This window comes from Athene noctua, chromosome 7 (genome assembly GCF_965140245.1).
Source record: "Athene noctua chromosome 7, bAthNoc1.hap1.1, whole genome shotgun sequence".
Lineage (NCBI taxonomy): Eukaryota > Metazoa > Chordata > Aves > Strigiformes > Strigidae > Athene > Athene noctua.
This window is the reverse complement of record NC_134043.1, coordinates 30,994,085-32,070,221: the sequence shown is the minus strand read 5'-3', so window position 1 is coordinate 32,070,221 and position 1,076,137 is coordinate 30,994,085. Positions and strand designations below refer to the sequence as shown.

The 1,076,137-nt window shown below is 42.3% G+C and overlaps 2 protein-coding genes across 8 annotated transcripts; both read right to left on the bottom strand.

Moving 5' to 3' along the window:
- Nucleotides 1-191,651: 191,651 nt before the first annotated feature.
- ERBB4 (erb-b2 receptor tyrosine kinase 4) lies at nt 191,652-839,912 on the bottom strand. 4 transcript variants are annotated; one of them, XM_074910349.1, is made up of 28 exons: nt 839,798-839,912; nt 601,394-601,545; nt 504,496-504,682; nt 411,662-411,796; nt 391,156-391,221; nt 382,666-382,784; nt 378,763-378,904; nt 377,158-377,271; nt 375,871-375,997; nt 371,283-371,356; nt 369,710-369,800; nt 368,086-368,285; nt 357,841-357,973; nt 355,297-355,390; nt 353,670-353,824; nt 344,941-344,985; nt 325,872-326,004; nt 323,131-323,253; nt 321,539-321,637; nt 298,487-298,672; nt 231,355-231,510; nt 228,505-228,580; nt 226,385-226,531; nt 224,377-224,474; nt 221,865-222,035; nt 204,323-204,370; nt 203,020-203,311; nt 191,652-200,501 (listed from the first exon to the last, which is right to left on the bottom strand). In XM_074910349.1, the coding sequence occupies exons 1-28, from the start codon at nt 839,889-839,891 to the stop codon at nt 200,065-200,067; spliced, it is 3,894 nt and encodes a 1,297-aa protein (XP_074766450.1). In that variant the 5' UTR covers nt 839,892-839,912; the 3' UTR covers nt 191,652-200,064. The 4 variants fall into 4 exon arrangements, with proteins under 4 accessions (XP_074766450.1, XP_074766449.1, XP_074766452.1 ...); XM_074910348.1 differs by lacking the exon at nt 344,941-344,985 and adding an exon at nt 344,746-344,820; XM_074910351.1 differs by lacking the exon at nt 204,323-204,370.
- Nucleotides 839,913-951,385: 111,473 nt separating this feature from the next.
- IKZF2 (IKAROS family zinc finger 2) lies at nt 951,386-1,065,665 on the bottom strand. 4 transcript variants are annotated; one of them, XM_074910343.1, is made up of 9 exons: nt 1,065,420-1,065,665; nt 1,063,947-1,063,982; nt 1,062,599-1,062,647; nt 1,061,795-1,061,899; nt 1,003,029-1,003,295; nt 993,262-993,429; nt 969,363-969,500; nt 961,907-962,050; nt 951,386-956,191 (listed from the first exon to the last, which is right to left on the bottom strand). In XM_074910343.1, the coding sequence occupies exons 3-9, from the start codon at nt 1,062,630-1,062,632 to the stop codon at nt 955,467-955,469; spliced, it is 1,581 nt and encodes a 526-aa protein (XP_074766444.1). In that variant the 5' UTR covers nt 1,062,633-1,062,647; nt 1,063,947-1,063,982; nt 1,065,420-1,065,665; the 3' UTR covers nt 951,386-955,466. The 4 variants fall into 4 exon arrangements, with proteins under 4 accessions (XP_074766444.1, XP_074766445.1, XP_074766447.1 ...); XM_074910344.1 differs by lacking the exon at nt 1,063,947-1,063,982; XM_074910346.1 differs by lacking the exons at nt 1,061,795-1,061,899; nt 1,063,947-1,063,982.
- Between the last annotated feature and the right edge of the window lie 10,472 nt (nt 1,065,666-1,076,137).

The window sequence follows — 1,076,137 nt, the reverse complement described above, 5'->3', positions numbered from 1 at the left end:
CTGTGTACCACCCAGCAGTGCTTTTTCTAAAGCTATCAACACTGAAAGTAGTGCACTTTGGGCTGTGTTGAGGAGATGAGCAAAACTAGGCTGCTTCCATGAACTCTGAAGTTCCCTTGTTGGGTTTCATGAAGCTTCAAGTGTAGAGGGAGAATAAGGATGAATAGATAGTCTAAGGTTTTTAAAATGAATTCTAAAACATTTAGGAATGATGTAAAATCTGATAAGAGCTATTACCGAGAAGTGCAAAGGAGTGGGCAGAGGGTGTGATGCCTTTGGGTACCATTGGACTGTGAACAATTGGTGCTAAGTGCCAAGACCAAATTTTGAAGCAGGTGTGGATTTTATTTCTGATCTGGTTGACATCCCAAATGCTCTTGTCATGGGCATTTCTTCAGTACTAACGTTTGTGATGAACATAACCCTGCCTGCTGTGCACAGGGAGAGCTTTCCACTTTTAAAGTAGAGATGTTATTAAAAAGAAAAAAAAAGAAAAAACAAACAACCAAAACTCCAGAAGAGCCTGAAGCCATCAAGTGTTCCCCCATTCAGTTGTGAAATGGATGACGAATAGTGGTTAATGAAGCAACACTCTAGCTGCATCCTGCACTTTTTTTTTTTTCAGTGGCAAAAATCCCATTAACAACTGCTGTCATCTCACATCCTCCCACCCTTCTTTTACCTCTAATAGTGAACAGAGTGACATCTTAAAACATCTGTATTCTCTTGTTCTTCCTCTCCTATTTTGTCATATCTCTTATGAGCTGAAAATGAAATAAATGCCCTGGATTGTGACAGCTACTCATTCTTAAATGCTGCATGGCCTGGATTCTGCCCTTCTTTTTTTTTTTGAGGTGTTCTGGTTTGGTTTTTTTTAAAGCATTGATGAACACTAGTCTGTTAGGAAATCATCATTCTTATGTTTGACAGTGAATGCATCATTTAATGTGGAGCTGCTGTATGCCTCAGAGGTGAGGAGGTGCTGGGAAAAGAGCAGCAGGACAAAGCGAATGCTCTTTCGCCTCAGTTGCATGTACCCAAGAGAAAGGAGAAGGCCTGATCCCCCAGGAGGGACATGTGAAATATAAGTTAGGAGCCAGATGATAGAGCAACAGGCTAAGAAACATTGAAGAGATGGAAACTTTAAAAAAGGAGCTGCCAGTCTTGGAAAATGGGAAAACCTGTTCTGCTTTTAATTCAACTTTCTTAAACAGTGCTCCTGCCAATTAGCTAACAGCACAGGTATATGTATATCTATGTATACATGTATCTATACATTCCTATTGTTACTTGTTGAAGCAGCTGGAGGTACTTAAACCACAGCTTCTTTGGTGTCCACAGATTCTCATATAATTAAAGTGGAATTTAGTAGAAAAATACACCAGAGCTGAATATATACTGAGTACTCTGTAATTATGCAGTAGTGTTAATGTTTGCTGCTGGTGCTAAACACTGGTCCCTTCCCTGCTCCTCTGAAGCAGGTGACACTAATGCCCTTCCACAGTTAATCAGACTCATCTATATATATACACTGTCCCCTGAGCTGTCTTTTCCTCCAACTCCTTTTAATGTCTCTTCTCCTTTCCCTGTTGAAGAAAAAAAGTTCTTTTTGCTCTGACTGATGCAAGATGAAATTCTAACTCCTATCATGGTCAGAAGGAGGCAAGAAATCATCCCCCAGCTTACCTTGTGCAAACACTGAATACTGGTTGAATTTGTTTCCTGATATGCTTTTCTTCTTTGCATAATGAAGATGCAGACACTATCAGAAAAGATTTTTGAGTATCTACAGCTGTTAGGATTAATGCCTATCTAAAAAAGAAAAGTTAACATTAGTATCCTTTGTACCAAGCTCATCTCTGCTTTCAACAGTTTCTGTCTTATGTCTTTTTCTTACTAGTCTTGGGGAGGGTGACAATGACAGATGAAAGAGGATGCTATTCAGAGCAAGAAATTTACTAATCTATGAACAGCCAAATAATTTTATTCTTTTTTACTGACTTAAAAGAGGGTTGACAGAGACACATGAAGGTATAAGAGACAGTACAAAGCACAACTTTTGAGATAAGCACAAGAAAAGGTGGCAAAAGCCATAATGAAATATGAAGAAACCTAATTTTTAGTAACAGACACGGGTTTTTTTCCCTCAGTAGTCAGTCTGCTGAGCCACAGGTCTCCAAGTGTGCCAAGTGCTGGGAAGCTCTGGAGGCTTGATTTCCCAGGAGACACTGCTGAATATTGAGGTCAGGCTCTTTATCCAGTTGATCACCTTTCTGAATTTAGTCTTCTGCAGTTAACACCATTTAAATCACTTGAAGATTGCTCAGGCAGCCCCTGCAGATGTTGGTAGCAAAGCAGTAATAGTTTGGCATGTTGAAAGCAAGAAGAAAAGAATGTAAAAGTGAGGACAACTTATTTCTACCACTTTCTGCTTTCCTGGTAGAGGTCTTAAAACACAGGTAGCTGAAAGCATATGCTTTATATAGGTGAAAAAAAAATAGTGAAAATCTTTAAGAAACCTCTTTGCTATGAGATCATTTGAAAGAGTCGAAATCAGGTTTCTGAAAGTCCTAAGAATCAGCCAAGTAGGAAAGACTCCATGAACTGAAAGAGCTCTTGGCAGTGAACAGAGAAATAAGTCTTGCTTGGCATGCAGCTCGCTGAGTTTTCCTGGACTGGATGTTGCCACCAGCCTGTAAGTTATCTTTTTTCCCTTCCCCCACATGCCAAGTATATTTTGCACTCTCCAGGTTTAAAAAGCCTATTTGTGCTTTGGTTCTCTGTGCTTGCATCAGAGGCATCTAGGAGTCTGGCTGGGAGCTCAGCACCTCTATATCTTTATTAGAAAGCAATCCATAAAAGTAGGGAAGGGACTGGAAGTTAGCATGATGGTAAAACCCACAACTGTAGTGTGTGTGCAATACCAGTGGCTCGATGCACGTCTGCTGCCTGTATACCAGCCAGATGCAAACAACGCCTAGCAGGAGGGTGGGCTCATGCAGCAACCAAGATGAGGTGGTAAAAGGAGAGAGCACCTCTGACTCCTTTTGTTTATGGTGTTTATAACACCAAATTGTACTCAGAGCAGCCCTGGACCTTGGGAAGCTTTCAGCAGACATAATTAGTGCTGTTGTCATCTCTGCAAGGACAGGAGGTGCTGCCATGCCATATGAAGCATATGAATGCTGCCGCTATAGCCATCTGCAGGACATTGAAATCTGCTATGCTACAACAGACAGATGCCAAATAGTACCCAGAGCCTCTGTTTTTCTTCCTTCTGCATCTCAATGTCTAGCACTACATGATGTAATTTATAGGGAATAATCTAGTTACGCTGTAACATTTGTTTCACCCTTATATAGAAGAGAATTTAAATATGAACATTTTAATGTTTCCTAATTAAATGGAGAACATAATATTTTGTGATTAACTAGGTAGGCTAAACTTTCAGTCATCCTCATAATTAAAATATATTGAATTCTGCAGACTGATAATACCAGTTGAGATAAACTCTTTTAATTCAGTGAAGTTTGTAAAGATGAAACTGGCAGACAAAAGCATTTATTGCAAATTATATTTGAGCTTTATGATAATGTACTTTGGGGAAAAGATGAATAATTGCTAGGGAGTAATGCTAGTGCTTTGGGATTACCATAATCTTGGATAAATACTCCGGATCATCTAAAACAGTATCCAAGAGTAGCAAGTGCAGCTGTTTTGCAGGGAGCTGCAAGGAGTGCCAGGATTTTGTAGTTCTGGCATAATTCATTCTCCCAGGGAAAGTTTCTTGTTATTAAAGGTCCATCTTTCACTCCTATAGCATGAAGTTTCTTAAACTTCATGGATATGCGCTTTTTTTTGTCAGTCTCTACCGAGCTGCTTACACTAGTGCAAAGCCAGCATAATGTTGCTGCACTGATTTTACACTGCTTTTAGCCTCTGGTGTAAATGATTGCCCAAGACATTCATCATAGAGAATCAGGTGCCTTTTCAGGAAAAACATTTGCTCTTCCAGCTCTAGACAATCTTGTTCTTTTTTCTGACTTCCTGAGCATTACTAAATGCTGCCAAGCTCTTGTCCTTCAAGATCTCTTGTAGTAATGAGACCTCATTATAGCTTAAAACAGCCCTCTGCTATTCACCATCTTTGAGAGGCGTTACAATCCATCCCCTTATGACAGAAGCACTTGGAAGAACTCTTAGAAAAGTGGGTTATGTTCTGACTAAGCATCATGGGGAATGGGTTGAAGTGTTTGCTGCCTTTCATGATTCATGGGAGACAATGGTGGAGGTGAAGCTGTCAAAACAAACCTTTATTGAAGGTCAATCCTGACCCTTTAGTCAAATTTTGAATGCATTGATGTGGCCAGCTGAAAGAAAGTTAGTGATGTGTTATTAGTGCCAGTGGGTCTGAGATCTTAGTATATCCTGAAAGAAGCATTGAAATCTTTTGTAGTGTTCTTCCAACAGCTATAAAGGTACCAGTATTTAACTATTTTGCAGCTTAGCCTGAGCTGTTGATCCTGAAGTGAAGGTCTCAGCAATGCTGTATCATTTATATCTCATTCAGATACCCAAGCACATGGTGCCTCAGCAGTAGTTACCTCATAGGGAGTCTCTCCTATGCAGTTTTCATATGAACAACAAAACATGGCTGTTAGAGCTTGGCACAGGTAAGCAAAGAAGACCTGTAATAGTGGTGAGGAGAAGGTATATGTCCATGCTATCATGGACATCAGTAACATACAGTATAGCAAGGCCATTCACCATCTGAACACTGTGCAAACCAGACAAAGAAAATACAGACTCCTAAGGGCTTTTAGGCACAGGCCCCAAAGGGCACAGATGGAGAGTACAAGGGAAGAAGGGTTGACATTTAAGACACTTGGCAAATTCCAGATTTGTTAGCTTACATTTGTTAGTAAATGCTGTTAAGTCATCTCTTATAGATAGGATAGCCTCAGAGGTTGCTACACTTTGAAAGGGCTGGAAGCTATTTCAAGTGTAAGAGAAATCATGCTCTGTAGCTAGGACAGAAAGAGTCGAGCATCAAAATGAGAGATACCAGAATTTAACTAATGGTCCTTCTTCATCCTCATGCTCTCCTCATGCAGTTCAGGCTGGGTGAGATATGCTGCTAGACTAGGGGGGGGAAGTAGTTACTTTTCTGTTTGAAATTGCAGCAGTATCTGGTGCAGGAAGAGTGTGAACGTGGGACACAGCCACATGAACAAAGAGCAGGAGTCACCTGGTTGTGCTGTGGTCTGGGTTACTCCCCAACAGCACCTAAATGACAAAAGAACCACTTCCAATTTCTGTTCTTACTAGCGTGAATGTACTTGAAATGAAGCTGGATACATCCAGCAGTTCTGAGCTGAAAGTACCTCTGAACAGATAATAAAGATCTGAGGCCTCAGCAGAGAGGAGAATGCCAATTATATAAAAGCATATCCAAGAGTTCCTCAAAGATTGCATTTTTGTCCTGTGGGATCTAAACTTAGTGCAATAGCACTGTTTTGTATATTAGTGTAAGCCTAGGCATCCTTAACTAAAAGCTGATAATTTTTTTTATAAATTAACTGCAGGAAAAACAGCCTCAACAAATTCTGTTCACTATCTGCCATCAAGAAAAGCCTATTAACAATAATTGTTGGGTTTTTAGTTTTCAAAGAACCCATAATTAAATTTTATTGTCTCATAAGTGATTAGAATTAATTGCTTCCACACTAGCTCTTGTGCTCATTATCTGCTTTAAACTGGGAGTAGTTTTTCTGCAGAATTCCTTCATTTACCACAATCCCTTTCTGTTACATTCCTTGCTGGAGAAAATCCATCGCAAAGGCTGTTCATTCTAAGGAATTACTAAAAAATGGCAGGTGTCGATTTAATGTATCTTCTTCTGCAGATCAGGATTAACTAAACAGAATGGCTTCTCCCAGCATTTAAACAGAAATGTCATGTTTGTCAGAGAAGAGGATGGAGAAAGCCACTTCCACACTGGTTAGATTTTTGAACTCACACATTAAGACTGAGTGCTGTATATGACTTCTTTTTAAAATGGTTTTCTGGTGCTAATCTGAGAATTAATCCTCTGTAGAGGGGAGGATGTATCACAGATTTACTCATGTTACCATAAAAAATGATAGTTGTCTTTAGTTGCTGTTATGCTGATTTAAGACCTTTTTCTCACTAATTTGTTGGGTTTGAGTCTGACTTTCCAACCATTAGAGCTGTGAATTGTGTTAAGCTTGATTTGGACACTGGGTGGGACTTGCAAATCCTACAGACTTCCTAAAGATCCAGAGTATGCATTGTTGGAGACCAGCCACATCTCATTCTCTGTCCATAGAGATCCCTTGCCAGTTGGGATTTGCCCAAGCAAAATCTCCTGTCCATTGGACTTGCAATATCATATCCCTTTCAACAATAGTCTTCTCCAAGAGCCTTTCTAACAGCAGGAAAGAATTAAGGTGTAACCTCTGGTCTTCACCTTTTCTATGACCTTCCTTTCATGGCTCAGGTTTTGAGTTTGTTTTCCTTTCTCACATAGTAACTATTTTCATCAGAAGGTATTTGGAAAAGGAACTTGCTTTTATCTCACATTAGTTCTCTCAGGTACTATCTGACCAGGCTGTGGTCTCAAGCCTCATGTCCAAATGTCTCTAAGCCATCATAAGAGTTTTTGAAAGCTGCCGGCTAAGGGCTGTGCTCAGCAGCGGTGCTCCTGGGGCTCAACTGAAGAGAGGGCTCACCTCCTCATGATTTTTTTGTGGGTCACTCTCTGAAACACCAAATCCTGCAGCCTTTCCCTGCCACGCACAGTGGAGGTGTTTGGCTTTCTGTCTCTGATATTAACCAGTAACAGTAGGCAGCTGTATAAAATCCACTTATGCAAAGAACCTATTCCAAATCCACACCCAATTCTACTCACTTGTGGTTTTCCACTGGTGAAAGGATGAGTTAAAGGATGCCCAAATCCTTAGGGGTCACTGTGTAAGGCATCTGGTGAATGGGGTTGCGTAAGAACTGTATAAAATAGAATACTACACTGCTTAATACAGTGTGACTTCACACTTAGGCTGTATTTTTAGAGGATTAGAGAGCCTCAGAGGATGCGTTTATAATAAGAAGTTTCCTCTCAATGCAGGATGCTGCTCTTATGGAAAAATCCTATACAATTTTCATATACTTGTCATTATACAAATGATTTAGAATATTAGGCCCTTTGTTACAAACCTTGAGAGTTTAGCAGACAAAGACTTGCTCCCTCTGAATTGTGATAACTTCTGAAACTGAATGGATTTAATTTAATTATCTATCCCATGGAAAGTTATCACTGTCTATTGAGCTCCAGGACACAGCAGAAAGTAGGAATGATTTGCTCTGTAGAAATGGGAGAGTTAGAATATAAGTATTGTAGTCACAGAGAATTTATGTGGACACTTTCCAGTCTAGATGAATTACTTTAAATATGTGAAAATATTAATAAAATGGGTTTCATTACAGTGAGTTAATGGCAGCAAGGAATGCCCTCAATTGCTCATTTCAGCAGCCAATCTATCTGTAGGCGCTTGGACAAGGAAGAGCCTCAGGAAGACCAGGAGGTTATGCTCTGTAGTGAACCTTGAAAGGTTGTGTGGTAGAATATGTATTTACAGCATTTTGTAATTAGCAGCACCGCATATCACTTTGATCCCAGCTGGAGGGCATTACAACCTTGAGCTGCTCCTCTAGGATGCTGTGATTTATGTTACCATTCTCTGAAGGCAAACACTTGGTGGAGGCTGGACAACCAGCTCATCTGGCCTGTCTGATCAGAGCTGCTGCTCAGTGGTTTTCTCCCATGCCCTCTAAACACATGGGTTCACAGCATCACAGAATCGTCTAGGTTGGAACAGATCTTGAAGATCATCCAGTCCAACTATTAACCTAACATTGACAATTCCCAACTACACCAGATCCCTCAGCGCTATGTCAGCCCGACTCTTAAACACCTCCAGGGATGGGGACTCCATCACTGCTCTGGGCAGCCCATTCCAACGCCTAACAACCCATTCTGGAAAGAAATAGTTCCTCATATCCAGTCTAAACCTTCCCTGGTGTAACTTGAAGCCATTCCCTCTTGTCCTGTCGCTTATTACTTGGTTAAAGAGACTCATCCCCAGCTCTCTGCACCTTCCTTTCAGGGAGCTGTAGAGGGCGATGAGGTCTCCCCTCAGCCTCCTCTTCTCCAGACTAAACCCCCCCAGTTCCCTCAGCCGCTCCCCGTATGACCTGTGCTCCAGACCCTGCACCAGCTCCGTTGCCCTTCTCTGGACACGCTCGAGTCATTCAATGTCCTTTTTGTAGTGAGGGGCCCAAAACTGAACCCAGTCATCAAAGTGCGGCCTCACCAGTGCCGAGTACAGGGGTGAGATCCCTTCCCTGTCCCTGCTGGCCACGCTATTGCTGACACAAGCCAGGATGCCATTGGCCTTCTTGGCCACCTGGGCACACTGCTGGCTCCTGTTCAGCCGGCTGTCAATCACTCCCCCCAGGTCCCTCTCTGACTGGCAGCTCTCCAGCCACTCCTCCCCGAGCCTGTAGCGCTGCTGGGGGTTGTTGTGGCCCAAGGGCAGCCCCCGGCATTTGGCCTTAGTGAAACTCCTCCAGTTGGCCTCAGCCCATGGCTCCAGCCTGTCCAGGTCTCTCTGCAGAGCCTCCCTACCCTCGAGCAGATCAACACTCCCACCCAACTGGGTGTCATCTGCAAACTGACTGAGGGTGCACTCGATCCCCTCGTCTAGATCACCAATAAAGATGTTAAACAGGAGTGGCCCCAACACCTATCCCTGGGGGACAACACACGTGACCGGCCGCCAGCTGGATTTAACTCCGTTCACCACAACTCTTTGGGCCCGGCCATCCATCCAGTTTTTTACCCAGCGAAGTGTGTGCCCATCCAAGCCTCAAGCAGTCAGTTTTGCCAGGAGAATGCTGTGGGAAACGGCGTCAAAGGCCTTACTGAAGTCTTTCCCTTATCCAGTAAGCAGGTCTCCCTGTCATAGGAGGAGATCAGGTTTGTCAAGCAGGACCTGCCTTTCATAAACCCATGCTGACTGGGCCTGATCATCTGGTTGTCCCCCACATGTTGTCTGATGGTACTCAGGATGAGCTGCTCCATCAGCTTCCCGGGCACCAAAGTCAAGCTGTCAGGCCTGTAATTTCCCAGATCATCCTTCCAACCCTTGTTATAGGTGGGTGTCACATTGGCTCATTTCCAATCTGTTGGGATCTCCCTGGTCAGATGCTGGTACATGATGGAAAGTAGCTTGGGGAGCACCCCAGCCAGCTCCTTCAGCACCCTTGGGTGTATCCTGTCTGGTCCCATAGACTTGTGTGTGTCTGTGTGATGCAGTAGGTCACTGACTGTCTCCTCCTGGAATGCAGGGGGGTCGTTCTCCCAGTCTCTGTATTCTGGCTGAAGAGGCTGGATTCTCTCAGTACAGCTAGTCTTGCTATTAAAGACTGAGGCAAAGAAGGCATTAAGCACCTCAGCCTTTTCCTCGTCACTCATTACCATGTTTCCTTCTGCATCTAGCAGGTGGTGGAGGCTCTCCCTGGTCTTTCTTTTGCTGCTCACATACTTATAGAAACATTTCTTGTTGTCCTTGTTTGCTGAAGCCAGATTAATTTCCAGCTGGGCTTTAGACCTCCTGTTTTCCACCCTGCATAGCCTCACAGCTTCTTTGTACTCACTGTGAGTGGCTAGTCCCTTCTTCCAAAAGCTGTAAACTCTCCTTTTCTCCCTGAGTTGCAGTCAAAGCTCCCTCCTCAGCCAGGGTGCTCTTTGTCTCCAGCTTTTCTTACAGCACCTGGGGACCGCCTGCTCCTGATCCATTAACACTTCCCTCCTGAAGAGTGCCCAGCCTTCCTGGACCCCTGTACCCTTCAGGACCGACTCCCAAGGGATCCTGTCAAGCAGGTGCCCAAACAAACCAAAGTCAGCTCTTATGAAATCCAGGATGGCAGATCTGCTGCCCCCTCTCCTGGCCTCTCTAAGAATAGAGAGCTCTATTATTTCATGATCGCTGTGCCCTAGTCGGCCTCCAGCTGCCACTTCATCCACCAGTCCTTCTCTGTTCACAAAGAGGGGATCCAGCAGAGCACCTTCTCTGGTCGGTTCACTCACCAGCTGCATCAGGACGTTATCTGCCACACATTCCAGGAATCTCCAGGACTGGTACCGCTCTGCTGGGTTGTATTTCCAGCAGATGCCTGGAAAGTTAAAGTTGCCCATAAGAACAAGGGCAAGCAATTGCGAGATTTCTCCTAAATGCCTATAGAATATTTCATTCACCTCTCTGTCCTGGGTGGGTGGCCTATCATAGACTCCTACAATATCTGCCCTGGTGGCCTTCCCCCTGATTCTAATGCAAAGATACTCCACTCGGTCTTCACTACACTTGTCCTCAAAGCAATCATAGCAGTCCTTAACATACAGAGCCACCCCACCACCTCTCCTTCCTTGTCTATCCCTCCTAAAGTGCTTGTGGCCATCAATTGGCACACTCCAGTCATGGGAGACATCCCACCATGTTTCTGACATAGCCACTACATCATAATTTTCCCGTTTCATCATGGCTTCAAGCTCCTCCTGTTTGTTACCCATGCTGTGTGCATTGGTATACATGCACTTCAGATGGCCTGGTGTTTTGCCCCTTTCCCCCTTCAAATCTAGATTAAAGCTCTGTCAATGAGCCCAGCTAACTCCAGCCCCAAGATTCTTTTCCCCCTCTGGGACAGATGCATCCCATCTAATGCCAAAAGCTCTGGCGTCCTGTACACTAACCCATGATTGAAAACTCTGAAGCCCTGACGGTAACACCAGTCTTGGAGCCACAAGTTCATCTGTTGAGTTCTCCTGTATTCTTCTTTATCCATCCCCACAAGTGAAGGGATGGAGGAGAACACAATTTGTGTCCCTGACCCCTCAATGATTTTCCCCAAGGCCCTGAAATCTCCCTTAATTGCTTTAGGACTTCTCCTGGTAATGTCATCGCTACCTATCTGAAAAACCAGGAGAGGGTAGTAGTCCTTGGGTCTCACTAGAGCGGGGGGAGTTTTGCCATGAGGTCCTTGACCTGGGCCCCAGGGGAGCAGCAGACTTACCTATGAAGCGGGTCTGGTCTGCATATGGGGCCTTCGACACCCCTCAGAAAGGAGTCACCCACTACAATGACTCTTCTGGGGTTCTTTTTTAGAACTGGTTTTAATACCTCGTCCAGAATGAACCGGCCTTGGTGGTCCTTGATCTTCCTCCTTGTTTGTCTCATTTTCTTCCTCCTTCTTCATTCAAAAGTTCCAGGGCCCTGAACTGGAAGAGGATTTTCCTGCCCGTGTGAGCAGGGACCTGTTTCCAGACTCCCCCATCTCTTAGGTCTCCTCCTTCTCTCTGGCAGCAAGAGGATGAGGGATTACCTGCCTCGTTTGGAGCCTCCTGTTGCTTCATGGGTGCCAAGGTGCTACTCCACCAATCAATCTCCCTTTCACACTCCCTAATACTTCTTAATCTTTCGATCTCTTCTCCGAGTTCTGCCACCATGCTGAGCAGGTCATCCAGCTGATGGCAGCACGCTCAGGTGCTGTCACTGCTGCCCTCCGGCAGGACTGACAGGCTCAGGCACTCCCTGCAGCCCGAGATCTGAACCTCTGCATGTTTGCGTGGCAGCTCCGTCTGGGTCACCACGTTCTTTCTGGTGGTGGTTTTGACGGTTGTTTTATGACATGAGGAAGGGTTGGGTTTTTTTCCAGGTATGTAAATTGTGCCCCTAATAGCAATTCAGCTTCCCTGCAAAACTTGCTCCTGGGCAAACGACTGCTTATCTGAAAGAGTGATCTTCTATTCCAGGGGATGTATACCTGGTAGTAAGTGTAACCTAGTAGCTTGGGTGCTAATGAGGAGTAATCCCTTTGAAGACTTTGCTGCCTTAAGCAGGTCAATAGTCTAAATTCGTACCTGGTGGCACAGGGATTTTTGTTACTCTGGATAAGGATCCCAGACAGAAGCTGCTGCGTTTTTTTGCTGGCTGGTTCCCAGGTGCCCTGGACACATCTGTGGTACCTTCTCCATGCTGCAGTGCTGGCTTTCTATATCAGGACCTGACAGGGAAAAGTATTCACAGAAAGAAATGTTATTGCTTTCCATGGGTTTATTTCAGTGTTTCTTTTTTAAAAATAAAAAAATAAAAGAGGGAAAATATTTAAGTCATCTTTTCGGGATCATTTTTGTTTATGCTTGTGTTAAAAAACATAAAGAAAGAAACTCCTAAAGCCAGACTCTTCACAGTAGAATGGGTAGCAAATAGTGCCACTTCAGTAAACGTTTCCATTCATTTTTCAATAAATTACCAATTTATACTTCTGAATGTGGTAATAAAAAGAGATAAAAGGACAGAAGAAGGAGGAAAACTTGGGAGGTTTATGTTTACTGCCAAGCATTTGGTTTTATGTTTATCTCATGGAAAGTAACTCCATATATCATGATAATTGACTTCACCAACTACCTTTGGAAAAAAAGGCTTTGCTACAAAACGTCATCTTGTGCTAAAGAAGACTATGCATGGTTTTTCCACCAAGAAAAGTATTCTCTTTTGAATCAATGGTTTAAACTTTTTACAATGTTCCTATTCTGTGGTTCATTTGACCAGTTAGTGGCTGAGAAGAAGCAAGGTCATGGAATAAATAATAGAAACATTTTTTAGTTCCCTTAAACCCAAACAAATCAACATTTATCTACCATCACTCCAGACTAATTGATTCCTGAGAACTTTATGGAGTGAAGTCTTCGCCCCACCCCACTTTCTTCCAGCTATTTGCTTGTCACCATTTTAACTACAATGATTCACAGGCAGCTCTTCCGCCTTCCTGACCAGGGATTTTGATCCACCGGACTTCTGAGGGGCCACCAGATTTTTCCTTGGCATCCTGGGACAGGAAACAAGGACTGTCAGGCAGCTGAGATTCTGATTTTTTCCACCATTTAACACAATAAAAATAAGCTTCATTGCTGATCTATTTTGGAAACAACAATTGTGGCAGCTCCTCTCTGAGTCAGTCAGAAGAACAGAGGATGGGATTGTGGCAGGCAATAAAAAATCCTACTGCTCCTATAAGGACTTTAATTATTCACCTCGTTACAGGTGAGACCAAGGGAAGCTGGCAGCAATGCCAGCTCCAGCACAGCTGTGAAGGATTTATTTTTCTCAATGATGAGTGGAAAAGGCTGTAAAAATACTGTACAAGGTTGGCTAATAAACTGTATTTTATTAGCCATACTTATATTATGAGTGTTTACAAGCTAGTGTACTGATAGGCATTTTGATGAGATAGTATTCCTTAATTGCAATCATTCTGGGATTACAAAACAAAGAATAGAAAGCCAGAAAGCTGGAAAACATAGCATATGCATATGCATATGTCAGGTCAAGATTTATAGCCAGATAGTGAGTAGCTAGCTTGGCAGTAGGTACTCTAAACTGTTACAGTGCTGGCCTCCTAAAGTCATTTGAGGCTTGTTCAAAGTAGATTGATAGTGCTGATTTGTGGATGTTTGTGATTGAAAGGAAAATGCATGTGCTTTATCCATGGATCTCCTTGGAACATCTCAGGCCCCTGAGGTCTGTTAGCAGACCAGCCAGCCAATGGCATCCCCTTCTCCCCCTGGTTTCCCTCGGTGTCTGTAGTGGACATAGGGAAAGGATGAAAAGGCTTGGACAGCCTCCACATCCCATCTCATGCAGCAAGCCCTTTGTGAAGTCAAGACTTAAACATGGGTTTTTTGAGTCCCATTCTAACACCACCAAGCTCTACCATGGTTTTATTTGTGTGGAGTTACAGCACAACTTCTCTTTCCTAACACCTGCTAGCAAACTGGCATTTTGGAGGTTGGAGCCATGTTCTAGAGTGCTTCCAGCCAGTAATGGCCATGTGCTTCCTAGAGATGCCGCTCGGTTAGGGGTTGTGACATTCTCGCATGTTGGCAACATTACATCTCAGGCTATGATACACCAGTACTAACAGTCCTATAATCAAAGTAATGACCAGCTAGTGGGAAATGTAGTTTAATCTGAGAAGAGGCTCTGTCAAAACGCCTTTGTGCTTATTGTCTTTGGCTGTCTGTTTCTTGCCTTTCAGTCACACAACCAAAACTGCTCTGCTTACAAGCAAAAAGGTTTTACTGATTTTTTTTTTTTTTTCATTGTGCTTCCTTCTTGCCCTCCCCCTTTGCTGTCAATCCTGCAAATCCAACCTGAGTTGCCAGGGTCATGCTGGTTTCTTTACTTTTTATGCCTAATCTCCAGTAGTGAATGTTCTGCAGGCAAGCCACATCCTCAGTGGTAACTCTGCAGGCCTATTGTGGGCTGCTGATTTGGCCCCGTGCATCCGTGTGGTGCTTAGGTACAAGCTGTGAGCTGTGCATGCAAAGGAGCATCTCCGTGCTGCTGTCTAAGCCATGGTGGTCCTGCAGTTCTGACAGCTAAAAAAAGGGAAAAGGGCTGCAGAAAGCAGATAACATTCAGAGCAGTAGTCACCTAGGACCAAATTTTTCAGGAAATTAGGTACGTAGAGATGCAGCTGCATGCTTTTGTATATCATGCTTTGTACCAAAGGCCATTTTAGGAGTCTTAGTCCCATTCAAATCTTGTCTTTTATATCAGTCCCTCCCTGATGAAGAGAAAAAAGCAGGTATGCTCTGTTACATTAGAGTGCTGTAAGAATACATCTGTGAATATCCATGATGGAGATGGAGTTTCTGACTGGGAAGTGGTGAATCCTCTGGGGAGACTTTCTATTAATTTCTTAGGGGTTATGGAGATCCCAGAGGATTATTTTCTCAAATATGAAAGGATCAAATAGATTTGTAGCTTCTCTTCTCTCCATGAGATGACTCTTTTCATTGTTTGCATCTGGGAAAAAAAGCAAGAATATGTATATCCTAATATTTTAGGATGCAAGCAATGGCTACCAGCTGTCATGGGAATGTAATGCATTCATGAATGGTGTAGTAGGTGTTCTGTGTATTTTGCTATGAAACAAGTAGCACCAATGAGGTAGTCATCCAGTTAAAGATGTGGCCCATGCTACCAGACATCTCTTTCTAAGGCAGGATAAACAGCATCCAATTTCTGGTTGAGCTGGTAGGGAAGTTTGCATAGAGTGTAATTATGCCAAGCAGACTTTTACCAGAACACTTCTGCAGCATTCGAAGGGCTGATCAATATGTTCTATGTTGTGAGGGTTTTGTGGTTTTTTTTTGTCTAGTTTTGGCAACATCTTGGAAATTGCATGTGACTGCTCTTTTATTTTGAAAAGAAATTGCTGTTCTCATTAAACTTCAAAAAGTGATCTTGAAAATGGTTTTGGTTTTACAAATGCAGCAGAAAAGCCCTCAAATCTCTTAGTATGAGTGCTGCAAGAGTGTTTGTAAAAAGAAGGACTATTTTGAAAGATGATAAATTAAAGACAATTTCAAACAGCTTTATAGAAATTATTTCTTTTGTGCCCAGTGGTTTAGCATCAGATCTTCAAACAATGCAAATAGGTGGAACAGCTGGACCATCTCACTGTCACCTTACCAAAACCAGCCAACTGCAGAACTGGATATTGCTCACCATTAACTCTGAGAGGAAATGAGACACTTTATTGAAACATTGATAGCACATCTTTTCCTTAAAGGTCTTCTATCTAAATATTGAGTAAATACAACCTTATGTAATTGTAGGCAGTTGGAAGATATTTCTTTTTGAGAGAAGAATGCATAAAAAAAAAAAAAAATCCAGCAAAACTGTCTGCATTTCTCACAAATCAGATTAGTACTCATTTCTTAATGAACAATCTTTATGCTTCCCTCTTCAGTTCAGGGAGTGCTGTGTTCATTTTTCTAGCTGAACAGAGAAGGAAAATAACAAGCAGGGAAATTAAGGTTAGGTCTGTCAGTCTGTAAGTACTCTAAAGCTTGAAGTTAGGAACAAGTTGGTCTTGCTTGTTTGATGAGCATGATGAGGATAGTGGCCATATGTGTTAACATCTGCACTGGAAGATATAGGACTAATCATGCTGAATGAATGAGACTCACACAAATACAACTCCATCTCCCTCCATATGCTGTGTGTAAAATTGCAGGTGGCCGCTGTGATATGGAAAGGGGACATATGGCTAGTGATCTACAGAGAAGAGGTTTGTCAGACCTTAAATTTAAGATTTAAATTTAGGAGCAGAAAAATATTGAGACTAAACCCTCAGAAGCTATATACACTTGGTGCAAAAGTGGAAGTTCCATAGTCACTGAGCTGGTGTCAGGTAAACAGCTGCGTCTGCAGAGTAAGCTGTACTGTGTCTCGTGGTTCTCAGAACTGTTGGCAACAAGGGAGAAGAAGGGAAAGTCTGTAGAGATAAAGGACTCAAACCTGGGCCTTTTGAATTCTACTCTAATATTCTAATATTAATCCTGTTCTGCCAGGAATTGCAGACCCACTTTTCTGTTTAGTTGTACAGAGGGGCTTGAGATCACAGGAGCTTTCTTATGCTTACTTTCATGAACTCAGGGATTAGAGCTCCACAGTGGCATTCATCCTGCATGATTTTTTCTGTCTAAAAGTTATACGTCTTGTGGAGAGAAAGAAACTCTTTCACATCTTGCTTATCTGAAATGTCTGTCTTGGGAAGGTATAAATCTCTCTTCAGAGGGACACGTCTCTATTCTGATGGTACAGAGTTATTCAGGGTAGGGGATGAAGCCTGTGATTATCATGAGACTTCATGAGTGGGCAGTTCATTGTGTGAACTAAAACACAATGTAGCATAATGCCATTAACAAAAAAAATAAACCTAACATGTAAAATGGTGGGCTTTGAGTTGGCCTTTACTGGTGAAGACAAAGATTAGGGCTGCAGTGGAAAGTCTCATGAAAATTTCAGCCCAATGCTTAGCAGAAACCCCAAAATACTGGCAGGACTGGGAGAGCAGTAGGGAACAACTCTTAGTGCTGCTGTACAAATCCATGGCTGGCCCACACCTTGAATCATGTAGGCAGTTCTGGTCTCTGTATCTCATAAAGTATATAGTAGAATGGAAAGAGGTTCAGGAAAAGGCAACAAGGCTGATCAAGAGTTTAGTTTTCATAGGAGAAATAAATTGGAAAGCTCTGATTCTCCGTGATGGAGTCTAGAAAAACCTGCATGGGAAAGAGAGAATGAGTGGGAATCAGATGGTCACCACAGGTTTATACATATTCAGGGGAACTTGGAACATGTTTGTGAAAAGGAAATCCACTGCATTATAAATACACAGCAATCACATGCAGTGCTGGAAGGTGATGAGCTGAAAACTGTTGGAAGTGCAGCCATTTTATATTCTTATATTAATTACAAATTATGGCAAAAACTCATAGTTTCTTTGGCTAGATAAGGTTGTGCTCTTGTATGAGGAACACACATCTGTGGCAGTTTGGTGGTTTATAGTTCATGAAGGATCTAGTAGCAGAAACCCAAGTATGTGCCTGACTCCACTGAGCTACTTAAGACCCCTACAGAATTCTACCTGTAAGGTCTCAAACCTGTCAAGCTAAATTAAGCACCTCTGGTAGACCAAGTGTTTTATGTCCCATTCGATGCTTACGAATTTACAAAGATAATGCTAAAAACTTACAATCCTTTTTCTAGAAAGTGTTGTCTTAAGGAAAAATGCCGCTCTTGAATCCATGATGGGATATGAGCCATGAAGGCAGATACTGAAGATAAAACCTCCTGTGTATTTCTTGTAGTCATTCACATAATCTTTTTCAGCAAGATGTGACAGAGGGATTTGACTGGGTCTGGTCCAGCTCTTAGTGGCTGCAAGTGTAGAAGAGATATTGAGAGAGTGAGTCTTGGGGCTGTTACAAGTTATTATAGAGATGTCATGATTGACATTGGCTTAATGGGACAAACTGTGGTATAATGGGACAGATTCCTTCTTTCAGATGTGTATGACCTTTTTGATAGCGAATGTATGAGGACAGGACTTTGCCTCTGTGAAAAGGTTACATACCAAAGGGCAGGGAATATGCTATTGTAAACACCAAGGATTTGCAGAAAGTATAAATGGTGTCCAAACCTGGCCCCTGGGCTGCAGCAGCCTTCTATCTGTCTGCTACTCCAAATCTCAGACCAGGTTTAGGACTACTGAGAAATTTTGAGACTGATTAGATTTGAAATCCCTCCCCCAGCACTATCCCTGCTTAAAATTCCTAGCTATCAAACAGCTACTTCCTCACAGATTATTGGCTTTTCATGTTGCTCAAGTGCAGCCTTTTCATCAAATCGCATATGTTCTGATCACTTTCTGGCAATTTTTCTTATTGTAAATAGAGCCCATTCAGCCACAGTTTATATAACCACTATCCAGATAATACCCTCCTAATGACCACTTTCCCCGGAGAAACACAATTATATATCTTTCCCCATTTCTGCCAATTGCATTTGAGTTTGCCACAGAGCCAGACATGGCCCCACTATTGTACTAGTGCAGATGGGTAGGAGCCACAAAAGCCTGAACTGGAAAATTCCCAATCTCTGGGCAAGAGCTTTGGCTTACTTCTTTCTGTTGTAGGGGTTCCCACTGAATGACTTGGATAGAATAACTTTTCTGTACTTTCAGACTGAGCTACTTCACAAGCTTGAAGGGACATGATTTCAAAGGGTTTGTGGAAAAGTACAAGGTCTGTGTTCAGGTAAGATTGCAAACTGGAAACACATCCAAAATCTTGCCTGACTGTTTGCAAATACTTGCGTGGGCCTTGAGCTCACTTTTGCCATAGGTATGCATTATTCACTTTTAAGATGTCGATTTAAGCTGGTACAGATGCATGCAACCTGGGGATCCAGGGCAGGTGAGTGATGGAGGACAAGTGAGAGGTTATCACAAGGAATTGGCTATTCCTTGTGATAACTGGCTGGCAGGCAGTAGCAACTTCTGCAGGCAGACATACTGGCAGTAGGTAATATTGGTTGGTTGCATTGCCAAAATTCTGCTAAATTCTGCTGTATTTGAAGGTGCTGGGTTCCCAAGATGTACCTCTGACAGCAGGGCAGCTGGAGTGAGGAGTGGTACTGAGTGTGGTACAGCTAGCCGCTACCTTCTACAAGTAGACCCCCAAAGCTAATGTGCATGCTGTGCAAAGCCTACATGCCTTTCTTAAGGTTTCTTTGTGAGTAATTTGGGGACTGTGTGCATCTCACCTCTTCTCCTGAGCCTGACAGGCAAAGGGGGCAAGAATGTCCTTGTTACTGCTTTCCTGAAGGCTTTCCCCCAGCTCTGCGATGTGGGGAGATCTCAGGGAAAGGGGAACAAGACCACAGATGCTGAATGAGCTGCACATCTCTGACCCAGGAGGTCAGTATTACCTCTCTCCACCTCCCCATCTTGTGCCAGGTGTGGCCAGTGAAGAGTAGGTCTTTGACAAGGTGGGTAGACAAACCAACCATCTGGGAAACCAGAGACAGATTTTCAAAAGCTTTCACCAAGCTTTTCAGGTGTCTGCATGTTTAGGCATCTGCCAGAAGGCTCAATACAGGGCCATATTTTCACAGTGTTTTCTAAAAAATGTTGCTTCATTTAATACATTTGAAGTGGAAAGTCTGAAATTGTTAGGCAGAATTACTAGGCTGCAGATTTAGCTGCTTCAAAAGGGAGGTGGAATACTCCCAGGACTGCTGCTGCTGCAACCCAAGTGATCTCAGGTCACCCAGAAGACAGCAATAATTAGCCAAATATAAAAGCAGGTGCAGCTATTTAGTTCTGTAAGTTTCAGTCTCAGGTAGAAAAGTTGAAGGAGGAGGGCCAGTAAAGTCTGAGCTAGGATGGTGCTTTCCCATGGGCAGTGATGGGTATGATAATACAGGTTTAATGTTATTCTGCACAGGTAAATGGCATTTGGCTGGTTTAAGGATAGGCATGGTGGCCTTCTATCTGCTTACAAAATGTGATATAGATATATTCTAAGAACAGCCATAGGATTATGCACATGTACACGTGTAGATGCATGTGATTATGGACAGTGAAAGTGGAGTATCTCTCAGAGGAATACTGATGTATTTAGAATTTATTTTGGTTTTAGGGAAGCAAGACAAATTGTGCATTTTTTTCCCTTCACAAATAACTAAATATCACAGCTTAGAAGTATCCTGGTAAGGAAACCTGCTGGCAAAATGCAAAGGCATGCTCTCAGATCAAGCAGAACAGAAGGAAAGGGGGGGGGGAACCCAAAGTGTCTTTCAAATGCCTTCATGTGGATCATACAGACACAAAGTTAATTATCCTCCTGTCCTTTCCTAGTGGGAATAACATCATTTGTAGCCCTTTTTGGGGAAAACTCCAGACCCCTACAGACAATGCATGTTGTCCATGCTAAAAGCACACAGCTTACTCGTTTTAGCTGGAAGCACATTGACAGGGTGGAGCATCTTGACTCAGACTGGATGTCTGGCTCAAGGCTCCCTGTTCTGCCAGGGGACCATGTGTGCAGCATGGACTGACAGCCTGGCTGGAAGTCATATGTGGCAGAGGTTTCCCATTAAGCAATGAGAGAGAGAAAGGGAATCAGTTCTTGATGTTTTCAGTAGCCTTTGTTCATCATGAGAGCCCAACATTCCATTGCTCTTCCTCATGTTTTTTTCCCAGCAGTTCATTATCTGTAATAATCAGAAGGACTGAGCCTAATAGGCAGGTTGTGGGCCAGGAATGTATTGTGCTACGTGCCACGCATAGACCCCAAAGAAGGTTATTACTGCCCACAACACATGGACAATTTGGAAATTACACAGATAGATAAATGTACCCCAAAACTGTGCAAAACGAATCACCATTGACTACATTAGACTACATCAGGAAGTTTGCAAACTGCTAGTGGTGAATTTTAATGTGAAATATTTATAAATTCTTTTACATTTTTAATATTTTGTGGAGATTTGGCTGATACTACAATTCTTAAAATTGCTCAGAAACATGATATATGGCATAGTCAATGGTCCAGAATATATCAGCACATCTCTCCAAATTGCTGCCAGCATACTGGGGATGTTTTCAAGGTAAGTCTGTATGGGAAAATCACTGCTGGCTCAGTGGTGTAAATGTCAATGCCAAGTCCTGTGACATTGGATCACAGCTTTCATTGCTTCCAAACAGCCTGATTCTTCTTTGTTACATTGCCAGTGATGCCCCTGTGAAGAGAAATCAAACCCGTGGCTCCTTCTTGGGCCAGATGGCCTCTCAAACCTGGAGGTCAGGTCCAAACTCACTGACACGAGGCTGGATCCACCGCTGTGTCGCATCACCCTTCATCTTGCTTGAGTCACTCTGAGCTGATGTGGGTAGGTGTCAGAGAGCCCTGGGTTTGGCTAAATGATCAATGAGGCCTTTGTGGCTTGCTACAAAGCTTTAAATCCCTTTGTGGGTCTTGCAGTGAATAAAACCCTGGCAGAAATTAGCCCCAAATGACTAATAGCGGCTGGCTCAGACAAAGGAGTCAGCAGCACTCAGACTCTCAGAGAAAACAGTAGCAGGTTTTTGGTCCAGAAAAAAAAGGGAAAGTGAACCACAGGGCTCAAAGTAACAGTCTGGCAGGCAAAATATATCCTGAACAGCAAATGATTTAAACAGGCACACTGATTTTTCTGCTCTCTTGTGTCAGTGCCATCTATCTATTGCTTTATTTATTTATTTGTAAGGAAGGGATTTGCAGGATAATAGCTAAGCTGTAGAAGCTCCCAGAGTCTGCAAAGGCTGCTCACAGCAGTGAGTCCCATCAGTTGGATCAGACTTCAGCTGGGGAGCACTCGAATAGTATGAGCAGGATCTGGCCTCAAGTTAGCTGGCTGCAGCATTTCACTGTGCAGTTCACGTTACACCAGGTAGAAGCTCAGTCCTGTTTAGCAGATTACTTAATGCATGCCTTGCGAAACCTTCACACGACATTGTTCACAGGATCTGTCTCAAGTTTTGTTTATAAAAAGATGTAATGAGAAATTCTGAGTCCTAGTATTGGTGGACAAACTCCCACTGGTCAGGCCTGTCTCTACCCAGGTGATCTGAGCACAGCCACAGGTCAGTGCAGCGACCCTGCAGGTCAGGCAGAAGATGCCATGGAGCGTTTCCTGATCATCTCAAGAGGTGTCAGAACCTTCTCTGTACACGCTCTTCTCTGTGGCAGAAGAGATGTGTCTGGACCTCCTCTCCAGGCATCCTCAAGCCAGCTGTAAATTACCAACTTCAGGAGTTGGTACCAGTTAACACTGCAGCCCTGGGACTGCCTGAATAAGGTTTAACCTTGATTTACCCTTTATTTTATAAAGTTTACCCCTTACTCAGAATACAATGCCCTGAGTACAATACCTCCAATCAATCCTGTTTAAGATAGGCACCTCTTCCCAGCCCAGCTCTGGCTGTAAGTGAAATAGGTGATGATGAAGCCTTGTGTTTGTTCAACCCTGTTTGGAATTTACAGCGCTTTGTAAATGATTTATTGCAACTGTAAATAATTGATGCCTCTGGAAATGGATTCCTGTCAACAATACATTCAGACCTAGGCCTTCATTTCAGCCTCATGGTGGCAATATGCATTTAATGGGGAAATTGGTCCGGTTGCTTTAGGTTCTTATTTATGTCTTGAAATGTAGAGTTTATATACCTGGTAGTGTTTCTTGCTTCTATAAAAGGAAAACTGTGTGGAGGGTGCAGGCCTTTCAGGGTGCAGGAGCTGTGGTATATGTCCTACCTGTGAACGGGCAATGCCCTGCTTTATGGAGGAGTGACGCAAGGAATTGCAGTGTGAGCTTTCTGCTATGCTATTGGTCTGAAAAGTGGAGTCTTCCCAGGAAAACAGCATCCTCAGAAGGTCATCTTGACTGATGGGGGTAGACATAAACAGACAAAAATGTTAAGGCAGTTCTTTGCCTCTCACTCTTTGTTTTCCCTCAGCTTGAGATGGCAACTCCTTTGCTTGACTTTTCTTGTCAAGACTTCTCCTAGAGACCATGTAGTTTCTTGCTTGTATTCCTTTCCGGTCGTATCTCATGGGAAGGAGATCGAAGAAACATCTGCCATGCAGACCAGTTTTAGGCTTTTCTTTAGATTTTCCCTTTCTTTCTCACTGACATGCTGTGAAAGTTTCTGGATGACAGTCCTTGTCTTGCAGGACCTAGGCCGTTGCCCTTTTGGTAGATGCAGTTCCAATCTGCTTCCACTGGGGCCGACAGCTCTTCTACGGACTTAGTGCTTTCTGCGTATATGAAATCAGGACACTTTGGAATTGTGGATAAACTGGCCGTTCCGCTGTGGCTGCGGTCACAGTTACTCCCATCAGGGAAAATATCAGTGTGGAAAACATCAGCATGAAAAATATGGGGATGTTACAATCGTTCAGTAGCGGGCATTTGTCTGTGAACTCACCGCCACCGTGTGAACTGACTGCAGAGAAGAAATACAAGGACGGAAAGGTCCCTTACCAGGAGGCACAGATCTGCTGAGTAAGTTGTCTGTATGTGCATTCACAAGTCCATTCACCCTCTTCCCTGCAGTTTTGATATCTACAGCTTTAGCCACATTGACCTGTGGTCTCAGCTGTGACAGTAGTGTAGTTCTGCGAAGTGAAGCACATTGCTTACGTATTTTTGAAGTAAGGATAAAAAGCTTGTATGGGATTTGTGAATAAATGCAATAGAAAAATAATTTAACTTGTCCTTTAGAGTCAGTAATCCCAAATAGCCAGAGGTTAGGCATTTCACCTAGTGCCTGATTACTATTTTCAATCATCTCATTAAGTGCCTGGTTTCACAGTGACTGCAAGACGTTATCTCCAAGGGGATTAGCACACCGAATACAGAGTAATTGAGACCTTGTGATCATTCTGTCACAAGTATCAACAGAAAGGAGAAAAAACTGTTATTTTTTTTAAACAAGACACTTCAAGGGAAGGAATTGCCTTCCAAAAATAGAAGCCAACGTTTTCAGAAGTCAGTTGTGATTTTAAGGTGTCACTGTTGTTTGATACATGATTTGGTACATCTTAAGGGCTGCAGGTTTTAGAGAAGTGATGTCTGTCTTCACTGTGCTATTTACTGAGCTGTGTATAGGGACCAAAGAACAGTGCAGAGGGAATATCCTTCAACTTCTTATTACAAAGGCCGAGCTAGGAAGAGATGAAGTCTTTTCTAGGTATGACGCTCTAATGTGCTCATGGGTGAGCTGGCCTGACCCCCTAAGATAGCCCTGTATCATATCTGGAGTTGCCTGAAACAAGGTGGGACAGACTTGATGTTCCATATGGCTTTATTGCTTTCCTCTTGTATACTCCCAAAGCAAGGGGTTTTTTTTTTAGTTATTTTCGCTTGTGTCTCAGAGCAAAGCTACCTTTGAGCCCACAGCATGAATAGATCGGCTGAGATTTGTCTGCTGGGGACTCTTGTCCAAACCTTTAGCTCTCCTTTTCCTTTGGGTAATTTCCTGGCTGATCAGGAATCAGTTTTCATTATTTTCTGTCACGTGTGTTGTGCTGGTGGGTTTTGTCTTTATTGCAAGGCAGTCTTTGCTCCCACTAGGAAGACTGAGATGTGGTGATGTGCTGCTAAAATCTCAGGATGCGTTCATGTGACTGGCAGATGGAAACAGCCGGTGTTTTAGGGGCTAATAAAGATGACAGCTGCAGGGCCTACTGGAAACCCTTCAAATGTCCAGAGGAGTCAAGGGGAATTCAAGATGTTACCCCAAACCTAGCTGCAAAACAAGTGGGGTAAAACTGCTTCACTAATTCAAGCAGGAAGAAGGCAGGACATTTGATGACCTTGCCACACATGCAGCCTGCTTCTGTCAGCTCACAGCCACACCTTTGGGTTTCACTCTCTGCTGTGGTGAGTTTTTAGCTTCTGGACATAGGTCCATAATCGCAAGACCATGGATCCCCCTGGGCGTTAAGTGCTTGCATGTGTGTGCTTTGCTCCCATCTGCAGTGAGAAAACAACCATGCCCGTCCCAGCAAACGGCTGTGCAAGTAAGGAGTGAACATTAAGCAAACCTGTGACTGAGGGTTCCCCGAGCAGCGCTGGTGGCTCAGCGACAGCAGCTCAGAGCCACCGTGCCAATGATAGCTCGATGACAGTTTCACAGGCTGTCACTGACCGTTGTGCCTGAGTGAGCCAGTTGAAGGGTAATAGGAATTAATTGCTCTTTGGAGCAGAGGAGATAGGGTTGGGTGGTTGGGGGGGGGGGTTTGGCACTGTGGGATGCATTTAAAAAACACTTTATGAGGTGAGGGTGGAAGGGAAGAGGGAGTGGAAATGGATATATGCCTTTACTGCGTGGGATGAAGCAGCTTTAGAAAGCAAAGGGGATTCTTTGATGCATTTGTAGGTCGTTCTGTGGATAGATGGTGAAGATAGGTGGTCAGCCAATGCAAACAGCCTCAGAAAGAGTGGAACAAGGTGGGTTTGCCCTGCTGAGGGTCTGCCTCTCTTCTCTTTGTGTTCCACATCCTTCCTGCTCCCCCAGGGCTCCTGGGGCTCAGGCTCTCACCGCTGGCACATCAAGGCTGCTGGGTCTGTGCTCTCTTTGGGCTCACAGCCAGTTAGAGGTCTGGGGACAACCTGGAACTGTTTCACTTCTGTCCCCCAGACTGTCTGTGCAAGCCGCAAAAATCACCCAATAATTTAATTTGACTCCATCCCACATGGTTGGCTTTGGCTCTGCAGGAAGGAAACATCTGGAGCATTGGCAAAGCAGTGCAGAAGTGAATCCGACCTCGCCCATTGGTTGCGGGGAGCTCCTGTCCACATGCTGTCTGGCACCAGCACGGCTCTCAGCTTCCTCTCTTAACTCCTTCCTTCCTGAGGAAATAAAAAGAGACATCTTGGCTTCTTTCTTCCCCAGCAAGCATCCTGGCAATGGAGGAAGGTCAGTAATAGTTTTCTCTTCCTTTGTCTTTCCTGTTCCTTTTGTCTGGCACAAGAAGCCCTGGCAAATCCAATTTATTTTTTCATTTTTCATTCCTGGCGGTGCATTTGAAGTGCTAACTGGTGCCATGGGAAATGAGCTGTGGTAGAAGCCTGCGGGGATCCAGGACTGTGCAGGCACTGATGGATTGTGTAAGCCAGGAGAGGAAAGGAGCCTCTCCACATTTAAAGGTACCACAAAACACACTGCCCAGGATGAACACACCCGAAGAGGTTTCTTGTGGAGACATGTTTATCTATATTGCAAATATTCATGGCTCATTGTTTTGAAAAACTCATGAAATTTCCCTTATTTAAGAGTGGGGTAAAGGAAGACCACTATCTGTGTTCAAACATTTGTTCCAAAAACACCTTTTCCAACACAGGACTGCATTTGGCTTTATCTGCTTGGTTCTAGGTCATGGCTGCATTGTGTTTTGTTTTCTGCTTTGTTTATTAATATTTACCAAATTAACCTCTTCTTTTTCCATCTAGCCAGGAGATAATGAGCTTGTATGATAGTCTTTTATGGTGTCTGTTAAACACTACTTTTGAAGCAAGCTAAGCTAATGACACAGATAATTAAACCTCACACTTCAGGGTCCAAGATGATTGGTGGCAGACTCAGGATGGCTTTATTCCTTCCCCACCTCTGCTCTCCCTGGCTGGTGTGGCTATGCACAGATGCCTAGGACCAGTGTGTGGGGGAATGTCACCCTTTCCTGGAGCAGTGACCTTTATGAGAAAGATGAGGGTTAGCAGGGGCTAACACATACCCGTGGGCTGTCCCAGTGTGCCATACTTCATGACTGAAGGTCTGGGTGTCTCAGTAGACCTCGGTTCCCTGAAATCTGAGTCTGAGTCTTGGCAAGAGGATGCTCCTATCTGGAGTGACTCCCACATGCTTTACTGCCAAGAAGCATCTTGGACAGGCCCTTGAAATTAAAAGGCGACTCTTCTTGTACGAACATCAAAAGTCATTATGGAATCTCTATTAACTGAAACAGTCTTCTTGGTCAAAATTAATGTTCCTTCCAGATAGCTCTTCACCTTGCTATGCAGTTGGATATACTCCTTCCTTTCCTCATCCTGCACTTGCTGGGCTACACAGACCTATAGGCACTGACATGCGCCAGCAGCAGTCACACATAGATCAGGGATCGGTTGGCACTTTGCTACCAAGAGCAGAGAGATGACAGTCATGAGAACTTGTGGAAAAATTCACCATGGAGCTTCTATTTTCTATCCGCTTTGGCTCTGAAATAAGAAAGAGGAGCTCACATTTTTAAAATACTGCTATGTAAGTGGGTAGAGATTAATTCCTATCCCACAAAATATGTAAGTTCAGCATAAGAAAACAGCAAGCAGATCGTTAGCTGTTAGAGATATGATAAGTTACTTGCTGGGGAAAGTGATAAACTTGTTTTCTTGCACATTTGCACTCTTTCCTCTTACCTGCTGCCTTCCTTCTCCAGATAGTTAAGACTGTTTAAGGGCAATGCCTGTGACCCAGGTACGTCACTGACCCATGTTGGCATGACCTGACAAGCACTCTGTGGCGTATAATGTAAGGGCATATTTTTGCAGATTTCAGAGTAACTTCACTCTGGTTGTGGGGTACCTGTATCAAGCAGGCACTATCTATAGCATCATTTAATTTTTTCAAGTAAGAAAAAGGCAATGAAAAAAGAAAACCCAAGGGAAAAGATAAACTGTAGGTAAGTTTATATTTTCTATTCTGAACAATGGTTCAGAGAACTGCTGTTACAACTACATCAGCATTTATTGCATCTCTGATCCAGAAGCTGTCTGATAAATTCTAGCTAATTTCCAGGCTTGGTTTAGAATGAAGCAGCAGTCTCTTCTGAACCTCTTTTATATGCCCATTTTTATTGTAAAGCCATAAAGTAACTTTTTTTTTTAATGATTTGTCTTTTAATGTCCTCCAGCACTATACCTTTGCTCATCCATTAACTACCAGCCTGGTCCAACACACTGCAGCTTAGCTCTGTTAATATTGATAGGCAGTACCAGTCGATGCTTCAGGAGTCACAAGTGCTGTTTCAGAGCTGATGTAAACTGTCACACCTGCATGACAGAAAGTGTACAGCCCTGGTCAGCGGGTTCTCTGCAGGACCGAACAACAGGCTTTCCTTGGCAAAGCCATTGCTATATCTTCAAAGATATTGACTGGAATGGGAATTTATATACCCTGAGGTCTAATGTGCATTCTGTTAACTGAGACCTGCCCTAGCTGAAGCTGCTAGACACTGTCCTCATAAGAACTCAATAATATTTTCTAATAAAACTGGCTGCAGTTTTATCTTGTCATTATTTCATTACAAGTACTTGCAGCAAGTATTTTTAGACCATATTCTGCTTTATTTTCAAGAGTTTGTTATTAATTTTGGGTATTAAGTCCTGTAATGTATTTTCTTATATTATTTTGCTTTTTACAGTTATATGCCCTACACATTTGAATTACTATTGTGATTTCAGTCAACAATTCTTACCAAACCCTGTGTTTTTATTGTGAGTCTTGGGCATCAGTCCCCAGATTCAGGAGCCAAGTGATTTTCAGTATTGCAGCATAAATGATAAAAACCCAAAGACCCAGAGGTTTCCAGTTTGAAAGCCCAGATCCCTTTTTTTCTGATTTTGTATAGGAAACCCCACCAGGAGCCCCAGTCTGAGCGGAGACCAAAGGAGGCAATTCCTTGGGAACAGGAGTGCCACTCCTAGGAACACTGACTTGCTCCAGGGAAAGGACATTGATTTGGCTGCCTAACAGTGCCCTCAAGAGTGAGAAATGCAGGGACAAACATTAGCATCCATTGAAATGAACCGGCAGGTTATGGTCTTTCTAAGCCCCAAGCTGAGAAGCTGATTGTTGGCAGTGTTGTGTCAGCCATCTCCAAAGGACTGCAGTCTAAAATCAAGCAAAATAAGATGTTCTCCTTCCCCCCATTCCCATACAGTTATTGAATACTTTCCCAGGGGATTCTTCAACACTGGGAAAAAAATAAAGTAAAAAGAATGTGCCCTTTTCAAGGACTCTGTTAATGGCCCAAGGACTGAGATATATCCCAGGAGATGGAGCTGTCTGTCTTACACAGAAGCTGCAAAAGCCTGCTGGAAAAGCACATGCACCGAAGAACTTAATTGTAACTCCATTAAGCTTTGTGTTGATATGGTGAAAAATAAGGACAGAGTCAGGCTAGTTATGATTTCTCTTCCTTCTTCCACTTCCTCATACATTTCCACACTGAAACCTGGAATTCCTGGTCTCTACCATCTCAGTGAACTTTTAAAGGCAGGAAATGTGGCAGAGGAAGTGATCTTGTGTCCAAGAGAAAAATCGCCTTCTCCTCACTCAATGGGGAGATCCCCACTGCTGAGGATCTAATGTAAATGAGCGTGCTTTCACTGATACCTGATTACTTCTGTGAAGATTTTGATAATATTGAGGAGATTTTGATAGTATTTTGGGGAGAGGGTGGAATCACCATTGATAACACATTGCTAAGGACAATTAACCCTACATCTCTCTCATGCAATCTGCTGAGGTGCAAATGCAGTGAAGCGTTTTTAATTCCTCCCTCATATTGCTTTGCAGAGTTCATGTAGCCTCTTTGCATTGGATGCTCTGTGGTGCTGGGGGTTGGGAGTATGTTAGCACAAGCCTCTACCCTGTTGTTAGAAGCCGTGGGAGAGGCATGTGATAGTTTTCTTCAGCTGTCTATGAAAGAGGTAAGTTATATATTAGAAAATCAGAAAATTAGAAAATCATGAAGATGGTGTCACTTTGCATGTGTAGAAGGTTATGGGACCCCTGAGCAACCAGCTCTCAGAAAGCAAGGGCAGGATTTTTAAAGTGCTGAGCAAGAACATACATAATGTTTTGTACTGATGGCTGTTCAAAGAGTTGTGTTTGTGCTCCCAGCACCTCTGCATGCATAGAAACTTCTGGAGAGAATTGGATAACTGTGGATTGGGAGTTGGAGTATAAAACCAACTCAGGGTGCAGAGGCTGGAAAACAATTTACTTTGCATAACCTGATCTTAATTTTGCATGTGGCATTCTTCACATGGAGCTTAGTGTCAAGTTGATGATATAGAACTGGCACCATCTCTAGTTTAGCTTAGACAGAAGACCTGGACTCAGTGAAATCAAGCATAAGCATCCCCAACACTCACCTATAAAGGGCGGACACTCACTTTTCAATCTAGTAATCAACCACCTCTGATCAGATCAGTGGGTTTTTGTGAAAGACCTAATACAGCCTTGTGTCCAGGTCTCTCAGAAAGAAAGTATATACCTAGAAAACACTTTTCTTCCTCTCATTGTGCTGCTGGTTAATAATCATAGCAAATGGAGAAGCAATTTGAAATGATGTAGGCTGTTATGCCATCATCAGTGATGGCTATTTTATACCTACTGGAAAAAAAGCTTGATTATAAGGACAGTAAAATGGCATATGGTAGAGAACAGGAAAGTCTCTCTTTTGTAGCATGGTAGCTTGGTCCCAGTGCTGTGCCCCTAAGCTCGGGAGGATAAGGCTGGCTGTCGCGACTCGCTGCTTATTTCTGTGTCTCGTGGACATTTGTAAGTGGAATTACTGGTGTGGCATTTCTGATGGAAGTCTTTGGCCATGTATAGCTAAGGGTGGGACAGGATGGGGGCTCAGGTTTTTGGGATGCAGTTTTGCTTTCAGCTGAAGTTTGGAAAGCAGAGTGTGTTCTCTGAAGCAGTTACTTCTATAGATAATGACCAGGTCTCACCCAACTGAAACCTCCCTGTGCCTTAGCAACTGCCTTCCCCTCCCAGGAAATGATGGATTAAGTCATCTATGTTGCGGTGCTGCTGGCTGTAAGGTTGTAAATCGTATGCATGTGCTTCCAGAAATATGAGATCCCACATTGGTTTTTAAAGAACTGCTGCAACAGTAATGCTGATAAAATCTCCTTCTCACAGGGGGTACGCACTGAACCAAAGTCTGCTTGCAGACAGGCCCATGCATCAATAGGTGATGAGCACACGCGTCTGACAGCAGACGCTTCCCTTTAAGGGCTGCTGAGCTGAGTGAAATATTTCTTCCCGAGACATTTTGCAGTAGGTTGGCAAGTTACTGTACATGAACTATTGCTGAGGCAATTGCAAGCAAACAAGAGTCATTTAGAAATAAAATGAGAATGAAACAAATCATAGAAACAAAGCCTTTCCATTTCAAAAGGTTGCCTCTGTCCCTTGGCCCTGGGCATCGCTGTGGATCAGGACAGTAGCTGGTGTGGTTGTGCATCTTTTTTGTTGGCGTCAAGCTGGTGATGCCACTTTGTACCAGTCAAGACCCAAGGTCAGATATTCATGTCAAAAAAGCAACAGAAGTGGCAATGCAAGAACAGCAAGTTCATTTTTATCATCCTCAGCAATGACTTGGTGGGACCTCAGCAACATCTGCCTGCCAAGGACTCGGCTGTGGTTCCGAAGCTGTGCCCTGTGCTTGCTGACTGCTGGTTTTCTCTGGCAGTAAGAGTCATGTTTGCTACCTCCCTCTTGTCATCCAAACAATTGTGGCGACATGCTCTCCAGTCATAATAAGTGATAAGGGTTTCAGTGACTTTCAAATGGCTGTTGGTTTTGCTTTTTTGTTTCATTTCAGTGTTCTGGCTAGAGCAAAGCCTTACAAGCTGTTGTACTGGTACAACTGGAGGGGACAGGGAGGGGTGTGCCGTGACATCCACTGTCCTGATGCCAGGAAGAGAACAAATTACTGACTTAAGCCCAAAGGGAAAGCACGAAGCTTGTCTCGCCCTGTAAGCCTGGCTCCTCAGATGGCAGCTGGCTGCGGGCTGCCTTGCAGAAGCCTGTTCGTCTCATGAAAATGCTCTCTATTTGAAATGAGGTCCTCTTGCAGAGTCTCCTATTTGGGTTGCTTATTCATGGCTATGTCCTAATATGTCCCTGTGCTTGGTCTCCTGTTGCTGAACACTGCATATTTCCTAGCTGCTCAGAGATCATGGTCCAGCTGGGACCAGATTTGTGTTTCAGAGGGAAGTAAAAAGCTGCAGAAATCCAAAAGTGCATTTACAAGGTGGGATGTGATTTCACTCCTCTTGGGTTGATGGGACCGTATCTGAGAACTGCTCATCCCAAACAGAGCCAATCTCCATTTTGGAGCCTGGAAGGAGCCCCAGCATTGGCTCTGATTTTGCTAGAGATAGAGTTTTGGACTGGCAGCTACAACACTGCACAGCTGCCTGACAGCAAGGGGAAAAGTCCCCTCCTGGCATTTGTTTCTGAAAAAAGTGCTGCAGGGATCTTCAGAAATGAAAAATAAAGCAGTATGAAAGAGAATTGGCTCCAATCTAGCTCACAAGTTGTTTGTAGCAGCGCTGCAGCTTAAAGAGGCAGTAGGACCTGGACTAATGGGAAAAGGGAGGTAACACCATATTCTGGGGGCTGGGTACATCATTGCTTTTTGCTCAGGGCTTGAGGTTTGACCTCACCTCACCCCTCTGAGAATGGCTCTACCGGGAAGCAACAGCTCCAGGTGTGAGCTTGGGCGAGGTCTCCTGCAGGCTGGCCATCAGCCGGAGGGGCTTGCTCTCACCTGCCACCCAAACATGGCCAGAGTCCTCCTGCCATGTCAGTCCCCCGAGGAAAAGCCAAGCAGCCTGTTGTGATGATTTTGCAATAAAGCCCAGAGGGGGATTGAAGGAGTCCAACAAACTCCCTGTTTGCAAGGTGGAGCATGGCAGCTGCCAGCAGCAACCACACTGTTCTGTTATTGCTGCTTCCCGAGAGCCGGAGCAGGCAGCAGCCTGTGCCTGGCTTTACTCCAGAATCACTGCCTGCTCCGTCCGACTGGTAGAGGAGCTGCCTTAGCACTGCTAGAGGGAGAAGTGACAAAACTGCAATCTAAATGTGGCTCTTTCAAGCTCTGTGAATGACAGAAAACACCTGACGCACTGTGTTGGGGAAGGCTGGCTCTTTCTTTCCACACATTGACAGGGGCATTAAAATGTATTTATAACAGCTGGGGATGGCTTGCCCTGAGGAGTGAACTTAATTCTTAGTCTGCCAGGCACTCCTTTGTGAGTGACAGTGATTTGTCCCCTGTGTGTTCATTCTCCTTCTTGCCCTCTTGCATTCCTCTTGCATTTTATAGAGCTGTATTTGACAGTCTAATTTCATATAACTAATAACATTATGTAGTGAAATGAGCTCAAATGTCCATTTATCTCTCCAGCACTGAGCTACTTGGTAAACACTACTTTTCCCACCTCTCCTGTTGAGCCTCTGCCACGGTTCAGTTTTCTGATTTCCCTTTAAAACAAATATTTTGATGAGAGAAGTGCTCCAACTGCTATCTTCCACATGACTAAGTCAGGGAAGTGCTTCTTTATACAGCCGAAAGAGGCCCTTTGGTGACAAGCTGCAACAAGTAACTAAACTAAAAGCTAACCTGAAATTGGTTATTTTAATTTTTCAGGTATAGAAAGCTTGACAGCACATCTCAACACTCCCCCTCATCTTGACATCGAAACAAAATGAATGCAGAAATCCCAGCTCTGCCAAAATCAGGGATAGTGCTGGTACTGACTTTGACAGGCATCGGGTTTTGTCCCTGCAGCTTCTGGTCTTTCCTATTTACCCTTGATCTGGAGCGACAGAGATCTAGATTGTTTTGCCCAGCAAAGCAGGACCTCTCAGGTAGAGGACTTGGATGTGCATATTACAGTCCCCTCTTGTTGGTGGGTGATGACGGGGGGAACTGGAAATGCAGAGCTTCAGGTCAGTGCAGGACGCCTGAGAAAACTGACAGCTCTAGATGCCTAATTAGAAGGATTTTCTTAATAAGACTCACCAGGAAGTTTGTAGCTGAGGATATATATTGCACACAGACTATGACTGCATACAGGTTCCAGTCACCCAAAGAAATGACTAGTGGGTTTTGTAACAGTTTCTTAAAAAGTTTTTGCTCTTTGCCACCAAAATACCTTGGGGCAATCAGTTCCACTGGGTAAGTCTATGGGGAGAAATTTTCTTGTGCTAGCTTATCTTAATATAGCAAGCAGATACATCTCCTTGGTATTATGTGCAAAAGGTACAAACTAGCATATGTGCCATCATCAACTTCTTTATCCTGCCCTTGATCTTTGAAACCTCTATCATCCACTTACTGTCCTCTTTGGACACCCCATCTGCATCCTCTGTTCCTGCAACTAAGAGTCAGATACAGGTCAGTTTTGAGGAATCAAACTTTCCAGACCTGTTTTAAAGGTAATGCTTTTATAATTACTTTTATTTTTCCTGAATCTTTGCTTTTTCCATCACATTACACCTATGAATAGTTTGCCTTAGTTAAACCTTCTATCAATTATTTTTTTTTAGCCAAGTGCAACAAAGTCCTCTGATTGAAAACTGCATCTTTTACAATGTAGCCCTGGCCCCTGGCCTCATCTTTTCCCAGCCGGGGCTCGGCCTTGGTTTGTGCCATTAGCATGGATTTTCCTGACAAAATAAATTCTCAATAAAGCGAAGGGGAAGGGGGAGGCACAGCTCAAAGCTGGCAGCTTCACAGACCTCATCCATTCAACAGAGCAGTGCAAATGACTCTGTTTATTACCTGTTTTGCAGAATATCATAGCATATCCTCCAGAAATGGGAGAAACAGATGTTTTTTTACTCATTACCTGTACTCCCACTTCCCATGTGGGAAGAGAATGTGAAGGGAACGGCTGGTAGCAGTGCAGCATACTTTGCCTGCCTATGCTCTCTCAGCATATATAAATACATATGTGCATCCGTAGATAACTTGCATATATGAGGTGGATTAGCCCTAGGATTGTATAAGGCTTCTGACAAAGCAAGTTAAAAGCATGAAGGCAAATCCCCCAGGTAGGTGGGGACCACCCCAGCAGCAAAACTGTTTGCTCTCTGTCTTCGCCTTTGCTCCTTGTCCACAGGCTGAAAGTGTGGACTTTCTTGCCTGCCGTTCCCAACCACCAAGCTCTATGGCTTGTTTATAGCCAAAACAGTGTGAAATGAATTTGGGATATAGCCACCGTTGACAGCAGCAATTTCTCCTGTTGTAGGAACCTGACCCAAAGGACACTGGATGTTTCCTGCCCACTGAGGGATCAGTAGGGATAGGAATAATAGCTACTTGGTGGGGTTTGGGCAGGATCTGTGTCTGTGTTGTCCATCCTCCATAGTGCAGTAAAATGGCTTTAGCTAAGAATGAGGATCCCACTTGCTAGGCATGCTCTAAACATGTACCTGAAAGACGGGCCTTACACCTGGTGATTTACGCTAGCCCAGGGATAGAAAGGAGAAGAAATTACCTCAGTTTATGGTGAGGAAGCAGAATGCTAGAGAGGATAAATGAGTACGGACAAAATAGTGGGTCAGTGATATGTTTCAACTCAGATTTTGGAGCACTGGATCTAGCCCTGAGATCCTTCTGCTCGTGTTTTGCCTTTCTGTTCCTTACGATGCCATGAAAACAAAAACCAGCCAAGGATCGGTGATTTCCCTTCAGAGTAGAGGAGGAGGGAGAACATCACATGAATAGCAAGTGTGCACTCATTCTCTCAGCCCATATGGAGTGTAAACTCCGTTCTGAAGAAGCAGCCAGAAAGTATTTAATATTTTATTTTTAATAATAAATATGGCCATGTGGAGTAATTAGAAAGATGGCAAGTGCTAGACCGTGAAGGGGTTACTTTCTGATGTTTCCACTGACATCAGTTCTTTTGGCTGGCCTCAAAATCACAGTTGATATGGCCTAAATTAGCAGAATTGAGCTGCAAAACTGAGAAAAGCTGCAGATTTTTTTTTTCCATCCTAGCATTCTCTATAAAGTTGGCTCAATGAGTTTTTTCCTCTCATATTCATTAATATACATTTTAAATGCTTAATTTAGAAACTACCACAGTCCTTGATCACCTTCCTGTTTACATTTGGATGTTGCATTCGGAGCAAAGGGACCTCTCTTGTACTTGTTCTCCCTCCTCCACTCTCTGAGCTTTGTCATCCTCCTTTGGGATCTCTTTTCAAAAGATCAAGAGTAGAGACTAGGCTTCAGATGCCATAAATATTGCAGGAACCAGTGTTCATCAGAGGATGGCCTCCTTTAAGATAAATATGTCTTCCTGAGGGGGCATTCAGTCCTTCAAAGTAAACAAGCTGGGAACATTAATTCAAATGCTTTTATACTAAATACATATACATGAATTAGCCTGTGTGGCTGTGATAAATAAGGGTTATATAAGTGAGGTTTAAAGCAAACCACACATGCAGAAAAAAGCAGACTCTGCAGATTTGCTAGGCACAAGCCAATTCTTACCGCCGATCTTCTGATGACCGAGATAATTTTGTTGAAGGGCTGAAAGGAAGTTCTCTTCACCTTTGTGAACAGATTGAGCTGGGCTATCAGAATCTTTTCCTGAGAGGAGGAATACCATTATGCTGATGCGTAAGTCAAGATATTTTGCAAAATGTGCTGAATCTACATTTTGCAGTCTGTCATTGCCTGGGTTTGGAAATGTAGTGATTTCTTGGGTTGGGGAGAGAGACAGAGACTGGGTTACCTCCATCTGAAGGAGGGAAGGTGGAAGCAATGTGTCGTTTTTTCTTTCTGTGTCAGACATTGATGTCAGATATTTTGACTGGGTTTGTAACATGCAAGGCCTCCCTGAGATGGGCAAATTGAGGAGCTGTAACTCCCCTGCAGTGAGAGCAGGAGCCTGGCAAGGATTTGGTTTGAACTGAAGGTGGGTAATACCATTTGATTCTTTCATGATTCTGATACCATCTTCCTTCCTTCCAGTGCCACAGGGTACCAGGAAAAATGAAACTTATTGGAGAAGGGGTCCATGGAAATTCAGAAAAATCAAGATGGTCTTGAATGAACTATTTGGGTCTGTTCACATTCAGGATAGCCCCTGTCCCTCAGTGAAATCAGGGTCTCCTGCAACCCTGGAGGAGGTAAGTGTTCTTAAGGACATTTGACCCTCTAGATTATTAACTCTGGATATTGGTTTCCAGAAAAACCTTCCTCATAAAGTATAACAGGGGAGAGAGGACAGAAAAAAAAGATCTGGTAGGAACATAGAAGAAGTTGATCATAGAGAAAATGTTATTAATTGTGATGCATTTGAAAACCATGTTAGAATAACCAAATGGAAGAAAGGGGAAGAAGAAAGAATCTAAATGATTATGAGAATTAGCAGAAAAATAGCCTTCTGGTCATTAAGTCATATCTGGCACAGCTGGTAATTCAAAAGAATAAGTTCATGTTAGAAAACAGGCAGCTAAAGCATGGGACAAGGTGGGTGTTTGTTGTTTTGTTTCTTTACACTGCTGTGGTCTGTGCTTTTTTTTTGTGGTTTGACAACTGGAGGATTTCCTCTTAACCCATGAGCTCTCTAATTCAGTAGGATGGAAAAACCCAAAGCCTTCAGCATGACTTGGCCAGACCTCCTGATTGTTCCAGGCATCACTGTGGTAAAAATGCGTCTCTGGGCCTGTGCAGTCGCAGCCTCAGAGTGTTGCAGACAGAGTACCAGCATTTTGACATCAGTTAAAGTATATATGGGGTTTTTCCCTTAAAAGAGTTTAAGCATTCTAAATAGTTGATCCATTAGCTTTTATGCATTAAATTCCTTTTCTGCCAGGTGCTCTTGTCTGGAGTCTCTGATCTTGGGTGGTGGTGAGCAAGCAGATTTGTATCATAGCATGGTCTGTTGAGCTACTCAGACACAAGGATGTGCCTTCCATGCCCTCAGGCAGGGGTGAGTCTACCTATTTTTCTGAGCACACTTTCCTTCTCAATCATATAATCTCCACCAGCAGCCTTGAGTGCTTTGGCTGAGACTCATGAGAAGACCAGCACTAGGACTATGCAGTGTGCAAGGGCAGGCTTTGCTGGGTTGTTAGTAGAAGAGAGCTCTGTAGGATGAGAAGCAGGGCAGGCAGCCAAAAGGTGGTATCTGAGAGACAGTCATGCTATTCTCTGTGTTCTTGGTGCTGAAGGGTAAAGTCCACCTTTTTGTTGCAGAAAGATAGAGTTACAAATAATTTTGGCAAATGACGTTGCCTGCTCACAGGTCCTAAGGCAGCCCTAAGTTTCCCCAGCTAGCCACCGAAATAGAGTTTCTATTCATTTTACTCTTTACCTTTAAACTAATGGGCTGAAATCTTCAAGTAGCTTTCTTCTGGTCTTTCCAGTTTGGGTCTGTGATTCTCTGAAAGGAAGACTAAGTGAATGTGAAACTACCAGTGAGAAGAGTCACTTTTCATGTGGGCATTCTAGTCCCAACATGCAACAGATACGATTTAAAGGAATTTCATACAGGAGGAAATAAATGGTAAATCCTGCAGGCCTGGTAAGGCTGCTGTGAGTTATTCCTTGACCTTGGGAGCTCCACAATATTTATGTGCATTTTGTTCATGGCTTTCCATCTCACAGATCCATCTGTGCTGCCTACTGTAATGGGGATAATAAAGACTCCTGAGACATTTCCCAGGGTCTCTGATACAGAAGCCACAAGCTCCTTTCCATCAACATCATTTGCTGCTGTTGGAATTGGTGTGTTTGTTTAGGTCTGTGCTTATTCTGTTCTCTGAAACTGTTTGACATTGGTGTTCCTCTGAAGAGTGTAAAAACAGCCATGTGTGCAGAATATGTGGAGTATCAATTCAGACTAAAATCAGTACGATTATATCTATTTTAATCAATATTTGCAGCATTGTAAGTAACTGGGGGGTGATGTTTGAATACCTCTTGGACTTACTGGATGGACATATTTTCCATGTGTATAGCTGGGAGGTCACTTTCTGAATTTATATTGTTCTCCTGAAAACTTGTACAAGAATCAGAATAAAGCAAAAGCATCCAAACAACCTGGAAGGCAGGTGCCTCCTGCACAACACATTGTGCAAGACAAGTGTACATGTCTCCCTGAGCAGTGCATCATAATTTGTTCTTTCATTAACTCTTGCTCTTGTGCTCAAGTCATTGTTTCACTTCAGTGAAAGCTCTTGAGAACTGCAAATCTCCCCCTTCTTCCCAAACTGAATTCTGATCCAAAGCCTTCTGCAGGCAGTGCAAAGACTCTTGCTGACTTCAAATTTTTTGAATCAGACCTTAGTGGGTTTTTTTAGACAGAGAGAAGTGCAGTTGCATCCTCTCCATCCCACTCTTCCCCTACTCTTTCTCTTGGTGTTTGTGGTTGTGAGTCTGCAGGTTCTTTTCTGATGTGAATTTTTTTTTTAAGGAGGGATTCCCTGTGCTTCATACCTTATGGACCACACGTCCATATGGTCAGTATTAACATGGAAAGCCAACTGTACCTGAGCAATGGGCTAATAGAATATAAGCCACCTGTCTGGAAGCTGTGAAACAGGTTAGGGTGGGCTTGTGCCCAAGTGATTTAATTTGCTGCTAAAAATCTGTTCCTCAGGCTTAGCAGAGCAATGGGGTACTGGTACCAGTCCAGCAGAGAGCACATGAGGCTGCTGAAGTTGTGCAAAATGAGTCTGGTATACCTGACAGCTTAATGAGAACAGGGAAAATACGTCCAGCATTAGCTCTGTGAAATGCTTCCCTCAAAACACAGCTTTGTCTTTTACAGTTTGGGCTTCAAGGCCATGTGAGGCAGGCTGTTGCTCAGCAAATGGGACCTAGGAAATAAAAATGTAGCAAAGGATTTCCTGCAACTTCCTATTCTTTTGTAGTTCTGGTTTATTTAATTTGGTTCCTGCTACGTCTAAAGGTGGGGAAGACACAACTCAAGCAGGCAGGCAGCAATATAAAAGGTTGGGTGTGTGTACAAGCAGAAGCTGACACTAAAAAAGGTCAGCTATTTCAATGGTCTGATTTAAATAAGGCACACGTCAGGCTGTACTGCCCCCAGAGGAGATTCCTTGTGTGGGTTTATGAACTCTGGGAAGGGGGCCAAGTTAGCCCTAATTATATTTTGTTTAATCAGCTATTTAAATAGCGAACTGTTTTCTTGGCTGTCTTCCCCATCGAGATCACATCTTTATACTCTTGACCTTTTTATTTCATGCAAGAGGCTCTCTTATTGGTTTGGACCATATTTCTGAACCTGGGTAAGTCAGCTGCACTTAGCTTGCTCTTATATCACCCCCCCTTCTTGGAGGAAAGAAAGCCCAAGGTTATTTATATTCTCAATATTAAATAAATACAGAATTTCATTTTTTTCCCATTTTTTTTCCATTTTCACTATGCAAACTCAAGAAGGCCCTCTGGAATAAAGGGAAGTATGTTTAAGGATGTAACGTAAGTAGATCTCCAGACAATACCAGGAACATCTTATAGTTTTGCTTTAAACAATGTTTGGAGAAAATGCAGCTCAGCTATCTTCAACATCCATATTACCCCCCTCTGCTAAAGCATCATTTAGCTGTAAAGAAATGACAGGAGGGCAGAGGAATTAACTGTCTGCAACACACATCCAGTGTCTTTCAGAGAACCATTCTCCACCATGAATACTGAGTTCCCTTGAAATTCAACAGGGTCTGGATGTATATTTGTTGAAGAAGACTGAAACGATGCTCATGCCTTTCCCACCTCTTGATTTGGGAAGGAGTGAGATCTGGGCCATATACAGCTTTGTTTCTAAAGAGCTGGTATCATAGGTTTTAGCCTGGAACCCATCTGCTGGTGGATAGAGATCTGCATGTTATCTCTGGAAGATGGAGACAGTCACATCACAGTTATTGTTGTAATTTCTTTCAGAACATTTCTAAGCATTTCAGTTGCTTCTCAAGTGCTTGTAAAACAAGTTAATTACAGTTGTGTATTTAACAAGAACAAGACGCTATCGAGCAGCAGCCAGGTGGATTTTAATGGGGAACATGCTGGCTCTCCAGTTTATCTTGTAGCTAGACTCTTGCCTCCCAAGCAGGCATAGAAGTTTTAGCAGTGGCCTTTTAGCTCTTCTGCTCTTGACTGGGAGCAGTTCCTCTGGCTTTCCATCTTTAAAAGGAGCATCCTGACACTTTAGTCCCTGGACTAACCCTCTCCGAGAGAGATCTCTGCCCCTTCATCTCCATTATGGTGTGTTCGTGGTTACAGAAATTCTGAAAATAGGGTTGTCAAGAAAGGTACCATCGATGTTGAGGAAACCTGTCTAACCAAACCCTGCTCCCTCTCTCCCTGCTGCCCACTCTGCACAGTTCAGGGAAGTCAGGTTTGTCCCTGTGAAGGCTACAGTTCAGATTGCCATGCCCCACTTATGAGCTCCCCTCTGGACTCAGCAAGTTGTGTGATGTTTAATCATCCCCTCTGCAGAGCTGGCAGGATGCTGAGGGGATGGTTTTGTCATTATTCTGACAGCAGGGTAGGATTCTGCTTGCTCGGGAGTGGGGGGCCACAGGTTGCTTGTGCACCGAGGTGGTATGCGTCCTGTGAAATACCCTGGCTTTCAAAGAGGTACAAGCATCATTGTTTTACTGTTGGGACAACGATGTGCTTCTGGTGCAAATTCTGCTTTCTACTGTCATCTCCTTTCTCCCTACTCCTTCTCTTGTGCTGATGTGCACACAGGGGCGTCATCTCAAGGAAAGTTAATATTGTGTCTGCAGTGTTGGTAAATGCAGGGAGGCCTGTAATTCTTTGGCACCAAGTGCATCTGTCCCCTCGCCCCTACACAGCTCATTTGCACTCTGGTCCTAAGGGGACAGACAGACTGAATTTTAAATGGCAAATCGGCACTGATCTTTCCTTGGCACTTCTGGGCTTTAGAAGGAATATCTGAAAAGAAAAGCAACTTGTGTCAAAAGGGTCCCCGGGCAGGGGAGGGAATTATCGGCAAAAATCATCTACTTTTGAAAACAACAGTTCCCCCTCCGCCACACATTCCCCTTCAACGCCTCTGTCTCCCAGAGGGAAACCACTCCACGCATCCAAGATTGCGAGAGCCTAAATGAGTCAGACCTCCCTTTCCCTCTTCGGTAAGGTAGGGCAGGCTCCAGGATTAGTTATGCATCTGATTGTGCCTCTAATAAACTAAATGTAATTAAAAAATAGAGCAGGGCCATTGCATTTTAACAGCTTGGAGCTTTCCCTGTGGAAGGATCATCAAACAGTGAAAGAATATGAAGATTCAGCTCCCCAGCACCTGCTGGGCAGCCTCTGTCAAGATTAACAGCATCTCACCAGGTTATTAGAGTGAACATGAATACTTTGGAGGCTCTGTGGGTAGTTATGGTATCACGTTTTATTATCTTCCGCTGAAATGAAATTACTTATTGTAATTGCTTGTCAGTCACAGGCCAACAAATCTGACAAAGGAAGGCTTTTGTGCTGCGAACGGGAAGCAGGAGACAGAAGGGAGAAGATGGACTGAGAGAAATTCTGCTCTGATTTTTGGTGGGGGAAGGAGAGAGGTTGAGAAAATATAACCGGGGAGGGAGGGAGGGAGAGGAAAGGCTTCTGCCTTGCATTGTGAGCTGAGACAAACAGTTCTGGCCAAATGACCTAAACTGAGCAAGCATCTTTAAGAGCTGCAAAGGGAGTGAGCGAGCTAATCCAGGGTGGTGAGTTAGGCTGGGTGGAAGTGACTGCTTTGTGGGTAGTGTATCAGCCACAGCAGCTCAGCAGTTTCTTGATAACATCAAGTATTATATCTCTCAGAGACACTGCTGAAGTTTGATGTCTGGGGACCACCAGTCAGCAGGAGGTGTAAGCTTTGCACATTGCAGAGATCTGAGTCAGACAAGAAAATGATCCATTTGGTTTGTTTGCTTTTGGATGCCTCAGTCTTTTCAGTTAGACTTGGATTTAAAGGAAGAAGAATGGTGCCTGGGAACAAAGGTGCTGGGGGCAAAGAGGAGAGCAAGAGAGCACTGCAGGTATTTGGAAGTGAAGATTGCTGTACCAGCAGATAGATCAGGAAGCCAAGATTGCAGGAGCCCAGTAATCATCCATAATCTGTTATGGTGCAAGGGAGAGATGCGATCATTTTAGCTGCAGGCAGTCAGCAGTTCCAGCCCTACCAGGAGAGGGGAGCTCGCTGCAGCTGTCGAGGCACAGGTCGCCTTTTCCATCTGAAGAGCATCTCTCAGCTTTGCACCAGCAGAAGGCAAAGGGCTCAAGGTGTAATTAAGATGGATGTGTGCCACTGACAAAGCAAATGGCCCCAGTATTTGCCATTTGCCATGAAATTACATAAATCTGCCAAGTAACCATGTTACTCAGCTGTTTGAAAGCATTATAGTGAACCCTAATGGGGTGTGACAAAAAAAAAAAAAAAAAAAAAAAGAGGAAAAAGAAGACAATCTCAATCTCAAAATCTCCAAGTAAAAGGATGGCCTTGAAAGGACTCTTTGTGCAGCCATAGCCAGCATCAGGCAACAGAAATGGGTAAGACCTCAGGAACAAGGCAAACATTCCCTACTTCCTCAGCCTTCCTGCAGTTTTTTTGCATTTGCAACTCAATCTTCCAACTCAGAGGTATTATATTTCCTTTTGCACGGGTGATGCTGGTATTTCATCACTTTTAGAAAATCTGTATATTGTAGAATCTGTAATCTTTTGCAATATTTGAAGTATGTATCTTCCTTCATGTATTCTGAACTTGTTCCTTCCTGACTTCATTTGATTTCTCCTCATTGCTGCTTTGGAAGAGACTGTGAGCAGCTGCTACTTATGCTACGGCTCATGCTACTCACAAAATGCTGACTCGGTGACCAGTTAAGTCAAACCAGTTGTGAGAAAAGCATGAGAAACAGCAGCTTCTAGCTTCATCATGGGCACAGAAGCAAACCACAGCAGTGAGCATCACAGATCATGTTGGGAGTCCAACATCACATAGATCACCAGTGCAGATGCTTCATCCATGCCATAGTTGAAGGATGCAATCCTGCATTTACACAAGCATAAATGTGCCAGATCCTTTTCCGGAGCAAATATGTTCAGCTCTTTAATTATTGTTTTGTCTACTGTATCTAATTTCCTAGTGCATGAATCCCTGTCTTGAGATAGTTTCTGTTATGTAATTGCTGTTAACGATTAGAGCTCAGCATTAATTAAACAGATCCATTTTCATTCACAGACATTTTAGTTAAGATGCCTTCAGGCTATTAGACTGGTAGGGGGTTCTTTTTTTTTTTTTTTTTTAAGCATGTCTTCATTAGAGCTTACATCTCTTTTATCTGCAGATAAGGATTCTCTACTTTCTTTGTACTGCAACATCAGCCAGAGTAGTATCAGCTTTTCCTCCTCTCAGCAGAAACTAAACTCCAGTACTTTATTAGACACATAAAGGATGCCTAGTGATACAATTACAGCTCATACCTTTTGTTATTTTGGTTCCTGTCCTCCTGGCTGCATTTTGAATCATGAATGATAGAATGATATTTACATACCAATTTTACAACCTAATCTTAAAACTAATGCTATGCACTGGTGTTTTCAGCTGAACTCTAGAGTTTAACAATATCACTTCCTCCTTTAAAGTTTATTCTATGATGAACCATCTAAATGTTGACTACTTATGATAACAATTGCAAATTTTGTTAAAGGCAGGAGGAGTCATTGCAATTTTTTTGACATCATGTATAACACAAAGTGAAAAATATCATTTAATAACTCCTATTTTGCTCTTGTTTTATGTGTGAGCTACAACAGACCCTTGGGAAAGTCATCCAATCTTCACTTACAGCAGAGGTGAATTCATCACATCCCTGTGTTCCTGTAGTTAATTGTCTTAATCACTAGAAATGTGAATCTTATTTTGAATCAAAGTCTCTGCATTTTCATTTTTTGTTCCCTGAATCTTGTAATTTCTTTACCTGATATATGTAAAGTGCCCTAACTTAATGGAAATCTTCACTTCCATAAAGATAATTATAGGTGCTCAAGTGTTCCGTCCAATTTGAATTTCAAAATGGAAGTGATTGAAACTCCTGTAATCATTAGTGAGGAGGTTTGAACTGTTCTAGATTTTCATGATTTTAGAGGGCGGGATGCTTCTGTAATGAGTTAATCAATATCCTTCTCTAAGAGGTAGAGATTTGGTTCTGTAGGTCTCTGATCAGAAGATCTGATCAAATGAACAGGGTAAGGTAGATTTCATGCACCGTATGCTGGTTAGCATGAAGCAAGTGCCATACTTTTCCAGGAAGGTAGACTTTTGTTATTGCTGCTTGTTACCTTAATTTCCTACTGGTCTTTGGGCTATAGGTGATAAGGTTTCACAAGTCATTTTGCACTGGATAAAGTCTATAGAAACATGGACATCTTGTGAACTATGGGTATTATGCTTTACAAGATGATCTGATAGACTCCATGATATTAACCTGTCAGCTCTGCTGTACTCAGCCTTTAGAGTCTTGGCCTAAGTTCAATTTGAAGAAATTAGTAAGAGCTTGGATGGGACTGAGAGTGTAGAAAAGGGTCCAGGTTTTCTGCACTTAGCAGCAACAGTTATCTTAAGAGTTCCCCAGCTGACACCAGATATCCCGAAGTGCCTTAGGTCTTGTGGCTCAGAAGCTAACAGGAAAGAAAAAATACGAAAGCAGCAACAAAATATAACCTTGCCTTGGCTTTCTCAGCCTCAGGTGACAGAGGCCACCAAGAAGAAAGAAGTAATAGAGCTCGCAAAATACTCCTGAATGTCACTGTCCAGCCATTTGCAAAAATGAAGGATTCTCCGTGGCATGATGGAGTTTTAAGTGTTGGATGCCTGCAAATCCTTTAGCAAATTATTGCAGTTCCATATTGATGACTTAAGCATGATACCTAACACAAATTACAATTTGCCTCTTTTTAGTTTCAGTCCTTCTACAACACATACAGCTTGGCCACATAGTGGGATTCTTCTCCTAAACACACACGATTAGTTACAGGTTTATCTCGGTTTTAACCTTCTCTTCAACATCTCCTCATGCTTTCGATCTTGACCACTTTGAGGAGATCATATCAGAGTCATTAGTAAAATGTTAGCTTTGGTTTTGTATATCCAAATATCCAAACTACAAAGCTGGGTTACAATTTCAACTCTCTCCTTATTATTAGTCTTTACGTTCACACCTTCCATTAGCAAACAAACATGTAATGTAGTAAAGTAGAGAAACAGTGAGGCTGGGTTTCTGATCCTTTCTTTGCCCAAACACCGTAACCAGGGCATCCTTCACCATCGCAGTCTAGCCCTGGGGACCTTTTTCAAGGCTCAGTTAAGTCAGCTGGGACCATTGATTTAAAGTGATGAATTGGCTTTTCATTGCTCACGTGGGTAAGGTTATTCATCTGCTTTGCAAACTAAGTCCTCCAGTTGGAAGTAATGGCCAGGAGACATAATTCCATTCTGATTCCCCAGTATATCTTTCCTTATTTGAAAAGATTTATGTGATATTTTTTAATATCATTTCCCTCAGAAATGAAATTGTAACCAAATACATTGTGATACAGATTTCAAGGCTCATTTCCTTGGTGGCTAATTTTAAATCTCTATTGCTCTAATTCTTTAACACTTTCAGAGTCAGTAAATTACAATTTGGCAACCGTAGTTTTTGCTCAGAAATTTTTTCCTCTAGAAGGTGTTTTCATAACAAGGGGGCTGCAATAATATAATAATTGTGTGGTACTTGAAAGTGACTTTAAATGTGCTTAACTTGATATTAAAGTGGATTCATGTAAACAGTGTTCTGTTTAAACACCATTTAAAATGACATATTTAAAGCCTCTAGAAATACAACTGCTTTTTTTTTTTTTTCCTTACCTAATCAGATTAAGTGTAATATACAATCCCTTTCTGTAAAGGAAAGTAGAATGCACTTCTCATCAATTTAAGAGGAGCCTGTGGCAGTATTTAAAAAAATTAGTTAAAATTTGTTCTGTTTAGAGGAGCCAGCCTGAAGCATAGATCCTCCTACACGTGTTTACATTTCTAAAGCCTGCCTTCAAAAGAAACATGTACTTCTCCAAAATGCTCCAATCCAGCTCATTCACACCAACAGCTGGGCAGAGCAGCCCAGAAGAGCAATGGGGGACCGGCCTTAACTGGGAACATTCCAGAGTTACTGGTTTGGTATTTATTATAAGGGTCCCCCGTATTTTCCATGCTGAATCTGGAAATTTCACCCAGGAACATGTGAGAATTTGTAAATAAGCTTTTTAAACACCATCTATCGCATGGGATTTCAGGTCTTTGCTGTATCACTGAAGCAAAATACACGGCAGACTAGAAGTAGAGAGTAGAGAGGAAAAGGCTAGACTGCAGAACAAAGTGAGTTGCACATATCTGAAAATGAAGTGGACATGGGCAAAGCATTTGCTCCCGCTGTTTTGAGTAGTGCCTGTCTCCCTGAAGGTAATGAGAAAGCAATGAATTGCTATCCTGTCAGCTGAGCACTTGGTGGTCAGAAAAAAGGTGAATAAAACAAGTCATTCATAAGACTACAAAAGGAACTACTGCTCTTGGTAGCAGTTGGTGATTAAGAAACACATCCTGCTTTTTTATAGGACTTGATGATCTTTACTTGCCTGAAGACTTTATTATCTTTTTTTTTTTTTTTAAATTCATTTTTTACTTTTTCTTTTTGCAAGGTAAGATTGTGTGGTTGAAAGCATGTGACATCTTGTTGCTGAGCACAGGGGGACCAAAGCGGTGACTGAGCTAGGTTTTCAAGAAGACAATGCAAGGAATGCATGACATGAGAGAAATCAAATAGGTGCTCTATCTAAATTCTGTAGGTCTACTGGGGGATCCGCCTTGAGAAGCAATATGAAAGGGAACATAGTAAGAGCCAAAGAAGTTGAGCAGCCTTGAAATTGCTCCATACTCCTCTTCCTGTTCCTGTGGCTGGGGACACTACATTTACACTGAGTGGTGTTCTCTCTAAAAGGAAACTAAATGGGGCATGAACAGCAATTCAAGCCCCTGGGGAAATAAAAGGAAACTAAATCAGATTGAGCATGTAGGAAAGAATTGTCAAAACCATCCCAGGTGATAGAGTTATGGGAGAAGAAGGAAAGATGTAGACAAATTGGGAAGGAGAAACAGATGCTGAGTGCTGTGAAGCCTCCTGCGTTGACCCAGTCGGGACCAAGGGCATCCTGACTTTCCCAGGAAGGAAGGAAGCTGCTCGAGAGACTGATGGCTGCTTGTCCTCAATGTCTTCAAAAACAAAGCTGAAAAAGACCTATCTAGTAAAAAGGAGGGCTGAGTAATTCTGACTGTTTACTAAATGAAGGTCCTGGCTCAGGATTTGCTTGTGCCAGGTAAAGATCTGGCTATTTTCTGGTTACAGCAGGAATGAAGTGGTACATGATGTTACACTGTGATCATGCTCACTGTGAGAGTGAGCACTATTAGGTAAAGCAGACCCAGCCAAAAAAATGCTCATGCTTCTGCAGTAATTTCTGGTTATAAAAAAGACCTTTTTATGATACAGCCAGGAACCTGAGTTAAGGGCTTCCTAATCGTTAGTCCATAGATCTAGAACCAAGATCAGTGCACCTTTTGTAGCCATGACTGGGGGCAAAGGGAATTGAACAACTCTAAGAAATTAATTAATTGTTAGTGAAATGTGTCCCTTTTTACTGGAGTATCTCAAGATCTTTATTTCCTGTAAGTACCACCTCTTTTTTTGGCCTTTACCACTGGTGCAAATTTCCCAACAAATGTGGCTTTATGTGACTATTATAACTCAGAAAAAAATATTTTCTGGGGAATAAGAAAACCAGAAAATAGATGACTATAGATAGTCTGTACTGCGAAAGAGCATTCTAAGGTAATCCTAAGGTATCCTATGGGATACCATTAATGGTATCTTTGGAAGAGAGGAATTCAGGGAAGAAAAAACAGCTAGCATCTCATTGGGAAGCTACTTAGAGATGAAATATTGGAGAAAACTGCCTATAATTGACAGACACATGAGAGAATGAGCATGAAAAAGGAGCATCCTGTAGGTGAAAACAAGCAGGTGCAAAAATGAGAGTGGCAAATCCCTCCACCCCTCCTCAGCTTCCTCCATCTGCAAATATACTACAAGATAAATTGTTTAGAAGGGAATAATGGACACAGTGAATTAAAACTGAAGTAACAAAGACTAGAAAAGCAATGCACAGAAAGGACAATAAATGAAAAATATGCCCGACTCCTGTTGTGTGAAAATCAAGATCTGTCATCTAATTATGCACTTTGTGTACATATAAGAGATGGTACTGGAGATGGCTCTCCAAGTTCTTAGCCTTGTGTTGTTCCAAGTTGGCTGCAAGCTAGCAACCCTCTCTTGAAACCAAGTCCATCTTTAATGAGTATGTGTGGGATAGATAATTTTTTCTTTTCCATCTGAACTTGAATAAATTATCTGAACTATTATTGGAATTGGAAGGCATTCCCAGGAAAAAAAAAAAAAAAAGCATCTTTAATGAACTGTAGTGACAGTTTACAGCTTTATGGCTTTCTTTCTCTTAGATGGCTCCAGACATTTTATGAGCAAGTCTTCTCCACATGGAGATTATCCAGAAGGACTGATTTTTGTTCCCCACAAGAAAGTGAAAAAAATTTCATTGAATAGCTACATTTGGAAAAAAGGGAAAAAAAAAAAAAAAAAAAGGCCAGGGGGAGCTCTTCAGTTCCTGAAGAGCATCGACTATAGTATGAAAGCAGGTATCTATTCAAACTCAGGGCAATAGAAGCTCAAAATCCAGGAAGGAAATGATTGTTTTTCTCTGTTCAGGACACAGCATGGAAAAGGTGCAAGAAAGACAGAGAATATACATGATCCCTGCAGGATAAAGGTCTTGTCTCAGTCAACATTTACTCTCTGGATGAAGGAGATGAAATCATCCCAAATGTACACAGTGCTCTGTCTCTTCTTTATACCCTCTCCCAGAGGAGCAGTCTGAGGTGTGTCAACCCGCAATGGTGGTATTAAATGACAGTGTATGAGGATTTTCCTGTGCTTCCTTCACCAGCAGAGAACAGTAGGCCATGGAGTAAGTTGTAGCAGCATGGATAAACTCCCTAGTATCCACATGTAGCACTGCTGAAAAGGGAATTAGAAGAGTGTGAATCGCTTTGGTTATGTTCCTTGTCCCAGATGGTTGATTGATTTATGAACATGGAAAATCACAAGTCCACCAATGCCAGCCCAACAACCAGTTTGTTTGGTTAAATGTAGAAGAGGTTCAAAATCACCATCTTCATGTTTACATGGATTTTTTTGTTAAATATTTATGTCAAACACACTGTCCTCCCCCAGAAAAAAAATCAGCTGTCAGTGTGATTTAAATAGCAGGGGGCTCTTTCCTTTAAATGTCAATTTAGCTAAGCAAATTTGGCAGTACAGATTTTATAATATTTCAACTTTTCATTAAAAAGTGGCAAGTAAAGGGTGACAAAATCCTGCAGAACTTCTCCCTGGCTTTGCTGCTGCATTGCTTGGTTCTGGGAATTGCAGCCAAACAGACATGTGGACCCCTCCAGCCACAGGACTCACGTAGCTTGTGTTCACCTGTTGCTTTTGTCTAGGAGAACTGCTGTATGAAAGTCCTGAAAGCATGGTTAGAAGAAAATAAGTTTTATATGTTTGCCATGAATCTGTGAAACAAATCTCCTTTCAAGTCTGTATTGTCTAGGTATTTTAATGCTCTTTCATTGTATTTGGACGTGCAGAGGAGTGCCTTGCTGTTTCTCTATTGCTGTAGCTGCCCTGAAGGCAGAGCTGAATCCAGCACAATTCCTTGATGGTGTGTTGGTGTGTTGCTCCTGTCCAAGAGGAGAGAGCAAAGGTTTTTTTAAGAGAGTTTTCCGAGGTGTATGTTGATGTATTTCAAGCAGATATTTGCAGTTTCCCACCTGCTTATCTTAAATACCTAAGTAACAAGATGCCTGTAAAGCAGCATGGGTTTTGTCCATCTTCTAGACTGTGACTCTAACTGTGTGAAGTCTGCTGCCCTGGTGCTTAAATAAAGAGCAGGTTGTATCATTGTACTACAGAAATAAAAAGTATTTCAACAAAGGCCATGGTTTTCTTAAGAGCCTTGGAATTACATGTTTAGTCCCTGTCATATCTCGGTGAGATTTTGCATTCTCACAGATGCCTTCCAAAAAAACCTCCAAAACCTCTGTCTGAATATGTCCCATGTTTATTGTTTTCCCCTGGTCCATCTACCCACAACTGCATCTGCCTACACATCACTGTTTATTCTAAGAGGTATCCAGTCATTATCCAGAGGAAATGTGCCCAGATCAGGCTGAAATATTTTGGAATATGCACTGCAACATTTGAATTAGGATGAACTGGACCAGACCAGGCAATAGGACTGTCTTATAAAAGATGGCTGACTGCTGTCTATGCTGAGATCACTCAGACAGTGAATTTGGAAGTTATAGGGTAATAGGGAAATATATTCAGAATTAATATATTCATATAAATATTGTACACTGACTTATTTGCCAAATAGCATTCATTACTTTGCAGCAGAGGTCAAATAATGGAGGAAATGTATTTGTGAATAAATTATTCAACAATTAATGCAAAATGTAGAGGCTAAATTATTCACAGAGACTAACTCAACCAGTTCTAATTCATTTCCACTTTGAAAATGTTTCTACGTACATCTACATGAACCTTTCAGATGGGGTCATGACTGCACTTTTGAAGTGAATCTCCTGGTTGCTGACACTCGCACAGCTTCAGCTCCCGTCGCTGTGCTGCCACGCAGAACACGCGGGGGATGTGGGGGAAGCCGGACTGGGTCAGGAGAGCAGCTAACGTGCTCCCTTCGCAGCACTTGAGGGTCAGTCCTCCTCCACGACGGAGCGACCACCCTGCGGAACACGCATGATGTGGCTGCTGCGTCCTCGGGGCCGGTTGCTTCTCTCTGCGGATCTGGTTGTGCAGTGCCACGCTGCTGCCTAGCTGGGGTGTAGCCTGTGGGGAACCCACACACCACCGCCCAGTCCCATAGGAAAGCTGAGGTCCTGGTGCTCCTTGGTGGTGTGGGATAGGGGGAGGAGGAGTGAAATGTGAAATGACAACAAGATGGGATTTGTGCAAGAATGCTGCTCTGTTTCACCCACCCCGGCACAGAAACCCAGGGTGTGGGAAAGGTGTTTAATCTGACCAGGAGCTGCTTTCTAGAGGGGTGATGGAGAGCAAACTTCCTGTGATATCAGTGCATGGCTCTTGCAGCGAGCAGAGCCTCTTACCCTCTTACTCTTACCCTCTGCATGCTGCAGGTACTGAATTTCATCCACTAAGACCTGTGTGGAGCCTGATAACTTGATCTTAAATACGTAATCCATAAATATGTTTGGTTTTAACTTAAAGACACAAATAACCTACTGCTTGCCTGGATCATTTCTCCCAGTGTTGACTACCCTGGTATTAAAAAAAAAAAACAAAAACCCACCAACAAAAAACAAGCCACACCTGCAAATTATTTTTAAATTTAATTTGGTTTCAAGATCAATTTCACTGGAAGTCGTGATGTCCCATCCCACCAGCCCAAAATTTTTTTAGTAACGCAAACTCCTTCTGCTTACAGATCTTAATATTCTTTTTCAGTTAAACAAGTGGTTCAACTTTCATCATCTTCAACCTGCGAGATCATTTCTTCATCCTTCAAATCATGGATGTGCAGAAGAGACTCAAACTCCAGTCTGTTGGGCGTGTTCAAAGAGAAGGTAAGCAGACCTCCATGAGCTATTTAATTACTTGTTTGACTAATAGCATAGATATGGAATAATGGCACTGCTTCTGCTTGTTAGCATTTACTTTTCTTTTTTCTAAGGCAGGGAATGAGCATCACCATTTTGTGATAGCATTGTAGTCAGTCCATGTCGGAGTGGTTTTGAGGGACTGTTGGACCTGGTTTGCAGTGTGGCAGCTCTGATTGTGTCAGAGCCCCAACGCTGTTTGCAGGACGAGGGAAAGGCTGGGGACTCCCCGTGGTTGCTGTGATGCCAGTCAAGTTGATTTCAGTGCAGGAGGGCTGTAAGAAATACGTATGTAATAAGGAGGTTAAGACATGTCAGCAAAGATGACTTAAAAAATGTCATTTTTTGAAGTTAATTGCAGTTTCGAGCAACAAAAAGTACGGTGTGCTTCCTGAGGTAAAATCTGAATGCAGAGAAACACAAAAGAGAAACTTCATCAATTTTCATGTTTCGAGAGCCCTCATGTTTCCTTCGAGCTCTGCCAGCAGTGCTCCCCAGCTGCTGTGGGAAAGTCACTGAGGGGGCTTGTTCAGGGGACAGCCAGCTGGTGAATGGGCACCTCACCGGCCCACAGCACCACGGTCACTGGTGCTCTCCAGCTGTCTAGCCTGAGGACAGCTTTTGTCTGAGTTTCATTGTACGGAGTCAGGATTTCTGGGTGCACATGCCAGAGTAAGCAGGAGCAGAAGGTGATGCAGAGCACCAGGAGGGGGTGCAGGGGTAGGGGGTGGTTCAGATGTGGGAGCAGCTGGTGCAGGAGCAGGTGCGGGGCCTGTCCCAGCTTGCCTGATTGCCCAAGTGGGTTCAGGTGTGCACCTCTGCTCACCCAGCCCTCAGCTGCCCAGCGCAGCCACTGCCCAGGCAAGCAGGAGGCGAGGGGCCATGGGAAGGGCCCCTGGTGGGGGCTGCTGTGTTCGCAAGTGGTGGGAACTGCCTGGGGAGCACTGGCCTCAGCGGGTGCCTGAGGGGAGCCCTGTGCGGGCCTGCAAGCTGAGACCCTGGGGACTTCTGCCTTTCTCCTGACCTGGCTCATCGCATCCACACAGCATTTGGCCTGGAAAGACACAAGAGTGCAGGTCAGTCAGCCCCACGCCGGTGGCCATTTCCTCACCACACAGTGTGAGGCTGGGGAGATTGGCCCCCCTTTCCTGGTGGAAAAGGGCATAAAATAGCACCTGGTTCTGTGGGGCCGGGGGGGGGGGGGGGGGGGCTGCAATGGGGTGAGGCAGTGCTTGGGGCTTTTCTGAGGAGAGGAGGACGGGGGAAAAAAGCCTTTCTGAAGTGAAAGTGGCAACCTGTGCCATGATGGGGCTGCTCCATGGTTATTTTAGCGCTGCTGTGAAGAAGTGAGAAATGGTGGGTTTCTCTCATGCGATGTGTTAGAGGCCAGAGCTCGTGGAGGTCTGTGAGCAGGCTGCCTACTGAGGGCATGAAGAGTACCTCACTGAGGTAAAAGTTTTTCTGTTTCTGATGGTTACCTTCCTCAAGCAGTGAAGGTTGATGTTGGGTGGTTGCTCTTGGTAAGCTCGATTTTCCTTCTGAGCCCTATTTGATTAAGACTACTAACATTGCTTTCAAGTGGAGGGGCAATGTCCTCTTCCGAGAAATCCGATGTTTAACCCAGCCATTTTGCCAAGGAGACAGGTTTTCAAGTTCAGAAATGTTTGGAAACCAGAATCTCAGTGAATTTATGGCCTGTGACAAGTTGTGATGGGCATTTTTTCATAGCTGCTTCCAGTGCAGATGGGGCCTGGGAAGGTACATCAAAAATATCTGGACTTTCAGGCACTGAATCTGTGGTGTTTGTTTGGATTTACTTTTGGGAGATGGGGTTTAACATAGTCTTTGTTTGATAGAGCAGAAGTCTTACCTGAAGTGAATGAACATTTTTCTTTTATTCTCTATTTTTAAGGACATACTATTTTAAAATAGCTGTTGTCTTTTAATTTTTTTTTTTTTTTTTTTTTTTTACATTTTCTACCATATATCATAACCTAAAACTTGGAACAGGTCGCTTGTTCCATTGACATAATTTGTTATTCCCACTGAACTAGAATCCCCAAATTCACAGTATTCACTGACGCCTTCATTACATGTTGCTGAAGTGTAATGAATACATGGATTCCTCAGTAACAGACCCAGATGTCTTGCAAAATAATCATGAAAATTAACCAGCCCAGGCATAAAATGTACTCTTGCCCTTACCATGATCATATTGGTATTAACTGGGGGGAAAAGAAGCTGTTAACTGACTCACAAAGAATATGAAAAAAATTATTCACTTCCAATAAGAGAAATGCATTTTCTCTAGAGATCTGTGTTTCACAATCTCCAAACAGTTGCAGTGGGTGCTGCTGCTCAGCCTGCTTGTGGCTGCGGGGGCCTGGGGGTTAAGCTTTTCAGCAGGCAGGCCTGGGCATGGCGTCTGGGTACTCAGTGGCACTGGGGCACCAGCCCTGGCTCAGGATGTGCTGCTTTGCTTTGTGTTTTTACAGGAGGTTTAGCAAAAACTTCTGTGTGAAGAAAATGTGTTAGGCTTTGTAGCATTTCACGCTGCATCCTTCTGTGGTCTCCCAGGACTAAATCGGCTTTTGTGTTGCTGGTAGTGGGAGTAACTGCTGACATCTCTGGTGTTACAGCAATGAAACACCAAGATCGTGTGCCTGAAAGGAAATTGGGTTCGACAGAGCTCAGCCTTAAAAGCAAGTTACTGTGGCTTAATGAATTATCCTGTGTTAGGTGAACAATGTGCACCTTCACCTAACGCGAGTTAAAGCCGCGTTAGAGAACGTCTCTGTCTTAATGTTTAAAACAGTTAACCTGCCGTTTACCACGTCTTGAGTGTATGCCTGACAGTTGTCTGCCTGATCAACAAGAGGTGGCAGTGTTTCTATAGCTGGCTCTTCATTTACCGTGGTGTCTGACAGAAGGGCGTTCTGACTACACAGAAATATACTTTTTATAATCACCTCTAAGAATATTATGACAGACGATTAATAATCTGACATCCAAGTAACTATTTTTAATGGCTTTAAACGAACACTTTATTTCGTCTTTGAACCAATCCTCACTGTAATCCCATTACCACAATAAAAGTTTGTGTAGCTGAATGTGTCCTGGCCTCGCTCTCTGCCTTGGTGAGACCTGTGCTGGCAGGAGCAACGTGTCTGCCACCAACACAAAAGCCTCGGGGCGAAACTGACCTTCTGGGGCATGTAAATGTGGCAGCAACATAGTTATAAAATATCTTAATTAGCCTCGAAGCAATATCTGTTTGGTTTTGGGGGGTGTTTTTTGTTTGGAGAGAGAATTTCACAGGTCTGCGGATATACACCTGGCTTCTAAAGCAGAACACTGAGGTGTCCATGGCATACTCCAGAATCCTGGTTTTCCTGTTACACAACATAAAACATGCAGATTCTGCTGAACTGAGTTTAAATAGTTTGCAAGGTGAACTTGGAGCATTCCCAGTAACTTTTAGGAGCTTTAGATGAGTTTTGGCATAGCTGACAACTGCTCATATGTGTGTAAGCATCCTTGGTAAGGCTTATTCTGCTAGTCTGATCATAGGTGCAGGCTTCCTTACTCCTAGTTTCCACGTATTGCAGTTTTCATTTGCAAATATAAAACCTGCTGTTACTAAAGTCCAGGGGAAAATAGTGTCTTATCCTTAGATATAACTTTTGAAAAATAATAAACAAAGTCACTCCTTACCTGTAGAGAAGTCTATATAGCTTTCAGCTAAAACTATGGCACCTTAGCAAAATGCTGAACTGTACAATAAATTTTTTCCTGTACTGTGTGTGCCAACATACAATGTGTGGTTTTGAAGAGGGGTTAATGAAATATTTTGAATGATCATTGGTAAATATTACATCGTACATGGCTTAAATCCAGCATGTGACAGATACTGCAGCTGGCTGTGATTCATGTAAGGAACATGAATGATTCACAAGGTTGGTAGAAGTGGAGTAAGTAATTCTTTTCATCCTGATCATTTTCTCCCTGAAGCCAAATATCTCGCATATGGTGACAGCTTTGTAAAATAGTGTGATGGCCAGTAAAGATAGGGTGAGCTCAGAAAAGACCTGCTAAAACAGATTTGATTTGGATATAAGAGATGGAGCCTGTCTCTTTTTTTTTTTTTTTTTTTTTTCTTTCCCTGGCTTTCTCTCTGGGTACACAGAGAATTGTTGGGAATGAAAGGTAGCTAGCCCAGAATGCTAATATCTCTGCTTTGATAAGTCTGAGAGATGTTTTAATTAGGAAGAGGATGCAAAGACTTAGAAGAAGCTAGTTTTGTGTAATTTGAAAATCCTGGAAACAATCCTGAGGGGCAATAGCCTGAGGAACAAATGCAGTTTATTTGTCTGGGAAAATATGTCCAGATGTATCTTATATGTGAGTTTCTGATGTGGCTTTATTGGAAAATACCTGTGTGATTCAGCTGGCTGTTTTCCAGACAGAAGAGCCCTAAAATGCACTTAACGTGTTTTCAGCTACTACCCTGGACCTCCTCACTTGCTTTAACAATGCAGATAAAGAGCGTCCTTACCGGAGCCAAACCCATAATCTCGCTGATGTGGGATGCAATCCATGGAGGAATCCCTGTAGTTAGCTGGAGGAGAGGGGATCACTTGTTACGCTGCTGAACATCAGTACAATTCGTTGCCAGAAGCTGAATCTTGCCAAAGAATCTTTGCAGTGCCAAACCTGGCCATACAAGCCCACCGGGACCGGCCACTCACGTAAAAAAGGAAGGACGGTCTCTGTGCCAGCCCTAGCATAAACGGTCAGAAGCAAATTGTTCCTATGATCATGATCACCTCAAAATTGCTGCCAGACTCAGTATTCTTGAAAGGATGATTTATCATAACTTAGAATTCAGTATCTGTTTCTACCTTCTTTTTTCTCTGCTTCTTTTTGTCATTTTCTTAAGACACCTATTTTTATTTTATTTTTCTTTCTTCCTCCTCCTGTCCCCTACTATCCTGAGGCCTAATTGCAGGTCATCAGCACAAGGCTTCCTGCAACTTGCCTTCTCTGCATCAGAAAGAAGTTTCATGAGCTAGTGCAAAGCATTGTGGCCTTCTCCCTTGCCTGCAGTGAACTCCTCAATACAATGATAAACTACTTGTATTAAACAACAGAAGAAGAATTTTGAGGCAATAAATAAATCATCTCCCTGCAGAGCAAATTGGTGAACGTGAACAGGGTAAGCTTTAAGTGCTTCCAACCTCAGGAGACACAGCATGCATAAGGATTTGGTCCAACCCTGCTCAAATTAGTAAAAATAATCCTGTAGGCTTCTAGGAGTTTTGGATTGGGATTTGTGATATCTGGGTGTGGTGGGTTGACCCTCCCTGTACACCAGGTGCCCACCAAAGCTGCTCTATCACTCATCTCCTCAGCAGGACAGGGGAGAGAAAAATGTAACAAAAGGCCCATGGGTCAAGATAAGGACAGGGAGATCCCTCACCAAGTACCATCATGGGCAAAACAGACTTGACTTGGGGAAAAATTAATTCAATTTCTTACAATCAAATCAGAGTAGGATAATGAGAAATACAACCAAATCTTAAAAAAAAAACCCTCCCCCCCCCCTCCCCCCTTTCTTCCACGCTCATCTTTGCTCCTGATTTCTCTCCTTCCTCCTCCCCAGCAGTGCAGGGGGACAGAGGATGGGGGTTGCGGCCAGTTCATCACCTGTTGCCTCTGCCTCTCCTTCCTCCTCAGGGGCAGGACTCCTCACACTCCTCCTCTGCTCCAGTGTGGGGTCCTTCCCAGGAAACAGTCCTCCATGAACTGCTCCAAGGTCGGCCCTTCCCACGGCACTGCAGTTCTTCACGAACCGCTCTGATGTGGGTCCCTCCCACAGGGTGCCGCGTGGGGTCACAAGTCCTGCCAGCAACCCTGCCCCAGGGTGGGCTCCTCTCTCTACGGGGCCACAGGTCCTGCCAGGAGCCTGCTCCAGTGTGGGTTTCCCGTGGGGTCACAGCCTCCTCCGGACATCCACCTGCTCTGCCGTGGGGCCCTCCCCGGGCTGCAGGTGGGCATCTGCTCCCCCGTGGGCCTCCCTGGGTGCTGGCACAGCTGCCTCGCCATGGGCTGCCCCACGGCCTGCAGGGGAGCCTCTGCTCCGGGCCTGGAGCACCTCCTGCCCCTCCTGCTTCACTGGCCTTGGGGTCTGCAGGGCTGGTTCTCTCACGTATTCTCTCACCTCTCTGGCTGCAATTGCTGTTGTGCAGTAACTTTTTCCTCTTCTTAAATATGTTACCACAGAGATGCTACCACCATCACTGACGGGCTCGGCCTTGGCCAGCGACGGGTCCGTCTTGGAGCCGGCCGGCACTGGCTCGGTCAGACACAGGGGAGGCTTCCAGCAGCTTCTCACAGAAGACACCCCTGTAGCCCCTGCACCGCCCACCCCCTGCTACCAAAACCTGGCCATGCAAACACAATACACTGAAGAAGTGTGAACTGTTGGCATTCTCATTAACCCAGCTGTCTCCATCAAAAAAACAAGCAAATCTCACATGTTGTATTTTCATTCTGATTCCCAAATAGCACTCTGATCTGACAGTGGCACTAGGACAAGTTGGAAGCTGGATGTTTGAAAACACCAGTAACACCACTTCTCTCTCTTCCAAAATGTTCAGTGGGAATATTTCTCTTTTTTTGTTGTTTAGAAAAGTAGATTTAAAATGAGTTATTCACAATAATTTGCTTTCTGTTCTTTGTTAAGTTTCGACAATTTTGTTAAGCTTTGACAATTTACATTTTGACAATTACTTTCAGTGATAACACTTCAATCAATTTTAATGTTTACTGTAATTATGAGCTTTGTGAGCCTGTAATCCACAGTTTTGCATTTATTCTGCAAAATGTGGTCATGTGGTTTATAAAGATGATCAGAACTTGGATTTTGTTTTGTACAAAGAAAGAAATAGTAAAGGCATTGGCCTTTAAGGTTACCTTTTTCTATCTCCCTTATTTTCTCTGGTCACAGAACTTTGTGTATTGGGATGAAAACTGACCTTACTGGAGAGAAAGCAATGTTTCTCAGCAAATCCACTTGCAAGAAAGCTCAAAAGCAATTACACTAGGTAAACAAGAAAGGATGTTGTAGATCTTGTCCCGTTTTCTAGCCAGGTACTAAATGCATAGCTGATGGGATTATTTGATTTCACCCTCCGAAATCCTACTGTGTGTTATCTTTGCCGAATGACTTTTATGTAATCTTTAGTGTGCATAAATACATGTTAACAAAAAATGGTGCAATGAAAGCAAAATGGCAAGCATTGAAAGCAAAGCATTGTCATGCAAACATCATGATGCTAGGCTTGTGGCTTTTTAAATTTTTTATAATTTTTTTTTTCTTTGGTTTTGTTTTTATTTCCCTGTGAAAGGTGATCCCATTGGCTTGGATGCTGCAGGAATTCATTATGTTCTTTCTCCAGAGTGCAGATTCTAAAAAATCTAATGTGGTATGAAAACTGGACACATGTTACTTAAAGGAACAAAGAAAGCTTTGTGTGGTTGTGATCATGACTTTCACTTGATCTAGTTGCATTTGTTCTCCAGGTTTCTATCAGATACTAATCAAACTGGAGCAAACTGGAAGGATTCTCACTTTTGGAGCTCCACCTCCATTTCTTTGAATGTGTCTGTCCTTGTGAGTCTTGTCAACATATAAGATAAAGCTCCCCACCCCATAGTGAAATGCATGCCTTCTTTTAGAGGGCATGATGAGAACTTTCATCAGAGCTTGTCACTTGTCTTCGGGGGGGGGGGGGGGGGGGGGGGGGCTGTTCTTGGCAATCAGCATAGAGAAAGAAATGTAAAGAGCTGTGCAGGAACTGTAATGATTCTTCATTTCATTGCAGCTGCCATCCGGAGGGGCTGTTGTCCCCCATTTCACGTACCAGATGGTGCTGTAGCTTCTGCCCTGAAGTTTTGAGCCTCTTTAACACTCCTCATAGCCATTTCCAAAGGAAGTAATTTACATTCTTCGGAATCAAATGTACAGGAGGAAATCAACTAGATCATTTCTCATTGATGCATTTCAGGGAAAGCAAAGTACTCCAAGAACTTAAAAACCGGTTAGAAACACTGATTCTATACTGGCTAAGTCAGGTGCATTAACCATTGAAGCAGCATGCTACTTTCTGCTGTGGCCAGCTTCTGCCTGCGCTGTAGTAGATTGGGTGTGCAACCACTCCTTCAGTGTCTGTTGTCACGTACCAGCCTGGCCTCGCCTTCCTTATTTGAGGCCCTAGAAGTGTACCTAGGGAATGGGAGCATCTACTTTCCTGTAAAAGTTGAGGGAACACTGCCTTAGATTATGTCTTGCATTTCTGATTGTGAATTTGCTTCTATGTTTGTGGAATATATTGAGGTTTAAAGGCTTGCAAAATGCCCTCTCTTCCAGACTTGATTGCACATTCATTACTCATTACCTAGTGGTATGCAGTTTGCTGTACAGAGTAGCAGTAGTGCTATCAGTAGTATCTAGTGTAATTAACATTTGAAGATAGGAACTCTGGAATCAGGCCAAACAAGTCCAATTTTGCATCTTAGAAATGATAAACCGGAAATTGCGCATGTATGAAATAATGTCACCTTAGGTTTGGACAATTTTCTATTTGTAGCATGATGGACCTTCTGCTGTAGAAATGGATGGGGGGCTGTAGGTCCTTCTTCTACCTTCATGGTCAGGAAAAAACATCATGAGTATCTCACTGCAGGAACGGCATCTTCATGCTTGTGCAGCATTGATACCATTCATAACTGTGCTATGCAATTGCATTTCCTTTCAGCCCTGTCTGACATTTAGACATCTTGCAATAGGAAATTCCATAAGGTGCCCACGTGCTGTGTAAAGTGGCATCTTTCATTTGTTTGACACTGGCATGCTGGTAATTTCATTGCTTGAACTCCTGTTCTTGTATTATGAATCAGTAGAAAAAGGAGAGATGGATCATTTTCATATTATGCCCTTCATAATCATAAATACTTTAATAAAATTGCTTCAAACTGTACTACAAAGTGAGAATGTGGATTTAATAGTGTTTTACAAAAGGAAAAAAAAGACTTTTAAAAAAATCTTCACAATGGTTACAGAACAGGAGAAAGGATTGGAGATGTAATGTTTTTTAACTTAATTGTGGATGGAATGGAGTTAGTGAGAACACTGTGGGTAAAATAACAATTCAGTCAAAATGTTATTTTATCAAAGCTGGAGGGTTTTGCAGAGGCATATTTATTTCTAGGATCTTCTTGCAGGGGACTCTTGGGTCTGCGGCAGAAAGCAGTGTTTTATGCACTGACCTCAGTTGCAAAGAACTTGTGTTCAAATCCTTTTTTTTTTTTTTTTTTTTTTTTAGGATGAAGGGGGAAAAAAGGAAAAGAAAGAAGTGCTTTATAATTTGCAGTCCTGGGACTCTGCACATGGAATTTTTGCATTGCGGATCTCCATACATGTTCCTTTAGAAAAATGTGCACATGTCCTGCTTATTTGTCAGGAAGGCAGATTTTGGCGTCTTAGCTTTTACCTTGAAATAACAATTGTTACCTTCCGTTCTGAGTACTTCATCTTCTCTGGATTTGCTGGGGAAGTCTGGGGAGCTCTAAGGGATGGCTGAAGCATGTTCCTGGTACCTGGGGGTGGGGTTCAGCCCACTGTTTATGAAAGATTTCTATTAGTATTTGTTTTAAAGTATCACCTAGGGGACCAGTCACAATTTGGATTCAGTGACACTACAAATGCTGCAGAAAGAGGTGCCCTTTTTCTGAGGAACCTGAGTTGTGAGGCAGAAAGTGCATGGGAGGAGGGAAATGCTCTCATGGTTTTATAGAGGGGAAACAGAGACACAGAGTTATATAATGATCGCCTCGAGCTTGTCAGGAGCCTGCAATAGAGTTAGAACTGCAGGTCTAAGATTGCCCAAGGCTCAGAGGAATCCTTCAGTCTCTTCTCAAGCCTGGGGAGCTCCTCTGCCTCCCCTGTTTCCAGAAAGAGCCAGGAGGTGCCTTGCAGTGAGCCAAGGCAGGTGCTGGGTGCAGTAGGTGTTTCTTTTATGTTTAATACTTTATTTCCTTATGCCAGATGAGGCAAGTGATGCTGACTCTCCTAAAGCTCCTAATGAAATACAACCACTAAATATTAACTGTGGCACTTTGTGCTCCACAAACCCTCCCAAGTATCAGGCCTCTGTTTTGTTGGGCACTGTGCAAGTGAAGAGCCGAGTCTTACCACTGCTCCAGCTGAGGATGTGGTTTCAGAGCACAAATGGAGGTTAATACAGAGTCTTCCACTCTTTTTGCTCAGGACAGGACAAGGCAGTGTAATGTAGTGATCCAAAACTATGAAATGAAGAAGTCTTGGCTTACCAGTCTCCCAACCAATTTCTGGGAGTCCTTTGAAGACAATTGCTGGATGATGGAGCTGAGTGCAATAGGATATTATTAGTATGATAGTAAACTATGAATATAATGCAAATAATATTTCATATAATAAAATGACTGAGTAATGCAATAGAAGGTAAAGTCTCAATCACGAATTGTCAGCCTTTTTTACCCCCAGGTAGTGATATACTTAGGTTCTGCCACCAAGACACATCTGGCTATTAGCCCCCTTTCTGTGGACTACCAACAGCTTGGCAGTCTGCACCAGACAGACTTCTTATTTCCCTACTGAACTCTGCAAGAGTTTGCCAATGACTTCATAAAGACCAAGACAGCAACCTTATGCATTGGCACTGGTGGTTAGTGTCACTTAACAGATTTCAGAAATCCTTGAACTGCACCATGTCAGTGCAGCAGTGCTTCCAGACCAAGGCCTAGTCTTTCTGTGATGCAGGATTATGCCCAGTGCGGAGGCTCTTTGTGCTTTTAGAGGAGCTGGGAGAGTGGCAGCTCCTTGCTACTGCTCCCAAGATCCGAGTGTTAACAGAGGGAGGGAGGATCTTCTGCCCCTTCATTAGATTTGTACTCGCTCACACTGCTTGGTGTGAAATTCTGCACTGCAGTTAATAGGGCTGTTAGCACTGATGCTGAGATTTTACCCCAGTACTTTCAGGGTGACCAAGATTTGTGTGTGGTTTCCATGTGTAAAGTTGAAGGAACAGAGCAGGAAGGCAGGCCTGCAACTGCTTCCCTCCTGCCTTTCTGTGGGGCTTAAGAGGAAACAGCTCCTCAAAATATCAACTCTTCAGATTCATTGGCTCTTTGCTTAATGTGAAATAGTCTTGATTTAAGGGGCACTGAAGCAGCTGGAATCAGGTTGATTTTTAGACCCTTCTGAATTGTTTTCTAAATGTAATGTAAGTTGCAGTGAGAAATTTACAGCAGTATGAGAACAGGCATTTCAAAATGTCAGATTGTGTCTGTAAATTGCCATGTCTGGTAATAAACCCACCTGTCAAGTAACTGGCAATCGCAACCTACTGGTGAATCTGATTTTGCTGTGTGCCATTTCTTGAGTGAGTCACTGACAGAACAAAACTACTGATTCTTTCTCATACTCTCAACAATTTTTTGGAAATTCAGGTGAAACTGGAACTGTTAAGTTAAATGCCCCCCAACTAGGTAAAAGCAACTCTAGGGAGATCAAATTTTAAAGCTAAACAATTAAGTATTTAAATCATTAATTCTTTAAGATTTGTTCTTCAGACTGACTCCTTAGCATGGTTATATGCATAAGAAACAGTAGCCTACAAAATCTTCCTTTAAATGTTTGGTTCACCATTGGTATTATCCTTGCAGAACATTTTGGGCGTACACATGCGGTGTGATGTCTGATGGGCTTTAATTCTTTCAGCTCAGCCATCTGATCTGAAGAGGGAAGCAAAATTATAGCCATAAAACTGTACCCTCTGATTCACCTTCCTGTTCTATTTATGATTTTTGCAACCGGGATGAATAAACTCCATAGTCAGCGTTCAGATGGGCGGGTGTATAGTTAGCTCGTTTCTCTGCACGTGTCCTCAGAACGGAATAGTAAATCTAGCTATTTTTGCAAACACTGTACTGCAATATTGTAATTATAATTCTTTTGGCATGTTTGCGTTTAAATGGGGTATATGAGGTGAATGAGACCAAAAGGTGTTCTTGGAGTGCTACCCGTGAAGGTCATGTGTAAGTTCATTAGATGTCAATTGTATTAAAACACTGAAAAGATACTGGGGTGCAAGGCCTCTGCATTGGTAACTACCCAAAATGCTTTGCCTCTTGTCTGTTACTGTCTTTTTTACCTCTTATCAGCACACTCAAAAAATGGTAACAAGTAGAATTTGCAATGGGGAGTGTTTTTAATAAACAGTGGTATCCCCCAAAATGGTTGACTTTCAGAAAGAGCATGACTGTGTCTTTGCTTTAATGGTTGCTGAAGAACATACCACCTAAATTGCAAAAAGCTACACCTTGACCCTGAAATTCTGCCAGCATCTTAAAAATGTATTGGGTCAACAACTTGCCCAGCTAGGTGGGCATTTGTTTGGTAGTTTTATTCTGATTCCCACCCCCCCTTAATTTATTTTTGCAATCTCAGGCTTGAACAGGCTTGGCATCTCTTCCTTGCAAGGAAAACCAAAGCAAAACCCCTGTCCCAGGCTGAGTGCTAATAGCTGTACTATATGTACCAGCAGCTAGAGGGGCTCTGCAGCTCAGCAACAAAGTTTGAAGCTTTGTCCTCTCCAAGACTTTACCAGACTGGTAAATCTTACAATTTAAGTTACCGGGTGGGGAATGTTATAGTGTACATCAGTAAATGGTGGTGGTGTTAATATGCAAGGGTCTATATTCTTTCAAATAATTTGTTTTAGCACATCTTGATCCTGGAGATCTTTTGAAAAATCGTGTGACTTCTAAAGCATAATTCATTTTAGCCTCCAACTACTCCTTGCTATGGACAGTGATACTTTCTAGAGCTCTTCAAATTTCCATTAGTATTTCCATGGTAAAATCTTTATCCATGGTACAATCTTTGTAGGAGCAGAGAGAAAAGATTTGTCATCTTTTTTTCCTTTGCATCCAATTTGGCAAGGGGACTTAGTGTTTAACTGCACTTCACTTGTCTTCCCCACCAAAGCTGCGGCTGGTGCTGCTGTTCTCTTGGGCAATGGAGGCAGCTAGTTGAGGGAAGTCTGAGCACATGCAGGTGATCGGGGATGGTGCAGAGACTTGATCCTAGATCTCAGCTGTGAGCTAGTTGTCAGCCATGTTCAGGTGCCCCCTGAAAGGATGTTCATTTGGGCAGAAGAAACATCAAGATGTAGCAAATACACAAAACAGGGGCTGGGGGATTTAACCAGATAGTACCTTGTATAATCGCTAATTACAATATAACCACAGCCTGATAAAGAACCACATTGAACAGAATTGGGAGACATGCCAGCTCAGTGCTGTGCCAGAAATCAGCCTTGCATTTAAACCCCATTTCGGTCATTCTTTTCCACTTGACAAAGCACTTCTACTCATGTTTACAAAATGCTTTGTTGTGAGATGTTACATGTCCTTGCCTTTGGTGTGTTCCTACCTGCTCTCCTGTAGACACTGCTTCACCTGGTATGGTGTACAGCAGGGTAGTTTTAGCACAAGCTGTAGTGATGCAGAAAATGATAAATCTGGCTTCTTTAGGAGTTTTAAAAAGAATTTACACAGATGACATTCCTGAAGCTCAGTAATAGCACAAATGTATTGGGAATGTTTCTCAGCTATTTAATATTCTCATATATCCCCTTCCCCCATCTCCTCTGACCCCCTACTTTTAACTTCTAACAGCAGCGATGGCTGTGACAAAAGAAAATAGATTTTTCCCTATTCATGATAAAGCATGATAATCCAAGTCACCCGAGGGAAGCCTATGAAATCACATAAGCTCCACACATCTGAAGATACTGCTGGTTTTACTGAGAATACACAATGCTCTGGTCAGGTCTTTTTAGATGTTTGTAACAGGAGATTAATTCAATTAGCAGAGCTGGGAAATGCTGCCACAGATGGCCATACTACCATTTCTTATGGGAAGCCTCGTGGACCAGGGATAAAGGAGACCAATTCTTGTAGGAAGTTCCCTGTTTGCAAGCCCAGCCTGACAGAAAAAGAGTAATGGAAAACTGTTAGTTAGGAAGTTGCTGGGCTAGTGGGAAAATAAAGGTTAGAAAGTGGCTGCTGTACCAGAAATGAGCATGGAGAATCTCCTGACTCTGAGAGTGCATTAGCCAGTGCCTCTCTTCAGAGCCACAAAGATGTGCCTGGCAGACACCACCCCGAACAGTATTACAGAGTAATACTGAGTGCATGTTGACAGGTATATCTGATAGACATTCAAGCTGGTGTGGATGCACAACGAAATAGATTATTTCCTTAAGCTGTTTTTAGCAGTAAGGTCATAAAGAATGAAATCACTTCATTTTTAATTTACTCCACTTTAATCCAGCTGAGAAACAATACCAGGCTTTATTGGTGTAAAGGGACTTTTCTTATTCTTTACCTATTCTACAAATCAATAAGAACTTGCAATATTTATGTGGCATCTTGAAGTCCTCTATACAAAAGCTCACTCCAACAACAAATATATGAAAATTCTGTCCACTTTCTGTCCATTAGAGCCTTCAGCTGGGAAATGTCAGCAAAGGACTGCTCAGCTGAAACATGACCTGCAGTTTTTCTTGAATGAAAGAGACATTGATGTTGCAAAGTATTGATGCCTTCAAAAAGATGCAGTTAAAGAGCATTTTTATTTACTTTACAACATCAACCTCTGTGCCCACAAATGAAGTAATCATTTACAAATTACACCAACACAGAAATCACCAGCTCCTGCAGCAATTTTCACCTCTAAATGTTGGGCAAGATCTGTGTTACTCTCCACAGGAGTAGCACTGGGAAGGAAAATGAGAGGTTTGTTTATTTGTGTTTTATTGGCAAAGACCTAGATTTAGTAAAGCTTTGCTATACACTCTTGCAAAGGTTCTTGGTTTGGTCATCTTCTGTGCCTATTACCTGATACCCTCTTTAATTGTGTAAATTAATATTAACTGATGCTGATTCTGTTTCTTATTGAGACATTTCCTGGAAAAGCAGAGGAGGTAAAAAAAACCTTCATGTCTTCACATTCTGTGCTTAACTTAGCCCATTAGTTCCAATACTGTAAAGTGGTTTAGACCTAGATCAGATTCAGCAATTAGCAAGTGAAATACAGCTATTGCTGAAGAGAGATGTAATATTCCTGTTTGTTCTTTTGCATATACTGTGGCATCTCAATTAAACATAATGGTGTTTTTTCAAAAGCTGCTGAACAGACTATTTTTAGATAAAGAATCTGGCACAGCCCACTAATGAGAAGTTTGTTCGTTGCTGTTGCTAGCCACGGCCTATTTTTTTTTTTTTTTTAAACTTTGTTTAGAAGCCAAATAAGTAAATATTGCTGGGCTCTTGCCTTTTTAATCTGAGGATCAAATAATTCCCATGAGGAGCTTCTGTCTCTTCTTGTACAGCTGTACTTCTTCATAATCAAGGGCCAGCATTTTAAAGGGCTGATAACATTAAGTGCTTTAAATTCTGAGTGCTCAGCTTGACATGTTCAAAAGGGCTGATTTTTGGAAAGTACTGAGCCACCCACTGTTTAAATACCAGGTTGTGCTAGCTGGCTACACAAAATTCCCAGCCGAACACCTCTACTTTATAGTGATATTTCTTTACCAAGAAATATGGTATCTTTTCGAAATTATGCCATCTGTTTGAATTTACTTTGGGGTCCATAGAACAACATAGGAGCTTAAATGTCTATCCTCTGGTTCTGCCTCCTTGTTACCAGATGTAGGTGAGGAGAGGGTGACCTAGGGACTGGGCTGAAGTCCTGTGGCTGTCTGTGGCACCACACCGTGGCTGGGTGCTGGGACAGACAAGCTGAAGGGAGCCTCCAGAAAATGAGGGCTGATCCCTTCAACAAAGTCACTGGGGGCAACACAGTTTTCTGTCTTCTCATTTCAGTACATTTGCTCTCTTCTCAAATATACCAATCGGATAAACTTGCATATGTGTTTATTTACTGCTGTGTTGCTGCTGTTCTACTGTCCCCAGAAGCTTGGTGAAGGAAGTAAATTACAAACTGCCACTCAGCAATAGGTGGTCGCAAACAAAACTCGTTTCCAAAAGCAGAGCATGTTGGGGTCAGACCATGGCCATGTCAGTTGCTGTCGGTTTTGCCATCAACTTCTGAGGTGTCTGGCAGTGACTTTAGTGGAGCAAATTTGCTTTTAGTGAGCTGATGGTCTGCATCATGGGCACCTTTCTTCATAGCGCATGAAAGCATCTCTTCCAGCAAGATTTTCACCCTGGGGTAAATCTGTGCACTTCATGAAAGTCAGCAGAGCTGTGCTGATTTATGCCAGCTGAGAATCTGACCTTTGTGGTCCAACCTGCCGAATTCCTCGGCAGCACCTTAATTCTGAAGGGACACTCTGCAGCTGCAGGAGATGAGATACATTGCTTACAGTCTGTCATAAAGAGTCCAAAGCTTTCCAGGAAAAAGTCCTTAATTTCAATCGCTCTTATGTCTGGTACTTCATGATGGAGACTGTCTATCACTGGTGAGGCTTTTTGCTAGTCTCCTGCTATTTGGGTGCTAAAGAAAGTGTGGTTCTTAGAAAGAGGCTTCTGCTGTTATGGCTAAGACAGTTGATTCTTCAGCCTGGATATGTCAAGATGAACAGCTTTTAATTTGTCATGGAAATTAGTCATTTTAAATAGATGTTTTCCTAGTTAAGTAGACTCAGTGTGAATCACTGTGCGAAAAGCCACACAGAGTCAGTCTCACTTGCTGTTCCATGTGAATCTAGAGCAACACTTCATCAAAGTCAGTAAATTTAATTTAAATAAAGTAAATCCAGTGTGAATGAGTCTGGAATCAAGTCTTATGTCTTCAGACATCTGCGGTGGTTTCAGACCTCACTGGAAGCTGTTGAGAGACTGCCACTGGGTGATTTTAATGGCCCACAGGAGAGTGCCTCTATAAAAATGATGGAGTGGCACTACCCATTAGCTGCAAGCTCTGAAGGTGAAATAGATAAACTTCACAGCAAAAAAAAAAAAAAAAAAGTGAGTCTGGGAGCTGTTTGTAGGACATGTAGATGCCATGCACACACTGGATTCCCTGTCTGCATGTACAGTGTGGGGCTGCTGCAGCTGCCAGGTCACTGCTGCATCCCCCGCCTTCTGCTTTCCTGCCCCGTGGCACAAACTGCCTGCAGGCACAGAAGAGGTTTTAGATCCTAAATGGTTTGACTTTTAGAGGCAGCTAAACCATGTTGGATCACAGGTCGGATTTCAAGTAGATAAGGGATTTAGGAGCCATGCCTGATTTTTTGCATTTCCTCTAGACTGTATTGTCAGTCCTCACCCCCTCAGAGACCACCACCCTTAGCAGGGGGGGGTATGTTTCCTGTGCCAAAGCTTCAGGGCTGGAAACTATTCCTGTTATGTGGCTGGGATTAGTGGCCTCTAACATCTGTGTTTGCTCATTAAATCTATAACTTTTGAGATTTCTCAAGATGCTCATGCCAAGGGAGATTTTTCCAGGTATGCCACGTTGGGTATGGACATGGCCCTGCCCTGGCCTCGTGCCTTGGAGGATATATAAGGATAGTTATGAGGATTCTACCAAAGTATAAGGGCCCGATTTACTAACAGGAGTAGGAAGAAAGTGAGAAAGGTAATACCCAAACAAGGGGATCCAAATTTTGAAAATTTGGGTATGCGTTTGAAAATGTCTACTGCCACCTTCTCTTTGTATAGTTTCATAATTGCTGCTGCTTGGCCAGATGTCAAGTTGATCAGTAGCCCAAGCAGCTCTGATGACTTTTGCCAAGAGCTTGCTAGTGAAGCGATGCTGTGGATTTATGTTCCTTTCTTCCTGCCTTTGCTGGATGCAGCAGCAGAAAGCTGATGGCAAGGCAAAGCAAAGCGCATTCATATGTCCTTCTCTTCTGTGAGCAAAACAGTGTTGCCAACTTGTTAGAGGGCTTCTGACTAGCAGATGCTGGCTAGAATGACTTGGACCTTGGAATACATTCTGGTTCCTTGTTTGCAAGTGAAGAGTTATGGAAAACCCTGATGGCACTCAGTTCTGATTATTTTTAATTTAACCTTTATTAATTTTTGTAAATGATGCCCATTTACTTGTGGAGGAGCATAGTCTGAATTGCCTTAGCATAGTGGGCTTGACATCACTGATGTAAATCAGACTATCTCCCCTCCCAGCTAACGTCCACCTGTTGAGGATCTGCCATGCACCGTTTTATTACTTGTTGATTCTCCTGTGCTATTCAGATCCTGCAAAAATTAAAAGCTTTCCAATGGGGTCAGATAAAGCAGGTCTTTCTAGAAATGTTGCTTCACAGAGATGATAGGTAGCAAAGTTCTTCCCCACCACTTGTCTTGCTGAACTCAGAAATGCTCCAGAAATGATACTGGTTCATCATTGTTATGTCATGATCAGCAGAGACCTCAAACACTTACAAGTTTCCGAAAAATTAGGTGTTGCTGTATATTCCTCTGCACTGGATGCAGTGTGTGCTGGTAATCGAGACTTAATCCACGGCACTGTTGAGTTAATACAGGGGTCTGCAGAGTAAGAGCCAGGTTTGCATGTTATGTTGCTGTTACCAGTGTTGACCATACTTTGGAGACCCTCCTTTGTGACCTGGGCAGTCAACTGGACAAAAGGTGGAAAGATACGATTTGTCATCCTCTCATACATGATTGTTTCTTAGCGTGAGCATTCAGGTCTTGCATGATTGGGTGCCTGCTGATTTCAGCAAGCGATACACAAGCAGTGAGGGTCAGCTTCTGACCTTTTGCCTTGTACTGGTTTTTCTCTGTTTAAGTGTTAAATTCCAGGCTCAATGCTAAGGTAAGCAGCTCCAGGGAAATCACTGTTCTTTTTCTTCTCCCTCCGTTATAAAATTAAAAGGATCTTGAAGCTTCTGATCCTGCAAATGAGAGCACTGCTGGGAATTTGAGTGCATCATTGGCTTTATTAGAGCTAGTCCCGAAAGTAAATTTACTTAAGTGTGTTAGTGTTTGCAAAGGGAGGTTCTGATCCCATAAACTGTCATGAAGGGGGAAAGGGCTTCCCAAGCATTTTGAGAAATAGGAATGAGCCCATAACAAGTGCTCCTCTAAGTCATTTAGAAGCTTGTAATTTTGCTTTAGTGTTAGCACACCTTCAGAAGAGTGAACTTCCCATGCACTGTGTCTGACAACTTAACTTGGGATCCAGTTAAACACAGCTGGGAGGAGCTGGATGAAAACGTCAGTTCAGACTGTGTATGCTCCATTCAGTCTGGATATTGCTGACATAAATATGGATGACGAGAGTCTCTACAGCTGTCGGTGCATTTACCCCAATGCAAAACCAGCATGACAGGGCTACGTCTGGTTTCTGTCATGAGTCATGTTACTTAATTTTTTCATGTCAGGATTTTTTTTTCCACTTTCAGTTTGGTATGCCAAACATTTAAACATGTTATTTAGTTTTTAAAAAACCCAAACCTTGGGTGATGAGTATGTGGTCCAAAGTGATTCTGAAGTGTGGGGTATAGCAGCAACAGGGTAGTTGATGGCTAAGATGCTTCTGATTCTTCTGGGTCACTGTGTTATTTCTTGGGAATATATATGTGGGCTGAAATAAAGCAGGTGTTTAGTCCATTTTGATAAGGAAATGTCAGCTTTAGTCTATGGGTACAATGAAATCAATAAGCTCAACAGAACTGTGAATGGGAGAGTTGGCTGAATAAGCAGAGGGTTGAATCCCACAGCTCCTTTTGCAAAATAATAGCTGTTCTCTATGACTGCCAGCATGAGATTGTATCCTGGGTGTTGCCAGGGGCTCCTAAAAGGGTGTGGGAAGGCTGTGTTAACTGCTGGAGCATGCAGCAGCAAACCAGCCGGCATCAGGCAGCCCTTCAGCTTGGGTAGAGAAGACCTCCGAGATGCAGGTGTTACTTCAAAGCTAATGCAAACTTTAAGGCATTAAGGGTAGTTCTGTATAGGAGAAGGCAAAAAATGTTTCACCAATGTCTTCTGCAATGCTTTGTGTCCCTCTAAAGCCAAGAAGCGTGCAGGCTTTTAAAGCTCTTTTTAAAGGTTTTTGACTACATTCATTTAAAGCTTCATAGAAAATACACAGGTAATTGTGAAGCAATGAGCAGTGATATTGTTAGTCTCTCAAGCTGTTCCTGCCCTGGAGAGGCGGCATGATGAGGACTCATTTCCAGATTTTTCCAAGGGTGGTATGTCTCAAGGAAGAAAAGGCTAGCTACGAGCTCTACCAGCCTGCTGAGGGACCTAAAGAACACAAGCTAGGGGGAAGGGCAGCTCTGAGGATCAGTAACAGTCATCTTAAAAGTCTGAGGGAAAAGGGATTGTCTTATGCTGGTGGTTGAGCCACTCAGCAGTCTCAGGTTTGCTCTGTTTAGGCAATAAGGAAAGGAAGTGAAAAGCTCGGATCATATTTGTTTTAAGGGAGAATCAACTGCTTGTGTCATGTTCATGGGTCTGTTCTGAAGAATGAGCAAAAGTTTGTGGCGCTTTGTGTGACCTAACTGGTTCAGCCATCCATGTAATAATAATGTAGCTTCATGTAAGAACCCCCTCTGAGCTGGTTATGGGTGGCCTCATTTCATTTTAGGGAACTTGGTGCAGGTAAAATTCAGTTGCTTAAGATGCTTATTGAGCTGCTGGGGAAGACAACAGGTGAGGTCTGTGACGATATACGTTATGAACTCAGCAGGGTGCTCTGGTAAGGATGGGCGCTGTGGACAGCAAGAGTGCTCGTAATGTGTATCTCTAGTCCTCCGTTTAACAGGAGAAAACATCACTTTTTCAGGTCAACTGTTATTCCTGGCCTTTGGTTTCTCTGCATAGCTGGTGTCCTTGTTTGTGCTGTGTCATTGCCTGCCTCGCTATGGTGTTTCAGGTACCAGTCCAGCCACCAGCTCAAAGAGGTGCTGAGGAGTGGAGGGACTGGCTCACCAGAGAGGATGCAGCTCTTCAGCATGGCATGGTGCTTGAAGGAGGGCTGTTTCAGATCCTGGCACATGGTCCATCCATCCCTTGAGAAGATCTGAGCACTGTGGTGATTTTCTTCCTAGTGTAGTAAGCTAAGGGGATTTCAGGCAACTAGTCTCTTGAAGTGTGTAGGAAGCATTTTGATGGAGGGGGTATTACAATACGTCAGTTGACCCTTTCTCTGTCTACGCTATGACTTTGTCTCATGAATTTTCTTTGACTTTCACATAACATCTTCAAAGTGTGGATACAACCTCTTTGTTGTGTTGGGGGTTTTTTCCCCCCTCTTTTCTTTTTCCTTTGATAAAACTACTGTTGTTTCTGGCTTGCATCCTGTACTTGCATTCATGAGCTTAACACTATTGTTATTCCATGGATGCCAAAAGTGTTAGTCTGGTTCACTATTGTGCAACCGGAAACAGAATCAAGCCTTTTATCTGTAGCTGGGTTATGGGACTCCTGTCAAAACAGTCTATTTTTTAATACATTGCTGTTCAGGGTTGAATTTGGGATTTTGTTGTTGTTGTTGTTGTTGTTCCTTTCTTTCTCGATAGCCCTAGGGACAGAGGGTACCGACTGTGCAGAGCTTCTTGAAACACTAGTGTAGGGAAGCAGATCCTGCCCCACACAGAGGACACTCGGCAATGCCCCTCCTGATACACAGTGATTTTTGTGCCTTTCCAAACCCCTGATGCATGGGGCCAATGCCCAGATGAACACATTTCCGCAGCCACCAGACTTTGGGGAACCACTCGCCACAACAGCAACCTTGCTACTTTTCCTGACCAATTAGAAATGCTGCATCGTTTCTCGCAGGCGTATGGTATCCTTTCCTTTATATTGACTGCCTGACGCCTACGCGCACACATGCGTGCACAGTGCTTATTACCGGCCAGCCTGCAAGTGCTAGAAATATATATGCCCAGAGTTTCATATATCAAAAAGAGAAGAACAGGTTTCATATGGGGTCACCTTAATTTCTGTTTCTTATATTTGTAGTTCTGTGGGAATGTCTGTATTTTTATTAAATGGACTGTTTCATCTGTCATTTCTCATGTGATGCATTCACATGCCTGCAGAAGTGTTGTGTTTATGGAGCGCACTCATAACAGGGTTATGAAACATGACTGAGTAGACTAGATGCCTCAGTGTTCATGTGATGCCATGTCTGCTTTCCTTCCAGCTCCTTCATTGCTGTGTATGACTCCAAAGACATTTCCTGTTGCTTTCCCTACACCCGCGTGTAGTGTCATGTGGGGTTTCTTTGCCTTTTTTTTACTTACTAGCCATTTTCCCTTTCAGCAGGACTGCCTGAGGCTGGATGAAATAGTAATACTGAGGACTCTTAATAAGAGGAGGTATTATAGCTCCAAAATAATTTTCTGACACTAATTAATATATTATAACCTCATTCTAATTTTGTTCCACCTTCTTCCTCTTTGCCTTCCCACCCATCTGCCCTCTTTTTATAATCTCCAATATTCTTACACAGCAGAATGTGTGTGATCTCGTCACAAAACCAATTTCTTTTTTTTGGGCAGTAGAGTATTAAGATTTCTCTCTGCATCTGCAGTAATAACATAATTAAATAAAGTAATAATAATAATTCTGATGTTTTGCTCTGATAATGTGATGGTTACTGCTAGTGTGATCAGCATGGAGATGTCTCTTGCTGCTGGTAAATATTTGCAATTAACACAGAGCTCTGGGGTTTTGTTTTTTCCATTCCACATTAATTTTTTTTCTTTTTTTAAAAAAGTTACATTTTTAAGAAATACAGAAAGATCCGCTAGAAAACTTCCAGTATCTTTAACTTCTTATTGCCAACCTTACTCAGCCCATGAAAATTGAATCCCAGCCAGGTTGTTTCTCTCTGTCATGCTTGCTGGCTGTTCATGGACCTTGTGGCATGAGGTCTTAGTCATCGACACGCTGAAATTTGTAATGAACTGACATTACTTATGGATGGCCTGGATGTGTTTCTCTCAACAGAAGGCTCGAGTGATTCACATTTCACGTGCTGCTCAGGGGATGATGGGCTGAAGTGACCTCGGGCAGCATGTATGCTTTGCTGCTGGAAAGGTAATTAAAAATAACTGGTAAACAGGGCTATGGCTGGTTCTCAGACACATGGGAAAACAACCCCCCTTCCATATTAGACTTTTTCCTGGATTGGGAGAACGTGCACAAGCTTGAGCTTAAGTTTAGCATTTACTGCTGAATCCCCAGAGATGGTCAGCAGAGGTCATCTCCTTGCTCTCAGCTGAGAGGGAGGGAGAGGTGGTAAAACACAAGAGTCATGGCCCTCTGCTTGGAGAGAGGCATGGCTGGGAGCAGTCCTGCCCCAAAATATTGTAGCTCCTTTCAGCTCCCATGGAAACAGCAGGAGTCTGGTACCACTGTACACAGAGGCACTGCAGCTATAAGTGTGTCTACCTGGGTTGGATTCCCAAAGATGCTGAACCCAGCAGCCTCCCTGGGTGCTTTCACAACTTTCAGAAAAAGCCAACAGAGGGGTGAATGGCCTATGTCTGTTCTTTCCTGTCGCGCAGGCAAGTAGGACTGCGGTGTGGGAGGGGAAGCTCGCATTTCAGTGGGGTGGTGAGAAGCGGGATCCCAAACAGGCTGTCTGGCAACCACCTTCCTCCTGCCTCTAATCCTCCACCTGAGTGCCAGTGCTGCAAAAGTGGCAGTCTGGCCCTGTAATTAAATCTCAGCAACTGTGCAGTGTTCAAGAGCCCGTCCTCCCAGCCCATCAAAAACCCATCACTCAAGAGAGATCCTATTAATGGCCCATGGAGATAAGCAAGACACATATGCAGCAAGGCGTGTCAAGCTTGCTGCTCCCAGCCCACTGAAATTTGTTTTCAAAAGGCTGCGTTTAGTCAAGCCAATGTGTGGGGCCACCAAGGACTGGGAGCTGTAATTTGCACCTCCTAGCATGAGTCAGTGGTAATGGGATGAAATGTTATGGCAGGGTATTGACCTCTTGCTGCCGGCTGCCGTAGTTGCTCTGGCGTTGGGAGTAAACAAATGTTAGCGTAGGGGTGGTGATTCTCTCATAAACAGGCAGCAGGGATGCTTGGATGCTGTTTTGTGACAATGAATACATCACACTGAAAACAACAGATGCTGATTTCAATAAAATAATAGCATTTTCAGGCAATGGTTTTCTGCAACTTCAAAGAGCTTTGCAGGCCAGAATTAATAAGCTGGTGTTACCATTGGTTGGTGCCACACAGCACAGCAATAGACCTGTTTCATTGCTGGCTTTCAGCTTCACCCCTGTTCTTCACTTCAGTTAACAGTAAACTGCTTTGCACAAAGGTAGTTTAAAAAAAAAAAAAAAAATGTTGTACTGGCTTTTATGAATGGGCAGAACTCCAAATGACAAGAGGTTTGAGGTGCATTATCTTACCAGTTATTTAGCAATCTGGCTGGTGGACAGCCCACTGTGGTACTGAGCATAATGTACTTATCTGCAATTAATAGAGAGGTCTTTTTCAAGTCCTTGCAGTTGGAGAACACTGATTGTTCCAGCTTTCTGGCTCTATCTGCAATCTCGGCATTGCTCTCAGCTGGGTGAATTTGTGTACTGAAATTGTTCCCTGCCCTGATTCACTATTCCAAGATCTCTGAGTCTCAGACGTTCCCTGAAGAGCAATGAAAAGCTGAAATGCAAAATTGAACAGGACAGTGGACTGGAGAATATAGAATGAGAATTTTTTTTCCTGGTAGCAACATGGTCGCAGATATCTTTTTCTCCATTTCTATTTTTCTATTAAGTTGAGAAAGGAACAGAAAACCTGTTCTTTTGGGGTTAGGCTCTAAACACACTGCAGGCTGAACAACTGTTTGGTAATTAAGTTGGTACAAAAGTGCTGGTGGAAGACAAACAATTTAAAGCTGTGTATTACTGCAAGAAAAGAAAAGCATCAGTAAACATCTCCTTCTCCATGCACCGTTTTACTCGTTGTGGTGGTGTGGGAGCCCTCAGTGCCAGTCATTTTCCCATACGAACACCCACCGCATGGTTAGCAAGACTCCACCTTCCAGGAAATGCCTTCTCCTCCCAAATCTGTTCCGCAATGTAAACATTGCATGTGTACGAATAGAGGACTCACAAGATGTTTTGGGTCAACAAGTAAAGCTTTTTGTTAGTACAAGCTCTGTGTTTTTACAGTCCCATTTCCTGGAGATGATGTAGATTTTTGTGACCCTTCCTGGGAGGCTGTTCCAGATCCTCACTGCTGCAACAGTCAGAGATGTTTTCCCCTTTTTTCCTATTCAGGTGTCTTCCCTAAACAGCGATGTTGTAATTTATGAGATGATCTGAGATCAAAATAAACTCATTACCCTCTCTTCAGTGCTTTGAAAGGTCTCATGCCCCTTGTGTAGTGACATATTTTTTCTTGTTTTTGTTGCTGAAAGATCTTTTATTATTTGTCCTAATTTCCTTCAGAAGATGTGACCTGGTTGGTTTGTTGGGCAGCCCTTGTTCTATATGAGGGGAGTGCTCCTCCACCGCAGCAACAACAGCTTTACTGGCTTTCAAAAAATAACAGGCTTAAGTGTTTTCAGAGACCTGCAGATGGCACTGCCTTACTGGGCTATTGGAGTGCCCGTTGCATGTCCCTGTGGTGGGCTCTGTGTAATCTTCAGTCAGAACGGCTCTTCCAGCAGCTGGAGTAAATAGTTCAAAAGTTCTGGCTGTGGGATGTTTTAGTTAACAATGAAAAATAACATGGAAATTGCTAGGAACCTTTCCCCTTACTCCTCTTCAGGTGGTTTTGTTTTCTGGATTCCTGTTCTTTTTGAGGTTTATCTTCAAAGGGTTTTCAACAACTTCTCTGTACAGCTATTTTTTCCTCCCCATGACATTTCCCTGTGCCAAGTAAGTACCAAATTGGCTGCAGAGTTAATGCCTCTTCCTAGGAGAACCCTGCTAGCAAGGTCCAGGGGAGGGAGCTTTTTTTGTCACCAGTGTTTCCCAGAAGGTTCCCTCCTCCCAGGGCAGAAATGCCCTCCTTGTAAAGAAATGGTAGCATCAAGGACATAGCAGTAGTGATGCATCTTGTGTTGCTGTTGTTGCCTCTTTCTTACTGTTGCGGTCACTCTGTTTGCGCATACTGTTCAGTTCCCACAGCTTTTCCTGAAGGCTTGTGAGGTTCTGGGAAAGCACCTTCCCCATTATGCAAAGATGGAGCACTTCTGGCTTCATGCTTGCAGCTCCCCGGTTACCCCATGGCTGCACCCTGCCCCATACATTGTGACTGATGTGAGATGTTTTGTTTTCTGGGGTGCCTGCACAGCCTGTGGGAGCCTGCTGTCTGTAGCCAGCAGTGGCTGATTCTCCAGGGGTGGTCGTGCACCCTCTGGGACTGTTGTCCCTTCTTCCGGGCCGTTTTTAATGTTGTCTCCTGTCCTTCTCCAGCTGCAGCACAGAGAGACTGTGACTTGTTCAAAACCTGCTGACATTGCAAATTGCTGACAAGCAAATGGAGGTCTATTTTCTATGATTGCTCTCTCTGGGATTTCATGGCGGGCAAAACAATTTGTTTGCTGTTGCAGTGCTTAATGGAGGCAGCAGCTATTGTTATGTGAGGGATCTGCCGTGTTTCCCAGGAGTCAAAATAAAATTTGGCCATGGTGAGGTGTTTTCAGTTGCTCCCTGTGCATAAATCCTCAGCTACCTTGCTTCAAGGTCAATCGGGTATTTCATGCCTCGTAAGTGGTTTGCTTTGTCGAGTGACTGGGAAGTAATGCTGCCCAGACATATAAAATCTCTGATTTCACTGCTTATATTTCTTCTGTGTGGAAACACTTGAATTCTGCTTTGCTTCATCGCCAATATGACTAATCATGTATGCACCCTAGCAGTTCTGGACAAGCTGCTTTCAACATGACGGCCCCGCAGCCGTTTGTAGGGAACTCCATTTTGTGATCGCAGGAGGAGAGCTGCTGCCCACGTATGCCAAGGGTTTTTTTTGTCTAGCTGCCCAGCGTGGAATGGATTTTTGAAATGCACCATCTCCTTGGGTTCTGTTAGCACTCTTCACTTGGAGTATTTGAAAGGGAAGTTTTGTTTCTCTGCTGTCAACAAACTTGACTGAGCTGGATTTTATATTGAGAAGTTTAATCTGCAGCATGTATGGCAGAATTTCTGGTTTTGATGCTTCAATAGTTTTCTTGATTTCTAAATATATTTTTAGAGTGGTCTTGTACATTCATACATGCAAAGTTAGGTTTGAGATTTTTTTTTTTTTTTTGTGCATCCCAGCTCCCAAAGACAAGTAATCAATTTTCAAACCTCAGGTTGGGAACAAAAGGAAACTAAATCTCTGGGCTGTGAAGAAAAGCCTGAAAACCAATGAATGGTTCAAAATCCAGAAGGCAGTCAGGTGTAAACTCAGAAATAATATTTTGGTCTGAATGTAGTTCTGATTGTATGGCAAGACAGGTCTCACATGATTGTGATTATGTATTGCAACAATGTGAGGACAGGTTGAGGGAACATACACAGTCTGAGTTCCTGGCTTTGGTGCCCCAGAGAACACAAGCTTTAGCAAATTAAGCAGTACATCAAATCTTCATGATGAGATTAATTAGCAAAACCATCATTCATGTTACAGTATCAGTAGCATCAAATTATTTTTAAAAATTGTTGGACATGGATCTCTTATGTGTAGCCTGTTGTTTTTCTTCATTAGAGTTGGTCAGGAATTAGAAGTTAGGTTGCTCTTAAATAACTGTGCTTTATTTCAAAGACTTCATGTATCTTTGCTAAATTTAGGTGGGCGGTAAGCTGTGTGTCCCTGCCACAGTGGCTGTTTGCAGGATATCGAATCTGTGTTCTTTGGTATGGTGATGACAATTTTCTGCAGGGAAGAGAACCATCTCCAGAATAATTACTATTATTTTTTAATCCTTAAAAGAGTTTCCCCTCCTACCCCCACCCCACTTAATTTTGAAAATAGCTAAACCATTAAAACTGAAATCCCCTTTCTTCCTCCAGAGAAAAAGGCTGCCTTGTACAGCATCTCTCACAGAAGACTTCAGTCTGAAGGGGGTTAGTCTGACAGAGCTAACAGCCAAACCAGGACATCTTCATATAGTAGTAAAACTTTGAGTAACAGTAATAATCAATGAACATTGCCTACAGTTGTGTGGGGTCAAGACATGGAATACATTTTAGTTTCTTAAGCCTTTCAAAAAAAGCCCTTTAAATACTTTTGTCTTATTTTTGAGAATTTCTGAACATTAGAATCCAGATATAGAGGGAGGGTGATGGGTGAAAGGCATTCAGAAACATAAGCATGTGGGGAAAATGTATTTAGGGGTCCTGGTGCCTTCAGTTTTGCTGCTCTTCTGACATTAATCTCCCTCATTCCCTCTTTATTTGTACATGACCTGGGGCCAGGTCTTTTCTTTTCTATGCTCAGCATGTACATGTAAACTCGTAGAAATTCAGTGTGGGAATAGCAATCACAAAATTCTCAGTTTTCCACTGCCTCCTCATTGTCCTTTTTTTTTTTTTTTTTTCTGGGGCATTCAAAAATACTCAGTATTGAGGAGTCTGGTACCGCAACAGCTTGTAGCCCTCCTGCCATGCTTGCTTCCTATCATAGCTACTGCACAGAGGCAGTAGCCAGATTTCGTGACAGTAAATTGAATTGGCAAAAGAGTCAGCGTGCACAGAGGAGTTTCTCAGCAAGTTCAGGAAAGAAAACGTTCTGGCAAGCAGATGGGCACCAGCAGCAAAGGCCTCCTTGCAACTTTAGGGAGGTGGTAGATGGAATAGTAGATGCGGATGTTGGCATGCAAGGACCATTTCATGCTGTGCTCATGTGAAATTTCTAATGCAGACCTCTAAAGCACTACCTGAGACATGCTGTAGCTTTGAGGCTTCGAGGGATGATCCACAGGGACTCCACAGCAAGTGCAAACAGACATAGATGCAGTCAGGGCAACAGGACTCTGCCTGTTGCCTGACAAACCAGTCCATGGTGGGCTTTGGGCTGCTCATTTGAGTAGGGTTGTCCCACAGTGGTCTGTGTCATATCTGCAGAAAACATGACTGACTTGGAGAATTTTCATTTTAATGCTTTGGGATATTCCTGGTTTGAGAGAAGTTTTTGATGTTGGCAAATGGTATGAAGATGCCAATAATGCTGGCATAGACGCAGGTTTTCTCTCCTGGCTCTGAGCTAAACTCAAGCAAAAATATCCTTTGAAGGGTAACTAGGGCCATGCTCTGTTTTTATATCTGCTTAAAATCTTGACTTACAAATGGGTTCCTATTCTATGTCTCTCTAGAAAGAAATTAGATTATTTCTTTTTAAAAAAACCCTGCATTTTGAAGTTACAGAGTTACCAGCCCTGTTACTAAAGGAGAATTGAATCCAGCACCTCCTGATTGTTATCAACTATTCCTGGATAGCTAGTGTGCTTGATTGATATCATTTGTGGGAATGAAACTAACAATGCTTTTGGTTTTGGATCTGGAGAGATTAATCTGTAACTATCATTTTCTATAAAAGAACATATCCAGGTCTATAAATTCACTCTACAGTTATACATTTTATTATTTTCTACCAATGTTTTTCATTGGAAATATTGAGCAAAATGCTGGTTTTTATTGTACAACTTTCCACTCTGCTTTTATCTGATAATGTTCCTAAGGGCTAATGGATATTGATATGTGGGATCCTGGGAGATGGAGAGGGGTGGAATCATTTTACAGCCTAGGTCTTCATCACCTGTCAGAACTATATGATGATTTAGATTTTATTGCATGTATATTTTACTTGCATATTGTATTTGGGTCAGATGTATGGCTATTTAATCAGTGTATTGATTATCAGGTTTATGGACCTATCAGAAAGGGAGGAGAGACATAAATGTAATAAATAAGCATTAGTATAAGTTCATCCTATGCTGTGATGTTTATTCAGATGGGTTTTCTACATTGAACTCTATCTGAAAGAGTTAAGTGGTCAAAACCCTTCTTTAGGCTCACTTTTCTCTGATGCCAGGGCAGGAATGTTCCTGGGAAATGAGGGGAATGGAGCAGCTGCAGGGGAGTGTGACAAGATCCCTCCATTTTCCTGGTTTGTTCCTGTTATACCTGGCAGTTCCAAACAACAGGGCGCTTCAAGAATATCTTACAGCTTTGGGATGAGACAAAAGGAGGCGTCCAAGCTGTTTTTCTTTACCTGCTTCTTTGCTTCCATCCTGGAAGAGTTTGCTGGCCTGGGTAAGGTTGCTGATCACCCTTGTAGAAGCAGCATTCACCTTCCTTGAGTGCAGGGGCATGAGTCAGTGATCATGTCATCCATGGGGTTTGTCTGCTCAGTTTAAGCAGGACTAGGCTCAGACGCATGCCAACCTGCAGTAAATCAGGTACAGGTGTTCATCCTGACACGTTTCAGCAAAGATTCTGTGCATGAGTTCATGATGGTATCGGCTTCAGATTAATGGGACTTGGGAGGTGCCAAAAGATGGATCCTGGCTTGTGTGGGCATTGGAGTTTGGTCATTCCTCTGAAGTACTTTGCTGAACTGGGGCTTGCAAAGTCCTCTTTAGAGTCAGAAAAGAAGTCAGAAGGTAGTGAGCTGAGAACAAAGACTGCTTTGACCTTACAGTGTTATGAATGCTGTAGAGTGAAAAAAGATTGTTCCCTTTGGTAATTTCCACATCCAAACTAAGAGATGTGCAGTGTAACACAGGGAGAGAAGTCTGATATTTGCCCTTCACTCTTGAGGTTTTGTGGCATTGGTTTAAGTTTCATTTAAAATGCTTCAAGAAGAGCCCATCTTGGGGGCAAACTGAACTTTCTGTGAAATGTGTATTGACTTAATAGGTTTGGTTTGTTTCACTTTCTTTTCATTAAGATGTGCATTGCTTGATATGGTTTAATGGTTACTTACATTAGTAAATAATTGCTATTTCTAAATTAATTCATGTCATTTCAAAATTCATGTATGTGTAATAATAACTTTTTACTTGTCTTATGCCATTTACAGTGAATAGGAATTTAAATGCTGCTCCCTAGGTGTCGGAGCAATTTTGCTTATTGCCCTAAATGCAGTATATAATAGAGAGGAATTATAGGCCGTGTTTTTCTGATACTTCATTTTTGGTTAAACAAAACCCCAAAACTTTTCTAAATCAATTTTCTGGAAAAATACCAGACCACAGAACTATCACTGAAGTGTCAGTGTCCGGGAAAGATGGATTTTTTTGACAGCACGTTATCAAAAATATCATAAAGTAAACCTCGTATCATGCAAAATGAAAACACCTTCCAAAATGTTGTGTTATTTTCGTGGTTTAGATGAACAATTGTAAAATTGTCAGCATGTCAGGAACTGGCTGGACATGTCCTCTAAATTCTCACTACTGAAGGGACAGTAACAATGGAAACTAAAGGCAGCGCTCACAGTTTTCCTGTGCACCTTTACACATGGCATAATGCCATAAACCACTCTTAATGGTAGGCAAATCTGAGGGATGGGGGAAAAGGAAACTCTGCCTGGAGGAGGCTGAGATAAGAGTTTTAAAACACCTCTCTGAATTCTGCATTGCTAATTTCTTCAGTTTGTTTGTATGCACAGGGAGAGCTGGTAAAACAGAATAATCTGAATAATTGCTGTGAATAGAAAAACATGCAGCAAGGAGATATAATGAGAGATAGATGGTACATTAGTGTGTGAGTTGCAAATATTATCAAAAGGTTATCTAGAGCTGCTGGTGCAAACAGGCAGTGGAAATAGCAGCAGCGCTTCTGAAATGAGTGCTTATGCAGGAGAAATGAAGAAAATGAAAAAAATATTCTAAGTTGCTGATTTTTATGAGCTTTGTATGTGGACTTTGAATTCAGACAACTTTCCCCATGTGAGAGGTCTGACTGATCAGGAGATGATGAGGACTCTGTCTTACTGGCTGCTAAGAGAAATTCCAGAATGAAAACACAGGTGATACTGTGCTCTCTGCTGCATGTACAGCAGAGGTCATTAGCTGGTGAGTGCTGTGAGCATTTAAGGACTTAACTCGATGTCAGTTTCATTGCCTTTTGGTGGAGGAATTGGTTCTTGGGATATGAGATAATTACATTTCTAGGTTTTCCTTCATCATCAGGGATGTTAGAAATTACTTTTTAATGAAAACGCCATTTCCTAATCCTAGTGAGTCTAGGAGCTGAGGTTTCAAAACTTTTTTGAGGGCCAGTATTAAATTTGTGGCAATTAGGACCACAGACTATTAGCTGTGATCACTTTGTGTGTGTTCAGCCTCTATAAAAAGCAATCTTCCTTGTAAGAGAACAGCACATAACTCGTAATACAGTCTGATAAACCAAGGTCTGTCCTTGCACTGAAACATGTATATCTGAAGCAGTGAAAAAGTGGCTAGTAATAAGGCAGTAGAAGAGACTGGAAGAAAAACCAGGCGTTAGCTGGTGTTTGGCATAATGGCAATTCTTAAGTTTTTTTCCCTATTTTTTTCTTCCACCAAGGAAAACTGTACTGTCCAAGCTGTGTGGATACAGCTAAGGATGGAGGTTGTTATAACACCGGTAGCAGAACTGGGACTAAAACTTCCTGGGAACCCTAGCTTCGCAGTGAGCTGTCGGCAGCTTGCCTGGGTGGTCTCCCAAGACCACTTCCATTTGCGGAGTTATGGCTACACATGCCTGTGTTTCTGCGTTTCCTAGACGTTGCCTCACCCATGTATTTTTACTATTGATTTTCAGCAGGATTAAGTTTCCCCAAGAAACAGCGCTTTCAGCTGATAGCTTGTGACCAAGTGCTTAAGACAGGAAGCAGCCATAGTTTGGGACAAATGTTAAGTGCAGTTTCAGTTACCCTGAAGTTGAGTTTGATTTTCTTTGAACTAGACACACAAACTTCTAGAATAAATATCCTGCTGTGAAGTTTAAAAGTTAGCATATTGACTTAGCCTTAGCAGGTCTCAGGTGGTCTCTAGCTTGGCTTAAATTCTCCTTTTGCTCTCACTACCAGAGGAATTTATTTTCCCAGGGCAGGGTGTCCTCAGCCTGTCTCTCTGGCATTGTTTCTTCTGTAAATCAGTGGATATTCACTGCAGTTTGTGCACAAGCTTCTAGTGAAGTGTCCTGTTCACCACTGCAGGGAGTCTTTCTCATGCTTTCTCTCCATGACTTTTTCCATTGCACTGAGCAGGGTGCTGACTATAGGTGGTGGAGAAGACCCTCTTCAGCACTTTCTTGCAGAAGAGTGCTGTCATCAACTCAGTAGTTAAAACACTCAGATGAAAGGCAGACACTCAGCCTTAAATCAGGCAGAAGGTTTCCCTGATCTGTTTTATTAAAGTTAGTATTTCCTTTCCTTTTCACACAAGCACATGGAACAAAACATTTCATTTCAGAGCAAATGGAATGTCAAGTGAAATGATTTGGTGGGGGGATTTTGTTCTGCAGTGAAAAGAAATAAATAAAGTTTGACCCAGGACTGGTTTTTTGATATTTTTTTTTTTTTTTTTTTTTCCTCTGTATTTTTTGGTTCAGCAGCTGAACCAGAAAAACAACTTCTCCTACAGCCTCTACACAGAGGGGAAATACAGGTGCAACTAGAACCATATCATTTTCATCGGAGCTTGTGATTTAGAGGTGCCACTGAAAACTCTTTCAAGGTACACAAATGTCTAAATACTACTTTAAAGAGAGTGATAAAAACATGGATGTTTGGATAATTGTCATTTGTTCATAGATTAATTGCATATAAAACCCAGGCAGAAAATGTATGTTTTAAAGTAGGAATTATAGCATTTGATCCTGATAATTTAAATTAGTTTCACAGACTCTATCTGACTTGCTTGCGATCACACGTATGACTTAGCCTACCCAATAAATGGTTGGTAGACATTCAAATGAGGTATTTCTGAAAAATACTGTTTTATTTAGGTCTGCAACAAATGGAGCCCAAAGACCAAGCTGGGATCAGTACTTGGCCTGCTATGTTTGGGGCCAGAAGTAGGATCCTGGCCAGGGAAAGGATGAGGATGTTGAAGCAGCTGCTTAGGGTGGGACTGTGGGAAGAAAGTATGTGCTAAACATGCATGTGTGTTGTGGGTAAGGGTGAAACTAAGGCTGGGTGCAGAGTGGGGTCATGGATTAGGGATAGAGTTGGAAATGTATGGAGTTCCCTGGGTACTATTAGGATGGGTCTGATAGGAGGTGGTTTCCTAGACAGGATCAAGGTTGGCCTTGTATAGATTTTGCCGTTAGTTTCATAATTGCTCTGTAATTATTACAAAGAAGCTATAATATTCATTTGTAAAAGCCTGGTAACCTGAAGAGCTAAGTGATGCAGCCTTGCAGTGACTGCTGAGTGGTGGAGTCAAGACTTATTGATGCAGACATCCCAGAGGTGCAGGTCCCCTTTTAATCAATGAAAAATTGATTTCAGAGTGTCTGTGACTTCATTGCAGGTGCACAGATGTTTGGCCCTCTTTTACAGCTGCATGGTGACTGATTTAGAAGACCTTCTCTTTAGGCTGTTAGTGAATCTGTAGAGAGGATCCTCCAGAAGGGAATTTGGGGCAGTGATTCATTTTCAGAAAGAAGCTAATTTCTGTCAACTGACAATGGAAGCAGCTTAAGGGAAAGCATCATCAGGCTGCGTGAGCACCCCCCTAGAACAACCTTCTACTGTTCCTTGTTGTATTACTTTTCCATGAACTTTCGTGATGGTTTTACAGCTGAAAGATAGAGAAGTCTCACTGGGTTTCAGGTCAGTGTACTTGTTTTGTTGAATATTTTGCTACCAGGGAGCACTTCAGACCTTACTCAAACTGGAATTCAGTCTAAATCATAATGATCTTCCCTTCACATAGGTATCAGTGATCTCTACTGGTCCCAAAAACTGGTCTGAACTTTCTGGAGCTGCCTACAAGTGTTGGCCCCAAAGCTGCACAGAGTCTGAGATCTATCCTTAGCCTAGTACCTTCAAATGTTCACTAAACACCTCTATCCAAGTGACCAGTTGGCAGCCAACTTGAGAAAGTGTCACTGCTGGAAGTCCTAACACATATGTTGGTGCCTAACGTATGCCTGTGGCTGCCAGCAGTGGCATAGACACTGGGTGTCCCTCACAGGGTGGTTGTGAGTTGAGCAAAGCTTCCCCCCCTTCTTTTTTGGGAGGTGAAAACTTGAGCAAATAATTGAGCGTAAAGAAGCTCAATTATTATTTTTCTTAGCATTTTCCAGCTCAGGTTGAGCTATATCTGAGGAAAGCATGCTGCTGGTGTCATAGGTGAGTGGGATTTAGTCAATGGACTAAATTTTGTAAACATTGCTTTTGTAGTGGAAGCAATGCTGACTTAAATTTTTCATCCAAATCTAGAAATTCTGCTTTAATTAAATATCCCAAGGCAACTATTGAAATCTTTAAAGGCAATTCCTGTTTGCAAGACATACTAACTATACTATAACATTCCCAAGTGTAGCAAAATTCACTGTAGGCATGTCTTCCTTAACTTACAAAAGGTACTTTTTAAAAACCTTCCATTACTGTCTAACTACACTGGAAAAAAAAAAATCTCTCTTTAAAATTTGCGGTGTATTTTAGAAGAATACTATGTCATTTGTAATGCTGCGAAAACCCTGTTATTGACTTATGGGTAATCTCCATTAAAATATCAAATTATAGAGCTTGTCTAAAAAATCACTAGGAGAGATGCATTAACTCTGAGTATTTAGATGGGTCACTGTAACTCTAGTTGCAATGGTGGGTTGCTGTAGCCCTGATATGATCACATGGTTCTTAGTGACACCAATCCAACTCCCATACGAATGAAAAGTAAAATTTCAGCCTTTCCAAAACTCTGAGCCCCTGAGAATTTTACCAGGCTCAGTGAGTTCAAAAGTTGGCATCTGTTGTTCCTAATTATTCCATAATAATTAGTGATGCAAATCCCACTTTGGGAGGATCTTCCCTGTACTTTTAGAAACTAACAACAGAAGACAGAGCCCTCAGAGCTGAGGTTCAGTGCTCAGTGAGGTGATTATGCAGCTATGTTAGTAAGGATTAGAAAGAGCAAGCCAGCTGCCTCTGCCACTCTTGATAACACAAAAAAATGGTATTTTTTACTTGGTGTGATTTTTTTTTTTTTTTTTAAGACAAAATGCAAAGTATTATCTGATGCGTCAGTGACTTACAGCTGAGCAAGTCTATATAGACTAAATTAATTATAAATTTTGTTTTCAAATACCCAGCTCCCCCCCAAAATGTTTAATGTTTTACCATTAAAACAGCTAATTAGAATTATTTCAGATGGAATTAATTTCCAGTTGGTTGACAAAAATTCCTCCGATTAATTCTGTTTTCGATGATCTTATCTCACATGATGTCTGCCAAAGCCAGCCGTGAGAGAGGATTTGGGCTCTCTGATTTCAATCTTCTCTGTAAATGTTTATTTTAACTTGAATGTTCTTCTTGTAAGATAGAAAATTATATCTTTTTGTACAGTTACAGTAATTACAGTATATATCAAGAGAGATTGTGAATCATTCAGAAAAGGATGTATGCTGTCTAGCAACAGTTATCCTTAGATGGTACAGAGTCAGAATAGCATGGGTAACACTGGAAAACCATGCTTTTTGGATCATGAAATAAAAAAATGTTGTGCTTCTCTTGTTCCTGTTCCTAAGAAGAGGTGGATCTGATTTTGTTCTACAACTTCCAGATGAGTATCTGCACTGTCCCATCTCTACTGTCATGGCCAGATATTTCTTTTCTTCAGAAATGGCTGTTGGGCTTCCACTAGAGAGTCATTGCTGCTTCTGTTTGGTTGTGCCAGACCAGCCCTCAAGACCCCTTTTCTGTCTTTCTTTTAAAAATGTTCTCTCAGTAATATGTAAGGTCTGATTAGCCCCAGAAGTGATCGGCTGTTTAGATTGCATCAAGGAATTTCATATTCATGGAATAACTTGAACATGTTTCTTACTCTCTCAGATGACTTAGTTTCACTGTGCAATTTGTCTTTGCACTGTTTGACTCTTAATGTCTCATGAAAAAAAACAAGAGGTCACAGAATGACAGGAGTGTTGGCTGGGGGAGCTCTCTGCATGTCTCTAGTCCAGTCTCCTCCTTGAAGCAGGACAGTCACCAACACTACACCAAGCCAGCCCTGGATTTCTGAGGCCAACTCATGGAAATCTCTTGGCACTTTCTACCACCTCTCCAGGTACCTATTTCAGGGCTGCACTGCCATCTTGGTAAAACTTTTTCTAGTATCCAGTCTTTACATCCTAAGCTACATCTTGTGGACACCATCCTGTTTTTCACTATCTGCCATTACCAGAAAGAGGTTGCCTCTACTATCATCGTAACTCCTTTCAAGTAGCTCTAGGCTCCTCTTTGTCAGGCTAAACAGTTCCCTCAAGCTCTCTTTGTAGGTCTTGTACCCTGAACCTGATTGCCCTGCCCTGGGTTCTCTAGTTTCTGGAGATCCAAAACTAGGCGCAGTTTCACTTGCCAGCAGAGGCACCATATAGAGGATGACTATTGTCTCCCTCAGTCTCCTAGACAGGATCTTCTCAGGCATCCCAGTAGGCAGTTTGCCTTGCTTATGACAGGAGCCCACCTCTGGCCCACGTGCAACTTTGTGTCTGCCGGAACCCCAGCTGCTTTTCAGCAGGGCCACTGCTCAGCCAGTAGTGATGATGCATGGGGTTATTTGACCCCAGCTGCCCAGGACTGCACTTTTGTGGAACTCTGTGTGGTTTCCTTCAGCCTGAGTTTCTCAAAGTCCCCTCAGTTGAAGCAACATGGGATACAGACAGGCACCACTAATGAGAAACAGGTCTCATCAGTTCTGCACGAATTTCTAGTGTGGCTTTTGGACCATCCCTGTGCAAGACCGCCACACGCGGGGCTGTTTTTTCATTCTTTGTGACTTACTAAGATTTTGTAAAACCTCTAATTCTGCATACAGAGAGCAAGTGGAACACTGTGCTTTTTCACTTAGACTCTGAGCAAGACACTACAGCAGTCATGCAATCAGAGTCCTCAGCCTGAATATTGCATAATGAAATTCAACTTTCCTACCTGGCTGGGTGAGCCCAGGCTTAGTGTCTTTGTCTCTTACATAGCAGGCAAGTGCGTTAGCTGCTGCTTCTGCACTGCACCTCTCTGGTTTTGACCAGGTGTTTCATTTAGGACCTGAGTAATCCAGACAATAAACACTGTTCAATTTTTTAGTGGTAAATAACAGATGCAATTCCGATGAGTCAACACTTTCTGACAAAAGCAAAATGTGATCAGGAAATCCCTGACCTGATCTAAACCTTACCAAAGTTTTGGTCAGTGTGTAAATTTTCTTCATTGCAGAGTTGTAAATCATCATTTTACTACAGACATTGAAAAATTTTGCTCGCCTGATGCAGAAACAGTGCTGCCATCTCTTCCAATTAATTTTCATTAGTCTTCTCATAGTAATCGTTGTTTTAAATCTCCTTCACCTAAATTCCTGTGAATATTGGCTTGGTTTCTGTTTGTGAGGGTTTGTTTGCTTCCTTGCTTGGTGGTTTGGGTTTTTAAGTATTGTTTTAAGCAATTTTTCTACCCTTACATCTAAAGAGAAAAAACTTTAAAACCCAGTTGAACTGTAAGGAGCAAAAACCAAAATACAACAAAAAGAAGAAACATCAACTCTCCCCCTGTATTTTTCAGTCAACTTTGGCCAGTTTTAAAACATTTAAATGCAGATTTGTGTGGGTGTTACATAATGTGGGCTGCATCCTCATATGTCCTGTTGGTATAGAGTAGCAGTTGGATGACAGTATACTTTGTGCGTCACGTGCATCGTGTACACCCTACTCGACTGATGTTTAATTTCCACATGTAAATACTGTAACACTTTCCTTCTCTTCACTGTTCTTGCTTGCTGCTGGCTGTTTTGGTTGCATAATTAATTGAAGAGGTATTTATTAAGAAGGGCTTTCTCTTTCAAGATACTTGGTCCAGCCTTCACTCTCTCCTGCTGTTGTTGCAGTAAAGTGCACTTCCACAATTAACCATTAAGCGGGGATGTAAATTAAGCTGCTGGACTAGCAAATAAATGAAACTGTCACATGTATAATTGCTAGGCAAAGTAGCTACAATTTTAGCTATTTTCATTGGCCTATTATTGCAGCTTTCTATTGCTAAAATAATAAATCATTGTTTGTGTAGAAAGAGGTATGTACCATATGAGAGGGAGAACTATTGCATATGCAATAAGGTAGGATGTTGGGAGATTTTTAAACATCGATTTTGTATAGGAGAGCTTTGGCAAGGCCCCAGGTCTATTGTAAGTTAGAAAACAATTGTTTAAACGGGATACAGTGCTGTGCTGGATGCTTTTCCAGTGTGCATGGACAGTGTGCTTGAAGGAGATGCTGAGAGCTGAGTGTGGGGTGTAGGCAGGCTGGGGAGGCATCGGGCTGGTGCTCTACTAATGGCTGTTCTTTGTGGTGCCTGCAAGTGGGTCAGTAGCTCCACATGAAGGCATTCTCTGTCCTGTGTGTTCATCTGTGAGCCTGTTTCAGGGACCATATCTCACCATGTGCATATGCTATAGTTCACTCAGCAAATTGCACTGGGACATAAGGCAGCGCCATGATAGAAAAAGAGCAAATAACTTTAAAAAGTATTGACAAGCTTTCATTTCCGCCCCCCTCCCCCCCCAAGTAATTTTTCCTTAATGTTTGTTTCTGCTTAAAAGAACGTAGGGGTGTATTTGATCATTTCCTTTCTTGTATGACATCCAAGAGACTTCTTCATATGCCAGATGACTAAAACATATCTTTTACTTAGAAGTGAAATGAGAACAGTTTGGTACATGCTTTTGATGCATTTTTCAGATTGCTCTGTGTAGCTTTAGCTTGTCTGTTATTGTGCAGGTATTTGGAGCAGTCTATACTACTTGCTTTGGTGTATCAACTGGATGTTTTGATTAGTTAAAACTTCCATTTGGGGAAAACCCAAGATTAGAAATTCAAGTTTTATTAACTATGCCTACAGCAGAAAGTTACTGGAGTTTCAAATAGGTCTCAAGAGCTCAAGAAGCTATAAATCATTCAAGCTCATTAGAAAGTTGCTTAAGCTCTTTTGTTTACTATCCTAAAATTCTCTATTATGCAGTATGTTATCCTATATATAAGGTCCCTCCAACTCCTCACTGTTATGAAAAACAAATGCAGATCTCTGTAATTGTTTGGTCTGTTTTAATGGAAGAAAATTTTGAGATAGCACATGAAGGACGTATATTACACATTTTAAAAAAAAAAACAAAAACAAAACCAACAAAACACCAACTTTAAGCATTTTTGACAAAGTTGCTGAGGATATTCAATCCCTCAAAGAGATGACAGGCAAGTGATGGAAGCCCCATCTTCAGTAAATTACACCACCATAAGGAGTCTCTGGTGGGTCACTCAAACTTACTGTCTGCTTCTAAAAATACTGACCTCAGTATCTCTCTTTACCCTAAAACTTACCAGTTTTAGGAAACTAAAGGAACCCTTTTCTGGACTGAAATTCTTAATTTTAATTAGAGAAAATCATATACTGAGGGCTCTGAATAGGTCCAGCACAGTTGCAGATCCAATCCAATATAAGAGAGGTGTTTGGTCTTTCTGCAATTTCCCAATATTGCAATTTTCCCAGAAATATTAGCAGATAAAGATAAAGCAATTTTAGCTATTCCTCAGTGGCATCCTCTGTACTCATTTCAGGCTCTTCTTGAAATGCTAATATATCATCCTCACTGCTGTACTCTTGCAGTCTGTTCCCTGAAGGGGATTCGGATTGCCTTCTTAGTAGCAGATTATTTCCTGATCACATTTCTTATATTAGGGAATCCATGTATTCAGCAAGAGACCAAAGCGCAATGATCATTTTACAATTTAGCTTTATCTAGTCATCTATTAGCAAGTCATATGATATTTCAAGTCATTTTAACTTTGATGAGGAAAAGAGCTTACCAAGACATTAATAACTAAGTAGTTTGTATACAGAGCAAATCGGTGCCTCAAAGCATCTAAATAAAATACTATCTCTTTGCTTAAAAAGCAGATATTCTTGCTATCCAAGGCACTGGAGTTTACAGATGCCTTCATGTGTCTACTTTGCTGGACCATTTAATGCTAATCTAGTGTTAGATTACCTTTCTGAAACTGCTAATAAAATCTGTGACATTACTGTGTTTAGCTGAGGCCCCAGGGCTTCAGAGATGAGATTTCTATCCACTGACAAATCATGGCTGGGTGAAAACTCAAAGCAGATACTTTTCTGCATCAGGTGTGAAACACACTCGCATCCTAATCCTGCCAAATGATATGGTTATGGAGAGATGTGTAGAAGATTTCTTTATTCCACAAAGATATTTCATCTGGGGATGAGGGCACAGGAAATGTATTTCCTTGAGCTATAGGTAATTGCAGGAAGGGCAAAGTGGATGTAAAATGCTGTTTGGCACCCAGAGAATGCAGATTGTAAGGTCTGTACACAGTACAGAGTGGTAAAGGCTAAGACCCTATTTGTCTTCCCACCCCTCCTAGTCTCACTGGTGCATATAGTCCAGGGAATTCAAGAACAAGAACCTCAGTGAAGAGGGGCTTGATAAGAGATTTTCAGCTGGCATAAATCCATATCATTCTCTCATGTCCCAGTGTAATTATGGCTGTTAAACTTTGGGGCAAGTACTGCAAGAGTTGGTGAATGAAATGGGCCCTGAAGAGCATCTTTCCATATGGCAGCATGACTGGAAGATTGAGATTTTTCCAAAACTAATGTGACCCTTCAGAGCTTTGTGTTCATGTTATTGATGGAGTTACTCTTTTGTGTTTATTGCCCAAATGTCTTCCCTTTTAACAAACGTAAAACTGTATTTTACAACTACTGGTATTCTTGGAAGACTCCTCTGGAAAACATCTCAAATTCCTTTGTGTAGGGTGCCTTTGGGAGTCTTTAATGTTTTGGATGGATAGTGCTGGCTAGCACCCAATAGGAGTGCAATTTGGAAGGAAGCTTGACTTTGATTTTTCACAGCATTATATCTTGTGCAGCCTTTGAAATCTGGACACTGAGAGTAGGAGATAAAACATTTCCCATACAGAAATTCAGGACACCACGCCAGCTTTGTTCTCTCTGTAGTGGCACCCCAAACTGGAAATCAGCGGGAAATAAAGCTTTCTCTTTCTGCTTTCCAAGTAATGCATCCAATATCTTCTGCTTCAGATGGCAGTATATGAGATACTCATCCCTCCTTTCTTTATAACCACTTCTAAGAAATAAGCATTTCTAGAGCATGATTCATCAGATCTGTTTCAGATGTCTGCTTTAGGAGGAGGTGGGATGCACTGCTTCCCTCTGCCACCTGTGAAGGGAGGCTCTCCATGTTAAGTTCAGAGGTAGGCATCTATTCTTAGCTGACAGAGATCCTAGCCCGTATGTTCAGTCCCTTCCCCTGTGGTTTTAGTTGGCCCTTCTAGAAAAAGGCCTCTTCTGAGTCAGGTTGTGTGTGTGTGACTTTTGGCAGCTGAGCAGTGCAAAAACACAAAGCCTAGTGCAGGGATGTAACTTGTTCTCCAATTTACAACAGGCAATTCCCAGATTAAAACCTACCAAGGCTTCCAAGGCTTTCTCCTGTTGGAAATGCTCAGTGATGATCTTCCACCAGAAGCACTGATCTCTGCAAGGGCTAAATTACCCTTTGCCAAAGTGGGACCCCAGACCTGGTGGGATGTCAGTTCCCTTTGCTTCTGAAAGGAGACAGCCATTTCCTTTCAGAAGTGAGTGTGAAAGAAAAGCTGAATCTTGACTCCTAGTTGTCTGCTCTCATTGCAGCAAGGATCGACTCTGCACATGGTCGCCTTCTGCCATACCTTAAACTTCAGCTGCCCACCCATTCTCTTGGGACAGTTTGCCTGGGTGACCAGATTTTCAGACCGAGCCCTTGCTATGAAAAATGAAGAATGACTCAAAGGTACCAGCTGAAAAGAAGAGCTGAATAACTTTGTTTATAGAGAGGGGGGAAGAAATTAAGTTGGCCTAAAAAAAAAAAAAAAAAAAAAGGCTGTGAGATTAAATGAAGACAAACTTGAAAACGGCAAGGAGTCACACTGGATGGTCTTTTTTTTTTTCTTGAAAACTCTTTGCTTTTATGAATACCAGTGACCCTTGAAGGATCTCTTTGATTGATTGGACAACTCCAGCTACATGGAGAACCCAGCAGTATATTTTTCATAGGTCCTAGAGACAAGTCTGCTAGCACAGATTCAGTAGCAGCTTGGATGGCTCTTTTCTAACCCTTTTGCACTATTAGACATTCTGCAGGCTGCCAAAGGAAGGGTAATGAAAATCAAGGCAAGGGAGGTCTAAAAACCTCACTCCATCAAGGACAGTGTCTGCTCTGTGAATTGTCAGGAAGGGTTTAGATATTGGCACAGTCCTCTCTCCTGGAGGCAGGACAGTCAGGCAACTGAATTCCCCATAAATTTTCCTGTCATTCATCTGCCAGAAGTATTTTTCAGAAAGGCTGCTGTTCCATCCAGGTACTCCCCTTTTGTAATCGAATGATGATTTATTATCCAAGCAATGAAGAAAAATATATTACCTTGGAATTTATGAATGCATAATGATATGTAAGCCATAATAATGAATCACTCCTTTCCCTCCCTCCCTTCCTCATGTATATTTGGATGTTTATTTCCATATAAATTTCCATTTATTTATGTCCTCAAAAGGTCTCCTTCACAAAGGGGAATTCCCAAGTTAAGGTGTTGGAGAGTTTAAGATACCCGAGTTAAAGAACAAACAAACAAAACCCGTATGCCTTCCAGCTTTCTCCTCTGTTTACTTGCTTTCCCAGAGCTTGCTCGCTCTCCTTGTCTGAACTATCGCTATCATCTGTCTCCCTTGCAGACCTGCTTTTGACTCAGGGAACTATTTACTTAAGGTCTGGGTGTGGAGCACTGCCCAAGTCTGAGCACAGGCTAAGGTAAGACAAGGTCTTTGACCACTTTGTGGCCATCGCGTGGTTCAGCAAGGACTGGCGTAGAGTCAGAAAAGTGCTGGATCCCCTGCATATTGTCCTGGTGACAGGTGTGGAAGGGATGGCCCCCAGGACAGCAGCGTTACATGCCTTAGTCTTTCGCTAGTTTATAGTCTTACGTTTTGCTTATATTTGAGTAAAACTGAAGGAGTCAGGGGTCTAACTTAATTCAGGCTGGAGTAGGAGAAGAAAACCTGTTGTTAAACCCTGGAGGGAGCAGTGTTGGAGAGAGACTGAAACCTGTCATGAAGTGAAATGAATCTGGTGTCTCAACCTGCTCAAAGTAACTCCAAATGTATATGCTGCACCCAGGTGTTGAACTCAGCTGTCATGATGCCCAGCCTTCACTGCAAGGTTATTTTTTCCACTCTAGCGCATTACTCTATCTGGATCCATTTAGAAGACAAGATAGTGACATGTACAATGGCAGAGCCATTACAAAATAAGAAATCTATTTAAACCAGGTTGGAAACTGTTTAAGCTGATTCAGTGGCACAGCCTTGGCCAATGCTGTGCTCTGCAAGATGGGGTGGATCAAGAGTAATTCTGTGCTAGGTAGAAGTGACACCAGTTAAAGCATACCAGATTTTCCTGCCACACAGTCCCCAAAACTTTGCTACTATTTGCCAGGGAATCTTCAGCTAGGCTGATGCTTATGTTAATTTCCTAGAGTTATTTGCAAATATTTGTGTCCACTTACAAGCTTCCCCAATTGATTACTATGATGCTGTGCTTGAAATGTAGTTGGCAAAATCTGTTCTTTTAGGCTGAAGATGTCAAAAGAGCTTTCTGGTGGTTAGAGACCCAGATCTACTGAAGTTCATAAGGAGCTAGGTATCTAGCACATAGATATTTCATTGAAAATCCCAGGCAAGGCCATTTGTTATACTTGGTATATTCAGAGCATGTCACAGAAAAAAAAAAAAAAAAAAATGTTGCCCATAAGAGCTGTAGGGAACAATCCCACAGTTTGGGCTGCTCTGTTAAAGTCTCATACTGCAGGCTAGACACTGCAGCAAGCTTCATCCCTTTGGGGCTACAACATGTGGTTCTGAAGGGATTAATAAACCCACTGTATTTCAATGAGTGCTGTAACAAGGCGGTATTGCAAAAGTGTCTCAAATACTGAGTAGGACTTTGGCCAGAGGCAGACTTTTTTGTGTCTGGAATTGCACACACACAGGCGCTCTTAGCTCGCTCAATACTAAGTCAGTCTTTAGCAAAATGAAGACGTTACTGGAAAAACATAAAACTTTATCCATCCTTGTAGGCTGCATTTGCATTTGAATGGGTTTTATTCTTTTCATGCTTATAAAAAGTGTTATATTAAATATTAATATGGTATTTTTCTTGTGTTACTGTACACTTTCCACACACCTGGAAATTAACTCCATTATAACCACAATAACCTGCTGAAAGAGGACAAAAAACCTGTTTATACTAGTGGAAGAATATTGCAAAAACAGATTGAAGAGTTTCATTTTTCCAGTGGCCTGCCAAATTCCTTGACTGATATCACTGAAGATACTGGCATGACTATCTCTATGTTCCTTTATTATTAAAATGCAGTAGAACAACGGGGCAGGCAGTGCTTGGTAAAGCACAGAGAAGGAATTCATAAAAACCTGCTTCACAGACTTACGTTAAAGAGTTTTGCTCTCTGGAGGTGAGTCTGAATGAGTGTGAAAATTTTGACTTGAGCTGCAGGTGTGTTATCCTTGACTTTTCTGCAGGCTAGAGTGGGACATGTATGTGTGTTGTGGGGACTTGAGGTGGGAGAGGGACCACACGAATTCCCTTGCACTGGCTGGCACCATGAAGGCACACCAGAAACATCCTAATTAATGTTGCCATGAATTCATGTAGGCAGTTGCCATTGATTCTGGTGCAGTTCCTTTTGCACTTGCACTAGCTTGAGCAGAACTTGGGGTGCTTTCCTCCCTGTACTGCCCTGTGCCCTGATTGCTTTCAGTTCTTTCAGTGTTAGGTTCTAGCATTTCTGAGCAAGATGTGAATATGTGAATTTAAACTTGAATTTGGAGCAACACAGAAAAGGAAGAAGGAAATTTTCTGTAGCTATAATGGAATTTAGACACATAACATCTAAAAGCACAGTAATTACATTTTCATACTCTCAATATGAAGAGGTACGAAAGTGTAGTCCCTCAGTAAATTGCGATTTTATCTGAAGGTTTGTCATGGAAACTCCATGTCAAATTTCAGATCTAAGGATGAAGACTCTCTTCTTCTGAGGAACACACTAATTTGTTTAGGCTTGCTGTACTTATGTCAAATTATTCCTGCCATTTGCCAGTGATTGAATAAAAATAGGGAAGAGATTATGTTGCATGGTTGTATTTGACTTTCTTGTATGGTACCTACCAGCTGCCTGGTGGTCTTACTGGGCTGACCTTTCAGAGAAGGGAAAGACTGGAAGAATCAAGACCAACCCTGCCTGATAAGGCAAGAACAGCTGACTTGGCTAAGCCATATGTTTGAATTGCACATGCTAAGCTAACAGACTATAGTATTTACAAGACTTCACTAAACACTTAAATCTATTTTGTGGACAAAAGGATTTTAAGTTAATTTATTTTGTTGAGAGAATAATTTAAGCAAGTTAGCATTTTGTTGACAGAATTATGATGAAATTCATTTTGTCTACATAACTGATTGGACAGTTAGCTGAATGCATTTTCTCCACAGAATCAAGTATGTGCCAGGACTGTCAAACAGGGTTTCCCGCATGGTTTCAAGTAGTTTGTCAACAAAATGAATACAAAATCCTTTTGTCTACAAAATGAACTTAGGTGTTAATTGTTTGTCGATAAAAAGTGCAAAGCCAAATGATCCTCTGCTGAACACTGATAAAAATGTATAAGGGGAGTGTGTGAGTGTGTGAGTACAAACACACAGAGCTGTGTACCTTGATTTGTTGTCAGAGTCCAAATGTCACAAACCAAGTGCCTCGCAGGGAATCCAAGTTGGGACCAGACATGGTCTAGATATCGTGTTCATGTTGAGAGCATCACAAGGCATTAACTAGTGTAGAAATGCAAAACACGGGAGCTGGAAAGCTGTCAATATTGTTTCTAGCAGGGATTCAAAGCCTCCCACTGTGAGTGTTAATTCCAGTTCTATTTGGTATGGTACAAGCACACGTGGGATGCAGTAGCCTTCCTACCTTGAAGAATTGTATCACAAATAGATGTGGCAGATGAGGAGCAGAGAGAGGATGTCTTGTATTCAGATCATGCTGGTTGGGAGCTGAGGCATAATGAAACAAACTCATTAGTTTGAAGTCCTATGGGGAAACACCTCTCGGAGACCACAAATAGATTTCATTCTTCTTGACCACATACACCACCCTCTCTTTCCGGACAGACAGTAATTAAGGTAGTGCACCATGAGCTGTGTGCCCATACAAGATGGAAATTTCACTTCAACCTTGATTTTAAGCACAATTGGGCTCATCTGAAGCCCACTGATGGCTTAATTTTCTTTTGTCATTTTAATTTTTTTCATATTTTTGCATGTACACTGTGATTGCAAGTATTCCTAGGGCTCAGTTTTGAATATAACATCTGGGGTGTCAGCTCTAATCACCTCTTGGGTAGACCTGGGAACATAATGGAAAAAAGTCCTGTTTTATTCAGAAAATATCATTCTACTTTTGGAGCAGTTTGCTTATATCTAGAGAGAGATATATATATATAATATCTATATATATATTATATATAATATATATAATATATTATAATATATAATTATATTATATACAATATATATTATATATATTATATATAAAATAATAATATATATAATATATATAATATCTATATATATATAAATATCTAGAAACAAACAAGAAAAAAAGAAATACCCACTTATTAAATACGCCATAAAATGGTGCAAACCAATTTTTTTGTTCCTTTTCCTTCACATCCTTTGTGCTTTTAAGAGGATTAAAGTCAATGGAGGATAGGAAAAATATGAAAAAAAAGTCAATGGAGGATAGGAAAAATATGAAAAATAAAAGTTAAAGCTATGAAGAAATATGACAGTGTCATAGTGCAACACAGTTCAGTCCTTTAATATGTTTTTCATGTTCATTCAGGAGGAAGCAACCAACTAATCCCAAATTCATTTATACTGTTTAAAGGACCCTGGCTTTCTGCTCTGCTGATTTTCAGAAAAGCCAAAAGGAAAGAAGAACAGTCCCTTTTCAGCTCTGTTTTCTCTAAATATTCTAGTCACTGCCGGAGTGTTGAGGTTAAGGAGAGGTACATTGGGTATGGAGAGGCAAGGTTAAAGGCACGGAAGTTGTTTCTCCTAATGAGGTTTGTCATTTACAAGGGCATAATCATCTCCATTTTCTGCAAGAGAACATTTGTGTCAGAAGCACTATGCAAGACACTGTTTTCACGTTCTTTTGCAGAATGTGACCTTTCAGAGAAATGTAGCCCTGTACCTGAGGGTTTGAGGCTGCTCAGACACAGCACACATTGTAGCAGTGATGGCAGGAGCTCAGCTGACGGTGGGGCCTTCCAGCTAACGTTGGACGCAAAGAGCAACTGGTCTCACTTGCGTCAGGAGGTGACAACCCTGTGAGCTTGAGTGTCCATTGCTCTTTATTATGTGCATTTTTTACATTGCTTCCAAAATGCTTCCCTACTGGCTTTTTGCCTTTTGCTTTCTGGTGCTAACAACTGGTCTGTGGGGCTGAGCAGGAGCAGCAGTGGGGTTTTGCAGTTTGATTATACCATTTAATCACACTTTTTCGGTTGAGCACATTAATGCTGTGGCCTGCGAAGAACCACAATTGCTCTTGCTGCGGAAGGTAAAGCAAATCAGACGTGTCAGACTCCCTTGTTGCTCAACAGTCACTAATGATTGCAGCATATGTTGCTGCTTCTCAGGCCACTGGGAGCTCAGTGCATCTGTTACTCCTCCAGGAGCCAAGTCCTGATTGTCGATACCGCGATCCCCATGCATTTAGCAAAACCGTGGTGGTGTTAGCTGGTCCCAGGCCAGCAGCAGTGAAGCTTGAGAGGGACTGTGCTGGAGAGAGGGTGCTGGGAAACCTAGGGAGGATTAGGCAACAACCGGGGACCATGACATGCTAGTCTACAATACACAAATGATGTGTCTCGCAGAAATCCCAACCTGGAAATAAAAAGGTTGCAAATTACAGATGTTATATTAACATGGGTTCATAAGGCACTTGTTGGGGGCTGCATGCATAAATTGTCCAGATAATAAAAAACCTGGGGTTTTTTTTTATTACCAGAGGCTGAGGGACCTCTCAAAAGCCAGGATTTTCAAAAGGATGTGGTATCTGTAGTGTGGAGTGTCTGTAAATCTGACCAGTGTGCTATGAATGTAAAGCTGGGAGACTGCATTTTTAAATGGCCTGGTAAGAACAAACTGACAAAAAAAGGTTTTGGTCATCTCTGTGTTTCGGATACCTCTCACTGCTTGCCAACTCGCATATTTGTATACTTCCCAGCAGATCACACTGCATTTCCATTTTGCCCTGAGGTCTAGTCTGCAGTGTAGGCATTCAAAATCACACCTATTCATAAAACTGATTTTGCAGCCTAATAACTCTTCAGGGCCAGGGAGTGAGAGCAGGATTTTAATGCAGGCAAAGTCAGGATACTTGGAAAAAATGAAGTCTGTACTATGTGCTATAAGGAGAAGAAGGGAATACTTGCTATTAGACTTATAATGTCATACCAGATAATAAAACCAAAATTTGAGCCACTAGAAAGGCCAAACCCTGCTCTCTTTTGCCTACGTGCATTTTCTTTGCTAATATAGTTATTCCTGCTGCTGGCTCCAGCACAATCATCTCCTAAATGACTTGGCCTACATTACATCTCACTTTCTAGGGGAAGCCGTAAGTGTCATTTTACTATGTTGAGGTGATGTAGCAGTCCTTTTCAGTATGTAAATTATTATCAGCTTCGTTTAAAGCCCTAATAACTAAGTGCATGAATGACTAGAGATTCATAGTAAGCCTTGTCTGCAAAGGTCACATAGGATTATTTTGAGTGTGAATTGCAAAATTGGTTTCTGGAAAGGCTGTGTGGTATTTTGATATGAGGAGCATAAATGGCAGTGGTTATTCCACCTGTATCAAAAAGAATCGACGTGTATGTGGTTTACAGCTTTGTGTGAAGTAGAGTGCTATAAAGGATGGTTAGATCACCCTCGCTGTATGAAGGCCACTGGAGGTTTCTCCTGTTCAAAGCATTTGCTCTTGTTTGCCCAACAGAATCCCAAACTAATGGAGCTGTCGTAATCTGACAGGTAGCTAATATATAAAGAGGGAAAGATACATGACTCAGAGCAGCACTTGTTCGGAGCTATCTCATTAGTCAAATGCAGGAAATCAATCAGAGTGCAGTGGGGTTCCCGTAATTCAAATGAAAGTAAGATAAAATATATGTATACTTCATAGTCTATACAGGTGACCATTTTACATCTGTGCTGGAGAGCTTTTCTGGCTCTGAGACAAATATTTGTGGCATTCCCAGAGGGATGTCTGGGTGTAGAGAGATTCACAGTACCTCCCTGAACACATTTGCTTAAAGACATGGTCCACGGTCCTTGCAGAAAGGGCAAAAGGCTGAAGAGATGGTCTCAGTGCTCTTCTGGGAGTGCACAGAGGGGAAAAAGGGGCAAGATTTCCTTCTTGGAAGAAACCCGAGCTGGTTTGCTGCACAGACATACTGGATTTGTAGGTAGCCTGAACCTAGAATGAGGGCAGCCTGCTTATGAGAGGCCCATGTCCCAGATGGGATGCCTGGATGGGCAATGCCAGGTCTTGGGGACAGCCAGAGATTCAGATCAGAGTTGCCCTTCTCCCATGGCCTTGGAGCCAACTCCTCAATCCTCAACATGCTGGAGCCATTCTGCATGTCCAGGAGATTTCTGTCTTGCACTTGCTCATTTTGCTTCCAAGTCATCTCCTGGTCACCTTGTACTCTCTAGCAGCCTCGCTTTTCATCTCCCATTTATCTGGAGCTATGTGGCTGACAGGGCCATCTCTTCGTTAAACACTCATGGCACCCATCCCGAAGCAGATGATCCCCTCTCTAGACTGCTCAGTGCAAGACAAGAGTCCCACCACCATCTGGCTTGCGTCTGAAAGGAGCAAGTAGAGGGTACATACCTGGCAACTGAGGCAGCTAAAGCAAATAACTTTTGCAAGCTCCCCTTTAGTCTGATTGAGGCCCCACTATACCCATTTTGAGAAAAAAAAAAATCATTCTTAATGACCAAAGTCAAATCCTACTTTTCTTTTTTGACAAAGAGGGCTCAATTATGTCAGCTAGAGAGGTAGAAGCAGCAGTGTTATCTTCCTTCCCTTTTTGTAGCCTAATTAAAAAGCATAAGAATGAAGCTTAGAAACAATAGGGTTGACTCATAAGGGATGACAGTATATGACTCATAAAATGTGAGATTATTCCAGAGACTTGAAGTACATATACATGCACTGAGACTTGGGCTTGGGGGGGCTATTTTTCATAGCTGAAAGAAGAATGCTTGCTGTGTATTTTGAGATGTACCTGGCACATAAAATAACATGTTCCTTACCATTTTATATGTGACTTATAAGATTTAGTGGCGTGGTACAGCTGGGAATATTTTAGAAAGACCTAGCATTACTCACACTTTCAGCATCCTTTGCTTTAACTTGGAAGGCTACAGCTGATGCCCGGTACAGTGGAAACTGTAACTTTCTAAAGAAATTGAAATTACAAGCTTTTCTTAAAAGCAGCCTAGGAAAAAAGGGTCCCAAACCAAGGGCTGGCCTGCAAAGATCCCCAGTGTCATCCTGGGATCTTGCAGATTGAAGGCAGCTCTGTCATTTTGCTTTGAAAACTAGGAAAGCCTGATTCAGAAATGTCTGTGCAAGGGACAGACACCCTAAGGATTAATGACCTGTCCCTTTAAGCAGCACAATTAAGCACCAAGTACCCCTGAGTGACAAAGATGTGAACTTCCACTATTACAGCCTCTCTAACAAACCCTTGTGATCAATCAGCTGTCCTGTTCAATTAGAAAAAAAAGATGTCATTGCCTTCCCTCTGCCAGAGGTGTCCTTGCAGTCAGCTGGGTGGAGGGACAAGCCTGACCCCCCGCTGGAGCAAGACTCAGGGTCACTGCTGGACGAGCACTCATTCCTTGCTTGGGAGCTTCATTGGTTTTCCAGCTAGAGAAGGCTTTTGCAACTCTTCTTTACCATGTGCTGGTAAGGAAAGACAGCATGATGGATTAATGAAAGAAGCTTGATTGAATGCGGCTAGTAAACTATCAATGAGTTTTCCCCATACCGGCATTGTTCTCCTGGATTATAACCAAAGCTTTCTCCTTAAAATCAAGAAAGCTTTTGAGATTATACCTGCCAACATTATTTTCCAATACTGTGACATGTAGTGGCATCTTGTCCTATTAATTTGCAACTCGGAGAATATAAAAATCTTGAAAGAACAGATCATGATAAAATGGGATAGTTCACACATCTGAATTGCAGGGACCCATTAGTCCACAGGATCTCTTCTTTTAGCTTGATGGTTTCTTTCATTTGGCTCCACATAGCACAAACAGCGGCTTTTTCTCATGTGCATCTAGGTCCTTATTGCCCTTGAACTCTCTCCTGTGCTCCAGTTATTGAAGTGTTCAACAGCCTAAACTAAAGTAGCATATCTTTCACGTACTTTTTATTTAAAATTGATTAGTTTGGTGTGCATCTTGTGTCACATATGATTGTTTAACCTGGGCTGTGGTGATACCTCCTGAGAAATCCCAACGGCTTTACAGTTGCTGCAAGCAGATGAGTTGCTCCTCTGCCTTCTCACTTTCCTAAAGAGCAGTCAGGTGAGTTGGAAGGAAAAAGGCCAATATAGCTCGGTTGGTCTTTTGGGCCACATTGTAGGTGATGGTCATTTCCAATCTGATGTTTGCATGTTGGGCTATGCATGTGCTTGGGAGGGGAAGGGGCATTCAGCATTCTCCTGCCCTGCCAAATCAGCTGATGTGAAATCAGAGGTCAGAAGATTTTCTTAGGAATCTTGCATCTTGTATCAGCCAAAGAGCCCCAACCTGCTAGATGTGGTTCCCAGCACACTATAGATGTGTGATCACCTCTTCTCTCCATATTCTACTTGCAATTGTTTATCAAAAAGGGATGTGAAGAGGCTGTCACGAAAGCGTGCTGTGCTATAAATAATGGCTTTGGTGTGCCGAATATGAGCCATTCAGTGACTGGAGCAGAGACAGCTGTTGACAGAAGGCTGAATTGTTCAGCAACAGCAGACACCAGGATTAAGTGTGAAATCTGGAAACTGCCTCATAACTTGTACAGGAACGTTAACATGTGACATCAAAGATTATTGGTGTTGTCAGGCACTCATTCTCACACTGAGCTTTGGGTAGGATCTTCCTCTTGGAAAAAACCAGGAACACAGATTCACGTAACTCTTCCCAAATTCTTAGCCTATTTTGAAGGTATGATCTGTCACTCCCCTCTGCAGCATGCAGCCCTTATCCCACCTCTTGTTGGGATCCACACAGCAGTGCTTATGGTCAGGTGTGTACATACTGGCTATGCATAGTGTTTTTAAGAGCAATCCTTGTGTGATAAATGAACCTTTTCAGTCTTGTGTGTCCAGCTCCAGACTTGTCTGCCAACTACATACTATATGCAGAAACCTGTGCTCAGGTTGGGATTTAGCTAGCATCAGAGAGCTCAGTACACCTACTATAAATTTGCCACCTTTAGATAGAGATCAAGTTACCTTGGTCTGTGTGTGCATGTCAGTGTCAACATGTCCCCTGGTTCCAAGGTGCCAGGGTGCCGTGCAGCCCAGCAGACTGGGGTATGCTCAGCGCTCTCGATGTGGGCTGCCGGGGCAGGGGGAGGGAGGGAGCTTGGCAGCCCCGCTCTCAGCTGGGAAACTACCCTGGGCTGCTCATCCGAGCCGTTTGCATAGGAGTTGCTCCTGGGCTTGCAGCCAGCAAGGCACAAATCCTGGCAGCTGGCTTGGTTAAGATGGTTCAAGTTTGGTTCACAGTGTAGAAGTACTCGGGGCACCTGAACATCTGGGTGTGTGACATGCTCATTAGTTAAGGAAATCCACATTATTTCTCTGATATCGGTTACTATAAACTACCATGAGGATCTGCTGAGATGGGAGAGGGTAGGGTGTGACAGGAAACCCCCTATTTCCTTGGGGCTGGTTTTTGTTTTGTTTTCCTTTTAACAAATAGCAAATATAATGTTGACAAAAGATCCAGAATCTTGGCAGGACTTTAAAAAAAAAAGGAGTGAATCCACAAATCTTTTTTTCAGGAAAGGAGTAATTTTGATTGTATCTGAACATGCAATTGGACATGTATGGTGGGGAAAAAGCAAACTATTCTGTTGGGTGAAATTGGAACAAGGTGGCGTGTAGCTCAGCACAGTTCCTGGCTTCAGAGTGGAAACTGGCTCTAGGAGTGCCAACTGTCCATGTGTCACTGGGAGATTTTTGAAACAGTTCCATTCCGAGCTGACTTGATTTTTTTTCCATTGCAGATGAGTATGTTTTTGCTCTGGAGTTTAACATATGAAGCAGGGCTTTTCCTGGTCCCTTTGAGAAACACCGCTACAGCCCTGTGAGATGTTAGTTGCAGGAGTATTTTCCTGGTGTTTACCCTACATTTTCCCTCACTCAATTCCAGCCCATTTTTCATCATTAGAATTGGTTAAAGTGGAGGAGGGGGAAATATTTAGGGAATTTGAAAATCCACTCATGCTGTTCATGCTTTTTTAAGGAAGATATGTATAATTGGCAGCATGACAAGGTTTGCTGAAACGCTTTGTTGGACTTCTGAAGGTTTAAACGAACTGTTTGTGTAATTGGTAATGAGTGACATAACCTTCTTGTCCTCCTTCCCACCTCTTTACTGGAGACTTTGGGCAAACACTAAACTTCCATTACAACCTCATTTCACTGCCATCTTCCTTGAGAACTTCGCTCCATCCCTCTCTCCTCTCTGGGAGCAGCTTGGCACCTACCTTCTTCCTTACAGTGGCGGTGCAGGGACACGTGGCCAAGCCATACTGGTGTGTGGGGCTGCTGGTGGCCTTGAGGAGTGGCGGGCAGAGCTGTGGCATGCAGCCAGTTCCAGCGGGCTTCACCAGACCCACTGAGGCATAGGTGAGCCCGCCAGTGTCGCTGGTGGTGTCTCTGGGAAAAGATAATTGAAGAAAGGGCAAAAAAGTCACAGAGGCAGAGAAATGAGGGAGATAAAATTGAAAAACACCAGCGTCAGAGAAGGAGGACAGCAAGGAAGGGCTCTAGGTGCCAGAGCAGGTGCCACCTGCAGCCTGTGGAGAGGACTGTGGTGGAGCAGGTATGACCTGCAGGCCATGGAAGACCACAATGGAGCAGGGGAAAGGTGTGACTGTTTTGCCCATGACAGTATGTGGTAAGGGATTTCTCTGTCTTTTTCTTGACCCATTAGCTTTTTCATCTTCTTTCATCCCCCAGTCCTGTTTGAGGAGGGTTAATGAGATTGCAGCTCGGTGGGTGTCTGGAAGCTGGCCAAGGCCAGCCCACCACAGAAGAAACATGAGGGTATGTGACATTGACAGGAGGTGACCCTGCCTGCAGTGCACCACACAGAGATTTGCGGTGATCACATACACGTGCAAGCCCTCCTTGCTGTGACAATAGAATGGAGAGACCATTTTCTCCTCCTTTGATGCCCATTTGGCAGCAAGTATCTGCTGATTAGGATCAGCCGAGGTAGTAGCCGTTTGTGTTTGTTTCTGCCTTGCCAGAGGACTGTGCTGGGCAAAAATTAGGCAGGAGCATTCAAAATCTTCCAAACCTCCTTGTGTTTGTCCTGGATGGAATTAGGCCCATTGGACTATAAACACCCTTACTGTGGCAGATGCTTGACTTTGAGATTTTTGTTTCTGTCTGTGAGGGTGGTTGAAGGTCTTTGATGTCGGAAGTAATCAGTGTCATGTTCACTGAGGTACAAACTGTCTATTGTCTCTGTACAAGCTATAGATAGAGAAAGATTCATGAGGAATAAGCTACACAGGCTGAGGATGGGCTCTTTTTTTACTGCATTTCGGCAGCACTTCAAAGACACTGAGAGAGAAAAAGCAAATAATAATGTCCAGGAGTTTCAGAGATGAGTAATTACTGTTTTGGGAATGAAATCTCATTTCTTTTCAGTGTCCCAAATATAAATAACTGATCACTGCAGTAGGTGGCATTAACAGTTATCCCCAAATATCCCCTCAAATAGTCCCTTTTTGCAGCTGACCAGTTTTCTAACTCAACAGGTAGTCCAACTTACCTATTTTTGTGGTACATTCAAAGTCAGCTGCCTCTTCCTTACTGGGTATTTTCCTTATTTGAGTCCAGTGTATGTAATTAAGTAGAAGATGATATTGCAATGTGTAATACATCATGTGGAAAGCAAGAACTTCAAGACAGAGATGGTTGCAAATGGATACTAGAAATGTGGCTCTTCTGAATGGCTTGCCTCAACCTCAGCGACTGTGTATGTCCCTGACTTCCTGGTTTTACTGGATCAAAACTGGATCATCTTCTGCTTTATCTGCTGGAACATGTTTGTTGTTAGTGTCTCAGCCACTATTTATCTCTCTCCAAATCTTCATTGAAATCACATCATCCTTTGCTGCATCTTTTGTTTATCACTTTTCTGTTATTATTCATAGTCCCTTGACTGTCTCCTCTTTCTGAAGGACAAATATTCTTTTAGATTATGTAAAGATGGAAAGCAGAGCCACACATATCTTTGTGGGTCTGACAGATAAAGAAGTTGTTCATATCCTGTAGCCTGCATTGGACATAGTCTTGTAAGCAGTGACTTCAAAGTCTGGCCTTACCTGCTCATTGCTTAAAGCAGTTTACCGTGGTTTCACCATATACATACAATTCACATATTGTATGTATGTATGTATATATAGTCATACATGTCTATATATAAGTAACAAAATATTTTCAAATCATAACTTTAACTTCTCTTTCTAGCAAGTGACTTATGCCTTCATATAAGTTAATAATGTATCTACCATCTTTGCATAAATGAGTAAAAGGCCCCAATAATACAGGGTGAAAAAGGAAGTGAAATTTGAATAGAAAAGCCTTAATGGGAAAACTCCAGGTAGTATAAACACAGGAAGAGGACAGGTGGCTCTGAAGGCCTTGTTAGATATGTTGGTTTCCAGTTACGAGTGTCTGCTCTCAGCACATAGGCAGGGAATATATGAGAGCAGGAAAAAAACATTTATTCAAGTGGGATCTGTTGCACTGTGAGTGAGAGGAGGGTGCAGAGCCATGCCCCTGGAGAAAACCTTCCCATCAGAAGTGGCCTCTTAGTCCCACAGCTGATCCCCACTCCTACCTCCCACTTGCAGAGACAAGCTAAACATCTTTGATCCTATGCAGGGCTTGACCCTGTAAGAGAGGATCAGGACCGCAGGAAATTTATTAGGAGCTTGGCTCCTGCTTTTTATGAAGGGCACAGAGAAAGGCAGCAAGAAAAAACCTTGTAATAGGGAAGAGGGAAGATTAGGCTGTTGCTTAGGCAGTGGCATATCCTGGGATGCTGAAGGTGCCAGAGTGCATGCTGAGAAGTCGCTGTGGAGCGAGGAGGGTCACTGCATGTTGCCCTTTGGGGAGAGGTACTTGCTCCCTTCATAGGTCCTCTCCTTTGGCACTCTAAGATTTAAGGTTTGTATTTCCCATTGTAAAGGTACACAACTGCTACTTCTGTTAGGGAAAACTGAATTTACATGTTACGTATATTAAGCTTCATAGTATCTTACCTGTAAGGCAACTGTTGTCTTGTTTCTTTGCAAAATGAAACAGTCACAGATAGGTGAGGGGTTAACAAAACCTATGCAAGCAAAAATAGCTTTGGTATTTATCCACTGTGTGAAGAACACATCGAACAACTGTGTGTGAATTACAATAGATGTGTCAGTGCTTTCTTTACCAGGTTTCCTGGAAATTGCAAGGCTGTTTTTAGTTGCTGATAATTTTTTCAGGCTTTAATTGCTTGGGTTGATCTTCTCTACAAACACAGCTGTAGGCTTGTATTCTAAAATTACTGTTATTTTAGCCAAGTCTGTTCACCTGTTTTTGGAAACAAGGCATTGAGAATGCTGCTTTGATCTATATGTACTAAAAAGTTCTGGAAACCTTTTCCTGAGCAGTTTGGGGGGTGGTAGCTGTTGAATCCAGCATGCAGTTTTCTGCTCTGCTGTGCAAAGTTAGACCAAGCTTGGTGAGGTGTTTAGGGAATAAAGTTTGTACATGGTGGAGAGACCTGTTGATTTTAGCAGGGAAAACCTCCAAAGAGTCAAAACTCTTGGAGCATGTGCCATCCCTTTCTCTCCACTAGCAGTGACTGATGAGTGGAGGTTTCACTCCCACCGAGTGACTGCTTATGCCTCCCTGGCCCAGGACTACAGTGCTAGGTCATCGTTTGAAGTTGCTGCAGCTGTCTGCCCTGGTGGACACTTTTATTGGCCTGTGAGTTTGCATTTGTGCGTCTTTCATGTGTTTGCACAGCGCAGGCAGGGGAGCCATCCTGTTCAAATGCAGAGTGGATGCAGGGCAAAGAAAATTAGGCTTTAATGCTGGTCTGTGACCTTTGAGCACGTGATGTTATGGTCCCAATAATGATATTTACTGTGATCTGGAGCTCATGCACAGTTATGCTGAAGTTCCTTTTAAACATCTGAACTGGGAAAGGGACAGTCACTCCCAGCTTCAGAACATTTCACTCCCAGAAGGGTTCACTTGTGCTGTATCAAATAGGAAAAAAAAATATTTGAAATATGCAGTGGATTTTAAATTATAGATGTCCAAAGCCTGCAGAAACCAGAGAAACCATCTCACTTATCATTCTATGTCATCAGAACAGAATGTTTTCTGATTCTGCGGAGAAGGTCCTAAACACATATTGGTTAAATTTTAAAGGCATCAGGAAGGTGTCCAGATTCTATGACTCATAGAGTCATAGAATGGTTTGGGTTGGAAGGGACCTTAACGATCATCTAGTTCCAATCCCCTGCCATGGGCAGGCACACCTTCCACTAGCCCAGGTTTCTCAAAGCCCCGTCCAACCTGGCCTGGAACACTGCCAGGGAGGGGGCAGGCACAGCTGCTCTGGGCAACATGTTCCACTGCCTCACCAGCCTCACAGGGAAGAACTTCTTCCTTCTATTCCTCATCCTGTCCCTACCCTCCCTGTTGCAGAGTCCCTCCCCACCTTTCCTGTAGCCCCTTTCAGCACTGGGAGGCCGCTCTAAGGTCTCCCCGGAGCCTTCTCTTCTCCAGGCTGAACACCCTCAACTCTCTCAGCCTGTCCTCACAGGGGAGGTGCTCCAGTCCCCCAATCATCTTCATGTCCTCCTCTGGACCCACTCGAGCAGGCCCATGTCCTTCTACTGAGGACTCCAGAGCTGGACACAGCACTGCAGGTGGGGTCTCATGAGAGCAGAGTAGAGGGGGAGAATCCCCTCCCTCGCCCTGCTGGCCACAATTCTCTTGATGCAGCCCAGGGCACAGTTGGCTTTCTGGGCTGCGAGTGCACATTGCTGGCTCATAGGCAGTTTTCCACCCACTAGTAAAGTCCTTCTCCTTGGGGCTGTTTTCCACCCACTCCTCGCCCAGCCTGTATTTGGCTTGGGATTGCCCCGACACATGGGCAGGACCTTGCACTTGGCCTTGTTGAACTCCATGAGGTTCACATGGTCCCACCTCTCCAGCCTGTCCAGGTCCCTCTGGATGGCACATCCCTTCCCTCCAGTGTGTCGGCTGCACCACACAGCTCAGTGTCATTGGAGAACTTGCTGAGGGTGCACTCGATCCCACTGTCCATGTCACCAACAAAGATGTTAAACAGTGCTGGTCCCTACACCCACCCCTGAGGATGACACTTGTCACTGTTCTCCACTTGGACATCAAGCTGCTGACCACAACTCTGAGTGCGGCCATCCAGCAAATTCCTTATCCACTGAGTGGTCCATCTGTCAAATCCATGTCTTTCCAATGTAGAAACAAGGATGTTGTGTTGGACTGTGCCAAATGCTTTGCACAAGTCTGAGTAGATGGTGTCAGTTGCTCTTCTCTTATCCACCAGTGTTGTAACCCCACCGTAGAAGGGTCTGTCTTTTTGCTACTTTTCGTTGTTGATTTACTTGTTAACCTTGCAGGTGGGCTGAACTGAACTTTCTAACAGACTTGCGCTGTGGATCATAAGTGCCGCCTGCTTGCAGTGGGATCAGTATACTAATTCCTGCCATGTGTACCCAGCCAACGTCTTCTGGGGGGCTGGTTGTTCCAGATCAGCTTGTTGGATTGAGCAATGACCATGACACTTCTGCATCTGGAAACCTCCCAAAAGCAAAAATATACAAACTGAAATCCAGACAGGGACCAGAAGGGATCCTCTGTAGAGCAGGAGGAGGACTTTGCCTCAGAGGATCTGTGGGTGCATGAGCTGAGGTTTTTAACCTCAGACTGTGGATAGCTGGGCAGCCACCAAAAGTCTGTAGCTCTCTAATCAGAGCAGATGAGAGAAAACTCCTCATCCAGCTTTGTTTCCTCTTGCAAGGAAAGAGAGAGTGAATTGCTTTCTGGAAGGCATGCAGAATGGAGGTGCTGACCTGGCATTACACATTCTAAAGCTCAGAGCAGCCTTGTCATATGTGGTTGCCGACTTTCCTTTGAGCATGGATTGTACTTGAGACCTCCTGAGGTCCCTTCCAGCCTGAATTATTCTATGATTACTGCCTGCAACACCTGCCTCAGAAATTTCTGCCCCAGTTCACTCACCTTTTCTGCCACAGGCTTTGCATACTGAGCTGGAATGATAGTTGAGGAGAGCTGGGATTACAGGCAAGGTATGAGGGACTTTTTCACCAGGTCCTGGATGCCCTGGCGCCCAGAGCCACAGGAGCATCATGCAGAGTGCGGTGGCCCTTCACACTGTGCTTCCCTCTAGGGCTGGGTTTATGGCAGAGGCAGGGGGAGCATGGGAAGAGATGTTCCAGTGCTGCTCCATGTCCTAGGTGGGAATGGGTTTACTCTTTGCTACAATTCCTTCTTCCCTTTCCTCACAGGCATTTGGTCTGATATTTGTAATTCAGATGGATTAAGACCTGCACACTCTGATTATCATCTGTGATTAAACCCTGAAGGGTTTAATCCCTGAAGAAGGATAGCTGGGAAATATGGGGTGCTGGTATTTTCTGGTGTGAACAAAAGGTAAAAGATGACCTGTTCAGGAGCAAATCAGGCTAGATATTTGTCACTCTTGATGAATATTAAATTCTGGCTCTGTGCCTGCAGTTTATTCTTTCCTTTAGTTCCTATTCATCTTCCCTCCTTCCCTTTTTTTATATATTTTTCAGTTGCCTGAATGAGCGGCTTTGCAAAATGCACAGCGTGTTTTCCTTATGTTTCTGCCCAGTCTAAGAATAAATTATAGCTTAAACTTGGGAATGTTACATCTGTCACTAGTTGTAAAGTGGCCTTGAAGAATTTTGCCTTGGCAAGCCGTAATTGCTGATAACTGCTCCTTTTATGCAAATCTCGGCACGCGTGGGACTGCTAATGTGGTGGTGGGCTCAGTGGAGGCACGCAGCTGCAGCAGGCAGGACGGCTCCGCAGGCGCTGCTCTGCATTGCAATGGGATGCTCTGGGAAGTTGCTCTTGGAACCATCTTTAGTTTAGATACCTGCAAACAAACCATGTGGTATTGAATCTAAGTCAGAGAAAAAAACTTACTTATTTAAGTTCCTGCTCATCACTAAATTAGTCTTCAATATTTATTTTTAAATACAAGGAAATTGCCGTTTGAGCTGTGGTTGCTTTTATTGCCTGGCTCCCTTGCCTTCGGTGGTAAATACAACTGCAGCGTGATCATGCTGCCTGCCAGCTTGGCTCGTGGGACTCTCACTGAATTACTACCCCGTCTTACCTGCTTCTCCTTTATTGTAGAAGCAGTTATTTCTTGGTAAAAGCTGGAAGTATAAAGTCATAAGGCTGCCAGGCCCATCCTTGGCCTCCAGATGTGGTTATGGTGCTGAGTGAGCAGCCTTGCAGCCACTGAGCTGCAGTAACCCATGTATACCTTGCAGGAAAGAAGGTGACTCACTCTTTTTCTGCTCCTTCAGCAAAGGAGCAACTGCTAAAGGAGTGGTAGCTGGGAAGAATGTTAAAATAAGGCTATATCGTTTGCTGAGCATCCTATAGAGCAGTGTCTTCTTGCTTTAAGACTTTGCTGAAACCTATTTACATCACTGGGAATTTAACCACCCAGGTAACAGTCCCAGAGACAGGTACTGTCACAGCAACAACTCTGAGCATAATATGCCAACCATTAGCTAGCTAGCATCTAGCTGCAGAGGTTTGCACTACCAAAAATGGAGGGATTATAGAGCACAGTGTGGCTCAGTGCAGCATGTGAAGCATATGTTCAATGCTACATGGCTAATAGTACAAATTGTAATACCTGAGTTCTTTGGAAAGGTCAGCGAGCAGTGCAGCTGGGCAGCTGTCTTGCAGTTGGCATGGCTGTTTCTGCAGCCTGTTGTCAAAAGCTGATTCCAGCACATGAATGCTCCAGTGAGGCTGGCACTCAGGAGACTTTTCCTTTTTTCCTTCCAGGGTACAACAGAGGTCCTGAGTCCCAGTGTGACACGTGATGCAGAGATGCAGGGCCCAGCAGGAGAAGACAGCCCAGGTTTGGTAAGTCTTTGTTCTTGACTTATTAACAGGGAACGACTGAGTGGTTATTTGTTGTTTGTGCAGAAGTGGCACTTCCCTGGATGCTGGTGCAGGAGAGTCCTTGAGCTGGGAGGTGTGATAAGGAGTATGGATACTCTGTTCATGTGAGAGCTGGACATGTGCTTTTGGAGAGGAGAGTGCTTTGTGCTGTCAGCTTGGGAGCATGTGCTTCAGTGTGGCTCTGGTGGGAGAGCTGCTGAGCAAAGTTTTCCTGCCCCATGACCCTTTTCAACCAGGTGTAAATTGGAGGGTAACAAAGTTTAACACTGCTGCAAATCCATGTGGAGCAGCTGCCATAGGGAATGAACTCATAGAGGGAGCTTGGAATTAAGTATCAACTAGACATTTTGAATAAAATCTGATCCTCATTGTAGAAAAACCTTTAAAAATACATCACGAGAGAGATGCTTTCCTTCCTTTTTACAAGTAATGGGACTGATTTCCTTGAAAGGAGTGCTGACACTCTAAGGTACACAAGTAATATTAACAAGGAGGTGAGCTATCAACTCGCGTGTCTGGGACTTCTTATCAGGTGTCACCAATTGCATTGCCAGCAGCTTGTGTGAGCAGAGGCAATATTTTGTTGCTGTAGTGTGACTTTGGCAGGTACAGTTATCAATGCCATAGACTGTGTGTCCTATCATTTATCTGTTTGTGGTCAGGCTCCTCCTACCATGTCATAGATTTCACTTGCTGAAGAATAAATAGGGCTTTAATTGCATAATTCAGAGTGTTCAGGGACCACATTGACCTGGAGAATTCCTGCTGGCTCCCTCCCGCTCCATTTCCATCGCCTCAACCGCGGTGCCTCCTTGCTCAGGTTTGCTGTCACAAGCCTGTGTGACACCACACTGCAGGCCAAATTAGGGGCCCTCCAGTAAAATGCAAATAACACACCTTACTTTTTCTTCGTTCTTTGCATCCTTCTGGAGGGATGGTGTTTTTTTTTTCCTGTCTGTTTATGGCACAGCTCCATGAACACTTTAGGACAGTCTTGCTGCACAGCAGCATGACATGCTGGGAAAGGATGGAGACGACAGGCTCCTTCAGCTGGCCTTGTCATCAACATCTCTATATGGTGAAGCTACAGCCTGAAGAAACTATTTGCTGGAGGGTGGGTCATAGCGTGAGTGGGTTATTTATTTTTTCCCGGCTTGAGGTTTTTGTAGCCTATGCTGGAGAAAGGGGCTCAGGGAGAAACCTTTGGTCTGATCGTATACAGGATCTTACGCTCTTATGCTCAGTAATGTTGAGTTGAGTCTATTTCATGTGCCTGTTGAGAGATGGGCTCAAATGTTTGATTTACCACTTTTGGGTGCTTTGTGCTTCCTGAAGTAATTTTGTTTTAAGGGATGTCCAGTGACAAATACAGAAACTGAGGTGGTCTGAGATCACCAGTGATTTTTTGAGACTTTTGGCTTACATTCACTCCAAGGTACTGTGGGATCCAGCATAGTTTGCTGTGTATATGTAGCAGCTGGGACTGCTGCCCCTTGTTACTGGGCTGTACACAAACATACCATGAGAGATAGGGCCTGTCCTGAGAAAAGTATAGGCTGCACAGACAACAGATGTGTGGAAGGAATAAACTTCTGCAGATCATCTCCTTATTGCAGTGCTCCGCCCACTGGACCATACAACCTCTTGGGCCTGTAATTGGTTCTCTCCAATACCAAAAGACTAAAAGGCAGTATAGCCCCATACATCACCAGTTAAATGAGGATGTTATCCACGTCTTCCAGATCTGATCATCATTCTGCCCACAATGCTTTGGGATTTTGGGCTACTGACTTAGCTCTTACCCTGTGAACTTGAAAGAAGGTGCAAGTCTTGCCACTGCACTATTTCATCTGTGGAATTCATACAGTGATTTCGTACAGTGTCTCTGGGTTTCTTAGGAGTCAAGATGCACACAGTTTAAACTATGCCCTTGCAAAATAGAAAGCAAAGGTGACGTTGGGGTCATCCTTGTGAGCCTTGCTAATGAACTGTTTATTGCCTTTCTAGTAGCTAGAATAATAATGGAGTACCACTGTGCTTAAAATCTTGGGGACAAAAATCCCCTGAAAGCAGGGTTCCAATAGGGAAGGAGGAATATGGAGGTGAAATAAATTTTGCAATAATTCTCTCACAGATTGTTCTAGACATGTAAATATTGCATGACTAGCCCATAATAGTCACCTAGGAGTCTTTACTATAGACTGGGAAGGCTCAAGAATAGACTCGGAATGGTTGGTAGGATTATACCCATTAAGGAATACCTACTCTACAGATGAGCAATACAGATACATAAAAGTATTATTTGTTTAGCTGAATAACAGTTCTGAGATTTGGGGAATTTGGGATCTTTGCTCTTCCTGGCAATATGTCCTTCTTGTCCCTGGTACATGGGCACAGGAAGCATTTTGCCTGGAGAATACGGGAGAAAAATAAGGAAAAACAGAGTGTTCAAACTTGCTGACTAGGGATGCTGTCTCAGTGATACCTGCTAGAACTCAGGGCCATCAGATAGCTTGGCCAGCAAGCACATAGCAAGATAAGGAGAATAATTAGTTTTTTGTATTGAGTAACAAAATATTCAGTAGTGAAAATGGGAGAACCTGGAGAGATAGTTTTTGGAGGGACAGCCTTCATGGTTCAGGCTACAGAACAATTTTGCAAAGGAAGAAAGTTCCTTTATAAGAAAGTAGATTTCCTTGCAGAAGCTTTTTTGGCAGCACTTCTTTTACTTTGGTCTGGAGAAGCTGGTGTGTATTGGCTCCATCAGCATTTGTTTTAAGTCAGAGTGGTGCTTCTTGGGTCTGACATTTCAAAGACTTGCACTGGTGCCTTTACAACCCATGATAAATTTGCCTGGAGAACGTTGCATGGGCATACACTGAAGTGTGACTCTAAACCACTGCATTTAATATTATCAAAGATCTCTGATAAATAAAACCAGAAAGGGGGGCGCATCTAGTCTGTTCCCCTGATAACCACATATTCTTTGACTAGTAGTAGCTTTGAGGTAAGTTACTTCAGGATGATGGAATTAAATAGATACTTTAAAAGTCCTAGTGTAACTATTGATTTTTTTTTCTCTTCAGACAGTTATGGCTTAGACAAGGAAGGAAGGAAAGTGGGTACCTTTAAGGTTTTGTGGCAAAGAGTAGAACAGATGTGGCATCCATGTGAAAGTGCTGTTACTCCTCAGCATGGAAGATCACCACAGTCCTTATTGTAGCTCAGTCCTTTTTCCCTCACTGTGTTTAGTGAAGAGACTCATGCAAGCAAAGCAGAGGAAAAGATCCCCTTAATGGTTCAGCTCCATGACTATGTTAGTGCATGTAATTATTTGGAAACATATGACTGTAGATATCTTTCATAGTCAGAGACAATACTGAACAAGTCATGTCCTTAATAGGGACTGTACATCTGAAACTGCTTCAGCTATGTGGATGACTGGGTCCTTTCTATGTATATAAATCTGCAAGTGTGTAGTAGGTTGTAAAATTTATGAGCACTTTAGCCCTTATAAATTTTTATCAAGTGTGGCTGTTAAAACCGAGGGTTGTTATTAGTGTTACATGCAGATTTTCATTATTATTAACCCTCTGCTGACCCTTTACCTTATGGGGGGAAAAAAAGAGAGAAAATAAACTCTAAGGAAAAGGGAAGAAGAAGATTTAGTTTATTGCATGAAAGTAGTGAAATCACTTTCAGGTCCACAGATTGGTGGTCTAAGACCTGGTAGTAAAGATTATATAATCTAGACGGGAGGAATTTGAAGGAGGATATTCCCATTAAACTCTAACTGTCTAAAAGCAGTGTTGCTAGAATAAAACATGTATCAAATCACTGTTCACTACAGCTAGATGGAAACTGAATGGTTTTCTTGACAGAACTTAACTCAATAACACAGTGCTTTTGAAATGCACTGGACTGACATCATGAGGAAGGTATTGGTAACTGGAACCTTGATTCTGCATGTCTGTGTTCCTTTTTTCCTTTAACATGATATGGATGTTGTCCATAGGAGTCCTGTCAAATCATGTGCAGGGCTGGATCATGTCCAGGACCGTGGCAGGATGAGGCAATGCAGAGCCAGGCTGCAGAGCAGAGCCACTTTCTAGATCTACAGGGACCCTGGGAGAGTCACAGGGGGACACAGGATGTTTGGTTCTCACAAGACTTGTTGGTGGGCTAGAAAAACTTATCCCAGTGCAGTGTAAAGATAACCGTGCTCCACTGCAGGCTTTGGACCAGTCCTCATCACTATCAGTGCATGGTATATTCTCACTCCTGTATTTTCTTCTCTCCTTCCATGCTTTTTTTTTTTGGGCATGGAGTGGAGTTCTTTTTTCTCCTTTTTCAAAAACGAAAAAACTGCTGTTAGGATTATGTCCTATTACTTAAAGTGCTTGTTCTGCTACATGTACATGTAAATTTAATTATATTGGCCATATGAAAGATGCATGAAGGTTCACTTTTGGGAAGTATGCCAAAGAGATCCTCTGAATGTGTAGCTGTTTGATGTAGGCTTGTGCATGGTAATTGAATTACTGATCAAGTACTGTATCAATGAAATAATCTTGGTAAATTCTGTGTACTTTAAGTAACTATAGCCTTGAGGCTGTGGTAAGTGGAGTAACGCTGTTATTGATTTTTTTGTTGAATATGCATATTTTATATCTCTTAATAAGACTGTCCTTTTCTAGCTATTTCCATGTCCTTCAGAGCTGAGAGGCTTTTTTTCAATCACTCGTGAAAAATTTTCCTGTCACTGCTTACACTAAGGGACTTCTCAGATGTCCTTCTCACAGCCCCATTGCTGCTTTCCTCCTCAGCTGTTGGAAATCCTGCTGCAATGCCACTCCAGTGGATTGCTGTCTGCTTCCCCCTCCCTCTCCTGTGGCCCTTGCAAGACAGGAAAAGTAGGACATTCTCTTCTCACTGCTTTCTGTACAAAATTTCCTTGCTCTAATTCTGCTGGAGTTTTGTGGGAAAGTCCATTTACATCCTCTCTGTTGCTTCTTCCTGGCCTGTCTGTCCCTATCTACCCTTCATATTGCCAGGGAGACTTGTTGCAAGACTGGGGCATGACAGTAGCAAATATAATCCATCCCTTCTGTGTCCTAGAGACCAGGAGAAGTGATGAGTCCATCAAGATCCTATTAATATTATGGATTCAAAGTTAATTGGTTTGTTTTTCCCCTCCTTTCCTGTATGCTTATTTTCTCCTCTCTAGTAGGCTGCTCCATAGTTAAGCTCTGGTCCAAAGGGTAGCTAAATTGGTGTAGTGCTTCACAGTGCTGATATCAAATTGCCGAAAAAACAACTGAAGAAAGAGTGAACGTCATCCTAGGATCATCTTCTGCAAACAGCTGATGATGCTTCAAGGCAGTGTAGGATGGCAAATATAGTACCCCATAACATTAATAACTTCGAGTATATATAACCCCACTCACGTATATACAGGGGCATGTATAGTATGCAGTGGATGAACTTGAGTAGAGGTTATTTTGAAGACCTTTGTTTTGGAGTCAGTCTGAATCCCAAAGTGAGATCTGAGCATTTACTTTCCACTTTTCCTAGAGCAAAGCTGTTTACCCTTGTCAGTACTAGACATGACTTACAGTATAGACGTCACTAATATACATGACTGATAAAGGTCATTCACATTCATTTTTTGATATAGGCATTACATATCGAGTCCTATAGTATGGCATCGGCAAGAAATGCAGTCTCAAAAATTGACCTAAAAGGTCTGTCCTGAAATGCATGATTTATGAAATGACTTAGTCAATTCCTTTTGGTATTTTAGAGACTGAAGATTTTAAAGAAAATGTCTGACTTGAAATCATTCATTGTTCACTGCATAATACAAGGTATTGTTACAAGTTGGATCTGACATGCTCCTTTAGCAGTTGCAGTCTCTGGTGGCCTGTTCCAGCAATTCCTTCATGCATTTAGGAGGTTTTCCAGTGAAATTGCACCCCAGCATTGCACTGAAGAGATACGGCATGCAGAACCTGGCTTTGTTCAGCTGCAGAAACAGCACTTGGGGACATATTAAGGAGCTGGATTGGACACAACCAGTGCATGGGGAATTGAGCAACTGCTATTCATGTTTCATGGACAAAAGCTTGTCTCTGGATGAGAGCCACATGATTATTGAAAGAAATCCCTCGGTGATCAGTTTCCTGGCAAGAGCTGAGCAGGTCTTGGACTGTGTAGCCTGGCTCACAAGAGAGGAAAAGCATCAGACAGATGTGATGAGACCTCTGCTAAGTGCACACTGCTCTATCCAAAGGAGATTCTCACCCTTCACTTTGAATGTTGACAGTGTGTCTGTTCCAGCCTCTGCATTTGCCAAAACTGGAAAGCCAGTTTTCACTCTTCTTCTCTGGGATCTTGTAATTTTGTGTCCTTTGCTTTGGTGCCTTTTTTTTTTTTTTCTATTTTTATTTTTTTTTTATTTAAAGAAAAGAGGAAAGAAAAATAAAAATCAGAAATTATCAGGCATTAATGTTTCCAGTTGCTGCTTGTGTCCACATGGAGAACTCAAATGCAAATCTTCTGCTAGCAAGAAGAATTAATTGTTTCTCACTCTTTGTTCTTACTAAGGCTGATGTGTGAAACAACAGAAAAAGAAATGTTTGATTTTCTTGAATTTGGATGACCCTATAAAAGAGACACTAGAAACAACGTGTCTTCACTAGTAAACTGAACAAAAGTTATATAAATACCTCTGAACATGAATTTTTAGATTGTGATCTAGCAAACTGAATGCTATAACTGTTCTTTCTTTGATGTTTGAGGTGAGAAAAAGCCAGTGTTTGACATCATATTCATAAAAGTAACATCCTATTTCTTGTCACTGATAGCAGGTGGTGCTGGAACTTATACATCAAACTATTTTTTTTAACCTTCTCTTCTTTTCCACAAACGACTCTTCGTGGCATTCTGTCTCAACATGGTCAAACTATAGTTTCATTCACCTCCTTTTTTTTTGCTTTGTTTCCTACTAAATAGAGCAGCCAAAGGAGAGGGGAAAAAACCAGATACCTGAGGCTCTAGTGTAGAATTTGTCACAACTGGTCTACTCATTTAATTTATTTTTTTATTTTTTTAAATTTTTTTCAAAATTTGCAATGTGTTTAGTTATGTTTACAGGTCAGGGCATAGTCAGGCCAGAACCTGTAATGTCAGTTTGAGTGTGGATCACACCTTTGCTGCACTGCAACGTGGGAGTGTCTTTGCTGCTCATGACAGAACATCTCGCCTTCCTGAACAAGGGTGCAGGTCTGAGCCACCCGAGCATCCGCTGGCACCTGTCCTCTCCCTGCTTCCACAGACCTCTAGCGAGTCCCTGTCTTCTCCCCGGTGCTTTGATCTCCCAAGCATACAACACACGGATCTCCTGAGAGGGAGCAAGACTGTTTTCACAGCCACTATCACCATGCAGGCCTGCTCCATCACCATCATTTCTAACAGCTGTGGCAGTAGCAGTATATATTAATAAAACTAAAGGATTACAAACCAGATTTTTGTCCTGTAAGGCTTGGTAAGGGTGCCTGACCTCGGCGGAGCACATCAACTCACAGCAGCTGAGGGCATGACCTATCTCTTTGCATTTTCACTGTCTGCCATATTAACTTGACTCAGAGTGGCAAGGATTATGGTTTGGGGACTCTTACCTAAACATGAGGCAGAGGGCAACAGCGAGGATGCATTTAAGGTTATTTTTATACAGTGCTGTGGCCAATGAAAATTTGGAAGTATGTTTAATGCTTTTCACCCAGGGTAATTGATGTACAGATCTCAGACCTTTAAAATCAGGAGTGCCTCAGGCTTTGTGGTACTGTCTCTTCTCTTTACTCCTGCCTTTTTTAAGTCTTGTGCAGTTCAATGCTTGCATTTTCCTCACCTCTGCTGTATAATTTGGCTCCAATTGCACTGAGCCCTAAAGGCCAATTCTTTATAAAATCAGCCAATGGTGCCACCAGGCAGTGTTAGCTAAAGAGCAGCTTCTTCCAACTTTCTGCCACAAAAAGACATCCCCGTGTAACACAGGCCTGGGGAGGGGGTGGGCATGAAGCTTCCCCCAAACCTCTGTTAGTGATCTGGGAGAGGGGAGCACGACTTAGACACTCTTTGTTGAATCTGTCCTGTTCATTAGAAGAGAAGTGGTTCCCTTTGCAAGTAGGCAGTCTTGCTCCTGCAACATGGAAAATAATCTTCTCAGTATTAATCAAATTTTGAGTCTCTTTTAAGTCATGGCATATAACTTTAATAGCAGCCAATTATCTGTTTTTAAAGAGGCCTCTTAAAACTGTGCCTTCTCAGAAAGTCTTTAATATCTCCATGCTGGGTTGGGTTTTTTTTAATACCATGAAAGTTTTCTTGAACTCCAGCAAATACCCACAGTATTTCCTATTGCCTGCTGCCCAGAGAAGATGGAGAAGAGGTGCCAAGGATGAGGAGTGCTGTTTCCCCTTGCGGGAGCATGACAAAGGACTAGGCAGAGCTGGTGCTGCTGGAAAACTCCCTGTGCTGGCTTGCAAGGGACTCTGTGCCCAGCAGAGATGGGCTGGTGTTACTCTGCCCTCAAGGGGCGACCTCAAGGGGCAACGATGCTTATTTGCAGATTTTCCTGAGGAGTTGTCTCCCATACCCCCTCAGTGAACAAATGAAACTGAATATGTGTTAACTTCATTAATTGTTTTCAGAGCTTCATGGCAGGTGTTCTAAAGAGGGAAATAGGTCGCAAAAATAATCAATATTGAGAATAGCTCACATTTCCCCCCCCCCCCCCCCCCCCCCGTACCCACCAAAAAAAAGCTCAGTTGTTCATGAAGAGCTATGAATGTGTTTTGGGGAATTGTCACTGTATGGGAATTTGAGGGATCTGCACTATTCTGTGATTACAAAGGACAATAAGAAAGCGTACTGGATTTCTTAAATATTCTATTGGTGTTCTATAATTTAATTTCAATTTCTAATCTAATTAATGTATTTAGTTAAAAAGTGTTGTGAAAGCAATCCTTGAAATGTTTTCCAAGGCATATTCAAGCATTTAAGGAAAGGAAAAAGCAGACCTTATGATGTATTGCATAAGATATTTTGCCTCAGAAAGAGTGTTTAAAATAAGTGGTCATGTTTAAAAACCTGTATGAACATAGCCCTTTAAAATTTCTGTGGTAGAAAGGTAGTCCATGGAGACTACAACTACAGAAAATATTGCTCTACTAACATACACTTACGCTTTCCTCAGCAAAATGTAGCTAATGAGACCACTTCAGCTTCCAGTGCTCTTATGAATGCTAACTTCATTGTTTAAAAAAATAAATAAGCAGGAGTGGGAGTGTTATTTAATAAGAATGGTAAACAGTTGGGCTGCCCCTTGGGGAGCAGTTGCTGATGCAGAGTCCAAGCAGAGGTAATGGGTGGGTTTAGTGAAGGGAAGCTATCATTAGTGGTTTCATTTCACATGAAGATTAATAACCTCATTTTATACCTTTCTCATGACATTAAAACTGTTACAAAAGCAAATAATCTTGTTTTATGGGATGAAAAAACAATGGAGAATAGTTCAGTGCACATACAAAGATAAAAGAGGAGGTATCTCAGAGTAACATGCCGAAGGACAGAGTGTAGTACAGATAGAGGAAAGCATTTATTAGTTTCTTGACCCTAGATCTGACTCAGTAGAAAAGTCTTGCTTAAATACATGCTTTCTTGTGTATGTTTTTAATAAAAGCTTTTCTGATTTTAGTCCTTCTTGCAGTTGTGAATATAAGACCTGTATCACTGATAAAATGAAGGTCAGCAATTTAACAGCAGAAAAGATTTGGAAGTGAGTGAAATTGAATGGTTTTCTGAATCAGACATTTGTCATATGGGGGGCTGAAAGCTCAAAAATCATGATGTCATCTGTCGGCATATTTGGGATTTTACAAAGTAGCAGGATTCATAATGTTGAGAACAGAAATAGAGGGCAACTCATGGGGATCCTACCTGATGTCGGGGTCTCATTGTGCAATACCATGCTCTGGGCCTGAAACCTTTTTAGCCCTAGTCTCTGATTTACCAGTAAGATGAACTGATTAAAGTGCCAAATTATTTTCTTTCAATTCAGTGGATTTGAAAAACTTAGAACTAAACTGAGTTTAGGTCCTGCTGGTTCAGAGATTACAGGAACAAAAAATGAGAGTTTATGCTGTCAGCTGGACTGGGGCAGACCAAAAGTACCTATCTGGGCTGCCACTTTCTGGGGTCAGAGCCTGGGGCGTATGCTAGAAATGTGACTTTGTGGAAAGTCATGAGTGGGAGACTGTGGTCCAAAGCCCTTTTTGCTGGCTACAGGCTGCAGAATCTGTGTGATGCTGCATGCATCTGGTTTGTAAATTGTTACTGAAAAAAAAGTACAGTGCCTCATAGAGGATGCTAAAGGGGAGTGTAAAAATGAGTAAAGGTCTGACAGTAAGTAATTTAGTGTGAGAGGGTTTTGTGAGGCTGAGACTTGGGGGCAGACACAAAGGGTGGGAGGTGCCTGGGATCTGGTCTTTAACCCCAGCCAGTGCTTCCCTTTGGGAGAGTCCTCCTGCCCTGCAGCAACATTTCCCCGCTCCCACTCACTCAGACTATCCTCTTGTACTCTGAGCTACTTTTTGGGAAGAAAATAAATTAATTCTTTAGGCAGAAAGCCAAGATGTCCAGCAGCTTCCAAATAGTCGTATTGTGTTGTATAGGAGGATTAATGCTGTCTGGCTGTGCATCACCAACGGATGTTTTTACTTTGTTTTTAAATTTGGTTTTCTGAGTGCGTGAGCAAGCTTTGATTCTAGGGAAGATGTGCTGCGTTGTTGGCTTTGGGTTACAGCTCTGGGAGAGAGGGGCCTCTGTGAGCAGCAGGTGCACTCACTGTTCTGGCTGGTTTTGTTTTTAAGATGAAGTAATCCCAGGAGAACCAAGAACTGGTGTGGGCTGAATTCTCTTCAACAAAAGATTTGTTTGCATGTGGCTGAAAATGGGGGTTGGTGTAGTCATGTAACACCTTTGTGTCTGCATGGAAGCTGCTCTGCTGTATCTCTGCCCTAGGAATCATGTCCACTACTAGCTGGAAGACAGACAGTACTGGTAATAAAAGAAGTTATCATATGGCCTTAAACTGAGATGAGGCTTAGCCTGTGAACTCAGATATGAATTAAAAGCAAAATATGGAGTATTTTAGGGTATTTGGGCCTATGGCTTTGCTAAGAAATTTCTATTGGTACCCTACTTCTGACTGCTGTAATAAAGTAAACATCAAGGGTCAGAATTTTCAAAAAGTGCTCTCCACCTGTCATCTGAGTTTTACTGTTTAAAAAGTTTTCTCTGTTTAAAAGCTTCTTAAGTGAGGGTCTAAAAAAATATGAAAATATGCAAAGTAGTAAAATTCTTGGTTATGTTTTGGTCATTTTAAGCAACTTCAAATTTCATGGTATTACAGTCACTGCTCTGGTTTACATCTGACCATTATCCAGAGCCGGCAACTGCTGATCAATATAGTTTGTGGCTCTTGTGCATTGCTGTGCAGAATAATACCAGTTCAGAATCTGTATTTGTCAGTTCTCTATTTTGTGGTTTGAAAAATTTATACAGGTTTCCATTCACTAAATGCTGTCATCACCATCTAGTTGTCAGAATGGTTTAAGTCTGTTACTGGAGTAGGATACATGCTGAAATGTTATTAAAAATCTGGCATCTCCAAAGAGATAGACAGAGCAAATGTAATGACAGTCATAAGCATTTGATTTTTGAATAAAACCTTCAGAAATACACTTCTCAAACCATTTTGCTGCAAAACTCTAAACCATTGTGAAGTGCAAACTTCTCATCTCTCTCTAAGTGATAAAACGAAAATAATAAATAATCTGATCAGATCTAGCACATGGTAGGTCAATGATAGGTGATGTTTAAGCTGTTTAATAGAATAAATACTATTCATCAAAGCCTACAGGCATGTAGTCTGGCCCGATATGGGCTAACTGCGGTCTTGCAACACATTGAAAGTTGATCTGTTTCTGCCTATGTTACACTTGTGAGAGTACAGGTACTTCTTAAAAGATCTCTCTGAGGGCTATCAGTAATGACAGTGGGAAGGGCCACAACATTTTAATCAGTAGTTGCTGGGTCCTTAAACCCATCCATAACATTGTCTGCCAATGTGCTTGTTGCTGTCTCCTACAGGACTTGCTTGTCTGTAAAGTCCTCAGGCATCCATGAACCCTTAGAAAGGTATCCCCCACTGGATGTGTGTCTCAAAATCAACTTTTTTTCATGTTTTTTTTGTGGTTTTTTTTTAATATCTTTGGGTGTATCTACAAATCAGTAATGATTATTAGTCATGCTATCATATTAATTGTGTTACTAATGTTCACAGGGAGGGCCTGTTCCTACAAGCACTAGTTGCCATGGTCTTTCTCTCCTGTTGCAACTTCCTTTAAGACCCTTATGTTGTTCATTTAGCAACAGTCATAGTCCTTCAGCCCAGCCTTTAAAAAGATACAATAAATGAAATCTTTAGGCACTGTAAAAGATGCAGCTGTTAAGCAGATGAAGAATAGGAGGAATAAGTTTCTTTGTTAATACACATACCTTGTTTGCATGGGCTTCTTACTACAGAGCTGGGAACCCTATTCTGCACCATAGGCTGAATACCCTCTGCCCTCTGTGGCAAAGCTGCACCTGTGGAAAATTGAGTCTGAATTTGTTCAGAGACTGTTGGATTGTAATAGACTTCTCAGTCTGGAGGGGAAAAAAAAATCACTGTCCGCAGAAAGCATGCAGCTGAGAAAATGGCCTTTACACACTCTTGTAGTCTTTCTTCATGGTATCAAGCTTGAAAAGAAGTGTACAATGTTATGCCAGTCTGAAACGAGAGACCATTTCCAATGCAGTTTGCATTTCTATTGGCTGCATATACAATACTAGGCATAGACTGTAAGCCTAGTGGGAAGGGTTTATTACTGAAAGGTTGTAAAAATAAAAGGATTTGTAAAGATTCTGTCCTCTCTTGTGAACTCACTGGCTTTGTGATCGATGTGCTTTACTTCCACTACATTCTGTAGTAATTTGTAAACATTGGGATTGCTTATTTGACCAAAGCCAATCAATTTTTGGCAGATGAAACAAGAGAACTGAGCAGGTTTAGGACAGTCCTTTTGAGAAGGAGAAGATAAATGTCTGTGTGGAGCTTCTGACTACCCCAGCAGGCAGAGGGCTGAAGCTGTAGGACTGGGTCCTGCCCTGTTGAACTGCTGTCCCTGAAAAGGGAGCAGCCAGAGGCTATTGCTGCTGTTGGTATTGTGGGCCTCTTGGAGAAGTGCTGCTCATCAACTTTCCTTTCCCTATTTATTACCAGAAGAAAGAAAAATGGCAACAGTTGCCTGATCTTTAACTGTAACCTAACTGCCTAGAAAGCTTGCTATCAGTCTGTCCTGTTTCCTCCGTGTTTTTTCTTGATTGCTTTGTCTAGTGATGTTTAGTATTCTTCATTCCTCTGTCATCTGATCTGTTGGATGATAATAGCAGACATCAAAAACGAGGACTTTGTCTTATAAACCCTATCAAGGACAGCAAGGGCTTGATGTGGCAGAAGCAATAAGCTCTGCATCTGCTGGTGTGCAGTGAGAACTCTCTTATCAATTAGCCCGTCACTTGCAGGTTTGTGGCGGCTTCCCAGCCTGGCAGCATGTGCTGGTAACAGCAAAGTAATGATGGAGATAACTCTGCTTTCTGTATCGGGTAAGGGGGTTTTGTTGTAACTTTCTCCACCTTCGTTTTTCTATTCAGCTGTACAGCTCTTTGGGCAAGGGCCATCTTTGAACTGTGCAGAGGACAGTGCTATGCTAAGAGCTGTGTGCAAAACACTTTGGTGGAGCTTAACCGTCAATGTGTGCATGGCTTCAGGTCACCTAAGTAGTCCTGGGCCCTCCTTGTTTAGCAAACCATCCTGTACAAGCAATCAGGCTTAATCCCACACTTAACGTTCATCACAGGCACAGGAGTTTTTCTGCACAGGACTTGATTCTCTTTCTGATGGAAATTGCTGGTCTGAACGTAAAATAGACAAATTTAACAGAGGGTGGGCTCTGCCAGGGGCTGGACAGGTGCCCAGAGGAAGGCATGGCAGAGATGATGTGTGCTGTGCCCATGTGTATAGGAGCTGGGAAAGGGTGACGGCATGCCAGCGCATCCAAGCAGCAGCATCCAGCTTCACTGGTGACAGATGGAGTGGCCTTTCCTCCAGTCCTGGGGCAGGTGGCCCTGCAGGATGGTTAGACCCTGCAGGTGCATTGTTTGTAGGCAGATTTGTTAATCTATTTGTTAATGCAGATTACGGGTCAGAAATGCCTTAACTATAAATGGTATCTCCCAGTCTGCTGGGATATGTGCTATTGTGTGGTCCAAAAGCCAAACATGCTGCACCAGGTGGGAATTAGGGACTGTGGGTGATAGAGACCATCATCCTTCTCCTCCCTGGGAGTACCAGGCTTTGTGAGGGGGTGGGAGGGTTTAGGGGGTGCTAAAAGGCAGCTGCATGGCAGAGAATGGCAGTCATTAATCCCAGCTGAGGCAAAAGCATTGGGGTTTGAGAACTATCTTCTACTTTAGAAAACTGAAATATTAAAAATTGATTTTTTTTCCTGCTTTTATAAAATTGGCCAGGTTTCTGACATGTTCCCTGAGGGTTACAACCTAATAGCTGTTTTTTGTGGCTAGAAGTAGCCTGTTCCTACTTCTGGTTTCACTCCCTAGAAGTTGAAAACCATCACTTTCATTGTTACTGCATGTGAGAAAAGTATTTCTTCTCAACCAAAAACAAGGGACTGCAGGCTTGGGAGTACAAACTGGCCTACTTACAGTGTGTACTGAGCTCCCTTGAAATAGTGTTTTATAGAGTTGGTCAATAATAATAAAAAAAAAAATCCCAGCATAACTGTATTAAATGCAGCTTGGAACTGAGCATTATGGGCTGCAGTCTAGACAAGCTCACAGACTTCCCTAGATCAATCCCATTCAATTCCATGCTGTTCTACAGGGGTTCTTGTAGTTCATACAGATTTGTGTGTTCAAATCCTTTTTTGAAACACATTAAAAGCTGAACTCAGACTAGGTGAAGGTAGAGAGAGTTCCTAACAAAGTTTTTAGGAAGCACGTTGCTTTGGCTTACAGGCGTTTCTTTAGGAAAAAGCTGCAAAGTGCTTAGCCATATGCTTGTAATACTAAAAATGCCACGAGCAGAGTTCTAATGCTTGGTTTAGGATGGTCTCCTATTTCAGGTAGAGGGTCCAATCAGACCAATATACTCCTTGTTTTCTTCTTTACTTCTTGTTTTCTTCTTTATATCAGCAAGTGTTGTTGGCCCAATATGCACTTTCCGTAGGCTTGCATAGGTCAGAGATGGGGAAGCTCAGGCTGCCTGTGCAAAAATTATTGGGCTGGAGACAGCAAATGCTGACCCCAAATACCAACCATGTCAGCATGGTTGCTCTGCGTAGGGTTGCGTATGTTGCCTCCATGACACAGCTTGGTTTAGCTTGACTTCTGTGTCTGTGTTCGATGGGGAACTTTGGGCAAAATGGCATTTGAGAAGTCCCCTTTTGCCCTGCTCTCTGAAAGGCCAAGGAGCCAAGTGGCAGCTATCTGTAACACATAACATGTTTCCCAATGACTGCTACTCTCTCTGCCACAACTTGCTGCTCAGGGCAGTGGAGTCTTGAATCCAAATCAGAGGCTGAACAGTCGGGGCTAATTATGAACTGGTCATGTTTGTTGCTGCAATAAAAAAATTCTGGCATGGATTCTCATATAGCATGAGTCACTGACAAAGCGTAAATGGCAGACAGTCAAGGGAAAGATCACTTTTATCCCCTGTACGGATTTGTTTTAAGAATGTTATGCTGGCTAAAGGTGTCCAGTGAAATGCTGGATGTTGCTGTGACAATTACCAGGGTTTACATAATCCTTTCTAGAACATCTGAATTTAATTTCTGATATATAATATATTTTAGAATAATATGTCTCTGTCTTTTGTTTTGTTTATTTGCCTGTTTCAATTCTAAAAGGAACCAAGTGGCCAGCTCTCTTCATTAGAGAGGTAGTATTTGAGGAAGACTCCTTTGTTCTTCAGCTGTCCTTTGTCTGTGGCAGTCCAGCCCACACTCCTGCCAAGCTGTGGCAAAACATAATCCAGTTCCTCCACAAGCTCCTGCAAACTAACTGGGGAACTGAGATGCGGGCAGTCCTCCCAGGGAGCTCATTCCCTGGGGCTGCATCACTATCTCAGCTTGTCCCATCTGTTATCAGAGCTGTCCCCTTTCCTTGCACATCAGAGCGGATGTCTACTGTGCTAATTGCTGGAGACCAGAGCTGCTGCAAAGGTCCCTGTTTGCTTTAGGACTGGGAAATCATTTCTCTGGGACACTGCAAAGTGCTGCTTCAAAGGCAAGTATGTTTTTTTCAAGGTGTAGAGGCTCAAACCCCACTTTGGACTCAGATGGCTATGTTCTGTTCATTTTAAAGGGAACTATGAGAGTGGGAGAGAGACTCTAGTTGGCAGTTTTGAACGTCTGTGCTGAAAACTGAGGAGTCTTGCTAATGAAATGTGTTGCATCTGGTGGCATGGAAAATGAGAATCTTTTTTTTTGAACTAATGTTATTTGACTAACAGTGTGCTTCCAAACTGCTTTGTTTCTAAATAGCCAAATAATGTGAAAGTTCCCAGGAACCAATGTGACTTTCTCCAAAGTTTTCATGTCCTTCATATTTTTCAGCATATTTCCTTTCCCCTTTCAGGCCTGTGTTATTTGCCAAACTTGTGTCTAAGTCTTTCTATGTTTCTGATTCTCTGTGCACTGATAGTACAGCTGTTTTACAGGCATGGTATTTGTTTGTGGGAGAAGCTAAAATGCTTTCCTGGCATAGGAGAAATCTCTGCCCCGAGGAGTTCAAAGACTAAAACTAGAAAGCCTGGACTAAGAAGATAACAGACCATTAGTGGTTTGGGTATTATGAGCCTGACTCGGGTGACCAGATTATATTCTTCCTGCAAGCACAAACTTCTTGTGTGACCCGAGGCAGGTCATGCAGATCCAAATAGTCAAAGATACGCAGGCAGCAGTGATTTGGGCATTATAAAACCCTACTCCTCCCTGTAAGATAGCCCTGCTCCCACCTCCATGGAGCACTTCAAAAATAAATGCATTACAGACAGTAAGACCTCCAGATACGAGCAGCAAGGAACAGATTATATTTATTAGCTGGGATCAGGGAAAGGGTAGCTCCTGCACAAAGAACCATGATTTGTTGCAAGCTGGAATTAAATTTTAAAACACAAGAGAGGTAGTTATGCTTAGAGCTCCTTCACAAAGCAAATTGGCATGTGCTAAACCTCTGCTGGCACAGCTAAACAGCTTCTTCAGCCTGAACTTCCTCCTCTGTGCTTAAGAAATTCATACCACATCAATAGGCTGGGCAGGAGGAGATTGTAAAAAAGTGGCAGGAGTACAAAACAGAAAAGTTCAGCTATGAAGTGAAAATTTACAAGAAATGCTAAGGAGGGAGACAAAAAGGTGACCAGTAATTTTAATTGTGAAAGGGATTTGTGAGATGTTCAAGTATATAGCCCATGCTGTATACTCAGCAGAGGTCAAATGTTTTTCTGCAATCCTCTCTCTTTCTGTGCGTGACTCATTGAATTTATCAATGGGTGCGTTGCTGCATGCCCTGCCAGTCAGCTGGGAATTGCCCATGTATCTAGTGGAAAATGACCCATACAAACAATGGCATTGTCTTTTCAAACTAAGGTTACTACCTTAGGCTTGAATTTGTGTGGCATGCAGGGCACCCATTTCTTTATCAAGCAATTTCAGCTCACAATGAATAGGGTTAAACAAAGGCCAAATATCAGCGAGTGAATATGTTTGTTTTCTGTAATACAGCCTGTCCTGCAGATCTCTCACGGTGAATGATGGACAAAACTGACATAATAGAGTAGTAAGGGACTACTTAGCCCAAGTAAAATGGTAGCACAAAAAAGTCCAAGGCTAATTCTCTGCTTTTTATATATATATAACAAGAATTGCACCCTTAGGACTACTAGGAGTAGCATGTAGGAGATGTGTCAGGATTTCAGTGTTCCTTTGAGCTTCCAAAGACAACATGTATTGTCTGGGGAGACACTGACTGTGGTGAGCAAGCTGGTGGGGGATGTGAAATTGCCACTGAAAATCAGTAATACTAATACAGTGTTCCTTCTTATCCTCTATTCAAACAGCTCTGGGAATTAAACAGTTTTAAACAGTCTCCTGATCTATAGCAATTGATTATGCATTTATTAAAACATCTATTAAGGATATAGTATCCCTTCCTAAACCATTGATTAAGGGACTGCTTGAGCACTCTGTGACTGTGTTATAGTTGCTACTTATGTACTCCATCAGAGTTCTTCGGGATGTAAAGAGGCACAGACAATAAAAAGTCTTAGAATTACAGAGTTCACGGCATGGTTTGGATTGGAAGGGACCTTAAAAATCATCTAGTTCCAACCCCCCTGCCACAGGCAGGGACACCTTCCACTAGCCCAGGTTGCTCACAGCCCCGTCCAACCTGGCCTGGAACACTGCCAGGGAGGGGGCAGCCACAGCTGCTCTGGGCAACCTGTGCCAGGGCCTCACCACCCTCACAGGGAAGAATTGCTTCCTAATATCTAATCCAAATCTCCCCTCTGTCAGTTTAAACCTGTTATTCCTCATCCTATCCCTACCCTCCCTGATGCAGAGTCCCTCCCCACCTTTCCTGTAGCCCCTTTCAGCACTGGGAGGCCGCTCTAAGGTCTCCCCAGAGCCTTCTCTTCTCCAGGCTGAACAACCCCAACTCTCTCAGCCTGTCCTCACAGGGGAGGTGCTCCAGTCTTATTATATTATTACCACATACATCTTGCTTGTTTTTTCCACTTTGGATGACTCTAGTTAGCAGAACAGGTGGTTCAAGGAAAACGTGCCTGCAGCAAACTGCCTCTCAGATAATGTTCCATGAAAGGGGCCTTCAAATTTTGTTTTAGTGCAGCATGTATGTGCAATGAATGAAAGAATACTTCGGAGTGTGGTGTATTTTAAAGGGTTAAAAGGGGCTAGAAAATCAAAGTAACTTTTCAGGTGACATATGTTGCATTTTTACCTTGTGTTACTTGAAGAACAAAATCTGTGGCCATTTTTGTGAGATAGTAAGAAGATGACAGAACCTATAGCTCTCTACAAGGAGAAACAAATAGGTAATGGGCTCTCAATGACGACTGATCATCACTGCTTTAATGATACACACCCAATGCCAGCCTTGCATAAGCCATGAACTCTGTAGCCTGATGAAACTAGAGACAGCCTGCCCACATCTTTTGCCTCTGGGAGTCCTCTGCTGCTGTTGGCACCAAAGAGTGGGTTGGTTTGAAGTGCTTGCTTTCCTAGAGCTCGGTTGTGACTAACAGCATAATATTAACTGACAGCTTCTCTGTGTAAGCTGAGATTTTAGTTGTGGTGAACATTTACATGGAAATGGTCAAAGTGCCCCTCAGCACAAGTTCTTCTGCCCATCTGATAGTCAGTGTGTGGTTCAGGGGTGAGAATACCCAGTCCCTCCTAGATAAGACCCTGACACCTGCCCAGCCTGCCAGGGAGCCCTTAACCTGGCATGGTCCCGCACTTCATCCCCTTTCCACTCCTTCTTCATCCTCCCCACTGGTGAGTGCCTGGAGGAGGCTCTGACACAGTCCTTTTCTTTACCCTGCTCCATGAAAAAAACTCCAGCTAAATGCTATCTGTATTCACAGAGTCAATCCTCAGCTGCTGTGTAATGTCACTGCTCTCAGAGGGGCAGCTGTACATGGCCATGGGCTCTCCCTGTCCATACACAGGTGTTCCTGTTGCATGGGAGCACAGTGGTACCAGGTGGGCTGAGGTACACTTCTGTCATGCCACCACAACTGGTGACAGGGGCTGCTGCAGAGGGAGCTAAACTAAGGAAAAATGTGTCACTTGCTCACCCAGAATTTTATCTTAATCCCTAACAGAGACTAGACTAAGCCTGGACCTTTTGTTTGAAATAATTGCTATAACGTGGAATAGCTTTCTTACCCACCCAGGAGTTCTGTGTTGGTACTACGACTGAGTCAAAGTGGAAAAAAAAAAAAAGGAACCAGTCCCTTCTGTTTTATTGTGAACATGTTTTCCCCTTCAACATTTTCTCCTAGAGGATAGGGGTGAGTTAGATCTGAAGTGCACAAGAAACAGGTATGCATTCCCTAAAGGGTTCCCTTCCTTGCTCTGCTTGAAATGACTGTTAGCAGGTAGGAAAAATCTGCAGCAGCACTGCCTGGGCCTTGCGCCTCACTGTAGGCACGGGTCAGCGTATCCCCCTGTACCACACAGGCCATGCCAGGGTGCGGGCCTGCCTGGAGGTGGGAAACATCTCACAGTTTGTCCGTCCTCACCCTGCAGGGACTGGGGCTGTCAGGAGTCACCCCACTCTCCTTTTGGGCAAGAGTGGAAACCCAGTCTGTCTTAATTAGATTTTCATTAGCCCTTGGCACAACAGAACTTGATTTTTGTGCATGAAAGTGTGTAAATTTACATGGAGGTTCATTCCTGTATTTACGCTTTGTCTTAATTCCTTTCTCTTTGAATGTCTTCTACAAATATACAGCTGAAATCCAAAGGATTCTGTTTTTAAGTAAATAACAATAAAAGATTTTAGAGCGCTGAATGCACTCTGTGATGAGGCTGGCAGTGAAATGTTCACAGGTTTGAGGTATTGTTATTTGAATCTTCATTCAGGTAACTCACTGAGGGAAGCATTCATAATCTGCCTGAATTTCCAGTGCAGCCAATATAAAAATGAAAAAAAAAAAAAAAAGAAAAAGCTGGAAGCAGAAGTAATTAAACTGGTAGTTAAACCCACACTGAAGGAAATGTGGAGTCTAGAAAGTCATGTAGCTTTTTTTTCTTTTCAGGAGTTTTCCTTTTGTTGCTTGCTTTCAAGTGATTTCAAAGGCTTTTCAAAGGGAAGATTAGTGCTGTTCCTGAGTTACTCTCCAAGTCAGAGCAGTCATCTGGGATTTGTTTCACCTGGAGTTCCTTTCCCAGCCTCCCTGGGCTCAGGTCCCCTGCCTCAAAACCTGCTTCACACCGGGGTATCCATCTGTGTGATGAATGGTGCTGTGTCTCATTATCTCCTTATTCTTGTCTGGGTCAAAAGCAAAGATTGTGAATATATATCTGTTCTTTCAGAGGAAGCAGAAAACAAGTTTAATGCCTTTCATGTTTTCAAATCATAGATCCAAAATCGTTCTCTGACCTCCTCCTTTTGTGTGCTTTGCAATAGGCTTTGCTAAATAGTAGCTGGCACCCTTAGAAAAACTGCAACACAATATACCCATTGCCTTCCTTGCTGGTTCTGCCCATGTGGATGGTGCTGGGGCTTAAGACATGGCAGTCACAGGGTAGAGGAAAGAAACAAAATTTTCTTGGTCTGCAAGACTTACTGTGCTCTCAAGTCAAAAAAGCATCAGCAAAGCGGGAAGAACAGTTAATAGAATTTGTAGGGGAGATTTACAGAGTACAAATTAGCCATTGCGCCAAATATCTCATTTGATTGTTTTGTCATGCACTAGTTTTCAGAATTGCTATTGCTGGTACCAAGCAGAAAATAAATGAAAACAAAGATGCAAAAGGAACATTTATGTATGAATTAATTTTCAGTTGCCTCCAAAGCTAAGACCATTCTTATATTTCAAAGCTATAAAAAGTGCCTGAATTTTCCCCCCCCCCAAATCATACAAGATCATTCAGGCTCCCCTCTTTTTTTTTTTTTTTCTCTCCCATATGTACAAGTGAGCAGATAACTTCCTGATCAATACAAGGGAGTGAAGCACTTGCTGGAGACAACTGGAAAGAAACTGGTGGGATTTTTTCCTCACAGATAAGCATTTTTGCACTGAACTGACATCACTTTTTGGTGCCAAAGAAGTGGAGAAATGGTTAGAGGGAAACCGTAAAACCTTTCGCAGCCTCTCAACCCGCTGAGCTCGAAAAAGTATGAACATAAGCAAACAGAAACCCATAATTTCTTTCCCAATGAAGTGTCAGGACTTCCTCATGTTCCTGCAGGACCCATAACAGACACTTGCAGTGAATGTTAATATGAGGGCTGGGCTGGGAGGTGACAGGCACCAAAATGAGTGTGAGTTTTTTTTCCTCTTACTTGGAAACGGAGGAGGGGGGATGTAGATGACCCTCTTAATTTCTGGTCTTGATATGATATTCTAGAGTCAAAGTCATCAGTCCAGAAAAACAACCAAGCAGGTGATATTACATAGCTCATGTTGACAGTGGCAGGACTATTGGTGTACTATGAGGCTTGGATCATCAGCTGTATTCAGGCTGTTTTAAATTGAAAAAAATTTGCAAGTAGAGTTTTACAGAGATTTTGCTGAAGGAAACTTGTGAGCAGAACTAGCAAGCTTGAAAATTTGTCTTGAATTTATTTCTTGCATGTTTGTTAGATAGTTTTACACGTTATAACATAATAGAACTGATGTATTTTTATTTTCAGCTCTCAGCAGAGAATTGAAATTTAGTGATGATTGAAATATTTTAGTATCAGCTACCCAAAATTGTTTTAAAAAGAATTATTTAAATAGTGTATCATTTTATTCCACTAAAACATGCCAAAAATGGCCATGCATATTTTGTAGAATATGTACATAAATATAAGAGTGAGAGAGAAACGTGGTATTCTGAAACTCATAATCTTTGGATGTATTTGTTGTCAATCTGTATTGAAAAGAAAACAAATGTTGACATATCCAAATATTGTGCAGACCAAAAATCCTATCATCTAGCCAAGTATACTGGTTAAAAAGAAAAGGACAACAAAAGAGAAAAATTAGAAAGTGAATTTGAATGAGAAAAAACAAAGTCTGGAGAAAGATGAGAGAGGTAACAGGTACTTTGTTTGTTTGTTTGTTTTTTAATTAATATTCAGTTAGATAAAGCAGTCAGTGAAAGAACAGCCTGGTATTCCCAGAAGGAATCAAGAGAAGTTCAGTTCTGTGTATTGTGCCTTTTCGTGTAATAGTCAAAGTAGATATTTACCATATCTATTTAGTTTTTTATTAATAAATGATGGTTGTATCCTGACACTTCACTTGCACCAAGGGAGCATCTTTACTGAAATTGCCTCTCACTGGACGTTTTAGGTTTGTTTACATCAGCCTGGGAGAGTAAAACACCCTTTGAAGTTACTTAGATACACTGTAACACCCCAAAAGTGCTGGTAATAATAATGGGGGTCCCACAAAATATGTGTGAGGGAAGCAGCCTTAGATATGGTTTAAGCCAGAGGTTATGTACTTCTGCCTGAAAAAGAGTGTAAAATATCATTAAGGACAGGAATTCAGTGTCCAAAATGGGTGTTTGTAGATCTGCAGATCTCAAGGTCTCCAACTCAGTAGGGTTTCTGGGGTGTCTTTCTTCTTGGAATATTTCAAATTAATGACCACAAGTTTCAGTTGTTTCATCTGAACTTCACATCTTTCCACCTGATGGATAGCAAATAGACAGAAACAAAATGATTAATTTGAATCACACTGGAGTGTTTCCTACATTCCTTGACCTAGAATTTAATCATGGATCTGATTGAAAACTGAGTAACCAAAATTGAAACAAACTTGTCTCAACCCCTGTCAGTATTACACCCTAGGAAAAGAAATTTGAAGTCCGAGTCTGAGTACAACATGGAGGAGTTCTGTAGAAACTGGAGAGGTAGCCACTTAGTATCTGTGCCTTGATTATTTCTTATGATGGAGTTCATAGTTTTCCCTAATTCCTGCAGTCTTGATTAACTGACCCACCCTTTTTTCAGTATGCTATACTCTCTTCTGCCCCCAGGTTGTTTGTTTTGTTTTGTTTGTTGTTGTTGTTGTTGGGTTTTTTTGTTTGTTTTTGGTGTTTTTTTTTTCCGGTTGTCCCCTTGGTCTGAAGGTAGGGTGGATAGGCAGACATCATTTATCCAAGGAAGGGATAGACAGTGAAGGCTCCAGAAAACTCCAAGCATCTTTTTCTCTGCAAAAGGGTAACTATATTGCATCTTTACATCTCATGTCCCAGAGCTCTCAAAAGCTGTGTTTCCATCATTTACAGCCCCTCTTTTTGCCATCTCTTTGTCTTGACCTTTGTTCTTGCCCAGGGCTTTCTGCCTGCTCCTGGGAGTTTATGGAGAAATTATGCCTGCTTGGAGGTTGCTATAGCTGGAGAGCCAAGTAGGGGTCCACGGTAGGATCACTCACCCTAGAATATCTTGCATAGTCTGTACTGGCTCTAGAAGGGCTGTGGTGCTTGTGTCTCATGGGGCAGCTCTCTTCTCCCCTCTTCCCTCCTTCTCCACAAATCCAAAGTTGGCATAGCTGCAGCAAACACAGGTTTTATTAGCTGCGTCCAGCTGGAAATCTGGCCTTGTACCAGGTAACCATGACATAACTCAGACTGCTTTCCATTCTCCCCTGCCTCTCCCTCCATGAATTAGTAGCCGTAAAGCACAGCTATGGGCAGCAGCAAATCTTTCCATAATTTCTGCCTTCCAGAGCCAGGTAACAGTCCAGGTTTCTCATCATATCTCTCTCCCCCTCTTTCTTGCTCTCTTTTGGGGACAGGTAACAATAATACTACACATTACATGTCCTTCTTACAGCTAGATAACTAATGATTGCCATTATATCTCTGCCAGAACTAGGTAACTGCAATACTCTTCATTATATATCTGTCTTAAAACCAGTAACAGCAGTACTCTAAATTATGTACCTTTCTTCCTATTTCTCTGTCAGGCAGGTAATTGTTATGCTCATCTTTATGTGTCTTTCCTGGAGCCGTAATAGTTTTCATTGTATCTCCTCAGAGCTTATTATGGTAATGTTCCTTACTGTATATTTCAGAGTCTGGTATTTTTAGAGTCACCTCTGTAGTATTTCACCTTCTATATTTCTTACAATTGGAGTAATTAAAATAGCATCCTTAGGTTAGCAACTTTCAGAAGGATTGTACTTTTCCTGTCAAGAGCTCTATGTAGACAGTCTTGGGGTTGGAAGTGTTCTGTAAAGTGGCCTCTGTCTGCTCTTGATCCCAGGGCTGGCTGATGCCATTCACCTTTTGGATTTTGGCAGTGCTGAACACACCATGAGTCTGTGTTCAGCCATGGAAGATGCCAAGAGGGGTTTGGCCTCCCCTGGTACTCAGGGCTTACCTTCAGAAATAAGTTATCCTACGTGTCCATGTTTTTATGTTCAGGATTTTCCAAATTGAGATGCTGACTTATTCAGAAGAACAGGCTGCTCCTTTACAGTGCCTAGCACTGTTACTCCTGATTTTGATTTCAGTCTTCTTTCTTATCTCATAATATAAAATCTGCTGTTCATGGGTAACTGAGGCAAGTTTCACAAACTCAGCTATGATTCTTTGATTATTATTAAGAATCGTGTTTCTGAGATTTCAGTGTTTGCTCTTCATTTTCCTTCTGACAGTACAATGTCTTCTGTGAGGCCCTGATGGAGCAGAAATAATACAGTGTGTTTTAAGGTGATCTTCCTCCTTGTAGCATTTTATACTGAATGGGTTAACAAACCTGTAGTTAGTCATCAGTTTATGTAAAATAACTCCAAGCAGCAAGCCCAATCTGAAAATCACTTGATAAACTATTCAGTAAATGTATCTGCATAAATAACACACAGGAATATATTGGAACTGGTTTGAGAGCAGAAGAGAGAGCTACATTTGCAGCATGATTCAGAGACTGTAAATCAAATCAAACCAATTTTGTCTCCTGTTCCAGCTTTTATTAGAGAATCAAAATTCAGATCAGTCTCATGAAAAGATTTCCTTGTACTGCTTGAATCTCATAAGGAAGCCTGACTCTACTTGCAAATAAGCACCACCTCTAAAAAAAAAAAAAGGAAAAGGAAACGCTACCTGCCTATATCCCCAACATGAAATAGCTGAAAAGTAAAATAAATTTCAAGAAACATTTTGTTTGAATTTTGAGATGGACTAGAGTAGAAACTGCTTAGAAAAGCAATGTGATGTGGCTTCAGGTTAGGACCATAACATATGGAGAACTCTTAAACTTCATGGAAAATTAATAGGTATAGCTGAAGTGGGTAACTTCAAGAGTGCAGCCATAGAAGCTGATGCAGACCTGTGAATAACATTACATTCAGGAACTGTGTTATTAAAATTGCCACTTTATTGACTGGCATGGAAAAAAAATCGAAGAAGAAATCAGTCAGCAGTATTTAGGTCTAATCACAACAAGCCAATGGAAATGGAGGGCATTCTGCAACTTAGAAAGAAGCTGCAAAGTTCATTGCAAAGAGCACTGCATTTAGAAGAAGGGCTTCTCACAAAGCCAGTCTGAGTGAAGTTACCTTCAGCTTAGATGAGAAAGATATGCTGGTAATATTTTTTCATATAAAAGAAAATTGAATTCTTAGCCAGAATAAGAAGAAAAAAATAATGGGAATCCAGTGTGATTGTGAAATTCCCTCTATGGTAATCCGATCTGGAGACCATCATCCAGGGGAGTCTTTATCTGTCATCGCCTGACAAGGAGAATTTCCAAAGCAAAATTTCCAAAGGAGTCAGCAGAGTTGATTGACTGTCATAAGAGCAGGGCTGGGGTAATGCTGAGCACCTCCTGTGGCAATAGCTCATACATAAACTAATGTCGTGAGGTATTTGGTGTAAATTGCTGTTGATTTCAGCAGGTGTAAAACCAGCCCTCTCAAAGAGCTTAAAAGGAACAGATAAGTATGTGCTGTAAAGTGCTTCTCTGCATCTCTGTTTCTTGGATTAAATGTTTTTATGTCTCACTTCCCCATCTATATGTGGGCACTCCTGCCTTTGCCTTGTGTATAGAGGGTGATGGGCAGTGAAAGGCTACCAGATTGCATTGCAACTTTAAATGTTCCATATTTCAAATTGAACCAGGGCTCAATTAATGTGGTAACTGCAATACAGTTTCACACAGCCCATCCCAGACTGGCTTTATGCTCCCCAGAAACTCAATAGACCACGAGTTCTCCAGTACTGGCAGCTCCTAAAATCTGTGGTACAAAGCACCAAACAAGCAGAGTCACTGTTTTAGATGAGGTCTTTTTATGTTACACACCCCCTCTCTAAAAAAACCTGCTTAGTATTTGTTATGTTGCACTGACTAAGTTAAAGGAATGATTTCTATCTACCTGTTAATATAAGGAAAAATAAAATGAGCCATATTGTTTGTCTAACAAGGTCTACCAGACTCAGGTAATTAACGTGTTAGTATAGGCAGATGTAATAAAAGCCAAGCAACTTATTGATAAGGAGCCGAAGGAGTCAAATTCTGATAAAAAGAAATAATTTACATTGAGGCATTTCTTTAATTTGTTTCAGATGAGGTCAGATCTCCTGATTCTTTCTTTAAACAACTGGAAAGTTTTCATATATTTCATAATATGTTCAAGGTAGCTTATGCTTTTGCAAGAGAGCTCCTTTCAGAGAGCTGCAAATACTTATGTTCTGATGGAGGTGGTACTAAACAAAGAAGAGTTACATAAATGCCTTGTAGCATAGGCTTCATGTGTTGGGAATATTAAAAATAACTCCTCAATGCTCACAGGGGCTTATTTCAGTGAAGTGTGCTATGTTTTCCATCCTTTTATGCACGACTTCAACTACAAAACCATTATGGAGTTGAAATGTATCGGAATATCCAATATGCAATGCCCTCTGGCAAAACCCATGTGAAAATAAGAGGGATAAAGAGCGAAAACACATTTAATATTCATATGTGAATCGACTATGTAGTCAATACACTGGCTTGGCTTTTTGCATAGTCTTCAGTTAAGCGTAACTGTTTTGTGTCCAGTTTTCATCAAGTTTCAGTTAAGCAGCATACAAAAAAGAAAACCAACCTATTCCTAAACAGAGGTCCCAAATGTAAATTAGACTTTTCCCCATTTGTGATTGGTAAGATCCACAGTTTGGGGCTTTCTGTTATGAGGCTGGGCCCAACTTTGAACATCTCGATCCAGATTTCCAAAGGATTCAGGGAGAGGCTTGAAGTCAGACTCTCTTAACTTGGCTTTGGAGTTTTATACAAATCCATAGCAAATCTCTTCCTGCTCTTTTAGCCTGGCTTCTCATATAAAACGTCTCTGTATGGGACAATCTCTCATTCTTTCACCAACAACTTTTGAAGTTGTTCAGTTTCAGTGTTTCCCAAGGGATCAAAAGCCTCAAAACATAGTATTCCTACAAGCATAATGAGTATAAACCGCTCAATAAAGGAGAAAGAGTGTAGTACTGTTCCCCACTACAAGAGGTTTCAGTGGACCACTCCTCATAGCCATCCGGGAGTTGTGAACCATGACAAAAGCTCAGAATAGAGCTCTTTTCTCCTTAAACTTTAAAAATCTAAGCATAAGACACAGACTCATAATAAAATAGGCTTTTATTCAGCTATATGGAAACTCTCACATGTTTTCTTTGCTAGTCTGGGAAAATATTTTTAAGATTTTAGCATAAGATTTGCTCCTATCTGAGACTGTCAAACAGGATTTGCCAGGATGTGACAGGAACCTGTTACATTTGAAAACTAATGTGCATATGCAAACCAGTTCCTCAGACACACGGTTGACACCTGATTCACGGAGTATGGAAGAATGATTGCAAACAGATTGTAGTCCTGAAGAAAATGAAATAATTTTGTGAAGAGTTGGGTTTTGTTTTATTTTTCTGTTTTTGTTTGTTTGTTTGTTTTTAAATGTAATTAATTGGGAGGAAGAGAACAGTGAATGAGATCTCTCAGGGCCTTTCAACCCTCTCTGGAGAAGAGGAAAAAAACCTCAAGCAAATAAAAAAATCTTGATTATTAAAGCCATTTTTAGGGGTTGCCAGGAAATTTGAATACCGTAAATGACATATGCAACACATATTCCCATGTTTTTATATTCACAAAGGCCTTAAAACTAATGTGGGAAACTAATTTTTCTTAATCTCACATACAGTATGTAAATCAAAGAAAAACCTCTTTTAACAGAAACAGTATTTCTAGCACATACAAAACCTCTAATAAGTTTTGACTGTTTAAAATTTCCCAAGTGGATGTACATGTGCTTTCCTAAGAGGGCCTGTTGTCTGTCTCCTCCTAACGGCAAATACCAGGTATGAGTTTCCAGTTTTCACCAGGAATCTCTGAGCCAAATTGCACTGGGCAGGTGTCAGATTAGATGGTTGGCTAATGTTTAACGTACCAGCAGAAACTGTGATTATATAAATTTTGAAGTTTTAAAAATATAAGGGAGTGTTAAGAAGTGTTTCATCTTAATCACTGCCAAGACATGAGAAAGTATCAAGAATATTGGGGAAAGGATGAAAGGAGTAGTTTTGGGACAGTTTTGGTGGAGGTAGCACTTGGCTGGCATAGTTTACCCTCCAGTCAAGCTGGGTTTCAATAAAAAGATCCCACCCTGTCATATCGGTCCAGCAACCCAAAATAAGGCTGAATCTGTGTAAGGGGAAATCTTTCAATATTAGTGTTGAAATGGAAAATAGATCATCAAGATACTTCAGATTAGGCATGGTAAATTTAGGATTTCAGAAGGGAAGGAATGAAGAAAGTAGTTTTCTTCGGAATATGTCCTGGCACACAGAGCAATGAGGAGAGGCAGGCTTTCTATAGGGTTACAGAAGACACAGGTTTCCCGTGTGTCCATTATGGCAAGGTCAGGATTTCTGAAAGAAAATAATTGAACAAAAATTTTGAATACCTTTTTTGTGACCCTAAAAGCTAAGCTGGGAAATGGCATTTGTGAGAGAAAATGGTTTTATGTGAAGTAAATTCTCATACAGCACTGTTCACTTAAGCTTTGTTTACCTAGTGTTAAGGGTTAGGGATAGGATTTCTAAAAGAAAGAATTACTTTTTTTCCATATATGTATATATGTCTGTATGTATCTTCATATGGAATTATACACACACGCATATATAAAAAAAATATATTCCAAACATATATAAATATATGTTTATAGGTATGCGTTTAGTCTTCAGAATTGCAATGAGAAGGACCTTTTTCTTGGAAATTTTTCTTGGAACTTGGCAGCGTGCTGAACACAAGGAGGAGCACATAGTACCCAAAAATTTTGTGGATGGAGAAGATGTTATTAAGAGTTACTAAGAAGATACTCTGGCTTGTACCAGAGGTGAAGGCCAGAGAATGGAAAGATGCAAATGTGTTAGGATCATGGCATGGCTGGACACAGAAATTATTTGTTATTAGGACTCTTATTAGATTAATAATTGGCTCTTGGGTTATTAACATGGAGAGTGTGGCTCCGTAAATCTTATCTCATTTATGCAGGGACTCTGTGAGACCTTGCAAACTGTGTTGCCATCACAGCTGTGCCTAAAAGCTTAGTGGTATAAAACTTCCACACTGGCAGTAGATTTCAGAAAGTACATCAATAAACAAACCCCACAAAAAGCCTGAGTTTACCCCTGTCCTAACCCCTGTGATTATAGCAGAGTAGCATTAAGATGTGCTGGAGTGAAATGAGATCATAAAAAAATAACGGTAACTGAGCAGCAGCAGATTTGTCAGCCTGGGGAGGTTGCAAGAACTATGGTAAAGATGGGCAGGGTGATCTGGGGACAAAGCCTGTGATATCTGGAGCTCTCACAAATGGTAGTAATTTTTAATGGGACCTGCTGGAGCTTGGTAGCGCTACAGCTTGTCATTTCAAAAAAACATTGTAAAGGTAATGTTATGCCCTGTTTCTGAAGGAAATGACAACAGTTTCCCCTTTGGAAAAGACTCCCCAGAGCCAAGCTGATGATTGAGTTTTGCATAAATTGGAGTATATACAGACTTATTCAGAGGGGCCTCTGTACGAGCGAAGGGGAGGAATAAATCCCTTGGAGACAGAAAATAGCAGAGACAGATGTGGTGTGTATGAGATTGGCAGCCCTGTACAGCGCAGTACAGGCATATGGCCTGCCCAGAAACATACAGTCTGAGTTGGAAAGCTCTCAGCACAGTCCCCATCATCCCTTGGAGGTCAGAGAGGCTCTAAAGGATGGAGCTAGGCAGTGGACTAGCCTGCCAGCAACATCCTGCCAAAAATGCTATACTACATCATCTGACAAGGGTCAAATAGCATTGCAAAAATATCTCCAAGGGCTGAACATCTGAGTAAGGAGTTGAGAGACAAAATACATCAAATGTATAGGCCGTATCTGAAAGAGCCCTTGGTGGCAGCATGCTGCTGCCAAAGCACAGGCTGGGCTCTGCCTGGCTCACGGCTCTCTGCTGCCAGGGAGAGGGTGGTGACACTGTGTCCCACAGTGGGAAATCACATGCCAAAGGACCAGCGTCTCTGCTTTCTGCTGCATGAGACTTCTTAGGTTGTGCAGAAGGTAATGTGCTCCTTCTGGAGACTGGCAGTGATTGTGCCAGGCAGAGTTGGACTCGCAGTGCCAGAGGGAAGCACACAGTCTGTCCCGAAGCATGCTTCCCACCCAGTGTAAACTAGGAATTGTGCCTCTTCTCATATTATACTGGGAAATTCCTGTTAGAGATAGCCCTACTGTTTAAATCACTTAGCTATTGCAACAAGTGCTGAACACATCTGCAGTCCTTAGTACAACAACGTTCCCTTTCTCTGTTTTTATGCATTTTTATGGAAATTTGCAAGGACTATTCCAACAACACAAAGGCAAGGCAGGTAAATGTGTCTGTGATTTCATGTAGCGTGTGCAGCTGGTTTTTTGTAGAGGCTGGATGTTATTTTGGATAATATTGATTGGTGTTATTTTGCTTTTGAGACTGGCCAGAGTTTTGTTAAATCATACCTGTGTGAAATGAAGTCCCTCCTTTAAGGCTATGAAGGGCTGGAACAATGATGAAAGAAAAGACATTTATGCTTTTAGTTTTTCCACAGATCTGGAAAGCACCTCGTGCTTTTCTGAGTCGAAAGCTGTTACAAGAGAAGTGTTTTCTAGACAAGCCTGGAGGACAATGACCCAGCAGCCCTGCTGCCTGCACTGTGGGCTGGTAAACTCCAAAGGGTGCTTTCCTTGAGCAAAGCTGTCTGCTGTCCCCAGTGTGGGGCACTTGGGGATGCTTCACCCCACCCTGCATCCACTTTGTCATTTTGCTCTGTGACTTCTTCAGGACAGGCATAGGTGAGGCTCTGGTTTGTTAGACACTCCACATCCTCTTTCAGCATATACCATCTTAACCTGTCTTTGTGGAGGAGTGAATATTTTTTACATCTATATGGAGAACCATTTTAGATGTTTTTTAAATTACTGGAAGCTGGTACTTATGTATAATACTAAATGTAATAGTTATATGTATAGCCAGTCTATTTCAGAGATGTCTCATTTGGCTATGATCATTTGGGTAACTGCTCTGTGATGTGTACCTGAAGAGTCCTAGAAAATCCTTTATTGGAAAACAAGACATAACTCTAACCTTCAGCAAGTGGGAAAAACAGAGAAAAGAACTTAACAAATATGTATCTTTGTGTTTTTTTCAGTGGTTTGCTTTTTATTAACTCAGTAAAGCAATTTTAAAGATTACATTTCAGGGCTTTTAAAAAACAAAGTCTCTGGACATACCATTATCTTTAGGCTATTCAATACATTTTGTGCCGTATTTTCTGCACAGTGTACATTTTTATCTCTTTTTTTTTTTTCTTGTTGAGAGAAATATTGATTTATCCAATGAAAGCTAATTAATCTAAGAGGGAAAAGTGTCATCCACGAGGGAAAGAAAGAGAGCAGGCGTATTTGGACAATGCATATATAGTGGAAAATTTCTTTACGTAGTTGACTGCATTAAGGTTAAAGGGGATGTAGTTCCTCGTTGCTCTGGAGATTAATTTCGTCACTGTCTGAAGATAGGTTTCCTGAATCTCTTTATACAGAGGCAGTGATATGGACATTGAAATGCTGCTGATCTTCTGATGTCTATCTGTATGTCAAGGTATGGTCACAAATACACTACGCTGTATTCGTGCACTTGGTGCCAAATCCAGTCAGTTGTATCTAACTTTCAGTGCCTGATCTGGGGTGAGAGATCAGCCACTCCTCTGCACATTGCGCCCGCTCGAGCCCCCTTGGGTGGTCTTGCATCCTGCGGGGTTGAGACTGCTGGTTCGACGTTATTCTTTGGAGTATTGTGCCTTCTAGTGGTTTGGGGTGGAAATGATGCAGGCAGGAAGATTGAAACGGGCTGAAAGCTTGTTCTTGTCTACACGAGCTGGATGTTGAAGCCAGACATGATGGGTGCAGGCAGAAGGCTGAATTTAAGAATGCAATGAGGTGTTATTAATCTGCATTATTGATAATACAAGAAATGTACAGATTTATGTATGTATATGTATTTTAATATAAATATGTGTTTTATCTTTGTATTCTTAAATTTGTATCCAGCTTGGAGCTCACAAAATAGCCACAAAGATCTCAGGTGCAACCCACCCCCTGGTCTTTAAGGCCTTGTAAACACCCATCTCCTACATGGCTCTTGACACATCTCCACTTGGGAGATGAACTCTTCATTTGCACACAGGAAAGGTGCAGTTCCAGTAAAACCTCAGCACAGTTCCTGTTTATATCAGCATAACTGGGATTGGCACTGCAGTAAATATTTCCTGTCTGCTTTGGAGGTGTGCATGTTTCCCACTGAAGGAATTTGGGAGAAAGATATGAAGAAGAGTCATGAGTTCATGAAAAATCCTCTCTTGAGGCAACTGGGTGTTGGATCCTGAGGCTCACTCTGGCTCAAGGGCAATAACTGGGTGTCCAAATGCTTTGGGCACAGACTGCCCCCGCACGATGGTGTGCCTGTCCCAGTGCCTGCAGCTCACCTTGCTGGGGTGGGAGAAGAGGGTGATGTTCACTCAGATGAATCTCCTGATCTACTCCCTCATGAAGTCAGTCTGCACAGCAGGCTGAATGGCAGCTAGAGGCCAGGAGGGCAATATTCCCTGTGCCAAAGCCCCTGTCTTCACAAGCCATTTCTCCAATTCCCTGTATCTGAGCTACACAAGTACCTTAGCTGTAGCAGAATGTGCTGGGAAAGGATATTTGTCTCTCATTTTGTGTGTGTGTTTTTATCTTCTTTTTTTTTTTTTTTTTTTTAAGTATTAGTGTTTGTTCTGATTTTCCTTTTTGAGGGGGGAAATTCTGTCTCATGGAGAGATGAAACTTGACATGGCGCAATAAACAGCCAGTGGGCTTGCTATATATTTAGACAATTTTGAAAGCTTGTCATACTGCTTGTATCTTGGAGTTGTGCTATCTATCGCATTGGGTTAGCAGAGAGCTGAAAGAAGTGCTAACCGCACACCAGGTGATCACATTAAAATTACCACAGTGACAAGGGACACCAAGACATTTTCAAATGCAGTGTTGTGTCTTATGTTAAGGTGACCTCCAAAACAAGCCTGTCTAGAGGAGCATATGAGTTTAATCCAAAGTGTGAATGAAATGAATGGATGATTGCATGGATCCATAGCCATGCCCAGAGGCCCTATAGTTAGCAGTTATATGGGCAAGCTCATCTTCATCTCTGTGGAGGTTTGAACTCAGCCGGCAGCCAGATGCCATGCCACATGGCTGGCTGTTCCCCCCCACCCCCTTCTGGTGAAATAGGGGAGGGGCAAAAAGAAGAGAATTCGTAGGTTGAATAAAAAGAAAGAATTTACTAAATATAACAAGAGAACAACAGTAACAATAGTGAGTCCAAAAAGAAATGGGTAAAATGCAACAGTGGCTTACCGAGTGCAGTGACCACACCCCCACCCCCACCCCCCAGCAATGATGCGACCCGACAAGCAAACTGAGTGAGCCCAAGCCTGAGCAAAAAGCTTGCACATGAGAGAGAGAGCCTGCCCACCTAAATCTCTGGGCATGACATCACATGGTATGAAATACTCCAATGAAAATCAACTCCATCCTGGTCGGAACAAGGACAATCTCAGTTACAGTTCTTTAATCTATTTAGTTTTGGTCCACAGTAAAATAGCAACCTAAGGGGACTATCTTTGGGATACATTTCATTCCTGAGGCATTCCTCAGGACTGGTGTTGGGACTGGTGCTGTTTAACGTCGTTGTTGGGGACAAGGACAGTGGGATCGAGTGCACTCTCAGCAAGTTCACCAGCAACACCGAGCTGTGTGGTGCAGCCGACATGCTAGAGGGAAAGGATGTACCATCCAGAAGGACCTGGACAGGCTGGAGAGGTGGGACCATGTGAACCTCATGGAGTTCATTCAACAAGGCCAAGTGCAAGATCCTGCACGTGGGTTGGGGCAGCCCCAAGCACAAATACAAGCTGGGCGAGGAGTGGATTGAGAGCAGCCCCAAGGAGAAGGACTTTACTATGGATGGAAAACTGCCTGTGAGCTAGTGATGTGCACTCACAGCCCAGAAAGCCAACCGTGTGCTGGGCTGCATCCAGAGAAGTGTGGCCAGCAGGGCGAGGGAGGGGATTCTCCCCCTCTACCCTGCTGTTGTGAGACCCCACCTGCAGTGCTGTGTTCAGCTCTGCAGCCCTCAGTAGAGGAAGGACATGGACTTGCTCAAGCAGGTCCCGAGGAGGCCACAAAATCATCAGGGGTCTGGAGCATCTCCCCTGTGAGGACAGGCTGAGAGAGTTGGGGGTGTTCAGCCTGGAGAAGAGAAGGCTCCGGGGAGACCTTATAGTGGCCTCCCAGTGCTGAAAGGGGCTACAGGAAAGGTGGGGAGGGACTCTGCATCAGGGAGAGTAGGGGTGGTAGTGTTAAACTGACAGAGGGTAGATTTAGATTAGACATAAGGAACAAATTCTTCCCTGTGAGGGTGGTGAGGCCCTGGCACAAGTTGCCCAGAGCAGCTGTGGCTGCCCCCTCCCTGGCAGTGTTCCAGGCCAGGTTGGACGGGGCTTTGAGAAACCTGGGCTAGTGGAAGGTGTCCTTGCCTAATGCAGGGGAGTTAGAGCTAGATGATCTTTAAGGTCCCTTCCAACCCAAACCATTCTGTGGGTTTATGATTTTACTCTCTGAATCCAGACAGACTTTTCTTTAGTGTGACCTCTGGAGCATAGTTAAAAGAGGATTAATTTTCTCTTCTAAAAGACCAGTATATGATGTTCATTTGTGACCAGAACAGTTCTTCCTACACCTGTGACAGTCCTGTGGAAATATCGTCACAGCTGACTCGGATATCCAGTATTTTGGTGGTGTGCAGAGGGTTGTGTTTTATCTGCATTCTCCTGACTGAAAAACAGCACCATGAGTGCCCCACGTTCCTCTACCAAAGTATGACTTAGAAATGTAAGAAGAAAGAAATAACCTGTTCCATTCCCTTACTGAGATTCCTTTAAAGCACTTTTCTCCAAATGACTTCAACTAACTTCCCTACAAACAATTAAAATAAACAGAAAACTAGCCAATGTTTTGAAACACAAAGGCTAAAGAAAATTTAACAAAACCCATCTGCCCATGCAAAGTAACCTTGACTAATGCACATACTTTCTTATGATGTGTAATTTACCAAATACTAACAGCAATAGTTCGTCTATTTTGCAACATCAAAGGCTTTCCTACATTTCTTGATCTTATTTCAGCTTGTACCCACTCCTCTCATTAATTTAAACCTGAAGGGACTACTTCTTTTCAGTGTCTAGGAATAAGCTTAAAATATTTTAAAATAAATGCAGTAGATCTGCTTTTATTTTTACCTTTGTTTATGTAAGAGACATCCAATAGCATGTACCATCCTCCACATGTGTCTGGACTGAACAGAGCAGCCAAAGAATGAGCAGGGTGCAGTGGACTGGAAATGTTATTAGTAGGAACAACAGTAGAAATGATGCTCAGGGTTTCTTCAGCCTTTTCAGCAGGAAGCTTCAGTGTGCCTCATGGTGCAAGGAGCAACCCCATTTCACGAGGGAAGAATCCAGTCTGTGGAGAGGGAAAGTGGCTTGTCCTTGAGAGCCAGCAACTGAGCCCAGGCCTCCTCTGCTGATTTCAATGAAATTTAAATACTCGACTACTTCCCAGGGGAGAGAGGAGAATGCACTGGCAAAATAAATAATTTTGATGCATATTGAGAATAATAATATTTTTCTTCTCTCTGGGTCTAGGCAGTTCGGATAATAGGAAGGAATTCAGATATTGGTGGCTTAGAGCCTAGCTGATGTAAATAACGGCAGCTCTCTTGACTTCAATCACAACGGTTCATGCCAGCTGAGAATTAGGGCTGTGTTTGCAGAGCTCTTTGAACAATAAACCAGCCATCTTCTCTCAGTACTGTTTCCTTCTGATGAGAAGCTGTCTCCTGGTGAACAGCTGGGAAAATCAAAAAGCGTCAATGTATAGCAGAGTGACAGGAGTGAAGTCTGTTTAGCAGTCAGTGCAGAGGAGCTACTCTGTCCTCGGGGGTGGCCGTGCAGGGAACGAGGTTCTCCAAGGCAAAATATGGTCAAGCCCTTTTTGCCATGCAGGAAAGGGAGGCACAGCTGAAGCCTTTCTCCATGTGGTTCTTGTGATATAGATGAGTTGAGCTTTAAAAGAAGTACATTCAGGTACTTGTAGCAGCCAGCAGCACAGGGGAAGCAGAGGGAGATCAAGCACGCTGATTTGAGTGTCTTGTCACTGAATACTATGCCTGGAATTACACACGTAATGGAGAAGGGAAAGCAAGTCTGGGATTTTTTTCTCCTTGGCATGATGAGAGCCTTAGACTCCTGTAATGTTGTTAGCCATGCCTTAACGTGGTGATGTCAGCACCAATCCATGCATTAAGATTTCAGATTTTATTAGGACATCACGCAAAGACAATGACCCAGATATTTTATTTTTTTTTTTTAATTTAAAAACTAGACGCAAATACTTTTACGGCAGTATCAAAATATGTTGCAACTATATTATTTCCAAAGTGGAGGGTAGAAGTTATTTATAAAAGCTTTTTTCAAGGGCTAGGGTCTCTGTACCTATTACCCTGTGAGCTTTCTTAGATGACAAAAATAAGAAAGGACAGTCTCCTTTGTTCGGCAACAACCTGTGAATGGAATGAATTCAGGAGAGACACTTTGCTAAGGCAGCAAAGTCCTCCAATGTTACAGGCAGTGTGCCAACTTCCGTATAGCAATTGCATTCACAAACGCTACCAGGGAACAAAGATAAATGATCACTTAGTGTACAAGAAGTGCTTATTTTCTCTTTTCTACTTCCCTCTCTTTCCCGTGAAGTGTGAAGAAATGCATTAGTTTTGTACCATTTCTACTAGTTGTTTTGGTTTCTGCATGGAAATCTGCAGATGTAAGGACATTCCTCCTACTTCTTGTCCTACCACCAGTGAGATGTTAACTTTGAGAACATCTGGGTAGAAGTAGAATGAATCCTTTCTCTGTAATTAAAAGTGAGTCAGGCTATAGGGAGGCTGTGGCTCTGTAATGTGCTCGGTGTTGTGCTACTGTGTGTTTTGCAAGATAGTGGTTATCAATTGGAAAACATTAAAAAATAGAAAGACCAGTACTTATGTCAGTTATTTCTCATAGTAAATATACAACTTCTAAAGTTGTGTCTATCTGCTGTTTGAAATAGCTGTTTCACACTCCAGATTGTTCTGCCTTTTTTCCATTAGTTCAGAGTCCTTCAGTGCCTCAGGTTTTCTTCCCATACAGTGGTTTTTCACATCTGTGGATCAGTTGTGAAATTAAAGGGAAGAGCACATTTGCCAAGGGAGTCTCCTCTCTGGCACTGGGTGAAGACATGGCACTAGAGACAGCCCCTCTTCCCTGTGTTGGCACTGTGGACTGACAAAATATCTCTGAATCAGTCCAAATGTCTGGCACGTAACAAAAAATTCCTGTTGGATCCTTTGGGTGAACAACAGCACTCCTCTGTAGCCAAATGGGTACTCTTTTTCAGGGAAGAGTTGGCAATTCACTCCTCTGATCCTAATTCACTTTTGCTCAAGCTCTTTTCTAGTACAATAAAGGATTTATGAGTTTCTACTATCGAACCTATCCCAACTTATGCATTCCCACATGGAAGTGACAAGCTCTCTAATGATATTGTGGGTGGCAATTGCAGAAGGCAACACATGGCTTTGGGACACTTCTCATAGAGCATGACCATGTCCTTCTGCTATAGCTTGGGAACTGTCAAGCTGAAAACCCTCCGATTTCAGTATGGGGGACATACTAGAAAACTCTCAAAAGCATTTGAACAGTCATACACTTTCTCCCTTGAGCCCATAAAATCTGTATGTTTAATCCTTCAGCATGTGGTAAAGCTGTTTCCTTGCCTAGGCAGGTAGTAAGACAGGCTATAAGGCTTGAAAACGTAGATGGCAGTTGATTTCATTTCAGCCCTCCTTTGCAAATACTATCAGGGATTGGTTCATGGTGGAGTATTTCTGGTTTGGAGGCTGCAAGAGAAACACTGACAAGCTGGAGCAAGTCCAGTGGAGAGCACCATGCAGGTGTTTGGTGGTTGGAACACAAAGGCCAGGGAAGTGGGGAAGAGGCGTGTTCAACCTGGAGAAGAGGCGACTTTGGTCATGGCGAAATTAACTGCAGACTGTCACTACCGAAGGGGTATTGTTAGAGAGGTGCAAGACCATTCCCAGAGATGCACAGCGACAGGACAAGAAGCAGCAGGCACAGGTTGCAACAAGAGCAGTTCTTGGTGGGTAGAGGGTTTGGTCCTGGTTGTCCCAGTTTAGTGCAATTTCCATTGTTGCAGGTTTTGAGAGTTTGAGTGGAAAAGGTGCTGAGCAATCAGATCCAGGTTTGAAGTTACTCCTGCTCTGAGCAGGGGATGAACTAGAGACCTCCAGAGGCCCCTTCCTATTTGGATTATTCCATGGTTGCATGCAGTGTATGCAGTGCACACTGCATGCATTGCAATTCTGTGTGCTCTGCTCTATGGTTACAGCCCTTTAGCAAAAGAGAATAAAATCTTAAACCAATATTATCATCACTCTTATGGAATTCACTTGTATAAATATTTATAAACGTTCAGTTTCCACTATGCAGTGTATTTTCCCGAAGATTTCTGGTTAGAAACAAAAGCATTAAGAGCTCCCCTGTCCCTGCTTAACATGGCACTCTTGGCTTGATAGCAAAACCTGCCGTTGAGTACCCATCCATATTCGTTCTGTCCTCCTGAAGTGCTAATCCTATTTATCCTGTTGCCATAACCTCACTAAGTCTATTTATTTGCTGATTAGCTCTAGGCTTGATTATTCCCTTTAAGCACTGACAAAACATGCTGAAAACAAGGTGTACACATGACAAAATTTGAATAAACAGAATTATCAAGGTAATGCTAGAGAAAATCCAGAACACAATGCTGAAGATGCAGAGATGTCTGTTCACAGCCATTAGTCTTAGATGGAAATCAAGGGGAGATTTAGGTGAGTAATGTGGGAAAACTGGGAAATATATAGGTGCCTGTGATAAGGGACTCAGATTTTTCATCTCATGACAACTGATTAAACTCCACTCACTTCAGTGGAACTGCACTGATTTATTCTAGCTGAGGATCTGGCCTTGTGGTTTGTAAAATCAGCTGTGAATATGCAATGGGCATGGTTTGGGTTTCTTTGAAAAATCTGAGGCCTTTTAAATAAATATTCAACACAATATGTTGCTAGAGGAGGACCAGTTGTAGGAGAACCAAAGGACTTCATACAGTCTCATACACTGCAGCTCATAACAATGATGTCCTGTGGTTTTAGACTGACGTCATGAATAAGGCAGCCCATAGTATTTTGTCCTGTGCTTATTCCTGTGTTAAGCTGATAAACTTTTTTGAGTTAGCATAGAGCTTTTAAAAGACAGATGTCTTGCCTAGTTTTAAAGACATCAGGTACTTATATCAAGTCCCTAGGCAAATTGCCTCAGCGGTTAATTATCCCCGCTATTACAAGAAAATAATGCTTAATGTGGCCTGAATTTATGTAGACTTATCTCCTGGCCATTAGTTCTTTTTATGTCTTTGTGTGCTAGATTAAGAAATTGCTGGTAATTGAAATGTTATCCCTGACTGTTTGGTTAGAGACCAGCAAGATTTCCTTAAGCTTTTAGGTTTCAGTTGTGGCTTTCTTACCAGAGTTTATGTTTCCCAAGACAATAGGCTAAACATCCTTAACGTAGACTGTGCAGCCCATATTTACCTGGGTAGCTTCCACCTGAACCTTTGTTCCTGTTGGCTTCAGCCACCTCCAGTCCTGCAGAAGAGTCTAACTAATGACAACCACAAACATGGTTGGAGAAGGAGTTTAGCCTCACTACATCCAAGAATATCTTTAAAGAAGGATATCAGGGTTTACTCCGGACAGGGTTATTGTAACAAGTTCTGGGATTTCATTTGCCTGTTACTGATAATTTAGTTACAACTAACTGCATAGAATCAGTTCATGAGAATATATACAGATACTGTGCAGTAGGAATGAATTAATATCATTCGTGTGATTAAAATAGCAATTGCGTTAATGAATATGAAAAGAAACATTTATTTAATGTGAACTTCTGAACTTTTTAGAAGCAAATAATAGACATGTTATCTGCCCAACACATTCTCTTCCACTTTCCACTCTTCTGGTTTCTTTGGTAAATTTATGGCATCAAATGATTGGAACAGCTTCAGTTTGTCCCATAGAGTGAAGCTGAATGTTACAGGTGTTCTCCATTGCCAGCACCCCACAAACCTGTCCAAGGGTATCCGTGCATCTCTCCTACTACACTCGTGCTGTATTGTCTGCTAATGCAATTAACAGACTTTGAAGGGTGGTCCCTGTATATGGTAGCACCTTTGGAGTTAGTGCTCAAGTCTGTTCCTATTCAGATGTTCTTATTTAGCAAGTTTTACCTCTGGCTCTATTGAGAGAAGGCTTGAGCTTGTCTTTGTGGAGGCTTACCTTTCATATGATTTTCAAAGTACCATTTTCAAAGTGCTTTTTCTCTACTTCTATGACTTTAAAATGGCCAGATAGATTAAAATTTGGGCACACAAAAATATATCATCTTCAAAATTAATCTCTTAGGAAATACAGCTTACTGCTGGACATGGAAGGATCAGACAAATTTTAGATCATACACAGTTATTCACCTTATTCCCCAGCAAGTTCCCTGCAGAGACCCAGAGTCCAGGAGCATAGCAAAATTGCTATGAGTAAGTGGCGGAGAATGAATGAAGCTTTGCTCCTGTCCCCTCTTATGCCACATGCTGCCTCCTGAAGATGCTGATTTACCATAAGTCAGTGTTACAAGAGCTAAATAGAGGAAGGGGCTTATTTTCCACTCTGGAATTCACTGGACCTTAGTGGGCCATCTCTTATTTGTAGAAGACCAGGTGATAAATACCACAATGTATTTTCAGCAACATGGTACATTGTTCTTCTTCTCTCATGGGTATGAGGCAGGAGAATGCCAATCTGCTCTCTGCACAGCAGTAATTGCCCCCAGTGAGTGTTAGGAGTAATTAAAGCGCCTTCTCCACAATGAAAAACACACTGTAATTCCTAATTAGGAGAACTTTTGAAACAGAAAGAATAAAATGCCGTATGCTACCCATCTCCCTCTGACAAAGGTGTTACTGTGGGACAGACTTTGCTGCTTTTAAACTTGCATGGGGAAGACTTAATTTAATTTTCCTGAAGTGTACAGCAGTGTTTTCCATGTGAAAGCAGCTTCATGCCTTTATTTTGTCTGAAGTCAGTAGGAAACTTGCAGCTGAGGAGGGGCTAAGCATCAGTGTGAGTGGCCAACATCCCCTTCCCAGGCTGGCTGTCTGTGACAGCGCTACTGCTCCCTTTCGGTGTTGTCCTCTGTTCCAGCCTCATTGGCAAAGCAGACAGCTGTTTGTCTGCCTGCAATATGCTACTTCCTCTAGCTCTTAAAAAATGTAGCACACTGCTATAACTTCGAGTGCTAATTGCTGACACAACCTGAATTATGGAGTCATAACCAGAGAACTTTCACTGTTGCATGGGGGATTATTTACAGTAGAGAAGTATGTGAATACCAAATTCTCTGAGTGATTTCTGGGTGGATTTCACATTTAACTTATGATAACTACCTCGATAAAAGCCCTGAGAGAATAATTCCATCTTGTAGCTTTTTCATGATTGCTATTGTACAGGTTATAGATCTTACACTTTTCATTTAGATATGCTAAATAGGCTTCTTCTTCCATTAATAATGAGAAAATTTCCCCTTTTTTCTACGCTTTTCAGAATTAAAATTAGTATCAACATTATTTGGCTATCTGGCTGTGAAGAGAATTTCAATTATGTAAGCAAGAAAGTTAATTTCATTTTTAGAAGACTATTACTGGGTGGAGAAGAGCCACACAAAGGAGAATTTTTGGGATGGGTCTTCACTCTAGCAGATTCGTAAGTGGTCTGCAATGATAAAATTACATTCTTTTTGCAGAAGAAAGGTTTTGGAAACCTGAACAAGCTTCTCCCTGCCTTAAAAGGAACATCCTGATTCTCTTAAACTCTAAACTTTGGGCTGCCCAACAGCCCAAAAGAGTCCAAAACCACGGTTTTGTAGACTCTTCTGAGACTTCAGATGAATGGTGATGGAAGGGCTAAGCCATGCCCTGCCTCAATTTCTTCTGCAGCACAGCAGAAATGAGTGTGGCAGTTTGCAATGCTGCATGGTGGCAGCTCTGTTCCTGGGGCTTTCCCCACTGACTGGGCAGCTTGTTTTGCTGTTCATGTCATCATCTTTGTGTCCTTGTCCCCAATTCTCTCAACAGGTGCCCAGCTTCCCGTGATGTGCCTGGCAACTTGTTTTAACTAAAATAATAGTTAGCGAATGTCACATATGGATTTGAGATTTCTGTCATAAAACAAATTACTTCATCCCCTTCCTCTTTGTTGCCTGGATTCTCCTTTCAGCTCCCATGTGGAAGCTGTAGTTGTCCCTTCTTCTTGAACCTTGTCTGGTCCCAAACTACTGCACAAGGCTGCTGGCCTTTTTCATCCAACACCAACCCAAATGGGCTTACAGATGTAACATGGATTAATTATTTCTAAAGGCCAACTTTACCTTAAAAAGGCTAATCTCACTAGTCCCCTGAATAGTCCATGGAGAGAAACTTAGATTCTCCCCAGGGAGCCCAGCAGAGAATGGGTTGTTGAGTTAATAGTTACTGTGTTAGTCGAATGCAAGAGCCTGTCTTGCCCATTCTGAACCCTTCTCTGAAAGACCTTATCCCATACATCACAGAAGTAGAAAACAGAATTTTTGCCATAGCTGAAGTCCCATCTAGGTTTTACCCTTTTAAGGTAAATTATTCGAATTCTTGCAGTCCTTTCCTCATAACTTTTGTTTTCTGGATCTCTGACCCTGTTTAGTGCTCTAGTCTAAACTCTTTCCAGATGACATATGATTTTCTAGAAATGCATAGCTCAAATGTGGTGCTTCACCAAGGCCTTCTCCCTGCTGAAGAGAGCAGGAGATCTGTTTCAGGTACCTCCCAGGCAAAATGAGCCCTCAGTCCTGTTAAAGAGCATTCTAGTAGTTGGGGCTAGGGCTCTCATTTGTTAAATCATTTTCAATTCCAGGTCTGCTCTCCAAAGGATGTGTTGCTGTTCCTCGGCTGGCATCATATGCAGACTTAATAAGCATGCTCTCTGTTTATCATCCAGATCATTAGTAGAAGTATTCAATACTCCTAGACCCAGGGCAGATCCCCATGGAACGCACAGGTCCACGCACATTTATTTTGATGCTGAAACATTGATAACTGCTTTCCAACCACTTTTGCGTTCTCCCTGCAATGTGAAATTTCCATGCTTCCTTAATTCAGCTATGAGACTGCTATAAAAAACAATATCTGAAGTCAGGATATGTGACATCTGCTGCTGTTCTTCTACCTACAAAACCTATCACTCTCTCACAGGAAAAAATTATTTTGGTTTGACACAATTTGTTCTTGAGAAATCCATGGTGGCTGCTACTCAAGTCCTGCTTTCTCCTAGGTGCATACATGCAATGTGTTCAACTATTTGTTCCAGTTTATTTTTTCTTTTCCCAGGATTTCATGTTGCTTCTATTTCATTCTTCCTTTCAGAGAAGGAGCCAAAACTAAGAGCTGTGGATTTTGAGAAGTGGACACTGATAACGCCCATCCTACACATGAGTACTATTTGAGGTAGGGGGAAGGGATGGTTTTGTGTGAGGATGCAAGGCAGAAGCTCTCTCCTTGAGTCTGTCACATTCCCAGGATGACAAATTTCAGTAACCCAAGGCTCTTTGCAAGGTTTGCAGATAGGCCTTCCCTACTCATACAATGCTTAGTAGCCTTTTGAGTTTTTTTTCTTGCACTTGCACTGTGAGTCAAGGACTACTACTGGCACAAGAGTTCAGAACTGACCTGATGTTTATGTGTGATTTAGTTTCAAGTATCAACTTTACAGGCAGTCACAAAATGAAAGCTACCTGTTAGAGAAAATGGTGGTGTTTTCTTTCTTTTCCTCAATTCCCTTCCTTGTAAATGAGGTCAGGAATGTTATGAAGCTAACATCATTAATAGTTGCAAAGTGTTTTGAGATCCCTGAATGGAAGAGCTTATATAAGCAGGAAAGTCTTATTAGGATAATTACAATTGCCAACTGTACTGGCACAATATAGATCACTTAATGAGTTATTTGGCTTTTCCTTTCTCTCTCCCTCTTTCCCCCTCAGCTCCCCAAAGCAACATAAACAGACTGATTTTAATTGGCAACTTTCATTTCTAGCAAATGGATTTTTCACTGAAGTTAAAACTCAGCAGCAGCGTTTAGAAAATGCAAGTTGGTTTCAGATCAATTGGAATTTGCAGGGCCACAGTAAAGAGGAAAATCTCTGTGCTCTTTGAACTACAGAAGCACACGCTGAACCTGCCTTTTGAATTATGAGCACTTCTCTCTCAATTACCTTGCAGTGTGTTCACTGCAAGAGCTGTGCTCAGCTGTTGACAGATGCTTGTGACTAATATGATGAAGGTGAATTGATGACTTAGGCTGGTGACTAACATGATATAGCTAATGGTCTCTGCGGAGGAAAAGAAATCCCCTTTGTAGTTTGATCTCCCACTGCTGTGATTTACTCTCTTGGTTTTGCCAGCATTTCACTTGTGTTGTTTGAATGTGTGGCCTTCTGGAAGTGACCCAGAGAGGGGATGAGGAAATCAGTTCTTGCTGGTTTATTAGGACTTAAAGGACTATTGATAATCAGCTAGCTTCCTTCCCGTAAAACTTTTTCTCTCAGCTGCAGTAACCGCTCATGTTCATCCCTGTGACTGAGAAGTGGCTACTTAAGGCTTTATAAAAGTGTATTAAGAAAACTATTAAGATTTAGGAAATTATTATCTCCTTGTAGGTATTACTACCTTACAGTCAGTAATATCAATGCTTAAATCAGTAAGAGTTTAATTCTTGTTAAGCTCTGAAAATTGTATCTGCATGCAATGTGGTCCCGTTTGGGAATGGCAAGTGTGTTGACTGCTATAGAGCATATGTGCCCTTTCTTTCCTTTCTTACTTCTTGTGGATTCCTTAGAATTGGTCCCAGAGGTTGTTTGCTTATGCATTGAAACGCTATGCATTTAATTTATACAACTACCATAATAAGTAATGCAATACTTTAGTATTATTACTGCTATACAATATTTATATGGAACTCATACCTACAGATCTGTCCCTTTCTGCTAGATGTTTTTCAAATATACAAGGAGGGAAATCTCCACCCTATAAAACAAATAATGTAGCACAAAATGTTGCTCCCCAGCTTTTCAAGTTCACCTTCATTCCTGCTGTCAGCATGGGGGGAAAACATGGCTCTTAAAATACTAACCAAGGACTCCTGAATCCTATCATCAAGGAGGAAGTGTCTGCTTGACTGTGAAACCAGGGAGGGCTTGGTTTCTTGCTTAGCCATCACTTATCTAGCCTTAAGGCTCAAGGAGCCATGAAAGAAATCCTCAGTGAACAAGAGGAGCCCAAAGAACTGTGAAGCCCCACTCTGCCTGTGTTTAGCTGCTGAGCTGAGAAACCCTCATGGAATACCACAAGGTGAGGTGACATGCAAATGGGCATCTTTATGACAATGTCAGATGGTGGTGATGATAGTTTTTACGTCATGAGTAGTGTGGCATAGCCCCACAGCACTGTATTCAGTTGTCAGGAAGACAAGTTCCAATCTATATTTGCTTCTCTGTCAGTATTTTGTTCTGCACAGTGCTGATGACCATACTACTTAGCAACAAAACAAAGCCACAGCTATGACTCAGTTCAACTTTCAAGACTAGCTGAAGTTTTTCATGCACTGTTCTTTAGTGTGTCATGTTTCTCCCTGGATAAATCACAGTGGACTCTATCATGCTTTTAAAACAGGGAATGTCAGATGTATAAATCCTGAATTGTGACTCAGGGTCCTTCTGAAGCAGCAGAACAGGCTGGGTTCTGCTGTTCCCCTTCCCACCCCTCATACACTTGGTGGAGATGATGGCTTACACTGTAGAGCTGCTGTCAGGTTTGTCCTAGGACAACTTAAAAATGTAAATCTTACTGACATCCTTACTAAAGATAATGCTAATGTTTCCAGCCCCTGGAAGCCCTACTGTGTCCATATTACCTGCCTGGAATCCAAAATGTTACAACAGGAATCACTTCCCATACAAGACTATCAACTATAGTCTTGCTACAGCAGAGCCCTGTTGCATGTCTAATTAGCTTTGTATCTCTCTTGTATATGTGTGTGTGTGTGCGCGTGTGTGTTACAAAAAGTACTCTGACATGAAAGCCCCATAACATCACCGTGTTTCTGAGGGAATGCTGCCTCGTCTCTGCTCTCTGTTCAGCCTCAGACTTTCCACCTCGAGCTTAATACTCAGTATAATATTCCTGGTCCTATTGGGCTGCAACATATTCACCCTGCGGCAGAGCCTAGCTGAACATTTTGGGTACAGCTCTGAGGGCTCTTTCTTTGTGTGCCTGTTTCTGCAGTTAGCTGTTGTGCTGTCTAAGCCCAGGGCTGGGGGGATGCCACGTGCTGCAGCATGCTGCTCTGCACCACAGCTCTGCAGTAAGCCCTAGTCATGGTTTGGCACTGCCTCAACAGCCTTCTCTCCCTCTAGACCTCCTCAGCTCTGTACAGCATCTGCAGGGCAGCGCTATGAAGAGTTTGGGTGTCTTGAGATACCAAATCTGAGTTTCCCTTGTTCTGGTCAACCATGCCAAAGAACAGGAAGAAAACTAAAAACTTCAGTTCTGTTTGTGCCTAGGTGTGCACGACATGGCTTTACCTTCACTAGGACAGGTAACAGCAACCAGCTCAGCACCCAACTTACTTCTTGAGGAGCTTCAGTCACTATTTCATCTTCTGTTACTAGTCAACCTGTTTCCATACACAGTACTGAGGTGGGATGCAGTGCCATGCAAGCATCAATGGCAACACTGCGCTTGGCACAGGGAGCATTTTTTTGTGCGACAGGTTGCTAGTTGCTGTGACAGCGCTCATTTTTTCCCCAGGAAATGTTATTTTTAAAGGCCTTTCCCTTCAGTTAAAACAGAAATTGTTAATATTGAAGGTATGTTACAGTTTTTAGAAGCAGAGGGAACAAATGCTTAGAACAGCCAACAGTGGCATTTTCCACTGTAACCAGTGCCACCAGTCTCTTCATTGAGCACGTTTCCATTAAATGCTTAATCTCATGCTACCTGATGGCTCAACATCATGGGGACATGTGTGGCAGAGCAGATCACTGTGGTTACAGGCTCTGGGCCATTCCTTGGGGCTCTGGGCACTCTGAGTGAGAACTAGGAGGCATTTATATAATTTTGGGAACATTCTGCCTTTTCTTGGCATGAAATATCCTCATGCTCTTAAAATACTTTTTTTTTTTAACACCATAGTTCTTTCACTGAGGACTCTAATGCTTTGAAAGGAAGATTTTATTTCTGCTGTTTTGCAGAGGTGATGTGTTTATAGCATCCCTCCTCACCTCTTTCTCCCAGCTTTTGTGGCTTTTAAAGAAGGAATTGGAACAGGACTGTGTGTCAGCTGTGGGTGAGAAGGGTGCTGGCAGGTGGCAGGTCCAGGCAGTCCTGCCTGCTGCTGGCTGGAGACTGCCCAGAGTAGCAGTGGGAAAAAATCTCTTGACAAATAGTGTATATATTAGAAAATGGAAGAGAATTGATGTAATTTCCTGGTTCAGCAGGGACCTGGCAAGCCCTAATAGCCCCAAAATGGTAAAGGAGAAGTTCTGAAATTTAAAATCTTTCTGATTTTCCCCCTTATTAATGTTAAAGAAATGGGAAATTATCAGCTAGTTCATTCCTGTGGTTTGCAAACAAAATTTGTTTGTTGTTTTACTTTCCTTTCCAAAAGGCATTTCTTTATTTAAATATTGACCTACCAATTTAAAAGGAGAAGAGGTTTAGAAAAAGGATCAATAATCTGAAAATGAGGTGAAGGATTTTGTGTTGAACTGAATGGAGCTTTTTACCCAAAATGACATTTTGAAGGTTCTTTCTTTTTGTTGACTGAAAGATATTTTTATTTGGACTCTGGAGTTAATTGTGTTGTTTCAGTGTTACAAACTGCTGCATAATTCCAGAGAGACACAAGCAGGGGAGACTGCAATAATTGTTTATTAGCTGTGGACAGTGAGGCTAAGGGAATGAATTCTTGGACTTGGGATTTTTATCTGCTACTTTCCCATGCTTTATGCATTTTAGCTAATCTTTGCTTCTTGCTCCCTTGCATTATCCCTCCTTCTTGAAGCATCTCCTTACTTGTGAATCTCTCAGCAATTTTTTGTTGACTCAGTGTGTGTTTGTTTTATTTTAATTTCTCCACCTACAAACTTGAAACTCTTGAGGTATCACCAAGGAGAGGGAAACATGGATCAGGACTGGGCCAGCAAGTGCTGCAGGCTTATCTGCGTTGTTCCTGAAGGCGTAACAAGCAGGAGACATGAGCTTTTAAAGTAAGAGAAATGATGATCAACAGGTGTATGGCCAGGACACTTAGGTGCCAAAATTCAGTTTAGGGCAATATTATGCCAACCACTAGTGCAAGAAGTAATCGCTGCTGTGGACTTTTTGTAGTCAAGGTAGACATGTGGGGATAAATAAGTAAAAGCAGCATATTCAACAGGTCTCAGGTGAAGATGCAATACCAGGAGATGGGGGCTCTTGCTGGGAAGTAGGGGGCCATTGGCAGCGTGACTCTGGCTGCAGGGACCCGAGTGTGTGCCTGTGCCATCAGGAGGGACAGGGTAGCAGGAAGGAGCTGCAGGAGATCCCCACTGCCCTCACCGGTTGCAAGTAAAAAATCCAGAAGGCAGCGTGCCATTCCGTACAGTCAGCCTGCTGTTATCCTGATCTAGCATGACAAATTGGTGTTCCCAGAGTGGCAGCAGAGTAATCAGACTGTGACAAATGGTTTACTTAGAGCAATTTGTTTTCATTTTACTGAAAATTTCCGCAGTCTTAACAAAAGGTTCCCCCCTGCCTCCTCATTCCTACCGCCTCCTTCTTCCTTTATTGGCATTTGCATGATGTTGAGAGAGGGACTTGGACCTGATCTGTGGCTGAGAGGGCATCGTGGCAGCTGGGAGACCACAGTTCTGGGCACCCTGGGCTTTTCACAGCTGGAAGTGGTTGCTGGAGTCGAGGCAACGTGCTGATGGGTGTGAAGTTCCTCCTCCATTAGCCACAGGGCTGTACACATGCTTTTGTCTGCGTTTCTCACAGGGGAGCTGAGCTACCTCTCACCTTTTGCAGGATGGTTCCTGGTAGATAAAGGGTGTATGGGAGCATGGGTTTCCCTGAGGGTCTGAAAAAGGTGTCTGTCAGTCTAGCACCTTTCACAATTACTAAAAAAACCCAAGCACAGCCCGATAGCAGTGATGATATAACTGGAAAAGGGGAGCTGTGTCTACCTGAAGTACTGCCAGCCACATCTGCCCTGTGGGTGACAGGGCGCTGTGCAGCCCCATCCCTGTTTGTGGCACACCTGGATCCATCTGCTTTGGCACACTTGCAAAAGCCAAAGAATACAGAGAGAAGGGAAAAACTGCTAAAAAAGAAACAATGCCAAAAGCTGATTAGGAATTTGAGAGTGTTCGAGTCCCTGTCATGATAGTGCCTCCAGCTGGCCCTGGGATGGGGACCTCACTGCATTTCCCTGTCTCAGCCCAGTCTTGCCGGTACAGGTCTCTTCAGTACTGCGGTACGACTGCAAGGTTAAAACTTGGATGAATCCACCTGCTTGGATTTCCTGGCAGAGAGGTGAAAGAATGGCTAAACTCTGCATTGCCTGTTTAGCAGACTTCACCCTGCCCTACGGCAGGGAAGCAACTGCCATGAGACTGACCTAGGAGCAGGTCATCTCTGCTTACTCCAATTCTCATCTTCTGCTTACTCCAGTTGCTCTCATAATTACCTGCTGCTTCCAAGTGCAGTTCTTGAAGTTTTAGCAGCCAATGGTTTCAGTGGGCTGCAGGAAAGGGAGACCAACACCTTGTGTAAAATAAGAGTAGTGATATGTGGGGGCTGGAGCCAGGGGCTCTGTGCCATAGGAAAGAGGGCAGGGAGGAGATAGGCTGGTGACAGGGGACTCTGCTGCACTTGGAAGTTAGACATGGGTTATTAGATGAATATTGAGAGGGCACCACTCGATACTATTCTCCAAAATCATGCACCAGAATGGGCTTGGTGGCAGACCTGTCCAGCAGGTCTGTGCCTTCCAGCTCTGTTTCAGTTCTGGCTTCTTTCCTGCCTGATCTTTTCCAGAAATGCATCACTTCTCAGGGCAGAGTGCCTGGGGCTCTGCAGATGTGACACGTGCTGCTGCACTCCTTTGAACCCACACCAAAGCCAGAAAAAATTATTTGGGGCCTTCTGTTGTGCAAGCCTTGTTTCTGGACAAATAGTGGGCCTGGGATGGTAGAAGGTGAAGCAATGGAGTTAAAGATTTTCTCCATTATACTACCTGTGGCTGCTATTTTTTTATATCTGCATGCAATTGTTTAAAGTTTACCTCGGTACAGGCTAACAGGATGAAATGCTCAGGCCACTCTCGTATGGGAGGTTGGATGTAACAGCCTGTAATAGTCTCCATTGACTCCGAGGTCTGCTTGTGGCCTCAAGGGCTTGATTTGACAAGCTGCTGCATTAGGTGCTGGTACTACATCTTGCATCCTTGTGCTCTTGCACAAATACTCAGTGATGTGATGCAGTTTACTGCCGTGTCCCCCATCCACCCATCAGAGACATCCATCAAGGTCTGGGGACCAGCCAGCCCAGCCCTCTTCCCGCACTTTGTCACGATGGCAGTTGTGTCTAAAAATAGTGCGGTGCCACTTAGAGAGCCTGGCAATGTAATGGCTTTCCTTAAATGACATTACCACTCTGTTGGCCACTTTGCTCTTTGCAGAAGCCCTTGGAAACAGCATAGCAATGTGTAACTAACTGATGCCCACTGGAACATGTCCCTGGCCTTGGGTGGAACGAGTTTCTGGTATATGTCCATGCAACAAAATGACTTAAGTAAGACCATTATCACAACATGGTTTTCATAATGTATTAGCAAACATAATAAAGTGATGGAAAATTACTTACACTAATCGGACATCCATAAATAGACTCAAATAGTATGTTTGACTCTCAATTGGAGTGAATAATTTATCAGCTGATTAAATCTGATCGTTTTGTTCAACCTGGCAGTAGTTTTCCAGTGCATGTTTTTACTGTCCATATATCTTCATTAGACTGATGAATTTGGGTGGTTCAAAATGGTAGTAGTCAGGGAAATGCCATGTGTAAGTAAATAAAGCCAGATTTACAGCATTGGGACACCACTCTCAGATAGTTAACACCAAAATGGGGTGCTGTTATATATTTAGATAATAGCTGCTCTGTGTCTCACAGATGATTTCTTAAGACATAGGGAGAAAGAAGAAAAAAGCTCCAAACCTCAACTGCCAGATATAAACTTCCTGATATTGCAAGTAGGGCAGAAAAGCTGCCAAGAGCTCCTGCAGCACCTTCTGGAGTTGCTCAAGGAGAGCAGTGGGGTGCTATGGCACTGAGGAGATCACAGCATTCAGTGTTTCAGTCCTGCTTTGTCAGGGCAATAAGTCCCAGTGATGAACACCCTTTAGACACCATCTTTCCATCTCCCTGCTCCTCTGTCCATGTCTTCTCTCACCATACCTGCTCCCATCCACACTTGCATGCTGTGTGCACCTGCATGGGCATTTTCTGAATGTTTTGGTGTTTGCTTTCCTTCATTGATGTTGAACTCTAGCTTTCTTTCACTGTTTGGATATGAGACATTTTGATGACACGGTAAAGTCTATATTTGGGTGCAGAATCCCACGTGGCTGCAAAACTTCCAGAGATACAATTAAAAAGAAATTACAATTGTGCATAAAATGAATATAAGATAGCTTCAGAGGTCTTAGCCAAAGTCTTCAGGGAAGTGCTGTATTACTGAAAGCCAAGCCTGTGGCCTAGCTTGCTCTTCACGGTCACCTCATCCTGTGCCATGCAGACCTGAATTTGCTGCATCCCAACACCTTTGGAGGCTGGTGCAGGATCCCAGGGTGCCCTATGACAGGCAGTCTGGAGCTGGCATTGCGCCCTGGCCAGGATGGTACCAAGAACACAGCTGCCGCAGGGCCAGCAAGGGGAGGCTGCCACAGGACCAGCAAGGAGAGGTCCCCACTCCTCCAATATGTGCAGCTCGCATGTAATCTGTGAAAATTGGAGGGCAGTCAGTCAAAAAGGGTGATGACAAAGCTTAATTGCTCTTTAACACAGGGTAGGTGTACAGGAAGGCAAATAAAGATACTCTCTGGATTTATTTTACTACTTCTTTTGCACTAAGGGAACATGCTAACAACCTGACATGAACTGAGGAGCACTGGTTTTGTGCTTAGCATGGTAGTCCAAATTCTGCTTTCCTTTGAGAACCGTATGAGTGAAACTCCTGATGACTTCCCTAGGAAGAAAGGGAGGAACTTGGCATCAGATGATTTGCAGGGTTGCTTAGCAGTAATTTAAAAGAATTAAAATGAAAACACCAAGGGGATGAACCAGTCAGCCAGAGAGCATCCGTAGGGCTAGCTGTGTATGAAGCAGGGATGATAACTGTTGCCTTTTCACTTCAAATTTGTAGCTGAAATGTTCCTGTTATCCCCAAAGTCCATCAGTTCAGTTTCTGACTAAGGAAGAAGGAGAATTGCGAGAAAGAGAACATATTTTTAGTACTGGATTAATACTTCGGGCAGATAGAGGTGTGAATATAGAATAAGTATAAAAAATTACTATATATCAGGATATAAAATTAAGCATATGAGATATATATCTTTGGCAAGTCAATAAAGTTAGTGTTAGTGTTGTTACTTTGTAATGGAAATATTTCCTGTGCCTATCTCAGAGTGGTGGCAGATTAGAATACATAATTAGCAACATTTCAATAGGAAAAAAAAAAAGCTTTTTTTTTTTCCTGTATTAATTTGCTGCAAAACTAGATCCCAGCTTGGATTGGCATAGAGCAGTGAAACATGGAGAGCGCCTTGGAAGATGTAGTGTTTTTTGAAAGGAGAGAGCGTTTACACACACCAGGAATGCAATTGTTTTTCACTCAGTGACAGTGTTGCTTGTTATTTACAAAACTAAAGCAGTTTCCTTAGCATTTCCTCTTGTCACTCTTTAGGCCAGCAGGGCTCAGCGTGGCGTGGGTGAGGGATGTGGCCAAACAGGGAAAGAATGGCCAGAACTTTGGATCTGGCAGAGCTTTCTCGTGATTGCTTTTCTTGAGTACACTGACGCTGCCTTCAGTGGGTCTAGCTTTTGTCCAAGGCTCCAGATAATTACCACCACTGGCAGCATTATTCTTCTCAGATAGACTCAGCCAAAGAACACTGCTGTTGTGGCTCTGGACTGACAAGCTGGGACATGCCGGTGGTGTTGTTTGGAGGCTGGAGCTATGTCTTGCTTCTTGCCAGCCCTTGCACAAGAAGAATTAGCTTAAACCCGTATTCACTGGATCAGGTCTTCTGGGAAGACTCGGAAATGCTGATCCACCGCTGTTTCTGTTCTAGTTTCTGCAAGTCTGTGTACACTAATGAAACTGGTGATAATGCTAGCCCTACCACACACTTTTGTGTTTTGTAGTGCTGGTCATTATTACTGTGCTACAAGGACTGGTTCTTCCAAAATGTCTTTCTCAGCTCGGACTGGGCAGTGTGATTCATCTCTTTCCTTTCCGTTGGGGATAAAACCCAAGTCATTCTTGTACAACTTGTTGAATGGAATGGTGTATGGGAGTATGTGCCAAGCTTGTCTTGAAGAATGGCATCAAAATTCAGGACTGGGGTTCAAAAAATTCAGCATTTTCTTTGCATCATTAAATATCAGTCTTGAGGATGCTCTCTGTGTTTTGTTGTTTATGCATTGCTAAGGTGACATTTGACACTTCAAGTAGGAAAGACAAATTGCAGTGTTTGGCAAAGCTGCTAAATGTTCATCAGTTAGTGATGAACTAGTTAGTGATAAGTCTTTAGCTCTCTGGGTAATATCCAAAGCAAACAGATAGGGTCAAAGCCTTTACCCATCTGCATCAGCATCCTTCTGTTGACTTAAGTGGGGTTAAGACAATTTACTAGCAACATACATCAAAAGAGTACTTATTTCCTGGTGCATTAGCAGCAAGATCGGAGCCTAGGAAAGTTATTTAGCTGTGAATACACAGTATGTTCAGTGCCAGTTCCCTGAAGGCTCCCTTGTGTGTACAGGCAGAGCTCACTGCTTGCTTGCTCACTCACAGTCAGCCTTCTCTCCCTTTTGGACTCAGCATGTGTTTCAGTATTTATTGTTTGCTGCATGCTTTTCTCTTTCAAGCCTAACATGTCCCCTGGTGATTTTATGTGCCCCTTCTCTTCCTACCCCAAATAAGAAGACCAGGAGCTTCTTAATCAACAGTGTTTCATTGTCATAATTTTGAAAACAGAGAAGAGCTGATAATGCCACACTTTCTGGCACCATTTCATATGACACCATTTGCAAGTGGAAGGGACGATGGTGTTGTGAGGGAAAACACTAGGTTTTACTTTTCTGCATCATCTCACCCAAGGAAGATATTCCTTTTGGAACTCAAAGAAAATGTTGCAAATTACCACAGCACAAAACCTGAGCCATTTAGCAAGCCCGAAATAACAAACTCCCAGGACTGAGTCAGAGGAGGAGGGTGCAACCCATCTCCCCTTCCCCAGGCTGTCTGGGGTTGTGGAGAGGTGGACCAGGGAATGGGTGTGGGAGAGAGGCAAGTCGACATCGGCCTGCTCAGTGCAGCCCCTGAGAAGCAGCTAGGCTTTGATGAGAAACAAGCCTTGGAAGAAAGATAAGAAACTGCTGAGTTGTGCTAAGGTGGTAGGGAAAAACAATGGACAGCTGCAACACTGAACTGTGGAAAAGTACTGAACTGTGAGAAGTTACCGCTGCATGAACAGCGCGTGAACAAGAAGTTGATTGGTTTGCACAGTGCGTGTTAGAGTGGTCTTATGCTGACAGGAGAAAAGGTTGATAGCTGTCTAATTGCTGATTTGCTAATTATGAACTAAGAGCTTTGGTGAGAACATAAGTATGTAGTATTGGAAAAATAAATGGCTTTGCTTGATAACTCTCATAGAGTTGTGCAAGTCCATTATTCTCCAGCAAATGGGGACATAGAAAAACATATCTCATGCCAATTACACCCCAGTTATCTCTGACCTGAGAGCTGCAGCAGTGCACAAACATGTTTGTTCCAGGGACAAAAATGAAAGCTATGTTTTCAGAGAGCAGCATCAGGTTTTTTTTTCACAATGCTTGCCTCTGCTATAGTAACAGCTGGAAAAGGAGATTGATGTTTATTTTCATTCATGTCCTGAGGCTTGAACTGTCTTCTTCAGCCTTGTATATTTGTCCACTATATCTGTGCCCTGGTCTCTCCAGTGACCTGTTGATGCCACGTTGACTTTAGTGCAGCGTTGTCATCTTTTAACATTGCTCTAAGGTTCATGGCTGTTTGAAGCAGGGATGGGGGATCACAAGAAAGTCCCATTTCCAAAAACTGAAATTTTATATTATTGGAGGGCTCTAGAGGTAACCCTGGTAATGATTAAGTTTGTGAGTTTGCTGTTTGAGCCTTTACCCACTGAGATGTTTGAGTATTCCCAGCAGGGAGAAGCAGTGACTGGGTATGCAGTCACTGCATACCATTGTGTCTCCTAAAGATTCATGAACAAACCAACCATCAAACCCAGAGGAGTATAAATAATGCTGAAAAATTCAGACTTTCATTCCCTCCAAAGTGGTGAGGGCTGATTGTGTGAAATTCCGTCTGAAAGAAAAAAACCTTCATTTTTACTATTTATTACAATAAAACTGAAAGCAGCCCACATTGTCTCTGAAATGGGAAGCATGACACAGTCAGTATTACATTTTCTTTCTGGATGCAAGAAAATGACCTTCATAGCTCACTTGAGGCTTTGTCTCTTTAGAGTTATGGGCCATTCCCTTGTTAGTGGTAATAAACTGCATTATATTCCACTTCACAGTGATGGGGTTTTTCTACATAATGCCAGGGAACTTTAAAAAAAAAAAAAAAAGGAAAGAATAAAGGTCAGTGAGTTTCAAAATGTGCTTTATTAAAAGGGATATAAAAGAGAAAGAGCTTGTATCACCTCTCAAATGATATGTGTTATATTAATAAGCCCTTATATTTTAAGCACTATTTGTAAGTGTTGCCACATGTAGTTTGGGATGTTATTATACCGTACTTGAGGGTACCAGATGTTCAGCATGCAGAATGGACTGGGACAAAAATCAGAGAGAGCCATAGAAGGGGTGACTCCTCTGCTGCCGAGCATGGCTGAGACGCTTCACCTTGGCCATCTGAGTCAATGGCAGGTCCCAATATTTCAAGCCCTCCCAAATTTTTGTCTCTGCTTTTAAATAACCCTATCTGAATAGCAGAGACCAGGGCACTGTGTTAGCGCAAGCCAAAAACCCTGTTGATGTTGATGCTGTGCCTTTAAATAACGCTCAGAAACCCCCTTATCTCCCCTCTGCACTTTTGGCCTCCCAACAGGCCTGTAATTAGCACAGATTTTTCACATTCGTGGATAGACTGGAAATTTGGAAGCACTTAATGAAAAAGGTCAGTTACCTTGACCAGGCTGAAATTGCAGTTAGAGGACATTTACTTGCTCCCAAGGCTGGCAGCATACAAATACATGAATATTAACATACTGCACACAAAAATACAAACACTGTGTGTAATGTTTGCAAGGATAGGACCTTGTGTTCAGCATGACTCCAGCCTCAAGGGCTTGCTTGTGCTTTGGGGGAATTTCCTCCTAGACTTGCTAAGGTGGGGTTTGCACACAGTCCCCGATTCTAGAGCTGGATTAGGACATGACTCCAGGTCCAGATTAACTAGCAATCCAGATTACCACCCTCCCATATGATCTGAGCCAAAGACCAGGCCAAGTCATGTATTTCTTTCATGGTATGTCCAGCACTTCGCCCGCCGCAGCTACTGCATTTGGTGGCGGTGCCAAAGCCTGTGTTTCCAATAGGTTTTGTTTTGGGGAGCTAGTTTTGATGGGGAACTAGGTGGTGTTTTGGTTTGGGGTCAGGACCAGGGTCTCAAAGGTTTTGGTTTTATTTTCCTGAAATAAGGAAGTGCAGGAAACACCCCACCTGCAGTCTTGTGGGCTTTGGGGTGAATAAAAAAAATAACACGAATAAAATAACACCCTCTGGATACAGGAAGAAAGTGCCCCTGCAGCAAGGGACTGGCTGGTTTTGCTCCCATGGCATCTTCTGTGATGCCTCTTGTTTGGTATTTGTGGGCTGGAGGATGACAGGAGAGGTCAGAGGAGGCTGCCTCCAAAACCTTACATACAGACTGGAAAGTGATTAAAGGAGTCCTGTGGACACAGAAGATATGTCAAGCATAATATGATTTCCTGTCTCTTCCTGTAGTTCATGAGTTTAATGCAGATTTCTGAGACTACTGGGCAATAAGTGCATAATGTATTTTTATTTATCTGTTTTAATCTCTCAGACTATGCTAAATTATGACAAAAGTAAAATAAGAAACTCACACAGCAAATCCTCTAAACAACTGTTAAGTTAGAAAAGCTCAGATCCTTTTATTTCTGGATCTCTTAGGTGCAGTTAGTACTTAATGGAAGAAGAAGAAAGTCCCTGATAATAATTACCCAGCTTGAATTGAAGCTTATGATCGATAGCAGCAAGGATTCTTACAATAATGTGCAAAGCAACGTGTCCTATACTCATTTAAAAAAAAGAAAAAAGTGTCTTTTAAACAATTATTTTTACTGTGTGTGTTTAATACTAAAAGTGATTATAGCACATTACTCTTCACCTTAATTGTTTGGCAAATGTCATACTGTAAAAGCAAATCCCTCTCTTGCACTTACAGAGTACTGTGGCATTCTTGTACTGCCAGGAAGCCCCTGCAAGATGCTTACCCTCCCCATGGAACAGGTTGTGAGCATTTCATAAACCTTTCCACACCAAGCATCCCTTGGAGATAAGGAAATTATTTTATTCCTACTTCTTTACACCTGGAGAACTGAAGTACAGAAGAAGCCCCAGATCTGTTAGGGTGCTCAGATGCAAAAATCCCCCTGTGACCAAGTTCTAAGTTCATCCCACCTGACTTTCAGGAAATGGCTGACAGGATGGTTGTGCTGGAAGTTTAGTTACCCTTAACAATCAGTTCTCAACCACCAGATCCTTTTGCTGCTTCCTTATCCATCTGTCTGCAGCCGTGAAGCTGGCTTGCCCACCGAGTGCAGAGCTGGATCTCCAGCAATGTATGACCAGATTTCCAAAACATGTCACCACCAATTATTTGAACATCTAGCACTCTTTGAATCTTGTGTTTGTTTGGTTTTGTTTTTAAAAGAAAATGGTCCCTAGCATGTGCACCATGTGTTAATTAGCATGGAAGAAAGACAAGTGTGATGAGCTACTCTTACCTAGGAATAAAGCAGAGCAGAGTAAGACTCACAGCTCAGCAAAGCCAAAGCTCTCAGGGCATAACCAGAACCTCTGTGATAAACTGGATGACAAGGCAGGGACAAGATGGGTATTCTCCAGGACTGGCTTCTCCTCTGTCTGCTTGTGAAGGTGCCAGTGGTGAGACTACACTGATATGGCTACATCACCACTAGGAAAGGGAATTTAGGGCTGTCAGAATTGTTGCATGTGTGAAAGTGCCTGGCTGCAGGTGCTCTTTGCTGTGGTTTGCTGGCATTTATAGAATAGAGCCAATAGAGCTATTGGCATTTCAGGAGATGCCTGATGCCTTGCAAGACTGGGTTCTGGAAATAAGGAATCTACTTTATATCACAGTGACTGTCACCTGCACTCTCTGCTCCACTAAAGTGCATTTATCGTCAGGCTGCATCAAACAAACGGAGTCATAAACTGCACTGTCCCCAGGGCAACTGGATGAATTAAAATCACAGAATGATTTGGGTTGGAAGGGACCTTAAAGATCATCTAGTTCCCACCCCCCTGCCACGGGCAGGGACACCTTCCACTAGCCCAGGTTGCTCACAGCCCCGTCCAACCTGGCCTGGAACACTGCCAGGGAGGGGGCAGCCACAGCTGCTATGGGCAACCTGTGCCAGGGCCTCACCACACCCACAGTAAAGAATTTGTTCCTTATGCCTAATCTAAATCTCCCCTCTTTCAGTTTAGCATCATTACCCCTCATCCTATCCCTACCCTCCCTGATGCAGAGTCCCTCCCCACCTTTCCTGTAGCCCCTTTCAGCACTGGGAGGCCGCTATAAGGTCTCCCTGGAGCCTTCTCTTCTCCAGGCTGAACACCCCCAACTCTCAGCCTGTCCTCACAGGGGAGGTTCTTCAGCCCCCTGAGCATCTTCATGGCCTCCTCTGGACCTGCCCACACCTTCTTGTGCTGGTGCCCCCAGATCTGGACACAGCACTGTACGTGGGGTCTCACAAGAGCAGAGGGGGAGAATCCCCTCCCTCGCCCTGCTGGCCACACTTCTCTGGATGCAGCCCAGCACACGGTTGGCTTTCTGGGCTGCGAGTGCACATTGCTGGCTCACAGGCAGTTTTCCATCCACTAGTAAAGTCCTTCTCCTTGAGGCTGCTCTCAATCCACTCCTCGCCCAGCTTGTATTTGTGCTTGGGGCTGCCCCAACACATGTGCAGGACCTTGCACTTGGCCTTGTTGAACTCCATGAGGTTCACATGGTCCCACCTCTCCAGCCTGTCCAGGTCCCTCTGGATGGCAAATCCCTTCCCTCCAGCGTGTCAGCTGCACCACACAGCTTGGGGTCATCAGTGAACTTGCTGAGGGTGCACTCGATCCCACTGTCTGTGTTGCCAGAGATGTTAAACAGCACTGGTCCCAACACTCTGCCCCCTGAGGATGCCACTCATCACTGCTCTCGACCTGGTCATTGAGCCATTGTCTGCAACTCTTTGAGTTCGACCATCCAGCCAATTCCTTATCCACCAAGTGGTCCATCCATCAAATGCATGTTTCTCCAATGTAGAGACAAGGATGTCATATGGGATAGTGTCAAACACTTTGCACAAGTCCAGTTAGATGATGTCAGTTGTTCTTCCCTTTTCCACCAATGCTGTAACCCCGTCAAAGTATTCTATCATATTTATCAGGCATGATTTGCTCTTAGTGAATCCATGTTGGCTGTCACCAGTTCCTCCTTATTTTCCATGTGTCCTAGCATAGTTTCCAGAAGGATATCCAAGACAACGACAAATGCTGCCAGAGGGTATTGGTGTTGGGCTGCTGGACCTGTGGTCTCTGGCAAAGCCCAAGAAACAGTCTTGTCTCAGGGAGAGTTCAGAGTTATTGTTCTCAGTAACTGAGGGGAACTGGGTTCCTGTTTCCTCTGCCTTTGCTATCAAAGGGGCAGCCAGGCTCTGCAATAAAGTCTGCTGAGTCTCCACACCTTTGAGAATGAAAAGTTTTGTATCTTCAAATTTAACTTTCACAGGTCTTCCCGCCACTGCTCCAAAATTCAGCTAAGTAAAATAGAGATCAAAACATGCAGCAAAATTTTGTGGGTCCTATGCAGCTCCTGCCGAAATCAGCAGTGACAAAACTCCTTGTCATTCCAATGGCACGAGACCAGGCATATAGTTATACATTTTGGCTCTGTGTTGTTGTAATATTCTTTGTGTGTGTCCATTTATGGACGTTTATGGACATTTTATGTTACATAGGCTTATACAGGTATGTACACCTAGGAGAGATGAGCACCTGTTTATCTGCAGGCAGCAAATAGGTGCCTGTGTACATGTATATGTATACTCTGTGTGTGCTGCCAAGATATGGTTAAACTGGTATAAGGCCAGGACTTTGTGAAGTGTGTATCCCCATAGGTGTAGCTAGTCTGCTTTCAAATTGCAGAAGCCAGTTCTAGATCTAAGCTGTAATGGAGACCTTGGATTTATAAGACCTTCTCTCTTGGTGGCTCTTTGTGTAGAATAACAGTGTGATACAAAATCTGAAATTGGTGATGGATTGTTATCTGCTGGTCTGCAAGAATTGCCATCAGGTAAAAGCTCCTTGTACAATGCCATTTTATTTTACAGGTGGGCAGCCATCTGAGGGGAGGCTTTAATTTGAGACAGTCTGTACTTAGCAGCAGCAGTCCAGAGCCCTGCCACATCCTTTCCCTTGCCCTCTTTTGTTCCTTTCTAAAAAATATATATTAGGAGGCCCTTCAAAGGGGAGGAGAAGTCAAGGAGGGTAACCCTGTATCTGTTCACAGTGGCAATGGCTGGCCAGATCTTAGCTGACTGCAGCCTTGTGCTGACAGCCTTGGCAAATGATCCCGTGCCAGGAAACAAAGGAGAGGGGTTTTGGTAGTGCTGCCCTTGGGCACTCAGCCCCCATGGAGGAACTGTGACCCTGTGGAAGGCCAGGAGCAGGCTTTCTGCTTGGGAGAGGAGCAGGAGTTACACATAGGCCCTGATGCTCAAAGAATGACTCAAAATCAGAGCAAGGTGAGCAGTGCGTCTGTTCATACCCAGAAAAAATCCATCCACTGCACCAATGTGAGCTGTACCGAATCGGTCGCTCAGCCACAGCCACCTGTGGCTGCGTGTGCATACACAGAAATTATACTGCCCCATCTCCAGCAACCCCCTTCTCACCTGGTGCACCTCTTCCCTTTCCCCAGACCCATCCTCTCCATTTGCGTATCTCTGTCTCCAAAGAAATCACTAAGAGAGAGATACATTTCTTCTCAGCATCATGCTGACCCCCTTTCTCCTCCCCTCAAGCCCTGAAATTAATTAAATGATGTCACGCTTGATTTTATCTGATTTGGAAGCAATTCATCACCCTTTTGCTGGTTCTATTAGTCTAAGCGATCAGCACATTAATTCATTTGTGAGACTAAGCTCAAGGGTAATTACAGTGAGGAAGCTTAATGCCTAAACGTGTTAATGTCTGTAATCAGAACTATTTTCTCAGTGCAGAACAATTGTTAGACAATTACACTTGGATATGATTGCCCTGGTAGGCAACAGACGCTGTGTCAAGAGGGGAATAGCAGAAGCTTGTTTTGCAAGTAGTGTATTATCAGCAAATTTGACTCTTTGCAATCTCTCTTTTTCTAGATTCTGCACAACACGCCCCTTCCTCAGGTTTTGCATTATTAAATAAGTTGAAAAGTCATCTCTCTCTCTCTTTTTCAGGCTGGGTAGTGTGGGGCACAGAGGAAAATAGACTCCTCTGCTTTTTTCTGACATAAATGTCACAGGCTTTTGCTTCTGGTGTCCTGGTTTATGTCCATGAAGAGGAATAATTAATTTAATTGGCAGCCCTTTGCTTCCCAGTAGACGCATTTTTTTTTTTTTTTTTTCTGTTCAACAATCAGTGCTTTCCAGTCAAAAGATATCTAGGACCATATGAAGTTTAGCATTGAGATTCTCCCTCTTTTGCCCATCTGGAGGTCTCTTTGTTGACATCATGTTGGGGAAGTGTCCTGCCAGAGTAATTCTGGGCTTATTTTGAAGGAGAAGCAGCTGTTGATCGAGGGACCCATAGGGGCAGAGTGGGACCACACAACCATAGCAAGGGGGCACAAAATCTTTCTGGGCAAGTTTGTTTCACAAAATCACAGAATCATCGAGGTTGGAGAAGACCTTGAAGATCATCTAGTCCAACCATTAACCTCACCCTGACAGTTCCCAGCTATACCAGATCCCTCAGAGCTATGTCAGCTTGACTTTTAAACACTTCCAGGGATGGGGACTCCATCACTGCTCTGGGCAGCCCATTCCATCACCTAACAGCCCCTTTTTGTAGTGTCCTTTTGTAGTGAGGGGCCCAAAACTGAACCCAGTCATCAAGGTGCAGCCTCACCAGTGCCGAGTACAGGGGTGAGATCCCTTCCCTGTCCCTGCTGGCCACGCTACTGCTGACACAAGCCAGGATGCCATTGGCCTTCTTGGCCACCTGGGCACACTGCTGGCTCCTGTTCAGCCGGCTGTCAATCACTCCCCCCAGGTCCCTCTCTGACTGGCAGCTCTCCAGCCACTCCTCCCCAAGCCTGTAGCGCTGCTGGGGGTTGTTGTGGCCCAAGGGCAGCCCCCGGCACTTGCCCTCAGTGAAACTCCTCCAGTTGGCCTCAGCCCATGGCTCCAGCCTGTCCAGGTCTCTCTGCAGAGCCTCCCTACCCTCGAGCAGATCAACACTCCCACCCAACCTGGTGTCATCTGCAAACTGACTGAGGGTGCACTCGATCCCCTCATCTAGATCATCAATAAAGATGGTGGCCTGGGGACACCACTCGTGACCGGCTGCCAACTGGATTTAACTCCGTTCACCATGCTTTGGGCCCGGCCATCCAGCCAGTTTTTTACCCAGCAAAACGTGTGCCCATCCAAGCCACAAGCAGCCAGTTTTGCCAGGAGAATCCTGTGGGAAACGGTGTCAAAGGTCTTACTGAAGTCAAGGTAAACAACATCCAAAGCCTTTCCCTCATCCAATAAGCAGGTTGCCCTGTCATAGAAAGAGATCAGGTTTGTCAAGCAGGACCTGCCTTTCATAAACTTTTGCTGACTGGGCCTTTCTTCTTTTTCTCTTCTGACTGAGGTGTCAGTGCCTTTGACCAGAAAGCTTCTAGCTTGATGTCAGGTCTGCTAAATGTGTCTATTTCCTTCATGGCTAGCTCCAGAAGGAAGTGAGGAAACTTACTGCTAAATGTACAGAGTTCAGCTTTTAATAAAAAAGGCACCTGCCCACAGGACTGTACGATCACCCTGCCTAATGCCCAGCAATAACCTCATCTAGACTGTACAGCACATGTGATATACAGTGCTGATGGCTGCTGATAGATGGTCATGGGGGATGAGCAGGCACACCACAGGCTGCGTGGGTGCCGTGCTGCAAAGGGGTTTCAGGGAAAGGTACAGCCCTGGCTCCTGCCTGCGCAGGGTGGGCTGTGGTGGAACCAGTGTTGCTTGGCCATACAGAGGCAGTTACCTTTATGCAGCAGGCAAAGGACGGGAGCATGGCTAGGGGTAGGGATCAGGAGCATAGCAGTGAGCACAACACCATGGGAGGAGCAATCACACCCGCAGTGTGGACCAGGCGAAGGTGGGGGCCACCCAGCACCTGCAACCCAGTGCTGCTGGTTCAGGGCAATTCAGCCTTGTGGGACTGCTGATCCCTTCCCGCCTTATCCCTTCCTACAACTGGTGTGTGGCATTTGCAGGCAGGTTTTGTTCAACCTCTTCTCTCCAGATAGAAGTTCTCCAGAAGCAAGGATGAATTTGCTGCAGTCTCTGTGAGCTGGGTGGTGTGTCCAGGCAGAGGGGTGTCCAGGAGCCCCACAAAGTCATTTCTCTTTCTCCCTGGGCAGCCACAGTGACTTCCACTGTTGCTGAGCAAGTCTGAGCACTTGTGCTTTTCAGCTGGGCAGAGATTTTATTTCCACTCAACCTGGAGGCCCTCCAATGCACAAGGCACTGTACCTTGTAGAAATTCTCATTTGGGGTAATGTCCCATACACTGCTGGTCTTGAAAAAATGCATTTCTTGGTATTTGAAGAAAAGCCTCTAGCTGTGCTGGATTGGCAGTGTCCTCAGAGGCCCCTGTGTTAGTCCTTAGCATCAATCTCAGCCTCCTGCCACAAATGAAGCAGGGGAGGAAATGAGTTTACAGTGATGTGTTTTGCAGACACAGTGAAGCTTGTGCCAGTGACAACCCCAAAAAGAGTTGTCTCCTGAGACGCTTTCAGAAGGCTGTCTACACTCAGAGGAAGGTAAGAATGAATCTAAAGTTTCTGTTGTCATTAGTGGTATAGTTGAAGAACAAATTTTTTTTTTTTTCCTTAAAAGAGCAATCCTCTCTGGTCTCCAGCTGGACTTGCAAAGGGACTGTGGCAGTGACCTCTTCCTGTCTTCACATCTGATTTAGCAGGACAGTTATTAGCACCTCCCTGCTTTCTACAAAACCTAGGATACAAAAAACCCTGCTGGGGTGCCCTCTGGACATCACAGGAACAGGGACGCTCTGTAACAACAACCCTCTCCTGACATCAGGAGAGCAGGGAGGCTCTGCAGGTGGGAAAGACAACATGGCCTGGGCGACTGCAAGCAAGTGCTGTCCCAGCCAATTACTTGCTTCAGTGTGACCCTTTGCCTGTTCAGGCTTGTTTCTAGTCAGTCTTTGTGTTGGATGACTTGGGAGCTTCCCAGGAGAGAGCACCAGTGTGTGCCAAGGGTTTCATACAGTGCCCAGCACGCCAGGGAGAGCAGCCTCATGGGGCCAGGGTGGGAGACCTGCCCAGAGGGCTGTGAGGGCTGCTCCTGCCAAGGGGAGCGGTGCGGCTGGGGCAGGCTGCATGGGGACAAGATAGGCAAATCTCTCCTGCTGAGGCAGCCCGGGGCATGGTGATGGCTGGGTTTTCTGTCTGTCTTCCCATTGGGGTCTTGCTGTAGGTTTGCGAAGGAGTGTGGCACGGCAGGCGGATTTTGACAGAATGGCGTGAAAACTAACACGATATCTCCACTGTTGAATGAGTTAAAAAATAATGAAATTCAGGGCAATCTCACGTCTGTTCTTGCCTAGCTATCAGGTCTGACAATAGGGAATGTAAGCACAATAGGATGTTATGTGGAGAGGTCTGAATTTTGCTTTGTTTCTTCTCCTTTATGCTGGAATACCTTCTCAGCAGTGTAGAAAACCCATTTCTCACCCTTTCACGGTCTCCTGGCAGATCTTTGAATATTAATGCTGTCACCAGCTTCCATGAGTTGAAGTGATCTTTGTGGGGTTGATGAGGGTTGTAGGACACAAGTGATGTTCCTCTGCCTCCCCCTCTCCTGTTCAGGCACCAAGCCAAGCACAGGGCGCTCACCTGCTCTGCAGGGACCCTGGCCTGGGAATCAGGAGATCAGAATTTGTTTGTTGGCTCTGGCACTGGCTTGCTGCAGAAGCTTAGGCAAGGCGTCTTCTCCCATCTTTTGCTGGCCTCATGATCTTAATCCAAAGTCCCTCTGGTCCTTGCTCTTCTGATGAAGTCAAAAGCACGTTAATTCTGTTATTCAGAAAGGCACTGAAGCCTGAGATGGCTGAGGCCATTGGACCATCCGGGGTCTCCAAATTTTCCCTCTGCTCCCCAGGTTGTAAGGAGTAGCAGGAGACATAGCCCGTCCATTTTGTTATGGATTTTACTCCTCAAAATTAGTCCCAAGTTACTGTAGATACCATTTGAAACTATGATATTTGAACAATAGCTTCTAAAATATTCACCTACTCCTCCACATTTTGTCTTTATTAAAAGCTATAGAATATTTCTAATGTGACAGGAAACATGCTTCATTGTTTCTCCACTATATTTGACTGAAATGAAGCTGTTTCCCTGCACAAAGGTACCCACCTCTGAGCAGTTTGCTATTCTGAGCCCTGTTAAATTTGAAGTCTAACTTATTTTAACTATTGTGGTCTCAGAGAGCTACCTTGTGAAGTTCTTCCATGCAATTAAAGCTTGATGGAGTTTTACCCCATTTACCAACAGACACCCAGAACACTATGTGGATTCGAATGAAGTAGAAAATACAATCAGTTGAATCAATTAGGAGATTAATAACTCCATACTCTCTCCCTCATTTGATGGTTAGATGCTTTCTGCCCACAAGAATTCAGTCTCCTTCGCCATCACGTATTTAGCCAGAAGTAATGGGATAACAGATGCAGTAAGAAGGAAAAATTAAATCGCTTAAGAGATCCCAGATGCAGAGATCAGATCCCCGTGCTCCCAGCGAAGCCTGCCGAGCCCTGCTGTGCCCAGCGAGGCTGGCTGCGGTGCTGGGCTGCAAGTTTCACGCCACAGCCCTGTGCCCAGACACAGCTCATCCACCAGCATCCCCCCGTGGGAAGGGATATCTCCCCATGCATTGCTGGGGCAGTGCTGTGCAAAAGCTCTCGGAGGTGTCCATCCCACCTGCAATGTCAAGGGATGGCTGCCTAATGCTCTTCCCACGGATGTGCTGGTCAGGGAGGTCACAGGCAGGTACAAGCCAAGCTGCTGTGTGGATGACTTGAGTGGTGAGGTTTTGCTGAGAACAAACCAGTGCGTATCACCATGATTCAAGAGGTACAAACTTGCTGTTGGTGTTGCCACCCTGGTTGAGATGAAGGGGGTAGAGGCAGGCCTCTGTGATGCCTGGGGTATTGCAGCTTCACAGCCTCAGGGGTTGCAGCCACTGTGCTGCAAAGCAAATAGCTGCCTGTATCGATTTACATTGCAAATGCACAACTATAAGCCACCTGCAAACTTCTTTGCAAATTTATTTGACTGCAAAACCCATCAGAAGAATGAAACTCCTTGCTCGCATATTTCAGTTCCTTTGCCCCTGGTTATGGCTTACAGAACCAAAGAAAACAGGTTTTTGTGGTGCAGGAACAGTAAACTTATTGAAACTGAATTATTTTTCCTTGTCACACAGCAGTGAGTGCTGGAGGATTCCACTGGTGTCGGTACAGAATCACCACTGGGCTAAAAATAGCTGGAGACCACAGGGCTGTGGGGAGAGGAGCGGCAGCGCTCAGCTGGACGCCTGAGGTCTCCTCCAGCCAAAGTGAGCCATCCCTCCCAGCCTCACCGCTATGCACAGCTTCACCCTTACCAAAGCTGCCTTAACAAATCCATCCACATACTGTTCGGTGTGACTTATCGACGTGTCAGTGAGCAAATGTGGGTGTGTTGGTGTGGGCAAGCCAGGACTTGCTGGGTTAGCTTGTTAGCTGCTTCTGCTGCCCTTGAGGACTTGGGGGCCTGCTCAGACCATGGTAACTGTGCTGTGGACCAGCACTGGAAAATTACTCTGTTGTTACTCCTGCCTTCCATCCATGATCATTTTCTCCCTCGTGGTTATAAATACGTTTTAATCAAAATGAGCATGTTTTACTCTTCTCTGTAAACAATGCAAATGCAATGCAAACATGTCACTGTCTGCTGCTTGGTATTTCTGCATAATCTGGCAATCCTGCACAGAGCAGATAAAACGGCAGAGAAAGAAAGTTCTTACCTCATTTCTCTCTTCTGACCAAGACAATACATCTAATGGCAGGACATGCAATCTGTCTGTCCCAGATACACAAACATTTAATCTCTAAATCTGGCTAATATTACTGCTGTTAGGGTCCTGGGAGGCTCAGTTGTCCCCGGTTCCTGCCACAACTTCTGGTTCCAGGTTGGTAGCCGTCACCAGCCCATCAAACACTCTGATTTGAGCAAATCATCAAATTCAGACAAGAAAATATTTCTCCTTTCCTGCTGCCCTGCTGCCTCCTCATTGCCACATCCCTCCTTCCAAAGGCCACATTGCATAGCATGGCAATGGTTCGGTGGATGGCTTGGCTTGTGGGCTAGTGCAGACCTGCATGGATGTGTGTGTGTCCATTTGCTCAGGCTCTCCCAAAACGCCTCGTTCAGGTAACTGACTCACCCTGCTATAGCACGCTCAGCATCTCTTAGAAAGTGTCAATTTACCTTCCTGCAAACCTGGAGCAGAGAGGGAGCAGCCCAACAGCGACAGGCTGGGGGTTTCTGCTGGGTTTCTCCAGGCTGTCGGGGCAGCACATTTGTAAATGGCATTTTACAGACAACGGTGCAGGTGGGGGTGACCTTTGGGTAAGATTGATGGCACTACTCAGCGTTAAGTCATACTAAGTATGTATTAATTAGCTGTAGTTTGTTTTCCTTGGTTTGGCAGGATTCAGGTTTTGCCACAACCCCTTTGAAACATAAAGCAGTGATGTGGCATTCAGCGCAGAGATCAGCTGGGGAGTCCAGACGTGCCACTGGTAAATTAGAAGGTAACAGGGGAAGGAAACAACTCCTCTATGGAAAGCTGCTCCCATACATAGCAGAGGAGGAGCGAAGGGCAGGTCGTTTCCATCTCTGGGTGCCGCTTTGTGCTCCTCAGAGCCAACGTTGTGCAGGACGGGTTGCTGCTGACTGTCGGGGTGTTTGAGTCATAGGGGCCCATTGCAGGCAAACAGGGCTTCGCTGGAGCTGGGTCGTGTTTGCTTTCCAGGTTGCCTTCCCCATGCAAGGCCTTCAGCCATTGTTCAGCTGCTGAGGAGAGCGGGGGCAGTACCGTGGTGCCCAGCCCAACCAGGCTTGCCAGGGCAGAGGGAGAGAGGCAGAGCAGCAGAGACAGACCCAGGTGCCAGAGCAGCAGGTCACCAAAGAGATCAGTTTGTTTTTCATGCCGCACAGCTTCTTTCTTCATCCCTCTCGCCCTCCCCTGTTCTCATCCCCTCCCCAATCCTGGTCCCTGCCTTGCCAAGAGCACACTTTGGTACAAAGGTCTGAAAAACCAGGACCATGTCTATTCTGTGGGAACAAAAAGGTTTTCTTTGTTGTAATTCCTCTGTTCAGCTCTGCACAAGGCCCTTGCATGGGGCACAGTGCCACGCGCCCTGTATGATGGGGACAAAAGCAGATTATTGTGGGGATGGCTGAAAGGAAACCATGACTCGTTCCCTTTCTGCTACAGTCTTGTTGACTTGATGGTGCTTTGCAGGAAACAATTCATACAGGTTTTCTCCGCATAATAATTGTAAAGACTTTTCTTGGTGGGAAAAAATCAGGGGACAGAGAGGGAGGATTTATCTCAGGGACAAACAAAGTTTTGCCAGAAACAGTTTATGCAAAATTAAATGATCACTTCCTGCTTCCCAAATGTTGTCTCTCAGTGTCGTGGCCCTGATTCAGCGTGGAGGACAGGATGATGCAAAGGGCTGGGGGCTCAAAGGCTGTGTTAACCTTTGATTTCACTGCTGGCCCATGACAGGAGAGTGGAGTGTGGCAGAGAGAGAGCAGCAGCTGGACTGCTTTGCTAAGACCATCCTGTTACACACCTTGATTTGATGTTGGTGTTTGTTTTGTTTTGGTTTGGTTTTTTTAACTTCTTTTTTGCATATATTTAGAAAAAAGTAGGCCTGGGTTAAAGGTCATGATTAACATGCACTTGACACCTCTTGGCCTTCTGCAGCCCCCTGCTGCTCTCTGCCTCTCAGCCTGCTGTCCTGGTGCTTCTGTGGCCACTCTGGTGTCCTCCAGCGTTGGCTACTGTGGGTGGCACAGCAATAGAAACACCCAGTTTTACAGGTGGTTTTTTTCTGGTAAGGAGAGGAGGCTTTTGCAGTTGTGCTGGCTGTTTGTCAGCTGTTCCTCTGGAGGGCTGAGCAGGCAAGACAGGTTGAGGCCACAGAGTGGGTGTCCCTTTTGGAGGTGCTGACTGTCCCCTTGAACAAGGACTCTGGCAGGGCTTTAATGGTCAGGGTTAAACCCAGCAGTGCCCTGCTCTGGAGTATGCTACTGCTTTGCAAAACTAAGGGAGAAGATGGGTTTGAACTGTTTAAGGTGAGTTTAAACAGCAACAGGGGAGGTTTAGACTGGACATTATGAAAAAAATTTTCACAGAAAGAGTGGTCAGACAGTGGAATAGGCTGTCCAGGGAGGTGGTGGAGTCACCATCCCTGGATGTTTAAGGGTAGTTTGGATGAAATGTTGGGGGATATGGTGTAGGGGAGAACTTTGTAGAGTAGGGCTGAGGGTTGACTCGATGATCCCGAGGGTCTTTTCCAACCTGAATGATTCTATGATTCTGTGAATGGAGGGTTGCAGACAGCATGGAAACAGTTTTTTAAGTATAAACATTTAATTTTTTTTTTTCCCTAAGTAGTGACATGTAAAGACTCATGCCAGCCCTCCAACTTGGGCTGCCAGCATGCCAGAGGACTTCACTCAGGTGCCTGTTTCCAGCAGTAGCATCTCTTGGAGGATGTGGAGACTCCCCATGCATGGACTGAGGGGCTCTTCCAGTGGAAAATTGCTCTCAAGGCATTCCTGACTCTGTCCACACAGTTCGTCTTTATCTATCATCTCCCCTGTCTACCGCCACATCATAACCCCCATCTCCCCTATCATTTTTCTCTGCAGCTGCTGAGATAGTCGGGCTGTTACACAGTGGCCTGCAGACAGACGTCTCCTTGGTGGCTGCACTGGAGGCTGGAGAGGGCTCCAGCTCAGAAACAGCATTTCCCCAGGTGAGTGAGGGCTCTTGGATGTTTTTGTCTCCTTTCTGGCCAACCTTCAAAATCAGTTTTGCCCTGAGAAGGAACAAGCCATGCCTGCAGGAGAACAATAGGTTACCCCCTTGGGGCAGGCGGGAGGGAGGGAACACCTAGGGCTGCACCAACACTCCAGTGTCCCCAGGAACAACCTGCCTGGGGGATCTGTGTAGGGAGCTTACCCACAACCCCCGCCCCCCAAAAACCCACACCCAAACCCAAGAAAAAAACCCAAACCCTATCCCTATACCCTGCCCACCAAATTTTCAAAAGGATCAAGCCAATGTTTCAGTCGACTTAAGCCAAAATGCTCCCAGCATTTCAGCTGGCAAACATTTAGTGAAACAGTCTTGAAACGACTCGGGAGGACACGTTTCAGCCTCTGCCTTCCTGTGCAGTCCAATACGAAAGGCTCAGGCAACAAATCCACCTTTTCAGGTAAGATCCCCACCTGCTCCCACTGGCAGCACTGTTCCCAGCTGTGACTGCACATGTCCAGGCCTGGTTTTTTTCACCCATCCCCACACCAGCTAGTCTGAGGGGGTGGCCAAACACTTGGGTGCTGCAGTGTTTCTGGGCTGAGCTCCTCACTCAGCTGGCGTGAATGCATTGCACAGCTGGTACCTGCCAGCGTGAGGAGCGCTTTGGAATCCTGGCAGGGAAATTAGTTGTGCAATGTATTATGGACAGATTGATTAAAGGAGCCAAAGGGAAGCTTGTTTGCTGGGCTTTACCTTTATGGAACAGTTTGTAAAGGCCTGTGTTTGTAGGGGTGGGTTTGTTTGATGGTGGTTTTTTTTTTGTTGTTGTTGTTTTTTTTTTCTTTTACTACGAGATCAACTTTCTTCAGAAATGAGTCGTCAGGTTTGAATAAACACATGTGCGTGTGCCCATCTGGTTCATAACTGAGTGACAGAGCCACAGAGAACTTCATCACCATTAGTGCAGCATGGAATGGCTTGCTAAAGCTAAATTGTGCTTTTCAGTAGCAGATTAAACACCTGAATTCAGTGGCCTTTCTGCCAAACTTTTCTGAATGAGTGGCAGAGGGCTTTAAATTAATATTGTTTCACTGGAAAAAGTTGGTTAATTTTTTTTTTTTTTTTTTGGTCTAGGTAAGTAAAACCCACTTGGGGAAGGAGTGAAGGGTGAGAGGGTCTCTCTTGTATTGCTCATGTCTCTGGATTTTATTTATTTTGAAATTCTGCTGTGAGCATGTCACTAGTTTTTATGTCAAATCTCTGCCTTTGCCTCAGACACCATTTCTTCTGCGTTAAGTGAGCTGCAGCCTTTCCCCGTGTGCTGCCCCCGTGTGCAGGTGCGCCCTGGAAAGGGCCTGGGGGGTGTGGTGGTGGTTGGGGCTTCACCGTGGTGGCTCAGGTGGGAGCTGGGTGCTCTGCTGTGGGTGCTGCCCCTCGCCCGCCCGGGAAAGGGGGGGGCTGCCAGCCAGCAGTGCCCTGTTTTGCTAACGACCTACCTCCCCACCTACCCTGTGGGGGTAGGCCTCACCTACCCCCACAGAAAATAGTGTTTATAATAATACCTGCAGTTGTAAAGCATGAGCTTATAATGTAAAACTAACCCCTTTACAGCATCGGAGCTGTTGCAAACAGCTTGTGCTGCCAGTGCTGGCTGAGGGCCCGCTGCCTTTGTGGTGCTACCCAAAGGAGGAGGGAAAGTTACCAGTGGGGCTCCAAGTGAGCCCTGCACCGGGTGGGTGGTTAGGAGAATTGTATGTATCTGTGCAATGACCTTTCCAGACTACAGGGTATAAAATGTTGAGGTCATTTGTGAAACACATAGTTGCAATCCAGGAAGACTGGAGTATCTTCAAATGCTCCTCAAAGAGCCAAATGACCTTTACTATTTCTTGCTAAATTTAAAATGCTCTCAGGAGTCCTGGCAATGCAGTTAGCCAGAGAGGCAGGCTGGGGTGGGCAAGAGCAGTTTGATTTAGGGTTTGTGCCAGACCCTGTGGGCTTGACCATGGATTTTGCAGTGAATGCCATGCTGGGGAAGGGCCAAGTGCTCAGGCTGCGGCCTGTCAGTCCTGCGGTCACTGGGCCGTGTGTGGGTCATGGGATTAAAGCCAGCTGTGGAGCAACAGTGGGCATTTGGCTGAGAGCACGTGGTAGCACCGATGGGCTTCTTCAGCACCTTTGGGGTGGGGGGGAAGGTGGTGTGTGGGCAGCAGCCCACAGCCTGACAGGATTTAAAGGTGCATCTGCCAAAGCCACAGTCATACTTGCCCAAGCTCTGGCATTAGTGAGCAGGCTTGCAAGTGTGGGGAGCACGAGTGCCTGGGCAGCCTGCTGGAGGACGCGTGGTTGCATACAGGGGTTTTTGGTTCTTCTGTTTAAATTTTATTTGTGGTAGAGTTGTTGTGTTTTAATAAACACCCCCCAACACCCCCCCGCCAATATGGTGGCTGGTGCTGGGGCCAGGGCTGCCGTGGGCCAGTCGATGTGCTGCAGCCAGTCACCCGTGGGACACAGGGCCTGGGACTGAAACCCTTCACAGGCCTTGTTTTAAAAAGCTCGGAACTGCACAGCCCTGCTGGGGGGTGTGACACACACAGAGGGGTGTGGGGGTGGTCGGAAGGGAACACTGTTGTCTTCCAGGTGTTGCTGGAGGAGCAACCTTCAGCACTGCTGCCCCTGAGCTGGGCAGTCCTGGGGTGCCCGAACTGGGGGTTCAGATAGGCCCGTGCTCCCAGGCTGCCATGGCCTGCAGGTCTGCTCAGCCTTTGCTCTCCCCTCCCCACTTGTTCTGGTGACACCCAGCTGCGGGACGGCTGGAGCAACCCTCCAGCCCCAAGGGCGACCCGGGTGCCAGCAGGGCGCCCTGGTGTGGGCTGTCCCCCAGAGGCGCTCAGGGCCACCCCGGGCCGTGGGGGCTGTGGCTGTAGGGGTGGGGTGGGGACTTTGGGTTTCAGCAGGGTGATCGTCCAGCAGACCCCGGGCCGCGGCAGGGCTGGGCAAGGTTTGGGTCATGATGGAGCTGCCCCCCCCAGCTGAGGTGCCCAGGTGGGGCTGTCCCCAAGCGGGCCCTGAGGCTGCTCGCTCAGCCGGGACACCGGGAGTTGGGTGTTGCCAGAAGCATTCGCAACCTGGCAAGAAATTTCACACGTACATGGAGACTTTGTTTCATATTTTATTGAATTTCATTTATATTAAATTAAAAATATATTTCTGACAGATTCATGTAACAAAAAGGCAGAACAGTTTTCAAATTGTTCAGCTGGGATGAGCGTGGGTTGATGCAAGGTGGGTCGCAGTCTACATTTGCCTCAACAAACAGATAAAGCTCTACCCCAAGGACCATGAGGAGAAACTCAGGACTGCACACGGGGGAAAATATAACCACACAAAGAGAAGATCCACAGGTTTCTCCCCAGCCTCCAAACAAGACAAAAGGGGAGGGAAGGAAAAAAGAAAAAACAAGAAACCATGAAAAGAAGGGAAATTATGCTAAAATATGTACCTAATATTAACCCAGGTCAGTAAGTATTTTAACAGTGCATAATCCTCGATAGCTAAAGTATGAGAAACAAAAGGTTAAAGTAACATTACGCCACACACAATTGGCATACCCTACTGTGTAAGCAAGTGCAGAAAGTCTGAACACACCACAATAGTGCTAAAACACAGAATCACACAGAATGCCAAAAATGGGTACTTCTAACCAAAACCAGAGGGTGGGAAGGGAAGAGAAAGAAAAGGGGAGGAGCGGCTTAAATCACAAGCAAATTACCTATATACAAATCAACCCTAAGGACAATTATGTTCCAAGTAATGGTGTCCACAAGGAAAATAAAAGCAACATTATCCTTATTTACAAATGCAACTAGCTGTGTCTTTAACAAGCTATAAAAATACTATTCACATTTTCAAAGTAACATACAGTAGTTTTTGTATTTTTTTATTTTTGTTTCAGAAAGGCAGCTAACTCTGAATGCATCACTTTGCAAGAAATGAGTGTTTTCCCCAACATGCTGATGCTTCTCTTCTTCCAAAGGTACTTCATAAGGCAGAAGTGTTGTTGTTCTGTCTCTCTGCTCTTTGAGAACACGGAGAATTGGCTAAAACCCAGACCCTCCCCACCTCTGCCTCTCGCCCGCCTCCCGGCAGGCAGCCAGGCCGGCTGCAGCGAGCCTGTCCCGGGGAGGCAGCTGCCCCCCGTGCCACCAGCAGGGCGTCTTGCAGGAGCTTGGGGCTGTCCCTGCGTTGCCTCCCAGGTGGGGCTCGGCCTTTCATTTTGGGGGGACAGTAATGTCATCCTCCAGGGTTGGGAATCTGAGCCTCATCAGAAGAGTTGAGAGGTCAAGACCACCAGGTCGGGAAATGCATTTTGAGTACCTCTGTTTTTAGAAAGAGACCTCTATTTCGCCTTGGTTTTCCCTCCCTACACTAGGGCTGCTACTCTTTAGAAATTCCAGCTTACGATGTTGGGGAAATTGCAAAAACTGGTCAAAAAAAAAAAAGATTAAAACTGTTGTGAATAATGTATTGATTATGTACCAATTTCCAACATTAAAATGCTATAAAAATTATGTTTTCATTGACCTGCATTTTCCTCTTAACATACCTCACCATAAAAAGACAAGTACCCAGCAACTCCCTTCAGCCCCTGTCTCCAAAGGAACAGTGGTTTAGTGCATTCAAAGTTAGCTACCCCTACACAGCTGCTCAGTTAATAATCGACCCATTTAACAGCAGTACCAGTTTATGCTACATATGTCATAGTACCTTACCTCAAAAGAACGGCATACATATCTACACTTACTTATAAAATACCATTCACAGTTTATTACTGTGGTTATCCCAAAAGGGTTTAGTCTTCGGAGCGCTATGGACAATACAGTGTTTCCTCCCTAGGAGGGCTCAGAGGCCGGGCAGGGCACGGGGCCGGCAGTGCCGCGGGACCACGGCGCTCACGGCCAGCACACAGCAGCGACTCGATGGACACGAGCGCCCTGGTCACGCCCGAGCTGACAGCAAGGGGATGCTGCGCTGGACGGGCCTCGGCCCTGGGGGGCTCATCCACAACACGCCTGGAGCACGACTTCATGGCTTTTGCATTGGGGAGGGGAGAGGAACTGGGACAGAATTACTCACAGCGTAACACCTTACACATCTCCCCTTAAAGCCCCTCTCTACCAAGGTCCACAAAGCTATCTCTCAAAATTAAATAATAATAAAGGAAAAAAAAAAAAAAAAAAAAAAGCAGCGCTGTCTCATTTCCTCATTGGGGTAACATCCTTGGGTTTCCCCCTTGCACCGTCTCCCGGCCTGCCGGCGAGGCCCCAGCACCCCTCCTGGCTGGCTCTGCCTGGGAGAGGCGCTCGGCTGTGGCTCAGGCAAGTCCCACTGAGCTCCACGGCCACCCGTCAGCCCTGAACACCCGCAACCTTCCCCCAAAAGGTGCCCTGTGGCGTCCAATCCCGGAGGCAGAGCCCAGCCACCGCCGCCACCACTGACAACAGCCTTGCCTCTCTGCAGTTTCCCCAAGAGCAAGGAGCCTACAGCAGAACAAAGTACTAACACACACAACGGTACAGGAATATAAACTTGTGCTAAAATAAAATTAAAGGTGGCGATCTGATTTTTGGACATTTTGGAGTGTTGCTTCTAACCACAGAGCTTTATTTCTGTTATTTATTTCCAATTTGAAAGCCCCATTTGTAACAGTGACCTTTTCTACCTTGTGTAATGCTCAGCAAGAGCCAGAAAATAAAAAAGAGAGGGAACCTTGCAAACGCAGCAACACTGCACAGAGGCTGCCCTGTGGGACGACTGCGGCTCCTTGCATGAATATTGCAGCCAACCAACCCCACCCCACACAGCCGTGGCTTTCTAAGAAAAGTTTTAAAACCCAAACCCAAGGTTTTTCATAACAGACAAGCTGTTTGGTCAGTAGCAGTGGTCTAAGATCCACGGGGATGAGAATATTGCAAACGAGGATGAGAATATTCCAAGTGACAGAGCTGAACATGAAGGGGTGCACAGTATTCACATAACTGCAAGTAACACCACCTTTTGAAAAATATTTGCTGAAGGGCACTCGAGGTGCTACTGTCCCCTTCAAGGTGCTCTTTAAAGAGCCAAGGAGTTGACTGACAACCAGAGGCCCGGCTCTGGTTTGTCCTAAAGCCTCTGTTCACCAGCCTCCCTCAAGCTAAACAGCCTCTGAAGCAGCTCCACAACTACCTGAGCTCTGTAGTTCTGAAATTTTACTGGGAAATGGGGGCGGGAGCCCCAAAACACCACTTGTGCGAGGTGAGGGGCAAGTCCATGCTGACAAGTGAGCGATGCCCGAGCCTCCAGCCCCTGGGGCACCTGTGTTACTCCCATCCCTGCGCCAGGAGGGTCGGCAGACCATTAATGTGCTGTTACCCTGTCCATAAAGAGACACCTGCCCAGGGTGCGCGGGGCTCCTGTGGGAAGCACGGCTGACCAGGATGCCCTCAGTTATCCTGGGGAATTACATGACCAACAGCCTAATTATGACTTGTGCCAAAGTCTCCCCATCTCCTGGGTGGTATAAAGGAGCCCAAATCATCCCTTCATTCCTTTACTGCCACCACAATGCAGGACACCTACACAGACACCCCATCAGAAAAAAAAAAAAAAAAAAAAAAGCTTTCTTCTTTAATATCTGAGTTTCCCATAGAGGTCCATCCTCAAAAAAGCCCCAAGCCCAAGCTATATTTCTAGGCTGACTTACCTGACAGCTGGTGCTTTTCACCTGTAGTGCCCAGCTAGCTCTGCAGCTTTGGGAAGAAAGGATCCACAGAGAGTCGGGGCCAAGCTGGTCTTTCAGGGTTGCCTTTTTCTTTGCTTCTAGGCTGGGACTGCTGGTGGCTGAGGATGGGGGCAACGCTCCCCTGTAACCCCCTCCCACGTCTCTAGTGCAAACCAGTATTGGGCCAGTGGCGAGTGCACAGGCGGCCCTGGCCCGGCACCGCAGGTGCCCATCGCCCGTAGCCTCTGGGCTTACCAGCCGGGGGACAGGAAGGGAAAGGTATTTCCCCATCAATCCAGGAAATAATTGGAATGAGATCACCGCATACAACCCCTGCAGTCAAGAAAAGCATCTTCTACCAAATAAGTGGTACAACCAGGGTTAACAACACCTGTCTTTGTATAAAGGATTTCAGGGCTGAGCTTAAGGTACCTGAAACAGACCCACAGGGTGACTCCTACTGCTGATACTTGCTCGGATTTACTTCCATCGCTCGCTACCTGTGAGAGATGACCTGTTTGAAAGCAAGCTGTAAATACTCTGCTAAGAAACCCTACTGGCTATTTTGCAGAAAAAGAAAAATTTGAAAAGAGCTGTGGAAGAAAACTTAAAAGTAGTTGGTTTCAGTCAATTATGTTACGGCAAGTCAATCAGATCCAGCATCCACATCTGTTCAAAATAACCCTCAGGTAGAGAACAACATCTAAGACAAGTATCAATGAAAGAGATTAGGAAAAAATAAGCTGTTGTTCTCTTTCATTTAGTGTGTGGCTTTGTGCCTTGGACAATGGCTGATACACACTGGGGTGTCTGCTCTTGAAAAGTCAGACACCACTCTTTCGCCGGACAGGCTACAATAAGGGAAAGGAAAAAATTTACAAACAGGAAGCCTCATTATAAAATCCATAAAACCTGACAGCACTGTGTACAGATACCATTTGTAGAATTAGCAAATTAATGACACCCCGACAAAATACTTCTGGCTGATGCTCTCACCTACCGCTTTGTGCTGACAAAATGCAGTCTGTGTGTGGAAGTATCTGTTTTTTCCCCCAAACTTGTAAATATTCATTAAAAAGCCTGACTCCCATCTTCACAAGATAATACAGTTGAACATTTGCCGTGATTTTGCCGTGTACATTTGCCCAATTTCTTTCACCAAGGCAGCAGCTATAGCCACTATGGCAAACACGCGGATTAGGGCCAGCCAGGTATTTCTGCTGATCAGATTAAAGCAGCCAAACAGGTCTGCTCTCAGTTTTGCTTTTTTTCTTTAACCATGGTTAAACTTTCTTTGGCAAAGAGACAAGAATCTGCCAAAGTGGCTCGGAGGCACTACTCTTGCAGAGGAAACACGACTGCTGCTCTTATCGGGGAAAAGGAGGTGGTTAGCCAGACACATGGCGCCGCGCGGGTCAGCTCCTGGCACAGCAGGAAACGCAAGGGACGTTTTTGGCAATGGTAACTCAAACTGGAAGCTCAGGGGAAAAAAACTGCCCATTTGTGAAGCTGCAGTCTGTCGAGTTTCCCATTGTCACCAATTACAGTGTGCATTAACCCTTTGTTTGCCCTCTGCTATTCAAGACACAGCCAGCACGGCTCAGCACAGCTCGGCCTGGCTGTGTCTCGGAGCCCCAGCATAAGGAAGCTTCCATCTGGCCTTCATGCTGCCTCACTTCAAAGAACCTCTGCATTTCCATGCTACTTAATATAGTATATCACACCCACAGTCAACAATTAAAATGAATAAATAATTCAAGTTTTGTAAGAAATAAAATGTTAAACTGTTAAAAACCACAATTATTTACATTTTGATTATTCAACGGGCTTGTTGCCAACACCGGTACTACTTCATTACCCAAGAAACAAACAGGCCTCACCTTCCGTTAGCAGCTACATCCCAGCACCACCCCACCTGGGTTTGGAGGTGTGCATGCTTCTGCCCCAGCAGCCTTTGAGTGCACCTCTTTGAATTCAAACATGTAAGTTGTACTAGGATTTTATTTTATTTGTTCTCTGTTAGGAGTTACTCTGTTACAATACTTGTTCAGGGACAAATCAACCCCTTTCTCCACCTACCTACATAACCCGAGCTGCTGCTGCGCTGAAACAGGACATCCACAATCCCGTTCTGGTCTTTGTCTCCAGGCAGCTGGGCAATTGTGTCCCAACCTGGCAGACCTTTGGCCGTGCTTCAGTCCCTGTGAGCTGGCAAACCTTCCCTGGAGCAGCATCTCCAGGACCTCATGCCACCCCTCTGCGCCCCCAGCCTCTGCCCAGTGCCTGCCTCTGTCTCCTGCCAAGACCACGAGGTGTTACGGGAGGGCACCAGAAGAGGCCGGGCCTCTCAGGCACATGGTGTTTTTGTAGCCATCTGCCCCCCTTCAGTGGTCTGCCGGTCATTTTGTTCTGCCACCACAAACCACCTTGGTACCCCTTGACCCAACATCTCCTTTTAACAGCTTCAAAGATCTGTACTTGTTCCTGCTGTTTCCAGACTCTTCAGCTACATACTCAGTTTACAGGTTTAACACCCATCCCGCAGCTGGTTCAAGCTGGCCTGAACACACCTGATGCAGAAGCGGGCTGTGGGCTAAAACAACTTTGACCTAGTGATCATACACAAGTTGTTTCCCACCTGCAAGCATAATGACCAACCCAGGTTTGAAAGCTCTTCATACCTTTGACAAGCTGACCCTCAGCCACCAAGATCTGGATAACTCTTGCTTGCTTCTTTCTCCTTCCTCTGCTTCCCTACTATTACAGGTGGCAAGCTGTTTGATGGCAGGATTCTGGGGGAGCTTGATGCCATTTCCAGACCACTGTTTGTTGCCGGTTTCATTGCCAAGTTAGGTCACCCCAAAGATCTCAACTTTAACACTACTGAAGCACATAAACTGAAATACTGTTGTATCACCTAAGACTGCCATCCATTAGGTGTTGTTTCTTCCCCTTTAATGCCTTAATGGATAGAGATATAGGCAGATCTTCAAAGGTACTTAGCAGTTCCTTAAGATTTTCAGTGGGAACTACCTACAGAGATGCTCTTACACACATGGGTCTTGGCATGTCAGGAGCAAGCCACCACTGTCTCTCGCCCTTTCCCAGCTTCATCTACCTCAGGTTGCTAAAAACGTCCAGAACTCTGGCTGAAAGATATTTCCAAAGGGGAGCAGGCGGGGGTGGGGTGGGGGTGTCTACCTAAAAACTGAGGTTCATGAAAGCAGAACTAAGTGCAAGGAGACTGACTCATACTTATTTACATTTTTGACGGAAAGCTCTGCGAGTCATGCACATTTTGACTTCTCAAACCTCATATGCACTGTCTTCTGTGCCAGAGTAATCCTCCTTTTAGAAAAAAGTATTCTGTACTGTGCTGCAAGCCAGAGCAAGACATTTGTCTCCTCCGATCCCTGTCAGGACTTGCTCTGCTGTCCTTCGTGTGGCAGCAGTAAGAGCTGGTTGCTCTGTCACTGTATTCTCTGAAGCAGTCAATGCAATGGCCTCTCAGAACTGGTAGACGTTGTTCCAAAGACTTGATTTGCTTCATTTTGGCATTTCCACAGTCATCCTTTACATATAATTAATTTTTTTAAAATTTAAAATTATTATTTTGTATTTTGCTGGTCACTTCCATATTGCTTCATTCAAAATCCAGAAAACAGTTCAAATAAAATCGGAGCTTAAGTGCAAACTAACTTTCCAGTGAACCGCTATGTGCGTTTTCTCCAGTCCAGTGTCTGTTTTCCAGTTTAAAGGCCCCTTCCCACCACCACCCCACAGAACACCAGCAGACTTCATGACCCACATCAAACTCTCCAGTTCTCCATCTTGTCCTCAGTGTTGCCTGACAGCATCCCCAACTCCCTTCATGATCACAAAAAAGAAAAAGAGGGAAGAATTTGTTTAAGTCTTTTTATGTATTTATGGTCAGCAGTATAAAACAGGAAAGCAAAGCCTTTTGCATACAAATCTTGGTTTCTTGGCCTGTCTTTTAGCTTCAAAAAGAACGTGTTGGAGGCGTGGTTTTGTTACTCTCTTCTGAAAAGGTTTTTGTGTTTAGTGTTTCTCATGTTGGCACACATACAAAAATGGTCGCATCATGTACCAGATCTGAGCGGGAGTCTCTGTGATTAGGAATTGGCACAAAATCGTGGTGTGGCTCAGACAAAGGGTTTAGCCGTATATTAGAGTCACATCATCATTTCTTGGAAAGCCACAATGAAGATCTGAACTATTATGAAAAGCCAGGTTAGACATTTTCAGTTGTTGGGATAGAAAGTGTTAGAGAAAGAAATTGGATTCTCAATCTCAATTACTATGCTATCACATATGATATAAAAATTGTCCATTTTCCCCCCAGTGGAAACTGCATTGAGACTTCCAGGAATGCTGTACAGACTCTCATCAGTTCCTGATGAAAAAACCAGCCTCTCTCTGGCTTTCCCTGCAGTGTCTGGGTTGAATCACTGAGAACTAGCTCGACAGCAGGCAACACTGCCACTGGCCTTTACTGGTACTGTCTGGCTTCTCTGACCATCCGACCCTCCAGATCTGCGGAAAGCGAGAAAGGCCAGGTTGTACACACCTTCTTTCAGTCTCTTTCCTTCCTTCCTTCCTTCCTTCCTGGTTCCCAACCCAATCTGCATATGACTCCAAGACATCCATTCACTTGGAAGTATCAAAAATGAGTGAACTGGCAAGAAGAGGAAGCTCATGGGAGAAAGGGAGGGAGAGGGGAGAGAGAAAAGGAGAGTGAGAAAGAGTGAGGCATCTAGAAGGGGTTGCCTTTCCACTTCTGTAAGACCGCGGTCACTACACCACTGTATTTCGGTGTCTGTAGGGCGGCGGGGGCAGCACAGTGCCAGGCTTCAGGGAGAACTCGGAGAGGTATTCAGGATTCTCTGCCACAATGGGCCGGATCCGTCCGTTCTGTTTGTAAAAGTATTTTGTGCTGTATTCTTGCAGGTAGTCCGGGTGCTGGAGGGTGCTTCGTGGGGGCAGGCTGTGGTTCCAGTAGTCCGGGTTGTCAAAGGCTTTCTTGGCTTTCTCCGGCAAATTGTTCTTCAGGTACTCGGCATTTTCCAAGGTGTTTGCAAAAGTGTTGAGGTACAATGGCTCGTTCACGTACTCATCCTCTGCTTTGGGCTGCCCGTTTGGAGCGTTGTGATACTCTGGGTTGTCCACAGCTTGGAGATCTCCATTCTTTCGTCGGGAAACAAATGGGTTCTCTTCCACCGGGTTTAGGTAATCTAAGGGAAGATAAAAAATGAATCAGCGAAGAGAGGGAGTAATTCATCCATGTAGCAAGCATCACATGTACGTTACTACCAGGCTTTACCAGAAGCAGTACGCGGACTTGTGTGTCCTCCACCCCAGCCATTCCCCGAGCTCCAGAGGAGATCCAGTGCTGACCATGTTGAACCCACACTTGCTAAAAGTGAAGAATTTACAACCTAAACAGGCAGTATGGGTTACAATGAAGACATACTGGTAAGCTAAACTACAGCTCTCACTGAGCCACAGCCACCCATGTGCCTTGCTTGATCCTGGACTTCCTCTCAGTGTATGATCTACAGAGCCAAACATGCCGTGCCACTTCTGCCTCTGCTGCCGACTCTCTCTGCAACCTTGGACATATCATCCAAACCCTCTGCTCTGCAGTCTTTCCATCCAGAAAGCTCTACAGAAATCTTAGTTAAGCCTCTCTGCACAAAAACCATCCCCAAGGGCTAACTTCTAAGACAGCTTCATTTCTAACAGAACAATTTGCCTGATTAAAAACCTTCCATCCCTGAAGGACAAAGGGCCTCAAAGCATGATGAAAAAAATGATTCAAATGAGCACTGGAAAGGGTACAAGAGAGCCTTACATCAACTCCAAAACAGGACTTGGAACCGGCTACAGTTGCTTCCAATCATTTTCTGTGGATTAACACCACAAAAAAATGTAGTTGAATTGCAGAAAGATTTTAAGGCATACGGAGCTTGCATGGAAAGCTGGACAGGAGGTGCAGAGGGAAGAGAAACATAGATACTGGCTGTCCTAGGTTAAAAACACATGCTTTGTAAGGTCTCTCCCATGGTCACACACAGGTGACTGAGCCAGGGAGCAATGGGTTCACTGAGTGTTGTGTCCTGCCTTGCTCTGTGTATAACGAGGTCTTGCTGCAAAACAAAGCCAATCAGCCTGGGCAGGAGGGATGTCGCTGACACTGCGAGCGGGCCGCAAAGGGAATGGCTTGGAGAGGAGCCAGGGAGAGAGTGACAGGGGCTGGGACCCCTGCAGCAAGATACATCAAAAGCATCCAGTTCATTCAAGGCTGAAAATCATCAGATCAAACCCACTTCCAGTATTAATTCTGCCTTTCATGTCACAGTCCAGAGGTTCCTTACAAAACAGGGTCTCCAAGCCAGCGCCGTAAGCGAGGGATGATCTCTCAGCCGCATGGGGATGCCAACACAAGGCCTCTGTTTCCAGTAGCATGGCTCTGGAGACACCACAGGGAGTCCTGCCTGCAAGGAAATGGGCCCTTGACTGTTTTAAGAGGGTGGCTGTGGTCCTCAGCTCTGGTTTTATCCAGAATGGGCCCAAAACTATGAAATGCAAAAGTTCAAGACTCAGGAGGTACCTTTGAACACATAGTTAAAACTTTCCTGAAGCGAGGCGAACAGGCACAAGCGCCTGTACCAAAAGCATAGTGGGAACATATTTTTTTTAACGATGACAGCCAAGCAGTGCTTTGATTTGAATCCCTCAGCTGACAGAGAGTGCGCAGCACTGTGGCCACACTGTGCCATCCTTGTGTCTGTGCCCAGTGAGAAGGAAGGAGGTGCTGTCTCCTCAGCTGCTGCTACTGCATCCCCAAGGGCTCAGGTAGCCCCTGGGAAGTGCTCAGTTCCTGCAGTGCTCTGAGGATCCCCAGTGTGGGCTCACCCTGAAGCAAACTCACAGCATCAAATCTCTTGTTGCTGACATGTAGGGCCATGAGTGCACTCCCACAACTGCTACTGCCACGGGTCAAGCCCCAGGGCTCCCTCCCTTTCCACCATGTAACACAAAGAGTAAGTGGCTTCCAAATTCTTAGCAAACACAGTAGTTACTTGGCATTTACATTTGCATTAATTAATTTCTTCAAAGCTAATGTAAAGGTTTGAAAGCAAATTACTAATGACACATCCCCTTACATCTAAATGATTGCTGTCACTATTTAAAAAGGAAGAAATGAATGACAGCAAACTAGGAAGTGTAGCACTCTGAGCTGGCACAGATCTAAGCAAACTTCACCTTGCAGCAATGGTCTCTCTGAAGCACATCTTGTTCTTTCAATCCTAAACTTCTCTTGGGTATAAAATGCCAACTGTGTGTATCGGTTCTGTGGTATGTTCAACATGACATTTACCAAGCACGATACCATGAAGATAAAGAAGATCAATAAACAAAGCGGAGACTACGGCTGGCCAAAGATAGATTCTTTTCTTGGAAATAACTGAAGATTTGTGTTTGGATAAGAAGGGGGGTTGGCTTTTTTTCATTGCCCTCTCTTGTTTTTACCCACAAAGAAAAGTAAAAAGGGGAATGACCAAACTTGGCATATTGTCACATTTGAGCTTTTCTAAGTAGAAAATTAAGCAAAGAAAAATGAATCCCCAGGCAAACAAATATTAACCTTGTCAGAATGTTTCAACCTTGCTGGGCTATTCAATAAAGCCATTTTTGGTGAAAAGCTGTTGATGTAGAAAAAGAATGCCCAGCAAGACAATTTTTTACCTGTTTTAGGTTTGTCTCGCATCGGCGTCATGTACCCATCCTCATCCAGCTCTCCCCGGACAACCCGCTCGGGTATGAAGACTGTGGGATCAGCGCTGTACCTCTGGGTGCTGCTGTCCTCTTTTGCCAGGGTTGCCACTTGTTTTCGTAGTGTGCCGTTACAGCAAGTATCTTCAAAGATCTCTGCTGCGGCCCCCTGAGCAACCGGGGCTTCTGGTATTATGCAGCCAGGAGCTCTGTATGGCATCGGCACTTCTGCAGCATAGCCACCATCTCTGTAGACAAACTGGTTCTGTTGAGAAAGAAAAGGCAACATGAGAAAGGAGGCTCCCAAAGGGAAGGAAGATTCAATAGCAAGTTATCTCTGTGGCTCCTGTGCCTTTCCTGCCACATTTGCTCAATGATACATTTCAACAGGCAGGTGAAGCCTTGCCCATCCTGCAGACTGCTGCATTTCCAGCACTGCAGGATCAGCAGCAGCACAGGCTCTGTTATGGACTGGCAAAGCATCCGTCTGCCCAGTGGTGCTGAACTGGCTTCCCTTCCCAGGGAGGCACCGTTGGTGCAGCGAGGGGAGCAGGGAAACAAGCTGGCTACCCAGGGCTGGAAACAGGGCTGGAAATGGGGTGGGAAAACTTGTCTCCTACCTAAACATGTGGAGGTTGGATATATACAGCTGTAAGATGCAAACACGGTATCTTCTCTTCTATTACTTTGTCAGTCTCCCCTGATCTCTGAACAAACCCCTTAAACCTCACGTTAGGGAAATCTCCTTCTTCAAAGGGGACTGGGGATAGAGGACACACCATCTCTGAACTCTGTTTATTCCTGGGGGACCTACTTTTAGTGTGTCCTGCAGTGACAACCACAGGGTCACCCAAACACTATGTGATTCCATCAGGTACTACACCTCAGGCTGGTGAACTGTGTTCGTATTAATGCCTCAACTCAATGGCTCAACTCAACCTACCATTTTGCTTGACAGCAAGGGCGTGCAAGGAAATTTCGACATCATGACCTATAAGTAGGAAGGAAAAATGTACAGATTCATCCAAGCCTGTTACCTAAATGCTTTTTAAAGAAAAGTTGGCAATTGGCAGAATTTTGGGTGTGGGTCCATACAGCTTGCACATGAATCCAGGCTGAGTGCAGAGATCTTGACTATTTCATTGCTTATATAAACACTTCATTCACTGTTGGCTTTTGGGACATTTATGTAGGAAAAAAGGGGTTTGAAACAGAAAATATGTAGTGAAGGAAGGAGGAAAACCTAAAGGATGAAGTTTGAATGTGAAATACTTACTCCTGACATAGGGGTGTAGGCAGGAGGAGGGCTGTGTCCAATTTCACTCTAATAGGAAAGAAAAATGGAATGATGGATACATAATAAGAGGTCACATGAATGAAACAAGTCACATGAGCTGTATGAGCTAATGGGGAGTAACATGCACATCAGTTAGGTTTCCTAACTGAATCCAAAATTCAAAGAATGTCTCACCAAGCTGTGTGCCTCACCAGTCTTAGGGAGGGCTACTGGTTCCTCTTGCTGGGTAAGGGCAAGTGCCATGTTACACCCACTGCAAGCTGTGTAGCCTGCAAATATCTCGTGTCTAATTTCTGGGAAGTTGGATTGTACAGAAAGAATGACAGACAGTGCACTCAGCTTCGGAGGAAATACAGGGCAGGAGAAGTGCAGAAAGCATCTAGCTCCAAGCCAAGGCTTCCTTTCCCAGGGACAAAGCAGGAGAGAAATAACCAGGAGGGCAGGAGGGTGCAAGACTGTCATTAGACTGTCACAGCTAGCTTAAGTATCATGAGAAAAACAGCCTCTAAACTTTGGTAAACCCAAATAGCACAGCAGCCCCTGGATTTCAAGACTCCAACATGCCATGGTCCTGCTCTCAACATATACCACCCTTCTAATGTATCTCAGGCTAAGTATTACCAAGAAGTCTAGAGTATCTATCTTCATTTTGATACTGGGAGTATCCATGCAGTGATCTTAATTTTGATACTGGTTTCTGGAACCATCTTACACTGACCTGTGCCCCTGAACGGCTGTAACATCACCAGCACAGTGGCTGCATTTATACCTATTACTGCTACTCAAAACTGGCCTGCTTTTCACAGAGAAAATGCTGAATTTTGGAGGAAAAGAAAAATAAAACAAAGAAACCTTTTTTAAAAATATGTTTTTCTACTGCCAAAATGGTATTTTTGAGACTACAAGATCAGTTTTTCATAATTACTTTGTTTCCCATTTTGTTTCAAAATTTCCCTCATCTTCAAGTTGGGTGAGAGAAAAAGTCAGGGTTTGAAAAAAGAAGGTCTAATCTTGAGATAAATTAGAAGGAAAAACCCACTGCCTCAGGAAAGAAGTCTAACCACCCTAAGAACACTCTACTTTAAAAAATATCTCATTCATCAAAATCTGCTTCAAAAATATATTCACACCAAGAAGCATACCAGAATTAAAAGAAAAGACAACATGCATCCTCACATAGTAAGGACGGGATGCTCTACAGGCAATCTTTGTAAACTTCCTGTCAAAACATCAGGATGGATGGTCACAGTCAAATATTTTACTTTATAAAGGAATGTTTTGTGTTTAAGCAGAATACTTGCATCAGGAAAAACCTTAAAAACAAATACAAGCTTTTTAAAAATGCATGCTGTCTGTCTGAAGGCCCTTTTCCCGTGATCAAATATATGCCTATTTCCTGCTATGTGAAATATCCCTGCAGCCATTTTATTACTCAGAACAACACCATGTGTTTGAGGTGTAAATGTGGTGATAAGCCATAGAGATACACTTTTTCCATCCCAATGAAAATTCATCCGTATTTAGTCAAGTAAGGATCTAAAAATGACTCCAGATTGCAAATTACAAAAGTGCAGGAAAACCTTTGTTAGCTAAATTGTCTCTCTGCACCACCCATTAGCAAGGCTTGAGCAGGACTCTCTCCATCTTTGTGCCATGGTCTCAGCGACTCCCTTGTCAGTGCCCGTGCCCAGGGGAGGAGGAGGAAATGGCAGTCTGAGCAGACTGCAGAGAAGTTGAGAGGCTTGCAAGGAAAATGATTCTGGGGCAGCTGGCGGCAGGGATGGTCAGGAGCCAGGGAATGGTGGCTTGCAAAGGAACAGAGGACAATGGCAAGCAAGAGCGACTGTGAGGTGCAAGGAGGGAGAAAGGGCTGGCATGTCACTGGAGGCTGAGTAGGAAGGGAGAGATAGTAGTAAGACCAAAACGTGACAGGGAGAAACGAGAGGCACAAAGACAAAAGATAGTCTGAAGGCACTGAAATACCAGCTTCTTGGGGGACTGGAACTGAACTTGAACCTCCTCTGCTGTCAGCAAATCGCTTTTGAAGCGAATGGCCAATTCAGGCCTGGTTCAGCTGGTGCAGAGGGAGCCCAGCAGCCATCCGTCTTCCCTTGGCACAAGTGGCAGAGCTCAGCTTTGTGCAGCCAGCGGGAGCTCCAGGGGCTCTGTGCACAGGTAATAGGACTGAGGGAGGGTGGGTTGAGGCACCACTGAAATCTAGGCTAACTGTGACTGATTTCACTGAGCTTTTGCCAAAGACCTCATTACGTTTGAAAAGCAGAGTTTGAACTTAAGCCCTAGGCCTGGGAGCAGCTTTGGCCTCTCTGACCCAGCTGTGGCTGCTGAGAGCCAGAGGATGATGCCAACTGCAGAAAAAGTGCTAAGGCAGTACAGAAAGAGATGACAGAGAGCTTGGCCGGATCAGACTGGAAACTTCAGTGCTGCCTCATCTGCACATATTCTCTTTCTCTTATTCAAGACAAGTGTACACATATCCAGAAGAACAACAGCCAAGAAAAATTCACAAGAGGGAAGGGAGAACCAAAGTCAGCAGTTGCCTGGCTGAGATAATCACTCTTGAGAGCAAAGATCCTAACAGAAGATGGAACAGAAGACAATTTACCAGTTATTACTTGCTTAAAGGGAACAGACATGGGTACAAATCTGGATACAGACTGTGCAACAAGCTTCTAACTTGGCAGTCTTCTGCAAAAGCTTGTTTGGGACAATTGGGAAGGTCCCTTTAAACAAGGAAAACCATGGCAACCGGAGATGCTCTGATTGCACAGGACAAATCCCCTCTGAACCCCTGCACTTTTCTTTGGTACCACAGATTTGTAGTCCACTTCTAATGACACATGGGCAAGGATACAACCCAGAATGTGTTAGACAAATAGATAAAAAGCATTCCCTGAGCCTGCTGGATGCTACTTTGAAGTCCTACTGATGGCTACAGGTTGTTGCACTGCAGGACACTTAGTCTGCCTTCTCCTTGTCCTCTGATCTCATGTTTACTTGAATTCAGGGAAGCTTTCTGTCAGCTCCAAGAAGATGGAGAACGAAAGACTGAAGACAAGTAAGTAGTAAGCTATGGTCTAGGGTGGTGAGGATTTAGGCAAACTGATGATTACAGATAGGATCCAGAGAAGAAACACGAAGTGGCATCTAGAGACAGTCAACTCTCTTAACAGCAAGGAATCCAAAGCTCTGCTGGGACTCCTCTACCTCCTCGTAGAGTTCCCCAGTTTCCTTCCCTCCCTCCCACAGACTGCAAGACTCCAAAGAGGGGGTTTGCTTCTTTCAGTTTCCAGGGTGGCTACAGCCCTCCAGACTGCACGAGAGTGAACAGAGCTGTAGCAAGACTGCGTTCATATTATACACAGGGGACTGGAGTTCACTGCTGTCTGCTTTTCACAGGCACTAAACCTGTGACCATAACCACTCCTTTTCTATTCAGTACTACACTGAGCTATATTACACACCTTTAATTCACATCTTTCTATTTTCACAGAGGCACTCCCATAAATTTCAACTTGTGGTTCATTGAATCTGGATGAGTAAGGGGAGAGTTGTCTTGAACTACTTTTAGTTCACAGCCCACAGTGATGGCTTAAAGGTAACTTAGAAAAGCAAGTCTTGTCAACAGGCTTGACTTCAGTACACAGGGCTGTGCTACTCTGCCAGTAAATGTTTAGATGATTAGCCACTTTAAAAAATACTCTTCTGTGATGGCTACATTATCTATCTGTGGGCACATTTTGCTCCACCCTTATCACAAAAGGCTGAATCCACCGTCCTATCTTTAGATCTTGGCTGTGACTCTAACATTTAAATGCATACTATGCAACTATAACAACATAATAACAGGCCCTCTTAGAATAGCCCTGTCCCAAGACGTCAGGAGAGAATGGATTAGCATTAATGCATTTATTGCTATTTTTGCTGACAAAACCCTTCCCAGTCAGTGACCTGCCAACTAAGATCACAGAAATGGTATTTTCTTCATGCCTCCCCTTTAGCTCTGTACTAAACATAGCTGTCTTGCAACACCCTTAACACAGAACCTTACAGCTTGGCTCTTCTCCAAACCACTGGTGTCTGCACACTTTAAGAATTCTTCACTGTTTTTCCCCATGATTTAATACCCTGTGGCCACTGTTCCAAAAAAAGGAGGCAAAGAAAACAGCTGTGGTGCCCATTAGTAGGTCTAAAAATGTGATATAATTGTTTAAATGTCTTTAAATTGCCTGCTAATTGCTCTGTGATGTCATCATTTTGTAGACTTCCAAGATAACTACTGAAAATCCCAGCCAACTCTTATTGGTCAGGACACGAATCACACTCTGAGCAGAAAATACATTTGGACTTTACCAAGTAAAACTTAGCTTGATTTGTATGTGTAATCCCATTTACTTTGTTGATTATTTCTTTGTTGTTGTTGCTTTTGCATCTTAAATACTATCTTGAAAAAAAGAGCTGTTCTAGGGTTTTGGCATTCTGATCCTGAAATTCTGACCTGCATGATCAAATTCTCTAGCCTGCTGAGATGGACAGAGACTTCAGAGGCTGGTTGCTCAAAGACCTCACTACATAAACCAACTTAAAAAGTCTCAACTTGCATACTAAAACCAAAGATCACAGAATCATTCAGGTTGGAAAAGACCCTTGGGATCATCGAGTCCAACCACCAGCCCTACTCTACAAAGTTCTCCCTTACACCAAATCCCTCAACATCACATGATGAATAAATAACCACCCTCTCTGGATAGTGTAATATGCATTACATCCATTAGTTCTGGAGCACACGTGTCCATCGATGTTTAAACTCCTAGGCATTCTCCAGAAGGAGCCTAGCCTTTTAACTGCCCATGAGCAGCCCTAACTAGAAATGCCCAAGATTTCATTCTTTATAGCACATGGTTGAATTTTAGGCACAAACATGACATCAGGGAGAAAAGATAAAAAACAAGGAAATGTCCCCTAAAGCCTTTTTAGAGGCCCTTTGTATTAAATATGACATATCAGCTATTATAACTCCTAAAGTTTGTACAAAATAAGCCTTGATAAAAGAGAGGTAAATAACACTTTTGTGAATATTGGCCTGTGTTATTGCTTTCTATTCATTAATTTCATTTTCCAATTCCTTGCTTCTAAAATCTCCCAGAGGTAAACATCTCCTCCTTTATAGCAGGTATATAATATTTTCTGTCTGCATGTTAAACCGTAATGAAATCAAAGCCTTGTTGGGTCCTGCCGCTCATATTTATGCAGTTGTGTGAATATGCCTCTGCCTTGTCTCTTTTCATTTGAGTCTAGTGTCATGCCTGGAGTATGGCACCCAGAGCTGTGTTCCTCTCCCTGCCTGCGCTACAGCTCATCCCACGCCAGTCCTGCTGTGACCACAGCTGCCTTCAAAGCTGCACCCACAGCAGGTTTCTAGTGGAAGAAACACTGAAGCTACTCAGTGATGTGATGCTGATGTGGGACTACAGGTGGTACAGGACTATCACTAATTAGAAAAGAAATAATTTTACAGCATGATCTGGTACCCCCATGCACTGCCTGCTAGCAGAGTCTCCCAACAGCACCCGTGCTGTTGCAGAGCTGGTTTTCCTTGTCACCCACCGAAGCATGCACACACACTTGATAGAGTTGCATAATTATTACCGCTTCTTGTTCTTAAGCAGCCTGTTAGGCTCACAGGACTGATTTTTCTTTACTAAAGGCAAGGCACTGCCAACATCGATGTACACACACACACACGCACATGCACATTTGAACCCAGTCTGATTTGAACCCACTCCTATCCACATGAAACCCCAATTCCCTTTCACTCTTCTTCTGCTCTTGTACACAAAACCCACCAAACCATAAAGTAGGAGTACACTACTCCCAGCTAAAGCAGGACTAAACCACTCCCACCTTCTCACTGGGATGCTCCTCACACGTCCTGTTCAGGGGCATCTCATGGTCTGTGTTCAGGCAACTCAGAAATTATCTGTTTTGATCAAGCTCTGCAACACCTCTTTGTACCACTTCAGTCCCAAGTTGTGTGCCTCCAGAAATAACTCACTTTCCTCCTCCCCCTAGAAACTGTTTACCTGATTTGAAACCAAGTCAACATCCAGGCTCGAGTCACCAAACCACAGCCTCCTAACATACTAGGCTGAGCAGATCTTGCTGCAAGCACCAAGATTTCAGCAGTTCTCTAGGAAGAAGGACAGCTGATTTACGTGACTGGATCTGAATAATATGTTTGGGATGCACTGGCGAGGCTGCAAGCAGTGAACACAACACAGAGCTGTCCCACCAGCCCCAAGCAAACTCCAGCTACATGTCAAGAGAGCGACCTGGTATTTACAACTGATCTGAACTGAAATTCAAATAGGAAAGACCACCCCAGGAGAGCTGCCACCTCTGCTCAGGAGCATTCTTGCTTCCCTCTGACCACAGAACTAACAGAACTTCCCTCTGCCTTGCTTCAGAGAGCCCACAGCAAACACGTCTGAGACGAAAATCAAAGGAAAGAAAAAAGCGTGTACCAAGAAACTGCTGTGTATCATTAAACAGAAATGAAATGCTGTTTGTATAGTAATAGCTAGAAGGCTTTGCAGACCTTTGGAGCTTACTGGTCCTAGCCCCTGCTCAGAGCAGGGCCATATACAAAAAGAAAGGATTAGATGCCCCCCTGGGTCATTACAGTTAAAGCATATCTGTGCCTACAGCTCACAGCACCTGACACAAGTCTGGCATTCCTCATGCTCTCTCTTCTGTTCAGCCTGGCCTCCTGACCCTACTTAAGAAAACTCCATTCCCCACTGGGCACTTTCCTTTAGGACTACAAAGAAAAGTTCCCATTAGCATCACTGCCAAGTGTCATGGCTTAGCAGTAGGTATGGGCCATTGCTGGCATCCTGCATCATTTCAGCACACAGAAAAACAACCACAACATGCTGGAGATGTATGTCCTCTGAAACTGGTTTGGGGGGTGTGTGTCTCCTACATCACTTATTTCAGGCACAAAACCAGCAATGTGGCCCACCTGAGTTAATGCAGCAAGACAAGACATACATTTTGACAGGGAGAGGAAAGGGGAGCCTATTATTCAACAACAAAAATAAAAGGTAGGAATAACATACACAGGCTGTGGACAGTAACTATGCAACAATTTACAATGCCCTTACTTCAGTGGCCATAAAGTTCCACTGGGGATCGACGAATTTTTACCGGAAATGATTAAGTCCCAGTCCCTTTTCCAGCATTACCCTTTCTCGAAATGTGTGTAAAGTTTTTAACTTGAATGTTGACACACAACAGAAGAGAATGTAAGCACCATCCTGTGTTAGCTAAAGTGTTTGCTCCAGTCTCTGATGACTGCTCTTTCCACAATCAAATGTCCAGTTCAGATCAGTGACAGAAAAAAAAGATATTAAAAAATAGAAGAAACAAGGAATAAGTCTTTTCTGCATGTATGTGTTTTCCTGCATGTAAGTTTTTCTTGCTTGCTGTTTGTCAGAAGAGAGGTAATGTCTGCAGGCAGCTGGAGCTCCACCTCAGTTGACAGTGGCTGCCTGTATCATCCGGATGTGCCAGATCACGTTCTGGCAGTATGGTGGGTTTAAGACATCCCTAAACTTGTTCAAAATCAGTACGGATGTTTCACTGGTGACCTGGGTTCAGGTCAGTACTGACTTACTTCATAGCTTCAGATGAGTCATTTAAACTTTCTCTTGCACATTTTCCCTCCTAACAGCTGTCTGTTTACAGACTTATAAACTCTTTTAGAGCAGTCCATATGCAGTGGGATGCCCAAATCTGAATACAGCCTTCTAGGAGTAATTTAGTCTGGACTGTAAACAGTAAATGGTGTATATAACAAACAAAACATGCCTAACAATCTTGGCATAATAGTATAGGGAATGGCATACCTAAATATTGGACAGAATGTTTCCTGTGCTGTTACTGGAAAATACTAAGACATACACCATGTATTTTCAGTGTAACACTTCATCAAGCAGAGGAGTCAAAGATTACAAGACCAATGAAAATAACTTTTTAAGAGATGCATGATGTGGCCACAGAACTCAGTATCCAGGCACACTGACAGGGAAACCTGAGTGAAATGCTTTTCCATAGACTCATCTTCACCTGGTCTGGGAATAAAAGCATTCTCTGGCTGTATGGAATCAAAAACTCTCCCTGGAAATGCCCCTGTCCTTCAGACCTCAGAAAGCTTCATCCTTCCAACCTTCAGAACAGCTGGCAAACAGACTTCAGCTGGCATAATATGTAATTTGATCTAGGCATGACACAAAAACGAAGATGCAAGAATTCCTTTTCCCTATTATTTTGTATTAACGCACCATGAATGTCAAATGGACAGGACAGCAGGAAGGGAGACAGCTTGCATGTGTCTATCTTTCCCTTTCAATCTCTTTTACTCTCATATCCTTCCTGTCACCCATGACTAGCTTTCTGTCACTCCGTTTTTAATACACTCTCCAAGATGTTTTACAGTAACTGGCACCTTCTAACACTGGGCCAATTCCCCACAGTTTGGAAGAGACAACATGCTATTTCCTAGCTACTCTAACAATTCCCTGTGGGAGAGAAGGGTCAAGGCGCTGCTCCTGCTCATATGCTGTAGCATCTGTCCAAAACACAGGAGCAGCAGCAGCTCCTTTTCTGTACAAACCTCGAGCTTCAAATCCCAAAACAGGGAAAGGATGGGGAGTGGGACCAAAACCACAACATGGTCATGATTTGTGATTGCGACATGGCAGACAAAAAAAAAAAAAAAAAAAAGCACAAAAGAAAGTTGATGAGCAATACTCAGAGCAGCAGCCCCCTCCTATGCTGCACGCTGCATTGCCATCTTCCCCAGTCTGTTTTATACAGTAATCAAAGGATATTCTGAGCCTCTCAAAATGCCATCAACCCTCATTGAGAATGAAATAGAGCACATCTCCACTGAAGCCTTTACAGCAGTAATCATTACAGCATGCTGGCCTGAACAGGGAGCTCTTACAGACAAAGATGGGTTTTAAAAATAAAATAAAAAAGCCTTCCTAAAATCTGAATAGAAACTTGATGATAATCTCCCAATTTTATTATGCAAGGGGGAAAAGAAACCCATAATTGTGCACTCTTGGTCTCTTATGGCAAAGAATAGGCTTCTTGATGAAATGCTGAGTTGATTTAGAGCAGGGCCGAGGTTCTGGTGGCAATAATACACTAAAAGAAATAACCATCCAGCTGATTTGGATAAAATAATCATTTTTTAACATTCTAAATCTAAACTTCATCTGTGCCTCCTCCCCCTTCTCCCCACCACATGTTCTGGAGAGTCTTTTTATAGCTTGGAGAATTTTTTTCCCCTCCCGTACCGCAGTATTTAACAAGAAAGACAGACTCATTACTCTGGCTAACAAAGGGCATTTTAGGCTGTGCTGGCATTTTTCCCTATTGCATGTATGCTTAGAAAGTACAGTATTTGGCACAGGATGCTCCAGAGTCTGTCCTCCTGCCACCTTACGCTTGAGGCATTATCACAGGAGTCCCCTTGCCGTGGGCTGCTGTGGCTGGCACTCTCTGGCTCGTGAGCCCCAACTGTTGCAGGTAGACAGGCATTTAAATGTCAACTCCTTGGAGCTCTGCCAGGTGCATTTCCAAATCATAGCCACTTGTATTTTCAAGGTGCTTTTATTATTTTTAGATAATCACAAATATGATTCCTCAGAAATGGGTATTTTTCACTAACAATTTCTGCTTCAAATCTAGTCACTGAAGGAAAATTTCCTCCCAGCTCTCATAATTATTTCCTGACTCTTAGTCCACTTTTCCATCTACTGAATTATGTGGAGTTGTTTAGCTTGCTGTTTTCCAAGAATGCCTCATCAGTGCAGTGTAGAAATATTTATTACTTACTCTCTTTATATCCATTGACTTTTTTTCTTTTCAGGAGAGAAAAGAAAATGGATCAGCTGTGAGCTCTCTTGACTGTTAACACAGCCAGCAGCTATTCATGGATTAAGCAGATGCTGCCTGATTTTAAACCAGTTTATATTAAAGCTCAATAAATTTACATGTCACGCATCAAGGTTTGAAGCAATATACAGCTACAGTGTCTTCCATCGATTCCACTGAGTGTTAACTTGCAGTACGTCTCACCAGGAAGTACAGTGAGGTGGTGATTTGTTGTTAAATATATACTCAATCTGTAGAAACCAAAATGCCATCCAACACTTTTGGAAAGTCTGACTCCAAATCTATATGCCTCAATTCAGGAGCCTGTATGTGACAGAAAACAGCTAACACATTAAAAAGTTCCTGTTTTAAGGTACTTGACGTGCAAAACCATGAGGCAATTTGACAAGTGGGTCCTGATAATCTATTCAGGCTGAGAAGGGCTTACTCCTTAAGTAATCCACTGATTTCAGCTGGCCTGGCTACAAAGCAAGAAACTAACTGCCATAAAGCACTTTCAAAGAATTTTCTGTCAAGAGACGGGCATTGTCTATTCTGCTTGAGTCCTCCATATGAATTCTCTTCCTTTCTCCTCTGGCAAACTTAACACATTTTAAAAAGGTATTTAAATACTCATCTTCTAAATACACATATTTTGTGAGAAGCTTTCCTTTTTCATGCAAATGATTAGGACTGAAACAATTTTTTATCTAATGTATTTTATAGTCTATTTTTGCATGCTTATTCTTACTAATTCATTCACCCTGAGCAATGAAATTAGGCTGACTAGTATCAGTCTGGGTTCACCTCCTGCTTTTCATGGACAGAGATGGCCTTGTGCTATATACATTTCCAACAAAGACTAGACATAGACACAGAAGAATTTCCCCGAAAAAAAACATTACAGTACGTAAAATATTTGTGATGGTCAACTAGACACCAGCAAAACACTAACAGCTACTGAGGACTGCTTAATGTAAAAGGCAGAGCAGAACAGACAGGAGCGTCCTAACACCAGGATGTCATTAAAACTTAGGGAAGCAGAAAATGGGAATCTGAGATCTTGAAAGAGAGCTTGGTGGGACTTCCAGAATTACCCTAAAGGTATGATGGCAGCAACTGCAGTATCCAGTACACTGTTGCCTAGACTCTACTAGGAAAGTACAACAAAATGTAGTATTTAATGAAAGACATATAGAATGGATTCCTATAACCCTACCTAACTAATCAAGCAGTTTTTCAAGAAGCAAGAGGGCTATTATAGAGTTAGTGTCAGTGTAATCTTTTGAAGTGTTATGAAATGCTTTGATCCAATGACTAGTTAATTTACAAGTTCATCTGTTCTGGCATTGTAGATGTCAGTGCAACACTTGCATAAGGAAGTGACAGAGTCTAGTAGAAAGGAAAAAAAAAAGACTAAGATTTTCAGTAAGATTTTGATCACTTCTTGAGGAGAAGGAATTAAAGAAATGGGATAGAAATAAATAAAGAAGTCCACAACCTGACAGACTGCAGTAATAAGCATCAACTTTAAAGAAAGATTTGGTCATAGTATTTTTGGAAAGATACTGCAGAAGCAGAGGGATGGCAAACACCACCGACCAACAAATGAAAAGGAGACATCAGAGCTGCCCTTCTTTAACAACAAACAACAAACAGTACAAATAGTACTATCCTACTTGGTCCCTTAAGCAGAAGTGATTTCTGATAACTGGAAGATCCTTAATCTAGCACAAAAAAGGGTGCATGGTGGACAGTAACAGGACACAAACCCTACTAAAGAGTCAGCATTAACTGCCTAGTGAGACTTCTCTATACTGTGATATATTTTTCACCCCATCCGATACAATCGAGACAATCTTTCTAAAAGACAAACTCCACCTCAAACAGAATTTCTGCACTTGATGCATAAACTAAGAGACAAAAGACTCTGGCCTGTTATGCCAAAAGCTTAGATAAAACATTTGCAATGGCCCCATCTAGCCTTGGTATCTCTTCACACAAATTATCTATTGACTTTAGGAATGAATAGTTTTACTGCCATCAGCCCCACACACCGAGGACACACCTGGAGAAATAACTTAGCCTGAGAGCTTGGGTAGGAATAGTTAACTGCCCTTTCTTACAGAAAAAGAAATGGGGACCAGGAAGGCACTGATTGCTACTAAAATCCTGGACATAAGGAGAATCATGGACAAATCATCACTCTCTCCTGCCACCTTCTTTGCCAAGAGGAAAGGATGCTATAACCAACCGCTAGCTCTCACCACCTGCAATGACAGTACCTCTCACACTAGCTCAGCTGTGCTGGCACACTGGGAAGTGCTCCTCCAAATTCTGAGTGCTCTTCAAAAATCCCTCCTTCCAGCTGTAACTGAAGACAGCGGTGCTTACAGTCCCCCACCTTCCAAGTCTGCTGCATTTCAGTTATGTAAAGGAGGTCATATTAGAACTCACATTTGATCTTCTACCACTGGAGCACTGCAGGTGCCTAAGAAATTCCGCCCTGTTACTTAAAAAAAAAGTCATTTCATTCTGGTAGTGATCCCACTGGGTGAACAGTCTCTCTTGTCCATGATACGCTTTGGAAGGAAAGATGCCATACTGATGTGAAACACATCTGAAAATCACTAACAACCATCTTCTTTGTAATCTCGTGATTTCATAAGGGCCCCCTTTCAAAAGTACAAACCAGAACAAATTAATCATAAAGATAGCTTCTGGTTTACTCTGGTATAATGATTTTATATGCAAACATATACAGATGTTCAGCCATGAAACACTACCAGACGTAATGCCGCACCAGGAGTGCTGCAACGGCACACCAGACACTACTCAACTGGCTTCTGGTGTACTAGAATCTGTTTTAGCCAAGGAGAATAGTCTCCCTAGACATATGAATTACACATCTCTGAAAAAAATAGCTTGATATTTAATTGCAGTGTTGGCAGGTCCTTCCATGATATATAGCGTATGGAATAAAATTACAGGGACAGTTATCAGCACGTAAAAAACAGTGTAGACAGTTTTCAGCAGGAATTAGCCAAAGATTTAGAGTAAAAAGCATCATGGGGTACACAGAGTGCTTTCTGTGTTAGTATTATCTCTGTGCACACAGAACAGTACTTGTTACAAATACCTGAATGAATCATCTAATAGCTGTGAATGTAGGACACTTGAAGCACTAGCTGGGGTCCTGTGCTCATGGAAACACTGCCGAGGATTCAGCTTATCTCTCAGAAGCACAGAGTTTCTAAAACTCCATATTTCTAGAATATCTCTAGACAATGAAAAATAAAAGCTGGAAAAAGCCAAAGAGTCCAAAGAGCTGAAATTGTCACTAAAGAGTTTCAGATGCAATGAAAAAATTCAATTTAGCTTAGGATGCTAATTTCTATTTAAAAGCTGCATCAGTCTCAGGCTGGACTTCATAACAGAGGGCACTGTTACGGGCTAGAGCATGTGCAGGCTTCTGCTCCTGGCAGTACAGGTCCCAAAGACATGCTAGTATGAAGCCACTGGGAGTGTGATGGAAATGCTGAATCTGTGTCTGAGCCTCACAGTTTCATAGATCTCAGTAATCCCTGGAGGAAGAAGGTTTTGATGCTTCCCAGGGAGCTGGAAGCTCCCAGGAAGGCTTCCCTCTTTCCAGACTTCTTTCCATAGGCTGCAGCTCTGTGCTATTAATTCGTATCCAAATAGTTTTTTCTTCACATGGGAGGGAGAAGGCAGGGAGTGTTTTATGCAAACCTCACCCAGTGGTCCTCTCCCAGGCAACAAGCTGCAAGGACTTAGGACTGAGATCACCCTAGAGAAACTTCAGAGCTTTCCTTAGAAAGTAAATGCTCTTCCTTAATTCCCTGACTTGAAAGCCTAAATGTGAGGAGGCTCACCATCTCCCTGCTTTTTTCCTGCAAACTTCTGTCCCCAGCAGAGTTGCACTGCTGGAACACTCAACTAAGGCTGTCAGTACAACATGCCCAGAGAAGGAGCACAATACTCTGCCATCAGATTCACTAAAACTACAATCAGAACAACTAAGATGGGAAACACAGTATCTTTCATACTTCTGATCTCTGAGAAGGACATGAAGATCATGTAGCTCTTGTCTGTGTGTTTTACTTCACCAAATTGCCTGGCAATCTCCCCATGAAATTTAATTTGCCAGACACAGTGAACACAAACCACCTAAGCTGTATCAATTCATTTAGCATCTATGGCTTTAGCAGCACTATAATGAGCTTGTGCAATATTAATACTCACTACACCAAACAAGCATAAATCACAAATTATCGAAAGGAAAGACAAAACCAAAATCTGACAACTGCAAATAGAGAGCTCTGACATCCTTTCAATTCTGTGGTTCTTGTAGCTGACATCCATCTGTAGTGAACTATGAACAGCAGATGCACTATTACCTTAAAGGAGCTACTACGTATTTTGTTTTAAATCAACACGAATCTTCACTGGAAGAATAGTTAATGTACCAAGAACATGAGTGCTTCAGAAAAACAACAGACAAGTATGTAGCTTTCTGCCCAGAGAGGAAAATAATGTACCACATCCAAAAGAAAACCCCTCTGGCAAAGGAAACTAGGAATGTAAGATGCTATGGGGCTTTCAGTTTGGCCCCAAGCCTCTCTAGCAACAAGGTGCTGTGGCCTTCATTCAATCCAGATGTACTTGCCTACATGGCAGTACAAGCAGTATGTTTAGGAGATGCAGAATTGTTAGCAAACAGATCTGAGGCTGAAGCTAATCTGAGATACTGGACAAGTGTCAAAATTCTACTGGTAATCCTGTTACAGGACAGGAGTCAGTCTCCAATGATAACCAGCAAGTGCTATTGTAAATCAGCTGGTTGTTCAATGGCAACTTCTTTGCCCATCTCTTCTTTTGGCCTTAAAAATGACCCCTCCATAAAGATGCTACTACAATAAAGAAAAACAATATAAAGATGGAAGGGGTGCAAAAATACAGGGCTGGGTGCAGAAAGCTTTTTGTTCCCCAGCTACCTTCTCTGATGTTACTTGGGTCAGAAAACTTAGCTCACAATCTGAAAACTTTTGACAAAGGGTAATTCCAGATTTTTTTAAGTGTTAGATTGCTGTACAATGCCAGAGAAAAATTCCCAGCAGTAGGAGTTACTGAATGAAGGATACAGTCTTGCTACTGTCATTAAATTGAATTCAAAGCAAAGCTCCCACTGACTTTAGTGGTACAAGATCACAGTCTCAAACCAAGATGGAAAATTATGAGCTGCAGAGAGGAGACATCACATCAAGAATGTGATGGAGCCTCAGTGCAGCAAAAATAAAGGCTTGGGGCTCTCCTACAGCTCTGCTGACTTCAAGGGGATCACATGTGTGCAAGCAGCTGCAACAGTGTGGTTTAAAGTTGGGCAAAGGCTGTGAGAAAGTTACTTGAATGTTCATATAATATTAATATTATTATTAATAACAATAATAAAAGCCTGTGTTTACTTTCTGTGAGTATCCCAGTGAGCATGTTGGCTGCCCAAACAGCACATTTTAAATACCTCTCAGAATATTTAGTCTAGAATTTTTGTTGGAATTAATTCCCTCAGCTACAGTGGACTCCTCTGCTTGGCTGGCACTAAAGACAGAAGGCAAAAGGAACTGCTGAAAAATCAAGTACATTTTCCTACTAGTCCTTTTTTCTTTAAATGCCCCAGTGTTTCCAACAAATATGAGAGAGATGAATATAGCAAACCTTATGGGTCTGACTCTGATCTCTCAATCCTGTGTTGGTGTAAATGGTAGGACTCCACTGTGTAAAACTAACCTACAGTGATTTCCATCAGTGTGACAGTGAGCACCTTTCAAAGGTAACTACTGTCAATTGTTCCTTTTCTCAGGAAACAGAACCTCTCTAGAGACAGCTAGGAGTAAACTTGACTTATTTCAGATCAGCATCAACACTAGAAATTAACTCTTGTTGCAATAAAGAAGTTTCTTGCTTATTGCTAAATCATGCATCATGCCTCCTTCATTGTCTTTCAGTGATGCAGGAGAAATTCTATGTGAATCCAGCTTAGCCAGTGGGATTACAACCCAACCTCTTCCAAAGACTTCTCTAAGTCTCCTTGCCTTTAGAAACAGTAGCAATTTCCTTATGAATTGACTGGATATTTTATGATCAAATTTTGTCTTCCTTACTCCAGAAAAGCACTGATTTACTCAGGAGAGGTGAAAGAATCTCATCCAGTGTATGGTCAGAGCATGAATACTGACCTGGTTTATATTCTCTTAGCTCCTCTGCTTACCTCTTCCCTGCCTTGCATGGTGTAATCAGTTCAGTCCAGGGTATGAATTTGGAACTACCTCGGCTAAGGACAAATGTCCAGAAGGTTTCTGAAGCACAAGGAATAAACACTAACATTTCAATGACACTTCACTTAGCATTTAAAATGTGACTTCCATGAAAAGGAGCAGGGAGAGAAAAAACAAACAAGTCCCTAATTACTAAACACTCTGATGCTTTTGCGAAGCCCCTCACATTAGTAATGCATTTCACCATCTCTTAGTTTTGTGAGTAGGGGTGGCGCCTGAACTGTTAAAAGGATGGAGCCAAGCACAGAAACAGGCAGAGGTCAGAGCTACAGGCAGGGAGCTCAGGAGTGACAAGGAATTCCAGAAACCTAAACTCAGGTTCCCACCTGCAGCAGGGCTCCTGTGGCACTGAGCCTGAGGCATTTAGGACAGGATCCAATTCACTAGAGCTCACGAACCAGGTCTGAGACTGCTCTGGAGCTGTCAGTAGCCAGTGGATAGAGAAAGATACCTCCAGAAAGTAACTTATCCCACTGTAAATATCCAAGGCAAGCAGCAGTAATAATGGGCTTGATGCATGCACTCTTCTCCAACAACATGAATGAAGTCTAGATGAAGATTATATCCCTATCCTTTTGACGGTTAGAATTATGTGAGCTGAATTCCACCTGAACACTCTCTGTGCCTCGGCTCCCCCTGTAAAATAAACAGCATTTCCTCCCCTGACAGGGATGGTACAAAGGTCAACATGCTAAAATCTACGATGTGCTCAGCAAAACCACATGCTTGTGAAAGAGAGCCATGAAAGCATCACATACAAACAGGAAAAGGGGCTGGGTCTGAAATCTGGCTCCAGACACAAAAGCAGCATTATCTATATATTCCAGCTGCCCTCAGTTACATCAGTGCCAACCCTGTCAAGACAACAGTATTGCAGGGATGGGAGAATCAGGGCTATGCACTTCCCGGCCAGGATGGTACACAACTGAGAAACAACACTGTTTGACTTCACAAGCCTCAGCTGTGTTTTCAGGACAGGCAGTTCAAGTCAAGCCTTTGTTCACTCAAGGCTGAGCTATTAATTTAGAATTCATTGAGGCACAATGAACAGGGAACCCAGTGACAACATTTTTACAGTCACTCTCTTTGCAATGGGAGCTTGTAATTCCTGAGGCAACTCTGGCCTGTGTTTGATTAGTGTACTTAAATCTCCACCTGTGCTTTTAGAATAATCAGTACTTTCTGTCAGAGCTTGCTCTTACCCTGTTGGAATCAATTCTTGTCCTGGAGGTGTAGATGGGAGGAGGGATGTTGAAGGCTTGAGGAACAAGATACTCTTCAGCATCCATCATATCTTCCAGGTCTTCCTCATCAAGAAGGTTTTGGAAAAACTTGCTGTCATTTGGACTTGGGAGCTTCATACGATCATCTCCCTAAGTAGATTGTATTGAGAGAGAAAAATGGTCAAAAGATCAATTAATTTCCCAAACAGGGAACTTCAGCCTTCTTCATGCCCTGGCAGCCAGGCTGCAGAGACCACACATGCTGTTTTGTTTGTTCTAAAGCACCACATCCACATAATTTGTTTTGATTTTTTTTTTTTTTTTAACTGGGAATACGATGACAGAAAGTGAATAACTTCATAAATCAAGCAAAGTAACTTTTTTGTGTTCTTGTGATCGAGCTTTTATTCTTTCTTCTCTTTCCCATACAAGCTCAGTTTCTGACCTGAGTTCTGTCAAGGTCTGATATATTTTGTGAAATATCTCAGCTATTTAGGCTCACATGGAGGGGGAAATAACATGGAAACTGCTGTGTCTGGGTGTTTGCTTTAGTTTCATTTGTATTTTTAGGGACATAGAGACTAAATTTCCCTCTCATCCACAAAGAAAATTCTGAAAATGTAACAGAGCTGAAAGCAATAAAAATCAAACCAGGGAGCAACAGCAACAACAAAGATATGTATTTTTATTGAAACAGCATCTACAAGCTGGAGAGGGAAAATCAGGGCTGTGCTTTTCTTGGTGTCTCAAAGCATCACAAAAAGCAGCCCATGCCCCAGACTCTAGTAGCCAATAGAAATGATGCTAAACTTAACTGCGTGCCTAAAGAATGGCCTCCTAATCTGCAAGAATTATTATGTCCTGTGTGGAATCCAACAGGGAATGATGGCTGGGCTACAGGGTACATACAGACTGGTTTAAAAGCTCAACAGCAAGTTTGTCATTCTTGATTGCACCTGGGGGGAGTGGGGAGTCCGAATGCAGAGATACCAGAGCAATGGAGTTACCCTGGTTGCTCCTCAAGAAGCGCATGGCCTGTATTGTCTGCAAGCATCATTACAGATGAAGCCTCACAGGATGAAATACCTACCAGACTATCCAAGAGGGGAGGGAAGGGCAGCAGAGAGGACGGGAGAGAAGAGGCATTTGGAATAGGGAAACATGTCCTATCTAATGAAGTGATTTAATCAGACTGATTTTTCCAATCTGAAAGCCGAACCAACAATTTAACACAGCGGGGAATCCTGCAAGAGCAATTCCACTTTCAGCACCACAGATCCTCTTGACTAGTATTTTACTTTTCAAATATATTTTACCACTTCTCAAGTTGAATGAGAGTAGTGTATATTTACACTGTGTGATAATACACCATGAGTAGGTTAGCATGTCTACACAGTGAAATGAAACACCATACGGTGAGATTAGCACTAGATACAGAAGCAGTGAGGAGACATAAAGTTGCTGTGAATCTACTTCTGGAGGCTCTTCAGCTAGGAATCCTTACATCAGTGTGAAGCTAAGGACCAGCTGGATATACCTTTGCCCTGTATTCCATAACGTGGAGCAGATACAGCATGAGATGTAGCATGAGAGTATCATTAACTGGATCAAACTAATTCCATGCTTTGTTGTGTCAACATCACCTTACTTCTTTTAATTTTTCATTTGAACTGCTCACACATTGGGAACATCTAAGGACGTTACCAAATAATTGGATTCGCTTCCTGTGGCTCGAGTTTGAGTTGTAATAAACACATACACAACTCTAGGCTTCTGCAGAATGCAGGAGTGAAAGGACAAAAAAATTCCACATTTCCCTGTACTCAGGGAGTACACAGCTTCAGCTAGATGTAGTCAACAGGTATGGCTATATTGGTATTGTCCTGCTGCCACTGTGTAGTTTCATGTGATGAATCATTCTGGTGCGGGTCTATCACAGGGACTGTGAAGCACCACAGAGCCTACACAGCCTAAAGAGGACACAGGGGAAAGCTCCTGTCTAGCATGAGAGGTATCAATGTGGCACAACTCCCTGTCTTCTGAGAAACGTTTATGTTTAGGCTATGAAAAGAAACTTTCTTATGATCTCAGCTGTGCAGGGAAGAGTCTCCAAGATAATCGCCCGAGATTCAGCCTAAGCAACCGCAGAACCAAGCAAGTCCTTGGTCTACAGTAGGTCCACTGATGGACAAATCTTGTCCCCAGTTTCATGGGACAATGCAAAGTAGTGAGCAGCTTGCAAAGCCAGATCTTGTGTTTGTGCTCATAAATAGAAACTTAGGAAGCGAATTTCAGGTTATTTTATTATTACTATTTTTGAGATACTGACACTGGCCATTCTACTTCATTCTTGTATAGTACTGTGGTCACTGTTTGCTTTAGGTTCAAGAGCACCTTGAACTTAAAGAGTTTTAAAAGCAACCCTCTCAACAGTCAAATTTGGCAGACAGATTTTTTTTTTTTTCTTCCTTGATGTTGCAGTCTTGCTTACCTGAATTACTAGGTACCTCTGAGGGTCTCGAGCCATTCTAGAGAATTCAGCAGCCAGCTCCTTGAATTTTGGCCGACTGTCAGCATCAATCATCCAGCCTGAGGACAGATGAAAGATGGGAAGAAAAAAAATTAATTGTCAAGGGAAGAAATCACGCAGTTTTCAAAAATGCAGAGGTTTGAAGTTCTTGATAGCTCTGGACTAAAGAAAAGTTGCAGTAAAGAGCCCAGAAGAATGGAAAGCTAGAAGTCCATGATGCATCTAAAATGGAAAACATCTGGTCTTGGCCAGAGAAGACCATATTGCTCCACACTGCATGGATTTCTTCTTAACTGAGCTCCTGTTCCCCATCCCCCAAACAGAGACAGCAACAATATCTTGCAATTTTCTGTGTCTATCTTGCCTGTTTAGATGTCAGCTCTGACTGTCTTATTCTGAATGTGTCCAGCCTCTAATATAGTGAATCTGATCTCATCTGAGTCTAGTAGGTTTATTACAAAGTTACTACTAAATGCAATTTTACTTTAAGTGACCTATGGTTCCAGTGACTTAGATTAAAAAGAGCTGTTCAACAGATCCTACAGGATGACTGATCTCACATCTGCATTTCAGGTAAGTCTGCATTCACATGTCTGCATCATTAACACAGACCTCATTTGATGCTATTTTAATTTAGTAAGGGTGGTTCTTTTGTCCTTCACTCTCCAAGAAACATTCCTTAGAAACAACAGCTCTCAATCCTTGCTAATGCTTTCTGTAAAACAAACAAGTAGTAAGGGCAGTCATCACCAGCATCTAGTTTATCTCAGTGTCAGCTTTTACTAATGGAAGATCCTATCAGCAGCTTCCCAAGAAAGTGTTCTCATTTGCCAGAGAGGCTAAACCAAGCAGGCCTTATCTCTATTATGCCATTTAACTGAAGAAGTGACCAACATAGCAAAAACAAAGCTGCTATAGCTTATACAGATTTTCACACAAACATTACACAACTAAGTCTGTACATTTAGCTGTAACTTTCCATCTTCCAGAATACCCCATCTACTAAGACTTCCTTTTGTCCACCGAGATTCACCTCATACTTATTAGAAATCCTACCAGATGGAACATTTTTGTACTCAACCAACACAAACCCCTTGCACTGTTCAGACAATTTCCATACTTGCATGAACAGTACAACTGTTTTCAGAAGACACATTATTTACCTCTTCTAGTTTTATTCTCTTTCAGTGTTTTTGTGTACAAAGCAAAAAGGGAAGTACTATCTAAGATGGATGGGATGTGTGTTTGCTAATCTCACTTAAATTAAGTCAGAAACACCAGAGAGATGTTCCTAATTCTTTTTAAATTAGAAGCATAGCCTTGGAGGATACTGTCACTAGTGTGGGTATCTTGGAGATAAAAGGGTAGGAAGGAACCATGTTCAGACTGTTTTCCTTTTTTGCTTAAGTAAAAATATTCTTAAATTATTGTACTGGACTAAGAATGATAAAAAATTATCCCCTCTGTAGCATTTCTTGTATTAATTTAATTTTACTTTTTATTATTACTATTGCAATCACCATTCTTATTACTAACAATAAAACATTCATGCTTTTTTCCTCCATATTTGGAACCAGCATTTTTCCTCACAACCTTCACTGGCTGGGTATCCATGTACTGTAATTATGTTTAATACTATCTTTTTTAACATCAAAATCAATTGTCATGGAAATGACAAGGGTTTACAATAACAATCATACAATTTTGACTTCACAGCAAGAATATGAGATACCATCTGACAGTAATAAGAAGCTGAGCTAACTCAGCCCTTCATGGCTAAATTTGTATCTTTTGCAATTGCAAAAAATGTGCATACAGTATTTAAATGGAATTTACAGTAACTTGGGAAGCTTTTGTTTTGAAGCCGTCTACCCTATTACCCAGCACTGTCAGACCATAGATGCAAATGTTTTAAAACAGTGTCCCTCTTGCACTGAGCACAGGGGTATTAGAAGAGACAATGACTTACACTTCACCATCACCATATAAACATCAATAGTGCAGATCGGAGGTTGGGGCAAACGTTCTCCCTTCTCCAAGAGGTCGGGGATCTCTCGAGTTGGGATTCCATCGTACGGCTTCCCACCAAAGGTCATAAGCTCCCAGATAGTGACTCCTAGGCAGAACAAAAATATTTGAGGTCATACTGCCCAGATTCCTTCACCATTTCTTATAGTGCAGTACTCTGGCCCAGTTCTGGATTGCAATCTCTTCTTCATTACAAGTGACTGTAAAACCACTGTAAAAACAAAGTTTGGAATGTCATTTAAAAAGCTCCAGAAAATGGTGAAACAGCACTTTGGGTTAATCTTCAAAAGCAACTTCTCTCTTTTTTATTGGTTTAAGAAGCAGCATGATAGATCTGAGGCACAAGAGAAAGGTCTAAGACAAATAAATGGTAGTAAAGTAAATGGATGCAATAACAAAAGAATGCATCGTGCTCTTTTATCATATCAAAAGGGAAAATGAATGGCTGATGTACTCTATTATTTTAAGGGGAAAAACCGCAGATGTTCCCTAACTTAGAGCATCAATTTCCCACAAAGGTACAGCACTGAGTAACATTATGTCATTGTCTTTGCCTTGGAAGTCATTCACAGACACTTGCATTGCTTTTTTCTTTAAATCACCTTATTGATTTGAGTTATGATAGCACTGTGCTTCAAAACCAAGATTCTCTTTTTGAATAACCATAGGATTTGTTTTGGCATTGGTATTGTAAGTAACAGAATTCATCCCACAACAAAATCTTAAATATTGAAAATGCTGCTATCGCACCAGTTTAACTTTTATTTTTATTGCAAAGGTTATTTTAAACATGCCTCGAGATCAGTAACCATATTTTGCCAGCTGTCATGCTAATGTGAAAATTGATGAGCAAAATTGCCATATGTATAAAACATATTTATTTCACCCTCATTCACCTCCTTTGCTGATGTTCAATAACTATATACTTGCCAATTTTTTTTTGGTCTTGTCCTTTTTGATTACAGATATTCTGGGTTTCCTGTATTTAAAATTAATTTCATAAAAGGAGGCTTATTTTTTCCCTAAATGATATGGGGCATACAGAATTTGAGGAGAAAGAGCAGCTTTACATGACCGATTTAACTTTTCTATGTTTTTCTCAGCTGAATAGAAGAGGGCAGCTAACCAGTCACAGCAAACAGCGTCTTTTGCTGCTACCCACAGGTAAAAGTGAGTAATGAATAGAATCGTACACCTTTCTGTTTCAAAACGATATGGCAACAGGAAATGTAAATAGGAGTCCATGGCCCTAGATACTGCTGAAAAATTCCACTTACAAAGGCATACATGATTTTATTATAACAGCTATACTAGACGAACAGGGAGACTGCTCAGCAGATGTGGCACAACAGCTCATCTGGATAACAGAATTAACAACAGTAAAGGAACATCTCATTTCTCAAATGTGACTTTTTTTTTTGGTGTGTGTGAAGTCCACATGAGCTGACCTGTCTAACTAATTCACAAGTTATCTGTGAAATTAAATGGATGCTTGTTTTAGTTAGGATGAAGAGCTCGTCTCTTTCTCCTTTTTCTCTTGCTGTATTTGTTCTGTATTATGACAAATTCCCTTTTATCTGACTGTAGGTACAGAAAGTCCCATAAGCCTGAAAATGTTTTTTGACATTCATGGCTTTTAGAGTTGAGATTTTTCAAAGGACTGCTGAAAATTATGACCTGCAGCTGTATTTTTATGAATCTGTGGCTGAGCTGAAAGAGGCCTTCTTCTGTCATAATAATCAGCCAAACTGTTACCAGCCCAGACCTTACGGCAGTCATCCTAGGAGGGACATCATGATAATGTATTTTAGTGAGCAGGGAAGTAACACAGGAGCCAAATAACAGTTGCTGTTCAGAGTTACACATTAAAAAAAACCCAATAAATCCAGACTAAGAAAAAGAAAACAAAAAACCCCCCAAAAATAAAATCAAAATAAGGAAAGAGCAAAACCCACTGGAATTAACTCCTCTAGGAGAAGAGGGTATCTTTAACATAGTAACTCAACTCGGTTTAATGCTTTACAAGAAACAAATTTTTAAACTAATCACATGAAGATTTACCATAGCTCCAAACATCACTCTGATGGGTAAATTTCCTGTAGTGTATGCACTCCAGAGCCATCCACTTAATTGGCATCTAGGGAAACACAGAAGAAATGTAACTTTAGAAATATAGTATTAAAACAATACAGATAGATCCTGTATGCAGACATCAGCTTCCTCCCTGTTTCCTTTTTCAGCTGCAAGCCTAAAAAAAGCAGAACTACCTACCAGAGGACAAGGTTGTTCCTGACCTCTAGAATGAGGCTTTGCCCCATAAAACATATGAAGGCGAGCAAGGCGAACCAGTTATCTGCAGAACTTCTCATACAACCCAAATTTTACTGATTCAGATGTAGAGGAACAACTCATTTTTTCATCATACCCATAAAGATGGGACCAACACAAAAATTACATCCAATCCCCCTAAATCTGAAATACAGCAGAGAAAGTGGAATACAGAAGCTCTTTTGGTTCAACAGTTTGCAAAACCAGACACTGCTATCTCAATTACTCTGTAATGAGGCTAGTTAATAATGCAGTGTCCATAATACTTCACAGTACACATCATCATCATCGGAGTAAACAGCAATGGGGAGAATTTACAGTGCTTAATCTAATATTTGTTAGGAACTTAGCTTTCCTGGTTCTCTGTATCATTACTGCAGTGAGAAAGGTTGCTCCTAAAAGCAAGTCAAAAGTCCCAGGTTAGGCTTTGGGTCTGAATCACCCCTGTGGAGAGCTCATCTCTTCTGACAGAAAAAGCTGTGTAGGCAGACACAAACCTAGGTTTGGCATAAGGGTTTTCCCTCTTGAGTTTGTGTTAAAATGAGATTCACAGTGTTTCCTATTCCTGAGCTGGGCCTGTGAGGCAGTCTTGCAGTCCATTAATTTCTAATGGACAGACATTAAAAAGAGATTTTTACCTGGCACGGATTTGTATGGGCTGCCTCTAATTTGGAACTATGGCAGAGATACTGGAATAAACCAGAGAGATACGTAACCGCATGTAAAATCTGAACAGATGGTGGGTGTAAAAGCAGAGGATGTGTCTTCATTCAAACCCTTATGAAAATACCTTCCATGAAGTTGACTAATGAACATAACCTATACAGTAATGGCAAAAATAGAACTCTCTAATAAAGATTGGCTTAGCACTTGTAAAGACACTTCATCCTCCTCCACTAAATGCAGAAGAGTATCGCTTTCATTTTCATTAAATACGACTGGGTCATTCCAAACCTGAACAGTTGCTGAAGTAGCAAAGCTGCATTGCTCATCATGGGATAAGTCAGATTGGAAGCGACCTCAGGAGGTCTCTAGTCCAACCTCAGGCTGAAAGCAGGTTCAGCTATGAGATCACAGCATGACACTCAGGGCTTTATCCAGTCTGGGCTTGAAAATCTCCAAGGATGGAAACTGCGCCACCTCCCTAGGCAACCTGATCAACTGCCTTATTGTCCTCATGGTGACAAAGTTTTTTTCTTTTGTCCAGTCTGAATCTGTCTTAGCATGTTCTCAGTACAACTTTAAGCTGCAAATGTCTTCTGGATTTCACAGGATGCTTCTCTGGAACTGGGAAGTGACACATGTGATGTGTAAATCCCGCTCCAGAACTCCCAACAGTGTGATTGGCTTCACAAGTCCAAGACACCATCTAACAGCTGCCAGGGAACAGCTGGTTTGCAAGGACCAGCTCATTTTCTGTCATTCACTGGCTGATGAAGGGAAGAGGCAGAGGGGTTACTGAAGAGGGGATTAGAGAACTGAAGGAATCAGGTAAAACTGCCAAAACTCCACCTTCCCTGCCAGGAGGTCTCTTCACTGGGGAAACAGGAAAACAATGGCAACTCTTTTCAAGCTCTTCACCTCATTGACTGAAACGCTGATGTAATCCATGCAACAGCTGCCAAGGGCAGCAGCCGCACAAATAAGGCAGCAGCCCATCCAGGAGAAAAGCACACGCTGGCAACAGCTGTTTGTCCCAGACAAGGGCACAAGTGAGCACAGAAAAACACAGATAGCAAGTAGACAGAAAGCAAACTGAATGTTCAGGGAAAGGAATGACAGGAGATGCAGAATCCCTTGGGATTTTGTGAGAGATTGAAATGTGAAATTTCAAGATGTTTAGCATCCAGCACTGGTATGTACTTAGAGCCTCTATCTACAGCGTTTTGAAATTTATAATGCATTAATCTGAAGGCATTAGAAATGAGGTGAGGCATTATATGGATGTTGTTCTATATGCTGAAAAGTAGTACGGGAAAATGTCTCGTTTCAAAATTATCCTCAAGCTAGCTTTTTACTGCCCTGGTATTCAGCATGGTATTGGGGAGTTGCATGCAAGAAACAGTGTACGCAGGCTCTACCAATGTGACAGAAGAGGTAGCTCTTTGCTGAGCATATGTAAACTCTTATATTCTACAAATACAAACATGTTCTGTGTCCTTCCTTTTTTGTTTTCTGGAAAATTACTTGTCTGAGAAAGTGGGACCGCAAATTATTGAGGTTCATACTGACTAGAGAAAGGGATGTGGCAGGCATGCCCTAGAACAACTGTCAGTCATTGAACTGACTTCAGAAGTCTTCAAAACAAGACACAGAATGGAACATACGAACAAAACCTAACTCAGAGTGTGAAAACTGTTCAGACAATTATATTTCAGCACCTGGAGAAGCTCACTGAGCAAGAAATGAGCAGCTTTTATGTGTGCTGTCACAACACAGTTCTAGAAGACAGGGTTTTGCTAAGTCACTGACAGACTTTCTTACACAGATAATAGTCCCATAGGAATACACTGCCCTAAAGGGTTACTTCAGGAGGTTTGTCACAGTGTGATATGTTTACTTCCAGACATGTTCAGAACTCACCTTCCCTCCATCAGCATTATACTCCTTTTCATCTCCTTCCAAAAGTCTAGCCAAGCCAAAGTCAGTGATCTTCACATGGTTTGGTGATTTCACCAAGACATTACGGGCCGCCAAGTCACGGTGGACAAGTCTCCTCTCTTCCAGGTACATCATTCCCTGATGGACAAAGAACAGTAAAATAATCTTAATGAGTCTTACATGATTTTTTAGAACTACTTTTCACTGATAACATGTAAAATTTCTGTTTCCCTTATTGGTATTTGCAATAAGAAAATGGCCTAGAGGGCAGAAGTTCAATGCTGCTTTTGCTCTGAGCAGGAGGTGGGATTAGATGATCTTAGATTCCTTCCAATGTGAATAATTCTGTAAGATTCTGTGGTAATTGCCAAAGGAAACAAAAAACCACATAGATATCTCCTTTGCTCCAGCAAATTTAGAATCTGGAAATGTGAAACAAAGAAAATAACTATTACAGCCCTTATTTTTCAGACAGAAAATCTGAAGACCATAAAAAATGATCAATTTAGGCGGAATCCCACAGAAATTAGGCCAGACTGGGAAACAATCCCAGCTCTTCTACATTCCAGGCAAGTGTCTTCAATTCAAGATAAAGCTTCTTATCCATCTTCAAATGCTTTTAAGGTGGACATAAATTTTCACTACCCTCAGTGAATTAGAAGGAAAACAATTCTTTATTCCAAGTGCTGCAACCCACTTGCCTTTTCACTCCCTTAAAATTTTGCATGTAGTATTATAATAAGATACTAGATCAACGGCCTTTTTTTTTTTTTTTAATGAGCATATATATTCTGTTAGAAGTACTTTTGTTCACAAGCTGATCCAGCTGCCTTTAAAGATAAGTTAACATATACTCAAGCTGCCTGGCCTTAACCTTATTCTTACTCTGATGAGAGGCTAACCATCTACCATAAGCATGGAAGTTTACATGATGCTTTGTGACACTGAGATGAACACCAAAGCTTAGTCTTATTAATTATACCACACACAAAGGATAGGCAGGGTTACAAGACTATAATTTCATTAAAAGGCATTTATGACATTAACCATCATTAGAAGAACCTACAGATGAAATTACACACTTGATAATTACCCTTAAGGTATTTCTTAATATATTGGCTCTGTATAATATATATGGTAATTTTTAAAAAGTCATTGCTGAATACTGAAGAGATCATATTATCCCATAATACAGATGATAATTCAGACAGTCACAGGTAGTGATTAAAATAGCCAGATTACTCAGTGTCATGGGCCAGACTTTATCACCTTTCACAGCACAAGAAGCTCACACATACCTATCCCCATACATACCAGAAGGACAATGCCTATGGGTAAGCCATCATTGATGGTCACCGGGCCAGAATGTAGCCTTTTCTTGACAGAAAGTGGATGTCTTTACAAAAAGTATCAAGTGGAGCTCTGAACTGCTGTGGCTTTTAGGTGAAAAATTTCAGTGCAAACACTGTTAAAAGGTTTGAAAATATGTGAGAGAACATTTGGCATAAACACTATTTCATTTTTAATGTGGTAGGCTTTGTTGCAGTCAACATGAAGGTGGTTTGAAAGGGGACATGGGGACTCTTTGGCATAAAGCAAATGGAATTATTTTTTAAAAGCCCTGCTAGCTGAGGCAAACACGCCCTCCTGCCAATTGCAAATCAATACTTTTGGCCGTTGAACATCAGAACTATAAGTCTTTGAAAGCATAATGTTTTTTGACATCAAATTAAAACCTGTAGATAAAGGACAAGTAAATCTCATAGGTCAAATGATCGTGAGTCACACAACAAACGCACCATGAAACCAGAGGCACCATGACTTAGCACAAGAATTACCATCTGAAGAAACCCAACCAGAAAAATACAACATAATCAAAAAACGCTGTGTAGTAGAGGAAAAGCAACCACAAAAGTGGTCCCGTAAAATTCAGATAAATTGGGAATTCATATAAATCCTGTTTCACATCTCTAACACTGAACAGTAACCAGAAAGGGCTTCAAGGCGGTGTCAAACTGCTCATAACAAGTACTCGGGGAAGCAAGTGGATTACAGAAACCTCCCAGTCTCATGTCCCTCCCTTTCATCTGGGGGTCTTGCAGCCAGTCTGCTGAGATGTCTGCAGGTAGGCGTCAAACAACCTGTCTGGACATGCCTCAGAAATCCACTGAGAGCGCACCATGCCTGTGCTACGCTGCGCTGAACAGCGTGTGCAGGCATGCAGGGCTCTGTGTGCTTTGTGGAGCAGCCTCTGGCCCATAATCATACGTCCAGCTTTGCTGCTCTTGAATATAGCAAATCTAATTGTAAGGGTGGCTTCAGGTTGCCCTTAAATATACCACATAGTCATTCCTCACTTGTCTAAAATTACACTGCTTCTTTGCAGTTCCTGAAAGTGCTGCCCTCGAAGCCAGGACTGCAGTCATGTGTGAACAGACAGGCGCCCTTGTGCTTCCCCCAGATACTTCTCTCCTGCAGCTCCCAATCTCTTCCTCCACCTTCCATGACATTAAGCACCTTTCTTCAGTCTTACATCCTTCACTGCAAAAGAGCTCCTCCGTGAACAAGAAGTCTCAAGGTGCTGTTTACACTTCCTTTCTACTTAGTTTAGAAAATATCTCAATTTTTTAGAATGAACAGAAATACTTCTAAAACATCATAGATTTGCGATAATGTCCAATATCTTATTTGGTCAAAATTCTCAATACCTCAGAATAAGGGGGGGAAGAAAAGAAAGGTCCAAACCTGGAGACATCTTTGTGGGCAGAATCCAATGAGGACACAAGAACCGAGAGAATTTGATGAGAGAATTCTGTTGGTATCAAAATACATTAGGCCCAAATAAAATTCTAATTTTTAATAGATTAATTTGCACCTATGAGCACTGAAACAATATGAAATATTGTGGATTACTTTTAGTATAAATGAAGAAATGGAATTTCTGTCTTGTTAAAGTCAAAACAGATTATCTGTACAAGGCTTTAGTCCCCTGTCTTTAGCTAATGATGGCAGCAATAGATGGTAAGGTGTCTGGAAACATCCTTCACTGAAAGAGTTAAACAATCAAACTCTTAAGCCCACCTCCTTGGTCTTATTTTACCTTCTCTATGTATGTAATTTAGAAGCATTTTCTAAATATGTAGGCTAACACTTTAGGATGTTTACTGTTTATTCTACTAATTAATTTCAATTTCTTTCAGTCTTGTGCTCTTATTTAATATTGTCTTAGTAAGCTTATATCTTATTTAACTTAACATCATACTCTCTCATGAACTACAAAGATGTGTAATCACCAACCTGAATACAGCTCCTAACCAATACCACAGCCAGTTTTCTTTTCTGTTCAGAAAGAGGGTAGAAATAGCTGTCTGTGTATCACTGTACTTACAGTTTACTTCACCTCTGTCAAAGAAGCTTCGCAGGGCTTGTTCCCACCTGTGTTATCTGCAAAGCTAAAAACAACCCATGTAGGGTTGACAGCTAGAAAATCCTGTGCAGGTCCATGACCTGCAGAAATGTAAACCCTCTTAGGAATACCCAGTGTAAAGATGTTAGATTTTCCTGATACCCTATCAATGTTTTACAGGTGGATGGCAGAAGTATAAGAGAAAAGGTATACCTATGTCTGTATTTTCATTAAATGAAACTATACAAGCAGAATGAAAACAATCTAAAAATGGGAATCCTACAGTATTTTCTGCAGCAATACTGCCTAAACATATACTATGCCAAGAATTATCATGTGAAGGCATTTCTGAACCTCAAAGGAAACGTGCTCTATGTGCATCTCTCATCATTTTACTTGACACAGAAGTATGGAAACAAAAAAGTACTCTCTGCATCACATAGCTGGTGCTACCACCGCCCAACAAGCCCATGATCAAATACCAAGAGGACATTTTATGAGACTTACGAGACAAAACTACCAGTGACCCTAGACCCTGACAACGGAAAGAGATCTGTTTGTGGAAATGACACTTTCAAGCCCGATCCATTTGCGGTGTGATCTGTGAGGCTGGGGAAATGAAGTGCCCTTCAGGACTTGTCCAAATTAGAGCTATACAGATGCCATATAATTATCAAAGTATAAAATTTACAGATAATAAGAAACCCCATACCTTAGTATATGTATTAGAATATTCACAGTAGGGTAGGACTCTTACGCTGAAACCACTGAGAGGAAAAAGCTCAGCATTAAGCCATTAGGATCAGTTGTCCCATTATCTCTGAGCCCAGATTTATGTCACATGAACACAAGAATCAGCCATGACCTACCCATCACTGCTACTTCCTTGTCACAGTCACAACAGAGGTTTCCTCACAGAGAATGTAATTAGAAATGCAATTCCTGCTAGGGTCCCTTAACGTAAAATCGCTCTCTGAATCAGCACCTAATGCTATTAAGAAGTCAAACAACCACTGCAAACAGCTGTAACACAGATAAATTGAGAAAGTCCCTCTGGAACTTCAGGCTGAGCGAGGAATAGCCTTTTCTCTTTCACAACTGCACCCCTTATCCTCACCCAGTACCAGAGTCACGTACGAAGACAAACCTGTGCTATGTGGATCTTCACATAGACATACAGAGTAGTAAAGCCACCTGCAGTCTCGACCCCTTCTACCCAAGTGATTACGAACTGTGAAAATGTAAATTCTCCTTTCAGAAGCAAGACAGAAATGCCTTGCCAGAACTGATTAGTGTTAAAGGTCTTTTATCTTTGCCTACACAATTACTAACCTGACCTGCCCATGTGTTTATATATTTCCCACAAGGCTTTCAACAGCACCAGGGAAACTGAGGTGTAGGATAGGCTTGTAATAATCCCAGATGGCTTTGTTCAAAGGGAGGTGGACAGGAAAGATGTAAACAGCCACTAGGAGCTTTACTCCAGTAAGACTTTCCTGCCTGTCACTTCTCAGCCTTGGTAGTTTTCTATGTAATAACTAGAGGGAAAAAAAATATCAGCAGTTTTACTAGCTGAGGTTAAGCCTACTCACTACCCATCAGTTTACTCTCGGAGCTGGCTAGAAATAAGAACAAAAATGTTCTTGAATAGACTAAAAGTTAGTCATTAAGAGCCCTAAAAGAAAAAAGTCTTTCTCAATTTTTTTATGGAGTGTTTGTGAAGTCTCTGGGACTGTGGATAGACAGATTTGGTACGGTCATTTCAGGTAGGGTCAGGTATGCTCTTGTTCTTGTCACAAGAAAAATGACAGACCTGAAAATGAGGTAACAAGTGCTGGCAACAAACTGAAGCAGAACAGTGGAAAGGAGACTTTGTGTCAAATAATCCATAGGAGAAGAAAAGGCAATGAGATGGAACAGTTTTCTGATCTTTCCAAGTGCTGAACTGAAGTAGAAAATATCAAATTAAGTTCAATATTAGGACTTCCAGTGCTGCAGACATCTACAGAGGAGTATCATCAAAGGTGGGCTGATGGTGGAAACAGAGTAATAAAGGGATTTTTTTAAAAAAAGCAAAATTAAGCTTTTCTGGAATGTTATGGGTTGTCCCCTGAGATGTCCTGCCTTTAAGACGTGGTCATAATTTGCTGTTTTCTTACTTCACTACCAGTGTTACTTTCTGCTGCTGTCATTTTTCTCCCTGTTCCTAAGGGCAGTTTTTGAGCACAGCCTCCATCTGTACAGCTCAGAGGGTAAGAGTTGCAAGCACAGACTGTTTCAGATGCTGTTACTTGATTTCCTTCAAATTTCCAGACTTTTCAGAGTCCCACCTCCCCACTGAGGATGCTTCTGGATTTGTTTCCAAGGCGGCAGCTGCTGTTCAGTGAATGGCCAATTCTTTGAATTACATGACCTTTGTCCGAAAGCTCCTTCCATTAGGTGCCTGTACCTCATTTCCAGAAAAAAAAGGACTCATTACTCAGGACAGAATTTAAGCAGGTATGTAAGTCATTAAATGCAAAGTCCCTTTGGGATAATTACCAGAGATGAACTGAAGTGTCTTGAATCAGTAACTAAAGTTTAAGTCTAGACATATGTCTTTGCATGATGCAAGACATCATCTTGCAGGATAATTCAAATTAAAAAAATAAGTATAAAGACCTTCACCTGCCCCAACAACTTCATCAATACCAGCAGACAGCAGATGTTCTAGAAACACTTTTTTTTCCATGTGACTTTTTGCTGTTTTCTATAATAAACGTTATTATCTCCCTAAATAGAGGGAATGTTGATCTTATCCCATCCAGAAATTAAGAGCAGCCTGCCTTTCTTCAGTAATAATTTCCACCCACCAAAGCAAAGCACACATGGCATATTCATCAAACAAGTACGTGAAGGAAGAAAATTTCAAGTCCAACTCAAATCTCACGGACATTAATCTCCAGCCTTGGAGACTGTCCTCTTTTCATCCTAATGACTTGAGGCTAGCTTAATAACAGGAATCACTACAGAAAGCTTGAAATGATCATCTTTTCCCCGCTTACCCCATGGAAAAAGTGTAATATTACCAGGGGCTAAATATGCTTTCAAGGAAAACGCAGTGCCCTTTGTTGTCAGGAGCAACCAGAACCATCTAAGTAGCTGTTACTCCAGAGATAGCTGTGGGAAGGAAAAACTGACACTGCTCTGAAATACACTGACTCAGCTGCAGAGGTGTGATTTCTTATGTAGGTCTGCCTGAGAGCTAGGACTGGAGGTCATCCTCACAGCCAAGGGAAAGCCAAGGATGCTAACTATTTCAGTCCAAAGCTGCCAGACTGAGCTGGGGACTCACACCTTGTGCTACACATACCTCCACCAGGTTAGCTGTCAAGGATTTCTGAAAATGTCTGGAGTTCTACCAACTCTGGTAAAGCCAGCAAGGAAGGCCCATTCCTGCAGCCTGGGCTGTGGTATATAACGCCAAATATTTAGGAGTTCAATTACTTCCCATTTATACGGGGTAAGTTAATACCTCTCTCTCTTCAGTAAAGGGTAGACAAAGAAAGTTTATGTGATAGTAATATATTCCTTTCCATCTGCTGTTCCCTTGACTAAGCTCTCTCGGTTTCTCTTCTCTACAGTTTACTTAAGTTTGACGCAATGTGCTATTCATGTGTAACAAGCTGTATTTTGAGATAAAAGTGCTTTTCTCTCAAGCTGGCTGTCTTTAGACACAGCCTTAGGATACAAAGCTGATATAACTAGCTGGATTTTCCTTACAGTCATGTTGGACCTGTCCACCAGACCAGGACCATACAAATGAAACTTTGCTAGACCTGCACTCGGAGCTCATGTGACACGAGCAGCGTGGGTGCTGTGTATTCATGTCTGCTAATATATCCCTTTTCTCAACAGTCCTGCTGTGACATTACTAAATGGTTTCAGACTAAACTGTTCAGAGTACACAGAGTACAAGACTATCTGTACTTAAGAGGCAGTGCAGCTGGATTATTACCCTTATGGAAAGATAATCAGTGCCAATACAATTTCTGCACAGGTTAACTCAAGCTAGTTCTGTCGTGAAAAGTTAGCAGTGATGTTTTGCACACAGGTTAGTCTTAGATCTCCCCACCTGTGGATCACCCAGAAGTACAAATTCTGTCTGCTCACACATGGGAGTGTGATCGCACATTGTCTGACTCAGCTGAAGCACAAAATCGAGATGAGCTGGCTTCATACCAACCACATGAGGACACACACTACCTGTGGCAGTGTAAACTTGCCAGTTACCCATCAAAAGAACAAGTCTAGGAAAAAAAGCATACACCAGACCATTGCTCGGTATCATGTGGCAGCTGCAGTATATTTGTTTCAGTAACAGGAATCCTAAAGCCTGGTTTACTGCACTGCTGAGCTATGGCCCAAAACACAAAATAAATAATATGCTAAAGCATAACAGATCAAAACAAAGTCAGGGAGTAAAAGGGAAGGGAAAGAAGCTATTAGGCTAAAGTTTAGATGAGAACTATAGGAAAAATGTAGACTACTCCACAATGACAGGTGATTCATAAAGGAAGAAAGAGCAGAAAGAAATGACAGGAGAAGCAAGTTCATAAGCTTATGACATTTCAAGACTTAATTGACTGGACTGAGCAGACATTTTGATGGGCCCAGACCCTCTGCAATCCTAAATTAAAATCTCAGGAATGTCATTTCACCCCTTCAAAGCTGAGATAAACGGGTCACTGCTGAACTGACTGGTTCATGATTCTGAGGCTGTGGGGTCCTTAAAATGAAGCTATCTATCCTGGGTGGGTATTGAAACTCCTCGGGCATCACCAGAAGGGGATTTTGTTCCACTGTCATCATCAAACATGTCATTTGTCTGAACTCTCATGAAAAGTATGAATTTTCTCCCTGGCTCCCTCAAATTACACAGTTATCTAGATTAGGTGATGCTGAACATAAAGAGTCTGTGAAGCACTTCATGTCCTTCTGATGAAACATGTTACATAAATATATTAAGTAGCATAAACAATGAGATGCAAAACAGGTATTTCAATACTGCCCATGCTGCATGTGCCTCCAAGTTCTGGTCCCACCTATAGTCACATCTGTGCAAGTGCTACATAGGACGAGAGAAAACCAAAGTACATTCCTATGCATGATGTTCCCGAGGGAGCTGTGGAGTTTTATCTGATCTCCATTTTGCAATTAATTCAAGACTATTGCCACAGTGATTCCTTAAGACAGCTGGGTGCAAGGTGCTCTGCTGTGCCAGTCTTAGTGCCTTCAGTGGGCAAACTGGCTCATGCTGGCTGTGTTACCACTTCACCTGGGCCAGGTGTCCTGACCTCCTGGGCTGTGTGGACACAGGCTACAGTAGTCTCCCACAGTACCTTCTCCCTATTCCCAAGGTGCTCAAAAGGACAGGGATGTTCTCTAATCTCTGAAGAAAATCACAGCTCAGCTTATGGTACTGCAGCCCAAAGAGGCGATAGAAATTGTAGCTTGTAGCTGTGCTTATAATAAGCATATCACCAGTAAGGACACAGTAACCTGGATACAGCTTTGCATCTCCTTTCATACCCTCACTAGGCCAATGTAGATGCGACGTACAAACGTATGATGCAGCAGAGACACACTGAGAGAGTTTCCGACCCTCCCAATTACTGAACAGACCAAGAGCTGTAAAGGAAAAACTTAATCAAGTCAGGGATTTGTGGGTAAAGGGTCACCCCCAAAACTTCGATAAAGCATCTGATGCCTCCCTGCCAGCTCTGCCAGATGTTTCTCACAAGGGCTTCTGAAGGTCAGCACACAAACCAGCCATGTGTTTTCAAGAGACAGGCCTTTGGGTGCATTGCCCCATGTAGGGAGAGAAAAAAGCAAGGCAGAAATCTACTGATGGTCCTGTGTAAGAAAAAGACTGACTGTTAAGACTCAGATTTCTGTTCCACTGCAGCGATGCCCTTCCCCGAATGCCACAGGGCCTGAGCTCTGCAAGTCAGAATTTAATGCTTGCTGTGTCCACTAATGCTCCCACAACTCACCTCTGTCTGGGAAGCACAGAAGTACATAGCACTGTTTTGGCTGCAAGTGCAGCTATATGTTGTTGACAACTTTTTCTGTAAAAGATGCCTTTACATAAGAACTAACTGCCTAAATAATAAACTTATCACTGCAAAACTCTCCTTGCTGGGCAATAAACTCTCATTGCAAAGTAACTACAGTTAAGAGGCTGGCAGGAACACAGTCCTTATAACAAAGACTGTGAATTACTGTTTCAAAAGTGAATCCTAGTAACCTGCGCTACGCATGCCAGCAGGAAGAACCTACCTATCCTCTGATTTGGGGAGTGCTCAGAGACTTCAGGTTTCAGCTCCCAGTGGATCACATACTCCTGGAAAGTGTTTGATGCTTTTCAAAGTGGCAACCAACGAGAGAGGTATCAGCACATTAATGATTTGAAAGGGCTTTTTGAATACTATTCTTCTCTCTTAGATTAATTGCTACAGTTAGACTAGCTCTAGCTCCTTCCTCTGAAGAGGCAGGTGGGCTAAATGTGTCCTATAACGAAGCTCCCAGTGCAACTTTAATAGCAAAGCTGCGACCAGTGGTTCCTTAATACTCTGTGATTAGAAACTGCCCATGAGGGAGATAACTTGGCTTTCTTGAAGCCTGCAGAGAAGCCTGCACTCAGACGGCCAACAGCATACTAAACAACAAGCTACCTTTCCCCCACCCCAGCCACTGACCTCTTGCCAATACAATTACAATTGGGAGAGTATATTGTGTAGTGCATTCACTCTCTCCAAGAAAGTGTATTTAAAATGGATTACTTCTGCTCCTTAGACAGGCAATCAATAGAGATGTGGACTGCAATAAGTACAGAGATGTCTGTGGGCTGCAGCACTTATCCTCTGTGTCTCTTCAGAAATTAATTAAAAATCAATGAAGTGTGCAGCCTATTAATAAGGAACCTCCAGATTAACAGATACAAGCACAGCCTATCCTCAGTTTCAGAACGAACACAGCCACAGCACAAACACATTAAAAATTCGCCAGCACTTCAAACAATACCGTAAGATCTGTGACCTTTCATGACTATGCCCGGCATCTGACTGAACTGCAATATTCTCAACTTTATGCACCCTTAATAAATTATATGCTATCTGTTTCAAGTTGGTTAAACAGGAGGACTTGGAGGCTTCAGAGTTACTGAGATAGATTTCTAGAAAATGATCTTATCACAAAGCATAATCACCAGCATGAAGATCGGATCCAGCAAACATCTAACAGAGGGGTAAGTGCACTTTTTAATTCCTGGAGGTCACTCTTGGGATTCAGCAATAATTGACAAATTCAGTTTCTTGACTTCTCCAACAGCTTGAAGACTACACCTTGCAACCTGATGAATGCTTAATTCCTGTGAAAGATTGAATTTCCCTAGGTTTAGAAGCAGCTGGGCAGGGGCTGGAGAAAGGCATCTCTGTTGTTGGCTTCTGTCAGTCAGGACCCCCATCCCTACCACCCCTCCACAGCCCAGCAGTAGCATGCCATACACAGAATAGCTTATAACACACCTATAGCTGCCAGCCCAGGTCAGGGCTCCTGTTGAGCAAAAACCAGCACATACCAACAGCAAGAGCTTTCCCCTGCTTCTAGGAGGTGAGATTCTAATAAAAAAAACCCCCACTCTGTTAATAATAATAAATAAAGCATTCAGTAAACAAAACTGCGTTTTAGGAGAAAGATGAAATGACTTGCTCAAGATCATTGGTGTTGGGACAGAGGCAGGGACTGATCCTAGGGCTCAGAAATCACTGGTCCAACACAACACCTATCTTCCCTCAGTTAAAACTACACCTTTTTCAGACAGCTTTCTTGGGAAATGAGTACTGACCCAGTAGCAGATAGTAATTTTTGACCAGTAGTGCAGTGATAAACTGACAGGTCATGCTCTGGGTGTAAGGTGTTCCATGATTCACCTCATGTTGTATGCTATGATAATAAAATATGTGACAAAATGGGTCTCTCCTGTACTCTTGTGTATTTGGCTGGTTCAGATGAGACAACGGTTTTGGACAGCTAAACTTCTTATTCTCTCCTTTTCCTGGCAGTGACCACCAAGCATACAGGGAACACTGTGCTAGCTACTATCTTGTGTGTTCAGATGAAAATCCTACAAGAAGAGCACACAGCAGCTCCCTGCTTTGTAAAAGGCAAATATGTACATAATTCCACTGATTCCCCTGAAACACTTGAGAGGGGAAGTTTTTGACCTCAAGACACATGTTTCAGAGGGTGCTTTTGGTCTAATTAAATGTTTTTAGCATTATCCTGTGTTCTCATTGAATTAAGCATGGCTGATTTTTTTTTTCCCTTTTTTTTTTTTTTTTTTTCCTCAGCAGACAGCATGATTGGGCCTGAATTTCTGAGGTAGGCACCTTTACTTGAAAGATGCCCCTGAAGCACACACAGCTTCAAGGCTCTGTATGACCACTTTTAAAATCATCATTCTGGTGTAAACAGGAATACAATTGGACAATGGAAGCACTGCTTCTCCTAGAAACCACCATTTTCACAAGCTATTCCACTGCAAGGGCCATGGGGCTCTGCAGGAGAAAAGTGGAACAAGGGCATATTTACCCTCTCCCACTCCTATTTTCTTCTCACATGAGCAGAGCAAGCAGTTGGTCTGTCTGATGGCTTCTGCTTAGGACTGCAATATTGTTCTACAAAAGAAAATGTTCTGAATTTGTTCTAAATGCTTTTGATATTCTGATTCAAGAGAGTTCTTGAATAAATTAAAGCTTTGAACTTCCAAACTCTGTTGCCACTAGGTTTCTGTGCACTTCTTAAAAACCCACATCACAGGTAACCATAGTTACCCATTTCATACTTTTTTTTTCCTTTTCTAATTGAGAAGCTTATGACAGCTGACAGAACAGGAGAGGCCAGCCACATAAACAGAGTGTGCTAGCTCATAATGGCTGGAGAAACCTGCTAAATAATCCATTAACCTTATTCAATAAATCCAGATGAATGCTAGAGTGGGTGGAAGACAGAAATGTGGTTTCAAGAGACACATATTTCCCCCCAGCTAAAACGTCACATTATTATTAATGGTTCAGAGCATCGCTGTATTGACAGTGAGAGCCCACAGAGCGTGAGTCAAACTGCTGTGCACTGCTAGTTACGTGCATTCAGACTGAATAGCCTTTAGTGTGCACGGGGGGGGTTAATCATTAAATACAGCCTGTCACTTTTTACTTTTCACTTCATGATGCTGAGGAGGATGTTTATAACACAGATAATTTATCCAAGAATATATGAATGGTCCATTTGCTCCTTGAGCATATGGAAACAACAGCCAGTGACTTTGCACTGGCAAAGTAAGGGACAGCTGAGCTCTGCCCACTGCACTGGGGTGCACGATCTGTCCCCTTCCCTGCTCCTCCGTACCTCAGCTCAGCCCTATCCAGACAGTAACACCAACTCCATGTGGGGATAACGCATGCAAGGCAAGTTGAGACAAGCCCTCACAATACTTAAAGTATAATTCTACCCTTTAGGTATATGGACTCAGGTGATTATGGAGCACTGACTGCATTAGTATTTTGTGCTATACATCAGTTCACTGGTCCTGCAAAGTGGTTCTACAGTTTTTTCACGGGATCACAATCCTACACAGAGGAGAAACTACTTCTTAAGTTGTAAATGTCCAAAAAGAAACCTTCATTATATCCTCAAAACAAAACTGATTCTTCTTTTTACTTAGATCCCAAAAATATCTAAATGTGGTTTGGCTCAAGCTTTCAAATGCCATTAACTTTTAAAATGAATCCCAGTGCTGGACGTTTCAGTTCCCTAATCTGAGAAACTTCTCATTGAGTGAGAACTGACTGTTTTAATTGATTTCTGTACACTTCCCAGCTACAGCAAGTACTTCAGTTACAGCTACATTTTTGTCAAGCTGTCTCCGGAGCCATGGATGCCATGATTTATTCAAAAAGAGACTCATGACTTTGACATCTCACGATTTGAGCATGTGGGTGGGTGAAGATATTGGAAATTTTGAGAGCTGCTGAGCTGAAACAGGTAACCTGAGTAGAACAAAGAGGAATCTGGGCAGGTGTATTTCCACTGATAGTAACATTTCAAGTGACTTAAGACTCAATTCCTGAGTCACTAAGCTTAAAGTGAGTTTTTCCATTAATTACAACTGAGACAAGTTCACGCCTTGGGTCAGTGCTGCTACCACTGCACAGTACCCAGCTGGAACCTGCAAAGTGTGTTGAAATAGTTTTTAACCATTGGCAAAGTAATTCACCAGGGAAGCACAGGAAACCTAACACCCTTGGGCTCCTCTAAAATCCCAAATCTCCTTTGAGAAGGCTTACACTTGACCCTTCTCCCCCAGCTATGAACCCATGTCTTTTTGTCTCTCACTCTAAATCACAACCATGAATACTTCTATGATTTACACCGACAAACTACTAGTCCTGGTTATGGACTATGCACAGGGCATTGCCTGGAGCAGCCAAAGGCCTTTAACAGGAATCAATTTCTTCCTCTAACCTGTGACCAAGAACTGCCAGGGATTGGCTGCTAACACCCTGCCTAAGAAGTTGTCCCTGTTCCTCCTGTGGTTCTGCAACAGTATTTCCATGCTTGGACTATTGTTCCAGCACTGCTGATTTGCCATATAGCCGCAACTGTTTCTGGCAAACTGCCATATAGACACATGAACCTTCTTTTCCTTAGTATTGAAATACAAAGATTCATGAAAGAAAGGGTCTGCTCATAGTAAAATCATCACAATGAGTAGAAAAGTCTCCTGTTGATTTTGATTTATTTGGATCAGATCCAAACATATGAGAAATCTCCGAGCACAGTTTCCACATGTCTCTCGGCTGGAATTTTTCAGCCATACCTCCCTTCTCTCGGCTGATTCATTCACAATTATTTCCCTCTCTCTTTTAAACTGCCTAGATATTTCAAAGGCTCAGCTGTAGAAACTCACTGTCTCCCCAAGGACCCAATCATGCTGGGTTTTTTTCTCCTCTTCAATTAAAAATAACTGGCACCAGGTTTAAAATGTTTCTGTATCTTGACTGAAACACATTGATTAAAACATAGGCAAACGCACAACATGACCCCCAGACAGAAATACCTTTAAAAAGGTCTTTACACTGAGGGTTTTTTAGGAGCATGGCAAGGAAAATCAAGCCATCACTGAGGAAAGCATAAAAAAAATCAGGTCAGTAAATGCTGCACTGTCGCCAGGTGGTATGGACTTTTACAGAAAGAACTTCTTTTCTAGAGACACTGAGATAATTGAGGATGCCTGGAATCACATATGGATACTATCAACTAGCTTCTTGCCCATGAGACTATTACTAGAACATAACACAGCCATATACAATTCTGGCTCTGCCTCTCCAGAAAACTTGCACAACTCCTCCAAACTGCATCACTATGAAAATTACTTTTAGCACATCAGCACAGGTCATACGTGCACCTCCAATCCCAGATTTTAGAAATATTAGAATTAATTTATAAATTTCTAGCCGAGCACATACAGAATGAATGGTACCAACACCTTCTTAAAATCTACACTGCATCTGCTAAGGGTCATGCCAGTGAGTTAGGATGGGAAGCAGCTGCTGCAATGCTTCCCTATTGCAAGAGCTCAGAAGTGACCGTTCTCTGTTTTCATTTGAATTTACTTTTTTTTTCCATTTTATGTATTTGGCTCCCTAAGAAATCAGGCTGGTGAAGTCATGATGTGTGCATATTTATCTTTCTATCTGTCTTTCTCTAGTAATTTTTGATGCTTTTGATAGCTTTCAGCACAATTTGGGACTACATTTGTCTGAAAAGTTTTGCATTCTTATGAGTTTTCTGAAAGCACATAGGCAAGGAGAGGAGAAAAGCTGTAACAGTTTTCCTGCTATTGTGATCACAGACTTTCTTGGGCACTAGAGACTCCACGTAAGACAGAGACATTATTGAGGATACTTTAACTAGCACTAGGAACATATTAAATTCCAGATAACCTAATCACTAGACATAAATCATAGGCAACCAGCTCTCAGCAGCTCTACTGCTCATAAAACTGCTTTTCTAAAGAGCTCCAGGGGGCCTCATTGATCACAAATTCCACGAAGATCTACCAAAGGAAAAAATGCAGCCCTATTTACATACACTTATCTGGACTAAAACTAGGGCTTGGTGCACCTAATCTGGGGAGCTGCAGATCAGCACACAACTACCCATGGGATGCTGAACTCTCTTTCCCTTGAGTTGCTAAATGACATTAAAGGGCAGCTACACAGATTCTGATAATGGGGTCAGAGTGTGTCTTTCTCCTGGAAAACCACTGAAAGTTTTGTCCTTCACATGGAAATTTCTTGACATAGCCTCACCCAATTTAGCCCACGAGGGGCTGAAGGCTACCTGGCCTCAGACTTACAATAGCCATGGTCCCCTGTGTGGTGGTGTACCCTGTGAACAGGAGGTGTTCAGGAATGGGGAAGAAACAACCAAGGGCAGTTTCTTCTCACTAACTCTGGGGCTGGAAGCATGGGGTGGGACATGCATGTTGCAAAGGCCAAGGCTGGACACATGGCAACTGTTTTAGCCTGACATTGCACATAGGAGGAAGCCCAGGTCTTCCTAACCTGGAAATGCCATGGCAGCAAGCCAGGACACTCCATCTAGACCCAGCTGGTAAGTACTGTATGGTACCCTACTGTACTGTGCAGCCTTGCTTCCAGGTCACACGTTCCTACTGGCTTGTAAGCTTCTGCCCTGTCTTCCAGTCTGCAGTGGGGCTATGACCTGTAGAGCTTACCCTGTAACAATGATGACACCCCCAGGCCACAAAAATCCTTCATGAAGCTTAACACAAACTAATTTACTCCTCCTCAGGGATCTCGAAGCCTCTTCCAATACTAACTGAAAGCCCCCTCTGAACTTTAGATGGCTTGAGATCAGCCAGCTTCAAGGGAATTAGGTAGCTTTCCAACATTGAGCTCTCTCTAAAGGACCTGATGCGTCCTCCTGATGTTGCAGGTGCACTGATAATCCTGCTCATACAAAGAGGCAATCTTACTACAGATATGTCCAGGAAAAAAGACATGGGTTCATTTTACTTTGCTGCTATTACCGCTGGGATGCTGGGAAATCTAGCGGCAAAAGAAATGGATACAGGTGTAGGCAAGACTCTCTGAGACAGCCTGAAGGCAGGTTTTCTATGGCAGTCTCCCGCATGGACTCTCAGTTGTTTAATAATGTGGTTGAGCCTCAGTGCCTTCTTTTTCTGTTAGCGGGAGTATTAATCACAGTCTCATCTATCTAGATGCCTATTTTTATGAAACTCATACAAAGATAATATCTTTGAGACCTTTTCTCCCCTGTCAAATCTGAATAAATTCAACCAACATTTTGAAAAGTTATTGCAAAGGAAACTTAAGACAGACACAGAGATTGCAATGAGGCTAATTTCCATAGAAAACCAGGCTAAGTCCAAAAAAGTTTTAAGAAAACTCAAGCCCTTATGCATTCCTTTCTTTTAAAGAAAGCTTCCCTTCCATTTTTTAAAGGAGATTTAAAGTAACCATCCTGCCCTGTCCTGAGGGAAAAAGCCTGAACTATACAAATACACTTTTAAGGACTGCAAACCTTGTGTAGCTCTGATAAATACTATCTGCTTCGTCTCAACTGTGATCTATTGTTCAGGAGAGAGACAGTGCTGGAGCATCTTTGTATCACAAACTGGACCACCAGCTCCCTGGCACATCTAGGCCAGCAAGCTTGGGCAGCATCCAGGGTTTTTTTTTGCCAGGGATTTCTTTCTGATCTTTCCTGTAACTGCAGCAATACTGTAATTCCCCAGCAGCCAGGCCATCATAGAAGTAAGTCCCTCAGTACTCTAGAAGTGTGCTCATGTCTCGTTATGCAGTGGAATTACAGCCAACATAACAGACACAATACTACCAACCTCAAACATTGAAAAGTCAAAGCCATGGCCTCTAAAAAAAAAAAAAAAAGTTTACTTTCAAAATTCTGAAACTAAAAATACTTAGGGGGTTCTGTTCTTTTTTGCCCTTTGGCCTCTGAAACATTAGGGTCTACTTCAGCCCTGTTTGTGGGTTCATCCATTCTTTGATTTTGCTTTAAACAAAAGTAGAAAATCTCATAGAGTTTGACAGGAGCTGGAGTTTTCAGAATATCCTGAGGAATAGTGGTTTAAGACACAACTGATGGCAAGAGTGTGGCTTCGCAAGAAGACTTGGACAGCAGACTCTCAGAGGTCTAAAAGTTTAGTTCATCTTTTAAATCTATTATAATTTATACTGAAGCATTCATACTATCAATTTATAATTTATATCTCCTAGACCCACAGTGCTAGGCAGCCGCCTTCTGCCAAAAAAAAATACAATCCCAAGCCAATACTAATGTATGTGTTTACATTTTCAACACCCAAATAGCAGAGTCTTGGTATGTGTTGAGCAAACAACAGGTAAATTACAATAAGCAGCTGAGCTGGCAAACACCAAATGTTTTGGAAACATTGTGCTGTGTGTATTTTAAGAAGGAAGTTGGTTTTGCACATTTCTGATGAGGAAGTTAACAGTGGCAAAGGAAAATGGGTAATATCATCCCAGGAGTTGTGTGAAACAACACAGAACTGGGTGGGAGTGAAGAAAAGCTTTCATTCAGTATGAGTGTGAGAAGGGATTCAGTCTGCTGAATAGATTAGATGGCTGAAGGAAGAGAGGCCACCCCCAGAAGCCCAGCCAGGAAGTTAGATGTCTCCCGCAGGGTCAAAAAACAGCCATGGAGAAAGGCAACTGCCTGAATGCCAACTGGATGTCCATATGAGACTAAGGGATGCTACAGAATGGCCCACAGAAAAGACAAAGAACAAGACTTTTAGCACAACTTGAAGGAAAACCTGAGAATGATGGCTTCTATGTTGAATTCAGGCAAGGGAAAGTCAGGGAAGGAGGACTTTTCCATATATTCTTAAATTAACTAAAATTAATTAAAGAAGAAAATAAACACATTATCTCTCTGCTATGTTCATGGAAACAGCATAACAGATCTCAGATTTTGGCTGATTGTGTAATTCAGTAATTACTGGTGTTCAATCTTTGCATGTCCCTGTGGTTCCAAGGCACCACAACACAAGAGACACTGTTCTTAGGCGTGAGGACAAGAATATTTTTCAGAGACAAAAAGGACAAAGAGCTGAATACAAACAGCCTAAGCTGCCAAAATTTATGGGATTTCTCAAATGCAAACCCAGACTTCACAGACAGCTGCTGTTCCCTGTTCTGATGACATGAGCTGGGCAATCCTAGCACCTTTCCTCCAGCTTCACTGACTTGCCTACCCCCTTGGCACCTCGACTCCTCCAGGTTCTGCCACACTGCTGTATTTTGTATTGCAGGCAGCCCTCAGCCTGCTTATGCTGCGAGGTGCATCAGTCCCTTTGGAAATAGTGAGAGCTAAAGAACCGGCAAATGAAACGAGGAGGGGGAGTTCACTGTTTTGGGTAGAACTGGTTTGGGTAGAAGGATGGGGTTCAGTAAAGCCAGCAGAAGAGACTGTACCTTTTATTTAAAAGTTCCTAGGTGAAAAGAGAAACACACGAAAATGGGAAGGGAGACAGAAGAAGATAAATGTACAAGGGCAGTGCCCTCAGTTTTCAAAGGACCTCAGGTAAGGTCAGGTTTAATGTTTGTCATTTTGAAGGAAATTATCATATTTTCTCTTGTAATTAGCCAAGCATTAGAATCAAAGCTATACTACTTACACAGTAGTAATGTGTTTACTATTCTGGGTTGCAGTTTTTTAATATGCCTAATGCAATTTTAATACTTTTATCTTTTATGACAAGACTTGGTTCAGACCAAAATAATCACTGTATTAACATTTTTTTTTTACCCACTCTAAGTAGTTCAGTTCATTACTGCAGAAACAGCAAGGCTCCCCAGTCCGTCATTAATTCCTACTGTTTTAATTATGAGAAAGAAAAGAATTTCTTTATGAAAGACTATGTCAAGACATAATGACACTGTAAATACAAATCTTAACGCAAAACTATAAAGTACAAACCAGACAAGTCAGTTGCTAATGTAAGATTCTGGTAAAGATCACATTTTATTTGGCAGGAACTTAATTTTTCACTCTGCCAAGCCATTCTTATGCTGCTCTAAACCCACTGAAATTAACTGCATCACATCTGCCTGGAGAAGAATGAAGCCCTTAAAACTGTCCTAACAATAAGTTCAAAGCACATCCCCATATCTTAATTTGACAAAGTTCAGGGAAATGTCAGCTCTGAATGGTGTAGAAAAGACCTATTTCTATAACGAGCATGAATTGGGATTCTAATTCCGAACAGCTCTTCAGTGTGGGGAAAGTTTTGATGGAGATCTGAACTTGGACTCACTTCTAGTTTGGGCTAGTTTCTTCAGCTACTTTCACAATAGAAGCCGAATCAATAAACCCACTACTTGCAGACAACATCTATAATAATACAGATAAGCTACACATCTAAGATGGATGGGATTTTCAAAAGTATGAACAGATTTAATCAGGTCCATTTTGACCTCAAGGCTTTCTGATCTCAAACTGAAGCATGAGACAAGTGCCACAACACAGAAACTGCATGTCCACATTCCCAGAACGGCGTATTTAAAGTTCAATACATACATATGTGGCACCTCAGAGACAAGAAGTTTGCAAACTAGGAAATTCAGGAAGCTTAAGGTGATGTGGATGAATGCACTGTAGATATATATGCAAATGTAAAAAGCTAGACCTTTTTTTTTTTTTTTGAGTGCCATAAACACTGATTTCAATGGTGGGAATTAGCTAAAGGAAGCTAACATGAGGAAAAACCTAAAATGTAAAACGTTATGTTACATTCCAGTCTAACAATTCCTCTAGGTCGAGATTTCAGTTTTTGAATCCTAGAAGAGATAACATGAATGACCTTAATTAACATGCAAGCCCACAAAATAAAGATGCAAACCGAAAGGATTTTCCTGTCTGTTCCTAATCCCAGAGACTTTCTGGCTCAGAGTTACACCTGACTCAAATTCATTTGCTTCCAATCACTAAATCCTCCAACACTGGGAAATAGATGTGATTAGACAAAAAAATAGGTAAGAAACTCTAGGGATCTTGTTAATCGTCAAAGTTTCCTGCTTACTCATGACTATTTTAAAGGAATACATAGAAGCAAAGAGGACAACAAAACCACCTGACATTCATGCTAATAACAAATTCAAGCAAAATCAAATCACAAATTAGAGCAAAGTCAGGACCAGAGAAATAGATTCTTCTATTAAAAGAAATAAAATTTTCTCTACTATCCACCAAAGTTAATTACTTTCTACAACTAACAACTGCTTGGACCAGAACATTTTATTTGTTGATATCCTTGTTACATTATATTTAGTTCAACTACTGAATGATCTAGCAGGCATATTATTAGATGTAGTAGTAGAATCTTCTTTAGATGACAAAAAGGGAAAAAATTCTTGCATGTATTTTTGCTGATTAAGTGATTCTAGAAGTAATATCTGAGCAACAGTGACCATTTCTAATAACTAACTGAATAATTATTTTCACGTATACACACGCAAAAAAGCAAATATGAAATGTAATACAGAAAATATCTTGAGAAACTGACCTGACATCAATGAAAAGACTTTTCAACTCCCATGGCCTTTGGATTAAAGTGAAAAAGCTAGAGAGCGGCTGAGAAAAAAAGCATAATGTACCTTCACGATGACCTTCAACTACTGCATAATTATCAGGTTCAGCTTTGACAGATCAATATTTGAAAATAAAAAAAATCCTCAAATTCTGCATTGCTGCTGGATACTTGCTGTCAAGTCCACAGCAGATTTTACCTTGGGGCTTTAACCCTTATAAAAATCAACATCAAGCTTGATTGGATTACCAGTGACCAAAACTATTAATGGGAATTTCTGTGTAAGGAAACGAACACCTTCAGTGCTTTCAGCATCTTTGCTGGCTAATCAAACTGTATTTGGGCTGACTGTACTCTGTCTCCACCCCTCTGGCAAATGCTTTAGGAACATGAGCATCAAGACACTTTAAATCCCTATTGGACAGGTGCAAGAGTTCCAGATATTGATCATGTCCACCAGTTACCACAGTGGTACCACAGGTCCTTCCTTTGGCTTCACAAGGTGGAGACAGATTATATCTCAAGCCACTTCTGCTTCTACGTAAAGCCCAACTGGAGATCACTAACTGACTGAAGATGATGCACGAAGAAACACCTCTTGGCCTGAATTTCACTTAATATTTCTAATAAGGCCTGAGGCAACTCTGAACAGTAAGGCAAGGTCTGGCAAGGACTGAAGGGCTATGATCTACATGGAGGCTGGTGGGACACGCTGGACAGGATAAGAGCTTAAACTGGTAGGACTGCAGTTGGATCTGCAAGTAAGGAGTAGAGAAAGCAGGTCATGAAATGGATGTTATCTAACTAAAAACTTATTTCTACAGAAATATGAGCTCTGCTAGGGCTGACCGCCTTTGGTTGGGTCATTACTGTCCTTCTTGATCCCAATTCCCTGTAGTCATTCTATGATCAGGAAGCTGATCAGCCTCAAGACTCAAACAGAAGACGTGACTATTTTCAGCATGGATATAAGACCAACTGAAATAATGGAAAAAAATCCATCCTATATTGGACAGAAAACAAAATTCTACAGCCCAGACTAATTTCTGGAAATTACTTTTCATGGGACATGGATGGTAGACTTTGTATAGAGATGTACTACAGAAGCAGCAAGCATTTGTACAGTGAGACAATCACACTTGGTGAGAAGTAATTTTTTTAAAAAAACCCTGTTCTGGCCTTGAGTTGTCGCTGCCTGCCTGTATTTCAAACAGCTGCTCACCTCTCTTCACGGGCACTCTGTTTCACAGAATCTAGTGAGGCTGTTCACAAGTAAGCAGTGGCTGAGAAAGCTGGCATGGAACAAAACTTAAGAGATCACTTCAGAAACACTAAAGCCTGAGGTACCAATAGAAAAGGACTTTCAAAAAAAGACATAGTTACAAACAGCTCAGTTTTTTCAGCCACAAAGAAAAGTGGCAAGGAGAAACTTCTATGGCCTTATTTATAACAATATTTACTAAGGTACAACAGCTAGAAAAAGATGTAGCCTTTCTTTTCATATTTCTCCTGTAAAGTAGGTTTTTCTTTCTTACTTTGTATTAGTATCTCAGGGCTCATGACCAACTTTCAGTGACATAAAGAATATAGGCTTCCCCTGTGGCTGTCTACTGGACTGTACAAGGAACTCTTTCCCTTTTCTTACACTAGCACACAGCTATTGTGAAGATACACCAGACTAGGGGCTATACAGACATTTAAAATGTAACACTCTGCCCATTTCAGCCAAGGATGACCATTTACACAGAGTGGGATTATGTGTAAAGTAAGAAAACTGGACACATGCTGGTAGGATATGAGTGTTACAACTGCTCTGGGAACACACTGCACATGGCTCTGAACAAACAAGGGAACAGGCACCTGCCTGATTATAGATGCAACCGCAGCAAGTACCTCCTGACAAATATTTCCCTGCACATTTCCATTTCATGTGTTTTGTTTTGTTTGGTTTTTTTTTTTGTTTTGTTTTGTTTTGTTGGGCTTGTTTTGTTTTGTTTTGGTTTTTTCTTTGGGGGGCGGAGGGTGGTGGTGTTTGGTGTTTTGGTTTTTTTTTTTTCTGGGTTTGAGCTACCATTCACAAATGAACGTGGAAATAAAGAATTTAAAGGCTGAAAAAGCCAGCAGGAAAGGTAAGAAACCAGGATTTTACTTAGTCATCTCAAACGACCTCCTCTTCTCCCCTTGCCCCCAGTTCTGATTGGGACCATATAGTAATTGCCACTATTTAGTGGTAAGGGGTCCTCAGGAGCCCTGTTAGCTTTCTTGGGATGAGTGGCAGAAGTAATCACTTTAGCTATTAGGCAAACAAAAAGAGCTGCCAGTTCTCACAGGGCTTGTGAGACCCACCCGAGCTGCTCTGTCCCCTTCCTTTGCTTAAGTTATTTGCTGGCCTGGCTGGCAGAAGAATGCCATCAATGTTTGCTAGCTGCTTATAAAAGATTTGTGCAAAGGGAAAGAAGTGTGATCCCTTCACCTCTTCCCTGCCACTGCCACCCCCACACCCCAACCAGCCATTCAGCTGCTTGGCTGCCTGCTCTCCTCTCTCCCACCCCTCTGTCAGCCTCTCTTTGACTGTATTTTAAATCTCCTTTAGTGTGTTTCCTTAATGCACTGTCACACATTTTAATTCCAGTTCTTAGTCTGTCAACAATGAACTCTGCCAGCTAAACAGAGCTGAAACTGCTTGCAGTTGGCGGCAAAGATCTATTGAAGTGGGGGGTAACATTTTTTCAATAGCAGGCTTTCATGTAAAATACTAAACTGTAGTGCAGTCTTTCTACTATAGACTGCGATTAAACTGTAATTCCCTGATAGACTTATAACCATGATTTCCTACCAGCTGGCCTGGGAAATTATTTCTGTACTTCACCCAACAGAGCTGTTATTTAGATGGCACATACAGAAAAATGCACATTCAGACTTGCAGTGCCTGTGTTGGGAAGGGAGGGATGTGCCGCAGCTCCAGCCAGGGACAGATTTCTACAGTAGATGGCAGCACCCAGGAACTCTGAAGCTTTCCAGCTGGCCAAGCTATTCCAGCGGTCCCCTCTTTCTGCGGTTTTACTTATTTTCCACTAATTACCCACAACAGGAAGTGCTCCTCCTTCCCTGCCCTGCTCCTGGTTCTAGTAATCTCAGCTTTCCTTCTGAAAGCCTTTCTTTATGTCCCCCCTTTCAGAGCAGGTGATGCTCAGCCTGTTCGTCTAAAATGACTTCCAAGCAGAGTCAGAACAGAGAACTGGCCCTATGCTAACTCCCATATTTGACAGATTTATTTCATCCCATAAAAAGACAACAATATAACATATTCTTCAGGGCACAAAACTTAAATGGGCTTTGTACTTCACTTGCAGCATTTGTGGAGTGAAAACAAAGGAGCACTAACAGGTAATGCTAACACAGATTAGGGGCCAAGGGAAATGAGATGTGAAGGAGGAATAAGCTCCAAGCAACCGTTCTTAGCTTTGCAAACTGACAGCATATTGCCTTTATTATTCTCCCACTCTGGCAGACAGGCATCCTGCTACTCATTTGCACCAGGAACAGGGCACGTTTCCCTCTGTACTAGCTCCAGGTCTTTTCACAGGCTTCCCTCCCGCATGTGCAGGCCAGGGCCCCCGCTCCAGCCTGCCTTCAGTGACTTGTTACACCTGGGTGACTCACACAAATGCTCCCGGACTTCTCTCAGGTTAGAGGAACAGTAACTGCCACCTTTCTAAACCATTCCAGCCATCTTAGCTGATTTGGACTGAAACAGGTCTGAATTAGCCTGAAACCAGCACAAGGAGTGCAGTGACGAACCCAGGGGTTGTCTCTTCAGGCAGCACAAGCACAGCCGAAGGGGACTATGTCCCCCAACATCCCCACCTTGGCTGTTGTGGCTAGGGGCTCAAGGAGCAGGGCAACTGCTCCGGGTACTACATGTCCACTACCACCCACGGCAACACCACAGATGCTCCCCTATATGCCCTGCAAGTGGCAGTAGTACAAGGGCTCATCACACACCTCCAAAACACTGCTTGTACTTCTTTAATATGGAGACAAGAGTAATGAGGTCCTCAAAAAAAGGAAGGGATGGAAGAAAAATCTGCAGAAACTATGCAAATGAGCTCACACTTTTAGAACAGAGAAATGACAGGGTATGTTGCTGCGCAGCAACTGTCTGTTGGATACCTCTGCACAAGGCAAAGGGCTGTTAATCCAAACCTACAAAGAACCATGGCACATAATGGTCACTGCATGAGGCAGACCTAGTTTTAACCAGAGAATAAAACGCCCCAAACTTCAATTTTAAAAATTAATACCCAAACCTGAACTTTTCCCAATACTGCCTTTTCAAACCTCAGTGACTTAGTTCATGCTGATTTGGCAACAAAGGTGTTAAGATCTGCAGTGGCCCTGATACGTGCGTGGAGCAACACAAGCTGTTTTCTTCTTCCTCCAGATTTCTGTGGTGGCGTAATGCACTTGAGGAAAGTATAGTAAGACAAGCATGACCGGGGAGGGTTAGTACCTCCAGTACTATCTTGCAATCATTTCAGTGTGTATAAGCTGATTTCTTAGTACAAATGCAGAAGCCATCACTTCAGCAAATACAGACTTGGGATTGTTTTCACAGTGTGCACCTGCTGATTTAATTTTAGGCCTTATATTTTGTGGGGTGCATTTCTAATCCTTGTTTCAGGTGCCCAGACCTCTCTGTTTTGCCTCCTGCATTGAAGGGGTATGGTAGAGACTGGGGACAGGGAAGAAAAGGAAGATAGTGCTGTTTGCTGTGGCTTTCATTCTGCTCCATTCCCTTTCCCTGATGAATGCAGTAACTTTCACTGCCACTTTGCTGGTGAGACAGAAATATGCAGCATCAAACATGCCATGTTAAAGTACTGTCTGGGATATGAGCTGAGGGAGCTTGAGCCTTTGCTTGTGTCAACAGCATCTTTCACATCTCACAGACACGGGGAGATGAAGGTCACTGAGGAAGAGCACTTGAATCAACACAAACCTAACTGACAGTGTTAAGCTCCAAAGAAAAAATTGCTCCTGATTTTTTTTTTTCTCATTTCTGATCAAAAAAATAGGAGGAAAATATCTATTTAAAAATATCATATTGCTAACAGCCGCTCACCCCCAAACCACCTACACCTCTAAGATAACTATAGTACTGTGTCTCCCCAGGACCTCAGCAATGTGAACGCTCCAGACGCACTTGCCATTTCTGGCGTGCAGAACTGGGACTGATACTCGCTCCTCCCTCTCTTGAAAGCCACTTTGCCAGCCAGACATTGGTTGCCACTGGGAAAAGTCCCCGTATGAAATATGAAGTGGCTTAGCAGAGAGTGACAGGAGAGAAATACTCATTTTAAGTCTGATCCATGCACCATACCAACAGTGAGGGGCAATCTGAATGATCTGGGGATCAAGCTCTAGCCACTGTTTCTCCTGTGTGCATGAAGGTAGGTTTTATTTTGAGATGAGGTTTCAAATATATATAATTTTAAAATACACAGCATATTATTTCATTTGGCAGCAGTACTATACTCCTATATTCTTTTCCACAAACCAGTTCAGAGAACATGAAAAATGCCATCTAATGAATCACTTCCATTATGCTTATCCATCAAGTAGGTAAGGACCTCCATTGGCATTGCACAGAGGGGAATATGAAACATGGGAGGGATTAGAAGGCCTGCAAAAGGTGAGACAGAAAGTGCGCGAGTTAATCAGAAACACTGTTCCCAATCTTGTGCTGTTATCACTGTCTGAAGACATTCTGTGCTTTCAGGACACTATTACCTGCTCTTGATACAGCACAATGTTAACAACACCAAATCAACAGCAGGGCTATCGGTCTTCTAATGGAGTGGGAGTTTAGACCCCTCCCTTAATCAGCTCAACAGTTACTTGAATGTAGCTGCAGACACATTCAAAAGATGGTAAATCCTACTGCATTGTTTCAGAAGGCTAGATCAAGGCTAATAAAGAAACAATCCAAGACATTGATTTTTCAGGTTTACAAGATGTTTCAGACAGCGCTGGCTCTGTGGGAGTTTAGCATGGAAATAATGTACAGTCTCTGCCACATATTCAACGTCAGTATCCATGGTAAATTTTTATGATGGGAGTGAGGGGTTTCATTTTTTTGCATTATGAAAGTCTTTGTTTGCCACAAAATCAGAAAGAATAAAGTTAAACTCGATATAATGTTGCTCACAGAACTGTCAATTTCCTTTTTGTCCTATACTGCATTCTCCTGCAAGATCCACGCTGACTGGGAACCCAGTGCTGGAGAAGGTATCTCAACTGAACAGTCAGCCAGGGTTCCCCAACCAGAATCACAGATATTTCTGTACGAATAGACAGAGGATGAATATTAAAGCTCAACAGAAATTCCAAACCCTCTGGCTTTTCACTCACTTTGATGTAGGAATATGTGCCAAAATAGAGGTAGTCTTACTCTTCCCTTTTGTGTTCCATAGCTAAGTAGTAGCTGGAGACAGGAAGATAGAAAAGGAATATGCTGTCAAGACAGTTTCATCATCAGGGCTGTGTCCCAACACTATACCACATCATTATGGTTCTTCTCCCCTCCAGATGAAAGGAAAGCATGTACAGCCTCCAGACATGAACTCACAGTCCTTTTGTACATTCTCACCTGAAGGAAGATTCCCATTGCAAAGAAATGCCAAGTTGCAAATTAGAGGGAGTCTGGAAAAATACTCAGTTCAGATAGTAGGAATCTATAGTGTACATATGAGCATGGTATTGAACAGCAGTCAGCAATGCACCATTATAGTCATGAAGACTAACCAGAGACTGAGCTATATGAGCAAGAAATAGCCAGCAGTTTAAGAGGAGAGATTATTCCCCTCTACTTATTTGAAATTACATATGAAACCTCATGTACCTCTCCACAGTACAAGAGAGATGTCAACAGACCACAGAGAGTCCAGCAGAGGACTACTAAGATGGTGTCATGGTTTAACCCCAGCCACTCACTCACTCCCCCCCCGGATGGGATGGTGTAAAGAATCAGAAGGGTAAAAGTGAGAAAACTCCTGCTTTGAGACAAAGACAGGTTAATAGGCAAAGCAAGAGCCGCGCACACAAGCAAAGCAAATCAAGGGATTCATTCACCCTTTCCGTGGGCAGGCGGGTGCTCAGCCATCCTCAGGACAGCCGGGCTCCATCACACGTAACGGTGACTTGGGAAGACAAGCGCCATCACTCCAAACGTCCCCCCCTTCCTCCTTCTTCCCCCAGCTGTCTGTGCCGAGCATGACGCCACACGGTCTGGGATATCCCTGGGGTTGGTTGGGGTCAGCTGTCCCGGCTGTGTCCCCTCCTGACGTCTTGTGCACCCCCAGCCCCCTTGCTGGTGGGGTGAGGAGCAGAAAAGGCCTCAGCTCTGCGTGAGCACTGCTCAGCAACAACCAAAATGTCCCTGTGTTTCCAGCACAAATGCAAAACATAGCCCCATATTAGCTGTTATGAAGAAAATTAACTCTATCTCAGCCAAAACCAGCACAGATAGTTAGGGGAATGGACTAGATAAAACACAAGGAGTGACTGATGAAACTGTGTTTTGTTTACCCTGGAGAGGAGGTGGCCAGTGGGGGAATCTAACTGCACTTCCACTAACTGAAGGGAGGTTACAGAGGAAAGAGGTCTGATGCAACAAGCACAAGTTGCAAGAAGAGGAATTTCAAGTCAGTAGAAGGAGGCATCCAGGTTGTTCACATTTCTGTGTTTGCTACCTTTCCGTTGCAGACTGCCTTACTGGTGAGATGAGGGGGTTTGAAATGTTTAATTCAGTCACTTAATCCCATTTTCTCATCCACAGAATGTCTATCAAAAATAAGGGAGGACAAAAAAAATCACACAGGGCATAGCCCTCTAGACTTCCTTTACATGTGACCAACTTGCAGTGGGGAAAAAACCTGTCCATTCTTTCTGGGACTAGGTTGTGCGTATTTGTGTCCCACAGTCAGTGAAACTTGGTGTGTCATGGTATTGTCTGTCTGCAGAAGACCCCTGAAGAGAGATTCTTCTCCTCTGTCAAGCTACCTATTTTTTCCAAGTATATCAGGTGATTTAGAAGAAGATATAACCTATTTCCCCCTCCCATCTTTCTCTTTATAATCTGAGCCATTATGGACATTTCCCCTGAAGCATAACAAGTACCACAGAAAGTCATCCTGTCTGCAAAATAAGGAGGCTGAAAGCTGTCATGGACAAGGAACCAAGCAGGCTTCTTTATGCTGAAACCAGCCTCGGTATTTTGCTTTTACCCACCAACTGCCATTAGAACAGGACATCATTCTTAAGCTGTAACAGCAAGCTGACTTTGATGTTACTTGAGTTACAAAAAGACAAATACTGCAGGGCTTAAGTTATTGCAAGTGAGGAAACTGCAGGCAAACAATAGCTGCTTAGATGAAGAGCTGGTAGTCAACATGTGAACCTCTAAAAGTATCAGTTTATCATTCTTACTATAAAGCAAGCACCCGCTTTCCTCATCTATGTGGTATGCCTGTGCATGCTACTATCAAAAATGAACACAAGGATTACATTTAAATCAGCAAAGAGTAATGAAATACTTCACAGAGAGAACATGTTAGAAAGTTGGACCTGTTAGGACTGGTCAAATGATGGCCTACTCCAAGAAAATGTGAATTTTGCGGTGTACTTCAGCTTTCTGCCTCTGAGGAAGGATATTTATCTGAAATACAAGAATCCTGAAGAGCAGCGGGGACCTCCAAAAAGCAACACAAATGAAGATTCTGTAATTACAATTTCAAACTTCACTGTTTGTAAATCCAGCTTCAGACAGTAATGGTCAATCCCCTTTCCTTGGAAACCCTGCCCTGCAGAAGTACTGACGTGCAAAAGTGTTTTTCAGGACATTTGGCTAAAGGCTGAAAGCTGTAAGGTTGAGTCGTAAGCAGACGGATAGGTGATCGTAAAAGTGTGTGCATTTCTTCCAATCTTTCCATGAATAAAATAACCCCCAACATTTCAGCAAGGCAGGCTTAGCAGCCCTTGAGAAAGATTTTATAAAACCTTTATACAGAATTGCTTTCCCTTTTTAAGGTAGTGGCATTGTTCGACAAAATGGCCTTCACTTAGCAGCAGTCAAAGGTCAGCAGTCTTTTTGTGATAGCTAAAAAAGGTGCCTCACAGCACTACAAGGAGTTAAGCAGATCAAACGTTTTAGTTGAAAGAGAAAATACCTGCTTGCAAGGACATATGAATGGTTTTATGCCCTGCACTTCATGTGCAGCTGTAATGCAACTCTGAGGTCTTCTGAACAAACGCATTCACTGCTTAAGAGAAGGGAAACAGTGTGTCTGCAGCTTCTCCACATCTCAGCTGGGTCTGAGGTTCCAGTGTCAGCAGCGTACAGTAACTCTGTGACTGCAACCTGGTTTGCCTTTTGCCTGCCTCTCTGCTGGGTCCCTACAGCTTCTGGGGTATAACTAATCACCTCCTTGACAAGGCCTTGAATTCACCTTATGTTTTTGAGCAATTTAAGTTTTGTTCTGTTTCCACTTACAGAATCCCTCAATTTGCAGAATCAGTAAAAGGAGAGGCTGAAATAATCAGGCCATTACTACAGTTACATTTCGGGGAAGAAGACATAGCTTTTTTAGCTGATATTTCCCTACACAAACTTTCTGCAAAAATGAAGTAATGCATTTAAATACCATTATATTGGGTATACTTATCCATTTCCTAGGAGGTAGACCATCTATCAACAGGCTCCCTGAACAGCTGACTAACCTGAAACGGTTTCTGAGTTTTGGTTCTACAAATCTGAGTAATCTAAGTAGCCAGTTCTGCAAAGAGTTACAGTATGAAACAGGATCTTCATGTCAGCATTCTCCTCTCCTCTCTCTTAATTATTATATTCTGGTCCCATGCATCTGAACTTTGTAAACACCCTGAAGAACAACTTGCCTAGTCAAGAGTTTGCATTACGTACATAAATGTCTACTAGCAACTAAAGTGATGCACAGCAGACAAGAGACTTCCCAAAGAGAGACAAAAGGCTATTAATTCTATTTAGTTGCACATATAAAATATGCAGCAAATAACAAACGTGCACAGGAACAAACACAGCCCTCCCAGAGGACAAAACTCCAGTAAAAACCAGGAATGACAGAAAAAAAAGCCAGTATTGCTGAAAAACATTAAGCTTTAGAAGTAAAGATCAAATGTTTGCCTGTGAGAATAGGAAAAAACCTTACATCAGGATCAGAGCATGCCCTGTTGTGTGTGGGATTCCTTCTATGATATGGATGGGGAGAAGATGTTCAAATACCAAGGTTATTTTGACAGTAAGGAGTATTGTGCTAGTAGGTGTTTCATATGAAAAGCAGGAAGCGCTCCCCAAATAACAATAATAATAACTTCAGGTGCCTGGCTGCTAGCACTAGCATTTTCCTAGGTGTGAAAGACTATATGGATGTCTGCTTTTATGGTTATTTGTTGGACAGAAGGGGTGTATATGATATTCACAGATAAAAAAAAAGTATCCTGTAAGAAGTTATCATTATACACCAAATGACTAGGAAGGTCAATGATATTGACTGACGGATTAAAAAAGAGATTTATAAAAAAGTCAGGTGAAAAGCTTGTATACATGAAATACTGCAAATAACAGATAATGCACCAGGGGATTTATTACTAAAACCAATTTGATTTTCTAAGCCTTAGGTAATTTAGAACCTGCAAGTGAATGAGAAAAAGGCTGTTCTCCTCCAGAAAATATTTCTTCTGCCAAAAAATAGGAGAAAAAAATGAAAAGGAAAAACCTACTAAATATTCTCCCCCACACAAACCAAAACAGAAAAGGAAATAGGAGAAAACCCCCAACCCTTACGGTAGGAGAGCTCTATGCTTCATAACTTCATGTACTGCATTGTCAACCAGACTGGCAGATATGAGAAAGCTGACAGCTCTCCAGAGGACCCCGCTGAAGCTGCTGTGCAGAAGTCTGGAACGGCACAGACCTGATCCTGCATGTAATGAGACTGAAGAGAGCTGGAAGGTAAACTCCCCCAGCTGCAGGGAAGGAGCAGACAGGCTGTCTGCCAAGCCTCATATGAGCCCTTCTGCGTGTGCAAATGCACATACACCGGCATGGGCATTCCCTCCTGGGTGGCTTTGCTCGGGGGAGGCATCCTTATGGGGAGGGGGAACCAAAAAGTCAATGTTCTGATTACCATAAATGCAATGCAAAAAGGCATTAAGTTATATTACATTAAAAAAACCCCTAACTTGCACTTAAAGGGTCTTACTCATGAATCCAGAGAATATACAGTCAAATGAAGGAAATACTGACATATCTGTGCTCCTCTTTTATGCCTTAGGTTAAATACACTGGAAAAGCCTCATTAACTGGTGACAATTTTAGCTGAAGGTCTTGTGCACCAGGCTGGCTGAGTATATTAGGCCTCATTAATATTTTTTTTTTTTTAAAAAGGAACAAATATAGCTGCTCTAATATTCCATTCAGTTTGGCTAATTCCACTTTAATTGGTATCCATGTAACTGATCTCTTGCATTCCTCGTGGAACCGTCCTAGACACATGCACTTCACACAACTGAACACAGCAAACACAATCAATCCTTTATTTTGCTCCCACTGATGTCAGCCCAAAAAGGCTCCAGAGGAACACAGAGACTTTGCATAATCTCCCAGCAGGTGAGGCAATTCAAAAAATGTAGTGCACATCTTAATGTCAGATGCCAAAGGAGCAGTGGCTCACTGGTAGCTAAAACCTTACTGTGATCATTGTATAAGACAACATACCAGCACTTCACCATTTACTGCAAATTCACCACCACCTATAACAACCAACCAACGCCTAACAACACTATGTGTCTTCTTTTACTGAACATATACCACTACCATGGTGAGGTCTGCTCTCACAAAGTTCACACTCTCTCTGATCTGTATTTAAAGAGATGCCCTGCCCCTGGGCATCTATTAAAATTTGCTCTGAAAACCCATTTGCTCTGAAAACCCAGAGTAAACCCACTGATGAGTTGATGGTAGGACTCATGGCAAGCTGAAGAGATAGCGAGCCAAAAGTTGACACCGACAGTTGTGTGTTTGCTGCCTGTGGCAGGAGTTACCCTGTTATATCATCGCATCATTTATGACCTACCAAGATGAAGGCTCAACAAAAGAGACTGTAAAGGACAACTGCCACCTTAATGCAGATGTCAGATCATTCCTACTTCAATAAAGCCTTCTGTTACCAGTGGTATGCTGGTGTAAAAGGTGCAGAATGGGAATGGGTTTGCAGTCTTCATGTTCCCTTCTGACAGTAATGCAGAAAAGGGCCTGTTTTGCAGGATAGTCATACCACCTCCACCTATGATAAACTTAATAAACATACAGCTGTACGTTACCACACACGTGTAATATGCACAGACCCAGAGAGCACCAGTGGAAGACAGAAAGAGAAATAGAAGGAACACACATCTTATTCTTTGCATAATATTCACAGATGGGACTTTGTACCCGTTCTGACATGCAGTCTCTCTGATTGCATTGCAAAGTAGCTGTACTTTCCTTTAAGGTGCCTGAATTCCTTAGGAAAGGTGGCTGTGACAATAAGAAGTCTAAGAAGTCAACATTGAATGGAGATGCTGCTGGATTGCAGATTTTTAAAGGAAAGTATCTCATTGGCATTCCTTTGTGTCTGGTATGCCTCAATTAAAATCAGTCACTGTGCAACTGTAAAAAAAGAATAGAAATACCCGTAGAAAAAAGAACATTTTACAGCCTCATGCCTGTGGTGAGCAGGATATGCAGAGGATTACAATAATTCTGACAAAATTAATAGGTGTTGTCCCTCTGTAATTTGGGGAAAGACAATGTACTACTCAAGTGTCACGCACATGACACTGATAGACCTTGCTGGCATCTTTTAATAAGAGATAGCTAGATTACGGCCAGGTCTCTGCCTCTCCATCAAATGCTGGTGGCTGCACTGCAGGTCAGTCACACTGAACCCACTGATGGAGGCTGCCAAAGCCCTGGCACCTTCTCACCCCAGGCACCTTCTTGTGAGGTTCATCTGTCAAAAGCCTTTAAAAGCAGCAAGAAGAAGAGCCCTTTTATTCATCAAGAGTTTAAGCTAGTAAAGAAACACTTGAAAAAGGGAAAGGACACAGAGCTTCACTTTTCAAAGTGCTGAGACCCTTTTATTCCATTAAAGAAAGCTTGAGCAGCATCACAGAATGAGTTGGAATAAGGGAGGGAATGGGAATTTTCACTCTTTGCTCAGCCTGAAAGACCTAACTAAGGTAGGTGACTGAGTACATGCTTTTTACTACACATCGTGAGACTAAACCCCACAGCTTCTATTCACATGTTCATTCTTGCTCTGCTCATTTTTGCTAATGTGCCATGTTCTCTTCTTCTGCCCTTCTGTTCTACTGTGTTGTTTCCTTTTCCAGGAGATAATGAAATAATGCATGAACCATAGCAAAACTAAGCAATCAGAATGCAAACTAAGAAGAAACAGAGTACTGAAAAGGTATGAGTTATTTCTTTTAAACAGCAACCTGCATACTAATTTAACTTTCACTGTCCAGAACCAGTCTTGCCCCTGGAACTTGGTCCAAGAGGACACTCCTTTAGAGCAGATGTTCCCCGGACTGCTCTACATGGGAGAACGTGCCAATGGTGATGACATTTTGACAAAGACAACACTTCTGTGATGTCACCATCCCCCATGGTCAAGTGAAGTCAGACACTCAGCACCCCCCAAACCAGTCACAGAAGTTATAATATGCTCGTCTCCTCACATCCACAGCATCCAACCAGACCACCTCTTTCATACAGGAGTGTTTTGGCCATGCTGAGTGAAATTCCCAGCCTGTGGAGATCATGGTTTATTCCTTACCTTCACCACATGGTTCTCTGCCTTCCCTAACTTCACAGGTCACTCACAAATGCCAACAGTGTCTTAAGGTAGTTTCTCTCTCTTTGCTCTCCACAAAGCCAACAGAGGCAAGTGCTTTCAAAGAACTGCTCAGAGCACGTCTCTGTTTTCGTGTTCTTACTGCCCCTCTGGAAGTATCATCTTTCTCTGTTAACTATACAGGGACAAAAGAGCTATAGGCTTTGACGTGAGCTACTGTTTGTAACACCTTCCTGTAATCTGTGGGAACCTGCACAGCTATATATACTGTGATGTGACTCTCCCATTCCTCCATACTCAGGCATGCACACACAGACACACATGTAAGAGTTCTTCATTACTGCAGTTTAGGCTGATAAAAAGAGCAGCTTTATGGAAAATCCCTCTGGGACTGACTGTACATTCTGCAAAGCTGCCTCTACAGCAAGTAAATAAATAAATAATGTGATCCTAATTTTTGATTTAGACTGTAATTTCCTTTTTAATAACTATCTGCTTTCATAGCACACTCACCAATTCAACAGTATTTAACAGGAGGCTTATACTATTTTCAGGGGACTTCAACTATGAATTGGACTGTAAACTTCTTCCTCTTTCTTTTTTTGTTTATTTCCTCTAACACTTTACTAAGTGGCAGCGTATTCAAATGCCTCTTCAAACAGTTGTATTGCTTCAAGTTTTTACATGAGGGAATAGGGCTATTTTCCTCCTGCCTTACTCTACTGTTCTCATGGCTATCAGATGAAAAAACAAAACAAAACAGCACACTAAAAATGCCCAGGGACCAAATAAACATTGTCCAAGATGAATCTCTTATTTCAACCATTCAGTGTTCCTTCATATTGCTACATACGGCATTTTTGGTTGAAGTGAATAGAAACACTTAAATCTCACAGTCACCTCTGTCCATTTTAAATGCCACAACACATTTGACTTTGTAATGAACTGCAGAGCTGTTTGTATAGCCTCCATGTTCTAGAATTAAGCAACAGTCCCCATGAAATCACTCATTACCACTGTTTGCTTATTAGAGCCTCAGGCAAGTGTAAGGGCAGTTAACTCTAACATCACAACTGCCAAATCCAGTAATGACTTATTCCCAGGTCTTTCTTCTATCAGATATGCCACTCCTTACAGAAAAGGGTTTTTACAAAATGTTTTAAAAGTTACATTTCCAAATGACATTCATTACTAAACCTAAAAAGTAGATGAAGGGGCTAAAGTTACAGGGAGAAAGCTGTATCTTAAAAGGTCCAAACAACACGACAACCTTCATTTATAAGTTGGAGTCACAGTCTCTAGGCCAGTAACAACAAACCTGAGAAAGGGGACATGCTGTCACAGAGAACCAGCCACAACACATTCAAATTTGGCAAGAGAGGTCAGGAGCAAAGTGATGCTCTCAGACCACTGCCAACGAGCACCAGCTAGGCACGACGGGAAGCCAGCCAAATCTTCGGCTTTTCATTCTTACAGAAGGTTACCAACAGCAGACATAGAAAGCAAAGATCTTTTTAGCCATTTCAGCTACTCTGCATTGCTCACATGTCAATCTTGTGGTTAAAAATTACTTCAGCTGATTGTCTCTTTGGAGGTCAAAGTAATAATCCTTACATCCCAATTTAGGAAGAGGGCAGAGATGTATTCTGATAATGAAAATGAAGCAGAATTACGCTTCAGGAATTCATACAACACACAGTCCAGGTTTTGAGGAGGAAAACGTGAGAGGGCTTGTATATCACTTCCTACTCCAGCAGGACCCAGATGATTAAAGGGGACTCTGTCATCAGCTGTCATCATAAGCCATGTGGCTGGACCTGACTGTCTAACAGGCTAAATTCCAACAGGATTTATGAGGATAAAGCTCACACAAGACAAACAGTGATGTTTCTGGTTGAAGTTGGTCTGAACTGAGTCACAACTCTTCAGGAACCATAGGGATATTGATGTCAGCAAAGGATGCTGGGTTCCTTGCAAAGGGAATTTGCATCTATTGTACCACTTACTGAAGGGAAAGACTGGGTTTCCCACAATGATGAACTTCAGTCAGTCATTGACAGGACTGCAAAATTGTATCCCAGTGTGGCAGAACACCCTAAATAAAGCAAATATGCCTTGATTTATCTGCCTATATTTATTAATATATCTGATTAGCCTGTAAATACAATACCTCAATATGCTAGGAAAGGGGGGATGGGGGGTGGTGGTGGTGTATGTCCTGAAGCCTACTGGACTGTAAAGTGGAGGGGGAGAGGCCATTTGTGTCCTCAAGAATGGCAGGACAGAGACTGCTGCCTTGATTGTAAAGCAAACTTCTGCACTACAGATTTACAAGATTACCTTCAGAAAATAGTCACCGGCTACTTAAACATGGTTTTAAGCAGTGAACACTTCAATAAACAGTTTTGCTTATTTTATATTTAGCTTGTAAATATATATATAATTATACCTTGTTACATAAATATTTGAGTATTTATATAGTATGTATGTTTTGTTTATAAATCTGTTACAAAACCACTCTGGCTTACGTTTATTTAAACCAAGAAGGAAGACTTACTTTTTTATATATTCAGAATTATTATTCTGTAATATAGTGTCTGAATGACTCTGATGGAGAATCCTACAAGTGTCAACCTCTTAAGACCCTAGTTATATGTCTACAACTACCAAGCTCTTAAGACTATGGCTCACTGTATTTTCAGTTTTTGTTATACACCTAGAATGAACCATATATCATGCAGCACTGATGCCAGCATTCAGACTTCTTATCAACTGAAAGTTTAGTATCATATGATATCATCACTGTGTGCTATCAATTAAGTAAAAATATGAATATATTGCTAGACAGCAGTAGGATTTATTTTCATCCTCTCTAAACACACACAGGCACAGATATATGTATCTGTGGTACAGTGAGGGAGGGAGGGAAGTGAGCTTTTCAAAGATACAAAGAGAAATTAGTTGCCCAGTACCTTTCCATTATATAATATACATGTATACATTATATATATGGTAAAAACATACCTGTGCACTTAACTGCTTCAGAGAGGAAAATATATACTTAATTGCAAACAATCCCCCACAAACCAACATATCTCTAACACCTCCATTGTACTAGCACTTTCAAACTTTTCTGCTAGGGAATGAAGCTGAGGACATGGAGACGAACAGCTGAGAGCAAAAATGAACCCACACATACATATATATTTTAAGGCAGAGACAGAAACAGAATTCCTCAAAGATTTCTTTTTGGTATACTGCAGCTTCAAGAAGTCACCAGTATTAATTGACATTCATGTATTTTTCCCTGTTACGAGGGCAGGTTGCCACTTGCTGGAATGCTGTTGATCCGGCAGCCAAGCTTGATAAAAGAACAACATCGCCTTTTAGTTCTACGTGGGCTGAGCTTGAGCAGTAAGAGAGCATTATGCTATTACTGTAAATTACACTGACAGTGGAGGGCTGCTGGGGTTATATGGGATAAGCAATGCTGCACAGCCACCAGTAGTAGAAGTAATTAGCTGATGTAATGAAGAGCAAGAAAAAGGAGAAGAGTGTTGGACAGCAGACTGTTGTACTGTCAGCATTATCATTCTCCAAGGCTTCGGCAGAACAATGCACTGCTGAGCCTCTGGTAATCTCTACACATGGCTACCCATGAAGAGAGTAATTAAGAAATGTCATTGCCTCCTTGGGAAAATACCATCGCGTCTCAACAGAATGATGATAATCTCCATAACAGCCCTGTTCTCTCTCTCTCTTTGTTTTGGTGGGGAGTAAAAATGCGTGACAATGCACTCTAAGCTAAACGCGCCTTTGTTCTTCCTTTTGTTACATATCAACCCAAATAAGGCGCTGTCGGTTGAGTCAAACAAAGCTAGATTTAGAACTAAGTGCATGCACTCCCGAAGTCTGCATAATCAGGCAAAGCCAGATCTGTGTTGGGCATCTCTACTAAAAAGAATGTTTAAAATTCAAGTGTCTGGCACAAGACGGACAAAATCTGACAGTGTCAAGTCCCCAAAGAGGAAGGCTTTTACAGAGGCTTCTGGATCTCACAAGCACTGACTGATTTGGTGAAAGAGGCAGTGTGACAGCCCTCATCCAAGGGCCATGGAAGTCCATGCAGGACTGTTGTTTCAGGTTCGACTCCAACTAAAGAACAGCATTCCTGCAGTGGTGTGCAGCCACGTTACCCAAGATCAATACTTCCAGGCCAGTGTAAATAAGACAATTGTTATTTTTCCAGCACTGGGCCAGACTCATGTCATCCTTCACTGGGTGACCTTTGTATCATATTGTTAGTCAGCCATAAAAGACTGGCCCTGTTAATCGACATCGTGCCTGAAAATATATACATAAACCTGACCTTAAAGGTTATGACCTATAGTTTTCTAATACAGATTTTTCAGAGAACTCCATACTGCTGGGGAGCAAAGCAGTATGTACTGTCAAAGAGCAGTGCAAAGGCCATTGCCAGGAGTCACTGAGGAAGTTAGAAACGTCTCTGCCATTCCTCCTCTCCCTGCCTACTACATATGTACCACTGGAAATGCACAAGAGCTGAAAGATATCTTGCTTGTCACAGCTGTACCTATATAAATACCAGAAATCTCCTTAAAAAAGGTCTGATTAATTACACAAGCAATGATTTCAGAGAAAAAGGGTTATTGCAGCAGTCTGCTAATGAGGCTGATCAATTCAAATACTTTTTTCCTTCTCCAAAATTTCATTCTAGGTTGTTTATTCTGCTCTCTGAAATTAAGCAGTTGTGTCTACACAGCTAACATATCTTTGATTCTCCAATTCACTGCACATTTAGATTGTACTAGAGGTAAATATTTGCAGCTGGAAAGTAGACAGCTGAGAGTTTAAATGTAACAATTGCTATTTCTGTTTATTCCAGCCTGTTTCTCTGATAAAATGGAAAGAATGAGATGAAAAGCTTTCATGAAAATGGTGTCTTTTGGGTTCTGTGTTACACAGGGCAAAAAGGCCAGGTTCCCAACTAGGGCTTCTCTGACACTAGTACAACTTAAGTCACTACCACTACTTCCATGTTTTATCCTGGAAACCTTTAGGCAGAAATACAGTATTGATTAGTGTGTTCTGAGATTCGGAGTGTTTTTTCTGTGAGCACGATTACATAGAGAACGCCGATGCCACGTTGAAGGAATAAATGAGGGGAAAATTTTAAAAAAATTATTTTCCAGCATTCACTGATTATGGTAGCCATCATCCTCCAAAGAAGCCTGATAGGCTCCTGTTAGCTATCTCTAGCTGCCCAATTTCAAGACATTATCTAGTGACACTACTGGTTTAGTCTGGCATTCCCCCTCAGGGTACAGCTGAAACCAATCAGGTAGGTAACTAGGCAAAAGATAATCACAGTGAGGTTAAAAATATAATGAAAAAATGAATATTTAAAAAGAGCTGAATATACAGTTTGGGGAAAATGGAAGTGATGGAAAATGACAACTCCTCATAGGCAGATTAGGAAGGAAGGGGTAGAAAGAAGTAAGGCTTTTTTAACAGCTTTTGAGAGAAGAGCTAAGTATTTTTAAATTTGACATTGCACTATTGCAAGAATAGCAAAAGAGACTAAAATCTTTTAAAGCCCAAATGGAGAATTACCTCTGCAGTAGACACATAACCTTGCCTGATAGAGTTGCAATCTCTGGAAAGGCTGTATTAAGAGTTTTGGCTTCCTCTACATCTTTTCTTTGCCTCTTTCTACAGCAAATTACATTATTCTTCAGCTATGGGTTGGTGGGTTTGTACAAATACAGAGGCCATTTTCTACATTATTGAATGTTACAGAAATCATAACGTCCCCATGTCTTCTATTTTGAGTGAAAGTTGCAGAAAAATATAGTACAAGGACATATTGAAATGATACAGCCTGAAAATCTGCAAGTATTATAAATCTCCTTTTGATTTCATGCACAATATAAATTCTGAAGAGTGGGCTATGTTCCTTTCTGACAGTTTATGTTGATCTCAGTTGTTCTGTCATTAACTTCACTAGATGCCTGATGTTAATCCAGAAATGTCCAAATATGACAAAAGGATGACTATTTCTTCCTTGGATTATCAAGCCTAAAAGTGAAAAATTTCACCAAGAATTCCTGTGTATAACATCCTGAATCAGGTGCTGAAAACCAGACCAGATCATTTGGATGAATATTTAATCAAGTATGTCTGATCAGGAACTGTTTTCAAAAGCAGTGTTCTTCATAATAAGCAAAATTATTTTAATGCCATTAGTATGGCTAACCTCCCGTATTATTTTTATTTAGCTTGAAAAAATCCTCATAGACACTTTTACTCCAATGGATTTGCACCTAGCAGGAATTCACTCACATATTTTCAAAGGGATTTACAATAAAATATAAAGCACTGAGTCTGGACTATTTTGACTAAATACCCGACTGAATGGGAAGATACAACTTCATTCTCATCTTTCTGTAAAGCCACTCCGTTTTCTAAGACAGCTCCCAAGGAGCAAAGACCCACAGAGCTTCAAAGCAATGGAGAAAGACTTGGCTGAACACTCCAGGCCCCAGTAAACCAGACTTATTTTGTGGGCTACTTTGTTATGATGCTGTAAAATGGAAAAAAGGAGAAGGGTAAAAAATGCACATGGTGGAGGGGGGTGGAAATTACATTTAATAGGGCTATAAAATTCTGCCTGACTCAGATCAAATGCTTCTGTCATTGCTGTCAAGTAAAATTATGGCATATCAGAATTAACGCTGCATTCTTTGGAATCTATAGTCTTGCTTCTCATATTGATTTGTGGCAACAGGTCAAACAGAATCCTTAAAAAAGTACATACATATATATCTGTGCATATATGAATCATAGCCAGCAATGCTAAATTTATGTGTGCATGCATGTGTGCATTTTGTTTCATTTTTCTCCCATTTGCCACATGAACGTCTTTTCAAACACATTCATTATTGTGACAACAGGTTGAATCTGTAATTCACCATCTGCCTAAACAACATTAACCTTCATGCAACCTCATATTATTATTGTTAGGCTTTGTCTGAAATTTAAAATCCTCCTAATATAAGCTAGGGGGACAACCCTTGCACTTATCATCCCTTCTATTATACGCGCAACTATCCTTCTCCAGTGCAGTTGGAGACTTGCATTTGAGATTGATTTTATTTACCGAAACACACTAGACTCTCTTTAAGACAGTGCTAGTGTGTTAGTAACCACCTTGTACCACTGGACAGTCTTCAGACACATCCCTGCCGCTCTACACCCCTGCCTTTCAGCAGCTGCAACTTCTAAACAGCGCTGCTGGGTTGCTGAAGTACATCGCTAAATTCCCTTTTCTCCTCTTCTAGAGACACAGGTAAAAGATTTGCCAACCACTTAAATACCACAATTTTGTTCCCACAGAATTCTTTCAAAGGATTGCAAGTAGTTCTGGATGTTAAGAGTTTCCTCTGAAAAATACAGCCAAGTCCCTCTAGTAGGAGCATTAACACAGCTTGCTGTTGCAGCATAAGCACTATAAGGCAGTGGCACCACACTCAGCTCTCACTTCTTGACAGCAAAAGTATGGAGTGAGACTCAGAAAGTTCAGTGAATGCTGAATATATCACCCATTCATCCCACCATTTTCATGAGAGCACAAAGCCTTTCTATACACCCAAATCTAACCCTCCTGACTGAAGTCTGATTATACATACACTTATAGCATGTGCACAGCTGAATAAAGGACCAGCTTTATTACTTCTAAAAAATATCTTGCATTAGAGAAAATATTTTAAATCAAAATCCAATTCAAAAACTCTTCCATGAAAGTATGTCACAGTTTAATAACCCCAGTTACAAGATCTCTGTGTTGCTGTTCCAGAGAAGGAGGAAGGCATTTTCCTCATTTCCAACTACCAGTGGGTGTTTGGTGCAGACCACAGCTGGCACATCTGTTTGCAATTGGCATTCAGTCAGCCAGGAGAGACTCCAGTTCCAGAAAACTTCATTTTATGTGAAAGGGCCACACTAAGCACATGCTTAAGTCTGAGCACTTGGATAAGGCTCTTTCCTCAATCACACCCAAAGTCAAAACTTATTTTTCAATTACTGATTCAGAGGTGCCTGAGGTAGGAGCCGAGCTTCCATGGACTTTCAGTCAGCTAGCAGCTTCAGAGCCCCATGAGACAATGACAGTCCTGCACACCACTGTCTGCTATTTCCAGCTCAGATTTCTTATCATCATACGGGCAATGGGTCTCAAACGTGACCACAGAAGACACAAGAAGTTCATTAACCACTTTATGGTTCATTTAATGGTTTTACTCTTGAAACTGCCAACAGAAAGATGAAGCAGTTTTTTCTGAGGTTTAGATATTTCTGCAATATTAAAGGTATCTTTATATAAAATATATACTTCTATACTCTAAATTGGTGCTTTCCTGGTGGCAGTAACTTGCATTGTCTGTCAACTAGATACTCAGCCATATTTTGATCCAGAAAGGAGAAATCTAGGTTTGCAGCTAAAAGCATTTTGAAAGACAATACTTTTCTATTTTTCTTTTTATTATTTCTGAGAATAACATGCTGGCGCCCTGGTTTTCCAGAAATGTACAGCCTCTACCTTCTTATGGTTCCTCTTCTCACAGACCATACTACTCCAGGCTGTTAGTCCTCTGCTCGGTTCTAAACAGACCTTTCCACTGTTGCTGCCAATACCCATTAACAAAATATTTTTATATTTACTGTACAATTTACTTTCATCATCCACTAGCACTCTGTACTTAACATTCAGAAATTAGGTTGGCAGTGACTGGTCACCATTCCCACTACCTTTGAAATCTAACCTTTTAGTGTGTGTCTTGGATTGTGGTGATGAGGTTTGAGTCCAGTTGCTCTCATTTTATCTTTTTTCCCTCTGTATAATTGCACTGATACAAGAGAAAACTGGCATAGAATTAAGATAAAATGCAGGCAGTAGAATCAAACACCCAGACAATATTGGATCTCTGGGAAAGACTGGATCTGGATCTGAATTCTGAAATTTCTGCTTCTCTCTGGTAATGACCAGGGCTAAGTCCTCCTGCACTTGATGGAAGTCACTGCACCTACCAGTAATAAGTGTTGCACTGGGAACACTGGGCTCCCAGTCCTTCAGAGGCTGAATGACTCATCTGAGGATATAGATGCCAGTGATGGCAAAGATGTGTCACTTCGAAAATAAACATCTTTGTTTTGTTTCTGCATGCCTGTTTGCTACAAATGCTTTAGCTAAGCCTCAATAGCTATATTTCACTAGGAGAACATTATCTGTTGACAATTATGCAATTCTATTAACATCATTGCCTTTTTAATCTATGAAAGGTTACATTAAACAGAAAGAAGGCACACAGGAGACAACAGAAAAGAAAGTACCTACCCTTTCAGGAAAAAAAAAAAAAAAATTCAAATGATCATCCTGACATTTATTTTTATACGAAGGAAAATAGAACAAGAAACATAACAGGATATTTTGGTGACCTGAATACTATCAGAAAGTCAATTAAAACTCACACAATAAATGCAAATGACAGGACAGATTCTTCCCTCTGCTCAGATATGTTTACAAGGGTGAGGTGAATAAGATTAACTGGGAAATGTTATTTTGTGGACTTGTCTGCACCAGCCATTGCTCGACTGCCTGACAAAGCACAATGAAGATTGAAGAGAATGATCTAATGTATGCTACCTTACTATAAAACCTTAGATGTCCAAAGACTCTAGGAAGACCAAAAGCAACCCCTACTTTGGAAGGATGAGTAGTGTAATGGCCTTCATAGCCATACGATGAAACACATCTACCAGCTGACGTTTATATTTATGCCTAGCCCAGTACTGGATGAAAATTCCAGCACTTTTCCCAGCAGCCAAGCAATTCCTGTTTCAGGGGCTTTGCAGAGAGCAGAGCCACCCCAAACGCACCCCATCACACGGGCACAGCCTTTCCAAACCCGTGCAACCAAGAGAGCTGCCTGGAGCAAAAGAGGAGCTGCAGGCTTTCTCTGCATCTGGAGGTGGAGCACTACAGTATCAATGAAAGCATGACAGGTTGACAGAATCTGCTTATTTTTCATAATTCACAAAGTGAGGGAAAAAAGGCCCTAATTAATCTAATAGGTTATACTCTCTGAACACTGTGCTCAGTTCCACCCAGAAGGCTCCCTCCTAATCAGGACTACAATTCAAAACTGTCTCAGTGTCCAAACATACCACTGCTTTAGTTGCTTCCAAAGTGTCGCCTTTCAGCTGGAGTCTCTGGTCAGCAGCATACAAAGCTCTGGAGGTTGGTAAATGCTCCTCTGACTTACTGAGTACTTGCAGATTGTGGTTTTGAATTAACTCTGAGAGAAGGGTAGGCAAACACATGGGGAAGAATTGGGTGTTCTTCTTTCCAAAGCTGAAATGAATGTGCATATGTATTTTTCATCAAGCATAGGCAAAGAATGACTGAGACAGCAGAGAACTTGCTGATGCTTAGGACACTGCAATTGACTGAATTTCCTACCTTAAAGATCCCATTAGTTATTAGCTAGGAGATTTCCGAAAAATCTGTTTATGACCATTGTCTGTTTAAGTACATCTGGATGGGCTTATGACCTGTAGTTAACTGGCTCTTTGCATCACTCAAGTACTCTTTATCTTCTGTTTCCAATGCTGTACTGCCTATTGTACACTGTGTAGGAGGGATCTGTAATCACAACCCAGAAAGTAGAGAGAAGGGGGTTATTTTTTGTACGTTCTGTTAGCGCTTGAGAGGTTGTACATCGAATGGAGGGGGCAGCTGAAGCAGAAGAGAAACATGAGGGCGTCTTTCTTAGGAGCTGACGCTGTGTTTTGCAGAAGTTGAATGATGGCAAAATTGCTAAAGAATTCTAGTAATTGCACCCCTATTTGGCATTAAGGCAAAATCACTGAGAGCCAGATTATGACTTCTTATGATGGACAGCACTTAGCTCCACATGTATGAGAAGAGGTATTATCAGCTGGTCCTTGGAATTTGTACTTCTACCAAGGAAATCAGATTTCCTATGAAAATTTGCATATTCAGCCCTTAGATTTTTCACTGTTCCTCACTTGCTCTTTTCTTAATTTTCATCTCAAGACTTGTGCTCTGCATGGGGTTGCTCTCAGATAGAGGTGAAGAAAGATTAGTAGTTCAGTATGCAGAGCCAACGTAAGAAATGAAAGTACAGGAATACTCTTTATTTTGTAGCTATAATAATGTGTATTTCTAATGGTGCTCCTCACAGAAGTATTTGCTTGCCCTTTACTAAGCAATCAGAATTACTCAGTCTGAAACAGCACTTTCTTACCTGTCTTTACTTCACCTGAAATGACTGATAGAACTCTTTATAACAGAAGGGGTAATGCCTGTTACAAGTCAGTATCTACAAGGATCTAACACTCAGAAAAAGCCTGTCAGAATCTTATTTCATTTGTGACTGGAAACGATTTGGGCTTAGAATAAGGCAATTACACAACTGAGAAACTTACACCAGCCCACATGTTCTCTGCAAAGAGCTGTGAACAGACACATAAATGTTAGTTAGAAGGGACCTCTGGAGGTCACCTAGTCCAATCTCCTTCTCAAAGTAAGACTATCACTAGTGCTGATTTTACTTCTCCAAGTATTTTTAAAACAAACATGTAATTTTCAAAAATTTTGTTTTCTAAACAATTCATTTCTTCACATGCAGTGAGTAAAAGATCTATAAGTAAAACCATCCCTAAAGATACAAGAGATCACACATATCTGTCTAGCTATGAGAAGGACTTTCAGTGGATCTGTGAGTTGACCAATTGGAATTATTACTTCAACGTACATTGAGCTCAAACCATAAGACAGCCTTTGGTTATCTTTAATCACAGGAAAAGCTGGTCTTGGCTCGTGACTGCGTTCGTATGAAGACAATCCTGCATTTCTCTATGAAGACAGACAAGGCTACACCACTGAGAATTTTGTATGTTCTGGTCAATCGCTACCAAGCAGATCCCCATCAAGTGGCTGAATACATAGTGGGCTGTTTCTATGAACTTAAGAACTATTTCTATGAAAAACAACACTCCCACTTACAGTCATGTTATTTCTACCAAAGTCTACTCAAAATAAAGCAGGACTCAAAGAACTGGTTGCACCAAGATAACAGAGTAGCATTTAAGTTCAGAATGCCACATTTTCTATTACTCTAGACTGAAATTTGTACAAAAGTCTAGGTTATTTAGGCACTAAAATTTTGTTGAAATTCTAACACTTGTGTCAGAGAAGTGTCACTAACTCACTAGCACCACCTACACATGCCAATGGCTAATAACAATACTCTTAGGCAATATTAATATTGCCAGTAAGTGCAGAAAAGATAAATTAGTCCCTGTGGGGGTATTATGGGGCTGTAATTTCAGTTCAAGTTTCTATGACAATACAAGCCAAGAGACTGAAGTCTGACTCACACTGAACCTAATTAGAAATGGCAAGCTTTGGAAAGCCATCTATAACTTTCCTTTTAAATGGCATGCTGTACTAATAAATGAAATGGTTTTACATGTCTTTTACCAGTTTCCACTAAGGCTAGTTCAATTTCAGAACTCATTCTTTAATTGTGATGTTATCTGAGAAGCAGCCTTTCCAAATGCCAAGGTAAATGAGCATCAGCAAGGTGATGGATGAAAAAAGGAATGTGCTCTGTAGACAGATGTCAGTATATAGATACAGATTCAATTAAATAACTTTTACTTGGGCTCTTATGTTCCACTCCTGCTATTAGATCACCGTACTTCAGCCCAGACACATTCAAAAGATTGTAGTTGGCCAGGAAAATCTGCTTCCTGGAATGGGAAAAGCTTTGGATACATAAACATTCAGATTAAGTTTTCCTCTGATGGCTAACTAGAATGAAGAGAAGTGCCATCCAGCTCCATATGGTACCCAAGTACATCAGCAGCCTTGAAGTAAGATTACCAGACTCATTACATGGCATAGCAAAAAGTGTGACTCTTCTGGAGATTGCTGATACTTGATAAAAAAGGGCTGTCTTTCCTTTGGGTTTTTGCTTGGCTTTTTTCTTTCTTCCTAAAGAATCACACAAAGTACTTGGCAATAAATCAGGGATTCTGTTTTAGAAACTGCACAGAAGACACCTACACAGAGATGTGTTTTCCGTTATTGAACCTGTACTGACTATTAGAAACTTTAGAAAAAGTAGTGTGTTGCAGATCTGCTGAAGCTAAAGTATCTGCTGTTCCTAACAATCACCAATTTGCTGTTGGGCTCAAAATGCCCATTAGCTGTCTCTCTTCAGGGCAGCGAAAGATTAGATTATCAACTGTAAAGCTGACTGCTTATGAGTCTCTGCTATCCATTTCTGGTAAGTGTGTTTCTTTGGCTTCATAAACCAACAACAGGCCATAAATGATGCGTTGTTGTCTGGAAAGCAGAAGACTTAGATGAGATGGTGCAACTCCACAGATACATATCTGTGTTCCTAATCATTCTTACTGTGTTTGCGAGTATTGTAACTGGCTCAGACACTTTTGACTCTACCAAGCAAAGTTCCTGGTGTGAATAGACAGATAATAAGATTTTAAAAATGATTGAGATGGAAATAAAAGTATGTCCATGTAACTTGAAAAAACTAGCTATGTGGCATATTCAACACAAAGATTTCATCTTGGCTTTTATGCATATTCCACATTTATTTAGACAGATATTATCACATCTCAGACTTACCACCTGTCAGCTCTGATTTGATAAAACATTGCGTGTGCGTGCTACAACCCACTGACAATGTACTGTAAAACTGGTTAACGTAAGCCACCTTTATCTAAAAAGTTTACCTAAAAGGGACCTGACATAATCACATTGTTGTGCAAGTAAAGCAAGCTGTAACATGTAGTTGGTCACTGTATGTCAGCTGACAGTGGAAATTTATTAAGATATGCCAATTCACATACTTTCAGATAATCACAAAGGTATATGCTTCGTCTGAAAATTGGAATCTATTGCATTTATCTTCATGTTAATGTAAGTAAACAAACCTGTGACAGGTCTGGCATAAGATCCTATGAAATTCTCTCAATTTGAAGCAGTCCAGCAATAACACTTGGCGCTTGTATTGTGTCTTTCATTAGAGGACCTCTACGTGCTTTATTTCATTACAGGCTGCAAGCCCGTTTGCTGAAGAAAGTTTAACTGACGTAGCAAAAACCACATTAAAAAAAAAAAAAAAATTCTATGAAATAGCCAAAAATAGAATCCAGCCCTTTCTAACTTCGTATCTTGTCTTTTACCATAAAACCAGGGACTGCTATTTGACTCATTGCCTTCTGAACTAACACTGAGTACAGGCAACACTCAAGAAAGAATGCTAACAACTGGCTAAAGTAGGTTTTAGCTTAAGAATCAATGGCATTTTGTCATCTATTGCTTTAAAATGTATGTGTTCTTTTCTTCACCTTAGTTTATTCTGGGGCAAACATTCAAGATTAAAAATTGTATCTCTTCTCACTTCATGCAGCCTGGATGGAGTGAAAGATTATCATTCATGAAAATGATGCAAAACTAGAAAGCACCTCCTGACAGGTTCTGCACACAAACTGACCATGAAATAAAAAATGGTCTGAGGTTACCTTTATTGTAAGTGTCAGATGACTTCATGTGGTTGACTCGTCAGTTGAAAGCCACTACTCATGCTTCTTTAGCATAATTCCTACACTGCATAAGCAGGAGGCACGCACTTGGCACTTATGCAAAAGTTGCTACAACACACCTGCTTTTCTACTTATCATTTTGTGGATTTCCAGTTTAGATATACTCCTTATATCAAGCAACAGAACACTGGACCTTGACAAGCAAATAAATTCAAGAATATAATGTATAATTGCTTTCTTTCTTTGCTGGGCAAAATACCAACAGGCCTAATACTTTACTGCCAAGACAGGAATGTGCATGTACATCCACTTGAAAAGGAAAAGGTAAATGAATGCACCAGAAAAAAACCCACAGGTTATTATGTACAGCTAAAGAAAGTTATCTGAGGATATGAAGATAAGCTACATCAGAATAGCCCCTGGAATCTACCTACAAGTATTCCAATATACTTGGACTCCCATGTGTCCATCAGGGTTTCCAAACAAAAAACACAGGCGAGTGTGCTCTGCAGCACATATATGGTAAATCCAATGTGTCTGACATGACTTATGCATAATCTGTGCATGCTCAGATCATCCACACGGTTGGTTTGATGCATCCTGAGTGTGTTACAGCTTGGGGCACACTGCAACTGTGCACAGAACTGTCGGATTTCTGGTCTTCTAGAACCTGGAGATGAGCTAACTCTGCAAGGCATCTGCCTGCACAGCATCTGCAGGCAGGTTGGTTTGTTTCTCCAAGCAGCTTTTGATGTAATTATTGCAACTTTCCTGGCACATGTTACATCAGTGGTAAAATCCTGATATTAATCCTTCATACAGTTAAACAGCTTTTAACATTTTTTTAAAAATTTCCTCTCCCTTTCCTCAAATAATTGTATATTACTTTATATTGTTATGACACATCTGTAATTCCTGTAATCATAATGTGACACCATATCATGCTAAAATACACAGTGGAAGCATCAATTTCTTTTTTGTAGATTTTTACAATATTAACAAGCATTAAAAGCAGCTACTACATAAAGAAAACTTCCAACAGCTTATTTCTTTGTTAACAGCATCTCCTTGTTTGTGCTGCGATGAGATTGGTGCTAACCAAAATAATCTTCAAAAGTTTTTCTACTTTGTTTTATGATTATTATATTATTATATATTGTATTATGTCAGAATCAGGTATGTTATCATATGATACACCTGACACACCATAGTATACCTCCCAGGAAATAAAGTAAAAATATGAGATGAATGTATTTAAAATGAACTTGCTTGAGTTTATTTTAAGATTAAATACGCCAAGGGCATTTTTTCAGCCTCTTTTTGAAAGTATAACCCTATTCACTATTCAGATGTTGAAATTCTGATAACTGGCCAGCTCTGTCAGGCAAAAGGAGCTTCCTCATATGTTGTTCATCAGTTCTTTAAATCCATTCGTGCAGCAGCCAAGGTAAAGACCAGAAGTCAAATTGAAACCACCTCCGAAGAAGGTAAACCAATATGCAAATCACCCTTGAGATTTTTCAAAAACACAAATCACCACCTGAACTGGACAAAGTCACAAGCTCCTTAAAAAGTATCCCAAATCTCAGACATGATTCTATTCCATAAAGGAAGCCTAACTCATTTGTAAGGAACAGAGAACACAGAAAATGGGTATCCTGTAGGACTGCATTAGACAAAGGGTCAAAAGTCTGCTTGCTTTACAAATTGCTTATTTATTATAATTTTCTGCAATTTAATCCCCAAATAAGTGTGTTCTATAAAACATGACCATCACTTAACTCTGTCATGGTCCCTGAGCAAGAACAGTTCTAAATTGAAGTCAGTCTTTTCCATCGCAGAGGAGCAGTTTCAAGCCTTATTCTAAGCAAGCAAATCCCAGGTCTCCACCTAATAAGCATGACAGTTGGCGGCTAAGGGACTACAGCATGCTGGAAAAGGCCATGATATGCCAAAAATGTATTCTACCCATAAATTTTGACAAAGAAGGAGAGGAAAGAGAGGATGTGAGATGGAAAGGAACCAGAGCTGAGTATGAAAGATAACCACTTTCAGGTAAAAGCCTGCCTCTTTAGATGGCAACAACAAGGAGTTGTGAGTGCTGGTGGGGCTAGAATATACCCAGAGATTAAAATCCAAGTAACACTTCCCTAGTGTAAAAAGAAGAGTCTGATGATGCTAAGGCAGGCTATTAATAGGTAACTGAACATTTTAATCAGCTTGCTTCTGAAGGACTGTATTACAACAGCTTTCCATGTCGACAAAATAAGAGTTTCTTGAAAAACATCACCTCAACATTAGTTAAAACACATCAAGAAAGACTACAGTAAGAAGTGATTTAAAGTTAGGTAAAGCCTAAAAAGAAATTAATATGAATTAACTAACACATGGAAATGAAATCTGTGATTTAACAAACAGAATAATGAAAGGAAGCTCTGATGAATGAAATTAAAATATCAAGACAATACTTTTTGAATAAATGCACTGTTGCTCTTCAATGATCAACTTGGTAAAGTAGCAGAGTTTAAAGGAGGCTGAACATCTCACAATGCTTGGTTTATAACAGAACAGAAGTTCGTAAGAAAACGCTTCTTAATCTGTCACAAATCACTGATTCAAGTTGGAATGTGCTCCTAAATAAGGCTCTGCCTAATGCACAGGTACCAAACGTTACTTCCTGATCGTTAATGTCCGTCTGCTTTTTTTCTTCTCTATTTATAGGAAACAGATTTAAAGAAAATGTAGCTCAGTTGATTAACATGCATGGAAAAAGCCCTGAATCCTAGCCCTTCAGGTAGCACCACTCAGTGTAGGTCCATCGACTTCAAAGCCAATTTGCCCCGGCTAAGAGCCTGTTCAGAACATCATGGAAGATGAATGCAACAGAGAAGCACTGACCACTTAAACCCAACCCAAAACAAACCAAAAAAACCCCTCAGGTTTAGGAAGCCTATTTTGGATCTCCCACTTTGCACAGAAACATAATCCTGTGTAAAGATTGCCAAGAACTGAAACCTCCAGCTGTAAGAGCATGCAGGGCTGTGAGTAACATTGCTGCCGCCGCCAGGAACACTGCTGGGGAGCAGGAAGGGGAAGACTGGGCAACGAGAGCCATTTGGCTCTGCTCACCTCATGGGCTTGCTGGCCAGAAAAGAGAGTATCCTTGATGTACAGGAACAGCTCATGCCCTGCTCAACTGCCTGGGATACAACTCAACTGAACGCACATCAGTGGCCCAGACATGATACATACAAATGTCTGAATTGAGCCCCTCGACAGCAACATCAAGTAACAAGACCAAGACAGTGTAAGGTACTAAAGGATCTGAAATACTTTCTCAATTCTTAAGATCTGCTTCAGAAGCACAGGGTTCGATTTAAAGAAGTGGATAGTTTTGCTCTGTTATGTCTACAAATGCTTTTGTGATTTTCTATGAAAAAAAAAATGCCACAACTTATGCTTACTTTGGTTTGGGAAGCAAAGCAGAAAAACCCCACAACATAATATCAATACAGAACTGTCAAAATGAAGTTTTTCTACGTTTTCTATGATTAAATTTCCTTTCTGACATTCATGGTTTTAAAATGAGACATAAAAAGAATTATTATTAGCCTTACAATTCAAGATACAAGATGCTGCACAAAGCATAACACCATTATTAAGATTTTAGTCTTAAAAAGACAGAACAGTATATGGGAAAGAAGGTCAAGTAAGAGCAAAATTGGAAGGATTACAGAGGCGGAGGTAACAAACCATACTTGTAAGAAGCAGAGCAGAAAAAAATTCATATCTAATGGGAGGGACGCAAGAACTGTGGCAGACAAAACATGAGACATTATTCTGTGAATACTGGTAGTCCAAAAAGACCTGTAGGTCTGAACATCTCACAAGAAACAAAGAGAGTTGGAAGGCAAGACAGATTGGAAAAGAACTGAAGAACATGGAATAAATTCCCTCTTCAATGAAATACGGTCCAGGTGGGTGAGATCTGAACTGTAATGAAGTATTTTTAAATGTAGCCAAAATCAAAGACACTGTTATTTCATCTTTTCCCTGAACTGCCAGTTTTGCAAAAGAAATGTTGTGGGTCATTAGTCTCCAACACAAACTAGAACACTTATTTTTAAATGTAATAAAGCCTTCATTAAATAATTCCATTTTGTGTGTTTTCCACCTACTGTACACATACCATGAATTACTGATAGCAAGCCCTAGGCAAAGACAAGAGTAAAAGAGAGAGCTGAAGTGAAAACTTTTCTTTGGGTGAAGCAGGCTGAACACACATGAGATTGATTCTGCTATGTTTACTCACAAGAATAACATCATCATTGCATGAATAGGCTTGCTGATTTCAATGAAAACTCAGAGTAATGCATTATTCAGTTCAGCTAATGGAATCAGAATCTGATTTAATTTGAATTAAGAATGAGTAAGGTGAGCAACTAAGAAACCAAAAAACAATACAAAGTGCAAAACACAACTTGATCTCTATCTGCAGAAGCTCCAAATTTCCAACCTGGGCTGTCTCCCAGCAAAGCGTGGGAATGCTTCCTCTCATTGTTTATTTTTGCCCTGTTACTCAGCTTCAAAACAGGGAACTACAAGCAATCATATAATCAAATTCTGCCCCCTGAAAGCAACCGTACCATTTAGTTCAACTCTGCTTCATAAACTTATCAAGCTCCATCTTAAAAGTCATTCATTATTTTGCCTCCATTATTTCTACTAGAAGGTTTCAGAACCTTACCACTTATGGTGGGTAATAACCTTCTTCTAATCTCGACTCTAAATGTATTCATAGTCAGTTAAGACTCATTCATTCATTCTCATGCCAGTGTTGTCCTTTTCCTTACATACTTGTTTTCCTCTTGGGTATCTAAGCACGCTAAATTTATAGCTAACACTCAGCATACTGAGTGTTTTTATTTAACTAAACTAAATACATGCAAACATTTAACTAAACTAAATACATGCAAACATTTAATCTCTTATTGTATGATGGGCTTTGCATACCCACAAACCACTACACATGCTGCAATTTGATTTCACTTTTTGGGTACAAGCGGACACTTTTCACTGTTATCCAGAGGAGGTAAACTCAGAGCTTCATATAGTGATAACAACACATCCTGTCTCTATTGAAAGTGATATGACTGGTGTATTTTAGACTTATCTTCATGTGGGACTCCAAAGTTTGTATTTAAACCTGAAAATGGGCAAAAAAAGGAAAAAAAAAACCCCAAGTGCAGAAATAGTCATCTATGTTCCTTCCAATTCAGAAACACAAATCCCCTATTCCTCCTGTGTATATAAAAAGCATTTATGTCTTGTGGAAAGAAAAGATTGTTCAAAGGTTAGGAAATGAACCCTAAATTTTGGAAAATAAAGACATCTGCTCCAATCTCAGAGTCCTGACATATCACCTGGTCTTTTGACTCTGCAGTTCCTTATCTACTAGGAAAATGATATTTCTCTGCTTACCAGACATGTATGAGGGCTGCAGAGTAGGAAGACAGTACCATTTTGAGAGTGCCCAAGTATAAAAGGGGAGTGCATATGTATGATAATGTAAGGCACAGGATGAGATGTCTCCAAATGAAACTGCCTTAAGTGCAGCATTCAGAAATGATTGCAGCCAAATCCCAGTGGCTTCACATCACAGACCTGCAAAGCTCTTGTATGATGTATCATTCACATGTGTATAGGCAGCAACATGCCAGCAAATACAAAACAGGACTCCACATCAAGCTTTCTCACCAACAGAACCACTGGTGCACTTAAAGGTGATACACAGGGATTGCAGCATCACCTGCTCTCAAGGAGCACCAAAGTTGTAGTACTACGTGCTACACCATGCATGCCGGCAGCCTGAGTTGACACAGTACTTCCCAGGAGTCAGTAAAACATAGCAGCATACTTTTATCTGTGCCACCTCCAAGAGCCTTAACTTAAAATCACTGTCACCTATCAGAGTGTTGCACTGCACTGTTCCAGTCTACTCATAATGTCAAACTCCTCCTTCAGTGACACCTAGCTCTTAAGCTATCTCCATTCCCAAACATATGGAAATTCATGTACTTTCTGCCTTTTCAAGTCCCCTTCTGATAGCCTACATTTAATTTCTTTTTCTTCATCTACTATACCATGCAATTTGGATTGGCTTACTGAATGCTGACATGAGAGACACTGCTGTAGGCAAGTCCCTACATAAAGGAATTCATGATCAAAGTAATGCAAGTTGAACCTAAACACAAAACCTAACTGTATTACAGTGTAGCATTTTAGTTATATACACAGGTTTCTAGAAAATGATGGTCAAAACAGGTTGTTTTTTTTTTTTTTAAATAAAGTTGCCGTCTCTAAGACTGACTTTGGTTATGTGTGTGAAACAAAACCTGACAAAATACCACTTTGAAAAAAACAGAACAAAAGTGTTTATAAAAGTCAGCTGTATTTTTTTTTTCAAAATAATTTGTTTTAAAAATAAATAAAATCCAAAGGCATTTCAAAGGTCTTGGAAAAATGTCTTAATTTGGAAAATTCAGAACTGTTTCAGTTCAGGGCAATACATTCTTTTAATGCTCATTATTCTTCATGGGATAAATAACCCAGTCCTATTTCCCCTGTAATCAGAAGATATTAAAACTGAAGTCCTGCAACACATCAAGTCATGCACTGTGTGGAATATGATCCCCTCTGTTTGTTCCTAACATGGAGAGTTAGTAAATAAAAATAGCAGCAGTGAGGATTTAACTTTGGCCCACAGACAAGGGTAAAGTTTATGGAAGCACGAAGGTCACAGGATAAAGAAAGAAAACCAAAACACAGTGAGAATTGTTGCATACTGAGAGCTAATTTGCACAAACAGGCTAGACAGAAACAGATGGGATGTGGGAAAGCGGGAGAGTGTTGACTAATGACACCTGACTGCCAGATGACCCTGTGGGTTTGAGGGCTGGCATGGCACCTGAAACAGTGCCAGCAGCCACTTGGAACTGCCCTCTCCCCTCTCACATTTCATTAAGCAGACTCACCTTGGACTTCTGCAGCACAGAGGAGCACGCACAGAGAATTACACAGCATCCCCAGGAAGCGTATTCTTTCAGCTATACTACCCTTCTATCCCCACTTTATCGAGGAGCTGTTTAACTGACTGCTGTTCACTGCTGTGGGTATATTCATTGTTGTGTCTCAGGGGAGCTCAGTTTCAGTGGATTTTCTGTGTCACATACCCTGTTCCAGTGTTTCTGTAAAATTTTACTTTAGGATGGAAGGAATGTATCAACAAAGTACCAGGATGTAAGATGCTATCTTCAGGCCTCATTTATGGCTTGAGACATACCTCAGCAAGATTTCATAAAAGGATATCAAGTGACTGCTGCTTTTGTACTTTTTTCATGGGCCTCTGATATAGCAAGTCATGCTAGGACAAGGAGACAACAGGCTTCAGTCCACTGCTACTCCTGGCTCCCACTCAGACAGAGCAGTTACACATGGAGAGTGGAAAGTTTGGGGGTTTTTTTAGGATACATCTAGATTTGGGACATGGTCAGTAGCTCTTCTGCTAATAGACATCTGCTAGACTTGATCTCGTTCTTAGGAACCACAGTCCTCATCTGGAACAGCTTCTGCCAAGCACCTCCCTTCCCTTTCGACAGGCCAGTTATTTTTTCTTGTACAAAAGGTTACTGGATTTATGCCTAAGCATTGGATTGCACAGGAGAACTGGGAGATCTAGCTCATTGTGAAATCTATGCTCTACCCAAATATGGACACATCCTTTAGAGCCCCAGAACCTTTGGCAAATGGCCTTACAGAGTTTCCTGAAGATTCTTGCATGGTTTGGGGATCAGGTTTTTGTGGGGCACATGCGTACTGTGGTACTCTGCAAAAATGTGAGGGGTCTTAACTTTAAACATCAATGCCTTGGCCATCCAATTTTTGTGGTTATCCAAGCAGGATAAGTTATGTTATAAAATACAATGTTGAAAGAAAGGCACTCACTAGGGGAAAAAACATTTTAATTTATGGGTATATATATAGAGAAATCCAGCTTCTGTTTCTGAACTCCAGCAACTTAAAAATAGCCAAATACATATATTTCTTGAATAATAATAAAAAAAATGCTTTGGGCTGAAACATTTTATGCTAAGTCACAGTCCAGAGCAGAATTTTATGGTTGAGTTATAAACCTGAAAAATATGGGCTTATAATGGAAATGCTGACAGACCCTAGTAGGTGCTCCTATAATATCTTGAATTTGATTTAGGAGTGGTTTTCAATAATGCTTTCCCAAGCCAGTCTGCTGGGGACTGCTAGAAAAAAATCTAATGTTTTTTTTTTTTCCTCCCAGTGCAGGTCAGTGTACTTGAAGAGAATGCTGGTATGTTCAGGCAGAGCCAGCCTTCAGGGATTTTGTAGCCTGTGGCCTGTATCAGAGACCCTAAAAATGTCAGTGCTAAGTGCACCTTTCATTTAACAACACAATAAATTGTCTATCTCTGTGCAATAAATCGCTCATTTCTGTGCCTTTGGAAAGGCCAATGTGATTTGTAAATGGCTGAAAAATCTTCCTCTTTTTTTCTAACAACCACGAATGATGGAACTGTTTTTGGGAACACTGGATTTTTGGGGAGAAGGGAAGAGGAAGCCTAGATAATCCAGGAGTTGTCAGATTAAGACTGGAAAAGAGTGATTACTACCCACTATAAACCTCTCCCATTCACTGACAAGCTGAAAGCAAGTTAACATCCCTGCTCACAGGACCATACGGAGTATAGAAGGGTACCGCTCACTAACAACGTGTACCGTACTGTGCAGAAAAGAAATACAACCACACTTGTGTTGGTAGTTTCAACTTTAGCTTAGTCTTCCAGTACCTGCTTTGTCCCAGATTCTCTGTGTGTCCTTGTCATCACCCACACCCTTCACATTTTTATCCCTCTACAAATTAAGCTGTCAGAAAGCTACAAGGTTAGCCTACACTTGTCTTCTAGACAGCATAGTCAGTGGAGAGAGATAGTCACCTTCAAAGGTTGAGTCATTCCACTCAGCTCTAGAGCTAATGACCAAATACACACACACACTAAAGACCGTAAACAAATACTATCATACTGAGGTTATTATAGCATGCAGAAGAGCCTTAGAGAATCAGAGATCAGAGTGCAAAGCTGGAAGAAAGATATCACTATAATTTCTACATAAACCCAATCTTATGTTTTTGTTCCTGTGGTTCTGATGCAATCTTGCAGCTTCAAATATCCCTCCCCCACAAACTAAAACAGCACATGGGATCCATGCAGTCACTGGTTAGCCAGTATTAAACACCTAAATAGAATCCTAGAATCATCTAGGTTGGAAAGGACCCTGGAGATCATCTAGTCCAACCATTCGCCTAGCACAGTTCCCACCTACAGCATATCCTTAAGCTCTAAATCGACCCATCTCTTGAACACCTCCAGGGATGGGGACTTCACCACCTCCCTGGGCAGCCCATTCCAATGCCCAACAACCCGTTCTGGAAAGAAATGCTTCCTAAATAGAATCATAGAATTCCTAAAAACCATAGAATCCCTAAAAACCAAATGCATTATTATGAGAGAAATGAGGAAATTACGGTCCTCTGCAAACTCTGTAATAAGACACAGCAGCATAAAAACTGGTTGGTGGGAGGCGTGATGCTCCTGTGCTCTTTCAGAGCACTGAATGAGTACCAGCCAGATGGAGCCAAGCAGCCAGAGCATGAGAATGAATAAAAAAATTACAACACTGAAGAAAGCAACAGGAAACAGAGGCTGACACAGAACACTGTAAAAGTCCAGGAAAGACAGAACTAAAGAAAGCAAAGGACAAAATTACAGAGAAAGAGAGTGTGAGTATGAAAGAAAGGAAAAAACTTGTTCAACATTTAAGCTGATTAATTTTATCATGCATTCCTTCATTTTAATGCTTTTCACAGAAGACTTCTGTGGACAACTGGGTTTGGTAGAAAAGATAAAGTAGTTACTACTCCAATTCAATACTCAAGGCTGATGAAGAAAGCAGGGGGAAACTGCAAGAAAGTTTCCACAAATAGGTACACAACTATGCAGGAAAATGTAGAATACTGTGCCCACCAAGGAAACACACAAAGCACAGAGATGCTGTAATTATTTTTAATAGGATTCAATTCCCTGATTTATTTGGAGAATTATTTTCCAGCCACAGCAACTAGCAGTCAAGGGAAGAGTCACCAGGCCCTGATCCTATATCTCAGTATACAAACAATGGCTGCACTCAATGTGCCCACGTTAATCTGAGCATGGCAGATTAGACATGATGACAGAAGTCCTAATATTTACTTCCTGTCCTGTCTTGGATGGAAAAAAATAAAATCTTCATATCTGAGAGGATCAAAAGAAACTTCTTCGGTGTCTCACAAAAGCCCAAGACAGTCCAGTTAACCACAGCAAGAAAGAAATCTGTCCCCTTCCACCACACTTAAAAGATAGGATGCAGAATTCTGCAAGATCCACCTCATTTTTGTTGCAAGGGCTTCTCAAGTTTGTATGAATCTTTGTAACTCAGATTGCTGCCCAGCAGGGTATGGAAAAAATCCCTGGTTATGGGCTAGGTGGGGTAATTCCCCTCTGAGACTTGATGGCATACCCTTGCTCAGCAAGAGCTCTCCAACACCAGAACACCACCAGAAATAGGGTCCTTCAATCTGTCATCTGTGGATTATCCAAGCTTTCCAGTAGAGTGAGTAAAACAGTCATGATGACTAGGAATAAGAAAAGAAAACTGCACAGAGGGATTCAGGAGAGTAAAATAATACTTTCTGCACCTATTTTGATTTTGCTGCTCCACACAAGATTAAAGACTTGTTTCAATACGGCTTTAATTTCATAGCTCTTGGTTTAGATCCTACTCTTCTATACACCGCACTTCCTAATAAAGCAGCCCCATTAGTAAACTACATTTATGCTAATGTACTTGCTTGCAGTGATAATTATCACAGCCCTTAGCCCTGGTCCTTGCCAGTGTGAGCACGTCAGGAGGGGTTGGTATAGCATTATAATTATACAATTAGCCTTGTCATGGCAAGGAGCTCTGGGAATAGAGACATCTTGAAGCTTAAAATGTGGACAGCTGATAGATGACTGTCATTAAGCTCCTTTGTTCACTCCATGATGGAATAGTTACTGAGCTGTAGGGTAGGCTACTTTAATGAAAAAGAAAGACCTTGAACCACAGCCACTATCCTCCACCTCTTTCCAGCCTGTCCAGTCACCCCCAATTCCTCCCACTTTATACAGCTTCTCTTCTCATCCCATCTGCAGCAGAATAACAAAAGCTGTCTCTAACAAGTCATTCCTAATCCATCAAGTGTTGATGGAGGAGAAAGGCTCCTCACCTCACAGTGCAGTCAAGGGGACCTCACTTGCCTCCAGCCCTCCCGGCTCAGAGCGTCTCTCACTCCAGACATGAGGAGCGCACGCTTAAACTCATTTAATTTAGGATGTGATGTGAGCACTGTACCAGCTTCTGGGTCAGCTTCTCAGTTCCATAAATCAGCATAGAACCTTTGAATTTCACATAGCTTGTGAATTTACATCCAGTTGAGAAGCACTACCTTGGCAGTAATAAAATATGCCCTTCTAAAAGCCTGTCATGGAGAGAGGCTTCAGGAACAGGCAGTGGCCAAGCTCTCCCTTTTGCCAGGAGAGCTGCCAAAGGGTACTGAGCCCTGTAACGTGGACCAGCTAAAAAGAAGAGAGAACAGGGTGGCAGAAAGAATCAGTAAGGAGGCTTTGCAAGTGCCTTTGGCTTGATGGCTCCTGGACCCTCCCAGCTGCAGATCTGCACTGCTGGCAGGGGATCCTTAGAGAGAGAAATAACTACAAGTGTGCTGGAATAATACTCAAAAGACTTCAAGACATGCATCTGCTTCATTAAAATTCGATCCCTGAGTTCCTCTCTCTTTTTGTTTCCTGGAGTGTTTTCAAACGTTGTTTTCCTGCATACCTGGATAACTGATCCTGTGCAGGGCTTTACTTAAGGTAATTTGAGAATTATTTTACATTGAAAAGGTATAAAAAGTAATCCCCTGAAGTACTTGATTTTCTTCCATGACATTCCACTGTATCAAGCTGCTTCTACTTTACCTCATTAGTATTCTGAGGGGTTGTGAATGAATTATTATAGTTCAGAACGCAAAAAACATGTCTGGCAGCCCTGGGGGATATAGGGCAGAACAGAGTGGAGCACTGGCTAAGACTCAGGAGAGCTGAGCTCTTCTCCACAGGCTAGGTGATCACAGGCAAGTTGCTTTGTTTTAGGAAGACTGCTTCCTTTCTCACTCTTCCTCTGCCTTGTCTTCTTTGGGGCAGGAAAGTTCCTCTGCATTTGAACACTGCTCAGCAAAATTGGTGCAGATGTAATGTAAATTAACAGCAGCAGAACGAAACCTTAATTTTACCAGAAAAAAAACCAGTAAAACGGTAGATGGGGCTGCCTGGGTTGAACTTCTATGTTGAATTTAACAACTGTTGTATGCAATGTTACAGAAGCAAAAATGCATTTCTATATGCCCTTGGGAGAGACAAGCATAGCACAAAGGCCCACGATAATAATTCCAACAGAACTCAGGCTAATTTTTCCACTAGAGTAGCAGTGAGAGGATACGGCCTCAAATAAAGGTGCTTTATAGTTAACCTCACCTAGCAGCAGAGTGTAACCAACTCTCTCTGACTAGAAACCACAAGATGTTTCTTCCCCTCTTGAATGCATTTCCATAAGAATGTCCTCACCCCCACACCTCCAAGTTGCCAGGGAGTGTTTCGGCAGCCCTTGATGAGAGAAATTATATCAAACACACTGAAATATCAATGCACACAGCATTTTGGTTTTTTTTTAATTTTGGTTAAATCTTACTGATATACATGTATGTCATGCACTGGCTGACAAGGACATAATTCACCTACTGAGAATTCACTTGTAGGCTCATGCCTAGAATTTGATTCTCAACCTGTTTCTCAAGTAGCCAACACTATGGATGTCCACGAAGCATTATTCAATCCTTCCATACCCTAAGGCCACCAAGCTTGTCACTCTTGCTCCTACTCTAGAAGTATCTTGATATGTGAGCATAGTTTACTTCTTTACTGGACATCAAACTCCACATAAAATCGCTGAGCTGAACTCAGAGCTAAAAGGTTAAACATTCAGTCCCTCGGAGAGACAGTACACACAGAAGTGAGACACAGGGAGATGCCTTGTGTATCTGCAAAGCAGAAGGGAAAAACCCCCTTATACACAGCTGCTGTCTAACAACCATGTTTTATGCAGAATGCTTGGGGGCTACTCTATTTTTATAACTTTCATCCATAAAATAAGAAGCTAAAGCTTCTGGAAGGAGAACACAATTACCCTACAATGATGTAACAGTCAGAATAAATTCAACACAATCTGTATAAGCAAAAAGAAAAAGCATCCAAGCTTTTTTCAATTGGCAGTAGATAATACTTAATAACTGCCCTATTGTCAACCTTCAGAAATGATCTCCAGAGCCATATGCAGGTTGGCAACCAGGCATAGTGCCCAACTAGTTTTTGCATCTAGTTGTACAGAAGCAGAGACATATGGAAATGAACAGCCTGGCAGAACAAGTGAACTCTGAAGCAACGACTTCGATAAATAAATGCCTGCACATTGGCAGATGGAGAAAAGCGCAGTAGGGAGGAACGGTATTGCAGCAGCAACTTGATTTTAAACGATTCGTAAAAATCAGCCTGAACTTCAGAATCGAGGCATTTCCAATTCCTTCAATCCTCTTCTTGTTGGGGAAAATTCTCACCATAAAAAGAGGAAAGCTGAGGGCAGAAAGATGTATCTAACAAAAGATACCAGAAGCTGCTTCAGGGAGCAGATAATAAGATTGGGAGGTCACTGATCATTTCTGCCTCTTATTACATTGTTAATCACATTTTTGGTAGCTTTCAGAACAACACAACCAGTCATTTCTGAAAGTCTAGAAAAGCAAGATGTGGAGAGATGCTCTCAAGCTGTATGGCAGAGCTTGAAAGGTGAGCACAGTGGACACAACTATGTGGGTACACAGACCCTTCTCGCAGTGAATGGAAACTTGTGGTTGATGCAAGAGGCACCTTCTGAGTTCATTCCTCTGGAGACCAGTCTATTTGTACGCAAATTGAACCTTTCCTATTTGCAGGCTGCAGACTGATTCCTAGTTACTGTTAAATGTGACAGATGAGTGGAAAAGAAGTATTACTACTCCCCTGCTGCTAGCAGGGGACTAGGACGTTTATACCACTTTTGGGGATCAGGGGACTCCTTGTCTGGTGATCTCAAAGATTATTCTTCCTAGCAGTTCTGAAACATTTTCTTGCGTACATCCCCTCACCCCAATTAACATTACAGTCTGAGACATAGCAAGGGAATAGGCATTTCTGTATCCCATCAGAAAGCACAATGCGATGCAGAAAGTTCTGTGCAACATTTGCATTAATCATATATTATGAGGTGTGCAGAGCCTCATATGTCCCTACGTGTTTTCTCACTTCATTGGTAGCTTTCTATATAATAATTAAGATATGTATCTTTATGCATACATGCAACCTGACAAGGAAGATTTTCAACACACAACTGTCATTTAAGGTCTCCAAAACCAAGAGGAAAATAAAGAGTTAAAGGTACATTTTTATTCTTTAGATTCTACTTCCTCAATAGGATTGTGCCTTACTGGCATGGTATGCAGGTAGTCAGTACCTGTGGTGATCTTAACTACAACAATCCATCCCCTACTAAATACCACTGATACGCATGCAAAAGCGGCAAAATGCGGCACTCCCTGTCAGATGCACACTGATTGTCTCCATGCCCAGTACCACCCACTGCAGTAAAAATAAGAGAAGGGGAAGAGACACATGGAGAAACTGAGGAGAAAATAATCCAGACACATTGCAACGGCCCAGAGTTAACAGGTCAGCCATATGTACCAAGGTAATGTATTTTTTTCAAGAAAACAGTCACCTGCTGCTGTCCCCTTTATGGGTAGACAAGTGGATGAACTTCATGCTGTAACGTGAGGCCAAGGCAAAATTAACATCAGGATTATTGTGATAGAGAAGAAGATTAATTTAATTCAAATTCAATAAACTAACTAAACTTCACAAAAATTCCCCTCAATAATAGGCCACCTTTTGATATAAAGAAACTCTCTTTCTCTTCCTGACGCTTTATCAGTTAATATTACGCGTATGATCTCACTTCTTTGCACTGCTTGCTTACCCACCATCTCAGAACTCAAATATCTGTAATACCTCATCTTCTCCTCCCACATCACACGGTGATCAAGAAAACTGCCAGGCAATGATTTTCAAATGAGTGTACCTAAATCCAATCCCCATGTTATGCTGAAACCATTTACAATGGAAATTAGTTTAGAACCTGTTTCACTTTGGTAAGAAACACCATGGGAAAACCATGACCTGCCTTCCACAGCCCCTCCCACAGATCTGTCAGCTTTGTAAGCCTCTACTATGGAACAGGCTATTTGCTTCACTAAATCAGCTGCCCACATGAAGTCCATAGCAAAGCAAGTACAGCTCTTAGTTCAATGAGTTAGTGGCCATATGCATGCACAAACTGAAAACAAAGGTGGATTATCTTTTCACGTATGCCACTGTGTAAATGTTTTGTAATAAATAATAACAGCCACTATCAATCAAGAGAGTGAAGAACAGATGGGAAGGAGGTTGTGTTGAGAGGAAGAACTCAAAACAGGAATATGTATTTTCTCCCCCCACCTTCCTCAGTCTGATAACAGCCCTAAATAAACCTTTGCAAATCTCCAGATACAGGCAACCCCCATCAGTGTGTTCCAATATTTCATGAAACTCTGGCTGCTTTACCACCACAGCACCGCAGAATCAGAGTTATTAACACATCTAGAAAATGCTGCAACATCTGAATGTGGGTTTGGGATTCCCTCCACCTCTTCTATGGATCAACTCCTCTATCCTTTATTCTGGTCATTTCACCTACTGTCACCTTCAGGCAGGTTTGACAACAGATGTGATCTGGGAAAGGAAACAGTCCCTATTAATGAGGAACCTCAAATTCCTCCTCTCCTTGAGCAAAAATTCAGGCCTAGCTAAATTTCTCAATTTACTTGCTTTTGTAAGAAAATATTTTGTATTTCAGTTTTTAAAAATAAATGAATGTTTACTTGATGGCTGCTATTTGGTCCAGCAAAACAAATGTTGACTCTCCAGGTTTCTCTCCCAGTGCTAAAAGTTTAACATTACAACTTGAATTAAGATTTTCTAATAGATGTAGGAAATTCACTTAAGGCTTCAGATTTAATATAAGAGAGAAGTCTGTGGCATGTATTTTTATGTAACAAGCATTTTCACCAAAATAATCTATCCAAAACTTTATTTAGTTATTTAGAAGCTATTTAAAGAGAGGTCCAGATCCTTATTTGTAGTAACATCACTGTATACAACTCTGGTTGCACAGAAGAGCCTTTAAAATGGATAAAAACTATGGCCTCTACACAATCAGATCTTGTTACTCTTTGCAACCAATTATCTTGTTCTTAGTACAACGCTGAGTAACTAAACATACCTGAAAACATAGGCATAACATTGTGCAAGGATTACGTGAGGGCTGCCTTTATGACTTATACTGTGCTCCATCTCAGCTGAAGTGCAGTCTGTATATGAACGATAATGGCTTCACTCTTGCTCCCAAAACCCCACAGGAAGGCAGAGCAAGCAAAGCAGGATCCAGCCCTTGAGATTTCCCATTCTGCAGAGAGGAGCAATATTACCCTCCAGCCTCAGCTGTTGTGATAGGTCTTAAACACAGCAGAACCGCAGTGGTTCCCAAAGGAGTGACATGAAGTGAATATTTATCTTCCTGGCAGTGTGGGGGCAGACAACTGATGGCATATCAGAATTTAACTGGCAATGCAGATTCAGAAAGGCTGAAAACTACAATCAGGTTAAATCAGTATCTATGAACAGGGAACAGTAGAAAAGGCTGAAAAATCATTCTCTGCTCAGCCCCAGATGTCACACAGGGGGCTTCTTCCCTCACTTTTTTTTTCCCCCAAAAGACCCCCCATTAACACCGAGCTGGAACTACAGTCAAAGAAAAACACTTTGGTTTACATATTAACAAGCCATCTATAATACTGTAAGCGGCTAAAATAATCCAACCTTCTTGAAGACAAAACAAAAAAATGCCTGGAAGAAAACCACAAACACCCAAACAATGTTTTTTGTATCTTTTGTTGGTATGTCATGTTTTTCAGTTAGTTATGAAAGTGATAAAAAAGGAACAACAAGAACTACATACCTTAGCTATTTGGACACACCAGTTTAGCAGAAGCTGGGAACCAATATTATCCTTATGTTCATGGACATAATCCAACAGGCAGCCATGAGGCATCAGCTGAGTGACGAGCTGAATAGTGGGGCTCAGGCAGACACCCAGGAGTCTCACCAGGTGTGGGTGGTCCATGCTGGCCATGATAAGAGCTTCCTGTAATAATAAAAGTGACTCTGTTACTCCAGTGTGCTTAAAGACTCTATGAATAGATTTCCCATTTCCCATACAGCATCTGAAGGGGATCAGTGTCCCCTAAGTACCATGAATTCCTGTGTTGTCTATCCAGTGCTAGGCATACCTAGGCAAAATCCAGTCTGGTGTAATGTATGCTTGATGTAATGAGCCCCAAGAAACGGGGCAGACTATCTGAACAGATCCAGTAAAGGCTCAGATCAGAAATTCTGCACTGCCCTATATTCCCTGTCCTGTTACAGCCACAGAAGCAAAGATGTAATGGTGACACACTTGACCTTGCTTAAAGGTCTCATTGGTCTTGTTTTACTTCCCTTAATTTTGTTCCTTGAATATATTTTCCCAACTTGCGGTCAAATCTACTGGGCATCAGATTTTTTTTTAATGCAAGCAGACTATGCCACTCATGCATAGTGAGATGGCCATTTAGGCCTCATTTGGCAAGATGTTTGATTAAGCTGTGCTAAACACCTTACTGGATCAAAGATTTTATGCTTAGTATTTTATAGGCTTAAGCATGTAACACTGATATGTGGACTGAAGCTTTCTCAAAGTTCAACCTGCAAAGCGTTAAGAATCAGGAGGTTTGGCGGGGGCTTTTCAAATGTGTCTGATGTTCCTAAGTCCCACTGCAAGTCAGCAGGTTTGTGAAGCCATTAGGATATGACCATATTGCTGTTTCTATGACTGTTGTACAGTAACAGCCTAAACTAGTGGTCGTGCTGGTACAGTGGTAGCCCAGCTGCAGTAGCAGTCTTACCTATCTCCTGACATTGCCACAAGTAACAATCCAACAGCTTTCTAAATCTGAGCCTTTTAGCTCAGCTCCTCATTCTTCAAAAGTCCTCTCCCAATAGATCTTGGATGAGTTAGTTCATTTTTTCCATGCTTCAGCTTCCCACACAGTAAACAGGAAATAATACTCCTTTCTCTCTTCTACACTTTATTTATCTTTTCCAGATCATAAGCTTTCAGAGGTTTTCAGCTAGCAAGCTAGGTTGTCCAATACCAAGGACCACACAGACTTAATCTTGGCTTGCTATTTGGCCCTAAAGTTCATACCACTGACAAGTAGCACAGAAACTCCTTATAAAAAAACCTACATGTCTGTTCTTAGAAGTAATGCTGCCTTCACAAGCAACTGGCACTCAAAAAAAGCAGCAAGAAAGCTTTTCTCTCTCATTCACTAAGCTGAGTTCTCCATTTCAAGACCACTTCATCATGGCAATGGAACAATGAAAAGTGAGATGAAACTGCAGCTTTGTAAAGCTATTTTGGTTCTCCTCCTTTCTCAAAAAACCTATACAACATCTTTCTGACAACTTAAAGAATAACAGCTGTAATAGTGCCAAAGAAAGAAGGACAGAAAAAAAGGACGAGGAGAAGTTGGCATCAGAAGAACGCAGCATCACCCCCCACTCCCAAAAGTTTTTTTTTTTCTTCCCTATATTAAGGCAAAAAAAAGTCCTGGCAAGTAGGCTGAGTTTGTGTTAAAGGAAATTGCTCATCATAGTACAAAGAATATTTGAAACCAAATTGCAGAGTATTTGCATAATAGTTCTCTCTCTTTCTTTCCCTCTCTTTTTTTGTTAAAATGAAAAGATGAACAAGACACTAATTGTAGGGTTTTTTCCCCCCCAGTAAGAAAAGAGCAGATGGCCTCCATTGCGGGGAGTATCTCCTTCCTTTTTCTTCCTAAATGTATGTGAATAAATAAAATAAATAAATGAATAAATAGGGGCTATTTGATGGGATGACTGGAGGAGGAGCTCTGAGGAAGATTCCAATGTAACAAATTAGAAAAGGGGTCTTAATTTAAGTAGCTTTGCTCACATTCAGATTAATACAGTTCTCACTCACTCAACTAATGTACAGCATCTCTGTGACACAATTTTAGCCTTTCTTCTGCTGCGACTAGAAAATGTCACTGAAGGCCACCAGAATAAATACCTGTTGACAGGTGCATTATTCAGTTTCAGAGAGTGAAATTAGTCTGCCTCGTTTTATCTTTTTACCCTGTTCATTTTTCTCCCGCAGATGCATAAGGGGATAGGACTTGTTGCCCTCTCCCTCTCTGAGTAAAGGTAAGAGTTTCTGTAGGAAGTTGGAGCAGGAGTACTTTATAATGAGCACTGATTAGAACATAGACCATATATTCTTTTTGCTCACCAAGGGACCAGATGGAAAGCTTTGAAGCATGTGCTCCATTAGTCTCCAGCTACTTGCCATTTACAAGTCTATCTGAGTCCAAAGGAAAGACACTTCTGTACAATAATAAAAGCAAGCAGTGCCATTTGTCTCATTCTGATGTTACGGGAAAGCACGGATTCTTCCAACAGTTTTGGGCAACAGTTCCAGAAAAAAAATAACAATGTTGTTAATAAAATATTATGGACTGATCTGTAATGAATTGAGACACACAACAGAGAGCAGGGAAACCTTCATTAGAGATCTAAGTCACTAATGGATACTAATATAGCATGAATCCTGGCTTCACATAGTTATTCTCATTAGTACAAGTATTGTTATTTTTATTGAATTCGCATCTACAGGAGAACTAAATTCAGGGTTATGTCTATCTGGCACAGCACAAACACAAAGTAAAAGAGATTGCAATTGTTCTGCTAGAACCTAATTAGACAAAACAGACAAACAACAACAGAAACATTATGACTTAGTAGCAGTTTAAAAATCTGTTCAGCAAATAAGGAATACGAGTCCCCATTTTAAAATCTCTTTGGACATGAAAGACCCTAGAGCTACAATCTCCATGGCACTTAGGCACTCTGCAGCCTGATTCCCAATTAAATTTTCTAAAACAATCAGGTAAGGCACCTATACTCACAGACTTAGCTGTCTGACACTGGGATCTTTCAAAACCAACCTCTGCAATTTCCTGTATCTTTTGGTAGGCTTACATTTGCAGATCTTGCCTCTATACACAATTGGCACAATTACATGAATGATTCTAAAACTGTGCCAATTCTAATTTAATGGAGAGAAAACTGGGGTACAGAAAAGCACAACCTACTATCCATAGTCACATACAAAGTCTAGAGCATAAATGTGAACTGAGCCCCAAATCACTTTATCTTTTTCTCCTGAAAAAAATTATTTGAATGTTGAAATAAAAAAGGGGAGGGAAGAGAAATTATTAAGATACAGTATTTTTCCCCCAGGAGTCAAGAGAGTTTGTAGTATCACATGCTCACAGTAGTACCTGAAAAACGACAGAATGGTGACAGTTTTGAAAGGCTCCTGTTGGACATCAGACACCCCCTCCTTCATCTATCTGTAGGAGCAAGAAGTCTTATCACAAGAGTAGCTCCCCAGCCAAACCAAATCTTTTCCCAGAGTTTGTTTATGCTACTGTCACTGCTCAGGTATTAATTACCACAGCAGTGCGTGGCAGCCATACACAGGACAGCTATAAACCAGCCAGCTTAGACACAGGTAGCAGTTGCGGAGCTCACCTTGCCCTTAACTCTAAGACGTATTTTGCAGTCTATGGTGAGCCCTGACCAGCTGAGGCTAGGGTACTATAAGATCTCAAAAAGTTACTTAAAACCATGGCTGCATACATATATTCTATTCACAGCACTGCTTACAACGTTAACATATCCAAGGGGAAGGCTGGTAAAGAAAGACCTTGATGCAGGAGGCAGCTAATCCTGCAGGTAGCTTGGCAGGGCCATTGTTGTGTCCCCCCAGCTTTGTCACAGACCGAATAGCAAGTGACTTTAATTGAGCATTCCATGTTCAACTCAGTATTGTACTTCTCAGTTATGCTGTTTTGTATAAAGAAATCACGGCATGGTGATCATTCCTCTCTTCTGCCCCTTTTCAATGTGGTTGAATTATCGCCACATTAAGCTTAACTCCTGTGACTTATACACACAAGCCTACATTAAGCAATTATATTCAACAGTGATATAAATGTTATTTCAGTGCTTCACACTGATCTGTCCCATGCATTTAGTAACACAAGAGCATACCCAAGAAGAAGGGCAAATTTGTAGGTCCCAGGTGAGCCATCATCAGACCTGTGCATGTGGTTTCTGTCAGCACAGACATGTCAATAGGGGCCTGAGGAGGTGCAATTGCTGATGCACAGTGAGAGGCCAGAAGCAGCCTTCAGAGTACCTGCTGCTAGACTGCCAAAACGCACTTCAACAGGTAGACCTTATTTAAGTCACGAGAGCTGGCCGCCACTGTACTGATACCATACAGAGTTCCAGTTCCATTCAGGCTAAAAGCACTTCTCAACACAGATGATGAAGGGAACTAGCCACTCACTTCTCACAGGTCACTTAAGTCACCTTCATTCTTTAAATGGCTTTGAAAATCCCACCTAAAACTGTTTCCTGATCTATCCATACTCTGCAGAAGTTTGAAATGCCTTTAATTTGACTGTTGTTTCTCAAGAGTAACTCAAAATCCAACTAAAGTAGGATTTTCATTTCAGCCTTCCAGGATGAAGAAGAAGAACCAATTCTCAAGACTGTGAGAAGAAAAGGTGCTCTGAGTAACACCTACAGCACATCTTATAAGGTAGTATTTAACTTCCCCCTTTCCTACTTTGATATGTTATTGCTAACAGTTACAACTGACAACTGATCATAAGTATAAACCAGCATAATGGTCCCTGAAGAGCATCCTTTGATACTTGTTTTTTTTCTCTATTTAGTTTGTAAACCAGCAGGCTCAGCAAGGTACATGAGCCATGAGCAGTAAAATAATGCCATACTCATGTCTGTGTTGAAAATTTATTCTCCACCCAGAGTGGTCCAGGATACAACTCTTTTCCAGCACATGTCCTCGTTAATTAGCTCATCAGTTCAGTGCATGGTCAAGCATCCCTGGCCAGACTGTTCCTGAGATGCTAGAGACGGCATACAGGTAACTCCTGAAACCCTTGGGGTCCTGGAACCAGGCAGAGCTGACAGCAAGCCATCACCCTTGTGAGTCCAAAACCATGCTCCAAAGGAAATCCGAACATCAGAATCAGTCAAGAGACCTTCCCTCAGCTACTTACGGAGGCTCTGAAGCATGTCAACAGGTTGTGTCATTAAGAGTTCTGTACCATGTGGCAGATCCCAGCACTTTCTAATGCAGTGCTTGAGAACCTCACCTTCTTGCTGTTGAAGACTTCACCTAACGAGAATTAGCATTTAAAGCAATATTGGTTATCTCCCTATGTCAGATTTGAACATCTGGCAGAGGGCAAAAATTACTCCTTTTGAAGGCTTGTTCTTTAACAGATGAGCTTTCTGAGCATCAATGCCCACACCACACAGAGCACTGGGAGAAGCTCACTTACAGGGAGCCAATGTCCCCTTCCAGTGCTCCACATCCGTCAGAGCCAGTGCAGGAGAAACATGTTCCCTGTTGCAGAGAAGCATCACAGATCTGCTGCCCCAATTCAGCAAGCCCAGGGTAAATTTCACCGCTCCAGTTAAGCCAGATGAAGATATGCACCTGATAAAAAGTTCAGTAAGCAGGAACAAAGTCTTAAAAAATCTTTGGTTTCCTAACCTTCTGCTTCTAACTGTTCTTGCCATAAAATGCCTTCAAACAAAACAAGCCAGAAAAGAACAATTCACCTGTTTTTTCTAATCACTGTTGAGTAAATAAACATAGTTAAAGGCTGACTTCATACTGTGCTGCGCATTTTTCTGAAAGCACAAGCTGTGCTGTGGTAACAGGAGAGATACTACAGTGAATACGCTGCTTTTTACATTAATTTTACAATGCTCCTAATGGCTAGGGCAAACACCTGTCTGGAATGCACGTCTGACCTGCTTCAGGGCAGATTCAATTACAGTCCAACATATTTTCAATGCCTTTTCTTTGTCTGCTAGGTCTTACAAATTTTTTAGGTTATAGCCAACTTAGCCTATGCAGTCTGCACAATTACTTAAACTGAAAGACAGCACAAAATATATCCAACAACATATATGCCCACATTTATCGTATGACAATGATACCCATTGTTCTATTTCCCCTCTACTTCCTATGCAAGATGCTGCTTTCAAATTGCTTTACAGCATTGCTATACTTTCAACCCTAGGGCTGCAATTTGTCACCACTGGGGCAGATACCCTCTGGAAAGCTTCCATTGAAATGTCTCAGCCGTTTCTGAAAATGAAATGAGAGATGTGGCTATAGGGACCAACAAAGAATATCAGGGTCCCACAGCGGGACAGTAGCAAACAGAGGGATGACAGTAACTGCATAAACTGCCACAGCTGTTTTTCCAAGAACCGCTTTATAGTCATTAGGAGCAGACACATTTAACAGGGCACTTTCAGGCAAAAGTCTTTCTTGGGACTTAGCAACAGTCTCTCTAACCAATTTTACTGCTGTGTATAATACAGTGAACAACACCTGAATGCTGCAAAGGCAGACTCAACCCTGAGGTTACTACTGCAGGACTGAGCTATGTGCTTTAACTTGGCTCATGTAAATATGGTAGCATGTCCTGCGACAAAACAGGTTTCTGTCACTGTGCCCTCCTGAGAGATGGTGACACCTAGGTTGTGTACAACAAATTCCCCCAGCATCCACTGGAGCAGGACTTAGGAGCAAATGAAGAAAGGTATTTAAAAATAGAAAATCTTTCTATACATCCACATCCATACTTCAAGCATAAAGCAAGATGAATACTTCCAGTACGTACAGGTTCATCAATGGTTGTTGCACAGAAGTGTAACAGTGCACATTCAGGTGCAAATCCACTGTTGACACTCACACAAACAACTGCTTTTTCTTTGGGGAAGTGTGGAGTTTGTCTGGCACAGCAACAGTTATTTGTTGTTAAATCAAGGCCCTGTTATTAAGGAAGTCTAACTGGCTGTTAGCTAGAGTTTTGCACGAACCACCATCTCCTTGAAGCTCCCCCCATGCTTGTTTTGCTTTAGGAAGCCACTTTAAGGAAGCTATATGTGACCAAACAGAGAAGACAACAGTATGAGTCTTGTTAACATGTGTTTCCTCAGAGCCAGGAAAAACTCTTATGATTAAAGAGACTACAGGCTTTCAATGGACGGTTTATCTCCTTTGGACATAAGAGATTTGAGATTTTTTTAGTTCAGTTTCCAATGAAGAGCTTGACCGGAGGTCTGTTGGGTAGTAAGTGAAGTCACTGCATACTTAGACTGGAGTACAAGTGTGTTGCACCATGAAATGGTGAAATTACTTTATTCTTTCAGAAATATCTGGAAATCCAGCTGCCAGGTGTGCTGCTACACCTAAAACTTTCTAGGATAAAAATGAAGAATGAAAAAGGAAAAAAAAAAAATCTACAGCAGGGACCACACACTGTGGTCTACCATGCACAAATGTGATGGAACAGTATCAGGCAAGCAGTGCTCACTTGGCTCAGACCAAGGTTGGGAGAAGCTCACTTATAGGTAGCCAATGTCCCCTCCCAGTGCTACACATCCCTCAGAGCCAGGTAGGAGAAACTGGCTCCAGGTCAGTGTCCCACCGTGCATCCAGGCTGCAGCTGGGTGATGAGCAAGGCCCAGCACACCACTGGAGCAATGTGCTCTCCACTGCTCAACAGGTGCACAGCTTTTTTCTGGAGGTGGTACATGTCTTTCAGCGTGCTGCATTCCTCAGAGCAGGCGTAACCTCTGAGACTCCTTTGCTTATCACAGCACTTGCCCACAGCAGAGAGGGTACTTAGTCTTACTGATTCAACACTGCAGAGTAACAGCCTGCACTGTTGACACTGAATTCAAATGCATGCGACTGCCCCATGTGATTCAAATGCACAGGAGAGACGCTCCACTTTCCTCCAAATGCTTACTTGAAACTAGTACAATTCACAGATTTGAAAACTCTCCCTCTCAAAGGTGACACAAACTGCTGGGTCAAATAGTGCCCACCTTGGAGAAGCAGTAGGTCCTATTTATGCAGGAATACATACTTTAATGCGCTTATAGAAGCAAATCTGGCTCACTACATGTTTTGAAGCAACATTAAAAAAAAAAAAAAAAGAAAAAAGAAAAAAGGCAGTACTCTGATCCCTGTCCTGTCAACACCACAAACGCTGAGAGCATGGGCAACCATGCTGACTCCAATAGGGCTCAAGTGCTTAGAGTTAAGCACATGCTTAAATGTTCAGAAGTGTAGAAGATACATTTTGTAGAACCCACACACCATATGCTTCTTACTTCTCCCTGCTGACTTTGTACCAATTAAGTCTCCTAATTAATCAGAGCCCGTGTTAGACAGCTGAGGAGGAATCTCAAGTCTAAAGGAACAGACCTCTAGTGCTCAACAAACCAAGTAAAGATTTTCCTTCAAACATCCAGTCAGGGAACAACTCCCACCAGCCTTTCTGTGAACCTTGTCTGAAAACGCTGATTCTGGTGACTAGAAAGAAAAATCTAGACCAGGTTCTGTTCACTTATATGCATAAATGGCCAAGAGTTCAGGACCTCAGCAACCAGAAATGTTTCCATTGAAAGCTGTCAAGAGAAGTGACAGTGGGTTTCAGACTGGCCACCTCCTCTTGCAGACTGGGCGTAAGTGGTTTACAGCTGGCACACCTCTTTGTAAAAATATCATATCATTCTGACAAATGTTTTACTTACAGTTTGTGACATGCATCATTATTTCAGAATAGTCTGTCAAAAGTGATTTGTTTCTTACTATTTTGATGCAACTAGCAAAAATGTTTGAAGTTTTAAACAGTCTAAAAAAGCAATGGTTTCAGTATTATTCAAACAGGAGGGTAAACAGACCTTACCACTGACGAACTTATAAACATTTTCAGCCTTAGTTGCAGATTAATTTCAGGAGGGGGGAGTTATTTCTTTGATTTTTGATTTAAGAGGAATGATGTTAAGGTCTCAAGAATGAGTGACAGAGAAAAAAGAAAATCTATCAAGTTCTCACTCCTTTCTGAAAAGTCTCAGGGCATTGCTTTGAAATTTTCTGTTATCACTGAAAAGCTTGACTTTATAATCACACACTCAAAGCTCATTCCTCCTTCAGGATCAATTTAAAGGGACAGCATCAGATTGAAACCTAATTTCATCAAGTGTACTATCAACATTAAGAGTTGTTTTAATCAAAGATACATTTTGCCCACAACCCAGGTATTTCATCTCGCACAACTGAGAATTGAAAATAGACTCATCTCCATGATTCTCTCATCTGTATTCCGTTGCATAAGAGCACCACACTCAGGACTCAAGTACTGCAAAGGGATGATGATATTTAAAGAAAAAAGGTTTCATTGGACTGTTTGGTTTGCTGTTAGATTTTTTTTTTTTTGACCAAGCTGGCATCAGTGAACAACAGTCATCAAAAGCTGCCACACATTTCTTGTGTTACAGTGCTTTCTTCTGTTACTCTGCTTGCTATTTTCTCCTAAGTTTCTACAGCTTCTCCTCCACCCTTATCTTCTCTGCTTTCTTTGTTCTTTATTTTACCATTCTGTTGACCTACTCTTCTCCCAAAGATAAAATTAAAAACCTCTTTAAAAAAATGCTTGAAAGAAAGTCACTGCCACCACCAAAATTCATACACCTCCCGCCTGCTGTGCACTGCATCTCCTTTCCCAAGTGCTGCGAGGCCGGGCTCTGCCCTGCGCTTCACCTGCCAAGGCAAAACCTCGATGCTGGCTGCATCTGATGATGCAGCCCCTACCCCTGCTGCTGGGCAGATACAGCCCAGCCTTAGGACACTCCTAGAATAGCGAATCCTGGGAGCACTGGGTGTGTGTAACAGGGCTGGGGTAGCAGGGTGCTGTGGGGGAGCCCCTGGAGGAGAGGCTGGGGCTGCCCCAGCCTTATACTGCTGACTCCAGCCAGCCCACGCTGCTGCAGGCGGGGAGAGCTGAGAGGAGTGGGGCCAGGAAGACAGGGAAGAAAAGTGGGGTTTTTCCCCAAACATTTTAACGTGTTTGGATTTTGGGTTTTTGTTGTTGTTTGCTAATACCGAATCAGCTATTAAATATTTATGTTAATTGACAATAAATTAAGTTAAATTCCCCAAGTCAAGTCTGGTTTGCACATGACAGTAATTGGTAAGCGATTTCCCCATCCTTATCTTGACGCAGGAGTTTTCTCTCCTGTTTTGTCCATTTTCTCTCCAGTTCTGCTGGGTGTGGAGGGGCAAGTGAGTGGCTGTGAGGGGACTTGGCTGCAAGTTGGGACGGCTCCTCCACGCCCTTCCATGGCCATCCGCGAGATGCTGCCCATTCAGCTCAGTAACTCAGCTCTGAAAACTGGCCAGAATTTAGGAAGTCAATGCAAAGGAGAGCAAAGTTAGCTCACATCCCTGGCCTGCCTTATAGATTAATGTTTGGGGGGGATGTGGTGTATTTGTTCTTAAAGACTGGCAGCTTGTCTTATGCTCTAATCATAACATTTCATATCCCTCCCTAAACTTTCACAAGATTTGAGCATGTCCTGCTGTCAGGGTAATACACCCGCACACACACACACGTAACAATATAATATCATAATGGATTTTTTTTTCATGTTGATAAAATCTTGACCTCTGCAATAATGCCCACATCAAATACTATGTCTGATCTTCAATGTGTGGCTGTATTCAGGTCCAGACTTCTGTCAGGGCGAGCCAAACAATTCCAAGAACAAACTTGCATGAATGAGTGGCCAGCTGTCTGTCACCAATACAAAAACCTCGGTCAAATCAGTCAACACAACTGTACTTACTAGTTTCTATTTGTGGCTGGATAGACACTCTCATCAAGACAAGACCTCACTGAAGTATAGAAGCCAAGAACCCAAAGTTATGAGAAAACACCACTTAAACTTGCAGTACTGCAGGAGGGAATGACTATTTTATAAGTAATCTATAATTTGAGAGTGGTACAAATAGGGAAAAACAATAACTTATGTTACACTTTCATCCTCTTTTGTGAACTGCCACAATCCCAAGAACATTTAACTATGCTAGTATGATGGCACGGTATCACAGATCCAGAATTTCTAAAGGACTATTCAACCAAAAGGACTCTACAAGGCAAAACTCAAACCTCTTTTCCTAGCATTTCTTACAGCAAACTGCAACAAGGCTGACTGGGGTAAATGTGCTTTTCAACACCCAGCCATACCTTGCAGCTGTCTAGGAAAGAAAGTGAAAAAGGCTCTCTCTACTGACACTGCCAGGGAAACTTCAGGCAAAAAAAGCACATTAAGAAAACCTGGAACCCCAAGGCACCACCATTGTGCCAAAGTTAGTGCTAGAGACATATGCACAGCAGTTCTGTGGATGTGCCACACAAAGAGCAACTTGCTTTCAGATCTGAAGCACAGTCAATTTGCACCGTGATTACAAAACAGTAACCCCATCCACACTGCAGAGAGTTTTGACAGCTAGCACCTATTTTGCATCTGAGGCTCAGTAGTCAAGGGGCTGATACTAATAAAAAAGCAGTAAAAGGTATCCGTAGCTGTTATACCATCAGCCTAATTAACACAATTACCTATTTGGGGTGACTTTTATAAAACAGAGTGGAGTTACATATAATTAGTCCATCCTATCTATTCCTTGTTGCATGCATTTTCATTTTTAAAAAACCTACACCACCGTGGTATGACATCTTACTGAGATCAAAGAATACACTGTGCCTCCGAGAGGCGCACCGTGAAGCTCAAAGCAACACCAAGTTGCCAGTTCTTTATTCATCCTCAGCAGACTTCTGTGCCAGTGACATGCCAAAGCCACAGCAAGCTGTTGCACATCACTGGAGACCTCACAGGAGTGTTCACTGAGAGGTGGTTTTGGAAGTAGATAAAGATGGCACATTTGGATTGTACTGTGATGATGTAGAAAGGAGAAAAAGGGTATCAGTCAGCAGCTATGGGCAGGCCAATATGAACTTGAAATAGTTCTGGAATTTTATCTCATTTATACAAGCAGGGGAGCGAGAAAGACGTCTCTGTACATTAAAGCATCTTTCAGGACCGGGCTACAAAATGATATTACACGACAAGAAAATGCTCTCTTTGTGTGATGCTTTTTATGTTCACATGGAGCACTGAATGCCACTCACTTTTTCAGCACCAGTTCAGCTGCAGAACAGAGGGCTGATTCTGCAAGCTTTAGTTGAGCTAGAGACATTTATATGGTGACACAATGTAGTTTAAGACACTTTCTGGAGCTCTAGGACACTTTGAGAGCTGCCACATAAACATCAACATGGCTAACATTTGGTAGTCTAGAGTTTCACTCAGATCTATGTTCTGATCTGAATGACAGCACTGTCAAGCACATAAATTGTCCTCTCACCTGATAGATTAGTCACAGAGGGACCAGAAGCATCTTCCCACTCTGCTTAAAATCAGACAGGACACAGCATTCAGATCCTCAGAAAAGACCTAGCACTCGAAAATGTTTCCCATTCTTTACCCAGCTAAAGAAAAAATTCCCCAGTCCTCCCTGATGTCCAGAACTTAACTACCCAGGAAAAATGTTTAATATTCCAATTTGGATTTGACAACATTCCTGTCTAGTAAAGTAGTCTGACTTTTGAAACAACCAACAACTTCAAAACAGAAATCTACCACAGTTCATTCACAAAATGAAAAAACAAATATTTCAATCACTAACAAATTTATAAAACATCTTCCAGCTGAGAATTTCACTGGAATTTATCTCCCACTGAAAAGCTTCAGCAGAAACTCTTCCTTTAGTTCCAGTGAGTTAATATATTGTACCAAGAAATCTTTTTTCATTATTTTGCCAAGAAAACATTTCACTGAGGAAACTAACTTTCTTTCCCGATTTCAAATACCATTTCTTTCCAAACCTCTTCCAAACACTTTAATTACTAAAATAACTTCCCAGAAGACTTGTATTTTTAGCAGATGACTCTAGCCACTGGCCTAAACCAACAATACTTCCTTTTAAAAAACTCAATTTGCTTGGCTTCAGAAAACATACGAAGAGATAAATTCTTCTTTTACAGGTATATACAAATCATCCCACTGAACTCTACCATAGGGCACTGCCTAGCCAGCAAAAGTAGCCTCAACACCAGAGAACGTTTCCAAATGGATTCAATCTGGGGGTTGCCTATCCACTGACGTTAGCTCCACTCAGTGAATTGAAGTCTGGGGAACTGCCCGTAGCTAGACCCCATTCCACGTGCCCCTACTTTATTGAGGTCTTAATTTCCATCAGGTAAACTTATTTGACTGTACCTCAGCCATTTCCTACCTTTGCATCGATACTGCTCCATATCACAGGATTTACCCATGCAAGTTGATCAATGAATGCCTTTGAAGCTAGTATTGAGCAAATGCAACACCGCTGCAGTTTGTCAACAGAGCTCAGAAATCTATGTAACTGTATTTTCTTAAACATTTTTATATCATTTTTCATGTAAAGCATTAAGACAACAGACCCTGGTCTATCCGAAGCCTATTTAATTGTATTTCGTATAATGTGTATGTCTATGCAATTAAAATCCTGACATTCTATATAAAGCAGAAACCTTCAGGATACAATTGCAATCCCCTTATATGTAACACAGAGGTAAGACCCCTCTCTTCTGTTGCTAATACACAATTTGCCTTACATCAAGTGTCATCCATCTTTTTTAAAATACCTGACTTGGAGGCAAAACCTGACTGATAAGAGATGTTAGATAAAACAGCTTTGTTTGAAAACAAACCTCATATAGTAAAACTTTTCGAAGTAAACATTACAAGCCTATTTAAAACCAGAACATAATTAAAAAGAAAAAAAAATAATTTGCTTAGAGGTTATGAGATCTGTGTTGCAATTAACAGACTCCCATCTGTAAACGGGTATAATAATAATAATAATCATTCCTTTACCCTTTATCTGCCATGTCTATCTTGACTGAAAGCTTTTCAGGGCAGGGACAAACTCAACATATCTTCACAGCATGAAGGTTTTCTAATCTTAATAGGTCCAAGAGATGCCATATATTACAATGAGAAGCAACACCAAAGTTAATATGGAAAACATTGCTCTGCAAAATCTTGTTTATTTTTGAAACTACAGTTTCAGTACTGAAGGACCAAGCATTTCAAACCAGCAATTACTGCTCCATGGACTGTCAGCCACATTGTGACCTCAGCTTTATCTCTGTTTATCCTAGTTATTGCACTGAAGTCTAAAACTTATTGGCAAAATATTACAAAGATTATCAGCAAGCCAGTCATGTACCAGATTTCCCTGTCTTATTTCTTCCATTACAACTATGTGACAAGCAACGATAGAGACAGTTGACTATCACTTGTAAATAATATGTAGAATATTAACAGGAACAGATGGTAATTATATCATTTTTGTAAGCCTGTGACAGTGAAGTATCAGAGGTGTCTGGATCAGCACTGAGACATGGGATACACTTAATTTTTGAAGGGTTATCTGCAACAAAACACCAAGGGAGAAGTATTCCAAACTACAGTTTCTTAGAAGACTTTAAGATAAAATATATTTTGACGGTGATACTTCATGTTCAGCTCCCTATAAGCCTGTGCCTCTGTAAATTTCTATTAAAAACGGACACAGTGTGAGTATTTGTACGTATGAAATGGTCTTGGATTTTTTTCCTCAGTATAACACAAAAAACCTTGTTCTCCCCTAACTTTAAGTTGACTTGGCACTTTGGCAGTATAAAACCAAGTATGACAAATATAATGCATTGATCCTCCAGGGCCCTTTGCCCTTGCTCACTTTCTGCATTGTTGCTGATCTGTGAGTTACAACATGTGCCGGAGCTCACACACAACCCCATCAGGCTGCTTTCATGAAAAATCTGATACGTAATAGCCTACCCATCTGGCACTGAACTAAATCACAGACAAGTGTACTTCAAAAATGTTTAGCCAGCATATACATACAGCTTTACAGTCAGCTCCTCTGACTTAAAAATCAAGACATTTCTTCAGTCTTTCCCTCAAACCTCATTAGATTCACTGTTAACCTCGAACTAGTGATGGCTTGTTTGGGATGCATTACAGTTAGTCCTATGGAAACAGTACCTCTTTTTTTATTAACAGAGGTCCCATAAAAACCTACATTTTTTATCAGTGTGGCAACATTCTGGCGTATGCATTGCCCTTTAGGAATTTAAACATTAACATGTGCCTATTTTAGATTGCTAATGTGAGCTGGCAGCACAAAGATAAAATGCAAAGCAATAGGAAGTTTCTTAAGTACAGGCTTTCAGTTTCTTTCAGCACTAACTGACCAGTTCTCAGTGCCAAACTCTGCTTTAAAACTGGGCATCTTTGTCAACTAACTTCTCATAACATATCAAGTGTTATTCAACAATCTTATAATCCATTTTAACATGTTTTGTCAGTTTTGTTTCTGTACTTTGCATCTGAATGTCAGGAGGACTCTGCAAAGAAGTCCAGTGTTCCCAGTCATTTTGCTGATGTTTAAGGAAGGCTGTTTCTCCTGTGTGTCATTATATCTCTATCAGCTATAGCCTACCATTCTGGCAAGATTGGTTCCTGCACAGATAACATCTTCCCCTCTGCTTTAAATCACACCATCCATTGGTTGTGCAGATGAAAAGAGTAGCACCTGCATGCACTATCACTTGGAAGGAGAGTCACCAAAATGCATGGCCTTACTGTATCCAGTAGAAAATTTTACTCAAGTGCATATGATTGCTCTCCTAAAAGCCCACATCCAGAAGCACCTAAGTTCTGGGAAAATATGAAGCTGGAGGAGAGCATTCTGGCTCAGGTCCAGATCTAACGTATAGTAACGGTTGGTAACATACAGTGCAATGCCAAGAACTAGAAACCCACGGTGCTGTAAGTAACAGTAAACTCATGGAATTACAAATCCCAAGCACTTCTGATTAAGTCTCCTAATTAAACTATTGTGCATCACTTCTGATACTCAGAGCACCACTTCTGCCTTTTTTTAATATTGCCATTCTTTGCCTGTTCAATATCTAAACACTTTTTCAAAAAAGCTCTGTCCCACTGTGTCCTGATATAACACCATAACACATACAGCGAAGCAAATATCTGACTGCATGTTTCAGTAACCAAGCTCAAACATACACTCCAAAGCCGTAAGTATCAACCATGTTATTGGTGTGCCTCATACTTTTAAAAAGAAATTGTAATACAAGACATTAGTTCAAAATGTTTCCTTCACATACACACTCTTTACAGCCAAAACTACTTCTTCAATATGATTGAATTTTTTATAGTTTCAATTAATCCACACATATGTTTCCCAGTTAATAAACTAACACTCCTTCCTGATCTCCCCACTCACAGATTTGTCAAACTAAGGTCAGTTGATTGGTCGCAGGGTCTCCAAGTCATAATGCAACACAAATTTTAAATAAGGAGTTCTGCCATTGCCAGCCACAAAAACCTTCTAAATATACTTCCTAACTCATTTAGGAATAACTTGTAACACCAGCCAGGTGAACCTGGTGGACCTATTAAGATTAGAAAACCTTCACGCTGTGAAAACATGTTGAGTTTGTCCCTGCCCTGAAAACCACTGAAGCATGTGATTCTCCCTTAAACCTGTGGCAGGCTTCTTGGAAGGATGACTCCAAGAGATGAAGTCCCAGCTCTGCTGAATTCACTGGCAAGTTCACAGCTCCTGTTGATTTCAACAGGGCTCAGGTTTCCCCCATCACCAGTAGCAAGCAAAATCTCTTTCCCTCACTGTATTTTCCAGTTAGTGCCTTATGCCAGCAGAACTGTTTCCAAACAGTGTATACACTTTCTCCATACAGCCACATGCTCTTGCATATGGAAAATTAACTGTGCCCTGCACATACACACACATCTTACCCTCACATACTATGAAAGGAAAAATTACTGAAGTAAGCATTTAAAGAGAAAATTATTGCTTAAGATGGAAATAACAGAAATGTGGCCTTGCAACAGTTAATGTTCAGATGGCTAAAAGCAGTTAACCTTCAGTAGCTATCAGACTTCCAGCTTCTGTAGAGGCTGATCACTCTTGGGGCTTGCGCATGGTATGCAGAGTTCTCAAGGACAGCTTGATTTCTGGCATCTCTGGACAAGTTGGAAATTGTAATTGCAATCACAGTGAGCTTCTGCACCTAGAACTGACAGGCAAACAGTTTCCCCTCCTAAGTGGCTATACTCACCATGTGCGTAAGTGGGAGGAAGAGGGGAGACTGCACAAAAAGGAGTCTACAATCAGACGAGTTAGGTCACCCCTTGCCCCCATCCCCAGCAACTTACCATGATAGAGTGAAAACCTGTTTGAATTGCAGCTGAAGCACACTGCCAGGCAGTGCAGCACCACTGCTGTTCATTATCAGCTATTCTTACAGAGATCCCTTATGACAGTTCGAAAGGAGACAGTTCGAAAGAAGGATGTTTACGTAAATGACAGCAGATGAGGATAAGAAAAAAACTTTCCCTGCTGCCATAAAGGATTTCATTTGATCCTAAAGCTGCCCTTTAAACTGAGGTTCAAGATTAACTCGGCTGTATTTCCCAAGCAGCCATGCAGTCAGTGGAATGACTGTGGGGTGCCTGGATGTACTATCCAACCACTGTTAGTAGCAGTGTCTTTTCAGACTTTCAGAAGCATCTACATGGACAGTGAAGACCTGGATCACACACTTGGCTAGGTAGTATGAGATGTATACAAGGAACTAAAAATAATTCAAGGGACAGACAAAAATATTTCTCCAGTCGCCTACATAGTCGTATAAGGCAGGATCTTACAAGGAGACTCAGTGTAAATGCATCTGTGTCAACTGAGAAACTGTATATCACAGAGCGTGTCCACAGAGAGAAAGAAACAAAGAAAAGCATCAAGACCTATCCAGATCTCTGCAGGTTTCAGCTGAACAGAAGATAAAATTCTCTTTTGCTAGTCAGTTACACGATTTTTTCCTCTTGAAACCTCTGAACCAAAGGTAAGTTCAATACGTCTTGAGGACTTGTCTTTATCACAAGACAAGCTTACAATTAAGGAAAAGCCATTTCTCCTTTTGCAGTACAAGACAACTGACTGGTTTATTAATTTAGTTAATTAGGCCAGACATAGATAAAGGATGCGGGTATCAGCCCCCTATATGCAGCTTTAATTTGTTTGCTGCATGCCTGATGGAGGTCATTGTCACTTATTACCTTTACACTTCACTTGACAAATGCTCTCCTGCACACTGACACTGCTCCTAGAGACAGCAGGGAACTACAGTAAGTCCAGGCGAAGTCAAGAGGCCCCTTAGATCTTAATTATAAAACCATAAAAGAAACCAACTGCCTCTGAAGCTCTCTTACCAGGAAACAAATGAGAATGGGAAATTTATTTCCAACCATAAATCCCAAACCCTTCAGTTTAATTTTTCCCAAGTTAACTTTCTCACCTAGCTAAGCAGCACTGCCTTCTATTATTAGCTTCTGGCCCAATATCAGCTGACCACCATCAGTCAAACTGTCTTCATCTCAATGAGCTCAGGGACTCCCAAGGAACTCTGTGTATGCGGACTTGTGCTTGCAGCCTCTAATTATTTTCTAACAGATAATGGAGCATTTAAGTTCAGAGAGGATAGATTAAACTTGTAAGTGGATCAAAACCCTGGACAGAATCACAGCTCACAGGATTACTTCCTGGAAACACCAAGCTTAGAGGGCTAGAGAGGAAAGGCCCTCATCAATTGTCTGTTTGCCCAGGACATGTTACTTTAAAGAATTTTTTTTTTTAGCCTCAAAGATGGTTTTCTATGCTTTCCAACTGCACTGTGACTTTGGAATATGTTACATTATCGGTCAAGCATCTGGTTTGATGTTAAACCATCTGATCAGGCCAATGGCTACTTGACTTATCAGACAATCATAACAGTCAAATAATTTGAGGCTGAGGAGGGGAAATTGTTTTTACAAGTGAAATTATAAGTCCTTGTTCTACTATTGAGTAGCCTCTCAGCTGCATATTTGCCTTTTTTCCTCACAACAAGCCTCTTTTCCCTCCTTACAACTCAGGACCCTCGTATATTCTGTTACCAGCCTTAGGGTAAGGAGCAGGATATCCTTCCCTCCTGATACCCGCTGCGTCCACTGGTCACTGCCCTCTCAGACATGCTTGCAGGCAGACCAGTAGCAAGAACGCCTGCACTCTGAATTCAAATTCCAGCGCCCTTCGGGGGACAATGAAGTGTGACCAGCCAAGCAGGGAGGAGAGACTATGCCCCACAATTTAAGCACCTAACTATTTCAACACCTGAGGGGAAATCCTTTAGACTGTGAAATTATTCCAGAGATAATACATATTCAGAAATAGGTGGGGAAAAAAGTAAACCTACATTTTACAAAACAGTAGCAACAACTTCTGCAGGGTGAAAGCAAATCCATACAAGTCCACATGTACATTCTGTTTCTGCCCTGGAGAAGGTGGTATGGGTTACTTAGCAGACTTCAGCTTGCACTGTTTTAACAGACACAGACTACTGCAGTGATAAAAACTATGTAAGACAGCAAGGAGCAGGGTAAAAGAAAAAGAGCTAGCTGGGAATGTGTGCAGAAAGTCCAGAAAATACTCTGCTGCAACTCCCTAAAGAAGAATTCTAAATAGGGGATGTACTTTTTGAAGATGGCCAATTCATTGTACCCTGATGGGAGGAGGGTGAGAGGTGTTTGGCCATAGCAGGTGCTAACATCATGCATTATTTCATTATAGTCATTACAGATCCATTAGTGGGTGTTCAAGGTGCTGAAATTACAGCCCAGTAGCCAAATTGTCGTTCTTTACTCTTTTAGCATAATATTTAGCAGAATTTCAGGAGCTCACAGAGCACTTTTAGACTTACATTCTGCCAACATTAGAAGTTTTGACCAGAGCCTATGGACAATGCCCCTAACATCTGTACTAGCTATTTCTGTAGACACTGAAGTGTCCCAAGTACTCTCTCTGTACACAAACTGCTGTTTACTAGATTGGCTTTACATTCTCCAGAGCCTCTCTAAAAGGGAATGCTAAGTTTTACTTGCAAGTACAAGGACATACAAAATTGAGTAATTGCTGACAAAAGCACACCTGTACTTGACAAGTACAAAAAAATTAGTCAAGGGTGTGACTCATATAGTGACACCTCCTTCCCACTAACCTCCTCTTCCCATTCATAACCGACATGTCAGACACTTATTTGAGTTAACCCTCACTATGTTCATAATGGCACTTAGCCACTTACATACCTTTACAAAATCTGACACAACTGCTTTTAATCAACAACTATTCATAATACTCTCATTATTGAAATCACAACTGATGCATTTTGCTTGCATGTGTACACTTAAATTTTCCTCAGAAACTAACACCAGTACACAATACCAAGTTTTATCAGGATAGTTATACTGACCAAAGCCTTGGGGCGAGAATGAGTAAAACATGTTTTTCTACTGTAAGTTACTCTTCAATGAAAGATTCTTAAATCATCTCCTCATAATAGCTTAAAATTTTAAAAAAGTTTAAAACTCTGTCCTTTCTGGGACAGAGAGGAGCAGTCAATTTAAAATCATAAACAATGTCTAGGTCATCCTCTTGAAAAATGTGGCTTGTTTCAGGATATTGATGACTGAGTTAGGAGGTGAAGGCGGCAGGAATGTCTGTACGATTGCCATGAATAATTATTTCAAAAGAATGAAATTAAATCATCTTCGTCAATGCAGTACAGCAAAGGATGTTACAGACCAATGTACATATATCAAAAGCAGCACTGGTACGAAACATCTTATTTCTCCTTATTGTCACTTAAATCAACTAATGATGAACTCCAATATTTTTTTTGTTATGATTAAGAATAACCTTTAGGTTATTATTAACCTCTAGCACTAAAAATAACTTTAACTATTCTCTCACCCTGTTAGCACTGGGTCAGAGACTCATGTGAAACTGCTAATTTAAAGAGAAACCTTTCCTAGTGTGGCTGTACCTTACATAGTTAAAATCACTAGAGTTTCCAAAAAACCTTCATAATTTCTGAGCCGTTTATCAGATGTTACGATGCATACACTGGAGGGAAACGTGATCCAGTGAATTGTCATCTGATCAAGCTGAGCTATGAAACCTCAGACAAGTAACTTTGTCTTTTAACAAGGACCTTATGTTTTCTTTGTAGAGTGCTTCAAGGTTAATCAGTATCAGAGAAGGAGATATTACCATTATTTCTCTATTACATCATGGGTCAAATCCTCAGCCGGTGCAAGCTGCCTAGTTCCACTGACTTTCATATTGTGATAACAACTCCCTCATCCTGAGGCTGGAAGCTACATCACTGACTGCCAGCATCAGCCATGGAGCACAGGTCACATTGAGCGCCCTTGCGCTCCCTGCACGTTCTCTTCTAAAGGGCGCTGAATACCAGCTCTCCTCCTTCTGGAGCTCTACCATTAAAAATACACTTGACCATTACTTTGTCCATTAAGCAAACATCTGATCCTCTTCATCACTTTAGTGCAATTAATTCCTTTTGAACAGGGCCAAAATGCCCTTTGTTTTTTATTTGTGCACAATGATTATTGAATGTCATCAACATAAATGTACAGTGCTCCGTAAAAAGCACAGGGAATTCCTTCATCTATACAGCCTTCGTTCAATGGCCTAAAAACTCACACATGATAATTTTTCTGAAGTAACTAAATCCATAACTGTACATTTCTATTCATTGCTAGATAAAAGATATAATGGGAGTACATTCTCCTTGTGGTTTACAGTCTTACTAATGCTTACCAAATTAAGCCTATACACTGAACAGATCTTCAAGACTTAAGAGCCCTATGTAATTTTCAAGTTCATAAGAGTGATTTACAAAAAAGTTCCAATTTCTATGATCTGTCAAAAAATTGTCACTGAATGGGACATACACATTCACAGTGTCAATGAGGCTTGATCTTTACACAGAGGTAAAATTTGAGTGCACAGTCTCCATGAACATAGAACATTCATGAAAATTATGATCTTGATCTCTTATTAACAATATTTCAGATTAGTAAAGCAAAAGGGCTTTTAAAATCTGGCATATTTTAGTTTCTTTTCCCCCCCTCCCTGTTACACTTTTGCTGCTGCTAGCAGTTCCTGAACTCTCAGTGCTTAGTTCTTAGGACCACTGAAGCAGAAGCAAGCTGAGGCAAAATTTCTATGCTGGTGAGCTCTGCACCAGCAGACTTGCATACATGGCAAGATGCTCCCCTGCAACTCCTCTCCCTCGTCTCTAGCTTCTCTGCCGTGGAAAGATAAAATAAAGAGGAGTTTCACAGCCTTTCACTGATGGGAAGACCATTATATAAGAAAACTCCAAGCATCTTTGGGTCCATGACATCTGCACACTGAAGAACCCAGCCCTTCATTACCATGGCACTGGCATTAGCCTGGTAGCCCAGGTACTTACAGTTCTGGGATGGAATGATCTACAGGCAATAAACTAATCAGGTCAGAGCACTGCCTCACAGAGATCTGCCTAGTTCCACAGCTTCAGAGAGGCAGCACTGACCTACCCACAGTCGAGGTGTAACCTTGGTTGGTTGGTTGGTTTTGTTTGGACATTGTTGCAACAGAGAACAGTATGGATACACATTAATAATGAGACAGCTTGTCCAAGACTGAGGGAAGGAGAGAAATGGCCTACAAACAAAATTTCAGCAGCTGAGCTTTTCTAGGAACATATTGTAGCTCTTGCTGAACATAAGAACTGTTGGTTCTGTGTACAAGCCTTCTTCTACTATTTAAATATAAGGTAAGAAAACTAGCAGAAATACCTCTTTACAATGTGGACTACAGAAAGACACCCGTCCCATTCAACCCCCGGCCCTGCCAAACTCAAAGACACTGATCATTTCTTACATCCATAAACTCCACGTTGGCTTTTGGACCAGTGGTCTCATTAAGGATCTTAATGGCCACAGGAATCTTTACGGTTTCTCCCTCGGGGACCCAAATACCCTAGAAAAAGAAGAAAAAGTGACAGAAGACAGTGACAACAATGTTAAAAACTTCAGAGCTACAGTTCTTTTCGATGCATTGTCATATTATGCAGATCAGTTACAAACCTCAGAACTGAGAATACACAAAGCTATAAAATAATAAAAATCTCAGAAAACTACTACTTATACCAAAAGTAAACCCTTATGTAAAATGAAAGATTTTGTATCAGTGAACGTCCTCATCAGGCCACCTTGATTTTCCTGTCCAAAACAGGGTTTCTAGAGAGTATTATCAACACATCAATGATGCACATACTTTTTACACTAACTACTGATTTTGATAAAATTACACAAAAATCTGGATTTTCTGTCTGGACTCTGATGCTAAACTCACTGAAGCTGTCATAAAACATTATCACCAGGTCATACTATCATGCAGAAACAGGACACCCCAAGAACAGTATCTTTAGAATGAAACATTTAGGGGTTATTTCTCCAATTAATTCATATCTGAGAATTAAAAGCTTAGATGTCTAAAAAGAGAACTTTAATTTTAAAGTTGACAAACTGTGTGTCTCTCAGGCTACTTTTCCATCCTTCTTGATTATTGCTATATTCTTGGCAACCTCATGGTACCTATCTCTATCACTTTAATATTATCTAAGCATATTGAAACTGATGATTCAAAAATTTATTCCCATGATCTTGTAGATGTAGTGACCTGGGTCTGTACTTCCTCCATTTCCTCCTCAGTTTGAAGACAGATGCAGTATCTGTCATCTTCCAGTTATCTGACCTACCACCTTGATTTGGCAGGTTTGGGTTGCTCCCAAAGGGTTAGGTGATTGGTTTGACTTGCCCATTAAGGCCTACTTCATGCCCAACATGAAGATTTGGACATGACCAACATATCTTAAAAAAAAAAAAATCATCTTTAACTGAAGTATTTTTTCCTTTGTGGGGTCTGCTCTTACATCCTGGTTGTTAAAAGGTGTATTGACATGACTAATCTTTTCTATTGAAATGGAAGAAACAAAAAGTATTATGGTTTAACTAATGACAATATTGTTTTACAAGGTATTGTTACTATTATAAGACCCAGGTGACATGTGCAAAATGACAAAGTTTATCTAGCTTTCCAAAAGTGTACTGTAAAGCCATTATGTAAGAACAGAATGACAAACTTTCATACTGCATTTTAATATCAAGACAGCCCAGCCTGTGTAGTCCTCTCGCATGCAAGAATGATTGTGGCTGACACTTCTTTTCTCACCAAGAAATAATATCTTCATGTCTGATTAAAACTAAAGTCAACTTTTGAGCCTGTCTGATTAAAACTGAAGCCAACATTTGAGCCTGAAGATGTGCTCCTCCCACACAATTCCACTATACTGAGTTTCCCAAATATATAGGGCTCTCGAACCCATCCACAATACAGGGTGCTTTGCTTCAAAACTTGACTGTTCAAAAGTTAACTGAGGGAGCTCACTGCTGTATAGTGAAGACTCTTACCTTGTACACAGTTCCAAAGGCTCCAGAGCCAAGAACCTTGACACGTTTCAGCTCAGTTTCCTTCAGGATACGAAGCTGTGCTTGGTTGGGTGCTGTGCCACTTGGAGTCAAGGGTTCCACAAGCTATGAAGGAAAATCCAACAGTCTTAAATATTTGAAAATGTGAAGACCCGTCAGACATTTATAGTTGGACTGATTGTTTTCAGTAAATACTGGAATAAGACAGCGGTAGGGTCTGTTGAGCACTAACCTGCCAACTCATGGAAAGATTTCTCACCTTCAAAAGCAAACAAAAAATGCTGTGAAACCAATAAACCTTATAAAGAAAATCCTCACTCAACATGTAATAATTTCCACCAGGAACTGCATGATGGAATTACAAACTGGAAATTGAATTGGTGTCACAATAACATACCCAAGGACTCTTGCTAATGGAGACAGTATAAATATTTTCTACATGGCAGAAATACAGCATTTATTATCAGTGCACGACATTCTATTTTTGCCCATTTTAGTGTCTTTTAAGTTGGCCATATTTCTTTTTAATAGCCCTTACTTAATGGCTCATCACATTCTTATTTTGTTTTGGGGAAGGGACTATTTTTCTGAACTTCTGTTATACAACACAGGAGGACAGCCTTAAGGAGAAAACATCTTATAGCAGACCACTAATTTATATCAGCCAGTAATTTACTGCAGAAAAGGCATAATTAAACAATTTGCTCAAGATGTCCCAAGAAACTTTGTAAATGAACCACAATGGCACATTCAGTTTAAAATGCTCTCAGATCTCAACGTTATACTGTCTCTGCCAGAAAAACAATGCGTCTTAAAAAATAAATTAAAAACACATGAAAAGGACAATTCACTAAACAATGAAAAACAGTCTGTTCCTTTACAGGCTGAATAAAATAGTTCAGGGCTACTCTTGCTCAAATTGGTTTGAACCCACTACAGCATTTCACAGTTTACAAGGCTAAATGCGCCATGCTCTGCAGTTTGAGAACTACTTCTATGTCTCTTTGAGCATAATGAACTACTTTATTAGTTGACCAGACTTAATTAGTTTCGTTCAGGTAAAAATACTGGTATCTGGAAATTATTGGGGTAAGGAAACCTAACAAATCCAAACAACAGCAAGTCAGGTTATCACAGAAATAATCTGTGAGCTGTACTTTTTTTAGGAGTGATTTATCTTTCCACCTTTCCACTTTAGATGTCCAGTACTTACACCATAAAAAAAAAAATAGACAGACTGGTGGTACACTTCTGCATTTTCAGTTTGTGAAGGGTGAAAACAGCTTCTGTGCCACAGTCCACCAACACAGGTATGGCAGGGAGAAGCATTGTAGGGGTCTAAAAAAGTGCTTGTAGAGTTTTATGGAGAATGATCTACAGTAAGACTAGGTCTGTTACAGCCTCCAGCTAGAAATCGAGACTTTAGCTGAAGCTATAGTTGCTTGTGGGTTTATCTTGGGATGCTCCTCATTTAATCTTCAGTTTCTAAGCCAAGACAACAGCTTCCCCACATGTTCAGTAGGAGGTCTTGGTCCCTCAGGAACTAGTGTCAGCCACAGCTTTTATCTGAACAAATGGAGAATCAGAGCTGGACTTCAGAGCCAATACTTCCCAAATGCAATGAAAACTACCTGCTTAATATAATTTATACTTAAATAGGGGCTGATACAATGGTAAGATTTACATATCTAAAGGCACTGAGTATTGTTAAGCTTTCTATACAGATGAACAGTATTTAACTAGCAACACAAATTCTAGCCAAGCTTCAAGATACTTAGGCAAACAGACTGGGGATGCAGAAATCATTTGCTCCCAGGCTCTATAGTGGAGATGAGTGGGAGCAGGACCCTTAGAACAGAACAGAAGTCAGTACTGTTAACAAAGCCTTATCAAAGAATCACTATCTAACATCATTCCCAAGCTTTATTATTTCACAAAGGGGGACCCTAATTTAAAAATATCATCACTTGCAAAGTGTCTCAAGTATAGGACTGTCACCTTTGCTGTAAACAACATGATTTAATGTTATGTTTAAATATACTTCCTAGATTTCCCCCTCTACTACCGGCATTTCAAAGAGCAGGATGGAGTGGGCACAGCACTCTTTCATATAGCTCCACTACATATTTTTGCTAGGAGAACCATGATCTTTATTTGGTTAAGCTCTGTGAAGCATCTCGGCTTAATAAAATACATTATTACTACTGATCATGACTACAGGCTTTGACAAAATCTGGACCACAAAGGCTCTGTTGTTCCCAGTGCCTACATTAAGTGACAATCTCTGAACCTAAATATTCCTGATGAACTTAAGTTTGCATCAGAGCTTGCTGAAGGAACTTACTTCAGTCTTAAAAGTTCACCTCAGTATGCACTGGATGAAAAACTGTAGTATTCAAGCATGAGAGCTGCTAAATGTACTGATGAACTGGAATGGAAGCTCAGTTGAGAGCAGTATGTGAGTTCAAAAACTTGACGGAACATGACTTTGTGATTATGTGGAGGTTTTTGGTCTTCAAAAGCCATAAATCTGTATATGTACAGAAAATTAGTATCTTGAAATAGCTTCATTCTTTCCATCAGTTTAGTCCTGCAGAAGGTAGCAAAAGGATTTCTACAGATCTCTCTGGTAGCTGGATTGAAGACCTGAACATCTTTAATATAAAAGCAGAACAGCTCTGCATATCTTTTAAAATATTCTGTGAGAAGCAGCACACTCTCACCTCAGTCTCCAGGAATCTTCGTAATGCTCTCTTCTTTTTAATGCTTTTGCGCCGAACGTACACGGCAAATGTCAGGCCCACAATGACGATGATGAAGAGGCCACCAATAACTCCCGCAGCAATCAGAGGGGTTCTAGCAATCAGAATCAGAGACTTTATTTTTAGATAGGGCAAGAGACCAAAGGATGGTTGGGTACATAAAACATAATCACTTGGAAAGCTTATTGACTGACTTACAACCAGAATTTCTAAGTCAGTCCAAATGGGAATTCAGGGGCAACACATTAACTTTTCTTGGTTTTAATCAATACACCAATTCTACTTTTTTCAAACTTCCATGCACATGTGAGGAGTCGTGTGGACAAGGAAACACAACATGCACTTTGATGGCAAACGCAAATCTGCATTGGCAAAATAAGGATACAGGTATCTGCAGTTTTCCCACAAGAGCTTTAATTGTGCTTACTCTTTGTCTCCATCTAGATTAACTCAAGGGCTTGTGCACTTAGGGGAAAACAAACTAACGGAAAATTCCCAAACTATCAATATGATGCGCCTTTCCAAGCATGGAGGAATTGAGAGGCAACTTCAAATATGGTTTCATAAGACAAATCTGGAGGCATCATACTCCTACATCTTCCTCAGGTAGAGGATATTTACATTTGAACAACATAACTCGTGACTAGAACCACACACCCTCTTGGAACTCCTGGTTCATTACTATTACACACAAACATTTTGGCCAGAGGTTATGGCTGCACCCATCTGGTTTTGCAGTGGCTTTTCAGCACAGCCAAATCCCAGACTAAAAGACTGGTGTGTTGGAGCCAAAAAACTCCTGCGAACAATGCCAAGCAAGGCTCAGCTTTTGTATAAGACCTGTTGTGCTCCCGCTACTCCTATAAATACTTGCAGCTTTCCAGGCTCTTGAACAGCATGAGCTACAAGTACTAATTTGTTTTGCCATAGTGATAAGCTATAGTAGACTGGCATCGTGGTTGATACTATACAAGCTCAAAACAAAGAATGTCTCAGAGAGTCACTCTGACTTAGGTGACCACATGCAGGGATCGCCTACACAGACAGTGGAGAGAAGCAGGCTCCCTCTGAAGAAAAAGTAAAAGAAGTAGGTGCTCTGGCTCAGTTTGCTTTCTCTCTCTCTCCCTGCGCTGTCTTTATAGGATGGGTAGCGGTCTCCAAACCAAAACCTTAAATTAGGATTTTCACAGCATACCAACAACTTACCAATATAAACACCCTCACAGCATCTAAAATCCCTCCAACAATGACTGGACAGTAGCTGAAAAGTTGGGTAAAAAGAGACAGCATGACAACAGTATAAATGGTGCCAAACCCACTGTCCGGTAACTACAAGAAAAAAGTACTACTGTTGAGATTGTTGAAACATCACTGCCATGCTTTAACAGCCTTCCTCAGTTATGTCTGAAGGATTAGGACCTATTAATAAAAATGTGCCACACAGCTATTGAAAATTTAAAGGAGTCTCCCACAGAAATAGTAAATTGATTTATCTGACCATTTCTTCTTCTTGTTATGTCCTACCACAAAGCAGAGCAGTAGGAAGCAGTGCCTTCAAACCTGGTTTGGTATATTAAGGTGCACCTACATTACCACTGAGTACCATTTTGAAGCCCTAAACTGTCCTAACTGTCCCCTGTCACTGCAGTTTGGTACAGGGAGGTCCCAAAGCACACAATCTGAATTCATGTCAGATACAAACCAGAAGATACGTTTCTGAAGTGCACCTAACGTGCTCCAGCCTCTAACTGGCATTAAGGTCCACAGGATCAGACTAGAGCTAACCCAAAGAAGCCTTGCAGCAAACATAGCCTAGACATTGGGACCATTACCTGTTTCATCCTCCAGATCCAATCCTGTTGTGTTATTCGCTTCATGTTAAAGAGACAAAGCCTCATACTCCCACATCTAGTTATTAAAGCGCCATGTTTAAAGTACTACTATCATGTTTGCCCAGGGAAAACACATTAACATTACACAATACTGTAAGGCCTATTGTAGTTCAAAGACTTTACGATGAAAACCATAAAGCCTGCAAATAAAGGAAGCTGAATTTTGTCTGACTGTGAAATGGATTATGATGCTTGGGAAATACAAGTCCAGTACCACCTACTCCTCAGGCAGAGACACTCCTTCATCTAGTCTGGTTTTAACACACACTGCACTTTCTAATCCCATTGGTTACTCTGCCAATTTTGAGTGCAGAGGTCAGATAAAGGACCTGTCATATCTACCCAAAACAACTCTCCTCTTCATTTGCACATGCTTTCCATGATGTTGATGCAAGAAACTCTTTAACAGGCAATTATGAAAAACACTGGACATCAAAAGACTTCTCTAGAGCTAGTAATGACTAATGGTCTTGAGCAGAGGAATTTATTACTTTTATGCTGTATGAACAATCATACAATTTTTAACAACCACCACCAAAGCCCAGACTGACAAAACAGGCAGGAGATCTCTTGGCTTTAAAGAGCATATTAGTAAGTATCATAACAACTGTCAAAATAAGTAATTAGAGTTTTATGGTACTGTGTACACTAAAATGGCCCAAACGATATTTATATGACAGACCATAATAAGGAAACAGTTCCAAAGGAGATGTAAGGACTAGTGAAGTTACACATTCCATGAAGCCCTTTTATTGTTACAGAGAACAAGGGTTCAAAACAAATTTTTATGATCTATCATGTCAACTCTCACTGACTCTTTAAAAGAGAGTCCTCATAATTTTCAGTAGTGATTTGAAAAAAACCAAATAATTTTTAAAAAATTCACCAAACAAGCACTTAGTTATTAATGTGAAATATGCTGTAATGGCAAATTATATCTGAATTTTCAGGAGGCACCATCTAAACACACTGTTAAGGAAGCTTAAAAAGGGAGCATAAAAGGAATAATACAGCATGTGAGAAAAAACATATTTAAATGCTAAACAAATAACTGAAATACAGAAAAAGTTTTATTTCTAACTCAAATAGTTGCCTTCACTCCTTGCATCAAAACCATGTCAGAAACAAACATCACAGATCTAAATGGATGTGCTTGTATACTGTACAGCTTCTCCTCACGCTGCTACTGAGCTAAGCCCCAAAGTCAACAATCATGTGTTTTATCTGCTACACTACCAGGAGACAAGTCACTGCCTTCAGTGCTTTCTTGTACTATCAGTGCACTTCGCTGTTGTTTCCAACCACACGTAAATTATTTTCTAAGCCCAGTTTTCTGAGTATCACCTACCTCATTTGGGTTATTTTTACTTATATTCGTTAGGCCAAGCTTGCTTTTCTATCTATTCTGCTAACATCTTCAAGTTTCCCGTATAATTTCTCTACTATTTTCATGTTTTCAGTGTCTTATATGTAATACCCTGGTGAATTTCACTAACATGCTGTTTACCTTTATTTTACGTAATTGTTAAGCTTGTTTAACATGGATTACTGTAAGGTAGCACTAATCAGAGAACTTGCTGAAGACATGAAACCTTTCTCCCATTTTGTTTATTCAATCCAATCCTTTTTTTGCATATGCACCTAACCAGCAGTTCAGCTTCACATACAACCGGACACAGAAATCTCCTTATCTCTAGTGGCATTAAGGGCTTAATCCACTTACATTTTTGTTACATTGTTGTCCCACAACCACTTCTGTGAATGCAATTCGCTACATTTGCCACTTCAGACTACTGCCTACTTAAAACTAATTCTGTGAAAGTTAACAGAAGTGATGTTGATGCAGAGAAAAAATTTTACTACCAAAACCCCCTAGTTTTTTAAAAGTAATTTTTAAAAGCATGGAGGCCTCATGTCTCTGTTAGGGCTCAGAAAGGCTAAAGTCAAGCAAAGAGAGGTAGTCTTTCCATGTCAGTCCTGCCCATCCAGCATAAATAATGGACAGCCAAATGTCAATCCTAGCTCACATTTCTTTCAGCTCCACCACAAACCAACCAACAGGAAACTTCTTTACACACTGAAAATCTACCCCAGAGGATGAAAACAATCTCTGTTAGATGTTTCTGGACTTTTATGCTCATCAAAATAGCAGTCCAAGAAATACAGCCCTGAATCATAATTCAACCCCACATAATGAATTTTCTATCATCCACCCTTCCCTCAGCTGAGGACAGAATACCCAATTAACGATTGGAAAAGGTGGCAGCAGGGCAGTCAGTGGGAGGGAAAAAAATCACAACATGTTGAAAATCCTGCCTTTTAAACTGGAAACTGTGTATCTGTGACTAAAAGTTGAAAGTAAGATTCTATTATTCCCTTAGGAGAAATGAATAATATATGTTTCTTTTAAATGTGTACTGTTTTTTCATATTTAGAAAGATGTAACATCCACTCCCACACACCAAAACTGAGACAAAAAGTTCAAAGTTAGTATTCCAAAATGGACAAGGATGCTCAACAGGGGGGCTCTGACCATTCCATCCACTCCAGAACATCAAAACATTTGCAATTCCCACAGTGCTTTGAGATCAGGTATTAAAGCCTAATTAGTGATTTAGATGAATACATGGTCTCATACTTTTGACTGGGGAGTGCAGCAGAAAGGGCAAAGGAAATACAGTTGCAGACCATGGAGTAAAGCAGAGAAAGAACACCTGCTTTTCTATCTTTGGCCCTAACCCATCTAATATGATATGTAAATAAATTGAGCGTTGAAACTGAGCTGTTAAAGGGCTTTAAGTTCCTGCCTCAACCTTCCCCTTCTTTATGTTTTATTTGTATATCCAAACAGGATTCATTACAACCTTGAATATTTGCTAAGTAGTCGCTTCTTGTAAATTTTCATTATCAAGGCATTATTTTCCCTTGATGGACGATTCATACATTCTGCATTCCTCACTCCTTCCATCAGTGGGGAGTTCAGCTGACTTTGAAGCTGCACTTTTAGAGATGTAATGGATTCTGCTAATCCTGGAACAATAATCTCAGTATTTAAAATATACAAGATAAACAACCTGACTGAGAAGCAAATCCATGTATGTTTTAATAGCTTCTCTCTGCTGTGCAGCACTCCCCTGGCAGCGCTCTACAACCACAACTTCCAGAGTGCCTGGTGTTCACGAAACTGTGCTCCCTGGGGATGGGAAGAATTCATCTAATCTTATTCACATTAAGACGTGCTTTGCTTTATTTTTTTTTTTTTTTCAAGAACAAGGCTCCCTTTTCTCTTTCTCCACCTAATTGAGGGTGTTTGAACACTGACAAATGTCACTATTTATGTACAGATTAGGAGATTTTATCATGTGTAAACATGAATTTTAACTCACAGATCATGTCCTAATTACCACCAATTCCACATTTAATCTAGATATGGGCAAACCGCATTCCACTGTACTCTCAACTAGCTGTAGTTAAACTCTGGTGGCAGGCAGTTCTAGTCACAACTTTCTAATATGCAAAATGACCACAATGCTGCAGTCTATGTCTAGGTCCAATTCAGCAGTTAAACATCAGTTTTAACTTCGGACAAGGCTAATGCTGACAAACAGCTATCTACAGTCAAAACTGCTTTTTCCTTACTGACACTGGTTCCTATATTGAAGCCTCCCTCAAGCAAATATTTAAGGACATTTCTAGATCACTATAATCAAGTTATCTGTATGCTCAAAGGTTCTTCACTGGCTTTGCCAAATGAGAAAAACATGCAGAACAGAGACTTGCAGTCTTTAACTGACAGTGTACACCCTTTCCTCCTCTAGTATACCACTAACTGAGATGTGCTGTTGAGACCAACTGTGCTGTTAGGATACATCAAAGTTTTTAACATACAGTGACATCATTTACTGAAGGTCTCCACATATTATATTTTGGTTATCAGACTGTTTACTGAGAACACCAAGAAGACACAAACAGATATCTTATGTGCATTCTTTAGATTTTAAAAGTGTGTCCTACTCGTGCCTCTTTTTTCTTTAAAAGTAAGATTCCCCATTTCACTCAGAAAAATAAATGAAGACAAAGAAAAAAACTTTAAGTATAGCATTCAAAATTAATATAACCTAGGATTCTAGACATTAATATGCACTGATTATAAATTTATGACATCTTTACTATCAGTAAAGCACATACGGTGCACAGTGAATTTCTTTAAAACTAGTTTTAAATCTGAACGGCATAATTTAAGAGAACCACCACATTTCTGTTATGTTTGCACCACAAATTACTAAGAACTCTCAGTTTTAATTCCCTGTTAATACAGTTGACTGGGAATAAATACTGAAATCTCTGTGATTACAGTATCAATACAGAGACTTTTCATGGGCCTCTCTTCTTGCAAAACTGAAAATTCCATCTGACATCTTTTGCACCCCTGTTATTTTTAGGCTGAGACTTTTCTGCCACAACATAAAAAAGAAATGCTATTGTTTAGAACTTGCACAGTGACTTTGTTTCGAGGCTTGTGCTTTAAGTAAACAGATTAACATTCCTTGTAAAATATGCCAAGTCAGGCCCCATACAATGTAGATTGATTTATCTGTGACAGAAAGCCAGTTAAATCCTCTAGATTGGACACACAGGTGAAACCAGTTCATCAAGTTAAAGAACAATCCTCTTTATAAACTTGTCATATTTCCCATTTTCTTTGGGAACTGTAATATTTTGCTTTAAATAAAGAAAACTAGACCTGTAATGACCATGGCTGCTGACGGACTGCTCTGAAACTAAAACCATCAACATTAGCTCAAAGAGTTTCTCTCTGCATAAAGCATTCCTGTTAGAAGCAATAAACTCAGCTTGCTTCTCTGCAACCAGTTGCAGTCAGCTGGCTCTATGATTATGTCTGCGCAAGTGAAATTATTAATAAGAAAACATGCTTTTCTCAAGTAGAAACATAAAGTGCATCTTCCTGTATGACATTATATGCTGAGGGACTACTCTGTCTGATGGCACTGCTTTCTATTTATTAACTGTCAAATCCAGAAGTACCACAGAGCAGCACAGTCTGAGGCAGAGCACGTTACATCGCTTGAGGAGCTGGAGAAATATAAGGTAGTGCCCATATTAAAATCAGTAGGTAGCCAAAACATTCAGTGGGAGCTGGGTCATATACAGAATACAAATCCTAGCATAAAATTGGCCATTGAAACTGAGCAGGAACATTCCTTCACTCCATGATAGGTGTTCAGGGAAGATTTTTATAACGTTTTCTTCATTGCTACATTTTGGTTTCTATTATCTGTTCTAGCAGACATGGGCAGGCCAATTACTTTCACCCTACAGCCTGTACGACTTCTCAAGCAGAAGGCTGAACTTGAGCCTAAACGGTTCAGAAATTATTTCAACCTGCCCTCAGCTTTGCTCCACCAACGATTGTACAGGTGAGTGAACACTGCAGTCAGTATTTATAGGAATTCATTAACATTTCAGATAGCAGCTTGATTCAGTCTAACGCATGCCATTTTTTCTTTACAGTTAACAAACAACTATGTAGATAGGTGTATGTTCCAAAGTTTGGAAAAACAATCAGATCTCTGAGGACATGTATTCGTGATGAATTAGACATTCACTCACTACTTTGTTCTCAAAATTTTTGGTACCAAATGTTTGGTACAGGACACAGAAGAAAATTCACTTCAGTTGGGTGATAAATCAAATCATAAAGAATAGGGAACAGGAAGGAATGCTCAGGAGTATTTTAAACAGTGAACAGGCAGAAACCTGCTTGAATACTGTGCTCTTCCTTCTGCTATATTTTTTAAACACTTCCCAAATTCCAATGGTGGAAAGTGCTTGTAATTCACTTAAGCTCCAGTTAAGTGTTTGCTGAAATTGAGCTATTCAACATATGAAATATCCAACCCTTTTGATTGTTTTTTGGAATGCCAGTCTTTCCATAGAGTAATCGTTCAGAAGATTTAATGAGCACAGAAGAGATTTTTCTAAGTGGTTGTGAACCCTGGACTCTCCTGTTCCAACCTTTGAATCATATGGGACAGTGAGCACTTGCTTTCACAAGCTCCAGGAGTATTTCCCAGTAGGGAACCTTCAAGGATTGTATTAGGGGACCAAGTCTGAGATTCTGTCCTGGATCCCCTCTTCCTAAGGTTTCATGACTTTATGTTTCTCCTTTGTGAGAACAGATTCTGTACATTAAAGAGAGCCCTAACTTCTGTCAGACCGCTTCTGGTTCAGCTCTGCATCTACAGTCCCATGAGCCATCTCACCAAGGTGAACAAGCCTCTTCACATGAGTGAGCAATCAGACTAAGGTTCAGCACTGGACACTGGCAGAGGGTGGTGGTGGTGGGAAAGCCATCAAAGCAAAACAGGACATGATAAACTGATGAGAACAGAGCTGTCATACTGTGTTCCTGATCATCAAGTTTCTTGTCACATCCAATCATTCGGTTTGTGATAAATGTAGAGCTTAAATGGGTTTCAGCTGAGATTTTTTTAACAAGTGGAGGCATTAGAGCATCTTTTGGACCTATGTTTGAGATTGGAGATTGAAGTTAGAGCACATGGAGGATGTGTATGGAAATTTGGAAATATGCACCAATATCTCATGCATGTATTACATTCATACATACATATACACACACGATTAAAAATTTTTCCTCAAAGTCTAAATCAAGATGGTAACACTTCAACATATTAACACTTAATTCCACACTTGTATAATGTATATATAAATATAGCATTTGAGACATTTATTGACTACTAGTAATGATTTAGCTACTCCTCATTTGAGTTCTAAATATGCAGAATTTATCTTTGTGGATGATAGCAGGGAATAAATGCAGCCATTGCTCATAAATATCAAGGAAAATCCAAGGTAGATAAAAAACAGGGTACATCACATTATTTCTGAGTATGCCTGATGCTGCTTTCAGATTTATCAGTATTATTTTACAAGGATAGCATTCTGTTTAAATGTCCTACACAAATTATATCAATAATTAGAAAATCCCATTTGATTATGGGGGAAAACTCACATAAAATTGAAATCCCCTTCTGACACAAGGCTTATACAGGATCATCTCCTATATGATAATATGCCCAAAAACTCTTTTATGTTGGTAACTTATCAGTCATCTCCCAGTAGTTCTTAAACTACCAAGTAGGGCAGAAAGAAACTCTGGTGTATCATGCAACTACTCTTAATTCTAGTTATCATCCCACTGCCACCATTTCCCCAGAGGCCATTCAGAAAAGAAAAGTTCAACTCAGAAGCTCCAAACCCACCCACCTTCATTCCTCTCCTCTGTCTCCACAACCACCCGAAGGAATCTATTTCACTTCACTGGCTGTAAAACAAGCCAAGGGAAACGAGCCTTTGTGAATATTATCCTCATTTTCTATTCTCAGCTCAACTGATGATTTTTTTTTTGTGTCTATGTACACAGCAACCTCCTATCATCTTGATAGTCACAGATGTGACTTGATTAGAAAAACAGCTTGTGTCCATGGTGAGGATACTGCTCAGAGTAACCTAGACTCTACAACAGCTGTTTTATTATGATTATTTTGCAGTACAGTATGGCCCACATAAAGGCAAATGATATTTTAGTAAAACAGCTCTCCCTTCTCCCTAATTGCAGGATGATAGAACATTTCAGAATTTATTGCAGATACCACCTTATCTATGCATCTTCCAAATGTTAAAAATACTTGTCTTCCATTAGCTGCTGAACTCCCAGAACAGAGCAGGCCAAACACCTGGGAAAGCAGTGATCCAGCTTAAAAATCTCTTTTTCCTATTTCAGCCACAAACCCCTTCCTCTGTCCTTGTTACTAAACCCCTAAACCTAAGTACCAGCCTCTCTGGTAGACAGTGGATCCTACTGACTTTTTGTGCCTTTTAGGCCTCACAGCTTCTGAAGCTCACTGGGCTCAAGAAAACAGAGAGAGAAGGCTCAGACATCTTTTCTTCCCCACCTCTAGCATAAGGCCTCTCATTCCACTTAAATACTTCAAATACACATATTTTTTAAAGTGAGAAGAGCACAGAAGGGTTGATGAAACCCACTAGATAGAATACACACAAACATACTGCTACAGCTATAGGTTTTGGCTTGCTTTCTTAGTAATTGTCTTTTTCTCACTGGAATTTTCCTGGAAAGGGAAAGAGCTTCTTTATTTTAAAAATTCATTGATTAAAAGATGATTCAAATATTTCAAAGTCTGGAATCTGGAGCCTGATCCACTGGTTGATCCAGGAAATCAAAGCAGAGAGAGTTCACACAAAGCTGAAGTGTGAGACAGCACTGAACTTAGCCTGTGTCATTTACATCTACAAGTTATTTATATGCAGAGGATATCACTGCCACGAGGGAGGGAAAAACTTATCTACAGGAGATGGGACTATTTTCAAGCTAGAATATTATCTCTTCTATGTGTTCTTTGTCTATTATCCTGACTGTGATTGAGACTACGCATATTAACAAATAGTGGTCCATTTTTAATGCAGGAATACTTTTTACTTTTTTTTTCTCCCCTCTACTTCAGACTATGTGGGGCAGGGAAAGAGGTCATTTCTTTCTGAAATTTATACATTTTCTTTAAGGAATGTTATTCAATCAAGCAATGCCCACTGATACAGAGCCCACTGAAATGACCTGAAAATATCCCAATGGCTGAGTCAAGCCTACTGGGAACAGAACAGACCAGTTTGGCCACTACCATGCTGGTTGAACTGCCCAGCTAGAATTAATTAGTCCTCTTGCCTCCAGTCTATCAGGTCATTGCTGTTTCTTTGCTTATAACCAACCAACCTACAGGATCTATATATCATGGTCCATGCTCCCTGAATTATTTTCAGATTAATTTGTAGATTAACATGCTATATTGCCAAAAGTAGGGATCGCAACGTCTTATCTCCTCTTCAGCATGACCTGTAAGATTATACTCAGCAACACTGATAAAGCCTACAGGTTCTAACTTGGCTGAACCTTGACACCATTAACAGAAGGAAAACAGATGGTAACAAATAACTAAAAACACATCCTCTGTCCTTTTGTTTGCTTCTGCTTTTCCACTGTCACCTTTTCTTTTCACTCATGTTATGCTGCTTTACAGCTTCTGTGCCTTCTAAGAAATATCTGTGCTACTTTATTTCAGTGAAATATCTAAACATCATTAGGTTTACTACAACTAGAGAGCTATGAGTTAAAATGGAACAGCAAGTAAAATAAGAACATGCAATGAAAATCCAAAGTGAGAATTTTAAGAGGCAAGTAACACCTCAGTGTATTGCTATGATGGCCTGTGTTTCTAACGGACAGACAATTTCACAGGCGGGGTATTGGGAGCCTAAGACAAATTACTTGAGGAAACAGTTCACATTTCTTACTTAAAAGGCTGATTGCATTTCAGACAATTTTCCTGCAACTACTACAAGAGAGACTTCACATAATCTACAAACCAGTGATTACATTTATCAGAAGTTTGGCTTTTATCCTGATGGTACAGTTGATTTTTTCCTCAAGTTTTTGCATAAATGCCACAGCTCTTCAGGATGAGGCATTATCAGCTCTGCCCCAGAACAGGCAAATACGCAGTAAGCCCCTCCCAACTCTCTGCCAATGAAAAGCTCAACCAGAACTAGCCAGCGTGTGTTTTTCACATTATCCCAGCATCTTTCTTTGCTTGTTTAATCATTTTTTCAACCTCAGATAACTATAAAAATGATCATCTGCATTATTTTCTGCAATATGAATGCAAAAGAGCTTGTTTACCTGTGTGTGAAGATGGTGTAATTAAAAATTTACATCTGATTGAAAAAAAGCATAAAGTTTTTTGACAAAAGTATTGTCATATCTAAAGAAAACTTCATTTGCAAAGGTTACATACAAATAAACCCTATATCTAGATACCATGCTTTCTAAAACTTCATAGTACCAAAGATACAGCTCCACCAAAGTATCTTCCAGGAATGGAGGGGAAGGACAGTAAGAAGATTACTTTATAGATACCAGAAAGGAATAAAACTATCCCAAACCCAAACGCAGTCCCCATCTACAGTAGGTTACACAGCTTGACATACCAACATTGATCTGAAGAGATCTAATCAAGTAGACTTGACGGTATACATGCTTACAACACAAGCACACCATGACCAACATACTGTTCTAAAGAACCCCAACCCAGAGGCTCCCATTTTATGCAAGAATTGCAGCTCCTTTATCACCTGACAGGTCATGGTGAATAAGCCAGAATGCAGAGAATTAAGTCTTGCCTGGACTCTAAACTCAAATAAATGTTATGTAAATTGTTTAAATTCAAAAGAGCGACAAATCCTGCATTACGCAGGTAGACTGGAATTAAGACAGTAAGCTTTAGTTCTGATTTATTATATGTTAAATATTAATGAATTATTAAGAAGCCATTCACTAAGGTTTAAACAACTCTACATCTTACATATTTCTAAAGGTCTACAAATGTATTTTTAATAATAGATAATTAATTTATAACAACATTAAATCTAAATTAAATCCTCATTTCAAGCCATAAAAGAAACCCATTGGAGAGTGGTGAGATATATACTGTTGTTCTATAATAAGGTCACTTCTTCATGACACAATTTTATATTTGCATCATATATTATTTGTGTAGCCAAACCAGTATAGACACACAACACAAGGCTTATGTAGCCTGATGAGAAATAAAAACAGTGACCTCTGCAACAGGGCTGGTGTGTTGTTTTCCATTCTAACAAACCATTTCCAATTTGGAATTTCCTAATGCTTCTTGTATTTCAGCAGTGACCTATCACACTTGGCCTAATCAGTTATTTTTTCTGCTCATAGTTTCAGTAAAAATAATTTAGTCAGTTTCCCGAACAAAGAATTTTCTTATTTTAAATGTATTTGAAAAATTATTTTGCAACTTGTGGTAGCAAAGCAAAAAAAAAAGCTTTTATTGAGAAGTCTCTGCAATGAAATTTGATTATGACCTCACAAAACTCCAACGCTTGGTAAATATTGTGTTAGTACATTCTCTATATTTCCCATGACACTCTTCATAAAACTGAGCCTGCTGTTAGGTGGGGCTGAACATATTCATACAGGTCACCCAGCTGGACTTTGTACTCAGGCAACAGGGGGTAGGACTTAATGAACACTTGGCATGAAGTTCGGGGATAACAGAGGTACTATGAAATTCATGATGTTACCTTGTGTGCTAAGCAGACCAAACACAAGTCCCCACACATTTCTGCAAGAAACTTGGTTGCTTGCTTTGTAAGACCTGGTGCTGCACTAATGGTTCTTCAGAGCTCAGCAGCTGAAGAAGGCACAAGGGCTGGGACATACCGAATGAGACAGTAAGGACTGCCACACCTATATACACAAGAAGACAAGCTAAGGCAACTTCTGTAAGCTCACTGTGCCATTTCTCTGTTTGGCATGCACCACTGTGCTATCATGAATATTACCCAAACCCATTAAATGAGCACAGTGCAGAGAAACTTGGCCTGTGAGTATCAACAATCTCAATATACTGCAAGAGTATTTCATTCATATTCCCCTCTTTGTATAACAAACTACTAGAAACATCAGATTTCTGGCCTTATTCTATCCTGTGCACTCTCAACAGGATCCTCAAATTGCTGGAGCCACAGAACAGATTTTAAACAGCACTTGAGTGACACTTGCTTCCAGTTCTTTCACTCTTCCAACCTTAACAGTTTATTCCTCTCTATGGTAGCAGATCCTACCAAATACTTCCATACTATGAAACCACACCAGACAACCCTACTGAGTAAAGCAGAAGAAGTAGAAACCTTTGCAGATCCCAGAGAAATCTTTCTGAACATGTTACAGAACAGAAGCTATCATACAATGAGAGCTTTTTTAATCTGTGGTCAGATCTGTACAGCACAAAAGGAAAACCCACCTAGCCCCTTTCCTAAGTAGATGAGTCCTACTAAGTGGGAGTGGTAAAAAGGGGGGATCTCAAGAAATCACTATGGTGACTTTCATTCATGTCACAAGGTTATTCAAAATGTATTCCTCCCAAGGCTTTAGGCAGTGAAATGTTGCTGTGTCAAGAGAAGTGCCCACAGCAAAGGTCTGTTTGAGAACCAGTTCAGTAGCAGAAAGTTCTCCCACAGAACAAGGTTTTCTCTATCAAGTCTGTCCTAAACAAATCAAGTGTAAGTTCTATCCAAACCACAGAGGTAGGACAAGAAACAGTCTTTTTTCTAGTCTTGATTCTTAAAAAATAAAAACAGATCTGTTTCTTCTACTGTTCTGTTCTGATACAGCATCAGAAATGTCCATATTAAAAGTCTCTCAAGAGTAGCATCTTCTACCAATCAAGTAATGTAGCTTAGTTTGTACTCACAGATCCTATTTTTCCTCTTATTTTACACAGAGATTCTCTTCCTCTTCCCCTCCAGAATGACTATAATTATTCTATAAAAATACAGAGCATATGGAACACTTCCCTCCAAGCAATGGAACAGAGCGCCATAAAAGCAATGAACATAAGCAGTTTATTAGAGGTGGTTTCCCTTCCCCATCATCTACTCAGAGCTGCTGTGAAATTCTATTGAAGTCATACTGTGCAGGGGTACAAAACAGCTATGAAAGGATTTGCCTGCATTACATAGGGTTTACTGTTAATTAGCTCTTGTACACACACGCAGTACATAAAACCAGCTTTTTTTTTGTTTAGGAAGCGATAATTTGTTGAGAGGATGTCCTTTGTTGATATAAAGCTAGCATTACGATTGTAATTTGAGTTAACATCTACACATCATTTTATGTAACCACTTGACAACGGTGGTCCTGGCTAATTAGTTTCTGTTAGTTAAAAGGGAAATGTAAATGAAATTTTCTTGGGGCATATATAGAGACAAACATCAGCTTACTCAGACCAGTAACATCAAGGTGCTAGCTCTTTCCTATCATATCCACCACAAGCTTCTGATCAAATCTTCAGATTTGCAATCTCTCACGCACTGGAAAGCGGAAACTTCGTGCGTCCTTTGATGATCTCTTCTCTATTAGTATTAAGCTGAATGAATCACAGGAAGGATGAAGATATTTAAATTCATAGTTTAAGTAGAAACTTTGTCTACAGCCTAGCTGGAATAACTGAATTAGCCAAATCTTTCCGGCAGACCTGGGAGCAGGGGTGTGTAGAAGAACGAACCTTTTGTGACTGCCTAGAGTACTTTTCTTAATGGATGGCAGAGTAGTATTATTACAGTTTTCCAATATTCCTTTTAGGCAATCGTTATCCAAATCTTTGAAGCAGGCATACCAGAGCTCCTAACAAGTATGCTCTTCTACCCAAAGACACCATAACTGTCAGAAGGAGGAGTGTCATTCTAGTGAGGGGTGGGAAAGGACAGTTAACTCCTTTGGGCACTCTGGGAAATTCCAGCCTCCATCTGCTTTCTGTCTTTGCTTTGGTGATTTCTAGGAAAGGTTGATATTAGAAGGTGGGAACCCACACTGAAGCCTAACAGTAATAACCTAATACCTGCTCTCTTCCCCCCCCCAAAAAAGCAGAGAACAACAGAAGAGTTATGAGGAGCTGAGAAAAGCTGGGACACAAGGCTCGTGTCTCATGCTCCCTGGGCTGAGATTCTCAGCACAGCAGGGACATACGGACGGAAGGAGACAGAAAGGAAGACAAAGCAGCAGTGACATTAGTTACATGCCAGCTAAGGACTCCACCTTGCATGGGGAAGTCTCTGCTGGCCTGTCCCACACATGCAGGCCTCTGTGTCATCTGAGCAGCCCAAAGAGGTCAGCCAGAAAATCTGCTCAACAAACTGACTTAGTGAATCACATGAATTACCATCAGACGACATTGTGATAGGGATGCTATGAATTAAACACCATATAAATACAGACAGAATGTGTGTTACAAATGTGAGGAAAGGCTTCCCCTGCTGCATGATTTCAACTACAGTAAATCAAGACCTATAATGACAATAACCAAAATGTGCAACTAACGACAAGCAGAGGGAAGCATTCATTTCTCCTGTGACTTCTAACTGCTTTAGAGTCTGAAATTTTCCTGGCAGTTAAGAGCACAGTGAAAGCCTTTGTGAGGATAAATTGAACACGTTGAAAATAAATGTGGGTCCTCACAGGGGAAAAAAAAAGCACATGAGATCCAGAAAGTAACCTAATAGCCATTTGAAAAATCTATCACATAGTCTAGAGGAAAAGGACTAAAATAGCCCTTATACATGACACTGAGCTGGAAAACAGGAAAAGAAAAGGGTTGCCTTGCATCCTTTTGGACAGAACTCTACTGAAGTGGAGAGTTTTAAAAAAACCAAACACCTGTGCATAAAGACACGCAATGCCACAAGTAAGGACTTTTTTCCACAAAATGTAAGGGACAAAACATAAGCAGAAAAAATGAAGCTTCACCTGGCATCTGGAAAATGTGCCACAGGATGCACATCTGATTAATCCTCATTAAGTATGACAGGAAGAATTCCTTTGCTGTTCTACCACACTCTTACAAAAGCCTTCAAGTCAATGGATCATAGCAAAACCTATTTGCAAACTGCAAAACTGGAAAGAAAGCAACACTGGTATGAAAATGGAAACAGGTAAAGATGAGAAATACCTCATTCTTTGTGGTTAGAGCCCTGCTCTTACTTTCAGCTGCCTGAACAGCAGGGAGCCCTGCCCTTCAACTGACTGCTAATTCACATCAATGGAAGAAATTCAAGTCAATGGATAAGAATAAAACTGATTATTAATTATTTTAAGGTCTATCCATCTAGGGAGGGTATGCATTGTTAAAGGGACATGAAGAAGGTTCTACCTACAGTGAAATCCATAAATTTTTGATTTACATGTCTACTGTAATAAGAAGTATCTTGCCAGTGCAGTTTTGCCCATTTTCAGCCCAAACAAAAAAAAACCCCATACATTTTCACGCACACACAGAAAAAGCAGTTTCACTAATCTAATAAATATAGAGGCATGAAATTTCCTTCTCTGGCTTGAAAGTGAAAGAATACATACATATTGGCATTTAATACAGTGCAGTGATTTTCCTAAAATAAATTCAATGAAGTTGGAACAAAAAAAATAAATCCATAAGATCTAAAGGAAACATTTGAGAGTCTTCCTCCCTCAGACTCAATGGAGCCGGAAATTATTCACTAGAGCAGAGTAAATCAATTGTTTTAATTTCACCCCCCCACCCCCCCTTGATAATTTGCTTTACTATCTTAACATTAGATTCAAGGATACAAAGCCTAGGATTTACAAAAAAACAATAAAAACCAAAATAAGCATTGCCTGTTAAGACATGGTTTAAGCCCGGCACGCTACTAAACAACACTTTCTTTAGTGTTGTGTCATCATGTCCAAGCTTCCATTCCTTTGATTCCACTTTTAAATACATGTCCCAATTTAACACCCACTGTGACTGACAGGAGTCTTCCCATCAAATTCAGTGGGTATTTGGCAGTACCTCCAGAGACTTTACTATTACCTGAACATTTTCAACGCAAAGGTAAGTTCTGGAGTTATAACATTTGAATTAAACAGTGAACAAGGTCTCACTAACTTCTGGGCTAACAGAGGAAGCTAGAGTGAGCAGCCTGTAAAGCTGTGAGAGTTGCACTAAGCCAACAAATTGTCTTTCTAGTATAAAGCCTGTAATGTGACCTCAAAAACTGATTAAAAATCCATTTGAAATACATGTAATTTATAAACTGGTTACTAAAGCAAAGAACTTCAGCATGGCCTTCATTCTCTGTAGTTTGGTAAGTTCCTTAAATTGATGCAAATAGTAATGCATTTTCTGTATTTGTGTTTTGAGTAAAATTGAGAAAATGGAGACCTTTAAAACTGAATACTTGTTTGGGGCAACTCAGTCTGGATGAGTACATCTGAAACTGAGTCCCTTACAGAAGTATCTCAAACTGGATATCTGAGAAAGAATAAAATAAAATATTGAAAAACTCAGCCTTCTTCTGTTGCTTAAGTCAGAACTCATATTGACTTAATTAAACAAGTATACCATTTGATAGCATTTATAAAGCCCTGTTTTTCAAGTCTTAAACATGTTCCCCCCTCAGTGGCTAAAAATAGGAATATTCACATTATATACACAACTAGGAATGAAAGGCAACCTTAAAATCTTTTTTTAAAGACAGGAAAAAAAAAAAAATCCTTAATGAGGTGAAGTTGATTGAAATGATATATGTTTCATCCCAAAGTAATCCCAAAGCCCGGAAGTCATACTAACCAGTTTGAATTCAAAAATAAACAAACTCAGTGGCAATGAAGGGCTTTCATGAAAAAGAATGCAGAGTATAACCAGAATGTTTTGAGAGTCTTCCTACACTAATTTATTTTGATTGCCATTACTGAAAAATAATATTGCTGCAAGGTTATGATTATTATTTTTTTTTAAACAGGAAAAAAAAAAGTTCAAATAGTGTTATGTGATTTAAGGAAGAAATTCAGTTTTGCTGAAACATTTGGTTTTTCCAAAGGAGTATGGAAGAAAAAGCTTCATTTGCTTTTAAGATGTCTTAAAAATACAACAAATAGAAAAAAGAAAATTCCAATTTAACCAGTTTTCACCATGTTTACTTCTAGTAAAGTATCATAAACACATATGTCTGCAGAAAATTTCAGAATTGAATCCTTATTGATTTAACCTAAAAATAAATTTTAAAAAGGCATTTTTTTAGTCAGCCTAAATGAGTAAGACATTTAGTTGGCTTTCAAATGGAAAAGTAACTTTGCATGTTCAGAAGCGTATCTTACTTAAGGACAAATTATATTCTCCCCAATAATTTGTGTTTCTGAACAAACTGGATAGTATAACATTCCTATGGCAACCAGGGAAGGACCTTGTGTACAAAAATGGAAAAGTGGTGGATGTTACCTAGCATGTTGTGGTAAAGTGGACTGTCGCGTCCATGGATAGTAAATGCAGTCATGACTAGCGGGACCTCTACACCTGCAGGCAATTACAGAACAAAAGATGTCATTTGCCATTCACAAGGACATGCACACACATGCGCCCTTGTCCACACGTGGAGGATGGAAGACACACAGGGAACGATCACTCAGCAAGTACCTATCCATCAGGCCGATGCAGTCTTCAATACGTGGCCCTATGCACCTGCAGCAAATCCAAATTGAAAATAGGGAGAGAAAGAGAGAAATGTTATTTACAGATCCAAGAAGCAGGAATCCTTTCTTTGCCCCACATCCTTAATTATAATTCTCAAGAGAGACCCAAGTCATCACAAAATTATAGCTTCTGACAAAAACAAGCTTGCAATGGGAACAATAACAGCAACATAAACAGCACCCCATGGTTGGGCAAATCTTGGCTCAAACAACACTTAAGGCAGATTTCACCTGCGTACGTGGGAGCCCTGACAATAGAGTTGCTTTTTCGGGATGTTGTCTGAATCATCAAACCTGTGATTACTGCACAAAAGCTGTTCATTTGCAAGATGAAACCTCCGGGAGCACAATGCAAAACTTTTTTTCTTTCTGTAACTGATTCAATTGTTCATTCTGCTCTAAGCTCCTAGCTCGGGCAAGTGCAGAAATATTTTGGAAGCTGACTATACTTGTATCGGGGAAGCTCAACAATGAACTTCCAACAACAAAATCAAGTGCAAAACAGTGTCTGCTGATTCAGGCACTTTATTCTGCTTTCCTTAGATGCTGCCAAAATGCCTCCACCTGCAAAATCAGCAGGTGCTCACCAAAGACAATGGAAATGCAGGGAATCACTTTATGCAGCACCACTAAAGCACAACCAAGGGGAAAGAGTCTTTCTGCAAAACATGGATATGCATGGATTTTCCTTGCCCTCATGAACAGCAGTACACGAAGTCGAAGTCGTGTCCTAGGTCCTCTGCATTCAAATAGCAAGTCAGTTACACATTGACACAGCAGTAAGGATTCTCAGAGACAGATACATAAAGTTAAGCTTTGAGGGGTTAAGACAATCTGACACCCTTTAGGGCTGAATGCCCAGCTAGTCCCTCTGTAGCCATATCAAGCTCTCAGCATTTTAATGAAACCAAACCACTTCAACTCTTTAACAAAATCTCAGAGCCATTTTATTAACAGGCTCTTTGGCTGTAAGTCTAATACAGGACCAGGTGATCTGACACATCAGTAGACTGAAACTCACTTCTGTGGAGGCATTTTAAATTTAAGGTATGATCCCCAACTCTTTTTAAAGTCTCCTACTTTCAGTTTGGCTTTGATAGAGAGATACGCATGTCAGAAATCTGGAAGAGTTCAAATATGCTCCCATGAGATCTTTCCACTTCACCATCACTTACCACTCATTAGTTTTTGCTGTATTTAAATTAGCTATCACTCTGCCATTATAAAACAAATTCAGTGAATTCAATTTCCCCTTACCTGCCCATCATGAAGAACAGAATGCTAATGAACTTAGCTCTTGTTTGTTTACTTCAATTTTTATTTTTACATAAAAACTGTGACATGCAAACACAAATTGTAAGGATTTCCTCAATAATGGTCTCCTTCAGCAAATGTGCAGACATCAAAAGGATTCATTAAATATCCGTGGCCAGATAATGCATAAACCAAAAGGGTAGATTTAAATGCAGTTCAAAAACTTTATATAGAGAGAACTCTTGATAGGTGGTTTTTAAAATTTCAGCTGTCTGGGCTTCAGAACTTAAGAGTTCAGGACTGTATGAATTCTAACCAAACATATCCAACATTTCCTTCCATAGCATTCTCAGCAATTTGCAGAAAGCCAGTTCAGTAATGAAGGAGGCTGAAAAATAGTTGTACAGCTCTTCCATCTCCTAGCATGTCAAGAGAAGCTGAGCTCAGGCTCTTGCTGTAAAAAAAAAAGGCACTCTTCAAATTAGAGGTCTGAGAGCCCATTACTAGTTCAGATAACTGGCAGCCTGTTGTCTTGCAGTCATTTCAAATCTGTACATTTTTTCTCTCAAACTTTTGGAGAACAGGACTTGAATCTGAGGAGAGCTATTTGGACCTCACCCACTCCAAGCTGAAATACCACTGATTTTTATTTAAACCTGTAATCTTCTTCAGTGGATTTCCCAGCCCCAAACAGAAAACGCTGTCCAGGTACAATTTCTGTTACTCCCAGTCATGTTGAACAGTTTCCTACTCTCTGACTGGTTGTCCTGACTACATGCAGTAATGCACAATACTGTGTGAGTAATAGCAATAGCTATTAACAAGCTATTTTGCACCACCAAGTCATCAGTTATTTTTCCTCTGGAAGTAACTTCCTCAGTTTCAGGCTTTTTGACAAATATAAGTACAAGCATGACACAATCATACATTATACTGGTACTCCATTCACCCTAAGGGTTCCTTCTTCCGCTTGGAGTCTAGATGATGTTTTCATTTCCAAGTTAGCTCTGTAAAATTAACTGGTTAACTGATACATGCCAATTTATTAATAATATATTCAATACCTTAAAACAGTCCAACTGAGCTTATACAGAAAATTAAGCTTGAAGCTCATCCTAGCTTTACAGATAAGCATCCTGTCCCCTGCCAGGCAGGGTTAGTAAGGAGCGAGGGTTGCCCTCTATGTCAGTGACAGGTGGAGTGCATGGAGCTTCACCTGGGGATGGATGAGGACCCGACTGAGAGCTTATCAGGATGAAAGGGAGGGCAGGGAGAGGTGACATTATAGTGGGGTGGCTGCTTCAGGCCACCTGACCAGGAAGACCAAGCGGATGAAGCCCTCTGCAGAGAGATGGGAGCAGCCTCACATTCATCAGCTCTGGTCCTCATAGGGGAGTTCAACCACCCTGATATCTGCTGGAGGGACAACACAGCTGTACATAAGCAACCCAGGAGGCTCCTGGGAGGCATTGATGATAACTTCCTTCTGCAAGTGATAGAGGAGCCAACAAAGAGAGGTGCTGTGCAGGACCTTGTTTTAACAAACATGGAGGGGCTGGTGAGGACTCAAGAGATGAGTGAAGCTCAAGGGCAGCCTTGGCTGCAGTGACCATGAAATGGTGGAATTCTAGATCCTTAGGACAGTGAGGAGGGTGCACAGCAAGCTCCATACCCTGCACTTCAGGAGAGCAGACTTTGGCCTCTTCAGCAATCTGCTTGGCAGAATATAATGGGATAAAGCCCTGGAGGCAAGAGGGGCTCAAGAAAGCTGGTTGATAGTCAAGGATCACCTCTTTCAACCACAGAAGTGATGAATCCCAGCAAATATGAAGTCAGGCAAAAATGCCAGGAGGCCTGCAAGGATAAACCAGAAGCTCCTGGACAAGCTCAAACACAAAAAGGAAGCCTACAGAGGGTGGAAGCAAGAATACAGAAAAATTGTCTGAGCAGCCAGGAATTAAGTCAGGAAAGCTAAAGCCCTCAAGAGAATTAAACCTAGCTAGGGATGTCAAAGACCACAAAAAAAGCTTCTATAGGTATGTCACTGATAACAGGAAGACTAGGAAATACGGGCCCTCTCCAAAAGGAAACAGGAGACCTAGCTACCTGGTATATGTAGAAGGCTGAGGTACTCAATGACTTTTTTGCCTCGGTCTTCACCAGCAAGGGCTCCAGCCACACTGCCCAAGGGGCAGAAGGCAAAGGTGGGGACTGGGAGAATGAAGAACCTCCCATTGTAAGAGAAGATCAGGTTCGAGACCACTTACGGAACCTGAGGGTACACAAGTCCATGGGACCTGATGGAGGACATCCTCAGGTCCCAAGAAAACTGGCAGATGAAGTGACTTAGCCACTGTCCATTCGCCAGCCACTGTCTATATTTGAGAAGTTGTGGCAATTTGGTGAAGTTCCTGCTGACTGGAAAAGGGGAAACATAACCCCTATTTTCAAAAAGGGGAAAAAAGGACATGCAGTTAACTACAGGCCAGATAGTCTCACCTCCGTGCGCAGCAAAATCATGAAGCAGATCCTCCTGGAAACTATGCTAGGCCACATGCAAAATAAGGAGGTGATTGGTGACAGAAAACATGCCTTCACTAAAGGCAAATCATGCCTGACAAATCTGGTGGCCGTCTGTGATGGAGTTACAGCGTTGGCAGATAAGGGAAGAGCAACTAACATCATCTAACTGGACTTGTGCAAAGTGTTTGACACTATCCCATATGACATCCTTGTCGTCTCTACATTGGAGAAACATGGATTTGATGGATGGACCACTTGGTGGGTAAGGAACTGGCTGGATGGCCACACTCAAAGAGTTGTGGTCAGTGGCTTGACATCCAAGTGGAGAGCAGTGACGAGTGGCGTCTTCAGGGGTCGGTGTAGGGACCAGCACTGTTTAACATCTTTGTTGGTGACATGGACAGTGGGATTGAGTGCACCCTCAGCAAGTTCTCCAGTGACACTGAGCTGTGTGATGCAGCCAACATGCTGGAGGGAAGGGATGTGCCATCCAGAGGGACCTGGACAGGCTGGAGAGGTGGGACCATGTGAACCTCATGGAGTTCAACAAGGCCAAGTGCAAGGTCCTGCACATATGTCGGGGCAATCCCAAGCACAAATACAGGCTGGGCGAGGAGTGGATTGAGAGCAGCCCCAAGGAGAAGCACTTGGGGGTATTGGTGGATGGAAAACTGCCTGTGAGCTAGTGATGTGCGCTCACAGCCCAGAAAGCCAACTGTGTGCTGGGCTGCATCCAGAGAAGTGTGGCCAGCAGGGCGAGGGAGGGGATCCTCCCCCTCTACTCTGATCTTGTGAGACCCCATCTGCAGTGATGTGTCCAGATCTGGGGGCACCAACATCAGAAGGACACGGACCTACTCAAGTGGGTCCAGAAGAAGCCACGAAGATGATCAGGGGCTGGAGCACCTCCCCTGTGAGGACAGGTTGAGAGAGTTGGGATTGTTCAGCCTGGAGAAGAGAAGGCTCCGGGGAGACCTTAGAGCGGCCTCCCAGTACTGAAAGGGGCTACAGGAAAGATGGGGAGGGACTCTGCATCAGGGAAGGTAAGGATAGGATGAGGGGTAACGGGTTTAAACTGACAGAGGGCAGATTTTGATTAGATATTAGGAAGCAATTCTTCCCTGTGAGGGTGGTGAGGCACTGGCACAGGTTGCCCAGAGCAGCTGTGGCTGCCCCCTCCCTGGCAGTGTTCCAGGCCAGGTTGGACGGGGCTGTGAGCAACCTGGGCTAGTGGAAGGTGTCCCTGCCCGTGGCAGGGGGGTTGGAGCTAGATCATTTTTAAGGTCCCTTCCAACCCAACCCATTCTATGATTCTATGATCCTTTGAAAGAAAATGATGAGTTAAAAGAGTTTTGAAAACTGTGAGAAACAAGTGTGTTTTTCCTGAAACAATCCTATTTCCCTGTCACAAATATCGTCTTCCAACAATTTTCCTTAGGAGTGAAAGGTGGGGTCTTTAACTGTTCACAGATGTGGAGTAGTGAAGCCATTTCTGGTCAGATGAGTTCTCAAAAATCTGTCATTGGAAACAAACAAAACTGATTATAAAATGTTATAGATGGATTAACTCTGGACAGGAGAAAACCTTGGTTCTGGCAATGACCTAGTCATCCAACTATTGCTATAGATAAAGTCAGACAACTCAAAACCAGGGGGTTACTTAGTTAACAGGAAGCACGTACTGATGGTGATAGTAAGAAAGTTGAAGAGGGGCAGCAGGTTGAAGGAAATTTTGCATCTACAAAATAGTAAGGGTTTATTATTCAGCGTTTTTTGCCATTGAATTTGCACTGTTGTTTCATCTGAAATTTATAATCCCTTCCTAAAAATACACCTAAGCTTTAGGGGCAAGACAGTCCTTCTGCTTTCAAACCCCTTCTGGAGAGCGCATGTGTTGATAAGACTCCCATGACGTCTCTGCTCTTGGCTGAGAAAGAGAATAATGTTTTGGTGAAGAGCAATACACTTCCTTCAAAAAGTTGTGTGAGGAAATGCATCTCTATGATGAGGAGAGGCATCCAGTGAGATCTCCCATTTGTGTCTTGTCCTGTGAGGAAGCAGACCATCAAATGCTATTATATAATTAGCATTTTATGTCTGTGGAAGTGTTCCATTTTGGTTAGCTCTGCAAGACAAGGTGCCAAATGCTTTCTGACTCTCTTGAATTAAATGGGAAAGCTGTCCCTAATGCCTCAGATCTGCTCTGAATCGGCTTCAAGGAGCTGATATTTATCATGGGGATGCAAGGCCAAGAGCACAGTTATTGCATCCAAGGAAGTCACTCCTTGATAGTTCTCTTATTCAATGTAAGATCACTAACAGGGCTGGATAATTACACACCTGTTAATAGAAGCAGTCATTATACTTGAATAAGGGAGTAGAAAGGTGTTATCAAATCTCATGCTCTAGGGTGTAAAGGAATCATCTACAAATGCCATGACAAAATTGTGGCAAAATCCTCACAGGAAACACAGAGGTGGGGCAGATATCTTCTTTGGTGACAACAACAGGTGGGGATGACTAGAAACAATGTATGAGAACTAACAACCCAATTTAGAAAGCAGCCTGATTCAAAGAGAGCAGCACTGCAGGAATGAAATAATACCACACCGGGAGCACTGCTCTGCAGCAGCTCAACACTTTTTGATGAGTATCCAAGCTGTACTGCTAGGGTATCGGTTTTATTCCAGCAATTGATCTGACAGAGAGGAGAACAGACATGCCAGATGAAGTAGAGTTATGGTTTCTCTGTACCATTCAGTTGTGAGCCAAATATCAAGATGTGTTCTCTCCATAACCTATTCCACTGAACAATCCTGATTGAGAGGAATTTAAATATTAATTTCTAGAGGAAGGGTATAAAACTAGAGAATTCAGTATTAAAGGAGAAAAGGAGAGAGAGCAAATGATTTCCTTTCTCTCTGTGGGCATATTCAGCCCCTGACAACGCTGGCAAGAAGATAGACAACCCATAAACCCCAAACATCTGGGGCAGTCATTAACAGTTTCATTAACATAATCACATGCCAGAAAGTCTCTAGGAACAGTAGAAAAGAATACATATGCTTACCCAGATTTGGGGGGTGGTGGGGTGTTGTTTTTATGAGGAGTTAACAAAATACCTAAGAACAGACACATTAACTCTTTAGTAAGAGGGTGAGGATTCCTATGAGAATTTGAGTCAAGGCAAAGGGATAGCTCTTCATTTGGGAGATCACCACACATTTGCATATGTAACCTGGGTGAGACCTTTGGCCCTTTTACTAGTGGTAGTTTGTAATTTCTCCAGGGATTGGCACACAACTCTAAATGAGACATTCTTTCACCTCATCAGCTGCAGAAAATATAAAAAAGGGAAACCTGAAAGTTCAAGAATTAAATTACAACATCATTCAGCAGAAAGTAACCGTGTGTCACCAAGGGTTGCCAATGAATACTGGCAAGTTCAGTTACAACTGCCTAATGTCCTTCTTATTTGTTCATGAACAAGAAAGTCAGATTTCCATCACAAGGCATAAAAGCCTCCCTTCTTGATTCCATTCTATCCAGGGAGATAAAAACAAATGACCACTTGCAAAATACTGATGCATATGAAGAACTGAAAGGCATGGAAAACATTCTGCTCCTTTCCTCGTTTAGGAGAAACACAGTTATGCCATGAAGATTAGTAATAGATCAGTTAAACCTCCCCAGAAAAGAGGAGAGAATAGGAAGTGTCATATACTGGTCTTCTGTGAGTCCAGCAGAGCTGCAAGGCACTTCTTATGCAGGGTGGACAGTAAATCTATCATCCATAGCTGGGCTTGTCAGAATCAACCAGAACTGGCACTTCCACCATCTATGAGAGCCAGAACCAGAGCTCCTGAAGTGAGCTCATCTTTTCACATTGTTTCTTCTTACACTCTTCTTTCACAGTAGCAGCATTTTTCTTATTGCATAAGTGATTTAAAGGGTCTGAGGGGAAGACAAATCTTTAACAGATCCTGGCTGTGTCTTTGTGATCTCACTTTCATTTCCCTAATGGTTCTATTGTAATTAGATTTGCAAAACCAGCAAAAGGTCTCATTTTGAATAGCAACAGCTGTTGACATCAAGATTACACTGAATAATTTACTGGTTTAATTTTAGCTGCTAAACAATAAGAGCCTCTTGTCGAAGTTTATTTCACTCACTGAAGTTTTCTCTTTTTACCCCTGGCTGCCTCTTTCTTTGTATGCTGGACATCACCAACCGACTCATCAAAAAGACATTTATAACTTATGTGGCCCATGAAAAACAATAGTTGTGCAACAAAATAATAGTAGTCACATACACATGTTCCTAATTCTGGCTCAGATACATGGGCTGAATACTTCCAAATGTAACAAGTGATTTTGGGCACTTAGGACCTGAGAAACTGACACTCAGACTCCTGTGCAAAGTCTGGTTTCAGACAAAACTTTTGCATCGGTCCCCATATGAAAAAGAGAGCAGTAATGCTTTCAATCTTACAGTAGTGCTGCCAGGTTAGTTCACCAATATGAAGAAACAGAGATGAAAATTCTGTCAACAAGCAAATACTAGAAACAAAGTAATTTTACAGGCCTACACTTAGGTGTCAATGGCAGCATTTGCTACAAACCAGTGGTAGCTAGAAGGAAAGCGAAGAGAATTGCTGTGAAAAGTTGTTCTCTATGGTTTTCAAAACAGATGTAAGCTTTCTTCTGTTAAGCTGCTGGACATTCATGACTAGAACCTGAATGTCACAAGACACCTGAAAATCAAAGGTTGCAGTACTGCTGCACGCACTCCGTTTCCAGGAGTGGGACAACTGCTTTACCAAGCCAAACTGTATGTAAATCATCATGTGCTATAAACAGTAAATAGAATGGTTCACTTCACAGAATTTACACTTACCCTTGGGTGCAGTTTGGATGACACGGATGGCACTCACGATCCTCATCAGCGTATTTGAAAATGAAGCTGTTGGCCCCCTGTAAGCCATCAGGACATTTTTCCACACAATTTGGACCATCCTTAAAATGGAAACACTTTGTGCAATGGTCAGGTCCCTGGAGAGTATGGAAGAAAGAAATGCAGTGTACTCAACTCTGTCTTCTCCTGATGCACTAGAACTGCAGGTCCTAGACTGACAGGCAATAACAGCAGTAGCATTTCTTTCCAAATGAACAGTGAATTAGCTGTGTGGTTCCATATGTAGGAGCTATATGCTCCTCTGTTAAAGGAGGAGCAAGCATATAAATCCTGGTGCTTTTGGTCAGAAACAACTTCTGCAGAATGTAAGGCTAAATTTCAGCTTCTAAACATGTTTCTCAATACTACTGATGTGCTTAACACAATGGGCATCATACCCACTTGAACTCCAAGAAATTTCCCACAACATTGTTCAATACTGACCCACATGCGCAAAGCAACTGCAATGGCCTTTCAGTGGGATCCCCTACCTCTGCACTCCAGAACTACTTTCCACACTGTGTTCTCCCTACGGTATCTGATCACAATAGTGAAGAGCTACACGGGCTCCTTCTTCTTAATACATATGTAGACCAGACTGTTAGAAGCTACAAACCAAGGCTCCTGGACACTGTAGAAGTAGAATTTTAAAGCTGTGATGATAACCTAGTGTATAAACAAATCTGCTGTTCAGGTTGGGCACTGGTCTAGAATTTTACATTCATGACCCCTGCTTACAAATCCAAATTTCCCTCGTGGGTGGAGCACCTTAAACATTAGCTCCTTGCTTTATGGTTGTGTTGTAGAAAACACACTATTGCAAAAAAAATGATGATAGCTACTGAACAGAAGAAAAAGGCAAATCACAGAAATAAGGAAATAAGTTATGAGTTAAATTTTCTAAACAATGAAGAGACTAAAATACAAATCCTCATTGCCCACAATACTTGTGACTTTTAATCTTAGCAATATAAAGAAAGAGACAACTTCTATCTCACAAAAGAGCAATAATCTTTGAAAGAAGAATCACTGGCCATTATAAAGGTGACAGCTACAGTTGACATTCATTTAGGATGCATGAAAAAAACTTCTATCAAAGCAACCTATAAGGCTAACTTAAGCTAAATAAAACAAACATCATATTGTTCAAGCTAATCAAGAGATCGAGGCAAATTTCCACAATTTTTTGTGAAAAAAAAAAAAGGTTACTGAAGTTGTAGTATAACAGGATAGAACTGAGCATAAAGAATGAAAACCATTAAAAATAAAGGCACTCAAATCACAACTGCATACTATCATTTAAAAGTTTTGTGCATCTGTACCACTAAGCATTAATACAACTCAGAAAATTTTTTAAGCTGTTTTGTTAAGGAATCTTTTCCAAGGAAGTTTATTCCCAGCACCAATTTAACATGAGCAGAATTCTTTCCCTACATGCAGAATAGGTATATTTCCTGCTTTTGTTAACATTAATTTTCAATAGCTACTTTATAGTCTGTAAGCAGAAAACAGAGTCTGTGCTTTAGTACACTTTAACAAGCTACCCCATAACAAAAAATTTTGCTCTTACCGGCCCATAGCATGTGATCATGTTTTCTTCCATCTTTTCACACTGGGGATCACACTCCACACAAACAGAACCATTTGCAAATTCTCGAAATTCCCTAGGAAAGTATTTTGGAGACAGGTTAGGAGAAAGCAAAAATGAGACTGAAACAGAGACAAAATAGCTGTTGCTTCACCTGGGGGAAATCATTTCAGCTTCACTAGGGTCAGCAGACTAGGCCAGCTGAGATCACTTCTGTTAATGACGTTATGTTGATTTATACCAGCTGAAAACTGGGCCCCATCAGGAACCTCATTCATGGGCAGGTGAAGCTGAAGACATCTTGTTTACCAGTATAAAACTATAGTGTTTTTTTCCCCCTCTTTGCTTAGGAAAATATGGGCCTCATTAACAGGACAACGTAACTAATTTTTTTATTTTTATCTATGGAATTATCATTCATAGCTCAGATTCAGGAAGCCACTTGTTACATGTGAGATGTCACTATTGGGTAGGAAAGGATTAGAAAGAGCACTGATCACAGTGCAGCTCTTGTTTTAGTTATGTCTCTACAAACACTCTTGTTTTAAAGCCCATTCTCCAAAAGGCTTGTAACTTTTTCATCAACAATTCTAGACTAAGATCTGAATCTATAAAATGTCAAAACAAATCCTTTTGCTTATACATTTCATGTATCCACAAGAAACTATCACCCAAGTGTTTTTTTTTTAATTAACCATTTGTAAGTGGGGAAAAAAAAAAGTAGTGACAGTAGGTGGTATTTCTTCCTTTAAATGCCAGGTGTCTCATTACAGGTGACAGTTGCACCTCACAAAAAACCTCTGGCACTTTCTCAACACAATTCATCCCACCCTCTTCTAGACTGAGATGAATTAACATCTGAACAGGTCATTTTTGTCCTACTGACCATAGACAGAATCTAACTAGCCCAGACTGAACACCACCTGAACACCTGCTTTGCAGGTGGATCTCATCTTGTTGCTTTAAGCAGTTAAGATATTTACATTAACCAGTTAAAGATGTGCTGTACACTTATATTAGTGGGCTCTATTAATATCCAGGAGGAGGAAGGCCTCTGTGCTTAGTTTACTGATGTTCACCCTCCACTCCTCCATAGAGTAATTAGTACCTACTGCAACAATACAACTGAAGAAAACCTCAATTGCCAATGGCAAGTGAGCTCACACTTCTCTTTGCCTTTGGAGATAGATCTTTCCTGTTGAGGACTAACAGAGAAGTCAAATACATCTGACCCTACCCTGAAGTACTGTTGTTGCCCTGCAAGATGAATGTGAAAAGCTCTCACACAAACAAAAATTCTCCCCAATCCCAGGTCACAAATCACTTCACATATTTAGGAAGGAACTGATCCTGTGGAAAGAGTAAATACCATTCACTAATGAATACAGATCAGAACATTCTGACCTGAGGGCTGGTAAGGAGAGCCTCCTCATGATCTTACCATGCTAGGCTTCATGGAAGAAAGCCACCAAATGTGGTCCAATATATTCTGGTGCACATGACAACATAACTGTGGTCTGCAACTTTTCTTTTTTTGGGGGGAGGTGGGGGAGGAAAGAAGAGGAGCTTTTAAGCACATAAAACTGTCCTCTGACAAGATTTTTTTTGCATGCATTCTGCAAATAGAAGAGTTTAGAACATTTTCATGTTTGTATAGGAGTTCATTCAAAACTCTTTCCAATTACAGGAGTTGACATCCAAGACAGGAAAAGAAAGAGGATGAAATCATAAAGTGATCTTATTTTTCAATTAGCAGCATGAGCTCAAAAAGATGATTTAAATAATTTAGGTTTTTTATGTTGACTTTAAGAGAGGTGCGGGGGACCTTGCTATATTGTTATACAGGAAGTAAAATTTTACCTGTTTCCTTCCACAGCTTAATTATGAATTTCTGCTGCTGCAGCTAATATAAGCAGTTCAGCTCCATTTTCTGTCCTAAGGCAGATTCAGCCACCTTGTCTGTGCTGTAGGTAGGTATTCCCCCACCCATCCTCCAGAAAAGATGGTGTACATGCATGAGCAGCAGAGGAAAGGGGAGGAAGAACTCATGTTGGTTTTATTATTTACATTTGTGTGTATACATACACAGTGCATAATGAAAAAAGAGAGACTTTTCCTAATTTTGGGTCCTTATTCAGAGAAATTCTTTATCACATGCCTAAATCTAACTCATACATAATTGTATGTGTTTCTGAACAAGGGTGTCATTATTCAAGTAGGGCTCAATGGTGGGTTTTTTTCATGAGTCTTTACCTAAACTGTTCACATCATGAGCAGTGCAAAAGGTGCAACAAACTTTTGATGTTGCATGAAAATTTTACTCAGCAGAAGACTGGGTAAAACCTTCTACACAAGTTAAGATTTAGAAATCCTTAAAACTTATCCCACAACATATTTCACTCAAAATCAGTAACATTAGCAATGGAGCCAGATATTGATTAATGTAAAACCAAAAGAACTGACTCATTAAAGTCCTGAACAATGTAATCAGCAACTTTAGGGGAAAATGCAAGGGGAATATCTTACCCATCATACAGGTTGCAAGAGTCTATGCAGGTCCGTCCCCTGATGAAGCGCTTGCAGGAGAGACACTGGTCTGGCCCTGGCCCCCAACAGCCATCACTTGAGCATAACTCATTACACACCATTCCATCAGCAGCTGCACAGAGAGAGAAGCGACTGTCATTAATTTACATAGTCCTTTGAAATCCAGAGGAAAACATTTCATTCAGCATTCTGCCATACTCAGAAAAGCAAACTGAACGTTCAGATTTTCTAGAAACAGAATAGCAGAAAATTATCATCATACCACTACAGAAGCACACTGTGCACTCTCAGTTTGAATACTATAAACACTTCTGGTTGTTTCCTTCCAAAAAGGATATAGTAGAGTAAAAACAAGGTTTAAGAGAGTGCTACAAGGATGATCAAAATTAGAGAAGAGCTCCTACATCAGGAATAAACAGAAAAGTATCCTTAGATATGGGTGAGAAAGAACATTATAAAGGTCTATAAAATCTGAATGACAAGAAGGTGGTAAGCACAAAACAATTGTTCAGTGCTTCTTCCAAGTCCCTCATGAGCATTCAAAGAGACAGGAGCACAATAGGGTTCAAAGTGAGATTTTTCTTCATAGAAAGTATAGATCAAACTGCAGAATTCCCTGACACAGGACATGGTAAATGCCAAAAATTTAAAGGATTTCAAAAATCAATTGTCCAGTTCCACAAAAGGGCTATTAAACTAAGATATAAAGCACTACCTCTGAATTGAGAACTCCCTGAAATAAAATTTACAGATGGTACGTAAAAAGTTGAAGGAAAATCACCATTAACTGTGATTTCTTTAATTGTTTATTGCAAAAGCACCTGAAGAGCCAAAGAGCCTTTATATTAAAACCCCCAAACCCACACAAAATAAACTACTAAAAAAGGGTGGGAGGGAAAGGTTGCTTCAAACAGCATAATTAATTCTGTAATTTTATTTTACAGAAACCCTTCTCTACATAAATATCTAGACAACTGTGACAGATGAAGAAAATGAGCAAAGGGCAAAAGAAAACACATGTTCTCTCTCCAGCATCTGAAGAAAGTCCAGTCACACAGTTTCAGTCAAACCCTGGCATGTGAAAGGGTAGATCTCTTAATCTGAATTCACTCTTGCACGATGAAACGTCTAACGCAAATAGATTACGTACTAGACGGAGTAGGATGAAAAGAGCAGCAATCTTAAATATCAGAGATGGCAAATACATAAACACTTCTTTGATTTTAAACCAATGGAACCAAGTTGAGGAAAGTGCCAAATAATAAATTAAAAGTAGGCTTGCTGGTAGAATTCTACAACCCCCTCCAACACTGTAGCATGAAATGTCCAGTGGGGAACCACCACACATGTACTGAATACATGTATTAAACAGCAACTGCATATGCCTAGCACACATTTAAAGACAGGCAATAGCAAAATCAACAGAAGATATTTTTACAAAATGCATAAAGCCCTCTGGCAGCTTTATATTAAATAAAAAGACAGTAGTACTATGTGCACTATTTTTCTACACTTGTTTCAGTACAGCAGCATTGCTGGGTGACCGGCAAAAAACCACCCTGTTTCATTTTCATTTCAGGATACCTGATGAGTTTCTCTCCACTGTCAAGGCTGGAATAGTGCAGTTAGGTACTGTCGATTACAATCTACCTTAACAATTAAAGAGTATACTGAGTTTTATTACCTGAGAAGCACAAAGCCCTTCTAAATCACAAAAGAGAACAGCAGAAAGATGCTTTCTACTCTCCACAGCATGTTTTAAAACTGGTTATTCTGTGCTATGGTGTATATAATGTCCCACGTTTGAAGCACTGAATATCCATCACAGCAGCCTACTGTACGGGAGAGTACACTGCTTCATACAGCGGCTGCCTCCTTAACCGCTCCTTAATCGCTCCTTTTCATCAGGCAGCATTGTCTGATGTTAGCACCATGCCCGTCAAACACATCTTTCTGATCTATATAGCATGCCTAGCCTATGTCCTCTTCTATTTCCTACAAGGCAATTCCTGCACCTCCTTTTGCCTGCTGAGATGCACGAAGTTCATGTCACACTGGCATGGTTCTCTCCTTTGATATACACTACCTGTCCTGTCACCGTCACCCTGCTTTCTGACCTCTGAATTTATTACAAAGCACTTCTTAGAAAAAAAAAAAAAAATGCAACAACTGTATGCAAGCCCATGTAGTGAGTAGGGGAGAGGAGTGAAGATTCTTCCATATTTCCTTTCTTCTTGCAATAGGACGTTTTCTTTATCGAGACTGAAAATGGCAGATCGTTGTCTATTCATTTGGTTTTCCGCATAGAACATTTTCATAATTCAGTGGCAAAAAAGGACATTTCACCTTTACAAGCAGCACAGGAAACAATCAAGGATTTCATGTCCTCCAGCCCTCACAGGCAAACTGATCCAAGAACAAGAGACTTCAGCAGCATGCTTCCTATTTGTACAGTGCTGTAGCTGTCTCTGAATGGCTTTGCTGTCCAATATAGGTAATTCAGTAGGTAGATGAGCACTATCTTATTCAATACAATATTATAAATAACCTTGGACACAAAAAGTCTGCACACTCATGTCTTATCAAGGCTGGAATGCCTGAATATATACACACATTTTTAATATCACATACACTTTCTTAATGACAACATTCAGAAGGTGTTCAGAAGTATCCTTTTGATCCTCTTTTGCCTCAAACCTCAAATTAGCCCAACATAAAATAATTAAATTTAGCAGTAATTCCAGGTGGTCATTTAATTTCCTTTAAAGTGTATTAATTATCACAGATTCCAGCACAGCAAGACAGACCTGAGCTAGTTAGCATGCCATTTTGTAGAGATTTCTTATTGTCTTTCCCTGAGGTCTACTGTAAATCAGGAGACAGTCTGCTGCAGTCCAAGGAGCCACACCACACACAGCCAGTATGAGCAGGGACAAGAAATTCAGCTTTTCATTATTGTCCTAACTCTAATAACTTTTTTTTTTTTTTTTTTTGCTAGCAGTATTTTTATAACAGATGTCAGTAGTTCCACTATGTTACTGACTGAACTTCACCGAAATCAAAAGAATAATTAGGCAAAAGCTTTGGATTAGCAGATGTTACCTGTGTAGCCAACACAGTTGCCATTTTCATCCACTTTGAGACATTTCATGTATATCTCAGCCTATTGCTGTCTTTGTGCAGTACAGTTCAGGAGGTGCACTGACTTGGTATTACAAGGCCAGTTTGGGCCTATTTCATGTTAATTGCCTACAGGAGCATGCAGAAAAAAGTTCCAGGTGATACAGTTGGTCATTTCAGGGGAACCTCAATTATACCTGAGGATTTAGAGCACACTTGAGGGCTCCCTTGGAGCAGACTCCAGCACTTCACGCCTGGTCTGCCACTCTCCCTTGATCTCATCCAGTCTCATGGTGACAAGTGACTGACACTGACCAGACAAATATATGAGTCTTGTCTCATGTTGCCTGCCACAGGGACACCTGGGATTAACAGGCAGCTTCAGGCTTAAACTGTATCAGAAAAAAAAAACAACAAAAACCCAAAAAAACCCCAAACCCTGAAATTATCACAGTTCTAATTAAGCAAACTTTTTATATAAATAGTTTTATTTCCTACTCAATGACTCACTTGAAGTGCTTGTCATGCAATAAAAACCCCACACCCTGCTTTGTTCTCATTTTCAATATTAAGAATATCATTAATTCTTCTGATTTTGTTTTATACACTCTTGACATTGAAAGGCAGTTTCCTGTTTGCTTTCTCACCTTTTCTTGTAACTGGAAATTGTGCTTTTATTACTAGTGATTTCCTTTCTTTTCACTGTTCTCAGCTGTCAGACTACTCTGTGATCAGGAATTTACACACACACGCACACAGTGTTGCACTAAAATAGCCCTTCAAATAGCAAGTGACACTATTACAAGATAGCTCAGAAAATATACTGAGTAACCTTATGCAAACAAAACCAGAGCTTTTCAGTAAAGAAAATCATGATTACCCTATTGAAATCTAGCCAACACAGTGCCTGTAAGTCTGTGAAAAAAGCAATAGAAAAAAAAATTCAGCATTTCCTTCTGCTTATTTCTAAGTCATAGAAATGTTTTCATAAATGAATCTTGGCAATAAGGGAGTGGGTTTTTTGACAACTTATAAAAACCCATTACACTTGCCGTCTTCCTCTTCTTTAATTATAGGGATGGCTAAAGAAATGTTTCAATTTTAGACACATTATTTGGCATTTCCATGGACTGAGAATGTTCTGAAGCTCCAGCATATCACACGGCCATATGTGGAAGGAAAGAACAATAATGCTTGTGACAGGAACTCATTTTCATTGGGAGTTTTAGAACAACTGTTCATTCTTTATTAATGGGGTCACACAGGTTAGAAGCAGAAAGGTTCAATGTTTTTCCCCAACCTTAACAGAACACAAGAAAATTACCTATCTAAAAAAAGAAAGATTATTATTCAGCTATCCACTTATGGGCCTGATCCAAAGCTTTGTGAACTCAATAGAAAAGCTCCCACAGACTTCAATTAGCTTTGCATCATGCCTGATAATGAATGTAATCATTTATTCAAGTTGTTAATTGGTGGCTAAATTGACATAATTCATAACAATCACATTTATAACAACCTTTGCCTAGAAAGGGTTCAATGTACACTGCAGGTGTCACTGAAGATGAAAGGAATTATTTAAATAACTTTGTATAGAAGAATATTTTTCTGTATTTATTTTGTATGCACTCATATTTAACATGAGTCACCTCTGACTGTTCCACAAAAAAACCCATGCTGGGAAAAAAACCCGCAGATTCTTCACTTCAGCATGGAGCAACAGTAAAATCTAACTACCAGAGCACATTCTCCATCAAATAACATTATGGTCATTCACTCTGCGTTAATTATGTTCATAACTAAGTTTTATGCACAAACAGTTTTTAACATTACAATTTATAGTAGTAGACAAGTAGTAGTCTACATTAAATGAGAGCTTCATGCACTGCATTTTGGATGAATGATCTCCAATTAATTGCCACTCAGCTTATCAGTTTGAAGATGCCTATTAGCCATCTGAACTCTTAAACAGCCTTGGGAGACACCATCAGACTGTGCTAAAAGTGAAACAGCTGTTGAAGTCTCAACTTGTCCCTTGCCCTCAAGTCTTCTCCTGTAACCTACACAGTTCAGAAGTCTCTTGCTGATGATCACATACTGCCACCCTTTCCATGGTGCTCAGCTTCAAAGGTGCCACCTTCTTTTATGTTCCCTGTGTACACAAGCTTGGACACTGATATTTCTATCCCTGACTGTGTGGATAGAAAGACGCATTCCTCCCAGATACCCATCCTTCTCTGGCCCCTCACAGGACATTATTAGAAAGACAACACGAAGCAATACACCATTGTGGGGTTTATGGATTTTTTTAAAATTCAAAAACCACATGTTTTGCTCCTGTATTTTCAGCATTCTACAAACAAGTTAAGTCTGCCTTAGGCTTTTAACCAGTATTTGGAAAAGCCATCTCAGAGGCAGTGAAATATCTGGTGACTATTTTAACATTGTTAAGAAGTGGCAGAAACAGAGAGATGAAATAACTGAGGGAATCAGGAGCATAAAGTATATTTTGTGTGTTGTATAATTTTGTCGCATTTTTCACTGGCTAAAGTCTGTTGTCTTCATCTTCTTAATTGAAAAAAAAAAAAAAACCAACCAAAGCAGTGTTCTGCCAAACTCTATAATGTCAAAGATGAAGCATTAATATAGACCAAACTTTTCCACAAATATTTTACTCCCTCAACAATTTTTTAGTATTTCCTCACTGACTTATACAGTCAGCTGAACGTGGCACTAAACGGTATGGAAAAGATATCATCATCTTATGATATATCGTAAAAGTCACTTAAATATGATGCTGACTAGAAGATCTTGGAAGCTCTTACATGAGTTTTAAGAAAAGGTTCACGTTGATTGTAAATGTTTGCTGTAACTGGCTTAACAATCACTAGGTAGTGAGGAGAATGAAAACAAGCTGATAGCAACTCAAAATATGCGAAGAAATAATAATAAACATACCTGGGAGTGGCTGTAATAATTAACATGGTTTCTTTCACTGTAAATGATGTGAAAAAAATCTTTAATGGATATTTTTATTAACAAGTCACACCCTGCTAGTTACCATGCAAGCAAACAGACAGTACTTCTACCATAGAGGATGGATTCTGATCCTGCAAATATTTACTTATGCATTTCCCTTCTCCATTCTGATTAGTCTTATTTGTCACTCAGAGAGGCATGGGCATATGCTCAAGCATCTGCAGGATCAGGGTCTAGAACAGGCAAAACAACTGAAAGGCAGAAATGGACACCCTAGAGACTTGCCCTCAGATCCCAAACATTCAGCCAGTGGAAGACAGAGAAAACTCTCCTAAATCCCAGCTGTTGGCCTATCCTGAAAATCACAGATGTTTCAGAGGATCCTGGAGGAATGCATCTGGCTCTAAGAAACAGTGCTGCCTTACTCCAAGTAATTGTGAAGATTTTTGTTAGACATCTAACCTGCAGCAGAACCCATTTAACCCCAGAGAGGTGCTGACTGACAGGCAGAGTTCAAGCAGCAGGATAGATCTTTTATCTAATGCTGACTCTCAAAAGGCCACAAAACATTAATCAATTCACTCACACAGACATGCATAGAGAGAGAAAACCACTGTTCCCTGTTAGGACTCAGGAAGTCAGCTAAGGCACTGCCTTCTGATGAGAGTAACTTGGCCTCTAGCCTAAGTTCATTATATATAGTCCATGTAATGAACACAGGTTAGAATCCGTTTCTAAAACTAGTCCCTGGGTACTGTAGCTTACATTGTGACTTCTTAAAATGAAATGAATGATATTTGCTTTCCTCATGAAGATTTCCCTTGGTGTTATATTTCAGGAAATATCTTTAGTAGTATTTTTCTTTATGGAAAAGAATAGGTCTCTAGTGTAACAAATCCTCAACAAGCCAGAAGTCAAATAAAGTTTACATTTTCCCTTTGTGTGCAAACCGATGAAGCAAATGAGATGCTATTCCATGAAGGGAAATCCACCTTATGAAGTTCTCTGCTGGGTGGTTTTCCATTGTCTTCTAACATATTGTAAGTTTCAGAGAGCTTGAAGCAAAGAGAAAGCACGGTAAGACATGAGGCCTATGTTCAACCTTATTACTGCTTATTTTATTTTTATACTAAATCTCTAGGAATGGAAGAGACCTGGTTGTTCTTTCATTAAATGATGCACCATTATCATTGGCTATAGCCAATCTGCCATTAGATAACATCAAAGAGCATTGAAAGCAAGATTTTTCTCCCAGTGTCAGCAGTTTTTCATATGGTAGAGAGGAAGCCTGTGCTCTCTGGTAGTTTCACAGGTTTATGTATCTCCAGCAAGATGGGACCACACTAGGATCTTGGAATATAACCCTAGTGATTCTTGAGTGGTCATCAAGACCTTGTGCTTCTTCAGATAGATTGTGTTGTGACAACCCAATAAATTCCTTATGTGACATCTCAAAGGGCTAATTCCTCCTGTCATGACATACAAAATATACTTGTTACTAGACTGCTAACACAGAACTTGGTTCCTCCTCACCACTTGATCCTATTAAACTCCAACCACTGCATGGACAAGCAACTAGCAACCCACCATCCCTGGGCAGATGTGATTCTCTTTCTTGGAAACACCTTTATTTGCCAAATAATATACTGTTTTTCATAGTTGTCTTTCTATGTGGGGTGTAGTGGTTTAGGGCCTGCTGGGACCAGAGATCACGTTGCCGTTGTCCCTCCCCCACCCTCGGACACAAGTAGGGCACAAACCCCGGGTTAAAATAAGAAGAAATTTAATACAATAGTGTAAGAAACAATCTGAACAACAACAATAGTGATAATAACAACAACAAACAGTAATAACAGTAAACAAGACAAAAGATATACAGAGAAATACTGCAATGGATACAGACAGCCCGCCGCATGTGCTTTCTGCAAGCAAAGCCACCTCGGACCTGACCTCAGCATGGTATGAATAAGCCGGCTGGAGATCCCTTCCCCCTCTCTGCTGGGGAAACTTAACCCTATCCTAGCTGAACCAGGACAGGGGGCAGACGGAACAGACTGCATACTGGAACTACAAGACATATACAAATGCTCCAGGCTGGCAAGACTGAAGGCATTAGCTATTCATGGGAAGTCAGGAGCTTTCCTCCAAGTTTCAAAGGTGCCAGAAAATGCATGTTTTTCCCTTGCAAGGCCTATCTTATTCAATGTTCAAATAATATTCACCCTCAGAAGAACTCAAAGCAAAGAAAAAGCCTTGAGATGGAAAATATGAAAAACAAGAGAAGCCAGTAAGATGATGATACAAAGCTCATGGATGTTGAGCAACTGGAGCTAATTCAGAACAAGATGAAGTTGGCTGTGCTGAAAATAGCGACTCTGCAACCTTCTCTGTCCTGCAACTGGTTAACTCATTTTATTATTCAGGACTATTCTTGGACTTTTCATCAGTGCTTCATTTCCATATGACATGATCATCACGTGTTCAATCATCTGGATGACGGAGAGAGCTATGCCACTCTCACAGAAAACCACCTGAAATAATTTAGTCATGCTTTTGTCACCTCTTGGCTGGCTTACAGTAGTAAGGACACCAGGGCATGATGCTGTTCAACATACAGGCCACTCTTGTGCATTTCCTCATCATAGCAGCAGCAGCAGACACTGCACCTCTCCTCCACCTTCTGTATTGCCTTCCTACAAGATGTTCTACCACATATAAGGGTCTAATCCATAGTTTCACAGCCTACACCAAGGACATCTTTTGCAAACATACAGGAAAACTTCTACCATGAAAAGTTCGGTTCAATACATTCTTCTGTCTCACATAACAGAAAGTTTATGTCAAAGAATGAAGTATGCCACAGTTTGAAAGCGGACAGCAGTCTGCTGCAGGTTAAGAAACAACCCGTTCTCTCTACACCTTCAGGCATGATCACAATTAAACTATCTACATCAACAGCAAGAGGCATTTTTTTAACCTTCACTTTTTAAACTTTTCTGTAGAGAAATAGCGTAATAATAATAATAAAACCCAAACCAACAAAACCATGCAGGGACCACCCAAACAAGACTTCCCATTTCATGTAGCTCTTACATGGCAGAAGAGATTAGAAAAATAACTGAGCAGCAGTGATAGATGTATAGTTGTGTTTCACTCATACTACAGTGATGACAACAGTCACAAACTCTCTCAATGCATAGCAGAATAGTACTGCAACTGGAAGGTAGAAAAAAAAGGGAAAAAAAACCCTCACAAGCTAAAAGAGTAAGTTAAAAGTAGGACCACATCCTGAAAAAACCCAAGGCAAGCATTTCTGGCTGGCCAAAGCGCAAACCCTAGAAATATCACTTAAACATACAGCAATTTAATGAATCTCCTCTCTTGCTAGCAGTCTAACAGATGCTTAAAATGAACTATATTGCTGCTACAAGATGATTGTATTAATGCAATTTGCTGCCTGATTTCTGTATAACCAAATTGTTTCATCTGCTACATAGCATTCATTTGCTTTTCAGTACTGTGAGCTCAGTCCAGTTATTGGCACGTAAGATTTCCTGAAAGACACTTAGTTCCAATTAAAAGGAATCTTCTTTATCAGGTAGATCAAACACAGAAAGGAGGAATTCAGTGACCAAAACCAGTTCCAAAAGTGACCTTTCTGGATTAAGACAAAGCCACTTTGGTGAAGCAGGGTAAGGGAAACAAAAGATGCTAATCTCACTCCATAAGAAAAGGGCTGTAGTTTCTGAATCTTTAATATCAGTGCCTTTTATGAACACTACATTCACTCCACATTTATGGTCTTCAGAATTCGTATTTGTGAAACTGGTTCTCTAATCTGGAAAGTTCACATCATGGTAAGGAAGGAGTGCTCTCTCTTCCTTTTCATTTGTTCATACCTTAAAACATTTCATTTGCCTAGAAATCTGCTCAGAGGCAGACTGGGCCAAATCCTTAGATTCTGTAAATGATCACAGCTCCACCGATGTCCAAGGAGCTTCAAGAGACATCAGACAAGCTTCTGGCCTCCTCACTGCAATGTATCTTGTCAGTAATTGTATCATTTTCCCTCCCCAGATGAGCCAGTCATAGACAGCAAGATTTGCACTGAGCAGCAGTACTTACTGCAGTTCTCTGCCTTTTTATTTCGATGAATCACGGTCTTTTGACTGGGTGTGCTGAAGAGGCTGGTCCAGTTGACAGTGTGGTAGTAACACAAATTGCTGTTGTCTGTTATGTAGATGTTGCCAGCACTGATTTGCTTCAAGGACTGAAACTGCAGAGAAGTAATGCCTTGTTGCTTTAGGATGAGTAAGGAAAGGCCACTGTGATGAAAACAAAAGTAAGAGAGAAGAGGAATTAGCTTCAGAAGGTGCAACTCATTAGAGCTGGTTGGGAATTTCCCAGAATTAGTTCCTAATGTCAAGATGATCTTTCTGGCAAAACTCAACTTTGGTCAGAAAACTTATTTTGGGGTGACACAGATATTTTTTGAGCCAACATATAGTTCTACTGCTTAGAAAACTGTGAGTCCTATAAGAACTGCAATAGCACAAGCTGTGATGCTCGCAATGCTAGGCCATGTGGGCCAGCAGAACTCAACTAGTTCCATTTCATCCATTAACATATTTTTTGAGATAAATTGCTGTTGTGAAAACTGAATAAAATCCAGGTTTTTTGCAACAGAATTCATACTCTGATAGTTTATGCTAAGGAGAAACTGCAAATGTATTAACATCTTCTGTCAGGCATCAAATTAATGTTTTTGTTATTTTCAGGGAAGTTTTTCCAGCCCATTTTTCTACATTTCATTTTTCTTTTGTTGTAATATGTGGTTATCGCCTTTCTTCATCAAAGGAACGGTAAATGATTGTCTGTGTAACACAGAAATGACTGCACGTACTTACGACTGAAGATTAGTGAAGACAATATCCAGTTTCTGGGCATCCTTTAAGTCATTGTATTTTAATGATTTTAATTGTTTTCCAGCTGTTCCAAATACAAATTACTGCTTCCAAACAGAATGCTGGGCTCTAATTCAATCTCAAGGTTTCACTGCTATTCATATTCTGCTTGGATTGGTGTTTAAGATGACAGCAGAATCCCATGACTAATTTACTACATTTACACAATGGGGGACCAGGGGTTGCTGTACTGATCATTCAGGTACCTTCCGGTGCTTCCCCTATTATTTCTCACATTTTCTTCTCTTCAAACCAATTGCTCCATCTGAGCTTTCATACAGAAACGTCTCTGGCAAAAATGGCATTAATGTACACCCCACCTGTAAGGTACCTAAGTGATTTCAGTGTTCTTCCATGAATTTATCTTTTAACACTTCTTAAGACCACATTGTTCTTTGGGCACATGAGCCTGCACTTCCAATCTCAACCACACAAACTTCCTGATAATGGGGCTAAATTCTTCCATTAATGTCTTTTAAGTTATGTTTCACATTCAAAAGGTATTTTATACCATAGTACTTTCTGGACAATGAGTTAATAGCTACAGCAATGAACCAAGACGTTTGTTTTTGGTGGGGTTTTTAAAAATCATTATGTTCAAAAGTTATTAGCCATTATAAACAACTGATTAGCAAAGATACTGTTGAGGAATACCTTGGTAACAGTGAAAAATATATCAGTTCATGATGCCCTTCCCAAAGGATGTTGCATTCTGTGCTACTGAACAAAAAAAAATCACTGAATACTAATAAAAACCAATTCCATCAACAGAGGAAGCAGCTTACCTATAGAGAGCTCTTCCACCAATAGTAACCAAGTTAGAAAACACCCTGAAATCTGTCATATTCTCAGGCCACGACTGTATATTCAAATATCCTGAAGGAAAAAAAGGCAAGCACATGAATGTCAATGATTTCAGCCATAAAGATTGCTTTATCACATATGTGAGTTAGGGCAGGCCTAGCCTATAAATGAAAGACAGTGCTGATCTGAGAAAAGAAAAAAAAAAAAAAGGTAACGAATGCTGCAGACTAATGTCTTTGAATTAATCAGGCTGTTCACCACTGTCTTCTCCAAGATAGCAAAAGAGGACTCAGCAGCATTACATCCACTTTCAACAGCCACAGCGAAGGCGAACCTAAACACAGGCTGGAATTTTCCAAGGCCTCCCAGCCTTTTCTAACCAGTAGCCACAGAAACAGTGAAGATTTGCCTCAATTAAGAATATTCCATTTTAAAATCTGCTAGAGACTTAGGGCAGAAGTTGAGAGATCCATCATGATTCATTAGAAGATGACAAGACTTTCCTAAAACAAAGAACTTGCGTTTGACTCGGAGTCTCTGTGAGGACTGTTCATCAGAGAGCATTCTCTGCACAAGCATGTGGGACTACTTATTTTGTGCTACACAGACCTCTACAGAGTGCAATTCCTCATGAGTTTGGTTCAGTACTGGACTGAAATGCAGTACATCTTTAAGCATAGGGGTAATTCCACTTAAGTACTAGAGCTGAGACAGTCAATTAGACAGTGTGCTTAAGAATGGCAAATTACAGACACCCAGATGCCAGACTATCTTTGACATTAATTAGGGAAAAATTCAGAGCTTGCTTTTGGTTTTTAATACCACTGGCTTGCTGAAATACACCACTTTTGAGAGGTGAAGCACATGGGTGAGAACTCATTTCAAATGCCAAACACTTGTTGAGCTATAGCCAGCTACAATCATGCTGTAGTGTCCAAAGATATTTTTTTGTGTGCATGAAATAGGAAAAAAATTAAATAAAATTCTATCTATACATAATCAGCAATCCATCAAGAACTCAAAGCTGCAGTACCTTCCTCCCTGCCCCCGAATGGTGAAAGAAGAAGCAAGATGCAGGAAAACAGAGTACTGAGTTCTAGCTACATGACCGCACTGAAAAGTCACAAAAGGTGGGAGGGACTACCTCCCCACACTTCATACATTTGTCTTTAAATTACAGAAGCTAATTCAGAGCAACATCTGCTGTTAGAACAGGAGAAGTAGCTGCACAACCAGAATGAATTGTTTGGCTTTTGCCAAGACATATTTCAAATGCTTTCAAGTGAAGACAAAGACTCCCTGCCCACTCAACAGTAAGGTCTTCTGATGCTCATGTACTCCAAACCTAATGGGCATTCTGTATTCATGAGCAAAGGACAACACACTTGTGAATATCAACTGATACTGAAGTTGTTGTGTATTAAACTTTTATGAAGTTTACTGTGCCATGAGTTTAAAGAAAAAACCACTTTGTGTTCTTCAGAAAACCCAACAAATGTCAACCGTCAACGCAAAATGAGAAGTTCAGATTATAGGAAATCAGAAGTGTATTACCTGTTATCTCTCTCACAGTTTGGAAGATATTTAATTTCTCGGGATTGATTGCGGCAATTGTATGATATGGGTCCCTGAAAGATTAAAAGGACAAAATGTGATACTCTGAATTAAAAAAAGATGAGGTTCTCAAAGATATACCATACAGAAAGCCATATTCAAGAAGTCAACACTTTGCTTTCAGGCAGCATATGCTCCAGATTTCTTCAGAATGTTTCTAATTTCTTCAGACTGTTGTTCCTGCAGAACCTCTAACTTCTCCCAAGTCATCTTGAAGGAAAATAATGGTGCTTAGCATCTTTAAGGTTCAAATCAATAATGTCTGAGCAAATATTTATGCTCATGGAAAATCAAGGGATTTTTAACAACCATGGTTGACCTCCCTAAAAGAAAGATGAATTTTCAACATTCTTCCCAGGAATATTAGCTCAAATGGTACAGTTGTGATACCGTACTACCGGGACTAACAAAATTGCTGCTGAAACAAGGGACAAGCTGTAAGCAAATTAAAACTAAGAGCATGCCAGCAGTTCCTGACACTTGGCATTAAAAGGGTACACTTTTTAGGTGGTGTTGAACAGGGAACATCAAAAAGCACAGATCCTCTCTGAGGAAGTCTGTCACCTGAAAAATGAAACACCCCCACCAAACATTGAAATCTCAAAGTTAGAAATACTACAGTGTAAAAAGATGAAGTCAACTTTGATTTTGAGAGTGCTATCATTTAGTAAATACTCCCCCCCACCCCCACCCCTTAAATGAGTAAAAGACTCTCCAACTATTAAAAAGCCACCTAGATGCCTAACCCAAACAAAAATACTTTTAAAATCCTTCTGTAATGCCATGTTATGGTATTTTTGAGAGGGTAGGAAACACCCTCTGTAAATGCAGACCATGCATTTCCACTACTCCTCCTCCTGCTTTCCAAGAGACATCATTCTGCAGGTGATCAACTAGGCCTCATAAGTCTATGCGGTGACAGACTGATGGGGTCACTTCTAACCATCCTGGAGGTGACACCAGGTTAACATCAACAAAATGATTTATTGAACCTTAACATAAAGCCCAGTGGACCACAGAAGCATCATATACACTTAATTTTAACAATCTGGGGCTCTCAGAAAACTCGGTAACAAGTTTTGACTACCTAACAGAAACACTGCACTTAGCTTTTAAAATGCGTTACTATTAAAAAAGGAAAACCCTTGCCTGTAGTAATCATGAGGTTGCTGAATCTCACCTCCCAATCCTAAGATAAAGTAGTCTTTAAAGATACAAATATACATTTAAACCCCTTAAACAGCCAAATGTCCGATATGTTTTATCAACATATAAAACTGTAGAATAATGCAGTTGTCATCTACCATTCTTATTGGCAGAACCAGGATTTTTCAGTAGAACAGGCACATCTGAATTTTACAGCTCCAGGGATGAGAGTTTCAGCTCATTGTGAAACTGGAGATGGACAACTCAAGGGAAGATAAAAAGCTCGTGAGCACTGAAGGCTTGTTGCTCCTGCTGCAAGTTGGGGGGGAAGGAGGAGGCATCATTTGCTGCTAGCTGGGACTGTCCATACTTAAGCTACATCTCTCCTTGGTATATCCCACCGCTTCAGAGGCAACACCAGCAGAAGGCAGCTTGGCTTTTTAGCACCCCAAGCAGAAGAAAACAGCAGAGAGAAGGCTGCATTCAACCTATACAGGTCCTAACAATTTTTCAGCCAATGTGCTTTCTGTCTCTGCCTCAGGCAGCAGATATGTATCCTAACGAAGACCACTTTATCCATACACTTCAGCACACCATTACCTTAGAAGAATCAGTACTACTGACTCACCAACATTTAGATCTACCTTCATCCCACTTAGCTTCTGGACACTAATTAAAGCTGATTCATAATTATCTAACATATATAAACTATCATAAATGTTCATAAACCCAATTCACAATTATATATATAGTTTTTATATCAATTATTACAAATTCACAAAGACTTGAAGTTCAAGTATTGAGGACAGGGAAGGGCAGGCTACAGAATCACAGGATGAAAAATATGACAGGATCAATTGTAATAGCACAGATCCCCATAAAAACAAAACCAGCACCTTTTTACTGAAGTTATTCTCTGCTACTACAAAAAAATCTTCAATTCCCCACAAAGAGCTTGACTTTAAGTCCCTACAATCTGAAACACTGAAAATTCATACTTTTAAAGGTGCAGTTTACTCTGAATAAATGAACTGTAACAGGAATTAACTAAAAGATGGAGTTGAAATATTTATTATTGGTTTTGTTCTATACTGTCCATTTATATAATAAACTGCTTTTGTAGCTAGTGTAATTTTATAAATTTCCTTTCTGTATTATTGATTTGCAAAATGTGACAGAAATTTTAAACAAAAAGCTGTTCCAGAAATACAAAAGTTATTTTAATTAATTCTCAAATCTTCTTCTTGCATTTTAATATATACTACTGTAATTTATTCTATGGAAAAATTAAGGGTTGCAGAACTCAGTGTCCTCATACTTCTTGGAGTGAGTTTTCTTCATAAAGAATGAGAGACAAAGTGCCACACAGTTACATGTCCTAGGTTTATACTATTCTATTAAAATAGAACAAAATATTTTAACCCTCTGCTTTATTGTCCATAATTTAAATATTTTTCAGATTCATACAGTTTTTTTCAAGGGTGGTTTTGGTTCATTTAGACAGATTTTTAATGAGACTCATCTTCTAACTCTGCAGCTAATATAACTTCCGCAACAAAAGCAGTTCTAATACTCAAAATTACATTTCATGTAATGCATTGGAATAATCCACACAAAATTGCTCATGTCCTCTAGCCGCTTGTCTTGCACTTACTAGAGTACTTCCTGTCCTGGAACACCTAACAGATTTACACCCAGGCTCTTGGTCGGTCACTTTGTCAGATCAAAAAGTGTGATGCCCTGGGTGCTGACTCCTGTGTGACCCTCTCTAGGGTTTCAACAAGTTCAAAGCAGCATTTCCTTAAACCACTTGAACCAAAGTCTTCTTCCTCCCTATGCTACATTAACCTTTCACACTGTACTCCCTGCTGGAGAGATGAGAAGACCAACTACACAGTCAGAGCTCATATTTGGTGGCCTTTTGAGAATCACTGAGCTCTAGGGCCCCACTGAAGTGGATTTTCAACTGTCTTTCTCATGGCTGGAGTCAAGTTGTAGGTGGAGCACTACAACCAATCCCTATATCAAGTCAAGGAAACAAGTTGTTTCTTTCCACCTCACCTAGTAGGGAAACTTGAGCCAGTCAGGTTGGTGTCAACTACTTTATTATAATCTAAATATATCTGAATCTATAGAAAGACTAAAGAAAAATATGCTGGCTCTATTCATGCTAGAATTCCATTTCAGATCAATCTGCAGACATTCACATTTTCTCTATGTAATAAAGGTGCAAACATGGAGTTGGTTTGGGAACTGTATTTAAGATATCTAATCTTGACAATCAGTTGCAAGAAATGTTGAAAGCTCCGAGGAACCTAAAAAGCAAGTTAAAATTTGAAGCCTATGCAGTGCTAGAAGCAATTGAGTACTGTAACACTGTTAATATACCACAAAATATCTGCATACTTATTGCAACAAAGGGGCGAAGGATTAATCTTATTTGTGCATTTTGAGGATTTTGCTCATTTAGTATGTCCAGAAATACCGCAAAGTGCCACATATAATTCACCATGGCTGATCAGAACATGAAGGCTTGAATTAGTAAGAAGGTACAATCATATTTTTGTTCTCTTAATGATGGAAAGAGCACAATGCAGGAAAGCGTTTAGTTGCATTGGACCTCCCCTGGCCATCAAACCAGAGTACACCTGTCTTTCCTGGCCACATCCCACCCTTTCAGCATTTGAACCACACATTCACCCTTGCTACTGCGGCAAACACACAGTGCACCAAGCTACAAACAGCAAGGCACTAGTTATCTGGCCGGTGTATCTTCCTTTAGGAAGAGACACTGGGGAGACTTTTAAATAGTGGTTCTGTACCTCCACATCTTCAACCGCTACTAAGACTTATTCAATATACAGCCATATTGAAACCAAAATACTGGATTAATTACCAGTGAGCTTTGTGTATCTCTGCAATTGAAACTTGAATATATACTTCAAAACCGATTGGGAATAGGGCAGCTTTTCTGCATGTGTATGCAGTGACACCCACCTGAGCTATGACAGTTTGTGCTTTTCTGCACATCAGACTGCTGGTCATACCCCATTTAAAACAAACTGATGGAAGGTAACTTCCCTTTCTCCCTTCTATTCTCTAATCAACCATATTGTAAGCCAGTACAAAGGATCTCATAAAGTAACCACAGATTACAGTTGTTTTTTCTCTTTCTAGTGCAAACAGTCTACTTGTTCCTTTCTTTTCCTAAAGATTGAATCCTAAGAATCAAGGTAACAGTTTCCTTCATAATAGAAGGCAGAAAACAAATTTATCCTGTATCTGCTATTCCATAAAAGAAGCCTGTGGCCATCATTAAGAGGTGGATGTAATTTGTCTCAGCTGGCACCATGACATAACGTCTTAACATTTTGTCACTTACCCATGAATCCCAGTAACAAGGAAGATAAGGTTGCCATTGATCTTGGTACAGTTTATGAACTTGTCAATGTTGCTGGAATCCACCGTCTGAGCTGACACTAAACTCCCTGTTCCAATGCCGTCACATGCTGTCAAAACAAGGAGTTTGCGTAAAGAACTAGGAAAGACAATTACTGAATCGGAACATGTTGGCCTTCTCGACACAAGTCTTCATTTCTTTCGGAGATAAAGCAGCAGAGAGGTATTAAAACCGCACCCATTACATTACTCATATTCCTAAAGAAGCACTGCCAACTTAAAACAAACAATAAGCTATAGTACCTGCCACAGAAGGACATCCTGGCACATAGGTTAAGGTATTTCACACTGGATCTAAAGGCAAGTATGAACCATCCTAAATCCCATGCAAACCAGCTGTAAACAGATAGTTAATAACTCAGCTCAGACTAGCCAAGTGGACATGGCATTTATTTGTGCACTACTCACTGCAGAAACTAAGGGGTCCTAACACTGGTCCAGAGACCCCCTTTGCCCGGGTGGATTTGTGAATTTAACCCTTCACATGCCATAAGGTCCTTTAGAAAGGATGTACAAATAATTCTTGTGAATTCGTTCCCAGATATAGCTTCCACTAGGACTAAGAAGTGGCATAGGCCCAATTGGGAAAACTGATGGTGCTTTGCTCCAGAGCCATTCAAGCAGGGAGCAGAAAGCCCCCCTAGAGGAGCTTTGGGTGGCAAAGTAACCTTTGGATTTCAGTCTTCTCAACAGCACCATCACTGAGAAACTTCTAGTCTATGTTTTAGACACTTAGAAAGGGGGTAGAGTCTGGAAAAACAGAGGCATTTTTAAAAAAACAGAGGAAATAAATGGAAACCTAACATTGTATTGACAAGTATGAGACATACCATACATTGAAGCCAGAGCTTAGCACAGTCCCCTTTGGAATAACAAAAAAGACAGCTCTAAAATACCTCCAGGAAATACTTGTCATTAAAATAACATAATAAAGAATTCTTTCAAATTTCTCTAAAACCAACAGAGAAATCCCCTTCATTTTTATCTAATCAAAAGTAATTGGTTACATGACCATTAGAACTTAATAAATTTTAATTCTATTATATACACTTCACACAGCCTACATAGCTCAAAGTTCTGTGGGTATCCAAAGGCTATTAATATTCTAGAACATAATCATGAAGGGTATTTCATGCCAAAATAACAGCCTGCTCTGCTTTACTACAGCACAGACTACATTCAGGAAAATTTATACTAAACTACTGCCTACCTTTAGGACAAATGTCAGTGCAGGGCTTGCACATCTTAATACCATTTTCTTCAACCTCCATCTTGGAGCTTGGACATGCACGGACACAAGAGCTGGAATCTACCACAAAGTTGTCTGAAGAGAAAAAAGAAGATATTGACAGAAAGCGAACCGCTGGACTAAATAATACTGAGACACATTTTTGGACTCTGTGTCAATATATATTATTCATTAGCTCAGCACTTCCACACTGATATTAAGATTTAATGTTCAGTGTTTTCAGAAGTGTGTAAGCAAGCAAATTAGGCACATTTTTGGGGAGTTAGAAAAATCCATGAATTGTCAGGCCTGATTCCCCCTCCTCACCCAATTTGATTTTATTATTATTTGTAGTAAAAAAAGTACAGTAATGGGAGAGAAATAAAACAAGATGCTCTGCCCTTTCTCTTTCATACACACACAAATACATACATCTGGGATAAAACGCTGCAGAAAACAATGACAAGTATTTCCATTTTGCTTTGTAAAACCACCTCCAAAGGGAATATAGACTGATACTACCTAATTGAGAGCTTAATACTGTCAATAAAGGGAAAAAAAAAAAGGAAAAAAAGTTCAATGAAGTATTTGAACAAAGCATCATATCCCTTAAGTAGTGCATGGTATACCAGATTAAAAAAAAATTATCTTGCTTCAAAAAACCCACCACTCTATTACAGACATAACTGAACCTTGACAGACACAGGCTCAGCCTACTGTCAGTCTGAACTTCCCCACAGAGACACAAAATTTGGGTTTTGTTTTGGGCTGAATCATGGTTCCATTTATTATATTACCCATCCTTCTTAGATGCAATTTATGGATAAAATAATTAATGCACAACACAACTGTAAACCTTGGTGGGAATGAAAGGGAGACCAAGAATACTGTCTCCACTATTTTTCTTTCTAACTAAAACAGCAGTATTAAAGACTATGTATGTCATGACCTTCCAAATTTTTCTGTTACTTGTCATCATCTGTCTGGTATGTTCTTTTAATGCATGGGACTATTCTTTTTTTAACTCCCTCTTCCCCTCTAATTTTATGCTGGAGTTTTAATACTGTATTGTTGTCGGTATTGCATAGGTTTTCCTCACTGGGACAGAACTGCTCAGAAATATTTAGGGTAACTTTCTATCAAACCATCATTATTACAAGTTAAGAAAAGGGCATCAATATCATGAAACCATACGGTGCCAGGTAGAACTGGTGATGGACTGTTACGTTTCTGAAACAGAAATTTATACCCTTTTACAATCCCACTAACTATTTTCACCATTCATTTTGAAATTTACAAATGCTGATCTAAAGCACGAACAAGTGGCGGTCATGAAAACAGGAACCGAGCGAATTCCCCTTCTTTAAGAAAATCACTATAGGACACTTGGGAAGTGTCAACAGCCTGGAATGTCACTGCCTTTAGTTAACACATGGCTGAGTTATTAGAGGCTGCAAGCACATGAGGAGTGATTTGAGACACTGCACTATGCACTTAGCTTTCATTCTCTCGTTGTTTTGTAAGGCTCCTGAAATGCAACTCAAACTTTCCATCACTGCAGGAAAAGGCAGCTAACACAGCACTTACGTGGGCACTTTTTGACGCAAAAAGCCCCATAGGTGTACTTGGCATTGTGATTATGCTCCAGTTGGAAGGTGGTAGGATTGTATACAAAAGTCTGGGGACACTGTGTGACACATGCACCACTGTCATTGAAATTCATACAGGCCTGCAAAACAAGGGAGAAAAAAATATTAAATTCAATCAAAGAAATGCTGTTGGGTTTTTTTTAGTTTATAATATGGTCTTGACTGTTCAGACTCACTGTAACAGTGAGGAATGTGATATATAGTTTTCTAACCTTCATTATGGCTACTTAGATTCCTTGCTAGGATCTTGGCAAATACACGACTTACAAAAGGGGGCTCACTGAGCCCCTTTAATTCGAAACACAGTTGATTGTTACAATACTTCCTACAGAAACATAACAACACTATAATTTGCTTCATAACTATTGTTACTACTAGCAATTAACTAATTCACAACTCGTTAGGACATTCTAAAACTGCCAAGAGTGAACAGCTATTTATCATAGTAAGTCTGAACAAATGCTTATAACTCCTTTAGAGCTCCAACCTTTAGATTTCTTACAGCATGAGTCCATCCTCCAGCTGAAAACTAAAATTCTCAATTAGAAAGCATGAGGGATAAGAACTTCTTTTGAGCTAGCACAGGAGGGGGTCATTTCCCTAAGTGGCAAGTTTAACAAGGTCAGTGGCTTCACACACTGAGAGAAGAAAATAGGACTTTGTATCACTTCCCATTCAAGCTCAGCCACCCACAGCTGACAGAGGACAGGGCCCTGAAAAATGAAGAGGCAAGTGTGTGGATAAAGTAATGGTATGCATGGAAAATAATTGACCATGCAAAGTTGATAATTAGTAATAGAAAAACCCCACCGATTTTGACATTCCTTGTCACTGCATATTGTGTCTGGTTTTAACCACAGCTTATAAATGACTGTTGGAGTAATATTCACAAAGCATACCAAAAATGTCAAATTTCATATGAACATGAAAGCTGTAGCCTGGCTTGGATCCCTCTAGTAGTTTAAGCAACCACTGCTACAGGATTCTGCTTCCCCACTAACCTGTTGTCCAGAAGCCAGGTTGCTTTAGAAATTTTAGTCTAGGGATGAATCCTTCTGGTCCTTTTCCAGGTTGTAAAAAATAGAGATGATTTTGAATTTTTTGAAGAGTCAACAAGTATACCAAGACGTGTGTGATGTCCCCTCCCCTGCAGGGTTGGGACTGAGAGAAAAGTGAAAGAGATTCCTCCGTTCTGCTGCTTTTACTAACAGTCCTTATCTTCATTCGGACCAGGACCAGCAGGACTGAGGGAGGTTACTTGTCACGTCAGAAGATTTCAGAAGGGAGAGGCTAATAATGTAACTGATGGAGAAGGACAAAATCTGCTGCTGAAAGGGATCAATAGGGAGTTCCAGGGTGAAGCCACTGTCCTCCACGTATGGAGCATGAGCTAAGCCAAACTGCCTTTCCTGTCTTCTCTGGTTCTCTAAAGCGAGTAGTACAAAACATGTCAGTTTCTCATAGAACCAGATTTACTTTTTTCTTACAAAGATAAATATAGTCAGTTACTTCTTTACTAAGAACTAGATGGGAAGTCCACCCTGTGAATTGATTGTGTCACTTTTCTGATTCTGCTGGGTACTCAACTAGGCCCTCATGCATTTCAAGTTTTAGATCAAGTTTGGCTTTGAATGCAAGTTAAAAACATTTCTAAAACTTTGTTTTACCACTTTTGCTTGCAGTTATGTCAGATGATGATTATTGTCTTTCTTTTAGAACTGAATACGCAAATGATTGTATGGCAGCATATGGAGGAGGATGGATGAATTTTATCTAGAAATATTAAAACCATATTTACAACAGGATGCTGTTGCAAGCTGCCATAATATGCTAAAGGATTTGTAATGCTTCATAAACTGTACTTTTGCTTATTAATAAATACTAATTTAGTTTGCTTCCTCAACACATTTTTTTACATCTGCTGTTGACTTAAAAGGTACTCTATCAGACAGTCCTCTGATAAATGTTTAGTAAATTCACAAAGTAAAGCACACAACTCTTCAGAGAGATGGCACTTCTCAGGAAAAGCTCATCTAGAAGATTTGGGAACTTTTAATTTATGACTATAATGCTTTGTATACATTTGTAATTGCTTCTATAATATATGCAAACTTGTAGCATTTGGTGCTAAATGTTGCTAATTTGTGAATGAAAGCACTGGAAAATACACAAGGAAAAAAAAAAAGTTCTGTATCTCAGCTGAAAGCTAAGCACAGTTGTCTATAGCCTAAAGGGTTACACTTTTCACCCAGTATGTACTAAGCAGTAATGACTAGCCTTGAAAATTGCCAGACCCCTGCTGAATTTCTTTTACATTGCTCTTGGCCCAGGAGTAAATGAGAATAAAGCCCTGGGTGCTTCTCTGCTGGATAAGAACAAACAGACTGGTTGATTTTTAGCATACATATTTCCATAACTGCTGCAATTCAGAAAGTCTAACTCATCTTCTTTCAGGCTGCAGTACTACAGAACTTAGGCTGCAATTAACTTGTCTTTAACCTTTGAAAATGGACATCAACACATTGGCTTTGAGGATGCTCCTCAGCAGTCATATGGGAATAGTAAGGGCATGTTTTCCCTTTCCTTTAGCTACTTAGATTGTATATGACATGGGAAAGAATGTTATTCTCCCATCTCTCTAGTCCAAAGCTAACACAGAACTTCCAGTGAGTGCTAGATTAGGTGTACCACATGTGCTGAATATCTGCTTGTGCAAAGCCCCAGCCACAAAGAACAGCTTTAGCAAAATCTGTTAGCAGTTAAGTCAGGCCACCACTGCATTTCAGCAGCAGCAAAAGAATAGCATTTAGAATGTGTTTCTGAAGCACATCACCTACTTCTGTCAAATGATACCTGAACAGTGAGCAAGTTTCAGGTCCAGTTAGGGAAAGATTAATTTTTTGTCTGTTCATTATGATCCATTTGCCTGCACTGCAGGAAATCTGCAATTTAACATACCATAAGATTCCTCCTCTCAATCCTATCTGGCAGATTTTAACAGAAGCCTACCGAACTTTGTAGATATTCATCTAATCAAACACTTGGGTACCTTTGAAAATGCACCTCTCTGTGCATGCTCTAGTTCTAGGCTTCTTTAGGTCTAGGTTTGCTTCCCCTGAAAACATTAACAAAATTTGTCTCTGCAACCCAGTGTTAAGAGCTACACATTTTTTGAGATCAGTGTTGGGTTCTGAAGCTGCTTACACCATTATAAGTAACAGACTACAAACAAAAGAAATTTATCTAAAGGCCAGTATGTTCAGATTGTCTTTTTTTTTTTTTAATTTTAGGAACTTTAGGAATTTTTCCTTTTCCATCTTAAGCAGCATACATTTGAGGTAGAGTATTTTGGAAACCACTTTCCTTCCATCTCTCCTAAGAAGCATGCCCAGCAAAAAGGCTGAATTTAAATCAAGTCTGGCAGTAACAGGGAACACCTTTCACAGAGAAGCTAAATTGTATTCTTGACTTTCAGGTAAAAAGCACACAGAGCAGTAATAAAAGCCATGCTCAAATGTAATGATAAATACTTCTAAAAATTCCCTATCGCCTCTAAAAGTTAATTTTAGAAAAGCAAAAGATAAAAATCACAGAGATTAGCATATTGATGGTTCCCAATCTATATTTACAAATTTCATAAATCTGTTAATGGGTAATATTAAGTAGATAAGTGATGTTAATATGATGTGAAAAATATTAAAAGCTAAAATTTGCAGTCTAAATCTAGGAGTTTGCAAGCAATACATTAAATGGGACAAAATGGTGAATTTCATGGATTAAAGCATTAAGAATTTGCAGTGTGACTGCCAGGAAGAAGAAAAATGAGAAGTCTCACACATACAAAGCAATCAGTGTCTTTAGGTCCGGAACAACCTCCAGCGCATTCCCGGTGACAGCAATCGCTGACGTAGGGCCCATAGCACCGTCCATCACACTGCTCTGCACACACAGTCTTCGTTACTAGGAGGAGGCAGGAAAAATTATCATGTCAGAATCAGGAGAGAGCTCTTCAGCTGCACACTGAGGAAAACAACAAACCAAACAGCATCCTGAAAAAACCCTCAAATTTAAAGGTAATGGCTTCAGTGGTACTGGCCACTCACATCCTCCAGAGCACCTTCACAATATCCTCTTTAGGAACATATATGTTGCCCAAGGACTGTGGAGGAATAATTTTTAAAGTGTTTGCTCTTAGCCTTGGAAATTCAGGCAGAATATTATTATTTTCAAATTATTAGTTTTTGTAAACAGCTGATGGAAGGATATGGAAAAAAAATCCACAAAATAACAGAAAAGCCCACCAATTCCATGTGAGTTTTTCCCCACAAAGAACAGCAATAGCAAGTAAATGAGTGAAATTCAGAGTGAGGCCAGCAATCTCAGAGCCAAATGCTGTTCTTGATGGCAAGCAATTTGACAAATAGGCAATGAGATAACAGAACAGAATAGAACCTGCAGATTGGAACTCATTTGGAAACACCACTTACTCTTTCTAAATAACACAATCCAGCCTTCATTCACAGGGAAACAACTATATTCTACCAATTGGAAAGCACAGTGATTTAAGTCATACCACATTACTGTACCTCAGGGCTTAGTCTTGTGCAAAGAATGGTCGACAAGTGGAGCACCTTCTTCCCCTTACTCGGCTATAGCCTTTATCTTTATTTTACAGAAAAATAAATTAATACTATCTGCAGGACTATGCCAACCACCGCCTGCAGGACGCCAGGAAGCTGTGCCATCAGCTGACTTTTGACAAAAGCAGAGATGTTACACCTCTGTAATTAACCTTTGCCGTTTAGTTTGTTAAAGGCATTTAATTACTTTTCTGTGGAAAACAGTTTTCAAGAAGCCAGAGAACACAGAATACCATTCAACTTTCTGCACGATTCTACTATTTAATGTATCGGTAACTCCTTTATAAGCACTTTCCAATCCAAATTCCCTCCACTACTTGCCTGAAATACTTAAGGTAATGCCAAAGCTTCTTAATATACACAGTATTTATTTAGGACATAAAAATATAAATAACCAAAGAGAAGTCATGATTTATAATCTATGGAATAAAGTGATTAATTTTAGAATAATTCCTTCTTGCTGATATCAGAGGCAAACCCTCTGACAGAAAATACTTCTGTGCCTTATGCAATCTAATTTAGGAAACAAGGGAAATTTCTGTAAGTGAACTTGCTGTCAACACTGCTAAAGAAATAGGATTTGTTTAAATATTGATAAACATTAGGATAGAGATATAAAACAATGGCATATGTTAAGCAAAACACACGTCACAGTATACCACCACCACACCTGTAGCTGAGAGGGACAGAGTGCGATCTCATGAAAACAAATGAAGACCTCATTTAGTCAGTAGCTGAATATTGTTTTCTGCCAGTTCAGAAATTGGTCCATAGTGCCTTGATTTGCACTGGACTGGGTACAATCTGCTCTGACCTCAAAGGGAGGCAAGGCCCAGATTTATCCTGACTTGATGGAGGACCTTACTTGCCAGAGGCTCCCCCTCCACCCTGTGAGGGGCCACAGAAATGGAGGGCGTTCATTTCATCCTGTCCCAGGACCCAATTTCTCTGTGTTTACCCATGTCACTCCTCAAAGAAGGAGCTGGCCTCTGAGCCAAGGTGGACCCATCTAAATGCTCTGCTTCCCTTTTACACAGTGACCATTCATGATGGTGCTTACCTCATTTTTTAAAATGGCCTCTCCTCTGCCACCACTTTCTGCCCCTCTGGCTGGTGTTATCGCTGCCAGTGGCAGGGCAGGCCCCGAGGCCAGGCACTGAACCACTCTGTATGGCGGCAGAACAGGGAGCACTAAAATGGCTGCTCCTCCCCACTGAGCATGTTCAGTGCCCCCTTCTAGAAGGATTCCACAGGCAGAGGGCACAGTGTCCAGGTTCCCTTCACCAGCACCACTCCACCTATCACAGCCTAAAAAGTTATAGCACACCAGCAGCACATTTCCTTTCTTTCTCTTATTTTTTTTTCTTTTCTTTTTTTTTTTACATTTTTTTAATTGCACTAGAATCAGAGAGCCAAGGATACAATCAACAGTGTTACAACAGAAAAAGAGAAGATGAGATGATAGCATGCCGTGGTTGCTCACCAGCAGGGTGCTGTTAAAAAACATTCCTTGCTGTTGCTCCACAGGAATTCAACATTTTGCTCAGTTTTGGTGTAAAGCACCTCTGTGTAGACAATTAGTAGAAGCCACCTTATTAGCTCTGTTTTAATGTATTTACCTCAGTGCCAGCTGTTGTTTGGAGCAGGTCAAGATGTCCACCATGACTATATAAACATTGCTTCCCCGTGGAGGAGGTTTCCTGGCAGACTTCTAAAAGGGCAAAGAGGGCAAGGCCCAGCAGTATGCCTCATCGGCTGCAAAAGGTACTGGGAATCCCCCACTGCCGCCTCCCCAAAACCAAGCCCTTGGGAGGTGAATCCGCTGCCTCAAGGGGAGGAGGGATCTGCCTTTCCTGTGCCTGGTGTCTGTGACCACAAGCCCCAGTGACCACCCGTTGGCACGTTTAGAAAAGGCACAGTCTTCTCATCAACTCAGGAGTTGTTACTTTTAGAGAGCCAAGATCTGTATTTGCAGGATTACACACTTCTTTCAAGCTGAGCTGCAGATAATAGTGCTTCCCTAGGCTGCGTAGCTTAAACAGTGGTGGGGAACGAGCTCAACAAGAGCAATGGATTTAAACAATTTACTGACATCTTTTCAGCAGTTTTCACGCTATTAGGCTATGACAACATTATCTAAATTATTTACCTTTCTCTAGAGCCCCACAGTAAGGCTTGTGCAATGTATAAAGTTACAGATAAATTCCCTAACTTTTTAAGAGATTACAAGAATTGATTCCAGAGTATGTTTCCTTAAAAAAAAAAAATAAAAAGCAAGAGCACCCCCTGCACCAGGGCTGACCTGGAGGGATATGTCCCCCTTTTCAGCACAATACTTAAACAGAGTGCCTTCCAAAAGCATACTCTGTTTATGATTAGGCACCAGCTTAGTGAGGGCCTCTACCATGCTGTTCAGGGTAGGAACATTTTGAATTTTCCTCAAGACTAGGAAGTTACAAAGTGGTTTGCAAAATTTACAATTACAGCAAATGTTTGTCACTGTTCTTCCCTAATTGTTTATTTTACTGGGGAAGTAAACAATGCCAACAGAAATGCCAACATTTCATTCTAGGAAAAGGCCACAACACACCCTATTTATCTTCTGGTTCACTGCATGCTGTATTTGCATTACAACTATTATTGATGGTGCAGCTCTGAGAAGGATCTGTCAGATATCTTCAGTGGCACCACACACCAAGACAGAAAAGAACTTAGTGAGCTCTGAATGTTTTTAAGTACTCATACTCAAGACAGTCTAAAACGAAGGGTTTTCCCCAAAGCAAAACAAACACAAGGCAATACTATGTATCATTTGAAGTCCCAAAACAATCTGATTGTTCAGATTCCAGTAAACATAACTCATCAGTTCAGCTTCCCACAATCATTATCATGGAGTAACCTTATAGAAAATGTACCTAGCTGCACTGGTTTAAAAAGATAGCAAGCTTTTTCCCCAAAACCTTTTCCTCCAAATGCAATCAACTGCTTTTATAGCTTTGACTCAAGACCCATCCGAAAGAATTAAAAGTAAGGGTAAATATTGCCCAAGATACCAAACTGTATGTTCAGGTTGATGATCATTGGTGGGTGATTCCTCGAGGGGACATGTGGCTCAAGATGGTGGATGGGGACAGATGGTAGGGAATTGGGGAGCAGCTTTAAACAGTCAATGTCAACCAAGAGCTACCCTGCTGAAAGCTGAGAGAGAAGAGTGGAGTAACAATGACCTCCTCCTGCTACCTAGTGTGGAGACTGCTCACAGGGCAGCTGGCGGATAGGGGTGATCAGGAGCCCTCACATCACGCCCTTCTTGCAGCCCAGACACACATGTGAGATCCAGGAGATCTGAGATGATACCCCAGAGAAATCTTCGGTGCCAGCTACTCATTTCTTCACCCAACATAACTGTGAGAAGATCCTTCACTAATCACAAGCTGAGGTCCCAAGTTTCAAACCAGCTTTTAGAGGGTCAGCACAACTACCCCGCCTACTGAACTTTTGTGGGATCCCAAGAAATTTGAGGGTTTGGCTGCACAGAACTATAACAGTTGAGGCCAGGACACCAAAGGACAGTGGCAAACACCAAGGTATTGAAAAAACATATCATGTGTTGGGATGGATTTCTGGGGGAGTGCAGAACACTGACTGTCAATCTCTACTAGTATTTCACTGTGGTGCAGCAGTAAGGTGCATTGGGGACAGGGTGGAATGGGCACTTCATATGTGTGCAATTAATCAGTCTCTCTTACTGTTTCCCTTAATCTTTAATTATGTCAGGGCACTATAAATCCATGATGGAAAAAATGGGAAGTAACTGAAATCAATGAAAAAGTCTTATGAACATGCAAAGTTATTAGAGAAATACAAGGATTTTAATTAAAGATGCTGGCTCCAAGCAAAAATGCTGGGTTACCCTGATTGATTTAAGCTGCTGGTTCAGCTCTTTCTGTCTTCCCCACCAGGCTCCCACTTGCCTTTTGCTGCTCTAATTGGGTACTTACTGCATCGGCACCTTTTTTTTCTCACCAACGTCAGCTGCACAAAGACTATAAATACAATTATGCTCAGGCCAAACTCCTGTACACATACACAGCCATGGAGCATTTCACGTTTGCCGAATGTTTATGCTTCATGTTTGATTTAAAGGCTATTTGCCTTTTTGCATTCCCTTAATTTGGTCTATATTTTAATTTAGATTTTTCTCTTTTGTTTCAGTTACGTTCCTCTAGGGCAAAGTGCATAATCTGTCATTTGTAATAAAATAATGGATTCCATTTGTAAAAGTTTCACTTTCTTTCCACGCAAAAAGTTAAAAAAAAACCCAACAAACTCTTAACAGACATCAACAGCAAATATAGTAACAATCTAACTAGAGTTTCAAATTTGATTAGTAACTTCCAAAAGTGTTTGTTCTTGCATTTTTTTAAAGCGGTTTACATTCTATTTAGTGGTTGCCCAATACTCTTTGATAAATAGATTCTCTTTTAAAAGTATTTCCGCATTAGCCTTTCCTGACACAGAAACAAAGAATACCATCTAGCTTTTAAATGTTCAATATTAATATTTACTAATATTTTAATTATAAAAGAAAAAATTGATTGTTAACTGCATAAAACAGTACCCTGAAATTATATCTTCTCTACCTCCTAATAGAAGAGCTTACTTTAAATTTTACTATTGTCTTCTTAAATATCTAAGTTTTCTTGTCACATTTAGAGAGACATTAGGACAGTGTTAGATGCAGGTGGTGTTTCAGATAGAGTTAGAAGTATAGAGAGACCACTAGAAGGCAACATAATAAGAAGCTAGTTAGATGATACTCATGCAAAAAACAAAAGGATTTTGATTTTTTTCCATTTGTAATTTGAAATGAAAGACATGGATTAAGATCTTTCATTTTTTATCCTTTCCCAGGAAAATAATTTAAATCTTATCTTGGGAGGGGAGCTCATTAGAATTTTTTGCTTCAGTGACTCCATTAAAAAAAAAAAAAAATCATTAAAATGCACACATGCCTCTGAGTTGTTTCTAGGATCAGAACAGTTTGACACTGGGATGTAGTGCTGCTGAAGTGTTTTCCTACACGGGTTTGAAAGACGTGCATCCCCAAGGTGATCAGGTTAAGGTATACGCTGCATTTGTGATACCATTCATCCTATCTCCGGCTTATATCTAACAACAACATTTATGAGCTTGAAAGCCCAGCATGTTTTTTAAAGTCAGAAATTAAAGCAGCAAAAGCACAGCACCACTTGTATTTTTATGGTTTGAGTCTCTACTTGTATTGTTTCCTTCAAACAGTTGCAGAAAAACACATTTTGAGAAAGTGCAATGAAGAAATGCCCATTACCAGCCTAATATTCAGACTTTTGCTTAAATCCTGCTGTTTAACCAAGGTGAAGTGAGATCAGGGAGGCAAAGAGGAAGCATGTTATAAAAATTAACTCCTGTCCCTGGCAATCAGAGACTGCAAGTGTGCTTGAAGGTAAAAGGTTGTAGAGCAGCTATTTCAAATTAGAAATGTTTGACCTGTGTATCTCTCTGGAACCTAGATGGCATATGTCTTTCCATAGTTTATTATTTTAAATTCACGGTTGTGCCTTTGGCCTGTCCCCACTGTTTGGATTTGAGAGGGCAGTCACTGTGAAGAGAGAGATAGCTGTCACTCCTGGAGCAAACCTACCATGCAGCTCTGCTAAGCTACTGACTTTACAACACTGCAGATAAGTTTTGCTCTCTCTGGTATTACTACATTAATCCACCAAATCAGTTCACTTATCTGAGAGCAGTGCTTTGTAGAGGTTGAGACCATAGGAGCTGATCCTGCCACATGGACTTCTGCAGCCACACAGAGTCTAGCTGGCCTTTCTGACTCTACCTAAGGCTGGAGCCTCTGCTTGCTGGAGCCAAGGCCTTAGGCAGGATCTTATCATCCTTGTATAACTGACAAGGTTTTACAGTGTTCTTGGATAAGCTAACCACATAAGGCCTGAATAAGTGTATTCAAGTTGGGATGAATTACCCAGGTTCCTACAGAGTTACTAGTTTTAACAGACAAACAGGCCTCTCATTAGGACAGAGAAAGAACAAGCGTTACTCAGTTCTAATCATGATATAAAATAATTTGGTCAGCTAAGGTTTAAGTCCCTTTCAATTATCTACTTCAGCACATAACCTTGATGTAAGGAGGCTTTCTCAGCACTGACATCTTTGAGGCTTTCATAAAGACTGCCAGCAAAGGAAGGAGACTTACCGGCTTGATTCAGATAAAGAAGAATCTGCTTAGCATCACTGTACTTGGTTCGCTATACAGTTATTCCTACAACCTATACTAAACAGTTTTTAATCATACCCACAGATAAAGCTCAATATGAATATAAGAACATGTTAACTTTAGCGGAGCTGTAACTGTCACCAGCTTTTCCAGCTACATCAGCTGACACTCCTGACCAAAAAGCAGCACCTGGCAGGGTGGCGGAGCCTCTGCAGGCACACAGCTCCATTGCCTGTGCCCCTCACTTTGCCATTGACAGCAGGTCTGCTTCCATTTCCTGCTTGTGCTCCCTCATAAAACGTTCATGCCAACCTGTCCGTCCACCATTTCCAATTTCCTTTTATCTCTTGCTCCGAGTAGTCAAAAAAGCGCATAGTTGTGCTGTTCCTAATATTTAAAAAAAAAAAAAAAAGACAGATGACATTGGGCTCTCATCAGTTGAGAGAGTTAGTTGGTGTGCTCGTTTGATAGAGGTTAATTTGTCACAGTCCCTTTCCTCCTATCTACAACTCAGCCAAGGAAACAAGAACAAGCTAGAGCAGTGCTCTCTGGGGGAGGTATGAGCATTCATTTCATTTCCTAGGAAGAGCGCCTCCAGTAAATGCAACCGATTTCCACCCTCCTAAGTTTCAAAGAAAGCAAATGTAAAGGATAGCTCTATTCCTGTAAGGGGGAAAAGAGAAAAAACTTGTAGGAAAAGACAGCTCTCTATTTTCTCCTCTTTTATATTTGCTAATATTGTGACGGCACTTCTAGCTCTTTAGTGCCTATCTGAAGGAGCTGAAAGCACACAAGGAAGAAACTCTCTGAATATAGTTCCTTTTTACTCATTTTAATGCTCTCTAAATTCAAGAGGACAGATAGACATTGTGAACAACCCTTCACTTACTACTTTTTTCACAAAAAAAACTATTACTCTTTCTTTCAGTACAACTCAAATACATTCTTAAGTTATTATAAAGAGAACAATTCTGCAAGATAACTAATATTCCTAGGCTTCCACTGGAATTAAGAGTATTTTGGCATTAGGAACTCTGCAGTGTCAGGCCATCATTAAAGATCTCCAAATCTGCTTAGCAGGTTTTTTCTATTCCTGCAGTATCCATTTCAGTGTATTCCAAAATAGCCATCAATATTCTCAGGAGCCATGCTCCATGTTGCCGCCAAAGAGTGAAAAGAAAATTCAAGTGTGCTTAAGCATTTTTGGAAAGCACGAGGGAGGAAAGAAAAACATAAATTCACATGGACGGAAAAAAATGCAGATCTGTTGGTAAAAACATACAGAAAAAAAAATTCAAATACTTCAGAATTGTACTAAAACCAGAATTTGTAGTACGCCTTCACAATTTCTTAAAAAAATAGTATCCCTTTTACATTATTTTTCAGCCCTTTCTTTCTCAGAGTCTTGCATACTTACAGGTCTGGCAGTGATTCTCTGTGGGTCCCCAGCATCGGCCTGTGCAGGACTTGTGGCATCGACCACCTGCAGGACAGACAGAAAGAGAGAGAGATTAGAAATGTGGCTTCCTTCCATTTCTTCAACATCCAGCAGCTGCTGAAGAGGAGGGTCTGCCTTGTCTTTGGAGGTTGAAACACACTGCCTGTAAAAAAGGCCCAGATAAATAACCAGGATTGGTGTCAAACATACATGAAATATGACTACTAATCCAAGTGCTCTATACCCTAAATACCTCTCTGCTATGTATAATGACTGGGGCATTTTAAAACAAAAAAAACAGATGAACAAGTCTGGAGGACTGAGGAACAATTTCATCACCCGGTGCTTTTATTATTGCTCTCTGTGTTCTTTCCACAGAAGAGATGGCTGTGCTAGAGAGGATGTACATCTCATGTTCAGTTTCATCTGAACAATGGGCTGACACACTCAATGACTCTGATTAAAAGCCACCTCTCTCTCTCCCCCTAAAGCTTGCATAATCTTCATGTCTGATACCACAGAAAAGGAAATGTGTCCTGTGCAACCACTTAACCCCAGCAACAGCTAAGTTCACGGGACTTTTGTTTTCTGGCTGGTGGTTCTCTAATTGCTTGTGGTTGTGCTTCTGAAGGATCTTTGTGTTCCTTCAAAACCTAGAGGTGATGTTCTACATCGTCCTTCCACATGCTGACAGGTTTAGTCCTTCGAGAAAACGAACTGTAGGTGCTTTCATTGTAAAATACAGATGGAGGAGGAAGAGTTAGCAATGGCAGCTTTTATAAACTATGTAGTAATTAGTGACTGAAACCCCTCTGGACTAAAGAGGGAGTTGAGATCACATCTTCCATTTCATGGCTAAATGCTAACCACTGTGTGAGGAAATAGAAAACAGGCAGAACAACTGGCACATTCTCCTCTTGCTTCATTTTACATTATTTGAGAAGACATTCAGACAGTCCCATGCCAGTCCTGACTGAGAGTCAATGGAGACTTCATTCCACAGCTCCCACCCAGACGGGGCCAGAGCTTAGTCACACTCCTGCTCTCAGTGCTTCTCCTTCCCGAATGCCAAATGGTCCCAGAGCACACCAGGAGAACCTGCCTTACTGCACCCTCATCCCGAGCTGCTAAAAACCTGGTGTGGCAATGCCTGAGGTGTTAGCAGCTAAGCCCCCTTTAGATCCAGCCAGACCTGAAGGGATGAACTGAGAAACGCAACATAAACATTGTCAAAGACTATGCACAGTCCTTATTGCTGCTTTTTTGACCACAGGAACCTAACCTGGTCTTTGATTAAACTTTTACTCATCACTGAATACTGCTGAGATCCTATTAAGCCAATTTCCCCTTTGAACCCGATCCAGAAGTTTACCTTTCAATCTTGTATCAACAGCAGCTGCTGTTAACACTGCTCCATTACAGTAAATCAAATACTTCTCACATACCCTGATGGGAGATAGCATTGGTGAAAGTGCAGAATGTCTCTCAGCTAAAGTCGGAACCCCCAAAAGAAAATACTGCTCCTTTGCTAACAGTGTGCTTATACCTACGAGACATTATACAGCTGAGCAAACCCACTGTGACGGTCGTGTAAAGTCGGACTTTCTGTTACTACTTTTTCAAAGCTAGTGTTCTTCCCTCAGCACTCGCACAGCATTCATGGTGCTATTGATGATGCTGTATGGTAATTACCATGCTGTATGCCAACTACCTTGTTAAAACTACCAGCTCCTTGCTGCATTCATGTTCATTTAAAGCAATTATACTTAGTAAGCGTTGTTGCTGACATCACCAGCACATAATTTGCTGTCACATTCTGCCATCTGTTTATTTAGATCACAAATGTACTATAACTACCTAATGCAAACTCATTCTGGCTGACAGGGAGGGGACTCCATCTGGCACGAATAATGCAACTTTAATCAGTAATAATGATTATTATGATGATTATTAAGAGACTACTGAAATTCTGTGCAGAAAGCAAATACATCCATATTGATTTATAAGAATAGAAGTTTTAAAAGAAAGTGAGGTAAACAGAAAATTAAAGGAAGAATTTTAACAGAGGCAGCTCAATAAGATATAGTTAGTTTTTTGATTTTAGTGCTGGCTCAACTGAATAAATGGTCCCCAGGAAGTACGTTTTATAAAGTGGCTATCCCTGGCCAACAGAAGGAGTGGGAAGAAGAAGGGGTATGGCTCTGGGTGCACATTCAGTTTACCTTTTCATCACTTGCTTTGCTTGATCCTCACCTGAGACAGAGCATTTGTGCTGGGGGCAGCTCAGGAGGAACTGCAACCCATGGATAACAGAGTCTCCTCTTGCAAGACTCTATTCTATGCTTGATCCTTCCCGACAGTCAAATCTCATGCTTGTCTAGCTTAAAGGGTCTGGAGTTTAGGGAGAAAGCCAGAAGCCTTGCAGCTATAGATGCAGTATAAAGCACTGCACAGATCACTTGTAATCACATATTCCTGAGGCAAGAGTTTGGCTGCTTCTTCCTCTGTCTGTCCCCATATTCTACCCCCTTCCAAAATACACTGTATGCACTGGGTTTTCCACTGCAATACGTGCAGTGAGATAACAGCGAAGAAACTTCAAGCATCCCTCCAAGTGATCTCTAACTAGAGAGTCCGCCCACACTTCTGCAAAAGCTACACTTCAAACAGAAATCTTCATATTTGAAACTCCTAGCTGCTGAGCTGATCCTTGGTATGCAACCACAAATGTATTCAGCCACCTCTACTCCTGATGGAAATAAAAGCGATCCAGCATCTTCAAAAATAATTTAAAAAAAAATTTTAACTTGCATGCCTGCTTCCCCGTACATGACTTTGGCAGTGTCAGATGATCATTTGCATTTAAATAGAGATATTTAACAACAAAGCAAGAAAAGGCTGCCAGTTTCCTTTTTTCTCATTGGGAACTCAAAGTGTCTGTTTCATTGTTTTCACTTTTCTTAGCTGCACAAACACAACAAGGAGCTGAGCTTGTAGGCAGCACACCTCTGAATTGCACTGTCACGTGTCCTTTTGAAGGTCAAGCATACTGAGAACTAAAACCAAAAAACCCCTCCTCCTTCCAAATAGCATGTCTATATTGGTGTGTTTGTTTAAAAAGAACTTTTTTCGCTCTCAGTATGAACTGGTCCAGATTCTGCCCTCACATAACTCAGTATTTCACTTGTTTTTCCCCACTGTAATAAGGATAGACTGCTTACCCATTAAAGATCAGCTCTGTAAATCTAACACCAATACAGTCCCACGGAAGTCAACATAAGTAGTCAGGGTTTTTTTCTTTTCTAAGTGAGATAAGGAAAGGAAGAACCTGGAAAAGTCTCCTGCCCCATTACAGATGTGATGCTAGAGTATATTTCTGCTCCTGAATAGTAGCCTTGTTTTGCATACATGATGACATTTTATTCATTAGATTGCAGAGGAGGAGGGAAGGAGTTAAAAGAAGGCTTACATAATTTTTACAGGGTTTGTTATGAATTCCAAGTTTAGAAAGGGCAGATTCCCACTGGAACTGAGAATTAATTTTGCTTTGGCAAATTCCACGCAGAAAATCAATGGCTCATCTCCTTGGCTCGTCTTCCCTTGGCCAATACTACCGCACCAGATCTTCATTATGGACTCTGGTGCAGAGTATCATTGTAACTTCCAGAATGGAGTTTTATTTGTGGGAGAAGTTTCTGCTCTCCCAGCTGGGGAAAGTCACCAGCAGAAGACGTTTGGTCACTAGCTTGGGAAAGACCAAGGTTACTTCATCCTTGTGCTTTCCTGAAAATTGAGAGGGGCTTTCCTTTGGCTTCAGACTGCCATTATTATTTCAGGAACAGTAAACCCACAAAGGATTAAGTTACTGACAAGACAAGAAAAATCAAGTCCTCCTCTTAGCTCTAAGCTCAGTGTAGCACATAGAAGAAATGCTGCTTCTTCCCCATCAGCTGTGCCAGCTGCCTCAAGTAGACCTCTCTCAGTAGGAGAAGGAAAACAGAAATAAGAGAAGTAATGGTCTCACTTTGCACAAAGCTTGCATTTACAGACGGTTTCTATCAGGTTAATAAATCATTAACAGATGTTAGCATAGCTACAACACGCTGATACTGAAGTGTGAATAAACACAGCCAAACTGAAGTGGCTTTGATGGTTATAAGCCATGTTTATAAGCAGCCTCTTATGTAACAGTCTAAAATAATCGATTAAGTATCAAAACACCTATAAATAATTTATTAGCTTCTGTAAGCTACTTATAAGTTCATCCTTCACCTAAAAAATTCAATTCTGCAAAAACTCTAGATACCGTGTAGATGTTTCTAGGCATAACTAGCCCTAAAGTCCAAGAAGTTCCAGTTATACTTTGCAATAAGAGGTCCCAGTCTCTTCTTTACATTGCTTAGTAGGGTCAGAAGGTTTAAATGCGCTTGTGTGTTGCTTTTCTAGGCAGCTAAAACACCTTAGTTTTATGTACAAAGAGATAACAAAATCAAAATATAATTCAAACACCACAGCACAGCATTAACGAGAATTAAAGATACTATTGTTGTGATGGATTGTTCTGCCTTTATCAGGCTGTAAAGCCTTCCCTGTCCTTGTCTGACTATTCTTATTGTCACACATTCATTCACTCATTCACACTTCTTTGTTAAGTAAAAATCATTTTGCATTTTCCACCAGCCCTGTGCTAGCCTTCAGATCTCTCCTATTGATTTGAAAGTAATTACCTAACAGAGACTCACACTTTTCAGGATTTCCTTTCTTTATGACAGGAGAGACACATGTCGCAAAAGAAAGTAAAACTTTCTGCAAAAGAAGAAAGCGCCTTATGGAAATGTCTATTGACCATTTTCTCCTCTCTGTAGAGGCATTATGGGATACAAAAATCTAAGGGTCTATTCCTCTACTGCTGTCAAACTGTTGCTTTCACTGATGTCAGATGAATTCTCCTCAGAACGTATTGCCAAATAGTTTTCCAACACAGGATTAGTCCCATAAAATTCAGGCTTTTCTTTAACATGCTGTACCTGCACCAATATTGCTACTTTTATTGTGGTAAATGGCAGCACTTCGACTGACCTTTCTGTATGGTACCTGTACCACATGCCCAATAGAGGTATCCTGCACAAATATTAACGAGATCCCTTTACAGTGAAAACTTGCATAGTGTTCATCAATGATGAGTACTTACACTGTGAAAAAGCACAACACCTTTTCTGGATGCTACCACCGTGCGTAGGTCAAAGTTTTCTAGTGCGCACCCCCTCACTACCAGGTGTGTGCATCTGGCGTAGGGGGACCACTGGGGCTCAGTAATGGTGAAAGCAAATTCCCTCTAATGATTGCTTCCAATAGGGGCTTCCAACTCTGCCATTCAACCCTCCTATCTTCCCCTCATCTTCCTCAGTAGATAAGAAGAGACACGCACACAAATGGAGAGAGACTCAGGCACAGGCAGTTGAAAAGAAACTGGCATGAGAAATTGATCTGGGAAATGAAAACAATCCAAGAGATTTGCCCTGAAAGACAGGCACGGGGAGAGATATGGGGACAGTGTGAGGGAGAGCCAGGAGAGGGAAGAGAGATAAAGCTCAACCAGCACTGAAGAAAACAAAAACTGTATACCAACAGGGGAAGTATTTTCTTGAGCAATGTGGGATGGAGACAACCCTTGCATGTGCAAAGGGATCTGTTGAGAACTGCAGAATTACAGAGAATCGCTAGATATGCTGGTAGCAGACAGTTTTGATTTTAAGAGATATTGGCCACCAGAGGTAAAAGAATAAATGGAAAGTCAAGAAGAGCATGTCAGCAGCACCGAATGGGCTCAGGCCAGTGGATTCATATCTATCGCTGACAGCTCTGAGCTGATAGGAAGTTCACTGTAACGTTAACTTCAGCTGCTACAGAAAAATGTCTTCAGGCCACAGTAATGACTATGGAAAGGGACCCGAGGGGGGGTAATGAAGACACTGGTTATTTTTCTTTGCCTGGAACAGGCAGCGCTGGTAAGGCTGTATGACTCGATGCATTAATTGAGGGTTTAGTCATCCACACAAAATAAAAACCTTCACATATGACATAGTCTAAAACTTTACACTGATTAAGCAATTAGGAGCTATTAATTATCACTGCTTATAGCTGTTAGCACAGAGCACTGTAAGTGAATACCCCCCACGGTGGTGGAGAATTAGTTCCAATCAGCATCAAATGCCTTTCTGAACACACACACAGGGATCCTGAACAAACTGAAAGTCATAGCTGGAAGGCTAAAAGAATAGGTCAAGTCATACCTGCTGCTTGGCAGGCTCATCCAGAACAACAAGTCATTGGGAATCTTGTAATCATTATCGTTAAAAAAATATATTCCCCTCCATAAGATAAGCCATAGATAGCTGCCCATCCTTGCATACTTGCAGCAGGACCTCATCTCCTGAGCAGCAGAGCAGCTTGGTCCATGTCAAACAGGGGTCTACAGTGGAGTCAAACTGAAACACCCTCCCTCATATGGACCATCCTCAAAGCACACAGATCACAGCCATGCCATAACCCTTCAAAATACAGGGGTAGCTCTTATTTTCCCTTTCCTCTGTGCAGAAGAAGATGATGTTCCACCATCTGTAGATGTTAACACTCAACTAGGATGTGGGGTTACGCATCCCTCTTTCTCCTTTGCTTACTGTGATGAAGACTGTTGCCTCCCAGGACAGCAACCCAAGAAACAGACTACAGGCTGGTCTCTGGAAGGGGAGAGCATAGAGCAGGCAGCCATCCCTACCCATCAATGACAGCTCTCCTGACAACATCGGGAGCTAGCTGGTCCTGAAGGGAGAGAGATGGACAAAGAACACAACCACATTCGTGGGTTCTTCCCCCACAGCTCAGTGGTTATGATCACTGGAGAAAGGATACATCTAAGCATCAGTCCATATCCCTAGGACTATTTCTGTATTTTACCTGATGATTACTTAATACTCAGAATTCAACAGAAGGAATAGAAAAGACCCCAACTCACATCAACCTGGGCAGTTTCCACTGGGAGGTGGGAGATAGGAGGTACAGATCTGAATGCCTTCACACAAGGTAGGAAATCGAACTCTGGTCCCCCACATCCTTGGGAACTCCTAAGCTGCTAATGTATTTCACAGAAGGGGAGAAAAGTCCTTCTTACTGAAGAAATTTGAGTGTGAGCAGAAGACATGTCTGTGAGAGGAAGGCAGCAGGCAAGTAGGCACTGCAGATTCCCATCAGGCAGAGACCATAAAAACACCTCCTGTGTCTTTATATTAATTTCATCTGGTTTGCTCCTGGAAGGTACTACTTTAATGGGCTCCCTCCTCTGCATGGGGGTGCCCAGAAATGCATGAATTTCTTATCTAAGGAGCAGCCATTGGGATACTTAACAATGCAACACCCACACCCTTCCTCACCCTAGGCTACTGCCCATTAGCTCTCAGCTCAGGTGCTTTTTATTCTCACTCATAGCAACAGGTGCTTCTGTTTGTGGTGTAACAACACACAAAATTAAAAAATACAAACAAGCCAAGCAGGAGTTACTCCTACCAAACTCAGCAATCAGATGTACACCCATATCAGTGCCTGTAACAAATCTTAAGCCAGGTATCTGTCCCTAGGTGCAGCAGCAGATTTACTGCCCACCGCATAATCTTGGCTGAGAGCTGAAGGATGCAGATACAGGTTTCTTTTTTGGACACTGTTCGAGGAGATTTTCAAAGGAGGTTCTCAACGACACACTGAGAAGTGCCAAAGCTGAGGGTATTCTTGTGCTTGTTTAAAATCAACTCCTCACCCCTCACACAGATCAAGTCAGTCAATACCACGTAAGTCAAAATAATGTCCTGTAATAATGTTCCTGTAATACTGCCAAAGCAGTAGAAGTTTGAACAGAGGCACATACAGTTTTCATTTTTTAAACAAAGTAATAATGTCAAAGAAAGAAAATGAGAAGTCAAAATGAAGTTGCTTTTAAAATTAATTTTACTTTTTCTTGATGCCATGTAATATTCCTAGAGTCTGCCTGGGTGCAGTTAGGTCTGCTAATATTCTAACCAACTTTTGACTCAGAAAGAAAAGTCCCCATTCCATAAAATCTGGAGTCCCGTTTTAGACAAACTTTGGTGAAGTATCTTAATATGCTTATTCAAATGTAATTGCTTATTCAAAATGTATCTCTGGCTACTTGAAACAAAACTAATTATTACAAAACAATACTTGGGCAACAGAAGCCCCTTCTCTGTTGGAAAACAATGCTTGGGCGTATACTCTGATGTTTAGATTCTGTATTTGCTAGACACAAATATTCAATGAAAATAACCATACAAACAAATTTCAGACTGCAATTTCCTGGATAATCTTCAGCTATCAGCGATAAACACAGAGGTTATGCTTTGGACATTCTGTGACTAATATGTAGGTGTAATACGATGAATTTAGTATGAAGTTGTCTTCATCTGTAGCAATTTCTATAAAACCACTTGAAACCCCTGGATTAAGTATCTTACTCTGCAAATATTCCCAACATTTTCCCTATGCCAGAACACTTCACTGATGACGGCTTTTGTGAGTTTTTGAAAGTAAATTACAATTTCCTACAAGAGGACCAGAAAGAAGCTTTTGAGATATGAAGCTCCTTTGAATACTAGCCCAAGGAGAAATGAACGTGGAGATCCCATACACAGGGACAGAAAGCGTGAGGGACTGCAGGAGCATAAAATATACTCTTCTTTTTGGCCTTGATACTTACTATACCTTGCTTAGCTTCCCTTCTAGTCACTCACTTTCATTTGAAGCCACAGCACTCACTCTCCTCTTCCCTGCAGAACATGTGAAGGGATCAGAGAGAAGCCCCCAAACAAGCCCTGGCTTTGAGCAGAGCAGTGGGCCAGAGCTCTTTAAGCCAGGCTGTCCACAAAAGCAGGTCAGGGACTTTAGTGGCAGTTCTGAGAATTTCTGCTAAAACAGTCATGTGTAACAAAATCCTTTAAAAAATGCAGCTATGATGGCAATAAAGGCTTGGGGTGGGTTTGTGTTTTATGCAAGCAACAGAATAGTCTACTGGGAGAAGCCCATCACGATGCTGGCTGGCTAGTCCCAACATTGCACCCACCAGCTGCCACCGAGCGATACACCTACCCTTGTGTTCTGCACAGCAGCACCAACCAAGCCCCCTCTGAGCTGGTGGCTGGTACATGCATCTTGCGGATCTAACAACAGACAACTTCAAAAGGGTGGGAGGCATACAGCAGCTTCAAGAACCAGTAGATGCAAGTGAACAGCTGATTTTAGTCTTTCTTTTCTTCCTCTTTCCCTAAGCAGCTCTTCAGAGGCAGCTAGCTAGAGCAGCTGGAGCTTGCTGTGAAAGACCAATTCCACCCACCTACCCACTTGCTACAAATCTGCCAATTACCAGTCAATTAGACTATTTTAAATATTCAGAGTATTTGGGGTTTATTTCCCACTTTCAAGAAACACTGGTGTTTCTGATAAAGCAAGCTCCTTATAATGGAAAGGGATGCTTTCATTTAAACCAAAAGTGTCTCTCTTGTGCAACATACTGCTTAAACACCAATCTGCTTATGAACAGGTGGTGCACAGTAATACATTATACACACACAGGTTGCCATTAAAAGATAAGCATTTACCAACAGTGCCACACGTTATGTGGAGCACTACTTAAATTCTGTAGCTAAAGAACTAGTGCCACTTTGTAATATTTTTTACATCAGCATGGCAACCTGTGTCACTTGATGGGTGACTTTTACCCTGTAACTGCTGTAAGAAGGAAGGCAGATACCCTGTAAAACAGGTCAGTACTTTGGCAGGGAGGGAGTCAGTTTGGGCACTGGATATTTTTTATCTTTTTGAAAAATATATTTTTCACCGCAAAGAGATGCCCATATCAGAGGTTCTTCAGAAACTGTTAATGCTGGCTTTCTCAGTGCCCTCCTTTCCATGTCCACGACTCCTAAAAATCCTCTGCTTTGTAGCAGTTCCCTTGCTAGGTCCCTGGATTAGGCTCTGGCAGCCTAAGGAGTTCTGTCCCTCACGGCATTATTTATTTGTATTAGCTGGGTATACTTGTGTTTGTTACTTACTTTTTATTCAGTGAATTCAACTGTTAGAAGCATTGTATTTCCATTAAATACCACGTCTGCCTGCCTTTCAAATCTGTTTCAAGGGCATTTGCCAATTGACAAACCCCTTCTGAAAATGCTGGCTGAAGGTATTTATTAGGAAACTAAACTGATTCCCTTTATTCAAAACACAGTGTTCTGGGTTGAGGAAAAACATTACAAGCAACTTCAAGCAGTTCAGCCTGCCATACGAATGCAAAACAACTTTATTTTATCACTGGATTTCATGTATTCCTCTATCTTCAGTTACATATGCTTGGCAAAAACTATTCTTTAAAATAAATGTCTTCTGTTATTGTATTTGCCTTTCAATTCTAGGTAAAGAAATAAATTCCATCCTGACTAGATATTCCTTAATGGTACGAAAAGCAACCTCCACATATACTGAACAAAAGGTGGTTGGGGGACTTTCTGGCTGTCTATATTCAGCTCTGATATAAATTTTCTTTCCAACTGAGATATCCATGGAACTGTAACTGCTACTAAAATGCAGTGCTGCAAGCCCTTGAAGTGTGTTCCACATGGAAGGAGCTTTCACAAAACGGTTTAGTTATTTGTGGCTTTTTATCGAAAAGAACAGCTTCTCCTCCTGGCTTTGCCATGGTGACACCAGCGGCAGGGAACATATTCTGTACGGAGACCACCTGTCTGTGGAGGCCCCATTCGCTGGTCTCCAAACATACATTTAAAATGTTAATTGAACTTCAAGTAATAACCTCAATGAAAGGTTATAATTTAACAAACTCTGCAATAACAAATGTCTTCAGGGTATACTTTCTGGAATGCCATTTTCTCCGTAGGTAGTTTCCAATTTAGATGTACACCAGAAACGATACACCAGCTATTCTGAAAGTTGGCTATAAGTGTGAATTAGTCACTTCCCTCTTTTCTTGTTGCCAACATACAGAAATATACTGCTGTTACTCTGGCCTTCTGTAGAGCAAAATCCTTGTGCTTTGAAAAAGCACAAAATATCTTGCAGGAGTAACTGGACGAAACACATCTCACATGTGTCTTGGTACTAGGGCTTGGGGGTTTGATTTACACGTGTGCTGGTTTTGGCTGGGATAGAGTTAATTTTCTTCATAGTAGCTAATATGGGGCTATGTTTTGCATTTGTGCTGGAAACAGTGTTGATAACACAGGGACATTTCGGTTGTTGCTGAGCAGTGCTCATGCAGAGCTGAGGCCTTTTCTGCTCCTCACCCCACCAGCGAGGGCCTGGGGGTGCACAAGACGTCAGGAGGGGACACAGCCGGGACAGCTGACCCCAACCAACCCCAGGGATATCCCAGACCCTGTGGCGTCATGCTCGGCACAGACAGCTGGGGGAAGAAGGAGGAAGGGGGGGACGTTTGGAGTGATGGCGTTTGTCTTCCCAAGTCACCGTTACGTGTGATGGAGCCCGGCTGTCCTGGGGATGGCTGAGCACCCGCCTGCCCACGGGAAGGGTGAATGAATCCCTTGATTTGCTTTGCTTGTGTGCGCGGCTCTTGCTTTGCCTATTAACCTGTCTTTGTCTCAAACCAGGAGTTTTCTCACTTTTACCCTCTGATTCTCTGCCCCATCCCACTGGTGGGATGGGGCTTAGTTGCTGGCTGGGGTTAAACCACAACTGCCTGTCTTCATTATTTACATGGAATTGTCTCCTGTTACAGGAGCATCTCCTTGTGTAAAGGAAAACTTTCCTTGTAATTATATCTTGACTCCATTCAACTCTCCCAAACCTTTACTAATCAATGGCACTTGCACACTTGAGGGAGAGGACTCCATCCCCCCTTCCACTCTGATGCAAAACTCCCCATTTCACTGGTGTGGCTTCCCAGTGGAAGCAGGACTGGTCCTGTACCACAGTGTTTTGGATGGTCCAGTTGAAAACTGGTGTGCACATGTGTAGCATTTTATACAATTTAGTCCACAACATAACTGAGAACTGGTAGAAGGCTGGGACCTTTGGGAGAGATTGCAAGGACCTGAAGAACACCTATTTTTCATAACTATCACATAGTTACTTCAGAATTAAATACCCAATGGTTTGACCTGAGTATAAGTTGCCAGATAAGTCACTGTATAAAAATGATCCTTTTCTAATATTGTGACTAGTGGTAAAAAAAAATGAGTTACTGTGCTCTGTGAAGAATTACAAGGTCACTACCGAACATTAAATCAACAGGCTGGCTACCCGTCAGACCTCATTCTGTAGCTGCAACAAACGCCATACACAAATTCACCTACATCCCTTGCGAGCAACTCCAAACACAGACTGTTAACACCCAGTGGGGAACAGGGCTTGTCACTTATACAAAATTCCACGCAAATATCAATTTATGCTTTATGTGAAACATACTACAAGAATATACACTGTATGCTGAAAAGGATGTATGTGTATCCATGTGGCTGATTTCTCCTATACCAATCTAGAAAAATGTAAGGAGCTTTTGGCCTTAAACTAGTCTGACATAAAGAGACATTTCTACTAAGCTAAGTTTCTTCCAAATTGTTCTCATTTCTGCAATATTTTAAAGAAGTATTTTTTTAGAAACTGTGTTACTCCTTTTGCTAGCATGTGGAAAACTTGCAGTAGAACATGGCCCAGCAAATGCTCAGTTATCAAGGCTGATGGAGTAGAAGGTTAAGCTAAATAAAGCAACTCACAAAGACAATATAAGAGAGAATAATTAAGAAAGGAGGGTGGGGTGGGGGGAAGTATATGGAGCCAGCAGTGAGTCACATCAACCAAATACATACTATACAGAGATATGTATGTCAAACTGAGCTATAATGCTTCCAAACACATCTGCATTCCAGTAAGGTCAATCACAGCCTGGACTGTCTGCACCAGGAGAACAGAGCTGACTTCATAAGCAACTGTGCAGCTGGCTAGTCCATTTTCTGTTCCTTTAATTAAAATGCAAAGCACTGGCTAAATGGTAAACATTTAATTAGATTTGTCTCTATGTTTCAATATTAATAAAACACATGAAAAATGCATTAAGAGCCAGCTAATTGGGAGCTCTCCAAAAGTAGCTGTAAATGAGCAATTATCATACAATTGGGGTGTGGTTCTCCAGGGACCATTTCAGGGCTGATGCTTTTTGATATTCTAGCCAAAGGTTTAGAAATTATTTAAAAAACCCAGGCAATAAAACATACAGATGACCGGAAGACTCTCTCAGCAAATTACAATGAAGAGCAGCCAGAACTAGAGAGAGCACCAGGCTGGCAGGTAAGCTGGAGTCACTCACACCAAATGCCTTTTATATAGCCAAACACAAGACTGCATATTTCAGAATAAAGCATACAGGCTACATTTTCTGGAAAATGGGGAGTCTAAACCAGACAGATGTCAGAAGTGACTGAATACCAGGTTCCTCATGTGTAGCTGAAACACAAAGGATACAATTTTTCCTTCTACAGGATACTGGTTAAATCAGTAATAAAACGCTATGCTATACATACTTCCGTTTCCAACCCCTAAAAGCACACTGGAATAAACGCTGATATTTTACATTGATGAGCAACTAAAATTATTCTGAGGCTTGAAAGAAATTCCTCACTGTGAGAGATGTGAGACCCTCTATCCATTTAGCTCAAGAAAAAAAAAAAATCGGGAGGTGAGCTGATTACACGGTACATGCCATTTCTGCAGGGAGAAAATGCTGGCTACAAGAGAGCTCTTAGAGCTAGCTGGAGAAGGTGTAAAATGCAACAACATCTGCAATTTAAAACTGTGTTCAAATTAGAAATAAAGGCAGTTAGTGTTATTTCTTTTAATATTAGGGACGTAACCAGGTTCTGAAGGGACGGCTGCGCTTCTGCAAAGCTTCAGTCTGGTGCCAGGAGAGTGTACAGAGGACTGAAGCCCAGCGCTCACCCATCCAGTGCCTGCGGGAGCTCCAGCCACGCCGCGGCTGGGGCTGCTTCTGAAACACAAAGCCGGACTGGAAGATTCACTGTGGTTAGTAAAGTTACTGAGCTCAACACCACACAAGAAGATGATACTTCGGGACCTCCACAAACAGGAAATCAGAGCTAATGATGATTCACGGCTTCTTTTGCTCTTGAAAAATCTATGAATCAACAGGTAAAAAGGAGGGGAAAAATTTTAAAGCAGTGTTTCCCTTGAATACATCATGGGATTTACTGAATCACAGGTACACAGCTGAAGACTGAGCCTTTTTTCCCTGTGCATCATGCAGCAATGCCCAAGTACTTCTGCACAGCTCAGAACTTGGGTGTTTTACATCATCAGGTGCAATTAGATACAAAGCAATGACAGAGGCGTACTATGTTATGAATAGTAGCAAGTAACTGAAGTTGTTCTGCTTGAAAACATGTCTTGCCAAAAATTCCAGCTTTTTTCACAGCTGACAGAGGCTCAGTCAAAAAGCCAGACCAAGTCAAGGGAAATTTTTCTACAGATCTCACTGCACTTCAGAGTCTGAGCAGAAATTTCAGTTCAGAGGAATACTTTAAAATAGGCTTAATTTTCACAGTTCAGTTTTCACAACCCTGGGCACATGCCAACTTGCAGTCCTGCATTTTTCTTGAGTAATTTCTTGAAAAGCAGCATTTATTTTTTTTAAGTTAATAATGGAAAGTAATTTTCAAATCTTTATTACCCACTTACCAGCTCCATCATGAAAATGCATCCATATAGTTTCAGTATTTTTATATGCATTATTGATTTATTTGAACCTATGCAAGTGACCTCAGCAGAATAATTCAAACCCTTCAGGTTTTCTGTGAAACAAGATCTTCAGGGAAAGCTCCACTGAAAATTCTGATTTAATACTGCAGTCCTTGTCAAATCCGGCAAAAATGCTCACCTGGCACAAAGGGGGCCAGTCCAGTTCCTGCCAACAACAAAGCCAAGAAGAACATTGAGGATGCAGATCAAAGCAGCTGGGTTTTCACTGGACTTTCCCTGAAGTTGGTCAGAGGAGCTGTCTACCAATCGAGACGCATTTCAGGCAAGAAGCCTAATCCTTATTTCTTGATTTGTTTCTTGCACCATCACTGGGAATTGCACCTCAGGTTTCTAGCTCTTAAGGGCTGAGCTCTAGCTCTTCAGTTAAGGGACTAAATCCAGCAAGTAGATGTGGTAACAGGCGAATATGCTCTTGGAAAGCACAGCTTTAGCATGCTTGGCTAATGCTTGAATTCATGACATTTTTGAAAGGGGAGAGAACAGGTTTGCAGCATTGCAGAAACAAATTCAGTAACATATACCTAAGGGAAAAATTTTGTTCCTTTGTTAAGCACTTTTGAGATTCCCACTGCAAAGTGCCCAGCTTAAAAACCCCAGGTTGATAGTGTTGATTTCAGATAAATGGTAGAGAAGGCCGCTTTCAAATTACAATTAATTTTAAAAGCTTCAGATACAAGATACCAGTATGGGAAGGCTCTGCAAACAGTAAATACTAGTATTATTTCAGCATATGAATCAAAATGCCGGGCACAGAGGTATCTGTCCTTGGAGAGCTAAAATATGCTTGGTCCCTGGCACAACATTTGTTTATTAGATTTCAGCAGTACACACTGAGCTCTGCACCGGCAGCCACTGGCTGTACTCATCTTAACAGTAAGACTGTGTAATTCAAAGGCCTCTAACATGAGCTTTTTTGCATGCATTTGATCAGAACATGAAGCAATGGGTAATATGCATTTCAGGCCAAAGAAAAAGAAAAAAGGAGAAGCAGCACTTAGGATTCACATGTCTGTAGTGTTTCTATCATAGCGGTTAAGACACTGTGGCCTTTTCAACTGGCTTCTTAACACTGATTTGACAATGAAAGCCTGCAAAGAAGGGAATCAGAAAAGCTTTATTCCCGAGTTCGCTAGCCATATTCTCTTCTGTCTAACACTGATGTAAATGAAGGGGATTGCCAGAGTTGGCAAATCCAAGGTATGAAATAAGCACAGAGGCAGGGGACTGATTTTATTTCAAAGCATCTTCATTTCACTCCGCCCTTTTGCCTTCCTCCTCTGCTGATTGCCTTGGAGCAGCAGGAAGGTTTGCAAGTGAAATTATCCCTGAAGTGGGACCATTATCAGCTCCTCGGTCTGTCTGGGGAAGAGAGCAGCACTGGCAGCTTGCAGCGCGGGCTCCCTCATGGGGGAAGACGAACAAGGAGTGTGGCTGAGCCCTGAGCGTACACACGCTGGCGCACAGGTGTTCCCAGTACAACACTGCATTTATCTACATCAACCTGCTGGAGTCCACTCTAGCATCGGCAAAAAACCTGTCAAGCACTGGGCTCTGAAGGTGGGCCCTTGGTCTTTCAGACATGTAGACACCTTGGAGCAGATTTTATGGCTGCTACTGATGGTTGGAAACTGCTAGCAATGCCAAAACACTGAACTGTGGTTTAGGCTTTAGGACTTGCTGGAATGATGAAATATCTGATTCTGACACTCACCGCAGTTCACAGCATTTTGTCCCCAAAATATTCTCTGCCAGGGAGCACTACAGAGATGGGCACAGTGAAACAGCCCTAACAATTCACCGAATCACAGAATTGTCTAGGTTGGAAAAGACCTTGAAGATCATCCAGTCCAACCATTAACCTAACATTGACGGTTCTCAACTATACCAGATCCCTCAGTGCTTTGTTGACCCAACTCTTAAATATCTCCAGGGATGGGGACTCTACCACCTCCCTGGGCAGCCCATTCCAACACCTGTTTGGAAAGATACAGCCTGTTCTGGAAATAAATGCTTCCTCATATCCAGTCTAAACCTTCCCCGGCGCAACTTGAGGCCATTCCCTCTTGTCCTGTCACTTATTACTTGGTTAAAGAGACTCATGCCCAGCTCTCTGCACCCTCCTTTCAGGGAGCTGTAGAGGGCAATGAGGTCTCCCCTCAGCCTCCTCTTCTCCAGACTAAACACCCCCAGTTCCCTCAGCCGCTCCCCGTACGACCTGTGCTCCATTCCCTGCACCAGCTCCGTTGCCCTTCTCTGGACATGCTCGAGTCATTCCATGGCCTTTTTGGAGTGAGGGGCCCAAAACTGAACCCAGTCATCGAGGTGCGGCCTCACCAGTGCCGAGTACAGGGGTCAGATCCCTTCCCTGTCCCTGCTGGCCATGCTACTGCTGACACAAGCCAGGATGCCATTGGCCTTCTTGGCCACCTGGGCACACTGCTGGCTCCTGTGCAGACGGCTGTCAATCACACCCCCCCCAGGTCCCTCTCTGACTGGCAGCTCTCCAGCCACTCCTCCCCCAATTCCTGGGCCATAAGCTACCCTCCAGTCCTGCCAAGCGTAGCTAAACATGGCACACAGGCCGATGCATTTACCTTGGTCTTACATGATCACACATTTACACTTTCCTAAATTACTAATAGTATGGACTTTGTTGAGTTTGACACAGAAGGTTTGGTTAGTTTACATTCCCGAAGTGATGCAGCCTCTCTAACAGACCTTCTCCCTCTCCTATAAAGGTCTTTAGATAAGCAGTAAACCCCACTCATTCTTTTCAAGATATTCCTACATGGCAAGTCACAGAGGGCTTTCCTTGACATCTCTTGCACTTAGGTTATTTTTGGTAATGCCAAGCAACGTGTGCTTACTCAGTTCCAACAGACTCAGCCAAGATTTGCATTTGATAGGAGGCACTTCAGACTTCAGCCAATTTAATAGAGTCACGCAAAATAAACAGTAAATACATAGATATGCTGGATCCAAAAAAGCACAAGTCACAGTCTATGCAGAAAAGTACCAAAGACTTTGTAATGCACTGAGCATCATTTTGCAGCGGTAGAAAAACAGCAAAGCTGGACCCAGCAAGCACCCACACTGCCTAGCAGATTATGAAAAGTGACATGTGAGCCAAATCTGAGAAGCATATACCTTATTTAATGATACTCTGTACTGATTTCCATTCTAGGGTTATAATTCAATGTTCATTTCTCTAAGTCTTTCTGCATCAGTATAAATAACTTGTCTTGATTTTTCTGTAAGCTACCAGTACAGCATATTCCCTTTCTCCTACCTCTTGACAGGTAGTAATAAGGTTCCACATCTGAGTGATTTCATTTGAAGGCTTTATATATATATACACACATACACACACACACTTATGTGTGTGCATGTGTAATACATGTGTGCACACACACAGAGCTATTTAATTTTAGGCTATTTTAAATGGTGATTTCTGTACCTGAATTCTTTCTTTGCCATAACCTTAATACCTTTGTTAACCTCTTTAGCTATTTGTTGACTTTCTGTATAATGGGGTTTAGATTTTCACCTATGTAAGTTCTGAAGACAGAAATGGTTTGGATTAGCTAATTGAATCAAATTTCACAGGACTCATGAATAGTGTTGAGATGGAATCCAGCTTCTTGCAGAAGGAAACTTGATTATTAAATTAAATACAGTCCAACTGCACTCTGCTCCATTCCAAGTAGCGAAAAATAAAGTAAAGTTTGGGTGGCTATCTTAATGAAGCTGCCTGGGTACATAGCTCTCAATCACCATTGAAATAATGTTTATCAGGTTTATCAAGCACAAATGGCGATGCACAAATTGTTCCTTCCCTATGTTTCAAAACAACTCAAAAGGAATGCAAAAATGTTTTAAGAAAACTGAACTTAGGTACATACATTCCTTCATCTTGCTGTGGGAGCTAATATTTGCCTTTATTACTTTCAGGGTGTGATTCCAAAAGTACCCAGCATTGTTCTTGTTCCAATTCCTCTGGAGTCACCAGTAAAACTTTTGTTAGCTCTGAAAGATAGTATTGATATTGGTTGCTTTTTGAAAAGAGCTTATTACCTTCATGTTGCAGAAACATTTGTCTTGAAGAACTGCCAAAGGTTAAAAGTAAACCCAATAACAGAACAAAACAGAGTAACAACATAGTCTTTTTCTTGTTGAAGTAACTGACTCATAAAAGGGTATATAAAGCCATTCCCTAACCTTCAAAGGTTTTATCAGTTCTTCTTAGAACTGATCATCATCTGATGAGGTTTTTTAATATGCAAATAAGATAGCTGACTGCATTAGAACTATGTCATGTTTCCACCCAGAAGGCAGAAGAGATGAGCCTCAGTCTGGAGTTGGAAGATCGAGGAGCAGTGGAGTTTGGCAGGCTCCTGAAGGAAGCTGTATCTCCAGTAGCTGTGCTCTGATTTTGAGGGTAGCAGGTGAGATAGACAAAAGCAAGTCAGACTTATATAAAATTATTATACCACAAAGGACTTGATTAAAAACAAGTTGCTGGTTAGAAATTATGGGGACTCATCAAATTGTCTTTACCCAGAGTCTATTTTTTTTTTTTCCTAAATTCCTAAGATACAGCTGAAGACCTGAAATCTGTAGCAGAAGCTAAACAGGCAATCAGTCATTTGTACATCCTTGAGGGACACCCTAGGATATGGTAAGCAATCCAGAATGTCTCTATATCTGGAATGCTCAGATACGCAGACAATATGTCTACTGTGCTGTCGTTTCTGACATCAGATATAAACTTGTTGCCAGCCTATACCTGAATTTCAGTGTTGATACATCCTGAGGGTGCTGTTTAATAGCAAGGTATTAAGTTTGAATGCACTTTAGTATCTCATGGAATATTTTACCTAAACACTTTGTATCACTGTCACCACCATTCACTAGAATTCATTGTTGCTGCAAGAATCATCAAAATACTACTGAACGTGAATAACTCTAGGGAAGAGAAAGAGATAAATGGATCAAACAAAGTAATCAAAGTACATAGACAGTGCAAGTTTGAAATCAAGAGCATTAAATTAGAATGTATTAAAAACACGAGAAGTACTGGCTATATTGTAAAGAGCACCCCATTCTCTGCAAATTCTTTCTCTTTCTTTACAGGTACACACAAGACAATAGGATAACTATTTCTCTGAGGTTCATTTCTCATCTCAAGTCAGAATATCCATGAGCTTGTACCATAATTACTCCAGCAGCTAATTATGATGCCACAGACAGACCATTGTGACTCAAGGACCAGCCTGAGCAGCAGGAACAAATGCAAAGCAAACAATAACGTCTGTGCCTCCACAGCAGCACAGTGGCTTTAGCAATAAATAGAAAAAAGAACACGCAGAAGAGAAAAAACATATCAGAGAAAATTCGGAAAATGTATGATGTTCACAAATATTCTCTACAGGCAGTGCTTTTAAGATTAGATTAAGTGTTCCTACAAGTAGCGTTCAAACTTTGAAGAACGCAGTGAAGAATGAAGTGAAAATTTACAAATACAATTCTCCGTAACAGAGGATCAGGGAAAACTTGTGGTCATATTTACACTGTTTCACGCTGAGCAGATGACAAGGCTAAGAATAAAACTGGTACTTACATCCTGAGCTGCCATTCGTTGGGACCAAAGTGAAGTTGGAGGCCCAGGGGTTACGCACGATATCCTGCCAATGAATGGTGTCTGCAAAGCACAGAAATTTGTTCTGGCCAACATACACCCCTCCATTCAGTATTTCTGCATAAAAAAATAAGAGAACATACTTGTAAGACTTTAGACATACAGCTGATTACATCTATTGCTGCTTTGTGTACTGGGGAGAGAGGGCATGAAATTTAAATGCAAAAAATTCTCGCTGTAATCTCAATACTCTGAAAACTGAAGGGTAAGTATCTTACAGTATTTGTAAACAGGAATCATTAATTTATATGCAGAAGAAACCTGATTAAGACAACCACACAGTTTCCAGACAAGTTACTGGGTTTACCTGTTGTTCCAGTGTAATCAAGTATGGAACAGTACTACTATTTGTGTGTAAAATAACCTTTAAGACCTAACTGACATTAAAACTGCAAGCAATCAACCATACTGTGCTGTGTTTCAATACATGTGAATGCCTAAAACATACAATAAAGTAATGTGCTCTGCCGCGGTAGGAATTTTCTGAGCCCAGAGTACATGAGAAAGGTGCAGTCATCATAACATCTTGAAAAGCATGTTTTCTGATCAGACCATGCTGCTGTAATACCATGATCCAGAATACTCAAGTACTCCAAATCTCAAATACTATGATCCAAAACTACTGCTGATATGCCTTGCTGGAAGCTTTGTGTTGAAGGGAGATAGTTTCTGAGCAGATGAAACATGTTTTCTTAAATTTATTTTTTTTAATTTTCACGTTTATATTAGTTTGTTTAAAAAAACAGCTTGTTGCCCTGTCTCTAAAGACTTGATTTGTCAAATCTCAACATGAAAATGATCTCACAGTTTTTGGTTGTAATACCAGGGTTTCTTCTGGAGCAATAACTTGGGTTTTTTTACCCTCTGAACTCTTGTTCAAATTCACAATTTCTCTACTTAACCTGGCTCTCGTATTTCCAAAGCAGAGGACAATCCATGTGACTTTCATTAAAGCTAACGGGAGCTATGCAGCTAAACCTCCTGCATTGCTTAGTGTCAGAGATTCAAGCCTAAGCAAAGAAATGTTGAAGGTTAGTTACTAATGGCACCTTAAAATGACATGAAGTGGTGCTATACAGCTGGGTGTGTCACACTTCTCACAGAAATGTTAAGAGTAAAACTTGACTATGGTAGCAATGATTAAGGTCATCTCATAGTCCTCATCTCCCAGGAAAACCTTTAAAAGCTGCAGTGGGAATGTTAACATTGACAAACAGCAAGGAAGGAATTACTGTGTATTTTTTTTAAAAAAATCAGTGTTTATAGGCCACAGCATGTAGAGGAGGTGGCCCGGAAGAAAAGGACGTATTAAATAAAGGATCATCTGTAAATACATCCTCCCACCATATTAATCAGTTCAGAGTATTACTATTTCTTAGAAATTCTGGTTTAAAAGCTTGGCTTTTCATTGAAAAGGGTCTTAAAAATGAAAACAATAGTAATAATCTTATGCAGAAAAAAGTCTGGATTAGAGATACAGCAATGATCTGTCTGTACGATATTCTTATGATCCCTGACAAAACCTATACAGCATTTGCTAGTAATTCTGATCTGGGGAAAAAGTGGGACTTAGTCTTCTAACTTGAAACTTGATAGTGATGATTTCTCTGTGTTGTCCCAGCTATACAGGATTACCTAATCCATTATGGCCCAGATTTTGACTAAAAGTAGAACCTGACAAGCCACAAAAACCTATAAAATCTACATCCATAGTTTCTTAAACACTTGCACACAAATCCAAATAGTGTCACTATCAGCTGGTACATCTGAACGCCTGCCACTGGCATAATTTCCTGGTTTTTAAAGCATTCACTCGCAACAATACCTATCAAATTTTCTTTTCTGCTAGGAACTTTGATGCATTCTTGTACAGCAGGCAGCATTTCCCTCTAAAAGTAACTCTAATAGTTTCAATTTGTGGAGAAAGACTTTTTTTCAGCATAAAAGTAACCAGAAAATGTCCCCTCTGTATTGTAAGGAAAGCTGACAGTTTTTCCCATGAATTTCTAAAAGCAAACATGGAAAATGCTCTGACTTCACTCATCACTGAATAATAAGCATTTTTCCTGTTGCTCTTCTCCAAAAATGTGATGCAGTCTTTATTTGCCCTGCACTGTACCATTTTTCACAGGTGACAGGACTGAAGTTTACAGGTATGTTCATGTGGTGAGGTGCTAATAAATCCGAGTAATAATATCAAGGATGGGTTCTTACAGATATTAAATAACCCTGAGTTCAAAGTTTAGTACAGTCTTTAAAGTACTTCTGCTTGACTCTTCCTGCTTTGTGGGATCCAGATTCATTATCTTTCTACCTTCTCATTCCAACCTGCTATCCCACATTTCTTCTTGCCGAGTCCTCAGCATGTGTAAATCAGCACAGATATATTGGCTTCATTGACTTAAAACCAAATGCATTTTGCACTTCTCTGCCCTCTCTTAGCAAAAACAATGCCTGGAAAGACCTAATAAACCCTGTTACATGTTAAGCAAATGAAGCACAAATGTAATCAATATACAATAGACTTACAGTATAATGAATTCATCATCTTAAAGTCATCATCGCATTTTAATTTACAGCACTGAAAGTGAGAGATAAAGTTAAACAATAGACGGGAGAAGAAAGGCAGGCATCTCTGCCTATGCAGACAAGCTAGCAAAGGAAACAAGGCAAAAGAGCTTTCTTGTCCTGCATGAAACACCTGAGGTGCCTCTTTGCTGAAGTCTTTCCAAGGCTGGATCAGGAAAGAGTATGACAAGTCCCCTAGGGAATTTTGTGATGTCTACTGCAAAGAAAGAAGCTAGTTCTTCCCAAAGAAACACTAAAAAGGACTGCTCACAGTAGAATGTATTTTAAATGGCATTTTTAGGTGAGTATTTTTGTCTTCTAAAACAATTTTTCATGACACTGGAAAACTGTAAGTCTAAGTACCACACTTCTACCTGGGACAGGAGGCAGAGCACTTGTCTCTCTCAACTGCTGCCTCAAATACCTACCATGCTACACTGGCAGCAAACGTTACCCTTGGACTTCTATGCTGCCCAGGGACACAGAGTTACAAAAGGCAATTTTGAAGCACAAGTCCCACTAACTTTCACTGGGAAAAAGAGTTCCTAAAGGTGTCAAGACAATTTTGGATGCCTTGTTGTATGGTACTGATGGCCACACTTAAAAAGAGTACCAGTCTCCCATTTTGGCACCAGGGCTGCAGCTGGTGCTCTGTGCAAAGGAGTAGCTCCAAGGTCTTTTGTCACTTGATTCTGAAGTGAATGCAAAATCTTATCATCTTCCTTATTAGAGCTACTTTACTGGCTTAAAAGCAGTATAATTCTGTAACTAAAGTTATATGAAAATAAATCAGCAAGTGCACTCGTCACTGACTTCTGTCATTATTTTGCTTATTGCTGCCAAATGATTGTGGGGAACTTATATCTGCATATTATTAAAATTCTATTAAATGGTTATTTATTCAGGAAGCTAAATCAGAAATGTATTATCCATTATATCTGCTATTTTCTTGCTTCCATTAGCCCAGTGATGAAGCAGAACCATTACTGCATAACTTTGGTTACCTACCATAAAATACTTACAATACTAACAGGAGAAATGGAAACATACAGGTGTCTGGCAACCATGAAACACAAGTATCTTACACTTTCCATAAAGTGCCATGGAACACAGATACAAATACATCACATACATACTTAGGCTGCTCAATTCATAAAAGTAGTAAATTCACAACACCTGTTCTAACAGAATGAGCCTGACTGGAGTCAGTGAAACTGTGTTACCAGCCACCAGAAACTTAAGCTCACTGTAAATAAAGCAAAGGGACACTGGCTCTGCAAGTGTGTTGTCTGTTTAGACCGGGGATGGGAAGAACTCTTCATCCATCTGTTAAAAGGGCATTTCCTTCTGCTGACTTTTTCTTGTGTACAGTGTAATCCCTCACAGTCTGTTATCTATTATTTATGAAATATGTATTTATTTCAAACGCAGATTAAATTAGCAAAATGCGTTCACATTCTGGAACGTATCCTGAAGCGCAAGTAACTTGTGTGTGTTGATACGCAGTGGGGGCTGTAGGGACCTATTTAGCAGTAGAATTTGGTTCTAAAATTGCTATAAAATTGATTATAAAATTGCTATCGCTATTCAAGGTTGCAAATTAAAAGTTCTTCTCTGGTGCTGTAAAGCCAGCTGGCACAATGAACTGGGAGAAGGCATAGTGAGAGGGAAAAGAACTAGGTCTGAAGTGGGCAGAGAAAGGGGAAGGAGTTAATTAGGAAAAACGGTTGAGCATGTCCACTGTATCCACTTCAGAAGCAAACCAGAAGGTATCTTATACCTTCCAAGCTGATTGTCTGCTAAGGAAATGGCTGCCTGTTACAGTACACCATGTAGAGGTATGTATACTCCGCACATACATATTATACAACACATATGCTACGGATATGGTACCTTCATTTCCAAGGTTAGCCTCCATTAGAGCTAAAGCATCTTTACATGCTGACAGTGCTGCATCTTTGCCACCATTACCCAGGTGATAGGGATTTGTTGTCAGACACAGTGCCACTCGCAAAACACTGTCATATTTCACCCAAGATGCTCAATGCATTATCTGAAAATGGCTTTAGCCTGGAAATTTCATGCCAAACCAAGTCTTTTGATCTCTTAGCACAGTTGATTGCTGATGACCCACTGGGAAAGCACTTCATGTCCATCATTAATAGGCTATGTCTTAAAGGGTAATGAGAACTGGGTGCTTTAGGAGACAATAGCTCATCCATCATCAATCAAGATCTGAAGTTTTTATACAGATGATTTAAGAAGAGTTGGACTGTGTAAAATTGAAATGTCACATTTGTATTGGGAGATGGGGGGAGCTTGGTAATGAAAATGAGAGTTTTAACCTTCTCCATTTCAGCTCAATGACCATACTCAAAAGCTCATGGATGTGGAATCTGTGTACCAGCTAGAAGCCCCAGACAGCCTTCGATCTCAATTACACAATTTCAAGTAAAGATTATTTGGGTCATTAGCTGGAAGTCAGTTTCAAGGCTTGATGGTAACAGCAAGATATTCTTTATTTCTATCAAAAGCAGTCAGTGTTATGTGCAGCCTGTGGGTCTGTTACTTCCAACTGCTCAGTAACTAAATACACGGGATTGCAGCACCTGAACATAAATCTCCCAAATCTTGCTACACATTTTGCTGCTTAAATAAAAATGGAGTAATTTGATTACCTTTCGCTGAGTTTGATGGGGTACCCTTTTCACCATTTCACCTCAAATGTGTGTGAAGATGGGCTCGCAGGATCCTTGTGAGTCATTTAGCTACTTCCTTAAAGGACAACAGGCTCTGGTCAACTCTTTCTTTAGCAATCTCCCCAGTGGGAAGATCTGTGTCATGAACGGGTTCAGCCATATTAAACCAACTCAAAGAAGACACTTGTATATGCTTGGATTATTCCTCTGTCTGTGCATGCCCTGAATTCTTCCTTCTCACAGGCTTATTAAAATTAAGACACCAAATCATTCAGCTGGTTACTTTGTAAAAGAAAACAAGACTGAAAATTATCCCAGCCCTTTGCAGTAAACACACCAAAGTTACAATATATGTTCCCTAACTACCTTATTCTCAGGGAAGTGAAAGGTTGTGTGCAAGTCTGTGTCAGGCTAATGGGCCCCCTTTCACCTTGCACCCTGAGCAGTTACTGAGGCCACTGGGCACATAAAATGTGGCCACATGACCTCACAGTGTTCAGTGCATGGGGAAAAGTGATCCAAAATACTATGGAAGAGAGTAGAAACTGCTGAATCAAAGAAGTAACACAAAAAGACCTCACCTACCAAAAAGGGAACAGTTGGGTATAAACCCAATTTAAGATGTGCTTCTTTTCACAGGAAGAAGTCCTGTTCTTAAGTATATTTGGTTTTACTCAACACACTTGCCTTGTGCTAAAGGAAATGGTCTCTCTCTCCATAATCTAGCTAGATTCACTTGTCCTAGTGGCTGCTCAATTTAACCCATCTTGCAATGATGACAGCAGCTTCTGCCCACTTGGATCTTGATTCCCAAAAGTGTTTAGGCCCAGGTTTACATTTAATCATCTTCTTCCCCTCCATTCTGGAGGAAGCTTCCTGCTCCTGCTTTAACAATGGAGAATAAAGAGAGCACCTGATTCCAACCAACACTATTTCATCAACCACACATCTGCCATCTGTATCACATATCCTTGATGATAATTAACAGCGGGATAGACATAAAGCTGTATGACCAGCCTTAGGGCCAGTATTTCCTTTGTAGATGTTAACTGCAGAAGCAGCAGTAGCTCTTTATGTTACCTCTGTTAGCTTGTTTTCCTTCCTGTCACTAGCATTTGAAAGCTGTTTTACCCTGTTGACTTTGCAGGTGAGGAGCTTTCATGTTATACTTTGACTTTGTTACAAGGATATTAATTTTCAAAAGGAGACGCTAATTGCCTCATTTCTCTGTCCAGCCAAATTCTGATTGTGATGTTAGTGGCCAAGTGCTTGTTTTACTCTTCTTAATATAATTTGGGGGGGTGACAGGTAGCTTAACAGATATATAACATAACATTTTAACTATCCATGTGGCTTACAATGGGTTTTTCAAAATCAGGAGAGAGGCAGGAAAGGGCCTGGCAGGCCTTGTGGGTGGTAAGATGGACATGAGTCAGCAGTGCACCCATGCAGTGATGAAGGGTGATCTCAGCGTGGGCTGCAGAAGCAGAGCCAGCAGGTGAGGGGGGTGACGATGCCCAAGTGCTGGGCACTCGTGAAGGTGCAGCTGAGGCACTGGGTCCATTTTGGGTACCCCAATGCAACACAGATGTTGCCAAACTACGAAAGAGACCAGGGAAGGACCACTATGGTGGATAGAGGCTGGAGGACTTGTCACATGAGGGGAGGTGAGAGGACCTGGGCCTGTCTAACCTGAAGAAGAGATGATGACTGAGGAGGGGGAACACCTAACTGCAGAGTGCCTCTACCTCACAGAGGGCTACAAGAGAACAGAGTCAGACTCTTCTCAGAAGTGCAAGCTTAAGGACAAGAGGCAACGGGCACAAGCTGCAACATGGGAAACACAGATTAGATATCAGAAAAATATTATTCACAGCAAGAGTGGTTAAGCACAGAAGCAGACTGACCAGAAAAGTGGTATTACCTCTGTCTCTAGAGATTTTAATAAGCAACAAACCACCTGATCTGCGTCTGAAGTTAGTCCTGCTCTGAGCAGGAGATTGGACCAGATGACCTCCAGATACCCCTTTTGACCTAAATTATTTTTTCCTTCTACATTTATTAATCATCTACTACCACAGTACCTACAACACTCCATAAGCAACCCATTCTCTCCATTTTTATAAAAGCATACTTCATTTTAAACTTTTATCTACTGATAAGCATTTGGTGATGCAAAACACATCTGGAAGATAAAATATTTAAAAGCATGTCACGTATGTGTATAAAGAAGTGCTACAGCATTTAAAATACAGAACCTATGTCACCGCTGTCCCCCATTTCATGCAAAGGGGACATCTGGACTAAGAACCATGACAGCTTTCAGTATGAAGGAACTGTTGCCCTTCGATCTTTTGATCTTTGTTAGGAAAAAGAAAATTGTATTCATTTAAGTCACTGTAATGAATCACTGATGAGTTTCAAATTACTGACTATGAAGAGCATGACACATCGCTAGCTCACCCCAGAAAGAACACTCTTGAGCTCAGTAAGAGCAGCAATATGCCAACAGTCAAAAATGAGCAGTCATTTCACTCACAGGAGCCATGACTTAGCATTCAGGTAGCACAGCACTACCTGATGGGAATACCTAGGTCCCAGTTAGCAGCAACCTTGGGTTCAGGAAGAGGTGAGCTGGTATGTAGGAAGAGGTGAGCTGGTATGTAGGAAGAGGTGAGCTGGTATGTAGGAAGAGGTGAGCTGGTATGTAGGAAGAGGTGAGCTGGTATGTGCCTCTTCAGTGAGTCCTCTGCTAATACACCATTGCTTGGCCATGCTTATCTTTCAGTTGTTCCAAAAACTGCACCTCTGAGTATGGATTTCATCAAAGAAGCACAGCTGTGGGCATCTGATTATTCAAAAGTTACTAAAACCTGCTGAATCTGAGATAAATCATTTTTCTTCTGTCCTGTTCTTATTCTTTGGCAGAAAGCCAGCAGAAGGTGCAGAAGGGGAGATGATGTGCAGCGCACTGGGTGTACCAACAGGGCAAACAAAGTCTCCCTGGTGTCCCAGTGGTCTCCAGAAAGCCTGGAGGCTCTGATAGATACCCCAGTACTGAAATCCATTTCTGCTACCTGATCATCTTTAATGGTGAGCATCCTTTGGGACATAATGTGGTGTAATAATCCAGAGCAGCTGTATCAGAGCTCGCCTTGCACTCTGTCATGACACAGGCCACTTTCTGTGTCACGTACCCTTCAAATTTGTTCAGTGAAGACTGAACAAACCTTAGTGTCACCACTTCTGCCCTCTTGGAATACTACCCATGCCCCATAGCTGCAACAACTCCTTCATCTCTCACACTGATCAGCCTCTGCAAAGGTGCAGCAACAACACACAACCACGTCACCCTTCCTGGCTCACCTGTGATTGAAGCATTTCTCCAGATGAATGGTTTCTGCTCCTGAGGGGCAGTATGTTTATTTGTTAGCCCTACAACAACAGGAGTGGCTTACAGCAGAGTTTCCTAGTGCCTTCAGGATTTTTCCATTGGCTGAAGATTCACCCACAAACTCTACAAAGAACCACCGGTCAAGGCTACATGGAAGTAAGATTGTAGACTGATCCTTCAGCCATCCTCCTTCACCTATGACCAGCTCTTCTGGTAGTTCAAAGTTCTGGTGTACGATACCGGGACCTAAACCTTACCGTCCCACTGCTCCAACAGACTTGTCCCACCTTCTCCCTTCTCCAATCTCAAGGGCAGGCAGCCAAACAAACCAAGAGAGTCTGAAGAAACATGGGACAGAAGTGCACAGTGTCCTACTCCAGGCCAGACAAAGTTGAAGCTGGTGCTCAGAGCCACCTAATAGGTATGACGTACACTGAGCCAAACTGAACCCTTAAGGGAAGCAGCTCTCCACTGAAGACTACCTTACATTTCATATCATCTATGTGGGCCATATTTGAAAAATAGCACCACAAGTACTTATTTTTATTTTTTCCCCTAAACTTTATAGATAGTTCTTTCCTCATAGGATGTTCATATCATTCCTTCATCCAGGATGAGGCTACATACTTGGACCAATTCACTTCTGTGTTTCCAAGACAGACCCAAGCATTTTAAATGCCTCTCCTTGTCAGGAGTCTTGCTATATAATATTTTGATCAGACCTATAATGTTTCATGTCTGCTGGTGGCAGCTCTCAATTTATCTTTTCCATCTGCTGAGATAAGTAACTGTGAGACTACTGTGTCCCTGTTCTCCTGGCATCGGCTCTTTATAAGAGGCATCTTGCGAGTAAATGTTGCCTAACAGTTTGTCTGCCATTGTTGCTGCAGCCTTTCCAAGCTGGCTTTTCACGTGGAAGTCAAGCAGCAGTAGGAACAGAAACCTCAGCAGGGCCAGGGGCATCTGAATGCAGTAGGGTTTCCCTGCAGCACCCCCAGGAGCTTCAACTCGGGCATTATCTGGTGGTATATTTTTTAATTCTTTTCATATAACCACTGACAAATTCAAGAAGCCTGCTTTCTATCCTGAGCACATCTGGCACTCAGGCCATGCACTTGGCAAACAGACTGATGGCCTTCTGTCTTGGAGCATAAGTGCCTCAAGTACATCCTGATTGGCATCAACATGCAGAAATTCCTTCTCCCTCCAAAAAAAAAAAGAGTTAAGATCTGGATGTAGTGGTAATTTCCTCCATTTTCTGAAAGGCTGTAAAAAATTACTGACTCCATAGAGCCCTTCTCTTTCAAAACTGTTATAATGTGGCTTGGAATAATCCTGGAAGGGTGCCCAGATCCACGTCCAGCTGCATCCTGCGTTTCAGTACAAGCATTTGCATACGGGCTGGTAATTGGCATGCAGCTGGTTTTATGCCAGCTCCAGCAATTGCATAACCTAACTAATCTTTTCTCTGGGCTCGAAAGAGGAGTCTGTGTCCACTGAGCTTAAAATTTCTATATGGGATCTGTTCAAGTATGCTCTCACATTTCTATGTCACATTGTTAACCTCTCCTGAGATATGGTGTCGACTCTTCGAAGAGGAATTTTAATTGAAATTTGTCTGAGGTGGGAAGTGCCTGTGCCTTTTCCTGGCTCTCTTGTACTGAAACTGTGCAAATGACATGTTGAAAATCCTCCTCCCGCACAGAGGACTGTGAAGTGACTCTTCGTTGGCTCCTACGAGCCGTAAAGACCTTGGATTGCTCTGCCCTCCCAGAGCTGTGGCTAGGGACAGCCAGACAGCCAAAAGGCGGCCTGTAAACTGAGGAACATGCACGTTAATAACAGCAATTAGTAAGGCCTTCTTCCTAAGTTAATGAGTTTGACAAGGTCTGAGCCTCAAGTATTCCAACTCATATTTTTTCCTCTTTAACTGCTATAATTGCTAAGCGGTCACTGTCAGTCCTGCCTCCTGCTTTTGCATGCACGCTTAATTCGGGTTTCAAAAATCTGAAAGGGATGTCAGGGAACCTGTCCATACTGCTGAGCCCCTGACCCTGTGGAAATACATCTGACATGTTCCTCCTAACTGCTGTCCCTCCCCAAAACTCATATGCCTTCTGTGATCATGTTTGCACGCATCCTTTTTGACCTTAATTATGCCCATTTTCTGTTCATCTATTATAAGGTAGTAGTGAAACAGTGGCAACAACTAAAATGTGACTGTTACATTAAAAAAAATTCAGAGTTCAGGCCAATTTTCCTTAAACTATTAACCTTAACCAATTCCTTAGGTGAGGCAAATAAGCACATGTGAATTCATGCCAAAGTAACCACTTTGGATAGTGTGAGCTAAAGGAATGGGTGACAAGGTCCTAAGCACAAGAAATAGTTCAGGGTAAGTTCATTCACTTTTTTAAGACTACCATCTCTCTCCCTAAGTGTTCCCCAGTTCTTCTGTCCGCTCTTAAAAATGAGCCCTTCTCATCTCCCACCAATCCTAATTTTAAAAATGTCTCATCCTACACATTTAGCTTTTTTAAAGCCTCTATGAAAACATCCTCTTCTTTCTTTCCATCAATATTTTGATTGTAACCAACATGGTTGCAAACATTCTCCCAACACACCTCTTTCTTTTCCCAGCAGCTGAACTACATTGAACCCAAGCTGCTCTCAGTTACGATGCAGTAGATCAAGAGTGACGCTGTGGCCTGGAGTGACATGGAAGTAAAACAGCAGGGAGATCTATGCCTCCATTAACAGGGGACATACTCTGCTTCCAGTAGTGGCTTGTCACATGGTGGACAGTCCCTTTTCTAACTAATTTCTGCTCTGTATCCATGCAACCTTGGCAGGAACAGGGTTGCCTTCCTTGTCATATTTGACAGCAGAATACACTTTCTTCCTGGAAAAAGGATCGGTTTGCTTCCAGCACTTTACCACTCTGCAGTTAAACTAGTCCAAACAGCTTCTGTCTGCAGGCAGCAAAAGCACACAGTTTGTCCTTGTCTACACTCTAACTAAACTGCAGCTGGCACTGATTGATGATATTTATTTCAGTGAGATCATTTTTAATAATGTAGACAACAGGAGGGACGAATAAGTGCCGAGACCCACCAGTTCCGCCGTACTAACTGCTATCCTTAGCATTAAGAACAAGTCCTAATAATTTTTTGCCAAAGAGCTTCCCAAATAACCCTGTGCAAGAAAAGGAGAGCACACAAACAAGACCATGGGCTAGGAACAAAGTCACTTAGGGCAAAACAAAGCACCTGTTCTCCTGGCTTCCGGGCTTGGTGGGGTAGGGTTCAAGCCTGAATCTCTAACCCTGCATTGCCGTGGTTAGCTTTGTGGCTTTTCTTACCATTGCTTTCTAAGGCTGATACATCTAAGACACAATTTATAAATAAATAAACAAATAATCTTAAGAGATATCCTGAATGATAGCTTCTTTTTCAGTCCACTAAGTGCTGTGCCCCAGAACTGAAGAAGGTTGGTAAAGGGATGGGGATATTCTTCCAATCAAATAAATATAGAGGGGAAAATATACTCTTCTGAGCTACTATAAATCCTTTTTTGTTTTTAATAGCTTGTCTTTCTCTTGAGCTTCAGAAGTTCTTGCTCAAATTGCATAGAGAGTCAGTATAAGGCTGCAGAAGTTACATACCTGGCTACTCCTGGTCTTCAAAGGCTACAAAACATCTGTTGGTTGGCAAGAACAATTAATTAGCAAAACTGAAGAGATGATTCCTTTCTACAAAGGCTTCGATGCAGCAGGGGAGGGGGAGACGACTCCAGGGAAGTCAAGCCTTGTGAAGGCCTGTAAGCTGTGTGCCTCTGGGCAAATTCCCAAAGCTGAAATCTCTATGAATTTAATGGTTCTTAATTCCACAGGATTTCTAATTACAGACAAGAGAAGGTAATGAAATGTGATGTAAATGTTTAAATGAGAATAAAGAAAATAAAAAACCTGTCGAATCTGCTAGTCAGTCTCCCAGATACAGCTCCTTGTGTACTGAGTACCCAGGCGGGTACTCAGAGCAACTAACCGATTCCACAGACACAGTGACAGGAGAGAAAAATGGCTCCTAAACCATCCTGCCCACAACTCGTATGAGGCTGTCTCCTAATGAAGAAGGCCACCTCTTTCAACCCACCTCTACAGGTCTGACAAACTTCAGTAGCCACAAGCTGCATCCTGGAGCTTCTCTACGTTCACCGGAAAATCTCCTCCCCATCCTGACTCTCCCCACATGCCAGCTCCCTGCTCTTCTCCAGGGTCTTTGGCTGGCTTTGGGGCTCGCTCACAGCCTCCCTGCCTGCCCTCCAAACGCACAAGGCACACACACTGGGGGCTCTCAGCCAGGGCCATGTCAGTCCCAGCGTGCTGCAGGGAAGCAGCCTCCCTCTCCCTGCCCCACTGCAGCCTCTGCCGCGGAGCACCCGGCGCCCACATGGGAGCTGCTGCCACGGCACCCTCCCCTGTGTCACCCTGCCCATTTCTGCCTGTTCCAGAGCTACAGAAGACAACAAAAGCTCAGTGCTCCCTCCCACAGAGAAGAGAGGCAGTTTTTTAAATGCCGTCACCGATGTCTCACCTACTCTATTAAATGCTGTCATTTTCCCGTTGCCAGCTCAGGTGAGGATTCTCACTCCAGCAGGGCAAGGGGCCCCGCGGTAATTTGAGCAATCCTGACGCTGCGGAGCATGTTAGCAGAGGACCGAGTGAAGGCAGGTAAATCCACCGAGCACTCTGCAGGGAAGGGATGGTTAAGGGCAGTTAGGCTGAGTGCTGTGATGTGAGTAAAATCTGTTCCAGAGCTTTAAGACAGTTAATCACTGGCTTTCATTTTTTAACACACACAGGAATCCTGCCCTTCCCTTTTCTTTCTTGTTTGACACCATTTTAGATTTAAATGCTTAGAAAATGATCTTGTGAATGACCCATCTGTCAGATAGAAACATGGATATCACTAGCAAGAGATAAGCAAACAACCCTCGAGCACCCACCATCTCCGCAGGCACAAGGACCTGTGGAGAAATCCCACCAGGAGTCAAGACTGGGGTGCAACACGGTGGTGCAGCGTCGCTGGCCATCCCCACCAACAAACCAGACGGCGTGCCCCCATCGCACAGCAGCTTGTAGCACTGCCTCCAGCTCCTCTGCCCCTGGGTTAACTCAGGAGGGGAGGAAGGAGGTAAAAAAGGCTCCACCACGCACAGCATAAAATTTGACCTTGGCCTTCTGGGCAGTACCATTAGCACAAATCACAGCCTGCGCATGAACAAAACCTTCTCCTCGCACACAGAAAGAGAGGAAGTTCCTAAAACATGTAACACATATGAAACTCTGATGATACGCCAGAGCAAGAGGCACCATGCTCAGAGGCAGAGGCATATCTGAGTGATCTCTGGAAATGACACTGTTGGTACACGTGCATTTTGGAAAGAGACAGTACTCTCGGATGAATTGGACCAACATCTGCTTAAAACTATGCTGGTAATTACAGACTTAATTATAGGTTTGGGGCTTTTGGGGGGGCTTTTTAAGGCACTTTGGTTTTTTGCAAGCAAAGTTTTCCCACTACTGACTGTGTCAGTCTCCTGTCCCAGCATCCTTCTAACTTAATACCACTCAATGGTTCAGCAAAACTCCCACTGGGGCACTGCACGGGGTGCATGTGTGTTGTCAACTCTGCTCTGCAGTTTTTAGACGTTTAGTTGTTTTTCACTCACAAGCCATGAAGTGTTTTCCAGAGGAGTTTAGGATCACTAAGAACTGTAGAAGTAATTTTTGCAAACAACAGGCAATATTCCTCATCTCCCTTTCCCAAGGAAACACTGTGGTTTCACGAGAGGAAGCATATTCTTTATGATGCGGCTCGGAGCTCAGGCCTAGCACAGCACCACAGCACAAGTCACAACCAAAGCAGACCCCAGCTGAGGGTGCACAACAGGGCAAGAGCATCAGCTCCACTGCATCCATCTCTCCTATGAATTTGCTTTGTGCAAGATTGTCTCTGAGGGGGTAGGCTGGACCATCGGGGAAGGCAGAGTTGGGCAAGAGCAAGAATTTGGCTAAGCAAGCTCAGCTCAGGCTCCTCTCCCTCCTCAAGCCCTGTGAAGAACTCCACCTGCATGAATGTCAGCTCAGCCTGAGCTAGCTCAATCCTTGCCCCTTCCCGTAATGTGAACAGAGGAGAAAATGTCCTTGACTGCCTGCCAGCACTTGTCACAAGAGGGACAAAGTACTCAGGGCTCCAGCAGGCACTCTGAGATCTATGGATTCACACATTTACTGATCTGGGATGCAAAATATAGCTCTGAGCAGCTCTAAGAGTACGCTGTCAGCATCATCAGAACCCAATGGCTGCTGCTACAGGTGGTGATGCCTCTCTTGCACTTGCCCTTTTTCACCTGCTTCTGAGTTATGGAAGAGGTGATTTAAGTTCAAACAAGTTTGAACCTGAACATTCTGTTCACAGTTGCCTAAATCTGACACAGAGATGAAAGTTGGTTCAACAGAGAAATGCAACTGCTAAAACACCAGCTGCTTCTCCCCAGTACAGCATGTGCTATACCTGACACGAACATTGCAACAGGCTGAATTCTCCCGGACACTACTCATTCTCCCTGTACCACCCAGTACACTGGTAACTGTGTCTTACTCAGGAGTCAGATCCTCCAGTTTACCTCTCTGGCAGAGCAGACAGAAATCAAAACATCTAACTCTCAGTGTGCCCTGTTGAGACTTGAACTCACATCCTTCACAAGAGCAGCACCAGCAGGCCACTGTAGCACCTATACTGTAAATTAAACCTACCATATGGCACATAGTTACTTGGAGGGATCTAAAAGAAATTTCAGCTAAGAAAAAAATGTAAAGGTACTCACTGTATTCATGTACAAAAAGACAGAAGTAGAATATAGCCACACATCAAATACACAAGAGAAAAAACTTATGATGATGAAACAATCACCTACAAATTACAAATTCAGAAATTTTTTTCTTTGGTGATTTTGATTCCTTTTCAGGAATAATTAACCTTTCCTAGCATGTGAAATGTTTCCTGCCAAACAAGAATAAACAGAAGACTAAACAAGTCTCAAGGCTGAAAAAATAATTCAGATCTTTTGTTCAGTCATGGAGCTCCTGTACATTTTCCTTTTAAAACCATAACTCAGTTTCATATTTACTTTGTTAATTAAAACTGAGATTTATTAAATTTGTAACTTAAAAATCCAACAAAAAAGAATCCACCACAGGCAAAAGCATTTCCCTTGGTATAGCTGTTATAGTAGGCTATCAATCAGCTGTGAACACGAATACACAAATTGACTGTGTCTATCAGAAAATGATAAAACAACATCCCACTGATGTAGGAAAGTTTTGCTTATCAGCGGCATGTGTCATTATTCCACAAAATAGAGAGCTGTGTTCAGGCAACTTTAAGAATGAGGTCTTTTTCCTCTGAGGTACTCCCTATATTATGATTATTCTAGTAACATCTATCTCAAAAATTAATTCAGTGCAGGTATGCTGGATGCAGAGAAGTTGGAGTAGATAGCACTCTATGCATACGGGATACCAAAAACATGCTGTTCTTTACCTCAGATTTTTTTCCAATAATCTTGAATTGTTCATTAAACAACCAATGTTCTTTGCCTGAATAAGCAAGACACTGAATTAAAAAGTAACCCTGAAGAGAAATAGTGCAAACCTGCCCTGAGAGCTTTCATGTGCTTCCCGTTGCTACGGGGTACGACAAGCGCTTGTGCAGGATGAATATATCACCAGGCTCTTTTGAAGAGCGTGCTGGGCTAGACAGGAGGTATGGCAGAAACCGGATGGGATGTTAAGATGCATTTCTTCTGTGCTCTTCTCTCACTGCTTGAAAAATACATAAGAAAGAGAGAGGAGCCTTTAACTTTTAACCTCACTATATATTTGCGGAAGGATGTACTGACTTCAGAAGTATCTGTTTGTCTGTTGATTCATTGTGTAATTAACCTTGTGATTGTGACTCAATGAATTGCTAAAAAACCCTGTGTATGTGTCAGTGCCCTTCTAAATAAAATACATTCAGTGTTCTTAAATGGTACTGCACTAGCAACACTAAAAACCAAAGCCTGGCCTAATTTTACAACTTATTACAGTAAATATTTAGGACTGAGTATGGCTTTTGTGTGGTACTAAACAGTGGTAACATGTAAGAGATGAAACTTGTAATAAACCTTACCCATTCTCTTGCATCAAAAATTAACTTTTAGGCTTAGAGTTTCTTCACGGTCCGTGCAAGTGAGATTTCTCAAAGACTACAAACATGTTTTGCTGTAGCTCCCAAATGTCCGCATTTATTTGCTGTGATTGTTTGTGCGAGTAAATTCCTGCTCAAGAGAAAACCAGAACATCTCAGAGACCCACATAAAAGAGGTTGCATACCACTTTAAACCAGAAAAAGCAACGTGGATGACCTGAAATGTCTCTGCCTATTTCAGCATATGGGAGTTTCAGTCACTCCACCAAGGACAGAAACAAATGCCATGATCAGCATGACCAGCCACCATGCCCTTCAAATAATAACTAGATTTAACTCCACTGCAATGGTTTTATCAGCACCTCCTAGATAAACCTAAGCAGCAAAAATATCTATTGTGTTATTTTGATTGAAAGACATAAAGTCTTGCTAAAAAAATTTTTTACAGCAAAACACCATTCCAAGCCACAATTACATCATGTACAGGTCTTTACGCAGTCCCGATCCAGTGGGTCTCAACACCTATTTGCACAGCTGAGGAACACACCCTCTTACCACTTTAAATGGTGTTTATAGTGTTTTAATTTGAAACAAATATTAAATATCCTGGGTCACTTGAAAATATTTCTACCACCACTGAAGTCTTTACTTGCTGAAATGTATCAGTGCTTGTACATATTATTAATATGTTATTTATTAGCACAAAACGGACTTGAAGGCCAATAAATGAGGTGACCCGTTTAAAGGCCAATGAAACGCACCAAGGCAAATAAAAAATACAAGAAACTCATGTCAATTTTAAAATAATCAAGGTCTTTAGGAAAGCCAATTAATACCCAAATAACTGTCATTCCTGAACTGTTTCCTAGCCAAGATAACTTAGTGACTCAGCTCCCAGCCTGGCAATTAGAAACTGGCAAAGTACTCGATTGATACAATAACAGTACTTAAATTAATGAAGCAGATAACACCTATAATCAAGGAGAATAACCTAGAAAGGGTCTAGGTAGCTTGTTATTACACCACAAAAGAGTTGATTTGTTTTGATTTCAGTTGTGCCTCAGTATGTTTACTAAATGCAGTTCATTTTATAGGAACTTTCATCTCTTTATGCACATAGCAGTTAAAATGCCAACTTGGTTGATGATAAATCCTAAGGAGTTTGCAAGTTTATAGGATATGAAACCTATAGAAAATTTCAGTTGCCTCTCCCTAAAAACTGTTGCTAACTATTTAGTGGCAATCATTCAGCAGACCAGAATTTCAGAACCGTTTAGATCTAGTGCTGATAGAAAACCAACAGATGGATTTATATGTCAAAATGAGCTCTCTGGAAACTGTCCCCTTTTTTCAGTGACTTCAAATTCTGTACTCAAATGTTTCTGACCACTTAGCACATCCACAAATCTATGAAAGCATTAAGTATTTTCATTTATGACAGATTTTAAACCACGTCTGGTGATGCACTAGTACAGCGTGCCTTCTCAGGGATGGTAAGTTTCAGTGTATTTCAGTGGAGCCGCAGGCTTTTTTGGGGGAGTATTTCAGGCTTATTGCAATTGGCTTTTTGCCAGCTTCCTACAGAGAAAGCTAGACTAACTGGAAGATACATCACCAGACCCTGACACTTCATATTTCTCCATCACTGGCAGGACCATCATCCTTCAAAAGTCCATTTCCAACTCAGCTGTCTGAGAAGAATGAAAAATCATTCTTCTAAAAAGTCTAAGCAAGTAAAAAAAGATAAATGGATTTGATCTAATTTAAAAGTTGTTGAAGATGTAAAATGACATGAGAAGACACAAGTACTAGTTTATTTAGGACAGCAGCCTAAGGCACAGGCTTAAATGCCTATCTTTGGTAAACTCAGGCAAGTGGACTTTTCCAAAGCTCTACTTCTATAAGGGATTCATATTATAGAGATAACCTTGGTGTAGATATGATGTCCTTTGCTCTAGCACCTGTCACAGATCCACTTTCTTGTCTTGCCAAGCTCTCAAGGGGCATGCCTGCTCTCTGGAGTAGCAAACGGAAGGCATCTGTCACAGTGCCAGAGGTTGTCATTAAAAACAAATGGAGAAATAACAACAAAATGAAGAAATGCTTAGTGCTTGGGAACCTCTGCCAGAACCTCTCCAGTTTAAGATGTCACACTAACAAAAGGACTAGATGAAATGCACTTATACATGCCAGTGTTGCTACCTTCATAAATTGCTGGTTCAGTCCCTGGCTGTATTAATAACTGAGTGCTCTGCTATATTCAGAGAGTAAATACTACTGCTCAAAAAAACACCCCAAAACTTCATAAGTCCTGCTAAAAGTATATTGTTCAGAGGATGCAAACCCACGCCTTTTATCAAATATGTAAATGAACTATGATACTTAAGCCTTTATAAAATAAATTGTTACACTTTTCTTTAGTTATTTATACCCACAAACATAGACAGCAACATGCATCTACCAAAAAAGAAAGAGGGAGAGAAAAAGGCAGCTGTGCAGGCACCTGTAATACTCTACAGCTATATTATGCAGGATTCAAACTCTTAACACCTTGCCTTCCCGTAATCCAGGAAGATTACACGATCAACACATTGTAACAGGAAAGATCCATTCGTATCACGTTGCCATAAACACACAAACACACAAGAGGATCACATGAGCTATTTGATATAATTTGCTTCTTTTCTCTTGCCATCACTCTGCTGCCAGAGGCCAGCTAAGAGCCCTGGCACTCAACTAGCTTTGCTGTGTTGCTCAAGTCCTCCCTCCACTCCATACATCTCCAGCAATGGGAACAAGGACCCAAATGACTGAGGCACCCAGCTCTACCACCTCATGCAGAAAGACTGCTGTGTGCAGGCTCTGCACTCTGTGGAAGCTCCTTTTCCTCAGTGGAGGCAGAGTATTAGCTTTAAAAGGCTGAGATAAAATCTTAAGTCCCTGAATCACATCCCAGATGCTAGAGTCAATAATACAGTCAATAATGAAAGACCCAGTTTCTTATTCCCCGCTGGTAACATGGCGTACTTTCAGCTCACCATGCAAGCACTGCTGCCTCTCCTCATGTGTCCCAGATGCAGTTCCAGAATGAAGCTCCCATTGATTCTTACTTTCTACAGAGTGCTGGATCAAACGCTATACCCTACTTATCTATGTCCAGAGGTTTTAAGGCAGTAAAGTGAAGCAAACCAAAAAACTCAAAAACTATAAAACATCCCGTTTTCTCCTTCTCCCTTAAACACACTCACTTAGCAAAACTTCAGGCCAGGGAGATCTGAAATCCATTCCAAGTTATCACCGAAGACAGCATATTTAAAACAGGAAAGCTACAACTACAGTATTTGACACTGTAAGGCTTTTGGCTTAACACTGGTTTTGGCAGACCTGTGAAGTCCAGAAATCAAAGCTAGCAGCAATCTGCCCATGATATTTCTGATGCAAAGACCACAAAGAACAAGCTTTTGGTGATCAGAACCATTGCAAGGCAATTTACAGCACCACCAGCTCTTCCAGAGTTCTCTTCATTTCACTATGATGAACAATGAAAGAAGTTAGAGCTGTAGGATCACAAGATCATAAGAAAACACTCAAAATCTACAAAGAGAAGTTCTGACACATGATTTCCCTTCTCCCTCTAAAATTGAGATTGAATTTTATACTCAGAAGCAATACAAACAACCTCGTGAAATGTCAGCAGTGCCAAAATACGGGTGTGTGTACAGTTAGGAACCTACCTCCTCATCAAAACAAGGTCCCTTTTGGGAAGTTTTATCAATGTTTTCCTAATGTTACAGCTGACTGAAGTAAATAAAGCTGATTGTTACTTGTAAGATTTCATTTCTTGATTAATAACAGACATAAGTAGTTATGGTTTGCCACACTGGTTTTAGCCTTTCTTTAGGACTACGTGTAAGAGAGGTGGCAACACAAGAAACTAGTAACATTGCAGCTCAGATGCATTCAAGGAACCAGATGTTCTTGCAAGTATTTGCAAAACTGAGTTGAAGCCATCTGGTCTCAGTGCTTTGCCTCTTGGAAGATGTGATACTGCATTTGCAATTTCCTCTCTTGATATCATTGATTCTAACTGAGGTTTCCATTCCCCTGAGGGTCATGCGGTGTTAAGTTTCTCCCAGAAATTATGCCCTGGTTCAAAAGTGATGAAGTTTAAATAGAAATGAAAAAAGACCCTTATCACCTTGTCATTCCCCGTACGCCCCAGAGCTGGTACCATCGGAAATATTGGAAAGGGATAGCTAAATATCAATAACAGGTTGATTTTTTCTCCAAAGCTCGAAGTCTGCATTTGCACTTCAGTTAGAGTTGACACTTTGTGGCCTTGACATCATGAGGCTGGGAAGCAATGAACTTTGGCTTGCAATGCCCAGATAGTTATTTTAAGACCTTCTGCTCTGTGTCTAGGCCGCCCTTAAACACTTCTGACTGCCAGGGCTGTTCTAGTGGAGGTTATTATCTCATACCAGATTCTTCTTTCACAGGGATTCCTTGTGTGGTGTAACACTCCCAGGGCAGCCCCTACCCTTCACCTTCCCATACGTCTGCTGGGGGTTATCACCAGATAAAAGGGTTGTGGAGACAATCGCTTGGATTTGGCTACTGCCTGGCCCACTAGAGGCCATCAGAATGCAGCTTCAGTCAAAGTATCTCTGAAACCAGGAAGACCTGCATGCCCTTATTTTATCAACGCTGGGGGCTTAGCACGGCTGAGGATCACATTTCAGTCCGTGGAGGCACACTGATTTACAGCATTTGCAAATTCTGCCTTACATCTTTTGCTTTGCCCTTTAAGCACATATTTTTGCCTTCCAATGCACTTGCCCTTCTGTGGGATAGCTCACAAGTCACCACTCCGGAAAAAGATGCTCTGTCAGGATAAATGCCAACTGCCCTTTAGAGATATTCATAATAAAGCAGCTTTCATACTGGATGTTCCCTGCATTCATTCTGGAAGTGGACTCTGCCTCCGGACTGCATTACACCATACCTGGTTGCATCAAAGGTAGTGCCAAACACATTTACTTTTTACAATACGCTATGCTTGGAACAGTGCTTTTGATTTCTATTTTTTTTTTCAATTGAAATGGCTACGCAAAGAAAGTGCCAACCTAATGGTTCATAGAAGGACTTTTCTGCAGAACAAATGTTAACCGTTCATCATGACTGAACCTGAAAAGTTCCTGCTTTGGATGCACACAGTCTTCATACACAGGGTTGCATGGAAAGGCCATTTAGAAATTGGAGTTCACTGCACGCTGCCACTTGCAAACTACTCCTAACTGTCTGTTCCTGAAGGGCTTTATCCAGGCTAACTTAAGTAAATCAGGACAAAGACTTTTTGACACTTCTGAAGTCAGTATCGTGTCCTAGCAGACTATTATTGGAAAAATTCTCCTACCAAAATTTTTCTGTGACCGGTTTATTCTGGTACTTCTATTTACAGTTCATTCCATGTGCCTAGGCTTTTTCTTTCTGAATGTAAGCAAAGAAACAAGCTAAGCTTTCACTGCTGCAACATTCACAGCCCTACACAGTATTTCATGCAAAATTGAAGACCTTCCAAATCTGGATTCTTTTTTAGTTGGAAAAGTTATACCAACATGAAGCATTTTCTAATATTCCCTGCTGCCACCCCATTTCTGTAATGGCAGGCTTGTTTCCTTTGTAGTTTCTTATAACAAGCCAGAACAAAAACCACAGCACGTCAGGACTAGAAGCATTGCCCATGTATTGAGAACATGCTGCTGTTCCCACATGAGTGCATATTGTTTCAGAAGAGCTTTGATGACATGGTGTCAGAAATAAACCAGCAGAGAGATTGCTCCTGTCAAGTAATCACAAATACCTAATTTTAGTGCTGCAGGATGTTTCAGCTCTAACAAGCCCCCGGACCAACCAGAGCAAAAGCTGTACCGCTGTAGTCTCTGCCTCTGCAGAGTTTAGGAAGAACAAGGTGAAATCTAAGATGGACTGAGGTCACTGGTAGAAGGGGTCTGTGCAGAGTGTCGGAGTTTCAGCCTCTCAAGAGTCAAAAAATCTGATAAGCATCCCTTGAGAATGCCACGTATTGTGTGTACTATGCCCAACTGTAGCTTCCTCTAGGAAAGTGGGCTGGACAGGTTGTGGTAAAAGTCAAAGGCCTGCTAATATGAAAATGCTTTTCTTGGATGCCTGTGGAATTTAGCAGAATCCTGCAATATATTAGGAGACACAGGCTTGGATCTGATGGTTCACAGAATCATCTAGGTTGGAAAAGACCTTGAAGATCATCCAGTCCAATCATTAACCTCACACTGACAGTTCCCAACTCCACCAGATCCCTCAGCGCTGGGTCAGCCTGACTCTTAAACACCTCCAGGGATGGGGATTCCACCACCTCCCTGGGCAGCCCACTCCAAAGCCCAACAACCCCTTCTGGAAAGAAATGCTTCCTAGTATCTAGTCTAAACCTTTCCTGTTGCAACTAGGCCATTACCTCTTGTCCTATCACTTATTACTTGGTTAAAGAGACTCATGCCCAGCTCTCTGCACCCTCCTTTCAGGTAGCTGTAGAGGGTGATGAGGTCTCCCCTCAGCCTCCTCTTCTCCAGACTAAACACCCCCAGTTCCCTCAGCCGCTCCCCGTACGACCTGTGCTCCAGACCCTGCACCAGCTCCGTTGCCCTTCTCTGGACACGCTCGAGTCATTCCATGGCCTTTTTGGAGTGAGGGGCTCAAAACTGAACATAGGAATTGAGGGGCGGCCTCACCAGTGCTGAGTACAGGGGTCAGATCCCTTCCCTGTCCCTGCTGGCCACGCTAGTGCTGACACAAGCCAGGAGGCCATTGGCCTTCTTGGCCACCTGGGCACACTGCTGGCTCCTGTTCAGCCGGCTGTCAATCACCCCCCAGGTCCCTCTCTGACTGGCAGCTCTCCAGCCACTCCTCCCCGAGCCTGTAGCGCTGCTGGGGGTTGTTGTGGCCCAAGGGCAGCCCCCGGCATTTGCCCTTATGGAAACTCACACAGCTGGCCTCAGCCCATGGCTCCAGCCTGTCCAGGTCTCTCTGCAGAGCCTCCCTACCCTCGAGCAGATCAACACTCCCACCCAACTTGGTGTCATCTGCAAACTGACTGAGGGTGCACTCGATCCCCTCGTCTAGATCATCAATAAAGATGATGGCCTGGGGGACACCACTCGTGACCGGCCGCCAACTGGATTTAACTCCGTTCACCACCACTCTTTGGTCCCGGCCATCCAGCCAGTTTTTTACCCAGCAAAGCGTGTGCCCATCCAAGCCTCGAGCAGCCAGTTTCACCAGGAGAATGCTGTGGGAAACGGTGTCAAAGGTCTTACTGAAGTCAAGGTAAACAACATCCAAAGCCTTTCCCTCATCCAATAAGCGGGTCACCCTGTTGTAGAAGGAGATCAGGTTTGTCAGGCAGGACCTGCCTTTCATAAACCCATGCTTACTAGGCCTGATCCCCTGGTTGTCCATTACATGACTTTTAATGGCACTCGAGATGACCTGCTCCATGACCTTCCCTGGCACCAATGTTAGACTGACAGGTCTATAGTTTCCAGGATCCTCCTTTCTGCCTCTCTTGTGGATGGGTGTCATATTTGCCACCGTCCAGTCCAATGGGACCTTCCCAGTTATCCATGACTTCAGGTAAATCATGGAAAGCAGCTTGGCGAGCACATCTGCCAACTCCCTCAGCACCCTTGGGTGTAACCCATCCGGTCCCACAGACTTGTGTGCATCCAAGTGGTGCAGCAGGTCTCTGACCACCTCCTCTTCAACTGTGCTGACCTCAGTCGGCCTCCCCTCCCCATCTCCCAGCTCAGGAGGCTGGGTGTGCAGGGAACAGCCAGTTCCACTGCTAAAGACTGAGGCAAAGTAGGCATTGAGCACCTCAGCCTTTCCTCATCCTTAGTTACCATGTTTCCCTCTTCATCCAGTAAAGGAGGGATATTTTCCCTAATCCTCCTTTTGCTGTTAATGAATTTATAGAAACATTTTTTATTATCCTTAGCAGCTGTGGCCAAGTAGAGCTCTAGCTGTGCTTTGGCTCTCCTAACGTTCTCCCTGCATAACTTCACTCCAACTTCATCCAAGGCCTCCCCAGACACCAGTGGTACACCATGTTCTGCAGACCCCAACGAAAGGGGAGACTTTACCATTACCATGCAGTTTGCATGCTCAGTTCTCATAGCAGAAGAGAGCACATTTGGGATGAACTCCTCATTAACTTTTTCAATGTTATATTGCAGGCGATTCAAATCCAACAAATCATGCTGATGACAAGCCACCTTGAGATGATTAATTCCTGAAATCAATTATAACACTGAGAAGAAAAAAAAAAAAAAGGATGTCGGAAACTTGAAACTCTCTTAGAACAGAATGTCTCTCCAAAACCAAGAAGTGGTGAAGGCAAATGAAAAATGCTTACACAAACAAGAGAAAAGCAAAAGGAGCTAATAGCAAAGCATAATCATACCTACATCCATGTGACTAAATGCTTAGCCAGAAGCACAAAGGTCTACATTCTCTCTCAGAAACACCAGACCAAAACAGTGAAAGATCTGACAGATGGAGAGCTGTCTAAAACAGGTAAAATGAAAAAACACTAAAAAGATGTACTGTTCTCTCTGGGTTTATCTACCTGTGGTAAATTGTGAAGTTTTGCTCATTTGTAGTGGACAGCCTAATTCTAAAATAAACATAACTGATAACCTATGTTTTATTTATCAGTTAGGCACTCACCAGTGATTGCTCAGCAATCGACCAATATTCAGTATGTCTGGGTACTAAGCAGTACAAATAAAGAAATCGACGTAATTTTCTGGGTGCTTTACAGCGAAAACAGTAAAGCTATAGCGAAAGTACAGAAATATCTACACAACCAGGCACAGGTCAACACTGACTGATGGATCCTGTGACATGGGAACAGAAAGCAGGGACATTTACACAAACCTCTCAGAAGATTTGGCCAAAGCAGTAAACTAGTGCAGGAATTTTATGTGATGGCATTTCCAGGAACTCCCAGACTGGCCACCCCAGGAAAAAATATGGGTATTCTGTTAGTATTACTACTACCAACACTGTAGTTGGTAATTACACAGGGCTCACCTGATTTAAAAAAGAGGAGATACAGGCTTGGCCAAAGCCCCAACAAACTTTAGTGGTGCAGCATGAGGACCGGAGCCCCAAAGGAATGGAAGATTTTTATCATTAGTATGTATTTACAAGCTCTTCTGACAAATGCTGTTGCATCCAGAGTGCCAAAATAGCTATGTTAATTCTATTTGCCCATTACTGTTTTCTACACTAGCTAGTTTGGCCAGTGAAATATCTCCACCACACAGGACTGAATTGCTGCAGGATGGTGATAAATCTCTGAGTGGTATTTTGATTTGGGACTAAATCGTTAGTATTATCTGGCCTAGTTCCCCAAATCAGTAAGTAAAGACATGTTGTTTTAGATCAGAAAATAATCCAGCTGTAGAGCTGCTACAGAGAGAAAACATGGAAAATGGTTTCATAACCATGTTACGTGAAGACTGCAAGGCCTGTTTTCAGGGGATTTGAAATTCTGAAGTCTGACTTCATTGTCTTTTAAGCTGAAAGTCAAAAATTTAAATTTCTCTGGCAGAAAGATCTGTCTCAGATTACTTGAAGCATTTCATTTCAGCAAATGTAAATATTTCCTTTTGATTTGCCCTTAGAAAAATTTAATGTATATTACAAAGGAAAATATTCAAAGCAAAACATATTTTTAAAATGAAAAGCTGAAACAGTGCATCGTCAGAACTGTCTTGGAAGTCAGGAAATCCCTGAAGTAACTTCTGCTGAAACTGCCTCCTCTACAAACCATTCCAGTTCTGATGCAGGCACATATTGTCACTGAACACGATTCAGTTGCAGCTTTGTCAAGGTCTCACTTAGACTTGTCTCATGCACTAAAAACATCCATAGGACAAGCCCTGAAAAGATGTGTCCTTCCATCAATTAGGTGAAAAACATTCCTAGGACATAATGAAGCACAGAAGAACATGCTCCCAGCTGAGACTGAAAAAAAAGAGATAACTGCTAAAACAGGCCACCGTAAAGGGAGTATATTAAGTATATTACTTAATTAGAAGAGTATTTTCTGCTCTTTGTTACTAGTTTTCAGTACTCAAAATACCTTGTAAAATAATGGAGTGTATGGAATCTGAAATGAACAGTTTTTACATTTCCATCATGTTCAGAACTAATTCTAATTAAGATCTTGTCTCAAAATATGCAGAACCTAAAAAGAAAACATATATTATCTTGGGAAACTAAAAATATGATTCCCCAGGCAATAGTAAGGTTGTGCTGTCACAGAGCTCCCTCCTGCCTTGAAATCTTGACAAGAGAATATGATGATGAACAAGATATTAGCAGATGCACAAAACTAGCAAAGACGACTGAAATAGAGCATATTATAAGAGAGTCAACTACTTTTTCACAGTACCATTTTGATTAGAAATGCACAAAAAGCCAAGAAACATTTTCCTCATCACCTTCACAAGAAAGGTCATCATGAAAGGACTTCCCAATGTCTGTAAGACAAGGGATGACAGCATTGTGTGATGAATTCTTATTCTCAAGATGTTGTTCATGATACTTGCCTGAAACTTTCACATCTTTGGAAAGTTTGGCATGTTCACTCTGGGTAAGTTCCAAGCCAATCATTACAGATAATACACAACAATTTTACACAGCAAGGTTTCAAGTTTTCAAGGAGACACCATTTTCAGAACATTACTACAGGTCTTCATTATCCCCAAAGCGAGGAGAGAAGCCAGAATATCTGTCAGGTGCACTAAGAAAAGTTCCTAATGTGATGATGCCTTTTTGGCCTTAGTAACTTACAGAGTAACTTGTTCCCACTATCACTAAATACACCTCCATTTTTATTTAAAGAACAAGAGCTGCAATTGTAGTCACCTGAGACAGCAGGAGTCACTTGAGAGACCTGGTAGTACCTCCTGATCCCTGCCTGCGTAACTGCAACACTTCTGCCAAAGCAGGTTAATGGGTAACATGTTTCCAGGATTAATTCTGGAATGGCTAATCATTTACATAGAAAATAAGAAAACTTTCAGAATTCATAAGCAACTTGTCTCCTTCCCAGTGTAAAACAAATAACCTCACAAAGACAATGCAATAGAAAATGGTTCATATATTTGCAACACTAAATGTGAATTGGGCACTTCTGGGAGGTGGCCAATGAGTCTATTAAGTACCAGAAATATCCTGCTGGGACAGACCAGTGGTCCAGCCAACCTGGTCTGTCTCTGCATGGCAAAAGAGCTGGTGCTTATGGAGAGGAGGTTGCCTGGCCTCTCCTCCAGCATCCCCCACCCACAGCCACTGTTTTGGGGATGTTAGGTCCCTACCTAGCCATTTATGGAACTGTCCTCCAAGAGCCCACAGGCAGTGCCTGTCTCCCCAGCCTTGAAGGGCAGTGAGGCCAGGTTGTTCACCACCTCCTGTGCAAAGAAATTGTTTCTTTTGTCTTGCAAATCCATCTCCTACTTATTTCACTGAGCATCCCTTGTGCTAGTATGGAAGGATTTGGTGAACAATTCTCCTCTGCAATTTATCCATCGCTTTCCTGATTTTACAAACCACAATCACATTCCCCCCACAGCCTTCAACTCTCCAAACTGAAGTCTTGGACTTTTTAGACACTCCTCATAAAGCATCTGCTCCAGGCATCTAATCATTTTAGCTGCCCTTCTCTGTTCCTACTGTAATTCTACAACAGCCTTTTTGAAATGGTAAGATCAGAACCTGCACGTGCTATTCTGTTTACTTTTTAATTATTGCTCTACATGGTCCAGTTCAACTAACTCACATTTGAAAAAGTATGGCAGAAAGTATATAATGGAGCATCTCTCACAGAGCAAATAGATGCATGTTTTTGGCATTCCTGGTCTGTATTTATTAAAGCCAAATCCTCTTTCTGATAAAGAGAACCCCAAATCCTGAGTTAAAACCCCAGTTGTTTCCAGCAGGCATTTGGTTTATAAACTCCTAGGTGTCTTCTGACTATTATTTTTTTTTATTTTCTTTCCTACACATCTTGTAGTTGAGCAACCTTGGACGTCATGCTATGAGAGGAGAGCTATAATTTTGAGAACAGAATGTGTTGGTGGCTGGAGAAAGGTCTGGGACTCAGAAGATCCAGGTGCAATTTGCAAGCTATGCCACAGAATCTTCTGCACCCTTGGGCAAGCCATCCCTGTCATGGTCTCCATCAGTGCAATGAAGACAGCGGCAACTCTGACTCCTGAGAGTGCTGTAAAGCTACAGACATTAACAACTATGAGATCCTCCATCAGCCAAAACCAGTACATAAAAAAATAACAGCTGCTTCATCAGAGAAGCAGGGACCAACCTTCTTGTCTGGAAGTCTCCCATTTTAAACCCTTTGTCAAATGCGTAAGACTGCTCCCTGAGGCCAGGAAAACAAAGAACATTATCTTAACCTCAAATCATAAAGTGCTCCTTTACATTCTGGCCGTGGAAAGGCTGTTCCACAGACTACTGAGCAGCTGGAAGAAGAAATATGCTTAACTGTGTGTGTGATGGGTGGGGGGAACAAAATCCGTCTCCTTTTCTTTATAGCACTTTGTATCTATATAAGAACCACCTACTAATTATTTATTGTTTCCATTCTGGAAGTGCATGTCACAGGGGCTCTGGGGAAGATCTTTCATCTTCTGTGCTGTATAATCCTCAGAGTGCAAGAGCTTTAGTACCACAGTGTCTTGAGACCTTGGTGCTCCCACAAGTGCAACAGAGGTTCAGCACTGAAACAGAATTATTAAGTGGTCTTATTAACTTGCAAGTTTGCTCATTGGCTAAGCAACTAATATGCACCTTGGCTCCTTGCCCCGTGAGGGATCTTGCTTTCTTCAGTTCCCTAAGAAATTGGTTTATTCATACCCACATTGTTTTGTGAAGGCAAATGTGATTGTTTTTAATATAACATTAATGTTATGAAGTTTTGATTAAAGCTAACTACCATTACAGGAAAATCACTGACTTTTTTTTTTTTTAAATAGGTTGATTACTTGTCTGTGTGCACAGCCTATGACGAGTGTAACAGCAAGATAATTTAGAAACTAAATGCATATTTACTATCAGTAAAGGGTTTATCAAATTATAAAAATCTAAGGATAAAAGGCAATCATCACCTTTCAAAAAAAAGTTACCATAAAGCAGCATGAGATAGCTCTTTCCCAATACCAAAGATGAGAAATAATGCACCTCTTGCACTTTCAGTTAACAAGCAATATCCCCTTTAACCTCCTGCACCAAATAGGCACCCAGCGTTTTGCAGTTCTTTTCAAAGGCTCATTTCCACCTCAAAGCAGGCTGCAATCCAATATATGCATAAGCATTTGGTTCCTGAAGATGTTCGTACAAGAAGTGGAGAAATACAAGACTGTTTACCAGAGCAAGCGGCAATGAAATAAAAATACACAAGAAAATATTATTTTTATAAAGTTGGGTTTAAATTAGGACTATTGTCTTTATAGTATTCCCTACTCTTTTTTTACATTTAACAGGTTTTTTATGTAGTTGAAGGTTTTGAACTCTTTGTTGGTTTTTTTTTTTGTTTGTTTGTTTGTTTTTTAAAAAAAGAACGATGACTCTGATATCCCACTTCAATGATTCAGTCCAAAAAATACAGAAACTTCCTTTGGGAATTTCAAAATTTTTTCTTCTTTAATCGAAGACAATATTCTATAGCTAGCCTAGGGGCTAGAGTTTGAAATTAATGCTTCTGTCTTTTTTTCCCAAGTTCTCACAGAATGCTCCTAACGTATAAATCTAAAATGGTTTTTATTAGCATTATTTTCATGCCTATAAAAGAAAAAAAAAGGAAAGAAAAGTCCTATATTGGTGTAACCTTCAAACAAAACCTGTAAAGTTTGCAATCAGTGGGCTAAAACTGAATGCAGAAATATAGGAATGACTTTCAGACAGATAGGAGAAGAGTATTTGCCTAATGGAAAAGAATTGTTCATATAATATGGGTGTTATTTATTACATTATTGACTTGCCAACATGTAACTAAATCCTACTGTTTTCATAGTTTTAACTTTGCTGCTGTATAGACAAAATCCTCTGCTTTTTCAGAAAAATCAAACATAATCACAACCAGAAAAATAATTTTAAAAAAACCTAGAGGAAAGAAAAGCTATCCAAACTAATAAAAACAAAAGAGGAAATTTTCTATTTAAAACCCAAAAGTTAAACCATCACAGCCTGTTTTCTGCAGCTCAGTACAATACCTGCTGCATTAACAAAAGCTTAGCGCTTTAGGAATCTGTGCACTGCTTTAGTAGTATTCACCATATTTACTCAAGTCATTACATAGGAAGGAGTAGTTATGAGACATAAGGGGAAGCAAAGTCCCTTCCAAATGAAAAATCCCACTGTTTCTCTTCTCTTCCAATTCCAAGGTTGATCATCAGATAAACATATTTCAACAATGCAGTCAGAACTGAGTAAGACAAGACAGCAAATGCTGTAGGCTCCAGAAGCACTCTGCGATCCATGAGAGGCATCTCTCCAGCACAGCTCTCCTAAATCATCCCACCCAGCACAGCTCTACAAGTTCAGAGGAAAAAGCTTCACCAGCACGTGGCTAGAAGCAGTGGTCACTCTGCTTCCCAAATCAGGGACATGACACACAGTCCTTGAAATCACTGGTCCAAGGATTAAAAAAAAAAAAGGGAGTAATTGTGTTCTAGGCAAATAAACCATTTTAGATGACACTAGCAGAGCGCAGAAACACTTCAGGCAGCAAACTCTAGCTAATGGCTGATCTGCATCACTTACTTTCAGTTTTTCCATCCTTCAGCAGCTCCCCAGGTACTTTGTTTCCTTAACCCACTGTTGACAAAAGACACTTTTCCTACACAGAGCTCAATGTTGAGAAAAATCCACATCTCTTGGAATGGATTGTTTTTTGATTAAACTACTCTGACCCTTCCAAATAAAAACTGCCCACCTCTCCTTCCTGTCTGCTTAGGATAACCCTCTGTAACCATTGTCCACACTGGGGTGGATTCTGCTCCAAGCCCAACATACTGGGTCGTGCAACCAAATTTATGTAGTCAGGGAATCTCAGGAGGGGTGCAGCCTGTGTACAACAGCAATACAGATATTTACAGTGTCTGTGGAAACACCATGTCCCAAGAGGTATCACAGCATGAAAAGCTACCAAATGACAGACTTCAGGAGAACAAGCTCAATGCCAGCAAGGTGAAGAGACACAGCATACAGACACGTACCGTAAGACTGGAGAACCACAACTCCAACATTGTTATTTCTAAGTGTTTGTCAACCAGAATGCACTGAAAAAGGATGGTGCAAATTTAGAGACCTGCTTCAGATGGCAGAGCACAATGTCCTTCTAGCAATGCTGGAGCTTTGTGGGGTCTTAAATGGAAAAATACTTTTTTTTTTTTTTTTTAATTCCCCTAAAGGAATGCAGTACTGATAATTTACCATTGAAGTAAGCAAACTCTCTAAAAAAGTAAGAATTTCACACACCTAGTATCTTCAACTACACACATTTTCTTCTAATAGGTATATGCAGATGTTAGAGCAGCATTGCACCATGCATACCAAAATGGTCCACTTTTCTTACTAAATGAAATAACAGCCTGCTTTCCTGTGCTTACAAAGTTCACAGTACCATTTCTAACACATAGCCAGCATCTTGATTTTCTGGTATACACTATGGTCTTATGAGGTTGGGTAGTTTCTCACCTTGTGTTTCTTGACCGTGTTTTCAAAAAATCTTTATGACAAAACCATTTACCTGGAGAAGAAGCCACCATGTCCCTTTCTGGCAAAAAAATAGGAGGGTTTATGCTTCCCTGGCTGCTGCAGATGCTGGATCTATGCTAGCAGTGGGAAGAGGTGCCTCAAGGCTCTCAACACAAGACCTCTGGAAAAGCCTGTTGTCAGCTTAACGTGTCCCTGCTTGTGCAGATGCCTCCTAACACCTTTAGTTTGCCTCTTCACATAGATCCAAGCGTGTGCCCATTTTGAGGAGCATTAGGTCTGTCAAATCATGCTCGCCACCTCAGCTAGGATTGCTGCCCTGTGGGAGATGAGAAGTGCTGATTCCAGACCAGCACTCTAACAACGTGTTCCTTCCTTCAGTCTTGATTAAAGCATTTCTGTTCTCTGTAAGTACCTGTGGAAAGAGCTGCTGTGCCTGGAGCACTGCCTCTCACCAGCCAGCCTGGCAGAAGAGCACAAGACATCACAGAGGTGTTCACCTCAGGAGCTACCGGCTCATTTCAGAAGGCCAAAACCTTAAAACACATGAGCATCTTTTTAGAAAAATATACATTCTTCTACTTGAGATGGAACATCAGCTTTTCCTGCTTAATATTCTCATAAACAAACTAGAGAAAGACTGTCTTGGGCAAACCTGGAGGTGGGTGAAAGCTGGTTGAATAGCTGTGTGCAGGGAATAGCTACTGCTGGCTTGAGGTCAAAATGAAGCCCTACAGGGAATGATGCTGAGGAGCTTGTCTGATTCTCTGTAACTACAGCCTGGGTGATGGACAAGAATGTATGCTCATACATTTTCAGACAACATCAAGTTGTGAAGGACCTCAGTAAACACTGGAATACAATTAGAATTCAACTGGTCCTGGCAAATTGAAAAAATGGTATGAAAAGAACAAAATTCAGAGGCACAAGTGCCAGAGACTATCCTTAGACAGAAATAATCCATTGTATAAACACTGAATGGGAAGAGAGAGAAAGAAGTTCTTCAGGAGAACATTTTGATCCGCAGCCCTAAGATATTGTCACGAGCCAGCTGTGACACCTTGTCATATGAAGAGGTGAATAACATACTGGAGTGCGCAGAAAGGCACAGAGCCTGCAATGTTTATGAGATAACCCTTTCAAACTGTTCATCCCTGGCAAGACAGCAGCTCAAATGCTAGCTGTTTCAGCACTGCACTTCAAAAGAAGGTGGAGCCATGAAGAAATTCAGAAAAAAAAAAGAGAAGTGAGCAGAGACCTACAAGGGTAGGTAAGGAGAAAATGGGGTTGTTTGGTCTAAGGGAAAGAGGATTGAGGAGAAAGGAGATAAAAGTCATTCCTGCACAGATGGACAGAATAATCTCCTCCCCTGATCATGGTGAACAGACACTAAGTAACCAGCTAGCTACAGCAGACGGGAGAAGGGTTCAGAAGAAGTGAAGCATGGGGACCAACTCCAGCTTGCCTTGAGGTGTCATCTGGGATTAAAGAGCTGCTTTCATTTGTAACGCTGGTGTGGTGATTTCCTCTGTGCAGCCACTTCTACTGTCCAGGAGATGCAGTGCTCTTCACCGAGGAGATGTAGTGCCTGGCTAAGAGGTGTGCTCTGGAGATGAGAAGCACTTAGCTTCCTAACCTCTTAAGCTCAAAGTGAAGCAAAACAGTGCTTCCAATGAATAAAACCTCACCCATCAAAAGATCAAAATTCATTGAATCATGCCACCTATAAATAAGAGTACAAATCTGACTGGCAAATCAGGTGACGCATTGCTTTTTGTTCTATCTGGAGTCGTTAGTACTTGCAAATAACAAAATGAACAGCCAAAGGAAACTAATGTATGTACAGCTAAGGCAGACTTTCTTACACGCTGTGTCAAGCCATGCCAATGACTTTTTGGCAACTATCAACTATAATGTCATCCAATCCTGCCAGTACCTCTTCACAGCCAGAAGACAAGCAGCAGGTTCGAGGAGGCTGTTAATTACAGTATGCAATTCATATCCCTTACTGTTACACACACCAAGTACAACACTTTATTCAGCACAACCAGCACTCAGAAAGATTCAGCCTCCAAACATAAAGGAGACTGGAGCACATTACATAAAAGGACTTTTCAAAGCCACCAGCAGTAATGTCATCTTTTTCCCTGAACTTTATTCAAATTTAAATTAATTATTATTTGTCTGGTTAGTTTGTTTTCCTTACACTCTTATGATCAGAAAACCTTAAGGAAAAAACTTCCCAATTGTTTAATAGCCCTAATTAGAGCCAAGGTTTCAAAAGAATTCTTGTTTATGCCACTAGATCAAGATTTTCAGGAGTGATAAATGATAACAGAAGGGGTAAGTTGACTATCGAGAAGGGGACTGATTTTTAGTGGGGAAAATATCCATTGCTCTTAGAAAAACAAAATACTTTGAGGAATGTCTCAGACCTCCAAAAATGGAAGTAACTTATTAAAAAAAAAAAAAAAAAAGCCCAAAATAGGTCAGTGTGTTGAGCTATTTGAAAAGACGTATTTTCTTTTTCATGACAGGAGAGGTTTGCTGAATGTTTCTGAAAAGAATAGCTGTTATTTACATGCCTAAACAAGAAAGGAAATCTTCCATGAACCTGACTTCAATCCTGAATGATTATCAGCTGATACGCCAAGTGTAACAATTTTGAAACATTTGCAACCATTCCTTTAAATAAGCAAGCTCAAGGTAAGTGGGGCTGCAGTCCACAGTATACAGCAATATCACAATACAATTCAGACATAGTAATTGAAGCACATCATACAAGACTTCCTACCCATGCATAACTGCTTTTCAACTGTTCTCAGTGAACCCTTTCAGAGGATCAAGGCTAGCCCCTCGGAAAACGTGGGCTCAGCTCCAAGACCTCCTATTCCTGTAGCAGGTTTTTACCCTTCCTGTAAACTGAATTACATTTAGGACCAAAATATGCTACTTGTGGACCTCTTATGAGCGTATTCTGTGTTGAAGCAAGTTATTATAGAAGCAAAAGGAACCTGTACATGAGTAAGATGTCTGATTAATCCTATCTGTAGAAGCAACAAAGGCTGTAAGAAAGAAAACAAGTTTCCTATAAAACAGTAACTGTGACTCTTAAAATATTCTGATTCCTTGACATTTATTAATTCCCTGTAATTAAATGTTCTTCCTTCTTTTCACCCTAACTCTAATATAATTTGTGACATAAAAAGACATGAAAAGGACAAATACTGCGCCGCCTGCCATAGCTGAGGAGAAGGCAAGTTGGAGAAAGGTTGTTTTGCAGAGTCGATGTTTTGAAGATTTCAGACTACATTTGAGGGTAAGCATCAAATCTGCAAAGAACTGATAGGCACTGCTACCTCTTCCCTTCCCAGTGAGGCCATAGCTCCCTTCTCTTCTCATACAGAGTTTCTCTTCTGGCCCACTTAATTTCTCCCTTCCTGCTAAACAAGATAAGCCCAGGGAGCAACAATATCCATTAACAGGGTTAGCAAGGCCAAGTTTAACTCTTCAGTGTAAAAAGGCCCCCGAAATCCCATGAATGGTTCAAAAATTCGAAGGGTTTGGCTTTGTTCTTTCTTGTCTTTTCATTGAAGGCACCTTCTGTTTCTTGCCTTGTTTTTGAGCCTTTGAGATATATGTTGGTTTGTTCCTTCTGCACCACAAAGCCTGCTCTTTCTTTTAATCCAAAAGCTAAACATCATTACTTGAGCTTCACAACTGCTGCCTGGGTTTCACTGCTACAACCATACCCCTATTTTATACTTGCATAAAATCATAGGGTCCAGGCAACAAGTAGGGGGAGAGTGTTTTCAGAAAGCATTTTGACATCCAACTTCACAGTTCTCTTACAGCAAACTTTGACGTGAATATATATCACACTGTTTTAAAACTGCATTATTCAGTCACCCTTCCCATGCTGTTTCTCCCCGACCTTCAAGTTTCCATATGAAATTAATAAAATGCATTCACTGCCTTCAGTAATCTGTGATTCCAAATTATACACCAGGTTTACTTGTTAAACACAAATATCTAATTATATTTAGAAAAAGTTTAGCATTAGAACATCAGCCCAAGCAAATCTTAATTTTTAATACATGTCACAGTGCCAACTGTGCATTCTGAACCTATTAATGATTATTTCACACAGCATTAATATCTGCAGTAGGATCTGCAGCATTATTTTGAACGGAAAAACAGTTCAAGTCTAACATTTGACCACTATATACAGTAAATTGCTTATTACTAGCAAATTGATGCCAAGGGAATTGGCTATTTCAAAAGCAAAATTATCTGACCCATCAGAATTAGGCGATTAGCTGATTTTGTTTGCTACATGCAACTGCTACAAACAGAGTGAAGTTGAAGAGCAGGCTGGCTCCTCAGCCCCGCAGAAGCAGGGGGGATCGCTAAGCTGGCTTTGCTCTGAGCACGACAATGACAGCTCGGTTCACACATACTTACTTCCCAGCATGGAGTAACAGTTTCTCTTATCTTGCATTTCTGCCCTTTCTTTCCCATCACAGCAGAGCAGAGAAGAGGTCAAGAAAGTGCAAAAAGCTCACTAGAAAATTATTGCCGAAGGACCTCAGTGATTTGCTTTTGTGACTGTCGCTAGCAATGAAGGGATGGTAGGATTAATGGATTTTTTTTTTTCTGGGCAAAAATAATTATGATCCTGTATCTTTTATCCTTTAGCTCCTATGAATTACACAAGTTCATTTAAATACATGGGGCTTAAGGATCTTTTTCTTCCAACAAAATAAAAGATGCTAAGCTCCATCTCCATAAGCATTATCATCATAAGCAAAGCAATGACAGACACAAGCAAATCCAAATATGAATTATTAGAGCATAGCAGAGGGCCATGACTGTCCACAATTGCATTCTCAATGATTTGTAAAGCTTTGACTTCATACTGTCCCCGTCTTTGCATACGGGTCAGTAAAAACCAGACAGTTTCACCCTTGTGTTGGAAGGAGAATGTATAATGAGGAGGAAAGGAAAAAAGAAAAAAAAAAAAAAAAAAGAAGTGATGAAAGAAGCTACCACTTTTTTCTTTTTTTTTTTTTTTTTTTCTTTTTTCAAAACTTTGATCCATTTGGTCACAGGAATGACTGGTACAGGAGGCTAGAACAAGAGCTTGTCCAGATGTTATCACTGCCTTGACAGCATGGCATTTGTTCCACTCAAATAACAGAAAAAAAGTTGGCCTTTGCATGTGAATCCCAAAGTTTTCTGAGCTGATTGCTTACATCCATCAACCACCAAAAAAAAGACCCATAAAGGCACATGGAGTGCTACTGAACTGTATCCCTCTGTGTATCCAAATAGAGCCAAAAAGGGTTGTTCCACAAGGCTGAGATGACAGAAGTGTGTTTAGTGAAGGTGGAAGCTCTCAGGGCAGGATAGAACTGCTGCAGGTGTGACTGGCAGGTCAGGCCAGGCCTTTTTATTTATTTCATTTGATGCAGTCTTTGGTGTGAACAGTTTCAAAGGCATCCACCATTTTCTGCTGTATATAGATAAAGGAAAAATAAAGAAACCAAGTTTCAATGCACTTTATCAAAGTGGATAACCAGAGGATATCTGGTTAGATATAATGATAATTGAAACACATTCACAGCACAAGCTCAGCTTGGTTCAAGACTAAGAGTGCACAGAGAGAGAAAGCCATTTTAAATTTTTGTACTTGACTTGGAAAGTCCACAGAAACCAAGACTACAGCAAGACAAGATTACAGCATTTAAGATTCCAGTTACAACCAAAGCAGTCCCTTTTTTCTGGGCATATCTCTCTTTCTCCTCCTGCTGCCACAAAATGACAAACGAGACCAAACAACATAGCATAGGGATATGAAATTTGCCCAAAGTCAAGTGTATAGAGATTGACTACTTCAGATATCTCCATTATGCACAAAACCCCCAAATTTCCATCGAACTCTAAACACCTCACAGGATTTTTAAGAAAAAAAGGGAGGAATGGACATGAATCTGCAGCTCTGCTTATGGGTTATGCCTATCTGTGCAGAAGTCTAAAAATGCTTCACTCCAGCTTGGCTTTGAACCAAGCCAGAGGCTTCACACAGGCATCGATTTTCTCCTTGCAATGTTTCTAATGCTGATTTCTACCTGCACTCCCATGTCTAAGGGGCTGCTTTGTCCTGAACAAAACCGCTTTGAACTCTGCAGTGTTCTGGAGGGATTTACCTGACTGCAATGGATTTGGAAAGGCTGATGTTTAGAAATATCAGCAAACCTCATCTACCTACTCTAGACTTGGAGAAAAAGCCTCCCCTCAACCCCATGTTGTGTGTCTAATCAAAAGCACTAGATAGAAGAAATTAGAAGTTCTTTCCCTAGGCATCTTTTTCTAACACCGCTTTTGTTGTTCAGCTCTTTGGTTCTCAGTTTTAATGGTTTGTGAAGCTTTGACTAGCAAGAAATTATGTTAAGCATATTTTTAAAAGTGGTGCTACCTATAAAATACTATATTTACAGTTTTGGAACACTGGAAATAAATATTGTTTGTATCACTTCAGACCAACAAAACAATTACTACTTTATTTTGTAACACATTTCAGCCACGACAGCATGTGGTGATCTCTTGCTCACAGAGATCACAAACCACTAGCCAAAAAGCCATTCCTCATTGGCACTCTGAGTTTACCTTTTGCTTATCATGTGCACTGATCAGACTGGAAGTAATTTCTTAAGATTTGATTTGAGGTTTTGCTTATCTAGGAGAAGATTTTGAGAGGCAGACAGTGTTTGGTAAAGCATGCTACAGATTTGGAAGAGCTTGTTAAGGCCTGAAAGACTTTGCTTGGTTTCAGTGCTTGGTAGGATTTTTTCTGTCCTTGGGAGCTGACGATTTCGCTTCTGTATGCAGCCAGCTTTAAGAAGTTTATTTGCTACTTTTTTACATGCACATACAATGGTCATTTGGACCTAATAATAAACAGTTTTGCACAAATAGACAATGAGTTTCCAGTCAGTAGCAGAGTTTCACAGCTCCCCATAGCTGTGTGTGTTTATATGTAAAGCAGAGCCACTTGCCCTCTGTCTTGCCTAGAGGCACACCCTGACTCTAAATTATTTTAATCACTTCGCTTGGCTAAATCCACCACTTATTCTCTGTGCTGAACATGCTTGTCAGAGTCCTACCTCCACTGCTGAATCCCCTTTTGCAAACACAGTTGGTGTCTCCATGCGTCCTGCAGGAACCTTACTTTTAGGAGTTAAAAGGCTCCAGCATGTTGCCCACACTCCTTGCCACTAAGGGAGAACAGAAACGAGTGACTCTCACAATCTGAGTGTATGCAAGTTACTGCTCACTCTTTCCACCTCATCAGAAAAGTAAGAGAGAGAAAAAAAGAAAAACCTCATCCTCCCCCATAATCATTTCAGATGAATTCTTTTTTCAATTACAGCACTGTTTTGTTCCAGCTCTTGTTAATACCCTGCAGTTTGTTCACCTGTAGAAGCAATTGTCCCTTACATCTCTTCTCTCTTGTCCCCCTTCCCCTGGGCTATTTTGGCTTAAGACATATCGTCTGCTAGAACAGATGAGATTAATATAGCTTTCCCACCAAATTTAGGCAGGAAAATTCAGATTTAGCAGCTGCCTGGGCTTCTTAAGAACTCAGTAATCCTTTAATCTCCAGACACTTTTTTTTTTTTCCCATAAAAGATTCACAAGCAAAACAAATGCAATATGGATCAAAAATTCAATCAGAATGCTTAAAATGCAATTACATTCATCAGGGTGTTCTGTTAGGTTGGGTATTAAATCTGGGTTTTATTCAATATCCTCCTTTTATTATAAAGCAATATTTTTCCACTCTGTAAATCATCTGATCCCTAGGCTAAAGTCCTCTTTGCCCAAAACATATACAAAAAAAAAAAAAAAAAAAAAGGGGGGGAGTGTTGGGGGGAAGAGCTGCTTAGAAATTCCTGCACGAGTCCGCTCCAGTGGAGACATAAGAAAGAGACAAATAAGACAGTGAGCAAAGCAGGGAGGCTAATTTCAGAATTCGGGATTCTACAGTTACTGCTTTAATAAGTAGTTGTCACATGAGTTCCTTCTTTAACTCCATTTTCAAAGCAAATCCATGTGTCTGCTTGCACCTCTCTGTGAGCATTTCCCCCATCTTGCAGTTTTAAAGGAGTTCTGAAATCTAATCACTTTTTTTTTTTGCACCAGAGCTATTTGGAAATTTTCCAACCAAACAGATTTTTCTTGGGGAAATGCCAACGTGTTTAAACCAAAACTTTTTGTGAAAATGCAACTTCAACCAAGTCTTTCAGCACAAACACATTTCGAAGTTGGGAGGGAACTCCTGGGGAAAGGCCCACCCTATTCAGCCAACTTCTTCAGAAGCAGCTTGTGCTCAGGCTTGGGTGTGGGGGGATTTGGCTCTGTCTTCTGGGACAGAGCAAGGGACTCAGGTGGTCCACTGAGCTATCAGCTGTTTAGTGGAAGGGGCAGTAACATGTCCCCCTTCACACCCTCTCCTGCCCCACCTCGTCCCCCAGTTCCTCAGCAAGGCTTTGCTTTTATCAGAGTCAACAACCCAACGAACACCTGAAATGTCTTTTTTCTGTCCCCCCAAGAGGTAAAACTGAAGCCCACACAGATGCCCAGCAGGCTGTCACCACCAGCTTCCCGCAGAGCCTCCAGAACAGCCAGCCCCTACCTGCTGTGCGTGCGGTTGCTTTCTTGTCCTGCAGTTGAGTTCCTCAGGATACAAGAATGACCGAAAGCTTGCAAGTAAAACTCTGTTTTTTCTTCCCATCAGAGCACACAGGTCACCTTGCACTACGTTTCTGCTACAAGGAAGGGGTGGTTCTTGGCTGCTGAGTCGTAGTATAAGACACCTGTCTCTACTGCTTCTCAGATGTTAGCTGATAGACCTTCAGCAGCTCTTACCATGCTCAGTGCATCGTCAAAGAGGTTCACGCACTCAACAGCTTGCTGTGCACAATCACAAAAGGCCAGGGATGGCACTGGTTTAATGATTTGGATAATCTGCAAATTAGGGCTCAGAAATTAATCTAATTAACATTGTACCAGTCTCTTTAGTGCTTTGAGACAGACTATGTTAGTGTTTTTACAACTGGCTTGGACAATATAAAGCAGAGTATGAGTGGGGTCACCCCCTGCATATACATTAAGAAGTCCATTATGATTTGAGTTGTGCAGTGGTCTAGAAGCTAGTGGCAATAACCAGCAAAGCCTTGGTAGCTCTGCATGCTGCCCTCCAACTGTTCCTGTACAATATTAAGCTGTGATGCTGTTAGATGCCTGAAAATTGCTGTCTTTTATGACAGCTGGCCAAAATTCAGTACTGCTACATGCAGCAAAGTACAATGGCATTTTACCAGCTGACATTCATCTGAGTTTGACTGACAGCTGTCACAATTCAGTATCCGTAATGTCTCATCTTGGCACCAAGGGAGGGAGTGGGATCTCTGTGAAATAGTTACGTCTGAGCACACTTCACTGCACTGCTTCCAGCCCTTGTACAAGCCACTGACCAGCAGTGCTCCCACTGCCATTTTTGAGGCACAGAGTACCAGTGTCTTAAGAGGTCCTTCAAATAGCTGCAGAGTCATATTCTCAACTTTTCAGATGCACACTGATGTACTCTCTTCCAGCTGAGAAAACCTGCACTTCTCTTCTTGGGCTGTCTACTAGTAACTCACTACCAACTGTGAATACTGGAACACAGATTTCTGAAGATTTTAGAGCTTTCCCCAAAACATATCATTAAGGCGATTAAAGGTTTTGTGCCAATTGGAAGACTAATTTTGAAATAAATTATTTTGAAATAACGATACCAAGTGTTTTATTAACCTGAACTAAGATTATTGACATTTCCATTTCATCTGCTACAACAATTTACTCAAAACCAATGGCCAATTTGGGTGACACTAGTTTTTTTCATTTAAAAATGAAACTTGTCGACAACAATTAAATTCCCTGAATTAAATGAGGGAAATCCATCAAAATCAACTCCAATCTACATAAACTTTTGATTTGATCACACTGACAATTCTGGTAGGGACACTCTATCACCCTGTGTCTGGGCACATTTCTCTTCTGGCTGCAGGGAAGAGACACATGGGAGCCAGCCCCGCATAGAGCTGCCCCAAAGCCCTGGGAGATGTGGGCTTTCTTGTAGCTTTTCTGTCAAGAAGGATGAGTGCATTCTGCATAAAGGGAATCGTGACTCTCATCTCCAAATGAGCAATAAACTATAAAAAGGTGTCAATGTAGCCAAACGGAACAATCTGGACATTGCTTCCAGTTAAAGAAACTACTGCTGTTCTGTAATCCTCTTCTGGTTTTTTTCTTTTTGTTTGTTCCAGAACATGTAGACACGTGTAGACACATGTAGAGACGAATTAGTAAAAGAACTCAGGTCTCCAAGCAAATAGCTCTGCAAGAAGCATAATAAAGATGCTTTTCTCTTTTCATAGCTGAAATCATACATAGAGAAGAAGGAGAATGCTTGCTTTCCAACACAGATGTATTAGTGATTAGCGACAGTGTAAATGAAATGCAGAAAAAAAAGTATTAAATACATATATTCCTGCATGTTCATAAATGTAAAATATAACATATATAAAATCTGTTAAATGTGGAATGAGTTCTTTGATAAACTGTCTCCTAGTAGGCGTAAAACAATCAGCTAAAACCAATAGCTCAGAGTCTGACTTCTTTCCCCTATAATGAAAATTTTAACTTTTTTTTCAGCTGCTAGGTTATTACTGTCACACATAGGTTATTCCTGATTTATAGACACAGTAAAGTACTTACTACTTCTAAAACATTGCCTTGCAAATATAGTTAATTTTTTGAGTTAAAAAATTAAAATATTCCATGCATTTAACTGAAGAAAGTTATAGACTTTTGAAAACCATATGTAAAACAGGCTGTCAGAAACATGAATATCACATTATGGCTCTTGGATTAGGTTGGTGGATCGCTCCTATAGCACAAGCAATTGCAAATCTTCGTTAAATTGTTAGGGGAGATAAGTGTGCCCCGGAACAGCTACTGCTTCAAAAGCAAGGATTCACTTCATGGAAACCCCTGTAGCAGGGCTTCAGGCCAGTCTCATAAACCAGAATGAAAGGCCAAAACAACACGTTTGCATGCCAGAGACAAGTCAAGGGGAAATGTTTGTCTGAGGTTCAGTGAGAGGTGATGCACCAGTACCTAATTTGCTATACTGACTGTCTCATGGAGACAGATAATACTAATGCTTTTAATATGCATGTTTCCTACACTGTAGCTTTAGCTGTTCACCTGCATAACCCCACAAGATGCAGTAAGTTCCCTTCGCTTCATTTTACCTTTGCCTGTGCCATTTCCTTTTCTGCTGATTTACAGTAACATCAATAAAGAGGCAATCAAGGTCGATCAAGAGGTCAGCCGTTCCACTTTCCTGACCCCTTAAGTAGGTGTTCCCACAATGACCGCAGAGCAGGCAATTGGGCAGCACTTCAGGCCCACTTCACGGTTATTTCAGTGCGATCTAAATGTGCACAAGGTCAGTTTTCACATACACCACAGCTCTGTTGCTCACTGCTCTCCACTCCTGCAGTCATCCTCAGCCCCTGAAAGCTGGAAAATGTTCTTAAATCCAAAAAACCAGCAGCCACATTAGCTTAATTCACTGTCAGCAAAAATCACTGCATGAGATGCAGGACAGTAACGGTCCTGACACAACAAGCTGTTCTTGCCATAAAGTCCAAGCAAGAAGGGTGATTCTGCCATGCTCTTGAAAGCTGGTCTCTTAACAGTCTCATTTCTGGCAGGCAAGTTTACACCACCCAGAGCTATTACAATAGACAAAATGGGCCATGCAAAATAGCCTCAGGTTAATGACAATCATACTCATTAAATATAGTAAGCAGATGAAGAATGAAATCAGATGCTCCCCGGAAAAATAACTTGCTTAGCTTTCAACCTTCTGTGGCATCCAATTTACAAAAGCTTCCTTTATATTGTGCTTCATTTTCACATACCTTCCTTTCTCCTGCCTGAATCTTTCTCTTCATTTCCGTCAGGGTCATTGCCGAATTCCAATTAAATCGTAAAAACAAGAGAGAACAAAAGGAAGAGCAGCGTAACCAATGCAGACCTGAGCAAGTGACAATTGCAGACTGGAGCTATCACAGAAGTTAGTTTAAAAGTATCATGTCAAACAAACGAGCTAATTACAACATGCCTTCAAGTGAACCCACGATAATATTTCATGGCAGAAAAACCTCTACACGTCTAACATAAATCTAAAGGCAGGAAGAATAGCTTGTACCCAAAACACCTCTCCTGCAGCTGTATCTGGAAAACAACCTAGCTTCACAGTCAAAGGTGCGCTCTTAGAAGGTCAAACACAAGTAAATGCAAAAACTTAGTAACAAAGCATGAAAAGTATACAAGCACAAAAGTAGTCAATCTGTCTCAGACTAAATTTTCTTCTATGTCCTTCCTTCTGTTGTTACACAGTGTTTGAAAGAAGTATCTATTTTCAACGAAAATGGACTCCTACCAGTGGGGAGTTGCAGCAGTTTCATGCTCTGAAGAGTGAAAATGGTGAAAGCTGGTACTACCTGCACCAACTGCTGCCCCCATTACTCAAGCCTGCTAACACTCCTGACTGCAGCAGTGAGTTCCACAAATCAGCCCGCTGTCTACAGATGTATTTATTATTCCTTGTTTCATGCTTGTGGTGTTAGCCCTTCTCATCTCTGTGATGAAAACCTACGAAGAGGAGAGTTATAGAGAACGTTAGTCTGCCTGCTCACAATGTACCATTGCTAAACTGAAGAACTGCTCCAGTACTTCCATTGGAAACCTCCCTCTGCACAATTTTCTTGGGTCTGCTCAGTTTATAGTACAAAACAGAATGAAATACAAATCTTAAGGCTCCATGCAAGGATTTGTATGAGGTGCCTGGAAAAACACACACCATTCCAGGGATGAGTGAGCATTTTGGGATGGTACAACTGTTGCATAGCACCGTGAACAGCTTGTTACAGGGGCAACACTCCTTTTTGAACTACTTCTTTAAGCACATCATTATACTCTTTTCTTAGAATAGCTTTGGGTAAAAAAACCCCAACAGATGTCTTCATTGAATTGTTGATCCTTTGATAACAAAGCAAGTGATTTTGATTTCTGGAACAGCCTCAGGGAAATTCACGTTGGTTTTAAGCAATAAAGCAAATTAGTACCGCAGCTTTAAAGGTTAACAGACAGAATAATCCCATCCAATAGTATGTGAAGAAGATGAAATGATTAAAAAAATCAATTTGTTGCTATGTTGTGATGTTGTTTCTTATCAATACTCGTATATAATCAGCTTCTCTGCATTCCATAAAGACCTGGTTCCTGCATGTAGAGTTACTCGTAATAGTCTCTGCCCTGAGCAGCTTGTACAGAGCAGGGACAAGGCAGGTGAAAAAAAGGCACGGAGGTGCAAAAGGGCATCACAGAATGGGAGAGAGCAGTAGCAGAAACACCGTGGCCAGAGCCAGAGTCTTTGGATGGACAATGCAAGGCCTTAACCTGCAGCCCACTGAGCCTCTCAAAGACACCCAACAAAACATAACTGAAATCCCCCCCCCCAAATGCTTGTCTCATGTATCTGCAGAGAGCAGCGTAGCACAGACCAAATGCTTTTTCTCTGTTGCATACCATCAGAAAAGATTACATGGTCCTTGAATGTAACACAGAAACATCCTCTTCTCCCCAGGGCTGGCGGTGAAGGAACTGGCTGACGGATACTGCAAGCTGGCAAGCTGTCACACAGGCAGGCATTTCAAATGGGGTAATGTTGCAGCAGCTAGGCTGAGCTTGGTAGCTAAGCTGGTTCACAGCGAGCTACTTTAGGTACCTTTCTGAGTAGGTACTCCTCTGATACAGATGAGTAGGCTTTATCTTCGCTCCGAGTCCCCTAAAAGCTATATAGCTGCTTTAGCACAGTGCTAGACTTGGGCTAATATATTCTGATGCACAACTCAGCACGCTGTTACTGAAGAGAGACAGCTCAGACTCAGCTGTAGGCATGAGCAAAGCAAACTCATACTGACCCGTAAAAGACTGCAGACATAACTTCAGCCACCCTGCAGTTAGCAGTGTAAGCATATCTCCTCCTAAGGAGTCAAGTCTGATTAATTCTCCAGCACTCTTTTACTGAAACACCAGGCAGAAAAAGAGATGGGGCCATTCTCCTCTGAAAACCATATAACATCACTCCATTACCCAGAGCCACCTTCTGAGTATCACCTCCCCTCACAAATGGACATACCTATTACCACAGCCTCTCAGAAGAGAAGGCATACACAACAACAAAAAAGGAAGAAACACAAATGCTAAGAAATCTCCCTTTTTCCCCAGAGCCCATCAAATACACCCTAGAGCAAATCCTTTCCTTTTTCCTACCACAGTTCACAGGGGTTTTCTGACTGTCAAGACAATACTGACTTCATATCTTTCCCTCCAGGCTCCTAAATCTTCCTCGCCTTCCACCAACAAGCACTTGAAAAAGACAACGGGCACAGAAACCACAACACTGGCTCTCCACTACTTAACTGCAAGGCTCAGCTAAGACACCTTTCCTTGACAGCTTTGAGCAACCAGGATAGAGACAGAACAGAGGCCGTCCTGTCTTACTGTGGTAATTGAGGGTGATCCTCAGCTTGCGCCCAGCACTTCCTAGCAGGTCCCTGTGTGCTGACCAGGCTTCGGCTCACTGCACTCGGGCACTGATGAGGTCCGAGTCTGAGGGGCTGCAGCTTCAGGCAGTGCAGCAGCTCTTCTGTGCTACAATGCTTCCAAGTTAACAGCTCAGCATCTTCAAAAATTCCCATCAGTGCTGGCATTGTTATCTATCTCAGTCTCTTGGTAAGCAGCTACAGTTCAAATTGTACAGAATATCTTAATCTTCATCAGTCTTTGGGCACTGACTGGCTCTGGCAGGGGGAACTGCAACACCTCTGTGACGCAATGTCCCTTTAAGGCAACAGGTGATGTATTTTTTTTCTTCAGCAAAAGAACCAGTGGTCACAGAATTACTGGTTATTTACCAGTCTCCACATCAGGGTTTTGAAAAGCTATCTTGTCTGGAACATTTAACAGTCTGTTTTTCCACATGGATGATTTTACCATATCTGAAAACTGCTTGTTCCATCATCCCACAGGAGTTTGCAAGTCATAGTGTAAATGAAAGTTACTCTCTTTCTTAATGGATAAAATATGCTTGTTCTGAATAATATGTTTGCATAACACCAAGTACCAAAACATGCTTTCTTTTCCTTTTTTGGATTTATTTTTTACATGGAAAGAACTACTAGTGTTGCCTCATATAATGGAAAGAGGAAAGAAATAAAAAACAGAGGCAAAGAGAAAAAAACTGTCATGGATAGGAGAAAAGAAAATTTTTCCTTTGGCAAAACCAAGACTAAGACAAAGAACAAGGAAAAGATCAATGACAAATCTCAAAATGTAATGTGATAGGCATGACACAGCTTATAGAATCTGTTAGCTTTAGGAATGGGGAATTGCCAAAAGTCTCGTCCAGCTCCATATCCGTGAATGAAGAGAGTTCCAAGGTGCTTCACTGCTAGTTAGGGGGGGCTAGAACATCCCCTCTCAGGTCCCTTTTCTGCCTGTGATGTCAAAAGCTGCACTGTAGAGGTAGGTGAGGAGTCCCAGAAAGTGAGAAGGCCTTGAACAAAACAGCACTGAGATATATAGTTTAACACCATCTGGCCCTCTTTCCACTCCTTGGTTTGGGCGGTAAGTGTGCAGAAAAGACCAAGTCACTGGCAGCCGACTCTCATCGAATGGACTCGGTTGCCCTCAAGCCAGGACTCCTGGCCAGCCCACAGGCTGTGGGAGCAGTGCCCCAGCTTCACTTCTGTCCCTGCTTGTACTGGGGCCTGTTTGGTATCTCGCCATTCTTTCTTTTTTTTACCTTAAGGCTGTTTGCAATGAGACTGGAATACTTGGTACTTCTGTGGTGAGATCCTGCATGAAAACACACAATTATGTGACTCCGTGTTCCACTAGCACACCTTCAAAGTCTCCCACATCAAAAGATGTAGGCAAAGCCTTTTCTGAACATGGGCTGTGAGACAAACTGGCTTCTTGTGCCACCTTCTACATTTTCATTTCAGCTGCTATGTGGAGTATAAAGAAACCAAGCAGCAGTTGGGTTCTTCTGGCACTTTGAAATCAGTGGAATTGAGATGCCCTGCTTGCATTCACTGTTTGTTCCGGAATGACAATATTGTGATTTCTAGAATGGAAATGAAGGTAAGGATTTCCCAGGTGAGAAACTGTGTATTTGACAAATTTGCAACAAAAAGCCATGCCAAGTATTGGTCTATTGCTTTTGGTTTTAATATGTAATGAGAAAAGGTGTTAAAAATTAAACCACAATAGGAATAATGCAACATTGCTAAGCTATCTTTTTGCCATCTGTCAAGTTTGCAATATTTTCAAACTATTCCCAAGCAAATTACTAATTCATCACAACATCTCTCTTCCTGTCATATGATAAAATAGAATACAATTGCTAATGCAGTACATTTAACCTCTGTCAGGAGTTTGCATATTTGTGTGGAACCATAAACCAGTTGTTAGTGTGTGCCAGAAGGCTTCTGGCAGCCTTCCTAAAGATTTGTCAAAAAACAATTTGGATCCCCACTGCAGCAAATACGGAGCCACAGCCCGATTGTTACTGTACGTCACAATCTTGTCGAAAGCAGCCTTTGCAGATAATAAGAATCTAGGGCTGGTGGATTTATTGCAGTGGACCTAAGCACGGTGTCTTATCCCAGCGTCTCCTGACTTGACGAATATCACGCTTTTTCCCTCAATTACCCCAATTACCTCTTGATCGTTTGGCAGGTCGCTGATTGCTTTACAACGACCAGGCGAGGCGACCTCCTGCTTTACATTTACCGAGATGGCCGGGGAGTGTTGTGATTTACAAGCGGTCCCAGTCAGACCTGAATCATGTCCATTAAATCTCAAGCAGAGGAATTAAATGGGCACACTTCTTGGAAGAAACAGTTGAGCTCATCGCTTTTTGTTTTCTTTTACATGAAACTAACTGAACCAGTTTATTTGTGTCCAATTTTCGATTAGAAATAATTATTCCTTTTAAGTGTTAACAAAGCAAACAGAATGAGTCATCTCAATTACTGTTATCTGTGGATTTTACACCGTCCTACTCATCAAAGGTAAATAATTAACTAACCCTTCTATTCTGTAAGCTCTTCACACATCTTAGTCTGCAATTTTCTGCTTTTCTGCCCCCTTGCTGATACAATTTTATCTTACAAGTTTATTGACAGTAAATACCATAAATTTTTATTTTCTCAGAAGAAACCTCTGGTGCTTTGGACCCTGCTAAAGCTGTGGCTCTTCAGGTTGATAGAAACTTTGCATAACGAGTTACTGGTGAATATTAACAACTGAAATATTAATAATTAAAAGAATGCCAAGCAATAGCATTTTTGATATTATGGCCACCTAAGGATCACCAATGAATAGAAGGGAAGTTTGAGCTTGAATAAAAGCTTGAACAGAAGCAAAGCTGTGAAAATGAAAAAAAGTGGAGAAGTTGAGAAGGGAGGGAAAATTGATTCAAGGTAATAAAAGAAAAATCTGGCAGCATGATTGAAGGAGAAATGCAAAAGCTAATTTGATACAAATCATGATTCAGTTTTGCTTTAAACACTCTAAACCATAAGGGCATGCTTTCTTTGGGTACGCCCCCAAATGCTTTATTTCTCACAGTAAGAGAAATTGCAATATATTGCAGGTTATGGTTTAAACTAAGAAAGCTGTTGGACTGAGAGATATCAAAACCACATCTAATCACTGGACTGTTACAAGCAGCCAAGACTGTTTCATTAGTGAGACAAAGAAGAGATGAAAATAGAAGTCCATATGCCTAACCAACAGGGCAGGAGGTGCTAAAGCCAAAACAGAGCTGAGCTGGAAACTGAAGTACTACCTTTATTGAAAAATTGGCAGAGGGCTAAGATTAGCTAGCTGAAGGAGATGGGCAGGAGGTTGCTGAGGGCTGAACCCTGGACTGATAATTGAAAGAAGAGAATAGAAATGATCAAGCTAAGAACAGAAAAACAATGGCTAACGTGGATGTCAAACATTAGTCTGCTGCTTTTAGTAAAGTGCTGTTTTTGTCAGTTAAGGGTCTGCCTCAAAATTTCAGGGCCCTGAATCAAAACCAATTCAAAGCCAGGAATAATACTTCAGTGCTAAAGGGCAGGTTTCACGGAAACGTCATCTCAGCATTTTAAAATACACGTGTGCACATGTATACCACCACCGCCACCCAATCAACCCTCTGGTCCCTGGTGAGCTCAGGTCTCTGCAGCTACCTCAGCTTGAGGATGAAGAGAGTTCACCTTGCTTCTGCATTATCAGGACAACTGTCACTACTTGGTGGAACCAAAGGCAGACTGCTTTACATCAACTAACAAACACCCAAAGCCAGTGTACAAATTTTTATCGTTCCTGGGATCTTCCAAAAGCTTTTTTAACCCACTTCAGGGCCCTAATACATTAAAACCACAACATATTTTCAAATACCTTCCAGCTTGTCACATCACACAGAGTGCAATGCACAGGAAAGATGTCACTGCACCAAAGGGTCTAAATACAGAAATTCAGAGGTAACATTTAATCCTTCAGCAGCAAAGGGAAGTTTTGCAATGGAATTTCCAGGGATGTGGAACTGACACTTGCAAGAGTACATGCACCCCTGGGGCATAAATTAGCAAAAAAACAGAAAAAGTTATTTGTTTTTAAAGGGGGCTGATAGATTTGGTGTGTGTAAACGTCTGTGGGCTCCTGAGTTTGTTACTAACTCTGCCATTATATCTCACTACCCGCTTGCTGCTCTCTCACCAACAGAAATTTTTATATTTAAAAAAGAAAAAAAGCACCAATTAATAAGCAGGAGCAACGTTAACTCATAATGGCACTAGCTAAGGTAGTGTTACTCCACCTAAATGCCTACAGTATTATTCAATGCCACTTTTACCATATGCTTTTTAACGAGCTGCAGGAAGGAATGAGTCTCAACCAGGACAGAGCACATGAGACATCATTCGAGAGCAGAAAGAGCGTAGAGCAGGTGGCACTGATGCCACCACTGCCTCCACATTGCCTCTGTCCTACAGGCAGCACCCTGAGGGGTAACTCATCTGGTTCTCCCAACCATGTTTACCAAAAAAGGTGTCATTTGTGGCAGCAGTTGGCTACCTGTCAGCCTGGAAGCAGAGTGACATCGGCAGCTGGCTTCATGCAGGAGCGAATGCTAAGGGGGTTGTTTGGCTGAACGGGGCAGTAAAGATACAGGCACCACCACAGAGCACTGACCTTCTGCTCATTGCTGACCTGGGGTGAACCTGGCACAGCTACTGACAAATAAACACCTCTTTTACTCTCACCTTGGTCTCTAAATGGCTTTTATAAAATTGTGGGCTGCACCCTCAGCAGATATAAATTTGCATAGCTCCCTTATAATCAGTGAACCATGTCTATTTGCACCAGATGAACATCTAGTCCTACACTTTCAAAGGCTTTCCAGTTTTAGATGGGCTGGAAAATTAAGATTTCTCAGTTCTAAATGCATTCCTGAACCTCTCTTCTTTCTAATGTGTCTACACCCCCCTCCTTCTCCCTTCCATTTTAACCTACAATTTTTCAGGTCATTTAGTTCAGAATGCAAACACAGATGAGTTATTAGGAGCTGAACATTGCCAACTGTGCATGTAATGTGACTTTGTTTCACAAGGAGTAATAAGCATATCTGCACTAACAAAAAATAAGGACTCACAGTTCAGGAAGACATGATACAACAAGAGAGGCCTCAGAAATCTCACAAGCAAAACGTCTGTTTGCCTAAAAACTTGTTAGAACTTTTTCAAGTACTTTTGAGCTGATGATGTAAGTTGAGAGTAGCAGAAAGGACCAGGCCAGTGGAATTAGCTATAATTTTATGTACTGCCACCACTACATCACCAGGATGAAAAGAAAGATCATCCAGAGGGGAAAGGGTAATAATGAGTGTTCTTCAACATGTCAGATACCAAACAGTGCAGAAATGTTGAGGCCTGGAAAAGGGCTAAGCTAAAAGGAAAAGGGTGATGGTCACACAGGATTGGAGAACGTAAGAGCTGACCCCTAAAAAAAGTGTCATTTATTTTAGACAAGCTGATCCTCCAGGCTCAGAATTTAACTTGTTTTTACTGCTGTTTTATTACTTTTTCCATTTTGCCATGACAAGCTAATGATTTTTGCAAAAATGTACCATGACAAATCCACCCCTGCAGGTGGTTTTACACACACTATGTTCACGAAAGACTTTGATCCCTCTTCTCTTTTTAGTTTTTCTACTTGTGTTGTGTTTTCAGGTTTCTTCTTCTTCCAAAGAAAGATTAAAGGAGAGAAAAACAGACACTGAGGATCGTAGGTAGGACACAGTTCAACACAGTCCCACTAAACCAAGAGACACAAGGCTAAAGGAAGGTTTGCAGCTGACTTCCCTCACATCTCCATCTCTAGTAACTGCAGTGGGTCATTTGCAGGCCTGCTTGCTGGTCAGGGACATTCATTGTGATATTTGATGGTCACAAGGCACAAAAGACACCTCAGTTCCCCTGAGGAATCACAATGCTGACATGTCACTACCATTGCGCTTGACGTCTCCCTGCCCAATGCCATCCTGTGTGCTGTCAGAATAGCCAAAAACTCTGGTAGGATGACTCTCGTAAATGGAGGTCATCTTTAGGAAGTCTTCAGGTAAGCCCTTTAGCTGTGGGAGCGCTGACTGTGAACCCGTTTAACACCCATATGGCATTTCTGGTTTCTGTGCTGCGCACACTGCACCCCATGACTTGGGCTGCGGTGGTCCATCCTTGCAGCTCCATGTTGCACTGCCATCAGGAGATGCAGTCAAGCTTCCTGCTACGCCCAGGGTAGCTGAGCAGCAACCATGTTAAGTCAACAAGGGCTGCCCACCTCCTCCTCCTCCTCAGAAAACTAGGCTTTATTACTCTGGATCATATTCCCTAATATAATTATTACCTGATACCTGTGAATGGGAATAACAACGGCTGTTGCACAGAGGCTGGGAAGAGAAGATGGGAGGTGAGATGGACTTTATAAACACTTATAACTTCTAAAGATTATTCCTTTTGAAGCTAGACATACATTTTAATCAGCTACTTTCATCATTATTCATGAATGAATTATTAATTAGTCCTCTTGACTAAAAATAACATTTCCAGCTTGCTGCAAAAATACACACACACACAAACATGAAAAAATAATACAAGAAAAAGGAAGATATTCCACATCATTAGCACTAGAGTAAAGGCTGAGTATTTGATCTCAGTTTAATTATGAATGCCTAGTTTGAAAGAACATTTCCACATCACCAGTCAATAACGCTGCTGTGTGCACTTGGGTGTAAGACACATTAAGAGGCAATATTAGAAATGGCTTATTTTTCAGCAGCTTCATTCACTATGTTAATGGGTGTGTGCACATAAGTACCTGCACAAATACATCCCTTGCTAAAATGATTTTTGTCTTGTGACTTCAAAATTGGGAAAAACCCAACAACAACTCAACCTTGTGGCTATTTCTGATTACACAGCAATCCAAGGCTTCAGCCACCATAAGAACCCTGAGGAAGAGACAGCCCTTGTCCCCAAACTTATGTGGGCACAAGAAAAAGAAAAGGAAAATCCAAAGAGGAGTACCACCATTTTACGTTACAGAGGGGGAAACAAGGTAAAGACAGTAGAGATAACTTACCCAAGCTGATCCCAGCTCTCCCAAGGAACACCTATTAGGCTGCATGATTCCTTTCACTTTCTTATTTATCCACCTATGTACCCACCCACCCACGCCATTCAGCATGGCAAAACCCTCCAGAACATGTACATTCATATCCTCTCTGACCTCTCCTTTCCCCAGACTGTCATCTACAGGCGTCTGGCTGGAAGCGCAGTTTTTCCATGAGGGAACCCGAGATGGCTCTGTAATGGCCAATGTCATGATTCCTATCCCGTACCACCATACCGTAAGGAAGCACCTTCTTGGTGGTGGTGGTGGTGCTCACAGAGCTGCTGGGAAGGGAAGGGTGGGAAGAAGAGAGTGGAGGGTGATATCTGGGAGCCAGCAGCTAAGGAGGACTCTGATCAGCTTGCAGGGTCTTTTTTTCCTATAACGACAGAGACAACTAACAATTGTGCAGTTTTGTTATCTGAATTGGTTTCCTTGATGAGCACATCCCTTCAGAAGCTGCTGCATTGTTAATTTCCTAAATGATCAAAAAGATTCTAAACTAAGAAAATGCTGCACATTCAGGGAAAGAGGGGAAGGGTTCAGAGGAATTGAAAATGACTTGTGATTCTTCAAAAATCTGGGCCATCCTCTGAATGCTGTTATTTTTAAACAGTTTCTGTTTTATGTACATGGACATATGTAAACACCGTCAAGAACTAATGAGGTTGAATGACTCAAAAAAATTCTTGTTTTGCCAGAGGCCTAGCAAAAAATTTAACTAACAGGTTTCATGAACCTTGTTTGGGCTATTTTAACTGTTACTATATTACACATCTGCCTCAAGCCTATGCCAGTCTCCAGTAAAGTAGCACTTTCTTAACATGTATTTATCACGACCTGGGCAAACAAACTGAAGCTACCAATCGAAAACACATCCATGACACACCTTTCACCTCAACTTACCTGAAGAGGCCAAAGTCAAAGATGTACCATGATCAACACACCAAGGTGAGGGGGATTATTGTGGAACAGTAACTGTTCACCCACACAGCACTAGGGGATGGATTTAAAAAAAAGAATCAGGGATAACTCTTGAAGGGGAATCTGCTGAACTTGGGTACTTCTGTCCTCTCAGAACCAAGATGGGCAGTTCCACTTCTTCAGATGATATTTACAGCTCTGTTCCTTTCTTCTTTTCCTCCAGACCTCCAGAGAGATTTTGTTCACTTCAGTTTCATCATGCCTGGTGTACTCTTTTAGGTCCATTTTCAGCAGAGCAGGTTTGTAGAACTTGCTCTGCTGCCCACTCCTGACTCTGCTTTACCTGTGAATGCCTACTTGCTACCCCAGAAGAGTCCCCCCAGGGATGCTGTGCTCAGCACACTCGCAGTAGTGTGGGGCATACATGCTCTGCACTGACTTTTCTGCACACAGAGCACAGTAAGACCACATTCAGGTCAGGCTTTTCCAAAGTGGAATTGCTTTGGTTGTTATTAATTTTTCATTAATTTCCCAGCTACAGTAGTTTTCTCTTGAGAGATCATTAATAAAATACCACCCAAATCAGCAAGATAACAGGCGAAGTGACCAAACTACAAAACAAGTTTAATTACCTTGGTGTTTTACCTTCACAAGAGCCAGCTCTAAATTAAAGACCTGTATGAACTAACGCTTTGATGATGATGAGGTCTACTGCTTCCTATATCTTGTTGTTTTAATTCTCCAATTAAAACACTTCCTCTATTTTGTTTGGAAGAAGAATCAAAGTGCCTGTAGATGTTAATGGAGGGTTGCTGGGAGGGGATTTCAGCAAAACTTCCCCAGCAAAAATCACCAACAGTGGAGCGACCTTACCAATATGCAAACCTCATAGTGACATCAATGCTGCCCAAAGTAGTAACTATTTCAGGGATAAAGAAAAATATGAATATATTTTATATTATTTAACATAAATTACTCAGCTAAATCCTATTTATTCTGAGATTACAATATAAATTTTGCCAATAGCTAATATCTGAAATTTAAAAGTAACCCAAACAAGAAAATAAGCAAATAGTATTTTTGAGGTCATTGAGAAATGTCATGGCAACCAACCAATTAAAGAGCATGAGCTACACAAAGAACTAAAGCAAGGGGATGAAGCAGCACAAAGTTTCCTTAAAATATATATGTATGTGGTGGCACTGCTACACACAATACACACAATGTTGAATCTGTAGGAGATACATGTTCCTCCTAGCAAGATTTGGACTAAGGCATATATGAACATTGGCCTGGTTTGAGCCCAGGAGCAAACTGAGCACCACAGAGCTGATCACTCACCCGTTCCCCCTCAGGGATGAGAAGAAGAAAACAAACAAAAGTCTCCATAATTGAGACAAGGACAGTGAGGGATGACTCACCCATTATGGTCATGGGCAAAAGACAGATTTGTCTGGAGAAGCAAAAGAACATCAGTTTAATTTGAACACCACCTTCACTACTACTTAATTTTCAATCAGAGTAGGACAGTGAGAAATACAACCGCATCTTAAAAAAACCTTCCAGGCTCAGCTTTGCTCCCAATTTCTCTACCTCCTTCCCCGAGCAGCACAGTGGGGCAGGGGATGGGTGTTGTGGTCAGGCCATCACCTGTTGTTTCTCCTGCTCCTTCCTCTCCAGGGGGTGGACTCCTTGTGCTACTCCCCTGCTCCAGTGTGGGATTCCTCTCACGGGACACAGTTCTCCATGAACTCCAGCATGGGTTCCTCCCACGGGCTGCAGCTCTTCCCAATCTGCTCCAGTGTGGGTCCCTCCTGTGGGTCCCAGACCTCCCAGTGATGAACTTCCCCAGGGCAGCCTTCCCACAGAGTCCCGGTCGTCTTCAGGTGCAGGCACCTGCTCTGGCGTGGGGTCCTCCATGGGCTGCAGGTCAGCATCTGCTCCACCAGTGACCTCCATGGGTGGCAGGGGGGTGGCCCTGACCTCTCACCATGGGATGCAGGGGGGTCTCTGCACCAGTGTACCTCCCCTTCCTCCTCTTCCTCCTTTCTTCCACTGACCTCAGTGTTTGCAGAAGTGTCCTCCTCACAACTCCTTCTCACAACTCCCACTCCTCCTCCCAGGTTCCCTTTCTTAAATATGTCATCACAGAGGTGTGGCCACTGTCGCTAATTGGCTTGGCCTTGGCCAGAGGCAGGTCTGACTTGGAGCTGGGGGAGCTTCAAGAAGCTTCTCACAGAGGCCACTGCTGTAGCCCCCTCCCCTGCTACCAAACACAAACCCAACACAAACCCAACACAACACACTTTATGAAATGGAGTTGTTCATGTCAATCCAATCAAGCATGTACAGAAATGCTTCAACTCTCTCCCCTTTCTTTATTTGCAGATGATTTTCATGAGTCTTCTCCTCAGACTACTCTCTTATCCAGTTGTGAACAAAAACTTACTTCATACAAAAGTACTTACCTAACTTGCATTATTTCTATGGATTTCCTATGGATATTTTCATGTTTTATTTTGTTGAGCTCCATCTACTTTGGAATAACCCAAATTGTATGGGCCTTTGGTTCAAAAATAAACTACGTGCTACCTGCGTTTAAAATGAATTCAGGTGACAATTATTTCAAATCCGATCTATTACTCACTAAAGAAAATATACTATCACTTTGTTTTCTTTAAGATTCATTAAATCCTCACAATGCAAAATATCATCAATATAAACAAGATCATCAAAATTTGGCCCATAATGATTCTAGCACCAATTCCTTTTGTGAGAAAATAAGCAAGGAATATGCATTTCACACTTTTTCAGTGATTACTTCTCAACTCAACATAGGCGTTTTTGTAAGTATACATAACAGTACATGCCATGCGCATTTGTGTGCATGCCAAAGGATATACAAAGTTTATTTTATAGAAAGTTCTACTGAAACTATAACTGAAATAAATGTGTCAAGTTGAGACAATTCATGCCTGCCTTAACTATTAAAAAAAAAAAAAAGAAAAAAGTGCATACACAGATGTGTTATCTCTTACTGTTACAGTGTTCTCAGTTTCAGCTTCAAATTAATTTACAACACAGCAGATCCTATCAAACTGTACTGTTTTTAAGCCTAGCAAAGGAAAAATGAAGTAGATTTGTTACACAGAGAAGAAGCTGAAAGGTAAGCACTTCTTCTGCCAAGACAGAAAGTCAATAACTGATTCTTTGATGGTTCACTAAAAAAGCTGAATCTTTTGTGACAGAATGGTGAAACCATTTTGAAAATGTACAGATTTAAAAAGAGACAGCTAGAACAAAGGACAGTAAGAGACTGACATATAACATACAGAAATAATTGTTGTAATATTCTCTAATGCTTAGTATGACTTTGATCATCTTCAATAACTCTTGTGATTCACAGCAAAATCAGTTCCAAAACAAATTTACATACAGGAAGCTTTTTACAGTGCTCAAGGTGCATTTCATGAGTCACACCAAAAAGAAAAAAAAAAATTCAACAAGACAGCAGACAAAGATGGTACTAACCAAACGCAAAGACACCAGTAAGTGCCCCTCTGACAAAGTTACATTAAACTTTTGCCTAACCATGGGGCTGCAAAGTGTTGAACCCCACCTGGACAACCAACAGCCTACCACACGTTAGAACCTATAAGAGGGTTCAGCGAACAACTTTAATAATGCCAAAGCTCTCAAAGTGTGAAGAAGCAGGGGTCCATGCACAGAGACGGCTGCAGGAAGCTGGGCTCTCAACACAGGCTCTTTGGTCAGCGCTTTGGCCAAAATGGCTGATGAGTAGGACCCTGGAGCATTATGTTCAGTTTTGATGACAAAATCAGAATAAAGATGAACTGAATAAGGTTCAGAAATGAGCCATAATGATTAGAAATCATGATTTATAGTGAAAGGCTTCTGAATCTCCATCTACTTTCTTTTCTGAAATAGAGCTAAGAGCTAACCTTATCACAACTCACACATACCAACACAGGGAACAGACACTGGATAGGAAAAGGCTCTTCATTCTAGCAGACAAACATCCTGGACATGACAAGTAATGCTACAGGAAATCAGGCAAGAAATACTGCACGTGGTCTCAGCGGAAAAGTTGCCAGACAGCCCAGCCTGATCCACTTGCATCCTCCAGAGCTGAAGCAAAGCTCCTTCATGGAAGTCTACCTTCAAAAGGCCCACAGGCCATTGCCAGTACATACGAATCAATGGATGTTTTCTGCGATGTTTCATGCAGTAGATGTAACTACATAATCACAAGCCCTTTTCAGGTTTCATAAACAGATGATCTTTGGAAACCATGGGATCAAATGGGGCTTAGTCCTCTAACTGAAGTTTGAAATAAAATATGCAAATAATAACATGGAAGTCTATGAGCCTACTCCTAGAGGCAAACTCTTTGCTAGATTGTGCTCATACCTTGCAGGATGCGCTGGGACCAGCACCCATACATCGCCATGCCATATGGGTAGAGTTTTCAGCAGAGATCTAGTGAGATTTGCACCAATGACTTCAGTGAAGCAAAATCCTACCAGAACACCCCCAACATTGATTGGTCTAGAAAATCCTGCCCTACGTGCATGAACTTTAATTTGTTTCATCCCACTTTTCTACGTAACATGCCTTAAAACATTGCCTTGGGGAGACGGAAAAAATATTAAAGTGATTACATAGTAATTCATGCAAATTGCTATGTTAATTTTGTAATTACTTAATTCTATAAAATGCCTGCAGTTTTTAGTGTCCTGTTCTGAGCTGGCTCTTGAAACACTCCTTCAGAGGTGTGAACAAGCAAAGGCATTGGAACAACCCTGCAGCAGAGTCTGTGGCACTACGTTGAAGCAGCACAAAGGGAAGGAAAGAAGCATTTTCAAAGAGGCCTGAAGCACCTCCAGAGGACAGGAAGCCACAGTTGCTTCTTAGGGTCCGGTAGTACAAGAGAAATGAAAAGCAACAGTAAGGGATGCTGGAAGCAGAAGCACATGGGGCTCAGTGACTCATCTGCTGTTGTCACACAACAACCACCACAACGAGGTGGCATGGGTGGCCAGCTACTTCTCTAACATGAGAAATTTATTTTTCTGCACCTCTTGCCATTAATTTCCTAACTCCTCTGGAAAACTAAATTCACTGTTTGCTAATTTGGGCTGGAATTCAGTGAATAACAGAAGCTTGTACCTCTACTATCCTCAAACCAGGTCTCATAGCCAACTCCACAATAGGTACTCCAGGAGCAGGTGAATAGGAAACACATTAATAAAATGCAATGAGATCTACTTGTACAAAATTTGTTACAATTTCGGATATGAAATACTTCCTGTTTACATACCATAATTCCCACTCCCTGGAGATCCTTTCAAAGGTTCCTCCTGGTTTCAGACAAGTTGGCTGTTAGCCATTGCTCATCCAAAGGTGGCCTATTCTAGGTCAGCAGTGAAGCAGGATGGGAAGAGGAAAGGCGTCCTTGCTGCAGCGCAGAGTAGCCAGGAAAGTCCTAAGGGAATGCCACTCACTCAAGGGAGGAAGGAAAAATGTTTGCCTACTTTCAGTGAAAGAGGAATAATGAATGAAGATCCCTCAGTTTGCCTGCTGCAGCCCTGAATGGTTGGTCTTAACGACCAGGAGAGGCTCCACACCCAGAAGATAAAGACTAGTGGACACAGTGACTCCCTTTGGCCTAAACTTCTATGAGGTCCAAATTCTGACAAACAGTGGCTAAATAATAAACTCACCCATTTATGATTACTTAGTCATGATTCCCTTGATGGAAAAGACCTCAAAGAATGTAAGAAGCCTCTACATGGTTTGAATAAATCAGTTAAGAATAGAGATTTTATTGAGCAGCACATTAAAGCAGATGAGCATAGTGGAATAAGCTTCCCATCTTAATTAGTAAGGAAAACAGTGACCTGCTTTCAATTTTAAAAATATACACAGTAATAATTTACAGAGCATACCATGGCCTAAGTAAACTCCAGGTCTGGCTGACTGTGAACCACCAGTACAGTATGCCTTGTTAATGCTTAGAGTATGCTTTTAATATGCTAAATGTACCCCTAAAAGGATACTAAAAGCCTTACATTAGCATATTCTGGATGATCTTTGAATATATGATCAGTGTAAGACAGGCAGAGACTCGCTGTCATGGCCTAATTAAAAATGAATAGTGTAGCATATTGACCTAACAAAAGTAATTTCTTCATCTCAACTTACTTCTGTTCTTTTTAGCCCTTTGGCTGAAGCCAGCGAACAAAGTCAAACTGAACTCCCTTTAATAGCCAGCAGTTTTGGGGTGCTAGTTTTTCATCTCAAACAATCTTCATATTTTGCTAAAACTTTTCTGTGTAAACAGAATCTATCATGACTTCCAGTGGGAACAATGCTTAGCTCACTCTTCAGATACCTTCTGGTACCTGCATCACTCGGGAATGGGGAGGTCTTCCTCAGCTAAGGATCAATACTTGATCTATCCCAGAAGCAGCATAATAGACCACTGCCAAAGTGTCTATGCATCATTTTAAATGGAAATTGAATTACATATGGCTGTCAAAAGTAATTCACCCCAAGTTACCTAGACGCAGTTCCTCCAGCCAATGCAAATAAAAATGCTTCAGTTATGGTGACCAAGCACAGCTTTGTACTTCCACAACTCCCTCAACATTGAATCTAGTAAATCTACTAATCCACATGGCAGGAAAACCCCATGGAACTTCCGTGTGCATCCCATTTCCTTGCTATGTGTTTAACTCCAGCGATGAGGGGAACTGTAGAGAAACAACATGGAAGGGCCACCACTTTGTCTGCCCATTTCTCCAGATGCACAAAAGGATGGTGCAAGGACCATCTCTCAAACTTCAGCTTAGCCTTAGCTCTACCACATTGTCCCTAGCCACAGATACATAGCTTATGTGGAGAAACAGCCCTTTGCAGTGACAAGACAGGTGGTAAAATCAGGTCCTTCAATTTCCATGGTGACATTCCCCTTCTCAACTTTCCCCCTTCCCCAAACTACTCTTTTTATTACATTATTAAACAGGAAAGGTGAGAAAAGTAAATAATTACCTAATTTATAGCTTTCTACTAACATGATTGGAATTTGTAACTACTTCCTCTCCATTTCTCTTTTCCTGTACTTTTTCAACATGCAACCAGCCACTTGAATCTTCATTACACACCTGTAGAGCAGGGGTTTAAATCTCTGCCCTCAACAGAACAGTGACAGGATTGTGTATTTTGTTTTTCTTAAACAGGGCCTTGATGCAGAGGTGTATTAAGTTTCATAGATGTCTTATCAGTCCCTGGCAGCTTCCTTAACTTTGTTTTGAAGTCCAGCTAATATAAGTCAGTCTTTCCACTTGTATTAAGTATCTAGTGATTAAGAAAGACTAGAATGAATGCTGACAGGCAACATAAAGGAAAAACACACTGTCACAAACTTATTAAATTACTATTACATGCATGTGTGTTTGGTTAACCAAATGCAAGTCACCAGGTTTTGCTAAGCAATTTCTTTGCCTTCCTGCTAAGAACAGTGCAGCTAAAAGCTAGCATGCACCATGATCCTTGTAATTCATGTCCAACTGTATCTGCTAAACTGCTCACAAGGTGCAGTAACTTTGGTGTTGCAAATTAACCTTTCAGGGATATTCTAAAACCAGATCCCAGGTTTCTCATATATCAGAGCTGGCTGAGAATGAACTGTTCCCTTCACAGCTCAGAACTATCAGACACAGAAATCACAGCCAGCTGTAATCTTCAACCCCTGGCAGAGAAAAACACGTTTTCAATTCCTGCTAAAAGTACTGCTTCTTGCCAGTATGCCAGAAATGTCTCTGGCAACCGACAACGTCTTGCATACACTGATTTGTTTTCAATTCTATTTTAAAATAAAAATTTGCCAGCTTCCTATGTCTAAGGAAAATAACACCTTAAAGGGCTCAATCCTGCTCAAGTAAGGCAAAACCTACATTGGATTCAATGACTCAAGAGATATTTAGGTTCATATTCCACCTGGGGACCTGTGTAAGGGTACTTTAGCCTTCTGTAGTTTCAAGCCTGAAAACCCACCAGGCTCCCTGCATGCTGAGGCCCTCCAGTTCCACTGAACAGGCCCTCCACTTCCACTGAAGTCTTACATAGTTTTACAGAGGCAGCTGATGCCACTTTGATACTCAAAACCATACCTAATCCAGCCTTGCACTCATATATACAGGTCTCTGGCTTGCTTAAAAGTAGAGGTCCAGAGCTCAACTGCCTGGGCGTACTGGCATACTGATACAGGGATACTGAAGACAAGAAAGTCTGGCTCTTCTCAGTGTGGTACAGAGCTATCAAAAGCAGTGAGCAGATGCATCTCTCATCACAGGCAGTGACCAAGGGAACCAGGCGTTTGCTGACGTTACTAATTTTCCAGAGTCTGTTTTTGATATTTTTATGTAATGTGGCAGCACTCGATACACAATATAAAGAATAACCCATACACTGATGAGGAATATGAAAGGCAGATGCATTTTTGCCAACTTTGTCAAACCCCCAAAGAATGAACTGCTTTGAAGCAGGTGAGAAAGCTGGGGAAGTCTTACAGTTGTGAAGGTATTTTCTCCTTTTCCTGATGCAATGAGTTTGGCTTGGCTGATTTGAATTTAACAGGGCCTGTCAATGAAGTACAAAACTGCTGTTCGCACTAGAATTGCCTGATAAGTGATCGGGCTTAACATGTCACGAGCGATAAGATGCAGACACAAACTACAGGCTCCACGGCAGCAGGAATGTCCACGCAGCACAACCACGCTGGCTTCGCTCCAGTTGGCCTTAGGGGAAGTCCCCCTCCTGATTTCAGCGCAGCCCTTCACTTTTGTGAGAGCGGGTTTTTGTGCGCCATCCCCTCTCCGAGCTGCTGTGGTTCAGCCTGCACTCCAGAAGGTGCTGCTCTCGCCCGCAGCTCCCGCTCCGGCAGGGCCCAGGGTCACCAACCTGACCGCCAGCAGCCACAAGCGTCCTTGGGCTGAAAGTGATCTCGAAAATGAAATGCCTGTGAAGAGTGGGAATTCCTGAAAAAGGCCCTTCTCTTTGCTTAGCGTTCTTGTTAAGTGGTATCTATTTCTGGACAGATTACAAACACTGAAGACAGTTGTTGTCACATTTATAAATAGCCCTGGAGGAAGGCTTAACCTTTCCCTGACCAGCAGCAAATTGTAATTGCTATTTCTAGATCAAAAAGACAATTATTGAGCAGATCCCATAAAGGAATGAAGGGATTGGGAACATCTCCACATGACATTACTTCAGGAGTTCCTCACCCCACCTAACCCCGAGTCTACATCCAAATAACTATCCCCGCATCCGAGTCCCAGAATCAAATCCCCAACTTAATACAGGGCCATAGTGACACTGATTGTGGTGGCCCACCACTCACACTTCAAGTATTTATAAACCTACAAGAACAGCAGGAGATAGTCCTTGTGTTTGAAGCCCACAGGGACTTCCATTCGATATTTTACTTTGCAGCTCATTTAAACTGTGTTTTTAACACCCAGCATTTGTTTTGTAATCCCTGTTTACAAGCAAAAGGCTTTATCTGTCTTAAAAAGTAACACTTAGTGGAGCTGCACCACAGCTATTTAGCAAGGGCAGCATCCTGATGAAGGGCTCGTATACACACTTCGTGCTAGCACCCTTTAAGGTATGAATTTAAGATGATATAATCAAACCAGAGTACAAACTCTGTGGATGGTCTTACACAGGTATACATGTAGTGTCTTTCACTAGATATTTTAAGAAATCAGGAAAAGTTTTCATCAGTTAAATAAACCCCTCTCCTATTGGAATTGAAATGATCTTATGCAACTTATCTCCAATAATTTAAAAGCTTATCCAAGTTACACTAGTCACTGTTCTGAAAACTTTGACTTCCGAGCTCAGTGTCAAGCACTCGGATCACATTTCCAGCCGATCTGCACGCTGTGTATGGTTACACACACAAGTGCATCCGCGCAAGGTGGGAACTGAGAGGAAGTGTCTCCCAGCCCCACGCTCTCCAAATTCCTGTTAGACTCACATGATACCGCTTGACCAAACAGTTATACCCAACTCCCTTCAGCTTGTTGTGTGAGCAACCCGAGCTCTGCAAGCCAATACATCGTCTTCTCTGCTCTTCTGGCTCTTCACATTAAATATAATGGAACTATACATAAAGGGACTATTTAAAATACCTTTCCAGGAATAGTCTCAAATAAATGCTTCCCTTCCTATGATCAGATGTTAGAAAAGCGTTTTTGAATTATGGTGTTTATAAGCTTAGTCCAGCCTAATGCTAAGGGAGGCACAGCTTCATGGCATGTGAGGTGGCTGGCAGGGGTGTAGCACAGGTGCTGCAGGCATTCCCAGATGCAACCCACCCGTTGGCTCTCCCCAGCCCCAGAAGCCAGGGGCAAGCAACTTCCTTATAAGAAAAATGATTAAAAAACTAGCAGCAATACTTCCAACAAAAAGTGATGGGGATACTGGCCAAGTAACCAAGTAAGGCACTCTAGCTTTGGAAACTTTAGGTATACACCCTTTCTGGGCACAACTTTATTTTGCATTTCATATGGCTACGACTTTCCAAAACAATATACATAGAAAATGGGAAATAATGCATGTAAAGCATATGTATGCTTTTAATACATATTTAAGTTTTTTAATTTAAGTATGATTAGTAAGAAAAAAACTTTAAAGCAAAACCCATGGCTTCAGACTGTGTGTAGGCATATAAACACAAACCTTTGTTCTGGGCGAATGTTCGTCTTATTTGATTCATGCTGTAATAATGCAGAATTTTAATGGAGCAAAGTACTAAAAGGATGTCATTTGTATAAGAAAATCCCTCATTTTCATTTTAAATCATTCTTTTGTCATGGGAAATGTAAAACAATTTGGAAAATTAAAATATATAATAGACTAATGATGAAAGGTCTCATCCAAAGTCAATTGAAAAAGTCAATTCATTTCATCCTGGTTTGGATTTATCTCAGATGTGACACTCCATTTCAGGACTAACTGCCTTGCCATGAACAAAGAAACAGAGGGCAAGGTATGTGTGGAGGGCAGCAGTCAGGGCATCAGGCAGGGTGCAACCAGCCCAGCTGAGGTTCTCACAGAAGGAAGTTCAAACTGGATTTGGGCCACTCATAGGTGAGACTTGCTGGCAAGTGAGTGAGTTCCTGACACAAAAACTGACCCAGCTCAAACTGGCGTCTCTGAAGAAAAGCAAATGTAAGCACAGCAACCTGTAAATTAATGAGCTTATACATAGCCAGGACACTAACTATGGGACCTTACAGTCCCAAAGATTGTAGGAACATAAGAACCCTATACAAAGCAGAGAGAAGTTTAAAGGAACAGATGCAAAGAATCTTGAAAACAAGTAAGTCCTCTGAACACACATATACTGTGGGCAACCAGACACAACTTTACTACACTAAACACAGAAACAGTCTAGAAGCATGTCTGCCTAAAGACAGTATCAGAAGAAAATCACATCTCTGACCACAAAATGTCTCATCTGTTCTCAATATCCATGCAATGCCAGGCCAGAAACATGCAAGCAGGCTGCTTTATACATACTGAAAGCAAGCTGAAAAGCAAGTTTCTCCTGAACATGAATTCTATAATCAGTAACGATAATAAAGTGTTGGGGTGGAGCTCAGCTACCCATTCCCTATCCTGGAAGCACCATCAGGGACTGCCACTGCCTTCCTCCTGCCACAGGCAGGACAACATCCCACGCCAGGGGCTCATGAGCGGAAAGGAGTGAGAAACTGCCTTTTCAGAGCAGAGAAGAGAGAAAGGTATCCTTCTGCCAACAGTGAGGACAGTGCTATAGGTATCAAACTGCAACACAAGCAAGAGACTTCAATTTCTTCTGTGCAACTCCAGTGCTATTCTGGGACGGAGTGTACTGCTCAGCAACAGTGCTGGTGTCATGCAGGAAATAATTTCCACGGCAGTAACCTGAGCAGACTATTTGAGTAGGGATGCTACTTTGGTCCCTCTTTTGAAGAGAAGTCCATACTCTGAGATACCAGCATCAAAATAGATAAAGCTGGCCATAGGACAGCATTGGACTAAACTAGTTTTGAGCCATTTGTGAATGTGTAATCCCTTTGATAGGGCTATATTTATTTTCTTCACACTGGTTTGGTAATTGAGGAAGATTTTGTATACTGCCATATTTTGGAAAAAACTCTTATAGCCACTTCTTGTGTTTGTAGGAATAAGTCTGGCAACATGAATTAAGGAGTACCACAAAAGAAACATACCATGGTGATAAAATACTTGCCCTGCAGAAGGGTGGCCAGGGCCCACATGAAGCTGGTACCCCTTTGTCTTTAGGTACCTCACAGGAAACTTGCTTTTAGTAATGTACAGGCTAAATTTATTCTACTGCTGAACAAGGATGGATAGCGTGAGGCACAATAAAGAGATGCAACTTGCCAAAGGTTGTACAGGATTGGGGTGCCTGTACCCACAACAGCAGCCACATCTCCAGAGCCTCAGCCCAGTGTCTGCCACCTGAAAGATGCTCCCTGATATATCTGATTGCAACCCTCTGCACAATTTTTGACTGCAGGTGAGATGAATTGTCATAGTACTCTGAAGTGGCTATGAGCATATATGCAGGCTTATTGAGCCATAAATCCAGAAAGCAATGTGTTCAGGTGATTTCCAAGTTCACCTAAGTTTTATGAAACCTATTTTTTAGCCGAACAACTGCAAATGAGCAGTGCCTGGTGACATTTTATTACATTTTCCCTTATTATGTCTTAGTGGTAAATTGTTCTCGCCAATCAGTGTTGCAGTATCAGAGAGGCTGTTAAAGACAGTCACCTAAAGAAATTAGAGATAAAAGATTCGACTGTGTCTCTACGAAATGGGGTCCTTTTCATTTTTCAGTAAAGCTTAGAGTCCTGATTAAAATAATAAACCAATACAACAATCAATTAAGAGAGTGGAGAAGCAGGTATGCCAGTCAAAACTAGCAGCCATATGATAGGAATAAATCAAAGTAGCAACAGCACTGAGAAAGGTGCAGTTTACCCTGAATGTTATACCAAGTATTCCTGAAATCAATGTTTTACAGTGATGCCATTAAGCATATTTTCACCATACTAATGAGGAGGAGCAGACTATCAAGGATTTTTCTCTTCTAATTATATTCAATAACAACATGACCAGCTGATTTATTAATTTACAATTATCCCTATATCACAGAACAGTATCTACCCATGGAAACACCCATGTTTTTACGGTGCAATTAATGAACAGCACCTTCATAAAGTTTTCAAAGACTGATAAAAAAACCCAGGAGCTTAAAAACAAAGAGTATTTACATTTCCTTCCCATATATTTTGGTTAATAGTGGTATAAATATAATTGCCCAAGAGCCAGTGATTGGAATACGCACTTTATTTCTCTTTCTAAGAGATTATCAAAGGGTCACTCACTTTGCCACTCGGGACTTTTGCGGGCCCACTTAATGAAAAGCAGAAGCCTACTGTCATTTCCTCCTCCTCTCTCATACATTACTCATGAGTTGGCAGGCCCTGTTAACCATTTGGAAAGCAGGCCTATTGTGAGGTTAGCAGCTCATTAAATGCTGTTCCTCAGAGCTAATAAACTCACATTAGCTGAATTCTACATTGTAAGTGACTGGCAAAGCTCAGACCTCCCTGTTGCATTCCCTGGCCATCTCACAGCACGGTGCACTACAGTAATTAACATGAAAAAGCATGCTAATTCTGTTGATATTTGATATAGAGCAGTGTTGCCGCAAAGTGGTTGTCAAAACCATGTTTGCTGATAATAAACAGTTCCTATGCAAGTGAATGCGGCAGCCTGCAGCCTCAGTGTTTATCATATTACAGTGTTATGGGCTCTCAACTCTGAATATTCATGGCGGGAAATTAAGCCATAATTTTTGGATGCTAACAGTAGTCAATGTTTAATGTCATTGGGTTTTGGTAGAGCTTTAGGTTGTGTAAGAAATAAAAAGCAACTGAAAGGAAGCCTCCTAAAAGGTCATGTTTAGACATCCAAAAAAAAAAAAAAAAAAAAGACACATTCAAACAACTGCATGCTTGTATGGTTTATAAACAAACAAAACACTCTAGGCCCTTATTCTCAAATGTTTATACACATGCTTCTCTAAATATTTGAGAAATTACTATTTTATGTCAGGGCCTCACTTTCAGTACTTCCTTTTTTAAGCCCTAGGCCCACAGCCTGCTGAAATACTCCTAAGCAAATAGCAAAAGAACAGTATGCTAGTTACTCTGGGGATGGGTCTGTGCCCTGCTTACGAATCAAAGGGTTCCACTTCCTCCAGCTTGTGTTTGTTAAATGCTCCAAAAAGATTCACTTGATGTTTTCAACAAGCTGTGAGAAGGATAAACATACTTGATGCCTGAAACGTCCATTTGGGACAGAGTCACGAGAATGATGGCACACAGAGCTGCAGTTCTTCATGGCAGTCAGAAGAATATCAGAGGAGGAGAGTTCCCAGAAGAAGGGCTTTCCCACCTCTCTAGGACATCTGACAGATGAAAGCCAGTGAGTGGCTGGTAACTATCCTAATATCCTCTAAATACATACCGTACATGCACATACAACGAGGTCTGATCTATTTGACTCAGCGTCACTCACCAGATGAGAGCAGAAGTGACACAGCAACAGAAAAGCAGAAGACAGCACAAACCTTGAAAAGCCTGAAGGAACACTCACGAAAGGCACAAAGTCTGCCATCCATTTCATGTGCTCCATCAGTTCACTGACCTTCTTGTACACTCTTCTTCCACTGGGCCCTCAAAGGGGCTAAAATATCATTCCTTACAAACAGTCAAACAGTTATTAAAATTAGGAAGCAGAAGCTTTTCATAAAAAAAGCTCTCTAGGAAGCCTATCCTATCCCATCTCAATCTTCCCCTGGTCCTCAATAACTAGTCCTGAACATGGTGTTGCTTTACAGAGCTTGTTGCTCTGGTGTTACCCCAGAGCAATGAGCCTGTGCCTTTCGGTTGCTATGCAATTTTTAATTGTAATAAGAGTGTCCTTTCTGGCATTCTTGTGTTGCTAAGGAATGTATGGTTTCTATCCCAGACTGCAGTTTCTCACAGCAATCATATGATCTTGGATGAACACGTTAATTAAAATGTCATCGTGCCATTTCTCTCTGCCTGAGATCACGGTTTTGGTTTTAAGAACGCAGCAACAAGGTGGGAGAAATGCAAAAGTGGGCTATGGGAAGATAAGAGCATTACTAATTACATCTTCCACCTGCCTGCAATCCTGCAATATAAGCATGAGATCCAGCACAAGCAACAGGCTGCAAATGGGATCCTGGGCACTGACCAGATTCCCCTGTTCCAGTAGAACCAATCTAGATGACTTTAGTAAGTTGTTCATGGCTTTCAGCTCTCAGTCACAAGGTTTGGACAGAAGACAGAGATTGATTTAACGGAGAATGAATGTAATACTCTGCAACTACCTTGGACTGCACCAATTAATCAATTATCCAAGTACATTCCACTTTAATACATTCATTACTGTTCTAATCTTTAATCAACTGCTTGTTCCATGCACTATGCAGTTCCTCCATTTCTGTATTCACTTTGCAAAGGCAAAACACCGCTTCCAGTGCCAAACGTGAAAAATCAGAGTGTTGACCGCTGTATAATGTGAACAATCTTGTAACTAATGACTTACAGACCATGCTGGTACTTGCTGTGGCTTTGTTTGATACACCTGTTAAAATATTTATTGGAGATTAGTAGCAGAAACTGATCTGAAGAATGTTTTTTACCTTCATGTCTCAGCTTGGCACATGCAACTGAAAGTTCTACAACCAGCTACTGAATTTCCTAAAGTCAAAGTGCTTTCACGCTGTGATTCACTTTAATTTTTTTAAAAGGAGGAAGAAGAATTGAATACTGTTTGCATCACCTCCAAGTCTTCAGCTGTACTGCTACCCTCTCTTCCCCTCTTCTGTCTCTAGTGTAGGCTAGCTCCATTCCCAGAGGAGTCAGCCCACCACAGCAAGGCCTGATCCAAAGCCTGTTTAAGGCTGGAGAACCTCTCCCTTGACTTCAACGGGTGTCAGAGTAAGTCCATAACACTCTGTTGTTAATTTTTTGATCCACTTATTCTACAAAATGAGGGACCATTATGTGACCATTTGAAGTCTCTTTGTCCCTATGGGAATTTCACATACTTGTCCAGCATAGGAGGGTTTCTGCCAAGAAGTGCTCTGAACCCGCATGACTAGCCAGGAGCTGAATCACAGAACCGTCTAGGTTGGAAAAGACTTTGAAGATCACCCAGTCCAACCATTAACCTAGCACTGACAGTTCCCAACGCCACCAGATTCCTCAGCGCTGGGTCAACCCGACTCTTAAACACCTCCAGGGATGGGGACTCCACCACCTCCCTGGGCAGCCCATTCCAAAGCCCAACAACCCCTTCTGGAAAGAAATGCTTCCTAATATCCAGTCTAAACCTTCCCTGGTGCAACTTGAAGCCATTACCTCTTGTCCTGTCGCTTATTACTAGGTTAAAGAGACTCATCCCCAGCTCTCTGCACCCTCCCTTCAGGGAGCTGTAGAGGGCGATGAGGTCTCCCCTCAGCCTCCTCTTCTCCAGACTAAACACCCCCAGTTCCCTCAGCCGCTCCCCATCAGACCTGTGCTCCAGACCCTACACCAGCTTCGTTGCCCTTCTCTGGACGCGCTCGAGTCATTCCATGGCCTTTTTGGAGTGAGGGGCTCAAAACTGAACATAGGAATCGAGGTGCGGCCTCACCAGTGCCGAGTACAGGGGTAAGATCCCTTCTCTGTCCCTGCTGGCCACGCTAGTGCTGACACAAGCCAGGATGCCATTGGCTTTCTTGGCCACCTGGGCACACTGCTGGCTCCTGTTCAGCCGGCTGTCAATCAACCCCCCCCAGGTCCCTCTCTGACTGGCAGCTCTCCAGCCACTCCTCCCCAAGCCTGTAGCCCTGCTGGGGGTTGTTGTGGCCCAAGGGCAGCCCCCGGCATTTGGCCTTAGTGAAACTCCTCCAGTTGGCCTCAGCCCATGGCTCCAGCCTGTCCAGGTCTCTCTGCAGAGCCTCCCTACCCTCGAGCAGATCAACATTCCCAACCTGGTGTCATCTGCAAACTGACTGAGGGTGCACTCGATCCCCTCGTCCAGATCATCAATAAAGATGGTGGCCTGGGGGACACCACTCGTGACCGGCCGCCAACTGGATTTAACTCCGTTCACCACAACTCTTTGGTCCCGGCCATCCAGCCAGTTTTTTACCCAGTGAAGCGTGTGCCCATCCAAGCCAGTTTTGCCAGGAAAAAAAACCTCTTGCATGTGTGCCATGAAGGAGTCCTGGTGACAGAAGACCAGGGGGTGGAGGAGGAAAAGTGAGATCTTGGATTGAAGGTAAAAGTGGATCAAAAATTATCTGCAATAGTGAGAAAAATGCACTTGTTGATAACAAGTCCAGGGTCTGATGTGCATATATACTTCACTATCTAGCCTTTCATCAAGAGCCAGAGGATTTATCCATCAAGCATGAGAGATAGAACAGCTTAAAATGGTCAGTGACCACAGAAAGGATTAGCACGTTATTATCTTTTTAATCCACAACATTTACTTTTTCAGGATTTATTGGAGCTAATACAAAAGTGATTAGTGTTCTGGTTTTGCCAAAGTAAAGGGTTTATGACTCCATTCCCGCACATGGCCTGTAATGAACAGATAGTGCTGACTGGAAAGTGGCCAACAACAGAAAGTTTCATCATCTACAGTATATTCACAGAAATAGAAATGACTTGTGCAATTCCTAATAAGTACCTAGACCTCCTAAAAGTAAAGTAAAAGTATGTCGCATTACCCCACCCTGCAAGTGCACAATAAAAGGTGGCATGGAAAGTCCTTCAGCTTTTTTGCCTTTGCTAGACATATGCTATTTTTACAAATGTGGGATAACCAGCCCCCAGCATTCCAGGATCTTAGTCAGCCCCAAGAAGTCATGACTGAAAAATGCTGAGACGTTAAAAATAATCAATGTTATTTTTTGTATGTGCATTCTAGCTTCTGAGAATTCAGGATTCATATTTTTCATTTTCGCTCCACATTTGTGATGGCTGGAAATGGATTTGCTTGTTTTTAAATGGAAGTTGAAATTCTCAGGCCATCACAAAACTTAAGCACCTAAGGTTTTGAGAAGAATCCTCAAAACTATGTAATTTAAGATGTTCTTTTTCAGAATAGCACAGAAACCTGACACTTCAGGATTTTGTGTCCCACCCTTCCCAATCTGGACTTGTGTTCCTAGAGTGCATATCATTTTAAAAGGTATTTAGATGGCTAACTCCTACTAATTTGAGTTAGATGCTTCTCTATTTTTAAATATTTGGCCCTTGTCACCTTTTGAAAACAGGACATTATTTCAGGTCTTTGGCTTTTGAAAGTTGTACATTAGCAAAAAAATATTGCCACATTAGCAAAAAAAGTAGAAGAAAACTCTGGTAAGCTGAAAGGATGGACAGACAGACAGATGCAGAGAAGCAACAAGCCAGAGAACTTTCTTCTTCCCATCCTGTTACTTACACTTAGTAAATTTGTTTCTATCTGTGTTTGGAGCAGACTTCGAGAAGTGGAATTTGTTTCTCCAAACCTCTCTAACACTTACCAGAATCAAATCAAACTCCGTAAGTGTAACAAATGAATGCTGCCAGTCTTTTATGTATTAATAAATTTCTAGCTTTTCAAAGACAGAGACATAGGAATGCCCTTTAGTCTTACAAATAGCATGAAGTTACACAAGGCAAATGGCACAGGTTACCCCTACAAACCCTAGCCTGTGATAGCTTTGTTCTTCAGTCAATCCTCTTTGGTCTGTTACAAATCCAGCATGCAACTTGTGCCTTTACACACACACAACCCAGTCAGGATTCTTACTCTACTCCGTATTTGAAAACACATCCCAGGCAGTACTGTATTTGCAATGAATATCTCTACTAAATCTCTACAGCATATAAACGTTCCTTTAAGAAAAATGCTAAAATCGAAGGTGAAGAAATTTAACTGTGGGTTGATTCCTCTGGTTCTTCATTCACCTTGAGGCTGAAAGTACAACAGAGGAGCTTGTGAGAGCTTTCTTCCCCAGTTTGGACTGCAGATCAAATGTGAATTGCTACATGACTTTGAAATGGATTAGGATTTCAAAATGTCTTTTCTCATTTAAAGGTTATGTCTGTATTACAATCACAGTATCTCAAGTAGATGTTCTGGGCTGGCTTCAGACTACACAGATCTCCTACTGTGAAGAGTGTGACTTGGGTAACACAGAGATGGGCTTTGGCCTGCAGCCCAAATGTTTAGTTAGTATCTGGGGAAGCCTTTGCAGCCTATGCTGGGTTCCCCTGCTTCACTGCCAAGAGCAGCTGGAGCCATGCAGCTAGCTCAGGTTTAAATCCCTGGCTTCCACCCTGCAGACATGTGCTTCAGCACTGGTGCAGAGAAGGTAGAACATACAACCACTTTGCACTCTCAGGCCATGGAATTACTAAATTCTTCATCTATTGAGGTTGTCGCTCTCACCTTTCACCTGACCTGCTGGTTTGTGAGACTGTACCTGTGTTGTGTATGCTAGATGTGTCATGTGTTAGCAAATACCTTTGTCAACCATACGCACTTCTAAACCTCACTTTGGACAAAATCTGCACGGTACTGGATTAACACTCAGCCACTGTGCTGAGAGCATGCTGCTAGCTGTCATGGTTTGAGCCCAGAGGGCAACTGAGCACCATGCAGCCGCTCACTCACCCCTTCCCCCGCAGGGATGGGGAGGAGAAAATACAATAGAAAGCTCCGTAATTGAGACAAGGACAGAGAGGGGTGACTCACCCATTACAATCATGGGGGAAAAAACAGACTCCTTAGGGGAAGAAACAGACCATCAATTTAATTCAAACACCACCACTTAAAAGAGTAGGACAGTGAGAAGTATAACCATATTTTAAAAATACTTTCCCCCCACACTTCCCTTCTTCCCAGGCCCAGTTTTGCTCTTGATTTCTCTCCTTCCTCCCCACCCAGTGGCACAGGGGGGGCAGGGGATGGGGGCTGCGGTCAGTCCTGCTACTCCTTCGTCCTCAGGGGGAGGACTCCTCGCACTCTTCCCCTGGTCCAGCATGGGATCCCTCCCACAGAAGACAGTCCTCCAGGAACTTTCTCCAACATGAGTCCTTCCCCCAGGAGACAGTCCTCCACAACTTCTCCAGTATGGGTCCTTCCCACGAGTTGCAGCTCTTCCCAGTCTGCTCCAGCGTGGGTCCCAGTGATGAACTACAACAGCACGGGCTTCCCACAGAGTCCCGGCCTTCTTCGGGCACAGCCACCTGCTCTGGCCTGGGGTCCTCCATGGGCTGCAGGTCGGCATCTGCTCCATTAGTGACCTCCATGGGTAGCAGGAGGGTGGCCCTGACCTCTCAGCACAGGCTGTGTGTGTGTGTGTATGTGTGTCTCTGCACCAGTGCACTTTCCCCCTTTCCTCCACCATCCTTCCACTGACCTCAGTGTTTGCAAGAGTGTCCTCCTCACTACTCTAACTCCTCCTCCCAGATTCCCCTTCTTAGACATGTTATCACAGAGGTGCAGCCACCATTGCTAATTGGCTCAGCTTTGGCCAGAGGCGGGTCTGACTTGGAGCCAGGGGAGCTTCAAGAAGCTTCTCACAGGGACCACCACTGTAGCCCCCTCCCCTGCTACCATAACCCTGCCAGACACAGACCCAACACACCAGCTCACAGCAATCTTCCCCCTCTCTCCTGGCCTTGGCGCTGGCAGAAGGTGCACAACCCCAGAGAGAACCAACTCCCTCATGCTGGGCAGCTGCCAGTTCACCCCACTCTGTGGTGCCTGAACAGCCCAAAGGGGCCAGGGAAATGCCAGAGCTGTCCCTGTACATCTACTAGTAACAAAAGTTAAAAAGGATTTAACTATATTCCTTCCATTCCCTGTATGCATTTCATACCTGCATCTCTGTTTCCATGAGGAACATTACTTGTAGAGCAAGACTTTTAAGTCAATAGTGCAAAAACCTCTCCCAAGGATTCAGGTAATTTACCTCCCATTCACATGGTGGACAGGTGGAAAATATGAAAGGAATACAGTCAATAGCTGCTTGCTATCTCACCCCCTCTGAACTGCAAAAGTTTCTTAGGGAGCTGTGAATTACTCCCCTATTGTTCTTGTTACATTATTATTTTGAAGTGGCTCATGCCTGTGTTATTTGCTTGCCTACTTTTTTGCCTAATCAGTTTGCTGGGTGATGTATAATTAAAAAAGCCCTGTTTTACCACCTCACTCACAGATCCCTTTAGATAATACATCAAGTATGATATCAAGAAAAACACAATACAAACTTCAACTGCTGCAGCTTCTTTGTGCATTCACTGGAACTTTCTCTTCTGGGATACGTCTCTCATCAGGAATAGGTCTGTGCTACAAAAGCCAGTATTTGTTTCCTGGTGACATCTGTGATCATGACAGTTTGTTGACATAAAAAAGCACAGACTGATAGCAGGTGAGGCTGGACAATCCTCCCCAACAGCTCAGCACCCACAGTTCCTGACAAAAACCTCCAAGGAGGGACTTAAGCATGGGGAGATACACCTGGAGATGGTGATTGCAGGTTAAAGCTAGACAATACATTTCTAAATGCTGGGCTGGATACAAACGTTTGCTGCAGAGAACAAACTCTGCACCTCCTCTCCTGCATGCACTTTTCCCTCACTCTTTCAGCCTCAGCCACTGTGCCAGTGCTGGCGATCTGGAGTCCTTTCTCCTTTCACTTCCAGAGTCTCAATCTGTGTGACACAGTTGACACCTCCTCTCTTCTCTCTTTCTAACACAGCCTTTTTCTGTCTACCACTGAATCTAGAGCTTCTCTCCAGGCTGTTCTCATGTCTTGACAATATCATCTTGCCTTAAGATTTTTTTTCCCTTCTTCATTTCTTTCCAAATTCCACTCTGTGACTACCTCTCTAACTGACCACTCTTTTTCTTCTGCCCTCATTTCATGCCTCCTCATCACATCAAATAAAAGCAAATTTTACTCACTTTCAGGATCTTCCAGGGCCTATCATTCTCTCATACACTATTTATGTCTTCTCTCACCTTCAATAAGCCTATCATGACACCTTTCATCAAACACAAGATACATTTTCAAAAATCTTTTGTTCTTTCTTCTGTGCTGTATCTCAAAGATGTGGACGTCCAGCAAGTTATCTCACTGACCTCTTTCAAATCCTTCCCCTCAAGCCTTCTTTGCCTCATACAGAAGTGAAACTTGGCTGCCTAAGTAGCTATGGATGTGCAGAACTGATGCTCCCCATAACAAGCTGTTCTGTCTCCCTGTGTTTGCTTTACCCACCTCTCTGGGACCACTGGTGGCCTCCTGTCTTAATCACACTGAGCTATTTGGGGCAGGAGCTGTTTTTTTCACTCTTCTCCTATGAGTTTCTGAGCCATGACTGGGAAGTGCTTACAGATGACCCTTGTGTTCTAGAAAAAAGTAGCTCGGGTCTATACATGAACATTTACAAAAGTTTACATTTACTTACAAACTCATTACTTAAAACAAATAAACACAGTCCCTAACTTAGAAATGCCTATGCAGAAACACTTTTCTCAACAGGTAAGAGAAAGTTCAATGTTTATTGAGGGTAGTTTTGGGATATTGTGCTGCCGCCATTTAACACTGTCCTACCATCTAAACCTTGGTAATAGGTCCAGTAATCTTATGTAAAAATAAGGCAAAACACATTCCTGTAACGCATTTAGGGCGTGAAGAGCACATACTTCACCAGTTACCACAGCTCAACCATTGAGTGATAATTTATGAACAAGCAACTCATGAACCTGTGGCAACTCGCACACCTGCAGTCACCTTCCACATCCTATCTTCACGGAGCATTAAAGGGAAAGCATGGTCCTTGCAGCAGGCCCAGTGGCCAGCTCAGCAAGATGATGGGTTAGGTTTCAGTGGGGCACAGTTATGGTCACAAGTGTTAGTTTGGGCATTTAAGATTAGCTCTTGGTGGCTGAGATAAAAAGAGCCTGTTTGCTCTTGGGCAAACCAGTAGCAACAAAGAAGAAAGGCCTATTCCTCACACAAGCCTTGCATTGGTTTAACTAGAATCAGTTTTGAAGCTGAGTCAGTTCAGCAGGTCTGAAATCCCAAGGAGTACACTTAAGTTAGTGCACAGACATCAGTTTATCTCATCTGAGTTACTGAAGAACACTAAATCAATAAAAGGACTTGTAAATAGATTTAAAAGAACATTCATGTGGGGTTTGTTTCAATTTAACAAGTCACGTTAAGGAACAATTTTAGTTAAACCCAAGTAAAGTTTCTTCGTTGGCTACCCTGAAATCCTAGATTATGACACTAACTGCCTGCATAAGAAAGCACAGAGGAAAGCAATCCTTGTATCTCTGAGGAGGCTACCCCAAGTCTCTACATCAGAACCCACAGAAAAGGGATATGAAACCGGCTGTCAGAAAATTCCCTCCCATTGCTGGGTCAGCAAAATCAAGGTCAGGCAGTGCCGAAGCATGTAAACACCAGCCACATGCTAATGCCAAGAGAGAGCCAGCAGCCTCCTCCAGTAATCTCTCTCTGACATGCTGCAAACAGCACAGCCTCTGTCTTCGAGGCGATGCCTGTGCCGAGTCAGAAGCAGCAAGGCAACTTTCTCATGCTGCTCATGGGAAGACCTCAGCCTTGGTTTGGATACCAACGACAGGTAGGCACAAGAGTTTTGGAATGGACCTGGAAGGCACAGGCAAACAAACCCTATACCAGGTTGTGAGCCAGTGCTTGCCAGGAGACACAACCCTGACCCCAGCTGCCTCTGCAGCCACGCAGCTGTCAGTGTGCCACATAGCATGCGAAGTCATCAACCCAGTGGAAAGCGGAAAGGAAACTGCAACTCCATTTGCCCAGCTCCCTACTCCACTCCATAAATCTATGTCTGGCCCTTGAGAAGGTTGCAAAAGGATCACCTGGGCCAAAATGCTGATCTGAACTCAAGCAGACTGAAGGTAGACCCTTCCAGCCCTCCTTTCCTCAGCAACAGGACATTATTTCCATGTCCTAGAGTTTCTTTCCTAGGACTGGCACAGGAAGATAACCTGTCACAACCTGTCTCAATACAGAGGAACTTTATCTCTTCCCAGAAACATCCAAAGAGAAATAAGATGGAGGGCATCTGTCTCCAGAGAAGGATGCAAGAAAGAAGAAGTGTTATGAAATGGGGATGTTGGAGGATATATGCCCAGGAAGCAGGTGGCCCATTTGGCCCTCCTGCTGCAACAAGCAAGCAATAATCTGCCCCACCCAAATACTGTGGGATGGAAAGTCCCCCCAAGCAGAGAAGCACACAGGCAGCACTGCCACTTCTTCCTCAGAAGCAAAGCAGAAAGGTTGGATAGGTCCACTGACAAAACAGTGATTGCAATTATATGGTTTTCTCTATTTATATCAGAGACTAAATTAACAAATTAATGTTTACTTCCAGCCACTGCTACCAGCCTGAAGGGGAAATGGAGCAGAAAGAGGTCAGCAGTGGTCACAGCTCATTCAACCCATCAGTATAGTCAAATTTACTCAGCAGAGCTTTGATTACTTTTCCCAACTTCAAGGCTGGTTTGTGAGAAATTTTTTTAGAAAGGGAGGAATTAAAGGCTAAAACTAAGGCCATGTTAAGATATTAATAAATCACTCAACTAGCAAAACTATTATCTTTATTTGGAAATCTGAATGTTCCTGAATATTAAATCAAAACCACTCAGCTCTGAACATCTGGAAGTCTTGCTCCTGGATAAAAAGGGGGCTCTAGCAAGGCTTACTGAGCTCGCACAGGGCTAACTGTACAGCCCACAGCATTAAACTGTTAACAGTCACAGCCATTAAAATATCCCTCTCAGCTCTTCTTCTGACACAGAGGAGGATGCTGCTCTTGCAACCTTACCCTATGCATATTTCAGCTCAGTGCCTCATTTTAAGACATCAAGGGCCACTTAAAGATCAGCACTCTCTAAAGCAGAAGAGCCTCTGAGTCCAGCTGTTGCTGTAGGGTTTCACGACTGTCACCTTCACCTGACAGCAGCACTACAGCGCCCACCTGGAACTGGCCTGTATCAGCACTTAAGTGTGACCGCCAGAAGCACAGCTACCACAAGTAATAGTTAACTCAGCAGGAGTGAAGAAAACCACAGCCATACGGTCACAACAGCATCGCTTCAAAACTCCTACACACCCTGCACAGGCAAAAAAAAAAACCCACAGACTCAAATCCTGATCTGCCCAGTTCATCTTGTAATTGGAGTGTTTCAGAACAATAATCCCTTCCACCTTCAACCACCTCTGCCACTTCCCTGACACAACATTGAAGCAGGGGCTCGGGTGGCCACGCTGACAGCCTGAGCCATCAGCACTGGTCCAAGCTGGCTGGCTGCACCTCCGGGTTACTGTGAGCAAACACCAGCCAGGGGCAACTCTCAGTAGCAGGGATTTGACATCTAACTGAGGAGTAGCATAAGTCTCCTGTTAACAAAATAAACAAACAGCACTTTGGTCTGTAAAAAGAGCCAGCAGTTTGCTTCCTTCTTGGGGAAAAAAGAAATAAATAAAAATTAGGGAGCACAGTATTACCATCTCTGAACAAAATGCAGTTCCTACTCAGTCCTGGTGACACCGGCAGAGAGCACCAACACTATGGATATACCACGCGCTTTGCATGTCCTGCCAATGCTGCTCAATGTCCAACTCCCCCAGAACGTATCTTGCAACTGTCTACTCAACACAAAGGAAGATCAACCCCCGTGAGCTTCTTACACATTCAGCTGTGTCCACCCCAGCTTCCCCATCAACCACATATAGGACAGGAAGCTTTGCCTTTATCCTCCCTGTATTTGTCTTACTCTTTTCTGCATTACAACTTTTTTATTATTATTAATGTTTGCCCCGCTTCTGCATTACATTTTTAATTAGTGTTTGCAACAGTGTGCTCAGGGTAATGGATCTTGAACTGGCTGAGGCTTGTAAAGAATTCAAGTATTAGGGGAAGATAATCATTGCTATTTCATGGAAATAAAACTCAGTTAATTCCATCAGAGACGAGAAACCCATTTCCTGGACTACACATTCACTTTGCTTCTCATACAAAGCTGCTAAAGGGTAATTTCAGTAGGATCTGGACTGGGCCCTTAAGCCAGAGAATGAACTCAGTCATGACCTAAAGCTCACTGCAAAGCTTGCCACTAATTCAGGTGCACTTATCTGACATTGCTTTGGCTTAATAAAAAGAAAAAAAAAGGAACCAGCATGCTTTTATAAAGGAAATTACAACAACAGTAAACCAAGGGCACCACTCCAAGACACATTGGGCTCATGCATTTAATTCTCCACTCCAGAATCAGACAGAGACATACAGGGAGCCTGGAGTTCATTATATTGCTTAAAAAATAGCAGAGATGCACATAAGTTAGAGCTATGCATCATCCAGTGTAACCTCAGAAGTGACTGCCGCCTGCTCTGGGGACATCCACAGTAGTCTGAAGCTACTGTATCGGGTTAAGTTCAAACACAGCAGCAAGCAGCTCCCAAAAAAAGACAATTTATCCTGCCAAGAAGCGGGTAGCTTCCATCAGACCATGCTGACAGACCTGCACCGCAGCCAGCAGCTGAGCTGATTCATTTACAACTTACTCTGTTTATCTGTTTTCCATTAGACACACTCTTGCACAAAGGAAGTATCTTATGACTGATATTGGGATGAAATACAGGCAGAAAACAACTTTCCAGTCCTTTTTGAAAGGTTTTAAAAAACCTTATTTCCTAGACCAGGTAAACAAGCCAAGACTAGATACTTCAGTGAGCTGAAATCTGATGGAAAAGAAAATCCAGTCTAAACCAGATTCGATTATTATTGTTCAATTAACACAAAATATTTTCATATGCTTGGTTGAAAATGGGAGTTAATTTATAGAAGAAAGCGTGAAAAGTTGTTAAATATCATAAACCATACATTTCCACTTTTAAATGAAAGACAGTATCTGACAATTTCAGCATTTTTTCCCTTGTTTTTTTAAATGACCCCTTTCTCACAGAAATCTTCCCTGTCAGACATTTTTCAATTTTAAAAAAGTTCTCAAAAAATCTGCTGCTAGCTCTAACTGAAGTCTACATTCAGGAGATTGGAGCAGATGAGCTTCTTTCACCCCGGGCAATAATATTGGCAAGAACATCCTGAACCTCTCCACATAAACTCAGCCTCTGCATCCTGCCCTCAAGGTACCCATGCCCCAGAGCCATTTTCGAAGCTGACTGACTCTACAGCCCCTACCCTGGGATGGAACCAGCTCCCAGAGTTTCCACAGCCTTTAGCATCAATTGGAATGCATGTCCAGCTGATCGGTTAAAAAACACCACCAAAACCCCAGAAAACAACACCACAATCTCTCTCTCCAGCATGGTAGACAGAGTCGTCTTTGATGCTGCCCTTCCTTCTGTGCCCCCTGCATCAGGAGGTCCCATGATTTCAAATCCAAAGCACGTGGCTATGCTATTGCTGAGAGCAGGAGCCAGTTCCCAGGGGAACTCCAGCTTGAGCATCGTGTTTGTACGATGATTGGCCAGATGGAAGCCCTCTCGCTTCTAAGCTTTAAAGAAATGAAAGCACATCTATGAAAGTTTCACCAAGGGGGGGGGGAATAGAAGAAAAAAATAAGAGGGCAAAGGGGTTTCAGAGAAGACAGCCCCTTGAGCAATTTCCAAACATCAAAGAAAAAGGCCTCCAGCGTGTTCTCCTCATCTGATACCTTTGTTCCCCCACTCCACGCCTGCAGGCATGATCCTAGGGATGCACAAAAGGCTCCTACAGCCCACAGACAGCTGTGCATCCACACGAATTACCTGCCTCCTGCTCTGATTACCTTGCACTGCCACTTCAGACCAATCAAAGTTCATTTTATATGGAAAGTGGCTCTCTGGAAGCTAGGGGGACCGACCGCAGAGTCTCTAGTCCCAGAGAACTCCAGCAGTTCTGGATCAGACACACTCCACGCAGCCTATCTGCCCCTTCATCCATAATGCACTTACAGTTCAGGTGAGTCCTTCTGCTCCATCATTAGATTGTGGGGCACATACTTGGGTGTTTCTCACTTTCATACCTCTGTTCACACGGTCATTTCCCTTCTTTTACGGGTCTGCATTTCTATTTTTATGTTCCCCTCAAGGTTATCTTTTCCCACCTATCTCTGCATTTGCCTCAGTGGTTTTGCTGAGATGCAGGGCAGGCGGCTGCCTGTTTCAGTGTTTACAAAGCACACTCACAACCACAGCATGCCCAGCTGCCCAGAACTGCTGCCCTTGAACACATCCCTGTCACCACATCCACTCTCATGGGGCAGGGTGTGGGTAGCAAATGAGGCAGGCCAGGAAAGGGACTCTGGCGACAACTCTAATTGCCAGTCCCTTTTACTTCTCCCAGACTTGTAAGGAAAGCTCCTGATGGTAAACTCCTTGCTCCTCATCAGGAACTGCTGTTATCTGTGTGCAGATTCAGAAGCTGTGCTCATGTGGGTAAGCTAACAATAGTTTTCTTCACCCTGGAAACTGCAGGCAAGACCTGTTAGTATAGCACTGCAGACAGGTTCAATCTGTTGGAACAACTTCTTGCATAGACTAAACACACAGTGCATCCTCATAACGGCAGCGTTTCCCTTTCACACCCCAACGTACAAAGCTTGTGTGATCAAACTCCATTTCAGATAAACTCTTAATGAACTTCTGCTCAGTCCTGGCCCTGCACTGCCACACATCTCGAGGCTGCTGCAGACCCACCCAAGTTAAAACTGCCCCATGTTGGTTTTGACAAGACCGGTCAGGCTTAGACTTGCAATGCTGCAAGGAACAGGTTTGTGTGCAGGCAAGGAACAAGCAGCCTGGGATGGAGCTGGCCAAGTGGAAGTGGGGAGCACTTGTCTCTGTCAGCCAGCAGGCAGTGCAGGCTACATGACAGTCTTGCCCCTATGCTGAGTGTCTTGGAGGGCTTCCCTGGAGCCAGATGTAGTAAATGAAACAATTTTTGGTTCATTGCTTCTCCAATCCCACCATATAGAGCTTCTAGGGAATTTCCCTCAGCAGCAAATGACATGAGAATGAAGAGGCATGAAAAAAACCTAGGAACACCGATTATTTCCATGGTGTAAATTCAGGGGTCTGGTCCAACCTTCTTGGAACTCAGTGGGACTTTTGTGTTTCTAATGAATGGTGTCCTTACCAACTCCTTATTCCTACAGGTTGGGCAAGAAAAGCTAGAAAAGGGAGCTCACTCTTGGGCGTGTGTTTAAAACAGGTCTGTAAGCATATGCTGCCTTGCAGACATATGCTGCAAAGCCACTGAAATACCTTTGCTGAGCTTTAAGCAAAGACACTGAACTTGACCCCTGATGCCCAGTTTCATGCCATTCTGGGCCCCGGACATCAGCAGCCCCACAGTGGAGGCTGGTCCCTCTGCCCCACCAGTGGCTCCCAGCTCACACCCCCCTGCGGGCAGACAGAGAGAGCCCACCACCCTGTGGCAGCTCAACGGTCTTGCTCAGGAACCTGCCTTTTGCTAGGGAGTGGTGATAGGTTACATTTCCCATGTAAAACAAGACTTTAATTATTTTACAAAAGCACCAAACTCCTTGTCAGCTGTAGCCTGTCAGACAGAAATAAGAAAATCAATGAATTCAGAACACTGTAGAAAAAAAGAGGGGGAAAAAAGAAAAAAAGAGGAAAAAACCACCCACTGAAATTAATGCTTCTTTCATTCATCTGAACTAAAGAAGATACACCACTAGAGTAGTAAGGACTTTAATTTCTAAAATACCCAGTCAAGACGAGAACTTGGCCTGGGGTGTGGAATACAACACATCTCTTTTCCTTCCTTTCCAAGCAGATGGGAAGCTGGGATATACTTTTCAACAGTGCTGTCACTATAAACTGTACAATTGCTTCCCAACTGTAATGCTTATTGCATTTTACTTAAGTTATAGAGTAGCTCAACAGAGATCTGTCTGCCAAAGTTGGATGTTTTGAAATGCCACCCATTCCTGACCCATGTGATTGAAATGGAGGGATTACGCTTTTCAGATGTTTAACTCCCTGCAAAGCATGTGGCCAGAGAAATCCCTGTGCTGCTAAAGCTCTCAAGTCACTGAAGTCAGACAAAGCCACTCCATTACTAGCAGACTTCAGTATTACTGGATTTATCTTGATTGCCCATATTTCTAAAAAGCTAAAGGATGTTTCACACCTCCAGAACATGAAGAATTTCTTACTTCATAATTGAAAAATACACAGATAGAGAGAACTACTGCAGAGAGATGAAAAGGAGGGACTGCCAAGAAAAGGTGAATGAACGGCATTATTCTTTTACATGGCATTATCAGGTGACAATGGCAGCATACCTGGACCTATTTTATAATGACATTTAAACTAACATTGTCAGTGTTGAAAGTTCAATTCCACATCATGCCAGATCCTCCCTGACTAGCATTTTCATACCAATTCCTCAAAATTAGTCTAAAGCAGGCAGGCATTATTGGCTCTGTTGTAGAAGTGGTGATTCACAACTGAAAGCAGCAGACGCATAGGATACTACAGGGCTAGGAAGAATTTCCTCTACTCTAGACCCCAGTTCTTTATCACAGCCCACTACCCTTCTTTACTGAGCAGCCATATAATTAAGATCCTGAAAGCCCAGGACAACGTACTTCTGTTTACAGGGACCACCACTGGGCAGGAGCAATCTGCTGTGTCCACCTTGCCGGGTTATTTAGCCGAAGCACAAGACCTGAGCGATGTGGTTAACACTATTTCTAAAGCTAGCTAGGCTTGATGCTAGCTCAAGGATCCCTGTACAGAGCTCCACTGCATGGCGTAGACATGCCTTGAGTCAGCTATCATTAGCTGGTATTAATCCTGACAGAGCACCCTGAACACAACATCCTTAAAAGGGCTTAAGTGGGAGTTAGGCATTAGTTAACTTATAAATTAAAGCATTAATTAAATTATCCACTGAAGAAGGTAAAGGGCAATTTAAATTTCAGTTCAATGTGAAGTCATAGAAAGCAAGTCAGTTTACACCAGCTAAAGATTTGGCCTAGTTTCTCTTCCCTGTGATTCTAAGCCCAGTTTTGTTCCAGGAGAAGCTGTGCAGCAACATGAGGTTATCCTGCACATGTCATCGGAGACTCACATCAAACATTCTGCATATTAATTTCAATAAACTGGTTTAGATCATTTGCAATCTGTTATATGCATTTCATAGTTCATGTGAAAATACTGGGGGGCAAAGGGACACCAGCAAACAACTTTCTGTGAGATCCTTTGAATTTCCAGTTAAAAACATTTACCAATGTATCATTATTACAATGAGCTTTTTAATTCCCTGTCATAATCATTCCACACAAGGTTGCACATTACTAACTCTAGAGACAGAACTGAAAACAGTAAAGTGCTTTGAAATAAAGAAAACTGAGCATAAATTGTTGATCAACAAGTTGCAAAGAATCTCAGACAGTGATACTGTTTTGCATGACAAAAGCATATCCAAATCCTTTGGAGATTCTAGCCCTACTGAAATTTAAAAACCAATGTCCCACCCTTGTTACTGAATATAATAAACTCATGAGTATAAGTCTCATGGGGCTCAAAATCAGTATTTATTACTGGACATTTACAATATATCTATTTGCCTTCATACCACCTGTGAGCAATTTTCTGCGAGCTGGAGGCAGTTGCTTCTCATCCTGCAGGTCCCTTATCTGGGATTCCTGAGGGCCACGTCTGCAGCCGTAAGCTGAGGAGTGCCTGGAAGCGTTCCCAGGCACTGATGCCAACTGGCAGGGAGCAGCCTGAACAGGGAGCTAGTAACTGCCTCCGTGCTCAGCACAGGGTGGCTGCGTACCGACTGCCAGCAGAGATCGGTCTCCGGACTCTCCCAGCTGTCAAATCACGCCTACGACGTCTGGGGAGAGCAGCAGCTGGAATGGGGCAATTTTTTTTCAAGGAGACAGTCTAACAGTGTCCTGGGGGAGAGGAGGCAGACATGCGATAGCAGGCATGCTTGCATTTATGAGCGTGGGGGCAGCCACAAGCCTTTGCCCTTCTTTCCGAGGGGGTGAGGTGATCAAGGAGAACCCATGGCAGGTCCTGCACCGTGCCCCCGAGGCCTGTGCTGCCACAGCCAATAGCTGTCCTTTCCCAAGGGAAGCACAGCCGTGCTCCAGGTGTTCCTCCCTTTTCCCCTGCCCACTGCCCGGTCTGCAAAGATGTGCTGGGGTACAAATGCTTCTGTGGTCCGTGCAGCTCCAAGGGTACAGGGAAAGGAGCACAGCTGGGCAGTTATGGAGCCACTGAAGCTTCTGCAGGGCAGGTAACTCCTGCAGCAGCCTTGCACGCAGAGGGTACCTAAGGGATTTTTAAAATAAATTCCTCATTCCTCCATGTATCCTAGCAACACCTCTCTGAGGTTAGAGATGCGATGCCTTGCCCACCTGTTGCACAGGAAGCCTGAGGCAAGTTACATATTGCTTTCTTCCCAGCTCGCCCCACTAGTTCGAAGCTGCAGTGACTAAGGAAGATGCCACAGTCAGCACACCCCCGTCTCGGCCGCCCAGGCTGGGTGTCACACACAGGCGTCCGCATCTCTAAACACCGTGAACTCGGCAGTGGCTCACGCAGTGTGTGTGTGGTCCAAGGAAAGCTCTTGCTGACACAGGCTGAGATCACATTGCTTTGTGATCAAGGCAATAAAAAGGGGGTAGCCTTAATCCCCACTGCAAAAATGCTTTATGTGCAGTCACACAGTGCTGAGGGAGCTCAGGTCCTGAGCAGGCATCTAAATAAGATTTCCAGAAGAGTCGTAGGTCCAAAACGTGCACAGTGAACAAAACTGAAAGAAAATTCGATTCTTCCCATGCCCTTCCCTCCAACCTGATCGAGCTGCAATATAATTATAGTAAATGAGCAGTCCTTGTTAAAAAAAACCCAAAACAACACAACAAAAAACCAAGAAGCTGGTTGAAAGATTGAAAAGCAACCTTTTTCATAAGAGACGCCATTCTTCCTCCTCCCACCATCCAAGAACCCCTTAACATTTTTGATTTGTTGTGGGGGAAAAAAGATACTGAAAATGTTACAGAAATTACCATAGAGCTTTAAAATTTTGTTTTACAGAACAATTAAAACTAAACTAATCCCAATTTTTAAAAATTAAAAGCTATTACAAAAATCTGTAGAAGGGGAAATTTACAACGGATCATTTTGTACACCCAGTGAAGATGGTCCTTTTCCTATGATCCTCCTGCCCATCAGATTGGATTTCCTTTCTTTGGCTATTACTGACCAAATCCTTTCAGCTACATTTGTCACTTGAACCTCAGTTATCTTAATACATCATTTACCTGCATTCCTGCAAAACAACCAAATAAGAAACTATAGTTTTTGCTGCTTTTTTTATGTTACTGAACTAATCACTGCTAAGTCCATTTTATTCTATTAAAGGGTTGCACAGGCACACGCAGCGGAGCCTCTGTCCCCAAGGGCAACAGGGGAGATGAGGTTATCACTGCTCAGTCAAAGATACATCATTTGCTGTAGATCTCTCTTATTCATCTTCACTCAGAGGAAAATATGGGATACTTCATAAGTGGGTTTGGCACTTGTGAGTTATCCTTCTTTCCCCACTCATGAAGATAAATCCTGTAATGAAACGCAGTCATAAGGTATTCTCTATATTTGGAGTACTCAAAGTTGAACAATGATTATGCCCTTTCATTGGATAAGTTAAGGTTGACTGCCTAGCTACCTGGGGAAGACAGGAATGATTTGCACTAGCTCACAGGCAATGAATGGAAGAAGGTGGCATACCTTCTCCCTCAGCATTGGTTATCCTGCTAATCTTAGGCTGAATAATACCTTCAGTATGTCAAACCGTCCTTTTTACTTTAAGGCTACTTGGCAGCTGAATCTGCAAGCTGAGATGAATCCAGCAGAGATGGCAGCAGCCACTTCATTAGTTCAATGTCTTGTTTGTTTTTGACACTTCTGTGGAACCACTGAATAAGTTTTTATAAAAAGTGAGACAAGGATTTTTATAGGTAAGAGTTTTTGCCAATGTCACATGAATTTTAGGACATGGTCCTGGCCTGCGCTACACAAATAAAACTCCTTTGCAGGTTGACAGACATCATGAGTGAGAACTGGATCATGTCTTCTCTGTGAGACAAAACTTACTGCCTTCATAGCTGTCATTTTTTTTATAGCATAAGGGAGGAAATTCAAGCATTTAAAGTTACAATTAAATATGAAAACCTGATAGACGTATCTGGCAATAAAAACACAGCTGCTAACAACACACTGAAAATAATGCACAGGGAGGCTGAAACCCTGTCTCTGGTTAAGTATGAGGATAATCTGCAGGGGAGAGCAGCTTCCTCATTTATTTAACACAGAAAATAGTGTTTGTAGTTGTATATTATGCAGTACTGGGTAGAAATACCCCCCGGATCCCATCATCCAGACACTGCACAAGTAAGAACAGAGCTTCCCAAACTTCTGTGAACAAGGCATAAACCCTGGAAAGACAGTTCTTCACATGTGAGGCGGGAGTTATGTTTATATTTTACTCAAGTGGAAGAGATGCACCATTCAAAGCCTATCTCCTGAAATCTGCACTGGACTAGAAGCTTGAAGGATGCAAGCTCGGGGGGGTTGCTTCCTCTTAAATTTAGTAACAAATCACTGGTTGTTTCTGATGTGAATATGGAGCAGCTGGTAGATACAGGATAGGTTCAGACACAGCCGATCTACCACAGCCTTGCAATATGACTGATTCCCACATCCATCACTCATTTTTATGCAGCTACTAATGCTAAGGATGTGTTACGAAAATAAATTAAGTATTAATATGCTCCAGGAAGAGCATCTGCAACAAGAAGCAGGTTGTGGGTTAAAATAGCCAGGTGCATCTTAACCAGCATACAAAATGGTCAAAGAACAGCTGCTGAAGAGACTCCTGAGGCCCTGGCACATGCTATCTAGAAAATATTAAGAGTATTTTCAAGCACACACTGGCTCATATTCAGCACCCAGAAGCTATTTTAAGTGCTCAGTGGAGACAAGCCAGTGTTATTAGGGCACTTTTCTTCCAAGAGACAACAACACATACTGAGCCAAATAATCCCATCAGAAGCCTTTGTAAACACCTAAATCAGATGAACCGGCTGGATGATCTCATGTTAGGAAAGATTTGGAGGCCGAGCTAAGGCAGGTTTTCTTATGACACTTGGAAAAAAAGTCAAGCTGTTTGCTGGGAAGTTTTGGTGCTGTGCCTATTACATAAAAGCAGCTTCCAGAGAGAACCCGTGGAGTCAGATGAACTGCCTATTGGTGCAGGGCAGCTGGTTCAGGAAGAAAACCTTGAGCCAGAGCCTACAAGATAACGTTTTTCCCCCTGTTGAGCAGCAAAGCCATGGCTAAACGAGCACTGAAAATACAACCCTCACTTCCTGGCAGAACAGCAGTCTCAGACTCAAGAGGAAAGGGTTCCAGTCCTTCTCTGGCCTTGGCCTCACAGCAACTTTCCGTCTCAGTTTCACCCAGCCTAATGTTTTACAAAGCATTATGAGACCCACAGACAAGAAAAAGTATATGAAGAAACAGATAATACTCTTATTACCCGATGCTATAGCTCTGTATTATGTGAAGGCACAGACAGTCACAATGAACACCCTAAATCAGAAAGATGGGAGGAAATATGGGAATGGAAGAGAGGGAAATTGGATTATGACAGTGATAGAGAGAAGAGTAAGAGATGGCCAGGATTTAGAGACCTCAGGAAGCACTCTGATACCAGCTTGATGGTCTCAGTAAAGAAAATTGTTAAAAATAGGACCAGAAGAAAGAGCCTAAGCAGAAAGAGTCAGCCAAAACTGTTCTATTTTGTAAAGTATTTCAAGCCTCCTCTTCCCTCCTCTTTTTGAAAGCTTAGCTGTAAAGACCAGCCAGGCTTGAACAACAGGGAACTGTAAGCCCTGTGTCCCACTCTGAATACTGCAACACAGAAAAATCAGAGAGTGAAAGGTGCCTAAATATAGTTCAGAAGGCTCCCACCTTGTACTCAGGTTCAAACTCTACATCCAGCTCAGGTCAGTGATTTTCAGTCAGCATTTAGCCACTAGCAGAAATAAGGCCATTTCACAATCACCAAAGCTTAGGGTAGAAATGATCATAGCTGACGATAAAGATATAAACGAGGTATGAATAAAATACTTCCAGTGAACTCCCTAAAAATAGTTTGCCACTGCCTGCACTTTATTAAGTTACAGTCCAGTGTTATTTAGCCAATTTGTAATCTCCCAAACCACTGACTGTAGATCCTCAGCTGGGAGACTTAAATGTTGATCTACCCTGCATTATGATCCAGCCCTGAATTTACAGACGAACATAAAACCATGGGCTTGGCTTACATTTTTGTCTCAAGGAAATAAACACTCTTCTCGCTATATATAATGCACTATTTTTGCTTAGAAAAGGGAGTTTTAAAATTACATACACCAAAGATACAGCCTCTCCCTCCCGCCCCCTTCCTCTCTCCCTCCTGCCCAGTGCAGCAGCAGCGGTTGCAGAGGCAGAGGGGATGCTAAAACTAAGCTAACTTGGAAGGAAATATGTAACACCTGAAGCAGCACACGTGCAATAACCAAGGATCACAAGGAAACCAACACGCTGATGATATCAAAACTAAGAAGAAAGTTCATCTGCTCTTTCAACAACTATTTTTGTTTCAGATATGCTTTTGACATGACTTCCATACACAGCCTTTGATCAGAATTGGGGAAAGTACACTTGTGAACCAGGAGGAGTACAATGTACAACTGCCAGCCTCTCATGGTACATCTGTTATTTGTAGAATGCAAGTGACTGAGGGCACTGGGGCAAATATTCAACAAGCTTGTTTTAATTCTTGTGACTAGTCCATCACATTTGCAAGTTTCACTTACCTGTCAAGTTCTTCAAGCCAAGTTCCCTGAGTCCAAAGTTACCATCCTTTCTGTAGTTAAGAAATATCGCCAAAGCATATCGCTCTTCATACAGTTTGGTCCCACGAACGATGCGCAGGTTCTCCAATGGCAGGTATTCAAACTGATTCAAAGCCACCAAAACGTAGCCTGTGACTTCTCGGATGGACTGAAGGGCAAAAATGAAACAAACGCATTAGAAACAGTCCATTTTTAATTGTTCTGAATTTCTCATACAGTGGATGCTTTAGTATGAGATGCTGGTACCCAAGAAAAAAACCCCAAACAACTCTGGAAGACAAATTCTGTTTTAACTTACTGGGTTTAAGCACATTTCTGTTTCAATTTAACTGAGTTTATTAGAGATACTTGTTTGGAAAGTAGAAAACAGGTAGCCATTCTTCTCATTTTGATTAAACTTGAGCAGAAATTCACAGTAAATATTAAAGATGCACAAAAGGATGACTTTGCAGAACTCAAAGCACAGAGGAGGTCAAAGGCCTCTGCAGGACAGGAGCAGAATCTGCTGGGGCAATGTCATAGTTCAGATAAGACTGACTGTCTGCAAGAAACTTTGTTGTACAGGATATTTCAGGGTGAGACCAAAACGACACAACATGGGGTAAGTGGGACACCTCTGGAAGAGCTCACCATCGAGCAGGAACAGATGGTAGGAAGGGGGTGGTAAGTTTGGAAGAGTAAATAAAGACAAAGCACATATGTATTAACGCCCACTTTTGTACTTCTAAGTGCAATCAATCACTGAACATTTGCAAAGATTCAAGTTTCATTTGGAAGTGCTGGAACCATACGTGCATATTATATATCCCAGACTTTGATCAAAACCGGTATATCAAAACCTTTAGCAAAATGATTGCTGCACCTTTGGGTTGGCTGAAATCTTTGTTTGCTTTAGATGAACTACTGAATAACCTTCTTGCTCATCCTCAGGAACTAATTGCCTCGGTTGTAAAGGGGAAAAAGACCCCAAAACCCAGTAACTAGAAACAGTTTTGCAAAGTCCGTAAGATTAACAGAACTGAGACATTCTTAGAAAGAAAAAAAGATTTAAAAGTATGCTCCTTTAAAAAAAAAAAAAAAAAAGTTCCTTCTAAAGAATTTAAATAAATAGCCTAGAAATCTGAAAAAGTCTCTGAAAAGTGTTGCTTCAGCATTCACATAGAGCCCCACAATCCTCAGCAATTCATACAGGCTGAGGAATCCTCCTGCCCAGAGCTGCTCCGAGAAACAGGAACTCTCAAATACGGTTTTCAAATCTCACTTAATTCCATGTGTGAAACAGCCTGCAACCACTGTATATGCATATATTTATGTGTGCATGTATATTTAATGGACAGAAATTGATATAACTACTTGTGTGTTTAAGTGGATGCATGCACTTTTTTCTTCCCTTTGGCAAAGTCAATACCTTAAACGATACACAGAAAGAAAAATTCTGCTTAGAGTAACGTGCACAGACTATAACTAACATGATGGGGACTCCAGTCAATATCGTAATAAAAACAAACAGGCAAACAACAGCAGGCATCGAATTACATGTGTTGTGTATGTATCATTAATAAAGAAAGGCAACATGGATTTGTAGCACAAAGGACAGGCTTTTGCTTCACTGGTTCAGCATTCTTGCCATGATTTCATGCCTAAGTGTGCAAGAGCCTTTTCATTAGGTTTGTAAAAGTTTGTAAGATTATTAAAAAGTGTGGCAATATACATAAGGAAGGATTTATATACCACAAACTCAATGCACTAGCTGTCCTTCTGAAGTCAGATGTCTCTGCTCAGCTGAAGCTGCTGAAAAAGCTCTGGAGCTATTTCAAGACTTGCTTGGCATCTAAACGGAGCACAGTGTCATTACAGGACTTTGATGAGAACCCAGTGAGTGAAGCTAGGTTAAGAAGTATGGTTCAGTAGCTCAATATCAAATGTAGAACTGCATTATACCCTGGGACACTGGTTCCATTATAATTAGAAGCTTTCCAGCACTTTCACAATAGCTCTTTGCTTTCAGACATTTCAGCTTAGCTAGTCTGCTCAGGAATTTGTTTTTTCATCGTACGCAAAAACCTCCTTTTTTAGCCTCGCCTCAGAATTTAGGAAATATGAAAATTATACTCATGGTTTCAATTTCCCACTGATATTCTAGGGATACTGTGATTGCTCTAATTAATTTAAAGGGATGTTTAACTCCAAGTTGAGTTGAAAAAAATTAAAAGCAGTTCCACAGCTGCGTATGATCAAGTCCTCCCTGCCAATTTTTGTCACTTACAACCAACCAACCAACCACATTTTCTACTTTTACGGTATGATTTATTTACTGCTGAACAGCAAGTCCACCTGAAAGGGCCCTAATTCAGCACGGCACTGAAATTACACACACACATACACTCAGCAGCAGTTCTTCATTCCAAAATTAAAAAAAAAAAAAAAAAGAAAAAGAAAAAGATAGGAAAACAACAATGTTCTGTTGTTGATAATTTTGAACTACCCCAGAAACCCTGTACTTGGTTTGGTTGGTTTATCCAACTGAAATGACAAATTATGGCAAGTATTTTGATGAGCCCAAGGGTCCTTCCCAGTCTCATGGCTTTCATCATATTGCATCACCTATTTATTTGCTGGAGAAACTACCACATTAATCCTTGCAGAACAAAACTATGAAAATAAATTAAAGAATCAGGTTTCTAAATTACTGGAACATAGAAACATGACTGACCAAATCTAATGGTCTAATAATTTGTGGGTTTATTTTTTAATTCAAATTTGACTGAAAAAGGCAGAACAGTAACACATTTTGCCAGATGGTGAGTTTTCTGACTGGTCCAGCTTGAAAAAACATACTGGGAGTGCAGCAGGCAGCTCAGGTTTTGGCCACTTCTGGGCAATGCTGTCACTTTGCCAGTAACTGCAAGTTTTGACATGATTCTTACTGAAAATGGACACCTGCCTGCTTGGAGCTCACTCCAAGCCCTGTTGGAGTCACTGCAAAGATGCCTGTTGGCTTCCAGGCAGACTCACAAATCCTCACACCAGACAGGATCAGCTGGCCTGACAACCTCCTCTGCAACTCATGACAAGATTAGGCATGATTTGAACGTCTCAAACTTTTATACAAGGCTGAACAATTTCCTGTTCAGGTATCCTGAACTCAGGTATAAGCTCAGGTATCCTAATGCTCTACTTGAGCTGCTTTTGCTTCAGTGCTAATCTGTGTTCTACCAAGAAGGCAGAGTGACTCACAGGAGTGGTAGTTCAAGTGTCACCTCCTAGTTTCCTTTTCCTGCTAGGGCTGGAGGTCTTTGCAAAAAAAAAAAAATAAAAAATCATCTCATTAATCTGTCCCTTGGGAAAGAAAAAGAGGAGACAAAAATGCAAATAACTGTATTTTGTTCCTATAACCTAGAACTGGAATGGAGAGAGCACAGATTAATCACTAACAGATTTAAAGCTAAAAGAATCCAACAGGAAAAACCAAATGAACTCTGGCAACATCTAATCTTTATTGCTGACCACTGTGACTTTGCAGGACACCCCCCCCAACCCCATTATCACATTATTTTGACTGGGAACTCCTGGCCAGCATGATCTTGCCTTTCCTTGTCACCTTTCCAGCTCCTGAGACACGACCTGTTATGCGAAGAAGCCATCGAGTGAGGCGGCATCAGGCTCTGGCTCCCATAGCACTCCTGCTGCTTTGGTAAATGCATTCTGGCTCCCCCAAGTTGTTTGGGTACAGCAGCAGGAATGAGCGTATAGATTTGAATGAGGAAAAGGCTGAAAACTCACAGGCTCCCTGTTGCGAAGGGACAAGGGACGCTGTTCATCGAGTCCTCTGAGCAAATGCCTGGCTGTTCAAAAACAGATGAGGAAACACCTCTGGGGATTCAAGAGCCCAAGGTGTCTGCCTCTCTGACTGGGCCTGTTAGGTATCAGATCCTGAAATAAGAAAGGGCATGCTTCTAGCAGGAAACAAAAGGGGGTGGAGAGGTAGGGAGAAGGTGGTACTAATTCTTGACAAATCTAAAGCCTCACAAGTTGCTACAGGATTCAAGTTTGATATATTTACCAGAGCAAAGCTCCTCGTCTACATTTTCAGACAGCAGATGAGTACTTGGACTCTACAGCTTGCTAGCCGTAAGGCCCAGAGCTGCCCTGCACCCCAAAACCAGGCACGGTAGCCTAGAAACCAGTCTTCTAACTGCCTCTACTCTCCCCAACATAGCCAACTCTTTTTTTAAACCTAAAACCACGTTAACATTCAATGACAATGGTCTCAGTAAAGGCTGTATGTAGTAAAACTCCTCGGGCCTCCAGGCGCCACCCCCGGTGGCTGCTGCACCTTGGGGCTACCACAACATACATGGTGGCTGCCACAACATACACGGTGGCTGCCACAACATACACGGTGGCTGCCACAATATACATGGTGGCCACTGCTCCCCTCAGCTGTGCTGGGGCAGCCACTTCAGAGTGCAGGTGGGTCTGTGCAGGGCAAACAGAGAAAGAAGGTGTCAAAATTGCTCAAAAAAATAAAAGGCTTCTTTTCAGAGGTTACTTTTCAGGTGATTAACTGTAAAAACGAGCTCTAGACAACCTGTTCCCTTTATTACAACTAATATTAGCTGAGCACAAGTAAAGCACTTTAAGTTCCCAACAGCAAAGCCAGAATTATCCTGTCAGCTGGGAGTAAAAGGCAAGACTGTTCCTTGCCATCTTAAATCGTCCTTCGGCTCAAGTCAAACCAATCTGAGTGAAACGGAGCAAAATAACAGCGAAAACTTAATCATTCTGCCCAGAACAACAGATCAATGAACGATTAGGGAAGCTGATGTTTCTCATAAACACTACCAAGTCTTCTTAACATCTACTGGGGAAGGTTAGGCTGTGGCTAAGGCACCAAAGAGAGCTATATTGTGGGGTTTTATTTCAGTTGCAGACACATTATTTATCCAGTCACTGAACCTGATATGTTAAAGCCCTTGCTGCCTCATCTGACTGGACGCATGTCCCAGCTCAGGAGATGAAGCAACAGTAACCTGCTGCAGGGGTCAGTTCATGCTTGTGGGACCCCAGACAATTGATTATCTTTTAGGTTAATTTTTCACTTTTCCATAAAGGCTAAGTATATTTCAAGTCTGCTTTGATCTCACTTCTAAAGTGCCAGTGAATGCAAGCCTGGGAGATGAGTATCACTTGAAGAATGTGTTTAATTCACAAACACTAAAAAAAAAAACAACCAACAAACAACCCCAAAAGACATAAAGAATATATATTCAGAATATTCACTCCAGAAATAAAGACAAAAGCCTTTGTTTTTCCAGCACTCGTTTGCAGTGAGACAGGTGCTTTGGTCCCCAGGGAAAGCCAGGGTGCCACCTCTGCGGGTATAAAGTCAGCTACTGGGAAAAGTCTTGGGGAGGCACAGGGGTTTCCACAGGAAAGGGGTTTCTTCTTCTTCCACCACAAGGAGGTAAACAGAAAGGGCAAATAACTTTAAATTAGAAATAAACAGGGAGTAAGCCAAGTGGACACTTTTCATCCCATCTGTTGCAAATACAGTAATTTCTGTTTTCAGGGGATATCCATTTCATGAGGCAGCAGCAAGGCTCCCTGTGTAGCTCAGCTGCCAGCAGATAACAGACATCTCCTGACTCTGATCCAAGGAGCTAGGCTGACCCTCCAACATGAACCATGTGCTTTGTCGTGTTACATTAAATCCTAAGAAAATCAGATTTCTGAGTGATACAAAGGGGAAAATATTTCCTGCGTGCATTGTCCTTTTTTTCCACCTTAGCAAAGGTTAACACACCACAGCAAAGTCATGATTAAAATAACGAACATCAACAGTCACCACCGCATCATCTCCTTCAGAAGCTTTTCACATCTCAAGCTAACTTTAACAGAGCATTTCATATATTGCTTTTTGATCAATTAAAAGGTTCACAATTATATCTGGTTAAAACTGTGCAACATCCAACTGGCCAAATTTGATGGTTTTATTATGAGGAAAACCCACAAAATGTCAAAGACAACACTTGTTTAACTTTAAACAAGTTCCCGGGGCAATCATAATATCCACCATCACAAAATTCAGTCAGGCATGTTTGTGCGTGGGCTGGTAACCTAAAACACCATCAACTAATTTTTATTATTTGTTCATAAATTTTCACAATGCAATACAATATCTCTCACTGTCACAATTAAAAACTTAGCATTTACTAAATAACCACAAAGTGACCTCTAAGCATCTACAGCACATGCAATGCTAACTCCAAGGGAAACGCTAATATCCAAACTGTGGAAATAGCTAGCCTATTGCAATTTATGGAGCTCAATTAGCTGTTCCATGCATTGCTCATTGAAGGTTATGAATTTTTAATGACACAATAAACTGAGATGTTCAGGAGATGTACTTACAGGATTCAGGCACATGGTGGTTGCCAGCTTCTCGCGAAGCCCCATCCACAACTGTGAGAAATATGCTGTACATAAAGACAATTCTCATGTCTAAGAGGACATTCCATTTAGAGACAATGTCAAAGCTAACAGAGCCCACACGTAAGGAATTTTGTTCCACAACAAGCTTGCATCTTGTCTTCTTCCACTCTGTGCATCCTTTGATTACGTCAACACTTGTGAAATTGTGATGTTAAGCCCTTCTGAGCACCAGCGGTTTTTCAGATACACTGTACAAGCTTCAATAAAAATCCCTCAAGTTTGAGCACACTGATCAATATCAGAACATGGATTGTGAAGAACATTTTTCTGGTGCGTGATCTACAAGCAAGTAGTGTATCGTAACTAGAGTTGCCTTCGCAGCTGCAGAGAATTTATTATCCAAAACATTAAAGATGCAGTTTAGATTCAGATTTGTTGCAAAAAAAATAGGAACTTCTGATAGTCTTTCAGTTTGCTTTCAGATGTATTAAAGGTGAAGGAAGAGCTTAGATGTAGTTTTGTTAAGAGCTGTACCTGAGGAGCCTTGCACTGCAGCATGGCTGCAGAATCGAACTGTGATTCAGTTATTTAAGACGACTGGTAGAAATTTTAAATCATACTCTTGTCCTCACAGACATCTAGTCTTCTTTGATAGTATGCTTACAAAATATTAATAATATCCTAAGCAGTAGATCAATGGATAGAAGAAAGTATTTGATTTCCTCTAATTTAAAGCAGCAGTCAGTTAGATGCATCTTTTGTTAAAGCCATTGGAAATTTGTAAGTATCTTGCCATATAATTTATAGAACCCACCTTGGGTGTTGTTGAATTAAAGCTTTGTTTTCTGAATGGTTACTCTTTACATTTCATTACTCCAAGAGCAGGACTTTTCATACATTAAAATAGGAGAATTTGCTGTGTAGTAATTTATTAACCGAGTTTGATGTAGGAATTACTGTTGCACGCATGATGCAAGTTGGGCTGAGTGTGAGCTAATATACATTACAGAAGAGTCTAGGGAGGGCTTGGAGTCAAAACAAATGCCAGTCTAGAATCCATTAAACCAGAAATCAATGCCCAAATCTGGCATTTGGAAAAAGACCCATAAATAACACATAAGTGATGATGATGGAGAAAAACATGGGGAGCCTAAGAAAGGTGTATCTTGACTCATTTTGCCAAGTGTTGCTGGGAAAACAATGTATGATGTGAAAAATAAACCAATAAAATTTTGTTAAAATTAAAAAATAATAATGTGGGAATGGGAACATTCAATGGAAATAATAGGTAAATAACAGGGAAAAAACCCCAAACAAACAAAAACAAAACAAAACAAAAAAACACAAACCCTTTTGCTTTCAAATTTGAAATATGGATTCTAAATATGTATTCAAGTATTCTTCCTGTTGACTGAGATAGACTTAAGCTCAGACATCAGCTTGCACCATGTGTCTATGCCTACTTTTCAGTCAAAAATATCATCTGAACAGAGAAACTGATCAGGCTTACATCAATATCTGAGCGTCTTCCCAATGTTTTCTATCTAAAACATAATTCCTCTGTTTGTGTATCTGCTTAGGAATTGTCTAACTTACTTTCAGGTACACAGGCTGCCTGAGTGCACACAATAAATCCTAACTGTTTATGTTGAGCAACATTATGAGCTATACAAAGTCTCCACTTTGTATCAACCTAATCTTCACAGCTAACATCTTTCTGTCCTGAGGAAAGTTATGGATGACTACGCATTTAGCAAGTCAATAAGAATTTTGACATTGTATCTATCTGTATAATACCTGATTGGCCTTCAACATATTTGCAGAGTGGTTTTCAGAAGAGTTTTATTCTATCATATCCCAAGGGAATACTTAGTCATAAATTAGATCGGAAAGACTAAAATGAGCGCATTATGCTGTTACAAAATGCTTTACCATTTGGGCAGTTTAATAGTAGCTACATTTTGCAGAAACTCAAAGCACACCAGCTTATAGCTGCCCAGTTACAGAATTTCCTGCCTTTTGCTTTCTCAGCTTTTGGGAGCTTCAGTGAAGTAAATCATTGTTTCTTTCCAGGCAACATAACATTACACAAACTGCTACTTCATAAACCAAATAATATCAACACTCTGGAAGGATTTTAGGAAAGTAATAACCATGGGAAAACACATCCCCTTTTATCAATTTCCCTGACAGCCATAGCCTATAAGAAGCTGTGAGCACATTCAAGGGTCTCGGGACACTTTCTTTCACCAGGAAAGACAAAGCGAGGGCTGTGTTATCAAACTCATGCCTGAAACTGCTTTAGAGAGGCAGCACAGGCCAGCAATGTGATCACTGCATCGGGATGTCTGCAGTGGTTACCATCTTTGACATTTCTTTTTTGTAGTTAGATGGTATAGTCCTCAGAGCAGAGGTGCTTTCCTAACAACTCAAGGATCCTTGATCCCAGTTGTCACCTTCACCACACAGTGCTTCACAGTCATATTTACAGAAAGTGCTGACTGCACTGCCACAGGCATCCTGAGATGTCAGTGGACTGAACCGAGTTGGTGTATTTACTTTGGCAAAACAAAATCATCTACAAAAGAAAAAGCAGACAGTTCCTTGTTGTTCCTATTTGTGAGACTCTAAATCCCCATGACATTTTTGCTTGTGTCTAAGCTGAACTAAGTCTTGGGAGGCTTCTTACTTGGTCCTCTGGATCAACAAACTGGTTGGGACATGCCAGGGAGCCCATCCATGCCCAAGTCTCCTTCGCACAGAAAGAAAATGGAAGAGGAGGAGGAGAAGCAGGACTGGTGCTCGCAGCCTCTCACAGCTCAGCAGCACTCCCAGCTTCTCCAGCTTACATGCAGCCTGAGACAGCAAGTGGATAAAGTTTAATACAGGGAACAAAAAAGGAGAGGTGAAAAATGATGTCTTTCCAATGATGCTTATGAAAGGTCAAGTGTCCAATCAGAAGTCAAATGGAAGAATACACATGACAAATACAGCGCAGGCTGCAACAGGGTGTCCAGAATTACACATCACTGTAAGCAAGCTGCCTGTGAAGATCCTACAAATATTTTGTGGGCATTTACCAGTAGCAGGAGGGTTTATTTGCTCATTTAATATATAATGAGTGACAGGCATGTACATCAGACATTGTGATTTCTTTCTTCCCAGTATACAGCCAGGTTAGTTGGTATGAATTATGGGAAAGTCTATAGTTAGCCAGATAAATTAAATGTGTTTATTACAATTTCTCCACCATCTACTGTGGAAGCAATGGGAACCCTCGGTTGGCATGATTCCCACTCCTTGGAGCGATGCAGAATGAATTAAACATCCCAGAGATCTGGTACAGAGGTGGAGTTGAACAACAGGACTTTTATATTTTTCTATTCAAACTGCAGGTGAAGGTGTCAGGCCACTCCTGAAAACAAAAAGCTGTTTCTATTTCTGGATGCAGGAACTGACTACACATAGTGAAAATGTGCTACCCTTGCCAAATTTCAGCTAAACATTCTCAGTCCAACTTTTGGTTTTTTTTGCAAGAAGCAAAATAGCTTGCTGTCCAATCCTGAAAAAGCAGTTAAGCTTATTTTATTGAGATCTTTGCTTTCTTTTCCCAAGAAAATACTTTCTTAAACACACAATTTCCATTTGTTTCATATATGCAACAACCACTCTTTAAGGAGTATTTTAAATGCATTTCCTGTGAGGAACAAACTTTATTGGCACTCTAGAACATTTTTGCACACATAAATTTGTGAATATTGGAGGACTTGTTGCCTGACTGGTTTCATTAGAGAGGAGAATCTCCATTTAAATATTGGATTTTGGCAACTCTTATTTCTAGCAAATACAAAACATACAAATACACAATCTGAGCTCAACATCACACCTACCTATTGAAACTATTTCAGCCTTTGTAACTCTAATCTCTTCAAGAATAGAAACCCTTGGGAGATTCATTAATTGCTGGCTTTTGAATAGGTTTATTTCCATTAAGATAAAAAGTGAAGAGGCTTCCTGGTTTTTTTTAAAGATGTTTTTGTTTTGTTTTTTTGAGAAGCTGGAGAATAGCTCTGTTATTCAGGCTTTAATAGATTGTTAAAGTCTCCTTCAAGGATAGATCCATGATTTAGAAGATGTGAGCAATTAGTAAACACATCTGATTTTCAAATTCAGAAGTATTCCTTAGGAAAGACACGTAAACTCCAGATTTTGAGATTATGCAGAGTGCCACCAACCAGGAAAATAATCTCTAATCTGCAGTGACTGAACTAACCATAAAATAAGATTTTTCTCTGCATTAATTCCGCTACTTTTCTTCAAGGGAGCATGTTAAAAACTTCTTCCACTCATTACATTTTCTGTGTGGTTCCTGAACGAAGCAAGACACACAATCTTACAGGAGTATGGAAGCATTTTTTAACCATGTCCAGAACAACCAGGAACCATAAACATACCATTGTTCCTATATGCAATTATTGAAACAATGAACAAATGGTGGTTCCCCCAAGATGTACAAACATCATCTTTTTTTGTTTGAATTGTAGGTGAGTTGGGGTGGGGTGGGGTGCGGTGAGTTTGGAAAAGTTCTGCATAAAATTATTTCTCTCTTCTCCAGGAACAAGACTAGAAAAACTGGCTTGTTCCTGATTAAAAAAAATAAATTAAAAAAAATCTAAAAAGCTTAAAAAATAAGAGTCCAGAAGAAACAGTAACTTTATTATGGGAATAGATGGGACAGAGGGCAAGAGATCAGAGAGGAAAGGAAATGCTCGTGATCAGGAGCAGAGGACAGAATGTGTCTTTCCTAATGCAAGGCAGATTCAGGCAGCTGTCATTCTGGCATTATCTCATTTCTGAGTGCCTGAGTTTGCAATCTTACTGTTTTATTTTTCTATCATTTTGTTCTTTTTCTTAGGGGAAGCATGGCATGAAAAGTGTTATACTCTTTACAAGATATAATTTACTGCAGTACTTATCACCAGCAAATGATTGGACAAGCAATCTTTTGCCAATGGTTTAATTAGAGGAAACCTCTATATTTAATAACGTTCCTTAATGTACTGAACCACACACAATAGCTTGTTGAATGAGAAAAAGCAGAGTGGTTATTGTCATAGCTAAGGATGGAAAAAAGGTTCAGTCATTAAAGTCATCACAGAAACAATGTTATTAACTGTACAGGAATAATCTCAAAGGAGTTCCCAGCTGATTGACAAGGATACAATAATGCAGCAAGCTAAAAAAGGGCCTCTCTCTTCACCTGTTTTTATTAATACGCTTATTACCTTTCCCTGAAAGACAGCTTTTCAAGAGCTATTATTGTACTTAATACTAAATAAAATTAAGCATGACAGATTTTGAATCATATCTTCTGAACTGCTCAACAGAGGGTGCTCACCAGTGCATCCCTCAGCTGGAATATGCCCTTCAGCAGGAGCAGTCTAGCAGCCAGACCCCCAAAAACTCCTGATCCACTTGTGACACCGAGTGCTGCACCCAAGTGAGCCAGGCTGTGTCCGAAACCCACAGAAACAGCAAAGTCTGGGCTGAGTGGACTGAACTTGTTCACCACTGCCCCCTTAACCTCACTGACCACATTGGGGATTATCCTCCCTCAGAAAGAGGACACAGGTGATTGAGTGGTCATCTAAGACCAGGCTTTAGTACACCCAGCAGAGATTTCTCTTCCAACAAGGGCCTTCTCTGCCCAAAGCTGGCAGCCAGCTATTGGCGTAGTAGTAGCCTCGAAAATGTGTCCATCATTCAGTATTCAGGGACACAAGGAATAAAGACAGCTCAAGAGAGTGAGAAAAGGAAGCAGTCAAGGACCAAACTACATCAGAAGGCCAGCAGTGGCATTTCATAGATATTAATTACTTTACAGTCTGTAAACTACACAGCAAGTGCCAGCTGCCGTGAGCTAGGACCATCAAAGGTCAGATTATCATGAAATCATTACAGGAGAGGCTGCTATTTACTAGCATATAATTGCTAAACCTAAGCACACTCCATATAACCAATAGGAAAATGAATTATTTAAATACTCTTTTTTTTTTTTTTTTTTTTTTTAAAAAAAACAAATAGTATTACCATTTTAATTATACCAGTATTAATTTAACTCGAAAAAGTGCCTGGAGGATTCTTCAGAATTAAGTTTTGCCACTCTGGAGTTTTCAGAAATTTCCAATCTGCCCGACATACGTGTGTGTGTATAGACAGAGATATATATATAGCTTTATATGTATTTACAATTATAAATTTATGCTTTAAAATAAAATGTGTGCGTTTGTATTGCTGCATAATTTCTTGTCTTCAGTTATTTTTGGTGCCTAAAAATGCAAGCCTTAGATAGTTTCCTCACTGAATTGCATGCTGCTGTGAGACAAGAGAAAAATCCTGGCTAAAATGACAGTTTTTTCTCAGTTGAGCAAAACCAGTTCTCATTCTCACAGCACCCAGCCCAACTTTAAGCCTGAATCGGCAGGTATAATATCAGGTTAAAGTTGCAGGCACTTCTGTCTCCAAAACACTTTTATTTTTACTTTTTACCCAATTCTCTTCTACTTGTAGCAACCACTGCTTTTGAAAGGCAACTGGGAAAACAGAAGAAGGCAGATCAGGGGTATTTTACTCCTGGAGGTGGAGCACGTAGTCAATATACTCAGTGCCAGCTCCCCCATAACTACACATGCTATTTCCTAAAGTACCACATGTTTCCAGACACTGAAAGCAGACAACTACTCTTTCCATATTGCTCAACAGCGTATTTACCCAATTATTTTTCTCCTCTCTTTTCTCACATGGCCCTAGACAGAAGAGACACTTTGATTTCAAATAGCTCACTACTCACAACTGCTATGAATTTCAGTTACTTTCTTGCATGATCCCACTGGCTGAGGGCTGTGTTTGCCTTTGCCTCCTGACTCACTCTTCCCAGCCTCCTACCAGATGCACCAAACACACCCTTCAGGCCTCAGAAACATCTTATTGAATTAATAAATCAATTCAGTTTTATTAATTCAATAATTTCATTTATTGAATGAATTTGGTTTGTGAGCATTAAACTGGATGGTGTAAGTCCTGATTCTTTGAAGACAGTAAACATAATTTCATAGGCATTAAATCATGTTCTTGATTGGTCAGGGCATGCCCCAAAAAACATTTGGTCACACAACCACCTTGCATAGATATTTCTGGGATGTCTCAAAACCAGCTTTTTCTGTCCCTTAAACCTGCAAGATATGATGGACTTGTTATGTGCAGATCACACCTCACATGCTTCACCATTTGAAAAGTTTATATATGTAACTTTATAACAAGCCAAGTGCGGGCACTTTTGGTTGTTTGCTGTTTTGAAATATTGTGTGTGAGCTTGCACACATTGCACTACATACCCTGGAAGTCCTACATGCCGGGGGCAGAAGTGGCTCATGTTTGGCTCTCTGACTCACAGATGCAGCAAGATATTTATACAGTATTTTTCCTAATGGGTTTCCATGGATGGCTAACCTTTCGGCTGAATACTTTAGCATCCTACTTCGCCAAGGTCTGTTACAGTACTTTCCTATCCCTGTTTGACCCTGCCAGTCCTTGAATATTTGATACTAAATTAAAGCATTACAAACCAAGGGATAAACTCTGTCCAGGACCTAACCCTCACAGACCTTAATTACATTTGCCAGCGTGAATTTTAAAGGTAAGAGCTTTGGGCTTTGGCTTCTGTTGAATGAGAGCTTGAGAAAGAAGGGAACTGTCACCTGCACACACCTTCTCAAAAGCAAAGGGTTTTTATTTTACTTGACATTCACTTGTGTGCTGGCGCTGTCTTTTAGTTAAAACTGCTCCCAGGTACTGACAGATATTAATACACCATTTGAGGTTTTGTTTTGCTACGCTAAACAAATCAAGCTCAGCTCTTCAAGTCTTGTCTTTTAGAGGCTCCCTATTCCCTTCCACCAGCCCAGTAGTTCACCCCTCTGCTTCTCTGTTCCCCAAGAAAGGACCTAGAAAATTTTCCTTCGCCTTCATAAAATCACCAGATTTTTTCTGTTCTCTTGCCCATTTAGGCTGTAAGATTTCCAGAAAAGGACATTGTCTGTCCTTACACTGCATAATGGAATTCTTGACTGAAATGAAGTTGCAAAGTCAAGAGTAAAACACAAATCAGTAGTTATAGAAAAAGGGCCATGATCTTTTCAAGTAAATGCTTAGTTTAGTGAAGAGAGCTGAAAAGTGGCTGTTCCATATAAGCATATCTTTCAAATTGCTCATTAAAACAGAACTGATGATAATGTCTGCACACGCTCTACTACAAATCCCAGCAATCCTGCCATTTCCAATGAAGGTTCATTGGCTTTTCCATCTTGTCTTTCCAACAATTCACACTGGGTTCACGTGGCGCTCAAAGACTAAGATTAATCTGTCTCACCAGCACCTAAAAACCAGCAAGCACTCCTTGTCTAAAGACATAATCACAGCCCTGGCACTCCAATTGCTTTGCCTTGCAAGAATATTACCAAAATGGTACAAATTGCTAGATGGGAATCCAATAACCCAAGCGGCCAAATTCACAGCAAGCTTCAAGGAACAAACAACTGACCCTTGGCTCTCAACATAGCATCCTGGTCTAAGGGATAAGACGTGCTGGAGAAACTTCACTATCAGAGCCTTTGTCACCCTCACTGCAAATACTAGTCTGAAGATACAGATGGAAAACCCAGATCTGAAAGGCACTGGAAGCTCATTCTCATGTCACTTCACATTCTGGTATTTCCAAGAACAAGGCAAAACTACATTTTCCTTTTCTGCTAGTGTCAAAGTTAACTCACGGGACAGTTACAAATTAACGTGCCCTTTGCTTTGGCTGTTGTTGATCAGATTTATAACTAAAGCTGAATGAATTAAACCAGACAGAACTCTTAATAAAGCACTGCTCATCATTTTCCCCCTAGGGGCCAAGAAGTGGGGGAAGATATTTACCTGAGGCCAAATTTACCTAATTGTTCCACAGGAAATCCTTATGTTTAATCACAGGCTGATTCAAAGGAACTCCCAATAGTTTTAATTAATTATCTTCATGCTATGTCCTCTCATGGAACTTCTACCTTCACCAGAAAGCTATCACTTTTGGAACCACAGGACACCTGAGGAAGGGGGCTGGTTAGAGCCAGTGATGGGATTGTGTGTATGCGTGCCTGCAAAGGGGAGGGCTACAGAACAGGTGGCTGGACAAAGAGGTTTGCCAGCTTGCACAGCTCCTCACAGCAGGTATTTTCCTAGGAAAGTTGTGCTGGGATTAATTTCAACTGTAGTGACAACACTGGATGTGTATTTCAATATTAGCAATTACGTGACACACCAAGTAGAAGGAAGTATTTTCCTTTCAGAGAAGCAAACAGGCTCAGGACTGATCCAGATAGCTACTGAACTGCCACATCAGATCAGGAACTCCCTTTCATGTCCCCAGAGGCTTTGCTGTGCTTATCACAACCATAGCCAGCTTCCCCTCAGTGACATCCATCTTCCTCAGCAGAGCCTCTGTCTTGGTTCAGACAGGAGAACTAAGATCCATGTTAAAGCCAGCTACAGCCAGGGGACTTCAGCTGAGTTTTCACTGAGAAAAGAGTGGAACTGAAACTCCAGCATTTGGGATGGAGGCACATATGCGTGGGCATGGACTGGAAAACAGCCTCACTCTGTAAACTAAACCATGTGCTTAAATGCTTTCTGAATTCTGCCTTTAAGAATGTGCTTCAAACAATGCAATTCATGGGCCTGGCCCCTGCTTTGTGAAGTACATAACCACACGCAGCTGCCGCTGCTGTAACACAGATGGAAATGTCTTCTTTTCTGCCTCAGAATGTCCTCCCCGGGTCATGTCAACATGTCAGACTCCACCATCCTTTCCAAGCTAACAGCGTTTTGAAGAGAAAATTACTTAGTCAGAAAAGCATGGTTGGGTAAAAAGTTTCTGATACCTTTCTCTGAAGCTATGCTTCATGCAGAACTCTGGCTGGCTCACATTTTGGAGACCAATGTCTCAGAAGACTGCCATGCTGCAGACATCTGGGTTTAGTTCTTTCTTGTCTTGTCACATTTCCTGCTTTGTTAGGAAGAAATTCTTGGTGTAACCCTTGAAAGATTCTAGATGGCAGCCCTGGCTTAAGGCATGGAGCATCCCATGCCACCCATCTCCAGAACCTGACTGAATTAGTGCTGGAAGAGAACTATTCTCTCACTCTCTGAAAATTAAGAATTAATCACAAGATAGCACAGTGCATTGTGGTGGGTCATAACCAAGCAGGCTCCACCTGAAGCAGATCAGGATGGATGATGAAGTTTTTCAATGGGTCAAGGTGTTCATAAATCATCAGGGCCACAAGTTCTGCATTGAAGGTTTGTTCAGAGCCTAACCACAGTATGACCAGCTCCAGAAATTAATACACAGTATTCAGCTCTCTAAACATCCTAATCACAAAGAATCAGGCAACAGTGGTAAGTGATTGGGGTGCTAAATTGCTCTCTGCTTCTTGGCTCCCTATGCTTATGCTATTCAGTGTGTTTACGAATTTTTTGAGAAAAACTACAGAATGTGGAAACTGCCAGAGGTTTAGCAAGCACAAACACACACTAATGTACAAATAATGTTACATCAGGCACACATCTTCATCTTTTACAGTTATTGACTGCCTTTCTGTGGTCCTTCTTTTCCAAGCATTAGTGGGAATCTCTCTGTCAACTGCTGAAGGGCTGATCATGCATGGGGTGGCCAAATATTCTTCCTGCTCTTCATGTTCTGATTGAACTTTTCTCCTTAAACCACAACAAATAGCATCATTTACATTTCCATATATATAACACTTGCTATTTCTGAGGCACAGCTAAGAAAGTAACTATCAAATCTACTTATGTACACAAGAAAACTTGGCACAAGAAAGGGTAGGATAAGGAGGGAGGGAGGGAAGGAGCGCTGCCTTCCAGGTGGGCAAAAATGCTGACATGACAAATCTTCCCCCTTAATCAACTTATTTACCTTCTTGAAAGCTCATGATGACAAACTACCTGAACTGGAGCGGCTTGGGAGCTGATATCCCTCAGTGTCTGCTGCAGTAAATTATTGACAGGCTCTGCTGATGGAGATAGAGAGAGGTGATAGTGTTCCATAACAAAGGATAAACGGTAATATCCACCATTTCTTTCCACTCTGCAACCAAGCCACTAGTACAGAGTGCTCAGATTAGGAAGTCAGTGCTATTAAAATGAAATGGTTTTCTCTCTTTTTTTATTTCCTCCCTAAGGTGAACAAAGGCTATAAAAAAGCCATATATTTCCTAATAAATACCAAGCCGTGCTAGAATCAGATAACTGAGTTTATGCTAAGTTCTAAAATGCATTTTTTGGCAACAAATAGTCATTCAGATATCAATAAACATTGTGCACTTTATCATCATCCTGCTGGGTTTTCAGCTGGCAAAAGAGCTGTTTATGTTATGTGCCTTCAATTCCCAATTTCTCAGTATCCTGCTGCTGCAATTCCCACCCTCTCCTCATCTCAAAGATGACTTCTGAGGTGTATGTGTGTTGCTACTGAGACAGCTCTGATCCTTTGTACTTCTCCTGTGTATCACTCAGCAGATAAGCTTCTGCTTGCCATGTCACAGATGCAGGCTGGGGACAAAGTGTGGAGACTATGAACAGTTCCTACTGTCCTGAAAATAGTGATATAACTAGTGGTAACTCCACGGCATGGTTCCACTTTGGTAGCTATGGATTTAATTACACACTCCAGAAGGACACAGCCATTAGCACACACATGAAATGCAGTACACAGCTTTTTACTACATGTCTGAACTACTGCAAGGCGTGAAGCGTGGTTCAGGGAGTGGGGCACAAGGAGGAGGTCATGCCAATGCAATGTCACAGTAACGAATGGAAACAGAGCCAGGGATTGAGATCCCTTCGGCCTGCAGTGCTGCACTGAGATCAGCACAATAAATAGGATTCCATGAAAATGCTGATTAGAAGCAGTGCATGGCTTCTGTTTCTCAAATCCCCCCCGATGCTTACTAACAGTGAGCTGAGAATCTGCTTGTTTTGCATAATGCAAGCGATCAGCAGGGGAAAAGTGTTGGAAAACCTGCTTGTCAAAAGTGAATGTCCCTTGAAGTCGGCATCTACCCCGACAATCCCCAGATGAGAGATTGCCCAGCACACCTCTCATGTCCCACTGCCGGAGCCAAGACAGTTCCCTTGCTACCACCTTTAACTCTCCAGAGTCTCAGCATGGCAGCTCCTGGGAAATCCAAAAGAGCATTGCATTGGCTTCCGTTCGGGGAGTCCTCAACCCTCTTAATGGATGAAAAAGGTTGCTGCTCACCAATATAAACCAGCTGCCTTCCACCAGCCCTCCTGAAGCCCTGGTGTTAAGTGGGTGCTGTGCCACAGCTCCTGCTGTCTGTGGTTCCTGCACACAAAATAATTCCCTGAGCTGCCAACACGTTGACCAGCTCTTATCCCCAGTCCTTCATGAGCTGAAGGGGTTGTGTTTGACACTGGCTGGCACTGACAGAGGTCCTGCACAGCCAGGTAACCACAGGCATTTATTGGATTTTTTCAAACAGCGTAAGTGCTGTTGCTTCAATCATTTATCATAATTGTATTTCTTTTATCTGAAAAGCCTCAGGTCCTAGGTATTTCAGCTAGGGCTAGTTTTGTGGCACTGGCCCTTTTCCCTCCTCCTGAAGCCTGTTCGTAAGTGAACATTAGTTCACAACCTGCAGGCAGAGCTACAACGTTGGCTCTAACACAGCCCTACAAGCTTCAAAGTCAGGATCAGGGCTGCCCATGGCTGGGTTTGAAAGTCACCCCTAACACCCAAGAGTCTGGTAATGTGCAGCTAGAACCACAAGGACAGGCTGTCTTAGGAGCCAGAAACATGAAATTACTAACAGCACTTACCATCTACTTGCTAGGCAGTAAAAAATCACAGGGACCCTCTACACAAAGCAAAGCAGAGAGCAACACGAGGCAAATGTTGTCAGTGATGCCGTCATCACAGACACAGCTACATTAAGTCCTAAGTACTCTTAGATTCAGACAACTCCTAGTTAAACTTGCAGGTTCCCAATTTCAGCAGAAGCTATGCCTGTTTATTAGGTGCTACAGCTCCTACCCTTGGGTCATGGTTTGAGCCCAGAGGGCAACTGAGCACCACCAAGCTGCTCGCTCACTCCTTCCCCCTCAGGGATGGGAAGGAAAAAATAAAATAAAATAAAATGCTCAGGGATTGAGACAAAGACAGGAGGAGTTGACTCACCCATTATGGTCATGGCAAAAGACAGACTCCATTGGGGAAGAAAAAAAAACCATCAATTTAATTTGAACACCACCACCAATTTATCAATCAAACAGAGTAGGACAATGAGAAATACAACCACATCTTAAAAACACCTTCTCCCCATCCCTCTCTTCTTCCTGGGCTCAGCTTTGCTCCCGATTTCTGTACCTCCTCCTCCCTAGAAGCACAGAGGGGCTGGGGCTGTGGGCTGTGGTCAGTTCAACACATTCTCTGAGGTTTGTTTCAATCAAGTAAGAGATATTTAAACTATCCTGTTCACTTACCTCATCTGCCACAACTAACCTCTTTCATGAGCAGCACAAGGACAGATAATGAGAGATTGGGAGGCTGCAGGGCTCTGCTGAAGAGCCAGAGGCGAGGGAGAGAAGCAGGTTCATGAGCAGCAGAAAGCACAGCTGCTGGTTTTCTCTAGTGCTTCCTGGGGGAATTTTCTTGAGACTAATCACATGATGAAGCTCGATCTGCAGAGAATCCCTGTGGGGAGGCACTGTCTTGGGTCCCTGCCATGTACCCTGGGATCATTTTCTCAATCCTTCCTGGAACAAACTGTCATTGGAAACTCTACCTGACTGACACATTTGGTCGAAATCAGACAATGAAAGTTAAAAGGGAAGATGAGTAACAGGTACACATAACCCTTGAATGCTTAAGAAACCTGTCTGTAAAGTGGCTGGGTAAAGGAGACAGAACTAAAGAAATAACAAGTTTATCCACCCATTTACTTTCTCCATCCTCATATTCAAGCCAGAAGTCAACATGTACTGGAGTGATTTGACTCAACATCATTTATGATTTTGACCTCCAGCTTGGAATGAAATTCAAGCAGTGGGGACACCAAACTAATGATGCAGGAATATTAAACCCATAAACTGAATCTCCTTGGACAGTGAGAATCAGCAGCCCTGGAAAACTGCTGTGGATGGCCCAAGTCAGGGCTTTGAACAACGACAATGTTGATGGTGACAAGATTACGTGATGGAGGTCATCCAACTCTTTCTCCAGATGCTTCAGACAGAAGTTGTCTGAAGAAAAAAGGCAGGACCAGAAGGAGGAAGACTCTGAAGGTGACAAGCCCCTGTCTTAAGCATGCTCTCGCGTGGTGAATGGACAGTGGCCAGACATGTTTTCAGTATGCTGGGTCCTGATGAAACGTGTGCCAGCCTGCCTGCAGAATAAAGCCTGGGACAGGACTGGCCCAAGGAACCAGGGTGTCCCCAACCCTACGCTTAACACCACAGGCCCAGCAGGGAAAGGTAAAACCACCACAGCAGAAGATGCCAACACATGAAAAAGCAACAAGTCAAGGGCAGAGTCGGAGAAGGCACCAACTCTGCAGCCAAAATGTCAGCGCAGTAACAAAGTGATTACTTCCAGCATATGTCTGCCACTTCCTTTCCTCAAATGCTAGGTTTACTTGGATACATTTAAAAAGCATTGACTATAAAAGATGTCAGCGTGATTGACTGACCAGAAAAACGTAAATAAAAGAGCCCTAAATTGCATCATTTGGGTAAATATGTATTTATACAGTTTGGAAAGAAAAGACTTGTTATTCAACTGTTGGACAGCAGCAGCGACACAGGAGCTGTTCTTGTTTATAATGCAAATCATGTAATTTGGGACACACATTATGTGTATTAAAAATGCAAAGTAAGATCCATGTGAAATGCAGTTAATTTGCTGTAGCCACTTTTCAAAGTATAATTTCTCAGGCATTTACATATTTTTTTCAGTAAAAAAATAAATTAAACAGTATTTAGAACATTTGCCATATCTCATTTTTTGGATCAAGATACTTTTTAGCTACAGAAACAGAAAAATGGCACTAGAAACTGGTAAATTACTAATTTCCTTTTTTTTTTTTTAAAAAAAAATCAAATATAAATTAAGTATAGGAGTCTCATATTTCTAAGAAGCCAAACATTTTTAATCACAAACAATCTGATCTCAATTGAATTTTATGATCATCTTTGCCAACTCCTGGCCCCTGGAAGAGTATTTACACTAAGAAAACAGAGGCACAGAGCATCCAACAATAAGAAACGCCAATTTGAAGCTGATTTGTGCTCTGCAGGTCTGCCCCACACAAGCTGGGCCTTGAGCAGGGATCAAGAAGGATGAAGGACCACTTCTGACCTCCCTAATAGGCGGCTTTGGCTGGTCTTAGAAGGAGTCTCACAGATGCTCCAAATCTTTGCTGTAATTCTGCATGTTTCAGCTCCATTCCTCCCTCTCCATGTGCCTCGTTGAAGGAGCTTCCAAGGATGATGGCCGGGAGTGCACACATCTATGACACACAGTGGTTGCACATTTTTCCTAAGTTACCTCAACAACCTCTGAGCCTTTCCATGCCAGGGACATCCCCCACTGCTGTGTCTCCTAGAAAGGGAGCTGTCTTCTCCCTTCCTACTGAATTGGCCGGTTTAATCCCTAAATTTGCAGATTCTTAAAAATATCACCAAGATTTATCTTGGGGATCCAGAGGATCGCTATGTGCTGCTTCTTGCAATGTCAGCTTTACTAGGCTGCTCTCCCTGGTCCCAGGAGGGAACCTGAAGTTGGGGTGTGCTCCCCAAGCAAAGCAGCTTGTTGGCCACAGCATGGGAAGGAGTATCCAGAGAAAATGAAGGACAGGTAAGTGACAATATTGTTTCCACTGCAATACCACTCCAGGCCACCTGGTAATAGGAATGTAATTTTTCATTGTCACAAAATGCAAAAACAATTCAAATATATAAAGTTAGAAACAGATATTTTATTTTCAGGTATTTTTATTTGCTTTAATTTTGCTGGAATGGCTCACAACTGCCCATCTGAACAAGCTGTCACTCAGGCCTGGGCAGCTCTCACTCATAAGCATCCTTCACCTCTTACAAAAAACTAAAGGTCTGTCACTGTCCAGGCTCCCCTGCAGTCACAAGCAGCCGGAGGCTGGTAATTCTCGTGTGTGGTACTGCTTCCCACAGCTGAGCTAGAGCATGGAAATAGGAATTTTGGGTCCGAGCCCTAATCTCAGCTCCGCCGCCGCCGAGTCAGCGTGTAACCAAAGGCAAGCCATTTTGGCGTCTGCCCCAATTGCTCACTCTCTAATCCAAACCCCGTTGTACGCACCGGGGAGCGAGAGAATCCACAGGCTTTAACAACGTTTGGATCATGCCCAGTAATACTCGGTAGCACTCCTCGAGGTTATCGCATAGAAAGTATTATTTAAACCTAGCTACTTTATTATTTTCCCAGCAGCATGTCAAACAATAACCCTTCAAGTGCTAAAGCCAAACCATAGTCTTTGTCAGATTAACCTTCCTAGAGGCCTTCTAAAATCAATTGCAAATGTTAGCTCTGAAGGACCAGGCAGATAAAAAGCAGTTCCTACCCCCTCCAACTTTCATTTCAAGTTGCAAAACCAATCCACAGTCCCATTACAAATCAGATCTGAAAAATGCTGCTTGATTATTTTTTAAAGAGCTCAAACTAGGTCACCAAAAATAGAGTCTCTAATGGGCTAAATGTGGAAAATGACTGCTCAAAATTAACAAGTTCCTGGGCTCCAGGACTACACAAAAGCTTTTTGAGTAGATTGCTTGCAACTACACAAACTGTATCCTCTGCCACACATGGCAAAAACCCAGCCTGCCAGATGCTAAGCGATCATTTGTGCAAAGTGTAAAGTAGTTTTCAAAAAAACATAAAGGAATTTTTATTCTTAGAAAATAACTCTCCAGCTTCTTCTCCCTTCATTAGGAAGTGCTTTATAAACACAGCTCCTGAGGCTGGCTGGCTGGGCCCCTGCAAATCAGAGGCTTTCAGCTCCTGTTGCTGCTTCAGACTGTTTATAAGCACATGGCAGGGGACAGCATTTGGCCCCTAGACTGACAGACCCACTAGAAGGTTTCCATAAGAATACGCCTTCATTGGCAACAACATGTGGTACGGGGCACTTTTGCTGGGTAGCTCTAATCAGAAGCCCCCATTAAATGGTTAGCAAGCCATAACAGGCAGCCTGCTGAACCACCATGCTGAAAGCCACATGAGAAGTCAGAACTCAGGGGAATATTCACCGTATTTTAAAAAACAGGATACCCTCTACAGAAATGTCCACCAGCCAGTGACAGTTAAGAGCCAATAACCATACAACAAGATATTACAGAAACACTAGTGAATGCTGGTGCATGGGGTTCACTGTGATCTTGTGCTAGTTACTTTGGCATCAATACACACAGCATTTCCATAAGTTACAGCAATGTATATGAAAACCCTAGGATCTAGAGAATTGTAGGAAATGTGCTGCTTTTTTTCAGAGCCACCATTTGGTCCACACACACCAAAACCAGTGGCTAAACCCTAGAGCAACAAGCAGGTCCAAAGGGTACCTACCTTGGGACCAACACAATGTCACACTCCCTCTCCCAAAACCAAGGAATAGCCAGCACATCACCTCGACTCCTTGCAGCATTGCCTGTGGCCCCATGCTTAAAAACAGCATTATTTTCAAGGGAGATAAAGCAACGGGAGACATCCTGCTCTGGGGACAACCTCTGGCCCCCATTTCACTAGTAACCCTGGAATGATGTTGAGCACTTGTAGCTCTCCTAGGTTGCTTCCCACAATCATAATTTGATTTAATGCAGAAAACTATGATCAAGGCTCTCAAAGCCATGGTGTGTAAGCTCTGATAATAAGGAAAAAAAATGTTAAGTACCCCGATTGCTTTCTTCCAAGAACCTTCCATCTTTTGAACAAACATTTCCATGGATAAAAGCAAGTTCTGCCAGATTCATGGAAACAGATAGAGAAAACATCCTTCTGGGAAGCACATACAGGCCTCAGCAGTACACAGATGCGCTCACGTTTTGGACACGAATCACCCTCTGCACAAAGCTCATGAAAAATCGATCAAAGACAAGAACAGTCTTCCTTCTGTTCAGACATACATTTTGGAGAAAGCCTAGCAAGCAAATGTCTGAAAGCCAGGAAGCTGAAGCGGTACTTTATAGCCCCACCTTCGCCAAATAGTTAGGCAGAACATTTCGTCTCTGCCTGTTTCCTCTAACATGAGGATTCTGCATAACACCCAAGATCCTTGGATAAGGGGATGCTTCAGTACATGCCAAGTAGGATCCTGATACTTCTGCAGCAGCCTGCTGTCACCCACACCAGGGATCTGACTTGGAGGTTTTCAAGGCTAAGTGTTGGCTCAAAAGCACAGCAGTGGTGACTTGATTTGCTCTGCATTTTATTTTTGCTGTGCCTGCCTACTGGACTGCATCTCTCACAGAAATGTCACTTTTCTGCAGACAGACTGACCTTTGAAAAAAGTGAAGCATTTAAAAAAAAGTAAATCTATGATTAAAGCCCAGCCATATGTTGGAGAGAACTCCATCTCTTCAGTTTTTCTACCTACACAGTGAGCACCTTCCTGCGCTTGTCCTCTTACATTAAGCTACACGACATGATTGAACAAGACATCAATAACAACATGATGTGAAGTGTAAAACAAATTGAGAAAGCTCTAAACACATCTCTCTTTGAAAAGGTGCTTTTTTTTTTCTTTTTTCTCCAGAAAGTGCAGATTGCAAGTTACCAAGATGCAGAGAGGTTTCCCACTTCTGGATAGGTGGCATGAAAACAACCTGGATAAGCAATGAGTAAAATGTGGTGGTCTCCAATCTCAGCTCAAAAGTGGCAACGAAGTGACAGACTGCAGTGATACCCAAGGGTGACTCCAAACTAACCTGATTATTAACAGCCTTGCAGCTGGTCTCGGGAGGGTGGGCCAGGAATAAGGTACATATCATCATCTTATGCCTACTGCTGGTATCTACACACAATGTCTGTGCTGAATGTGAGGAAGACTGTGGTACAGCAACAGCTGCTGGTACAGGCTTTTCCACCTGCCAGTGGAAGGGGACAGGGATCGGGGCAGGTCAGACTTGCTTTCATCTTTTTATCACAGCTATGGAATTAGAAAGGCACTGCAAATAACATAGCTTTGCTATTGGTTTGCTAAGGAAGGTCCATCACTAAAATTCATGCTTGTTAGCTCACACTGCAATTTTAAAACGTCAGTAGAAATACATTGTCAAAATTACATTGTCATGTTTTACATTGGCATGTTCACACACTTTTTTCTTCAATCCTTTCACTGCAGTCAGCTGGCTGGCACTGCATCGCGTGTAGGAGTCTGGACAGACTTTCCCCACAGTAAACATGAGTGTGGCTTTCCAGTGTGGGCAGCCTACTGCAGAGGTCTGCACAAATTCATCAAGAGTTAGTGTGATAGAGTTGCATCAAAAACATCCGTGGGATTAACATAGTTTAGACTGTAGGCACTAGTGTCATTTCAGCATACTTGTATGTGTATGTGAGTACTGTTTAGTCGGCATTCATTTTCTGTACGTGGCCGTAGGAGTTTGTACAGGGAGAGATCAATTTTACAGAACGACAGGCTAAAGTCTTTCCAGGCAAATCACCCACTGATTTCAGAGAGAGGATTGCTGACATTTTAAGATTTTTACTCAAAGACCTCTCTGTCTTTATATGAAGCCAATACCTTTTAATGTAGACTGTGATATCCTTGCTGTCACGTATAGAACTTCTTAAGCTTTATAAGCAGCAAGAGCTCATGGATGTGATACAGCAAGTCTAAGAGAAGGTAGATCGAAGGGACCAGGTGAAGACTCAAATCCTCATTCATTAGGGCAGAGAGGGGGAGTACAGACACTAAATTACCCCAATCTCAGCTCCTTCCCTTCTCTCTTTCCATCTTCCAAACAGCACTTCCTTTCTCTTAATCAAAAGGACCTCCAGCATCTTCCATTTAATGGCTTTGCACAAAAGCTGCAGTTTAAAACCCTGGTGCAGAATTGCGGCACAAAGAAGAGTGAAACTACAGACCCTCAATCAAGCTTCAGCAAAATTAACGATTTATATCCTGTTTTTACACTGCTAGTTACACAAGACATTACTGTGCTCAGGCAATCAGCCTCTTGTAAACAGGTTATGGACACAGCTCTTGGAGAGGAAGATGGACTTGAGGGTAGTCAGCTGGAGCACACAACTCACCTGGTAATTCCACACGTGGGTGTTAAACTGGTCATAACTACATTTTACAAGGGCCTAGAATCAGGAATTATGAATCAAAAGGCACCTAAATTACACATCAGTTCTGAGACTTCAAATGGGGACCCATAAACATGTGACAGTATCAGAACTGTTTGAGAGACACAGGTCACAGTAAATTACAGCAATTACTCGATTCTGTCAAGTAGATGAAAAATGAGCAAATTTTCCTTTGCCCCTAAGTAGGGGATCACAGATCCCGCTAGAGAGAGGCACAGCTGTAGCAGGTGTGCGGAGGGCTTTGGGAAAGGGCAGGACAAGGGACAGATGGAGACAGCCAGGACAGGGTCAGTAACCACCAAAAGCCTTCCAGCCATTTCCATCATTTAGCACTTTGAAACAAGCTATTTCTAGCACTGAAGACTTGAAAAATGCAAGTTTTTGCCATATGGCAACATTGACAAGCACTTACTGAACACTTGTGAGCCCTTCCTTTACAGCCGTGCAGTGAAGTTGCACTTTAAAGTCTCAAAAGAGAGACATGGGGAGAGCGTCAGTGCTTTCATTAGCCATTTTACTCGCAGGAATACTCATCAATAGTTGCACAGTCAGTTTAGAACTTGGGCAAAGCATGTTCTCTCCATAAAAGGGTAAATAAATTAGCTTTTCCATCAATGCCTCCTGTTTTCTTGCTTGACAAAGAGTACTTTTTCATTACTCAAATTGCTTTGTGCATTAGTCAATGAAGTCCCAAACATTAAATTCTGCTCATGAGTTCGAAAAACTCAGTCCAGATAACTTTTCTTTTTCAGCCTTGTTTTTGTCAGAACAGAAATGTTCTTTCGTGTGGCTTTATTAGGCACACACATTACAGCATTCTTGCATCTCCCCGCAAAAACCACCCGTGCCCGTATCCATTCCTCGTGGCTGCTGTCATTAACCAGCAAGCAAATCATTCGATAATAAAATACCAGCATCCAAAACACCTGCATGTTTCTGCCACACACCAGACATCCGCGTCCTTTTCTAGACAGCAGTACAACATCTTCCTTTCTAATGCAAACTTCCACCCACCCACATACCACACATAATGATTCAAAAGCAAAGGCAGCCGATTAATTATGCCTCTGATGTTCTCCAGTTTTTGTTCTCACCATTATCCAATTCTGAAAGATTGGCATCCCTAAATTCACAGAAGCCTCTTTCAGTGGATGGCTGCGTCTGTCAGATGGCGGGAAAGGCAGAAACACAGGCAGAATCACCACGAATGCCAACTGAGCAGCGCTGAGTTATGCCACCATGAGATGTGGCCCTGAATTTTTGCATACCATCTCTTCAACGACATTCCTATAGAAAAAGTTCAATAAAACTGAATTTTCTTGATCTTCTTTCTTCTCCTTTGAAACCCAATTACTCCAAGATTAGGACCAAAACTCCTCTGAGTTTAACTAGTGGTGTAAAATACAAAGACAGCATGATTTTGTTTAAGGGGATGATGAAATATTCAAGATCAAAGTCCTTTAAAGTGTCCCTTTAAGTACAATAACATAAACACTGGAAAAGTGTAATTTTTTTTTTTTTTTTAATTAAGGTGAAAATCATCTCAGAAATATGTAAATAGATACAAAAAACCCATAGCTACTACTGTCCTTTCCAATTTCATTCATGAACACCAAAAGCTTTTCTCCTTCGCAAAGAAGCTTCTGCTTTTATGTTTTTGCCTTGGGCTCTTATTTTTTAATAAAAATAACAGCTAATTCAATCTTGGTGCTGAACTGTTCGGGGCTTCATTTCTTATCAGAGACTAACTTTGGAGTTTTGCCATAATTTTTCTGTGTCCACAGTTTATCTGATTTTTATCGACTACTTTAATTAAAATGACTTGCAGTACAATACTAATTGATTTTGTGATAAAATAATTAATAGCAATTAATTCATTTTTTGAGTAATTAACATATGTAATTTTTCCTCCAGCTGTCATTCTCTGCCTCTCAGAAGCCATGCCCTTAGAGCAGGAGAGGTAAAACAGCAACATTTCTTTATCCAGATGTCCACAGAGGATGCTCACCCCTTCCCCTCATTTCAGTGCCTTCGTGAACACTCGTTGGTAATCTGAGCACTCCATCAGCTCCAAATAATATCTGTATCACTAGCCAGTGATCACCAGGCAAGTTACCCAACCTCTCTCTAAAAGAAATGGTGAGATGTTTCATGGAAGCATTGCCCAGGAAATGCTAAGACACTGCATTTTAATTAACCTCTCTTAAACTATAATCATTTGCCTACTGAGAGCATCGTATGCACACTATCAAATGAGGGTATTTTTTCCCCATTCCCCACACCCTTCCCTCTCCTGGCCCTTCACTTTGGCACACACAGCATAAGCCTTAGATCAAGCACACATCCCTGTGAAGCATGTAAGGATTGTTCCAAAGAGAGCTCATACAGTGTAAACTCAAGTCACGTGCTTGCTTTCTCCTATGGGCCTAAAATTACCTTAGGCCTTATGTCTTATTTTCAGAGCAAACTCCCCAATTATAACTCAGATAACCTTTGGCTTCCAACTGAACTCAAGAGCCCAATTCCTTTGGAAATCAGGAGCTGCATTTCCCATGGATCTGCAGAGGCAGGCGAGCAGGGCAGGAGGAGACATGACTGCATGCTGCGTGATGCCCAATGCAAATAACATTGAAAGAGCCCTTTTGTCGGTGCTCGTGGTCCTGCAGGCTGTGAAGCATTGACCCTGGTGCAAAGATAGCCTACGAACACTGGTTAAGAAAATTGCTTTAGAAGCTCATGGCACTTCTTAATACAGTGTCAAACACAGGGACCAGACCCTGGCACAGCAGGCGCTTGAGGATTGTCAGTTTTCCATCTGAGAATCTTTTTCTGAGGCAGCAGCCGAGAGAAATTTTTCTGCTGGTAGGTGTGAAGTGGAGCAGAACAGATTTCATAGTCTTTGCTACCTAAAACCATGCACCCCAAGCAATCTATTAGACTACTGAAAAACACCAAGGAGCTACCACTCAGAATTCCTATGCACTGTACCATAAAAACTTTTAAAACTAGTGACACAATGAAGAAGGTGACCTAAAGGTGCAAACCAGTCCTTGACCTCTGCAGCTGTCAGTGGAAAGAATTTAACTCTATCACCAGATTGGCGGGAATTGCCCTGACACAGTGCAAAAGAAGATGCTGTCACAAAGGCTTCATTGGGCTGTGAATGTAAAGAATGGAGAATAAATGCACTTGGTCCCCCAGCAGCAGCCACTTCTTTAGGGAGATTAGTGGCAAGGCCGTGATCCCCTTACCAATAGCATCCAAACCTGACCCCCAGACACATCACTGACCTGGCAGTTTATGATGAAGAAAGATCTAAAAGCAAAGCAAATCAACCACCAAATTTAGTTCCTGTGGTCAGGACATCAGACAGCTTTATGTACAAACATTTTCCTTTTAATTGTTCATCTACCTTACTAGTTTTATATAGATTTTTGTATATTCTAAACATTTGCTTTCAAGGTGCTACTGTTTCATTTTCAATGTAGACACACTTCTATCTGTCACCTAGATCTAGAGCTGTCTTTCCATAATATTGTGAACTGCTGACACCCCAAAGGTGAATTATAATTGCTCTGGGAATTGCTTTTCCTACCAGCTAATTTCTTTCTGCAGAACTTGTACATTCATTTTTTCAACTGCTTTTCTCAAAACCTCCTTATGCTTGTGTCCAGCATTCAGCAGCTGGTGCCACCTCCCTTGGACATACAGATACTTTTTAAAAGTTGTCTTCTCTAAAAACCACTTGCTCTCTGAAGAATAGCTGTCTTGGAACACTTAGTCAGTGATCACAGAATGGTTTGGGTTGGAAGTGACCTTATCATCTAGTTTCAACCCCCTGCCATGGCAGGGACACCTTCCACTAGCCCAGGTTGCTCACAGCCCCGTCCAACCTGGCCTGGAACACTGCCAGGGAGGGGGCAGCCACAGCTGCTCTGGGAAACCTGTGCCAGGGCCTCACCACACTCACAGGGAAGAATTCTGTCCTTATATCTAATCCAAATCTACTCTCCTTCAGTTTAAAACCATTACCCCTCATCCTGTCCCTACCCTCCCTGATGCAGAGTCCCTCCCCGCCTTTCCTGTAGCCCCTTTCAGCACTGGGAGGCTGCTCTAAGGTCTCCCTGGAGCCTTCTCTTCTCCAGGGTGAACACCCCCAACTCAGCCTGTCCTCACAGGGGAGGTGCTCCAGACCCCCTGATCATCTTCGTGGCCTCCTCTGGACCCACTCAAGCAGGTCTGTGTCCTTCTGATATTGGTGCCCCCAGAGGTGGACACAGCACTGCAGATGGGGTCTCACAAGAGCAGAGTAGCAGGGCAGAGTCCCCTCCCTCGCCCTGCTGGCCACACTTCTCTGGATGCAGCCCAGCACACAGTTGGCTTTCTGGGCTGTGAGTGCACATCACTAGCTCACAGGCAATTTTCCATCCACCAATACCCCCAAGTCCTTCTCCTTGGGGCTGCTCTCAATCCACTCCTCGCCCAGCCTGTATTTGTGCTTGGGATTGCCCCGACACATGTGCAGGACCTTGCACTTGGCCTTGTTGAACTCCATGAGGTTCACATGGTCCCACCTCTCCAGCCTGTCCAGGTCCCTCTGGATGGCACATCCCTTCCCTCCAGCATGTCCGCTGCACCACACAGCTCAGTGTCATTGGAGAACTTGCTGAGGGTGCACTCGATCCCACTGTCCATGTCACCAACAAAGATGTTAAACAGTGCTGGTCCCTACACCCACCCTGAGGACGCCACTCGTCACTGCTCTCCGCTTGGACGTCAAGCCACTGACTGGAACTCTTTGAGTGTGGCCATCCAGCCAGTTCCTTACCCACCAAGTGGTCCATCCATCAAATCCATGTCTCTCCAATGTAGAGACAAGGATGTCATATGGGACAGTGTTTTGCACAAGTTCAGGTAGATGACATAATTTGCTCTTCCTTATCCACCAACACTGTAACCCCCTCAGAAGTATTTTACCAAATTCATCAAGCACAATTTGCCCTTAGTGAAGCCATGTTGCCTGTCACCAGTCACCTCCTTATTTTCTATGTGCCCTAGCATAGTTTCCAGGAAGATCCGCTCCATGATCTTGCCAGACACAGAGGTTAAGACTGGCTGACCTGTAGATCCCTGGGTCTCCTTTTCTTCCCTTTTTAAAATGGCAGTTATGTTTCCCCTTTTCCAGTCAGTGGGAACTTAACTGGACTGCTGTGACTTCTAAAATGTGATGGATTGTGGCTTAGCCACTTGTTCTGGTTTCAGATGGAATAGAGCTAGTTTTTTTTTTCCTTCCTTCTTACTAGCTAGAATAGTGCAGTGCTTTGGGTTCAGTATGGATTTGATATGAGAAGAATATTGATAATGTGTTGATGTTTTCAGTTATTGCTAAGAAATCTAGGACTTTTCAACTTCTCATGTCCTGCTAGTGTGCAGGTATACAAGAAGTTGGGGGAGGGCATAACGAAAACAACAGACCCAAAGTGGCCAATGGAATATTCCATATTGTATAATGTCATGCTCAGTGTACAGATAGGGTGGATCTAGAAAACTCTCTCACTTCTGGGATTGGGGTTTCAGTATTCTCTCCTCCCTGGGATCACAAGCTGTGAACAGGCTGGGTATGGGTTTGCAGGTTGTGAGCAGTCACATTGTGCATTACTTGTTTGTATTTTCTATTGTTACTATTATTAGTATTTTTTTTTCTTTTTTAGTTTCAATTATTAAATTGTTTTCATCTCAACCTAGAAGTCTCCCTACCCTTACCCCTCCAAATCTCTTCACCATTCCCCAGGGTTGGGGGAGGGTAAGTGAACGGCGGTGCGGTGTTTAGTTACTGGCCGGGTTTAAACCATGACACCACCTCATCTGCCAGTTCCCTCAGGACCGGCAGATATATCTCAACAGGCCCCACAGACTTGTGCATCTTCAGTTCTGGTGGTCTGAAGGTCTGACCATTCTTCGATGGTCTTGAACCTGATCTTCTATGGTGGGCAGTTGCTTGCTGTTTTAGATAGGCATAACCCAGAAGCTTGGGCATGTTTAAATTAAGACACCATGAAAGAAGGCAGTTTCATAGAAAAACCATTGCCTTTTGTTGCACAAGTTTAATATTTTTTCATTACTTCAATCGATTTGCTTTGGAGGATATACAAAAGCCCTAGAGCCTGGCACTGTGTGTTCTCTTCTTGTTTTAACAGGGGAATGAACAACGATTTCACCTTCCACTTCTTACTTGTTTCTGCTCAGTTTTGACTCTTTCCTAAATATTCCTCTGAACAATAAGGATGAATAAAATCTATTCCTGCTTTGTTACAGATTATGTAAAATAGGACAAGAGCGACAGAAACCGCATACCCTGAAACTGCAGCAACCCTGTCACAGCTGTTTAGCCCAGAAATGACAGTCACAGCTTTCCTTAAAGAGGGGAAGGCAAAGGAGATGGATTTCAAGCTTTGCGTCAAAAAAGTTCCACTGACCCAAGCCTAGCTTCCCGGCAGTGCGTCTTTCTCTTCCTTGTATTATTCAACTGATAATATTTATTTTCTGCATTTTTTTCTTTTGCAAGATTTTGGAAATCCCAAATGAAAAAAATAATGTTTTGATTGACTTCAGACTGAAATATCTGCAAGGAGCTGACTGGAATACCTTGGTTCAGCTCAGTTCAACCTTAACTTGCCAATGTATTGCTTCATGGCACTTACGATTTATAGCTTTGCTGATCTTTAAGCTGAACTTGCAACTCAGACAACACTGTGGTGCAGCTGGTACCATTAACACCTCACAACACAATTCACTTTCTCATTGCCAATGCACTTCTGCATGGGCATTTCATTCTGCCAAATTTCTGGATATTTTAACTTGTCATTCCAAATCAGGATTACCATAGAAGTTGAAAGAGCAGAATTTTCCCGTAAGGCAGGAATATCAATGCTGCATTTAGCCTTGCAGTTTACATTGCTGCTGTTAGTGGAGAAGTCTACTGCTGCTCTTCAAAAAGCTCATTATCCAAAATCATTTGGCAATGCATACTTAAAATAAAAAAAACAAAATAACCCCACCAGGATTGAATGACCAAAGAATTGAAAGAAAAAAGCCATTTGGTCTCACTGACCCTGCAACTAGTGAAAATCAACACCAAGGTGATAGCAGTCGGAATGAGTTGTGACAAGATGAGAAAGTACCTCTACCTTAGTTACAAAAGAAAATCTATGAAATGCTCAAGGAGATAAATAAAATCTGCTTCACGCAAGAATTATCAAGGCCTTATTATGTCAGGAGAAAGAATAATTCTCTTCTTACCTCCCTTTCTCCTTCCTGGTTACTAAATTTGCAGAAACATAAGCTACTGATGAACTGACCTGAATGACACTTCTGACCAGTTCAACAACTAGAAGATATTTTAACTGTAGTTAGATTGACCCAAAATAAATCTTTTATTTTTCAGCTCTCTGAATCAGTCTTTAATGAGCTTACAGGAAATGAACAGATTTTAGACTCCTTCTACCAAGCAGAAATGGCATTAAAAAATGAACCATGACAATTACACAGATGTTGTGTCTTCTTCCCTTCACACAGCTTCCCAGCCAACTCACCAAAAACATGTAAATACCTAATACAGCCATAATTACCATTACTGTGCCTTACTCCACCATCCTTCAAAAAGGCTCTTGGAAAAGTCACCAGGGAGCCCTTGACAAGGGCCATGTGGATATTCCCAAACCTGTACCACACACTGGCAGAGGAATAGTGCATCTTGAAACATGAGAACACATGAGGAAGATGAAGTTTTGCACAAGACTAGTCGAAATAGATTGAAATAATTAAAAAGAGCTGGAGGGAGAAAGAGATTGAAAGGAATATAATGAGCCAAGGCACTGAATGTCACTGTTGGTGGAATAAGACGAAGGCAGAACAGCTGTGCAAGGCGATGGGATCGCTACCAGCAAGCTGGAAAAAACATAAAATTCACACGTCCATAATTTATTCACCCTTTGAATGTTAAGATTTAGGTTCAATACTACCAGGCAGCAACAAGTGAATGCCAATGCCTGTCATTTATTTATGTCACCCTTCAATACGGAGTTTAATAGATTGATTTACAGAGAAAGTTTGGCAGACTTAGTTATGGCAACTTTCTTGGGGGAAAACAACAAGCTTGTAGTTAACCTGCCTTGGGCTCCTCTTCCCTGCCCATACAGGATCATCTAAAAGACAAGGTATTAGATATTTAACAGATATTTAAATCTACATTTACAGGCTCTGGAAGGTCACTGAAATTCTAAGGACCAGAGCGATTTAAAAAGCTACTGAATTTCACCTTTGAGGCTCAATTAAAAGACTAATCAACCTGTGTGAACACTGATAGTGGTGACAGTGCCCATGCCAGGCCAGCCGTGGTTGAAGCACAAGTGCTCACAAAGTGCTCTGCAGGAATAATTCAGAGTATTTATAGATATTATACTGAAAATACATACTTTCAGTATATTTTTACATGCATGGCCTTGGCACAGCCCTGGCCCTTTTCTCCCAAGACGGGACTCCCCAAAATCCTTCCTCAAACCAGCAGCCCCACATAAATCCAAGTCAGCCCTCATGGCCCCGCAGCACCTTCCCTGCAGGAGCTTCTCCAGCCCCAGCAGCTCCCTCGAGCCCACTGCAAGGGCTGCACCAAGTCCTGCTCCTGCTGTACTGTGGCAAGCCCCAGCCATTCTGTTTTCCTACCAAATGCCTTGCAAGCACCTGGGAAACCCTGCGAGGCGGTGGGCCTTCCTCTGCTCCTGACCAGGCTGATCTCAAAAAAACATCCCAAGGCTTTTGCCCTTAACACACCCTGACCTCACTTTCCAGCCCAGGTCTGCTGGCTGATTACTGAACTTTGCACCTAGATCTCCGAGTTGTTTTGCAAAACCAGTCTCACATCCATACTGGATTCCTTGAATAAATGGGCTTTTCACAGGGCATGTCAATAAATCAGCATGTTTACATGGCAGCAGATGTGCATAGCCACAAACCTTTTGCATAGCATAGCTACATAAAAACACATGCATACAGAGGTCAAGGTATAGTCAGTAATTCTGATAAAGTGATGAGCAACGTCAGATTCACGAGACACAGAAGAGAAGCTGCAGAAATGGCAAAGCACAAGAGAAGCTGATCACTTTGTCACAGCTCTCTGGAAATCTGTGTGCAACTCGGCTTTGTGATTTCTGCTTTCCAGCCCAAGTCTGGTTGCTGATCACAGTGGACACAGTTTAAATATATAATGAGAGGTTTGCATGTAATTTTGCAAATCATGAGTTTGGTTCCCCTTCATTTACTGAATCAAGTTTTAAAAACACTTGAATAATGTCAAAAAAGTTATTTGCATACTTAACAGTTACATGAGTTTTAGACACACAAACCTCCATTTGATGGTTCATACAATAAAGATTATTTGTCTTTAGCAATATATGAAAAGCTTTTTAAAAAACAGATCCACTCATCCAGTGAGGGAACAGAAATTATTAAGGATGGCACATATATATGGTAACAAAGATTGGTGTGATTGAACACACCTTACCAGCAAAAATACAGTGAAATATCCCTCAGAGTAGTTAACTGCTAACTCGTGGTACAGGAACTATTTCTCCAAAGTACAGTAGAGATGGCAAATTCTTGTAAATACCAGAAGTAGGGTAAAGAATATGAAACTGGCCATCAGCAATTTGCTAACTACGTCATGAGCAGAAACCTCAGACCATTAGAAAATGATCATTTTAAATATGCAAGTGCATATATAGGATAGTGAAGCATGTACTCAAGTCCACAAACTGAAGACCCACATGCTCCGAGTTAAACAGATGGCAAAAAGCTTTGCTGGATGGTCTGCCACAAAGTCCAGGCTGGAGTGAAAGGCTGAAACATCTATGACATGGACTCCAGGTAAATTTGGTAATGGAAAATAGTAACGGAGTGACAAATACATACAGAAAAGTTAACATGCAAAAATTATGTTCAAGAGGTTGAAATGTGTTGGATAAGTTCCTGGTGATCTACACTATCTACTGCATCTCTCCTTTAAACTACATCTAATTCACACAGAAGCCTTAGCTCCATGTGATATAACACTTAGGTGGACAGAAAACATTTGGGATCAAATTAATGAACTCTTGCAGGACCGTAGAAGCTCGAAACCTGAGAGCTACACAAGTCCTGTGCTTTACCTGTGGAGTTTGTCCCAGTAACACACAGGACCTGATGGCTACACAGACTAGCTGACATACTGCAACAAAAAAGCTCTTTCCACCTCCAGAAGAACTGTGACTCAGGAAAATCCTTCCCCCATTCTATTTTTCAACTCCTGGACATGTACGCTCAAGCCTATACTACAACCTGGAGCCTTACAAAGTGTGGCTTCCCACAGTCTCCTAGTCCACAGCAGGGATCTCATGCAGCATTTCAAGAAGCCTCACAAAGGTCAATAATTACCAGCGGGAAGGTGAAAACACCACGGTTTCTTGCTCTAGAGAACATGTTCTCTAGAAAAATAAGCATGTGAGTAACAAAGTACTATATCATGTCAGAATTAAAATGTTAATTTTGAATAGTATTAACAATGCCTATTATGTCCACACTCTGAACTCCTAACTTCTCAGGAATGGGGCCCATCTCCGACTAAGAACACAATCCTACCAATTTAAACCAGTAAAGTCTAGCATTTAAGCCCACAGCTCTTCATAAATGCCTCAAACTGTCTCTCAACCCTATCATTTTCTTCAGGCACCGTAAGGGTCACCAGTGCAGACTGGTTCTTTGAAATATTTCAAGGCAATACATTTGGTCAATGAATTTCCTTTCTGGCTATTTTTTGATCTATGAGAAAATAAAATAGTCTTAAATGTTTTGATACTAAGTATACAAAGAGTGTTTATTCGTGTTATTATAGCACAGCTTTCAAGTCTGCATTTTTTCTTTATTTTTAAGTACTAGGGGCGGGGTGGGGGGGAGGAAGAACCACTACCAACCAGATTTATGAGGCTAGCATGGATTCAAAGCCAAAGTTGATCAGAAAAAAGCTTTGAATATAAGACACGATAACTAAGCCAGTCCTGTGAAGCTTTTGATAGATGTGGACTTCCCTCAAGCCACGAAATTCTATTGGAGAAACTTCAGCTTGTCATACCCTTTAAAAAAATATCCAAAGGCTCCCCAAGCCCAAATCTCTTTGGAGTGATTTGAGAGCATCATCCATGCTAAGTGTTATCATCTTCTCCATGCCTCAAACTTGAGCTACTTGAAGGTTATCTCAGTGCAGCAAGAGAGGCACTCAGACATGAACACCAAAGTGGAAGGTAAATGACTTCCCCGGGACATACCTTATGAAACTTTGCAGCAGGTCATGTCAGGAGCAGCCAACACCTCTGTTACAGTTTTAGGGAAAGAATGTGCTTCCCTAAACGATGGGAGTCACTTCAGTGCTAAATTTCTCCCAAGTGCCAAAAATTAGCCCCAGTCAACAAATAATCCAAGAGCAAGAGCTGGGTTCATTTGTATTGATTTATCATCACATATAAAGAGTCCTGACCTACATCCACTGCAATCAGCCTAACTGTTGCTGACACCACACCATATATCTTTTCCCTGGGTCTTGCCTTAAAGTCTAGAAGCATTTTTCTTTTGAAAAGAGCAGGTTTGATTTTGATCACAAATGTCTGTGCGTGATTCACTGCCACTTCTCACAGCCTCCCGAATCCTTCATTAGTTTGCAAAACGAACATGGGTAATTGCATTTTATTTTGTTCATAGCCTTGTTAACTTACTACAAGAGTATAAAAATGAACATTGACAGTCAGAGCTATATCCCGAGATCATTCAAAGTCATACACTTTCTCTAGGTCTCAATTTTTTTTACACAAGTGAAACAAAGGCAAAAAGTCTCTCTTCCCATTTATATATGAAGGAACAGACCTGAAAGCCTGTAGTTGTGCCCCTGTTCAAACCCTGAGAGAAACACAGTAATGACCAGACACTTTTTTTTCACCTTGGTGTATCACTTCCAACTGCCAGAATACAGAGGTAAGAATAATCAATCTCATTTTTCAGGATCCTCTTGAGAGTTGTGGCTTGAGCTCAAACTAGGCAGGCCTGGCCTTCCCTTGCCTGCCATTTGTCCAATTTTTGTATGGTTCTAGCATGGCTAAAATATCTCCTGCAGGCCTCCCTGAAACTTGCTGACTATTTGCTCCACTCAGAGCACAAATACAAAAGGCAGCTCTCATGATTTCACAAGCAAACAGGTTCAACCAAGTCCTACAGAGTACATGAAAACTCAACACAATTTGAAGAGTTTTAGCTCAAACACAAAGCCACCTTAACTACCTGCCTAGGCAAAGGGAAATAAAGCCAACAACACAGAAATCTTTTCCCAGAACACCATATCATCAGCCAAGGGTACTGAAAAGTTGATAGCCACTGATGAGCTCTACGTAGTCACTAAAGCCAACCAGACAGAGCCCAGTGAAGCTGGGACATGTTACTGGACATGCACAAGATGTACCTGTGTAAGCCCTATGGGAATTTCCTCTGCCTAGACATACGTACTCTTATTTTTGCACTGCAAAACCCAGCAAAAACAGTAGTGATGGTAAACAGGAAACAAGGCAGTATTTCAGAATGTAAAATGTCTGTGGTGCAGATCATGCAGCCACACACCTTCACACAGAACATGAGAAACAAGAATAAAAAACCCAGCAGATTCAGTCGGTGCTCGCTACCCACTAACAATCAGTGGCCCCACTCTCTCTTTCCAGAGCCGACTGCCCCGAAACGCCTGACCAAGACTGCAGGTCATTAAGGTTGACCTCACAGGAGAGCACAGGCTAACACAGCAAGTGCCCCCTCCACTAGTCCTCTGGTTTTAAGCTGAGGGCAAGTCCCCGCAGCTGTCTGAGGACTTGTTTTGCCAAATTTGCAGAAAACTGGAAGAAGTAAAATTGACTGCCTTGGTCCCCAAGGCAATGCTGGTGGCTCTGACAACCCAAGCCCATAAAAGACCAGCTGCTACCATGAACTCCAGGGACAAGATCTGCGACTGAGCTGACATTTGGCTTGGCCCTTGTGAAACAGGGCTGCCTTGATTACGTTTGCACTGACCAGAGCAGTTTTCTGAGACTGGGCAAGAAATAACACCTAAACCACTTGCACAGTAAAGCACATTGTGCAACTATTTGCTGGTGGCCTGGTAAGCAAGCTCTTATTTTTTATTTTATTTTTTCACAGGGACGTAAGAGATCTACTACACAAAGAAGGTGTGTTTAAAAGAGGACTAAGAAGAGATTTAATCTATAGCTCATTTTGTCACAGGCTGATTTATCCCCCATAGTAGAATGCAGCTTTTGCACTGTTAGTGTCCATCAGAATAAGAATGAATTCTAAGGATGCAAATTGATTGGAGAGTGAATTAAAGTACCAGTGGGCACAAAATCATCATAAAAATTATATTAGAAAAGCCTCCCAGAAATGGGGTATTTTGAAGGATATACAAACTGCCTAACACAATCTAACACAGCTGGTCTGAATCCTTCCCTGAAGGGATGCAACCTCCTAACCCAGGCACACCATGCAGGCATCTGAACTTGCTACTGTCAGTATGCTTTACCCTCTTTGCTGTGGGACATGGCAAAAGCACATGTCACAGGACCCTCTACAACAAAATCATCAACAGATTTGATACAAACATTGATGCAAGGATTAGAGAAATGTCAACTAAGTTTTAAAAAACCCCAGCAATTAAAGATTTTAAAGTCCATAACTAAACAGGGGTTTTGAATAAAAATTTTTATTACTCTCTGGGAAAATTCTGCCTGCCTTGGAAATCACAGACTTTGGGCTAGAATGCTTTAAAAAGAAACAAAAAATCACTGGGAAAAGTTTTTTTTCTTTTTATTATCTGTGGAGATTTGAGAAGTCAATTTCTTGCTGTGGTGGTTTTTTTTGGTTTTTTTTTTTTTTTTGGGGGGGGGAACGAATGGACGGACGACGACTTAGACTTTGCAGATACAAACTGATTTCCCTGAAATCTCTCCTCTGATCACTACAATTGACACAAGTTCTAATCTGTCCTGCCGGTTTATACTTCAGAGAACTCGTCACAACCTACAGGGACAGAGACTTCAAAGAAAGACTCTTTGGAGACTTCTTCAGTGCCCCTATCTTCTGCAGACACACTTCTAACCTATTCCTAAATCCCCTAACAGAGAGTTTTCTATGGATCTGATACAGAGATACACTGTCAGCATTTATAAAGAAACTTTTTTGTACCGTGAAGGCTTGCATACGAAAACACAGTGAAGAAAGTGAAAATAAAGTCATACAGTCTATAAAAAGAAGTTAAAGCATATTAAATGATCACACAGATGCTTTTTTATATGTAAGAAGGTAGGCTTGAGTTCAGGTGATGTGACTTTGTAGCAAGGTAACGGCTGGGATCCCTGTCTCTTGGTAGCCTGTCGTCTTTCAAGGAATTACAATTTCTAACATCATAATTTCAGAAGGAATCGTGAAAAGTCACACCCCCCGCCGTGTGAAAAAATTGCCTCGTGTCTCTCTGCACCACGCTTTCAGAGTGGCTGTGCCAGGAGCCAAAACCTTGTTGCCCTCCCATGGCGCAGGTGTTGCTCAGGGCAGGTTATCTGATCATCTACACGGCTTCCAGCTCCTACAGTTAACCAGGAGACACAGAGGATGCATAGGCTAAAAATAATAGAAAACTCATTTTTTCAAATGAAGGCTGCTTTCCCTCCCCATGCCCTGGCTCCACTGTTGACAAGAAAATTGGAAGAAGGAAGAGTTAAAACTCTCAGCATCTGCAGAAAGTTTCATTTCTGAAGCCTGATTCAAGGTTCTTTCTAATAAAACCCGACTCACTAATTCTTCTAACTTGTGTGGCTGCTTGTTCACAGAATACTTTCTGGAAAAAAAGTGCAACTAGAGAACCTGACAGAAATACACTTTGTTTGGAGTAATTTCCTGAAAAAGCAACAAAAACCAAACAGTCACTTATTCTACTTTCAAAATGCAGTCACTGGCAAATGTCAGTGATTGACAGGATGAGGTTTAAAAAGGGCAAGAGCAATATTCAACGACAGAAAAACAGACATGCTGCCAGAAACACATCTGGCCAAGAAATGCCAGGTTTTAGAAACAACATAAAAACCTATAAATTGCAAAGACCTTCAAGGAAAAGTGAAATGAAGTATTTTCTTAACAAAACCAAAATCTGAACTGAAAGGGAGTTTTATAAGAACCTCTGGTTTGTTTTTAAAATTAAAAAAAAGTTTCATTGAAAACAACTGGATGAAAAAAATCAACCAGGTGGATAGTCCTTATTTTTATCTTGGTCACCAAAATCAAGATCACTTGATCAGCTTTAAAGCATGTGAACTGAGCTGATCTGGAGATGTTTAGCCACACTGCACTTGACAGTGCTGTCTTCCACCCCCACCACCTGCCTCTGGCAGAGCTGTAGGTGGGAGAAGTTTGAAAGCTTTTCCCTACTCTTTAGCTGAGGACCACAGAAAACGTTTTGTATCAAATTTTAAAAATCAGCATCAGAAAGTGGTGGCTGCACTATGAAACCCTGTGATAATTTTTCCTAACTGCCCAGCATCAAAGTGCATCCTCTATAAACAGAGACCTTGCACTTGCTTGCCTTTGATCAACCCTTTTATGTGATTACTTGCTGTCATCCCACATAATCTAAGAAAGTCATCAAATTTATCACTTTTGGTAATATATTTCTTACCACCCAGACAAGGAAAACAGTTAAGTGCATGAAAGAAAGGATTATCATCTCATTACATGACACTGCTACAGTGTTTTCTCACTGTTTTTCTACACAGCCCTACTCTCTGCCTGTGGAAAACACAAGCTTTTAAATGACACTTTCTCTGCAATTACTAGGTTACCATTTTACATTGTTTTGCAAGACACAACCCTGACAAAGGAAATTTTATAAAACAAAAGAAATCCCACTTGCGACACTTGCCTGTAGGCGACAGGGTGGCCATTTGGTAAGTGGCTGCTCACATCCTTCCTTGACCTGCAAGCAGAATAGCTCAGATCTCAGCCCCCAGCCTTTGTAGAATGAATAAAGACACACAAACAGTCAGAGGGGAGAAATACAAGGAGTTATCCAAGATGGCAACATTTCAGGTGAAGGGCAATGTAATTTACCATTTGCTTGCAATTACTGACACACGATTCAGGAACCTCGAAGCTTGTCATTGCTTCTATCAACTGTTTTCCAAAAAAAATATTTGCTGGTAGGGCTTAAAAAAATTGCAACAGGCTAGATGCCTGTCTGTTTAGGTATCAGCCTGTTATTGAAGCTAAATGGATTTAAACCGGCTCGGTCACAGGCAGAGGCATGGAAAAGGAAATGATATCTAAAGACACAATGGAAATTAATAGATAAATTCTCCCAGACGACTCCAGGGGTACCACATCTTCCCTGGTGAAAGCAGCTTGGACTATGGCCACACACCACACCAGTCCTTATCATAACCATGAAATGGGATGGAGTAACAGCATATCACTTCGCTCTGCTCTCTCTTTTGTTCCGGCACCTCTAAATATTTATTGATATTGATAGACCAGACAGTGTGCTTCAGCTGCGGTATGGTCAACTTTATCGTGCTATTCCACACAGGAGGATGCCAATAAAGATCCTTCCAGATTTTGAAAATAATTGCAAGTCTCCACCATACACAGGTAATGATAGCTTTAAAGAAACAGCTGCGAGCTACTGCTGTTATACCAGGGATAAGTTTACTCTACTGAAACCTGATGTTGGCTGATTCACATGAATAACAGGTAAGCTGCAGAGAGGTTCAAAGTTCAGAGAAATCCCTGTGTTTTAGATACTTACGTGAATTACCCTGGCCTCTTGTGTCTGATGGGCTGCAGCAGAAGCTCTTCACAAGCAATCTTTTATATATTTCTGGTACTCCTGATACCTTTTACTATACCTGGTATTGTTGACAGGTGCAGAAGGAAAAAGCAAGCCTTGACTTCAGCCTATTGCTGTATGTTGTATTTCCCCTGGATGCTATTTATTACCAGCACTGCAGTAGTGGCTGGGAACATTATCGACCCAAAGAGAAAGTCCCCCCCTTGGGCAACTGATAGCCAAACTCAAAGACATGAGAAAATCATGAGATGCAGCAGTCTCTTGTGAGAAGCAGAAGGAAAGCTCAGGGATGAACCTGAAAAGCACCATCAGCTGGGGAGAATGTGCTCACGCTTCACTGTGCTGGGGGAATTGCTCTGCCAGTGGCAAGTGTTCAGGGTTGATCAGAATGAAGGCCAGATTGCAGGTTGCTGGGCTTTCATCAAGAGCCCCTCTCCCACCAAATAGGTGGGAGGCAGCATCTGAAGAACATCTGGATGGAAGGGCTAGCAGGTTACATAGCATAATAAAGTGAAAAGTAATGAGTGAGGTTGATTAAACATTTCTGGGCCTTTAAAAAAGGCTGGGGTCCTGCCTTCAGCAAAGGTAGCACTTTGGGACAGAGCGGACAGCACCTCTTTCCACTAACAGGCCGGTTCTCAGCCTTATTTAGCGTTCAAGCAAGTTAATTTTCCTAAAGCATTCAGCTATGCAGCAGCACAGGCACCTTCTCACATGGCATGTTGTTCGAACAGATCAAACTCTGTTGTTTTTAAAGTCTCATTAAATACATATTCAGCTGTCAGACATTAGCGCACTTTACAAAAATGAAATTGATGGTTGAGACTGAAAATCCCGCCTGATGTGCTGTCCCTAATTTACCCTGGCTATTTCACCAGACTCTTCGGACTGTGTGATGCATTACAGCTTATTCGCTGTAATAGCAAAACACAAAAACGGATGAGTCAAAGGCAGAATGTCAGGTCACATTTTTCAGACTTAACTCAGGATTTAATTGCATTTAGAGGTTTAAGTCAGACTATTACAACAGCCTTTAAAGTAATCTCCTCATGCAGCAGGGAGTATATATGTCCCACACTCAGGTACAACTGCTAACCTTCTCTGCTGTTAACCATCACTCAATACAGCTGCTGTGAGACCCCTCTTTTCCTCATTTTTTACTGACTACTCCTGAATAATGAGTTTAGCCTGTAAATCAGGAACCACAAGCATTGCTCATGTCAAGACAAGGGACTCATCTCCACCTCAGCTATAGGAACACAAAAAAAAAACCCCTGCTGTGGGGATTTCATAAAGAGAGAGGCTCAGCAATCACTGAAGTCAGGAGCTGAAGTTTATGGGAGCAAGGCACCATGAGTCTCTGCAGGATTTTGAATGTCTAATTAGGAGTTGATGAAGCCACATGAAACACATGGGGTATGTGACTCGGATCCTGGCTGTGGGCTTGCCTTCACTGGAGAGGGATCTGTTAGCATTAAAGCTGGTGGGCATCACATGCAAATACTTCTAAGGGAGAACAGCACACTGCATTTTCACCCTAATACCACATTGGTGGCTCAGCGCAAAGGTTGCAGAGGGACGAGCAATCAATTTGCCACTGGAAAAAAGAAAGTGGAAGCAAAAACACCCGGAAAAGCAGCACCCCCATGACAGGGGGCTTAGCTGCTGCTTTGCACATAATACAGAAACCATAAGCTCCACCACTTCTCAATGTCAGCATTTTAAGTCAGGCCCCCACCAGTGTATCTTGGTGGAGATGTACCTGTCCATCCTAACCCTAATGGCAGCTGGGTCCATCACACTATCCATGTGCAACTGTAGTGCTGCCATCCTCATGCTGATCCTATCTATGCGGTATTCAGCCAGTCCTCTCCCAGTATTTGCTGACCCTCCCTCCTACCACTCACATACACATGCTCACCTCTAATAAAAATTAACAATAAAATAAAACAATAAATATATAAGCCCTCTTTTTTCCCCAGTAACTACAAGTTCATGACTCCTAGACCACTTGGTGTGGCCAGCAGAGCACCAGCCTGGACATTCAGACATCCCCTGCCAGGTCTTCTGCACAACTCAAGTCTTTCTGTCACTATTCCACAAACTCTCTGACTCCTTGGACTGTTCGGACAGTCACCAACAACACCACAGAGCAGAACTCCGCCTTCTGAAAAGAAGTTTCCTGTAATGATATTCAGGTGAAACGCTTTGGACTGTATCACCATACAAATACTGTACAAATACTTATAGGCCCAAGGTAATATTCTGTGCTTTTTTTCCCAACATTAAGAATCCAAATTCTCTGACCTAAAGAGAATTACCTCACTTGTTATAATAAATTTTTTTAAAAGAAAATACTGAGCCTTCTTTGGTTGTTTGGACCAACTAGTTCAGCAAAAAGTGAAATTTTTTCTCTCGATCTTCAGATAGCCTTTGAATTAAATACTTGTTGCAGCACAAAAAAGTTTGGTTTGTTTTTGTCATCAGATTTGAGATCAAGAAGAGATGAGATGCTCTAGGATAAAAGGCAGAAATGCCAGATGAAAGACTGAAACCCAAAGATTTAAAATAACTGCACAGAGGTGCTGTGAGAAAAACATGGATTATTTCACAGTGCTGTGCTTGGTTGCAGCATGGTGTCTTGAGCCAGAGGCAAACACCAGAAAGAGGCAGAAGGTTGGTTATGCAATGTTGCTCAGGATGGATCCCACCTCCCTTGGTGTCAGTATCACCTCTGCCTAACCCTAATCTGAAATTTATGGTGCTTGTTGGGGGACTTCTGGCCACAGCCCTCCCCTGCCGTTTAGCAGCTCATCCTGAGCAACACTTTCACTATAGGTCTCAACTTTCTCCTTTTCGGAAATGTAACCCTAACCACGCATCAGCCCTGAGGTGAGACTTAGACCCTCGGTGTCCCTGGTTTGCTTTGGCAGCCCCTTCTCACCCTCCTCCTGTGCTGTGCCTTGGGAGGTCTCTGCTTGGGGCCTAAGGGAATTAGGGTTCCTTCACAGCTACTGCTGTATTACCACATCCACTGCAACAGTAACCACTCTCTCTCTGGTCCAGCCTTCACTTCAAAATTTTTTTTTTGATTGGCTTAAACAAATCCATACTGGTTGCACATAGGATACTGCACATGCAGTTATGCATAGCCCGATTACACCACTGATAAAACATGCCCCGTTTCATTTCCTAAGCCCAATTTATAAAGACAGTACAGCACAGATGTCTTTTAATCACCAAATATTTTCTCATGGAGAATGCTCTCCATTTTGGGGGGTTTAAGTTCATTTTTCAATTTACAAGCCCCCTACCTACTTTTCATCAGGATCACATCAGGGCACCCTCAGATAATCAGACAGAAATGGGTTCAGCATAGGAAGAGCTCTGACAACCTGTGGGAAGTAGGCTAAAATCCATAATAAGCACAAAAACCAAACTCAAATCGAGGTAAATCAACAAAAATTGTAACAGAAAAGGTACAGATTAGAAATAATCAGCTATCATTTCAGAGAAACAATTTCACACCAAAGAAAAAAAGAAGGGAAAGAAAAAACGACTTCCAACTTTAAAAGACTCAATTCGGTTTGTGTGAGTTCAGCATCCTCGTTACTGACACAGATCTAAACCCTTCCTCAGTTTGGATTAAAGCACACCAAAATTGATTGCTAAGGTCTACATACAGCCCATCTAAGGTGGCTTGAGCAGCAGACAGGTGCTCACGGAAAGCTGAACGGGGCCCTCCAGATAAAATTCAGTGTCAGGGATTACCAGGTCTGAAAAACCTCGGAAGTATTTTTTTTCATTCTTTGATTTTATTTTATTTTTTTTTAATTAGAATATAGACCTGTTGCTCTGTAATAACCACCAAAAAAATTACCTCGTAAGACACCCAAACACTGACATTTCTTCGTGTCTGTATTTTTACTGTGTTTCATTTGGTAAAGTTGGTAAATTCAGTGGAGGTGCCTAAGGTTCTTCCAAAAAAACCTGAAGATGGGGTGTTGAAAAAATCAGCCAACACTATTTCTTTAAAAACCCCACTAGCAGAGAACAACATGCCTAAGAGCCTACTAATTTGAATTTAACTAAAGAAGTTAAACAAACATCATCATAGCACCCAAATACTCTACCTTATAAGTAAACAAACATTATAGAATTAACAAAGAGCTGCCAATCTAATTAAAATCAATCCACAGATATCTCAAAACACCAAGGGAGCCTGATTAGTAGCTGTTTATAGTAGCTGCTTAAGCAAATTGTGGAGGAGTAATAATTCTGATCTTGTCACGTGCCAAAAGATTTTTCTCACCTCCAAAACACTCATTTAGCTTCAATTTATTTAAAGTTCATGTTTTAAAACAAGCCAGCATCTTCTGTGGCATAATTCCTTCTCAACAGGGGTTTTTAGAAAACACACCTTATAGGAGTGCCGCTTGTGCATCATCACCTGCTCATGAGCATGCACCAACAGTTTCTCCTGGTAGAGAAAGGAGCCAGGGGTGTCCAAAGGTGCCCAGCCAGGACCCGTCTGGGACTCTAGCACTGGTTTTCTCAAATACGCTGCCTCATTGTAGCAGAACAGATTACAAACAGGCCCCTGCATAAAATTCTCATGGAGCCTATTTATCCAGATCTCCCACACCTTTTCCTTTCTCCCATCAGCCTGACTGGCATTTGAATGAATCCCTGTGGCAAAACACAGAGCAACTTTTCAAAAAAGACTTTTGCAAATATTTGAGGCAGGAGGGGAGGTGGTGGGAGAGACTCTGAAATACTGGAAAATGTTTCATCCCCTCCTGATGTCCGTGGGGCTCCCTGCAAACTGCCCATGTTCCTCATTCAGGCAGGTGGTCCGTCTCCTGCACTGTCTCAAGAGCCTTTTGCAGTGCTCTGCTCTTTCCTCTGTCTTCAGTGTTAAGTCACCCATCTGTGAAACAAGCAATGCCAAACACCTAATAAGGGGCTATAAGGAAAGAAAATCCTGTAGACCTCCAGTTGGGCAGTAATTATTGCTGGGGAGAGAACCAAAGAGATACACAAAAAGTGAAAGGGAATAAATCTCCTAAGACATGACGCTCTGATCTATTCCTGTACACTTGACTATGTACATGAACGGCAGTGTCAGTGGCTGAAGAACTACATTTGACCCATTGGGAACACAGGACACATTGTACCCTAAATAAAATGAGGGTTTTTTTCCCCAGTTTCTTTCCAGGGGTTTCAAGAACATCATTTGCCAAAGGGAGAGAAGACGGGAGTCCAAAATGCAGAGATCTGAGAAAAGAATGAAATTGGGCCAGAGGGATAACACTTTCAGAAGGAAAAAACATTTTACAACTGGACACTCAGTTCAGGCTGGAGAAAACTGGTTGGTGGACAGAGATGCTCTGTAAGTCAAGAGGAAAATGATGAGCCCCAAGCAAATTTCTAGACACCCTGAAGATCAGTAAATCCTGAAAACTCCCCAAAGAAGTAACAAGGCTAAGATCGAGTATAGGATGAAAGCACTTCTTCCCTTGAATGACCTGTGTATTTCATGACTAGTCTGAAGACAGATTCTATTGAAACCCCCTTTGACAAAAGCACTGAAGGGAGCAAAACCGAAATGGGAGATAGAGGTTATGCTAGATCCTCTTCAGAACCAAGAAGTACTTAGAAAATATGGGGATCAAAACACAGCAGCTTCAGGGTCACCTGCCATGGACTGTCTTGTCTGGAGATTTCACAGGGCCCAGCTGATACATGGGATTTTCTGGGGCTGCGACAGACACCAAAACACAAGACCCCTCAGCACTCACATACCCCTCCCGCTCTGCAATGTGAGACCTTACAACCTAAAAAGTCTAAGGGAGAGGAGATGACAGAGCAACTCCAGCACCTGGACCTGCTCTCACCTCTGTAATTACGTATTTGTGTCTGAAATAATTTCTTTCTTATTAGCCACAGGACTAGTATCCCCAGGGAGATGCCTATCTCTGCTCCCTCCACCTCCTCCTCCTTCAGCCAAACCCAAAGGTAGTAACAGGAGAATGTGCAAACTCAGGCTGTGCAAGGACATCTGCAGCCCCAAACAATACCCAGCCGAACAAATCACTCACTGTTGCTCTTTTAGGCACTGAGTGGGAAAGCGAAGTCTACAGGCTCAATCTGTGGGTGCCGCCCCTCCACTGCAAATGGCACAGCTGCTGAAATGCATTTGTTTTTAGAAAGAGGGTAGAAAGAGTTTTTTTGGTATCCAATTCATAGAGCTTTGCTTTTTCCTTTTTTTTTTTTTTTTTTTTTTCCTAATGTGAAAAGTGCTTTGTGAATGGGCCAGCTAAAATTATTTATAATGATCTAATTTCCATAAAATTGGGCTAATTAATTTCCATGCTGCCTGATGAAAATTGCTAACATCGGCTTTTTACTGACAATCGAGGTCCTACAGGCAGTCTCACACCCATCTGACTGAAAGGAGGTCCAGGCTGGATCCTCAGCTAGTGTAAATCAGCAGATACCTACTAAAATAAACAAAGCAGTATGCTCAGGAAAAAAAAAAAACAAAAACAAAACACAACCCAAAAACACAGGAAAAAACTAGTTTGGGCCATTTTACAGTTTATGTGGGGGTAACTGTGTTATATTCAATTAAGTGCATATATAAATAAAGAGGCACAATGGAAAATTTATTCTTCAAGCTCCTGAAAGCCAAGCAAAGACTCAGCTCAAGTAAAATGTACTTACCCTCCACTGGATTTAGAGAAAGTATCAGTCTTGGTGCAGCAGTCAATTGGGAAGCAACAGGAAGGGCAGCTCAAAGGGAAAATGAAAAATAACCTTATGGGAGCAGATCAGTGCCTTGAGGTTTTACAAACAGCCAAGGGATAAGTGCCCTCCTAACTGATTTGCATATGAAAATTGTCACTAAAGAGATTAATATTACCCTTTTTAAAACCATTTCACACAGTATTAGTGGACACAAATCCAGCTATGGCTAGTCCTGCTGAGAATAGTTGACTTTGCAAAACAAAACGATGATGTCCTACATCAATGGGATTTTACAGGTATAATTAAAGGCAGGATTTGGCTAGTCTCAGAAGCAGGAAACTGCTCCTCATAGTATCTTTGTGTTGTGGGCTACACTTTGACAGTATTTTCTAAATCATGTTAAGCTTTAAGTCCCTAAGCCCACACACCACCAAAGGCAACTACTGTTGGTATTTAGAAAGGTATTATCGAGTTGTAACATGGGCTTGAGATGCTTCTCGGACACCTAAAATATATTCCATCAATGCTTTTCTATTATTCCTATCCAAAGGCTTTCCTCTAAGTGCAGAGGTGTAAGTTTCTGACTGTCACACCTTCTGTAATGTCAACATCCATGTCTCTGGCCTCCCTGACAACACAGACCATCCTTCCCAGATAGAAAAATCTTTCAGGTTAATGCTCTGGATCAACTTGTTTATTGTACTATGATAAGCCTAAGTAAAGCAAAACTAAACAACTTGTTTTTCAAGTCTAAATACTGCTAAATGATACTGTATCAAGCTAATTTTGCCTTAGGCTTATTAACACAAATTGAATTTGGTTCTAATCAGATACCAAGTCGGCACGCAATATGGAAATGTGTGATTTGCATTGACTACTGTAAAATACAGTAATTGTATTTGTGCAAGACATGTATCTTGTAAAAAACCCTACAATTATAAGTAGTCACACAATAGCTGTAACTTATCAGATACTGCCTGAGCAATTTATCCATTCTTGGCCTCAGGCCTACACTTTCAAATGATTTACATAAATTAGAGGGCAGATGTATCAGCTTTTGATTTTATTCTGTGCTCCCTTACCTTGCAGACCTTAGGGTCTGCATGGGAATCTGCGAATTCCAGGATACTTCTTCCCAGGAATATTGTAAGGAACATGGGTACGTGTGACTGTGGGGCTACCATGATCACACCTACAGGGAGGATCTCTGAAATACTCCACATTGGTTGGTGGGATCAAGCACGGTAAGTCTGCATGCTGAAGGGTACAGGACAGGATGATCTGTCATTCTACAGAGGCATCATCCTGGGCAAAGGCTGCCCCATGTACAGGACCAGCACTGCATGTCCTCTACTGAACGACTGCCAGCAGCTGCAACATGGTGTCCACCTCCAAAATCCAGATGGGCAATCACGCAGGGCAGTGTTGCCAGCAAGAGGAAGGGTGAGGAATGTTGTGGCAATTTCCTGGAGCCTCTACACGCTCCTCTGTCTGAAACAGGCCCAGCTATCCTGGTGCCTCTGAGGGAAGTACTTTAACCTGTGTGCTCAAGACTGACCTCACTTCTTCAGCTTAGCCTACCATAAATGTGGATACTTTCCTTATTGATATGAATGCCCAATCCTTTTTTCCAAAGAACAACCCTTTGTAAGAGGACCAGAGCTACCTATTGGACTGTGATACAACCATATATGTATATTTAGTACATTGCATTTATAACATTTTTTAATAACATTGCCTTAAATGCTCAGTTTGCAAACGTTTACAGTATCTCCAACATAATCAAATGCAACTCCATGGCTCCTGCAACTTTGACATCCAAGACTTATCCCCATCTCTCACAACTGATGGAAACTCTTCAAGAACTCATTCAAAGGCTTCATTTCTATACTGCCTTCATGCTCCCTATTAGTTGAACATGCATACTAGGCACAAATGCACTATAGATTTATGTGAATATATATATATATCAATGTTTTTAGCCAGATTATATATGTCGAGCTAATATCTCTTTCTCCTTTTATTTCCACTCTTGTCCTTATAGAGACACTTTATTCTACTGAAATATTAATTATTATTTTTCTTTCCCTGGATGTACCTATATTTGTCTTTTGCTTCTATTTACTGCTACATGACAGCTCATGAAAAGACAGTCAATAACCCTGTTTTCTACTCACAGCAATTTGAATGAATGACTTGCAAGAAAAAAAAAAATAAAAAGGTGTATGGTGCTGGGAAGGAAAACACGAATATTAGGCCATGGTTGTGCTGGATGACATTTTCTGAAGGGGCTCCTCTAATTGCTTTTTGGTTTTTAATTCAGTGAGGCATAGTCTCAGCCTGGCTTTGGTGTCAATAGCAGAATGAATGCTCTTTTAGAGGGAAATAAGGCCCACCGATATGTTTGTATTTCTGCCTCAACACAAAAATTCCTTAGCTGGGCTTTTAAACTCCTTGTATGGATCAATGGGGAGGAAAAATGGCTGGAACACAGCAGCACTGGGAAAAAGAAAACGTTTTGATCACTGTTACCTGAAAACAAAATATCTGCAAATGCAGTTGTAACTCGCAAAACCCTTGAAGATTTTCAGTATGACTCCGGGTAAAGTTCTAAAAGTTTGCAGTATCTGTAATAGCCTGTAGCACAGGCTGCCTTGCAAGGCACCCAGCATGGAGCTTTGCAGGCGATGCAGCATGCACAGCACGAGCAGCCAGCCACCAGCGCTCCCCACCCGTCTCGATATCTGACCTGGGGTTTTAATTCCCTTTTGCAAATGGTAATCAAGTACTTCTGAACAGGTCAGTCCTGGCTATTATGAAAGGTATAACCCCAGGTTTAAATGCACTAGCAATCAGAAAAGAATGTAAAATATTAGGAGAATTAAACGGAGAGTGAATACCAGAGAGATGCTGTAACGTACTATGCGTATAGGCGGCGTGGGTCCGCATAGGACATCATGTTCCCAACTAGAAAGGACAAAGCTGAAATAAGGAAAGCCACAATAAAAAGGTGAGCACTGAAAGGAAGAGGAGAAACGATAAAAACATTCCCATGACTAAGTGGTGAGAAGGAGATGGATTGCAAAATTCTGTTCAGCCTCCCTCCAAACATATAAACATCACTGAAAAGATGTGAAGGCCACCAAATTAAAACCTGATAAATGGACATAAAAAATTAATTCCAGGTGCCCAGTTAGCTGTGGCTCTGGCCACTCTAAGGTACAATTAAATTCATGCATTTAGAAAAGGATTTCAGTAAGGATCCCACAGCTGAAAAGATGACCAGGGTATTCTCAGGTGTAACAGCAAATCTTTTAAAGGTGTAAACACAATCCCTCCAGGCCTGCGGCACAGAGCTGTGCCTGCAGCCAGGGCCGAGAAGGAGCTCTGTCTGTGGGGAAGGGCTCACTGCCTGCAACAGCTGATGGCAGAACTATGGGCTCCTGCCTGGCCCCAGCCTGTGGGCTTTGCTCCACTGGGTTGGCGGTGTCTCGAGAACCACCTTTCCTCAGCTGCTCCTGCTGTTGCCTGTAAGAAATAGCCTATGAACCACCTCTCCTATTATCATTTCCACATTTCAATTGCTAGGTTTGGCCCAAAACCTGTGATGAATATTTTAAAAATAAAGAAGTTGAACCCTCCAGAAAGAATCCACTCGAGTTTTGAGAAACAACTCTGGGTGGATTTACAGGAATGCTCATATCAGCTGAAGCAGCTGCGACGCAGCAGCCAGCTTCACCCCGTTAGGATTTTGGGACCCCCAGACTAAAGAGCAGATCCTCAAGTTGAGACGAGCAGTGGCAGTTCTCAAGGGGCCCCATCCTGATCAGAAAACTGGATTCCCTTGCTCGGCAACACTGTACTGGGTTTGTCCTGAGCTATTTGCGCATCATCGGCTGCAATCCAGCAGAAGAGACTCTATGGCCATCTCTCATTACTGTCCACTCACAGACCAAGCTTTCATGTTTCACTTAAAAAAACTTTTCTAGAGTGCTATTGATATTACACATTGAAGCCTAAACAGACTTGTTAAAATAACACATCTTCTATGCCTGCAACAGAGGTGCTCAGGAAAATACAATGAAATCCTTAAAAGACTGAGAAATGTGCTTTTTCTCAGGGTACAAAATTCCCAAACTTCTACCTTGGAAAAGACCAACCAGAATACATCATTTTGCTCAATAAAACATTACATTCTAAAAAAATATTAAAGGGTATAAAAATCCTTTTTTTTGATGCAATAGCTTTATTCCGTTTTGTCTATAATTTGTTGCATACAGGATGTGTCATTTTAACTCTGTTTTAAGACTAATTTTTTCCACAGATATTCAAAAGATGTAGGCGTCTGATTTTCATTCATTTTTTAGAGTAACTGAAACTCCACTCAGCCACGCTGAAATGCTGTCAGAAAGCATGCTGCGCTGAGTTAGTATATATTCACTGAAACGCAGCATGCTGCTAACGTGAACTTAGTATACACTCTGTTATTAAACAATAATGAATTGAGGTCCTAAACGATGGCATTTCAGATGAATATATAAGAGACTTTAATCACATTTATTTACTTTGCTCCCAAGGCAGAATCACATTAACACACCCGCACATCCCAGTGCACAATCACTGCCAGCTGCAAGAGCTCCAGCTATCTGCTCTTGCCCTATCAAAAAACCCCAAAAAACCATTGTCTGCAGGATGCATTTAGGCTGTTCTGGATCAAGGCAGAATAAGGTCCCTTGAATGCAGGACCTGAAGTAGCTTCCTCTTGCTGGCATTATAGCATATAATCCCCCTTAAAATTTAACAACCTCCATCCTGAAACTCCGCTCGCCATTATGACCAGGAGGCTGCTCCAAAGCCGTTGCCCTCTGATATTCAGTCCATTCACTCTTATCTATCTGTCCTTTTAGACATCATACTTCTTTTCCTTTTAGCCATCATACTTCTTTTTACTCTTCTGTGTTTCTTCCTTCCTCACCAGCAATCTTGTTTCCTTTCAGCCTTCTCTTTACTGCACTCTAAATGACTTCAACTCACCTAAATAGGTTCCCAGCTTGCAGCCAGCAAGTGCACTACACTGGACATCTTTACAGCCAAATTCCTAGCAGCTCATCTTATCCAGATCTCACTTGTTTACTCTAATCCCACCTTTCTGTTACCATACGGTATCTATCTCTGCATCTTTCACCAGAAGCACAAAATCCTCCTTTCTGCTGCACAATACTGTTTGCCTTAAAATAACATTTTACCATTTAATTTGTTTCTTACCGACTAAACACTCAGCACTCTAGCTGGCTATAGTACTACAGTAGCATTATGCCTCCAAAGCCTGCACAAGGATGCAATACTTAAATAAAATGTAGTAAGGCATTAAACTGAACTGCAAATCAACACACTACTGAATGAGCTGACCAAAACAGTCCTACTGTCGCCCTAATTTCATCAGAAATTATGCTGTTGATGATGACAATCAATGTGGGGTAGTTTGATTTTTCAATAGAAAACTATCCTGAGATGAAGAAGGGAAGTCAAAAAAAAACCCACCCCCACCCCCCAAAAAACCCCACAACAAAACCAAAACCAAACCAAAACAAAAAAAACCCACCAAAATCTACTGTCAACAATAATATCAGCTCTCTGGGGAGTGCAGATTATAGTTTCACAAAAGGTGTCAGAGCTGAGGGTGTCTTGATGTACCAAGGATGGGGGACAAAACCTCGTGCTATAGCATGTGCCATCGTTTAGGTGCAGACTTCCCTGGAAGATACCTTTACAAAAATTATCATCGTGTCAAAATCTGCACATCGAGATGGGAATAAGATCTTACAAGGTTAGTACAGACACACGTGTAAGTGTATGTTTGTGGTTAAGTGCACCCGCACATTTACAGCACTGGTCTATTAACTTAAAGCAGACCTTTGGGATGTGGGAGACAGGAAGAAACTCCTACTCTGTTGTTTTGAGGGGGAAGTAGAAACAAAGCTGGATATTTAAAAGTAATGTTTATACTGTCGTAACTTGCTACTCAAGATACAAGGGCTTCCTTATTATTTTTGTATAAAGCTAAAACCAACACTCAGTCTGTTTCACCAGCAAATGAAAAATCAAACCCAGATGCACCAACCCCCCTCAAGCACTGTTTGTTCCTTAATCCCGAGCAGCTTTTCACTATAGCGGCACAAGTCAAATTACACAGGAGGGCCAGATCTCACATCCCTCTTTGGGGCACATCAGTATGAAACCACCGATTAATTCTTAAACCGTACGGCGGGAGCAATTCCCCCCCAACTGCGGCCACAGCTTTGCAGATCGCAGCGAGTTACGCTGTCAGCTGTGGATGGGGCTGTGCCAGACGGCAGCCCAACACCTTTCCCGTTGGAGGCCAGACTGCTGGCATGGTGTGGATTTGATCGGATTAAGCAAAATTCCCAGCCCTGGAGCTTTGTAGCAAGAGCCAGGCTAGTGCTTTTCCCCAGGGTTTTGGGGGAGCAGGAGCGAGATGCAGGCACGGGAGTAGCAGAATATTGCAGGGCACCAGCTCTGCATCTCCTTTTGTGCCCTGGCATGGATGCCCTCAGCATCCCCCAGCACTCCAAAAGATGTCACATGGGCAGACAGCAGAAATTCAGATGCACTTTGGGCAGTAATTTTGCTCCGGGACTTCTCCTGTGAATCAGTTCTGCCCATGCTGAATGGGTGTCTTTGACTGGAGGTTAATGTGCAGCAGCATCCGCTGCTGTTTAGTCCCTGATAACCATCTACAAACCGACTGTCTCCACAGCAAGACGGCTCGGGCAGGTCTTCCGGGCAAATGGCTTAAAAGAACGATTGCCATGTGGCCAGTCTATTTTGCTGCACGCACCCCGACAGTTTTCCTCCACTCAATAAAATATGTACAAGGAAATAAGAAAATAACAGTATCAATACGGAGTATCACCTTCTGCGGCAAATGCAGGAAGACAGCCCCAGAGTGGGGAAGGCATGTCCTTCAATATTTAACTTCTTCACTCTTTGTTCTCCGTCTCAAGTTGAACAATACGTTAATTACCTGATGAAGCGTTATAATTACTCTAACAGCTCTGCTCTTAGTTATAATTACTGCATCAACACTTTCTTTTTCATATGCTTCAATCTATACCTATTACATTGTCATGATGAAGACACATTAACATTATAATACCGTATAATTAGCTGATGAGCAATTAAATTATTCCACTGCTCTTGTTCCTCTCTGCCAAGAGGTTGCTTTCCAAGCGCTATTATCTTCTTTTTCTCTGGTTTGCTTCAGAGGTTGTTTTTATTCCCCTCCATTTTTAAAAAAGGACCTCATATACTTTATTCAAACAATTTAATTTAAAATTCCAAGAGAGTATGGTAGTTAAGGTCCTAGAAGAAGCTAGTTTGTTTAAAACAGTTTAAACTTCTTTCCTCTCAAGTTCAATCTGGTTTTGTTTTCCAAAAGGTTCCTAGAGTAGGAAAGTTTCAGAGAAATATTTGTGTAAAAAATAAATGAATCGTTAATTTCTCTTTTAAAACACTTCAAGACACATCATGGGATTATGTTAATAGGGCGGAAATGAAAAAACAAACAAACAAGAAACTGTTACTGGTTTTCTCCTCATATTTACATTACTTTATACCTCAAAGAAGAAATCAGAAGTATTTTTTTCACTTTTTATTTTTCTAACACCCTAAAGAAAAACTTTGATAATAAACTCAGCATAACCATTCAAGAAGCTAGACTCAATCTAGGCAGCAGCATGGGCAAATTCTCATGGCATATAGGAAATCTCCTAACAAACACTGCGCAGTACACAATAATGCTGTGCAGACTTTCTTATCTCTAGCACTCATCTTGATTATTAGCCTGCCTTTTAGGTCTCATCTGCTTTGTCTTCTCACTTGATTTTTGTGGCTGAAAATTGCTCATTTGGTTTTCAATCAGTGCAAGCGATTCGTATGTTATTATATAGCCTTTCCTCTCTTTCTCTCCTGGCTAAACTCATTTTAATATGTGTGTAAAATGGCTACAGCACAGTGTTGGTGGAAATACTGAATGCCTCAGTTTTAGGTGGCACTGGGCTCCCTAGTTTCCATTCTGGGATTATTTCTTATTTCCCTTCAGCCACAGTTTACTTCATGGCTGTTTCTCTTCAGCCAATGCTTTGTAATCAAACAGTTTTGATGTAATAACAGAAATGTGAGCAAAGCACCTTGGTAGGATGACAAAGGGGACCCTGGTGATACAGTTGGACCCCAGGTGCTTAGGGAGCAGTCTATCACCAAACAGAACTGACTTTCCCCATCCACCCACCAAGCTTTCCCCAAGGGGTTTCTCCATCTTAATAACAGAAATCCTCCATTTTCATTTGAAGACAATGACAACTGCTTAAAATCACACCCGTCATTTGCTATGTTGATTAAATTCCTCAATTTCAGACCTACCCACTGAGTCTTCTGCCATCTACCCACAGCAAAGCCAAATTTCTCGTCTTCATGCTCAAGCTGTTACTGGGCAAAATTCCTCATCTGCTGTAGGCACCAGCCCTTGAAGCCTGTGCTTGCCTTCATCTCTACCCAAGAAAACCCTGAAGGATCTGACTAAATTTGTCCCAGTGAGGATTACTAAAAATGTATGGCATCTGAAAAAACATCCAGAGGATGGAAAGTTGGCATGAAGGATTTTTTTTTTTACTGTTTCCTGAAGGCTCCCCTGTCTCTGCAACACCTGCATCTACCTCATTACTAATAATACATTCAACAGTGTTCAGCATCCATCCCCTGAAGTCTGTCTTGATCCTTCTCATGCCCAGTCCTGCTATCTCAGCTCTTTGCCTTCCAATGCAGGGACAGGTTTCCACACAAGCGTTCTGCTCACATGAAGGGTTGGAGTTTGCTCGCCTCCTCCCTGTGTTAGTCCTAACGCTTCTGCGTGAGGTGTGAGACTTTGAAGGCTTTGTCAGATGGGAAAGCACCAGGAAAATCAACATTTATCCTCTCTGATGCTATTGATGCTTCCCACAGTGCTCAGGATAAACTGTGTTAATCCTGGACAGAGGGACTGACAGCTCAGCTCTTGCAGCCATTCAAACCTGTGATCAGTTTTGGATGTTTCTTTTCATCTACTGGCAACTCTCCTCCATTTAAGTTATTTTTAAAGCATACAGATGAAGGATGTGTTATTTATCACCCTCTTATTTTCCCTGAAAACTACTATTTATTTTCTACACAGTTCTTTCCAGAGTTACTGTGAAAACACGAGACAATGCTGCAAGACAGTAAACAGAGCTGAAAAGAATTGCACAGTGGGTGATGCCTTTCTGCATTCTGATCCGCCCTGCAGCCCCATCTCTGCACACACAGGTCACAGCATCGCTCACATGCGGCCACCTCTCTCACACAACGGCCCTGAAGCAACTACAGGCTGGTGTTGCCGTCTGGGTGCCTGCAAGTTGCCTCATGCGTGAATAAGGGAGAACAGGAGCATCACGAACTGCCAGCAATCAGTGCAGCACTTTTTCTTTCTTGATATCTCTATCTGCTGGAGCCAGAACAGAAGTTCAACATCTTGGCAACATGTTGTTGTTTCAGGCTTTTTTTGGCATCGCTCCTTCCAAAAAAAGCCATTTGGCAGATGTGGCACACAAACACAGCCAGCCAGCTCATTTGTTTAGGATCCTTACACATCCTCCAAGGACCTCTCGTGAGCAACATTTGCACCTCAGACAGTCAGGCTTTATTACTGCAGTTTCATTTTTAGCAGGGCTTCCGAAGAGACTGCTCTGGCACATGGTGCTGGTACATCCCGAACCCCAGTGGACCTGGTGACTTCAGGCAAAAGTCTCCCCACTAGCTGCCTCCAGAAGAAAAGCTCAGCTTTTAAAAGTTTTCTAGTCTTCCGCCACAGTGAGCATCACCCCAGCAGTGCTGGGTCTCACTCTCCCAAATAGTCAGGGATACACCTTTCCTTATAGTATCAGCTAAATTCAGAAAGAGATTTACAGGCACATCACAGTGCCTGGTGGGGTCACCACCCGCAGCTGAAGAGCTGACCTTTCCACTTACGTTTTGGAAGAAGGGTCAGCTTCAGTCTCTACAGCTACGCTGGGCTGATCTGACCTCTTTCTCCCTTCCTCCCCAACAACATGCTTTTTTTTCAGTGCTCACAGCTTTTCAGCTTTAAAAAACATCTCATCATTTTTGCCCATGCCGTTTATTTCCCAATGTTGTTTTTAAATTGTTTGCACATGGCCCCTGGTATCTCAGCGGGTGAGCACTTTGCAAATAAAATGATGAGGAGGGTTAAAAGAATGCAACTTGATAATTCACACTAGTAGCAGCCAGATGTCTTATTGCCTTAGAAAGGAACAAAAAGGAGAAAACAGATCATCCTCATGTGGGTTTAGTTGTACATAGAACACTTTAAAAATGAAAGCAAAATAATATAGCAGATGCAAAAACTGAAAAGCTTAACACAAGTGAGCTGAAAACCAAACATACAAAGAAACGATGAAATGTGCTTCTTCATGCTATCCTCCATCACCAGCACCCACTCAGTCAGGTTTTATAGCTTAAACCTCTCTTTAAGCAAACATACATAAACTTATGCATACATTTTGCTAAAACAGGATACATTTTTATAGTTGCTAACGAAAAATAGGATATGCACACCTTTGTGTCATGGGTTACAGGGACACAGCACTGGAAGGGCAGATCCTGCCTTAGTACACTTCACTGATGTTCCTGCATTATGTTTAGAGTAAAAAGCTTAGTTTATAGCTTCTCTTTGCAAAGAAGCAGCAAAAAGGGAGGAGAGAAAGTCACAGGCTGCATAACACAGCACTCTTCTTACAAAATAACACACTGCTATACTACAGTGTTTAAAATCAAATTATCACACGTGGTATCAAGCTAAGTACAATACGGAGCAGAAAAGGAGCTGTGGACCCCAGCTTTCCCACACCATGATAGGTAGGAGAAACAGCAGGCACCCACGCAAGGGCTTCATACTCCGAGGAGGGAACAAGAGGGTCCTTTGTATTTTTACATGATTCTCTGACACTGAACTGACCTGGAGCAGAAAAAAGTCTCATCTTAAGATCACATAATTCAGAATCATTTGATAAACCAAATTATTTAGAATTATCATTCCCCATTTCCAATCCTCAGCTGAGCTGCTGTTTGGGTATACCATATGATGCCTGATATTTGGGGTGTCTCAGCCCCTGCTGGCAGCTTGGGAGAACTGTGGCCCCACTGGACCTTGGAGGACTAGGTGAAAAAATTAACCTCTCCAAAGACCCCACAGCAAAGTCAGACCAGGCTGCCAAGCTGGCCATCACCCCCCCCCCCGTGATGTCAAGACACGCATGCACACCTGGGAAAAATTACACTGCTTTCTCACACTGGTGGCGGGAAACCTGGTGGAGACAAAAATCGTGCCAAAGGCTTTGCAGAAAAAGATCTTTTCCTTTATAGGGACTGTGAAATGCCATAAAGAATTTCCAGCAGCACGCATCGGAGAGAGCAGGGTTTAGCTGTAAGGCATGGAGGGGGAAGCAGTCATGCACAAATCTCAGGTCTGTAAATGTGATCACCTTCTAAAAACCATCTGGAGCCTAGTATTAAACCTAAATCTAGTTCTGCCTCAGTAGCAATAAATAAAATAGTAAAATACTCCAGGTAGTGGGCAAGTTCAAACTTGTAGGGAAAATAAAAAACTGATTTTAGTATCTAAGGGTGCTCTTTTTCCTATTTTTTTTTTCCCCCCTCTCTTAATAAAGAACCCAGACATTCACCAAGAACCTGAGTTAATGCTCCTTGAAGCCAATTTTCCACTGAATTTCACAAAGCTGTGGATTTTGCTCCTAGTGAACTTGGTGGTAGTTTCAAGAACAGTCTCTTCAAATATACAGGTTGCAAGCTTAAGTGTGTCCCTGTATTTACTTAACCCTTTGACACGACACAGGAAAAATTCAGGTGCAGCCTGTCAGTACTCACAGATGCACAGGGACTATGTGCCCTCTGAAATTATACTGAAGGTTAAGTTTGTGGTGTCCCAACTCCAAGAAACCAGCTGCTTAGCAGATAAAACCTTGCACAGCACCACTGGCATCAGTTGAGCTCAGCTAATTTATACTGTCAGCAGATCTGGCCTCCAGCACCTAAAGGTATTTACTGAAATTCCAGAAATCGTTTCATTTGGACAGAGCTTGTATGTCCAGTAACTGATACTAGGATAGGGGTTGCAATTCATTCAAACAAAAACAGGATATGTATTTTTGTGGTTCTAGAAATTATTTAGATTGGACAAAGTTAATAAGGCTAGTATTTGGGTTGTTAAGACACCCAAATAAGACTAGGAAACACTCAATTTTTGTGATTCATACTAAAAGGATCTTGATAAAATAACAACTTTTTGGTTTTTTGTGTGCTTTATCCCACATGCAATACCTGCACCAGACCAGTCTGGGGCCCTCACAGCCAGCAAGACGCTACTGATTAATTAAGGCACAGATACAATGCTAGAGCTAGGTTTCAAGGTTTTTGTGCAGGTCACTGGAAAATCTCAGTGAGGCCATCTCTTGCCCTATAGCTCCAGGAAACCAACAGGCCCAGAAGATGGGTGTAGCCCGGAGTGCTGCCAGGGCCACCTACCTGCCAAGGAGCGGCACGAGCAGCCCAGTGCACCCCCAAACCACCACACACCTCTTCTGCTCTCCGGGGGTTTCCCGCAGCAACCCAACCACACTCCAGCAGCTTCACTACCTGTAATGAAGGTCTCAAGGGGCACGCATGAGCCAAACCAAGGACAAGAATGGGCTAATCATCACTGCTAGAATTTTGTGAGTCTATTTTGGGGCAGTAAGGCATGAGAAAGCACTCCACACAGAGAGGTTCAGTGAACAGCAGGGCAAGAAGCACTTCAGCTGCATAGATGACAATTACACCAGGTGTAACAACTGGCAAAATGAAATGCATCCTTGTGCCAATCCTTCCTCATTTATGTCCCAGCTACAACTCCTTCCTTTACCTGGAAAGATGGTAAGCTGCTTGTTGGGTTTCTTGGTTGTGGCACCATTTCTTTGACAAAGGCAGTGGTCAAGCAAGAAAGTGCCATGCCAGACTCATTCCAAGATTAAATAAGTTAATATAATTTTCAAGAATGACACATATATATTCCCATGCTCTGCCGTGAAAAAACAAAAGCAATGTTGAAATGGCTTTTACCTTTTCTTGTAAAGCTGTAACTGGGAGTAGGAGAAGCTAAACCATAACAGAGACCCTGTTTACATCTTCATGCACAACTCCTTCCAATAACCAACACAGAAAAAGGGAGAATTCCTCACACCTGACATGCAAAAGGAATTCTCTTTACATCATGCCACTACTTCCTATAGTACTATTATTTTTAAGCAGAAATTTCATCCTTTATGGGGGGGGGAACGGGACGGACGGACAACCAGAAAAAATCTCAAGCACCTTGACACATACACCTATGTTGTGTGTTTAGCATGATTTTCATCAGAAAGTCAAGGCCTCACCAGTGTGTCAGACATTGTTAAGGCAAAAGAATTCATTGCCCATTCAGTCTCTGAGGTTGTGCAGAGAGCTGGAGAAAGAGGCAGCTGTCAGGCATTTCTTTCCATCTCCACCGTTTAATGCATGGCAGAATGCCTCGGCCAACGCCATACCTTCCAGCTCCCACCACAGGAGGCCTGGAGACATTAAATGCTGAAACCAGTGGGGACAGACGCTGCGCCTCCTTTGGGATAAACAGGAAAAGCAACTGGGGCGGGTGACCGCAGCATGGCAGATGCCACTGAAATAAAAGGCATGTCCATGTCTCAGCTGCATGGGGGGAAGGTCTGCTGGCGTGGTGAGGGACAACATGTGCGTGGGAAAGTGAAGACCCCAAAGGAACCGAGGAAGAAGCAGAAATACAAGGCAAGAGCCCCTGTAATTGGAGAAAGCCCAGCCCCATGCAAGGACAGCACGCGCTGGGCTGAGCAGTGACTGCTGAGTGAAGCTTGGAAGAGTAACTAAAGCAATTACCTCCTCTGATTTTTGAAATTCCTTCTGTGTTCAGAGGAATAGGGCTTTGGGCAGTGACAGATGGTCCCTCGTGAGTCTTGCTGCGTCGGTTTGAGGCTTTGGACGTGTCCAGCCAGCCCGTCTGTGCTACAGCCCTGCAGCAGTGGCGTCAGCAGAAGGTGACAAGGGGCCAGCGCTTGCAACCCAGACACATTCCAGGTGGAGGACACAGGCTCTTCTCTTAAGCTGCCAATGGAGGTGGGCTTTCACTCAAATGTTGGCCAACAAAGCAGAGTAGCTACATCCTCAGCCTGAGGGAACTCTGCTAGTGGAACAGGCAGCTGGAGGTGGACATGTTTTAAACCAGAGCACACCATAACAAATTTTAAGCACACCATAACACCATAACAAAGCTGCCTAAATCCTCAGCATTTTCCACACAAATAAGTGTAACTGGGAAAATAAGAATTAAAACCTGTCGTCAAATTCCATCTCTCTTCTTGGACAAAACTATCGCTAGATAGAAGTTTGGGTAATGATTTAGATTAGGAAGGGCAGCAAAACTGAGAATTCACTCTAGTGTGCATTGACACTGACCAGGCACAGAGGAAAACATAAGTCCAGAGAGGAAAAATAACTGTACTGCCAGAATTGCATCAAAGTGCAGCAGGGATTGATTGCATCATACCCCAGACGTGAAAGGGAAACCAAAGCAACAGGGTCACCTTTTTTCTGGCACCTCCAGACTTGAATTCCTACCTTTACCCAGATCTCCCGAGCAAGCTGCATGTGTGCCTGTATGCACAGAGGTGCACACACACCACACCGCTTGCTTTAAACCTGGAAGCCAATGGGCAACCTATAAGAAAAATATTCCACTTAATAGAGCTAATAATCAGGTGCTCAGCACCTATTTGAACCTGCCACATCCCTCCCTAGCCAAACAGTGTGCTCCTAATCAGCATTCTTTCTGACAGGTTTATACTGTAATTGATAAAATTAGACTAAGTACTATTGTGCCAAATGGCAGTATAATTTAAATTCCCTCTATTTAAACAACTGCTAGCTCTTGCACAGAAAGTACTGTACTTGAGATAAGCACGTTACTTTTAAATCCCTACTTTCTTGTTGTGTCAAGTATTTTCTTGTGGCTAAGCTGACTCACAGGTCTATTCTGTTCTGTGACCCTTCTTTCATTCACCACCATAAATCTGAAATGAGGCCCTTGAATATCATACTATTCAATACAGCACCTCTGTTTACACCTGCTTATACATAACCCCCAGCAACCTAAAGAATGGCCCTCAAGTAGGATATACCAACATGCACCTGTAATTGAAAATGCAATAGTAGAAAACAAAGAGAGAACTGACAGCACATGGTATCACAAAGCAATAGGCAGTATCTGTAAGGCTAAACTCTCTCCAGAAGACTGGTAGAAATGTTGCCTCTGCCCTCAGTGTGGGGCTTGTAACAAAGGTTATGCTCATGCATTTCTGGGGACAAAGAAGAGCTCTGTAAGTAAAACCTTGCTATGAACATCAGTTCACCCACTGTGTGCAGAGCATAACAAAATCTCCACAGAAGTACGGACTAATCAATAAGAAACGGGGCTTTAAACTAGATATGAGGGGAGGGGGGGGGGGGGGGGATAACAGGGCCTGTTAGGAATAAGCTCAAGGGAAGCACGCCAAAGACTGAAGGATGGTGGACTGGTGAGGGCTCTCCCTCTGCCACTTCATTTGAGAGACGGGAAAGATTTTTAGGTCCCGTGGAAGCACCTGAGACAAGTCTGGTAGGGAATGGGGCCCACACTCACAAAAACGTGTTGGATTCATGAGCTCATCTCAAGTGCATCTATACCAATGCAGGCAGTATGAGCAACAAACAGGGGGAGCTTGAGGCCATGATGCAGCACAAGAACTATGACATAGTAGCTATCACAGAAATGCGGTGGGACGCCTCACACGACTGGAGCGATGCAGTCGATGGCTACAAGCTCTTCAGGATGGATAGACAGGGAAGGAGGGCGGTGGAGTGGCCCTGTATGTAAGAGAATGCTGTGACAGCTCAGAAATCAAGTATAGTGATATCGGGGTTGAGAGTGTTTGGATTAGGTTGAGGGCCAATAAAGCAGATTTTGCTGTGGGAGACTGCTATAGACCCCCCAACCAAAGCAGTGAGGTGGGTGAAGCTTTCTATAAGCAGTTGGGAGAAATCTCTCAGTCACTTGCCGTTGTTCTTGTGGGGGACTTCAACCTCCCGGGTATCTGCTTGGATCACAGCACAGCAGAGAGGGAACAATCCAGGAGGTTCCTGGAATGTGTGGAGGAGAACTTCCTCACACAGCTGGTGAGTGAGCCGGCCAGGGAAGGAGCCCTCCTGGACCTGCTGCTTGTGAACAGGGAAGAGCTTGTGGGGGAAGTAAAGGTTGGAGGCTGTCTAGGGTGCAGTGATGATGAGATGATCGAATTTTCGATCCTTCAAGAAACAAAGAGAGGGGGTAGTAAAACTTCCACCTTAGACTTCCAGAGGGCTAACTCTGACCTGTTCAAAAGACTGATTAACAAAATCCCTTGGGAGGCTGCCCTGAAGGATATGGGAGGCCCGGAAAGCTGGTCATACTTCAAGAGCAAAGTCTTAAAGGCACAGGAGCAGGCTGTTCCCATGTGCTGGAAAACAAGCAGGCAGGGAAGGAGACTAGCCTGGCTAAACAGGGACCTTTGGCTGGATCTCAAGAACAGAAGGAGAATCTATTGACTTTGGAAGAGGGGCCAGGTCTCTCATGAAGACTGTAAAGATGTTGTGAAGTTGTGCAGGGAGAACATTAGGAGAGCCAAAGCACAGCTAGAGCTCTACTTGGCCACAGCTGCTAAGGATAATAAAAAATGTTTCTATACATTCATCAACAGCAAAAGGAGGATTAGGGAAAATCTCCTTCCTTTACTGGATGAAGAGGGAAACATGGTAACTAAGGATGAGGAAAAGGCTGAGGTGCTCAATGCCTACTTTGCCTCAGTCTTTAGCAGTGGAACTGGCTGTTCCCTGCACACCCAGCCTCATGAGCTGGGAGATGGGGAGGGGAGGCAGATTGAGGTCAGCACAGTTGAAGAGAAGGTGGTCAGAGACCTGCTGCACCACTTGGATGCACACAAGTCTGTGGGACGGATGGGTTACACCCAAGGGTGCTGAGGGAGTTGGCAGATGTGCTCGCCAAGCTGCTTTCCATGATTTACCTGAAGTCATGGATAACTGGGGAGGTCCCATTGGACTGGACGGTGGCAAATGTGACAGGCAAATGTCAGTCTGACCTCTGTGCCAGGGAAGGTCATGGAGCAGGTCATCTCGAGTGCCATTAAAAGTCATATAATGGACAACCAGGGGATCAGGCCTAGTAAGCATGGGTTTATGAAAGGCAGGTCCTGCCTGACAAACCTGATCTCCTTTTATGACAAAATGACCCGACTATTGGATGAGGGAAAAGCTGTCAATGTTATCTATCTGGATTTTCAAAAAACATTTGGCACAGTTCCCCATAGAATTCTCATAGAAAAACTGGCTGCTCATGGCCTGGATGAGCGGAGGGTCTGCTGGATCAAGCACTGGCTGGATGGACGGTCCCAGAGAGTGGTGGTCAGTGGAGCTAAATCCAGCTGGTGGCCTGTCACAAGTGGTGTTCCTCAGGGCTCGGTGTTGAGGCCATTTCTGTTCAACATCTTTATTGATAATCTTGATAAAGACAGAGTGCATTATCAGTAAATTTGCAGATGACACCAAGTTAAGCAGGAATGTCAATCTGCCTGAAGATAGGGAGGCTCTACAGAGAGACTTGGATAGATTGGATCGGTGAGCCAACGTTAACAGGAGGAGCTTCTACAAGGCCAAGTGCCAGGTCCTGCACTTGGGCCACAAGAACCCCATGTATCGCTACAGGCTTGGGGAGGTGTGGCTGGAGAGCTGTCTGGAATAGAAGGATCTGGAGGTTCTAACTGACAAGCAGCTGAACATGAGCCAGCAGTGTGCCCGGGTGGCCAAGAAAGCCAATGGCATCCTGGCTTGTATTAGAAATAGTGTGACCAGCAGAAGCAGGGAGGTGATAGTCCCCTTGTGCTCTGCACTGGTGAGGCTACCACCAGTTGAGGGTATTGTATTGAGGTGCCCAAAACTAGACACGAGAGAGATATCAAGGTGCTAGAGCGAGTGCAGAGGAGGGCAACAAAGCTGGTGAAGGGCCTGGAGAACAGATCCTATGACGAGTGACTGAAGGAGCTGGGACTACTCAGTTTGAGGAGGAGAAGGCTGAGGAGAGACCTCATCACTCTACGACTACCTGAAAGGACACTGTAGAGAGGTTGGTGCTGGTCTCTTTTCACAGGTGATTAGTGACAGAACAAGGGGGAACGGCTTTAAACTCCAACAGGGGAGGTTTAGACTGCACATTAGGAAAAAAATTTTCAGAGAAAGAATAGTCAGACAGTGGAATAGGCTGCCCAGGGAGGTGGTGGAGTCACCATCCCTGGATGTTTAAGGGTCATTTAGATGAAATGTTGGGGGATATGGTGTAGGGGAGAACTTTGTAGAGTAGGGCTGAGGGCTGGATTCAATGATCCCAAGGGTCTTTTCCAACCTGAATGATTCTGTGAAATACATGACATTGAGAAACTGCAGTCCAGAAAACATACTGTCTTAAGGAACAGTGTAGAAGAATATATAGCTGTACACTCTGAACACTCAAATTCACTACAAAGGGCTATGTTAAAAACTGCCCCAGATTTTATCATTTCCCTCCTTAGCCATCCACTTTTGAGCCTTGCCTACAGTGAGAAGTAGATGTATTTCACATCATGCACGCTAATAGAAACGTTCAAAAAAGCTACCCAGCATACCTCACTGCATTAACTTTTATAGCCTTTTCTTGCATTTTAACATCATTTACCATGATGTTAATGTTACTGTGTTCATGCAAGGTAATATGAATAGACCTGGCTGGAAAACAGTATTTCTATTTTTCAGTCACTCGGAGATCAGAAAAATGAGTATTCAGTTTGCACACAAAATCCCCAGCCCATATTGACAGGTTTGTGTGCAAGATGACAAAACCAGCATTTCCTAACAACAACAGAAGTTTAAAATATCCCTAATTCACTACTTAATGGAAAAAAACAGAAAAATCTAACTGGAATGGCAACAGCCTCCTGAGCTGTGCACATGGCACCCCAGAAAAGGGACTCCCAGCATGCAATCCAGGGGAAAGAAGGGGAAGAACTTTCAAGGAAAAACAGAGGAGCCCCTCCCTGGAGAGGATCCACACTGACCGGTGGCATCAAACACATTCGGTGCAGCAGGATAGGAAGGATAAAACTCCCCTGGGTGCAGATCAGCAGTTCTCAAGTTTCTGGTACGTGATGACCGAAGGAGTGATTTGCTGAGATGGATGATCCTACAGGGATTGGATAGATACACTGTTTTCCAGCAGGATTCCACCAGCACATAAATATTCTCTTAGTATTGCTTTGCCAGGCAAACAATTGCTGTACATACCTCAGGCACGCATGGCTGTGACCACGTATCAGTGGCATCAACCACAGGATATGGTCTAAATCTTCTGGAAGTCATACACCACATTTAGCAGGAAAGACTGGCAATCGTTAGAAACTGCTCATTTTCAGTCTACTCACTGATACAACAATATCTTTTCTTAAAGGTATAGATAAAAAAAGAATTTAAAACTTAGCTCACAAAACTGTAATTAAACACACTGTTGGGCCTGTGCTTTTTACTATGCCTTAGCATCACCTCACTTAATAAAAAACAAACAAAAAAAAACCCAGAAGAAAACAGATTTTTCCTTTGCACTGTATTGTAGATGCGAGAGGACCCGTTTGGCTGAAACAGCTGATTTTCTGTGATTTATTTCTCCTTACTTATTCATATCTAGCTGATAATTTATCTAAATGAAATCTCTTCAAGACACTTGGCACTAATGCCAGAAATCATGCATTACCGTACATCTTAAAATTATCTGTGAGTATAAAAATTTCAACGTGGGAATGGTGGCCGAGGAAAGGTAATGCATCACCGGATTGCAAGTAGAGCTTTTGCCCATTATGTATCACACAGCAAAGATGATCTAAATTTTCACCTTTCATGAACCTGGGAGGAGCAGAGCCCACAGATGATCAGCCAGGACAAACCCATGTGCTTTTGGGAAAACCAGGGGGCTGTGCTCACCCACGCTGGCTGAGGAGCTGCCCTGCTGACTTCACCTGACAGCTTGCACAACAGCTACGTTTGAGCAAAGCTACCACACCTCTGGAAAGTGAACTGAGATTTTGAGACCAACCTGCGCCGGTGTTTGAAGGCTATGCCGCCACGTCTCTGGGGAGGGAGCAGAGAGGAAACAGCAAGGCAAAATGCAAGGAGGGAGAAATGGATTAAACAATAGATTTACAATGAGGACAGTGTAAGAGAGAAGAGAATTAGCAATCTTAGCAGAAATTAAAATCAGGACAACAAAGATGACCTGCCTTTGGCCATGGCAAATGCCATCAAACCAGAGTTTTGGAGTCATGGGAACACACAATTCTTTTGTTGACTCCCCGATGGTTATCAGTCTCCTTCCTTAAGGGCTGTGTATGCTAAGCATGCACTACCTACACACACAACATTTCCCCTACCTCTCTAATTGGTCTAATCATGCATTTCATTATTAAGGCAATTTCTAATGTCACACATTGCATTAACCAAGTCTTTCTATTTATTTTCTTCCCCACTTTTCTCAGTTAATAAAAGGAGAGCAAGGAGGAAGAGGAAAGAAACTGCCCATGTTCAACACTTAATATTTAAACAAGCTCTGCGCAGGCTTTTGAAGTTCACACCTCCCAGAAGCAGGACAACTTGATTTTATTTTTACTATGGCTACACATTGGAAACAAGTTCTCTAGAGGTGGCTTTATAGGGCATTGGGACACTGGTTTCCAGCTGGAGGGCTGTAAATGGGTGGCTCAGAAATGCCTACAACCTGGCTAGCTATGGTCCCTCCCTTTTAAAGCCCATCAGAGGCAGATGAATGACTCAGTTGTCACTCATCATCAAGAAGGGGGTTTCTACGTCATGGGGCTGATCATTTCCATCTTGTAAAGTCACTAAAAAGTCTCCCTTATCCTTCTCCCTCCCTTCTCATAAACACCACAGTTTATTTTTTTTTGTTTTTTCCTTCTCTAGATTTGCCTGTTTATTTGTTGTCAACTCCTACTAGTCTTGCACCAGGACCTTAAATGAGCAGAGGACACTGGATCAGTTCAGTGAATCACTGCAAGTGATGGCTTCTTAATTTGGTTGAGAAAGCAGCAGCAATTGGCCTGCTAATGCAGACAAAAATAAATCCCTAGAGCAAAATACCAAGGCGGGACCTATAACCAGATCTGTCCCACTCTGAAATTGCTCAGAAAGTCCTTTAAATCATTGGCAAGCACCTCAAGTAGCATAGGGGCATGCTGCAAAGGTAGGACCTACTGCAGAGCAGCAGCCACTAGCATGCAGAAGAGGACGAGGTGAGCCCTTGAGATGTCCCAGTCCGAATCCCTGCATCAGTGTGCTGGCACCGGCACGGACAAAAAGCTCTCTGCATTGCTGTAGGTCTAGATAACTGCACTGTATCCTGACTTTCTTGTACGGTGGTGACATACAAGCACAGAAGAAAGCTGAAAAACAGCGAAGTGCTCTTTTGTAATCTTGCTGTCTTGCTAAGGACACTTCACTCTAAGTGATAAGACAAGATCAGTGGTGAAGGTATTCATAATTGAAACCAAACATCCATTATGTGGCTTTCAGTGACTTCCTTGGCATGGCTGTTCTGTTTCCTAATACCTGTACAGAGCTCAGAGTAGTTGAAACTAAAGATGGTATTTTAAGCAATTCCATGCTAAATGTGTTTTTACCATCAACAGGAATCTGACACCTCATGGCAGCTGTTATGAACGTTCGTCCCTGCCTATACTGACCACAAGACATACTGAATAGCAACTTAGTTAATATGAGGAAAAACACTCCTAATTTTCAACTGAAGATAGAACTTTTACTTACTGATCGTTAATAGAGCAGGTTGTTTTCCCACTGATCAGTGTCAGAAGAGATCATCAGCGCTGGACAGGCAAAGCTTCTTTTCACCAAGCCTTTGTGAGCATCAGCAGCTGGACCGCTCACAGCATTCACTTTTGCTCCACAGCTGCTCAATAGCCACAGCTGTAGATTGTTTCATCCTTTTCCATACCAACACCCCATGGCAGCAATGTACCTTCCCACTGCCAGCCCCCAGGGTGACCCTCTGCAGGTGAAATGCTGGGCTTAGTTTCCAATTAGTGCCTCACCACATACAAAGGTGCATGCTTAAACACTAATTAGCTATTTTTTTCTGTAGCTCTGGATAACAGCGGAGAGCAAGAGGCAGGGAAACACACAGAGACAAAATGGCTGAGATAGCTAATAGCAACTGCACATCCAGTCCCACAGCCAGCATCGAGGTCCTGGGCAGCAGAGCCGCCCCTGCAAGCAGACAAGGCAGGCTAGGAAAGCCCCCAAATAGTAAAAACTAACTGATAGCCCCTGATGCTGAGCTGGAATAAAATTGTGTGCATGCTGTGAAATATAGCGAAAAGTAGCTAGAAGTGTGTAACAGGATAAACTTATTAAATAAGCAGCTTACTTAGAAGATACAAGTCTCTCAAGAGTGTCATGCATACTGTGGTACAACTCAGGCCACCTACATCCTCCCTGGCCCTTGCTGCAAAAGCCTTCTCAAATGCTAAATGTTGCCTAAACATGGATAAATTTAGGTGCTCAGATTGACTGCTCTTTGCCACAGCATGACTGACAGCTTACAGAAACTAGGGAGAGAATTAATGTTTTTAAAAGTGCCACAATAATCACAATATATTTACATTTTTCTGACACATTAGTCAAACATTTATCATTTCTTAAAATGTAGCTATGATACTTTGTCTAAACTGTCATGAGTCACAATGTAATTACATGGTAATCATATGGCAATTAATTTATACGATATTCATTTGAAACAGAGAAGAATTAGGCTTGTGATAGCGTGCAAAATTAACAGGCACACCAGACAAGGAATGGAAATTAAGCCACTGGAAAAAAAAAATCCAGTAGAAAAATTAATGTCAAAATCAGTGTTTAAACAGATTGCTCCAAGCTTGAGGAAAAAGCTATGAGACTAAACCATCCAATTTTCTGTTTCTGAATTTGTTTCTGAAACAACCTCTCCAAGGTTTTCTTTTTTAACTTCAGATTAACCCCCTTGGTCCATTGTAAAGGATCACTTTAATCTTCCTACAACATGTATTTTAACAGTTTTCAAACTGAACTACTTGAAGAAAACAAACACACACAAACACAAGGCTAACAGGCTAACACAAAGGACCCATGTGCTTTTCTGTGCCTTATTTTAGGATTTCAGGTCTCCAGATCTCTGTCAGGACTTATGACAACAGATGCTACGATACAGTGCACACCAGTGATGCTCACACACTAACAGAAAATCAGTAGCGATACTGAGCATTCTTTGTTACAGAGACCTCCAGCATTGCAATCTTTCTCTAATTTATTGGATAGCTCCAGGTCAAAGCTAGCTGCCTTGTGCACTGAGCTCCAGTCAGCAAGCTGAACCCTAAGGCGATGGGAAACTCTGAAAGGGATGAGGCTGGAGAAAGGCAAAGATGGTTTGGGCACAATTATAATACTGTGTCTGTCCAAAACACAGGAGCAGGATGACAGGTGACAGGGGAACAAAAGAGATAAGCTAAAAAATCCAGGAGGGACTCACCAAAAAAGAAGTTCTGAACTTATGACAAGCTTTAAACAGCAACAGAGAGTAAACAATAAAAAATGAAAAGTATTTCACAGTGAAGAAAATTAAGATTCCATATGTGGTGAATTATTCCATTTACAGCTTTCTTTTTAAAAGTCACACACTAATTAATGACTTCAGCTAATCTCATTCTTATTCACAACCCAGCCTGTATTTATTTTGCAAAGAAAATGTTTAACTGGAATAGCCTATTAGTTAGTCTTCCTAACTCATCTTCAGCAGTTGTCTTGGGAAACAGCACTGTAGTCATATTTAATACATGCACTGTGTACAGCAACTTTGATGAAAAGGGGAATAAAATTATACAATTATTGCATTAATTATACATTATACATTTTTGTTCAGTGGCCCTTAGTACTTTTCAGAATAGCTGGGTCACCTGGAGAAAAACCACACCACAAAGCTTTCTCATTAACAGCGCGATAGGGATGCCTCAGGCACCGCAAGCAGCTGGTAAGAACGAAACCCAACATTTACTTGAAAATGAACCCCATAAAGTAGGTAAGGCAGGGTATAGGGGTCACTCAGACAGCTGCAGTGTCGTCTTCCCAGCAAGCCCCTTAGCCTGCATGGGTCAGCGTCTTGAAAAAAAACCAAACCCGCCCTGGCCCCTCACCTTGGGATGCTCTTGAAGTGCATCTGGAACTGTTGGTTTTTGCACAGCAGTTTAAGTCAACCTGACACAGCGCTGCTGTAATCTCCCCATCCCCTCATCCTCACCCGCTCTCATCCAATCGCAGGGTCTGGCCCAGGAGCTCCCCTGCTCTGGGAAATAAGAAGCACCATGTTTTGGTGGCCCAATTCACTGGGGGGCTCCCTGTGCACCCAAAACAACCTCATGCTGCAGGAACCTTTTTTTCTCCCTGTCACCACAGATCAGGGAGCAGCAAATCCCAAACTACAGAAACCACATGCTGATGTGGGATCTGAAAGCACAGAGGCACAGCCACCGTGGCAAACGTGGTGCAGAAGTAGCTCTGTCCCAACTGCTCCTGATCCCCAAGGCCAGTGGCCAGCCAGGCCACCCACCACTGGGCTGTCCTTGGCAAAATCACCCAAGGAGCCAGTCTGAACAAAAAAACACAAACCTCTTTTTTGAGAAAAGAGCAGAGGAATGGTGGCTGGTATTGCCCTGGGAAGCTCCAACCACAGCCACCACCAGAAGATGGTAGAGGTGGGACTGGATGCCATGTGGGATAGGATGCTAACAAAGACGCAGAGGACCCTGAGAAACAGGAGTAAGCTGGTGGGTCACAGCTGCACAGGGCCTTTCATGTGTGTTGACTTATAACTTCTTGGTGACTCACTTACACACATGTGAAATGGGGCACGAATCATCTCTGGCCATCCACCAGCACAGAGCAGAGGCTATCTTGTTCAGGCCACAGTGACAAATGACACTCAACAGTGTCCTGTCACTTCTTATATATCACTTCATTGCTAGCTGTCACACTACAGAGCTATTCCCAGGCTCCTCCTCTGCACTACAGGAAGGAAAATGGATATTTCAAGCTCCTGATCCCATTTACTAGTGAGTTTTGTATTTGTGTGGGGTAAATACACCAAGGCCTAGGCAAATAATAAAAAAATAATAGTTACCTAATGAATTCTCTGATTGATTTGATAAATGCTCTCCAAATAGAGAGGAAAATGGAATCATAAATAATACACTCCTCTGCTGATGGAAACAGTTTTAAATAAACTTGCACACATCTGGCAGTGTTTGCTGAGACAGCTCCACTACATCCACAGATATCGTGCCTGCTAGGAACCACTGACGTGAGTTTTGGTGTGCTGTTCTCCATCTGATGCAACGCCTGGTGTTTTAGGCGCATGGTGGAAGGGGTATAAAAGAGCTGAGGCAAAAGGATCTCCTGGTCCAGAGAGTTGAGGCAGTTGCACCTTATATCTATTGACCTCCATGGGTACAGCATGCACGTGTTAAACTGTGCTGAGTTTGTGTTTACAGACAGAAAAAGAAAGACTTCAAGTGGTTTGACCTTTTCTAAAACCTGAAGTCCCATCTCATTCAAGCTCAAACACAACAGAGAGCTGCCATGTCCAGGCACAAGCTGGTACCCCCACAAAGCACCATGCACACACCTCTTACCCTAACAGGCCTCTCTGACATGCAAAAGTTTTCTCCAGGCTCTGCAGCAAATCCATCCTCCTCTCCTTGGCACATGCCTGAGGCAGCCAAGCTCACAGGAAAAGCTTCAGCTGAACTTTGTGTTTGCTTCTTGCTGCCCTTCCTGTCTGCAACGCTAACCTTCAGGAAGCACACGTTCAGCTTTCATATCATACCTATGTGAGGTGCATATAGAGCAGGCTGGGAAAAGTGTCAGCAAATAAATTATTTATCATATTATTGAGCGGGTTTAGCTTGGATGATCAATATGAAGAAACCTCAAATGCTCTGAAATGCCTAACAGGCAAAATCCTTGGATCCACCATTTCAGTACACCAGTCTTTGCAAGGACTGGATTCTTCTCCAGCATTTGGGGGATTTCCTCCCCAATTTTCTCCCATGCTTTCTGCCACCTTTCCTGCGTGGGTGACTTCTCAGTGTCAGTTCAGCCTCGCAAGGGCCAGACACACCGCGTGCCTTTGTGCCCGCAGGCTCCTCTAGCAAAGCAACACCTCTCTGCTATGCTCCGCGGCTCCCAGCTTTCTCAGCTCTCCAAGAGAAACCATCAAACCTTCTGAAAGCAGAAACAAAATAGTGCATTTCCCAGGTTTTCTGGCAAAGGATTCTCAATGTGTGTATATATATGTGTGTATATATATATATGTATGCATGTAAAAACAAACCCTAATATTGCCGACTTCTTTTGCACAACTCCCCAGAGCTTCGCTGTGCTGGCTGGCTGTGGGCCAGAAGAAAAGTACTTTCAAGATATACCAAACTACATTTATGTTGTTCTTGCTTTATGTGCCCAAAACAGTTTTCACAGATGACACTTGATGGAAAATGCTTTAATGGACTATATATTCTGCCATCTCTTCTATGCCTGCTCCAGGCTCCAGTTAAATACGGCAAAGAAAAACTATTCGTACGTAAATAAATTATTCTTATACGGATAAAACTAGTCAATGTGGGAGATCGGATCCAGTTCAATTAGCACCTCCATGACAGTAATGAGAAAAATACTCTGCCATGACCTATTGTAAATCTAAGAGAAAAGGCTCCAGCAGGGACTTTGCAATTCCTGGGCTAATTGTACTTAATTAAACAAGGTAACAGCACCATTTACAATAACTTCAATAAAGTTCAATGATACACACATTTACTAACTTTAATTCAACATCTGTGATCTTCATTTTGTTTCATTTATTATATTTCTTATGGAGGCAAGAGCTCTTTTTAGTACAACAAAAACTGACCTGCATTTTTATGAATAACTTGTTTCCATCAAATTTTAACCCAGCAAAAAGAAGGCAGATTTGATTTTTTGAAAAAAAAAAAATCTATCCTTATTAGGTTAGAGAAAGTTTTCTAAGAACAAACATATCAGCACTGGGGGAAAAAAGATCAATTTTTGGTTGATCAAAATAAACTGAATATTAATCTTGAATGTGGCAAATAGCTCTAGCTGGAAAGGGGAATAAAAAACTACACTTTAAAAATCAAGGTGCTCATTGCTTTGTAGTTTATCAGCACATATTCTTTAACAGAAATTAAGAACTTTGAGCTGAACAAAAAGAATTGTTAGAAAGCAACATTTCCCAGTATTTTTGTTTTGATTACAAAAAAAAAAAAAAAAAAGAAGAGATATCTCACTGGGGTCAGCCCCAAATGACTTTTCTAATTCTTTCCCATTTCAGTCACAAAGCTGAAGTGCCAGATGTTTGCAAGGCTCTGGCTTTTACAAAAGTTTGCTTCTCTTGATCACAAATCCTCCTTTCCCACCCCCCTTACCCAGGTGACTGCTGTCACTATTAGGTCTCTCATTTATAAAACATCACCCATTATCTTTTCTTCCTTATTGGAAAAGCTTTATTATCTACTGCAGGACAAATACTGATGAAACATCCTTTCAGTGTCACCAAGAAAGTACCCACACCTCAAGCTTTGCTGCAGCTTAACAAGATTAAACCACATCACAGAGATGCCACGCAGACATGAGCAGAAGTGTTCATGCTCATCTCTCCAGCGTGTTTTTCCCCAAAGGTGCTGGGCTCAGTATCGCCTCAGTGATGACTTTCAGCTAAGAGCCCTGACAGGGGACAGTCCCCCAAGGCTCTGGTGTGTGCATAAAGAGCTTAGTTTTAAAGCTAAAATGGCATAATTCATGTGACTTTTACCAGGGGAATAGGGTTCCCCTGTTCACTATAATAGCTGATTGCTATATAGTGTGCATGTTTCAGCCTGCATCACTGGTCCTCAGAGGTGCTAAAGAAAAATAACTGTCTGGTTTCAATTTGCCATTGCTCTAGTGAATAAGTTTTAGAGGTCTCCTGAGGAAGACTTAAAAAAAATAAATAAGGTGGAAACACCTGAATAGAAACAAGAAGAATTAAATTAGGAATCTTAGAGGCAAGGATGATGACAGGCACCCAGAAGAGGAGAAAGAGCGTAAGTCTTAACATAAGATGAAACAACTGTGTGCTCAAGGCAGATTGGTGTCTTGTGTGCGAGCCAGAACAAGATGGGGAGACCTGGATTTCTGTCTCTAAAAAGGTTTTCTAGACGCCAGTCACAGGCAGGAGCAAAGCTGCCTGTTACACACAGTCAGATACTGGGTTTGCTGGGATCCCTGGGAGAAAAGTCTCTGTTCAGCCATCATTGCATACAAACCACAGAGAGATCCTGGAAATGATCTTTGTCAGAGGGCAAAAGGGTTTCACACTGACAGCCCCAATATAGGGGACTGAGGTTTGTCCTGCCTTGTATTTAGGGAAACAGCATGGACATCCCACCTGTCCTACTGTTCCTCCCTACCAGTCTTGTTCCACAGCTTGCCCAGTTTATGGCCTGTCTTTGAAGAAGGCAGACCTCTGAAGAAGTGTATCAAGAGCAAATAACAACCAGTCTTTATAAAAACATAACAACAATAAAGCAGAAAAGCAAGACTGCCCACAACAGCTGGCAGCTTTTCCTCCTACAGTTACCTCTATCGGCTGCACCAGGCAGTTCTTCCACTCTCTCCTTATCTTGTGAAGTAAGCCAGAAAAATAAGGAGATGTCAAAGAGGAGGAAAGAGAAACTGAAGCTTGGAAATAATAGGCAATGAATCTGAAATTTAAAGAATATCCTTTTTTTTCCTGGTAGTATTGTTCCAAGCAGAGTGGGCTTGTAAAAGTCTAATCACTTCCCATCCGGCTCATCAATCACGCAAGGGAACTGGCCCCTTGCACAACAGAGTGAGCCTCAAATTGGCTCCCACCAATAATAAAAGGTAGCGGAGAAGGACAATCCCTTCAGAGGATTGTTTAATAAATCTTGTCTAGACAGGGAACACAAGAGAAATGGAAAAGATTTCCTGGAAGACCGTGGCCATTCAATCCCATCCTGCTTACATTATTGATACACGCTTGCTGCAACCGATAGTTTAATGTGAATTTTCATATTTTGATTCTTGTTATTCAGCACCATCCAAAATTAAACATTAAAATTTAAATATTTTAAAACAGGTGAAGGTAGTAATTGAAGCCAATGGAAATCGCACACTGGAACTATTCCTGCTGCGTGTGCTTGCCTGGCTGCAAAAATGCCAGACACAGTTGCGACTCCTCTATTTTCAGCAGTTGCTGACATTTTACTGTAATTTATTCTCATTTTCTCCTCTTCTTAAAAATAACAACACCACTACTATTCTAATAATAAACTGACAGCTCTCACGTCCGAAAGACCTTTCAGCAGAGAACTGTTTCTGCCAGCAAAGGGTGCCTAAGCTCAGTGCACGTGGATGGCTTACGGAGCATATACTGCATAAAACCCAACCGGCCCCTCACCACGTTACACTCAGCGCTACATTACCCTTTGGTTTCTTAGTCATAAGTTTTACTTTCGGTAGTCTGTCCTTTCCAATGCAGGGGCCCAACTGTCAGCTACCAGCAAAAATCCCATTCCAGTCTGTATTTGGTGTATTTTTTGATGGCTTCCTCCTCCACTTTTATCTGTCAGAAGCGCTAAAGACTCCCACAAGCCATAAAGTGTTTCTGACATTCATGGCTTTTAGATCCCGGGTTTCAAAGAACCGCTGAAGGTTATGTTGATTAAGCCCAAAGACATATTTCTAGAAAGCTGTAGCTTAAATAAAAAAGGTGTTTTGCTGTCACAGTGATCAGCCAAAACCATTACTGAACCAGAGCATATGGGAGTCGAAAGCCATCAGAGAAGCGTGTGATGTTCCAGGCTGCTAAGATTTGCTCTCTCCAGCAGAGATCAGAGGCAGCAGGAGAGCAGATGAGGCATTTAGCTCAATTAAAAAATAAACAAATAAAACCAAAAACTTGTATTGAGTGAGATGATGGCCGATTACCCACCAGTTAAGCAAAGGCTAAGAAAAATCATTGCCTCTTAAAAGTGCTATCAAACAAGAAACCTTTTTGTTTTGTGAGAGCCCCAGAGGGGCACTCTGAGATGCCTTTGGAGGATGGAGCTGAAGACGTTTAAAGAAAACAAGAGGAGCCTTTACTGGGAGCTTTCCCGAAAGCCCAGATGAAGGCCTCCTTATTTTGCTTCTGAGAAGTCCCTGCTAATCAGACACAACGGGATTCATCCTTCTGGCAAATTAACATCCAGTGGACGCTCTCTGAAGCAGATCTGATAAATATTTGCATCCACTATGAATTTGTGGCATGATGCAGCATTAAAATTTCATGGAAGAAAAAAAAAATTCAAAATTGCTTAAGGAGCTGTAGTGTTTGGGCTCCTCATAGTTCTAGGTATAGTTACAGGCAGTAGACATTGTAAAACTGCCAGTTGCTTCACCTAACAAAATTTCAGCCCTTATTAGACATAAAAGGATATGTAATTTCCTTCCAGGGGTCAGAGTTAAAACCTAGCACTTCAGGTACAGCAGTTCAGCAAGGGCTGTAACAAACACCTAAAACTTAAAAAGCAGCAAAAACCGGGACTAATCTCACAATCTGAACACAGGTTTGGAGAAAGGTGACCTGGTATGGGAGGAGCTGAGGTGCAGAAATGCAATCAAAATTATTTCTTTTTAAACTGAGATCTCAGGGAGTGTGTGAATTCTATTCAAAGTAATTTAAATAAACAGGAATTTTATAACTCCTGGCTGCAGCCTTAGCTGGCTCAGACATATTTATGCAAGTGTGCACAAATTATCTTATAATTGAAATGGTTTCCATTCAGTGCTGAACTTTTTGCATTCATATCATCAGGCCAATTGAGTTGAGGACACCTGCCCCAGGACTTATGAATGTCGATAAGGTCTCATGGAAACAGATGCTCCATACGTCCCACCGTGGGGCATTAGAAACCACCCTTACAGTGTTGTCCTCTCCGACTGCTCTAAGGAGAGACGGAAAACTTCCTAACACAGGTTGCTCTAAATGACTGTCTTGGTTCCGCTAGGATAGGGCTAAGTTTCCCCAGCAGAGTGGGGAAGGGATCTCCAGCCAGGTTACTCATACCATGCTGATGACAGGTCCTGAGAGGCAGCGGGAAGCTTCTCTTTGTGGCTTTGGTGGCCGGCAGCACACGGCGGGCTGTCCGTAACCATTGCGGTATTTCTCTGTATATCTTTTGTCTTGTTTACTGTTATTACTGTTTATTGTTGTTAGCATTGCTCCTGTTGTTGTTCAGACTGTTTATTACACTGTTGTATTAAATTTCTTCTTATTTTAACCCGGGGTTTGTGCCCTACTTGTGTCTGAGGGTGGGGGAGGGACAACATCAACGTGGTCTCCGGTCTTGGCAGGGCTTAAACCAACACAATGACACCTGAAAAATCCTTGCAGGTCGTTTACTCCTCCCTGGTGCACAAAAGCATGCAGGCATGGGCAATGAATCCCCAGTGGGATCTCTACTGGGCAAATCATCTATCTTGTGCTGTTGTGATGGAAATCTAACAACAAGAGACAATACAAAAACCATCAAACCAGGTGCAAAACAATTGGATGAAAGGGGATTTTACCTGCCTCGAGCCATTCACTCTCCATCCAGCCCCTGGGATGTGGGTGCCTGCCTTGCAGGACACAATGCAGTCCCATTGATGGAAGACAGACCCCATATGCCTGATGCACCTCTTTGTTCCCAACAGCGCCCCTGAGTTTCCTCACACAATTTTCCCAAGCAGCATGTTTCTAATGGAAGCTGGAGAAGGAAAAGGTGCCCAAAAGCACAGAGCCGAGTACACAGAAAAGCACCCGCTCTCACCAGGAACCACACGCTTTAAACTTCTGTGTACTGAAATCATAATATTGAGGTAAATGCCATAAACCCAGTATTTCCCATCGATGCTAAATAAGCATCTTACTCCATCTCAGGAACACTACGAGCACAGGGAGTTGAATGCTTGCGACAGGAAGAACTGGGGAATTTTCCAATGGTAACAGGCATGTAATATCTGCATGGCTGCAACACGTTAAGGAAAAAGCATATTACCTCTTCTATTAAATAAAGACAACACATTTTGGTCAAACACCAGAATTACAAAGCCAAAGCAAATGATATTTTTAGATTTTACGAAAATTTGCTTTTTGAATACTTCCAGCCCTATTTAGTCCCACACTGCTCAGCTACACGTACGTCCACCGACACAAGCTGAATCAATCCCAAAGCAGGCAACAGCAGTGCTGCTGCAAAAGATGAAAACATATTGATGTTGGTATAGATTTAAATGTGCTGGACCTACTCTGCCCAAGGAAATGCTGTCTTGCCTACTAGGAACACCTGTAGCGATGCCATTATTTCATGATTTGGGGACTTAGCTGTGTCATCAGTGTAGTCTAGGTGTGCATTGGCTGAGCACACACCAGATCAATTTGCAAGGTAAGGGGGCTTCATTGCAAATGAAGCAAAATTTCTCAGTTTTACTGGCCAGTAATGGAGAAATTTTTGGTCAAAAGGCCATAATAATGTCAAGGAAAAGGATCACACAAAAAAAGCTTACTTTGCAATGAGTGGATTTCCTTGCACACAGGCAAGGCTTCCCGACAGGCTCTAACCATATGTATTTGATTTTACATTTGATCAGTTTGAGTGATTCTGGTGTCACCCGACCAGGGACACTTACAGACAGTGCAAGAAATAAATGACCTTTTAACTGCATTTTTTTCTTATACATGCATTGTTCTGCTAAAATAATTCATTGTATCCTAACGAAATGAGCATGACTCGCTCCAGGAATGAATGAATACTCACTCCCGGGTGATGGGTATTTATGTGCAGGGACAAAGGGTCTGTAATGGAAGATTTATCGTTAGCGCCTGAGCCCATTTTATCTTCATTTCACATGATACCAACGAACTGAGTGTTGTTTTGGGAGTATAATTGATCTATAGCTGAAACAAATCAGCTCCGCAACTAAGTGAGGAGATGAAGTGGTGGATAATCTGTAGTTTAAAACCAGCTGTTCTGCCGAGATCAAATGATTACTTTGGCACTGAAATGATTAGCTGACAAGGGAGCGTGTTTCAGCATCCGCCATCATTACTGGGCACCACGGCCGTAACCTCCGGCCACACTGATGCCAGACACCAGAGCTAATTGACAGCATGGCTGGGATCAGCTCACCATTTGCTAAATTGATGGACCTCACCTGGCCTCAATTACAAATATCAGCATTTTCAGGAAACAAACAGAGAGAGGAGGCAGAGGAGGAGGATACCCAGGCACTAGTCAGATAACTGTGACTGCAACAAATGCCAGCAAAATGTTTTAGGTTTAAACTGAGCAGCAGTCTCTGCTTTCTACAGTAGTTTTAACACATCATAAATATATGCAAATATTTTCCTCTCATTTCTCTCTGCTTGCACATCTGACAATTATTGAAAACTGTAATTCGTCCCATCCCTTTTTGCAGTGCCCTTCCACAGGGATTCCTACAACGGCTGTTAATAGGTTTCCTCATTTTAGACAAGGTACCACCTGCTCATGGAACATCCCATGAATGGGACAGAAATGCAGAGAGGACAGAGGTTTGCAGTTGTCTTTTCTTTTTCCTTAATTGTCATCTGTGCTTTCAACTACAAGAACCTTTTCCAAACAACCTGCAGATAACTGAGGTTGCACAGCAGATGAAACATAAACATGTTCACATAACCAGGCTGCAAAGACCGGCTGCCACAGCAGCAGGGATGTTCTGCATTGAACTCATTGGCTCAGCGAGCAGGAGGGTAACCCATCTGCAGAGTACACTTCCTTTCTTCTCCCTTTTACCTAAAAATTCACCAGACTCCAAATAAAGTTAAAATAGTATTTTAAAAACTACAGCAATCTGTAAGACCTGTTAGGTTGGGTTTTCCACACTCATATCAAATCAAAACAGCTCCTTACAGCAGATGTGTTTTTTTCTAGTTGATCACTCAGGGGGTTTGAAAGGAAACCAGTAATGTTTTCTGCTTCCCAAAGAGGTTATCCCATGCTTTTGCAGAGACAGCCATGAATTCCCTGATACTCATAATGGATTTTCCTTTCCTAAGCCTTCACTCCACACCACACTTCTGAAGGATTATTATTCCTGAGGTATGCATTACACGGGGTTGTTGCTTTGGATTTACAGAAGCAATACGACACATGCCTCACCATCCCTTTAACTCCCCTCTGCCCTTTGGCCCTTTCTGGAGGGGAAGCTGGTGAGTACAGAGCTGGGAGGTTGTTTTCAGAAGCTCCCTTCCAGACTCAAGGCAGGAAGAGTCCTTCTATGTATAAATCAACAGTGCTGGTATGAAAAGGATTTAAAGCAATGATGTTCCATATCTCAAGCTTCCTCGCTTCGAGGCAGCAATATGCCTGCAGGTAGCCATAGGTGTTGGTGCGTTTCTTTGTTGGTATTACACAGATTGTTCCCTGCAGCAAGATGCAGATACTTCCACCATCACCATAATTATCCAGAATTATATAACAATTGATAACATTTTACAGCTTCTTTTCTGGCACTTCAGGATCTGAATAAATCCCAAAACAGCAGAAATCAGAATGAGTGGTGACATCAGGCTCTGGCCACCATTCAAGTTCTTGGACCATTTGGCTACATCCGTCCTATTGAGACTGAATGGCATGTACTTTGAGGGTGTCATCTCCATCTTGGGCTCATTAAGGTTGTTTTCTTAAAGCATGAGCATAAACTTTCTTAGGAAATGTATTTTTGGTATAACTTCTCTCTCCAGTGAGCAACATTAAGATATCACTATTATTTTTCCTGCACAAAACAGTGTAGGTTTGTCAAAATCCACATGATATTTCTACTTTGTCTTTTGACATTTTCAAGTTTATTATGTTCAGCCAGTACCTCAAAGCACTTCATTCTTTCTCCCTGGTAGGACTAATAACCACCAAAGGGGGAAAAGAAACACTATGTGCTATTTAATACAGCATGCAGACACCATTACCCTCCTACTTAACTTTCAACACGAGTATTAGAAGTCAATAAGACCAGTTGCACTGAACCAGCTGCAGAAGTACTGCCTTAAACTAGGTTCTCACCACTTGAACCAAAACCTCATGATTCCACCTTTCCATGATGATGTTTGACACTGGGCACATCTCACCTGAAAAGTCAGTGGTACTTGATTTCATACCCCTCAGGGTTCAGCACTCAGAGCCAGCTTGCACTATACAGCAACATGAACAACACAGACATATCCCTGCTGGCTGCTCATCTGGTTTGGCAAACCCATCCTCGATCCCAGAAAGACACATCCACTATCACCCCCTGGCCAGCTCCAATCTCCCTGGCTCCTCAGACCAGCCCCACACAGCAGAGCAGCTTTCACTAAGGACACATTCTTCTAACATCTCCTTGACATGCTATTTTTGAGGTGGATGCCTAGGAAGGCCAACTTCTCCCTCTGCCACAGCTTTCCTGGGCACCTACACAGGATGCCTGCACGACACACGTGGGGCCCAGTGCTAGTATCAGGTTTGGGGTGGAAGTGTTGCTGTTGCTGAGTGCTGCAATCTGCACAACTGTGCTGACATTTCTGAACTATAAAAGCCCTCCGGCAGGCATCTACAGAGGAAACCTTTAAAATTGATCCAGTTTAGCACAAAAACTGTTGGCTAAGCCTCCATCCGTCCCTCTGCTCCTCCACCTTTTGACACAGCTTACAGCAAAAGACTTTGCTTTCCCTTTCATACGGCTTTTAACAGCAATTCAAGCCCATTGATCCAGGACTCTGAGTCAGTGTATTACAATGCAAGATTATTCAGCTCTCTGACAGTCAGTTTGTTTAATATCATTTTATTCCATAGTAAAATGGGATTGGAGGGAGGGAGGGCTGGAGGAAAAATTGGCAACATATTGCCTAAATGCTCAGAAAAACAGAACAGTGTCACTCAAAAGGAAATAAAATACTTCCACTTGGCACAGGCTGCTATACCACAATTACTTATGTATACCTTCTCTGTGCCTTCCAATTTCAATCTCTGTTCCACAGAAAGGTTTGAGAGGGCAGGTGGACAAAGAGGAGAATAAATAATCATTAACAACATCTGACCAAAGCCTGTCATTGAGCAGCATGAAACGGTGGAGTTTATGCCATCACCTAGCTAGGGTTAAGACTAGGCTTAAAAACTCATTACACTCACCATTTAGACTGAATAACCTTTCTTTCTATGGTTGGAAGAAAACTACTCATTTGCTGTATAACCTAATAAATCCATTTATAACTTAAAAGAATTTGCAACTAGGTTTTTTCCCTGTCAGTTAGTCTAACTTTACTCCATTGTTTGCTTTAGTCCAACTTCAATTAGGCCAACATTTCTAATTGCATTGGTAGGGGAGAGCTTTACATTTACAAGAGTAAGATCATTAACAGCATAAGGTGGTTGAAAGGGAGGGCGTAATTGGTTTCACACGCCTAGAGGGAAGATCAACTTCTATAAGAAACAACACCTAATTAAGAAGGTTTGCACTGTTTTATTTTTAATAATGTCCTCCCTTCCACTACCAGTGGTTTTTTTTTAGTACCCATCACAGCAGCTTCTGGGTTCTGGCTTAGCCACATGTATTTTACCAACATGCAGGAGCTGACAGCATCAGACCCCTTCATGGACAGACAGAAGGAAGAGTCTGATGAGACATTAAACAATAGGAAAATAAATAAATTAAGAGTTTGTATTTAACAAAAAAAATAACAACCCTAGACAGAGCTATGAAACTCAATAGCTGGTTTTGTTCACGTCAAGAATTTGACTCCTGATCTGTATTTTTGTCAGTGTCTAAGATTCAGTGCCCCAAGACCAGCTGGAAAGCGCAACCAGTTTGTCAAGACACTTGGCTGGCTGTGGACAAGTGAAGGCAGGTCATGCAGTGGGGACAACACGAGGTGACAATGCTGGCCCAGGAGCTACTCCGGACTGACATGGGGCGGCATGGGGAAGGAGGTTCATTCAAAGATCCCCAGCAGATATTGCCCAAGGAGTAACGCTCTTCCACCAGCACGTGTTGATCATGAAGGGAAGGGCTGGGGTGAGCACACGCCCCCAAACACAGCCCTATATAGCAGGCTGCTAGGAAGGGAACAAGATCTGTGTCAGAGAGGAGGGGGAGAAAGGTCTTCCTGGCTGTTACTGATGCTACACGACCAAAGTGCAGGAATATGTCCATTTTGCAGACTGCTCAACAGTTTTAGAAAAGAGCCCCCGGATGTGTCCATGACATTCCCAGGGTGATGGCAGACTTTGCCAGCTCCTCCAAACGCTTTCCCCTACCATTAAACATCCTCCACACACTACCCAGGCTGAACTGCCACCAATCAGTATCCATCCACTGTATTATCTCTGCCAAACCTGGAAAGCATTCCACCTGGAGCAGTGAACCCCGTGTGTCCTGGACATATTTTTGGTACTGGGGCCTCTTGCACCTCATAATGTCCCAGCAATGGGCCTGGGAAAGCAGTGGCAATACTGTTGAATAGCAAACATCACTTGCAACCATGGATGGCACCCCATCATAAGCAGGAGTGCTCTGGTGCCCACCTGGGCTTGCAGGCACCCCTGCAGCACCCAAAAGCTGCCAGAGGGGCTCGTGAGGTTCAGCAGGAGCAGCAAGGACAGACTGCTGCCTCACATTTTGAGGACCACCAGTGCAGCCCCCTGGGCATGAGGGAGCTGCCCCACATCACCTCCCCAGCGCTCTGCTCAGCCTAACAAAGGGTGGCTTTGCTGCAATCACGAAAATGGGATAGCAAGCGAAAAGGGTATTACTGATCTTGAGCATGTGCATGGGTCTGGGTTACTCTGAATAATTTAGATCAGGCTGCTTTTATCTTTCTCCTGCTCCAGAGCTGCTACTGCTGCAATACACATGAATCAGACAGGCTTCCCGGGAGGCTGAAGGTGGGCTGCCTCCCATACAATGGGAGCTGAAAGGGAAAATACTAAGAGACAATTTAAAGAGACTCCTTAATCATCCTAGACTTCAAATCTTTACCTCTCATCTCCACGTGTGATACAGCTGAAGGAATCTTCCCTCAACTGAAGGGGACACAGGCCGAGGCTGCGGGAGAGCTGGGGAAACTCTTGGTTGCTGCCAACAAAACGAAGGGAGGAACAAAGCGCCAGGTTGGGATCCGTCCCCACATCCTCCTGGAGTCCTGGCACGGGAGCCTCTCTGAACTACCTGTACGTGGAGGTGTGTGTGTCAGTGAAGAGCCTGTTGACACCACCTGCTAGTTGCTCCACACAGATGACAGCACTTGTTTTATACAGCAAATCGATCACAGGGATGTAGACACAAGGGAACGTGGCAGCTCCTGCCTCCAGCGGCTTTGGCAGCACTCCCGAGAGACAGCTCTGACGCAGACGGGATGTGAGGAGTGGCCCGGTAACATCCCCAGCAGGCCCAGGCTCCCCTGGAAAAGCGCATCATCTGCAGCCATCCCCTGTAACAACCTCCCTGCCCCTTCCCCCCAATAAAAGCTTTTGGGGGAGTTACACAGCCCCTGGCACACATAGAGGCAAAGGGCAGCTTTACAGTCCATCCCTGCGCCAAAACAGAAGCCTTCATTTCTGCAGCACACACCTCTCCGCCTAAACACAAGTGGCTATTTCAGGCTGTATCTTTCATATGAAGCCACCAAAAATAATTGCTAAATTAATGGGGCAATACCTAATGTACATATATTTGGTTACAGCTTGGCAAACCCAGCTCGAGGATTAATTTAATTTAATTAAAAATTGAATTCAAGCAGAAGAGTATCAGTTTGCAGAGTCCTTAAGTTTTTCTCTGCTGAAAGCAAAGCCCCAACTCCATTGCAGAGCTGATTTGGGCTGCTTGCTGGTGTTGTATTGCTGTAGGGAAAGGGTGAGAGGGGAAAAAGGTTGCACAAGTGGGTTTTTCAGTTTATTCTAGAGAGAAGACGTTGGTGTATGGAAGAGAAAGGAGCCTCCTAGCCGTTATTCTGCCTGTTGCAATGCCCTGGACAGCTATAAAAATAAAAGAATAGGGCTGGGAAGAGTATAAAACCCGAGTCAAAAATTGTCTGTGGGGAACTAGCAAAAGCATTAGCGGCTTGGAGAGATGAAGCTGCTGGGTTTGTAAACAATGCTAAAAGAAGGCTGTGCGAGAGCCAGACAGAAATAGCTGTGTGGCAAGTGAGGCCATGACGGCAGGGCAAGGAAGAGGTGGGAGGTGGGGAGAGGGCTTGGGGTCACCTGGTGCTGCTCTGCAGCTCCAGCCAGGTCTGGAGGGAGGGAGCAGCCACCACAGCGCAGGGGTAGCACAGTGGGCTCAGGGCGGCTGTCAGATACTCGGGATTATTTGCGTCCCTGAGTGGGCAAGAAGGGCTGGGCACAAGCGGGAAACCTTGGCAGAAAGACAGGGAGGGAGGCAGATGGGAGGCTGGCAGCCGTGCAGGCAGCTTTTTGCAGGGAAGGAAGGGGAGGTGTGAGCAGGGTCCCTATGCTGCCATGTTGCATCTAGCAGAGGAGATGCACCAACAGCAGCTAGAGGGTTTCACACCAGAGAGACCTCAGCAGAGGTATGATTTGAGTAGGACCATGACCTATATCTACCAAAAATGGGTGGAAACCAGACATGTTGTTGAAAAAGGGGTTCTAAGCATCTGTGGAAGGGAAGCACAGAGGCTGCTAAGGGCATTCTGTGGAACTACAACGACATACTTGCATGACAGACACCTGACTGGGACAGAACAGGAAAGCAGACACTGCAAAGACATGAGTGCTGTCCTATCGGCATATCTCAAAGGGGAAAAGCAACTGAAGCACAAAAATAACGTGATGCCTCTAAACGTATTTATGCCAGAAAGCACAGGATACCTTTTACCTACCAGCCAGGAGGCTCTAGGAGTAGCGGGGTGTGACGGAGCTGGGTGAGATTACGTTAGGGACTGTGTGGCATGTGATATTTGTCTTCGATAGCAGGGCCCAGGCACCAACCATCCAGGTGCTGTCCCACACATCAAGAAATGAGGGAAACATGAACACCAATTACCATAATAGTGCCTGGCACTCAGCTACTCACAGCGGCTGCAGCACCGGCTTCCTACTTCACTACCTGCTTCTCAACACAGGACAGGTCTGGAAGACCCTGCAAATCCATGCGTTCCTCACCCTGGTAATCAATAATCCTGGGCATTCTAAAGGCAGTTTAAACCTCTGGGATTATTTTAAACTACTGATTCTGCAAAAGCCATGGGAAATGGGAGAAGCAGCTGTTCTCCCAGGGGAGAGCCGTATCACACATGATTTTTGCAGTTAGCCTCTGCTCCCACTCCACCCTCTGAGTTTGGGATCTAACTCACTTTAAACATGGCTCGAGTTCATCCAACACAGTTGGCAGCTGATCACAGCCTGCCTAAAACAGTTTGTCAATGCCAGAAGCATGGCCTGGCATGCTGCTGGCCTCTTATAACCCACCCAGCACAGCAGTTGCTTTTATTGCCATGGACAACCTAGCCAGGTTTGTGCATCATGTTGGAGGTGGCTTCTTTCCACCTGGATTTGTGTGGCACAACAGTCCTGCTCCTCACACCGCTACTGGCACACCATTTGGCTCTATGTGCTTTGTTTTCTAATGGGTAAGGTGCAGGGTGAGGGTGCAAGGCAGGTGTCAATTACAGATAAATACATACATATATTTGATTTCCAGGTCTGTAACTACCTGGAGGTTGCTTTGCCTCTTGCCAGCCAAGGACAACATGTGCTGGCAAGTCTCTCCTGATGCAACCCACTGCAGGACAAATGCTACAGGGCAGCTTTGCACAGTGAACCCTCCCCAAATCCCCTTGGCTGGTGTAGGGCTGGATTGCAATGCTTTCCAAGGACTCCTGGGTAAATCCCCTCTCCACATAGGCACAGCCACCCTGCAGCCTCTTTTTCTGGGGGACTCCTGACAGTCCCTACTCCACATTCTGCTCCCTTTTTGCTGAGCTGGAACCTTACTGAAGCCTGTCAACTGAGAATTAAGATAACATTTTGCAGCAGAAGAGGATGCAGGGCTGTGCTGCCAGGCCTTCAGGAGCTATACATATCATGAGAGTGATCTGTCGAGCAAACTGGACAAGGCAATACCCTCCTGTCTCTGTGTTCCCCTTCCTGACACAGCTGTTCAGACTGCAGGCTTTCTCCATGCCCGCATCGCTGCTGAGCTCTGCTGCTGGAGCTTTCAGAAGGGTTTGTTTTCACCCATTTTGCTATAAAAGCTTCAAAAAGTTACTTTTTTTCTAAACCAGAAGCAGCTCCAGATGCCATGGGGACAGGCAGCAATGCTTTGCAACCAACTCTTCCCATAGGTGCTCTAGCAGTCCTCCCCGCTCAGAGGAATCTGTCTGACCCAGTCTTCCTCCAAGACTGTAACACAACCAGAAGCAAATACGTATAAAATCCAAACCCCCAAATTCCATCTGCCAAAGTATAAATGTGATTGTAAGGAAAGTAATAAGTACAGGCTGGCTTAGGTTTTCACCGAGCACGCAGTTCTGTGCACTGACAAAGGGAAGATGGGGCTATACATCTTTGCAGTAACTACAGCGGCTGTAAAGCTGCCCACCACAAAACGCCCACCCTGTTAAATGGCACGCAGATAGCTGCCAACATAACTGTGGCTGAGGGTGCTACAGAGGCACTACAGAGGTAAATGAAAAAAGAATTTATAAAGCAGTGTTAGATCATTTTCGAAGGCTGTTGATTGTGGTTAGAAATAAGTTTCATTATCATTTCAGAGAATTATTGCAGGGAAAAGCACAGAACTTTGGTCATGTCTTCTAAAATAAATAATCTGAATTGGTTAAATAAAATCCAAGCACGAGAAGACAATTTACTGACTGTGAATTGCTAAAAGCCTGGGGATTAGTCAAAGAAAACTCTCGATTACCAAATGTGTTTAACAGAACAAGAGTACTTGCAGAAGATTGTTTTGTGGTATACTAATTGTGTATTTTATTTTGAAAATTGAATACAGAGATGCTATTAAGAAATAAGAACTGTCCACAATACAAACTGTCAGCTTTGCCAAGTGAAACTAAAATAGGTTCCCATTTCTGAACTCAGTCGTTTGCAATATGAACTAGTGCACAATCTAAGCTTTTCTCAATATTTTTTCTGAAATCCAAAGCAGGGAAAGAAATCTTAGCTCTAGCCTTGACGAGACTGTGGACATGCACAAGCTCAACCAGCTCAGTTCCACAGAACAAGTCCTAGCACAAAATTCTGGCCCATGTAATTGGTTGAAGGATGCCAGGAGTTGAGAAGCAGTGGAATATGGAGCCCGACCTCTTCCCACCATCACTGTTGACTTGCTGGGTGAGGCTGGACATGCAACAGGGACAAGGGAGATCTCAGGGCCTGTTCTCCACAAATTATTTGTCCTGCCCAGTTCAATCATGCTCTTGGAAACCGTAAGTGCCTTTCCCTGCTGCAGCCTATGCTAGTGGAGAGCGTGCCTCAGCTGCAACAGGGATGTGCTACACCAGCAGCAACGCGCTACGTTAACCTAAGCCTCATTTCATTGCTGAAGCTTGCAGTGGTGGGACTGAATTACCCTGGAGTACATATTATGTGGGAAGCTTGAGCCTCCAAAGAATAACAAAGAAAACCAGCTATCAGCCCACAGTCAGAAACATCTTGCCTTTCCCAGCACTCAGGCTTAGACACGTTTTTTCCCCCTACCGAGTGCTCCTTTCCTTTGCCAGGACTCAGGGTGCAGGGAAGCACGGAGCAGCAGGAACAGAGCTAATGGAGCTGGAGGGTAGCACACACAGAGGACAACTTCACATTGCATTTGCTCACCCTTGTTTTGGCCACGGATGGGCAAGCAATAACACAAACAGAAGCAAAAATAAAATCCATAAAACTGTACCAGCAGATTGGCGGTACTGTTCTACACACATGAAAATGCAAGGAAAAAAATATTAGTATATGCAATCCCTTCTTAGATGAATGGAGCTCCTCATGACCCCAAAGCCACGCACTTGCTTGCAGGCCTGGAAGTTTAAGTGGTTGAGCATTTCATTCAGGTGATAGGCAGCCCTTTTTAGTCTTAATCAGCAGATATCCAGAGAGCTAACTCACAGACATAAAGCAAATCTACTTAGGGAATAAATGTCTAAATAAATATGAGAGATGAGATGCTGATCTTTTAATGTTCCTCTGCAGGGTAAATAGAATTATGGGGGTTTTTCACTTCAATTCATTTATGGTATTAGTTTTATTATTGCATGATAAAAAGGCTCAGCCTGGCTAGCTCACTAGCTCTTCCCTCTGTTCTGGAGTGAGAGGCTTCCCAGCTAAGCTGAGCACTAATGAAAAGGCAGACAGGCAGCAGGCAAAGCCACAGTACTCATCAGCCAGACGTACAGGTACGTCAGTTGCCTACCTGAAACCCATTTGGTGGAGAAAGTGGGCAAATATTGCAACAGAGAATAAGGAAAATTGGAGCAGGCTAGAGGAGCATCATCTTGCATGACAAGTTCACCATATTTAAGTCTGAGACAAATAGCCTTTCTTTTAGTTATCTCCCATCTGCCACCTTCATTAGACCATTAAAACCATTTTTAAAATGATCAAACAAGTAATACTGCCTAACGAATGAATGTCGAATTATCAGCGTAAATATGCCAACATTTATTTATTTATTTGCCTCACCAAGAACATGTTCTCCTCTGTTTGGTTTTCTATTTTAATGACTACAATTTATCATATTAACTAGACTTCCAGTTTGCTGTGTTTTGTTTCAAGTTCTGTTTTTTGCTGAGACATCTGCGAGAGGGCAGTCACAGGTAAGAGAAGTAATAAAACTAATAAAAAAGCAATAGTAACTGTCACCAAAAACACAGAACCACCTTCGTTTACTGCACAGGGCCCTTCTTTCTTCCTCTCATTTGCTGATTTTATGGCCCACTTTTCACTAATATTTTACTCTGCTTATAGCAGCTCTCCACAAGGAACGTTAATTCCTTAATTTCCAAATAATTTGCTTTCCCTACCTACCAGCAGCAGCGTAAGGAGGAAGGAAAGCCAAAGCAGGAGAATTGTCCGTGATGAATTCAAGCCATGCATGATGGCCCAGTCGGGGGTTTCAGAAGGCATTTGAAACTCCAGCAACGCCCGAATCGGTGCGGGGATCCTGCCCACACAGGAGGTAACTATCTGCCGCCTGTCTCACGCAGTGGGAAACGTTAGTCCAGCTGCACCAAGGCTATATATTTCACAGCACAAGCATATGTGTTTTTCCCACCTGTCACAACTGTGAAATGTATAGATAGCATTTACTTCCTAGGCATTCGTCAGTCAAATTAACAGGCAACCTGTTAGTCTGAGTGCAATTAGCACCCCAAACTTTACTCCAGGCATATTTGGTAGCTGAATTATGCTTGCAGATCTTTTAGCAGCTTAGTGTAGGCTTTGAGTAAATATAAGCTAACATATAGAGTGGAAATCCCGTGAAATCCCCAACAAATTTAACACGAAGCAAAGCTAAACACGCTCTTGGGGAATCTGCTTTGCCTTTGTTAGAACTTGTAATGGAAAGTTCACATTTTTACAAACTGAAATTGAGCACTAGGTTCATCCAAGACCCAGCAAACCAAACAACTGAGTGTAACACAACCTGCTGGGGCTGACTCCTGCCACCCTCTTCCTGCTGCCAGATTTAAATTTCCCCGCTCCCGCTACATGCTTTTTATGAAAATGGCAGTTACATACAGACACTCATCTTGAAACATGACATTAGCACTTTGTGTACATACGTGCAAGCAATGCCATATGATACACGCAGTGTAAACACTATATGTGTCATGGTTTGACTTCTTCTGTTGGAGAGTGTGTCTAGCACAGCCTGCAATCACACTGCCATGGGCTGTCTTTTCTACTATGCTCCTCACAGCTACATACCAGTTTCTTCCATGTTGCAGTCACATCGGCTGCAGCACCCACAGATGTCCACCTGAATGCACTGGATCACTCCTTTACTGGCATATTTCTTCAAACATAATTAGTTTTAGAATGCCAAATAATGACGGGTATTCACCTTTCCCCTCCTTGTGGTTGCTAGCACGTTAACAGGAAACGTAGAAACCACACTGAAATGTTCCTTCACAAACCCGAAAGCACGCTATTTACTCAAGATGCAAGGAGGGAGAAGGGAGCACACAACCCAGGCTCCACGGTGGCAGGACAGCCTTGATCTATCACAAACTTCCCCTGGATGCTGGAGGTTCAATTAGGCTCATAACTCCAGTCTTGTACACGAAAGGGTGTCTACGTTCATTCAGAAATCACCTTTTTTTTCTGTTTTCTTAAATGCTCCACAAACATTGCCCAGAGTTCTTCCCTTGCTTAGTCTGATAACAATCAGTCCATATATAGCATTTTACTAGAATTAGCTTCTCCAAGCCTCTGGTGCTTATCTGCACAATTCTCTGACCTTCCTAAACCCTACCTTACCTGATCCATACCTGTGTGTGGCAACACAGTGATAGAGACCTGCAAAGTATCGGTTTTCTGCATAGTGACATGGCTTTCTCCCTCGAGTGCTGGACAAATCTAAACGACACATACTCAGAGCACCTGTCACTGCAATGACATTGCTCTTGTTTCTCTGCACATCTGTGACATTTTATTATCCTCTTATACTGCAGTGGAGCTGGTGGGAAAGAGACCTGCCCTTCTCAGCCTTGCACCCGTAGCTACTCTCCTAAACAGAAGACAGAGGAAAGGAAAAAGAAGATTGCTTACCCGCAGGAAGGAGAGGTCTCGGTTGTGCTCAATGCTGGTGATTTCCAGGTTGCCCATAACTACCTCACAGTTCTCATAGTACTTGCGCAGGGCCCGATACTGCTGCTCCAGGTCAGAGAGGGAGCTCAGCTTATTCTCTGTGCCAGCACACACTGCAAGAAACCACAGGGCAAACAATCAGGATGAGTGTGGAAGAAGGGCATAGGAGCAAAGAAGGGAGTAAAGTTTTCATACAGGGATATGCATAATTGTAACAAAAATCCTGAATTATTCACAGGATTGAGCCATTCAAAAATAAAAAAAACAAAACAAAACAAAAACCAAAAAAACCCAGCACAAGTTATCTGAATATCAGCAGTAGAGACAGGCAAGTACAAATACGGTCCATGACCATCTCAGCAATTTCAACACATCTCACCAAACAGAATGAAGTGTTGGTTATTACCACCAAATGCAAAAAGGCTGAAAATGCTGGAAAAATGCAAAACCAGTTGACCCCAGCACCTAAAGGGCCAAACCCAGGTCTCAGCAAAGTCCCTACTAGTTCTGCCAATGACAGAATCAGACACTGAACAGAGATATGCCAATCACAAACTAAAGGACATAAGGCTGGAGAGACCCATCCATCCAAGCTGATCTGGGTAGTCCAACATTACCGCTACTCAACTGATGCTCAGAACAGTCTGTTGGACAAGCGAAGAACAACCTGATCAGAAGGCTTATATCCCAACATTGTTTTCCCTATCACTTTCCTTAAGACCCCAGCTCTTCCCATCTTTATGCAATTAGGTAGGAGAAAGACAAAACCCACATTGTCTTTCCACAAGTCACCAGACTAAATGTACAGTGGAGATGTGTCAGACGACTTAGGAAACGCCATCCCAATACAGCTAGTTTTCAGTAGGTGCCCTTTAATATTATACTACTATGTTCTAAATTTTAAAGTGTGGTTCAAAGCTACTGCAGAATAACAGTTCAGCTCAGTCTATTAGCTTGCCATGCATCAAGCGATGACAAAAACGAATGCGGGAAAGCAGCACAGAAGCAGCATTTTACAACAGTTCTTCATGCAGCTCTGAACCTGCCAGGACAGCAGTGCTACTTAGATGGTCAAATGTGGGTCTGGGCCTTATTTTTTTTTGCATGCGCTTACTTTTCTTCTTTACCAACAGTTTTTGGTTTGTTATCTGTGAGCAAATTAATCTGAATATATTCAAACTTTTGAAATGGGCATTATATTATGCAAAACATGAGCCAGACCAGAATAGCATTTCTGGAGCCATTCCCACTCCTGGATTAGATCAATACAAACAAAACTCCCCATTACTGGAGGCATAATCAGTAAAATTGGCTAAAATATGCTCTTTTGAATGATGCAGGTCCTTTTTATAAATATCAAAAGTAATTAGGTTTTTGAGTACTACTATTATTGACTGTTTACTTACTACATCCGTGTGTGTCCCCCGTTCCCCCCCATGGGAACAATTCTCATCTCTGTCTTCTGCTGGGGTCTCTCTGCTGCACAGCAATCTGCTCTTGTGCCAGGGCACTTCAAGCTTCAAGCAGCTTCTTGGTGTAGGGCTTCAGGAGGCAGCCAGAAACCCACAAACTGCTCAAAGTCTTCTCCCAGGGAAACTCCCTCTGCCCTAAGAACAGCAGCAAAAATCTGTTCCTCCTGAACCTTAACTCCCCACCCGGGAGGGATAGCAAGGGCTGGTTTCATTGCCAGCCATTCACAGGATGAAGGTTTTATCAGATCATTTTCAGGTTCATCTTCAGACCTAAGATGAACAGGCACTACATGGGATTGCTTTTTCCAAATATGCATTTGGTCTAAACGGGATGTGATATTTTTTTTTATTTCTTTCTATGACCTGTAAAAGTAAAATTTCAAGGTCCTTGCTAAGTTTTAAAACTTACTACCACTTCGTTTCAAGGCATGAACATTTTAAAGCATGAATATTCCCACTTTGAAACTTTTCTTGTAAAACCTTACTACTTAGAGTAAAACATATCTAAATAAGATTTTATTTATAATGTTTTTAATAGTAATTTTTGGCGATTCCCAAGAAGGAAAGACATGATCCCACTGGAACCTGACGTACCTCTGCTGGACTGGGAACACCTGGAAGGATTAACTACTACTGCTAGGGGATGGCACATCTTTCTTTTTGAAATACAAAGCTTTGTCCTAGATCATATTTAGAGCTTTATTCAGAACAACCTCAAGATCTGCCGTACAAGCATCTCCACCCTTTAGGGAGATGCATGCCTGTCCCATTTAGAAGATGTCTAAAAATGTTTGCTACCAATTACAAAATCAGTTAGTTTGCTTATTCCTTAAACGCAGCAACATCTGTAACAAGATTTGACTGTGTTTCCAGCTGAATAAGTATTACTCTGTTTTAAGGCTCCTGAGGACTAATAAATAATTTCTCTTCCATTTCACAATCAGTGCTAAGGATCAACATAGCTCAGAAAACAATTCCAGCAGCTCAGCTAATAAAGGTACATGCTGCAACACTGATATTTCATGTTGCACACCCATTAAATGTTTCCCAAAAGCTAATTTAGCCATTTGTTGCTGTAAGGAGGCAGAACACCTGGAGCCTGCTCTTGCAAGAGGATTCAACAGGGGCGAAGCCAGCCTAGACATAATCCAAGGCTGCAGGTTTTCTTTGAGTAAAATTAATTTTGTACAACTGAACCACTGCAGTAACTACTCCCAGCTTTTGATATTGTTATGGAAATCAATTCTTTCAGATAAATAAAATCTTAAAAGCAAATTTAGAAGAAATCATGTTGATGCTTTAAATTTACCTCATAGTAAATCCAAACATTTAATTTCTGTTTTAAAAAAATAAATGCCCTCTTTTGCTATGCAAAACATCTCCTCATCTCAGCTCGCACCTGGGCCTCTGCTGCATGCCTGATACATGGCAAAAGGTCAGTGCAAAGCAGTTCCCCCTGGGCCTGCTCCGTCACAAAATTTGGGAAAACAGGGAAAGTCACTGCCCAGCATCAGTCCTTCCAACCACTGCATGGTCTGACTTAGCTTTTGCAGCTCTGTCAGGTCATCTCCTCTCAACAGAAATAAAAGCAAATGGTTATAGATTGCCTCAGATCAAGTCATACACTGAACACAAGAGTATCCTACGTCAATCAGAGGGTGCAGCAGTGCAGATTTTTTGCCATCAGTACCCAACAAGCAGTGCAGCCCATGCAGAAACAGTACTTGGAGTGAGAGAGAGACCCAACCTGCAGAATGAGTTGAAGTCCCAAAGCAAATGTGGGTGTAACCATGGATCATTAATAATCTACTGTTACAGTAAAACATTAATCTCTCTGTATCTCAGTTTACAGCATGGGTTTTGAACATACACTTTTGATGCACCCAATAATTATGCCAGATTCAAAATACAGAAGAGAAAAACTATGAAAGTAATTAAGAAAAGCAGATTAGATCAATCATCACTTGAAGGAGGATAGAGCTGGGGCAGTACCTCCATCCTTCACAGAGAATCCTTTAAAGTGGAGAGATTAGATATGCTGCTGGCATTTTTTTTAAGGCAAAATACAGACTAATAGTGTAAAAAGCCATTCCCGCCATGAGGGAGAAATGCTGCTGCCATGTACAAGTACAAAGGTGCTCCTGCTTGCCCACACATGCCAGGAGCCAACGTGGGAAGGACACAATCAAAAAGCATGCTGTGAACAGCAAATTTTATCCTCCCACTTTGAGCCACAGGAGGCAATTCCCAGCTGCTCCAGGGCAAAAATAATCATTCTAGATCTGATCTGCCCAATTGTTAAGAAGGACTAAAGTAACCCCACATGTGAGCTGGGAGCTGAGAAGGATTTGCACAGGATCCCCAGTCCCTCTTGCCCCTGAACTTGATACAGAGCACAAACATACCCCTCATCTCTTGGAAGGGCAACAAGCAGCTCTTTAAAATTAAGTGCCAAAATAATACATATTTTCAGGGATGCTTCAGACATAGATAGGCATAAACATAAGCACAATAAAGTGCATTTCTTTCTCATGCCATGCAAAACCACCATAATCTGTATTTCATAAACTTTCTTCAAAGCACTATTGTCAGAAACACTATTTTATATAGCCCCAGAAACCAATGAGTACAAGAAAATAAAGATTGGATGTTAAAAGCAGTCCCTGAAGCAGAACATATCCTGGTTAATAAAAAATACTAATTCCCCTGCCTCTAACAGAGGTCAAAAAATAGCAGCTTTTAAGATGAGCCTCCAGTCTGCAGCTTCTCTCACTGTTGAGCATGTCTGAGCACGTATACTCCCAACTTACTCAGGAGGTCTTACAGAGGTATCTCCATGAGGGAAACCCTTCAGTGCCATTTTGATACATGCCCAGGAAAATCTGTCGTCCCTTATGTTCTCCCCGATGGAAACCCCAGCGAGCTGCTGACTGACAACCTGTACCAGGTTACCAGCGTGCCACGCAGCTCTCAAACACATCTATTCACCAACCTGCACATGGCCATTCACTCTCTCTTTCCGTATTCTGGCAACAAACTTCACAGAGCACACACGCGTATGTGTCCAGAGACACCCCTGACTAATGCTATCCTGAAGCTGAAGGAATGTGCACCTTCACATCTGGGAAGCCCCAAACCACCAGTGACAGCAGTAGGTTAGTCTACCAGCCCGTGGCTGCTTCTCATCTACGCCTCAAAAGGGGACCATTTTAGGTAGGCAATGGGGCACAGCCTGCTTGGCCATCACAAACGTGGATTGCAGTCTTTACTCACACATGCACACTTCACATTCAATTGTTTACTCATTACCAGCTACCTAAGGTGACAGTGTCTCAGCTCCCAATGGCCCCAACTGCAGCAGTAATAATCGTCTGTATTGAATTGAATTTATGTTTTTCATCAATATTCATGCACATGACTTGGAAATTAATTTCCCATTGACTTTTTTTCATAACAAAGGCAAATCATTTGGATGCTCACTCAAAGGTAGCAAATAATGTAGGCATTTTAAAATGTCCTTTAGCTTCTGCTTTTTAGGACATTATTTTGCTCTGCTCTGTTGACGATAAATCTATACATTAAATTAAGAAATTACTTTTGACTCCATCTAGTTCTGTTTCATGCAATACTAACGGATTTTATAGTGCTCCCAGCTCAACAGACTAACTAACTTTAGGAAAGACTTGTTTCATTTCTTATTCAACCCTTTTCTGGATTTGCCTGCATGTAGAGTTACTCGGGAAGAGTGAATCACATCAGCTCCAGCATGGCCACCACCCACTCGAAGTAACCGTGTCTGACTCCTCGCCCAAAGGACATTCAGACAAACTGTGACGAGGCATCTTTGTTGCCAACACCAAGGCAGTTACCTCGAGCATCTGGATATATTCTTTTGAATCATAAAACATTTATTATTATCTCTCGGGCGAGGACGTGCGAGAGCAGCATGTTTACCCTGCACCAGCCTCTGCCTGAATGCAGCACAAGCTCCCTTTGTTAATCAGTTTGTGAAATGGGCCAAAAATGCAAGAGGAGGCTTAAACTCTTGGACTACTCATTTCAGGATCATGTTTATGAAAAGAGTATCACACATTCCTTCATCCCAGACAGGACAAGCCCAACAAGAGTCAGCATCTTCTTCTAACACACTCTTTTCCCATACTTCCCATTTATTTACTTAATTAGCTGTGTTGTTACAGACAGCACCATCATCAGTGTTTCTTGAAAGGCAGCTAACGTAACTTTTATTAATAATTGCAAACACTCATGGCAATTTGTTAAGACCCCCAGATGGGGGGAAACACTCGAGTCCCTTAAGGAACAACTAATTACCAGCAACGCCACAGCAGTCCCCATTCATTTCATTATGCTGCGCGCTCTCAGCAACAGCCTGGGCACCCTGTCATGTACGCACACAGAAGAAGGGATAAACACACTTTTAATCCTTTCATTATTATTTTACAGCTCTCCCTGAATGAGCTGCAAAAGCCCTAAATTTTCATGCAATTATGCACGTGCTCACAAAGGGAGGAACTGCCTGCACTTACAGTCTTGCAGATGTCTTCTGGGAGAAGGCTAAACACTCCTTGAGGTCACCAGCCGGTTTCCTGTAAACCCAGTGGTTTTGGAGAACGTTTGAAAATTAGAGGCTTGCTTTCCCTAGGTAAGAGACTGTAATGAAGGAGAGCATAATTTTCTCTGTACTCCTAATTAAAAGCTCAGCTGGCACAAGCTTTTTCCTTCCGTGAGGTCTGCTGTACACTAGAAAATTATCATCCCATTTGAATCCAGTTGCATGCAATTGACCTGACTGCCATGAACCCTGGACAGCCACACAGCCATGCGAGGAGAAGCTCAGCATTGCCATCCAGCCACCATTCAGTCTGTCAGGGTGTCATCGGGATGAGGTGACACAGTACAGGCTGGCCCACAGCAGCTGTAAGCCACACCATCATGGCTTTAATCCCTTCTGTCTGCATGCAAACAGCCCAGAAACACAAGCCTGGGAATGCTAGTATTTATTTTGGTTTCCAAGTTGTGATCTCCACAACTGCTAAACAAAGTCAAATAAAAAAATTAACGATAATTTTCTTCTAGATTTTAATCTACCATGCTAGAAGGACACTCTGAAACAGCCTTTCTTCTCTTTGCATGAAGAAGAGGTCCCTGGGTTGATAGCACCAGGGACCAAAAAAATCAATTGCCTGAAATTTGTTCGCTAAACTCCCAAATATCATTTCACATACATTGTAAAAGCTTCCCAGCACTTCCAGAAAATTTCAGGGAAGTGTGTTATAAGAGTGGTCTCACTTCCAGTGGAGGCTGATCAGATACCACCTACAAAAGGAAGGTCTTTCCCAATTATATGAACAGGAACATAGATAGGCATAGTAAAGACTGACAGCAATTGTAACTTCATCAAGAAGGGTTAGTTACATGTAGTAACACTTTCCTGAGCTGATGGCAACCTCTCCTTGCACTGAGCTCTCCAAAAATCTGTTTGGTGGATGCTACACAGCATATTTTACCAATGTAGCACCCCTGTTTATACCAAACAAAAAATGGCATAAAAATGTTGACTAAATTTATACTGCAAGATGTCAAGGATAATTGCCTGTGCTGACCATGTCCAGCCACTGTCATCTGCTTGCTTTATGCCAGTATTTCCAGCATTGTTTCTCCTTTAGTTTTATCATATATATATTATAGTACAGAAATTAGAAAGGACTAAATAGGAAAAATGTACTGCAGGACCTATATCACACAGCTGCCACTAAAAAAAAAAAAAGGCAAAAATTAATACGAGAATCTTTATCAATCGTTATTCCCTGACCCAGGCCTTTGTATGAGGTTATTTTCTCTGGGTACTTCTCCTTCACTACTTCTCCCTATTCTTCACAGATACACACACACACACACTTTCTTTCCTCATTTCATTCTATTTTGAGAGTAAATAGTTCCTTCTTAACTATAATGTAGGTACTGGACTTGACAAGCAATTAAAGCAAACAATTTCCACTCATCTAACTTTGCCAAATTAGTCATCTGCCATCTGCTCTATCATCTGGCTCTCCTTGAGGTCTTGCTGTGAATCTGGAAGCGCCTGCTCCGATGAGGAGGCAGCAGATAAGCCTCCAAGCTGGCGGGGAACCCAAGGGACAGAGGTGACATGGGGGTGACACGTGGCCCCACACTGCTCACCACCACCCCCATCGGGTCAGCTCTGAGGAAGTGCTTGCTGGCTCTGGTGATCAAATTGGCAAATTACTGGCACACAAGCTGTAACAGAAAAGCATTTAAAATTAAAGATTTATTTTACAGCCACTTATACAGCATGGTAGCTTAGAATGAGTGTGGGATTTTCTTACTGGATGCAGGATGCAGAAAATAACTTACTTTACTGAAATGTCTTCAGCATTTGCAATTTAGTTCCCAATGAAATACATAGTGTCTATTAATCACTTATTTAGATTATCTAAGAAAGATCTGAGTGATTTCCACTTCCAGCACCTGCCTTAGTTCAAGTAAGACCTCATTCTGAGACAGTGAAAAGGTTTTCTAATAGCTCTGAAATACAACATCAGTCTCCTCTACCCTCCAGCTTCTGAGCACTGGAAGGACCTGTCTCTTTTACCAGGTTTCCAGTTTGGGCTCCTTACTGGGTCTCCCAGTACGATCAAGAGTATCACCAGCACCCCTTCCCAAGAAAAATTAAATATCACTTCAGAGTGCAAGTTAGTCCACACAAATCTTGCCATTGCTCTGAACCATCATGCAGAGGAATCATTCTCCCTGTTGCTGAAGACCATTACAGACTGCCTATTCCTGTACTAGTCCCCAGTTCAGCCACTTGATTTCACCACAATTTCAGCAGCACCCAAAATTAAGCTTGTGAATCTAACTCTATGCCAAGAACCAAAATCTTTCTCTACAGTACCAAAGTACAGACCATCACCAATGCCTTCTAAGATTAATATGTCTGTAAATAAATTATCATGAGGAATACAAGGCCACGTGTTCTTGGACAGCTAAACACAGAATAAGTGCCAAGCACAGAACTGAAGGCCTGAGAGTTTGCAAACATTCCTCTCCCTGCCTTCCAATCCTCACGCTTCCCAAGTCCTGCTCCAGCAAAGCAGCAATGGCTCATGCGACCCGTTTCCCTCCATCACTACATCACAGTGTATCCTGGCTCCCTGCCAGGGCAAAGTGGTGTAAATCTCTATAGGTCTCAGCAGTGGGCAGGATTTGGGTTGCTTTTTCAATGCCAAGGGAAGGAGTGGGGGGAAGGCGATGGAGCACAATCCACAAGCACCAGGTGAACACATGCACAGGTGGGAGCGAGGGGAACAGAGGGGAGCCAGACACTTGGTCTGAGGTTTTGTACATGTGCCTTCAACAGAAATCAATGCAGCAAAGGATGCCAACATCATCTGCTGTGAGGTTGGCCTGAAATAATTTCCAAACCAGGCTGCTTTGCTGGGGACATGAAGGGCTCCCTGCCCCCCACAGTGCTCTCCTGGGGGCCCAGGGGTGCTCAGCTTGCACAGAGCATTGCCATGGTGCTGTGGCAGTGGCCGCCTTCCCCAGCAGCTCCTACCACTCCACCGGGGCTCAGGCAGCTCCACAACAGCCGGGGGCCTTCGCCTGTCTGCCTTCCTTCCCTTTTCTCCCTTCCCCAGAGGGCCCCTGAATACTGCAAGCATTCACTCAACTTAAATGCATTTTAATTAACATTGTACAAACACACCAAGTTTGTGCGTGCACCAGGGAGTGCATTCATTCAGCTTCTGCCTGATTCTCAGCCCGAGAAATCCAGCGGGAGCGCTGGCAGCCGCTGCAATGGGAACGGGATTGCAGTCCTCACTGCCTGTACAGTATTTAAAATACACTTAGCAAAACGCACACAAGCCCTCAGATCCTACTTACTAGCATTTAAGTACCATTCACATAAAAGATATCGCTCAGACAGGGTAGGTGGGACAGGTACTTTTATATCTGTTAATGTAACTGCAGATAATTAGTCACCACTAAAGCACACAGCAATTGCCACATTGTTACAGGATAAGCACAAGTCACTTACCACATTAAAAATAAAAGGTGACTTCCCACTGAAATTTTTCTTCCATTACATTACTAATTATCACATAACCCAAAATACCACCTAATGAAATTATTAAAATACCTATGAAATTTGAACACATACAGAAATGGACTGCATTGGAGAGAACAACCTCCCCAAATTCTGGCAACGTTGAAAAACAAAACTGCAGAGGGCATTAAACAAAAAGTCCCTGGAAAATCATTTCGGAAATCAAAAAAAACCAGCATCTCATGGGGAGCACCTGAGAAGGCCAAGCCCTGGCTTGGGCGTCCCCACCAACCAGGCAAGAGCAAACCCAACAATTTGAGCTGCTTTGCCTAAGTGCTTCGAGACTGCACAACACAGTAGAACGTGATTAAAAGAAACTACCCTATTTTAGCCAATATACACAGGTCTATTAAGTTGAAACTGCATGCGGTTTATTTTTCATTGATGAAAACAACAGGCTCTCAAGCAACATGAAAATCTTACCAATCAGACAGGAGAATTCAGGTCGTTTAAGACAGCTGAAACGGTAATTATTTAGACTCAGAAGTACTGCAGATGTAGTTGCAGGGAGAGGCAGGGGCTGAGCTGAGCCTGGCCACGTCCACGGATGGACACTGCACTTTGTCTGCAGCCAAAACATGCTGAACCTGGGAACAGGCACCATGTCCCGGGGTCTGTGGTTGTCGTATCCATTAAGGTCATCAAGTCAAAGAATTACTCGAATGTGCTGTTTCACACAAGCCTTTCTTAAACCGATGGTTCTATTCTCTTAATTGCCCATGGCTAAACTAAGTAATAAAACCCATGTTATTAAAGCAAGTGCTGTCAGATATTATAGTCAGGAAAAACAAACTTTCAATAACTGAAATCTGTGCAAGAATCCTTTTTACTTCTATACACTATGTATAAAAACACACAGCCTAATCTTAAACTATTATCTTCTGCCACAGATTATCCTTCATCTGTGGTAGTTGATGCATGTTTCACACAAACAGCTTCATACAAGTTGCTGAGCTCGTATGGCATTGCTGTGGGGCACGCTCAGGAGCTTGCGAATCCCAAACTCCCACCTTCTCAAACCCACATGTTTTGAACCAAGTCCTGGATTGAACAATTTAAATTAAACATAATTAAAAGCTGAGCACCCAGTAAATTATTCCAAGGCTTCAGTTCTGGGGAACAGCGGCACTGTGGTCATTTCTGGGTATGGTCATGGCATATAAAACCATACCTCTATCACTGAGTCAGTTTTCCCATTGTTAAGAAAGAAAAGGGACTACTTTTTAACCTCACTGAGGCAGGTGGCATAAGTTGCTATTAAAACTGCACAGAGAGGGCAAAGGCAGGACCTGCATTTGAACTGATAACCTCATTGTACACGAGCAGTATATTCAGGGCAAACACCTGCAGTGCTGAAGCTTCTGCCTATTTTACCTGGGAGGTGAGGACTGTGTGTCTGTGTTTGATGAGCTGCCCAGTTTGTCTCATGGATTTTTTAAAAACGAGTGAGCCGGTGGCTGAAATCACAGACTGACTTGCCCCTCTTCATGCAATTCCTGCTGAGCCTTTGTAAATGGTTCCACTTTCCAAGGCTGCAAGGGGGTGGGGGAGGAGTCAAGCTCGCTGTGAAATTGCTCCTCAAATGCACCTCCTCTGCAGTCAAATCTGGCAAAGCTACTTCAAAATCTCTAATTTTCCTTGCCCAACAAGCTTGGACTAACCTAAGGCACATTTGTTATTTTTTTTGTTTCATGTACTTCCAGAAATCATCCCAAAAGGTAGGTTTTAAGTACATATCAAAATCATGTATTAGGAATTCTTTATAGATCAGGTTTGGCAAAATACGATCCCTGTTAATACTACCTGTTCTTTCTGTTGGGCTTTTTAAAATGCACTCCATATATATTTTATAAATGTTTGGGTTTATTCCTGCCCCCCCACCCCAGAGACTGCCCTTAAACTTCTGTCCATTGATTGTGACGGTATCAATTTGTAAAGGTCAACAGAAAGCTTCTCTGACAGCTGAACTCAGAAAGCAATTTTTAAATGAGCTGTTTCCCTTCCTCTACAAAGCAAGATGCCAACAAAATCAAAACCCAAGGTCTTTATTTCACTAGTCTGACCAGTGGCTTTGATAGGCTTTGGATCTCTGATGGCTGCTGAACACTCCTTGGAAATCCAAGCTTGTTTGAGGATCTTAAAAAATAACAACATGTGAAAAAGCAGGTTTATGAAGAGAAGAGAAAGGTTTGTGGAAAGAAGAACATTAATTTACTGCTCCTCTGAAACCTCTGCAGACCTTGGGTAACAGTTCCTAGGGATTACTACACAAATGTCACCGTTGTGTGGGTTTGGCCTCATGCATCCTTTTATCATACATCAATAACGTACATTTTGCACTAAAAAAAATTCCTACAACCAGCTGGTTAGTCAAGAAACAGACTACGCCAACTTCGATGCTTGTTTCAGATTTGTATTGAGAGAACAGTTTATTTTGCCTGGGGTTGTGATCAAAAGCCTCTTCAAAGGCTTCCGCCCTTTTCCCCCATCCCACAGTTTACTGAGTATCTCAAATTCATAACCATTGAAAGTAAGGCTGCACAATTTATGACACTGTTATACATGAAGAAAACCTGCCATAAATCAAAGAAAACAGTTATATAAATGAGCATAAAAGTGCAGGAAAATGTCACAAGATAGCAATAAAGTATCTTCCAAACAGTAAATCCCAGGAGTAGAAGCACCATTAGTTTTGAATCCTCCACTCGGCACCAGCAGGACAGGTTTATCACTGGAGTAATATCAGTGGTGGAGCTTGTCTCCCTTGATAACTGAGGATTCAGGCAAAACTGCACACCCTTGGCAGGGAATCGGGGAAGGAAGGAGGAAGCAGAGACAAGGAATGCACGTCAGCGCTCGCACCATCACACAAAGTGGTCAGAAGTAACAGTGTGAACCCATGGGTTTTTCCCTGCTGACTGTGGGAAACAGTCTGTGGGAAACTCTGTGTGGAACAGGAACACACCACATGTAGCTATTCCTATATATATACACACGTACATATATATATATACACATATAGATACATATATAAAAATAATATGGTTGGTCTTTTTGGAGCCTGTGTGGCTATTTTCTTGTCCCTTTTTCATGGAAATACAGAAACCACGGAGAGCTGATTCTTGTTTTACCTGCAAGAAGAGAGATGCCCACCCCAGGGTGGCCAGCCAGGTCTCCTCTGCAGATGCTGCAAGAAAGTTGCTTTACTGAAAAGACAGCAGCACGGAATGGGCACAAACCTTGCCTGGGGAACACGCTGCTGAAATCCACCAACCAGACCTCCCCCAGGCATCGAGGAGGAGGTGGCAAATATGGTATTCCTGGGAGGAAGTCATAAGAAACTCTGGAAGAGCAGGGTGAGGGGTTTAACTCTGTAAATGTCCATAAAGCCTTTCACTGACTTCCAAGGCCCCAACTCAGGCTGCTATCTGGTATTTGGTCATTTTTCCACAGAAACTACCAGCGGAAGAATGGACATGTAACAGCAAAATGCCAAGGAATTTGTTGGGATGAAGGAAAGGCAATGCCTTGTACAACACTGGGGCTGTCCCGAGAGCAGCAGTGGCAGGACCAGAAGGATTCATGGACAGACTGAAGCTTCAGCCAGTAGCATAGGGAGAGGATGGCAGGAGAAAGTCGCTCTGAGACTAAGCATGGCACAAAAGACTCCCACCCCAACCACCTGTGATGCTTCTCCAAGGGACTCCCTTTCTGTGCTGCTTGCTCCAGTAAGGCTCCAGACGAGCAATCCAGAGCAGCCACCAGCCTGTGCCCTTGGTCTTATTTCTTAGGTCTGTGCACAAGTCATTCCCTGATCCTTTTCAACCGGGAAAACTCCCATGACTATTCCCGACCTCTTAAGAGGACATTTACATGCACCTTTAACCTGCAAATGGTAACCATTAGCTCACTGTTAAATTAACACATTCGAGAGATGTGCCAAAATAATCTGTTTTCTGGTTCTTAACCCAAGGCAAGGGGGACAAAAGGAAAAGACACAGCAGATGGCTGGTTGCTTTTTTTGAAGATGTGGATGACAGTTCCCACAGACCAAAAGCATCCTCATATATCCTGCCTCTCACAAGTAAATGACAGTGTTTCTGCTCGAAGACCTCCCCACCTGATTTTATTTTCATAAACAAACACTGATAAAGGCAGATGAATGATGGGTGCCTCGCTCCCCTTCACAGGGTAGAAAGCAACAGGCACATTATTAGCAGCCTCATTAGGAAGAAAAGTCCAAGAAGCAATTTTCCCAGGCAAGCCCTCTGCGAGGAGGCTGCTCCCGGGGTCCCCGTTTCATTAATACCTTCCTCTTGCTCCACTCGATGAACCAGTTCGGCTGAACCTGGGAAAAGGGAGAGAGGTGGGAGGGTGAGTCCTGGCGGGGGGGCACAGGGTGCCCAGCATGTGATCCCAGCTAAACCTTGTGCCGGGGGCCTTGGCCGCTGCCGCCAGCTTAAGTGATGCGGGAGCACGTGCGGCTTGAGCGGCTCAGTGCAAATTTACCCACTGCAAAATGTCCTTGAAGCTGCCTGCCTGTGACGGGTAAATGGCAGCGAAGGTCAGTGAAGCTAATTCAGTGGTAAGGAGCCTAGCTCTGCACCGCTTGCCCATGTGGTGGGGCCCCATCCTTAAAAACACTCACATCCACCCCAAAACCATCTCGCAGGGCACAGAGAAGTTCCCAGGAGCAGGGCTCCCTTCTTTTCCCTCTTTAATACTGTGCTCACTAAATGCATTTGCTTTTATTACAACCACAAAAAAAAAAAAAAGCACAACCCAGCTAGGACTGCTAGGAACAGCTTAATTAATAACAATTAGCTGCAGCACAATTGTGATTCAGGTGGTGTTTTGGAGCATGAAGGAGAAACTTGACACTTTTGGTTGTGTGCACGGGCATAAGAAATTCCAGGCAAAGTTAATGGAAACTGAGCGGCTGAGCGACGCCGAAATTCAAATGTACTGTAAAATTACTAAATGATTTCAATGTCACAGGAAGGCGTCGCGCTACTTCCAGGATTATTAGCCCTTGCCGAGTTTTAATAATATTTGGTCAAACACCTCAGGAGCACATCACTGGGATATTATAAAATCACTGAGATATTATAAAATATTTTCATATTTTTAAGATGTGGAGAATAAAAAGCCAGTTCACAGGAAAGGTGGGTGAATGCTTTGAAAAGACCTCTGATGGGACCAAGATGCCAGCAGGTCAGAGGTGCCAGCCCCCCACTCACTCCCTCAAGCCACTGCTCCCTGCCTTGGCAGCGGGAGCCTTGGAGGGGGCCTGGCGGACCCCTCCTCATCGAGGAGAAGGACACTTTATGAAATTGCAGTTGTCTAAAGCGCTCGAAACACCTGCCAGTCACAGCAGGTTTATTGGCCGCGCTCCCCGCAAGGGGGGCTGCATCTGAGTGCCTCCGCCTTAATTAGTGTCACTGCAGTCAGATGCAATTTATGTTTAAATATACATGGGGAATATGAAGACAGTCCCAGCGACTACTTTCAAACAAGAGTAAAAAGGTGGAGGCTTCAAAGCTTTTTGTTGGAGAACAAGGGAAATTCTTTGGAAAATGAGTGGACCCTGCTATTTCCTGGCTCCTGGAGGGACAGCAATGGCTGGTTTTGTCTTATTAAAAATAAAGAAACAAAGAAAGGATAAAGTGACCCTACAGGATCAAGTTTTGAAAGCATGAAAAAGCACAGAAACATGCAACCAGTTTGCATGCTAAATGTGAGTGCACAAACAGCATTTGTGCAAGGCAAACTAGGCAGCTCCGGGTACGCCTGTGAAACTCGGCATGAAAACTGCACACATGTGCTTAGATTGGTTTTCACAAGGCTTCTCGTAGCCTTGCATGGAGCCATCGCCCTGATATCAGGGTAATAAATGTCCTCCTGTACAGACTAGTAAAGTAAATATAATTTCTGCCAAAAGAGAACATACTATAGGGAATTCCAGGTGGCAATGCCTGGCCAGGAGGGTATATGTTTGGAGGTGGTTGGGATACAGATGTGATGCTATTAGAAAACCAAGTGTTTCGGGCTCCTTACCAACACTAAAAATGGCATTTTCTAAAGTAGGTAGACCAAGAACATGTTGGCTAAAACTGGAAATGAAAGTGGGTGGCTCCTGCCCCAAAGCTGTGCAACAAATTCTACCTCAGCAGAGCACTACCTCCCAGAGGAAAGCTATCATATGCTCAGCAACACACACTTTCCTTATAATTTTAAAAAAATCTAAGCCTTTTTGTTGCAAAAATGTGTCTCAATGTATGAAAACTTCTGGGGCTTCTACCAGAGCCTGCAAAGAGATGGGCCAAAAATATGCCGCCCAGAAGTCTGAATCCATCCTACTTGTCCCCAGCATCACCATCCTGAGAGCACACAGCTGGCTCAACGTCACCAGTGCTACCTAATCCTCAGCAGCCATGGAAATATGAAATCACCATGTCATGGATTTACCAGCTTACCTCCGCTCCTCCTTTTGTCACGTACAGCTAGAGCATAGGACCAGATTTTTATTTTCCCTTCAGTTTCTACAAGATTCCTCATTTTGCCATGACAAGTTCCCATCAAACTTAAGTTTGACAAAATACATCATCAAGAGAACTGGTTGAGCATCAGTCTCCTTCCTGCTGGTAACATTGGACAAGAAAAAATGGTGTTTGATGAACAGCTTTGGATCCTATTGTGTTACCTACATCAAGGTTGAAAGGTCTGTGGCTCTCCACACCCAAAGGAAGGAGAAAGCAGAAGAAAAATATACCTTACAGATCATTTGGACTTGAAGAAAACCCAAGAAAACCTCTCAGGCACCCTTCAAACTCAAAACAAGGCCTTCTGTGAACATACTATTTGCATGTCTGTATTCAGTAATGCATGTAATATTCTTACTTAAGGAAAGATTGCTTTTGGTTTGGCTGCCATGCTTGTCCACAAGCATGTTCCTTCACAAGGAAGGTAAGGTTGGGCTTAAACATGAAACTAATTGCTGCTGTAGATCTGGTTCTTAACACAACAAACCTAAGTTCAAAATCAGGTTTAATTCTTACTCAGTTTTAGGCTGATGTGTTCCTTCCCAACAGAGATTACAACTATTTGACATTTAAAATATGGTGGCCCTACTTCTCCTGAAAGGTTGCAGAAATCACCCCATACAGACCCCAACACCCTCTGCAAATTTGCCATCAGGGAACTACAAGCACTTGCTGACATTAACAGTTCTCTATTACCTTTGTCTCTAGATAAAAGGAGACAAATCTCTTCCGCTGAGCTTGGAGACAATGGGAAGCATCACCCCAGAAAATACAGGGTCTGGCAAACCCTCCTGAGAGCAGCACCCCAGCCTGGGGGTGCAGAGGATGCACCCAGCTCACCTGGGGACAGGATACTCATGGCCCTGCTTCAGCAGAAAACACCTTCCTCAGTCAGACACGTACTGTGCTGAATCCTTCCTCTCCCTCTCCCCTTTGCTCCCGCTGGTGCTATATGATTAATATCACATCAAATTTGTCTTTGTACAATATTTCACCAATCTTTCTTTGTGCAATGTTCGCTTTACATCAGGTGACAGTTTTAGTGATTCCTCCTTTATTTGCATGTCCCCTTGAAGAAGCTTCATTTCTCCTTCTAATCAAGTCATTAATTTTCACGAAAATTGTTCCCACCCTGAGATGGCTGGATTCTAATTTGTCTCTGTCACACAAATGACAAGTATCACCTCATTGCCATGCTGTGATGTTCCTCCACATACCTGTACTTGAGTAGGAAAAGCACCAAGATTATTTTTCCACAACCATAACTGCTTTTCTCCATAGCAGTTTGATTCTATCATGATCCTTTCTTCAGGTACTTTGTAGTAATATTATACAGCTGCTTACTTTTTATTTCAAAGCAGATCTCGTCCATGATTTTTTGGAAATGGGACAAGTGGAAATGACAGTGCCAAAATTACTCTTCCTTTTTATCTTCTCTGCATCCTGTCTACCAACAGTGCTGCCCACCTGGGATGTCAGTGCATATCCCCTGCTGTCAGACTGATGCATCTTTCTGAAACCTCTTCCCCTTCCCTGGTATTGTCAGCACATGGATTCTTACATGCTTTAGTCACACACCCAGCCCCTGTAACAAAAGCTGAATGCATCACAGTAAAACAGAGTTTATGCAATCTGAAATCCCACCTAGACAGCTCCTCCTTTTCCTAGTCTTCTTCCAATTACATCCCTTGTTCCTCCTACATTTTGGTTGTTTGGGATTTTTTTTTTTTTTAGCCAGAACTGTCCTCCTTAATTCTGGGCCAGAAAATGCTTTCTGAAAAACTACCGTGAAGTATAGCTGTAAAGGACAATGGAGAGCTGTACAGTTTGCAACTCATTTCCTTCGGCACCTGTCTTCTGTTATCAAAATAGCAAAACTACTAACTACATCTCTGATTTACTACAGCACTTACACATCTCAATCTTGAATGTCAGAGTTGCCACATGCCTGCGTCATGGCCACTGGACCATCCTTCCTCTCCTCCTGGTCCATGAAACTCACTTCCAACAAACAGCACCCTGCCACTACCGAGCCTGCCTGACGACATACACGGACTTTTCCCGGGGAAAGATCCTGCTTCAAGATTCAAAGCATATCCGTGATTTTCTTCTGCCATTTACTATAAGGCACTAGCTTGATACCAACATTAAAAAACCTGTCGTCTCAGATTTTAAGAACACTGAATTATTTCTTATCTCACTCTTTTTCTCCTTGGGGAAATGTACTTGAGCCCCAGAACCACCCCCACAATTGTATCTGGAAAAATGCTGGGGCTGCAACTCCTTCACTAGCTATTCCCAGAACACAGGATATTAGATATCAACAAATTCCAGTCTAATATCATTGAATAAATCAAATCTTTCTCTTAAAGACAGATTACTTCTGCTTCATTGAAGTGTCAAGGGTTGTATGCACACCCTTGAGGACTGCCCTGCCTTTTTGATTTCCTTTCTGTTGTTGTGCTTGCTGTACCCACTGTGCAGAGAACACCACCAAAAGTGATCGGAAAATAAAAGCGGTATTATTCACAGAGGATGCGAAGACCTTGCAAGGTTTTTGTTTTAATTGTCAGTTCAGCAGATAATTTCCACTGATGGGCCTGGGTTACCTGGTTATACATTCACACGGTGCCCAGGGTTCATGCTGTTGCTACATGGTAATACTAAGCACAGCACTCCAGAGAGAGAGTTATTCGCCAGAGCAGTTGCCTGGTCCTTGCCCTCAAGGTTTTTCGTGGCAATGTTTCTCCTTCCTTATCTGGCCTTCTCCCTTATCGCCTTTCCTTCTGCCTCTCCTCTCCCAGTGCTGCTCAAGTGCCAGGTTCATCTGCATCCTCCACACAGCCCTCATCTGCAAGGCCAGTGTGTTTGCTCACACATCTCCTATAAGCCCCCTCTCACATCAAGCCACAACCACTCCAGTGAGGTAAGAGAAACCTGTCAAACAACAGCAACTGACCCAACACATCAGAACTACACAGTGTTGCTGGGTGGGAGCACTCTGCCAGCAAGCCCATTCCTTTGGAGGGGAATTCAGATACTGCACTGGGGCTAATTTTAGTGCTGGCAGGAACAAGCTCCAAGGCACCAATTCAGCAAATTACAGAAGCACATACTCAATTGCAAGTGTTCAAGACTCAGTTAATAGGAGTGAACTGTGACTGAAAGGATTGATTTGGGGGAATACCATCTCCCTCCCTCTCCGGCTCTTAGAGGCTATTACTATGTTGTGCGCAAACATTGGTCACATTTTTTGAACCTTGTAATTGCACAAATCAATGAAATTCTCAACCACAAAAAGGCAAAGTAGCAGAGGATTTCCTAACATGTTTCATCGTCACTGAAGAAATCACAGTAGATCAAATGAATCACTGTATTTGAGTACCTTTTCAAACTCCGACTTCAGGAAATTAATTTTTTTAAAAAAAACTCAGAATTAAACTGACAACAAAGGTTGTGTCTTGCATTTCTACTGTGAAATCCCCCAAATGTGTTCCAGTGTTTGATTCGAGATACAATACAATAGATGTAAAGCATGTTCGCAGGGGGAAAGCACATGTACTTTTTAATCATCCTGAAATAAAACCTCTGCAAGTGACAGCTCGCAGAACAGCAGAAAAGGACCTATTTCTAGATCTAGAGGTAATGCCGTTATTTGTAAAAGTTCAGTCAGTCTTGAGAAAAAATGAATATACGAACTTCAGAAAATCTTTTTTTTCCCAGCTGGGAGAAATTGTTACAATTCTTATAAAGTCTTGTAAGAAATAATGTGAAACAATACAGAGCAACACTACCCAGAAAAAATTCAGATTCATTTTGTATGATGGATTTATCTTGTTGGTCCCCAGACTAAAAACTTTTCATTCAGTTCTAATTTACTCAGCTGGGCTCCTGATTTTATAGACATGCAGGAAACTCGACACAGATAAATCACCTTGCAAAAAGCAGACCCGGAGTAAAAGCAGACATTAAGCCTCTGCTCTGGTGTAAAAGCAGACAGGAAGAGAGATTTCCATGTTTTGCAGGCCATTGCATTTAATAAAAAAGAAGTTTAATTGAAAACTTTGAAGATTTTCTTTTCTATAGGTCACTGTTACTGCTAGATCACTTGATTCTAAAAGTCTATATCTTAGGGGAAATCACCTCTGGCAACACTTTTTTTTTTTTTATTTATTTTAGGTGTATTCTGGGTGTAAGAATACCGGATGATTGTACTTTGCCTTCAATCTTCAGGTATCTGGCTACAGGTTACTGTGATTTTATGCTGTGTGTCAGTGCAGAATTACTGTCTGACCAGGGATGTGAGAAGAAAGCATCTCATTGGGACCAAATTTTGTGCTGAATTCAAGCCCTTTCCCCAGATGGCTCACACTTGTCCCCTGACTGCTCAAATCCACCTCTGCTCCTGGAGCAACCTTAGTGAAACTCCAATTTCAAGTGCCCTGAATTCAAGAGATCTCAAAAAAACTAGAGAAAGCTACTGCAAAGGGGAGACTCACAGATCCAAAATAGTCATCTGGAACAGAGTTCAGAGGCACACACATAGGATTCTCAATACCAAATCAAAGATGTGGGATCTGCCAAACCAAGGAGGAAAATAAAAGCCAGTGAAGGAATAACTGATTAAAAAAGCAAACAAGATGGCAACATAACTTTTAAGGTTGGGAAGGTGCAAGCCACCACCAAGTCTGAAATAAAAGCATTTTTGTTACTGGTTTTGAAGACTTTTATTTAGTAGCCTGGTGATCACAACAGGGTTTCTTTTCTTATTTTAAACAGCATCAACTAAATTAACCTCCCTGTAAGAATTCACACCTAATTTTAAAACTTCCAAGCCTTTCTTTGGGTACCTCAGGAGCAGTTCAGGCATTTAATCACTGCCTGGATTTCAGGTAGTGCAAAGAGCCGTGTCCCACAGACTGAAGCATGGTTTATCTGAAAATACATATTGACAGAAGCAGGCCAAAATACAGATTTTTAGGTCCTATAATTAAAGCATCTGCTTTAGTGTCAGATCTGAAAGAGTTTTACAGGCACAAGCATTTTCCAAATGTGATGGAAAATCTCAGCGACAGGAAGAAGAACTTGGAGGTCAACACTTTCCTGAAACTAGAAAACTGCAAACCTTAAAATTTTGCCTTACTCCATTTTAGGGAGAAGACAGAATAAGGTAAATGCTTGAAAATGTTCCATTTGCTGAAACCAGTGAAGAAGAAAAAATCCAAAATATATCACTCAAAAAACCCCTCCGTGATTAAAATACATAGCATCTTGTGTTCAGGTCTGCAAGACATTTATTGGGGGTTAATATTAGATTTTATTTTGTGTTATATGAATTCCCTCTTGTATATCATATGCATAGCATTGTCACAAACATCAGATAAGTAGGATCCCCTCTATCTTATTTTCACTTCAGTTTGTCTGGGGAGTGGATAGAATAAGCAGTTTTTCCTCCACTGAGGATAATAATAGGAAGAATACAAAAATTTTCATCTTTGCTTGTGTCTGCATTTATGCTTTTTTACTTGCTTTTGGGATCCCACAGCAGTAATGTTCCCTGAGATTAAGTTGCGAGCCCTTTGTTGTTGGTTGTGATTGATTTTTAACTCCACCACCTTCAAAATTCCCACGCCCTAAAGCCGCTGCTTTTATGTTTTCTTCTCTTCCTCAGTAAAAGTTGTCTGGGTAAGAGAAGAAGGATGGGGCTGGATTGAGATTGATCATCCTCCCAGTGGCATTTGAAGATTCAAGCTGTGCCTTATCGCCAGGCGCAGCAGGGAGGATGCAGCAGCGGCAGCTTTGCAGGCATCAGCGGGGGCTACCTGTTTGGCTATTGAGTTTCCAAGGGTTTTAAATGGCTTCTGAGCACTACTCATCAGCAGAACAGGTATCCTCCACTGCAGTCCCTCTGGAGTCAAATAAAACCAACATCTCAAAGAGAGATGTAACAGCATCTGCCAACTTTCACCTGTTTAGGAGAGGATATGATAAGGAAAAGAACAGACAACTGTGACTGCTTTATACCTCAGACAAGGTTACGAAAATGACTGGGGGACACTGACGAAGCTAGTATGATTTTTTTGGCTTTAAAGGAAGACTGGACACCAAATATGCTCAAATTAGGTAGTAAGTTTTTCAAGGCTTGCTCCCAAACTGAAAACGCACATTCTTTTCTATGTTTCCAATTGAGGGAGAAAAGATCTTTTTCATTTAGTACTTGTACAAGTCTACTGAATTCACTAGGAATGAAACAATGCCTAGAGCCAACCACGTGGAAGTGTTTTGTCGAATTGGGTCATATACTGTTGACCACAAGTCGCTCAGAGATAAGCTTTCCTTACCAGATATTGCTGGAAGTCTAAAGGGAGACGAACTGAGAACAAGAAGAATATGAAGTGCATGAAAACTTTCTGTTGTCAGTTTGCTTCAGATTATTTTCTAGTCAATCACAGCTCCCACTGCCTGTCCCGTAACTTCATTAAGCAAGAGGCTATAATGAGCTGGAAGATGTCCATACTGAACTGCCAGATTCAGGGTTTCAACATTACTTTTGAATAAACCGCACATCTTCCAAACCTGATACTTTAAAACAAACTACAGCAGTACTGTTTATAGTCAAGGATATCGTTTAGAGTCAGCAACAATAATTCTGTAGCATACAAGTCAGAGACATGAGGAAATAGTATCTTGTTCATCTCTATATCAAGGACAGAAGTAATTTTTTTTCTGGAACAGCATGTATTTTCATTCTGTGAACATTACAAAGGTGACTACCCTTGAACCGCTGTGAGCAAAGCCTTTCCATTTTGAAATTTAGATTCAGACAAAAACTAAAGTGCAAGATCACTATATCTTCTGAACGATCCTAAAGTTCAAGCATACTTTTATGAGAGTATGAATGTCTCAGCCTGTGGTTCTTTAAGGTAGTACCTTGGCGAAATGAAGAAGAGGCGCACTCAGCACAAAGGTTAAAGAGGCTGACAGAGAGGTACACAGAAAGCAGTAAGACAAGCAAACCCGGGAATTTTTGCAACAAAATAACTCTCTGGAAACTTCATCACAGAATCAGAAGCACAGGTCTATAAAGGGCCCTGGTAGATCACAGAGCCCTTCCCTCTGCCCAGCCACATAATCCTCCCTAATATAATTTAAAATTCTCTGTGTAGTTTCATATGCCACTAAAGACTAAGATGACTATTGGATATAGCTTGTTATAAGGCTGTATGTCTACTTGAGGCCACCGAGTCCACTGTTAAAATGAACATATAAGCCCATGTGTCTCTGCTACAATCCTGCCACCTTCAGTTTCTGTTTCATTTGTCCATATTGACTTGTTGCTGTCCTAATTGCTATGCTGCAAGACATTGAGGACTTGAACTACTTTTACATTATTTGTACAGCACCTGTGACACCTATTCTCTCCATCGGTTCTTTAATGTACCATAGTATATGACAGTAAGAGGAACAGTAACCAAACTAATTCTTGTCCTTCTGTAAATGTGAGAGAGAACATGCTGCTTGTTCTTCCCCTCCCCACCTACATGGCTTTTCCACAGCCGACTTCTTACCAGTGTGAAAGGAACTTTCTCCTGCTTCTCTGATCACTGGATTTTGTCAAGGTGACTCATAACTGCAGATCATACACAGCACCTAAGGACAAAACTTGTCACACACTCTGCGCTGATGGTGCACGTCAACACCCCTCACGTCTCTGCAGCAATCCCAACCAAACGCTCAGCATGGCAATCTCTACTACTGGGTCAAGTAGAGGAAAACAAACACACACAACAAAAATGAGTGACAGGCTACATCTGAGCAAATAACTTGGAGACGAAGGATGCAAAGACACTGCTGGGAGAACCTCCAGGAACTCCCTGACCGCTGCTGGGGGGAGCCAGCCTCCAGGCTGCAGTGCATCCATAAACACAGAGGATGAAGGCTGTGCTCTGACCAAGGCAAACGCGAGTGGCCCCATGCCTTCCCATGTGCATGGCAGCTGGCGGAGAGGGGGCACAGCGTAGCCAAGAGAGCAGAAAGGCGGCTGAAGTCTTTCCCAGATAGCCAGGGAGATAAAAGACGACAACTACAAAGCACACAGCCTCAACGGTGAAGGTTAAATATGGGCTCCCACTGCCATTATTTATCCCCTGAAACAGCTGGGAAACTTCCGAAGTAGTTAATATATCACAGGAGCAGAGCAAGCGAGACCGACTGTATAAACACACCTCAGGGCCTGCTACTGTTCCCATTAACCGCCTGTCTCTGAAAAGGTCTGCTATTAGACAGCCTCCTGCTGCAGCCACTCTGATTGAACGCTGCAGGTAGGGCAGGGAATTAGAGTGAAACGCATCTCTAAAGATGACTCACAAGAGGTTTTTCAGGGAAACAACATTTACGTAGCGATTTTGGGAGGGGCTGAGGCCACTCGCACGCTCAAGCCGCCATTCTCTGCCTGTCCCCCTGCAAAGCTGCTTCTGTCCCATCAGCTCTCATGCAGGGAGAGATGCAGAAGAGGATGCCATTGTGCATTAAACGGGGTGGGGGGGAAATGGCAGCCTATTCCAGTAAGGTTCGAGCTGCAAAAGGCAACATGGATGAAATCAAATGGAAAGGACTGCATTTGAGCTCATGCAGGATGCAGGCAAACCCTGAAAAATTACCAAGGGCTGATCTCCTAGGGGCCAAAATACATCAGGGAGAAGTGTGCTGAGACTAGAAGCCTATTAAAAAAAAGTTTTACAGATGCAAGAATCTGAGACAGATGAAATAGCTTTTTTTGGTGTTACCATCATTCTGCCTACAATAAAATGAGGGCAAAGCTGCAGAGCAGTTCTCAGTTCAACTTTGGATGAGATGAGAGGAAACAGTGCTGGAACTGCGGACTCAAACACAGAAGCAAACTAAGGTGAAATAGCGAGTTTTATGTCCCTTTTGGAGGAAGCCTGGTAAGAGGATTGAAAAGTGTCTATTTTATATCATAGCCTACAGGAGGCATTTAGTGTCAGCAAAAATGCCCCTCCATATCTCACTTTTTTTTTTTTATGACACCCCAAGTACTATAATCTTTCTATTGAGTAGCTTGAGAAAAAATGAGTGTATAGGCTCACCTGACCAAAGCTCTTTACAGGGACAAAACACATGGTGGCAACACATTTAAGAAAAGTAAAAGCAAATTGGATGATGTCTGGAGATGCCAGAGCTGTATGTCTGTCCAGTCCCTTGCCCTGGGGCAGTTCCCAAGCAGCACAAACCACACAGCCTGAAGCCATTGGGTCTGTATCCCCACCAGCTCTCTTGAGGGCAAACCAGCTATTTGACTTGCCCAGAAGAAAGCCTGAAACAATTCAAGCTAAAAGTAAAATGCTGTGGCAAGGTTCAAAGCACCTGAACTGAGCAGGAATCTTCCTGCAACCTTAACCATCTCTGTCACTGTTATTTTCAGGAATAAAATGTAATGCAAATGGTAATACAACGCATCACAATTAGGGTATGTCAGACAGATGCCTTTGAAATGAAGGAATGGTGATAATTACGGTGTATAAGCAAAAAATTTGGTTTTACTGTTCAGGAATCTTCTTCCCTTTTATATGAGGAAATGTAGCATCTGCTACTAATATAATGCACCAATAATTGAGGCATATAGTGTATACTCACGGGAACCATAAGGATGTTTTATTTATTCTTGGCCAACTGCGAAAATAAACAGATTTTACCGAAAGCGGTACATATGGAATTCTATCTTCATGGAGAGCCTATATATTTCTGCAGGGAGGTAAGTACTGAAACACAATAGAGTCTCCATTGTAAATGCTAATGGAACTAGAAGAAAATGAGGTAGTACCATCAAATCTGACCTTGAATCTTCCTCTTTGTGTGGAGGCATGGCATCCAGATTAGCCAAGTACCCATGGAGGGAATGGTTTTAAGATTTCTTAGGAGTTCAAGCTCACCGAAACAAAAATCAAGCTGCAGAGTCCAAAACTACCACAGGTGCTTACTTAAAACACTAGCAGAGGGGTCTAGATTAAAGATAAATAAGCAGAGTCAATACAACTCCCATTCCCTGCCACACCTTGTGCCCAAACAATATATTCATTCACTGCTTTACTCTTACTACAGAGGACTCAAAAAAAGAAAACCAAACATAAAAAGGTATTGAAATAAACATACACGCACACAAATAAATGCAAGTTCATAAAGCCTGGCAGGTGGTCAGTACCACAGATGACTAGCTAGCACTCTTATCCATGAATTTATCTTGCACACAGGTGTTCCATTTTGGATTTGACAGCCAGCCAGAATTGGACATATTTTTGGGGTATCCCTCACAATTCTTGCGCAGAGAGACTGGAAGGGAGAGCCCTCCATGTCAATCTGCACTCATTACAATAATCCTCCTTTCTGATGGCTTTAGCATTGCTGCCAGATCTCTCACTTTGCTCTCTTGCAACACGGTTATAAACAAATCAGTCTGCCGAGGTGCACATATCTTTCAGACAATAACCCTAACACAGTATTTGCTCTTTCTCCTCTCTCTGCTAAGTTGCTGTCTTCATCCTTTAGGGAGAACTGAAGATGATGACAGGAACTCCATTAGATTCAGCCTTCTGATTAACTCCAGCATGTAAGATTTAGCTTCTGGTGCAGTTTGTAAGCAGAGAGGGAAATGATGATTTTGCCTAGGAAGATGCTAGATAAAAAAGAGTCCTAAAAACAACATTTCCATTGACTCCATAAAAGAGCTGTTTGGCTTTGCAAAACCACGATCTCCACTGAGTGCAGTGAATCAAAATCTGTGGTAGAAGCTTTCTAAGTACACACAGGAGAATATCCATTTCTCTTCCTGGGGTTGTAAGCAAAAGATATATATCAGCTTTAAAAAGAAGAAACTGCATCTGCTTATGAATGAGTACAGATTACAAGCAAAGTTTATTTAAAAAAACCTAACCTAGTAACTCAGATTCTGTCTCCAACTAGCTGAATAAGAAGCAAATCACATCTCGAAAAAAATGATCATTGGCTACATTAGGACTGTCAAAATTATTTTAACCTGTGGTGACTCTTAAAAAACTTAAATGGTTAATGAGGACTGTACCTGAAGTGAGAGGCATTCTTTTCTAACTCACACATTGCTCAGGTTACATATAGCGGGACCTAAATCCACCTTCACGCCCCACAGCTTTCTGACACAGACACTCTGTATCTCCAAGACAAACACACAGCCCTATTTAAACCATTTTTTATTCCTGACATTGTCCAGTGATGAAGATCCCACAATCTCTCCAGTTAATCTATTGCAATGCTTTGCCATACTCAGTGTGAGAAAGATTCCCCCTAATACCTGTCTTCTGTTCTTCTTGCTGATATTTAAGACCATGACTCATCCAATGTCCTCCTCTGCAGCAACTTTTTATACACAAGACACTAGCTACCTCCCTCTGCCCCAGCTCTCTTCCACACCAGATTTTTCATCCTCCTTCCCCTTTTTCTTTCAATCTGTCCAAAACTGGGCACAATGGTACAGCCGAGTGGTTACTTCACATTCGTTCATGAGATACTCTAACACCGCATATGATGCTAGCGTTCTTTGCTGGAGCTCATGCCTAGCTTCGGGCTTACAATCCCCCATAACTTCCATATTAATAACTGCTATTACAGGGAAATTATTTGCTTTCACATCCATTCCAACACAACATGCTAGATGTTTTACAGCAAGGTCTTGCCACACATAGGATTAGGCTCCTGTTCTGAAATTTGCTCTATATAATGGCTTTTAGATCTGAATACATTCACAGTAGCAGTACCTGAATGAACCATTCCATTAATATAGTAAAAAACAGAAGATAAAGAGTTTACCAGGTGAATCCCCCTCATGAGTGCTTCAAAAAATGAGTTAGAGCTACGGAGTTTAGATGCATTCGTTTCCTCCAGCCTTACCTAAAAGTCAACAAGCTCCCCCTTGCCCACTGGCTGATAGGCTCCCAGTGTCGGTGAGGGAAAAGAAAGCAGAGAGCAGCAGCGTGGCTGCAGGGGCTCCGCAAGACACAGCTGCCATCACTCGCAGCCACTGGCCTCCTCTCCTCTGCGCCACTCCCGCCTCAGATCCATCCCTCTACCCCCCACCAGCAGGTCTTATCTGATTTACTGATCTATTACCCATTTATATTAGGAACTTCTTCAGGACAAAATTGAAGCCCGCGTCTCCATGAAAGGCTATAAAGAAACCCACACACATTCAAGAATCATTACAGGGTGATATTTTACTCTGTTAGCCCATTAAACAACAGATGAAATACCAGGCTACTGAAATCATAGCAGCAGTGTGGTTTCTAAGACACAGCCCTTAAAAGACCACATATCTCTTATTCTCAGGATTCTCAGAAACTATTTTTTTTTATATTCCAGAAGCCATCATCTGCAGAAAAGATTTTATCTTATCGCTTGGCAATGGCATATCTATTTTCAGTAAAGAATGGGTGTTCAGAGGCTACTAGTATCACTCATTACTGCTTGCAAATGTTGGTGTTACAACTGTAATTCCTTCTAAGTGGAAGGATGAATTATGTTTAGATTAATAACTGAGACTCCAAAAAACTTTAAAATGTATTTATCAGACGTTAGTTCCAAACTGGGTTTGCAGCTTGGACTTGTTCTCCGTTCCCTGGAGTTGTGCATCAAGGTCTGTCTATGCCAGAGAAGTGCTTCACACTAAAGTAGACATAATTTAATGCAGCCTAATTGTTTCATAGAGGCATCTTTAAAATGATGCATAGTTTGTTTCCCAGAAGTCCCTGGAAAATAGCTCAAGATAAATTGCACGGCTCTTGTCAATGCAAACCAGGCAGGCCCCGTGCTCTCCAGTACCAGTCTCACTTCCACTGCTACCAGTGCAGGGACTGGTGAGCCCCCGAGCCCACTGTATGCTACATTCACACACCTTGTGTGCCCCTCAACACAGGGGGCTCTCTGAGCAGCTTAGGGCACCCACAGAAAACACAGAATTTGTATAGCCTGTGAAAATAAAGAGCAATTTTGGCTGCAAGCAGCCCCAGGTCTCAATGTGAACTGAATGTCCCTCTGCAGCCACCAGTATACACTGAGTCTTAGAGAAGCTCTATAGCTCTGCCATGCTTGTAAATCACCCTAAACAAGTAAACTTGGAAATTAGAAATATTTCCCATTGAGGCCAGGTTACATTCACAGTCGATCCAAATCATAAACACATCATGTTCTTCACCAAATTCCTGCCGGAGGTCCTGATGCTTTAGCAAAGCTTTTAAGCTGTTGGTTTTACATCCCAAACAAGGTACCTCCCAGGAATCCTTAAATACCTCCAGCAAGGATTTATTTAAAGAAGTTTTTATACAAGCGACCTTTCTGCATTTCCTCTCTCCCTGCCTCCTGGAAACTTTTGTCTGCTCAGATACATTACAGCAGTTATGTTTCGTGACTGACAATTATCTCATAATGAAAAACAAGTCACAATTAATAAAGCTCAAAACTAATACCTGCTAAACTCATTTAATGATTTAATGAAGTAAGAGAGAGTCTTATGAAAAGATTTTAAAAGCAAGGGACTCAATTTCCAATTAGAGCCAACAATCATTCAAGAGCCTACAGGCTCCCAAGGTGGGGAAGAAAAAAAGGAGGAAAAAACCCCCTTCAAATATTTTTCCGTTGTTTTTCTTCATATACTTCTCAAAGGGAAGACTCTGTCTTCTATGCTATTCACACTGAATCAGCCTCTCCGGGTGGGACCGCATCATCCATCCATGCGTAAGGGCTCTATAAAAACACACAGCACACTGCCAGGGTTCACAACACTCCCAGTATGTCACACGTGTACTTGTGGCATCTGAAATGGGGACATCCGAACCCAACTCTCGCAGTAAGCACGGCCTGGTAACAACATGGCATGCTTCTGAAATGCAGTGTACTAGAGGAAAATAAAAATGGAAACCAAAAAAGCTCTGTGCTGGCAAGGAAACCATACTGGCATTGGCAGGAGGTGAGCCCTGCCCTGGCAGGAGGGAGGTGACCACAGTGAGCTGCTTCGGCAGGCAGCCAGGCCCATGTCCAGAACACCACACCCCGAGCTGCTCCCAGCGCAGACACCGGCGTTGGTCCGAGCCCATGCGGGATCCCACCCCCACTGCCGGGCTGCAAACGGACAGGGCGCTGCACTCAGGACAGCTTCGCATACACCAACAGGACCAAACGGTGTCCTACCAGCTCTTGACCCCAAGGGCAGGTGCTGCAATGAGCAGATAATGACTCTGCCAGAGCTGGAAACGCTGCACTAGCAAGTTAAAGGAAATTACTAGATCACACACAATTCCAAAGACAAAGCAAATTCAATTTACAATCATAAATTTGATTCTTAAATGATGATACACCTTTAAATGTTTCTGCACTTGACCAGCTCTGCTAATAAGCCTAAAACTAATTTAATGTTGTGCTATTCATTAATCATGATTGTGGAAGAGAAACACTGAATGCCAGGAGCACCCTACAGAGAATTTTTCGTGGCGCTAGACGTTTACAAGAAGTATGTCACACCACCCCAAGCGCAACAGCCTAAACATCAAAAAAAAATCCATCATCATTTCTGAAAAAAAGCAGGACTGAAGGAAAACACCAAATAGCAGGCTTTCAAGCAACAGACAAGAAAAATATTTAGGGAGAGCATTTATCCCATTATCAAAATACCCAGATTTTACAGAAATTACATCAGACCCCAGTTTGGTTTATAAGGCACTTAAAATTTTGGGGAAAAGAAATCCCAGCAACTTCAACAGACTTTACCAAAAACTGACAAATGCAGACAATAAAGTGGAGGGGAGACAGGGAGCTCAAAGTCAATGGATGTGGATAAGTAGGATCCATCTCAGCACCAAGATTTCCTGCAGAATGGAGGCATTTTCTTTTCCAACCCATTATATCTACAAGCACAGTCCATCTGGGATACCCCTTTTTACAGCTGCAGTACTAACCCTAGTATTTATCTACTTATTTTCCCCTAAAACTAGTGACTAAATAGTCCTATTAATTAGATTGTAACATCTCATTTCTAGATCTGTCAGGTGGCACATCTCTTTGATGTCTCCAGCTCTAGCAAGAGTGACAGTTTCCAGTCAGGTTACAGAAAACTAAACTAAGGCTGTACACCCGTGGGACTCTGTGACTTCAGAGCAGCTTAGTAGCTGAATTCCTCTTAGTTATCCATTAAACTCTACTGTGGTTATTTTTTTAGGTGAAAATTCTATACTTCATGCACAGGAAACATAAATCTAAGTCCAGGAGGATCTACAGAGGAATTACTGGGTTTTACAGTGGGTGAAATAATGAATACACAAATTTGCAGGGAGTTGGATCAAAACTTACTTCTCATTCTGAATATGCTCACAAACATCTCTCTGCAGTTTACCATCAGGCTTACACTACTGTTAGCCATAACTTGCAAGGCCATTCCCACCCTCACTCTGAATGTAGAGCCTGGACTTCACTAGGAGGTAACCACTCACTTGGGGCATAGGGACAGGTAGGACAGGTCGGATCAACCTGCAGGGTTAACAACGCTAATTTCTCCTCTCCTTATGATTTTCAGCAGTGAAACTCTGGTTTATGTTATCTCTCTTGACCACTGGCTCCCCTCCACTACAGGGACACAAGAGGCAGCTGACAGCAGAGAGTGGCAAACTCCCCACAGCGCAGCTCTCAACTGGGAACGTGCTCCTCACTTGCCTTGTGTCCAGATGAGGTCCCTGCCCATCAGAGTATTCTATTTATTAGCCATCCATATTATCTATCTCATAAAATGAAAAATCATTCGATGCTCCATCATTTTGAGGCTGCTAAAGGTCACACTGCCTTGAGGGCTGAGAAAATCCTGGAAAGTGAAATAGAAACGGCACATACAGTACAAGGTGATCCCTGTCCCCTCCTGCCCACCCCCATCCACCTTCTCACTTTAAAAAATAAATAAATAAAATTCACAACTCCTCTTCAATATGAATACTAGGACTCCAAGCCCAGAAAAAGAGCAGGCAAGTCACCTGCACTCCTGCAGTTATTACCAAGCTGAAGGAACAACAGTGCTTCTTACAGATCTGAGGGTATCAACTGGCGATTGAACCAAGCTGTAAATTACTGAAACTCCATTTACTTTGATGGCTCACGTCTGGCTCAACAATGATTCACAGCAGCTCCCATCTTGTCAAGTCACAAAGGATTTGTATTTTAGTTTTACTGGACTTACAGGAGTTTCGCATACGTAAAAATAAAAATGCTCCCATGATTTAGGCTGGTGCCATGTATGTTCAAGTCCTGTACATATATGCCTCCAAGGAAAAGACAGCCTGCTCCCAGAAAAGCAGGTTTAATCTTTTTCAGCTTCTGGTCTCCAGAAATTTCACAGTGAAAGCTTGCAACCATGTACAGAAAATTTATATCTGTTAACAAGAAACTTCTTTCCTTCCTTGTGTTTTACGGACCTCCTAACAAAAAGCACATAGTGCCCTAAGATGATAGATCACAGTTTAAAAGTTCTGTTCTAGAGGGATACTGAGCTGTTTACAGGGACACTGTCCCTACACACTGCACACATTACACATGTAACCTTGATATAAAAGTGCTTATTTCTCAGTATAAAGCCCTGAACCCCATTTTTCTCTCTGAAGCCAGATATTCTCCAAAAGAACAAGCAAAGGCAAAAATCTGTTTCCCAAAACCCCCATGGAATTTCTCAGATGATTCAGGAGCTCAGCTCTGGGTGCTAGGTTGGATGGTGGCAACATCAGATGTCTTGAATCTCTTGGGCTCCACAAGAGAAATAATCTCCCCCTGCTCAGACTATGACAAATAAAACTCACAAAAGACTCTACATGGCTAAACCACATCCTTACTCTTCGCATAGCAGAAAAGAGCCATGAAACTATACTCTGCTAGCAGTCTGAGTCAAGAAACTGTGTCAGATTTCTCTCTTGCAACTGGGAGCATCTTACACTCCCTTTGCCAATGAAGGAGGGCAGGTGTGTTCAGTAGGTGGGAGTTCAAAGGGATTTTCACCACAGCCGTCACTGAACACAGAAAGTCAGTGCCACAAGTCTCACGTACAAGAAACCAGCATCACAAATACCCTTCCACCATGCTCCAGGCTGCTTGGACGGGGCAACACCATGATTTTAAACTTCACTGCTGCAAAACACAGGTGTAATTTATCTAGTCCTTAACTTCACAGCTTCATTGAATTGCTGAACCAGGATGGATTTAAACACTTTCTTAAATGGTCTTACTTAATCAAAGTTTATATTGGATTGGAATTATTATAAAAGCATTTCTGTGGTGCCTAAACCCCCTCAAACAGAAAGCACTGCCAAGATCTCCCTGTCTTCTCTTCCAAAGCCTGCCTGAGGAACAACAGGAAATATTTTAAGAAGTTATATCCTTCCCTTTTTAATAAAACATTCTCTCCCTCTACCCCCAAATCAAATTTAAATACACAACAATAAAACACGCATTAGTCTTCCTGTCAAAAATTGCAATCACATCTCAGATAAAGAACACCGACTCAGCCCCAAGGCTGTAGTTAGCCAGGTTTCATTTGACTATTATGTTCTCCGGGAAAAACAGAAAGAAATCTATCTCTGCTGACACAATCAAGATTGCAATAGCCAAAACACCACAGCTGTTCTTTGAATATTTCAGATAATGCTCTGCCATCGTTGATAATATTAGGACCGCCTGTCTCTTCCAGTGCTCTGCTACAATAATCAGTGTGCCAATAGGAATATCTGCCACCCTCCCAGCTGCAGAGAAGCTTTCAAAGATTTAATTTTGGCTATTATTTCCTCCCTGCAACACTGTATTTCTGCATCACACGTGCTAGAAACAGAGGCTGCTCAAGAGAAATGAAAAATCTAGCTACCCTAACGTAACTATAACAAAGGGCAGCTCTTGGACTTGGTACATTGACCTCTCAAGACAGCAAGATGTTCCAGCATGTGCTTACATAAAAGCACGCAAGTAATGCCACCAGCTTCAAAAGTGACTTATAATGTGCTTTAAACTAGGCAACACATTTAGGTCCAAATACCCAGATGCACTTAGTATTATGTCCCATGAAAAGCAGCTGAATATCCCAGGTGCCATGTTTGATCAGAGGACAAACATACAAAGTATCAGTTCACACATTTGTGGTTCAGATGTCATTATTAAAACGGACATCTACCAAAAAACAAGCTTTTGCTTTCTTTTTAACTAAAACTGCAAGCATTTTTACTTAAATTAAGTAGTTTAATTAAATGTTTCCAGTTCAGGTTTCACCCCCTTCCCCAGTTTATTGTGGAAAGTAAACGTGTACAACTGAAATATCTTCTTTCTTTCTTTCTGTTAGCCAATAACTGCTGAGGCATAAAAAAAGGCATAAGATAGAGTGCTCTTTGTCATGTTTTTGTTGTTCCTTCTGCAAAATCATGGTCAAACTGAGAAAAGAGGAAACATTTTAGACCAAGAAATGACAAATTTTTAAGAAACAGTTTGCCCTTCACTGCCAAAGAAAAAGTTAGAAACAGGAAAATGAAGCATTTCATATTTTAAAGCAGCTCCATGAAAACTGATGCCAGGAAAACTAGATCTTCAGGATGAGATGTCCTTACATCAAGCATTTTCAAAGGCACAAATCTTTGGGACATCACTGATATTTATGTAAGTCCTACCTGATCTATGGTATCTTTCCTAATGGCATGCAAAACTTGTCTGTGGAGCATTTAGAGACTTAGAGAAGTCTGAGTTTTTGTCTTGAAATACCACGCCATAGTATTTAGAAATATGCTGACAGCATGGACTGAACACACATGAAATAAAATTTTAAAAAGAGATATTTAAAGAAACAGTGGTGTAAGATGTCTTCTTCAAATGTAAACCCTGGCAGCTTCCACTGAATGATACTAAACTGCAACATAAGACCATTTCCCTCAGCTATTCTCTATTGCACAAATGCCAATGAGTTCATTGAATACATAAACAGATTATGATATTTAAGCAAGCCCTGAGAAACCACAGAAACCCTGTAATATATTATTATAATCTATATAAAGCCTTCAGTAAAGAGGTTAATTATGGATTAAACTGTCATGCTTGCTTGTGTATCTTTAGGCTAGTAATTCTTAAAATGCAATAATACAATCAGAGAGATCTTAATAATAGGAAGAGTGGGATTCCTTCTATGCATTTCTAGCCATCCAAACGTTCAACACAGTGGCACTAGTAAGTTTTGCCGATAGTCTGAGAGAGAGCATGCTACTGAAAGGGGACAATTCAACTTCAAATGATTGTTTCAGTTCAGATAAAAACACTCTTAGAGGCATCCATTGATGAGAGGGGGAGCCCTGAACACTATCTTAGTACTTAAGCAGCATTATATTTCAGCATTTTTTAAACCTAATTCAAGTCACCCTTCCTAGTTTCTGAATATAGGTTTATTTAGATTTCACTTCTTCCTTGAAAGGGATAGATTCAAACCGCCAAGCCTGGCTGTGATGCCACAGCATCACCGTGCACCTTAGTCATTTTATTTCCCTCATCAATTTACAAAACCTTTTGTAGGGAGGAGCTGGGCTCAGCTAGAGGGAGGTTGTCCTGCCAGGAACACACCAGCCTGGAGAAGCACCAGCCGAGGTCAGCCTTTCATTGCATCCTGGGCTACTGAATACCTGAACTGATCTGCACAGGGACATCAATACTGTGGAAGTTTGGTTGCTTTAACGAGTTTATTAGGGTTTTATAGTAATTTGTAACTGATTTCATACTCACTGCAAACCATTAGTTACTATCTTTCAAACAGAACATTCAAAGTTGGACTCACAGTTGAATAAAGGTAGTTTCTCCCCATAAGCTGATTTTAATGCACAGGTTTGATATTCATTACCAGACCGGGAAGAATCCTGCATTCAGAGGACTGGCCACTGCTTCAATAAATAAACTCTTTCAGACATGTGCTCAGCCCACAGAAATTTACTTTTTTAGTCCTGGGATGCCACAGTTTCTTTCCTGGTCAAGACAAAGATAGCTTTCATCACTCTGACATTTTAATTTGGGATTCTACTGGCAAGCTAAAATACCAGTTAAAATAAGTCGCAGACTGGCATGCTGAGATAGAAATAGAACAAGTCAAACAGTCAAAAATTCCTTCTTGCCTGGAAGTAACATGACACTTAATAGAGAAACTTTGGTTCAACTGAGTTACGGTCAAGAAAATACTGGAGCCCAGTGGCACCCAGGTTTCTTTAGGCACCTAGAGCTTGTCACATTCATTCTCGCAAGAGAAATTCATGCAGCAGTATCAGTGCCGCTGTTGTCCTACCCCCAAGGCATTTTTTCTGAAAACTCTCCCTGTGGGCTTGGAAGGAATGTAATACAATATGGAGTTAACGGTGGAGGACTAAGCGCTTGCCTTCATAAATCGCTCATTAATAAATACCAGAAAGAAAGTCTACAGACCTTAATCCCTGAAAAGCCCAGCAAATGACATAGCTGTGATCTTAGGAAGGTTCTTACCACACTGTGCATAAAGAGCGCATGCAACAAATGTTAACAGTAAATTGTGTATTTGGATATCACAGACAGGTTCACAGGACAATTCCTTTAGGCCTTCTTGCTGCTTTGCCACAGACAAATAGTCATGCTTCCAAATCACACCAAATTTCTAAACTCTTCTGTATAGTGGAGTGTTGAGGATATTCTGTCTGACACACTGATGCCTACAGTCATTTTGGAGGCAGGTTTGCAAGGAGACAAAGGGAAACGTGTTTTGTAAAAGTCTTACCTTGAAGAGTAAATAGAAATGAAACTCACAGAGATTGTTTCAGAAACCCCCAAGTAAATTACCCAGGGAACATTCTACTCAGCCCCATACAACTATTCCATGTATCTTAAACATTCAGAAGGTCATCTGTCCTCTTTTTTGCCTCAGCATTTTCCTTGACCTAGAGCTAGGCTACCGGTGTCATTTCAGTTGGGGGTCTCTCTACTTTTTGTGACTTGTGCTGCATTCACAGGTGGATTTCTTAAAATTGGCTTGTGACTTACCTGAGAAACTGTTCTGATCTGAGAGTGGGAGATGAGATGAAAACATTAATAGAAAGAGAAATACAACACCACTATGCTGGGAGAGGCATCCACTGCCTGGCATTAACTCCCTTGCTACTCCCTCAAAAGCAAACAACTGTCTCATTTACGGAGGACCTGTCGCCGGTTGCCCAGGAGGGCTAAGAACGACGTGGGGTACTAGCTTGCAGAGCAGCTCTATTTATATTCCCAGCTAGCTCACCTGTTTTCTGAAAATTTTGCAGTTACATTACAGACAGATCAATCCTGTGATTTGCTTTCAGCAGGGAGGTGGGAACCCCCCTCTGGCACTTCCTATTTTTAAACAACTGAAGTTGTTTTGTATTTTCTAAACCACATTGATCCACAAGGCTAATGATAGTTTTTATTAAAGCTCCTTTTTGTACACTCTGTCACAGAGGAAGCCTTAGAAATTACTATTAGTGATATGGAAAATGTTTGAAATCTATTTTACTCCGCAAATCTGCTGCCAGCTTCTGCTATGTGCAATACAGAACAATAACCACAAAACCTGTCATTCCCACATGGAAGCACTGATGGATACAAGCAATGAAGAGAGCTTATATAGCGTGCAACAGTTACCATACACCTTTAATTTACACCATATCATCTGTTATATGAATGAACAATAAAAATAACATGGACATAATCCTACAGTTCAAATATATTGAAATATATGCACAGCTCCTCCCCCAAAGTAATTTAAATTCCAGCTGCCAATGGAATGAGAAAATAAGATTTATTTTAAAAATAATTCCCCATCGTCAGAGTGTGAAAAGTCAAGGTCAGTCAAAATGTCTTCTTAACATAAAGGGCATTTGTCAAAATAAATGTATCCGTAAGGGACGTCATCTCTGACAGACCTATGAAAAAAAAGCAAAACCCACCCAACCCGTGTGTGAACATGGCCAATTCTGAAAACAGAAGAGAATGAACAGGTTTCAGTCACCAAGAGGCTTTTTGCCATTCAATCCCACTGCAAATGTAGTGTTCACACCTGCCCAGTGCTCAGTCATGTTTTGCTACTGAAAAGGATAACTCTGGGTGCCCGCTCCTCATCATCTTTATCTGTCAAAAGTATTTGCAATACTACAATAAAACAGCCACTTTTGGGGAAGTAAAAATTATGAATTACCCCCTCTCCCTGCAAAAAAAAACCAAACAAAACAAAACCATGCTTTCATCATCTGAATATAAACCAGTTTCTCCCCTAGGAAAAAAAAAAAAAGTAACACACATTTCCATAAAATGGTACCGCTGGGAATTAACAAGCTAATAAAAATGACTTTAAGGATGCATTAAACTTGGGTTGGGGAACTCTCTTGCGTTTGCAGCATAAATGCTAATAAAATTATAAATCTGTTATTAACTTTTTATATCCCTGCCAAGTGATAAAGACTTAAAAAAAAAAAAAAGACATTAAAAAGACTACAGACATACATTTTAAGATGAAAAAAACTCAAGTAGTCCAGACAATGCAAAAATTACTTACACCATATGAATTCTTCATACAGCCCTGAAAAAAAACCACACACTTGTCTCCCCAGGGCAATCAAGGATTGAGATCTGATATATTGTGAGGGCAAGGAGAGGGGGGAAAAAAAAAATAAAAAATATCATCATCACTTTTCCGTTGAGAGCTGACTAAAGCAGGATCCCACCATCATGTGCCCGAGGCGTAGGGCTTCCCCAGACATCACTTACCCGACAATAAGCTGTTTATGTCAAGCCCCGGCTGACAACACGCACGTTCGCCCTACAACTTCCTCGCTGTATTTAACACACCGACCTATTCAGTGCACTCATTGTTTCAGCCAGTGACAACCCCTGGCTAATTGCTACACGTGGAAGGGAAATTAAAAGGAAAGTCCTTTGAGACTGCTACGTCTGCTTCCAAATTAATATAATTAGCAGAGGAGGGGAAAAGATTGTAATGGCTTCAGACTTAGTGGTATAGGAGGGATTTAGGGATTAATATTTCGGGGAACAACCAGTCTGCCAGCTCGGTATTTGGGAATGCAGAGCAAAGGGACCTTACACTCAAACCCCATGATTCTTCAGGATGGAGAAACAAGGCAAATTGGTCAGATGTAGGAGCAGAGAAGCTCACTGGGGAGATGACCTCCTCACACTTGCAAGGAGCTGACATCAATCACCAAACACATCAGAAGGAGGTCCCAGCCTCTTGCAGAAGCAGGTCTTGAGGTGCCTTGTCCAATAACTAAAAATTCAGCTCGTCTTTAACTGTATTAATGGGTGATAAGTAGCTGTTCAGTCTGAACTCAGTACTCTGTGCTGAGGTTTGCAGCTTCTGCCCAACAGTAGAAACAGTGGTATCTTTAATGAACCAGCCAAGAACAGAAGAAAGTAGACAACCAGTTGGAAAAGGCAGGCATAACCCCAGAGAGTTGTGGCCATTTTCTCTACGCTAGCTGCCTTGAAATGTGACCCTCTTCCACAAGAAGTGCTTCAATCACAGCCCTCCAACATCCCAATTTGATTCAGAATCTGCATTAAAAATAGCACTTCCATTAATTCACCACAAAAATTAGTTAAATGAGATTGTTTTACTCTGCATTTCCCCTCTCGGTATCACTTGAACTAAGATCCAACCATGTTATGCTAGGTATCTGTCTCTGTATAAACCATATGCCTATCACGTAAATCTAGCTTAAAAACCAATTGTGCCTGAATCTAACTTATCTTTTACTAGCTCACAAAACCTATTTTTTGCCCAGCCCCTCACAGACAGAACAGGTACCATTTCACTGTGGATCTCAAGCCACACAGTGTATGTTGCCACGGAAACACGAAACCAACCAAAACAGGCAATAAATTCTCACATGGTTACAACTCCCCTGGTCCATCAGTCCTTCCTTCACCTTCCCCTCCTTCGGAAAAGAGAGGAAAATGTGCTGCTAGTATGATTCAGCCAGGCGTGGATACCTAGAGCTGCTCCTCTCCCCGACCTGCTCTTCAGAAAGTCCCCAAACTTGCTTTGAGACACAAGTCCAGGATAAGAAGGCACCAGCAGCGCCAATTAAGGACTTATTGAAATGCAGACCGTCTGTCCCGGTGCACCTGCAGCCTTTCCTGAGGGCAGGACACGCACCAAAGTCTGCAAAGCACCAGGCTCCAGCACCTCACCCTCCCCTCCCATGCAGCCACCACACGCCTACGTGGCTCTGTAGCATGTCCCATCAGATAACATTTCTCCAAGTTTTTAGACTATTTCTATGTGAGAGGGGAAGTACTTTCTGTACCTGAGTTTTCTTCAAATTATATGTATATAGTATCACTCTTACAGGAACATATATGTGCATGGAAACCTCTGGAAACACAGCAGCACAAAGAAAAGACATGGATCCTCTTCAGCACTCCTGTGTTTGTTTTCATCACAATATTTTAAAGACCTGCCATGTCACTAAATAGGTGAGGAATTAAAGGAAGACTACACTTCACTTACACTAAATTTCAACATGTAAATCACATCAGAAATTATATAGCCACCAAGACCAACAGGACTTTCCCCAGCACCTTCAATGGGTCTCAGGTCACAGCAGCGCAAATTCCTACACCAACAACTGCTGTGCATTAAGACATTTCAAACCTTTTGATTTTCTTCCTTTTGACTGACACCCCTGAAAAGTGCCAGTCAAACTATATTTCTTAATTCAAGATCTCCATATAAATGCACAGCTAAAGAATGCAACAAAAGTGGCATAATTAAGCTAATAAAAGATTGCTCGATCTGTTTTTACATTCTGTGATTCCAGGTAATATTAAATCACTGGTTTCTTAGAAACAAAAAACAAAATCACCTCCCTCCTCCTGCCTACTCCCCACTAGCTGATTGCCCTATCTTGGTCTTTTTTTCAACAGGCTTTGAAGAAAGGAGGGCCCAGCCCAAAAGTGTTTGAATGTCTAAAAATACTATTATTTTCCCTCAAGACTGAGTAAACGGCAAACTGAATAGCACTTCATAAAACCATACATTATGCATGCAGCAATAGTAGATTACTGTTTCAAAGTGCCTCAAAAACATGAGTTACACAAATCTTGTAGACCTGTAGTAAATTAGGAGTTTGGATAGATACTCACTTCACAGTATCAAGCAGTTGAGCATGAAATGCTATGCAGCTTTGCAGCTGGATCAGCTGGTCTTAGGGGCAACTGCAGTACAGCATCGCATCTCCTCCTCCCGAGCACCAACTCCCAACAACAACGCGGTCCCTGCTCTCCGCAACATCGCCGCGACTGATGCACCGGTCAGTGTCTCCGCACATCACCCTTACTTTAAGTTAGCAAATTTCTTTTCAATGTCTTTTCTTCTAATTCACAATATTCTGCTAGGGATGTTTTCTCTCTGAATTCTTGGGAACTCGGGCTAAAACGTAGTAAGAGTCACCAGCTCTCCATTTGAACAGGTGACTGCCTAACATGGTATCTTCTGTGTCACACAGTGCTCTCCCAGCAAACACAAATGCAGAAATGGACAAAACCCACCTGCTCTCTGGATTTAAATTAACTGAAAAATCAGACTTCCATGTGGGTAGTAAATACTAATTGCTCATATAGGCTTAGTGTCAAGAGGAATATTTTTCTCTAATAGATGCAAAGTAAATTTTCAGGGTTGTATGTTTTTAATCCAATCTCATTTCATCTACAATGTTTGTTTTACCCTGAAATAAGCAACTACAGGAAGCCAGAATTAAAACAAAACAAAAAGGACAGAACAGAGGACTCTTGACTTTCCTCCACAAGTTCCTCTTCACTTGTCATAATGTTTAAGTACCTAACGTCTGTTGATTAATTCTTCTCTCTTTATCATCAGCTAATCAACATGCAGCTCCTACTATGTCAAACTACCTTAAAATGATAAAAATCAATGGAGTGTGTTGTTTTTCCCCTTTACAGTATACAAAATCATACCTGAGGAGGATACCAGAATAACTTTGGAAGACACAGGAGATACTGAGCACAGAGGTTGATACTATTCATTTTGATTCTGGTCATGTTTTGAGAAGTCCTTCAACCAAACTTTTCAAGAACAAAAAAAGTAGTTTGGATGAAGTTTTTTGGGCTGACCTCCTTCTCTCTTTTGCTAAGCTCTGAAGCAAGATGCATTGTTATCAAACATACCTTTCAGATTTAAGTAATTTCATAAAGTAAATGAGAAATAAATATATTGATGTTAGGAAACTCACTGCAAACCACACAGCAACAATGTTTCCTGGTGTTCTTGCTGCAAAGCAGCTGCAGCATTGCAGACCTTGTTTTGATATCAGATAAATTGACCATAACTAATTTAGTTATTATGCTAATTCTTCTATTTTCACCAATTCACAGGAATAGAAAAGTAAAGAGTTTGTTGGCAATGTCTTCTATTAAAACAAATTGGAAAGAAGCGACATTCACATTAATGGGATTTTAGGAAAGATACATATTCTTACACAGCTGACAAAAATAGAGGCACATTTAAAATTACATTAAGATTATGACAACCAAAAAAAACAAAAAAGACCCTTCAACTCTGTTGTGGGATTCAGCAAATGTAGTTCTGATGTGATGAAGGGACAACTCTAGAAAAACGTTCCGTCAGTGATCTTCACAGCAAAAATGGAAGGCACTAAGCTGGAAACATGCACTTTTCCTAAAATGCCACAGCTTTCCTCTCTCAAGAGAGAGGGGAAATGGTGGCATCGTGTCCTATGTTGCCAGCATGCAACTGGCTCTGCCTTGCATTGGATGAATGAGTCACAAAGCTGGTGTCAAACACATCCTAAGAGATAAACCCCTGAGTTTTCTCAATCCTTCATTGCTTTTGTATTCCAGGACTAACAAATGTACTTGATCAATAAATGGCATAGCATTTGATCACTGTTTTCCTTTAGAGTTTGCAGTTCAATATCAGATGACCTGGCTGATATGCAGAAACCTGCACAGATATTTACTAAGAATTTTTCCAAGATTGCTGATAGTTAATCAGGACCAGATGATAGTTATTGTCCCATATTATATGTTTCTAAGCAGATCTGATGAAAAAAATATAACCAATGAGATATTTTAATATACCTCAACAGCATGTATTGTATCCCATTGCCCCAACAAAGCCAGAGATGTATTGTGGACATTGCACAGCACACACTAGCACAATCCTAAGGTCTTGGGGCCAGCTACCTATGCCTTTTTTTAATAAACACTGATTATCTTAGGAGAAAATTTTAAATGAACCTAAGATATTGTCTGCAGGCAGCCATTAGATTTTTATTTCCCCAGGCTTGTAGATTTAATCGACTGTCAGCCATGGACCTCATTAGATAAAGCATGCAAACTTTCATCATGCAGTTCCTATGTTGCAACGCCACTTTGTCAACCCAAAGCTTAGTGCGTAAAGACTCGTCCAGGATCACTAAACCCAGTTTTGCATCCAAGCTAGGGTAGAGTTACATCATATATATCATCAGAAGTGGTCTAGAAGGGCTGGACAAAACCTTTCCTAGGAGCTCTCCCACTCCCAGACCTGCAGCTTGCTAAATCAGTCTGCGCTGTGTCTGGTCAGACATTAATTTCCCCAGTCCTCCTTGCCAAGTCTACCTCAGTCTCCACAACCACTTAGCCAAAAATTCAGAAGAAAACCAGAGTAATAGAAACAACTAAGAGCACAGATGACATAAGATTTATAAATCATTGCCAAGATGCTTTGCAATCACATAGTCCTCATCATTTCATCATCCTGACTCCAAGCTAGTCATTCTTTTCAGATATGCTATGGGCCTTGCCTTTGGTGTCCTAGCCAGGTTATTTTGGCAGGACTGGGTCTGGCTCAATGCCAAAGCATCACTCAGCCTTGAGATCAAGGCAGAATGATATTTGGATTTTTGCAATGTAGTACTGGCTTAAAAAAAACCCAAACCACACAGACATAATTTCTGCCTTTTTCTAATCACAGGCAAAGGAGCAAAACTCCCACATAGAACCCACATGACTCTCCATAGGTTATTAAAGAGTTTTCCTTTTTTTATTGTTTTTTTACACTTCTTTTTCTTTTCTGTATAAACAACATCACCTATGTCAACTGACATCTGCCAAAATCAACCAATTGCAAAAGCCTTAACAGTTTTGTGGGTTCTTTTAAACAACATTCTTTAAATGTTACCTTGCTAAGTATGGCATTCAGACTTACTACAGCTAAAAAGCCACCAAACTCAAGGACCAGGGGTTAAATGTGAAGGTACACTTCTTCCCAAGGATAAATAACTTTTCCGCCGCACCCATCCAATGAAGGATGTTCTAACATGTTACAATTTGAAGACAAAAAATAGATAAGTAACATCAGATTACACACTGGCATCATCTGCCCAATACAGAGGGAAGAAAAATTAGATGGAAAAATGGTAATTTTTTATGGTGTGTTAGACACCAAAACAATTCCTGAAATGCTGGGCCTGGTGTGTCAGCAAGGCAGAGAATGCCCTGTCAGCTCTCGTCCTCCCAGTTTGCAAGCCTGGAAATTAATCAATGAACTGGCAAAGGTCATTAAAGAAGTACCTATAAATTCTTTAAAAGACCTTAATAAACCTCCTGAAGCAGCAGCCAGAAACTGTAGAATGTGCTGCTGCTTTATGGGGATATAAAACCAGAGAGGGGTGAGGGCAGAAGGTGAAAGATGGCATCAGGATAAACAACAGCAGGTGCTGTTATTTGCTATTTAAAAAATCCATCTCTAACTATTCCACCGATGAAGCTTTTGTGTACTTGAATTAAATACAGCAGCTAAATTTAATCCGTGGGACTCTGGAAAGCACTGGGCAGTCTAGAGGTCAGGGTTTAAGGGCTGCTCAGGTGCTAGGGCCTTCCCATTGTAAGTCCAGAGCCCACTGCGTCCAACCTGGGTCTCCCCAGGGCGCCGTACACTCACCACTCCTTATTTCCTCCATATCCATCAATAAACCGCTGCACAAAAATGCTGGGAGAATAACTACCCTCTTGTAGACACTTTTGATTAAAGCTGGTCAGATTTACTTGAACAAAGACCTTTACACACCAAAGACCAAATATTTCATTTGAGACATCACAGGTTGGACTCCTGGGAATATCTTACAGAACTGACAAGTTGTGTAGTACCAGGGAAAAAAAAAAAAACCTCCCAGAAAAGCTGCCAAATCAGGCAAGCCAGAAACTGGAACTCTGGTCCCTTCTATCCCAGACCGTTATTCAGGTTATGAAAGCACATTTGCTTCTGAAAAGTTTTGTGGAAAGTCAGATGTCTGCATGAAGTATTTAAGCTTAAACAAAATGACAGATAAAGAGACTTCTAACTACACGAGTTTGAGTGGCTTTTGAAGGGTTTATGAGAGTTTGTAACAGAAAGAAAGAAGAAAGCTATATGGCTCAGAGGGATGACATCTACAGTTTTTCTGATCTCTCAAGTACAAGATGACACGTCCTTTCAAAAGTGACCAGATCAGCAGCTTAGTTTAACCAATCAACTAGAACCACCAGGTTTTTAATCTGACAAGCAAAAATGCTTTATTTGACTGACAACCTATTTACCTTTTATCACCTAATTTTGGCAGAACACAGACTAAGTAAGTCTTGAATCTATTTTTAGTTCACTGCAGCTAATGACTTTGAACTTAAGGGTCTGATAACACTAAATGGCTATCATCAGGCAAGTATGCTAAATTACCCTATGAAGTAGAAGGTACCTTGAAAGAAGAAACTGCACCGATTTATGCCAAGAAAACTGGACGTCAATGAATATTGTTGGACTGTCCCTGTAACACCAGGTTTCTGGCCCAGACAAACATGTTTCTCATCTACAGTATTTATCTCCTGCCAATATAAATCCAGCCAAACTGGCTCCATCTAATTCTCAACTCAATATGCCCTTGCAGAAACAAACACAGAAAAGAGAAATCTTTATCAAGAAATAGTCCTGCATAATGCAGAGCAACTCTCCTCCTTGCTTGCTTGAGGTAATTATCTCACCATTTTAGATACTTCCATTTTATCGTCAATTTTAGAGGCACTGCTTATAGAGGAAGGACTGATGAAATAAGGACTGTAACCTATCAGATTCTCAAACACAGCCAAAATCACTTGACATTTGCTGGAAGCTCTGGGTCTTTGAAAGATAAGAGCAGGAAAAGTGGCCTCGTTCAAGACAACAGGAACTTTGCTTTCTTTTCACTGAGATGAAGGTTTCATGCACAGCTCATAGAAGAAGTTGAAAATCTTGTGGATTAGGAGAGGGACACAGCATATTTTGCTCTCTGGTGACTTACAGTTGCGACTGCAGTTGGACAGACAGCACCACGTGTACTATGCAAAGACAGACTTCAGAAAAAGCAATGCCCAAAAGAAACATGGTTCCACTACACACAAAGGCAGAAAAACTCAACCAACATCTAAAACACATCTTCAGGACTTTGGTTCAAATTGCACCTCAGTATTTGCAAAACACTGAATGAAAGTAAATGCTTCAATCAGTTGCAAACCCATACAGTACATGACCATGCATACATGGGAATGATGTGAAGGCTGAGCTTTAGGTGAGATGTCAGAATTATTCCTCTCCCCAGCTCAGATGGGTTTTTCTGAATCTCTAGATTCTGAGAAATGAGAAAATACTGAAGCCCTATCCATGCTACTGACTAACACAGTATTTATTTCTATGTTAAATAGAGTCCCCCAATCAAGCCGCTTCCAGCATAAAAAAAAAAATTAACAACTGAATCCCTTGTGGATAAACAACCAGTCACAGGAAGAGGTAAAAAGAAACTGTAAATTAAATAGAATTAATTCCTCCTGCTCTTTTAAATTTATTTGTCCTTTAAAGTGTAGAAAAAAAATAGATTAAGCTTGGGTTTTCCCATCTTTGTCTTGTTAAGTCTTCGCAGAGCAGGTAGAGGTGGCAGCACAGCTGTCATCTTGCATGTGGCAACATTCCTTTGTCTTGTGCCTTCAATTACCCTACACCTGAGATCACGCCAAGGCTTTGGGGACTCAGAACCCTTTTTCTGAAACCATCATCCATGCTAGTAATACGAATTGACATGGCAACAAGGATCCCCCCAAGACTGTGTAAAGTTATTAAACACTTTGCTTCAAATTTCTTGGCAATTTCTTGTAGACAGGTGGGTGTTCACCTCTTCCTACGGGACACGTTTAGTACACCCTTTGCTGTGTTCTTACTAGTGGGTCCCTGAGAGGCTTCAACACCTCAGAGGTTTGGGAAAGTCTAGATCCCCATTTGTCTTTCATCAATCATCCTTGCCAGCAAGCAACTGTCCAACACTTCACTGGACATCTCTCAATAGAGAACATAGTTAGAGAGCTAGTACTTACATAACCCGTAACGTCATCACATTTTAATCAATTGAAACACGTCCCATGATTATATAACAGAGGTCACTACTCACAGAAAAATTCTCTGCTTGATAACTTTGCCACCACTTTCCAGTGTCACACTTTACCAGTGCTCTGACTGAGGTTAGCAGTGAAATTGTTAGTAAGTGGATGTAATACATTCCGGGACACGTACTATCACTGCTTCTCTTTGGGGAGAGGCAAACACAATTTTTCTGCTGGAGTAACGCTTGGAAGACTTCCTGAAAAATCTCACAGCAATTAAGCTAATTTACCCCTGCCAAGCAGATGCCAGAAATTAAAACTTGCAAAAATGACAGACTTGCATGATAGCTAAAGACAGAAGAAAATTGCAAGATCCAAGATTATCATTCTCTTGCCTGTATAGAAGTGATTGTAATTATTGTTTGGTTCTCAACTATTCTGGGGCAGGCACCAAGGAAAGACATCTATCAAGACATTTGGATTCATTTAGGCACCCTGCTCAAAGGGGTAATAAATGCTGGGCTAAAAATACCATTGACATTTCAATATTAATAAAGATGTGTGCTCAAGTATCACTGTAGTGATCCTTCTGCAATAGCTTTGTGATGTCTCTGTTGACTGCTTGCATTTACCTTCCAGCTTCCTGAAGGTGATCTGCACATTGTTGTAGTCTGAGCCACTGGCTGTCCTAAAATCATCACTCCATCCAATTCCTGAGCACATAAGTGTTTTAACTTGCCTGCTCCCAAAGTCTGTACTTTACATTAGTAATGTACAAGATGATAAGAAATTAAAAACCAATACAAGAAATGAAAGTGGCTGGTAACAAGCTCAAAACTACTTAGTTTAACCTTGTAAAGTGAAGTAAGAGAAAGCAAAGATCCCAGTCCTATTTGGTGCTCAAAATTACTTCCAAAAGCATCCACGTTTTATTCAGCTTTCCCTGAGCTTATAGGAAGCATTTGGAGGACACTATAGAAACTAATTTGAATATACGTTCCTTGAGCACTATGTGCAACTGTAGCCCCTATTTAAAAAAACCAAAACCTCTCCTAACAGTTTAATTTCATTAAGTCCTCACAATATTACCCAGCACTCAGCAAATAAAAAACATAAAGATTATCCATCCTCAAAAGACCTGTCCTTCAAACCTCTGCAATCTGTGCATTTAAAAAATCGCAAATATATTTTCTGACTTTTTGTCCTTGCCCATTCTACAAGGTCGTCCTATCCGCAAGACAAAAAGCCAGACCCACCCATGAGGGAGCACCTAGCACTGCATCTGAGCACAAAGCATCTCCTCTCAAAGTGATGCTGAACTGCTGGAGGTCAAACCTTGACACTTCAAAGTACAAAGTCCCCCCTCCCCTCCCAGACCAGAGCACATTTGGTATGGTAATCGTTAGGAAATAATCAACATGGAGCTTGACGCTGCCACTGTCAGAGCATCACTTCTCCCCGTACAACGGCACCCTAATGAAGAAACCCCTGGACTTAACGCAGATTGAAGAGTTTCTAGAGTGGCACTGACAAAAGCGTATTTATTCACCGCTGCCTTATTGTAATCTCTGAATTTCGCAAATTCTTAGTAATTATGTATGCGGGTTGGTTTCAGCTATATTGCCCTCTCCCAGAGTTGTGAGCATATTAATAAAAATAAATAAGCCTGGCTTGCTAAAAGAGCTTTAAAGAGGTGGATGTCCAATTAAATTCCCAGGCTCCTTTAAAAATCCTAGCATTTTTCACTGTCAGATGCCATTAGAATAAGAAAGGTCACAGCCAAAGAGAGATCTCTGCAATTCTCTGAAGAACACAGCCTGCAAGCAGACAGCATTAGGAGATGCAGCAATGAATGCTTCCCCGCAGAAATTCAAAGTTTGCTCTGCAAAAAATTTACTCCACTGCTAAATTTATTTTGGTTACAGCTAGCTGAATAGAAAAAGCAACTTTTTTGGAATGTTTTCTGAAACTTTTCCCTAAATATTGTTCAAAGACCAGCATAGGTTGTTACTTTAACTTTTGTATTAATAAGTGAAAGACAGCATCAATTCAGCATCTCTTGGCACTGCACACGCTTGAAAACCAGGACAATAAATTTACATGGAAGCAGAGACAGGAAGACAGATGTTTTGTGTTTTAACAACTCCAAGAAATGCTTCATGCAACCTGATCAACAAAGCCCTATGGGCTGTTTTTATAGTGTGGATCTATCTAGAAGGTTAAGTGAGAAAATTAGCTTTAGAAATATTACTTATCGGTGTACTGTCACAGCGCAGTTACCAAGGAGGATTATCCTATGCCAAACAAACAAAACAAGCACCAGGAGAGAATCCCATTAGCAACTGAAAACCCACGGCCATGTTGTGGGTGCCATTTGCATATATTACAATTGCACAACGTTTAAAAACTGCAAATTGGATTTTGTTTTCCCCTGGCTACCTGCCCATTTTTCTTTAAATTGATTTATTAATGTCCACTGTTGCTTTGCAGTTTTATCCTTTTAGCAATAATAGATGTAATATATCACAAAAACAAATTTTTAAGAGTACATCATTAGAGTGATGTAGCACTGGTAATAAACCCCTTCACACTTGGATGAACTTAAATCAGTTTCTCTTTATTGATTTTTGGTCATAACATAATTTTAAAGTTCAACTCAGTTAATAAAAAAAAGATTTGCTCTGGTGTTGTGTGTAAAACACTCATGCTGTAAGTTTTCATGTCATCTGATGCAAAGACTCTTACGGATTTATATATTCTCTCAAACAGTGGCTCGTCATTATACAGCCTGTCTTATCTTCTTTGCTGACCTGCATTTATCTGCCTATCTTTATCGCTACATGACTTAGTGCACAATAGATCTTTACTCTGCGACCATCTATCCAAACACATGCAGCCATTTTATCTTTCCAGCAGCATTGTGAGTAATGGTCATTTGCATTTTACCAAATTCTCTTACTTTACAGAGAGTGTTCTGCGTTGACAAAACCATCTGCCCAACCATGCTTTTTATTTTCTTCCAGTAGAAAAGCAATAATTCACCTTTTCTACTTAGCTTTTTTGACAATGTATATTTTAAAAACTGGTAGAATATTTACATGCTTGGTTTTTTGTTTGTTTTTTAATAAACTTTTTTATCTTTCAGAAGCATACAGTCACACAGACAGAATAAGTTAACACCAGCTGATCTTAGGGATTTATTGGTTGAAACTGTCTGATAAGGAAGCATATGATTTAGAAAGGTATATAATCACTTATCTCCACTCTTCTTGCTCCCCTGAAAAGGTAGAATGATTATGGTGCAGCCTTCACTGTTAATCACAGTCTCCAATGGACAGTGCAGATGCTTCCACTCCTTTGGTCTACTGGCAGATCTCCATAGCATGAAGACCACGGAGAAAAGCACTAGCCAAACCCAACAGGGCAAAACTACCCCAGGCCGAGGTGACCCATCTCTGAAGAACATGAACTGCTCAAACTCTTACATTTTTTACAGGACTCATCAAATAATTTTAGAAATAAAAGACATTAAAACCTACCGCTGCAACAGTGCTTAGGAGACAGCTGTCTATCTGAATATACTTCATCCTCCTTTTTAGGCCACCGTTTCCTAGGATATTAGATAGTTAATTGCCTAGCTTGAAATCTTTACGAAGAGACTGTGCTTTCATCCAGCATTTGTACAGGACCCAGACCATCACAGCCTCAAACCACAGTAAACTGCTGTAATAACACAAGTAATTGGGCAATGGCAACTGAGTAAAACTTGTGGTTTGTTTTGCTCTTCCCCTGACCGCACTCATCAGAAGCTCTGATCTCTCAAGTGGGGGCCTTAGAACCCTCCCAGAGCTTACTGCAAGACTAGAAAAAGCAATCTGCAAGCTTGGATGTTGCACAAAATACTACCCAAGCATTTTATTCAATTGCTTTTCATTTTCTCTCATTTAACAGGTCACAGAGCACCTCCAGAATGGTCTCCTACAGAGATAAATCGGGGGTGATCGGTCCTGAAAAAGTTCATAAAATTGGTAAAGGCTGATAAGATTCTAGTGGTTGGAAAGAAAGATAGGACAGACTATGACCCCAGCTCATTTCTAACAGACGCTGTGCTACAAACTTATCCGTCCAACAGTTTACCTAATCCAACACTTAGCCCACAGATATCTTTATGTATTGGCTCACTCCAGAAACTTCAAAGACGTGGACAAAAATGAGATCACTTGAAACTGGTGGCCCATAAGGAGATTAAGATAACTGTTTATACCCCAAACAGTGAATTAGTCACATATACATTCATTCAATGGGCAACTTAGGGCTAGTGAGTTCTGTATTTACTGGTACATCATTTACAAAATTTGCATTCTTAAATCAGAGACATGAATAGGTCAATCATATCATAAATCTTATCTGCTACCCACCAAAACAAATAATTCTTGTAACAATAAGGAAATTCTAACTTCAATACATTATCACTGACTTCAACTCTAACGAAGTCTTTATCACTGACTTCAACTTTAAGGAAGAATAATTCATTCACCAGCAAGCCCTTTTTTCTGGTTTTCTTTTGTTTAAAGGGCTGTTTGTGTATGATCTTAATAAAAATGTGCCCATGCATCCATACACACTGAACAGCTGTAGGTAGGATTCAGATTTGTACCATGTCTATGCAGTGACATACAGGGAAGCTCCGCGAAAGCAAAATAGGTTGTTATGACTAAGTTGCCTTAACTGATTAAACAAAGACAAGAAACAAAGGAAAAGGGTTTAAGTTTTATCATTTTAATTCCCAGTCTGCATCACTTATTTTTTTGAAACAGATTTAAGATTCATCCCTCTCTAGCTTTGTCCTGGAAGATTTGCATCAATAGCTACTTACAAGAAAAAAAATTAATCCTTTACCTGACACGTACTGTACAAGAAGAATAAGCAGTTCAGATTTGGCCTTACAAAGGAAATACACAAGGCACCAACTCAGAGTGTGACTAATTTCCCAAAAGTAGAGCAGTGTGATTTCCAAACCCCGGGCTCAGCACCATGCTGAACCTTAAGCACCAGCACAGCCCCGAGAGCTGCGTCCGCCTGCCAAGAGCCCCAGTCCTCCTCGTTCAGCTCTATTACAAGCAAGCTGCTAATGAGGAAATCCATAACCTTTTTACAACAGATGCTGTGAAATATTCTTTCTTGATACGTAATGGTGTATTGATTTTTAATTTCAAAATATGCAAACATGACATTTGCAATAGTGACTCCACACACACAAAAGCTGTATTTTTGGACTTTTCGATCTGTATCGCATTTTGCAAGCATTTGCCATTAATAAGTAGGCAAAAGAAACACAACCCTAACCACAAGGGGTTGCTTGGCTGTAAAAATAGTATAGCTATAGATTTCTCCCTAAATAAAAATTCTCTCATAAAAAGCTGATGTAAACAGCTGCATGTAATGAACTTGTCAAACCTCAAGGTTAATTTAACACCACAGTGATAGAGGTATTTCGGATGGGGCAGTACCTCTACCTTGACTTTGTGACCACTCTACATTTCCTGTTATAAAAGCGAATCCAATAGCATCGCTCAGGCTCCCACCTCCCTTGATCGATGCATGTCTCTTTTTCCTTCTTTGAAAGGGTGATGGTGCAAATACCAAAATAGATTCACCATTTGCACAAGTGACATTTAGGAAAAATATGTCTTGTGTCTGTAAAAATAGTTCTTATGACTGACTCACTGAAAAGCTAAAAAAAAAAAAAAAAAAAAAAAAAAGGGGGGGGGGGGAGGGGGGAGAGTATAAATTAGCACCAGATCCATTTTCTGGCATGGGTCCTTAAAACTGGGGAAGAAGGAAGACCCTGAGGTCACTGACACATCAGCAACATGTTTTCAATTTAAGAAAAATTATTCTGGTCATGCTGTGCAGTACAGCCTATCCTCACTGGAAAAATGTACCACAATCTGAAAGAAGCTACTGAGAGGGTCAGTCCATGCCACACTTGCCCCACTCCTTGCTAGAGACAGGCTCCATCCCTGAGGGCTGCCGGGGTGTGAAACCAGGAGCACTACAGCCGCACGGAGAAGGGCTGACCAGGGGCAGGGGACGGCAGCAGGAACTGAGGAAAAGGACCACATCAGGGAAGACAAATCAGAGGCACCTGGCTGGTAAGGAAGGGAACGAACAGTACCACTTGCAGAAGAGATGGTGGGTGTTTCAACCATTTGAAAAGGCTTGACTTGGCCACTTCCTTTGCACATACAAGCCTGGGTACAGCAGGAGAGGCACAGTCCCAAACCAATCCCCTCTCCCCAGCGGATGGCCAGCTGAATTAGAAACAGGTCGCTTTTTCCATGGCTAGGTAAAACTTCTATATTGGTGGGAAACCACTGAGGAAATACTCAATAATTCAAGTCATTAGATGATACCTTGATTTCTTATGAACAATCATTATTAGTGCAAAGACACATCATGTAAAAATAAACAAGCTATTCCTTAGTGGAGGCCTTGTCTCTGGCTACATTGGAGAGGCAAGCATTTAAATCACTTTTTGAATTCCCTTAAAATTTTAAATTACTGAGCCCCTCTTCTTTTCCTCAGATACATACAAATTTTACCTACGGTAGCAAAACCAGCTCTGCTATATGGACAAATGGAAAAAATAACCAACAGGGCACATCTCCAGCTGGGACAAACTAGTATGGCTTCACTGACTTCAACAGAGTGACACTGATTTACACCAGTTGAGACTCTGGCCTTACATTTATTTTTCAATTCGTTCCTAATGTACTTTAAATATCTTCTTGGAATCAATGTCGCGTAATAAAATATCATCCCAAGAGTGCACACAGTGAATGTCAAGGAGAGGAAAAAAATACATCTTGCATAGACTTATGTCATGTTCATAATCATTCTCTTAATTTTTAAGCAATTCAAAAGGAAAAAAAAAGCTGAATATTTCTTGGGATGTACCCTATAATCTTAGAACATATTTAGAATAGGAAATCAAAGCTGAGCTAAACTACCAATTGTGTCAGCAAAAACAGCCTTTCATGGCAAAATGACAATTTTCTGTCTTTGAAAGCTGCCTTTTCCAGTTTTTTTTTAAAAAAAAAAAGCAGGAATGAAAAGTGGTTTGCCCTTTTATTGTGCAAACTAGCAAAAAATACAATCCACCCTGCAAGACTTTTTCCAAATTAAATATGTATTTTTTTTACTGTAAGTCTCTTGGAGATCAGTCATTCGGTAGCAAAAGATTAAAAAAAACAGCATTTAAGTAGACAAAGGCAAACAATCAAGCCATCAACATTTTGAACAGCTACAGGTTTATCCAAATATTCACTGGGTTTATTTTTACCTTCTTCTAAACGCTCTCATTGTGTGCAATTTTGACCCCATTGTGTAAAATAGCATGAGTCCATCCGACTTTAGACCAGATTGCCTATCTGTAAGTCATGGTCTCTCACCACAGAGGAGATGTTTAAGGACTTCCTTGAACACTACAAACTAAAAGGCATCAGCATGACACAAACAATTTAAAAGGAGCATCCCGTTATGCGATCTAGTAAATCCCTAATTCTAATCTCTGCCCCAAGCTCCTGTGGCACTATGAACCTTTCAGCATGTGCCTTTAGGCTGTCATGATTTAGCAGGGAATTTAGTTTTTCATTCCCAAGATAATGTGAGTTACTCTGTGTGAAAGAAGACCCCCTCAAATCCTACACTTCTCCAGGCACAGGGCCCCCAAACAGGAGCTACAGGAAGACCTTTCAGTAGGACAGGTTCCCAAAGCATTTCTTTGATTAGTTTCTGTATAGCTGGATACTTAAATGATTCTCACTTTGGACTCAATTTTTTTTCATTTATGTCCTAGCATGTATACACTGTCTGAATCACAAAGCCTGTGAATCAGGTACTTATGAGCAAGATCTAATATCGGCTTTGCATCTGGTTGCACTCTTTAGGCACCAGAGGCTTTAAAGCACACCCTGCATACCAGAAGTAAATGGGACGTCCAGTTATTCATCCTGTGCAGCTGATACCGCATTAGGCTCCTGTAAGACCTGAGCAACAACACTTCTACCCAAGTCATTAGTTGGTGACAATGGAGAGCAACTTGATAAAGCCTGTAAGTATAAATAAAAATAAAATGACCTTAAATTGCTAGCTCAGCACAAGAGGGCATAAAAATTGGGGAGAACAGAGACCCAAGTGTTAGACTCTGCCCAAAGAATAATAAGAAAAAGAAAAGGCAAGATCAGCATTCAAATCTTGCTGGTCTGCCAGGGTCCTGGCAAGTAGCTCTGAGGGGCCAATTAAACCACGGCGGTGGGAGAGGCAGTGACCGTGGCAAGCATGCAGTTGGCCAAAGAGGTGTAATGAAAGGTGGCAGTGATGGATAGCCCACCTGCACGTGCCTTTGAGTAAGATGAAGAGCCATTAACAAAGCAGCAGTGGTGGAGCGTTCCCCTGATTGCTACGCACTAGGTGGACTGAAAGCAAAGCACTGGGCTCTTCCTTTCCACTTCTAATCTAAAATTTTAAGGTACACCAAAGTGCCACATTTCAGGAAATCATGACCTCCTGCACTTTATTGCAGGCTAGAGGGTTTGCTACCATGTCTGCTCTGTGCTGGCAATGTTTCCTTGCCCAGTGGGCAAAGCAGGAAGGGAATAAGCTTTGTACCTGGCTCTGCATGGGTCCCCTTCGGCTTAAGTCTGGGGACAGGAAGGTCAGGCCCTAATAAAAGGAGATATTTCTTTAAGTTGTGTTTACTCCTCTCCTCTGTCACCACTTAGTGAACCACTGTGAAGCATTACAAGGGTCCTGAATGCACGTCCGAACTGCTGGAAACCATGAGGAATGGCAACATCACTTAATCACTGGGAGGGGCTCTGCTCCCAGAGTTTTCCTCAGCTTCCCAACTGGGTGGGCACATGAGCATTGTCTATTCTGCCAGCTGCACTTCAAGATTCAAACATCAAAAATGCTAGTGGCAGACAACAGAAAAAAAAAGCAAAGCAGTTTCAGGATGTTTTGTCAATACATGAATCCTGAGTTTATTTTAATGACATGCTGGAAATCATAACACTGGGGAGAAAGAGAGTCACATCAAGGAAAGAACTACCACCCCAGAATTTAAGAAGTGAGTTTTAGTATCATTCTGCATTTGTTAAAAAAAAAAAAAAAAAAAACAACAAACAAAACAAACACCAAAAAAAAACACCACAAAATAACTCAGTTGAGCATAAGTGAAAATAAGGCTGTCAAAGTCACAGTGAAACTAGAAACTCAAATAAAAAAAACACCAATATCTACAACACATCATCAACACTAGGGAAAAATATCACCAAAAAACCACTTCACTGATATACAATTGAGAGGAAGAAAACCCACCAAAATCTCTGTTTATGCTGAAACCCCCTCATCCAGCCAAGAACCCTCCTACAGGTTTATAAACTACAACCTCTCTCAAGCCTGCCCCTGCCAGCTGGGGAAGACAGCAGCCCCTGTGCAGGCGATGCTGGCTGGGCTGTGCCAGAGGGAATACTATGCTTCCATAACCTTTTTCTGCCACACAACCAAGCACTCAATTTTCCACTAGCACTTGTAAAAGATCCTGAGCTTCAAGAGCAGTTCATAGTGAGCACACTAGATGATCCAAGGACACATTTGCAATTGCAAGATAAACCAAATCAAGGGCAAGAGAGCACTCTCCTTTCCAGAAATCTCTGGCTCAACCGTGGTCTGTTTTTTTCCTCCTCAAAAAGTCCTGTTAGCCATTGCCCCTCCATCAGTACCTTCTCCATACCCAACAAATCCCCAATCTCCGTGTTTCCCTACCTCAGCCTCTGAGTTTGCAGAGTATTCCAATACTTCATTCCACATGTCAACACTGTACATATGAAAACACAAGTTATACAGCAAAAGGTGACTTCTGCTGTTTCAGATAGTATAGCAAGAATTAAACTTGCTCCACTATGTTCCAGCCATCTTACTCAACAGCAACATTTCAGAGAGTCCCTGTTCTGCTGAATATCCTGCATTTAAAGAGGGAGATTTGGTGCTGATTGGATTACAACATAAGTGAAAATTCATGCGTATTAATGATAAAATCCATTATTAGGGGTAAAGATGGACATATAGTCATAGGGCATATTAGTAACTAACTTTTAAATGGAGATTATTTCTCCAAATGAAAAGGCAAAAATAATCCTCTCTAAACCTGCTTCATTTTTAATACTTGATGCCAACAGCTAGATCTGCTTGCTTCTATTCCTGATATGCCATAAACCTTACAGCTTGTAATATATCCTCTGTGTATGTGTTGCATTACTCACCCAACAACAAAAAAGGACTAAATCTAAACCTGTAAAACCGAAAATTGGAAAATAATCTGTGAAAAACTGGTGATCAGGTGAGGTCCCTGACATCTGGAGAAAGTCTGATGTTGCCCCCACACTTAGGGAAGGGAGGGCATGGGAAGCACTGCATGAGTCCCTTGACAGCCCATCTTCCTGGCATCTATTTTCAACCAGCAAAGGACAAGGAGGAAACTGGGTCAATATCTGGGCTATCATCAGCAACATGTGTGCCACACTAAGCATGTGTCCAAAAATCTGTAATGTGACATTACACCACAGGAGGTCACAACCAAAGAAACAGCTACAACTCCCAAGACTAGAAGGACCCTGATAAACCTCAGGATAGATCCCATCAGAAACCTAGTGGGGTCCAATAAGGAGAAGGGCCAGTTTCTACTTAGGGTTGCAGACGAACACCATGCAGTGACCAGTGGAGCAGTGGCCCTGCAGAGAAGGGTTGGAGGGCTACCAGGGACACTGAGCTGTCCACGGGGCTCCCTGTGCCGGTGGAAAGGAGGTAAAACCAGCTACCCACATGTATCTTCTGAACAGGAAAAAGGACTCCATCCCCTGATGCATCGAGGCTTCTTGAACTCGCCTAAGTAACCCACTCCTGTGCTGGGGGCTCCCCTGGAGCAGGATCTTGAGCTGGGTGACCTCTAAAGGGCCCTTCTGGTGGCACCTGTGTCATTCCGCAGCCCAAAAACTACAGGTGAAGGCTTTAACAGCATCTCTGCAAACTACTTATCTTACTTACTCTAGGACTTACGCTATCACAGCCAGGCAATAGAACGAATAAATTTGCCTTCTGTCAGGCAGTATCGAAGATATGAATAAAGCATTACAAGGCAATTTCAGTAACGCAGATCTTTGAACTGTGCTCTGCTTTCCCATTGCTACGCTCCTAACCACAGCAGCAGAAGGAAAAATCCCTATTCATCACACTGGGACCTTCTTTTGATGTTGATTAGAGATGGAAGAGAGCATGCTCAGACCCTATGGATTATTGGTCAGTATATAAAAAAACTGCTTATGAAAGCTGACTTCTGCCTGAAGACCCACACACAGTTGTGCAGGATAAACAGCAGTGAGATTTACAGCAGTGAGCCACCATGTCCTTTGACATTGTACTGTAAAAGCTAAACCAAGTGAGAATCAGCGGCTCCCTGCCAGGTCGCTCCAGCTAAAGGCCATGCCACACCAGCCACGTTATTACACTGATGAAGAGCTTGTATAAAAATAAGGAAAACTGCCCATCACTTACTTCAATCTCTGTCTAAAACTATTTAATCCTGCTAGCCTTTGCTCTCCTTCTTCCTGGCATTTGTCTCTTTTTCTTTCCGATCAACTCTTTCCTTCCGTCACTGTTTCCAGAAACATATACTGACTTGCAGTCCTTAGGACAATCCACATTAAAGAGGCTGAAGACCCAGCTCATAGTATGCTCAGGGGAGCTCTAGGGTGCGAGCCAAGAGATGGGAATCATCCCAAATCAAATGCTACTTTTGAGCATACCAGTCTGACTCTTTCCCTCCTCTTTTTAGAGCCTCATCCTGCAATAATATTCACAAAAAACCTCCTCCTTAATCTAACAGAATCCCTTACTGAAGTGGCAGCCTCAGATACTCATTTCTTACTTAGACCAGGTTTTCTTTAAGGTCTCAGTCCTGTAAACACTTAAAGCACGTGAGCAATGTCCTTGATTTCTGGGAGCTACTCACATGTTTAAAGACATACGAATGCCTTGGAGCTGACAGGAGCCAGACGTGCATAGGCATAGACTTAGCTTTTAAAACTGGAGAAAATTGTTCAGTTAATAAATTACTTGTTAACTGATCTACCAGTTCCAAATAGAACAACTTGAGTGAAAACAACACAGAAGAAAACATGCATTTAGAGTCCAGCCCTGTAGGACCCCCAGCACCTTCCTCTCCCAGTGACTTCCAAGAAGGCTGCACGAGGCACCCAGCCCAATGCACGAGCAGGCATTTCATGCCAAATAGGATCATCCTTTTATTTTCGCAATTACCTCAGTAACCAGAAGCACACAGCTAGAGATCTGTCATATTTCTGACAGTAAGTAATGCTTTTTCTGCAGTAAATTCAGTTAGTTGATCTTCACAAAGGAATTGTTTTTAAGGACAATCCCACTGCACCTCTATGGTTTATTTGTGAGAGGAAAAGAACTTCTGTCCTGGAAATGTACTCAGTGAAACATCTGTAGACATGCAAGAGAATGTATTTTCTAATGCAAATATATCTTTTTCAGTGAACGGTTGTACCGTATTTTATACATGACCTTGTTACGCTTTTAATTTGACCACATCAGCATCCAAAAACCATGGAATAGACTTTCTCAGAATCATTTCTGTTATACACACATGCACACAGATATATATACATAGAAATAAAAGCTGGAGTTTTCCTTGGCTTGTTTTATACATTTAATGTTTACATTTTTCTGTTTCTCAGTGATTTTCTTTTTATCAAAGCTGAAATTCTCATAAATCACACAGTTCCTGGAGTTTGGGTTTAAGGAATGCAAAACATCACAACATCGATTTTAAGAGGAAATAAAACTCCAGCTGGAGTTAGGGGAATCTGCAGATACTCGGCATCTGAATATTAGACCTGATGCTTTGGGATGACAGAGCATCAGTTTACACATATTTGCACATGTGGTATCTTAGAAATAAATGTAAAGTAAAAAAGCAGCCATTCTGCTTCATGGTGGTTTAAAATTACAGAAACTTTTATTATCACAACCACCAAACCTTTCCTCAAACAATTCAGAGCTTTTCTGACTGCAAAGTGACAGTGTCAGCTCTGCTCCTGTGACAGCAGGACCAGCAAACACCGCCTCTTGCAGGAGCCAGATTCCCCAGCACACAGCAGAGCAACCTGAACATCTCTGGCAGTCAATATTTCTCCCAATCCTGACTTTCAACATCATCCTTCCTAAAATCCTACATTTCCAATGACAGCTTCACTCATCAATAACAGCTCAGGGCAAACCCCTTTTCATGAGAAAGTCAACCCTGTTTTTAACAGGAGTTTTGACAAGCTGAAAGGTTTTCCTGAGGGAAGGGAGTGGTGGAAAAAACAACCCCACCAGCACCCATTATCTAAAAATAAAAGCATACACCAGCCACTGGGGGAAATGATAATAAAATGCTATTGAGATTAAAGCCAAGACACTGATTTCCTGACAGAAACCAGTGACAGAGCTCAGCATGGCATTATTCGGCCATTTGCCTGTCTTCTAAGCACACGGGGAAGCACCTGAGTGCCTGGCCCGTGCAGCAGAGCCTTCCCTTCCAATTTTTACTATATCAGATGAAACAGCCCTTCATGTCTGACTTCTTCAAAGAGCAGGGACTCATCCCCCAAGTTCTCACCTAATACTAGTTTCTCTTCCCACTAGACAGGTTTAATGGGTGAGACCCCACACTGTCTGTCATTAGTGGCATCATTCTGTGATGTCCTCTGTTTCTCAAGGGAGTGGGTTTAATGGAAAGCCCTAACACTTTCCATTTCTTATCACTCACCTCAACCCCTACAGTTCTACAATACCTTGACAAAAAAGTAGAAGTATATTAACATTTTTCAGTAAAACTCCTACAATTTTCTTCCAAAACAACCCCAATTTTTTTTTCTTGTTTTCAGTAATTTTTATTTTGATAAAAATCTGGAAAATATCTATTTATACATGAAATTGAGTTTTTGAAGAAAAGTAAACAAAAAGAAACAAAAGCAACTTTGCCATGTGGCATGCAATAAACAGCATTAATCCTTCATGCCAACACACCAGCAGCCCAGAACAAACACTGCCGTAGGAGGGCCCATGTTTTACCCAACCCACAGCAAAGGGACAAGGCTTCCACAGCACTAACATGGCAACACAGCAGCACGAGGCATAGCCAAGAAACATCATAAAGTTTCTTGTTCTGGGACCGCATCTTCTTAGGTTTCCTTTGTCAGAAAGAACAGAGTTTTCTGGGTCTATTTTTTTTTTTTTTGGTCCACAATGACACCTCTCCAGCAGGGTAGTAAGGATGAAACAACTCCAAAACTCTGTCCCCATCACCTGAAGGACCAGAACCTGGCTCCTCTCATTCTCTCAATTAAATCTCAGTTCCTGATCACCAAGAACATAACATGCAGCCTTAAATAGCCAAGCAGCTCCAGTTGCAAAAACCATTGCCAGCAATAAGCAGAAAGTTTAAGTTTAAGTTTTAGAGCAAGTATTCCTGGCAATTTTTTGTGGTAATTGTCTCAAGCTGGTATGATTTTATAAACAAGGAAATCTCATGCAGAGCTAGGAATAACACTTTTTTTAATGCCCCTCACACAAAGAGAGTGAAGAATTAAAAACAACCTCTGAGGGCTAAACGAAGCAAAGATAATACAAAGATGTTGGAATGGTAAAATATCTGCAATTAAACTGAACATCATTTTTTGGGAGTTACAAAAAAGTCTCCAGTGACAAATCCCTAAGAGCATTAGGGTTTGTTTGCTGGGGGGTCAGCGCTTCTGTAAGATGTAATCAACGGCATAATTGCATAAACTTCTCAAAAATACATAAAATAAATTTGCAGCCATGAAGACTATGAAGATCTTGTTTGTCAGTGGTTTATTTGGTCCACCCATACATTTGAAGGTTGAAACCACAGTGAGAGCCTAAGGACCATACAGCAGCAGCATGTGAGTCTCCCTCCCTTCTTGTGCAGTCCCATTCCCTCTTTTTGATTTTGTGTTTTAGCTTACCTGCTAAAGATAAGGCAGAGAACCCAGCAAGTTCCCTGTGCCATCTGATGACTGGAAGAGTGGGGGCATATTACCCTGTGGTCCCAGAGTCACTGGCAAGGCAGGATGCAGCACCCAGAGGGCTGTGTGACTCACTGGGCAACAGGGCTAGCACACAGGGGATTCCCAGGACCTGCCTTGCCACCATGCTCACAGGACCTGGCATAGCCAAAAGAACATCCAAACCAGATGCTGTAGGGAGAGGAATACAGACTGTTCCACCCCAGCACAAACAAATATAGCTCATTTTGTATGGACTGGTGCTATATAACCTAACGAGCATTCCTGCTCTGCTTCAACACCTATTTTCCATTTAGCTACTACATAAAAGTAAAGGGAGGCGGCATTACACACAAAGTCCTTTAGCTGCTTACCAAGTTCCCAAAGGAGCAGGTCTTTTTCCACGCATCTTTAAAGTAATGCTAATTACATTATACACAGTGGCAAATATACACAGGGGACAAAAGTATATCTTTTAATTAAGTATTACTATTGCACCCACTGTCTCTTATCCTCATTTTCAATAGAGGACGAGAAAGCAAGTTACCCTCACAGCTTGTCAAGTCTGCCCCCATGCTGTGCTGCAGCAGACAAGCCTCTGGGTCTGAGCCCCCCCAGGAACCTGCCCCCACCCAACAGTGGGCACCAACCTCTTTAAAAAGGTTATTCTCCAATATTAAAACCAAACCCAAGCCATCTTAAAAAAGCTTCCTGGGAATGGTTGGCTGCAAGACCACAGTGCTGAAGAGGGACTGTCTTTCACTCAGTGCCCCTCATGGACATGTCCACTTTAACAAATTACACTCCAAGATCACAGCCAACAGCCCCTCTCCTCTATGCTGAGCTCATGCGTTCTCATTCAGCTGATGTGCCTTTAAATCATAAGCATATTTACTTATTCGGCATTAAGTTGTAAGCACAACTTAAAGGATGTTGAACACAGTTAATAACTAAATATTATAAATCCCACAGTGAACGTATGAAGTCATATATAAATTATACATGATCATGAAAATTTATTTATACATGCATATATGCAAACAAATTTTTTCGGAGATTACTCTTGTAATTCCCTTATAAAACTGGAGAGTATATCTTTGCCATCATTGTTATTTTAAATTTATTAAATCAAATGCCTGCAACAGATCATAACGATGGGTTATAAAACCAAACTGAGGTAATTTTTACTTAAAAAAAAACAACTTTCCCAGTTTCAGCGTAATTTCTGAGCTTTGACACTAGAGCCCAGTCCTACTCCAGGAGGAGGGGAAGACACAGGAGTCCTACCACACAGCGGTGCTCAGGACGGCAGCATGGGGCTGGATCCTGGTCACGGGGTGCCAGCAGCAGCAAGCCAATTTGTAAGCACATGCCTGCATGCAGAAAGATCCCTCCATCCTGTGACATTTATAGCTGCAAACAAAGCCAAAGGGAAAGCCCTGTACAACCACTCCTCCACAGAGAGAGACCTGGGACAGGGAGCCCCTGGGGCTCCTCCAGCCACCCAGGGCATGTGGGTGCAACCAGGGTGTCCTCTGTGAGGACACGGCAACAATGTGGCTTGGAAAGTTCAGGTGATACTCAGGTGCACAGATATCAGTGTGTGGGGACATTTTAGATACTCTCAGACACCTTTGCCTGGCCTCCCCTGTCACTGAACGTTCCCTATGGGTCCAGTGTCACATTTACTAGTACTCAGCAAGCGTCCAGGCCACCCTGAAGCATCTAACAGGCAGCAGAAGCTTGTTTTAGCCTTTTGAGTCTCCCCACAATCACAAACAAGATTTGCCCAGGGATGCTCCAAACCTCTGCAGCTGCCGACATCAGCTGTAGGGAGCGGGGAAAGGGCTTGTTTTAACAGTGCACTCCTTGCATGAGGTCAAGACATTCCTTAACTGTATTTCAGCTTCTCCCCTCAACATGTTGCATTAAGAACACAGCACTGCAAGCACATTCCTCGATGATTTAGCTCTTCCACACTGAGAAGCTTGAAAAATTGTTCTCTATGCTATTTATTTGAAACAGCTTCAGTCTGGACTACAGACATAACAGGGTGGTGAGTTCAAGTTAACCATCCTATTTGAAAAAAAAAAAAAAAAAAGTCTGGAAGAACAAAGGACCAAACCTCACTACCACAATTATGCTTGAGCTGAGCAGAATAAGCACTCTTCTTCCAAGTCAAACACTGTTTACCCTCATTATTCAAGATGTGCTTATGTAACCAATACTGTATAAGTCTATTACAGAGAGCTTTGCAGACCAAGACAAGAGGTACTGTAGGACTGATGATAATGGCCACCACTGGGTGTGTTAGGCTCAACATATCCAACTCGGTATCTCGCCCAGGTCCAAGGGACCCAAGTAACTTAAAAACCAAACCAAACCAAATAAAGTTCTTCCAAGCCAGCCTACCCACATTGGACAGTCCGTGCATGGGTGGAAGACTGCATGCACAATGGATAATTTAGCTTAGGGATAGCATGCTCAAATTGAGCACGTTTCTGCTTAGAGAGATAGCTTGGATTGGTTTTGTCACAGCATGCTTTTTCTTCAACTAGTGGGAATATACGCAAAACATGCAGAGTGCATCATCATTCAGTTTTCAGTGGAAATATTAAAGCAAATTAGTATCAGTAGAAGTCAACTTACATTTTTATATTTCAAAAGAAAATACTAGCTAATTTACCTTCCTACTAATATAAAGGGAATCAAGCTTGCACGTAACTTGGTTAGTGTCTCTAGCTCTGCACAGCAAACCCTAAGGTAGTCCATACAGCAAGCTCTGTCAGATCTAATTGATAGCAAGACGACAGGCACTACATGAGGTGCTATAACACGAGCTGGTGCTCCAACTTTTCTTCTTGCTTGCAATATGCATACGTAGTTTGGGGGCAGTAGAGCCTGTTACTGCAAGACAAATTCAGAGTTAAAAGGATATGGCAGCCCTCCACACTGTAGTCTGATTGCATTAGACTGAGCGCAGCACAAGAAATAAATATTTAGACAGGGTAGATGGCACCCTGAACACATCGGAGTGTCAGTTCTGATCTCCGACAAGTGAAAAGCACCCTCCTCTTCCTGCGCTCACGTGAAGCTCGCCACCTCTTGCTGTCTCATCCAGATGGTGTGCAGGCAGTGCTCTTCTGCTTCGTTCCTAGACAGCTAAAAACCACAGCCAATCTGCCATGTTATTTCTGTCTCTCTCTGCACTGGCTCATCTATCACTGCCAGTGCATCTACTGCAGTACACGCTCCTTCCCTGCTGCCGTTTACTATTAAAAAGGAAAGAAAAAAAATCTCCAAGCCCTAAATTACAATTGAGCTTCAGCTGCACAGTAGGTAATTAAGAAATTTGGGAGCTTGCAACTTCCGAGAAAGTAGTGGACTTAATTAAAATTAAAGCAGTTCATTTGAAGAGGGTAGTATGACCCTCTTTCTGCCAGACTTCAGGCCCATGGAAACCCCTCACTGGTAGCTATGCAAGCTCTAAGTATTAGGATAAATGTTTTCATATGTAAATTGAGCAAGCATTCCTCAGTGCCCTGCCTACAGAGCCACTTTATTGCTTCTCCCATATAGCTGTGCCAGGCAAACAACAAAAGACAACCTGTGTTTATAGGGCACTGGCCTGACATTCAAGAAATCTGCACTCAAAATACTCAGCTGTGCCAAATGTCAGCAATGTGATGTGGGCAGGTCAAACAGTGCTCTGTCTCATAGTCCTCCCACCAGGAAAAATGGAAACAATTTGTACTTCTCTCCCGTTTAACCTATATAAAACCCATAAACTTTTCAGAACAGGAATGGCCTCTAATTACATAGAAGCACAGTAGTAAACAAGGCAGGCACCCTCTCCTCATTGTCAGTGCCATCTCACACAATGAAAAAGGCAAATAAAAAACACCAGGCTAGGTGCTCCATCCTCTCCCTCCCACCTCTCGGGCTGTCATAAAACCAATTCACACTGGGTACGTCTGGTGCAGTCCCAGCCCCGTCTGGGCTCAGCAGCCATCAGCTGCTTTACAGCGCGATGGCCAGCGGCACGACGGCCAGCAGCATGGGGGCTTTGAGAGTGGGATGTGGGGAACCGCGGTCCCCTCCGTGCTGCAGCATTTGACCCAATTACAGCTGCTGACAGCAGAGCTAGAGAAGAAGTAGTTAAACTGCAGTTTGTGACAGCAGAGCTTCTGGTGGATTCAAACTAATTGCCCACCGTTAGCTGTATTTGGTGCACATTCTCCAATGCAGGCAAAGCCTGTATTTGTTTTAAAAGGAGAAGCAGCCATAGCTACAAGGGGTGAAGCAACCACAAGCACATTCCCTACAGTAACATCAGTCAGGGCAAGGGCAGTGTCCTCAAGGATGCCACATCACCACCAGCCACACTCCTCTTCCACTCACTCTGTAGTACCCACAGCAGAAGATGAAGCAATAAGTTGTACCTCCTAAAAATATCAACTGAGATGCCAAACAGGTAAAGAGCTAAATTTATCATCCAGCAATGAAGGAGAAGCCCAGAGCACCTTTCAGCAGTGGATTGCCTAGGAAAGCATCAGAGAAAGATGGCCAAGTGACCCAATAATATCTTACGCTACAAGGTGAATTAAGAAGATGCAATCAAAAAAATCACAAGCTGTAAAGAAGGCTAACAAGGCACGTGGGCAAGGATTTTCATGAGGCATCCTGTCTGCTTGAATATGACACCGCCTGAAATAGAAGTTGACAGCACGAAGGGAGGAAAAATGATCACAGTGACACAACCCGAGGTTGTGGCTGCTCAGCTCTTGTTCTGACATCTGAAAAAGTACTGGCCCACAACAGTGAACCAAGACAACTTAATTGCTGTTTCAAGATAATTACTATTGGTTGGCTGTTCTTCCTTCAATACACATTAGCCCATCTGAGCTGTTTAAGCTCCCATTTGCAGTCTGTCTCCTGGGCTCTCTAGCACGATGCCATTACAGCTTAGCTAGAACAGGGTCATCTCAAAAACCACGGCAAAACACCAGGTTCAGCTGCTGCTGAAAACAGTGGAATGAAATACCCAGCATCCATAATTTCTTCTATGCAGCTTTTAACTATCACTCAACTTTCCTGGCAACTGTTCAAGCACTCTCACAGCTCAGCTATTGCTATGCAAGAGGTTGAGGCTCTGTGGTAGAAAGAGAAATGAGGAGGAGAAAGAAAGAATAGTAAAGTTTGATTTAAGTACTCTAAGCATGAATAAAACAAACCCAACATGATTTGGAAACATGAAGGAAAACTGTAACAGAAATAGGGTCTTCTAAATTAACAACAGTAGCTTCTTGCATTTGTAGAGCTGACTGCAGAAACCCATCAGTTCGTATCTGTCCCCAGTAGCAGCAGCATGACAATGCCAGCACAACATTTGCCTATTAGGGAAATACCACCATTTTGGGTAACCCAATACATTCTGTCTTCCAGGAAATGGGGTGTTTGCTTCCCTGGTCCATATACCCTCTTTTACGTATTTTGGAGACGGGCAGAGAGGCTAGACAGATTCTTTGGTTTGACCCACTACAGCTGCTCTTACTCCACACAGCTAAAGCACAGAAAATTGGCACCACCAGTGGACATCTGTGTGATGAGGAGTTTCCAGACAGTCATTACTTCTGAGGGGGTGCAGCTTCTGTGTATCATTACAGAAGTCAGTAAATTAAGTTCTCACTAGGAAAATAGGAAAGTTGCCCTCTCTTGGTCAACAAATTACAATCAATTGCTCAAGTTGCCAGGAATCTGCATCTTTAAATATCTTAAATGCACAAGAATGTATAGGAGGTTGTGCATAAAACCATAACACAATAGTGAAAGAAACCGAAAGAAAAATGGTTAATTTCTACTAATAAAATAATTCAAACTAAGCAGTTCTTTTAAGCCAATTGTTCTGTTTAAAAAGCTCCTATTAAATGTCGCAATTTTTCATTTGAAGTGTTGACTGTGAGTATGTGCAAAAGCACCTGAATTTCTGTAAAGATAGAACTATTGATTTTGTCAGTCTGCGTGCGAGAAAGAAAAAGGGAAAAAAACCCTAGGTTTTCTTTCTTTCGGTCTATTCCTACTCAGCTAAGCACTTCACAAGTGTTTCAGAGCACTGAAGTCCCCTTCAGTCTTAATTAGCCCATTTATTCAGTGAAGTTCCCAAGATTTTTAGTAAGAACACTTTTCCTGCATTGCGTTCTGCTTTCGAAGGTTTGCACAACACTGACACTGTCTGAGAAAATCTTCCAGTGGCCCCTGTGAGCCACAGTATGTGACGTGATGCCACTTCACAGCAGGGATGGTTCAATCTCACATTTTCATGTGCTTAACTCGAGTAAGGTGTTTTCATGCAATGTTTTCCCTTACCAACTGAGGTTGGAACAAGCTCAAATCACAAAGCAAGTTGTCTGACAAGGCCACGTCTTCCATTTCAGTCTCAAAGCAGTTCATATAAAGCAAAACTGATGAAATTACAATGGAAAATCTGAAACTCATCCCCCATGTACATCATGGAAGAAGGGAACGTTCAAGGATGAATTTCTGACAAAACAGTGCAGTTCTGCCCAGTGTTTGGCTGTAGATTTCAATAGTTTCCAGCAGAACTGCTGTGGAGCTGCTGGAGCAAATTTTTAGGCTACCATACCAGAGGGAAGCCTGGATCAGTACCTGAACAGAGGGCAAGGATTTATTTCTTGCCTAAGGCCTGCTTGAGCCCTCCAGCTGCCTTGTTCGTCCAGCTACTTGCCTCCTCTGAGGCACTGGAGTCAGTGCATGTCCCTGTGGGACTACAAGCGTATTAAAGAGCAAGAAACAAATTACTAACTAGCATTATTCCTCCTTACCTGCTTACAATTAGGAGAGTTTGCTTTAGAGTGATAAGAAGAGTTGCTTTAAGCACAGTTATGACTGAGATCTGGTGCCTCAGACTCAGTCTTGATGATCAAAATCCCTAAAACGTAAGGACAGACTAGTGAGACAGAAATGCAAAACCTGGTCAGAGGCTCATTTATAAGGATGCTTACTTCAAATCATCAGTGGCCCCAATTAGCCTGCAGGCTGAGGAAATGCCTTCAGAGAGCAGATTTTTTTATCACCATCTCCAAAGGAGCATGATTAAAAGAGTTCAGGATATCTTTGCCACAGCAGGAGCATCAAGTCAAATGTGAAAAAAAATCAGGAAAGGCAAGTGGATCACTTCCCCTGAGAAAAAATGATGCAGTCTGACAGGTTGATAAAACTGCTAAAATCTGATCCTACTAGCCACATGGCAGGGCCAAACAAATCCCATGCAAATCTCTTCAGCACTTCCCACAGATGTGCAACAGGCAAAGCAATGTCAGATGGGGATTAACTGGAGAAATCAACTCAGACACCATAGGAGCTGAATAGTGTAACATTTGGAGGTCTTTGAGACATACTTCCCCGCCCAGGTCTTTAAAGCCAAATGCCCCTTCCCAGGAATTAAACTCTAAAATACTACACATGAATTCACTGATTGGAGAAAGTCACCACAAAACAGTAAATAAAGAAGCAGCTCTACAGAGGGAGATGTTTCATTGACTGGACTGAGCTTTCCCACAGCACCGCCTTCATGGTGAGGAAGACCGGAGCATGTTAGCAGAGGTCTTTACAGTCCACTTGAATGTAGACAGAGCCCATCCTCCTTGGTAATTTGTCCTCTGCAGAAACAATATTTCTGCCCTGATTCAGATTTTGACATTTAGAGAGAGGCTGAGAGACAGGTTGCCCACCTCCACCAACCACACTTGGTGTTTGTTTGCCTCATTAGGGCCCTTGGGTTTGGTCTCTATTTGCCCATGGGCCCCATCCGGACCACACTGCAAGTCTCAACCACCTCAGCCCGTGGACACATGCCTCACGCAAAGGGGTTTGTACCGAAACCCATGGTAGCAGCCTGCCCCGCCTGCACTAAGAGGACATCACCACACTGCCTCCCCACCCACCCAGGAGGTGCTAACGCAGACTGCACATTTCATAGCTCAGTTTTGCCACTCCGCAAGCATAGGTGGTAATTTTTGGCATTCCCCTTCATCTAAACCTCACCATATACAGCTTGTTCCCATGCTGGTCCTCTCCAACTTTTCTGCATTACTCATTAACTGCTTTCATAAAATCAATAGCAGCATCTCACACTGTATTGGGTCTGGCTGAGATGGAGTTAATTTTCCCCACCGCAGCCCTCATAGTGCTATGCTCTGGTAGGTAGAAAGGCGTTAACACACCAGTGCATTGGCTACTGCTGAGCAGTGCTCGCATAGCTCCAAGGCTGTCTCCCCAACATTCCTCTCATCAGTGAGCTTGGCAAGATCTCAGGAGGGGACATAACCAGGACAGCTGAGCCAAACTGACCAAAGGGATCTTCCAAACCATGTGACCTCTGCTCAGCAATAAAAGCTAAGAAAACGAATGCCCCCCCATCCTCCTTATTACAACATTTATCTTCCAGAGCAACCGCTACGCATACTGAAGCTCTGCTTCCCAGGAAGCAGCTGGACATCACCCACTGATGGGAAGTAGAGAATAAGTCTTTTGTTTTCTTTTGCTTCATGCATGGCTTTTGCTTTTGCTTCATTAAAGTGCTTTTATCTTGACCCATGAGTTTTTTCCATCTTATTTTCTCCCCCCCACCCCATCCTGCTGAGAAGAGGAGTGATAGAGCAGCTTGGTGGGCACCTGGTGTCTAGCCAAGGTCAACCCGCCACACACAGATGCCAGCACTGGATACTCAGCAGAAAAAGCTTGCTCCTTGCTCATTCTGCAAGACTCAGGAGCCATGAGATCTTCCCATTTTGGGCCTCTGCTAACCACAGCAAGGGAGTAAACACAAATTTGGCACGTGTCTCAGGGACACTGAACCCCTGAGCCATGCACATGGCGGGGGGGAAGGGTAAGACAGTCCATGGGATGCTGGCAACCTCTGCAGAAACAGCTCTGTCCCCTTAGCAGAGCTATAAGGCACCAACCACCATATGAGCATTTGCAGGGTGTCCAGGATTCAAAAACTCCATCCATGCATCAGCACCCAAATACCGAGGCCAAATTCTGCCTGTGACATTAGGAAAACTGCTTGGACTCTGTGCCTCTGGTTTTTGGTTTGCTTTCTGACTAGTCTGCCATGCGTTCAGGATGGAGATCATCTCCTCCTGCGCAAGGAGCTCACATCTCAGGGCACTCACGTGTTATTTTTAAAATAGCTAATAAATCATATTTCAAATTCTGTGCACTTATCTTACCAGATTCCCAAAATCCACCCTTGACTTGCTAAGCTATCGGGCATGTGGATGCTACAGACAGGCAAGTGTAGTCACTCCTGACTATCATTAGCCATTTACAGGGCTTGCACCTGGAATGAAGAAACCCAGCCATGAGCTTTCAGATTCCTGCTCTGCAAGGCTCAGCGAGTATTTATTTAACTTCTAGCACAGACCCCTGCAGCAAGCACATCTTGTCAGAAAGAAACCAGTGGAAGTCGAACGCTTGCTCTGTTGAAGTTTGTGCTGTGAATGTGACACACACTCAATTTTCAAGAAAACAAATTGGCTGTGAAGGCTGAAAGCCAGGGCCTGCAGCTCAGCTGGAAGGGCTGGAGCTGAAGCACTCGGATGAGGAAGCCCATATGCATCTGAGATTTCCTTGGACTACTCTAATTTTTCATAGTCTGACTGCTGGGCAAACTGGACACCACGGCTTTCTGCGCAACTGCCAGGGGAGGCTGTGTACTTGGCCAGCTCCTCAGCACAAGCAAAATGGCAATGGCCAGCCGGGTGAGAATTAAAAAAACACAATTTAAATGGATTTTTTCCCTTCACTGCCCCGAGCACCCTAGCAGCCATGCCTGCCCCATCCCCAAGTCCACCAATGTGGGATGCTCATGCCTCTCCCTCTCAGCTGGCCTTGCTATAAGATATAAACAGGAGCATCCTTCTTTTAGGCAGATGCAAAGCTGCAGGGCAGAGCAAGAAAAAAACCCTCCCCTGAGCTTTCTAGCAGGTCCCATCGAATCCTTCGTACTTCACCTCACCTCCCTAAAAATACAAACAGCCTTTTAATCCACACACCCAGTGCTCTGTGGCAACATAGCACACAACTAATAAAAAAAACAAAAGACAAAACCACACAACATTTCAATTAACTTTTTACGACTTCTTCAAAACCATCTGTGTAATTTTGCAGCATTTCCTTTTAATCCCACTGACAGAATTATGTTCATCTGCCTGAAATACCACATTTGTTGTGACTATCACAAGACCTCATTTGGTGGACATCACGGCCCATTACCTATTTTTAATAGCAGGCCAACATCTCTTCAGTTTGTGTGTGTTGCAGCAGACAGTGCCCTCTTGCAATGGTTGGGACTGGCCCCAGCCCCACGGCTGTCCCACCACCTCTGCTCGCCAGCACTGAGCAGCAGAGACTAAGGAGGATTTGCTTGTACAGCTGGGTACAGGTGCTCTTGAGCCACATAGCTAACTCCCCAGTGCTTTGTTCCTTCAGGCAGCAGTTTATGCCTATGCAAAGGAAGTCTTCAGCATTTTACATCCACTTTGGATAAATGCTGAAAGAGCACACTGGGACCACAGCAGCCTGGCACATATCTGAGGACGCTTGGAGCCCTCTAAGCCTCACTAGCATCCCATGGGATAGGGTAGGGCCCCAGGGGAGGGTGGCAAGAAGGGAGTTTGCAAGCCCCAGCAGCCCTTTCCCACATGTGCCAGCACAGGGTCTCCTTGTCCCCCACTGCCCCGCTCTGCGGAGCCGGGGTACCCCCTTCCCCTCTCCTTGCTCTGCCTTTTCCTTTTGTTTACCAAGTGCACCAGTGCTGTATTTGCACAGCCCTCGGCACTATGTGTCCCTGTAGCACAAGTAATCTTGTCATAAAAGTTGGAGAACGGGGTTGCCTCCGCACCCTTCAGTTCTCCTGCTAAAAAAGCTTCACCCCCCCGATTTAGCAGAGCTATCTTTAAGGGGCTGTGTTTAATTTTACAGTCTTCGGGTGGGTTTCTAGTCTGTACAAGAAACTAAGAGCAAGATAATACTTTTGAAATTGTGTTAACGGGGCAATCACGCAGGATCAGTCCACTAGCTACTCCAGGAAGCATTTTGAGCATCATTAAATAACAGGGATGGCAAAAGCACCACTGCTAAAAATCCATCAGCCAACAGAAAGAGTTAAAAGACTGATGTGGGCTTCAGCAGGTTATGCCTGTCCCCAGGCTCCAGGCAGCTCCTCAAGAGTATCATTCTATCTGTCTGTCAGAGTAAATATTGGGATGATTTTTCCAAGTGTCTGTCTCCCCTGTTTGCATAATCTCACAAGGGGCTTACCCACCAACAATTAGGTAGTAGTTGTAGTGTGTAAACCTCTGAAATGCACATTTCTTGGGAAAGCAGGGGTGTGGAGTTTTTTTTTCTTTCTACAAATCCAAATGCTGTCAGAATGGCATGTCATAAAAATCAGTGATAAAAAATTAATAACAACCCCTCCAGGCTAGAAAAGCGGCTGCTTATTGTATTTACTAAGCCACTGTCTAGGAGCCTGAAGCCTGATTTCACACCAATCCACTCATTAAACATCTAGCTCAACATTGTACAGATCACGGTGAAATGCAGACAGCAGCACTGGATCTGTCTGCAGAGATCACAGCACTAAAGAAACAAAAGCCCTATGTGGTTTTGATTTTTTCCTTAAAAATCACTTTTTCAGCAACACCAATAACCACCTTGCTCCTCCTTGCTGTGTTCTCCCTCACCTGCTCAGCTCTGCCGGGCTTTGCTAGCTCAGACACCTCTGCTGAAGGATCAGCAGCCCCAGCCAAAGCCTGCTGGTGACACTACTGGAGCCAGCCGAAGACACCGCCGTGTGGCACATGACACTGATTTTTCATGAATCCACACTCTCATTTATTCCATGGCGCTCTCAAAGAAGAAATCACAATATACTATTGACTGTTAGTTAAGCTGTTTCTCTTGCTGAAGAGAAATTAATTAATACCTCTCACTGAAAGATGAAACCTGTGTGGTTTCCCCTGTTTTCTTCATCTTAATGAGCTTACATGGGAAAGGTTAAAGCTAATAATATCAGAGATACCAATAGCTCAAAATCACGATCTGATAGGGAGAGATTATCACCCTGAAATTGGTTGTTTAAAAGGAGGCAGATAATAGCTATGCTTAAACCCGGGAAATTCTTTCAGAATATATTGTACCCCTCCACTGACAATGTGCTGGTTTGTTTTTTTTAAGAAAACAACAGCATTAGCTTGAAACTACTCAGTTTGAGGTACGAAGTGTGTCAGTGCTTTGACTTTTATGTTCACGGTTCTGTGCTTTTGAAGTGTAATTTTTTCTTCCCTCCTCTGTGTTGCTGCCTGGACAACCACAAAAAGCATAACGAAAACTAGCTTGGCCAAATTGCTTACAGAGAGAAGAGAAAAGCTTCCTACACCCAAGAACCCTGCTGTCCTACTTGGAGAAGAGACTCTGCAAATCTCTTCTCCAAGAAAAAAGAAAGAGAGCCCAAGTGCTAAAAACTGGGAAGGGTCAATAATATAAAATGATAGATCAAGGGCGTATTTTTTCATTAAAAGGCCCAGTTTTGTCAGTAACCTAGTGTATTCAGGGCGATGAAGCGGCCACAACAAACAGATTTCTGAATTACCCCCATCGCTAGTATTTCTGTCAGCTGCGAGACCTGTGAGTTCACACAGCAACTTTTGTGCAAGATCCACCCATCTTTGCAAAGCTCCTAAACCTCCAGTCCCACAGCAGCTCAACAGCTCAGTTCTTAAAGCACTGCTGTACCATCTCCTCCAGCACAGTACAGGGCTGCTGCTTTCTTTGGGTAACCAAGGCCCAGAAAGGCTTTGCAGCTTTCCAAAAATACTAGATCTGCCCTTCAGGCTTCCAAGTTGAAACAGCTGAACGTTGGAAACGTGCTAGAGCCAACCCTCAGCCACTCACAACCATCCATGTGCAATCTTGATCCACTTTAAGATGGAGTATTTAAACATTACAAGGATGGAGCACTAGGTGCCCAAGATGTAAATCGGGCCCCCCTTGCATAACTTCCTAGTCATGCAGGTCTTTGGTCATGCAAGTGTGGTGTAGTTGGGAACTGTCAGTGTGAGGTTAATGGTTGGACTAGATGATCTCCAAGGTCTTTTCCAACCTCGATGATTCTGTGAAACGGAGAAAGGAAGCTGTTATTTCCATGCAGTAACAGCTACACACTCAATGCCAGATCATGGCTCATGTCAGGTACACCCCAAACACGCACACACATATATAAGTCCTTCCTCAAAGAGCTTTAAGTCTAACTATGGGATTTATGGTCTGTAAGCAAGACCCTTGATATGAAGCGATTAGTCCCTTGAACAAAAATCTGCCGCATCAGGCATTAGCACCGAAACCTGCAGTGCAGCCCAACATAGACAATGCAACAAAAGTCTCATGCCATAAAAATAAATAGATCAATGAACACTTCAAAGAGCTCAATAAATGCAGAATGACAATCCAGGTTTCCTAGAAACCCATCCTGAAGCACAGCACTGGCAGAAACGGATCGGGACTCTCCATGTGAAACAAGTGCCCTCCCAGGGGAGGAACCTCTGAGGGGCCAAATCCCCCCTCCCCTTCTGGGAGAGGGGCTGGCAACGGTGAGGGGCTCTCTGCAAAGCCTCCTCCAAGCAGCTCCTGCCCTGCCGTGAGCTTTGGTGCAGCTTTTGAAAGTGAAAAGGAGAGCATGCACCCTGAATAAACAAGACTGTTCCAGTCCTTCCTGCTACTCTCCCCACCAAGATTTCTCTGAAAACCAGGAAGAGCAGCTGTCCTCTGGAGATCCTCACCAGCAATCTGCCTCATTTTGCAAAAAAGCTCAAGCTTTTTAATTTGCAGCATTTTCTGGGTATAGGCTAAACCATTTTACACGGAAGTGTTCTCCTTTTTCAGATTTGGGTTTCTAAAATTTGCTAAGCATAAAAAAAGGGCCATGCTCACACTGCTTTAAACTTCACAACTGAGGCTGTAACTGGAGGGCGAAAAAGACGCCACCTCTTGAGTGACCATCTTGGGCACCACTCACACAACAGATGAGTTTCTTTAAAGAACAAATCTCCCCTTCCCACATGTTTCACAACCTTTGGTCTAGCGATGGACATCTGGTATTGTCTCAAGGAGCAGAAGACAGACAAGCTGCATCTCCTCCTTGGTAGCAAGGACATCAGTTGCTTGCTAGGTATTCAAACGAAAGACCTCCACGTACTGCCAGAGGTAAAAATCTTATTTATCAGTCGGAGACTTCAGCCTCCAGATCCTCCTTCTTCCCTAATGGTATTTGTTTCCACATTTGTGCTTGTCTGAAGAGGTGTGAAACAGAACTCATTATCAAGATAAATGACCTAAAACACAAGCCTCCACAAGTAACAAAAGCAAAGATTACATAGCACTGTACAGATCCAGAAACTCCAGTGCACAAATCCAGGTTAATCTACCACATAAGATAACCTGGTGGCAAACAAAGTCCCAAGTCATTACATCTCTGGTGCAGAAGAAAAGTTGACGTGGGATCTTGCAAGCCAGCACTCAAGAAGCAGGCCTGCAACATTTACAACAACCCCCTTCCATACTATTACTAGAGTCAAAAGCAGACAGAACTTCTGCTGAGGTTCGTATCCGCAGTGGCCATGTTCAGCAGAGGCAGCACTTAGCCACCCCAGCCCCAGGCTGTCTGAGTGTGACCACGTGCTGCTCCAAGTCCCTGTTGTGCAGCTCCAAGAAATGGAGGACTGCCTGGCTTTTGAACATCTCACTTATAAAAATCAAGCTGCTCATATTTTTAGGAGAGCAGAGATACTATTGATTCAGCAACCCAGGATTTCTGAAGCCACTGCTGAGGTTTACTTTCATTTGCCCTGAGAAAGACAAAAAAAATAAAACAGCAATACCACCAGAAGGAAAGAAGCAAAGTTCTCCCAACTCCACAGTGAGGGAAACATCGAGTAGAACATAAAGCTTTTTCAAAGTATCTGCATTTTCTTCCCCGAACTTCTCATTCCTACAATTGTATTTCAAGTCTGGAACACACGCTCTCCAGCAAACTTCCATTTCCCCCTTTAGCCATCCCAATTCATGCTTTTTGGTGCAGGTTAAAACCTCCTGCCACACAGGCTTTGCCCCTTGCTGCATTTGAAGAAGGATATTTTCCTTAGACACAGCAAAGGGTTGGCTTGCCTTCAAGCTTTGGGTAAAGACTGTGGTTGGGTTAAGGTAGTTCCTATTTCCCCTGCACTGGCTCACTGCCCCTTAGTCATGGGAGGAATGAAATAAACTCAAATCACCATTTTATCTTACAAGTCAATGGAGCTCTAAATTGCCTTTAAATCTGAGGTCTAGTCTACCTTTTGCTCAGCAAACAGCCTTCTCTCACAGCATCTGCAGGGGCTGGAAAGAAACTGCTCTCCTGCTTGCTTCCTGGGCCAGGCTACTAGTATTAATATCCCAACTACAGCTCAGCCCCCCTTCAAGGGTCCTCTTACCTCCTACTCATACAAGAGCTCAGAAATTTCATCAATGATTGCACTTCCTGAGGGTCCCCAAGCCCAGCAAGAGCAGAGAGAGTGAATAATTACTTCAGCCAGAGCTCTCCATTGCTGAAGTACAAACCTTTGTGCTGATGTCTCCCAGAGTGTATTTTGACAGAGTGGAGAGGAAGGTTGTTTGGGCCTTGAACCAGGACTGTAGCATGGTCAGCCTTGAAAATCTGTCACGCTCAACATTGTTTCTTCCAGCAGCCTCCTCTCAGTAGCCCAGATGGGGCTACAGATAGGAGACACTTTCAGACAGCTTTCATCCAAAAGATCGATGAAAGCGGTTGCTGCAACCAAAGACATGTAGAAAGTAGGTATGACTTGCATTTATTTGGGATCTGCATATTCCAGTGAAGCACATATTCAGCAGAAAATAACTTGTGACCAGCGACATATCACCTCCTAAATCCTGTATCCAAACAAAAAAAAAAAAAAAAGGAACTGGACTGGACTTTACTCTGAGAAAGTCACCCTTTGCCGGCACTCCCAGGAGTAGAGGTGGTGGTAGCTCACCCTGAGACGGTGGGGAGTGCCATTTCCTTATGTTAAACTGCAGCAGACAGAGAGGGACCTCAAAGGACAGGTCTACCCATCTTAACTACTTTCTGCAAACGTCTGCATATTAAAAATGAGCACAAGCTCAGAGCAATTCAAAGCCTTGATCTACAAATACCGGTTCAACCAGATGGCACTGGGTGTGGTGGATGCAAGAAATAACTATGTGCTTATGTACCTTTTGGGCTAATGTTGCAGGAGAAAGGGGACTTGGGCTGAACACTGGCTGCTGGGGAGCATCCAAGAGGATCCTGGGCTAATCCCTGTCTGCAAAGAGACACTAGACTGAATGGACTCAGCACAGAAAGCAATCTGCAGAAGGCAGTCCCTAACTCATGAAAAATAACAATTATAGACATAAGCCAGCCATTCTTCTGGTTTTTTCTCTGTATGTGCCCTTGTTTGGCATGAAGGCAATGACATTCACTTGTTCAAGTCCTGAAGGAATTAGGTAAATGCAAATCTTTTGGTTCACTGGTTGTTCTAGTGAGTTGAAGCACCGATTATCACTGCTGGAACTCCATGCGTTTCCCTGCCAGGTCTAGTTATTAAAGAAATTTTACACATTTGATGTAAGATTCCACCCGCCCACCTCACCTCTGAAAAGATTAAATCCTCTTTGCAGCTCATGTTGTTTACATGTCTAATCTGTTCAGCTCTGCCCATCAGCTCTGCCCAGCATGCCCATTATAGCTGAAACTCCTGGTCAGAGTAGCCAGACTAAATACATTATTTATGATTTAGAAAACTCAGATTTCAAACCTATGGCTTTCCTTGTTTTTCTTGCTTGTTTGGATACACAGTAAGACACACAGCTTCAGTTTATATTTTGCTGTTTGACATTTTCGGTTTTATTACAAGTTTAAAGAAAAAAAGGTAGTAAGAAAAATGGTGTTTGGTCCTCTTGCTTCATATGCAGTTAAAACATTGGCTAGAACAGTGCTGTAATTTTTTTTTTTTTTTTAACGGAACAGTACTACTGAATGTAATCCATGGCATGTGTTTTGTTATTTTGCTTTGCCTTACCCACTGTGAAGAGTGCTCTTCACGGCAAAGTGACATGCAAGAATACCATGGAAAAAATCTCCCAGGTAACCTGATCAAGCCTTTCTGGTAACACTCAGGAGATGCCTAAAGTCTGGGCTCGGTATAGGAGCAAGAATGACTATTGCAAAGTATTTGATGGAAGAAGAGTGTGTATGCATATAAAAAGCATGTGTAAATAAATGGGGAATCACAACCGTTATAACCATGTTCTCCATCACAGACTCAGTGTGAGCCATGTGTCACCAGGATGTTCATGCACCTACTTAAGCAGACACATACATACAATGATGTCTAGTCAATGGGTTTGCCAATAACTTTAAATGCTTTGCTGAGTTGAAGCCTGCCCAAGAAAGAAGTTTCTCAGGAGAAAAGCATCATGCAGTTGAAGACCACCTCATGCTGTGCTTGGAAAAAGGCAAAATTAAAGCTCTGTGGTCAATATAGTTCTTCAAATATTTTCCTAATGATCACCACCGCAACCCTAATGCTCTTTTAATAAGGTTTGTGGAACGTATTTGTTCTATTACATATCCTCCACCCGTTCAATAAACAGAATAATGCAAAAAACTATCCTGGTGTGATTTACTGATCCATCACCCCTGCTTCAAACTGTTCAATGAATACAGGATCAGCCATATTAATATATCTCACATTTTTTGCTTCCTAGCAGGGATGCCCCCAGTAAGGCAGTATGTTCACATGAAGAGTAAGGGGGCCAGGGCAGCACCCCGCAGCCAAGCGCTTTTATCTCTGCAGCACGTCTTGGAGCACCCAACAGCCAAGGCGGCGCAGCTGCAGCACTATCTTACATTTAACAGGAGATGAGACCATGAACAGGTCTCAACTGCAATTGCCTCGAATCACCTCCCACACTCCACATCCAAACTCTCAGTTGCTTCAACAGCACAAAGCTCCTCATCCTGTCCCAAAACAAGGATGGTGGTACCAGTTTTCAGCACACAAAGGTCTCTCCCTCCATCTTCTAGATCAGAAGTTTGCAGGAAAATACGTTACCGTTTCCAGATCTACCTGTCACAGCAAAGCACGGAGTTATTCTGGAAGGTAAGTGCAAAGGTTGTACCTTTAGGAAAAGTACTGCCTTCCAGAAATAAAGCAGAAAAATTCTGGTTACAGACTGACCGCTTCCAGCTTAGACCATCGAAAGAGTGAGTCATCCATCCTGGTCCCATTCTGAGGGAGGCTGCAACAGCAACTATCACCATTTTACTGGAACACAATGTTCCAAATATGACAGCCTGGCCTGGAGTCCTTTAATAAAATTTAAATATTGTTTGTTTTCAGGAATTGTGACTCAGCCAAACACCTCCTAAGTTATTAAAATTTCTTAAGCCCTGGAGCTGTTTGTGGAGTTGTGGTATTGCAATTCTTTTATTATTTCAGTAAAGTGGCTAATTATTAATAAAACTAGTAAGAAGCAGAAGTGACAAAACAATGTCCAAAAAACTCAGAACTACCTTAAAACATCTAATTCTTTCTACAAGAGTATCTGTGGTGAGGAACGTGGACAAAGCTGAACTACAGAACATTCTGATGCGCCCGTCAGAAATAGCCACAAAACTTCTCCCAGAAATCCCACAACACGTCGGCATTCCCAACAGCCCTCCTGCAGCATTTGCTAATGCCAGCAGCCTGACAGATCTCACGTTTTCACAGCATTGGCTTTTCTGTGGTTAAGTGGAGCCCCTGGCAAGCAGGCAGCCCGTGTGCAGAGCTGCAGCAAGGCAGGGAGGGGAGGGGAGCTGCTCCTGAACCCCACTTTCAGCTCCAGGAAGAGCCCAGCTCAGCACCCTCGGGCAAACACGCATCCAGGGAATATCAGACGTGCCAGCAGCAAACACCAGGCGAAGCTTGTCCACACACCAGATATGAACAGCAAAACTGAGTTATATTGCTTTGCATTAGTAACACCTGCCCCCTCCCTTTTTTTTTTAATAACAAAGAGAAATCAAGTGCCTGACTCCCACACACATGCACAGGCTGACTACCCTCAACCCCATGAAGAGCTTGACGTCTTCCACACATCAAAACCAACTTGGTAGCTATGGGGCTCATGCCATGTCCCATCACACACAACTGAGAAACGCTGTAGCTTTATGTTGCTCCCACTTCCTCACAGTATTTAAAAACATACACTGAAAATCAGCTTACTCAGTAGATAGTTATCTTTAATGACAAGACCGAGGTCTATAAATTACAGAATCACAACAAAAAGATCAATAGGTCCATCAAGGTAGGGAAGTGGGAAGATGAGAATTTCTCCCAACACATTATCAATATTCAGACAAATTAGCATTGCACGCTTCAGTAGGACTGGCTCTATATACAAGAAACAGATTGTGACCCATTGATTTTTGAAGCTTCTAGCCCAGCACAAGAGAGGTCATGTCCACTTCTGGATGCATCTCTTCTCTACACAGTGCAATGCCTTCTGAATGCAACAGGCAGAAAAAGCCATATATTGGTGCAATTAAATCAATTACAGCACTTGTGTAGCAGTATCATGACTTATTCTGGAAGGCGTGCAAAGGGCTAAATGTAAAAAACATCTCTGCTAGGAAATTAATATTCAAACAGGTATTAAAACACGCATTAGCTGTATGCAACTCCCTCTGCGCTTATCAGCAGTATTAATCATGAGACAGGGATGAGAAAAACTTCCCTGAAAATAAAGCAAAGAAAAGCAAGTCCGTGCTGCTCATGATTTGATTTGTTTTGACACAACTGCATTGTTCAACATTTGCCATTGTGCTTTTGTACGACGAGGCATTTAGCACACTGGGCTTGTGTACCCCCGCCTCCTCTCCCTGACATTACACTGCTGTTCAACGGCAAGCAAGCATTCTGAACAAAATGTTTAATTTGCAGGCACGTGCGATTCCCTTTTTGATTATCCATCTCCCCACACAATAAAATCCAGCTGATGCAGAACTCTACAAGTGCTGCCAAGTCAAACTGCAGGCAAAGGTTCCTTTAGCAGCACAGAAACACCTTTGAAATTCTCATTTATTGGATTCTGCTGCCAATCACATTAATTCCAACACAAATGTCAAAATAAGATTTTTAAAAAGTTGCCTGATTAAAGCAGCGAGCAACAAGGAAGGCTCTCTATATACAGTTTAAAACAAAAGGTCCGTTTAACTGAAGCAACTCCCTTTTCTGCATCTGCAGCAAATGCAAACTCTTGAAAACAAGAAGCAATTACTTAGACTAGATAAATCAGCAAGAACTCAGTACCAAGATCAGCTGCTTTTAGTAACTCCAGTCCCAGACAAGAACTTTTCTGCAGCGTTTCATTCAGTCTTACTAAACTTTAAAGTAAACAAACATCTATCTTCCCAAGCAGACCCTCACCTTATACATCCTCCACACCCTAAGTCTACCATACCAAAACCTTAAGCATTTAATGCCAAACTCTAGTTTTGACACACATGTGGCTAACCAAGCACAAGCTGGAGACTTTGCCTCATACACAGCGATTGGACTCATCAGCTTGGTGGAACAGGCACCCACCATGTAGCACACTAAAACACAAGAGGAAGGAAATTGAAAGAGGATGAGTCTCTTTTGCTGGCAATTTGCCAGTTTCAGCATGCTCCAGACATCATTTTAGTTACACCATCATTTTACCTTGTACAGGTTTTTGTTATTTTTAACATATATATGTGGTCAATGGCTTTGTGACCTGGAAAATGCAAGAAAATCTGTTCCTGAGCAGATTAACTTTATGCTAGTAAAATCTGCAAGAGACAACCCATAAACATAGCCCACCACACATACACAGTGTAAATAAGCAGTAGAAGCATTTTTTCAGATGCATAAACGTATATATTTGCTTTGTATTTTATTATTCATGTCTTTGTTTTTATGCATGTGTTAAAAGATAGTCCCTATTGAAAAAAAAATTTTTACTAAGATCAACCCAGGAAGCACTACAACTAAGATAGCACATCCAGCCACCATCTCTTCCTCCTCTGCATATATGTTCTGATGCTCTCTCTGCTAATAATATCAGACACATTTATAGGATTCATTTTCTTCTTCTGCAAGCAGGCTTTGCCCTAACCAAAGGCTGATCAGGGATATGATCCATAGCTGCTCGGTTTTCTCAGATGCACATGACCTCGCTGCACACACAGAAGTCCACTTTTCATCTGCCAGCCTGTGGTCAAAAGCGGATGTGCACAAATGTCTCTAGTATACAGAATGCCTAACCAAGCACTTCTCCTGAAGTGACATCTCTTGGAGGCTCTGTGGGCCATCGATTGCAGGTCACGTCCAAGATTTGGCTCCTGCTCCTTCTGTGCTGGCACCTCAGCTCAGGTATGTGAGAAGACAATGGAGGAGAAGAGGCTTGTTAGGCCATCTGAAACATCTGGAGCTTAGATACCTTGCACCAAAAATAACTTGCATTTGCATTAATAACTTTCACAAAATCAAACACAACCTTCCCAGCTCTGAATAGGTGGTTCGAATAGGACTGAAGGCCCTCCAGTCTCTGGACAAGTCCCTGGCACAGCAGATCATCAGGCTACACAATCTGCCTCACGTTTTTCTAGCTCACACGTACACCTGCCAGGACTCCTTTTCCCAGTGCTCCTAATGGGAAACCATTCCAGAACTTCACTCTCTAGCCAGTTAAAAGTCCTCCTGTATTTCCCAGCCTAAACTGAACCACAAGCACTTTGAAGCAGGTTTTAATTCTCATAGGTATTTCTTACATAGCTCTTGCTTTATGATCACAAGTGAAATCAGATGTGTTACCAAATAAGATGACAAACTCTTCACAGAAAATACATAAATGAAGCTTACATTTGAGTGCGAAATTCCCATCCAAGTCAAAGGTATGATCAATGCAGCTCTAAAACAACCACCACTCTATTACAAAATAAAATTTAGAAAAAGGGTCCGAGGGCTTGCTCTCAGTACCAGGATGACTTAAACCAGCCTCTGAAGACTATACAGTGCCATCCCTACCCGTAACAGATGCAGCACCTTGCATCCACATCTAGAACCCTGCTGCCTCAGCTCTTCTTCAGCCTGTTCAAAGTTAACACCCTTCCCTCCCTCTCACCCATGTAAGGCAGGCCATCATCTAAACAGTTTTGACTAAATACATCTTATCAAGGGAAAATAAAGCTTCCCATTTCATAGCTGCACAAAAATGACTCATGAAGTTATAAGCCGTTCAAAAAAACCCTCTGCATTAAACTGTCCAATTGATCGATTGCTGTCTTCGACAATTAAGTAAAACCAGAGCTCCTCTATCTTTTAATGTAATGATAACTGTGAACCACAGGGGCTCGAGCAACTCTTAACTTCTCTCACCTTCATATCCTATCTTACAGTAACCACTGAAGCAGCATTTACTATATAGGACACGCAGAGCCATTGTGCTAATCAGTCCCTGCAGACCTTACGGTGCACTTTGCTGCAAAAGCAATTTTCATATTTTAACTCCAACACCCTCTAAGTGAACAAAGCATTTTCAAAATCATCTCGTGGCTCAAAAGACTCAGAGCTGGTAGCCTTTCCACTTCCTTCCTTCCCCCTCCCCTTTTCCTTTTCCTCAAAACACTCTAAGCTTGGCACATCTTTCACTCCAAGAGCCAGAAAAGGTACTGTGGGCTGCAGCAAGCATTGTGGCAGCTTCTCCACCAACATCTTCTCCCAGTTTCCCTTCTGAAATAAAGACAGAAGCAGGGTCAACATAGGGTCAACATTATCATTGAGGGGTTTGGGTAGCAGGGAGAGAAGTTTTCTTTTGGAAGGGCAAGGATCTCTGCAAGACCTGGTCAACACAGGAACACAGTGGTAGGCAAAGAAAAGAGCCAGGCACATCCAGTTTGCTCACAAGCTTTTTGTCACAGAGATAAAATTTTCGCTTAAATTAAGCAATTTTCATCTTTTAAGCATGCAATTACTGCACTCAATCAAAGAAGTAAATTAGTTGGGTAAACACAGAACCCCCACAAGACTGAAAATTTTCAGTGAAAAATAAAGCACATCTGTCCACACTGCATTTTGCACTTGATTTTTAAACATTTTTGCTTCTACCAAAACGAGGCACTGCACTATTCCCCTTTCATTTTACCACTGCTTTTCCTAGCTTTTTTTCCTCCCTCCATCCCTTCACTTCCAAGAAATATGGGTAGGTCGGGCAATGCAGTAAATGTTTTTGCTTCAGTCTTCCTCCAAGGGCCATCAGGACGGATGTTGACATGCTTATCAATAGTCCTTGCAGTAAAGTCAAGAGTTATGATGAGAACAACATATCCAGCCCGAATTTCTGGTATTAGGGCACAGGGGTCTGGCTTCAGTGGGAAACGCTTACCAGAATATGATCATCTAAACCTGTCCCTAAGTGGTTTTGCAATAATGTTACTCACAGAAACAAGAAAGTGCCATTTCCCCTCATACAGCAGACAAAACGAAACAAAGCTGAAATTCAAGCTGTGTAGGTGCTATTAGCTTCACCTTAATAAATCACTTCTTAAAATAAATATTTTTCTGGTAAGACCAGCTGATATCACAAGACCTTACATACTCTGAAATGTGCCATTAGGGCTGGATTTGTCATAGCCATGTTTATCTCAGACATTTTAGAGGAAGTCACAGATATGCTTCCTACTGTGGTGACAGGAGCTATTTTCACTATAATGCCATGATAATGTAACAGCACAGATCATTACTAGATATCCCATTTCCAGTTATCATGTCTGGGAGCAACTAGTCAACTCTACCGTAGACATGGAATTACACTGGCAGGAGACTGAACCTGAACAGAGGTGATAATATTATTTTCAAAACACTTTCAATTAAGCTGCCTCCATGCACACTGCAGTTGAATTTAAAGCAATATTTAAGGTTTAAAATAAGTGTTCCTCAGACAGTCAACTATAAGAAGTCTATTGGCTAAGCAAAACTTAAAGTATCTTTATTTTATGTTAAAATGACAGCAGTAATTCCTGTGTTACTGGTAACTGCTAACATCCCATGCTTACCTTATTGACCTGATGCTTATATGCCAAAGTGACAGATACCTGGTCTGAGCCACCGATAGCTGATGGAGTAACCGTAAGTGATTCACAGTCTATATGGGAAAGTCTTTAGTAATTTTAGTTTCAGAAAGATTAGATTAGCTTTGGTATCTTTTGAAAAACTAGAATTTTACACTTGATTTTTAAAAAGTCAGACATGCACCACCGGCACTTCCCCTCCTAGTAGGAAAACACCCCATTCTACATGTGGCAGTTGCATTCATTCCCAACAGCAGGGATCCCCAGACCCTGGTAAGCCCTGTGATGCCTGTGTGTACAACTGTAGCAGGGGTAACTCAGGAAACCCTGCCAGAGGAAAAAATGTTGGGAGAGTACTACCTTCTCATGGCAGTAGCATTGACAGGGGAGAAGCCCCCATTATCACACCACGTTTCCACGCTCTCTCCTGTTTGAGCCTCAGTCACAGACAGACTCTCTCGTCATCATGCAGGGTTTTGGCTGGCACCACAAGAACATGGATGCTATAAGTTAGCAGTTCTGTGTACAACACTGGAAAAAATTCAATTATTCTCATTACCTCTTCATCAGGTCCTTTGTCTTTGCTTAGTGGGCTTGGAAGAAAGTGGGCCTGGAAAAAAGTGGGCCCTGCATGTTATTCAGAGCATGACTACTTTGCTCTGTACGGCTTTCTGTACGCCACACATAATGCCCTTCTTTATAAAAAAGACTTTTTTTAAAAAAAAAAAACAACATTCTTACAAGTACTTGGAAGTAGAGGGAGCACAATCCTCCAATTTAGCCCTGGTTGCAGAAACTGTTAAGACCCGACTGGTAGTCAGAGCATTCAACAAACAGATAAACTTGTCTTATCTACAATACCCATGTTAATTTTCATGTATCACTGGTGAAAGAGTGAGCCATCTTAGCATGTCAGGTAGCTGCTACTAAACTATACCAGATATCTGGTGTTTCTTCTCATAGTAAAGTTTGAGATTCCCCCACTCCCAGTACAGCTAACAAGTCCAACTGCTCTGACACAAGTTCAGTCCCTTTGGAAGCATTTATTTTTATCAGTAGATAGAAATTAAAACTGGTACATCAATTAGTCCTATCTGATTACCTTGAAATTCTCCTCCCTGCAAAGCCAGCAGAGGATGCTCAGACAAGAAACAAAAGTCTCTTTCAGTGGGGCCATAAAGCATAAAATAAATAAAACAGAAATCAAGGTCAGCCTTTTCCAGGCTGCTAAACTGAGCCTGCAGATGAAAAGAAACAAATGTCCAAGAAATACTTCTCATAATCTCCTAGATATAGGAAGGAATGGTTCCCCGCCCCAATAGGAGCTTTACCTTGGCAGGACATAAAGGTATCACTGGCATACTGCCATGGGACTCTGCTGTCCTCTCTCCCCTTCCCAACATTCAAGGTTGGTTTGAGCCTCAGGGAAATCACAGGAAGCCCCTTCTCAACAGATCCCCCAAACACTGACTCTGCAGTAGAGGATTTTACACTTCCAAAGGAAAAATAAAATAAAAAAATAAAACTGGAAAAGCACCCAAGCTTGCAGCCCTTGCCATTGCAGACCCTATGACACATACGAAGGCATGTGCATTTATACCATTAAAAGGAAGCACCTGACAGCCATGCCCTGCAGAGCATCCCAAAAATGATGGTCCTGCCAGCAAACCCTGTCCCTCAAAGCCCACAGCACTGAACAGCTACCCCAGCCCTTTCCCCAGCCCTCTCAGTTCTCCCCTTCTGCCCTTGCCCCTGGGCAGGCTCCTTTTCTGATTTTTTTTTTTTTGTTTTCATTATTTATTTAATTTAATTTCTTAGAAAAGCTAGGTCATAAGCCATCTGATGACTTTGTAAATGCAAAGGGCCAATGTTGTGGAACAGACAATCTAATGACATAGTGTTTAGTGTTCCCTAAAGCGGGAGACAGATGAAGAGAAACGGTGAACCGGCAACCTTAGCATAATTAAGACAAGCCTGAGTGCTTGCTGTAGTGCCATTACATTAATCTCACATCGGTGGCACCTGGCTAAAATTTATGAGATATGTAAAAAGGGCCTTACTGACTGACCTTGATAAGACAGTGTTATTTATCACGTGAGGGAGCAGGCAAGGATGCTAGGTGGGAGGGGGTGGACAAGAAACAAGTTAGGAGGAAGATGAGAAGCCATGGACTAAAATCTGCTTACACCTGCAATTTCAAACAAGAGTACGCCTGTACAGTAGTTGCATCTGGCAACTATAATCAATCAATACAATTCTGTATTACTAGAACACCACAGAAAATAACAGTGGAGCAACCCAGGTATTCAGCACAGCACAACCTTGTGAAATCAAAACTCAGAGCAGGCAGATTTTTCAAACTGGCAGATTTTTTACATCCAAAAGTTCACTTTTACTCTTCAATAGTCTCCTATCATGAAATAAAATTAAACTTGTCCATAAAATAGTGACTTCATGTTGGAAAAATATCTCTGCACTAAAATTATATAGTGTAAATAACAGTGCAAAATTAATAAAAAATCTGTGATTTCATGCATTTCATGATATTCTAAAAGTACAAAAACCTAAGGAGGATTAAACTCTAGGGCAAATATTTGCTTCCTAAAGAAGAAATCCATATAAAACCTCAAACCATTGTAGTAAACCAACCTGAGAGTCCCCAGGAGCGTGCAATAGCCAGCAACTGCGACTGCAGACACCGACTGTATGCAAAGCTGGACCCAAGATCTCAGAGCACCTCCCTGACAAAACAATACCTATCTTTCCATTGCACAGAGTGAACTGAACCAGAGGTAACTTCAGTCCTGAAGGGTGTCCATCCAGAGCAGGACAAAGATTAGACGTTATATTTTTAAAGAAAACAATCTGTAAAACAACTGTAGGGATGTAGGCCAAACTTTCTCCTACCCAGTAAAATACAGCTTTAAAGTTGAGTTCTGAAAGTCAGAAGTCTGCAAAAACACCATTCTTCACTTTGGCTAGTGCATTTGCAGATTTCAGAAAGAGCTGTTTAAGTAAAGCCTTTCAGACAAGGCATTCATAAATAACAGCACGTTAAGAAGCTTAAGTGCAAAGAGCAGGAGTTGCTCCTCATCTCTGGTCTGAAGAATTCAGGGTATCTGCAACGTGCATTGCTCTTGTTTGGGCACAGCATGGAGCAACCGATCCTACGTCAACACAGCAATGCTAGCAGAGGGCAAGCAAGACAAAGTACTCATCGCACCAAGTTCAGAAATGGTAATTTCTTTTAAGAATCTGTCATTGGACAACTCTGGCTCTTCCTAAAAACCAGAAATGAAAGCCACCAAGCCGTATTTCTTAAGTATTAATATTTTTATCCACATTTTCACAGCAAACAATAGGAGATATATTTGTTGTTGTGGAAAATGTAATTGTAGTGAAATACCCTCAGACATTTTGAGTTGCTGCTTTGCATTCTTCAGCTGAAACCCAAGAAACAAGAAAATAATTTGTCAAAGGCTCCACTAGGACTGAAACAAAGTTAAAGGGTGTGTGATTTTTATCCTGCAGTCAATCACAAGCTTGGTGACGTTACTAGCAAAGTAATAACATATGCTAAAACTTCTGCCAAACTTACACTGCATGACTAGTGTTGTCCACTTTTATAATCTATTATTATTACAGCAAGAGATGTCAGATTCACCACATAACAAGTTACAGTTTCTTACTTGCAGACTCCTTCCTCCCTGCCATTGAAGCATGGGTGCCCTTCCTCAAACAGACTTTCTTCAGAAGATATTGCCCAAGGACTTGGAAAAACTTGGCACATGACCACCATACCCCAGAGACCTCCTCTCTCCACTAGTATCTTACCCTTGGCCACCAGACTTGCACCCCAGCTGCTTCCTAATGAAAACCCAGGCCCATCAAAGCCTCTCTGAAACACACAAGCTCACCTTTCTCTTTCCATTAGACACCAAAGAGAGGGGATCAGAAACATTCCTGTGCTTTTGTCAGTGCTGAAATGCAGACCTTTCATTTTTAAACTGTAATCAAACAAACGTGAAAGCCAACAGTTTCCCACAGACCTTTTCAAGCACAAGGATTCTGCTCTGATGCAGTAAAGGCAAAGAAACTGTGTGTGACCCATACCTGTCAGAACATTAAACTGGAAAAAAGAAGAACATAATCCATTTCTGATGGGTAACTACTACAGCCAGGCCAGGCTACTTTCCCCAGGTAATGCCTTTTGCACAGATAAAAAAAACCCACATAATTTTGAGCCTTGCAGTAGTATTACTCCAGGGAAAAAAGTTGTAAGGTTTTGTGTAACATGAACCTCTAAGCAGCATGGATTTTCAGCATCACAACAAAACCACTAAGTTACTTAAAAAAACCCAACCAAACAAAAAAACCAACCAAAATCACCTCCTATAGACAAGTTCATTATGGAGCATATCATACTCTTGTATTCTTACCAATGCAAAGGTGGTATTGAGATGCAAGGAGCAGGGGAGAGAAATAAAATCAACTACCTAGACCCTACAAAGCTAGGGCTCTGCTTCAGACCATCTTCTGGGGGAACCTGTCATTCCCAGCAACCACAGAGGGAGATGAGGCACATCAGCTTGTGGTGGTTGGGACTGGCCCCAGCAAATATCTTCTTCCCAATGTCCTCCACCCTTCAGTGTTATCCTGCATCAAAACGGAAGTGTTTGAAATCTTCAGAGAGGAAAAGAGCAGTACATACAGTCATCCTTGCCAGGAATCCATACCACTGACAGCTGAGGGGTCTAGCTGACATCTAGAAGACACTGAAGCATTTACTTCACATTGGTGAGATTTAGTAGCTGGCTGAGAGCCTGGCTCCTCTGGGACCGAAGTACCTTGTCCTCTGCTTTCTTCCCACCTATTCTAAGGGTAAAGGGAGGAAAATGCAGGAGGATTTGCTGCAGTAGCTCTGTAGGGATAACCTGCACCGGGCTCACCCCAGGCAGGAACTGGGAGCCCTGGCCTGAGCCAGGTCTGCAGCCAGAGAGCCATCTTCACTATCCCACAGCTCTGGGACCCAGCATGGGCTCCATCCTCCTGGCACAAATCCAGATGTTTTTCATCAAATAACACTTCCTGGGGGAAAAAAACCCCAATACTACCTACCAGAGTTCAGCATCTCTGAGCAAAACAGACAAAACGCTGTGGTGTATTTCTACTGAAACTATAGTTACGTTGTCAGACGCATCACATGCTCAGAAAATCCCACTCCTATCTGATCTGGCTTTCAGAGTCAGTGGATTTGGTTTCAGACAGAAATTTGTGCTCAAATTTCAGGGAAAGCCCTGAGACACGGCACCCCCTTCTTCCTGCTTCACGAACCCCTCATAACAAGGCTTTATGGCTCCCTCTGAAAAGTGACACTTTCTGTCAGATAAACCAACACAGCATAAGCTTCTGATTCCAACTCTTACATGCTTATAATCCCAGCTCTGCTGTCAAAAGAGAGAGGACAATTCTCCCATTTTAAATAAAACCCAAAAAGCACAAGGGTTTTTCTGATCCTCTCCAAGTATAAACATCATTGTGCAATACCCACCAGCAAAATTCAAAGCCCATCTATTCCCAGCACAAAGAAAGAAAAGCAACAAAAATAAACCTAAACAGGAATTTGCCAAAGATGGTAACAGAAATGCCATGGCCTGCCCTGAACTAGCCTTCTATAAATGTAAAAATCACAACAAAGTTACAATGTTATTTCTCATCCAGAATTTCTTAATTCCAGAAAATTTCTTAAACTAGGTTTGAAGTTAAGAAGACTAAACAAAAATTAAATACCTCAGCAATTGATTTGTTAATGATTTTGCATTTTTCCATATAATAAATTATTTTTAATCAAATCCTGTTCCCACTAAATTTAGGGACTGACTTTTGTCAACTAAACATGAGGGGTTTTATTCAAACAGATATTGCTTCCTTCGTTTGGCAACAGGAGCCTACCAAAAGCAGTAGTTGTGCCAAAGGCAGCATTTGATGCCAGAGATACCATAGTTGATTGCATGACAGGCAAACAGGATGCTTTAGTCTGCCCTTGTGCCAAAGGCATCGTTTTCACCCGATCGCTCTCCACAGGGGTGCTGCTTTCCTCACATGCACACAGGTCTGCAGGGAACAGGAAAAGACCTAAACCTTCTTATCTTCCCTGTTGCCGCTCTCTAGGCTTCCTCCCGCTGCTAGAAATACTTTGGCTAAAGTCTGTTTTTAAACTGGTGTCTGAAAGAAAGGCTGAACAGCAAATAGAAACATTATACTGTGATGAAAAACTCCATCAGAGGAAGATACCGTGAATAGCAAACTGCAACAAAGAGGAACTATGTACACATAAAAGGGGTTATCAAAGTTGCCATTCAACTTGTGTTAATCAACAGGTTCGGATAAGCCTAAGTCCTTCTCACGGGATAGGCTCCATCAGATCTTCCAATTTAAATAACCTTGTTTATAACTCCTTTTCATCGCAGCACAAAGACTCCATTTTCTCTCTTTCTTGCTCTCCTTCTCTCTTTGTTGGTGCTGTTTACTCCCAAGTCTGTCTCTGAACTCTCTAATTAGCTCTTGATAGATCTGCTGCCCTGTTTCCACAAACATTTAATTCTGCCGTCAGTCCCATTTACATTACAGCATGTTGCATTGTCTTTTACCAACCTAATTTTGTTTGAATGAATGTAAATCCCATTAAGCAGTCACTATGTACCTATTAGACTGTGGCATATAAACTCAAAAACCCTCCTTATTTACAAGAGCAAACATAAGGCCCAATTCATAAAGGATTTCTAGGACATTGCAATTTGTGCTTTTTCCTCAAACTACAGAAAATTCTTAAAGGCTGCAAAACTCTTTTCAAGGTAGTATTGTTGAACTGCCCAAAACTCAACATGTTCCAACCACTGCATAACCAACAATAATGCTTTTATAATTCTAATGAGTACCCAGGGAGTGCTCACTAATTAGAGCAGTGTTTTAAAGTTGTCATTATGAGTTGCTCTATGTCTACTCTGGATTTTACTTCTTTTTTTGGAGAATACTTGGGTAAGCTGCCCAACTGTAACAAAACAAACCCTGACACATCAGTCTCTTTCCTAAGTTAACTAGCGTAGCACAAGGAAAGAAAAATTGTATGAAACTCATGGAGGTGATCAACATGGTTTTGAAGTTTCACCTGGCACGAACTTTCATTCAAAACACAATCTCCATTGTGCTAAAAATTGTAACAGCTCAGCTGGAGTCAACTCTTGTCCAACTCTTCCTCAGGAAGGGAAATGTTCCCCATTCTATTAACACAGGGCAACCCAGGACATTCCCAAAGTGCCAGGTCCAACCTGGTCATGCCCATTTCCTCTGGTAGAGGCCAAAACAGCAGCAATATTTTGTGACATACCAGAGCCCACAAACAACCTCCAGCCACCATGTCGGTCCTCACCATGTCGGCCTTGGGCAGAAAGGTGACATGCAGTCCCTTTCAGGACGGTACAAAGGTCCTTCCCAGCAAAGCCCTGAGCTTGGCTGCTGCACCAGTGTATGTGTGGTGTCAGCAGCCTAAAACTGCATTAAGTGACAGGGTTTCAGCACAGGTGGAAACTGAGCACCATGCAACCACTTGCTCAACCCGCTTCCCCTGCAGGAATGGGAAGAAAATAAAGCAAAGTTTCAGGAACCGAGACAAGGACAGGGAGGGAAGATTCACCCATTATGGTCACAGGTAAGACAGACTCCTTAGGGGAAGAAAAAGAACATTAATATAATTCAAACAGCACCAACAATGACACTTGAACAGAGTAGGACAGTGAAAAGCATTACCATGTCTGAAAAACACCTTCCCCCACCTCTCCCTTAACCCCAGGCTCAGTTTTGCTCCCAATTTCTCTACCTCCTCTCCTCCAGCAGCACAGGGGGGCATGGGATGAGGGTTGCAGTCAGTCCCAATGCTCCTTCCTCCTCATGAGGAGGACTCCTCACGTTCTTCCCCTGCTCCAGTGAGGGGTCCCTCCCACAGCAAACAGTCCTCCATGAATTTGTCCAGTTTGAGTCCCTCCTATGGGTTGCAGCTCTTCCCAGACTGCTCTGGCTTGGGTCCCTCCTGTGGGTCCCAGTCCTCCCAGTGATGAACTACAACAGCAGGGGCTTCCCACAGAGTCCCGGCCTTCTTTGGGCACAGCCACCTGCTCTGGCCTGGGGTCCTCCATGGGCTGCAGGTCGGCATCTGCTCCACCAGTGACCTCCATGGGTGGCAGGAGGGCGGCGCTGACCTCTCACCATGGGATGCAGGGGGGTCTCTCCTCTGGTGCACATTATTAAACCTAATGCTATCCCCTGCAGGGACAGGTCAGTGTAATTTAATGGAAATACACCAACTTATATAAAAGTCTTGCTCAGCAAGAGCCCAAACAGAAATGGTATTCCTGACAGAGTAAACTATAGGAGAACTGGTTTCATCAATCGGCACTCTTCTCACACTGTAGCAAAACCTCCAAATCAAAACTCAGAAGCAGCTAGAGATAAAAATATTTGCATAGGTAACTAACAAGTTCTAGGTTCTAAGAAATTCAGTTCAGTCCCAAAGAAAGCAAAAAGGTTTTTCCTTTAAGAGGGTACAAGTGTTTTTTCTTTGCAATTTGGTCACATTTAAAAAAATTAAAACAATGACAAAACCTGTCCAATGCTAGTCAATTCAAATTGTAAAGTTTAAGAAGAACATTTTACTATGGCCAGTGAAACTGACAAAAAAATTCCCATTAGCTGCACCAAAAATTAGCTGAAAAGCACAATCTCCAGTTGAATTAATCGAACAGCTTTAAGGAAAAAAAAAAAAAAAGAACTAAAATTGCCAATATGTTTCATGTAAATTATTTTTAATTTTCTAAATACTGAAGCTTTAAGGTATTTTTTTGGCTAATTGTTGGGTTTGCTGGTGCATTTGGTATTTTTGTTTGTTTTTCATTTTAAAGCTGCCATATTTAACAAAAAGGTAAGACAAAAGGATTAAATAATTTCAGAATGAAATGACATCTGAAAATAACCCACTCTTAAAATTCAGTAAACTCTACCTTGGACACTGAATGGAAATTCCATTACTCATCCACTTGTGCTCAAAAAGCCAGAAAGGAGAGCGTTTAAGACATTGGCATTTTCAGGTACAACACTTAGATGAAGGGTTCTTATCAACCCTCATTAAGCAGCACAAATCCTTTCTGAACAGAAGCTTCAGAGAAGTGCCTTCATGATCTCTGCCATCACCTAAATGATCTGAAAGGATGATGGTAAGAATTGAAACAATAACTACCATGCCAGTAAGTATAGGGGAAAAGTGTACATATTTGCTAATTATTTTGTCTGTGGCTTGTGTGCAGTCTGAAGTACCATTACATAATTAAAGCAAATGGAACATACAGTTTTCAATATAGATAAAATATTTCATTTCAGCATTAAAAATAAGCAAACAAGCTCAAAAAGATGTTTTGCATCCATGTCCACACTTATTTCAGGCTACCCATTGCCTAATTTTGTAGCAGAGAACACAAGAGGCAGATAACACCTCCAGGTGTACAGTACAAACCTGCATTTCCACGGCAGACTGCTAATTTCTTTGCCACATATGCTTTAATTTTGGATAATGGCCTGACTTGAAATTACAGCTCACATTTGATGGATCTAGCTGATCAGCATTTCCCCACTGTTTATACTGTGAGAAGCAGGAGGTAGTTAAACAGAAAAAACAAATGGGAGGGAAGGTCATTTCACTTCCAGGATTCCCAGGTGACTCAAACACACACTTCCCCCCATCCCTGGCCCTCATGCCCCCCTGCTCAGCTTGGCAACAACTGAGTACTTATTAACCCCTACCTGTGGTTGACAACTCTCCCCACTTTACTGAGACTATGGCATATTCTCATCCTCTGCCACACAAAGGTCCTCATCTGTTAAATGAAACACCAGGACTCAGAAGCACATCAGTGTCAATCGATCATTAGTGTCCAAACAGGTTGTTGCTTGGCACTAATTTGTTAGCTATAGATTACCCAAGCCTTTGGGATATTAAATCACTGATGTACTTTGCTCTGCTAGAACAGCACAAAGTTTTGAAAAGGCTCCCGAACCCTGACACAGCCTTAAAAAAGGTAATTCTTAGGAAACAGTTGATCAGTCAAGTAATATACACAAGAGTTGTATACTGGAAATCTTACAAAGAAATATATTTCAACACCTCTAAGAGCAGATTTAAAAGCTCGTTTTCCATCTTATCTGCAGCTCCCTGAAAGTGACTCAAGTGTAAATGAAATATGATGCCATGGTCAAACCCATCTATACACAACCCATGTCGAAGTATTCAAGAATCCATAAAAATTACAAGTCTGCAACTCCTATAGCAGTTCTATAGAGGCACATAACATGTAATACAGCTCAGAGAGATGTCCTCAATCTGCTCCCCCCTACCGTAGGAAGAAACTTTAATGCAGATTTTAGTTAGAATTGAACTACTGCTATTCTGCTTCCAAGTCATGTTAAATGAAGACATCGGATTCAGTATATTCAGGCAGGAGTTTTCTCCACTAAGCAGTTATTCAGCCCAAGAAGATTCTCACCTTTGCGGGGTAAATCCTCATGAAAACAGCAGATAATATTGTAGGAAACATCCAAATCAAAAGTCTTTCTCTGTAGACCCAGTTTGGACAGTAACTAAACTGGAATGGCTCTTCAGTTTAGCCTTTGTTATTGCTAACCTCAAAAAATAGCACAAAAATTTTAAAAGTAACAGCTAAATAGTTTGGCACTTCAGTTAACCTAAATCCTGCTCCATGGGACTGGGATCAGGACAGCCTTCTCTGTCATCCCTTGAATATCACGAGTATGTGTTGCATACAGACATCTACTCCTTCCCTGCTCCAAGACACAGCAAAGCTTTGCTCACAGAAAAGACCGGGGATAAGGCAAGTGGGTGCTTCCTCCCTCCCAGTGCCCACATATCCCCCTGGCTGGTTACCTCTCCATAATCCAAGAGCATTATTCTATAACAAACTGTATTCTACCTTATTTAAATTATGACTTTAAACACAGACACAGAACTCCAGTTTTTCGGGTCTAGTTGCCTGGCATCAATAAAAACTAGTCCTAATCCCATCACTACTTCTTAGACTCTGTATCTGATGTTGTAACCCAAAATACATTTTAAAGGCTTTCTGCACAGCAGTTTGTTTGTAGCAAAGTCAGTGAAGCTCTGATAGAACAGTAAGAAATTATGGACCTCATATTTCCTATGCTTTGGAAAAATAAAACTGTTGTATTTTTATTTGGGATCATACCTTGAAATACTAAGTTTCTGATGTGAAAAATGTGTTTCATCTACCAACAAACATAGCTTTCAGCTTTCCACCTCAGACCTTTCCTGCCTGACTGCATTCCAGAAAACACTTGGGTTTTTTTTCTTTCCAAAAGCATTTGAAGTTCTATTTCATCCTCTGTTCTTTTATCCTTACTATCATCTATGCGTAATTTATACTGTCACTATATATTGCCTCTCTACCATGTACTGAGTTTTTTTCTTCTAGGTATTAAAGATAAACCTTTCAAAATAGACACCTTTCCATGATCCCTACTCATTCTCGAGCTTTAAAGAAATGCATGCTACATAGGTGTGGTTTGCCTCTTGCCCCCCTTTTTTTTTTTTAAAATCCACGTTGCTACAGATGTAAAGTAGAGGACACTACAAGGAGAACCACACTCTGTGGGGTGCACATGTGCACATCGCACAACTAGGAAGAAACTCTTTGGTTACACTCACACAGCTAAAAGAGAGAGGTCAGCAAGTGAACAGCCATAAGGGCATAGTAGGGTGCTAAGCCTTGGAAATCTCTTAGAGGCAGTATTTTAGCAGATTGATTTTCATGTGCCTTCAGGCTGACACAAAGCCACGTGTGAAAACTCCTCTCAGTTACCCAGTGAACTGGGTCTTGTGTGACAGTATTAGTTAGATGGTCCTAGGATGTGACAGCAGAGAGGGAACCAGCTGTCCAAAGCTAATGTGCCATCTGTGCCTAAAATATTCTGCCAATTGTGTTGGCAGAACATAAAAAGTGTGTCCCTTTATCGGGCTATAAATCACAAGCAGGTCCTGCACACTGTCAATTAAACGCTGATATACTGAGTGACCCGGATGCTTCATTGACTTCCAGCCTTTTGAGTGTGACATTTGATGGTATGACCACTACGGAGGTCATTAGTTACAAACTTAAAGCACCAAAGCAGCCTGAACAGCTCCCCAAGTGACAGGTCTGCGGCTTGCTGCCATCCAGGAAAGCATTCAACAGTTCCCTTTGGTAATGGGTTTAACTATGTGGCAAAAAGAACAAAAAAAGCATCCATAACAGAACAAGTTATCACAGATTTCATTATTATATTTGCCTTACTGCCAGGAGACTGGGTTGAGTATTTTCCCATCTTCCTAGTTACAATCACAGGCAAAGACACCCACCCCATCTTCTCACAACTGGTGTTTTGGTGGAACAGCCCTCAGTCATGCAACCAGGGCCTTAAGCCTGGGTTGGCTGGACTCAGTTCCTGGATGACTGTAAAACTCAGGTAAGCAGAGTTTCACACACTCCATCACATTCCTCTACAAAAGCCTTACCAGTCCTTAGTCCATGCAAGTCAATGTGCATGTTAGAAAACCCCATGGTACAGCTGAGAAAGCAACGAGAGCAGAGGTCAAGCATCACTGCCGCTTACTGAAATTACCATTAGAGCCATCTCTGTACCAAGTGAGAAGAAAGGGCCTGCTGGCCTTTGCCTGGACTCCAACCACAGCTGACGCAGATGCCCACACAGGACTAAGAGCATGGCAAGCACAAAGAGCTCTCCCTTGACAGTAGCCTCCCAACAAATCCCAGCCTCTGGAGCCAGATGTGGGTTTGTGCACATCTTTCACAGCCATATTATGGTGTATGATCACCAACTTGCACTCAACTCTTAGCGTGTAATTGGCATAATCTGTAATACGATGCACAGATCTTTCAGAACAGAGAAATGCTGTACCTATGGATTCAATTTGAGTTACCAATGCAAACAAAAAGGAGGGAAGATCGAAAACCGCAGTTAGTTTCTACAAGACAATCTCCTAATAAACAGCTACTGACGGGGTAGAGAAACAAGATATTGCTACCTTTTCAATTGCCAGATGTGGTACATTAGACAGATAACCAAATTATGCAATGGACAATGCTATAAAACATGGAACCAAAATCACTGATCCTCAGCTTGGAAGTACTGAATATCTGACTGGCTGGCCAATCTGTTTGTTTTGTTTTAATTTGCTGATAGACAGTGCAATGTCATCTCTTTTGGCCTTTTAAATAAGGAAACACCACAAAGTAGTTCAAAACTAAGTCTGCAGTATTACTTAAATCTTGCTTTTAATATCAAGAATTAGTTTGATATATTTTGTAATGGTTCCCTAATCCTCCTTGCCTTTCTGCACACAGAAGTAAGAAGTGATCAAACTCACTCAAAGAAACACATTTTCTATAGACCCTTGGAAACTAAACACCTCTACTGCAGATTAATAGAAGATACCACTTTCATGTTACTATGTCACGTAGCTCAGACACTAAAAAGCACTGGCATCAGTAAGTGGAAGAAGCTTTGATATCTCCTGAGAGAAGCAATTTAGCATATATCAAAATAATTGTAACATGCTAATGCCTTTAAAGAAAAATTCAAAAAAATAAACCTTCAGGTGCAATACATACCTGATGATTCCGATCATGTTGTTTCTAGGAACCGAATCACCACAAACCAAAGCCTCTGTTGCCTGAGCAGAGCAAAAAACCCTTCACATTTACAAGATTTGGAATCATCAGGGAGGTGCTCTGCCATTCACATGCACAGAAACTGCACAAACTCATTCAAACAGCTGCCAAGTGTTGCGGTTTCATGGGGCAAGAGGATGGAGTTGGGGGGAAGCATTCTGGAGGAGCAACTTTCACACTGAAATCTCAATTTTTCACCACAAACCCATAAATCTACTTTTTATCATTTTAGTGTTAAGACAAGACAAAAGGAAGATTCCTTCAAAGCCCCATTCCAGCTCAACTGCATCTACATTCACCTACATATTAAATGCACAAGCCTGAAAAGATTTCTTTTTTTCCTCCCCCTGGGAATTATTACACCAATATCAGGGAACATTTTGGAGTACTTGTATTGCAAGACACGAAGACAAAATCATTATTACACTTAACCGGTGCTTTTCAAAAGCCACTACATCATCACCACTAGGAAAAGAAGCTAGGGTAATTTTCCAGATATATATTGTATTTGTAATTCACTGTTGACCTCCACTGTCTATCTGTGAACAAAACAGCACTTTAAAGCCTATGTGAAACTCTCTTCCCCAGAATAAGTAAGTTATTTCTACAGTGAGTTAGCTTTTCATGAGGATTTTTTAATAGTAATTTCTAAATTGTAGTGCCATGGGGGGGGGACAAAACAAAAAACCCTGGATGTCACAGACTTGGGAGTAAGGGTAGGAAATTCAGTAAACATATAGCCTTCAGAAGATTTTCTTGCCAAAAGGCAAGACTGAGGGAAATTCCTAGTAACAGACATGAGTAGAACAAAATAAAGATCTGCTAACTATTTATGGAAATGTCATGGCATTTTTATCTAACTTTATTCTCTATGCCTGTGCTTGATCTATCAGTATCAAAATCACAACAGGTTGTTGGACTTGGTAGCAAACTACTGAACATGCACTTTCAGTCCACCCATTTTCCTGTGGGATTATTCTGCCAGCTTCCTGTGTTTTTCTCACAGGTTTAATTCCTAGTTCTCTGACAGCTAACATTAAAATTGCAAAAATGAAGAAAATTAAAAGATCAGGATTAAGGATGAGTTTGCGAAACATAATAGCTGTACGGGCTTATAACATCGACTGCCAAAAATCACTCCAGAGAACTAACATTACAATGTTGTCTGGTATTCCCTAGCTAGCCCCTAGGCTAAGTGCAGGGAAATCTATGGTAACGTCATCTGCTGGCAAACAGAAAAACCACAAAGTTTTTAAATGTTGCTGAATACTCCAAAGGTTGCCGAGAGGTCATAGTCACCTTCTGTATGTCAGGAGGTGAAAGAAACTGGGTTCAGCCTGAAGCAGAAGATTTTTCAAAGGCACACTCACATGAGATTAACGCGTGCTTTCTGATTTTTCCTGTGTAGCTCAGCTAAGAGGAGGAAAAGAGGTGCGTTAATACTGGGCTTTGCTAACACCGAAGCAGAAACTGTAGTGCTTAATCTTGGGTAGCTTTGTTCTACTTTGTAAAGAAGTATATACTCATAATTTTTATACAGAAAATAGATTTAAAAATGGAAAACAAAAACACTAGTGTAACTAGTTATAACAGAGGATGGCATTACAAAGAATTCTGATTACAGTTCTTAATAGCATTAGTCACTGCAAAGGAAATAGTCACCGAAAGAGCTAAGCAAGGGATACTGAAAGTCATTAAAGCAGATGTGGTTTTCTGAAACAAGTGATCATTTCAAATTAGCAGGTCTCACTGGAGGATAGTTAATAATCCCAAGGAGGTATCTGCATTACTATGAATGGTACCTCTTGGCTTTATAACCCAGTAGACACAGTAGTTTCTAACAAAACGCTGTGTTGAAGGGTTGAGTTCAGTACTTCCATGAGCAGGCTCAAGTGCATCAGATAACACAACACACTGGTTTTAATCATTCAAGCCCCAGTCCAGTATTTAAGGAAATCAAAACTATATGTCCAAATCATTTTGTAAGGATTTTTTTAAGAGGACAGACTGGACTGGCTCCTTCAGGGGAACCTTCAGTTGTCCAGATAAAAGAGTAAGTTAGATTCATTTATTATTAAGTACTGTTTCTATGGAAAGACTTCTTTTAAGAGAGACAAATGGCAGCTGGGCCCCAAGTTCCCACTGATACTCAAGCCTAACTCTCAGCATGGCATATGGAAATCTCCCATATGACTTTTTACGCTGGACTGCCAAATACTCCTTTCGAGTTAATTTTCAAATGAGCACATGTTCTTGCATTTGTTACTACAAAAACCCCACCATGCAAAAAGAAAGAGGCCATTTACAGACAGTTCACAATCAGAGTTGACTAGAAATGCCATAACGGGCATCTCTGCTTTCACCAAGCATGAGTAACTACTAGTATCTGCCTAAAATGGGCTATATGTTCACTTATTAATTGCAGGCCCTTCACAAGATATTGAGTGATTTCTCTGGAAAGTTCAAATCGCAGCTCATTATTGCCAGTTACGTGAAACAGTGTTTGAGAGGCAGCAATAATGACACTGCATTATTCAGAGATAACATCCCCAATAATATCTGTGCCCGATCACTGTGGTAAGCCACAAGGACGAACAGTGGGCTGTAGAAATCCAAGACTGCAAGTACAAGCGAGCAGGGATAGCTGACAATAAAAAAACATAGTTTTTGGTGTGTGAAGAGATCATGCAGTATTTGCAATAATTCTTTTTCTTCCCCCAGGAAGTATGTTGCTCTTCCAGTTCAGCTAACTTTATTTACAGTAGTTTCTTTATACGCAGTATAACGCGTTTGTTTTTAGCCTCACAATTTAGCTACAGTAGCTCCTAGATTAGATCAGCCTGGTTGCTACTCACATTTGATTTACACATAACAGCTTTTCTCCTATGCATGCACAGACTCTGCATCTTCTACATCAGTTGCTGGAGCAAGCTGGGGGATGTGCCTTTACATCGGCAAATTGTTTCACCTAAGCAGCAGCCTCAAAAAGCAGGTTAATTTGCACTGTTCAAACATAATCACTTTAAAAAAGGAAAGGACTCATTACTTTAGTGATGCTTCCTGGTCCATTGCACCATTGTTGGAAACTGTCAGTAAACAAATTACATCTAACACTGTGCCCTTCCACTAAACAGATCTCCTGAGAATATCTTGTTATGCATAATGCTTTCTTTCACGCCTCTCTATCTGGCAGAAGAACACAAGTATCTCTCTACAAATGCTGGATACTTTCCTCCCATATCTTCCATCTTAAAAAAAGTAAATAAAGCAGAGAATAAATAAAGCTCAATAACGAAACTTTCCTTTCAAGTGGCAATATCAAAGAAAATTAATTTTTCCTATAGTAGGAGCCACATTTAGTACTTTAACCCACACAGAGAAAAAGGACCGATCTTTTGACAGTGCCGTGGATCTCCTGCCTAAAAAACAAATACAGCAGATACTTCATAGATGTCTCCACATTTGGGTGTTGCAATACTTGGGAGTATTTGCACATTTCAAGCCACTAACTAGATCAAACTACCAGGTTCACCTGAAGAAGCAGCTAAGCCCCACCCTTATGGGCAATTTTCCTGTTAACTGACAGCCAGGAGCACAGAAACAGATACCTTTTCTGGGAAGTCACCACTGCAACATTACTATTATAGTTTGAAGATGATTTTAAAGGACAGATGGAACTTGCAAAACATGCTGAAAGCTTTGTTGGCAAAACAACAATTATTGTGAATTAAATTCATCACCAAGTTGAAAGCTTCCCTCCCACCAGTAAGCCCCCCTCTCACCTCAAGGTTTCTTCAACGATTACTGAATTTGGATACTTCTTGATGTATCGAAATTATAGCAGTTAGTGAGAATTATAAGGGACCAATTTAATTTCTTTTGACTCCCATGGACTTATGCCATTGCTACACCTATGGATCTTAAATGGATTATCCCACGTGGAGTTTTACATTAAATCGACTACATCCTCAAACATCACTAGACAGATGTTGCACCGAGAGGTTTACATACCCCATACCCAAGGGAACAACAGAAAGCCCTGGTGATCCTCCCGCCTAGCACAGCAGGGGTCACCCCCCATGACCACGGTTGTTCCCAACAGGAGCTGCGGGAAGTCAAGTGCTTTTGGATGTTCAACTCGAACAACCATCTGTTAACCACAAGGCACTAAAAAACGTGAACCCCAAAGAGTCTGTAAAACAAATGGATGATAACAACACTTCCCAAGACAACCATATTTTTTCCAAAACAAACATATTGGAAAACTCCCCTCCCCTCGCCTTTGCACAGTATGCCTTGATTTCAAATTAATAGTATTTGCCTGCAGCCACTGCTGGCATCACACAAAATACAAAAACAGAGTGTATGCAAGCCAGGGATGGGGGGAAGGGAGACATCTCATGAGGAAGGATATTACACACTGGAAAACAAGATGATTAATGCAGGACCTTGGTAAGAAAGAACAAACTTATGAGGAAGAAAAAAAAAAAAAAAAAACGAACTACAGAATTTTCACTACATGATAGGAAAATACTCCTGTTATTTCACTCCCCCGACTCGTCCTTTAATTTTGAGTGGTTGTACAGCAGGAAACCATGTGGCACTACAGAAACCTCCAAGACCTGCAAGAAACAGGAATGAGTTTGGAAACATAAGCAATTATGGCCAGAACATCAGTGCAAGGAAAACTTTAATTTCATACAAAGCCCTGCTCTGAGGGTTCAAGTAGGACTCAAAACTAGGTCTAATGTATGGAGGAGAACTCTGTCCACATAGGCAGCCTACAGCAGCTAGATGTCTGCATTAGTGGCAAAGGAAGATTTCAAGAGAAGAATCAGTCATCAGGGAAAAAAAAGTCAAAGATTTGGAGAGGACAACCAGTAAAGGAAGGGAAGAACAGCAAAGGGCTGGTTGTGGTGCAGAAAAGCTGCTTTGCCATCCTTATCAAGCAGGACACTACCAGAGGAAGCATACGGAGCAACGAACACATCACTTGGCATCAAAATGCTCCTAGATAAAAAAACAAAAGGGACAAAGTAAAACTTCAGGACAGGCAGAAGAGCCTGACCAAAAAGAGCTGCACATATTTTTAAGTCATCGAGGATGTCAGCAAAATATTAGCAGGTCTTCATAGTTGGTTTGTTGGTTGTTTGGTTTTTTTCTTAAGCTGAAGCTGCCAGCTAGCAAAGCATTTTGAGTGAACCTTCAGTCTGAAGAAGTCTCAGGGAAAGCTTGTTTCCCAGCTATGCTTCCATACAGAAATGATAGCCCATGATAGACTTCACAAACACTTGCGTAAATTCTTACAACTTAACCAGGCCCAAAAAAAACTGGAAAAAACAGCATCAGTGTGACAGGAACTGCCAAGACCCTCCGGCTCAGATGCCAGCACAGAGCTGCTGAAATGAAAAGTGATGTTCACAAATCAGTGTGCAATCATCTGAGCACGATTTGCGCTTTGGTTTGAGAGACAAGCCCAAGGCTTAGGAGAGAGCGAGCTGCTAAGCATTATTACTACACTCATGTAAAATTTAGAATAATCTGTTGTAGGTGTTAGGAAAGTAAAAGAAATCAGACAGGACTGAGACAGGAGGGAAGGTTGGAATTATACCCCAAACAGACCTTTTCACATACACAGTTTTGCATCTAACATTTGAAAAGGGTAGTTTAGTTTATAATCAAGTCTTATAGAAAAATCTATTCATGCAATGAGGAAGGGGTTTCCTACCCACTGTTTTCAATGGGTTGATCACTGCATCAGAGGCTACACTCGAAGCCCATAAGGACGTGATCCAGAACCTGGGAGCACTGGTCTGACCTCCTTTTCCATCCAGTCTTTCCTTTTCACTGACTCCAGCAAACCTTTGTGGACCGCTGATTTTGCTGACAAACTCCAGTTGGATGAACTTTTGGGAAAGACATCTTACCACATATTTAAAAAAAAAAAAAAAAAGAACAAAAATGGGGAGTTGCCACAAATGAACATTTTGTGATGTTGGGCAAGACAACATAGGAAATGAATGCAGCATCATGCAAGTGTGCCCCAGGGGATTCTTACGCCATAATCACATCAGCTTTGTTCCAGCTACAAAAGGTGTGGTTTGGAGATGGCTATTTCAAGGCAGGAGTCAACAATTTTTAATTGAGTCAGGCTTATTTACTTGAATTTGTACTTTGTATTCTTCTTGGGCAAGTACATCACTTGAAACAAGAAAAACTGAAAAATGATGCCTTTCTGATATGGTGGGCAATACTGCATATATTCATAATGTCTCCATCCAGTTTTTCTGACAAGACACATTGACGCAAGAGTAATCAAAACATACAACCATGTCCCTTAACCTCTTTGACACCGGTCCTCAGTTACATCTCAATATGTTATGAGCTAAAAATGATGTATGCCAGAACTATGAATGCTAAACAGAATAACTAACACTAGTAGTGAAAAGCAAAACACATCTGAATATGAATTGGTATTCTCAAATTAAATAGCTCTGATTTTGATAGCTAGTAAACATATTTATAATCATTCAGATGCTAAAATATGTGCTTCTAGTCCATAGATGAATAAACATGAAAGCTGTGCCTGTTGATAAGTACTTACACATTCATTTCTTTAGTTGGAATACAAATCACACTTAACTTTTTTCTTTTTTTTTAATTAAATGGGCTAGGACTCTTTCAGCAAGTCTCTATGTCATTGTAACACCACCACTGACTATAAATGGTGCTCAAAACCACTATATACAATTCCACCAGTGTTCTGACAACAGCCTTTCATGCAGAGATAAACCCTCCTCAGCACATTTGCTGCTTGGGTTGATTAATAGTCTGGTTAATTTCTTTATGATTTATATTTTTTAATGAAGATACATTCTCATTTCAGCTTTATGTACAAATACCATATTTTGATTATATCCACAAAGAATAATACCTTAGTGTGGATTGGGGAGGGGAAGGAAAGGGGGGAGGAACAACCAACCATGAAACAGAAAAATGAAATAAAGAAGTAGTGAATTCTAGTTTTTAAAGACACCTTTTCAGTGGTTAAATAGCAGAGCAGGAAAAAAAGAAAGAGGGCATGCAGCACCTTAAACCTACAAATAGTTGGAAGAAGGATCACTTAGCATGAACCTGCCTTCCTCAGTCTGAGCAGGCTACATTTTACCTCCTGTGAGTTTCGGAAGTGACAGGGCTGACCAGGGAGGCAAAATATAGCAATCCAAATACATATTTGGACAGAATTTATCTAATGAACAGAGCATAAAAATGCAACTGCTCGTACAACTGCTCCAAGTTCTTCTGCGGAGGCAAGCAGAGAAAGCAAGATCTCCCCATGCGGGCAGCCACCTGCCTAGCAGTGCTAACAAAGCTGATGGGCACCATCCGAGCCACTGGACTCCTGCTCCCAGAATCAGATCAGTGCATGAAAGAAGAGTTGGTGAGCACTCACTGTCAAAAACTTAGGAGATAGAGAAGTGCTCTCATATTCAAGAGTCAATAGAGAGGCACCTTACTAGAACAGAAAAAGAAAAAATTGTGGAGGAGATAAAAACTGAAAGGTAGTTTAACAGAGCAGTCAAATGATGTGCTAACCACTGCAACATCCTCTTCTACATTCTCATGAGAGCTTACGTGCTTTACCTTCCCCCTCAAGCAAATATTTAATTGGAATTACAGTACCTAGAATCACCCCTCAATATCTAACCCTGTCTGTATTCCCAAATCTTTGGACAAAGCGTGAATGTTGCTTAGTATTATGCAGTAATTACAGGACTAAATTCACTCTTAGAAATACACACAGTACACAAACCATGAGTCAGACTGTTCAAAAATAAATAAAACAAACCATCAAATTGACCCTAAAATGATGAAATTAGGGGAAAAATAAAATAGAAAAAAAAACTCGCTGAAAATATTAGTTTAGCCCTTTCATAAATTTTTTTCTTTGACATATGGTTCTGGAGCCTTTCATTTTCACTTCTATTACATTTTCCCCATGAAACTGAAGTCCAGAAATTACTTTCAAGAAATGAAAAGGGAAAAAAGTGGCAGCAGAGATTGCCATGTAGATAAACAAATCCAAGAGCAATGATTCTCAAAAAAACCTAAAAATCATTAGATGTATAAAAACCAGAACGGGAAACACTAACAATATGTATGACTAATATTTAGCTGTAGCAATGGTAGCATGACACTGTGATTTTCTCAAGGATGATTAAATGGGAATCTCCTCTTTACCCACCCCCAAATATTAAACCATCAGTAAATCCAATATCTATTCAGGCTTGCATCACTTCTCTTTAAAGTTCCTAGAGGAGAGCAAACTTCATGGCTACTTTTTTCCCCACACATCACCTGAGCTGTTCATGCACATGTCTGCAGTTTAAAAAGTACACAAACACATACAGTTCAAAAGGGATAAGCATTTCACAAATGTAAACTAACTCTGGTCTTCTGAAAACAGCCTCTTGCTCCCAGTCCTCATGCACGCCACCAGCAGACCACTGCCAGCACCACTTGCATCAGCCTCCAATTTGGCCCTGACAGGGCTTCTTCCTTTAAACAAGAGGCTCAATCAGAACCGTAGCCTAGGTAGAGACAAGGATGCTTTGCAAACTCATTCTTCTTTCTTCAAGTGGCATGATTAATATGAACACAAATGCAAAACTTCACAATCTAAATTAAAATTCAAGAGGAAGAGGGAAAATGTGACACCCTGTATTTTAAAGCATAATGTTATGCAGAGACTGGACCACTTTTACCAACCAAGCAAGACATGACATGAAGTTTAATAAATATTCAATAAAAAAAGGAAAGAAATATGAATTTGATGAAGTTTGCAGGCAATTAGAGCAATTTATTTCACTATTAACATGACAGACTAAATGGAAATCAGCTATGGGTGAAAATGCAGTTTTACTGCCCAGCATTCAGACTGCTGTGTAATTAAATAATGAAATGGGTGAGGGGCATCCACGACTGACTTCTCTAGCAAGGCAACCATCCATCACAGCCTTACCTCCTGCCAGCGCAGTGCTGAGACAGTATTTGTGGGGATGTGTGCACGTCTGCCTGTGTGTAACACTGCAGGGGGGATTTCTTTCCACTATGCAAAGAACATTTCCCACACAGCTAGCTTATCCCGGCTTCTGCTGCACTGAAAATGCCAGCTGCACTTACGGGGTACCAGGTCTAGTTTACTGCTTGCTTGCTTTATGAAAAAAAATAATCAGACTTTAACCAAGTCAACATTTTATCTGATTCCAGAGTGAAGCTAAAAAGCTATGCCATTCCTTTTACCCCCCCACAGACACTCCTTAGGGAACCAGGACTCTCTTCTATCTGACCCTGTAAAAACTAGGAAAAACAGTCTGTGCTTAACACACCACATGTGGCTCTTCTACCTTCCAGGAGGGTTTGAGCAGGAGGGGTGCAGAAACACCAGAACATGAAGACTGCTGCTGTTCTAAATTTGAGCATATGTACTCCAGTATTTCAAAATAAATTTCACTATTTATGTATGTTAACCAATGCCTAAATATTTCCTTACCCTTTCAATAGCAGGTACTGCTCTGAACATATCTAGCAAGTTAGTCTCAGTCAGCAAGTTGCTGTTCCTGACAGACTCTCCAGCAACAGAACGAACAGTCAGTTTTGTTTGACAGGTTGTAGATCTGTTCGAGGTTAATAAAATGCTCCCTTTCTAAAATAGCTGCTTTGTCTGGCAGCACATACAGTGATAGATATGCAAAACACTTGTTCTAAATAATTCCTCCTTTTAACTAACTTCCCCCAAAAACTGTCTTTTTACAAGAGGATAAAAAAAACCCACCACCAAACAACAAATCCAAACCACCTTCAAATATGTCTGCTTGCAAGCTTACATCATATAGAAAAACCGAAATAGGCAAGTTTGGAACATCTGATTTTTAAGAAGCTTTAAAAGAATTTCCTTTCAGGAAATCTGCACAGTATCTAGGACCCTGCAAATCTCTTTACAATGGCTCCAGCTGGTCACCCAAAAACTGTAGATAAATTTGAAAACCTACTGCAGCATATAACACACAACTTGGCTAATGCTACTTACAACTTCAAAGCTGGTCCATCCACTAATAGCCATCACCATGGGAACAAGGAAACAAGCACCAGTAAAAGGGAAAATATTTTCTTAATCCTTGAAAACCTACAGAGATATGCCTACCTTCCCTCAGCTGCATTTCAGTCATCAACTTACTGCTGAAGCAACTGGTACTTTGCACCACCAAAATCAATGGTATTCCATCTAAAATTAAGAACATTTTTATGGATCACAATTTCTTTGAGTAAAGATACCCATCTTTGTTCTAATGACAGGAAACATACTTTATATATCAATCTCAGACTTAGTTTCAAAGGAAAAAGAGGGCCCCAAAAGCTTTGGCATGGTAGACCTTGGGAAAAAAAGTATTCTGTAGTGTTAATATTCCTATTTATTTCAGCATATGACTACAGATTTTCAGGAAAGAAACCAAGACAAGGAAGGAAACAACAAAGCTATCCCAATTAAACCTACTCCAATTAGATTAATTTCAGCTATGCATGTAACATTCACCTATATAGCAAATACTACAGCCACGTCAATGCAGCATCAATTCATTGTTAGAGCAGACAGTGCTGTATCATTGATTTACAAGATATGACAGGGTTGACTTAATACATTTATCAGTATATACTGTGGCAAAGAACACACACATGATCAAAAAACATGTGTCCATTTTAACAGCAATGAGCTAGGATACTAGTTTGTACTAGTACAAGTTTGTACAGGATAGATAATGTCTGTACTAGTTTGTACAGGATAGATAATGTCCTGGCCCTACTGAAATGAACAGAAAACTTGCAGTGGTCTTCAGTGTGGCCAGAACAACAGCCCAGCACATTCTGCAAAGGCCAGCATGGTGCAAAAACCTCTTTCATCTCCTGAAATTAGACAGGCTCCTTAGACTGTCCACCTTAATTCAACTAAAGGAGCAAGAAAAGAATTTAATGTACAAACCAACTCATGAAGGATCCATGACACTGCTATTAGATACAAAGTTGTATCTAGTTTTAAAAGGATGTGTGGCACTGATGCACTAATTAAAGTAAAAAGAGAGCAAAACAGACATCCATCATCTTCTGTATTGAGAGGAATACTGAGTTGTTCCCGTGTCAGGGCATCAGAAGGCTGTCTCCATAACAAGGAGCCTGTAGCTATTAATTTTTCATAGGGAGTACATATCACCGCAACATTGTGAGAAGTTATCGATAAGGAGAAACGAGAAATCAAAAAGAAACTACATCACCTTCAATCATTAAGATTTGCCCCCCTCTCCTAGACTGAAAACAGAGAGCACCTCATTAAGACAAAGGTGACAGGGCACAGGCACTGCCATAGGCAGGTTCCCCCACTGACGCCTGGCAAGCTCCACAGGCACAGCAGCACAGACAGCCCAGCACAACACCACAAGCCACCATTAGTGGGAGGGTAATTAAATGCTCTGCCTGTGGTAAAGCAATAGGCACCTGCTCTCTGCAATCTAAACAAATCCTCAGTCTGATTACCAAATATTTTAAAAGACTGCAAGGGTGCAGCACAGAAAAACTACACACACCATTCCTTTTCATATCAACTGCATATGAGCATAACGCGTGAGAAAACTCAGTTGTCACCCCCCGCTCTTAACCAGATGCATTAATAATGACATTATTTTTAATGCTTTTTCAACTTTCATTTGCATTTATCCAAATGCCATCGTGTTAAGCAGCATTAATTACACGGTTTTGTCTCGGGCATCATGTTTATAGTAGCATCTGTTCACCTACTGACATGCGAGACCTACCACATTTGATTTTTTTCTGACAGCCATCATACTAAAGAGCTGGTGGTGCTTCATTAAGGCAGAAGGGGAGAGCACAAGGGTTCAGACTACCCAGCTTGGGGAGGAGAAAGCTGAAGAGGGTTTGCTGTTTTAAGGTTTTCAAAAAGATGGATGCAGTGGATAAGCTTAAGGATCTACAGTTTGCCAAGTGGTACAGAAAAAGAAGTAGGAGGAATTGGTAAAATTAGGAGACCAATTTAGAAGAGATAAATTCAAGAATTTATTTGCACAAGAGGTGGTGAATAACTGGAACTTGCTGCTGCACAAGGATGGGGAGACAGGTAGTGCCAGAGGACTCAAGAGTGGTTGAACAAACTCATGGACAATAGGTCCACAAACAGGTACTGGGATGGTATGCAGGGACCTCACATCCCCAGAACAACTGTAGGTGGTAGGGAGTGCTGTGGGAGAGGTCAAGCTGCCTCCTCTCCCTAAACACCAGTCCTTTTTGCCATGTAGAGAGACAGAAGCCTTGCCTGGCTGAACCACTGATTTGATCCAACAGGTACAGTGACAGAAATGCAAAATACTATACAGAAGGACCTCATAAGGTCCTTCAAAATGCTAAAACAAACGAACAAAAAAAATCCGTTTGAAAGACTTCCCTGCTAACCAAATCTCCAGTGTTGATGTGTAAATAGTACACTAGTGTACTTTAAAAGGCTTTTGGGTCAACAGGGTGTGGGGGGTCAAGGAAAAACAAAAGAAGAATCACATCTGAATCTGCCCAAACCATCAGATTGTTCCAAATGTTCAGCTGAAATCGCCAGCCAGGTCTTCAGCGCCCTGAGTGCTTTGCCCACCCTTGGTGTGTCAGTATAAATTATCATCAACATTATTTCTTTTGTTTCTTCCCTTTCCTAACAGATGTAGTAATTGCACATTTGGACACTGGCAATATTTCTAATTGTGTAGTGGGGGCAGAGATTGAATTAATTAATGATCCAAGTTAGATAGAAAATCTGAGTTAACATCTTGCAGGTTTTTGAGGGGTTACTTACGGCTGGAGGTGTTCTTGCAGGCTTCCAGCTCTGTCACAGGACCCAGCTATGCATGCCAATGAGAAAATAAGCATTTCGGAAAGAGAATAGGCCAGATATTGAAGGACCCACTGCCACAAAAACTACTTTCTTAGTGGCAACAGGCCTCAGATAGTAGCTGAATTCAGTGCAAAACAGTACTGCCTGAAATTCAATTTCCCTGCTGGAAGCATGGTAGAGTGATTCCATTTGAGTGTTTTTTCATCTCACCACCACCACACCCTGTTTTTCCTCGTCTGTTCACCTGTCTGGTTGCTTCTTGCATATCAAAAGACAGCTGCTTTCCACCAAGGAGAACAACAGAACAAGTCACACGTGAACAAAACCACAGAATATTTCAAGGACAATGAAAACTATCAAGGTCACCCCCGTCTTCAGGCAGCTGTGTAAGTGAACTGCTAACTGGGAGAGATGAGCTCCAGATCCGATGTGGAACTGATGCCCTGGGCATGTGCAGGATGAGTATATAGCACAAATTGAACACTTTGCCAATGGGGAGAGAGTCACATAACACCTAGCTAATATATACAAGCACACTGCTGGCCTTTACAGGTGGCCACTCACTGGAGGTATTGTAAACTGCCACAAAGGGAAGCAGAGCAAATATGAATAAAGCTTGTTTGCAGTCATGACTGTGACTCCTGTTCTACTCTGAACATTCTAAAACTTGCTAAATCAATCCACCACAAATTATATGTATATAAGCTTAAAAATCTAGCAAAAATTATACTATTCACTAATAATGTCATTTTAGAGGGAGTTGTTAAGAGGCAGTAATTCTCAGTGAGATGATTATGTTTCACAGCTTTCAAGATTAATAACAAGATTTACATTTTCAGTGTCTAGTTATTTTGGGTAGTTTCAGTTTGAGGTATGAAACTTACCTAGGAGACACACACTTTTCTGAAAAAGGCTATGTCTTATCTCTGAGCTCCCAGTCTCTAGTGTCCAAACTCACAACCAGGTGGTTTTTTTTAAAGAAAACGCCTCCTGCTACATATTTGCATGTGTTTGCAAAAACAGCTACCCAAGCCCTACACAAGACAGACATGTACATAAAATAATGCAGTGCAAATATATGACTCTACATCCACTGCAAGACAAGAGAAGTCTCTGTATGATCCATCATCATCACTGGAGCTATATTTATCAGTCAAGAAAATTTAAACAGATACAGGGGCAGCATAAGACCAACCCAAATGCCATTTCTCCACATGACCAAAACAAGAAAGGCCTATCCATAGTGCCTTGTGCTTGTACAACCTGCTTGCAAGGTACAGCCTTTATACAAGGGAGACCAACCCCAAGGCCTTTCCAACATGCAGTTGGCACAAGAGCAGGGACCCTCTGGCTAAGCCAATCTCAGCTTCATGTCCCGGAGCTGAATTAAACTCAGGTCTGTACTTAGCCCCAGCACTGGGCAGTAACATTTAACCCTTCTAATGTAGCATCGGTTGTGTACACTAGCTAGCAACAAGCTCATTCAGCTCTGAACATGCACAAACCAGCTGGACTCAGCTTCTACAAGAGATGCAAGGTCTCTTGAAGCCTCTAGGTATATTTTATTACCCACCTTCTCTAGTTTACTCAACTTCTCTAGTTCAGGTCTTGAATTCTTATTTTTACTGTCATGACAATTTTTTTACATAAGAAAAAGCTGTTGACAAACACTGGCACTCATAGTCTTGCTCAGCAAATTATTGCTCTTAAATAACTTTCATCATGTCTCAACTTTTGAGGAAAACATGACTCATACACCAACACCACCTCTCTTGATGGAAATCAGCTGGCTAGCCTTTTGCTATGACAAACATTCAGGCTCTCCAAAGTTGCCCTTTCACCAGATGCAATGATTGCATATGTGCAGCAATCAAATACTTAGTCCAATTCCCATTTCATGCTTTCTTTTATCATTAGATTTCTCCTACCCTGTTTACACAAACTGCATGGTAATTCTCGCTCATGCTGAAACAAGCTTTCAGGTGAATTTACCTTGGAGCCCCCAGTGACTGTGAGCAAGTTCCCCATCACTCTCTCTCTGAAGTGCACCCACATTGCCCCCGGCATTTGGATAAAAGTGGTTTGTCAATAAAGTGCTGAAAGAAATTGCTTGCTTGGAGTATGTAGTGTCAGCTGATGGACAGGAACTGAGCAACTAGCTTATCCTTACAAAAATAGGGTAATTTTTAAGTGTCAGAAAAGAATTCAGGCCCAGTTGATTTATTTTTAAAAATAGCCCCCAAAAAATAATTTTTCATTCAGCATTCCAGCTTGGCCTCTCTCTAAAGAAGAGGAGGATATTTTTCTTTTTGGTTTGAAAGAGGATGCTGATGTCTAACAGGTTATATAGCTCCAGGCATTATTATTTTTCAAGTTATTAACAGCATGAATATGCCTTTTATTTAACTGTGGCATTCCAGAAATTCCTAGCTCTAACCTTATAGACCAACACAAAAGCCCTGTGTCTTTGCATTTACTCTGAGTTACAACTGATTCAGATCTACAGAGTCAAGGAGTGTTAAAAATTAAGGTGATTGTGTCATCTGGCCTCAAATCTAATTAGGGACTGCTTATTGTTTCTTTATAATTAAAACTGCCTAGATCCCTTGCAAGGCACATTACCTGCAATTTTATCGATTTTTTGGTGGGTTTTGTTTGTTTTTTAAATCATCATTTCATTTATCCTACATATATATACATACATTAACCGTATGCTTATAAACACACATATATGCAAAGCTCATCTTTTTATTGTCGGGATTGACACACCACAGCTAAGAGTCTTGTCAATACAGAATCTCACTGATTTTAGGTAACTGCCACAGTGAGAAGGCAACTCCAATGTGAACGCTAGTTCTGAGGCAGACAAATGCTGGCAGAAATGACATATACCTCTTCAAACTAGAAAAAATTAATACACCTATCAAATGAACTACCCATCAAGAAAGACATGACTGAAAGCATCGGACCTCTAAGGAACAGCTTGTAAAACACAAGACAGGATGTGGAAAAACTTTTAATATTGAACTTTTAATCTGAAATTAACCAGATTTTAAAACCACCTGAGTTACCTCAGAGAACTGAGCAGGATTAAGTTCATGTACTTCACTCTAGGCAGCACCATGAGGTAGAGCACAGCTGCCAGGATTTATCTTCTTAAGTCCTGTAAGATTTATCCCACTAAACCCCATTTAGCCAAAGCAAAACAAGTGAATTTTTAAGAGTAATTAACACCCCTTTCCAACCCCCACCCCACTTTGTCCTTCACTTTTGCTGCTGTATTTCTTTCCATCATGCTTATAGTGCTTACTGTTAATACACAGAAAATGAACAGTCAGCTACATCAACACCTACCTGTCATTAAGGAGTTAGATGACATTCTCTGTCATAGAAGAAGTAAGGGAAGGTATGTCTCCATGCCTATCCTTCACCCCAGCAGTTGCCAAAGTTGGCAGATGGCTGGAAGGATGGTGGCTCAATTCACTTTTGATCACCAACTAGAGCTCAGAAGAACAGCTATGCCCAGACACTCCTGCATTCAGGTGTGGGAGCTCTTGGTGATTTGACAACACTCATCTCTCTCTGCTCTAAAGGATATGAAAAGATGGATTAAGACAAATCTTGTGCCAAGCTTTAGAATGCATTTCTAATGACATACAGTAGAAATCAATGCTTCTCCAATATCCTGCCATTTTCTTGGACTTGCCAGTGGAGGGGAAAGCAGATATTCAATACTTGACACATATTACTTTTGAATGTCAAAATATATTAACAAATATATTCTGTCAGTGTAGGGTAAATATTCAGCTTCTGGTGTTTGCTATAAAAACCACACTAGTGTGTTAAAAAAGAAAGAAGGAAGAAACAAAGAAGAACAACAAACCAAACATACAGCTAAACTCCAGAGCCCATCACTAAGTTCAAGCGTTTTACGCAGAGGCCTGACACAACCACGCATAACACCAAGGAACCCTTGGCTAGCCTGATTCATCTTGTTAGTCCCTTTATTTCAGCACATGCAATTTGTTCCTTTTTTCCCTCCCTCAATCATGCCCTTTCCTACATGACATATTTTATCTAGCATCTAAGAACAAGACAGAGGATTTTTTCCTTTTAAAGAATGCTGCTGCCGGCCCTAAGGACACACTTCACCTACTCTCTGGGGGTCAATACATTAGAGATAGGGTGGAAAGAATGTAAATTTTTCTTAACCTATCATGACCTCTAAGTCCAGAAATCCAAAACATGCAAACCTTTTGTTCCTCCATTAATTTGGGGACAGAATCACAGGAGTCCATCACATTAAATCAAATGCAGTTTCTCCAAGCAGGATTCCAACTCCGATTTTGACACAAGGAGTACACTTGGAGAACCGCTCTGCACATGGGGTTTGAGACCACTACTGCCAGTCTTAAAATGCTTATCCACCAGCCTGAGTCAAAACACACAAGCAGACACATGTTGCACAGGCATGCATGTTATTGCAAACCATGCAATATGGAAACAAAATTAAACCATCAAAAAGGTTAATTATCTTAAAAGTAGTGATCAAGGAGTAGGCAAGGGTAGGGAAGCTGTGGGGTGCTGCCTTGGGCAAGGGCTTGGTGGTGCAGGGTCAGGTCAGCAGCTGGTGCGGAGGAGAGTAGCCAAGCAGCCCAGATGTCTCCTGCTGTCGGAGAGGGAAGGCAACTGCGAGGAAGGAGCAAAGCCAGCTGCTTCAGATGTCTTGCACTGTCAGAGTGGAAGGTGCCTGGGTGTTTCAGGACAATACCCCCTTCCAAGGTTGGGCCAGCAAGGGGGAGAGGGCACAAGGAAACAGGAGAGACCTCAAGATCACCGTCACCTTCAAAGCCTTCTGCAAGTCAAGTGATGCTACTGTACAAGAAAATAAAGATTTCACCAAAAAAGCCCCAACTTGTACATCCTTCCACAAAGCCATTTTGTAAAGACTGGTAGCAATAGATCATATATATCAATGGGGAAGTGATGTGGCACATACCAGGAAAAACATCAGCATTGCTAATGGAGAGAACTAGGAAAAACCCATTGGCAAAAAAAAAGCAGCTTGGCTTTTGCAGCTTACTCTCTGCTTTACATAAAATGCTACCTTCAGTGTTAAATATTTATGATTCTACCTCTATACACATACCTGCACAGACACTCAGACATAGGGAGCTTGTTCTACCATCCAATAAAGTGAGGAAGGAAACAAAATAAATATGCCAGGGATAGCTTGTTTTTTTGTATATATAATAAATGTGATTTTGTCAAGGACATTTATGACTGGCAGAAGAGAAGCAATGCAGAAACTGAAAGTGACTTCAATGTTAGAAGCAGAAGAAGAGTACCTCAATATTCAGCCTCTCATCATTACATCACATTAAGCCAAACCAGCAAGTGGAAATGTAATCGCAAAGTTGTGGCTAGGTATGCACACTGTATTTTCTGTGATTTTATTTATTCATATCTAACAAAGAATATTTGTTCTTTCATTTCAGCCTCTGGTCCTGCCACACCTCAGTACACCATGGTACCTGGATGGGAGTATCAGGCAACAGCGTTACGTCTAGAGGCATATTTTTGCTATTGCATACAGTCAAATTTGTACCTGAGTTAGTAACAGAGAGATCTCCTATTCCAGCATTTCCTGGGTGGTGAATTGACCCCTTTCAGCTACACAGCCTGACAACCCTGTTTGCTGATAATGTGGGATTTTGCATGGCAATAAAGCAATCACACACAACCAGTCTCTACATGTCACTACAAACATAGCTCAAGATGAACGCACATCTCTAAGTACCACAGCAAAGGCAAACATCAATGAATTTTAAGAAAGCTGTTTTGTGTTACAGGATAAAAGTGCTGTTATTCTTTATGCACAAACTCCAGACTTGGGGACCCAAATCCTACCTCCTCCATCCTAAGAATTACAGACAGCATTTTCCATAGAGACATGGCAATACCCTTAACAACATGTTTTAACTTTTGGTCAGCCCTGAAGTGATCAGGCAGTTGGACCAGACAATCACTGTAGGTCTCTCTGAACTGAAATATTCCATTCTACAGACCTCTCTCTGGTCAGTCCAGGAATCTGCTCACCCATGCCCTAGGTGCAGGGAGAGCGGCAAGGAAAATCTTTCTCTCATGCTGCTTGAAATTTTTACTATGAAGGCAAGACTCTCTTCTGAAGTAGTTTCTGCTGATCAGTATTAGTGGCAGAACAAAGGAAAGGTCCTGGACGGAGTTCTGCATGTCCAGTTTTCCTTTGAAAATCTGACATCTGAAACATGACTCATCTGACTGCCAGGAAGTGAAAGTTCCATATGAAATGCTCCAGCTGCTGGATTACGGTGCAAAACCTCTACAGCAGCTACTTGCAAATAATGAAAAGCTAACACCACTGTGCTACATAACCACTGACATACACCAAATATTTATGGAAGCATTCATCTATATATTGTGCTATCTGTTATGGAAAGTAGGGGGTGCAGCAAGTCTGAAAAGGACAGATCTTTCATTCATAACTAGCACTGCATCCCTACAGTACTTCAGGTTCACTGTGGGCCATATTTCCAATGCCTTTTCACTTATGTTGATTCAAGACGTATGACTTCTATTGCATCCTTGGGTCTCATTAAGTCCATCAAACTAACAAAACACACATAAAAGGAAAACAGGCCTAAAATGCATTTGGGATGTCAAGAGATATAGATTCACATAATCCACTGAACTTCAAGAGGAATTGGCCACCCAGCTCTTCTGAAATCATAAGACTATGCCATCTGACCTTGTTATGAGAGAAGCAACATCCTAGCTAGAAACATAAGACAAGCACCAACTCCATTTCCCTATCAAGGACCCCTGCTAATTACCTCACTTCACATCGTCTGTTATTTAAACATCCAATTCACAGAAGACTCCGGTAGCTGAAACAACACAGGAACAATAAACCCCCAGAAAATAAAAATAGGGAGAGTAATTCCAGCAGTGTGAAATGCAACAGGCCCATTGTTCACCAACTGCAAGCCCAGACCTCAACAGTGCTAATTCATAAGACAGCACTCAGGGTTTGAAGACCATTCTCTAGACATATCTCACACGATAATGGCATCTGCTACTTGGTCTGAACATACACAGATATTCCTCATAGGCACCCCCAAGGAGAGAAAAAGGTATCTGATATCACCCTAAAATGCTAAACTAAATTACCTAGTCAAACCAGACTCTAACTGCAAACCAGACAGTATTATCACTAACATGATGGATCAAGGTCTATACTCACTGTTATCAAACACCAATAACAGGGACAGAGACAGCTGAGGCTCTTCCACCAGCCTTCTGCATGACACTTTGTGTAGCTTCATGCCTCTGTACAGCTGTTCTCTCCTCTCCTCTGTTGCTTTGCTGAGCTGTAAGCTCTTTGGAAGGCTTCTGGTCCCTTATTAAGTGTTTGCTGTACATCTAGTAGAAGACAAGCTCAACTTCATTTGGAGACTGGAATGCAACGTTGATTCCAATGAGCATAAACGCATGCTATATATGCATTAATCCTGCAGGCAGAGGTGTCACTTTTCCTCTCAGCTCCCTCCCCTTTCTCACCCAACATTCATCATAAAAAGAAAGCCAGAATGGTAAATGTTAAAAAAAGTAGATCTTTAAAAGCTTGTAAAAAAAATTAAAGAGATCTCAGACTGTTAAAATTCAACCAAGTTGCACATGCATACACACACATGCACACCTTACATTTGTATCATATTCACGGCTTGCAGTATAACCATCAGGGAAAGCTTTATTAGATGAAAATAAGCCTGCTGTAAGAGATTTCCTTGCAATTATTCTGCCGCCATTATCCCGGCCAGGCATTCATGCAGCTTTTCAAATTAATATGCTTAGTTTTCAGAGCAGGAGATCAGAATAGTGGAATTCTATGGGGAACTCAATTACCAAAGAAAATAATTGCTTGAGCATTCAAGAAATTGGAACTACATCTAATTGTGAATAGTAGATTAATATCTGGATTATGGAAGACGCTTTGAAATTAACTCACACATATAGCTATGTACGTCTAAAGGACGGTACCTGCTAAGATTTCTAGGGCTCCCCTCAGGCACATGGGGGCTCACTCTCAAACAGAAAACTGAAACTACCAACGTGGTTTTGTCGGCTTTCGGACAGGAATGCAAAAAGCCAATATCCATGCTGAGAAGTTAAAAAGCAGAGAACAACAACAAAATCACCAAGGGAATTTGCTTGGGACTTGTCCCTTTCCCATCTGTATTTCTTTGGGGTGGATTAACATTACCATGTTGCAGTACAGTTGGCTTTTTTCTGCTTTAAGACTGTGCTGTTTGGTTGTAGACTGCTGGTGCATTCAGGTGATGGCTATGCACCAAGAGGTCTAATAAATGAAGGTATCCTCCTGCCTGTGAGCTCTGCTGTAGTACAGTGAAATGGTGGAACAAGAGGGCAAGAAGAAAAGGCTTTAAACCCAAGAAGTCTGGAATTTTTCAGAGAGCAAAACAAGACTCTTTGTAAGCGAAAGAGATTCAAGAACTTTGTTTCAATTTATCTCTGATGATAAGCAAGCACTACAGGGCAAAAAAGATTATAATTTTGAGAAAGCATTTAGGAATTAAAACAAACATGAAAATATACAGATCTATAGGATGCACACTGAGTAAATACCTGGCAGAAATGATGCACAAAGTACACCTTGCAGATTGGCATCAAAATGGTACAAAGACTAGAGAAGGAGCTGGGAACAATGCTCAAGTTCAGACAGCAGGAATAAGGATAGAAAAGCAGCAAGAGCGTGGATAATTTGAGACCTGCAGGTATTTATGTGCAGATTTTACACAAGAAAAATTCTTTTTGGTGCCATAGATGTATTTAAAAATCACCCAGGAAATGAGAAGCTGAATTGTGAAGTTAATTTGCAGCACAGGAGAGCACACTGAGAAACCAAAGACCAAACTTCAAGGAAGAAGTGAAGAGGAAGCGGTTAGCTTTTTTCACTACAATATTATGAAGCAGCCAGGCAGCATTGCAAGGAGGGTCTCTCCAGAGATGGAGAAGGATCTGTGTTAGTGTCTGACGAGAAAGCCACAGGAACTTCCTCCATACAGATGATTTCAAACAGAAAGAGGCTGAGAGACAGGCATGCAAAGTAACCAGGAAACTCACTGTCAGAGGGCAGACTCTGAAACTGAACTTATTTAGATTCAGAGAATAAAGGTTAAGAGAGCATTTAGTTGTTTACTACACATGTTACCAAGGAGACAGACTATATTTCCACAAAACAAGCAAACCAAACTGAACTTTTTTAATACAATGCTGGCACCAGAACAAACATGAGTAGTGTAGGCAGAGTAGACTCAGGTTGACAATAAAGGTTGCTTAACATCCCAGGAATCCCAAAACTGTCCTCTCAAAGCAAGAGCAAAACCAAAAATGGCAACCTAGCACTCTAAGGCAGGGCATCACAAATTTTACAGAAGGGATTATATGATACAATGGTTTGTAAGAACTGAAGACCGAACCGAACAGCCTTCTGCTCCCAATCAGGTGACATACCAGATTTTTCCAAATATAAATACACTTTGACCACCAGAGCCCAAATTTTGTTCAAAGAAAATGCTCAACACTGCCTCATAAAATGGAAACGTTCAATTTACTAACCAAAACCTAGCTGATTCTCCTTAAAAATGCCTTCAGGATTACTTTTTCTATATAGCACTTCCCCATATACAGCTGAGTACATGTTCATTCACATCCGGTCAAAACACAAATGCATTTCAATACAGACTCACTCTTCCTTCCAGAGGTACTTTTCAGACTTGGTTTTGTAGTACCAAGTCAACTTGTCAACTCTCTCCACCAGCTTTTAAAACCCATCAGAGCGCGCTCCATTCTTTTTACACACCTATAAAACTTGAGTTGTGACCAAATGCATTTTGTCTGCACTCTGACTTTAGGTAGTTTGGCCAAGCTGTTTCAGCTATACAGCTTTCTGACAAAGAACTGGTGTTACTCATACGTTTTGAAGGTTACTGCATTTCCTGCCATTTCTTACTGCAGAAAAAAAATGACTTGAGCCTTGAGACTTCAAACCGAGTGCCAATGAGGAATCTTAGAGAAGTTTAATGCAGAGGCCAGTTCAGAAAGAGAGAAAAAACTGTTCATGAAGTTATTCGACAGCAATTGTGTACTTTAAGACAAGCTTTTTTGATTTGGTGGGTTTTATTTTCTATTTAATTGCTGATAGATAGCAAAGCTAGAGACCAGAAACAGGATTCCTTAAATTCTGCTTTCATTTCTACCACTGCTTCCAGTTTCATCCCCCATGAATTACACTCCAGAGCACAGGGGAATTTTCTGTAATTATACCATGAAACACATACAACTCTTCCTCAGGTTCACAACTATCACCTTCTTGCCCATAGACCTCTTAGCTCCACAGCTGTTACAATTTACCTCCAATTCAAGCAAGTCTGCTTTCCATTTCACCATTCCCTGCTTTCCAGGATAATTTTCCTCTGTTTCAAAGCACAGAACAAAATACTGAAGTCTTTCCATGCTTTTAGGAAACATCTACTAGCCTGATCCCAACCTGAGAACTAAGACCTCCTAGTGTGACCGGGCTGATTTATGTGCTCTCCAGCCCACCAGCAATTAAAGAAACTGCCCCCAGCTGAGATGAGAGTCTTCAACCTGCTGCAGGTGCATTTGAGTACCAGTCCTGCTAAAGGGCCCATCACCTCTGTGACAAACACATGGGTTCTCTGGCACTTTCCCTTACACAAGGAATCTGAACTGGCTGAAAAAGGGAGCAGGGCATGGAGAATGCATTCCACTGACTACTCAGGATAAGTCAGAGCAGTCTTTTTGCTCAGCCCTGCTCTTGCTTCCATTTCTAGCCCCACAACAGCCACCCACTGCAAAAATACCAGCCAAACCCACCCACATATAGCACTTTATAGACACCAATGCTGGCCTCTTATTTGCCTTCAAAGAAGCATTAGCAAGTCCATAGGATGTGTGCACACAGATCCTGAATTCAGGCTAAACAGAGCACTTTGCAGACCTTGCTAGCACCATACTGAAGATGTACCATTAAATATAAATTTTTAGAGTGGGTGTCAGGCACACATGACTCCAATAACCAACATATTGCCTCTTCCTCATGTTAGCCTTGGATCTCTTAATGAAAACACTGCAGTTTTCTCAATCCAGATGCAAGAGGTTTGTGCTAGTCAGCTCTCCACCTAACAATAAAGAGACTAACTGTCCATAGTATATTAACATTATAGCGGAAATACAAGAAGGATCAAAGGCCAGAGATGAGACAGCCATCACATGGTTAGGAGTATGGCATCCTTCACAGATCTACAGACAGCTTAAGATGATGCAGTGCTAACACTGGCACATCAACTCCAAGCTACTGATGGTATTTTAAATGATAATCTTATAAGCCATTTCACTTACGGTTATTTTAGTGGAAAACATTCAGCTCATGCTGTTGTCCCACAGTTGTGAGGAAAGGAGAAACATAGCATGGTCACCGCATCAGCTCATGTCTCAAGGTGGGCAGGACCCCAGTTCCCAGCTCACCCAACGCTGCCTTCACTGTCTGGGCAACCACTTGGCTTGCTCCTCTGCCTGTAACAACACTAGACTCATTAGCTCACATTTTAATTATTGGGAGATATTTAGATGACTCTGGAAATATGTTTTCTTTCTGTTTAGGAGCCACAACCAAAGGCTTCTACCAGGCAGTCATATGTGGACAGTGCAAAAATCTCTGACTTACTGAAAATGCAAAGAGAAAATACACTGACTTTAAATATAGTAATTCAAATAAAACATAATAAATTCAGTATCAAATGGGATGGAATTAGGTCATTATGCAGGTTATTCTGCTGAACCAAAATATCTGTTTCTGGATTGAAGGATCTTTTTGCATACTTATATGAGCAGTCCCAAACTCCGATGGGAGAATTTGCAGAAGGCTTGCAGTGATAGTTAAGTCTAGCAAGTACTGAGTGCAAGTGGCCATGGCCACCACTGGTCCATGAAAGGGAATCACCAATAGTTTTTAAAGGGGCATTTCTACTTCCAGGCTTATCCCTTTTTCTTGAAGGTGCAGAGCTGCTCTGCAGGGATCACTCATTTACACTGCCCTTTCCCAAGGCAATCAAGACATCCAAACACAGAATGAAAGGAAGAAGAAAGCCTTTCAGTAGATGGGTAACCAGCTGTATGACTTAGAAGCAATCCCACCAGAGCACCTTGCATCTCAAATCTAACATAGCTCTTTCTACTCTACATCTAATTTAAAAAAAATTATAAATGTGCCATTGTCTGGATAGAGCTTTACGGAAACACAAAGAAACTCATAGGCAATAAAGCACCAGCTGCTTCCTTGTATCTAAGTTTATCACAGTTTAACAACAAACCCTTTTATATCATTTATACCCTCTGTGTGTATAGTCTCTCCAAGTAAATACCTGCCGGAGTGGCCATTTCTAGTCCCTGTGCTCAGAAACATGAAGAAATGCTGTTCACCAAACAATGATACATACTCATATAAGTATGTATACACATATATGTATATATACATACATATACATGTATGTTTATGTGAATGTTTACATATGAGTATGTGTAAATTAATATATATATCTTATATATACATGTCTATAAAGATATATATAGAAATTTTCACAGATGGTAGTCAAAACCAAAACTCTGTGGGCAAAACACTTCCACATATACCAGTGAGGACTCCTCACTGGCATCAGTAAGAACCAAGACTAAGGATAACCTTTCTCTTGAAAGACCATAGCCTAAATAAGCTAAGAAAGAATAAGATACACCTGGAATAAGAAGTCTGGTAGACTGTATTAGGATATAGGGCATTTGTTGCAGATGGGAAACAGTATCATCACAGCTGACTGCAGAGGAAAAACTTGTGGGTCAAAAAAGATGTCCCCGAACCAAGACCTCAGCTGAGCACAGCAGTTAAGCAATGTTTAATTCCCACAGAGATCCGTCAGGTTTGCAGATGTGTTCAAAGCTAAGTACAAGCCCAAGTGCATTCCTGAATAACAGCAGACGATTCATTGTGAGACAGTTAGTAAGAGGTTTGAAGCAGATATAAATATGAGATGCAACAGTTAGACATCCCTTACTCTTCCAGCATCCACTGCCACTGTCGAGCCGTCTTTACTAGCCATGTTACAAGGGTTCATACAAGATCTTACCCTGAGCTCACTTGACAGTTACAATTGCTTAGGAATTACAAAATTATAAACTGGTATTAAGGCCTGTTATATGGTGATCATCTCAGGCCCAGAGCAAAATTATAGTTGTCACAGGTGTTAGCTTACACAAGCTGATTATTTTTATTTTCCGGTCTGTTACTGTTACTGAACACTGCAAAACTCCACATCCCACACACAAAATTTTCATTCAGCTCTACCCAGTTTTTCAGCCCTTCCTATTCAGTTATGTTGGGACTGTGAAGGCTGACTGAACTTTAATTTTTACTTAGACCCAGAAGTTCAGATAACACCGTGCATGGAGAAGTGCAGCTTCACCAGGGGAGAGGAAGAGTGAGGGGTGCCATCAGCTGCAGCTGCTGCCCACCATGACCAAAGTCCTCAATCCACAGCAGGATGGAGGCTAAACTGCACTTCAAAGGCTGTTAAACTTGTGCCCCTCTTTTGACTCCTAGCAAGTTGTCTTCACAATTTCAAAACTGCTTTTCCCTCCTAAATGACTTGATCTTTGCTCTTACTCTTCTTGCAATCGAAGAGATAGAACAGGGATGGGAGATTTATAATGTGGGCTCCACAGAGACAGAAAATGTTGCTCCATAACACTCTATAACCCTTCTTATTTTCATTGACATATCCAGTGGGTCAGCAGAGCCTATGATAGGTAAAACATAGGCCCTTATTAAGGAAATTGTCTGCTGAGATCAAAGCATAAGGTCCGAAAGACAACCCAAAGACTCAACAACATCAATTTTCATGGCACCATTACATAACATGGAGAGCTGAGAGAAACTCTGCATCCCCCAGAAATTAATTATGTAGCATCAACTAAGAGTAGTATAATTTTCCCCAGGTTTACTAATCCTGAGCAGGCTCTATTCAGTTTTTCTGGTGTTTCTAGCACACAGTAGCAGTGTGGTAGAAGTGAAGAAGGTTGGCGTCATCTCACTCAAGCTGAGAGAGCATGAGAATTAATGCACTGAAGTAACTGCAATCTCTGTGATGCCATGAAACTTCTGGTTTCCAGCCTATAACCACTGTAAACCCTCAAAGTGTCCCAAAGAGAAAACAAGACACAGGATTTAGTTCCAAAGTCATGCTTAATGACAGCACATCTTGGAAGCGATATTAAGCTGTAAATCTTGGTGGCAAAGGCAGTCTCTAGCTATTAGAGATCAGGGTGAAGCCTATGGCCATATTATCTTATACGTAGCTTCACAAGTTTAACACTTTCCTCCAAGCCTCTGGTATTCTGCCTCTGGGAGATACAGGGTATACAAGGGATTTAATAGACTTAAATGCGATACAGGCTGGCAAAAATCCCATATTCTAAATTTTTTTTTAAATAAAAGAAAAATATCTAATAACAGAACCTTGACATCAATCTCCAAGGAAGAGGCTAACAATGCCAGGTAATTTCCATAGAAATGGACTGACTTTACGAACTCATGGAGTTCCACGTAACAGTACTCTTCTATATATAATAATTACTTCTTTAGCCTACTAAATTTATGCTTCCAAGCAGATTTCAAATCCAAGCAGAAGATTGCAGGAGTCTCATCAGAGTATGCGGAGCAGCACAGGAACCACGTGGCTTCCAATAAGCTGGAAGAAAAACAACCAGAAATAACTGACTCTTGTTACTAACATTGCTGTTTGGAAAATGGTACAGACCATGGTTCATGCAGGAAGGGCTGGCTTTTCAGCTAGCTGCTTGTTCATCTCCATTTTTCAGTCCTCCCACTCCAACAAATTTAAGTAGCAACCTTTATAAATCGGCCAATAAATTACTGTAAAAGGAGAATATACTTCCTGTCTAAATAAATGATAGCTGGAAAGTTCCGAATGGGCCTTGTACGTGGGAAGAGGCTGACTTTGTTCAACACACTGTATGTTTTTTTCATTAAAAACAGAGTCTTCATTCACTCAGCCTCCTTATCTGCACCTGTCGTCGCTGCAGCTTGGCAGCTTTTCCACGGTGGTGTGCCGTACGTTATTTTCTCTTAAAAACCAGAGGTCAAGCCTGCCTACAGGGTGTCAATGGGAGGTGGCCATCACTGCATCTCAGCATCACTCCCCTGATCTGGCACCACATCTCCCGGACCCCATCGAGCATGAGCAGCTGCCTATCCTGCTTCACATGCCTTCGCTTTTTGGCGCTGGGCTCGGCTCAGTGTCAGTAATGCACAACACCGATGCCCTGGAGTCCCACAGCCACAGCTCGGCTCACCCTCCTCCCTCAGTGATGCAAGTTCTGCATCTGTATTTTGAGTTTGAAGATTTTCTGTTCACATAGGTACCTTACCTACTGCTTCTGCATCTTAGAAACAGCCCCAGTGGGCAAATATGCTTGAAAAACTAATGGGAGCATACATGGTTGTTTTAACTTCCACAACTCTCTTGAGAGTAAGTAGAAATTAATCTCACTAATGCTTCCACACAAGTTACCTTATCCTGAAAGGGATACATTCACCAAGCTGAGCCAAGTCTTTGATGAGTAAGAGACTAAGAAAATGAAAATGTTGGCAATTAGCTGCCTTTATTTTATCAGCAGACCAGACACTGCTCTAATTATACCACACGCGACTCTGCACCAGCATGGGCTCTTAAGAAGCTCTCCCTTTCCCACATCATTAATATCTCTCATGTCATGTGCCAATGCAGGGCTACCATCACAAGATAAACAACATTAATGCAGTGCAACAGCTAAACTTAAAATACACATTTATTGACAGATTAGCCCCGCTCTCCAGTTGAGTAGCATACACTCTAATCTACTACAGCAGTTGCAGGCAGTGCAAATGCCAAAGGAGCCTAAATGGAGCATGTCACGGGGCACTGACTTTTAGACTTACGGCAGGTACAGACATTGAAAAGTCTACTTAAAAAGCAGCCAGAGACATTTGTGTGACTGACACAATGTATGGCTCCTTCAATTACATCACCAACTCCACACCCTCTGCAGTCAGTGAACTAATCAACCTCCCATTTTCAACTAAGCAAGCAAGATTTAGCAGACCTTACAGAGTGCACAATGGCAGTAAAGGAAACCTACAATTTCAGAGCCTCCTACCAGGAGCAGATGTCACCCTCGGGAGGTTTGCAAAAATCTTCATCAAGATATCTCAAAAAGCATCTGCAATTAGGAGAAGGGATGAAAAGAATTACTGTATCCCTCCTATTAATGTCAGCTGGAGCCAGCTTAATCTCCATGCACAATCTTCAGGAGCTACTCCCACAATTCTTACTGAGCTTGTATTTTTCTGTTGCTTATAGTATGTGTACTTTTTCTCAAGTGATAGCAATTCTGGCTTTATATGCGTGCTGAGGTTACAAAACATGGGACATACTCACTCAGGCAGGGATGCTATCGCATCACCTTCTCTCACTTCCAAGTTACCTTGCATGTGATCACAGAACTCCAAACTGAAACAATCGTGTCCTAGTGCCAAGCACTCTCAGCACCTCATTTCAGCTCTGGGTAAGGTTTGAAAGCAGCATATTACAATCTCCCAAGCTCCTTTATTGTTCAGCATATATCGCCTGGTGTGAACAGCTTCTCCTCTCAACCTTGTTCTCAAGCCTTCACAAACGCTTCATTATCTTTTCTGAAATAGAAATTGTTACAGTAATACATCTGTTTGCCCAGTCATCAAGTTATGTCGACCTTTGACGGTACGCAGCCAACGCTCACAGCACACTGTCTGCTAGCAGAGCACATAACACACAACGTGATCTAAGCCGGGCTGTGAATTTTACTTCAGAGAAAAAAAGAAAACGTGGCTCAGACAACTCCACTTCTCCTCCACACCTTTGAGCCCGTTCTCCACATTTTTCCCCCAATCTAATCTACTTTGTTCCTGAGATGCCTCTTCTCTGACTTTCTACTCCCTTTGGTCCTTACCTAGCCCTTGGCACATTTGTGAGGTAACTATTCTCTTTTGAGGTGGGCTGCTAGAAAAAAGATCAGATAACAGGTTTTGGAAAGAAGAAATCCCTGCATACAACTATGTCATCACTTAGCAAAGTACAGTAACAACCACAGACCACTGGGGAAGGAGAACAAACTCCTGCCAGATTGATTCCCTAATACAATAGAAAACCTGTCTTTTCTTAGATGTAAAGACAAATAACTTGTCATAAACTGGAATTTCTGCCTAAAATCCTAGTTTGGAATTTAATGAACTAGAAAAGCCAATACTCCCTGGGAAGAAACAGAAATAAGCCCCATCCTGAGACAATGTCAGTGCCCTCACTTTTCTGCCCGAATCAGCACTGCCCAGGCTACATCTTCTCTTCAACCTTTACTCTTCAGCGCCATTCTGAAATACATCTATAACAGGACTCAGACTTCAGACTCTTTCATTAGAAGCCAGGAACTGACAACAATTAAAATTACCATGCCATGAGTAATAGTTAGAGGGTCTAAAAAGTTATTTCATTTTCTACTACAAGCAACGGGTGAATTTCAAATCAAGAGAGAAGGATATTATGGTGCCTGCAGCCACTCCGCAAAATGACGTCTGCCTCCAAACCTCTTACCAAAATTTGCCATTTAATCTGTTAATCGCATCTGAAAATGGATGTGTGTGTCAAAAGGAAACAAAACAACTGCCTCAATAGCATCTGGATAAGAAAAAAAGCCTTTCAGACATTGCTGTTTGACCTTGCAATCCAATTTATGTCATTAGAAACTGTTTGTCCTAGGCTCTGCTTGGAGGATGGTGAGACTATGTGAGGAAGCAACCTGCATTAGAACAACAAATACACCTGGTGTGAAAGAAGTGAACTTTAAAAGACTTTCAGAAATTCAGAGTATTATTTAGTCAATCCCCAGAGCTGTATGTCATTTTGATAAATTAACTTGAAAGACTTGGAGCATAATAAAGTCAAACCCAGACCCCAGACTACAGCAATCATGCCTGAATGCAGCATAAAATACTTCCCACGATAAAAGTAATGCTTGCTACTGTTTAAGGTTTAAGATCATTTTGAACCTGATCAAGGTCAGCGGTTGCATAATGTGTTTGGGCTTTGTTGGTTTTCTGTGCATTTGAGTGCTCAGAATAGAAGTGACACTAAAAACATCAACCTCTGGGGAATACCTGCCTCACCCATAAACACTGCTTAGGATTCAGAATCCCTGCAAGGCAGCTTGCCAAAAAATAAGGGATAATTCATGAAAAATGCTGTTTTGTTCCCTTGAATTTCTCCATAGATTAAAGTAATGTTGCACAACATGAGAGGGCAAGACATGCTGCAGATGGGATGGTACTAATTTAACATGGGGAACAAAGGAAGATTTCTGAGAGAACACATGCCTTAAGTACAAATACATGTGGTGGTGGGAAGCTTGCCTGCACACAGCACCCTGTTTCTCTCCAGGAACTGATGAGCCCAGAACTTTTTGGAAGACCACAGCTCCACAAGCCCTCCAGACCTTGCTGGGGCACTGTGCCCTTGTTCTGACTTCATTTTTGGTAATAGCACCACTTGGCTTTCAAAGACCTTCCAAAAAATCCCTATTTTTGGCCCAGTTCTGTTGCCACCCCTCATTCTGAGCATCCATTTAGCACAACTTGCCAGATGTTGCTGGTGCCTATCAACTTACAAGATAATTTTTCACGTCTGAGCAGGGTTTTAGCCTTCAAAGCAGTACTGCATTGTGAACAGGGATGTGCCACTGTTCTTCAGAGAAGCCGAGGCAGAGCGTGGAGTGGGTGACCATGCTGCGCTGGGCTGGGCTTGCTGGCTGGGAAGCCTCTCCTGGAGCACAGCTCGTTTCCCAGTCCCAGATACAAGTGTCTCTATCTTTTTAGAAGAGAGTATTGTTTCCCTTGCTGTTTCTGACTATTTCTATACCATAATTGGTAAATAAAGCATGTTACTCAAAGTCTAACCAGAGCCTTCACAGCCAGTAGTATCTCTTCCCATCATTATTTCCCCACTCTGCTGCCGGTAAGCTCAGCAGCGGGGCGATGGGCGGCCATCAGAGGGAAGTGCAGCCCCCATCTCCCTCAGCCATTTCTGCCAGTGTATTCAGGGGCCAGGAGCTGCTGAAGGAGCAAGTAATGCTCACACATTAGCTTTTGAAAAAGCATAACCTCAGGGAGGGGAAAAACAAGCATTACTTTTTAGAGGGAGTAAACACTGTGACTCAGTTTTATTTCCCAGGCATCCTGACTAATTCAGTGCTGAGGACAACATTTCTAAAAGAATCTAGTATTTCATCAGCCAATTTTTCTTTACCTAGGTAATATCTTTGATACCAGAAGAGTTAATCTTATATGAGCCCCAGCAATTCTGGCAAGGAAAGGGCACAGAACTCTGCCCATCGCCCTAACAAGCTGCTGAACTTTGGACACTTAAGGTACATTCAAAACAGCACAGCCACTCTAAAGTCTATAAAAAACTCACTTTTTCTGATCAGCCTTCCTTGTTGGAGGCTTCTGAGCAGATCTCACTCAGTTCTCCTCCCGAAGGCAGCCCCGAGGGCTCTGCCACACAACCTGGAGCCAGGTTCCTCTTTGGTTTGGCTCAGATGTTGCCTTAAACTGGAGTCCCAGTTATGGAATTTTTCACTTGACTGTGTGGCACAATCAAGAACTGCTCTGTTTTATTTTGCGTTAGACTTTGGGCATTGCCTTCCTACTTCTGGAATGACAAATAAAAAACAGAATGGGAAAATAACCATCACAGCTCTCTGCAGAGCACTTGTGGCAGGCAACTGTTAGTAGTTGTCAAGCTTTATAGTCCTAAGGCTCGCTTCTCTTTTCACCAAGCCCTCAAATATTGTGCGTTGCTCTGCTTTCCTGAAAGCCCTCCTGAGAGTGCTGCCTTCCCTCTCCTCACTCTTTCTCCCAAGTGTCCCCTTTAACCACAACCCTTGCCCAGGAGACCACACAGGCTCTCTGGGCTGCCCTAGACAGAAACAACTCTTCCCAGCCTCCAAATTTTAATCATTGCTTTGTTCAAGGGTCCACAACCACGCTGTCTGCTTAATTTATACCAGTGCTTGCTCTCTTATCCTCTGGCCTTGAATGCTGTGTGCAGCAAACAACATAAATCTCACTTTCCAGAGCTGGTCCTGCGCATCTTTTTCTACTGGTGGAATCATGGTCAAAATATTCCTAAAATGGCAGTTCCTCTTCATTCCCCATCACTATCAGGCAGTGAAATGAAACCCTCCTAATGCATTTGGAGAAACTGTCCCCAGCCTCCGATTTATCTCTTCTTACACCAGAATTAATACCCAAGCACTGCAGCTTTGCATTATCTACAAACTGTAGAATACCATCTAAAATATTTCTATCACCTTGCGTAAAGATTTTCTTTCGGCCATAAGAGACTTATGCAGAAAGAATATTTACTTAATATAAATATGCAACCAAAGAAAGTCAAGCTACAATTTCTGAAATGCAACATGCACATCCAATTGCTTCTCCACCTTCTAGTTTTTCTGTAAAAGCACCTCAAGAAGTGAGGGTGACGTTACTTCTCAAGTTTCCTGATGTTGTTTCTGATTAAAATAAACAACTAAGTGGGATTATTTTCTTGAAAATTACTACCCTTGGGAGATGTCCATAGTCTCTGCATACAAAGGGTGCTTTACTCAGTTTAGATTTTTACAGCCTCTCTTGGTCACAACCAGGGCTGCCTGAAACATCTGACACGGCATGATCACATCCAACAGCTTCTTGCATTTTTATTTAACTTTGCTAAATGCACTAGTAAGTGGGAAAGAAAAAAAAAAACCCACAACAAAAAACTGAAATTAATCTGCTCAGAATCACAATACTCCCTTCTTGCACACTTCTAAAACAGCAAAGCCCCCATACTCAGGTTCCTGTTTCCCTGTCCCTCAGCTGGGTTTTGATATAGAAACGCCTTTGAAGTGGCCCATTTTTCCCAAGGGGAAGGATACCAACCCCGGGCACTCCTGCACAATCCACAGCCACGGGTGCTGTTAGCCAGCCCCTTGCCTGTGAATCGGCATCTGTGCCGACCAAATCAATAGTGGTCTGTGAGCAGACAGAGCCTGTGTCAGTCCAAACACAGAGCCGGCGCCAGTGGCTCAATGCTGCACTTCAATCATAAAAGGTTTCTGCTCACTATTGAACCCCAAGTAGGTTAAAATAAACCCTGGTTAAGGCGGGGAGGAGAGTGGAAGGCGCTACACAAATATATGTCATGCTATGACAATGGATGCTTGTCTCCTCTCCCTGGGAGATCAGAGCTACAGGACAGTCTGTTTTTCCAGGTTTTATCTCAATTAGAGAAAACTGGTTTGCAAAGGTCTCAGACAGCATAATCAGCATGCTATGCCTGATATTACAGATCTGAATCTATATTTAAGAAAGGTTAGTGCTCTGTGGCATATCACAATGAGCTTATTGTTCTTGCCATTGAGTAGGGACCACGTTTCAATTTTGTTACTGATGAAATAATGAAAGGGCCATTTCCATAGGAAATCACAAGAACTAATTAACTAGAACACAAGGACCCTCGTATCCTGCTTTCAAGAAGGGATTTCACTTTGAACTCAAGGACGTCCTCATTCCCATACCTTGAGCACCACATCTCTGAAGAAACAACCTTATTTTGGGTTTGCATGCAGAGAAAGAGGCAGAGATGCTCAGCATGCAGATTGCTCTGTGTGAACTCACCTACTGAAATCATGTGTATTTATTAATACGCATCCCTTCTCAAAGCACGCTTGTTCAAGGTTTTCCAGCTACTCATTGTAGTTAACAGGTCTTATCTTTCCTACGTACCTGGTGGATTAGGCACAAACTTTTCTGTAAGACAGAAGCCAAGTAACCACGACTACATTTAAAAACAGGTGCACAGCCTTCAGACTTTTCCACCAATCTTGAAAAACTGCTTCAGTTTATAACTTTTAAATTATGTTGCACTTACCTCTCAACTGTAATTTATTTACAGAAACAACCTTGATTTAATAGTTTAATAATTTAAAAAATATTTCTAAAGTGGATGTCACTTGAGATTTGGGATGCAAAGATGTCTTAGACAGATTCCCTGGAAATGCAGGACTTTTCTCAAATATTTTTAAACATAACTCTCAGTTTTGCTTTCAGAGATCACATTCCCCCAAGACTCCTCTGTGTTGGAGATGGTGAGATGAGCAACAGGAACAGCCAGACTCCCTCAGCAGCATACAGAACTCCTCAAACCACAGGTGAAGCCTTTGCAAGATCTGGAGGAAAAACATATTAATCCACATGAAAACAGTAATAAGATCGAGATTGCTTCTACTTGTTTCAAATAATGTAGAAGGCTGGGTGCATGGGTGCTGGAGCTATCCACAAAATAAGTGCATGAGTCAGGATTTGAAGGCTGACTTGGCTTAAGCTTAGCTTAAGCTGTTGAGTAGAAAATAATTATCTTTAATAGGCTTTATTGAATCCCAGCCACATTATTCACCCTTAGATTTTTGGGTTCTGAACAGCTCACAGCTCTAAACCTCTTTAACGGTAGCAAGATCCTTGTATTTGTGCAACAGCTTTAAAAAGCCAACATTCGAGCTTACAAACATACTTAAGTCTGTTCTTCAAACAGCAGTTGATGAAAACAAGCGCTTCTCAATTGAACTAGCATATATTAACATTTATTAATTTCCTCTAACTCCTTTGGTTTACTCTCAGGGTGAGAAAAAGTCCACGAAGACATCAGCCAGCTCCCGACGCCGTGGCTGCAGAGGGAGCCCAGGAGATGCACTCAAGCACCCATTTTCTGCTGGCGTCCTGGACACAGATGTTTTGCAGAACAGTCCTGCCAGGATGGAGGTGACTTTCTGTGTCCCCTGACAGCAGGACGCGATATGTCTTAGCTCGGGGTAGCACTCAGCTTTGGGGAAACTGTGGCAGGTTCAGATCAGCAATTTCCTCTATGTTTGCAACATGGCCCTGATTCTGCAGCCACGTACCCTGGGAATAAATGTAGTAAATGGTGGGGCTGAGGCCAGACTCGGGCAGGGCTCCCAGGTTACCTGTAGCAGTGGAGCAACACAGGCACCCGTGGCTGCAGCTCATTGCTCTTCCTCCACAAAATAACACCCTCTCAGCTGGCAAACGCCCTCTTCTGCAGCAGTTCAGTGGGCATTGTTTTCTGTGGGGACACAGCATTTTCCCCAACAAGAGATCCAATCTGTGTCATAGTTGCACTTGTCATTTCTTTTATATTCAGAATGGCCTCAAGCAAAAACTAAGCACAGACAGAAAAATATGTGTATTTTGGCAGCAAGAGCAACACCTCTGAATAATCAAAGTTACTTCCCCATAGTGCAGTTTGAATTTACAGCATAGTAAGGGGTACGTAGGTGCTCCCAAGCTCAGGCGTGCTGCCTGCCTCGTGGCTGCTGTGCCATGGGGTACCACCCCATACAGCTGATTTTAACTCCCCAAGGCAGCAAAGGCAAGCCTGGACTGACCCATGATGCCCTGAAATCCAGAAAGCTCGTCAACACACTTGGAAAACCAGCAGTGGCACAAAAAGAGGTGCAAAGACATTCCTAGTAGGTAATAGGTGCTACAGCAAAAGCCCTCCAGATACATAACAACTTCATTTTTACTCCATCAGATCATGGGAACATGACTAAGTCAGGATGCATGACAGAAAAATTAACAAAAATCCAGTCTGTGATGTGCTTTAGATCATGACTCCTGCACTAACATACAAGTATAGAGTTTGTCCTTTCCTTTTTTCAATGAAAGGTTTCAAATCTAGCTTCAGTGTTGTCTCTAGTTCACTGTTGTTTGCAGAACAAAGATGCTGCAGTGTGTAGTGCCAGAAACGCTTCTACCACAGTGACTGACTGAAAGGAAAAGGTGTTTCAGGAGAAGAGGTTCAAGAGAAAATAACACGTTTATTGTATAATGACATGGTGTATATGCTGAAGAGGAAAAGAACTGAAATGCTCTTTTATTTTTTTTTTTTACTAAAGTCAAGAAGGACAGAAACCCTCTCTCTATCAAAATAAGTAGCCTTGCTTTCCAGACAGCACCAAAAATTGCAGCCACTGAAAAATGTACACTTGTAGATAATCAGAATATATCTTGTCCTCCAGGAAAAGAGAGTGCCAGAGAGTTTTAAGGTCTTGTTGAGAGTCATGAGAGCATGTTCTCCTTTTCCTTTAAACTACCAGGAGAACTGTAAACCTGATGTATAGCATCATCTAAAAAAACGAAGGCTTCCAGCCATCAAAAGTAGTGCAATGTAAACTTAAATATTTGATTCCTAGGAGCAGCCATATAACAAGATAAGGGAACATACCTATGAGTGCAAAGTAAACTCATAACTGCACCATTTACAATTCTGCCCCCGAGCTCCTGTATTTCAATATATAAAACAGTAAGATAATCTCCATATGGCTTTCTCTTTAGAACTTAAACAAAAAAAATGTCAGAGCCAAATGAATGCATTTTATACCCATTTGGTATGTTATTTCCTATCTCATATTGCAGAGTTTCTTTCGATTTCCCCCGATGGAGGTGGTACTTCCCTCTACCAGATCAATCAAGGAGGTTGCTGGCCTACAGCCGTGAAACCTCCTTAACCATTATAACTTCAAAGGAGGAAGGTTTTGGCCAACCAGAGCAACTGTTCGCTATACAAATTGGGAAACCCAAGTTACTAATGATAATAAAGAAGCAACCTGAAATTGGGGGGAGCAGTGCCTTGTTCCCAATTAAGTCAATAGCCATTTTATTACTGACTGTGGTGGGATGAGGATGTGGGTCATTGTAGTTAAATTCTTTTTTCCTTTCTGAAGTTTGGGCTGCAATATATTAATTTACTGTTCATCTGACAGGACATTCTGGCTGCAATTTATTTAATGAGGAGAATCAGAGGAAGAAACAAATGAGGCAAGACAGCAGCAGAAGATTCATAGTGGGTTGAAAAGACAGGAAGAAAGCAAAGATGTGATTATCTACGTACATTTCTAAGAAGAACCACAAGACTTCACAAAGCTGGTGGAGATGTAGGATGGGAAGCAGTTTGTTTTCTCCAAAAAAAAAAATGGATCAGATAGATATAATATGGAGGTTTTCTTAGTATCTGGTAGGAAAGCAGCAATGAGCAGAGAGGACAGCAAGCAGTAAAAGGCTGTCCAGAGTGAACAGACAGCATGTAAGGAGACCTCCTCCCTCATCTAACACTCTCACACCATAATGGGTGGAAATATCCTGGTACAGGAAAAGCAAAGAAAACCAGAGTCACTCCTTTCCCTGCACTAAATACACATGTCCTGGGGTGCACATACGGCACCTACGCAGGTCAGCAATGCCAGTGCACCTGCAGAATGAAAGAAAGCAGCACACAGGACCCAACACCCACAGCACATGCATTTTGGGAGTTTCAGTGCAGACTAAGCCCAACCCAACCCCATGCACTAAACATTTGTGAGCAACTAGAGAGCCTTAACAGAGATTTGGAGAACATTGTACAGTGAAGTTTTACCCCAAGGAAATTGAGGACAGGCACCCCAAGGCAGCTACACAGCATGAACCCAAGCACAGTAAGTGGGGACAATCAGGAAATCCACTTCAAAAACACATATAATCTTGACTAGTAACAAGAACAAACTTTTCCCTAGGAAAAAATACAGATGTACCACAGGGAGGCACAAGTGCTGGGTGTTGCCTGAGGCTGGCCTGTCCCAAGACTGAATGCAGCCGCATCAAATTGTTTGTCATTTTTAATTACTGTGAAGAATGTCCTATCCACAGTCATGTAAATAGGGCCAGCCTGGGCAGATGATGGTACATACAGCTGCTCAGTAACCATCCAACAGATTATGTGATCTCTGTACAAGCATTCACAGTAATTTACCAGCTTGGACACTGCAAGTGGCAAGAACTTTCCATTTTGGAGGAGTCCACAACATACCAAAATTTGTTCTTTTATACTGCAGTGTTGAGTTGTGTTTACAATAACACCAGGCAGAGCCTGTGCACCAACTGCTTTCACCCTCTGATAATGTGCACTGCTCTGTTGTATAAGAAATGGATGTGCTATTCAGCTCTTTGATTTATTCAGGTAATATCAATTCAAGCTGATTGTAGCCTACTGAAATGGCAAGTGCTGGACACACATTTAAATTTAACTATCTATTGTGACACAGTGATAAATTTAGACTGGCTCCAGGATCAGTATTTTTCTCCATACGTCACTTCACAGCGAAGCTCTACGCCACTGAAAACCTCCGGCAGTCCTTAAATTGCTGCTGTGTCACCTTTTCCCAAATTTAGCCTTTTGAAAAGCCCTGGAAAATCCTATGCAGATGAGAGAAAGTGCTGCTAACGCTGTCTGGACATGCACAGCCATCACTGCTGACTTCTCTCCCTGTTAGGCACCTACCTTGCCTGCACCACTCTGAACTATCTCCACCATTTTTCTGTAACACACACACAAAGAAAAAGTGGGACCACTGGGGCTCAAAATTCCCCCCACATGCCATCCTCAGGCTCAGAATGCACCAGCGTTTGCAATTTCTTCTCTGTTGTATTGCCCTTTACTCTGAGTTTTGTTCAAAAGGCATGGGGAGCCTGGAGGCACTGTCCAAAGACAGTTGACTTCACACGGGTAGTTCTTGGGGGCAGTGTACTGAATTTCCACCCCTCTGTGACTCAGGTATGAACACCATGAAAAAATAATTTATCTTTAGACATTTGTCCCCAAAGGCAAATTGTTTCCCCATGCAGCTCAAAGAGCTATCAGAACACCACATAAACAAATGTTCTCCATTAGAAGGGCAACTAACCCCATTAAAAAAAAACCAAAACGCAACAAACCACAAAACACAACAGAAAGCCTACACCTTACATTTCTTGCATGTGTTTTCACATATGCTACTGCTCTGCACATTTAAGCAGGAAATAAATCAGTTCTTCACACAAAGGTTTCAATGCAGGAGCACACTAATAGAGAATTTACTCAGTATGTGGTCTGTGCAGTCAAAGATGTGTATGAAAAGCTTCAATTTCTCAGGTTTGCTCCTCTCGGGAACCAGCACTACACAGCAGCAAAGCACGTACCACCTGGGAACACAAGGATGATATTTGGCAGTGTAGTTATTGTGTTAGTAAGCTAAACACTGATACTTCTGCTTGCTCCTGCCCCACTCTGCCTGTCGCTCCCACGTAGGTCTGAGCATCCCTCTCGTGTACAGAATCACATACGTATAGGAGGAAAATGAAAGACCTTATGAATTTTTCCATCTCATACTAACTCAAGAACAGTGGACAAAACTCAACACATGTATGAAATGTTTTGGGTGACAGCAGTTGGATATTTGAGTTTTATGGTTTGGGTCACTTTGCCTTTCGGACTAGAAGTTCACCAGAGAGTTTTACTGTAAAGATTTCTGTATGTGACATTGCACCCCTGCACACTGCTGTTGAGGGGAACCCATACTTCAGTGCAATGCCCATGGACCAGCAGATCACTATATTCAACCAGTCATACAAAAATTACAGTAACAGAGTCAGTAAAGAAATATATTATCTTAGGTTGCATTGAAAATGTATTTGGTAGAAGGGTATTATATAGGAAAATCTTGCTTAGAGCAGAGTAGATGAAAGGTTCATGTAATAATGTATAAAAGGACAGTTTTTGCCTGGTTTCCACAAAACCAGAGTCCTTGTTCTAGTAGTACCATCTTGCCTAACTTTTCCTCACAATTGGTAAATCACGTAAACCCCATGATGGTTTCTCACAGAGGTCTGTAATAACATAGCCGCAGAACACTTTGTGGGAGACGCAGCTAGTAAGGGAATAGAAACAACCAGGATTCACGCTTTTATCTGCTGTAATTTATGTATAGTCGGTAAAGAAAATGGATGAGTGATTCCTCCTGTGCTGCACCTCCCCCAGCAGCCCTGAGTGACAGCCTCTCTGCGCTTCCCTCTCCAAACCAACGTGATGCATCGTCCTTCGGCAGCAAGCTTGCACAAACAACAAGCACTGTCCATTCTGGGAACCTTAAGAGACATGCCGATGCCAGAGCAAGGTAAGTTACTGCTATCTTTAATTCCTACTTGGTACAATATTAGAGACAATGAGGACTGAACGGGTGGTGCAAGGCTTGCAAGCAAACAGACATGGGGTTTATTATCTCAACAGAGGTTCTCCAAACCATGCCTGAAAAATCACCCTCAGGGTAGTCTGCCCTGTCAGGATCTCTCAAACATGTATTTCTGCCACAATAACCCAGCTCTACAATGGAGTGGGAAGAATATCCTTGGCTTGATGATTCCCCCAAAACTTTCTGGAAAAGTATGGATTTACCCTTACGGCTGAACAGTGTTGCACCTTTAGTAATGTCAAAAAATAATCACCTCTGAGTACATCTTCAAAACGATCACTCAGATGAGATGAGTTACTGAAGGAAAAGGACCCCACTGAAAGCACTGCAGCTGCCAAGCAAGAGAAAGCAAAGCTCCGAGACCAAAAGCAACACCCATCACACAGCAGGGTCAGGATATCCATATGGCCAAGCCCTGGGGATGAGACCCTACAGGAACACCCTCACAAATGCCATGGTGGTTTTGTTACAGAGCAAAGGGGAAACCTTCTTTCCCTGGCATTAGACAATGGCAGTGCCTCAGCTTCGCCCATGGGAAAAGATGATGGCTCAAGGTTACCTCTCTCTCTGCCCTGATCCTTTGCTGGAAAAACTGGAGCTCCCCAAGTGGGCTACTCAAGCACCGTGGCTTGCAAAGAGCAGGTTAGCCAAGTCCAGCTAACTGGTTTCCACCTGTGAGCAGTTTGTCTTCGATAACTAAAGAGCACAACTTTGCACGGATTTGTCAACAGTTGGCTTTTCACTCTCAAAAATTACTAACACAGTAAAAAGTAAAAGCCAATCGCTTAGGAAGAAAAATGCCCTTTATACTTATAGGGAGAAAAAGCGCCTCTAAAACTTTGAGCAACACAGATAGATACCCCACAAGACAGTGCCCTACCAGTTTTGAGCCTGGGTCTACTGCTATGATCACGGCCCCACCACCAGTCACCTCCCCCCTTCATTTTCCCCTTTCTCTCTGGTTTCCTCCCATAGTTTTTCTTTGTTCTTTCCTTATTCCTTCCCTCCACCAGCTAATGCATTTCCCTCACTCAAAACCTACTTTCTGCTCATTAAGAACATGGGAGTAGGTCCCTGTTATGCTGTATTTACTTTAATTATATTATTTAGCAACCAGATGTCTTTGTAAGCTGTGAATTCTTCCATGCAGAATATATTCCTCGATAATCAAGGGAGAAAAATTTGCAACTCCAGCTGTGACTCAAAGAACTCTATTTGTTTACATTGGTAGGTGCTTATTAAACACCTCTTTACTAAAGAAATCTCCATATCAACATATTAGTACATTTATTTTCATTGCTTATGGGGGCGTCTCAGCGAAAACAGGATTTGGACAGTAAACTACAGCCCAAGGTTTCAGTGCCGTACCAAGAGGATGCCATGGCAAATGATGCTAACAGCTACTGCGGGGCAGAAAGCTGCTACATATCATCAAACACTACAACTGAATACTGGAATTTTAAGTCAACTGAATATTGATCACTTTTTTTTATCCTATCATTAAATCACTTGAAGATATTGTAATACCATCCCTCAGCTCCTGGAGAGCACCTACTACCAGGGAGGTGATGTGCAGCAGTGATTACCCACACAACAGCACATAACTGGTTCAGACAGATGATTGCTCGCTTATCCCCTCCTGGTAGGAGCAAGGAGCCACTGAGCACAGTGGGGGGAAGAGCCCCTCTTCTACTAAGTGCTAATTTGAGTAATGGATACAGGCACTGGAGGCTAAGGAAGCAGCTTCCACCTGACGCACTCTGTGGCTTCACGCATGAGCTGACTTTTTGGATGCTCTGATTGCATTATTGCTTTCAGAACAAATTGTCTTATTTTTATCCAGAGGTCAGACACTGATGGCCTTCATTCAGTTTCTTTAATAGTTATTCCACATTTCCCAGGTTAAAAACCAAAGCCAAGTCCTAGGATCTAGCCTCGGACACAGCCAGGAGCAGCCGCTCTGGTCTCCTACCTGCCACAGCCAGGGCAAAAGCACGCTGCCTGCACCAAGCACTGCTAGTACCATAGGGTTTCAAGGAGGCATCAGCTCATGCCACAGGCAGATGAAGGTATCAGAGTGAGACATCCTCCATGAATGGGCTGTGAGACGGCTGCAGCTGCGGCACTGCTGGGCTGCAGCTGCGGCACTGCTGGGCTGCAGCTGCATGGTGCTCAGGTGATGCTTGCTCACCTGCAGAAACAGGCCTTGCAGGACCATAAAACAGAACCAGACTTTGAACAACCTGGGAACAGAGAGGCCCAACTGAAGAGATGATAAAAGGAAAAGACAGCGAAGAGGGTGACAGCAGCCGTGTGAGTGCACAAGCCCTCAGCAGCATCTCCCGGAGTACTTTGCTCCCAGACTGCCAGAGCCTCACCACACCGCATTGAGGCCCAGCTCCGGCACAGCAGTGAAGCTATCTGCATCTGCCTCGCCAGGGCCTCCTGTCAGGAGGCTTATTTACTAAACCAGGGAATAATACATCTCGTGTAACATAATTTACTGCACAATTTCACAGCGCTTCTAGAAAAACTCATCCTGGTGTCACTGTGATTACCAGCCACAATCTCTGTGTCTGCCTTTTTAACTGGATGCCGTTTTCTGCTATTTCATCCATAATTGTAGTACAGGAGAAATCACTTGGTTCATTATTTATTTATTTTTTACCCCAAAAGATAATATCCTACTACCCTTCCCCATCATTTCATAAATCAACATACAGGGGTGGGGGGGTATGCTGATTAAATTACATCACATAATGATGCACTTTTTCTCAGCACAGAAGGAAAAACAAAAATGACCTACAACTGTCAGGCAATTCTCTCCCCTACCTGAAGAGCTAGGCACCTGCACCCAGCAGTGAGGATGTGCTAACAAGCCAAAGAAATAATACACACCAAATTGCTGAACATGGATTTCCAGGGTTCCTGTTGGCTGGCACAAAACCCTGTTCCCTGCTTCCCAGCAATTCAGTGAAGAAGAGCAGAGGGCTGAAAAGCACTACTTTAATTATAGCCATCAGTCTCTGAGACAAGGCACTTAAGAGCTTTAGCTGCTGTAAACACTCCCTTGATAGCAGATAAGGAATCTGCTGAAAGAAGGTTTTGTGTGGGGAAACCTAAGGGGGGTAGGGGTGAGTCTGGGGAACAGGCCGCTCCAAATCTGGCATGAAAGGTGGTGAGAGGGCATGTGAAAAAACTCATCTGGCTTCACCCTGTTGTGATGACTCTGAAGTTGATGAAGGTCCACCAGGGATGCGTTTGGAATACGTACCATCATTCATCTCTCTATTTCTCAGAATCCTCCCCTGGTCCCCAGCGGCTGGGGGTGAGGGACCTCCTGAGCCACAGGTTGTTTCTCCACATTTAATAACCCTCTATGGATTTTTCTTCTATGAATGTGATTCTTGCTGTATTTCAAAACATGTCATCGATTTGAGTGGTGTTTAAATGAACTCAGGAACTCAGGCTTAAAGCTGTCACCACCATAAAAAAGTGATTGATACCAGTGATGAGTTGTGCCTACTCCTGCTAGACATTAATTTGGCCCCTGCCATTCCCTGCAGACAGACAAGCCGGCTTTCCTAGAAGAGGTAGTTGGACTTTGTGTCCTCCCACATTTGGGGCCAATACCTGCTTTTGGCATAAGCACCACGGCAGAGTCCAAACTCCTTCTGCTCCCCTCTTGCAGCTCTTGACCCCAGGAAAGCCACATGGAGATGGCTTTCCCAAGGTGAGATGGGGAAGGAGCCCCATCCCCTGTGCCCACTGTAGGTGCTCCCCTGAGAAGCCATTTTCTTGGCCAGACCTGCATGGGTATGTCTGCACACCAATATGTGGCTGATGCAAACAAACATTCAGTTACAAGATGGGGAAAAATGTTTGAACACCACTACGTACACACCACCGAGTCCCACCTTTATCCGTTTCAGTACAACATGAGGACCACAGCACAAAACTCAAGAGCAAGTCACCAGGCTGAAGAAACCCATCTCTAAATCTCTGCTTCTCTGCCTGCTCCTCTCACTTTGCACCTGAGTAATTTATTTATTAACTTCCCTGTTAATAGGTAATAAAAAGTTAAGCAAGAGAAATAGTCAAGCATCCACACAAGCGACATTTTACACAGATATCAGTGTATTTTTAATCACAATCTACAGCCTGCCAGATTCTGTGTCAACCATGAAGCAACTTTTTACTGGGTGAACACCACAGTGATTAAGAGGTTCCAAATATTGCCCATCTACCAACTACCACTGCAATTTTTATGCTGGTGAACCCGGCACTGAAGCTGTGTAAGCATTTAATTTTACCCCTCCCTCCAGCACAGTGACATGCGTCTACGTGCCCATACACACCATGCTTCGGTAAAACAGCAGTAACATCTCAGAGGGTAACTCAAAGCCCTTTATTTTGAAGGCAGACAGGTGAAGATGAATGAAGATAAACCGAAAAGAGTGAGCACCATGCCGCTGCCAAACTTCCTGGTGACCTGTTTTTAATGAGTAGGGCATCACACCCAGAGCGTCACTCTTTATACAGAAAACACTTAAAGCAGCTAAACCATGCAGCCATACTCTAAAGCAAAGGAGTCAAAAAAATACCACAAAACATTTTTAAGGAAGGTTAAGAAACCAGTTCCTGAGCTGGAGCTGCCATATCCCCAGAGGTCCCCCAAGGCCATACCTGGTACTACTGCCTCTGCTCTTCCCAGTACATGCAGTTTTGCCCAAGATTTTTTACAAATGCACAAAATGCTCTTTCCCAGGTGTTTCCAACTAGAGCTCCTACTTTTATCTGTTAAAAACAGTAACATGCACTTACTTCTGTCTCAAGACTCTCAACTCCTGCTACTAAAGCATCCTCACCCAGCATCCTTGCAGGCTGGGACAGCCTGCTTTTGTGGAGGTGGAGGGGAAAGAAACACTGCAGAGAGGAACTAAAAAGGCTGATGAACAAATTCACATTCTCCCCTGAGATTTCAGTTTTGTTCTTCCCTTAATAAAAGGACCAACAAAACCAATTTTTTATTTTTTTGCAAAGTCAGCTGAATCAGTTCCTCCAGAACCAGTGTATCACCCCAACTTACTACAGCAAAATATGGTGTAGCCATTTAACAGGGGGCCAGAAGTGTTCTGTGGCTTCTTCCAGGGCCAAGACCTCAATTGCAAGACTAGGAGCAGGCCATACAATCAGGACACATCAGTCTAGGAAGGGCAGGGAGATGTCAATCCTCCTGTGGCAGTTCAGTAACTATCAGCCTGGTTTCACACCTATACAGCTTCAAAAAACTCAAGTATGACATTTGCCAACACAGAATCCCACCTCCCCTTTACCTTCCTCACCACATATAGCAGCTGTGACACCAAACAGACACTGCAAGAGGTTCCCCAGTGAATCACTATGGCAGATGTATAGGACCTATGATTGGGTGCAATAGAGGATATAAATATTTTAGCATATTTTAAAAGGCACAGGTTTACTGAAGGGAGTTGATCCCAAAAAAGACCAACACTGTTTTTGTGCCCTTCCACCACCCCCAGTTTAACAATCTCTGACTAGCTGGCAAAAGAAAAAACATCCTCCAGGTGTGCTGGGATAAAATCATCTTAGTGGTGACCTGGCCCATGAAAAATGCCTCCATCTCTGGCAGAAGGGATCAGAAACAAAAAGGCATTTTCCTCTTCCCTTCAGTCTGAGACCCTGTGAGCAGCCAGGCGATTTCCATACCTTCTGTATTTGCTCTCACTTTGCTTAAAATGTGCCCAGCCGCTCCAGGGGGATAGTTTCACAGACACAAGTTGCTCCGTAAAACCACCATCACAAGCACGCTAAATCCCAGCCTCCTGCCTACAGCTCTGTCCCAGGCGCCAGCATGCTGCCAGGTTTATGGCAAAGCCGTGTGCCTTTGAGAAAAGCAATTATTTTTCTCTGATGTAAAACACCTTCCTTCCTCCACTTTCTCTGATAATCTGATGCCACATCTTCACATGGAAGTGCCTCAGTATTTTATACAGCAGCATAAAAATTTATGAGTGGAAAAAAAACCCACCATGGTGGCAGAGACCGACCTCCAGTTCAACAAGACTGGTTTAACATTTCTCTGCTTCTCTACAACAATGCATCACCTTTTGTTGTCGTTTAAATGCACCCAACATTACATGCTTTAAGTACTATGAACAGGTGGAGAGCTCACCCCTTTCACAAGCACCTTGACAGGCCATCGCTGCTCAGGCTGAGAAGGCTGCTGGTGTTACTTGCAGGAGTAATTTAATCGATTTTGTAAAGGTTAGGACAAAATTAAGATCAAACTTTCATGTTCTCTACACCTCCTTTTTTCTTTTTTTTAAAGGTATTTTGAAGAAATTATTGCTGTAATAAAGGAAAGGACAAATACATGTCAGTAATAGAAAACAAATTTATATTCCTGCTGTGACAAATGGGCCGTGCCACGCTGCGCCCCTGGTCAGAGGAGACACCCCAGCCTGGCCTTGCTTAATGGCAACTTCTTATCCTCTCCTGCCAGGCCAAGTTTCCACCTGGAGATTTGATATTTGCCTTCATGGCTGGTTCTTAATAAAATAGGGTACTTTCAGAATGAAATTACCATGGATGTATTACAGATATAAGACATCTCGCTTCAAGGGCATAAGCCAACCATTAAATGATGGACATTAGAAAGGAACTTTCCTTGTGAACAAGTTATTATGTCCTGATGGTGCTGCTTGTGTTTCTGCTCAGCGAACGACACTTCTGCTCTGCATTGTCCATCTTCTCCCATGCACCTGCATCCTACCTGGCACATAAGCCTTCGTCTTTTTACACTGTCCCTTCCTGTCCCTTCCCAAGCACCTGACCCCTGTGCAGTGCCTTTCTCCTTGCAGAAAAGCAAGTGGGGGTCACAACAAGCACCACAGTAGAGGATAGGACTATTTATATTTAGCCAATCAGACCCTGCTGCCCAAAGAGGCTGCGGTTCTCCAGCCCTGACCATGTACTGAGGGAAGCCCCAAGAGCTTTGTCGTTGTCTGAAGCCACATGAGGATGAAACTCCACGTTCATTTCTGGCCCTCAGAGGCACCCAATTTCCATTCTCAGGGATGTGCTGTACTTTGGGAGGGCTTCCCTCCCTGGAGAACACTACTGTAGCCATGTGCCATGGCCCCTCTTTGTTACGGTCACTTTTTAGGGCTGTGAAACCACCCAAAATTTGCACCACCAGCTGCCCACTAGCCCACAGGACCACCACGGGTCAGATCTGCCATGCAGTACCCAGAATTGTTGTTTCTTGGGGAAGATTTGACAAGATCAGAGCAAGGGGGAAGAGTCTCTTTCCACAGCACTAACTTCACTCAAACTACCTTTAAACCTCCACACTGTGGCAGGCTCCAGACAAATAAGGTCCTGTTGCATGCACAAGGTAAATCTGAGAAGGCACAGACCGAGATACACAAGATAAAGTTACATGCCAACATTTTTTGCAGCATTGCTGTGTAGTTACTTCCAAATTATTCACTATCTTAGGTTTTCTTTTTCTCCCAGCTTGAAGATAATTCAAAAATAACTTGATTACACACACTTCCCATCAGTGGCAACAGTACTGAAGGAAAAAAAACAACGTTTTTCTTGTTACTGTCTAGTACTCAATTTTCTGATTTGATTTTTTCACGCATTTAATACAGCTTGTTAAGTAGCAATATAATCAAGAACGGCAAGTATGAAGACCAGTTTTACAGCGATTAAATCATCTCTACAGAAACCAGCAATAAAAAGTCAGAAAGAAAATCTGATCCTGCTGGAAATTCATTCATTTGAAAAAGGACAGACTTGCTAGAAAGGGCACTGATTAAATCAGCTGAGGCACTGTATAAAATAATTGGGTTGCAGGGAAGAGGCTGATTAATTATTATGCTATAAACATTATTATTGCAAATCTAAGTATTTGCAGAGATTACAGTTGGGTGTGGTTTTTTCCAGCGATGCATCTGTGAGATTTCTGTCTGGAACAACAGGTGTATATAATATATATATACACACACACAGAGTATATAAAATGCAGTAATTAAAAAAAAAAAAAAAAAGAAAAAAAGAGGCAAACCCTAATCCAAGGCTAACACCTCCCAGCAGTTATTGCCATGAAGACAGATGCAGCGTTTACAGAAAACAAACTCTTGCTGCATGCATGCAGTGACCCAGGACGCAGAGAATGACCTCATGCCAGAGCAGGGTGGCAGAGTTTCCCTTCTTCAACTCTTTCTCCCTGCAAAGAGGGGCCATGGGCTGTGGACACTGGTATTTCTTCTTCCTGGTGAAGCTCCTGGGGATCCATAAATAAAGAACCACACCTGAGCCACCAGCACCTGCAGGACCAGTGGTATTCCTTCTTCCACCCACATCATGATTTTTAATTAACAGTTGGAGTATCTCTGCATTGTAAATGCAAGGGATAATTACATTATTTGTATAAAAATATTACTTTCTAAAGGTTTTAAAAGTAGACATTCTGGAGTCAGGCAAGTAAATGCTTAATATGTATAGAGTTCTTAAATACTGCAAAGTTTGGACTCTTAGAACCCCCCTCTTATATTACACCTTTAACTTTTTTGATATATTACAGTACTGTTTAAATTTCTTTTTTATAAATTCTGCCTACATATGATTGCTAGGCAGCATTTCAAATGACAGAGGTTAATCTGCGTACACATCCCCCTTATCCGCTGCCATCTGTCAGCAATCAAAGTCACATAGCAGATTCCTTCATTTAAAGGAGTGAACTCAACTGCACATGGTTTTAGGGGTAGGTGGCACTTCTCAGGCAAGCCAAAGCTTCAAGATTTTCCTGCATTGCATTACATTATACCAGAGAAATTGTATCTTCATTATTGTTTAAATATTCATGTTAACATCAACCACAGAAAGCCAGCAACAGCCAAAGCGACTGATACAGAGCATCTCTTCAGCAACAGATGTGTTGGGAAACTTGACAGAGCAGATTATGTATGAATATAAGTACACATAGAGAAATGCACACACACCTATATATATTTAGGCATACAGACACTGAATCTTCACATTAATTTTAGGGATGTTAAAAAAAGAAAACATAAAAGAATGCACTTTGAAAAGCATAGATAACACAGAAAAGGCTTACAAGAGAGGGGTGTTCCCCATGTTTTGCATGGAATTGCCAGTTCTGCAACCCCTTATCTAATGGTGCTGCTTTTGGCAAGGGAAGAGGAAAAGCTAGGAAGCAGGGAGGAGGAAAAAGCTGTCCCAGTACAAAACACAGCAAACAGAGCAAGAAAAAAAAATGTTTAGTATAAAACAGAACAGCAGGAGGATTGGGGAAACACTGAAGGGTTTCCCAAGTTCCCATAGCTTCCTACAGCCACTCTTCTTTCTGGAATTCCTCTATAAAACACAGACCATCTTTTCATAACATTAGCATTGCTTTCACAGCATTGCATCCTATCCTGGTTTTCTGTAATCCAACCCCTTTCCCAAACAGAGGGGATCCCAAAGGCACTCCAGGACATTCACAACCTAGACGCTAATGAGAAAGAGGACAATGCACTAGGAGGGACTACTCCAAAGTGGTGAGATGCTCACCTACTGGGGATGGCCACAGGTTTGTAGTTTCCATTAAACACATGGAAAATTGCAACAGTGATAGCAAAATGGTCACTTCTTTAGTAATGTTGTCCCCAAGTACCCACAGTTCTGGATAGTCCACATGTGACACCCTGCCCAGAGGTGCGGGGACCACACTGGCCTTCTGCACCCCCCCCTCTATGAGTGCCAGGTAGGGATGTTCCCCTGCTTGGGGGGGGTGTGGGGGGGTAATCAACCCATGGCTCAGAGCCACCTTCAACAAGTTGTCATTAGCACCCTACTCCTGCTTTCCTCTGGTTTCTGTCTACCTAGTTCATTAGCTCAAAAAATACTGCAGGGAAGATAGGAAAAAAGCTTAAGAAAAATAAACACATCTCTGTTTGCTCTGAAAATGGAAACTATAGGATTAAACGTATCTGTATAAAAACTAATATCACAGATGAGCTGGAAGCTGTTTTGTTTTTTAAATCAAGAGAGTAAAGACCCAAAGATATGCACTTAATCCACCAGCTATTTGAATACCCTAGTCCTTTACTTTGTTCACCCCCTTTCTTTTATTTTCCTATCCTGACTACTTACTGTCTCTTTGTAAGCAGCAATCTTTACCTACAGCATAGATATCCTTCCCGTTGTCTGAAATATTTACCTTGCAACTTCATGCTTGCCATAGTTAGCTGGAAAGATGCTTCTCAGCCTAAAATCTGGATAACTGCAGAAGACCAAAGCGAATGAGCAAACGCTGCCTTGGATTACATGGACTGGCTCATCTTCAGACATACTGAAATCCAGCAGCGACTGGGAGCCTTAGGCAGAATTACTGAAGTCCCAATCACAATCTGACCAGCATAATGTTGTCTTCAAGGGCATTGAGCCCTGCTATCCATCCATGGAAAGGAAAGAAAGAGACACAGGTTCAAAGATACTGTGCTACAAAGTTGTTATTCCAATTTGGTGACTGCTGCCTTTTTTCTCCCTCCTTGTTATTTTGGTTATTCTCCCTTCAGTCATGACACAGTGAGATGCTAACAGGCTGCCAAATAAACCCTTTGGAGAACATAAGGATGTTACATGCTTCATGATTCCTAAAGAGAACATCTAGTACTATATTAAGGATTTTACATCGTTCGATTTAACTATTGTGTACTAGCATTAGGCTCCTGTGAATGACGACTCCCGGCAAAGCTGTGCCCTCTTCTTGCTTTCTCTGCACTCTCCACTCAACCTCGGCTTCTCCTTCTCTGCCCAGGGCAGCTGCAGGAGCACAGAGGCAAAGGGCATCTCAGGATGCCCATGGCAGACAAGTCGAGGGCTTCAGGGCTTCCTCTGCTCTATCCTGCCAGCCACTGCCTGGCCTTCTGAGGATGCTCAGATTTCTGCCTTGGCAGCACATCACTCTGGGAGCCATGCGTGTAAAAGTCATAAAGATAGCCCTTCCCTCAACTCAGAAGCAATACTTTCAAACTGCTGTTAATTTTACCAAAACGGCATGGTATCTAAGAGAAAATGACACTAATTTATGCAAAAGTAAATGATGTAACTGCAATATTCATTTCCACCTCAAGTCAATTTTCAAGGTGGCAATGGAAGCCAATATGGCTTCAATGGGAAACATCTGGCAGGCAAATCCAAGGAAAGGGGCTCAGCACTCAGAAAACGCAATGACTGCAAAGAGACTTGGCCGATTCTGCTGCAAAGGCACACACCATCACCACCCAGCCATGTCCCTGTGCACAGGCTGTCCAGACAACAAGGCTTGTTTTCCCTATCCAAATTCAACCCAAGAAGGAGAGAAACTCAAGAGTGCCACAGGCATGGCATAGCGACTACCCCAAAACAAGTCCTCCAAGAGATACATAACTTCATAAGCACCACTGGTGGCAGTGGCAGGAGGAACAACTTTCCAGCAATACATCTTGCAAACATTAACCACGACTGCACACTCCCTCTTCCCGATCCCTTTTTGACACCTACATCTTGCTGCCCTGGATAAAAACTCCTACCACAGAGCTGGCAACCAACTAAAAGTTCACCTGAAGCACTTACCAATTACTCATTTGAAGCAGAGAAACTGAACAAATCAGTTTATGTGTGATTCTGCTGTGAAAAACACAGTTCCTTCAGTTGATAATGAAAAGCTGTGTGGAACTGTTGAACATTTTTGACCTAAACAAGTCTACTCAGTTGCCTCTTTTTGCACTGCTGGATCTAAAGCCAAGAGCACACCTTGCATGAGAAAGCGTGGGGTACCAGCCTAAAACATTGAGGAGTGGAACTGCTATCCTGCTTCAGGAAAAAAACCTGCTTTCTCACTGTATCACTGCATATGTGAAATGCAGTGTCAGAGCATAAATAAACCCCACAATGTCCTGTGATGATGCTCATCTCTTCTTGGGGGAAATTAATAAAAACAACTCTTTCTTCTATATATAAAAAAAAATCCAATCTAAATGATAACAAAGTCACATAATAGCTGCTATTATGTAGAAGAAAGATAACAAGTTACATTAGTGTTCCAGAATTTTCTTCTTTTTTTTTCTAAGAATCACCCTCCAAGGACCCCAGTAACCAAACAAACAGCACTAGACAGAACAGGGGCATAGAAAGGACCTCAAGCCTGCCCACAACAAAGGAAGATTTCTTCTACATTCATAGCTCTTTAATAAAAAAGGTTGCTGGAAAGAGAAGTCCTGAGGCCTTTTGTTGAAGAAAAGCCAGTTTGTGATTAGTACATTGCAGAAAAGGTTGAAGAACAGTTTGTCCATCTGAAATCCTGGACTCTATAGTATTTCATTACCAAGGTTAGCGAAAGCTTGGATGAATCAATATTCTTTGTGCGTCCACTGCACAGTTCAAAGCTGCCTGTCTGCTGATTTCATGGCTGCACACACATCTGTCAAAAACTCTGAAAACTGTACAGAGAAAATAATATAAAAAGTTTTAAGTCTGCATCAGTTCTCCTTCTCTCCTCCTTCTTTCTCCATTTTCTTCACCATCCTGAACATCCCTACAGCACCCTCTCCATGTATCTAACAGTTTGCTTCCTTATAAACCAGAATATTGAGCACCTTTCACTCATTTCAGACCATAAAATCTATTTACTCTATAATGAAAATTGCCTGAAAGCCACCAAGAGTCTGCCAAGTCCCATACAGAGCTCCTCTGGCATTAACAGCAGCAAAAAGGTCTTTGCTGACAGATTCCTTCGAATCATCAATATCTATTCTGCCTGTTACCTGATCTTGATCAGGAACATCACCGCAAAGCCTTCTGACAGTAGGCTTGTTCTAAGTTACCTTCTCCAGGTTAAAACTATTGAGGCATCGCGTTCATACAGGCATGGAAATGTAAGGTCAAGAATGACTGCACCTAACATAAACAACGTAAAATATGTGAACTTTTGGGATTCTCTTCTATTTAAGAGCAGAGAGCAAATCTTGTAGATGACACAACACAGTAAGATTAAGACACTTGCAGCAGTAACAAAATGGGCAACTAAATGAACTTCAATCCTTCCAAGATAGCTTAGTAGAATCTGTGGAAATGTCAGACTGGAATTCAGCAACTACGGAAAAAAATCATGGTTTCGATTAATTATGGGAATGACTTAATCAGTGTTGATCATGGGGAGAAAATGGACATGGAAACACAGAGGTATACTGTGAGCTGCAGCATTACCAAGACAGCTCCACTCTACAATAGGCTCTTACAGTGCAGTCTTGCAGGCAAAGTCAATGTTAGCCCAACATCTCTAATAAAGAGCTTCCTTGCCCTGCTCCTGAAGTACGTGGCAGAAGTCCTGACAACTTCCACATCTTAAAAATCATGACAGTTATGAACTTGCATCACAAAAAGTGTGTCAATATTCAGTTTCTGACCTTTCCATTTCCTTGGGAAAAGTCTGAACCTCAGACTCAGCCTTTCACCCAAGCTGAAGTTAATTATATTAAAAAAAAAAAAAACAGAGCAGAAAAAACCATACTGTTTTACTCCATTTTCCTTAGCAAAGCACAGGAGCTAATGATTGTGCTTACAATACACTAAAAAGAAGCTGAATTGTTTAGGTAAACACAAGACCTAACTATGGAGAATTTAGAAAAGACACAATCAGCAGTTCACCACCTCAGACTGTTAGGAAAGCCAGATACTGATCACTGGGATATTACAGCAGAGGCTAGAGTTAGCACTACAGCATTTCTGTCTTCAGCTAGTTTTTAATTGCACAAATAGACACTGTAAACGTTTCATTACCTGAGCATGCCCTTGGTGAGCTACATTGGAGGTGGTGATGTGTCTTTGCTTATTAACAACACTGATGCGTGATCTGGGACCAACCCAATGGTTCCCACTGCACATCTTGGCCAACAACCCTAAAGTCATCAATTAGTTATTATGAAGCATAAAAACCAGACTAATTTTTATCAGGAAACTATCCAGCACAACAACACAGGGATAATGTTCATGTTATGGTTTCTGATGAGTCATTTTGACCTGGACACATCCCCAAGTCTATCTTCATGGTAGGGTTACCCAGTGATCAGCAGGGCCCTTAACGACTTGATGCAAATCCACACTGGCCCTAATTTGGGCCAGAGTTGAAATAGACGATGTCCTGCAGTTTCATACAACCTAAGTTGACGAACTCACTAGAGGGGAGGAAGGATGGAGGCAATCCCTTCCTAGTTGAAGACCCACAGGCAGTCCAGGGAAAAGACAGAGATCAAATGGCCGTGACTTAAATACAGAGTACTCTCCGCATCACACAGTGCTTGTGCTAACTGCAGCCTCCATCAAGTGCTGTTTTGACAGCTTAAAATGAGGGCAACTGTTCTTCATGAAGGAATTCAAGCTGTACCTATTGAATCAAAAACGACCTCTTTCACACTCTGCATCTGCCAATCTTACCAGTCCGCCTAGGCCATGGAAGTAAAGGAGAAAATTAAGGTAGAATGATAGAATATTTTTGAAAATTAGATTTATATCACATTGTTGATTCATTTATACTTCATTAGAAATTACATTGCAAATATTTGGCTAAAGTGCCACAATGATGGGAAAGAAAACTTTTCCTTAAACTGAGACTAGAAGTAACACATCACACTTACTCCAGGAACAAGTACGCGCTGGGCAGACACAAAGAACGGTCAACTCCCAGATCCTGTGGACTTGGGTTAAGAACTAGAGGGCAAGAAACTCTCTCAAGTAGAGAGGATTCCTTCAAAAAAATACATGTAACTCTGGTGCATGTCATTACAAATAGGCAAACACCTGCACACGTTCATGCATGTCATTAGAACAGAAGAATTAATTCACTGGAATATCCTACAAAAGCTGAGTTTGAGCCTCTTTAGCCTAGTAGAAAGTGACAGCACAAGAGGGAATGGCCTCAAGTTGCACCAGGGAAAGTTCAGACTGGATATTAGGAAGCATTTCTTTCCAGAACGGGTTGTTGGGCGTTGGAATGGGCTGCCCAGGGAGGTGGTGGAGTCCCCATCCCTAGAGGTGTTCAAGAGATGGGTCAATTTAGAGCTTAAGGATATGCTGTAGGTGGGAACTCTGCTAGGCGAACGGTTGGACTAGATGATCTCCAGGGTCCTTTCCAACCTAGATGATTCTGTGATTCTATGAAAACTCCTATATGGCTAAGCAAGGTGAAAAATACAGTCAAACAAATATTTTTTTTATTTTTTAATTATTCCCTCCCCCCCCCCCCCCCCCCCCCATTTAATTCCCTCAGAGTCAACCAGACATTTAGGTAGGTGATTTATAGGGAAGCTCAGGCTTGAATTAAGAGGGAAAGCTTGTCCAGAGTGTTGCTGAAAGCTATTTACCAGACTACAGAGGCTCAAAGGTGCACCAAGAGAGCATGCTTTCTGTCTTGAGAGATCAACACCTGCCAGCAAAATTTGTGACATTATTATCTGCAGCCTACAGAGACCTCCAGAGACACCAGATACCAAGCTGAAACAGAACTAGTTATAATCCCTTGTCCCCTGGGGAACAGTATCCCTTGGTTTTTAAGCTCCTGTAAGTTAGATTGTGTTTAATTATGATTCTTATCGCTGTCTATATGCTTTGGCTCTGTTGAGGCGATACAAAGAAAGAACAGGCATGACTTGAAAAACAGATAACACCTAAAAAGGTCTGTCTTGGAGGTCTAGTGGTTTATTTGCAGGTCCAATTATACTGGGTGGGAAAATGCATGGAACAAAATACAAAGCAAACATATATACATTTTTTCTTCTAGAAAGAAATAAAAACTTCTATACACACCACTCTTATCCTGAAGCAGTTGTCACAGCTTGAAAGTCTTATGGCTGAGACAGAGAAGATATTTAGGGACATGTCTATTATTAAGTATTTGAAGAAATTACTAGGAAATGGCTAGACATCACTCACTCCCACTAAATTCTTATTTATAAGCATCTAATGGGAAGTGTCCCTCCATCAACAGGCTAAAGCAGACTCAGACAGTGTTAGTGAGAGACTGCCACAGCTAGAAGATTTCACTTGTGTGTCCTGAGGCCGCAAGCACGAATTTATGGCCAACGCAGAACAGCAGAGAGATGAAACCATCTGGGCTGAACATGACCATAGGAGATGCTGTTCGTATTGCTTCTGGACAACAGCAGGGTTTTGCCACTGAAACTCTGCTCACAGGAGGAACCTTCTCCAACGGTGGCAAGAGAGAGCAGAGGGGAGTCTTCACTGATTTTCAAAGCCTTTCCCAGGTGCTCCAGCTCCCTCCAACAGGCATCGCTCAGAGGAGTTTACACCAGCCACTTTACTCAGTTAACCACTGAGACAGACCAAGAAGAAACCACCCCAATTTTGCTCCCAACTGTAAAAATCACAATTTATTTTACCATGTACAGTTAAACAAACAAAACGCTATTCTCTTGCTTCACAAAATGAGTTTCAGATGCTGAGGAACTAAATGCTAAACATAAGAGATGAAAGCTCCACTGATCTCATTGGAAAAAGCTCCCACGAATGTAAAGGGGCCAGGATTTCCCCCCCTCTATTTCAAACATTACCGTATTACTGTGGTGTGCAGAATGGATTACACCAGCCTTGCTAATTTGGGCAAGCTCTGAATAGCGGCGAAGCCGGCCACCGAGCCAGTGCCTTTTATTATTCCCCCATTGCTGCTTCCTTAGTATGCGACCAAGCGTGCGTGGCAGAAAGCATCGGCCTTTTCTTCGCGCTTCCGTGCGGGGCAGCGCTGTTGTGGTAACCTCAGTGGAATCCCTCCCAAAGTGAAGGCTGCCTTCATTCAGAGGGGCACGCAGGTGTCCTCCCTCCCCGCCAGCAAGGGCAGCAGCTGTACCAACATCGGCCAAAAACCTGCTGTCCCAAATTGGGCATCCTGGTCCCAGCAGAGGCTGCTCAGCAGAGCCAGAACCCAACTCCTTGTCAGACCCCAAAACTGCATCCAGCACTCAGGGATGTTCAGGAGGGTCAGGAGAGACCTGACACCGGCTGGATGCTCACGGAGGACAGTAATCTGTGTATATGCATGCATCTGTCATCCAGTTCATGCACCCCATGCTTATGGGAGAGGCACTCAATGCTGATTTTGGTTGTCTTGAGGATAGAAATACTTAAGTTAATCCAACCGATTCAATGGATTCTCTGCTAAATAAGTTACAACATCATAGAGGCTATTGCTGACTTATGGGTAGTTTTCTCAGGATGAACCAACAAACCAAAAATAATTGGATTCCCCTCATTTATTATCTAATCCATCTAAATGTTATTTGCATAAGCATCTTAGCTGGTGGAGCAAAATATCTCCTATTTCCCAAGTGCTCTTCAACGGTTTAGTCCTATGCATGGTCAAAGTCCACTTCTGGAAGATAAATGTATGTGCTGGCACACATGTGCTTAGACACATTCTGGTGGTGTCTGTGCCTCTTTGCAGAAGATCTCTGCTAAGAAGGTAAAGATAAAGGCCCTACAGCCCAGGTTATCTCCTGCAGAAACCATACAGAGCATAAACCTTGCACCACAGATTTTCTCAAAAAAAGCAGTGCTTTCTTTATATATATATATATATATATATATATATATATATAAAATGCTTCTGGCTGTATGAATATTAGTCTCATTTTTAAACTAAAGCTCAAATAAGGAATATTTGCTTTTGCCTACAATTATTTGGAGGTTTTGTTTTTTCCTACAGAATGACAGATGATACCGTCTTTTCAAACTGACAGAGCAAAAGAGATTACAGTGATAATCAGGTTACCTTAGATAGAAAGAAACGAAAGATTCAGAGATACTCTTCTGCCTAACAATCCTCAGACTTAATATTTTCATCTGCTGGGTAAGCACTATCTCTGTAAGGTTTATTTGAACATATCACTTTCTCACTAAAGCATTTTCTGGCTTCTTAGACTTTCTCTAAGGATTTTCGGCTAAAAATAGGCTATAGTTTCAAAGCGCAGTCCTAACAGAAATTGGAGAAGATATATCATGGTAACTGTGTTTACCTTATAATAAAAGAAAATGAAGAATATTCCACCTACTTGAACTGGAATTAAAGAAAAAAAACACCCAACAAAAACCACAAAACCAGAAGAAAAACCACTAAAAGGAAATAAAACAATGCCTGCTCATCCTCAACAAGTCCATAACCAACCACTGCATTAATTACCCAGAGACAAAGCCAGCAGCAGAGATTTACATTCCTGAGGTGCACAGAGTTAGTGGACCTTCCAGCCACGCAGAAGGGAACCTCTGAAACCCAAAATGAACAACCTAGATAACCTGTCTCCAATCCTACAGCTGCAGTCACAATTTGGTTTTCCTTTCTGACATTGCAGGTGATGAACTCCAAGTTCAAGCCTCCAAGTTTCATTGAACTCTGCTTTTTTCCCCATGCGTTTTTAATGTTCAGCATGGAAGACCAACCCTAGTTGGTGCCACAAGTTCCTCTATAATATGCATTTGAGGATAAGAAGGGGATGGTATTGGAGCAGCACCTATAGCCCTCTAGGATTGGGTTAAGCTGCAGAGCACATAGGGCTAAAATAAATATATGTACCCCCCACAGCCTACAAGTCTTTTAGCCAGTGTATCTGACGAAACGCTTTCACAGATCCCAAAGAAAATCTAAAGCAATGAGAAGATCCTAGTTTTCATTCCGTCTTTCCAAGCTCAGCAACTCACATCTGAATTTAATACCAAGCCAGCATCAATTTCAGCCTGGGGAAGATTTAGCTTTTTCAGATTTGATTTCTTCACCAGCTCTGCCACAACATACGGTAGTTACCAAATGCATTGCTAAAATAAGAGCCCTTTGCTATCATCCAGTTAAAACCATCATTAGGCAACTCAGGAGCCATCTGTGTTCATTTTCAACTGGGACAATCTGCAAAGCCTTGGGTCCATTCTCAAGGAACACTGATAAACCTGGTGAGGCTTGTTCACCTGCTCAGTACCTTTGACTTTAAAAAGGATCCATCCTCACAGGTGAATTCCTAGGGCATGTCAGACCATTTGTAGGATCAGGGGCCATAACAAGGCTTTGTAAATTCAAGATCCAAGATAAATTTAAATTTCAAAAGTATATTTGATCTGCAACACCAAAATTCACAAAAACAAAAGACTTTCCAGATATAACACTGGCTTCAGTTAACAAACAGGTAGTTTTACGTGACACACACAAATCTCAGTATTGAGATTTAAAACATTGGATAAGTTAATAAAAATAATCATTCAAATCACTAGTATTTAAAAATGGATACATTAAAAATAATTTTAAAGTAGACAAGTATCAAGTTAGAGATCTTTAAAATGGTGTGGAAGCTATTTGATGGCAAAATACCAAGTCAGAGCCCTAATCCTACATTAAAACACCTGTGGGTAAGCCTCAAGGGATCACTCCATTGCCCATTAGGCAGCAGCTCCCAAGGAAGGGGCTTTCACCTGCAGGCACTGGGAGAGCCATGGAAATGGGCATTAGGAGACCTGCAGCTCAGAGCTGGAGGAAAACCAAGTCTTCAGTTCACCTTTTATTCTCCTTTTTCTCTCTAAGACATACAACAGGCTCATCAGTCTCCATTTCCTTGTTTCCCTTTTGTTCAATCTACGAGCATAGTTTGTATTCATAACAGCTGCGGGAATGTCAGCATTAGAAACTTAATTCTAAGTATTTATGGAAAGGTCTAGTCTAAAAAACACCTCCAAGGAAAGTGTCCCAGGACTGCCCATCTTAAGCCTACAGCTCTAAATTAGACCAAGCCAGGAAACTTTTTGGACAAAACATCTTCCCTTTCCTTCGCTGAAAATGCCAATTCCTCAAAACCCAACCACACTGGGTTTGAGGAAACCTTTGGCAGAGAAAGCCCGTAATTTCAATACTGCAATGTCTGGTCAAAACCAGAGTGAAGATGAAAAGGCCTCTGGAAGCCAAAAAACATGGTGGGGTAAGACAAGCACTGCCTGTTGCAGAGAAAACCCAGCTGAGGCTTTGCGTGCAAGCCCCAGACTGAGGACAGGGCGGGTGAGACAAATTCAAGTGCTCCCCATTCCACTGGGGTGCTCATTCCCAAATCCTAGAGATTTAATGGATCACTATGAGCGCTGGAATTACAAGCGCTCTTTTGGTTCCAGAGTTTGAACTTTCTCCCCTAATAAAACCTCTCCTCTTCACGCAGCATCTGCTTTTGAAGCCTTTGGTGAGTGAAGGTCAGAGTTACTCTAGAGGTGATCCAGTGACTTCCAAATAAAACATGCAACCGACATTGACTCCATCATCTGAGAAACACTGCATCGGATGAAGCCAAATGAACAAAAAAGTATTTCTTATTAAATTTCATTTTACATTTCCTCACATGGTAATTAAAAAGCTTATGGCCAAAGATATAGGAAGCACTAAAAATGATGCATACGGAAAGATCTTACCCAACTTAATGCAGCATGAAATTATTCAACGGGCCAGTTTAAATACTTTGCTGTAAAAACACACAGCATAAAAGCATGTTTCGCTGCTCTTTGTTTAATAGTTGAGATAATTAAAAAAAGACACTAATTCCAAATATTAAAGAAAAAACAAAATATTAAGTATTTACATTCTCAGAGTTCACAGAAGTACAGCTCACTGACTTCAACAGCACTAGACACAAATGTAGAAGGCCAGGGACTTACTTTTCTTTTTAAGTTCTCTGAAATCGTCCTTTTCAAAGCAATATAAAATACTACAGAAGTCATATATCTATTCCGATTGACTTTTCATTTTACCAGGCTCAATGTGTTTAAACCACTATCTTGCCACGACCTGAAATATTTCAGGGTTATAGTTATTTTACAAATTATTATCAAAGAGCAAATTTACAAATTAATCCTAAAGTACCAAAAAAATGACTGTTGAATAATTTCAGTGATGCTCCCCAATGTTTGCACAGTTCTTTGCTTAATTCCCACTAGCCAGACACCTCTGCCAGCACAAAGAGCTGGAGACATAGCACAGGCTGTGTCTATGCTGCATATTATGGCCAAATAAAGAGATTTTTTTTTTTTTTTTAATGCTAATCATATTAACTCTTCCAGTGCTGACACAAAGACATATATTCCCATTGAACTTTCATTTTTAAAGATTAATGAGACCTTCTTCAAACAACCCACTGGTGGCCCCCTGGTAACCCACTGCATTCAGGGAAGGACTCGGAGCACCTACTGACGTGGGACTGCATAAATTTTGACAGCAATAATCATAATTCATCTTCTGTCTCACAGCATGTCAGGTGGCTTGTGTGGCCACACGCTAATGCTCACTCCCTGACATTTGAAATGCATCCCCTCCTCCTGATGTGATCAGCCACAAGAGCATTCAAGATGAAGCGAACAACATTTCTAAAATTCAGCAGAAGTGGATGTAAAATAATGATTAAGAAACCAAATTAAGGAAGCAGAATGCAAGCTGTGCCCATCGAACATTCTAGCAGCAATTTTAGATGTGGTAAAAGCTGTCAAACATTACGTTAATCTTAATTTCTTTTAAAAACCTTGCAGTTGGTAGAATACTAAAAAGGGAACATGTTAAATGTTGTCAGCATCATTCCCAACTCCACTGTATGCACAAACTACCTGGATTTTTTTTCTTTTAAGGTATGCTTCAACATGTTTTCCTATTGTACTACTTTTTTTTTTTTTCACTAGGACGGGGAAAAAAAATAATGCTGATGATACTTATTTTCCAAAATACTCTAATTAAGTCAGTGGAGACTCCAGGAGCTCAATACCATAAATAGAGAAAAGAAACGGAACATATCAATCAAACCAACCCAGCTTGAATTGCATCTATAACAAATCAGGAAGGAAACAACAACCTATTCAGCAGAGGAATGGCAGAGGAAATATTGACTTGTTAAAAAGAAGCTATGGACGTATTTTGAGCTCTGAGGTAGATGTAATTGTTTCTAAACAAAACTAAAAAGTCCAACTTCATGGTCAGCCTGCTCCTGGAAGGATCTGTACTGCTGAACTACAAACAACAGGTGGGATTTTTTTCAACATTTCTCCTCTGATTTTTTTCCTGTAACAAAAATATCAATACCTGCTAATTTTCAGAAGAAATACAAGATATTCACACTGGTACTCATCTATTGGCCACTGAAATACTTATATATTTATACTTCACTTAATTTCTACTTTTATTGATCTTTCAGGTGGCCTTAAATGAGTCTGAAGTATAACTATAGTTGTGGCACAACCCCACATGTGTTTCCAAAGCTGCAAAGTCCCCCCCAGGCCACACCTCGGTACGAGCTCAGGTAGAGGAGCACCATGAACACCCTTCAGGTAGCATCCCTGGGCAGCACTGTGCCGCTGAGGAAGATAGATGCTCACTGCTAGAACAATGTTTTCATGGTGCCTGCACAGGAAATGTTCACAACTGCCTCTCTAAATGAACCTGGTTCAGTTTTTGGCAGAGTCTGTACCAATAGGACAACTGCTGTGGCCCTTCCTTGCCTTCCCAATGCTTTTCCTCCTGCTCAGCACTGGGGTCCAGTGGACGTGTGTGGGCTGAGAGGCAGAAAAACCTCTCCTTTTTCAAGTAGCAATTATAATTCTCCTTGTTACAATAAAATCCTTTCTGTGATTAAATTTCAATCTGAGCAGTCTCGTTTCCTCATTTACAGAGATTTTATTAGTTTGTGGGAATGTCTGCTTTCCATCCTTTGAATTTATTTTTAAATTATTCTCCATTTTTCTTTTTTTTTTCTTCCAAAATCCCTCTCTTTCAAGTGACATTTGCCAACATTAGTCTGATTTAAGACCTTTTATCCAACCCATTGCCTTTTACTTAACTATATTGCTTCCAAGACCACTGGGATCTCCAGGCATTAATCATCAGCATTCATGCTGAAGCTGGCTTTAGGCAAGGAGTTACTGTTTCTGTGGGGAATGCTGTGCACCATCAGCTGAAATGCTCCGAACAGTTTGCTCTGGTAAATTAACTCTAAGTGAACTCTCTCCCCACGCCTGTCAGCGCCCCTCCTCTTAAAACACCTGTTCTGTGGCACCACAGACCAACTCCATGGCTAAGACTGGCATACTCCATACTCAGTCTTATGTCATCTCTTCATTTAAGCTGAGCTTACCTACCTACCTACCATTGGTCAAGGGAAGGGAGGCCCATGGTCCCAACTCGGCACTACATCTTGGACCAACAAGCCAAACCCATTCGGCTTGGACAAATCAGTCAATGGCTTGGTCTTGCATCCACCATCAGACCTAAAGCTGGATCGTCTTGTTTAGAGCCCACCTTGAAGTCAGTGAGATACAAAAGCCCAGATACCCTCGACTAAGAAGGGCAACATGCTACTGACATCTGATAAATTTGTAATACAATATTATGAGCTCAACAAGGCCACTCAGCCCAGCAGCAAGAAGACCAGGACAGGGATCGGCATTGCTGAATAAGCATGAGGCAGATAGAGCAGCAGCTCTGAATGCAAAATAAACTCCAGCCACTACTGAGCACTCCAAATGAATTTAAAAAATAAAATAAATTAAACCCAGAACACACCACAGAAAATCCATCCTGTGTTCCATGTTAAGTTTGTCACCACAAAACAACCTCTGCACAGCAGGAATAGCCGGCCAAAGCTCTAGCCTTTACGAAATGCTCTAACCACCCTGACCATAGCTACATCTGAAGCCACTGCTCACATCACAGCAGCTTCAACATGCCTATAAACTACTATCATCCAGAATCTGTAAAAAATAAATAAATATCAGAAGTGTACCCTTCCACTGGTCTGAGCTTAAACCCATCTTCAATCATTGTGATTAAGGGGTTTTTTGCATTTTGCAGAACTGACTTAACTCTGTCACCTTGTACAACTGGCTGCACCCAGTGAGTTGTAGAGACCACATATTAAAATACCTCATCATTGCTTTCTCCAAGCACGTGGAAATTTTCTAGCTTCTTCTGCTGATGTTGAGGTGCACTGGGAAATAAAATGGGAATAACATACTTCAACATTAGCCTCACTTAAATCCAACAATGTCCCTGCTTTCAGTTTTAAGTGGCATTTTGCATAAATCCCAACCACAGGGGCTGAGTAAGCCTACACCATTTTCAGGGTGTCCAGAAACACTCCAGGACATTTCCAAGGTTCCCAGTGATGCATCAGGCTTTCAAAGATGTCCCCTGATTACAGAGGGCTTTTCATGAGAAGCACTAAACTTTGTTGTTCTGAAAGTACACAAGACATTTTGCATTGTTTTGATTTGTTCTCTTGGTGTTTATTATTAGAGACCTGAGGTCACATTCCCAGTCAGAATAAATCAGTGGCAGCACACACATTTACAGGAGGCGAGCACCTAAGGATGTGTTTCCAAAGGCATCAGATACAGGGGGGTGCCGGCAGATGCCGAGCGAAGTTTCCAAATGGCACGAGCGGGTCCAGCGCCTGACCCCCATCGGCTTTTACCGAGATGGAGGGCTGGTCTACAAGGTGAAATTAATGCTGAGAAAGGCAGAGCATGAATTCAACATGCATTTGTAATTCCCTGCGAATTCCCCACATGAACAGATTTAATCTGCATTACAAATGTCTTTTCATGGCTGAAGTCAACCCAGAGCTCTTCTTTCAAGGGTAGGGGAAAGCTGAGGCTCTGTTATTGTACATTTCAGGTCGAGTTTCTGCATATTTTTTTTGCTCTAGGAATGTGGACTTAAAAACATACTCCTGATTTCTGCAAGCCTAAGTCAATGCATAACTAATATTCTTAGGCATCTAATAATGCAACTCAGATATGCTACCTATAGGAGCATTTTTTCAAAACACCATTAGCAGGCTTTGAACTTAATAGCCATGTCTCTGTTAAATTTTTGTCTTTTCACTGTGATTATAGAGTAAGGTTCAAAGCAGCTCTCAGCAAATTCAGCTACTTCAAGAAAATCAGCTGTACAGGCCAAATAGCCAAACACACATACACACACACACACACACGCAATTAAAATCAAATGCCTAGATGATCATTTCAGTTTTAATTAGATTTTACCAGGACTATGAGTTAAGTCAAGGCTGCAGGCTGAGATGTTGATTTAAAGCTGTAGCTAATGTGTTTTATTGCCAGATTTGCTCATAGTCAAAGCTAATTATCCCTATTATGCTTACATGATTTTTCAAACAACAACAAAAAAAGCATTAAAAAGGCGAGCGTGTAGAAAGCAGATTGGCATGCTAGTGTCTATGTGTGTCTGCGCATGCGTGTGGGTATTTACCAACTATTTAAAACCTAGATCTTCAGTCACACAGGAAAATAACCGAGCAATTAGCAAATGAAATAAGTGTGGTATAGTTAAACAAACATCTAATTTCCAAGACCCATCACGAAACATTTAATGCAGTGAGAAGATCTATGTTATTCCTAAATACAGTGATACTGTGGAAATTATGATGGGGGGGCCACTAAGAAATGCTGAGTAGTTTTTTGCAATTGTATCTTGGAAAGTACAAGATACTCTTGGTTCAAGAGAATCTTCTGTGGTTTTCTACATGGAAAAAATCAAATAATGTTTTGGTTTTGGGTTTTTTAATGCTTCTCACTATTAACATTTCTTTCCTAATTTTATGTTTGGGAAAATAAAGAATGGGAAACATTGAAGAAAAAGAACACCACAGTGCTAATTTGAAGCTTTTTACATTTTTAGTTCTTAAAAATACCAAGACATTTCAAAAGAAACAGCAGTTGCTAAAGAAAGCACATCCTAACTACTCATTTTGAAGTAAAACCTTTCCTCTTTCTCACCATTGCTCCTTCCTCCTCCTTGAACAAGGACCCAGGAATGTTTGCTCTTGGTTTCATCTCCCTGTGCACTGCATTCACCTTGAGCTCAGGGACTGCCATCCACTTCCTCCTCTATCAGGGAGTCTCCTATGATGCACAGGGCTTCTAAGGAAACTCCCAGAAATTCATCTTCCATGAGTTAAATCAAAAATAGCATGCACACACTAGCCAATACCCCACCCACCCCCCACACCCCCCTCCTGTCAAAACAGATTTTGGTTTGCTTCTGTTTTGATTTTAAGAGGAAAACATTCTGGAGGGGAAAAGAAAAAAAAAGTATGCTTCCCCACTGGAAACTGACAGGTTTCTTAAAAAAAAAAAAAAAAAAAAAAAAAAAAAAAGAGCAAAAACTCCCCAAAACCCAACTGTTGAGATTTTTACACAGGGCTGCAATGCCTGATTGGTATCTTCTCAAGGAAAGTCCCCCACTGCAGGCAGGGCTATCAGGGAGGAACGACCTGGGTGAGGGTGGAACACCCGCACTGGTACTTTTGAGCCAAAAAGTGTTCAATTTACCAGTCTTTTGTCTGACCACTGGAGCTGCTGGTCAGTTCTCCCACAAAACTGAAATTGTTTTCCTTAATGTTTTTGCAGGAATGGAGTGAGGAACTCCAACCTGCTGGAGGCATCTGCAATGGCTGTGAAGCTGAAACGCAGCACCGTGGAGAGCCCACATAAACGGCGTGTTTTAAGGCAAAAAGCCAGAAAGAGAAGATATTTCATCTTTTCTGAACATAATGCTGTACCACTAAATATGCAGATGGATTTTCACTACTCGCTTGCAGCCAGGATGACTTCTATTTATAACTTTTACTTCGTAGTAGTTACTCCCCTCACCACATACAGGGAAATTATTGTTTCCTAATTCTTTCTGTTGAAGGAGACACCATCCCAGCTAATACCCAGCCATGCCACAGAGCTCATCGCACAGCCCAGGAACATCAACCCCACAGGTAAGATCCATGGAAGGACCTCCTGAAGTAAGGAGACAACTGCAGATGGGCTGACTGCTCACCCCATAACCAAGTGGAGATGACCCTTAAATGCTGCTCAAGTAGCAGTTTGTTGTCATTAAATAAGCAAACCACTCTCTCAAAACAAATAATGGAGTAACAAAGTATAAGCTGCCTGTACCTCCCCCCTACCTCACGTACAGAGCATTAAAGTACATCCGGAGAATATGACAGTAATGGACTACGCAAAACCTTGCTGAAAGGTTAAAGAAAAAAAAAAATAGAAAGCTAGCTTTAACATTCTAAGTGCCACTACATTTGACAATTTTAGGCTTTGGCTAGAAAGAGGACTCACCACAAATTCCTGCTATTAATTGCTTTTGCATTTACTGTCATAAGCCTCGGAAGACAATTTTTATGAGCAATACTCTAAAATACTTCCAGATTTTCTGACTTACTTAGCCTTGTTTAAAAAAAAAAAAAAGCAAGGGCAGGAAAGCACGTAAAAACTGTACATGTTTTGCTAAAGCCAACTCCTACATTGTTTCAGGTCAGCCACGCTGCTGTTTCAAACCCAACACCAGACCTAAGTCCAGCCCTGTTGCCAGAGCACCTGTAATGATAATGAACATGTGAGTACTCCCCCCTTGGACACACACAGCACAGCCCATCTGGCTTCAAGGCATGCCCAGAAAATTATTTCTACTTCTTTCCCCAAGGGGTTAAAGCCTGTCCTATGGTCTCAGCAAATTTGGGGATGGTGTGACCATCACCGGGAGGCTGCACAGGCACATTTGCAGGTGTGTGCTCATACCTGCATGCTGCAGGCCGCCAGTTAGTTCTATTTTATCTTTGCTGCAGCAGCTGATTTTACTATCACTTCCTTTAAGGGAACAGATGGGCTTGCTTACTTTGTGTACGTACTTCCAAGCAAATCAGCCAAGAGTGGCCTGTGAATACAGCAACGAGAGACCCCTCTTGGAGAGCTTTTCCTTGGGCATCCAACAAAAGAGAAAATGAAGAGCTAATACTGGATGAGACCCAAGAGCTCTTCAAATGAATAACTGCTAATGGGAAAAAGATGCCCCTGAGAGACAGAGCTGGAGGCAAGTTGTGCTAATAACTCCTGAGGCCATCAGGGCTGGGGATTATTTAACAACTCAGCATGCCTGTGGCATTGGATGGACACCATCGCCTACCGAAATCCTGGAGGATTTTGTTCAGTCTGCTTATAAATTACACCTGCAGATGAAGATAGAACTTTTTGTTTTTCCAGCGTCAAACAAAATGTCCTTTCAGCAGCACCTGGCCAGGGTTTCTGCTTCTGTCTCACTCTCCTGGTACTTTCTTGGTCAAACTGAATCCCACAATCATTTTAGCTTTCAATCCACAATGGGAAGGTTGGACACTGTGAACAGAGGCCAAAGCCTTTGTTTGCAGCCCCAAATAGGATTGCATTAGTTAAGCCTTAGCTGCCGTTCTCAATTTTCTTCATTCACACTACACACTAGCAACTGATTTGGTTGAAAGACATTTGGCAAATACTCTTGGACCTTCATCTTCCACTGCGCCTTTTTCCTCAAACAGTTAAACCAAGTATTTTCCTTTGCTATTAACAGATACTAAAGCATCTTGCCAGTGCCTAAGCAGAGCAAACAAATGTGTGCCTGTTCAGGAATGCCTTGGTTCAAACTATGAGGATCTGATAACAATTAATGTCTACATACAGAGGCTTTTTTCTTTTATTTAAGCATTTTCATATATAACACAAAGCACATCACCATCCAGCATGCAAAGAGTAAGTGACAAGGTGCATAGGATTATATATCTATTAAACTAAACAAAATAGGAATTCAGTCTCTAGAGAAATGTGGAAGGATGCCAGCAGGAAGGCTTAAGGACTGGGACCGCAAAAAGCCTTCAGTCCTCTGCTTGCATGGTGGATTTTCTGTACTGATCAAGTTGATACACACCTGTAATTTTTCATGCTATGGTTTCCAATATGTAGTACTATCAGTACTATTTCACAGAATCATCTGGGTTGGAGAAGACCTTGAAGATCATCCAGTCCAACCATTAACCAACACTGACAGTTCCCAACTACACCAGATCCCTCAGCGCTATGTCAGCCTGACTCTTGAACACCTCCAGGGATGGGGAGTCCACCACCTCCCTGGGCAGCCCATTCCAAAGCCCAACAACCCCTTCTGGAAATAAATGCTTCCTGACATCTAGTCTAAACTTTCCCTGGTGCAACTGGAGGCCATTCCCTCTTGTCCTAGCACTTACTACTAGGTTAGAGAGACTCATCCCCAGCTCTCTGCACCCTCCTTTCAGGGAGCTGTAGAGGGCGATGAGGTCTCCCCTCAGCCTCCTCCAGACTAAACACCCCCAGTTCCCTCAGCCGTTCCCCGTACGACCTGTGCTCCAGAGCCTGCACCAGCTCCGTAGCCCTTCTCTGGACACGCTCGAGTCATTCAATGGCCTTTTTGTAGCGAGGGGCCCAAAACTGAACCCAGTCATCGAGGGGCAGCCTCACCAGTGCCGAGTACAGGGGTGAGATCCCTTCCCTGTCCCTGCTGGCCACGCTAGTGCTGACACAAGCCAGGAGGCCATTGGCCTTCTTGGCCACCTGGGCACACTGCTGGCTCCTGTTCAGCCGCTGTCAGTCAACCCCCCCGGGTCCCTCTCTGACTGGCAGCTCTCCAGCCACTCCTCCCCAAGCCTGTAGCGCTGCTGGGGGTTGTTGTGGCCCAAGGGCAGCCCCCGGCACTTGCCCTCAGTGAAACTCCTCCAGTTGGCCTCAGCCCATGGCTCCAGCCTGTCCAGGTCTCTCTGCAGAGCCTCCCTACCCTCGAGCAGATCAACACTCCCACCCAACTTGGAGTCATCTGCAAACTGACTGAGGGTGCACTCGATCCCCTCGTCTAGATCATCAATAAAGATGTTAAACAGGAGTGGCCCCAACACCGAGCCCTGGGGAACACCACTCCTGACCGGCCGCCAGCTGGATTTAACTCCGTTCACCACAACTCTCTGGGCCCAGCCAGCCAGCCAGTTTTTTACCCAGCAAAGCATGTGCCCATCCAAGCCATGAGCAGCCAGTTTTGCTGGGAAGGGCTAAGAGCATCGAGACCTTAAGATTTCAGAAGTAGCCTTGAAATACTGCTTTTCATGTAACACAGCCAAGCAGACCTTTTCTAATACTAATCAGGATAAATCTCAACTCCAACATCACCAGATCTCCTGAACTAGGGAAGAAAGCGCTGCCCTGAAGATCTGTTGCAGGTATTTATGGCACACTCACCTTGCAGTTACCAGTGCCTTTGTGCTGGCAGGAAGCTGGTCTGTATCACCCCCACCATGGCAGTGAGCTCAAGGAAAGCTAATAAAGGGCTTTGAAGACAGGTTATACTTAATGCAATTGTAGGAGCACAATTCAAAGGCTGCAGTGTGAAAATACACAGGTAGAGATCCCCTTAAGGACATTTTACACTGGCACAGACCCTTCCTCTCTGAGAGAATAGGTATCAGTCTCCTGCTTACTACAGCCTCGCTGTTTTTACAGGACAAAACCCTGCAGCACCAGTGAAGTGCCTTTATCAAGCACTGCTTGACCACTGACTGCTCTCCCTCCAGACCTCAGAAGTCACACAGCTGAGGAAGCACTCTTAGGCAGTAAATTTCTGAGGTGACAAAGAGATTTCCTCCCAGGCAGGTCACATGTTTCCCTGGATAGATTCACTCAATGTCGTACACCAGCACGACATCTTGCAATGATCTGCAAGATGCAAGAGGCAAGGGATGTGTCATTCCCCCAGACTGCACCACCAGCATGCACATATTACTAGTATTTGTTTCTAATGAGTAAAACAGAACCTGTACAAACTGGCATACACACTTATGTAGGTGGTGATCCCATGGAAATCAGCAGCAAGAACAGTGCCTGTGTACAAACACCTCTGTGTGTCGGAGTCCTCCAACTGTTTTTCCCAAAATGAGTGGCCATGAAAGGCAAATGGCATTGAATGCAATCAGAGCTTTAATTTATTATATTCCATTCAAAACCTGACTTGAGTTGGGTTAATCGAACTCACTCTGCCTGCATCGTTTTGTACATTTACGATGTTTTATTTACACCTCTTTCATGTTAGATGAAAAGATACTGGGTTATCTATGGGTCCCTGCTGCCAAAGAACAGCAGGACTGGAAGCTGCGTTGTTTGCTCAGCCTAGTAATGAGAGGTTTGTAACAAAATCATTCAATGTTGGCACCATTTATTGACTTTGTAAAACAACCAGTTTTCTAACTCACTATCATTAACTGATCCCATGAAAGTCAAGCGTAAAAGAAAGACCCATCATATTTGCATAGCAAGGTTTCCCACTGGCAGCTCACTGAGGAACTGTCAGTCGGATTATTTCCGGGCTTAACCACAGGAGCTCAGAAACCCTTGTTTCCAGAAGTGACAGGGAAGGTGAGCTGAAACATGTTGCTGACTGCTGTCCCTTCCCAGAGCTCACCCAGCACCACCTCTCCTGGGTGAGGATATGCCAGCACCAGGTGGATTTGGGCATTTAAAATGCAACCTGCTTTATTAATTTCAAAAAATTGTTTTCAGAATCAAGTATGAACTTTGGATCATATATAGTTCAGATTTAAAGTAAAATATGTCCAATATCACTGGGAGTCAGGAAAGCATCCCTTCTTCCATTTACAAGGACAAGATTTTGAAAACATTCAGATACCCAGGGATGCAGATATACCTAGAGCAAGTGCTTCTGCAAATCCTGGTAACTACTTCATCTTTACACAGCTAAAACAGACGCCGCAAAGAAACTACCATATCTTTAGGTAGCTAAGGCAGATTTTAAATGTCTCGTTACATTCTGTACTGAGAAAGCATTAGACTTCACCACATGCTTAAACTTCTTCAGCAATTAAGGGCATTATTAGACAAATGAGAATCTTGATCCTTATCCGGATGTCTCCAAAACACAAAAATATGGACAAATCTTTATTTAGGTGCAACACTTGTTGCTACCTGAGAAGATACCGATGGCATAGTGATAACTGTGTATCATGTTTTACAACAGTAGAGACTCATTGGTTATCCTGCACATCCATACCTATGGCAGAACTTCAACATGCCAAAAATAGTTAAAATCCCACTAGCGTTTCTGAGGTCTTTTTCAACCAGTATTGTATACACTGCAAAATCCACCTTTACCAAAATAGGAGAATTTCAATGGAATATCTGTTTTTCAGCAGAAAACATAATGGGTAAAATTCTGAGATAATTGTTTATGCTTTTTCATTTCAATACTGTCAAAACATTTCCATTCAGTAAGAACAGAGTAGCTTTGTTTCAACATTGTCATGTTATTTAGACATGTATATTAATTGAATTATATTTCTATTTATTTTACTCAATACTATTCTGTTTATACATACCCAATAATTATTTCAAGATTTATTTTCCAATCCTAGTTATTCTGCACATTTTAAAATACTGCCTTTCCTTTCCAACTGTGAAACTTTATTTAATGTCTAAAGACATCTTGCAGAGGAGAAACAAAATCCCTCTGCCAATTCTAGCTCCTAAGCTTTATATTTTTTTTTTAATAAATACAATGGACTGGGGGCTTGAGTCAGGAAACCTAGCCTCGTTCTATATTTGACAAGCACTGAAGATATAGACTACTAGAAGGAAGAAATAAATAAGGAAAAAAACAAAGGATCTAACCACCTTTTTCAGGATCTAAAGAGTGTGAAACAGTGCAATGCTCTTCAGGTAGTGTCCTGCATCTGACGTACTTTGACCAGCAGGCAGCCAGAAGACACATTCCAATGGGTTCCCCAAACCAGCAGTGCAACTACAGCCTCAGGCAAAAGGACTGCAGATTTCTTCCTGTAATGCTTCCCAGCACCAGGCCAAGACCAAGAGCCTCAGCCCAAGTGCATTTGCTCATCTGAAATGAGTGCACTGTGCTCCTTCCTCTCCCTGTCCCAAAGGCTGGATTTAGGAGATTTACGTTGAAGGAGGAGTCCAATTATCGCATGAATGACTTTGCAAGGTCATCAGAGAATAAAACGATGGGGGCTAAGTTCTCCTGAAATAAATGGAGGTGTAAGAGGACATTTAGGCCAACACTAGGACCTCCTGGACAAAAAAACCCCAACCAAACAAACAAAAAAACCCCACAAAACCACACACCTGATAAATCAGACTCAGTAAAGTGAAAAGGATTGGGTCACTCCCACCACCAAACATCCCCAGTAGGAGAAGGAGCGATGTCCCTCACCCAATACCCATCATCTAAAATTTGTGTGTCTACTCTAAACAAGTCAGGTAGGCTTCTCTATAGTCAGCACCATATAGGGGTGTCTGATCCCATCCCAAGATAAAAGTAGGTAGGATGGCTTAGTCTCAGGAGAGAGTTGTTCTTGCCCACAGATGGAGCCTTCCTGATGGGTTTAAGATCAGAGTCAGAGTTTTAGACTATGAAATGAGATCAATTTCACCTGAGACAAGCAACCCAAGCTAATCCTACCAAACTGTACTATGGAGCTCACAGTTGCACCATGCAAGCAAAGATCATGAACTGTACTAACACACCCTTCAGACATTCCCACCAACACCTTGCTAGGACCCTCCATGCTTCATCAAAACTTTGTCAGCTGGTTTGCTCATTTTAAACAATGTTTTCCCAGGGAACCTGCCCTCAATTTGGAAAATACAAAAGATGCATGCTGGAACTCACCAAAACCTAGAAAAAGGGGGACTTTTTAATCTTTACAAAGCCAGAAAAATATCATTCTGATTACAAGGAGACACAGACTTCTGACCCTCAAGGGACAGGTATCTTAGCATTCAAAATCTGACATATACAGAAAAAGGCTTGGTATTTTTCTTGGAGAGGGTGGGTCAGAGTCAAGTACATTTTTCTTCTTTTTAAAAAGGCTTTACAAATTCCTAGAGTCACTTATACTATAGAAATATATTCCTATCATTTTTCTTCGGCCACCAAAGCAAATTCTGTGTACAAAGGAGGGGGAAAAAAAAAAAATAAAAAATGCACATAATATCAACCACAACACTGACATGAAATAAAATACTTCAGAAATATTATGATGTGGTGAGGCACCTTCCTGTCTACTCTTAAAGATGTCAAGTGTAATTCAAACTCCACTTCCTCCACCATGGGTAACACAGCCACCAGAAGTTTCCATCAATAAAAAAATTTAAACCACATGGCTTAAAACTCCCCATATATAAACACTAAGAGGATGTGTAAACTGGATTATAAATCTAGTGCTCTCAAATTCCAGTGCTGCAGTCAGCCAGCCAGCCAGACACAGGGCGTATATCCTAGATCAAGACAGCAATGTCAAATTACTCTAATTATTTTCTTGGAACAAAAGTTCTGAAGAGTTTTGGTTATGAAATGTTAATATGTTTCATTTCCCTTCGACAGCTTGTTGGCCCAGTGCCGTCTGTGAGAGAGGAAAGGCTCTTCCAGCTAAAATCTTGCCCAATTCTAAATGTTTTGCTGTATTTATCTTCTTAATAATACCCAGACATTTGAACAGCACATATAGGCAGTCACTTTTGCCTTGTAAAATGAAGATGAGGCATGGCACATGCTGGGTTTCCCCCCCTCTTTCTTTTTTACCGTGCTACACATACAGAGTGGCAGGGACACACAGCAATCAGAAACTGGGAAGACCAACCTGCACAAGAGAGTTTATGCATACACGTGCAAGTAATTTGGTGCAACAGGAGGCACAGTTGGTCCATAGGTCAAAACCATCTAACACCACAACTGTTTAAAATTTTAGGTGGAGCGTTCAGGGTGGTCCATGAGCCCATCAGCCTGACTCCATGGGTGGACTGAAGGCGCCTGCAGGACTGGTTCAGAGTCTTTGGTCTCTTGGGGAGTGTATTTGCATGCCTGAAGTGGAGTACCAGACTTTGTTTCCTGCAAACGAAATTTAGGATACCTGCTCCAAGGACATGCTGTGACCCAAACCAGCATGCCACAAGTGAGGTTGCTTGAAGGATCTGCCCTAAAACCATGCTACTGCTCTGAACCAAACTGCTCCCCTCTGTGCTACAGGAATACAAACTCTGGGGAATGTATAACAGCATAATGTTGGCCAAAAGCTATGGCATAGCAAGAAGACCAAGCCTCCTAGTGGAGAATATTGAGGAGACAGATTTATAGCTACACATAGGCCTGCAAAGTCAGAGACCTAAATGCATTTACAAAACAAAGATAGAGTCAAAATCAATCAAAATTTGGTTGATAGGATATCTTTGCTTTTTTGCTTTATTAAAAACATATTTCAGCTGCTGATTCTTTCTCTCTGATTTGATTTCTTACTTTCTCATCCTGTACAGACAAAAAGGCCTGTGGATACAAATACACCTGCGGAAGGGAACTCACACATGAGCCTGGATCTTCGCTGCTGCATTTATTTGCTGTTCTGTTCCCCATGAAGCCCAACCAAAGAATGTGACTGATCCATTTGATTCATTTGTTTTCTACCAACAGAGCCTTGATTTCATGGTTTGTTGTTTGGTTTTTTATTTATTTATGAAGATCTTAAATTATTGCAAGAAATATAAATGACAGCTGAATATGAAGTTTTTGTTTTGTGTTTACCCAAAGACATGAAGACATTCTTTGGTGCCAAGATCTGCCCTGGTACTTCCCAGTTTCAGCCCACGGCACTAGGTTGGGTGGCCAAGTCAGGAGAAATTATTAGCAAGTAATAGTTTTCTGTAAAAAAAAATAACACCTGTAAAAGAATCAGTAGTAACTTCCAGGGTGGGATAAGGAGAAGAATGGAAGAATGAACATCCAGCTCCTCACACCCTGCTTTCCTGCAGTCCTACCTAAGTAGTAAGAGAGGAAGATGTAAGGAGAAAAACGCCAACAATATCTGTGAAATTCAATTCTACGTAGAACATGGGGAGAGTTTTCCCCAAGCCACCAGCAGCCAAGTTCGCTAATGATATCTGCTCACATAAAATGTCACCAACACGACTCCCTTTCTTAAGGGGATGTTTTGTAAAACTTCACAAGTGACAGGTTCATAGTCCTGTTCGCAAAAGGTCATAAAAACCTGTATTCTCATTTTCCGCTGCTCTAGCCAATAGCTGTGATTTAGAGCCCGCAGTTTGGCGGTATGATTGCTGCCGCACTGAGGAAGAGGCTCCGTGCATACCGATACCGTGGCTCCAATTTGGCAGGCTAAAATTCTCCTAAAATTGTGAAGTGCCACCATAACTTTATATGACTTCGTTCCAAAACCTCAGCTATTTCTAAAATAAAGTGCTTAAAGAAATTTCAGGGCTCCAATTACAGTATTTAAAAGGAAATGTACTGCTGGAGACCTTGCAGCACTCGTACTCAGATCCTCCTGCAAATGTGCACTCAAACGCTTCCAAATTGGTTCCCCCAGAGTAAAGTTACTAGAAATCAGTGCAGCATTTTTCACTTCATTTCCCAACGACTTTATAAAGCTGGGAAGCAAGAAGCATATTGAACGGATTTACGTTGATGCCCAGGGATGCTGTGAAGTCACTGCAAATGTCTACGATGCAGGTTTTTCTGTCTATGTGGCTACCCTGCTGCAGGTAAACCTTTTCAATGCTTAGCCAATTCTGCCAAAAATCTGTTTTGTTCTGTTTCAGAAAAATTAGGTGGTGTTTTGGTTTGGGTTTTTTTTGTTTGTTTTTTTTTTTAAAAAAAAAAAAAAGGGGGGGGGGCGGGGCAGCAAGAAGCCATGGCATGAACTCTACAAGCTGGGAGTGACCCCTGGCTCTGCCTGAAGACGGTCAACTTTTCTGATCAAAACCATCTGCTGAGTGTCACGCTCCTGATGGACCCTCTGTCAAGGTAGCACTCCCCTTTACCCTCAACCTCACAGCAAGTTTTAAGCCCCAAGCAGAAATACCTACACGCACAAAGCTCAAAGCAGGAAAAATAGCCAAAATCCTTTGTTGATAAATACCTACAAGAAACATACAAGCAGGTATTAATTTACCATAAAATATAGGTACTTGATTGAAAAGAAAATTTCTATGAAGCGTTTCATCCTGGAAAAGAGGTCTTGTAACAAAATAAAGAAAAAAGAATAGTTCCAGTTTTGTTGAAAATGCTTGGTTCCTAGAAAGAGAGCATAATAAGCCCTAAACCAAAGGCACTGAGAGGTCTGACACTGAAAACCCAAAAAATAGGAAAATACATGTTGGAGAGGGGTTTCAATAGAATAGAAGGGAGTATTCCCTGTGGAATATTTGGTTTTCTAATTTACTACCTCTCAGATACAGTCAGCAATCTTGATATTAACTGTTATGTTGACAAATACAAATCCATCCCATGCTAGGAAAACACCTGCAGAATGCAACGTGCAATGGACTTAAAAATATCCCACTAAACCCATTACCACGCTGTTTTCCAACACTGGGCAAGCACAAACTTGTGTCCAAAGGCAAAGGGCCCAACAACTCATTCTGGTATTAGTACCTGAACAGAAATTGAAAAGTTTGGATAAATGCAACTCTGAATCAATGGCTGGAGAAAACTTGCCTTCTAGCAGCATTTCCTAGTTTCTTTAATGGACAAGATAAAAATCGGCATATTGGCATTCTGTGCTTTGCTGACTCCAAACCACAAATGATAAGCTGGATTTGTTTCAGGTTCTTTTGGTCCACACAGTGCTTGGAATAGCCCCGATAAGATTTTATCAGAAATTATTTTTCCTGTGGGGAAAGCAAGGCTGCAGGAAAAAAATATATCATTGTTTGTGCTAACAGGAAAATTAAAAAAAATTGTAATTCTCACACGGTACTGTTGAAGGGACTTATTCGGAGACACAAAGAGCTGCTGCTTGCATTGGGAGCTCTGCATTTGTGGCTTAAAGGTTATCTAGACCCAGAATACCTCCAAGTGTACCCCCTTGTCTTCTTGCTTTTATCACTCTGAAAAGGCAGATGCACAAATTGTAAATGGCTCTGCTTGCTGGCATGTTTCTGAATTCATGAACCTGCCCCACACACATCCCACAGCCCAGCGTCCAGCCCCACCTCCTGTAGCACCAACTGCTGCAAACAGCACAGCAGGCAGTGCAAAGGCATGTCCAACACTACGACAACTTAAACACTATTAAACCTGACTTCATGTCTTCTTGAGTATGTGCCACACAGTATGCTCATTCCTAAAGTCTGCAGAAGGGTTACAGAAGTAAAAGGTAATAATTTATATTAAATACACTTTTTGAAGGTGCTCCTATGAAATCCTATTAAACATGCACAGAAAAGTCCAGGTCAGCCCAGAACAAGGTCCATGTGGTTCCTCTCTTGTGTGCCTGATCACCTACATGGAAATTGAGGTGTCTCTGCAGAGCACTGCATTTGGCTACTGCAGATGACAGTGGGGACAATGCACACGAAAGAATGAGTCCTTACCACCAGGCTGCTCCTGAGCGAGGGAGCTGAGAGAAGTGAAAGGAATACATAGCTTTTATATACATAGACTGTGTTTTCCCATTGAGATGCAGATGTTTTCCTCTTTTATTGCACATTTTCCACCATACAACCTGCATGTCTCGAGAACACAGACATTCAGGGTAGCACGTTGTTTGGAATATAGTGTCTTTAAATTATTTATAATCGGCCACTTTTTACAAGGAGCTGCAGCTAACAATTTTTCCTAGAAAGGCAAGGTAAATTTAGCAGTAATTATGGGAAAGTTTTTAGTAGCAGAGTTGAGACAGGGATGAAGTACAAGCTGTCAGTAAATCCTAGGTTAGACACCTTGGTGCATCTTCATGCTGTAAGTTAGCACTGGCTTTGTATGGCAGTCTAGTTGTTCATGATTTCATTTTGGTCTCTCCCATCACTTGTCTTTATTTTTATTAAATGGTGCAATTTGCCTTTTGTTCTTTGGTACAATAGTTAATTAATCTTTCCACCATACTGCCTACCACAGAGAGTGCCATTCAAATGTTCCTAGAACCAAATTTCCATCAGCCTTTTTTTTCTACTAAAACCAGTATACTAATGGGTGAGAAAAAAATACTTCTTAGAAAATCTAATCAACTATCCCAGCTCCTTCTGATTAGTAAATCTTTTATTTATTCAACAACTCATTTTAAGGAACGCATTTCCTTCCCCCCCTCTGTTTTAGACCTCAAATTTACAGTGCAAGGCAGCAAGCAGCATTTGCAGGTTGGATGTTTACCCAATTAGCTGTAGTTAATGGAATCTTTTATATAAAGCCCTTTCCCAATTCTGGTACTTCCCAACAACACCCTTCAAATTGAGCTGTTTAAGAGGAGATAAAACAGACACAGAGAAGCTACAGTGCAGTGCTCACTACCAAAACTCAGCCTTCACCACAAACTATGCTACAAAGATCAGTTTTACACGACTTTTTTCAGTCTGACACCTCTCAGATCAGATATGATAGCTCCTCAACAGGTATTGTCCAAAACCAAAATGCATTAATGTCAAAAAAAAAAGTTTTATGCACTTCTGTACCTTGAGCTAAGTCTTCTACAAGCTTCACAAATGACAAGATATTCTACTACAGAAAATTTGCTGATGGATGCTGGTCACCTTGGAGTGCTTAACAAAATAAAACTTGCTCCTGCATTTGCAATGCCAAGCAGCTTTTCTGCACAGGTCTTCAAAAGTACACTCTTGTGTCATTACAGCACAGGACAAGTGTTTATTGATAATTCAACTGTACTCTATTGAGTTTTTTAATAACAAAGCATCTGTATTCCATTCACAATAATATTCAGTCTGAGTCATTTTCGTCCATTCCTGAAAACACCTGTGAAGCCAAATGAGGAAGAAAAGGAAAAAGCTCTGCACAGCATGTTATGGTAACTGTACTAGTTGTCCTGTAATACCTATCCGTTCTGTGTTATTTCTCTTCTAGAACATTTTAATTTCAAAATATAATGTGCCCATCACATTTGGAATATACATATGTAATTTCTATGTTTTGCATAAAAAGTATGTAATAAATATTAACCCATAGTAAAGGCAGTCCTGCGATCTTCAGGAAACTAAACGTACTGGAAAGCTGCAGCAACAACCTGTCTCTTTTGTACCTTACCAATCTCCATTTTCTGCCAAACAGCAGGTCTGCCCATCGTCTCTGGTTGAACGCTTTGAGCTACATGTTCAGTTTGTGGTCTGGAGAGCTCACATTGCCACTGTTCGCTTCTTTATTTCATTTGGAACCAATTGCTATTAAATAATTGTGAATTTTCCTGCAACTTCACTGACACGTGAAGTAGTTCCTGCCCAGCAGCTCTTGCACAAGCAAGCACATGGTGTCCCATGCCCAAAGCGCTACAAAGCTCCACATGGCTGTTTGCTCACAGAAAACCCAGAACATGTGTCACTCCTTGGCTCTATTCCTCTTTCATTACCAATAATGTTGTGACCCCATTCTTGGTCTGTTACCAACTCATCCTCCAGTCTCCTGTCTCACCTCTTCTCATCTGCTAGAAGCGTCTGGATTGATGTATAATAGAGTGAAATTTCAACACCAAAATCCTGGAAGCCTCCCTGTTCCACACCATTTCCCTAACTCCCTAAAGATAAGCCTTCACATTTCTAGGGGTTATACCCTTCTAAGCCTAAAATAACAAGAACACATAAAATAATTAAAAATAGACCCAGAGGGGACACCAAGACAATGTCTACATTAACTGCCTTGCACTACAAAGAAGGACCATGAGTGCCTAAAAGCTTAATGTAAAACATCTGACGGACCTAAGTAACATAGGATCTCCCATGTGTCAATATTCCTTCGGATAGAAAGTATTTCCTAACATCTGACTTCATGGTCCCTTGTTACTGTTTCAGACTGTGTCTCTTTATTCTGCCTGATGTGGATATCCTCCTCCCTGAAGCAACCTGCCATCTCAAAGCTGTCACCAGGTCTACATTCTATCTTCTCTGTAAGCTAAACAACCAGCCTTCACCAAGTATCTTGTTCCCCAGGCTCCCGATCATTCTTACTGCTCCCATTCACACACTTCCCACTTGCCCTTTCCCATTGGGACACTCAACGTCCATTTGAGAGCAGCACTTGGACTTAGACCTGCTACACATTTGACCAGGTCAGAAGAAAAAACCCACAAAAAACAACCAGCCAACCAGTCTCATGAGCAGTACATCAGATGGCAATGTGTAGTCCAACTGTTTGTATTCAATGGCAGCCTGGGGGCACCTCTGCTGGCAGGCTATGCCCTGCAGTCACTGCCATTCTAATATCCATCTAATTCATGGGCTCAACACCTTTACTAACTCCACATGTCAAGGCATTGAAGAGAAAGGGTTGGATGGACTAACGTTGTCAACTGACAGCTGATCTTGACCTCTCTGAAGCACTCACTCTGACAACCTCAGCTCAGATGGCAGCATCAAATGTGATCTTCACCAGCCACCTAACCACTGCCAACTTCAGGTCCACAACTCACAGAATTAACTAGGTTGGAAAAGACCTTGAAGATCACCCAGTCCAACCATTAACCTAGCACTGACAGTTCCCAACTACACCAGATCCCTCAGCGCTATGTCAGCCTGACTCTTGAACACCTCCAGGGATGGGGACTCCACCTCCCTGGGCAGCCCATTCCAACGCCTGCTTGGAAAGATACAGCCCCTTCTGGAAAGAAATGCTTCCTGACATCTAGTCTAAACCTTCCCTGGTGCAACTTAAGGCCATTCCTCTTGTCCTAGCACTTACTACTAGGTTAGAGAGACTCATCCCCAGCTCTCTGCACCCTCCTTTCAGGGAGCTGTAGAGGGCGATGAGGTCTCCCCTCAGCCTCCTCTTCTCCAGACTAAACCCCCCCAGTTCCCTCAGCCGCTCCTCGTACAACCTGTGCTCCATTCCCTGCACCAGCTCCGTTGCCTTTCTCTGGACACGCTCGAGTCACTCAATGTCCTTTTTGTAGTGAGGGGCCCAAAACTGAACACAGTCATCGAGGGACGGCCTCACCAGTGCCGAGTACAGGGGTGAGATCCCTTCCCTGTCCCTGCTGGCCACGCTAGTGCTGACACAAGCCAGGAGGCCATTGGCCTTCTTGGCCACCTGGGCACACTGCTGGCTCCTGTTCAGCCGGCTGTCAATCAACCCCCCCGGGTCCCTCTCTGACTGGCAGCTCTCCAGTCACTCCTCCCCAAGCCTGTAGCCCTGCCGGGGGTTGTTGTGGCCCAAGGGCAGCCCCCGGCATTTGGCCTTATTGAAACTCCTCCAGCTGGCCTCAGCCCATGGCTCCAGCCTGTCCAGGTCTCTCTGCAGAGCCTCCCTACCCTCGAGCAGATCAACACTCCCACCCAACTGGGTGTCATCTGCAAACTTACTGAGGGTGCACTCGATCCCCTCGTCCAGATCATCAATAAAGATGTTAAACAGGAGTGGCCCCAAAACTGAGCCCTGGGGGACACCACTCGTGACCGGCCGCCAACTGGATTTAACTCCGTTCACCACAACTCTTCGGGCCCGGCCATCCAGACAGTTTTTTACCCAGCAAAGTGTTCAATTGTCCAAGCCTTGAGCAACCAGTTTTGCCAGGAGAATGCAGTGGGAAACTGTGTCAAAGGCCTTCCTAAAGTCAAGGTAAATTACATCCACAGGCTTTCCCTCATCCAATAAGCAGGTCACCCTGTCATAGAAGGAGATCAGGTTTGTCAAGCAGAACCTGCCTTTCATAAATCCGTCCTGACTGGGCCTGATCATCTGGTTGTCCCTCATGTGTTGTATTATGGTACTCAGGATGAGCTGCTCCATCTGCTTCCCGGGTACTGAAGTCAAGCTAACATGCCTGTAACTTCCTGGATCATCCTTCTTACCCTTCTTACAGATGGGCATCACACTGGCCAATTTCCAATCTGTCGGGACCTCCCCAGTCAGCCATAACTGCTGGAAAATGATAGTAAGTGGCTTGGCGAGCACCCCAGCCAGCTTCTCTAGCACCCTCGGGTGTAGCCCATCTGGTCCCATAGACTTGTGTGTGTCCATGTGATGCAGTAGGTCACTGACTGTTTCCTGGATTGCAGGGGGGTCATTCACCCAGTCTATGTCTAAGTCTTCTGGCTGAGGAGGCTGGATTCCCTCACTACAACTTGTCTTATTATTAAAGACTGAGGCAAAGAAGGCATTAAGCACCTCAGCCTTCTCCTCATCACTTGTTACCATGTTTCCTCCTGCATCTAGCAGGGGATGGAGACTCTCCCTGGTCTTTCTTTTGCTACTGCCATACTTATAGAAACATCATTCACACATTCAAAAAAAGAGCTATTTCTGTTTAGATGACAAACTCTTGTTGTCTACCAAGCACAGCAGGAGGACCTCAGCTGCTCCTGGTATGGCTACAATACAAACAATTCATTAAAGTTCTGCAGATATCAACTGGTATGAATCACTGCCACTCCAGGGAAGTCAAGAGGCCAGAACCTCTGTTCATATTAAAAATATACAGATCCCCAGAGTCCCCTACTGACTTTTATCTGCTAGTGATCTAGAACAGCATTTTCTAACTAATCCTTCAAAGTCATTCTTTTTTCAGCCTCATCAAATTCTTCACATCCATTGTGCCTACTGGGACTTTGTAACTCACCCTGAGTCTTCACTCCTTATACATGATTCATCTGTAACCGCCTCTTCTCCCTTTGTCTGGTTCCCCAACAGTTCAAAGTAGTACCCAAGATAAACACAATGCTTTTCCATTAACCGGTCTGGGTAAGTACTGTCCTGCCGTAATTTTTTTGTTTCAAAGCATTGGTCTAGCAGGACCAATTGATATGGAAATGAGTGTAATTACCAGCGTAAACAATCTGTTATTTTCCATACAAGTTAGAGCACTAAATCACCGTTGGTCCACTACATTACCATCTGAATAGAAGGAGGTAGCTAATGGCCCATATGTTAAAAAGCAGGTTACTTGCATCTTCATTTGCAAATGAAAAGCAAGAAGGACAGCTGGATAGTAAAGATATGACCATTGATCATATTGCTGTTCCCTGGACCCTCCGGCAGAAAAGGCAGGTATCCACAAAACTTTCTCAGCTCTGAATGCCATCCATTTCATGACAGGTTTCAAAAATTACTTGCGATACACCGAGTGTGTTACCCAGTCCGCCTCCAGATCAAGACAGGAAGCTTCCCAACTAAGTTTCTTATATCACAAGAAAGTATTTGAGAAACTACACTACAAAAGCTATACACTTGCTTTCTCAAGTTGTGATATATACCCAGAGCCCAAAGTTTCCCAAGGAAGCAAAACAAGTCCTGTGCATCAGCAGGGGCTCATACAAACCACCACCAACTCAAGAGATATGCTCAACACTGCTCCACCTCCAGTTCAGTCCCAATCCCAACCCATGAGCTACATGATGCCCTCAGAAGACCCCTTGGGCACAGCTGACAGGCTGAAAGCAACACTGGGGGTAGCAGCTATGTACACGGACTTTGTACCAGGAAAAACACCATGGAGCCTTTGCTCAAGCAAGAATCAATCACCAACTTCAGTTGTAAGAGGTAAGGTGGGCAGAAAAGTCTCCAGCTCCATGACGGGAGACATTTAATGGCAAAGTTGAATTAAGGAGTTATCCTTCCCTTCCTGAGCTGCTTGCTAACAACAACTGTGGCAAAAAAAAAAAAAGTATAGAAAAAAAGAAAAGTGTTTTTAAGCCCTGTTAGTTCACCCACCAAATTCCTGGAGCAGCCCCGTAAAGAGCTGCATGGACACAATGACAAAGGACATGCAAGAGATAACTCAAGACCCAAAATGCAACCAAACCAAAACATCGACCCTAAAACGTAAAACGGTATCTTCTGATACTACATGGAGTGAAATTTCTTTTTTTTTTTTTTTCTGCCACACAAACACCAGGTGTGGCCAGGAGACCAGCCCCCAGCTCCAACACCAGCAGCATGCCTGTGAGCCAGCACTGCATCAAGGCTGTTTGCTCAAGGCACATCCCCTCCAGCGAGGAGAAATGGCAGTACCTGCAACAGGGACATAAACTTCCCAGCTGATGTCCAGCAAGAGTGATAACAGCACTGTGTTCCGCCTCAATAGCACTGCTGCTAATAGCAGTGTTTATATTTAATATATCCTTGCAAAGATGCTGTTTTGTTCTTTAAGAACAGGACTTTCTCCTCCCTCAGTGTCCTGGTTTTCCCCTGTCCTCCTACGTATATGGTCTTGACTCAGTGGTTAAAAAAAACTATGTTGAGAGGAGGTCAAGCCACTTGTAAATGCATATGCATTAGAGCTCCCAGAAAGCAAACTAATTACACTGAAAATGATGAGCTAAACAGAGCCAGTATGACACCAAAAATGACCATTAAAGATGTGCTAATAAGCTCAAATACGTAATTTCTCACTCAAAATAAGACTGGGAAGCTTTAAAAATCGGGTTTCTTTTTGCAAAAATAATCCTGTCAGTGATGGCGTTTATAATACAATATGTATGTGAAGCTTTGGCAGCCCTGGCTTGGGGTGGCTCCCCCACAGCTCCATCACCCCTACGGGAAACGGCATCTCTTCCCTCCCAGGGGATGCACGCACAGCACCGTACTCTGTGGATGCTCCAGAGACCCACCAGCCCCTCCCCAAAGGGAAATATAACTGATAACCCTGGGAGAAAACAAAAATTCGGTATTTTTTCCTACAAGAAGTTTTTCCTCATTCTTCACTGACTTCAAAAATTATCTAACACATCCTCTTTCAGTAAGGAAGAATGAGGCAACAAATCACAATATCCTGGCATTTGTAGCGACTAATGGATATAAACAGCATTTTCAAATCTGTCAAAATAATTTACAGTACCTCCCAAAGTTCCTTTTCAGTACATACAGTTACCAAGTTAAATGGTCTTACAATTGAAAAACATTTTTGGGAACAGTCTAAAAAATGAAGGTATTTATCAATGGGTTTATTAATATGTGTAGAAAGAATAATGGATGCAATATCTGCTAAGGGGACATCACATTACGATACACACTTTAACTAATTTGCAATAAAAAATAAAATAAAATAAAAAAAGTATATTGTATCCCAGGGAGGCTCTTATCATTTGCTTACTGCTCTCTCTTTAGGCACTTTTAGCACCTGATTAATTAATAATTGTTGCTTGGGTTATGCTGCTTGGCAACTTCTGTACCCTGGCTGTGAATCATAATCTAGCACTAAAAATTTAATAGGTGCATTGCAACCCTATCTGAGATGCACCCTGTTGAGTGTTAAATAACTTTTTTTAAAATTGTAAATATAGCCGGTTTTTTTAATCTGAAAGCAGCATTATGATTCGATAACTCTACCTGTCACCAATAGCAGTAATTAGCACTTGTGTTGCTTCATTGAGAGATTACCTGATAGAATCCAATTAGGGATTTTTTTTTTCCCCATTGTTTTTCTAAAACCATCACCGCACTCTGCTGAGCTGCATTTTCATGCTGTGCAGCCGAGTTCATTAAACACAAGTGGTCAGCTGGGGGGTGTTTTTTTGGTGCCATTTGTAAAGGCTGAGCCCCAGGAGGCTGGCAGCAGCGGCACTGCAGATTGGGCCAGACAAGAAAGCTTCAAAGGTTTTCCCCAAAAGAACCATATGAAAAATTACTTTCTGGGACAAACAACACAGAGAGAGACCTGCTGTATCACCACTACAAGTAAATAACAGCAGCAATAAAAGCAAAGCATCTATCCTTCCAACACCAAGCCCCCAGCAATCACAGGGATCCAAATAATGGGATGAACAACAGGTTATTTCGGTACTAAAACCTGCCCTGGCCAAACTCTTCAGTGAGAGCCAGACTGACACAAGATGAGTGCAGAAGTGCCAGATACATCATTAACATGAGGAAGGACATACACCGCAGCCTGTTTTGGGATGATCACCCAAGGCCACCTGTCCAGCCACCCAAGGCAACCAGAGTTCCCTGCAGCCCACTGGGGCAGCATCTTGGGGCCTGGGAAGGATCCCACCGGGGCTGGGCAAAGGGACGGAGCAGGACTGGCTAATGAGCACACTTCAGCACTGTGGAGGACAGCAGTGACAAATGAGGTAAATCCTGACCTTGCAGCAGCTCCCCCACTGAGCCCAGCAGCTTTCCAGTGGCTATGCAAGGACATCAGTGTCTGCTGACTAACCCCAAACCAGCACAAAACCTCAAGCTGGAAATCTTGGCTAACAGGCAGGTATTGCTGAGGGTCATGTCAGGCTCAGAAAAGTCATTTAAAACTGCATGTTTGTCCCTGCCCTCTGAGAAAAGCACCCATGATGCCCTCCAGCAACCACCACCAGCTCCCGGGCATGGGCATGGCCCCAGCCCTGCTGTTGGCAGCTGAGTCAGGAGTAACAGCTATTGGCAGCACTGAGTAAAAGCCACAAAGCTCCAGAAAAAAGGGGCAAACACTTGGAAGAACCTTACCAGAGGGGGTTTCTAAAGGCCAGCTCAGCTTGGCTGAGCTCTCCAGAGCCAGTCCACTGAGCAGCACGGAACACCATGTGCTGCAGCTTAAAAATAACTTGCTTTCCAAATTTGCACCCTCTTTTTCTAGTACACGCAAATCAGTTTCTGGGTAAAATAACAGCAACAGGAGGTTTAAGCAGCATGTACCATGAAGGATGATTTTCAGTTCTGACTTCCTGGATGTAGATGAAGTAGAGCATGTGGCTGAGCTCCCCAGTACTGCCCAAAGGGTTTGCAATCTCCCGTCCAACTCCACCAGTGGAGCTTACGGCAACTGAGAGAGCATCAATAACCTGTGTGCCACAGGACAGGCGGTAGTTACTCTTACTTTGGGTTGGTTTGGGTTTGGTTTGATTTTTTTTTAATGCCTTCATTTTTGGATAAGAACTTCAAAGCCCTACAGATAACAGATACTGCTGATCTCCACGTAACAAGGTTCTCGAAGGGGAGAAAAGACAAAAACAAAACACCCACCTACTAAAATAAACATAATGACAAGTTCTTTAATAACCTCAACCCACTCCCTCCACTGCCTGGCACAGATGCCATTTGCCACTGCTTCTCTGGGCAGAGCTGAACAGTTCAGAAGTGCACACTTTTGGGATAACAAAGAATTTTGGAGACGCTGACAAGCTGTCTGGAGATCTGAAAACCAGCACTTTCTTACAGCACTCAGGATCACAAACATTTGCCTTTACCTTACTATCTTTCTTATTCTTTTTTTCATGAAAGTGATAGAGTAATAAAGCTTTTACTAGAACTAATTAAAATTAAATTACTTACAATTTACAACCTGCTCCTTCTATATCCCTAAAAATAACACCAATAAAGAGACAGACATCCTGAACTCTATTAAATAAAGTTCTTGCTTTCCCTTGCTTTTTAATGTCAGCCAAAAAATAAAATACTGACATTACGCACAAATCTTCAACAATAAATCTGGACAAAACCATTAATCATAAAAAATTTATTCAACACATTTTGCCTTTTCTACTACGTATGAATAATCCACAAATTAATAGGAGACCGACTAGGGTTACCACTGCAATGATTAAAAGCTTTGGAAGAAATACAAATGCTTGTGCTTCAGGGCGTGCGCTGACCTCTAGTTAAGAGCAGCTGGGAAGAGCTGAACCAAAACTGCAGCAAGTGAAATCAAAAGTGCCTTCAGGAGGAAGGCTTCCCCAAACAGTCAGCACTGCCTCTAGCTGGAGACAAGACCACAACACCTGAGCTATCTGGGCACACCTGAAAACCCCTCATGTATTATTTGTTATTTAATGGACTACGCTCCCCTAACACAAAAGAAGTACTCAGGCTCTCAGGATGGTAGGAAGCTTTAGAGCTAGGCAAGTCTAGAAGGTATCACATAGGTTTCTAGACAGACTTTTGCAGAGGATCCCATAAACCTGCACACAGCAACCTATTTTGTATGTACACACCCATACACAACACTGCTTGTATACACACATGAGCACAGGATTGTTTCGATATGTTGGAGCCCAGCCCATCCATGGGGTCCTTCCTAGCCCAGGCAATTCCCCTCCCCAGCTTCAGGATAGACCAGGTCTGTCACACAACATGGATCAGCTCACACCAGGCACCAGAGATGGATGCCTTGTCTACAGGTGACAGTGTAGGTGTGAATTTTGGGCAATTGCCATATTTTTTTTTTAAGCCAGAAAAGAGTGGGAGGATAGAATAAACTACTCGACAAAACCACTTCTTGCTGCATTTGGGAGACAAGAAAATTGGTGAAAAAGTGAACTCTCATCATCCCCGGGAACATTTTTCTGACTTACAACAACAACAAAAAAACCCACCATAGTCTGTGATGCATTAAAATCTCCTAGAACAATTCAAAAAACAGTACGAAGCCAGAAAAATCCCTGTGATTTTGGGAGTGCTTTTCATATCAGTGACAGAGCAAGTAACAGGTACATGAAATGAGACAGCTAAAATAAGACAAATATTAAGTATCAGTGTAACAATTGAGGACCAAAGCAAAAGCAGGAGAAAAAAGGGTCCATGATTTAAAGTCCTATGTTTTCTACCCAGATAGAGAATCCCATTAATGCTACAAACGCTGTCATGTCCCTTATGGACAATTAATAGAAATACCAACTTTCTCAGGAAAGGTACAACCTCCTTTCTGCAGGCACAGCAGCAGTACAGAAGTTTGGGTTACATTTGCAAGAGGATATTAGCTCAACTCCCAAATGTTTCCCAGGTTCAGTCAGGTATCTCCTCACTGCAGCTTTTTATAGAAAGGATCTCAAAGGACATTTAATGAAAAAGTCTGTATAATTTTACGGATGAGGAAACTGAGGCACTCCTGTTTGTAACAGTAAAACCCCAGATATCAAGCCATAGGCTTTTCTTTAAATGTTTCCCCTTGATAGAAAATATTAACATTGCCTTCTGTCATCACTAAGGGATGTTACATCTCTTCTCCTCTCCTGTCTCAGTTCTGCAGCTCATATACACTCTGTGCTGCATCCTGGGACAAACCAAGGATCCCAAATCACCATTTCAGAAAATGAGGGATTGTTCATCATAGCTTTTAAAGCAGACACTGGCTGACCTCTTCAGCAGTGCTGGAGTATTTTTCTTTTCTGTTGTATTTGCTGCACTGTTTATTAACTTTCCATTTATTTTAAGTCCTGCTAAGCCCAGCGGAGAGGGTTTGCAGTTTATATTGCACTACACTGATCCTCCTCCTGCTTGTTTTTTTTTGTAGCATATGGCCATTGAGGTTACAGTCTCTCTTTCAGTTCTGTGTCTAGCTTTATTACCTTAAATTTTTTTTAATACCAAAATCTATATGACACTTCTCTCTGTAGAAGTCTCTTCTGTCCAAGCTCCTATTTTAACTCCACCTTTTTTCCCCTTAACTACCCTGGGTGTTCACAATGTACCAGTGCAAAGCCTGGTACATTGTACCACCAGAGTGTTCAGATGCAAGGAGAAATTAGTGCTGGTGCTGAGATTTTTATTTGTTACCTAATAGCAACTTAGTAACAATAACACATTCATCCTACGTGTTAACTGCTAACATGTAACTATTGCTAAACCTTAGTAAAAGCAGCAGTATTCTCTTCTGTTACCTCCTCTCGATATCTTGTCACAAAAAAAAAAAAAAAAAATTTCCACCCAGTTTTCCATTTTCCTTTCCTGTCCCAGGCAATTTTCCTCTTGGTTTCTCCACAAATAGTTCATGACAGGTCTTACTGTCGTGTCAGGCAGAGAGACCAGACAGCCCTCCTTGGAGAAAACCAGTGTCTTCATGGAAAGAAGGACCGCTGTTCAAAACATTTTGACTAGGAAAGTTTCCTAACAAATCAATCTTTCAAACTGAAATGCTGAGTTTCATCAGGAACTCAAACAGTTTTGCTACCAAGTGCTCTGATGTTTTTGCAGACACATTCATACCATTTTCATGGTTAGCCCCAAACCACTGTGAACGGAGCAGTCCTTTGTGGCACAGTACCAACTGTGTACCTTGGCCCTCAAGACAGTGATGGCTGGTTATTGTGATTAATACTAACCTTAAAGCCAGAAGAGCACTCTTTGGAGACTGTTTTGTGTGGCTCATCACACAACAGGATACATCACTTCTATTTAAATTTCTGCAATAACAACTCAATGCTTTCCACCTGTGCTAATTCCTTTCTCTTCCATCATTTGCATTTGATAAACATATTTCTTGTTCAATTACAATTGCCCTTCTAAAAATCCATCCTATTTATCATCTTACCCACTATAAATTGAGGAGCTGATTTTGCTATGCCTCCTGAGAGGCTGCCTCACACAGTGTTAGTGATCTGAATGGCCAGCACTCCCAAAGCCATATTCTAAATATACATATATCAAAACCCAGTCCTTACAGGTGAGGAAAGGACAAAAAGCCTTCTCAGGGTGCTACCTGCAAGGCCAAGCACAGCTCCCTTTCTGCTTCCTTTCACATAAGATAGTTGAAGACAAAAATTTTAACCCCTGTTAAAGATGTGAGGAATGATGCAGCCTCAAACTAGGAGAAATAACAAACACCTTTCCGTCTACAAAATGTCAAAGGTGGAAGGATGCTGTCCCTTTCATTTCCTTTCTTCTCTCTTCTAATGAATGGGAATTTATCACTGAGAGCTATTTTTTAACAAAAGTACCAGAGTTAAACAAACAGTGAAGGCCTAATCTTCAGGTAATGTAAATTAGAGCAGCTCCATCGAAGTAAAATCTATTTATACCAGCTGTGGTCCTTGCAATGTAATTTCAAAGCATTCTTGTCTCCTGCTACTGGCATTACAAGGGGCAGAAGGCAGAAAATTTACCAAAAGCCAAAGTAATAGAGAACTCTTAGTGATGACTGCAGAATCGATAGAACGACAGAGACTAAGTGGCTATGAATCATCCTGTTAAATCCAGCTGGTCTGCAGAATTGCCCCAAAACAGCAAACAAACAACAAACCCCCTCCAATGTGACTCTTCTGAGCCCCGCAGCTACTAAACCTGTGCAGAGGATGTGGTGCCATCCCAAGTGCAGCATCACTGGGATGCCGAGGGACACAACAGCCTTTGCAAGTCCCCGGCCAGCACGGCATGCCATGCCCTCATGCCTGCCCTGCGTCCCCGGGACGGAGCCAGGTTTCCGGGGCTGGGAGAGCTGCGGATGCCCAAGAGGGAGAGCGGGACAAGGGTGACATTGTTCCCCATGCATTGCCTGGGTCGCCAGAGTTCACATCGCTTTTTTTTCCCCAAAACTTGTTTATAAGAGGCAGTTATCATTCATTTTGACATTAAAAAAAAAAATAGTAGTAATAACAACAGGAGGAGCAAGGGAGAGTGCCCAATGATGACATGGGCACAAAGGTATGCAGGGAATGAGGAGGAGGGAAGCAGCCCAGCTGCCCAGGGCCCATAAATCACACCAGTCAGACAATGACCTTTCGTGTGCTGCCCACTGTTAAAGGTTTCTGACGTGCAAAGTCCTCCTCTCCACTTTGCGGAGACAGCAAGGGCTCACAAGTTATTAAAAGAGGGCCCAATTGCCAGTCAGAATGAATAAAGCTGTTTGGAAAAGAGGCAAATAAAAGGTATGAAAACTTTACATAAGCAAGGAATCAGGTCAAAAGTCTCCTGAAGGTATGAGCATTTTGGGCTATATTTTTGTCTTCATGGGCAATGCTGCTGCAAAGGAGGGCTGATAATATCAGTTGCGATGCTTATATCAAGACTCGGAGAGGGCAACAGCTCTTGGCCAGCTGCATACTGGTTGCAAAAAAGAAAACAATGGGAATTGCATTGTCACTTTATAGGACAGCATTTCTGATTAGAAAGAGAGCAGAGACAGTGACTTTATTCTCCTTGTCTTTTGCCACAATCACCCACAACCATTTTAACCTGTTTTGAAGAACACAAAACTCACAGACCACTGGACCATAAAGCCAATTGTGCTCTTTCTCTGCATAAATAAGTGAGCATCTTTGGTGTTAAAATGAAGTAATTCCACTTACACTCTGTATTCTGTAAGTTATACATAGCTTATAAACACAGGTAAATAAAGGTATAGTCACAGTGTGTATATATATAATTATAGTCTAAAAAGTCACATTATTTCATTTCAGGACAAACTAGTTTCGTGGTTTCTTAATTTTATTGTCACATAAGGAAAGTTTTCTGCAGAGACTTACATCTTGCTGATGACTTCTTGTAGGTAACTAAGCTTCTCAATGAGAAGGGTTGATGGGGCTGGGTCCCTGCATAACAAAGAGATGGGCAGAATGCTTGGATGTTATTTTTAAATGTGACAGGACCATCAAGACATTATATAGTAATTGTCACACAATGAATTCTTTGCCTGCCACAGATCAGGAACTGTAAATAAACTCCTAAGGAAACAGATATCCTAGTGTGGTCTTTAATCTATCAAATATGGTAATTGTTAGCACAATCTAACAACTCACTGGCTTGCAAATTAATCATTCAGTCTTAGCAGCAAGGTGCATCTTTTTATCACTAATACTTGGCATACGAAGTGTGGCTAATAAGATGCCTCTAATTTAAGAGTCTCACAACATCCCCCTCATGGAGATAATTGCTCACATTGAAGGCCTTGATCCTGAAAAGGCTACAGAGAACAATGCTCACCATGGCTAATCAACTGCTCTCTACCACTGGAGGGGACCACCTCTGGCTGGAGTGCTAAGAAGGACATCACAGGCTATAGGAAAAACAGTATGGGTTGCAACTCATCGATATATATGACCAACTGGACCATAAAGGTAATGTAAGCTCTGACCCAGAAATATGCAAAAATTCAAGAATTTTTAACAGCTTTGACCTAATTTGAACAATACAGTTTGAACAAGATAGCTTCAAACTGTGTAGGTTTTGAGCAATGCTTATAGTTCCTTCCTTCTAACATCACCTTACCCCTCTTGCTGTCCAGACCTAATCAAATATCAAAGCCTTCCCTCACACAGTCCTCTTCTTCCCCTAAGCAGTGTTCAGCTCCACCCACCTGCCTCCACCTGGTCACCATTTACTTTTACCTCAAGGAGGCAGCCAAGTTCTCATGGTCTTCAGCCTCAGGGCTTCTCTCCAGAGCTTTACCTGCATCATTCATCAGACTGACTACCCCTCCCCACTCTCCTAGTGATCCCTTACAGACATGGATTTGTTTAAAAGACAACAAGTTTCAGGCAGGGAACTCCTCTTCTTGGTTGAAGGGTGAAGAATTCACCCATGCTCTAGTGCTCCACAAGGTAATAAGAGCCGAACAGAAGGGCTTATGCCTTTTCTATGTGTCTTCACAGCCTGCAGTGATTTCAAACAGGGTAGTGAAAAATTTTAAGAAGACAGAGGAGCCAACCCATTGCAGAATATTAATGCAAAAGATATAGGTCCTGATAGACTTCGGGTCTTTCCCAAAAAAAGCTGGGGGGAAAGGAAATTTACTGCATAACTCTAAAATTATGATTATCTAGTAAATGCACTATCTCAGTGGATGTGATAATCAACTACATAATTGCATGAGTTCATTTTGTTAAAATATTATTTTTGTTAAGAATGAATCCCCCCAAAACCACAAAGATATGACAACGCATCCTGTGTGTAAGTCAAGGATGTAATAACAGACACCAGACTTCAGACACCGGACTGCCTCTCCATTATTTCTTAAAAACTGGACTTGAATACCACCAAGATGAGCACAAGGCTCAGATGGGTTCTGGATAAAACACCAAGTACCTGTGAAGTCTGAAAGGAGATAAAAACAAGCCCTTTTGCTCCAGATTTACCATGCCCAACAACATAACAAACTTCGTTCTCCACTTGTTTGATTTTTTGTGAATGCAGAGGCATCCAAACCTCAGCAGGGGGATGGCACATCCCTTTCACTCTTAGATCACAAAAGTGGCAAGAAGCCAGTGAACAGCTTTGAGAGAAGTCTGCACGTACAAGATAAAATTTGAGAAAACAAGAGGAGAATCATCCAAGGTTATGGTGGGTATGCAAAACTTCCCCCCAGGGAAGATTGACCACTTTGAGAACTGTACTGTAAACCAAAATATACAGTAGCAACCAGTAACACTAAAAATTCCCCATTCAGCACTGACTTTTTTCTGTTTTATTTTGTTTTCACTGGAAGTCGTCAAAATATCTACTTTGAGCATGATGGCAGATCACTGCCAATCTGGTGAGACTGAGCTACTTCTAAATTGGGAACTGTGACGGGAGAGTAGTGCAGCATTAAGGCTTAACTAAGGAAATGAGTCACTTAAATTCTACAGCTTCTTCTCTAATTGAATAGAAGAAATTGTTATCAACTAATTAACACTTATGATTATTATTATCAGTGGGTTTATAGAATTGTAACCTAGATATCACTATATAAAGTTAAACAACTGACATACAGAATCAAACCCCGCTGTATTTCCTTCTTTCAGTATATAACTGCTTGTTTAAGAATAGTGGACTGATTAATCAACTAAAAGTTCAAGGGACCAGAACATTATCAGAAGGCTGACACTGTATCGAATGAATTGGCACTTGCATTTTTAATTTAGTATTCCATTTCTTAGTTAAACTTTATTGTCTACCCTATATATATATATATATATGCCTTTTATCTTCTTGAAAAGCAGGAGGTACCTCTTCAGTAAGATTTATTGTGAGAATTACATCACCCTTACTTTTTCTTCACATCCTTCCTTCTGACACCAGTGTGGTCCAAACCTCTCTCCCTGCTGCAGCTGCTTAGTAGAACAAAAAAGGCATAACTGCTCTCCCCATACGTTCAGAAGTGGAAGGAGATCTGGCTGTTCCCATACGACAAATTCACTTTGCTCTTTTCAACCCCAATGTTACAAGGAGAGCAGTACAGCAGTTTCTCCTCTACAGCTCTAAGTCTTGCAGCTCAGAATGGCCGCACAGTAAATAAACTTAGAAGTAGTATATTCAGAAATTGCAACGTCTGAGTAAAAACAGCCAGACAAAAATCTGCTCCAAGTCCTTGATCCTACAAATGCACAAACTCACACAGGTCTCCTCTGCATACCATTCTGCAAATATTTAGCTGAATGAGTTCCACACTCACCAATTTAAAAACTTCACACCTGTGTCTCTTTACCAGGAGTTAAGTTTTATACGCTCTGAGAGCAAGGGAAAAGGGAAGTGCAGACACAGTTTACGAGCTGAAGGATGATTGCAAGATTGCAGGCACTTGGTTTTACATCCTCACCAGTGGAGAGGCTGGGAAATAAGCTCCAAAAAGGCCACACACTAATGACACCTCAAACCTGAGGCAATAGCAACATGCCCCCTAAGAGGCAACTTCCAAACTGGTGACAAAAGCGGGTGAGACAGGGCACAATTCACCCCCAGGAAGAGCACAGCCCCATGCCGCTTACTGGTATTGACAGGACCAGGCAGCATGCCACCCACCACCAAAACACCTTGTCTGACCTCCCTGTTCCGTAAACATTGCTCCAGGTAAATCTGAAAAAGGAAAGAGCTTTAGTTTCTGCAGGACCAGAATCCCACCAAGTCAGTGACCTTTCCAGAAGCACAGTGAAAAAAGCATGTCCCTCTCCTGCTTTCAGCCCAATCCCATAAAGCTTTTTACACACACTTAAACTCATCCTTCCACATTAAAGTGCTTATGATGAACTTTAAGCACCCACTTATGTACCATGGAAGCTTCACAAGGTGCTTTTGGAGAACCTGGTCCTTAACTGCTCGCTGAACTGAGTTGGTTTGGCATTAAAGAGGACCATGTTCACCCCCAGAAGGATTGCTACAAGCCAAACCATCAAAAACAGACTAAACACAGCAAATCCAATGCACTCAGATATGAATACAGTTTTTCCCAAGAACTCTAAGTCCCATCCCAACCCTTTCAGCCATCTTCTAGCATGACCATAACAGAGTGCTCCACACAGGCTACTCCTAACCTAGTACATCCCAATGTCATGGACAATGATGCAAAGTCCATCCACTGGAGAGGGCAGTACCATGGAGCAATCAACTGAAGACACCCCAATGCAGGTTTCCATCAGGTATGTGCTTATCTCACACTCCAAAATCAGGTTCTCTCTCTCCACATGAGGTTGTGGCACAGCTTGTATATGAAAAAGCAATACATAGTCACTAATTGCTCTAATTTATTACTGTTACACTGTCTCATTCAAAACATCATTTAAACCCAAGTTAAGAGCTAGATTGCTAAATACACTTTAATCATAATATTCTTCAAAGAATGAAAGGCGGGCAGACAGCAGCCATTTTGCCTTCATCTGTCTTTTCTTGTTGCCAAAGCCCTTTCAGAGGCTCACCCATTTATCATTTAGATAGCAATCGTTAGCTCTTTTCATCCCAACTCCTACAGACTGATGAGGGTTGTTACTTTTTTTTTATTTACTTTCTAACTATGCACAGACTTAGTGCTGTAATAACTTCTGTCCTTTTGTAAGATTTCTCATTTAAAAGGGGAGCACTGAAAATCATACCCAACCCTACACAATCTGTATGGAGATGTGTCCCTGCATAATGAACAAACATGGGGATTTTAAAGCAAAAGGTAAGCAGTCAAATACTGCAAGTCCACACTGTTGACAAAATCTGGATTTTTACTCTCGTGGCATTTTAATAATCTTATTAAACACACACCTCAAAACAAGTCCTTCTGGGTTAGTATTGCAGTTGTTTGCTCAAACTTATGAAGCAATTAAATTTAAGATCCAAAGAATATACAAAATATATAATCTGGACTACAGACTACATGGGCCAGCCTCACTCATCATGGGCCCTGATATAGTTGTATTCACATTTTTACCCCAGACTTCACGGGACCAGCACCAGGTCCAGGCAGACCACAGATGGGACATGGCCAGGAGAGCCACCAGCAGTATTCCCACAGCAGTGCTGGTTGGAAAGACACTTATTAAAACTTTGCTCCCCTAAATTAAATTGCCTCAATGTACCTTAAAGGAGGAAGCACTGTCACCACCTCATCGTTTCTCCTTAGGGAGACACAAGGCAAGCAGAATAATCTCCTCCACGCCTTTCAGCAATGCCATGGATGTAATCCTGCTCACTTACTCCCTTACTGCCAAACACAGACCAGCCAGAGATATTTGGGATTTTTTGAAGAATATTACCATGCATAAAAAGCAGAGAAAGAAGAAAGGATCCTTTTCCAAAGTTCTTTTTTCCACAAGGAATTTCCTTTTAGAAGCACAGATTTAATGTTTTTTTTCCTCCATTTTAAAAAGGTGTCTTCCGAGTTTCGGCTTACTTTCAAACAACACTTGCTTTCAATTTTGGAAAACATTTGGATGTCTATTTCAGGATGTTAAGAAGTTTTATTTCAGTTTTGTTTAAGAAAGATACAAAGAAGTTGACAGAGAAGAGAGGAAATTAACAGTTTCCAGCTACTGAGCTAAGGCAGGCTGAAAAATCAACTGTTGGGGACACACACACACCCAACCCCAAGAGAAGTAGTTTTCTTTTAGAAAACTTAAACCAAACAAGATATTCTTAGTGGGAAAGTTATTCATGTGAAAAAGTTTGACCAGCTCTACAAATAACTGAGATATAATAACAGGTCACTAAAGTGAATGAAGAAGTCAGTGTTCTTTAAATGCAGATTTGTGGGCATTAATTTATTCAAGGCCATGAAAACCCATGAGCTGAATGCTCATCACCTGTAGGATCCAACCCACCACCTCTCACCTCAGTTCCCTGTGTACACTCAATGGCAAATGGTCCTTCTTGGTTACACCAGGGAGCCCAGTGCCTCATTGCTCACATCTCCATCTACAGCATCGGTTCCCCTATCCCGCCACATGAGGCTCAGCCCCACAATGCACAGACTCACACAGCAATTTGGGCATTTACTGGGAACAGCAGGTACGAGGGTATGACAACTGAAAGCAGATCAGAAGAAGTTACCTGTATCCCTCTACCAAAAAGCATCTCATCTATCAAAAGAAATAAGTGCTCTAAAGGCTGGAAACTGCTGACGTACATTTGTTCAACTAATGTCCAATTATTATTACATGAAACACTACATGGAACAAAAAGGAGTCTAATAAGAAAGCTAATGAAAATTAAGTATTTTACAAGAAAGTTACCTAAGCATAAAGTCAACTAGATATCACTTTGGTTTTCAAATCCAGGGGCACCAACATGTGAAAAGCTGACATTCACATGGGAACAAGTTCTTAGCCATGGAGGAAATAGAGCAGCCAAAAATCTTGCAGAAGTCCAATCTCATCACACTACCTTCATTTTTTTCCCCTAAGCACACATTTTAATACAACACCGGGCTTTCCATACAGTACTTGAAAACAGTTCTCTGTGCAACATTTTGAACTGAAACTTTTGCAAATAGATGTTGGGGAGAGGGAGTAGAAGTTTGCGGGGGGAGAAAGGTGTCCGAAGGGAGCACAAGCTGCAGCTCCCTCCCTTGCTGCCCCAAATTGTTGAGGATTAGAGATGCAAGACAAGTGACGATGTTCAACCTCTGCAGCCTGCTGTCCTGCATAAATGAAACTGGTAGAAAATTGTGATATTGCTTGCTATTCATTACCTTTTTCATTTTGATTTTTTACTCGATTATAAGCTTAATAAAAGCTTCTTGCTGCACTTCAGTGAAGACAGATTTCACTGCTACTCTCTTCACTGACTTCAGCCATAAAGCCACGCTAATTACTTTGAAAGGTTAATGGGAGGAAAAAAGAAAGAGATACACACAAACACACACATATTCCTAGTGAGCTGTCATGGGTAAAAGAGGGCTACAGCCCCGGCTTGGCCAGCCCTATTAACAGAACAAAGGAGCTTCTGGCCTGGCAACAGAGAGCAAAAACTGTGGATGCAGAGAACAGAACAGTGAGAGAGAAAATAAGGAAGAAAGAAAAGGAAGTAACACTCATTCTTGTGTTGTGAGGTCCTTACTATGCAAAGCTTTCATGCTGCAAAGAAAAGTGCTATTGAGAGAAGGTGGAGGGGACCAAAATGCTGGGAGGAAAACGAGCAAACACGCTGCAGTGCCCGCTGTGAGGGGCCCAGGACACTTCAGCAGCACCAGCGTTGCCTGCAAATGCAGAAATCATTTAGGAAGCCAGATGATACGATAGGTACCTATTTTAAAATGAATGAAATAACTACTTTCTTGACAGATTTGCTCTATTATGCTGCTAACAACCTGCAGGTGCACACCACCTCTGAGCATCTTGCACAGCATAAACACAGCATAAACACACACTGCAAGTCACAAGATGGATCATGTATTCACTTTTCCTCCGTACACATGTAATGTTCAGGACAGTCACCTAAATTAGATCTACTTTTCTGTAAAAAGAGGAGAGAAATTGAATTCAGAGAAAACACTTCAGTTGGACAGGTAGAAATGCCAGGAGAGCCCCAAATTATCAGGGCAATCCTGGCTGCAGCCAGCTCCATCTGAGCACCCCGCAGGCTTGCAACAAGAGGATCTAGCTCCTCACTGCTCTGTCTCTTGCCATAGTCCTGCAAAATTGCACACTCCAAACACTGTACTTTACCACAGTCATTAATAACTACAGGGTACCCCATTTGCATGGAAAAAATTACCAGCAAGTTAAAACCTCACTCACTCTCTCTCTCCTTGATCCTCCTCTTCCAAAGCAAAGTCCTCTGAACTTGTGTTTACAGCCCCACCGAAACAGACGAACCCATTTCATGTGCTGGGGTGCTTTGCTCACTGAAATCTTGCCCTGCAGCAGTAAGCACCAGGATGGGGTCTGTATATACCAAGTGCCCCCACCCAGTTGACAAAAAAAAATCCCATTTTTGACGTTTTCCACATTTTTTTTTCTGTTGGATAAAACACTGGGAAACATGAGTCAACAGCATCATGTATTTTTTGCCTGGGTCCAGCTCCCCGCAAATTAGGGGCATTTTACTCAAGTATGGACCACAAGGCTTATATATTAGATCACATTTAGTGATTACTTAAGGACTACTACTTGGGTTAGGATGATTTTCACCCACAAATCTCAAAACGCTTTGCAAACATGAGGAAACCTAATTTTTATCACTTCCCTGTTTTGCAAAAAAACAGAAGGGAAAGCGCAAAAGATAGTTCCTTTTGGAGAGGGAAAAATCCCTGCCAATGGCCAAGAAACAAGACAAAAAAGTGTGACCCAGGTCCTCCCCATCACATCCCTAAGCCCTTGAGAAACCACATGCCTGTGGATCACTTCGGAAATGCATTTTGGAAGTCCTCCATGAAATGTGCAGTATTTATCTCCCAGTTCCTGAAATCCTGTTATCTTGACAAGTGACAACTAGCCATTTTCAGCACAAAGAAAGAAAACATATTTTCTGGCTCTCCATGTTAATTATACTTTAAAAAAATACATAAACTGTAGTCATGGGAGGGAGGGGGGGGGGGGGGGGGGGGGCGGGGGAGAAACCCTGTTACAGTAGCCACACATGGACAAACTCACAGACACAAACTAATTACTTTGTGTCCTTCCCAGCAAGTTTCATTCAATTAGCTGCACGGCTGAGTTCAAAAGGTGATTAATTGAGGCCTATTCTGGTTTATGGAATTACAGTCCCTCAATGATGTATGCAGAGACATGGGGAAAACTTAGATTTAAGCTCAGCTGCCTTGGCCAAATACTGAAAGAAGAAAAGCTTAGAGGCAGGGGGAAAACGAAGGCACTCAGCATTCAGATCTTGTCTGTGGTCAAGCAATTTCCAACTCTGTGATGACCAACACAGCGGTGTAGCACACATATAAATACTTATCTATCAGCACTTAAAACCTAAATCAGAAGAGTACCAAAACAGCTCCTCAATGATGTACTGTCAGTAACACCTATAAGTCACAGGATGGCTGCCACCTCACCCAGAAGCTGATCCTTTTAGGCACATTCTAAAGCTACTATTAATTTCTTCAGACAAATGGCTTTTTTCCTGCCCTTAATGCTTTTTTCATTATTTTGTTAGGTTGTTAAGCAACTTCTTAATCTTCTTCCTTTGGTAATCTGTTCTGATAGAGGGAACATTAACATCTGGGTGCTTTTCAACAAAGTCCCTTAGGATGCTCAGGGCACTCCTTTGTCCTGGGCTGAAGAGCAGAAGGACACTAAAGACAAACGTAAAACAACTTAAGAGTGATGACCCCAATCTTTTTGCCCACCTCTTGCAGGAAGCTTGCTCAGCAAGCCCGCACAGCTCCTGACCCAGCCAGACAAGGTGTACCAGCACCTGCTTGCAGCATCGCCCCGGGGTCTCCAACTCTTTTGCTTGCATTTGGACAGATTTCTAAGGACTGAGGAACCAGGCAGGTTCAAGGACTCCTTTGGTCTGAAATCCCACCCCCGATTTTGCAGATTTTCAGTGAATCACCTTCCCCAGGAGTAGCAAGATGGATTTATCTGTTAGCAATGACAGCCAAAGCTGCAAAAGAATGAAAACAATAAGAAAAACCAAAACCAAACCAAACAGCCTTGACAATCTTGAAAAAGACAGGAACAAAGTAAATTTTCAAGTCTCCTGGGCTTCATGGACCTGCCCAGTGCCCATAGCCACATGTCTCCCTCTGTACCTCCCCGGCACCTTCCAGACTTTCTTTGACCAACAGAATCCAGACGTGCAGCCACATTCAGACCTGCTGCAGAACACCTCTTGGGCACAGGAGTCCCGACTGCCAACAGCACCAGTGTCAGAGTAATATTCAAATCCCTGTCCTGATTTACAGCCAGCAGCTGGAATCTCCCATCAGTCGAGAAGAGCACCTCCTCAGTCAAAACTTGGAAGGAGCTTTATATGTTTCTTTATGCAGGATTAGCAATGAAGCTCCTTTTAACTTCAACTTTTGTGTGTTATTGACCTGCCTGTGCTCCACAGCCCATGCAGTGCCTGTGGCTTTGGTTTACAAGGTGGCATTACATCACCCCTGGGGACCAACAGTGCCAACTATCCACTGTAGACCTAAACAATCCAACCCATCCACTTTAGAAGGTGACATCTGTGTTCTCAACTTGCCCCGTTAATGCATAAACTCTCATGGCTGCAGGATGGCACTGAGACCACACAACACCAAGTGGGCCGAGGAACCTGTTGATCAACCCTCCTGTTGAAGCTGTTTGATCATACAGGCATGACAACAGGCCACAGGCTGCCCTACACATCACCCCACAGTGTGCGCAAGCACAGCCTCTCCCCTGCTACATATATCACCCCAAAACAGGGGTCCTGAGCCTCAGCTGCTCTGCACAAGAGCCACTTTTAAAAAAAAATACATCACCTAGAATAAGCTACAGTAGCAGGAGTGAGTTTTGCTTTCATTGACTGTTATCTTGATTTTCTCACAAGAATGCATGGCGAGCACACAGGTCCATAACGTATCAGCTGCATTTCAAATTCAGAATATATAACTACTACTATAAACTGCAGGAGTATCGCTCTAACAAATTACTTAAAATCCAAACAGCTCAAAACAAACATAACAGTGACTCAATGGCAGATGCATTTTTCATTTATTCATTTCTGTTAAAGCGCATGCAATGTTAAAAGCAACAGATAATTAAAACAGATGAGAGCAATACAATGGTAGGTAAAAAGGTGCCACTTACTGTATCAGTAATTAGTGATATTTCCATTATTCTTCTTTTACAAGTATCATTTTCACCCTTGTAGCTTCTGCCTTCTGTAGCTTAATAACTTCTTGTTTCTACTTTCTTTGTTCAGGTATACAAAATTCAGCATCATGCAATCAAACAAAAAAATAGCTTGGAAATATACCTGCAAGAATGATGCTTACAGACACTCTGACTCTAGTACCTAGGCCCACTTCTTTCCCACTGCAATGTTTACACTCAAGTAAAACGGAATAAGCATATCTAAGTTTTGTTAGAAAAAGTATTCATTACCTTATGATTAAAGAAAATCACCAAGATAAGACACGTTGGGATTCTTATCATAGCAAATCTAGCACATGTAATTCACACTGCATCCAAAATAGCCGTTCTAATTATGTCAACCCTCATCTTTCTGTACAGCATGGTTTAACTTTGATTAGTGAATTAGCACTGCACATTTGGGCTGGTGCATGCTCAGGATTGACTGAACTGGTCCACTTCAGTCCAGAAGTTTTCTTTCCATGCTTGTGCTTTAAAAACAGGAGGAAAACAATACAATGCAACTGGGAAGCAAGTAGGTAAATGTTTGTATAAAACACCCCAAAACCAACAACAATAGCAATCTATTGAATACGTATCTGTAACAAATGCAGAAGGTGGAAGGCTTAGGAAAAGGGGAAAAAACAGAAGAGATGCAGAGTAAGACAAATCCACAGAGTGAAGTTGGTACTGCCTGAACACATTTCAGTGATCATCTTGCAGGCATAAACATGGAATTTTAGTCACTTAAAGAGAAAGTTTAATATCTCTAAATTTTTAGGTGTCAAAACCAAAGAATCCCTTCTCTGACAAACAGAAGGTGGCATGAATAATACTAACTTATGTCCTGATAGTATGCAACAGGGTACTATTACTCTGCAAATCTGAGCAGTCCCCATACATGCACTCATACTAACCTTTAAACACCCCAAAGTAGTTAAAACAGAAGTAGAAGCAGACTTGGTGGCAGCTTTTACTGAAGCACAGCAGGGGGACAAATCAGTGGGACATACATTGCATGTGGAGAAGGCCAAGTTAGGTCAGAAGAGGAGGAGAAGAAATATCTGCACCTTAATCATGCCTTAGGATCTGCTAAGATACAGTGTCCCAGTGAAGGGGATGGCCACCACGACAGCTGTATGGAAACAATTTTCTTTTTGCAGAGCATTCACTGCAGAGTTACAGCAGAAACCACTTACTGGAGGAATAAGACACAGTGAAAGAAATCTGGCCACAACGAGCTGGTAAATTCAGGGGGTGACCATTCACCCAGACCAGATGACTTTCACCCTGAGGACCCAAGAAGCAGCTGCAGGCATAAACACACACAGCTATAAAAGACAAATTTCTTCTCAGCCTTTAAGGCTAGACTGCACTGTGCCACATGCATCCTCTTTGTCCACATGGGAATTTTGGGAAGGTGCAATGTGCATCTTTGCTGAGAGCTTCCCAGTGACCCCAAGAGCTGCAAGGAGGTGTCAGGATACAGCACCCACTCTAATGCTGGGGTGCACATCAGGCACCGGCTATACATAGCCATTAAGACCTCTCCTCAACCCCTCGTGTAGCACTTTTCAAAATTTACTCATCTATATTTATTCTTTATATAACAGAAACAAAAGAAAACAAACAAAAAAACTAACAGGGAAAAAAAGTATTTATTTAAGTGTAGGAAGAAATAACTAGGGAAAACAGGGACAGCAGAGAAGCCCCGTGGCATGGCCAGTGCTCAGGCAAGAGCTCAGGGATGCAGGAGTGAGCCATTTCAGCTGCCAGTATGTGCAGCATGCCAGAAAAGGAACGTTTGCTGCCAAGGAACTGTAAAGAAATATTGGTGCAGTTAAGTATGCAAATATTGTGTTGTTGACAAAGGAAGTAATTGGATATTTTTTCAACATTTTTCCTTGTGGTAAGGAGAGGCTCTGCACCTCTCTTTAAAGGCATTAAATAGCAACACCACAAGCCCCACCATCACCCTCACATTTGACACTTTAAATCCATAAGCATACACAAGTGCATGTATATATACACTTCCAACATACCTTCCTCCTTTTCAAAAATGGAGTGCCACTTTTAAATATTTCCACTTTACTTGCTTTGAATTGCCAGAGATCAAATGAGTCAATTAAGTGCTGTGTCTTTTTTGTTCAGAGGCAAGATGAAGGTAATTTGCTGCTCAGTGCATCTGTCTCCTCATCAGCACAGTAAGGACCGGGCTAATTAGGGGAGGAAAACAATATGGTCATATGGATAGGCCAGATTGCCTGTCACTCAGCTATTCAGCGGGCAGGTTGTGCTATAAGGACAGCAAACAGATGATGAGTCTTCATCTCCTTCCTCGTAGTGCCTCAAGAAAAAAAAAAAAAAGAATACTTCAAGTACTCAGATGCTACCTGACTATTTTTAGCATTAATCTCAAAAGGTTCCTCTCCCAAGTCCTGTCATTGCTGATGTGCCCGTGATGAACGCTGCTGCTCTTCGCTCTGGCGAGGAGCCCCATGCCAAGGTTTCTATTTTAGCAGCTCGCCAGCGCCGAGGCCGGTCATGCTGCACCGTCTGCTCACCCAGGTGGGCAAGGGGCAACCCTGGCTCACACCACAGGAAGCACAGGCAAGCTGCAGCACTGGCACATGGAATTTATCAGCATTGTGTGCTTAATTGGTAACAAAGTAATTTCAATTCCCTCTTCTATTGACCTTAATCTAGGCATCGCTCCGCTTTACAGCGGACTTGGTGCAAGCAAACGTGGGGCTCTCCCTGCTCTGAGACCTCCCCACGCAGCAAACGGGAAGGCACCCATCTGGAGGATGACTGTTTTCATAATGCATCAGAATGTTCACAATCTCTGCCTCCTACACCATGATTTTTTTAAAATAAGTGTTTTGAAAACAATTGAAACTTGTAAGAAGCAGTGCATGATCAAGACCCATCTAAAGCTGTCGTTGCTACTCCCTTCACTCTCCAACACTGAAAATTCCTAATTATTTTTCATCATTTTAGTTTCAACAGATTCAATCAGGCATATGATTTCAAACACCTCTGACATAGCAGCACTGCAGAATCACAGACCCTGATGCAACAATCACGTGGTGAGTGCCCTGATTCAGCTTTAAATCACCAATCCTAAATCTGATGTCAAAAATTATTTTCTCGATAAACTGCAAACATGCAAGTGCATGAGAAAAACAACTTTAAGGAGACGAGCTAGAGATAAGTAATTCCCAGTCACTCACACGCAATCCCACTGCGGCATTTCTGTTTATTAGGAGAAGATATGGAATATCAGAGGAAGTTCATTTATTCACTGGCCTGTAAAATCAAGCAGCAGTAGACATTACATTTACAACATCTAAGCTTTATTTGCTACTACAAAATGAAATTGTATAAGGTACAAAAAACAAGTTAGCTCATATTGAGCATATCATGAAGGCAATCAACCCAACCAAGGGCTTTCACATCTCCCTGTCAGCCACCACGAGACACAGACTGAGTGCTCGATACTGCAAATACAGCTGCTGCTTTTTTTTTTTATATAATTTATTTATTTTAATAAAGTATTCCCAGCAGATCTCTGGTTTTACATTGATCAGAAACATACCAGTAAAGTCTACTCCTCAAGCAGGGAACAGTTTTGCAGGGCTTGCTAAAAAACAAACTACAAAAAAAAAAAATCCAAAGAGGTGCCAAACCCAGAACAGACTTTTAATGGAGAGCACCCTTCTTTGCACACCAGGGGGGACAGATTCACTCACAAGCCATTTAAAAAACTACCAGGGAGCATCTTAAAGCCTCAGTTCAAAATGAGAAAACTCTCATCCTAGATTTTGGAACACATTCCACAATGGTCTTGACCCAACAGCTTTGCTTAAACCAAAGCAGCTCTTTGCTCCCATTCTGAGGGCTGCAAAGTTTGGGATAAGTCACCTATTAATCTAGATCCATAAATAAACATCCAAAAACATGGATCAGATTTCAGAGCTCCCTCTGAACTTCAAGTCTTTACCCCTGCACCCTCTCACCAGATATGAAATAAATTGTATTTTTTCCCTTACCAACTCTTCACATCATTATTTACTGACAGCCTACAACACATCCAACCCCTCAAACAGGTGAATGCGAATCTGACAATACACATCAAGGGACAAGGGCCAATACTGGAGAGCAGCTATGATTATATACAGTAGCACAGGTGAAAATAAATAGGTAGTAAGTCAGTATGCCATGTATTCAGTAGGAGTACATAAACTCCCTTAACCACAGCTTTATTGCACCAGTATCCCACAGAACTGATGGCAGAAACTACAATTTATATTTTTCTACTTCTTAAAGCCATTTAAATTGTTCCTTCCAACAGTGTTTAAATATTAAAATTGGTCCAAATCACATATTCAAATTTATGCAAACTATGCAGAAAACGTCAGTGGTAGGAATGGCGAACCTGGCTACTGGCTTCATTAAGCAAATCCAGGCAATAAATTGTGCCCTCCCCATGAACAAACACTTGACAGGGTGGCTGAGTCAAATGAAAGTGGAACACAGGGCAATGAGAAGGTCTGGCTTGTGAGCACCAGTAAACCGTGTTCTGCTTGGGTGCCCCACCAAAGCTTTGCCAGTAGTGCTTTGCAAAAAAAACACTGTATGAGCTCCAGAAAATCTGTTTTGTGTAGTATACAAGCTATACTGACAACTACATGCTGGCAAGTTTATGGTCAATGTAAACACCAAGGCTTTAACAGCAATGGACTAAGCTGCAATAGGTCTCAGAGGGCTGTGCAAAACCCCTCTAAAAAAAGTCTTAGAGCAAGGGAAGCACGGGGAAATAGCACACAAAGCACAATGCATGTGAAATGCCAGCTTGCTGTGTATGCCAAAGTTTGCATGGGTTTGAAAAAGCAAACAAATTCTCAGCTGAAAAACCTCCATCGAGGTTCAATGCAGATCTCCACCTCCTGCCCAGGGGTCTGAGCCAGAAATTTGTGGGAGCCCAGTAAAGTCTTCTGGGAAGACTTTTATATGCGTGGCTTGCTCTTATATCCTCCAAAGGGTTACCGGACAAGGAGGACCACAGTTTGACACAGCCAAGTTGTATGTTCTCACATGGACCATTATACCTTGCTTTATGCTCTGCATCCACACAGGCTGATCCCACCCCATAGCTCAATCTTTCCTCATTAAGTCCAAAAAAAAAAAAAAAGCCCACCCACTTCAAAGGAGCAGACACCCTATTCCAGGTAACACATGTTGAAGGGAGGTTAAACTGGGGGCTGGCACTTCAGCTTCGTCATGGTAATTATAACAGACTGGAAGCACCTAGACTGAGCAGTGTAGCAACTTCGTGGCTAGCTCCCCTTTTTTGGCTAGAAAATTAGAAAGTCGCCTTTGCAGTAAATATAAAGAAATATCCAGCTCCAACCTGACAAACCACTGTATCTGAAAAAAGAGAAATGGACGCGCCATTGCTATTCCGCAAATGAAACGAGGAGTCTAAAGGACTGAGCGCAAGCCTTGGAAATTTTTGCAATGATGTGCATTAATCAAAAAAAACAAACCACAAATAGCAACCAACTGAAGGGAGCGCTTGAGTCTTAAGAGACGCCTTAAGTCCAGCCAACACTGAAAGCATTTAAATTCTGGCAGCTTCAGAAGTAAGTGCCAGCATGAATTTAGATACTTGGATACATTCAAAGTCCTCCAGTTGCAGTTTCACTAGAAAATAATGAAACTATACACAATCAAATCATTATAAATAAAGTTTTTTGAGCTCAGTGGAAGACAACACTGATGGATTCGTGATCTGTGCTGTTGCAATAAAGCTAGTAATAATTTTGATGTATTGATTTATTTTTTTCTTTAAAAAAATAATCTGGATTTCTGCAAGGAATGCCTGCTCAGGAATTTCAGCCGAGCTGAACACTGTATGTTGCTGACATTGCCACTATGCTTTAAGTCAATTAGGGAGACTGGAGCCAGATGGCTGGAAATGACCAAAATTACGCAGTACATTCTGTTTATTAGTTAGGATTATTATTCAGGCCATAATTGCTTTTAACAGATTATTTATCATTATTAAGATTACAATGATGTTCAAGAAAATTACAAACTTACTAAAAACATCATTTTTCAATTGCATCTGTCTCCACTCCGCTCAAAACTTTTTTTAAATGCATGAACTAATGAATTTAAAAAATAAAAATAAACCCATTTCACTAGCCAGATGCACTGATTTTGGGACATGAACAAGACTGCAGGAGAATGGCAGCAACAGGACCTTCCCAAGGCAGCTTTTGCACTGCTGCTCACCTGAGCTGCTAGGATCCTCTTGCAGGGACAGGAGGATGGATGCTCAACACCTGCAACTCCTCTAAGATAGCCTGAACCCCATTATAAACTTAACCAGGCTCCCTTTGAAAAGGGCACGTTAAAGTCCTGCCTCTATAAGACTCATTCCTCCTGAGCTCCAGCCAAACAAGAAAACATAGGAAAGGCAGGTTTCACAAGGACTAATAACAGAAAAATCAATTGGGAGAGGCATCCAGGACCTAATTTTTAAACAGTGGCAAGTACATTGCTCCAGCAAAGGCCACGGCTTGCCTGAGGGAGTAATCATTTGTTTACACCATCAATACCAACATATATATCTCCTTCTTTCAACAGCTAAGATGGTCCCTCAGATGGGTTTTCCTGCAGCCCTTATCTTCAATATATATATTTTTTTAACCACTCAGTCATACAAACCATCATGTTCAGATAAAAAGATGGTCAAATGCTTCCACCCATGAGAAATCCACCACTCTTCCAAACTGCCTCCAATATGAGCAGTTTTGGAAATTCTGGTCCTATAACTCTGAACCCTCAAAAGTATAAATCCAGGTGTCAGCAGCTGGGGACTGGGAGAAAAAGGCAAGTATTCCTATCAGAGCCTACCCTAGGAGGAAAAGGCACACAGAAAACAATGGTGGACCAGTCTCACACAGCCACAAGCCCTACTCCTTTGACACTGGGAATATTGTTATGCAATACAGGTTTCTTTCTCTGCCAAAGATCTTAAGATCATAACTGAAGTCAAGCAACAATTGTGACAATCAAGTTGTGTGAATCCAAATCTCTTAAGCTTTTAACTTAACATATACATAGCAACTATCTGAAGATTTATCTTTATCCTACAGCCTTTGGGGAACAGTTAGGTTTAGCTGTCCACCGAATCCTGTATGCCACATTGCAACTACAGTTCAGCTTTGAAACAAACGCTTCAGCACACCATTTGTGGTTTAACCTGAATTAGCACTTGGCCGATCTGTGGCTTTTTCAACAGCACCACTCTTTTTCCTCCTATTCCTACAGGCAACTTCACATCTTATCCCACTGAGCCATGATACTCTTAATGCTTGTGGCTGCTGCTAGGTTGGGCTTTTAAGACATCTCCTTAAAGTAAAAAAACCTGTATTAGTAATATGCATGAAATGTCCTCTAAGGTGGACAAAATATTAGCCACCATTAAGAAAAAGGGCACCAGACAAGAAAAGCAGCATCCTGGCCGTTAAGCTCTGGACAGAACAGTGAGGAATGGAAGGAAGAGGCAGACTGGCTAATCAATGGGCACATCGTGCTGATACCCACTGAAACCATATTACATTTTCTCAAAATTTGTATACTTTCCATGCTACTTAATCTCCCCCCACACCTACCTCCTCATTGCCCTCAACTTCTAATAGTAGTAATGACCTTGGCACATGGCATTTTCTTAGAATTAATAGTTGGCTGGGGTTAATGGTCCTTGGCTACACCTTGGACCATCAACTCCTCCCAGACAGTCATTAATCCCAAGGAAATACCCTGCATCTCAGTAGTTATTGCTTAATTAGCTCCACATATAATCTGTGGAGCTGTAACACCACACCAAAGGGCTGACTTGTAAATTATGAGCAAGAAAACTTTCAAGTCAAAAGATTCAAGATACTGCACCAAAATCTAATTAAAGGCATTTTAACATGCTAATAAATAAGAGATAATTATTTGGGGGCTGAATTAGCTACTGAATAAGCAAAGCAACTGCTTTTGACTCAGTGGAGAGTTAGAGGGGCTCCTTTATATTGCTATACTACAGCACATGCTGCAGCAGACAGCTAAAGCACAAACCCAAGCCTGCACTTCAGCAATAAAGTTCTAGCTTTTAATATGCCATAAACTGCACCAAGTAACAGCTAGGGGAGACTTTGAGGAAGATGCACACAGAAGGGCTGCACACAACAACAGAGGATTTGGGACATTTGCAACAAAATCCTGTCCCTAAAGACTCCCCCAAGCACTGCTGAATACTCCTCACAGAAGTAGCCTGGGCTGCTGCAAGTCCTCTTTGCATTTCATTGCTCCTCATGTACTCCTGCCACCTTTAGGGCAGGTGTTTTTCCCAGATTACATATCCTCTGCAGAACCAAATATGATTAATTATGTTCTTTCATTATCAGAGTCACCCAAAGTGAAGACAGACCTCATATTTCATGATGCTGCATTAATCTCTCCATCCCAAAGGAGACCCAAGCTCATCACTGGCTAATTCAAGCCCAAAGCCTCTTCCATCTCCCTCCCCGCTCCTCGAGAACAACAGGGGAATGGGTTTTGGTAGCAGCAAAGCCAAGGGAAGATGAACGATCTTGTCAAAATAAAACAACAATAAGAGACTGATCCACAGAGGAAGATAAGCTAGAGGAAACAATTCAGATGAAGAGGACACCTGATGATTTAAATGTGGGGGGCTCAAAGAAAAAATGAGATGTCTATAATTATGAAAGAAGCATCTTCCCATTGCCTGGACTGTTATTAGCTGGGATAGGAAACAAGATGACAGCCAGAAACCTTGTAAATCAGCCCACACCGCATGTTGTCGTTCCTTGGCAGTAAGCAAACATCTGCCCACACCTGCACCAGCACAGGCAGTCAGCAGGATCCCACGGTTGGCTTGGGGGCTGGCTTTCCTTCCTGGCTTGTCTCCTTCAACTAGTGAACTCCACTGAGCTAAAAATAAGTGTACAACCAGCAGACTGCCAAACCAGAGCATCTTCCAGACCTCACCTTTCCTCCCTTGTGTTACAACCACCTACATGCCACAACCTACCAAACAGGCATTTTTAAAAGCAATTTATCAGTAATCACACTAGGAAAAAGAGGGCTCGTGCACTGCACAACAGGGCAGCACATCTCCTCCTCTTTCCCCTTCATATAGCTTTTCCATTTTGGTTTTTTTTATGGGTTTTCCTAATAAGGATTCGCCCACGCCACTGAGCTCTCTCCTCTTCCCCCTAGGCTGGCTACCTACCTGCCCTAATAGCTGCATAATTAAAAGGAAAACCACTCCAGGTAATTGGCAGGCTTTGCTAATTAAAAACTGGGGAGGTAATAATCTGGCCCAGGGAAAAACCCCACTCGTATGCCATAATACGGACCACCATCTGCTTGCTAAATTAGCCGTGGTGAAATATTAACATAGAAATGACTGACACTGATGATTTTTTTTTTTTTTTTTTTTTTTTTTTAAGGAGTTTGCCTTAACACAGAGGACATTTCACGACCTCAGTGAAGCTCTCCCTGAGACAGAAGACAATTTCTCTTCCAGGTATGGATGTAGACAAATTTTCTCAAGCATAAAGCCAGTAGCTTCCTCGTGACGGACCCTTCCAGTACCATCAATTTAACAGGACCAGCATGCACAGCTCTCCCTGCCTCAAGCAAGCGTTCACCCCTCCCACAGGTACACACGGGTCCTCTCCAGGGAGATTTATGGCCCCATACATGATGAGGGCAGCCCCACACCTAGGGTCACTTCTTAATTCACTGTGATTAACCAAACTTTAGGTGATTAAGGAACTCTCACAAGCTCTGGCTGGCTGGTTTAGATAAGACAGGATAGAAATATCACCGCTGCTTTACCTCTGATCACAAGGCTGGATCAGGGATGATCATCTGCTTCTCTTTACAACTCACACTCAAGCCAAATCCTCCCCATCTGGGGTAGAAACTTGGCCACTTCAGCAGCTAGCAGTCAAATGCCATGTTTTCACACCCTGCCACTGGAAGCAAATACAGATGAGGAGTACCTCAGGTCAGGACCACCTTGGGCACGCATGTCCCACTGCCCAGCAGAAAACAACAGCAAAAACTGCTCAACACAACATACAGATAACGTAGTCGAGCTCCTCAACTCCATTTGCATGAGATTTCTCTTTTACCATCACAGAAATGGTCTCCATAATGCTCCCAACCACCACAAGCCAAAATCCAGGTGGCCACTGTGCACAGCCACCTGGGAAAAAAAACAGTCCTTCCATCCAAAAAACCTTAGCCCAAGAAGAAAACAGAGAAAGGGGTGGGAACCAAAGCAGGGGAGAAAGAGCTGCCACAGGAGGATTCCAGGAAACCTGGGGCCCTGGACCATCTCCTGAGCATTGTTGCAAAGCCCTGTTCAGCCACCCCGTTCAGAGCTGCAGTGAGAAACGCCAGCGAGGAGGAGTGGGGCCATTCTTCCTCTCCAATCTTCCCATACCAAGTGGAAGGCACACCACAGTAAATTAAAACAAGGATGCTATTCAAGCAAGGAATCTAATTTCACTAATTAAAATTGTAACAACAGCTGTAAAACAAAACGACATTAAAGCACACAATATATTTGCCTTTTACAAGTTGCCATCGTATAGAGAAGACCTTCTTTCCCCAGCACTGCCTATTTACCTAGGGGAAGGAAAACCTTTAAATATGCTTTTTTTTCTTCTAGGTTTGTATTTTGCAGTGAATGCACAACCTCTGTAGTACAGCTGTATGGCCAAGGCGCTCTCAATACCATAAAGCATCCAAAATACAGACTCCCATCACCTGCCCTACTGATACACAGCACCAATATGTTGTTTAGACACAGACATGTGTTGTATATTGTATAGATGAATACGTAGCAGGACATGGGAAAGTGCCGACACATTGTGTTATGCATTTTCTAAGCCCAAGCAAAGCTGTGCCACTGGAGCAGCAGACAAGAGCAGCTCCTCCATATGCCCACAGGTTCTTTTCACTCTTAGCAGCAAACTGCAGGAGGTCCCAATACTGCCTGTACCTCTGCTAGCCCACACAACCATCAGGGAATAGAAGACCAAAGGCACCAAGGCCTCTTCCCTGAACCACACACAGCCATCAAACTCACAGCAAGTGCATTTTTAGCAACTTGGAGTCACATTTTAATTCTTTACTTTGACACATGATAATGTTAGCAATTAGTACTGTGGGCAAACTGCTTTCCTATATCTCTTTGATGTTCGTTATTTTTGCAGTGATTGTTTTGCTGAGAGAGGAATTTGTGTTCTCCATTACCCTTCAGGGAGAACAGAGAAGTGCTTAATGTAAAAAAAACATTTTAAAATATCACCCACAAAGCCTAACATGATACTGAGAGTTAAATCTGAAAGCCTTGCATCAAATATTATAATTACAAGGGTCACATCACCATCTCAAACATTCACTTCCCCCCACACCCCTTTTACAAAAGATCTATTTTTATTTTCGCTTAAGCATCAGAACAAGTAATGGGGAAAAGTCTGAGGAGAGACCATACGAAGTTCCCGAGGCAAGAGCTCATTAGTGACTCACCGCAATAATTAACAGTTAAGCTGACCCCATCAGGAGTCAAAATGCATTTTTCTGATGGAAACGGAGCGCGTCTCCAGAAACCTCACCGTGGCAGTTCAAAACACATACGGCACCCTCCAGAACCACAATTTATCATTACAGACTGAGTTTATATTAGGACATAAGTAAACAACAACAAATAAAATAATATTTGTACGATGCCTTGATACATTTCCCTCAGACATTTTCAGGTGTCAGCTGTAATAAATGAAGCATTTACTGGGTGCAGATGACACTTTTAAACAAATCAGTGCAAGTCCCTAAAGGAAACAAGCAGAAGCATATTCGGTAGTATTTCATCATTTCAGAGCTGGCAGAACGAAGCTGACAAGTACACAAGATAAATACTTTGTTCTGTCACGCTGTGTCACGTCGGGGAAAACATAAAGTGTTATATGACCTTTGGAAACACAGCCCACGGAAGCCTTCCTTCTCGCTTCCACGCCGCTGTTTGCAGGAGGGAAAAAAAAAAAGATAAAATAGGAACAGCCCTCCAAATGCACTGCCTCGCAGCAGTTGTAACTCAAGGGATTTCACATCCACCTTTCTGGCAGAGATTTTGCTGCTGAAGCCCGAAAAGGGAAGAGTGGTGGGAGCAGGAGGCAGCACCGCTGCACCTCCCATGGCTCTGCAAAAACAGCAGCAATGCACTCCTCGCAGAGGGGAAAGAAATAAAATGGTACAATAAAATAGTTAATTACTACTGAATGCTATTTTCCACCAACAGAATGAACATTCACGTTTTTTGCTTCTTTCTAAAAAAAAAAAAAAAAAAAGAAAAAATTCCACCCTTTTGCTCTTGGTGGGATTTAAAAGCACAAGCCATGCTGAGCAGCACCCAACCCTGCTGCTCTCGGCAGAGCATGGCTGTAGCACAGCAGCACAACCCAAGGGCCTTGCCTTCTGTGCCAAAAATCACTTTACTGGGCCAGATGAAATCATGCTGGGACACTGCTGCTTCAACAACCTCCGCTGGACCATGGCGTGCCCCAACACCATGCCCAACTCAACCGTAAAGCACACTGATGTAGACTTGTAAGTAAAGCAAAGCGCAAGATCAGTGATGACGCACTGAAACCTAAATACTGTGCTGGATTCACATTAAGGCCCTTGGTAACTTCTTGCATATTCTAGCCATATTGAAATTCCACTTACATTTTCATTTCCTGCCCCCCCCCCCATGCCGTATCCAGCAACATCCTCTGGACTCCCTGTCCCAGGCAACTAGGGCAAGCAATGCTGAGGAAACACAAACACAGCATCTCCATTAAATTTTCACATGGCAAATAGCCTCCTTGTCAGTACTTTGGGACTAGGGGAAAAAGAATACTGAAGCACTTTGGAGCAAGTATTAATAAACACCTTTTAATCCTGAGGCATGGTGCAATGGGAATTTTTAAACAGTAAAACTATTTGATGGGACAAATGCTGATGTCCTGTCTCACCTTACCAGCACATGCCTGCTACCCTCCCACCTGCCACTACTGTATCTCACTGACATCAAAAAAAAAAAAAAAAAAAGGAAAATCATTGTTCTAGTGTTCCCATTTTTAAAACACCAGGTAAGCAAGAAAATTAATTCAATAAAGATGGTTACAAAGTCACAAATACAAGCAAGACGAGTTAGAGCCAGGTTTAGCACGCAAAACTAATTTTAGGCATTTTTTTATTAAATCTAAGTATCAAAGATATAATTCTATTTAAAATAAATCACTTTGTGTTCTGAAATAACTGTAATAACTAAAGATAAGTACTGTATTAATCGTAAGTGTTGGAATGTTTGACACTTTTCCCCTCCCCTTTCTTCCATGAAAGATGGTAAGCAACAGACCATCCTCATTAATTACACTGTCACTTTTATGTAACAACCTGCAGTTACAGAATCTCCATAATAAATTATATATATTTACATCAACTTCCTAGTTTTCATGCTTGTGTATTTAATTATTGTGAAAGAGACAAATAGGTAATTAAGCTATCTGCAGCTATAGAAGACTGGAATTATCAGTGTAAAAAGACAGGTACTGGAAAGCTGGCCCTCTAGTATACATAATAAAAAGAAATAATATTAAAAGCAGATAAGGCAAAAGTGCATCTGTAATTATTAATAATATGCTTAACATTTGATTTTAAGTGTCACATTATTATGAATTAATTTAACATTCATTAAAGCTACTCTGATCATAATGAATCCGTTTGCCAATTGCTTTGCCTTCAGATAAGACTCCCGTAGTTCCATCATAACCCAGTCATTAAGTGTTAATTAACAAACATCTAACAATGAAACACTGGAAAACGGAGTTAGATAACAAAACAAGTGTTTTGACCTGCCAAAACCACTATATAGAAGGGAAAAAAAAAAAAAAAAAAGAAAAAAGGCAGACGTAAAGAACTACTTCTACTCATTTTCAGCCAGGTTCCTTTAGAAAGTCAATTCTGGATGGTTGCAAAGAGCATTGTCTGTTCAAGTGCTCCAAATCTTTGCAGTTCTGCCCCAGCCCCAGTGATGCTGAAGTTACCGCAGGTCTAACTACGCAGAAAAGAAGAGCTACCCATTCAGGTTGCCCACCAGAGCCAGCTGCAAAGTCAAGGACAGACAAACACTCATCTTCACATCCAGACGAGTGCAGGTCAACACAGGCAACATCCTTCCAGGCCCCAAGACCACCTCCCCACCCAGATCAGTTAGGGAGGCAGAACATCTAGCAGCAGCATCACTCCAGCAGCACACGTGTGTTTATCCTTCTTTCTCTGTAAACTGCCGCCACATGATGTTTTAAGTGTCGTATGAGCTAAAACAGCATGGTACTCTATGTTAAAGAAGAAAAATACTCAGTGGAAAGAAAAGTGACGCAACCCAAGTGATAACAGTTTATTGTAAGTGTCCATTAGCTAATACTGAACCATAATAAAGTACTTTCAGAAGTACACATGGCATCCCCAGGAATACTAAATGGCTTCATTATTTTTACTGCCTATAGACTGAATATCAAACAAATTCATAATAAAGAAACTGCTGCAAGAAGATTTTATCTCACCAAGAAATAGAAGCAGGGGGAAAAGTGCCTTTACTCACATCTTCCCATCCCCTGGATCTGGGAAAGCATGAGAAGGGTTAAGTGTCCTACTCTACTCATATTGAGACCTAATTAAAACCCCACATTTTCTTCCCTGCATTTCTGTCCCAAAGCCTCCCTTGGGTGGCGCCACCAGCATGCCTCGCATCCCACTCCCCGCCTTTTTGCTGGACCATCCCATGCTGCTACTCTGCCCAGGTGAAGTTTGGGAAGATGCCAACTCCTCCTGTGGAGCATCTCTGCTCCCCGCTGGTGAGAAAGGATGAAGCTGGGCAGCACATGCTAAACCCCAGAGGTTTTAGTGTGGTTTTTGGGGAAGTGACACTGCTAAGTGAAAAGGATGCACTTCAGAGGGATGCAGCCACTGATGGGATGCACTTATCTATCGCTTCGAACAAGCTGTCAGGGATCAGAGCCTTTCCCAGCAGTGGGAAGCCAGGCTTTCCTGCTGAAAAACCTGCATTTACTTGCCATGAGGAGCCTTGACCAGGTGCACTGCTAGAAGAGATAACCAAGTGCAATTTCACGGACACCAGGTGGGTACACCTCCTCTGCTCAGCAAGGGGCAAGGCCAATAACTGTATTTACTTCAGGATGACCCCAGCCAATGATGATAAAAAAAAAACACCAAACCCCAGTAGTTTGTATGTTTTCTTTCCCCTGTTGATCTTTTCCTGCTGCCTCCTTCCACCCTTCTCACCTTGACAGGGGAAACCACATTTTTGCAGACAAGAGCTATTCTCCCCTGTCTCCAACATGCCCGTGCAGTCATATATAGACAACACACAGGCGGACACACACACACACACTAAAAATAACACCGGCACTGCACTCAGAAGTAACCTGATGCTAAAACAATATGACAGCTGCCATTCGCCTTTCCCAGGCAAACGAAAGGAGGAGTTTAGTCGCCCCAACTTGCTGGATACCACAGCAAGTGCTGGGCTATTACTAGAAGATTAGCAGCTCCCCCTGACGGTTACCAAAAGGGGGGGATGTGGGGTGCCCTTGACTTCCCATACAGTAGGGCAGGGGGGGCAGCACGGGGCGGGATCCAGACCTGCAGAGCTTGCGCAGCCATGGCTGGTCCGCAGGGGACCAAGGAGAAATGTGAAAGCAAGAGTGCTGGTGTTTCGTCTCCTTCTCCCACTCCTAACCCCAAAAAACATTCTTGCTATCCCAGCAAAGAGAGAAAGAGATGAAGACTCAGCACAGGGAAAGGGAAGGCACCTGCTGGCATAAAACCATCTCATAATAATCCTAACAAAGTAAATTTTTTTTTTTAAATGCCTCTTGCAAACTTCAAAAATCAAATACTGCAGTAAGAAAGCAATAAAGAAAACCATCCACAGATTTAACAGAAAGCGTTACAAACAAAAATATGTACAAAAGTACATTTCCATCAGTCTGTCTTCCACCAGACTTTGTAGGCCTTTTACATTTTTCCCCCTTTAATTTGATATCTACTTTAACTTCAATAAAGCCTCCGAACTACCTTAACTTCATAATAAACCATGACAAATCAAGGACATAAAAAAATAACAGATTGCAGAGAAGCAGTCTGACTACACTGCGTCTCATTATTGTATAAAACTTTCTTTCTTTCCTTTTTTTCCATTAAAATATTTAAGCCTTCCAAAACCCTGTCTTTTGCCAATTAAAAGTTCAGCTAACTACACTTTCAGGCAGCAAGAGAAAGACGTGGACCGTACTTCATGCACTCTGGGCTGAATAGCTTGCAGTAACACAGGCAATACGCCGCCTGCAAGAACAGCCAGCAAAACTTCAATCTCTTGCTGGTAGACTGTTCCCCGGTAGTACGGCAGCGACTGCAAGCCAAGGTCAATTCTTTTCTTTAATTCTCTTCTTTCTCCTTTTTTTTTTTTTCCTCCAAGGCATGGGAAGAGAGCTTAGTTATTTCTGCATGGATGCAAGGTGAATGAGGCTGTCGCTTCTCATTGCAGTGCTATTTATTACAGGTCGCTGACATAATACAGCTTCTCCCCCCCCATCACAAAGAAAAAAAAAAAAGTGGGGGAGTTCTTTAGCATTGTCTCACTCGTGTCTTTGAAGGGAATATATGAACAGGTTTTATTTATTTATATAGTGATTTGACAACAGAGATGCATCAGCTTGTTTTCAGTGATTTCCTGCTGAAAAAGGCAAGTTACCCTGTTAGGAGGTTTAAGAATACATACACACACACAATAGAAGAAAAACAAGTACATATCAGGAGAAGAAACTGCAAAATTAACAAAATGTGCCGATGAAGGAAAATTTATACTGAAATTAAGGGAGGGAGAAAGCAGGGGGAGTATTGTAGGCTTGCTCCTGCATAAGCCAGACTCACAGTCAGGAAAGAAATAGAGTAATAAGAAATTAAGCTCCACATCCTTGGCTGGTGTAAATCAGCATCATCCCTCCAAGTTCCCTTGCTGCAGCAGGAGACCCATTCCCGAAAGGCTGTCTGGTTTAAGGGTTGGTTCTGATCTCTCATCAGCAGTTCCTCCCAATTTAATTCATAGTTTCAGATGAAAAGATTTTATAGATCTCTGTTCTGTCTTGAGATGAGTTTGCCTAGAGCTCCAAGCAATAAATTGATGATAAATCAATTTTCCTGTACTGTGCTTTGTAGTCTGCTTTTTATCATACAGCGCCAAGAGCTGTGTATAAAATACCACATTCCTTACTTGTTTTTTAAAGGTAGGCTAATGCCTCTGAAAATCAAGAATATCCACAGCCTATTTTCAGGTTGCTTAAAGAAAGCCAGAACTGTCTTAATAAAAAGATATAATTCACCTCTAATATATTATTTCACAGCCAGATTAAAAGATAAGCAAGTCCATACCAAAGGCTGTGGAAGTTGAAGCTGTGACTCAGGAGAAGGCAAAGTGACCCAAACATGAACGCAAAAAGACTTACACCAGCTTCCCATGGGGCTGGCTTTCACCCGCCCCGTGGGGTCAAGCCTGACAACCAGCAGACCCCACAGCGCTTGGAAGTCACACAGATAACTCTCACCCATGGGACCAATACACACTCAGAAGAGAGCATTCCTGTATGCTCCTGTACATCCATTATCACTGGATAACACACTTTAACCCTTTCATCTGCATTTTCTCACAGTCGTATCTGTAATGGAGCACAGCAGTTGCTATGGAGCAAGGATAACTATTAGCTCTTCTGCAGATAATATAATTAGTATTGTAATTCATGCAGTGTATTTTTTAATCCTTTCCTATCCCAAAATGCTTTATAGATTTATGCATTTACTCAAAAGGCTGTCCATCACATGAGCCTGAACTGAGATCGCAGACCAGAAATTCATGCCTTTCGAGAGCTTTCAAGTCTTCAAGACCATACTTCCGAGTCCTCAGGGTGCCAACAGCAGAAAGGCGAGGTGGTGGTCACCAATGGCTGCAAAAGCCTTTCCAGCAACGTCTAAATGTTTTGAGGTGCAGCAACACCAACCCCACAGTAACTGCCAAAGAACCAGTCCTGCCCAAAAATTCCCTACCAAGGTCCCATCCTCCCCAAAGGCAGGAGGCTGATGGAGCTCTACAGAGAAGAATAATGAAAATGCAAATCACCTGCACTGGAATTTGGAAGGACTGTCTATACATCCTGAAAAAAGTCAAAGAATTTTTAGTTTATCAAAGTGTGCCAAGACAGCGCTCAAGAAGCCTCACACACGCTGACCCCGCTCCCAGCTGCCTTGTTCAAACATCATTTCAGGGGCAACCCTTCACCTGTATTTTTGGCTGAAGCTCAACTACAAACTGTACTTTTCTGATGCCATCTTCTTCACCCTCTGTGGATGTGTAATCCCCAGAACTACTGGGAAGGCATGATAAAGAGTTTTGCAAACTCTGCATTATATGCACGGAAGACATGAAAGATATAAATTTTGCATACAGTAACCTACAACTCCCTGTTTTTCCTCCCCTTAACCTCTCACAAATACCAGCCAACATGAATTAAATGCCACACAGGCATAAAAAAATGAAAATACAGTGTTGGTCATTTTGGAGTTCCAGGCTTGGATCTTTCCACCGTTTTTAGAGCAGTCATGCTAATGCAGTGTGCAAGGGAAAAGCAGATTGTTAGTCTGAGCTCTCTCTTCTAGTTCAATTGCCAAGGCTACCCAACACACTTGGACTCTTATTTGCTTTCCTTTCTACTGTGTCCCAAGCTGGGAAATTAATATGCACAGAGGACATAAACCTCTCACTCAGAAATAAAAAGTGACCTTAATATGCTCCTGCTTAATCCCTCCTGGGCTCAGCATACCATTGCTATGGGAAGACAACCCAGCGTGAAAACAGGGTGCCACTTGGCCCTCCAGTCAAAGCGTCCTTCCCGCATGTGCACTGGGTGACTCCGTGTGGAAAATCCCTCGCTGGGAGGAAGCGCCGCAGCAGCAGAGGTACCAGGCAGGGCTCAGCCCCTCTCCTGCACAGCAGCAGGAGCACACCAAAAAAAGGGAAGCTGCATCCACGCCTGGACAATACAGTGCTAGAAAGCACAGAGCGCAGACCTGATATGCAGTAACTACTCAAGACAGCTGGTTCTCAGGGCAAGTCAGGGGGTTTGGGCTCGAAAGGCTGGGTTTTAATGAGGAGGTACACACGAGAAACTGCTTTTGCTTCTCAACGGCCCTGTGCAGAAGCCATGGGCACTATGCACAAGAGCACCCATCCTGCCACAGGCAAGCACAGGGGCACAGTTGCTGTTGAAGCTGCAAGGAAAAACTCCATCCAAAGTACTTTCAAAAAGGTATAATCCCCACCTGTGCTCACCCCACTGCCCCAGGTCAGGCCTAAAGGCTTTGCTAGCCTGTGGCTTCTGTTTAGAGTTTCAAAACTCTGGGGTCCCAGACAACAAATCCTGAAAATTTCTGCCAAATATGCTTTCTCACGGATGAGAAACTGCCACGCTGAGCCCTAAAATAGGCACACACTCTAGCGATTTGCACAGGGAAGCACAGTGCTGTTGGATGATACCTTGGACAAGAACGTGGCTCCTGCTCTGTGGGAACAATCTGGACATTATTTCCTTCATCCTAGCCTGGAAAGACGCGTAAGCAGACGCCTTTCTCTAAAGGTCCAAACAAGTACTCCCTTATTGGAAGCAGTGCCAGTTCTGAAAAATCACCATCTCTCTGGGGGTTAGAGCCTACAAGCAAGCTAGTTACACAATTACTATGTTTTTTTTTGGAGATGACATCAATTCTCCTTTTCCTAAAACACAGAGCAGTCACAATCATAGAGAGACAAAAAAAACCCTTGCTCATGTGAGCACCCAGGGACCATGCCAGATGAACAAGAGCTTGTACTAACTGCGAAGTGGTGATTGCAAGTATTTCTTCAGCTATGGCTTTGAATGCTTTCATTGAAAAGAGATATTTTCGCAGCACACCAGACAAAGACAAAGCAAAAAAAAAAAAAACACCTCTAAAGTATATTCGTGCGTATGTGTAAATATGTATATAAATACAGAAATCAAACAATTGCTTTTGCCATTGCAAAAGCATCATATTACATGTTTTCCAAACAGCTAATTCCAGAGCAATGAGGTTGCATGTATGTTAACAGATCTTAAATTTAGCACACACACACACACAGGTGTAACACGCACATACTCCACAGCTCTTTCAACAACTGTCACAGATCCGGAGCACAATGCCACGGCGACAGCATTACCCAAACGCACTAGTCTTACTCAGGAGAGCCCAGTGCTGCTTTTGGCTTAGCCCCCGACTTGTACAAGGGCGGGTATGTCACATCACTCCTCGGCATCACAATCACACTTTTTTTTTCCCATCTTCGGCTTTAAATTAGTAAGCCTTTGGCACATGGGCTACCCACCATACTCCTCCCCACTGCTCTGCTTGCATGCATTACACCAACAACATTACCAACCTCAGCTTCAACGTTATTAAAATCCATTGTATGAGTAATATAGGAATCACACTTTGTGAGCATGGGGAACAGGACTGTCTCTAGCAGGAGGCAGCAACAAACCGCTGATGGCTGAACAGAAAAGCACTGTGCTGGCTCACCTGCAGATGAAAGAGTACTTGCATCCACAGCTTTACTGTTCAACCTGCTGCCTGCTCACTAAACACCTCCACACAGCTGCAAGTAGCTTTTGGCTTTCTGTATTTTATTTACCCAGTGCTTCTCCGTACCAACTGGGCAAAGCATCTCGCCTGCCTTTTGCACAGTAATGAACTACTGTGCTTCAACCTGTATTTCAGGAGCATTTCATCAGACACTCATCATTTTTTACCCGTTGAAAGTATACCAACACATACTGAGTTTCAGAGGGAAAAGACACTTTTTCCTTCACTTCCAGCGGCTTGTTACTAATGTTCAAGTGAAGAGAAAATGCACAAGACTCAAAAGGGAGAACACCAATGGAAGGGTAAGGTGCAACACCACATAGCCATCAATAGAAAGCTGTGTTTCTACCATGAATATTCAAAGCCCAATTTGCAAAATCGGTTAATTTTGCATGCAAATGGACAGTTACACATCTAACTGACCATTTGTACAAGCAATTACACGCGCGATTACCTGATTGCATAATTGTGTGGGCCTAATTTTGAAATTGGATCTTACATTTTCTGTTGAACACATGAGCTGTATTTAATAAATATTGACTGAAAACCAAATATTGACAAAACATGAAATGTGTATCTTCCCAAAAAGAGATCACATAGTCCTGGTGTAAAGCAGCACATGCCCAAACTGAGGCACAAGTTTACTTGCTGAAACTTCTAGTCCTTTAAATTGCGACTGATAAGTGTAGGCACATGTAGCCAGATACCTTAATCACAAACACTGGCAAGTTTCTTACTGTAATTTTTTCAGAGGAAGACTTGTTCTGGGGCATTCTTGCTGCTTAGGTTGTATTCTAGGGAGGAAAATCAAAGCACGTTAAAAGAAACCTACTACTAGCAAGCCTGTCAGCAACTCATAAGTGTGGTTTTATCAGACAAACCCTGAACATCAAGCAAAATTCAGGCTTTGAATTATGAGGTAGCACAGGTTTTTTTGCACGCGATCCAAGCGTTTAACGTCCCAGGCCTTCACACTACTGACCTCTAAAGTAGAGGTTTCCACATAAACTCAATCACCCTCAAGTACTTTCAGCCAATCATAAGGAGTATTTTTCTTTTATGGAATAATCCTAAAGAGCATCAATTTTCCTGTGAATGTTATCCAGAAGTCTCTATTTTACATGTCAACCAAAAGCTCTTTAATATTAACTGTCAGAGTCCTCGAGTTTTGGCCAAATATCAATTTTCTGTGTGGAAGATGCATTAAATTTAAGTCGCTTGTTGCTATTGCGGGCAAAGCAATATAGCAATTACCAAGCTATTTCTGACTTACAAATCCATAAGAATCATATTGTTGGAAACCCAAATTTGGTGGAAAAGAAATGAAATAGAGTGTTAAAAACAAAGACTATTGCTGATGTAGTAACTGCCAGCTCCCTCAGGGTGCATGTCAGTGGAGAGACCCGATATCACAGTCCCTGAGCCATACGTATATTTGCAGAGACCTGGGGAAAAGCAACTCCAATGCCCTCAAAGCCTGTATTTCATCAATTACACCTATACTCAGACCACAAAGAGGATTTGAGGTAGCACTTGCTCCTCTCTCCAGCCTTCCCTGGTACTTTGGTATCTGCTGCTTATGTTTATTTCTATCACATGCCACTAAGGCCTTAATTTACTTGGTGCCCAGATACACCCTTCTCAATATTACTAAGTCAGGTTTGTGTGATCTGAGAAGTAATGCTGTTCCAGCACCTCAGACTGTTGATTCCCAAGGAAAGACTTATTTTACCTGGCAAAATAAGTGTCTGAGCCTGTGCCATCAGATAAACAGGGGTTTTATTCCAGATATTCCTAGGCATGCTCCAATTCATATGAGTTGTCAAAGAATTCAATCAACAACTGGTTTAAGAAATACAACTAGGATGAGCTTTGGTGATCTTAAATATGTTTTGCAAGAGTTAGCTGGGATCCCCCAAAACTCTGTTACTTTGGCTCACATTAGCACTATCCAAATCAAGGAGCAACAACCCAGGCAGCAACACATTCCTCCTCCTCGCCTGGCATTGCTCCAGCGCTCATCCTCCAAAAACCCAAAGCAGAACTGCCTCAGTAAAGTGCCTAAACACCAACCATGCCCCAGGGGAGACACTGACATCATTAAGGCTCAAGACAAACAATAAAAAGCTTCTATTGGCGCCAGAAGGCAACACACACAAATCTAAACAGGGGCTACCCTACACCAAAGCTCCCTGTTGGAAGAAGGGCCCAGTCATGAGTGAGCGAAAAAGGATGCTCTTACAAATGCTGGTGTCTCAAAGGTACTTGTAGTTGACATCATTTTATTATATCACTGCAAAAGAACAGTTGGGCTAGACCCAAAAACCCAAATGGAAACAAATATCACAGCAATTCTCACATAGCCTAGAACAATTCAGAGACTTTTAACCCAGGAAGAGCCTGGGGTAAATAACGTTTGGAGCACAAGTTTTCTGCCCAAGTAGACAGGATCCATCTGGGACAGACAGGACCTACAGAAGTCATGCACCCTTGTATGGCCTTTACTTGGAGAAAGCTACTATTCACAATGATTTTTTCTCATTTCTGTAGGCCTTCAGCAAGACTGAGATTATTCAAGTTGACAGCAAAAGTTTGGCAAGATCATTTTCCAGTATCAAAGGACACCTACCTGGTAATTGCTCTACTGTAGCATGAGGCATAACCCATATATTTTAATGTCTTAACCACATGTCATGGCAGCAATTGGACTAGAGCTATTATGAGTCTTAATAAACCCATGTTTCCATCTCCAAAGTCACCAGCAATATTTACCAGACATTGCAAAACCGTAAATCAACCAATCCCTGCATAAAATCTTATAAATGACTTTAAAACCATGACTTATAAAAACAATTCTTGGACTTCCCCTCCCACACACGTTTCTTAAGCTACAGGGGTTTTAACTTTTCTCTGTACACAGAGCAGCTAAAGATGCTTTTTCTTCTTTATGCAACGACAGATTCTTATGACTCCAAGATCATGAGATAAAATTAACAAGAAGAAATTTGCGACCAGTAACACTGCATGAATCTATCTGTAAATCTTCCAACAAAAGAAGAAAAAACAAAAAAGCATTCTTCTGTCCCCAATCTTTGGTTACCACAAGAAAGTAAATGCTAATAAAAGGCTCTTCAAGAAGCTATTTTATTAAAGGTTCAAGCTGCACACCAAAACCCTTGGGCAGACAGAAACATTCAGCACAGACCTGATAGTTTCTTTTCTGAGAAGTTGGACTGAGTCACAGAAAATGTAAAGCATCACTACAGTTGTTAGCAACTCCAGAAAGACCCCACACACACACCTGTGCTGCAGGCACCACATTATCAACACAGCAGCTGCTACTTTACACTGTCATATAACGAAGTTTCAGTCACACATGAAGCAACAACAGAAGCAAAAGAAGTGTTACGCAGCACGAGGGTGACGTAAATACTTGTAAAAGTTATCGCCACTCTTTATGGACACTAATAATTTTGCATTTTTCTAATATGATCTTTCCAATACAAAGTACAGCCCTGGGTGACACCAGGGCTGCACAGCTGTGAGAGCTGGCAGCAGTTTTAAACATGTTACATGAGAGGGTCCAAACATGCAGGATTTTAAGAGCCACTCAACACTCTGAGGTACAAAGGTAATCCTCCGAAATTCAGGGAGAAACTCACAGCAACTGGGGGCACATCAGCACCGGCACATCAGCGCCAGCACAAAAGCCCTCCTCTGGCTCAAGGAACAGACAAAAGGAGAGAGAAAAGCTGCAACAGCTTTACATTTGTTTTGAAAATTTCCATTTTCTCTTAATGGGATATTAATTCCCTTGTTCCCATGAGCTCCACTGGCTCTGGGGGAGAACAACTCCTGCCTTACACCACCGAAGCCCCCGGCAGAATCGGGTCCGCAAGCATTTCACCGGGACGCTGCGACGAGCGACTGAGTCAGCTTGCAGAGGGCGTGAAATAGCAGGGATCAGATCTCAATTTGCTAAACAAAATTAGCTGCACACCATTCTGTTTGCGTATCGGTTTCTCCTGCTCACGATGTGCTAATTCAGGCAGCAATCTCTGCGGTACATACAGATAGAGTAATAAAGGCAGCTTTCAAATAAAGCAGCCATATACATTTTTTTGCCTCCTTCCTACACAATTCCATGGCTTTTTCCATACACTCCAATGCGTACGTCCTCTGAGCATTATTAATAGCTACTAAAGAATATTATCTGCCTACCAATCACTTCAGCTTCCTACTTAATGGCAAGTACATTTTTAGAGCATCAAATTTATCAACAGGGACAATGGTTGCTAAATTTGAAGTCAACAACAACTGGAAAACGTTAGCTACTTCACTGGTATTTTTACATGCTACAGAAATATCTCTTGAAATAAATGAGCCTTTTTTTATCCTTTCAAAGAGATAATAAAATAATACTGAATTCTAAATACTGTCACATATCCTCAGCAAACAGCAATTTAAATTTAGATATATACATTTTTACCGCCAAAGATAATGGGCAAAAATATCCACAATTCAACTTCGCACAGTGGATTGGATCAGAAAAAAATCTTAAAATTACAGCTGGATGTCAGCCACAGTGCAGCCAATGAACAATCACCAGTATATGGACACTCTTGGAAAAGGGGTTAAAGCAAAATAACTCTTATGAACAAATGCTTATCGTTGCATCTGGCTGCAATGCTAACCTTAAAAGATTACTAAAATATTCCATTAGCATACTAACCATGGTACATAAACTTTTAGGCTTAAAATGTTCAATATTTCAACGTAATTTCAATTAATGGAAATAGAACATTAGGATGTGTATCAAGTTAAGTGTGATGATTTTTCTTCCTGTCTGCACCAAAACGGCTCCATCCTGTCAGTGCCAGCTCCTGCCGCAGCAGCTACATCCGCAGAAGATGGTCCTCAGCAGCTCACTGGTGTTCAAGTGAGCAAAACGCTGCCGCAAATCTCTTCCCGACACATTCAGCTCTGCACACTGAGGTATCAAAGCGCGTGCTTAAATGTAAAGTGTGCAAGCAGGTCTGCAATACCTGCTTGGGCACCTCACTGAGCTGTAAGCACAAGCACAAGGTGCCTGCCCCATAGGAGATACTCTCTTAGGAAAACAGGTGAGGAAGATGAGGAAACACCATTTGGAGAGACCCCGAGGAGCAGCGGGAGCCAAGCCATGCCAAAAGCCAGTAAGACAAGGACACATTTCAAAGCTTTACCCAGTGTGTCATCACCAACCCCAGACACAAGAGTAGGGTGCCCTCTTTCAGCAGTGCTACAGCCAAGTCCGCATCACCATTTCACACAGCTTCGGGCTTTTTTAACTTACTCATAACATCACTTTGTTCAGAAGGCGTTTATTTTTTATGGCATGCGAGCTTCTTTCTTCAACCTCCCTCTGACTTGATCCATTTCCTTAATGAATCACATCACAAAACTCAGAAGGGGGGGGGGGGGGAATGAGAGAGGTCAGGTATCACAACCCTTAATAGACATTTATTAGACAGTTTAGTCAAGCAGCTGTGGGCAAAGGGTCAGATAACATCCTGCAGAGCCACAGTAGTCTCCCCACATGAATTTAAAACCTGTCAACAGCATGTCCCACAGCTCAGCATCCTCCCCAGCCATGCTAGGGGCACAGCCTGGGACGGAGACCTGCCTGCTGTGGGGCAGCTCAGCCCCTGGCCAGAACAGGGCTGAGGTCTGCCTCGGGGTCCATGTCCTCCCCAAGCCCTGCCAGACGTCATTTCCCTAACTTTCTTACTCTCATGGTTGCACTGATGATTTGGTACACACTCCAAAAAAGAGTCACCAAGGTTTATGGCAGGTAGGTGCATCCTCACATACTGGCAGGGAGACAGCAAGCTCCCCACATTCAGTGCAGTAGGTCAATGCTGCTGGAGGCAACAGTGCATCAGCATCACCCTGGCACAGCTGGAAACCAGCCATGACTGCCAGGGAGGAAGAGTTTACCCCTCTCTGGTATCAGCTACAGGTGGGTCCCCAAACCCAGTGTTCTTTCAGACAGGTTTCTGGAAGATTTCTGTAAACTGTATTTCTGTAAGCTCAACACCAAGCTGGTGACATGACTCCTGTATCTCATCACCATGTGACAAGAGTCCACATTGCAATGCTGATTTATTAGGAAAAGATTAAGAAAGATCAAGTTATAAATTCCCATTCAGTTACTGTATGTCTAGCTGCATAGACATCAGCAGAAAGAGCAACAAAACAGGAAATTAGTGTATCTTTAAAATCCCTGAAAAGGACTTTACAGAAGACTTTACAACGATTGATCATTTTCATAGCTCTGAAAAGAACTGCATCCACTAAAAGTTTGGGGCTTACTTCCTCATTTGTTTGTTTTCCCACCCCCTCCTTTGCAAGGAGCTAGATTTTATAGGCTTCAGGCATGGAAACAAAAAGCAGTTACCACTAGAAAACAAAAATACTCCTCAATACTCTTACAGTACGGATTTCTGTTCCTCGTGTATACTTATATTCTTGGTATTCTTACAGTTGATGTTTACAGCGTGACTAGTATGTGCTCCTGTAGTTTGAACTGCAGACTTTGCTATCCAAACACCTGCCAGCATAAGACCCTCAGGTATCACTGACCGACAAGCAAATATTCATCTCTCCTGGACTTTGCATCCCCCTTTATGCAAAGCAGGAAGAAGGACTAGTTTCCCTGGCAAGCTAAAAAAAATTTTAAAAAGAGGCTATATATATAGCAGCAGCTGTTCAAAGACTTCAGGAGGCTTGGCATGTGCCCATATGCCCAGCAGAGGTAGCGGACAGGGCAGAAATGAGACCATTTATCACATGGACACACAGCTCATCACAAGGAAGCTGCCACCGAGCAGGGCTTAAACTGTTCGTCCAAAGCAAGAAGTCGCTAAACAAACATTAACTAAAGTTGCTGAAATGATGAATCTTTCTGGCAGACTCGAGTACTCCCGTGGGACAATTCAGCTTCAGCTACGTGGGCATACATAAAAATCCACCAGCAGCCTGCGCCTGTTTGCAGAAGGAAAACCTTCAAGTCAGTGAAAACAAGAGCCTGTCGCCCACCCCAAGGACTTGTCAGCACATGTGTGACAGAGGAAACAGCCCAGCCACAGTCACCTCCTGCTGCCTTCGCCCATGCCACAGCAAAAAGTAAGTCCCAGAAACAAGCCCCTGCTCCTTTCCCGGCAAAACTGCCTCAGCGCACTGAGAGCAGCAGAGTCCAAAGGGGCAGACCTGGCTTAGCTGTTCCTCCAGAGCTGCCACCACTTACCAGAAAGTAGTCTTAAGAGCATAACCATCTGGTTGCACAGTGTTAAACCCCCATCTGCACAGGCAGGACACAAAGCAAGTTCAGAAGCTTCCAGAGAGCCATCATATTGTCTCATATCAACCACCATGCACCAGTTCACCCTTACTGGCCTAAAGAACTAAGGAGAGGGTTCGTTGTGATGCCAAAGCCCCTGCGTTTTGAGAGGACCAGAATGAGCATTTAAAAAAAGAAAAAAAACACCCCTATGGGCTACACTGTCTTTTTAGGCAAGTGTATGTATTTTAGAAAGACTATCTGATCCGAGTTGGTGCTGAGTGACTTTCTTCTTTCCTAGCTTGTGCAATAGTTACTATACTATTAAATATACACTTTATTCCTAGTTTGAAGTTGTTCACCTTCAGTACTCAGTCATCGGTCTGGTCCTGACTTACTGGTTAGCTTAAGTCCTCTAGCATATAAACCTAGAAATTCACTCCCAGTTTTAAGCACCTCTGAGTATTATCAATTCATCCTTAGCTCCTCCTTGAAGTCCCCTGAGCAACTTTCCTGGCTCATTTGAAGCACTTCACACTGAGTTACTCTCCCAGTACGTTATTACACCTCCCCTATCCTGCAAGCGAGGACAGGACTCCAGGCTCGGCCGATTCCCCGCCCCTCCCTCTTGCCCTCCAGGCACCCCAAAAGCCGCTCCCCGGCGCGGGAGACGGTGCTGAGCAGCAGGACCGGAGCCTGGGAAATCACATCTCCAACTCCGGGCTGCGTGTCCTGCTGCCTGGGAGCTCCTGGGGGCTGCTGCCACCTAGAGATGCTCACACAGCAAGGCTGCGGGCACGCCGCCCCGTGCGCCCCATCGCACCCCCTAGCAAACGCTCACAACCCACCCGAGCAGCTCACCAGCTCTGGCAGGGACTTGCATAAAGATCTTTTTTCCGTAAAGCCTTTGAACGCGTGCATGCTCTTGATGACAGGCTGCACTTTCACTCACAACGCAAGCAAACTTGCTGTGGTTTGCTTAAATTTACTTAATTAAAAAGAAGATTAAAATAACATCCCCTGAAAACTAGAAGAAAACATTTAGTGAAATTAAGGGCTGTGGCTAATTCTCTGCTAGAAAACTGAAGGCACATTTCAGAACAACTCAGCATGACAAATTAAGGTCAGGAGAGCAAAGCAGCTCCCGCAGCTCAGGTGGATGCACCCAGAGGGTGCCAGGCCCTCGGTGGCCACACTTGCAGGGGAACCACCACGGCTTCCCCGGCTGCTCCTCCCGCTTCGCCACCGTGCAGGTTCAGGAGAAGGGCTTCTCCTTTCGTGAGCTGCTAATGCCAGAAGTCTTATTTGGTTTACTCATAGACATGTATTTCAGGTCCTTATTATTACTGTTTCCACATTAATTACAAGCACAGCATTTAGTGCCAGAATCCATACACATATACATCAATTAACATCTCTTTAAAAAAAAACATGTCACAGCTAAATCACTGGGGCACTCTGTGGTGCTGATACGGGGAGGGTGGGCACACGCAGGTGGGCTGCAAGGTGCAGTCCCGTGCCAAAGCTGCCCCAGACTCCCTGGGGGATGACCCCATCCAGTCTCCCCTGCCCTGCAGCAGCGCTGGCTGGCAGTGCCCTCAGGGGACTTGTGGGGACACCTGCCCTGGCTACCACGCAGAGACCTTCCCTTAGGTCCCCATGTCACAGCCCTGAAGCCAGACACGCGTGGGAGGAGCGGGACTCCCAGGAGGAACGTAGGATCCATCGCAGCACCCACTCCCCCTTCGGTAAAGGGGCCGAGACAGGATGTCCCCTTTGCAGGGACTGAGTCATCTGATGGCAGCTACAGGCTGAAACTCTCAGTCAATATTTATCGTGCCTTTGCAAAGGCACTTGCAGCTCAGCCTAATTTTAACCGTCAAATAGACATCGTGGCGGAATAAACGGGAGAGGTGCCAAGGAGGGCTGCTGCAAATGAAGGGAGCTCCATCTCTCCGAAGGCATGTGGCATGTCCCATCTGACATGGCCCAGAGAGGAGCAGCAACATGAAATTAAAACCTGCCCATACATCAGTCTGAACATGATCTTCACTGAAAAAAAAAACCCAAAACAATAAAAAAAAACACAAAATCAACGACAAAACCACCAAAAAACAAGCTGCAAAAATATCTTAAGTACAATTAATTTCTCAGAGCAGCTAAACACTCCAAACAGCGCTAAGTTAATTTGGCTGTAATTATTTAACAACTCAACATCCCCATATATCAGAAAAAAAGGAGTTAATTTATCAGCTATTTCCAAGCAGAACAAAGACTCGACAGCTTCCAGGTAACAGCCCAAGCTGTTTGGCTCACATGACCCTGGCTGAGCTGTGCACTGCAAACATTAGATGCCCGAGCATGGAGGTAGAAGAAATCGAAAAACCCAATGTGTTCATGCATTTGTATCTTAACCAACAGATGTGGGATAATGAAATCAAAAGTTTGGCCAACAGCTTGCTTGCACAAGTGAAGGCACCGTCATCTCCCTTGACATGCTGAAAATGAAGGCGGCAGCCAGAGCCTCATCCTAATGCCCCCCAAAACCCAAGGGGAGCCCAAATTCCTAAATACTTGCAAATCAAGGCTCACCTGTCCAGCCCACCTCGCTATTTCAGCGAGTGGTGAGCAGCAAGAGTCAATCATTAATAGCTGCTATTCCCTATAGCAGCACCCAAGCCTCTCCAAATAGAAACTACCACTTCAACCCCGTTATTTTAAACAAACAGATTTTCTTTTTTTGCAGAGCGCAGAGGCTTTTCTGCTATACAGATCCAGGAGGCTTCCCCGGAGGCGGCAGGAAGGCAGGCGAGCAACCCTGGACTGATGCCTTTTATTTTCACTGGGGTCTAAATCCAGCAAGGGAGCATCTTTGTGAGCATCCACTCCAACAGCCACGTCCGAGCGGTGGGAAGGAGGGCTGGAGAGCGCGGGAGCAGCCCGGTGGGGACGGCAGCTGCCCCACATCAGGGCAAGCAACGGGCAAAGTCTGAGAGAGAAAAGTACCAAGTCAGGGGAAGAGACAGGCTGCGTGTAAACAAGGAAGCAGGCATAAAGGTACAGCAAGCACAGCCTGAAACAAGGAATGCAACGCTCCTTCAGCTGGGATTTACCGCCTCAAACCGCAGGAAAAGAAAACGTCAGAGAAAGCAGCAGCAGCCGCCCAGCGTTTCACCCCTCCCGATTTCAAGGATTAGGGAACGATCACACGCAGAAAAAGTAAACTGTGCACCAAGATCAAAACTGCCTGCGACGCCTAACCAGGCAAGCAAAGCCGGGACACGCTTCTTGCACTTCGCATCAAACATATCATCATCTCAGTTACATAAAGCTCCAAAATATGAACTGAATTGTGAGAATGAGGAGCTGTTGCACCAATACCGCCCAAACATCATAAATTTTGCATTACCGGAAAGGGGGGGGGGGGGGGGGGGGGGGAAGTTACAAAGATTGAAGAGATTTCCTTTTAATGTTTTATTCACAGCAAAGGCTCCCGAGAAGCGCGATGACAGCGGGAGACGATCCCGGTGCCCTCCCCGGGAAACTACACCGGCGCAGCCCCGCATGACAGCGACGGAGAGCGCTGCTCCGATGCCAAAGGAAAAACGGGGGGGGGGGGGATTTAAAAAAAAAAAAAAAAAAAGTCAAGACAACACTGCAAGTTTCCCTCCAGAAAGTTAAAAAACCGGGGCAGACCCTGGAGGAAAACGCTCCTTTTCTGGCTTTAACTTCCAAGCCGCCTCCTCGCTTTCCTCCCTGCACAAACCCACCCGGACCCGTGTTTACGTTGCGGTGTTTGGACACACCTTGTAGATACGGTGTACGGGTGCGAGGGGAAAGCCTCTCCCCGCCCGCCCGGCGCAGCGCGAAGTTCCGGCGGAGCGCGCAGCCCCGTCGGGGCGGCAGCGGCACCTTGCGCGGCCGCCGCCGGCGGGGACGCGGTGCCCGGCCGGGGCTGTGGCGGGAGACGGCGGCCCCCGGCCCCCCCCACCCCCGGCAGCCGCCGCCCGAGCGGGGACCCCCGAGAGCCGCCGCCGGGGAAGGGCGGATCTTTGCGGGGGGCTCCGGCGTATCCCCCCAGCCCGGAACACGGTATCATCTCCAGCGATAATTAGTAAAGCAAGAAATAAACGAAAGTAAGCCGGTGTCGCCACAGCGGACCGCGCGAAAAGATCCGCGGCCGCCGGCTCCGCTCCACCGCGCGGCGGCTCCCGCAAGGGCTTGTCGCCCTCTGGCCGCCGCCTCCTCTCCGCGGGACCCGAACAAACTCCCGCACCCCGCGCAAGGGATGGGGACCCGCAGCCCCGCCGGCCCCGCGGAGAAGTTGGCGGGAGGGCGCCGCTCCGCCGGCCCCGCCACCCTCCTCGCCGCCCCTGCCACCCTCCTCTCCGCCCCTCACCGCGGACCGGGCCGCTCACCCACCTGCCTGCGCCGCCGCGGCGGCCCGCGGGGCCCCGGCCGCCGCCGCCAGCACGCAGCAGCTCCACCACAGCAGCCCCCCGGCCGCCGCCGGCATCGCGCCGCCGCTGCCTCAGCGCCTCCGCCTCGCCGCCGCCATCCCCCGCGCAGCCTCCGCGCTGCCGCCGCCACCGGCTCCCAAAAGTTGCCGCCGCCGAGCCGCCGCCCCCAGCGCCGCCCCTCCGCGGGCGCGCCGCGGCGCCGACGGGGCGGCCGCCGCTGCCGGCCGCGGGGCGCTGCGCCGCCAGCACGCGCGGAGCGGCGCGGAGCGGAGCGGAGGGAGCGGGAGCGGGAGGAGGAGGAGGAGGAGGGAGGAGCGGCGGGACGGAGCGAGGGGGCGGGCGGCGGGCGGGGGCCGGCGCCGCGCGGGACCGCCCCGCCCCGCGTGTGTGTGTGTGTGTCCCCCCCCGGACTCCGCACCTGCGGAGCTGCGCGGGGCAGTGGGGCCTGCGCGCGCGCCGCTCTCCCCCCCTCCCCCCTTGCAAAAACGAGGGGCAGGTGCGCGAGTGCGGCGGCGCGCGCTGTCACTTTTTCGGCGGAAAAAAAAAAAACAAACAACAACAAAAAAACCCGGGCACTGCCGCGCGCCTCCGCGAGCGCGCTGGTGCGCGCTTTCACTTTCCCCGCCGAAAATTGGGGGTGGCAGGGCCGTGCGTGTGCAAAAAAAAAAAAAAGAAAGAAAAGAGGGGTAGCTGCGTGTGTGCGTGTGCGAGAGGGAGCCTGCAACAACCGCGGCAGGGTGCGCACCGGCGGGTGTGCAAAGGGACCCCCCGCCCCCCCCACACACACACCCCCCGCGCCGTCCCGGGGCGGCGAAGGGAGGGCCCGGGGCCGCCTCCCGCGGGGCCGAGGGCTGGGGAGCGCCAGCGAACGGCGGGGTCAGGGGCTGGACGGGCGGTGGAGCGGCTGAGCGGGGCCGAGCCGGTCCCTGCCGCGGCGGCGAGGGGCGAACATCCTCGGGGGTTGCGTGGGGCGCCCTGGGGCCCCCCCGCCGCCTCGGGCTGCCCCCCCGCCGCCGGGCCCGGCCGGGGACGTGGCACATCCCTGGGTGCTCCCTGAGGGTTGTGCCCGCGCACCCCCCCGCGCTGGGTGCTCGCAGCCCCCCGCCTCCCCGCGTGGCAAAAACAAACACACACTCACCCCCCCCGGGCTGCGCTCACAACCGGGGTGTCACGGGCCAGAGCCAGCCCCGGTCAATGTGGGGGCTGCAGGCACCCGGCGCTCCGGTGGGGCGACGGGGCAGCTCTGGGGTGGCAGGGGTGGAGCGGAGGGTGCCGGGCGGGGTGGCGGCGCCCTGGCCCTCGCGGGTGGACTTTGCACGGAAGCGGCAGCCACGGTTTCCAGCCGTGGGGCGCGGAGGCGCGGTGGCAGCTCCCACCCGTGGGGTATGTATCTGCCGTCTTGATGGCCCACGCCAGCTTGGTGGCACCTCCTGGGCGCACCCAGGTGGGGACAGCCGCAGTGCAGGGGCCCTGCGAGCACCAGCCACGTTGCCCCTGCATCCCCCCGCCCCAGCATCGCCCACCCCGGCACAGGGGTGACATCCTCCCGAGCGAGTCCAGGGGACTGACATCTCGGCAAGGCTTGTCTCGGCACGACAGCGACCAAAAATCTCAGCGTCTCGTTACAGGTTTGAGACAGTAGCTGCCATTTATCACTGTTGATGACTTGATTGGCATTCTCAGAGCCTCAGTCACAGCTTAACCAAACTCCACAAGCATGCAACAACATAGAAGCATGTTCAGTTCTTCACTTTATTTCCCAGAAATGTATGCTCTGAGATAACTTTTTGCTGCTTCCTCACCCCAGTCCAGCCCTTGTGGAGCTCCTCAACAGGAAGCTCTCCTCACTCTCACTATCACCAGATTGCTTCTTGGAGCACTCCTCAACAACCCCAACAGCTTTCCCCAGCACCCTTGAGCAGATTTAGTGGAAGAGCTTGGCAGCGAGTGTCTTCCCTCCGGCCGACTCCAACAGAAGAGTTTTCCCATAGGCATTAACTCAACCTCAGAGGATCAACTCCAAGCCCCTCCCACCAAACTGCCTCTTTTCCAGCGAAGCCAGAGGCTCGCTTGTCTTTAAAAAAAATAATAAAAATCCCCAAATCAAGACAGTATTTCAAGTCGGACTACAGCTCTTTCTCCACAGAGTTGAAAGTTTTAGCTGGGGTCTGCAGAAAGGAGGCTGTAAAGAAGGAGGTTTTATTGCCCTCGGCACCACATCTCACCGCCTCGCCACAGCTCGGCGTACATCAGTGGAGGCAAAGTGGCAATTCGACCAGCCAGCACAGCGATGGGGGAAAGAAAAAGCAGTGGGGAAACAGAGTCCTGACATGCAGGGTCTTTGGCATCTTGCTTGGGGTTTTCCGTGAGAACGTTGCTTGGGTGAGGCCAGCAGTGAGAGGCCAGGAGCCAGCTCGCGCCCTCCCCATGGGATTAGCAGCAATGCTAATCATTCCTCCTCACCACCTCCAGAAAAAAAAAGCAGAAATGGATCCGACGGGAGGCTGTGGGATGAAACTCTCTCAAATATTGAACTAGAGATATTTTACTCTATCTGCCTTTCAGTAAACAGTGACTAATTGCTCTGGCTGGAGCTGCCGTACCTTCAAGATTGGAAGGTGCAGATGGAGCAACGATAGCGAAGGCTCCTTACCTAATGTTGGCTGTACATTAATCACAAATGTTTGCTATGCAAATCTTGTCATACAAAGCAATTATTGCTGTTCCCGTACTGACCTCATGTTTATTTATTACATGAGCTCTTTATTTGAACCTTGTCTGGTCTCTCTTCCCATATAAGCGTATTAGCGTGTAGCTTCCAAAGGCATCCAGCTGAGAAATTGTAGATTTATTTGTGGCGTGGGGGGACAGTGTGCACCACGCCGACTGCAATGCAGAGCCGAGAGGCTCTGCTCTTATGCCAGTGGCTCTTCATGCAAAATATTCTCACCCCAAGGTCTTTGCTGGGACGAAGGATGCTTTCTAATAGCACAGGGCCGCGACACCAGGTTTGCTCTGACTCTGCAGTATTAGCTGATGGTTAATGGAGACTGTCAGCCTAAGGAGCTGCACAATAAAACTCCAGTTGGGCTTTTTAGGACCCACTTAGTAAAAGTAAAATTTTATGCAGTCCTTCGTCCTTGGCTTTGCCACCTTTGCCTACCTCCAAGATGACGAATCACAAAAAGATTTAACTCCGTGACCAAATAAGTTGCAAGTGCATTACTGGAAGGGGTGGTGTTTGAGTGGCTGGAGCGCTGGGTGTCTTTAAGCACCAAATATTCTCTTGCCACAGGAGTTTTCTCCATGTGATTTAATGTTGAGCAACAGTGGCATCCGGTGGGCAGAGGGTTTCCTCCCTGACAGCTCGCGGCAGCTCGCTCCCTCGGTTTTGCCGTATGGTTTCTCTAGATTATCATTAAACATGATTTCTAAATTTATCTGGATTCAGGATTCATGTTTCTCCCCCTTCCTTCAGTTTGGCTTTACAGCAGGCAGGGCCATGTGTTAACTTTTGCAGCACTACAGTTTTCTTTTAAACACGCTAGATTACACTCCGCTATATAATCTAATGGCAGGTAGGACTTCTGAAATCAGCCACCCCTCCAAGCCAATTGATTTTGTTCTGCCTGGACCCTACGTGGCCAGTACTTCAGGCACAGCTCCCCATGGGTACCTGCCTTGAGCCAGACCCTCCTGTCTGACCTCTCATGGGCTCCCCCTCCACATCCACAAACACTATCAGTGCTCTTTTATTGGGGGGGGAAACTGTAGAAAAGCCCCCGGATCCTGAATTGAATCAAATCCCACTGTTGTATGCACCAACCCTCTGCTCCCATCCACAGCCTCCCTGCATCTCTCACTGCTTACTCTTCTGCTCTCACTGGTGGTTTCAGCTCTTCCCAACATAATGTCATTTTCTGATTTAATTAACACAGTGTTTCCCATTGCTTCCAAATCATTAATAAAGCCAGTAATGAATGGCAGGCCTGATGATGAACCCAGAGATGCCATGCCGCATACTTTCCCCTGCCCGAATCACCCCTTTCCAGCATCACCCTTTCGTTAGGATCTTGGCTGGCTTTCCATCTATCTGACAACTTTCATGCCCCAGTCAATTTGAAACATTTCTTTTCCCCCCAAGTATTTGTCTTTTATGGCACAGCTGTAGCTTTTGCTAATTGTTCATGAAATGACTTTTTTTTTTTTCTAAAGTAATATTTTTTTTGAGAGGTTGAATTAAAAAGGGGCCATAAATGACTAATGATAATTAATAAAAATGAAGAAATAATTGGGCAATATCTTTAAATGTGTATGCCCGGAGTCAAACTCCTAAATCCCCGTTTCAGTTAGAGCAGCCTGGGTTTTTTTTAGAGCAGCAATTCCCATGACTGTCTCAGCAGGGTAAGACACAAACAGAAGGACGGGGAACACTCCGAGTGATGGAATAACCCTCCAAAAACCCCAGAAAGCTGAGGGATGGGAGAGCATGCTGGACCATGCCGGCAGCAGACAGCTTGCCGCTGCAAGCAGACAGCTTGCCTCCTCTGAGAGGAGGAGGAGTGCCTGTGCCAGGGCAAGCACAGATTTGGGGAGCTGGTGAACATCTTGATCCTCTTAAAAAACAGCACATTTAACCCATGGAGAGCCCTGCCACTTCCACAGGACTGTTAGAAAGGGATCAGACATTGAAGGGCAAGACAGTTACATTAAAAAAAATAGAAGCAATAAAAGTCTTTTTGTGGTTCAGAGCATAAATCAGCCTTTTACTGCTTCCCCTTGCAGGGAGTACAGCCACAAATGTCTAACTCAGGGATTTTTATATCTCGTTGTGAAATACCTGGAAGAGAGCTATGCCAGGGAGTGGGCACAGGAACATTCACCTGAGTCAGTGTTGCCAGCCCGAGGATGCCACGGCATCCTGGTGGCTTTGGGAGGGAGGCTGAGTGTGATGGCGTGGGGTTGAGCATAAGGTCCTGTCCTGCGGAGTGGAACTTGGGCATTCACAGAGCCAGTTTCGATGGTGGCTTCACCCCTGCTCCCCTCTCCTGATGGTAATTTATCTCCGGTGCTTTCTCTTTGCCAGTTCAGACTAGCCGAAACTGGGATCCAACCCGCAGATCTAAACCCAAGCTCATTAAAAAGTCACATTTTACAAAGTGGCACAGCCACCCTAACCAAATGAGAGCCTGGCCAATTGCCTTCTGTGTGAAGTCGGGTTTGTGGTTTCCGTGGGATCAAGTGTGGTTTCCTCCTCTCCTCCCTCAACTCTTTGGTTATGTTCACAGTTGCTGATGTGCATTTGATTTTCAGAAGATACTGCATTTTGGAGGGACATGCGTGCTTTCCCAGTCCCTGGATTTGCTTATGCCCAAGGTGGTGCAGAGGCGGGAGAGTTGCAGAAGCTGCAATATAGCAGGGCAAAAGCTGCCACACTGGGCTGAACCTCAGCAGGCAGCCTGAGAGTGCAAAGCACCTCCTGAAAGGTCGCACAGAGTAGGTTTGAAGCATACATGTGAGGCATTAGGTCAACACATCACTTCTTTTTCACCTTTTCTTGCCATGTCAAGTGGGACAAAGCTGGCCAAGCTGGCACATGTGTAACAAGCTCCAGGTTGCTCCCGCTCACTGGGCTGGAGAAGGATGCATACATCATAGTAGTAAATTGTTTAGCTGAAAGCATGGGAGAAGTTGTGCCTTGCACAGCAGCATCCTATGTCATTTAACAAAGCAAGTGGGTGTCAGCTGTGGTGACAGAGACACTGCTTGTCAGCCGTGCTGAACGAGAAGCCCTGGTCATTAGGCAACACGTGCCGGAGCACATGAAGCTGAAAGTGAGCATCTTCACACAGAGCAGGTCAGCAAAGAGTTGCCAGCAGCCCTGAAACAAATACAAACACATTGCATAAGAAAAATATTCACTCGGGTAACCCCCACATCTACCACCACAGCCTTACTTACGTGTGATGAGCCACCAAAACCTCATGCAAAAAGAAAGCTTGTACAAGAAGAAGAGGGCTTCTCACCTCCGGACAACTGGGACCCTGGGAAATGCCAACAAGTCCACCTCAAACTGATGTCGAGACAGTTGAGTGTGGAGGGTTTATTTATAGGTGCAAGCTTTTCCCTTCACACATAAACAAACAGGACAATAAATACAGGATCTACATGCACACACTTACGTGAGCAGTGCTTTGAAAGTACATTGCCTTTGTGGATAACAGTGGTGAATGTCTGTGGGGAGAAAAAGAGTGGCAGAGAGGCATCCCCACCTCCTCCATCTCCTGGAGAGAAGATGCACTGCCACTTGGCTGAGATCCCCAGATCCACGTTCAGAGAAGTGGGACCTACAATGGGAGCAGTGTGGAGCTCAGCTGTGTTTGCAGGACTCAGAGATGATATCATAACCCCAGAGGCAGAGCAGAGTGGAGCTCCAAGCAGGCTGTGAGATGTGAGCTCAGCCATTCACTGGGGCCAGCTAATCCAGCATCAACAGTGGGCCCATTGTAGGGTGGTGCAATGCCCTAGTTTGTCTTTTTTTTTTTTCTCAGAATTATTGTTTGGGGAGTAACAAAAATTCCCCTGGAGCACAAAGAAGTGTATTCTGGGAACCTGAAGGAGGCCAGCCAATTAGATCATAGAAAAACTGTTATAAACATGAAATTTCAGAAGTAAGAGGTAGTCAATACAACACAGACTTCATAACTATATTTGCTGAAGCTAAGGACTGATCTTAAGAAAGCATTTTAGACCACACTTGGTTTTTAGTGGTGTTTATGTCTCAGTCATAGCAAAATGATTTAAGTACCCCATCAGTTTAAGGAGATCTCAAACAGGTCTACAAGGTCCTCTCTGAATTAGGGCATCATATTGTTTGTTGTTTCTTTTTTGTTTGTTTTTTTGTGGTCCTCCTGTATATATATGTCCTTGTAGCTCCTGTACCAAAGTCCTTGGTAATTTGCCTTTTCAGGGGCTTCATTTACATTTCACAGCTCCTTCTCTTAAAGCACTCTGGTTCTCACCCCAGTGATGCAGCCTTTTCTTTTTTCTTCATCCACATGGAAAAAGGTGGGTGCATTTGTGTTTTCCTCCTACCGGAGTCATATATGAGATCCAAATACAGCATCATCTTACCTAGACCTTTCTCGCTCATCCTTCTTTCCTAACTCTTCCCTACCTTCTTCACGATCCTGGTGGCCAGTCTCACATCTGCAGCCAACTCCTCTCAGCTCAACGATTTCCTGTCACGTTTCATATCTTCCCTCTTTTTAAAAACAGGAAAGCCTCTTCCCAACTGGTGTTGAACAGACTGCAGCAAAGACAGTATAGAGGTCACCCATTTGACATCAGAAGAGTTTCTTCTTGCAGTTGGTGGATTGTACTTCAGTCTGGTCCCAGTACATCACTTCTCAAGCCATACGATGCAAGCATATCAACATACTAATAATGTTTGCATTTGCTCACGGGGGACTCAATTTTGCAAGACGACTAAAGGCAATACCAGCCGTGGTTCAGCATTTTGCCGATCTGGTGCTATCGACTGACAATAACAGGGCTGAGATTTCTCCTCTGGGGTCAAAGCACCCCACTGTTTTCACCACGTTGAGGGTTGCATCTGGAAAATTTTAAGGGGGACTGAAGGATATCCACCCATTCCCTGAAGCATGTTTGAAGCTCCCAGTCATGATTATTTATGAAGCAGTTTCTTTGTGAAAAGTCACCTTTTCTTGTACAAAGTTTTCCTATAAAAAATTCATTTATACAGCACAGAATGTGTCTATAAATAATAGACACTCCAGCTCACCTGCCTCTTTACATTTCTATAGGCAATGCAAGCTCTACTTACAGCAAAATAGAGAAAATTAATGCCGCCGCCTTATCAGCACACATTCCTGGTCTAGCACAATTTGCCGGATGGTCCCATTTGCCCAGTAATTCATTGTTTCTATAGCAATCCCACTGAGAAGAGTTTCCCATTGTGCTCGAGGAGAAGGGCACTCCCAGGACCGTGATAGCTTTATTAGTTCCAAATAGATCCTCGTTATCAAAATCAGCTTCCAAAAATCACCGTCATTTCAATCTTGGTCATTAATGTGCCCAGGACAAAATGTTCCGACGCTTCCAGGGGACCAGCCCATTTGCTTATAAGCAGCTGAGCGCAGGATCGCACCGAGTTTGTAGAAATGACTGCACCAGTCAGGTCCTTTCAGGTTGTTGTTGCTAAATAGTTCTATTAATTCTTAATTTTCCATGTAGTTGTAGGAGTCATGAAGCTGCCGAGGTGAGCAGAAGCACTCAATAATAACTCAGCAAACTGCACCAAAGAGGATTTAAACCCCAGCTTGTTATAAAGTTGCCGATTGAAATCACTTGTCCTCATCAAAGCGGCAAAAGCAGAGGCGACGGGGCTGTGCTGACCGATGCTGAGGTGGTACCTGGGGCTGCGGGTGCTGCTTGGCAGGCAACTCACGCGCGGGTGCTTTCACACGCAGGGCCCCCCACCCGCCTCCTCCCAGGGCCGGAGCCCCCCGGGAACCGCAGCACAAAGCCAAGCTGGGTTTCAGGGTGCTGCTGCCAAGGCAAGGGCAAAACTTCCGCTGGCAGGCCAGGAGCAGGCAGCAGGCCAGTGGGTCGCCTTGTCTGCAGGCAGCCGTGCAAATCTCCGCCCGAATTTTCCCTTTTTTGCCTTTTTTTTCTTTTTTCTTTTTTCCTGGAAACCAGCCATTTGTGAGGTGAATGCTCTCTTCTTGCACTGCTTTTTCTTTCTTTTTTTTTTTTTTCTTTAAAGAGCGTGCACTAGAGAATAAACTTTCAGCAAGTACCAGGTACTATATAAATCTTGTTACTTAATTTTTAAATTCATTTTTATATTCCCTTTTAACCTCTGTTACTGATTCTCTAGATATTTGGCAGTCAGGAAAAAAAAAAAAAATGCTACTGCAAGTAATGACAAAGGTCCCACCACCCTGACAACACTGAACAGGAGAACAGATTTGGCATCAACAGTCATGGGGATTAATTCTGCTTCTTTTTGGGTCTTATTTGGTGTGCAGAGGGTCTGGCACGTTCCTCAGACAGACGTCGCTTGATGCCTCTTATTACTGACAAAGCAAAAAAGAAGGTGTAAGAGAAATCACAGCCCCTTCATACTTCCCCATAACCTTCCAGCTTGTAGAAGCACTTAAAGAGGAAATATAAGGTCTTATTTTAATTAATTTTTCTCCCTCCAGCTCCCCTCCCATTTCTAGTTTAGAAATTTATCTCAAGCTCAATAATAGCAGTTTATTTTATCTCAATAGATAAACTAAAAATGATCCAAATTCAGAAATTTTCACCTTTTTTTTTTTTTTTTTCCCCCCTAGGTAAAACGAACAGTGCCATTTTTGAAAGATCAGCCACAAAAAAAAAAAAAAAAACAAACCTAAAAACCCAACACCCCAAAACACCCCATCCTGATTTGGAGTAACCCTCATAGGAAGGGAAAACCCTTGCCTTTCAACCCATCAAGCCTTCCAGCCCTCCCATGCCACCCTCTTAATTTCCTAATCAGCCTTTTTTGAACATGCAAGAGGTGATTTGAGTCCAGATCTCGTCCCACTGTCCATGGTACAACCATCTGACCACTTACTGGCTTCAGTGCAGTTTTTCTGAACTTTCCTCATTTGAGTAGTTTCCCTCTTCTGCTGTAAAAAAACTTCCACAAGTTGCATCAATCCCTACAAGCAGGGAATGGTTGCACTCTTCCCTCCTAAGGTTTAAATTAAGACTTAATGAAGACTCAGAATTTAAGACTAAATGTTTTGCCCCTGGCTAATTACATCTGTGAGGTTCAATTTGCTTGGCAAGCATCTGAGTTAAAAAAACAAAACCAAAAGAAGCCCCAAACAATATTTACATGTTCAAAAACACAGCAAATCCTCCCTTGAAATGGCACAAGAAATCCTTGTAGAGCTCTGGCTTCCTTTCAGCCAGCCTCGTTTTATTTTAAAGTTGTTCAATTTTTGGAAAAAAAAGCAAGTTCACTATCTTCGTGATTTAAAAATAGTGAAATGTCTCAAATATTTGTGCTTGTTTGTTCTGGCGGCTATTGTGCATTATTGCTACGTGTATAGTTACACATGCGTACAGCTATGCTTCTATTCCACACCTCTACATGGGTGAAGATCTGAAGTAGAGATCCCCTTTGCAGCTATTATGCATCACTTTTCAAGAATTACATTTAAAGAATTACGTTAAGCTGGTGTTTACCTTCCACTTAGGTCTTTCATTACAATTCCAGCCATTGGCTGGAACAAGTTTTCATTTTTATAATATTTTTCCTCCCTGTAGCTATATCTTGTAAACAGCCTGCTTATTTATGACTATGAATGAGATGGAAAAGTCGTGAATATCTTGTGGTATTAAGAAAAAATAGCTGTGGTTAGTGCCTTATAGAACGCACTTAATAAATTTGAATAATCTTTCTATTGCAGCAGTCTTTAAAATAAAGAGCTACAATTTCCTTTTTTTATTATTTTTATTTTAAATAATGCACAAAAATTCTAATAAGCAATTTAGTTTGAACCACAGGGAGAAATGAAAGGCTGTTCAGATGTAGTGACTCACTGGATTATTGAAAACAACTATGTGGCTGCAACTGCTTTGACTTGCTGATATATCTTTTCCCTCTGTTTTTAATAATGGGTCCACTGTAGAGCTTTTATGAAAAATGAAATTTCCTTCTTTTCCGATGGACAGAAATATTTATGTGAGTTGGAGAAATAGAACTAAAATGGTGAGACCTTTAACACAGCTACCAGGCACAGATTTTTACGTATACGAGTTGTAGAAATCTGTCTACCCATCTTAATTCTCGTGACTTACCCTAGCATGCTTTCTCCCTTCTGTGGATCAGCTGATCAATTTTTCCTCCTTTGTTATGAATAAACCTCCCTCAGAAATTAAACACGAGGCTTGCAAGATCTGGGAGAAGCTTTGCCGCCACTCTGTATAAAAGAGATGTGAATTGAAAGGCTGTTCTGCTGTGGGACATTAAGTAGATTATGCCTCCCACTGTGCTGAAAAGTGCCACTGTCAACATTATACCAACTTGTAAATAGCCAGGTAGGGTTTTTTTCGTTTGGTTTTGTTGGGTTTTTGTTGTTTTTTCAAGTGTATCTATAGTTAACTGCAAGGAAAAAAAAGAGAAACAACAGTGCCAAGAAGGGTTTCCCTCTTAACTGGTGGCACCTCTCTAGCAGATGCTCTCTGAACACAGAAGCATGGCTATATCAACCCATCTCTGATACATTATTGACACCACATGATGATTAAATAAGTGAATGATTAGCTGTGGGATTCGGGAGATTGTGTGTTTTGTTGGTGCTTAACATGCTGACAAGCAGGTGAAAAATGTTGCCCTGTGAACATAATTGTCTCTATTGATAGAGATGGGTTATGGAAAGATATTAGTCACTGTAAACCCCGAGATACCTAACAAAGATGGATTTCATAAAAGTAGTCATTAAACTAACCCATCCTCTCTTCACAGGCTCAGGCGTAAAGATAAATGTTATATATTCACTTTTGTTGATGTCCTTGCTTAACAAAGCCATGAGTAAGTATCATTTCTGATACTACCATGTTTCTTTTAACCACCCGGGAAGAACTGTCCAGGGTCAAGCCCCTCTCGCTGAAATGCCAGTTTAGCATCACTGGTACAGATAGACAGATATTTCTTCCATCATGTTTTGGGGTGGATATTTTTACTATGCAGAACAGGTGGACTGCTTTCTTCTTAAGTATTTACTAGATTTATTAAAGATCAAAATGGCCAAGCCTTCCTTCCCTCTCTGCTTTGGAGACGGGGTAAAAGAAGCCACGCTTGCCAGCCAGCCAGCCCACTGTAAAACAGTTCTGAAGGGGGCTTTTTTCTGAGAAGCTTCATGATCTTCACATGCTTCACCTAATTTTTCCTGATGGCCTCTCAGTGCTGAGCTCCCTTGGGGAGCCATCAAGAGTTGACCATGCCTCCTGCTTTCCAGTGCATGAGAGCCACCTCGCTGAAAGGTGATGTTACAAACGTCACTGCCTTTATAAATGAATTATCTTAAACAACACGGGGCTGCCGCTGGTTGATTTTCTGGTTCACACACATCTCCTGCTGTTGTGGGGAGGGTGTGAAGGGAGCAGAGCCTGCAGTGCATCAGTGAACTCAAAAGCAAGATTCATTCCCAGAGGTAATCTTTATCCTCTCAAAACCTAAGGGAGCCCAAGGAAAAAGAAGTTAGCTTGTGTTGGTCATTCACTTTGCTTAGCCTGACAAACATTGCAGAAAAGGTGGCCTACAGCAAGGTATGCTTTAGATAAGGAATAACTCCTGTTCCAGTTATTGCTGGGGCTGTTTAGTCCTTCATTTTTTTGACATGTTAAGGAAAGCCTCCACAATGCAGACAATGGTAGTGAAATAAGAGGTTGGCTTTAACATTAAGGACCCAGTTAGTCTGTATGAGCAGAGAGATGATCGTACTGTCTGCCTTGGCAAGACCTGTTCTTCCACCCCACTTTGCAGACATCCCTTCTTCAACTGCAAGGTGCACAGCTGATTCCTCAAAACTTTGTCTTTCCCTCTCACCCTGTCAACTGAAAATGAAATGGTGGCTTTGCTACCGTAGCAGAAGGTAAATCATTATCATCTCATTGTTTGACCTTGTGGAAGAAAGGTGAAGTACCTGAACACCTGTGTTCCCATCCTGAGATGCCATCGATTCCAATAAGTAAATTTTCACAAAAGAAAGGTAATTATTTGCAAGCGCTCTGCTGTACCATGGATTCACCTATCCTACAGCATCAGATAAAGATAAAGGCAGCTCACTACCACATGTGCTCAGGTGCAATAGTTTGCACCTGTCAATAGTTCTTGGTTCTAGGAAATGAAAGGAAAACAAACAAGAGAAGCTAATTTGCAATCACTTAGCATTCAAAGAGTGAAAACAAAACAAAACAAAACAAAACAAAAACCAAACCAACGCAGCATAGGGAAATGGTCAGCTTTGCACTGTGCAAGGCAAAATGACATGGCATGTTTTCACCTGTTTAAATTGCTGTCACCAATGAGGCTTTTTTATTCTTTTTAAACCAGGGAAAACTTGTGGCATAACCACTTCTCCAGGGCTTGGTGGCCAGAGGCTCAGCCCAGCAGGCACACAGCAGAGGTGGCCGCAATGCTGAGGTTTGGCTCAGGAGCACATGGGATGTGGTGGGGCATGGTGGGCATCTTGGCTGGGCCCCCTGCCCACCCATGAGCCACTGATTCTGGGGATGTTCAGCTGATACACAGTCACCCTCCAGCCTCGGGCTGCTCCAAAAGTGCCACTGGAAGGTCTGGGCGCTCCCCACCAAAAGAAAAAATAAAAATAAATAAATAAAAAAGCTTGTACTTACAACTTTAATTCCTTTAAATGCAAAATTTAATTTTGCAAGAGGGCGTCTGTGGCAACTACTCCCCGTTGCAAAGTACCACGACTTGACACCACAAAAATACAGTCAAAATGCTCCTGGGGACCGTCGGGGACGCCGCAAGCGCTGCCCCCTTCCCGGCTCCCGCAGCGTCCTCCACCTGCAATACAACACTGCCCTCTCACGGCTCCTCGGCTGCCAAAAGACAACATTTACGAGGGCACACAGACAACCTCGGCCTAAAATCCTGGGGTTCTCCTCTCTATCGCCCTGGGAACGCTGGGCCATGCACCCCATTTTATATGCTTCCATGCCGAACTGAGCGCTGCTGCCTACTCCACATGTTCACACCACTGCATCGACTGCTGCTTGGCAGTTCTCCTTGCTTTGAGCTTGCCATGAAAACTGAAAAGAAACAGTTTTCCTTCTTAATATGGAAAAACTTCCCTTGGTAACATCAAGTCACCGCTAAATCCAGGTGAAGGAGATGTTTGCCCAGAGCAGATGTCTTCAATGGGTGACAAGGCAGCAGGATTTGCTGCTGGGTGCTGCCCTGGGTCCCTGAAGGATGTCTCACTGTGTATGGGCAGTGGACGCAGCTGAGATGGAGGGAAAAAAATGCAGAACAATCTCCCTGCCCTTTCACCCTGACACCAGGATAGGATAAGAGGCCCCTGTGGCACTGACCACAGGGTCTAAACCCTGCTTTGTCTGTGCCATGAAGGCCTGGGAGGTTGCTCTTCTGCTCAGGCTCATTCCTGCCAGCTCATGTCCATTATTTTGGCCCAAGTACATCGATCGTGCCTGTACCAAAGGGTGGGTTTTCAGTTTACATGTGCTGGAAATCTAACACTTGCATCCCTATCAGGTAGCTGTGCCCCCTGAGCTCCAGTCCTGCAGCTCTCCTCTGTGTAACCAGTTCCTGGATATACTTTTCAAGCAAATAACTAAATAACTCCCATGGCACCTCAGGCACTTTTATAAAAAAAAAAAAAAAAAAAAAGAGTTCAATATGCTATTAAAGATTGAACATACGGCCATCTCTGTTGCACAGCTCAGACTCTCGAGCTGGAAATAAAAACCAGGAAGGTCTTACAGTGTGAGTTGCACTTGGATGCTGCCAGCATAACAGTTAGACATCCACAATAATGTTTCAGTCTCTCCAATTCTGTCCTGAACTGCAGAACTCACTGAAAAACTGAGCCTCAACTTTTACCCTCTGGTTGCAGAATTGCCGGCCTCTGGCTCCATGCTCCTCTGCTCACCAGCTGTTGTCACTGCCCTTCTCCACAGTGTCTTCGACTGCATGGTGCTTAAACCACATCTCAAAGGAGCATCACCAGTGAGCTGATGATCAAGGCCTGCCAGAGCAGGAAAAATAACTGGCAGGGTTTTGCTGAGAGACTAAGATCTCCTGGTCTTATTCTTAGAGAGAAAATAAATGACAAGTGAAGAAGTCAAAAGATGTTTCTGCACAAGTCAGAATTTTGTTCAGTATCAGCTGCAACGCACTACTGTGAAATGCATTGGCAATGGAAAGTAAATAGATTATGGACTAAACTATGTAAAATATAAAGTCCATTACTGAACGCGTACTTCACAAATTAGTCACCAACACAAGCTAATGATGTAGTTTCAAGCCAAAAGGCTTGAAAAGGTTTTACAGAGGCAACTGATCTTGATCTCTGCCGGCTGCAGAGTCCTCCTGCTCTTGTTTCTTCCAATAAAACCTATTCTGCAAGTGCAATTATTCAGTGACTGGTGTTAACCCCATGCTTGAAGGATGAAGGCAAGGTAACTGGCTGTATTCATCTTAGTATTTCTTTTGCAGTGCTCTGGGATACGTACAAGATAAAATATTATTGCAGGAGGCCAATATTTAACAAGGTATCAGCCAAAGGCAGAGGATCTCTAAATGCATGGGGATGCTATGCCGAGAGTAGGACTGTTGGGGAGCCCCAGGTAAGATGCCAGCATCATGAACACCAAGGTTAATAACAGGTGATTTCATTATCTCTCTCAAAATGTGCCTCATCCATGGCTGCCAACATCATTCCCAGCACCACAGGGTTTTCCTTTCTCCTGAGGGCTGGAAAGAAGCCAGCCCTTCTCCTCCTCTTCCCTCTGTCCTCCTGTCCTGGGGTCTCATCCAGTACCTGCAGGTCCTGCTAACAAGAGGGCTCATATGTCCTGTGGGAATATGGGAACTACCTGCAGGCTGGGATGCAGCTAGGCTGGGACAAGCCTGTGCATCTGCACTGCAGGACTTCGGAGGATTTGTTTTCAGGCACCAAATTCCCTTTCGCCATCAAGAACAGAGGTTTGAAGAGCAGCATCCCAAGGGATGTTTTGTCTCCTGGGCCCCAGTGACCTGCAGGCACTACAGCCCCCTCAAATGAGCCCCCCACACTGATCCAAATCATCCCTCAGGTTGAATTTAGCTGCCTGCCCTGCTGCTTACCTTCTGCAATTGATACTGCCTTTGCCTCCTCCACAAACACGGCCAGGCAAGGTTTCTGACATCTTGTGACTCTCAGCCTAATTACATAGTGACAAGGGACCACATCCCCATTGGGTGGTTTGGGACACAGCTCCACAGGGCCTGGCAGAACAAACGTCCGCACAGAGCCACGAGGCCAGCATGAAAATCAAAAGTGTTTGTAGGGTAAGAAAAAGCCTACGCATGCAATATCTGCATTCATTGTGCATCATATGTCCCTCTACATAGTGTTGAATCGGACCTAAAGAAAAAAAAAATTACTGCTTTTGGAGAAAACTAAAGGTCTCTGAAACAGCTTCATGTCAGAAAAGGAGTTTTTTGCAAACCATAAGTGTTTTTGGAAAAGGTCTTAGCCCAGCCCTGTGTGGGGTGGCATCGTCTAGCACTGGGAACCAGGGCGCCCATCCCCATGGCAGCAGGGAAGCAGTCTGGGGTAGATGGCAGCCTTGGATTTTCCTACTAGCAGGGGAAATTCACTGCACCCCTGGGAGATTTCCTACAGGGAAAGAAACGTTTAGAAATGCTTTAGAAGTACAAAAAGGGATTACAACATCCAATCCCTGCATTTAATACAAGTAGCTCTTCAATTTATACTCATTGCCCACTCTTTATAAAATTCTTGGCATTCCCAGTGTCTTCTTTTTCCTACAGCTCCATTCAAAACCCATAAAAAGCTCAAAGGCCTTTCTAAACTGAGAGATAGCAGACCACGCTGTCTAATTGAAACCAATAAAGTGCTATGCTCCAAGGTTTCCTCAGCAGCTTCTCTCCTGGCAGACAAATCTCAGTCTTCAGCTAACCCAGAAAAAGGTCAGTCAAGCCATCAAACATTTCAAAGCACAGTTAAGACCCCAAATGAGAGAAGTTAAAGTTTAATGCTGAAACTTCACTGCCATTTGATGCTCACCAATTACAAGGGTCACTTGAAATACGATCAGCAGAACTACTGCATGTGTCAGAAACCAGTCTCTGCTGACGGGCATTAGATTTTTTTGGTGAGGCAAACAACCTTGCTATAATAATATGACTACTGCTATTAAAAGAAAAAAAAACACAATTCAGGCTGTAGCTGAAAGTTAGAGATAGATGAAGGTGCTTTGAGCCTGAAGAAATTGAAGTGTTTTGATGCCCTTAAAACAATTCAGCTCCTATACAGGTATGGCTGTCCAAAAGAAGTCAGAAATGAACTCTCCATCCCAGCTATATAGATTTAAGGTTAAATTAAAGACCCAAGGGGGGGAAAAAAAAAGGTCTACAAAATAGTCTAATTAAAAAATACCAAGTCATTTCTTTCTAATAAAGCTAAAATTTTATACAGAAAATCTCATTTCCCTACCTTAAGAATTCTTCAGTGCAAGATCCTATACTTAAGTTTAAAACAGAAAAAGCACAAAGTCAGAACTAAATTAAAGAAAATTCAAGCAAAGCATTTCATCATCAAAATGAACAGGTAACAAATAAAGATCTCCTGTTTGACATTCTTCTGTCCACTGCTGATTACAGCTGACACATTCTGCATTGTGTTTTATTTGCACAACCATCATCTTTTCCAACAGCAAAGTGTTTCCTGGGAAACTCTTCACTGCCATCCTACCCATGCCTGGCTAGACTTTATTTCAGAAGAATGACACTGAATTACTGTGGCAATACCAGTGAAGTTATAACCACCAAAAAAAGGAAAAAAATGGATCTAATATCTCCAGTACTTTTCCTACCAAGCTGCCACAGCAAGGACTGCCTTCCATTAAAGAAACAAGGATTTGCCAAGATAAGTCTTTCCCTGGATCGGCCAAGGAAGGTATTTCAGGATGAAACAAGATGTCCGGGCTTGCTACAACTTTAGCTCATTTTTCCCTAAGTCTCTGAAGTTGAGGAAATGAGATAAGGAGTTACACTTCTCATGCACCCAAAATAAATTAATGATTGGCCTGATTCTGGCCAGCTGAAGATCAGCCTGAGAACAGAATCACTCACAGCTCACTGAAAATGTGCCAGGAGACTCTGCTATCGCTATTTATGGCTGCATACTTGCTGACCATTGCTATACCTCCATCTCCTTCATGCAAGAAGAGTCACCAGAGAAAAACTAGATCTGTTTCTGGAGGGGAATGACCCAGATGCCGAGAGAGAGATGCCTATAAGCCCTGTTTACTCCCAACTTGTTTTTGATAGTATGACTTCTCATGGGGTGGGATCCCATGGGAAAGAGGCCTGGAAGGACTTTGTGGTAGTTTTTAATAAACCTCCTACTCAGAGAAGCTCAGACATCTGCTTATGCCTCCACAACAATCACAAAAACCTCCACACCCTGAGGCAAGAGAGAGATAGAACTCTGTAAATTTAGGATCAGCTGGAAACTCTGAGTGTTCCAGAGGTTTGATGGATCTTCCAGCAAGTCCCACCATGCCTAGTAAGTGGAGCTGAGCACAGAGGAAAGCTCTTAACCTGTCCTGCCAGGATCAGGCTGAAATGGAGAGGTGCTGGTGTTACACAAATCCGTGTGTGCACATGTAAAGGTCTTACTCGCACGGGTCAGTGCTCCAGCTACTATAAAACATACACTACAATGGGGCTGTTATTTGACATAGATCCAAGACGTGTCAGATGCTGAGGAGCCCCTGGAGAGGGAGAGGTTGTAGCACATGGTGCTCTTCTCCTTTGCATCCTCTCCAGTCTCTGTGGGGTTTTAGTGGGGGAATGAAGAAGGGTGAAGGGAGACTTTAAATTAGGGACAATCAGTCTGATAGTTGAAGCACAAAACCAACTTCAGGATTTTCTTTTTCTAACTAAAGAAATGGCAATTAAAAAAAAAAAAATCACCAGCAACCATGCCCAGAAAAAAAACCCACTAAAGAACCAACAGTGAAGCCAAAAGCAAGGCTGAGATTTGCTGACACCATTTCTACTGATGGAAAATTGGCAGAACACTGCTGAAGACAATTGAGTTTGGCTCCTTTTTTGGCAAGACAAAAACTAGCTAGTTTATTTAATGTTGTCACATATGTATTTTAAAAATATATTTCTGTAATGCCTATATTTTAGTGGCCGGAATGAAACAAAAGTATTTAGAACATATACACTATTTCATTTAGACAACAAGAGATGCAAAATAAATGAAATGGGGTTTTCAGAACAGACCGAAATAAATCCTTGCTCCTGATCTAAAATTCCAGATACCAAATCACATCTGATGGGCAGTTTGTCTGTTGGCTAATCCCATAAATATAGTTATTTAGACAAGAAACTGCAAATTACATATAATGGCAGAAATAGCAAGATAAATCTAGGATATATGTAATGGATTATATAAAAATGAGGAAGAAACACCCTATAATTATTTCAGGCTGTTGAGCTGCTTTCCTAGTTGATTTTAAAGACTTAGCTACCTCCTCTGGAGGAATAAGTCCAACCAACTGTTAGTATATATAAATTTCTTTCAATGGCCCACTCAGGGTGGCTCCCAGCCTGTGCTATAGGCTTGCCCGGCTGCTTCCGTCAGCTCATCAGCACGGTAGAGCATGAGCAAACCAAGGGACTTCTGTAACGTTGAGTCTGGGAAGTCTGATAAACCTTTTTTAGGAAAGCATCTACACAAAAGCAATGTATTCATTATCATACCTGGAAACACCAGAATTGCCTGTAGAAATAACAAGCAAGTTAATATTCACCTTGCTAGTTCCTGCACATGGAAATACATGACAAATATTTCTTGTTTGTTTGGGGGTTTTTGTTTGGTTTTAAAGACATTTAAGTTGGTACATTACCAGCCTGAATATGAATTTCAGATGCTCTTTTACCATCTGGGGTCTTCCAGTGGCAGAATACCTTGTGTTTTTATGTGGTCTAGCCACTAAAGCCTGACTTACAAAAAATAGACTTGCAAACCCCACTGCATTTTTGCTCTCCCATGGCGGACTTAGCTGTGCTTGTCTGACTTATTCATCTTGCAGAATGACTAAAAAAATTATAAATCTCATTAAGCATAAAAAATAGGAAACAGGGTAAAGGCATGAAGGGACAGCAGTACCAAGGCAAAACTGAGCTTTCTTCTACCATTTTCACAATGGCCTTGAAATTACCATTAAAAAAAAAAAAAAAAAAAAAAAGCCAGTTAAAAAACAGTAGGCAGAAGAGATTTACACACAGGCTGCCAGAAAAAGTTCATTGTTCCTGAGCCTTGGATGAGTTACATGCACTGCTGGTTATGGCAAGGGAAAGCATGTGGGGAGGAGGAACTGGCTCTCAAGGCAAAGGCAAAATTGTACCCACTTCAAAGAGAGCACCTGAGACCCTGCCTGCAAGCTCTCCTTGTTATTAATTGTCTCAACAGGACTCTTATTTAGAACAACAAAACAATGAAGGTAAAGAATTAAAAAAAAAATAAGCATAAGAAATGGGAAAGGAAGGCATTTTAATGATTCACTTGAAAAGCATTTTAAGCTTCTTTATTTGTGGTGGGAAAAAATTAATCAAATCGGAGGGTATAACTAAGGGGTTTGGTTTGTTGTGGTTGTTGTTGTTAGGTGGGTTGTTTTGAAGGGCAGTTTAAGGAGTGAAGCTGGGGAGAGGACTTCTGCTGTCAGAATTGTTAATTCCTGAAAGTTTTGGTCCCCGACACTGTGGGTCTTTGAAATTCTCTGGAAACATTTGCTGGAAATCATCGTTAATACAGATCATCATAAACAGAAGAAAATAAATAATTCTAAGGATTTATATAATAATAAAGTCATAAAATGTTAAGTGACATATTTTGTAGTGAATAATGGATCTGCTGCAAGCAGAGCCCATCAGGGAGGAGGAAAGCTCTGGCTCAGAGATCTGCAGGCTGCCTCTGGACCATCAGCATGAGACTGCTACAGAAAAGGCAAAAGCAACTCCAAGAGGGATCGGAAGACCTTTTTTTCAGAGCGGATGGGAACGAGCTGAGTGTCCCAGTGAGACAGATCACTTCAAGGAGTTACTTCTGTCAGCTGGTGTTTAGCTCAGCTTCTCATTCTTTCTCCTGTAGGGAAGGAAGATTAGCAACGGCACAAGAGCAAGTCAGTCTAGATGGCCACAAATATGTTAAGTTTGAACCTAAAAACAGGTTAGAGAACCATGAGCAACATCTATTTATGGAGCAGCCCTCTAAGAGGAATAATACAGGCCAGAAGAGAGCCGCTTCTTGTATGGGTCTTGGCACAACTATGCAAGGAGTTACCTGCTAGAGACTGACTGCAAGGTCCTCAGCTCTGAGGAGTCCTGTCTTCCCAGGCTGGTTGGTGGCACATGCCATTTGCTTATTTTGAAACTAGCAAGACACTTAGGGATGTGCTAATCTTTGCACCTGGCAATAATAAATACAAATTAACATACTCCAATTTTAAGATAGGGTTAAGTGTTTTGTGACTGGGTTCTGCATATCTTCACCCGCCACTCAGATATGAGACCCGCTAAAGATATCCCCAGTTTTTACAAACTTTACAAACCTTTTCCCACATACACCCACACACTAAATAGCTGCTTTGGACCGCACGTTCAACACACATTTTTAATCAGTTGGGCACTATTGTAGGAGAAGCACCTGCTAGCCCTGTTGTGCTCCCACTTTCCAAAAGGACTCCTATTTTCCTAGCTGTTTGAGCCAGGTTAGTGACATACCAGGGGCACCACAAAGCAGGTTTGTTCTTTTTTTTTTTTTTCATTCACATGGGAAAAGAGCTAAACCTTCTCTTGGCTGGTGTGTTCAGCCCTGATCAAAACAGCTGGAAGAGCTTATTGTCAAGACCAAACCAGTTTTAAGTCCTGTGTTGACCAACTGACATATAGGAACAAGGACGCAAAACAGGAGCAAGTCTGTCTTTCTGTTGGACATCAGCTATTTCCAGTTAGAACTGACTTCAGCCAGTTACAGTTCTTGAGCTGACGCACTGCATCAACCCAGATCAAGAGATCAACCCTTGAGGCCTGAGTCTGCATGTCTTTACAGACATGCTGCCTTATGATGCTGCACTTCAGGTTCACAACCCTCCCATGTGCTGGCCTCCATGGGGATTTTACTTTGAATTTTGTGGTGTTTCAAAAAAAAAGTCTCTGACGCATGGGGCCACCAGCACACTGTGAGGCATTGTCTCCTGGGGTCAGCAAACACTGGGCTGAAACAGAAGTGAGAAATCTCTGCAGCATAAATATATCTATCTATCTATCTATAAATATATTGAAACGAGTGAGAAGTGGAACATTATCAGTTGCTGTTGCTCAAAAAATTTCAACTTTTCCCAGTATTTTGTTTACTGTCACAATGGGCAATGACAGACACCAGGTTGGTAACAGTAAGGACTTGCCCAAGGTGTTGGGTGAAGGGTATTGCTGACCCTTCAATGGCATTCCCCAAGCAAGGGGAGGGTTTTCCAGCAATCAGACCAGGCCCCCTATGCCCATTTGCTGGACTACAGCCATTTTGTGATTAACAGCTTTGCCTCAGCAGGTCCAATGAACAACCTGACCCTACAAGTCCCTTCCACGTAAGGCACTCAGACTCATGGAAAAAAACTTTTTTTCCCCTTTACATCCTGTATTTAGATGTGCTATATTACTATATTGTAACATGAGGAATTTCAAAAGTAATATATTTTTAGAACAGTAAGAGATAACACATAGGTTTGGTTTTCCTGTTTAACCACCCCACTTTGCATCCCAGTACAACCAGCTCCCAGTGAACAGAGACCTTCATCTCCCACCCCGTCTCACCAGCCACCCTCCAGCTGCATATTGTGATATCAAGTGCACAAACTAATAGCTTCCTTTCACTCACCCAGAGCCAAACCATAGTATTTATATAATATCCATAATATTGTCCAGCCCATAATATTAGGGGACAATGTCCCTCACAGAAGACACAAGGCTGGAGTCTGGGAGCATGTTTGGCTGCTTTGGTTTAGGCACTAGATGTCAGTGTTTTACCTACACTTAAGAAATTTCCAGTCATGGTGAGTGAAGAGTTACTAATATATAAATAAATAAAAGTATAAAGCATCTTCAGTACCGAGGCCCCATCAAAACAGCAGCAAATCTCTCCTCTCAGGTAGTCCAAAGGTTGCCCAAAGAAAGTCGTACTTTCTCCTCTCCGCAGTTTGTTTCTGCATGGAAATAGTAGTTTAAAGAAGAGGAGCTGAGTCAAACAGTTGCATGACACCAAAGGTACCTGACAATATTATCTACAGTAAAAAATATGCCTGTTTGCTAAGAGCTGCTTAACAGACCTAGCCAAGTACTTTCAATATAAGGAAGGCAACAGCCATTTCTTTGAAACTTTTTTTCAACATTGTACAACATTCATCAAGGTTTTGACCAGGAAAAATAAATCAGATAGTTTTTTAGCCACACGAAAAAGTTTCATAATTTTGTCAGAAGTAATTTTACTAAGATCCTAAATTGTTTAGTTTCAAGTAACAAAATAGGTTCAAACACATTAACAACATCAACTGAAGCTGGTGTCTTCAAGATTTGGTTATGCAACTAGGACAACCACCTTTCATTTAGATTTGAATTAGAAAACCAAAAATTTCTCAAAGCAAGTGATTAAGAAAAATTTCACCCAGGTATATTGTATCCCATTGCCATCCCAGTGTCAGATTAGCAATACATTACGTGGTTTAAAATACAGCCCCATCCCTTCTTTTTGTTCACACACGGTCTGTTTGTGCAATGCACTTCTAAAGTAACTTGGATTTTTAAAATATGGGGGAAAGTAGGGGCGGAAAATAGCTCTTAAATAAGACTTTTCCTTCTGGCTCGGCACAGAAGGAAATACTCCACCTTCACCAAATTTGCACTGTTAGCTCAAAACCCAATAAGTCCTTATACGTTTCCATTAATGTATCAGCACACCTGCTACTCTGCCTCTCATGTACTTGGTGGCGTCTCTCATCTTTGCCTGGCTAAGGTGTCATCTGGGATTTATAGTGGTGACAGGCAGGAGAGGGACTGCATTAACCCCGCTGCCTGCAGCTACATCCTCAGCCTGCATACAAACCTGGTGAAAGGAAACATCTTCTCTAGTTTTCTGGAAGTTCAGGCAGGATTTTGAAGCTGGATGTGAGCTCCTGTTCACAGACAAAATAGGAGCCCGTGCAACCATGAGCCACGCAGAGCTGAGATATGGATCTACCGAGATGTCTTCCTTTACAGTGAGGATCCCAGAGGGATTTTCACAGCCATGTGTTTTCCACTAAGCATGTTGCTGGTAGTCAGCATCAGAGATGGTACCTGGGGTCCCAAAAGAGGGATGGCTGCATATATTTTGATTATGTTTTTTAGGTCCAAAGTTGAAAAGTCTCACTAAAATGAAGCCGTTGGCTACTGATGCACACTCACAGTGAGGTTACTACTTAATTACAGTTTCCTTGCAGATCATCCCATGCATGGTTGCCTTACACCAGTTAAAATTATGTCCTCCTGAAATAAAATTTTTCAGTTCTTGAAGAGGAGCATTTCTGAAGCAAAGGTCATAGCAAATCGCTATGCAGACTGTTGGCTTGACTGGGGCTGGACTTCAGCACAAATACAGTTTAAATTAACCCACGCCACCGGCCAAGATCCCCATAACTGCAGGAATTAGCAGATCTCCTTGCCTTCCAGGTGGTACTGTCTCTGATGTATCACCTTCCAGTTCCTGTCCCCAAATCCTTTTCGGTCCCACTCTTTCCCCAACACAGGGCTGAAGGAGAGTGATCTCTCAGCTCCCTCTTAGACCATCAACGGTGCTCTGTGCTGGACAGCCACAACAGATTGTCATTTACTGTTCAGAGCACTCATATGTTAGAAAAAACAAAGCAGCTATAACAACTAGCAAACAAAAAAAAATGCTGAAAGGAAGATGAACACCATCTGCAAATTTTAAAGGTAAGTTTTCTGTTATCTTTTGTTTGTCAGTATGTGTATGCTGTATCTCACTTTGCATATGTTGATTGAATGAGAAATTGTGTGCCATCAAGTAGATATGATAAAATAAGTAAATTCCACACCCCCCCCCCACCCCCCCCACCCCTTTTTTTTACAGGCTACCTATGCATTAAGCTCACAATGGAATTTCACATACGCGGTGCTAGTTGTACTCGACAGCAGCCTATGGGCCTCAAGGGAAAGGTAGGGGTGTACCTTTGCTGAAGAAAGATCAATATTAATCTTGTTATGTCACTACTCATAAATGAAGTGTTGGAAAGGTTGCACAGATTCCAAGCAAGTACGGAAAATTGTGAAACTTTACTGAAAGGACAGGGATATACTTATGTTTGAAATTATGTCTAACGCTAAGCTGCCCTCTAGAAGAAAATATCAAGGGCCTTTGCAGTTCAGATACAGCCAAATACAATGCTACATTTATGTTTTTAGACAAGGCCTGAGCAAAAGAAAAAAAACCCTAAATTTAAAATACCAATTTTCTGGTCTACGTCCTGAAGAGTAAGGAAAAAACTAAAACCAAAATGAAACTATCAGTGACCATCTAATGATCCATCTCAGCTCAAACGCCAAAAAGTTGTCAGTGTTCCTCCAGCCTGATGAATCCGGGCATTGAATCAGTGTGGTATGAAAAAGTCAAAGCAAATCTAATTGCTCTGGGCTACATTATATCCCGACACATGCTGAGGAAGATTGGCATCCATTACGCATGCTTAGCAGAGGGGGTTTTCAGGGAGGAAAGCATATGCCAGGCAGACCCAGGACCAGCAGGATAGGGCATAAGCAAGGAAACAGTAATTGCTTCCCTTTTTAACATGGAACATGGCTTTTGACTTAAAAAGTTTTTGACACAGTGAAGTGGTTACTGCAAATAAACAGATGGAAGGCATGCTGGATTATGGCTTTTGGAGCCCAATATCCTCACTCTCACAGCAGGTGACCAGATATCTCTCCCAGCTGCCTTTTGTTCTGCTGCTTTAACAATGGCTCAAACAGTCTCTATTGATATAGGTTTGAAGGAAAGATAATGTAAATTGACATTCCTACTGTTGTATTGGCTGGAAACAGTAAATCAAACAATCAACCATAAAACAACTTTATATCATAGGACAAAATATCAATTTGTTTTGGTGAAATCCAGTCTCCATTGAAAAGTCAAGTCAGCTTACCAGGAGAGAAAGGAGAGCCAACAGACAGATACTGCAAGAGCTTAACAACCCACAGTGAGCTTATTTTTAAACCGTGTCAGGAACCACTTGTCAGCACCTAGCATGTAGTTTGCTACGGCCACGATTCCCACCGACATCGAAAAACGCACGATCAGAACAAAGTGCTGCTGAAGGAAAACTGTGACTCTGTCAACCTTTCACTTTTTAAAGCAAAGCACCCAAACCTCTGAAGTCTTATGAATAAGCCATCAGCCATGCACCTTTGGTTTTGTGGCCACTGCTATCAGGCAACACAGAGCTAGTCCACATACTGCAGACTATTCACTCACCATAAGCTTTTCCTTATAGTCAGGATAGTTTGGACAGGATAAAATTGATCAAGAGCCCTCAGCCATCCCACTGTTGTCTAAAGACATTGTTCATAAAAGGGTGTCCTAGTCTGGAGACCTCTAAGACATAGAAGAAGAAATCAGTGTTGGTTTGTGCACCTCAAGTTATACTTGTGTAAAAACATATGTATATCAGCCCCAGGTTTTATTCCCTCCTTTTAAAGCATTGCTCATGATTCAGTTAAAAGTCTCTGACAAATAGAAAATATTTGCACTCTTGCCTGGTCCCTGGGAAATCAACAACAGTTTTGTCACTGATTTCAATGCCAGAACAGTTACTGTGAGACTCCATGGGCTGGTTGAGCAATGGGTTTTTGATCATTTCATATAAGGCCATTAACAGCTGTAATTTCAGCCAACTGCCGCATATTTGCAAGTGTTTTATGTTTATATTTTAACTTTAAAGGTTCTCCCCCTTTCTATCACATTCAACAGCATCTCTCTTTATGGCAGTACTTCAGAAAAGGGCCACTTGCCACAGAGCCACATCTAATTAACACTGGATGAGCAGCCAATTTTCCATCTGCACAATAGCAAGAGAAATAAATTCTCGTGTCGTTACACATTTCTGCTGAAGAACCCCCCACTGACACCACAGAGAATACAGCAGGGATAAAGGATGATGAGTCGGGAATGGTTGGTGTGGACTTAAAATAGGGTGGGAATAGGATAACTTTCAAGGCTGAGCTAAAAGCCACTATTTGGAAAGTTGTTTTGACTTCATATTCAGTCACAAATTGACTGCAAGTGTCTAAGATTTTTCTATTGATTGGATTGAGTGAGCTAGGGGAATTTCTGCTCACTTTTATCACTCATCCACTATTGGACCTTCAAACATTCATATAATCACCTGCAATTTAAGACTTCTTGGATATAGAGAATGTTACTCTGAAGCAGTTCTAGGTTTGTCAAATTTTCAACGATTTGAATGGGACAAAAAGAGGATGCAGACAAAAATCTCTGTTCAGTATTTGCAGCAATATCATTTGTCCCATTCTCACATTGAGATGCCCATAGCAGCCCGGGAACCCAGTCACGTAGTTGTCTTCCCTGGGAAGAATTAAAACCAGCTCCTTAGAACACTGTATTGTCATCCATCAATTTACTACCAACAATCATCCATCAACTCTAACACAGTCATGAAGTTTCTTATTTACCATGTCTTAGGTATTAGCAGTTTCAAAAACCAAATTCAGCATTTTCTGGAGTCTCTACCTGGACCTGTAACTTCTGTTGACCAGGGAGCATTTCCTCCCACTTGCCACACAGCCACCACAGGGCACATGCAGCAAACCCATTCTGTGGCCGTTGCCCCTAGCAGAAAACCCACATGCTTTGATAAAAACACTTTATTCTTAGCAATCTTCCAAATGCCCTTCCCCCAAAGGCAATAAAGAGGAAAAAGAAGTTATAAAAGAATAACCAGGTGAGCTTTACCAGGGAATGGTCCTTGGTCCCTTTTTGCGTCCAGGGCAGATAATCTTCTAACAGTCCTCACAGCTACACATCAGAGTTCTACACTGAAGGCAAATGTTTTTGGGTTTCTTACATGGGCAGCCCTGACAGGGCTTCATCAGCCATGGCAGACTATATTGTGAACTACGATTAACTTTGAAGAAAACAGAATGCATAATTTCATGCCCCATTAAACTAATAACTTTTTTCTGCATTGCTGGACTTGGGCAACATTGCTCTCATCCCCGCTCAGCTTTTCACAGCCTCATACCCATTATTGTAGAGCAGTATTAATTAAGTACAAATGTTCTCCTCATCAAAGCATTGACTAAGGAATGTCAAATCTTGTCTCTTCAGATGCCATAAGGGGCCCATTAAGTGATCTAAACACTTCCAGAAAGCATTGCAACACACCACAAATTACAGCATTATGAACAGGCATTCAAGGTGCTCTTAGCCACAAGCTCCCAGCCTGTTGGAAGCCCCACCGTGGTGTCTTTATAAGATCTGATACAGGCTTGCTTCTCCCAACAGCATCAAGCCACAAGACACTATTTCTGCCCACCTTTGAGGCTGACAAGAAACAAAAGAGAAACCTGTATTCCCACAGCATAAGAAAGACCTTGTAACAGGTAAGGAGATGTTTCCTCTTTGATAGCTGCACCTTCTGAGCAGGCTGCTAGGAAAAGCTAGGCCCACAACAGCTCATCCAGAGGTGCTCCTAGGGGAGGGCAGAAATGTTTTAAGAGGCGAAGGAACCACATTTCAGAAGGTACCTCTTCTTAGCTTTGAGGATCATATACAAAGAGACAGAAAGCCTTAGACCACAGCTAAGAAAAGGTACACAGCCAGGTCCCCCAGTTTAAAACTCACACAGACAGCCAAGAATGAATGAAGAGTTCCACCTTACCCTTTTATCCACACATGACATCTTTATTAATGATCTAGATGAGGGGATCGAGTGCACCCTCAGTAAGTTTGCAGCTAACCCCAAGTTGGGTGGGAGTGTTGATCTGTGACTTTCCTCCTCTTCTTCTACCAAAGAAGGTCTTCCATCATCTTAGAATCACAGAATAATTTAGGTTGGAAAAGACCCTTGAGATCATCAAGTCCAACTGTTAAACTAACACTACCAACTCCACCACTAAAACATGTCCCTAAGAGCCATGTCTACACGTCTTGTTGCATGGAAGGGTGGAAAGGACCATGTGAAGTCTCCTGAAGCCAGGGATGCATTCCACTCTTTGACTTACCCTGGGGAGAATGGCACTCCAAGAGGTTTAATGGGGCAGGGAACACACCTCTGGGAGAGTAAGAAAAGTGCTGTTCAAAAGAGAAGGCAAAAAGAAGAAACCCTCAAGAAAATAATTCACTGAAAAAGCAGAGTTGATTATCTGCAAACCCAGCTTCTTCAGCATAAAAAGTTTCAGTGGGAAGGCTGTCATCCCTGCTTTGGGCTTCAAGAAACTCTCCAGCAGTTCTGAAAGGGACTCAGGAGCACTCTTGGCAGGAGAGGGTATGGTTTTTCTGAACGCTTGAAAGGGAAGGCAGCTGCAACCTACTTAAACCACATAAGCAGCTCTCAGCACCCTTGGCGGGGAGGCAGGAGTGCCTCTATAGCAGGTAACTGCACCTGAGAAATTTCTCAAGACTTGCAGGGAAGTGTCACACATTTAGTGTCTTGGTCCCAGGAAAATTAACCCATCCGTTTTGTTTGCCAGAACCATACACAGTGAAGGAGGTTTCCCATAAATCTTGTGCATTGCTACTGAGTCAGCCAATGTCAGCAAATATTACCAGTCTTTGCTCCTGAGCACAAGTTGGGACCCAAACTCAGACACAAATTCCTTCGGTCCTGCTTTGCATTCAGCTCCCTTGAAAAATGAGAGTAAGATATCTAAAATGGGTTCACAGTTTCTCCCACAGTTGTCACTTTCACTTTGTGCAAACAGCTTAAAACATGTTTCTGAGCATGTTTATAAGAACCGACATCACATGTCCTGAGAGCAACAACAGTTCCTAAAGTTTCCTATTAAATAATTATGGCAACATCTCCCATACCAAAAGGCACATGCCAGTTTATTGCTACTTCACGCCAACTTTTATCTTCTTTTTTTTTTTTTTTTCCTTATGTAGATGAGTGTTATTAAGTGCTTGTTTACAGACTTGGGAATCTCATCATGGTGTTTTGTCCTGTCACTTGTCACTGAGCTAGTTTTTAGATGAAAATATTAATAAAAAAATGCTTCCTTAATGTAGCCATATAGTTTCACACCTGAATAGCAAGTAGTTTCATGCCTGAAAGTTGTTTCAAGTCTCCTTTCCATTTTCAAGGGTGATTTTCTAGTTCTTTAGAATTATAAAAAGAAAACTAGGAAGATCTCTCTTCTTAAAAGTGTTTTAATGAAAAATTATTCCTGGTCTGATAGATGGGTCAGATGAGCAGTCATGCTGGCAGAGCAGTGAGGAAGCACTGATCCTTTGCTATCCTAGGCTCTCTCCAGCCACTGCTCACTGTTGGCATCTCCTTCCCTTTCTCCTGCTCCTGCAGTACCGCAACACATTGGGGATGAGCCACCATGTCCCCTTCACACCCATCACCGTGCCCAGGCAGCTCTGTTCTTGATAGAAAGCTTTGCTTTGTCCTTCCAGCATGCATTTCCCTCTCTCCAAGAAGGTACGTGTGTACAGGCTTGCCTGTCTCATCTCTTCAAGTTCAACCAGAATTTCACATCTCAACTCTGACAGTCAATTTGAAAACCTCATGCCCTCTTCCAGTCCCAAAGTCAATGTGCCCCTGTGAAACCTTGCAGGAGCTGAGCTGACTTGTAGCACAGTCATGAAATGCTATGGGAAGATCTTCCAGAGGCAGAGAGCAACTGGGAATAAAATTCTCCTTTGAGACCCTCTCCCTCCATTTGAAGTGGATAATCTATCCTGTCAGAGTCTGAGGACAAACATTTTTTCCTCCAAGAGCATGGACATTCATTGTCGGTAACAAATATATGGACCTGCTGGCAGGCAACCATACAAATGACTATTACAGCAGCATCCCATACATCCCTTGTAATAGAGGCTCTCAAAAAGGCTTTGTTTTTTACATCATTTCACACCGTCTGACATAAGAGTCATTCTTGGTGCTATTTTTAGTAAACTAATCTGTGTTTGGAGGCAATTTTTCCCCTCAAATATTTCTGGGTGTTTGATAACTGACACAGCCCCCGTAAGCGAATCATTTGTCATCTTTCACTGGAGAAGGTCACTTATGACCATTTTAACATCTCCCAGTATTTAACTGTCATGAAGAAGTGATGGTTCTTTTTGAAGTTCAGCAAATAGTCGTCATTCAGTTTTGGAGACCAATTATTCTAGACTATTGGCTTCATATTAGGCCACAGGGAAGTAACAGCTCCTTGTTGGACTTCAGAGTATGCTGAGGTGCCAAGGTGCAGGGTGAGCCTACAGGAAACCAGGCTCTCCTGGATTCATGGCAGATAGAGACTAGTTCATCTGCTAGGGTCTTTGTCACACCACTAGGATTCTTGCCTTGAAACTTTTTCTTGTTTCTGTAAGTACTACAGCTAACGAAAACAGACTAATGTAGGAATTCAGCAGTACCTGGTTTATAGCAGGGGAATGGGGCATGGCTGGGTTGGATCCATGTTTGTCCTCTCATCCAAAGTGTGCCACACTCTTAGAGTTTCTCGCTTGACATCACTCGGTGGTCAAAAAGCTCTAAGAAGTTTACCGAAAATGTTTGTCATGGCCTCTATAAACATCTGTCCCTCAGGAGCAGAGCTCGTCCATTGGGCCATTACATGGCACTAACTCCCAGGAATATAAGGGTTTCTCCAAATGCAAAATCTTGTGGTGACCCACGAAGTTCCTCTCGGGGGAGATTTGGTACTCCATGAATTCAGAAGGTTTGCAATTATATGGGTTAATGCATGAGAAGTAAAGTTCAAAGCCCCATGGAGCACAATGTTAGTAAACTACCTGGTCACCAGAGGTCCAGGTGTCCTGAGGAGGGCTCGTACAGAGTCTATCTTTCTCTTCCACAGAGACCAGATCCTATTGCTACCCTGACACTGCAGGTGCTTTTAAAAGCAAACACGATCAGGCAACATAGTGGGAGGAAATACACTGGTGTATTTGTAGAGCAAGGTTCACTTGAGGTGAGCTGGTTCTTGATCTGGAGAAGTTTTATGTCACTACCAAGAGTTTTAGAGCTACTTTGGGACCTATCTAGTCCTGGAGAGACAGAATCCAGATGGAGGATTTAAAAGTATCTGTAACAAAAATGCGTGACACAAATGGTATGGCTGCCAACGTGGTTACCAATGGGTGTGGATCTGCTTCATACCCAGACAGACAGGGAATACAGTAGGTAGCACATTCTGGTCTGCTGCATTAGCATAACTCTGCAGTCAGAGCACTGGCATCTGATTTTAAAAAGCAGTCATTTAAACCTCTGCAAAGCTCCTATCATCATACTTCAGCCAGTCACGGTAACTGGAAAAAAATCCTAAGTTATAGCTCAGCTGCCTCAAAATGATGGCATAGGCCACCTTGATTTAAAGCCCTGGAATGAGGAAAGAGCTTACCTGAAAGTTTGATATTCTTAAAATCATGTAATCGTTTAGTTTGGAAAAGACCTTTATGATCATTGAGTCCAACCGTTAACATAGCACTGCCATGTCCACCACTAAACCATGTCCCTGAGTGCCACGTTTACACATCTTTGAAATACCTCCAGGGAAGGTGACTCCACCGCTTCCCTGGGCAGCCTGTTCCAATGCTTGTCAAACCTTTCGGTGAGGAAAGCTTTCCTAATATTCAATCTAAACCTTCTCTAGCATAACTTGAGGCAGTTTCCTCTTGTTCTATCGCTTGTTACTTGGGAGAAGAGACCGACACCCACCTTGCTACAATCTCTTTTCAGGGAGTTGTAGAGAGTGATAAGGTCTCCCCTCAGCCTCGTTTTCTCCAGGCTAAACAACCTCAGTTACCCCTGCTGCTTACTACTTACAACACTTGTGCAGGGTAACCTCCTTGTTACCCTGCACAAATAAGACTTGTGCTCCAGACCCTGCACCAGTTTCATGGTCCTTCTCTGGACACACTCCAGCACCTCAATATCTGTCTTGTAGCGAGGGGCCCGGAACTGAACCCAGTCCACGAGGTGCAGCCTCACCAGTGCTGAGTGCAGGGGGATGATCAGTTTTCCCGTCCTGCTGGCCACACTATTTCTGATACAAGCCAGGATGCCACTGGCCTTCTGGGTCACCTGGGCACACTGCTGGCTCACATTCAACCAACACCCTCAGGTCCTTTCCCGGGCAGCTTTCCAGCCACTCTTCCCCAAGCCTGTAGCATTGGGAGTGTTGAGACCCAAGCACAGTCCTTCAAACACTCACCATTAGAGTATACATCTGATTTATCCTCTGAGTTTGTCTAGCAATTGAAAGAAATACTTAGACTATTTCTGAGCATTATTTCATGTGGTGCAAGAGAAATGGGTCCTGTAACCATAATAAGATTACTTCTTAGCAAGGACCCTGTGTAAAACCTCTGACACTTGCTATTATCCCTAAGAGATGCCCATTTTACTTCTTACCCTGCATCCAAAACCATGGATCATTTTAAATACCCCATTTAACTTGTATACATATTTTTTCAGGATTTTAATAGGATTTCTCATCATCTGTAAAGCACCATGAAATGTAATATTCTCTCCAGAATGAGCTGTGAAATTTGTCTACCTTATCAACGATTTGTGTAGAACTTGCTTCTTGGATTAAGTGTTTGACTCACTGAATGCCTCCTTCCCACATTCAGTCTATCGAATTGGCATGTTAGAAAATACATGGCTCATCCTCTTTTTGGTTTTTTTTTTTTTGTTTGTTTGTTTGTTTTTTTTTAATGGTAGTTGTAGCCCCAGAAGTGATACATGGCATTTTATTGTGCATGCATAAGTTTAATTGCTGGAGCTTAAGGAAGAACATTATGTCTAATCCTCTGCTGGAGTGCCTTTATTGCACTTTATGCACAAGCACACAGATACAATATCCAGACGTCTAGAATCCCTGCATATTACTCAAGATCCTGAAGCTATACAAACGGGGGGAACAAATGGTCTCTGCTCAAGCATTTAATGTACAAAGCAAAAATTAAGGCCACTGACTGGCACAGACTAGTAGTTTTAAACAGGACAACGTGTGACCAGGAGCAATGTCAGAGCATCACTGACCTATAAATAAGAGATTTTCTCCCCCACCCAGAAGATCCCCAAAATGCAAAATACTGGGTTATTTGTAGATCTGGGGCTTATTCTTCTTCTGAAAGAGCAACCTGCACAAAAAAAAAAAAAAAAAAAAAAAGTGTATTCTGATGATTGCCCCAGACTATAATTTAGTCTTGTATCTGCAAGTTTCAGGTTTTGTTCAAGTACATAATGGTGCAGAGGAATGCTTCCCAGCAGTCCCCCAATACACACTTCTTAATAACAGAGAGATCATTTACTGGAGAGAATGAGCAGTTTCTTGCATAAGCCTCTTTTGTATGAGAAGTTTCAAGGATATGAAAGCAGCAATTATCCTCACCTTGGCTAATACAATTAAGAAATTCTGAAGTACTGAGAAAACTCTGGAGCAATTAGACTTTGAAAATCGCCTAACTATGAATTGTCATTTGCCAGAGAGCTATAGTTAGATCAAATTAAATCAGAGATGCAGGGAATGATCTGAAAGCAGTCAGAGGCAGTGGGGTAGGATTTCCACTGCAGTTTGTTATGGAGCTTGATCTGAATCTTCTGTCAGCTATGACCATGAGTTATAAGCACTTGGGAGTTTTTAGGGTACTAATCAGACATTTTTTTGCTAACATAGTGAGAAACATTACATTATTTTAGTGATAACTGTGCAACTAATTCTACTCCCAGTCCAAAGTAAAAATGTCTTGGGTAACAGAAAAAATACTGCTTAACTTAAATCTCTCATGCTGACTCCAGCTTTTGTGAAAGAGGTAGGCTGGTCCTTACAACAGGATCAAAATTCAAACAATTTGTCTTTGATATCAGGTAGAAGAAGACTTTGCAAGATTACTGCAGCTTAAACTGTCATCAGTAAGAAATAAAGCAGTCCTTGGATAAGCGCTGCATTGACTTTAAGGCAAAGACATGCATTGCAGAAGATCACAGGCAAGAGCAGTCTTCCAGAAAACATGATCCAGGAGAAGAAAGTGGAAGATCAGGTCTGAAGAAGAGGAGACGATACGAAATTCCTTCCATGACTGCTATTGACAGGAAGGAAATGATTTCTTCAAGGTGCTTATGAACGGTGGAAGCATTGAGAGGTTTAAGTTTACATTAAGAAGATTTCTGACGATGAGAAGTGAGAAACACTGAGTGGCTGGGGATGGTGAGAAGCCTTCATCAGATCCATTTCTGGTAGATGTTTGATCTGACTGATTTTGCCTTAGCAGACAGGGAGTGGGTGACCCCTGTGAAGGTTGTGATTTCACCATCCTATTTCTTGTGAGCATGATACTTTTGGGGGGCACTTCATCTGCAGATTGAGGCTGTTACAGCAGCATCCATGTCACCAAAGGGGAGAAATGTTAATATCAGCATTAAGCTCTAACTCTGACACAGGTTTGTTTCAGCCTTATTCCTCTAAACTAGAATATGAGTCCTAACTTATTGCTTCTCCTCAGTATTTAACCTTTTTGCTTCCAAAAAGGAAAAGTAATGGAAAGGCATAGGAAAACTAAGGTCATGTTTCAAGCTCATGCTTTCATGAAGCTGACACTTCCTGATACTGTATTAGTGCTTCTGAAAGCAGGATTAAGCTATAGGCTCACCACTTATTTGCCTGAACAGGCATGTTGACAATAGCTTTGGAAATAATTTTCTAAGCTCTGTGTCCATCAATATCATCTCTCAGAAGCAGGACATGCTGTTAAGACTGAAGAGCATTCAGCTAATTCAGACTGTTTCTAAATCTGACAGTCCTTTTGTGCCCTTTGACCCTTTTACTCTCCCATGAAGTGGGGGAGTATTTTTATCTTCCCACCTTTGAAACTCTGCAAGATGAAAAATGTAAATAACTTCTGTATTGACAGAAAGGAGGATTTCTGCCTGGCTTGGTGCTTAGAGCACAGGAATGGCTTTACTTAACGTGTGAGAAAGGCCAGGAGTCGGGTTTAGTTATCACAGAAACACAGAATGGTTTGGATTGGAAGGAACCTTAAATACCATCTAGTTACCACCCCCCTGCCCTGGGCAGGGACACCTTCCACTAGCCCAGGTTGCTCACAGCCCCGTCCAACCTGGCCTGGAACACTGCCAGGGAGGGGGCAGCCACAGCTGCTCTGGGCAACCTGTGCCAGGGCCTCACCACCCTCACAGGGAAGAACTTCTTCCTTACATCTAATCTAAATCTCCCCTCCTTCAGTTTAAAACCATTACCCCTCATCCTGTCCCTACCCTCCCTGATGCAGAGTCCCTCCCCACCTTTCCTGTAGCCCCTTTCAGCACTGGGAGGCCGCTCTAAGGTCTCCCTGGAGCCTTCTCTTCTCCAGGGTGAACAACCCCAACTCTCTCAGCCTGTCCTCACAGGGGAGGTGCTCCAGACCCCTGATCATCTTCGTGGCCTCCTCTGGACCCGCTCGAGCAGCTCCGTATCCTTCTGATGTTGGTGCCCCCAGAGCTGGACACAGCACTGCAGGTGGGGTCTCACAAGATCAGAGTAGAGGGGGAGAATCCCCTCCCTCACCCTGCTGGCCACACTTCTCTGGATGCAGCCCAGCACACAGTTGGCTTTCTGGGCTGTGAGCTCACATCACTGGCTCACAGGCAACTTTCCATCCACCAATACCCCCAAGTCCTTCTCCTTGGGGCTGCTCTCAATCCACTCCTCACCCAGCCTGTATTTGTGCTTGGGATTGCCCTGACCCATGTGCAGGACCTTGCACTTGGCCTTGTTGAACTCCATGAGGTTCACATGGTCCCACCTCTCCAGCCTGTCCAGGTCCCTCTGGATGGCACATCCCTTCCCTCCAGCGTGTCAACCTCACCTTAGATTAGTTGTAATAATCTAAAGCTGGATGTGACATGTGGGGCAGCAGGATTCAGCAGGATGCACAATGGAGGTTCACACATCTGTGAAACACACCTCGCCCACAGCAACAGCAAACAAAACCCCTTTGTTGAATCAAATGCAAGATAAGAAATCCACTGAAATCCAGAGTTAAACTTTCAGCAGCTCTTCTGCATTAGGCAACTAAAGATCTCCTAAGACTGTGCCCTGAGACATGTACAAACGAGACAGATCTTGTGGGACGTCAGGAATTTCCTCATCTTTGCAAATCCTGAAGAGGTCATTGCCAAACACCAGGTCAGTGACCAAATGAACTTCCTTTCCCACAGGGAGGATAAGCTGCCTTAAACCCCCCAAAACCAACACCTGCACCACACCTCTTATGTGTTGAACCTTGTTTGTAGTCTTGATGATCTAAGAGCCACTAAAGGGATTTTAGAAACCTTTGAGTCCAAATGTCTTTCTGGAGACACCCTTATATCCCAGCCAAGCCAGGCAACAAGCACTTTATAAGATCTAAAAGAAAATGTAAATTTTGACCAATACCCAAGAACCTGAACAAATATAATCTTAATGCAAATGAATTGGTAAGGAGAAGCAAGCTGCCAGGATTAGAGGTCCAAGAGCATGTTGCAGCCATGGGCTCTGCTTCAGGACCAGTGATGCTGCAGACAGCACCAGGACAGGGAAGGGGAGGGAAACCGCCCCAGTTTGCAGGAACTGTGAGTGGTGTTAGGCTGCGCAGATTTAGAAAGCATCAGCTAGAGCTTGGTGGGTGTCAGACAACTTCTTCTCCCCAGAGAAGTGTGGGTTTACCAGAAGCAGATACAAGCCTTGGGAATACTCTATTTAGGCACTTTTCCCCTACTGTGGGAACCCACTCACCTGCAGATTTCCCACAGAAGCCCTGAGACTTTCCACAAAGGAGCCCTGAGCCAGCACATTACGTGGGCATTGAGAACTGGCTTTCCACAGCTCTGCGGACACACGTAGGTGTTGTGTTGGAAAGGTTTCTCTGCTGTATTACTAACAACAGCTTCTGAATTTGGGCTGGGGAGGAAGGAAGTTTCAGCACTGGGTGATGACACTGTGAAGTTCATATGCACTTGTGCATCAATGACTTACAAGTATCTTTAATTACCAGCATGAGGCCCCCAAATCACATGACTTTAAGAGAATATATAATATCAGCTCTAAATTCTAGTTTCTAGAGGCTAAAGGCCTGTTTCATTGTGGTGGGAAGCATTACCCTCAGCAGTGTTTCTGTACCACCATGGGAGCCACAGTGGGGCCAGGAGAGCTCCGGCTGCAGGAATAAAACATGAACTGCTACTTTCATGACAGTCTGCTGCTCACAGTCATTTTCTGTTATCTTTTTTAGGACCCCATTAATACTTGACCAGTCAGAAACATCAGTGGCTCCTGCAGCTGGCTCTAGACAATCCTGTACTTGGCAGCCTGAGGGGCTTAACACTTGCTCTTCTTGCTAATAAGTTTCCCATCGCTAACTCTTCCTATCACATAGTCAAGTCTTGTCAGGGCTTTATCCCCAAACCACAGGGATAAACCTCTCACTGTGCTTCAAACCCTTTGAAAAAGAATTGATATCCACCATGTAAAAAAAAACCCACCAGTATTTCCAACTCATTTTGAAAGACGATTCAGTGGAAAATAGGATGAGTCTCATCATTCTGTTGGCTTAGTTATACTTGATTGCCTTTACTATGGTGTGCACATAGTTTCAGATTTTACCAGGGAGGTTAATGAATGCGAAGCTCACTGTGCAGGGTTGCTGAATGCAGCTTGTTGAAGGACACCCTGCCCAGGGCTCCACCTCTGCTGCTGGAAGAGCCCAGTCAGGGGATGCGCTCCTGCTGGCCTCAGGAAAGCTGTCCACCTGCTCCAAGGTTTGCCTGCATTGACAACTTGATCCAATGCTAAACCTAAATTTCTTTTCAATGGTAACTTCCTTTTGTGCATGGAGAACTGGATAATACTTAAAACATGGGGATATCTCCCTGTCCAGGTCCCACACACTGAAAGCAGCTGATGCTCTGCTCCTTCCCCAGCTTTCCTATTATCTCAGTGATAACATGTGAAGAACATTACTTCATCATTAGCAAGAGAGACCCAAGAGGTCTGAAAGTTTGTCCTGGATAATCTCCCTCCTTATTAAGAGCAGACTTACACAGGCATCAGTGGTTCACCTGTAGTTAAATGGGTAAACTACTTAATTTACAACAAGGGATCTGGGAAAGAAGGAAAATAATTTCATGCCTCATTGTTTTTCTGTGATCTCATTACACCAGTGGATGATGCTTCTCTTATATCAGTCAAATATGAAAAACAAGCTGAGGAGCAGAGAAAGGATTGCCCTGCCTAGAGAAGGATGGAGAATGTGGCCCAAGCTTAGTTTCCATGCTAAATATCTTCTTCCCTCCCCCAGAAATCTGATGATCTACAGGCTATAGTCACTGCAGCTAACAAACTGATGGTACTGAGCAAAATAAGGGCCTCTCCACACATCTCTCTCCTGCACCACTGATGGTGAGGGCTCCCAACGTATCTAGGAGGTCTGCCTCCGCTATAGGAGGGACATGCATGGGTGGGCAGGCAGGAGCTGAGCAGTGAGGAAGACAAAGGAAAGGCACTTCAGTAGCCTGAGCACTACTCACTTGCTAAAGCATCAAAGGCATGCTGCAGAGTGGAGGTGTGAGAGCTTTTCCACAGGAGAGGTTGTCAAGATCTTTTTATAGAACTGCAATCAGCACAGAAAGGTTTTTGAGCAGGTTTTTCCTCCTGTACAGTTATACAAATAGTTTGCTAACCGAGATGAGGAGTCAGTTCCACGAGCAGCAAGATGACTGAAGTCTCTTCTTTTCCATTTTTGTGTGCTGCTGAATTTTAGAAACTAATAAAGGCGAGCCTGTACCAGGAGTCTGTCCCTCCCTGAGGAGCCGCTGTGGGGAGCGCTGCTTCACCCAACCTCTTCTCCTAAGGCCTGGAGAAATCATGAGACATGACAGAAATCAGCCAAAGTGTTCAGGTCTTCCCAGGGAATGACTGTGTGGTTTCATAAGGACAGAAGACTTCTCTTTGTTTACAAAAATCATAGCACCAGATGTTACACAAACATTATAGTTTGACGGACAATCTCTCTTTGATACTAGCTGACATATTTTAATACAACACCATTTTGTGCATTTCTGCATTAGCAGAAAACCTAGCACCTACACATCTATTTTAAGAGATTAAAAATCCACAAGGGGTTTCACACTTAAGTTATCTTCGTAAAATGAACAATGCCACAACCTTAAAATAGTTCACAAGCACTTCACTCTGCAAGTTTTTTCCACTGCACCCAGATAGGCATCTCCTTGACAAGCGTGCCAGGGTCAGCCAAGTCCTGTTTCGTTCCATAATGCCCTGTGCACTGAGGCTGATTCACAGCTTTACTTGCTGCTCTCCTGTCTTCATTCATTTATTTCTGCTGCCCCCGTAGCCCCAAGAGCAACCCTGAGCACTCATGGACCTCTAAGTGCTGTTAAGAGGAGCTGGTGGCCTTTGAGCTGCTGCAAGCAACAACACCGCAGACACTCTGATCTGTGGGCACATAGGAAAAGGAAAAATAATTTAAAAAAAAAGAATCACACCTGCCACCCACCTCCACCCTCATCCACACAGGCATCGGAGATGACTAAGAACAATCCAACTGTCCTTCCCAATTTCAATGAAAAGGTTTGTCTTCAGTGTGGGCACCGTGAAGACACAGTATCCGCTTCTTCTCGGTGCAAGAGCCATTTCCACTATGAATCACTGTTTCCTGATTCATCAGCAACTAGGCCTTCTGTCTGCAGGGATTAAGAAAGAGAAGGTGACATGGCTTACCTTTGACATACTGCACACCCCTGGTATGATTTTACCCAACCCACCTTCTGGGGTGAGCATCCTCTTTGAAAACCATGAGGAGGGAGCAGTCGTGGCCATTTCTCTCCCTCTGTTTCAGGCAAGGCAGTAGGTCAGGCAGCCTCCAAAACACATTTCCAAACCAGGATCTGATGCCGGTGGTGACTTACAGCTCCAGTACACGTCACCTTCAGGGCTGTGACAACTGCACTGCGAAAGTCCCACAAAGCCCAATAATCGTCTCAAAGGGTTGATCTACAACCCGAGGTGCAGACAGGAGCCCCTGTGTGCAGCTGTGGCCTTGTCTTCTGCTCAGTGCCATCTACTCTGAGCTCCCCCCAGGATATTACAATTTAAATTATACAGACCTTTTCCAGTCCAGCAGAGGAAGACTCAGAGCACCAAACCACCTGAATATATTTTTGGAATTTATATTTTACTGCAGTTCTCACAGAGAGGACAACCTTGGTCTTCAGTTTGAACCTGCCTGTGGAGCTAGCTAGGCAGCTAAGATTTTTCAGAAGTTTTCCTGTGAAATTTCAGCTGAATTGAGACATGCTGTCACAACAGTGCAAATTGCCTCTGAAAGCTGAACTTTCCCATCAGAACCAGAGGACTCACGCAGCTGTGCCTCTAGTCCAGCACCGAAGGCCAACACCACAATGAAAAATGAGGAGTCTGGTGGCCCCACAGGCCAGGTGCTGCACAAGCATCCAGACGAAGACACCAACCCTTGCCTACAATGTTTTGAGCTGTGACACAGTTTTCCAAACAAAACCAGTGACTTCTCTGCAAAAGACTGTTATCAACCCCCACCTCCTGCCCTCAGTCCTCTACTGTTTCCTGCAGACCACATTTTATCTGTCTGATCTATATGACAAGATTATTTAATCTGCTTGAAGCCAACAGCCTCAGCCAGGCTCACTGGAGTCAACAAGCTGTTTCTGATTAGTATAGGTTGGAAAACCCATTGATGAAGCGGACAAAACCTTGCAGCTGGTTCACCACCTGCAGCCAATTTCAGAAGTTTCTCCAAAGTGAATAACAGGTCAGATAGGAACCTGTCAGATTTTTATCTTATTTTTGGGGTTACTTCTTCCTGATTATCTGTGAAGAACATGGGAAGGACTGATATTCCATAAAAAAAATCCCAAACCAAAGCCAACAAGAAAACCCTCACAGGCATGTAATGGCATGATGGTCTGTAAGCAGGTGGTCTAGTTACAGTCCTTGCTGGCATTAATTTCAGTCTGAGTGCAACAGGGACCTCCATTTCCACACAAAAGAGAGCAGCTGGCATCACAAACTGTGCAAAGCCACAGCTGCTCTTGTTTTCCTTGCAGCAGTGCCCTGCAAGTAGCACAATTTCTCAGCTGGAGGTGGCCTGGAGCATGACCACAGCTCAGTTGGCTTTATTTTGTTCCCAGCAGCTTGCGTTGGATGAGTTTGGGTTCTTGTGGTGGAAGAGCACTGTCCCAGCTGCAGCATGCAGAACTGTCCCTTCAGGCTGGGGAGTGTGACACAAGCAACATTTGTGACTCTCTCGTGCAGTTGAATGCAGAAGTTGCCACTCCTGAGCCCTGCGAAGCCTTCAATCTAGGCTGTCTAGGAGGAGGCCCCAGAAGCAGGATCCTAAGGAGGACCGGAATGTAATCCTGGGCTCTATCAACTAATACACCTAAGCCGTAGGAATTAACTATAATTTACAAGTCTTTAAAGCAACACACAAGAGGACAAGTCTCTCAAAAGCACCTGAGGCTGTTCTGAACAAAGTCTCATTGACTTTCAGTAGCACTTCTGCTGCTACCTGCCTCAGGTGTCTCCGAAAATCCTACCCAGAGACATAAAGCAACACAGGTCAGACAGGAGTGTGCAGCTCAGCCTTTTGGTTTCTGCTCATGATTACCGTAAGTGCAGCAATTGGATGCTACAGGGGCCTCATGCAGAGGTTTTCCTTTATTTCTGGCGCACCTCAGAGCATGACCTCTGTCTTGCAAGGTCTGTAAGGAAGCACTGGTGTGAACAGAGTCTCAAAAAGAAACTCAGCCACCGCAGTTCCAAAACTTGCTGATTTTGCATGAGTTCAGTATAAAAGTGGTCATAATTCAACTGAGGTTACAACTAAAGGGCCTCAGGAACTGTCCACTTGGCGTGTTGGACTGGCACTTTAAAGAGGCTGCTCTAGCAGCTGGGTGATAGTGGGGTACCAACTCAACCTGCTCTCAGTCTTTGCTGCTGCCCTTCCACTAGAAAACTTGAATTTTGAGTCCCAGGGTTCAAGTCTGGAGAAACTTTTGCCACTGTTCCCCTTCGGTGCAGTCAGAGTGGGAAGGGATGGGTACTACTGCTCTTACTGGGGATGAAACACCAGTCTGCATCTTTAGAAGTGGGTCTTCAGCCACAGTGGTCCTCAGGTATGAGAGAATATTTGCACTTGCATACTTGCAGAAATGAAATGAAATGTTACTGGTGTATTGAAATGGTACTGGTGTATTTCAGCAGGTACCTGCAGATGGGTGGAGTGCAGGTTTCCAGAGCATTTGAGAGAGATTTCTGTGTTTTGCAGCAATGCCATACTAAAAGAAAAAAGATAAAAGGGAATGCAATAAGCAGGACTTGCCTTCATAGCCTTTTCGCTCCCACCTCCGATCTGCTGTCGCTAAAGTCTTGCTTTGGCTCCCGCTCATCACAAAATGTTGGGGACAATGTCCCTCCCTGCCTCTTGGCTCCCCCGTCCCTGACCCACAGCCCCCGCCCGCCCAGCCGGGCCGGTGCCGAGGGCTGCAGCCGGCCGGGGAGCCGAGGGGCTTCCCAGCCGGCAGCACTCGGCTCTCCCAGCAAGCACATGCAGCCGTCGCTGTGCAGCACAAGATGTCGTTGCTGTGCCACTTTTGTCCCTCCTGGCCATCTCCGCTTCCCTCGCAGGGAAACGCATCCCCTTTCCTATCCAAACCCGAATTCGCAGGCTCCGGGCCATTTCCTTGGGAGCGCCCCACGCCTCTAGGGACATTTACCGACAGGCTTCCCGCAGCGCCCAACAAAACAACAGACCTGGCCCTTGCCTCTCCGCTGCTAAAATACCAGCCTTGGAGAGAGGTAGCCACATTTTCCTCTAGCCACTCATCCCTGTGTCTGAGCAAGCATCCACGGGTCTCCTCCCCTGTCATGGCCACAGTATGGACACGCAGGACTTGCAGCAGCACCTTGAGACACGGGCTGGGTCCCACATGGACTTTGTCCTGGCAGGGTCCGGGCTCAGTCCTCGAGTGCAGGGCTGCCTTGGATAGGCATAGCAAGTGCAGAAAGACTGCTCAGACAGGATTTCTGAGATCCTTTCTTATATGGAAAGACGTGTTTAGAAATAAAAAAACCCACGCCTCATTGCTGTAGCGTGGAAGCGCACACTTGTACAGCACCCGTGGAGAGGGGCACGACTGCTCTTCCCAACACCATGCTGGGAATGGACATTTTTGGAGCTGGGGCTAATTCTGGCTCTTTGTCAGCCCCTGAACTTCATCGAGCCAGGCTAACAAAAGCCTAGAAGGAGAAGAGGTGCCTGCAAAAGTTAGCAGCTGGCCTGAGCTTGTAGAAGAGAAGAGAGGATTCACTGGTTCATAAACAGAATTTAAAATCTCCTGTAGCTGCCACAAGACTTTTCTCATCCTTCCTCTGGATAAAATCTTCAGTCTTTTTCCATACTGTAAATTTAAGACATGGAAGTTTCATTTGGCAACTCCTAATTTAGCACAAGCTCTTTTGGGGATGCAGTGCCATGGTGTAAATCAAGAAAGGTTCAGGCACCCCTAGTAAAAAGATGCAGGTCCCCTGCATGTTTGGCAGTGACCATCCTTTCAAAATCCACTTGATTCCACTCCAGAACAAAAACTACACTGCTGAAACCACTGCAGATTTGACAATATCTGGGATATCTATTACTCACATTGATGTTTTTCCCTCTGTAATAGTCATACCTTTCAATATTAAATTTCTTTGCAAGCAGCACCTGGCAGATGGTATTATTTACTTTCGGAAGAACTTGTGCAGAATCTACACTAATGTCCAGCAAGAATTTTTCCACGAAATGGATTTTAATTACAGAAAACCCCATTTACTCCTAGGATGCCACCAGCTTTAACTCAGGTCAGGAGAATATTCCTGCATGGATCTAACCCACAGCCTTTCAACTCCAGCCCAAGGGCTGACCACACAATTGCATTGGACCTCTATCAAATTCACACTAAGAGGTTTTAATCAGTTTTTTTAAAAAATTAAATGTTACTTCTAGGATGTGACATATAGAGCCTTCCCTAAGGGCGTTCATGGTGGACAGCCCCTAAGGGCCAGCACAGGGTTTGGTTGGTCTTTACATGCTACTTTAAAAAATAAAATTCAGGTATATTGGGGTCATCTGACTATCTCAAGAACCCTTTAGTGAACTCCCTGACAAACCTTTAGTGATGCTGAGGCTCACTTATTTGCAAATCTTGTTTATACCTCGTGGATTAAAGTGTGAAACTTTAGCATGTTCACTTGTTTGTGTTTCATGCAGAAATCTTTTACGCAGCAGGAGGAAGATCCTTACCCTTCTCACTCCTCTAAATCTGCACTCAAAGGAAATAAGCATCAATTCAGCATCCTTTTTCACAACCCGCCAAAATCCTAGAGGCACTTTACATCCTTGGTCCCCCTGCTTGGGCACATGGCACGAAATAAAACATCTCATAATCCCATCCGTGGCCCAGCATGACAAGAAAGCCAGAGTCCCTTGCAGGTTCAGTGTTGCACTGCTGGCAGCAGCAGCCGTCTCTGAAAGCTTTTTTGAAAAGAAATGAGATTCCCTTACTCACTTTGCCAGAAGCAAGAGGTTTGAGACACTGAGCAGCAGAAGCACCTCTGCAAATCCACCCGAGCCTGCCCAGTGAAACACAGGGAACCCCATAGCTATCCTGGAGGTGCTTTTTTTTTTTTTTTTTAAATCTCATGTAGAAGTATGAAGTCACCCCAGTACTCATGTTACCATCTCCAGATCGGAGGAGAGCATGTTATAAATACTGCCAGTGCCTATTAAGGGGTTTTGCTTTACTGAATCTGGCAAACACAACTAGGCGTTTCAGGGCTGAACTAGCTCACAGAGCTTTAGCCTTTGGATTACTTACTAATGAACTCCCCATAGTCCAGCCATTTAATTTCATTAAATTGCCAAGACAGTTCCAGTTAAAGGCCTAGGTCAAGTGACATACTGCTGTTTTTTTCAGAGACCTCATCGGGAAAAAGCACATTCCTCTGTTTAAATAGATACAATTTTATAAATATCTGCATTGTGCAATAACCTTAACAGACAAACAGCCTGGTTTTCCCCAGTGTATCATTGGAAAACCCAGCAGTAGTTACAAGCAAGGATCATGTTTTTGATTTGGGGGATTTTCTGCTTCTGAGGCCAGAAGGTCCGCTCAGACCGTGACGACACGGCAGTATTCTCCCAGCTCCAGTTAACTGCTCACATTTTCCTCTCCCCTTCTTAGATGCAGGGACTTCAGCCCACAGGGGTAGAATACTGTAACAGTGATTTGTACCATAGTTCAAGGAGAGTGCAAGTGATTTCAGTCCCTTCTCACTGCTTTAAACGAGAGGATTTAGGCTCTTTGGTCCATTAGTTCAGTCTTTGCCAAGAGGTTTCAGGCTGGGATGGAGAAAAAGGGAAGCTAGGCAGGCTCTGGGGAAATACTGCCTGTCCCATCCCATGCACAGCAGTGGGACAGCCAGGGTCAGTTCCTCCATCTTAAAACATCCAATGGTTTAATATGCTGAACTGCAGCCCACCAGCAGCAAAGGAGGTCCCCAGTTCCATCCCACCCCTCATACCCACAGCTGGAGATAATGCATGAGCTGAAACCCACTCCTGGAGCACCTAGCTCGCATCTCCCTGGACTGCCAAAGCCTTTCTTGCTGATCTCATGGGTTTTGGACTCAGCCCATAATAATCTGCGCAATCAGCAATCCTTTGGCAAGTGAGCAGGGCCACGAACTGAGGACAATTGAAGGGAGTGAAATTTAATTTACAGAATGGATGGCTGTCAGCGCTGCATCCTCCTGGCTGCAGCCACGTGGGACCGCAAAGGCTCCAGCTCCAGGCGAGAGGCTGCCACAACGCCAGCTAGCCCCAGCTGGGCACGCGGCCCCAAAGCCACTTACTCTTAATAATGCTGAATCGCCTCTTCTCACCTCCAGCTTTAGGACTTTTCCTTAAAACAGATTCATTTCTTCCTGACCTACTTTGTTGACTGCAACGTTGCATCACCCTTCAGAGAGGCAAGGAGGAGACAACTCAGTACAGCCACATTGTCCCCCAGATTAACCCTCAGCCAGCAGTGACCCTTGCACCGTGTTGCCTACAAGGTGCAAGCTCATCTTGCTTGGATGCTGCTTCCCCACGGTGGCTCTGGCTGAGGCAGCTGGTATGACTCCCAGAGCCCAGAGACAGATGGAATCACTCTGAGAAAAGGAGCACAGATTGATGCTGCAGCTCTCAGCAATGCCAGGCCAGTGAAAAAGAGGGTTGAGACACTGTGGGATATCACTACACATGGCTATACATAGCAGAGAGGCATTTACCCCAATGCAGTAAGGGAACCACTAAAAGACGCGATTTAATAAAAGAAGTACAGGTGTGGTTCCCCAACGTCTGATTTCCACACTGGGACCTGTAGGTCTCATACAAGCCCCACCCAAAATTCAGAAAAATAGCCAGCAAAGCCAACATCAGTCAGACCTAACCACTGACCCTACTGCCTTCAGATCAGGCCCCTTTCGGTTAACACTGCTGATCCAGAAGGCTGAGCTAGATACCAAGCTCTCATGGTGCTTTAAGATGTGGGTATAGAAGGGAAATCTCTAAAATGGTTTGGTTTGGTTTGGTTTTTTACCCAGACTACAACAAGGAGCACTTTCTGCCTTTTACATCATGGTAACTCAATATTTTGTACCTGGAAAAAGATGAACCCTTCCCCAAGGGCACCAGAAAGTCAGTGGATTGTGGTACATCAAGTTCAGCCCTGGCTGCCCTGAGAGATGCAGGATGTGTTCACAGCAATATGCAGAATGTGCACGCTCACAGCTTTGTGAAAATGCAACATTTACAGCTGGCACAAGGAACTTTGTGGGGCAGTTTTCAGAACACAGAGGAGGAGGTCACTTTGTGCTGCTGTGCCAAGGCAAAAGACAACAGCAGCGTTACAGGCACACACCATCAGGCATTTGCATCCTGGCTGCCTTGGAGGCTTCTTGGGGCAAGAAGGACTTTTTTGATGAACGTTAGTCTTGTACAATAACTTCTTCTCATATGTGCAGGGGAGAGAGGGGAAAGAACTCCCCACCCTGACTTGCAACAGCAACTTTTGCTTCACTGAGAAGAAAAACCATGAACATCTAAATTCACAGTAGACATTTCTATTAACCAGGATATGGTTTGGATTTAGTTTTGGAATCACGACAGTATCACTCTGAGAGAGCTCTTTGCAGATGTTAATCTTTCTCAGAGCAGTTATTCCTGTGCAGAGTGCCGTGCATTGTGGAAATAGAAAATAAAGGATGGTCAAGAATAAATTACAGCAAGATTGAGTGTGTCTTTCTCAAAGATATACCCTAGTTCAGCCACAAGTTATTTGGCTCAGTGCAGGAATCACTGAGTAAAGCCCGTGTTATGTAGGAGCTGGACACAGCGTTTCCTTCTGCCCTAACAAGATGTAGTAGTCTCCGTACTGCTTTGTCCTGGCACCAGGCTGCTGCTGGCAGCAGCGGAACACCTGCACACCCGGTGCCAAGTGTCCCAGATGGAGATCTGTCCCTTTCAATTACAAAAGTAGTGAAAAAAATGGAAATAAAAATAAAATAAAATTTTTAAAAGTCACAGCTGTTGCAAATACCTCCTAAAAGTGAAAAATCAATATCTGGCTTTTTAAAAATGAATAGAGGTGAGATACAGAAGCTGACACTGTCATGTCCAGCTTCCTTTCCAAGCCCCAGTGCAGGGATGCTTGCTTTTGTGGAATGTTGCTAGTGATTGCAGCAAAACTTCTTGAAAAGTATGACTTTGTGCAAAGAGGGCCTTATGAGTCCGAGCACAGAAGGCTTGGACTCATCATTCATTCAATATATATTGCAAAGGTGTGTCTGGGATGAAAGTATTTTCCAGTCCCATTGAGGTGTGTGTCTGCATTACTTGCTTATTTACAGCTTTCAAATATTCATAAGAAATGTGCAATTCTTTGACATCTGAAAATGACTGTTCTACATGCACAGTGTTTTCATGAAAAAAAATTACTGAAGCCCTTGTGTGAGTCATGCTAATCCTCCTCCTAGAAAGTTTTAGTTAGTGAAACTTGGAAGGCAAACAGCAGGAAAAGGAGAAGTTTGGAGACTGCTGACAACAATTATCTGGGCATGGAAAATCTTCCATACAGAGACACAGACAGGATCTCCTTTAGTGCAGTTAGAGGAGAGATTAATAGCCTGAGAGGGGTGAATACACTGGAATTTAGCTACTTGTACCAAAGGAAGAAGTACATACTGGCCTTTTTTCCTCTCTTTTTCTTTTTTTTTTTTTTTCCTTCAGAGAAGGCAGGATTTTTAGAAGTAGTATCCTGCACTATGCAGCATCCCAGGGTGCCTGTATCCTAAGAATGAAGGGAAAAGCCTGGTTTAGCCACCCCAGTTTAACAGAGCTGTTTAAACAAGATCTAGCCAGAGTAAAGAGATCTTCCTCTGACACATGTCTATACAGCAAGCAACTACTGTCCGAGAGCTACAAAAATCCCTAGTCCATTGTTCACCAATCTCGGATTGGATTTACTTCATTAAAAATAGTTAATGGAATGTTAATGGCACTTAATTGTATTCATTGCACTGGTTTTGCAGCTATTTTTTTCCTCGATTCACAAAGATGGGATTAAGTGTTAATGTATTGCAGGCTGCTGAAATGTATAACCTGCAGTCATGATTTTAAACACATGTAGAGGTGCTAATTGCATTCAGTTGACACAACTGTAGATGGGAAGATCATTTTTCGCACCTTATCAGCACTGGGGAGGCGCTAACTGCATTCGGAAGACACCACTGCTGTTCCAAAGGTAATTTCTTGCACTTCATCAGAGTTTAACACATGCTTAGCAATGCAACTAGCCAAAAATACCATACCACCAGAGCTAATGAGGTGCTTGCATTTTTTTTAACAAATGGGAATTGTAAAAAAATGTCCCTTTTTTTTTTTTTTTTTTTTTTTTTTTTTAAATAAAGAGTAACAAATTCCTGCAGATGCCACATTGCTGGAGTTGGTGGTTGCCTGCCTCAATGCAATTTCTGAGCGTGCTGATAATGCTTTCTGGTCGATGGATGCCTATACCAGTCGTGTGCTGTTGTGTATCTGTGAACTGCAGAGTCCTGCAGCAGAGCAGAGCAGGTAATACAGGCCTCTGGTTTCACAGCCTGTGAGCGCAAAGACTAACACATCAGAAAATACTTCTGGGATTCTTCTGAACCTCAGCAGAGATTCAGGCAGGGCTACCTTGCTTACCTTGTTTAGTTCTCTGTTGCTCTCAAACTTGGGGGAATCCATGAGGTCTGGGCCATCCAGGCAGCACACTTTGGCTAATGCTCTTCTCTTGGAGTTCTCTCACCTCCCTGATACCACGTCTGCTGGGCTGCCAGCCTGGTGCTAGATCAAGCAGGGCCCTGTTGCTTTGCACCTTGAGGAAGGGCAAGATACCCTCCTGGCCCCACCCAAGAGTACCAAGAAGACTTGCATGGTGTCCAGCATCACCTCTATGTCAAACAGCACGCCCTTTTCATCTCTTGTTCCTCTGCTCTACTATCGCTAGCCTATCTCCAGCGAGTGCTCCAGGTGAAAAAGCTGAAGTTTTTTTTGTCAGGTAGCCAAATATAGTTTTGAGATCAGAATTCATAATTTTGTGCAACTTCAGTGTATTTTACTATGCTATGAATGGCTCTCTTCCCTTCCTTACATGCTTTGAAGACCCTTTGACTTCTCTGAATCCACCTGTGGTCTTTGAAAATCCTGTTTACAAGGTGCAACATACTGAGGTCATTAGGCTGTCCTGGGTAATTTGGACATGCAGCAGATGGGGGACAGGTCTGGTCTGAGGCAAAAATTCCTACTGAAATGAGTTTCTCTCTGGTTTAAATAAAGAAGCCTATGATAAACCATTCAGATGGGAATAAAAATGGCTGGTGGAAGAGCATCACATGGCTCCCCTGGCACAGGCAGGTGACTAAATAACATGACCTGGGACCTCCTGATTCCTCCCCTCCAGTTTTGAGAGCACAGGTTTTCAGGTTCTGTTTCTCACATCACCCTCAAAATTAATGTTGGGCTACTCAGAATAGCAAGTGGCAAGACATGACCGTTTAACTTTCACAGCCAGAAGACCACGCGCTGCACTCCTATCCTGCTGTTGACGCTTGAGCAGAAGGATGCACGTCCAAGAAGTACTTGCACGAAGATGAAGGGTGCACTATCAGCAGTGGTAGCAGAGAAAAGAGCACTGGACAGCAAAAGCACACCTACACAGGTGGTGCCGAGAGTTAATGTTTACATGTGTCCTTGGATGACTTTACTGTATGTACCAGGCTCAGCGGTTTTTCAGCTGCGCTGCTAAGCAGCACTCCCACCCAGCAAAAGCAGGAGTCAATGGTCAACCTCACAGCAGGGAGGGCAGTGGAGACTTACCCACAATGGATTCAATAACTTCAAGAGAAACTATTTAAAAGAAAAAAAAAAAGAAAAGCATCTCTAATCCCCAAAATACCCACTTTAGGTGCTTGCCTTGAATGACATGCTGGTATGATGTTAACAAGAAACAGAAACTTTAACTAATAGAAGCACGAATATTCCCCCACATTACCTCCAAAATCCTTGAGCAAATAAAGCTAATCTGAAGACACAAATGTAGATTTGCAAAGCAAATTTACCCCGGTAATACACACGTGCCACTCCCAGGGAGAAGTGAGCAATCACCCCAAGCAGATTGCCTGGCTGACACGGAGGCACTGCAGTTCAGCAACATTGAACTAGGATAACAATCACAGCCTCCTGCCTATGTCTTTCTCTTTTGCTTCATAAGATGTTCTCAAGTTCTCCTTACAGAGTCAGGCAGCATGTATCTTGATCTCTAGTTGTTTTCTGTGGTTTGTTTTCTTTTTAATAGCTCTTTTCTCTGCAGAAAGAATCACAGCTTTCCCTTAACATAATAATATGAACATCACTGGCTGCATGTTAAAAGCTGGCTGCCAAATATGTTTTTGTAGCTGACCTACTGCAAACTAGAGGGTTGAGCCCCAATTCACACCGACAATGGCAGAAAATTAGCACTTGGAATAACTTTCTTGCTCAGAGTGGCAACTTCACCCCAGTTCCTTTCCCTACCAAAGCTCCCATTTGTCTTGGGTCCTCCCAGAAGACATCTTTGTGGACACCATCCAGTCCTCCAGCTGGTTGACACAACAGTTTTCCTTCAAACAGCAAAATAAGAAAAAATCCAATAAATAGTTCCCATTGCTCAAGGAGCTTCTGAATCCCCCTCAGCTCCATCTGTTAAATGTTCTCTTAAAATGTGCCCCAGATGAGGAAAGGTTATCTTGAAAAGCGACTGGGGCTCAACAAACCTGAGCACATTAATCCCAAGGCTCCGGGTGTAACGTGCCCCAGCACAGACCATGCAATTATCTCCAAACGTATCAGCCTGTCCAGCCAGCTGGTTTGGTGGCCAGTGGAGCCTCAGCATCATGCCCTTGGCCACTGTAGCTGCTGTGCAGAGCCCGGCTAGCAGACAGTACGAGGGCTGGCCTGTTTGCCAGGCTGGGTGAGCTGGTGTTTTCCGAGCCTGTGGCTGCAATCATAGCTCCCAGCTTCCCAACAGTGTGGTAGTAGTATATTTACAAATGGGAAAGCAGAGGGTGGGATCCAGCATTTTGCTAAAGCCGAACACAATGGCTTCAAGAGAAATAAACCTCAGCTTCAAGGGAAGTTGCTACAAATATACTTGAAATCTTGAAATTGCTAATGTACAGGGACCTGTAATGTAAGACATTTAGTTTTAAACGATAGACATCACCGGTATTTTACTAGTTGGTTGGTTGTTTTCTTTTCCCCCCCCCCTGTATTTTTCCTGTATTTTACTGTAATGTATATAATTTAATTTATACTTCTTCCTAACTGCCCTCTGTACTCATTACCCACTTGTAAGATGTTCTGAAACCTTTAACTCCTTGCCTAGTAAAGATAAGACAGACCTTGAATAGTCTGAAAAACTCCCTGAGTACATCGCTAATAGCAGGAACCTAAAGAAAACAAGAGCCTAAGAAGACGCCAGTGTCAAGACAAGTGCTGAAAGCTGGAACAAACAGGAGCTGAAGGATGGATGAAGTAACTCTGTGACCATCTATGGTCATAGAAACCTAAAGTTCACTAACGGACAGTGTGAGAAAGGCTCTGTGGACCCCTAAGGAGGGGAGAAGACCCTCACTCTATTTTTACTACGCATGCTCAGACTATGTAAATTAATTCTAAGAACTCATTAGCATAAGACTGCCTTTTCTAAGACATCTAATGCATATGTATGCTTTTTGTGTATATTAGTCAGAGGGTTTTGTTGGTAAGCACAGCACTTGTGGTAGAGCAATCCTCAGTGCTGCCCAGCGCTGCGAATAAAGAATACCTGCTTAACAGTTATACTCAATCCTGACTGTTGAGTGAACCTTTTTGTTTCAGCTTTCACAAGAAATATTAACTTCCAGGGAAAAAAAGAAGAAAAAGGCCTTCAGAAGCTTCATTTTATCCTTCTCCATGATGACTTCCCAGCTGAAGCTGATAGCCAACCCAAGCAATTTTGATGTTAATGAGTAGCTCATTCCCATGTACCTTCTGCTCTCCCAAGAATCCCTGCATACCCTGAGCCGTTACAGCTAACAGTAATCACAGCATCCCTCCTGCACATCCCTCTTTGCTTCTCAAGTCTCCAGCATATTATTTAAATTGTATAGAATATAAAATAAATGGTCCCAAAGACACAGAGGTTTGAGTGTGGCTATGGGTATGTCAATGTTCTTTTGGTTGTGTAGTGCATTAAGCAGAAGAGATTTGCTCTGTAACATAAATTAACATGATCTTAAGGCAGCATTAATTTGCATTCAATGACACACCTTCTTAGGGAAATGCTTTTCATATTAAGCATGTTTTGCGTGGCAAAGCTTGACTAGCACTGCGTTCCTGACTCTCGAATTCAGACGCAGATGGAAAGACGCCGTCATCCCAGGAACGAGCCGGGAAGCTCGTTGTTGAGCCTACCCACAGCGAGACACGTCTTGCAACTGCTCATTTCTTCAGCATCGTAGGAGAGATCACGCTTATGTGGAACCTGTGAGTAATTGGATTCGACAGCTGGAGGGGTTTCCTCGTCTTCTGAAGTTAAAGGTCATTCTTCTGTCGGACAGTTTTCACCCCTGTCAGCACACAACCTGGGAGGACCCCTCAAGCTCTTCCCTTTGCTCTGCTCCCATAGGTGACATTGCATCGGTCATCCAGGTGCAAAGAGCTTTCCCTCCCCGCCAGCAGTCTCGCTGCAGGTCAGTGCCTTCCCTGGCATTAACCTTGGGAGAAAAGGCATCTTCTGTGTTACAGTTTGGTAATTACATGGTCCATTCCCACTTCTAACAGCAGCTGGGCTCTGGTTTTGGGACAGTTACATGACTGGACTACAGTTCTTTCCCCAGCTGTAAAATGGAAAGAAACCTACTTCTTTCCTCTATTATCTTTAGACGCAGCTATCTCTTTATATCTAATCTTTATCTATTTACAGGTTAAAACAGAAAGCAGGATTATTTCTAAAGCACCTGCAGGCTGTCTGGGCAGTCTGACCTCTTTGGGATAATTAACAAGGCCATTGCAGAGATGTCCATGTCACCAGCTTTGCTTGGGGTCTGCCGGCATTTTGTTAGCACCAGTAGTAACTAATAACGTGGGGGGAGCTGAGGACTCTTCCTTCGGGGGAAGAAACACAAACCAGCTGACTGCAAGATGAAATTTACTGCAATATGAAGGGATCACCATGGAAACCTCTTTATTTTATTTCAGCCAATCTTTCTGTGCTGTCACTAGCAATATCACCTTCTCACTAGCCATAAAGAAAGTATTCCCAAAGAGGTTTGTAATCCTCACTGGCTGGCCAAGACATCTGCCGGGAAGGCATTTTTTCTCCAGGAAAACCATTTTCGGTCTGGTTCCTCTCCTCGCCAGGTGTGACTTCACCAGTAAAGGATAAGGCACCGCTCCCATCCTGCATTGCTGCTCCCGTGAGGATGCTAGATTTTAACTTTGAGAAAAGAACAGGGACAAACAGGAAAACCTGCTATGTTACTGCAACCCTTTTCCTCTGTCCCCATACCTCCTGGCAAAGGACATCGATGTTTTGCCATGAATTCGCCCTTGAGCACCAGCCCTTGAGAAGCTGCACATCTCAAAAGACAGCTCCATCCATTTGCCATGTCCTAGTGCCGAAATGATGACCTTTCAGAGAGCAGGGAAGCAGGATAAAACCGGCAGTTTCTCCATGGAAAACCTGAAGTAAGACCATTTGGAGTAGTCTGATCAAGTGAAGCTCCACTTGAATCTTTTTTTCAGAAACCTAATGCTTGAGAAAAGTGAAATAATCCATTTTGGCTTCCAGCTGCGGTGACAAAGGTGAGGAAGGGAACTGCTGTCTCTCTGGAGAAACTACATCTCCCTACACAAATACTTAACAGAAAACAAGCTCTCTGCTTGACACAGACCCATCCTGGTCCTGTGGCTGTAGATGAGCAGCAGTTTCAAACTCTGGATGTCAAAGTGAGAAGAGCTTCAGTTTTGGAAGATCAGCATGACCTGAATTGCAGAGAGAGCTAAATAGGTCAGGCTTTTCAGACACTTAGTGCGTCACATCTGGGTTTCCCTTATATCCTGTACAATGAAACTCTTCATTTACATCTGCAGTCATCAGAGAAAAGACTTCAGGCCACTATTCTCCTCATTCAGAGGTGTTTCCAAAATGATCAGTGGTTTGGGGACCATCAGGATTGTCTGTGGGACCTGCAACAGCCCCATGCAGTTCTGTTTTCCCTCTGGGGGTGATTGGGATGTTGTGAAAGATCACCTCCCTTCAAGTGGAGTACAAGCTCTGCTCTCAAAACCTCCCATTCTGAAGAAGATTATCAGCCATTCCCTTTCCAGGCTTGGATGAGCACAAGCACCTATTTGCAAATGAACACCCCACCAGACCAGTTCCCATCCCCTAACTCTGCCAGGTGGACAGTTAATGATGGCCTCCACCTTGTAGGGCACTCACATTTACCCATAGCAAGTGCCATCCTGAAGAGATGTTTCCTGTAGCTCCAACTTATTGCATTAGCTGCTGGGAAGCGTGCAGATCTCGGTGACCTGATTTGCCCCAGAAAACACAATTGCCTCCAGCAAGGAGGAGTTCATCAGCAAATGCAGCGCTTGAGCAGGGAGAAGGCTGTGATTAGCGAGCACCCCCATGCCTTCCGCTGGAAAATTGCCTTGCCTCTAATTACTTCATGCCAAGAAATAGCCTCCGATATATCAGAGGAAGCAGAGCCCTGAAGAGAACTTGCTTGCCAACAAAGCCCTCAGATAAGTTCAAAGAACAGCATCTGCTAAAGAAGCATCACTTTGCCTTTTAGGCAAGGAAATATTATTTGCAAACTCTACATATTCACAGTAAACTCATGGCAGAGAGATTACAGCTGTGATATGACCCAGAGCAGAAGAAACTGAAGTCCAGAGCACTCACATGGAATGCATCCTGAACACTAACGAAGAAATTAGAAACTTATTCCAATGCTTTGGAAAATCTGCGCATTTTCAGGTGTCAGGTTTGTTTTTTTTTTTTTACCCCAGCATAAATAAATTGTAATAGATACATTTAAATAAAAAGAATCTGTAAGCCAGCTTCCTTTCTGAGCTTCAAAATGGTCTGAAAGGCTCCTAAAAGACCAGGCTCACTAGCCATGCTTATGAAGAAGTCACTAAAGCAACTGCACCAGCAGGTGGGCTACCTTGACCCCCACACCTTACATCATTTCAGATGTACAGGAGGTGTTTCAGCTTATAATTGCTAATTAGCAATTTAATAGCCCAACTTTTTCTAATGGATCAGTCATCGTGGTTTACAAGACAGGAACGTCCACCCACTGAATGAATAAATTTAGTCATCCTCACTCCCTATCGGCTCATCTTCAACTGAGTTACAAGGTACAACCTGAGGCATTTCTAGATCTACTTCCTTAATAAGCTCATTTCTCAGTATAAACACGAAAGCTAAGCAGGAATTTTCTGCCTCTTGTCACCAGAAGCACATCCCAGGCCCATCCTGGCTGCCAGAGAGAAAGGATGGGGAGGAGACATGAATAAACAGAAAATGGTGGGATACTTTGGAAAATGGCTTAGGTTTGCCACTTGTATTCCACCACTTCTGTGTGGCAGTTTTAGGATGCTCCATTTGCCGTCTTCTCCTTGTCTCTCTTGTTGACTTTGAGTGTTAGTTCTTCAGAGCAAAGACCATCTCCCACTGTAATTTGGTACTCTATTTGATGCTAGAACAGCCTGTTCTCAGGCAAGGCCATTCAGTACTTCAGTAATATAAATAACGAGATCTCAAGTCTATTTTTAACATGATGTTATCATAAAAGAAGTTGAAGAATTGTCTTTCTCTACGAAGCACAGTTAAATAATTTAAAGAAAACATTATAATATCACACACAACAAACATCTGCTGAAAGAGTTCCTACAGATGAGCCTTAAAAATTTGGCAGGCATAGGCTTACCATAAAATCAGGTGGAGTTACCTCCCCTAAAACCTTTTTTTTTTTCCAATAGAATACACCTTTTGGAGATAAAAATATTAGAAAATAGTTTTTGATGAGGAAGCCCAAACAAGCCTTGACAAATCTGACATTTTGCAGAAACTGCAAATTTCAAATTTTTGTTTTATTTCAGAAATTTTGTTTGTGGAATTTTGCATTTTAGTATGCATGTATGTGCTAGATTTTACTGCAATGTCATGTAGGAACTTTTGCAATGAAAAATGAATATTGCAAAACATGGGCTAACATAACCTTTCAGGAGATTCTGACATAAATTTGGATCAACTTATCTTGGAAAACTTTAAGATAATATTTTGACTCCCTGGTTTAATATGTGTTAAATGGTTTTCATATACATCAGTCAGTATGTTAGAAACTTCAGAAAGAGAAATCAGTAGAAACAAATAGAGCCATATTATTCGTTTACTTACTACTGTACTTTCACCGTGGATTTATAGTGCTGTTACTATAAGCTTATTTTGCCATAGGTTTCTTTCTGCCTCAGAGAGTGTAGATGTTCACTGGGAAACAACCCGAGGATAAAATCTGTAATAAAGCAATCCATAATAAAAATAAAATATACAAAACCATGTTTTAAAATCAGAAAAGATTGCATATATTCATGAACCCTTCACATTTTTTTTAAGGTGGAAAAATGGTAGAAATGTTATTTATTACATGTTTTATTTAAAAATATTTGTTAAATTATGCCATCATAGTTAATCTATCACTAATCTGGATGCTATAGATATTAATAATTATTCTTCAATAATTGAATTAGTAATTCAATGACTAATGGGAACCTTAATATGTATTAATATTTTAATCATTTTTACCCATTTTTCTATCTGTCTAGCTGTCCTGCACAAAGCTACTGAAAAGCAGCTGAACAAGAGCCCAAAGTGATGCATTTTGCGAGGGCGGGTGCAGAGCGCACAATCTCGTGTCTCCTCCAAGGTCCCAATGCACTGAAGCATTCAACTGCACTCTTGGCTTTAAGAGCAAGAGCGGTTCACTGATCACAGCAGAGCTACCTTTGTGCTTTTGGAAATACTCTTTCTGCTTTCGCTAACAGGAATAATTTACCGGAAATGCTCTTGTTGGGTACAAGGGTCACAACTTCATGCAACAACTTGTTCAGAAGTGGGGAGGGGAGTACAGCAATGCTGTGCATCCTTAGCAGACATGTCCTTACTGTTAGTCTTGCCTTTGATGTCTTCATCTACCCATTTAAGGGCCAATCCTGAGATAACACCGCCAACAGCTCTCTGAGGGGCTCTTGGATGGAGCTCTTGCTAATGGGAGCTGTCACAGAAGGCTGCATTCAAATATTTGCTTGTTTCTCCTTTTTTTTTTTTTAAATCTTGGACATTACAAATGTTGTAGCGAAGATCAAAGCCTGCAAATTAGTTGCTTTCCCCCAAATGGCAACCCAACCGGTTTGGTTTCCTGGCTAAATTTATCTCAGATAGTTATTAGGGGAGATGCAGACTATGAGGGAGAAATCTGGCAACATTCTTGTACTCTTCTACAAAAGAAAAGAAAGAGAGAAGGCATCTCACCAAGTGCATTAGACCAGGTAGAGCACAGGAAAAGTTAACTCTGCCTCATCATGTTTCCAGCACCATCCCTTTCCAGTCTCCAAAGAGCCTTTCCATTGATGCTACACTCCATCAGAAACAAGCACAGACGTCCAACACCCACTAAGTGGATCTAGACATAGCCTGGGAAATACACGTAACATTTATTAACTCCAAAACCAGTAAAAAGTTATCCAGATTGTAAATTGCTGGTACCTCTCACTTAAGTGAATGCCAGCTAATCACTTCTCCCACACTACCAAGAACTCCTCTCATCTACTTGTGCCCATCACCTTTGCTTGCAGCTAACTTGCTATCTAACTAGACTTGGAGGAACTGTGCTCAGCTTGCATTTAGTGTTGAAATTTGCTAGTTTTTATTAACAAGCTGTTTCTACTCCATGCTTGTGTGACCTGAAGCTTCTCTATTTTCTCCTGCTAGTTATGACAGTTTGTTCAATGCATTACTGATGCTTGCAGACCTTGTTTCACCCGTATCTTTAAACCAACACAGTCACCACACTATCATAGACTCATGCCTTGAAGTTACAGAGGTGCCTCACTCCTAAAGCATCAGCCCTCAGGCATCTTCATGTACCTAGGGGTATCCTGAATACCAGGTTGGACAAGACACATCTGAGAACCCATCTCCAGAGGGCTTTGGAGGCAGCATGCACTGTGGTTCAGCCTGTCTACAGCTCCCATCTATCCTTGCAGTAAGTCATGTCCTCTCCAGAAAAGGCTAAGAATGTATTACCTGCCAAAGTCAGTCTTTTCTCCACAGAGACATGTAGGCTAGATAAAGGCAGCCAGACACAGAACACTGGGGAAGGACAGAAAAAAAAAAAGAAGGGAAAAATTATCACAGTGTGCAACTAGGCAGGAGACACTCACTCAAAGGATATCAAAACCATAAGAGAGGATGCATGTCATCTCATCATATTTAGCCACTAAAGAGCTGTCAGTCAGACGCCGCTGTAGAGTGCTGTCTACCATCAAGAGTAAGAAATAAGCCTTCCTAGGAAAAGACTCATGGCATTCTATGACAAGGTGGGGTAAATAATCCTTAGTAGATGCCTCTTCTTCTCTCTGCATTGCTCACAGGAGCCTAAGGACTGTGGCTTAATAATTTTATACAGCTGCCATTCCTAATGAAAGGTGAAGCCCATCTGTTAGAAGTTCAGGTCAACTTGCATGCAAAGTCAACACAGAGTTATTTGTAACTCTGCTATCACCCTCCCTATCTGAGTCTGATGTGCCAGACAGACAACCCAAGAGCTCTCCCCTTCTGGAAAGAGCTTACTGGTCCCTGCCACAGGACAGCTGCAGTCACCAGAAAGTGAGATAGACAACTTCATTAGCAGATGCTTGCCTCACACCAAGACCAACTCGTTTTTATGTAGCATAAACCACTCTGCTTGCACCAGACAAGGCTTAATCAATCCAACATAGATGTCGATGCAGCATTTACATCTGCGTCACCAGAGAAGGTATTTCTCTTTAAAATTCATCCCAAGCTTTTAACTGCAAGATGACAACTTGAAACAAAGCTATGCCTTGCTCTGCAAGAGATACAAAGGTTAAAGAAGAAGGTGACAGTATTGCCCGAAGTAATGAGGAGAAAGCAGCCATGCTGGGTACAGCAAACATGCAGGAGGGAAAGGAGGAGAATGACCTGTGATGATCTGAACTTGGGCTCTTGCAGATCAGTCGGAGATGGCCATTCAGCTCACCAAAGAGTAAGTTTTCTCCTGGTTTTAACACTCTGCTGCCAAAGACCATGTGAAGCAGGCACAGCTCAAGTTAGATGATTGGAAATTCAAGGACTAGGAGTCATCTGACAAATTTATTAAAGTGTACCAACCTCTGTCACAATTTACTGAACAGATTATGCATTGGTTGGACATATAAACGGTAGCCATGGAGAAACAGTCCCATCTCTCTCCAGAATAAACAACATTTCACAGTTTTAATTGTGTCCTGATGTTATAACGATCACAACTAAACTGAGTAATCATTCATTAAACATGAGCTAATTCCATGTCCTGCTATAATTATTATTGTTTCCTGAAAATATAACATGTAGTACAAGTACAATAAGTGCAAATTGAAATATTGCTTTTGGAAGGTTATTTATTACTACCTTCAGCTGTAAACATTTATAACTGAAATTTATTGGTCCACGGTCTCTTCATATAAATATTTTATGTTCAGCCTCAGGGATCTGCATCTTCTTGTTTAAATGTCTCAGTCTTGGTGTCTGCACCAGCAAAATTATCTTGGGAGAGAAAGTCTGCTGTCCTGTATTATTTGGCCATTCTGCTGTTAACGTAAGGCAGCATTATATGTGCTATATGTTACCTGTCCATAGGTGCATGCAGATGTGAGGTAGCAGTAGGCTTGTTGCATTACTGTGGCTTATAAATTTGTTAGCATAGCACGTGTAGCATTCCTACGGGCAACAGGCAGCACAGAGGCATTACTTCTTTTATTGCAGTATTTCTGCTAGATTCTTCTACTGAGTTGAGGAAAATGGCTGGGGCTACTGGAAAAAAATCTGTAAACGTCAGTGAAGAGGAAGGATTCATAGAGAAGATGCTGATGAGTCTTCAGTCTCTCTGTTCTTATTTCTACTTCCTTGCCAATAGAACAGCAAGTAGTGCCCCAAAGCAAAGAAGCAAGGGTTGATTAGATAATGGGAAATAAGTTTAAGATCTGGCCTTATACGTCAGCTTTACAGAAAAGGCTGTGAGCCAGCTAGACATGGGACACTGCATGCACCTTGGTGTGACAGTGAAATGACTAATGCAGAGTAACATTTTTCAGCAGCCCTGATATGTGCCCAAATATATGAATATGTTCATACTGCAGCACATAGAAGAGGCATCTCTTGCCTATCCTCCTTCCAGTTCAGAAACCCAATGCACCTAAGGAAGGCCTGAAGCAGACAGCAAGTTGGCTCTGCCTCCAGTTCAAGCTCAGCTTGCTGCCATTGTCACACAGCTGAGCAACTGCAGCAGCTGACACTGAACGTGCTCTCGAGCCCCTTGCTGGATCCTACCATCCCTCCTGCAGTGGGTGTTGGGCTGGGTCACTCTGTGCCATGCCCACAGCTGATGGAGATGTACAGATAGCGATAAAGAGGTACCTGTTCACTCTCAACCACTAAATCATAATAAATCATTTCGGTTTCCATGGCAGCTGTCCAGAAAAGTTGAAGGAACTGAGAATGAAGTAGCTGAACTGCTAACAAAAATAATGTATGCTTTTTAATGATAAATTACAATTTCCACAGTGGAGGGACTGGAAGAAGGCCAGGTCCATATCAATCCTTTCTAAAAGAACTAATGGCTCTCCCAGGACTCCCAGTCCCTCCCCACACTACCAGGAAAAATAGCAGCAAAGATCCTTAGGGAAAGCTGTAGAACCTCCTGATGAATATAATATGCAAAGGGTAAGCCAGCATTAGTTTTGCCAGGGAAACAAACACCACTCTGTCCTAAATAATAAGAACTTACTGAAAGGAGAAACAAAGTAATGGTTGAGGGATAGGCAGAAGGTAGCACGTGGACTCTCAAAGGAGCTTCGTCTTAAGTGCCCCAGAAGACTATTAACCCTTGGAGCATGAAACAGGAGCGCACGCTTTCAGCGCTCACTTTCAATTATCTGCACCGAGGGACTGCTGAGCATGTTTGCCTCTGGATTCCCCATTTTCATAAAAGGATAAACACACACGCGGGTGCCTCTCTCTCCGGCGCCTCTTCTCATCTCTGCTTGCTCACAGACTTTCTGTCTGATATTGTTTTTGTTGCTACCCATATAAATCAGGAATAAAACCAGAGGAAAACCTGCCTGAAAGATTATCATCAGCCCCCAGCTATGCAGATAAATCCCCCGTGCAGTGGAATGGTACTAAGTCCCTACAACCACCATGTGGGGTTTTTTTCCCCTCTTGTTTAATTTCTGAGCAGTCTTTTATTGCAGAATTTTTAACAGCCCTGGAGTACTTGGTACTACATCACTTATAGTATGTGAGGGGTATTGATCTCTTCAAGTTTATCCTTTTAAGTGGTTCCCATCAAGTGCCGGGAAGTCAACCAGTTTGAGCTGTGTAGCCCATCTACAAAACTCAGGATGAGATGATTGAGTCTACTCGGAAAATGGGGATTCATTTGGTTTTTTTCCCAGAGGGAACTCGAGTGTGTGTAATGCTGTTAACACACTATGTTTGCATGCCCTTAAAAATCATTTGATAGCCGTACTGAGTGCCTCCAAACATTAAATACGTTTTATAAGTAGTTGGCTAACTAGCTGGGTGTGCTGTAAATGCCGTAGTAAATAAACCAAGACGACTCTAAATATCAGCTGTACTTCATAATCAGGGGTACTTTTTCAGCCATGCAGTAATTCCCAATGTTAAAAACCTTGATTTTTACTTGTTATGCCACACTGTGACTAGAATTCACACCTAATCTTTTTAAGTTATGCTAAATGTCTCTCACCTGCTAATCCTCCCATGAAGAGTGAACACAATTTATACTGAGCAGGTAGGAATGTTTTCTGAAGCTGGAAATTTTGCTTCCCGGTCTTCTACATGCAGCAATAGCATTAAGTCTGATGCTACTTGGTTTAGGTCCAGGTGGCACTAGCAATTCAGTTGATGTTGCCACTTACTGTAGGACTGCAAATTTTGGGGCCGTTTTCCTATCCAAAAACTTTTCGTGGGCAGAGATGATTTTCCTGGTGAACTCATCTCACTCAGCTGGAGAAATCTGTGCTTTGTAGTCAGTATAAACAGCATCTGCAAGAAAAGAAACTGGTAAAGTGCTAAGGGCAGTTTTTCAGATTAACCTTTCATAAAATTTTCTGTTTATGGCACAGCAGAGGGTTGACAGAAAACAGATCTATGTCCTTCACCCCAAATCCATGCCTCTGAAATCTGTTGTCTTAAAACAAGTGTTCACAGGGAGTAGGAAGTAGAGAGAGAATAAAGAAAGATAATAAAAGAGAAAATGCCACTTATGAGAGAGTTTTGTGTTTGGGGTTCGTTTTTTTTCTTTTTTTCTGTAAGTATTTCAGGATTTTTCTTTTTGTTACCACAGGATGGGATGAGATATTGTCAGGAAAAGGCACACTGAAGGCTGTATTTCTGCCCAACCTTGCAGTGCCCACGCTATGGGGTAGGACATCCAAATGGAGCAAACCCATCTGCAGGAGGTACCAGCAGGAGCCTTTCTGCCTGCACGCTCCCACACCTACTACTTCAGCAGAGACACCTGATAGTGACAGACTCCATCCTGCCATGAAGAAATCCTAATCCAACTGTCCAAAACAACTCAAAAACCAGAATGCAACCTTGGCGGTCCTTCTACAAGTTTTCTTTAAGATAAAGGCTATCAACTATTTCTGCTTCTTCCAGTATCAAATGTGTTCTTGCCCTCCCAACAACGCTGAATTTAGTTCATTTTACACTGCTGAAGGGACAAAAATATTGCTCAGATGAATATTTACTGGAAGCCAGGAGCATAAGCTGGGGCAGGACAGCAACAGATGACTGCTGGTCATCAAAGCACACACTGAACGTGACACATCCATTGCTCACACTGTTAAAATATTCCAGCTCCGCTATACAGATGACTGCAATGAGCTTTGTGCTCTCAGGATGAGTGCTCGCACAGGGCTGCTCAGCAGCCCTGTTATGTAGCTCCACTATTGCTAAACCAAATCCATAAATCAAAATGGGAGGATATAAACCAGGACGGAGACATGACTGCAGAGTGCCCAAGATCTGAGATCAATATTCATTTTACAAACCTCTCCAGAAGAGTTCCTTAATTAATTGTTGGAATTAAAGTAAAAATTGACCCCTCAATTTGTTCCTGTGGCCTTTAAATCAATTTTCTTTTCCTTACAAATCATCATTTTAGGACAGGCAAATGAAACAACACTTTTTTTCTTTATTAAGTATAAAAAACCCTACCCACACTCTGAATGTATTCTGAACAGTACTCAAAGGGCAGGAAGCCAGCATCTCCCACTTTAATCTAAAAGAGGGGAAATATTTTCCCAATTACGGGCCAATAGAGACACTTCACCCAATCTGGTTTGCATCCTTGCATGTGTACAGCACTCCCTCCTTCTTTCCCACCAGGCAGAAGCTGGTCCCCAAGGCCCCATTTCTTGGTCCACTTACTAAGCCCTGTTGCCAGCACGGCAGGGAGCTCCTATTGCAATGAGCAGAGATGTCTGTGCGCTGCCACAACCATGGCTTCCTAACCAGCCTTTATTTTCGCTTTCTTTACCAAATCTTAAACAACAGCAGAACTGTATCTCAGGTTACCGAGTGCAGACTCCCTTATTTTATGCAACTGTGTACCTGCCATAACTTCACAGCCTTTTACTGAATTTGTCTCGTGCTGCAATCTGCAAGGTAAAAGGGAGAGAGTAAATAGGATTCAAGAGATGAAGGAAGGGGTTTGCTTAATGTAACTGAAGTGCCAGTTTATGTAAACTACAATTTTCCAAGCTCTCAACGTGAACTTCATAATCCGTGTGCCTACCTTCTGCATTTTTTCCTGGATTCCCTTACATCCATTATTTTGCCAATACTTTCCAAGAATTGCTAAAAATCCCAAATTAGACAAGGCTTGGATTTTTTCCTTATAGTTGGCACACTGACTGTACCCTCCCAGTATTTTACAGCTTGATTCCTACATAGCATTTTATTTTGGGCGAGCAGGCAGCTCCCACCGACCAGCTAGGGATACTTTCTCATTGATGACGGTCTATGTTGCAGACCCAAGACCGGATCAAGACCTATTATTTCCCACCCATTGTACCCCAACCATGGGAATTACCTGCAAAGCCCCACTCAGAGTGACCAGGATGGGTTTGGACAGTGGTCTTGACAGCAAGAGCAGCCTCCACTGGACTACACATTGATGGCATCATGGGACTTCATTCCTGATCTTCAGAACCACATGTAGATGGATCGCAGGCTGTCTTCTCATACATGGGGCCAACACAACCAAAAGCCCTCTAAAACCTGGGACGAAAGGCATGTGAGCTCAACATAAAGCGTTCTTCTCTGTGGGAGTATAAACTGGCAGAAAGATCATTGTAAATCTATAGCTCATGGATTTTTAAAATATTATTTTTAGAATACATTTATTTAGTTGCACTTCCTCACTTTAATTAAGAGAATTAGTAAGTAAATAGACACATAATCCACTGAGTCAGATTTTCCAAGGCTGTGGTGGGGACGCCGAGTGGGCTCTGAAAGCACCTAGAGATGTTGACAGGCAGAACCAAGTCACCTCTTACCTGCCCAGGCATCGCAAAGATGGGCAGTGAAAATGGGCAGATATTATGTCTGCATTTTAATGGCGCACTCCTGTGCAATTTTTTAAATTGATAGCTCTGCACAGCATTCACAGATGAATACCATCTGGTGTGGTGATTTATTGCCCCTGAATTTCTCAAGTTACTTTTTTTTAAAAATTTTTTTTACTTTTCTCATCTTACCTTTTCCTTATATTTTCTCTCTACAAAAACATTTTCTGTAGAAATGCAGTTGAGAGAGGCATTTCCCTAACATGCTATTTTATCATAAGATAAACAGCGGCCTGTCACTAGACAGACCAACAAACAACTGATGTATGGGATCTATTTAATATCTTTGCAACTCCAGAGGCCTTCTGGTCATATATGCTGTTCTTTTCCAATATTGTAAGAGTTGCTCATAGCAGGTCATATGGAAAAATTAATGTATGGTGATGGCATTAAAGAATGTGTTTTAGTGCACATACACAAAGGAAAAAAAATGTGTTGTACAAGCATTCCTAACCCTGGTCCCTCCTAACTTTTAATTGACTGATCCGGAAGAACACAGTAAACTTATTTTGTAACTTTGTTCATTTTGGCTTTTGCTCTAATTGTAGTGTAACCTTCCAAACTTCGATTTACACTTTATTCTCAGCTCACATCTTACCTCTTTCAGTGTACATGATATCCACTGCCATAGCTTCCAAGTTCTTTGTAATCCTTAACATATCTAGCCTTTCCATGCTGATCTGTAATGCCATTGCTCTCAGACCAGGGGCTGAGCAGGAGGAACGCGGGCCACAGGGACCAAGATGCGCGATGCTGCTGAGCATCAGCAGTACTGGGAAGGCAAGCCCATGTTTTGGAAAGGAAAAGCGTCTTCTCAGTGAGATAGTGCAGTTTACTGCCCTCACAGCAAGGTACATCGCAAAGGCATTGATAACTCAGGCCTGTCGTGATCAAATGATTTCTTATTTTTTAAACTCTGAATTAAAATATTTTTTTCTTTTTCAACTATGGAGAGCAATTAGCTAGATTTGTGATAATGTGGAGAAGCAACTGCTGTTACACTGAAGAACCTTGCACATGTTTGGGATTAGGTGAGAAACCAAAAGCTCTACCAGACATTTTTCTCCCACCATGAAAATAAATTTGCCCTAAACTGGAGTCTCCAGAGAGAGCTCTGAAGCCTTCCTATAGCCTGGGACATGTGGGGACACCCAAACCTCTGCCATGGCCAGCACAGAGCTGAGCCCCTCAGGGACCTACTTGTGTCTTCATCTCCTTTCCCAGGAGGTCCCCTCCCTGATGGGACACTGCCTGGTAATAGCACCCGCAGCCACACTCCAAACTCAAACCTCCATCAGCAAACACAGGCATAGCAGTGGCCAGCCAGGTTCACGGCCAGGAGAAGTCTTTCCCAGAAGCTTCAAAGGGGAGGAAAGCACTGATCCACCCTCTGTTCATACAAAGAACAAACTCTGAACTATTTGTGGGGCTTTTTTCAATGGTATCTACCAGATCAGACATCCAAATCACTCTTTTTACCCTGCTAGGGGGAAAAGTTTCCCTTATTGTTTAAATATGTTAGACTGAATGGAAACCATACTATAGATTGTCTGTCTTTTTACTCATATGAAAGTATAATTAAGTCATGTTAAAGTTGGGAGATCAAGAGAGTTTGTGATAGATAACAAGCTAGGAGCTGTCAAAACTGTCAGGCCATTAAGAAATGAAATAATTCACACCCCAGTAATTGCTTTTATGTGCATTTTCCTATAAAATCCAGGAGACATGAGTCACAGGTCCTTACAAAAGAGCCTTGTTTATCAGCCTTGAATATGCTATATTGCACTTTTACTTTCAGGGACTGTTTGCCATAGGTATTGTCCTCTGAAGATTTAAAAAAGTGAACGCAGCACCCGGTGTCACTGTGGTGTTCCCAGCTCCTGTCCCCTTCCCATCCCTGGAACTGGGGATGGCTGTAGGCACTGCTGTGCCACAGTCTCCCTGGGCATCTCGCTGCTGGCAGCAGCAGATTTGGTCCTGAACACCTGTAGCACACTTAAGAAATTTTGGCTTTGCAAAACTGCACATGATAATTTTTCTTCCTCCCACCCACTTCTGTGATTTCTTTGGTCTTTATAAGCTGAGACATGCCTGAGCTAAATAAATCCTGCAACCAAAAATTTTGGAGTAGTAGCAGGCTTCCTCCAAACTGATGTTTGCAGTCAGGCTTCCTCATAGCAGCTCCTCAGTGTGCTTGGGGAAGCCACGGCGATGTATGAAGGGGTGCCACTGCCACTAAGTATGATTTCCACACATTCAACAGTTTTGCTTCTTATCCAAAACAGGTGTTTTGGGAAGAAGCTGGGGGGGAATGGTGAGAGGGATATCTTTTAAATCAAATTATTGGCAACATTTCTGACCTCCAGGTGTTGACTTTATTTGTGTAATGAGGAATGCTGACCTGTTCAGGATAAGAGGGCTGACTGGAAGAGGATATTAGGGGAGGGTATGAAATACATCACAACGCCCCGATCCCTTGATCACCACTAGATGCCCCTGCAAGCCATGCAGTCTGCTGGGCACCGCCTGCCTTTCCCCGGGCAGATGAGACAAAGCTGAGGCTCAGCTCAGGTAGAAGTATTTTTTTTCTTTGCCAGGGTCTTTGACAGTGAATGTTATCCCTTTAACCATCCACCAAGCATCGCTCTGTTATAACAAGGGACTTGGGAAGTGTGTACAAAGGGACATCAGAACCAATCCAAAACCTTAATGGCCTTTGACCTTCCCCTGTGCTGTTGCACAAGTGAAGGCACATCTCCTTTTCCACCAGGCAGTCTGCACAGCACGGAGGAGCAGTATGGGGGGGGGTGCAAAAAGCCAGCAAACGTTGCAAAAGGCTCCAGACCAGATATCATTTACTTACTGTGCTGCACCATGTAGTGTCAACTCATTTCCACAGATGCTCTTGATGTTGCCTGTCGAGGGAGAAGGATGTTATCACATAGGCTGATTATTGCTTCCAGCTGAGTGGTTCTCAGGCCCCCATTTATTTTACATATCATTAACAGGGTAACAAAACCCCTCCAGCTCTCAGATTCACCTTTCCTTTGTAAGGCACGATTGACTGCATGCTGCAGAGGAAAGAGAAAGAAAAAGTCAGCTTACATCTATATGCACCGGTATTTATGGACCTAGGTGCTGTCACCATTAGGAGTGAGGCACTCAGGTGTGGCACATCCATGGCCACGACCAAAGTCAGACCAAAAACTGGGACAGGACCTGTTACTTTCCCAAAGCCTGTTTTTGGGGGTTGGTTGGTTTGTTGTTTTTTTTTTTTTTGTTTTTTTTTTTTTTTTCTGATGGTGGTGTTTTCTCTTTCAATTCCTTTGAAGATCTCCATGTTCTTTGCAGAGATTGCCCAAGCTTTGTGTGCCCCTGTGGGTGGGGCGAGCACTGGTTTCACTATGAATTTCAGCTACAAACCTGGCTATGCAGTTCTGAGCACTCAGAGAAACGGAGATCGGGGGTTTGGACCTGCAGCCTGATCTGTACCAACACGCACCTCCCGCGGATGGAGAAGCTGGGCCGGAAGCGCCTTGTGACTCATATTTTGACTCTCGCTGGTCTGTCCAAGATGCTGCTGCCAGGATCATCTCTTATCAGTTGCTTGAGCTTTTCTCACAGTCCCACATTCTGAGCCGTTGTGTCAGAACTACCTGGTACCATGTATGCATTGTTCCTTCGACCCTAGCGCCCAGACCTCCTCCTCTGCTTCTGTGATAGCCCTCTCTTTCCCTCTCTTGTACCAGCCTGAGTCCATTTCCCACCAGGACTGTAAAACCTCACCAGGCGCTGCTCACCCAGCCCGCATGCTGACTCTGCCCCAGGCATCTCAGCTTGCAACCTCCGCAGCAACCCTGCCAAACAGCTCCTACCCCACTGCCAAGTGAAAATACATTTATTTGTGGAAATAAATGCCCATGTGAACATCAGGGTAACCCATGCACTGGCTTAAATTTGTACCCTACCTTGCAGGAGGACCAGTATCTCATCTGCTGCTTGCTGCGTCCAAAGGATATCTTTTCTGGACAACTCTCCATCCATTGCTCATGAGGCAGGATACATGATGGGTTTTGTTTTCTGATAGGTCCTAAAAAAAAATTGAGAGCTGAAAATGGAACTATCTGACCATTTAACTGCAAAGCTGTTGTCTCTCTGCAATAGACTGTGGCTCCTCAGCACTTGGACTTGTATCTGACATGGAACAGGGCTCCCCATCATCTCTAAACCTCCCCTCTTCGCAAGAAAAGCTGTTTGCTCTTTTCTGAATAAAAAAATGTATCTCCTCACCTCCAATGATGCTTCCTGTCACCAGGAGATCATCTTCCCCTGGGGGAGTCACCCCGACACTTTTTTTAAAGGTTTCCTGCTGACAGCAGAGGTCATGGTGCTGCAGCCCAAGGGAGCATGGCCAGGTTCCCCCTACACGGGAGGGTGGCAGGGGATTGCTGTGGCCCCACATGCTGCAGGGACCCTGCAGCCGCACTGTGCCCCCCCATCCTGTCCCTACCAGTGCCTCTCCTCCACGGCGTGGGCCCCTGCCACCCTCCTTGGCTCACCACCATACCCTGCAAAGCATTCTCTTGTAAATATTTGCCAAAGGGAGATCCTCACTGATAAGAGCTGGGAGGTTTCTCAGGGTGACGGTGGAGGGAGGATTAGGGCTGTCGGGAAGGGATGGGCACTATGGGAGGCTGTTTCCATGGGGAGCAGGAATCCGGCTCTGCTGGTGGCCATCCCACTGCACTGAGCCCGAGGGATCCTGCTGAAACGGAGACTCGTGTTCACCTCTGTGATTCACCCTATCCCCAGCATGAGGGTTTGACAAGACCTCTGAGCAGAGCGGGAACACTGGCCCCTTGGATGCCACCTCCAAACCAAATCATTCACGCTAAGTCAGCGCTTTCAGGGCAAGGACAACCTCTGCCCATGCACTCCTACGGCATCTTGCACATGTCCCCTGAAGGATGATTTCCCGGGTGCACTTGGAAAGGACGTTTCCCTTCCCTGCTGCCTTGCATCAAAGATGGTCATGAAAAACACCTTTGGAAGAAGAAAACATAACTATCATTCCTTCCCCCACCCTTTTTTCTTTGTTTTCGTTTGGGGTTTTTTTGTTTGTTTTTTTGTTTTTTTTTTTTTCAAATCTCACTCCCTGGCAGAAACTACCCTCTCCCATTTTCACGATCCGCCTTGTCCCTGGGGCTGGCCTTGACGGCTACAGGGAACAATGTGGCTTTGAGGCTCCTGGTGCATGCAGGGGAGGGGACAAGGTGCCGAGCTCTGCAGCGGCTGTAATCCCCCTTTAATTGCTGTATAAACACAACCAGTGATTTCCATGGATTGGCATAGCTGAATGCGTTGTTTTCCGACTCCGAGAGGAACTTTTTAAAGGAAGAAAGCTCATTTTTTCTCAGATTGGACTATCATACACCCAGTTCTCAGTATTTCAGCAGAGGTGTCATAATTTACAAAATACAATTAATACCAGAAAACCAGTACCGTGGACACAGTTAAATTAAAAAACAAAAAAACCCCAAAAAAACAAAACCAAAACCAACAAAACCCCCACAAAAAATTTAAATAGCTTATCCCTTCATGGAAACAAGCACATTTATATAAACAGTTACAGTCACATTATACCACTTTTTCCCATATGGATAAATGAAAACAGCACAAGGTGGGCATACCGAGCAGCCCCCAATTTTGACGGTTGTACACATGGCAAACTGCAAGCGCAAATCACTGAGCGACCCTCTCTGGTGCTGTAAATCACTGTAGCACTAAGTCAATTGAGTTAGATCGATTTCAGCCAGCTACACATCTGACTCAGTAATTCTGCAAATAAACTTTTCAGGTATCAAAATACTTTCCCGAATTTCAGCTGGACAAACATTATGAAACTCAAGAGAATTTTTCTGTGAAATATCTTGAAGGCTTTTGATGCATTCAGCAGGGTTGTTAAAATCCCACATAAACCAACTATAGTCAAAACAACTTCTTGTTATAGGAGTAGACAAGACCAAAAATTGGAGGAAAAGGCATTTTCCTCTAGGAAATGCTGATACGCAATTTTGGTTTTATCAGAATTTTCCACAGGAGAAAAATATTTTTCAGTAAAATATTATTACTCAAAAATGTGTCACTGTGCTTCAGGTTTTGTCCCTTAAGGTTTTTATTTTTCCACATTTTGTTTTGTAGCCTAAGTTTTTTCCACCAAAATTCTTAAGACCTTGAAAGCTAAAGACTCTCCTAGTTTAGTAGACACGTTCTCTCTGTCTACACACATCCTGGGAGCTGCAGGTTGCAACAAAACTTGGCCCAGAAAGGAGAATGGAAGCAGAAGGTACTGAAAGCCGAATTCCCATGAGACATGCTAATGCCATTTTGCACAAAAATATTTTGGTTTTCAGCCAGAACAGCTTGGTTGTCAGTAGTATGATATATAAATACCAAGATTTGGGGTGGAAAGCAGATGTGCACATGAAAAAGGTAATTTTTAGTGAAAAAAACCAACTTTGCACCAAAGGAAAAGAGGAAGCTGCACCATAAACCTGACAAGATTTATTTCTGGGAGAGTCCTGTGAAGTCTCAGCCCCATGGGAACTTCACTGTTCACCACGTTGGGGTCAGGACTTCTTTAGGATGTTCAACGCTGCACGGTGTTGACCGTAAGTGGCACTGATGTTCATATGTGCAAACTGGCTCTCCAGGTCATGATCTGCGTGTTGAGTGAGAGACATTCCATCAAAACCATCTCATGACAGTAACTACAACTAGGACCAGCACATCTGCTCACTAGGGTCACTGATTCAAAAAATGACCTCAGTGGCCCCAAACTGGACCCAATATTCAGATCACATTTCTAGGGGTAGGTATACTTGTAGGTATGATAGCTGCAGCCATTTGCAGGCTTGTGCCTGAGTGGGACATGTGCAATCTGAAGATGCTGTGCTTGAGCAAATACGCTGAGCAGTGCCGAGAGCATTGCCTATCAAAGCCAACCCCCAACTCCAGTTTGCAAACTTGGGTGCAGTCAGCTGGAAGGTGGGCTGGCCAGGTCAGTTCTGCCTGCAAAAGCCCATGCAGGTGCAGTATAGCCTTTCATTGGCATATAATATCTGCCCACCTGCCTTGGAGGAGCACCTTTCCTTTCCTTGAGGGAAAGGTCTTGATTCCAGCAGATTCAGTTAAAGCTTTCATATTAACTTTACGAAAACCTACAAATTTGTATGAATATGGAGGCAAAGTAGGAGACAGACAAGTCCAAGCCTCTGAGTTTCTTGTGCACAGGCATCCCCAGTCATCTCAGTATTGTGGTGACCTGTTCAAGGCAACCAGCTCTGTTGGAGAGCCTTGTATTCATCCACTCCTACAAAATTTTGCTCTCAAAGTTGCTAAAATTTTCTGACTCATTACTTCAAGAGTTGGTAACAGTCCAGGTTGTGCACCTACTGTAGTAGCTGAGGGATTTTCTTGGTTACAAAACTAAGGCATTACAGGAAATTGCACAGAAAAAAAGCTGAGTAAAACACTCATCAGGTTTGCACAGGTAAATTTTCAAAGGATAGAGATCTGACGCCCAGGAATACGCAACCCTTGCAATCAATTTTAAAATAAAAAAGGACCAAAGACCTCATTTCTCATAAAACATAGCCCAGTTTGAACAACTCCCCATGCAGCCTTGTGCCCAAGTTCTCTCTAAGGCAGGACTAAAACTCTGGGTCTTCACCAGTGCTGTGGCAAGACCAATACAAGCACACAAGGCAAGGTATAAGGCATTCCCTTTGCTTTTGAGTTATTCCACTTAAATGCTCCCAAAGAAGTTGAGGGCACACCTATTTTCATGAGTCACTAAGAGGAAAAGCCATTGCATGTATGCCCTGTATGACACCAAGCTGAGTTGATCCAAGCTTTGACCCATGGTCTCTGCAGCAGCACTTGGCTTCTGAGCCATCAGGAAGATGGATACAACATACCAGGGATGGGATATTACTTAATGAGAGGGAGGGATACGTCTCTCCGATAGTTAAGGATGTAGCTGGTATGTTATGAAAGGACAGATTTTTGCTACCTTGCAGAAAGTTTAAAAAAAAGTAGTCATACTTTTCCTGTTGCTACACTGAAGTTTCACTGAAACACTTATTCTGAAAGGTTTAAGGAGACAGCTGGAAAAAAACTTCAGTGAATTCCTATTTGTGTGTATGCATTTCACATGCACACAAAGTCCGTCAAAAACCTCCCAATAACAAGCAAGTAATTATGTAGTGGGGAGTCACACCTCTGCCTTGCCATGCCTTGGCCGACAAGTCTGGGTACAGTCTTTGTCATATAGGCTATAAACATACAGACGTTATACCGTAAAACTTACTATGCTCAAAACAGAGAGAAAAATGTTATTTGCTGTCATTCCTGCATTTCATGGAAAATTGTTAAAGTGAGGAGTATTAAATCATTATGTATCATTAAACTATAACCAAACCATAACCACTAAGCCATCAAATCATAAAGTTGGAGAGGTAAAGGCCTACGTCTGAATTTCTTAAAGCATCGCACGTGTAGGCACAGACCCCAAGCACTGCAGCGGTGCGAAGAACAACATTGATCCCCACCGTTCAGCAAAAAAGCATGACAGAAAACATGTTAGCACTCCAAGGAGCTGTGAGTGGGCAGAGAGTATCTATGTAATGAATAGCAGCATATCTTTTGCTGTCCTCCAGGAAACAGGCTGTTTTGAAACACAGGGCACACATTGCTCCCAAGAAACCAGACAAGATGGGATCTGGACTGTCTGCATCTTCCACAGCCACAGAGGACTGCTCTGGTGGGTTTGCTTTTTGCTTCTTTCCCTTTTCTTTGGAGGTGAGGCTTTCAGGGATAAGCTGGAGACTACACTGATACAGGGTTCCCCTGCACATTTCCATTCATAAGCCACTGAGCCGGTAATTTTATAAGCCATAATTAGACGTTTTCTGACACCTAATCCGCTCATGTGTCTGTTTTAATTTTCCCCATTGAACATGCAGAGGTAGACGACAGCAAAACAATACCCTCCTTATTTGCTGTTCGTTGGCCTCGGGAGGAGAACCGCTCTCGAGAGCTGCGATGGCAGGTTTCCGAGCTCAGAGAAGTGATACACCAGCAGTGCTGGGAAAAGAGACAAGAGCAATGGGTGTTGCCAGCCCAGGGCTTGAGCAGGGCACTTTCCCTCTGCTCCCCTGCATGGGCACACAGCCAGCTATTCCCGGCTTACTGTAAGGAGCAAGTTTCCATTCTAACCCCAGGAACTGAAGAGGAGAGCGTTGCCATACAGTGCAAATTGCTGGACATAACAAAGAAGCAAAGGCCAGGGGAAAAGCAAACAAAATAAGCATTTCTGGACTATACTGTCCTCATGGCACAGGAATGCAGGCAGTGTCTAATGTTGCAGGAATTCGGGAAACCCCTCCTTTCCAACAGGTTCCTTCTTTTTTTTTTTTTTTTTTTTTTTTTTTTAAAACAAGCCCAAGCTTACAAAATATACTTTGCTGAACTCAAACAGATGTTGTGTCATTTGTGTGTTGGAGACTTTGCTCCTCAGTGTTCCTGCAACCTCATTCAGCCCATGGATGCACCTCTACATGCTGTGTCCCCAGTCCATCTCAGCAACTGGGGCACATCCTTAACCCCAGAGGCATTGCCTCAGACGTTGACAGCACATGCTTCAGCCTTGGGATGGTTCAGGACTGCGCAAGGTAAATACAGTTGACAGTGTAATTGATGTGGTTTTCCTCCAAGCGAGTCGAGAGAATTTTGTTTGCCTGGGTTTGAATGTCAGATCTCTGCAGCTCATTTCATCGGCGCATTATCAAATTCCTTTCTTTCAGGTAAGAGGGTGCAACCAAATCATGGCTAAGAGGATTAATGAAGATGTGTGGCATCTGAGTCTGAATTAAACTCAAGTGAGAGCAAACAAAAATTCATCATCTAATGACCAGATATCCACAAAGGGTTCACTATTACCAGAAGAGCAGCCAAAACCTGGTGCCAGATGTTATCAGCAGTCCATATGAATCATCCCTGTAGTGAAGCTGTAGAACAAGATGTTGGTTTGCTATGTTCTTGCTTGATAAATCACAGCTTTACAAACCCATGGAAAGGCAGGAAAACTTCAAGATTTCTGAACATAGGGATCGTGAGCTGGGGCCTGCCTAGAAAACATCTTTCTTGAAGCACTAAATGGAAAGAATGGTCTGACTGGACAGGAATGGGATCCATTAGTCCGGTCTCACCTGCTATCTATCATGTAATCTGGACAATCAATGTCTTTTAGACTTTTTCTCTGAAAATAGAGGGAGACAAATTCTCCAACATCTCAATGGTTAATGCTAATCCAATACTAGGTCCAATACTGACCACAGGGAGTCTCGATATCATAGTGATGTGACTGCATGAAATACAGGACAGAAGAAAGATGCTAAATAAATAGATGAAGGATTCAGCCCAAAGGGAAACACAATTATGGAAAACATTGAGAGAGGTCACTGAATAAGCAGCAAACCTGTCAACCGCTCTATGCCAGCGGTGATGAGGAGACTGTCTCTCTGGCTGCTAGGCAGACAGCTTGACCCATGATTAGATAGCCATATGTGGAACTGCAAAAAGGGAATATGGCTGGGATTTTGTGAGGGTAAGACCCTTGTCCCCACGAAGAACTACATTTGCAAACAAGGAAGCAGACTGGCTAGAGGTGCATGGGATTGGCACTGGCATTTAGTGTGATCAGAAAGGCAGAGAGCTGTGGATGAGGAAGATGTTAATTTACTCTGAGACTAGCAGGGACCCACCCATGAAGTATCGGGTTGGTTTTCTGAAGGGATTAAGGAGTCCTCACCCTTTTGGGAATTCTCTGTGCTGTTTTTGTTGCTGTCATCCAACAAAGGTGCGGCACCGGAGAGGTCACATGAGAGGTGAGCAATGTGTTGAGTGCTCTGCTTCCCTCAGGATGGAGCAATACACAGCAACCAGAACAGGTGAGTCAGGAGAAGGGGAAAATAATAGGGAACACTGGGAACTTGCATCAGAGCTTCCCAGTCAGAGCTCAGTTCCTTATAATCCTTTATACTGATAATTGATGTTACTAGCTACTGAATTCTATATCTTTCTTTGATTTCAGTAGAATAAGTCATGGAAGAAAGAAAGTGAACTCTTCAAAGAAACAGTTTGTCCTATGGACTTTCATGGGTTGGACTTTCCCACCCTTCCCACAGGGCTTGGATCTCTTGCAGCTCTTCCGCAGCTGGGAAAGTCATGGACCCAGAAAACCACTTTCTCCTCAAGTAGCAATGCCAAGGAGTATGAAGAGTCATTCCCAAACACAAAACCAATAAAAAAGGGAAATTAGTGTCACTTACAGTGAAGCTCCTGCCCACAGGATTTGAAGGGGAGCTGCAATGACAGAGCCACTCTTCTTGGTAATGGCAGGTTGGGGCAATGGCTACATATTGTGTTTTATGAGGTTCAGACTGGAGATTAAGAAAAAAATTGCACTAGGAGGGAAGCACAGACCTGGAGCAGGTCACCCAGAAAGGTGGTGACATGTCCATCCACAGCAGTGATCAAACTTTTGGTAGTCAAAGCCATGTCTGACCTGATCTGGTGTTGGAGACAGTCCTGCTCCAGATGGGAGGTTGCATTACAGACACCCTGAGGTCCATTCCCACCATCTATGAGACCCTGGCAGAAGGAATAAAGCAGAAACAGCATAAATGGAATAATACTTCCTATTTTGAAGCCTCTTGTATTTTTGCAAGTCTTCAGATATGTATTTTCATGCCAATGAGGGCAATGCCATACACCAGTGGGTAAAAACAGCATGGGCTGCCAGTTCTCTTGCCTTCCCCCCATCCCATATTAGGAAGAAGTGAGAGCCAACTCTTCTCTAGTCCTTCCCAGTAGGCAGAGGGTCCTCCTTCAAGCAGTGAGTTGTGTCCTCTGGGGAACTGCTGAAAGGGACTGAGGGCTGAGCTGTGCAGGTAACCCATTTCAACTACTGACAGGTCAGAGAATTGGGTGTTTTGATTCCGAGGTGTTATCCTTTTTTGACCACCTACAGGGAGCCTTTTATATGTGGCACACACTGACAGAGGTCTCACCAGAAAACTGGGAACAACTGGCTTAGAAGCACAAGATGACAACCCTGTCTCCACCGTGCTGCTGCTCCCACGTTGATACTCTGGATAGCACCATTACGTAACTTCTGAAGATGCTCTTGTGCTGATGTCACCAAAAGGCCACACTTGAAGCCTTGACATGACAGGAAGAGAATGGTTTTCAGTATGAGAAAACCAATATATGCAGCAGCTAGTGACTGGGCACATGCTTGGCTGTTAGCAGCTCTGTGGATGCAGCTGGAAATGACTGTGGGATTTTTTAAGGGCACATCAAATTGATTTGGATTTGTTAAAACCTAACGCCTTGAGCTCCATCTGTGTTTCAAGTGTCCCTGCTGGAGGATCAGAGGGAAGAACAAACACAAGCAGAGAACAGGATTTTCCTTGCCTTATCCCCACCAAGTATGTTTGTTTAAACAAGATGGGTGGAACCGAAGCCATGCATGGGTGAAACTAAAAGGAGTCAATCTACGTGCTTGAATACTTCATACCAGCACATTTGCTCAAGTACATTTCCTTGCAGTGCAAAAGCCAATGGAGTCCTCACAGCACATTCAAGTTAACACCTTCTCTTCTCTGAAAAATTTTGCTTTCTACTGAGGCCTTTAAATTTAACCTTTCCCCCCCACTGCTAGTTTACTTCTTCCTGCCTCCAGTACTCCAGGCAGTGGGTTTACCTTCCTCACACCACACACCACCTTTTAAAACAGATGGTATGGGGTGGGGATCACTACTCCGTGCCAGTGCTAGCAGGTAACAGCCCCAGCCTGATTTCTCAGCCCTTCCTTAACATCTCTCCACAAAGAAGGTGAACAGGTAGCTCATCCCCTTCGAATCCATTATTCCACCACTTTCACAAATTCAGTCTAGTAAACGGGGTTGGGTGGGTAGAAACCTTCACACTGTATTAATACACTTAATTTCAGCAGTAAAGTAATTCTTCAGGAATTCAGCCATGTACAAAACATCCTCTGCACCCCTTTGCTGTCTGTGAGCAGATCTCTGGGCCACTTCAGATACCTGATTCACCCTTTCTGGAGGGCAGGCTGGAAAACATGCTCAACACCCTTTGCAAAGAGCATCTCAGACATGTTATTTACAGTAAGAGGGAGATCTCTCCAGTGTTGCTGGATTGCAGCACTGTTAGACAGAAGCTACTGAAGAGCTTTGAGGGCACTGAGCCCAAGCCATGCCCATCGGACTATGGGTAAAGGAGCTGTTACACTGAACCAAGGCAGACACAGATCTATTCATCCTGGAGTGACTCTCCTGGAATAGTTTGCTAGTAAAAGAGTGACACATGGCCATCAGGAGTCTGACAGCATTGCTCCAACATGGCCCAAAAATACTCCAGCACTTGCATGTGCCTCCATGGCATGTCCTACTCCACTGCTGAGCAACCTTGCTCCCACCAACAGCACCATGCAGAGCTTCACAGTAATACGCACAGTGAGATATCAGAAAACCAGAACTAGAGTGGATGAAGAGTTTGGAAACATGTCCTTGGTGAGTAAACACTCTTTTCCTTAAAACAAAACCAGACCTAAAACAACAACAAAACAATTTATTCACACTCTTTGGAAGATGCTAATTAAAGTTTACTTTAAAATACTAGCAGACACGAGTGTGGGCTGTAACAGGAACATACTGTGAAGTGACAGGTCTGCAATAATCCCATGCCTCAGCCAAGTCTAATTCATTCTGATCACACACAGGTCCGAAATCCAGGGAGGCTCTTGGAGCAAAAGCATGTGCACTTGTGGGAGGTGCAAGAAGTGGCTCCTGAGCTCCGGAGGCGCGAGAGCGAGAACAGGTGTGAGAGCAAGGGTTAATAAATGGGGGTGCCAAAGAGCCCAGCTCTGTGGCAAACAGAAGGAAAGCTCTCCCCACTTTGCTACAGCAGCTTTGCAGAGCTCTCCCTCGTTCATCGGCTCAGGGAAGGCACCTCCTAGCAAGGTTTGCTTTAGTGTAGAACCACCTGGCTGTGGAGAACTGGAAGGAGTCACGGGAAAGGCTGAGCGTGGCCTGGTACTGGAGGATGAGACGTCATGACTGCTTTGCCTCTAAGAAGGTGGGCACACACACCAAATGGAATAACTCCCTTGGCTTTCAAGAGCAGACAAACAACTTGCTCCTCACTGAATCCCAACACTGCCTCGAAACTCATGAACTGGAGAAGAAACGTTACTTCTCTCTTGTTTTCTCAAGGTTTTCACTCATGTACAGTGATTTAGGGACATGGTCTGACTGCACCCCAGAAGAGACCCAGGTGCATCTCAGGAGGCATTGGGAGGGCCAAGACGCGTGACTGGTGAGGAGCAGAGCCAGGGGCAATGCAGAGCGCTGGGCTGGGAGCTGTAGCTGCAGCCACCTGAACAGGGTCCATGCTTTCCAAAAGGAGCAGAAGTCCTCCATGCCCCATCAGTTATTTGAAGCCAGGCATTAGGTGAAACACCAAACACTAACAGAATCACAAAAAACCACCATGAGGGCAATACTGAAATAAAAACGAGTTTGTTCTAGTGATGTATGTTATAACCAGTTCCCCTACTGCCAGAGCAACACCATGGTATTTGGGCCCAGGATGTTGAGGAAAAGGCTGATGGAGATGGGCTCCATGTCCCTGAGCATGGCTCCACTGCTGATTTAAACTCTATAGTATGGTCCAGGTTGAGTAGCAAAAGCTACAGAATGGGATGCATGTGATTTCCTTTTAATGATGCCACTTTCTAACTTAAATGGGTCTATTTCTAAAGGACTCAGGAGTTACCTTCATTTAAAGGTCTTTCAGTCTAAGAGGTCAAGAACTACAATACTGCAGCACACAGAGGTCATTGCATCTTGAGCAGGCAGGCCACCTTACTCTGTCAGCTATGACAGGCAGTGACGGCAGCATGGCCTCCAGTAACCAGATTTCAGTGAACATGACCTGACACTACTCAGTGCCCAACAGCTTACTCAGGTTGCAAAGACAGTGTGCACCATGACCACTACAAGGTTTAGAGCTGCTCCTAAACTGCTGCCAGAGCTGCCTCCCCTCCTAAGGAAGGCGCCTGGCTTCACAATTCCTGCACATGCCCCAGCCATGCACAGAGGAACGTGCCGTGCTCCCCGTCCCTGCACGGGGAAAAATCAGCATCGACACATCTGACTTCTGGGCATGTTTTAGCCTGCTGAACACCAACGCCGAGCAAAAGTGCCGGAGAGATCGCCTCTGATTTACAAAGGACCAACCGAGCTTTCTGAAATCACAAGAATATACCTGAAACACTACCAATGACAGGGCAAGAGGCAAACAGCTATTTAGGGCCTCTGCAGTGCAGAAGGATGATAAAAACTCATTACAAGTTTTCCAGCCCTGAGTACAGCTTGAGGATTACTTCATGTGTGCAGCACTGCCCCGCTCCTGCCTCTATTCACTGGGGATGGCAGTGGAAAAGCATGCTAGGTGTAACAGGAAAATATTTCACCTGTTTCCTGCAGACAGCATTATTTATTTTTATTCCATCTTTCTTTCTCTTGGTCTGCACATGCCTTGGGAAGGCATTTCAGGTGTAGGATTTCACTGGGATCCCACCTGCATTTGCTGCAGCACTTCTCTTCCAGGCAGACTTTAATTAGATGGGGCCAATAAACCATATGTCAAATGGGTGATTTCACTTTTAATTACACTTTCCAGAAGGTAATAAATAGTTCCATTAAAGTGAACAGGAACAGCCAGGCGCTCACTCCTCAAGCCTGGTGTCACTCACAAGAAGCCCCACTTACTGCTGTGCCAGATCTGGGGAGCCCAGGTGGCTTCTCGCAGGCTTCTGTCCAGCCAGTGCTTGTTGGGACCTGGCTCACACCCCCACCATGGCTGCGTGCATGTGACACTCCGTGTTTCAGACGTGGTGGCTTCTCCTCCTTCAACCCACTGAAAATTTCACTGGACACTGAAAAGGGAATAGGGCAACATATCTCCTTAAGTTATCACATGACTTGAAGTGGACATGATGAGTCTCTTCAGTGCTTGGGAAAATCACACCCTTTACGCAGGCTTAGGGCTTGCTCTCACTGTTATAGCATCAGACTACTTACTGCCTGTCTAAACCACTCCAGAGAATCACAGCCTCATATGATGTCTTTAGGAAATTATCATCGCAGACACCAAGGGGACAGGTTACCTCACCTCTCTTTCCTCTTGTAACCCAAAGGCTTTGATTTCTTTGCAGGTGAACCTGAGGTCCCACTTCACACACCACCCCCCCATCCATCCATGGTTCTGGATAAGCAGTTCCAGGTTACAGTCCCTGAGATACAGCATGGAACCAACCTGAGCTTGCCTGCATCCCAGCAACCCACCCACTCACCTGGCATTATGTTTGTGTCTATATGATACAAGAAGGAGCTCTTAGACCCCTCACTGATGAAGTTTCATTCATGTATTTTCTTGCCTGTGAAATCCCCATTGCTCCCTGAGACATGAATACATATAGATCTTAAAAACTAACCCAACAGATGGGAAGCAGTATAATGAAGGAGCCTAACTTCTTACAGATTCTCAAGCTTTCTCCTTGGGCCTCTGAAGATTTGGAAAACAAGGTCAGTATAAATAATTTTGTATCCCAAAGCTGTTTAATAAAAACATCCCTATGTTTACCAGACTGCTGCTTAGCTGTGCGCTTGCTGACATCTCCCTAATTGGAGAGCAAGAACTTCAGAGTATCAACTTCACACTGATCAGAGTTTCTGGCCAGAAATCTGGGTCAGACCCAGTGTCATATTCACCGGAATTTGACTTTCTCCATATTACGAGTCTCCTCTTTGAGCTGACGTGTTGCATTTGAAAAGAAATACTAGTAAGTAATGTCAAATGTGAACTGTATCCCGCAGGGGAATTCTTAAAAGTGTTGTTAGATCCATATCAAACACATACATACCTTGTGGTCTTTGGGTAACATGGATTGTCGACTACAAAACCCAAATGAGCTTATTTAATTTCTGCCATGAGATAGTAGTATTCAGGGGTGAACACTATGGCCACTCAGTCCAGAGCGCAGACAGATCATATGGCCTGACTGTGATGATCTTGCCAAAAAAGAAATAGCATTTGCACCAGGATTCCTGAGCACTGTGAGTCACAGACCTAAAAATCTTGAGAACTCAATCTTTAAGTTTAACATACAAATGCAGTGTCTAGAAACTGAACAAGAATGTCTGCATCCTATAGGCAGATAGCAGAGAGAGCTGCCATCAGCATCCATGGAAGCTTCCCACTAAAACACCTTTAAACAGCAGCGTCTATTCAGTATCCTACAGGAGAAAACATAGCTATAGTATCTTAATATAAGGGGATTGTGTTTTGATCCAAAGTAGCATCTTAATTTCAGATTTAGCAAGTGTCAAGCTGTGTGTCAGAAACTGCCCAGATCAAACAGCTTATTTTAGAGTTGAAGCCCCTGCTGACAAAATGTGACCTTTGACCTCAGGAAAACCAAAATCTTCTCAATTACTACCAAACTGCATTTGAAGATCAATGAATGACAAGCATCTGGGAGGGGCCATGAAGGACCTAAGCTTGCACACCTGTTGGCACAGCCTCAGGGGAGGATGCTACACCCGTCTGGACTGTGTTTCTAAGGACACAGATGAGCCAAAAGCTGTAACAGAGAACTGGACAGTCCATGTGTCTCTTCCCACGAGCCTTTTTCTAACATATAAAATAATGATTGTGACTATGCTGACTTCCCTGGCTGCTTTTGGGCTGTCAGAGAGCAAGGGAGCTACGCCCAGCTTTGGAAGAGATGGCTTGCATGTACCAAGGAGTTACCTTTTCAGATGTACTCTGGAGCCCTGTGGCACTCATTGTTCACCAAGAACAGCATTTTTGTAACTCATTCATCATCTCTTCCTCCTCTCTGCCCTGCAAGCCAGCAAAGTGGGGCACTCCGGAGAGAACTCAGATTTGCCAGACAGCTGAATTTGACCCACGCTGTCTGGGTTTATCTTGCCACAGGGAGCACGAACTCACCCTCCCTTTCTGCCAAATTCAACGCCACCCCAAGCTCCAGGGCTGAATTAGGATGAATCCACCAAAGAAAAGGAGGGAAGGGGAAGAGACCTGCATCTCAAGTCTGAAGCCCCTCGGAAAGGTGTGGAGAAAGGGGCTGGGAAGTAACAGAGCTGCATGCCTTGCATTAACAGGCAAGTGGAGCACAAGGATTTTTGGAGGGGGAAGGAGCTTGAGACTGATGGATTTTGCTGCGGATATGACAGATTTCTTTTCTGGGTGAGAAGGGAAGAAATCGCCCCCATCCACACACTAAACACTGGCTGTAAAGCTACAGAAACTGCTGGCTGAGGTACAATAGCCTTGACAGAGTTTCATCATCTAAACTTACACATCTTGTCCTTCTTCCTCTTTGCCCAGAGATCCAGACATCAGCTGATGGACACACACACTGCTCTTCTCCTTACAAGCACAAAGCAGCAGCCCTTACACTCTGTACTGATGTTAAAAATTCACTCCACAGCAGCCACAAACCTTCAAATAATAGCAAAAGGGTGGACAACCATTAGAGCTGGACACTACCGCTGGGGCTATGGCAGGGGTACCCAGAGCCTCCCTGCCTTACACCTTGCGGGGGCTTCCCTCTAAGTTCAGGAGAGGAACTCCTGCATGTCTGTGTGTAACAGGGGAGATCGTGTCCCTAAGCATGGGCTCCTATTTCTGCCCAAGTTCTCCTGAAACATTTCATCCTTTCTACCTCCACAGTTTTTAGGGTATCCAAGTAGTTTACAGCTAGTTATACCTATATATAGCTTATAGTTATTATATAGCTTATGACTCTAAGGGCAGTTATTACACGTGCCTTCAGATGCATCTACCAATGAGGAGACATAATTTCAAGGCAAGGTTATCTTCAGTTTCCCCAACCAATATTGCTGCACTTCAGTGTGGCATTTTGGAGTCTTAGTCCATGAAGAAACACATGGAGAAATTCCTTTGAGTACAAAAGCACCAAGTTACACCCCTGCATAGATTTCTTTAAGACAGATATCACTACTATGGACTTGAAAATTGTTATGAACTTATTCAGTTCAAGATCAAATTCCTCAAACAAGTCAAAACCCCCTCATCTTCTTCAAAACCATGGACTGCATGTTCAGAGTTTCAATAGAAGCCTTCCTCCACCTTACACATGCCACATACCTTACACTCTTACTGCAGTACTATTTACTACTTAAAAGTTATTTTTCTTCAGGAGAGCCTTTAATCCCCAATATCCTGTCAAAGAATGGAAATTCACAGGACAGAGCACAAGCTGCAGCCAAGAAAGTATTTGAAGTGTTCCAAATTGTGGCTTTCTTCAGCATCTTTACCCTCAAAGAATGACCTGAAACCCCCTCCATATTTCATAATCATTAGCTACATGTCTGACTAGCTGCAAATCTACGACATTGTTCAAAATCCAATTATTTCACATATTAGGAGAAAAAAATGTGTACAGCTCAAATTATGCATGAAAACTCATAGTCTAAACTAATTTCTTAGCAGGTTTAAACAGCCTGATGGGGAAAAAAGGCATAAAATAGACATTTTGCTTAAGCTGTGGCTAGGGGTAAATGTTCTTAGCCAATTTTTAACCATTTGTTTCCAAGTTACATCAAAGGACTATGAAAGTGCCCAAATGCCTGAACTTTCTATTTTTCCAGTTAGAATATCATATTTTTCATCCTTGTTTTATACATCACCTCACCTGGTTGGTCATCCAAACACACAGTGTCCTCTACCTGTCTGGGAAGGTGTTCCTCCCAGAACAAAAGCACCATAAAATTCCAGTTGCAGTGCTATGTAAGCATGCAAAACAAAACATTGCGACTGCACAGCATGCACATAATCCCTGTCACAAACAGTTGCAAAGACACATTCATTTTCTGTGTCAGCAAGCCTCAAACACTCAGGCTCTGTGTTTATTTTGGACCAGAATCCTGTAGCCTAATATTGCACATCTTCTAGGATCTACTCAGTCCACACATACCAATTTCCCCAGCACAGATATTTTCTTACCAAGGGGTGGTGAAGGCTTACCTGGCCTCTCACTGTACGTTTCAGGGAGAAGGGGAGAAAAGAGTTGGTCTGGTATTTCCAGCTGCTGTAGTCAGGAGCAGGGGACAATGTTCCTTCAGTAACTTCTAATGGTAAATATTTTTCTTTGAAAATGCCTTTCTGAATATTGTCTTAGATGTGTTGCTGCTGCCTGCTGGCATACTCTGAATCTTAGAGGTCAAACCTCTTTCCATCCCATGTGTCCCCCATGCTCGGTACCCAGCATTTCTTGCCCTTGCTGGTGAAGCAGAGGAAGGTAGAGGAGTTTTCTTTCCAAGGCTCTTCATATCCTACAGAGAAAGCACAGTTAATGCGGATAGAAACAAAAGCTACTCTCAAAGGGAAATTCTGTCTTTGGCTCCACCAGAAAGGAATGAGGGAGCAGGGTTTGACAGAGCACGTAGAAAATCATGATAATCTGAATTAGACAGGACTGTTGGCAGCTATTTTCTTCCTAGTTCTGATGGCTCTTAGCTATTGTCATACCTGGAACCAAGTCAAACGCATGCTTATCCCACTGTGCTAAGCTAGTTCTTTCAGCTTCTAATAATAAATTGGGGCATCAGCAAACTCTTACACAGGTTGCAGAAAGGAACCATCCCGTATTTAAAATGCATCAACTTCCAGCTGAGATCGATAGTGTTCCCTTTTAATTTTCATTGCTTAATATTAAGCCAGCTGAACTCTCACTTCTTCCAAGACTGCTCTTTCCCTGATCGCCTTCTGGCCCCAGTGGGATGGAGAGGGCCCTCAGCTTCCTGAGCATCAGGCCCTGAGTAGCTCCAGGATCCCAGCTGAGCATCTGCTTACCAAGGTACCGGTCTCACCTAGGTTGCTCATACCCATTTTTACTACTCATGTGGTGAAGTGAATCTGCAGGTTTATGTATTTGAAACTACATCCGCCAGCTGATTCTCAAACCCCTCATGGTGACCCTGAAGCACTTCTCTCCATCAGTACAGTTTGCACCTGCACTTGCTGCCACCTCATGGGACCTCCTGCATTCCAACCAGTCATGTGGCTCTGCTTCTGTTTTGTCAGGAGTGGGTGAGCATCCACACTGCCAAGGATGCTCTCTGGGATTCTCACTGCATGTCAGTGTTTTCACGGCAATGAAAAAATTACAATCAGAGAGAAATTTAAACACGAACAGGTAGACAAGACACAGGTAGTAATCTTCCTGTCCATTGATGGGTCCTCACTGGAACACTATGCTTCATTTTTTTCTCTATATTTGAAACAATACTGTAAACCAATTTCCAGCCACACCAGCTGTTTATACATGTTTATTCCTCCCTACAAGTCATGCATTCTGGAGCTAAAATAGTTCATCAGGGCTTCCAGTCAAATTAGTTTGGAAAGTCTGAGCAAACCCTTTCAGGAAGTTATGAGAATAATTAGTTCAGCATAAATTGAAAAAAGCCAGAGAAAGAAAAACAAATCCTGAAGTTTGCCATTTCTGCAAGAGAAAAATGTTTCATTAGTGATCTAACATCAGCCACAAATAGTCCCGAAAATACCATGCAATTCTGAAAAATGGTGACTGATACACCTTTAGCTGCTGCTGCAAGAGGATGATGAACATTTCCCCTCCAGGATGACGGCAACCATCCTATATTATTGCTCAGACCTGAGTATTTTAAGTGAGTAGAGAAATCTATTGCTTGAAACAAAATTAGACATGAATGTCTGAGGAGAATCTTGACCTTTTTATGTCCGTTTTTCTGTGAAATTTTGTAAACTTTATTGGAGGCCACTTCCTGCATTCAGAGAAAGCAACTTTTCTTTGTTAATAACCCAATAAGTCTGCAGAACTGTGTCAGAGCCAGAACTGCTAAGTAACTGCTTTTAACCATTTCCTTTCAGATAAATGTAATCATCTGCTCAAACACAGTTGACGGAAATCAGCTGAAATCTTTTGCCATCCTTTCAAGGGCTTTTTTCCCCCTTGAGGGGCAGCACGATGAACAGTCACGTAACCAACTGCTGGCAGTGGGAGATGTGAACTTTGAATAGATTGACTGTGTCATTCCAAGTCCTAGCTCCATAGCACTAACTTTAATTGCCAGCTAATTTCCACCTGCTCCTCTAAAATTTTGTTTGAATATACAGGAGATTTCCACTATGAAGTAGCTTTCAACACCATATGGGAGACTAAGCTATTCCCATTTCAAAGATAAGTTTGTGAGACCAAGAAAAAACAGCTTGTTGACACTTGAAAATTGACTAGAAGAGCTTTTCTGGATGCTCTTAAGCTAGAATATGAAAATGTATTAAGTCAAGTTAAAATAAATCAACTCTTATTCCAGAATGAGTTCTATTATATTTTGCATTCAGTACATCAGTCCTTATGGATATGCTTCTAGATATATGTGAGTCCAAAGGCTCTCAGCGGCCACGGTTACACTTTCATTGACTTTACTGGGTCAAGATCTTGAGAAAGGGGCTGAAGCGCTGCAGCCTTGAGACTTACAGAGCTCCCAAGAGGCTGGTCCCCATAGCAGAAACCTGAGCCTGGAGTGGGTGGAGATGTTCCCTGGGCTGTAAATGGGTAGGAAGAGCCACATGTCTCGAGACAAGATCCATCACACCAAGGGCCGGTTGCGCCAGCTCAAAAGGAGGACTAGGAAACCTTCAGTGAGGGAATGATGAGGGTGGAGGTACCTTTCATCTCACCCCCCCATAATTCTGCACTCCTGGGATTTCATCATGCTTGAAATTCACTCCTCAGATGTGTCACTTCAATCTTTCAGATTAAGAATTTGAGCAGAACAATTCTCCTTCCAAAAAAGGAAAAAAGAGAAGGAAAAAACAAAAAGCAAAAGCTCTCATGAGATATTTCATTGGTTAAAGTATTTCTCCCAAACACAAGACCTAATTTCAACATCTCTCTGAAGATCAGATGAATCTTTTCTGCAGAGTAGAAGAATGGAATTGTCACTCAAGATTAACTCATCCAAGAGAAAAGGTAACTTTTACTATGGAGCCACCATCACTCAGTGAGACTCTAAGTTATCTGATGATAACAACTTGAACATAAGCATTCATCATCCAGACAAATTATGTTAATGTTTGCAGAAGGCTGAGAAGCCCAAAGCTGTCAGACAAAATGAGCGAGACTCTGGTGCCCAAGTCCCTTACACACTTTTGTACATCCCAGTCACAGCTTGTCAGAGAAATACCCTACAGATGCTTCAAGCACTGCCTAGTTGTCGGAGTTTAAACCTGACCAGCAGCCAAACACCACGCAGCCACTCGCTCACCATTCCCTGTCCCAGGGAATGAGGGAGAGAATCGGAGGGGTAAGAGTAAGGAGACTCATAGGTTGAGATAAACAATTTGTTGACATAAAATAAAATAAAAATAATAATGATAATAATAATGGTAACAGCAGAAAATAAAAATGAATAACGCACAATGCGATCTCTCACCACCTGCTGACTGATGCCCAGCCTGTTCACAGCTAGTGATCCCAGAGGAGAGAGAATCCTGAAACCACAATCCCAGAAGTGAGAGTGAGCTTTCTGATCCACCCCCATCTACATACTGAGCATGACATTAGATGGTATGAAATATTCCACTGGACAATTTGGGTCCATTTTTTTGGCTGTGCTTCCCCCACAGCTTCCTGTGTACCTGCACGTGGGAAGCTGAAACATCCTTGACACCTGGACATGGGAAGTTGAAAAGTCCTTGATTTCTTAGTAACAACTAAAAACATCATTAGATTACCAATATTCTTCTCATATCAAATCCCATACTGAATCCAAAACACAGTACTATTCTATCTAAGAAGAGGAAAAAAATTAGCTCTAGCTCGGACAAAACCAGGACGCTAGTTTTTCTAGTATTAACACTCTCCATTTTAACCACCTGCTTAACCATAAGCATTGAGGACAATCCCCTCAGACCTCATTTGTGTGTTCTTTGACCATCCAGCAGAGTCCTTCTTGATGGGCTTGAGACCTTCCCCTTTCTACGAGAGAAAAATGCAATGGCTTTTATCCCAAGAGACTTAAAGCCAGATGCTCCACATAAGGCAGAATCCCCAATCACACCCACCAAGACTGATTAGCTTTTCTTTAATTGGTGCTATTTTTTGGCCAGCATGACATTTACCCAGGTGCAGTTTCCTTCACACTCCTGGATCAAAGCTTCGCCTCTTCGGGGTGGCCACAGCCAGAGCCTCAGGGCAGGCAGAAGTGGGCAGTGCCTGTTTCCCTGCCCCATCCACCTACTCTGTGTTTAGCCCAATCCTCAGCATCCAAAAACTTAGTGAAGACCCCCTCAGCTCTTCTCCTCACAAGGGATCTTGGAGAAAAGCTCTCCCTTCAAAAGGTTCAGTGTGATGTACAATGCCTCAAGACCTCTTCCCTGCTTCTTCTCTGCTGCCAGCCCTTGCCAAGGCTCTTCCGCAGTCGTGTCCCCCAGCATCCCTTGGGAAGCCTCCAGCCTCAGCAGGGAGCATCACACTACATTTTACCTTCAAATGTCTGCCTGAAGTCAGACCCCAGCCTTTGCCACACACATCTGCAATCACTCCTGTCACAAGATGAGACTTCTTCAAATCTTGCCAAGTCCAAACAAGACAACTCTCATAAAATGCTAACATTAGAAATGAGGGACTCTCTTTGGAACCCGACTCCTAGATAAGCACCTAACACGTTAGCTCCCTTGCAGGGTCTGTTCTGCATTTCATCCACCCAGTGCAGCTGACGAGGTGATTTCATAGCTGTCAGAGCTGGGATCCAATGCCTTCGATAAGGCATAACCCCTGGGCACTGTCTCAGCGGACACCTCTCATCACAGCCATTCTCATGCTTACTGACAGCCTGCTTACACGGGCCAGCTCAGTGGACACCTCAGCTTCACAGGTACAATTTTTGAGGGGAAGAACCTGTTCTGGGTACCTAGGGCTTGTTATCCCTGAGAATCAAAACTTCAGAATGAAACCATCTTTCTCTCTAATTGAACCCTTTCTCTAAGTTCATGGGATGCAAACAGGTTGGGGAAACTCATACTGCCCCCAGTGCTATGCCAGATTTTCAGCCTTGGCCCATCTATTCTGCCTGTAGAGAGCAGAGAGTTATCAGCACCCTGATCTTCCTCTGTCCTGTCAGCCTGGTGATATTTTCTCATGGTTTAGCACTACACCACTGCTGACATATTTCACATGACACTCTACTGCCAGACGCCTCAGTTTCCCATTTGCTGTCACACATAGATAATCCCCTGAGTGCAAAAGAAGAAGCTGGAGGAGAAATTAGTCAGCAAAGCCTGAAGAAAATGGAGTGGAGGATGCCTGGGAGGAGCAGAGGACAGCAGAGGGGACCACAGCTTGGAAAAATAGAGGAAACTCGGGTGGAGCAGGACCTCTGGGAAGGCTCCATCACTATCCCTCACGCAGCTGCAGCCCACCACTCCCCCCCCACGGTCATCAGTGCCTTTTGTGCAGGGAGATGCCATTTATAAAGCCATCCCAGGCTTTGGCACAAGCTCTCCCAGCCAACACTGGCAAGAGGAGCAGCAGGGGTGCCGCAGGTTAAGCGCCACCCGCGCTTGCCAAATCAAGCTGGGGAAATTCATACGGCAACTGCTTTCCACTTTGCTTGGCTTCAGGCAGTGCTATTAGTCTCTCCGCTTAATGAGCATTAACCACCGGCACACAAACAAACACGCCAAGCATTTACATACGGCTGCCGGAGTCTGACGGAGCAATAAACAGATGAGCTAAGCTGCTCTTTACATAAGGATACATTTCACGCATCAGCGCGGGAGGGAATGTGATTTTTCTGCCACAAAGCATATTCCGTGAGAAATTACAGGTGTGTTTCTCATGCCCAGAGAGAATAATAATAATTTTAGAATTCCTGAATTAGGCCAATCATTCATCCACGGGAAAAAAAAAAAACAAAACAAACCAAACTACAATGAAATCCTGCCTGACTAGCTGCCATCTGAAACCAGAGGCAGGTTCTTGACCTAAAACCAGCCCTCACCAGAAAGGCTTCTAAGGGGGTAAACCAAAGATTTTTGGTTTTGGAAAGTTTTTTGAGGTTTTTTTGAGAAGATAAATCACATGGATCTTCAAACCAGCTGCATGATGGGTAGGACAGCATAATGTAAGGGGTTCCCATAGTACGATCAGAAAAGGATTGTTTCTTTACTATCTACACACATAGCAGGCAGTTTCTGTGCTAAAGTGCTTGCAGGAGGGTGTTGTGGATTGTTGTAAGATTGGAATATTATTTGGAGGCCTGAAACTGAAACATCTCAGAGTTGGATTTGAGTTTTCCATCTCCACACAGCAAAATGTAGGCGTATCTCAAAAATATTGCATTGCCAGAGTTGAATTTCCCCTCTTGCTTCTTCGCTAGTGTCTCCAAAGTAGGAAGTTTCCCTCCCCAAGCAGGGAAAATGCTGTGTAGCAAGCAACAAGGAGAAATAAAAGCATGGAAGGGAGCAAACCAACAGGCATCAATTAGGCTTTTGTTCAGATTCTTTTTTCTTCCGTGGCAAATCAGAAGGGAGGAAAGAAATGAAAAAAAACCCTTATGCCAATATGTTTTAGAAGTCCAGGCCTTTAAAAATGCTGCATTTTTCAGACTCCGCAGAATGAAGCACCAGTTCAAGACAACCACAAACTATTTTGATACAATCTGCAAAATTAGTTTTCTAGTTATTTTGAGGAGGGCTGAATAATTAGCAAGACAGCATCTGAAAGTACCCATTTCTGTTATCCCACGCCTTTGCATTCTGTCTCTGCCAGGGGCCAGGCAGGTGATTTCATCCCTTTTGCCCTGCAGCAGTAATGTTTTCTGAGGTGTGATGGGAAAACACAAACCACAGTACCAGAGCACCCTTCGTGGCACTGGGAAGATCAACCACACGCTGACAGCATTTACTGTCTCCACCTGCTAAGGTGGCCTCAGCAGGTACAGGGTGAAGATGGGACTCACCCCCTTGCACAGTAAATCTCTCCTGCAGACAAATTGCACAAAGGCTTGAAAAAATATTATCCTGATTTAATTTTTTTACCATGAGAGGTAAACTTGTCTTTGTGTGGTGGTGGTAGACTGCTTAGTCTCCTACAGTTCATTTCAGCTCTGCATTTCTGTGCTTCTAACTTATTATTGGAGCGAGATAAAATCTTGTGCGGGGAGGGAAGGTGGTGGAGTAGCTTTTTTCACCTTTTATTACTTTGTCAACCAAGTTTTAGAATAACCTTATTAATATCAAAAGCTCCCCTACACCAACATGGGTTCCTGGCTTGTGCCTGCATCTCTGTGCATATACCAGCATTTTCCAGATGCAATAGATGAGGTGATTCCTCTCCTCTCTGGGCACTGAGCAGGTTTTACCCTCTCTCCTCGCTTTCCCCAATGCCTTTCATGACATAATGCCATGCCATTGCCTCTTCTCACCCTGCAGTGAAATTGCATGCATGGGTGGATTAGCCAACCCCACCCAGTCTGCCCTGAGTAACTCTCAGCCATTAATCACCCCCTGCGGTTTGGTGAGCTTTGTGAAATTCGACTGTTTTCCTCCTCTCTTGAATTCACTTGTGTCCTTGTGCCTACATCTGAGCTAAAAAATGAGAAACACCATTGCCCCTGACTGCTGCTTTGCAATTCAGCAGGGCTGCAAAACCCCACTAGCAAACCCAACACCTGCTGGCGTGGGGAAGACCATCCTGCTTGTGATCTGGTTGGTGTCCTCATCAGAGGAGGAAATTCAGCTATACACTCACCCGCAGAGCTGAGCCCAGGTCTAGTTTGAGGCAGAATATCTGAAGAGGATGGTACCCTCAGAGATCATACTGTCTCACTCCATCTCTGAGACTTGGCATTTGTATGTTTCTGGATGAACTACAGCTACAGTACAGATGGACATAGGTGGACCTTTACCACCCTTGTCTTGTTCGTCGGGTTTGCCTGCAGGTAAAAGCAGAGACTAACCGTTAAGTGACACAAAAACCAAGCCTCCATTCTGAAGGTACACAGCAGATTGTACTGAGAGGAATAACAACTTATTTCCTTATATTTGAGGTAATTTAACCAACTTTTGCTTATCCCTTAAATGATGTGTCTAAATGTTGCAAACCCGCTCAGGCCTTACAATAACAAACAGGGGCTTTAAAAGCATTTCACAAGAAGGGCTTAAATGGAGTTTTTGTAGGTGTGCTTGTCACCAGCCGTGGCAATTGCGTACCAACCTTTTTTGGTGCTAAAACGGGGCAGTGCTTGTTGTCCCATTCCAGGTCTCGGAAAATAGGTGTCTAAGTTACGCATGAGGCACGGTACAGAGACGATGATCATGCAGAGACATGGCACTGACTCCTTCCAGGTCAGGTCTGAGGTGCACTGGGGGCCAGAGGAGAAGAGGATGCTTTATTGGGATTGGACAACTTCAGCCTCAGATGCCTTTCTGTAACTGTAAAAACAAAGGTTTCATTCGCTTGATAAAATAGACAAAAATGTAACATTATGTCTGAGTTTAACCAAATTCCAGCATATTTCAGTCAAAGCCCTGAGCATACCACCTGATGGGGAGGAGGAGGAGGGCCATGTCCTGTAACAGGAATCATCACACATGCTCCACTTCCTCTGCTCTTCTCTGCTCACCAGATCTTTATCATGAGAGATCACTCATGCTGTGCTGTTTCCTCTTCTTGTTACGATCTCTGCACAACCGGGACTTCTCAGAATTTTAATGCTTAATATTATGTTTGACCTTTTCATTAGTCCAGCTTTTGGTTGGCTTTCATGTTAACTTCATCTTTTTTGGGGGCGGCACACACTGAAAACTGAGCAGAAACATGCACTGACACCAATTTACATTAGAAAACACTGTAAAAACCAGATTAACGTATTCTGTAATCAGGTTTCAAAGAATTCAGGAGTCATTACAATTTGGGAAACGATACCACCTTTTTCAAAACAGAAGTGGTGCCAGGTGTGACAGAGATGACTAAGTTTTGAAGAAAAAACAAGACATACTTCTCATTTATTGGTAAAATTCAAAAAGTTAAATAAAATAGTATTATTTGGCATTGCTGAAGACTGAGCTCTCTCTTATTGCTGTAGAAGCATACGGCAAACAGCAGCAGTACAAGTATCAGCTGGTGCCGGGACTCAAATACCATCACTTCTCACGTCACCCTTTTTGACATTTCCCAAGAAATCAGCACTAACAGTTTCTCTGCTTTTATATCTCTGCTGACTGTTTTTATTCTGTGTTATAATAGCTTTATCGGGGATAATCTGAATTTCTCTGGCAGCAGTATTTCGCTCACTGGTGTATTAAAAAGCTTTCCAAGAGCCTACCTTTGGTTCTCTTTTGAAATAGATTTTAAACTAGGCTAAATTGAGATACATTTATTGATTCCATTAGCATTGATTCATACTGATTCAGGTGCTTATTTGGGAGTAAATAAAGTGAATCACTTTTATTTGGAATACTGCAGCTTTTTATATGATACCATTCCACCTGTGGGTGATTTTCTGGCTTCGCTTCCCTCACTTCTGCACAGAGGTTTGATACTTGGTCCATTATTTTAATGAGGACAGCAGTGACAGCTATCAATTACCTGATGACAACCGCCAGATCAATCCAAGTTGTCTTATGAAGAACCCTTCCTGAATCACACTTTGCCCCCTCTGGGCAGTTTCCCCTGTCCATATGTTTCTCAAACTCCTCTGCAAGTGTAAGGCATCCTTTGAGCAGAGAAAGGAACTGCCTTTGGTCAAAATTTAATTCTGTGAATTTGGCTTGAGGTCATGTGTCAAACAAGTCCCGCAAAGCGTTCAGTGCCGTGCCTCTGGGCTCTGAGTGGTACCCGAGATACTCCACACAACACAGCAGAAATCCTTCTTTTGACTTTTATGGTTGTGTTTCCTGAAACTCCATACTAATGATCACCATTTTAGCATATCCCACTTCTCTGGATGTGCATATTGACACCCCCTGCCTCCTACATATCTATATATACATTAAAAAATAGGTGTACACATACATACATACATTAGGAAACAAAATAGTGACAGCTGAGACAGAGAAATGTCCCTGTTTCTTCCAACCCTGAAATAAAGGGATTAAAATTAGTTGCTGTTAACTATTAGATATGTACAAAGGACGAGTTGAGTGCATTTATCTTGTCATCACTGGTTTACAGCTACAAGGGCCTGTTATTCCCCTATGATATTTCCTCTAGGGTGACAAAAATCTGTTTCAAAATGTTCCCAGCCGTGGTTTGAGGCTTCCTTGCTCAGAGCTGGTAGATAAGGCGGCTCCCCATCGCTACACGTGCTGCAAGCAGGGAGCGGAGCCCAGCAACTGGCGCCAACTGAAAAAGGAGCTCTGCCCTGATCTTATCCGTCCGGCGCGTGCAACACCCCACCTTGCTCCACACGGGCATCCTGTTTCCCAATGCTGCTGTGATCTTTGCACAAGAAAAAACACATTTGCAACTGTGAGGGTGGTCAAACACAGGCACGGGTTGCTCAGAGAGGCTGTGGGGACTCCATGCTTGGCGATATTCAAAACCCAGCTGGGCACAGCCCTGGGCAACCTGCTCTAGGTGACCCTGCTTGAGGAGGGGGTTGGACCAGGTGATCTTTTGAGGTCTCTGCCAACCTCAACCGTTCATTTTGTGATTCAGGAAACTCCAGCCTGACTCAGAGCACAGCTACCAAAAGCAATTCAGGCAAGGAAACGGAGAAGATGGTTACTCTTTAATATAACTATGATTTATGTGGTGTTAATGCCAAATTGCCCCAGTCATCGACCAAGAGCTGGGAATGCTAGATCCTGTACAAACCCAGAAAGGAAGATTTGACTCCTTTCCTCTCTGTGCTCCCTTGCATAGACAAAATTACACTGCAGTATCTGAAACAGCAATGCTCTGACCAAAGAGCTAGCTTCGTTATTAATACTGTTTAAATTAAATGTCACATATGGGAGATATTAATTATATTGGTTCACAGTGCAACTGTCAGGTTTTGTTTTACCCTCTCTTCATCCTCCCCAAATGAAGCATCAGGTGGTGCCTTGTGAGTAGAAGAATATGGGTATCATCTGGGTGGTGTATGTCATTAGCAATGAATTAAAGTGACAGGGAATAGTAAGAACACAGGAGGTGACAAGCAAAAGATCTGTGACACATGACTGCAACTCAATATGCCAGCATAGTGAAATCAGAGCTCCACACTGGCTAAGCAAGGCAGGTTTCATTCTTCCTCTCCACCTATAAATGAATTCATGGAAAAAAAAAAAATAAAAAAAAAAAATCAAAGGTGACGTGGTGAAATTGTCCTTGGGAAGCAGTGGCTATAATGCTGACACTTCATATGATTAATGGAAGCAATGATGGTAAATGCAAGAATGCAAAAGGCTGTGTGCCATGTGAAGATACTCATTAACTGATTTGTTTGCTTGTTTTGCCATTTCCCAAAAGCAGAACCTGGCGACAACCCTTACAAGTTGGATGTGCACATGATCACACTCCTTTCCTCTCCTTTGAGCTGAAAATGAAGTCAACCACGTGTCTTGTCACCTGCACCTTGGCAGCCCTCTAACCAGTCCCTTAAACTGGTTTAGGGAGGAAGGGGAAAACCCTTTCATTAGTCCCACTTCATAACCATGTCTTCAACTGCAGTGTCCATGGCTTCCTCTCCAGCAGTCTATCCTGGAGGGTCCAGAATCCTAATATTTCATAATCCTACCGACAACAGACAGAATTTCTATCCTTCCTTGTTTTGCCAGGCCATCCAGTGGCAACGTATGAACAGGATCATCTTTCTCACACCACTGAATTTGTCTGCACACAGATTCAGGGAGAAGGGCATTTTCTGAGTGGCCCCTGCCACACTGTGTAGAATGGAGGCATTTGCAAAAATTAACATTCAAATAGGAAACTGGCTGAATTCTGCTTGACTACACATGTGATGGCTCTCCAGTAAGCTATCTGAATTAACACCAATCAGCTCCAGCTGATAAAAATGTTTTGATAGGTAATCATTCACTAGGAAATGGCCTTAAAGTACCAGCTTAATTCCAAATAAATTAACAAACAAGGTTGGATTGGCTGTACCTGCCACTGGGCTGAAACTGAAATGTAAGAGACAACACATCCATTGCCTTGACTACCTATATTCAGTCCTTATCTATTTCTTGAAGCTCAAAAGGTGAGCACTAGTAGATTGCTAATGCTTGCTAAAAGACTGATTTAATAGAAATTGCTTTGGATATGGAAAAGAGATAACACAGTTGTGTTTTGTTTTGTTTTTAAACAGGCAAAAAACCCCAAGGTGACAAGTGTCAAATGATATTATGAAAGTTATTTCCTTTGTTAGTAGATCCCTAAAAATACTTAAACCCCAATAATTATTATGAATCAAACATACCAAGAACACATTCTTAAAGCTTTGCCCATAGATAATTTATCAGCTGATTAAGACTAGAGATTTCTCTCCTAATTATGTGAGCATGGAGCTATTGAAGAGTTTTTCCCATTAAAAGTGAATATTATTCATTAATCAAGTCTCCCTGCCCCCACCCGAGCTCTGCTAAAAGCAGCAAGTGGGTCAGGAGAAGAGTTACAAGTAATGCTGCAAGACCAGAGATAAGCCATCAGGCAGTTGGAGGGGAAAGCATTTTATCTAGAAGAACAGGCCTGGCTTTCGTTCCATTGAGATAAGCACTAGAGCTTCTCTGTGTGGGGAAATAGCCCAAAATAGCTGTTGTGGAATACCCCTGCCTAAATACTTCCCAAGATAGATACATGGTGCTTTGCACTAAACCCTCTTTTTTGGTCCAGTGAAGAATGGGATGAGCCAAGAGGTGCAAAGGCTCTGAGAATGATGAATTTGAGGGTACCCAGAGACAGCAGCAGTGGGACAACTACTGTGATACAAAATCATCATTTGGCTTATTCCACCACCATTTTCCCCTAAAAAGAAACTTTGGGTTGGGGATTCTGGAGGTGTGTAAGCTTGGTAGCAGAATGGGGCAAACAACTGAAGATAAAATTGCATCAGAGGTCATCCATGTTTTATTCAGCCTAGCATAGGTGTGCAGAGATCAGCCTGAAATAACAGCAAAGCTTTTCCTATTAACAGCCTGGGGCTCAAAGAAGCCTTGGCAATGCAGCAATACATACAAAGAGATAAAGTACATGGGCAGTGTTGCGGTCATCTGAATTTGTCAGGACAGGAGAGCCAGAGGTCACTAAAATATCGTCAGTTGCACATAAAACTGAATGAACTGGCTAGCAATGTTATCTTCAAATCATTCCTTCCTTAAGAGATTAAGTTTTCTTTTATAACTGTCTATACCAAACCCAGAAAGTCCTTCACCTTTCATCTGTTACATAAAGTTGTCTCCTAAGACCAGTTGAAGTGTCTTGTACAAGATGCATCACACACTGTCTTAATCTTAAAAACTTCCTTTCCAGCAGATATTACCAGCATAAAAATGGTATCCTATTGATAACGTTATCGCTTTCCCCTTCTCTGGAGAAAACAAAAAGTCGATGCTCACATATTAAATGGATCACAACCCGTTTATGTACTGGAGAGTTTTCAGTAGGAACTGCGAATAGGACATCGTCCAGCTGCAGTGTTTCTAGCAAGGTCCCATGTAGATCTGGTTTTGACCCAGATCATTTAATACCTTGTCAAAAGATCTAACAAAACCCCAAGAGAAATAGAGCTGGTAATGTTCACAGATGAGGCAGATGTGTGAGAGCACAATAAAGATTAGCATGTCAGTTATCGAAAGCCATCGGGATCTGTTGGGTAGCTGGACTCATTTGACCAACATGTGTTTCAGTACATCTCAGCTTCAGATCAGACATCCAGGGACCAGTGATACTGGTCACATTTCTAAGGAGGGGGATTGTATTCTGAAAAGCAGTGATTCAGCTGAAGCTTAGAGGTCAGCTGAACACAGGGTAAAAGTGCAATGCACAACTGTAAGCACAGCTCACTGCTCCACAACTACTGAAAAGCCATTCATCAGAACACAAGGGTATATCTCTGTATATACCCATATATAAGGACATGGGGCATAGTCTCAAGAAGCAGCAAGATGTTAGAGGGACAGTTACTGGAATATTGTATCCAAGTCTGGTATCCACGCTTTGACAAATAAAGGAGTCAGAATAGAAATACAAAAATATCTTTGGACTTCTGAAAATGAGAAGAAGCTTGGTTTCTTTTTATAATTAGATGATAAAACCGTTGGTGCTAGCTAGGACCTATTTTTGCTCTGTGCTAGAACACCACCTAGTTCTGAAGGGCTTCTAAGACTAGCATAATGCAAATAATCAACATCAACCTGGATTGATTTAAACCTTACCATACTCTAATGTCTACTGACAACTTCTGTTTTCTCACTGGAAGAAAGGGGGAAAAAGTTGAAGGGAAATAAAGAGAATATTTGGCTGAATAAATTAATTTTTTTAAAAGAACTCCCAAGAAAAAGCCCTTTAAATGCCTTATCATGGCCACACAGCAGCAGCATAACACTCAGTATGTACTGCAGGCATCTGAACTGTGCATTCACTGCTCAGGAAAAGCAACCGTCACCCAAACACTACACATTTCTGCCACTTCAGTAAAAGCAGGAGCTTTTCAAGCTGGTAGGGCTTGGGTTGTTTTCAGGTCAGCCATTGAAACATCTCTTTGATAGACAACAATATACAGAGGTATCCAGAGACAACTGTATTCCATACTTTTCATAGTATGCTGGCCAAAACGGTCAAGCGTGGCCATCAGTTCTGAGTATGCAGCATGCAACACCTAAACCTTAGTTTTCACGGAGACCAATGACTGATACTGCCCACAACCTCAGGCACGAAGACCTTACACACCTCAAGCTAACTGTTTTAAAAAAACCCCAAACAACCAAACCTGCAATGACTGTACTCCTAGATTCCTGGATTTATTCACAAATGAGATATAGACTGAACTGACAACTAGAAGTCAAGTTGTACTAACACAGGGAGATGCTGTCTCGAAATCACCCATTTTGTGGGTTATAAAGGCTATCACCAGAACAGGTACATATGAGAGGATATATGCAGATGAGAGCCTATCCATAAAAGCACACAGAACAGCCCAGACTGCTCGGAGCAGCACTCACATCGTGCAGAGAGAGAGGGTGAATCAGTTTAGCTCCAGTAAGGCTGCTCAGGCCATGTAGATTTGTAGCAGCTGAGGATCTGGTCCAACAGGTGATGGACCCTCTTGCACCTTATACAGCAGCTTGTCCTTCCTAAGGTGGGACTGGTTCAGGAAAGGGTTTTTGAGAGCCAGAGCATCTGTGGTACCGCTGACAGCAGGCTGCCAAAATGCCTCTTCACAGCTTGTGTAAAATACAGCTGTGTTTCAGGCACGTCTGCTATGGCTTGCCTGGAACTGAAAACAGTTTGACAACTTTACTCGAGTCCAACAGCAACTGCAGAGCTCCCTTTTGTAGATTAGTCCTGTTTCTTCACTGTCATGAATCGCATTCAGAGGCAAACCTTTAAACTTGCTTTTTTAAAGTCAGTTACCAAGAGACAGGCGGTGGCAGGCTATCATGGGAGATGAATTTGAAAAGGGAGGCCGGTCAGATTTTGCAACTAACTGATAAAAACAAATCAACCACAGAAACAAATTCCTCTACTCATTTCAAAGAGGGAAGAAAAAAAAAAAAAAAGAGAAAGGCTTCAAGCACGATCTCTTTTTTTCCATCTTGAAGATTTCTGGGAGTGCTTTGAATGCCTTATTTTAGCAAGGAATAAAAGTCCCTGCTCCTGACAGATTGCAGCATTCTCTGCCCTGAGAACAGATCAATATTACAGATCACAAATAAAATAGTCAGAAGGATTGAAAACAGGATTTACAACTGAATAGCTACCACACCTACATGAAAATAATAATTTACATTCCTCACCACACCCTATAAACTACACACAGGCAGCCTGAAACAGGAAAAGTAACAAAAATAATGGGAAAGAGCAGCAAATGGTGTCTTGACATTATTTGAACTGATATGAAAACAGGAGTTGAGGGCAGGGAAGTATTTCCTCTTGAAACCAAACAAAATAACCCAGAAACCTTCAGAGGGTTTAGAGTTTCAGGCTTTCTTATTGAGAAAAAAAATCCCCAAATCCTCCCAAATCTATGAAAAGCAGACACTTTCCATAGAGAATGGGTTCATTGAAAAGCAATTTTCTGTTAAAAATCAGTTTTGACAGGGTAGTTTCATCCAGGCTCAGATGTTGGATGCCACAGGAGTGTTTGCCAGGAATAAAAACAGGCATTTAGCTCTGGAAGGGCCGGGTTGCCAGGGTTAAAGAATTCTTCTTGCCTAGGGGAGAGGTTCCTTCATCCCAGGGACGGCCAGTGACAGATCAGAAGGGATAGAGGTTCACGATTTGTGTGGGAGTCTTGAATAATCTGTTCCTATTTTAATGTGAACATGGGTGGTAACATGGAATTACAGCGTGTGGAGGCGGGCTGGTGTGTGCAGATTAATGAAAAATAATGAGATAATATTGAGCATTTATATAGTCTCATTAGAAGGGCTCGGTTTCTCCACCGACAGAAATCCCTGGTAAATGTCGTATTCTGGGACTCCATCCCTAATCTCTGTACCACGAATTAATAAGACACACAGAGGCTATTTCACAAGTATATTCCTTTGAAAAGAGCTTTCATTCTGAGCCTTAAATTTTAAGTAACCTAAGTACTTACACAGTAATCCTTTCAACTCATATTTCATTGAATCCAGAAGTCATTGTGGCTCCTAAGGTACTCCGCTGTGAAAAAAGATAAACACTGATAATTGCATGCTGGAAATTATGACATGCTTATACGATACACCAAGACAAAAATAAGCACTGAAGGGCACAAGGATAAAGCTGGGTTTACTGAGGACTAACTACATTTGGGTTGACTAAAAAGAAAAAAAAAAAAAGAAAAAATCATGTTCAAACTGCAATCCAAGCAAAATTTATTTTTAGTCCCTGGATTATTGTGAGTTTCATAATGTGATTTTGAGGGCCTACCGTTGCCTCCCATTAACACAGTTCTGTACATATATTCTGTGGTGTCTTGGTGGGAAATGATTCATTGGAGTACTGGGATTTGACATTCGAGCACAGGGATGGAGACAAACATACTTTGATTCACCACGTTTTAAAAACACAAATGCACCCTCAGATGAAGCTTTAGTAATTTCTTGAAAGTACTGCATAAAAATAGAAATACTAGCGCCATAGAAGCAAAAGCCAGGAACCAACACTTAAATCTTTATTAACAGGGAGAATTACATTGGTTTTGGTAAATTTGCAGAAGGCACTTGTCAGAACGCACTGCTCAGAATTCACTTGTGCTGTCACAGCCTGTCGGTGGCAAGGGGAATTTTGGTTTAATGCCAAGGCACTGGGCAGGCAGGTCAGAAATACGTTGCTTACCTGGTTACTAGCTTGATCCAGTCGATCAACATGAACGGCAATGCTACAGTTTAAGACCTGCTGCAATTACATCACTTGATCCAGTAACAGAGAAAATGACATATTTTGAAACCAGTAGCCTCCCACAGACCAAATTGAGACTCCATGATGATAGCATATGCAGACACTGGTCATGGGAGGAATTTTTAAGCCTCTGTTACTATAAAGCAGGAAAAGGCTATTTTCAACTGAGTAAGAGTTTCCCAGCAAAACTGATGAGGGGAAGGATTAGCCATGATTCCCTGTTGCCTAGAGTTGAACGGGTGAGGTCAACCTGCCCTTTGCTTGCAGCTGCTGACAGGGTGATCTAGAGAAAAAGGCAAGGGTACACCATAGTGTGACTCTCACCCAGACACTTAAACAAGCACAAACACCACACTGGCCCCGAGTTGAGGCCAAGAGATTTCCAAGACTCTCTTCCTTAATAATATGAGGCCATGCACAGAATTTCACTCCTGCAAATGACTCAGCAGCCTCAATGATTATCAGTCAATTTAGTTCCTGCCTATGAGCTCTCCTCTCATCTTCTCAGACCCTTATCTAAAGTCAATGAAAAGAGCATCACCACCTCCAGTAAGTTTTGGGACAGGACCTCGAGTTTGTCAAGCCAGTCATTTCTGTCTTAATATGGCACAATGTAGTTTCTCCTCCACGCATTAAATATTTGGACTATCCCATTAGCTGAATCTTGGGTCTTTTTGAAGCAAAATCAGTAATCTGGCAATCCTGAGCGAAAGAAAATGGGAAATTCTGCTCATTGGACAAAAGCATTCCTTGGAGACAACATACATCAAACATGACTTAAGGGAAGATTTTATTCAGATGATATCTTAAGGAGTTTCCATTCTCATGTCAGTGGTGAACACTTTTATTATGGGGAGAGGCTGGTTAATCTTTAACCAAGACTTTACAAGAGATTCTTAAAACAAACAACAAACAACTTATGAAGCTTCATGAGCTCTTCCTTTTATTCTGAAGAGTGTGTTCTGTGAATGCCACCAGACTGATAGCTGCATTATAAAAGAAAGAACAAATTAAGCGATATGAGCTACCCAATAAATCCCTACTAGGAAGACCCCCTTTGGATACAAGAGGGGAACTCAGCCAAAAACCCACGCTGAGGGAAGGGTTCAAAAGAATTGTTTATGCAGTCTGAGCATTTTCCAGAAAAAGTTGGACCTCGGGCCACTAACTCATTTCAAAAACATGGTAGACCAAGTGGCAGATGACCAATGCCACCATTTTACATAGTAGGACCTTAGGGTGAATACTTCTCTAGCTCAAGCTGAAGCTGATTATTGTTATTAATATCATTAGCTTCAATGAATATTAAAAGTGGACCTGCGCCCAACTCACCAGTCTCATAACCCATACTCAAAAGCCCAACTCACGATGCATTCAGTCTCTCTAGTTAATTAATAGGATTTGTTATCAGGTAGAAATGCAATTCCTTTGAGGTGCCAAACTACTGTGTTTCCTGCTGCAAGAAAGTGAAGTGTATGCATATACCAATGTTTCCAGAAAGCTTAAATGGAAAACCCTTTTGTGTCAGAAGTTTATTTTTATTGGTAAAATATTAAATAATATACAGAATTAAAAACTGCACTTACACTTCTGAGAAGAAATAATTCTTGGACAAATTATATGCTTGTTCCTGAGATTCCCTACATTTATTCCAGTAGCTGTGCACTCAAGACAGTACAAACCTTTATAATATAATCCTTTTCACAAAGTATTACAAAGTTTCTGCAGCTTCTTTTATTTATACACACATACAGACTCACACTCTCACATGGCTGTACAACACTCACACATGTACAGAGTACACACATACAGATGTGGAACCATATGTATGCATGTATACTAAGAAAGAAAAAAATAATAACAAGTCCCATAGTTCAGTCTATAGCGGCAAAACTTTTTTAGCAGGGGGATACAGGTTTACATTAGGGTTGCTCACATGCACCACTGTCATAGTGATAATTTCTGAACTCCTTTTGTAAGAGCATGTTCCAATGACCACGTAAAGCAATGGGACAATTCCCAGTGTCTTCACTGGCTTTTGACATAAACTCTGATTTTATTTTCTTTTTTAAAAATTTTTTTTAAATTTAAAAGATGCCTCAATTTGAGCTCAGAACATCTGTCACAAAACTAAAAAAAAATGTAACCTGGGAGAAAAGCGGCCGTTTGCCAGATTACTCACCTGGCTTGCTTCAGGAAAACAGCACTAAAGTGGGCAGAGGGCAACTCCGTATGAGGCAGGGAAGATGTCATGATAAATGGGTCAGACCTGATAGCCCAAAATTACACTCACAAAATTGTGCGTGCTTTGCTATAATCCCACTGCTTCAGTGCGGTCCCTGTTTGTGTGAGGACCTCAACAACCTACATGAGGTTACCAGAATTTGGCCCAAGGAGCATGAACCCATGGGCAACCGTGACAGTCACCCACCGAATGCAATTTTCTTCTTGAACGCAAATGCAAGAGTCTGGGAAATAATTTGGCAATCAATCAGAACAGGATACAGTCTCCTCACCTTTGTTATTATTAAAAAGAAACATCTTAAATACAAATTTAAAAGACAAAAGTGGCTACTGTGCATGCGCAGTAACTGCCTTTCAAAGAAATCTCAACGGGATTTTTTTTTTATTACGTACCTAAATACATATTTACAGAACAGCGGCTTCAGTCTACTGGGGGGAAAAAAAGGCATTAAAAATACACTATATATAAATATGTATGATATGTAAAACAAGTCCCATCTAAACTTATATAAGACAAGGACAACTCTAAAGAAGCTTTTCTGGTCTCTCAGGTAGATAAAGGACACGAGTCCTGTAATTCTTACGCAGGCAAATCTCTCCCATTAGAGTAAATGGCAGTTTTGCCCTAGCTAAGAGATTAGGCCTAATCCAAAATCCATCATCAAAGTCAACAAGAGTCTCCACTGAGTGGGTTTCGGATCAGACCAAAAGATTATATTTTTTTGTTATTTTTAATAAACATCAATATTAAGTGCTTTTCTTAAAAAGAAAGCTGCAATTAGAAAAGAAAAGGAAGGAAGAGGCAAGAACAGGTATGTCCTTAATTCATACACTGGATGTGTTTCAATGTCAAATAAAAGCAGGAGTTAAGGTACCGGCTTTCGCCTTAACTTATAGTTTCTCACTTTTTGTCAGTCACAATTCACATAGTTAGTTGAACCTTATCTTTGAACGTATTTAAGACAGAGCATTTTGTTTCACTGATTTGTGTGGACTGAGGAAAGAAAAAAACACTGTACATTAATAAGACGTCAGGGGAAGTATTGCACTTGAACAGAAAAATAACCAAAAAAAGGTGGTTTTGTTGGTGATTTTTTTTTAAACCGATATAAGCAAATAATCCGTTTCTGCAATGAGCACGTTTAGAAAGCAGGATCGAAGAATGAAGCATAAGAAGCAAATTTGGGGTTGGTAACCCCCACCCTGGAATACAACAGTAGTAAAACTTTTTTTAAAGCATTTTCTTCCAACAGGAAAAAAAATTATATGACTTTTTTACTTTACAATTTTAAATCTTTCTAAACATTTGCATTAAAAGTTTCCAGTTTCTCATAGAAAGATATACATTTTAGGAAAAAAAATACAACCAAAAATTAAAACCAACTAAAAAGGAAGGCAAATATACAGTATTATAATTACATCACTGTGGAGTCATCTTGAAAGGTACCCTAGATCTTTAAAGTGTTACAAAGAGTACGTACCTTATTTTTTTTCCTCAAATCAACTATCTTTTTTTCTTTTTCCTGTTTTTAATATAAAACTACACTTGAGTACAAAAATATGTAAACAGACTGTACAGCCAATGAACAAAAAAAACCCAACAAAAAAACCCAAAAAAACAAACCCCAGAACCCCTAGACAGCCCAAAGCTACAGGAGATAAGAGCAGGCCCAGACTTAAAGCTCAGAGAAGGAAAAGGGGGAGAGAGAAGGAGAAAACCACTGAAAGCCAGAGGAGACTGCTACATGGCAGAGGAAGTGAACATGTTCAAGCTCTGAGGACACTTGACAATTCGTCAAATAATTGATCACAGTTTCAGAATCTGAACGATTACAAAAATAACCAAAAAGTCCTTCCCTTGTTACAGTGTGTTCAGGAATGAACATCCATTTCCAGTAAGCAATGTCAAATCCCAGTAAGTGCATAGTAGGGGATTCAGTGACCTCTACCCTTCAAGAAGCTTTTCTTATTCGATGTCACTTGAGGTAAAACTAAATGGCCCAATTTACTGCAAACTGGCCTCGTTGTGCCAATAACGGAGTCATGCTCTCCACCATGCCTTGCGGGAGGTGTCTGTATTTTATCCGTGATTGATAATACAGACTAGAGGCTACCGGTATTCACGTACCGCTGAGTGCGAGGGATTAAGGCTACTACACAAATGTAAGTGAATGTGTCTTCACCGCAGAGCCCTGCCACTCAGTGCTGATGACCGAGACCTAACCAGAGCTGCTGCGCTGCACCAATTAGCAAGTAAGGCCCTGATCTCACAAATAATGGTAATTATTAAGCACACTGTTAACTGCAGAGCTCCTGTGCACTTCCAGATCTAATCGAAGGGATGGCAGTAGGCTAATCGTGTGCTCAAATGTTTTCTTGGGCTGCAGTGCAGTCACCTAAACCAATACCTGCTGCAGGAAGGAAGCATCAGCCCAAGCTTTGGGTCAAGCTGCTCCCTTTCTCCCAACAGAGTACACATCATAGGAGCCTCTCTTAAGACATGATCTGATTAACTTCGTCATCATTCATTCTATTAAAATACTTCACATACTGCTAGCAAACACGTAGCAGTATTTTTTTTGCAACTCTAAATAATACTAGGTTTTCCTACAGCAATGTCATTGTTGAAATGGTAATTTCTGTCCATGGATTAATTAGGTCCCATGATTTTTAAGTGAAGAAAAAGTTTTTACAGAAGCAGAGAGCATGGGCAGTTATCCTCCCAAACGAGGATCCACACGAGCATACTGATAACCACCTTTCTGAAGGCTGGAAGTGAACAGGAACCAGGAATGCTTGTTTGCATGATCAACTGAAAAGCTACGTGACTTAAACAGATAGAAGTTTTATTGTTATCTTGGCCTGTTAAGCATGCAGCATGACAAAATGTCAGCACACCACCTCCTCCTGACTGCCCTCTATTCACTTCAGAGCCTCAGTGGAGGAGAAGGACAGAAATCAGGCGCTTAGGAGGCTAAATTAGAAACTGGTGATGTTCTCCTTGGCCCACACTTCAGGACAACTCTTAATGGGATAAAAGGGAATATATTTACTATGAAGCAAATTCTGTCTCTTTTCTACCTAATTCCTCCTCCCACATACTCTCTGTGACTGCCGTGGGCCCAGATGCAAGCGGAGAGGTGCCAAGGAGCTGGCACCGGGCTGCCCCTGGGCTCAGAGTCTGAACAAAAGCATGTTGGTGTGGTCACCTCCCCCTGCCCACAGGCTTCACTCCACGTCTGTGCCGGCATGCTTAGGTGCTGCACCCGTCCGGGCAAGGTAAATAACTAGATCTGAAACTAGGTCACCAGCCAGCCAGGAAAGTACCGAAACAAACACTGTGCTTTTCACCAAAGTGTTCCAGCTAATAAATCCCCATAACTTCTTCTACAGATGGGCTTCTCTCATCTCTACATTAATTATTAGGGTGGCAGCAGTACAACGGTCAAACTTGCAAACCATTTCCAAAGAACTTTTGTTCTTGCTGGATTTCTTTTTCCAGGTTGAATCAAGTGGCAGATACTTTAAAGTCTGCTCCTGTTCCTAAGAGGGAACTTAAAAGCACAGCAAAGTCCACTGTCGAGCATGCTTTAGTTAAAGCTCTGGAGAGGGAGAAACAGGAGATGGCTGCCCTGGCACGCCGTAGAGCACCATGCAGCTGGGGGCTTCTGCAGCGAGTCTTGGTGCCGCTCTGGGGACGCTGTGTTGGCTGGGACCAGCTCTGAGACCAGCTCTGGCTAGACAGCTGGAATGCACTTTGCTAGGGTAATTTTCAGCCTTTCCCACTCCTAAAAGCCAGCTGACTCCAGGAAATCTCACAGCAAAGGACAACAATGGTCTTCTCTCCCCATCAAGCTGCCGAGGAGGGTGCAGAAGGGGAGAGGGATCTGCCTCACTACACCATAGGAGAAGGGATGTTCACTTTGGGTTGGTTTTTGTTGTGCATTCTGAAAGGGTATGCTAGGATATCATGAACGACATCACAAACTTCCAAAATGCATTTGAAAAAGGCACATATACAATAAAGCATATATCTAATTATATGATACCATATATATATAAATATACTTTCTCAAATCTCCAGCTGCTTTAGACCACAGGCCACTACTACCATCCGTTTTTGTTTTCAAATGATACTAAGCAAAGCTAAGATGCAAATTTCTAAAGTCAGAGCCAATTTCATCACGCTTTTCCTAAAATCCCACACTGAGTTTAGGTGACTCTGGTATCAGTGCAGTCTCCCTTCTCCCTCCTCACTACATTAATAATGCACAGCTAAGAGTTAAGGAAAGGAGTATTATGTAGCAAAGGAACTGTCTTACTGTGGCTCTTGTCCTTGGCTGAAATAAGCACCTTTCCCTAAATTATCACCAAAGTTTCTTTCTGGAAGAAGAAGTGTCTGTTGACTGGCTTCTTTCAAATATGAAGAAGCTGGCTCTGGACCTAGACAACAATAATAATGTCCTATTAAAGGCCAGTTTTGAAACGTTTGGTTTAATTCCTGGCCTCCTCTTCTGCCTGACAGCCCCAATTTAGGAATACCCTTGTAAACAGAAAGAAATTTGGAAACTCCTAAAATTGAGAATTTCTTCACCTTTTACTAAATATATTTTAGTTCCACATGGCTATTTTGTGAGCTCTGTCCTTACACTGTAGAAACCACCACCATTAAAGAAATCAGGCCAACTAACAAATTTAGATTCTTTCTCTGTAATACAGACCAATAGAGGTTAATGCCTAGACACCTTTCACGTCGTATCACAGATGGAAGCACTTTTTAAGGAGGATAAAATTGTTTTAATCCTGTAAGTTACTGAGTAAAGAGCTGGCTTTACTGAAAAATGCTATATATTTTGATGTGCACTCCTAACTGATTGCAAAGATAGGTGGCTGTAAAATTAATTGGCCATAACAGCAGATATAAAGATAATGCCCTTTGCTCCAAGAATATGGATCATACCAAGAGCAGAATAAGGAGTCACACTTCTATTTCAATTAATAGGCTTGTAATACTCTAAATTGAGTCAGATTTTTGTGATTTTTGATGTAAAAAGAGGTGAAAGGGTTTACTGGCAGGGATGTGTGCAGAAATGGTGCTTTTTTTTCATGAAAATGGGGAATGCTCACAGGAAGCCAATTCTAAATTTGCAAATGCATGTTTTTAACTGGAAACCCGATTCCAAGAATTTCAAGAGTCCAATAAAAATCAGCCAGGTTTGATTTCCAGCACTAAATACTTAGAACAAATGGATCTGCAGGCCAAGGATTATCTACTGAAATTCCTAGTACACTGTGAATGACTAATGAACTTGACAAAACTCAAGAGCTTTTCTTAGAAGTCTGCAGAGAACAAGCAAGCAAAAAAAAAATTTCTGAAGCCCCATATTGCGCATACTTCCATGTAGGGGCAAATTGCTTTATCTAAAACCCTCCAATAATTTTCAGTAGAAAGTGAATGGTAACATAAATGATAGTCCAAAACTTGTTCAAAATTTGAACAAGAATTTAATCTTTCTCCTTTCCCTAGGATGAAAAACTTCAGAGAATGTTCAGAAAAGGACATGGATAATAAAAAATAATGCAACTCCTCAGCTTCTTGCTCTCCAAAAAATGCACGTTTTGGAAGAAAACTAAACCAGGGTGTCTCCCCACTGTCTCCCCAGTTTTCTATGCCCATGATACCAGGACACGGTAGTGCTCACATTCAGATCTCGCATGCTACCACTGGAACAAGAAGTTGGGCTTAACCGAAGCCAGCTATAAAACCGCGGAGTCTCCTCATCTGATCTTTTAAGCATCTACAGAGTATACGCTACAGGAGGTATCAATGAATCGCCAACGAATGAAAGTGCACGCTAATGAACTGCAGTTATAATTGCAGCCAACTCACTTGTGGATACACAAGAGATTCTCTGCCTTCCCCATATTATGGTGCTTTCCCAAACGCAGGCAGAATTTTTTAACACTTTTTCTTTAGTGCTAAGTATTCCAAGAAACTACAGCCCATGTTCTTTCCACTGACCACAGAGGGGAGAACGGAGTGTTGTCCCCCAGAGACTGAAAAGGAATTGCCAGCAACCCTTTTCTCAGCTTCAGGCACGTGTCTCTCCGGAGGCCCACGCAGCCTACTGACCTTTGGGCCCAGCACTTCTCCCTTTGCAGGTTGTTCTTGAAAGACCTTTCCTGCCTCAGCAGAAATCACAACCACTTTTTTTTTCGGTGGCATGCTGTAAAAGCAACCCCCCTTTTCTGAATTTCCAAGCACATCCTGATGCAGAACATGGCTGGCCGCCTCCTAAGCCAACCTTCATAGCTGCAGAGAATCAGCCATATGGACTAAAAGTGATGCCCTCCAGCATCTCTTTGTTTTATTCCTGTACAGAGTCCTTTGACTGCACCAAACATGAGAAAATGAGAATGGTCTGGAGGATGGCAGCAGTTCATTTGCCTGATTTTCCTCTACATTAGGATGAAGAAAGAAGGAGGGGGAGGAACCCAACGACATTAAGAACAATGTTGGGAATAGGTCTTTAAATCTGTCTCTCCAAAGCCTGCATATTCCCAGCCTTGATAGGTCTCACATTACACAAGATGACATTTCTCTCCATATTGTATTATAATTAATAGGCTACTGCAAGACTTTACCAGCTCCTACTTAATAGCATTTCAGTGCTGGGAAGCAGTCATCAGGTAATCTGGCCATGATCTAGTGTATCCTTTCTAAACACAGGTTCTAGCTGCCAAGAATGTCACCATAAAAAGATTTCAATCAATACCACTCAGCTCCTTACTTTCAAATGCTCCAGGTCTAGGAAGAGAAGAAGAAAAAAACCAGTACCCTCAAAACGAACAGCAAACTGGCATATGCATCAAGTACGCAGATTGAAGTGAGCAGATGGGAATTCATTATGGCCTGATCTTGCTCTCTCTTTTATACTTTAGTAACTTTATACTTTGGAAAAGGTCTCACCAAGCGCATGGAGACCGTGTGCACAGAGGGGGTTAAACCCATGCAGATCTTTCCATTCTCAAGCTGCGCTCTTGTTGCCAAACAACAACATTTCAATTGTGATTGGTACAAACAGTTGGGTTTCAATGGCAATCTGTCATGTAGGTTTAAGCCCAGTTTTTACTGATGCAACCTGCAACTTGCTGGGTGGTTGCTGGCTTTGTTATTTATTGGGAGAGAAAGAAAGGAAACAAAACAGATTGGAGTTTTTGTTTTTTTTTTCTTGTCCAGTCTGTAGTTCAAGGACTTGCTCTGGAGTTTGTTTCTCCATTTGTTTTCCCTACAGTGAAATTAATAAATCAGGAATAAAAATGAAATCTGCAAATCCAAATCAAAGCACAGCACCTGCACCTCCTTGTATCACTTTCTGGAGAAGGAAGGAAGGTCATATGCGATCTGTTCATTTGCAGGGCTTCTGTGCTCTCTAAGAGCAAGGGCTATCCAGCAAAACCTGCAAACACTTCCACCTCTAAATTAAAGCAGAATTGATGACTTAAAAACAAAAGGAAATCACTGGTTCAGCAAATTAGCAAATAAGATGTCAACAGGAAAAAAAACGGTCAAGGCTCGTATCCTGATGTAGCTGAAGTAGTTGGAGTAGTTCCATTAAATTCAATGGAGCTAAGAGGATTAATGATGGCCAAGGATCTGGCTCCTAGCATTTTCCCAACAGCAAGTCTTAGTTTAGGCTGTTGCCAAGAGGTTAACACTGTGATAATAGAAGGAGAAAGTATTTATATAATTATATATATATATATACCTATATTTAAAGAACACTTTGCTACTAGTACTTTTGTAATTTTAAAATCCATAATTTTAAAACAAAATTATTTCAGAAGAGCAGCAGAACCTCTTGAGTAAACTACAGACTCTCTCACCCACTCCTAGGCCACTTACCATCCCAGAAGCAAGTTTAAATGTTATTTCTAAATGCTGTTTCTTAAAACATAGGGTGCAACTACATAAGAAAGGCTCCCAAGGGTCTCTAAGAAGCCAATGAGTCAACACATAGGCATGGAGTAACAGCAAATCAACAATTCTAAAAAAGGTGCTTCATAAGTTAGGGAAAATAAAAATACAAAGCCTCAGACTTACCGCAGAAGGCCCTCAGACTTATGAAACTAAACTGCTGTAATGTGGTACAGTGTTAAGACATACATTTCTTTTTTTCGTTTTGTTTTTTTTTTAACATTCTAGAGGGGCAATACACACTGAACCCAGGAAAACAGCTCACCCTAAAAAGTAATATTGACTTTGATTCGTGCTCCTAAATCCCTAACAGTTTTGCTTTAAAAATAATTGTTCATTCTGCAGAATGAAGTTCCCCCCCCCTCCCCCGCCACTGAAAACCCACACCGTATCTACACGTTTGACAAAGGCTCTCCTCCAAAATGTTTCTCCCTATTCATCTGAAATTGTACATAAGTGGCATCTTGATGGGACATTAAAGCACCTAGCAGGGTTGAGCAATATCCCAAAACAGGACATGATGTACAGCTGATGAGACAGAAACAGACTGCCTTTCAATTCCCACAGGAAGCGAGGCGGGTCACTCACCAAAAAGTGACAGCAACAACAATCCCCTCTTTTATCCCTTCCCTTCCTTCTTTCCATTCTTAAGCTGGGCAGAGCAAATGAGGTTGGGTCCACAAAAAATAAGGTTAATAATAATAATTAAACAACAGCAACAACAACAACAGCAACAACAACAAAATAGGCGTCTCAATGTCTGAGGAAAAGTGGGATTGTAAGTGCAGTATTTCTTCATGTGCAGTTCTTCTACTTCATACGAGTCCCCTTTGGATGAGAAGGCCTAGTGGAATGTGTGCTCCCCTCGGACTATGTGCGACGAGAACTCATAGCGGTCCTGGCTTCGGTAGCCACAGATGTTGCACTCTAGCGGGTCCCGGTAGCCGTGGCAGCCCATGTGGATGGTGTACATGACATGGTCCAGGAAAAGGACGCGACAGTGCTCGCACTTGAAAGCCCTAATCTGCTCTCCTTCTCCGTTGATGACCTTGTAGATATCCTTTAAAGAGCCCTTAGAAGCTTTTGTGGCATCCAAAGCCTTGGCGTCCTCCTTCATGTAAGCCGGGCTTGGCTTTCTCTTGGGATTTAAGGCAGAGTTTCCTTGGTAGGACTGGCGGTCTTCGTGGCTGCTCTCTGAGTCAGTAGAATCCAGGCAGCTATTGCTGGGGGAGCCCTCTCTATCCTGGGTTCGACTCTTTGGTCTGATGAGGGAGATCGGGCCATCCATGTTGTTCTCGTGACTGTCAGCTGTTTCCCTGCTAATGGGCCTTTCTATCCTGTTAGGATGATAGACCTGAGCGTAAGCTGAGCTGATGACCGGGGACACCTCTGCAATTGTGCTTGGTGTGTGCTGCATCAGGGGGTGAAGCGCCTCAGCTCCAAGGTAGGTGATTGCATTGTTGATGGCTTGGTCCATCATGTGAGACTGCATCAGCTCGGCCTCCTTCTCATAGGTTAGGTTCATATCAAAGGGAATATCTGGATAGCCAAATCTCATGAGCTTTTCACCTAAGGGACAAGAGCAAATCAGTGAGAAAAATTAATGTAATCACTCCAAGGTTTCACTGTAAAAGGGGTAGGGAGGGACAGAAAACGCCTGACTTGGGATGAAATTCATTCCAGAGTCCAAAGTTAGCTTCCTTCTACTTGTTTACTGACCTATAAAGTTTCTGTCCTGAGATGGGTAGAACAGCAACCTCACCAACAGCCTTTTTTTTTTTTTTTTTAATTCCAGGTGAAACATGTGGCTGCAGTGACCTCCAGACTGATTCCAAACCTTCCACTGGGCCTGACTGTGTCCGTGCTTCAAGTTAGGAAACTCATGGTAACTGGTAGAAAATGGGATTGAACCACTGCGGTCAATGAGGCTCCAATGGTTTATACCATTAGACAGACTCTCCCAAAATTAAAGGAGGCAGTACCACATGTCCCCCATACTCTGAGGTGTCTCATATGTACCTTACAACAAGGCTGCGTAGTGAGAAACCTAAATGACGGTACAGAGGGCTGGTACGGTGGCACCTTTAGATCCAGGTATGTAAATCCTTCAACCAGAAGAAAAAAATATGAAATGACTGTATGCAGCCACAGAACGGAGGAGGTAACGGGAACACGGGGGGCTGACCTGCCATCTCACATTCAGGCTAAAGTATCTTTGTAGTTCTTCCCCTCCAAAAAAAAAATTCCCATCCCAATGTTTTGGGCTGAAGAAAAAAGATGCCCACCCTTCAGTGTCTATTTATGCAAGAAAACAAAATAGAGAAACCACATGTAAAGCTTAGTTTCAGTTGGTAAAAGGCAAAACCAACTTTCATTGACAGAGGATAAATAAATACATAGTGATGATGAAGCTGGCTCATTCATCAATATGTGAATCCAATTACACATCCTTGTAACCTTTTTAAATCAGTGGCACTATAAATATGCAAAATCAGAACCACATGCTGGTAGATTATGCTAGTCACAGGTTACGTTACGTATCACGGCTCTCCTTTGAAGTTAACAAATTTACCACTACTTACATCAGGGCTCAGCTCAGCAACACTGCTTTTCCAGTGATGGCTTTACAGTATCAGTACAAGGGAAGTTCATATAGCAACTCTTCTTTTTAAATAGAAAAGGTTGTATGTGTAACTATGTATAAGATACAAGACATACATGCTCACACACAAGTATCAGGTAGTTGTTGACAGATAATTTTTAAGCTGATTTTAGAAAGTCTTGATAAATAATTTTGGTTGGTCTTCAGTGTCTTTGTTACTTTTTACTCTCTGGGTACATAAACCCAGACTTTTCTTCAATAGTGTAAGCTAATAAATTCAAGGAGTCACTACATACAACTGGTTTGGCTATCCAAGAATTAAAGAACTCAAGAATATTCTATCACCTTTTGCCAAAACTGCTTGGAACAAAATGTGTATAAACCACCATAAGAAAGAAACAGAACTGTAATCCCAAATCTCTTCCAAATAGCATTAGTACATTTCAACATAGCTATCACTCAGCATTTTATTTTTGACTGTAACAATTCATTCCACTTAGTGTGGCTTATCTTAAAGTGATGCATAAAGAGAAATGAATTTACATTACCCATGGAACAATCAGGTTATCCTTGGAGATGATGCATCACTCTTGGTTGGGAACATAGCCCTGATTAGCAAGGTAATTAAATGCAAGTCTAAAGCAAATCATGTGAATATTCCTACTCTCTTCAGCAGTACTGCTCACATGCTTCTGATTAGACACCACGTTCATGTACCTCACTACCTTTCCCTACAGCTGGCTGTGTTACAGCTTACCGAAAGGAGCATAATGTAAAAAACTATTCCTTTGATACACATTAGACATCTGGAGAAAAATAGGGAACAAAGTAGTAAATGGTGCTACAGCAATGGCCTCTCTAATCTAAGGTGACCTAAGGATGATTCTTGCCATAAAATATCCTCTTTTCAGTGTTTCTGCCAAGGGCTGGCAGTCTCACTGTTTGTGATGGCTGTCCTGCTGCTGATAGGATGGACAACTCTTTAATGGGAGGTGGCTCCTGCCTCACTTGAAATTGAGCAGCTTCTTCCCAGGTGGGGCTAAAGTGGGACTGGAGGACAGCTCCAAGAGACACATGATGTCTTTGACACGGTGGAAAGAAAGAAATGAAAATGGAAAAGGCCACTGGCCTCTGTCACCTGCTCTGGCCTGTATTGTTCCTGTGTTTGAATAAAGAACTGGATCTAGTAAGAGTCTGATCCAGTCATCAAACTCGCTGTCAGTCCACTGTAGGCTATATAGATCAAGAAATAATACCTATCCTTTACGGACTACTTGAATGAATGATGCAAACCTTATTTTGATTCCTTTTATCTTCCACACTTAGTTACTCCACCACAGACAGCAGAGTAGAGAAAACTGTAAATTGCCAGTAACCTGAATTATTCATTCTTTTAATTATGAACCGGTTCCAAAGATGTCAGAGCCTTAGAAATGAAGCATGACATAAAAAAGTAAAATAAATGATAACACGGGGAGGAGAGGGCATAAACCACAGAACTCAGAAGAAACATTAACAAACCAGTCTGACGTGGTTCTCAATTTTAATTCCTCTTTAGCTAAATCTGTACTTAAAACTAATCAGATTCATAATTTTGAATTTTCATGCAAAATAATGCTCAAATTCTACTTATTCTTGCCATACATTATTGAAGTAGAAGAAGAAACATTCTTCACTGTGGTCGTCTTATCGAATGACATTCAAAAACACCCTCAAAACAGGTATTTGAAGCTAGATCAAAGCACACAGACACAGTTGTCCTGTGATACCTGTAGTTCATCTTACCAAGTATCTAAAGCAACTGCAATGCCAGACACTTAGGAGAAAGCTGCAAGGAATCTTGGAGAAAGCAGCTACAGAATCTACCACTGGGTAAATATCTTCCTTAACCCCATTAACTACAAGTTGACTAATTCTGAAGCCAGTTGATCTTTACCTGAGATGCCTGTGTATTTTTAATTCTTACTATAACAACTGTGGTCTTATCGTAAGCCACACAAAAGTCTTCTTTTGTATCCTGTCAGTTCTTAACGCCAGTGACACGCTGTGAGAGTAAGCACCACATTCAAACTGAAAAATACATGAATCTGCTTCATGTGATCAGCTTGAAGACGGTTGCTTTCAATTTCACTACTGTCTGCTTCTCCCTTCATTGAAGGAGAGGCAAAAAGAACTACTCGGACTCCTGTGCATCAGAAATTACACTTTCTGCCTCCACTGTTTCAACAGGTTTGGTAAGACTAGTACAGATAGCAGATATATAACCAAGTCTCTCACTCAGAAATTAACTCTATTTGCTGTATTCTGCTTCTTTTCCTCCTGAACTTTCAGCCAGAGTAGAGACTGTGGTCCATAACCAAGGTCCCTTGGAGATTGCTGATCAGAAGAGCAGTAAAGCATTGATAGATATAGCATGCAAAGGTTTTAGCTTATGCTTACATGACCTTCTCATAAACACCATTAAGTTGTTTTGGACAGGTGCCACACTTGCAGTATGCACAGGAAAATTTCCTGCAAGCAAGAGAACCATTACAAGTTCTTCCTGATAGAGTTGAGCAATATTTCATTGGGGAGAAAATGGGAAGAAAAGTAACATCATGGCAAAAAATGAAAAGTGGCAAAGCAGAGACTGCTGTTTTTCAATTCAAACACTGTGATGCCATGAAAGATCAGAAAAGGCAGAAATAAAAGATACCGTAAATATGAAAGAGGATGCTTTTTCCCTGCAGCTGGATCTGGATAAAAAGCTGCACGTCACATGAAACCCTGAATTCCTAGCCCCAGGAAAATGGAATACCAAAATGATCTGTTACACCTATAGAAGAAACAACAGCTGGAGTTTCTCTAACAACAAAGTAGCATGCCCTACTGAAGAGAATAATAATCTGCTACAGCGTATCTCAGGCAAGGATTTCCAATCAGTAAATTTGCTTTTGAAGACAGTAACAACATATGGTCAATTCCACTTGAGTGGACAAGTAAAATAGCCTTCCTCGTCTAAAAAGACCAGAATCTATGGATTCCAAAATTTGACTCAATTTATGCCATCCAAAAAGTGGGTTGCCTCAGTTGCGAGGTACACTTATAATCAGTAAACTATACTGCTTTGAGAGCAGGCATGGGTACACCAGATTTTAAGGGAAGGGAGCAAGGTCTCCAGCCCTCTCGGATAAACTCTCTAGCCCCTGCACAGATAACCTCTGAGAGGTATTGCAAACAGAATTCTGTTCAAGTCAGTGGACAACCTGGGGGAAAAAAGAGCTAGAGGTTTGAATTGCCCTTCTTTCTTCTGAGGCTGTAATATTTCTGACACTAGGGAAACCTGCTATGATGGGGTCATGTTTACAATCTCATAAAGCTCTATTTGGCTTGTCAGTGCTCCCATATCCACCCTCTTCAACCCCAGCTGTTGTCACAGCAGTAAATTAAATCAGAGTATAAATCCTCCAAGTTCTTATCAGCTATACAGCAATTCATTTCAGACCACTCTTAAAGACAACAATTTAAGAACTAAGCTTTTGTCTCAGAAGGACTAATAACAACGAGGTTGGAAATACTGATGCCTCCCGGTGTTCATCCTGTGGGCTGGATTGTTCCTGACCTAACCACAGTTTAGCACTGATATCTGGGAATGGTCAGATGACTGAGAGCAGCCAGGTCAGTGTGTCAGTGCCCTCCAGGTGAGCTGCTGCATGCTGCTAGCTCCCTACTATTCAAAACCACGTGGGTTAGCTTAAAAACCCCTTCAGTGGTGATTTAACATACCCATCTGAATCTGCATTTAGCTGAGGGGCAATGACTTTCCTAAATGGCTGTGTTAATTGCTTACAGTCCTCTGATCCTCTCTCCTAATTGTCCTCTGTGTAGGCAGAATGAGTATGTGACATCCTTAAATTCTGTAGGACTGTCCGTCCAGGGACTGTGTGGAAAACATGTATTACATGACTTTGGAGTCTAGCAGCATACACTTACCCCAAGTAATTCTCTGTCCCAACTCCACTCTTAAGTTCAGCATTGCCTCAGTAGCAGTAAAAAGAAGCTTTAAGCTACAGCTCAAACCCATACTGTCTCCTGTTAGAAGCTGAACAATTTTAAGATGTCAAGACACAAAGCAAAATATAAATTCTGGGCCCAGGATTCTAAGTTTGGTAACCAAAAGTAATCAAGTTCTGTTTTATATTCATACATTAATAAGTTCATTGTGTGCAGAACGCTGCACTTGGAGCAAGCACTTCTTCCAACAGAAGTGATGTGATTTTACTTCCTCATGCTGGTATTATCAGACCAGTTGTTGCCAGCTCTCAAGAATTTAATGCAAGTTACAAGTCTTGAGATACTCGTGTTTATTTTTTTTAACACACACACATATGGAGCCAGATAATTATATGAGTCTTAGTTTTTATTTGCTGGGGCAAGGAGAGGGAAGATGACAAGTCTAAATCTCAAAAAGGCCAGAGAAAAGTAAAAAAAACCCAGATCTCACTTTTGAATTGTCTGGGTTGGTAAAATTAATTAAATAATTTTCATGATTTCTCGCTTTGATTTAACCATTTCCATTGTTGTCCCTCCCCATCAAACCCAAGTTCTGAGTGTGCTACTTTTCCCTTTTTCTTTTGGCTATTACAAATGACAAGTAACCTACCTACGCACTAAAAATAATAAAAGGCGTATTTCAAGCTTACCCACAAACTTCTGTGGGGTGGAGCTTTTACGCTTTCCCATGTTGCTTGTCAGCTTCTCTATAACAGCAGGTCTCTCAAAAGGCACCAGAGAAATATTGTTGTCCATCACAGGCTCTTGTTCCTTACAATCTTCCATAGGAGGTACTACATAAAACCAAAAAATTGTATCAGACAAGTCTGGTCTACACTTCACAGACAACACAAATCATTTGAGCCCTGCTGATTGCGCAACAAGTGCAACACAAAATAAAGCAAGGTGCAAAACCACACTGGGCATCAAGACAGCAATCGCCTTTAAGCAGAGCCATGTTTACAAAATGCCTCTCTTTAGGAGCCTCTTATTTAGCAGAAGTCCAACTTTAAGCATGTATTAAAGGACTTGTTTTTTTCTGAATACTCAAGATCCCCAGTGAGAAGGAGATACTTCTGAAAACTCAATCCATAGATGACACTTTCTTTTATTCTCCCTTCTCACCTGTTGTCAATGTAACTTTTTAGTTAGCATTCTTTGTGTACTCCCTTAACTTCATGCTTATCATACAGCATGTTGTTTTCTTTTCATGCTAATCTCAGTGACTAAAAAACATACAAGGCATTGATGACCTGTGTTTCCTGGGCCTGGCTGTGTGTTCCCCAAGACAAAGGCTTCCTGAATGAAGGATCTTTTTGTTAAAGCATGTTTCCTCTCTATACACAAGATTGTAAAATCAACAAACACTGTACTGGAATTACAGGATTAACACTGCATGGAAATTCCCTTCAGAATCAGTCGCAGAAACTATAATTTTTTTGATTAATATTTTATTCCTTCAAACACGGACCTAACAACCTGTGAATGGAAGTCTTCTGTGTCTATCCTCCCACTTTTTGGGATCAGTAGTAAGCATTCCTGCGCTAAATATGTAAGGGGAATGCTTGTACACTGTCTCTGAGACAATAAAAAGAAATCAGTGACCCCTTCTGTCTTTACTCATTTCACTCTTCATTGCTTGTTGGGTTAAGGACTAAGGCACTAGAGCAAAAGAAGTTTGGAATTGCACAGGCTTCTGACCAGGATAGTGACAGACTTGCACAGGGTTTTATGTCACTTGCTGACATAGTGATTCACTAAATGCCTACAGAGCACCCTGTTTTTGTCCAGCACCCTCTTATAAACACCAAGAAGAATCAGTGGCATAGTGCTACAGATCAGGCCCAGAGAGTCTGAGTCATCTGCAATATATGTCAAGTGTGACTCCACGTGTAGCTCTGCTCCCATGAATTTAATACATGGCTTAATTGTCCTGCAATCATCTTCAGACAGTAGCAAGAGAGACTTGAGAAGGATCAGCCACTAGTTCATGTGCTAATGGGATGATAAAGTGTAAAAGATTTTTTGAGAATGGATGGCAGAGAAATAGAAACTAGGATGATCCTGCACAGAATTCCTACAATGTGTAAAGCGAGCAACCCTTTGTATACTCTGTATTAGATAAATCTTCCAGTGAAGTACAGGTGGTATTGCAGAGGTAGCAGAGAAGGACTGAAACCCTTATCTTCTGCTAGTCCTCCTCTGGTCTCTCAGTATAGCAGCCTTCCGTGTCACAGACACCTTCTCCCATTATGTGCCATAAATGAACACCACCAGCCTACTTTCCTCCCAGGTAACTTTACTACCTTTAGGATCCTAATATGGAGTAAACACTCCCCTGTTCTTAAACATGCAGCTGTTTGCCAGCACATAATATATGAAAAATGGGGTGATAAAAGCCTTGTCTTTGCCATCTTTCTAGTTAAGAAGAGCAAATACCAGGCAATTACAAAAAAGAGTATCTGCTCAGGTGAACTTCTAAATTCAGACATTCATAATAAGAAAACATGGCAATTTATTCATTTGATTCCATTTCTGCCTCTGCTGCTATGGAAAGCTGAGTACTTTGAGGCTTAGAACCTACCATATGCTATAAAATGATTTACTCTGCTGCTTTTTTATTTGTACAGGATGCTCCCCCTGAGAAACACAATGGTTTCTCATTTACAAGGCAGTCCTGCTGGCATCAGTGAAAGAGAGGAAGAAAAAGCATAAATATGAAATGAATCTAATGTTGCAACAAAATGGGATGCAGTGTTCAAGTGACCTAATTAATGCCCACTGCAGACTGAGAGGTCTGGAATACTTTAATAACTAAGGCTAAATTTTTATGGTTATTTAAATACCGTGGTTGGTCACGAGCTGTCTTTACTAGTTCTGCTCAAGTATTTACTGAGGAGATTTTTGGGAGAGAGCAAAGATTATGTCTGTTGATTTTCACTGGGAACTGACATCTGACTGTCCTTTTGGTTTACCAAAAACGAGTGTATACACAGACAGTCTGTGAAACCCTGGATCCCTGCTCAGAGGCGACAGCCATCCTCACTGCGATGGGCCTGGTTTGCACACAAGTGCCACTTCAAGAATTTCCAGCTGTTAGCGTACAGAACACACGAGGCTGGTGGTGGGGACCTAGGGAGGTGCAGAGGGCTCTAAATCCCTCCTAGGAAGACTTCCTAAAGGTATGCTGGCTTTGTAGGACTGTACTTAAACCACAAAATCAGTTGAAAACCTCCTGATTACTTTAATAGCCATCTCAATAAGCCCCAAATGCAGTGACATTTGTATGTCTTATAACAATTAAGTAATAATTAAATAATTCTACTGTTGGGCATATGTGTGTAAAATTTCCTAGACGGAATTTGAAACCTTTCTTCCATGAAAAATGAATAGTGCTAAAAAAGACATCTGCTCCTCTCTAAGTCAGGCAAAAATTCTGCTTGGACTCCTTTTAAAAGAAGTAAAATCATCCCCAATAAAAGCATTTTCTTTTCTATCTTTCCTGCTGCAAGCTCTTTTTCCCACCTCAGTACTCAACTCTATAATCCAGAGCATGGCTCTTCTGGAACAGAATCACTGAATCATGCCAATATTTGTGTTGCAATGGGAATAAGTTACCAGAATGTGTTTTGTTATGCAGATTTCCTGGGAGAAGGGAGAGAGAGAAGTAGTCTTGTTTCTGAAACCATTTAAATTTCACGCAAAACCAGACCAAACAGGTGAGATGTCACTTCTTAGAAACCCAAGGAGTTATGCTAAAGATCACATTATCAATTCTAGATACACTAATTTTCATTTCAATTTAAAAATACACAAATAAAGGGTAATTAGCCCAACCTGCATAATTCCTTTTTGAGGAAAAAGAAAATAAAAAAAGAGGAAAAGCAAACAGATCACTCACAACAAACAGTTATCACAAATCAGCTGCTCTGTGGTAGAAGTTCATGTGTACACATTTACTCTGCGGTAAATGCAATTCCTTTTTCGTTATATTTCATTGTACTTCATTCCCTTGGTAGTGGGAGCTACCAAAGAACAGCTGACATGTTATAACTAGCTTTGATACAGCAACTCATTTTAGGCTCTGAACCTATGGCCTCAGCTCAGAAAGGCTTTTTACTTCTAAAAGCTCACATTTTAGTACGCTTCTGTTCAGGGATATTCTTAACCAGCTATCAGGGTGTGCTCCTGGATTGCCCATGCAAACCTTCACCACTTCTGACACTGTTAATGTCCTCAATTGCAGTTAACACCAAATGTTGTTTCTAAGCCCAGACTCTCAATACACAAACACAGATGATCTTTAGAACAAAGCCTTTATTTTCCTGAAGACACTGGTCTTTCAATCACAGTGCTCAAACTGGCTATCTTTTCCTTTCTGCTTCTTAATTTGTAAGAAACCACACATACTATTAGAAAAGTTTATGCTGTTTCAGTGAGGAAAGAATAGAAAAAAAAAGAAGTAAAAAAATCACCCAGTGTGCATTTTGCTGATAAATACTTTTGTGTGCAGACGACAGACACTGGGCTAAGTCTCAGCTGGTATAAATTAGTATTACTCCATCAACCTCAATTTCCTTTCTTAAGCTCACAATATTGCTATTTTAAAAAAGTGTGTGTGCGCAGAAAAATGACAGGAAATATTCCCATGTACCCTGGTGTGAAGTCTCCTGTGGGACCAGCATTTTAATGTTTTAAGCAACTATGTGAGAGGGAAGGACACAAGTCCATTGTGTGTTTTATGTGGAGCTGGCCTTTGAACCTTGCACAGCCTAGGGCTAGGCTTCTTTCTCCTTCTAAAAAGAGTATCCTTCCGCACCCCAATTTAGGAATGTCCCTAGACGTTTTTGCTTTGTGGAGATGGAGAAGAACATATAACTGGGTGTAAACCATAGCTAGCCTTCAACATTTCTCCCTGTTTCTTCCCATCAAGGTCACATTCTTGGCATTTGGAGACTGCCGCTTTTGCCACCCCCAGCACACTGCTAACTAGGAGACGGCAGACTAATTTCTACCTCCAGGGCCAGCACTGCTTAGCCAAAAATTGCCAACAACAAAGTCACAGGAGCTGTCTTGCAGCAGCCATCGTGCTGAGCCGGGAACAGGAGCTAGCCACAAGGAGGGGCAGCTCAGCAAGCAACCGGCACCCTGCAAGATGATGCAGAGGGACCCAGAGACTTGAACATTCCTACCCACACACCGAAACTAGCCCTTCTTCCCCTCCTCTCGCTTCCCCTTGCGATCACCCCTAGTCAGGTGATCTAGCCATTTGCAAGACAAAGATAATTGAAATTAACGGCCTCATCAGGCCACTGCGTAAGCATCCAAGTAGATGTCTGTAGCATGCCTATGAAAACTGATGAACTTGAGCACAATGCTTGAAAAAATTCCAAACTCTCTAGGGGCTGCCTCCAGTTTTCCAGAACAATTAATGTCTGCAGAAATAATTCAGACTGATATTAAGTATTGGCCATATTGGTGGAGACCCAGCACAGCTACCTTCATCCTTATAGCAGGATGCTGGTAGCGATAAGAAAATCCCCACCTCTACCTATTCTGTGCATACTGGTGAAGTTGTGATCAGGAGTCACACCAAAATGCATTCAGAGGCTTCAAAACACTCAGCAAGGAGAAAATACTGAATAAGTATTTGGAAAGAGAGTCAGAAAAACTTAACCTCAGTGTGATGCAAAATAAACCAGTGATCAAAATCTCCAAAGCATACACTCATCCTCAGGAATATCTTTTCCATGTGTGACATGGGACAGAAGGGAACAAATACATTTTTCAGGGTTAGACTAACACCTAACTTTAAGCTGAGTAATCATTTGTATACTCTTCCCTGGTGTCTTTATAGTCCCAGGAGAAAGGACTTTGCTGCATACCTCTACAGGTTGGTGCTCATGACCCTCACACTCCCATGATGAACTTCACAGGTGGGAGTGACGCTGGGATGCAAGGTGAGATTTATTACTGATCCCAGCTGAATTTGGAGCTCCCTGTTGCTGCCTGTCCTTGCCATGCCCTCGCTAACCAGCTAAATGAAGACAGAAACAGCTAAACAAAGACAGTGGATCAAACATCCCCTTAAACATTCACCAGGGGAGATTTAGACATATTTGCCCAGAGGAGAAAGAGGCACTAGTTGAATTCAAAGTGCTGTTTTAAGCTAATTTTGTTGAGAAAAGTGAAGTGGTTGTGTGAACATTTCTATTTTAAGCCCAAGCAAAGTCAGTCAGGCTGTAAATAAAAGAACTGTCCACATGGGGTTTGCACTGGTTTAACTTCAGTTGCTAGAAAAATCAATGCAAGGTCAACCATTCCAGCCTCTTTGGGTAGACAAGGTTAAGGACTTACTCTTCCTGTCATAGCATTAAGCAGCTTAGAAAAAGCTTTAGATTTCCACAGAAGTACACTACCAACAAGAGTAAACCTAATTTTAATAAACAACTGAATAATAAACCCAGAAGTTGAGTAGAATTTGGGTATATCCTCCACAACATGACCTCTGAAACATCCTGTCTGTCATAACTATATCAGCCTGCTGTTATTTCTCTAGGGAAAGGCTGACTGAAATCATCATCCAGCTGGTTAATAAGACAGGCACACCCTCATAGAGTGAAGAGCGTGTATTTTGTTGGGAATGGAGTCAGTGGTTAAAATCCTACTATCAGCTATGTGCTCCATCTAGCAGAGAAGCACACAACAGGTACCTGCAAATAGCAAAGCCCTGAGATCAGTCTTTCCACTGATTTTACAAGTGTAAAGTCAGGTCTAAAGCGATAATCACCAACTTTAAAGACACTGAAGTCATCCATTACATTTAAAATGTTGATTTTAGTCTCCAGGGTGTCTACAAAGATAGTAATTACTTAATAGAGCTGTATGAACATTTTGGCAATACATATTAAATATATTTAAATGCCTTTATAGGATTAAATTGTTCATGGAGAAGTACTCTAAATTTTTTTTGTAATTTCTTTCACAAAAAATAGCCCATATTAGAAACACCGAATAGATTTTATTTCAGCTTGTATTTTTAGGTTTTTAGAAATGACCTTTCAGAACTTTTATGTAATTAATTTCTAATGAAGCCATATGACTTCACTCAATAATGAAAAACAAAATGGAAGAAAAAGAGGAAATGTTCTTTCACCTTTTCATTTACCTACAATCTAACTTTCTGATATTCTTAGATATATAGTAGTTTTTAATCAGAATGGAAGACATTTAATTCTTATATTTCTGATTAGTAAGAAATTTTAAGTCAAGTACCAAACATCTAAAGACAACTTTTAAAAGTTAAGAGAACTTTTAGAAGAGTTTCTGAAACACTAGTTTTGAATAAAATTCTAACAATTTTTGGACAGCTACTATTTAGTATTTAGTGCTACAGATAATCTTACAGTTCTGCAGTCTGAGACATTATGCTCACTATCCATACTAATAGCTACAGAAATTTTTGAAAACAAATTCATGGAGTTTGACGTTTCTTGCTTTCAACAATCTTTTTGGCAGTCTTCAGTCTTTATGTATATTAACACATGCAGTGTTAGTTAACATATTAATACTAACACGTGTAAATGCATATAAACATTTTTTTATTATAATTACTTTCATCAACACTGTTGAATTCCATTCTGCTCTGGAGATTTTTATATCTATCCCTCCCTTTTTTTGGATAAAAGAAATATTACAGGGAGTAGAAATAATGACTTCTGAATACCTCCACCATCCGTATCTCTGATAATTACCAGTCATTATCAGAAAGGAAGGGGAGGGGAATCAAATGTTTCATACACGGCTTAGTTAATTTTTAGGGTAACTTTGCACAGATGATTTTGCTTTATTTTCATGACTGCATATTTATACATACTAAAAAGTGAAATACTGACTTTAAAGAAAGAAAAGGTCAGCAGAACCATTGCTGTTAAATCGGACAGAGTGAGAATTTTACCCATCTTTTCTCCTTCTGCCTATCTGAGTATAAGCAATCTATAAGACGGAAGTGATGCAAAGCTGAAAGGAAGGAAGAGAAACAGATGGAAAAAAACCCGCAAGAGATGCTGCAAATCCAAGAGACCTCAAGAGGCAGTTTCCACCCACCATGGTGACTCATGACCTGCCCGGCAGCCTCCATACTGACATTCTGCAGATAGTTGTGGCAGCGTTCCTTGTGCTCCTCCAGTGAACTGCGCTGCTTGTAGCTCCGGCCGCAGTAGTTGCACTTGTGAGGCTTCCCCACTGCAGAAAGAACAAAAGCATCAGGTCAAATCCACTGCAACCCACTTTTGCTATCAAAATCACACCTTTGCAACAAACAACTCTTGTGATGGAAAGACACCCAAGAAAGGTTACTCAAGTCTCAGACCTTTTTCCCAGCCCCATTTTCCCACCACACACACCTCCTCCCACCCACCAGGTACTTCGCCCCATCCGTTTTTCACACTAACGCGCAGATTCATCAGAAGGAAAAAGAGGCGGACTTGTTGGTCGCAAAGCAAATAAACAGACGACAAGAGAGGAAAACAAACCAAACAGCTGAATCACACCCCAGCACTGCCAGTGTGTCACCAAGTCTCGTGGGAAAGAAACTTCTGAGACACTTTGCCCATGGCACGAACAGTTGCCTTCACAAAAACGAGTTGCCCCAGTGGCCTAATTCTGCTCCCAACTGTGGGGAAACCCATTACATGGCCCTGAGGAGTTGTTCTTTCATTGAGAAAACTTTGCCAAAATTACTAAAGGGAAAGTTGGAAAATAAAAGACAACAGAAAGTAACTTCGGTAACAGCACTGTTACAAGCCAGAACCAAGCTGCCAACAGTAATTCAGAGATCAGCTAATATTAAAATATATAAATATAAAAAAAAATATAAATGGCCATAGGTACAGTGAAAATCAAGCCAGACAAATGCAAGATGTAACTCCAATTTTTTAGGGTTTTTTTGTTTCACTCAGCAGCATTATGAACAAATGGCAAATGCCTCTTAATACATGCAAAACCTGGCACCAGATTCTCATAAAGTATATTCTTTTCGTAGCATGTCATTAAGAAACCACAAGAATGGCCTAACCCAAGGCCAGACAGCTAGCCAGAAGTGTATTTTGCCAAGCTGTGATAATAAAGGCTTTTAATATAATTTAAACTTGTAGAACACGAACATTTATTCTCTAATAACTAAAGAGCTATTAAGTCAGTATTGCAAGTCTAGTAAAACACCATCGGCTGTGATTTTCAGAGCTGGCTAAGGGATGGGGAAAGTCAAACTTCTTCCAGAATTTTAAAAATCTTAGGTAAGAATTTTAGTTTCCGGCCAAAGAAATTAAGAACATCCTCTGTTGGATAATATACCTGCTTCTATTGGGTTTGTCCCAATACAGAAAGCTTTTCATGGTCATTTATTTAATGAAATCCAAGCTGCACTAATTGCAGCCAAAATGCACCATCACTACTGGGATGGGAAAATGCAGGGGAAACTGGGGAGGACACCCGTAGCCCATAGGAAGCTGGGCAGAGGGCTCCTTGCATTGGGGCTAAAGACCCAGTCAGGGAAATTCTCTGGGGCTCTGCAGGACTAGCACATACCACAGCATGTGCCCCACATCATCCACATAATGAAAGATGAAAAATCCTGAGCCTCCGTATCAGAGCTGGTCAAAAAATTTCAAACATTTTTGCCTCAGAAAAAGTGGATTTGATGAAATGAACACACTTACAGAAAGTTTCTGTTTTTCTCAAAAAGTTTGTGTGTGAAGTTCACTGACACAACCAAGTCTTCCACTGGGGGAAAAAAAGCTGCTTTTAATAAGCATCCAAACTGTGGATTTATTTCTCTTTACTTAGAGATAAGGCTCATCCTCAGGAAAGTATTGTGTCTTTATTTTATTTTGCTCACTAACTTACACTGTTGCCATAACTGGTGCTGATACTGGAAATCTCCGTGGAGGCCAAGCATAAGGCTCATTACCATTCCCAGAGTAATTGCCCTTGATGTGAATGATCTGTATCAAGCCGCAGCTCTTAAACATAAACCAACCATCTCGTTCTGGAAGCACCTTTAGGAAAACACACTGGCTCCCTAGGGTGGAAAGACTTTTATCATCACCATTACACTGCTTCATCATGCACCTAGCTGGCATCCATGTCTGCCAGACTGACACCTTTATTAGAAGCTAAGTCAGTCAAAAAAATGAGTCCAGTTACTGGATCAAAAAAATCCAATACAGTTGAATCGATTAAGTTAACTGAGCTGAAGCAGGGCTGAATTAGCCCACCCAGTTTTGCTACACAAGTTTATCAAGCTTCTTAGATAAACTGTAAGACACAAGGGAAAGGGATGACTGCTTTCAGCTATTCAAGGGGCAGCTACAATTAATTAAATATGTTATCACTTAGCACAGAGAAACATACTCTGCTACAAGCTCACTGTACAAAATCAACAATCAAAAAAAAGTTGGTATTACACCTCTTCAAATGGTTGCTCCCTGCATTGCAAAAATTTCAGAAACACATGGCTGAGCTTTTCCAATGATATCTAGGATAGTCAGCTACACAAATTCCATCAAATTTCAAGGTTCACAGAGATGATAAAAGCTAACGATAAAAGCACCATTTCTACAGGCAATATGGGATTGGAGGAACGTAACTCCCCAAGGAAAGAAATACTCCACCACACACGCTCCTTTCTCTGGGGGGAAGATAAGAGAATAAACAACACATGACAAATGTTAGTCATGTTGCCTAATACACAACTGGAAGCTGCTCAGACACAACCATGAAGAACGAAGTTTGTGAGCTCCAGCTGAGTAGGACTGAATACAACTCCCTTGGGGTCATTTCCAAATTTCCCCCTGCTCTACAGATGAAATCACGTCATAGCCCCACATGTGAAAAATCTGATTTATACTACAAAAATCACATAAAGTGACTGTGACTTGGGTTGCAATGCAATTGATAAGGTCAGACCACAACGGAATCAGTTCTGATAGCAGCAGTTTGTGTCACCAGCAATTTTCACAACCCATTTGGTAAGAGATGCAGCTAGCTGAGGTAGCAGTTACAGTCTGGATTTTAGAAACCTTGTTGTTGTGACAAATGTCACGTCATTGAAATAGCTGCAAATTTCCCCTCATATTCTCAAAGTAACTAATGACAAAAAAATATATATAGTTTTGGATGTGAGTGTTGCCAGTGGGCGTACATCTTTCCACATTTTGTATTACGCAATAGAAAGCTGTAAAAGTGTATTAGTGAATTCAATTCTGGCGATCTCCTCAACAGCAGACTTTTTTCCACATAAATCACTGTATGAAACCACATGACTGCCAAGAGAGATTTTAGCCTTCATCAAATACTGCATAGTATGTAAACATTAATAGCCAAAAATTTGCCCCCAAAACATGTGGCTTGCACTACTGGGCATGAGCAGTCTTGGTCTATAGACCACTGACTTGAAGGTGAAGAGTCCAACAGTGCTACAGCCTACCAAAACTCTCTCCAAGCCCCTGCTAAAGGCAGCTCTTTCCACCATGGAGCCATTTCCACCGTTAAGCTACTCAGAAGTTTGGCTCAGCTTGCTTGGTATGAAGCTGCCTTCTCAGAGATCCTCACTGAAGACCATGGTACCTGGACATCACATTCGTTGTTGTATGCAGCCGCCACTGCCAATGGTAGCGGCACCCAAGCAAAGTCAGTTTGGAAATCTCTAGTTTGGGGTAATTATTCCTTCATCACCTTTTCAAGGTAAGCAATCAGATTAAAAATTACCATCACTCATTCTCATAGAAATGACACAATACAGTGAATGCAAACAAGCCCAAAATCTTGAGAAATCTTCAATTTTGTTGAACTGGGAAAGACCAAAGCACTGGGCAAAACCCAGCAGCCATACCTATGAAACAGCTAACTTGAAGAACATAAAAAAACACTTTATATTTCTTGCTGAAATGTCAGAATTTCCACGCGTTTAAGCTCAGATTCGTACGGATGACAATGTGGCACAGAAAACCCACAGTGGAGTCTCAGCCTCAAATGGAAAATATTATGACAGTCACAGTGAAAAAGACATTTAAATTTGAAGTACAATTTTTACCACGAAACAGGTAAACCGCTTGTCGAAATTCACAGAGAAATGGAGTTTCCTTATGAAATTAAAATGCTCATGTGGAGGAAGGAGGGGGAAGAGGAGGAGGACATAAAAGGCAAGGTGTTTCTGAGTTAGGAATACTTTGAGTCCTGTGGGTGAACTTTGATAGCTGAGAAGTCTGCGTGCAGTGACAATGAGATGGTGTAACTCTAAGGTCAATATTCAAGACAGAAAGCAGACTTGGGCCTAGGGAAACTTCTTTAAAGTCATAAAAAAAGGTCAGTGAAAGAGAAAGAGCCCGTAAGGCATTCACACAGCATTTTGTTCTCAAAAGACATGGGAGTGCATAGCAGAATATAAAGTAAGTCAAAGGGAAATAACAAGGCATCCCAGGTAATACCTTGCCATAAGCATATAACAGCTTACAGAACAGGTTAAGAGCAACGATACACTTTGCTGAGCCAAAATCCTGTCTCCAATTAAGACCAATGACAAAACGTTCACCGGTTTCAGCAGTCAGGATTAACTACTTCCACTATTTTGGGTACCATGTTCTCCTCTGCAGCAGCACAGAGCAGAACTCCTTGCCACCCACCTGCCCGTGTCCCGAGTCCCTGCAACAGCTCAACCACTAATGTGACCAACTCATACAGGAAAGTGCATTACTACAGCCGTGTGATGTAGGTCAGCCCAATCCAAGGACTAGACACTTTGCACTGAGCTTTGTACCAGACTTTTATTACTTTTGCATTATTTCCCCATCAGGACCTTGGAAGGGAAGCCAGCCAAGATTTCTGAACTAAGTGGCCATCTGACGTAGCTACTTTCAGTCTGAGAAAGTTCCTCCAATAGTAGCGCACTGAGCACAACTTATTTCTATAATATCTGAAGTCCTACTTGGCCCCTATCACCCCAGAGTTGGAGGGAACCCCAGCACTCTCCAATTGAAGCTTTCTGAAGCTGCATTAAGGAAGTTAAAATGTTCTTTTGGGCTGATATTCACCCCTATTAGTGAGGCTGCAGAATTGTCTGTCACAGTCATAATACCAGTATTAATTCATTATTTCTAGTTTCTTCCCTAAAACTGGAAGCTGCCTGGGAGAGGGGAGCTGTTCTGCAGTCACACAGTGCCTACTACAAAGCAGTCCTTTGCCTTGAACAGGACTTAGCACAGTAAGATCAGTTCTAACACAGAGGTAGGACATATGATTAAGGCGTTGGGTTGAGACTAGGGAGCATAGGGTTCAACTCTTAGTAATGCTACAAATTTTGTGACTGCAGGCAAGTTATTCTGATTTCCTGTGCTTCAATTATTCATACGTATGATTAAGGTAATAATTCCCTTCTTCACAGCATGTAAATGAATTCATGCACTTTGTGAGATGCAGAGGCTAATTTGGTGAAGCTCAAGCAAGTAGGTAGACACAGAAAAATACGGCCCATATCTCCACTGAGAAATTAAGGACTTAATAATACACTGTGATTTTATTAGATATGGGAGTGAACATTAAAGAGCAGGAGGAGATATTTGGGATGGCACGGAGTGGAGGATCAAGCAGGAATAAGAAAATCAAATCAGAAAAAAAAAAAAGTGGCATATGAGTCAATTGCAGACATGGTGTCCTTTCAGGCCGTGAAACAGTCAGCCCAGGGAAATGTAAAATGCCCCTGAGCCTGGTGACATTTAACACCATATAGGACAAAAAAAGAGAGTGTGCAATAGTCACAAAAATATAATAGCTGCTGCAGTCCTTCCCACCTCCAGCTTCCCCAAGCCGAGGAAGCAATTGTAAGAGCCAAGGAGGGCCGAGGCAGCACTGAGGTTTCGGCAGGAGGGCTGGGGCTGCAAAGAGGTGACACACAGTCCCTCCAGTTCACTGCTGTAATTAAACAGTGCACTTCGGCTTTTCTAGAGCTGCCTAGCTCAAAGCTTCACACACAAAAATATTTACATGAATAATAGACCCCTGAACGAATTAATCACCAAAAAAATTAAAGTGAGACCTAAGCCCATGCTGGCTTTGAGCAGCACGTAGCTTTGCAAAGGAAACTGCCTCCCACTCGGATGCTGTATCTCGCTGCTGTGCTTAATGACTGTAAATGTGTTCATTGAAATTCATGGGGGCTCTTTGATTTGTTGCCTTTTTTTTTTTTTTTTTTTTCTGAGAGATTACACACACACAAACACACAATAATCAGTATATACCGGAGTTCAGAAATAACAGCAAGTCCCACAGGTAACCTGAGACTGTCCAAGACAACCTGCATGCAGAAGTCACAACATATAAACGTCTAAAATAAGGCTCCAGGCTGCTGGAGCACACAAGCACACAGTCTTGCGACATGCAGTGTCAAGTACCTCCACTTCTGAATGCCCAACCTGTGACATCTTAAAAGCAGTCTGATTTTTCAGAAAGATCCAAATCTTTAATCACATTATGAAAACTTTGTCTTCACCTTGTCACGCTTGCCAGTCCAAAAAGAGGCAGCAATACCTGAGGTACATTTCATGAGATATATCTACGTTTCTGGACCTCACAGAGTTCTGATGTCTCCGTTCTACAAGCACTTTTTAGATTATTATATTTTGGGCCAAGTATTAAGGTTTGTGAAGTCATGTGGTAAAAGATGGGTTCACTAGATCATGCAGTAGAGGAACCATACAGCTAGATCTGTGCTTAAAAAGGTTTCTGAACACCTCAAAAGGTTCAAAAATCAAAATGCAGCACTACAACAAGTGAAGCCTACATACATGCCATTAAGCAACTAGTATTTTCTTGACTTGGAGCTTGAAATAGAGCACTTGAAATAAAGCACTTGACTCAGTTTGGGCCTCGTGGCCCAATGCCTCCTAGTAAAGATTATTATCAATTGCCTATTGATATATACGTGGCTGTTCAACATTTTGTGAGCCTCCCAGCAAATCAAAAATAGCTTGTCCTGACTTTTTGTACAGTGGCAGTCTATGATAAGTTATTTCTGTCGACAACTACCATGTACTATTACTAGCAGTGAAACACCACTGGATACTTGAGGTATATCAGCATGCAGTAAAACAATGGCAAAACACTGCACCTACACACCCTTTGTTTTCTAGACACGCCTGCCTTCCCTATAAACATCTCCAGGGCATGAAACATCACCTTGACACCTGCATCTACCTGCCAGTTTTTTACTGTAGTGTAAAATAAGCGGCTAGCAGTGAAATACTGTACTAATGTTCAGTCCTCCCTTGATCTTCTGCGGCAAGCAGTATCAAACATCAGCTTTTGAGGACTTCATCTGTGCTACATTTTGGCTAGAACTGACCACAAAAACATGCGCACATGGAAAACAAGTAAACACTAGACAGGAGAAACTTTCAAGCATCTATACCCTCTCTACATATAAAACACAGGCTACAATCTGGTGTAAATCAGTGAACATTAGTGTTCATGTACAACAGGCTCAGGGGTTGGGGTCCCCATTTGTACCTTCAAGGCAGTTCTGCCTGCAGCCTTTTATTACTTTAATAGTTTTACTATGATTTATCTTGCAGCTGCTGGTGGCTCTGTTATTTAATCTGATTCATCAGATTGTGTTTATTTATTAACTGATCTGCAGGATTTTACAGATAAAACAATGTTCCAATCTGCCACAAGGGTTATAAATAAGTAGGTGGTGTTTTTGTGCCAGAAGTTTAGCAAACAAACAAACAAACTCCTGTTTCATTGGCACAGTCACAGAATTACTGAACTCTCCCTAACCATCCAGATACTTGCAGGGCTCCTGCCACAGTCTTGCAGCACCCATTAAATAATTAAAAACAGAAAAGCAAGAATCTTACACTCCATTTTCTTTCCTTGCAGCACAGAAGACATACAGTTTACTTTGTAGGTTTGTATGTTGCATCTTAAATATGTGTGAAAAACAAAGGAAAACTTACCTGTCTATGTGAAACCATGAAAATAGATTACATACTCCATCAAGGAAAACACAGATAAGGACACTAACATTGTATTTAGCTCTGAAAAAGATGAAATTCATGGTTACTTGCTCCAATTCCACATCCCAAGAAGCATGCATCCTACCACATAGAAGCTCCCCTCATGGTTCTCTCTGATACCTTTATCTCCTTCAGTGAAGAGCTTCAAAGCTGGCAAAAGGCACCTGACACATATTTTTTAGTTAATATGAATGTCAGTGGAGCTTTCAGATTCTCCACCACATATATTTGAAAATTTCAAGTGCAAATATTCTGCTGTGAGGCCACTGAACCGGGCACACTGCCTTTGTGCCATACCAACATGTCCCAGTCCTCCAGGCACCCCTGGCACTGGTGGGCTTCCCAGGGACTTTACACTGACTCTGAAATGGTTAAACACAATTAAAAAGAGACTCTGTTTAAATAGCACTCTGGTGGTGAGATAAACTAACAAAACCCAGGAAGTCCACAAAATAACTGGGTATTTTATCACCTAGCTAGCTTCAAAATTGCTTAAAGGCAGCCAGGTTTATGGCAACTTTCTTTTAAAGGGGGAGAGGCCCTGCTATGAATACGAGAGGTGACTTCGGAAAGGAGCCTCCTCCTGCAATGCCCTCACACTCTCTGGATGTGGGTGGGAAGCAGCTTAAGACAGAGGTTAAACCTTAACTGTATGTACTGACTCTGTACTTTCCACTCCACTTCAGACCTTTAACATTATATTAAAGTTGACTTGATAAACAGAGCGTTAATTGGTTCACAGGACAAACCTTCCAAAATACACTCTTCGGCATCTCTTCATTTTAACCCTGCTTCTGGGACACAGTGAGTAGGAAAAACGAAAACAAGTTTAGGTTGGTCTGTTGTTCTTCTCTGCCCTGTCCTGTCTGCTCCCCGTTAGTGCCACAGCTCAGCAGGAATTTAAGGAGGTGACTGGAGATCCACACGCCATCGCAAGCCGAGGTCTGACTGCAGGTGAAGAGGAACAGCTCACACAGGCAGCGCAGGGTGTAGGTACCTCAGTGCAGAGCAGGAATGCTGCTGGACAAACACTCCCTTGAGAAGTGCTTTTGTTTTGTTTTGTTTTTTTTTCCCCTCTTTGGGTAAAACAAGTGTAGATGTTGGGCCAGATTCATAGGTAATATTAATGGAAGTAATACCCTGAAGTCAATTTACCTCAGCTGCTTACAGTTTATATTTATTCCAAGTGCTGCCCCTTTGAAAATTTTGCAGAAGCTTTTTAGCATTATATAAAGCCAACAGAACCTATAAATTATTTGAAGCAAGCAGTGCCAAACATAGTGTTACCAGTTGTTTTATACTATATAAGCAGAGACAGAATACATGACATTTAACTTATAGCACTTAACTATAGCACTAGATAGTTTCTTCTGCATAAAATCACTGAACAAGCCCTTAAACTCTAGCTCACGTCTTCTCATCCCATGGCAGTGAGTCCCACTGTTCCAGCTACATGCTCCTGCACAAGAAAAACTATTTCTTTTAGCACCCGACACCTTTTAATTCTATGTCTCATATTAGGAGATAGGAGGAAGGTGCTCCAGTTTCCTTTAAGTAAGGAAGTTTTCCCTTTTCTTGTTACTGTCAGAAACAAAGTTTTGGAAACAGACAATTAATAGCAAGCTGTCATGAAGATAGTAGCAACACAGGGGGAATAATATTGACAGCTCCTCTTCTTTTCCCAACCACTGAAGTTGGGAGTTTTCACTTATTTTGATTAAGGCTAGCAGTGAAGGAAACCTTGCTTCCAAAAACAGGTCAGGCTGTGAAACTAATGGGCTCCTTTGGGACATGAAAATTTTTATTCATACTTTCCTTAGTGCCCAAGAACCTACGTGGCCCATGCCTTTGTGTTACCCTCGTAAAGATTTGCTGTTCAAGCATGTGGTTTTGTCATCTCTTGCACAGATGTCAAATGAGGTCAAACAGAAAAAGAGCTGACTGACTCCTTTTACCTACGCAGTTTTCCTATCTGCTCCTGTTGCTCCCTGCCAACATGCCTGACAACATATATATTTATCACCAATGTTACAGAGGAGCTTGAAATATGGGTGGGACTTTTCTCAAGCAGACAGTGCTGAGCCATGCTGTGCTGTGTACTTTGGAAAACCTCGTGCTAAAGGCTACTCCAGGAAGAGACTTTTTGGTGAAGCTCACTGCTCCCAAAATCTCATCCCAGCTCCCATCACATTTACTCCAGCTTCAACAAGGCAAATGAATCTGCTACCACCACGGCTGGACAGATGCCTCCTTCCCACACCATGCTTGTCACCAACACTTGTGTTGCTCAGTTCTCCATGTTCAAAGTTAGCCATAGTACTTGGCAGGAGGAAGCCAAGATGATTTTTTATGGCAACAATTCTTAGCACAGAAAAAAATTAAAGTAGTAAAGATATCTTTTGAAGAATGAGGAGATCCCTTAACTCTCCGAGAGATGAATCTGGGATACTGGACAGCTTTTGTTCTAGCACAAACCTCTGCATCCAGTGTCTATATCCAACACTGAAGCTACATTAATCTTTTCTGGGTAATAAAATTCAGTAATTCCTGTTAGTCTCAGTATCTTTCCTGGTTGGTTGGTTGGTTGGTTGGTTGGGGTTTTTTTGTAACACAAAAAATAAATAACAACAGGTCAAGAGCACTTGCTAAAATCCAGGATTTTTTAGGTTTGCTCAGTGTAGAGAATGAGAAGGGAGGGAGGGAGGAAGGAAAGATTTTGGGGTTTTAGGATGTTTCTTTTTTGGTGCGATTAGTTTTGCACTACAAACCCTGGATAGATTCAAAAACTGTTATCGTGACTGAAAGGAAGGCAGACAAAACGAAAGGAAATTAAATATGGGTGTGAAATTAAACCAAAAGAAAGAAAAAGAAAAGAAAAAGAAGTGTTTGGGCTGAAAGTAAAGACAGAAAAACTCAAGAACACAAAACAGAGCTCTCCAGACATCCAGAAGTACTTTTAAAAGATTTCCTGTAAAAAGCAGGGATTTTAGGAAACTCTGAATGTACTTAACTGCATTTGTTGACAGAAAAACACCCAAACAAAAATTCATACTGAAGGTTCTGCTAGGCTATTAAAAAGAGGTGTTTTCTCTGAGAGGTCTGAATCAAGAGTGAAAGAGCATAAAACTTCTCATTTCTCAATACCTGGGAGAAGAAAAATCTCATTTTCTTACTCTTTTTGTGTGTGTGTGTAGTCTTATAACTGGGTCAGCAGACAGGGCTTTAGGACATCTGGGTTCATTCCTGTATGTGACACTGATGTCTTGAATGCCTTTGGCAAGTCCCTTTTTGTCTGTATTCTAGATTCATCCTCTGTAGAGGGTGGCTGGGCAGTAAACCTTGTTGCCTTATTGTCTTGGACTTGAACTCTCTGAGAAACAACTGTCTCTTGCTATATGTTACCTGACACAAAATGGCCTTTCCCTTCTCTTCACCAGTGGTACAATCCTACCCCAGGGACTGTGCACCAGACAGATCAAATTCACCCCAGACTTCATGCTGATCAAGGCAGGAATCTCATGCATCTCAACCAAAACCGTACTTGCAGGCTCCTGAATTTGGCTCATCATTAGCCCTTGGGACAAACTCATAGCTTGTAGAAGACTAATGATATGAGCATAATGGATACATTTTTCACAATATAGCTAACGTGGACATTTTACTGTGGCACATAAAAGTCAAACAAAGCACTTTTCCTGGTGGATGATCTATTCTTTGAAGCTGAGCAGCTTCATTCCAACAAAACATGCCAAAAATCAATTCTTTGATGGTGCTTGATGGAAATGTAGCTATGGATACTGAGACACACCTGATCCTACAGCATTACCAACACCTGCAGCTTCACCCCAACTCAGATATGGTATTATGCTTTCCTTCAGCTACCAGCTACTGCAGGCCGAAAGAGAAAAGTTAGCTTGCATATTTTCTCACTCCCTCCCTACTCATGAAATAAATATTGTAAGGTAAATAAAAAGGCCAGTTTATCACCTTTCACTCTCATTCGTAAGTGTCTATAATCTGGGGGATCTAGATTAATGATTTTTTAATTCCTGGGGTTCAAAATACATCAAAAGTAAAAACTCTGAGGAGCTGTGCCATACCAGTGGATTTTCTTCAGATTAGTACAACTACAATTGCTATCAAAAGCTCAGACATTTTCTTCAAAAACACTTTTGTGAACCACATATTTTCCTACTGGAAATTTTCTACTCTCCTGTTGTTGAAAAATCCAGTGGAGTAAAGATGGCTTTTTTCCCTAAATGTGCTCTTACTTATGCCTTAAATCATTTCCCTGTTCCATCCTGGTGTTTTATAGGAAGGAAACTAATACTGTACATGAATCACAGAATAAAGTGCCTGCTACAAAAGACATCACTCTATTAGGAACACATTATAAGTGGCACATTCACTATGCATTTAATTTTCATTTACAGCATGCACTCTATACTCAGTATGCTGCCAGTATCAGTTTTTGTTTTCATAACCTATTCCTGACACCTAACAAGAACTGGGAGTGCTGCTCCAGGATTTGGCAAGAAGGAACAGGTTGTGGATGAGCAGGTTTCTCTGACTCACCTACACGGATCAACAAGGAAAAATAAAAGGGAGAGGGTGGAGATTGCAAAAGGGAAAAAAAAAATACGAGAGAGAGAGAGAGAGAGAGAGAGAGAGAGAGAGAGAGAGAGAGAGAGAGAGGAGTGACGTGTTCCTTTGGATGTGGTGTGTAATGCAGCTGGCAGACTGCCTGCTCACGGTGCCACAGAGTTCCAGACATGCCAGTCCAGCTGACTCAGCTCTTTGGAAGAAGGAAAGGGAAGGGAGAAATTTCTCAAACATTTCTGATATCCGAGGGATGGGAATTGCTAGGCTCTCCTTGAAGATCTTTGAACCCATCTTTCACACCAGGGACTTGAGTGGTGTCCCTGGAGAGGTATTAGAGAAAGATGCTCACATAATAATCTGGTACAGAACTGCTTATGCTTGTATCAAATCATGTCTCTGTGGTTGTTGGAAAATTCAGCAGCACAGCTTGATCCCGCAAACCAGAAATGTCAGGCCTTTCCTAGCCAAGGCTAGCTGCTCTCAGACAAGCCACTGTCTCCAAGGAGACGAGCAAAATGCATGCACATGAAGGGTATCCAAGTGAGAGAGAGTCTATGGCCCATGTCGCTTTTCTATATAAAAATTTCATCATCAGATTTTCAGCAGTATATCCCTTGCATATGATTTATTTTCTAGGAAGAGCTTGAAGCCCTTAAGTAGTCTGGGCTCTGCCTACCTGTGAGACCAGCTCTATCCCATGATACAGCACCATGCTATAGGCAGCTCACAACAGCCCCGGTCCTGTTCAGCTTGGGGGACCCTCTGTGCTGTTCTAGACTACCACTCCAAACTGAAGAGGCAGGGGGAAGAAAGTACCTACTTGCCAGCAAAAGGAGCTGAAAAACAGGCTAATGCCCAGACTGTCAAAGCCCCTAATTCTTGCCAAAATCAAGCACATCTCAGTGCTTTTGAAGATAAGAACCATGGTGAACTGGCCTCAAAATCAGCACTAGGATGAGCTTGTCTTAATTTTCTGGTCAAGATCTTCACCACGGGCCATCAATCATCTCAGAGCACGTGAGAGCATTCACGCCTGTCTCACTAGAAGGGAGGGAAAGGACACGTACTTGGGGAACACATTCCCCCATCTTTAATACAAGGTAGCTGGCTCTCTGGGCAGGAGGAATTTCAGGGCAGCAGCAGCATCCCAGGGAACTCTGTTGCTTGATGTTGAAAATCCTACTGAATTACACTGCCCCACCGATCACTTGCAGCACTTCCCACAGAGGTACAGTGACACTTGCATATTTCATAGAAAAAGCCCAAACAACCTTTAAGTAGAGGCTTTTCCAAAGGCGAGTGCTTTGCAGTGGACAGATAACTGTGTGGATGGGGAGCGTCCCAGCCAGGTGCTCTTTGTCAAAGTTTCAATAGGCAGGGCCTCAACAGCATTTCTCCAGCTTCAGGAATGAAGATAGAGATCTTGTGTCTCTGTTGCAAGGCACGGAGGGAACTTGGGGCACCCTGTCTGAAATCAACACAGCACAGTTATGCAAAACATGTATGCAACTGGCATCTCTTGTGTAATCCTGGCTGTAATCAACCTCTCTAACCACTCCAGAAAGGAAGGAGGGGCAGAGGGTGGAGAAAGTTCACACTTAGATCAAATAAAAAATGGGAAGATATCCAGAGAGCTTTAGTCAGGTAAAAACACAGTTCCCTCTCATGGGAAACCTCCAGGACAAGTTTCCTTGAACTTCACACAGGGTTATAAATAGGAGGAGAGTCATACAGAGTTCAGTACAGGTTGACTGTAAAAAATCTAGACAATCTCATTTTCCTTCTTGAGTGATATCCATCAATATCTTTGCTGTAAGCCAATTCATAATTACAGGTTGCTGAGAGCTTGGGAGAATATATCAGTAGCAGCTTTGTGCAGCTCTGCTATGGCGTAGCGTTAACTAGGTTATTTTTTTCCCCTTTAGTTTCTCTTGGGTTTCTTTCCAGATGGCAAAAATACCTCTCTGAGACCTTAAAGCACTCGTGTATTATCAAAAATGTCAGTGGCCATTCTCTATTTCACACTGCCCCATAAAATAGCTCTGAGATAGCAGTGAAAGATGGCCTCAAACCGCCATTTGACTCCAAGCTCAAACTTTCTCAAGCTGAAAGGTTTCACAAACTCCTTCAAGAACTGACAAAGGCCAGCTCCAAATGCTAGATCTCCTTTCCTCAGAGGCAATATGCAAAAGCTTTTTGCCCCTGAAAATAATATTCTCAGGGGGAAAAAAAAAAAAAATTACTTTTTTCCTCCTTAGAGCTGCGGTGGTATTTTGCTGCTCAGAGTATGTGCAAGAAGTGGCCTTGGTTTTGCTGAGATGTGGCTTTGTCAAGTCAAAACCATTTTCTCATCTCAAGTGCACAAGAAAGCTCTCAGTCACCTCTTGGATCCGTTCTACAGAAACCACTGCAGCTACCTCAGAAGGCTGCCTCTGGAGCAGGAGGACTCCTCATGCACTGGATCATGTCCCTCAAGCTTATTGTAATGCAAGGAGACACCCAGCTCCCAAAGACGGTCTGGAGCCTGGCTGTGCAATGCCCGTGTTTACAGCTGCACTTTGAACTCTGATTTTGTATGTACATATGCAAACTTGAGCATAAAAATAGTGGATCTCTGAAGCAACACCTGACAACAAGGAAAACAAGGCCAAGAGATGCCTCTATAGTTTGAACTTAAAGGAGCAAAGGGCTACATATCTTTAAATACCTAAGCTACCAGACCCTCACCTGCCAGCCTGTCCATAGTAGTTCTGGAGCAGAAAGACAAGTAATCCACATGAAGCTCCCTTGGTGCTTAGGTACCTGAATTTGCAAATTGGGTCTCATGGGTTTTTTCTATTTCATTTTCCCATCACTGAAAAATGGATAACAACCAGGTAACAACACATACCCAACTTCACACATGCTTTGGGCTGATAAAATAGATAGGGTTCATAAAAGAAAAGACACAAAAATTGCAGGCTAAGTAGTAAGTCCTTTAGCATTATTAATAATCACCTTACTATTGTGTCTAAGATAATCATGCTGGTATCAGGGTATAATACCTCAGTGGTTATGGTAACAATACAAAGTTATTATTCCTTCCACTTTGTAATTATCTCATTTCACTATTGCACAAAGGCTAAGTAAAACTAAGGAGATAATATGCAATGCTATGCAGCAGGGGCACCAGCAGCATGGGAATACTCTGCTGTGTACTTACATGACCTTCATTGCAGCAATATGCATGCGCCTTGCAATCATTTGTGCATGCTGCCCTCTCACCATCATGACAAAGTTGAGAAGTGCTCTATATTTCAGTTTCACTGACAGGCAATGTGTACTGGCCCATGTTTCAAAAGTGTAAAATGACTTTACAATTTAAGTCCTTCATAAATGAGTGAATAACAGTAGTAAAAAAATTCAAAATTAGTAATGAAGAGATTAAACGATTGGAAGATAAAGAGAGACTAGAACAGAATTAATGCCAGACATATGACTATGGCCTATCACAGTGTAAACTGAGCACAAGAATTACTCACAGTCACAGAAGATATTGTTAGGAAGAGCAATAATCTGCAGCAAAAGAAAGTATAGTTTAGGTTAAGTATCAGGATGAGAGTCACAGCTATAAAAAGCAGATGGGAAGTGGAATTGTCTCCCTAGGGAGGAGATAGAAACAGTCTCTCTGGATGTTTAAAAAACAGGTTAGGCATGCTGTTTAGAAGGACTGCTGCTCTATATGCAGAAGTCTTATCACATTCATCTCCTTTTTTGATGCCAGTGAAATCCCACATACAGCACTGTGGCAGAATAAAAACCCAGAGGAAAAAGCAAGTCAACTGTCTCATTTGCTCCTCCAAAGCAGGATGGCTGGCATAAGAACTGGCATCACCCAGCACTGAAGAAGCGTCCGTTTTCTCTCCAAATAGCAGGCCAATAGGGCAGGACCAGGTGCTTCGTTCTAGTTGTATATGGTCTGAGGCAACACAAAGAGGTACAGAATCTGGCTGATGATGCCAGGATGTGAATTGCTAATGTGGAGGAGAGACAGAAAACACAGAAAAAACTGGACACCAGCAGTCCCGTCCCAAACACACACTTCCATCTTGGCACAGGCATTCTATCAGGAAGAAGGGAACAGGTCAAAATTAATGAGGCATGATCCCATGTGAATCTTACACCACAGTGATGCTGTCTAAACAAGGACCTCGTTACCCCTAAGTATTACAGGGCTGTCTGACCTTCTGGATGAGGTGACAGCAGGTTCAGGAGGTCTTGAAGAAAGGGGCAAAGGACAACTCGTCCTCTCTTTGTAATAAGCACCTTGTTGTACTGCAGAACGGAAATCTGCCCCGAGAAACTCCCTCATGGTGAAGCTGCAGTGTCGAGGCATTTGTACTCTTTCCCCATTTTGTGGTGCAGGACCTCCTGCCGTAACATAAAACTCTTCCTTGCCAAGGGTCTAAGAGACTTAACCTGACACCAAACACAATTCTGCCATCTTGTCTCATTAAGGAGAAGAAACTTGGATGATCAGGGAAAGGAGAAGACGATGCAACCTCCCTCCAAATCTGCTCTCCCCATTCTCTCTGCTAAAGAATAGAGGACTCGCTGGTAGACTTGCAGGAGGCAGAGACATAGCAAGGCCACACTGAACTGAGAGATACAGCAGGAGGCACGAGACTTGTCTCACAGATATCATGATAAAACTTAGCACCTACTAATCTTGACGTGAATTGATATTTAGAACAACGATACTCCCATGGTGTTGGTGTCTCTCATCGCTGGCAGAGTGGGTGAGTCTTTCTTGATTCCGCCAATTTACAGGCAGCCCCCAAGCACTAAAGGAACAGGCCACCTCCTGCTTACGCTAGGGCACCATGAGAAGCAGGGAGCCACACAGCATCTGTTCCCCTGTCATCTCAATCACACACCCTGGAGAGAGGGGGAAGGTAAAAAAAAAAAAAAAAAAGGAAAAAAGCTGATACCCGGTCCTAAGAGAGAGAGATATTCATGAGGCTGGCACACAGCACATCTACCTTTGTTCCCCACGACCACTTCTCCTGTTTCTCTGTCTTATCTGACGGAAACAGATCTCTTGGGTTGAACAGTCAAAGATTGATCCATAACTACCACAGATAAGAGGGAATCTTCATGGAATTTCAATACTTTTAAAAGTGAACACTTCTTGCTTTGGGTAGAACCATACCTTTTCAGAAGTTCCCCCCAAAACCAAAGCCTACATGTATCCTTTCTGGAAAGATCACGAACCCACAGCATCTTTAAATCAAAGATGATTTCTCAGTGATAATTATGCTCTGAAGAAAAGGCTTAGCATGACCAAGCTTGTACACTGAGATAATTCTGAGCACATAAAAGATGATCTTTTTATATAACTGATACTAATACTTATCACAGTAGTGCTCTGGAGGTGAAGAGGACCCCACCACTTCAAGGATCAGGTTCAGATGGGGCTTTAGTGAAGTATGGGATCCAAGTTGGCTCTACAGAGGATTAAACTTTAAATAAGGATGCCTGGGGGATGAAAGACCTGGCATACCAAACTCCTACCCCTGTACACATTTTGATCTTACCTTCCAAAAATGCACATACAAACAATATGGAAAGCAGAATACCAGAGATTTTAGACAGTCTACAACACAGACCAAAGGCCTCTGGGTGCTGGAAGCATTAATGAGAAAGCAGAGAAGGTGCAGTATTGTGTACATGCTAATAGCAGTTTGGAACCTGGCATCCGATAAGAAAAACAGAGAATGATTTTGTGACGAGGTTAATTCCACTGAGTTTAACTGAAATAGCACAAGAAAACCTGAGAGGAAGAGTAGCTCTGCCTGATTAAATAGAGCTTTAAGTATCAGATCAACAGAATAAATGCCCACCGGCTCATCACAACTGAGGGAAGATGCTGTTTGCTAACCTATTTGTGGAACTGGGATTTGCATGCAAAATATCCCCTCGCCTCTTCACATACTTGCTTCATTTTTCACAGACAGTATCCTACTTGTTCACATTTAATTCTTTTTTGCCATTCCCAACGTGTTTGAGTCAGTCCAGCACAGAGAGTAAGGAGAATTTCAGGTCCCAAGATTCTTTTAATTATGATGTTCCCAACCTCAAAGACATGGTTACACAGTAGATATTGGGCCTTTTGAGACTAGAGATGTTAATAGTGGTAAAAGTCTCTTCAAGATGAAAGAAGCAGTTTAAAACATCGACTCTTCATTACTCTTAATAACTGTCTTTTCCACCGTTTCAATAATTCTCACTGGCTTTTGACACGCAGGACTTCAGGTACAGCATTGTGTCTTCCAGCACTGTGCTTGTTCTCCCAATTTTTCAGCTGGACTGAGACACCCACAGGTGGGATGACTCTTCCAAACAGGTATTGAGTCAAGCACATTGTCAGAACTAGGAACCAGGTTCCTTCTGCCTCTGAGCACAGTTGCACACACAGATATCACTTGTCAGTTCTGACGACAACAGCCATGCAATTGCAGGTGTCAGAACATCTCAAATGGCTCACTACCACACCAGAATTGCTGAGAAGAAAGTCCTTATGGAGAAGAAGAGATGAGAAAGATAGACTTGCAAACCAAGAAGCGTAGACGGAGTTACTATCTTTCCATGAACGAGGCATTTACCCTTTTAATTATACATACCTTTTATCTTCCACACTGTACATAGTTTGCTAAGATTGTGCTTTTGGGAGTTTTTGCCTGAGCCTTTCTTTTCAAAACAAATGCTTCACTGCTTTTCTTTTGCAAATAAAATGATACCATTAGTTCAGTGCTGCTGAAGAGCTGGGCAGTAATAATGTGCAGCAGCAACCAGAAAGAAGGGGGGGAGGAAAAAGCAAATATTTGTTAAAAGTGGAGAAGGGGAAAAAAAGCATTTTCTAAACAGGAAAGAAAGTAGCTTGGAAGCAAATTTTAAAATGTATTGCAAGGAAAAGCTTCTGTGACAAGAAAAAATAATGATCTGACTACCTGTTTTTAGGAAGAAATAAACAGTAAAACTGCTTTCATATATGAATAACACTTACATACTCCCACAGTAAGGGAATGTGATTGAAGTTGCTAAGATAAAGAGAAGAATCAGGAAATTCCATAATTAAGGTTGCCTGAGAAGAGTTCATGTGGCCAATGTGTGTGTGTATACATGACAGGACAGTCTTTTAATCATAAAAATCACAAAATAATTTGCCCACAGGACCATCCTTGCTTAGTGCAAAGGATGGATGGATGGTTCTCATTTAATCTGTGTTTTGTTTTCCCCTTAGCAAGTGATCCCATCCCTCATTTACGGCTTACTGCCCAAGCTCTGCTCTGAAAACTAATGCACTAATGTTTTCTATGGGCTCTTCCAGATTGCTCATCACTGCAACCTTGACTTTTAAAAGAATTATCAAAGCATTTACGTTGACAATAGCATTATGAGGGGAGGGCTGACTTGGCTCCATTTTAGACAGAAGAGAAATTAATGTCAAAACATGACTGTTAATTTTACATGCCCATTTGAAGATGCTTGGCTTTTTAGGGTAAAACAGCATCAGGTTGTATGTCATATCTTTTAAAGCACTAGTCAACATCTAGGTGCTTTAACCATCAGATTGATCTGTTGGATCAACTGTCTTCCTTACAATTTCTGGGTTTTGTTCATTAAATTGCCTACAGTAGAATTCATCTCATCTGTTTTGCAGCTGCATTTGTCTCGTTGTGCAGTTCTAAAGATGATAGAGAAGATGGGCACGTCTCAGGGTGAGGTAGCAGGTACTCTGTGCCTGCGATCAGGAGACTGGCTTTGCCTGGATGTTTTCCTCTTTAAAACCAGCAAAACCCACGCAACGTGAAGCCAACCCCTGCTGGTTTGTCAAGTGCATCCTGCAGGAGGGGGCTAACAACTTCTGCCCCAGCCCTCCACAGCATGTCCTTACATCCTGGAAGCCCACTCGGGCACCTCTCCTGTATTATCTGTGTTGTGGAACTATGGAGTTAATTCTGAAAACAACATCTGAAAGTCCCGTAAGTACCTTGAGGCTCATGCCCACTCTTAGTGTAATTCTGTGCATGAATCTCTCCCCAGGCATTATTCTACTGATGTCCTGAAGGCATCATTATATTCCTGAAATCAAAGAAACTGCATGTGGGAGGAAAATACAGACACAAAGTTCATCAGAACTCCATATGTCAGTAAAAGGTAAATAATTGCAGGGGTAAATCACTGCAAGATAAGTCCTTAATTATTTAGGGTTAAAGAGCAGCAGTGTTACAGATTCGAAGTAATATTCTGTTAACCACTCATCCTGGGAACATTTATATAGTAAGATATTATTCTGCACAAGAAGGGGAGGCACAATGTGGATTGTGATGCTTAGAAACATTTTCAAATAAATAGGAAATAATATTAAAAATCATGAATAAAAAAATCCATCCAAAGCAAAAAACCCCCAAAGCTGTCATACATTAATTTTTTTTTCAGGTTAATAGTAGCTTCAGCTATTTCAAATATCTCTGAGATGCTTCTGCTAATTTCTGTTTGCAATTACATTTCCTTATTTTTTCACCTTTCCTGTCTTACTGCATGAAAATCCTGCACTAAGCACAGGAAAAATTGACTAAATGGCAGTAGTGAGAGGGTGTAGCTGACTAAGTGGTGACACAAACAAAGTGTTTTCAAAATCACAGATCAAACTAGCTGGGATGAAAAAAAAAATTTAAACAATCTTTAATTACTTCCTTGCATACTCTGCCTTCCATAAAAAATAAATAGTTTAAAACCTTCTTGGGAAATAAAAAAGAATGGGGTGTTTTTGATTAATAGCACTTTTTTTATTTAAGAAGGAAAAGGACATACAACAGAAAAAAGGAAATTGGTCTTGCACTTATGAAATCATGTACCAGATTCTCAGCTGGTGCAAAATAGCAGTACTTTCTTTGCTTAGGGGATGTAATTCAAATCTATATCAGCTGAGGATTTGACCTAAAGAGCTTTCTTCTTATAAATAAAAAACATATTCAGACTCATCTCAATTTAGACATTAAGGGTACCAGATCGAAACTGGATTCAAGTCTCATATTTCAAAACAGTTTTCAACCTCTTCTTTCTATATTTTATCTGATATCCTCTTTTCTGGTCAGAAATAGCAGAAGAGGTAAACATTTGTAGAATCATAGAATCATTTAGGTTGGAAAACACCTTCGATGAAGTTTACTAGATTTTCTACACCTTCAAGGTCTATGTTCTCTGATGCGTGCTTTATTAAAGCAGAAAGTGCTTGTATAGTACACTGATACGAAGCTGCTTTAAATGCTTTTGTATCAGTGTACTATACAAGCACTTTTTTAAAGCGAACATCTACCCAACTTCTCCATGAACCAGGTTCCACAAATACATATGCATAAACCATGCACTTTTCCTATGTAACAGGGACAGAAAGACACCTTAAATTCCATGCTCACATTCAGATTGGCGTTTCACCTTCGTGTAGATGGATGCCAGGTTTTAGGGCAATATCTCAGGTTTCTAACTCTTCATCTGAGTGCTACTCTAAGAACTGTCTTGGAGAGTGTTGTGGGAGCACTTGTTTGTTCCTGCTGGCCCTCTGTTGAAAACCGTTGTAGCTGACTACTTAAGAGGGGTGACTCTTTCTCCACTGAAAACAAACCATAAAATTACAAATTGAGCATACCTGAACACAGCTAAGTCAGTTAGGGAAGGAGCTCCAGGGGAACTTGTATGCCTAAATAGCTTAGGTGCCCTCTGAAAATCCCGCACCTTTACATTTCATCCTCATGCAAAAAGCAGAAACATCGGCCATGCACTTTTCACACAGGAAGAACGAACAATCTCTATCAATGGCTGTATCTAGGTAACAAAACCTATATTCATATTATGAAAACAATCTTCAACCGCAATGTTCATGTTTTGTAATGTGGGCTATTTTATGTCACAACTCCCTTTTTTATTTTAATGGTGAATATTTTTATCGTGTTTTCTTTTTTACTAAATTTCAAGTTGAAACTACAGTTATGGTCAGATGTGTGAAAATTGCACCTCACAGCTCCACAGACATTTTCCCTTTTGACTTTCAGATCAAATCCTCACGGCTGACAACTCTCAAGAAATTCTCAGCCTAATCCCACACTTGCACTCCCTTGGAAGCTCATGCTTTCTGTCAGCAGTACGTTTGCATCAATACAGCCTCCTGCATACTCCAAAGTCTACCTGGAGAAGCTTACTAGCTTATCCTTTCTGATTCTTGGAAATGTCAAGGCAACTCTGTATCCTAAAACCAGCCTAATGCTCACAAACCAGAAACCTCTACTGAAGTGACACTGACCCTGCAGAAGAAACGCATATAAAGAGTCAGGAAGCTCCACGATTACATTCTCACATGCAGAGTTTCTGTCTGTGGCTGCACTTCAACCACTGTGTTTCAGTAGTCACACATTTGCTAACACCTCAGAAAAGTTCATCTATAATGCTGTCACTTGTAACCAGTCCAATTATCTCTGCTCATTCAACAATGAAAAACACAGTCTCCTATAAATGGCTTGGACACAAAAGTTGAACATCCTAGGAGATAAAAAACACAGCCAGATCTCACTCAAGAGTCCTACACAAATGACTAAGTGGGCAGAATGCAGCCCCTTGGTGTAGCCTACAGGGACTTGAAACACATCTGATCCTGATCATAAGGGCTACCAATATAACTACTAACATGCAGTTATGTGACAGGTATTTCTTTAGAACATATCAAGAAACTGTATGAAGTAGTCTTGATATAGACATGATACTATCAGGTAGCAAGGCAAGACAAACTCAATCTCTCTTGGCCATTGGGTCTGCTCTAGGGTAAGTGCTGTGGCTGCCATGAATTGGGACTGCAGCAAGATGTAACTGAATCAAAAATGCAATTAGGAGGTTTTTGAAAGATGAACAAGTATGAACTCCACTAGCATATGGCACTTATTAGATTAAGAAATGGGTATGAACTACAAAGCAGGTTTCCAAGAGCACACAGTTATTCTTTTCGATCTCTGGAATTTCACAGCCACTTTGGGGCTGAGAATGTCAAAACAATCTGCCAGCGAAGCCTGGATACACCCAAGGAGACATTAAAAGGGAAATGCGATAGCACTAGTGGAGGAGCTCAGTTACACAAAAGGAGAGGTGTGGCTGAACCACAACTTTTCTGATTCACATCAAGGCTTTCCCAAAGTTCAGAGCTGCACTATCTGAAGAGGATAGTACAGACCCAGAGACACCAGGATCACTTGAACGGTAAAGGAAGAAACAAGAGGGAAGAGAAGACAAGGTGGGCTCACCAGAGTGCGTCCTGAGGTGTCCTGTGAGGGCGTCCCTCCGTCGGCAGGCATAGCTGCAGAAAGGACATTTGAATGGTTTCTCCCCAGAGTGCAACTTGATGTGCCTCAGCAGGTTCCCCTTCTGGGTAAAAGAAGCTCCACATTGGTTACAGTGGAAGGGGCGTTCACCTGGAAGGGAATTGGAAGGGAGAGAGCTGTCAAGAAACATCAGAAGATGCATGGAGCCAGTTATCCTGCTCTTTGTAACAGTGCCATCTTACATAGGTACAGACCCCACCACCACATGGCACTTGCTAATGTCAGAGCCTGTTTCTTTTGCACAACAGACGAAGCCTCAAATCACTATCTGAGGCTTCTTCCTTGAGGTGATTAATGTAGCCCAATTTTCTCAAAGTTCTCCACCTCAGAGGTTTTATCCTTCATAAAAGATGAGCTCTGCTCAAAATCTAAATCTATAACTGTGGTTTTGTAGTATTTACCTCTATGGTTTTGCACTTATTTCTAGTATAGGTCCAATCCATATGAGTTTTTAGGACTCACTAACAATTGGACTTGGACAGATGTTAAGGTCTTAACTTCAAACCAAATCTTTTGCTTACATTATACTTGAATTGAAATCCCCTTTTAAAGACTGCTTTGCAATGCTAGAATGGTATGAAGAGAATCGATGCAAGTGAGGATGAAGCCCACAGGTTTTGGGCAGTAGCAAACACTGATTAAAATCTGAGACCGTTAAACTGTGAAATAAGCAAATTTGTGCTGTAAGTAAAACTAACCGAAAAGACTCATCTGACAAAAAAAAAAATTATCAGAAACTCTACACCTTACCCTCTCCCTTCACCCCATGCATTCACACACATCCAAAACTTATTTTGATGTTAATCCTTCATGTTTTCCCTAGACAGTGGCATTGGATCCATAAAAACAAACAACCTTTAAAAACTATTATTATTATTATTATTACTATTATTATTATTTAGAGGAAAAAACCTGACAAACTCACAAAAGTTTTGTGAAGTATCACAAATTATTGAAACCATACTCTTATGTCAACATTTGTTGAGGACACTCAGCCTCTGTTCCAAGCATTCTTCCAGACAGTCTGCTCAAATCATCCACTTGTGTCCCTCTGTGCAAACCAATAGGGCACAAGCATATACTTGTGCTGGCCCCTTGCCTAAACGCTTTACTGCAGCTGGGCTTTAGATGCAGAAATGTTTTCACCAAGTAGGGCTCCAGTGCAACAAGGTCTTGAACATCAGATTTAAGACACAAGCAACCTCATTCATTTGTTCAGTGCATCACAGAGTCTGGTGGGACTTTCTGATGTTGAATTCAGCGGCCTGAAGCACAGATCTCATGAAGTGCAAACACATTCTGTGATCTGCCACATCTCTCCAAAGTCTTTTTTCAATTGCTTTAAATTGATTACTCCCTTGCTGGACAAAATTAATGCTATGTTTTTACAAAAGTAGTTCACGTGCCTAGTGCGAAGTACAAAATAAGTCTGTAGATTCAAATGGAAAGAGGAAGAAGAGTGCTCTTACAGATGCCCACAAGCAATTCTTGCTTCAGTGGTTTAAATCACTGCCAGCATTATGGTCCTGGCAGGAGGGCAGCAGAAGACAGGTGCACCATATATATGCCATACTTCTGCAATTTCACTTCACATGCGTGAGCTGGAAAGTATATCTGAAACGACTTCAGATGCACTGAGGAAGATACTAAGGTTTCTACATAATAATAAAAAAAATAAATCAGGGCATAAAGCTCTTCTTCCAATACACCGAACATGAACTCATTGGAATTGACAGAGTTTGTGGTCTCCCTTTCAAACTCCCACACTATACTTAAAGGATCTGATTAGCCATTATCTTCTTTCAAATAATTTCAAAATGTCCATAACAGAGATATCTAAAGAGCCTGTAGTAGAAAAACATAAGGGTTTTTTTTTTTTTTCTTTTCTGTTTTGCTTTCACTGTCTGAGAAAACAGGCAAAAACCCTTCTTTGACACGTTTCTCAGTATTCAGGAATGATAGCTTCAGTTTCAGGATGACAACATTAAAGAAGGTAGCGAGTTTCTTACCAAGTCTAAAGTCTTTCCTTTTACTCCTGCTGTATTTAAAACTATGCAGTCAATATGTTTTACCCACTACATCACCCATGTATCTCTGATATTTTGGAGGCCATGTAAGAGCAGGTATTATTCCTTGATAAACTGGCAGCTGAAGCCTCTGGTCAGGAATTCAAACAGTCACTGCACCACAGTTCGGGGGCACAGATGACATGAAAACACCCACCACAAAGTCACCGATACTCTGCTCCTCTCTTGAAATAGACAGAATCTGCCACAATAGCACATTTTACCTTAAATAACCTTTGTATCTATTTAAAGCCAGCACAAATTAATTTTTCTTACTGGCTTAATTCCGGGTAAATAGCTGCTTTGATCTGTTTGTAATACTTTTGTCCAATCATTTGATTCCTTCTCCTTGTTTAAGCTGCAGGCTTGTGGGATGACTGATAATTTTGGTCACACCTTTGTACTATTGATTAGTGGCTTTTACAATTAGTACAGCTAATCTGAAAGACCATTATCCAACTGAAGGGTACACAAAAAAAAGACTTAATAATAAGAATATTTTGCTGGTTTTCCAAGAACTGTGCTGATACCTGCTCCAGATACTAGCAAACCAGATTTCTTTGTCCCTTCAGTGCCTTGAGAAGACAATTATTTATCCTGCTGCCTTTTCCTAGTAGGTCTGTAAGCAGTTCTCCAGTATTACTATTTCCTAATAATGAAATAACAACCTTGACATCCTTCCTCCTCTTACTCTTCTGTGAAAACTCATTTTTATCCATAGGCTCAAATTAATCACACTTCAAACTAAACATCCACTCACAAAAAGACTTTAAATTTCTTCTCTACATGACAGTCCTTGATGATGTTTCAAATGTTTTCGTATCTTTGGGGGTGACAGCAGCACAAACATACCAGAAACTATAGACCTATTAAACAGGTGGCATACACAACTACAAGAGAGTAATGACAATTATAAGCATGGTATGTTTTTCACTATTTATAGCTATAGATTTACCATTTGACTCTATATACTTACACTGATTTATTAAAGTAAAAACTCCTTATAAGAAGAACATGTACTGAAAGGTGACTTAAGCAAGTGTTTTGCTTTTCAGCACTGGAAACTATGTGACTACAATGCAACTGCAAAATATTTTTAGTCTAAGTATTAAACCTTTTCTCTATTTTAGAGCTAAACCATGGCAGAAAAACCTCAAAGCTTAGTGATTTATAAAAACAAACCAAACCAAACTGAATTTCTGAGTGGGGAGAGGAGGAGGAACAGCTAGCCAAACAAAAATGATGTTTCTTTTCAACTCCAGTTTTAAGATCTAAAGCCAGACAAAACCAAGAATGTCTAAAAAGCCTCGTTCTGCAGCTCAGGGAATGTAATTATTTAAAGTTACTTCAGGAATGGACATGGCAAGGTGAGCTAGAGCTGCCAAGTATTACCTTTCCTAAAGGCTTGTGCACCCCCCTAAGAGGGGCTTGTGCCAGGGAACAGCCCTGATAATTAATTAAATACACAAATCCAACAGTTTTAATAATTTTACAGTTAAATAAAGTATTAATTGAAAGGTATGATTTCAAATATTTACCTCCAAATTACAGTAAAATACTGCTGAAACTTCACAGTTTGTTGTTTATCATGCATCTGTTACAGCTATGTCTCCTCCAGGAAATGAAATAATGAAATATTACTGCTCCTTAACTACACCAGTATCTAAAGTATACAAGTTAACTTGCTGTTGTGTAAACAAATACTGAAATGAAAGGTGAAGTGGACCAAGGGAGTCAGGGTTATTAGCAAGACACCGTCCCTTCATAAGTATCTTTAATATATGGCAGCTGGCCGGAGACTTTATAGAACAAGCTACAAACGCCGTCTAGCTGATACAACCTGAAACCAAGTGAATGAACCGATTAACTTCCCACTAACAGCATTCATATTTTACCACGTATATGTCAAATGTTATTTCAAAAAGCAAACCAACTCCTTTTTCTGCTTAATTGGAAGCTTCCCTGCACAATAACTCTCCTTTACCGCCTCAGCACGGAAGTGCTGCGCAGAAGTTTCAGTATGAGTTATCCTTCTTCGAATCTCATACCGGTGCAAAATAATACATCAGTGATATTTTCTGTATCAAAACAGAAATTTGACTGAGGACAAAAAGCCTCCAAACCAGCAGCAAGGAGAGTCAGATTTTCACAACCCTTGGCTGGTAACTTTTGTGCCTTTGAAATCAAATGGATCAACTCACAAAATAATGCACTAGTTCTCATTAACAGTGAGGCCTAGTTATTTCTACAGCAGTGCTCAAGTCCCTTCCTGTAAATGTTTTAATTACCTTTTTTAAAAAAATGTTGGTTTTAAAATCTCTTCATTATAACAAGGAAAGCCAGGATAGAGTCCTACATAGAACTGGGTCCAGTGGGACTACATTTAATATCCGTCCTGGTTAAATGTGTATCTAAGATCTCAGCCTTTTTTGTTTGGCACATACTTTTGATGTGCAAAGGATAGCTTAGGTACTTCTCAAACACATTTACTTTAACTTCTTAATGCAAAATTACTGTGTCAATGCTGCCATCAGAAAGTATTTGCTGATACTAATAATACTGATTTTCACCTTTCTGTAGTAGGCTTTTTGTTAATATTCGGTTAAAATGAAACATTTCTCCTGATTCATCAGATGCTGCAACTGCTCTGATTCTGCTCTGTCCAGGAGCACAAATGAAATATCAGTTGTGCTACTAACAGAGTGACAGGCAGTGAGTTGCAATCTGCCTTTATCCAAGCGAGATACAGAGCAGCAGACTTCGTTCCAGTTCTGTATTTGTTATTCTGGGGACAGTCTACTCTGCATACCTACTTACTGTTCTATCAGATTCACTTAACAGGCTGCACATCCCCTGAAATCAGTGATTTTACTAGGACTTTTTGTTGGGAAAAACCTACTTCAGAAAGGGCAGTTTATTATAAAACAGTAGTGACAACACTCTCATAAAAATTCTGGGAAATCCTGAGTAATTTCCAAGTGTCCTCTGAACACAAATTTATGACCATATTCTTAAGGGAGAAAAATCCTTCGTGAACTGGCAAAAATATCAGGAGAGTTTAGCTACTGAGTACTGCAATTAAAACACATCCTTAGGCAGAGAGCAGTTTTGAAAATCTAAGCTCCCCTTCTTTATGCTTAAGTAGAAAATGAGACTTTTGGAAATGTTAGATTTAAGAACCTGAGTAGAAAATGTCACTTTTAAAAATTTGCGTCTACAATTTTTGATTCAGTGCCAAATCAATTCATATTGCAAGAGGCAGGAAGCCTGCACTAGGTTACAAATTACAAATTAGACCAAAGAAAACCTTTCTACTAGAAAATAAAACAAGCAATCCCATGGAGCAAATCGTAATATGTTAACATGACCATTTGTTTAAATTTGTTCTTTGTTAGCTTCTTTAGGCACAGAAGTCTTTTATACTGAACAACACAACTGGGTTTTTCCTCATTTATTAGTGGTGTCCCAAAAACTTGAACTCTGCATGAAAAAAAATTAAACAGCATTCAGAGTTCCAGTGTTGCATATGTTCAGTTATAACACTATGGATGCTAAAGCAGAACTTAAGGATTTTCCTCATGGGCACATATCTCATTTCACTGAATTTGTCGTACTAAAATGCACGTGGAGTGCAAGCAAAGATCTGAGACCCTTCTGTGGTTAGCACCCAAAAAAGCCTAAAACTAACCTATGAGCAGCCCAAAGTGGGAGTTGGTCAAGACTGCTATCCCCGTTGCCTGCTGTGCTGTGCCCTGTACCCAGGGACCCAGATTTGACCTGTCACTGTCCCACTATGTCCACACAGAGAAAGCATTTAACCTCTGGGTGTTCTTAGAACAATGAGGATGATCCCAACCCTCCTTTAGAAATATAAAAATGTTTCAAAATACAGCAGTGGACTAGATAAAGGACTGGATGGTACAGTGGAGAAAAAAACCCCACAAATTCACAGTGCAAGGAAGAACAATGCGTGGACCTTGCAGATTACAGAGGCGGCAGCAGCAGGGCTGTACCAGCAAATGGTTTCTGCTTTACCAAAAATGAGGAGCAAGAAAATTTTATTTCAGGCCCGCTAGAAGAAAGCCTAAAAAGGTGAGAAATCACTGGAGTTCCTTTTCATTACCTTAGACAAATTGGATTATTGACCTTATCTTCTTCTTCTCCCCTTCCCTCAACATCCCCAAGCATAAGCCCCTGGAGTATCCAGTGGCAATATTATGTGACCAGTCATCTCCTGAAGTAACAAAAAACTCTGATAAAGATGTTGCCATTCAGGGCATGTCCTGCGGAATATGAAATCTGGACCAAAAGAAGATAGTATGAGAAAGGAGGAAAATAAATCAAACCTGACATATGCTATTTTTCTGACATGAGGATGTAGCATGTGCAGGAGGGGGTGGGGGGGTACCCTCCTCACTAAAGTAGGGAGTGCATCATGCTTAATTCCCACATTGAGTGTTTTATTTATTTTCTGTCAGCGATGACAAACAAATAGAAAGGCCTTCTCCTGATGCCCATGCAGATTACAAAAACGCATCACCTGAATTATCAGTGTTTTCAGAGAAATGTGTTTGGCAGTATCAGATGAGCAGTGCCATGGGCTCTGTGACAGAGGTGCCATAGACCAAAGCATCACTTCTACCACATGCACGAGGCAGTGCTTGTGCAGATCTGAAGGATGAATGGGAAATCCCTGTCTTGGTCTATCATGGAAAGAGGCGACTGCAGACATCGGAGGAAATCCTCCAGCACATGAGGATGAGAGATTGGACACTGAGTTCGTCTACTCCAGCCTCATTCACAGCAGAGATTAATTTTCCCTGTCCCTATATCTGTGTGACTGAACTCCCATAATGTGGCAGGGAAGACAAGTGCTCCTCAGGAACAGATGAATAATGGTTGAAGAAAACTGTGACTCTACATGTTTAACGCAGCCAAAGCCATATAGCACAGCTTCTCGCAAAGCCTAGGTCCCTGGTGTAAGGAAAGCCACATTCTCATCCCAGCATACATGCAAATTACAGCCCCTACTATGGACCACAGCTTTTTGTGTGATTTACATAGAATGCTGACAGGTTTTTTGGGAAGGGAAAGAGACTTCAGTTTTTGCCAATGCAAACAACTGGCCAGACCATGCTCTGGTTGTGTACAGATAAAGAGAAGAGTACAGCAGGATTCAGCTCCCAAAACATACTTAAACTGGCTTTGAGAGGTAAGGATTCACATGCCAGTTGCATTAGCTGATAAAGAATATCATCCTTTTGTACTCACTAGGGACAACCTCCCTTCCCTCCACCATTCTCCCTTGGGCTGCAAAACCAGACTACCCACAGGTCAGGGCTCATTCCAGAGCTGGGGCCAGCCCATCGCGTCCGGCTGCTGAGGAAGTGGCATTGCACTTTAAAAGACTGATACTAGTATGTTAAAAATACTCCTTAAAATCAAGGATGTGGAAATCCAAGCAAACTTTTCCTTCTGTTGTGGACAGTGAGGCAGCAGCATGTATTAAAAAACAAAGTAGGAGGGGGGGGAGGGAGGGAGGGAAATTCCCCGACAAAATTTGCCAACTAGTTTACTGAGAGTAGGGCACCGAGCTGCACATTAAAAGAAATGCCATTTCTATATACTTGAAATCATCTGTATAGAGCAATACATCATATCTCCTCTGCTGAGATGGGAAAAGAGTCAGAGCTCTAAAAGGAACCAGCCCAAAGGAAAAAGCTACCAGTTATGCAATTCCTACCCCTGCACCCGCATACAGCTGTCTTGCCTGCACACAGATGAGATTTGGTTCCTTTTTCTTTGAATTTGCATGTCATCTTCAACATGAAAAAGGCAGCTTGTCTGTATTTAAAAGATGTGCTAGCTATTCAGCATCTCAAAAAAATGCAGACCATTTAATTAAGTACCTAAATCTAAATTCAGCAGGTCTAATTTAGCTGCTCAAGTTCAAATACGTGGACTCTGATGCACCTACAACACATATGCTCAGATGCGCGCAAGTGCCAATGAAACTTTTAGGGAGGTTGAAAGCTGGGTACTCAGTCTGTTACATTCTCTATTCTCTTTCCCTTTCCTAGCAATAGCATGTCAAATTGTTAATCAAGATTTTGGTTCTGCAGGTAATGCTTTTCCCCTGTCATAACTGCTGTCTAAAATCAAGACTACATCGTAAACGACACTGCAATGTTTTGCATTATACATTATGTTAAGTTATTATCAATACAACTTCTATACAGGGCATTAACTACATAATATATATTTATTATTCCTCTGTACAGAAATTCTATTGATTTCTTTCCCATCAAGGGCACACTATTTGACTGCAAACTACCAGGTTTACAAAGGGATTACCTTACCCTACCTTAAAACCCCACTTTTCTTTTTGTATCTTAGCAGATATCTCATAGTCAGTGTGAGTCTCTCACCCCATTAAATATTAGCAGAGTAAGATAAAAAACCAAAATATCTTTCATTTTGTCCATAAAATATGAAGAAAAAACACCCACTGAGGCTCCAACACAGAAATCTGCTTAACCTTAATAAGATTTAAGTGTGTATCTTAAGGTAGTATATATTGTAGCACTTCAGGTGACTTACACATGCTTGTAGCTCATAAAAGTTAAGCATAAGTTTACATGTTTTTTTGAATCAAAGGCTCTGCTAGGTAGACCTCTGCAAGACCAGAGCGCGTTGTCTTCTGGCACCATCTGTACTTTTGGAGGTAACTGTCACTCCCCGCAGAGGACTAGCAGCAACAAAGTGAGTACCAGCCTCCTGGGCACCCTAGTTTGTCATATCAGCCAAAACTCCCCTGAAATTCTGTGTTTTGAACTCAAGGCTTCATCTTTCAGACCTCACAGACCTGCTCAATCAGCGTATCACAAATGTTTTGTCTGCCTCTTGATTTCTCAGATCCCTAAGCCTAGTAAGCTGTTTTGGTCTCCAAACAGTAGTAGTTACTAATAGTAATAAAAATAAATTATAGAAGAACACAAGCATTGAAAGGTGCCACAAAAATGGTATCTGGATGGTGAAGGGGAGCCAAGTGCTAGCGCACAACAGCAGTTCAGGTGAAGTTCCCAATAGAGCTGTCAGACAATGAGCAGCCATCCTGGTATCAGGATCGCTAGGTAATGAGTGTCCCCCGCAGGGCTTGCTAATCCCAGGTTTGTGAGGCCACTTGCACAGGAGGTGTGAGATCCCTGGGAATCTGCCGGCATTGTCTGCCTGTGAGCACCTCCAAGACCGTCTAAGACTCACCTTAAAGGCTTAAAAGTCTTGCACATGCACACACATGAGCACGCACACACACACCCCCTCATGCCAGAGGATGACTCTCACCATCTTGCTCCTGGTCAAGAATAGTAAAAAAGGCAACTTCCAGACTTTCTGCTGTTTTTAAGAACCAAAGGCTGAAATGTCAAGGAAGCACCATGATTGCCGGAAACCCAGCATCACCAGAATTTGGGGAGCAGGAAGATAACAAAACCAATGAAGCCCGTCTCACCCCTCCCCAGCCTCCTGCTACCCCATGAATGAAAAGGGAAGAGAGAAGAGTTGTCAGGTAATATCAACATCAGACGCCACAGGCAGTCATCAGATTTTCTTTCAGCTGCTTACCAGTGTGGCTCCTTTTATGTACCATTAGCACATTGGGCCCAATGCAAACCATGCCACAGACGTCACATTTCAGTTTACCATTCGGAAGCCGGATTCCTCCCTCGCTCGATAGCTCCTGGATCTTTCTGTTATCCGTCATCTCGTTACTCTCAGTGAGGGGCTCTTCCAGGCTGCTTCCTTCATCATGAGCCCTGATCTCATCCTCCTGACTCAGGGGCTTCCTGTCACATTCCTCATCACTTTGCATTTCTAGCTTTACTGAATTTGCTGAAATAAAAAAAAAAAAAAAAATTAAAAATGTGTATTTTCTACATTCCAAACTGATAATATCATGATAAATTCCTAGTATTGTCAATATTAAAGCACAGTCCTGAAACTCAAACCAACACGAGGCCCTCGTGGTGGTGATGGGACTACAAGTTACAGCTGCATATTTCTTCAGGGCCCTGTTTGGTTTTGTTTTGTTGTGTTTTTTTTTAATTCCTAATTTCTATCCCTATTTTACAGTATAGGAACTAAGGCACAGCATGATTCAGAGACCTAACAGAAGTTGCAGAGATGCAGGAGGCTTAAAAACTGACCTCCTGCTTCTCAGCTTGAAACACAGGAGCTCCCTTCCTGTCAAGGAGCCTGAGTTAGAAAGCAAAGGACATAGCCAGAGCTGCTTCCTTCAGCTGCTGCCTTGAGCTAGTGCACCAACACATAAGGTGTCCAAAGAGAGGATATTGCACTGCCACAGCTCATGGAAACATCCATTGTGGACAAGATTGTTCAAAACACAGGAACCCAGAGAAGCCAGGCTTGTGAACTGTGCTGGAAACCTCCAAATGCACAGGCAGGTTTCCTGACAGAGGGGAGACCAATCTGTGGAGGAGCCTCTAGTGCTTTTTTGCTACCATCTTCTCATTCACGTAAATGGGGCACTGCCAATGCAAACACATCTGAAGCAAGACCTATGCTGCTGGCTTATTTTTATTTGCAAGTGAAATAAGTGCAGTTGAAGACCTTTCATATCTGCCTAGTTAGACTGGTGGGCTCACAACTGATTTCTGTGATCCTCAGGTCACAGGATAAACCTCCTCTATCAAGAGCTTGTGGGATCAGAAAATCTTTAAAGAAAATTAATGCATCTCGCTTTTCATGTAGGGGTGTTGGTGCAGGGGTGCTTTAATCACCAGACACCCCTATTTCAATGCCTCAATGGTTGGTCAAAACTGCCAAAAGGCCTGTCCCAGAGTCACACTCTCCATCCACACTGTCAGCCAGAAGGCAAGCCCACGTGTCTGCTTTCCTAAGCCTTGATCCTGCTGAGAGGTTTAAAAAGGAGGTGATTCAGCCTTCATATCTAAGCAGTCTTTGACCTCTGTACTAAGGCCCTTGGCACGAGTGTCAGTGACAGCAGTGGAACCTGGCCAGTGTCTGCGAACCCTGGCCAGGTGTGCTCCAGAGCAGCCACCAAAGGGATACCTCGCTGAGGACCAAACAAGAGAGTTAGGAGTAAATATGTCTGATTGCTCTGAGGCATCAAACAGCTGGCCTGGAAATGTCAGAAGAACAAACCCTACCACTTAAACTTCCTCCTTCATCATGATTTCTCCTCCTTTCCCAGAATTTACAGTTAAAGAAAACCCAAGGTTCAGACACTGGCATTGATGTCGCAACTCTAAATCACTGTTGTTACTTCTAGACAAAGCATAACAGGCTAAAGGCACCAAAGACCAAACAACAGTAAGATGTTGCTTTTCAATCATAAAATTGTTGAAACACATCTTCCACTATTCATCACGGCACTAATGGGAGCTAAGGAATGAAAGTACTATTACAGCAAAGCACATCCAGAGCAAGGACACAGCCAGATGAGATCACAGCAGGCTAATATCAGCACAGGCACTGTCGCTGAAAAGGTCTATAACTACAAAATATTTGAGCACTTCATTATAGAAGGGAATTGATATATTTGCTGACACAGAGATGCGTTTGTTGTTTAAAAAAAGAAATAATGGCACAGACTGAAAGCTTGACCATGACCTGGCCCCAGCCGGTGCCCAGGGCAGTGCTTGGCCGTGCTGGCCTGGGCGCAGGATGGTCATCCCCATATCTACACCCAGCGTGGTGGAAGGGCACAGCCCCCCGGGGACAGCTCTCTGCTCCACAGTGTGAAATCTGGTACCAACAGCATGCACAGGGAAATGTGTGGATGAAAGCAACCTCTTGCTGGCCATGAAAAAGACCCTAAACTTCTATGTAATTGCAAATCACCTCCCCCCAAGGTCAAGATATAGTTGTTTTCTTAATAGCTTTTTCTGTGAGGCCACCACCACCTCAACAAAGGGAGGAAGAAAGGCAGAAACAGGTCAACAGGAGGCTGTTTGCACAGCGAGCACAAGGCAGCCTGCCCCACCACGGCAGCAAGAGAAGCAATCGGAAGCCATCCAATGCTTGTTTTGGAGCCCAGGGTATGGGGGCAGGCACAACCATCACCAGCCTCGTGACCAGAAGGACGCACCCTCAATGGAGGGACTGGAAGAGTGGGAGCTCTGCCAGCTCCACGGGATGGCGGGGAGAAAGCTGAGGTTCTACTCCCACCTCCCTGTGGAAAGCACGCGTTGGTGATTTATGGACAGCCCACTTTCAGAGCTAAGGAATGGCAGTTTCCTCTAATAATAGCAGCCTTTTGGGGTATTCAGCAAGTCTGAGAATGAAGCTCGAATAAACAGTTTGCTGTCTTCAGGAGCAGGATTTAATACACTTGGCCACACAAGTAGCTAGGGTAGAGCCAGAAATAGTGCCCCGCTCTCCTCACCTAAAACCCCAGCCGCTGCCACAAGCCTGCACACTCTCCACGCACAGTGATATACAAAATAACCAAAAAAACCTCATACCAATTGTGTATATTTATACGTACTCACAAGAGAGATAGAAAGCCTTGTATCTTACGTATGTAAGTTTTTGTCTCTATTTCTCTGACATGGAATAATAAACATTTGACTGCAATAAGCGCCGAACACCATGAGTTCCCATTCATGTCTGTGGACCTCTGCCTGCTCAGCATGTATGAAAGCAACACTGCAAGAGCTTACAAACTGGAAGATCACTTACTTTATCTTGCCCTAGCGTTTCCTTCTGCTAAATGATGGCTTTCATCCAACAGGATAAACAGCACAACAAAACGGAGCAAGCCGTTTGCTGAAACGCAACCTCTCCAAACACAATGTGCTCCACAACTCCTGCAAATGTAGCTCACAAAGACCAAGTAATTCACGTTGCATCTCTGATAACATGCCAGCTATTCTGCAAAGTTGTGCAGGCTGTTCACTCTTCTTACTTCCCTCACCTTCACACACACACCCCCCGTCGCTGCCATTTTCAGAAACCCTCTGCTAGCTCTTGTTGCTGCAGGAAGGTTTCCTTCAGCTGGGACTAGTTGCAGGTCTCCAAGGAGGGGTGCACTGGTGCAGCAGGGATCTCCTCAGCTCATTGCGAGGGCTTTGCTAATCAGGTCATCTCTGCTGCCTTACATCATACTGGGTATATTAGGCTTGTGTGGTAGCCTGCATACAAACAAGCGCTTAAATTGCATATAGTTTGTTTTCTCTGTTCTCAGCCAGCCTTTGAAACTACAATCATTTTGTATCACTGTCTTTGTTTTCACCTACAGCCACAAACTCAGAGAGCATAATGAACTCCGCTGCAAAGAAAAAAGGGATTCAAGGGATGTTTATGGCTATTCTGCATCGTACACAAGTCTCCACATCAAATTTCACCCTGGGTTCCCTTGCCTTTCTTGTTCACACACTTGCTAAAAGTGGCAGGCTTTCTCATTCCTTGGCAAAGCAAAGCATAAATAAGTAAATGTAAAAAAAATTTTAAGTTTTTGGCACTTTTCTTAAAAATCACAGCAAAAGAGATAGCGGGGATAAACTGTAATCCAGCTCACTGCAAAAGCATGAACTTGAAGTCAAACCATTTCCCTCCAGTTAACACAAGTTCCTTCCACTTTTTCCCAGTCCAGCACAACACCTTGTGGAGAAAAAAGAAAAAAATAAAAAGACAAAAAGACAGTCAAGCACCCACAAAAGCTTCTACCTACGAACACAAAGCTAATCGCGTATATTCACCAGACCACACAGCAATGTTTCTTTTCCTTTTTTTTTTTTTTTTTTTTTTTTTTATCTTCAGCGCACCATCCAGCTGATCCTGAATCACACTTTATCCTGAGTGGCCAAGTTGAATACAATTATTGTTAACGTCTCATAAGTGCTAATTAAACTGTAATTCCCTGTTAAACAGCATTTTGGCAAGTTTTCAGTACCAAAATATTTCCTTCACCCACAAATTAGTGTAGCTACAAACCAGAAGTTGGAAGATCCACCTAACAAAAATATTACTAGTATTTCGTCCTCTGTCATGGATATTTGTTCCCCTCAAAAGTGAGATCTGGGATGAAAAAAACCCCTCCTGTCTTGTTGAGACATTTGATCCCCAGGTGGGATGTAAATTAAAGCACTGGCCATCTTGTCCTTAAGCAAGCAAGCTCGAGTGCAATTCCCACCACAGAACAAAAATCCCTCTGTCCAACACAACAGGGAGCAAGCAGCAGGACTGTGCTCCTCTGTCTCCCCCACTGTCTGCTGTCCTAGGTCGTTGCTTATTTTATCTGTGGCCGTGGAAAACCAGGCTGGCCACTGTCACCAAGGGATTGTGGTCTCCGGCTAGAGGTTAGCCTTTCCTGGCAGCAGCCGCACACCACCAGCCTCTTCCTGCTGCCCCCGGAGCAGCAGAAAAAGCAAGCCTGACTCCTCAAGCCCTCCCGTGCCTCTTTCCCCATCCCTCTTGTTGCGTCAGCAGGAAACAAAGCTTTGGCCCAGCTTCAGATACTCATCCTTGAGGAGGCAAAATTCAAATCTGCTGCCCCCGAAGAGCCTTGGGGTGGCTCTGTGGGCGAACCCAGCGAAGGACATTTGCAGCTAAAGCAGACACAACGCGTTCTCTAACCAAACTTGTCTGATAGCCGGGGGCAGGTGGCGCATTAGCTCTCCCGGGGTCTGCGGCAGATTCCCTGTCCAGAACACAATATAATGCAATAGTCAAAGCCTGGATAATGTGTCTTGTCTTTACCCCAGAACAATAAGAAATTAAGAAATTGTTACTTCCCTCTGGAAAATGAGACCGAGCTCTAACTACTGCAACACAGTGACAGGCAGCTACAGCACAACCTTCTGTGTATCAATCTTGTCAATAGTCAGCGACACCGCCTATTTTAATCATGAACTTCTCCTAGGCAGTGGATTAGTAACATTGCTAATTGGCAGCTAAAGACAAATAGAAAATGACCCAGCTTCTCGTATGTTTTAAACCTGGGTACATAGTCCTTACACATCGCAAGACTAAGATGTGGAGTGTTTCTGTACTATTAAATGCTCTGTTTCTATACAATTAAAAGCCCTCAGTAATGGTGAGTGGAATACAATTAATATGGGATGGAAAACTGTTGTTTTGTAAAACAAAAATTAAGCAGGGAGGCAGGGAGAACTCTTCTGTCTTAACAGATTTTGAAAATTCAAGGTGAGGAATGCCAAAAGCTGGAAACAATGAGCCCTGACTCTTGTTCAGTCTAAGAGCACTCTGGTAGCAAAAAGGGTCCTCAAAGAGAGTGTTTACACCACTCCAGAAGTGTAGTGAGACCTTAATGCATGTTTAAACATACTTTCCTCCTGGAACAGTATAAAGGGGTCTTAGTGAAAAGAAAACTTCATCTTTGAGTTTCTTATTGCTGGTAGAAGTTGGCTCTTAATTAACGAGGCTTTTCAAGCCCATTTTAGCTTAATTGTGAGCTATCAAATGTGTAAACAAGGGACCACCAAGACCAATCCTCCCTTTTTCAAAAGGCACCCATACAAAGGGTAAGAATGCCAGCTGAGCAGCGGCAGAACCAGGCAAGGAATCTGCTCTGTTGTTGCCTCACAGCCATAAAGTACTTGGCAAACAGGTTGACACTAAAAAGCAAATTAGCTAGAAATTATATTTAGTTCCTGAGAAAGGAACAGGCCTCCCCTTCTCCTTGTGCTGTGCTGGTGCAAAGCAGGTATCACTCCAAAGCTGTGTAAGCATGATGTTGAGGAATAAGGAGAATCAGGTCTGTTCAAGGCACTGGCAGCACATCTGCTGCTTCAGGTTAGATAACCATGATCTCTGGGAGAAAAGAAGACATCTCGAACGACACCTGTGGGCAATGCTGCCCTAACGACACTGTAATGGAAAATGTTTCAGTTGGGGGTTAGAAAGGTGTATTTTAAGGGAGTCAGTTCTGCTTTCACAGTAGATTGAGGCTTTCTGGAGGCTTAGAGAGAAGTGAAGCTGTATCTGGATGGAACAAATGAGGGTGAATGTCACCTGCAAAGAACGGGGAATTACCCAACTCCTTTCTCAAGTCAAGCGACAAAAGCCCAAGCAGGGCCTTTTACGTTAAACATGGACATCCCCGATGCTGGGTGTCAAATTTGTTTATCACAAGCTGCCAAAGATTTAGCTTTTTGGCACTGAGTAAGTGGGAATCTTAGATGGTGATACTGTGTTGTCACGGTGACCTCAGCAGGCTTATGTCCATTTGTAACTGTTAAATCAAATCAAATATTTCATAACTAATACAAAGGAGGGAAAGGAAAGATTTTAGAAGCTTTGTGCCGAGTCCTTTTCTGCATGCTACAAACGGGATTCTTCAAGCCCACATGGAGGAGGTTAATACGCCAGAAATTCAGTGAGAAATGATCAGCTTATTTAGGCATCCTTAGAAATTTTTAGTTTTCACATCGAAAAATCTCAGTTTAAGCCTGTTACCTCTGAAGTCAATTTAAACTCTCACTAAATGCAACAGAATACTTATTTCATATCTTCCGGAGGTGGTGTGTGCAGTAAGTGTAGACTAACAGGTCTGTTACACCCAAGTTTAGTTTAAATTAGGATGTGATTGCATAGCTAAGCCAAGCTTCAGTCAGGTTTTAGCTGACACAAACTGTGGTTGCCATCCTCTCGTTCCCCACCCCTTCCATCTTTTATACTGGCACCAGTGCTTATGGAACTAGGTGGTAAGCCAATCAGGTTGAAAACTAACCTTCCTGAGAAAAAACAACCATTTTCAGCTGGATCTGGCATACTGTGTCATCACAAGAACCAGCTTTGGCTGATGTGGAGCAGCACCCTAGATGTCACTGCAAGCTTTCAGTAGCAATGGTTTTAAAATACCAGGCAGCTTCTCCCAACCCAGCTGTCCACGGTCAGACACAAGGAATGAAGACTGCAGCAGTGAAACCTGTGGAACAACTTTTATGCTCAAACAGCTATGCAAGCTTATACAAATATTAAACTCAAAAGACCACAGTTATAGCTGGACGGGCTCCGCTCTAAGCACACAGCATCCTAGCAAGTGCAGCATTAAGACCTGAAATTTATTTTCTATCACAGGACCAAATTCTGATGGTTCCAGTGATTTCTGAGTTGCATTCAGTGAGAAGCCTGCTGAAGTCCAAAAGCTGAGACACTGAGTAAAGAGTACTTCGGTATAAGTAAGGATGGCAGTATCTAGACCAGAATTTGCCCTAGACGCTCAGCCTTTAGACATGACTGCTCACCACAAGTCACCCATGCTGCATACCTCCATCTGGCAAGAGTAAGAACTCCTAATTGAATATATATAATTGCTCAGTGTCGCAAGACTCCTCTTCAGAAGGTCCTCAGGCCAAATTTCACCCACAAATGCATCTATGCAACTTGTACTTACACAAGCGAGAGTCTTGTATTCATATCCCAGGGTAGGAAAAGTACTCCTGATGACCCATCCTCCCCCTCCTTTTTTGCCTATACTTACAAAGTAATTATAGTGCAACAAGTATGGTGCTTAACATCATACAAGGTTTCTGCTGATTCCCTAAAGGTGCAAGGAAGAGCTTCCTCACCCCCATGCCCCACTCGCAATGTCAGAACCTGGCTCCTGCGAAAGATGAATGGAACGCAGTGGTACTCAGCTCCTAGCTGCTGTCGCCTCTATTGATGCTCAAGCTAAGCCAGTTATTAGGCTTGGACTCACGGATTTTTCCCTATGGTCAAATTAGGAGCAACTGTGGGATACCTGTTTATTTGTTCTACTTTTTGGGCTCTTTTGATGGGGTGAGAGGGAGTAGGATTTTTCTTTTTCCTCTCCTTTTTTTCTGTTGCATGAAACATGCTTTACTGAGCAAATGTCATCGAGCAAACTTTCTGCCTTTATGCCACACCTGGTCAGCACTTGTGCTCCCCTGCTCTCTCCTGCCACATACTGTAATCACTAAGACTTTCTACCTTTGTCTTAATGACTTAACACTTGTTACAGACGGGCAGGTGATGTTGGGGGAGCTGTGGTGCATGGCAGGTGTTCGCCAGGGCCCCTTTTCATTGTAAACTTTTATTTCACAGTTACTGTGAGCTGCAGGAGGCAGGGTTCGGTGACGTGGGTGGTCTTTCACAGCCCTTTCCCTTGCTGATCTAAAGCAAGTCTCTTACTGTCTGCAACATGTACATTAAATACTGTCAGTCTCCTCTCCTACCACAGCTCTTTTTTACTTCAGTGGAGTTATTTCTGATTCACACTGGAAAGCAGAGAGAGGAGGAAAAATAAAATCGGGCTCAGTCCTGTAGTGAAACGTTCTGTCTCTCAAAACATTAAACCATGAACACCTTTTTATTTTTAAAATCAATTCTAATTCTAATAAGGGAGCAGAAGAAACATACTGATCGAGCAATGACACAACATTCACCTCTAAGAGGCTGCTGAGAGCTCTATATGGTACCCAAAACTAGAAGTCTGTAATGGAAAATGCTGACAAACTACAGCTATATATGGATGATCTCTTATAAACAAAAATAAAGTGATTTATAAAACATCCATTTAAAGTGACCAAAACCTCATTGCTCACTCATTGTCATCTCTGCTTCTTAAAAAGTGCATGACTTCCTAAAATGCTTTCCAAAGTACGCAAAGAGTAGTAATTAGAACTGTAATGATTATTTCATTTATAAGGAACTTTCCATTAGGGATCTGCACTATATTTGAAAATACACCTGAAAAAGTTGTTTGAAGCCAATAGAGTGACTTCTCTGGGTCTGGACCAGGTACTTTGCTTCATTTTCTGGCATTTTTACTACTAGAGACATTATTTTAAATACATGAAAAGCTTTCACAAAGTTACATCTTTGGATCATTCACAGCTTTCAAGAGAAGATTAATTTATTTTTAATTATATAAACTCTAAATCATCCTAATGCAACCTGACCTAGCCATGTCCTCCTCCTCTAAAGGAGGCACCTCCCCTGACTCATCAACCCATGGAAAATTATAGGATAAGCATCTGCCACAAAAATATTTTCTGTCTTTGTCACTACATTGTAAAAAGGAGATTAAAAACAAAATCTGTTTCATTTATCTGAGTAAAAGCCTTGTCTGCAACCTTGTAGGCAGGTGGCTGATGCAAAGCAATGGGCAGATCCCTGGATCGCTGCAAATGTCTGGGCATAGGGACTTCTCACCATGCACTTCACAGTCCTTGCTGTGTTGGACTCCACCATGATTACAAGAAAAAAACGGAAAGCAGTTTTGCCTAACCACAGACTGCATATAGTTGAAGGAAAACTCTTAAAAGCCAGTGTCTTTGTAAATGCTGAGTTCTATCAGCACAGTGCTGCTTTGAGACATGTATTTTTACTTGAGACAGTTGAAAAAGTGTATTCCCGTCACTTTTTTTTTTTTTTTCTTTACTGATTTCAGATAGCCAAATGGGACAGAGATTTGAGGATCTGGGATCTAGAGACCTGCTCACAGTTCAGAGACCCCAGCAGCACTGAATTCAGCATATTAAGGCAGGACTTAGAGCACAAAAATCAACCTACATCTAAAGATTCACATGAAAGTGCTTCTCTGAGAATCTGAGACTGATGGTATGAGGATGGCAGAATCTGGTTCAGTCCTTTAACTTTTCCAATTTGAAGGCCAGAAGAGTCTATAACCATTTTCCACATTCAGAAGTCACTTCAAGAATCTAAATCTGTTTAAACCCCAAATTTAATATACTAAAAATGGGGAGGGAAGGTATCTCTGTTGCCTCCTTCCCACAATTTAAAACACACCAGCTATTAAAACAGCAAGATATTTAAATGACTATTCATTCTGATTTTTTTTTTAAAGCAGTGTTAGGCTTTCACCTGTATCATTATTATGTAGGCAGTGACAGATGGCAATGGAAAAATATAAAATAACTCTTGGAGTATTAACTTTTTTTCAGTACCGTATGTGTCAGATTCTTTAGCATAAATAAATGGCATTACACAGTCTCATTAAATCTATACATCTGTGTAGTAACTTGCAATTTATGGATATTTTCTGACACAATGTTCAAACCAACAGGTTTAGCTCACATGTTTCTTTTCTCACCATGCCATCTCCAAGTCACCAGAAAAGCAAACAAAAGCAAAACCTTACAGTAAATATTCCTGAAAAATTCTATGATAAGATTTGCTATTCATCATCTACACATATTTAAGGGAAAGAGAAGGGAAGAGGATGGTGGGATCATGGAAGAAAGGGGCTGGAGGGAGTTGGCAAGTAAAACAGATAATTAGGTATCTAAAAATTTACATACCTAACAAGTAAGGAATGATTCCTCAAGTTAGATTAAAACAATAAGAATGTGGGGGCACATGCACATTTTCTTGTATCAACCACTTAAACACTGAAAGCACCCACCACATTTTCACTGCAGTACCCAAGACTGCTGAGTGGATGCCCCAATCAGTGACTCCAACAAGAAAGGACTAGGGATTGCAGGACCAAACCCCAAGCTGAAATGTTTCAGCGTGCTGAGGAGATCATATGATGCACCATCACCAAACAAGTTAAAAGATGCTGCAGGTGGTTTTGAGTACTACTTGGTATTATTCTGGAAGAGTCAAGAAGCTGGAGACATAACAGATTCATAGACTGAAGCATCTGATACTTCCTCAGGAGATACATGCAGCCCTCCCTCGAACACATCTCAAACTCAGCTACTCCTTGGAAACCGCACATTCAACCACCACGTACAGCCATGCATACAGCTCCTCTGATGGACAGCAGAACTATTTCATTTGTCTTCAGCTAGCTGCAAAGCAGTGTTTGTCCTTTGTTTTATTTAGGGGCTGAGGCTGGGCAGCATCAGGGAAGGTACTTGTTTGCCTTGTTCTAGCTTCTGCAGCCCAGGTTACACAAGGGAGAGTGGGGACACTGCTCCTCCTGGGAGCACTCCCAGGCCCATCTTCATTCATCCTTGAGCAGATGCAGGGCAGCTGCAGAGACCTTGCAGCTGCTACAATCTGTCCCAGTTAAAGAGTCTCTTTTGGGGCAACAAGTCATCTTTGAGATCCCTGCCTTTAACACAACAGTCCACTGCTCTAGCTGGTGAAAGTGGATGCAGCACCACTCACTATTACTAAACGTTCATTAAAGACAAAAATCCATAAACATAGCTGCAAAGAACAAGCACCCACCAGGGAGGAGTACAGCAGCCCTGAAACTAAATTCCCTATTGCTGTGTTTCAAGAAGTACCTCGTTTTCCAACTCCCATGAGAGTACCTTTGGAGATGTGCTCCAAAGAGCTCCAACGGGTCTGGAGAGCTGTTAATACCTCCAAAATATCAGAGTATCAAGAAACATTCCTGCTTGAACATCAAGTCACATCTTACAGTCAAACTCAGACCTCATGTACGTGACACATTCCCATTGGAAAGCTTAAATTTGGCATTAGCAGCAACTTCTGCACATCACCCTTTTGTCTCCTTGGGTAAAGGATCTGTTGGGAGCTATTTACGTACTGGCTCTTTTCCTCTAGGAGGAGCTGGTATCTCTGCCTAAAATTAAGATTGCTTGACACTTCCTACGATGAGGCCCTGTTTTTTACTTGCTTATCACTTTGCCAAAAACAATTTAGGCTGAAATTTATAGGCAATATTTTAAATTTTTTATGTGAAACTGCAAATCAAAACAGTTAACTGGCTCTGACAAAGAGGTCGGAGAAACCACCACCACTGGTTCTTAGAGTTCAAGTAAGGTGATCCATGACTAGCCGGCTTTTCTACGGATTTGTACCCACGGTCTCTTTCAAGCCCTCTTTCCTTGCAGCAATCCTAATTGGGGTACCTGCTGCCAAACAGAAGAAGAAACATCTGAGTTCCACTTGCCTTCCCCCTCACTAACGAAGGCCAGCAATCCCAAGAGATCCTCTGACCATGCCCCAAATTTCATCTCATGGGTACACTTCTTCTACTGTGTCAGTAGAAGAAAAGTGAGACCCAGAGACACAAAAGATCACTAACATGCCTTACTTTGTTTTTGAGGATGGGTCATGTGCATTTAAAAATCATTACTCACTGCAATGAAAAGAAGAAAGAAAAAAAAAAAAGGAAATAATTTGGCATCCTAAGAGCCTCACTAAAGCTCTTTAAAGTGCATAATTCCATCACCGTACTGTACATAGCACACAATCTCTGAGGGGTAATTATCCATGGATTGGAAGCCAGTGTGAATATACACACAGTCAGTCAATATGATGTTGTGCTTGCTGCTGCTGCTTCTCTTTTTTTTTTTTTTTTTTTTTTAAATCAATTTTAATTGTTGTAGATCTATTTCTGCTAATAAAAGAGAGTGAACTGATTCTGGTCGGATAGATTTCTGGATACGGAAAATGAGTGAGCAAAACATGTGAGAGTACTTACTGTATTACCAGAAATATTTATAAATGGCTCTTCCCTCCCTCAGCTGGCAGAATATCAAAGCACTGAGGAAGCAGCACGGATGGCTTCTGAAGGGATGAAGAAAGCAAAAGTCCACTCCTTCTCCATCAACCTGGGAAAGCAATGCCACAGAGCTCTGGCAGAAGCCCAGACTAGAACTGCTCTAACAGCAACATCCCCCCTCTTGTCAAAGGGCTAACGCTATTCTGAGTGCAAACTGTATTAAGAAAGGATCACAAATGAGCCTCTACAGGGAATATATAATGTGTCTACTGGGTTATGACAACATATGAACTGGAGATCCAAGGTTTTTTGTAATTCAGATGTGATTCCTGGGACTGTTAGTCATTCCAGCTGAGGACAATCATACTCTCTGAAGGCTTGATGCCTACATACATCAAGACCAACCTAGACTCTTTGGGCTTGACAATAATGCAGCCGTCCCTATAAAACACAGCACTATCACAGTGTATTAGGTGTATTTATATCAGCAAAATAAAAACGTGGAGACAAGCACATTTTCAAGCGGCACATAGAGAATCAGCTGTATCCTTGCATGAGAACTTGGCTGAGAAAGAAAGGACTGCACCACGAGCTCCTGCACGAGGATTTCTGCAGAGGTACACACACACAGAGTGCTATACTGGGACTCAGATTCCTGTGCTTTTGCATAACTCATACCTGTACACAGATTAATGAGGCTTTCTAGAACTGGATTAACCAAATACACGCTCTGAACTCTGATCATTGTTTGTTTCCACATATCCCACTTGTGTTAATGCAAAGGCATACAGGCCAATTGTGGTCTGCAGATTTACCTGGGAGGAGGCAAGCACCCCGCTGGGCTGCTGTGCTCCCAGCTGCCCCTGTGCACAGCCAGGCGCTGGCTGTGACGCCCAGGCTGCAGGACTGTCCCAAGCCTGGTGTTCGTTCTCATCGGTGGAGAACTACAACAAGGTGCACCAATTCCCAAGTTAGCTTGTGCATGTGAAAATGCCTGGGGGTCCTGATTCAGTGCAATACTTAAGCAATCACAGGTCTTTAACGTTAAAGTCAACAGGACTTCGGTACATACATCGGTAATTACATGAATTCATCACTGGGCTGAGCAAGCATGTTCCAGCTCACAAAAGCAATGAAAGGACAACGTGCAGGAAGAACGAAAAGCCTTCAGGAAAGGATTAGTAGTGTCACAAGTTAAACATCTCCTCCCTGATGACATACAGGATTGGGTCAACTGTGCAGACAAGCGAGAATGCTGTAGCATTAAGTTAGAAATGGTAATAGCCTTCTTAAACTACTGCCTGTAGTAACATTTCAGATAACAAACACAGAATACTAATGTACAATAAGCAATAGTTTAATAGCTCTCCTGTATAGAGGAGGTAGAGATTTTTCAATGTTTAACTGCATGTCGTTTCTATTCCAGATCTTCTATTTGGCTGTTTTAACTTACCTAGCAGATTTGAGTATAAGAAATAACAATAAACTTCTCTCTGTAATCAACCTCTGAAACCCTGCAACTCTTGCTTTATGGTTCTAAAAATCATAACCTAGGAGGGCTATAACCTAATAGTGATATACTGTCATTAACAGTCTACTGAATTACAACAAATAATGTAGAAGGACCTGAGCAACAACTCCACCCCACTATTTTAAAAATCACTAACAGAGGTTTGGTGACAGTATGAACACATTTCAGTTATGTAGTACTAAGTAACCTACCACTACTTATGACCAATCTTGGTTTGGTTATTTTTTTTTTAAATTGTCTTAATCCACACTAAATATAAAAGTTCCTCAGATGATTATGTCTTCTCGTAAGTACAGGAAGTATCAAGAATTTACAGTAGGTCATCCGAGTACCCTTGCTCACAGCAAGCAGAAAGTAGTTCAGCACCTACTGAAATAATTGCCAAGCAAGGAAAAGATAAAGATATAAAACAAATTTATTGGCTGTCTAGCAGACTTTACATTCAATTTTCTCTTGTCACATTCTCATCAGGTGTATGTACCCGCACAATTCCAGTTGCAAAGGTTATCATCAGAACTGTGTCAGATTCAACTACCCTGGTGCCAAATTTGATCTGAGGGGTTCAGCGAGGCAGTGTGCATACTCCCAGGTAGGACATGTAATTTTATATATCACATGCGATGCTTCATTTATCTGCTTTCATGTGCATTGTGGTTCCATTGATTTCCTTTAATGTTTCCAAACATTCATAACCCCATTATTCATGCATATATGCTAAACAGTCTTTGCAGAAAGTGACTGTTCATATAAGCAATGCCTCGTTACTACTCTGTTGTCAAGTTTCTGGCCTGGGGCTTTGGGATCATTGGCTTCCTTAAAGACATCATCAACAGGGGATTCTCACTCTAGGGTAAGAATAAAGCATCTACCATGACGCAGAGCCTGAGATGCTTAAAGCTTGATTTATTTTAGGCAGCTGCACCCCGCACACATGGAGGTGGAATATTCCAGTCTCCAACTTTCAGTTCTGGTGGGAGACATAAGGAAAATAGAGTTTTTTGCAGTAACTACTAAAAACAAAAAGAAAGAAATAATCACATGGGTCAAACAAACAGAAACATTTCATTTGCTATAAAAATAATTAGAGCTGACTCGAGACATTTATTTGAGCAAAAATAAAATAAAACATTTCTGAAGTTGTATAACCTCCCCCTTTCAAGTGCTGGCCCTTTTGAGCTGAAATACATCATTTTGAAACAAACATGGAAATGTTTTCTACTTTCGAACATCAAAAGCCATTTCAATGTTGCTGAAGTGTTTTCTCCCCCAACATTTTCATCTAACTTGACTCAAATCTCATTCTGGTCCCGCTCACAAGCTGCCTTTTTTGACAAATTTATTACTTGTCATTTCCACCTAGCATTTTCCACAGCAAGCTTGTTCCCAGCAGGCTGTAAGGATGCAAACCAGTTTCAAGCTAGTCTTCTGCATCAGGAACTAAGGAAGCACTGAAACTGTTTAAATCAAGGAATTTCTGAAACAGGCATTGTTTAAAACTAAATAAATGGAAAAAATAAAAAAGCGAACATTTGAAACCTCTGTATGTCCTTAACTGTTTGATGACATAGTTATATCATATTTTGGAGAGCCAAACAGCTGTCCCTCCTATCCCTTTCTTCAGCACAGACGGTTAATTCAGAAGCCTTCACTGTGCTCCTGGCTGCCCAGCCACGACAGGGATAGAGGACCTTTGCAGTCACTCACCTCCATGGGGCCTGGAGCCATACCCTCTGCTGTGGCTGGAATGGATCCAGCTGAAAAGTAACCTGAGGTGGGAAAGGGGTTGCTGATGGAAGTACAAGGCTGGGAATAAACAGAAAGGGGGAACAGTGGCTGGGTATGCCTGTGTGAGTAGTGCTGTCCCCAGACAACAGGAGCGGGCTCCTCAAGGTCCCAGCTTTCATCTCCTGCATGCACTTTCTGCCTGTCACAAGGTGCAAGTCTGGGTTCAGCTCTAGCTCTGCTCCCAAACACAGGTAAGACCAATGAAGTCAGCACAAGACTGCTATAGATCCTACAGTGCCTAGCTGAATTTATAAAAGCCCCTCACTTCTCTGAGCCCTAAACTTTCACTCAAAATCAGTTAAGGCTCTTTCATAAATCTTACGTGGCATCTAGTTGCATCCTTAGGTGCCTAAACACATGTTTACACAGGAATCTAAATCTCTTTACAAACTCAGTTCATCTACAAAATAGACGTTGTAATTCTTTATCTTATGGGGGTTCAGCGACAATAAATTGATTAACGTTGGAGATTAGTGTGCATGTGCTGAAGTCAATGAAAGCAGAAACTAATCCTAATTCAGTGTAAGTGACATACACTTCTTACAGGAATCCCAGCATTTGTAAAGCCAGTGCCTTTTCTATCAGGGACAAGATACATCTGCTTGCAAAGAAACTTGAACAATTTTCACTCCATATATTTTGGCTCAAGCTAGTAGTAGCAGCCTGCCTCTTTTATGAGCCCTTCAGAAAAAATATCTCTGTACATCCTTTAAGTTCTCTACTGTTGGGTTCAATGAGATTAATGCAGAAAAACTTGGATCATAAATTCAAGCGACAACTGAAGTTTAACACAGGCTGCAAGAAAAAGAAAGGCAGGCAGGACTTTGCATATGTTTGCACAAAAGAGAAATTGTTCAAGCGAGTGGGAGGAAATTTCTAACACTAATGTCTTATAACATGACCCCATGCCAGTTGAGATGTCTTTCACAAAGACCACATCACGTGCTGTTGATTCCATGACGCGTTATTTCCAATGTTAAAAGAAAAGTATGGCTGGATACTGTGCTAACAAGGAAAATTAATTTGTGTCATTATCGTAAGTTTTTCTTATATTGCAAACAGAATACACTGATTAAAAAAAAAAAAAAAACAAAAACAAAACAACCCAGAATCTGGATGTTAATTTAAGGAAAAATAGGTCATTAATAATAATTTGGAAGGAAAAAGTAACTACATCTGCTAAAATAGTATCTGCTTGAAGAGACATGGAACAAAATCCTATCTAATATTTACTACATTTTATTCTCTCCCTCTATAAACAGAGCACATGACTAGCGCTGGCTTTAAAGAGGGTTTGCATTATACAGAAAATGTCAAGGTTGTCGTTGAGAAAGCTATGAAGATGATATAGACCCCGACTGAAACAGAGGGAAGAACCCTACCCCCTTTGGGGTCTACAGCGACACTGAACACTTCCTCAAGTTGACTGAGCCCAAGCTCTCTGTGGCACTGCTACAGCCTCTACCTTCTAAGCTAGAAAGAGTGTTGATCATGCATCTGTTGTCATCAGAAATTCCATCTGGATTTTAGAAATCTTCTCAATTTAGATCTCATCAAGACTTGCACACATCTGCAGAAAGCTTTGATTTCTAGACACCAAAGGCTTCCAAGCAGGAAAAAAGCTTCTCTGAATAGTTTCCCACCCACTCTTGCAGCAAGACTGATAACAGTACATTTGTGCCTGTGCTTTTGGATAGAAAAGGTACACACATATATAGCTATATACACACATGTGCTTCGGCTGGTGAAGCTATGCTCTTTTCTTAGCTTGGGTTTGGATGTCCTCACTCAAAAAATATCACAGCATCCTGAACTCATCAGAGCACTGTCTGCCCTAGAGTCCAGCACCACAGGTTTTAATGAGGAAATGTCTGTGTTCATAGGTTTTGTTTCTACTGTATCTTTATCTGCTGCCTGGAGAATTTAGGTGCAGGAAAGAATGTGGATATCAGCTGGATACCAAACATCATCGGCCACTGGTGAGTGAAGCAAACGGCAGGACTGAATGGAATGGATTTGACCCAGAGGTTACCAACTTTTCAAAATACTGCATGTGACCAGTCCTTAAATAGATTAGATGACACATTCTCAGCCAAACGCAAACCAGAAAATGGGATTGTTATCCTCCTATTTGCCCGCTTTTTGGAAAAAAGGGAGGGCAAACTTTCAACCTTCTTAAAAAGGCAGTGAGCTTTCTGCATTCCTGACCTTTCACTTGCAGAGGGAACGCTTATTTCTTGCTGAGCTATGGCTCTGATCATCCTTGCCAAAGCTAAGATGTACACGAGCTGGCTTACCCTTGTTTCCACTGGCTGCTGGAGCACGCCAAAGAGACTGTGTGCCCTACTGCCTTAAGCACCGAGCCAAGCAATGTGATACTTTTCAGAACCTTATATAGCACTTTAAGAGCTGTATAGAGGAGCTCGAAACAGGATGACATACAGGGCAGCGGTGCAGGGAAGTTGAGAAATGTCTTCTACTCTGGCTGTGAAGCAGATCAAATGGTCAGTTCTAAAGTGGGGCACGATAACTCCCAAAATTTTTGGAGTCAAAAGTTAGTTGAAAGACTAGAATAACACAGAGTAGGAGGGGAAAGTGGATGTGATCACCCACAGACAAAAAAAGAAGGTTTATTCAAGCATTGCAGTATGACAATCATGCATTGCAAATACCCCTGTGAAGTGAAAATTTGCAGTCAGTACTGGAGGCCTGGGGTTTCAGCATTCACAAGGTAGGTCAGCTAACCGAAGCACTTTGGGAACTGCGTTTGGCTTTGTCATTTCTCCCAGTAAGCCCAACAGGAAACATTTGTGCTGAACTACTACTTCTAAATACCTGAGTTACTGTTTGAACAGACTTACTACTACCCCTTCCATCAGAGCTGTGCCTACAGATCCTAAAAAATGCCAGGATCCCTTCCTGCCCAGCGCTCTGTTTTACCCAGCATCAGAAAACGGTGCAGCAAGTCAGGAGGTCTGTACCTGCAGTGCCCATTTATCCATCCTGTTATTTAGGGTAGTGCCTAATATGTGGCGCAGTCCTACAATTCTACTCGCAAATTAAGAAAAAGGGATCAGATTTTCATTTTTCAATCACTACAGTGTATATCTGGGGTGCTCTCTACCAATATCAGCACAGACAGAGTGTATCTTCAGGCCTGAGGAGAAGAGAATTTGGCCCAAGATGTTAAAGGGTTATTTTAAGGAATGCCTTTTTTTTCTCTCTCTCTCTCTCTCTCTCTCTCCATTTGTTTGTTTTGGAATTGATACCAGGAAAAAAAAAATGTAACTAGGAAACAGAATACATAACCGCCTGAGGTGATGTACAAGAAGTTTCTTCGCATTCTCTGACTTTTTCCTGGTTAAAACCAGTTTGCCTGGGGATGGGCCAGCTTGGTTTCGGCTTCTCCTGCTTTCCCAGCATTCCACAGACCAACATGACCTTCATTAACTCAACACAGCAACTGGATCCAGCTAACAAAATCCAACACATGTAGGCACTTGTCCCCCTTGTCCTCAAGGGTAGAGAAACAAGGATACAGTTGTTCCAAAACTGGCCTTGCCATTTCCAATCCTTATCCTCGCACAGCAGATGCTATCAAGACTGCTTGTTGCTGGTCAAAGGCTGCCGCAGCTTCTCTGCACCCTTTCTGCTCGCTGGATTAACACCCAGTTGCTCTCTTAAGGAACTGTGGATCTAGTGAGGGAGCTTCATGAAAAATAGTTTACAACAAATGATAAATAACTAGTAGTCAGCTCTATACTTTTCTTGGCTGAGTGTCAGGGTATTTGTTACTGAGAACATGGACTTATCCCAATTTAAAAAAAAACAAAACAACAAAAACCCAAAACGAAGCAACAACAGAAAACCTCAGAATTGTAGCAATCTGGACACAGTTTGATGGATTAGGGGGCGTGGGTGAGGGAAAGATCTAGTCAGTCTGCAAAACTACATATCTAGAGATGCAACAGAGATAGTGGGGAGTGAACTCAAGATAACAGCCCGGCCTCATATTTCATTATTTATTCAAACTTTTCATGTTTTCAGCAGAAATTCCACTACAAAAAAACACAAAAAACAGTCCAGTAGCTATTAGCAACAGAAAACAGGACACTATTATGAGCTAAAAAAAAAATAAAAATCTCTCTTTGTACCATTTACACTCAGGACCAACACTGACGAGCCCAGACTTGGCAGCAGCAGGTCTTATATGCTGCCTACATCCTGCTGCCTTCAGTAAAACTATTTTTCTGAATTTACAGGTTAGTGAACAAATGAAGTTTCAGACCTAGTAACTCCAAAATTGGACTCCGCACCTCATCTAGGGCAGAGGACTACAGTACATAGAGAGACTGCATTATTTTATTGACTATGCTTTTTGACATGCGATACCATTACTTGTGACAACCTTACAAATGTTAAAGCGCATATTAATACACAAAGACTCTTGCAGTGAAACCAGTCCTTTACAGATCCAGAAGCAGAAGCTGAAGCCTTGCTCTAGATGAAGCCTAAAGCCATTCTGAAACAATTCAGTAAAGGGTTATTTGCTTTAACTGAGACAGGGAACCAAAGGCAACTGGGTGTGATGCTGGTCTGGTCACTTCCTCGAGGAGATGAAAACTGGCACACCTCCTATGCAGGGACCATGTAAGAACAAGGAAGACCCCTGACATATTTCTGACCATGATGTAAGTGTAAGACCTTTCCAGACTGAGACCCTTTCCCCCATTCTTTTTTAAAAATCACAAAAAAGTCCATAAAGTCCACAGACTAACGGAAATGGGCAATGGGAGGTCGTGGAGGAATAAGCCTGAATGAAGTGTTGCATAAGGAGTGTTAGGGTTTTAGGGTGTGTGTGTGGCTAGTTTAATTTGTTATACCAGCAAAGTAAGAAAGTGAAAGTGCTTCATACTTATAAAGTTCAATAAATACTTCTCAGGACTTTGCTCCTCGGTCAAGATTCCAGGTATAAACGAATAAAAGTATCATCAAGCTTGCACAGCAGTTGCTATGTCTCTGTTATTTGTGCAAACGGAGAAGTCTGTCATTTTTATCCCCAGTTTAATCTCAGACATAATCATCTGGTGGTGCTGTACTTAACCAAACTTCTCATTATAGTGCATATAAGTTCCACTAGCAGAAGGCACCCTGGATGATGCTACAAAGATCATTACTGTTATGAGCATATAGTATATCAAAACAACCACTGTATTTAAAGTAACCAACAAGAGAGATGTCCTCACCATAATCAAATTCCAGAATGGTTTTATGCACACATTCCCATCTGTCTTTGTCCTTCCCCATGGTGATTTTAACTATCACCTCACCATACCATTTACTGCTGCGAGGGCAAATTTATGCCACCTAGTTTTGCACATCTAACAGCTAGTTAGCCAAGTCCCAGCTAGCACTGTCTAGGTTCCCTGTGAAGTCAATCCAAATAAATAAGCATCTCCAGAGGGCAAATAATTTCATCCCACCTGTTCTGTGAGATGATGATTTTTGGAAGAGCCTACAGAGTAAGATGAAATGACTAGTTTGGACTAGATATCTAGCTTCTGCAAGGCTGAAGTTCCTAAAATGAACCTCTCGTGGACAGGACTATTCAGTGCAGAACTTCACAGATCCTTCCACAGAAGTTGGAAGATATTTTAATCAGCTATTTCAGCTGAAACCATTTAAGACAACAGTCCTAAATCATCTTCAGAGCAAGTCACCCTCACTAGATATCAAGCAAAGCTGGACCATACTGCTATGCCTTCCCAACTTTGGTAGGGATGCTCAAATTCACCATCACCATTCTACTTTCTCGCCTTCAAAAATCCCAAAAGGACATGGCTTGTCCATGTTTTCCATGTGATGCTGAAGTCAAGTTCTTACAATATTATAAACCCTGTCTGGACTTGAGAAAGTTTTATTCAGAGTATTTTACATTACTGGAATTTCTTATATCAAACTCCCTTTTACAGAGCAGAGACTAATTTATGCCAGAAGAAAATCTTGTACTTACTTTAATTATTTTATTGGTTCCTGGAAGAAGAAATACAAACTTAAACCGGGAAGCGGGAAAGATAATGTGCACTTGTCTTCCACATACAGTCAAAGTCCTTCCAATGATACTGGTTTTAGTAATGCCCAATATCTACTCTTGCTTCAAGTGGTAAAAACCAGACCCTTTTCTCTCCCCTATTCCCACGGGAGAAACAACCGCAGAGAAATAGCAGGAGTGAAAAGACATGGGGAGACACACTCACCTATGAAAGCTTTCACATACTACAACTTTGAGACAAGGTTACAAGCATTCACCCAAAGCATGGTATGTTGAGACACCACTACTGTTAAGTCACTGTGAAACAATGAAAGGAAAACTACCAATAATGAAGGGGGTGGGGTGGTTTGAGAAGTCCAGAGTCAGGTAGAATTTGGACACATTAACATCAGTGAGGTTGTTATGAGCTTCCAGTCTGACGTCTCCACCCACAGAGCTTTGCCTATCAATGTTTGCACAGATGCCACAGGTTGTTGGCTGTCACCTTTCCCTAAACCACTGATGCTCTTTCTCTGTGAGTGCCAGAAGCAGGTAGTTCAAAGGTTTCTATCAACTTGTTTCACTCCCTTGTATACGACAAGCACATTTCGTACGCAGCTCTTCTGAGGACAGTCCTGAACTCTAATGGTATGACCAATGTAATTAACTCAGGATTCATTACAGGCGTGCTGTGATCCACCCTGAAAATACCTGGACACGTGGCTGCCCACCATGCTAAGTCTTCCTTCCCGTCAAGCTTCCAGCCAGGACACTGAGCAAAGCCAGGTTTAATCCCACGTTATGAGTGTGTATGAGAGCATACTGCTCGAAAAGAGCAGATTAATAGAAGCTGGAGTTCCTCCTTACTCCACGAGTATTGCTAGGGCAGAAGTCCTGCAAGCTGACTCACACAGTTCCCCACCCTCTCTGAAAGAAGCAATCTTGTTGAAGAGACCTATAAACTTAAACAGAAAAGAAACATTACGAGTTTTCTCAAAGGGGAAAAAAAAAAAAGGGAAAAGACGGACAGAAAAAAAGGCCATATAGAAACACACAGAGAATTTAGCTACGCTCGGATAGTTTCTAGGACATAAAAAAAAAAAAAGTAATGGAGAAAAATAACTACTTTCTTAAATTTCTAAAAATTCTTATTTTCTAAAGTAACTTTTATAAAAGCTAGTTAGTACTCAAGAGCGTTGTACCATCTACATTCTAAAACAGATCTGCAACATAAAAATTAGAAATTAAAAAATCCTCTCTCAGAAAACACTGTGTTCTGGTTTTTAAACTCTGGCTTTTCACAGCTCCAGGTTTTCTCCTGATTTTCAAAGCACAGCCTGGTCACACATAACTCAACCAGAAGGACAGGCAGTGCCTAGCCTGCAGTAGCATGGATATGAGAACAAGCAGGCAAGGGATGAGGGTCTTATCCTCTAACTATTGCCAGCAACTCTGCTGGTGGAACAACAGCACGGCAACACCTCACGAGCCTGGGTCCTGGTCTGAGGGATGGAAAAAATAATTGCATTTTCCTGTAGTGAAACTGCAAAGGATTAACAGGTTTTCTGTGTTATTTAAGGGGAGCAAGGGGGAGGACTATTTGCCTTTTATTAAGAATGGCTGCTCTCAGGTTAGAGATTATTCTAATAAGCATTATCACCAGTTAGTCTGAGTTCTTTGGCTGCTGCCTGAGCAGAGCTGGAAAACAGACTTGTACTCCCTGCAACAAATTATTGACTGCTATGATTTTCAGGAAGCCCAAGGTGTGGTCCTTGCTGGCAGGTGTGAGGGTGTTTGTTTGCCAGCCTTTCCCCCAACTGGAGGAAAGGTACTAATAAAGTAGAACTGCAGAAGAAAAGCAAAAAGTGAGAGCCAGGATTCCCCTAAGTGACTTTTCGGTGTTCAGTAGACATGCACATTTTGACTACGTTGAACAACCAAAGTGTACATCAAATTACCAACACACCCCTCACCAGAAAACTGAGGTCTATGTACGGAGATGTCCGACCTTTGCTACATCTCCTTCTTCAGAGACACAGGTAACCATTATCAGGAACACAGAAAGCACAGATTACACATGCACCACACAAACCAACCACAGAGCAAATAAGGACAGACCACTGCTGTGTATCAGACCACTGCTAATAGCTACTAAAGGATATTCATGTCCTCTATGGTGATCTTTCCAAAGATTCAGATGGGATTTAATTAACTCTTCTGCCCAACACCCATCCTGGGAGGCAGGCAAGGAAATGTCCTTACCCCTTTCCTTGCAGAGAGGAGAAAAAGGAAACAGAAAGGTAAAGCAGCTTGCTTAAGTCTGACCATGAGCCAGAACTAGATTTCACCACCCCCTTCCTCCCAACCCAGTTTTCATTCCTACAGACCAGACCACCTCTCAGATCTGCTCCAGGTGAGCAGATAACACACATGCACTTCATACCACAGAAGGAGGAAAAGTCATAGTGAAAAATGACTCAAGGTTTCAAAGATTTGGTGTGATTTATAACTAAGCACCCTGGGAACAGCAGAAGCTGATGATATTCGAAAGTGAGAAGGTAAAAGCATAAAATTAGGACTGGAGCTAAGGTGCTCTGCTAAGCATGACAACCTGACTGCAAGCAGCAACGCCTGTTGCACCTCTCCAATGCCCTCAGAAGACTTCAGACACAAGGCAATTCATATTTCATTCATGAATCACTGGTACTACACCCAGTTAACATCTCACCACCCTTTTGCCACATTTTGCCTCTTTGTGTAGCAAAAGATTTAAGTTTCAGGGGAAAAAAATCTTTATCAATGGTAGCATTCCTTAGGGCACTACCAGTACAAAAACCCAAGGGATATAAAATTAAATTCCTTGTGTCCTTAAATCTTGTAAAGCGTATTTCCTAAGGGTTTCGGTTACTGAAAGGTTCAAATGACACCAGGCTGTTCAGAGTTGTCCTTTGTGGGTGTTTTCATCATTCTGACTTCCTACTCTAAAACACAACTGCTAATTCCTCCTAATTAGAAATATAAAATTTTAATCAGCCAGCTCTACCTCATACCATAATAAAGTAATACCCCTTGCTATCTCCTATTTGTAAAAAGCTGGCCTTTAAAAGAATTCTTAGGCTCTGGAAATAGAAAGATATCATGCCTAGATGTACAGCCATTGGAACAGTACAAATATTCCAAGGGGAAATGTTCTATGGCCAGAGACTCTGAAAAGAGCACACTTAAGAGCCCTGAAGTTACAGGCTAATTTCAGAACTTGGTGAATCTTAAAATAAAGCTTTTAAGTAAGCCTTTTTTAGGATTGTGGCCCTCATTTGTTTTTAACTGAAGACATGAAAACTATCATTATATAGCTCTGGAAAAGGCTTATTCCCAAATAGATCCTATTTAGAGGGCAAATTCTACCCTCCGATGTTTACATGCAACTCCCATATAAAAATTAAATACCGTCCCCTGAAGATCATGAGGTTGTGCAAATACACACAGGCTCCCAAGCATGCTCGGCCTGGCTAGAGCCAACTTGACAAAGGTTCCTCTAAGGCAGCATCTGTCGCTCCCTTGCTGTCGTGGTACCGGTGCCCTGGCCACAGGGCCCGCGGGCTCCCCTGGGCTGCAGCCGGTCGGTACCCAAAGCATGCTAAGCCTCTGCTGCTGGGGTGCAGCGCTGGCCCTGCCCACACGTGCACACCCGCTAATTCAGAGCCAGCCCAGGGAAATCTGCAGAAGCTCTATTCACACCGCTGACCACACTGTAGAGGTACTTGGAGGGGATTAGTGACCCTGAATTCTTTTGAAAAACGAGCCCTTAATGGTCTGATTTCAAACTCAAACTTTTTCACCTATCACAGACCTGACAAATTCACAGTTGCAGAAAAATTAGTTTCCTTAGACCTAAGAAAGGTGCTGCTTTTCAGCTTATTTAAGAATTAAGAATTTCAAGAGCACAAGCATTTGCCCTGTCTCCTTGAAAGCATCGCCTCAGCCATACCTTGGTGGCTAACACAGGTGAAACCAAAAGGTTGCGTCAAATATTTTATCAAAATCAAGATCACTACCTTTTGGGATGACTGACTGCAGCATTTCTTGCCGAAAATAATTTTTAGTTTCTTTTTATAAAAAATACATTTGGCGGGTTTTTTTATGCTCTTTGTGAGTAAGCAAATCTGCCTGGCAGCCCCCTCTCCACCGTGCTGCTGAATTCTGATTGCGTGGGGAAGACGGGATGGCTGTTAACCTCTGTATCGTCGCGTCAGCATCACAACAACATGCTCCTTCAACAGTCCTACACCTCCTGTCAGAGCATTCCTCTACCTCCGCTTGTTTTTCCAAGTTTAATTAAAATCCACCACAATTTTCTCCCATCTGCTCCAAAGGGTTGAGTGCTTCTGCCTCGCTTCTGCTTCTGGAAAGCGGCAGGAACAGAGGGGTTAATGCTCTGTATTCAGAACAAAAACCACAACGCTGAGGCAGACCTGCACTCATCCAATCCATTCCCTGACAGAACTTGTTGCTAGTCCTGTCTGCACCATCCTAGATCTCCCAGGTTTCACTGGCCTCTAGCCAAAAGTGTCGTTTTACTCTCATAATGAAGGGGGCCAGAAGGATTTATCTTTCCCAACCTCTCCCTACATTATGTCCATCCCTGCAGAGCAATCTTCTTGTTTTTCCACATTTTCTTGCAGTCTGAAACCCTCCCAAGGGCATATCCCCAAGGATCTTCTGAGATGGAGGGCTTCTCAGTTTACAGCTTCTGCCTACAACGCTGTATTTAGCCCATTAAAAATCCCAATAAGGTTACACATAAAAGCTCCTTCAAAGTTTTGGCCCTGACACTTTACTCCTCGCCTTCTAAATCAAGTTATGCCTTATTTGAAAATCTTTAGAAATTGTTTGGAGGAGTGAGTGACCTATTCTGAGGCTTTAAAATTAGATCAAAAGTATAAAGTTGCTTCCTCCCAAGCCACTGTATTACTAAACAAGGAAACGGTCACACAATAAAATTTCCACAAGAAGAATGGAGTCTGTAAACTGAAGCTGTCACAGGTAAAGCAGTAAAAAAAACCAACTCACCCCCCACCCCCCCAAAAAAAAAACCAACCCCGAAGGCTGATGCTTTAGAATTTGTTAAACTCCTGAAAGCTAAATCAATAACATAAAGAATACAGTTCCCATCTTCCAACTTGCATCAAGAACTGCCACCCCAAAACTGCTGCCCCTCCAAAAAACCAAACCTCTGGGGTCAAACATTTTCCCTAGAAACTAAGTGCAGGCTGAGAGACGGGTTAATGGGGCAGATGCCAAGTTTACCTTTATCTGCTCGAGTAGTCTGCTACTCTGCTGGAGTCAGGGGATTACAGACAAGTACAAATAACAAAGTCTGCCCACTGGATCCTTCCTTTCCCTTTTCAGACTCTTTTCTCCTTACAATGTTATCATGGCCGAGTTAGTCACAGTATTCCCACTGACTTGTGAAAACCCTCAAAAAGCATTGAAAGCACAGCTGAAAAGCAATCAAAAAAAATCCAGCTCTGTGCAAGGATATATTAGCTTTCTCTGAAAGGATTTATTTTCTTGGGCCTGGAAGACTAATTCAAGATTATAAGTGTTCTCCTCCTGGCCCATGAAGAAAACTCAACAGTGAAAGTTCTGCAGCTGGAATTTAGCAACTAATCCCACTGACAAGGCACAAATACCTGTTCCAACGTGGCAGTTATGACTCTACCAGGTCCGTCAATACTACAGTTGGAGTAGAAACCTCCTTTATTTTTAAGCAAAGTGAGCAAATAAAAAGTCTGAAAGCGAGGGGAAGGATCCTGGAGCCAGTGCGTGCTATTTTTACACACTAATTGCTGATAAAACCACACTTAAAGAATTAACTTCAGCAGCACATCCATTGTTCCTCATTGCCATGGTCTACTGAAGGGAATCTCAACTAGATCAAGCCTGCCTTGAGTTTTACTTTGTGTTTTGATTCCAGCTTTGATAAGGTCACACCTTAGAAGAGCCATGCACAGCATAACAGATGGGAATAAAGCTTTCAGCTACTCCTAGACTCTGCTAATAGCATTTCTAAGAGAAGAAAAATCATAATTTTTTTATATCTATATAAATAGGTACGGGTTTTCAAGTTACTTTTGCTCCCACCTCATCCCACCAACCCACACGGGGATGATTTCTGCTGCAGTGGAGGCTGTAACAGCTGAGAGCACAGAGGCAAATACCCACTCAGGCAGGCAGAGCGCCTGCAACTGCCTCCCCCCAGTGACCATGGTCGCTCCTGGCCTCCTTTCTGCAAAGCCATAGTCCTCAGGGAAGGATATCCTACCACGAGCTCTGGAAAACCATCCAGATCCTCTAACCACCCATGAAGTCAAGGACCAGTTTATGCTCGGACCTTTCTTCCCAAATAATCCAGCCATCCTCCACTCTGCTCTGCTCCTGGCACTGATTTCACTCTGAATCCACCCCTCTGAAGCCTCAGAGCCTTCCTTTGGTCTCCCCCTCCTGCTGCCAGCTTGGGATCCAATCCATCTTGGGTGTCATTGGTAAGACAGCAACAGTGTCAATTACAGGACATACTACGGAATTAAAAAAACCAAAACATATTAAAAAAAAAGAGTGAGGTAATGGTGACCTAATTTCCTAGACTGGATGTCTGCTAACCACAACTTTAAGGTTTCAGAGATGTTGGCTCACTATCAGCTTGCTCTGAAAATGCCTTCTCTGTAAACTAGAAATAAGCATATTACATTATTTTCAGAAAATACCATCCAAAAAAAATGAAGGAAGGCCACAAACTTGCACCCCATGAGTAAAAAGCCCAAACACTTTTTTTTTTAATATCAAACTTTTAAAAAAAATATGAGCTTTTATACAGAAAGGTGCTTAACTCTAGTCCATCACAAGAATGATGCTGCCACACAAACGATCCCATATCAAGATTTCTACAACGCAGGCTTAATCTTCAGTGATTTATGTTAGAAAGGCCTTCAGTTTAGTATCACTTTATATCAGGTCAGGAGATAAGCGGTAACATTACTAGTCGTAATGCTGAAAATGGACTGTGGAGACAAAGTTTTGGAAACTGCATGCTATAGGAATGAAATACTAGGAAAATGTGGAAAGCAATTTGCTTAAGACTGTGGCGGCTGGACCGAGGCAGAAGAGGTCACGCTTAGCAAAGCCTCTGGAATTTCCAGGGATGGTACTGTAGTGTTGTGAAGGAATTTCGGGGGTTGTTGTATAATCAGAGTGCTAAAAAGCATTTAATGAGATGGTGTACCAGATAGCAACAGCTAAGGTGAAGAGTTTTGAATAAGATCTGAAGTAGGAGCCTATACAGTAAAAAGAGTTAAGAGCAGGAGCCAAAGGGTACCAGAAGTGTACTTCAGGTTGGAATGAAATCAAAAGATCACTCCAGAGGTCAGTTTAAACCCCTTTCACAAAATACACAGGTACTCATTTATACCGGTTCTTTTTGCTGATTTATGTGTTTGACAGAAGTATAGTAAGTCCATAATGTGGTTTTGGTTCGCTCCCCCCTTGAGTGTTTCAGTGTATTACATTTCCACATCATTTTACACTTGCTAAAAAGCAAAGTAATGAAAATAAATTGAAAGAGGACTAGATCAGTGAAGGAACAGAGCCATCATACATCAAGTGATATCTGATAGACACAAGCCTGAAGTAGCTTCATCAGTCTACAGCCATGCATGCCTAAATAGTTCACACTTGGAGGTTAGTATACACAAGTACTCAAAAACACAACCCAGCACATTGGTCAATGAAAAAAAAAAAAAAAAGAAAAAAGATTAGGCTGCATTTACATGGGTCACAAAGACATTTGGTCTGAAAACTAGAAAGTTCTAAAAAACCTGTGGGAGAGAAGAGGCAAAAAGCCTAGCCAAATTCAAGATGGAGCTTAGGGGAAGTGAGACAGTTGCCTGTACCACAGATAAAGACAGTAAGGCTCCTCCATTTTTAACTAGGGATCACATCAGAAACATGGCTGAGAAATTCCAGTACCATACACAGGAGCCAGTGAACAAGCGAAGTACATGGTTATTCTTCTAGAAGGCTTCATTCAACAAGGCTAAGTGCACGCTCAAATCTTGTACAATCCAAAGGGGCTTACTAGTGTCTTCAGACCCGTGGTGAATGAGGAGAGGACTACTCAAAAGGTAAACAAGCACATAACTGTTAAGCTAACTAGAATGCTACTGAAGTCAGATCTGAAACCCATATTGATTAAGTCACATAAATACCAATTCAGTTCCTCAAGGACATATTATTACTATCCCAGAAACAGTTCAATGAAAAGCAATCAGGAAAATACCAAATACCAAAAACCGTACATGTTGAAGAACAACTGGAGGAGACAGGTTGATTCCCAGCAGAAGAGTCAATTTCTAGAAGACCTTTCCGAAATTTTTTATCTGTACAGGAGGGACAGACATTGTTCATATGCCAACTGTTTTACAGTGGTTAAAGGTCCAGAAAAGTAGGAGCAGTGCAAAAAGAACAGAAGTAAACATATTTGCTTCAATGCCTGGTTAACTCGGGCAAATGTAACTTGCAGAAAAAACCTCAAATTTTTAACTAAGCTTAGAAGAGACTTACTCAATTGCGGTTCTGGACAAATCCACCTAAGCTCCCGGATCAACTGGTTTGTGTTGGACCAGTCTTTGCTGAAAAGCCAGCCAGCAGCAAAAATCCAGCTCCAGGAGCTCAGAAGGAATAAAAGACAGTAAGCACAGGCCACCTGATACTTTTTTCAGGAAAGTGAAAAATAAAATTATTCCAAAGACTATCTTCTTTCGCTAAAGTGTCCTCAATTTTGCTAATTCCACCACCATCAGGCAGACAAAAACATCAGCCTTGCTCATTTAGAATGAGCTAAGTACCTCAAATTCTGCAGATCACTGACATGGTTTAAGAAAAAGAGGAAACTTACCATTCTTATCACACAGCATTTCCTACAACCAGCTAAATATTAGCAAAGCCTCTGGCCTCTCAAAGTATCCTATACCTAAACTGGTAACTGCGAGCTTCTCTTAACGTGTCATGGCTCTTTGCCAAGTGATTATTCAGCAGAACTACCATGAGAACAGAGGAAGACTCTTCTCTACTTCCTGGCTTTTAGGCACAGATATTTCTCAAGTCAACTGTTTTGCTTTTTTCCAGCTTTACTGCAAGCCATGGGCATAGAAAAATCCTGGACCCATCAGGTCTTACCAATATTGCTAATGCAGTATTTAAAGGATGCTCTATTACACTGAGGTCTATTTGCAACCATAGACCCCTGGTACCATTTTTCAGCTTGCCTCCAGCAAACAAATTCCTTGATAAAAAAAGATATACATTATGTTCTCTCTTCCAGTTAAAGCAAACAGGTAAATAAATTCAGTAATAGTTTTCCACCAAAATGTACTTCTCCTTCCTCTTGTCAAGCAGTCCTTGTAGAGACAGTAACCCAGCAGTGGGAACAGGTGTAGACACGGAAACAAATTTGCAAGAACTGATCCTTATTTGTCACATTGTCCATGAGATAATGAAGTATCACACTCCAAGAACCAACCTCAGGGCGAGAAGGTACTAGTCTGTGGTGACTCTTACCCCCTCCTAAAAAAACCACCAAAACACCAAATTCTATTCAATGCATATACATGCACAATTTCTTATTGTTCAGGTTTGACAGAGAAGATATCTTGAGGTAAGGGTGGTTAGAATAGTCTTTCTCCTGAATAGCTCTATAGATATATTCTCCTACATAAATATAATGAATGTATTTATCTCCTAGAAAAGCCCAGCCTCTTTCATTGTCACATCAGGCAGCCCAGAAACATGAAAATTCTGCATTAAAAGATAATTTTGAGGTACCCCTTTTTTTTTTTTTTTTATTAGAATCACTTGTAGTAGTTTCTTCCAGTATGTACTTGAGATACAATAAAAGCTGAGAGCATTGGGAAATTCCTATTCTTAGTCTTTAAAGAATACAGTAAGTCTTAAACATGCATCCAGAAAACTTCTGACACTTACGGATATGTTTTCAAAGCAGCTCATGGGAGGTACCTGCACAAATCCCATTATTTGTTAAATGGATTAGTGAACACTGCTTAGAAAATATATCCCAGACTGTTTTGGCATTAACATGCACATTTACAAATCTCAAAGACATTATAATTTATTCTTTGTAAGGAAACATTGGCCTACTAGCTACTGCCCAAAAATTCCAGTTAGCCAGCGCCAGTTAATCTCGTCTCATTTACTACCTGGGCAGCATACGTTGTTCATCTGACAGAAGTGACATTACACCATCCTATTTCATAGTAGAAGAGCAGTACTTTGTAAAATTGAATTTTGACCATTAGAGTGAATTCATTATTTCAACCATACTACAGAAGAATGACATTCCTTCTCTTCTTATGATAAATATATGGGAAAGGAAACCAAACAATGTTTTATTATGCAAATTTATGTTAAATAAAAATGATGGCACATTTTTAAAACTAAATAAATGATAGATAGTAAACAAGAATATCAGATACCCTAAATCAGAAGCCCTCATATTAGATCTATACTTACGGCACTTCACACCAACTGAAAATTTGGCACCCGCTGAGGATTTTCGTTCTGTATAAATGTCTTCCATAAAAATCAAAGCAAATTTGCCAGAATATTTTTACACAACTTACAGTAGGTTTTATAAAAAAATTATAGATAGTTCAGTCAAAATTTTCATAACCATTAGAATTTCAGTTAGTCAAGGGAGAGTTAAATCTCCAGTGCTCCAGACACAGGCCTGCACCTTGATTTCTGCCACTACTCGTTCACCTAAAATTGAAGATGGGCCTAACCTTGCCCTGGACAAAGTGAGTGGAAAAAGGAATGCACTAGGTTTTCAGACTCCACACCTACCATCACCTGTCGCTGACGAGGAACACTGAATCCTTGGACTTACTCTCTGAACTGAATTTTACCCTTGCACTCAAGATTAGGTTCAGAGTATAGGGGTATAGGAAATAACATAGAAGTAACTTAAAATGCACATAAGGAGTATGAAACACTGTTTTCAAGGGAAAAATATCAGATTAAAAGCTATGTATTTTAATGATATTTATTAGGAATGGGGACACATTGTTTAAAATATTCTTTATCTCTACTTGTTCTTCCCCTCCTCAAAACATTTAGCCTGCTGTATGGCTGGCCTCAAGTTTAGATAGCAAGATTTACTATACAGAAGTGAAGTCACCTTGTCCCAACAGCTAATGAAAGAGCAACACTGAACAGCACCAAAACATCGTATCATTTAGACTCCTTCCAGAGCTGCTCAGTGAGATGACTTTCCTTCTTTCACCATCCTCTCATAAGGAGAGGAGGAAACCCAAATGTCTGAAGACTTTCATTTTTGCAGCACAGCAAACAAAAAGAAACATACTCTTAGTTCTCACTAACTCTAAGCTCCCCCTCAAATATAGAACACCTCATCCCACTAAAGGGAGTTCATAACCATACCTCTGTGTATCTTGGGACTTCTTGTAGGCAACTGATTCCTTGCTATAGACCTAGTATAAGTCTTGCCAAGGAAGACCTTGGTTTTCCTACTGGAGCTCATGTCAATCAACAGGGTAGCAAACTCATGCTAGAGTTGCAGAAACTCATGAAAAGTACATGAAAGTGATGTTTGTGCTGCTGCACAATTCAACTGTGGCCATGAAAACCAAGACCTTGTGTATGTGCAGAGACACTGAAGGCCTTGGCTTGAACTTCAGCATAGAGAGGGACTGCCATCAGCCTTTGAGTGAGAATTTGAGAAGATGAAGAAGGCCTCAGGCAGGCCACACAATTGGTGACCTCTATAAAGTGAAAAGGTGCCTTGCTGCTCTACGTGACTTCCAGCCCTCCGCTCTCAGGCCATCGTGCTATATGATCCCATTCAGAAATGTGTCAGGCTCCTGCCCACGTTCTGGTAGAAGCAAAAGGGTAACTTTGCTTTATTCATTATCTGCTGCTTTTCATGACAATTTTATAAGTTTAAATAGCTTGTCACCCCGTCTGATACTTACCCCTTCCTGTACCTTTCAATGGCCAAATCCCTTGCCCTTTCAAAAGGTTTAATTTACCAGGCTTACGAGAAATGGCAGAATACACCTTCATTTCTTGACAGAGCAGAGAGATTCCTGAACTAGTTTAAAAAGGGAGTTCATGAAACGGAAGACATCTAGTTGCTGAAGTGCAGACCTCTGCGTGGGCTAAGCTACCCTGGTTCTCAGGCTTGTAAAACAGCGTCAACATTTCCCCTCTCCACTGGAAACGCTTTACCTGCAATATCACATCATGGTATATGCCTTTTTCATAACTTTATGATGTTAGTTCCTGACAGACATCTGGTGTCACCTAAAAACATTCAGATATTTTTCAGGTATGCAGGTTACAACAGAAGTTCTTATTAGTTCCCGTATGTCTGACCTTGTACCGTACACTATTGTGCTTCATCTCATTTTCACCGCTCTAGCTGAAGTGTGTCAACTTTCTGTGATTTTCTTTCACATTGATATTGCCTTCTGATTGGACTTTGAAGATACATCAGTACCTCCTTATTTTTAATGGCAATTCATTAACAAATATTTGAAACAAATTCATTTTGAGACTGAACCAGGAGCTTACAACCTTCTTGTAGCCTGATAATTCCCATCTATTATAGCCTGCCATGATCTTCCATTTAGACATTTTCTCATGTGCTTTATAATAGCAGTAACAATTTCTGTCTTCTTAGTTTAACTAACAACTTTCTCAGTAATAGCATATCAGCTGCACTACCAAAATGCAGATAGATTAAGTATTGCTGTGTTTCTCAATTCTAAGATAAATGTATTTTATTAAAGAGAAAGACATGCTGAAATAATTAATAATCAAGTGATTTAATCACCTTTTAAAGTTGTTTAAAAAAGCAACCAGGAAACTTCAGTTTAAATACTGTAGCTGTACCTTGTCTTGCATTTGGACTCAACTGTTTTCTAAACAAAAACTATCAGCCACAGAGACCAGTGATTTTGCAAGTAAATGTAAGCTTTATAGTGGATCAGGCACTTTTTATTACCTCAGAGGATATACCATGCACTTATTTAAAAAACTTAGCATTCATTTATTCATAAATTTGTTTTGCATGTTAATATATTAAAGGTAATTAACAGCTTCATTTCCTAGATGACTTTTAAATTCATAATTTATGTCAACCTTATTCTGAACACAAATTGGAATTGGCCTCAACTTCTCAAACCAGTTTTTATTCACCAGTTTACAGAGGAGAACAAATCTTTCTGCTTTTTCACCTAACCATCTTACCCATTTTGATTGAACTCTGAATAAACTGGAAAAAAAATCCCTGTACCAACACAATAATCAACAACTATAGTAATAAAGCACTTTCAGCAACAAGCTCTGCTTTTAGGTGCTGATTTTGTGATATCCACCAATTTTAGTAGCTAGACATTCTTTAAAATTTCAGTAGCAAATATTTAAGCAGCACTTTCGCTGTTATTTAAGTGATCTTTCTGTTACTGTCGATTTATGTTTTAAAATAGACTCTTACGAATAGGCTCTTCGAACTTAAGCAGGGGTTAAAAAAAGTTATTGAATCGAACCTGAAAATCCAATTAATGTTTTAAAACTTCCTTTTTAAACTACTGGATATTTATGTACTCTGCTGTTCAGCTTGCTCAGCCTGCCTTTGGACAACTATGGTGGCACATGTTCCTGAAGGCATCTTAAAGCATTTTCCCCTGCATCCTCTCTCTCTCTCCTTTCCTCAAGTCTTTGTACTATTGAGGTCACACTAATCCAGCTATAGTTGCTTACATGACTTTTGTCCTGAGATATGCCAGTAGCTACTATGCCATCTCTGTGAGTGATATTTATTAAATTATGCCTTTGTGGACATTTATTTATTTAAAAACCCCAGGCTTGTGCAAAATAGTGTTAGCTAAGAGGAAGTGCACAGAGTTTAATAGACAGGGATGGGCATGTTTTGCTAACTAGCTAATCAGACTCAGAAAAGCATAAACCTATTTAAAACTTCCTGGTAAACCTGGTGCTGTCACATCCAGCCAGTTACCAAAGTACAGAGAAATTGCTCTCCATATTGTCCTCCTCCCTTCATTTTCTGCTCCGTTCACTCTGTGGGTTCCTGCTTTGAGCAATCCAGTATTTAAACCAGCACAAGCTGCACTTGCCTGCACTGCCTTGGCTGGCCAGGTCAAATAGCTTCACAGGGACACTTAACATCTACAAGTGCTATAGGATAATCCTGGAGTCCTGCCCAGCATTCCTTCTCTTGTTTTCATAATCATATATAAATTAACTGGCACAAATTAAAAGTTCAGAACTGCGTGTGGAATATTGTTGCATGCCTAATGCCTATCTTCAGGTGCATAATTAATTGTTTTGTGAGGCATTTTCAGGCAGGGGGAATAAAAGCTCAGCATAAATGCCGATACAACAGTCTGTAAAGCCAGTGGACTAGAACAGAAAGGCCTCCGAGATCAGTAGCTTTCAGCTAAGACTCCCGCTATCATTATGCAGAGGACTAATTAGGATATTATTTGTTACCATTTGGAGGAGCAGCTTCTCAGTTTGGTTAGAGGTGAGCACTAATCAGCTGCTGAAATCTAAACTGATTACGTCTGAAGTGTCGACAGATGCAGAACTCCCCGAGTGAAGAATGAACATGTGTCAGCTTTTTGTGACAAGCTAAGAGAATACTTGTTTAACAGAAAAAAAAAATTGCACATTATTTAATACTGTGCAACAGTCATGTACAAACAGAATAAATCATATGGAGAACAGGGGAATTGAATGTACCAGTCTAACACATAAAAATAATTATAGAAAATGTCCTATTTCTTCTCAACATAACCAAACTCTTCCCCCACCAATGCTTTCTCTTAATAGAGTTGTCAGGGGTAGGAGAGGGCAGAAAAAAAGGAAAACCTCTCAGACTTGTCAGCAAAGCATTGCTCTGTAGAACGTGATTTAATGCCGTTGTTTAAACAAGCGTTATAAATAAGTTTTCCATTCCTCAAAGACTAAGCTCAAATCCTTCCCCCTATCCTGAAGTCACCCATGAACTTATATTTTTACACAGTAACATACACCACCTGATATATCTACACACAACAAAACAGCAATCTTTGCCCTAAGGAATTTAGAAGGGAATTTAATAGCGATACTCCCATCCCTGCTTCACAGCAGTTCAGAAGTAGCAGAAAGATCCTAGTTCTAACCAGGACAGTCCTGTGGGCAGCCAGGGAGGACTGCCTAACTTGGCAGGCTCTAAAATTTTTTAAAATTTTGCCAGAGGAAAACTCCATCCTGTTTTCAAAATGCCATGAGACTGAAAGGGAGTACAATCCAACCAATTTCCTTTGATCTTCTCCTCTGTAGAGTCAGGACTGAACAGCTCAACATCTAGCAGGAATAAACATCAACACTCCACTTGACACAAGTTATGCAAACGCATTAGTATTTGCAGGATTGGGGCTTCAAAGACAAGGTTTGAAAAGTGAAAAGAACAGAGGGATACAGCATCAAAAATGGCATGTTTCAGCATAATCACCTGTTCACACAATTGCCAGATCCAAGACAAAGCAGTTGCACTTCATCGGGCTCATTGCATTAAGTGAGGCAACAACTTACACACTTATCCTGTCTGCACTTTGCTGGACCAGGTATACAGCTAAAAAAATGAAAGAGCAGTTTGAACTAATGCACAAATAATATGATGAATTATAAAGACACTGCAACAGCATCCAAACTACATAAGGTGCTGAGCATATATATGGAAAGAGACAGCCCATATCCCAAAAAGCTTTAATCCTCCTGAAAATTAAAATCCAAACGAACGTGTGGGTTTGAAATGTCATTGTTCAGCACCAGCCAATGAGATATTCCAGTTTGAGTTTCTGAACCATCTGGTAAAGCATCACAACAGCTTTAAGCATCCAAGGATCTGTCAGGGGCTTTAGTTTAGAAATACTAATAATCCCATCATGTGCAGCTCCTGCTGAATGGAAGATATACCTACTCAATGATTTACTCCCCCCTTCCTTTCCCAAGCGAGCTAGGGACAACTAGCTTGAACAAGATTTGTTAACATTTCTCCATTTGAATACAGCATTGTTCAAATGATTCAAGAACTATTACCCTCCTTCAGCTTACGAGCCTTGGTGAGGAGCTTTGGTGGGCCAAAAGGGAAGAGCAACAGCCAGGACAAGCATTTAAGGAAGAGAAAGTATTTTTCATTGAACCACTCAATTCTACTGCTTTTATGCTAGGGATTTCTTTCTTTTTTACAGTTTACCTCGACTTTTAGAGGTGGCTTTTTTTTTAAAAAAAAAAAAAAAAAAGAATAAGAAAAAAGAAAAAGAGGGAGGGAGCTTCATTAAACACATTTAACACTTCTACACAACCCACAGAGCAAGGAACACTGGTCTGGTGAACTCATAGCTGGAAGACAGGCATTTCAGCTTGTTTGTGGCTTGGTCGCTGACTCACTGCAAGTTATTGACCACCTCATTTAGGACCAACTCTTCAACAGTCCAATTTCATGTATCCTTGACCCGTTTTCAAATGGTCTAGCAATCCATGCCATCTCTAAAAGTCAGGTCTACAGTACCTGAAGTGGAGCATCCCAAAGACAGGTGGCTCTTGCTAAAAGAGAGGGTAAGCTATTTTCCCACGTCCATTCTCTGAAAGTACAAAGGATGCTGCTTGTTCATCATTAAAGAGGGCTTTGAAAACTTTGGATGAAATACCATTTCTGAACCTTATTCATAGCCTGCCAAAAGCAATAAGGGGGCTTGGGATTCTTTTTCCCTTTTAATTCCAACAGGGTTTAAGCCATGTCTATAAGCATAAAGTTGAACTAGCAGCTCAGGACTGTTGGCCCCAACACGTGGCTTGGGAGATTTTGATGATGCTCACAGCAACAGAAAAACAAGGTGACACAGAGACCTGAATAGAATACATTTGCTGCACTGTTATTGCCCACGGGCTGAGGGGGGCTGGTGACTGTTTTCTAGAGTAGCAGTTTGCAGTCACTAGGATACTCCTAGCGGGGGACCCACACAAAAAAGGAGAAATGCAAAGCTGTTATTAAACAGTCTTAAATTGTGAAATCCATATCTACAATGCAAAATGGTTTGGGGTCTGGAAATGAGGAAAAAAAAATAAAATAAGCACTTTTTAGAAGCAACTGGCCTTTGAAAGTAACCTCAAAGCCTAGCCTCACTAGAAAGGCACTCTAAACCTAATGTGCAGACTCTTTAGGGAAGTTGTTTAAAAATACTTTGTGCACAGCCAATTAATTTTAACTTATTGATTGAGATGGCATCTCTTAATTGTTCAATTTGTTAAATACTTCTTTGAAGAATTTTCTTTCCACAGAGCCACTTAGCATCAATTTCTGTAACGTCATTCAAGCTGTTCATACTTCATAATACTTCATAAGTATTATATATGGTGAAGATACGTACATTCATAAGCATTATCTACATGGTGAAGACTTTTTAGTAGTTCAGAAAAACAGCATCAACAACAAAAAGCAAAAAAAAAAGTCTTAGAAAACCACACTGGAAAATAACCACTCACAGGTAATTCTAAATAGAGACTTGTGAAGTAAAGACAAATGCAACTGAGAGCTAATAAAGTATCTGTTAAACTCAGCATCCTGTGAGCTGATATTGGGCTTTTAGCACCCACCATTCTGCAAACCACTGGAAAAAAATGGTAATGGGTAAAACCCAAGAAGATGTGATAAAGTCTTCCTATTTCGCTGAAAAGCCACATGTCATTTGCATGAACACTTCAGCAAATCATTGCAGAAAAATCAGCTGTCAATCAGCTGCTGCGTCTATATGACAAGTTGACTGGAGGAAAAAAAAAAAGAGTTATTTTCAAAATTAAGAATTGTGTTGATGTATAGAAGCCATTGATCAGTACGTGGGCCAATGCAGAAGTGACGCAAATTACAAGGTACTGAATTAAGAGTCCAAACCCAGAAAGTGTCATCTCTCGCTAAACTCATATGCTACCTACATCTGAGCAAAAGGGACAGTTTTAGGTAAATGCAGAAGCATTCTTTATTGATGGGAAAGCAACCCAGTAAAGGGGTTCACAGCCTTAAAGAACAAAAAAAGCAATTCACCAGACAAAAACTTCATGCTGAATGGAAACCTACTGAATACAATTGACAAGACCAACTTTTTTGCTGGCATCTGGGCCTTTTCCTATTAGCATCACAACTTCACAGTTTTCAGTGCAAACAAGTGCATGTCAAGTTGCCCCACGATCAAGCCATGAGTGAAAGCTCTCCCCATGCAGGATTAGAGTGAGGGAAATCATCATGACAGTAGCCTTAAATTGTTTCAGAGCAATAACATAGATAAGATACAGTGTTTGGCTCCTAAGTGTCCAGTTTTGTTCACCACCAGCTCTTCCACACCCCCTGCCTAAGATGCAAGCCTGTGAACACTGAAATACATAAATAATTCTACCCATGTTGGTATTCCCATGGCCTGTTCTAAGCCAGGGTATGCATGTACCAAATCACAAGCAAAACTCATGTTTTACACTTGCTAGACATCTGGACATAACCTGAGATTCTCAAAAGGAAAGATATGATGAACACTCTGGTCTTTCCCTGCCTCTCAAATCTGAAAAGGCTCGTGAGCACCCATGCACTAGATGACAATGTTCTCAGAAGAGTAAAAAAGAGATTCTTTTACCCATCCCAAGCCAAGCATGCCTTTTATTGGGGCAGATGAGAAAACAGAGTGAAACTAGGCCTAGTCAACAAATATACGGATGTAAGATACAACTCTACTGTTAAAGAATGCCCCATTTTTCAATCAACAGCAGAACTGCCTAAAAATAATAGTAATTTAAACTCAAACAGAAAATTGAGGTATTTTTCATTAAAACTGATTTTTCAACCAGCTCTAACAAAAAGAAAGTAGAGGAAGAATGAAAATAAAAGACATGAAAATGTAATATTAAAAGTACTCCATGTTTTGTGGCTCTTACTACAGTAATAGCACCTCCCTGCCCCATCCACAATTTTCTTTGCAAGATCAAAACCAGACTGACCCAGCACCTCGCTCCATATAATTTAGCCTTCCACTGAGAAACATAAATAATACTCTCAGTCTCCCTCATACAGTCTACTATTTATCAGCTACAAACATCTTTACTCTGAGATAAAGTAGGTTTCCAGCTGTCTAGATCAGGGGATAACTTACAGCAGCATTTCAAAAACATGTTTGCCCAACTGGGGAGAATTCAGAGCAAAAAGGGAAGTCCTGCAGGACATGCTGTCCTCTGATAGTCAAACCTCTGTACTGTTACATGTAGAACGAGGAGGAGGAGTGAGGAAATGGAAATGTACACATATCACAACTTCGTACTTACACAACACTTTCTCTCCACAGTCCTCTACAGAGAAACAAGGCATGAATCTTTACCAACCTCATCTATCAGGGATGAAACTGAAGCACAAGAGAGGGGGAATTTCCCTGAGATTGAAAGAGTACTGGAGGGAAAGCAAAACTCATGCTAAAAATTTTTACTGGCTCTCGGGATTATGCTAGGACTACCACCCTTGTTTTTTCCAACAGAAGAGTCCTACCACATAATTGCTTCTCCAACACAGCAATGGACATTGAACTTGGAGTTCAGGGGAGAAGGAGGAGGGGGGCAGAGAAGGGGATACAAGTAGAGTTTCAAATCTTTGGTGTGTATTTATAATGTTGTAGAGAAACTGCATTTCAGGATGGAATGATTATTGATTTCTTAATGGATTACTGCTGCACAAATTTACACTCCCCCCCAAAAACATCAATCTTAGGATAATAATTATAAACCTATCACAGCGTATAGAGCATTCTGACTGAGTAGAAACATATCACTATCTGCCGGGAAATGGCCCCTTTTCTATTTCTCCCACTCCAACCACATTACAGCATGGCAAGGAGCTACTAAAAAATACATGCTATTAAAAAACAAAGTTTGTAATAGCCACAGGACATACCTCTAGTCAACTTTCATTAAACTGACTCTTTTAAACTGCTGCCTTTAAGACAATGCTTGATCCATTAGTGAACAATTAGTTATTAGAATCCTTTTATGTTATTTTTATCATAGTAATGAAGCAGCCCCAGCATAGAGTGAGACTCCTTAATGGGCAACATACATTCACAAACCCACACACCCTCACTTTTTCTGCTTACCAGCCTACAGTCAAATGTTTCTGTAGCTAAGTAATCTTTTAGCGAAGGCATCCACAGAACAGCTTTGCTACAAGCAGCATCACGTTGCAAAAATGACTGAATTACCACAAGGACTTCCCTTGACTTCAAGAAGCGTCAGACCAAATCACTGGAAATGGGGCACCATGGTAATTTAAAAATCATTCTAAAACGAAAACCTCAATATCCCAAAGTTTGTGCAAGGTGCAGGAACGTGGAAGATTCACATCTGGCTCTGCTCAGCAGTTCCTACCCTTAACACCATCTATCTTCTGCCCACTGTTTAACTAGAGACATTATATGAGGTTATAGTCCAACATGAGCTAAAAGCAACCTGCAAAAGGGCTGCTTGTGAAACCAGCGCCTCTCAGCTGCTGGCCCCAATTCTCTGCAAGAGACCACCCTTTGCACTGGGGCAGAGGCAGCAGAAAAGCCCGTTTGCTGCCTCCTTGACCAACGCAATTTACAGATCTGTTAGCTCCAGGCACAGTTCAGCATACCTTTAACTCTGCAGAAACATCACCAGGACACCCTGCTCAGATACCACCCTCTCACTGTGTGAGACCATGCAGTAAACTGGATCGGTGAATCGATCTAAGCTAAAAATATCCCATTTCGTTGTTTGGTTTTTCTTTTTTAGAAAAACTGCTGGCATTGCCACAGAGAACAAGGCACATTGAACTCTACTTTGAATGCTTGCCTTAAGAACAGTCATCTCTGCTAGAAGGGCATGTGGGGCACTTGCCAGTCATAACATCTTTAAAGAGTCCTAACTAACGACAGCCCACACATCCACGTGCAGGTTGAAACCTGGCACACAACAGATTTTCAAGCTCCTGCAGCACTGACTGCAGTTTGCTCTGGAGCAGAGTTGCAGTTACACCCTGCACAACACCAGTCCCACTGTAGCCAGTACTGAGCCTTACCATAAGCAGCAGGTAATAGAATAGCTTGTAGAAGTCAAGTGCTAGAATTTAAATGGAAAGATGATGTACAACTTGATTGTAACCTGGCTGTTCCCTTCCATGCCTAAAACAATTTCATATACAAATGCAGCCAGTTGATGTTCCCCCAGACTAAGGTTGTCATTACCTACAACTTGCCCCCATGAAAAGGGTCTGCTCCAAAAGCGTGTGGAACTAGATGAAGAATCTCCCACAGAGTGCAGTGGGCTTTGGATAGGGCCTAAATTACTCCTGAGGAAGCTCTCCAGATACACAGCACAGGATCAGCACCCTAACTCTCATTTTCCAAGAGCCTACAATTCAATTAGTGCAGCAACTTCCCTCTCTCATAAACTGTCATTCCTGCCCTAGCCCAGGAACTAGTCATAGCTGCTGTGGGACAGCAAGAGCATTCCCCAAAAACCTCATCTACTCAAAAGGTGGTTAACAAAAGAAGAAAACAACCAAAGAAAGCAGCGTTCTCCAAGGTACACAGGCCACATAAAATAAAAGCAAAAGGCCCAAAGCGCAACACTTGCCATCAGCTTCAATTAGCAGCAAAGTGGGGTTTGGGAAAACAAGGGCCTCTTCAGAGCTGCTATAGGGCAAAGATGAAATCCCAGAATTAAAAACAAAATCCCCACATGCATATTAATATTCAGAGGCAATTACCTTTCAGCTTAAAGTCAGCCAACATGCATCTTACTACAGCAGCTCTTAAAGCAATCTTGTTTACAATTGGAAATGGATTACATTATCTCAGCTCCACCTATCCTCATAATGCAGAGCAAACTGTCAAACATAAAATTACAAAATGGTTATTGTAAGGTATCCCCTTCAGCATAAGAATTAATTTGACCTATTTTATTACTAAATTATTACTCCCACACAAATTTTCTATCATAGATATCTATCAGCGCTGACATTTATATTCCAGCGAGGCGCTCTCAGATGCATATTTTCTTCTTCTCCATCTCAAAGGTGTATTGAGCAGATTTGATGTAAACAGCCTCCTGCCAAGCTAGTTAAAATCTTTAAACTTTATACATACAATTAGACTGTGACAATAACCATTTGCTGGAAAAAAAAAAAAAAAAAAAAAGAGAGAGAAAGATCTACACAGAGTTTCAGATTCTGAAACAAAAAGCTTCACAAGTTAAAGAAGTGATTAATCTAAATTTAAGGAGGACCTACAGATATTTTTACTATAGCTCCAGCAGGTAGTTCTGATTGTCACCAGGAGACACGATTAAACACAATGGCCCTGATTAAGAATGTGCTTAAGTCCTATTAAAGCCAACGGAAGTTAATCATCTGTTTAAGAGCTTTGCTAAATCAGGACCAGAACAGGAGACATTTCCAAAAAATCTGGGCCTAAACTGAACACACACTAATTAGCTGCACACACCAATTACATGATTATGGATGAAACACACTTGTTTAGCATTTACAACAGCACACTTTGTGTGGAATCACTTAGAAATAAGGTCTAATTATCATTCCGTAACAGGTCCCACAATGAATTATAACCCACATATACTATGTTAATTTTAGTTGAAGAAATAGCTTAAAGAGAAAAAGAAGAAAAAAGTCCTTCCAGTAATATTTGTCCAGATTCTCAAGTGGATCAAGATCTGACCCTTCTGGAACTTCACTGTGTTCACAGTAAGAACATCTGAGCACTCCAGCTCAGCTCTGTTTTCTTATTGCTACATTTTGCTTACAGAAAATATTCACTCTTGCATTTCAAACTGTAACATTTGTACTTTATGCTGCCTAATGACTTAAGCCCTGCACTCAGGAAACAAACTGACACAGATTTGCATATCCAGGATTACAAATATCAAAAAATTATTTCTAGCAAATTACTGTGCGTACAAACCAGGAGTTGCTGAAAGTGTAATTGTGAATAATCTCAACCATCTGAACTACTCGACATTAGCCAGTATTGCCAAGTCTGACTTTTATGTCCCTTAGGCTGATATTTACTGTTTTTTCTTAGCAGCAACACTTTCAGATAAGTGACCTCAAAAGTGTCCACTTTCATTAAATTAAGAAAAAAAGGCATTCCCAACCCCAGAGACTGCTGAAAAGCCATGCTTCAGTGCAAAACACAGCTCAGAAATGAAGGTACATTGAGAATTACATTTATTAAACAAACACACACACACAAAATTTCATGGCATGTAAGGCAATCTTGCGATTTAAAACTTGACTCATGATTGTGAAAGTTTGGAGTTGGCATGCCAACTTGGTGAGCCATCTGCTCACCAACAATTTATAAACGAGACTGCTGCCAAAGCCACCCGATTACTCAGTTCTAATATTAGTGATGTAACTAAAACATGCTTGTAAGGTTTTTCTCCCCATGAACCAGGAAGCACAAGAAAAAAAATCTTCACAGAGGAAAAGTTAAAAATAAAATAGGTAAAATGTATTTATGCTCAATATTCCCTTCAAGGCTGATTAGTAGGAGCATTCAAGATTAGTTCAATGCTTCAGTTCTGTAATTCCCTCTAAACCAAGTCAGAAGGAAAAAAATCAGTACAAATGATGAGACAAGGTGAATCAAATATCTGTATCCAATATCCATTTCTTTGTTAATGATTCAAATTTGTAACAATAAAACACACTACGCTAAAAAACCCAACACCTCATAAGAACATTTAATATATTTTGACAACAGGTTAAAAAAAAAAAAACAAACCCAAGAAATTGGGCATACAGGCTAGCAGGTGCAACTGCTAATTTTATCATCAGAACAAGGCAATTTGGGATAAAAACACTATCCTATTTAAACAATGCCTTTCTTATTAAAATTCCAGATTTCATATAGCAGTGAAAAACTGCTGGAAATTAATCTACAGTAAATAATCCTTGGGGCAAAAGATACTGTAATGAAACTGCATGGAAAATTACTCACTCAATCATTTTTAAAACGTTGAGTCACAATTCAGTTTTGTTGGCCTGAAACTCCAGATCTATCTCCATGGCAAGTCAGTAGCAAATCCCAAAGCACTGTCAGTATTCCCAGAGCTCAGACATGTGGATGTGCTGCTACGGTAGTAAACCCAGGAGCCTGCAATGTCTTACACTAGCACTTCCATGTAGCACCTCTTCCCACTGAAGTAAAGAAACAGTTTAACCACTGGCTTCAATGTGCAGAATTAGGACATTTTGGAGTGCTCTATACTAATAAGACTAAAAACACAGGCAATCCTGTTGGTATTAATTAGAGGACAACGACAGCGATAAACATCCCACTTCATTTCAGAACACCTTGCTCTATCACTGCCAAAAGAAGGAGCTTTTAAAACCCCATTTTGAAATTAAATGCATCATCATCACACAATTACTGTTCTAATTAGCCTCCTCAACAACAGATCGGCTTTATTTATGATTAATTTTAGTTAATGAGTTAGTTGTAGTTTTATCTGACAGATAATGGGAGAGAATTAATAATTGCTTAATCCACACAAAATTCTGTTGTTCACATAGTGCACAAAATTTTGACAAATGATTCTGAACCCTAGCCAACAACCACCAGCACATTTTCACTATCTGAAAGCAGCCAAAGCTCAGCAAATGTTACCATATTACATTATAGTAGATTAAACTGTTTATATATATATAGTTAGAATTATTATTATAAACTACAGTCGTAATTATAAATTGAAATTTCGTCACTAGCTCATAAGGAAGCATTCCCTTCCAAAACACCTGGCGAGAACAATTAATTCAGGTCGTCTCTTTGATGGTCTACCAAATTCTATTCCATTTACAGTCACAAAAGAAAACGATGCTGAGACCCAAGCTGGAGAAGAAACTGTTGTGTCCCCATGTCAGGCATCCCATATCTCTCATACCTTTGTCCATATCTCTCCACTGAGCTCTAGCCTGCCTCTGAAGCCAGTTCAGCATCACAGTTCTAGTTTTTTAACGAGGCATTTGTTTTAAATGGTTTTAAACCATCATCTTCAATTGCCACATGGCCACCTTCTCTCAAAAACACTTTCCCCTTCCCAAACGCAGGGCTGGTTTTGCCTCCACCCAGACCCAAGTACTGACCTCACAACAGGAGACACGTCAGGAATTCCTCAAAGGGACTCTCACACACCACTAGTTTCATAAGGGCGTTTAGATGCCACAGCAAAGGCGAGGAAAACATGACAAGCTGGGGCACTGAATGACATTCACGTGTTTGAGAAAACAGAACAGATGATAGTGATCAGCATAAGCAAAGCAGAACCGATATCCCAGTGCAATTCTCTTCTTCTAGCACAGTAGTCTGTTGCTGGAGTGCTGTCTATCAGATGCAACATAAAACTTAAGGATCTCCCCGTATACAGTCACTAAGGAACCTTGGATAATTATACTGCAATTATCATTCACGTTTCTACAATGAAAACACTATTTTTACTCTTTTCCTAAGGCACTCTACTTTGTTGTTCTGGGCTGTTAAAAAAAAACCCAAACAAACAGGGTTCCACTGCAGGAATGGCAGCAGCTGGGACACAGATAAAGCATCCTGACATGAAGATGAGCAAGTACTTTACAGAGCATCATTATAGATTATTTCCTGGAATGCACTGCAGTTTGCTTTGGTTTTGAATACATATGTGATATATATTTACTAGAGAAAAATTCTCACTACTATCGATTTTTCTATAAATATTTAATGGTTACCAGTCAGAAGCTAAATTTAAGTAACAATAGCGCTAATGACATTAAATAAATGAAGCACTTTAAAAGTGTGAGAAAAAAGCAAATACCTCTCTACAGCATTTTAGCACAAGAGCAGTAAGACAGCAACCTGCAACCATGTTACGTGCTGATAGCCTGAGTCATGTCTGGTCTCACAGTCCAACCAGAGAGGTGATTTTGCACAAACATCTAACAAAAAAGTAAGTTCTGTGAGCAGCAGATTCAGCAGAGACTGACTGGCTTCCAACATCTTTTTCACATGCATTCGATGTTTGAAAAGGGTAGCACTTAATAGCTTTTCCTTCAGCAGAGGCACAATTCACATACCACTCCTCTTTCTGACTTCCTAATTTAATGAGACCTGCACGATTCTAGTATTTTTCAAGCCTGTACATCTCTATCGTATGTGACCGAAACTCTCTATAAGTGCTTGCAATTTGTATTTACACGCATCGCACATGCACAGGCTTGTCATAAACCAGGGCTGGACACATTTTCATATTTTTTTCTCCAGCTGCCTACCTTCTCCACTTGGTATGAGCTAATTTGGGGGCAGCTGACTGGTGATAGCATTTATACTCTGAGAACGCTCTGGTTTGGGGTTCACATATAAGTGCATAGGATTTTAGAGAAATAAAGAAATTGTTCAACCGATAGAATACGAATTTAAAAGAGCACAAGAATCAACTCGCAGAGCTCTCACAGTCTACTAATGTCATACACTACTTGACCCTTAGATACACAACTAGCACATTACTCTTCTGAACTCTTGAGTTACCTATAATCTGACATTTTGAAGTCACCTCCACAAATGATGAAGCTGACTGCCTCCCACCTATAGGAGCTGAATTCATACACTAATTCCTCTAATTTTTCTCCACCTCTTCAGCCTGTAATTTTATTCACCCATGTGTATCTCTTCAACTGGCATCCTTTGTAAATCTCAAAGATTTATTGTTGAAAAAGCATGATATAACAAGGAGATATTATTACATTACACTCTAGAAGAATAGATTATTCAAAGGATAATACGTAACAGTGATGGAGAGAGGCCTGTGTATTTAAGATAGAGGAAATTTTCAAACAAGGGGCTCAGGTAAAGCTGATGCACTTGATTGGTCCATACAGCTGCATGGAGATGTATTAAACTCATTTAGGAACCACCTGTGCTGGTTACAGGGCCAAAACAACTGCTAAAGTTGACTCAATTTTGAGAGATAAAACCATAAAACTGTTACACACATATATGTCTAGGACATGCCTACATCTGAAAGATGATGAAGATTAAGGCATGGTGTGAATTTAAGGCCCAGTGATGTAGTTGAAAATATTTCTGTACTCGGGCAAACTCTGCACGGGTACCAGATCACTGCAGGCTCTCCAGGAGAGGAGCCCCTCATCACAACACTACATATGTGATACAAAGGCTGTACCTAGGAACAGAAAATTAAAAGCAGTAGGAAAAACTGCTAATTAAGAAGATCTGTTCCCCTTCAGGAGCCATTATCTGGACAAGGCAAAACAGATGCTGCAGGATATCAATTTCTCAAGAAATAAGATTAAAAACCACCAAAACCAAACCCCGTTTTCTTCTTTTGCCTGAGCCTTGTCCCCCTATTACAGACTTGGCTGCTAACCAAAACAAGGTCTTCAATCTACTGCAACTCTTTCCTGGAAACTTTTAAACCATCCATGACTTAAAGAGAATAGCTACTCTTCCTCAAATGAATAGACCTCATATCTTTTCTGTGTAAAGACTTGCTGTTTTCATACAGAAAGAGACAACTTCTTTCACTTTCAAAAGAAGGGAATTCACACCATCCTGTTTGCTGCTCTTTGGGCAGAAGTGAGTGTTCTAATTTATGCTGCTGGAGTCTAAAGATGCACAGATATAGTTAACAAAAAAGGTCTCAGTTTGTGTTTTATGGCTAGGCCATTATCTAAGAGAGCACATTTCCTTGCAGAGGGAATCATAAAATGTCCGAAGGCTGGGCTAAGGACTAGGAGAGTAGCTGTGAATTCTTGTATGACTGCATGCACACACATTCCCAAATCAAAGAGTAATTATGAGAAAAATTAACATGGATTTGGGCATATCACAGGCTTCTCCAGCCACCTTTCTCAGCCACTCACCAACATAAGACTGAAGGAACAGTCTTTCATAGACTGAAGGAACACTTGTCCCTCGAGAAAAAACAGGACAACATCACTGTCTCTTGATGTAATTAGGTGTTTTTGGAGGTTGAGGGGAATGCAAGCCAAGCAGGACTAATAAGAGAGAGGCTGGAGAAGTCTCCAGCATCATTAGATGAAGGTCACAGCATCATTACCTTTAGGACAACACTTGTTTTGTGCAAGTGGAGGAACAAAGGGGATAAACAAGGAAATACCCCTCATTGGAAACTCAAGCTTTGTCACATATGTGGTTTAACTGCAAATGGAGCACCTCTATTATAATTCCTTCCCAGATCTTCCATTAGCTAGAGATGAAACATGGACTGTCTTACCTCCTCACATAAGAAGAAACTTCAAGAGAAAAAAGGCGATAGACAGGACAGGCAAAAAAGGTGAATGGATTTTTCTGTGCTTCAGTATATCCTACCTTCTTTGGAAACTGCTCCAGACTTCCACCCCCCAGGACAAAGGACCTGACACCAACAGCACCAAGATGTGGCTGGGTCTTCTATCCCTATCACTACGTGAAGTTTCAGGGCAGAGAGCAGAGCTGAGTCCTCAGAAAGCCTTCTCTAGCCCAGCGATAGGGCAAGGACTTCAATATTCCCACTGGTCTTCCCTTTCTCGCTCCCCTACTGCAGTGACCACACCTGTGCCCAGAACAGCCCCACAGGTGGTTCCCATATCCCATCAGAAAGAGTGGGTGAAAATAAACAGTCTTTGCAGCTTCTCCAGGTAGCATGGAACTATGGTGGGAAGAGGGGAGGTAAGTCTGGGGTGAATCAGGTTCCTTGGCTCATGCTCTGCGTAAAACCCACAGCCTGCTTAGAAGAGGGGCTCCTGCCTACCTAGGGAGATGATGCACTTAAACTCTGCTGTCTTTTTCATTCACCACCAGCTGGCAGCTGCAGTTATTCAGACCCTCTACATCAGGGCTGGGAGTGCAGTTTGACTCTAGGACTGACCTCCAACCACCTACAGGTGTTCCCCCATTCCTGAGGGGGCACAGGAATCCCACCAGCAATCTTGGCTTCACTGGAGGAGAAGCCAGGAGCCCTGTGACTTCTGAACAGGCCGAACGCAGAGCAACAGTGAGCTGAAAGAGCGGGTATGATGCACACGGAGCTCACCACCTCTGTGGTGCTATGCTATGGGAATAAACCCCAAAACTGGAAAGCAAAAATAAGAGGTGTGGAGAAAACAAAAGTCACTTTAATAAAAAAAAAAGAGGTTTCATTCATGGATGTTTACATGACCTATCAGCACAGAAATGAGGGTGGAATCAATCAATCCCATGCTTTTCCAGGAAAGGTGTCTGCTGTTTTACGGTACGCTCCAGTGTAACACCTGTAACACCGCTTGCAGGTGACCCTGCCAGCCAGGGCTGTGCTCACAGCAGGAGCTTCTGCCAACATCGCTCCGCCTGTGAGGGATTACAGTTCTTCAAAGCCACAGGCTGACACAGCAGTGCCAGCAGAAGCCGGTAATGTAGACCTGGCTCTGGATCAAGGGCACATTTTGCTGGGTAGTGTAAATCGCGGTTTGTCCACACAGATCTGGTAATGCTCGGTTGCATGGGAAGAGTTAAAATGCTGTGGCTGTTCTAAGATAATCACAACATAACAGGGTGCTTTAGCACTTTATTCCTATGTGGGACAGGAAATAAGCTACACTGGTCTTAAGGTACTTCTGAATGTGTCTCATTGTGAGGCTGCAAAAATTAAATGTTAAACAACCCCTAAGTTGTTCTGTAGATATTGTAATTCCTACTTTTGACAACGCCTAACTTGTGTCATTCAAACCACAAGTGATCTACAGCCTCTGTGATTCAGAAAAAAAGGCAAGAGGGGGAAAAAATGCAGCACAAAAACATGAAAGGACTCTCCTATGATGGCAAGAGTTGGGAGAAAACCTGGGCCTCTGGTCACCTAGCCCAGAGCCATACCCGTCAAGCCTCATCGCTTCTCGCTGATAATCGCAGCTCTGCTTCCTGCCGTTTGGATGCAGCAGTCAGCCGCCTGGACTCCAAACAAGTGTTCACTGCTCTAGGCAAGGGACAACATGCCGTGACACAGGCGGTGCACCCGGGCTAGCAACAGGTCTTGTTACTACAGAGAGCAGTGGCACAGCCTTCTCTGAAATTTTCTACAGAGCTGCTTCAAGGTGGATCCCCTGAGGAGTTTGATTCACTGGGATTACCGAGGAAAAAGCAGGAGAGGGCTATGCCTTTTCTCCCAGGTAGAATAGCATCGCTTCATTAAGGTGCCCTTTTGTCACTGGAAGGAGGATGAGCACAACTCACCCTCAGTAATGCACAAAGATGACACAGGTAGCTGCATTTCCACCTGTAAAACCTAGTCCTGCACACCAGCACTTAGCTGGAAGACCAGACAGAGCCTGTGGCCCACAGGAATGGGAAACAAGCCCTTGATCCAATTTTCCAGGGAAAATACCCACTGATTTCAACAGGAGTGGCACCTTCCCTCCTTGGGTTCAGGGATCGGAAAGACAGAGCACTCTCTAATGGGTATCTCATTTCCAGTTGCTATCAAAGTGCCACATTTCAAGGAAGATGAGGATTGCTCTTTTCATTGGCATGTTGAAAAAGAACTGAAATTCCAGAAGCAAACACTAAAAACTTGCTGACTACCAAGCTAGCAAGAGCATTGAGTGTTGTAACAGGGTGTGTACCAAGGAAAGTTAACCGAACCTGACACTCCAAGAGAATAACAGAAGCTCCCTAAGAAAGGTGTGTGCTGCAACAAAGCCCTGGCAGATGACCTCTCAAAAGACTTCCATCAGAATGAATAAAAACCTATTTAATGAGATTAACTGATCATTTTGCTCCACCCTCATTATAACACTCAACGAGAGAGAGGAATGTTTTTTCAGCTGAGTATCTGACTCCATAGGGAATGCCAGAGAGACTGTGACAAAAGATATTTAAAATACACAAGGGAACTCTCCGTCACTGGAGTGTGATAGTAACTAACTTAGTAAATAACTTACTTAAACACCTACTTAAACACCTTAGATAACAACTTAAACAAACAGCGAGTAGCCACTGAAACTAGTAGGTGTTTATGCAGAGTTTGTATCAGAGGAACTATTTAATGATTTTAAACATACCCGTGTGAAAAATCTAAGCTGATGTGGATGAAGCTACGACAATCCAAGGTGCATACCAGCAAGTATGTCACTTCCAGGTAACCCTTTTTTCTTTTGTTTAAAAAAAAAACACCAAAAAACAAAAAAACCCCAAACAGTGTACACTGCTCTGCAGATCTTCAATTTCTTAGTTGTGGACAAAAACCTAGGTTTCTGTTTAAAGACTGATCATCATCTTTTTATTTATTATTTTTCCTCCTTAAATTTCAAGAAGACTAAACCTATTGGCTAAAACTCTGATGAGTATTATTCCCCCAGGAACTCTCAGGGAGTCTGAGTTTAAAAGACTGAGGCAAAGTCAGTGCTCCTTTAAGTGTCAAAGGAGCTCACTTTTTCCAGTTCCCTGCCACACTTTCTTGAGCTCATCCCTTACATCTAAGCTCATTTTGGCATAGTGCATCTTCAACGCCCTTCACCCTGTAAGATCACAGGTACATCTGTATAGGGTATCATCGTGAAATTCCACAGCTGAGCTCTCTAAACATCAAACTGTCAAGGTTGGAAAGTCAGACACAAAGGACTGGAGGACATCTCAAGCAACTGCCAAAAGTCCACCTTCCTGCACTGAGGCAGGATCAAAGATACCCAGACCAATAGATGTTGCCTACCCTACTCCTTAAAGGCTGCTGGGGAAAGAGATTCATCAGCATCTCAAGGTTATCCAGTCCAAGTTTTTCGCACCATATGCAGTGTTTCACACTTTCCAAGATATTTGGAAGAACTAGAGGCCTGATTCCCTACTTCAGAGCACAGCAGTTTGGCTGCCAGAATTCTTCATGCCCCAGTGCACGTGTCAGGGGAGTGACTGCCTCAAAGCACTAATTCAGTCCTCCCAATGCAGCCCAGCCCAGCCAGCTTCAACCACCCTCCCTACAGAAAAGTCTCCTGCAGAGGCTCAGCCTCCGTTTCCTCATCCTACTGAAAAAACACACACTGAGCCAAAAGGAATCCCAGTGCAAGGTCCAGCCTCACATGCCTGGGCAGCAGACTCTGGCGATGGCAAGACTTGCTTGCTGTGTAGCTGAGGCATGAAGCAACCTCTAATTTTATGCAGTTTCATTCCAAAAGGCACGCTCCACAGTTACGTTTCTTTATCCATACATATGTGGTGCTGATACAGCTGTGGTACATGAAACTTTCTGCTCAAGGCAACACAACTGTGGCAAAACAGGATTTGCATGACAACTTAGAGCTGAAAAACGAAAGTAATCAAGACAGATTTGGAGCTTTGAAGATAAAAAAAAAAAAAAAAAAAAAAGAAGGTGCAACTGATGGTCCATGCCAGTCCACTCTCATCGCTGGGAATACAGTATTGGCTACATGATACTAAGACCTTGCCTAAGTTCTCTTTAAATACTGCTGCTGAAATCACTCACACTTAACCCTGTTGTCCCAATAGCTATCTTGTCAGACAGCACGATCATTCCCCACCATGGAGAAAATGCAATCACCTTGTTACTTTCACAGAGTCAGCTGATAATGCTTATTTTCTTAATAAATTATTTCTCATAACTTAGTAAAACTTTAAGCTACTATAAACACATCTTGAAAGCACACCACAATTTTAATCAGTTTCAAACATCAGATGTTGGGTTTGATATTTATGATTGTTCTGACTGTTTCATTTAAGTGCTCCTTTTGTCTATGAAAGCAAAGATAAGAAAATTATCTGGGACACCCACTGTAAAGTCTCCAGTCTAAGAGGAAGTTTCCTCTCTCACTGACTGTCAGATGCTAATAGCTGCTGTTACTATTTTCTGTATGATATAAGGCAAGCGGTCTTAGAGAAGTATCCTGTACAAAGTAGTCATCGAGTCAACGAATCGAACTGTGCCCCTGTGGTTTCTAAAGGGCACATTCTTCTAAATCCATTTTAATCTACAGGTGGGAAAAAAAATCTCTAATGACTATAGTCAGAACTCAGTGTGGTATTATGAGGAGGTGACTGGGAATTACTTCTTTTTAAAGCCTCTTTTATAAGGATTCCCCATCAGCCTTTAATTAGCGTACCAGTTCCTATTCGGAGGTTCCTTGTTGCTTATGGCCCAGTTCAGCACTCACCGAAGGCAAGAAGACTGGCGGACACCCTTGAACTTGGTGGAGTCTATAGGAGGGCTTAGAGCCACTCAGGGAATGTTCTAGTACCGACACGAAGTTAATTGAGCAGGCCTTTGACGCCCAGCTCTGGGTGTCAGCCTTTGGCAGAGTTTTCCTATGGAAGATCAGAAGAAAATCTGGACTTCCCAATTTGGGGCTATGTAAACATATCCTAGGTACTCGGCAGGTATAGCACTAATTTGTCTTGCTGTAGAGAAAAGTGAGATGATCTATCAACCTATTCAATTTGACTATTTACACATATTTTAAATCTTTGCGTACATAAAACTACAATAAAGTACTTCAGAACAGAGTATCTGCCAAAATACATACAGTATTCTGCTAAAGGCAGATATATACCGTCAGGTATATGTAAGATCATTAGTTAGCTATGACAGGCAATTTACTGTGATTTATCTTTCAGGATCATCTCATTCACAAGGAAAATTGAGTGTCAACCCCATCCATAACCTATACATACTGTCTAAATACTTGAAAATGATAATAGGTTAAAGGATGCCGTAGACAACTCTCCAACACAAGCCAAAATATTTAACCCAAAACCTTTTGGAAAAGAACCTGAAAACACCAGTAGCCCAGCCAGAACTCCTACTAACACCAATTGCCAGGGGCTAACGAACATAGAAAACTCTTTACCTAGCAAATAAATTTACTGTTGCTGGGAGAGCACAGCTCAGTCGTTTCGGTACAGATCCAAGAAATTTGCTTCTTATGGTTTTCTGTCTGAGCCAGACACAAATTAAGCCTAAATTAAGAGCTGTGGTTCAAAACGATTCAATGGAATGCAAGAACAAAGGTCAAAACTTAGATCTCTGGCCTGCAGGTGCACATCCTGAGCACACAGCTAAATAAGGCCATCCACCTTCTGGGGATGATTAGCAACAAAACCAGGAGTGAAACATTTGGGGTCTGATCCATGTGCCACCTTACGTACCAGCTCCTCCATTAGCAAACCCTGCCCTGCCAGAATCAGATGCCCTGGGCTTCACTGTAACGGCAGGCCAACAGTAGATCAGTCTCCAATGGCTCCACTAGAAATTAAACCATACTGAAACACGTCACAGCCACTTCCTCCACTTACAATGAAGGATGATGGATCAATCCAACAGGAGCTACCAAATTCATACAAAATATTTAAAAAAGACATTCCTCCATACCATCTCCATCTCACCTAAAAAAAATATATTAAAAAAAAAAAAAAAGGTCACAGGCCTGTGGGTTACTGAACCTTTTAAAGGATTTCTTATACCCTGCAGAACAGGTGGAAAGCTCTAAAGCACAGCCTGGCGATTTAGTCTACACATGCCAGATTCAAGATTTGGCCAAAAACCTTAAATGAACCAACATAACAGCTGCCACAAAAGCCGACAACCTCTAATCAATACCTTCCATGCTTAAGACAGAACAAATCACCTCTCTGCAAAACATTCTTATGCCTGCAAAGAGTAAATAAATTACAACAAATTTAGGAAGTTCAAGTTTCGCTTGGTTTAAGAACCCCAGGCAGAGCCCCTAATTTTTCAACAGCAGCACATGCTTAATGCAGAGCAGCAGTGATGAAAGGAGTTGAGGCACCTGTGAGATACCACAAAATACATTTTAAAAAATAAGATATTCGCCAAGGCTGCAGATACATGTGTGTTGCAAGAACTAATGAAGCTTAAAAACCACTTAAATTGTTAACACAATGAACAGGAAAATATTGAATGTGTTAAAAGTATTTTTGCATTACTTCATTCTAGATCTTTTTATTCCCTAATTTGACTCTGGTTTTTAGTCTAGATTATAAAGAAGATTTAAAACAGGGAGCTTTTTTTCCCTTCCAATGAAGGCTTCCCATTAATAAAAAGGAAACAAAGAAAATGAAGAAAGTGAGTAGTAAAACTTTTACAACATAATAAAATATATCAGAATCCCAGTGCAGCAGGATTGGAATTGTCTAAAGATGCTGAATTATGATCGGTTGTCATATAAAGTTCAGTCCAGAGTATTAGCAATCATATTCTCTAGCAACATGTATATAATTGGGAGATCTTCATAATAACCCTCGGTTTTAAAGGCTCATAAAAACTGCGTTTTACTCGTAATTTGCAGGAGGAAGGAAGAATTCTTAAAGGAAAGGAACATCCTTCTCTCAGTAAGAAAGACTCTGAAGGCAATATACTGTGTATTTTAAAGCAGGCAACCCTAAAAGCTCTCTTTTCCTTTCACAGTTTTCAGTGGGTTATTAGACAATCACTCAGTTTAAAAATATAAATATGTATCTATAGTACACACACTAGAAAGAAAATCCATATCACATAGAGAGAAACCTTCTGAAGGTATACTGGAAGCAAAGCATGTTAAATTACAAGTACAGAGTTACTTTAAGGTAAATATCTTGATGTAGTATTGTAACCAACAGTAAAACAAGCTGTGGCACTCATGCACAGAGAAAAGAAAGGATGTTGGTTTTATGAAATGTGTGTAAAGAACATTTATCCACTTCCAAAATACAGCATGAAAATAATTATAAAAATATTATCAGCACTTGACGCTCTGGGTAGACTCCCAAATGTCTCTATGTTTTCTCAATTTCTCCGCTGACATTCTAAAACAAAATCCTTTCAGTTTGTTAGAGAGTCAACTACCGAGTGCCATAAACTTCCAATTATCCCAGCCACTTCTGGACTTGCCAAGGCAAAGCTGAAGTAATGAATAGGATGCTGAAGTCTCTGTATGGAATACTAAAATACAACCTGTCACCAAGCCCAGATATTTTAACTTTATACTTTTGCCAGAGTAAAGCCTTTTTGTAAATAAAATGTGTTTGTTTCCAAATAAAGCTACTTCAAGCTGTTTTGGGAAGCAAGTAAGTAATAATAATAATAACAACAACAACAACAATTTCCATTTGGATTTCAAAACCTGATGAAAAAAAACCAGCACATGTCAAGCCTAGTGTTTTCCTACCTGCAACAGGTAAGGACCAGCTCTCAAATGCCACCTTGGGATAGTTCAGACTAGTAATCCCGTTCATGATTAGATGAGACATCAACATGAACAAGAAAGGAAAAAAAAAGAACCAAACCAAACCAAAAATATCTACCCTGTCCTCCTTTTATTAGCAATGCCTACAGCAGTGGTTAAGACCCAGTAAGCAAGCCGAGGACCCAGAGGACTAGACTAACCCAAACCCACTGTTAGAGAGAACCAGGTTTAAGAAGAGACTTACTGCTTGCCATGTGACTGGGGGAGGTATGCTGCCCATTGGGTGTGCTGGAGGTGAGGTCAATGGCCATGCCGGAGTGCTCCCTTTCGGGCGAAAGCTCATTGTCACCTGCTTTCACAAAACAAGTCCCCCGTAAGTTTCCATCCCTTTCATCAGCAGAGCAACACAACAGTTTGAAAAGTACAACTTGCTTGCTCCCTTCACCCTTCCCTCCTCTACCAGTGGGGTCTTCCACAGCCTGCAAAAACTGAACTCTCAGTGGCCACAAGTAAACATTGACTCTGAGCCCCCCCACACCTACTGTCACCAGTCTTCTACGCACACACCTGTGACAAACCTTGCCCCAGATGCTTTGTCTCAAGAGAAGTTAGGATTACTTTTCATTTGCAGACACTGAGAACCCAGGCTGGGCAGGAGAACTTCACCGTACGGACCTCTCCCCCAAAGCTCTGGGTTAACTGACAGTTAAACAAAGCACTTACACAAACCCTGACACAGAAAACAGGAGAAATGCATAGTGAAAGCAAAAAAAGTTTTTGGCTGCTATTTGAATTTTTGAAGATGAACTCTCTCTCATTTGCAAAGTTCATTCATCCTCAGCAAATATTTAAACCCAGAGGTACTCAGCCACGCACCCCTCCCCACGCATTTTTCAGTCATATACAAAGTTTATGTTTAAATGCTATTAATCCAGTGTTATCTCAACGCAAAGTCCATACACAACGAAGCTAAAGTTTCAGGTGTCTGCATTATAGAAAGGACAGTGGGAAAAGTAATTCAGAATAATCAAATGAAATGACTACTTACATGTTATATATCCATCAGCAGCCTCTGCTTCCATAGTCAAAGTGCAGTGCTGCAAGGCAGAAAAGTACACCCTCAAAGATGCCTGCCAGTATCAACCATTAAATGATTAAACTTACTTAAAGCCCTAAGTAGTTGCCCATTTTACTGCTGTTGCAACCATTGCCTAGAGAAACATGCAAGTGTACTGCATGTGCTCATTTGCAAAGCACTGAACTCTTCCTGCAAATTATGTGAGTAGAGAAATTCAGCTGCCTCCTGGGCAGGCAGCACTGGGATCATCTTCATCTGACTGTACCCCTGTCTCCCACTTGCATTTCTACCTGATCTGAGAGTTTTCTCCCTGACTTTCCGCTTGTTTTGTTCAAGCTGGGATGGCAATGATTTATCAATTACCAGCTCTCGCAGCCAGAACAGTCTTTGAGGAGATGGATACTATTAACAATTGCTCTTTTCACACGCACTCTAAGAGACTCCATCCTGATCTAAACAAAATAAAGCCCTCCCGTGTCTGTTCCCCTCTGAGAGTTACTACAATTCTTTGTCTCACACCACCATACACGGACGCACACACCTGTACACGCACCTGTTCACTCTAACCCTATTTATCTGCCACAGCATGGGACCAAACATCACACTTAATACTCCCAGATCATGCATTTTGTGGTGTGAAGCAATCTTAAAGTTTCTGGAAGCACTTTGCTGACACAGAACGAGCTATTACTTTCCAGAAACCCAAGTAACTGTATAGAATGACACCCCCTAGCTATCATTTGATATATATTGAGGGGGGAAAAAAAAAAAAAAAAAAAAGATAGATCAATAATCATAACTATGTTCTTTTAAGTGGAAAAGTTAAGAATCTGACATGACCAGAGGAGAATTTTATTTCCTCTCTCCCTCCACGGCCTCTTTTTTGCCTTTAGTTTCAAAACTCTCACTGCACCAGGCAGCTAAATTATTCACAATGAGCCATTTCTGTATTGATCGCCAAGTATATTTAGCCCTGGCTCCTGGAATTTCTCCATTACTTACTGGAAAACAGGCAGCTTCACTTCTTGTCTCCAAAACCACTTCCCTCCCCCTCCCTTAACCCGCTTTCCTCCCCCCCCCCCCCCCCCCCCCGCCGCCTTTCCCCCAATAAATAAATACTTTTCTCTGTGCTCTTCTTTGGTATAAAGCAGATCAAATTCCCAAGGCATTCAGCACATAACACTTAAATTTCAACCTGCCCAGCTGCTACCAAACTCTCTTCAATTACTGATTTTCACATGACTCTTAAAAAAAGAAATCTAAAAAAAAAAAAGTTTTCAAAACAGGTAAGCCGCTTCCTCAAGCCCTTCAAAATTACCTTATCTTCCCCCTAGTCCAGGTAGGCAGGCACACACTGAGAAAAAGAAAGAAACATCAGAAGCAACAGGGAAAGATCATCCCAGCCAATGAAGTGGAAGGAAAGAAAGGGGAGGAAGGGAGGAGGAAGAGAAAGAAAGACAAAAAGAACACAGAAACATCCATAACCGAAATTAAAACACGGTTTGACTTTTATTTTTTATTTCTTCAAGGGGGGGGGGGCGAGGAGGAGGAAGAGGAGGGGAAGAAAAAAGTTTGGTCACCATTTTTAGGCTGGTGATGGCAAATCCCAGCTGCTAAGCCTCTCTCTCCACAACGAATGGGGAGAGAGAGGGAGTTTTGCCCGGGCAGAAGACAGAGAAAGATGGGAAAAGTTAAAAAATATTTTTTAAAAGAAAGGGGGAGAGAGAAGGAGAAGGAGGGGTGGGGGGGAAAGGGGCGAGAAACCCGCCCCCGGCACTTACAGGTGGGGCATGCGGAGCCGGGGAGCCGGGCAGCCCCGGGGATGAGCCGGCAGGGGAACTCGCTCAGGAATGGCACATACTTTGAGGGAAGATGAAGAACAAAAAAAAAGAGGGAGAGGGAGAGGGAGGGAGGGAGGTCAGCCGGTGCTACAGCAATGCGATTAACCAGCGGGGAGAGAGAGAGAGAGAGAGGAGAGAGAGGAAAACTTGATCCACCGGTTCGTTACGAATCGGCACGAAAACGGGGGGAGAGGAGGGGATGTGGGGAGGGACGGGGTGAGGGGATGTGGGGAGGGATGGGGTGAGGTGGGGCCCGGCAGACGCACTCACACCCCGCGCAGGAAACCTAGGCCAACTTCCCCGGAGTGCCGCTCCGGCCCTGGGCGACACCGGGCTCCGCGCCTCATCCCTGCCTCTCCCCACCCATACCACAACCTGTCAAAGTCATGGAAGTCCTGCCTCGTTTTTCATTTTATTTTATTTTCCCCCTTTCCCTTGAACACACACGCGCACCGCTCCGCTCGCCACCGTCTTTCCCCCCTGCCGCCGCCGCGTCAGGCCGCAGCCCCCCGGGGGCCCGCAGGTGGCGGCGGGCGCTGAGGGAAATGGCAGTTGGGGCCGGCGCTGACTAACGGACCGGGCGAGCCCCGCCGCCCCCCGGCACACGCACGCCCACCCCCGCCGCCCCTCTCCGCCCGCTTGGGATGGATTGAAGGGGGGGGGGGGGGCTTTTTTTTTTTTTTTTTTTGTGGGGCTAACAGCAACAAGTCATCGGAGCCCACCGCCGTGCGGGAGATGCAGCACAACCGCACTTTAGTCGGGGACCCCTCCGCACAGCACGCAGAGCCCCGCCGTCCCCCCAGCCGCCTCGCAGACCGGACGGAGCTGTCCTCCCCGCCAGGGAAAGAAAGACCGGGGTGAGGGGGAAGAAAGAGGGGGGAGGGGGGGGGGGGAGAGAGGGAAGAAAAAAAAAAGAAAAAGAAAGAAAAAGAAGCCAGGCGCAGATTTACCTCAGCCGCGCAGGCAGTGAATCACTTCCATCACCCTTTTGTTTGTGTTTTTATTAGTGTCGGCTCTCTCTGCCTAGTGGAGGTGTGTTTGTGCACGGCAGTTGGCTATGGAAACTAAGGCAGTGGAGCTGTAGCTAAGGGTAATCCTGTTTTTACTTCCTCCATCTTCAGAGAGCAGGGTTAGCCTGGGACAGCTGGTCAAACCCCGAGAAACCGATCCGGCGGCGGCGGCAGCCGCCCGCCCGCACTCACACACACACACACACACACGGACACGGACACGCTCGCGCACAGACACACACACACACACACACACACACACAGACACACACACACGGACACGCGCGGCCGCCGGCGCCCCCGCGCGCGCAGCCCCGCGGGCGGGCGCGGGAGCGCGCGAGCGCGCGCGCCCGGGCCCCAACCGCCCCGCGGCGCCTTCCCGGGAGCGGCGGGGGGGGGCGGTGGCGGGGAGCGGGGGGGGCGCGGGGGGCGGGTGCCCGCGCCGGCAGGGCCGCTCAGCACGCTCGGCAATCGATTAGAGGACAAGTGCCGCCGCCGCCGCCGTGTGCGCTCCGCGCCTCACGCGGACGGACACACGCGCGCACACACACACGCCCGCGCGCGCGCGCCGCCCCCTGAGGGCACGGCCGCGTCCCCGTGCCCCCCTCCCCGCTCCGGGCACCGGGATACCCCGTGCGCGCGTGTCCCCTCGCACACACCCCCCCTCCCGCTCCTTCTCCCCTCCCCTCAGGGGCGGCGAGCGCCGGGCCGCCGCCGCCGGGCGGGTGAAGTTGCCGGCGGAGTCATGATTCAGCACTTCTATTTTTAACCGCCGGGCGGCCGCGGGTGCGCAGCGCCCGCCGCCCCTCGCCGCGGCCCGTCCCGCCTGCGCTGGCGTTGCTCTCGCTCCTGCCGCGGTGGCAGCCCGGGGGGCAGCCGGAGGACGGCGTAAAGCCGGAGGGGAAGGGTTCAGAGCTGCCGTGCTTGTTATCTAATTGAACATTCAGAGTAAATATGAGGTGATTTCTTTCCCTTCTTGTAAGTGTTACTCTTAGAGAGAAAGCCCGGGTAAAATAAAAGCTTTGCCGCGCTATTTTTCCCCTCTCCTGAGAAGCCGGCGTGGTGGGAAAGGGGGAAAACCCTCGCTCTGCTTCACAGCCGACGCTGAAGTAATAACACCTCCGAGTGCCACAGCCCCACCTTGGGGCCCCGACCCAAACCCACGGCAGCTGGTTGGCACGTCTGCAGCAGAGCAGCACCCCGCATCTGCGGGGCCGAGCGTGAAGGCTTGACGTGCTTTCTGACAGGAGCTTTCCTTGCCTTCGACGGGTCTTCGATCAGGTGCAACAGCATCATCCTTTTTTCTTCTTCGAGCATCTCTTCATCGCAGCTGCACTGCTGGGTGTTGGTGACTGTGGTAATGCCATTATTAGGCACCAGAGTTAACGGTCCATTAAGAAGCTGTGGTTGTGTATGTCATGTACTATACACACGGATACTAAATTTAAATTTGCAAAGTTAAGCACACAAACACTAGGAAGCACCGGAATTCAGGCTGCCCACACATCCTTGAGGCTTTTCACCCAACAGAGCAACCGACAGAAGTAGCAGGGAGTTATCCTTTATTTTCACTGGTACCAAAGGGGAATAGCACACACATTTTGCCAGCGAGTTTCAGACGTGCACTGATGAGTGCACCTTCATCGCTATATACCCATGTTCTTCGTGTATCAAAAGCCTGCAAAGGCTCCAGGTACCGTAAATTTTTTTGCTTTCGAGCAAAATCTTAACTACAGCCTTAACTCTTGCTCCAGCTACACGCGAGCGCAATACGGTGGTTAGGGACAGTAAAGTAAAACCCAGGTTTTATGAGCTCAGCCACTTCACATCAAATGACGTTCTGCTTTGTGGTGGCAGAGCCGCCCTATCCTGAGAGAGGGAGACAAACTCCACTTTTAAAAACACAGTAAATTATTCAGCCAGCCAAAGACACTGAAGTTAATAGACAGCTCTCTCCCTCCCCAGCACTACAAATTTTAGCCAATTAGTCATTACGCCACCCCTGTGAAGTGGGTTAATTTAAGTCTTCTCATTTTGCATAGGAAGGAGGCAGAAAGGTTAGGGGACTGGCCCAAGGCCACAAAGAGCACGCAGAGCTGAGCCTAGAAAGCAGACTTCTTGTTTCCCACGCCTACGTTTCAACAACTAGACTTGGCTTGCCTACATCAGAAAATAGGCTGGCATAGCTATAGCTGTGTAATTATATCGTAACAGTTTATGCCGGAATAACTCTCCTCGTGGACATTCTTCTCCAGATGGAAAGTGGCTTCCCGAAAGCTGTCCAGATGAATTCACTCAACAGCGCACACTTTGGGTTTTGCCTTTTTCCCTGCACCCCTCTTCATTTTGGGTGGTCAAAATTTCTGAGATGCGGGTCTTGGCAGCATTTTGAAGCCTTTGATCACTTTCACAGACCACTGAAAAGCCGGGACAAATGCAAAACATGTCATTGAAATGCTACAAGTCTAGTTGTCAAGATTTTTATGGTACTTTTCATCAAAAATGTTGAAAACTGAAAGCTTCCAGCTGGCTCTCTTTACAGGTAATAATTTAATAGCTAACAGCTTTTCTCCCAAAACTGCTGGAACCTGCTTGAACCATGGAAGCTGATGGGAAAAGCCAGACCCATCCTCTACAGTAATTATTTCTGATTTTTTTTTTAATCCTGCAGCTCCATAAGCTTTCAAAACCAAATGAATCTGTGAAAACAAGGAGGAGTGACCAAAGGAGAAGTAAGGGACAGGGAATAAAACAAAAAGGTTTGCCTTTAAAAATCAGCTTGTTCACTCCAAGGACTGCAGAGATGAGCGCATCTTCACTACAGCAACATGGGGGTGAGTCACTGGTTTCAATGCAAAACGCAGCTCGGGGGCTGCAGCGAGAGCTCGGCGGTGACTTAGATCCAGCACACACCTGCCCCCAAACGAGCCTCAGCAGAGCAGCTGGGATGAGCTTCAGGACCCAGCGACAGTTTGGGGATCAGGAGACATGGGTTCCCATCCGAGCACGCTCAGAGGTCCTCCGTGTAATTTCAGCCAAGTCGTTACTTCCCTGCGTTTCAGTTCTCCGTTTCTGAAACGTGGGGAATAATGCCATGAGAGGTTTTCTGCCGAGCAACTCTCCAAGAGCGATTCTCAGCTTTGCCATGGTCTTGTGCCGCATTGTAGAGGTCACTTCAGCACACCTCTGCAAGAGCCATTGCTGAAGCTCCTGTGGGGCTGGTGGGCAGCCCCTGCCCCTTCCATTTCCACCGGCAAGACGGAAGGAGCCTTCGCTGCCACACAAGCCCCACTGCCTGAGGATCACAGCCTGTGCTGACAGCCACCTACTCTTGAGACCCACGTTGTCCCTCCGGACATTCGCTCAGTCTCCCCCCGGGCCTGAGCTCTCCTGCTGTGTGCTGGAGACAGTAGAGCTCTCCCGTCTCACAGGGACTCTGGGAGGAGAATTTAATTCCTCATCGCTTGTCAGTAATGTGCTTTGATAAGTCAGGGATGGGCTCAGCCTATTTTCAGCAAAATATTCAAACATTTAACCCATATATACGTGTGTGCATGCACACGCACGTGTGTGAGAATTATTACTCAAACAACCATGATGCTTTAATGTAAATTCTGGCTTAAATTGTCTAATCCTCCTTTTTTATATGCCTGTATAAGGTCAAGGTATTCCAGGAGTTCACTCCCAAAACACTTCTATTAGGTATTCACATAAATAGTAGTTCATAGCGGCAAAAGGTCCAGCTTTATTTAGATTTATCGGACACACTGCTGTCTTGGACAGCTATGAACACCAAAGAGCGGCAGCCCCCTGCATCAGCTTTCTTGCCTTCAGACTGAACAGTCTCTTTTCTGCCCACAGAAGGGGCACTTTGAAGACAACCTGGATCAAATCCCAACATACTTTGGGGAGGACAAACGTAGACCTTTCTTTACTTAGCTCTGTGTTGGGCAATCTCAAAACCATATAAGCACTAATCTATTCGTTATTCCGTCTCCTCCTCTTTACTACAATAAAGCACTGTTTTATGCTTATATGCATCAATAAAGAGACCTATAAAGAAAATAATGAACACCCTTTAATATCCTCAGAGTATACCCTATTAATTTTAAAAGGGACACAACATACTGTATCCCTTGTATTTCACCAAGATAAAAGCCTATAGATTAATTCCTGTTAAAACAGTTGGTATTTTCAGGACATGCAGATGTAATTTATGGAGAGGCACAATACTCATAATAGCTCAAAGGCCACAGAAACTGTAGATCTGTGTCTGTTACTGTAGTTGTACAGGCATTCATTGTACAGAGAGCAGTTGAAAAGGCAGCGTATGTAATCTGAATACTAAATTTGTGAATAGTTTCTCACTTGGGCTGGTTAGGCTTTTCAAGAGCAGCGGATGCTTTGTGGGGGACTTTGTAAAACATTCTGCTAATATATCACACGGTTGCTGTATTTTCTTCTCTTATCTTTACTGTTAGAGCTTTATTCATGAAGACACAATATTTGATTCTTAAAAGGGCACCAGCACCTGAATTCAGTGTGTTCCATGAGAGACAATTTTCACAATAAATACTTCTTCCTTCTTCTGTAAAGTGGACAACTTTAGGTATATATAGCCCGAAAGTGTACAAGAAACAAAGATCCTTGTCCTCACCCCTGTGTATTCCAATTGCTATATCCAACTTACTTGGAAAATAGTATTATATTTTCTGGTTTATTATCAATAATAAAAGTGTACAGGCTTTCTCTTTTATTATGGAGATATAAATGTATATGGATATATCATTTGTGAGGAAGGGAAATTCTAAAGTGTCCTAACAAAATTTAATTATGACACAAGCTACTAACAGAGAAGCCTTCAGCCTGGGATCATTTTAATTCTTTGCTTGTACAGCACCTGGCACAATGAGGATTTATGCATGACCTAGCTTCTCAGTTAGTACTTCAACAAAATTAAGAATTAACTCTTGCTTTGCTTACGGCTGGAAGTCACAGTACCAACAGAATGATATACATCCAGCACGGAACAGTGAACAGCACAGACTTGTGAAGTTCATGAAGCAGCTGATACAAAAGTATGCTAGACCGATTTAAATTACTGGAGTTGCTGGAGGCATTTAGGCAGATAGACAGTTGTTACTTGAGCTGAAATTTGGCAGAATTATAGGTGTCAATCATGCTGAGTATTGCAGAGTGCCAGGAAACGTTCAGTGACAAGCGACCAGGCTCATGGCTTTGCAACATCTGAAAATTTGGCGGGAATGGCGTTCTTCCATTTCTCTATGACAGGATTAATGTGAAGGCTGAACCTCAAAATGCCAAAGGTTGCCACTTGGGTTTGAAGGGGCTTCTACAATACAGCAGACTTCTACCAAATTGGGCTGCAAACATCATGGGAGCAGGTCTCGTAAGGCTTCTGACACTGACATCTGGGTTCAGCCTGATACACTGCCGATGCATCCTGGGTGAAATACAGACTAGATAAGACCACCCTATGTATACATTTCTGAACGCTACAGCTCTTTAATGCTTGGCAAAGAATTAAGGAATAAGGACATTTTCTCTTTGAATCCAACCTACCTATAAGTGCACAGCATGAGCCAGTGGCTCCCTGGGGGCCAGGAGCCACAGGGGTGTCCCAGGCCAGCATGACAAGAACCTCACCAGTCAGGGTCTGTCCCACAGCCCTGGCCTGGTTTAACCCCAGCCAGCAACCAAGCCCCACCCAGCCACTCACCCACTCCCCCCACAGTGGGATGGGGAAGAGAATCAGAAGGGTAGAAGTGAGAAAACTCCTGGTTTGAGACAAAGACAGGTTAACAGGTAAAGCAAGAGCCACGCACACAAGCAAATCAAGGGATTCATTCACCCTTCCCGTGGGCAGGCGAGTGCTCAGCCATCCCCAGGACAGCCGGGCTCCATCACACGTAACGGTGACTTGGGAAGACAAACGCCATCACTCCAAACGTCCCCCCCTTCCTCCTTCTTCCCCCAGCTGTCTGTGCCGAGCATGACGCCACATGGTCTGGGATATCCCTGGGGTCGGTTGGGGTCAGCTGTCCCGGCTGTGTCCCCTCCTGACGTCTTGTGCAACCCCAGCCCCCTCGCTGGTGGGGTGAGGAGCAGAAAAGGCCTCAGCTCTGCGTGAGCACTGCTCAGCAACAACCAAAATGTCCCTGTGTTATCAACACTGTTTCCAGCACAAACCCAAAACACAGCCTCATACCAGCTACATGAAGAAAATTAACTCTATCCCAGCTAAAACCAGCACAAACCCTGAGCAGGGAGTAGGGCAGGCCAGAGATGAAGGCCAGGTCTAACCAAGACCCTGCAGGCAGGTCTGCAGGGATGAGGGAGGTCAGACATCGTGCCAAGAAACAAATCTGCAGGTCAGGATCAGCAAGGTCCATGCCTAGGCAGGGGCACAACCATGGCCAAACAAGAGACCAGCACTCCCCAAGCACATCCCAAACAAAGAGCAAAGCATGGTGCTGAGCTTAAACAGGGTCCTGGCCCAATGGCAGGAGTGTGGATTGAGGTCCCATCTGAGGCTGATCAGGGTCATTAGGGTATGTTAGTGCCTTCGGGGTCCTCACACTGCCAACCCAGCTTCGACTCTGGACAGCTATGGGTAGGAGTTTTCAAACAACGAAACAAATTGCTGACCTTATCATAAAGTTAGGTAGTCTAATTGACTGTGCATGTTCTTGCTTAGCAGGAGTATTTAGGCATCTCACTACTCCTTTGCTGAGGAGCTATGCTGTGCATGAGGGAAGTAGCTGTCATGTTTTAAGCTCACGTCTCACCTTACCTTGCAGGAGCTTGCAGATCTCCCTGGTCAGCAGGCTGTTTCCCCTGATTCTACCTGTGTGGTTGCATAGTTTCCCTCAGTGTCCCAGGGTCTTTCTTCAAAACATCTGAAGGATGTCCTGTTTATTCATTTCACTCTTCACTTGACACATTTCCAAAAACACCACCACCCCTGTTCAGTGTGCATTGCTACAAAGAAGTCAGCATGGATTTACTGGAATGTACTTTACCCTCGTTAGTCCTTGTCCCTCTTTCTTCACCTTCTTTCCAGCACCGTGCTGGTGCTTGTAGGGAGCCGGGAAGGGGTGGTGGGTCAAAAACCAGTTGCTGTAGTGGTCAGGGACTAAACAGCTAAAGCATCTTTGAGGCTGACAGCAGCTCCTGCAGGTGTGGGGCTCTGTAACACGACCTGAACCAGAGGGCAGGCATGGCTGTCCCAGGCCAGGGGAGCAGGGCAGGGGTTAGTCAGTCCCCTCTGTGCTGCTCCATGCAATGTGTGGACTCAAGTGTGAAGTGCCACCACCACAGTGAGTGCTGGAGGTGAAAAGCTACCATCCAAACCAGTCTTTTGGTCATTGCAGAAATGGCAAGTCATCAGAGTCTCATGAGTAATGAAGTCAGAATGTAAAATTGTCTTAGAAAACAAAAACACCAAGCTCTTCACGTCCAGAAGTGGCACAGCTGAGCCAAAGGCCGTCATCTCAGAGGTGAAGGACAGCCTGGGAACTAAGTCTAAATCCAGATTGTGGATGACTCGCTTTCCATGCCTTGCTTCGGAGGAGGATATACATTTCCACCCCCCATTTACAAGTGGTATTCTGCTATAGGACCCTTGTTTAGCCTCCTGTTCCTCAGCTGCTCCTGGAGTCCATGGAGAAGACTGATGAGTCCAGATTGCAACTCCAAGCACCAAAATTAGATTCCTGCTTGCAGTCATTCTCCAGAGGAGCATTTCTTTCTCCAGTGACTGCATAGGGACGCTGGAGATACCAGCCAGCTAAATCAGTTACTTACAGTGGGTGAATATCCCTGTTCATATTTCCATTCTTCATCTAGAAAATAAACCTGATAGTATTTATTCTCCTCTATCACTCTATCAACTGTGCTGAGAATCAGGAACACCTCAGCAAGAGGGGCAAGGACTTGGACACAGCTGCGATAGAGGCCGTGCGAGCGTGCAAGAGAGAGCCATTTAAAAAATAGGGGGGTTGTATGCCTCTTTTGTGTCCTTAAGCAAAGTGTCATCATAGGAGTGTCCTGTGGTTTGATTGTGAAAATACAGTCACCTTAAATTAACTGGCCACATAATCAGTTTTAAAGTGAAGCCAGGTTAACTTTGATTAACCACAAGCAACAATTTAGATCGTAAAAATAAAACATTAGCATCTTTTTACGCTCCTCTCAGTGTTACATGAAACAATGTTTGACCACAGCCTTTTAAAGCTGCATTGTTAATTTTTATTGCGAAGCATTCCTCTGTCTTGCTCCAGCAGCAGAGCTGATGGAGTGCTCCACAGACTTTTTTTAGGATACTGATTCATTTAGTTGTAGAGGTTTTCTTCATTTTTCAAAGTTTTATTTATTAGTCTTATTTTACTCCAGGAAAGGAATAACATTTCTCTACATCCAGACATTACCCACACATAACTGCGCAAGCAGAAAAAACATAACTTCATTCTTGTGGTTTGAAAATGCCTCCTTTTTCCTGTTTGTTTGTTTTTAAGAGGGAAGCGTTTCCAATTCTTAGTTCTCCTTTGGGGATTTAAATCAATGAAGACATCATTCAGTCTCTATATTAAAAAGACAATCTTTTGTTCCCAGCTACTGCCAATACACTGTCATTTTTTTCTGAGATCTGGAAGAACAAATGTTAGTTTCTGTTTATTAGCCACATGAGGGAATCTTCTAATTAAGATTTTGGGTGGTGGAACGAGATCAGTTATCTCTTCTTCACTGCGCAGACCTGGGCTTATACTCTCCTACTGATTTCAGCTGAAAACACCCCATCTAAAATCTACAAAAGTGGAAAAAAAAAATCATTTTTTACAGCATTATGAACAAGGACATAAATAGAAAAAAACCTGCAGATATTACCATCGTCTTTTCCTTAAAAATCCTTCTCTGAATTGCTTTTACCAGTTTATTGCATCAGTACACTGCTAAAGAGTGTTCTTCTCATAACAAAACTTTCCTCATTCAAAACACAGAATTTATTATGACGCCCTAAAGTAGGTATAGACCTACCAGGTCTCAGCTTACTCATTGCATTAGAAAGGCAAATGCTTTTCGTAGTGGCTTGCTGCTGGTTTGGTTTTGTTGGGATGGTTTTTAATTCAACAAGGGTGTAATTTTACATTCAACTCTGAAGTCTGGTTAAAAATAACAATTGAAAACGATCCTTAAAATCTGAAGATGTTTTCCATGGAAATTACATCCAAAGCAGCTAAAGGTCTTTAGCACTGACTTGATCCTAAAGTGATTTCCACACTATATTGAGTTGTCTTAATGGCTGACAGCAAAATCATGACCCTCCAGTGAGGTTATCCTAGATGACTCATACAAGATCTTTGCACATTTGCACATATGACTCTTTGAAATAAAGTGTTGTCTGACTGTAGATGGTGGCTTCATCTTTCGTAAGACAAAGAGCTCTGTTGTAAACCTTCGCTTGTCATCGCCCTAAAATCAGACATACTGAAAGAGGAAAAACTAAGACAACGACTTCTCTAAGAATTACTATCTGTGACTGCTCTTAAAGTAGAGCTATGAAAAAACCATAATGCCAAACTACGGGGCTGACCTCACATTTCTGCATGGGATTGTTTTTTTCCACGGCCTCCTTTAAGAGGTAGTTTCTTACTTTAGATAAGGGAAGCTCCATCAGCTGCTTCATAGAGCAAAACTGACACCCACTGGCCACCCCCAGTACTTGACACGCTTTGAGCTGTTGAGCAAATCCTGGCTTCAGGGCAGAGCAGGAGAAAGGAGAGGTGGATCACCCTTCTAGCTTATCTCAGTCCTTCTTCTTTACAGTCCATGACTTCAACTTTGCCAGTGGTAGTCCCAAAACCCTGCTGCCATGGAGTGAGATGGTGCATGATGTAACACCCGGGCTCCCTTTCACTCCTTAGGGAATCAGTTGTATAAAGTCCTTTTACATGACAAATGGCAGGGCTCCTACCCCTTTCTGTAGGAATATAGAGCAGCTTTACTGACCATTTTTGACTGAAACTCAAGAAGACATTTCATTTGATCAATCTCGGGCTTGCTGTGCCCATGGTCCACCACACTTGCCTGCATCAGCTATTTGGAGGCAGCCATCCATGTGCTGGTTGCCACTCAGCCAGACTTACTCAATTCTGCTCCAGTGGATGTCTGTATCTTCCGCATCCCACACTTCTCTGCGGGATCCTCGTTCCTCGTCACGCTGTCACCTCTGATCGCTGGAGCTTTATTATCAAGGCTCCCAAAGATAATGTTTCCTACCAGGTACTGTTGCCTATGTGTTGTGAGAAGAAGTGTCCCCTTCTGCCTCCCTGTCACAGCACAGGCCAGAATTACATTGGCATTTATACATTTATTTTTCAATTGCATTGCTTGCTCATATCTGATTTGCTATCCACTTAGGCACTTCCAACATGATTGACTTGTAAGTAGCTCCTTCCTACCAAATATCTTTGTTTTAGATTATATTTATCTCCTCATGGAGAACTTCAATCTTCCCCAAGATTCAATCTAATTCTTTTATTTCCTCCACATGTCGTATATCATCATGTGCTACCCTCTGGTATTATTCTTTGCTCCCGTCTGGTCTTTGAAACTCTTCTCCACTCTCTTATATGTTA

Coding starts and splice junctions, on each gene's coding strand:
- IKZF2 (XM_074910343.1), bottom strand. CDS start 1,062,632: ATGGAAGCAGAGGCTGCTGATGGATATATAACAT. Junction 1,061,900..1,062,598: donor TGCTGATGGATATATAACAT/GTAAGTAGTCAT, acceptor TTGTGAAAGCAG/GTGACAATGAGCTTTCGCCC. Junction 969,501..993,261: donor ACACCTCAGGACGCACTCTG/GTGAGCCCACCT, acceptor TTCTTTCTGCAG/TGGGGAAGCCTCACAAGTGC.
- ERBB4 (XM_074910348.1), bottom strand. CDS start 839,891: ATGCCGGCGGCGGCCGGGGGGCTGCTGTGGTGGAGCTGCTGCGTGCTG. Junction 326,005..344,745: donor ACTTTACCACAACATGCTAG/GTAACATCCACC, acceptor TCTGATTGCTAG/AACCCCTCTGATTGCTGCGG. Junction 204,371..221,864: donor CAAGAATTGATTCCAACAGG/GTAAGAGCAAGC, acceptor CTTTCCTATTAG/AGTGAAATTGGACACAGCCC.